At 42.5% G+C, this 1,117,500-nt stretch overlaps 5 protein-coding genes across 10 annotated transcripts; 2 read left to right on the top strand and 3 right to left on the bottom strand.

The window, feature by feature from the left end:
• The first annotated feature begins 287,700 nt into the window (after positions 1 to 287,700).
• ralgapa2 (Ral GTPase activating protein catalytic subunit alpha 2) lies at positions 287,701 to 803,440 on the top strand. Of its 5 annotated transcripts, none has more exons than XM_078556382.1 (41): positions 287,701 to 288,037; positions 344,464 to 344,574; positions 350,066 to 350,115; positions 394,067 to 394,124; positions 404,988 to 405,031; positions 407,552 to 407,729; positions 408,867 to 408,982; positions 418,999 to 419,137; positions 422,272 to 422,471; positions 423,846 to 424,079; positions 447,977 to 448,156; positions 449,818 to 449,952; positions 450,810 to 450,958; positions 451,748 to 451,859; positions 457,076 to 457,313; positions 458,181 to 458,348; positions 471,389 to 471,532; positions 472,413 to 472,513; positions 479,494 to 479,587; positions 481,040 to 481,225; positions 495,539 to 495,688; positions 502,066 to 502,259; positions 505,310 to 505,408; positions 507,535 to 507,690; positions 525,280 to 525,408; positions 530,274 to 530,402; positions 540,666 to 540,724; positions 542,296 to 542,404; positions 546,837 to 546,947; positions 547,090 to 547,158; positions 547,257 to 547,394; positions 557,679 to 557,862; positions 559,604 to 560,402; positions 577,425 to 577,496; positions 584,664 to 584,787; positions 588,096 to 588,251; positions 614,132 to 614,290; positions 636,172 to 636,299; positions 725,228 to 725,349; positions 764,015 to 764,054; positions 803,305 to 803,440. In XM_078556382.1, exons 1-40 carry the CDS (start codon positions 287,932 to 287,934, stop codon positions 764,026 to 764,028), a joined length of 5,844 nt encoding a protein of 1,947 aa, XP_078412508.1. In that variant the 5' UTR covers positions 287,701 to 287,931; the 3' UTR covers positions 764,029 to 764,054; positions 803,305 to 803,440. The 5 variants fall into 5 exon arrangements, with proteins under 5 accessions (XP_078412508.1, XP_078412509.1, XP_078412510.1 ...); XM_078556383.1 differs by lacking the exon at positions 803,305 to 803,440 and adding an exon at positions 789,625 to 789,792; XM_078556384.1 differs by lacking the exons at positions 636,172 to 636,299; positions 725,228 to 725,349; positions 764,015 to 764,054; positions 803,305 to 803,440 and adding an exon at positions 628,407 to 631,294.
• An 18,268-nt stretch (positions 803,441 to 821,708) lies between these two features.
• Positions 821,709 to 823,922, bottom strand: LOC144690059 (insulinoma-associated protein 1b-like). Its single transcript, XM_078557566.1, has 2 exons — positions 823,489 to 823,922; positions 821,709 to 823,398 (listed from the first exon to the last, which is right to left on the bottom strand). The coding sequence occupies exons 1-2, from the start codon at positions 823,920 to 823,922 to the stop codon at positions 822,525 to 822,527; spliced, it is 1,308 nt and encodes a 435-aa protein (XP_078413692.1). The 3' UTR covers positions 821,709 to 822,524.
• A 7,612-nt stretch (positions 823,923 to 831,534) lies between these two features.
• Positions 831,535 to 1,047,841, bottom strand: cfap61 (cilia and flagella associated protein 61). The gene is made up of 26 exons (XM_078557547.1): positions 1,047,769 to 1,047,841; positions 1,042,389 to 1,042,538; positions 1,030,948 to 1,031,098; positions 1,029,430 to 1,029,506; positions 1,026,131 to 1,026,198; positions 1,025,890 to 1,026,013; positions 999,985 to 1,000,117; positions 997,987 to 998,128; positions 994,892 to 994,941; positions 992,532 to 992,704; positions 980,955 to 980,994; positions 977,609 to 977,748; positions 964,751 to 964,877; positions 957,401 to 957,478; positions 948,794 to 949,000; positions 947,869 to 948,003; positions 928,130 to 928,257; positions 919,059 to 919,154; positions 913,964 to 914,132; positions 912,895 to 913,069; positions 897,139 to 897,431; positions 885,649 to 885,976; positions 882,004 to 882,095; positions 870,025 to 870,230; positions 835,889 to 835,979; positions 831,535 to 831,960 (listed from the first exon to the last, which is right to left on the bottom strand). The coding sequence occupies exons 2-26, from the start codon at positions 1,042,529 to 1,042,531 to the stop codon at positions 831,760 to 831,762; spliced, it is 3,567 nt and encodes a 1,188-aa protein (XP_078413673.1). The 5' UTR covers positions 1,042,532 to 1,042,538; positions 1,047,769 to 1,047,841; the 3' UTR covers positions 831,535 to 831,759.
• Positions 1,047,842 to 1,047,863: 22 nt separating this feature from the next.
• On the top strand, positions 1,047,864 to 1,079,997 carry crnkl1 (crooked neck pre-mRNA splicing factor 1). Its single transcript, XM_078556379.1, has 14 exons — positions 1,047,864 to 1,048,043; positions 1,054,658 to 1,054,810; positions 1,054,932 to 1,055,023; positions 1,055,129 to 1,055,287; positions 1,056,548 to 1,056,714; positions 1,059,323 to 1,059,501; positions 1,061,793 to 1,061,963; positions 1,066,644 to 1,066,835; positions 1,068,013 to 1,068,072; positions 1,069,256 to 1,069,336; positions 1,073,770 to 1,074,009; positions 1,077,935 to 1,078,036; positions 1,078,974 to 1,079,222; positions 1,079,657 to 1,079,997. Exons 1-14 carry the CDS (start codon positions 1,047,996 to 1,047,998, stop codon positions 1,079,843 to 1,079,845), a joined length of 2,082 nt encoding a protein of 693 aa, XP_078412505.1. The 5' UTR covers positions 1,047,864 to 1,047,995; the 3' UTR covers positions 1,079,846 to 1,079,997.
• On the bottom strand, positions 1,073,189 to 1,092,831 carry naa20 (N-alpha-acetyltransferase 20, NatB catalytic subunit). 2 transcript variants are annotated; one of them, XM_078556381.1, is made up of 6 exons: positions 1,092,540 to 1,092,673; positions 1,089,872 to 1,089,896; positions 1,088,723 to 1,088,813; positions 1,085,160 to 1,085,295; positions 1,084,918 to 1,085,063; positions 1,073,189 to 1,073,412 (listed from the first exon to the last, which is right to left on the bottom strand). In XM_078556381.1, exons 1-6 carry the CDS (start codon positions 1,092,590 to 1,092,592, stop codon positions 1,073,366 to 1,073,368), a joined length of 498 nt encoding a protein of 165 aa, XP_078412507.1. In that variant the 5' UTR covers positions 1,092,593 to 1,092,673; the 3' UTR covers positions 1,073,189 to 1,073,365. The 2 variants fall into 2 exon arrangements, with proteins under 2 accessions (XP_078412507.1, XP_078412506.1); XM_078556380.1 differs by lacking the exon at positions 1,073,189 to 1,073,412 and adding an exon at positions 1,083,449 to 1,084,485 and having other exon boundaries at positions 1,092,540 to 1,092,831.
• Between the last annotated feature and the right edge of the window lie 24,669 nt (positions 1,092,832 to 1,117,500).

Genomic DNA, 1,117,500 nt, shown 5'->3' with positions numbered 1-1,117,500 from the left:
GGGCGCTTTGGCTGGTGGGTAAAACAGAAAGATGGCGGCGAGGATTGGATATCTTTCTGGTATGTATTGCATTGAATAAGGTACATGCTCAACTGCAGGCAGCCATTATTGAACTAGCTTTATTCAAACCTCCCGCCTTATTGAACTAACTTCATTTACATCTCCCCACCGGAGATGGCAGCAAAGAGGGCAATATAACAAAATGCTCAGGCATTGCAATATATAACACTTGGGGCTGAATTCTCCCCCCTTCGGTGGGGGGGGTTGTGCGGGGGTGAGAGCGAACTCAATCAATGCCCCCAGTCGGGTGTGCGCCGCCATTTTACCTGGGCGGGCCAATGAAGCTGAGCGCTCCCTGTGCGGGCAGGGGGGCCATTCCCTGAGCCCAGGCCTGTCCTCTTCTGCACAGAGGAGCCTCAGGGAGATTTGTTTACGGTTCAAACATTTAAATAAAGAATTGAAAATATTTTAAGACATGTCCCCTCATGTGACAGAGTCATATGAGCTGGGACATATCAAGGAACATTCATTAAAAAATGTATTTAATTTATAAACATTTCATGAAGCCTCACCCCGCCCGTGGATGAGATTCCATGAGGAAATGCGAAGGCTGCCTGGGCTCTTCACCCCCCCCGACAAACTTAAGGTTGGACGGGCAGCTCATTTAACTGATTTAATTAGTTTTAAACAGGCCTCAATAGGCCTTTCACAGTTCGGCGGGCGCGCAGCCAACGCGCAGTGAGGCCGGGACACCCGCCCGACATCACCACGCGTCATTTTACACGTCGGCGAATGGGCCCCACCCCCGCTCACCGACCGGAATGTTGCTTCATGGTGTCAAGTAGAACATACCGGAATCAGCAAATAGATGGTGAAGGTGCCCACCCAATGCGGGAGAAGGTTTCAGGTGGACATGTGATTAAAAATTTGTTTCAATTTGTTGTCCATTTGTCTCTATGTCAGCAGGCATACCGAAACACAAAACCAGCCAGATCAATACACTATATGTTGGGTCACCTATCATCTTGCCAGAAGCTGAGTCAGATTAGCACCCCTCCCCACCCGCTGGCAGCGGGTAGCCAAGAAATGGTAGCAAAGCCACACTGGGGGTTGTTTAGCGATGTTGCCAGGATTATCCTAATGGCAGATGGATCCCCCATTGAGGCCGAGGCCTGGCAGGTCGGAAGCAGCCTTTCAGAGTCAGGCCCAGGGACCAGCCAGGACTTCCTTTCCATACCAACACCCTGGGGTCGCTGGTGCCAGCGGGTCACCACTGCAGCTGCAGGACATCCTCCACAAGGATTTCCCTTCACAATTATGCCCTGGAAATCTTCTAAGAATCTTCCAGAGAACCTTCTAATTTGGTAAGATTTTGCCCTGCTTTGCGGTTCCACAGATCGGGGGAAAGAAATGAATTTAGCGTTTTTCATGGCTGACCCATTAGGAAATGGGTTAGAAAAGAAGATAAATAGTATCTTAACTTTAACACTTATGACCTGAAACATGATTTGCACCAATATTGTCCTGGCTGCTTAAGGTCCTGATTGTGAAGTTAAAGTCAGTAAGATTGAAGTAGGAACTAAATTTCCTATCGGTCACTATATCGCAAAGTCAGCAAAATCCATTCTCTCCACAAATTGTGCAGTTATCGAACCATGTAAAAAAAATGCCCTAAAGAGGATAATTTAGTTCTTGCAGATGGATTCTATTTTTGTTATTTTAAAAGTGCTTGTACCATCATTAACTTGCTCTACCTTGTTATTTCTGCCCATTCTTCTTCTGTTCTCAGCACAAAGGCAGATCCTTGATGAGGGCTCACATAAAACCACAGCTAAGAGTCATGATTTTTTGCTACAGGGTGGACAAGGAGGCAGGTCCTGCATGAACCTCAGGCAAAGCAGTGGTCAAAGCCCATGCTGTTGGCGTTAACCTGATCCACACACTAGCCATCAAGCCAACAGAGCTAACCCATATCTTACTTAAATAAATGTATTCATTTTAGCCTGAGCAGGATAGCCTGGCTTTTGGAGAAGACAGTAGAGCACGTTGTTGTCTGATCTCATTCCCTTGTGAAGAGCTGCAACACACATAAAAGGGCAGGTTTTGATCCATGGGAGACTCCGACTGCTTTTGAAAACTGGCTTTCTTCTATAAGCACAAAGCAAAAGAGTTGCAGAAAAAAATGTCCATTAGATATCACAGCTGAAGAGAACCCATTCTGCTGAGATTATAAAATAGATCTCGACTGTTGTCATTGGTCTTCTTGCTGATTGACTGAAGCATTTATGCATTTTTTAACAAACTTTAAGGAGCTAGAAGTAGTCACAATGTTTGACTTTCCCACATACAGAATTCTATGTACCCTGAGACTACTCGTTATCAATGAAGGCATCTTTAGCCCAACATTTGTAGAAAATAAGTATGGACTTTACTGCTTGAATGCCCAATTTACCACTTAAATATTTAGAACAGCTATCCACAGCTAAGAAGCCCATCCACCTACACAGTCAAATCTGAAGACATATCTATAAAAGCTTTGGTAATCAGATGTGAGCTGAGGGGTTGTGCTCATTGTTTGTGTTAATAAATGAGAAGTGAAGCACAATTTTTTCACCAGGTTGCTTAATTCCAGATTCAATCTTAGTCATTATTGGCCCAAACGGGCTCTTCATTTGCACACCTTAACACTGAGATGTTCCACATGAATTTTCTGCAACATACGTTTACACTGAGGAGTTTACAATTATTCTGCCTTTAAGAATGAGACCTTTGATTACAGATGTGCTTCTCTACAATTTCAATTACCTATAATTTCCAAGCAGCGCTAATCCTTTTGCCATAGCCATCCATTTTGAATGCTCAGTTCAGGTATATGCATATCTCTGCCTTTAACAGTCCATTTTGTCTGATCTGCTGATGTCTCTGGTCAGACGCTGGTAATGATCCTATCAAACTGTTACTTTACCATGGTAGTTCCTAGAACACTGGACAATATACCAGCTTCACTCATTCATTTTCCAGGAGGATCTTTCTTCTTGAATTCTACTATCTGGATCCTTATTTCCAAAAAATGGCTGAAAACATATGACAGGTCAGTCAGGTTCTGTAGAGAGAACAGACGAGTTACCATTTCAGATATAACCCTTCCCTAAAACTGGAAAACAATTACAGATGTAAAGCTGCTGAATGTTTACTGTATTCTCTGTAATCCACCTGGTTTTCTGTTGTACTCTACACCTGATATTTGTCATAAACAGGGAGCTTTAGCTTTGGACACCTCATCTTTCCTTTTTATGAGAATATGCTTGGTTTACATCCCATATATCTCCATCTTGAAGGCCTCCCATTGCTCATTTACTTTCAGGTCAATCTTCCAGTTCACCTGTGTTAGATTCCTTCTCAACAAATGACTGAAATTGGCCCTCTGCCAGTTATTTTCACCTTTGATTTTTGTTTGTCCCTTTCCATAATTATTTTAAATCTGACTATGTTATGATCACTATTACCCACGACAACAATCCACTTGTCCAAATTTATTCCCTACAACTAGATCCAGCACTGTTTTCTCTCTTCTTGACTAGAAACATACTGATTAAGGAAGTTCTACATATGGAAATTCTTCCCTGTCCTTTATTTTATTCCTCCCAGTCTATATTCAGGAAATTAAAATCTCTTACTATTATTGCTCTGTTACTTTTACGTTTCTTTGAAATTTCCTTGAGAAGTTTGCATTTCATCTCCTTCTCTCGATTTGGAGGTCCACAGTGAATACCAAGCAACATAAGGTCCCTGACTCTAACCAAATATATTCAGTCATTGAACCTTCTAGTATAGCAACTCACTGTAGAACTGTAATATTATCTTTGATCAATATTGCAAGCCCTCCTTCTCTCCTGTCTTTTTTCCTTCCCTACCCCTCCTGAATACACTGCAGCCAAAATAAGGGGTCGCTCATTTAAGACAGAGATGAGGAGAATTCTTTTTCTCTCAGAGGGTAGTGCGTCTTTGGAACTCTCTTCCTCAAAAGGTGAAGAAAGCAGAGTCTTTGGATATTTTTAAGGTAGAGCTAGATAGATTTTTGATTAACAAGGGGCGTGAAAGGTTTTGGGGGGAGGTGGGAATGTGGGGTTGAGGTTACAATCAGATCAGCCATGATCTTATTGAATGGCGGAGCAGGTTCGAGGGGCTGAGTGGCCTACTCCTGCTGCTCCTAATTCACATGTCCATAAGAAGGTTTAATTCCCATTGCTGCCCACTTTATTCCATGTATCTGTTACAGCCATTATTTCATAACCCATGTAGCATCTTGGGATAATCTTATTGGTAACATGCATTCTAAGGTCGTGCTTTACGCCTCCATCTCATTCTTGCTCTTTCCACACTATCCTTTGTTCTGTTGCTGTTTGTCACTCCTGGTTTTGTATACACCTTGTCTCACCTCTCTGCTGATATGTCCTTCTGCCCCTCCATGTTTCCACAGGACTCCTTCGGTGAGCTCCCGTCACCAAACCCAGTAAAGACCAACTTTGTTAAATTGAGCTGACCCTGCAGGATCATTATTACATCCGCCTGCTAACTTTTCTGTGCATGAACCCCAAAATTAATTCAGTTCTCCCTGGCGGGAATTGTGTGTGGAATCGATTAGTCTTAAAAGGGCAGGGGAGGGCGAGAAAATTTCAGTCCCGCAAAAGTTACACTGATAATTGTTGTGTACAGATAATACTAGAATTTTATCATTTGTAAAGCTTACTTTCAGATCTTAAAAATCTGGATAAAGGTGAAATTCACTAAAATAGGGGTAACAACATCAGTTTTATTCTGTCTCAACTGTTTGTACATTCTCTTCTGTATCTACAGGTCTTAAGCAGTTTGCAGGGAATGAATCTGTACATCTCATGTGGCTCTTTCTCTGCTATGGGTGAAGGGGTAATTGCAAAGCAAAACTAGGGTCCTCAGCCTGCTGCTGTGTCCCAATGAAGCTTAATGCAAGCTAGACGAACAGCAGCTCACCTTCCAATTAGGCACTTTACAGCCTCTGGACGCAATACTGAGTTCAACAACCTCAGACTATGAACTCAATCCCCCATTTTGAATTTGTTTTTTTTTGCCCTGTGCCAGTCTGAATCTTGTTTTTCATGTTTTTGCTTTTGGACAGAGCTGTTCATTATTCTGCCGTAATATTAAGGCAAAATACTGCGGATGCTGCAAATCTGAAACAAAAACAAAAAATGCTGGAAAAACTCAGCAGGTCTGACAGCATCTGCGGAGAGAAAGACAGAGTTAACGTTTCAAGTCCGTATGACTCTTCTCCAGAGCTCTTCCAAGTCATACAGACTCGAAACGTTAACTCTGTCTTTCTCTCCACAGATGCTGTCAGACCTGCTGAGTTTTTCCAGCATTTTTTGTTTTTGTTTCATTATTCTGCCATTCACATTCTCTCAGGACCAATGCTCTGTTTCTTAGCTGCAGCCATAACCACTCCCTTTGCCTTTTGTCCCATGCCATCGTTCTCATTTAATCTCTTCCACCCTCTATCCTCAGACCTTCCCTTTTGTTCTTCCTCCTCCAGCCCCTTTCGATGGCTTAAACCTCATTCCATTTCTATCTCCCTTCAATCTGAAGGGTCATATTCCACTCAAAGCATCAACTGTCTCTCTCTCCTCAGAGGCTGCCAGACTTGCTGAGTATTCCCAGCACTTTCTGTTTTTACCTCAAAGGAGGCGTCTGCTTCATGTGGATAGCGCGAGGAAACACTGCAAGGTGTTCAAAGCAGGAGGGCAAGTTAGGTGGAATTATGAAACATAGAATATGGAAGCAGGAGTAGGCCATTCGGCCCTTCGAGCCTGCTCCACCATTCAATATGATCATGACTGATCCTCTTTCTCAACGCCGTACTCCCGCTCTCTCCCCATACCCCTTTGAAGTCATCAAAGTCTGTTTTTTCTAATGTTGCTAACCCAACGTCTGAGTAGCTGCAGAGGTGTTGCTATGGGTGGCATCTCCTTCCACTGAACCTCCACGCCCTTTGTGACCCTCCTTCCCCTGGTACCAAAAAGCTAGTTTCTTTGGTGTCAGATTTCTGATAAGAATGCCTCATATGAAGGGCTTGTGAATTTGGAAGCTTGGTGCCCGGAATGATCAACAGCCTCAAAGGTTGGAGGCCTCGTTGGGAGGTCAGAGGTCTGTTGCGGGGAGCATTGGAGACCTGGGTGGTGGGGCTGGTGAGCCCTCAAGGGAGAAGGTTAGGGGGGCATTGGAAGGGGTGGGAAGGTTGGGGGGAAGGGATGGGGGGATTAGTTGTCTGCTCACCAGTTGTCCAGGCAGGCACGTTGGTTTAACAGTTAAGTTGAAAAGCACTTACCTCCTGGATCCAGCAGTCCTCACCTGGGAAACCCAACCATCCACAGTTGAATTCAAACTGATGAATGAAAAAGAGGAATGCACCCTCATTATTCTATTTAAAGTGCCACCCTGCCTCTTGGGGGATGATTGGTCCACCTGTAACTGCCCCCTGTGCCCATCATCCTGCCTCTGTTAAAACTGGAAGTGGGTGGTTGGGATTCAGATCTTTAACACTTTAACCTCTCAGCCAACCGAAACTTGCCCATTTTTGGAGTTTAAGTTTTGATCATGTTATAAAACTGGAGCACATTCTCCAGAACTGGAAAGAATTCTTTACAAGATAGTTTTGTAAAGCTTCAAAGCACTTCTTAGCCAGTCAGTGTCCTAGTGCATTTACTTTTTTCTATTTTTGTTCCTGCAAACAGTCGTTTGTCAAAGAGGATAGGGGAGTTAAATAGAGCTATTTCGGAAACACAGCGGCCTAAATGATCCTTTGTTGTGGAGATGTATGTACAGCATTTTGTGAGCTGCAATGCCACTTTCGGTCTGACAGCCCTATAAAGTAGTCAATGAGTTTGGTGTACAGTTGCTGGTACAAACCATCTACTTTGCTGCACATGTTACCTGAGAACAGGTCTCTGTGTGCAATGGCCAATGTGACCAGGCAATTCGCAATTTCTCTTACCCCATTCCGGTTGCCTGAAATCATTCAGAATAAAGGCAACCCAGATTCAGCTGAGTTGGCTGGATAAATGGGACAGGTTTAATATCTGCTTGAGCATCAATATTCTTGAGTAACTTCTTTGCACTTGAACCCATAAAAAAGGTACAGGGGCTCGGTAATGTTTCATTCGTCATAAAAAGACAAAGTGCAACAACATGCCGGTCAGCTCATTAGAATTCCGACATTTTTATGGGACCATAAATATAAGATAATTACTAATAAATCCAGTCGGGAATTCAGAAGAAACTTCTTTATCTAAGGAGTGCTGAGAATGTGGATACCACAAGGAGTGGCTGAGGTGAACAGCATAGAAGCGTTTAAGAAGGTGGATAAACACATTAGGAAGAGAATGATATGCTGACATAGTTAGATGAAATAGGATGGAAGGGGACTTGTGTGGAGCATAAATGCCAGCAGATATCAGTTGGGCCAAATGGCCTGTTTCTGTGCTTTACATAAAACAGGTCTCATTCAGCCCAGTAAACCTGTTGAAACCAATTTTCTCCCCTCTTTTCCTGGAGACATTGACTCAAGCTGATCATGTTTCACGGGCTCCGGTCACCATCCAGTACCCTGGTCAAGTGGTCAAGTTTTCACATGGAAGCTAGAGCCAGTGATTTAGGGCTAGCTTTTTGGCAGGAGGACATCACAGCTCAATCCTCTCCTCACCCAACTTACAGACATGTAGAATCACAAGGGAACAATTAGAAGTGGGACCTCACTTTCTCCTCACAAGCCCAGGGGCACCAAGACCATTGGGAACATTGTTACTGCAGCCCCTAGAGAGATCAGTGGGCCCTGCTCTATCAAATGGATTATGTTCAATTTTACTTTCTTGTCTTACTTAGATAACCTCCTGAGAGACTGTGAGAAACCACAAATAGAATTCACAAGATGAAGCTCGGTGGCATTGCTCCCTGTTTTGTGTAGTTGATCCAGTTAAAGTGCAGTAATACACATGCACTTGTTGCCATTTTGAGCGCATGTTTCTGTTTATTAACCATTAGCATTTCATTTGAACAATATCAAATATTGAAAGTCTATGTTCCTGCAAACAGAGAGAAAAAAACCATGAAAATAATTATTTGGAGAATTAAAATGAAATTCCATGTTCCTTTGTTATTTAAAGGTATAAATTAGTGAAATGGAACACACTTAATGTATCACATTCGAAATAGCAATTGACAGCTGTTGTGCTAGGCCAGTGGTTGAGTGCTGTTCTCCACATGGTGAAGTATCTCCACAGTGTGAGTGACTTGCATTATTTCTCACTTTAGTTACCAGCCATGTGCAGTAATGAGTCATTCCCACTAAGACAAAGCAAGGCAGTTTAAATGGTATCTGCTTCCACCCAAATACTGAAGGATATCAGTAACAAATGTGGCAAAGTCTAACTCTGGCTAGAAAAAGGAATATGAAGTGATGCTAAAGCTGACAAAAGATCATAATTTTAAGCAGAAAAACAGTCTTTAAAAATAAACATATCATCTGTAACTGTCGGGGATGAGGGATGTGCTAGCATAATTGAAAAATAGTAAAATATTAATGTTTGCACTCTTTTAATTTAAATGAAAATGCCTATACCTTCTACAAGAAAATACTTCCAGGCATTAAAAATCCCCTATGATAACTATACACAGGATTTTCACAAATTCACATTTTATTGAGTTAAAGAAACAAAGTTTATAATGTGTTTGGTTTTACTAAAGTTATGGCAACATTAATCCTCATCAACAAAAATTATGTTTTTGAATTCTTAGATTGCATTTAATAAATATCTCTTCAGCAGCTTTAAAAAAATCATCTACAACAAAAGTACGCCTGTCATCATCATTTCAAAACCATTTAGTTCAACACATTTGGTGCTTCTTTTCATACCATCCAGGTCAATTTATTTCTGATCTGTACTCTCTTGTACAGTCAAACAATTGTTTCTTCAGAAGCTGAAGAGCAGACTGCATTCAGCCCGTAGTATCAATCGAGAGGTGGCCTTGAATGCTTTCTCAAATAATGTGTTGTCACTGGAAATGAGTTTCCTGCTGACAATGCTTCCTTTATCAGTGAGTAAGTCAGCACTTAGGAAAATTAATGTAAAATTAATAACAGGTAGGAGTTCCTCAATACATTGTATCAGGCATTGAATCAGTGTATCATACACTGAGGCTGCAATATATATATATATCTTGAGTACAAAAAAAAATGTTAGCTATGTAGGGGTCAACAACCAAGGTTTCCTCCATAGTCTTCACTTCTGATTGAATTCGAATGTATGTTTCCCAACATTAACTGCAACATCTTGATAAAACTGATTTCTGAAGTAATGCTGTCACTGTGGGTCACAAAACAGTTTCCATAATGGAACTGCTTCCTCTTATAGTGACTATCAAAAATGAAACACTCCCTGGTTTTGCCGAGCGTTTATTAGCTTCTTTTATCATCACAAATACAAATCGGACACAGTAAGACCTGTGTAATATTTTGGCCAAATTAAAGCATGTTAAATCAGCAGCTGCTTTTGATATGGAATGGCCCTTATTAAATCTAACTCAAGTTCACAATATTCTTGATCACCCAACAACCTCCCCCCTCCAACCCCCAAAAAACTAATGCTGGGCAAATCCTCGGATTAACCCCTCCAGTCCACCCCACCCAGCCTCATCAATATTCATATCAATAACAGCAGGGAGAATTGAACTGAAAAATGTGTAGTCCTATTTAAACAGCTTCTGTGAAACCCATTGCAGGAAAGGTTATTTAATAAGTCTCTCGGTTGCTTAATGCTGCTCCTGAAATCAGGTAAAAGCGATGGAAGTGCTAAATATCACACAACTCATAGATGATACACCTCCCGACCCCAGCAACTCAAACAGCACGTTGTGTTGTTAATGGCCATTGCCACTTCCCCCCTCCTTTTCTGCCTTTTGTGGTCACAGTTAGTCGTTCATGTTTGGTGTCACTCTGTGGAAAAGGCTTGTCTGTCAGACAAGAATGTCATTGTTCTTTGGACTACTTCCCGCAGGAGAGACCGGAAAAACATGAACCACATTCATGTTGTTTAAAAAGCACGCTTTGTGCATTCTGCTCAGTTAAAAAACAGCAAAAAAAAAAGACAATAAAACTGCTGGGAAATACCAGCAAAGGCCATTCAAAAGGTTAAAAAGGACACTCTTCACCTAATTTTTCTTGGCGATAAAGGAATGGGCGAATGGAGATAAAACAAACGTTTCAAAAATTGATGCAAAGCTATTTGCAATGAAGGGGGTGAGCTTGATAAAGGCTAAGTGCTTTTCCCACTGTCACCCCGTTTTGAGGCTGGAGGATTGGCGTGACCCTCAGAGTGAGGGCCTGGCGGGAGGAGTTGAGGGAGTGGGGAGGGGGTGGGGAGGGGGGTGGTTTGGAGAGAGCTGTGGAAGCGGGGGTGCTGGTGGATTTAAACGAGCCACGCAGCTGTTAACACTCGGGTTAGAGCTCCACAGCAGCTATGGAGCTTGTGACCCAGAATTTCATCTGGCACCCCCAGGGTAGGGAGTAGTCGGGGAGGGGTCGTCACCCCCAGTTTGGGAAGCCCTGACTTAAATATTAAAGTGTTTAAAACAGTGAGAATAGTAGTTTGTCGGTCAAATGCTGCAAAGTTGTTTTTTCCTCATGATTTTTTATTTTCAACTAATGCGTCATTTTCCAATAAATATTCCTTGTACCATCCAATCTCCAGTCACCCCCTCGCAGTAAAAGAAAGAGCCTTTATTAACACGTGAGCTGTAATATTTTTGCACACTGTGCTCAGCATCCCTGGAGAAGGATGGGGAAAAAGGTTATATTTACAATTTCCTGAAATCAAACCTGTGGGGCAATTAAGCAGACAATTAGGCTAACCTTTCCCACGCTTCCCAGAAACAGCCGGGTATTAAAGGATACAGTGCAAGGAGGAAGCAATATGCCTAACACTAAACCAAATTACTAATGCAACTGAATCCTAATAAACCGTAACTAGTGCACCATGAAATTTAGTGCTCGGACCAGGATTATGCTTGGATTAAGCATTCTGCAAACTGCAGACACACACACACAAAACAAATGGCATATTTGCCATCATTCATTGTGCAATTCAATTGTAATACAAACAAACTGAAACAAAACAGTTAAATGTATGATTTAGACAAAAGGGATCAGGTTCCCCAGAATATTGCCAGTGCCTCCGCGAAACTCAGCACTTTTACGGCTTGCCAACCTCCCGGAACTCTCCAGGGTTCTCGCAGAATGGAGAATTGGACTCTCCGGACTCTCCGGACTCTGCTGTCAGGTTCCCGGTAGCAAAGAAACCTGCCAAGTCAGCAGAACTGGTCGTCTGATCGCTGCTCCTGCAGATGGAACTGTCCCCTCAGTCAAACACTGGTCAGGTTCGGGACTGTACTGCCGGAAAGGATGGTGCTAACAGAGTTAATAGCGACTTTAGAAATGGAATTGGTTACATAGTCGAAAAGGAAAGCTTTACCGAGTTTCCAACCAGGAGCCTGTTGAGTATTAGGCAAATATAATAACCACTACACTGCAGAAACAATGCGCAGCTAAGGTCTCAGGAAAGCTTTACAGGGGGACAGGGCCGGAGAGGGGAACTATTGAATAACTATTTTAAAGGGCCAGCACAGGCTTGATGGGCCAAATGGCCAACTTCTGTGGTGTATTGATTCTACTGTCATCAGTCTGTTTCTTTCCTGTCACTACTGGGCACCCTTCACTTTGAGCATCGGACCCAATGCATTCAAATTTCAACCCCGGGGATCCAGTGGGTTCCCCATTATTCTGGGTGCTGGGGAAATAAACTCCCCATTTGCTCCCTGCACCAATCACCCCGCTTACCGCACAGGGTGAGGGGGTCTTTATGCACATCATCAGCCTCAGGAACGGGGGGAAATGCACTAAGACGAGAGGACGCCGCGTTTTGCCCCTGTACCAGGATGATTCCGTGAGTCCCAGTTGAAATAGGAGGGCTAGAAATTGGAAGAATATAACTCTGCCCTAAATGCGAGTTAGTGCTTTACAATTAGAGTGAAATCCGGTCAGGTAATTTCCTTTCCGATTTTAATACTGCAGTCTGACCAAATGCATGTAAACGAATGACTGAAAAAAGGAAATACTTGCATTTAAATAACACCTTTCACAGCCTCCATGTATCCCAAAGCATTTTGCAGCCAGTGGAGTGCTTTTGTAGTGCAATCACTGTTCTAATGGAAGAAACATTAGCAGATCGCTTGCACACAGCAAGGTCCTACAAACAACAATGCAATAATGGCCAGGTAATCTGTTTTTGTGAAGGTGTATATGGGATAAATATTGACTAGGATATCCAGGGCCTGGGATAACCCCACACTCTTTATTGAAATAGTCATAGAGTCATAAAGTTATACAGCACAGAAACAGGCCCTTCGGCCCATCATGTCCGTGCCGGCCATCAAGCACCTACCTATTCCTATCCCATTTTCCAGCATTTGGCCCATAGCCCTGTACGCTATGGTGTTTCAAGTGCTCATCTAAATACTTCTTAAATGTTGTGAGGGTTCCTGCCTCTACCAACCCCTCAGGCAGTGTGTTCCAGCTTCCAACCACCCTCTGGGTGAACATTTTTTTCCTCAAATCCCCCCTAAACCTCCTGCCCCTTACCTTAAATCTATGCCCCCTGGTTATTGACACCTCCGCTAAGGGGAAAAATTTCCTCCTATCTACCCTATCTATGCCCGTCATAATTTTGTACACCTCTACCAGGTCCCCCCTCAGCCTCCTCTACTCTAAAGAAAACAACCCCAACCTATCCTGTCTCTCTTCATAGCTGAAACGCTCCAGCCCAGGAAACATCCTGGTGAATCTCCTCTGCACCCTCTCCAGTGCAATCACGTCCTCCCTATAGTGTGGTGACCAGGACTGCACACAGTACTCCAGCTGTGGCCTAACTAGTGTTTTATACAGCTCCAACATAACCTCCCTGCTCTTTAATTCTATGCCTCAGCTAATAAAGTCAAGTATCCCACATGCGTTCTTAACCACCCTATCTACTATGCTGCTGCCTTCAGGGATCTATGTACACCAAGATCCCTCTGATCCTCCGTGCTTCCTAGGATCCTACCATTCATTGTGTATTCCCTTGCCCTGATAGTCCTCCCACAGTGCCAATGGATCTTGCATAACATCCACCGGAGAGGGCAGACAGTTCCTGTAACAGTACAGCACTCCATCAGTACTGCACTCGAGTACCAGCCTAGATTATGTTCAAATCTTGGAGCAGGGCTTGAACTCACAGCTTTCTAAGAGGTGAGCGTGCTACCAATTGAGCTACAGCTGACAAACAATGCACTATTAGATTAGATGCATTACTATCAGAAAAGCATGGCATTTGTTTATCTGTGAATCATGGAATGGTTACAGCTCAGAAGGAGGCCATTCAGCCCACTGTGTCCATGCCGGCTCTCAGCAAGAGTAATTCACCAAGTGCCTCTCCCCCAGCTCTGCAAACGTTCCTCTTCAAATAATGATCCAATTCTCTTTGGAAAGCCTCAGTTGACCCCGCCTCCACCAAACTCCAGGTCCTAACAGCTCGCCAATCACCTTAAGTCAGTGTTCCTCTCATTCTCGATCCCACCACCAATGGAAACAGCCTTATTTACTCTTGTTCAGACGCCTCATGATTTTGATCACCTCTATCAAATCTCCTCGCAGCCTTCTCTTTTCCAAGGAGAGCTGTCCCAGCTTCCCCAATCTATTTCTGTAACTGAACCTAGAACCATTCTCGTGAATCTTTTCTGCACCCTCTCTGATGTCCTGCCACCTTCAATGATTTGTACACATGTACCCCCAGGCCCCTCTGCTCCTGCACCCCTTTTAGAATTGTACCTTTTATTTTATCTTGCCTCTCCCCCTTCTTTCTACCAAAATGAATCACTACTCTACATTAAATTTTCTCTGCCGCTTGTCCACCTGTTCCACCAACTTATGTTCTTCTGAAGTTTAACACTCCCCCCCTTTGCAGTTCACAATACTTCCAAGCTTTGTGAAATCTGCAAATTTGAAATTGTGCCCTCTACATCCTGTGGAGTCCCTTTCAAACCAAATGTCCTTAATGGCAGTACATCATGTAATCTAACTTCAGGGTTGTCAAGCCTAGATTGCCCATAAGCATCCAGGAATGTTGCCATCAACCTGGGAGAAGAGTACAATTTTCCACCCATGGTTTGTGTCTATCTGCTTTCTTCACCTGCTCACAGGTCGTCTTTCAATTCTCAGAGCTCCTCACACAACAGCCACTGACATAAAACCATGAGCAAAGACACTCAACGACAGGGGACTATTACCAAATGTTTTAAAGTAAACACAATAACAATTGCAAGAGAGTAATACTTACATCCAGTTATAATTGGTATTTAGTCACATTAACATTTAAGTTCTCAAACGATTGCGACCACTGTATCTGTTTTAACATTGGAATCTCAGGAATCTTGGGATCTGGGAGTTCCTATCCAAGGACATACTATATCTTTTGTCTTGGACCTTTGAGTCCACAAAGACCTCATGACAACTAGCTGCATGCATTTTCAAGACAGAATCCAACCATCCCTTCCTTGACATTCAATGGCATTACCATCGCTGAATCCCCCACTATCAACATCCTGGGGTTTACCATTGACCAGAAACTGAAGCGGATCAGCCATATAAATCCTGTGGCTACAAGAGCAGGTCAGAAGCTTGGAATTTTGCAGCGGGTAACTCACCTCCTGACTCCCCAAAGCCTGTCCACCATCTACAAGACACAAGTCAGAATGGGATGGAATTCTTTCCAACTCTCTCTTCGATGCAACTCCAACATTCAAGAAGCTCAACACCATCCAGGACAAAACAACCTGCTTGACTGACACCCCTTCCACCACCTTCATTATTCATTCTCTCCACCACTGATGCACAATGGCAGCAGTGTGTACCATCTACAAGATGCACTGCAGGAACTCACCAAGTCTCCTTTGACAGCACCTTCCAAACCCACAACCTGTACCATCTAGAAGGGCAAGGGCAGCAGATGCATGGGAACGCTACCACCTGCCAGTTCCCCACACACCACCCTGATTTGGAAATATATCACTGTTCCTTCACTGTCATTGGGTTCTGGAATTCCCTTCCTAACACCACTGTGGATGTACCTACACTACCTGGGCTGTAGCAGTTCAAGAAGGTGGCTCACCACCACCTTCTCAAGGGCAATGAGGGATTGGCAATAAATTTTGGCCAAACCAGTGTCGCCCACATCCCGTGAAAGAATTTTTAAAAATCCATGTCTATACAATAAATTCAGACAATTATAAGGGCAAAGCATTAGTTTAAACTAGTTTACAGTCATTGAAGTATTTTTGTAGAAACTCCTGATCTTAAAAGTGCTACTGGGAAACTATGTGGACTAGCTTTACTTAACCTTTGGACTGCTGAAGTACTAAATACAAGAAGATAGCTTGAGATTGATGAAATTCTTTGTGCAAAAAAAGACCATATGAGAGGAAGGATCTGTGAAGGAAAGAACAGTAATCACATTCTGAAAGCATATAGAATTTACCTGATTGTGCAGAAAGATACCATATAAGGCAAGAGTAAGTGGTCATGCCAAAGGTGCCTTGTGAGGTAATGTTATATGAACTTTGGTCATATGGCCAGAGCCAAGCTGAATTGGACCAATCACATAGCTATCATGCACCTCAAGAAACAATCATTGGGTAGAAACAGTTTGTGCATATGGCAACCCTCACATCCAGAACAGGATAAAGGAGCACAGCCAAGTTGGAGAAAGAAGAACAGCCTACCGGACCTCCTCATGGCAACATAAAGACATCACAGCAGATCACAAAGAAAGAAGCAGCATCACAACAAGACGCAGGAGGAAGAGGCAGGATCATAGCAAGACGCAGAGATGAAGAGGCAGCAAGTTCCAAGCCAAGCAGTGTGCTCCACATCCAAGGTTTACACAGGAAGTAAAGCCTGGTGCAACCTGTTAACCATCACCTGGTTTGTTATGTTTTACATTTTATACCTAATAAATTTTCCTGAATTTTTACAAGCTAATCAGTCCCTCTGTCAACTTTCTTTGTTAAGTCCAAGAACTCTAGAATTCAAATTGGATTCTTACAAAACTGTGGGCAAAGTGTCACGTGATTAAGCATTGCATGGCTAAGAATTGCAATAATGAAATGTTACATGATCAAACTTCTAGGAATATGTTCAGCAAGAATTGCAACCCAATCATCACTGGGTCAATTATATTTAGCAGGCTGAGCATTGAAAACATTGGGGAATCAGGAATAATACTTGAGTTATGAGATGAATGGAAGTGGCTCCAAAGAATGGAATTCCATGGTTGGAGTTAATTGGACTTAACTTGAGAGATACAAGGATTGAAGAGAAAGTAAATTTTCCTTGACATGTAATGGTTTCTAGGTGTCTTTGTTAGTTGAAAGGATGTCCATAGCCAAGCACAAGAACTTCAGGTTATTCCATTATCTGACTTCTTGTGTAAACATATACACATTGAAAATTCCAATATGAATTCATTTATATCAATTTGAAAAAGAGCTTTTATGATACTGCATTTCTTTCCTGCACCATTCAGAGGAATACATATTGTATATAACAATTATTTTCACATACAGCAGCTGGCTAAAGCTTTTGTTGAAGGAGCTCTTTGACTTTTTAAAGTGGGCTGCTACTCTCTGCAATGATAGTCCAGCTCCTAAACAGCCTCTGCTCTGATGAAAGGTCATCGACTTCAAATGTTAACTCTATTTCCCTCTCCAGAGATGCTGCCTGACCTGCTGAATGTTTCTTGTAATTTCTGTTTTTATTCCACATACCTGCTGTTATCATTTTCTTTTCCATTATCCTTACTGGTTGAGAGAATTTGTTTCATACTAATGGTGGATAAACAATGTGTGGCAAGGACAAAAGTGCTCTGTAACATACAATAATTATAATGCAATCAATTTTATTAGGAAATACAGATAATCTCAACCTGGATTAGCATGAAATAATTTGAAAATGAAAGTGTGCCTTCGAACTATTCCCAGTTAAACTACTGTGCAAAATTTGTGGACTGCTACTTGTACAGTTCATAGCTATTCCAGCTTTAGGTTAACTAAAGGCACTGTGCCACCCTGCCAGATAGTTTGGTGGATTGTGCTTTCCAAAACAGCACCAAAAGGTGGTGGAAGCAGATCCAGATAACAGACTCACAGTACTCCAGGTGTGGTTCTTGCTCTCTGAAGTGAACATACATACATACAAATTAGGAGCAGGAGTAAGCAATTTGGCCCCTCAAGTATGCTCTGCCATTTAATAAGATCATGGCTGATGTGATTGTAACTTCAACTCCACATTCCAACCTACCCCCGATAACATTACACCCCCTTACTTATCAAGAATCTATCTAGCTCTGCCTTAAAAATATTCAAAAACTCTGCTTCCACCGCCTTTTGAGGAAGAGAAAATATGAACAAGGAGCAGGAGTAAACCATTCGGCCCCTCGAGCCTGCTCCACCATTTAATACGATCATGGCTGGTCTGATAGTAACCTCAAATCTGCATCCCACCTGCCCCTGATAACCTACCAACCCCTTGCTCACCAAGAATCTATCCACCTCTGCCTTAAAAATATTCAAAGACTCTGCTTCCACCACCTTTTCAGGAAGAGAGTTCCAAAGACTCACGACCCTCTGAGAGGAAACATTTTGCCTCATCTCTGTTATAAATGGGTGGCACCTTACTTTTAAACAGTGTCCCTAGTTCTAGATTCTTCCACAAGAGGAAGTATCCTCTCCACATCCACCCTGTCAAGTCCCCTCAGGATCTTATGTTTCAATCAAGTCACCTCTTACTCTTCTAAACTCCAACGGATACAAGCCTAGCCTGTTCAACCTTTCCTCACAAGACAACCCACCCATTCCTGGTAATAATCTGGTAAACCTTCTCTGAACTGCATCCAACACATTTACATCCTTCTTTAAATAAGGTGACCAATACTGTACACAGTACTCCAGATGTGGTCTCACTCATGCTCTGTATAACTGAAGCATAACCTCCCTACTTTTGTATTCAATTCCCCTCACCATAAATGATAACATTCTATTAGCTTTCCTAATTGCTTGCTGAACCTGCATACTAGCCTTTTGCAATTCATGCACTAAGACACCCAGATCCCTCTGCATCTCAGAGCTCTGCAATCTCTCACCATTTAGATAACATGCTTCTCTTTTATTCTTCCTGCCAAAATGGACAATATCACATTTTACCACTTTATACTCCATTTGCCAGATATTTTCCCACTCACTTAACCTCTCTATATCTTTTTGTAACCTCCTTATGTCCTCCTCACAACCTACTTTCCTACCTATCTTTGCGTCATCAGCAAATTTGGCAACCATCCCACCCATCACTTCATCCAAGTCATTTATATAAGTTGTAAACAGTTGAGGTCCCAGCACTGATCCCTGTGGCACACCACTCATTACATCTTGCCAACCTGAAAAAGACCCATTTATGCATACTCTCTGCTTCCTGTTAGCCGCCAATCTTCTATCCATGCCAATATGTTACCCCCTATACCATGAGCTTTTATTTTCCACAATAACCTTTGATGTGGCACTTTATCAAATGCCTTCTGGAAATCTAAGTACAGTACATCCACCGGTTCCCCTTTATCCACAGCTCATGTTACTTCCTCAAAGAACGCCAATCAGTTGGTCATTTCCCTTTCACAAAACCGTGTTGACTCTGTCTGATTACCTTCAATTTATCCAAGTGCCCTGCTATGGCTTCTTTAATAACAGCTTCTAACGTTTTCTCTATGATAGATGTTAAGCTAACTGGCCTGTAGTTTCCTGCTTTCTGTCTCCCTCACGTTTTGAATAGTGGAGTTACATTTGCTATCTTCCAATCTAATGGGATCTTCCCTGAATCTAGGGAGTTTTGGAAAATTAAAACCAATGCATCAACTATCTCACTAGGTACCTCTTTTAAGACCCTAGGTTTAAGTCCATCAAGACCTGGGCACTTATCAGCCCGCAGCTCCAACAATTTACTCAGTACCACTTTAGTGATTATCCTGAGTTCCTCCCTCCCTTCTATTTCCTGATTTATAGCTGCTTCTGGGATGTTACTTGTATCCTCTATCGTGAAGACTGATGCAAAACACCTGTTCAATTCATCTGCCATTTTGTGTTTTCCATTATCAATTCTCCAAACTCACTTTCTATAGGACCAACGCTCATTTTGTTAACTTTTTCTTTTTTAAATATTTAAAGAAATTCTTACTATCTGTTTTTATATTTCTGGCTAGCTTTCTCTTGTACTCTAACATTTCCTTCCTTATTCATCTTTTAGTTATCCTTTGCTGTTCCTTATCTTCTGTCCAATCTTCTGGCCTTCCACCTATCTTTGCACAATTATATGCTTTCTCTTTAAGTTTGATACTACCTTTAACCTTTCTAGTTAACCACAGATGGTGTATCTGTCCCTTGGACTTCTTCTTACTCACTGGAATGTATCTATTCCGTGTATTCTGAAATATCCCCTTAATTGTTTGCCACTGCATCGCTATTGACCTACTCTTAACCCAATTTGCTAATTCAGCCAGCTCTGCTTTCATGCCCTCATTATTGCCCTTATTTAAGTTTAAACACATAGTCCCAGACCCACTCCTCTCTTCCTCAATCTGAATGTAAAATTCAATCATATTGTGGTACCTAGGGGCGCCTTCACTGTGTGATAATTAATTAATTAATTAGTTCCAAAGATTCACGACCCTCTGAGATTTAAAAAAAAATTCTCCTCATCTCTGTCTTCAATAGTCAACCCCTTTTTTTAAACCATGACCCCTCGTTCCAGATTCTCCCACAAGAGGAAACATCCTTTTCACATCCACCTTGTCAAGACCCCTCAGGATCTTATATGTTTCAATCAAGTGTGACCACACCTTGGAGCAGCTACAGAATCCCATAAGGTGAAATCCCACTCAATAGTTACACTGTTGTACCGGGAAGGTTTACCTTTGTTATAGAGCAATTTCTTGCTGCGCATTGATTTATTTGCTTGCAAACAGACAACTCTAGAGGCTGAAGAATAAACATGGATATTGAAATTTACAATAAAAAAAAACTATTACCCTGGTACTCTCTTAGATCATTTTCAAAATTAAAAATGTCACAGAAAAAAAGAGGAATGTTTAATCTCCTTTTGTTTTCTCCGAGAGGCTGAACAGAAGTACAATGACACTGCTCACTAAACCTGTAGCTGACTTGGATACCAAGATAGAACCTGGAAAAAAGAAAAAAAAAATTCACATCATTCAAAAAATGAATCTAGTCCATTGTCATTACGGGCTGAGAGATTGAATTCACCTCATCAAAGCAGAGTATGACAGGTGACTCAATAGGCTGGTGCCGAGCGAGGAGGCAAGAAGATTAGCAGGGCACTGATATCATTATTTCCGCCTATCAGGGATTCGGCAGGGAGGCGATTGTAATTTCTGGGTTTATTAGTCCGCACTCTGAGGGAGAAAAATGAATGATAAACTGCATCGTGACAGCTAGGCATTTGTGCAGCAAGTGCTGTCATAGTGACACTTGCAGAATGGCAGGGTGGATTCATCCTCATACTACAGTAATGATATTTACATCTTCAGCCTTATACATGAACATTTGTACAGAGTCTTGGTCAGACCCCACCTGGAGTACTGTCTTCAACTTTGGACACCAAACCTCAGGAACAAAATATGCTGGGAACTTGCTAATGCTTTACTGTCACACATTCCCATGCACCTGTATTTAACAATATATATGGTAATAGCTAAAATACACATTATCAATTTACTTGTGCATTTTTTTGAAGAATGGCTGCATGTTAAATATTCCTTTTCTGTTATTCTTGGTGAAAATTATAGTGGCAATTTTTTTCAGGTACGTTTGTACAAAATACTTCTTTTAGACAATCCTTGTTGCTAGGTTACTTATTGGATGTCAAGAGTAATACTTAGAACATGGGTTGTACTGCATTTTCACTAAATGCATTTCCCAAGTTATTGCGCTACTGTACGCTTTTGGTTCACATAGGATGGTAGCATTGTCTTATTTTGTTTTCTTTTGCAAGTTTGTAAAAAAGACTTACATTTATACAACGTCTTTCACAGCTCAGAACATCCTAAGTGTAGACCCTCTTGTAATGTAGGAAACACAGTACTTGATTTGCACACAGAAAGGTCCAACAAACAGCAATGTGATATTGACCTGTTTTTGTGATGTTGATTGAGGGATAAATATTAGCCAGGACACCAGGGATAACCCCTGCTCTTCTTCAAAATAGTGCCATGGGATCTTTCACATCCACCTGACGGGACTTCAATTTAAGGTCTCCCCCGAAAGACAGCATCTCTGATATTATAGCACCTTCAGTAATGCACCTGAGTGTCAGCCTTGAATTCTTTTTGGTCTGCAAGTCCTGGAGTGGCACTTAAACCCAGATCCTTGTGACTTAGAGGTGAGAATACCACTGAGCCACAGCTGACACACAAAATGTTGAAATAGCAGAGAGGGGAATGTGATAGGAATACACGCAAAATGTGTCCACCATTATCACCAATTTCTAGCCGTGTAGCAGAATTTGGTAAATTAAAAGAACCAAACTATTTTAAAACCATCAACTGACAGGAAGGCCTAATTTTAATGAAAATATTACGTATTCTTTTGTCAGAATATTCACTGTTCTGGGTATAAATGTTAATGATATGCACCACTCCAGTACAGTCCAGTGGCAGCCTTAACTTTGCAATAAACGAGGCAGCAAAATAAATTCCAATTTCATGTTATCATGTGCTAAATATTTTACATTTGGGGACTCATTAATATTTGTAACTGGTAAGTTATATCTTTTAGATACAAAACATTCTATTTAATTAAAACCTAGCTCTGAAAATTTAAATAATTCTTTAAGGACTTCCTAAGATTACCTGTTTGCAAGATACTCCAATTTTTACACGTAACTAACATGCACACCATTCTATAAACCTGAAACTTCATGCAAATGGAATGTTTCCTTATACAGAGTGGAGAATGGACTGGAAGAGTAACAGCAATAGCCACTGGAGGTTTTGGGTTTTAAGTTACACTGGATCTGAAATGACAGTTATGCAATAAAAGCATTCTTAATTTTTAGATCCGGCAGTATAGTTCTAGTTCTTTTGCCGGTCTCCTGGACTGAAGAAAGGACTAATTGACATTTATGTAGCTTTCTCGTGACCTTAAATCATCCCAAAGTGTTTTACAGCCAATTAAATATTTTTGAAATGTAGTCACTGTTGTAATGTAGGAAAATGAAACAACTAATTTGCATACAGCAAGATCTTACGAACAGCAATGAAATAATGACCATGTAAATCTGTTTTAGTGACACTGACTGAAGGATAAATATTACCCAGGATGCTGGGGTCATATCCTCTTTCAATTCAACCAAGAGGGATATTGACTCAATGTCTCATCTAAAAGATGGCACCTCCAACAGGGCAGTATGCCTTCAGTACTCCAATGGAGTGTCAGCCTGGATTATATGCTCAAGTCTCTGGTGTGTAGCTTGAAGCCATGACCTTCCAACTCAGAAGTTGAGTACTACCAATGAAACAAAGCTGGCAATTTGAAAAAAACTGTGGTTTTACAATCTTGACAGCAAAAGTGAGGACCTAATGATCAGAGTATTCTGCTTCTGTGCTTGCTGACCTGAGTTCTGTCTGTTTGTTAAAATGAATAGAGTGAAAATTGCAGGCTGACAAGGGCAAAAGGGGGAAACTCCTGTTAACGTATTCTGAACCACCAGTTTCATTGGTGAAAAAGATTGGAGAGGAATAAATATTATTGGTGGAACCATAAGAATGAAGCCTTCTGAGCCTTATCATACCATAAACAAATTTTTCACTTCCTATTGGATGACAGGAAGGAAAGGAGACGAGAAAAAACACAGCAACAAAATAGAAAATCCCACAATGAGGATCAACAATTGGTGCACAAGATACAGCAGTGTGCTGAAGCCAAAGTTGACATTCATGCAATGCTTCAAAAAGGCAAAAAAACATACAAAAATTCCAGAATAGAAAAAGCCATTTGGTTGATAGAGTGAAAGGGAGCTTTAATGGTCAGGCAAATTGGAAGGGGTGCAAAGCAGGCACCCAACCTGATCCTGTCCCATTCTCATTGGGGCAGATAAGTTAAAGTCGGGTTTATTTTAGAATCTTCTTGACTGAAAATTAAATCTTCAAGAAACATTTCTAATCTGTAAACATTGTTTCTTTTCTAGTTTAGTACAACTTTATTCAGCAATTGGCACCCGTTCACACATTGACTTGATTTGAAAAGAAAGCTAATGCTGTATCTTTCAAAGTTATCATTGCAGGCCTTTCAAATACTTCGAACCTGTTCGATAAAGTCAAATGATTTTTTTTAAAGGAAATGAGTGAAAAATGCAAACTTTGCTTTTGGATCATTGGGAATTCAGGTAAACTCATGCGGACATTCATTTATCATACATGGACAGGAAATTAGAGAGAAGCCTTCAGTTCTTTTTGCAGATATTTGGGATAAATGGAACTCTGGATTGAGATAAACGGAACCCTAAATTGGGAAAAATGGAATTTTATCTTTTTTTTTACTTAGTGTGTTAATTTCATTGATTGTCCACAACATAATTTCCGATTTTATTGATATGTAGCAAAATATATGGAAATTTATTTACGCAAACACTAGGTGAAGAGGGATGAGATATTAAACTGTCTTCCCTCTCAGCTGGAAGTAAAAGACCTTATGGCCACAATTTGAAGGAGAGTAGGGGAGTTCTCCCTCAGAGTCCTGGCTAATATGCATACATCAAGAACAACAACTTGCATCGATATAGCACTTTTAATATTGTAAAGTGTCTCAGGGTGCTTCACAGGAGCATTATGAAACAAAATTTGACACCAAGTCACATGTAACCAGAAGCTTGGTCATACAAAGCTAGGATTTAAAAGTGTCTTAAAGGGGAGAGTTAGAGAAGTGGGGAGGTTTAGGGAGAAAATTCCAGAGCTTAGGGCTTAGGCAGCTGAAGGCACAGCTACCAATGGTGGAGTGATTAAAATTGGAAATGGGCCAGAAGCCAGAATTGGAGAAGTGCAGATATCTCGGGTTGTGGGATGGGTATTTTCTGCTGGAGGAGGATACAGAGATAGGGAGACTTGAAAACAAGGATGAAAATTTTAAAATTGAGGTGCTGCCTATTGCCAACAGTGCTAAAAACAGATTATCTGGTCATTATCACATTAAAATTAAACAGTTAAATAAAATTATTAACTTCAAATGTCCTTTTCACCTCCCCTTCTGTGTTTTTGTTTTTAAAACAGTTCTTGCATCAGCAGTGAGCGCTGATGACATAATGAGGGTCGCTGAGCTCGAGAGTACAAGGTAGCTGTAACAATTTCAAGTTAAAATGACACAATCACTAAAGCACCCTGGGTTAATGGCTGTACTGACGTTCAATTCAACTTCTTTCACATTGCAGAGCTCCTTAATTCCTGCTAACTATTTCTTTCTTTGATGTCATGAAGTCATTTATTAAGCAACTACATTTCTTGCCTTTTAGAAACAGAAAGGCCCAATATTAAAAAGGTATGAACATTAAAGAACGGTTTTGACCGCAAGGTTGTCTAAATTATTGTCACTGAACAGTCAGGATTTGCATTAAGGCTGGAGTGCCCTAGAGTGACCAACAGAAATGTTTATCTGTAAGCCCCCATCCTGTAAAAGCCCCCATCCTGTAAATAAGAACCAAAAAATATGTATATTTTTAAATTCTTCCAAAAAATATCATTTATAAAGGTATCCAGGTTTTTGACAAGGAGGTACTGAGAACAGTTTGCACAAATGCTACTGACTTTCTCTAGGCTCCTGTCAATCACAGGCAAAAACCGTGGGGACAAGGGCAGAGGTCATCAGGGTGACTATGCATTCTATGCTTTCCAGAAATTTATCCCATCATGATGATAGAGTGGCTTTTTAAACAGGTATGTTTTTTAAAATCTTACCACTGCACTTAGAAAAGAGTGGGTAGGCAGCTGTGGGTCCCAGTAGTGTTGCTGATTTTATTTCTCGTCAATTTAAAATTTGATCATGTGGTGCAAGGCATAGAAGATTATTCAGTGCATGAAGAGTTAACTTTAACTGGCAAGTACTGATGCATTATCAACAAAGTACAGAAACATGGCACAATTCCATCCATGGGTTGCTTTTTAAAAATCATACATAATTTCAATTTATAATAGTACCCATTATTACTACAATTATGGTACTGACTGTACATTCTAACTGCTTTGACTAAGTCACATCTGGTCAATAACCTTGCGTCAGTTTATGGAATTATAGGAAACTGAATTCTTGACACATACTAGTGTAATTCAATGCTGGATTAATTTCATCTGTAATCAAATTATTACCCAGAAAATTATAATTTTTACATACACACGAGAAACAACTTATTAAAACCTGTAATTTGCTCTGTAAATGAAAACAAAAAAAAATCAATTAGTTTCAATTCAGTGAGTACATTTGAATTTATTAAAAAGGTCATAGACTGCGTATAAAACATACACACAATGCCAGCCAGTAACGGTTCATGGATGTAACTGACATAATAAAGTATTCTCTCTCTGTACAGCTGTACAGACATATGGTCAAGAAATTCTTTGGCGCAGCGAATGCTATTACCTTCATGCTTGGTTTTATAAGAAACCATTTTGCTTCATTTCCTGTACTTGGGAAGGGAGTGGAAACTGGCATTGTCCATTGATCTTTCAAGCAGCAAAACGCCCATTTCCTGCTTGGGGTGCTATTTTCTGACTACAAGTGCTTCCATTCTAAATTGTCCCAGTGTCAATTCTTTCGCTAGAATGATGCGCTCTGCCCCTATCCTGCGTGTACAACAGCAGGGACCCAAGAGTTTGGAGATAAGTCGCCAGTGTAAAGTTTGCTCAATCAACAAGTGCTGCTCTCAGACTATGGGGCCTAAACAACAAATAAATATTGACCTGTTAGCGCAATCTTTTAAATTTATGTGGTTTTTGTTGTCCTGGTTAAAAATACGCAAACATACAAACAAATGTACACACTCATACCTGATTTTACAGAAAGAAACAAAGTACTGCTTCCTGCCATATTAGGGTGGAAATGGCCATTGTTTGGAGCTGCTAATAGGATTAAGTTGGTTACTAGCTCTATAACTGAGAGCCCTAAACCATCCCTAAATTTTCACCTCTCATGGGGATGCGCCATTGTTACTTTTTACAGCTGACAGCAGCCCCAAGAAAGAAGCAAGAAAAAAGCTGAGGATTACAGCAGTGCTGCTTACAATGTACACAAAGACTGATGGATCAGCAGGTCCAACACAAATCTAACATTTCAGTCAAAAAGGATGGCAGCGGAGAATTTCACTTCTGTCTAATGCTTGTAAATCTCATCTTTCCATGGCTGCTCGGACTACTGTGGAATTAAGTGGCAGGAAGGTTTACAGCTTACAAAATGGAGTATTAAAATAATGCATTTGGAAATGGTGGCACATTTTTTATATATATAAATTTTAAAATGGTTTGGGTTTCATCTGGGTTGTTAGCTGCTTAATTTTTTACATCTAAAATTGAATTTTCATTTGCTTTTTCTAATGTGAAAATATCTACAGAAATGCTTATTAGCATTTACATGCCAAAGTTCATTAGAAATGAGACTATAATGGTGTAATGTTTTGTTCAGTCCTCCCGCAGATCTGTAGCTGCCCTGGTTGGCCCAATTGCATTTTCATCGCTTTAAATATTGTCACTCTAAACTGCGCTTGGATTAAAACCCATGAGCTGTGAGGTACAGGGTTTTGCCTACAGTCTGATAATTTTTCGAGCTATTGGCAACTTGGGAATTTCTTTTCCTTATCACTGGGGTTCAGCTAACTTCACAAGCACTAATCAGAGCTCGAATCATTCATTCAAGGATTGCATGATCATGTTTTTCTTTAGCACTGACAGCTGTCTGGGCCACATTAGCAATGCAGATGAGCCTGTCTAATAGGTTAATGCAGAACACGCGTAAATTAGGTTTAATCCCTAGTGAAATAATCTAACAATTTCAAATTTCTTGATGTTGGGATAGAGACATCGCCAGTGACTCAATTAGATGTAACGCAGATCAAAGCAAATTTACCTTCTGCCTGAACCTTCCCCACAGTTTAGGCTCATGACTTCAGAGCATTGCCAGAGCACTGATATCTTGCTGGCAGGTACATTTGGGGAAAAGCATTCGCTTCACAGAGGTAGAATGGCAGAATGCCTTAGCAAATCTTCGCTGTCTTTTTTTAATAATTAGAAAACAACATCTCAGATGCCTTGCCTTTTCATTCTGAAAGAAAGAGCAAAGGAGACATTGTATAACCCTCTTGCCAAATTAATTCTTTTCTTGACATCTTAATTCCAAACCCTTGTGTGTGGTCAAATCATCCTGCTAAGAGAAATGCAATCAAGCAATTATTCTAAATTATATTTGTCCAAATCATACTGATTGGTGATTCATTTTATTTATTGGGTAAGCTCATTAATTTTGAGGAGCTTATTACACCTTAAACATTATTTTCTTTCCTCAGCATATCTGCTTGAACCAGTCTACTAATGTTTCAGCTTGACATGCACACAAACCAGGACCCTATGATCCATACCGTGGTCTATTCAGCAATTACTCACAAATTCCTGATTAACTTTGATGTGAAAACTAATGAGATAAGGCAAGTTATCAAGGCTGTTCTGATAATGTTCTCATTTTGTCAGCATTTGGCATCAATAAATAACAAAAAAACTGATGAAGATATATCTGACAACAGGCCGACTGAACAAAATGAATTGACCATCTCATTAAAACATGTTTTTCTCTTAAGGAAATTATATTCAGGTTTTCTTTCTATATAGTGCTTCCATATTTGAAAACATCGAATTACACTTTCCATGAGCATTGCATTAGAACAGCTACTAAAGACATTCACAGCACAATATGAATTGATAATGGTTTAAAAAAACCGCATATATTTATCGAAAACATTTTAAACGATCATTATACATTATATTGAGACAAAAGGCTGCACATGGAAGCTCAATTAGGTTCAAAACAGCAACAAAATTTATATTGATAAATAAAGTGCTGCATGATAGCCATTTTCATACCCCAATTTAGATTTTCTGCTCCTACAGTATCCTGTTAATTACTTTCCATAATATCTGCTTGAAAAAAATGTTAGTGATTATTGCTTCAAAAAAATATCACAAGATGTTTAAATGAAAGCACTTGAATGAAGCAATTTAGGCAATAATGAACATGATCCTTGCTTTGAATCAAACTATATCTGTATCTCTGTAGCAGCAGTTAGTAATATTTCATTTAAAATAGTTGCAGTGCACCTTTTTGATTTGGAGAGTAATGTAAATATTTTTTTACATCTAAAAACATACTCAAGACAAATGAGAAGACTCAAGTTGTTTTTTGTCTGAGATGCTGAAGAGCTCTACAAACTTAAAAGCTCAACCTCAATTAAGCCCATCTTCATCTGAAAAACGAGCAACAGAAAGCGGAATACATTAGATAATGCATCCTTCCAGGAGAGCATTCTCTTCACACAGACAAAATATATATATATATATATATTCTTGATAAGCGGAATAGGGCCAGACTGAGAGTTTCTAAATGCTAATATACTTCAAACTGTTTAGTAAAACCAGTGTTAGGTATCCGTGTTCAACAAAGGCTGAATTAATGGCAACCTTTCTATAACATCTCATATATCCTAACATGCAGAAAAGTAACGGAAAAAAATATAGTAACTAATTTAAGGACAAAGGGTTGACCTCTAGCATTTCATTAAAGGAACTGGATGAAGAAAGGGAGATTGACAGTATTCACCCTCATTCAATTCAACCAACCAATTTCCACATGCAAATCATAATCTGCAGATGTTGGAGCACGATATGTTTAAAATACCATCTCTCTCAATTTCAGACCATCAGAAATTTGAATTTAAACAACATCAGGCCATGCTTCGGTGTATTTAATAGTCATCTTGAAACTGGGATGTTATTTATGTACAGTACAATTTGTTTCCCTCAGTTTAGCTGAACCTCAAGTGTTCAGTGCGCTATAAAGGCACTATCATTTGTATCAGTGTGAAACAACGAAGTTGCCTGCGAACTAACTGAACTACCGCACTAAAATATATCACCCTGCACTTAATATTTATACATGGTGCAAAATTAAAAATCTTTAGGAGCAGAGTGAATGTTATCGGTCCGTATTTCTGTACTAAAATTTCACAGATTAATCAATTGTTGTCATTTTCACTTCACAGGTCATTTCTGCGCAGTCTTCAGGAAACACTCGATTCTTTCAGAAATGTTTAGATGTTTTATGTTAAAGCGTATTTTGTTGTCTAAATGTAGATGTTGCAATCCCCACTCAATAAAAACTGTACATACCAATGCAGTCATTTTGTGTGGTAGCGGACACGCTATGTACTCTGTGTTTGCAGGACACAGTAATTCATCAGAGAGACAGTGGTGGCTTTCCTACAACATAACTGGAGAATGTGATGAAAACTCAAAAACAAAACCTATCGCCTAGCTTTTTTTTTGTGTGCAGCAGATCCACAAAACCGACTCATCCCTCAAAGTCCCACAGTCACATTTTACAACATGTCACCAAAGAGAAATCTCAGAATCTGTCAGATTAATGTGTGAATTTTATTACAATGTTGATGAGCTGCATAAATTATGTTCCATTTATCTCGATCTCACTTATGTGCACGCATGCTAGTATCAATTGAAAAGTATATTTATTAAAATCGACGTTAAAATAAATATTACAGCTTTATGTTTCTGTATTTCTGACAATCCTGTAGCGACTAATTTTATGGCGTTCAAATCACAAATCTTTTTGCTTTTAGAGTGTTAGATTTCTACTAAAAGGTTATTTAATTTCACAGGAACTTTTTTATTTGAAAAAAAAAACTTCCAAAATAATGTTTTGGTACAGAAATACTCCTAAGGTTTTTTTTTAAAGGACGGACTAATTTGCTTTTGTGGTTTCTGAAATGTGTGACTGACACTCAGTCCTAGAACCAAGTTTAAGCCGCATAAACCTGGAGCCAACGAGTTACTTTGTTGCCTCCCCGATAATTTGATGGAGCGACTTCAATATCACTCCAAACCGATTCAAATAAGCTTCTTGTTCCAGCATATTTAAACAACTTGGAGCACAAACAAAGCAAAGCCCTGGTTAGAACAAGCGAGACTCGTTGCCTCATCAGTCATGCCAAGTACCCTGCAAATGTCAGAGACACACAAACCCTGCAGCTGTCTGCAGGCAAAATAAATGACTTCCGGGGGAAGAGAAAAATTCAATGTATTCATGCGTGTGCTGAAAGAGGCTTTGTCCAAGTTGTTGCACAAAACGTTAAGGTACTGCTTCACAATGATTTTATTTATATTGGATAATTCTGTGATACCATCTATTGTCACCACTGACCGGCCCGATAGCACTGCACTTCAGAGAACCATCAAACAATATGATATAATACAAGCAAAGTCAGCCTCCTCGCCGAGAATCGCCTGAAGCTCTCGCTGCAGTGAGCATTTAAAAAAAAACCAATAATTTCTTTAACCTTGTCCTTTATTGATACCCTTTCCTGCTTTTCCTCACCTTCACATTGAAGGTAGGAATTTTGAATGCAGGTTTTGATGAATCGAACAGTGGGGTGGGGGCCAATGCAGTCTCTGCTCCCACATTCCCAACTTGCCCGTTATTTCACTGCAAGGTGATCTATCCAGCAGGCTGGACTGCAAAAATCAATAAAGCTCAACACAAAGAAATAAAAATAAGCAAAACTAGCGTTGGGGCTCTATGCTGGGATCCAGACCTCCAAGTTCCCTCCTTGTTTTATCATAAAAGCTAGCGAGCCACCTGGATGCTTTTCAGTGCTCACTAATCTCGGGAGGAGAAACACTGTAACAACGATTTCCACTTTGAGGGCAGATTTATGTCTCTCCCATTAACAGTCGCGAAAGAGAATTCCAGGGTTCCTCCTATACCAGTTTCTCACTGCCCCAACCCCAGTTCCGCTCTCTGTTTCATCTCTCCAAGCAATTGGCTTTCCCTAAGCTTCTCTCTATCCCATTGATAACCAGGTGTGTGGAGCTACACAAACAATATAGTGCCTTGCCATTTCACATCCACCATGGTCTTCCCATCCCTTACTGCCTCTCCAGCTCTGCTGTGGCCTCTTGGTTCGGCTTAATTATTGGCAAAATCGCTCACGTCTCTTAATAGCTTGTTGACAAAACGTGAGGCGCACTCCCCTCCCTCCCACGTTCTGGTTTTATTTCCATGGCGAATCGGAACACAATCCACTGGTCGACTTTAACCTAACGAGTAGATGGGTAGAATAGGACTGATTTAGGCATCTTTACAACCTTACTGCGTAAGGATGGTCAATTTGAGGGACAGTGACACTGGATGTTGCATGACAGAGTTAGCTGAATGTGCACTCAACTTCAGCGAGAGTCTCTGACCCAGGCAAGGGGACAACCACAATAAGAACAGTCCCAGTGTACACTTGCAGGGCTGTTCTGAAGGAGGTTCGGATGCAAGGCGCCCGCCCTCCTATATCTGGGGATTGGTGAGTGCGCCAGGTATTTGTATTCATACAGCTCATTTAACCCAGGGACACGTCCCAAGATGCTTCCCAGTGGAGCAACAGGGAACAGAAATAAAAGGAAAACATCACTGGAAAATTATGAGGGAACACATCAATGTTCATGATGAAATGATCTCTTCAAGCACAATTTACTCCGGCTTAGTTTATCCCTCTCAATGTTATAGACATGATAGTGACTAGCCTGCTGTCCCGAGAAAGAACACTGCAGCGCTGTTCAATTTAGACTAGATGGGTTTAAATGTTTCCCTTACCTTCCCACCCTCCCCCCCCCCGCCCCCCACCCCCCGGCCACCATTTTGAGATAAATCCTAAACAAAAGCCTTTTCGAAACATGAGGTGCAGTGAAAGGCACAGCAAAGCGTTCTGGCTGAGATCAGTGCCAAATGTTCGTTTGGCAGCTGCAGAATGCATTGGGACGTTAAGGGCGCCATATAGATGCAGGTTGTGTGCGAGGGAGTGCACACGGACCTTATCAGTGATTCGTCTAACTGAGTGGAGGCAGTTAGTAATGGTTTAGTACATAATAAAATATCCATTTATTAGCGCGCAACGCCTCCAATTAAGAAATCACGCAAACTTCGCAAGTTCAGCAGCTGTTTATAAATTTCATGTGGGATATTACAGCCCTGGCACAACTGGAGAAAGCCTCCAGCTGGGTCAACAATTGTACAACAGATAAAGGAGAAACATTGGAAATTCTCCATTGCGGGGAGAGGGGAAGTACAGAAATTGAAAAGGTCAATCTCCAAGAAAACAGGGCACTTGGAGAAAACAAGTAAATTGTCAGAGGCAACAATATTTACCGAAAGGTCAACAAGAAGCTAATCAGAGAATCCTCCACCAACAAACAAGAACAGTCGCATTCCCTTTAATAAAGGAGCATTCCACACATATCAATAGCTTTGGAAAAAATTGCAAACTTTAGGGGTAGTTCAGTAAACTGGTGCATGAGGGAGGTCAGCAAGGTCATGCTGAGCTTCCACAAGAAACTTTATTAGGCATCACTGAAAAGAACCAGAAGGATTTAGGACTTCCCTATCTAAAAAAAAAATCGGGATCCAATTTATGAATTCGGGCTCCTGTCTTACTTTGTGAGGGAGACTGAAACAGTTTTAGCCAATCCACAGTTCAGAACTGATAAAGAGTCATACGGATTCGAAACGTTAACTCTGTCTTCCTCTCCACAGATGCTGTCAGATCTGCTGAGTTTTTGCAGCTATTTTTGATCAAGCTTCATGTTGTTTTCTTTCGTTTGGAGGTGAGGAGGGGAGAATATGTTAGGTGCTGTATTTTTATATATTTGATTTGCCTCAGAGTAATGCAGAGGTGACACTACTTTCTAACTGTAACAGGTTTATTTACAGTGCTTTAAAATATCTCTGCAATCATGAAATGCCTGCAGTCAGCTTATCCCAGCTCTAGCTTCCAGTAACTTCTCTGTTTACTTTAGATCTGAGTCCACACCCGGGCTTAATCAATCAACCTTGAGCACATAGATCAGTTTTCAGACTCAAATAATCAAAGCAGAACAATTGAGCACTACAGTTGGTGTCTCAAGTATTCTATATGGTCAATACATCATGATGTGAGATTGATAAAGCTGGGCACACTAAGCTGTGCATGGCAACAGGTCATGTATAAGGAAGCTGCTTTCAGTTTGTGGCCAATGGAAACGGCCTTTTAATTACCAATCATCATGTGTGTTCTGCCCCAAGGCAAGTCCTTGGCTCATTGTCTGCTGGGGTGCTTTATCCAGAGTTGCTTTTCTTGGCAGCTTTTGTCAGTGGTGGTTTGCCGTAGCCTCCCATTCTGTTGGGCAGGGTGAGGAGACAGGTTCAATACCTCTGAGGGAACTGGAATTGGACACACGCTGTTGGCATTATTTTGAACCACACACAAGCCAACTGAGCTCACCACTCTCCTTTAGTTACCAACAGGAGGGAAAATGTGCTGGGAAAAGGTTCAAACTTAGCAGCTCCAATTGCTTCGTCTGGTGGGGGATTGCATGCCATTAATATGAAAAAAAGGGTGCATTTGATGTTCTGCTCAACATTCTACCTTCAACCAGAAAATTAGTTATACAAAATTACCTGGAAATTTTTTAAAAATCAGAAACAGGTCCTTCACCTCAACAAGCCAGCGATAATGTTTATCCTCCACACAAAAGTAGTTTGAATTATTCTCGTGCAGCTTCCTTCTTCCCATTTCCATTTATTCCCCTTTCTTTCAACCACCTATGTCACCTTTTCCCAAATGTTGACATGGTCTCTGCTTCAATCACTAACTTGAGTTGTGCATTCCACAGCCCCTTGTGTAAAACAGCCTCTCCTGCCCTCTGACTAACTAATCATTGATTGCTGTCTGAAATGCTGTGGTGTATCACCACTGTAATAGTTGCCCCCATAACAATCAATGCACTTCAAACACAAACCAGTGTGGGAGACATTGTCAACAAACAGGTGATCTATAAATGCAACTAATATTGTCTGGTGCTCAAAATATTAAAGCAGAAACACAGGGCATCCTTGTTACAAATAAACAACTAGCTCATCCTCATCAACAAAAGACCATTAATGTATTCTCAGACAAGAACCAATCTTTCAATATTTCAATCTGGAAGCCAAGCAGATGCCTTCTCTTTGTTGTACCTTGAATACTGCACCACACGTCAGTCCTGACTGATTGCTTCCTGCTCTCATTCCTCACCTCTTGGTCTCAGCCTTCACTTCCCTCATAGTTTCCAGACCACTCCATGGCCATTTTTCAGTATCAAGCTTTGGTCTCAGTCCTGGGCTTCCTCTGAGCATCAACACCAATATCAACCTACCATTCAACTATAACATCAGTCTCAACCCACCTTCCAGTCTCTTGCTGTGGTTCCAGACTTTCCATCTTAGTTGGCCACTCAGAATTTAGCCTCAGCCTTGACCTACTTTCTACCCCACCCCACTCAATACCTCCTGGCTACAGGTTCCAGCCCCATCTCACCTCCTGACTTCTGACCCCAGCATTGGCAGCACCTGGCTTCTAACCTGCCCCTTGGCACTTGGCCTCAGTCGCCGACCCAAAATTATGTCAGCAGCATATTTATGGCTGTTCATTGATTTGGCAGTTCTGGAACGCAGTGTGAGAAGAGGAGAAATAAGACAAAGAGAGGGGAGGGGTGATGAAAGACAATCGGAGAAAACAATTGGTGCAAACAAGCTGGAAGGGATTATGTATTGGTGAGGACCAAAAATCTGTGTTTTCTCTTTCTATGATAGAAATATAGAAATATGGAAGGAAGGAAATTCTTAAATGTGGTCACTGTTACAATGCAGGGAATTCAGCAACTAATTTGCACAGAGGAAATACCATTGACATAATTATCAGATAATCTGTTTTAGTGATATTGCTCGAGGAATAAATATTGACTAAGGCACAAGAAGAACCCTCCTGCTCTACTTCAAAGAGCACCACATGATCTTTCATGCTAACTTGACAAGGTGGACTGGGCCTTTGTTTAACATCCTATCTGAAAGATAGAACCTGCAACAGTGCAGCACTCCTGCAGAAAATCAGCCTGGATTATACACTGAAGCCTAACAGGGTGAGATTTGAAACCATAACCTTCTGACTCAGAGATGAGAGTGCTATGAACTGAGCCAGAGCTGACACAAACAAGAGGGGCAGCTCACCCAAGTGTTTCAGAATAAATGCTTCAGTCCCCCCTTCATGGCTCAGTGAGTTTGGGCACCATCTGAAATTGCAGTGAGCTCTGTAAACGAGTAAGGTCCTAAATTTTGAACCTGTCCTGTGCTATATTAGTTGATCTCAGCAGAAGTGACACTAGAAACATTCTCATTTGTCTTAGCACCTCCAGACTATGAAGGGGAAAATCAGACAGCATTCTCACTCTTCTGAATGAGTAGCCTGCAAACATTTATTATGTACTATTGCACAGGGGAGAGATAAGGAAAGCAACTATATGGAATGAAGACCCAATGCTTTTTGAAGATCAGAGAAGAAAGCTGAGGAAACTGCACACACTTTCACACATCAATCCAGAGCGTGTGGATCACAACTAATTTATAGACAGGACTGTGATGATTGTCAAATGAAAACATGAAAGAAAGAAAATTGTCATGGCCAGCACCAGTGATGTGTTACTGGACAGTTCAGAAATATAGTTTACATAGCCAAAAGACTTAATGCACAATTGTTCACATTGTGTGTCAGCTTGGTATAGTTGGTGGCTCTTCTGCCTCTTGAGTCAAAAATCGTGGATTCTAACCCAAATCCAGAATTTGAGCACAGAATAGAGACTGGCACTTCAGGCACCACGCCCAATTTCCCTTCCTTTAACTCAGTATTTCTTTCTGCTCACGCCAATGGAGGAACTTTGTGCTGTTTCTTTCTACATTAGGGGTACTTATAAAAGCAAACTACGGTCTTTAAAACTTTAATTGACGAAAATAGACGTGTTTCAATAACTAGCCAGGGCGGTCCCAGATTTTAACATCAGTCTCGATCAAAATAGCTAATTTCAACTAAGGTAGTTTTGAGGAGGATGAGGATTACTAGGGGACGGGGGAGCTGGTGGAGTGCAGGGTGGGCGCTAGATTTTCATCAGCTAGTTGTTGCTTTCTTACCTGAGAAACTAGAATTGGCAATTGAAAATCTTTATTTTAATTTGTTCATGGGATGTGGGCATCGCTGGCTGGGCCAGCATTTATTGCCCATCCCTAATTGCCCTTGAGAATGTGGTGGTGATCTGCCTCTTGGGCCGCTGAAAATCTGGTGGGGTGTTTTCAAAATGGCCTTTAAATGGGCACCCAGCACGATTTAAAGCCGCAAGTCATGCTCCTATGTCCGTATAGGTTCCCAACTGCAATTTACAGCCTGCTTGCTGGCTCATTCTAACTCCCTCCTCTCCACTGCTGTAAAACCATCGAACAGGCCTTACCTGCCATGCAGTCTGCTGTGCAGAGCAGCTGCCCAATTCCTGCCCCTGAACAGACCAGTGAGCTTCAGCCCGTTTGGCACCCGTCACTTGCTGAAAAATTGTTAATGGGAGCCGAAGATGAACGTGGTTCAGACTGCCGGGATTTCTGCACGGGCACGGCACTGATATGGTGCCTGTCAGTGTCTCTCCCTCTGACTAACCTCAGGGTCCCTGGGTTTGAGTGAGGGTTCTTGTTCCTAAATAAATGCCCAGTGACCTCTGAACACGTGTGGACGTTAAGGGGCTATATAGAATGGATGGTCTCTATGGTAACATAGCCTGCTCACACACTTTGGGCTCACACAAAAGTAATGGGCACTCGGACAGAATAGTTATTAGCCTTTGCCCATTGAATTATGCCCAACCTAGAGTCAACATGTTCAGGAGATTGGGGGCATATTTTCTTTTAGGTGAAAAATTAACCCCCCATTTAAAGGTTCTCAGCTGAAAATGTGAAAAATATGAATTGGTCTTTTTTTTAATTATATACATTGATATTTTCATGCATTTAGATTAAACAAGCCAAAAAGAAAATGTGACTTCAGTAATTATTTAAAACAATAATACAAAAGGACAGCTGACCAGAAGTTTAAGTTGAGATTTTGCTTTCTTCTTTTTGTGAGATGCGAATGTAGATACCACAGCCCTGGCTCATCACTCCATACTGCTGGGGCGATGATGCTGCTGACGGGATGATGCTGAGGGGATGATGCTACTGGGGCGATGATGATGCTGAGATGATGATGATGCTGAGGTGATGATGCTGCTGAGGTGATGATGCTGCTGAGGTGATGATGCTGCTGAGGTGATGATGCTGCTGAGGGGATGATGATGCTGAAGTGATGATGCTGCTGAGGTGATGATGCTGCTGCTGAGGTGATGATGCTGCTGAGGTGATGATGCTGCTGAGGTGATGATGCTGCTGAGGTGATGATGCTGCTGAGGTGATGATGATGCTGCTGCTGAGGTGATGATGATGCTGAGGTGATGATGATGCTGCTGCTGAGGTGATGATGATGCTGAGGTGAGATGCTGCTGAGGTGATGATGATGCTGGGGTGATGATGCTGCTGAGGTGATGATGCTGCTGAGGTTATGATGCTGCTGAGGTGATGATGCTGCTGAGGTGAGATGCTGCTGAGGTTATGTTGATGCTGAGGTGATGATGCTGCTGAGGTGATGATGCTGCTGAGGTGATGATGCTGCTGAGGTGATGATGATGCTGAGGTGATGATGATGCTGCTGAGGTGATGATGCTGCTGAGGTGATGATGATGCTGCTGCTGAGGTGATGATGATGCTGAGGTGATGATGATGCTGCTGCTGAGGTGATGATGATGCTGAGGTGAGATGCTGCTGAGGTGATGATGATGCTGGGGTGATGATGCTGCTGAGGTGATGATGCTGCTGAGGTTATGATGCTGCTGAGGTGATGATGCTGCTGAGGTGAGATGCTGCTGAGGTTATGTTGATGCTGAGGTGATGATGCTGCTGAGGTGATGATGCTGCTGAGGTGATGATGCTGCTGAGGTGATGATGATGCTGAGGGGATGATGCTGCTGAGGGGATGATGCTGCTGGGGTGATGACGCTGCTGAGGGGATGATGATGCTGAGGTGATGATGTTGCTGAGGTGATGATGATGCTGAGGGGATGATGTTGCTGAGGTGATGATGATGCTGAGGGGATGATGATGCTGAGGGGATGATGTTGCTGAGGTGATGATGCTGCTGAGGTGATGACGCTGCTGAGGTGATGATGTTGCTGAGGTGATGATGATGCTGAGGGGATGATGCTGCTGAGGTGATGATGTTGCTGAGGTGATGATGATGCTGAGGGGATGATGCTGCTGAGGGGATGATGCTGCTGAGGTGATGATGTTGCTGAGGTGATGATGATGCTGAGGGGATGATGATGCTGAGGGGATGATGCTGCTGAGGTGATGATGTTGCTGAGGTGATGATGCTGCTGAGGTGATGCTGCTGCTGAGGGGGTGATGCTGCTGAGGCGATGATGCTGCAGGGGTGATGTTGCTGAGGTGATGATGCTGCTGAGGTGATGACGCTGCAGGGGTGATGTTGCTGAGGTGATGATGTTGCTGAGGTGATGATGATGCTGAGGTGATGATGATGCTGAAGTGATGATGCTGCTGAGGTGATGATGCTGCTGGGCTGATGATGCTGCTGAGGCGATGATGCTGCTGAGGTGATGTTGCTGAGGTGATTATGATGCTGAGGTGATCATGTTGCTGAGGTGATGATGCTGAAGTGATGATGCTGCTGAGGCGATGATGCTGCAGGGGTGATGTTGCTGAGGTGATGATGCTGCTGAGGTGATGATGCTGCTGAGGGGATGATGCTGCTGAGGTGATTATGATGCTGCAGGGGTGATGTTGCTGAGGTGATGATGCTGCTGAGGTGATGATGCTGCTGAGGGGATGATGCTGCTGAGGTGATGATGATGCTGAGGGGATGATGCTGCAGGGGTGATGTTGCTGAGGTGATGATGTTGCTGAGGGGATGATGCTGCAGGGGTGATGTTGCTGAGGTGATGTTGCTGAGGGGATGATGCTGCTGAGGTGATGATGCTGAAGTGATGATGCTGCTGAGGCGATGATGCTGCTGAGGCGATGATGCTGCTGAGGTGATGATGCTGCTGAGGTGATGAATGTCACGATGGGAATCTATAAATTTAAATGCACCTTCTTCACAAGTGTTAATGACATTTCATCAAAATGTGATTAACAATCCACACTCCTCCAAGTCCTTTCGCATTTGTCATGAAGGAACGATCCTTTTTCTTGGTTACAAACCATCCTCTGGGAATTTTCATGATTGTGTGTTGGACACACAGGTCACAGACGCCTTCAACGATTTTATTAAATGAAAATGTACAACAATCAATGTTTCTGTTATCATCTTTCTGCTCTCTCACTGCCCATTTGGACAATCTCTGCAGTAATCTAGAAAGACCCAGCTTGTTTTCACATGGTGAGAGGCACTACACACTCCAGTAAAGGCACTAATCATTTTGAAAATGGCAGCCTGCTAGGAGATTTCATTTGCATGCAATTAATTCTCAGTTCTTTTTTTAAAAATTATTTAAAGTAATTCATTTTATTTAATGAATACGGTGTTCCTGGCACTCTGTTGGTAAATCCGGGAAGCCAGTGCAAAAAGAGCCAAACAGATCTGGAAGTTGTTGACCTGTATTCAAGTCCCCTGTCTATGGTGAGCTACCTGGCCTCAGCTGGGGCAGCCATAGAGCTGATGCAATTGGCCTCACTCCGTCCAGGAGAGGGAAAAAGCAGCCAAGGGGGTCCCAACTCAGAAGTCTTGTGGAGCAGGGGGTAGCATCCCCGCCTCTGAGCCAGAAGTTCCAGGTTTGAGTTTCATCCAGGGCTTGATGGCCAAGCAAGGTGCATTCGTAATGCAGCCAAACAGGCTGATTATCATCTTTCCAACACATACAAATGGCAGGTGGTAAGAGCAGGGGAGATTCCTGAACATCCATGTGATGGAAAGAAAGTTGGAGCTTCTACCATCAATATTCTTGGCTCCAGACTACAACATGCATATAAAAGTGCACGTTGCCACAGCAACTCAGATTCCCCAAGTGAACTGTGGCACACCTCCACCACCACCCAGTAACAGCTGCTGGAAATCGCACATGTGGATGTGAACATGACCAGGTTCAGTTGCAACATTCTTCAGGGTTGGACAGGACAATGGTCACTGTCAACACTTGGAGCTTGGGAAAAGCATGAAAAGGAAGCGGCCACAATGGAACTGTGCCCCAGCATTAACTGCCTTAAAAGAAAAGGGGAACCATTAGGGAGGGTGAATAAAGAAACACATCAGCTGGTGAGAAAAAGAAAAGATTCCAGGTCAAGGCCAATACGTGGGCTCGAATGCTGGGAATGTGGGGTAGAATTTTTACACGGCTTCTATGAACTCTCACTGTAACTTCGGTGGCAAATCCACAGAGATGGCGGGGAACCCAACGTAAATGTGACTGGCATGTGATTCTTTTTCTGTAACACAGGAGTGACAACACTGCAAAAGTAATTAATTGGTCATAAAGTGTTTTGGAACATCCTGAGGACACCTCGGGCATCACATAATCGCAAGTTCCTTCATCGTTCTAATTTAAGACTGACCAAGCTTTTGAGATTTTAGAATTTTGGGAGATTGGTATCGATGAACAAGTTTAAATGCATTTGGCGTTCAGTAACTACTTGCGAAAAATGTCCTCAAAATTAAACAGATTGACTTTAAACTGTGATATGGTAAAATGTGGAAGGAGTGCACTTGTTGGGTCAAATGATTTCTTGTCATTCAATAATCAAGTTGATCTCAGTTGCTATGGGGTAATCTGAGGCCTGTGACATGGTTCTGCTGTTTTAGCAGTGTTCAGGGTAGCCTGTGCCTTTTAGGTTCTCCCTGTGAAGAAGCTGTTTAAATAACACATCTTGAGATCAAGTCAAACCTTGTTGCTCAAGGTACTTTCTGCTGGTTGGAAGCAGCTTATAAATCCCGGGCGATCACCACTGGGAAGAAGCTAAAGTCTCCGGGTTAGAAAACCCCAATATAAAAGGCTGTCTCTCTATTTATATTATTTATATATATATATATATATATATATTACATAGCTATTTGACATTTTAGCATGAGACTTCAGCAATGTGATAGACTCAGATTGAATGCAGGACTACATATATGTCAATAAAATTAAAGGATCATCACAGTCACCACTTTGTTGGAAAATGATGCTTTAATCTGATGGACTATGCCAGTTAATTCACATTTCTCGCTGTGTTAGTTTACACATGCTGGCAGCTAATCTAACAATCTTTCACTGATTTCACAATCTTTGCTGATCATCTTGGTGATTTTTAGACTGCAGTTGAACTGATACTAATAGCGATTAAAGATCTTGTTAAATAAAGTTTTGTATGCAGCACTTCCAAATAAACCCTTACAGTAAAGCCTTAAAAGACGTGATTTGAAACACTGTTTGGTGCCAAGTGTGTGTCCCACCTTTTCCGTCAGCTGTTGAACGTTGGTCATCCCGGCCCCGTTTCAGACAGCTGGAAGTTAGTTTGCAGGTTTCTCAGCTAATTTGCTTTGCTCCAACTTCCTAAGTTTGCCTGCTTGTTAATAGGTTTCCTTATCAAAGTGGCCAATTTGAGCAGGATGTGGGCTCGGCATCCAGCCAGGGTGCAGCGGGAGAGGAGGGGCTGGGACAAGGCAGCACAGCCAGTTCCAACTGCTTCTTTAAACCCATGTCACGCTTAGTGTGACAACTGCTCCTCTGTGCCTGTTTGAACTGTCCCTCCCAATTAGTGATAATAAGCAAGTCTGTAAGGATGAGCAAACACAGTGTATTCGTCCCTCCAACCCACTACATTCCCAAGAGCACAACCCTGCTAATAGATGGAGGAAGCCAACTGCATCTTGTGCTTTGCCAACAAGTGCAAGCAAAAAGGCAAATTAATGACAAGTCATTTGAAGAGTTTGGTGGGAATTATGTTACGCTGTCTATCCACTGTAGAATTGATTAGTTTGTGTGTGATCAAAGTGGCTGAATCAATAAGCTAAAGCAAAGAGCAGCCAAAGCATGCTCCAGACCAATTTATTTGCTGCAATGTTTTTGTCTCAAAAATGGCATATAAATTACAAAGTACAAATTGCTGCTCTAGGGCAAGGCCTGCTTAGTACGGCTATTAATGACAAGCTGAGGGAAACCTGTACGCTCTTCCATCTCCGTGGTGAATTCCAACCCACCACATTCGCCAATGACTATTTCAGCTGTGGCAAAGGCTTCCAGGTCGCCCATAATGTGCCCACCGATTGTTCTGCCATCCTTGTCAGCCAGAGTTATGTGCAAGTGGGCCGCTTCATTCAGAGTTCCAACCAGTGACACAATTTAAAATCTTTCATTCAGGTGTATGATCTGACAAAAAAATGTATCACAAACAAGTTAAAAGTGAATGGGCGATGAATCTGCTCATTCACACAGCATTACACATAATGTCACTGCATTACAACAGTGACTACACTTCAAAAGCATTTCATTTACTGTAAGGCACTTTGGGACATCCATATAAATGAAAACCCTCAATCAAAGTGATGACTAACAAAAAGGCAGATCAAAACGCAACTAACACCCCTCCGTCTAAAACTAGGGTTAATGTTCCTCTCCGTTCCAGGAGTTCCAATCTTTCCCAAGTCCAAAATGTAAGCAATGAGCAGAATTGGGGCATGGCAGCAACTGGATTAATAGCTTGAATGATGCTTTGCTGATGGTGAACATACATGAAAAAATCCTAGACCCCAAATTCAGTCCCTGGGCAACTCAGAGTTCACTCATTTCAGCCAGGATGCCGATTCCTAATCTGATTGAGGGAAGTACCGTATTTATCTATGCTGCATCCCTATACTGGAATACCCGGTCAAGTTCAACTGTCAAAGTTAATGGCCGAGATCTTCCAGTTCCACCCACGGTGGGACCCAGAAAATTTGGCAACCCTGTAAAAAGTCCAATGACTTTCGACAGGACCAGGGAATCCCAGCCAATGTCTGAATGATGCCCATATAGAGGGGGTATAATGGTCAGTATCCCTGGAACACCTCTTTAGGAGGTGAGGGGTGAAATAAAAAAAAATGGAAAAACCTTAATGACACTACATGTTACAAATAACTGGGCAAGGTCATTCAAAAACTGGACCGTTTAGTGCAAAACCAGTGGCAAATCCTATTCCTACCCCCTCAGATTCGTTTAGAATTTAAATTCTTTACATAGAATGAAATCTTCCAACATGGATATGTATTTTCTTCCTTTTTATCAACAAAGATTTAATATCCCTATTTTGTTGGATTTAACAAATCCAAATAAAAGAAGAATATGCTCATCCAATCTGCATGAGCTAATGGGAAAGATAGCAAAGCAGGTAATCACCCACTTATAACAATGCTCTTTTCACAACCCTCAAACAAACAAATTGCCATTTTATGGGTCAAGTATTAGGCCCCACACTTAGTTGTGGAATGTTCAAAACTTCTCAACGTGCACAATGAACATTTGGAAAAGCCTGCCGGGATAGGCCAGGATAGGGAGAAACCATTTCATGCCATATGGGTGCCGGCAGCCCACCGAGCATACTGAAACGAGGCCTTACTTTGGAAAAGCTGATCCTGGCCTCTGTGTGTAGGGACCAGGAGAGCGCGAGTGACATCCAATTGGCACCAGTGCCAGAACAGGCTCGTCCAACATCAGAAGTAGTGAATCAATCTATTGCTTGAGTGTTGATGCTGCTGCTTCTCTCCTCCTCTTTTATAAGCATGGACGCTCAAGTACAGGGGCAATCATCCACAGGTCCAATATGAGGTCAACCTGGGAACCCACTTAAAGCTGGTTTTTCTCTTAGTTCCCATAGCAAGGATTTCATGCAGTCAGTGGCAACACAGATGTGTGGTACTGACAGAAACCAAGAACTATGGTCAATTTTTAATTAAGGAATGGGCAAACAATAGAGAATAAAACCTTTGGGTCCCTCTGCACAGACTTTGATAAATATCTTCATGTATTAAGCACACAGTGTGTAAGCTATCACCAGTGAACATAACTGCAATAAACTGCAATGGCCATCCAAGGTTCAGGCAGTGTTTCAATGCACAATGCCACAGAGCTTTTAATCTCAGCTGTATTGTTTAAACATTCTTATCCTCGTTTTCAACTCCCTCCTTATCTTTAATCTCCCCCGGCCTCACAACCCTCCAAGGAAAGTAGGCTCCTCTCGAGGACCCCTGATTTTAATCGCTCCACCATTGGTGGCTGTGCCTTCGGCTGCCTGGGCCCAAAGATCTGGATTTACCCTCTCTGCCCCTATATCTCACTTTTATCCTTTAAGAATACAAGAAATAGGAGCAGCAGAAGGCCATTCGGCCCCTCGAGCCTGCTCCACCTTTCAATAAAGTCATGGCTGATCTGATTGTGGCCTTAACTCCACTTTTCTGCCTGTCTCCCTGAACCCTTGACTCCCTTGTCAATCAAAAATGCTTGTTCAAACCTACCTCTCTGACCAAGCTTTTGGTCATCGGCCCTAATATCGCTTTACGTGGCTCAGTGTCAAATTTATTTTGTAATGCTCCCATGAAGCACCTTAGGATGTGTTGTTATATTGAAAGTGCTATATAAATACAAGTTGTTCTTGAGAGATGTCATGAAGAGGTCATTTGCTTTGCAATGAGTGGCGGGTGAGTGCAGAGCGAGAGAAAACGTGATACTGAGTTTGTTGTCCCTCTTGATCCATTAACAGCTGCTTTAGGGTTGCACTGGATGCACAGGCGAATGCACAGGCGAATGCACAGTGCCAAGGTACCAGAAAGTCACCAGCGACCAAATATATGTTAAAAAATTTCCTCAGTAAAAAAAGCAGGGCACACAAATGGATTTAAAAAATCCAAAAGCAACTAGGATCATAAATATGTCTGATTTATTTATTTATTTATTTATTTATATATACAGGGGGAGGCAGTGGCGTAGTGGTATTGTTACTGGCCTGGTAATCCAGGGACCCAGGCTAATGCTCTGGGGACCCGGGTTCGAATTGGGTTCCACCACAGCAGATGGTGGAATTTGAATTCAATAAATATCTGCAATTAAACAATTGTCAATTGTTGTAAAAGCCCATCTGGTTCACTAATGCCATTTAGGGAAGGAAATCTGCCATCCTTATCTGGTCTGGCCTACATGTGACTCCAGACTCACAGCAATGTGGTTGACTCTTAAAAGGGCAATTAGGGATGGGTAACAAATGCTGGCCTAGCCAGTGATGCCCACATCCCACGAACGAATAAAAAAAAACCAGTTCAAGACCAATCTCTAGTTTTACAAGACTGTTTAAACCACTTAAGGCATCACTCCTGATATAATCTGAAACCCACAGTTAGAATACAGGTGGCTCATAACTCACTGCCAGGTACCCAGTCGTCTCTGTAGGTGCTGCGGTGAAGTCAGTCACAAGAAACCTCACAATCTTGGAGCTCAGATAATGTAAATAACTCACCCAGCTTATGATTCCATGGTAGAATCTCGTGTGACCCCCCCCCTAATCATAGCTCAATTCTGTCTGACTGATTGGCATCAATATAGACGTTATTGTATCAATTTTACATTGCCTTTGCCTTTTAGGGCAAGTTGCTTAATTTGTCCGATGTTCCCCTCTGGTTTGGTACCAAGTAGTCACTCAGGTGTATGACCAGACAGGTGAATGTTTGCAGGTGGTTTGCGCAAGGTGAACGATGCATTTGAAGCTGATCCAGTCTTGACCTCACTCTCCAGTAGAGGTCACTAGACAGCAATTGGGAGTGGGACCCTGAGCTGACTTCCCATCCCTGGGGTGTTAATGTGAAATGTAAAGGCCCAATGCCACCCCAGACTTGGATCAGCAAATTCAGCATAGATTCTAGATTTGACCTGAATCCTATTTTTGTTTCCAGAGCTTGGTAGTACATTCACCCAACCGAGCAACTTGTTTTTTTTAAATAAAGGAGAGAATGGTCATTCTACAACTTCAACTAACAAGCAGCACAAGGAGGAAAAAAGCATATTTTGTTGAAATGGAATAATGGCGCTCTTTATTCACAGATATAAAATGCTTTAAAACTTAAAGCTGCAGACCCAAACAAACCCATGCCTTCCAAGGAAGTTCAGGCTTATATTAAACCCGGGTCAACCACTGTGTAACAGGTTATGTATAAAGTCACATAAATGTACTGGATATTCACTTCATGGACTTTTCATCGTGTAAAAGTGAATGCTGCTTTCTTTGTCAAAAGCTTTCCACGCTTACCTCTGTCAACCTTTCTGTGTGCTTAAAAAGCCAAACAACCATAATGGGCTGTTATTATTTTAGTCTTTGCCTGGAAACTTTGTTCCACATTTTGTTTTAAAATTTCATATACCATTAGGACATTTAAGTTGAAAATTACATTTTACATCGCTCAGGCTTTTCGCAAAGCAAAGAGCACTTTGGACAGAAGATCTTTACAATGCTTATTAAAGGCCAGTCTCTCTATGATTGTACAAGGTTGAATAGAAAAGTTGACGTATTGTGGGGGTCAAAATAAAGAGGAAAACACCCAATAGAATTTAATTAGATTTTCTCATCAAATTTACAGCTGTGAGAAGCTGCCTAAATTTGCATTTTGCTTTATTGCCATCATTCTGCTACTCTTACTGAACTTTTAGTCAATGTTTAACACAGTCGAACAGCATAAATTTGTTTACTAAATGATGTTGCTCTGTTGGAGATTACTGCGCCTGTACACTGCTGGAAGGATTAAAATGGGACATGTTTTGTTCTTTAAAGGTGTTGCTTTAAGATTAGACACACAGTAAAGAAAAAAAAACTATCTAAAACATTCAGTTTATCTCCAGCCAGTTTTTCACACCCCAAGCACAACAATCACTGCCAATACCACCAACAGTCTTGCCAGTACCTCATGAGTATTCGTAGCAATGGCATTTGCCAGTCTGAGCGTTGCCTTGGTAACGCTGCCCACACAAGTGATGATAAATGGAGCTTTCAGCTTCTTATCCTTCACAAATGTTATCAAAGAGGTTAAGATTTCTTCACCAGGCTCAAACGCAGTGCATAGACTGAAAGGGAGCTTGGTCCAGCCTACAAGAGTGAAACAATTGGCGCATGAGCTTGAAGGTTTTAATACAGTCGTCACATTTTACTTTCAACAAAATACAGTAGCAGCCCACTCATTCTAACACTCTGATATGTCATGCTATCTGATATAAACACGTATTTTTAATAACGCTTTCACTAATTGAAAACATGTATAAAACACCCTTTTTTCACAAACGTGTTGCTTGAACACACTTTTCTATGGCCCCCACAAGGCTCCATAGAGAGGATTATTCTAATTCAAACAGATGAAGAAAGTAGTTGTACTGCAATTACCAGTCTCACGCTAGAGGCTGTGGACTGTAAAATGCAGCCGGCAGGCCAAGGTTATACAGTTAGCTGAGCACCCTTAGCGGTTGAAGTAAAGCCATCTGTGCTTACAAGTGCATGCAGGACCTTACCTCAGTTGGCTACTTTTTATGTTAGGAAAACCATGGCCGGAGCATGAATTTCTCAATATTAAAAGGTTTGCATACAAAGTTTTTAAAATTGCCAGCCTGCCTAATGTAATGGTAGAGCTTAAATGTGTGTCTCAAATTCCCCAGGAGTTGAGGTCCTGATTCTAGTCATGATGCAAAGAGGGTAAGCAGGGTCCAGGGTCATTCCCTTGGCATGACCCTTTTTTTGATTCAGTCAGACTGTTCTTACACACCATTGCTAGCAGACAAATGGCAGAACCATGCTGTGAGCTCTGGTTTGATAGCTGCAAGTTCTTCAGATCGGCACAGCACTAAGTTACATTTGCTCATCTTTTTACCGAAAGAGAATGCTCTGTACATGCTTCTAACTTCATTTACCAATTTTGGAATTTTTAATGCTAGCAAAGAGTTAGTCCCATTAGTTCTTTACTGATATATTTTTAAGAAGATTGCAGTGTTAATGAGTTTAAAAAGGTGATCACACACAGCTGTAGTGGCAAATTCCTGTATCGTCATTGCACTCTCGCCTATTTGATGTTTAAACTGTTGCTTCATTTTAGAACATTACTGAGACATATATTTGAATGAACCAACCTGTTCCAAAAGCTTTGTAATTTCTCATTAATCTGTTCGCCTATCGTCTCCTGAAGATGTTGAGCTCTTTGTGGTCCTACAGGTGCCAGTTGCCTCCTGGTAACTGATCCAAAATGATCAGCTGTAAACCTAGACTGCCAGTGTTGGCTGGTGTGGGACTGTTGGGTGTATATCAATGCTGAATAGATTCTATCCTCACCCATTTTCCAGTCTGTGAATGTGCAAATGGTGGTGGCCGATGGTAGGGGTGGGGGCCAGGGGAGATGGGGGGTGGGGGTGGAGAGCGGGGTGAGGTGGAATTGCGTGAATAGCAAACAATAGGACCCCAGCTTGATTTTAATCTGTATAGCCCAGAGGAAATGGCATTCTGATCACATTTTTGCCTTGCAAGCCAGGATCTCCCAATGCAACTGTCTCCCCTAATGTACCAACTTTTGGCTTTTCTCCATCTTGTTTTTCTTCAGCCGAACAGAATGTGTCACTTGCTGTTGTTTGGCCTCTCATTGCCAAGTGCTGATCTGATTATACGTCCTATACTAACACTATTCTGGCAGGATTTGGGAACCAGCAGCCCTGTGTTTTTCTGATTACAATATCAGAAACATCGACTTTTTAATTACCATCAACCTTCTGCGCAAATAAGAATATAAAGCAAAACGCAAATGCTGGTAACCTGAAATAAAAACAGGAATTACAGGAGAAACATGGCAAGTCTGTCTACATCTGGAGAGAGGAAGGACAGGTTGATGATACAGGTGAAGACAGGTTTTAGTGAAGACGAATTCTCTGTGTGAGATGTTGTGCATTTCCAGCTTTTTCTACCTTTGTTTCAAAATGTTATGTGCACCAGCTCAAATAATTAAGAAAACAGCCCATAAACCAGGCTCTGTTGTAATGAATTAACCTGTTGTGGAAAGTATTCAGTAGCAATGAAATGCCACACAAAACAGATAACCTTTGGATTTGTGCTCACTGGGTCAGTAGAAGCATTTGTTTTTTCAATAAGTCCACTCAACTTAGGTGTACGCTCTTATTCCATATATTTTTCAAAAGCCAAAATGTCCCCCTTTTATGGGAAATTATGTGTAGTTATTAGGAAGGAAGTATATTATTTTGCAGTCCATAGCCCCTGTCTCATAATTGCAATGCCTAATTTGTTAATTGTTGGCCTATGAGCTGGTACCACCAATATCATAAATTCAGCTTTTTAAGGGCTCTAAATTGGCAAATAAATCTAGCATTTTTTTCTCATAAGTTATTTATGCAGCACAACATCTGACAAATTTTGCTTTTAAACACATACTTTTGCTCTATTATACAAGAGGCAGAAATCTATTTTGTTCTCAATTTTCTCACCAACCCTGCTCCCCACCCCCTTCAGGAACATTGACTCCCTCCTGTCCCACTCACACAAAACACCACTTCGACTAAGTGCTCATTATACATATATCTGGACCTTGATGTGAGTGTTAACAGGATATTTAAGTAAAAACCCTGCCCGATTTTCCTTTCCCTAACTCAGGCGGTATGAAACCAATTATAGCGCCCCTACCACCATCACAGTTGGCATTAGCTAATTCAATATGGATCATGATTGAACTGAAGGCCCTTCTGCTTTCCATTGTTCAGCAACTCACTGGTTAAAATAGTTGAGGCAATAGGGCAGGAGAAAGCAAACTGAAACACTCAATAAAGATGAACTGCCCAATGCAGAACAATAAAAAAATGTGAGCAATCAATGCTAACTGGTGATTGCAGATTTAATAAGGATTTTCACCTGAAATATTTCCTGCTGAACAAACAAAACTTACTCTGAGGGGCTTTTTATAAACAGGTATTTTACTTGCCAGTGAAGGCCTGGAAGCAGCTTTTCCACTTCTGATATTTAATAATGTAACGTAAAGCAGATGTACTGACTGATAATGGCCCAGTCATTGTATCATACAAAGTGCAGGCATTCTTAGTCCAGCTCTCCTCCAACAGCTGAGGACTCCTGTACCAGTTAGGAGAGCTGTCCCATAGACAGGTCAATAACAACTTTAATAGTTGACTCACAAAATCATACCTATCAGCCAATATCTCACAGCCCTCTGTCACCATTCCCGGGTAAGTCCTATCCCCATGGCAGGACAGTCGCACTTCAGACAGGGACATAATGGTACACAGTCAGGTGGGAGTATCCCTGAGAGAGCTCATCATTAATTCTGCACACCATTAAATCTCACTGCTTCAGGTAAAACAAAGCCAAGGAAGTCAATTGCTAATCATCTACCGCATCCATGATCCCGACCCACTGCACCTTCCCAACTGGTGATTCCGTGCTCCTCCATGTTGAACATAACTTGGGATGAGGCAGAAAGGGAAGCAAGGATACAGAGCACACTCTGGGTGAGATCTTCCGTGTCCATCACCAACAGTGATCAGCCCTGAAGGACATTGGTGCTAATGCAGACCAGTTTGGCACCTATGAAAAGGAATCAACACGAAGAAGTAACCTACTTGACCTGCTCCTTAGCAATCTATCTGGCACAGTTACAGCTAACCATAAAGGCATTGGCCGAGGTAACCAATGCACAGTGTTGTTAAAGACAGTCTAATTTACACAAAGGGGACATCCTCCACCTTGTCATTTGACACAACTGCTCTGCTTAAACAGGTCAGATTAAGAATAGATGTAGCAGTCCAAAACCAGGCTTCCATAAGATACTGTAGTGGCAACAAAACTCTATATTATAATAGTCTTAATATTGTGTGACTAATACAGAATATTTACTGAGCCTGCAGGGGTTTGTTGCACAAGAGCTTTATTGAGACACATCTTACACAAGGATGCATGAGCAGCAACAAACCATGTGATGTTGCATCACTTCCTGTGATGATGTCCACAGTATCTGATTAACATATTACACAGCTAGAATTAACCCCTTATACTACATCTCCCCCCCACTCTCTGGCTTCCATTTCTATATTGCGAAGATCAAACAAGCCACAACTTTAACTCTATTGTGTTGCAGTCCTTAATCTTGTTTTCTTCTCTTAGGCCCTCGACTTTTCTCCATTCCCTTTATAGGGACAATCACTGTGATGTTTTCACAAGTCTAGCAGAACATCTCCTCTTCAGCTTTGGAGTGGTTTGGGCGTTTGAGTCCTGCAGGTGATTTCTCAGAGTCTTCTGGGCAGGAGGGGAAATGACAGATGACTCAGGTTCACCAGTCAGGTTATCATGTGGGCTGGTGGATGAATGCAGCATTTCTGGCTGGTTAGATTGGGTAGATCACTGCTTCCATGGGGTAGGAAGTTGTTTCTGTGTGGCAACCAATGATATCTGTTCCGTTTCACTGTACCTTGCTCTGTTTGGCGCTGTGGATGATGTGGGACTATGGATGTGGTTTCTGTTCAAACACTTGTCCATAATGAGCTTGGTCTCGGATCCAGACTGGCTCTCATGGTTGGAGTTCTGGTAGGTTGCATGCTTTGTGATGTTTGTCATTGTTTCACATTTGACTGGAACGATGTTTGTCCTCTTTCTCTCACTTTGTCCAAGACATCAGCTTGTACTTGTGGCATGACTGTGTGTGGGAGAGTAGAGAGTTGAGTTCTTAGTCTTTTTCACATGAGGAGTTCATATGGGGTTAAACCATTTTGCAGTTGAGTTGAATGATAGCTCAGAAGTGTAAATTGTATGTCATCGTTCTTCTGCAGCAATGCTTTCACTGTACGCACTCCACTTTCAGCTTCACTGTTGGTTTAAGGGTAACTTAGTTTAAGGGTATCTTGGTTTAAGGGTATCTTGGTGAGCTGGTAGTATGGACAAATCCATACAATGCCACAAAATAATCATTGGCAAACTGCAGTCCATTGTCTAAGATTACAAGTTCTGGGATTCATGTGTTGCAAATATCCCCTTCAGCGATCTATTCGCTGCTTCAGAAGTGTGACCCTGTCATTGCTTGACTTCTGTCCATCTGGAGTAGTAGTCTACTATGATCAAGAACATCTTACCTCTTTGTTTGAGGATGTCCATCCCAAGACATTCCCATGGTTGTGACGGGAGGGAAGATGACATCAATGGTTCTCTTGTCTCCTGACAATGAATAGCACAAGTAATACAGTTTGGTGTCATCTCTTCCAACGGCTTTGAGAGACCTGCCACCACACAGAACATCTTGCCCTGGCTCGACATTTTGCAATGTCCAAATGTCCTAGGGGCAATCATAGCATGTCCAGTCTCAGAATTCTCAGATTAACTATTCCATCATCATAGATGTGTAAATCATCAACTACACTGCGGTGTCCTCTCTGTTCATAGTATTGTCTGAGAATGGGATTGTGTGGCATGTACGTTGGCCATCCTTTTATGCAGTACTCCCTGCACATTCTTCACCAGAATTCGATGCATCTCTCTTTTCACTTAGTTGCTGAGTTGTTGTTGGTAGAGCTGTGGTTGTTGTCAATGCAAAGGTTTCAACATCTTCAACAAATGGCTACATCACCTTGTTCAGGTCTTTCCACTGGGATAGGGGACAAAGATCTGCTGTTTTCTTGGAACATACTCTGTCTTTGCATCAAACTTCATCACCTTCAGTCTGGTTCATTGTACTCATGGAAGGATTTTTGCTAATTACTTAGAATTTAAGAGTCTCACTAAGGGCTTATGGTCTGTATCCATCTTGAAGTGGAGGCCAAGAACATACTCTGCAAACTTATCGCAAGTCCATGCAGCAGCTAGCCCTTTTCTCTCTATCACTGCATATCTCTGTTCAGTCTGTGTCAGTGAACGGGATGCGTAGTAAACTGGTCTATGCTTTCCATCCGTCTGTATCTGTTCCCAGTCCGGTAGAAGATGCAGCAATAATAGTGGGTAGTTCTGGGTCAAAGTGAGCCGAAATATCAGGTGATATCAGCATCTCTTCGGTTACTCAAAAGACCTCACCTCTGTTTGCTTCCTCCCAGCACCATGTTTTATCCTATCACAACAGTTGATGTAGCAACTCATTGAAGACAGTTAGGTGGGACAAGAACTTCCCGACTTGGCTTACCATACCCATGGATCTCTGGGGCTCAGTCACGTCCATGAAGCTGGAACCCCATTGACTGCTCTTCTGTAAGTCAACTCTGACACCAGATTCATCTGCAATATGCCTTAGGAACTTGACAGTTTGCTGTGAGAATTCGCATTTGTTGTTGAGAGTAAGTCCTGCTCCCTGTAGGTGTCACAACATATCTAGCACTCTAATATCATGTTCTGAATGAATGAATCCAAGGATTAGGGCATTATCCATGTGACACATTTCTGTGATTTCCTTCTCTCGATATTGGAGGATTGTCTTCAGTTCACCTATAAACTTTAGCTCTATCCCTCCTGGCTCTTATAGTGTTTTCTGCACAATGGCTAAAGAGAGCTTTTCTCTAACCATGGCCCAGCATCAGAAAGAACTGAAACTGCTGTGCCTGTGCCTAACTTAAATTGTGTCTTGTTTCCCTCTACTAGGATATCAGAACTCCAAGAGTTCCCACCTGGTTCCTGGATCTCTCCAAGGAAAGGCACCTCAATATCATGAATATCATCTACTTCATGGATGTTGCCACATTTTGAAGGCTTCCCTTTGTGTATATTCTGTACAGACAAAGTGTCACATGCATGTAAGCCAGACCAGGTAAGGATGGCCTACATGTGACTACATTGTCATCATTAGATTTTTAATTCCAGATATTTTTATTAAATTCAAATTCCACCATTTGCCATGGGTTGGATTTGAACCAGTTCTCCAAAGCATTACCCTAGGTCTCTGGATTACAAGTCTAGTGACAATACCACTACGCCACCCCCTCCCCCATCAATTCCTGTGATGATACCCACAGTATCTGATTAGTATATTACACAGTTAGGGTCAAAATCCTGAAACTCCCTTCCTAACAGCATTGTGGGTGGAACATGATTCAAGAAGGCAACTCAGCACCACCTTCACAAGGGCAATTAGGGATGGGTAATAAATGCTGGCCTAGCCAATAATGCCCACATCCCATCAAAGAATAAAAAATATCCCCTTATACGACATATGTCACCACAATCTGTAACCCTATTGTGTTCCCCAATCACTAACAAGCTGGGAAATCAATGCTGTCTCAATGAGGAGTAGAGAAGGGCATTAGGGGCCAGCAGCAACCTACACCACACCGGGGCACCCAAATGTTAAACACCAAAAGCATCAGGCTTTAGACAGAACTAAATTGTCTCACAACCAAAGGATGAGCAAAGCTCTGTAACCCTATTACATTCAGATGAAAGTGGTGATGGACAAGAGGCAATGAAACAAGAGTAGGCTCCATGAAGATTCCCAACCTCAAACATGATGGAAGCCCAGTACATGACCATAATATGATAGGATTCTTCATCAAGATGGAGAGTGCCGTAGTTGATTCTGAGACTAGGGTCCTGAGTCTTAATAAAGGAAACTACGATGGTGAGTCGGCTATGATGGATTGGGAAATGTTACTTAAGGGGATGATGATGGATAGGCAATAGCAAACATTCAAAGAGTGCCTGGGTGAACTGCAACAATTGTTTATTCCTGTCTGGCACAAAAGTAAAACAGGAATGGTGGCTGAACCATGGCTTACAAGGGAAATTGGAGATAGTATTAGATCCAAGGAAGAGGCATACAAATTGGCCAGAAAAAACAATGGACCTGAGGATTGGGAGCAGTTTAGAATTCAGCAAAGGAGGACCAAGGGATTGATGAAGAAGGGGAAAATAGAGTACGAGAGTAAGCTTGCGGGGAACATAAAAACTGGCTGTAAACGTTTCTACAGGTATGTGAAGAGAAAAAGATTGGTGAAGACAAATGTAGGTCCCTTACAGTCAGAAACAAGGGAATTTATAATGGGGAGCAAAGAAATGGCTGACTAAATACATATTTTGGCTCTGTCTTCACAAAGGAGGACACTAATAACGTACCAGAAATGTTGGGGAACACAGGGTTTAGTGAGAGGGAGGAACTGAAAAAAATCAGTATTAGCAGGGAAATGGTGTTGGGGAAATTGATTGGATTGAAGACCGATAAATCCCCAGGGCCCGATAATCTACATCCCAGAGTACTTAAGGAAGTGGCCCTAGAAATAGTGGATGCATTGGTGGTCATCCTCTGAGATTCTATAGACTCTGGACCCTACGGATTGAGGGTAGCTAATGTAACCCCACTATTTAAAAAGGGAGGCAGAGAGAAAACAGGGAATTATAGACCAGTCAGCCTGATGTCGGTAGTGGGGAAAATTCTAGAGTCCATTATAGAAGATTTAATAGCTGAGCACGTGGAAAACAGTGGCAGAATCAGACAGAGTCAGCATGGATTTATGAAAGAGAGATCATGCTTGACAAATGTACTGAATTTTTCGAGGATGTAACTAGTAGAGTTGATGAGGGGGAGCCAGTGGATGTGGTTTGTTTGGATTTTCAGAAGGCTTTTGACAAAGTCCCACATAAGAGATTGGCGTGTAAAATTAAAGCGCATGGGATTGGGGGTAGTGTATTGAGATGGATAGAAAACTGGTTGGCAGACAGGAAACAAAGAGTAGGAATAAACAGATCTTTTTCCGAATGGCAGGCAGTGACTAGTGGGGTACCGCAGGGATCGGTGCTGGGACCTCAGTTATTCACAATACATATTAATGATTTAGATGAGGGAATTAAATGTAATATCTCCAAATTTGCAGATGACACAAAGCCGGGTGGGAGGGTGAGCTGTGAGGAGGATGCAGAGATGCTTCAGTGTGATTTGGACAAGTTGAGTGAGTCGGCAAATGCAAGGCAGATGCAGTATAATGTGGATAAATGTGAGGTTATCCACTTTGGTAGCAAAAACAGGAAGGCAGATTATTATCTGAATGACTATAAATTGAGAGAGAGGAATGTGCAACGAGACCTGGGTGTCCTCGTATACCAGTCGCTGAAGGTAAGCATGCAGGTGCAGCAGGCGGTAAAGAAGGCAAATGATTTGTTGGCCTTCATAGCCAGAGGATTCGAGTACAGGAACAGGGATGTCTTGCTGCAATTGTACAGGGCCTTGGTGAGACTACACCTGGAATATTGTGTGCAGTTTTGGTCTCCTTATCTGAGGAAGGATGTACTTGCTATAGAGGGAGTGCAGCAAAGGTTTACCCGACTGATTCCTGGGATGGAGGGACTGACATATGAGGAGAGATTGAGTCGATTAGGATTATATTCGCTGGAGTTCAGAAGAATGAGGGGGGATCTCATAGAAATCTATAAAATTCTAACAGGACTAGACAGGATAGATGCAGGAAGGATGTTCCTGATGGTGGGGGGAGTCCAGAACCAGGGGTCACAGTCTGAGGATATGGGGTAGACCATTTAGGACTGAGATGAGGAGAAATTTCTTCACCCAGAGAGTGATGAGCCTGTGGAATTCGTTACCACAGAAAGTAGTTGAGGCCAAAACATTGAATGTTTTCAAGAAGGAGTTAGATATAGCTCTTGGGGCGAAAGGGATGAAAGGATATGGGGAGAAAGCGGGAGCAGGCTATTGATTGGATGATCATCCATGATCATAATGAATGGCGGAGCAGGCTCGAAGGGCCGAATGGCCTACTCCTGCTCCTAGTTGCTATGTTGCTATGTTTCTATGACTGCCAGAGACAGGTTGAAATGTTTACAAGCATCTTCAACTGAAAGTGCCAAGTGAACATTTTTACTTGATCTCCTTCCAATATCCACATCACCATAAATTTATCGTTCAGTCGATCCAATTCTTCTTGCAGCAGTACGAAGTGGCTGACTGCAATGGACAGAGCAAAGACTATGATCGCTGACAACATCCCAGTTGTAATACCAAGAGCTACACAACAAGACTAACCCATTAGGACCAAATCAGCCTCTTCTCAAGTCAGTACACCTCGAGGAGATTTGCCTCAACTATTTCGGTTGTTTCATCAAGAAGATTTCCTTCATAATAACAATAACCTGCATTTCTATAGTGTCTTTAACATAGTAAAACATCCCAAGCTGTTTCAATCTGACATTGAGCTACATAAGGAGATATTAGTTGCGTGTGACTAAAAGTTTGGCCAGAAGGCATTGGTTTTAAGAAGCAGGCTAAAGGAGTGAGATGGAGAGGTTTAAGGAGGGAATCATAAAATCAAATGTTTACTTAAAACTCCATAAAACCCGGGAGGAGCCCTGTGAAACACTCACACTCATCAGAGCCTTAAGACTCTGCGGAGACACCAAGCAATTTGAAACAGGTGAGCATGGTACCCATATTCAAAAAGGGTGACTAAACAGACACAAGGAACTACAGAGCCAGTAGTCTTGCTTCCATTCAATGTAACATAATAGAATTGATCACCAAGAGTAAACCTGAGGATTATCTGCAGAACAATGTAGTTGTTATCAGCGGTCAACATGGATTCAAGGGGGAGATAATCCTGCCTGATCAGCCTCCTTGTTTGAGGAAGTAACAACCAAGGCTGATTTTAAGAAGCATTATAACATGGTGTATCTCGATGCAGGACTACATACTGGGGGATGCACTAAAGGTTGGGGCAGCCGCCATAGAGATACAATGGGGAAAGGTCGCTCCCTAAGCCCTTTCAGCCATAGTACGCCAAGGGGCTGGAAAATGTGTAGAACCCCTTGGATTGTATGACTCACATTGAATGTATACAGCAAATATTATGTGTATCACAACTGTATTGAAGCACCTCAGAGAGCAACATGATCTATGCAGAAAATTTGAATATCATTGCGCTTTCTGTAATGGCCATTGTGAAATGTTTTGTAATGTTCTTTTTGATATTTTAGGCATAAAGCATATTGTTGCTAAAAAAAAGTATCTCGACTTACAAAAGGCTTTACTCAAAGTGTGGGGATTCAGGGTTAACATTGGGAATGAATTTTAAAAATCTCACTGAAGAGTAAGAAATGAGGTGTTCTTGTTAGAGATTTTAAATCAGACTGACAGACGTACTGAGTGAGTTACCTCAGGCATCTGTACAGGCACAGCTACTGTTTCCAATTTATATAAATTACCTAGATGCAAAAACTCAATGCAATGTGGTCAAATTTACAAAATGATACAAAACTAAGAAGGGCAGTAAAAGAGGTTGTTAAGAAATGACGAAACAAGTTGGGCAAAATACGTTAAGTGCTCGGAGTACTGATAGATGGGGCAGGATTTTTCAATCGGCCTGTGGAACGGCCCCGTCAGGTTGACAGGTAAAATGACGCGTGATGACCTTGGGCGTGTGTCCCGAGGTCATCGCACTGTTTCGCGATGTTTCATTCGGAGGCCGCGCGCTGGAGTTGGCTGCGCACCCGCCAATATTTAAACGGCCTATTAAGGCCATTAGGAAAGCGATTAACGTAATTGTTAATGCTGCCAGTCCAGCCTTAAGGTTGGCGGGCAGGCGAAAAGACCAAGCGACTGTGACGGTTTTTTAGGAAACCTCATCCACGAGCGGGATCATTTTTCCTAAAGCTTTTATTAATTCAATTTAAAAATTTTCCGAAATATAAAAACATGTCCCATCTCATGTGACAGTCACATGAGATGGGACGTGTTTAATTACATTCTAAATCCATTTATTGAATAATTTCAAAAGCCCTTCAGTCTGTCTGGGGCAGCTCTGTGCCTCTGGGAGGTTGAAACGCTCTTTCACGTGCGTATGTGCAAAAGAGCGCTGGCCCCGACTCTCCCACCTCCCCAGCCCACACAGGTAGAGCGCTACGGCTCACGCCTTACGCTGGGCGGGCCTTATTTGGGCTGCCTGAGTGAAATAGCGGTGAGGAGCCGATTGCGGGCAGGGATCAGCTCGGCAACCACCCCCGCCCATTCCTGTCGAGCCTGCTCACCGCCTGAAATATTCAGGCCATGAAATTTAATGCAGACAAGTGTAAGATACTGCACAAAGAAAGGAAAGATAAATGTCACACATATTCCATGAATATCTAAGGATTAAGCTGAAAGAGATGTTGCTGTCTTTGTAAACATTCCACACTCTTAACCATTGCAGTGCAACAATTAGCCAAGCTAATCGGATGTTGAACTATGTAGTCAAACAGCGTATGTCAGAGGATGTAATGATCAAACTGAATAGTATTCTAGTTAAACCATACTTTAAATACTGTGCCCAGTTTTAGTCTCCAAGTACTGAGCAGGGCCAAAAGGCTGAAGTCCAATTTCAGGGTTTCAGTTCTGAGCAAAGGCCAGAGATACTGGGGGGTGATTTTCCCCCAGATGCTTTAGGTGTTAAACAGCCTTCAAGGTGACCAAGGTGGATCTTAAGCTGCCTTTCACCCAAGACACCATCATATAACAGAGTTGAAGCTAGCACTCAGGATGGCTGCCCCAAGGATTATTCGGGCTCCAAATGGCAATTGAATTACCTGCTGGAGGTTGTTGAAGAGCACAGCAGTTTGCCAACTGGTGCTTCAATTAATAACCTTCCGAACATTGACCTGCTAAACAGGAGTAAGTAAGTTGTTGCTGTGGGTATCCAACCCTAATTTATAGCCGTGCTTATCTTTCGCTGTTCACTTGCTGCTGCCGATCGAATGACTAGATTGCACTTGGAGAGGGCTTTGGGATTCACCAGCAGACTCACTGGGATACTTTGTCAAGATTTCACCAACATGTCATCAATATTTTTCCCAGAAATTCTCTGAGGACCTCATCTAAAGAGAGTGCTGTGTTATTCTGCCTCACAAGAGTCACCAGGAGAAAGGGAGCACTTGGTCGGGGTCCTCTTGGCCCGGAGGGGAAGATGAGGATAGACAAAGCAGCAGCACCAGCTGTTGTGAGAGAGCGGAACAAGAGGGCTCCTTCCCTCCCTACCGCCCACCGCGGGTACAGGAAATCCCTTGTCCGCTTGTCCTCCTCCACTTGCTCCTCCAATGCCATGTCAGAGAGACTGTGTACCCACTCCTTCGGTCCTGAGCCATCTGGGAATGTCGCGTTGTGTGACAGCCAGCTCACACCATACCTCCAGTGGAAGTGGATGTGTGTAGATTACGTATACCACCGCACAAAAATTACTCCTAGTCAGCTTGAATGCTAAACCTGCTAACTCATTTTTAATTTACCAATTAGCTTCAAAGTTCCTGGCCAAAACTAGATTTTTAAACAGACTTGTTTAATTAGCACAAAACCCACTTAGCCCTGTTTTCAACTTTTCCCCAAAATAATCTCCTCGAGCTTTTCAGCTTGAAGAAGAGTGTTTGAGAAGTGATCTTATCGAAAAATTTAAGATTATTAGTGGATAAAGAAGTTAACGGAATATTTCTAAAGGAGTATAACTACAATACACAAATTCAAACCAACAAAATGCAATTTGAAGAATGCCCTGAGCTCAGTCCTAAGTGTGAAATAAACTCAAAGAGAACAATGGAGGCAAAAATCCTGGAATCATTAAATATGTAAATGAATGTAACATGGGTCTTTCTAGAGGATCTGAATTGAGATGGACTGAATGACCACCCTCATCTTGAGATCTTGCTCAATTTCACTTACAATTCCGCTATTAAAGATGAAACCTTTGCCAGCATGCAAGGAAATTGGAGAAGATCCATACTCGGGCTGATAATTGGCAGGTAACAGCCTGAAATACAAGAACCAGATAATAACCAGACCAACCATCTCTCCCTAACAGTGACACCACCATCACTGAGACTCCCATCACCTTGGGGGTCAGCAATGACCATAAGCTTAATTGCACCAGTTATTTCAACAGCACAACTTCCAAAGCAGGGTGGCGATTGGCTTCACCTCCTGAACCCTCCTCACCATCGACAAAATATAAAATCAGGGGTCTAACTGCCTGCATGGATGTGGCCACAACAGCTCATTGCCATCCAGGTAAGAGAGTTCACTTAATTGACACTCTTGCCATTAGACTCAGTATAAACTTCCTTCATCAGCCAGCGTACTGTAGCTGCAGTATGCACAATCGACAGGACATTGCAGCAGCTCACCAATAGCGTCTCCCTACCTGTGGCTTCTACCACCAGCATATGAGTAACAGTTTCAATGGAACACAATCACCTCCAAGTTCCTCTCTAAATCACACACCATCTTTTGCCTTGGGCCTTCACTGTCATTCATTGTTGAGTCAATACACAGGAATTTGCCACCTAACACCATTGCTACAGCATCTTCCCCACAAGGACAGCAGCAGTTTGAGGAAAAGGTCTATCGCCACCTTCTCAGGGGAATTAGATATGGCGATACGTGAGGATTGCTGAGGTAGCCCACATCCCATGAACAGAAGCTGGGCTCAGGGAATGCAGAGACTGGGATTAGCAGCCAACAGTAGCCCTCATAGATTGAATGTGAAGTCAGGAGGAGATCTCCTGCTCCTCCCAGCTCCCCATTTAGATAAGTGTATTTTAAACATTTACTGTATTTGTGGGTGGCTGTGGCTCCTTTAAGGACCTGCCCATCAGGCCACATGTAGAAAGTGTTTTCTGAGCGCAACAGTTGAGTCACCCAATGCTGCAGAGAGTGCTAAAAACAAGCATTAGGCCCTTTATTTGAACGTGCAATATTTTATATACGGATAACCGATCCCTCTGCTGCCTCTTTGCTAACAGACTACTTCTCAGGTACCCAGTGCTCAATCACCATGTTAAACAGTGGGAAGACTTCAGCATTACCATCAAGGTGTTTACAAGATACCTGAATGTGAACCCAGAAGGAGTCTCCTACTTACCCCACATTCAATCCACAAGGGCTACTGTTGGCTGTTGCTGTCCCATCCAACCATCCCAACTGCTCCGTTCCCTGATCCCAGCCTCTGTCCCCAAATGTGGGCCACATAGCAAATCCTCACCTGTCGCAATATCTAGTTGAAGGTCAAACTCCATATCCACACTCAAATTCACCTCATTTTCCAGTTACTGTCTCAGGCTGAACTAAAGAAGAAGAAAAAACATGTGTCTACATAGTACCTTACACAACCTCAGGATGTCCCAAGCCACTTCACAGCCAGCAATGTACTTTTCTTCAAGTGTTGTCATTGTTGTAACATAGGAAATGCAGCAACCAATTTGCACACAGCACGTTCCTACAAACAACAATGTGGTAATGACCAGATAGCCTGCTTCAGTGATATTGGTTGAGGCATTAATATTGGCCAGGACACAGGGGATAACTCTCCTGCTTTTCTTCAAAATAGAGTCATGAGATCTTTTACATCCACCATATGAAGCAGATGGGACCTTGGTTTAATAGCTTATCCAAAAGATGGCACCTCTGATAGTGCAGCAGTCCCTCAGTACAGCACAGGAGAGTTAACCTAGATTTTTGTGCTCAAGTCCCTGAAGTTGGACTTGAATCCATAACTTTCTGACTCAGAGGTGAGAGTGCAACCAATTGAGCCCCAGCTGACACTGACTGTTCGCAAACTCGATATGAGAGGTATAAGGGCAGGAGTAGGCCATTCGATCCTTCAAATCTGTTCCACCTTTCAATACATTCACAGCTGATTTTCTAACTCAACTCCACCTTCCCATACCCCTTAGGGCAGGATTTTCCGCTCCGTGTGCGGGCGTGTGCCCAACATGCCCGTGTGTAAAATAGCATGCGATGATGTCAGGCAAGCATCCCGATGTCATCGCGCACTCGTGCGATATTTCAGTCGGCAGATGCACACGAATGTTGATAGCGCGCCTGCCAACAATTAAGAGGCCGATTAAGGCCATTAATGTATTAATTAACCTGGATTTTTCGCTGCCATTCCAACATTACGGTTGGCAGGTGGGTGAATCGGCCAGGCAGCCTTTGGATTTTTGGTGAAACCTCATCCAAGGGTGGGATGGCAGAATTTCTATAATCTATATGTTGAGGTGAATGAGTCTGATGTGTGGACACTTTTTTCTGCATTTTAAAATCTTTATCTAATGGCTTTAAATTCTTCAGCTCCCTGGGGCAGCTCCCTGCCTTCAGCGAGCTTTCATTGCGCGCTCCCCCGTGCCTGCGCTCTCTTCCGCACTCGCCCTCCTCCCACCCCCACCCCCGTTAGCACTGAGCCTTTAAGCGCGTGTTTCACACTGGCCAGCCTGAAATCACAGCTGGGGCCGATTGTGGGCGGCAGGCCGTTTCCTGGCCTCTCCCAGGTCTGCCCACCTGACAACCCCAAAATTCTGCCCTTAATCTCCTTGGTATCCAAAATCGATTGATCTCTGCCTTGAATATACTCAACACCGGAGCATCCACAGCTCTCTGGGGTAGAGAATTCCAAAGATCTACAACTCTTTGAGTGAAGACATTTCTTCTCATCTCAGTCCTAAATGACTGACCCCTTATCCTGAGACGGTGACCCCTAGTTCTAGATTCTCCAGCAGGGGGAACTTCCTCCCAGCATCTACTCTGTCAAACCACTTGAGAATTTTATATTTCAAACAGACCACCTTTCATTCTTCTAAACATCGGAAAATATGGGCCAAGTCTACTCAATCTCTTCTCATTGGACAACTCACTCACCCCTGGAACCAGTCTAAAGAACCTTTGCTGCACTCCCTCCAAAGTAAGTGTCTTCTCTTATGCAGTCTCTTGGGATTGAGGATGATTTGCTTCTACTCCAGTTTGAAGAGTTCTGAGATGGCTGATAAGTCCATTGTGGGTGTGGGGCTGGCGGTGCCTGAAGGGTTGGTTGAAGGTTTGTGCGTTCCCTCTGATGCCTTGACTTCACCTCTGCATGTTCTGCCAAAGTGTCTTGATGTGCTCAATGCTTTCTTAGATAAATCTTCTCCATTTTGGTTGGTCACAAGCCAGGGACTCTCATGAGTCTGTGGGGATGCTTGACCTCTTCAGGGATGCTTTGAGGACATACCTAAAGCATTTCCGCTGTCCTCCTGGGAGTCCACTGCCACGGCCGAGTTCCGATTGAACAGTTGCTTCAGGAGTCCGATGTCAGACATATAATTGTATGTCCCACCCAGAGGAGCTGGTTTTGAGTCATGAGTGCCTCGATCCTGAGCAAGTTGGCTTGGGAGAGGACATTGCTGTTGGACAACCTTTCTTTCCACCAGTTTTGGAGGATCTTGCAAAGACACTACTGCTGGTACTTCTCCCATACTTTGAGGTGCCTGCTGTAGGTTGTGCAAGTCTTCAAACTATATAGGACTGCGGGGATTAGTGTTGCCTGATAAACCATGTCCTTAGTCTTGGGTTTGATATATTCCTTAAGTAAGGAGACCAAAACTACACAGTACTCTAGATGTGGCCTCACAAAAGCCCTATACAATTGTCTTCTTTACTCTTATACTCTAATCCCTCTGTAATAAAGAATGACCTATAATTTGCTTTCCCAATTGCTTGCTCTACCTGCACATTAACTTTCTGTGATTTATGTACAATGACATCCAGTTCCCTCTGAATACCAACATTTCCCAGTCTCTCACCATTTAAAAAAGTTTTGTTTTTCTATTTTCCTTCCAAAGCATATCGCTTCACACTTTTCCACATTATATGCCATCTGCCATGTCCTTGCCCACTCACTTGACCAGTCTATATCCCTTTGCAGTCTCTTTGCGCCTTCCTCACTGCCTACTTTCTCATCTAACTTTGTATCATCAGTAAGGTTGAATACATGACACTCATTCCCCTCATCTAAGTCATTGATACCAATTGTAAATGGCTGATCCTTGCAGTACCCCATCAGTTACAGCCTGTCAACCAGAAAATGACCCATTGATTTGTACTCTCTGTTTTCGATCCATTAACTAATTTTCAATCCACGCTATTCTAATTCTCCTAATCCCATGATGTTTAATTTTGTATGAAAATCTGCTGTGGGACATCTTATCAAATGCTTTCTGAAAATCCAAATACACTACATCCACTGGTTTCCCCTAATCCAAATACACTACATCCACTGGTTTCCCCTAATCCAAATACACTACATCCACTGGTTTCCCCTAATCCAAATACACTACATCCACTGGTTTCCCCTAATCCAAATACACTACATCCACTGGTTTCCCCTAATCCAAATACACTACATCCACTGGTTTCCCCTAATCCAAATACACTACATCCACTGGTTTCCCCTAATCCAAATACACTACATCCACTGGTTTCCCCTAATCCAAATACACTACATCCACTGGTTTCCCCTAATCCAAATACACTACATCCACTGGTTTCCCCTAATCCAAATACACTACATCCACTGGTTTCCCCTAATCCAAATACACTACATCCACTGGTTTCCCCTAATCCAAATACACTGCATCCACTGGTTTCCCCTAATCCAAATACACTGCATCCACTGGTTTCCCCTAATCCATATACACTGCATCCACTGGTTTCCCCTAATCCAAATACACTACATCCACTGGTTTCCCCTAATCCAAATACACTACATCCACTGGTTTCCCCTAATCCAAATACACTACATCCACTGGTTTCCCCTAATCCAAATACACTACATCCACTGGTTTCCCCTAATCCAAATACACTACATCCACTGGTTTCCCCTAATCCAAATACACTACATCCACTGGTTTCCCCTAATCCAAATACACTACATCCACTGGTTTCCCCTAATCCAAATACACTACATCCACTGGTTTCCCCTAATCCAAATACACTACATCCACTGGTTTCCCCTAATCCAAATACACTACATCCACTGGTTTCCCCTAATCCAAATACACTACATCCACTGGTTTCCCCTAATCCATATACACTACATCCACTGGTTTCCCCTAATCCAAATACACTACATCCACTGGTTTCCCCTAATCCAAATACACTACATCCACTGGTTTCCCCTAATCCAAATACACTACATCCACTGGTTTCCCCTAATCCAAATACACTACATCCACTGGTTTCCCCTAATCCAAATACACTACATCCACTGGTTTCCCCTAATCCAAATACACTACATCCACTGGTTTCCCCTAATCCAAATACACTACATCCACTGGTTTCCCCTAATCCAAATACACTACATCCACTGGTTTCCCCTAATCCAAATACACTGCATCCACTGGTTTCCCCTAATCCAAATACACTACATCCACTGGTTTCCCCTAATCCAAATACACTACATCCACTGGTTTCCCCTAATCCAAATACACTGCATCCACTGGTTTCCCCTAATCCAAATACACTACATCCACTGGTTTCCCCTAATCCAAATACACTACATCCACTGGTTTCCCCTAATCCAAATACACTACATCCACTGGTTCCCCCTAAGATGTCCTGCTAGTTACAACCTCAAAAAACTCAAATAGATTTGTCAACCATAATTTCCCTTTTATAAGTCCACGTTGACTCTGCCTAATCATATTATGTTTCTCGAAGTGCTCTGTTACTATGTCCCTAATTATAGATCCTAACATTTTCCCTACTATTGATGTCAGACTGAATCATCTCGAGTTCCCTGTTTTCTCTCTCCTTTCTTTCCTGAATAGTACAATTACATCCAATCCATCATATTTAACTCCAAGCTGAGCTTCCGATCCCATATCCTCCCCAATAAGAAGACAGCTCATTCCCCATCTGGTTCACTAATGCCCTTTAAGGAAGGAAATCTGCCGTCCTTACCTGCTCTGGCCTACATGTGACTCCAGACCCACAGCAATGTGGTTGACTCTTAAAAAAAAAAATGCCTTCTGAGTAAGGGCAGTTAGGAATGCGCAATAAATGCTGGCCTAGCCAGCAATGCTCACATCCCATGAACAAATAAAAAAAACCTCCCAACATTATTGTGTCTGCCCTGACCTCAGCATATCTGCTGCTGAAACCCTAATCTTTTCTTTCAACCTCAGATTTAATTATTCCAATGCTCCTCTGGTCAACCTTCCATCCTCCACCGTCCATATAATTCATCCTATCCAAAACTCCATATCCCTATCCTGCACAGTCTTTCTTACCCGTTGTCCCTCTCCTCACCGATGTACATTAGCTCCCAATGCGCAATGCCTCCGGTTTAAAATTCTCACCCGTGTGTTTCATCACTTCATGGTCTCAGCCTCCCAACCGTCAATACTTCCACCAGTCCCTACAAGGCTTCAGAACTCTCCATTCCTCTAATTCTGGCATCTTGTGTATCGCCACAAGCTTGCAGCTGTCTGAAATACCTAAACGTCTCCACTTCTCCTCCTCCTTCTCTTCCTCTAAGACCCTCCTTTAAACCCACCTCTTTGATCAAGTGTTTGGCCAACCTTCCAAAGGCCACGTTATATGGCTTGGCTTGCATCACCCTTAGCCCTCTGTGAAGCCCTCCGCAGTGTTCCCCTGCATTAACGATGATGCGCCAATTCAAATTGTTCACTTAACACGGCATGAGTTACCTTTGGGAGATGAGTTCGAAAGAAAGATAAAATAACTTAAGATAATCTCCTGTTACAGGCTATGATTAATCATATTAATCATTTATTTGCTGCATAGGATTGTGTAGCACAATGGTTGCAGCATGTTTCACCAGTAAGCTTTATTTTTAATTCCTTTTAATCAGATCTAACAGTTCAGCGCTTTTTCAAAATGCTTGTAATGCAGGTAATACAAATTAATATTGCCATTAGTTTGATGTTCCTGGGTAATTCCATACTAAGTAAATTGGCTCCAATTCAGTAAAATCTGGAGTAACTGTGATGTTCTGTCAGATGTTTTATAATTTCCAGATGCCAGCTCTAGTAATGGAGTAACATTTAAATTATATCAAAACTGGATCTTCTGTGCAAAATAATTATAACAAATATAGCAAAAGGTTGAAATTGTAAATAGGAAGATTGGCAGACTCCTTCAAAACAATAAGTATGAACTTGGCTATTTTTTTTAAAGTTACTACCTACATCCTCTATTTTGCAGACGATGCCGCTGAAAAGGCAGACAGACCCTTTGATGAAACAGATCAGTTTTAACCTGTTATTAGCGCTGTCAGTCACGGAGCATACAATTTAGTCACAGTCCAGTTCTTCGCAAACAGTGTGAAGTGATTGTCAAATAACATCAGTTTTCAGCTGGGAATCTGAAATTCAACAACAGATAAAGCCTGGATCCTGTCTCATTATAATTCTCAGTGCCTTTATTATGTGCCAACTCAAATGGGACAGGTTGTCAAGTATTAAACACAAGCAATGTAAGCCATGTAAGCATGGTAATAAGCATTCAATTCAGCAGTCATCTGTAATGAGTAAATAAATTAGAGGGGGGTCTTTAAAGTGCTCTCATCAGCTGTCATCTTCCCCACCCCTGAGGAACATACAAAGTCTCCTTAAATCAGCCCTGCACACACATAACAATAATGGTCCTTAATCACAGTGTGGATATCTCTTCCTTTAGCTGTTAGTTAAACAGAGGGGAGACTCAAAACACTATGTGTGTTAAAACAGTTAAAGGAGATTGAATTAAAAGGTAGCCAACCATTCTAACTCCGTAACAAGAGCTTGATAATGTGATTGTATTATCACTGTTCACTGTAGGGGAAAAGTGAGTCCACAGGTGCTCAGTTGCAGTCTAACCTTTCCACCCTGCTCTTTGGTACAGGGTAATATCTCTCTGCACCCACTGCATGTTGCCGTCTTCCTCCCATATAATTTATCTTCATTTTCTGTTGACCTATTTGCTTTGCCTCTCAATTCTGTACAGTTAAAGACAGGGGGAAATGGTAGGCACTTGTTACAAAAATAAAACATGGCTAAACAGTGTGAAGATTATCTTGTATTACTTGAATGAAGAAACATGGTTTACTCAATTTACACAATGACAACTTACCATCACAAGGGCAACTCAGGCCCATTAGTGCTTTCATAATCATTAATTGATGAAAAACAATCTTTAAAAACATAAAAATTAAAACCAATTCAATGAACAAAAGGTAGCTGAAGCTTTAATAACAAATTATTTTGTGCAACTTATCCCAGCAAGTGCAGACGAGCACTCATGTGACAAACGTTAAAGACAAATTAATATTTCTTAAGCTTTTTTTAAGCAGCCATTAGCTCCTACACATATGTAAATGAGGGGGCTAACACCTATATTAGGGTCCCTCTGGAAAATTGAATAACTGTGGGCTGATCTGTGGAGTCTAATCCCATCAAAATTCTTCAGCAACTGCCAACAAAAGGTACGTTTTCCTTTTAAAAACTTTAAAAAGTTATTCTGTTGAACCAGGAGTAACTGGGACACTTCTTGTGACTCCACAGGATTGCCATCCACAAATCCACTCCCCCCATGACTTATCTCAAGGTTGCTGCCAGCTAGGCAACCAGTACATTACTCACCTTCTTAAAACAAGAGCCATGAAAAATGCGCAGATAATATTAATGAGGTGCAATTTCAGGTCTGTCTGAGGATTCTTGGCTTGGGGCAAACATTCCATGTGACCTGGAAATGGACATAAATCCATTTCCACCCTGACCTGGCACTCTACCTTGTAGCTGATTGTGGGACATCAGTGTGTGCAAAATGCTCACCATGTCTCCTTGCAAAAGCAACACGGACGTCTCTTCAAAGCCTGTGAAACACTTTGGAACATTCTGAGCACTCGCACAGAGCCAAAGAAAAGCAAAACTTTCTTATAGTGCCTATACTGCCAACACAGCTGAGGTTAGCCAACTCAATACAGAAGAAAAATCAAACATAGAGCATTTGTGGGCTATATAGTTGCCTTAGCCAACTCAACCACTGGGACAACCCCATTCTGTAATCCTAACGTGCATTCATGAGCTGCTGGGATCATGTAACATCGCGAGTAATTAGAAAGTCTCATTTTATGCTCTATCATTCTCTACAACAGTGGGACAAAATTGGAAGTTGCCTCAGAACACAAGTGTATCCTGACCCAATGATGACATTTTGATGACATTTTCACTTTGAAAATACTTTAATTTCCACATGGAGGACAGGTTATATCCGATAGCGGTGTCTATTATTTATTAGCCTCCATGAATAAGACAGACCAGAGAAAGCAATAAAAACCATGAGTTAAGGTATGGCCTGGTGCACAAGCAACTTCAGATACTTTTCCCATTTTGCTGTTGCCATGGTATTTTTAATTTACACAAGAGTTAAGAGATCATTTTTAGTAATAGGAGAACTACACTTGGCCTGAAGCACGTATGGCTAGAAAAGGAAACAAAAATCATTTCCATGGTTGCCACCCTTGACTGCTCCCTTGCTGGAGTGCTTAGTGTTCGGACTAGGCTGCGATGTTCTTCACTGCAGAAAGGTCTGCTGTTCAGACTTGGGTGGGGCCCACATGCATCATTTGACAGCATGGCATGCATAGGATTACATAGCATAGAAGCACACAAACAGGCCATTTGGATCAACTATTCCATGTCAGTATTTATGTTCCACTCGAGCCTCCTCGCATCTAAATCTACCATCATAACCCTCTATCCTCTTCACTCTCATAAACTTGTCTAACTTCCCCTTAAATGCATCTATGCTATTGACTTCAACCATTCCCTGGCATTGCAATTTCCACATTCTCAACCCTCTTTGGGTGAAGAAGTTTCTCCTGAATTCCCAATTGGATTTCTTGGTGACTATTTTATATTGATGGCCTCTGGTTATGCTCTCCCCCACAAGAGGAAACATTCTCTCTGTATCCACTCTATCAAAACCTTTCAGAATTTTAAAATCCTCTATTAGTTCATCCCTCGGCCTTGTCTTTTCAAGACAAAAGAGACCCAACCTATCAATCTTTTCCTGATATGTACACCCACACATTGCTGGTATCATCCTTGTAAACCTTCTCCTCACCCTCTTCAGTTCCCCTATATCCTTTTTATAATATGACAATCAGAACTGCACACAGTGCTCTAAATATGATCTAACAAAGGTTAAATACAGATTTAGCATAACTTTCCCTACTTTTCGATTCTGGCCTCACCAGGCATACTGCTATCAACCCATAAACTGAAAGGGCAGGGCCACATGAACTCCTGGCAAAGGGAGATCCAACACCCATACTTGTCCCCTTTTATACTGCTGGCCTTGTAAAGTATGGGCAAGGACTCCGCCACATACAGAACCCCACACAAGGTCTGCAGTAAAGCTGGGCAGCAGACCTGGATATATCGACATATGGGGGCCCTGGCCTAATTAAGAGCCTTTCTGGTAGACTCCTTCCAGAGGTACATAGAAGTCCGGAGAAGGGGCAAGCATCTGTGGTGCCCTTAATTTGACAAAGTTCTGTCCAAAACATTAACCCCAATCCCCTTTTCAAAAGCTGACTGACCTGCTGTGTACTTCCAGTATCTTCTGTGTTCTAATATTTTTGGTTTAATGGTGATGTTAAAATATATTCCGCAATAAACAGCTTAACTCTGTATCATTGAGGCAATATTAGAGAATTAGCGACTGCTGTGTGAACTCAGTCATCGGAATGAACATGACTTTCCTTCCCACCCGCTTAATTAGCACAGTTATATTATTGATATCTTATATATAGATATATTATTAGACTTCTGTTTTTACTGTGCCTCCTCTGTGTTTCATTAACTGCAACAATAAAAATGATTATTTCCCACAGATACTTTTTTGCCACTAGATTTGGTTGGCAGGTAAAATTGGACATGGTTATAAGATTTTGTGCATTGCTCTTCTGATTATAGTTCAGAGATACCTGCAAAAGCTGGTTAATTTGCAGGCACATTATTCTAGGCGCTAATACTGGAAAACATCCAGAACATTATTAAGATGCAATGCTTAAAATGCTTGTGAATTCTGAGACAAAAGTATGGAAATTGGAGTTTGTATGTCAAGGGGTTACTTGTCCTTCCTAAATGATGTGTTTCACATTTGAAGCTTATCTCTTCTCTCCCACTCCCTGCCTTTCCCAACACCATCGCCCCACCCCCCACCCCACCCCCCTCCACCACCCTCCCCCCAACAAACCTCCTCATTTTTTCAGCCATTTAATCTCTTCTTTTCCTCTTCTCAATGGCTTCCTCTCAGTTGTTGTGGTTGTGTAAGCACAGCCCTTTCTCTCTTCTTTTAAAGCTACCACAACATTGAAAGGCCCAACTTGATCTCGGCCACCTGGAAGCAGCAATGCAGCTTTCTCCCAGGCCTGGCTCCCTGCCAGTTGCCAGCTGTGCCATTGTATGCAACATCTTCCTTAATCTCATGCACAGTGATTGTATTAGCACTGTTTACAACAACCTCCCACCCCTCCTGTGTCTCACTCCCAATTGTCCTCACCTCCTCTTGTTTAATTCTGTTTTGCAAGTTATTAAGCCCTGGAAGTCCATTAATCACAGTTCATGTCTTGTGTAGGCCCACACAGGGAAGAGAGGGGGGGTTGCTGGGGAAGGGAAGGCACGCTCATTTTGTTGAATGAGCTTGGACGGTGGTCCATTCAGATCCCTAACGAGATCATTACTGCTAACTAAATACAAACCTGACCCCTTGACCCACTGGGAAATTATGTTGGCCCAGTGCAAGACATTAATATGCTTCCCCACCCCCATCTCTGATAAACAGAGAACTAAATGTGTGATCAAAAGAGGCTTAATCACTGCTGTGATTGTGGTAAACCAAGCCTGACAGGCATTTCTGCAAAGCTCTCAATAGCTGCAACATTGCCACCAACCCACTACCCCCACCCCCCACAACCCACCACCCACCCCCACCCCACAATACCCCCCCCCACCCAACACATCTAAGTGCTTTCTGCCAGGCTTTACCACAACCAACAAGCAAGCCCCAGTCTTTCATTGTGTCTAGTGCTGAGACCACCTGGTAGGCTGATTTCAATACAACACTGTCCGACTATTCTTACTTTGTCCCTAATACCCGTCCCTCCCTCTCAGCCTTCGCTGCTAATATGAATTCCACTTAATCCACTGAACCAGCTGAACATTCCAGTTTTACACTACCCTGAAGAGGCCAGTTTTAACAAGTGATCGCACACTCCTGCTCCTGCCCAGCCAGACACGGAAGGACCCACTGGTATCCTCGCTGACACTCTCCCTGTCCCTGTACCTTTTGCCGTCATTCGCCCCAGTTTGCACTGATCGGCTTAACCCACACCTGGGCACTGCCCGAAGGCTTTTTCCACTGTCGAGGAAGCTGGCATGACCAGTAAGGTGGCTCTCACCCACTCAGACTGGGTAACTGGCAGCACTGGCCGCTACAGAAAGCTGTTTGTCTGACACATGCATTAAGGTGCCGCCACTTTCATTCCATTGTAGTAGTTCCCTCTTTCGTAGGCCAGATCATTCAGACTAGTTTGAAAAAAAGGCCACAAAGATAAAAGCATCAGAACTAACTTAGCAATAGTCCATGTTTGTTTATTAGTTTTCACCCCACCGTCACCTTTTCTCTTAGGCAGCAATCTGCTACGTGATATGATAGGGCTAAAGGTCAGACTGACAGTGATTAAAATTTACCACAGCCTGCCCCAACCTGTTTTCTCTACAGGTGAGTGTATTTCGCAGCCGCCCCCCCCACCCACCCACCCCCTCCCAGCCCCTCCCCCATTCAGTAATTAAATGAAACAGAAATGAGAGTATTTGTTTGCCTTGACTCTCCTCAGCCTGCCTGTGAATGTGAAGCTGTGAATATGAAGTGTTAATTTGATGTTCCCACTGAGGATGTCATTGTCAACAAAGGCTTCAAAACATAAGGGAGGAAGGAGTTAGCTCATGCAGAAAATGACCCTTATGTGTTTGATTGTCTCTGGGCATTGGCTGGCAGTGAGCAAAAGCCAATACCGCTTAATACATCCTCTGGCAATTAATGAAGCCTGTGTACCTCAGTGCACAGAAAGAATCACCTGAAATACTCACTTATTTACCTTTACAGCACTGCACAAACCCAGCAGAAACTGCTGCTCTTTTCCAATCCGATGATTAATTTGACAAGGGCAAGAAAGTTAAACCCTTTAGTCTCTGAAACTTAAACAAAAGCCTTTTTCCTCTCAAAAGGATTAAAACATGGCATTAACAAAGGAATGAGGTGTGAAATTGCTTTCCTCATCTGGGGCTTCCTAATTCTATCCCTGTTCATGGCACCAAAATAAAACCTTATTCATCATTCACACTGCACATAAAGACATCCATACTTTTATTATGTGTACCTAGGTCAACAAGGGCTCTCAAGAAATCAACAAAAACAAACCTGGATGCAGATCTTTCAAATTTATTACACACACCGAAATAATACACAAACTTAATTAAAGCACATTAAATTCACTGTGGCAGGTCTCACATAATTAATCATCTATTGTGCAAATCTGTAATAAAAACTAAAGTGCTAAAATAGTGGCTATGTTTTTCCTGCTTTCTTGCTCATGCATAATTCAAAAATACCGATGATTGCTCCAGATTTTAGGATGAATAGAATTTTGTAAGGAGGATGGTAGCAAAGTGGTTATAATGCTGGCTGAGTAATCCAGAGGCCTGGATTAATGATCAGGAGACATGAAGTCAAATCCCTCAACGGCAACTGAGGGATTTAAATTCACTTAATTGCATCGATCTAAAATAAATAATCAGTAACAATGAAATGTAACTGCCAGATTGTCATTTAATAAAATCTATCTGGTTCTCTAATGTCCTTCAAGGAAGGAAATCTGCCAACATTACCTGGTCTGGACTACATGTGACTCCAGACCCATGGCAATGGGGTTGACCCTTATCTGTCCTCTGCATTGGCCTAGCAAGCCCACTCCGTGGATCAAAGCTGCTATGACCTTCACAACACATACTGCAGTGGTTCAAGGGAGGTGGCCCACCACCAGCACCTCAAGAGCAGTTGGAATGGGCAATAAATACTGATCTTCCCAGCAGCAGCAACACCCAGTGAATGTATAAAAAAAAATGTTCATCTTCATTTTTGCATTAATTCCACCAGCCAATTGCACCATTTCTCCAGTACTTTAACCGAAGTTACGCAGAAAAACCCTGTGGAAAGTCAACTCCATCATTTTTTAAATTCATTCATGGGATGTGGGCATCGCTGGCGAGGCCAGCATTTATTGACCATCCCTAATTGCCCTTGTTCAGAGGGCATTTAAAAGTCAACCACATTGCTGTGGGCCTGGAGTTACATGTAGGCCAGACCAGGTAAGGACAGCAGATTTCCTTCCCTAAAGGACATTAGATCATATCTTATTTAAGTCTAAATTACTTCCAATTTATTTACTTTTAAAATCTTAGCCATTGAATAAAACAACAAAACTTTAAAAACATTTTTGAAAAAAATCAAAGAGAATGCTTCTCCACTGCAAATTTCAATATTTTACAGTATCATCAGGTTACAGCCACACTTCCAAATTGCCTGATATCGAGACATGTATGAGACAAAACCTTGTCCAACTGAATGTCCTAAACTTTGGCTCTGATGAATCCTGCCAAGCTTCTGGTCTCAAAGTCCATCAGCTTCCACAGCTGTAATATCAGCTTGTCCAGGGTGTGAGGGATGTTCATTATACTTGATTATATTCAGAATATATTTCACCACATCTCTACCTCCCTTTAGATCTGAAGAAGAGTCATACGGACTCAAAATGTTACCTCTGTCTCTCTCTCCACAGATGCTGTCAGGTCTGCTGAGTTTTTCCAGCATTTTTTGTTTTCGTTTCCGATTTCCAGCATCTGCAGTATTTTGCCTTTATTATTACGTTGATTATACTGTCTGACTCAGCTAAACTTTCTCTCCCACACACACCTTATTACCAAAACTGCTTTCTCAACTTCTGAAATGTTACCTTTCTTCGCCCCTATCTCTCCCCTTTTTGTTGCCAACAACCTGCTTCACTACAATGTTTGGCTTCTCTAACACTCTTCGTACAGCCTTCCCTTTTTCATTCCCCTTGGCGTTCAATGGCATCACCAATGCTGAATTCCCCACTATCAACATCCTGGAGGTTACCATTGACCAGAAACAGAGCTGGATCAGCTACATAAATACTGTGGCTACAAGGGCAGGTCAGAGGCTGGGAATTCTGCAGCGAGTAACTCACCTCCTGACTCCCCAAAGCCTGTCCAACATCTGTAAGTAGAACTCAGGAGATAGGTAGAATTAGTGGTTAATACAACATCGTTATCTTATACTGTCACCCAAAGTCAAAATTACCAGCACCTTGTTGATGAGGCCTGACAGGAATATCGTGAACTGTGGGGAGAGGGGGAGGAGCAACAAAGATGAGTCCAACTCTACCCTCATTTAATGTCCATACACGTGTGCTTTACAGCAGAGGTCACCGAAAGTGCTCTGGGATGAAAACATCGGTTGAATTTTCCACCCTCTCCAGTCCAGACACTTGAGTCCAGGGGAAGGATTTTTAGCCCCCGGTGGGGGTGAGTCCAGTGATGAGCAGGTGGCCAGTTTGCCAGCTCCATCCTGCCCACCACATACCCACCCTACCCACCTCACCCACCTACCACCCTACCCACCTCACCCACCTACCACCCTACCCACCTCACCCACCTACCACCCTACCCACCTCACCCACCTACCATCCTACCCAGCTGCCACCCTACCCACCTCACCCACCTACCACCCTACCCACCTCACCCACCTACCACCCTACCCACCTCACCCACCTACCACCCTACCCAGCTGCCACCCTACCCACCTCACCCACCTACCACCCTACCCAGCTGCCACCCTACCCACCTACCTCACCTATCACCCTACCCACCTCACCCACCTACCTCACCCTACCCACCTCACCCACCTACCACCCTACCCAGCTGCCACCCTACCCACCTACCTCACCTATCACCCTACCCACCTCACCCACCTACCCACTTACACACCTGCACACTCACTCATTCACTCGCCCATTCCCTCATTCACTAACACACTGAGAAGCTTGGAGACCTTTAAACACTTACCAGAATACGGCAGCTAGTGCCATAAAAAGGGGGTGTGGCTTCTGCACAGATTCTCTTCACTGCTCTCTGTGAGGAATCCTGAGCTGAAGAGGTCCTGCTGGATCCTCCTTTAGGACTGGAGCCTTTTCAATGTTTGCTGCTAAGTAGGTAGTTTTCTGTCTGATCAGAGTTGGACACAGGGGTTAAAACTCTGATCAGGAGCTTTGGGCCTTCCCCATAGCCTTTTGCCTTCCTCTCTTTAGATACCCAAGATGGGCAGACAGTGCAGGAATAGCAAGTAGACAGTGATGATGAAGACACGGCATCGTCTGATTGGGCAGGCGGCATCAGGAGCCCAAACACCATCCTCAATAGGACAGTGAGCCCAGAGGCAGCCGATTGGGACGATGGCTCCAGGAGAATAGCTGAGCCTGGTCCTCCTGCCAGAAAATGCACATTAAAGACCCCCACTTGGTGTAACGTCGGGGTCCCAAAGCCTGTGGTAAGATCACGCCCAATGCTCCTTGCTGGGGTGCAGCTAGAAATATTGCTCTCTGAACACCTGAGGTGGCAGAGAACTCTTCTCCCGCTCCTCCTCCTCCTTCCAGCAGCTCATCCTGCTCTGCATGGCCTCCAAGCCATGCTGTATTGCAAGGGGAATAACTGCTAGTGTACCCATGTCTGGCAGCAAACAGTTTATACAGAAGCCTTGAAGTGAGCGGGAAGTCCATCGGTACCTGTCACACCATGTCCTATAGACTTCTGCAACTATAGAAAGCACCAAACACTTGTAGAATCAAAATGACGGTTGGGAGAAATCGATCAGCAACCACTAACCTGTAAATAGTCCATGATCCCATCCTGCTGCCAAATGGGTGTTCAGCTGTGTGCAGTTAATAAAGGTGTTAACTGCAGCATTAAACTCCAATTAGCATTAACTGGCATTAAATCAGCATTCCATGCTGAAAGGTGTGTCGCTGTGGCTCAGTTCATAGCACCCTCGTCTTTGAATCAGAGAGTTGTGGGTTCATGTCCCACTCCTGGAAAAACCAAGAACTGTGATTGTATTCGAAAGAAGTTGCAATCTGTGACTGTTGGTAACTCGAAAGAGTTTCCATGCTGAAAGATGTCATGGTCTGGTTGCTCTACATCCTTCCATTGGCAGCATGTGCACTAATGCTGTCACCTAGATGGCATCTAGCATCACTCACTCCAAAAGAGTGCACGTGTCATTTTGGCGACCTCAGTAATGCAACACCCAAAGCATGGGTGCAAACAATCCCAATTTCTCAACCAGCTAGTCCACTGTGAAAGGACATAACTTGTGGTGGGGGAGGAGCTTTTAGCATGAGACAGAAGTAGTGTGACTCCTGATCTAATCTATTCCTGCATGATTTATTAGCTGTGCTCCAATCTTCCACCTGTGGTATGCTTCCTAAGCATCACCTTGTTCCTCCACTGCACTCCTGGATCACTGTCCATTTCTCCCTTGGCTTCCTGGACTAAGCTGCTCCTCAACAGTTGGCTTGGATCAAGCTACAGCTCTCCTGTAGCTTCTGGCTTCAATCCCTGTGGTCTCCTCACTAGTTATTTGCTCTTTTGATGCCCGATATTCTGGCAGTTCCTGAATCTACTGCCTTTGCACTGCTCTGGTTCATGAATATCTCTGCCTCTTGGAGAAGTGGTCACTGATGTTTCAAATTGCACCGGTCCTTGTCCTCAAATTGGACTGACTTTTGTCTGCTGCCTCCTGGCCAGAGGTTCCGGGGTCTCTGTGGCTGTTCCATCAAAGTTACACCAACGAGGGGGGAGATCCAACAAAAATTCACCCCCTGGTGTCAGGGGGTAAGGTCAGAAGCACAGGATATACCAACTACTCAGAAAACACAACTGTTAACAGAACCTCTCGACATGTTTCCATTGTAGGAACTCTTATTGCCCATGGCCCAGCATAGTGGAATAGCCAATATTTCAGAGCCAGTTTTTATTGAACAATTGACAATTACAATTAAATGAAATAAAAGTTCACAAGTCATTTAAAGTCAATAAATTGTACAATATATGGGGAAGAGTTTTTTGGTCATAAGATAACCATTGTATATGTTTAGTAAACACTATGCAGTGGGGTATAGTATTTATAAAGTGCAATAGAGACAGCTTGTGGCAGAGTATTAGCAATGCACTTTGACTCCTAAAACATAACAGCAGAATTTTTGGATTTCATAGTAGCTCAGTTTCATTGCAGTTGCAAAGTATTAAATTACAATTAATTCCTTAATAAAGAATCAATGGCAAGAGCTAAGCAACACCATATGATGCAATCAAGATTTTAAACCATGTATTAAGCAATACACATCAGTACAAACATACTTGGACCTCAGCATGCAACAATTTAAAAATATTAAGTAACAATGGCTCTGGCTTGTTAAAAACAAGCAAATACCCACATCATTTTCAAATTGTCCTTTTTTCGAGATCAAATCCATTTATCTAAAAAAATATTTATTTGCAGTTTGGAAACAGAACACTGAGAGGAGAGGAAACACAGTGGTATGTCCAAACTGAGGTACACGCTCGCTTGGATAGATTTCATCAGGACTGTTTTGTAGCTGCTACCAGGTTCATTAATCCTTTTAAAGTCAACTCCTCCCTTGATGGACTTCAAACAAACTTAGATTGTGGCAATCAATAGGCTCTGCTCAAAAGAAACAATCTGATTATGTCCACTGATACCTTATACAAAACAAAACAAGTGTAGAATGAACCCCTGAGAGTGATGTTAAGGAAGGTGAGATCAATATGGCCAAGGTTCAAGGTTGATGAGAACCCAACTGGCCCTACCCACTACAAGGCCCAGGTGATTTTAACTCCCTCACTCCACCTGCCCGAATGGTGTCAGTCTCCTGTCTGAACTACATGGCCAGAGAATGAGTGTGGTGTTTTAGGTGCCTGGGACCCAATCAAACAGTCCTCCACAAAGTTTATGATAGCATCCAGATATTCATTGTTGGGGAGGGTGGGGGTGGTGGTGGTGGTGGGTTGCTGAGAAAGAGAGGCCAGGGACAAGAGAAGCCTAAAGTTTCCTGGTGAGGGCCAGAGCAGCACTCATGCTCATCCTGGCCCTCAAAGAAACAGACAATAATTTAAAATAACGTATCTTGTTTGGCCTCCCGAGTATTTGGTTCAACTTCCCAAGAGATTTGGCTCCATTGAGAAGACGCTGGCTTTTCCCCCACACAGGCTTTGGGGTTAAGATTGCAGTCACGTCCTGATGATGCAGTTGAGGCCTCATCTGCATATTTAAACAAGGACTGTTGGTTGAGGGTAGTGTCCTTATCACCTGCAATTTTAAAAATGGTCATTTGTAGGGAGGTCAGATGAGGACAGTCTAATACTCAGCTGTGATGCCCTTCAATGGAATAGACTGGGTAATACACAATGGGCTGAATAATACAGAGGCGGGGGAGGAGCGGATGGAATGCCCTTCCAGAAACCACGTTGGTGTGGAGTTAACACACTTCACACTGACCTGCCCTTAAGCGCTGCAGGCTGATTGGCGAGGACCAAGTGGGACTTCCACTCATCATTGCTCTCTGAACACTTGAGGGTGGCAGAGAACTCTTCTCCCGCTCCTCCTCCTTCTTCTAGCAGCTCATCCTGCTCTGCATGGCCTCTGTTCATTCTCCAAGCCATGCTGTATTGCAAGGGGAATAACTGCTAGTGCACCCATGTCTGGCAGCAAACAGTTTATACAGAAGCCTTGAAGTGAGCGGGAAGTCCATCGGTACCTGCCACACCATGTCCTATAGACTTCTGCAACTATAGAAAGCACCAAACACTTGTAGAATCAAAATGACAGTTGGGAGAAATCGATCAGCAACCACTAACCTGTAAATAGTTCATGATCCCATCCTGCTGCCAAATGGGTGTTTAGCTGTGCACAGTTAATAAAGGTGTTAACTGCAGCGTTAAGCTCCAATTAGCATTCGCTGGCAGTAAATCAGCATTCCATGCTGAAAGATGTCATGGTGTGGCTGCTCTGCATCCTTCCATTGGCAGCATGTGCACTAATGCTGTTACCTAGATGGCATCTAGCCTCACTCACTCCAAAAGAGTGCACGTGTCATTTTGACGACCTCAGTAATGCAACACCCAAAGCATGGGTGCAAACAATCCCAATTTCTCAACCAGCTAGTCCACTATGAAAGGACATAACTTGTGGTGGGGGAGGAGCTTTTAGCATGAGACAGAAGTAGTGTGACTCCTGATCTAATCTATTCCTGCATGATTTATTAGCTGTGCTCCAATCTTCCACTTGTGGTATGCTACCTAAGCAACACCTTGTTCCTCCACTGCACTCCTGGATCACTGTCCATTTCTCCCTTGGCTTCCTGGACTAAGCTGACCTCGCCCCTTCCTTCCTGCTCTTTAACAACTTGACGTGAACAATCGGGCTTCCCGCTCCCACCCTGCTAATCGGTTTATGACATGCGCAGCCTACTATCAGCATCAATTGGCTTGATAACAAGCCTAACTGACCCTTAATTGTTCATTTAGATTTGGCGGGTAGAATGACAATTTCAGTTCCTACCCACTCCCTACTCCCAGTATTATGGAGACGAGCTCAGGGGTGGGATGGAAGGTAGTGGAATGGACGCCTATGCCATTTTACATGCCCCACACCCCCCATTGGGAAACATGCCCATTGGAGGCACGTGAAATTCAGCCCATGTTTTTGTGATCTCCAGAATATATGAAGGCATATGGATTTTCTTAATATTTTGACACACAAGCAATCGAAGACTAGAGTGAGGATGAGAAACAAGAGGTCGACCAGCACTCATGGGCTTGCATCTCAATGAGCTACAACTTTCAGGCAAGGAAAGAAGAGAGACTTGATTACATTGTAACTTCACAAAGCAAAATGATTTCTTAGTGATCAATGGCTGCTTTAGTTTCCCATCATTTATCCAATTTCACTGTTTGATACAACATCCACATATGGAAATTCTGTTTGTTAATTGCAAATTTAAAATGCAAACTTCTGAAGTTGAAAACCAGTGGTTATGTTGGCAGTAAACCAGCAACTAGAAAGAAAGCAACTGAGGTCAATAAATGCACAATACAAAACAGCTCACAAATTGATCTGTTTTAAAACCTACCTGTCTGTATTGTAGGAAAGACATTCCAGATAAAGGGACGGAGGAGAATAAACCTCATCATTTCCTTGCATTTTCTTTTCTTCAGCTGGGTCTGGTACGATACTGCCAAAGACCAGCACACAGGTAAGAAATAGAAGGGAGCCAAGGATGGATTTTGTGGAGAGTCCCAATGGTAACTGTGTGAGGGTAGGAAAATAAGCCTTTTCAGAGGAGTCTGTAACTATGCAGAGGTGGGCAAAAGTGGAACCAGGCAAGGGCAATGCAGCTGGACAATGGAGGAGAAGCATTGGAAGAGGGTTGCATGTCCACTGTGTCCATGACTGCAGAGAAGGATGAGGCTAGATAGTATCCCATTGCTGACCTTGATTAGGATAGTTTCAGAGTTGTGACAAGAGCCTGATTGGAATGGTGCAAAGATGAACACAGGTTTCCGAGATTGCAACATGTTTAAGAATTTGAGAGGAAAGGGAGGTTGGAGGTGGGGGTGATAATTTGCAAGGACAGTGGGGTCAAGGGTATTTTTTTTGTGGGGCGGAGGAGGCTGCCTGCTGATCCATAAGAGAGGGGAACAGTACCTGAGAAGGGGGAACCAATTACAGTATCAACTAGCATGAGGGGCCAAGAAGACAAGTTGGGTGGTCAGTAGTTCAGGGACAAGGGGGCTCACATGAACAAGATGAGAAAAGTTGAAGGAATGAATTTATCTAATATACAGTATTTTCGCATGTGAATAATGTTTGCCCCACTTTAAATTGGGGCCACAAAAAGCTCATTTTGCAATGCTCCAGTCCCAATGGTGCCTAGTTAATGGTGAGTACAGATCAGAGAATGGGTACTCCTGGAAAGCTTTTCCCATTGCTAACAGCAGAAGATTGAGCATCCAGGGGACAAGTGTATGATATATGAGGTTGCACCATTTCTCAATGGTGCATGTGCAGTTTCTCCATTTTTTCTGATTTGTTTGCAACACACTCACGACTAGTGGAGCCTCAAACAATTACCACCGATATCAATGGTGGAAAATTTAAAGCAAGAGGTTTGGGGAAATGGCAGGAATATCTCCTTGTAGAGGATGCATAAATGAGTGCATGAAATTATACTGTTTGCAAGGAAATTCATTTATTATCAAGGATGGAAATGGCTTGTGAGTGAATTGCAAGCATGAGAATGGCTTAAGAATTAGTTTCGTAAAAGAATTTCTCCTCGAGAACTCCAACAAAATTGTTCCCGAAATAGAAGTTGCAGAATTATGTCAGAAGTTCATATTCCAAATCGGAAATGGCACAGCTAAGTTCTGAAGGTCTTTCTCATCAGTGAAGGAAATGCATCAACAAAGTGAATGCTGGGCAATTCCCTTGAGCAAATTATATTAAATTCTCTGCTGGCATGATGACACAACAACATGTCAAAGATCCCCGAAGATTGTCGGATATACAGACTTTGCTAAGTACGTTCTGCATTGGGGGCATTTCAGGGAGCCACTGCTTGGATTATTGCCACACGCAAAGGGAAGGGCAAAATATGTACCAGCCATATCACAGTGTGGTACAGCCCCATCGAGCCACACGTCAGGAGTACTCAGCTTTTAGAACTCAACTGACCTTAAGGAATTGCTCTATTCCTAAATAGAGATATTAACATTTAAATGGATGGAAACAGCTGAAAAGTTGCACTTAAAAGTGCAACGACAGCGTCAAAGTTGTTGATCCAAAGGCTTTATTGTACACCTGTGATTTTCTCCCAACTCTGCACAGCACTGTTAAAAAATAAGCGATGACAGTTGGCCCCTTTCCCACTGACAATGGCTGTTACTCAGCAGGAATGACTTGATTCTGAAGTAATTTATCAATTTACAATTCAATTTTGCATTTCCACATGCAGATTTTATATATCAAACAGTGAGGATAAACAGTGTTGTTAGCTGATTACCTCTTAGCTATCACAGTTATTACTGAATGTTATACCATTTTCAATGCGTGTGGCATAATAATGAAATCAAATGGCTTACTTAATAAATATTCTACATAAATTCTCCACAAAATTTTCCGGCCATCAGTAATGGCTTCTCCAAATGTATTAACACACTTAGGTGATTAAATGTGGGTGACTTAAAATGTCAAACTATTACTAGCTTGATGTTTGCTACAAGCTTTTAAGGCAAGGTCATCTTCCTCATGGGGAATAATTTGCCTAATCAGGTGCTTTGTCTCTGTACAATGTTTGATGGGTCATCTAAGAGGTGAGAACACTCTTAATCTGCTGAAAGAACATCGTTACCTCAAATAACAAACACTCATTCATACTGTTAGGTGTGACAAACATCTTCTGCAATGGAGTTCTGTCATCATCCTGCTCAGTGGGGTAGTTCCAAAAATATTGAAATGTCCAGTAAGTGGATTTATCTGCTAGTTTCTATAAATTAAGGCATTGATTTCATCCCACCACCGCTGTCCCCGCCCCCACCTTCAACCTCATTCTCTCCCCACGTTTGTGCTGTGGTCGGTTCCACAGGTATGCGCTATTCTTCTTAGCCGTGCACAAGTGAAAGAAGCAGCGTCTGCATCTGGGAACATAAGCAGTGAGTACTAGGAGACTATTCAATTATCTGGACAGCCAAGTATAATCCCAGTTGACACCAGATACCCAAGTAACATGTCAATCCCAGTAGGAGCAACTGGATAGAGGCCAGGAGCGAGATGGCCTCTTCTGTGCTCGCCAAGCACACTTTAGTGGCTCCCCCAGCCCTGGACTGATTCTGGGATCCACTGAGACTTTTATAGGTCACTTTTTAATTTTGAAAAAGGACTTGCATTTATATAGCGCCTTTCATGACTGCCGAATATCTCAAAGCACTTTGCAGCCAATTAAATACTTCTTAAGTGTAATCACTGTTGTAATGTCAGAAACACAGCAGCTAACTAGCGCACAGCAAACTCCTACAAAAAACAATGTCATCATGAGCAGATAATCTGATTTTGTGATGTTGATTGAGGGATAAATATTGGCCAGAGTGCCGGGACTAACTCCCCTGCTTTTCTTCAAGATAATGGCAGGGGATCTTTTACATCCCCCTAAGCTGGCATTTGGGGCCTCCGTTTAACGTCTCATCTGAAAGATGGCATCTGAAAGTGTGGGCACTCCCTCAGTACGGCACTGGTGGGTCAGCCTTGATGTTTGCACTCAAGCCCCAGACTGAGACTTGAACCTGGAACTTTGGCACGATTGTGACCTCGTCGGGTGGGTGGGCCCGGGATTGGCCGTGTAACTGACCGTCACCCGCAATCAGGCCCGATTAACGGACAGACAGCATGAATCGCGCGCTGAAACGCTCAGCGCTGCCTGGGAGGGGAGTGCAGGAAGGCGAGTGCAGAAGTCAGCGCGTACGCCCGGGAGGGCACATAGTGAAAGCTCCCAGAGGGCAAGGAGCTGCTTCAGGGAGCTGAAGATTTCTAACTTTAAAAATAAAGAGTTTAAAATTAAAGTAAATGTGCTCCCTCATGTGACTCTGTCGCACGAGAAGGGACATGTTAAAGATCAGATTTTAAAAGCTTTATTTTATTTTTAGTTAAAGTCAGAAACCTTGGGTTGGAGTTTCAGCTCAGTGTGTAACACTTATCCCTGTGTAACAAGGGACTGGGGTTTCAGCTCAGTGTGTAACACTTATCCCTGTGTAACAAGGGGTCGGAGTTTCAGCTCAGTGTGTAACACTTATCCCTGTGTAACAAGGGACTGGGGTTTCAGCTCAGTGTGTAACACTTATCCCTGTGTAACAAGGGAATGGAGTTTCAGCTCAGTGTGTAACACTTATCCCCATGGAACAAGGGAATGGAGTTTCAGCTCAGTGTGTAACACTTATCCCTGTGTAACAAGGGGCTGGAGTTTCAGCTCAGTGTGTAACACTTATCCCTGTGTAACAAGGGGCTGGGGTTTCAGCTCAGTGTGTAACACTTATCCCTATGTAACAAGGGTCTGGAGTTTCAGCTCAGTGTGTAACACTTATCCCTGTGTAACAAGGGGCAGGAGTTTCAGCTCAGTGTGTAACACTTATCCCTGAGTAACAAGGAGCTGGAGTTTCAGCTCAGTGTGTAACACTTATCCCTGTGTAACAAGGGGCTGGAGTTTCAGCTCAGTGTGTAACACTTATCCCTGTGTAACAAGGGGATGCAGTTTCAGCTCAGTGTGTAACACTTATCCCTGTGTAACAAGGGGATGGAGTTTCAGCTCAGTGTGTAACAATTATCCCTGTGTAACAAGGGGCTGGGGTTTCAGCTCAGTGTGTAACACTTATCCCTGTGTAACAAGGGGCTGGGGTTTAAGCTCAGTGTGTAACACTTCTCCCTGTGTAACAAGGGGCTGGGGTTTCAGCTCAGTGTGTAACAATTATCCCTGTGTAACAAGGGGCTGGAATTTCAGCTCAGTGTGTAACACTTATCCCTGTGTAACAAGGGGCTGGGGTTTCAGCTCAGTGTGTAACACTTATCCCTGTGTAACAAGGGGTTGCAGTTTCAGCTCAGTGTGTAACACTTATCCCTGTGTAACAAGGGGCTGGGGTTTCACATTAGTGTGTAACAATTATCCCCGTGTAAAAAGGGGCTGGAGTTTCAGCTCAGTGTGTAACACTTATCCCTGTGTAACAAGGGGTTGCAGTTTCAGTACAAGGTGTGACACTTATCCCTGTGTAACAAGGAGATGGAGTTTCAGCTCAGTGTGTAACACATATCCCTGTGTAACAAGGGGTTGGAGTTTGAGCTCAGTGTGTAACACTTATCCCTGTGTAACAAGGGGCTGGAGTTTCAGCCCAGTGTGTAACACTTATCCCTGCGTAATAAGGGACTGGAGATTCAGCTCAGTGTGTAACAATTATCCCTGTGTAACAAGGGGCTGGGGTTCCAGCTCAGTGTGTAACACTTATCCCTGTGTAACAAGGGCTGGAGTTTCAGCTCAGTGTGAAACACTTATCCCTCTGTAACAAGGGACTGGAGTTTCAGCTCAGTGTGTAACACATATCCCTGTGTAACAAGGGGCATTAGTTTCAGCTCAGTGTGTAACACTTATACCTGTGTAACAAGGGGCATTAGTTTCAGCTCAGTGTGTAACACTTATCCCTTTGTAACAAGGGGCTGGAATTTCACCTCAGTGTGTAAAACTTATCCATGTGTAACAAGGGAATGGAGTTTCAGCTCAGTGTGTAACACTTATCCCTGTGAAACAAGGGGATGGAGTTTCAGCTCAGTGTGTAACACTTATCCCTGTGTAAAAAGGGGCTGGAGTTTCACCTCAGTGTGTAACACTTATCCCTGTGTAACAAGGGGCTGGAGTTTCACCTCAGTGTGTGACACTTATCCCTGTGTAACAAGGGGCATAAGTTTCAGCTCAGTGTGTAACACTTATCCCTGTGTAACAAGGGGCTGGAGTTTCACCTCAGTGTGTAACAAATATCCCTGTGTAACAAGGGGCATTAGTTTCAGCTCAGTGTGTAACACTTATCCCTGTGTAACAAGGGGCTGGAGTTTCAGCTCAGTGTGTAACACTTATCCCTGTGTAACAAGGGGCTGGAGTTTCAGCTCAGTGTGTAACAATTATCCCTGTGTAACAAGGGGCAGGAGTATCAGCTCAGTGTGTAACACTTATCCCTGTGTAACAAGGGGAATGAGTTTCAGCTCAGTGTGTAACACTTATCCCTGTGTAACAAGGGGCTGGGGTTTCAGCTCAGTGTGTAACACTTATCCCAGTGTAACAAGGGGCTGGGGTTTCAGCTCAGTGTGTAACACTTATCCCTGTGTAACAAGGGGCTGGATTTTCAGCTCAGTGTGTAACACGTATCCCTGTGTAACAAGGGGCAGGAGTTTCAGCTCAGTGTGTAACACTTATCCCTGTGTAACAAGGGGTTGCAGTTTCAGCTCAAGGTGTAACACTTATCCATGTGTAACAAGGGGGTGGGGCTTCAGCTCAGTGTGTAACACTTATCCCTGTGCAACAAGGGGCTGGATATTCAGCTCAGTGTGTAACACTTATCCCTATGTAACAAGGGGCTGGAGTTTCAGCTCAGAGTGTAACACTTATCCCAGTGTAACAAGGGGCTGGGGTTTCAGCTCAGTGTGTAACACTTATCCCTGTGTAACAAGGGGCTGGATGTTCAGCTCAGTGTGTAACACTTATCCCTGTGTAACAAGGGGCAGGAGTTTCAGCTCAGTGTGTAACACTTATCCCTGTGTAACAAGGGACTGGGGATTCAGCTCAGTGTGTAACACTTATCCCTGTGTAACAAGGGGTTGCAGTTTCAGCTCAAGGTGTAACACTTATCCCTGTGTAACAAGGGGGTGGGGTTACAGCTCAGTGTGTAACACTTAACCCTGTGTAACAAGGGGCTGGATTTTCAGCTCAGTGTGTAACACTTATCCCTGTGTAACAAGTGGCTGGACTTTCAGCTCAGTGTGTAACACTTATCCCTGGGTAACAAGGGGCAGGATTTTCAACTCAGTGTGTAACACATATCCCTGTGTAACAAGGGGCTGGAGTTTCAGCTCAGTGTGTAACACGTATCCCTGTGTAACAAGGGGAATGAGTTACAGCTCAGTGTGTAACACTTATTCCTGTGTAACCAGGGGCTGGAGTTTCAGCTCAGTGTGTAACACTTATCCCCGTGTACCAAGGGAATGGAGTTTCAGCTCAGTGTGTAACACTTATCCCTGTGTAACATGGGAATGGAGTTTCAGCTCAGTGTGTAACACTTATCCCAGTGTAACAAGGGGCTGGGGTTTCAGCTCAGTGTGTAACACTTATCCTTGTGTAACAAGGGAAAGGAGTTTCAGCTCAGTGTGTAACACTTATCTCTGTGTAACAAGGGGCTGGAGTTTCAGCTCAGTGTGTAACACTTATCCCCGTGTAACAAGGGAACGGAGTTTCAGCTCAGTGTGTAACACTTATCCCTGTGTAACATGGGAATGGAGTTTCAGCTCAGTGTGTAACACTTATCCCTGTGTAACAAGGAGATGGATTATCAGATCAGTGTGTAACACTTATCCCTGTGTAACAAGGGGCTGGATTTTCAGCTCAGTGTGTAACACTTATCCCTGTGTAACAAGGGGCTGGGGTTTCAGCTCAGTGTGTAACACATAACCTGTGTAACAAGGGGATGGAGTTTCAGCTCAGTGTGTAACACTTATCCCTGTGTAACAAGGGGAATGAGTTTCAGCTCAGTGTGTAACACTTATCCCTGTGTAACAAGGGGAATGAGTTTCAGCTCAGTGTGTAACACTTATCCCTGTGTAACAAGGGGCTGGGGTTTCAGCTCAGTGTGTAACACTTATCCCGGTGTAACAAGGGGAACGAGTTTCAGCTCAGTGTGTAACACTTATCCCTGAGTCAAAAGGGGCTGGAGATTCAGCTCAGTGTGTAACCCTTATCCCTGTGTAACAAGGGGCTGGAGTTTCAGCACAGTGTGTAACACTTATCCCTGTGTAACAAGGAGATGGATAATCAGATCAGTGTGTAACACTTATCCCTGAGTAACAAGGGGCTGGGGTTTCAGCTCAGTGTGTAACACTTATCCCTGTGTAACAAGGGACTGGAGTTTCAGCTCAGTGTGTAACACTTATCCCTGTGTAACGAGGGGCTGGAGTTTCAGCTCAGTGTGTAACACTTATCCCTGTGTAACAAGGGGCTGGGGTTTCAGCTCAGTGTGTAACACTTATCCCTGTGTAACAAGGGGCTGGGGTTTCAGCTCAGTGTGTAACACTTATCCCTGTGTAACAAGGGCTGGAGTTTCAGCTCAGTGTGTAACACTTATCCCTGTTTAACAAGGGGTTGGAGTTTCAGCTGAGTGTGTAACACTTATCCCTGTGTAACAAGGGGAATGAGTTTCAGCTCAGTGTGTAACACTTATCCCCGTGTAACAAGGGGCTGGGTTTCAGCTCAGTGAGTAACACTTATCCCTGTGTAACAAGGGGCTGGAGTTTCAGCTCAGTGTGTAACACTTATCCCTGTGTAACAAGGGGCTGGGGTTTCAGCTCAGTGTGTAACACTTATCCCTGTGTAACAAGGGGCTGGAGTTTCAGCTCAGTGTGTAACACTTATCCCTGTGTAACAAGGGGCTGGAGTTTCTGCTCAGTGTGTAACACTTATCCCTGTGTAACAACGGGCTGGAGTTTCAGCTCAGTGTGTAACACTTATCCCTGTGTAAAAAGGAGCTCGAGTTGCAGCTCAGTGTGTAACACTTATCCCTGTGTAACAAGGGGGTGGAGTTTCAGCTCAGTGTGTAACACTTATCCCTGTGAAACAAGGGGCTGGAGTTTTGCTCAGTCTGTAACACTGATCCCTGTGTAACAAGGGGCTGGCTTTTCAGCTCAGTGTGTAACACTTATCGCTGTGTAACAAGGGGAATGAGTTTCAGCTCAGTGTGTAACACTTATCTACATGTAACAAGGGGAATGAGTTTCAGCTCAGTGTGTAACACTTATCCTTGTGTAACAAGGGGCTGGAGTTTAGCTCAGTGTGTAACACTTATCCCTGAGTAACAAGGGGAATGAGTTTCAGCTCAGTGTGTAACACTTATCCCTGTGTAACAAGGGGCTGGAGTTTCAGCTCAGTGTGTAACACTTATTCCTGTGTAACAAGGGGAACGAGTTTCAGCTCAGTGTGAAACACTTATCCCTGAGTCAAAAGGGGCTGGAGATTCAGCTCAGTGTGTAACCCTTATCCCTGTGTAACAAGGGGCTGGAGTTTCAGCACAGTGTTTAACACTTATCCCTGTGTAACAAGGGACTGTAGTTTCAGCTCAGTGTGTAACACTTATCCCTGTGTAACGAGGGGCTGGAGTTTCAGCTCAGTGTGTAACACTTATCCCTGTGTAACAAGGGGCTGGGGTTTCAGCTCAGTGTGTAACACTTATCCCTGTGTAACAAGGGGCTGGGGTTTCAGCTCAGTGTGTAACACTTATCCATGTGTAACAAGGGCTGGAGTTTCAACTCAGTGTGTAACACGTATCCCTGTGTAACAAGGGGTTGGAGTTTCAGCTCAGTGTGTAACACTTATCCCTGTGTAACAAGGGGAATGAGTTTCAGCTCAGTGTGTAACACTTATCCCCGTGTAACAAGGGGCTGGGTTTCAGCTCAGTGAGTAACACTTACCCCTGTGTAACAAGGGGCTGGAGTTTCAGCTCAGTGTGTAACACTTATCCCTGTGTAACAAGGGGCTGGGGTTTCAGCTCAGTGTGTAACACTTATCCCTGTGTAACAAGGGGCTGGAGTTTCAGCTCAGTGTGTAACACTTATCCCTGTGTAACAAGGGGCTGGAGTTTCTGCTCAGTGTGTAACACTTATCCCTGTGTAACAACGGGCTGGATTTACATCTCAGTGTGTAACACTTATCCCTGTGTAAAAAGGAGCTCGAGTTGCAGCTCAGTGTGTAACACTTATCCCTGTGTAACAAGGGGGTGGAGTTTCAGCTCAGTGTGTAACACTTATCCCTGTGTAACAAGGGGCTGGAGTTTTGCTCAGTCTGTAACACTGATCCCTGTGTAACAAGGGGCTGGCTTTTCAGCTCAGTGTGTAACACTTATCGCTGTGTAACAAGGGGAATGAGTTTCAGCTCAGTGTGTAACACTTATCTCCATGTAACAAGGGGAATGAGTTTCAGCTCAGTGTGTAACACTTATCCTTGTGTAACAAGGGGCTGGAGTTTAGCTCAGTGTGTAACACTTATCCCTGAGTAACAAGGGGAATGAGTTTCAGCTCAGTGTGTAACACTTATCCCTGTGTAACAAGGGGCTGGAGTTTCAGCTCAGTGTGTATCACGTATCCCTGTGTAACAAGGGGCTGGAGTTTCAGCTCAGTGTGTAACACTTATCCCTGTGTAACAAGGGGCTGGAGTTTCAGCTCAGTGTGTAACACTTATCCCTGTGTAACAAGGGGCTGGGGTTTCAGCTCAGTGTGTAACACTTATCCCTCTGTAACAAGGGGATGGAGTTTCAGCTCATGTGTAACAATTATCCCTGTGTAACAAGGAGCTGGAGTTTCAGCTCAGTGTGTGACAATTATCCCTGTGTAACAAGGGGTTGGGTTTCAGCTCAGTGTGTAACACTTATCCCTGTGTAACAAGGAGATGGAGTTTCAACTCAGTGTGTGACAATTATCCCTGTGTAACAAGGGGTTGGGGTTTCAGCTCAGTGTGTAACACTTATCCCTGTGTAACAAGGGGATGGGGTTTCACCTCAGTGTGTAACACTTATCCCTGTGTAACAAGGGGAATGCGTTTCAGCTCAGTGTGTAACACTTATCCCTGTGTAACAAGGGGAATGAGTTTCAGCTCAGTGTGTAACACTTATCCCTGTGTAATAAGGGGCTGGGGTTTCAGCTCAGTGTGTAACACTTATCCCTGTGTAACAAGGGGCTGGTGTTTCATTTCAGTGTGTAACACTTATCCCTGTGTAACAAGGGGCTGGGGTTTCAGCTCAGTGTGTAACACTTATCCCTGTGTAACAAGTGGAATGAGTTTCAGCTCAGTGTGTAACACTTATCCCTGAGTAACAAGGGGCTGGAGTTTCAGCTCAGTGTGTAACACTTATCCCTGTGTAACAAGGGGCTGGAGTTTCAGCTCAGTGTGTAACACTTATCCCTGTGTAACAAGGGGGTGGAGTTTCAGCTCAGTGTGTAACACTTATCCCTGTATAACAAGGGAATGGAGTTTCCGCTCAGTGTGTAACACTTATCCCTGTGTAACAAGGGGCTGTAGTTTCCGCTCAGTGTGTAACACTTATCCCTGTGTAACAAGGGGAATGAGTTTCAGCTCAGTGTGTAACACTTATCCCTGTTTAACATGGGACTGGGGTTTCAGCTCAGTCTGTAACACTTATCCCTGAGTAACAAGGGGCTGGGCTTTCAGCTCAGTGTGTAACACTTACCCCGTGTAACAAGGGGTTGGAGTTTCAGCTGAGTGTGTAACACTTATCCCTGTGTAACAAGGGGTTGGAGTTTAAGCTCAGAGTGTAACACTTATCCCTGTGTAACAAGGGGCGGGAGTTTCAGCTCAGAGTGTAACACTTATCCCTGTGTAACAAGGGGATGGAGTTTCAGCTCAGTGTGTAACACTTATCCCTGTGTAACAAGGGGCTAGGGTTTCAGCTCAGTGTGTAACACTTATCCCTGTGTAACACGGGGCTGGGGTTTCAGCTCAGTGTGTAACACTTATCCCTGTGTAACAAGGGGTTGTAGTTTCAGCTCAGTGTGTAACACTTATCCCTGTGTAACACGGGGCTGGGGTTTCAGCTCAGTGTGTAACACTTATCCCTCTGTAACAAGGGGCTGGGGTTTCAGCTCAGTGTGTAACACTTATCCCTGTGTAACAAGAGGATGGAGTTTCAGCTCAGTGTGTAACACTTATCCCGGTGTAACAAGGGGCTGGGGTTTCAGCTCAGTGTGTAACACATATCCCTGTGCAACAAGGGGCTGGGCTTTCAGCTCAGTGTGTAACACTTATCCCTGTGTAACAAGGGGATGGAGTTTCAGCTCAGTGTGTAACACTTATCCCTGTGTAACAAGGGGCTGGAGTTTCAGTTCAGTGTGTAACACTTATCCCTGTGTAACAAGGGGTTGGTGTTTCAGCTCAGTGTGTAACACTTATCCCTGTGTAACAAGGGGCTGGGGTTTCAGCTCAGTGTGTAACACTTATCCCTGTGTAACAAGGGGCTGGGGTTTCAGCTCAGTGTTTAACACTTATCCCTGTATAACAAGGGGCTGGGGTTTTAGCTCAGTGTGTAACACTTATCCCTGTGTAACAAGGGGATGGAGTTTCAGCTCAGTGTGAAACACTTATCCCTGTGTATCAAGGGGATGGAGTTTCAGCTCAGTGTGTAACACTTATCCCTGTGTAACAAGGGGTTAGTGTTTCAGCTCAGTGTGTAACACTTATGCCTGTGTAACAAGGGGATGGAGTTTCAGCTGAGTGTGTAACACTTATCCCCGTGTAACAAGGGGCTGGGGGTTCAGCTCAGTGTGTAACACATATCCCTGTGTAACAAGGGGTTGGGGTTTCAGCTCAATGTGTAACACTTATCCCTGTGTAACAAGGGGCTGGATTTTCAGCTCAGTGTGTAACACTTATCCCTGTGTAACAAGGGGCTGGAATTTCAGCTCAGTGTGTGACATTTATCCCTGAGTAACAAGGGGCTGGAGTTTCAGCTCAGTGTGTAACACTTATCCCTATGTAACAAGTGGCTGGAGTTTCAGCTCAGTGTGTAACACTTATCCCTGTGTAACAAGGGGCTGGAGTTTCAGCTCAAGGTGTAACACTTATTCCTGTGCAACAAGGGGCTGGAGTTTCAGCACAGTGTGTAACACTTATCCCTGTGTAACAAGGGGCTGGAGTTTCAGCTCCGTGTGTAACACTTATCCCCGTGTAACAAGGGGCTGGAGTTTCAGCTCAGTGTGTACCACTTATCCTTGTGTAACAAGGGGCTGTGGTTTCAGCTCAGTGTGTAACACTTATCCCTGTGTAACAAGGGGCTGGGGTTTCAGCTCAGTGTGTAACACTTATCCCTGTGTAACAAGGGGCTGGTGTTTCAGCTCAGTGTGTAACACTTATCCCTGTGTAACAAGGGGATGGAGTATCATCTCAGTGTGTAACACTTATCCGTGTGTAACATGGGACTCGAGTTTCAGCTCAGTGTGTAAAACTTATCGCTGTGTTACAAGGGGCTGGTTTTTCCGCTCACTGTGTAACACTTATCCCTGTGTTACAAGGGACTGGAGTTTCAGCTCAGTGTGTAACACTTATCCCTGTGTAACAAGGGACTGGAGTTTCAGCTCAGTGTGTAACACTTAGCCCTGTGTAATAAGGGGCTGGGGTTTCAGCTCAGTGTGTAACACTAATCCCTGTGTAACAAGGGAAATGAGTTTCAGCTCAGTGTGTAACACTTATCCCTGTGTAACAAGGGGCTGGGGTTTCAGCTCAGTGTGTAACACTTATCCCTCTGTAACAAGGGGAATGAGTTTCAGCTCAGTGTGTAACACTTATCCCTGTGTAACAAGGGAAATGAGTTTCAGCTCAGTGTGTAACACTTATCCCTGTGTAACAAGAGGCTGGGGTTTCAGCTCAGTGTGTAACACTTATCCCTGTGTAACAAGGGGAATGAGTTTCAGCTCAGTGTGTAACACTTATCCCTGTGTAACAAGGGGCTGGGGTTTCAGCTCAGTGTGTAACACTTATCCCTGTGTAACAAGGGGCTGGAGTTTCAGCTCAGTGTGTAACACTAATCCCTGTGAAACAAGGGGAATGAGTTTCAGCTCAGTGTGCAACACTTATCCCTGTGTAACAACGGGCTGGACTTTCAGCTCAGTGTCTAACACTTATCCCTGTGTAACAAGGGGCTGTGGTTTCAGCTCAGTGTGTAACACTTATCCCTGTGTAATAAGGGGTTGGGGTTTCAGCTCAGTGTGTAACACTTATCCCTGTGTAACAAGGGGCTGTGGTTTCAGATCAGTGTGTAACACTTATCCCTGTGTAACAAGTGGCTGTGGTTTCAGCTCAGTGTGTAACACTTATCCCTGTGTAACAAGGGGCTGTGGTTTCAGCTCAGTGTGTAACACTTATCCCTGTGTAACAAGGGGTTGGGTTTTCAGCTCAGTGTTTAACATTTATCCCTGTGTAACAAGGGGCTGTGGTTTAAGCTCAGTGTGTAACACTTATCCCTGTGTAACAAGGGGAATGAGTTTCATCTCAGTGTGTAACCCTTATCCCTGTGTAACAAGGGGAATGAGTTTCAGCTCAGTGTGTAACACTTATCCCTGTGTAACAAGGGGCTGAGGTTTCAGCTCAGTGGGTAACACTTATCCCTGTGTAACAAGGGGGTGGGGTTTCAGCTCAGTCTGTAACACTTATCCCTGTGTAACAAGGGGCTGGGCTTTCAGATCAGTGTGTAACACTTATCCCTGTGTAACAAGGGGATGGAGTTTCAGCTCAGTGTGTAACACTTATCCCTGTGTAACAAGGGGCTGGAGTTTCAGCTCAGTGTGTAACATTTATCCCTGTGTAACAAGGGGTTGGTGTTTCAGCTCAATGTGTAACACTTATCCGTGTGTAATAAGGGGCTGCGGTTTCAGCTCAGTGTGTAACACTTATCCCTGTGTAACAAGGGGTTGGGGTTTCAGCTCAGTGTGTAACACTTATCCCTGTATAACAAGGGGCTGGGGTTTCACCTCAGTGTGTAACACTTATCCGTGTGTAATAAGGGACTCTAGTTTCAGCTCAGTGTGTAACACTTATCCCTGTGTAACAAAGAGCAGGAGTTTCAGCTCAATGTGTAACACGTATCCCTGTGTAACAAGGTGCTGGGGTTTCAGCTCAGTGTTTAACACTTATCCCTGTGTAACAAGGGGCTGGGGTTTCAGCTCAGTCTGTAACACTTATCCCTGTGTAACAAGGGGCTGGGGTTTAAGCTCAGTGTGTAACACTTGTCCGTGTGTAACAAGGGACTCGAGTTTCAGCTCAGTGTGTAACACTTATCCCTGTGTAACAAGGGGCAGGGATTTCAGCTCAGTGTGTAACACTTATCCCTGTGTAACAAGGGGTTGGGGTTTCCGCTCAGTGTGTAACACTTATCCCTGTGTAACAAGGGGATGGAGTTTCAGCTCAGTGTGTAACACTTATCCCTGTGTAACAAGGGGCTGGAGTTTCAGCTCAGTGTGTAACACTTATCCCTGTGTAACAAGGGGATGGAGTTTCAGCTCAGTGTGTAACACTTATCCCTGTGTAAAAAGGGGCTGGAGTTTCAGCTCAGTGTGTAACACTTATCCCTGTGTAACAAGGGGCTGGAGTTTCAGCTCAGTGTGTAACACTTATCCCTGTGTAACAAGGGGAATGGGTTTCAGCTCAGTGTGTAACACTTATCCCGGTGTAACAAGGGGAATGAGTTTCAGCTCAGTGTGTAACACTTATCCCTGTGTCAAAAGGGGCTGGAGTTTCAGTTCAGTGTGTAACACTTATCCCTGTATAACAAGGGGAATGGGTTTCAGCTCAGTGTGTAACACTTATCCCTTTGAAACAAGGGGAATGAGTTTCAGCTCAGTGTGTAACACTTATCCCTGTTTCAAAAGGGGCTGGAGTTTCAGCTCAGTGTGTAACACTTATCCCTGTGTAACAAGGGGTTGGGGTTTCAGCTCAGTGTGTAACACTTAAACCCGTGTATCAAGGGGCTGGAGTTTCAGCTCAGTGTGTAACACTTATCCCTGTGTAACAAGGAGCTGGAGTTTCAGCTCAGTGTGAAACACATATCCCTGTGTAACAAGGGGTTGGGGTTTCAGCTCAGTGTGTAACACTTATCCCTCTGTAACAAGGGGCTGGGTTTTCAGCTCAGTGTGTAACACTTATCCCTCTGTTACAAGGGGAATGAGTTTCAGCTCAGTGTGTAACACTTAGCCCTGTGTAACAAGGGGAATGAGTTTCAGCTCAGTGTTGAACACTTATCCCTGTGAAACAAGGGAAATGAGTTTCAGGTCAGTGTGTAACACTTATCCATGTGTAACAAGGGGAATGAGTTTCAGCTCAGTGTGTAACACTTATCCCTGTGTAACAAGTGGAATGATTTTCAGCTCACTGTGCAACACTTATCCCTGTGTAAGAAGGAGCTGGAGTTTCAGCTCAGTGTGTAACACTTATCCCTGTGTAACGAGGGGCTGGAGTTTCAGCTCAGTGTGTAACACTTATCCCTGTGTAACAAGGAGATGGATAATCAGATCAGTGTGTAACACTTATCCCTGTGTAACAAGGGGCTGGATTTTCAGCTCAGTGTGTAACACTTATCCCTGTGTAACAAGGGGCTGGGGTATCAGCTCAGTGTGTAACACTTAACCTGTGTAACAAGGGGATGGAGTTTCAGCTCAGTGTGTAACACTTATCCCTGTGTAACAAGGGGAATGAGTTTCAGCTCAGTGTGTAACACTTATCCCTGTGTAACAAGGGGAATGAGTTTCAGCTCAGTGTGTGACACTTATCCCTGTGTAACAAGGGGCTGGGGTTTCAGCTCAGTGTGTAACACTTATCCCTGTGTAACAAGGGGAACGAGTGTCAGCTCAGTGTGTAACACTTATCCCTGAGTCAAAAGGGGCTGGATATTCAGCTCAGTGTGTAACCCTTATCCCTGTGTAACAAGGGGCTGGAGTTTCAGCACAGTGTTTAACACTTATCCCTGTGTAACAAGGGACTGGAGTTTCAGCTCAGTGTGTAACACTTATCCCTGTGTAACGAGGGGCTGGAGTTTCAGCTCAGTGTGTAACACTTATCCCTGTGTAACAAGGGGCTGGGGTTTCAGCTCAGTGTGTAACACTTATCCCTGTGTAACAAGGGGCTGGGGTTTCAGCTCAGTGTGTAACACTTATCCCTGTGTAACAAGGGCTGGAGTTTCAGCTCAGTGTGTAACACTTATCCCTGTTTAACAAGGGGTTGGAGTTTCAGCTGAGTGTGTAACACTTATCCCTGTGTAACAAGGGGAATGAGTTTCAGCTCAGTGTGTAACACTTATCCCCGTGTAACAAGGGGCTGGGTTTCAGCTCAGTGAGTAACACTTATCCCTGTGTAACAAGGGGCTGGAGTTTCAGCTCAGTGTGTAACACTTATCCCTGTGTAACAAGGGGCTGGGGTTTCAGCTCAGTGTGTAACACTTATCCCTGTGTAACAAGGGGCTGGAGTTTCAGCTCAGTGTGTAACACTTTTCCCTGTGTAACAAGGGGCTGGAGTTTCTGCTCAGTGTGTAACACTTATCCCTGTGTAACAAAGGGCTGGAGTTTCAGCTCAGTGTGTAACACTTATCCCTGTGTAAAAAGGAGCTCGAGTTGCAGCTCAGTGTGTAACACTTATCCCTGTGTAACAAGGGGGGGGAGTTTCAGCTCAGTGTGTAACACTTATCCCTGTGAAACAAGGGGCTGGAGTTTTGCTCAGTCTGTAACACTGATCCCTGTGTAACAAGGGGCTGGCTTTTCAGCTCAGTGTGTAACACTTATCGCTGTGTAACAAGGGGAATGAGTTTCAGCTCAGTGTGTAACACTTATCTACATGTAACAAGGGGAATGAGTTTCAGCTCAGTGTGTAACACTTATCCTTGTGTAACAAGGGGCTGGAGTGTAGCTCAGTGTGTAACACTTATCCCTGAGTAACAAGGGGAATGAGTTTCAGCTCAGTGTGTAACACTTATCCCTGTGTAACAAGGGGCTGGAGTTTCAGCTCAGTGTGTAACACTTATTCCTGTGTAACAAGGGGAACGAGTTTCAGCTCAGTGTGAAACACTTATCCCTGAGTCAAAAGGGGCTGGAGATTCAGCTCAGTGTGTAACCCTTATCCCTGTGTAACAAGGGGCTGGAGTTTCAGCACAGTGTTTAACACTTATCCCTGTGTAACAAGGGACTGTAGTTTCAGCTCAGTGTGTAACACTTATCCCTGTGTAACGAGGGGCTGGAGTTTCAGCTCAGTGTGTAACACTTATCCCTGTGTAACAAGGGGCTGGGGTTTCAGCTCAGTGTGTAACACTTATCCCTGTGTAACAAGGGGCTGGGGTTTCAGCTCAGTGTGTAACACTTATCCATGTGTAACAAGGGCTGGAGTTTCAACTCAGTGTGTAACACGTATCCCTGTGTAACAAGGGGTTGGAGTTTCAGCTCAGTGTGTAACACTTATCCCTGTGTAACAAGGGGAATGAGTTTCAGCTCAGTGTGTAACACTTATCCCCGTGTAACACGGGGCTGGGTTTCAGCTCAGTGAGTAACACTTACCCCTGTGTAACAAGGGGCTGGAGTTTCAGCTCAGTGTGTAACACTTATCCCTGTGTAACAAGGGGCTGGGGTTTCAGCTCAGTGTGTAACACTTATCCCTGTGTAACAAGGGGCTGGAGTTTCAGCTCAGTGTGTAACACTTATCCCTTTGTAACAAGGGGCTGGAGTTTCTGCTCAGTGTGTAACACTTATCCCTGTGTAACAACGGGCTGGATTTACATCTCAGTGTGTAACACTTATCCCTGTGTAAAAAGGAGCTCGAGTTGCAGCTCAGTGTGTAACACTTATCCCTGTGTAACAAGGGGGTGGAGTTTCAGCTCAGTGTGTAACACTTATCCCTGTGTAACAAGGGGCTGGCTTTTCAGCTCAGTGTGTACCACTTATCGCTGTGTAACAAGGGGAATGAGTTTCAGCTCAGTGTGTAACACTTATCTCCATGTAACAAGGGGAATGAGTTTCAGCTCAGTGTGTAACACTTATCCTTGTGTAACAAGGGGCTGGAGTTTAGCTCAGTGTGTAACACTTATCCCTGAGTAACAAGGGGAATGAGTTTCAGCTCAGTGTGTAACACTTATCCCTGTGTAACAAGAGGCTGGAGTTTCAGCTCAGTGTGTAACACTTATCCCTGTGTAACAAGGGGCTGGAGTTTCAGCTCAGTGTGTATCACGTATCCCTGTGTAACAAGGGGCTGGAGTTTCAGCTCAGTGTGTAACACTTATCCCTGTGTAACAAGGGGCTGGAGTTTCAGCTCAGTGTGTAACACTTATCCCTGTGTAACAAGGGGCTGGGGTTTCAGCTCAGTGTGTAACACTTATCCCTCTGTAACAAGGGGATGGAGTTTCAGCTCATGTGTAACAATTATCCCTGTGTAACAAGGAGCTGGAGTTTCAGCTCAGTGTGTGACAATTATCCCTGTGTAACAAGGGGTTGGGGTTTCAGCTCAGTGTGTAACACTTATCCCTGTGTAACAAGGAGATGGAGTTTCAACTCAGTGTGTGACAATTATCCCTGTGTAACAAGGGGTTGGGGTTTCAGCTCAGTGTGTAACACTTATCCCTGTGTAACAAGGGGATGGGGTTTCACCTCAGTGTGTAACACTTATCCCTGTGTAACAAGGGGAATGCGTTTCAGCTCAGTGTGTAACACTTATCCCTGTGTAACAAGGGGAATGAGTTTCAGCTCAGTGTGTAACACTTATCCCTGTGTAATAAGGGGTTGGGGTTTCATTTCAGTGTGTAACACTTATCCCTGTGTAACAAGGGGCTGGGGTTTCAGCTCAGTGTGTAACACTTATCCCTGTGTAACAAGTGGAATGAGTTTCAGCTCAGTGTGTAACACTTATCCCTGAGTAACAAGGGGCTGGAGTTTCAGCTCAGTGTGTAACACTTATCCCTGTGTAACAAGTGGAATGAGTTTCAGCTCAGTGTGTAACACTTATCCCTGAGTAACAAGGGGCTGGAGTTTCAGCTCAGTGTGTAACACTTATCCCTGTGTAACAAGGGGCTGGAGTTTCAGCTCAGTGTGTTACACTTATCCCTGTGTAACAAGGGGGTGGAGTTTCAGCTCAGTGTGTAACACTTATCCCTGTATAACAAGGGAATGGAGTTTCCGCTCAGTGTGTAACACTTATCCCTGTGTAACAAGGGGCTGTAGTTTCCGCTCAGTGTGTAACACTTATCCCTGTGTAACAAGGGGAATGAGTTTCAGCTCAGTGTGTAACACTTATCCCTGTTTAACATGGGACTGGGGTTTCAGCTCAGTCTGTAACACTTATCCCTGAGTAACAAGGGGCTGGGCTTTCAGCTCAGTGTGTAACACTTACCCCGTGTAACAAGGGGTTGGAGTTTCAGCTGAGTGTGTAACACTTATCCCTGTGTAACAAGGGGTTGGAGTTTAAGCTCAGAGTGTAACACTTATCCCTGTGTAACAAGGGGCGGGAGTTTCAGCTCAGAGTGTAACACTTATCCCTGTGTAACAAGGGGATGGAGTTTCAGCTCAGTGTGTAACACTTATCCCTGTGTAACAAGGGGCTCGGGTTTCAGCTCAGTGTGTAACACTTATCCCTGTGTAACACGGGGCTGGGGTTTCAGCTCAGTGTGTAACACTTATCCCTGTGTAACAAGGGGTTGGAGTTTCAGCTCAGTGTGTAACACTTATCCCTGTGTAACAAGGGGAATGAGTTTCAGCTCAGTGTGTAACACTTATCCCCGTGTAACACGGGGCTGGGTTTCAGCTCAGTGAGTAACACTTACCCCTGTGTAACAAGGGGCTGGAGTTTCAGCTCAGTGTGTAACACTTATCCCTGTGTAACAAGGGGCTGGGGTTTCAGCTCAGTGTGTAACACTTATCCCTGTGTAACAAGGGGCTGGAGTTTCAGCTCAGTGTGTAACACTTATCCCTTTGTAACAAGGGGCTGGAGTTTCTGCTCAGTGTGTAACACTTATCCCTGTGTAACAACGGGCTGGATTTACATCTCAGTGTGTAACACTTATCCCTGTGTAAAAAGGAGCTCGAGTTGCAGCTCAGTGTGTAACACTTATCCCTGTGTAACAAGGGGGTGGAGTTTCAGCTCAGTGTGTAACACTTATCCCTGTGTAACAAGGGGCTGGCTTTTCAGCTCAGTGTGTACCACTTATCGCTGTGTAACAAGGGGAATGAGTTTCAGCTCAGTGTGTAACACTTATCTCCATGTAACAAGGGGAATGAGTTTCAGCTCAGTGTGTAACACTTATCCTTGTGTAACAAGGGGCTGGAGTTTAGCTCAGTGTGTAACACTTATCCCTGAGTAACAAGGGGAATGAGTTTCAGCTCAGTGTGTAACACTTATCCCTGTGTAACAAGAGGCTGGAGTTTCAGCTCAGTGTGTAACACTTATCCCTGTGTAACAAGGGGCTGGAGTTTCAGCTCAGTGTGTATCACGTATCCCTGTGTAACAAGGGGCTGGAGTTTCAGCTCAGTGTGTAACACTTATCCCTGTGTAACAAGGGGCTGGAGTTTCAGCTCAGTGTGTAACACTTATCCCTGTGTAACAAGGGGCTGGGGTTTCAGCTCAGTGTGTAACACTTATCCCTCTGTAACAAGGGGATGGAGTTTCAGCTCATGTGTAACAATTATCCCTGTGTAACAAGGAGCTGGAGTTTCAGCTCAGTGTGTGACAATTATCCCTGTGTAACAAGGGGTTGGGGTTTCAGCTCAGTGTGTAACACTTATCCCTGTGTAACAAGGAGATGGAGTTTCAACTCAGTGTGTGACAATTATCCCTGTGTAACAAGGGGTTGGGGTTTCAGCTCAGTGTGTAACACTTATCCCTGTGTAACAAGGGGATGGGGTTTCACCTCAGTGTGTAACACTTATCCCTGTGTAACAAGGGGAATGCGTTTCAGCTCAGTGTGTAACACTTATCCCTGTGTAACAAGGGGAATGAGTTTCAGCTCAGTGTGTAACACTTATCCCTGTGTAATAAGGGGCTGGGGTTTCATTTCAGTGTGTAACACTTATCCCTGTGTAACAAGGGGCTGGGGTTTCAGCTCAGTGTGTAACACTTATCCCTGTGTAACAAGTGGAATGAGTTTCAGCTCAGTGTGTAACACTTATCCCTGAGTAACAAGGGGCTGGAGTTTCAGCTCAGTGTGTAACACTTATCCCTGTGTAACAAGTGGAATGAGTTTCAGCTCAGTGTGTAACACTTATCCCTGAGTAACAAGGGGCTGGAGTTTCAGCTCAGTGTGTAACACTTATCCCTGTGTAACAAGGGGCTGGAGTTTCAGCTCAGTGTGTTACACTTATCCCTGTGTAACAAGGGGGTGGAGTTTCAGCTCAGTGTGTAACACTTATCCCTGTATAACAAGGGAATGGAGTTTCCGCTCAGTGTGTAACACTTATCCCTGTGTAACAAGGGGCTGTAGTTTCCGCTCAGTGTGTAACACTTATCCCTGTGTAACAAGGGGAATGAGTTTCAGCTCAGTGTGTAACACTTATCCCTGTTTAACATGGGACTGGGGTTTCAGCTCAGTCTGTAACACTTATCCCTGAGTAACAAGGGGCTGGGCTTTCAGCTCAGTGTGTAACACTTACCCCGTGTAACAAGGGGTTGGAGTTTCAGCTGAGTGTGTAACACTTATCCCTGTGTAACAAGGGGTTGGAGTTTAAGCTCAGAGTGTAACACTTATCCCTGTGTAACAAGGGGCGGGAGTTTCAGCTCAGAGTGTAACACTTATCCCTGTGTAACAAGGGGATGGAGTTTCAGCTCAGTGTGTAACACTTATCCCTGTGTAACAAGGGGCTCGGGTTTCAGCTCAGTGTGTAACACTTATCCCTGTGTAACACGGGGCTGGGGTTTCAGCTCAGTGTGTAACACTTATCCCTGCGTAACAAGGGGTTGTAGTTTCAGCTCAGTGTGTAACACTTATCCCTGTGTAACACGGGGCTGGGGTTTCAGCTCAGTGTGTAACACTTATCCCTCTGTAACAAGGGGCTGGGGTTTCAGCTCAGTGTGTAACACTTATCCCTGTGTAACAAGAGGATGGAGTTTCAGCTCAGTGTGTAACACTTATCCCGGTGTAACAAGGGGCTGGGGTTTCAGCTCAGTGTGTAACACATATCCCTGTGCAACAAGGGGCTGGGCTTTCAGCTCAGTGTGTAACACTTATCCCTGTGTAACAAGGGGATGGAGTTTCAGCTCAGTGTGTAACACTTATCCCTGTGTAACAAGGGGCTGGAGTTTCAGCTCAGTGTGTAACACTTATCCCTGTGTAACAAGGGGTTGGTGTTTCAGCTCAGTGTGTAACACTTATCCCTGTGTAACAAGGGGCTGGGGTTTCAGCTCAGTGTGTAACACTTATCCCTGTGTAACAAGGGGCTGGGGTTTCAGCTCAGTGTTTAACACTTATCCCTGTATAACAAGGGGCTGGGGTTTTAGCTCAGTGTGTAACACTTATCCCTGTGTAACAAGGGGATGGAGTTTCAGCTCAGTGTGAAACACTTATCCCTTTGTATCAAGGGGATGGAGTTTCAGCTCAGTGTGTAACACTTATCCCTGTGTAACAAGGGGTTAGTGTTTCAGCTCAGTGTGTAACACTTATGCCTGTGTAACAAGGGGATGGAGTTTCAGCTGAGTGTGTAACACTTATCCCCGTGTAACAAGGGGCTGGGGGTTCAGCTCAGTGTGTAACACTTATCCCTGTGTAACAAGGGGTTGGGGTTTCAGCTCAATGTGTAACACTTATCCCTGTGTAACAAGGAGCTGGATTTTCAGCTCAGTGTGTAACACTTATCCCTGTGTAACAAGGGGCTGGAATTTCAGCTCAGTGTGTGACATTTATCCCTGAGTAACAAGGGGCTGGAGTTTCAGCTCAGTGTGTAACACTTATCCCTATGTAACAAGTGGCTGGAGTTTCAGCTCAGTGTGTAACACTTATCCCTGTGTAACAAGGGGCTGGAGTTTCAGCTCAAGGTGTAACACTTATCCCTGTGCAACAAGGGGCTGGAGTTTCAGCACAGTGTGTAACACTTATCCCTGTGTAACAAGGGGCTGGAGTTTCAGCTCCGTGTGTAACACTTATCCCCGTGTAACAAGGGGCTGGAGTTTCAGCTCTGTGTGTACCACTTATCCTTGTGTAACAAGGGGCTGTGGTTTCAGCTCAGTGTGTAACACTTATCCCTGTGTAACAAGGGGCTGGGGTTTCAGCTCAGTGTGTAACACTTATCCCTGTGTAACAAGGGGCTGGTGTTTCAGCTCAGTGTGTAACATTTATCCCTGTGTAACAAGGGGATGGAGTATCATCTCAGTGTGTAACACTTATCCGTGTGTAACATGGGACTCGAGTTTCAGCTCAGTGTGTAAAACTTATCGCTGTGTTACAAGGGGCTGGGTTTTCCGCTCAGTGTGTAACACTTATCCCTGTGTTACAAGGGACTGGAGTTTCAGCTCAGTGTGTAACACTTATCCCTGTGTAACAAGGGACTGGAGTTTCAGCTCAGTGTGTAACACTTATCCCTGTGTAATAAGGGGCTGGGGTTTCAGCTCAGTGTGTAACACTAATCCCTGTGTAACAAGGGAAATGAGTTTCAGCTCAGTGTGTAACACTTATCCCTGTGTAACAAGGGGCTGGGGTTTCAGCTCAGTGTGTAACACTTATCCCTCTGTAACAAGGGGAATGAGTTTCAGCTCAGTGTGTAACACTTATCCCTGTGTAACAAGGGAAATGAGTTTCAGCTCAGTGTGTAACACTTATCCCTGTGTAACAAGAGGCTGGGGTTTCAGCTCAGTGTGTAACACTTATCCCTGTGTAACAAGGGGAATGAGTTTCAGCTCAGTGTGTAACACTTATCCCTGTGTAACAAGGGGCTGGGGTTTCAGCTCAGTGTGTAACACTTATCCCTGTGTAACAAGGGGCTGGAGTTTCAGCTCAGTGTGTAACACTAATCCCTGTGAAACAAGGGGAATGAGTTTCAGCTCAGTGTGCAACACTTATCCCTGTGTAACAACGGGCTGGACTTTCAGCTCAGTGTCTAACACTTATCCCTGTGTAACAAGGGGCTGTGGTTTCAGCTCAGTGTGTAACACTTATCCCTGTGTAATAAGGGGTTGGGGTTTCAGCTCAGTGTGTAACACTTATCCCTGTGTAACAAGGGGCTGTGGTTTCAGATCAGTGTGTAACACTTATCCCTGTGTAACAAGTGGCTGTGGTTTCAGCTCAATGTGTAACACTTATCCCTGTGTAACAAGGGGCTGTGGTTTCAGCTCAGTGTGTAACACTTATCCCTGTGTAACAAGGGGTTGGGTTTTCAGCTCAGTGTTTAACATTTATCCCTGTGTAACAAGGGGCTGTGGTTTAAGCTCAGTGTGTAACACTTATCCCTGTGTAACAAGGGGAATGAGTTTCATCTCAGTGTGTAACCCTTATCCCTGTGTAACAAGGGGAATGAGTTTCAGCTCAGTGTGTAACACTTATCCCTGTGTAACAAGGGGCTGAGGTTTCAGCTCAGTGGGTAACACTTATCCCTGTGTAACAAGGGGGTGGGGTTTCAGCTCAGTCTGTAACACTTATCCCTGTGTAACAAGGGGCTGGGCTTTCAGATCAGTGTGTAACACTTATCCCTGTGTAACAAGGGGATGGAGTTTCAGCTCAGTGTGTAACACTTATCCCTGTGTAACAAGGGGCTGGAGTTTCAGCTCAGTGTGTAACATTTATCCCTGTGTAACAAGGGGTTGGTGTTTCAGCTCAATGTGTAACACTTATCCGTGTGTAATAAGGGGCTGCGGTTTCAGCTCAGTGTGTAACACTTATCCCTGTGTAACAAGGGGTTGGGGTTTCAGCTCAGTGTGTAACACTTATCCCTGTATAACAAGGGGCTGGGGTTTCACCTCAGTGTGTAACACTTATCCGTGTGTAATAAGGGACTCTAGTTTCAGCTCAGTGTGTAACACTTATCCCTGTGTAACAAAGAGCAGGAGTTTCAGCTCAATGTGTAACACGTATCCCTGTGTAACAAGGTGCTGGGGTTTCAGCTCAGTGTTTAACACTTATCCCTGTGTAACAAGGGGCTGGGGTTTCAGCTCAGTCTGTAACACTTATCCCTGTGTAACAAGGGGCTGGGGTTTAAGCTCAGTGTGTAACACTTGTCCGTGTGTAACAAGGGACTCGAGTTTCAGCTCAGTGTGTAACACTTATCCCTGTGTAACAAGGGGCAGGGATTTCAGCTCAGTGTGTAACACTTATCCCTGTGTAACAAGGGGTTGGGGTTTCCGCTCAGTGTGTAACACTTATCCCTGTGTAACAAGGGGATGGAGTTTCAGCTCAGTGTGTAACACTTATCCCTGTGTAACAAGGGGCTGGAGTTTCAGCTCAGTGTGTAACACTTATCCCTGTGTAACAAGGGGATGGAGTTTCAGCTCAGTGTGTAACACTTATCCCTGTGTAAAAAGGGGCTGGAGTTTCAGCTCAGTGTGTAACACTTATCCCTGTGTAACAAGGGGCTGGAGTTTCAGCTCAGTGTGTAACACTTATCCCTGTGTAACAAGGGGAATGTGTTTCAGCTCAGTGTGTAACACTTATCCCGGTGTAACAAGGGGAATGAGTTTCAGCTCAGTGTGTAACACTTATCCCTGTGTCAAAAGGGGCTGGAGTTTCAGCTCAGTGTGTAACTCTTATCCCTGTGTAACAAGGGGAATGGGTTTCAGCTCAGTGTGTAACACTTATCCCTTTGAAACAAGGGGAATGAGTTTCAGCTCAGTGTGTAACACTTATCCCTGTTTCAAAAGGGGCTGGAGTTTCAGCTCAGTGTGTAACACTTATCCCTGTGTAACAAGGGGTTGGGGTTTCAGCTCAGTGTGTAACACTTAAACCCGTGTATCAAGGGGCTGGAGTTTCAGCTCAGTGTGTAACACTTATCCCTGTGTAACAAGGAGCTGGAGTTTCAGCTCAGTGTGAAACACATATCCCTGTGTAACAAGGGGTTGGGGTTTCAGCTCAGTGTGTAACACTTATCCCTCTGTAACAAGGGGCTGGGTTTTCAGCTCAGTGTGTAACACTTATCCCTCTGTTACAAGGGGAATGAGTTTCAGCTCAGTGTGTAACACTTAGCCCTGCGTAACAAGGGGAATGAGTTTCAGCTCAGTGTTTAACACTTATCCCTGTGAAACAAGGGCAATGAGTTTCAGGTCAGTGTGTAACACTTATCCATGTGTAACAAGGGGAATGAGTTTCAGCTCAGTGTGTAACACTTATCCCTGTGTAACAAGTGGAATGATTTTCAGCTCACTGTGCAACACTTATCCCTGTGTAAGAAGGAGCTGGAGTTTCAGCTCAGTGTGTAACACTTATCCCTGTGTAACAAGGGGCTGGTGTTTCAGCTCAGTGTGTAACACTTATCCCTGTGTACCAAGGGGCTGGAGTTTCAGCTCAGTGTGTAACACTTATCCCTGTGTAACAAGAGGTTGGAGTTTCAGCTCAGTGTGTAACACTTATCCCTGCGTAACAAGGGGCTGGTGTTTCAGCTCAGTGTGTAACACATATCCCTGTGTACCAAGGGGCTGGAGTTTCAGCTCAGTGTGTCACACTTATCCCTGTGTAAAAAGGGGCTGGTGTTTCAGCTCAGTGTGTAACTCATATCCCTGTGTAACACGGGGCTGGAGTTTCAGCTCAGTGTGTAACACTTATCCCTGTGTAACAAGGGGCTGGAGTTTCAGCTTAATGTGTAACACTTATCCCTGTGTAACAAGAGGCTGGGGTTTCAGCTCAGTGTGTAACACTTATCCCTGTGTAACAAGGGGCTGGAGTTTCAGCTCAGTGTGTAACACTTATCCCTGTGTAACAAGGGACTGGAGTTTCAGCTCAGTGTGTAACACTTATCCCTGTGTAACGAGGGGCTGGAGTTTCAGCTCAGTGTGTAACACTTATCCCTGTGTAACAAGGGGCTGGGGTTTCAGCTCAGTGTGTAACACTTATCCCTGTGTAACAAGGGCTGGAGTTTCAGCTCAGCGCGTAACACTTATCCCTGTGTAACAAGGGGTTGGAGTTTCAGCTCAGTGTGTAACACTTATCCCTGTGTAACAAGGGGCTGGGGTTTCAGCTCAGTGTGTAACACTTATCCCCGTGTAACAAGGGGCTGGGGTTTCAGCTCAAGGTGTAACACTTATCCCTATGTAACAAGGGGGTGGGGTTACAGCTCAGTGTGTAACACTTATCCCTGTGTAACAAGGGGCTGGATTTTCAGCTCAGTGTGTAACACTTATCCCTGTGTAACAAGGGGCTGGAGTTTCAGCTCAGTGTGTAACACTTATCCCTGGGTAACAAGGGGCAGGATTTTCAGCTCAGTGTGTAACACTTATCCCTGTGTAAAAAGGGGCTGGAGTTTCAGCTCAGTGTGTAACACTTATCCCTGTGTAACAAGGGGAATGAGTTTCAGCTCAGTGTGTAACACTTATCCCCGTGTACCAAGGGAATGGAGTTTCAGCTCAGTGTGTAACACTTATCCCTGTGTAACATGGGAATGGAGTTTCAGCTCAGTGTGTTACACTTATCCCTGTGTAACAAGGGGCTGGGGTTTCAGCTCAGTGAGTAACACTTATCCTTGTGTAACAAGGGGCAGGAGTTTCAGCTCAGTGAGTAACACTTATCCCTGTGTAACAAGGGGCTGGAGTTTCAGCTCAGTGTGTAACACTTATCCCCGTGTAACGAGGGAATGGAGTTTCAGCTCAGTGTGTAACACTTATCCCTGTGTAACATGGGAATGGAGTTTCAGCTCAGTGTGTAACACTTATCCCTGTGTAACAAGGAGATGGATAATCAGATCAGTGTGTAACACTTATCCCTGTGTAACAAGGGGCTGGATTTTCAGCTCAGTGTGTAACACTTATCCCTGTGTAACAAAGGGCTGGGGTATCAGCTCAGTGTGTAACACTTAACCTGTGTAACAAGGGGATGGAGTTTCAGCTCAGTGTGTAACACTTATCCCTGTGTCACAAGGGGAATGAGTTTCAGCTCAGTGTGTAACACTTATCCCTGTGTAACAAGGGGAATGAGTTTCAGCTCAGTGTGTAACACTTATCCCTGTGTAACAAGGGGCTGGGGTTTCAGCTCAGTGTGTAACACTTATCCCTGTGTAACAAGGGGAACGAGTGTCAGCTCAGTGTGTAACACTTATCCCTGAGTCAAAAGGGGCTGGAGATTCAGCTCAGTGTGTAACCCTTATCCCTGTGTAACAAGGGGCTGGAGTTTCAGCACAGTGTTTAACACTTATCCCTGTGTAACAAGGGACTGGAGTTTCAGCTCAGTGTGTAACACTTATCCCTGTGTAACGAGGGGCTGGAGTTTCAGCTCAGTGTGTAACACTTATCCCTGTGTAACAAGGGGCTGGGGTTTCAGCTCAGTGTGTAACACTTATCCCTGTGTAACAAGGGGCTGGGGTTTCAGCTCAGTGTGTAACACTTATCCCTGTGTAACAAGGGCTGGAGTTTCAGCTCAGTGTGTAACACTTATCCCTGTTTAACAAGGGGTTGGAGTTTCAGCTCAGTGTGTAACACTTATCCCTGTGTAACAAGGGGAATGAGTTTCAGCTCAGTGTGTAACACTTATCCCCGTGTAACAAGGGGCTGGGTTTCAGCTCAGTGAGTAACACTTATCCCTGTGTAACAAGGGGCTGGAGTTTCAGCTCAGTGTGTAACACTTATCCCTGTGTAACAAGGGGCTGGGGTTTCAGCTCCGTGTGTAACACTTATCCCTGTGTAACAAGGGGCTGGAGTTTCAGCTCAGTGTGTAACACTTATCCCTGTGTAACAAGGGGCTGGAGTTTCTGCTCAGTGTGTAACACTTATCCCTGTGTAACAACGGGCTGGAGTTTCAGCTCAGTGTGTAACACTTATCCCTGTGTAAAAAGGAGCTCGAGTTGCAGCTCAGTGTGTAACACTTATCCCTGTGTAACAAGGGGGTGGAGTTTCAGCTCAGTGTGTAACACTTATCCCTGTGAAACAAGGGGCTGGAGTTTTGCTCAGTCTGTAACACTGATCCCTGTGTAACAAGGGGCTGGCTTTTCAGCTCAGTGTGTAACACTTATCGCTGTGTAACAAGGGGAATGAGTTTCAGCTCAGTGTGTAACACTTATCTACATGTAACAAGGGGAATGAGTTTCAGCTCAGTGTGTAACACTTATCCTTGTGTAACAAGGGGCTGGAGTTTAGCTCAGTGTGTAACACTTATCCCTGAGTAACAAGGGGAATGAGTTTCAGCTCAGTGTGTAACACTTATCCCTGTGTAACAAGGGGCTGGAGTTTCAGCTCAGTGTGTAACACTTATCCCTGTGTAACAAGGGGATGGAGTTTCAGCTCAGTGTGTAACACTTATCCCTGTGTAAAAAGGGGCTGGAGTTTCAGCTCAGTGTGTAAAACTTATCCCTGTGTAACAAGGGGCTGGAGTTTCAGCTCAGTGTGTAACACTTATCCCTGTGTAACAAGGGGAATGTGTTTCAGCTCAGTGTGTAACACTTATCCCGGTGTAACAAGGGGAATGAGTTTCAGCTCAGTGTGTAACACTTATCCCTGTGTCAAAAGGGGCTGGAGTTTCAGCTCAGTGTGTAACTCTTATCCCTGTGTAACAAGGGGAATGGGTTTCAGCTCAGTGTGTAACACTTATCCCTTTGAAACAAGGGAATGAGTTTCAGCTCAGTGTGTAACACTTATCCCTGTTTCAAAAGGGGCTGGAGTTTCAGCTCAGTGTGTAACACTTATCCCTGTGTAACAAGGGGTTGGGGTTTCAGCTCAGTGTGTAACACTTAAACCCGTGTATCAAGGGGCTGGAGTTTCAGCTCAGTGTGTAACACTTATCCCTGTGTAACAAGGAGCTGGAGTTTCAGCTGAGTGTGAAACACATATCCCTGTGTAACAAGGGGTTGGGGTTTCAGCTCAGTGTGTAACACTTATCCCTCTGTAACAAGGGGCTGGGTTTTCAGCTCAGTGTGTAACACTTATCCCTCTGTTACAAGGGGAATGAGTTTCAGCTCAGTGTGTAACACTTATCCCTGTGTAATAAGGGGTTGGGGTTTCAGCTCAGTGTGTAACACTTATCCCTGTGTAACAAGGGGCTGTGGTTTCAGATCAGTGTGTAACACTTATCCCTGTGTAACAAGTGGCTGTGGTTTCAGCTCAGTGTGTAACACTTATCCCTGTGTAACAAGGGGCTGTGGTTTCAGCTCAGTGTGTAACACTTATCCCTGTGTAACAAGGGGTTGGGTTTTCAGCTCAGTGTTTAACATTTATCCCTGTGTAACAAGGGGCTCTGGTTTAAGCTCAGTGTGTAACACTTATCCCTGTGTAACAAGGGGAATGAGTTTCATCTCAGTGTGTAACCCTTATCCCTGTGTAACAAGGGGAATGAGTTTCAGCTCAGTGTGTAACACTTATCCCTGTGTAACAAGGGGCTGAGGTTTCAGCTCAGTGGGTAACACTTATCCCTGTGTAACAAGGGGGTGGGGTTTCAGCTCAGTCTGTAACACTTATCCCTGTGTAACAAGGGGCTGGGCTTTCAGATCAGTGTGTAACACTTATCCCTGTGTAACAAGGGGATGGAGTTTCAGCTCAGTGTGTAACACTTATCCCTGTGTAACAAGGGGCTGGAGTTTCAGCTCAGTGTGTAACATTTATCCCTGTGTAACAAGGGGTTGGTGTTTCAGCTCAATGTGTAACACTTATCCGTGTGTAATAAGGGGCTGCGGTTTCAGCTCAGTGTGTAACACTTATCCCTGTGTAACAAGGGGTTGGGGTTTCAGCTCAGTGTGTAACACTTATCCCTGTATAACAAGGGGCTGGGGTTTCACCTCAGTGTGTAACACTTATCCGTGTGTAATAAGGGACTCTAGTTTCAGCTCAGTGTGTAACACTTATCCCTGTGTAACAAAGAGCAGGAGTTTCAGCTCAATGTGTAACACGTATCCCTGTGTAACAAGGTGCTGGGGTTTCAGCTCAGTGTTTAACACTTATCCCTGTGTAACAAGGGGCTGGGGTTTCAGCTCAGTCTGTAACACTTATCCCTGTGTAACAAGGGGCTGGGGTTTAAGCTCAGTGTGTAACACTTGTCCGTGTGTAACAAGGGACTCGAGTTTCAGCTCAGTGTGTAACACTTATCCCTGTGTAACAAGGGGCAGGGATTTCAGCTCAGTGTGTAACACTTATCCCTGTGTAACAAGGGGTTGGGGTTTCCGCTCAGTGTGTAACACTTATCCCTGTGTAACAAGGGGATGGAGTTTCAGCTCAGTGTGTAACACTTATCCCTGTGTAACAAGGGGCTGGAGTTTCAGCTCAGTGTGTAACACTTATCCCTGTGTAACAAGGGGATGGAGTTTCAGCTCAGTGTGTAACACTTATCCCTGTGTAAAAAGGGGCTGGAGTTTCAGCTCAGTGTGTAACACTTGTCCCTGTGTAACAAGGGGCTGGAGTTTCAGCTCAGTGTGTAACACTTATCCCTGTGTAACAAGGGGAATGGGTTTCAGCTCAGTGTGTAACACTTATCCCGGTGTAACAAGGGGAATGAGTTTCAGCTCAGTGTGTAACACTTATCCCTGTGTCAAAAGGGGCTGGAGTTTCAGTTCAGTGTGTAACACTTATCCCTGTATAACAAGGGGAATGGGTTTCAGCTCAGTGTGTAACACTTATCCCTTTGAAACAAGGGGAATGAGTTTCAGCTCAGTGTGTAACACTTATCCCTGTTTCAAAAGGGGCTGGAGTTTCAGCTCAGTGTGTAACACTTATCCCTGTGTAACAAGGGGTTGGGGTTTCAGCTCAGTGTGTAACACTTAAACCCGTGTATCAAGGGGCTGGAGTTTCAGCTCAGTGTGTAACACTTATCCCTGTGTAACAAGGAGCTGGAGTTTCAGCTCAGTGTGAAACACATATCCCTGTGTAACAAGGGGTTGGGGTTTCAGCTCAGTGTGTAACACTTATCCCTCTGTAACAAGGGGCTGGGTTTTCAGCTCAGTGTGTAACACTTATCCCTCTGTTACAAGGGGAATGAGTTTCAGCTCAGTGTGTAACACTTAGCCCTGTGTAACAAGGGGAATGAGTTTCAGCTCAGTGTTGAACACTTATCCCTGTGAAACAAGGGAAATGAGTTTCAGGTCAGTGTGTAACACTTATCCATGTGTAACAAGGGGAATGAGTTTCAGCTCAGTGTGTAACACTTATCCCTGTGTAACAAGTGGAATGATTTTCAGCTCACTGTGCAACACTTATCCCTGTGTAAGAAGGAGCTGGAGTTTCAGCTCAGTGTGTAACACTTATCCCTGTGTAACGAGGGGCTGGAGTTTCAGCTCAGTGTGTAACACTTATCCCTGTGTAACAAGGAGATGGATAATCAGATCAGTGTGTAACACTTATCCCTGTGTAACAAGGGGCTGGATTTTCAGCTCAGTGTGTAACACTTATCCCTGTGTAACAAGGGGCTGGGGTATCAGCTCAGTGTGTAACACTTAACCTGTGTAACAAGGGGATGGAGTTTCAGCTCAGTGTGTAACCCTTATCCCTGTGTAACAAGGGGAATGAGTTTCAGCTCAGTGTGTAACACTTATCCCTGTGTAACAAGGGGAATGAGTTTCAGCTCAGTGTGTGACACTTATCCCTGTGTAACAAGGGGCTGGGGTTTCAGCTCAGTGTGTAACACTTATCCCTGTGTAACAAGGGGAACGAGTGTCAGCTCAGTGTGTAACACTTATCCCTGAGTCAAAAGGGGCTGGATATTCAGCTCAGTGTGTAACCCTTATCCCTGTGTAACAAGGGGCTGGAGTTTCAGCACAGTGTTTAACACTTATCCCTGTGTAACAAGGGACTGGAGTTTCAGCTCAGTGTGTAACACTTATCCCTGTGTAACGAGGGGCTGGAGTTTCAGCTCAGTGTGTAACACTTATCCCTGTGTAACAAGTGGCTGGGGTTTCAGCTCAGTGTGTAACACTTATCCCTGTGTAACAAGGGGCTGGGGTTTCAGCTCAGTGTGTAACACTTATCCCTGTGTAACAAGGGCTGGAGTTTCAGCTCAGTGTGTAACACTTATCCCTGTTTAACAAGGGGTTGGAGTTTCAGCTGAGTGTGTAACACTTATCCCTGTGTAACAAGGGGAATGAGTTTCAGCTCAGTGTGTAACACTTATCCCCGTGTAACAAGGGGCTGGGTTTCAGCTCAGTGAGTAACACTTATCCCTGTGTAACAAGGGGCTGGAGTTTCAGCTCAGTGTGTAACACTTATCCCTGTGTAACAAGGGGCTGGGGTTTCAGCTCAGTGTGTAACACTTATCCCTGTGTAACAAGGGGCTGGAGTTTCAGCTCAGTGTGTAACACTTTTCCCTGTGTAACAAGGGGCTGGAGTTTCTGCTCAGTGTGTAACACTTATCCCTGTGTAACAAAGGGCTGGAGTTTCAGCTCAGTGTGTAACACTTATCCCTGTGTAAAAAGGAGCTCGAGTTGCAGCTCAGTGTGTAACACTTATCCCTGTGTAACAAGGGGGGGGAGTTTCAGCTCAGTGTGTAACACTTATCCCTGTGAAACAAGGGGCTGGAGTTTTGCTCAGTCTGTAACACTGATCCCTGTGTAACAAGGGGCTGGCTTTTCAGCTCAGTGTGTAACACTTATCGCTGTGTAACAAGGGGAATGAGTTTCAGCTCAGTGTGTAACACTTATCTACATGTAACAAGGGGAATGAGTTTCAGCTCAGTGTGTAACACTTATCCTTGTGTAACAAGGGGCTGGAGTGTAGCTCAGTGTGTAACACTTATCCCTGAGTAACAAGGGGAATGAGTTTCAGCTCAGTGTGTAACACTTATCCCTGTGTAACAAGGGGCTGGAGTTTCAGCTCAGTGTGTAACACTTATTCCTGTGTAACAAGGGGAACGAGTTTCAGCTCAGTGTGAAACACTTATCCCTGAGTCAAAAGGGGCTGGAGATTCAGCTCAGTGTGTAACCCTTATCCCTGTGTAACAAGGGGCTGGAGTTTCAGCACAGTGTTGAACACTTATCCCTGTGTAACAAGGGACTGTAGTTTCAGCTCAGTGTGTAACACTTATCCCTGTGTAACGAGGGGCTGGAGTTTCAGCTCAGTGTGTAACACTTATCCCTGTGTAACAAGGGGCTGGGGTTTCAGCTCAGTGTGTAACACTTATCCCTGTGTAACAAGGGGCTGGGGTTTCAGCTCAGTGTGTAACACTTATCCATGTGTAACAAGGGCTGGAGTTTCAACTCAGTGTGTAACACGTATCCCTGTGTAACAAGGGGTTGGAGTTTCAGCTCAGTGTGTAACACTTATCCCTGTGTAACAAGGGGAATGAGTTTCAGCTCAGTGTGTAACACTTATCCCCGTGTAACACGGGGCTGGGTTTCAGCTCAGTGAGTAACACTTACCCCTGTGTAACAAGGGGCTGGAGTTTCAGCTCAGTGTGTAACACTTATCCCTGTGTAACAAGGGGCTGGGGTTTCAGCTCAGTGTGTAACACTTATCCCTGTGTAACAAGGGGCTGGAGTTTCAGCTCAGTGTGTAACACTTATCCCTTTGTAACAAGGGGCTGGAGTTTCTGCTCAGTGTGTAACACTTATCCCTGTGTAACAACGGGCTGGATTTACATCTCAGTGTGTAACACTTATCCCTGTGTAAAAAGGAGCTCGAGTTGCAGCTCAGTGTGTAACACTTATCCCTGTGTAACAAGGGGGTGGAGTTTCAGCTCAGTGTGTAACACTTATCCCTGTGTAACAAGGGGCTGGCTTTTCAGCTCAGTGTGTACCACTTATCGCTGTGTAACAAGGGGAATGAGTTTCAGCTCAGTGTGTAACACTTATCTCCATGTAACAAGGGGAATGAGTTTCAGCTCAGTGTGTAACACTTATCCTTGTGTAACAAGGGGCTGGGGTTTCAGCTCAGTGTGTAACACTTATCCCTGAGTAACAAGGGGAATGAGTTTCAGCTCAGTGTGTAACACTTATCCCTGTGTAACAAGAGGCTGGAGTTTCAGCTCAGTGTGTAACACTTATCCCTGTGTAACAAGGGGCTGGAGTTTCAGCTCAGTGTGTATCACGTATCCCTGTGTAACAAGGGGCTGGAGTTTCAGCTCAGTGTGTAACACTTATCCCTGTGTAACAAGGGGCTGGAGTTTCAGCTCAGTGTGTAACACTTATCCCTGTGTAACAAGGGGCTGGGGTTTCAGCTCAGTGTGTAACACTTATCCCTCTGTAACAAGGGGATGGAGTTTCAGCTCATGTGTAACAATTATCCCTGTGTAACAAGGAGCTGGAGTTTCAGCTCAGTGTGTGACAATTATCCCTGTGTAACAAGGGGTTGGGGTTTCAGCTCAGTGTGTAACACTTATCCCTGTGTAACAAGGAGATGGAGTTTCAACTCAGTGTGTGACAATTATCCCTGTGTAACAAGGGGTTGGGGTTTCAGCTCAGTGTGTAACACTTATCCCTGTGTAACAAGGGGATGGGGTTTCACCTCAGTGTGTAACACTTATCCCTGTGTAACAAGGGGAATGCGTTTCAGCTCAGTGTGTAACACTTATCCATGTGTAACAAGGGGAATGAGTTTCAGCTCAGTGTGTAACACTTATCCCTGTGTAATAAGGGGCTGGGGTTTCATTTCAGTGTGTAACACTTATCCCTGTGTAACAAGGGGCTGGGGTTTCAGCTCAGTGTGTAACACTTATCCCTGTGTAACAAGTGGAATGAGTTTCAGCTCAGTGTGTAACACTTATCCCTGAGTAACAAGGGGCTGGAGTTTCAGCTCAGTGTGTAACACTTATCCCTGTGTAACAAGTGGAATGAGTTTCAGCTCAGTGTGTAACACTTATCCCTGAGTAACAAGGGGCTGGAGTTTCAGCTCAGTGTGTAACACTTATCCCTGTGTAACAAGGGGCTGGAGTTTCAGCTCAGTGTGTTACACTTATCCCTGTGTAACAAGGGGGTGGAGTTTCAGCTCAGTGTGTAACACTTATCCCTGTATAACAAGGGAATGGAGTTTCCGCTCAGTGTGTAACACTTATCCCTGTGTAACAAGGGGCTGTAGTTTCCGCTCAGTGTGTAACACTTATCCCTGTGTAACAAGGGGAATGAGTTTCAGCTCAGTGTGTAACACTTATCCCTGTTTAACATGGGACTGGGGTTTCAGCTCAGTCTGTAACACTTATCCCTGAGTAACAAGGGGCTGGGCTTTCAGCTCAGTGTGTAACACTTACCCCGTGTAACAAGGGGTTGGAGTTTCAGCTGAGTGTGTAACACTTATCCCTGTGTAACAAGGGGTTGGAGTTTAAGCTCAGAGTGTAACACTTATCCCTGTGTAACAAGGGGCGGGAGTTTCAGCTCAGAGTGTAACACTTATCCCTGTGTAACAAGGGGATGGAGTTTCAGCTCAGTGTGTAACACTTATCCCTGTGTAACAAGGGGCTCGGGTTTCAGCTCAGTGTGTAACACTTATCCCTGTGTAACACGGGGCTGGGGTTTCAGCTCAGTGTGTAACACTTATCCCTGTGTAACAAGGGGTTGTAGTTTCAGCTCAGTGTGTAACACTTATCCCTGTGTAACACGGGGCTGGGGTTTCAGCTCAGTGTGTAACACTTATCCCTCTGTAACAAGGGGCTGGGGTTTCAGCTCAGTGTGTAACACTTATCCCTGTGTAACAAGAGGATGGAGTTTCAGCTCAGTGTGTAACACTTATCCCGGTGTAACAAGGGGCTGGGGTTTCAGCTCAGTGTGTAACACATATCCCTGTGCAACAAGGGGCTGGGCTTTCAGCTCAGTGTGTAACACTTATCCCTGTGTAACAAGGGGATGGAGTTTCAGCTCAGTGTGTAACACTTATCCCTGTGTAACAAGGGGCTGGAGTTTCAGCTCAGTGTGTAACACTTATCCCTGTGTAACAAGGGGTTGGTGTTTCAGCTCAGTGTGTAACACTTATCCCTGTGTAACAAGGGGCTGGGGTTTCAGCTCAGTGTGTAACACTTATCCCTGTGTAACAAGGGGCTGGGGTTTCAGCTCAGTGTTTAACACTTATCCCTGTATAACAAGGGGCTGGGGTTTTAGCTCAGTGTGTAACACTTATCCCTGTGTAACAAGGGGATGGAGTTTCAGCTCAGTGTGAAACACTTATCCCTTTGTATCAAGGGGATGGAGTTTCAGCTCAGTGTGTAACACTTATCCCTGTGTAACAAGGGGTTAGTGTTTCAGCTCAGTGTGTAACACTTATGCCTGTGTAACAAGGGGATGGAGTTTCAGCTGAGTGTGTAACACTTATCCCCGTGTAACAAGGGGCTGGGGGTTCAGCTCAGTGTGTAACACTTATCCCTGTGTAACAAGGGGTTGGGGTTTCAGCTCAATGTGTAACACTTATCCCTGTGTAACAAGGGGCTGGATTTTCAGCTCAGTGTGTAACACTTATCCCTGTGTAACAAGGGGCTGGAATTTCAGCTCAGTGTGTGACATTTATCCCTGAGTAACAAGGGGCTGGAGTTTCAGCTCAGTGTGTAACACTTATCCCTATGTAACAAGTGGCTGGAGTTTCAGCTCAGTGTGTAACACTTATCCCTGTGTAACAAGGGGCTGGAGTTTCAGCTCAAGGTGTAACACTTATCCCTGTGCAACAAGGGGCTGGAGTTTCAGCACAGTGTGTAACACTTATCCCTGTGTAACAAGGGGCTGGAGTTTCAGCTCCGTGTGTAACACTTATCCCCGTGTAACAAGGGGCTGGAGTTTCAGCTCAGTGTGTACCACTTATCCTTGTGTAACAAGGGGCTGTGGTTTCAGCTCAGTGTGTAACACTTATCCCTGTGTAACAAGGGGCTGGGGTTTCAGCTCAGTGTGTAACACTTATCCCTGTGTAACAAGGGGCTGGTGTTTCAGCTCAGTGTGTAACACTTATCCCTGTGTAACAAGGGGATGGAGTATCATCTCAGTGTGTAACACTTATCCGTGTGTAACATGGGACTCGAGTTTCAGCTCAGTGTGTAAAACTTATCGCTGTGTTACAAGGGGCTGGGTTTTCCGCTCAGTGTGTAACACTTATCCCTGTGTTACAAGGGACTGGAGTTTCAGCTCAGTGTGTAACACTTATCCCTGTGTAACAAGGGACTGGAGTTTCAGCTCAGTGTGTAACACTTATCCCTGTGTAATAAGGGGCTAGGGTTTCAGCTCAGTGTGTAACACTAATCCCTGTGTAACAAGGGAAATGAGTTTCAGCTCATTGTGTAACACTTATCCCTGTGTAACAAGGGGCTGGGGTTTCAGCTCAGTGTGTAACACTTATCCCTCTGTAACAAGGGGAATGAGTTTCAGCTCAGTGTGTAACACTTATCCCTGTGTAACAAGGGAAATGAGTTTCAGCTCAGTGTGTAACACTTATCCCTGTGTAACAAGAGGCTGGGGTTTCAGCTCAGTGTGTAACACTTATCCCTGTGTAACAAGGGGAATGAGTTTCAGCTCAGTGTGTAACACTTATCCCTGTGTAACAAGGGGCTGGGGTTTCAGCTCAGTGTGTAACACTTATCCCTGTGTAACAAGGGGCTGGAGTTTCAGCTCAGTGTGTAACACTAATCCCTGTGAAACAAGGGGAATGAGTTTCAGCTCAGTGTGCAACACTTATCCCTGTGTAACAACGGGCTGGACTTTCAGCTCAGTGTCTAACACTTATCCCTGTGTAACAAGGGGCTGTGGTTTCAGCTCAGTGTGTAACACTTATCCCTGTGTAATAAGGGGTTGGGGTTTCAGCTCAGTGTGTAACACTTATCCCTGTGTAACAAGGGGCTGTGGTTTCAGATCAGTGTGTAACACTTATCCCTGTGTAACAAGTGGCTGTGGTTTCAGCTCAGTGTGTAACACTTATCCCTGTGTAACAAGGGGCTGTGGTTTCAGCTCAGTGTGTAACACTTATCCCTGTGTAACAAGGGGTTGGGTTTTCAGCTCAGTGTTTAACATTTATCCCTGTGTAACAAGGGGCTGTGGTTTAAGCTCAGTGTGTAACACTTATCCCTGTGTAACAAGGGGAATGAGTTTCATCTCAGTGTGTAACCCTTATCCCTGTGTAACAAGGGGAATGAGTTTCAGCTCAGTGTGTAACACTTATCCCTGTGTAACAAGGGGCTGAGGTTTCAGCTCAGTGGGTAACACTTATCCCTGTGTAACAAGGGGGTGGGGTTTCAGCTCAGTCTGTAACACTTATCCCTGTGTAACAAGGGGCTGGGCTTTCAGATCAGTGTGTAACACTTATCCCTGTGTAACAAGGGGATGGAGTTTCAGCTCAGTGTGTAACACTTATCCCTGTGTAACAAGGGGCTGGAGTTTCAGCTCAGTGTGTAACATTTATCCCTGTGTAACAAGGGGTTGGTGTTTCAGCTCAATGTGTAACACTTATCCGTGTGTAATAAGGGGCTGCGGTTTCAGCTCAGTGTGTAACACTTATCCCTGTGTAACAAGGGGTTGGGGTTTCAGCTCAGTGTGTAACACTTATCCCTGTATAACAAGGGGCTGGGGTTTCACCTCAGTGTGTAACACTTATCCGTGTGTAATAAGGGACTCTAGTTTCAGCTCAGTGTGTAACACTTATCCCTGTGTAACAAAGAGCAGGAGTTTCAGCTCAATGTGTAACACGTATCCCTGTGTAACAAGGTGCTGGGGTTTCAGCTCAGTGTTTAACACTTATCCCTGTGTAACAAGGGGCTGGGGTTTCAGCTCAGTCTGTAACACTTATCCCTGTGTAACAAGGGGCTGGGGTTTAAGCTCAGTGTGTAACACTTGTCCGTGTGTAACAAGGGACTCGAGTTTCAGCTCAGTGTGTAACACTTATCCCTGTGTAACAAGGGGCAGGGATTTCAGCTCAGTGTGTAACACTTATCCCTGTGTAACAAGGGGTTGGGGTTTCCGCTCAGTGTGTAACACTTATCCCTGTGTAACAAGGGGATGGAGTTTCAGCTCAGTGTGTAACACTTATCCCTGTGTAACAAGGGGCTGGAGTTTCAGCTCAGTGTGTAACACTTATCCCTGTGTAACAAGGGGATGGAGTTTCAGCTCAGTGTGTAACACTTATCCCTGTGTAAAAAGGGGCTGGAGTTTCAGCTCAGTGTGTAACACTTATCCCTGTGTAACAAGGGGCTGGAGTTTCAGCTCAGTGTGTAACACTTATCCCTGTGTAACAAGGGGAATGTGTTTCAGCTCAGTGTGTAACACTTATCCCGGTGTAACAAGGGGAATGAGTTTCAGCTCAGTGTGTAACACTTATCCCTGTGTCAAAAGGGGCTGGAGTTTCAGCTCAGTGTGTAACTCTTATCCCTGTGTAACAAGGGGAATGGGTTTCAGCTCAGTGTGTAACACTTATCCCTTTGAAACAAGGGGAATGAGTTTCAGCTCAGTGTGTAACACTTATCCCTGTTTCAAAAGGGGCTGGAGTTTCAGCTCAGTGTGTAACACTTATCCCTGTGTAACAAGGGGTTGGGGTTTCAGCTCAGTGTGTAACACTTAAACCCGTGTATCAAGGGGCTGGAGTTTCAGCTCAGTGTGTAACACTTATCCCTGTGTAACAAGGAGCTGGAGTTTCAGCTCAGTGTGAAACACATATCCCTGTGTAACAAGGGGTTGGGGTTTCAGCTCAGTGTGTAACACTTATCCCTCTGTAACAAGGGGCTGGGTTTTCAGCTCAGTGTGTAACACTTATCCCTCTGTTACAAGGGGAATGAGTTTCAGCTCAGTGTGTAACACTTAGCCCTGCGTAACAAGGGGAATGAGTTTCAGCTCAGTGTTTAACACTTATCCCTGTGAAACAAGGGCAATGAGTTTCAGGTCAGTGTGTAACACTTATCCCTGTGTAACAAGGGGCTGGCGTTTCAGCTCAGTGTGTAACACTTATCCCTGCGTAACAAGGGGCTGGTGTTTCAGCTCAGTGTGTAACACATATCCCTGTGTACCAAGGGGCTGGAGTTTCAGCTCAGTGTGTAACACTTATCCCTGTGTAACAAGAGGTTGGAGTTTCAGCTCAGTGTGTAACACTTATCCCTGCGTAACAAGGGGCTGGTGTTTCAGCTCAGTGTGTAACACTTATCCCTGTGTAAAAAGGGGCTGGTGTTTCAGCTCAGTGTGTAACTCATATCCCTGTGTAACAAGGGGCTGGAGTTTCAGCTCAGTGTGTAACACATATCCCTGTGTACCAAGGGGCTGGAGTTTCAGCTCAGTGTGTCACACTTATCCCTGTGTAAAAAGGGGCTGGTGTTTCAGCTCAGTGTGTAACTCATATCCCTGTGTAACACGGGGCTGGAGTTTCAGCTCAGTGTGTAACACTTATCCCTGTGTAACAAGGGGCTGGAGTTTCAGCTTAATGTGTAACACTTATCCCTGTGTAACAAGAGGCTGGGGTTTCAGCTCAGTGTGTAACACTTATCCCTGTGTAACAAGGGGCTGGAGTTTCAGCTCAGTGTGTAACACTTATCCCTGTGTAACAAGGGACTGGAGTTTCAGCTCAGTGTGTAACACTTATCCCTGTGTAACGAGGGGCTGGAGTTTCAGCTCAGTGTGTAACACTTATCCCTGTGTAACAAGGGGCTGGGGTTTCAGCTCAGTGTGTAACACTTATCCCTGTGTAACAAGGGCTGGAGTTTCAGCTCAGCGCGTAACACTTATCCCTGTGTAACAAGGGGTTGGAGTTTCAGCTCAGTGTGTAACACTTATCCCTGTGTAACAAGGGGCTGGGGTTTCAGCTCAGTGTGTAACACTTATCCCCGTGTAACAAGGGGCTGGGGTTTCAGCTCAAGGTGTAACACTTATCCCTATGTAACAAGGGGGTGGGGTTACAGCTCAGTGTGTAACACTTATCCCTGTGTAACAAGGGGCTGGATTTTCAGCTCAGTGTGTAACACTTATCCCTGTGTAACAAGGGGCTGGAGTTTCAGCTCAGTGTGTAACACTTATCCCTGGTTAACAAGGGGCAGGATTTTCAGCTCAGTGTGTAACACTTATCCCTGTGTAAAAAGGGGCTGGAGTTTCAGCTCAGTGTGTAACACTTATCCCTGTGTAACAAGGGGAATGAGTTTCAGCTCAGTGTGTAACACTTATCCCCGTGTACCAAGGGAATGGAGTTTCAGCTCAGTGTGTAACACTTATCCCTGTGTAACATGGGAATGGAGTTTCAGCTCAGTGTGTTACACTTATCCCTGTGTAACAAGGGGCTGGGGTTTCAGCTCAGTGAGTAACACTTATCCTTGTGTAACAAGGGGCAGGAGTTTCAGCTCAGTGAGTAACACTTATCCCTGTGTAACAAGGGGCTGGAGTTTCAGCTCAGTGTGTAACACTTATCCCCGTGTAACGAGGGAATGGAGTTTCAGCTCAGTGTGTAACACTTATCCCTGTGTAACATGGGAATGGAGTTTCAGCTCAGTGTGTAACACTTATCCCTGTGTAACAAGGAGATGGATAATCAGATCAGTGTGTAACACTTATCCCTGTGTAACAAGGGGCTGGATTTTCAGCTCAGTGTGTAACACTTATCCCTGTGTAACAAAGGGCTGGGGTATCAGCTCAGTGTGTAACACTTAACCTGTGTAACAAGGGGATGGAGTTTCAGCTCAGTGTGTAACACTTATCCCTGTGTCACAAGGGGAATGAGTTTCAGCTCAGTGTGTAACACTTATCCCTGTGTAACAAGGGGAATGAGTTTCAGCTCAGTGTGTAACACTTATCCCTGTGTAACAAGGGGCTGGGGTTTCAGCTCAGTGTGTAACACTTATCCCTGTGTAACAAGGGGAACGAGTGTCAGCTCAGTGTGTAACACTTATCCCTGAGTCAAAAGGGGCTGGAGATTCAGCTCAGTGTGTAACCCTTATCCCTGTGTAACAAGGGGCTGGAGTTTCAGCACAGTGTTTAACACTTATCCCTGTGTAACAAGGGACTGGAGTTTCAGCTCAGTGTGTAACACTTATCCCTGTGTAACGAGGGGCTGGAGTTTCAGCTCAGTGTGTAACACTTATCCCTGTGTAACAAGGGGCTGGGGTTTCAGCTCAGTGTGTAACACTTATCCCTGTGTAACAAGGGGCTGGGGTTTCAGCTCAGTGTGTAACACTTATCCCTGTGTAACAAGGGCTGGAGTTTCAGCTCAGTGTGTAACACTTATCCCTGTTTAACAAGGGGTTGGAGTTTCAGCTCAGTGTGTAACACTTATCCCTGTGTAACAAGGGGAATGAGTTTCAGCTCAGTGTGTAACACTTATCCCCGTGTAACAAGGGGCTGGGTTTCAGCTCAGTGAGTAACACTTATCCCTGTGTAACAAGGGGCTGGAGTTTCAGCTCAGTGTGTAACACTTATCCCTGTGTAACAAGGGGCTGGGGTTTCAGCTCCGTGTGTAACACTTATCCCTGTGTAACAAGGGGCTGGAGTTTCAGCTCAGTGTGTAACACTTATCCCTGTGTAACAAGGGGCTGGAGTTTCTGCTCAGTGTGTAACACTTATCCCTGTGTAAAAAGGGGCTGGAGTTTCAGCTCAGTGTGTAACACTTATCCCTGTGTAACAAGGGGAATGAGTTTCAGCTCAGTGTGTAACACTTATCCCCGTGTACCAAGGGAATGGAGTTTCAGCTCAGTGTGTAACACTTATCCCTGTGTAACATGGGAATGGAGTTTCAGCTCAGTGTGTTACACTTATCCCTGTGTAACAAGGGGCTGGGGTTTCAGCTCAGTGAGTAACACTTATCCTTGTGTAACAAGGGGCAGGAGTTTCAGCTCAGTGAGTAACACTTATCCCTGTGTAACAAGGGGCTGGAGTTTCAGCTCAGTGTGTAACACTTATCCCCGTGTAACGAGGGAATGGAGTTTCAGCTCAGTGTGTAACACTTATCCCTGTGTAACATGGGAATGGAGTTTCAGCTCAGTGTGTAACACTTATCCCTGTGTAACAAGGAGATGGATAATCAGATCAGTGTGTAACACTTATCCCTGTGTAACAAGGGGCTGGATTTTCAGCTCAGTGTGTAACACTTATCCCTGTGTAACAAGGGGCTGGGGTATCAGCTCAGTGTGTAACACTTAACCTGTGTAACAAGGGGATGGAGTTTCAGCTCAGTGTGTAACACTTATCCCTGTGTCACAAGGGGAATCAGTTTCAGCTCAGTGTGTAACACTTATCCCTGTGTAACAAGGGGAATGAGTTTCAGCTCAGTGTGTAACACTTATCCCTGTGTAACAAGGGGCTGGGGTTTCAGCTCAGTGTGTAACACTTATCCCTGTGTAACAAGGGGAACGAGTGTCAGCTCAGTGTGTAACACTTATCCCTGAGTCAAAAGGGGCTGGAGATTCAGCTCAGTGTGTAACCCTTATCCCTGTGTAACAAGGGGCTGGAGTTTCAGCACAGTGTTTAACACTTATCCCTGTGTAACAAGGGACTGGAGTTTCAGCTCAGTGTGTAACACTTATCCCTGTGTAACGAGGGGCTGGAGTTTCAGCTCAGTGTGTAACACTTATCCCTGTGTAACAAGGGGCTGGGGTTTCAGCTCAGTGTGTAACACTTATCCCTGTGTAACAAGGGGCTGGGGTTTCAGCTCAGTGTGTAACACTTATCCCTGTGTAACAAGGGCTGGAGTTTCAGCTCAGTGTGTAACACTTATCCCTGTTTAACAAGGGGTTGGAGTTTCAGCTCAGTGTGTAACACTTATCCCTGTGTAACAAGGGGAATGAGTTTCAGCTCAGTGTGTAACACTTATCCCCGTGTAACAAGGGGCTGGGTTTCAGCTCAGTGAGTAACACTTATCCCTGTGTAACAAGGGGCTGGAGTTTCAGCTCAGTGTGTAACACTTATCCCTGTGTAACAAGGGGCTGGGGTTTCAGCTCCGTGTGTAACACTTATCCCTGTGTAACAAGGGGCTGGAGTTTCAGCTCAGTGTGTAACACTTATCCCTGTGTAACAAGGGGCTGGAGTTTCTGCTCAGTGTGTAACACTTATCCCTGTGTAACAACGGGCTGGAGTTTCAGCTCAGTGTGTAACACTTATCCCTGTGTAAAAAGGAGCTCGAGTTGCAGCTCAGTGTGTAACACTTATACCTGTGTAACAAGGGGGTGGAGTTTCAGCTCAGTGTGTAACACTTATCCCTGTGAAACAAGGGGCTGGAGTTTTGCTCAGTCTGTAACACTGATCCCTGTGTAACAAGGGGCTGGCTTTTCAGCTCAGTGTGTAACACTTATCGCTGTGTAACAAGGGGAATGAGTTTCAGCTCAGTGTGTAACACTTATCTACATGTAACAAGGGGAATGAGTTTCAGCTCAGTGTGTAACAATTATCCTTGTGTAACAAGGGGCTGGAGTTTAGCTCAGTGTGTTTCACTTATCCCTGAGTAACAAGGGGAATGAGTTTCAGCTCAGTGTGTAACACTTATCCCTGTGTAACAAGGGGCTGGAGTTTCAGCTCAGTGTGTAACACTTATTCCTGTGTAACAAGGGGAACGAGTTTCAGCTCAGTGTGAAACACTTATCCCTGAGTCAAAAGGGGCTGGAGATTCAGCTCAGTGTGTAACCCTTATCCCTGTGTAACAAGGGGCTGGAGTTTCAGCACAGTGTTTAACACTTATCCCTGTGTAACAAGGGACTGTAGTTTCAGCTCAGTGTGTAACACTTATCCCTGTGTAACGAGGGGCTGGAGTTTCAGCTCAGTGTGTAACACTTATCCCTGTGTAACAAGGGGCTGGGGTTTCAGCTCAGTGTGTAACACTTATCCCTGTGTAACAAGGGGCTGGGGTTTCAGCTCAGTGTGTAACACTTATCCCTGTGTAACAAGGGCTGGAGTTTCAACTCAGTGTGTAACACGTATCCCTGTGTAACAAGGGGTTGGAGTTTCAGCTCAGTGTGTAACACTTATCCCTGTGTAACAAGGGGTTGTAGTTTCAGCTCAGTGTGTAACACTAACCCCTGTGTAACACGGGGCTGGGTTTTCAGCTCAGTGTGTAACACTTATCCCTGTGTAACAAGGGGAATGAGTTTCAGCTCAGTGTGTAACACTTATCCCCGTGTAACAAGGGGCTGGGTTTCAGCTCAGTGAGTAACACTTACCCCTGTGTAACAAGGGGCTGGAGTTTCAGCTCAGTGTGTAACACTTATCCCTGTGTAACAAGGGGCTGGAGTTTCAGCTCAGTGTGTAACACTTATCCCTGTGTAACAAGGGGCTGGAGTTTCTGCTCAGTGTGTAACACTTATCCCTGTGTAACAACGGGCTGGAGTTACATCTCAGTGTGTAACACTTATCCCTGTGTAAAAAGGAGCTCGAGTTGCAGCTCAGTGTGTAACACTTATCCCTGTGTAACAAGGGGGTGGAGTTTCAGCTCAGTGTGTAACACTTATCCCTGTGTAACAAGGGGCTGGAGTTTTGCTCAGTCTGTAACACATATCCCTGTGCAACAAGGGGCTGGGCTTTCAGCTCAGTGTGTAACACTTAACCCTGTGTAACAAGGGGATGGAGTTTCAGCTCAGTGTGTAACACTTATCCCTGTGTAACAAGGGGCTGGAGTTTCAGCTCAGTGTGTAACACTTATCCCTGTGTAACAAGGGGTTGGTGTTTCAGCTCAGTGTGTAACACTTATCCCTGTGTAACAAGGGGCTGGGGTTTCAGCTCAGTGTGTAACACTTATCCCTGTGTAACAAGGGGCTGGGGTTTCAGCTCAGTGTTTAACACTTATCCCTGTATAACAAGGGGCTGGGGTTTTAGCTCAGTGTGTAACACTTATCCCTGTGTAACAAGGGGATGGAGTTTCAGCTCAGTGTGAAACACTTATCCCTGTGTATCAAGGGGATGGAGTTTCAGCTCAGTGTGTAACACTTATCCCTGTGTAACAAGGGGTTAGTGTTTCAGCTCAGTGTGTAACACTTATGCCTGTGTAACAAGGGGATGGAGTTTCAGCTGAGTGTGTAACACTTATCCCCGTGTAACAAGGGGCTGGGGGTTCAGCTCAGGGTGTAACACTTATCCCTGTGTAACAAGGGGTTGGGGTTTCAGCTCAATGTGTAACACTTATCCCTGTGTAACAAGGGGCTGGATTTTCAGCTCAGTGTGTAACACTTATCCCTGTGTAACAAGGGGCTGGAATTTCAGCTCAGTGTGTGACATTTATCCCTGAGTAACAAGGGGCTGGAGTTTCAGCTAAGTGTGTAACACTTATCCCTATGTAACAAGTGGCTGGAGTTTCAGCTCAGTGTGTAACACTTATCCCTGTGTAACAAGGGGCTGGAGTTTCAGCTCAAGGTGTAACACTTATCCCTGTGCAACAAGGGGCTGGAGTTTCAGCACAGTGTGTAACACTTATCCCTGTGTAAGAAGGGGCTGGAGTTTCAGCTCCGTGTGTAACACTTATCCCCGTGTAACAAGGGGCTGGAGTTTCAGCTCAGTGTGTACCACTTATCCTTGTGTAACAAGGGGCTGTGGTTTCAGCTCAGTGTGTAACACTTATCCCTGTGTAACAAGGGGCTGGGGTTTCAGCTCAGTGTGTAACACTTATCCCTGTGTAACAAGGGGCTGGTGTTTCAGCTCAGTGTGTAACACTTATCCCTGTGTAACAAGGGGATGGAGTATCATCTCAGTGTGTAACACTTATCCGTGTGTAACATGGGACTCGAGTTTCAGCTCAGTGTGTAAAACTTATCGCTGTGTTACAAGGGGCTGGGTTTTCCGCTCAGTGTGTAACACTTATCCCTGTGTAACAAGGGACTGGAGTTTCAGCTCAGTGTGTAACACTTATCCCTGTGTAACAAGGGACTGGAGTTTCAGCTCAGTGTGTAACACTTATCCCTGTGTAATAAGGGGCTGGGGTTTCAGCTCAGTGTGTAACACTAATCCCTGTGTAACAAGGGAAATGAGTTTCAGCTCAGTGTGTAACACTTATCCCTGTGTAACAAGGGGCTGGGGTTTCAGCTCAGTGTGTAACACTTATCCCTCTGTAACAAGGGGAATGAGTTTCAGCTCAGTGTGTAACACTTATCCCTGTGTAACAAGGGAAATGAGTTTCAGCTCAGTGTGTAACACTTATCCCTGTGTAACAAGAGGCTGGGGTTTCAGCTCAGTGTGTAACATTTATCCCTGTGTAACAAGGGGAATGAGTTTCAGCTCAGTGTGTAACACTTATCCCTGTGTAACAAGGGGCTGGGGTTTCAGCTCAGTGTGTAACACTTATCCCTGTGTAACAAGGGGCTGGAGTTTCAGCTCAGTGTGTAACACTAATCCCTGTGAAACAAGGGGAATGAGTTTCAGCTCAGTGTGCAACACTTATCCCTGTGTAACAACGGGCTGGACTTTCAGCTCAGTGTCTAACACTTATCCCTGTGTAACAAGGGGCTGTGGTTTCAGCTCAGTGTGTAACACTTATCCCTGTGTAATAAGGGGTTGGGGTTTCAGCTCAGTGTGTAACACTTATCCCTGTGTAACAAGGGGCTGTGGTTTCAGATCAGTGTGTAACACTTATCCCTGTGTAACAAGTGGCTGTGGTTTCAGCTCAGTGTGTAACACTTATCCCTGTGTAACAAGGGGCTGTGGTTTCAGCTCAGTGTGTAACACTTATCCCTGTGTAACAAGGGGTTGGGTTTTCAGCTCAGTGTTTAACATTTATCCCTGTGTAACAAGGGGCTGTGGTTTAAGCTCAGTGTGTAACACTTATCCCTGTGTAACAAGGGGAATGAGTTTCATCTCAGTGTGTAACCCTTATCCCTGTGTAACAAGGGGAATGAGTTTCAGCTCAGTGTGTAACACTTATCCCTGTGTAACAAGGGGCTGAGGTTTCAGCTCAGTGGGTAACACTTATCCCTGTGTAACAAGGGGGTGGGGTTTCAGCTCAGTCTGTAACACTTATCCCTGTGTAACAAGGGGCTGGGCTTTCAGATCAGTGTGTAACACTTATCCCTGTGTAACAAGGGGATGGAGTTTCAGCTCAGTGTGTAACACTTATCCCTGTGTAACAAGGGGCTGGAGTTTCAGCTCAGTGTGTAACATTTATCCCTGTGTAACAAGGGGTTGGTGTTTCAGCTCAATGTGTAACACTTATCCGTGTGTAATAAGGGGCTGCGGTTTCAGCTCAGTGTGTAACACTTATCCCTGTGTAACAAGGGGTTGGGGTTTCAGCTCAGTGTGTAACACTTATCCCTGTATAACAAGGGGCTGGGGTTTCACCTCAGTGTGTAACACTTATCCGTGTGTAATAAGGGACTCTAGTTTCAGCTCAGTGTGTAACACTTATCCCTGTGTAACAAAGAGCAGGAGTTTCAGCTCAATGTGTAACACGTATCCCTGTGTAACAAGGTGCTGGGGTTTCAGCTCAGTGTTTAACACTTATCCCTGTGTAACAAGGGGCTGGGGTTTCAGCTCAGTCTGTAACACTTATCCCTGTGTAACAAGGGGCTGGGGTTAAAGCTCAGTGTGTAACACTTGTCCGTGTGTAACAAGGGACTCGAGTTTCAGCTCAGTGTGTAACACTTATCCCTGTGTAACAAGGGGCAGGGATTTCAGCTCAGTGTGTAACACTTATCCCTGTGTAACAAGGGGTTGGGGTTTCCGCTCAGTGTGTAACACTTATCCCTGTGTAACAAGGGGATGGAGTTTCAGCTCAGTGTGTAACACTTATCCCTGTGTAACAAGGGGCTGGAGTTTCAGCTCAGTGTGTAACACTTATCCCTGTGTAACAAGGGGATGGAGTTTCAGCTCAGTGTGTAACACTTATCCCTGTGTAAAAAGGGGCTGGAGTTTCAGCTCAGTGTGTAACACTTATCCCTGTGTAACAAGGGGCTGGAGTTTCAGCTCAGTGTGTAACACTTATCCCTGTGTAACAAGGGGAATGGGTTTCAGCTCAGTGTGTAACACTTATCCCGGTGTAACAAGGGGAATGAGTTTCAGCTCAGTGTGTAACACTTATCCCTGTGTCAACAGGGGCTGGAGTTTCAGCTCAGTGTGTAACACTTATCCCTGTGTAACAAGGGGAATGGGTTTCAGCTCAGTGTGTAACACTTATCCCTTTGAAACAAGGGGAATGAGTTTCAGCTCAGTGTGTAACACTTATCCCTGTTTCAAAAGGGGCTGGAGTTTCAGCTCAGTGTGTAACACTTATCCCTGTGTAACAAGGGGTTGGGGTTTCAGCTCAGTGTGTAACACTTAAACCCGTGTATCAAGGGGCTGGAGTTTCAGCTCAGTGTGTAACACTTATCCCTGTGTAACAAGGAGCTGGAGTTTCAGCTCAGTGTGAAACACATATCCCTGTGTAACAAGGGGTTGGAGTTTCAGCTCAGTGTGTAACACTTATCCCTCTGTAACAAGGGGCTGGGTTTTCAGCTCAGTGTGTAACACTTATCCCTCTTTTACAAGGGGAATGAGTTTCAGCTCAGTGTGTAACACTTAGCCCTGTGTAACAAGGGGAATGAGTTTCAGCTCAGTGTTTAACACTTATCCCTGTGAAACAAGGGCAATGAGTTTCAGGTCAGTGTGTAACACTTATCCATGTGTAACAAGGGGAATGAGTTTCAGCTCAGTGTGTAACACTTATCCCTGTGTAACAAGTGGAATGAGTTTCAGCTCACTGTGCAACACTTATCCCTGTGTAAGAAGGAGCTGGAGTTTCAGCTCAGTGTGTAACACTTATCCCTGTGTAACATGGGGTTGGGGTTTCAGCTCAGTGTGTAACACTTATCCCTGTGTAACAAGGGGCTGGAGTTTCCGCTCAGTGTGTAATACTTCTCCCTGTGTAACAATGGGAATGAGTTCCAGCTCAGTGTGTAACACTTATCCCTGTGCAACAAGGGTCTGGGGTTTCAGCTCAGTCTGTAACACATATCCCAGTGTAACAAGGGGCTGGGGTTTCAGCTCAGTGTGTAACACTTATCCCTGTGTAACAAGGGGCGGGAGTTTCAGCTCAGTGTGTAACACTTATCCCCGTGTAACAAGCGGCTAGAGTTTAGCTCAGTGTGTAACACTTATCCCTGTGTAACAAGGGGCTGGTGTTTCAGCTCAGTGTGTAACACATATCCCTCTGTACCAAGGGGCTGGAGTTTCAGCTCAGTGTGTCACACTTATCCCTGTGTAAAAAGGGGCTGGTGTTTCAGCTCAGTGTGTAACTCATATCCCTGTGTAACAAGGGGCTGGAGTTTCAGCTCAGTGTGTAACACTTATCCCTGTGTAACAAGGGGCTGGAGTTTCAGCTTAATGTGTAACACTTATCCCTGTGTAACAAGGGGCTGGAGTTTCAGCTCAGTGTGTAACACTTATCCCTGTGTCAAAAGGGGCTGGAAATTCAGCTCAGTGTGTAACACTTATCCCTGTGTAACAAGGGGCTGGAGTTTCAGCTCAGTGTGTAACACTTATCCCTGTGTAACAAGGGGCTGGGGTTTCAGCTCAGTGTGTAACACTTATCCCCGTGTAACAAGGGGCTGGGGTTTCAGCTCAAGGTGTAACACCTATCCCTATGTAACAACGGGGTGGGGTTACAGCTCAGTGTGTAACACTTATCCCTGTGTAACAAGGGGCTGGATTTTCAGCTCAGTGTGTAACACTTATCCCTGTGTAACAAGGGGCTGGAGTTTCAGCTCAGTGTGTAACACTTATCCCCGGGTAACAAGGGGCAGGATTTTCAGCTCAGTGTGTAACACTTATCCCTGTGTAAAAAGGGGCTGGAGTTTCAGCTCAGTGTGTAACACTTATCCCTGTGTAACAAGGGGAATGAGTTTCAGCTCAGTGTGTAACACTTATTCCTGTGTAACCAGGGGATGGATTTTCAGCTCAGTGTGTAACACTTATCCCCGTGTACCAAGGGAATGGAGTTTCAGCTCAGTGTGTAACACTTATCCCTGTGTAACATGGGAATGGAGTTTCAGCTCAGTGTGTTACACTTATCCCTGTGTAACAAGGGGCTGGGGTTTCAGCTCAGTGAGTAACACTTATCCTTGTGTAACAAGGGGCAGGAGTTTCAGCTCGCTGAGTAACACTTATCCCTGTGTAACAAGGGGCTGGAGTTTCAGCTCAGTGTGTAACACTTATCCCCGTGTAACAAGGGAATGGATTTTCAGCTCAGTGTGTAACACTTATCCCTGTGTAACATGGGAATGGAGTTTCAGCTCAGTGTGTAACACTTATCCCTGTGTAACAAGGAGATGGATAATCAGATCAGTGTGTAACACTTATCCCTGTGTAACAAGGGGCTGCATTTTCAGCTCAGTGTGTAACACTTATCCCTGTGTAACAAGGGGCTGGGGTATCAGCTCAGTGTGTAACACTTAACCTGTGTAACAAGGGGATGGAGATTCAGCTCAGTGTGTAACACTTATCCCTGTGTAACAAGGGGAATGAGTTTCAGCTCAGTGTGTAACACTTATCCCTGTGTAACAAGGGGAATGAGTTTCAGCTCAGTGTGTAACACTTATCCCTGTGTAACAAGGGGCTGGGGTTTCAGCTCAGTGTGTAACACTTATCCCTGTGTAACAAGGGGAACGAGTGTCAGCTCAGTGTGTAACACTTATCCCTGAGTCAAAAGGGGCTGGAGATTCAGCTCAGTGTGTAACCCTTATCCCTGTGTAATAAGGGGCTGGAGTTTCAGCACAGTGTTTAACACTTATCCCTGTGTAACAAGGGACAGGAGTTTCAGCTCAGTGTGTAACACTTATCCCTGTGTAACGAGGGGCTGGAGTGTCAGCTCAGTGTGTAACACTTATCCCTGTGTAACAAGGGGCTGGGGTTTCAGCTCAGTGTGTAACTCTTATCCCTGTGTAACAAGGGGCTGGGGTTTCAGCTCAGTGTGTAACACTTATCCCTGTGTAACAAGGGCTGGAGTTTCAGCTCAGTGTGTAACACTTATCCCTGTTTAACAAGGGGTTGGAGTTTCAGCTCAGTGTGTAACACTTATCCCTGTGTAACAAGGGGAATGAGTTTCAGCTCAGTGTGTAACACTTATCCCCGTGTAACAAGGGGCTGGGTTTCAGCTCAGTGAGTAACACTTATCCCTGTGTAACAAGGGGCTGGAGTTTCAGCTCAGTGTGTAACACTTATCCCTGTGTAACAAGGGGCTGGGGTTTCAGCTCAGTGTGTTACACTTATCCCTGTTTAACAAGGGGCTGGAGTTTCAGCTCAGTGTGGAACAATTATCCCTGTGTAACAAGGGGCTGGAGTTTCTGCTCAGTGTGTAACACTTATCCCTGTGTAACAACGGGCTGGAGTTTCAGCTCAGTGTGTAACACTTATCCCTGTGTAAAAAGGAGCTCGAGTTGCAGTTCAGTGTGTAACACTTATCCCTGTGTAACAAGGGGGTGGAGTTTCAGCTCAGTGTGTAACACTTATCCCTGTGTAACAAGGGGCTGGAGTTTTGCTCAGTCTGTAACACTGATCCCTGTGTAACAAGGGGCTGGCTTTTCAGCTCAGTGTGTAACACTTATCGCTGTGTAACAAGGGGAATGAGTTTCAGCTCAGTGTGTAACACTTATCTCCATGTAACAAGGGGAATGAGTTTCAGCTCAGTGTGTAACACTTATCCTTGTGTAACAAGGGGCTGGAGTTTAGCTCAGTGTGTAACACTTATCCCTGAGTAACAAGGGGAATGAGTTTCAGCTCAGTGTGTAACACTTATCCCTGTGTAACAAGGGGCTGGAGTTTCAGCTCAGTGTGTAACACTTATCCCTGTGTAACAAGGGGAACGAGTTTCAGCTCAGTGTGAAACACTTATCCCTGAGTCAAAAGGGGCTGGAGATTCAGCTCAGTGTGTAACCCTTATCCCTGTGTAACAAGGGGCTGGAGTTTCAGCACAGTGTTTAACACTTATCCCTGTGTAACAAGGGACTGTAGTTTCAGCTCAGTGTGTAACACTTATCCCTGTGTAACGAGGGGCTGGAGTTTCAGCTCAGTGTGTAACACTTATCCCTGTGTAACAAGGGGCTGGGGTTTCAGCTCAGTGTGTAACACTTATCCCTGTGTAACAAGTGGCTGGGGTTTCAGCTCAGTGTGTAACACTTATCCCTGTGTAACAACGGCTGGAGTTTCAGCTCAGTGTGTAACACTTATCCCTGTGTAACAAGGGGTTGGAGTTTCAGCTCAGTGTGTAACACTTATCCCTGTGTAACAAGGGGAATGAGTTTCAGCTCAGTGTGTAACACTTATCCCCGTGTAACAAGGGGCTGGGTTTCAGCTCAGTGAGTAACACTTACCCCTGTGTAACAAGGGGCTGGAGTTTCAGCTCAGTGCGTAACACTTATCCCTGTGTAACAAGTGGCTGGGGTTTCAGCTCAGTGTGTAACACTTATCCCTGTGTAACAAGGGGCTGGAGTTTCAGCTCAGTGTGTAACACTTATCCCTGTGTAACAAGGGGCTGGAGTTTCAGCTCAGTGTGTAACACTTATCCCTGTGTAACAACGGGCTGGAGTTACAGCTCAGTGTGTAACACTTATCCCTGTGTAAAAAGGAGCTCGAGTTGCAGCTCAGTGTGTAACACTTATCCCTGTGTAACAAGGGGGTGGAGTTTCAGCTCAGTGTGTAACACTTATCCCTGTGTAACAAGGGGCTGGAGTTTTGCTCAGTCTGTAACACTGATCCCTGTGTAACAAGGGGCTGGCTTTTCAGCTCAGTGTGTAACACTTATCGCTGTGTAACAAGGGGAATGAGTTTCAGCTCAGTGTGTAACACTTATCTCCATGTAACAAGGGGAATGAGTTTCAGCTCAGTGTGTAACACTTATCCTTGTGTAACAAGGGGCTGGAGTTTAGCTCAGTGTGTAACACTTATCCCTGAGTAACAAGGGGAATGAGTTTCAGCTCAGTGTGTAACACTTATCCCTGTGTAACAAGAGGCTGGAGTTTCAGCTCAGTGTGTAACACTTATCCCTGTGTAACAAGGGGCTGGAGTTTCAGCTCAGTGTGTATCACGTATCCCTGTGTAACAAGGGGCTGGAGTTTCAGCTCAGTGTGTAACACTTATCCCTGTGTAACAAGGAGATGGAGTTTCAACTCAGTGTGTGACAATTATCCCTGTGTAACAAGGGGTTGGGGTTTCAGCTCAGTGTGTAACACTTATCCCTGTGTAACAAGGGGATGGGGTTTCACCTCAGTGTGTAACACTTATCCCTGTGTAACAAGGGGAATGCGTTTCAGCTCAGTGTGTAACACTTATCCCTGTGTAACAAGGGGAATGAGTTTCAGCTCAGTGTGTAACAATTATCCCTGTGTAACAAGGGGCTGGGGTTTCAGCTCAGTGTGTAACACTTATCCCTGTGTAACAAGGGGCTGGGGTTTCATTTCAGTGTGTAACACTTATCCCTGTGTAACAAGGGGCTGGGGTTTCAGCTCAGTGTGTAACACTTATCCCTGTGTAACAAGTGGAATGAGTTTCAGCTCAGTGTGTAACACTTATCCCTGAGTAACAAGGGGCTGGAGTTTCAGCTCTGTGTGTAACACTTATCCCTGTGTAACAAGGGGCTGGAGTTTCAGCTCAGTGTGTAACACTTATCCCTGTTTAACAAGGGGGTGGAGTTTCAGCTCAGTGTGTAACACTTATCCCTGTATAACAAGGGAATGGAGTTTCCGCTCAGTGTGTAACACTTATCCCTGTGTAACAAGTGGAATGAGTTTCAGCTCAGTGTGTAACACTTATCCCTGAGTAACAAGGGGCTGGAGTTTCAGCTCAGTGTGTAACACTTATCCCTGTGTAACAAGGGGCTGGAGTTTCAGCTCAGTGTGTAACACTTATCCCTGTGTAACAAGGGGGTGGAGTTTCAGCTCAGTGTGTAACACTTATCCCTGTATAACAAGGGAATGGAGTTTCCGCTCAGTGTGTAACACTTATCCCTGTGTAACAAGGGGCTGGAGTTTCCGCTCAGTGTGTAACACTTATCCCTGTGTAACAAGGGGAATGAGTTTCAGCTCAGTGTGTAACACTTATCCCTGTTTAACATGGGACTGGGGTTTCAGCTCAGTCTGTAACACTTATCCCTGAGTAACAAGGGGCTGGGCTTTCAGCTCAGTGTGTAACACTTACCCCGTGTAACAAGGGGTTGGAGTTTCAGCTGAGTGTGTAACACTTATCCCTGTGTAACAAGGGGTTGGAGTTTCAGCTCAGAGTGTAACACTTATCCCTGTGTAACAAGGGGCGGGAGTTTCAGCTCAGAGTGTAACACTTATCCCTGTGTAACAAGGGGCGGGAGTTTCAGCTCAGTGTGTAACACTTATCCCTGTGTAACAAGGGGCTAGGGTTTCAGCTCAGTGTGTAACACTTATCCCTGTGTAACAAGGGGCTGGGGTTTCAGCTCAGTGTGTAACACTTATCCCTGTGTAACAAGGGGTTGTAGTTTCAGCTCAGTGTGTAACACTAACCCCTGTGTAACACGGGGCTGGGTTTTCAGCTCAGTGTGTAACACTTATCCCTCTGTAACAAGGGGCTGGGGTTTCAGCTCAGTGTGTAACACTTATCCCTGTGTAACAAGAGGATGGAGTTTCAGCTCAGTGTGTAACACTTATCCCGGTGTAACAAGGGGCTGGGGTTTCAGCTCAGTGTGTAACACATATCCCTGTGCAACAAGGGGCTGGGCTTTCAGCTCAGTGTGTAACACTTATCCCTGTGTAACAAGGGGATGGAGTTTCAGCTCAGTGTGTAACACTTATCCCTGTGTAACAAGGGGCTGGAGTTTCAGCTCAGTGTGTAACACTTATCCCTGTGTAACAAGGGGTTGGTGTTTCAGCTCAGTGTGTAACACTTATCCCTGTGTAACAAGGGGCTGGGGTTTCAGCTCAGTGTGTAACACTTATCCCTGTGTAACAAGGGGCTGGGGTTTCAGCTCAGTGTTTAACACTTATCCCTGTATAACAAGGGGCTGGGGTTTTAGCTCAGTGTGTAACACTTATCCCTGTGTAACAAGGGGATGCAGTTTCAGCTCAGTGTGAAACACTTATCCCTGTGTATCAAGGGGATGGAGTTTCAGCTCAGTGTGTAACACTTATCCCTGTGTAACAAGGGGTTAGTGTTTCAGCTCAGTGTGTAACACTTATGCCTGTGTAACAAGGGGATGGAGTTTCAGCTGAGTGTGTAACTCTTATCCCCGTGTAACAAGGTGCTGGGGGTTCAGCTCAGTGTGTAACACTTATCCCTGTGTAACAAGGGGTTGGGGTTTCAGCTCAATGTGTAACACTTATCCCTGTCTAACAAGGGGCTTGATTTTCAGCTCAGTGTGTAACACTTATCCCTGTGTAACAAGGGGCTGGAATTTCAGCTCAGTGTGTGACATTTATCCCTGAGTAACAAGGGGCTGGAGTTTCAGCTCAGTGTGTAACACTTATCCCTTTGTAACAAGGGGCTGGAGTTTCAGCTCAGTGTGTAACACTTATCCCTGTGTAACAAGGGGCTGGAGTTTCAGCTCAAGGTGTAACACTTATCCCTGTGCAACAAGGGGCTGGAGTTTCAGCACAGTGTGTAACACTTATCCCTGTGTAACAAGGGGCTGGAGTTTCAGCTCCGTGTGTAACACTTATCCCCGTGTAACAAGGGGCTGGAGTTTCAGCTCAGTGTGTACCACTTATCCTTGTGTAACAAGGGGCTGTGGTTTCAGCTCAGTGTGTAACACTTATCCCTGTGTAACAAGGGGCTGGGGTTTCAGCTCAGTGTGTAACACTTATCCCTGTGTAACAAGGGGCTGGTGTTTCAGCTCAGTGTGTAACACTTATCCCTGTGTAACAAGGGGCTGGAGTTTCAGCTCAGTGTGTAACACTTATCCCTGTGTAACAAGGGGGTGGAGTTTCAGCTCAGTGTGTAACACTTATCCCTGTATAACAAGGGAATGGAGTTTCCGCTCAGTGTGTAACACTTATCCCTGTGTAACAAGGGGCTGGAGTTTCCGCTCAGTGTGTAACACTTATCCCTGTGTAACAAGGGGAATGAGTTTCAGCTCAGTGTGTAACACTTATCCCTGTTTAACATGGGACTGGGGTTTCAGCTCAGTCTGTAACACTTATCCCTGAGTAACAAGGGGCTGGGCTTTCAGCTCAGTGTGTAACACTTACCCCGTGTAACAAGGGGTTGGAGTTTCAGCTGAGTGTGTAACACTTATCCCTGTGTAACAAGGGGTTGGAGTTTCAGCTCAGAGTGTAACACTTATCCCTGTGTAACAAGGGGCGGGAGTTTCAGCTCAGAGTGTAACACTTATCCCTGTGTAACAAGGGGCGGGAGTTTCAGCTCAGTGTGTAACACTTATCCCTGTGTAACAAGGGGCTAGGGTTTCAGCTCAGTGTGTAACACTTATCCCTGTGTAACAAGGGGCTGGGGTTTCAGCTCAGTGTGTAACACTTATCCCTGTGTAACAAGGGGTTGTAGTTTCAGCTCAGTGTGTAACACTAACCCCTGTGTAACACGGGGCTGGGTTTTCAGCTCAGTGTGTAACACTTATCCCTCTGTAACAAGGGGCTGGGGTTTCAGCTCAGTGTGTAACACTTATCCCTGTGTAACAAGAGGATGGAGTTTCAGCTGAGTGTGTAACACTTATCCCGGTGTAACAAGGGGCTGGGGTTTCAGCTCAGTGTGTAACACATATCCCTGTGCAACAAGGGGCTGGGCTTTCAGCTCAGTGTGTAACACTTATCCCTGTGTAACAAGGGGATGGAGTTTCAGCTCAGTGTGTAACACTTATCCCTGTGTAACAAGGGGCTGGAGTTTCAGCTCAGTGTGTAACACTTATCCCTGTGTAACAAGGGGTTGGTGTTTCAGCTCAGTGTGTAACACTTATCCCTGTGTAACAAGGGGCTGGGGTTTCAGCTCAGTGTGTAACACTTATCCCTGTGTAACAAGGGGCTGGGGTTTCAGCTCAGTGTTTAACACTTATCCCTGTATAACAAGGGGCTGGGGTTTTAGCTCAGTGTGTAACACTTATCCCTGTGTAACAAGGGGATGCAGTTTCAGCTCAGTGTGAAACACTTATCCCTGTGTATCAAGGGGATGGAGTTTCAGCTCAGTGTGTAACACTTATCCCTGTGTAACAAGGGGTTAGTGTTTCAGCTCAGTGTGTAACACTTATGCCTGTGTAACAAGGGGATGGAGTTTCAGCTGAGTGTGTAACTCTTATCCCCGTGTAACAAGGTGCTGGGGGTTCAGCTCAGTGTGTAACACTTATCCCTGTGTAACAAGGGGTTGGGGTTTCAGCTCAATGTGTAACACTTATCCCTGTCTAACAAGGGGCTTGATTTTCAGCTCAGTGTGTAACACTTATCCCTGTGTAACAAGGGGCTGGAATTTCAGCTCAGTGTGTGACATTTATCCCTGAGTAACAAGGGGCTGGAGTTTCAGCTCAGTGTGTAACACTTATCCCTTTGTAACAAGGGGCTGGAGTTTCAGCTCAGTGTGTAACACTTATCCCTGTGTAACAAGGGGCTGGAGTTTCAGCTCAAGGTGTAACACTTATCCCTGTGCAACAAGGGGCTGGAGTTTCAGCACAGTGTGTAACACTTATCCCTGTGTAACAAGGGGCTGGAGTTTCAGCTCCGTGTGTAACACTTATCCCCGTGTAACAAGGGGCTGGAGTTTCAGCTCAGTGTGTACCACTTATCCTTGTGTAACAAGGGGCTGTGGTTTCAGCTCAGTGTGTAACACTTATCCCTGTGTAACAAGGGGCTGGGGTTTCAGCTCAGTGTGTAACACTTATCCCTGTGTAACAAGGGGCTGGTGTTTCAGCTCAGTGTGTAACACTTATCCCTGTGTAACAAGGGGATGGAGTATCATCTCAGTGTGTAACACTTATCCGTGTGAAACATGGGACTCGAGTTTCAGCTCAGTGTGTAAAACTTATCGCTGTGTTACAAGGGGCTGGGTTTTCCGCTCAGTGTGTAACACTTATCCCTGTGTAACAAGGGACTGGAGTTTCAGCTCAGTGTGTAACACTTATCCCTATGTAACAAGGGACTGGATTTTCAGCTCAGTGTGTAACACTTATCCCTGTGTAATAAGGGGCTGGGGTTTCAGCTCAGTGTGTAACACTTATCCCTGTGTAACAAGGGAAATGAGTTTCGGCTCAGTGTGTAACACTTATCCCTGTGTAACAAGGGGCTGGGGTTTCAGCTCAGTGTGTAACACTTATCCCTGTGTAACAAGGGGAATGAGTTTCAGCTCAGTGTGTAACACTTATCCCTGTGTAACAAGGGGCTGGGGTTTCAGCTCAGTGTGTAACACTTATCCCTGTGTAACAAGGGGCTGGAGTTTCAGCTCAGTGTGTAACACTAATCCCTGTGAAACAAGGGGAATGAGTTTCAGCTCAGTGTGCAACACTTATCCCTGTGTAACAACGGGCTGGACTTTCAGCTCAGTGTCTAACACTTATCCCTGTGTAACAAGGGGCTGTGGTTTCAGCTCAGTGTGTAACACTTATCCCTGTGTAATAAGGGGTTGGGGTTTCAGCTCAGTGTGTAACACTTATCCCTGTATAACAAGGGGCTGTGGTTTCAGATCAGTGTGTAACACTTATCCCTGTGTAACAAGTGGCTGTGGTTTCAGCTCAGTGTGTAACACTTATCCCTGTGTAACAAGAGGCTGTGGTTTCAGCTCAGTGAGTAACACTTATCCCTGTGTAACAAGGGGTTGGGTTTTCAGCTCAGTGTTTAACACTTATCCCTGTGTAACAAGGGGCTGTGGTTTAAGCTCAGTGTGTAACACTTATCCCTGTGTAACAAGGGGAATGAGTTTCATCTCAGTGTGTAACCCTTATCCCTGTGTAACAAGGGGAATGAGTTCCAGCTCAGTGTGTAACACTTATCCCTGTGTAACAAGGGGCTGAGGTTTCAGCTCAGTGTGTAACACTTATCCCTGTGTAACAAGAGGCTGTGGTTTCAGCTCAGTGAGTAACACTTATCCCAGTGTAACAAGGGGTTGGGTTTTCAGCTCAGTGTTTAACACTTATCCCTGTGTAACAAGGGGGTGGGGTTTCAGCTCAGTCTGTAACACTTATCCCTTTGTAACAAGGGGCTGGGCTTTCAGATCAGTGTGTAACACTTATCCCTGTGTAACAAGGGGCGGGAGTTTCAGCTCAGTGTGTAACACTTATCCCTGTGTAACAAGGGGCTGGGTTGTCAGCTCAGTGTCTAACATTTATCCCTTTGTAACAAGGGTTTGGAGTTTCAGCTCAGTGTGTAACACTTATCCCTGTGTAACAAGGGGTTGGTGTTTCAGCTCAGTGTGTAACACTTATCCCTGTGTAACAAGGGGGTGGGGTTTCAGCTCAGTGTGTAACACTTATCCCTGTGTAACAAGGGGCTGGGGTTTCAGCTCAGTGTGTAACACTTATCCCTGTGTAACAAGGGGATGGAGTTTCAGCTCAGTGTGTAACACTTATCCCTGTGTAACAAGGGGCTGGAGTTTCAGCTCAGTGTGTAACATTTATCCCTGTGTAACAAGGGGTTGGTGTTTCAGCTCAATGTGTAACACTTATCCGTGTGTAATAAGGGGCTGCGGTTTCAGCTCAGTGTGTAACACTTATCCCTGTGTAACAAGGGGTTGGGGTTTCAGCTCAGTGTGTAACACTTATCCCTGTATAACAAGGGGCTGGGGTTTCACCTCAGTGTGTAACACTTATCCGTGTGTAATAAGGGACTCTAGTTGCAGCTCAGTTTCTAACACTTATCCCTGTGTAACAAAGAGCAGGAGTTTCAGCTCAGTGTGTAACACTTATCCCTGTGTAACAAGGGGCTGGAGTTTCAGCTCAGTGTGTAACACTTATCCCTGTGTAACAAGGGGTTGGTGTTTCAGCTCAGTGTGTAACACTTATCCCTGTGTAACAAGGGGCTGGGGTTTCAGCTCAGTGTGTAACACTTATCCCTGTGTAACAAGGGGCTGGGGTTTCAGCTCAGTGTTTAACACTTATCCCTGTATAACAAGGGGCTGGGGTTTTAGCTCAGTGTGTAACACTTATCCCTGTGTAACAAGGGGATGCAGTTTCAGCTCAGTGTGAAACACTTATCCCTGTGTATCAAGGGGATGGAGTTTCAGCTCAGTGTGTAACACTTATCCCTGTGTAACAAGGGGTTAGTGTTTCAGCTCAGTGTGTAACACTTATGCCTGTGTAACAAGGGGATGGAGTTTCAGCTGAGTGTGTAACTCTTATCCCCGTGTAACAAGGTGCTGGGGGTTCAGCTCAGTGTGTAACACTTATCCCTGTGTAACAAGGGGTTGGGGTTTCAGCTCAATGTGTAACACTTATCCCTGTCTAACAAGGGGCTTGATTTTCAGCTCAGTGTGTAACACTTATCCCTGTGTAACAAGGGGCTGGAATTTCAGCTCAGTGTGTGACATTTATCCCTGAGTAACAAGGGGCTGGAGTTTCAGCTCAGTGTGTAACACTTATCCCTTTGTAACAAGGGGCTGGAGTTTCAGCTCAGTGTGTAACACTTATCCCTGTGTAACAAGGGGCTGGAGTTTCAGCTCAAGGTGTAACACTTATCCCTGTGCAACAAGGGGCTGGAGTTTCAGCACAGTGTGTAACACTTATCCCTGTGTAACAAGGGGCTGGAGTTTCAGCTCCGTGTGTAACACTTATCCCCGTGTAACAAGGGGCTGGAGTTTCAGCTCAGTGTGTACCACTTATCCTTGTGTAACAAGGGGCTGTGGTTTCAGCTCAGTGTGTAACACTTATCCCTGTGTAACAAGGGGCTGGGGTTTCAGCTCAGTGTGTAACACTTATCCCTGTGTAACAAGGGGCTGGTGTTTCAGCTCAGTGTGTAACACTTATCCCTGTGTAACAAGGGGATGGAGTATCATCTCAGTGTGTAACACTTATCCGTGTGAAACATGGGACTCGAGTTTCAGCTCAGTGTGTAAAACTTATCGCTGTGTTACAAGGGGCTGGGTTTTCCGCTCAGTGTGTAACACTTATCCCTGTGTAACAAGGGACTGGAGTTTCAGCTCAGTGTGTAACACTTATCCCTATGTAACAAGGGACTGGATTTTCAGCTCAGTGTGTAACACTTATCCCTGTGTAATAAGGGGCTGGGGTTTCAGCTCAGTGTGTAACACTTATCCCTGTGTAACAAGGGAAATGAGTTTCGGCTCAGTGTGTAACACTTATCCCTGTGTAACAAGGGGCTGGGGTTTCAGCTCAGTGTGTAACACTTATCCCTGTGTAACAAGGGGAATGAGTTTCAGCTCAGTGTGTAACACTTATCCCTGTGTAACAAGGGGCTGGGGTTTCAGCTCAGTGTGTAACACTTATCCCTGTGTAACAAGGGGCTGGAGTTTCAGCTCAGTGTGTAACACTAATCCCTGTGAAACAAGGGGAATGAGTTTCAGCTCAGTGTGCAACACTTATCCCTGTGTAACAACGGGCTGGACTTTCAGCTCAGTGTCTAACACTTATCCCTGTGTAACAAGGGGCTGTGGTTTCAGCTCAGTGTGTAACACTTATCCCTGTGTAATAAGGGGTTGGGGTTTCAGCTCAGTGTGTAACACTTATCCCTGTATAACAAGGGGCTGTGGTTTCAGATCAGTGTGTAACACTTATCCCTGTGTAACAAGTGGCTGTGGTTTCAGCTCAGTGTGTAACACTTATCCCTGTGTAACAAGAGGCTGTGGTTTCAGCTCAGTGAGTAACACTTATCCCTGTGTAACAAGGGGTTGGGTTTTCAGCTCAGTGTTTAACACTTATCCCTGTGTAACAAGGGGCTGTGGTTTAAGCTCAGTGTGTAACACTTATCCCTGTGTAACAAGGGGAATGAGTTTCATCTCAGTGTGTAACCCTTATCCCTGTGTAACAAGGGGAATGAGTTCCAGCTCAGTGTGTAACACTTATCCCTGTGTAACAAGGGGCTGAGGTTTCAGCTCAGTGGGTAACACTTATCCCTGTGTAACAAGGGGGTGGGGTTTCAGCTCAGTCTGTAACACTTATCCCTTTGTAACAAGGGGCTGGGCTTTCAGATCAGTGTGTAACACTTATCCCTGTGTAACAAGGGGCGGGAGTTTCAGCTCAGTGTGTAACACTTATCCCTGTGTAACAAGGGGCTGGGTTGTCAGCTCAGTGTCTAACATTTATCCCTTTGTAACAAGGGTTTGGAGTTTCAGCTCAGTGTGTAACACTTATCCCTGTGTAACAAGGGGTTGGTGTTTCAGCTCAGTGTGTAACACTTATCCCTGTGCAAAGCGGGGCTGGGGTTTCAGCTCAGTGTGTAACACTTATCCCTGTGTAACAAGGGGCTGGGGTTTCAGCTCAGTGTGTAACACTTATCCCTGTGTAACAAGGGGATGGAGTCTCAGCTCAGTGTGTAACACTTATCCCTGTGTAACAAGGGGCTGGACTTTCAGCTCAGTGTGTAACATTTATCCCTGTGTAACAAGGGGTTGGTGTTTCAGCTCAATGTGTAACACTTATCCGTGTGTAATAAGGGGCTGCGGTTTCAGCTCAGTGTGTAACACTTATCCCTGTGTAACAAGGGGTTGGGGTTTCAGCTCAGTGTGTAACACTTATCCCTGTATAACAAGGGGCTGGGGTTTCACCTCAGTGTGTAACACTTATCCGTGTGTAATAAGGGACTCTAGTTGCAGCTCAGTGTGTAACACTTATCCCTGTGTAACAAAGAGCAGGAGTTTCAGCTCAATGTGTAACACGTATCCCTGTGTAACAAGGTGCTGGGGTTTCAGCTCAGTGTTTAACACTTATCCCTGTGTAACAAGGGGCTGGGGTTTCAGCTCAGTCTGTAACACTTATCCCTGTGTAACAAGGGGCTGGGGTTTAAGCTCAGTGTGTAACACTTGTCCGTGTGTAACAAGGGACTCGAGTTTCAGCTCAGTGTGTAACACTTATCCCTGTGTAACAAGGGGCAGGGATTTCAGCTCAGTGTGTAACACTTATCCCTGTGTAACAAGGGGTTGGGGTTTCCGCTCAGTGTGTAACACTTATCCCTGTGTAACAAGGGGATGGAGTTTCAGCTCAGTGTGTAACACTTATCCCTGTGTAACAAGGGGCTGGAGTTTCAGCTCAGTGTGTAACACTTATACCTGTGTAACAAGGGGATGGAGTTTCAGCTCAGTGTGTAACACTTATCCCTGTGTAAAAAGGGGCTGGACTTTCAGCTCAGTGTGTAACACTTATCCCTGTGTAACAAGGGGCTGGAGTTTCAGCTCAGTGTGTAACACTTATCCCTGTGTAACAAGGGGAATGGGTTTCAGCTCAGTGTGTAACACTTATCCCGGTGTAACAAGGGGAATGAGTTTCAGCTCAGTGTGTAACACTTATCCCTGTGTCAAAAGGGGCTGGAGTTTCAGCTCAGTGTGTAACACTTATCCCTGTGTAACAAGGGGAATGGGTTTCAGCTCAGTGTGTAACACTTATCCCTTTGAAACAAGGGGAATGAGTTTTAGCTCAGTGTGTAACACTTATCCCTGTTTCAAAAGGGGCTGGAGTTTCAGCTCAGTGTGTAACACTTATCCCTGTGTAACAAGGGGTTGGGGTTTCAGCTCAGTGTGTAACACTTAACCCCGTGTATCAAGGGGCTGGAGTTTCAGCTCAATGTGTAACACTTATCCCTGTGTAACAAGGAGCTGGAGTTTCAGCTCAGTGTGAAACACATATCCCTGTGTAACAAGGGGTTGGGGTTTCAGCTCAGTGTGTAACACTTATCCCTCTGTAACAAGGGGCTGGGTTTTCAGCTCAGTGTGTAACACTTATCCCTCTGTTACAAGGGGAATGAGTTTCAGCTCAGTGTGTAACACTTAGCCCTGTGTAACAAGGGGAATGAGTTTCAGCTCAGTGTTTAATACTTATCCCTGTGAAACAAGGGCAATGAGTTTCAGGTCAGTGTGTAACACTTATCCATGTGTAACAAGGGGAATGAGTTTCAGCTCAGTGTGTAACACTTATCCCTGTGTAACAAGTGGAATGAGTTTCAGCTCACTGTGCAACACTTATCCCTGTGTAAGAAGGAGCTGGAATTTCAGCTCAGTGTGTAACACTTATCCCTGAGTAACAAGGGGCTGGGGTTTCACCTCAGTGTGTAACACTTATCCGTGTGTAATAAGGGACTCTAGTTTCAGCTCAGTGTGTGACACTTATCCCTGTGTAACAAAGAGCAGGAGTTTGAGCTCAATGTGTAACACGTATCCCTGTGTAACAAGGCGCTGGGGTTTCAGCTCAGTGTTTAACACTTATCCCTGTGTAACAAGGGGCTGGGGTTTCAGCTCAGTCTGTAACACTTATCCCTGTGTAACAAGGGGCTGGGGTTTAAGCTCAGTGTGTAACACTTGTCCGTGTGTAACAAGGGACTCGAGTTTCAGCTCAGTGTGTAACACTTATCCCTGTGTAACAAGGGGCAGGGATTTCAGCTCAGTGTGTAACACTTATCCCTGTGTAACAAGGGGTTGGGGTTTCCGCTCAGTGTGTAACACTTATCCCTGTGTAACAAGGGGATGGAGTTTCAGCTCAGTGTGTAACACTTATCCCTGTGTAACAAGGGGCTGGAGTTTCAGCTCAGTGTGTAACACTTATCCCTGTGTAACAAGGGGATGGAGTTTCAGCTCAGTGTGTAACACTTATCCCTGTGTAAAAAGGGGCTGGACTTTCAGCTCAGTGTGTAACACTTATCCCTGTGTAACAAGGGGCTGGAGTTTCAGCTCAGTGTGTAACACTTATCCCTGTGTAACAAGGGGAATGGGTTTCAGCTCAGTGTGTAACACTTATCCCGGTGTAACAAGGGGAATGAGTTTCAGCTCAGTGTGTAACACTTATCCCTGTGTCAAAAGGGGCTGGAGTTTCAGCTCAGTGTGTAACACTTATCCCTGTGTAACAAGGGGAATGGGTTTCAGCTCAGTGTGTAACACTTATCCCTTTGAAACAAGGGGAATGAGTTTTAGCTCAGTGTGTAACACTTATCCCTGTTTCAAAAGGGGCTGGAGTTTCAGCTCAGTGTGTAACACTTATCCCTGTGTAACAAGGGGTTGGGGTTTCAGCTCAGTGTGTAACACTTAACCCCGTGTATCAAGGGGCTGGAGTTTCAGCTCAGTGTGTAACACTTATCCCTGTGTAACAAGGAGCTGGAGTTTCAGCTCAGTGTGAAACACATATCCCTGTGTAACAAGGGGTTGGGGTTTCAGCTCAGTGTGTAACACTTATCCCTCTGTAACAAGGGGCTGGGTTTTCAGCTCAGTGTGTAACACTTATCCCTCTGTTACAAGGGGAATGAGTTTCAGCTCAGTGTGTAACACTTAGCCCTGTGTAACAAGGGGAATGAGTTTCAGCTCAGTGTTTAATACTTATCCCTGTGAAACAAGGGCAATGAGTTTCAGGTCAGTGTGTAACACTTATCCATGTGTAACAAGGGGAATGAGTTTCAGCTCAGTGTGTAACACTTATCCCTGTGTAACAAGTGGAATGAGTTTCAGCTCACTGTGCAACACTTATCCCTGTGTAAGAAGGAGCTGGAGTTTCAGCTCAGTGTGTAACACTTATCCCTGTGTAACATGGGGTAGGGGTTTCAGCTCAGTGTGTAACACTTATCCCTGTGTAACAAGGGGCTGGAGTTTCCGCTCAGTGTGTAACACTTATCCCTGTGTAACAATGGGAATGAGTTCCAGCTCAGTGTGTAACACTTATCCCAGTGTAACAAGGGGCTGGGGTTTCAGCTCAGTGTGTAACACTTATCCCTGTGTAACAAGGGGCTGGTGTTTCAGCTCAGTGTGTAACACTTATCCCTGTGTAACAAGGGGTTGGAGTTTCAGCTCAGTGTGTAACACTTATCCCTGTGTAACAAGGGGCTGGTGTTTCAGCTCAGTGTCTAACACATATCCCTGTGTACCAAGGGGCTGGAGTTTCAGCTCAGTGTGTCACACTTATCCCTGTGTAAAAAGGGGCTGGTGTTTCAGCTCAGTGTGTAACTCAAATCCCTGTGTAACACGGGGCTGGAGTTTCAGCTCAGTGTGTAACACTTATCCCTGTGTAACAAGGGGCTGGAGTTTCAGCTTAATGTGTAACACTTATCCCTGTATAACAAGGGGCTGGGGTTTCAGCTCAGTGTGTAACACTTATCCCTGTGTAACAAGGGGCTGGAGTTTCAGCTCAGTGTGTAACACTTATCCCTTTGTAACAAGGGGCTGGGGTTTCAGCTCAGTCTGTAACACTTATCCCTGTGTAACAAGGGGCTAGGGTTTCAGCTCAGTGTGAAACACTTATCCCTGTGTTACAAAGGGCTGAGGTTTCAGCTCAGTGTGTAACACTTATCCCTGTGTCAAAAGGGGCTGGAAATTCAGCTCAGTGTGTAACACTTATCCCTGTGTAACAAGGGGCTGGAGTTTCAGCTCAGTGTGTAACACTTATCCCTGTGTAACAAGGGGAATCAGTTTCAGCTCAGTGTGTAACACTTATCCCTGAGTAACAAGGGTCTGGAGTTTCAGCTCAGTGTGTAACACTTATCCCTGAGTAACAAGGGGATGGAGTTTCAGCTCAGTGTGTAACACTTATCCCTGTGTAACAAGGGGCTGCAGTTTCAGCTCAGTGTGTAACACTTATCCCTGAGTAACAAGGGGTTGGAGTTTCAGCTCAGTGTGTGACACTTATCCCTGAGTAACAAGGGGCTGGAGTTTCAGCTCAGTGTGTAACACTTATCCCTGTGTAACAAGGGGCTGGAGTTTCAGCTCAGTGTGTAACACTTTTCCCTGTGTAACAAGGGGCTGGAGTTTCAGCTCAAGGTGTAACACTTATCCCTGTGCAACAAGGGGCTGGAGTTTCAGCACAGTGTGTAACACTTATCCCTGTGTAACAAGGGGCTGGAGTTTCAGCTCCGTGTGTAACACTTATCCCCGTGTAACAAGGGGCTGGAGTTTCAGCTCAGTGTGTACCACTTATCCTTGTGTAACAAGGGGCTGTGGTTCCAGCTCAGTGTGTAACACTTATCCCTGTGTAACAAGGGAAATGAGTTTCAGCTCAGTGTGTAACACTTATCCCCGTGTAACAAGGGAAATGAGTTTCAGCTCAGTGTGTAACACTTATCCCTGGGTAACAAGGGGCTGGAGTTTCAGCTCAGTGTGTAACACTTATCCCTGTGTAACAAGGAGCTGGAGTTTCAGCTCAGTGTGTAACACTTATCCCTGTGTAACAAGTGGATGGGGTTTCAGTTCAGTGTGTAACACTTATCCCTGTGTAACAAGGGGATGGGATTTCAGCTCAGTGTGTAACACTTATCCCTTTGTAACAAGGGGCTGGGGTTTCAGCTCAGTGTGTAACACTTATCCCTGTGTAACGAAGAGCAGGAGTTTCAGCTCAGTGTGCAACACTTATCCCTGTGAAACAAGGGGCTGGGGTTTCAGCTCAGTGTTTAACACTTATCCCTGTGTAACAAGGGGCTGCGGTTTCAACTCAGTGTGTAACACTTATCCCTGTGTAACAAGGGGCTGGGGATTCAGCTCAGTGTGTAACACTTATCCCTGTGTAACAAGGGGCTGGGGTTTCAGCACAGTGTGTAACACTTATCCGTGTGTAAAAAGGGACTCTAGTTTCAGCTCAGTGTGTAACACTTATCCCTGTGTAACAAGGTGCTGGGGTTTCAGCTCAGTGTGTAACACTTATCCCTGTGTAACAAGAGGCTGGAGTTTCAGCTCAGTGTGTAACACTTATCCCTGTGTAACAAGGGGCTGGAGTTTCAGCTCAGTGTGTAACTCTTATCCCTGTGTAACAAGGAGCTGGAGTTTCAGCTCAGTGTGAAACACTTATCCCTGTGTAACAAGGGGCTGGGTTTTCAGCTCAGTGTGTAACACTTATCACTGTGTTACAAGGGGAATGAGGTTCAGCTCAGTGTTTAACACTTATCCCTGTGTAACAAGGGGAATGAGTTTCAGTTCAGTGTGTAACACTTATCCATGTGTAACAAGGGGAATGAGTTTCAGCTCAGTGTGTAACACTTATCCCTGTGTAACAAGTGGAATGAGTTTCAGCTCAGTGTGTAACACTTATCCCTGTGTAACAAGGAGCTGGAGTTTCAGCTCAGTGTGTAACACTTATCCCTGTGTAACAAGGGGTTGGGGTTTCAGCTCAGTGTGTAACACTTATCCCTGTGTAACAAGGGGCTGGAGTTTCCGGTCAGTGTGTAACACTTATCCCTGTGTAACAGGGGGAATGAGTTCCAGCTCAGTGTGTAACACTTGTCCCTGTGTAACAAGGGGCTGGGGTTTCAGCTCAGTCTGTAACACTTATCCCAGTGTAACATGGGGCTGGGGTTTCAGCTCAGTGTGTAACACTTATCCCTGTGTAACAAGGGGCTGGAGTTTCAGCTCAGTGTGTAACACTTATCCCTGTGTAACAAGGGGTTGGAGTTTCAGCTCAGTGCGTAACACTTATCCCTGTGTAACAAGGGGCTGGGGTTTCAGCTCAGTGTGTAACACTTATCCCTGTGTAACAAGGGGCTAGAGTTTAGCTCAGTGTGTAACACTTATCCCTGTGTAACAAGGGGTTGGAGTTTCAGCTCAGTGCGTAACACTTATCCCTGTGTAACAAGGGGCTGGTGTGTCAGCTCAGTGTGTAACACATATCCCTGTGTAACAAGGGGCTGGTGTTTTAGCTCAGTGTGTAACACTTATCCCTGTGTAACAAGGGGCTGGAATTTCAGCTCAGTGTGTAACACTTATCCCTGTGTAACAAGGGGCTGGTGTTTTAGCTCAGTGTGTTGCACTTATCCCTGTGTAACACGGGGCTGGAGTTTCAGCTCAGTGTGTAACACTTATCCCTTTCTAACAAGGGGCTGGAGTTTCAGCTTAGTGTGTAACACTTATCCCTTTGTAACAAGGGGCGGTGGTTTCAGCTCAGTGTGTAACACTTATTCCTGTGTAACAAGGGACTGGAGTTTCAGCTCAGTGTGTAACACTTATCCCTGTGTAACAAGGGGCTGGAGTTTCAGCTCAGTGTGTAACACTTATCCCTGTGTAACAAGGGGCTGGAGTTTCAGCTCAGTGTGTAACACTTATCCCTGTGTAACAAGGGGCTGGAGTTTCAGCTCAGTGTGTAACACTTATCCCTGTGTAACAAGGGGAATGAGTTTCAGCTAAGTGTGTAACACTTATCCCTGTGTAACAAGGGGCTGGGGTTTCAGCTCAGTGTGTAACACTTATCCCTGTGTAACAAGGGGCTGGAGTTTCAGCTCAGTGTGTATCACTTTTCCCTGTGTAACAAGGGGCTTGAGTTTCAGCTCAGTTTGTAACACTTATCTCTGTGTAACAAGGGGCTGGTGTTTCAGCTCAGTGTGTAACACTTATCCCAGTGTAACAAGGGGCTGGAGTTTCAGCTCAGTGTGTAACACTTCTCCCTGTGAAACAAGGGGCTGGTGTTTCAGCTCAGTTTGTAACACTTATCTCTGTGTAACAAGGGTCTGGAGTTTCAGCTCAGTGTGTAACACTTATCCCTGAGTAACAAGGGGCTGGAGTTTCAGCTCAGTGTGTAACACTTATCCCTGTGTAACAAGGGGCTGGAGTTTCAGCTCAGTGTGTAACACATATCCCTGAGTAACAATGGGTTGGAGTTTCAGCTCAGTGTGTGACACTTATCCCTGAGTAACAAGGGGCTGGAGTTTCAGCTCAGTGTGTTACACTTATCCCTGTGTAACACGGGGCTGGAGTTTCAGCTCAAGGTGTATCACTTATCCCTGTGTAACAAGGGGCTGGAGTTTCAGCACAGTGTGTAACACTTATCCCTCTGTAACAAGGGGTTGGAGTTTCAGCTCAGTGCGTAACACTTATCCCTGTGTAACAAGGGGCTGGGGTTTCAGCTCAGTGTGTAACACTTATCCTTGTGTAACAAGGGGCTGGGGTTTCAGCTCAGTGTGTAACACTTATCCCTGTGTAACGAGGGGCTAGAGTTTAGCTCAGTGTGTAACACTTATCCCTGTGTAACAATGGGCTGGCGTTTCAGCTCAGTGTGTAACACTTATCCCTCTGTAACAAGGGGCTGGTGTGTCAGCTCAGTGTGTAACACATATCCCTGTGTAACAAGGGGCTGGAATTTCAGCTCAGTGTGTAACACTTATCCCTGTTTAACAAGGGGCTGGAGTTTCAGCTTAGTGTGTAACACTTATCCCTGTGTAACAAGGGGCGGTGGTTTCAGCTCAGTGTGTAACGCTTATTCCTGTGTAACAAGGGACTGGAGTTTCAGCTCAGTGTGTAACACTTATCCCTGTGTAACAAGGGGCTGGAGTTTCAGCTCAGTGTGTAACACTTATCCCTGTGTAACAAGGGGCTGGAGTTTCAGCTCAGTGTGTAACACTTATCCCTGTGTAACAAGGGTCGTGAGTTTCAGCTCAGTGTGTAACACTTATCCCTGTGTAACAAGGGGAATGAGTTTCAGCTCAGTGTGTAACACTTATCCCTGTGTAACAAGGAGCTGGGGTTTCAGCTCAGTGTGTAACACTTATCCCTGTGTAACAAGGGGCTGGAGTTTCAGCTCAGTGTGTAACACTTTTCCCTGTGTAACAAGGGGCTTGAGTTTCAGCTCAGTTTGTAACACTTATCTCTGTGTAACAAGGGGCTGGTGTTTCAGCTCAGTGTGTAACACTTATCCCTGTGTAACAAGGGGCTGGAGTTTCAGCTCAGTGTGAAACACTTTTCCCTGTGAAACAAGGGGCTGGTGTTTCAGCTCAGTGTGTAACACTTATCTCTGTGTAACAAGGGTCTGGAGTTTCAGCTCAGTGTGTAACACTTATCCCTGAGTAACAAGGGGCTGGAGTTTCAGCTCAGTGTGTAACACTTATCCCTGTGTAACAAGGGGCTGGAGTTTCAGCTCAGTGTGTAACACTTATCCCTGAGTAACAAGGGGTTGGAGTTTCAGCTCAGTGTGTGACACTTATCCCTGAGTAACAAGGGGCTGGAGTTTCAGCTCAGTGTGTAACACTTATCCCTGTGTTAGAAGGGGCTGGAGTTTCAGCTCAAGGTGTAACACTTATCCCTGTGTAACAAGGGGCTGGAGTTTCAGCACAGTGTGTAACACTTATCCCTGAATAACAAGGGGCTGGAGTTTCAGCTCCGTGTGTAACACTTATCCCCGTGTAACAAGGGGCTGGAGTTTCAGCTCAGTGTGTAACACTTATCCTTGTGTAACAAGGGGCTGGGGTTTCAGCTCAGTGTGTAACACTTATCCCTGTGTAACAAGGGGCTGGGGTTTCAGCTCAGTGTGTAACACTTATCCCTGTGTATCAAGGGGCTGGTGTTTCAGCTCAGTGTGTAACACTTATCCCTGTGTAACAAGGGGATGGAGTTTCATCTCAGTGTGTAACACTTATCCGTGTGTAACAAGGGACTCGAGTTTCAGCTCAGTGTGTAAAACTTATCCCTGTGTTACAAGGGGCTGGGGTTTCAGCTCAGTGTGTAACACTAATCCCTGTGTAAGAAGGGGCTGGAGTTTCATTTCAGTGTGTAACACATATCCCTGTGTAACAAGGGGCTGGGTTGTCCGCTCAGTGTGTAACACTTATCCCTGTGTAACAAGGGACTGGAGTTTCAGCTCAGTGTGTAACACTTATCCATGTGTAACAAGGGACTGGAGTTTCAGCTCAGTGTGTAACACGTATCCCTGTGTAATAAGGGGCTGGGGTTTCAGCTCAGTGTGTAACACTTATCCCTGTGTAACAAGGGGCTGGAGTTTCAGCTCAGTGTGTAACACTTATCCCTGTGTAACAAGGGGAATGAGTTTCAGCTCCGTGTGTAACACTTATCCCTGTGTAACAACGGGCTGGACTTTCAGCTCAATGTCTAACACTTATCCTTGTGTAACAAGGGGCTGTGGTTTCAGATCAGTGTGTAACACTTATCCCTGTGTAACAAGGGGTTGGGGTTTCAGCTCAGTGTGTAACACTTATCCCTGTGTAACCAGGGGCTGTGGTTTAAGCTCATTGTGTAACAGTTATCCCTGTGTAACAAGGGGAATGAGTTTCAGCTCTCTGTGTAACACTTATCCCTGTGTAACAAGGGGCTGGAGTTTCAGCTCAGTGTGTAACACTTATCCCTGTGTAACAAGGAGCTGGAGTTTCAGCTCAGTGTGTAACACTTATCCCTGTGTAACAAGGAGCTGGGGTTTCAGCTCAGTGTGTAACACTTATCCCTGTGTAACAAGGGGCTGGAGTTTCATCTCAGTGTGTAACACTTTTCCCTGTGTAACAAGGGGCTTGAGTTTCAGCTCAGTTTGTAACACTTATCTCTGTGTAACAAGGGGCTGGTGTTTCAGCTCAGTGTGTAACACTTATCCCTGTGTAACAAGGGGCTGGAGTTTCAGCTCAGTGTGAAACACTTTTCCCTGTGAAACAAGGGGCTGGTGTTTCAGCTCAGTGTGTAACACTTATCTCTGTGCAACAAGGGTCTGGAGTTTCAGCTCAGTGTGTAACACTTATCCCTGAGTAACAAGGGGCTGGAGTTTCAGCTCAGTGTGTAACACTTATCCCTGTGTAACAAGGGGCTGGAGTTTCAGCTCAGTGTGTAACACTTATCCCTGAGTAACAAGGGGTTGGAGTTTCAGCTCAGTGTGTGACACTTATCCCTGAGTAACAAGACTGGAGTTTCAGCTCAGTGTGTAACACTTATCCCTGTGTTAGAAGGGGCTGGAGTTTCAGCTCAAGGTGTAACACTTATCCCTGTGTAACAAGGGGCTGGAGTTTCAGCACAGTGTGTAACACTTATCCCTGAATAACAAGGGGCTGGAGTTTCAGCTCCGTGTGTAACACTTATCCCCGTGTAACAAGGGGCTGGAGTTTCAGCTCAGTGTGTAACACTTATCCTTGTGTAACAAGGGGCTGGGGTTTCAGCTCAGTGTGTAACACTTATCCCTGTGTAACAAGGGGCTGGGGTTTCAGCTCAGTGTGTAACACTTATCCCTGTGTATCAAGGGGCTGGTGTTTCAGCTCAGTGTGTAACACTTATCCCTGTGTAACAAGGGGATGGAGTTTCATCTCAGTGTGTAACACTTATCCGTGTGTAACAAGGGACTCGAGTTTCAGCTCAGTGTGTAAAACTTATCCCTGTGTTACAAGGGGCTGGGGTTTCAGCTCAGTGTGTAACACTTATCCCTGTGTAAGAAGGGGCTGGAGTTTCATTTCAGTGTGTAACACATATCCCTGTGTAACAAGGGGCTGGGTTGTCCGCTCAGTGTGTAACACTTATCCCTGTGTAACAAGGGACTGGAGTTTCAGCTCAGTGTGTAACACTTATCCATGTGTAACAAGGGACTGGAGTTTCAGCTCAGTGTGTAACACGTATCCCTGTGTAATAAGGGGCTGGGGTTTCAGCTCAGTGTGTAACACTTATCCCTGTGTAACAAGGGGCTGGAGTTTCAGCTCAGTGTGTAACACTTATCCCTGTGTAACAAGGGGAATGAGTTTCAGCTCCGTGTGTAACACTTATCCCTGTGTAACAACGGGCTGGACTTTCAGCTCAATGTCTAACACTTATCCTTGTGTAACAAGGGGCTGTGGTTTCAGATCAGTGTGTAACACTTATCCCTGTGTAACAAGGGGTTGGGGTTTCAGCTCAGTGTGTAACACTTATCCCTGTGTAACAAGGGGCTGTGGTTTAAGCTCATTGTGCAACAGTTATCCCTGTGTAACAAGGGGAATGAGTTTCATCTCAGTGTGTAACACTTATCCCTGTGTAACAAGGGGCTGGAGTGTCAGCTCTGTGTGTAACACTTATCCCCGTGTAACAAGGGGAATGAGTTTCAGCTCTCTGTGTAACACTTATCCCTGTGTAACAAGGGGCTGGAGTTTCAGCTCAGTGTGTAACACTTATCCCTGTGTAACAAGGAGCTGGAGTTTCAGCTCAGTGTGTAACACTTATCCCTGTGTAACAAGGGGATGGGGTTTCAGCTCAGTATGTTACACTTATCCCTGTGTAACAAGGGGATGGGGTTTCAGCTCAGTGTGTAACACTTATCCCTGTGTAACAGGGGGCTGGGGTTTCAGCACATTGTGTAACACTTTTCCCTGTGTAACAAAGAGCAGGAGTTTCAGCTCAGTGTGTAACACTTATCCCTGTGTAACAAGAGGCTGGGGTTTCAGCTCAGTGTGTAACACTTATCCCTGTGTAACAAGGGTCGTGAGTTTCAGCTCCGTGTGTAACACTTATCCCTGGGTAACAAGGGGAATGAGTTTCAGCTCAGTGTGTAACACTATTCCCTGTGTAACAAGGAGCTGGAGTTTCAGCTCAGTGTGTAACACTTATCCCTGTGTAACAAATGGATGGAGTTTCAGCTCAGTGTGTAACACTTATCCCTGTGTAACAAGGGGCTGGAGTATCCGCTCAGTGTGTAACACTTATCCCTGTGTAACATGGGGCATTAGTTTCAGCACAGTGTGTAACACTTATCCCTGTGTAACAAGGGGTTGGGGTTTCAGCTCAGTGTGTAACACTTATCCCTGTGTAACAAGGGGCTGGAGCTCCAGCTCAGTGCGTAACACTTATCCCTGTGTAACAAGGGGCTGGAGCTCCAGCTCAGTGTGTAACACTTATCCCTGTGTAACAAGGGGCTGGAGTTTCAGCTCAGTGTGTAACACTTATCCCTGTGTAACAATGGGCTGTGGTTTCAGCTCAGTGTGTAACACTTATCCCTGAGTAACAAGGGGAATGAGTTTCATCTCAGTGTGTAACACTTATCCCCGTGTAACAAGGGAAATGAGTTTCAGCTCAGTGTGTAACACTTATCCCTGGGTAACAAGGGGCTGGAGTTTCAGCTCAGTGTGTAACACTTATCCCTGTGTAACAAGTGGATGGGGTTTCAGCTCAGTGTGTAACACTTATCCCTGTGTAACAAGGGGATGGGATTTCAGCTCAGTGTGTAACACTTATCCCTTTGTAACAAGGGGCTGGGGTTTCAGCTCAGTGTGTAACACTTATCCCTGTGTAACGAAGAGCAGGAGTTTCAGCTCAGTGTGCAACACTTATCCCTGTGAAACAAGGGGCTGGGGTTTCAGCTCAGTGTTTAACACTTATCCCTGTGTAACAAGGGGCTGCGGTTTCAACTCAGTGTGTAACACTTATCCCTGTGTAACAAGGGGCTGGGGATTCAGCTCAGTGTGTAACACTTTTCCCTGTGTAACAAGGGGCTGGGGTTTCAGCACAGTGTGTAACACTTATCCGTGTGTAAAAAGGGACTCTAGTTTCAGCTCAGTGTGTAACACCTATCCCTGTGTAACAAAGAGCAGGAGTATCAGCTCAGTGTGTAACACGTATCCCTGTGTAACAAGGTGCTGGGGTTTCAGCTCAGTGTTTAACACTTATCCCTGTGTTACAAGGGTCAGGGGTTTCAGCTCAGTGGGTAACACTTATCCCTGTGTAACAAGGGGTTGGGGTTTCCGCTCAGTGTGTAACACTTATCCCTGTGTAACAAGGGGCTGGAGTTTCAGCTCAGTGTGTAACACTTATCCCTGTGTAACAAGGGGTTTGGGTTTCAGCTCAGTGTGTAACACTTATCCCTGTGTAACAAGGGGCTGGAGTTTCAGCTCAGTGTGTAACTCTTATCCCTGTGTAACAAGGAGCTGGAGTTTCAGCTCAGTGTGAAACACTTATCCCTGTGTAACAAGGGGAATGAGTTTCAGCTCAGTGTTTAACACTTATCCCTGTGTAACAAGGGGAATGAGTTTCAGCTCAGTGTGTAACACTTATCCCTGTGTTACAAGGGGAATGAGTTTCAGCTCAGTGTTTAACACTTATCCCTGTGTAACAAGGGGAATGAGTTTCAGTTCAGTGTGTAACACTTATCCATGTGTAACAAGGGGAATGAGTTTCAGCTCAGTGTGTAACACTTATCCCTGTGTAACAAGTGGAATGAGTTTCAGCTCAGTGTGTAACACTTATCCCTGTGTAACAAGGAGCTGGAGTTTCAGCTCAGTGTGTAACACTTATCCCTGTGTAACAAGGGGTTGGGGTTTCAGCTCAGTGTGTAACACTTATCCCTGTGTAACAAGGGGCTGGAGTTTCCGGTCACTGTGTAACACTTATCCCTGTGTAACAAGGGGAATGAGTTCCAGCTCAGTGTGTAACACTTGTCCCTGTGTAACAAGGGGCTGGGGTTTCAGCTCAGTCTGTAACACTTATCCCAGTGTAACATGGGGCTGGGGTTTCAGCTCAGTGTGTAACACTTATCCCTGTGTAACAAGGGGCTGTAGTTTCAGCTCAGTGTGTAACACTTATCCCTGTGTAACAAGGGGTTGGAGTTTCAGCTCAGTGCGTAACACTTATCCCTGTGTAACAAGGGGCTGGGGTTTCAGCTCAGTGTGTAACACTTATCCCTGTGTAACAAGGGGCTAGAGTTTAGCTCAGTGTGTAACACTTATCCCTGTGTAACAATGGGCTGGCGTTTCAGCTCAGTGTGTAACACTTATCCCTGTGTAACAAGGGGCTGGTGTGTCAGCTCAGTGTGTAACACATATCCCTGTGTAACAAGGGGCTGGAATTTCAGCTCAGTGTGTAACACTTATCCCTGTGTAACAAGGGGCTGGTGTTTTAGCTCAGTGTGTTGCACTTATCCCTGTGTAACACGGGGCTGGAGTTTCAGCTCAGTGTGTAACACTTATCCCTTTCTAACAAGGGGCTGGAGTTTCAGCTTAGTGTGTAACACTTATCCCTTTGTAACAAGGGGCGGTGGTTTCAGCTCAGTGTGTAACACTTATTCCTGTGTAACAAGGGACTGGAGTTTCAGCTCAGTGTGTAACACTTATCCCTGTCTAACAAGGGGCTGGAGTTTCAGCTCAGTGTGTAACACTTATCCCTGTGTAACAAGGGGCTGGAGTTTCAGCTCAGTGTGTAACACTTATCCCTGTGTAACAAGGGGCTGGAGTTTCAGCTCAGTGTGTAACACTTATCCCTGTGTAACAAGGGGAATGAGTTTCAGCTAAGTGTGTAACACTTATCCCTGTGTAACAAGGGGCTGGGGTTTCAGCTCAATGTGTAACACTTATCCCTGTGTAACAAGGGGCTGGAGTTTCAGCTCAGTGTGTATCACTTTTCCCTGTGTAACAAGGGGCTTGAGTTTCAGCTCAGTTTGTAACACTTATCTCTGTGTAACAAGGGGCTGGTGTTTCAGCTCAGTGTGTAACACTTATCCCTGTGTAACAAGGGGCTGGAGTTTCAGCTCAGTGTGTAACACTTTTCCCTGTGAAACAAGGGGCTGGTGTTTCAGCTCAGTGTGTAACACTTATCTCTGTGTAACAAGGGTCTGGAGTTTCAGCTCAGTGTGTAACACTTATCCCTGAGTAACAAGGGGCTGGAGTTTCAGCTCAGTGTGTAACACTTATCCCTGTGTAACAAGGGGCTGGAGTTTCAGCTCAGTGTGTAACACTTATCCCTGAGTAACAAGGGGTTGGAGTTTCAGCTCAGTGTGTGACACTTATCCCTGAGTAACAAGGGGCTGGAGTTTCAGCTCAGTGTGTAACACTTATCCCTGTGTAACAAGGGGCTGGATTTTCAGCTCAAGGTGTATCACTTATCCCTGTGTAACAAGGGGCTGGAGTTTCAGCACAGTGTGTAACACTTATCCCTGTGTAACAAGGGGTTGGAGTTTCAGCTCAGTGCGTAACACTTATCCCTGTGTAACAAGGGGCTGGGGTTTCAGCTCAGTGTGTAACACTTATCCCTGTGTAACAAGGGGCTGGGGTTTCAGCTCAGTGTGTAACACTTATCCCTGTGTAACGAGTGGCTAGAGTTTAGCTCAGTGTGTAACACTTATCCCTGTGTAACAATGGGCTGGCGTTTCAGCTCAGTGTGTAACACTTATCCCTGTGTAACGAGTGGCTAGAGTTTAGCTCAGTGTGTAACACTTATCCCTGTGTAACAATGGGCTGGAGTTTCAGCTCAGTGTGTAACACTTATCCCTCTGTAACAAGGGGCTGGTGTGTCAGCTCAGTGTGTAACACATATCGCTGTGTAACAAGGGGCTGGAATTTCAGCTCAGTGTGTAACACTTATCCCTGTGTAACAAGGGGCTGGAGTTTCAGCTTAGTGTGTAACACTTATCCCTGTGTAACAAGGGGCGGTGGTTTCAGCTCAGTGTGTAACGCTTATTCCTGTGTAACAAGGGACTGGAGTTTCAGCTCAGTGTGTAACACTTATCCCTGTGTAACAAGGGGCTGGAGTTTCAGCTCAGTGTGTAACACTTATCCCTGTGTAACAAGGGGCTGGAGTTTCAGCTCAGTGTGTAACACTTATCCCTGTGTAACAAGGGTCGTGAGTTTCAGCTCAGTGTGTAACACTTATCCCTGTGTAACAAGGGGAATGAGTTTCAGCTCAGTGTGCAACACTTATCCCTGTGTAACAAGGAGCTGAGGTTTCAGCTCAGTGTGTAACACTTATCCCTGTGTAACAAGGGGCTGGGGTTTCAGCTCAGTGTGTAACACTTTTCCCTGTGTAACAAGGGGCTTGAGTTTCAGCTCAGTTTGTAACACTTATCTCTGTGTAACAAGGGGCTGGTGGTTCAGCTCAGTGTGTAACACTTATCCCTGTGTAACAAGGGGCTGGAGTTTCAGCTCAGTGTGAAACACTTTTCCCTGTGAAACAAGGGGCTGGTGTTTCAGCTCAGTGTGTAACACTTATCTCTGTGTAACAAGGGTCTGGAGTTTCAGCTCAGTGTGTAACACTTATCCCTGAGTAACAAGGGGCTGGAGTTTCAGCTCAGTGTGTAACACTTATCCCTGTGTAACAAGGGGCTGGAGTTTCAGCTCAGTGTGTAACACTTATCCCTGAGTAACAAGGGGCTGGAGTTTCAGCTCAGTGTGTAACACTTATCCCTGTGTTAGAAGGGGCTGGAGTTTCAGCTCAAGGTGTAACACTTATCCCTGTGTAACAAGGGGCTGGAGTTTCAGCACAGTGTGTAACACTTATCCCTGAATAACAAGGGGCTGGAGTTTCAGCTCCGTGTGTAACACTTATCCCCGTGTAACAAGGGGCTGGAGTTTCAGCTCAGTGTGTTACACTTATCCTTGTGTAACAAGGGGCTGGGGTTTCAGCTCAGTGTGTAACACTTATCCCTGTGTAACAAGGGGCTGGGGTTTCAGCTCAGTGTGTAACACTTATCCCTGTGTATCAAGGGGCTGGTGTTTCAGCTCAGTGTGTAACACTTATCCCTGTGTAACAAGGGGATGGAGTTTCATCTCAGTGTGTAACACTTATCCGTGTGTAACAAGGGACTCGAGTTTCAGCTCAGTGTGTAAAACTTATCCCTGTGTTACAAGGGGCTGGGGTTTCAGCTCAATGTGTAACACTTATCCCTGTGTAAGAAGGGGCTGGAGTTTCATTTCAGTGTGTAACACATATCCCTGTGTAACAAGGGGCTGGGTTGTCCGCTCAGTGTGTAACACTTATCCCTGTGTAACAAGGGACTGGAGTTTCAGCTCAGTGTGTAACACTTATCCATGTGTAACAAGGGACTGGAGTTTCAGCTCAGTGTGTAACACGTATCCCTGTGTAATAAGGGGCTGGGGTTTCAGCTCAGTGTGTAACACTTATCCCTGTGTAACAAGGAGCTGGAGTTTCAGCTCAGTGTGTAACACTTATCCCTGTGTAACAAGGGGAATGAGTTTCAGCTCAGTGTGTAACACTTATCCCTGTGTAACAAGGGGCTGGGGTTTCAGCTCAGTGTGTAACACTTATCCCTGTGTAACAAGGGGCTGGAGTTTCAGCTCAGTGTGTAACACTAATCCCTGTGTAACAAGGGGAATGAGTTTCAGCTCCGTGTGTAACACTTATCCCTGTGTAACAACGGGCTGGACTTTCAGCTCAATGTCTGACACTTATCCTTGTGTAACAAGGGGCTGTGGTTTCAGATCAGTGTGTAACACTTATCCCTGTGTAACAAGGGGTTGGGGTTTCAGCTCAGTGTGTAACACTTATCCCTGTGTAACAAGGGGCTGTGGTTTAAGCTCATTGTGTAACAGTTATCCCTGTGTAAAAAGGGGAATGAGTTTCATATCAGTGTGTAACACTTATCCCTGTGTAACAAGGGGCTGGAGTGTCAGCTCTGTGTGAAACACTTATCCCCGTGTAACAAGGGGAATGAGTTTCAGCTCTCTGTGTAACACTTATCCCTGTGTAACAAGGGGCTGGAGTTTCAGCTCAGTGTGTAACACTTATCCCTGTGTAACAAGGAGCTGGAGTTTCAGCTCAGTGTGTAACACTTATCCCTGTGTAACAAGGGGATGGGGTTTCAGCTCAGTATGTTACACTTATCCCTGTGTAACAAGGGGATGGGGTTTCAGCTCAGTGTGTAACACTTATCCCTGTGTAACAAGGGGCTGGGGTTTCAGCTCATTGTGTAACACTTATCCCTGTGTAACAAGGGGATGGGGTTTCAGCTCAGTATGTTACACTTATCCCTGTGTAACAAGGGGATGGGGTTTCAGCTCAGTGTGTAACACTTATCCCTGTGTAACAAGGGGCTGGGGTTTCAGCTCATTGTGTAACACTTTTCCCTGTGTAACAAAGAGCAGGAGTTTCAGCTCAGTGTGTAACACTTATCCCTGTGTAACAAGAGGCTGGGGTTACAGCTCAGTGTGTAACACTTATCCCTGTGTAACAAGGGGCTGGGTTTTCAGCTCAGTGTGTAAAACTTATCCCTGTGTAACAAGGGGCTGGAGTTTCAGCTCACTGTGTAACACGTATCCCTGTGTATCAAGGAGCTGGAGTTTCAGCTCAGTGTGTAACACTTATCCCTGTGTAACAAGGAGCTGGAGTTTCAGCTCAGTGTGTAACACTTATCCCTGTGTAACATGGGGTTGGGGTTTCAGCTCAGTGTGTAACACTTATCCCTGTGTAACAAGGGGCTGGGGTTTCAGCTCAGTGTGTAACACTTATCCCTGTGTAACAAGGGGAATGCGTTTCAGCTCAGTGTGTAACACTTATCCCTGTGTAACAAGGGGAATGAGTTTCAGCTCAGTGTGTAACACTTATCCCTGTGTAACAAGGGGCTGGGGTTTCAGCTCAGTGTGTAACACTTATCCCTGTGTATACAAGGGGCTGGGGTTTCAGCTCAGTGTGTAACACTTATCCCTGTGTAACAAGGGGATGGAGTTTCATCTCAGTGTGTAACACTTATCCCTGTGTCACAAGGGGCTGGGGTTTCAGCTCAATGTGTAACACTTATCCCTGTGTAACAAGGGGCTGGGGTTTCAGCTCAGTCTGTAACACTTATCCCTGTGTAACAAGGGGCTGGGCTTTCAGCTCAGTGTGTAACACTTATCCCTGTGTAACAAGGGGCTGGGGTTTCAGCTCAGTGTGTAACACTTATCCCTGTGTAACAAGGGTCGTGAGTTTCAGCTCAGTGTGTAACACTTATCCCTGTGTAACAAGGGGCTGGGGTTTCAGCTCAGTGTGTAACACTTATCCCTGTGTAACAAGGGGCTGGAGTTTCAGCTCACTTTGTAACACGTATCCCTGTGTAACAAGGGGCTGGGGTTTCAGCTCAGTGTGTAACACTTATCCCTGTGTAACAAGGGGCTGGGGTTTCAGCTCAGTGTGTAACACTTATCCCTGTGTAACAAGGGGATGGGGTTTCAGCACAGTGTGTAACACTTATCCCTCTGTAACAAGGGGATGGAGTTTCAGCTCAGTGTGTAACACCTATCCCTGTGTATCAAGGAGCTGGAGTTTCAGCTCAGTGTGTAACACTTATCCCTGTGTAACAAGGAGCTGGAGTTTCAGCTCAATGGGTAACACTTATCCCTGTGTAACAAGGGGTTGGTTTTTCAGCTCAGTGTGTAACACTTATCCCTGTGTAACAAGGGGCTGGGGTTTCAGCTCAGTGTGTAACACTTATCCCTGTGTAACAAGAGGAATGCGTTTCAGCTCAGTGTGTAACACTTATCCCTGTGTAACAAGGGGAATGAGTTTCAGCTCAGTGTGTAACACTTATCCCTGTGTAACAAGGGGAATGAGTTTCAGCTCAGTGTGTAACACTTATCCCTGTGTAACAAGGGGCTGGGGTTTCAGCTCAATCTGTAACACTTATCCCTGTGTAACAAGGGGCTGGGCATTCAGCTCAGTGTGTAACACTTATCCCTGTGTAACAAGGGGCGGGAGTTTCAGCTCAGTGTGTAACACTTATCCCTGTGTAACAACGGGCTGGGGTTTCAGCTCAGTGTGTAACACTTATCCCTTTGTAACAAGGGGTTGGAGTTTCAGCTCAGTGTGTAACACTTATCCCTGTGTAACAAGGGGTTGGTGTTTCAGCTCTGTGTGTAACAATTATCCCTGTGTAACACGGGGCTGGGATTTCAGCTCAGTGTGTAACACTTATCCCTGTGTAACAAGGGGCTGGTGTTTCTGCTCAGTGTGTAACACTTATCCCTGTGTAGCAAGTGGATGGAGTTTCAGCTCATTGTGTAACACTTATCCCTGTGTAACAAGGTGCTGGAGTTTCAACTCAGTGTGTGACACTTATCCCTGTGTAACAAGGGGTTGGTCTTTCAGCTCAGTGTGTAACACTTATCCCTGTATAACAAGGGGCTGGGGTTTCAGCTCAGTGTGTAACACTTATCCCTGTGTAACAAGGGGATGGAGTTTCAGCTCAGTGTGTAACACTTATCCCTATGTAACAAGGGGATGGAGTTTCAGCTCAGTGTGTAACACTTATCCCTGTGTAACAAGGGGTTGGTGTTTCAGCTCAGTGTGTAACACTTATCCCTGTGTAACAAGGGGATGGAGTTTCAGCTCAGTGCGTAACACTTATCCCTGTGTAACAAGAGGCTGGAGTTTCAGCTCAGTGTGTAACACTTATCCCTGTGTAACAAGGGGATGGAGTTTCAGCTCAGTGCGTAACACTTATCCCTGTGTAACAAGAGGCTGGAGTTTCAGCTCAGTGTGTAACACTTATCCCTGTGTAACAAGGGGCTGGGGTTTCAGCTCAGTGTGTAACACTTATCCCTGTGTAACAAGGGGCATTAGTTTCACCACAGTGTGTAACACTTATCCCCGTGTAACAAGGGGTTGGGGTTTCAGCTCAGTGTGTAACACTTATCCCTGTGCAACAAGTGGTTGGAGTTTCAGCTCAGTGTGTAACACCTATCCCTGTGTAACAAGGGGAATGAGTTTCAGCTCATTGTGTAACACTTATCCCTGTCTATCAACGGGCTGGAGTTTCAGCTCAGTGTGTAACACTTATCCCTGTGTAACAAGGGGCTGGAGTTTCAGCTCAGTGTATAACACTTATCCCTGTGTAACAAGTGGCTGTGGTTTCAGCTCAGTGTGTAACACTTATCCCTGTGTAACAAGGGGAATGAGTTTCAGCTCAGTGTGTAACACTTATTCCTGTGTAACATGGGGCTGTGGTTTAAGCTCAGTGTGTAACACTTATCCCTGTGTAACAAGGGGAATGAGTTTCATCTCAGTGTGTAACACTTATCCCTGTGTAACAAGGGGCTGGAGTTTCAGCTCATTGTGTAACACTTATCCCTGTGGAACTAGGGGCTGGATTGTCAGCTCAGTGTGTAACACTTATCCCTGTGTAACAAGGGGCTGGGGTTTCAGCTCAGTGTGTAACACTTATCCCTGTGTAACAAGGGGCTGGAGTTTCAGCTCAGTGTGTAACACTAATCCCTGTGTAACAAGGGGAATGAGTTTCAGCTCCGTGTGTAACACTTATCCCTGTGTAACAACGGGCTGGACTTTCAGCTCAATGTCTAACACTTATCCTTGTGTAACAAGGGGCTGTGGTTTCAGATCATTGTGTAACACTTATCCCTGTGTAACAAGGGGTTGGGGTTTCAGCTCAGTGTGTAACACTTATCCCTGTGTAACAAGGGGCTGTGGTTTAAGCTCATTGTGTAACAGTTATCCCTGTGTAACAAGAGGAATGAGTTTCATCTCAGTGTGTAACACTTATCCCTGTGTAACAAGGAGCTGGAGTTTCAGCTCAGTGTGTAACACTTATCCCTGTGTAACAAGGGGATGGGGTTTCAGCTCAGTATGTTACACTTATCCCTGTGTAACAAGGGGATGGGGTTTCAGCTCAGTGTGTAACACTTATCCCTGTGTAACAAGGGGCTGGGGTTTCAGCTCATTGTGTAACACTTTTCCCTGTGTAACAAAGAGCAGGAGTTTCAGCTCAGTGTGTAACACTTATCCCTGTGTAACAAGAGGCTGGGGTTTCAGCTCAGTGTGTAAAACTTATCCCTGTGTAACAAGGGTCGTGAGTTTCAGCTCCGTGTGTAACACTTATCCCTGGGTAACAAGGGGAATGAGTTTCAGCTCAGTGTGTAACACTATTCCCTATGTAACAAGGAGCTGGAGTTTCAGCTCAGTGTGTAACACTTATCCCTATGTAACAAGGGGCTCGGGTTTCAGCTCAGTGTGTAACGCTTATCCCTCTGTAACAAGGGGCTGGGTTTTCAGCTCAGTGTGTAAAACTTATCCCTGTGTAACAAGGGGCTGGAGTTTCAGCTCACTGTGTAACACGTATCCCTGTGTAACAAGGGGCTGGGGTTTCAGCTCAGTGTGTAACACTTATCCCTGTGTAACAAGGGGCTGGGGTTTCAGCTCAGTGTGTAACACTTATCCCTGTGTAACAAGGGGATGGGGTTTCAGCTCAGTGTGTAAGACCTATCCCTCTGTAACAAGGGGATGAAGTTTCAGCTCAGTGTGTAACACTTATCCCTGTGTATCAAGGAGCTGGAGTTTCAGCTCAGTGTGTAACACTTATCCCTGTGTAACAAGGAGCTGGAGTTTCAGCTCAGTGTGTAACACTTATCCCTGTGTAACATGGGGTTGGGGTTTCATCTCAGTGTGTAACACTTATCCCTGTGTAACAAGGGGCTGGGGTTTCAGCTCAGTGTGTAACACTTATCCCTGTGTAACAAGGGGAATGCGTTTCAGCTCAGTGTGTAACACTTATCCCTGTGTAACAAGGGGAATGAGTTTCAGCTCAGTGTGTAACACTTATCCCTGTGTAACAAGGGGCTGGGGTTTCAGCTCAGTGTGTAACACTTATCCCTGTGTATACAAGGGGCTGGGGTTTCAGCTCAGTGTGTAACACTTATCCCTGTGTAACAAGGGGATGGAGTTTCATCTCAGTGTGTAACACTTATCCCTGTGTCACAAGGGGCTGGGGTTTCAGCTCAATGTGTAACACTTATCCCTGTGTAACAAGGGGCTGGGGTTTCAGCTCAGTCTGTAACACTTATCCCTGTGTAACAAGGGGCTGGGCTTTCAGCTCAGTGTGTAACACTTATCCCTGTGTAACAAGGGGCTGGGGTTTCAGCTCAGTGTGTAACACTTATCCCTGTGTAACAAGGGTCGTGAGTTTCAGCTCAGTGTGTAACGCTTATCCCTGTGTAACAAGGGGAATGAGTTTCAGCTCAGTGTGTAACACGAATCCCTGTGTAACAAGGAGCTGGAGTTTCAGCTCAGTGTGTAACACTTATCCCTGTGTAACAAGGGGCTCGGGTTTCAGCTCAGTGTGTAACGCTTATCCCTCTGTAACAAGGGGCTGGGGTTTCAGCTCAGTGTGTAACACTTATCCCTGTGTAACAATGGGCTGGAGTTTCAGCTCACTGTGTAACACGTATCCCTGTGTAACAAGGGCTGGGGTTTCAGCTCCGTGTGTAACACTTATCCCTGTGTAAAAAGGGGCAGGGGTTTCAGCTCAGTGTGTAACACTTATCCCTGTGTAACAAGGGGATGGGGTTTCAGCTCAGTGTGTAACACTTATCCCTCTGTAACAAGGGGATGGAGTTTCAGCTCAGTGTGTAACACTTATCCCTGTGTATCAAGGAGCTGGAGTTTCAGCTCAGTGTGTAACACGTATCCCTGTGTAACAAGGAGCTGGAGTTTCAGCTCAGTGTGTAACACTTATCCCTGTGTAACAAGGGGTTGGGGTTTCAGCTCAGTGTGTAACACTTATCCCTGTGTAACAAGGGGCTGGGGTTTCAGCTCAGTGTGTAACACTTATCCCTGTGTAACAAGGGGAATGCGTTTCAGCTCAGTGTGTAACACTTATCCCTGTGTAACAAGGGGTTGCTGTTTCAGCTCAGTGTGTAACACTTATCCCTGTGTAACAAGGGGCTGGGGTTTCAGCTCAGTGTGTAACACTTATCCCTGTGTAACAAGGGGCTGGGGTTTCAGCTCAATCTGTAACACTTATCCCTGTGTAACAAGGGGCTGGGCATTCAGCTCAGTGTGTAACACTTATCCCTGTGTAACAAGGGGCGGGAGTTTCAGCTCAGTGTGTAACACTTATCCCTGTGTAACAAGGGGCTGGGGTTTCAGCTCAGTGTGTAACACTTATCCCTTTGTAACAAGGGGTTGGAGTTTCAGCTCAGTGTGTAACACTTATCCCTGTGTAACAAGGGGTTGGTGTTTCAGCTCTGTGTGTAACACTTATCCCTGTGTAACACGGGGCTGGGATTTCAGCTCAGTGTGTAACACTTATCCCTGTGTAACAAGGGGCTGGTGGTTCAGCTCAGTGTGTAACACTTATCACTGTGTAACAAGTGGATGGAGTTTCAGCTCATTGTGTAACACTTATCCCTGTGTAACAAGGTGCTGGAGTTTCAACTCAGTGTGTAACACTTATCCCTGTGTAACAAGGGGTTGGTGTTTCAGCTCAGTGTGTAACACTTATCCCTGTATAACAAGGGGCTGGGGTTTCAGCTCAGTGTGTAACACTTATCCCTGTGTAACAAGGGGATGGAGTTTCAGCTCAGTGTGTAACACTTATCCCTGTGTAACAAGGGGATGGAGTTTCAGCTCAGTGTGTAACACTTATCCCTGTGTAACAAGGGGTTGGTGTTTCAGCTCAGTGTGTAACACTTATCCCTGTGTAACAAGGGGATGGAGTTTCAGCTCAGTGTGTAACACTTATCCCTGTGTAACAAGAGGCTGGAGTTTCAGCTCAGTGTGTAACACTTATCCCTGTGTAACAAGGGGATGGAGTTTCAGCTCAGTGCGTAACACTTATCCCTGTGTAACAAGAGGCTGGAGTTTCAGCTCAGTGTGTAACACTTATCCCTGTGTAACAAGGGGCTGGGGTTTCAGCTCAGTGTGTAACACTTATCCCTGTGTAACAAGGGGCATTAGTTTCACCACAGTGTGTAACACTTATCCCCGTGTAACAAGGGGTTGGGGTTTCAGCTCAGTGTGTAACACTTATCCCTGTGCAACAAGTGGTTGGAGTTTCAGCTCAGTGTGTAACACTTATCCCTGTGTAACAAGGGGAATGAGTTTCAGCTCATTGTGTAACACTTATCCCTGTGTAACAAGGGGCTGGAGTTTCAGCTCAGTGTGTAACACTTATCCCTGTGTAACAAGGGGCTGGAGTTTCAGCTCAGTGTATAACACTTATCCCTGTGTAACAAGTGGCTGTGGTTTCAGCTCAGTGTGTAACACTTATCCCTGTGTAACAAGGGGAATGAGTTTCAGCTCAGTGTGTAACACTTATTCCTGTGTAACATGGGGCTGTGGTTTAAGCTCAGTGTGTAACACTTATCCCTGTGTAACAAGGGGAATGAGTTTCATCTCAGTGTGTAACACTTATCCCTGTGGAACTAGGGGCTGGATTGTCAGCTCAGTGTGTAACACTTATCTCTGTGTAACAAGGAGCTGGAGTTTCAGCTCAGTGTGTAACACTTATCCCTGTGTAACAAGGGGATGGGGTTTCAGCTCAGTGTGTAACACTTATCCCTGTGTAACAAGGGGATGGGGTTTCAGCTCAGTGTGTAACACTTATCCCTGTGTAACAAGGGGCTGGGGTTTCAGCTCAGTGTGTAACACTTATCCCTGTGTAACAAAGAGCAGGAGTTTCAGCTCAGTGTGTAACACTTATCCCTGTGTAACAAGGGGCTGTGGTTTCAGCTCAGTGTGTAACACTTATCCCTGTGTAACAAGGGGCGTGAGTTTCAGCTCACGGTGTAACACTTATCCCTGTGTAACAAGGGGAATGAGTTTCAGCTCAGTGTGTAACACTAATCCCTGTGTAACAAGGGGCTGGGATTTCAGCTCAGTGTGTAACACTTATCCCTGTTTATCAAGGGGCTGGGGTTTCAGCTCAGTGTGAAACACTTATCCCTGTGTAACAAGGGGCTGGAGTTTCAGCTCAGTGTGTAACACTTATCCCTGTTTAACAAGGGGCTGGGGTTTCAGCTCAGTGTGTAACACTTATCCCTATGTAACAAGGGGCTGGGGTTTCAGCTCAGTGTGTAACACTTATCCCTCTGTAACAAGGGGATGGAGTTTCAGCTCAGTGTGTAACACTTATCCCTGTGTAACAAACAGCAGGAGTTTCAGCTCAGTGTGTAACACTTATCCCTGTGTAACAAGGGGAATGAGTTTCAGCTCAGTGTGTAACACTTATCCCTGTGTAACAAGGGGCTTGGATTTCAGCTCAGTGTGTAACACTTATCCCTGTGTAACAAGGGGCTGGGGTTTCAGCTCAGTGTGTAACACTTATCCCTGTGTAACAAGGGGCTGGGGTTTCAGCTCAGTGTGTAACACTTATCCCTGTGTAACAAGGGGCTGTGGTTTCAGCTCAGTGTGTTACACTTATCCCTTTGTAACAAGGGGCTGGAGTTTCAGCTCAGTGTGTAAAACTTATCCCTGTGTAACAAGTGGAATGAGTTTCAGCTCAATGTGTAACACTTATCCCTGAGTAACAAGGGGCTGGAGTTTCAGCTCAGTGTGTAACACTTATCCCTGTGTAACAAGGGGCTGGAGTTTCAGCTCAGTGTGTAACACTTATCCCTGTGTAACAAGGGGCTTGAGTTTCAGCTCAGTGTGTAACACTTATCCCTGTGTAACAAGGGGCTGGGGTTTCAGCTCAGTGTGTAACACTTATCCCTGTGTAACAACGGGTTCGGGTTTCAGCTCAGTGTGTAACACTTCTCCCTGTGTAAAAGGGGCTGGAGTTTCCGCTCAGTGTGTAACACTTATCCCTGTGTATCAAGGGGAATGAGTTTCAGCTCAGTGTGTAACACTTATCCCTGTTTAACAAGCGGCTGGGGTTCAGCTCAGTCTGTAACACTTATCCCTGTGTAACAAGGGGCTGGGCTTTCAGCTCAGTGTGTAACACTTATCGCTGTGTAACAAGGGGTGGGAGTTTCAGCTCAGTGTGTAACACTTATCCCTGTGTAACAAGGGGCTGGAGTTTCAGCTCAGTGTGTAACACTTATCCCTGTGTAACAAGGGGCTGGAGTTTCAGCTCAATTTGTAACACTTATCCCTGTGTAACAAGGGGATGGAGTTTCAGCTCAGTGTGTAACACTTATCCCTGTGTAACAAGGGGATGGAGTTTCAGCTCAGTGTGTAACACTTATCCCTGTGTAACTAGGGGCTAGGGTTTCAGCTCAGTGTGTAACACTTATCCCTGTGTAACACGGGTCTGGGGTTTCAGCTCAGTGTGTAACACTTATCCCTGTCTAACAAGGGGCTGGGGTTTCAGCTCAGTGTGTAACACTTATCCCTGTGTAACAAGGGGATGGAGTTTCAGCTCAGTGTGTAACACTTATCCCTGTGTAACAAGGGGCTGGGGTTTCAGCTCAGTGTGTAACACTTATCCCTGTGTAACAAGGGGCTGGGGTTTCATCTCAGTGTGTAACACTTATCCCTGTGTAACAAGGGGATGGAGTTTCATCTCAGTGTGTAACAATTATCCCTGTGTCACAAGGGGCTGGGGTTTCTGCTCAATGTGTAACACTTATCCCTGTTTAACAAGGGGTTGGTGTTTCAGCTCACTGTGTAACACTTATCCCTGTGTAACAAGGGGCTGGGGTTTCAGCTCAGTGTGTAACACTTATCCCTGTGTAACAAGGGGCTGGGGTTTCAGCTCAGTGTGTAACACTTATCCCTGTATAACAAGGTGCTGGGTTTTCAGCTCAGTGTGTAACACTTATCCCTGTGTATACAAGGGGCTGGGGATTCAGCTCAGTGTGTAACACTTATCCCTGTGTAACAAGGGGATGGAGTTTCAGCTCAGTGTGTAACACTTATCTCTGTGTTACAAGGGGTTGGTGTTTAAGCTCAGTGTGTAACACTTATCCCTCTGTAACAAAGGGATGGAGTTTCAGCTCAGTGCGTAACACATGTCTGTGTAACAAGGGGCTGGAGTTTCAGCTCAGTGTGTAACACTTATCCCTGTGTAACAAGGGGCTGGGGTTTCAGCTCAGTGTGTAACACTTATCCCTGTGTAACAAGGGGCTGGAGTATCCGCTCAATTTGTAACACTTATCCCTGTGTAACAAGGGGCATTAGTTTCAGCACAGTGTGTAACACTTATCGTTGTGTAACAAGGGGCTGGAGTTTCAGCTCAGTGTGTAACACTTATCCCTGTATAACAAGGGGCTGTAGTTTCAGCTCAGTGTTTAACACTTATCCTTGTGTAACAAGGGGCTGGGGTTTCAGCTCAGTGTGTAACACTTATCCCTGTGTAACAAGGGGCTGTAGTTTCAGCTCAGTGTGTAACACTTATCCCTGTGTAATAAGGGGCTGGAGTTTCAGCTCAGTGTGTAACACTTATCCTTGTGTAACAAGTGGCTGGGGTTTCAGCTCAGTGTGTAACACTTATCCCTGTGTAACAAGGGGCCGGAGTTTCAGCTCAGTGTGTAACACTTATCCCTGTGTAACAAGGGGAATGAGTTTCAGCTCAGTGTGTAACACTTATCCCTGTATAACAAGGGGCTGGGGTTTCAGCTCAGTGTGTAACACTTATCCCTGTGTAACAAGGGGATGGGGTTTCAGCTCAGTGTGTAACACTTATCCCTGTGTAACAAGGGGATGGGGTTTCAGCTCAGTGTGTAACACTTATCCCTGTGTAACAAGGGGCTGGGGTTTCAGCTCAGTGTGTAACACTTATCCCTGTGTAACAAAGAGCAGGAGTTTCAGCTCAGTGTGTAACACTTATCCCTGTGTAACAAGGGGCTGTGGTTTCAGCTCAGTGTGTAACACTTATCCCTGTGTAACAAGGGGCGTGAGTTTCAGCTCACGGTGTAACACTTATCCCTGTGTAACAAGGGGAATGAGTTTCAGCTCAGTGTGTAACACTAATCCCTGTGTAACAAGGGGCTGGGATTTCAGCTCAGTGTGTAACACTTATCCCTGTTTATCAAGGGGCTGGGGTTTCAGCTCAGTGTGAAACACTTATCCCTGTGTAACAAGGGGCTGGAGTTTCAGCTCAGTGTGTAACACTTATCCCTGTTTAACAAGGGGCTGGGGTTTCAGCTCAGTGTGTAACACTTATCCCTATGTAACAATGGGCTGGGGTTTCAGCTCAGTGTGTAACACTTATCCCTCTGTAACAAGGGGATGGAGTTTCAGCTCAGTGTGTAACACTTATCCCTGTGTAACAAACAGCAGGAGTTTCAGCTCAGTGTGTAACACTTATCCCTGTGTAACAAGGGGAATGAGTTTCAGCTCAGTGTGTAACACTTATCCCTGTGTAACAAGGGGCTTGGATTTCAGCTCAGTGTGTAACACTTATCCCTGTGTAACAAGGGGCTGGGGTTTCAGCTCAGTGTGTAACACTTATCCCTGTGTAACAAGGGTCTGGGGTTTCAGCTCAGTGTGTAACACTTATCCCTGTGTAACAAGGGGCTGTGGTTTCAGCTCAGTGTGTTACACTTATCCCTTTGTAACAAGGGGCTGGAGTTTCAGCTCAGTGTGTAAAACTTATCCCTGTGTAACAAGTGGAATGAGTTTCAGCTCAATGTGTAACACTTATCCCTGAGTAACAAGGGGCTGGAGTTTCAGCTCATTGTGTAACACTTATCCCTGTGTAACAAGGGGCTGGAGTTTCAGCTCAGTGTGTAACACTTATCCCTGTGTAACAAGGGGCTTGAGTTTCAGCTCAGTGTGTAACACTTATCCCTGTGTAACAAGGGGCTGGGGTTTCAGCTCAGTGTGTAACACTTATCCCTGTGTAACAACGGGTTCGGGTTTCAGCTCAGTGTGTAACACTTATCCCTGTGTAAAAGGGGCTGGAGTTTCCGCTCAGTGTGTAACACTTATCCCTGTGTATCAAGGGGAATGAGTTTCAGCTCAGTGTGTAACACTTATCCCTGTTTAACAAGCGGCTGGGGTTTCAGCTCAGTCTGTAACACTTATCCCTGTGTAACAAGGGGCTGGGCTTTCAGCTCAGTGTGTAACACTTATCGCTGTGTAACAAGGGGTGGGAGTTTCAGCTCAGTGTGTAACACTTATCCCTGTGTAACAAGGGGCTGGAGTTTCAGCTCAGTGTGTAACACTTATCCCTGTGTAACAAGGGGCTGGAGTTTCAGCTCAATTTGTAACACTTATCCCTGTGTAACAAGGGGATGGAGTTTCAGCTCAGTGTGTAACACTTATCCCTCTGTAACAAGGGGCTGGAGTTTCAGCTCAATTTGTAACACTTATCCCTGTGTAACAAGGGGATGGAGTTTCAGCTCAGTGTGTAACACTTATCCCTGTGTAACTAGGGGCTAGGGTTTCAGCTCAGTGTGTAACACTTATCCCTGTGTAACACGGGTCTGGGGTTTCAGCTCAGTGTGTAACACTTATCCCTGTCTAACAAGGGGCTGGGGTTTCAGCTCAGTGTGTAACACTTATCCCTGTGTAACAAGGGGATGGAGTTTCAGCTCAGTGTGTAACACTTATCCCTGTGTAACAAGGGGCTGGGGTTTCAGCTCAGTGTGTAACACTTATCCCTGTGTAACAAGGGGCTGGGGTTTCAGCTCAGTGTGTAACACTTATCCCTGTGTAACAAGGGGATGGAGTTTCATCTCAGTGTGTAACAATTATCCCTGTGTCACAAGGGGCTGGGGTTTCTGCTCAATGTGTAACACTTATCCCTGTTTAACAAGGGGTTGGTGTTTCAGCTCACTGTGTAACACTTATCCCTGTGTAACAAGGGGCTGGGGTTTCAGCTCAGTGTGTAACACTTATCCCTGTGTAACAAGGGGCTGGGGTTTCAGCTCAGTGTGTAACACTTATCCCTGTATAACAAGGTGCTGGGTTTTCAGCTCAGTGTGTAACACTTATCCCTGTGTATACAAGGGGCTGGGGATTCAGCTCAGTGTGTAACACTTATCCCTGTGTAACAAGGGGATGGAGTTTCAGCTCAGTGTGTAACACTTATCTCTGTGTTACAAGGGGTTGGTGTTTAAGCTCAGTGTGTAACACTTATCCCTCTGTAACAAAGGGATGGAGTTTCAGCTCAGTGCGTAACACATGTCTGTGTAACAAGGGGCTGGAGTTTCAGCTCAGTGTGTAACACTTATCCCTGTGTAACAAGGGGCTGGGGTTTCAGCTCAGTGTGTAACACTTATCCCTGTGTAACAAGGGGCTGGAGTATCCGCTCAATTTGTAACACTTATCCCTGTGTAACAAGGGGCATTAGTTTCAGCACAGTGTGTAACACTTATCCTTGTGTAACAAGGGGCTGGAGTTTCAGCTCAGTGTGTAACACTTATCCCTGTATAACAAGGGGCTGTAGTTTCAGCTCAGTGTTTAACACTTATCCTTGTGTAACAAGGGGCTGGGGTTTCAGCTCAGTGTGTAACACTTATCCCTGTGTAACAAGGGGCTGTAGTTTCAGCTCAGTGTGTAACACTTATCCCTGTGTAATAAGGGGCTGGAGTTTCAGCTCAGTGTGGAACACTTATCCTTGTGTAACAAGTGGCTGGGGTTTCAGCTCAGTGTGTAACACTTATCCCTGTGTAACAAGGGGCCGGAGTTTCAGCTCAGTGTGTAACACTTATCCCTGTGTAACAAGGGGAATGAGTTTCAGCTCAGTGTGTAACACTTATCCCTGTATAACAAGGGGCTGGGGTTTCAGCTCAGTGTGTAACACTTATCCCTGTGTAACAAGGGGATGGAGTTTCAGCTCAGTGTGTAACACTTATCCCTGTGTAACAAGGGGATGGAGTTTCAGCTCAGTGTGTAACACTTATCCCTGTGTAACAAGGGGTTGGTGTTTCAGCTCAGTGTGTAACACTTATCCCTGTGTAACAAGGGGATGGAGTTTCAGCTCAGTGCGTAACACTTATCCCTGTGTAACAAGAGGCTGGAGTTTCAGCTCAGTGTGTAACACTTATCCCTGTGTAACAAGGGGCTGGGGTTTCAGCTCAGTGTGTAACACTTATCCCTGTGTAACACGGGGCATTAGTTTCACCACAGTGTGTAACACTTATCCCCGTGTAACAAGGTGTTGGGGTTTCAGCTCAGTGTGTAACACTTATCCCTGTGCAACAAGTGGTTGGAGTTTCAGCTCAGTGTGTAACACTTATCCCTGTGTAACAAGGGGAATGAGTTTCAGCTCATTGTGTAACACTTATCCCTGTGTAACAAGGGGCTGGAGTTTCAGCTCAGTGTGTAACACTTATCCCTGTGTAACAAGGGGCTGGAGTTTCAGCTCAGTGTATAACACTTATCCCTGTGTAACAAGTGGCTGTGGTTTCAGCTCAGTGTGTAACACTTATCCCTGTGTAACAAGGGGAATGAGTTTCAGCTCAGTGTGTAACACTTATTCCTGTGTAACATGGGGCTGTGGTTTAAGCTCAGTGTGTAACACGTTTCCCTGTGTAACAAGGGGAATGAGTTTCATCTCAGTGTGTAACACTTATCCCTGTGTAACAAGGGGCTGGAGTGTCAGCTCAGCGTGTAACACTTATCCCTGTGTAACAAGGGGATGGGGTTTCAGCGCAGTGTGTAACACTTATCCCTGTGTAACAATGGAAATGAGTTTCAGCTCATTGTGTAACACTTATCCCTGTGTAACAAGGAGCTGGAGTTTCAGCGCAGTGTGTAACACTTATCCCTGTGTAACAAGGGGATGGGGTTTCAGCTCAGTGTGTAACACTTATCCCTGTGTAACAAGGGGATGGGGTTTCAGCTCAGTGTGTAACACTTATCCCTGTGTAACAAGGGGCTGGGGTTTCAGCTCAGTGTGTAACACTTATCCCTGTGTAACAAAGAGCAGGAGTTTCAGCTCAGTGTGTAACACTTATCCCTGTGTAACAAGGGGCTGTGGTTTCAGCTCAGTGTGTAACACTTATCCCTGTGTAACAAGGGGCGTGAGTTTCAGCTCACTGTGTAACACTTATCCCTGTGTAACAAGGGGAATGAGTTTCAGCTCAGTGTGTAACACTTATCCCTGTGTAACAAGGGGCTGGGATTTCAGCTCAGTGTGTAACACTTATCCTTGTGTATCAAGGGGCTGGGGTTTCAGCTCAGTGTGTAACACTTATCCCTGTGTAACAAGGGGCTGTATTTCAGCTCAGTGTGTAACACTTATCCCTGTGTAACAAGGGTCGTGAGTTTCAGCTCCGTGTGTAACACTTATCCCTATGTAACAAGGGGCTGGGGTTTCAGCTCGGTGTGTAACACTTATCCCTCTGTAACAAGGGGATGGAGTTTCAGCTCAGTGTGTAACACTTATCCCTGTGTAACAAACAGCAGGAGTTTCAGCTCAGTGTGTAACACTTATCCCTGTGTAACAAGGGGAATGAGTTTCAGCTCAGTGTGTAACACTTATCCCTGTGTAACAAGGGGCTTGGATTTCAGCTCAGTGTGTAACACTTATCCCTGTGTAACAAGGGGCTGGGGTTTCAGCTCAGTGTGTAACACTTATCCCTGTGTAACAAGGGGCTGGGGTTTCAGCTCAGTGTGTAACACTTATCCCTGTGTAACAAGGGGCTGTGGTTTCAGCTCAGTGTGTTACACTTATCCCTGTGTAACAAGGGGCTGGAGTTTCAGCTCAGTGTGTAAAACTTATCCCTGTGTAACAAGTGGAATGAGTTTCAGCTCAATGTGTAACACTTATCCCTGAGTAACAAGGGGCTGGAGTTTCAGCTCAGTGTGTAACACTTAACCCTGTGTAACAAGGGGCTGGAGTTTCAGCTCAGTGTGTAACACTTATCCCTGTGTAACAAGGGGCTTGAGTTTCAGCTCAGTGTGTAACACTTATCCCTGTGTATCAAGCGGCTGGGGTTTCAGCTCAGTGTGTAACACTTATCCCTGTGTAACAACGGGTTCGGGTTTCAGCTCAGTGTGTAACACTTATCCCTGTGTAAAAGGGGCTGGAGTTTCCGCTCAGTGTGTAACACTTATCCCTGTGTATCAAGGGGAATGAGTTTCAGCTCAGTGTGTAACACTTATCCCTGTTTAACAAGCGGCTGGGGTTTCAGCTCAGTCTGTAACACTTATCCCTGTGTAACAAGGGGCTGGGCTTTCAGCTCAGTGTGTAACACTTATCGCTGTGTAACAAGGGGTGGGAGTTTCAGCTCAGTGTGTAACACTTATCCCTGTGTAACAAGGAGTTGGAGTTTCAGCTCAGTGTGTAACACTTATCCCTGTGTAACAAGGGGCTGGAGTTTCAGCTCAGTTTGTAACACTTATCCCTGTGTAACAAGGGGATGGAGTTTCAGCTCAGTGTGTAACACTTATCCCTGTGTAACAAGGGGATGGAGTTTCAGCTCAGTGTGTAACACTTATCCCTGTGTAACAAGGGGCTAGGGTTTCAGCTCAGTGTGTAACACTTATCCCTGTGTAACACGGGTCTGGGGTTTCAGCTCAGTGTGTAACACTTATCCCTGTCTAACAAGGGGCTGGAGTTTCCGCTCAGTGTGTAACACTTATCCCTGTGTAACAAGGGGATGGAGTTTCAGCTCAGTGTGTAACACTTATCCCTGTGTAACAAGGGGCTGGGGTTTCAGCTCAGTGTGTAACACTTATCCCTGTGTAACAAGGGGCTGGGGTTTCAGCTCAGTGTGTAACACTTATCCCTGTGTAACAAGGGGATGGAGTTTCATCTCAGTGTGTAACACTTATCCCTGTGTCACAAGGGGCTGGGGTTTCAGCTCAGTGTGTAACACTTATCCCTGTGTAACAAGGGGTTGGTGTTTCAGCTCACTGTGTAACACTTATCCCTGTGTAACAAGGGGCTGGGGTTTCAGCTCAGTGTGTAACACTTATCCGTGTGTAACAAGGGGCTGGGGTTTCAGCTCAGTGTGTAACACTTATCCCTGTATAACAAGGGGCTGGGTTTTCAGCTCAGTGTGTAACACTTATCCCTGTGTATACAAGGGGCTGGGGTTTCAGCTCAGTGTGTAACACTTATCCCTGTGTAACAAGGGGATGGAGTTTCAGCTCAGTGTGTAACACTTATCTCTGTGTTACAAGGGGTTGGTGTTTTAGCTCAGTGTGTAACACTTATCCCTCTGTAACAAAGGGATGGAGTTTCAGCTCAGTGCGTAACACTTATCTCTGTGTAACAAGGGGCTGGAGTTTCAGCTCAGTGTGTAACACTTATCCCTGTGTAACAAGGGGCTGGGGTTTCAGCTCAGTGTGTAACACTTATCCCTGTGTAACAAGGGGATGGAGTATCCGCTCAATTTGTAACACTTATCCCTGTGTAACAAGGGGCATTAGTTTCAGCACAGTGTGTAACACTTATCCCTGTGTAACGAGGGGTTGGAGTTTCAGCTCAGTGTGTAACTCTTATCCCTGTGTAACAAGGGGCTGGAGTTTCAGCTCAGTTTGTAACACTTATCCCTGTGTAACAAGGGGATGGAGTTTCAGCTCAGTGTGTAACACTTATCCCTGTGTAACAAGGGGATGGAGTTTCAGCTCAGTGTGTAACACTTATCCCTGTGTAACAAGGGGCTAGGGTTTCAGCTCAGTGTGTAACACTTATCCCTGTGTAACACGGGTCTGGGGTTTCAGCTCAGTGTGTAACACTTATCCCTGTCTAACAAGGGGCTGGGGTTTCAGCTCAGTGTGTAACACTTATCCCTGTGTAACAAGGGGATGGAGTTTCAGCTCAGTGTGTAACACTTATCCCTGTGTAACAAGGGGCTGGGGTTTCAGCTCAGTGTTTAACACTTATCCCTGTGTAACAAGGGGCTGGGGTTTCAGCTCAGTGTGTAACACTTATCCCTGTGTAACAAGGGGATGGTGTTTCATCTCAGTGTGTAACACTTATCCCTGTGTCACAAGGGGTTGGGGTTTCAGCTCAGTGTGTAACACTTATCCCTGTGTAACAAGGGGTTGGTGTTTCAGCTCACTGTGTAACACTTATCCCTGTGTAACAAGGGGCTGGGGTTTCAGCTCAGTGTGTAACACTTATCCCTGTGTAACAAGGGGCTGGGGTTTCAGCTCAGTGTGTAACACTTATCCCTGTATAACAAGGGGCTGGGTTTTCAGCTCAGTGTGTAACACTTATCCCTGTGTATACAAGGGGCTGGGGTTTCAGCTCAGTGTGTAACACTTATCCCTGTGTAACAAGGGGATGGAGTTTCAGCTCAGTGTGTAACACTTATCTCTGTGTTACAAGGGGTTGGTGTTTTAGCTCAGTGTGTAACACTTATCCCTCTGTAACAAAGGGATGGAGTTTCAGCTCAGTGCGTAACACTTATCTCTGTGTAACAAGGGGCTGGAGTTTCAGCTCAGTGTGCAACACTTATCCCTGTGTAACAAGGGGCTGGGGTTTCAGCTCAGTGTGTAACACTTATCCCTGTGTAACAAGGGGCTGGAGTTTCAGCTCAGTGTGTAACACTTATACCTGTGTAACAAGGGGATGGAGTTTCAGCTCAGTGTGTAACACTTATCCCTGTGTAAAAAGGGGCTGGACTTTCAGCTCAGTGTGTAACACTTATCCCTGTGTAACAAGGGGCTGGAGTTTCAGCTCAGTGTGTAACACTTATCCCTGTGTAACAAGGGGAATGGGTTTCAGCTCAGTGTGTAACACTTATCCCTGTGTAACAAGGGGTTGGTGTTTCAGCTCACTGTGTAACACTTATCCCTGTGTAACAAGGGGCTGGGGTTTCAGCTCAGTGTGTAACACTTATCCCTGTGTAACAAGGGGCTGGGGTTTCAGCTCAGTGTGTAACACTTATCCCTGTATAACAAGGGGCTGGGTTTTCAGCTCAGTGTGTAACACTTATCCCTGTGTATACAAGGGGCTGGGGTTTCAGCTCAGTGTGTAACACTTATCCCTGTGTAACAAGGGGATGGAGTTTCAGCTCAGTGTGTAACACTTATCTCTGTGTTACAAGGGGTTGGTGTTTTAGCTCAGTGTGTAACACTTATCCCTCTGTAACAAAGGGATGGAGTTTCAGCTCAGTGCGTAACACTTATCTCTGTGTAACAAGGGGCTGGAGTTTCAGCTCAGTGTGTAACACTTATCCCTGTGTAACAAGGGGCTGGGGTTTCAGCTCAGTGTGTAACACTTATCCCTGTGTAACAAGGGGATGGAGTATCCGCTCAATTTGTAACACTTATCCCTGTGTAACAAGGGGCATTAGTTTCAGCACAGTGTGTAACACTTATCCCTGTGTAACGAGGGGTTGGAGTTTCAGCTCAGTGTGTAACTCTTATCCCTGTGTAACAAGGGGCTGGAGTTTCAGCTCAGTTTGTAACACTTATCCCTGTGTAACAAGGGGATGGAGTTTCAGCTCAGTGTGTAACACTTATCCCTGTGTAACAAGGGGATGGAGTTTCAGCTCAGTGTGTAACACTTATCCCTGTGTAACAAGGGGCTAGGGTTTCAGCTCAGTGTGTAACACTTATCCCTGTGTAACACGGGTCTGGGGTTTCAGCTCAGTGTGTAACACTTATCCCTGTCTAACAAGGGGCTGGGGTTTCAGCTCAGTGTGTAACACTTATCCCTGTGTAACAAGGGGATGGAGTTTCAGCTCAGTGTGTAACACTTATCCCTGTGTAACAAGGGGCTGGGGTTTCAGCTCAGTGTTTAACACTTATCCCTGTGTAACAAGGGGCTGGGGTTTCAGCTCAGTGTGTAACACTTATCCCTGTGTAACAAGGGGATGGTGTTTCATCTCAGTGTGTAACACTTATCCCTGTGTCACAAGGGGCTGGGGTTTCACCTCAGTGTGTAACACTTATCCCTGTGTAACAAGGGGTTGGTGTTTCAGCTCACTGTGTAACACTTATCCCTGTGTAACAAGGGGCTGGGGTTTCAGCTCAGTGTGTAACACTTATCCCTGTGTAACAAGGGGCTGGGGTTTCAGCTCAGTGTGTAACACTTATCCCTGTATAACAAGGGGCTGGGTTTTCAGCTCAGTGTGTAACACTTATCCCTGTGTATACAAGGGGCTGGGGTTTCAGCTCAGTGTGTAACACTTATCCCTGTGTAACAAGGGGATGGAGTTTCAGCTCAGTGTGTAACACTTATCTCTGTGTTACAAGGGGTTGGTGTTTTAGCTCAGTGTGTAACACTTATCCCTCTGTAACAAAGGGATGGAGTTTCAGCTCAGTGCGTAACACTTATCTCTGTGTAACAAGGGGCTGGAGTTTCAGCTCAGTGTGTAACACTTATCCCTGTGTAACAAGGGGCTGGGGTTTCAGCTCAGTGTGTAACACTTATCCCTGTGTAACAAGGGGCTGGAGTATCCGCTCAATTTGTAACACTTATCCCTGTGTAACAAGGGGCATTAGTTTCAGCACAGTGTGTAACACTTATCCTTGTGTAACAAGGGGCTGGAGTTTCAGCTCAGTGTGTAACACTTATCCCTGTATAACAAGGGGCTGTAGTTTCAGCTCAGTGTGTAACACTTATCCTTGTGTAACAAGGGGCTGGGGTTTCAGCTCAGTGTGTAACACTTATCCCTGTGTAACAAGGGGCTGTAGTTTCAGCTCAGTGTGTAACACTTATCCCTGTGTAATAAGGGGTGGAGTTTCAGCTCAGTGTGTAACACTTATCCTTGTGTAACAAGTGGCTGGGGTTTCAGCTCAGTGTGTAACACTTATCCCTGTGTAACAAGGGGCCGGAGTTTCAGCTCAGTGTGTAACACTTATCCCTGTGTAACAAGGGGAATGAGTTTCAGCTCAGTGTGTAACACTTATCCCTGTATAACAAGGGGCTGGGATTTCAGCTCAGTGTGTAACACTTATCCCTGTGTAACAAGGGGATGGAGTTTCAGCTCAGTGTGTAACACTTATCCCTGTGTAACAAGGGGATGGAGTTTCAGCTCAGTGTGTAACACTTATCCCTGTGTAACAAGGGGCATTAGTTTCACCACAGTGTGTAACACTTATCCCTGTGTAACAAGGGGCTGGGATTTCAGCTCAGTGTGTAACACTTATCCCTGTGTTTCAAGGGGCTGGGGTTTCAGCTCAGTGTGTAACACTTATCCCTGTGTAACAAGGGGCTGGGGTTTCAGCTCAGTGTGTAACACTTATCCCTGTGTAACAAGGGTCGTGAGTTTCAGCTCCGTGTGTAACACTTATCCCTATGTAACAAGGGGCTGGGTTTTCAGCTCAGTGTGTAACACTTATCCCTCTGTAACAAGGGGATGGAGTTTCAGCTCAGTGTGTAACACTTATCCCTGTGTAACAAACAGCAGGAGTTTCAGCTCAGTGTGTAACACTTATCCCTGTGTAACAAGGGGAATGAGTTTCAGCTCAGTGTGTAACACTTATCCCTGTGTAACAAGGGGCTGGGGTTTCAGCTCAGTGTGTAACACTTATCTCTGTGTAACAAGGGGCATTAGTTTCACCACAGTGTGTAACACTTATCCCTGTGTAACAAGGGGCTGGGATTTCAGCTCAGTGTGTAACACTTATCCCTGTGTATCAAGGGGCTGGGGTTTCAGCTCAGTGTGTAACACGTATCCCTGTGTAACAAGGGGCTGGGCTTTTAGCTCAGTGTGTAACACTTATCCCTGTGTAACAAGGGTCGTGAGTTTCAGCTCCGTGTGTAACACTTATCCCTGTGTAACAAGGGGCTGGGGTTTCAGCTCAGTGTGTAACACTTATCCCTCTGTAACAAGGGGATGGAGTTTCAGCTCAGTGTGTAACACTTATCCCTGTGTAACAAACAGCAGGAGTTTCAGCTCAGTGTGTAACACTTATCCCTGTGTAACAAGGGGAATGAGTTTCAGCTCAGTGTGTAACACTTATCCCTGTGTAACAAGGGGCTTGGATTTCAGCTCAGTGTGTAACACTTATCCCTGTGTAACAAGGGGCTGGGGTTTCAGCTCAGTGTGTAACACTTATCCCTGTGTAACAAGGGGCTGGGGTTTCAGCTCAGTGTGTAACACTTATCCCTGTGTAACAAGGGGCTGTGGTTTCAGCTCAGTGTGTTACACTTATCCCTGTGTAACAAGGGGCTGGAGTTTCAGCTCAGTGTGTAAAACTTATCCCTGTGTAACAAGTGGAATGAGTTTCAGCTCAATGTGTAACACTTATCCCTGAGTAACAAGGGGCTGGAGTTTCAGCTCAGTGTGTAACACTTATCCCTGTGTAACAAGGGGCTGGAGTTTCAGCTCAGTGTGTAACACTTATCCCTGTGTAACAAGGGGCTTGAGTTTCAGCTCAGTGTGTAACACTTATCCCTGTGTAACAAGGTGCTGGGGTTTCAGCTCAGTGTGTAACACTTATCCCTGTGTAACAAGGGGTTCGGGTTTCAGCTCAGTGTGTAACACTTATCCCTGTGTAAAAGGGGCTGGAGTTTCCGCTCAGTGTGTAACACTTATCCCTGTGTATCAAGGGGAATGAGTTTCAGCTCAGTGTGTAACACTTATCCCTGTTTAACAAGCGGCTGGGGTTTCAGCTCAGTCTGTAACACTTATCCCTGTGTAACAAGGGGCTGGGCTTTCAGCTCAGTGTGTAACACTTATCGCTGTGTAACAAGGGGTGGGAGTTTCAGCTCAGTGTGTAACACTTATCCCTGTGTAACAAGGGGTTGGAGTTTCAGCTCAGTGTGTAACACTTATCCCTGTGTAACAAGGGGCTGGAGTTTCAGCTCAGTTTGTAACACTTATCCCTGTGTAACAAGGGGATGGAGTTTCATCTCAGTGTGTAACACTTATCCCTGTGTAACAAGGGGATGGAGTTTCAGCTCAGTGTGTAACACTTATCCCTGTGTAACAAGGGGCTAGGGTTTCAGCTCAGTGTGTAACACTTATCCCTGTGTAACACGGGTCTGGGGTTTCAGCTCAGTGTGTAACACTTATCCCTGTCTAACAAGGGGCTGGGGTTTCAGCTCAGTGTGTAACACTTATCCCTGTGTAACAAGGGGATGGAGTTTCAGCTCAGTGTGTAACACTTATCCCTGTGTAACAAGGGGCTGGGGTTTCAGCTCAGTGTGTAACACTTATCCCTGTGTAACAAGGGGCTGGGGTTTCAGCTCAGTGTGTAACACTTATCCCTGTGTAACAAGGGGATGGAGTTTCATCTCAGTGTGTAACACTTATCCCTGTGTCACAAGGGGCTGGGGTTTCAGCTCAGTGTGTAACACTTATCCCTGTGTAACAAGGGGTTGGTGTTTCAGCTCACTGTGTAACACTTATCCCTGTGTAACAAGGGGCTGGGGTTTCAGCTCAGTGTGTAACACTTATCCCTGTGTAACACGGGGCTGGGGTTTCAGCTCAGTGTGTAACACTTATCCCTGTATAACAAGGGGCTGGGTTTTCAGCTCAGTGTGTAACACTTATCCCTGTGTATACAAGGGGCTGGGGTTTCAGCTCAGTGTGTAACACTTATCCCTGTGTAACAAGGGGATGGAGTTTCAGCTCAGTGTGTAACACTTATCTCTGTGTTACAAGGGGTTGGTGTTTTAGCTCAGTGTGTAACACTTATCCCTCTGTAACAAAGGGATGGAGTTTCAGCTCAGTGCGTAACACTTATCTCTGTGTAACAAGGGGCTGGAGTTTCAGCTCAGTGTGTAACACTTATCCCTGTGTAACAAGGGGCTGGGGTTTCAGCTCAGTGTGTAACACTTATCCCTGTGTAACAAGGGGCTGGAGTATCCGCTCAATTTGTAACACTTATCCCTGTGTAACAAGGGGCATTAGTTTCAGCACAGTGTGTAACACTTATCCTTGTGTAACAAGGGGCTGGGGTTTCAGCTCAGTGTGTAACACTTATCCCTGTGTAACAAGGGGCTGGAGTATCCGCTCAATTTGTAACACTTATCCCTGTGTAACAAGGGGCATTAGTTTCAGCACAGTGTGTAACACTTATCCTTGTGTAACAAGGGGCTGGAGTTTCAGCTCAGTGTGTAACACTTATCCCTGTATAACAAGGGGCTGTAGTTTCAGCTCAGTGTGTAACACTTATCCTTGTGTAACAAGGGGCTGGGGTTTCAGCTCAGTGTGTAACACTTATCCCTGTGTAACAAGGGGCTGTAGTTTCAGCTCAGTGTGTAACACTTATCCCTGTGTAATAAGGGGCTGGAGTTTCAGCTCAGTGTGTAACACTTATCCTTGTGTAACAAGTGGCTGGGGTTTCAGCTCAGTGTGTAACACTTATCCCTGTGTAACAAGGGGCCGGAGTTTCAGCTCAGTGTGTAACACTTATCCCTGTGTAACAAGGGTAATGAGTTTCAGCTCAGTGTGTAACACTTATCCCTGTGTAACAAGGGGCTGGAATACTTCTTAGTTTAAAAGTTAATTTTAATATTTAAATTTAATAAGTCCTGCCATTCTTATTAGTGTGGAATTAAATCCTTAAAGCTGCAATGTGGAAGAAACTACATACCAATGTATGGACATACAAATTCGTAGCAACTGTAGGCCATTCGGCCCCTCCAGCCTGCTCCACCATTTGCTAAGATCATATCTGACCTGCTTATAGCCTAAACTTTAATTTCCTGTCTACTTCCGGTAACCCTTGACTCTCTTGTCAATGAAGAATCTATCTAACTCAGCCTTCAATATATTCAATGACCCTGCCTCCACTGACTTCTGGGGTAGAAAATTCCACAGATTAGCGACTTTTTGCGAGGAAAAGTTTCTCCTCATCTTTGCCTTAAAAGAGATACTCCCTACATACACCCTCTCGGCATTCACCCTGTCAAACCCCCTCAGAATCTTATATGTTTCAATAAGAACACCTCTCATTCTTCTAAACTCCAACAGATACAGGCTCACTCTGTCCAACCTTTCCTCACAGGATAACACCTTCATCCCAGGAATCAGTCAAGTGAACCTTCTCTGAACTGCTTCTAATGCAATTATATCCTTTCTCAAGTAAAGAGACCAAAACTGTGCACATTACTTCAGATGTGGTCTCACTGACATCTTGTACAACAAAACTTTCCTACTTTTATATTCCATTCCCCTTGCAATAAATGCCAGAGTTCCTTCCTAGTCACTTGCTGTACCTGCACACTAACCTTTGTGATTCAGGTAATGGGATACATGTAAAAACTGTAATGTGAAATTCAACAGGATCTACATCCCTCGTTCCTGGAAGGTATAAATTACTAAAATAGGTAATTTGCGCATTATAGTTATAGAACACATCTTGTAAGTTTGAATTTTAAACCATAAGCTTTAAAATAGGCTGGTTCAGCTATGATAGATCTACAGTTCATGTACAAGAAGCACTTTGGGTCCAATGTGCACTATACAGTAAGGGCAGGAGTTTCCCCCACCGACCTGAGGCACGCTGCCATTTTACGTGGGCGGGTCAGTTAAGACCCACCCAGCATGACATCTGCACGGAAGCGCTGAGCACCCCCTGTGCGGGGGAGGGAATCCCAAAATCGAGAGTGCGCTCTTTCACACATGCTCACAGAAGAACGCATTCACCCCCTGAGGCTAAGTGCAGCCTCAGGGAGATCAGCTGTTATGTGACAAATATTAAAAATAGAGAAAAAACAATTCCTGACATGTCCCCTGATGTGACACTGTCACATGAGTTGGGACATGTCCATAATTTTTATAAAAACTTTAATTACATTTTTTAAAAACCTACATGAAACTTCATCCCGCGTGTGGATGAGGTTTGATGCTTTTTCTAATTCCCGCCGGGGCTCCTGGCCTGCCCGCCAACATTAAGCTCCATTAATTAGCTAAATGACTCTGTCAATGGCCCCGATTGGCCATTGACAGGTCGGTGGGCCCACAGCTGAATTTGCTGAGCCCTCACCTTCCTGAAAATTTAAATGGGGCAGGATGACATCAGGAGTTCCCCCTGACATCACCGTGCATCATTTTACCTGCCCCCCACTTGGTGATGGGAGAATCCTGCCCTCAGGTCACAATAAGGTGCTGCACATATGTTCAGAAATTAACCGTACATGTTGCTAATTCCTCACATTGATGCCTATTCTCAAAGCAATTACAGCACCACAGACATTGCAGTTTTTAAGTGCTCATTTCCCATCATCACTTGAAAAACATGTATTGAAAAGTAATATAAAGAACACAACCATGAAAGCCTAATAAGGAGCAAGGCCAAAGGAGAGGCAAGGCCAATGTCTGGCATTTTTTGTACATGGTTATCCACTGAGATACTAGGTATATAGGAGAGTACAAGTACAGCTACTGATCAATAACTGACCAAGAATTAGTCAATAAGTTAAGGGCACTACATGAAACACAGGACACCTTGATTTGTGTCTACTATTGCCGCTTAATGATAAATCAAATAATAATGTCATACATAACACTGGCAAACAACTTCAAAAAGTATTAATGCCTTTATATTTAGTAAAAAGGAATGAAAAAAATACTAGACACCAAGACCCACATTAAATTACCTTTACGATGATAGAAATTCACATAATTATCTCACAGCTACTTTTGGAGATTTCACTGCATCTTCTGTGACAGAGTACAAGACATTCAGAGACATTGATAGCACAGGATAAAACAAGTGTACTGAAGATGCAGTATATTGCTGACCTATGCTGACTCTCTCGGTCCTCACAAGACAGACATTTTAAATTCTCATCCATGTGTTTAAAACCCTTCATAGCTTTGCCCCTCCCTATTTCAATAATCTCATCCAGACTGACAACCAATCCAGGAAATTCCTTTCTTCCAATACTGGTCTCCTGTGCATCTCCCCCTCCCTTCATTCCACCATTGGCTGCCATGCCTTCTGCTGTCTCAGTCCTACATTCATACTGTTCATACTCGATGTGCACACACCCACTTGTCTGGAGCAGGTGACAGTGGACAACGCTCAGGAGTGAGAGCCCAGGCCATTTTTGATATTCAATAGTGAATCACTGTTCTCATTAAGTAGGTTGCACACCAAGAATTCGGAGGAACATAATTCAGTCTTTATAAATATCTGGAAGAGGCACAATTTAATGTGTACAGAATATTGAATGAATCATAAACAAGCAGGAATCTCAATCTGCATGTGCTTCAAGCAGCACAATCATATTAGCACATGGTCCAGTGTGAGAGCCCCATGAATGTCTTCGCTTCACCTTGTGCGTATCACCAGCAGATTTAATACTTTGGCTAAAAACCAAAAACGTTAGAAGTATTCAGCAGGTGAGCAAGCTTGTGTAGAGACAGAGAAAGAGTAACAGAGTGCTCATTCCAGATTGATGACCTTTTGCCAGAACTGGAGGAAAGTTAAAAGTTTTGATGAAAGGCTGTCAACCTGAAATGTTAAAGCTGTGGGCGGAACTTTACCAGTCCCTCAGCGATGGGTTGGTGCGGAGACGTTGGGCATCTATGGGCGAAACCTGCCAGCCTTCCAGCAGCTCCAGGTGGAGGTGGGGGGTGGGGTCCTCCTTTTGGGAACGCCATGGTCCACAGAGGAGGCCCCCTAGTGGCAATGACCAGCCCCCTGAGAAAATGGTGCTGCCTGTGCAGCATGAATTCCCCACCCCCACCACAATTGCCAGGGAACGCCTGCCTGCCTGGCCCCGGTGACCCCCAGCCCTACTTCACCTTCTTCGAGGGTGCCTTGGCAATTGAGGTGCTCTATCCTTGCAACGGCAGCCTCAGCACTGGCCACATCAGCTGAATCGGGGTCACCTGTCTTTTGGCTCCAGCAGCCACAATTCAGCCATCATTGTGAGGGTGGGGATATTAAAAGGTGCCATGAAATGGCATGTTTTACACATCTAACAAGCTGATAGAGACCAACGTTGACAAGGAGTTTGAAAACAATTGGAGCCTGTGTCTTAAGCAAAGTTTGGTACAAGGTGTGTCAGGAAGAAAATAACTGAGAATCAGAAGCACCAGGATAACAACACATCGAAAAGAATTTAGCAACTGATGCTAAGGATAAGTTTTAAAAAACACATGAAGGGCAATAATATATTGCAACTTCTATTTTCTCACAGTAGGGACTTATGTTTTTGGTAGTTTTTAAAAGAAAACATATCACAGTAGCAAATATATCAAATTATACAATACATAACAACTTGTTTATAAATCTTGATCAGGCATATCCAGCTCTACACTTGTTTTATCACCTTGTATTAAAAATTAGATCAACCCACTTCCAGTAATCTGTAAATCTAAAAGTTAGATGCAAGTGTCCATTATCTGGCAGGAGCAAGAGATGAAGCATTATCAACATGTGATGCCCAAATGAAATGCTAGGACAGTTAATACATTTTCTATTTGAAAGAAGGGCAATTTGTCTTTCTAACTGTTCACTTCTTAGCGATAGTGAGTTCTTGTTAACTATCAAGCAGTCCCTCGGTCTCCCCTCCCAAGTCTTGTCATCCATCAACAGAAAGACACTGAACAATGGAGTAGGTAGAAGATAAGAGATAAGTGAATGCAATCAGTAGCACGCACTAAATATTCATTCAGTCATTGTCAGAACCTCAACTGATTTGAACGCCCAAAAAGAAAAGGAGCTGCAGTTATTCCTGTATCTGAAAATATTGATCAGAGATTTCAAGGAAACAGTCCACAATACCGACTCTATCACAATGAACTCATTGAGACCTGAGCTTTAGGTGGCTGATGTTTCATGTATTACAGCTCGTAATGAATGCAGGAAATCAAAGAACAAGGAAGGCTTTTCAGTCAATGAAGTCATCACTTCTACAGACCGAATGGTCTGCCCATTCATGAACCGAGTCAATCCCATAGAGTAATGAGGAAAGAAAATTCCTTTTAAACTGGAATATTGCCTGAACCATGTTAACTATATATTCTTCTGCATTTTTAAATCTTTTTAATGACAGTAGTATTCTTTTTGAGAGTACAATATTTTTTTCCCTCTAATTTTCTCCCCTCACCCAGCCATTCCCATGTTAACTTCCTGTTGTGCTGAGAAACTTAAGGATATTCAACTTTTCCCAGAAAGCCCAAACCACACAGGTCTTGTTATTGTGAAGAGGCACTAAGGCCAGGATTTTGTCAACAGTGTACCATTCCCGAGCTCGTAACCAGAACTATGTACCACTTCCACTTTCTCTCTTTTTATCTTTTCCCAGGCGATTAGAATTAAAATTCTAAGCACCAGTGACGAGCGTGCAAAACACATTCGATTGGTGTGCGAACATATTACAAGTAAAAACCCACCACAGGCCAGCGTAATTTTCGACATGCCGCTGACTTTATCACTGCACTCAACCCACTTTTAGGAAATCAAAATTTTGCATCCCAGTAAATCAAGGCACCTGGCACACCACATTTCCTGCTCTTGTGTGCTCCATTAAACTTCCCTTTGAGAATCTGGCTTTAGCTTTAGTCTTACTTCAGTTAGTAGACCTCTCACCTTAGGGTGAAAAGATCATGGGTCCAAGCCCCTGGGTGCATAGTCTAGGCTGGCACTCCAGTATAGTGCAGAGGGAGTGCTGTACTGGCAAAGGTACTTCCTGTCAGAAGAGGTACTGGATCAAGATCCTGCCTGCATTTTTGGGAGGATGTAAAAGATCCAATGGTAGTATTTGAATTGCAGGGGAGTTCTCTTAGTGTATTCCCAAACATTTTCAAAATTTACCACAATACAACAGAGACTGCTTCAAAAAGACTTCACTGGCTGTGAATTGCTGTGGGATACATTGAGGAAGTGAAAGAATCTAGATGACTGCAATTTCTATTGTTACTTGCTGCACAATGGCAGATCCATTTGGCTCAGTCCAAAATCCCAATCCCAAACTGCAAACCTTATCCCAAAGGATTCCGGGTGCCATGCCAACAGTTCACACCGTCAACGTCTTGGCAACCACCTTGAGGCTTGAGGCTTGAGACCGATCCTCAAAGACTTTCCCAGGTGAACCCAATATGTAGCATCAAACTCTATCTGACAAATGCTGAGGGATTGGGGGGGGCGGGTGCAGGTGGGGCTTGAAAAATAAAATGGAGAGGAGACTGATAAATACTGGGTTAAACATGAGAAAAAAAATGGAAGAAGTGAATAAATAGAGCACCTGATGGGAACTGATCACTTGTATCTTCACCTTTAGAAAGTCCAACCAGCTATTCTTTCAGGAATAAATCCTTTAAAATAAATGATTTGCTGTTTTCTCCTGCATCCCTTGACCCCTCAGACCATTTCCCGGGCCTTGCCACATCTGAACTGACCATTGGAAAGTGTGTGATATTAGCATGAATTGGCAGTGCTTATGATTTTATCATCTTTGCTTCTAGCGGTGTGTGGGGGTGTCGGTGTGGGGGTGTCGGTGTGGGGGGGGTTGGTGTGGGGGGGTCGGTGCGGGGGTGTCGGTGTGGGGGGGGTTGGTGTGGGGGGGTCGGTGCGGGGGTGTCGGTGTGGGGGTGTCGGTGTTGGGGGGGTCGGTGTGGGGGGGTCGGGGGGGCGGGTGTGGGGGGGCGGGTGTGTGGTGGTGAGGGGGCAGGGAGGATCTCCTCTCCACACAGCAACTGCCCTACACGACCCTGCAGAGGTCACACAGTCCAAAGGGCAAAGAAATAATGAGGCAGAATGTACACCTGCCACTGTGATTGCACCACTAGCTGTTTGCTAACTGGAGAAAAAAGCCGTAAATTAGGGTTTTTAAGACCAGTTGATTAAATGGATTGAATCCAGAAGACAAAAAAATGGAGTTGGATTACAAATGTGCCAATTCAAGATTTTAGCATTTCTCCCAGCTTTGATTTTGTAAATGGCATCAGTGATTTCAATTTATTAAATCTGAACTATAGCTATTAATGTGAGGCACTTGAAATTTAAGCAATAATATTTACAAAGTTGAAGATCTGTAATGAAACTGGAAGGTGACCTTAGGCATTCAAAACTATTCATCTCCAAGAGATGAGAAAGACTTAAGCACAGGATTTCTATTCAGACAGTTTCCATATTCTTACCCTCAATAATACCGGCAGATTATTGATTTTTGCCACCTCATTCCAAGGCCAGGAGTGAATGGTGAATACTGCAGTTTTCAAATTGAAGTTCTCTAAAGCCAATGTGCAATAATGCTCAGAAATTCAAAAGTCATCAGGCATTATTCCTCAGGGTGAAATCACATTATAGAATCAAAGCTCTTTCCTTTAAAAACTTCCTTCTCAGACATACCAATCGATAAGAATTCTGCAAATTGTGTACATTTAATAATAGACGTCACTCAGAATAGATTTTACTTTAATGCTCGTTACATTGCACATAATGTGTATTGTTACACGAAATCTTCTCACACAGGATCACAATGTCAAGTTAGAAACAAACCTAATAAGTACTTTATATCACAATACATTTTGAACATGTGTTATTATGCAAAAGGAGGCAACATAAAATATATGTTTCTAAACAAAAAAAAATTAGCTTTCTGATCAAAAGCTTTCAGACATTAAAAGAGAAATCTCAAAGCTAACACATCTAAATGACATATACTTAACACAGACTGGATGCAGGGATGATGCTTCCTCTGGCTGGGGGGGTCTAGAGCAAGGGGTCACAGTCTCAGGATACAGGGTAGACCATTTAGGACTGCGTTGAGGAGAAACTTCTTCACTCAGAGGGTGGTGAAGCTATGGAATTCTCTACCACAGAGGCTGTGGAGACCAAGTCACTGAATATATTTAAGAAGGAAATAGATAGATTTCTGGACTCTAAAGGTGTCAAGGGATATGGGGAGAGATCAGAAGCACAGCATTGAGATTAAAGATCATCCATGATCGTATTGACTGGTGGAGCAGGTTCGAAGGGACGAATGACCCACTCCTGCTTCTACTTTCTATGTTTTTATACAAAAGCAAAGGAAATTTGTCCTCGATACATGTATTTCACAAGTGGAAAACAGGGAGTGCAAAAAGGACAAATGTTGGTTGCTATAGTTTACACTGATCTGTGGCTGCATTGGGACACCATCGTTTTGGCAAAGATTGCTGTTCAGGAGTCCCTGGCACCTGCCTGCAACAGGTATTAGATCCCTTGCCAGTACCTGTTCCCAGGGGCACCAACAGGGCTGAACTCGATTATTGAAGTGTTTCACTGTTATAAGATGGGTACTCTTGCATATAACATTTAAACAGGCCGCAAAAAGTAGCTAGTCTGGCAGTTCAATAGCATTAAGGGCACTGTTCTGATTTTGTTTTGCTATTGAACTTACAGGACGTGTCTGGTCCTCAGAACAAACTCTTGTTGGAGGCTGTTCTGCACTGTAGTCAACAGCATTTGTCTTCTCCTCTTTGAAATAAAAATCATGTAAAACATCCATTTAATTCTAACACTTGTTACAAAAAATGCATAAAAATAATGTTTGATTCATATGAATTACACAAGGTTATTCTGGCTTTTAGCCAGTATATGCATAAGTGTCATGAAAGGACCCACAGAGGATCCCTCTTATGTGTTATGTGTTTATCCTCTGATTTTTATGACCACCTGAAATACTTTCTCCCTGTTTTTTTCCAATCCACCCCCATGTAATGCTTAATAGAAAACAGGTGCAGAGGGGCAGGGTACAGACTGAAAAGACTCAGTTCATGTAGGTGCAGGAACCACCTGGAATTCATGCTGTGGCCTGCACTGCTTGTTGGCTGCACGCCTGATAACAAAGGCATAAAATCAAGCATCTCTACTGCCAGTTAAAGGTATCCTGCACCTGTTAAAAGGGGAGCTGCACTGTGGCTGCAGACAAAAGGAGAGCTTGTGAACAGTGAAATTACTGCAGCAGCTGGAGATCCAGCCTCCAGGCTTTCTCCTGCCATTTTGGAGACCTTGAGCCAGGCAGTAGAAAGGAGGAAGGAGATCATGTTCTCCTCAGTTTGGATGTGGGGCCAGAATACCTTTGAGGCAACACCTCCGCTGCCAATGGGAAGAGAGTTCAGAGGAGGTCAGTGCCAGGAGTTTAGCTTTTGGGAAATGGATGCAATGCAGAAAAAAAAGTTCAATGATCTCAACAGAGTTGACAAGGTAAGAATCTTACCTCTCGCCTTAATTACTCTGTTCACATCTCTACCAACTGCAGCCACAATACTATCCCCCTTTAACTCTCCTATAATCATTGAATCACACCACACTCCAATTCCCCCTTCTCCTCCTCACACCACTATTGCATCCATTCATTCCCCATACCTCGCAACTTCTGCACAACATATAAATGACTCTACTATGCCAGGCATATTCTCAAAACAGCTCACAAGGCTAACACATCTCCTTCTTTCCTGCAGCAAGGAGTCACACACACCATATCATGGAGGGGGGTGGGCAGGGTGGGGAGGGTGTCTCAAAGGGAATAAAGCAGCAGCTTTTGCTCATCATGCATCAGGAAGTAGCAACCAGAGGAGGTGAGATGACCTGTGCACCAGTTCTCCACCAGGAAGACAGTGATAGCCTCTTTGTTTAAATGAGGAGGGCTCACATATTGTTCCTCGGGTGAGGCTGAGCTATTAGAAGATCAATTGTGGGCATTGCCTCCCGCACAATGCCCGCCTCCTCTGTCTTCTCCTGTCTTCTTCCCCCTCACCCTCCAGCCCCAAGGGCAGACGTTCCAGACCACCCATGACTGCAAAGCAAAACTGTTTTGAATGCAGACAAAGTGGGTCCAGCACCAGGTCCAAGCTGTTAGCAGCAATCAGGATTCAGTTGTTGAATGCAGAAAATAGCCAAAAATAGGCCTGAAGGCAAGACGACAATGCAGCCTCTAACCTGCATGGAGAGGGTGAGCATTTTAAGTAGCTCTCCTGGGGGTGGGGTGGGGGGTCCTGCTTTTAAATACTGTAAGTTGCTGGGAGAGTTGATTATGTGGCAAGTCATTTGCTGGGGCAGCCCAATTTCACACAAGGGTCCTAACAACTAACTTAGGACCCTTATTTAAATATTTTATCATAAGCCTTTTATCTGCTTCCAACACGTGTCCTGGTCCCCTATGGAGGAGCCCGTCCCAATATGGTGGCCTGCACACATCTGTCGCAGGATGAGCCTGTGAGCTTTGCCAGGCATTTTGACCCTGAGCTGTGTGTTTCACAGCTGTAAAACGGGCTCAGGACGATTACCTTCCTGGGCACATTTATTCAACACATGTAAACATGTGGATAAAAAGCAGCAAATACTGAGATCACTTTTCATGTGCTATGACAAGAAGGTTTTTACATTGTGTAACTCCCTGCAGGTTTGCTGCTAATTCCAGGGAGAGAGAGGGCGAGTTGCTCTCTCACACACAGCCGGTATGGAACTGAAGACTGTGTCCGGTAACCATGATATGATTCTACTCTTCTGCAAATTCAATTTCTTCTATCTTCAAGATTTATGGAGCTACTCTCTTCCCTGTTTAAATGTCAACATGTTAAACAATCAATTCATTCTCAATGCCTCACTGCAGGCAACAAGTTTCACTCTGTCAGATGTGTAGAAAACAGTAGGGTGACACCTGGTGGGCACCAATCAGATTTACTGGCACTTTTATTGAGAAATTAAATGATAAACAATCTATATTATACTTTTATAAACTATTTATTACCAAGAAGTATCTCAGAACTCAATTCTAAAATGGATTGTGACTTTATATTGTTCTTAAATTCAAACTTCATAATAAATTTAAAGCCATGTACAGAAAGTTAAACATTTAAAAAACTGGCATTAACACAGATCATTTAAACAAGTATAGGCTGACACGTTACTCCCTGCTATATTAGATTTAAACTGAAAATCAATGGCAATCCCACTAAGTACGAGTGGCAGCTTTTACATTTACTCCCACACATTGTAAAACCCTAACCGTAAACCTGTATTGTAACAACTGAGGGGCTGCACATGTCATTCAATAAAGTAATAATTCCAAATTTCATCCCCTCATCATTCACCAATGATTGGGAGATTTCCAGGGGACCATTGTGCTGGTCTGAACACAGGTCTGGGCACTCACTCACCTGAGGAATGGTGATCTGGAGAAAATTCACACCTTCCTTCCTCCGGAAGTACCTTCCGGAACGTTTCACTCACTGGGACTTGGCAACTCCAAAGGCACAAGGATTGCTTTGTTTATCTTATAGATAGGCTGCTGGGATGTGGATAGAATTTGTTGCAAAGCAGCAACAGGCTGAAGGGTGCAGATGGGCCTCACGTGAATCATCTCACGATGTTTCACTATGTTACGCATGTGATATAAGTGAAAGTTCTCTCAATCACAACCATGGAGTTTGATCTGATCCCTCCGATGTGTTATGCCCTTGAAGCACCCTCCATCCTTTGCTGTTCTGTACAGAGTGGACATTAGGAGTATAATGCTGGTGGACAGGGTGTCAGGGTGTGAATTCACAATCTTCCATTCACTTAGGGGTTCATTTCCCTCCCTTTTCTAGGGCTGAATTTTCAGGTTGGTAGGGGAGGGGGAGGGGGAGTGGGCGTGGACCTAATCGCCGCCTGCGATCGGGTCTGTGCCGCCATTTTACACGGGTGGGCCAATTAAATCCCGCCCAGCATAATGCGCGACTCCCGAGGATAGCGCAGGAGTGGGCGGGCGGACGGCAGCAGAACTGCACTGTCCACTGGGTCCAGTAGCGACCCGGCCGCCTGTTTATCTGAAGCGCTGGCAGCCTTTGCAAGACCACTCACAATGGCAACTGGAAGGGCTCACCAGAGGGCTCCTGGTGAGCAGGCCAGGCCAGAGGGTAGGGCAGTGGGACAGGCCGGAGGGTGGGGCAGTGGGACAGGCCAGAGGGTGGGGCAGTGGGACAGGCCAGGCCAGAGGGCGGGGCAGGGGGACAGGCCAGGCCGGAGGGCGGGGCAGGGGGACAGGCCAGGCCGGAGGGCGGGGCAGGGGGACAGGCCAGGCCGGAGGGCGGGGCAGTGGGTCAGGCCAGGCCGGAGGGCAGGGCAGTGGGACAGGCCAGGCCGGAGGGCAGGGCAGTGGGACAGGCCAGGCCGGAGGGTAGGGCAGTGGGACATGCCAGGCCGGAGGGCAGGGCAGTGGGACATGCCAGGCCGGAGGGCAGGGCAGTGGGACAGGCCAGGCCGGAGGGCAGGGCAGTGGGACAGGCCAGGCCGGAGGGCAGGGCAGTGGGACAGGCCAGGCCGGAGGGCAGGGCAGTGGGACAGGCCAGGCCGGAGGGCAGGGCAGTGGGACAGGCCAGGCCGGAGGGCAGGGCAGTGGGACAGGCCAGGCCGGAGGGCAGGGCAGTGGGACAGGCCAGGCCGGAGGGCAGGGCAGTGGGACAGGCCAGGCCGGAGGGCAGGGCAGTGGGACAGGCCAGGCCGGAGGGCAGGGCAGTGGGACAGGCCAGGCCGGAGGGTAGGGCAGTGGGGCAGGCCAGGCCGGAGGGTAGGGCAGTGGGACAGGCCAGGCCGGAGGGCAGGGCAGTGGGACATGCCAGGCCGGAGGGCAGGGCAGTGGGACAGGCCAGGCCGGAGGGCAGGGCAGTGGGACAGGCCAGGCCGGAGGGCAGGGCAGTGGGACAGGCCAGGCCGGAGGGTAGGGCAGTGGGACAGGCCAGGCCGGAGGGTAGGGCAGTGGGACAGGCCAGGCCGGAGGGTGGGGCAGTGGGACAGGCCAGGCCGGAGGGTGGGGCAGTGGGACAGGCCAGGCCGGAGGGTGGGGCAGGGGGACAGGCCAGGCCGGAGGGTAGGGCAGGGGGACAGGCCAGGCCGGAGGGTAGGGCAGGGGGAGGACTGCGCCCCTTGTTTTTCTGACGATTGCCTTGCTACCCTCGAGGAGGTGGCAGCACGGGGGGAGGTGTTGGTTCCCCAGGACGGGAGGAGGAGGCCCCTCCCACATGACCAAACCTGCCTGGGAGGAGGTGGTGGGGTGGTGAGCTCCGATGTACCTGGATCCAGTGTCGCAAGCGCCTCAATGACCTGTTGCACTCAGGAAGGGTGAGGACCATGTTGACATTGGGCATTTAACCCAGCAGGTCGGCTTTCCCCCCTGGTGACACCCACCCCCCCCACAAGTCTGAGTGTAGTGACTGCATTGGAACATTGAGGGGATGTGTCCTTCGCTGGGTGGGCAGATATTGCCCATGCCGAGGTCACCCTGAGAGGGGGGTGAAGAGATGGGTTCTGCCCCCGCAGCATGTGGTACACTGAGACCCACATGACTGTTCTGGGGGTAACCTGGAGGAGCTGCCCCTGGGCACAGGGCTGGAACTCCAGGACATGTCAAAGTCAGGGTGATGAGATGCTGGGAGAGGAGCTTCAAGGTGGCATTGGCATCGATCGATCTGATGCCCTCTGCACGCCATGTGCTTGTGCCTCCTGGCTATGGAAGGTTAGACCGTGTGGTGCCTAATGTGATGTAGGCAGCATTTGGCCAAGGAGGGGAGGGGGCGAAAGGCCGAGTATCTTTGTGTGAGTGTTGGGCAGCAGTGGGGTGAGGAGGCACTGGAGCCCTGCAATGTCCCACTCTGGTTGGGGTGGGCCGTGCGTGAAGAGAGTCCAGGTACAATTAGCACCAATCAATGCTCTTCTTTCCTTTCCAGGAGAAGAATGAACATAATGCGGCCGAGCGGGTGAGGACTGGCGGAGGCCAGGCACAGTTAGACATTTTCAGCCACTTCGAGCAGGAGGCCCTGGATCTGGAGAGGCGCCATGTGCCCAGGTCCACCAGTGTCGGTGAGGCTGGGGTGCCACGGGCAGGTATGTTTGCCCAGCAGTGAGGTCACCATTGTTCCCCCAGCAGCCATGGCAGTGCTGAATGTTCAGTGATTGAAGTTTGTAACATGGCTTGACCATTGCTTATGGAAGGATGAGCGCATAATGTTCCAGGGGACAGGGATACACATTGACATTGTCTCCACGGTAACTGATCCAATGACCTTGTTCTTCCTTTCAGCATCAGCGGAGCAGGGCCGGGAGGAGGAGCAGCAGAGATGCAGGGTATTCTTCACAAGTATTCCTCTGTTACAGGTATTCCTCTGTTACAGGTATTCCTCTGTTACAGGTATTCGTTGGCTATGCCTGTGCTTCCCAAACTTTTTCTGGTTGAAGGGCCCTTTTTGAATGTTTAATAATCGCAGACATCCCCACCCCGATCAAAATTACAATACAATATAACACCCATAGTCTGGAAGAGCTGCATTTAAAAGTGTTTCTAATAATGCTTTTCAGAAAACTGGTATTTTATTTAAAAATATCAATGAGGTGAGTGGGACAACTTCTCACTCTGGAGATTGTCTATTCTTGGAGTGATATTTGACAATTCTCATAGGTCATTCTATATAAGTCAACATGTTTTGTTTCTTAAGGAAAAGTGGATGGAATTACAGAATCTGGTTCAGAAAACACTGATTAAAAAGCCCATCTAATTAAAAAGAGAGTTTGACTTTCTCAGCCAGTTAAAGGAGTCTATCAGAGCCCTGGCGACAGGCAGAAGGATGGTCTGAGACTAGCTAGATAGCTCTGTGTGTCTTCTTGAGTGACAGTTTGTCAATGTAAGAGGTTGCAGGCTCAGTTGACATTTGCTATATCACTTTGTGCAGAGTTTTTAAAGAAAAAGCTCAGAGTTTTAAACAAAGGCAGATGGCCCCAGTGGTGGCCCCAGTGGTGGCCCCAGTGGTGGCCCCAGTGGTGGCCCCAGTGGTGTCGTGCTGCCCGAGTGGCTGGAGAGGTGCTGAGGCACCTTCAACCTGGGCCCGGGGAGCAGAGTGTAGAGGAGCAGAGGCCCAGAGCCCCTGGGAGGAGCGGCTGGCTGAGAGGCCTGGGAGTGGAGCCCCTGTCGGAAAGGGGGTGGGAGGAAGAGGCTGACTGCGGTCTGCCTGAGTGGCTGAGGGTGTGTGAATGAAAGAGTAAGTGTGAGAGTGAGAGTTTGAATTTGTGTGGGAGTGAGAGAGTGAGTGTGAGTGAGAGAGTGAGTGTGTGAGTGAGAGAGTGAGTGTGTGAGTGAGTGAGTGTGTGAGTGAGAGAGTGAGTGTGTGAGTGAGTGAGTGAGAGAGTGAGTGTGTGAGTGAGAGAGTGAGTGAGTGTGTGAGTGAGAGAGTGAGTGTGTGAGTGAGAGAGTGAGTGTGTGAGTGTGAGTGTGTGTGTGTGTGTGTGTCACGCATTTGTGTCCAGAAAACAGGCCTGTTCCTTCAGGAGTGAGCCAATCCTGGCAGCAGCCTCTACCCGGGGAGGTGCCACCTGGCATTGCGATGCTGTCGGCTACTGGAAGTGTTCAAGGGGCAGCCGCCATTGCAGTGGGACGTGATGTACAGGAGAGAGTCACCAGCTCACCGGGAGAGAGCAGCGCATTGTGCAGGTAAATCCCTCACCCTAGCACTGAGGCCAGGCCCAGTCAGCTCACTTCAGGCCTGCATCCCCCCAGAAAGAGTGATGGATTCTGTTTTTCCATTAATGTCCTTTCTTCCTTTGTGTTATCGCAAGCAGGAGTGGATCAGGCAATGGTCTCTATTCTAGAATCTCAGCACCAGGGCTGCCATCTCTTTAGGCTTCCCAACCTGATAAATACTTTATAAGGATCAAGACTTGGGTCATGTAAAGCCAAATTCTCCTGGAATTTAGAGGTTTCTTTGGACCCCAGAAGTTTTGTCAATCTCTTCATTTATCCTATTTGAAGCACAACCAGAATACCTAAAACAAAAATGCTACGTCTATTACAAAACAAAGATAATTGGTCGGAGATGAGGGTGTGTTACCTTAATCAATATACATGATGACAGGGGAAGGGTAGTTGTGGGTGCTGGCAAGAATTTCTTCCTGAATCAACATGTTGGGGAGGAATGGATTTAATCAGTAGCAGTATTCCTGGGATGATATTCAATTTCCATGTGGGAACTGTTGAATTTCACAGCACAGAAGGAGGCCACTCGGCCCATCATTGTAATAGCACATCTCTCAGAAAGAACTATCCATGTCCTCCTATTCCCCATACTCTCCTATTTTTTTATCTCAGATATGAAACGTATGATGGATTCTATTCCTGCCACTGTTTCTGGTGGGAACATTCTGTGTCCTAACAAGCTCTCAATTCATATCGATGGTCATCGTATCATCAGCTTCCATTTGGTTGTGAAAATTACAGCTGTGGACAATTTGGTGCCTGTGGTAAGGATGGGCTCAACTTTCAGCTATAAAGAAACTTCTCAGAAATGGAGATTTGGGATGTGCAGGTTGATGGAAATAAGCAATAGGGAAGAAAAATAAAGTTATTTAAATATATAGTCAGGAAATCTTGTTATGTCCTTTTCATCAATAGGAGAGTATACGCTAAGCTGAAGTCTAAATGTCTTAATGAAGGTACATAGCCTCAAAAGTAAATATTTTGCAAGGTATAAAACAATGAGATGATTGCATGTATAGGTATCAGATACAGCTGAAGTTAACTAAAGCCACAACTCAATGGCATTCCCACGGTAAAGCTTTAGAAGTTATGTCAGAGGCCAGAAAAGCCACAGAGGTCCTTTGAAAGATTTAGCACTGTGGTTAGGATTGGGGAGTAGGATATGGCTGAAATGTTAAATCTATATTTTGTATTCATTTTCACGATTAAAGATGATACAGTGGTAGGTACAAATGCTTTAGATATTGACTCCTTAAATGTAAGTGCATAAATGGCCTTAGCTTGGTTTGAGACACTGAAGATTGATCTGGTTGCTGGATCTGATGACATTTAACCTCGAATGCAGTAGAAAATCAGGGAGATATTATGTGAGCCATTAATTTAACTGACTAATGTTTCTTTGAGATCTGGACTAGTTCGAATTGACTGGAGGAGGAACTTGTTGCATGAATGCTTGCACACATGTGCCAAGCCCCATTCATTGACATCTCGATAGGATGATAAGAGCAAGAGTTGGCCATTCAGCCCCTTGAGCTTGTTCTGCCATTCAGTTAAATTATGGCTGATCTGTATCTTAACTCTATCGACCCAGTTTTGTTCCATATCCTGTAAGTAAAGTTTTCTGTAATTCATGTTTTAATAGGCTTGAATTAAATAATTAAACTGTTGGATAATGAAATTCTAGCTATGCTAAAGATAATAATTCATAATGTCACATGGTTTGAAGTAAGATGCTACCAGCACTAATATTTTTCATTTAAAATACATAGTTTTACTGATGTTTAGGGACTCAACTAATTAATACATAGGAAGCAATGCGATAGTAGATTTAGAAATGATTTGGCCAACACATTTTCTTAGAACTCCTGCACCTCAAAATTTCCCACTAATCTCGGGATGGTCCTGAGTGGCCACATGGTGAATCCACAGTCTCTGAGTCACAAAGTTCTGGGTCTACAGCCCCCTCCAGGACCTGAGCACAAGGCTCGAGGCAGACATTCCAGTGGAGTACTGAGGGAGTGCTGCACAGTCGGAGCTGCCGTTTCTCGGGAAGAGATGTTAAACTGAGGCCCCCTCTGCCCCCTCAGGTGGACATAAAGATCCCATGGCACAATTTCAAACGGGAGCACGGGAGTTATCCCTGGTGTCCTGGCCAATATTTATCCCTCAATCTACATTGCAGACACAGATTTTCTGGTCATTGTTATGTTGCTATTTGTGGGAGTTTGCTGTGTGCAAATCGGCTGCCACATTTCTTACATTACAACAATTACTGCACTTCAAGAAATGCTTCGTTGGCTGTAAAGAGCTGTGAGAGATGATTGTGAAAGGCGCTATATAAATACAAGTCTGTCTTTTTCAAGATGAGATCCAAGTCTGACCACAGCACCCTGGATGAACGCCCACCATAAGGCCAGCCTTGCTCAGGAAGCGCTTTCACATTATTTTGTGGGCCCCCTGCAAACTCTCCACTGACCACCAGGGGCCTGTGAACTCCAGCTTGAGAATCATTGGGTTAGGCAATTCCCCACTGAGAAGCAGCACAAGCTGGATGGAGAGTGACTGTGGGTCGTTTTCCCGATCCCCTAACACTCGGGGGTGAGAGAATTTGAACCCACCTTAAGGCAGTGATCATGGGAAGACTTGGGGGAAGGGTGATAGTTACCCTTGTATGTCTTGTAAGTCATCAGGAAGAGAGGTACCAGCAACTCACTATCAACAAACGTCAGCGGGAGCCACAGGAGAAAGGAGCGCTGTCTGACACCGTGGCTTCTCATGGAGATGTGGTGCGATATTATACTCACATCACCAATAGATGTTAAACAAAATGCGGTTTCTATTATGCTCAAAAATTGTAGTTAGTCACGCCCAAATACTGCCTGTTGCACATGCCTGCAACTAGCTTCAAGGCAATGAAAAGCTTTGGACTCCCATACTCTGACATGGTCAGTGCAGGGACAGGGAGAGGCAGCAGAGAAGGAAAACTCAACCTCACACCTAATTTTCTGGTGTCAGCAGTTGGAACCCCCCATGGACAAATTAGCAAAAGGCAGTTCCTCAAGATATTAGTTTTCAGGTGTACACTGACGATGCCCAGCTCTGCCTCAGCACCCCTCTCTCAGTTCCTGCACTGTTAGTAAATTGTCGAACTGCTTATCTGACATCCAGTATTGGATGATCAGAAATTTCCTCCAGTTAAATACTGGGAAGACTGAGGCTATTGTTTTCTGTCCTGCTCCAAACTCAGTTTCCTAACTACAACACCATCCCTTGCCTTGGCAACAGTCTGAGACTAAACCAGTCTTTTTACAACCTGGTGCTATATTAGGCCACAAGATGAGCAACCAACCATTTACTCACATCATCTCTGAGACCGCCTATTTCCACCTCAGTAACATCGCCCGGCTTTGTCCCTGCCTCAGCTCATCTGCTGCTAAAACCCTCATTCATGCCTTTGTTACCTCTTGACTAGACCATTCCAACACACTCCTGGCTGGTCTCCTGCACCTACCCTCCATAAACTTGAGATCATCCAAAGCTCTGCTGACATGTCCTAACTTGTACCAAGTCTCATTCAGCTATCAACCCTGTGCTTGTTGTCCTACATTGGCTCCCAGTCATCAACATCTTGATATTAAAATGCTTATCCTTTTTTCAAATCCCTCCATGGCCTTGTCCCTCTCTATCTCTGTAATTTTCTCAAACCCCACAACCCTCCGATATATCTGCACTCATCTAATTCTGGCCTCTTGACTACCAATAGTCACTTAACCATTGGTTGCACTGCTTTCAGTTGCCTTGGCCCTCAGCTCTGGAATTCCCTCCCTAACCTGCCTTTCTCTCTACCTCGTTTTCCTCCTTGAAGACACTCCGACCTCTTCATCCAAGCTTTTGGTTATCTGACCCAACATCGCTTTCTGTGGCTCAGTGTTGTATTTTATTTCATTATGTCCCGTGTAGAACCTTGGGACATTTTATTACACTAAAAGCACTAGGTACAAGTTGCTGTTGACATATATTAACGCAATCAAGAGTTTATGTTGGCAAATCACAAGGATGTCACCAGGGAGGGCTCAGGCTGACCTGACTATGCTTCTTACAATTGCCGAGCACATATTCAGAAAGTTTCTCAATCATGTAGAATCCAATGCTACATACAGGACATTGACTGGCTTTTGAAAATGGTCTCAATTTTTGCACTGCAAGATAGGAAGATGGACATATTAAATAATTTAAGAGGAACGCTTTCATTATAGATCTCCCCTGGTTAAGTGGTAAATGCACCAGGTAATGCGAAACGATACCACACAGAGCAGGAAGGTGTGATGTGTGATCATTTGTCTGGACTGAATTAGCTAATCTTAGCCATGGTAAAGGTAAGGACACTTTTTGTTTTATTCATACGTCTGGGGAAGCAGGTTCTAGTTTGATGTTGTGGTTAACAATCCGTTACTTGGCTTAAGGCATCACAGTGTGAACGGCTGTGATGCCACCAGGAATGGGTCTCTCGGGGCAGTAGTTCAGTTTGTGAGCGAGGGTCTGACCTGGACGGCCACAGTCATAATTTGAGGCTGTTCCCCATGTTCCACGTGTGGAGCGAGTGTGGCCCCATCTCCCTGGGCCCGGCCTCAAGTGGGATTTTGTGTGAAACCTGGGTCGTCCCTTGGGTCAGTTTCCAGGTTGCAGCCGATAGTGTTTGCAGCCAATCAGGGAGCTGTGCCATCTCAAAGTGGGGCTGTCATCTGTTTGTAAGGTGTGGAGTGTGTTCATGTAGGGGCTACGGGATTTCAGACAAGTGTGTGGGGTTTATCTCAAGGTCCTGTGCCAATGGGAATTCTTCATTAAGCTGCTCATCTCACCCCGCTCCCGATATTACCCAACTCTCGCTCGGATCTGTCTCGAACTACATTCCATAAACTCCACGTCAAAACCACGCTGGAATCTTTGGAAGGGTAACTGTGTAAGGACACTACAAGTGATCTTAATGGGCCCTGGCTCAAGAGTGAGGGATACAACATTAGCCAGGGTTGACATTTCCACCATAGTATGCTGCAGGCTCTGGTTAACGTTAAGATCAAGCTCAGTTGTGGTCCTCATTGTAATCAAATAGCTTTAGGTTCTCACTAGGAGAATACAGGAATTTGGGTATGTTGTAATGTAAAGAAACTGGGCTGAAAGTTGCACAATAGCACTACATCTCAGCATGAATCAACGCCTTCATAAGCGGAAGGAAGCAACTGGTGGGCGAGGGAGAATGCTAAAAAAGGCTTTTTCTCATTGTTGGACAGGAAGGGTCTGAAATACCAGCAATTATTTTATCATGTGATATGGAATAATTAAATATCCAGTAGACAAGAGACCATAAAGGGCTTAATTGTACCGCACTTAGAAAAAGTGAAGTATTCAGCATTGCATTCATCTGAAATTGTTGATGAATATTTCTGCCACACAAAATCACTTCACAAATTAATTGAATATGTTGACAGAAAATAGAAGGTACCTGGAAATCATTACCAGACAATAATTTCATGAACTGCCTGAGCCCCGTCAGATCAATCATCTGACCCCAAGATATGAAACGATCTTGAAATTACTCTTATATAGGAATAATGATGCTATTTGCATTTATATAGTGCGCTGTCACATTAAAACGCCTAAGACTGCAGTGCAATGGCTGGTGCCATGCGGGAGTTGGATAAGGTAGAAGAGTGGTGTAGATTGGACTGTCAGTCGTATCAGGACAGCAAGGAGGATAGATGGAATTCATTTCGTTCATTCAAGGACCAAAATAGAAGAAATGGAGCTTAAGGATGTGCTGTAGTTGAAGATGATGGGCAAAAAATATAAAGAATTAATAATATATAATAAGTCATATAATTGGAGATGACACGAGGAATTTTTTTTATGCAGTGAGTGGTTAGGATCAGGAATACATTGCCTGAGGGTGAACGTAAGAAATAGGAGTAAATCATACACCCCTTCACACCTGCTCCGCCAATAATACGATCAAGACTGATCCTCTGCCTCAACTGCACTTTCCTGCCCGCTCCCCATATCCCTTGATTCCTTGGAAGACCGAGAAACGTATCTATCTCAGCCTTAAACATACTCAACAATGAAACACCCACAACGCTCTGCGGTAGAGTGTGGTGAAGGCAGATTTAATCGTGGCTTTCAAAAGGGAATTGGATACCTATCTGAAGGGGGAAGATGTGCAGGGTTACAGGGAAAAGCCAGGGGAGCGGGACAAGCTGAGTTCTCCTGTGCTGTGACTATTCAATGATTCTATTCAAAGGAAGAGCCTGCAATTAAAAAACCCTTCACAATATACCGAAGTTTCCTTTTATAACCAATGTTGTAATGTAAAGAAATGTGTCAGCCAATTTGAGCACTTCAGACTCCCAGAAATAGCAATGAGATAAATGACCAGATAATCCATTTTAGTGATGTTGGTTAAGGGATAAACATTAGCCAGCAGTACTCACTTCGTATTTGAATAGTACCAGGGGATCCACCGGAGATGTCAGGTGGGGAGTTAGTTCAACATCTCATCTGTGACAGTGCAGCACTCTGTCAGTGAAACTACATTAGAAGCTCAAACCTCTGAAGTAGGGATTGAACCCATGGCCTTCTGAAGCAAGAATGATAATATTGAGACTTGTCATACATTGGTCACACAGACTATAGGTTGAGAGTAAGCTCATATAACTGCATAAAAAAGGTCACAAGTTAATTATGTGAGGAAAATGAATTCAGTCTCTTTCTCCTCCATGAAGTTGCTCCTTAAAACCTACCTCTCCAATCAAGCCTTCCATCCGTTCTAATATCTCTTAATGCAGCTTTGTGTCGAGTTTTGTCTAATAGCGCTCCTGTGAAGCGACCTAAAGGAGCTTTATGACTGCAAGTTGTTTTTATAGTTTAACTAAGAAACTGATTAAACACTGGTGACATTGTAATTACTCCAGACTGAAGTCAACTGGTTTAATTATCCAAGGGAAAGTCATAATCTTTAAACATCTTTAATCCTTCATTCAGAAACCGTGTAGAAGTAACTGATTTGTTATTTGTGTTTCAGCAAATTCCCTTTTGGCGATGGAACTTCGGGAATCCCAGTCCCTATGGTATAGATTCCGGTCTCACATGGAGATGCAACAACTATCCCAGAAACCAGCCTTGCGAAAAACAGAGTCCTCTGCTCCTGCTCGCGGGAAAGGGAATTCTCTGCTCCTTTAGTGGGAAAGGGAATTCTCTGCTCCTTTAGTGGGAAAGGGAATTCTCTGCTCCTGCTAGTGGGAAAGGGAATTTTCTGCTCCTGATAGTGGGAAAGGGAATCCTCTGCTCCTTTAGTGGGAAAGGGAATTCTCTGCTCCTTTAGCGGGAAAGGGAATCCTCTGCTCCTGCTAGTGGGAAAGGGAATTTTCTGCTCCTGATAGCGGGAAAGGGAATTCTCTGCTCCTTTAGTGGGAAAGGGAATCCCCTGCTCCTGCTAGTGGGAAAGGGAATCCTCTGCTCCTGCTAGTGGGAAAGGGAATCCTCTGCTCCTGCTAGTGGGAAAGGGAATCCTCTGCTCCTGCTAGTGGGAAAGGGAATTCTCTGCTCCTGCGAGCAGGAAAGGGAATCCTCTGCTCCTGCTAGCGGGAAAAGGAATTCTTTGCTCCTGCGAGTGGGAAAAGGAATTCTCTGCTCCTTTAGCAGGAAAGCCAACAATCTGCAGCTCAGAAAAATCAGCTGAGCCAAATCCGATCCAAAAACATTCAATGTTTTGGAATGACATAACCCTCTTCCCATCCCTCTTCCCGATTCCAGGTGGGAGCTAGAGCAATGTCACTTGCAGCATCCTGTGGAATTAATCTATTTCCTTAACTCACTCCAGGAACATCCCTTCCATGCGAGACTCCAGGGTGGTTTGTGGTGATGGGTTTTCTGTTACCAGATTTACTAGAATGATTCCTGGACTCCACAGGCCAACTTACAAGGAGAGATTACAGAAACTAAGGCTGTATTTAGGATTGCCAACCCTCCAGGGTTGGCCTGGAGTCTTCAAGAATTGAAGATCAATCTCCAGGACTCTGCTGTGAGCAACTCTGGAGAAAAATCATGGGAACATTTCATTTTTAAAAAAACTTTGTTTGAATTTTTCTCTTTACTAGGTATAAAAATATTGAAAATGGGGGGAAAGGCTGTTTGGCTGACAGTCAATCATCATCCAATTGGGTAATGAGTCTTATTGCTTTCCAATTGGTGTTGGGTGGTAGTGTGTCATAGGATGGATGTGTTGGCCGACTAATGGCTGGAGTGTGGGGGCGAGTCATTGAAAGGAATACATGTAATCACAGCTTGCAACCCTAGTTACATTCCCTGGAATTTAGAAGGTTAAAGGCTGATTTGATTGAAAGGTTCCAGATACTAAGGGGAGAGGGTGGATACATAGAAACTATTTCCACTGGTTGAACTAGGGCACATAGCCTAAAACCTAGAAGCAGGCCTTTCAGAGATAAAAGCAGGAAACACTTCTACACACAAACTTTCAAACATATGACATAGGAGCAGGAGTAAGCCATTCAGCCCCTCTAGCCTGCTCCGCACACCAGACGTTTGGAATTCTCTTCTGCAATTAATGCTAGATGAATTGTTAATTTTAAATATGAGATTGATAGATCTTTGCTAGCCAAAGCTATTAATGAATAGGGGGAAAAGGCGGGTCTATGGAGTTAGTGGATCAGTCATGATCTCATTCAATGGCACAACACACTCAAGGGGATAAATGGCCTCCTCTGTTCCTACTTCCATCCCCAGCAACACCATTTCAGTAACTTTTTTTTAAATAAAAAGAACAGCCATTTAAAATAAATCACACTAGTCCAATTTGGGGAGTTGCACAGTATTTCATATAGCCTTTTCTGAAACTATTTTTCTTTATGAAGCTTTTTGTCTTGTACTCATCAGGACACTTTGCAAGGATACCAATATAAGGGGAAAACAACAATGTACACGGTATGAGAAGAGAGTGCCGATTGGTTGGCAAGAGTCCACTCTCTTCTCATACAGTATAAATTGTTGTTTTCCCCTTATATTGGTATCCTTGCAAAGTGTCCTGATGAGTACAAGATGAAAAGCTTAGACATGTCTCCTTTGTTCAGCAACACTCAAGTTCTGTACTAACAAACGACGATTTCCTTTATTAATTGTTAAATGCCTGGGAGGCAACCTATTAAAAGGTCACCAACTGTGAGGAAAACGTTTCTGCTTGATTCTAAACATCCATTCGATGCAACACATTAAACCATCTGTGGCAGAGTTACCTGTCACTTCTGTGTAACATCCCAGGAATAATGCTGGAGTTTTCCTTGCCTGTCTTGAAACAAATGATACATTTGGACTTTGCTCCCAAAGAAGAGTAATCCCTGAGTGGAAGAGTTTCCCTCATCCTCTATCTTTAGGGGAGGTGGCTGTACAAAATTAGTTTTAATGCTGCAATACTTTGCAAAAACAAAAAACATGCATTTTATTTGGAGATGAGCAGAACAAATCATGAGTTTGCTAAGTTACTCACCATTTCCTGATGAGGTTTTTTCCTCAGTGAGAGGTCAATCACCAATTCAGAATGAAGGTCACAGAAAATCAGACTTGAAGCTTTGCTGTTTATAACAGAGGAATTAACAAGAACTTTTGGTTAGCGAGAGAGAGCAAATGACAGTAAATTAACACAGATAATTTACCGATCTGTTTTTCACCTAAACAAATCCCATTAATAAAACAATAAGATTTCCCGATTTTAATCCATATTGATCAACTCTCCCTATGTTCGATGGAGCTCTTTCCTGACCTCGTTTGCTGTTCCGATCTTCTTTAATTTGTGGTTATTTCATCCCCTCCTATCGCTTTAAGGTGGTTCAGGTGATTGCATTGGAAACATGTCAGCAGTTCAGATAGACCTGTTACCTAATGTGTGCAGATTGCACAGGCTGTAAGGACTTGCAGAATGTGACAAAGTATTCAAGTCCTGATCCTGGTAAGCTAAAGAGCCTAACCTCAACAAGGTCGTTCACAACAGAAGATTTTATTAAACAAATTTAGAACAGTTGGGCTTGGAAGAAATCATGGAGCAGTAGAACCGAGACTTACATTGGGATCGCAAGGGTTCAAATGGATTGAGTAATCCCATTTTAGTGAATAGCAGGATAGAGTATCCACAAGGCAGATAGAAACTGCGTCAACCAGTGGCGTAGTGAGAGATTTTGAGGTGCATGTGCTCTAATAATTTTTGTGCTCAGGTCCTGGAGGGGGCTGTAGACCCAGAACTTTGTGACTCAGAGACTGTGGATTCACCATGTGGCCACTCAGGACCATCCCGAGATTAGTGGGAAATTTTGAGGTGCAGGAGTTCTAAGAAAATGTGTTGGCCAAATCATTTCTAAATCTACTATCGCATTGTTTCCTCTCTATTAATCAGTTGAGTCCCTAAACATCAGTAAAACTATGTTTTTTAAGTGAAAAATATTAGTGCTAATTGACATCTTACTTCAAACCATGTGACATTATGAATTATTATCTTTAGCATAGCTAGAATTTCATTATCCAACAGTTTAATTATTTAATTCCAGCCTATTAAAACATGAATTACAGAAAACTTTACTTACAGGATATGGAACAAAACTGAGTCAATAGAGTTAAGATACAGATCAGCCATAATTTAACTGAATGGCAGAACAAGCTCAAGGGGCTGAATGGCCAACTCTTGCTCTTATCATCCTATCGAGATGTCAATGAATGGGGCTTGGCACATGTGTGCAAGCATTCATGCAACAAGTTCCTCCTCCAGTCAATTCGAACTAGTCCAGATCTCAAAGAAACATTAGTCAGTTAAATTAATGGCTCACATAATATCTCCCTGATTTTCTACTGCATTCGAGGTTAAATGTCATCAGATCCAGCAACCAGATCAATCTTCAGTGTCTCAAACCAAGCTAAGGCCATTTATGCACTTACATTTAAGGAGTCAATATCTAAAGCATTTGTACCTACCACTGTATCATCTTCAATCGTGAAAATGAATACAAAATATAGATTTAACATTTCAGCCATATCCTACTCCCCAATCCTAACCACAGTGCTAAATCTTTCAAAGGACCTCTGTGGCTTTTCTGGCCTCTGACATAACTTCTAAAGCTTTACCGTGGGAATGCCATTGAGTTGTGGCTTTAGTTAACTTCAGCTGTATCTGATACCTATACATGCAATCATCTCATTGTTTTATACCTTGCAAAATATTTACTTTTGAGGCTATGTACCTTCATTAAGACATTTAGACTTCAGCTTAGCGTATACTCTCCTATTGATGAAAAGGACATATCAAGATTTCCTGACTATATATTTAAATAACTTTATTTTTCATCCCTATTGCTTATTTCCATCAACCTGCACATCCCAAATCTCCATTTCTGAGAAGTTTCTTTATAGCTGAAAGTTGAGCCCATCCTTACCACAGGCACCAAATTGTCCACAGCTGTAATTTTCACAACCAAATGGAAGCTGATGATACGATGACCATCGATATGAATTGAGAGCTTGTTAGGACACAGAATGTTCCCACCAGAAACAGTGGCAGGAATAGAATCCATCATACGTTTCATATCTGAGATAAAAAAATAGGAGAGTATGGGGAATAGGAGGACATGGATAGTTCTTTCTGAGAGATGTGCTATTACAATGATGGGCCAAGTGGCCTCCTTCTGTGCTGTGAAATTCTACAGTTCCCATATGGAAATTGGATATCATCCCAGGAATACTGCTACTGATTAAATCCATTCCTTCCCAACATGTTGATTCAGGAAGAAATTCTTGCCAGCACCCACAACTACCCTTCCCCTGCCATCATGTATATTGATTAAGGTAACACACCCTCATCTCCGACCAATTATCTTTGTTTTGTAATAGACGTAGCATTTTTGTTTTAGGTATTCTGGTTGTGCTTCAAATAGGATAAATGAAGAGATTGACAAAACTTCTGGGGTCCAAAGAAAGCTCTAAATTCCAGGAGAATTTGGCTTTACATGACCCAAGTCTTGATCCTTATAAAGTATTTATCAGGTTGGGAAGCCTAAAGAGATGGCAGCCCTGGTGCTGAGATTCTAGAATAGAGACCATTGCCTGATCCACTCCTGCTTGCGATAACACAAAGGAAGAAAGGACATTAATGGAAAAACAGAATCCATCACTCTTTCTGGGGGGATGCAGGCTTGAAGTGAGCTGACTGGGCCTGGCCTCAGTGCTAGGGTGAGGGATTTACCTGCACAATGCGCTGCTCTCTCCCGGTGAGCTGGTGACTCTCTCCTGTACATCACGTCCCACTGCAATGGCGGCTGCCCCTTGAACACTTCCAGTAGCCGACTGCATCGCAATGCCAGGTGGCACCTCCCCGGGTAGAGGCTGCTGCCAGGATTGGCTCACTCCTGAAGGGGCGGGTCTGTTTTCTGGATACAAATACAAATATCATTGGCGCCAACTACAACATACAGCGGATGAATGGTGCTCATTCCTGTCAGGGTCCAGCCCAATAGACTTTTACTTCTTTTCTTCATTGTTTTTAATGGGATGTGGGCATCACAGACAGACCAAGATTTATATCGGGGGGTGGGGAGTGGGGGGGCAGTTGATTCAGCCACATTGCTGTGGGTCTGGAGTCACATATAGGCCAGGCTGGGTGAGGACAGCAGATTTCCTTCCCTAAAGGGCATTAGTGAACCAAATGAGTTTGTAAGACAATCAATGATAGTTTCCTGGTCACCATTATCGAGACCAGCTTCCAATTCCAGATTTATTAACTGAATTTAAATTCCGCCAACTGCCGTGGTGGGATTTGAACCTGAATCCCGAGGGCATTAGCCTGGACCTCTGGAATTACTGGTCCAGTGGCATTACCACTACGCCACCTTCTCCCACCATCCGTTTCCCACAACCCTGCCCCCACCCCGCTTTCCAGGACATGGGAATATTGGATGGGAAAGTTATGAAACATGGGAGCCCTGGAAAGGACCGGGTGGTGGGATGTGGCTCTAGAGTCTAGGAACGAGGTGGGGAAGGATGTTACAGCAGGGTCTGGGTCCAAGGATAGGAGGATGGGGTCTGGGATCAATCGGGAGAGGATAACCGAACAATGTGATCAGTTTGGATGGTTTCAGTCAGATTGGAAAGGAGATTTGAGGGTCTGGCAAGGTTGAAGGGAAGAGAATTGGGATCTAGGGATATTGAGGGGGTATAAAACGCAGAACTAATCTCCCCTCTTGTCCTTTGTTGATGCTCTTCAATTTATGCTCTAAAGTGCTCAACTCTGGGGCCTGTTTACCCTATTTGCCTTATCAAATCTTTCATAATTTGCAACACTTCTACGAAATCATCTCTTCACATACTCTGTCCAAATAAAAAGAGTCTGTCACATCATAACTAAAGCTTCTAATCCCAGGCCTCATTGTAGTGGACCCTCTCCACAGTCTACATATTCTCCCTAAAGAAAGGCACATGAGCTGGAGATGGTAACTGGGAATTACCATGTTGGAGGGGTTCTGCTCTCTCCTGTAACTTTAGCAGAAGGTCAGCAGAAATCTTGGAGAAATTATCAATTAAGAAAAGCTTCAGGGGTTGCACTGAAGTTACTCTGGGAGATCACCAGTTCCTGACATCTTTTGTTTTAGTCTGATTACGCTCCCATCAAGCACCTTGCGATATTTTCCTATGCTTAAGGTGCTATATAAATGCATTAATTCTAAATAATGTCAAATAAATATATAAAGCAAGGACAGGATGTATATTAGAGTAAAGTAAGGGGTTGGATTCTGCCTTTGTGTTCTAATTGAGGCCAACCTCTTAACTCCACTTCACCTGAAGATTACAATTAGTGATTACTCAACAGGAGATTGACTGGTGTCATTATAATTTAATTGAGAAGTGTCTATTTTAATAAAAATGTTGTTCTTACAAATTTAGGGTAATGTTCTTTCAATTCAGTAAATATATAGTCATCTACAGCCTGTCATTTGCGCTCTGACACTACCCTGCTAAAGGTGCCAGTTACCATCACACTGCAGCATTATCCTGCTTTCAGATTATCCATATTTGTACAAAATTCCACAATATGTAGACATTTCATTAAGAGTTCCCTTTTTTTTGCAACTGCCTAATTCCTTTGGTTTTATTAAAGCTAATGGAATATTTAAAATGTGATCCCAATATAATACTTGGATTGTGCTCAGGAAGAAACTTGTACAAAGGAAAATACTCCTTTGATTTCCACTTGAGGACATGATTCTCACACAACGATCGTATTTTAAAACCATTCTCTCTTATTTCCAACAAAATAACTTTGCTTACGTAGTTTTGACAAAGGGTCAACATCCAAAATACGCTCTCCAAAGATGCTGCCTGATCTGCTGAGTGGTTCCACCATCTTCCATCTGTTTTAGATTTCCAGCATTGGCAGTTTGTTGCCTATTGTACTTACAACAACAACAACAACAGCTTCTATTTCTATAGCACCTTTAACATTGTGAAAGATCCCAAGGTGCTTTACAGGAGCATTATAAAACAAAGTATAACACTGAGACACATCAGGAGATATTAGGTCAGATGACCAAAAGCTTGATCAAAGAGGTAGGTTTCAAGGAGTGTCTTAAAGGAGGAAAGTGAGGTAAATAGATGGAGAGGTGTAGGGAGGGAATTCCAGAGCTTGGAGCCCAGGGAACTAAAGGCATGACCACCAATGGTGGAGCAATTAAAATTAAAATTGCTTCTTTGTGTTTCAGTGGTGTTAGAATAATATATGCAATTTTTACCAAAATTATAATGTAAGCTTTGAAGTTAAGTACAAATATGTCCAACGCAAATCTAGAATATTACTGCCGTGCTCCTCAAACTTTGTCCCTTAGCTCTTCAGGAAGCTGAAATGAGGCTGAGAAACTAGAATCAGGGCTGTCAAATGTTAAGCTTAACCCTCATTTGCTGGTAAACACTGCCACCTGCTGGCAAAAGGGTTCTTTTAAACATCGGGTAATAATCTGTGTGCGCTGTATACATACATCTTATGTCGTTAAAGATAACAGTAGAAAACTTTATTTAGTGTCCAAAAGGAATGCTAAAAAAAAAAATCCGTTTTGATGAAGAATTCAACTCCTACTTTTATCACAACCAACACATTCTGCATGACAACCTTTTTTTAAATTCATTCACTTATTGCCCAACCCTATTTGCCCCCTTGTTCAGAAGGCATTTAAGAGTCAACCACATTGGGTCTGGAGTCACATAAGGACAGCAGATTTCCTTCCTTAAAGGGCATTAGTGAACCAAATGGATTTGTACAACAATCATTTCATGGTCATCATTAGACTTTTAATATTCCAGATTTTTATAGAACTCAAATTCCATCATCTGCTATGGCTGGATTTGAACCTGAATTCCCAGAGTATTACTCTGGGTCAGTGTCAATACCACTGCACCATCACCTCCCCAATCTGCAGACGCTTCCACCAGTAGCTTATCTCTGCCTCCTCCCGCTTCATGCTGAAAGCTAATCGTCTCTTTCATTTTTGGTGCTGAAAATGTGGAGATACCTCTGCCTCTTCTAAAAGAGGAGGTCAGTCTTCCAGAAGGTACAACTTCATTTGGTCTCACCCTTCCAAGCACCAGTTCAGGTACTGGGGTGTGGGTACCAGGGGAGAGTATTAGTAAGGAATACCAGAGTTCACAAGATACTGGGAGAGACAGATAGCACTAGAATAGAGAACAGTAACTTAATGGGTGGAGTCGGAGTAAGGGAGAACGTCATAAAGTCTAATCAGGGTTACTGTGCATGGATGTGAATGCACAAAGTATAGTAAATAAGATTGGGGAGTTACATGCACTGATTGAATGAGGTGGGAGATATGATGTTGTGGTGATAACTGAGATCAGGCTTAAGGAAGGGCAGGACAGGGTGTTAAATATTCCTGGGTACAAGGTGTTCAGAAAAGATAGGAAAGGTAGAAAAGGAGGAGGGGTGGTGGTATTGGTTAAGGAGAGAATTGCAGTGCTGGAGAAAGAGGATGTCCCAGAGGGTTCAAGGACAGAAACAATTTGGCTCAAGCTAAGGAACAACATTGGTCGGTGTAGTCTATAAACTGCCAAATAGTGAGAAGGGTGTAGAGGAACAAATCTGAAGGGAAATTACAGAGAGATGCAAACGTTATAGAGCAGTTATAATGGGGGACTTTAATTACCCGATGTAGACTGGGACAGTGACAGTGTAAAAGGCGGAGAGGGGAAAGAGTTCCTAGATTGTGTTCAGGAGAATTTTCTACAGCAGTATGTGTCCAGTCCAACAAGAAATGATGCACTGTTGGACCTGGTTCTTGGAAATGAGGTGGGCCCAGTAGATCAAGTGTCAGCGGGGGAACATTTAGGAGACAGTGATCATTGTATCATAACGTTTAGGATGTCAGTAGAAAAGGACAATGTGCAATCCAGAGTAAGAATAATTAACTGGGGGAGAGCTGATTTCAATGGGGTAAGAACGGAGCTGGGCTGGATAGACTGGAATGAAAGGTTGGCGGGAAAATCTGTAGCTGAACAATGGGCTACCTTCAAAGAAGAAATGGTTCAGGCACAGTCAAGGTATATTCCCTCAAAAGGGAAAGGTAGGACAAACAAATCCAGAGCTTACTGGGTGAAAAAGGAGATAGAAATTAAGATAAAGAAGAGTGCTTATGATAGACTTCAGGTAGAAAATACAACTGAGAACCAAGAAGAATACAGAAGGTTCAGAGGAGAGGTGAAAAAGCAAATAAAAGCAGCAAAGAGTAATCATGAGAAAAGACTGGCAGCCAACATAAAGGGAAATCCCAAAGTCTGCTACAGGCATATAAATAGTTAGAGGGTGTTAAAAGGAGGAGTAGGGCAATTAGGGACCAAAAAGGGGATTTACACATGGAAGCAGGGGCATGGCTGAGGTGTTAAATGAATACTTTGCACCTGTCTTTACCAAGGAGGCAGATACTACCCAGGCCATGGTGACAGAGGTGGAAACTCTGTCACTAGAAGGATGCAAAATTGATAAGGAGGAAGTGTTGAATAAACTGTTGGTATTTAAGGTTGACATAATTAAGGCATGAGATGCATCCACAGATATTGGAAGAAGTGAGAGTGGAAATAGCAGGGACACTGGCCATAATCTTTCAGTCTTCCCTAGACTCTGGGGAGGTGCCAGAGGACTGGAGAATTGCAAACAATATGCCCTTGTTCAAAAAAAGGTTGTAAGAATAAACCCAGCCATTACAGACCAGTCAGTTTAACTTCAGTGTTGGGGAAGCTTTTAGAAATAATTATTCAGCATAGAATTAGTAATCACCTGGGAAATGTGGGTTGATTAGGAAGATCCAGCATGGATTTCTAAAAAGGAAATCATGTTTAATTAACTTGTTGGAGCCTTTGGAGAGGTAACAGAGAGGGTTGATGAGGGTAATGCTGTTGATATGGTGTACATGGACTTTCAAAAGGCATTCAATACAGTGCCACACAACAGACTTGTGAGAAAAATTAAAGTTATAGCTCATGGGATAAAAGGGACAGGAGCAACGTGGATACAAAATTAGCTGAGTAGTAGGATTAGCTGAGTAGTAGGAAACAGAGAGTAATGGTCAAAGGATATTTTTCGATCTGGACATGGGCTTGTACTGGAGTTTCCCAGGGGTCAGTATTGGGACCCTTTTCCTGATCACAGAATCACAGAATCCCACAGTGCAGAAGAGGCCCTTCGGCCCATCGAGTCTGCACCAACATGTGAGAAACACCTGACCTACCTACCTAATCCCATTTACCAGCACTTGGCCCATAACCTTGAATGTTATGACGTGCCAAGTGCTCATCCAGGTACTTTTTAAAGGATGTGAGGCAACCCACCTCCACCACCCTCCCAGGCAGCGCATTCCAGACCATCACCACCCTCTGGGTAAAAAAGTTTTTCCTCACATCCCCCCTAATCCTCCTGCCCCTCACCTTGAACTTATGTCCCCTTGTGACTGACCCTTCAACTAAGGGGAACAGCTGCTCCCTATCCACCCTGTCCATGCCCCTCATAATCTTGTACACCTCGATCAGGTCACCCCTCAGTCTTCCCTGCTCCAATGAAAACAACCCAAGTCTATCCGACCTCTCTTCATAGCTTAAATGTTTCATCCCAGGCAACATCCTGGTGAATCTCCTCTGTACCCCCTCCAGTGCAATCACATCCTTCCTATAATGTGGTGACCAGAACTGCACACACTACTCCAGCTGTGGCCTCACCAAGGTTCTATACAACTCCAACATGACCTCCCTACTTTTGTAATCTATGCCTCGATTGATAAAGGCAAGTGTCCCAAATGCCTTTCTCACCACCCCACTAACATGCCCCTCCGCCTTCAGAGATCTATGGACACACACGCCAAGGTCCCTTTGTTCCTCAGAACTTCCTAGTGTCATGCCGTTCATTGAATACTTCCTTGTCAAATTACTCCTTCCAAAGTGTATCACCTCACACTTTTCAGGGTTAAATTCTACCTGCCTCTTATCTGCCCATTTGACCATCCTGTCTATATCTTCCTGTAGCCCAAGACACTCACCCTCACTGTTAACCACCTGGCCAATCTTTGTGTCATCCGCAAACTTACTAATCCTATCCCCCACATAGTCATCTATGTCGTTTATATAAATGACAAATAATAGGGGGCCCAGCACAGATCCCTGTGGTACGCCACTGGACACTGGCTTCCAGTCACTAAAACATCCTTCTGTCATCACCCTCTGTCCCGTACAACTGAGTCAATTTTGAATCCACCTTATCAAATTACCCTGTATCCCATGTGCATTTGCCTTCTTTGTAAGTCTCCCATGTGGTCTTGTCAAAGGCTTTGCTGAAATCCATATGAACTACATCAACTGCACTACCCTCATCTACACACCTGGTCACCTCCTCAAAAAATTCAATTAAATTTGTTAGGCATGACCTCCCTCTGACAAAGCCATGCTGATTATCCCTGATCAAACCTTGCCTCTTCAAGTGGAGATAGATTCTCTCCTTCAGAATTTGTTTCAATAGTTTCCCTACCACTGACGTGAGACTCACTGGTCTGTAGTTCCCTGGCTTAACTCTACAACCCTTCTTAAATAGCGGAACCACATTAGCTGTTCTCCAGTCCTCTGGCACCTCCCACGTGGCCAGAGAGGAATTAAAAATTCGGGTCAGAGCCCCTGCGATCTCCTCCCTTGGCTCCCTCAGCAGTCTGGGACACAAAGCATCCGGACCTGGAAATTTGTCCACTTTTAAGCCTGGCAACACCTCCAATACCTTGTCAATCCCTATATCAATTTGCTTAAGAACCTTGCAGTCTCTCTCCCCGAGTTCGATACCTTCATCCTCATTCTCTTGGGTGAAGACGGACGTGAAGTATTCATTCAACACTCTACCAATGTCCTCTGGCTCCACCCATAGATTGCCCCCTTGGTCCCTTATGGGCCCTACTCTTTCCCTGGTTATCCTCTTCCCATTGATATACTCATAGAACATCTTGGAATTTTACCAGCCAGAACTTTCTCATATCCCCTCTTTGCTCTCCTAATTGCTTTGTTAAGCTCCATCCTGCAGTGTCTGTACTCCACTAATGCCTCCACTGATTTGCTTTCCTTGTCCCTGCTAAAAGCCTCTCTTTTCCTTCTCATTGTAACTTGAATATCATGGTTCTCTGGGCTTGTTACTCCTTCCTATCACCCTAGAGGGAACATGTTGAGCTTGTACCCTCCCCATTTCCTTTTTGAATGCCTCCCACTGCTCCTCTGTAGATTTCCCCACAAGTAGCTATTCCCTTGTTGGTTGATATATATTAATGTTGGTTGATTTATATTAATGATCTAGATCTTGATGTGCAGGGGACAATTTCAAAGTTTGTGGATGATACAAAACTTGGAAGTATTGTAAACTGAGAGGAGGACAGTGTAGAACTTCAAAAGGACAGAGACAAGCTGGTGGAGTGGGCGAATAGGTGGCAGTTGAAGTTCAATGTGGAAAAGTGTGAGGTGATTCATTTTGGTGGGAAGAACATGGAGAGAGAATATAAAATAAGGGGTACAATGCTTAAGGAGCAGAAAGACCTGGGTGTTTATATGCATAGAACATTAAAGGTGGCAGGACAGGTGGAGAGAACAGTTAATAAAGCCTACAGTATCCTGGGCTTTATTGATAGGGGCATATAGAGTAAAAACGCAAGGAGGTTATGCTGAGCTTATATAACACACTCATTAGACCTCAGCTGGAGTATTGTGTACAGTTCTGTGTGCCACACTATCGGAAGGATGTGAACACATTGGAGAGAGTGCAGAAGAGGTTTACAAGAATGGTTCCAGGGATGAGAAACTTCAGTTATGAAGATATTTTGGAGAGGTTGGTACTGTTCTCTTGGAGAGGAGAAGGCTAAGAGGAGATTTGATAGAGGTGTTCAAAATCATGAGGGGGCTGGACAGAGTGGATAGGGAGAAACTGTTCCCGCTCGTAAAAGGATTGAGAACGAGAGGGCACAGACTTAAAGTGATTTGCAAAAGAAGCAAATGTGATGTGAGAAAAAACTTTTTCACACAGCGAGTGGTTTGGGTCTGGAATGCACTGCCTGGAAGTGTGGTGGAGGCAGGTTCAATTGAGGCATTCAAGAGGGCAATAGATGATTATTTGAATAAGACAATGTACAAGGGTACGGGGAAAAAGCAGGACAATGGCATTAAGTCATAATGCTCATTTGGAGAGCTGGTGCAGACATGATGGGCCGAATGGCCTCCTTCCGCACCATAACAATTTCGTACTTATGTGGAATTTAGAGAGTAAGTTGGAGGAGGAGTTGTTACATGGTCAACCATCAGACACAAGCGTCCAGGAGAGAGGACTGGTGAATAGGCCATGCACTAGAGGTGGAAATCTCTGCTATTAGCTCTGATGTATCAGATTCAAATGCTGACAATGAGAGCCCATACCACCAAAGAAAACTGATGATCATACATAGAAAATGGTAGGTTGTGTGGGTGGCTACCAGTGAACATCCCAGCCCTGGTACATTGAATCGAGCAGCCTCCTTCTCTACGATATGTGCACTTGCTCAGGGCATGGAGGAGTTCAACTCCAACTCGTGTCAAGGCTTCATGCAGAACATGGAGACCATTCATGAACGTGGTATTGGGGGGGTGGTGTTGTCACAGTGGGGTAGGCCTCTGGATCTGCAACATGACCAGCAATTGGAGCAAAAGCTGCAGAGAGAGGCAGGCTCTGCAAAAGGGGTGGAAGAATAGGAGGGCTCTTTATGGGAGGCTCGATGCACCATGGGCTTCTCAAGAGCACTTCTCCTAGCTCTACCTGACACAATGGCAATGTCTGAGGTGTCTCAGCTTCAGCAAGGAGATGGTCACAGAACTATTCCGCCTCATTCAGCCTGACCTGGAGCTTTGTAAGGATGTCTCATAAGAACATAAGAACAAAAGCGTAGGCCTTTCAGCCTGTCGAGCCTGCTCCACCATTCAATACAATTATGGCCAAATTTCTACCTCGGCTCCACTTTCTTGCCTGCTCCACATATCCCTTGATTCCTGGAGAGACCAAACTTCTGTCTATCTCAGTCTTGAATATGCACAACAATGAAACATCCACAATCTTATGGAATAGACAATTACAAGGTACACAATCCTCAGAAGAAATTTCTCCTCACCTCAGTCCTAAATGATTGACCCCTTATCCCAAGACTGTGCCCCTGTGTCCTAGATTCCCCAGCCACGGGAAATGGCCTCCCAGTGTTTACCTTGTAAAGCCCGTTCAGAATCGTGCATATTTCAATGAGATCATCTCTGATCCTTCTGAACTCCAGAGAGTAGAGGCCCAATTTACTCAGCCTCTCATCATTGGACAACCCTCTTATCCCAGGAGCCAAGCTAATGAACCTTCACTGTACTGCCTCCAGGTTAAGCGTATGCTTCCTTAGACATGGAAACCAAAATTGTGCACAGTATTCCAGGTGTGGCCTCACTAAAGCCCCATGCAATTGTAACAAGACTTCCTTATTCTTGTACTCCAACCCCCTTGCAATAAAGGCCAACATGTCAGTTGTGTTTCTAATTGCCTGTAGTACTGCATGCTGTCTGTGTTCTTTGTACAGGTACACCCATGTCTCTCTGAAAGTCAACATTTACAAGTTTCAGGCCTTTTTAAAAAACATTCTGCTTTTCTCTTATTACCAAAGTGAATAATCTCTCACTTCTCCTTGTTATACCCCATCTGACACTTTGTTGCCAATCATTTAACCTGTTTATATCCTTTTACACTCTCTTTGTGTCCTTCTCACAGCTTACATTCCCACCTAACCTTGTATCGCCACCAAACTTAGACACATCACTCTCAGTCTCTTCATCTAAGTGATTGATATAGATTGTAAATGATTGAGGCCCCAATACTGTTCCTTGCAGCGGTTCACTAGTTACAGCTACAGATTGAAAATGACCCTTTCATCGCTACTCTCTGCTGCTCGCAGCTCTCTATACATAATAATATATTGCTCCCAACTCCATCAGCTCCTTGCTTGTTTATTAACCTTTTGTGTGGCACCTTATCGACTGCCTTTTGGAAATCCAAGTATACTGTAACAACTGGTTCCTTTATTCCTACCTTATTAGTTGCATACTCAAATAACTAATATTGCTGAACAGAATTAAAGTTTTCATCTTGCACTCATCAGGACAAATGCAAGAATACCAAATTTCAAACGACCACAACAATTTGTACTACAGGAGAAAAGGGGGCTGTTGGTAGTACTCCCACTTCTAATTCACAAGGTTCAGGGTTCCAGTCACACTCTCGGACTTGAGCACAAAAATCAAGGCTGACACTGCAGAGCAGAACTGAGGGAGTGCTGCACTGTCAGGTGTGTCAGTGAGACGTTAAACAGAGGCCTGTTCTGGTGGATGTAAAAGATCCCATGGCAGTCAACACCAGAAAAACAGGTTATCTGGCCATTGTCACATTGCTGTTTGTGGGAGTTTGCTGTGTGCAGCTTGGTTGCTACATTACATCAGTGATTACATTTCAACAGTACTTCATTGGCTTTACAGCTCTTTGAGATGTCCAGTGATCATGAAATACGTTACATAAATTTCTTTATGTTAGTCTTTCAGAAGCAGCCATTCCTGTTTCCTGGTGGCCCCTGGGTGGTCAGCTCCCTCAGGAATTCTTCTATCCTTGGCTATCTGCTGCCATCTCTTCCTTTAATCTCTTCTCTTCCACTATTTAAGTTCCCCTGGCTTTAGTATTGGGCAGATTTTATCCCTAACAACAAGTTAACTGCTAGTTTAAGGCACCAGTGCCCATCTCCCCACCATGTCTGCTCTCCACTTTCCTCAGTGAGCACTGGATCTTTTCTGAAGTTTGGCTTCCAGTTTCCTGGGCTTCTCTGGATATTAATACTAAGCCTCTGTATTTGACTATGCTGTAAGGTTCAGCTGCTGTGTCTCTGACCTACTGCTCTGGTACTTAAATTTGAAGGTGGTTTTGGTCATCTTCTCACTGCTGCTGTTTTCTGCTGAGCTGGAGATGAGTTTTTGACTGGATGTTTCAGCTCCAGCTACACTCTGGTTCATCAATCGAGTTTCTATCTCTGGGCTGTAGTGCATTTCCCTGCCACTTCTGGATTTTATGGTGACCTCCAACTTCACCCCTGTTTGCTTCCTGCCCCCAAAAAACAGATTCTACAAACCTCCTAGATCTGCATTTCCGTGGAAATATCTCCATTATTTCACCCCTTCACCCCCAGTGCTTCCAAACGCCACACCTGACTCCAAACTTGGACAACATGTTCATCAACTCTCCACACACGCCTGCTCAACCTGAACTGCAACAACTTTATCCCACCACAGAATCTCTGCCTTTAACTCTGGCCTCACTCCTAGTATTTCCTCTCTATTCCCCATTTACTACAAGGATATCTGTTTCCTAATAATTGCAACGGCAACAAGACAATGTCATTTCAGGTTTCCTTTGTCCATTCGCGTGTGTTTGAGCTGTCACTGCTGACCCAAACCCATTCACTTCTGTTTTACTTCTTTTCAATTCTCTGCTCCAAGATCCCTTCCTCCTATTGTCACGTCTCCTTTCATTTCCCCCTTTTAGCTACCCCGCCTACGCAAATCCCTACCCCAATTCGTCAGCACTGCTCTGCCTTCCTACTTTCCTACTGCTGTCCCAGGCTTGATTCCCTGCTAGACAAGGCTACAGCTTCCTCCTGTGCTTTTCTGGGCATCCTCCGAAGGACCCATCGGAGCTTTCATCACTGCCTCCTCATGAGCAGCAACCCCAACCTCCCCATCCTACTCCGTCACTGACCTTCCCACCCTGCAAGCCCAATGGGGGTTAATCTTGCCAATCTCCTCCCCATCTAATTCGATCCTTCCAATGCTATCCCCTGGACTCTGCCAGCAGACCAGCTCTCACTGCCCCTCGACCCATCTCCCTCCAGAACGTCTGCCTACTTTGCCACCCATGAGCTCATTGTGAATGATTGCAACATCACAGCCTTGACAGAAACCTGTCTGAGGGCTGATGTCACCTTCCCTTCTAAATGAAGCCCCCCTTTCTGGGTACCCTTCCACCATTTGCCCCACTAAGACCACCTCAGTGGTGCTGGGGTCTTATCACTCAATCACACCTTGGCCTGTTATCCTAATCCTTTGGTATCTTGTCCTTCCCCACATTTCCCAGCCTCTCATTGAAAATCCTCATTCTCTACCGCCCACCTAAGTACCATAAAAATCTCCTCATCAAGATAACACCACTGCAGAAGCTGCGAGAGGAAAGCACCAGGCAACTTCTCAAGCCTAGAGATTTCAACCTCCACTCAAATCATGGTGCTCTCTCTCCTCTGAGCTCATGGCCCTCCTATCCTCCTTTAATCTCTCCCTCCGCACAAACTCCCCAACATATATTCATGGTCATCCCCTTGACCTTTTCAACTCACCTGCGCTTGCTACTCCCTTTGGGTCAATCACAGGGAAGGTCATCTCTGATCACTTCCTTGTATCACTCTGCAGCCATATTCCCCTTTCCCACCCCAAACCTACTTCATTCCGTGTACGTACCTGGGAAAACTCTCCCAATTCACCGGTGCACTGTCCTTTGAAAATCCCAATTGTCTAGCCTCTGACGCTCCATTGTCCACTGCTCTGCAGCTCCCAACCTGACCAGCCCTACTCTCATGTCCACCTTTAATGCCTTAGTCCCCAATAAAACCATTACTCTCTCTCATCTGGTCACTTTCTCTGGCACGGTCCTCATCACCACTCCCTGAAACCCAAAGGAAGCAGAGGGAGATTGGTTTAGCCACCTACAGCCAGATCAGGCTGGCCCACGTAAAGCACTATCAGGTCCTGCTTTCGACTGCCAAGTCCGCTCACTATTCCCGGATCATCCTGGAAAGCAAAGATTCTTCCCCACTGCAAACCATCTTTAAATCCTTCTCCCCCGGCTCCTTCACCTTCACCTCCAGCAATAAGTGCGAGGAGCTCATGGACTTCTTTGTCACTAAGGGCTGAATCTTGCTGAGGCATAAGGAGCCTTGCCTGCCGGCTGGAAAGTCAACGAGAGACCTGCACTGCCTCTCTCTGGAAGCCCCACCAAACCACAAGCCAGTCAGGCAATGGCGAGGCCACCAGCAGGCTTTCCCCTGGGATCAAAGGGCAGAAGTCTCGCCTACCAAGAGCTGCCAGCCAATCAGAGGTCAGCAGCTCTTGTGCTCAGCAGCGCCACAGAGGAGGCAGTGGCTGCTGCTGGAAGAACAAGCTCCAGAGTCCCAGGGTTGCAGAGTGACCTGGGCCACAGGTAAGTACTGGGGCGGGGGGGGGGGTGCTGTTGTTTTGCAGGGTACAGGTCACAGAGAGAGAGAGAGAGGTGAAGGGGGGTCAGCAGCAAGGGCAGAGAGATGGCTCTCAGTGAGCACCCCCCCCACCACTTTCCTACTTTCCTGATGTTGAGTCCCTTGACCAGGCACTGAGTGTCTGTGATCGAGTGACTACCCCCACCTCCCACCACAGGGGTAACAAGCTGGCCACACGGCTTTACCTGTCTTGCATGCCACATGGCAACAGGGCCACCCACAGCTGGGTTAATACCAGTGGCAGAGGGATGAGGCCCTTAAGTGGTCATTAGCTGGCCACTTAAGGGCCTTAATTGGCAGCGGGGCAGGAAGGGCGATAATGGGCCTTCCTGCCCAGAACTTAATTCTGGCAGAGTGGAAGGGCAAGGGTTTCTGGTAAGCTATCATCCCAGCGAGTTATGTGTTCTTCCCGCGCCCCCCCAAGTTTGCCACCGAGAGTAGAGGATTCTACCCTAAGGCTGAGACCATCTGATCAGCTTCTCTACCACTTTCCTCCCTTCCCCTAGCCCATATGAACATACAAATTAGGAGCAGGAGTGGGCCACTCGGCCCCTCGAGCCTGCTCCACCATTCACTAAGATCAAGGCTGATCTGATTTTAGCCTCAGCTCCACATTCCCAGCTATCCCCCGTAACCTTTCACCCCCTTGCTTATCAAGAATCTATCTAGCTCTGCCTTAAAATAATTCAAAGACTCTGCTTCCAATGCCCTTTGAGGAAAAGAGTTCCAAAGACTCACAACCCTCTGAAAGAAAAAAATTCTCCTCATCTCTGTCTTTAATGAGCGACCCCTTATTTTTAAACTGTGACCCCTAGTTCTAGATTCTCCCACAAGAGGAAACATCCTCTCCACATCCACCCTGTCAAGACCCCTCAGGATGTTCAATCAAGTTATCTTAGTCTTTTAAACTCCAGTGGATATAAGCGTAACCTGTCCAACCTTTGTCATAAGCCAACCCTCCCAGTCCAGGTATTAATCTAGTAAACCTTCTCTGAACTGCTTCCAATGCATTTACATCCTTCCTTCCATGAGGAGACCAGTACTGTACACAATACTCCAGATGTGGTCTGTACAATGCTCTGTACAACTAAAACATAATCTCCCTACTTTTGTATTCCATTCCCCTCGCAATAAGCAATAACATTCTATTAGCTTCCCTAATTACTTGCTGTACCTGCATACTAACCTTTTGCAATTCATGCACTAGGACACCCAGACCCCTCTGAATCTCAGAGCTCTGCAATCTCTCACCATTTAGATAATATGCTCCCTTTTTATTCTTCCTCCCAAAATGCACAATTTCACATTTTCCCACATTATACTCCATTTGCCAGATCTGTGTCCACGCACTTAACCCATCTACATCCCTTTGTAGTCTCCTTATGTCCTCTTCACAACTTACTTTCCTACCTATGTTTGTATCATTCGCAAATTTAGCAGTCATATCTTTGGTCCCTTCATCGAAGTCATTTATATAAATTGTAAAAAGTTGAGGCCCCAGCACTGATCCCTGTGGCACACCACTCGTTACATCCCGCCAACCAGAAAATGACCCATTTATGCCTACTCTCTGTTTCCTGTTAGCCAGCCAATCTTCTATCCATGCCAATATGTTACCCCCTGTACCATGAGCTTTTATTTTCCACAATAACCTTTGATGTAACGTTTTATTAAATGCCCCTTGGAAATCTAAGTACACTACATCCACTGGTTTCCCTTTATCCACAGCTCATGTTACTTCCTAAAAGAACTCCAATAAATTGGTTAAACATGATTTCCCTTTCACAAAACCATGATGACTGTGCCTGATTACCCTGAATTTATCTAAGTGCCCTGCTATAATGTCTTTGATAATAGCTGCTAACATTTTCCCTAGGGCAGACGTTAAATTGTCTGGCCTGTAGTTTCCTGCTTTTTGAATAAAGGGTTACATTCACTATTTTCCAATCTAATGGAACCTTCCCCGAATACAGGGAATTTTGGAAAATTCAAATCAACATATCAACTATCTCACCAACCACTTCTTTTCAGACTCTAGGGTGAAGTCCATCAGGACCCAGGGACTTGTCAGCCCACAGTTCCAACAATTAGCTCAGTACCATTTCTCTGCTGATTGTAATTTTCTTGAGTTCCTACCTTCCTTCCAATTCCTGATTTACAGCTATTTCTGGGATGTTATTTGTATCCTCTATAGTGAAGCTTACCCCCACTACTGTCGCCCTGAATTTGCATCTTTCTTGACTTTCTCTCTTATCTCCCCTCATTCCCCCTCTGAGCTCACCTTGGTCATAAACCCCCCCCCTCTTGCTCCCTCGACCTTATTGCCACTAAAGTGCTGACCAGCCAAATTCCTTTCCCTTCTCCCATCTTAGCTAAGATGTTAATAGTTTTCTCTCCAAAGTATTGTCTCCCTCCCTTTCAAATCTGTCATCATCACCCTCTCCTCAAATGCCAATCCTTGGCCCCTCTGTCCTTTTCAATTACCACCACATCTCCAACCTCCCTTTCCCCTCCAAAGTCCTTGAACTTATTGTCATCTGGGAAATCTGTGCTCATCTTTCCCAGTCTCCATGTGTGAATCCCTCCAATCCAATGTCTGCCTCTGCCACAGTATTGAGAGGGCCCTTATCAAGGTCGCAAGTGATATCCTATGTGACTATGCCAAAGGTAGACTACCCCTCCATGCCCTTCTTGTCCTGTCTGCAGCCTTTGACGTGGTTGACCACATCATCCTCCTCCATCATCATCCAACTGGGTAGGGCTGCATTCACCTGGCTCTGTTCTTATCTATCCATTTGTAGCCAGAGAATCACTACCAATGGCTTCTCTTCCTGCTCCCGCACCTCTGGAGTTTCCCAAGAATCTATCCTTGGCCCCCTCCTTTTCTCACCGACATGTTTCCCTTGGTGACATCATCCAAAGATACAATGCCAGTTTCCATATGTATGCTGACAACACACAGCTCTACTGCACCACCTCTCTCAGCCCCTCCACTGTTGCTAAATTATCAGACTACTGACCGACATCCAGTACTGAATGTGCAGAAATTTCCTCCCACTAAATATTGGGAAGACTGAAGAGACTGCCTTTGGTCCCTGCCACAAATTCCATTCCTTAGCCACTGACTCCATCCCTCTCCCTGGCAACTGTCTGACACTAAACTAGACTGTTTACAAACTTGGTGACATATTTGACCCTGGGATGGGCCTCCAACCACATGTCCATTGCATTGTCATGATCGTCGCCTATTTCCACCTTTGTAACATCATCCAGTTCCTCCCTGCCTCAACTCATCTGTTGCTGAAGCCCTCATTTATGCCTTTGTTACTGGTAAACTTGACTGTTCTGATATATACCTGACCTCCCGTGTCCTACCCTCTGTAAAGTTGTCATCTAAAATTCTGCTGCCCATGTCCTAAGAGGCACCAAGTCTCATTCACCCCTCACCCTTTTGTTCTCTGACCTATATTTGCTCCCTGTCAAGCAACCCCTCGATTTTAAAATACTCATCCTTGGTTTCAAATCCCACATGCCCTCACCCCATCCCTATATCTGTAATCTCCTCCAGCCCTACAACCCACCGAGATTTTAATCGTTCCACCATTGGTGACCACGCTTTCAGCTGTCAAGGCCCTAAACTCTGTAATTCCCTCCCTAAGCCTCTCTACTTCTCACTGCCTTAAAACGTATCCTTGTGTGACCCATTGTCAATTTTTGCTTGATGTGGTTGCTTTGAAGTGCCCTGGGAACTTAACTATGTTCAAGATGCTGTATAACTGCAAGTTGTTGTTGTTGTTGTTGTTCCTGCAATCCTCCTTCAACGAAAAATCCAAGCAAGGGAAGCAACTTGCCTTTAAGAGGTGAATCCTTGTTTTAAACAGACCCCGGACATGGTGCCGGAAATTGGGTAAGGCAGGTGGCAGAATCCCAATGCAATCCGGAGTCAAATGGAAATGGAGCCCAGGAGGTGAATTAACTTCATCTTCCAGCCAAAGATATCATTAGATTTCATGCCTGCCCTGCTGTAGTGTTTTATGCCTGGGAGGTATGCAGAGATGACACACAGCTTCTAAGTGTGCAAGAATTTTATTTTACTGCTTTAAAAAGTGTGCTCTCATGCTTACAGCTAATGGCCTCGTCTAACTTCTCTTTCTCAACCACCACACCCAGGCTTAACTAATCACAAACATTGCAGAGAAAAGTCAACAGACAGACATAATCAAACATCGAACCATTGGACACAACACTGCCCACCTGATTTGAGTGAAAATCACAGTGCAATTAATATAATTATACTCTATTTAATGCAAAGGATTATGGTCAGGAATTTCTTGGCCTGTATTATAACTTGTAGTGTCTCACTCTAGATTGACTGCCAAGGCTACTATTTCATAATGCCGCTTTAAACAAACAAGACTAACCTACATAAATATAGGAGATACTGTAAAAAGAATAACATTACATCAAGCAACCCAACACCACTGGTCATTCAGTACATTGCTGTTGATATGATCTACTGGGTCAAACCACTTTAAATGTGCTTGAACCAGGGAGGTGTGATAAGGCACAGCTTAAATACATGTCCTTCTGAATGAAAGCAATAACGCAAAAATATAGAAATTCCTGTTTACCAACCCTTCTCACCTTAAATATTTTATATACTAAGGCCAGGAGTTTACAGCCCCGCTGCAGCATGACTCTCCCCCCCAGTGGATGCGGTGAGCCATAAAAATCTCCATTCAGCTCAGTGGGACTGTAATATCCTGGCTGAAGATACTCTTCTCTCTTATCGCTGTTTATTTTTATATAATTAGTCTGCTCCCTAAGCGCATAATTTATACTCCCCATGCGTGACTATCAGAACAATCCAACAGACTTTTGAAATAGGTCAGAGATATTTTAGGCCTAAATTGTAGGTGTGTCTTGGGTGTTACAGTGATATTTACAGCATTACAATAGCAACATTTCTGTGGTCTCAGTGGGACAAAGTGTAACTATTCAGGCATGAAGCTAAGTGGAATTTTAACTGAAGCAATCCCATTTGAGGTCTGTGGCTATTGGGCTGAGCTCTCCCGACTAGACATAACCAGACATAAATAAATTAACAGTGAGCTAAGGTTATCAATACTAAATTATACATGCAGTGCTATTCCCACCTCCAGAAGCAAACATGTTCTGGATTTCGTTGTTGGGACAATCTATTCTATCAAGTATTACATCCTCAAATCTGTGAACACTTTTACATTAGACAGTTGTCTCTTCAAATAGATATTGTTCTGAGTTTTTTGCTGTTAACCGTGTTAACACCCAACTTCACACGGCTAGGAATTTTTCATTTCCTGTCCAGTGAGCGAGAGAGAGTTGATCCAGTCTGAGCACTAGAAGAAGAGAGAACTCAATAAGGGGAAAGGGGAAAATTTAACAGGGGAGGGTCTGCTGTGTCTGCAGTAATGTCAGTGTAACCTGTTAATTAAAAACCTGGCACCACCTACATTTTCCCCAATGTATTGTCTGTATGGCCTGGAGTTCAGGATGCTGCTCCCACAGCTTTATGCTTTAGTTATGACTTGGCCCCTTTGACACCACAGGAATGTTGCTATTGCTGTGTTGTAATGATCCCAAGACACACCTACAAGTTATGGCCAAAAGAGTTCTGAGCCATTTTCAGAAGTCTGCCTGGTTGTTCTTACATGGGAAGTACAAGTTATAGGTTTAGGGAGCAGATTAATTATATAAAAATAAACAATGATAAGAGAGAAGAGCATCTTACCCTATAAAATATTTATCGGGAGAAGGGCTGATAAACAAGAATTTCAACATTTCTGTTTTATTACATTGCTTTCATTTCAAAAGCCATGGATTTAAATTGTGCCTATTCACATCTCCCAAACTGGTTCCGGTACCGGTTAAAGAGGCCTGGCTGTTATTATATAGGCAACTGCAGCCGCTATTTGAATACTTTCGGTCAGACTAACAGCAATGAACTGGATGAGCGGTGATGTTGGTTAGTTAGATGTGATCGAGTTATTATCCAGAGGAGGTTTTATTGATATAACCTAGCCTGGTTTACTGAAAGCTACCCACCCCCGCCCACTCCCCCTAACACCGTCTGCCCCACGCTGGAATCATAACCCCCCCCTCAACCAACGCTGGAATCATAAACCACCCCCCCCACGCTGGAATCACCCCCCCACCCCACCATGATGGAATCATAACCCCCCTCCCGCGCTGAATTATCCCCCCCCCCCCTACGCTGGATCATTAAACCTCTCCCTACGCTGGATCATTAAACCTCCCCCCACCCCCCATGCTGGATCATCCGGGCACAATCACACTGGAATCAGTCCAGTAGACTTTCTCTGAACTACTTCTAGCGCATTTACATCCTCCATTAAATAAGGAGACCAGTACTGTACACAATACTCCAGATGTGGTCTCACCAGTGCCCTGTATAACTGAAGCATGACCTCCTTACTTCTGTAATCAATTCCCCTCACAATAAATGATAACATTCTATTAGTTTTCCTAACTACCTGCTGCACCTGCATACTAACCTTTTGCAATTCATGCACTAAGACACCCAGATCCTTCTGAATCTCAGAGCTCTGCAATCTCTCACCATTTAGATAATAAGCTTCTTTTCTATTCTTCCTGCCAAAATGAACAATTTCACATTTGCCCACATTATACTACATTTGCTAGATCTTTGCCCACTCACATAACCTCTCTATGTTACTTTGTAGCCTCCTTACATCCTCTTCACAATTTACTTTCCTTACCTATCTTTGTGTTGTCAACAAATTTAGCCACCATTCCTTCAGTTCCTTCATCCAAATCACATGTGTAAATTGTAACAAGTTGAGGCCCCAGCACTGATCCCTGTGGCACACCACTCGTTACATCCTGCCAACCCGAAAATGACCCATTTATGCCCACCCTCTGTTTCCTGTTAGCCAGCCCATCTTCTATCTATGACAATATGGCACCCGCTACATCATGAGCTTTTACCCATTCACCCACACTGGTGAAGAAACAGGCCCAAAGCTTTGCTACTCAAGCAGGTAACTCGAGCCAGGAAAGGGGGAATGGGCATGGGGATTGTATGGGGGGCCATGGAGGCCATGGGGGGAGCGTGGAGGCCATTGGGGGGGAGGGGGGTTGGGGGGGGAGGGGGGGGGTGCTTGGAAGGGGCATGGGGAGTGGATGGAGAATGACAGTCTGTGACAGGTGAGGGCCAGAGGGCCTAACTGCTCTTAATACAACTGGGATGAGGTCTCAGGGAACTGAGGTGGGCTTTCAAACCAGCCCACCTTGGCAATCGCCCACCCCCGTGGCTGCCTGTGACCTATCTCTGGGGTCAGAAGGCCTGACTGTCTCCTCCCTAGCCTCCCCAGAATGAAGATTGTGCATAACCAGGACCTTTAAACTAAGGCCGGTCTGCCTAGTCCAGAAGTTTCCTGGCTCAAGCTACCTGCTTCGGTAGCAAAACTTTGGATCTGTTTCTTCATCTCATTCAAAGCGAGAGAGTGACACAGCAAAAACACAACAGGCATTGACACAAGGGAAGGGTACTACACAACACACCAATCTCACTGTCACTACCTGCATGCAGCCCAGATCCATCCAAAACCCACTCACTATCACAATATACCAAGTTTAATATACCACTGACCTTGTAAACAACGAACTTAGACATGGCAGCTTGTTATAAATCAAAGAGTAAAAATTGTAAAACAAAACCAGTAATAATAACCTCCACTTAACATAGTAAAACATCCAAAAGCACACCTCAGGAGTGATTATCAAAGAAAGTTTGATACCAAGCCACATAAGGAAAACAGCTCAGCTTTAAGGACCATCTTAAGGGAAGAAAGAGAGCTCGAGCGGCCAGTAGGTTCTGGAAGGGAATTCCAGAGTTTAGGGCCTTGACAGCTGAAGGGCCAATCCCAGTGGTGAAATGGGCTTGTGCAAGTGGCCAGAATTGGAGGAGCACAGAGACCTCGGAGGGTTTTTAGTGCTAATTTCAGCAAGGATCTTCATGGAAGGGGCATTACAGACCAAAAACAGCTGGTTAATGCTTCTGAGTTGTTCATTCAGCTGGGGTTCCATTCTCACATCTGAAGCCATGTGTACAAGCCCCACTTGAGAGACTTCAGCCCACAGTGCAGTGCAGTACTGAGAGAGTGCTGCATAGCTGCAGGTGGTGCTTCTCAGAGGAGACGTTAAACCGAGGCCCCACCTGCCCTCTCAGGTGCCTGGGAAAGATTCTATGGCACCTTTCAAAGAGGAGCAGAGGAGTAATCTCATCAACATTTACACAGCAAACAATATCCTTAAAATAGATTATTGAATAAATTATCTCATTACTGTCTGCAAACTTTGCTCTGCACTAACTATGTGCCCTACATTACAGCAGTGCTTGTACTTCAGAAGTACTTACTTACCTGTAAAACACCTTGGGATGTCCTAAGGTCAAGGAAGTCACTATAAAAATGTTTGCTATTTTTCTGTACAACAGATTAGAAACAATAGAAAAGAAGATGAATGTTTTTAAATGCTGAAGTAGATGGAGTGAGAGCTATTTTTTCCATCAGTATTCGAAATACAAAAATATGTGCCACACTTCCCTCAGTATGAATCCCTTTGGCACTATTCTCTCATACGCAAGAAAGTGCTAAATTATCAGAATGTGTATTCTGTAGATTTATTAAAGCTACCATTCGGATTTTATTAAGCAGATTTAGTTTGCAGAATCTAAGCATTGTTTTCTCTCCTACAACTGAAAGTAAACAATACAACTAAAGATGTTGTTTTGTATAACAAAGCAGATGCTTTATACACTGGTTTTGTATTTGTTTTTTTGTGGGTTCTGTTTTACTTTTTTTTGTTATTCCCACTCTCCTTTGTCTTCGCTCCCAGGGTACAGTCTCAAAAATTTATGCCCTCTTCATGAGTTGGCATTTTTTTTTGTTGTTTGTTCAAGACCAAATTTTATTACCCGTCAGTGAGTGCCCTTGAGAAGGTGCTCGTGAGGCACTGCAGTCTATGTGGTGCAGGTAAACCCACAGTGAGTGTGATATAGTTCCAAGCCAGGAAGGTGTGTAACTTGGAGGGGAACTTGCAGCTGCTGGTGTTCCCAGGCACCTGCTACCCTTTTAAATTGTAAATGTTTTCATTTGATAAGTTCTTAGTACTTAATTATTTTGGGGACCAATTAGTGATCAGTTTGCAGTCATTGTGCAAATTATTAGTCACACAGTGAAGTAACAACAAAATTGGTACGCTAAATAATGCTGCATTTTTAACAGACTGTATCGAAAAATTACCAAAGATTTAGCTGATAAATCAACAAATGTATCAAAATAAGCTTAACTTATTGGATAGTTTTAAAAATTTACCTTGAGGAGTAAAATATCTGACAGTACTTTGATTCAAACTGTCATAACATGACACAAGTTACATTTAAAAAAACACCTTCAACGTAGTGAAATGTCCCAAGGTGCTTCTGTAGAAGTATTGTCAGTAAGAATAATCTTCCAGCTGTGTTTCTACATAGGTCAGAGGCCCAGCTAATGAACTGTGGTCCAATGCTCTTGTTCTTATGATGCAATACGTACTCAGTGTCCTCGGCCCAAACAACTTCCGCCCAAACAAATGACCTTCCCTCCAGCATAAGGTCAGAAATGGGGAAGTTCATTGATGACTGTGTGTGTTCAGTACCATTCACACTCCTCATAACGCAGCAGTTCATCCCTGCATGCAGAAAGACTTGGACAACATTCAGGCTTGCGCTGATAAGTGGCATGTAACATTCATACAACACAAGTGCCAGGTAATGTCTATCTCCAACAAGAGAGAATCTAAACACTTCCTGTTGACTTTCAATGGGATCACCATCACTGAGTCCTTCTGCCTGTCACCAGGGACCAGAAACTGAACTGGAGCAGCCACATATATGCTGCGGGTATGAGAGCAGATCAGAGGCTAGATATTTGGCAATGTGCATCTCATCTCCTGACTCCCCAAAGCCTTTGCACCATCTACAAGGCCCCCAAGTCAGGATAGAATACTCCCCACTTGCAGCTCCAACAACATTAAAGAAGTTTGACATCATCCAGGACAAAGCAGCCTGCTTGACTGGTACCCCATTCACCACCTCAAAAATTAACTATATTCACTATCCATTCACTATCACTGGGTCAAATCCTAGGACTTCCTTCTTAACAACACAGTGGGAGCGGTTACACCATTAGGACTGCAGCGGTTCAAGAAAGCAACTCACCACCACCTTCACAAGAACAATTAAGGATGGCCAATAAATGCTGGTGTTTCCAGTGAAACCCATGTCCCATGAAGAAATCAACAAAAGTAATGAGTGTATCAGAATGTTTTCATTTTTGAATTTTTATAAGTTGAGAATGTATTTCAATAAAAATCGCCCAAAATGTAAAGAAAACATTGTTATTATTGGGCTGTCTGGTTCACTTTTACACATTTTCAATCCAACATTTGAGTGTGAAAAACACACCAGATGGCGACAAAGAGCAGTTTATCTATGGGAGGAGTTATTCGTTTTCCTGAAAAGGAGTTTGGAAAATTCCTTTTTTTTGTCAGTTGGGGGCTTATGCAGAAGAGTCATGTGTCATTTTGAAAATAATAACTAAATCACAAGTTTGGGGAATGTAACTTAAGAAACAAAGAACGAGAGGAAGGAGAGAAGCAAACAGAATGAAGAACAAAAAAGAACTCTCAGGATATCCCAAAACGCTTTACCAGCCAATGAAGTACTTGGAAATGTCATCACTGTTGTAATACAGGAAACATGGCGACCAGCTTACAAACCACAACCTCCCACAAATAGCAATTTGTTATTGACCAGTTAATCTGTTTTAGGGATATTGGTTGAGGGATAAATATTGGCCTGGACACCAGGGATAACTCCCCTGCTCTTCTTCAAGATAGTGCCATTGGATCTTTTGCATCTATCCAAGAAGGCAGACAGAGGTTTGGTTTGACATCTTACTTAAAATACGACGCCTCCAATATTGATGAATTCCCTCAGTACTGTACTCGTGTGCCAGCCTAGACATTTGTGTTCAAGTCTCTAGAGTGGGACTTGAACCCACAATTTTCTGACTCACAGAGGGGAGAATCCTACCCATTGGTCCACAGCTGATGCTGAATGCAGTATAACTGAGTGAACAGTGAATATCCTTACATCAGATACATAAACAGATCATTTTGTCTGACCTTACATGGTGCTGCATATTTATATATTTGATATATTTGCTATATTTATATATCAAATATATTATATATATATTTCAAATATATTTATATATCAAATACGCATATTTGTAAACAGAAAACTTTTATTTAAATAAGCTCTCAAAAAGCAGTGCTATTTTAAATGCTACATTGCTATTGTAGTAAAACACAAGATTTTGCTTTACTATTTTGCCTTCATATATACCATCTAGGTACTCATGTCAGAGGATCATTTCTCAGGCATTAAGGCGCATCTCTCCAGATTTATGCCCAGGCAGAATCGAATTATTCAAACCTGCTTATGTTGATTAACCCTGACGGCAACAGTCACTTTTGCAATCCAGCACTCAAGGCTTCAGATTGCAATTATCAACTAAATTAAATGCCCTCATGCTTGTAACATTGAGCAGCATACAAAGGTTGAAGAAATAAGACTACAGTGTACTCTTTCTATCTCTAATCCAACCTCCCTACATATATACACGTGAACATACAAATTAGGAATAGGAGTCGGCCATTCGGCCCCTCGAGCCTGCTCTCTCATTTGTTAAGATCCGTGACTGATCTGATTGTGGCCTCAACTCTACTTTCTTGTCTTGAGAATCAAGAATCTATCTAACTCAGCCTTAAAAATATTCAGTGACCCTGCCTCCACTGCTCTCTTGGGAAGAGAATTCCACATACTAACAATCCTCTGAGAGAAATTAATTCTCCTCATCTCCAACTTAAATGGAAGATACCTTATTTTTAAACTGTGACCCTCGTTCTAGTATCCCCTATAAGGGGAAACATTCTCTCAGCACCCATCCTGTCAAGTCCCCTCAGGACCTTAAATGTTTCAATAAGATCACCTCTCACTCTTCTAAACTCCAATGGATACAGACCCACCCTTTCCAACCTTTTCTCATAAGATGAGCCCTTCATCCCAGGAATCAGTCAACTTTACCTTCTCTGAACTGCTTCTAATGCAATTATATCCTTTCTTAAGTGATGAGACCAAAACTCTACAAAGTACTCCAGATGTCTTCTTACCAACACCCTGTACAACTGTAGCAAAACTTTGCTACTTTTACACTTGGCTCCCCGTACAATAAACACCGACATTCCATTTACCTTCCTAATCATTTACTGTACCTGCATACTAACTTTTTGTGATTCATGTATTAGGTCATCCAGATCCCTCTGTACTGCAAAGTTCTGCAATCTCTATCCACTTAAATAATATATTGCTTTCCTACTTTTCTTGCCAAAGTGGATAAGTTCACATTTTCCCACATTATACTGCAGCTGCCAATTTTTTGCCCACTCACTTAACCTGCCTAGATTCCTTTTCAGACTCCTTATGTCCCTTTCACAACTTACTCCCCTACCTATCTTTGTGTCATCAACAAATTTAGCAACCAGACATTCAGTCCTTTCATCCAGGTTATCGATATAGTTTATAAATAGTTGAGAACTCAGAACTGATCCCTGTGGCACTCCACTAGTTGCAGCTTGCCATTTATCATTACTCTCTGCTTCCTGTTAGCTAACTAATCTTCGATCCATGCTAATATGCTATGAGCTCTTATTTTGTGTCGTAACCTTTGATGTGGCACCTTATCAAATGCCTTTCAGAAATCCAAGTACATCACATCTATAGGTTCCCCTTTATCCATGTTGCTTGTTGCTTCCTCTAAGAACTCTAACAAATTAGTCAAACAAGGTTTCCCTTTCACAAAACCATGTTGACTCTGCCTGATTGTATTATGATATTTCAATATCCAATATAACCTCCTTAATAATAGATTCTAGCATTTACCCTATGACAGATGTTAGGCTAACTGGCCTATAGTTTCCTGCTTTCTGTCTCCCTCCTTTCTTGTATGGAAGACCTACACTCATTATTTTCCAATCTGACCTTTCCAGAATCTAGGGAATTTTGGAAAATTACAACCAATGCATTTACTATCTCCACAGCCACTTCTTTTAAGAGCCTTGGATGAAGTCTATTAGGTGCTAGGGACTTGTCAGTGTTTAGTTCTAATAGTTTACTCAGTATCCTTTCTCTGATGATTGTTTTAAGTTCCTCTCTCCCTTTCACCTCTTGATTTACATGTATTTTTGGGATGTTATTTGTATCTTCCTCAGTGAAGACAGACACAAACTATCTGTTCAACGATTCTGCCATTTCCTTATTTCCCATTATTAATTCCCCATTCTCAGTCTCTAAAGGACCAATGCTTCCTTTAATTACTCTTTTCCCTTTTAAATACCAGTAGAAATTCTTGCCATCTGATTTTATATTTCTAGCTAGCTTGCTCTCATAATTTCCTCCCTCATTATTATTTTATTTATTCATTCTTTGCCCGTTTTTAAATTTCATTCAATTTTCTCACCAACCAGTAGTTTTCACTGAATTTTACACTTTTTCTCTCAGATCTTCAGCCTTGGCAGGCAGAACACCACTGCTCCAAAGGGGTACCTTTGCCCCACAGGCCCAGAGCACAGAGTCACCAACCTTTGGCTGCCTTCTCAGATCTTCAGGGCTCTTCTTGTGCCCACCTTGCTCAAATTCTAATCCCTACAGCTCTTGAATTCGGAGCATAGTACTCTCCTTTTTTTAAATTCACTTAATGCACCTATTTCTGATCCTTGGCTTTTACCCTTTGCCTGGGACTGCCTTTGCGATCTTTCCCTGTTCTTCCTTCCTGGTTTGGGGCATTCTCCCCATTCCCCTCCCATGTCCTGCTCCCTGGAACACATGCACTACCATGGTGCTCAGTGTCTGACCTGCCTTTTTGCAACATTTCTCTCTCTGATCTCTGCACAGGCGCACAGGGCTGGTCCTTGGCCAAAAGAATGCAAAACCATCAAACTGTGCATGTGCAGCCACTTCCCAGCCAGCACATGCACAGGAGGCCCAAGGTTCATCGGGAATCAGAGTTCCCAACCTCCAAATTTCAAACTAAGGTAAGTATTGAAATTCATCACAATTAATCCTGTCTCATTGCACATTACCAGGTATAGAATAGCCTGCTCTCTGGTTGGCTCTAGAACCTGCTGCCCTAATAAATTGTCCCAAAAGTATTCTATGAACTCATCATCCAGGCTACCTTTGCAATCTGATTCATCCAATCTACATGTAGAATAAAATCACCCATGTTTATTGCAGTGCCTTTCTTACAAGCCCCCATTATCCTTTCCCGTATACTCCATCCTACATTGTAGTACTGTTAGGGGACCTGTAATTACTTCCACAAGTGGCTTCTTACCTTTTATATTTCTTATCTCTATCCAAACTGATTCTACATCTTGATCTTTAGAATTAAGGTCATCTCCCACTAATGTACTAATGTCTTCCTTAATTAACAGTTACCCCAGCACCTTTTACTAGCTTCCTGTCCTTCCAAAATGTCAGGTACCCTTGAATATTCAGACCCCAGCATTGGTCACCATGCAGCCATATCTCTATAATGGCTATCAGTTCATAAACGTTTGTGCTGTCAAGTCTTCCATTTTTTTTTACGAATGCCACACACATTCAGAGACAGAGCCTTTAATTTTGTCATTTTACTATTTTTGCAAACTCTGGTCTTATCTGCTGAAGTTTGCATCTCTGCCCCCTCCTGCCTTGCTCTGATTGTCATTATCCTTATTGTTACCTTGCTCTATTACCTTGGCCTTTCCCTTTAATCTTCCTGCATGTGATCCCTCAACCCCACTATTTAGTTAGATCCCTCTCTACCACCCTAGTGTAGGGCTCTGCAGAACACTGGTCCCAGCACGGTTCAGATAAAGACTGTCCCTATGGTACAGCTTCCACTTTCCTCAGTGCTGGTGCCAGTGCCCCTCAAATCAAAAGCTATTCGTCAGACACCAATCTTTGAGCCACGTAGTCAACTTCCTAATTTTTGAAAACATTTATGGGATGTGGGTGTCACTGGCTGGGCCAGCATTTATTGCCCATCCCTAATTGCCCTTGAGAAGGTGGTGGTGAGCTGCCTTCTTGAACTGCTGCAGTCTCTGTGGTGTGGGTACATCCACAGTGCTGTTAGGGAGGGAGTTCCAGGATTTTGACCCAGTGACAATGAAGGAACGGCGATATATTTCCAAGTCAGGATGGTGATTGGTTCAGAGGGGAACTTCCAGGTGGTGCTGTTCCCATGTATTTGCTGCCTTTGTCCTTCTAGATAGTAGCGGTTGTGGTTTTGGTAGATGCTGCCTCAGGAGCCTTGGTGAGTTTTTGCAGTGTAGATGGTACTCACACTGCTGCCACCGTTCATCAGTGGTGAAGGGAGTGAATGTTTGTGGATGTGGTGCCAATCAAGCGGGCAACTTTGCGCCAATTTACTCGTGACTCAGGTAATAATCCAGAGATTATTACCTTTGAGGTTCTATTTTTTAATTTAGCCTCTATCTGTTCGTATTCCCTAGACAGAACCCCTTTCCTAGTCCTATCTGTGTCGTTGGTACCAAGGTGGACCACAACAATTGTATCCTCCCCATCCCACTCCAAGTTCCTCTCCAGCCCTGAGCAGATGTCCCAAATCTTTGCACCGGGCAGACAACGCAAGCTTCTATATTCTTGCTCTCAGCTGCAAAGAACCTTGTCTATCCCCCTGACTGTACTGTCCTTTGCTACCACTACACTCCTATTTACCCCCCACCCCGCTTGAGTGGCTTCCTGTACCACATGATCAGTTTGCTTATCCAACTTGGAGCCCCTGTTCTCATCCATACAAGAACTTCAAATCTGTTGGATTGCAAGGGCTGAGCCTCCTGCATTCCTGCCTTCCCAATCCCCTTAACTGCCTTGATTGCAATCATGCATTCCTGTCCCTGGCCACTGACCAAATCAGAAGATGAAGGGGTGTGTTATAATATTGCTTTAAGAATGATGTCCCTTTAAGAAGCTCAGCATGCAGATAAGTCATCATAAACAGCCAAGGGCGAAACCTACATCTCCAGAAAGTTACACTGCAACAAGATCTGGAGAAGTTGTTAAACCACCAAACAATATATGGACTCCTAGCCTTCCAAACTCACAATTTTTACAATCATTATTTCTATACTTGTAAAGCTTACAATCCCTATCTCTGTATAACTAAGTTTGTTATTATTCAGTGTCTATATGTCCCACTTGTAACGTACAAGATTTATCTTTGGAAAAAAAGGGAATGTTGTAATATCGCTTTAAGAGTGATGTCCCTTTAAGAAGCTCAACAGGCAGATGAGCCAGGTAGCTGGATGTCATCATGTGACCAGGAACCATGGTCTCTCTCTGTACAGTATTACTCTAGACAACAGGGTGTGCTTAGAGATTGCTCTACTGCTTGTACTGAATTAGCTGTAAATAAACCCCACCAGAGATCCTCAAGCAAACGGAATCCATGTACCTCATTTGTGCTACATTTGGATAGCGTGAGGATATCACTACAGGGTGTGGTTGCCTTCGGGAACAAAGTGCTCAGGTGACTTTCCCCCTCCCTGATGCATTGCAGTGTCTGTAGCTCGTCCTTCAACACATTGACTCTGACCTGATGCTTCTCAAGCCGTAGATACTTACTGCAGGCATGGACACACTGACGTCCAGGAGACCCCACATACGACAGCTGCAACATACCACCTGCCACCCTTATTGCATTTTAATTAACTAATTAATTAATTATTTCCCTAATTTAAAAAAAATATTTAATGCCTCTCCTCAGCACCACTTACTGTACTAATTTAAACCTTAGCAATACAATAAACCTTTACCACTTAAAATAAAACACTAGGCTCACCAGCTTCTTACTTCTCTTCTGCTTAGTGTCTATTAATTAATTATAAGCAGCTACTTAAGGGTTTTAAAAATATATACGTTTTTCTAATTTCCAGCTCCTTATACACACACCATAATAGCAGTTCCCCATCAACCCATCAACTTACAGCTTCCCTGTGATGCCACTATTCAATTTTTTTAAACTCAGAGCGCCCCTTCCCTTGGTCTGTGTTCCTCCTGCAGGTCCCCTATTCCCCGCATCTCTCCCTGGAGGTAAGTCATCTCTCACCATTGTACTAACGTCATCCCTAATTAACAGACCTACGTCTTTTTCTAGCTTCCCATCCTTCCAAAATGTCAAGTACCTTTGAGGATTCCTTTTTCTATTCATTCACGGGATGTGGGCTTTACTGGCGAGGCCAGCATTTATTGCCCATCCCTAATTGCCCTCGAGAAGGTGGTGATGAGCTGCCTTCTTGAACCGCTGCAGTCCATGTGGTGTAGGTACACCCACAGTGCTGTTAGGGAGGGAGTTCCAGGATTTTGACCCAGCGACAGTGAAGGAACGGCGATATATTTCCCAGTTAGGATGGTGAGTGACTTGGAGGGGAACTTCTAGGTGGTGGTGTTCCCATGCGCCTGCTGCCCTTGTCCTTCTAGATCCATGAAAGCTGGGACTGAGGAAGTGCTTATTTTACACTCATGGCACCGCAGTGATTTTTGTTAGATAGATTCCATTGCAATAGTCTGTAAGGGTGGACCAGACTTGGTCAAGAACCTGCCAAGGTTTCATGGATAGAAGGAAGGCAATAGGAGCACAAATTAAGACAGGTGTGCAAAAGGAACTTGACGCTCACAGTACCAGCTAACTGAAACAAAAGACTGACCGGAAGTGGATATATATCACAATTATAAATAGGGAATTATTCTGATTAATTCTGTCGCTTTGTCCACATTGACAGCCTGGAGTTGACCACTGTGTCTTATCTGAAAAAGGCACTTCCTAAGGTGTCAGCCAGATGTAGTGTGGAAGGTGAGCAGGACCTCGGCGTCCTGACTTCCCACTTCAGTGCAGGGCCGGCTGCCGGGCCCTACCCACTATGTGGCATTCTCTGTGGGGCACTGGGTCCCTGCTGGCACAGGTCAACGACCCAGGAGGATGCTGGGCCAGGGAGTCAGTCAGCCCAGTGGGCCCCCACCCCTTGGGGTAAGAGGTAAAGTCCTTGACAGGCTGGGGGTGTTTTGGGGGGAGGGGGGGGGCGGGGGGGGGTGTGTGGAGCCTGAGCCCAGAATGTCAGCTGAAAAAGGGGCGGGGCCTGAAGTCTGATGGAGGGAAAGAGAGAGAGAGAAGGGAAAGAGAGAGAGAGAGAAGGGAAGCAGCAAGGAGCAGCAGCAGGAGTACGGGACTGGTGAGTCACAGCATCAAAGAGCCAAGACCAGGAATGGGGCAGGTTGAAGCCCGTGATGGTGGCTAGAGAACTGGGAAGTGGCAGTGGAGCGGGAAGACAGCTGCTGGAGTCCTAGTCGGACTGCCTGAACTGCACCCCTGAGTTGGGAGGAAGATTCGCTTTGTGTCTGGGAGACAAGGTAATGTGGGTCACATGATCACAAGGAGTTAACACCAGGAGCTCCACCAACTGAACATTGCTAGCCTGCTGGTTAGAGATCAGGAGTTAAGGTCCTGACCGTATCCTGGTGGATCTGAAGCATTGGCCGTGAATGTCGATTGTAAATAGTTTGTTTCTCTGATTTAAGTTTTTCCATTAATGTTTATAAAGATTTGATGCTAGTGGAATAAAGATCTCAGTTTTATAACCTTTGTGCTTGAATCTCACATAACACATAGTTCAGCAGCAGCCTCTGAGTCAGAGGGCAGACCCCAGAGAGGGAGTGGGGGGCAGTGGTGGCAGAGCTGGATTAGAGGTGGGGCCCACCACCATGAAACAAGTGCGGAGGCTGCCAGGTACAGCGGCAGGCAGGGTGGAAGGCCTGCCTCTGTGCTCTAGCACTGTGTTGAATTAAATTTTTTAAAATATTAAAACAAAAAACAGCCCTCTGGCTCTCACCCCTCAACCCCTGCATACTTTTGCCATGTCCCATCCATGCCAACCTATGCCTTCTCATGCACCCCACCCACTTCCCCATGATCCATCATACCCCCATATCCCCACACATCCCCATGGTCTTTTCTAGTCCCTATGCCAAATTAGTGCCAACTCATGCCAACCCATACCTTCCACTCACCACCTTTTGCCCTTACCCCCTCCATGTCAACTCACCTCGTGTCAGTTCTTTGATAGCTTGACAGTTCCAATGGCTTTATGCACTTTTTACGCACAATCATGTTTACCTTTAACAATCACAAATGGTGCCTTATCTCTCCCAAAGGATGCCCTACTTCTCCCAAAGGTGTCCCGGGGCCATATCCAAAGGGGTACCTTGCCTCTCGAAAGGGGTACCCTTGCTATCCAAATGAATCCACCAAGTCATATCTTACCTGGTCTAATCTGCACTATTCAGGTTTCCCACTCCTGGCATACCAAAATCCTACTTCAGAGGAGAATGTTCCATCACATTCCTGACTTGTGCCTTGTCGAGGCTCTGGGGAGTCAGGAGGTGAGTCACACGCTGCAGAATTCTCAGCCTCCGACCTGCTTTAGTAGCCACAGTATTTATATGTCTGTTTCAGTTCAGTTTCCGGTCAACAGTAAGCCCCCAGGAGGTTGATGGGGAGAGATTCAGTGATGGTAATGCTGTTGAACATCATGGGGAGATGTTTAAATTCTTTCTTGTTGGAGATGGTCATTGCCTGGCACTTGTGTGGTGCGAATGTTACTTGCCACTTATTAGCCCAAGCCTGACAGATGTCTGGCCTATATGCGACTCCAGGCCCACAGCTTCATGGTTGACGCTTAACTGCCTCTAAAATGGCCTAGAAAGCCTCTCAGTTGAATCAAAGCACTACTGAAAAAAGAAGTGAACGATAGAAGTACCCTTGATCCCTAAGTGCAATTTTCTGCCTTGTGTTAATTGGGCAGCCTGACAGTCTGAATTCTGACCACTTTGTTGTTGTTAATTAGTTACATGGTTAGTAACCATACACAATTTTACATGGCTTGACAAGCGCTCTGATTTTCAGCAAGTGTGATTTTCCTTGTCACACTCATTACACGAGGTTGAGAGGTTAGTTTCAGCTCTGAAATCATTGTGGGAGTAAGCCAAGTGGAAAATTATTCCCGAAGGGATATTAAAAGGGGGGCAATATATCCCCAAAGGTATAATGTGATGACCTGTAATTTCAGAAATAATTTCACCATTCAAAGCTGTCTGTCTCCTGAGAGTTCCTCCGGCATGAATTCAGCTGGCTTTCATTGTCAGGAGATAACGCCAGTAAAATTGTTTTTCCTACAGGCTAACGGTGTTAGGAAATTAATTTTATTTGATTATCACAGTTGGACCGGAGCTTCTCACTTTCTAATGATGCACGTTCTGTCAGCTTGTAACTTCTTTAGGGGTGGGGGAATTTAAAAATTCCTCGAATAATATTTCTTCTTTGCAAAGCTAGGGTCACAAATATACAAAATATTCATTCGCGGAAAAACAGAACTTGTTCTGTGGACAATAGAATATTACTAAAATATAGTACTGCTGTTTACTTGATTTTCTTAATTTTCCATGTACTGTCTTGAGATTTTTGGTGTATTTTGACTTGATAATCGCATCCATATCTTAACAAAAGAAAATGAACCCTTAAGTTAAATCAGCGCAAACAACTCCGGTTCACATTGTGGTTTATAACTCCTCAAAACTATTTACTGTCTCTTGTTTATGTGTAATGATCCTTACTGCTTTTCAAGTCATTATTCATTTCTAGTTCACTTCCTTATTCCAATACTCCTCCTTCCAGACTACCTGCCAGGGCGTCAACAACAGCACCAATAACTTGCATCACATAGAGCCTTCAACATAGGGAAATGTCATAGGAACGTAGGACTTAGAAGCAGGAGTAGGCCATTTGGCCCTTCGAGCCTGCCCTGCCATTCTATAATTTTATAATCAGCCATTTATGGCTGATCTGACTGTGGCCTCAACTCCACTTTCCTGTCTGCCTCCCATAAATGTCACAGGAATTGTTCACAGGAGCTTAATCAGACAAAATTTGACACCAAGCCAAAGGCTCTCGAAAGGGAATGCAAAGGACTAGAGTGATTTGAACACCAGGATAAGAATTTTAAAAAGAGGCCTTAGTATTGGAGCCAATATAGGTCAATGAGCACAGGGATGTTGGCTGAATGGGACACTACAATTTAGGATAGGCTGCAGAGTTTTGGATGACCTCGAGTTTATGAAGGGTGGAAGTGAGTGGCCAGCCGGGAGAACATAGAAATAATTGAATTTGCAGGTAACTGAAATTTGTTTCCTTGTTGGCAAAATTTAAACCCATGAGTTAAAAAGGGCAGTGGCAGCGCAGATACAAAACTGGCTAACAGACAGAAAACAAAGAGTAGAGGTGAGCGATTGTTTATTAGACCGAGGGGAAGTAGACAGAGTCAATGCTCAGTGTTGGGACCACAACACTCCATGTTACATATTAGTGACCATATTCATGCTGGAGAAACATATTAATGACCAGAAGGCATGATTTCAAAGTTCGGAGGTGACATAAAATTTGGAAATGTAGTAAACAGCGTGAAGGATAGTAGCAGACTTTATAACCAGACTAGTAAAATGGGCAGACATAGAGCAGGTGAAATTTAATGTGAAGAAATGACAAATGATCCATTTTGGAATGAAACGCATGACAAGGCAATATAAACTAAATAGTATAGTTTAAAATTGGGAGGTCTTGTGGATGGCGTCCCTGGCACTGAGCCAGAAGCTCTGGGCTCAAGTTCCACCCCAAGACTTGATGGCCAAGGAAGGTGCATTCATAACACAGCCAAACAGGTTGATTATCAACCTACTAATCCTTCCAACACACACCAATGACAGGCGGTAACAGCGGGAGATTCCCAGTCAGTCATGTGATAGAAAGAAAGTTGGAACCTCGACCATCACCATCCAAAGCTCCAGACTACAATATGCATGTGCATGTTGCCACAGCAACTTGGGCTCTCCAAATGAACTGTAACACACCACCACACCCCAGTTTTAAAGGTGGTGCAGGAACCGAGAAGTTGCAAGAGAAAGGATGTCAAGGTCTTGGAGAGGGTGCAGAAATTTCCTAGAATGATATCAGGAATGAGGGGCTTCCATTTAGTAGAGAGACTAGAGAAGTTGGAATTGTTGTCCTTAGAGCAGAGAAGGTTAAGGGGGGAGATTTAACAGAGATGTTCAAAATCATGGAAGATTTTAATAGAATTGATAACAAACAGGAGGTCTTGTGGCACAGTGGTAGTGTCCTACCTCTGGGCCAGAAGCTCTAGGTCTTGATGACCATGGATGTTGTGTTAATAACATGGCCAAACAGATTGACCAGCAGCCTGTAAATCCTTCCAACACACCTGATGGCAGGCATAAGAGCGGGAGAGTTTCCTGGTCAGCTATACTGCTGAAGGCAATGGCAAACCACTGCAATACTTTGTCAACATAATCATGGACCAATCCAATGGAAGGCCATGATCACCAATGCCCTCTTAAGGCATGGTACCTGAAGGAGGAGGAGATAGCGAACAACTTTCACTGACAGTAGGGTTCATAGCAATATGATACAACAGTAACAAAAACTTGCAATCTATGTAGCACCTCTAATGCAATAAATGCCTGAGTTTTCAGGATCGGAGGGGTGCCAGATACATCCTTGCAGACTCCAGCAGACCCGATGCCATATTACGCTCTAATGACCGTCGATTGGCCTAAGGTGGGACTTCCACCCCTCACCAGAGAAGAAGTCAGATTGGCCAGCAGCTCTCCAGTCCCTCCAGGCACAGCGCTGCAGTGGCCGGAAGAGGCACTGCAGGGAAGTGCCTGGCACTAAGTCCCGAGAACCAGAGGACAGGCGGGGGTCCCAGGGCGGCGAGGGTAGGGAAGGCCCTGGGGATCACAAGGGGATCGATCGGGCCTTCAGGGGTCAGGCCAGTGGGAGGAAAGTCCAGAGGGCGCTGGGCCCTGAGGGGAAATGCCCCCATTCAGAAGGGGGCTTCTGAGGGAGTCATCCCCCCCCACCTGCTGCCCTCCCAGCCGAGATCTAACTTACTTTACTTCGCATTTCCTCCCGAGCTGCCATCCACCCGCCAGCCTAAAAATTGAGGCTGGGCGGGAAAAGGCCCTAAAGTGGCCATTAAGCCACCATTTAAGGGCCTTGGGACAAGACCGGGCTTCCTGTCTGAGGCCCTGCCCTTCCCCCCATAAAATCTCGACCAAGTTGGGGCAGGCGGGAATCCAGAGGGAATCCCGTCCATGAAATTTCACCTTCCCACCACCGCCTCAGAACCCGCCGGGGGCAGGGGGGCGGGGGTGGGGTCGTGTCAGAGAACTTCAAATTCTGGCCCAAATGTCACAAGGTGCTTCACTTAAGTATTACAAACTAAATTTGACTCTGAGCTGCTTAAGGAGATAATAGGCAGATGACCAGAACCTTGGTCCGAGAGGTAGGTTTTAAAGAAGGAAAGAGCGGTAGGAGGCAGCAAAAAGAGGGAATTCCAGAGCTTAGAGACCTGCAGCAAAAGGCACGACCACCAATAGTGAAACAACTAAAATTGGGGATGTTTAAGAGGTCAGACTGAAGAGCTGCAGATATCTTGGAGGTCTGTAGGGCTGGAGGAGATTAGAAAGATAAGGAATGGCCGAGGCCATGGAGGAGTTTGTAAACAAGGGTGAGAATTTTAAAATCAAGCAGTCACTTAACCAGGGGCCAGTGTAAGTCAGTGAGCACAGGGGTGATAGGTGAACAAGAATTAGTGCGAGTTAAAATACTGGCAGCAATTTTGGACGACCTTAAGTTTATAGGGGGTAGAAGATGGGAGGTCAACAAAGAGTGCACTGGATTAGTCAAGTCTAGGGATAACAAAGACATGAATGAGGGTTTCAGTAGCAGATGAGCTGAGACGGGGGAAGGTAATGTTATGGAAGTGGAAATAGGTGGTCTTGATTGTTGTAACTGAAGGTATAGCCTCTCCCGCTGTTGATCAGGGGTCACGCGATATTCTGGGAGGCTCCAACCAATGAGCCCTAAGTGCAGGCAATCGGGGTGGGAGGGGGGATTTCCTGGCGAGAGTCCTGATCGAGCATGTAGCACCTGAAAAGCTCTCTGTAATAAAGTTTATCTGTTTCTTGTTGAAACCTGTCCACTCCATCGAGTTATTATATTTGGTGACGAGGGTAAAATCGCTCCGACACTGCACCTCACCTTGTTACTGTGAGTGCATCAAATCTCAAGAAGGAGAAAAGACTAAAAGAAAACGACTCTTCAGCAGACTCGATCCTTACGATGAGACTATGGAAGACTGGAACCAGTTTGTAGAGCGCCTCGGATTTTATTTCGTAGCAAACAAAATTACTGCAGAGTAAAAGCAGAAGGCCATCCTTTTGAGTGTATGTGGCAGTAAGACATACAATCTCATTCACTCAGTCGTCTCCCATTACCATATAACATCGTACATGCTCCTGTTCCACAAGGAGTTGTCCTATTACTGAACTTCTTGGATTCTTTGCCTGTGTGTGCGAAGCAAATTAGAAATCGGAAAAACAGAGATCCAATGTTGTCGAAAGCCAGAAAGTTTGTTTTGCAAGGATGGTCAAATCCACCTGTATCTGAAGATTTGCACCTTCCATGCCAGAAACACAGAGTTCAGCTGTCAAGATGGAATTTTTTTGTGGGGATCAAGAGTTGTCATCCTATCACAAGGTAGAGAACCACTCTTGACAGAGCTTCACAGTGCACATCCAGGCATGTCGAAGATGAAAATGTTTGCGCAAAGCTATGTCTGGTGGCCAGGAATTGACAGTGACATTGAAAGCATGGTCAAGCACTGACTCCATTGTCAGCAACAACAGAAGTTGCCTGTTTCAGCTCCCCTGCATCCATGGGAGTTGCCTGGTTGACTGTGGGTTAGACGACATATCAATTATGTAGGACCATTCTTAGGTACCATGTTTTTGTTGATTGTAGATTCTAAATGGATGGATGTATACAAAGTCAAATTGCCAACATTGAGAGCAGCTATGGAGAAGCTGTGTCAGTATTTTAGTATCCATGGCTTACCTGAAATCATCTTTCTGTTAACGGTACAGCCTTTACCAGTACCGAGTTTCAGAAATTCATGAATCTGAATGGAATCAGACATATTAAAATAGCCCCTTACCATCCCTCATCGAATGATTTAGCCAAGAGAGCTGTACAAACCTTCAAATCTGGTATGAAGAGTTTATCAGAAGATGCTCTAGAATCTCGACTTCCCCACTTTCTTCTCAGTTGTTGTAGATCACCACATTCGACTACGGTTTCAACACCGTCTGAATGATTGATGAAATGCCGTCTACCTACACGGTTAAGCCTGGTGTTTCCATATTTAGAGGGGAAGGGAGAGCGGAATCAGAGTAATCAAAATTTGAACCGTGACATACACGGCAAGGCCCGCACATTCAGAGTAGGTGACACGGTACTCACGCAACATTTTAGAAGTGGACCTTACTGGTTTCCTGGAACCATTGCCTCAGAGGCTGGTCCATTATCTTTCCAAGTACAAGTGGAAGATAGAATCGTTCGTAAGCACGTAGGTCATATTCATGCTAAAGAGACATTCCAACAACCAACTATTCCACCTGGGATTAATGTTGTACCATCAATTCTTGAGGTGACAGATAGACCTGGAATAGACATGCCCGGTGTCTCTGTAGAGTTGCCAAACCCAGATCTGCCATTTTCTAATGATGTGTCTCCTGCTGCAGTTCCAGATCCTGTCCATCCTGTTGAGGAAACTCAAGTAGTGGAGCTACGCTGCTCTATCTGTATGAGGACAGCACCTCAGAGACTTGATCCTTAATCACCTGAAGTTGTATACATGTATATGTTAAAAGCAAATTACTGCCGATGCTGGAAATTTGAACCATAAGGCTTCTTCAGAGACATACGGACGCGAAATGTTAACTCTGTCTTTCTCTCCACAGATGCTGTTAGACCTGCCGGGTTTTTCCAGCATTTTCTGTTTTTGTGTCTTATATGTATATGTTGTTGGATATTCAAATGTTTCCCTGTAAATAGAAATTGTAAAAAACTAAAGAGGGAGGAAATGTTGTAACTGAAGATGTAGCCTCTCCTGCTCCCTATCAGGGGTCACGTGATGTTCTGGGAGGCTCCAACCAATGAGCCCTAAGCACAGGCAATTCGGGGGGTGAGGGGGGTGGGGGGGGGGGTGGAATTTTCCTGATTGAGCATGTAGCATCTGAAAAGCTCTCTGTAATAAATTTTATCTGTTTCTTGTTGAAACCTGTCCACTCTGTTGAGTCGTTACATTGATAATGCCATGAATATGTTGTTGAAAGCTCTCAAATATGACACCACGGTTATGTACAGTCTGGTTCTGCCTCAGACTGTTACTAGAGAGAGATGGTGTTGGTAGCTAGGTCACAGAGTTTGTGGTGGGGACCAGGTCACAGATTTAACGTAAGTGGCAAAAGAACCAAGGAGAGGATGAGCTGGGTTGATATGATCTGGAAGGTGCCGTCTGTGAAGGTGGTGGAAAGAGCTTCAATTATAGCTTTCAAAAGGGAATTGTATATATAATTGAAATGGGAAAAATTGAAGGGTTATGGGGGAAGAGTAGGGGTGTGGGACTAGCTGCATAGCTGTTTCAAATAGCAGGCACAGACACAATGTGCCAACTGACCTCTTTCTGTGCTGGATGATTCTGGTTCTAAAGTCAAAGATGAAGGTTTCAGCACAGATGAACTGAGGCAGGCTGGAGTCAGGCAATATAAACTCTGTGGCTTGTGACGGAGATGAAATGTGGTCAAAAGCTCAGCTTAGAATCATCTAGGGTGCCGAGATTCCAAACAGTGAGACAGTGGCTAGGGACAAGATGGCATAGGTAGCTAGAGACTAGAGTTTGTGGCAGGGCCAAAGACAATGATTTCAGTCTTCCCAACATTGGGACCAATGCCAGAGGAGATTTCTACTCATCCAGGACTGGCTGTCAGACAGGCAATCCGCAACACAGAGGCAGCAGTGGAGGGGCTCGAGAGAAATGGTAGTGAAATAGAGCTGGGGGCATCAGGGTGTATGTGGTGCCTGATGTTATGTCTTCAATTTATTTTGCCGAGGGGCAGCTTATAGATTAAAAAAAAGAGCAGGGCAAGAATAGATCCTTGGGGGACTTCAGAGATGATGGTGCAGGGATGGGAAGAGAAGCCATTGACAGGGTTTCCAGCTGCAACTACTTTGGTAAGAATGGAACCAGGTGAAGGCAGTTGCACTCAAGTGGGCAAAGGAGGAGTGATGGTGGAGGAGGGTGGTGTGACCAAGCTTGCCAAAGACAGAATGAAAAGGGTGAGGAGGGATATTACGCCACAGTTACAGTGAGAGAGAACGTCACCTGTGACTTTGATAAGCGTAGATTCAGAGTTGTGCCAGAAACCTGATTGCAGAGGTTCAAACATGGAGTTGCAGAGAAGATGGGCACAGACTTAGGAGGAAACAATATGTTTAAGAACTTTGGAGAGGAAAAGGAAGTTGGACATGAACAGAAGTTTGCAAAGACAAAGGAATCAAAGGTGGGCTTTCAGGGATAATTTAATAGTGAAATTAGGGCAGTTGGAGGGGGAAAGTCCTTCTGTGAACTGGGTTAGAGACTTTTTAAACATTTAAGGGTACGGTAGAGGTAAAGACTGGTTTTATAAAAGGGAAAGGGAACCTAATGAGAGACCTTTGTGGAAATGATGGTCTGGTTGTTTTGCTGAAGTTAGTTAAACTCAAGTGGCATTTATATTCCCTTTTTTTTAGATTAAAAATCTACTAGACGTGAAATTTAATGAAATATTTGATAAAATGGGCAATTTTCAACGCAGAAAGAAATCAGCATATCCTGGTGGAGGATGCCTTCAGACCAAACCTAAAAATCAATCACCAAGACTTGTGCCTTTGGAAGAAGTGTATAATATTCCACATTTTAATGTCTACAACCCTGCTTGTGAGCCACTTCTCTTGTCAATACAGAAATTATGTTAAATCATCTGTGATGGATGATTGGAAAATGAGTGTGGGTAGGGGGACTTTTCAGATCATGCTAAAAGAATTCAAACCTGCATACTACCAAATGTTTTCTGGGGTTTCATGTTAAGAAGGAAAATAAATGACTGCTGGCTGCTTTGACACAGCAATTTTGCCAAACAATTGGGAAAATGGAATCCTTTGCATTTCAAACACCTTTCATTCAGTCACTGTTAAACACAAGGATGAAGAAAGTTTACTGACTTAGTTCATAGTTCAAGTAACTTGCATGAACATCCACTCTGTTAAATCTTTTCCACACAGCAGCACTGATCTGGTCTACATCCTTTTCAGTGTTGTATCAAAATTACGTGTTATTCCCAACATTTTAAGAATAGAAACCTTAGGCTGGATGCCTATCAGCACATTCTTTTTTTTTTCATCCACAGGTTTATCTGGCAGGTGTCTTTTCAACACAAACACGCCTGATCTGCGGTTAAAATGTTTCAGATGTTTGGATGTGATGTAATTGGAAGAAATATGGAGAGGTGGGACAACAAAGGTTCATTATCCTTAAAAATGGCCGTGCCCACCATACTGACTGACAGGGCAGACAACCTTGGGAAAACTGAGGCCAATGAAGAAAAACTGGACAAAAATGAACAAGCAATAAGGTATGAAGCCACACAATAGATGTTCGTCTCCCAATGAGAGCAGTACTTTGGAAGATGAAAAATGACAAACAATAGAACCTGAAGCTGAGAGAGTAACAGACTGGTTGCCTGTATTTGGAAAACATTTTTTTTTATTACTGATAAGAATCACAGAATCACGGAATCTTTACAGTGCAGAATGAGGCCATTCAGCCCATTGAGTCTGCACTGGCTCTCTGAAAGAGCATTCTACCTAGTCCCGCTCCCGTGCCTTATGCCCGTAACATATTGTCATAGAGTCAACCTTGCATATTCTTTCTTCTCAGGTAGCAATCCAATTTCCTTTTGAATACTTTGATCGAACCTACCTCCACCACCCTTTCAGGAAGTTCGTCCCAGACTCCAACCATCCTTTGGGTGAAAAAAATCTTTCCTCACATCACTATTACTCCTTATGCCAATTATTTTGAATTTGTGCCTTCTAGTTCTTGATGCTCTCTTAAGTGGGAACAATTTCTCACTATTTACCCTGTCCATACCCCTCAGGATCTTGAATCTCTTGAGTCTCCTCTCAGCCTTTTTTTCTCCAAGGAAAACAGTCCCAATCTCTCCAATCTATCCTCATAGCTACAATTCTTTATCTCTGGACTCATTCTTGTGAATCTCCTCTGTACTCTCTCCAATGCCTTCACATTCTTCCTCAAGTATGATGCCTGGAACTGGATGCAGAACCCCAGATGAGACTTGACCAGTGCCTTATGCAAATTCAACATGACCTCCTTACTCATGTACTCAATGTCCCTATTAATAAAGCCTAAGATACTATATGCTTTATTAACTGCTCTCTCAACAGCCTGCCCTGCTATCTTCAATGACTTATGTACCTATTCACTGAGGTCCCTCTGTTCCTGGACCTCCTTTAGAGTTTTTCCCTTTATTTTACGCTGTCTCTCCACATTATTCCTGCCAAAATGAATCACCTCACACTTCTCCGCATTGAACTTCATCTGCCATTTGTCTGCCCAATCCACCAACATGTCTATGTCCTTTTGAAGTTCACAACCATCCTCATCACAGTTGACAATGTTTCCAATCTTTGTATCATCTGCAAATTTTGGAATCATGCCCTGAACACCACAGTCTAGGTCATTAATATATATCAGGAACAGCAAGGCTCGCAAAATTGACCCCTGGGAAACTCCACTACAAATCTTCCTCCAACCTGAAAAACAACCATTTATCACTACTCTCTGTTTCCTGTCACTCAGCCAATTTCTTATTCAAGTGCCGACTCTCCCTTTTATTCCATGAGCTAGAATTTTGCTCACAAGTCTGTTGTGTGGCACTGTATCAAATGCCTTTTGAAAATCCATATAGACCACATTAACAGCATTGCCCTTATCAACCTCCTCTGTTACATCCTCAAAACACTCCAGCAAGTTAGTTAAACATGATTTTTCCCTCAATGAATCCATTATCCTGCACTTGTCTAAGTGACTATTGATTTTGACCCGAACTATAGTTTCCAGAAGTTTCCCTAATACTGAAGTCAGACTGACTGGTCTGTAGTTACCGGCTTTATCATTGCACTCCTTTTGAACAAGGGTGTAACATTCACAATTCTCCAGTCCTCTGGCACCTCCCCTGTGTCTAAGGAAGACTGGAAGATTATCACTAGTGCCTCTGCAATTTCCACTTTCACTTCCCGCAGTACATTTGGATGCATCTCATCCGGTCCTGGTATCTTATCTATTTTAAGTAAAGATAGCCTTTCTAACACCTCTTCCGTCCCAATTATAAATTCTTCTAGTGTATCAGTTACCTCGTCTCTCGCCTCGGTCTGGGTAGCATCTTTTTCCTTTGTAAAGACAGATGCAGAGCACTTGTTTAATACCTCCGCTACTTCTCCTGGCTCCATGTTCAAGTCCCCTTTTTTTAATCGCTAATCAACCCTACTCTTTTTTTTAACCACCCTTTTATTATTTAATGCTTATAGAAGACCTTGGGATTCCCTTCTATGTTTGCTGCCAGTCTCTTTTCATGCTCTCTCTTTGCTTTTCTTAATAGTTTTTTCACCTCCCATCTAGTCCTTCTGCATTCAGCCTGATTCTCCATTGTATTTTCTACATGACATCTATCGTAGGCACACTTCTCCTTTCCAGCTTCACTTCTATCTCTGTCGTCATTCAGGGTTCTCTGGATTTATTTTCCCTACCTTTCCCCTTCAAGAGAATATAGCTTGACGTTGCCTGCAATACTGGCCGGGATTTTCCGGCCCCGTTGCGGGTGGGACCCGCTGTGGGTGAGGCGGTGCTCCAGCCAGAAGCCCATTGACTTGCGGCGGGACCGGAAGATCCCAGCGGTTGCAAGCGGATGCAGAAAATTCCACCAACTGTTTCTTTCAACATGGCCCATTGTTCAGCCACTGTCCTTTCTGCCAAGGTTTGATTCCAACTCACTCAACTCAGGTGCATTCTAATCCCATCAAAGTTGGTTTCCCCCCAATTAGTCATCCCTGTTCTGGATTGTTCTCTGTCCTTCTCCATGGCCAACCTCAACCTTATGATGCAATGGTCATTTTCCCCAAAGGCTCTCCCACATTTATTTGATCCACTTAGGCCAACTCATTCCCCAGAACCAGCTCCAACAGCCCCTGCCCACTTGTTGGACTGGAAACATACGGCTGCAGAAAATTATCTTGAACACATTCCAGGAACTCATGCCCCTCTTGTCCCTTTGCATTATTCCTATCCCAGTCTAAATTTGGATAATTGAAGTCCCCCCATTATAATTATTCTATAATTCTTGCACCTCTCTGTAATTTCTTTACAAATATGTTTTTCAACATCCCTTGCACTAGTTGGTGGTCTATTTACTACACTGATAATGATATTGCACCTTTTTCATTCCTTACCTCACAGAATCACAGAATTGCTATGGTGTAGAAGGAGGCCATTCGGCCAATCATGTCTGGACCGGCCCACTAGTCAGAGAGATTCCATCCTTTACCCTTCTGGAACATCCTCTCTCTCCAGTACTGTAATGCCATCTTTAATCAGTATTGCCACTCTCTTTAATGCCCAATCCTGCCCTCCTTTGAGCCAGGTCTCTGTTATAAAAATAATACCATTGTTCCATTTGTCAACCTGTGCCTGTAGTTCACCAATCTTATTAACCACACTCTGTACATTCACACACAAGCACAATAACACAGATTTAGGCTTTTTTACTTTTCCTCTTACTCTGACCCCATCTAATGACTTACTATTGCCTACTCTAATTCTACCAAACTCTCCAAGTATTCCATTTACCTTGATACTACTCTTTGATATATCCTCCTTATCAGTTAATAAGCCATTAACAGCAAACTCTCTATATATCACACAGCTTCCAGGACAGAATGTAGAAGTATATGCTCTGAAATAAAACCCAACAGCAACAATGAAATGAAAAGATTTTACCAAGATCAAACATTACCCATACTGGTCTACAGAAGAGCGATTACAGACCTTGATATTCCATGATACTGTGTTAGTTGACTTAGTAGTGCAGTGCTTCCTGTACTTTGCAAGGAATTCTAAACAGGCTTCACCTGACACTCATTGTGCAGTGAATAAAAACATGTCACATTACAGGCACAACAATAAGCTGGACAATCCCCAGGTTAGAAAGGGGGAAAAATCACCAGGTTGCCTATTCCTAACACTATCCAGTGTAAGCACTACTGGAAACACGTGTGTGTGTGGATGCCAGTTGAGGACAGGCATCAAACCTGACTCTGATGGCAACCCCCAGCCCTATTTGAGAATCACTGCTCAGGCTTCCACATCCCCGGTCAATCTCATTTGCTGGATTTATTTAAATAGGCTAACAAGAAGAAGACTGATTTTGTAAGACCGCGATGAGTGCGAGGGGGCCGACTGCGAATTTCGTGCATGTGCGCGAGTGACTCCTGCATAATCTCCCTGAGGCACGGAGCCGCTTCAGGGAGATGAAGAGATATTAAAAAAAACAAAGAAAATAAAAATGTAATAAAACATATCCCCTCATGTGACTCTGTTACATGTGCAGAGACATGTTATTAATGAAAAGTTTATATTTTATTTTTATTTGTTTTTGGAAACCTCATCCTGCCTGTGGATGAGGTTTCCAAAAAAATGCAAAGGCCACTTGGCCTTTTCACCTGCCACCGATTTAATTTAATTGATTACTTAATGGCTTTAACAGGCCTTTTACTTGTCAGCAGGCGCACTGCCAGCTTCAGTGCGCGCCCGCCAAGCGAACGATCACTTGGCTGCGTGTTGACGTCAGCGTGCTCAGCCCACGTCAATGCACGTCATTTCTCCCTCGAGTGGGTTGGGTGCACGCCCACCCGCCTGGCGAAAATTTCTGCCCTATGAGCTGTTTAAAGTATAAACCTCATTGTAACATTGCATTCTGTATAGGCTTGCAATTCAGGGGTCACTGAGAGCCAGGTCCATGCTATGGTTATGTAAAAGGATGGACTGTGACAGGCTGCACAAAAGGGCTGTTGTATATTAGTTGTGACTGGCTAAGGAACAGTTGCAGAGACATAGTTATGTCTAAACAATAATCGATTTATTGTACGAATGTAACTATTTACAGATATACAAGACTACAGGTATTATTCAGTCTAAGCCATGAGCTTTCTCTTTCCAGACTCTTAGTCATGTGACTCCTCTTACATCATCATGTGGGTGGTACTGTTTCTCCAATCCGACACATTAACCCTTTCAGCCCTGAACACCCTAATACTCCATCTCCACTCAGGTCTTTGCCCAAATATATTTTACATTTATATTTACATACTAACCCTCCTCCCCCCCAAGTCTGATGTTGTAGGTTTAATCAGTCTGCAGGTTTCATGACTCTCCCTGATCATGTCTTTATGAGGCTTGGAAGATCAGTGGTCTCCCTTTGGACTTCTTTGGCTTGACTTGGTTGCTTTTTGGTAAGTGTTGCAGTCATGCATTGTCAGTTTGGCTCTCAACATCTGGTTCTCCCAAATGTATAATGGAAGTTTCTCTTATCTGGGTCTAGACTTGACCCTCTTTTTCTTCTCCTTGCTATTGTATCTCTCTCGATCCATTGTTTCTCTGTCATGGTTGGATTTTGTAGGTCTATCCCTTTCTTTATTTTTGGTATGTTCCCTATTCTTGTCTGTTGAGTTGACCCTGGTTCCTTCTGATGGTTTTGTCTGCCTATCTTTAATTCTGGAACAATGAGTCCTTGTAGCCTATAGTTCATGAAGTCACAGGGAATTCTGGACTGCTGCCTCAGAACTAATTGTTTAGACAGGACAGAAAACTGTGAGGAAGGCACTTGGTCAATGTCTTGCTTTCCCTCTAATTTCCATAACCCTGGTATAACAGTAAGTTCCATCTCCTCCAACTTGTAAGAGGTGGACATTGCCTAGTTTAGTTCCGTCTCTGGTGCTGGACTTGTTGACTGCTTATATCCTGGGCTATCACTTTTGATGGATGAATAGATGTGGATGTGGGGTCACCACTGTCAGATGTATGTGGTAGTGTAACAGTGTGTTCTATTGCCTGAATTTCATCTTCCATCTTCTCAGCCGACACACAGAATGATGAAAGATTATGGTCACACTCAGGTATTCATTGGTCTAATTGGTTCATTACCACTTTGGTAAGAACAAGTTTGCTCTCTGTCCCCTGGACATCTTCTTGGACAAAGGATGATTATCAGCCTCAGTGAAGAGTCTGAAGAAGTCAGCACTGAGGTCCCAATCGAGGTCAACAGAGCATTTGGACAGCTTGAGAGGCTCAGATTTGGTATCATCGATGATTGTCCATTCATTGACATCTTCCACTGTCTTGATGGTCAGCACAGGCATTTTGGCTCAGAAGAGAAAATTCCTGATTGTGAATAACATATACTGTTTGCAGTATCTGTTTGTTCCTATATTGGAATGTTGCTTGCAACGTACCTTTGACCTGCAGCCAAATGACTGGGTTGTTGGTGGCTTCAGGAATGGCTTTCCTAGACCCAGTTCTTTATCGGACAAGACTGTTACACTTGCTCCTATATCCAATTTGAAATTAGTGATGTGTACATTGACACAAATGTCCAGATTCCAGAAAGTGTATCTTGGATTTTTGATCTCCCTTAGGAAACATTGCTTTTCCTCTTTTTGATGAGACTCCTCTATTTCGTTAATGGCCCTTGTGTATGAAGATTCTCTCATGATCCTCTGTGTATCTAGAGGCTTTAGTTCTGCACATCTTTCCAAAGTGTCCAAACCTTTTACAATGAAAGCATTCTGCAGTTCTCGCAGGATACTGTTGTGCCTGTGGGACTTTTGATATAGTTTAATGGCATCTTGAACTTTTGTTCCATAGGGTGTCTTTTTCCCTGGAGTGTCTTTGACATTCTTTTGTTTAATAAGCTGTACCATCATTGAGGGTTTTCTGAACCATGGTTTGACTTCCCTCTTAGTATGGCTCTATTTTCTTGACGTACTTCTGATTGTGTGAGTAACAATATCACCTTCTCCAAAGTTACTTCGTCTTTGGATTGTAGTAGGTCAGGTAGGTTGTCATCGGTTACCCTTAGCGGTCTCGTATCAGCTCAAATTTAAGATCACCATATTTGCCACATTCAGCCAGCCATTGATAAAGATTCACCAGGTTTCTGGACCTTTTTATTAAACTTGGCTCATGCTAATATCTTGTTCCTCCATAGGTTAAAGTAATTATCAAAGACCTATTAAGACCTATTCGAATTTGTCTGATGTTTCAATAATGCCTTGCCTTGCTATCACATCATCAGTATTTTCTCCAATAGAGTACAATAATGGATACATTTGTTCAGCCTCTGATTTATTACTCAATCCAGATGAAATTCTGAATCTTAAAAATCTCTTCCTCCATAGTTCCCAATTCTGTGTTTGCTCTGGTCATTCCTTATGCTCAAATTGTTCTGGCAAGGTAAATTTGGGATCCATAGCTGTTTTAAACTCCTCAAAGGTTTGCCTGGATTTTTTTTAAACTTCTGTTGCAGTAATGGAATCTTCCTACATTGATTAGCCTTTTACTGATACCTGCTGCAGTCGGTCACCCTTTTTGGTAACCATTCTTAACTTCGCAGAGTTTAAACAAATGGCTGGAAATTATTATTAAGCTTCTGTTCGCTGCTTTCCTCCCATTGGGGAGTTGTGTTTGAGCAGCTGATATTTTTTTCCAATTGCTGCGCCATGTGTAATGGCATCAACATTGGACCTGGGCTGTGGGGCATATTGAAACACACGCTCACTAGAAATGGAATTTGCTTAGTGCTGCCTGCTTACTGCACCATTAATGTGAAGGTTTTGAGCCCTTTTCAAGGCTTGCTCACCTTTCCTCGATCATTGTCAGGTTCTTTGACTCAGCAGCTGGATCGATATTTTTCACGGGCTACCACCACGTGCTATTGTGTAACCCTTAGTAACCCTTAGTAAGCTGAACAGTTGATCCTTTCTCTGCCTCTCAGCCTCCACATCTTCTATGGAATTCATTTGGAGATTCTCAGCTGTCTTACTGAAGTCTTTAGCTTTGGCGCTTATTCTCAGGTCAGAGGTTTAAGGGTCTTTCACTGCTGCCACCATGTTGTACATTGGTTGTGACTGGCTAAGGAACAGTTTCAGAAATATAGATATATCTAAACAATAACTGTTTTTATGTATGGACATAGCTGTTTATAAATATACAAGACTACAGGTGTTACTTAGTCTAAGCCATGAGCTTTCTCCTTCTGGATCTTAGCCATGTGACTCCATCTTACATCATCATGTGGACAGTACTGTTTCTCCAGTTCCACATATTAACCCTTTCAGCCCTGAACACCCTAATACTACAAGGGTAACAATAGCATGGTGAATTCCGTAGACAATATCCCGCCCATCAATTTTGTCTTCGTCAATTGCATTTAATCATGAAATTCATATCAATCCATCTATTATACATTGATGATACACAGGTATACACAAACAATAGACCCGATTGAAAATATCAGTTGTTAGCTTTGTATCAATTCCTCTTTCCAATTCCCATATTATGAGCAAATGATCCCTTCACTTAAACAAGTTCAACGAGTTGAGCAAATGTGTAAAGTAGAGAAGACAATCAGAAGTTTAGATGTGTCCCCACTCTGCGTCTTTGGATGCTATATCCCTTATACTTCTCACTAGGTCTTTGCATATTTCTTATTACAGGTCAAGTACCCTTTATTTGGAATCCTTGGCACTGATTGTGTTTCAGATTTCAGATAATTCTGGTTTTCAGATACTGCAGATAGGCCTCGGCCTACTTACATTACAATGGCTGAAGCTGAGGCTAGCTATAGTCTAAAGTGAATAAAATGCCTGGAAAAGTAAGATGTCCCACTGAATAATAAACACAGGGTACCTGTAATAAGTTTCCATCTGTGGTGCCATCTGTGATTCTGCTTGTAGGAGAGTATTCACAAGGTAAATAGTGCAGACAAACAACTAGACTTTCTGCACTAAAGGTTAGGTGTGGTTGGCGAGGTTCGTGTTGGCTCCGGCCACAGACTTCCCGCAATAAAGGCTGATAAGGTTCATAAAAAGTGCAGTTGTTGGATGTGTTTGGTTTTCAGATTTATGGATAAAGGATAGTCGACCTATATAACTTTCTGATTTTGTCATCTTCCCAGTGCCACTGGAGAAAGGAGTCACATCCAAATTGGGCTGTGAAGTTTGGGAATTTGGAAAGATGAGCCCATCAGTGTGTCAGTGCATCAGGTCAAAGGAGTCCTTGAATGAACTTTAGGGCTGGGATTTCCTGGTCCCGTTGTGGTGAGACCCACTGTGGGAGATTCAGCGGCCTGGCCAAAAGGCCATTGAGTTTCGGCAAGACCGGACAATCCCAGCAGCAGGTGGGGCTGGAAAATCCCACCCTGGGTTTGCAAAGATATGTCACCTCTACAATGAAATTGTGTTGTAGTCTAAGTGATGTGTTGTAGTCTAAGTGGCACAAGTTAAATAGCTTTGCTTTGAATTGTTGGACTTCCTATAGTATCTTAATAATCCTTCCTGAATAACAGATGAATCGTCTCACTTTGGAGCATTTTAACTTGCTTGTAATCGTAGAAGTTTTGTCCTATATCAGGTCAGTGGAGGAATTTTTCAGCATTTTTAAGAAGTGCACCTGTTCTCAGTGTGCAGTGGGAGAATACTTTGAATAAAAAATATTCCCTCAGAATTTCCTTGATCTTTAAGCTCATTCAGAGCATTTCTTTTAATCAAAGTGGATGAGACTTAAGTTTGGTCGGAGAAAAATCTCAAATAGAAGCAAAGCTAAAATGTTAAAGTTATTGGTACAGAGCTCTTTATCTGGTGTCACTTCACTGATCTCAGCTACTTCTGGATTTCAAACCTGGCAGCAGCACTGAAGCAATGTCAAGTGTCAAGTTTTCCATTACAGTCACCACAGCAATACATGTTTCGCCACATCTTGGTGGCACCTAGCATTTCTAAGGGCCTTTAAAAGTTTCCATTGAAGTCAATGGGAAAAACATTATTGGACAGGATGTATAACAGGCAGCAAATTCAATACTTCCTGTTTTGCATCCCTTAGAACAGAAGCAAACCAAGTTATGATACTCCCTTTGGACAGATATCCTGCCAACATTAATGTCTGGAATTTCCGTCGGCTTTCTCCCAAGCTCCCACTGCACATTTAGCGGAAACCCTGGAGAGATAACAGATATGACCACCTGCAACATTTCTGCAGAGTTTCTGCTGATCTCCCACTGAGTGTTCAGGTCCAGGAAAACCCTGGTGAAAAATCTACCCTTAATTATCTACGTTCTCCTGTGAATAATAGCCATATGGGTGAACTATTGGAGATTATCTGGTAATCATGGAACTGTAACCCAGCAAGAGTCATTGCTGTCAGAATGGAAAGAAAGAAGAAAATCTACCCTACAGTGGCTTCTTGTCAACAACACCTTATCAACTTCCTCATCTTCACCAGTCCTTAGTACCACAATCTGTGCTTCTTTGGTGAAATTGTTATCAATCTCTCCTATAGTGGTGTGCTGGTGGCTGCAGAAAGTGAGGATAACAATGATTGATGTTATGTCTGATGATTCACTGGGATCTCATTGCTCTGCAAAAAGCAGATGATTTCTTACAATTCTACAAGCATACTTTCCCTGTTTGAATAGGGTATTGTTGTTATCCATCCTATATGTACTATGCACAGTCTGGGAATATTCACATTCAAGATTAGATTAGACGGGTAGATGAAGGAAAAGTGTTGGACCTAATGGTCTATTCCCATGTTGTAATTTCATATATTTGTATTTCTATGAAGCATATGTGCAAGTTATAGAATATTTGATTAATAGCATACTTACCGCTCGTCCAATTTCTGCAATCTCAAAGCCTTTAAATCTCTCCCTCACTAATACATAGCATCCTGATATGGTGGGGTTAAAGAGTATTGTGAAAACAACAATAAGAATTTAAAATAGAGGTGTTGCTTGACCTGAGCCATGTAAATCAGTGATCATAGGAGTGATAGGCAAACAGGACTTGGTGCAAACTAGGACAAGGGCAGCAGAGTTATGAATGAAGTTTGTGGAGAGTAGAACATAGGAGATTGACTAGAAGTGCATTGGAATAATCAAGTCTAGAGGTAAAAAGGCATGGATGAGGGTTTCAGCAGCAGATAAGCTGAGACAAAGTCAAAGTTGGGCAATGTTGAGCAATGAGGTAGAAATAGACAGTTTTAGAGATGGAGGAGATGTGTGGTAGGAAGCTGGTCTTGAGAACAAATATACCAACAAGTGGTAGGATTTTCTTGCATGCTTCTGAACACCACAGTTAGGCTCAACGGGTGGTCAGAATCTTGCACTATATGGGGAACAGTCATTCACCTGTTATTTTCCCTGAACTGACCAATTAATCACCAGAGGCCAGGCTCAGAGTCCAATTAAGGACCGCGGGCAGTCTTTCGAAGCTGAAGGGCCAATAAGAGGCGCCCCAGCTTGAAAGCAGTGGCAGGATGCAAGGGAAGGTAAATGAGAGAGAGGGCACCCTAAAATGGAGATGTCACACCTACACCGCCCCACCCCGCACCAATTTTTACCAGTTTAAAGCAAAGTTTAAAAAAAGACCTTTTCAGCTGGACCATCACTTACACCTGAACCCAGGCAGGGAGGCGGGGCCTCTAATCCTGCCTGGAGTTCTAGCCCACCAGTCAGCTGCCAGGAGACCACCTCCAGGGAATGAAGCTGTCTCCTTCTGCTGCCTACGTCGACTGGTAAATCCCAGTCAGCGTCCGGTAATAGGCCTTATTTACCCTTTAAATAGCTTAATAGGCTACCCACCATTTGCACGCACATAGCAGGGAGGCCCCCCAATCAACTGCCAACCTCCAAAAATGTGGATCAGGCACGGGATGGAGCCGGAGAACTGGCACATCGACTGGCAGCACAGTATCCCACGCTCACCCGCCTCTGTTCCCAAAAATCCAACCCAGATTGTGAACAGTCTCAGCCTCAAGTAGTTGTCAGAGAAAGGGATGGGGTCAGCGGCGAGGGAACAGAGTTTACGAAGGGGTCAGAAGACTATGGCTTCAGTCGTCCCAATATTTAATTGCAGTAAATTTCTGCTCATCCAAAACTGATTGCCCGCTAAGCAGTCAGACAATCTAGAGATGTGAAGGGGTCATGGAGAGGTGGAAGAGATTTAGATTTGGGTATCATCAGGTTATGCCATGATTCCAAATGATGTCTCCAAGGCACAGCATACAGATTCAAGAAAGGAGGGGCCAGGGTTAGATCCTTGGAGGACACCGGAGGTAACAGCACTAAGATAAGAAAACATTGCAGGTGATTTTCTGGCTTTGACAGGATAGATCTGAAGAAAACCGGACAAGTGCAGTCCCATACAGCCAACTGGAATGGAATTTCATGGTGGACTGTGTCAAAGCTGCAGACAGGTTAAGGAGGATGAGGAGAGATAGTTTACCTTTGTCATAGACAACTAGCATATCAATGTGATTATTCAGTGTAACATATCTCCTCTGTCAACAATACTGCAATTCTATTTATCAAGGAAAACTGAAATGTGGAAGGTTTTTCAACTGTAAGAAGTACAACATATGCAAGAAATTATCTCTACATTATTTAATTTTCCACCAGAAATAACATAAGCAATCATACCCAGTGCTAAAACTTGGTCCAGTTTAATTTTTAGGAAGCTCATGAATTAGTCGTGGTAACAAAGTCAGAGTCATGGAAACGACAGTGAAAATCTTGAATTACTGCATCCCAGCTAATGCTTAAAGCCCAGGCAGCTTAGGTCACGAGGAAAGCCTCAATCAATTCAGTTCAGACCAAGCATCCAATCTGGGATCTTGCAAACAATAGCTGATACCTTCAGGTTATTTGAAATCATTTTGTCTGAAGTGACTTTAGTTATCCCTATGGAATAAGCTCAAGATAATGGCTGACTTCATTCTTGCCACCTGGCTTTTATTTGGTGACTTGGAACTTTTTTGGATTCACGGGTTCGGAATTGGACTGAAATAACAATATTCGAGCTGCTATGCGTAGTTTTAAGATGTTCTTTGTACATTATAATTTGTACGATAGGTAGGTGAGGTTTTTAATTAACCATTCTCACTGATGATAGGGCCAGTATGATTCAGTAACACGCCAGGCAATGGGCCAGGTTTGAAATTTGCCACCCAGGTGTAAAACCTGCATTGCAAAACGGTCATCTGTTATAGAAAGGGCACAATTTTTTATTTCCATTACTTCAATACAGATGAAAATTGTGTGGTTTTTATAAAAGGTGGCCCATCGCCAGCTTATACCCAGGCACAACCTCACTAAGTTAACTCAGTAAGCTGCAAGGGCAAACTAAGAAATCAACTTTTAAAAGTTATGCAAAAAGGATCTCTAATAAACAGAATCACTGTATGAATAATATAGATTTTAAAATTCTGACTTTCTCTGGTAATTTTCTAAGTAGGCCCTAATCTTGCCACTAGTGAGTTATGCAGGTGGGCTAGGGTGGGGGCAGGGTTTTAGTCAGGAAACACTGAAATTTCGATTCCCTCACATGCTGACTCCACAACATGCTTCATTTCCGTGTGCCAGGATCCCGGCCTGGAGGTCAGTCTGCTTGTCAGGTTTGACTTTCAGTTGGCCAGGGAGACACACCAAGCTGACCACAGTCCCAGGTAGGGAGCTTTCAGCTGTACTGGGAGCATGGTGGGGCGGGGGGGGGGGGGGGGTGTCCAAAACCCAACCCTGAGGAGGGGTTGAATCCCTGATACTGGAAGGTGAGTCCGATCCCTCATCGACCTTGGGGAGTCTTTGAATGGAGGTGTCCGATCTAGGACAAGATGTTAAATTTGGAGGACTGGCGGGGGCTCTCCTGCTCCTCCTGCCCCACAAGATATGCTGCGAAGGTACTTAGCTTTTCACTGAAGCTGTTTTTACCTCCTTTCAGATTCCAGGTTTTCTGAGGCCTGGGAAACCCAGCTGGCTAGTGTCATATGAGGCTACCAGTCTCACTAAATTGCAGTCCTGGTCCACCTTCTCACTGAGACTGTCTTCACTTCCTGCATGAGCCTATCCATAGCCACACAATTCTCTGAGTAACACCAGTCATCAAGTATTTCAGATTTATTGGAACAGTTACAATATATTCCAGCAGCCTTGTTTGTGGCGTAACAAAATATGTATTCATTAGGTAGCTGTACCATAAAGGGGAACACAGAAATAGTTTGTTTTGCTTTTAGTATAACGTCTTTCAGAATAGGATAAAACCTGGCAGTGAATTCTTAAATTTATAGCAGCCAAGAAGTAAGGGCTTTCCTCGATGTTGAGAATCGGTAACAGCAGCTTCAAAAGTTTCCAGGATTTTTTAAAGGGCATTCATTCTTCCCTAATGTTCCTTGTGGAGCGGTATGGAAATATCCAGCTCTTTTTCCTAGATGTCATGGTTACAACAAACAATAACGACTTCAAAGCATTTGGAGTCCATTGAAGACCCAGACATGCAGACCATTATTTACATTCCTAATGCAATCTCTTGCAAGCAATCAAGCTGGGGGTCAGCAGATAGACAGAGCCCTTTCTATCCATGTAGGCAGCATTGACTCAGTGAGGAGGGAGTTGTTAGGTGTCAGGGAGGTGCTATGCAGAAACAAGTATCTTTGTGGCTTAAATATGACAAGCAGTCAGCATTCGTAAGATAAAATTTCCCAGTCGCTTCCACAATAGGATTCAAAAAGCTATTGTTGATACATATTCCTTAAAACTACAAGACAATACTGAATTGGTGCCTATATCCGATTCATTTAATGCATTCAGTCCTCCATAGGCACAGCGCTTGTAATCCCTGTCTTCATTAATCTTTGTGAAAAAATAGACAAAAGGAATTGAGTTGGAGCCGGAACCAAGTGATAATTTGTCTGCATTTTATTTTTACTCAAAGCATTCATACAACCCAAAAGGGGAACAAATTTCACCAGCCGGAAGGAAGAAAATGACCAGTTTAAATGGTTAAAAGTTCATTAATGATGAACTTCTGCAGCTTTCTATAGTTGCAATCATTTTGAAAGGTAGTGTTTCATTCATTCAATTCTTGGGCTAGAGGGGGCTAAGTAGGGTAGACCCCGAAACGGGCATGGGAATGACAATGCATGATTAATTGCAATGCAGGCAGCATGCCAACATCCTGCTGCTTGCTCATTTGAATAACCTCTACACCCAGCAAGTACTATCCATGCTGTTCATTGGATGCATCACCAGACGCCAATATCCATGAGTGAGTAGCACCGCTTAAAACTAGCCTGCACTGTTTAAAGTTAACCTGCATGTCTTAAAGGCCTGTGTGGTGGCTGGAGCAGGTGCTGGGAGTTGTAGTTGAAAAGAATCTGACATTGGGAAAAAGTGAGGAATGGCACAACAAGGGGCAGAGTGGGCTCCAAGGTTTCCAGATGCTGCACTGGAGATCTTTGTGGAGGAGCTGGAAAGGGGGAGAGATGTCCTGTCTCTGCAAGTTAGAAGCAAGTGTCCCAGAAATAGAGTCAAAAGGCAGTGGGAGCAGATAGCTGTGGAGGTCAACACCAGGACTCAAGTCCCGAAGACCTAGATGCAGGTTCAGTGTTCTTCATGTAAGTAGTCAAGGACAGTGAATGCATCTTCAAATGCCGTATCCTATGAACTGCGCCACTAGCCTGATACACTGCTCCAATCACCAGAAACCCATCACTCACCTACGAACAATCTCCATCAATTAGGCTTCATAACTCACATTTATATGCCTCACCTCACCCTTACACATTTAGTACTGCTGGAAGCCCCACATCCACATCTCACAGTTGCCCACAATGCCAGCTATCCAACCATGACAGCCACATCAGCCAAACAGATTGCACAACATTTACTGACACACTTCCGTCTCTTATGCTGGACAAGGTGGTAGATAGCTGGGGCAGCAGGAACTAACTGGAGGGGACAGGTCCTAGTCAATGCAGAATGAGATGTCTGGTGCATTGGGAAGTATGCCAGGTGGCCGGCAGTTAATGTCAAGAATCGTGGAGGAGTCCAACAACAACTTGATACAGGGTCTGCCCTTTCCAGGGTAGAAGTAGTGGTCAACTCCGTTCACACACTTGTGGACCCAACCATGATGCAAGTGCCTGACGTTTCCATTGCAGCACAAACAGTAGCCACCCAATGTCTGAGTGCTGCAGTGGAAACTCCAATTGCTGTCATTGCATGAAAGAGCCATCACATCAAAGGCCCTGAGTGGTACACGGGTGACAACTATTCCAGAGGTGTCTAGTGAATGGAGGGATACAACAATTGTAGGATGTGCAAGAAAAGCTACTGGCAAGTTTAACTATTCATTGAGCGTTGTCTATGGACTGGCAGGATGGAGTGAAAGAGAGGAAAGTAAGAAAGTGATGTGCAATAACTAATATTGCATCTGGAAGTGGCTCCTGTGTCAGAAAACAATCACATACCAGAGGAAGACCTTCCGATAGTTCAAGTTGGTGATCTCGCAGTAATAGTCCTGACAGACGTAAAAGTGAAAGTTAAGTCTGCAATTTGAATAGATTAAACAATGAAATAAAGAACAAAGAACAAAGAAAGGTACAGCACAGGAACAGGCCCTTCGGCCCTCCAAGCCTGCGCCGATCATATTGCCCGTCAACTAAAACATTTTGCACTTCCGGGGTCCGTATCCCTCTATTCCCATCCTATTCATGTATTTGTCAAGCTGCCTCTTAAACACCACTATCGTACCTGCTTCCACCACCTCCTCTGGCAGCAAATTCCAGACACTCACTACCCTCTGCGTAAAAAACTTGCCCCGCACATCTCCTCTATAGTTTTCTCCTCTCACTTTAAATCTATGTCCCCTAGTAATTGACTCTTCCACCCTGGGAAAAAGCTTATGACTATCTACTCTGTCCAGGCCACTCATAATTTTGTAAACTTCTATCAAGTCACCCCTCAATCTCCGTCGCTCTAGTGAGAACAATCTGAGTTTCTCCAACCTCTCCTCATAGCTAATAACCTCCAGACCAGGCAGAGTCCTGGTAAACCTCCTCTGCACCCTCTCCAACACCTCCATATCCTTCTGGTAATGTGGTGACCAGAATTGCACGCAATATTCCAAATGTGGCCTAACCAAGGTTCTATACAGCTGCAGCATGACTTCCCAGCTTTTATACTCAAAACCCCTGCCAATGAAGGCAAACATGCCAAATGCCTTCCTGACTACCTTATCCACCTGCGTTGCCACTTTCAGTGACCTGTGGACCTGTACACCCAGATCCGTCTGCCCGTCGATGCACTTAAGGGTTCTGCCATTTACTGTATAATTCCTGCCTGTATTAGACCTTCCAAAATGCATTACCTCTCATTTGTCTGGATTAAACTCCATCTGCCATTTCTCTGCCCAAGTCTCCAACCGATCTATATCCCGTTGTATCCTTTGACAATCCTCTTCACTATCTGCAACTCCTCCAACCTTAGTGTCGTCTGCAAACATACTAATTAGCTCAGTTACGTTTTCCTCCAAATCATTTATGTATACCACAAACAGCAAAGGTCCCAGCACTGATCCCTGCGGAACTCCACTAGTCACGGCTCTCCATTCAGAAAAGCACCAGAAAGTCCGCTGAACAGTCTCAGAACAGAACTAGAAACAGATGTCTTCATGATCGTGATGATTTGTTGGCTGCCAATAAAATTGAGAATGAACTCACAAGAGGGACAAAACAAAGGGTGTTAGATAGAGAATTTGAAGTTCATTTTAAGGTACCAGTTAAGGGTCAACCAACTTTGTCATATTGGTGGATTTGTACTGAAAGAGATCTTTCATGATAAGGTTAAAGCAAGATTATTTGTTTGGGGTTTTGAAGAGCAGCTGGATTCACAGTTGGAAAATTAATCAGAGAAGTCTTTTTAATTCTTTTGCCCATGGTGCAGACAAATTGACATAAAAGCCACATTTCTGCAGGGTGATATTTTTCAGAGAGAAGTGTTTCTGAACTCACCTAAAAAGGCAGCAGAGGCAGAACAAAAACAATGGAAACTAAATAAATGCTACTGTGGAATTTGAGAACTGTGTTATTAATAAGATTACAGTGGAATTTAAAATCGGGACTCAAGCTTTTGGAGATTTTAAATATACAGCATTGGTTTAGGTATTAAGCAAAGTAGGACTGGAATAACTTTAAATCAGTAATCCTATTTTGAGAGTGTTACTCCCATCCCAGTTAATTGTATTAGCTCATCACAGAAAGATGATGTTATATCTAAAGAAGGGACAGAGCAATTGCAAACCTTGATCGGTCAGTTGAACTGTTTTTGCATGCAGTCTAGACTAGATGGTAGTTTTCATGTGTTAAGAGTTAAGAATGATGATGAAATACCTTAACTACCCACCAGAGAGATGATGGTGCAGTGGTACTGGCATGGGGCTAGTAATCCTGAACTAATGCTCTGGGGACATGGATTCAAATCCTATCAGGACAGCGGGTGGAATTTAAATTCAATTAATAAATGTAAATAAATATAGAGCTATCCTCAGTAATACTGACCATAAGGACTATTATCTATTGTTGTAAAAGCCTGTCTCATTCACTAATTCCCTTTAGGGAAAGAAATCTATCATCCTTACCCACATGTAACTCCAGACTGACAGCAACATGATTGATTCTCAACTGTCTTCTGAAATACAATGGGGAACAAATACCGGCCTTTTCAGTGATGCCCACATTCTCTGAAATAAAGAAAAAATACCCTAAAGTTGAGAATGTTTCCCCTTTAAGGGTTATCCACGTTTATTAGTTTATTTGATCTTTTGTTAATTTGTCCCTCTTTTTTCATTGGTTTATTTCAAAAGAATATAAATAGGAACAGCAACAAAAACAAAAAATGCTGGAAAAACTCAGCAGGTCTGACAACACCTGTGGAGAGAAAGACAGAGTTAACGTTTCGAGCTGTTTCCAATAATTTATATAGATTTTTCTTTTCCCACCTATTTCCATTATTTTTAAATCTATACCTGTAATGCCCTGTCAGTCTTTCCACCCCATCCCCACTAGAGCTGTACCTTGAGTGTCCTGCCATCCATTCTTAATTAGCACATTCTCTTAGATAATATCACCACCTTCAACACCTCTTTGTTCCTTTGTCTGTGACATCTTTTGATTATCTGCTCCTATCACTGCTTGCTTGTCCCTACAAAGCCCCCCCCCCCGGCCCAACTTCTCTCCCCCCACCTTAAACCAGCTTATATTTCACCCCTCTCCTAACTTTACTCAGTTCTGCTGAAGGGTCATGAGGACTCGAAACATCAACTCTTTTCTTCTCCGCCGATGCTGCCAGACCTGCTGAGTTTTTCCAGGTAATTCTGTTTTTGTTTTGGATTTCCAGCATCCGCAGTAGTTTTTTGTTTTGTTTTTAAGGTTTCGAGCCCGTATGACTCTTCTTCAGAGCTAAAGGGAAGTCGAAGTGTGGTGAAATATATACTGTTTAAGGGGGTGGGGGGGAACAGGTGAGGCTGGATAGAAGGCCAGCGATAGGTGGAAGCAAAGGAGAGATTGCAAAAGATGTCATAAACAAAAGGTCAAAGAGTTGTTAATAGCGTGGTACTGACTAATGGAGGTGCTAATGGTGACATTAAGAGTGGAAAGCAGAATGTGATAATGGCCAGACCAAGGTAAGCACTTTGGAAAATTACAAAAGGCCCTAGTGGGGGTGGGGTGGGGAGGGGACGGTGGTGGGGAAAAAAAGATCGAAAATAGGCTAAAAGCTGGGCATAAAACGATGAATAAAAATGGAAATAAAATTTAAAATAATAATAATGAAAATAAGTGGAAAAAAATAGATCAAAATTAAAAAATAAAAATGAATATAGAAAAAAGCCGGGTCAAAAAGGTGTGGGGATGGAGGAGTGAGTTCATGGTCTGAAGTTGTTGAACTCACTATTCAGTCCGGAAGGCTGTAAAGTGCCTAGTCGGAAGATGAGGTGCTGTTCCTCCAGTTTGTGTTGAGCTTCACTGGAACAATGCAGCAGGCCAAGGACGGACATGTGGGCATGAGAGCAGGGTGGAGTGTTGAAATGGCAAGCGACAGGGAGGTCTGGGTCATGCTTGCAGACAGACCGAAGGTGTTCCGCAAAGCGGTCACCCAGTCTGCGTTTGGTCTCTCCAATGTATAGGAAACCGCATTGGGAGCAACAAATGCAGTAGACTAAATTGAGGGAAGTGCAAGTGAAATGCTGCTTCACTTAAAAGGAGTGTTTGGGCCCTTGGACGGTGAGGAGGGGGGAAGTAAAGGGGCAGGTGTTGCACCTTCTGCGATTGCATGGGAAGGTGCCGTGGGAGGGGGTTGAGGTGTTGGGGTCCCCCAACTCTAAAGAAGAGTCATACAGACTCAAAACGTTAACTCTGTCTTTCTCTCCACAGATGCTGTCAGGCCTGCTGAGTTTTTCTCGCATTTTTTGTTTTTGTTTCAGATTTCCAGCATCCGCAGTATTTTGCCTTAAATAGGAACAAGGCCTGGGTGTGCCTGGAGAGGGTGAATGCGGTGTCCACTGGTACACTTGAGGATTTTAATGGCCAGTGGGCACTGCAGGGGCTGGAGTGCATCATCAACCCCCAAAAATAACATTTTAATTTAATTCGATAAGTTTCCTTTAAAGTTTTGTCTTTTGTTACAGTGCCTCTTTAAGGGGCTGTAAATTAGTTAATTAATCTATTTATTTTAATGTTCTTTTCAAAAGAGTGTAAAAAGGAACAACAGACCTAAACAGTGGCAGTTGGGCTCGGAGGTATATGTTTTTTGTATGGCTCTATAAATAAAAGCTTATAAAATGTGTGTAAAGGTTGGCTCCAGTTCCATCCTTCACCACCAATCTTTCTGGAATATAACACTAACATCCCTTATGCATTGCTTAGTTATAGTTGTTTCACCATCTATTTTGTAAGGTCAAATTTACTTTTACTGCCAAGGATCTTGAAATATCTGCTTTGCTAATCAGAGCCTCAGCACTGTGAAAAATGAAAATAAACATGTCGGTGCAGGAACAATCAGTAACCAACCACAATCCTAAATACTGCAAAATGTATGAGGCATGTACCTGTTACATGTGGATTTTACTGCAGTTTATTCATGTAAGTTTCAAACGCATATTGTTTCTATTGTAAAAAGCATATTTTACAAATGTCTCAAGTGAAGAAAATAATTCAAGCTCCAATAGAGCTTCGTTTGGCATTAAAACATACTAACTTATCACAATATACAAGTAGTAAATATGAATGAAGTCACAACTAGTACATTTCCTCTGCGTGTATTATAAAAATTATTTGGTTCCCATTAGTTCAGTCACTTCATCCAGTGAATGCCTGAACCATATAAGCCAGAAGGACTCAGGTTTGATTTTCCATCCTTGTTGAGTTATTTGAACTCACCAGAGTGGAAGCAATGCTACTAAAAATGGCTCAGTGCCCTTGAGAGGAGGAGGAGACAATGAACCAGAGTTTTTTTTCTCTAATTCTGCTCAGTGATTCCCTCCTAGAAGCATGTGCATGTGTACATGAAAATTGGATGAGTGCAGGATTGAAATTGGCTATGATTCCTCCCTCCCATGTTAGCAACCTGTAAGCATGCAGGTAGTCAGTTTTCAGTTTTGCTGTCTGTGTGGTAACCTGATGAAGCAGATTGCCAGAGCATTTTTGTAGAACACACCCAAATTTTGCTCCATTGATTTCAATGGAATGAAAATCAGGTGGTTTATCCAAAGCCTCTAATCTCTATCAGGTTCACACCCAGGTAGTCAAAAATAATCTACTGACTGTCGAGACTCATTAAATCATAGATCATTATAGCGCAGAAAGAGGTCATTTGGCCCGTTGAGTCCATGCCATCTCTCTGTAGACCAATCCAGTGTGCGTGAATAATGACAAGGCGTTGGAAGATGAATGGCTCCCATGAAATTGTGCCCACGTCAAAGAGTCAACGCCATTAGGAAAGGAGAGAAGAAGTGAGATGAAGCTAGGGGAACAAATAATCCTTGAAAACAAACTTGACTTTATCCTCAATGTTTTAATAGCATATTTGAAATAAAACATTGTTACCTCTATGTGACAGAAAAGGCAATAAATATGTAATGCTTTATGAGAATACATTAACTTTGTAACATATATTGTGGAAACCTTTTCATCTAACAAGTCGCTTGTGCTTTTCTTCCCTAATCTCATTTTGTTCCAATACTTTGAAATTTTAAACACAAACAGGCTATTAAAATGGCCACTGCAAATCATGTGACCTTTGGCTCTTTAAGCTGCAGACAGTCCTGAGTCTCCAGAAAATACTAATTAAATATGTCTACTCACAGCCATCCAGGGAATTCACGCATCCCTTTGATTAAGGATAGGCCATCAACAAAAGAACTATAGCTCATAGACTCATTGACTCATAGACTCTTTTGCGTTCCAACTGGCCAACTTTCTGTTTAACAATGGAGAAAAGATCGAAACTCAGTGTGTGTTAGACAAATGTGAATGGATCCCATCTACCTTCCCTTGATTTTTTTTTTGTAAAAATATACTTTATTCATAAAATATCTTCAATCACATTCAAAACCATTTCAAAAACAACATTACAAGGGTACAATCCAGGTTAAACTTTTACAAAATGTATCACCAAGTGCATCAGTACAAACAGTATTACAATCATTTACAGCCTTTCATTTTGATCTGTACAGCCCGAGGGGCTCTAAACAGTTCCCAGTCTCTCGGTGCGCTGTGGTAGAAAGGTCTTAGACAGCGACCCTTCCCCATTGCGCCTTTGCGGCAGCTGCCCCAAGCTTTAGTGCGTCCCTCAGCACGTAGTCCTGGACTTTGGATTGTGCCAGTCCGCAACAATCGGTCGGGGACAACTCTTTGTGCTGGAAGACCAACAAGTTTCGGGCAGACCAAAGCGCGTCTTTCACCGAGTTGATGATCCTCCAGCTGCAGTTGATGTTTGTCTCGGTGTGTGTCCCTGGGAACAGCCCGTAGAGCACAGAGTCCTGTGTCACAGAACTGCTCGGGATGAACCTCGACAGCAACCACTGCATCTCTCTCCAGACTTTCTTTGCAAAGGCACAATCCACAAGGAGGTGAACAACGGTCTCTTCCCCACCACAGCCACCTCGAGGGCAACGTGCAGAGGGGGTGAGCCTCCTGGCGTGTAGGGAGGATCTGACGGGGAGGGCCTTTCTCACCACCAGCCAAGCTACGTCTTGGTGCTTGTTGGAAAGTTCTGGCGATGAGGCATTCTATCTACCTTCCCTTGATGGTTCCTCATCCAAACTAGACTGGGTGAATTTCAAGGTGTCAAACAACAACGGAGGATGTGCAATCAACATACCACCCCTTTTTGGTAAAAGGACTTTGAACTAAGATGATTCCACAAGGGATTGTAACACAGGTTCATGGTCTGATCGAATTCTTTGTGAGAAAAACTAAAAGGGATATTATTAAGACAGAAATTTAAAACAGGTTCTTCAAAGTGGCGAGGATTTTTTTTATTCATCCATTGGATGTGGGCAAAATGCTTTACATACCTGCATTTAATTTCAGGACCATGTGATATGAATGTTTTGTTGCCCCAGGCTAGATGGTACAGTTAATTTCAATGAAAAGTTAAATATTATTATTATTTTCTTTTTTTAAATGTGTAATATTTGATTTAGGAATAAGATAATTTTACTGTCTTATGCACTAATAGGTGCAGATATTAATTCGTTCTTAGTTGTTCGATGAATCCACTTCTCCAAATTAAAGATATTGCAAAGCACATTGCAAATTGCAACATTCCTTTGTTGTGTATTTTGCAAACACCCTTTTGTTATCCTTGTAAATAGTGACACTGAAGGCTTTGAGGTTTGGCCCGATTTCACGTTAGTAAATCCTGCTCCACATCTGCTGTCAATTTCTCAAAAGCATTTAGTGAACCACTTTTTATTGGAAAAAGATCCAAACTGACACACCAACGAGGAAATACATCACAAGAGACAAAGTATGATGTTACTGAACATATTAATGAAGCTGAGACAAGGAATGCTTTGTGTGGATCTGTCCCACAACATTAACATGTTTAAATAATAATGCTACTATTCAGTGCTCAATGGAAGTCTAGCAAGCAACTGCTATGAAGAGAAAAAGAAACAGCAAATGAATTATTTAGGAAATGAGTGACCATTGAAAACAAATGTTCTGTGACCAGATGTAAGAAATTAATTTAAATTCTACCTGTAATAACACTTCTAGGTCTTGGGAATGAGCAGGAAGTGCAATGCAGACAGTTCACCATATTGTCAATTAATGTTAAAAATGTACTTTATCCTTAGTATCTTTATTAAATTGTTTCTATGTTAAGAGATGTGTTTGATAATATATATCATGTATGAGAATATAGGATTGGAGCTGTTGAAGGAAAGAATTGGTTTTGGCCCATTTTCATTTGCAGAGGTCATGATGCGTGATTACCTCGCATTTAGTCCCATTGATGCAAAAAGCACAGAAACTTGGCACTGCCTCCTCGTTTCAGTGATCGCAGTGTGCATTCCAGTGTGTAACACACTGCTGACTGGCATCAATCATGCTTAAAAGGAGGCCCAGCAGCATGTGTGGCTTGTTCATGTTCCAACTAGCCTGCACACCTTAAAGGTACCCTGCATTTAATTGATGTGACAATCACACTTATGCAGAAGCTGCTGCTAACTGCCTGTGGAGGAATTGGCTACAAGGAGAAGCACATCAAATGACGCAGTAGGCAAGACAGAGGTGTCCCATGTTTTCCGATGCAGCTCTTGGCATTTGTATAGGAGGTGGAAAGGAGGAGAAGCTATGTTTCTACAGGTGCCAGGAAGCTCTTAAGGCAAAACACTGAGAAGGTAATGTGAGCAGGTGACCAGGGAGATCAATTCCCGAAGCCTGGTCCCATTGACATGGCAGCAGTGTCAGAAGAAGTTCAATGAAGTCACAAGAGTGATGAAGGTCAGTGAAATGCATCTTCAAAGGACATCTCCCCAGTCACTGCACCATCAACCTCTGCCCACAGTACTCAATACACCACAGCTCCAACACTCACTTATCAAAAATCAGGACTCATGCTAAACATTAAGGGAATTCACCTTACCCTCACACACGTACCAATGCTGCCAGCTTCACATTCACCTCTTGCTGCTTCCACATACTCCCAGCTTGTCAGTCATGGCAGATGCATTACCCAATCACATTTCAGTATTCTTCCCTCTCTCTTGCAGGCCAAGGTGGCCCTGAATAGGAGGGAGCAGAGTAGAACCAGAGAAGGACAGGCACGACAGCATCACCTCAGCCCCCTGGAGGAGACAGTGATCCGCATCATGGGGATGGCTGTGCCAGAGCCCATTGCATCTGGAATCACAGCAAACATTCAGGGTGATGATAAGTTATTGCCTTATACCCCTTCTCAAATCTCACCTTCCCCTCATCCACCTATCTGGCACGAATTGCAAGTCGCAGATGGTGTGACCATGGATCTCTAGCATTCCACCCAAGTCCACTTCCCACACACTAACTCTTCCCTTCTGCATTCCTACTTTCGAATACCCGAGAACTGCTGCATTGTCAGCCATTGCAGCCTCGTACAGAAGGATGAGATCTGCACCTGACCTCTGATGAAGAAGCACCGTCAATTGATCTGACACTTGCAGGCGTCAGCTCAGATATTGGCACTGTACATGCTTTAGAGGGTAGTTTAGAGTCAGCAGGTGGTTAGTCATGGGACATGAGAAATCTCCAGGACCTAATTGTTTGCAGCAAAGGGCATTAAGGAACTAGGTGCATAAATAGTTGATGCTCTTAGTCATGATTGTCTAAAACTGTCCTGATTCAGGAACTGTTCCCTTGAATTGGAACCTTGTCATGCAATTATTTAATAAGTGCAGGAGAGACAAACTAGGAAATCTTAGGCCGATTAGTCTAACATCTGCTCAGGGCAAGATAATAGAATCTATTATTAGGTACAGAGCACTTGGGTAAATATGAACCAATGAGAAAGAGCTAGCATGAATTTGCTAACAAACCTTGTTGAATTTTTTTTGGAAGTGTCACCTAACCTGTTCAGTAAGAGAATGTAAATAAGAGTTATTGTATGAGGTGGAATCTTGTGGAGGCGACATGGGTCTCAGTTGCTGGCTGCAGAGCCACCAAGACCCGCTTCAAGAAGGCCCACTGCATCCTGTGCCACTCAGGCACTTAACAGGCCAGTGGCAGAACGTCCCCTGGAATCAAGGACCCCGAAAAAGAAGTCCCACCCGTTGAGATCTGCCAGCTAATCGGAGGCCAGCATGTGTTTTGGGCTGAGCAGTGTCACTGAGAGGCGGTGGCTGCTGCTGCTACTACACCCGCACAAGGCCTCAGATTGAGGAGGGACCCAGACACAGATGAGCGATGGCGGGTAGGGGTTGTGGGAAGGTTGACGGCAAGGGTAGGGGTGGCTCTTAATGGGCTCCCCTTTCCCAATGCTAGGTCCCTTGATCAGGCACTAAGTGACCCTGTCATTCCATGCCAACACTTGCTTGTTGTGTTCCCCGCATGGTGATACTCACTTGCCCACTGCTGAGTTAACATCAGTGATGCCTGATGAGGCCCTTAAGTGGGAATTACCCAGTCAGTTGCCCACTCACCGCCCTCAATTGGCAGCGAGGTGGGAAAGCCATCCATGGGCCTTCCCATCTCGAACTTAACCATGGTGGAGCTGGGAAGGTGTCAGGTCCTCACCCATCACCCGATTACATGCCATCTCCATCACCAAACAGCGGAGGACACAAGACTCCATCCATGGTCTCCAGAGTGCATTTGAAAAAGTTCCACATAAGAGACTGTTAACATTAATGAAAGTGCATGAAATTGGAGGCCAAAATGGGGCAGGGATCAGCACTAATGGTCTTGCAGTTGCTGTTTTTGGAGCACAGTCAGAAAGCCCTACAGCCTCCAAGTTGCCATTACCACTGCTGCAGCAGGAGCTGGGCCTTCCATTGGTGCTTCAGGAATTCATGACACTCGCTGGTTACTTTGGACTCACGGCCTCCAGCTATTGCTTTTCAAGAACTTTGAGAGGGGGCCCACTGCTCCTTGAATGTATTTCCCTTGCTTTCCATCCTTGCCAGCAGTATTTCCCATTTCCACCCATCAGCTGGATGCCAATCCATGGGAAAATACCCTCCCTCCTTCTAGTCCTAAACTCTGGAATACCGCCCCCACCCCCCATTTCCACCTCGCTTTCCTCCTTTAAGAATCTCTTTAAAACCTCTACCTTTTTGCCCAAACTTTTATTTGACCTAATATCTGCTTAAGTAGTTCGGTGTCATATTTTGTTTTATCAATGCTCCTGTGAAGCATCTTGGGAGAGTTTCATTACATTAAAGGCATTATATAAATCTTTGTTGTTGTTGTTATTCTCTCCCTCTTTTAAGATGGGGATGAGGAGAATTATTGTCCCTCGGAGGGTCGCTAGTCTGTGGAGTTCTCTTCCCCAGTGGAGACTGGGTCAAGGTTGAGTTAGATGGGTTTTTGATAGACAGGGGAGTCCAGGGTTATGTGAGTGCAGACAGGGGAGTCCAGGGTTATGTGGGTGCAGACAGGGGAGTCCAGGGTTATGTGGGTGCAGACAGGGGAGTCCAGGGTTATGTGGGTGCAGACAGGGGAGTCCAGGGTTATGTGGGTGCAGACAGGGGGGTCCAGGGTTATGTGGGTGCAGACAGGGGGGTCCAGGGTTATGTGGGTGCAGACAGGGGGGTCCAGGGTTATGTGGGTGCAGACAGGGGGGTCCAGGGTTATGTGGGTGCAGACAGGGGGGTCCAGGGTTATGTGGGTGCAGACAGGGGAGTCCAGGGTTATGTGGGTGCAGACAGGGGAGTCCAGGGTTATGTGGGTGCAGACAGGGGAGTCCAGGGTTATGTGGGTGCAGACAGGGGAGTCCAGGGTTATGTGGGTGCAGACAGGAGAGTCCAGGGTTATGTGGGTGCAGACAGGGGAGTCCAGGGTTATGTGGGTGCAGACAGGGGGGTCCAGGGTTATGTGGGTGCAGACAAGGGGGTCCAGGGTTATGTGGGTGCAGACAGGGGGGTCCAGGGTTATGTGGGTGCAGACAGGGGGGTCCAGGGTTATGTGGGTGCAGACAGGGGGGTCCAGGGTTATGTGGGTGCAGACAGGGGGGTCCAGGGTTATGTGGGTGCAGACAGGGGAGTCCAGGGTTATGTGGGTGCAGACAGGGGAGTCCAGGGTTATGTGGGTGCAGACAGGGGGGTCCAGGGTTATGTGGGTGCAGACAGGGGAGTCCAGGGTTATGTGGGTGCAGACAGGGGAGTCCAGGGTTATGTGGGTGCAGACAGGGGAGTCCAGGGTTATGTGGGTGCAGACAGGGGAGTCCAGGGTTATGTGGGTGCAGACAGGGGAGTCCAGGGTTATGTGGGTGCAGACAGGGGAGTCCAGGGTTATGTGGGTGCAGACAGGGGGGTCCAGGGTTATGTGGGTGCAGACAGGGGAGTCCAGGGTTATGTGGGTGCAGACAGGGGAGTGGAGCTAGATAAGCCCCAGCTCTGATCAAATAGCAGGACCGGCTCCAAAACCTTCTAAATCCTATCATTCGCTCACATTTCCGGGGTGCGGATTGAACCCACAACCCTTGTGAATCAAACCCTTCAGCTTCCAGCCGCAAAGAGCGAAGTTATCCCCTGGAACCCACTCTCCATTGTGGAGGACCAGCCACGTGCTCGCTGGGCGCGGAATTGGAGGGACAGGAGGCGGGATTCTTGGCCCCGCCTTCACGCATGGCGCCTGACGTCAGCGCGGCGGCGCGAGCTGCTTTGGCATGGAGCGATACCGGAGAGGGAGAGGGAGGGGGGGCGTGGTTGCGGGGTGGAGGAGCTGGGATTTCTGGGCCTCTCCTTCAAGCAAGGGCCGCTGACATCAGGGCGGGAAACACTGGGAGGTGGGGAGGAGCCGACGGATTCTTGGCCCTGCCTGCGGCGGGGCGAGCTCCCTCCCTGTGCCGGGAGTGAATCAGCGAGTGGTTGGCGGGAGGATTCTTGGCCCCGCCTTGACGCAGGGCGTCTGACGTCATGGCGGCGGCTGCGCGTGCCGGCTGGGCGGGGAGTGAAACACCGGGAGGGACAGGGGGCGGGGAAAGGGGGGTGGGTGGGAAGGGGGCGGGGAAAGGGGGTGGGTGGGAAGGGGGCGGGGAAAGGGGGCGGGGAAAGGGGGTGGGGCCGGGGGTGAGGAGGGGAAGGTGCCGAGACGGGGGTGGGGCAGGGTATTCCTGGCCCCGCCTCCACGCATGACGGCTGACGTCAGCGCAGCGGCGCGTGGGGGGAAGGAGGGGGCGGGGTGTTAACCGTGATCGATGACGTTGTCGTATGGCGGCCAGTTCCGTGTTTACACCCGTTGGACGGGGCCGGAGCAGGAGCTGAGCGCGGTGTCAGTGAAGTGAGAGGCCGGAGGACAACACCAGAAGGATAAGCGGAGATGTATCCGGTAGTTTGAGGGTGACTTTGGGCAGGGGGGGTGGGGAGCGCTGGGCATAGTGTAAACAAGACGGAGGTTTCAGGACGCTCAGGAACGGCATGTTTTCCAGAAAGGCTCATGGAGACGTCAAGAAATCTACACAGAAAGTTCTGGACCCAAAGAAGGATGTGCTGACCCGCTTCAAGCACCTGAGGGCTCTGCTGGGTGAGTAAATGCGGGAGGGAGAGGGAGGGGGGACGGGCCGTGCAGCAGCCGCGCTTTGTGGCCTCGGTGATTTGAGGTGGTCTCCCCCCCCCCCCCGGCTTCTCCTCCGGCCGCCAAAGGACATCCCAGTGACCGGCGCAGGGAGCGCGAGGCGCGCATGCGCAGTCGGGCTCGGCTCGGCTCGCGCATTTCCTGCCAAACGCATCAGAGCAATGTGGCGCTGGATGGATGGATGCAATTCCATGAAACCCTCCATCCCACAGCCCCATTCCCAATAAAACACACGCCGTGCTCTGAATTAATGAAAACATCTTTTCTCCACAGTCTGGCAAATTTAGCCCAGGGCATCTTGTGGGAAGCGTGCACTGATCACACAGGCACACTATTATCTGGAGCTGTCACGTTTTTAGCTGGTCAGGATAAGCTCTGAATTTCCTATGGTACTTGATCAGGGTGTCTCGCTGCAGCCAGGTTTTATTTTTGGGCATCTTGGCACTGGTTGAACTGTCGCTTGCAGAACAATTCGTACATTATGCATTAAATTATCATGAAACAAAGGCTTGCCTTCTTTTGTAACTTGGAAGAAGGTATTAGAGTTTTCAGTCTGAAGTATCTCGTTAAGCAAGGTCCTGCATCCATGTATATCTGCTGTTGATTTGAATTTTAATGTATAGAGAAATAAAACAAGTCAAAGTGCTGCATGTACACGTTTTTTCTCACTTAAAGCACAGAAGTTCAAACTGATTTCTGGAAGATGATTTGATTTCTGGCTGTGCTACGAGAATAGTTGAAACTAAGTATTTTTTAAAAATATTTTTGACTTCCTAGCATAGCATATCTGCTGGAAACTAATACAATGATTTATAGAGTCATAGAGGTCTACAGCGCAGAAAAAGGCCCTTCGGTCCATCGAGTCTGCGCTGGTCAAACAAGTACCTAACTATTCTAATCCCATTTTCCAGTGCTAGGCCCATAGCCTTGTATGCCATGGCATCGCAAGTGCACATCCAAATACTTCATAAATGATATGAGGGTTTCTGCCTCTACCACCCTTTCAGGCAGTGAGATCCAGATTCCCACCACCTTCTGGGTGAAAAAATTCTTCCTCACATCCCCTCTAAACCTCCTGCCCCTTACCTTAAATCTATGCCCCCTGGTTATTGATCTCTCCACCAAGGGGAAAAGTTCCTTCCTGTCTACCCTATGTCCCTCATAATTTTATACACCTCAATTATGTCCCCCCTCAATCTCCTCTGCTCCAGGGAAAATAACCCCAGTCTATCCAATCTCTCCTCATATTTAAAACTCTCCAGCCCAGGCAACATCCTGGTAAACCTCCTCTGCACTCTCTCTAGTGCAATCACATCCTTCCTATAATGTGGATTCTAGAACTGCACGCAATACTCTAGCTGTGGCTTTACCAGCGTTTTGTACAGTTCCAGCATAACCTCCCTGCTCTTATATTCTATGCCTCGGCTAATAAAGGCAAGTATCCCATATGCTGCCTTAACCACCTTATCTACCTGTCCTGCTACCTTAAGGGACCGGTGGCCATGCACACCAATATTCCACGGTACTTCCCAGGGTCCTACCGTTTATTGTGTATTCCTGTGCCTTCTTTGTCCAGCCCAAGTACATCACCTCACGCTTATCCGGATTAAATTCTATTTGCCACTGATCAGCCCATCTGACTAGCCCGTCTATATCCTCCTGTAATCTAAGGCTATCCTCCTCACTATTTATCACCCCACCAATTCTCATGTCATCTGCGAACTTACTGATCGATCCTCCTACATTCAAGCCTAAATCATTTTAAATCTAGCCACAGCTAGAGTATTGCCTGCAGTTCTGGAATCTGCATTATAGGAAGGATGTGATTGCACTAGAGAGAGTGCAGAGGAGATTTACCAGGATGTTGCATAAATGTCCCCATTTTCCACAGGGTAGTTGACATTATCTTGGAAGGTAGGACTGGGTCCCTGGGAATGTGTCAATACTTACTACAATACTTATGTTAAAGCAAAGTTTGAAAACAATTGAAAATAAATAATGTGAACCAAGTTATATTGTGCATTAATTGTAGTGTGTACAGACTCTTGGATGGTCTGTGTTTTTATGTGTACTGAATTGTTAAAATACTGTTTGGAATAGTTAATGTGAAATATAACATTGTGGTGGATTTGCAGTCGGTGACATTGGATTTTGTAAGTTTTAGACAGCTTTCTCTCTCTGGTAATGAAGAGATCAAAATGCTTTTTAATGAATATTTGGATTTATTTGCAGCTTGCTTCTACAAAGTTTCTCTACACCTGTTGCACAACTGAAGTTGAAGTAATATAAACACATGAGTTAAGAGCAGGAGTAGGCCGCTTGGCCCTTCGAGCCTACTCTGCCATACAATCTGATCAGCCATGATTTTATTGAAACTTCAACTTCACATTCCCACCTACTCCCGGTAACCTTTCACCACCCCCGATAATCTTTCACCTTCTTGCTTATCAAGAATCTATCTACCTCTGCCTTAAAAATATTCAAAGACTCTGCTTCCACCACCTTTTGAGCAAGCGTGTTGCAAAAGCACTTGACCTTGAGAAAAAAAAATCTTACCTCTGCCCTCAATGGGTTACCCATTATTTTTAAAGAGTGTTAAATAAGGCAGGTTCTATGTAAGTACACTGTACTGAGCTGAGACCTTGATAGAAATACTTGTGGTAGTATGTAAATTTAATTTGAATTGATTGAAAATCGATATGAATTGCTTTGGCTTCTGCTCTGTGGTGAAGAGCCTAAACCTCTGCAACTGTGTTGTTTGTAGAATGATAGGTCCAGAATTCCCAGATGAGTTTGTAGACTATAAAATGTTTTGCAAATAGTTCTCCTGCTTGAGTGATATTTTGTTTGAGTTAACCATCTGCCTATATTCTAATGCTGTATGCCATCTGTTTATTCTACTCTACTTACTAAATAAAACTTAGCTAGTTGTATATTTTTTGGGTAAATTTTATGCTTATTAAAGTAATGCTGATGTGGGGAATGGAACAATTCATTTTCTGCAACTACTGTCAGAAACGAGCACTCCTGGGTCAGGTTGTCATGGTTAGATGCAAAGTAGAATTCTCTGTACTCTAACCAAACAATGTGAGTCAGTTCCAACCTCTAGAGCACCCAAGTTTGCAGCATTGTGAATTTTATTTCCAATGTCCTATAGTCTTTGAGTGAGATTGCTATTGTATGGTTAATTGGGAGCAATTTAATACTGGATGCCAAACTCATTGGCAACTGGATTGAGATTTGGCAAAAGTATTTTTGCGTAGGATCTGTACAGCCAACTGGGGGAGCTTTTCATTGCATCAGATAGGATTATATTTGAACTTGGGTCCTAAACATGAAAGTCTATATCATAACTCACTAATTCAGCTAATTTCATCTCCCCCCACCGACCCTCCCCCCTCCCCCCACAAACCCCCTCCCCATCAATCAAAAAATATGTAGATTTGATATGAAAGCATGACATGTTTAACTTCAGATCTTTTGGAAGCTTTTTTACTTGCAGTTATTTGCAGATCAAAAATAAAAGTGTGCTCTGATTTTTTTAATTGAATTCAACCTATTTATATCGTAAGTGGATCACCCATGGCATTGTCCACAGAAAATCAGAATAAAATTAATTTGAGTGCATGAGTGGTACTGTGGGTATACTTATGGGGATCTGCAGCTTTTTCAATTTGAGGTCCTATTGAGAGTAGAAGAGCTTAGCTACAGGTGTGTGTTTATGACAAAGGCATTATAATGAGGAAAATCTTACTGAAAGGCCACCTGGATTCATTTCAGAATCATCACCACCATCATCATTGTTGAGCCCCTGTAACTGTGTTCTACTTTTCTTGCTGATATTTTGCTTTGGACTGTGTGTGACTTTGTCATTGACTTTTATCCACTACAGCTGTGTCGCTGCTTCCAGGTTGTAACTGTCATTTGCTAATTCAAGGACAGCTCATCCGCATTTTAGCTGCACTTCCTCCATCACTGGTCTTGCTTATTTGTGTGTGGACATCCAGGTTAATTTGTTTGTGCACCTCTTACAAAATTGTACTGTTTGGTTTATACTGCCTCTCCTTCCTTTTCATGATCATACACATCACTTCAGTGTGAGGTAATCCAATTTCAATCAGAATTTGTCCCCCAGATGCTCAAACATCTAAGGCTGTTGGCACTTTCAGGAATTGACCAGGTTACTTGACTGCCAACTGGGTACATGCAGGTGGACTTGGGTAATACCATCTATTGGCATTTCGGAACCTGACCTGACAGATATACAGAATAATGATGCCCAAATAAGGAGTATACCACATACATGAAAAATTGAGTACATGATAGCTTCACTGTATCTACCCCATTGAATCCTTTTAACATTTTAAACATCTTGGATCAGTCTTCCAAACCCAAGGGACTATGACCCAAATTTATGCTACATGTCCTCATACCAAGGTTTAAAGGATTAAATTATAATTTTGGTGAATCAGCCCAGTGTCTCCTCAAAGATAAATATATTCCTTGAGGTGAGGTGCCCAAAACTGAACACAGTACTTCATATGGGGCCCCATCAAGGCTCTGTACAACCCTCTTTAGGTAAAAGCTAACATCCCAGTAGCTTTTTTCTTTCTTTTTGCACCTGTCCACTAGCTTTTACCGATTTGTGTATCTGGACACCCAAATCCCATTGCTGCACAGTTTGTCGTGTCTCACTATTAATGAAAAATCCTGAGCAATAAATGTTGACCTTGTCAGCGACACCCACATGCCATGAATGTAATAAAGTTAATTAAATTGTTAAAAAAAGCATATAGGATCCTTGGCTTTATAAAGAAAGGAGGGCACAAGGCTTAGGAAGTAAACTTCACTAAATTCCTGGTTCAATTTTAGCTGTATTATGTCCAGTTTTAGGCACCACACAATTACAAGCCACCCTTTGAATTGTCTGTTTACCAGCCTCCTTAACTAGGTGCTTCCATTATCTTCCATTTAAAAATGTCAATTCCCACTAAATGTTATACTGCTAAACCATATGGATCAAGAAATTTAGACATTTTTGCAACAGTATATTATTGGTATATATATTTAATATATATAAAATATGGTACAAACGTCTTGTATAAAGAGCTGCTACTTCCGAACTCTCGGGTAGTGTAACTGGGTGGTGGGGCGGGCACCCCAGAGATGTGCTGGGGGATGCCCCCCGCCCACCCCAGGAAGTTGCCAGGTAAGGTTTGCATGGTAATTGCCTGGGAAGTGCAATTGCCCTGCATTGAGAGCTATCCGAAAATGCAATATAAATCGCAAACTTCAGATGGTTCTGACTGTGTTATATCAACAGTTATCCAGAAAAAATAAGAAGAATTAAAACCACTTCTAACTTCTAGGTAATGACTATACAGACCCACACTGACCCCCGCCCCCCCCCACAGGACTCCCCCAACACCTCTGAACCTCCAAGGGACTCTCCCCACCCTCTGACTACCCTTCTACAGGGACACCCCACCCCAACCCCATGAAGACATGACCCGAACTCCACTTGCTCCAAAATCGTACCCACTTACCTTCTCCCTGGCTTGTCAAAGACCTTTAAACCTGGATGGACCTTCAAACTTACCTGTTTTATGGTAGCTGGTGCCGTAAAAAAGGGAGCGTGGCCTCCTTCCCTCCGATTCAGCAATGATCAACTGAAGGCCTCAGGAGTGCACTGCCCTGTGCGGTTCTTGCCTAGCCTGAGCCAGAAGGTTGGGTGAGACAGGATCAAAAAATTTTAAAGGTAAGAAAGTGGAGAGGAGTGGCATTCTGACTCTGAGTCCCACTCTACGAAAGTTCAGGCCCAAAGTCTTTCAGGAACCACATGCCCTACAACAAAGGTTAGGGCACGTGGAGTCAGGGTCAAATAGTTGAATGGATAGTAAGTTGAATAAAAAGTAGAAAGCAAATGATGGGGATAAAAGGTAGTTAATTTTCGAGGAAGGTAGAAAGCTGTAATTCACAAGGATCATTGCTGGGACTACTGTTATTTGTAATTTACATTAGTGATTTGAATTTGGGGACAGGTAACTATTAACATTTACAGATGATGCCAGGCTGGAGATTATAACTAACACTGAAGAAAAATGCAACCTTATTCAAGATGACATTACATAACTTGCAGACTGGGCAGTTAAGTAACAAAGGATCTTCAACAGAGTTAAATGGGAGCTGGTGCACTTTGTAGGTGATGTTTCTGAATTTCCTACCAATGTTGGAAATAAGAAAAGGAAAAAAAATTGCAGGGCTATGGAGAAAGTTCAACATCCCTGCCCTAACTGGACAACTCTTTCAAAGAGTTGGCACTGGCACAATGGGCCAAATGGTCTCCTTTTGTGCTTGATCCTTCTAACTTAATTATCAGCTACAAACTTTGATATATTCTCTAAATATCAATGACTTGGATCAACAAATGTCGTGAAAAGCTGAGGTCCCCAAGATGATTCCTGGTGGACATCACTAATCACATTCACCATTAAAAGTGCATTGCAAGGTAGGAGATAGAATAGAGATGAAGCAATGTTACTGTATAGCTGTTTACTTTTCATAAAATCATGATAATCCACTACAATCAGCATTGTTATTGTCCTGTCTATTATTGAATTAATGCGCTGCACAATATTATTAGTTCAGTGGCTGCAAGGGAACGAAAGATTGGGGGTTTGAAGATTTTGAACAATGACAGGAAAAGTTAATTAATGGGTATGGTGTAGAGTGGTGGGTGCAGGGGATGGGGTGAGCAAAGTTGGGCTTCTCAAATGCTTAAAGTTCTTTGGATCAAAATCCAGTTAGCCCTGGGATCACATTGAGAACTTAAGTTGATAGGAAGAAATTAGGTATTTAAACTTTATATGTAGTGTAGAAAGTTGTTCTGATCTACCAGAAGCTAATTTGCATTTCTTTTCTGTTTAGAAGGTATTGTTGTTTACAGTTTGCCATAAAGAACGTGTTAAGCTGTAGAATGGTGGAGGCTTTAAACATGTTGACAGCTAAAAAGGAAATGTGGTAATATGATTGTCAAAGCATATAATGACTTGATTTAATGATGTGTATGCATTTAGCGAATGATTGTCGCCGCTTTTCCGTATGTTTGTTTTGAGTGTGTCTTGTGAAGTGATTTCTTTTCATTAAGGGTCACAGTCACGTAATTTAAGGCTTAACAAAACATTTTTTTTAAAAATGCATGTAATGCAGCTTTGGCCTTGAGGCAGGAAAACCAGTGATTGTGCCACATACATTAATACGTTGGATCCCCATGCAGGGGATCCCCAGTATAATTATAAACAAAAACAGAATTACCTGGAAAAACTCAGCAGGCCTGACAGCATCGGCGGAGAAGAAAAGAGTTGACGTTTTGAGTCCTCATTATAATTATAAGTCTGCCAAGCTCCTTTTGTACCATCTTTACTCTCTTTTTCTCACTCGTCCTCCTGAAATCAGCTTCTTTTACTCTGTTCTCAGTCTGTGTTCTCACCTTTTACCATCTGTCCTTCTTTGAGCCTTGGAAGAGAGAGAGAGAGAGAGACCAATCTTTACATTGCTGTAGCATTTTCCAATGTTCCAAACCCAGTAAATATTAAGCAGCTGAAGTTGGCTTTGCAACAACAAAAAAAGGCTGACAGCTTCAGTGGATATAGATCCACGAAGTTTGTGGGCAATGTTGACCCATTGGCCACACCTTGAACATTGTAGTCTTGAGGTGTTTACCGATATATTAATCTTTATCAGTTAAACAATGGGAAACACCGACTAATAACAGTTTTGTGCAATCATTTTATAAAGCAAGAACCAAAATATCTATAGAATTAAACTATTGAAGCAAATCTAGCATTCATGGTTGCAAACTACCACTTGTGTATTTGTCCAATTGCACGAGTAGGAGACAGAAACGGTAATATTTCTGACACCCCTAATCTTTTATCTGCCTTTCCATTTAACCTTCATGTTCTCCCTTGGGCATCTCAGAGAGTTAGTTTCTATTCCACTTGTCATCGTGCTGGCTGAATAATGTGCTAAATCATTATTTAAAACTAGAAAATGTTACACTGTTTAAAAAATATATATTTTCATTAAATGTAAGTATTAGTTTGTGATTTTATTTTTAGTAAGGCTGTGAATAGTCTCTGGTGAGGGGGACAAAGGTATAATTTTGGCTTTGGTATGTACTAAATATTCTGCTTTTGAGATAAATGGCTAATTCTTTCCTCCCCTTCCTAGAATCAAGTAATGTATTATGGAGCTATGTGTTTTCCGGCGCTTACATGTCATTATGACTTGATCAGTGTTAAAATGGGCATTCACTATCAAGGACTCCATGCCGATCAAGTTCTAGATTAGGCTGCAGTTTGTTAGGAGCAGGGGGAAGTGGGGTGGTGGTTTGCATCTGTTTGGGTGAAGTCTTGTAAACTGTTTTTACCAAAATTGGTAAATAATATTGCTCCATTCTTTGATGAATTCCAGTATAAGGTATTTAATTCCATTTATTATGTAATTTGCTTCATCTCAACTGTTTTAGGAACGTAGAAATGGGAGTAGTTCCACTATTCAGTCAAATAATGCCTGATTTGTACCTTAACTTGATTCGGCTTTGCTCTCTAATCTTTCGATGCCTTACCTAACAAAAATATATCTTAAGAGGATTGGAGAATTTCATGTAGCCGTTCATCATTTCATCTAAAAATTACCAGTTGTGGTGTATGTTCATGGGGGCATGGGAAGGAAAGAATACAGAAATTCAAATTTAGAAACACGCAGATTGGGTGACTGCTTTGCAGAACACCTCCACCTAGTCCGCAAGTGTGATCCTGAACTTCCATTTTAATTCTCCACTTTGCTCTCATGTGGATGTTTCCGCCCTTGGCCTGCTGCACTATTCCAGTGAAGCTCAACGCAGGCTCAATGACTAGCACCTGATCTTTCGACTCTGCACTATAAAGTCTTCTGGACCCAACAATGAATTCAACAATTTCAGACCATAATCTCTGGCCCCCATTTTGTTTTACATTTTTTTGCTTTTGGACACAGTTCATTATTCTGCCATTTGCACCCACTCTGGACAAATCTTTTGTTTCTTTCCTACGTCTGTTGCCACTCCCTTTGCCATTTATATCATGAAATCTTTTGTCAGTTAATCTCTCCCACGTTTTATCCTATCACAGACCTTCCCTTTTGTCCTTCCTGGACCCTTCCCCCTTGCACTTGATTAAAATTTATTACATTTCTATTTTCCAGTAGTCCTGAAGAGAGACTGGAACACTGTTTTTCTCTCTCCATAGATGTTGCTGGATCTCCTGAGTATTTCCAGCATTTTTAATTTAAATTCCTTGAATGGTTCAGCTGATTTTATATAATATGCACATTTCCCTCCTCATCCCAGTAGTGGTGGTTGTAAGACATGTCATGCGAGATGACAATGTGGGTTTGAAGACAACACAATAAGTGTTTTTATTGAAGAAGGATACTTCAAGCACCAGGAAAGAGAAATTGCCTGTACTTTAGCTGTTGTGCCTTTATTTTAAATTGACTAGAAAGCATGCTATCACAGCTCCCATTTATATAAAATTATTAATTTCTTTTCATATCGTCTCTAACTTTATAGTAAAAATATGTATTCTTCCAAATTTTAGATTTAGAATTCCTTTTGATTTTTAGTTTCTAGATATTTTAATAAGGAAGGATGCAACAGTTTAGTTAATTGGAGAAGAATGCCAACTCAATAGCCAGCTTAGTGTGGTGTCCCAAAATGAAATGTGACTTCTGAAAACTTTGTTTTGAATGCTAGCATGTTTCTAAGATGGAGATGAGGAAGAATTTCTTCTGAGGGTCATTAGTCTTTGGAATTCTCTTCCACAGAAAACAGCGGAGGCTTGGTCATTCAATGTATTCAAGGCAGTTGGACAGATTTTTGATTTACAAAGGAGTCAATGGTATGTGGGGGCAGACAGGAAAGTGGAGTTAAGGCTACAATCAGATCAACCATGATCTATTGAATGCAGAGCAGGCTCGATGGGCCAAAAAGCCTACTCCTCTCTCTTATGATCTTAAAAATGAAAAATTCTGCGTAACTTTTTTTGTCCCCTCACTCTACCCCTCGTATATAGGTAGATGGGTAATAAAGTTTGTGTAGTGCTTATCTTACACAGAGTTGCAGTAAAGAGTAAGAGAACTAAACATCAGAATACTGTATGTTTCCATTGAATTTAACTGATTTTGTAATGCAAGGACATTTTTTTCCTCGTGCTTTTTGTTTTTCTACCCAGAAGTGAATGGAACACCGAGTAGTTGTTGTCTTTGTCCAATTCCAGCCTTTGCCAAATTACCGCAGTGAAATAATTTGGTAATTGTTTGGAATTCTTGAATTTTGGCAAAGCATCCAAGATCACCCTTTTAAAAAATATTGGGTCAGTCAACCTTTTCAATATTGTAGCCACCCTATTTAAAGTTGCAGTTTCTCACTTTTTTCCCAAGGCTTAAAATTGGGGAAAAATAGCTCCACAGTTCTGTTGAAGGGTCATTGGACTCGAAACGTCAACTCTTTTCTTCTCCACCGATGCTGCCAGACCTGCTGAGTTTTTCCAGGTAATTCTGTTTTTGTTTTTGTCCACAGTAAACTTTATGTGAAACCTGCTGCTTAGGTGGCTTAGCATTACAGTTTGATCTATTCCAGTGAGTGGCCTGGTGGACCTCTCAATTTTATGACATATAGGAAAGGTTAGGTCGCAAATGCTTCACAACCAATGAAGTACCATAAATTGCAGCATATAAGGCAACCCCATTTTTGCAGGCCCAAAAGTCATGCTTTTGTGTATACTCTATGTAAGTCGATTCCCCTTATCACCACAGCAGTCCGCCTCAATTTTTCACCCCACAAATGCATGTTTTACTTATCTTATAACTGGGCGCAAGGGACCAAGCAGGCGATACAGGCTGTGTTGCGAAAATGTGTGGGAGTTTAAGACATGCTCACTCTTTGCATCGGATGCTGATAACATTTCAAAATGGTGACCACCCACTCCCACGCTTGTGGTTTACTTTTACCCTCAGCGTATAAGTCAACCCCTGTTTTGGAGGGATTTTTTGAGGCTTCAAATGTGAACTTATACTCCGGCATCTTTGCTACTTTTGAATTATGGTCACTGTTGTGATGTGGGAAAAGGCTTGCACACAACGAGGTTTGTGGGGCCTAGTTAGAATGTATGGGAAGGACTTAGTTCCCTTACCAGAGGCCAGTGACCAGAGGGCACATATTTAAAGTAATTGGCAGAAGGCTTAAGAGGCAAGAACTTTTTTCACCCAGGGTGGTGGGAGTCTGGGCCTCACTGTCTTAAATGATTATGGAGTCAGTAATCTTCATCCCATTTAAAACAAAACCCTTGGATATGTACCTGAAGTGCCATTATCTACAAGGCCAAAGTCCAAAAGCTGTAAAACGGGGCTAAGCTAAATAGCTGTTTTTCAGCTGACACAGACACAATGGGTCAAATGGTCGCCGCCTTTGCCATAATTTTCTATAATTGTAAGATACCAAAAAGAGTAGTGGGATATTGACCAGAGAATCTATTTTCATGATGTTGGTTGAGGAATAACTATTGGACAGGACTCCAGGGAAATTGCCACTGCTCTTCTTTAACAGAGCAATGTGATCTTTTACACCCATGTGAGTGGAACAGCCAGGGCCTCTGGAGCCTTCTCCAACAGTGATCTCGGTACTACACTGAAGTGTCAGTCTAGGTTATGAGGTCATGCTCTGGAGTGGAGCTTGAACCATAACTTTCTGACTTGGACAAGTGTGTTCCATTGTAATAAAACATTATTTCCAAAAGAAATGGACCAATAATGGATGCATTAAGGAGGAAACATCTCTCTTGTGTAAGTTTGGATAAACAATCTGTTTGGAAAACATTAGAAGGTACAAGGCGCAGGCCTCTATAATGGCTGCTGGAACAATACTTTTGCTGAATTAATCTGTTTCCAACAGTTTAAACTTATTTTTTCTGTTGAATGCTTTAAACTGCTATTTTTCTAGTGCTTGTGCATTATGCTCTTTTTTAGTGGAAGAAGTGACTTGCTTAGCGTTTTAGTTGCTTTAGGATGCTTTTTGCCCAAACGATTCAGAAAACACTTTACTGCCTATTAATTCTAATGTATTAAGTTATATTACAGAAGCACAGATACTCTGGTTTATTGGGAGGTTGAGCTTGTTTGGGTAACTAATTAGCTTGGATGATTATTCAGATAACTTACTTGTCACTATATCCTTACAAGGTAGAATGTCTCCCATTTTATGCTTTATTTAAGTAAAATGAAAGGGATCTACAAAAGTCTGCATGAATTTTTTTAATATGTTACAAAAATGAACAGTACACATCAGTTATTTTGTATTCTTTCAGAACATTTCACTGAATTTGGTTTTGCTTGCTTAGGCTTGTATCCATCATTGGATGGTACATTCTTATCTGGACTAGACTGGTGCCAACAAGGCATGTGAACATTTCAGATTAAAGCAGATATCAGTAAAGAGCATTTGCAGTAACTTGTGTTCACTAAAAAAATGGCATAGCAATTTATACCCATAATGACCTTGATTTCAGATCGCCTGGAAATTTTTAACCAGGTAGTATGATGTTGTGGCAAGTAACCATTCTTGGATGCATGAAATAATGTTATTTTGAAGACAATGAACTTATAAAATTACACATTTCTTATACTAGGTTGAAAATGCAAAGGAGTAGGTAGCTGGAACTTGCTCTTAGTCAACTTTGGTCCTAAGCAGTAAATGATGAATAAATCGTTATGGTTTTAAACACCTATGAGAGCAAAAAGGCCCAAGAAAATGCTTTACGGAGTTGTAATTTTAATTGTGGCACACAAACCTTCGCCTTCCTCTGAGGCTCTTTAATATGCTCAATGTGTCACGTGTGCTGTTGGTACAATAGATTTCTTTCTGTATGATACTTGACAACAAGTAACACTTTGTCTGCTGAGGTTGCCATTGCCAGTGCATTGAGCTGTCATTTGATTTGTGGAGGTGGCAGGAGAAAGGTTGTCAGATTGTTTTCACAATATGGAGACTTTGTGTTCTATAAAATGCTTTCACTCATAGGTTGGTGCAATTAGTGGGTTGTTAAACTTCCTGAGGAAAATTTGGTCAGACCAAGAGCTGGAAATGGGATTAGGCTGAACAGCTGTTTTTTTGGTTGGCATAGGCACAATGGGTCAAATGGACGGCCGCCTTTGCTATGATTCTGAGGTCCCACAGACAGCAATGGAATAATGACCAGATAATCAATTTCAGTGATGTTGATTGAGGAATAAATATTTGACAGGACTCCTGGTTGTTTACATTTTTTAATTTAAACAAAATGCTGTGCTGATCTTTAGTTTAGATCCTACACGAAAACCATGTGAGGCATCCATAGAAGAATTACATTAGTGCTGAGGTTATTGTTTATTTTGACACCTTAAATGACCTGTGGATTAAATACATAATTTTCAAACTTTAATAGTGAATTCATTTTGTTAATTTTATGTTAATTGTATTGTTATGGATAAATAGGTGGAGGGTTTTGATTCGCTGAGTATCTTGAGCACATATAAAAGGAAACTGCCATGACTGATGGGTATCGCAGGGGCTGGAGTGCATCATCCGCCCCCAAAATGACATTCTAATTTAATTATATAAGTTTCCTTTAAAGTTTTGTCTTTTGTTATAGTGCCTCTTTAAGGGGCTGTCACTTTGTTAATTTGCCCATTTGTTTAATTGTTGTACTCAAAGTATAAAAAGCAACGGCTGGGACACTGGGGTGGTTAGTATATAGGAGACAGACTTGTAATGCTGCATTCTGTAACTAAATGAACTATCAAGAAAAGACTTTGCACCTAGTTTCATACTTCTCCATCTGGCTTGGGATCCATTTGTCACAGTTACCTCTGAAATGAGTGTGTGACACAGTGGTTGAAGGATGTTCGTTCCTTTGTGCCTGGAGGGATAATAGTTCACCAGCATGAAAACTGAAACCCTTTTTTTAAATACGTTTTGAATAAAGTGGAATGTATTGTGGGAGCTAATTATAGCTTGAGAGGGAGATACTGAAACAGTGAAGTTTTTTTTAATTGATATCTGTAAATAAAGTTTCTCTTGCCAAATGCAGGTAATTGAACACGGAATTAATTTGCTCCTCTTGCATACCAGTCATTATGGTGTAAATAAACCACCCTTTGAATACAGTTATATATTTCACTATTGGTGGTATCATATACAATTATATACTCAATTTTAACTTTCTCTCCCAGGCTATAAATGCCTTCCTTGGGCATTTTTCCTAGCTGCATGAAAAAATGGACGGGGCTTACAAACAGTAAGACTTGGCATGCTTTATAAATGGCCAGTTTTCTTAATTTAAAAAAAGTCTTGGTGTTTTATGCCTCTTCCCCTGCTCAAATGTGTTGCTGTCATTCTTCGAAGGAAGATAGTCTTAAAGTTAAATGTGGGAGTTGTAAACACAGATTGTTTGCAAAGAGTATTGCTGGTAGATCCTTGGAGTTGTATTCTGCTGCTTGATTGAGCATCTATCTTCAGTTCACAGTGATAGGAAGCCCTGTGTGCGCACATTTCCTGCATATGAGAACAACATTGTTAAAGGTAGTTCAAACACACACAAATTAATCTACAGCTAAGTTTAAGAAAAAAATTCTTATGAATTTTATAATAATGCCTGTTAGGTAAGAAATCTTAGTTTAAAACCTTCAGCTCAGTGGGAAAACATAATAGTGGCATAAAGGATTTTGAAAACAATTTCATTGGACCTCCTTCTTGCTGTTGGAAACTTGTTAACCTTTTTGACCTTCCCTACTTGTTCAGAGGTGATCTGTTTTTTAGGTATGTATACAGGGAAGCTGGCTGGGATGTTCCTGTATTCGCAGCTATTTTCAGCCTTCCCAAAACACTTCCTCAGTACTCTTAACCCCAGCATGCTGAGGTTTTGCTTAAAGAAATTGCATAGCTACCTATGTTGCCATTGCATTGCAGCATGATTCCAGTGAGAAAATCTGACCCGTGTTGGAACTGCTTCTATCTACTGGCTGAATTAGTGCTTCCTGTACCAAGTTCTAACCTTCTGCCAGATACACCTGCAATCCACTATCATTGATACCATCCTATTTAAACATACTCCATTGTTGCATAGTTAGTATTTCGTTGCTACCTCAGTTATCGCAGCTGTTCATGTTGGTGTGGTTCTGTGCAATTCCCCTTGCTCTGGCTTCTCTGCATTATCAGCATAGTTTTCTGAAGGATAGGTCATATCAGGCCAGGGAGAGAAATCATTGACCCTGGTGTTCCTCCTGTTTCAGGGCCCCTTATCTTCATTCCCACCACCATCCAGCACCCCCCCACCCCCACCCCCCACTCTCACTTTAACCCTTCCCCTCAATAATGCATGTTGAACATGTGCGAGGTTGAGAGAGGACACAGGTTAAAATCTGTTTCTCAAAAATGGCAGCTTCAGATCAGTGTTACTCACTGCTTGATCTACCTACTCTGCATACTTCTAGGAAATGTTAGGTGTGTGCCACAAACTTTATCAATATGGCATCTAGTTGGCGGCTGGCACACTTTGCATCAGAAGCATGTGCATGTGCCGCAAGTTCCATTTTGAAACTTTAAGGTGCCGCGTAGCATCCAATAATCAAATTTTGCCCCTCCAGCATCTGGTCCTTTCTGTTTGTGAATCTTGCTAAGTGCAAATTGAGAACCAGAATTCCCTACATAACATTTACTACAAAAGTACTTCACAGTAGCTGACACTCCTGAGAGAAGCACATTTGTGAGGTTGTGAAAGGCACTGTAAGCTAGTTGCAAAGTGGAACCAGGGCCACACCATCAAGGGAGCAGGTTGGGTGGGAAGCCAGGGAATGGGCCACGCCACACCATTGAGAGGGAGGAGGTCAGGCAGGAAGCATGGGAAGGAGCCACACACCGAGGAGGAAGTTGGGCTGGAAGCCAGGGAGGAACCATGCCACGCAATCGACGGGGGAGGTCAGGCAGGAAGCCAGGGATGGGGCAACAGACCATCGAGAGGGAGGAAGTCGGGTGAGAAGCATGGGAAGGGCCACACACCATGAAAAGGGAGGAGGTTGGGAAGGGCCGGGCCCAGCACAGCACCCTAAAAACTTGATAGGTAGAGATTGTTCAATCGAGTCCTGGGACTGAGATGATTGTCTTCCAACAACTGCCTAATCCTCAGTGACCTTGCCTATCAAGCATCTATCTATCCCAGTCTTGAAAATTTAAATTGACCGAGCAGCCACAGCCACCACCAGAAGAAATGGTTTTGCTTTATCTACCATAATATTTGGGCGAACTTGTGTTTTGGTGCCCTTTCTTTGAGTCTCAACAAGGTTGAACACACCTGGCACACACCATTAGTCTTGGCAATTGTGGATTTACCTGGTGATCTGCTGCTGCTGCTGAACACTTCTCCATGCACGCTTCCCTTTGGGAGACAGCCAGCCCATTTTATGCTGTGTATGTGAACTGCACTCTTGCTTCTACCTCCTGGTGCACCAAGCCCACCTCTGGCCTCTGCTTATTTGCGTACTGCTCAACTATTTTGCAAACTTCCCTCGAACGTCTCCCCTGACCTAATTGAGTGGTTTAAATTTATAATATTATTCAATATGGTAGATTTCTTCTGGTGGTGGAATCTGGCGCATAATTTTTAAATTAGTACTAGGCCATTTTGTAGTGTTTTTTTATTCGTTCACGAGATGTGGGCATGCTGGCTAGGCCAGCATTTATTGCCCATCCCTAATTGCCCTTGTTCAGAGAGCATTTAAGAATCAACTACCTTATTGTGGATCTGGAAATGTTAGGTGTGTGCCACAAACATGTAGGCCAGACCAGGTAAGGACAGCAGATTTCCTTCCCTAAAGGACATTAGTGAGCCAGATAGGTTTTTATGACAATCGACAATGGTTTCATGGTCATCATTAGACTTTTAATTCCAGACTTTTTATTGAATTCAAAGTCCACCATGTGCCGTTGTGGGGTTCGAACCCGGATCCCCAGAGCATTACCCTGGGTCTCTGGATTATCAGTCTAGTGACAATACCACTGCGCCACCACCTCCAACCAAGAAGTACTTTTTCTTGCAAAGAGCAGTAGAAACCTGGAACTTGTTCCCCCAAATGGCTGTGGATGCTGGGCCAATCTAAATTTTCTAGATTGGGATAGATAGATACTTGATTGGCAAGGTCACTGAGGATTAGGCGGATAAACAGTTGAGGTACAGAAGCCAGGATTTAGGAGTGGCAGAAGAGACTCAAGGGGTCTGAATGTCCTACTCCTTTTCCTGTGTTTGTGCATTTGTCTTCTGGCTTTCCACAGTTCCTCTCCAGTCCACTGCTCTCTTTGCTGCACAGTAGTTTGTTTCATTCTCCGCTGTGCCAACTTTCCATGCTGATTCTGGAGCTTCCTTTACAGCTCTCCATCCTCCTTCATAGCTCTGAAATTGTTTGACCTTTCTCACCGATCCTGGCTTGAATGCGAACTTACCTTTGTTCCTGATATTCATATTCCAAGAACTACTTTGCTTTTGCCTGGCCATATAATTTGAGGTTTTCTCCAACATGCACTCATGCATATTGCCTCCTACCAGGACTTGAACTCTTCTCTTCTTCAAGTTGGGCCACTCCTGGCCTTGCTCCATTTCTAGTTCTAGTTCTTCTTTCTCCTCTAGCCTTAGGTTTCCCACTTCTCATTTCACTTCCAGGCTCTTTCTCGTATTCTACCAACATCCAAGTCTCAAAAGTGCCAGTAGCCTCCATCGACTTAAACCTCCAAATATGCCACAGTTGTACCTGTTGATGGCTATCCAATAGTAGCAATCTCAATTAGTTCATATGCTGCTCCTGGGAACTGTCCCATCCAGATAATTTCCTAGGAGATAGTCTCTCTAACCTCTTCCCTTTCATCTTGCACATGCTTCGCTCTCCAGTCCCACTTGCAGATCATTAATGACTCTCCTATTTACCACCTCCGCCCCTGGCATCTCCTTCCAGAAGGCGTGCTTCATTATGAACAGTGCCTTTAGCATCCGCCTTAATATGAATTACTCTGTTGACATCCTGACGTTGACAGAAACCGGCTACTTGTGGTGATCCTGCCACTTCCCCATTCCTCTTTGCTACTTTCAGAATTTCTTGCAGCTCTTGACAGTATAAAATGTAGGAGAGGGGGTGTTATTTTACCTGAATAGGCAGCCAGGACCGACAAAGTATGTGCAAGTGGGTAGGTCCGTTGATGATAACGTTTAATGTAGAGCAGTGAAGCGCACATAATAAGGCCAGTAAGAAACTCAGGAGAATCATCTTTATCAGGAGAGTGATGCAAATGTAGAACTCGCTACCATGTCGATTGGTTGAAGCTAATAGCATAGACCCATTTATGAGAGAACTAGATAAGCACATGAGGAATAAAGGAATGGAAGGATATATATACTGATAGGGTGGATGAAATAAGACCTGTGTGGTGCATAAACAACTAGAATAGACCAATTGGACCAAAAGGCCTGTTTCTATGTAGAAAGATAATATGTCTAGCCTTAACACTGTTGAAGAACTCCATGACTGACACAATAATCATTAATTGAGGGCTTTTTCAGACCATCACCTGACATTTAACCTTGCCTGAATGATCAGCATTTATGCTGACTGGTATATGTACATTACAGGTAGTACCATTACCCAATCTTATTAAGTATCGTGTGGACTTTGCAGGTATTTGAGATATGTGTTTTGATTCGATGACCAACTCATCTGTATTAAAATGCGCTGAAAGAAAAAATATTAGTGGCTGGATTAAGCCACAATGAAGATAATATCAGCGTATGAATATATTTTGTGGAATGAAGGCCTGCTTCTGTTTCATTACACATTCATGAATGGTTTCACGTTGTATCCTGTGACGCAGCCAGGCATTATTCTTCACACTGTAAATTACACCATTTTCAGTAACATATTATAATTTGTTATTGAAATGATAGAAATTACACACAGTGAAGAGCATATATTCAGGTTAACATGTAAAAGTTTGGTCTCGGTGCTTAAAGGTTACTTATTTATGATCTGGAAGTTGATTTCTAAGTAATAAAATAATTGTTTAGTTAAGCTGATTATTATGAAGAGATTAATGCCTATAATTTTGTTGGAAATTATTTTTAAATTGGAATTGTTGTAGGGTCTGTGTGTGGCTTAATTGAATTAAAGTCAGCTGGTCTAGGTGCTTTGATGTATAGTAGTTTGAGATGTTAATTAGATAAATGTCAGGATAGAAGGTAAGAGTACATTTGCACTTGTTGAATAAACCATTCAAAAGAATGGGTAAAATTTTGCACCTAGCTTGGAGACACCAAGCAATGTGTTTATATTACTAATAAAATTGGTGGAAGGAAAGGATTATTGTTAGGAGAGGTAAAATTTTTTAAAAACTAGTAATACAATGGAAAATTTGCATTCAAAGGGAAATCTAGGTATAAATCGAGAGGAATTTGTGTGTGAGAGGCAGAAGCATCTATGATCTAACCAGCCTGTAAGCCAATAACTGTCTGCAAAGGAACCTCATTTTGCATTCGTAAGGTCAAATGTGCTTTGCCTGGTGTCTGTTTAAAGTCTATGGGTTATTGTTGCCTTGGTGAAGAATTACCTGGGAGTGATTGATTTGGGGATTTGGTTAAAAGTTATTATGGTAGTAATTTGTAGACGTGTATATGTTTAATTAGTTGTTAAATTGATAAATGTTTAGTTTTATATAAAAAGAACCTCTTGAGGCTTGGCGGTTTTACTTCTGAATTCAGAGCTGCATCTCAAACCTACCAGTTGAAAATATAGGTTATGACAGTTGTTCAAGTTTTCCTCTGGGATTTAAACAACTCAGTCTTTACTGACTGCTGTGTCATAACAATTAAAAATTATTTGCATTTGACTTGATGTTTCTACCACTTCCTGCCTCCAAGTTTGTATGGAGGCTGAGGCATGTTTTCTTGGTGCTTAGCTTAATGTTTGATGTGGCCTGGTCCATCACTTGCATAAGGGAAAAAATATATAGAAATAGATTTTGTAATCTGTCAGATGATCATTTCTAGTTTGTAATCATCTTTAAGCCTTGTAATTTTTTCCTGAATTGTAATTATTACTGTCTCAGCATAACCAATTGATCTCTGGTTGCTGAACATATCCAACAGCTTTAACATAATTGTATGATAAATGTGCATGACATTCAGTTTCATCCTTGACTGGGGAAAAGAAAACAAATGTTATTAAGATGTATACTTGTGCTTTTTGGAAAATACCTTTCCTGTATTGTTATAGATTTTTACATACATGTTTACACAGATACATACCTTGAATTTAATTGAGTCATTTTAAAATATTGCTGTAAGTAGGTCAGTTGTGTGCAGATGCTGTACATAGTATGGGAGTCGCGTGCTTGGAGGATTACAATAGAGAGGTTTTCCCCTGACATGAAGTGACATAAATCTGCTGATGCATATGAGGATTTTAAGCTGCATTTGTATTAGAAACCCCATTTGAAAGCGCTAACCAATTTTAGAACATCGAGATGACTGCTAAATTATACAGCTGGCTCCCTATAACATCCAGGTAAAATAGAGGTGTGTGTTGCAGCAGACACCTACCTGTTTCCTGATACAAAATTATAAATGTGATTCAGTGACTGGGGACACCTTACATTATTAAAATTTGCTTTGGATTGATTGTCATTATTCTGGTATGACGCCAAAGTGCTAGGAGTTGCTCAAAGCGGTTGTAATCATACAACTGAAACTTCAATTTGTGCAAGTTCAGCTGCAGCTATTATATTGTACACTTTACATTCCTGTGAAGCCAAGTCAATTTGTGGAGATGCAGAATGCGCCATACATCTGCCCTATGATTTGTACTACAGGGGATTAGTACCAAATTAGCACAAAATAGTTACAATGCAGGACAACGAGAAACAAAACTAGGAAGAAGTTGTTATCTATGACATCTTAGTTATTGCATGAAGTTCCTGTATATTCAGCAAGATAAGGGTGAGGTTGACAGGGGAGTTCCCTTCAAATATAAGCTGTTGTTTAAAACCCAAACGCAAGAATTTTACTGAGGTGGCCTATTGTGCTTTTAAGTAGAGGAAATGCTGGAATAGTTCCCATTCGTTTAATGATGGTTGAAACACAGCTAATAGACTTGCTGAAAATTACCACTGACTGACTTTTTTTTAAACTGCTGTGAAACAGGAAAATGTGAAATGATAAGATAAGAACTGTTTTCCAGATACTACGAAAATGGCAGATTTTCCAGACAGCAGTCATCAATAAATGGATTTTGTCTTTTTAAAATGTTCGCTACATAATCTCCTTCCATTGTGAAGAAATCATCTGTATGACAGTTTGTGTACTGTTCACTTTGTGGTCATGTGATGTCTAGAGTGGGTGAGTTGACATGCTTTCCGCTTTTATGTGCTAGTTTACCCCTCATTTTCAGCTGACAGCTCTGGTTAACAGCAATGTGAAAAACAGCCAAATGTGCAAACCTCCCTATTAGGACACAGTCTCTCCTTTGGCAAGTCCTCAGCTGTGCTTCCTCATGGAAACATGGAAACTTAAAGCTTCAGAGGATCTCTGAGGAGTTTTGGCGCCCAGACATGTCGTGCAGGCCCACCAGCATTTGGATGTGTCCTGGCACTTGTGAACCAAAATCCCAGCTATGGATGAATAGCTCCATTGCGTTGTGGATACCTCAGGAGAGTTGAAGGCTAAGGAATTAAATCCTGAAAAAAAATCTGGAGTGGAATCCAGAGGCTGACTGGCTAAAAGTGTCATTTTTCCGGCAATTCCTACAACCAAGCTGGTGCCAAATGTAGCACTTTGAACTCAACGGGGGAGGCTGAGAAGCGGATCCTGATGCTTTGGCAACTCAAGGTCTCCATAAGTTTTGCCTAGACTTGGTTCTGGAGAGGCTACACCAGTTTTCTGCAGAGCGTTAGCACAACACTGAAGTTACAAGTGATTAGCCCAACTTGATTGGAGTAGGGAAAGGGTGCTCCTGGCTGCCTCCTGTGGGAGGGACTGTCATGTTCCACTGGTCAGCCACCACTCACCTCAAGTTGGGCAGCCCCTGATGAGTAAGATGCTGACTGTCGTGTTATTATAATGATATAATACCCTGGGCTTATTTACTGTACAAGATGCAATTAAGGCACCGATTGTTCATAAGGGATTTGGTAAATACGTTGTGGGTTCATTTATTAAGACTAGGCACATGAGAACGGTTAGACATGGGTATAAAGCTTGAAGGCATCAGAGCTGTGTGTGTGCTCTGCTCAAAGCAAAAGTGAAACTAAGACTCGATCACGTGATATGGCTCCATTCTAGTGCTATCATGCTGATATCTCTTAAAGGCATATTACATATTTCAAAGATACTCCCCCACTTCCAAAGAAGTATAACTACTTGCATGTTCATGTTTAGTTACCATTACATTAGTGCACAGAACTGATGAATCTGAGAGCCTCTAAAGCATAAAGGTAACCTGCTGGTGCACCCAATCTTGTGATGGTAACTTTGTCTGGAGATTCATTTAATTGCTCACAGTGACCATGGGATGGTCATTTTTGGATGTTGTTTCTGGTTACATTTGCGATCTCGTCCTAGATGCAAAAAGACTGTACAGTGATTGAGGAACTGGAACGGATCTGGTTTGTCCTTTGTTACGCCTCACCTTTGCGTGTAGTGACTGCATAGGACCTTGATTCTGAACAAATCCTTATCACCTCAGCTGGCTGTCATGTAACTTCTGTGGATCCCCAAATGCAAACTTGTTGTCCCAACTGTAAACTTGGCAATTCTGTACAGTGCATCCATTTTTATCATGAACATTCGTCATCTTCTCTTGTAGTTTGAAAAGTTGCTCTCTAGTTTCTGAAAGAGTAGAATGGATAAGAGTAGGTAAATTGGCACGTACTGATCTGCCAAAATGAGTCTGCCAGTGATGGAATGATTGCACTTAAAGGTGTCGCTTTGAGATGTAACCCTGCAATGTGTAGATCTTGCTTGGTCTGTTTACATTTGAGAAATAGGGCTTTCACTGTGCAAATTATTTGTTCAGCTAGGCTATTAGATCTAGGGTAATGAGAAGTAGTGCGATCAATATTCCACTTCTCACACATCCTGAAATGGATTGCCAGTAGATTGCAGGCTGTTATCAATAATCTCTCTAGACACACCTAATAAACTGAAAATGGCATTCAGAGTGTGCATGACAGTTGTTCCTGACCTATTGTGCAATTGTTGAAGAATGGGGTACTTGGCAAAATAGTCGTCGATGACAATGAAGTCAGTGCTTTGAACCTGAAAGAGGTCAGATGTGATTCTGGACCATGGATGAGTCAGAACTTCATGTGGATCAATGGTGCTTTGTGCTGACTTGGCATATTCTCTTGACATGCCTCGCACTTCTTAATGACGATTTCAATGTTATTGTTCATACCCGGCCAATAGACTTTCTCCCTTCTGATCCTTGTCTGATCTATGCCCATGTGTAAATTATGAAGTTGTTGAAGAATATCAGGTTGCAATGATTCTGGTATGGTGACCTGTTTGTCTTTAAAAATGACTCCCTGGGAGATGCCTAGCTTGCTTCGATAAGGCCAAAATAGTCTTGTGTGTTCGTGGACATGTTGAATCGAATCAGGCCATCCTTCAGTGGTGGTTTTCCACAGTTTCTGTAGTGTAGAATCTTTCGCCATTTCTCCTAGCTGCTGGAATCTGCATTGTGCAAAATGTACCAGATCAATCTGGAGAATATCTTCAAGTTCGATGTCAATTAAGTCAACATGTAGATCTAGGGATGTATCTGGTTTAGGCAACCTGCTAAGTGTATCTGATGTGACCACCAAGTTACCTGTCTTGTACCTAATCTCACAGTCATAATCTTGAATCTTTATTAAGAGATGCTGCAATTTTGGCGGTGCGCTGATTTTGCCACATGGTTTTTGCCACATCATCTCCAGTGGCTTGTGGTTGGTCTCTACCACAAATCTTTTGCCAAATAGGCTTGAAAACACATTCCAACACTAAAGTTAATGTTTCCTGCTCAATGTTGGAGTAATTAGATTGTGTTACTTCAGAGATTTTAAAGTGAATGTAATTGGTTTGCCTTTTTGCTATATGTATGCTTCCAGACCTCTGAGGCATATATCCCCAGGATAATCGTCTCCCTAGGATCGTAAAATTGCAATGTTGATATTTCTGATAATGACTCAGTGCTTTGAAGAGGTATTGGTGGCCTTTGGACCACAGGGAAGGCGCATCCTTTCTCAGCAATTCCTTTAGCAATGAAGATTTCTGAGCAAAATTGGGAAGATATGGAGGCAAGAAGTTAGCGACCTGGACATAAGATCATCCTTATCTTGAGGAGTTGGCATGGCCTTAATATTCGCTACTTTACTTGGACTGGGACATATGCCAGCACTGGAATAAATAGAATGAAAGAAATTGATCTGCTGCATGTTGATGTCGCATTTCAGAGTGTTGAACGCTTATCCTTCATTACATGCCGCTTGCATCAGTAAGTACAGATTATGGTAATGTTCATGCTTTGTTCTTCCCACAACAGCTATAGCATCTACGATACGGATACGTCCTGGCAGAGTGCACGTAATGCAGTCCATGCGAGCTTTACAGAGATCCTGGCTAACAGCCCAAAAGGAAGCTGTTGAAAACAGTATCGTCTGAAAGGGGTACAAAATGTAGTAAGCTTTTGGGACTTCTCCATAAGATATACTGGCCAGCAGCCATGCTTGGCATCAATTTTTGAGAAGAAATTTGCACATGCAAATCTCTGATTTAGTTCTTCTAATGTGGACAATAAGGACAACGTTTCAAAGCTGCCTTTAAGCGCCATGGAGCGAGGCATAATCTCAATGATCTGTCCGTCCTTTATGACACATGCGATTGAGCTGTACCAAACTATGTGCTCTTGTATTCTTGGAATGATTGTCTTCATTTTGTCTAGTTCGGCCCTCAACTTGCCTTGTATGTGGATGCTGCACTTATGTGGTGGATCAGTTGACAGACTTGCATCCTTCGACAACTGCAATGTTGCAGCTCACTTGAAATTGCCAATCTTGTCAAAACATTCTGGATATTTTGATGTTAGGTCATGAACTGAGGTGAAAGGAGTAGTTTGAGGTTGATCTGCCGTATCATACCTGACTGATTCCATGGATTGTTATTAGTGTAGGGTCACAACATGCTGGTAGATCTGCAGTTGCTGGGCCTTTAGTTTCCACAATGTAGAGCATCTGTGACACCCAGGAGGAGTGATTGTACTTGCACTCCAGGATTATGGATCCTGCGCTCCAGGATTATGGATCCTGCGCTCCAGGATTATGGATCCTGCGCTCCAGGATTATGGATCCTGCGCTCCAGGATTATGGATCCTGCGCTCCAGGATTATGGATCCTGCGCTCCAGGATTATGGATCCTGCGCTCCAGGATTATGGATCCTGCGCTCCAGGATTATGGATCCTGCGCTCCAGGATTATGGATCCTGCGCTCCAGGATTATGGATCCTGCGCTCCAGGATTATGGATCCTGCGCTCCAGGATTATGGATCCTGCGCTCCAGGATTATGGATCCTGCGCTTGGAATTAGTAAACCGCTGTATGCTGAAAGTTTCACTGTAGATTTCGCCATGATCTTCCACGTCTGTGGATACATGTCTTTTAGAATTCGCGGAGGCATTATGTTGGCACTTTCCCCTGTGTCAATCTTGGCCAATATTGAATAGTTACTAACTTTCTTAGGGCAAATAATTTGAATCTTGGTAAACACTTCAGATGATGTGATGGCATCCGTGTGTTCCACGATATTGATGGTGTGAAACATGTGCTCACCGCTCATCGTCTTGTTTTGCACATCGTCGTCATATTTTGGTTTGTCAGTCACCTCATGTATTTGTTTCTGATGGGATACCGGGTGGTCATTCTTGTTGCTTGAAGGTACCTGTTGTGCACGGTCTGTTTGGATCAGTGCACAGCCCTTTGTAGCTGCATCAGCCTTTGCTCTAGTGCACTGTCGTTGCCAATGGCCTCCCTGCCACATGTCTTGCAGAATTGATGCAAAGCTGGGCATTTCCTTTGTGCATGCAATAGTGCACACCTTCCCCACATGCCTTGCTAGGTTAGGGTGTTCTAGTGAGTGTGTCAACAATAGGGGTTGTAATTGGGACCTGTAAGCTTTGTCGATCTGCGAGGATTGCTTCCATTCTTGAGTAGCTTTTCGATGCTATACATTTTGGAGTTGTCTGGCAGACCTTTCTGAAATGCTTCCATGGGTCACCAGCTCAACTGTTCTGTCTCCTAGCTGTGCATTTGAAAAATCATAGTGCGCACCCTTCTCTCTGCATCTGCTGATGCAGTGGTCTATGGCTGTTGTCGAAATGATATGAAATCTAGTCAATGAATACGGAAGTTTCACCTGATTCTGAACTGGTCTTCCAATGTAGTCCGTATCTTTTGGGTATCCTTTAGCTCTTCTGTTAATCCTGATGTATTCAGCCTGTGGTGACCTTCATTTCCAATTGCTGAGTGAATTTTTAATGGCTTGCCCCTCTGGTTCAGCCACACCTGAATGAAGAAACCATAGCTTTGTATGTTGTTTAAACATTTTGAATTTGGATAGTGGGTTAGCTGCATCCCAACTCAAACTGGGGAAGTTTGTGGACATTCTGACAATATCCCTTTGACCTTCCTTCTGTAGAACCTGGGATGAGTGCTGTAGCCACTTTCGCACGCTTTTCCAAAGCTCTACCAACAAAGACAAGTTGTGGTGGGAACGCACCACGGAGTAATGGCATTTTTGCTTTTTATTCAATTTATTGTTCAGCAACTCCCGAAACCACCATTATAATTGCAGCCTCCTCTGGCCTGATTTTTTTTTTTATGATGGCTTTTTTGTGTTTTTTTTTTTGACTCTTCATTGCTTGCTAATGATTTCAACCCACACCCCAGTCACTCTCCTGACTGAGCTAACCTGGTGCTGGCCCTCTTGGTGCGCTGTTCCACTCATGGAACTGACAGACTACGCACTGCAACCTTGCCACGAGGGATCCATAGAACCATAAAACCATATCCATCTGTTTACCAGCTCTTGAGCACTAGCTCAGCACTATCTTCAAAGCTTTTTTTTGCAGTCATGACGCTGCATTTTTAACACACCCTGACACTGCAACTTCGTTGCAGTCTGACCAAAACGTCGAGGGTCATCTCATGCCATGTAGCATGATCAAAGGCTGTTCACCATGTTGTGCGTGTACTTAATCTTGCTGCTGATCAATGTCGTTATTATAATGATACAATACCTTGGGCTTATTTTCTGTACAAGATACGAGGCACCAATTGTTCATAAGGGGTTTGATAAACATGTTGTGGGCTCATTTATTAAGACTAGGCACATGAGAGCAGTTATACATAGGTATAAAGTTTGATGGCATCAGAGCTGTGCGCGCGCTCTGCTCAAAGCAAATATGAACTTAAGACTACATCACATGACCATATTCCGTCTAATGATGACACGCTGATATCCGTTAAAGGCAGGTTGCAGCACTGACCTGCCACGGTCCAACTGCTTCAGTGGGTGATTTGAGCTTGGAGTGTTTGCACAAGTGGACAGAATCCATTGCACCAGGCAAACAAATGAAACAAGCAAAAAGAAAGAAGGTACCAATTTTTCTGGCAAGCTAGAATGTTGTGGTCATGTGCATGGGTTTGACAGACGACTTGCAGCTGGTCGTGTGCAATACAGCTATTGTCGACAAGGAACTTGATAGGCCAAGTATTGACATAGCTTCCCTACAAGAGAGCAGGCTCATTGAGCGTGGATCGCTGAAAGAAAACCATTACCCGTTCATCTGGCAGAGGAAGAGTTCAGAGGAAATGGGTGAGCAAGGTGTAGGCTTCGCTGCAAGAAACATGCTACTCTTGATGATAGAAACCCCCACAAATGGGAGAGACAGCATAATATCCAATCCACAATGGAGGAGCTGGCATAGCTATTGACTTGCTTGCCACGGGCAAAGTTCCAGGTGCTAATTCTATACTACCTGAACTCATCAAGCGTAGGAAACTGGCACCCCTGCAGCATTTTCATGAACTTTTCTGTCTGTCTTTGGTGGAGGGAGGGGCAGTGCCCCAGGATATGCATGATGCCAAGAAGGGCGACTGCAGAGATTACAACAACTATTGAGGCATCACCCTGCTGAGCATCGTGGGGAAGGTATTTGCCCGTATTTCCCTTGTCAGGCTGCAGATCCTGGCCTGAATCCCAGTGGAAGATTTACAATTGACAAGATTATCTCAGACCGGCAGCCGCAAGTGAAATGCTGTGAACAAAGGAGACCACTATATCTTGCCTTCGTCAGTCTCACCAAGGCATTTGACCGTGTGAACCAAGGCTATTTAAGCTGCTGGAGAAAGTTGGTTGCCTGTCATAGGTGCTCAGTGTGACCTCAGCTATCATGTTGCCAGGGAAAGAGAAGCTCAGCTATGATGGGGCAACTTTGGAACACATGGAGATCCACATTGGGTTGTGTTCTGGCATCTACACTCTTTGGCATATTTTTCTCTTTGCTGCTGTCATATGCCTTCAGGTCACCTACAGAGGGTGTTTACTTACATACTAGGGCTGACTGAAAGCTATTCAGCCTTGCTTACGTGAAATCCTAGACAAAGGTGCGCAAGTCCCCATCAGAGTTGCTCTACACTGATGCCGCACTAGCATTTCATACCTTCAGCGGCAAATGGACAGACTCACGCCTGTAAAGAGTTTGGTTTCATCATCAGCATCAGGAAGACAAATATCATGGTCTAGGTTATTGCCATACTGCCATCTGTCAACATTAATAATGTGATGCTGGAGATTTGTTGGTAGCTTAATATGTCTAGGCTCCATAATCACCAGCAATCTGCCACTTGATGCTGAAATCAAAACACAAGCTGCACCTGCTTTATCCAAACTGGGTAAGAGTGTGTGCAACAACAGCAACCTGACTGAGAACACCAAACTGCAAATCTAGCAAACCTGCATACTCTGCATACTCCTCTACAGTGGTGGGACCTGCACAACATAAGCTAGGTAGGAGAAAAGGCTGAACAATTTCCACCTTCGCTGTCTTAGATGTATAGCCTCAGCATTTCTTGACAGGGCAAGGTCACCAACTCAAAGGTTCTGGAGCGTGCCAATTCTATCAGTGTACACTCTGTGCTAAGCCAACAATGTCTGCATTGGCTCCGCCATGTTCATCGAATGAATGATGACCGTATACTCAAAGACTTCCTGTGCAGTGAACTTGCTACTGGGTCACAACCTCCCTGTCCATATGCCTGTAAGCGAGATATGAGCATGGTGGTCACTGTCACTGACAACTGGGAGACGATCACTGAGCTGTGACCTCTGGAGGCTGACTGGAAGGGCATTGGAAGAGGTGAGCAGAAGTGCAAGCTCAGCTGCCTGAGAAGAGAGCCCAGAGAAATCATAGGCCAGTGAATCCTGCTTTCTCAGCCCACTGTCTTCCTCTGCAGCAAATGCATTGCAAGAGTGGGGCTCCTGAGCCGCACGAGTCGATTCTTAACATAGATGACCCACCACGGCACAAACCATTGTTTTATGAGATGGAAGGCTGCGTGCAACTATGGTTTTAAGAACCGTTTTGAGTACTTGATACTTTCAGAGTTTAAAGTAATTATTGAAAACCAGACTGCTGTAATGTGTTTATATAAGCACAAATCATTCCGGCCTTGGAGTTCTGTGTTGGTTGGGCAACAACCGTAGGTTGATTCTAGTTATTATGTTGAAGACATGGCATGGATTTGGTGCAAGGGAGGGGCTGTCTCATTTCCAGTAAACCACTAATGGATCACTAGACTACTCAACAAACTAAAACAAGAAAATAAGCAACTCTGTTTACTTGTTATCTCGACCTTGGCATCTCATGGCCTCTTGACTGCCATGGCCTATCTCAGACAAAACTATCTCTGACTTCTGAATATTCCTAATCACCCACATCCCCATTCCTTCTGCACAAACAAAGGAAACAGCCTTTCCCTCAAGTAATTTATAACTGCACTTTTGAACTCCCAACCATCTCACCTTTGATTGTCCACTTGTCATATTGTTTCTGCAGTTGATATATTTATGTTGATGACTCCTAGCTTGAAATTCTCCATGATCTACTTAAACCCCTCCATTATCTCTGCTTTCAGACTGACATATGTTCTTGGATGAGGCGTAATATATTCAAGGCTGAGTTAGATTTTTGATTGCCAGTCAAGGGCTATGAGGGGCAGACAGGAAAGTAAAGTTGAGGTTACAATCAGATCAGCTGTGATCTAATCAAATGGTGGAGCCGAATGGCCTACTCCTGCTTCTAATTCTTATTCGTGTGTGTAACATCAATTGGTGAGACATTGGGAAGAACAAAACAGTCATCTCTGACCTCAAGCAGTAACTTCATACCCTTGTTACTAATTCTAAACTTTTTCTCCAGCCACCATGTTCCTTTATAATTTAATTTTCCTGTTTGACCCACTGAGCTGCTTATTGGCTCCAACATAGACTGCATGTTTGACTCCATAGAGTCACTTGACTCCACATCTGTCTCCACCTTTCTGCTATTGAAATTCTGAACTTTAACATCATCTCCTCCAGATTCAACCATTCTAATGCCCTCCCAGTTGGCCTCCCATTTGTCGTCCCATAGCAAGTTCAGCTCATCTAAAATTCTACTGTTCGTATCTTCCCCCCACCTCCTCACAAACCACCCCCCCGCCCCCCCACAACCACTGCACACCAAACCTTGCTTAACCATCATCCAGTTCTTATACATTGCCTCCAGTCCCTCAATGCTGTCAGTTTAAAATTCTCATCCTCTTATTTAAATATCGCATGGTCTTGCCACTCCTAGCTTTGTAACCTCTGCCAACCCTCCAAGAGTTCTGCATTCATTGAACTCTGGCCTCGTGCATTCCCATTTCCTCGCCATTGGTGGCCATGCCTTCTGCCCTATGTTGTGGAACTCTCCCGTAAAACCTTCCACCTACTTCTTGTCCTTGAAGAACCTGCTTAAAATCCAGGCCTCACTCAAATAAATATCTGTGGCATGGTGTATATTTTTTTGTTTGATTACATTTCAGTGGAGCTGCTTGGGATGCTTTTTTTTAAGGGCATAATATAAACAAAAATTGTAATTGAAAAATTTGGTATTAAGAATTGAACATTCTGGTTTAATTTGCTTTGCTTCCATGAGCCATGCTTTTCAAGTAGCTGTAAGGTGAGCACAGTAGAACATGCCTAGTAAGTGGTTTATATTCAACTGTAAATATATTGTTTACATTTTCCTTTTCTAATTTGTGTTTTTTCTCTCTCTCAACTCCCACCCGTACAACAAACATTGAAAGGCAGGCTTGGAACCTGTTCTTTGTTCGTTATAGTGCTGCTCTTGGTTGACTTCTGAACCTTTTAAATGATAGCTGACATCAGTGGCAGTGCTGTAATGTAAAGGAGTTGATGGAACTGCATCTGGAAGAGCCGAGTGCTACTCGAAGTGATGATTTTCCTGGGCTTCTTGGGAAACAACTGTACCAGTAATGGAACATATACCATGGTTGGTGCTGGTGCTGCTAGTCACTGTTTTTAAAAGCTACAGTGGTGTGGTTTTGCGCATTACTGCCATGTGCATTTTTCCCAGCCATTAGATGTAGTTGATGGGTGGAAATTAAAGCTTTGATTTGACACTTTCAAACAACTGTGTGTGTGCAGGTTCATGTAGCTTCAGTTGTTTATTTGGTGCCATTGCAGATCCACCTTGCTATGTAAGTGAGTTCTGTTGTTCTACCAGCTCCAGCATATGTAGATTCTCTTGTCAAGGGCAACAGGCCATAAGATGTTTTTTTGATCCTATAATGTATCTCTGCTGCTGACTTAATGATCCCAGTGCAGTAACCATAGGCCTCCTTAAACTGGTCACAGTGTAGGACAGGTGATGGTTTGCTGCAGTTGCTATGTGCTTTTATAGTTATTTATTTTCTGCGCAACTTGCACTGTTTTTTGCCTTTGCAGTGAGACACTGTTCAGCTCACTGGAAGTAGATTTTTTACATAAAGGGCGTATGGTCTACCAGTGAAACAAAAAGTCCATCTGTCATTTTTCAGAAAGTATAATTGTGAAGATGTGAACCCGTTGGGATTGATTTTAACCTCCGGATTGGAGTGAAGAGGAATGTCCGAGGTGGGAGGGAAGCTTGGGGCAGGGGTTGCCCAAAGTATCATAAAGCTTAAAAAAAATCCAGCTCAGGCTGCTGTTCCTGTCAGGGAATTCATCAGTGCACCCTTGCACAGGCCTTGGGTTAAACTTATATACCTAACCTCTTACATCATCAGAGCCTGATGTACATATTTAAGAAGGACCCCGTCAGCTCGATTACCTAAAATACTTAACAAAAACAGAATTACCTGGAAAAACTCAGCGGGTCTGGCAGCATCGGTGGAGAAGAAAAGAGTCGACGTTTCGAGTCCACATGACCCTTCAACAGATATATATAAAATATATCCGCTTATATTTCACCCCTCTCCTAACTACACTCAGTTCTGTTGATGGGTCATGTGGACTCGAAACGTCGACTCTTTTCTTCTCCACCGATGCTGCCAGACCCGCTGAGTTTTTCTAGGTAATTCTGTTTTTGTTTTGCATTTCCAGCATCTGCAGTAGTTTTTTGTTTTTATACCTAAAATACTTGCTGCTTGCGATTTAAAATTGGAGGTGGAGGGAGTGTAAGGAGTGAGTGAGCTCAAGTTCCATTTTAACTGCCTCCCCACCCCCCCCCCGACCCCCCACACAATCCAATTGGTTCCTGAATGTGTAGAGGGAGCTGCAGCCAAAGCCATTGTGTGGGAAATTTCAAGTGTAAACTTGATTTCAAGTTTTGTGCCAGTCACCTGTTCTGAATTAATATCTCCCCATTCCACAGCAAATTTACTTCCAAGGTCTTCATATATTTGACGTTTGTTAAAACTTCCTCGAAGGGTAATTTTACTAATGAAGGTAAACAGAATAACAGTAGTTAAGAGAGTTACCATAGTGTAATTAATGATAGTTGTTACATTACATGATTGCCACTTATTCACTCCTTTAAAATACCTTTTTTAGGGAAACTCTTCTGTCTTTGAGTTTTTATTTAAATCATCAAAAGATGGGGACTATGTCCTTTGTATGTTGTTTTCATACAAGGGCATCACTACCATGGGATATTGACAAAGGAAGTGTTATTTGGAGAAAAGTTGTTGTTGATTAACCTAGCTTAAACTAAAGTTACAATGGTGTACATGCTATATTTATTTTTAATACTAAAACCTGATTTATGGTGTGCTAAACGGCAACCAGAACTTTGTTCGATGCATTAGAACTAACTATTAGTTCTGAATGTGAACTGTGTCCCACCATTACTTTAGATCCAGAAACCAGGAATTTCACTTAAAGGTTAAAAAGAAACCTGAACGTTTAAAGTAGATAATACTGGAAATATGTAGCCTGTCTTTTAGCATTTGAAAAGGAAAAAATTCACATTGCACAGAGAAGGGTATTTATGCCAATGTCTACTTACCTCTTGCCATGGAATGTTGATGTATATTTATAGCAATTGATTTTTATTTCGTCTCTTGCTTTTCATTCTTCAATAATATTTCTGAAAAACTCAGCTATTTAAAATTTGCCCTCGTCTTTCTCTTCCCTCAGCTTTGTAGTTTATTAATCCTTCCCTCTTGAGATCTTTGTGAGCTTGAACTGTTTTCCAATTGAGATTGCCTTCCACACCAATTGTTTTTTTTCCCTCCATTGCCAACTCCCTAGGTTCAGCTAACTGGGAAGCACTGATTTTGACTGATAACTTGTGCTTCAGTCAGCATTATGGAATTGACCAGCTTAGTTGGAATTAACAGAAGTTGATCAAAGCTCATGTCACAGGTTCTGCATTATTGTACAATTTTGCAGAACTGAGCTGAGGAGCTAAACCTCCAGGGACCCAATACTAATTGAGCTAAAATACTGTTCATATATGTTACAGTTGTCGCAATTTAATGCGCTTAGTTGAGGGCGTAAATCTGGAATTCTACTCTTAATATCCATAAATGGAAAAAACACTCATTTTAAACTAAATTAATTAGCAATGAACGTCATGAAAGTGATCTATTAATCTTAGGCTGATCTACACATTTCCTACTGTAATCTGACCATTAAAGACATACTCTACTACTGGTATTAAACTAGTTTGAAAAAAGCACTTTTTCTATGAAAGCTGAAACTTAGTTTGTAGAAGTGTTGTAATGCCAAAATAATTTCAAGTATTTTGTTTAATTCAAAAAGTGCTTAAATAAGTATCTAATGTTGTGAGATGTAGTTCAATTCATTTGAAAATTACATCTTAAAATTACAAAGTCAACATAACATTGTCTTCTTTTCACTAAAGTGGAATAATAGGTATATCCTAGTATGACATTAAATGGATGTTTTAATATTTTGATTAATTTGCATGTACTACTCATGTTCATTTCATCATTAACTTCAGGAAATTCTTATTGAAACAAGGTGCTTGGTAAGTGGTTGTCTTAATGTCTTTGAGGAATATTATTTTACTATATAATATTTTATGCCTTTTTTAACTGACATTAGTCTCAAATGATTTGTCCTAAACAAGATTGTCCAGAGAGTCAGTTAATTTTTACTTGGGATGCAAGTATTTTCTCCTACTGGTTCACCTTGTGCCAGAAATGTATTGCAGGTCATGGATGATTGTGATAGTGATTGACTGTGGTTTCATGCCCCAAGTTAGGTTGAAAATCTATAATAATAAAATGCAACTTTTGTATATTTGCAGCTGGGTTGGTCAGTGGGTTGATCTGGTGGGCAAAGACTGGCACATGCGGATGCAAGTGGGGCGCGCAGCGGACTGGTGCATGTGAGGCACGTGTGGCTGCAAACAGTTCATGGTGGTGGTGGTGGTGGGCTAGATGGTGGTGTTGGTGGAGAGAAGGAACAGCAGAAGATAAGGGGAACCAATGAGCAAAGTTACCCTGGCTGGAGGGATTGGTTGGGGGTGGACAGGTGGGTGTGACATGGGAGGGACAGTTGGAGGCAACGGTGGGGGTGGTGGGGGTATTGTTGGAGAAAAAGAACAGCAGAAGAAGGTATGGGGAGTCCAACAACAGATACCCTGGCTGGAGGGGTGACATCGGTGGTGGGTTGCGGCATGGGAGGTGGGGTGGGGGTGTGGTTTGGGGAGAATGCATGTAAGGTATGGAATAGGAGATGAGGATGACAAAAGAAGAGGTGGGGCGGGGATGATATGGGAGGGATGAAAGGAATGGAATGAGTATGGGGTGGGAAGAATGGAATTTGGTGGGGATTTAAAGAAGTTCTATTTACGGCAAATGTATTGCAGATCTCAGTCTTCTGGTATTGCTATGCTGTATTGTATTCCTCCTAAACAAAATGGCACCATTCTAGTACATCAAATCCTCCTTTAACTATATTGGTAACTTGAATCCTTGTCCTGTGCCATTCTTGTTTCTAATTGTTCATTTTGGGTCAGTTTTTCTACTATTGTTCTTCTCTTGGATATAGCACAAAAAGAGATCATTTATGGTGGCAATCTGAAATGTAACGAGTCCTATTAACATAGATGGAAATAAAGATATTGAAGGGGCAGTATTTGTATCTTGTTGCTCTTTGGTCTGTTTGGTTGCAGCTTAGCTTTATTCAAGTCTACAGGCAAATGCGTTAATGACTAGTACTCAGCTTCTGGCTGCTTCCCATTTGCTTGCCATGAAACCACACTGATTACCCTTTTCAGTTTTCCCTGCATCTCCCACATATCCCCTTTCAGTCCGTGTATAATCTTGTTAATGAAGCCCATTATCTGCGCTGTGGGTCACCTTTTATTACAGCTTGTGACCACTCAACTTCACTTTATCACATGGTCGTTAACACCCACTTCTTGACTGGTATTGACTCTCTCTTCCTCTTGGTGCCTCTAAACTGTTTTTACTACTCCTCTCAAGAAACCCACCCTTAAACCCCACTGCTACCTATAGTTATTGCTCTGTCTCAAGCCCTTCCTCCCCCTCCCAACTCTTGGAATGCCTCGTTCTATGCAGCTATGCTTTATGTTATCTCTATTATCACTCCTTATCTGAGCCTCTCCAGTCTGCTGAAACCATGCTAATCAAAGTCACAAACAACATTATATAAAAACAAAAAACTGCGGATGCTGGAAATCCAAAACAAAAACAGAATTACCTGGAAAAACTCAGCAGGTCTGGCAGCATCGGCGGAGAAGAACAAAGTTGATGTTTCGAGTCCTCATGACCCTTCAACAGAACTGAGTAAAATTAGGAGAGGGGTGAAATATAAGCTGGTTTAAGGTAGGGGGTTGGGGGGGGAGGGGGGCGGGTTGGTTGTAGGGACAAGCAAGCAGTGATAGGAGCAGATAAACAAAAGATGTCACGGACAAAAGAACAAAGAGGTGTTGAAGGTGGTGATATCTAAAAGAATGTGCTAATTAAGAATGGATGGCAGGCAGGACACACAAGGTACAGCTCTAGTGGGGGTGGGGTGAAATAAGACTAACAGGGCATAAGAGGTATAAATTTAAAAATAATGGAAATAGGTGGGAAAAGAAAAATCTGTATAAATTATTGAAAAAAACAAAAGGGGGGGGGGAAGAAACGGAAAGGGGGTGGGGATGGAGGAGGGAGTTCAAGATCTAAAGTTGTTGAATTCAATATTCAGTACGGAAGGCTGTAAAGTGCCTAGTCGGAAGATGAGGTGCTGTTCCTCCAGTTTGCGTTGAGCTTCACTGGAACAATGCAGCAAGCCAAGGACAGACATGTGGGCAAGAGTGCAGGGTGGAGTGTTAAAATGGCAAGCGACAGGGAGGTTTGGGTCATTCTTGCGGACAGACCGCAGGTGTTCTGCAAAGTGGTTGCCCAGTTTGCGTTTGGTCTCTCCAATGTAGAGGAGACCGCATTGGGAGCAACGAATGCAGTAGACTAAGTTGGGGGAAATGCAAGTGAAATGCTGCTTCACTTGAAAGGAGTGTTTGGGCCCTTGGACGGTGAGGAGAGAGGAAGTGAAGGGGCAGGTGTTGCATCTTTTGCGTATGCATGGGGAGGCGCCATAGGTGGGGGTTGAGGAGTAGGGGGTGGTGGAGGAGTGGACCAGGGTGTCACGGAGGGAACGATCCCTACGGAATGCCGCCGGGGGGGGGGTGAAGGGAAGATGTGTTTGATGGTGGCATCATGCTGGAGTTGGCGGAAATGGCGGAGGATGATCCTGTGAATGCGGAGGCTGGTGGGGTGATAAGTGAGGACAAGGGGGACCCTATCATGTTTCTGGGAGGGAGGAGAAGGCGTGAGGGCGGATGCGCGGGAGATGGGCCGGACACGGTTGAGGGCCCTGTCAACGACCGTGGATGGAAAACCTCGGTTAAGGAAGAAGGAGGACATGTCAGAGGAACTGTTTTTGAAGGTAGCGTCATCAGAACAGATGCGACGGAGGCGAAGGAACTGAGAGAATGGGATGGAGTCCTTACAGGAAGCAGGGTGTGAGGAGCTGTAGTTGAGGTAGCTGTGGGAGTTGGTAGGCTTGTAATGGATATTGGTGGACAGTCTATCACCAGAAATTGAGACAGAGAAGTCAAGGAAGGGAAGGGAAGTGTCAGAGATGGACCATGTGAAAATGATGGAGGGGTGGAGATTGGAAGCAAAATTAATAAATTTTTCCAGGTCCCGACGAGAGCATGAAGCAGCACCGAAGTAATCATCGATGTACCGGAGAAAGAGTTGTGGGAGGGGGCTGGAGTAGGACTGGAACAAGGAATGTTCCACATACCCCATAAAGAGACAGGCATAGCTGGGGCCCATACAAACAACATTCTCTGACACTGACCATAGCTCCCTGTCATCTCATTATCCTTGATCTTGCTGCAGCTTTTAATACAGTTGATCTCTTCACCCTCTTCTAAAATCCACCTTCAGGACATGGTTCTCTTCTGGTTTTGGTCTTAATGTACTCAACGCAGCACAGAAAGGTACTTCTGGTGTGCATCAGGTGGCCTCTCTTCTTAATTACAACCTTGTTCCTCTTTGACAACATTGTTAAAATGATACCAGGGGGAATAGACTATAATTATGAGGAAAGATCTAAGGATACAAAGGGAGCTATCAAACCTCTTCATAATTCTGAAAACCACCTATCAGGTCATCTCTCAGCTTTCTCTGTTTTATAGAAAAGAGCCGCAGCCTGTTCAGCCTTTCCTGATACTTATAATCTTAATTCTGGTGGCAATCTTGTAAATCGTTTTTGCATCTTCTCCAGTATGTCCATATTCTTTTTTGTAACATGGGGGAAAACCCAACCATTTACAGTATTCTAAGTGTGGTCTAGTCAAGGCTCTATAATAAATGAATAAGGCAACATTTCCTCCAGGTTGATGTTTTCAGAATTGACTGTTTTTGTTTCCTTGTCAGTATCTCATTACCCTCTTCACAAGCCATCTTAAAGTCAGGAAGTGTGAAACCTTGGTGTCCTGCTTCCCACATTTCCTTTGTTAGGAAATAGAGATAGTTTAAGTAAGTTATATTTGTATTTATTGCATGTTAGAAATGAGTTTTTAACTTTAATGTTAAAGTTTGATTTGTATATCTGTACCTGTGTGTTAAGAAGAGGTCAAATTGAGTTTTAGTTTCATTTTAAAAGATGCTTGCATTTCTAATGAGGTTTTTACGACTGTTGCAGCTAAGGTAAACAAACAAGTAGAAAAAACAGTGCTGTTGCCTAGCAACAGGGGTCCAGAGAGGCAGGTCCCTTCCACAGACACACACACACAACTAGAAAAAGAGTCTTGAGTTCAGTTGGAAGACTGCTGCCAAACAGAAGCCACCTAGAAAGGACAGATAGCCAGTCCCAAGCTAAAGAAAAGACCCCAAAATCCAGGGAGTGGAACGGGAGAAAGTTCCAAGCAAACCTTCTAGTCAAAGGAAGGACAGGGACCTGGAAAAGATCCCAATGAAGTTAAGAATGAAGGCAGAGAGGCTCCAAGCTTCAGATTTAAAGAGACAAAAGCTGCAGAAAGCAGATTTAAAGCGATAACAGCTTGCAAGAGGCAAGAAGGACTAAAGAGACAACTGAAGGTCTGTAACTCTTTGCTATGGGCATGTGAAGCAGTGGTTTACTGTTGATGGCTGAGTCGGTGAGAGTGCGTTGATGAAAGCTTGAATGCATGTGGTGACCCAGGGGAAAGGAACATCAGAAGGAGAGTTCGAAACCCTAGAAGTGGACCCTTGCAGAAAGCGTCTGAGAGAGCGTCGATTTGGGAGAAGATTCCAAAGTGAGTTCTTGGAGATTGGAAACTCTCGTGTGAAAAACTGAGTTCAGTGAGACTCAAGAGTGTGTCAAGAGTCTGAGGGGAGTTGAGCAGAGATCCATAGTATCCGGTTGAGGTGGCATCTGTCACTTGGTTTCAGAATGTGGTGTGTCTGACCACAGGTCACCGTTGGTTTACATGGACTGTGTACTTACTGTGGACATTAGAGTATAAGATAGCTTTTGTAACTTGTTACAAACCTGTATATATCTGTAAAGGTGTAGTCGTGGGTGAAGGAGTATTGTAATATAGTTCATCTTGTTTAATAAGTGTTTTACACTTTTGTTAAAAGTTCATTAGCTGACTGGTGACTCTGTCTCCACGTATCTAAACAAACAGAGAAAAAAAAAGTTGGAATCTATCAAGCTGGCTTCCACCCTGAGATCCGACTTGTCCAGTGTTAACCTCAGCTGGGGATCCTAACACCATATTCACTCCTTTTCACTTCTGTAGCATTATCTATCTCTGCCCATGTTTCCTCCCCTTTGCTGCAAAAAAAAAACTGCAGCCCACCTTTATAATCATCTCAACTTTTTGATTTCTAATAGCACCTTTCTTTCAACTTTCTGCAAGCTTTGACCGACCAAAAGTGCCACAGGGCAAGTCACTTCCACTAACTCTTGCCCAAATCTCCCTGTGGCTTTACCTCAAACTACTACAATAGCAGCAGGTACTTTGTATTTAACTTAATAAAATTTTCCAAGGCACTTCACAGGAATGCTAATAGGTTAAAGTTGAAACTGAGCCACGAGGGAAGTAGTGTTAACAAGGATTTATACTGGGACCACTGTTGGTCACCATTTACTTAAACTCTTTGGACTTGGGAATCAGATAAAGCAATTTCAAAATTTGCAAGTGACACCAAATTGGAGGGTACAGTTAATACAAAAGAGCACTGTGACAAAGTACAGGGAGCCATTAATAAACTTGCAATATGTTTGTACAATTGGAAAATAAATTTCAAGCTAGGCAAGTGTGAGGTGGTTCATTTTGGTGGAAAGAGTAAGGAGACCACATATTCCTTTGAAAGTAAGTATCAAAATGAGGTAGCAGAGCAGAGGGATTTGGGTTTACAGATACACAAATCACAAGTAGCAATGCAGGTTAATAGACTATTTGGGGGAAAAAAAGCAAAGGGAATTTCATTTCTGGAGGGATAGATTTTCAATTTGGAAGTAATGTTAGACTTTGTATCAAACCTTGGTTAGACTACACTTGGACAGAGAACAGTTCTGGTCTTTTATATTATAAAAAGGATATAGAGGCACTGATGAAGATGCAGAAAAGATTTACAAGGATGATAACAGAACTGAGAAATTATACCTAATCAGGAAAGATTAAAAAGGCTGGTACTCTAGAGAAACAAAGACTAAGGGGTGATCTCATAGATTATGAAAGGATTTGATAGCGTAGACTTAGAGAATTTTTGTTTTGCTGGGGAGTTAAAACCAGTGGCTATAAATATAAGATAGTCTTGAGTAAATCCAATAAGGAATTTAGAAGAAACTTCTTTATCCAGAGAGCGGTTAGAATGTGCAGCTTACAGCAGTAGTTGAGATGACATAGTATTAGTAATGTATTTGAGAGAGCTAGTTAAGTAGATGAGGGTGAAAGGAATAGAAGAATATGCTGATGGGAATAAATGGAGAAGGGTGGGGAGTAGCCCGTGTAGGCTGGAATGGCCTGATTCTGTGCTGTAAATACTATGTAGATTAGTATCTCTTTTAGTAAAACTAATTTCTACTATTAATTTCTTGAACAAACTTGATTCATTAATTGTAGCCATATACTTGTGGTCTGCAGAATTACTTTATTAACAGAAGGCTAGGAAAAGGCATTTGTTATTTTCAATTAGAAAGTTACAATAACAGGGTGTATACTCTGTCCATATATGGACTGCATAAGATCACATTTCTCTTGGTGCCTAAGTGTGAGAAAAATACCTGCTGCAAGCTTGAAAATTATAGCCAAGGAATTCATTGCAGGAAGTTTGTAATGGCATGTAACCCTGCTTTTGAAATGTGTCCCAAAACATTGATCACAAGCTGGCACCAGGCCCCTGCCCACGGGACAAGTGGAGCATTCCAATCATTAGGCAGGCCTAATTTTCTGACCCCAAGTCGGACCCTGACCTCTATTAGCACAGCCAGACTTCTTGCTATTTGGAAGACAGACCTTGGAGTCTGGCCACTATTTTCAAGCTGTTACTTAAAGACATTCCATTAGTCATATATATCTTTCCCCATAGTTCTGTCTGTATATGCAATCCAAGGCCAAGTTCGCCTATTTTCACCTGTAAAATAACGCTCATTCCTCCCTGTCTGAAACTCTTATTATTTATACTGTCACATAAAGGCTTTTCATCTGCTGTTCCTTGCTGGCCACCTAAGTGTAAACTCGAGGTTTCAGGCCAGGTCGCCTGAAACAATGCTACCCTCACCTATTCCCTGGTAATACTATATGTCACCCCTGTTGTCATCAAAACCAACTAGCTCCCAGTGTAGAGTTCAGAATTGTTCTTGTTTGCAAATCCCACCATTGCCCACCCTATTCTCAAACTGTTCTAGCTGTATGTTGATACTCTGCTGAGCTTAATCAGGGTTTCCTCCAATGTTTATACCACTGTTGGTTGTAGAATATTCACAAAAATGCTTCTGCACTCTGGAATTCTCTTTCTAAACTCCTTTCACCTTCTATCACTACCAACTCCTGCTTGTTGTTTATTTTCCTCCTTTTGTGAAACTCTGTGGAATAATTTAGCATTTTCAGGTTGTTGTATAAGCAAAGGTTACTGCCGCTTGCTGGGTACCTTGAATCACTTCCTAGCCGAAGGGCATATGATGAATAGGACATGTATCCAGTATTTGTCCAAAAGCTGTGAATTCCCTTTTTTCCTATTGCCTGAGAAATCTAATGCCGGTTTGTGATCTGCAATTGAAGATTTAAAATAAGTGACTGCAAGCTAGGCATGCTATTTGAACCCCAGTTGGACCTCTGACCCCATATTATTTCCATCAAAAAGACTATTTCTATTTCTATCACTTTTGTTGTTCTCCTTCCTCAGCCCATCTTTGTATTGAAATCCTCATCCATCCCATTGTCACCTCCAGAATCAACTGTTCCAAGATTCTTCTGGCTGGTGTCTCATTCTCCACCTCCTGTACACTTCAGCTTACTAAAACCCTGCTGCATGTATGTTTTCCCCACACCAGGTCCTGCTCCTCTATTACTCCTAACCTTGCTGACATTTGTGCCTGGGTACTCAATACCTCCATCTTAAAATTCTGATCCTCACATTTAAATCCCTTCATGGCCATGTCCCCTTCTGTCTCTATAAACCTCTAAGCCCTACAGCCCTTTAGACGTTTGTTCACCTGACTTTGGTTTTTCTTGTGTAACCCCGACTCCCTTCGTCCTTTTAGATCCCATCCCTCCCTAACCCTTCTGTTCACCTTGCTCCCCTTTAAAACTGTTCTTAAAACTCAACTCTTTGACCCAGTTTTAGGTCTCCTAATAGCCTCTTTGGTGTGATTTTTCCCTTTTGTCTGATTATATTTCTCTGTGAATCTTGCAATGCTTTTAAAGGTACTCTATAAGTGCAAATTGTTATGAACAATATTCAAAATCATGGCAAGTTTTTTGTATTCTGCGTCGGTTTGTGTGTTTGCCAGTTGTTTCCAGGTAAAATATATGTTGATTTGTGTACATCACTCAAAGGAGTGCACTACAGGATTTCTGTACACTTTATATAGATGTACATGTTCATTTTTAATGAGTTCTGTAAACAACCATAGATGCTTTTGATTTTTAGAATGTCTTCAATAATCCCCACCTCTCCTGAAGTTGACACATGTTAGTGCACTATCACAGTTGCTGACAGCTTTCTGTAACCTTACTGGGGAAAAAACAAGTGGGATGGTCTTCTGGAGTGTGTTCCACACTGCATGGCTCTCATCTAGTTGAGAGTTGAAGCGGAACCTGCCTCCCTCATTATATGGTGTGATGAATATCTAGTTCATAGTTCATGTTAATATTTTAGAAGTGAAGCTGCCTCTGAATCTGTATCATTGTATCCCATTCTTCTTGAAATTTGCTACCTTGCAAGATAAGAACATAGAAATATAAGAAATAGGAGCATGAGTAGACCATTTGGCACATTAAGCCTGCTGCACCATTCAGTATCCACATGGCTATTTCCTCTTATTCTATTTTCTCCCATTTTATCAATTTTTTGGTCGCCCTTTGCTGATTCCTCAAAAGCACCCAATCCTGAAGCTTGCTACTTAATACTCTTTGCAACTTCAAGTCTCTTTTAATGTAATATTGTTATTAACCTCCCTCGTAAGTTAAAGAAAGATGAAAATGTTTGGTCAACTAGCAGCATGTCCAGCAGCACTTCAATATATAGCACCTTAAAATATAGTAATGCTACACAATTAACTATCCTTTTTTAAAAATTGTATTTGGTTGTTGATCCGATGTTCCATCTGTGGAAGACCGATCTTTTGCTCTAAGCTCCTTCATTATCAAAGTGCTGTGTTGAAAAAAAGTCAGACATTTTTAGTATACAGCAATTTGAGGCATGTCATCTTTCTTGTTACAATCTTTCCACTTGGTGTTCTTTCTCCTGTTAGAATTAGTTGGGTTGAAAGTGATCAGAAAAGCAAATGCAAGTGCCATTCTTGTTCTAAAGCTATTTTACTAATGGCATGAGTTGACAATATAGTGTTCCCAAATTTAAAATATTGAATATGCCTAAAATACACATGAACAATGGAATTAGAGGAAGCAGAGGCCAAGGTGCAATAGTGGACTCTCTCATTGTGTGTTAAGGTTTTGCATACTCTGAGATGGAGTTATGTGGTCAAAAGTTCGTGATCAAGACTGTCTATTTCCACCTGGTAACATAACCAACTCCTCAGCTCATCTGTTGTTGAAACCCAGATCAATTCCTTTGTTACCTGTAGACCTGACTATTCCAATACTTTCCTGGCCAGCCTCCTATCTTTCCATCCTCCATGAACTTGAGCTGATTGAAAACTCTGCTGTCTGCATCCAAACTTGCACCAAATCCCATTCACCTGTTACCTTGTGCTTGCTGACTTATATTGGCTCCTGGTCTGCCAAAGTCTTAGTTTTGAAGCGCTCATCCTTGTTTTCAAACCCGTCCATGCCCTTGTCCTCTTCATCAGTGTAACCTCCACTAGCCCCACAAACCTGAGATTTCTCTCTTCCTCCAATTTTGGCCTTCTGGACAATTTTAATTGTTTCATTATTGGGGCTGGGGGGGTGCATGCTTTCAGCCACCTTGTGCAAAACTCTAGAATTCCATACCTGAAGATATCTGCCTCTTAAACTCTCTCACCTCCTTTAAGCCATTCTTTCAAACCTATCTCTTTGACCAGGATTTTGGTCATTTGGCCTAATAAGTCTGAATGTGGCATGGTGTCAAGTTTTGTGACCCCAAAGAAAACACTTCAAAAACTCTCTGAAGCTCTGCTCAAAGCATAGTGGCATTGACCTTAATGACGGGACAGAGCTTGCTACCAATTATTTTGAATGGTGACAGGCTTGTCTATCAAGCTGCATCATGCGTTGAGTCCCAACATCTTGATGATGAGGCAGAGCAGCGACAGAGAAGGAAAGGAAAGGAAGCAAATCCTGTACTCCGGATCCCACTGCCTTGTGGGGCAGCCTGCCCTTGGTGCCCAAAGATATGTGGGTTCAGTCACATGAAAACCTATGGCAAAAACCCGTGACCCTGAATAGGCATTACCCTCGAATTGAGGAACAGTTGACGACAATGGTGACCCCAAAGATGTCTATTGTGGGGAACCTGACAAAATTAATGCTATTGAATATCAAGGGGAACTGTTTAGGATCTTTGTTGGTTGGAAATGGCTATAACCTGACGTCTTCATGGTGAAAATGTTACTTGCTACTTACCAGCCCAGACCTGGATGCTACCCATATCTTGATGGATGCAGGCATCCACCTTTGTACATATGGCAGGTTTTGGAATTTTTCAGTTGTAGGTGAAGTCTGCTTTACAAGTGACCCATTTCACTTGCTTAGATTAGCTGAAATTAGCATAATTTATTAGCATGTTATCTATCATAAAAAGAGCTTATTTCATTCAGTTTCATAAGTTGAGGACTTTGCTTCTATGCCTGTGATTACATATTTGTCAAAATTGTCTTCAGCGAATAATCATAACTTCTTCACGCTGTACTTGATCCCCCTGTTTAAAAACTAAAATGCCTCTTGCTTTTTTGTGTCTTTATCTATCTACACTCACAATCGTCAAAGAACTATGTATTTGTGGCCCAAGTTCTCTTTGTTCCTCTACGTTTTTCAGCCTCTTTTCATTGTTATCTTTTTCAATCTCTGAATTACTCTCAGTACCACGTTCTAGTGAGAGTCGAAATAGAAATGCGTGACTAGGAACATAGTGCAGGAGGGAAGGCAGCAAATGTTTGGAACATTGCGACCACTGCTATGGCAGGAAGGACGTTTTCAAGATGGGTAAGTTACACTGCAACAGAAATGGGGCCAATATCCTTACAGGCAGATGAACTATTGCTGTGGGGGAAGGTTCAAAATAATTCGGCAGGGGTTTGGACGCACCCTCATATCATTTGCGATCAACCTCACTGCTTGCCAAGCCCCTAATTTTGCGCTGTCAGGAAGTTTTCATAGTGTGCTTCCTGTGCCCAAATGTGTGTGTGTGTGTCTTGTGTGTGTCTCAAATCCTAGAAGGAGATACATAAAAGTAGACCCAGGAATTGCATCTTCGAAACACCATTTCTAAGCCTAACCCTGTTTGTTTCCTGCCTGTCAACCAGCTTTCTATCCACGATGCTACATTCCCTCTTATCCCATACGCCTTCATTTTAGGAACAAAATTGCATTGAGACATCTTATTTGAGCATCTTCTGTCACGCCACAGTCATTACAGCACAGAATGAGATTATTTGACCCATCGAGTTCATGTGCCTCTCTGTTAGTCTCATTTCCCTGCTCTGTCATTAATCCTGTAAGTTTATTTTCCTCAAGTTCCCATTAATTTCCTTTTGAAGTCATTCGTGGTCTCTACTTCCATCACCCTTCCATTACCACTTGCCCTTTAACAAAAAAAGTTCTTCCTTGTGTCATCTTACTTAAAACCCTAAATCTGTGTCCACTTTTACTTTCCTTATCTGTGCAATCAGTCATTTCTTTAAATGGACTAACTGGACAGCTCAGAAAGGTTGCGTACCTGCAAAGGACCTATTAACTTCCTTCTGTTTTGTAAAATTAGTAAGATAGAGAATTTGTCAAGCATGGCAGCCTTTAAGAAATCCATGTTAGCCTGTTCTTGGCTATCCCACAAATATTTAAATACTCTCTTTTGATTTTGTGTTGAACTTTCTAAGCGTTTCCCTATTAGTGACGTGAGACCAACCTGCTTTTTGTTTCTTGGTTTATCTTCCTCTCTCTTCTTGAATGGAGATGTCACATTGTTTGCAATTCATTTTCCTGATATAATTACATATCTAGGGAGGATAACTTTTGCTATCTCTTCAACAGCCTAGAGGGCTGCTATCAGGGTCTTGTGACTGATTTGGAATGCTACCTTTTCAGAAACCATTCCCTTTCTCTGACTATTTCTAACAACTGTGCCACATTCTTTTCTAGTACAAACTGATGCACAATATTTATTACCCCTGCCATTGTTTTCACCTGTTAGTCTGTTTGTCTTTAAAAAAAATCTCAAAAACTAACGGACAGAATTCAGCAAAACCTGGTGTGCAGGGTGTGGCCCAAGAAAGAACTGATTAGTTTTTGGGTGAAGGATTTGGACCTGGATCCTTGGAAGCTTTTCAAAGGAACCGTTAACAATGGGAGAATTTGTTTTAGGATGTTGTGGGTTGTTTTATTTAGAATATTGCGATTGTCTCAGCTGCTGTGGTGGAATTGGTCGCAGAACTCAAAATGTGAACATAGTTTTCAGAGCAGTTTGTTGGATCTGGATTGGCCTAAAGCCTCCTCAGTGAGATGGAAGCTCTTAATAAAAAAAAAATCAGTTTTGTAATTACAGGACATTAACCAGGCAGGCGAATGCCTCGAGCGAGAGCTGTAGAATTGTAATACCTTTGAGTTAACAGTGTGATGGAGGTATGTGCTCTAATGAGTGTTGTCTTGTTTAATATTTGTGATACTTTCAGTATTGGTAATGACATTTCCTCCTTACTCTCTGATCAGCCCCATCTTTAATTTTTCTTTGGACTCTGAATATGCTTACCAAAGCAATTACTATTTTATTATTTAATAACCTTTTTATACTGACTTTTAATCCTGTCAGATGTCATATTCCACTTTGGCACTTCTAAAATTAATTTTCATCTTTTCACTACAATTCATGTATTCTTGCTTTTGCTTAGTATTTTCAGCTTTAGTTTTATTACATATGTTTATAAGACCAGAATATAAAAGAAGTTACTGTTATTCTAATGAAGCTACTGTTATTATTGCAAAGCTTTTTGGAAATAATTGATATTTTGAAATAAAAATATGGTTAATACTTTGTGTAGAATTAACTTTTTGATTTTTTTTGTATTCATTCATGGGATGTGGGCGTTGTTGGCTAGGCCAGCATTTATTGCCATTTCTAATTGCTCTCGAGAAGGTGGTGGTGAGCTGCCTTCTTGAACTGCTGCAGCCCATGTGGTGTAGGTATCTCCAGATGCTGTTAGGGAGGGTGTTCCAGGATTTTGACCTAGTGACAGTGAAGGAATTGCAATATATTTCCAAGTTGGAATGGTGAGTGGCTTGGAGAGGAAGTAGTAGGTGATGGTGTTCCCATGTGTCTGCTGCACTTGTCCTTCTAGATGATAGTGGTCATGGGTTTAGGAGATGCTGTCTAAGAAGGAGGCTTGGTGAGTTCCTGCAGTGCATTTTGTAGATGATGCACACTGCTGCCACTGTGTGTAGGTGTTGGAGGGAGTGAATGTTTGTGGATGGGGTGCCAATGAATTGGACTGCTTTGTCCTGGATAGTGCTGAGCTTCTTGAGTGTTGTTGGAGCTGCACTCACCCTGGCAAATGGAGAGTATTCCATCACACACCTGACTTGTGCCTTGTGGATGGTGGACAGGCTTTGGGGGATCAGGAGGTGAGTTACCCACTGCAGGATTCCTAGCCTCTGACCTGCTCTTTTGGCGTAGTATTTATATGGCTGGTCCAGTTCAGTTTCTGGTCAATGGTAGCCCCCAGAATGTTGTTAATGGGGGATTCAGCAATTGTAATGCCACTGAATGTCATGGTGCAATGGTTAGATTCTCTCATATTGAAGATGGTCATTGCCAGGCACTTGTGTGGTGCAAATGTTACTTGCCACTTGTCAGCCGAAGCCTGGATATTGTCCCGGTCTTGCTGCATTTGGACCTGACTGCTTCAGTATCTGAGGAATAATGAATGGTGCTTAATATTGTGCAATCATCAGCGAACATCCCCACTTCTGACCTTATGATAATAGTTATATATGCTTGTATCTGTAATAATATGTTGCCTGCACTCGATTGCTATCTACAAAACCTTACTTCCTGTTGTCGTGTTTGTCAAACTTTTACATCATTTTTTTCTATTCTAAATTCCACTTAGAATGGAAACTGGCTGTGCAATCTTGTCACATTGTAATCGCACTCTTCTCTGAGTTGTGACCCTGTAGAACCTAGTTTTTATCTCCAGTTGTTCAAACCTTAGTGCAAAGAAATGTCTTTGCTCCATCCAGCTCCACTTCCCAAATTGCTACTTAACTGTAAATAAATCAAATTATGTAAGAAATTCAGCATATGCAGCTGTGAAATGGCTGTAGAAATTTGTCTGCACTGATCCAATTATCACCCACCACCTACCATAATTCATCTGAAGGCTACACTTGCTCTTCATTCCCTGTGTGCAACATCAAAGTAGATACCTCCCAATTTGTGTGTTCTTCAAGGAGTCAATATTAATCACTTCAAGAAATGCAGAGCCATTAATTGGGTCAGATTAATCAAGAATACTATATACTAGTCTCTTTAATTTATGATTCATCAATGTAGCTTGGTCCAATTTATTTTTCTCTTATTAGCACTTAGCACAGTTAGTGGATTTTCTAGGCACAAAATTTGTCTAGTTTTTGTATGGGAAGATCAGACGAATTATAACTCTGATATGACATTGTGGTTCTGATGCATATTTTAGAACACTTCTATTTTGCAAAATTATTTTTGTCCATTGTTTTCTCATTTAATTCATAATGTGACAGTTGCACAAAGCAATGTATTGTAAAAAAAAATGGACTTCGCAATAATACTTTAAATTGTTAATTACAAAAGCAAATGTCTTATATGTTAAGATTCAAAAATGATGGTAAAATGTGTTTAGGGTTACAGACTTTTGTAATAGAAAATGAGAGATTATCCTCTAAATATTAGATTTAATGCACTATGTAATCATATAAACGCTCTCTTTGCTTTTGTGTTAACCTATCAAAATGTTGAGTTCTATCTCATTGTGTACAGGTTCATTTTTAAAACGCCATCTTTTGTATATAAAGAGATTACAGTTCATTTGTGCTTCAGGTTCACTAGATGATGGCTATAGAAACATCACAAATATCTTTTCAAAATATTCTAGAGGAACAGTAAAATCTTGATAGGGAAAAATTAAGAAACTTTCACAGGGAAGGTTTGAGGAAAATGCTTTGATGGCATTGCCACCTTAAACTCTGTAGCATACTGGATAGGTACGTCAGGAGTGTCTGTGTTTTTGTTTTCATGGACTGTTTGGGTGTAAAGTTTAAATCTGTGTTTCCATTAGTTTGCATACAGCTCAAGCTGCAAATACCAATAGATGTTATGATTCAAGAAACAGCATTATTAAGAGTGTTTTCTCAAATGCCAGTTGTACAAAATCCAAATGGTGGAAGCCAGTAAGTAAAAAAAGTAAGAAATAGAACTAAGTTACCTGATTTTATTGGCTAAATAACCTATTAGTTGAGCACCCTTGGGTAAACTATTGTTTTGGTCGGGACAAGGTAAAATGTGAGGGGCACTGAAGGTAGTTTTGTATTTAGCTGTTGTCTTAGTGAGGACAAGGAAAAGTGTGAAGTGTGCTGTAAGTCCAGTTTAGTATTCAACCATCGTCTTGATAGGGACAAGGAAATGTATGAGGCATGCTGGAAGCCCAGTTTTATATTTAACTGTCTTGGAAAGGACAAGGATATGTGTGAAATGTGCTGAAAGTAGAAATGAATTTTTGTGCAATTGTAAAGTTTACTTTAATATTGCCTTGGCTAAAAATAAACCTTACTGAATATGTTGGATCAATTGTTTGACTATGTGTATAGCCACTAATGATGTGCCATCTGCTACAATGTAGAATTTTAAGAAAAAGGTAGCTTTGTGAATATTGATTAAGCAGTGAAGTACCCTGCTTTTAAATGCAGAGCATAGGATGTAAAATATGAAAGTGAATAGTTTTTTTAAAATAGTGACATCTTGCATAAAAGTTGGCATGAAGAAATTGTGACATGTTGCTTTCTGTGATATGAAATTGTAATCTCAATTTTTGGACTTCTTTTAAATAAAAAACAAAGTCAGTGCAACTTGGTGGTTGATGAGGTGAAGGGTGTGTGAGGTTTTGCATGAAAGCTTACTCTGCTCCCAGAGTTCTGGATTAGTGCAAAGTTAGGGTGTGATGGGTGTACAGGAGAGCATTTCAGAAATGAATTCTGAGCTGTTTCAGCAGTGATTAAGAGGTCAATTTAAACAAATGCCCTCTTTCCAATTTTGTATTACATCGTATAAAAACGTCTTGCACTACTTTTCTAGCATTCTGAAATGCTGTGCTTTGATTTTCCCACCCATTTTTTATATTTAAAAAAACTTGTGTACAAAAAAATATTTTGGATTGGGGAGAGCGGATTTTAGTAAAATAAGGCAGGATCTGGCCAAGGTAGACTGGGAACAGCTTCTTGTGGGGAGATCTACAGAGGAGCAGTGGGGGGCGTTCAAAAAGGAAATGGGGACGGTACAAGCTCAACATGTTCCCTCTAGGGTGATAGGAAGGAGTGACAAGCTCAGAGAACCATGGATAACCAGAGAGATTCAGGATACGATGAGAAGGAAAAGAGCGACATTTAGCAGGTACAAGGGAAGTAAATCAGCGGATGCATTAGTGGAGTACAGAAAGTGCAGGGTGGAGCTTAACAAAGCAATTAGGAGAGCAAAGAGGGGATATGAGAAAGCTCTGGCTGGTAAAATCCCAAGATATTCTATAAGTATATCAATGGGAAGAGGATAACCAGGGAAAGAGTAGGGCCCATAAGGGACCAAGGGGGCAATCTATGGATGGAGTCAGAGGACATCGATAGAGCGTTGAATGAATACTTCACGTCCGTCTTCACCCAAGAGAATGAGGATGAAGGTATGGAACTTTGGGAGAGAGACTGCGAGGTTCTTAAGCAAGTTGATATAGAGAGTGACAAGGTATTGGAGGTGTTGGCAGACTTAAAAGCGGACAGATCTCCAGGTCCGGATACTTTGTGTCCCATACTGCTGATGTAGGCAAGGGAGGAGATCGCAGGGGCTCTGACCCGAATTTTTAATTCCTCTCTGGCCACGAGGGAGGTGCCAGAGGACTGGAGAACAGCTAATGTGGTTCTGCTATTTAAGAAGGGTTGTAGAGATAAGCCAGGGAACTACAGGCCAGTGAGTCTCATGTCAGTGGTAGGGAAACTATTGGAGAAAATTCTGAAGGAGAGAATCTGTCTCCATATGGAGAGGCAAGGTTTGATCAGGGATAGTCAGCATGGCTTTGTCAGAGGGAGGTCATGCCTAACAAATTTGATTTAATTTTTTGAGGAGGTGACCAGGTGTGTGGATGAGGGTAGTGCAGTTGATGTAGTTCATATGGATTTCAGCAAAGCCTTTGACAAGACCACATGGGAGACTTACAAAGAAGGCAAATGCACATGGGATACAGGGTAATTTGATAAGGTGGATTCAAAATTGACTTAGTTGTAGGGGACAGAGGGTGATGACAGAAGGCTGTTTTAGTGACTGGAAGCCAGTGTCCAGTGGCGTACCACAGGGATCTGTGCTGGGCCCCCTATTTGTCATTTATATAAATGACATAGATGACTATGTGGGGGCTAGGATTAGTAAGTTTGCGGATGACACAAAAATTGGCCAGGTGGTTAACAGTGAGGTTGAGTGTCTTGGGCTACAGGAAGATATAGACAGGATGGTCAAATGGGCAGATAAATAGCAGATGAAATTTAACCCTGAAAAGTGTGAGGTGATACACTTTGGAAGGAGTAAATTGACAAGGAAGTATTCAATGAATGGCATGATGCTAGGAAGTTCTGAGGAACAAAGAGACTTTGGCGTGTGTGTCCATAGATCTCTAAAGGTGGAGGGGCATGTTAGTGGGGTGGTGAGAAAGGCATTTGGGACACTTGCCTTTATCAATCGAGGCATAGATTACAAAAGTAGGGAGGTCATGTTGGAGTCGTATAGAACCTTGGTGAGGCCACAGCTGGAGTACTGTGTGTAGTTCTGGTCACCACATTATAGGAAGGATGTGATTGCACTGGAGGGTGTGCAGAGGAGATTCACCAGGATGTTGCCTGGGATGAAACATTTAAGTTACGAAGAGAGGTTGGATAGACTTGGGTTGTTTTTGTTGGAGCAGAGAAGACTGAGGGGCGATCTGATCGAGGTGTACAAGATTGAGGGGCATGGACAGGGTGGATAGGGACCAGCTGTTCCCCTTAGTTGAACGGTCAGTCACGAGGGGACACAAGTTCAAGGTGAGGGGCAGGAGGTTTAGGGGGGATGTGAGGAAAAACTTTTTTACCCAGAGGGTGGTGACGGACTGGAATGCACTGCCCGGGAGGGTGGTGGAGGCGGGTTGCCTCACATCTTTTAAAAAGTACCTGGATGCGCACTTGGCACGTCATAACATTCAAGGCTATGGGCCAAGTGCTAGTAAATGGGATTAGGTAGGTAGGTCAGGTGTTTCTCACATGTCGGTGCAGACTCGATGGGCCGAAGGGCCTCTTCTGCACTGTGTGATCCTGATCAATTTCTTTACAAAGAGGGTAAGAGAAGTTACTTGTTCTCTTGATTATTTTATTATCATTTCTCGCAGCATAATGTTTTACATGTGGGTATATGATGGGGAATAAGTTAAATTGCCTGGCTGAGTACCTACAGCAATAACTTGTATTTATACAGTGTCTTTAACATAGTAAAACATCCCAAGGCACTTCACAGGAGTATTACCAAGCAGAATTTGACATTGAATTACAAGGAAAAAATTAAGGCAGATAACCAAAAGCTTTGTTAAAGAGATTTTAAGGACTGTCATGAAATAGGGAGGTTGAGGCAGCCAAAGGCTCAACTGCCAACAGTAGAGGAGTTAAAATTGGGGATGCTCACGAAACCAAAAATGGAGGAGCGCGGAGATCTCAGAGCGTTGTAGCGCTAAAGAAGACTACAGAGATAGCGACTGGCAAGGCCATGTAACGTTTTGAAAACATGGATGAGAAACTTAACTAGGAGCCAGTGTATGTCAGCGAACACAGTGGTGATGGGTAAACAGGGTTTGTTGTGGGTTATGAAATGAACAGTGGACTTTTGGATGCCTGCTGGTCAGGATTGTGTTGGATTAGGTCAAATTTAGTGATAACATAGGTATGGCTGAGGGTTTCAGCAGCAAACGAGCTGAGACAGGGGAGCCATTGGGTGTTGTTGCAGAGGTGGAAATAAGTGGTCTTTAGTGATATAGCGGATATGTGGTCAGAAGCTCATCTCAAGGTCAAATATGACACTTGGGTTGTAAGTGGTCTGTTTCAGCCTCAGTTGTCGGGGAGAGAGATGGAGTCAGAATGTTGTGATAGGCACTGAAGTCATTGGTCTTCCCAATATTTAGTTGAAAAAAATTTCTGTTTGTCCAGTACTGGATATCTGGCAACCAGTCTCACAATTTAGACAGTGTTCAAGAGCGGTGGTGGTGAGATAGGAGTCAACAATGACCTGAAGCTCAGTTTCTGAATGAGTGTACCCGCAGGTGTCATCTGCATACTGGAGCTTAATGATTGAAGCAGGAGTGGTTTTGGGCTGGACAGTTGGTAGTTTGAGGTTGGTAGGTTAAACAGTTTCCCATCTGTTCTATAGATTATCTCCATGCCTGTGGGTAATTTGCTGGAGGTGAGGCACAGTATTTGAGCAAGGAAGATGGAGAAGAGGGTTGGTGTGATGACACAGCCTTGTTTGACCCCAGTTTTCACTGATGGTTCCGTTAGTGAGGACCAATCTCTTTCAACTGATGTTACGGTCTCTGTGTGAACAGTTTTGATAAAGATTTTGCACACTGTAATCCTCACTAAGTAAACATTTCCTGTAACTTTCCCTGCATTCTTATATTGATTATTGTGAGTCTATGTCCACTTGTTACAGATTCAGGAACTCGTGGAAATGATCTTCCATGACTTGACCTCTTAAAACATTTCAGAATTTTGAAAGCCACAATTTTTCTCCCTTTAACCTGTCTATTGTAATGATTCCTTTCAACCTTACTTCTAATGTATTTTTGCAAACTTTAATTTCCACTCTATGGTCTAAAATCCTTCCAGTAACAGAACTGCACACAGTATTCCAAGTGTGGCTTAACCAATGTTCTGTACGCACTCAGTGCCCCATATATAAAACCCAGAATGCCATTTGCCTTTTTTATGGTCTTTACTACCTTAATTCTCACTTTAAAGATCTATGTATTTCTACCACAAAATAACCCTCTTTCTCTAATCTAAGCATCCTACTGCTTGGGTAAACTTCTTTTCACTGTTCTATTTCCTGAATCTGTACAACTTTACATTTCATCCCATCTGCTACTGATAAGTGTGCTGGCTAACCTGTCTTACACCCATTCCACTTCTATATGTAGTTATCTTGGCAACATTCAGGAACTCATCCAGCTTTCTTTTAGATGTTTACATCAAACCGGCAACGTGTTCCATTGATCCATTTCTCTTCAGCTCTGAAGGGTCGTACGGACTTCAAACATTAACTCTATTTCTCTCTCCACAGATGCTGAGTTTTACCAGCAATTTCTGTTTTTGTTTCAGATTTCCAGCATCTGCAGTATTTTGCTTTATCTTTGTTCCATTGATCAATGGCTCTCTGTGAAAAGAAGCATTTCCTGAAATCTAGCTCTGCTTATATCAATTATGCTCCTGTTCCTGGCCCTTTCAAACTCTAGTAGCCTAACCAGATGGACAATTTTTTAAAGACCTCAATCAAATCTCCTTAAAATTTATATTTTTAGGTTTATCGAGTCTATTGCGACAAAGAGGCATTGATCCAGTGGTCCATTCTTAAACCTCTGGACCAAGACAACACCGTATTCTAAATGAGTCCTAACGGAGTCCATACTATTTATTTATATTTTTTGTTTTGTATTCATTTGCCCTGGCAACACATCCCAACTCTCTAAATGTTTCTGCAATAACCTTTGTGGAACTGGTTATAAATGTTCAGACTTTTGTGTGCTATAAAACTCAGGTATTTCTTTTACTCAAGACTTAAGCACACAGCCCTTCAATATGTACACGTGTTTGGCGTTGTCTCTATTTACATGCATAATATTATATTATCTATATTAAATTACATCTGCCATATGTAGGCCCATTACCCCAATCACATCTTGATTAGCCTGTAATCTGTTTTTCTCATTTAAGCTCCTGAAACTAATGTCTTTTATTTCTACATGACAGTATGTATTTTGTTAATATTACAGATATTTTGGAAAGAAGTGAACTGAAGCAATTCTTTGAAACGAACTACTCTCAGATTTATTTTATATTCTTCGAAAATTTATTCACACTGGAAAGTAGTTTAAAACAAAAAGGTAAGCATGTTTGCTGTTAATTGTCACCTATTATATATTTGCATAGAAATACTTAACTGCTCAGTTATGCACCTTTCCCATAAATGATGAATCATCTTAAGTTAATCTATTAACAATGTACAGTACATTAACTGAACTTTATGGATTTATGCACTAGTGCCTTTCAGTGATCTGAATACTTCTGCCTTTTGCTTTGGCAGTCTTGCCATGTAGCTGCAATGCTCTTTGCACTCTAAGGCCACGTATTGCCTGAGGAAAAATACTAAGTTGGAACTTGCTGGAAAAGAACAGAATATTAATGATGCATTCTGTTATTATTGTGCCAATTGCCAGCAAGTTTAGAATATTGAGATATGCTGTAGATTGCGAATCTCCGGAACTTGCTGGTTGATTTACAGTACTCCACTATTTGCTTCTCACAGATGGCATCTTGCCCTTGGCCTCCCCATTATTTTTAAGAATTTATTGGAGTTGTACATTTATTATCCATTAAACTCAACACAGAATGTTGTATTTGGAACTAAGTGTGTAATTAGCTCTTTAATGATGTGATAATTGTTGAAGTGTGAATCAACCTCTTGACGCAGAAATGGAACAATATAAATTGGTCACTCTCATTTTCTGCATGTAGTAAATTCTCCTTCCAGAGTTGAAAAAAAGTTCAGATTTTGAACGTTTAAATTTTCTTTTCTATTTCCTTTCTTGATCCAATTGCTCCTTGCCTGCCAGTCTTCACTTAAAGTTCTCTGTTTCTTTTTGTACCCGATTTGACTCGAATTCACCCTATTTCCATCTGTTATTCCTGTTTCTTTTCCTCAGCTTTTAAATCTCATTAGTTAAGGAGGCAGACAGTTGGCCCCATTGTTCACTAAGGTGCCAGATATTATATTACCCTCTCACACTGTTATTGGCTTGCACTTTCAGCAACTTACATGGTAAAATTTTCAAAGGGTGCAGGAAAAATCTAACTAATGATAACTGCTTTGTGATGCTCCACTCCAAGAAAATCTGAGCCAATATTTCATCACTAAACTTCTGTTCCTTTTACTACCATTTCCCCATTAAAAGCAATAAGCAGTGATGTACGAATAAGTACCATAGTACCTAGACTTGGAGGCCTTGGGTATGGCAGGATCAATGAGGGGCTGATGCTATTCTCCCTTAATAGGTACATTTTTTCCAGAGAAATAATCAAAGGATAAAAATGTGATATCATAGGATATATCAAGAGGACTGTGGAACCACAAAAAATCCCTCCCTGGCTAGTTGCTAGTGGACTCTATTGAGGAGAGAAGAGAGAAATCTGAAAATCTGTGCTGCAGTATGCTGTGAAGACACAATTTTACCTTGCTGCCTACATGACAAAGTTTTAGGAGTGTTCCTGACCATTCCTTTGAGGAGTTTAGCTTTCCTGCAAACTTATGACAGTGAACTTTTAAAGGAACACTCGGGGATAAATCCCTACCATTGCAACAATAGGATGTTGATTTCCAGAGCAGGAAAGGAATTCCCATATTGTTAGTGACCTGTTATCAACATGGGTAATTAAGTTTATGGATCAAAGCTCTTCTGTCCAGCCACACCCAGTCATGAATAGTGGTGGATAACCAAACAACAATATAAGGAAATGTTGAGTGTACTGGATACAGCATAGACTATGGGCCCTGGCAATATCGCAGGTATAGCCCCATCAATGTACTCGCAGTCATCAACAAGGTAATGTAAGGTGTAGCTAGTGGCACTTACTCACCAATGACCTGCAACTGATGGGCAGTTTGGGTTCCACCAGGGCTATTCAGCTCCAGACTTCACTGTCCAAACATGGATGGAAGAACTGAATTCCAGAGGTGAGGAGAGTGTGATGACCCTTGGCATCAAGGCATCATTTGACTGAGTGTGGCATCTGGCACTCCTGCAAAACTGGAATTGGGGGTGAGGGGAAGCTCTCCACCGATTGGAGTTATACAGAGCATAAAGGAAGATGATTGAAGGCCAATCATTTCAAGCCCAGGACATCACTGCTGGAGTTCTTCATGGTAGGGTCCTAGGTCTAGCCACCTTCAGCTGCTTCATCATTAACCTTGCCTCCATCATAAGGTCAGAAGTGAGGATGTTCGTTGATGATTGCACAGTGTTCAGTACTATTTGCTACTTCGCAGATAGTGAAGCTGTGTGGTGTCTCTAATTGAGAATGTTAGTTTAATGTAATTGATGCAAAACAGCATAAGTTTGGTGTTGAGAGTTCATGCTTACGATAAACTAGTTTTAACTCATTGGACTGTGGCAGCCAGTAGGTAGAAGAGATTTCATCTATGGTCCTGCAAGAGAAGAAAAATGGGTGACATTTTATAATTGATGCTAACGCTGTTTCTCTCTGAAAGTGAAGTATAAAGGTACAGTGGCTATTTTATTTGAAAGTTAAACCATAGGACTTTGAAGCACTGGAAGAGACCATTCAACCCTTTGTTAAAGTAATCAAAAACTAATTTGCAATTCCTGGTATCCACCTGATGAATCTGCAGTATCCATGCTTGATAGGGTTGATGAATTTTCTGTAAACTTATGCCCAAGACTGCATGCAGTATACTAGTTATAGTCTAACCATTGGCAGTTTATGATCTTTTTGCTCAAGTCTTCTGTGTTCCTAGCTATATATAACCCAAATGCTGTTAGTCTTTTTTATGTCTTCATACACTTGCACTTGTAGGAAATTACATTTTTTATTGAACTCCCCAAGTCCCTCTCATTACCTCCACCCTTTAACACCTTTCCATTGAGTGCATACTCCACTTCCTTGTTTCACATTCTAATATTTCTCTCTACCTGCCATTTGTCTAGAATGCAGGAACAAAACTGTGCCTTGCAGCTCCTTGAGTGAATTCATGACTGATCGGTACCTCAACTGCATTTTACCCACCTTGCTCCATAATTCCGTGATATCCTAACATAACAAAAATCTACAATCTCAGTTTTAAACATTTCAGTTGACCAAGATTCCACAGCTTTTTTTGGGGCAGGGAATTCCAGGTTTCCATTACACCTTTGTGTGGAAAAAGTGCTTTCTCATTACACTCCATGTTACCTAGCTCTAATGTTTAGGTATATCCCTTCTGGTTTCTCCGATCAAAGGAAATAATTTGTCTATGTACCATTTTGTATCCTTTATCACTTTAAGCATCTCATTTAGATCATCCCTCAACCTTCTAAACTCAAGGAAAACAAGCTACGATTATGCAATATATTGTCAGAATTTAACTCTCTTAGCTCTGGCATTCTGTTGAATCTCTGCTGTATCCCCTTCAATGCCCATATATCATTGCTAGGTGCAGTGCCTAAAGCTGAATGCAGTGTGCCTGATGGGGGTCTGACCAAAGTGCGCTATATAACTAAAAGTTGACTTCCTCACTTTATCTCGAAGGCCAACGTTCCATTAGCCTATTCAATTCGTTTTTGTACGAATGTATTAGCTTTTTGTGATTTGTGTAGCTGAGCACAATTTCTTTGTTCCTCCTCAGCTCCTAGAATATTTCCATTAAGAAAATATTCCAGTTTGTTTTTCACAGACCCAAAGTGGAAAGCCTCATGTTTCAGAAATTAAACTCCATATGCCACAGGTTTGCCCAGACAAACTTAGAAGACAGATAAATGGACCATTCTCTAATTGATGGGATATGACAATTGATGTTCTCCAAGGATCTGTACTGGGCCTTCAGCTTTTCACTAATTTCCAAATTACTAAGTAGGAGAGATTGTATTTCCAAGGTTGCAGATGATACTAAGTTTGGAGCCACACTAAATTATGCAGTTTGGAGCAGAAAATTACGAAGAAATATTGAGTCAGTCACTCAGCCCTGATAATAAATTCCAATAATTTCCCCATACTCGATGTTAAACTGATATGTATGTTTTTACCAGCTTTTTCTCTCTCTCTCTCTCTCTCTCTCTCTCTCTCTCTCTCCATTCTTAAATAAAAGTAATATATTTGCAATCCTAAAGCACAATTTTCAAATGTAGAGAACATTGGAAAATTATGACTAAAACATTTTTCAGTTTCTTCATCTTTCTTTTAATACCCTAGGGTGAAAACCATGAAACTGCTAGTTCCTTGAGATCTAAGCTTCTCCATCATTTTATTTTTTATTTTTAATAAATCCAATAAGTTGCTACCTTAATTTTAAGCCCCTCTATCAGTAGTAATCTGTCCCCTTACTCTACAGTGAAAATGGGTATAAACTATTAATTTAATAAGTCTGCCATTTCCTTGTTATGCATTATAACCTTCACCTGATGGACCTACATTTCCCTCTACCACACTTTTTCTTAATATGTTTATGAATACTTTTTGTTAATTTTGATATTCCTAGTAGGTTTTTTTGACAATCCATTTCTATACTGTTTACTCTCATCTATTTGGCGCTTTTCATAGTTCTTCCAGTCGCTGGGTTTTTATTTTTAAATTCATGCATTTATATAAGCTTTTCCTTTTAGCTTAACACTCTTACCTTTGTTCACCAGGCTTATTTAACCACACAAGTGGAACTTTTGCCTCTTATTTGTATGTGCTGGTTTTGTATTGAACCAATACCTTTTTGAACACTTTTTCATTTTTTGTATATTTGCACATTGGCAGTTCATCCCAGTTCACTGTGGTGAATTCATTTCTCATCCCATCAAGGTTTGTATCATACAACTTTCAAATCTAATACCTAACATTAATATCAACTAAAGCACTAAATAGTATTATGTTGACTAATTGAGACAAGCAAGATTCAGTGACAAAATGTGTGACTTACCTACTTTATATATAGGAGAACCCACTATATAGGGTCCATTTGAATGCTGTAAAAACAATAGGTTTCAACTTATTAGGTATTGCACTTTTTTTAAACAATGAAATTTAATTCTCAGTTTGTGTTTGATATTGGACTTCATAAGGTTCACTCCTGGATAATGACCTTATTTTACGTGTTGCTAATTTAAATTTGAATGATGCTCAAAACATTTTAGTATTGTGTCCCTTGTCTATTAGGCTGTTGGAAAAGCAGACTTAGTATCTGTTTCCAAGGGGTTTCCAAGCTAGCTGTGGATTGTAGCACAGTGCTAAGTGTTGTATGTAATGTGTAAGTTATTTCCAAGTTGCAAACAGCTAAATAAAAATTTATGCTACTTGGTACTCGGCTCTATTCCTTGGTGAGCTTATCATTCACCTCCATTATGTTTATTGTTATGAATCTCTTCATCTGGTAAGTGTTTTTACTATTTTGAATATATAATGAAAAATTATTAATACCTGTTAGTTACAAAGCAAATATGAATCTTAATGTTCATGTGATGTAGATATTTGGTTTTTATTTTCAGAATCGTCTGAACTCTTCAATGCTTTCTAGCTACGTGTATGATATGCTGTTTCACCACAATTCAAGTAACTTGTGCATATTGTGCTTCAAAATGCAGAAATCGCTAATTTTTCTTTCTTTTGGGATGGGTTTAGGGAATAAGTCGCAGAGGGAGGAGCTGGACTCCATTCTCTTTTTATTTGAGGTAAGTTATATTTTGCAATAAACTACACATACGAGCATGTTCCTTGAATAATCTGTTGTAGTTGTTGAACTATTTGTGCCCCTAATTGACCATTAATGTTCCCCTTCCTGTTATTGTCTAAGGATGTAACTAACAAGTGTATTTGTAAGATCAGTTGAATGTTGTGTACAGTTTTAGGAGCTCCATTGTAGGAAGGATATAGAAGCAATAGAAAAAGCACAGAATGGATACACTGGGATGTTTTCAGGGTGAATGTTATGAATAGAGGTTAGGGCTAATTTCACTGGAGCGGAGATTGTTAAGGCATGAGCTGACTGTGGTCCTCAAAATTGCAGTAAAATAGAGTTCAATTGTCTCCACTGTTAGGTGAAATTATATGAGACTGCACAAACTTAAGTTAATCACAAAATGAATTAACTGTTAGAAAACATTTACACAGAGGGTGATTAGGGTATCAGCACTTTTGCCACAAAAGATTGAAGCCCCATCTGCAAATTATTTTAAAAGGGTATAAATTGTTTGAAAAGCGGAATATTACTGTGTGAAGAATATTAGTGTACAGAAGAGTGCAATTAGATAAAGTATCTTATGAAGAAAAAGACCAGCGTAGGCTTGAAGTGCTGAATGGCTTGCTTCTGTGCTGTAACACAATTTGATTTCTTAAAAGGCTCACTTTCATGATTGCTTTATAACAATATGGATTTAAAACAATCATGCCACTTCTTTGAGTCGCAAAACATACTTAGAGCTTTATTCCTTTGTGAACTTATCATTAGCATCCATCATTATGAATCTCTTCATCTGGCAAATGTTTTTATTATTTTGAATATATAATGAAAAATTAATACCTGTTATTTACAAAGCACATGTGAATTGTGATGTAGATATTTGATTTTGAGTCGTATGAACTACTGTGTGATTCTTTCTAGTCATATATATGTTTTACCACAATTCAAATAACTTGTACATATTGTGTTTTGAAAATGCTGAAATTGCTAATTTTGTAGTTGTCAACACTTAATATTGCCACCCTATTTTGTGTCTTTGGTAAATATCATTCCAACCAAGTTTTTACTCAGATGTGCAGTTTTTAAACTGTTGCACAACTTAATGTGACCTCGTGTTATTTTAGTAGAAAAACATTTCAGTCATGCAAGAAATAACCCACATAATTGATCCAACTTTCTGATTGTGTGATTTGGGTTATGAAAAATAAAAAATAAAGTTTTGGGAATCTGACAAGTTTAACTACACAATGTAAAGTATGGAATTTAGAGGCTTAACCCATATTCCCACTTTGAAGTGGTTTTGGAGGAGGAGTCACTGAGTGCATCAAGAAACTGCTTCATAAATGTTTTCACATTAGTCTTTGAGTTAAGAAAAACATGTAAATCATTAAATTCTGCAAGAAACAAATGAAACTTCATCTATAGCTTCTATTAGCCTGGAATTTTTGAAGTCTGGTAAATTTATAATTGTGAAATATATTCCTGGACACAGTGCATTTATGCACCAACTTGAATATTATAGCATTTGATGCTAGTGATCTCAAGAATGTATTGTGCTGGAACTTACATCTCAAACTGCAGTGCCAAGCAATTTTCTACAGTTCAGGTTCAAAGGCATACCATGGAACAAGGCCAGGCTGGAACTTTTCCCCCTCGGGGAAAGTTTGAGTGTCTTGTCCAGAGATGGTGAATAAAATAATTTGCACTGCTGATAAATTTTAAAGTGTTGACAAGTGCCTGAACTCTGAACATAGATTTACAGTAAGGAGCAGGAGGTTTAGAGGGGATTTGAGGAAAAGTTTTTTTCACCCAGAGGGTGGGGGGTATCTGGAACTCAATGCCTGAAAGGGTGGTAGAGGTGGGAATCCTCACATTAAGTATTTAGATGAACACTTGAAATGCCATAGCTTGCAAGGCTATGGGCCAAGTGCTTGAAAATGGGGTTAGAGTAGATTGGGGCTTGATGACCAGCACGGACGCGATGGGCCAAAGGGCCTCTTTCCGTGCTTTAAACTCTATGACACTATGAACCTCTGGATGGTGTCATGCGTACCCACGTGCAGTGACATAACGGACCTCAAGAGTGATTTGAAAACCAGGAAACTTTGAGTCAGATTGGTGGCATGTATTAATGGACAATGAAGCCCAATGATTAGATTTTTATTTCTTGCTCACAAGGCACTTTTTTAGTGCTAGTGATGCTTTTATTGGTGAATTAATGAACTGACTGGAGGCTATAGATTTCCACTGAAAGGAAGGAAATTGTTTGAAAGCCGAATAAACCTGCATGGGTCTTGTGTGTCTCTCCAGTGGGGACCAATGTTGTCAGAAGAGTGACTACTGATTGATGTACTGTCTTCTCAACCAGAGATCATTTGAATTGAAGGAATTTGGTTCAAAAAGTAAATTATCTCAAAGAAAATTCCTGATGGTTTGTCAAAATCCAAATATGTTATTGGTGGAAAGCCTTCAACATTTCAATTTTATTTTTGAAATCTAAGGTAGTCTGATTTTTCACCACAGCATAAAATGTTGTGGGCTTTATAGCTTACGCTCTTCATTTGGCCCTTCAATCAGGCAAACCCTACTATTTCCTTCACATTCTTATAGACAGAGTGGGAGAGAACTGCCACAATCCCTGTTCCCTTCCCTGCAGTCGATAATCAGTAAGCTGTTGAGAGGAAGCTCTGTGTGTTTTTTAACCCCCTGAATGTGTGGACAATTTGAATAACCAGCAGCAAGCTTTTTGTGGGTTTAAATATCGAGTATGGGGCTTTTTCATGTTCAGCCTGAAATCTAATGCTATGGCACTCAATCGCACAGCACACATACAAACACACTCAAAGAAAGTACAATTGAAGAGAATATGGCACTTTTACAAGTTCTAAACAAAAATAATAGTTCATAATTCATGTGATTGCATGGTTCTGGAAAACGTGCATTTTAAGCTCTATGAAGAAGACTTCTTCACTCCTGAAGGATAGTTTAGCTGAATTCAACAGTCAAAGCCAAAGCTGTTTCAGGCTTCTCTCAAAGGGATGGACTTTCTGCAGGTCATAAGTTTAGTTGCTTGTAGTCTTGTTGCCGGGATATAGCTTGCTATATTGGGGGCCTGAAAAGGAACAAGCTTGGAGACCTTAATGTTACAGCCTCTGGTTCTTAAGGCATAGATGTTATTGCCCTTTTTGCTGCAGCTGTCTCTTTCTGCAGCCAGCACTTAAAGATTGCAAAGGGACATACATGGCTTCTTTACCATGTGACTTCAGTTTCAGTCCTTTTTCCAATATGGCAGTGGTCTTGGGTTGATTAGCCACAACCTGGTTTACTGTTTGAGGACACTGATGCTGAGGGGGTTAAGGCAACCACCTTTGTTTTAGAAGAAGTCTGTTTAATTCAGGAATGTCTTCTGATGAACTCAGGATGAGTTGTAGGTGACACCAATTAGTCTGGAATGTATCCTATTGTCCTTCTCCACTTCTACAACCAAATTTGGCAGTTTTTGAATACACAAACCAGGTCATTTTACAGATATAAAAGCAAAGAACTGCGGATGCTGGAAATCCAAAACAAAAGCAGAAACAGAAATACCTGGAAAAACTCAGCAGGTCTGGCAGCATCGGTGGAGAAAAGCACAGTTGACGTTTCGAGTCCTCATGACCCTTCAACAGAACTAAGTAAAAATAGGAAAGGGATGAAATATAAACTGGTTTAAGGGGACAAGAAGCCAGTGATAGGTGGAGATAACCAAAAGGTGTCACAGACAAAAGGAGAAAGAGGTGTTGAAGGTGGTGATATTATCTAAAGGAATGTGCTAATTAAGAGTAGAAAGGACAGACAAGGTACGGATAGCTCTAGTGGGGGTGGGGTGAAGGAATACTAAAAAGGCTATAGGGTAGGGATAAACAATGGGTGGAAATACATTTAAAAATAATGGAAATAGGTGGGAAAAGAAAAATGTATATAAATTATTGGAAAAAACAAAAGGAGGGGGAAGAAACGGAAAGGGGGTGGGGATGGAGGAAAGAGATCATGGTCTAAAATTGTTGAACTCAATATTCAAGGCTGTAAAGTGCCTAGTTGGAAGATGAGGTGCTGTTCCTCCAGTTTGCATTGAGCTTCATTGGAACAATGCAGCAAGCCAAGGACAGACATGTGGGCATGAGAGCAGGGTGGAGTGTTGAAATGGCAAGCGACAGGGAGGCCTGGGTAATGCTTGTGGACAGACCGAAGGTGTTCTGCAAAGCGGTCACCCAGTCTGCGTTTGGTCTCTCCAATGTAGAGGAAACCGCATTGGGAGCAGCGAATGCAGTAGACTAAATTGAGGGAAGTGCAAGTGAAATGCTGCTTCACTTGAAAGGAGTGTTTGGGCCCTTGGACGGTGAGGAGAGAGGAAGTGAAGGGGCAGGTGTTGCATCTTCTGCGGTTGCATGGGAAGGTGCCATGGGAGGGGGTTGAGGAGTAGGGGGTGATGGAGGAGTGGACCAGGGTGTCACGGAGGGAACGATCCCTACGGAATGCCGCCGGGGGCGGTGAAGGGAAGATGTGTTTGATGGTGGCATCATGCTGGAGTTGGCGGAAATGGCGGAGGATTATCCTTTGAATGCGGAGGCTGGTGGGGTGATAAGTGAGGGCAAGGGGGACCCTATCATGTTTCTGGGAGGGAGGAGAAGGCATGAGGGCGGATGCGCGGGAGATGGGCCGGACACAGTTGAGGGCCCTGTCAACGACCGTGGGTGGAAAACCTCGGTTAAGGAAGAAGGAGGACATGTCAGAGGAACTGTTTTTGAAGGTAGCGTCATCAGAACAGATGCGACGGAGGTGAAGGAACTGAGAGAATGGGATGGAGTCCTTACAGGAAGCAGGGTGTGAGGAGCTGTAGTCGAGGTAGCTGTGGGAGTCGTTAGGCTTGTAATGGATATTGGTGGACAGTCTATCACCAGAAATTGAGACAGAGAAGTCAAGGAAGGGAAGGGAAGTGTCAGAGATGGACCATGTGAAAATGATGGAGGGGTGGAGATTGGAAGCAAAATTAATAAATTTTTCCAGGTCCCGACGAGAGCATGAAGCAGCACCGAAGTAATCATCGATGTACCGGAGAAAGAGTTGTGGGAGGGGGCCGGAGTAGGACTGGAACAAGGAATGTTCCACATACCCCATAAAGAGACAGGCATAGCTAGGGCCCATGCGGGTACCCATAGCCACACCTTTTATTTGGAGGAAGTGAGAGGAGTTAAAGAAGAAATTGTTCAGTTTGAGAACAAGTTCAGCCAGACGGAGGAGAGTAGTGGTGGATGGGGATTGTTCGGGCCTCTGTTCGAGTAAGAAACGGAGAGCCATCAGACTATCCTCGTGGGGGATGGAGATGTATAGGGATTGGACGTCCATGGTGAAGAGCAGGCGGTTGGGGCCAGGGAACTGGAAATTGTTGATGTGACGTAAGGTGTCAGAGGAATCACGGATGTAGGTGGGAAGGGACTGGACAAGGGGAGAGAGAAGGGAGTCAAGATAGCGAGAAATGAGTTCCATGGGGCAGGAACAGGCTGACACGATCGGTCTGCCAGGACAGTCCTGTTTGTGGATTTTGGGTAGGAGGTAGAAGCGGTCCATCCGAGGTTGGGCGACTATCAGGTTGGAAGCTGTGGGAGGAAGATCTCCAGAGGAGATGAGGTCAGTGACAGTCCTGGAAACAATGGCTTGATGTTCAGTGGTGGGGTCATGGTCCAGGGAGAGGTAGGAGGAAGTGTCTGTGAGTTGACGCTCAGCCTCCGCGAGGTAGAGGTCAGTGCACCAGACAACAACAGCACCACCCTTGTCAGCAGGTTTGATAATGTTAGGGTTGGACCTGAGAGAACGGAGTGCATTTAACTTTTTAAATCGCCAATAATAATTAAAATCTAACTTCACACTTGTACAAGTTAATTATCAATGGCCAAAAGGTTATTTGGCAGTAATTAAGACTTATCACGTTTTTGAAAGGTTACTAAGGCTTAGTCTACATCTACAATGTCAGTACAGGAACTTCACGCCATTAAACCATTTGAATGGAGAGTCAGATGGTAAGACTTTGCTCAGTTTCTGACAGAGTTCCATCTCTGAGAGCAACTTTGGGATTTTCACATTTAATTTTAAAAAATTTGTTCATGGGATGTGGGCTTCGCTGGCCAGACCAGCATTTATTGCCCACCACAATTGCCCTTGAGAAGGTGGCGGTGAGCTGCCTTCTTGAACCGCTGCAGTCCATGTGGTGTAGGTACACCCACAATGCTGTTAGGAAGGGAGTTCCAGGATTTTGACCCAGCGACAGCGAAGGAATGGCGATATATTTCCAAGTCAGGATGCTGAGTAACTTGGAGGGGAACTTCCTACTTCCAGGTGGTGGTGTTCCCAACTATCTGCTGCCCTTGTCCTTCTAGATGGTAGCGGTCGTGTGTTTGGAAGGTGCTGTCTAAGGAGCCTAGGTGAATTCCAGCAGTGCACCTTGTTGATGGTACACGCTGCTGCTACTGTGCGTCGGTGGTGGAGGGAGTGAATGTTTGTGGATGTGGTGCCAATCAAGCAGACTGCTTTGTCCTGGACGATGTCCAGCTTCTTCAGTGTTGCAGGAACTGCACTCATCCAGGTAAGTGGGTAGTATTCCATCACATTCCTGACTTGTGCTTCGTAGATGGTGGACAGGCTTTGGGGAGTCAGAAGGTGAGTTACTCATCGCAGGATTCCTAGCCTCTGACCTGCTCTTGTAGCTGCAGTATTTATATGGCTAGTCCAGTTCAGTTTCTAGTCAATGGTAACCCCCAAGGATGTTGATCGTGGGGCGATTCAGTGATGGTAATGCCATTGAACATCAAGGGGCGATGGTTGGATTCTCTCTTGTTGGAGATGCTCATTGTCTGACACTTGTGTGGTGCGAATGTCACTTGCCACTTGTCAGCCAAGCCTGGATATTGTCCAGGTCTTGCTGCATTTGGACATGGACTGCTTCAGTATCTGAGGAGTCGCGAATGATGCTGAACATTGTGCTGAACATCATCAGTGAACATCCCCACTTCTGACCTTATGATAGAAGGAAGGTAATTGATGAAGCAGCTGAAGATGGTTGGGCCTAGGACATCTGAACTCCTGTAGTGATGTCATGGAACTGAGATGATTGACATGAAACAACCACAACCATCTTCCTTTGTGCTAGGTATGAATCTAACCAGCGGAGAGCTTCCCCCCTGATTCCCATTGACTCCAGTTTTGCTAGGGCTCCTTTATACTTTCAAATGGTCAAATGTGGCCTTGATGTCAAGGGCAGTCACTCTCACCTCACCTCTGGAGTTCAGCACTTTTGTCCATGTTTGAACCAAGGCTGTAATGAGGTCAGGAGCTGAGTGGCCCTGGCGGAACCCAAACTGGGCATCAGTGAGCAGGTTATTGCTAAGCAAGTGCTGCTTGATAGCACTGTTGATGACCCCTTCCATTACTTTACTGATGATCGAGAGCAGACTGATGTGGCGGTAATTGGCTGGGTTTGATTTGTCCTGCTTTTTGTGTACAGCACATACTTGGGCAATTTTCCACATAGCTGGGTAGATGCCAGTGTTGTAGCTGTACTGGAACAGCTTGGCTAGGGGCGCAGCAAGTTCTGGAGCACAAATCTTCAGTACTATTGCCGGAATATTGTCAGGGCCCATAGCCTTTGCAGTATCCAGTGCCTTCAGCCGTTTCTTGATATCATGTGGAGTGAATCAAATTGACTGAAGACTGGCATCTGTGATGCTGGGGACCTCCGGAGGAGGCCGAGATGGATCATCCACTCGTCACTTCTGGCTGAAGATTGTTGCGAATGCTTCAGTATTATCTTTTGCACTGCTGTGCTGGGCTCCTCCATCATTGAGGATGGGGATATTTGTGGAGCCACCTCCTCCAGTGAGTTGTTTAATTGTCCACCACCATTCACGACTGGATGTAGCAGGACTGCAGAACTTCGACCTGATACATTGGTTGTGGGATGGTTTAGCTCTGTCTATCACTTGCTGCTTATGTTGTTTGGCGCGCAAATGGTCCTGGTTTATAGCTTCAACAGGTTGACACCTCACCTTTAAGTATGCCTGGTGCTGCTCCTGGCATGCCCTCCTGCACTCTTCATTGAACCGGGGTTGATCCCCTGGCTTGATGGTAATGGTAGAGTGGGGGATATGTCGGGCCATGAAGTTACAGATTGTGTTAGAGTACAATTCTGCTGCTGCTGATGGCTCACAGCACCTCATGGATGCCCAGCCTGGAGTTGTTAGATCTGTTTGAAATCTAAACAAAAAACTACTGCGGATGCTGGAAATCCAAAACAAAAACAGAATTACCTGGAAAAACTCAGCAGGTCTGGCAGCATCGGAGGAGAAGAAAAGAGTTGACGTTTCGAGTCCTCATGACCCTTCAGCAGAACTGAGTATAGTTAGGAGAGGGGTGAAATCTAAGCTGGTTTAAGGTGGTGGGGGGTGGGGAGGGGGAGGGTGGGGGGGGGGGGCGGGGGGGGGGGGTGCAGGAGAGAGAAGTTGAGGGGTGGGTGGTTGTAGGGACAAGCAAGCAGTGATAGGAGCAGTTAATCAAAAGATGTCACAGACAAAAGGATCAAAGAGGTGTTGAAGGTGGTGATATTATCTAAGAAAATGTGCTAATTAAGAATGGATGGCAGGACACTCAAGGTACAGCTCTAGTGGGGTGGGGTGGAAAGACTGACAAGGTATTAGTTGTAGATTTAAAAATAATGGAAATAGGTGGGAAAAGAAAAATCTATATAAATTATTGAAAAAAACAAAAGGGAGGGGGAAGAAACGGGGTGGGGATGGGGGGAGGGCGTTTAAGATCTAAAGTTGTTGAATTCAATATTCAGTCCGGAAGGCTGTAAAGTGCCTAGTCGGAAGATGAGGTGCTGTTCCTCCAATTTGCGTTGAGCTTCACTGGAACAATGCACAAGCCAAGGACAGACATGTGGGCAAGAGAGCAGGGTGGAGTGTTAAAATGGCAAGCGACAGGGAGGTTTGGGTCTTTCTTGCGGACAGACCGCAGGTGTTCTGCAAAGCGGTCGCCCAGTTTGCGTTTGGTCTCTCCAGTGTAGAGGAGACCGCATTGGGAGCAACGAATGCAGTAGACTAAGTTAGGGGAAATGCAAGTGAAATGCTGCTTCACTTGAAAGGAGTCTTTCCACCCCACCCCCACTAGAGCTGTACCTTGAGTATCCTGCCATCCATTCTTAATTAGCACATTTTCTTAGATAATATCACCACCTTCAACACCTCTTTGATCCTTTTGTCTGTGACATCTTTTGATTATCTGCTCCTATCACTGCTTGCTTGTCCCTACTACCACCCCCCCCCAACTTCTCTCCCCCCACCCCACCCCCCACCTTAAACCAGCTTATACTTCACCCCTCTCCTAACTATACTCAGTTGTGCTGAAGGGTCATGAGGACTCGAAACGTCGACTCTTTTCTTCTCCTCCGATGCTGCCAGACCTGCTGAGTTTTTCCAGGTAATTCTGTTTCTGTTTGAAATCTATCCCATTTAGCATGGTGGTAGTGCCACACAACACGATGGAGGGTATCCTCATTGTGAAGGTGGCACTTCGTCTCCACAATGACTGTGTGGTGGTCACTCCTACCGATACTTTCATGGACAGATGCATCTGCAGCAGGCAGGTTGGTGAGGATGGGGTCAAATATGTTTTTCCCTCATGTTGGCTCCCTCACTACCTGCTGCAGAACCAGTCTAGCAGCTGTGTCATTTAGGACTCGGCCAGCATGGTCAGTAGTGGTGTTTCCGAGCTACACTCGGTGATGAATATTGAAGTCCCCCACCCAGAGTACATTCTGAGTCCTTGCCACCCTCAGTGCTTCCTCTAAGTGATGTTCAACATGGAGGAGCACTGATTCATCAGCTGAGGGAAGGTGGTACGTGGTAATCAGCAGGAGGTTTCCTTGCCCATGATTGATCTGATGCTATGAGACTTCATGGGGTCTGGACTCGATGTTGAGGACTCCCAGCGCAACTCCCTCCTGACTGTATACCACTGTGCCGCCACCTCTGCTGGGTCTGTCCTTCCGGTGGGACAGGACATACCCAGGGATGGTGATGGTGGAGTCTGGGACATTATCTCTAAGGTACGATTCCGTGAGGATGATTTTATGTCAGGCTGTTGCTTGACTAGTCTGTGAAACAGCTCTCCCAATTTTGGCACTAGAACCCAGATGTTAGTAAGGAGGACTTTGCGGGGTCGGCAGGGCTGTGATTGCCGTTGTTGTTTCCGGTGCCTAGGTCGATGCCTGGTGGTCTGTCCGGTTTTATTCCTTTTTTGTGTCTTTGTAACGGTTTGTTACAACTGAATGGCTTGCTAGGCCATTTCAGAGGGCATTTTGGAGTCAACATCGCTGTGGGTCTGGAGTCACATGTAGGCCAGACCAGGTGAGGATGATAGATTGCCATCCCTAAAGGGCATTAGTGAACCAGATAGGTTTTTACAACAATCGACAATGGTTTCATGCGCACAATTGCGCACATCTCCACTTGCCAGAAATTGCTGTCTGCTGTACAACGTTACTTTCACAGCAAAATCTAGGCCATTAAATATTAGTGTCATGATATTCATTTTACTAAATTCTATGAGCTTACCTGGACCCAGTGTCTTTTGATGGCCTCTGTCAGGCTAACATATAGTACTTAGAGTCCTAATTGGTTGAGAAACCAGCTTTTAGAACTGGTCAGTTATCGGACTTGGGTCCTAGATTGATGATGAATGGAAAAATTATAGCAATATGGAACAAGCATTTAAAATTCTAGTTTCTACTTTAACTTTAATTGTAGAATAAATATGGGAGTAGGTTAATTATTTAAAGTGTTATTGCTACATCTTCTGAGTGGGAGGTTTGGGTGTGAATATTGATTGTACTGAAAGAATCCAGACAATGTGAAACTATTACTAACACTGCTGATCAAGTACAGTCTCAAGGGTGCAAGATTATAAATTGAAACACATTTGTTATTAACAAAAACAGGAAGAACTAGAAATATGCAACAGGTCAGTTAGTACCTGTGAAAAGAACAGTCAATGTTTTGAGTTGGGATTGCAGAAGTAGAAAGTAATAAGGTGCCTAAGTGTATTAATAGAATTAGAAAGGGAGAGGAAAAAAAATAGACAAATAAACATGGACTGCATACCAGTGGAATGATTGGGTAATGAAACAGATTACTCAATTGTGCAATGGAAATTTGCATTAAAGAAATTCTCTAACGTTAGAGGAGACATGCTTGAAGAAAATGCGAGAGGTAGAAAACACTGATCCTGAAGGATAGGAACAGAAAATTCTGATAACACTCAAAGATCCTGACTGCTAGAAAGACAAATTAATGCTTCTGATGGTGATGCTTCATAAGACCATGCATCAGAAATTGTAATCTGAAATGTTACTTGTCTGTTTTCTCAACAGCTGCTGTCAGGCCTGCTGAGTGGCTCCTACTTGATTTGTTCATGTTTGATTTCCAGCAACTTTAGTTTTTCTGTTTTCTATTTGCACAAAGCCCCTGGTTTGAGATTAAATCAGAAAATGTTGTTCTCCAGAGCTGGCTGTACCAAGAACAGGTCAGTGTTGATGGCAGGGTATGTCTTAATACGTGCTTCCCCTCTTCCATTGAGGCTTTTTATAATCGCATATATCTTGATTAAATTCCCACCCCACACCTCTTGGCCTCCTCTTCCAGGAAGGATGTGATTGCACATCCACTAGAGATGATACAGAGGACATTTACGGGGATATTGTCAGGAGTGGAGAATTTTAGCTATGAGGAAAGATTGAATCGGTTGGGGTTGTTCCCTCTGGAGCAGAGGAGGTTGAAGGGAGATATTAAGAGGTATAAAATTGAGTGGCCTAGATAATGTGGATAGGAACCACCTATGTTTCCCATGCAGAGATATCAATACCCATGGGGTGTAGATTTAAATAATTTGTAGAGGATTAAAAGAGAGTTGATGAGAAATGTTTTAACTGAGTGGTTGGTAGGCTCTGGAAGGCATTGCCTGAAAGGGTGATAGAGACAGAAACCCTCATTGCATTTAAAAAATACTTGGGTGTGCACTTGAAGTGCCATAACCTATGGACCAAGAACTGCAAAGTGATATTAAACTGAGTAGCTCTTTTTCAGCTGGTAGAGTTGATTTGCTGAATAGTCTCCTTCTGTAGCTTAAAATTTTCTATTTCTATGTTTAACTCTGTAGAACTTAGTGGTCAGATTTAATAGAGGTGTTCAAAATCATTCAAGGTTTTGGTAGAGTAGATTTGGAGAAACTCTTCCAATCCCAGATGGGTCAGTAACCAGAAGACACATTTACGATAATTAACAAAAGAACCAAAGGAGAGGTGAGAATTTTTTTTCATGTAACAAGCTATTGGGAGCTGAAACACACTGCTTGAAAGGCTGGTGGAACCATATCCAATAAGTCAAAAAGGAATTGGATAAACACTTGTATAAAAAGCATTTGTAGTGCTTGGGGAAAAGCAGGGAAGCTAGTAGCTCTTTCAATGAGCTGGCACAGGCAAGATGAGCTGAATAGCCTCCATTCGTGCTGCATCATTCTGTGGTTCTTAGACTGCATTTAGAATATTGATTATAAAAAGTCTGAAATAAAGCTGGAAGTACAGAACAAGGAAGTTAGCACTTATAAGAAAAGACAAGTTATGACCTTTAAGGCAATGAACTGAGGTGACATAACCTATAATTTCTCCAAATAGATGCTGACAGGCCTGTTGTGTATAGACAGCATGTGCTGTTTTTGAATATGATGTACAATCTTGGGTATTCTGCTTCAAAAAGATAATTCTGTGCTATATTGAAGAAACCATAGGCAACAAGCATGTATATGGGGCAAAGGCTATAAGATATGAAGTGTCTTATCAAGTTTATCTTGTTTCAACTTAACAGAAGAAAATTGAAATGGGATGTAAACCATTTGTTTAAAATTTTGAAGGTATGGATAATGTAGGTAGAAACAAGCAACATAAATGAGAAGGAAAGTTCAGGTGGAGAATATTTTGTACGAAGAAATCCCTCATTGTGTATTGAAAAAGTACATTACTTGGACCATTGTTTGATGTCATGTGTGCTATTTTGTCTCAACAGAGACCCACTATATTTGGTATCCATACCTGTACCTGAAGTTAGTGTCAGGATGGAGCACTGTGTGTCTCTGAGGAGCTTCCTTCACTGATGAGGGGCTGTTGTTTTGAATCAACTCAGGAGCCACCTAACCCTGAGAATTTACATTACTTGACTAAACTTTCTTTCCCTCCAACTTCAGTGGAAGGAAAAGCAAGTGATTCCAAATCTGCAATGAGCAAAAATATAGAAAACCAGACTTTAGAAGACATTTAGCTCCACAAATTAGTGGCTATGTAGAAAATATTTCAACCAAAAAGTAGATGATGCTACACCAAGAGAATTATTGGCTGGATTTTGAGCCCCTGCTGATGCACAAATGTAGGCAGGTGGGAGCTAACTGGTGTGCTGGTTTCCTGGTTCCAATCAATCTCTAGGCCATTTTTGCGGAGCAGGAATGGGGGAGGTGACAGGGCCACCCGCCTGACACAGCTCATTAAAAGCCTATTAAGGCCAATTAAAGGAAGCGATTTTCCAATGGGCCTACAGGTTCCCATAGGTAGCAGGGCATGTTTACGTGACTGGTGGCAGGTTGGAGGGACTAGCACTCCAGGCTGGCCTGGAAGCCCTCTCTGCCTGCTGGGTGCAGGAGCAGCCACAGGACACCCTGTAAAAGGGTCCGCTCCCCACAACAGTGGTGACCTGGCTGCATGGTACATTTTGTAATTTAAGATTGAAAAAAAGTTAGAGAGAGGGTGCCTCCAAGTGCCCTCTCCATTCCATTCCAATCCATGAATGCACTATCTGAAGACCACTCCTTAGCTCGTTGTCTGCTGATACTTCATCCTGAACTGTTTTCCTTGATCATTTCTTTTGATCAGTGGTGGTTGACCATTGTCTTCCTCTCTCAGGCGGGGCAAGGAGGCTGGTCCCAAGTCTACCTCGGCCAGAACAGAATTAAACCCTTGCTGTTGGCATACTTCTGAACCGCATGCTAGCCATCTAGCTAACTGGCTCCCCTGCCCTCTCCCGTACTTTGCTTCTATTGCGGCCTGCTGCTGCTTTCACAGTGGACGGCCTTTATCCACCCAATTTTGAGAGCCCAAGGACACCGAGCCCATCTCCAGGTCAATTAAAGGGGTGCTTGCATGAAAATCACAATGAGTGGCTGTTAGCCCCAGGCCTGATTTGAGACCTGGAAACAATCCTGACCCCGTTTTCCACTCCTGGAGGGAAAATCCTGCCTGCTAAGTTGATATCCTGTAGTTTTATTCCAAAACTTTTACGAACCTGGGGAGAAATTTCAGATAGCATTTCCTGGTTTGTCTTTTTCCCAAGGGTTTAAAAAAAACTTGCCAAAATGTGGACAGTTTTTGAAATCTGTGTATTTCAGAATTTTTTGAATTAACTTGTTAGGTGCCCTTTTCAAAAGAGAAACCTTTATAGGCTCTCAAATCAGGAAGGAAATTTATGAAATGTGTGTATCTGTGGCAACATCTTTCTGTTAAAATTTCATGTAGAATTTTAAGTTAGGAGCTGTTTATAATAATGTGTAATGTCAAACCAGACACAAACTTTAACTTAAGTTTCTGGTTTTAAAAACAGTTACATCTGAAACATCTGTATTCATATTTAAGTTCACAATGAAGATACTAAATGCTGTTGCACCAACTGCAAGGTGCAGTTTTGAATTTTGCTCATGATGAAATTTATGAATAAGCCTTTCAGGTGATGTGAAATTTTTTTTTCCCCAGTCATTCTGTCATAATTTAGTGATGAGAGGCAACATTGCTTTAGGTATATTTTGACTACTTAGATTAGCACAGCCACACATTCATTGTAATTGGGTAGAATAAAGGCATATATCACAGTTTTAATGGTATATTTTGATCTGCATATAAAAAATTAACTAGTCTAGGTGTTAAAACACTTGAGCATTTAATGCACTATTTCCCAATTCTGTCATGTGAATGAGATCATTCTGTGAAGACAAATAATCAAACGTCCTTCTGCTGAGCAGCTTTGAATGTAGTGTTGCAAGCTGTACATTGCTTCAATTTGTCTTTTGCTCAGATGTAAACATGCTGCACTTGTTTGTATTGTTGCCAAAATGAGCCAATTCTCTATTGTGCCTAGATTTATCTCCAAACCTTGCTTCATTCTTCATCTAAGGCAGGGCTTCCCAAACTGTTGGTCAAGGGCTCCAGTGGGGCCCCGAGATGAGATTCTGGGATCGTCAGCTCCAGGGCAGCAATGGCTGTTGTGGAGCTTGGACTGAATTCTAACAACTGTGAGGCCCCTTTAAATCCTTGTATATATTCCATGGGCTTGGCCTAACAGACAGACCTTTGAGGCCTGATTTCTGCTGCAAAACGAGCCTGTGAAAAGGTAAATGCTTGTGTTTTTTTTTAAACCCTGTAGTTTAAACAATATTCACCATGGTGAACTTCTTCCCTCTCCCCCTCAACTCTCCCACCCCACCCAGGAGTTAAGTTGATCTGCACCCACCCTGCTTAGCAATTATAGCTCCTCCTCACTCCTGCCCATCCTGGGGTCTCAGAGCCTGAGGCACTAAAGTGGGGTCACACCAGGAAAAGGTTTGCACTGATCTAAGACTTTAACTTTCACGTGTCCTTTTGCCCTCTGCAATCTTGTACATCATTCCCACAATTTCTTCATCCAGATTTTTCAAAAAGATGAAGACAAGCAACAGTTGTGACTCTGATCACCTTGGGCCCTCACTTGTGATTAACTATCATGCAGATTTCCTACCTTTTAATTATTACATCCAGAGCAAGTAACCCAATTTACTTTAAGAACCCTCAGTTTAACAAGGTCTGTTTTTGGCCAAAAAAAAACCACAGTGACATGAGGCAAAACTGCTTCATGCAGTGAGGATAGGGTTAGGATCTGGAATGTAATACCCGAGAGTGTGATGGAAGCAGATTCAATCGAGGCCTTCAAATGAGAGTTGGATAATTATCTGGAGAAAAATTTGCAGGGTAAAGGCTGTGGAGTGGGACTAGGTGCAAGAGCAAACATGGATGCAATGGCCAAATGGCCTCCTGTGCTGTAACCATTCTCTGATTCTATGTTTAAATTTAGCATCAACTGTTTGCTGGAGCAATGGTGACTCTTTGCCATCAATTGTAGTGAAGATGGGCAGCGTTATGATTTTGGTAGAAACCAATAACATTGTTTTAAAAGGAAGAAATCTGAAATTCCAGTTACTTGCTAAAAGAACGAAGCCGCAGGATCCCGTGGTTTAAAACTGAATAATTTTTTGCTATACAAGAGGCAAACAAAGCAAACACTAAATAACATCTTAGACAACTTCTTACACACTAACATCCAGAATCAGCATAAGTTAAACATGAATTAATAGGCAAATTTCTGCAATTACAAACTAAAATACACATTAAATGGCAAATACAGCTAAGTATCTTAGGAATTGGCTCAGCAGCCCACACAGCATACAAGTCATCAAACTCAGTCACACAGCCCTTCAAAACACTGCATTGGAGGCAGTTCAGAGGAGGTTTACTAAATTGATACCTGGAATGAGCGGGTTGTCTTATGAGGTAAGGTTAGACAGACTGGGCTTATTTCCACTGGAGTTTAGAAGAGTGAGGGGTGACTTGATTGAAATATACAAGACCCTGAACAGTATTGACAAGGTGGACATGGTAAAACCGCGTGAGCTCGGGGGGTAAAACCGCGTGAGCTCGGGAGGTGAAACCGCGTGAGCTCGGGAGGTGAAACCGCGTGAGCTCGGGAGGTGAAACCGCGTGAGCTCGGGAGGTGAAACCGCGTGAGCTCGGGAGGTGAAACCGCGTGAGCTCGGGAGGTGAAACCGGAACCCTGCCAGAATTCGAAAAGGCTGACTAAAATGATGTCAGCGCAAAGCAGAGATTGGTAGGTAGTGCGAATGTTGTTTTTCTCCACTTTAAAGCTACATGCAGCAAAGGTAAGAGTTCTAGCTTTTGTTTAAAAAAAAAAGAAACTTACCCTAAATTTAAGCCAAGTAGAAAATTATTTAAGAGTATTTTAACTAAAAGTATGGCCGTGTGTTGCACGGCCTGCTGAATGTGGGAAGTTTTAGATGCTCCTGGAAGTTTGGATGACCGCATATGCAGGAAGTGCCACCGGTTTGACCAGCTTGTGCGCCGGGTTTCGGCTGGAGGCACAGCAGTGCATCTGCGAGGGTCAGAGTTACGTGGATAGCACGTTTTTAGACGTGGTCACCCCACAGCTTAAGGAAGTGCAGCCAGAGAAGGAATGGGTGACCGCCAGTCAGAAGAAGGGAGGCAGGCAATTGTCAGGAAAGCCTCAGAGTGCATCTTACTCAAACTTTTTTTCTGTGTTGGTAAATGCTGAGAGTGATGGTTCCCCTGGGGAATGCAGCCAGAGCCCAGCTGCACAAGGGGGGGGAGTAGAAAGAGAGGAAGAACAATAATGGTAGGAGACTCAATAGTGAGGGGTACAGACGAGTGTTTCTGTGGCTGCAGATGTGACTCCAGGATGGTATGTTGCCTCCCTGGGTCCAGGTCAAGGATGTCACTGAACAGTTGCGGGGCATTCTGAAGGGGGAAGGTGAACAGTCAGAGATCGTGGTTCACATTGGTAGCAACGACTTAGGCTTAGTGGCAGGAGGCAGAGGGTGATGTCGAAGGTTGTTTTTGTGACTGGAAGCCTGTGTCCAGTGGCGTTTTGCAGGGTTCGGTGCTGGGTTCCTTGCTGTTTGTAGTGTACATTAATGATCTAGACATAAAGGTAGGAGGTTTGATCAGTAAGCTTGCAGATGACACAAAAATTGGTGATATGGTAAATAGTGAGGAGGAAAGCCTTAGCCTACAGGACGATATAGATGGGCTGAGCAGAACAGTGGCAAATGGAATTTAATCCTGAAAAGTCTGAAGTGACCATAAGACCGTAAGACATAGGAGCAGAAATTAGGCCATTCGGCCCATCGAGTCTGCTCTGCCATTCAATCATGGCTGATAGGTTTCTCAACCCCATTCTCCCGCCTTCTCCCCATAACCTTTGATCCCCTTACCAATCAAGAACCTATCTATCTCAGTCTTAAATACACTCAATGACCTGGCCTCCACAGCCTTCTGTGGCAATGAATTCCATAGATTCACCACTCTCTGGCTAAAGAAGTTTCTTCTCATCTCTGTTCTAAAAGGTCTCCCCTTTACTCTGAGGCTGTGCCCTCGGGTCCTAGTCTCTCCTACTAATGGAAACATCTTCCCCACGTCCACTCTATCCAGGCCTTTCAGTATTCTGTAAGTTTCAATCAGATTCCCCCTCATCCTTCTAAACTGCATCGAGTATAGACCCAGAGTCCTCAAACGTTCCTCATATGTTAAGCCTTTCATTCCTGGGATCATTCTCGTGAACCTCCTCTGGACCCCCTCCAGGGCCAGCGCATCCTTCCTGAGATACGGGGCCCAAAATTGCTCACAATATTCTAAATGTGGTCTGACCAAAGCCTTATGAAGCCTATCCCTGCTTTTATATTCTAGTCCTCTCGAAATAAATGCCAACATTGCATTTGCCTTCCTAACTACTGACTCAACCTGCAAGTTAACCTTAAGAGAATCCTGGACTAGGACTCCCAAGTCCCTTTGCACTCCAGATTTCTGAATTCTCTCCCCATTTAGAAAATAGTCTATGCTTCTATTCTTCCTACCAAAGTGCATGACCTCACACTTCCCCACGTTGTATTCCATCTGCCACTTCTTTGCCTATTCTCCTAACCTATCCAAATCCTTCTGCAGCCTCCCTGCCTCGTCAATACCACCTGTCCCTCCACCTATCTTTGTATCATCTGCAAACTTAGCCAGGATGCCCTCAGTTCCTTCATCTAGATCATTAATGTATATGAAAAGTTGTGATCCCAACACTGACCCCTGTGGAACTCCACTAGTCACCAGCCGCCATCCTGAGAAGGACCCCCTTATCCCCACTCTCTGCCTCCTGCCAGACAGCCAATCTTCTATCTATGCTAGTACCTTGCCTCTAACACCATGGGCTCTTATCTCACTGAGCAGCCTCCTGTGCTGCACCTTGTCAAAGGCCTCCTGGAAGTCGAAGTAGATAACATCCATTGGCTCTCCTTTGTCTAACCTGCTCGTTACCTTCCTAAAGAATTCTAACAGATTTGTCAGGCATGACCTCCCCTTGATGAAACCATGTTGACTTTGCCCTATTTTACCATGCACCTCCAAGTATTCTGAAATCTCATCCGTAATAATGGACTCTAAAATCTTACCAACGACTGAGGTCAGGCTAATTGGCCTGTAATTTCCTGTCTTTTGCCTCACTCCCTTCTTAAACAGGGGGGTTACATTAGTGATTTTCCAGTCCTCTGGGACCCTCCCTGACTCCAGTGATTCCTGAAAGATCACCACTAATGCCTCCACTATCTCTTCAGCTATCTCCTTCAGAACTCTGGGGTATAATCCATCTGGCCCAGGTGATTTATCCACCTTCAGACCTTTCAGTTTTCCTAGCACCTTCTCCTTGGTAATGGCCACCATACTCACCTCTGCCCCCCGACTCTCTTGAACTTTGGGGATGTTACTCGTGTCTTCTACCGTGAAGACTGACGCAAAGTACCTATTCAGTTCCTCCGCCATTTCTTTGTTCCCCACTACTACTTCTCCAGCGTCATTTTCCAGCGGCCCAATGTCCACTTTTGCCTCTCTCTTACCCTTTGTATATCTAAAAAAACTCTTGCAATCTTCTTTTATATTACTGGCTAGCTTACCCTCATATTTAATCTTCTCCCTCCTTATTTCTTTTTTAGTTGTCCTCTGTTGGTCTTTGTAGGCTTCCCAATCCCCTGTTTTCCCACTGCTCTTTGCCGCATTGTATGCTTTCTCTTTAGCTTTTATGCTGTCCCTGACTTCCCTTGTCAGCCATGGTTGCCTCGTCCTCCCTTTAGTATGCTTCTTCTTCCTAGGGATGAATTTTTGCTGTGTCTCCCAAATTACTCCCAGAAACTCCTGCCATTGCTGTTCCACTGTCTTTCCTGCTAGGCTCATCTCCCAGTCAATTCTGGCCAGCTCCTCCCTCATGCCTCTGTAGTTGCCTTTATTCAACTGTAATACCATTACATCTGATTCCAGCTTTTTCCTCTCAAATTGCAGGGCGAATTCTATCATATTATGATCACTTCCTCCTAAGGGCTCCTTCACCTTAAGCTCCCATATCAAATCTGCCTCATTACATATCACTAAATCTAGAATTGCCTGTTCCCTAGTGGGTTCCACCACAAGCTGCTCCAAAAAGCCATCTCGTAGACCTTCTACAAATTCCTTTTCTTGGGATCCACTACCAACCTGATTTTCCCAGTCTACCTGCATATTGAAATCCCCCATGATCACTGTAACCTTGCCTTTCTTACGCGACTTTTCTATCTCCTGGTGTATCTTGTGCCCCACATCCTGACTACTGTTTGGAGGCCTGTACATAACTCCCATTATGGTTTTTTAACCTTTGCGGTTCCTCAACTCTACCCACACAGATTCTACATCATCTGACCCTACGTTATTTCTTGCTATCGATTTAATTTAATTTCCTACTAACAAAGCAACCCCACCCCTTCTGCCAACCTGCCTATCTTTTCGATAGGACATATATCCTTGGATATTTAGCTCCCAGTCCTGATCCCCTTGCAGCCATGTCTCTGTGATGCCCACCACATCATACCTGCCAATTTCAATCTGCGCCACAAGCTCATTTACCTTATTTCGTATACTGCGTGCATTCAGGTACAACACCTTCAGTCCTGTATTTCCCGTCCCCTTTCTCATTGCCGTCCCTTTATCTGATGTGCTTGAAGTTAGATTCCTAGCCCTTTCCAAACACTCTGCCCTATTTTGTGTTCTGGGGACTTTAATAGCCTCTCCTGGGCTCTCCTTTCTTTTCAGTTTTTTCATAATTTTCCATGAAGTTGAATCCACCCCCCCACATGCTAACTTAACTGCTTTGTTTCCCATTAGTCATACTTTTTGGAGTTTTACCCTTCCCTCCCCCCCCACCCCACTTTCTAGTTTAAAGTCCTGTTGACCACCCTATTTACCCTTTTTGCTAGAACATTGGTCCCAGATCGGTTCAGGTGGAGACCATCCCAACGGTACAGATCCCTCCTGTTCCAATACTGATGCCAGTGACCCACGAAATGGAACCCCTCTTTCCTGCACCACTCCTTTAGCCACCTGTTTACTTCCCTTATTCTCGCGCCCCTATGCCAATTTGCACATGGTTCGGGTAGTAATCCGGAGATTATAACCCTTGAGGACCTGTTTTTTAATTTAGTTCCTAGTTCCTGATAATCCCCAAACAGGTCCTCTTTCCTAGTCTTACCTATGTTATTTGTCCTGACGTGGACAACAACAACTGGATCCTCCCCCTCCCTCTCCAATATCCTTTCAAGCCGGTCAGAGATGTCCCTCACCCTGGCACCGGGCAGGCAATAAATGATACATTTTAGGAGGGCTAACACGGCAAGGGAGTACACAATGAATGGTAGGACCCTAGAAAGTACAGAGGATCAGAGGGACCTTGGTATGCGTGTCCATCGATACTTGAAGGCAGCAGGACAGGTGGATAAGGTGGTAAAGAAGGCATATGGGATACTAGCCTTTATTAGTTGAGGCATTGAATACAAGAACAGGGAGGTTATGATGGAGCTGTATAAAGTGTTAGTTAGGCCACACCTGAAGTACTGTGCGGTTTTGGTTGCCACTCTATAGGAAGGATGTGATTGCACTGAAGAGGGTGCAGAGGAGATTCACCAAGATGTTGCCTGGGCTGGAGTGTTTCAGCTATGAAGAGAGACTAGATAGGCTGTGGTTGTTTTTCTTAGAGCAGAGAAGGCTGAGAGGGGGACCTGATTGAGGTGTACAAAATTATGAAGGGCGTAGATAGGAAGAAACTTTTCCCCTTAGTGGAGGGGTCAATAACCAAGTGCATAGATTTAAGTAAGGGGCAGTCGGTTTAGAAGGGATTTGAGGAAATTTTTTTTCACCCAGAGGGTGGGGTGTATCTGGAACTCTCTGCCTGAAAGGGTGGTAGAGGCAGGAACCCTCACAACATTTAAGAAACATTTAGATGAACACTTGAAACACTATGGCATACAAGGCTATGGGCCAAGTGCTGGAAAATGGGATTAGATTAGCTAGGGGCTTGATGACCGGCGCGGACATGATGGCCTCTTTCTGTGCTGTAAAACTCTTATGACTCTATGAGGATGTTTCTGTTGTGGGTGAGTCCAGAACTAAGGGGCACTGTTTTAAAATTAGGGGTTGCCCTTTTAGGACAGGTGAGGGGAATATTTTTTCTTTCAGAGGGTTGTGTGACTTTGGAACACTCTGCCTTAGAACACACGGTGGAGGTAGGATCATTAAAGATTTTTAAGGCAGAGGTAGATTCTTGTTAGGCAAGGGAATCAAAGGGTATTGGGGATAGATGGGAATGTGGAATTCGAAAACAAATTAGCTGTGATTAGATTAGACAAATCAGATTAGCTGTGATGTTATGGAATGACGGAGCAGGCTCAAGGGGCCGAATGGCTTACTTCTGCTTCTATTTTGTACATTCGTATGTCTTCCTTACGAAGAATTTCAGTTTCTCTCCTACTAGCTAACCTGATCCCTAGCCGCTAGCAATGCACAACCAGACAGAGTTCCATGGGCATGATCTTCACCAAGATTGGCAAACGCCTGCAGAACTTCCTCAACTCTGCTGATGACAGTCTGGATGGCACAGACCCACCAGTGTTATCTTCAAGTAACAGAAACAGCTGCAGCAACTGTTTATTTGCTTATGCTCAGCTTCTGAATCTGGCCTCTGCCATCTTTAGGTCGCCTATACTGCCCCACTGGACTCATCAACTTCTGAGGATCGATGGCAGTATCTCTTTGTACAGCATCAACCAGTTTGTCTTCCGAGAAGTTTTGATTTCCAATCTTGGTTTCAGTTCTTGTTTCCTCAGAAACTCAGAGTGTCAGCTTCTGTTTTTGGTTGGGGTCTGCCTCAAAAAAAGCAAACTTTGAAAGCACAGATTCCATCATGGCCATTTGAAATTTCAGCCGTATCTTTGGATTCTGTCCAAATCTGATCCACAGAATCTCTTTGGCCCATTACAGTCCTGAGTGGGCCCCTGATTCTGAACATAATTGAAAAAGACCTTGCCACCCTCACCACACCACCTAGTTGCCTCATCTCATTTGGCATTTTAGTCAATTAGATGACAGATGTTATGCCCTCAACTGAGTCGGATACATGTACCTATTTTGAGAATTACTCTTGTTATACCTGTTAACATGTGTCTTTGAACATGACCAGTTAGCTATTTTGGCTCAGCTTGTGCCCTTTAATTGACCCTAGGGACACATATGGCTTCATTTTGCATAAGAATTGTTTCAGCAGATATGCTTTATCCATCTGTACAGCAATAATCCCCACTTTGTAAAATTCCTCAGCCATTTAACCAATTACTCATGTTATCTATTAACTTTAGAAATTTAGCCCATTTTTATAATCTGACACAAGCATTAATTACTGTCAACTTGGCTGATCAAGTTGAATCAAGTAACATTATAGTTCTGTTGCTCCAGTGTTCCTCCACATTGAAGTCTGATATCACAACAGGATCACTATTTAAAAGCTAGGTTTAGTACAAGATTTCCCATAATATTTTATTCAATATGCTGTGTAAGTAAGCAATCATTTATGACATTTACAGATATTTCAGCTCTTCCCCCTACCCCCTCCCCCCACAGTAGCTAGTGTGTACTATCGACAAGATGCATTGCCGCAGCTCACCGAGGTTCCTTCAACAGCATCTACCATCTAGACAACCAAGGACAGCAGGCGCATGGAAACACCATTACCTGCAGGTTCCCCTCCAAGTTGCATGCCATCATGTCTTGGAAATATATTGCTGTTTGTTAACTGTCACTGGGCCAAGATCCTGGAACAGTCTCACTAACAAAATTGTGTGTGTCTATGCCACATGGACTGTAGTGTTTCAAACAGGGTGACTCATTACCATCTTAAGAGCAATTAGGGATAATCAATAAATGTTTGCCTTGCCAATGTTAACCATATCCAATGGCTGAATAATAAAAAAATCCCTTTTGGACTACCAGATGCCTGGGAAATGAATTCTGTTGCGGCCAGATTGTTGCATCTGCAGGGCCTCTTGCCCTGAAGATCAGTAATCAGTACCCTGATCAATTTTGTATGAATAATTTGGTCTACCTGAGCTCAAATTGTTTCAGGTGTTAATATTATCTCTCTCTACTAAACCTGGCCAGCCTAGTGTGTTTATTTGAACTTTCCTTCTCAGAATAATTCATAATGGTATAAAGTGTAAACACAAAATACTGGAAATATGCAGCAGGTCAGGAAACATTTGTTAAAGGGGCTGACTGGGGGGTTGTGTGTGGAGAACAGGATATGCTCTTACAGGAATGTATCCTGTACCAGAACTGATGTATATTCCAGCATTTTATAATTTTAGTTACGATTTCCAGCATTTCCAGTTTCTCCTTTTTGTTTTACCCTGATGTTAAGAGCCAAAAATTTGAATTTGATTGATGAAAGCAAAATACTGCCGAAGAGTCTCACAGACTCGAAACGTTAACCCTGTTTCTCTCTCCAAAGATGCTGCCAGACCTGCTGAGTTTTTCCAGCATTTTCTGTTTTAACTTGAATTTGATCCCCTTCCAAATAGAACTAACATGCTTAACTTTGGGGTTTTATACCTTGCTGTCATTGTATTGTTTCCAAGTCTAGATGGTGGATAAGCAGCTGCTTTCTAATTAATTTATGTAACTGAACTTCAGGGAAATGCCTGAACAGGAACCTGGTTTACTTGCTCTCTACTCCCCAGCCTCTTTTCCAGTAAGCCTGCCAAAGGTTTTGGATGATTAAAAATCTGAAGGACTTGATGAAAAAAAATTTTTGTAAAATCAGTATATACACTCTAATTCCGCACATTCTTACACACTGTAACAGTGTAATTGAGTTTCGGAGATTTGGCAGAAGCAGGTTGCAAGGCACATCATGAGTATTTTGACCTGACTTTGCAGCTAGACACTGCTGGCCCTATGATGCTCCAGAACCTGTACCACTGTGCCAGTCCATTTCCCTTCTGTTAATGTTTCTTTGCAACATGTGTTGGACCTTTTATGACTGTAAGTTTACAACAAATTCTTCATTACAAGAGCAGGCTAGATTTGACAGATGAACATAGGAACAGGAGTAGGCCATTCAGCCTGTTGAGCCTGCTCTGCCATTCAGTTAGATCATGGCTGATCATCTACCTCAGCATCCCTTTCCCACGCTATTTCCGTACCCCTTGATGTCATTAGTCTCTAGAAATCTGTTGATTCCTGTTTTGAACATGCTCAATGATTGAGCTTCCACACCCCTCTGGGGTAAAGAATTCCAATGGTTCACCACTGAGTGAAGAAATTCCTCCTCATCTAAGTCTCAAATGGCCTACACCATATCCTGAGATTCTGTCTTCTGGTTTTAGACTCAACAGCCAGGCGAAACATCTCGTCCAAGTCCATTCCGTCACGCCCTGTAAGAATTCTGTAAGTTTCAATGAGATCACCCCTCTTTCTTCAAAACTCTAGGGAATGCAGACCCAGTCTCCCCAATCTCTCTGCATAAGGCAATCCTGCCATCCCAGGAATTAATCTGGTGAACCTCCATTGTACTCCCTCCATGGCAAGTATATCCCTGCTTCAGTAAGGGGACCAAAACTACACAATACTCCAGGTGAGGTCTTCCCCAAGGCTCTATACAACTGCAGCAAGACATCTTTACTTGTGTACTCCAGTCCCCTTGAGGTGAAGGTCAACATACCATTTGCTGCCTTAATTGCTTGGCTGCACCTGCATTCTAGCTTTTAGTGACTCATGAACAAAGTCACCCAGGTCCCTTTGAACACCCACACTTCCCAACCTCTCACCATTTAAGAAATATTCTGCCTTTGTTTTTTTCTACCAAATTGAATAACTTCATATTTACTCGCATTATATTCCATCTGCCATTTTCTAGCCCATCCAAGTCCCCTTGAAGCCTCCTTGCACCCTCCTCACAACTTATGTTCCCACACAGTTTGGTGTCATCAAATTTTGAAATATTGCAATTGGTCCCCTCATCCAAATCATTTATATAGATTTGTAGGCCTAGCACTGATCCTTGCGGTATCCCATTAGTAACAGCCTGCCATCCTGAGAATGATCTATTTATTCTTACTCTCAGCTTCCTGTCTGTTAACCAATCCTACTACATTTTCCCCAACCCTATGCGCTCTAATTTTATTTACTAACCTCCTGTGTGGGACCTTATCGAAAGCCTTTTAAAAATCCAAATACACTACACCCACTGGTTCTCCTTTATCAATGCTAAAAGTAATATCCTCAAAAAACTCCAAGTTTCTCCAACATCATTTCCCTTTCATAAATACATGTTGACTCTACCCAATTTTACCATTTTTTTCTAAATGTTCAGTTATCAGATTCTTTATAATAGATTCCAACACTTTCCTACTACTGACGTTCGGGGGAGGTGGTGGCATAGTGGTATTATTACTGAACTAATATCCTAGAGTCTCAGGCTAAGCTCTGGGGACCTGGGTTCAAATCCCATCACTGCAGATGGTGAAACCTGAATTCAAAGATGAAATCTGGAATTAAAAATCTGATGATGACCATGAAACCATTGCCAATTGTCATTAAAAACCCATCTGGTTCACTAATGTTCTTTAGGGAAGGAAATCTGCTGTCTTTACCTGGTCTGGCCTACATGTGACTCCAGACCCACAACAATGTTGTTGACTTAAATGCCCTCTGAACAAGGGCAATTAGGGATGGGCAATAAATGCTGGCCTAGCCAGCGATGCCCACATCCCATGAACAAATTTAAAAAAACCAGGCCTGTAGATCTCCATTCTTCCTCTTCCTTCTTAAATTATGGGGTTACATTTGCTACACTCCAGACTGTAGGAACCTTTCCAGAATCCATAGAATTTTGAAAGATAACCACCAATGAATCTATTATCTTTCTAGCCACCTCTGTTAACACTCTGGGATGAAGCTCATCTGATCCAGGGGGTTTATCAACCTTCAATCCAGTTAACTTTTCAAGTACTACCTCTTTACTAATACTAATTTATTTTAGTTCCTCAGTTTCACAAGTCCCTTGGTCACCTAGTATTTCTGGGAGATTTTCTGTATCACCTTCCGTGAAGACAGACGCAAAGTAACAGTTTAGTTTCTCCGCCATTTCCCTGTTCTCCACCATAAATTCTCCCGCCCCCATCTGTAATGGGCCCCCATTTGTCCTAGCTAATCTTCTCCTTTTCACATACCTAAAGCTTTCTTTTTCGATAGTTTGCATTCATATTCTCTTTTCCCTTTCTTAATTCTTTTATTAGTCCTCCTTTGTTGGGTTCTACATTGCTCCCAATCCTTGGGTTTACCACATTTTCTGATATCCTTATAAGCCACTTCCTTTGATCTAAAGCAATCTAATTTTTTTTATTAACCATGGTAATAAAAGTGGTACTACCAAATCTAGACCTCCCTGGTTGCCTAGAGGAACACAGGGGAAGATCAAACAGAAAAAGAAAGCCTACGATAGGCACAAAGAACTAAGCACTGCAGATAGCCTAGCCAAATATAGGAAGTGCGGGGACGAATTAACAAAGGAAATAAGGAAATCAAAGAGAGGGCATGAAAAAAGATTAGCAAGTAAAATTAAAAACCCAAAGATGTTTTACCAACACATTAATGCTAAAAGCTAAGTTAAGGAAAAAGTGGTACTACCACTACCACTACCAAAAGTGGTACTACGACGGGATAGTCATAAAGAGAGAGGAAGTACTCGAAGGGTTGAAATCCTTGAAAGTTGATAAGTCGCCAGGGCTAGATGGATTGTTTCCGAGGCTGCTGAAGGAAGTCAGGGAGGAGATAGCAGATGCTCTGAGGATGATTTTCCAATCTTCACTAGATACAGGGGAGGCACCGGAGGACTGGAGAAATGCAAACGTAGTTCCATTGTTTAAAAAGGGATCAAAGGAAATGCCAAACAATTATAGGCCAGTTAGTGTTACATCGGTGGTGAGCAAATTAGTAGAATCAATCCTGAGAGATAGGATTAACTGTCATGTGGAAAGGCATGGACTAGTCAGGGATGGCCAGCATGGATTTGTTAAAGGAAGGTCTTGCCTCACAAATTTGATTGAATTCTTTGAGGAAGTAACAAGAAGGGTTGATGAAGGTAGTGCAGTGGATGTTGTGTACATGGATTTTAGCAAGGCATTTGACAAGGTCCCTCATGGCAGATTGGTCAGGAAAGTAAAAGCCCAAGGGATTCAGGGTAATGTGGCAAACTGGATAAAAGGTTGGCTTTGTAACAGGAAACAAAGGGTAATGGTCGATGGATGCCCTTGCGAATGGAAAGTTGTCTCAAGTGGTGTTCCACAGGGCTCGGTGTTGGGACCCTTGATGTTTGTGTTATATATTAACGATTTGGACGTGAACGTGGGGGGCACGATTGGGAAATTTGCAGATGACACAAAGATTGGCCGAGCAGTGGATAGTGTAGAGGATAGTCATAATCTCCAAAACGATATAGATGGGTTGGTGGTGTGCGCGGTAAAGTGGCAGATGGATTTTAACATAGAGAAGTGTGAGTTCATACATTTAGGGAGGTCAAACAGTTACAGGGATTACAAAATAAATGGGAATATACTAAGAGGGGTAGATGAAGTGAGAGATCTTGGCTTACAAGTACACAAGTCCCTGAAGGCAGCAGTTCAAGTAGACAAGGTTGTCAAGAAGGCAGATGGAATGCTGTCCTTCATTGGCAGAGGTATAGAATATAAAAGTAAAGATATAATGTTGGAATTGTATAAAACACTGGTGAGGCCACAACTGGAGTATTGTGTGCAGTTCTGGTCACCACATTACAGGAAGGACGTAATAGTTCTGGAGAGAGTGCAGAGGAGGTTTACAAGAATGTTGCCAGGGTTAGAAAAGTGTAGCTATGAGGAGAGATTGGATAGGTTGGGGTTATTTCCCTTAGAACAAAGAAGGCTGAGAGGCAACTTGATTGAGGTGTACAAAATTATGAGGGGAATAGATAGAATGGACAGGTTAAAATTGTTTCCCTTGATGGAGAATTCTAGAATCGGGGACATAGATTCAAGATAAGTGGCAGAAGGTGCAGGGGGGACATGAGGAAGACTTTTTTACGCAGAGGGTTGTGGGTGTCTGGAATTCGCTGCCCAAGTTGGTGGTAGAGGCAGAAACTCTAAACTCTTTTAAAAAGTACCTGGATCTGCACCTTAAGTGCTGTAAGCTGCAGGGCTATGGGCCGGGTGCAGGAAGGTTGGATTAGAAACGGCACCTGGGTGTCCTCGGGCTGGCATGGACAAGATGGGCTGAATGGCCGCCTCCTGTGCTGTAACTTTTCTATGGTTGATTTATCTTTCTCTTTGGGTGTTCGTGTCTTAGAGGACTGTGTACCTGTTGTAGACTGCATAGTATTTATTCACTTACTAGCCATTGCCTGTCTACAGTCAAATCTTTGTGTATTTTCCCATTCCACCATAGTCAGCCTGCCCCTCATACCTTCATAATTTTCTTTCTTCATATTTAAGACCCTAGTTTCAGAATGAACACTAACACATTCAAATTTAATGTAAAATTCTATAATATTATGGTCACTATTTCCCAAAGGCTCCTTTACAGCAAGGCTTTTAAGTAGCCCTTTCTCATTACACAACACTATATCCAAAATAGCCCGGTCCCAAGTTGACTCCTGAATGTACTGCTCCAGATGTGAAGTATTGTTTCTGCTGTTATCAAAAAATTGTTGTACCAGGGTTTTTATGCTCATTATTTAACAGGTTTTGTTACTGTTAGCACTAGGTGTCAAATGTCCAGAAAACATCTCACCGAACTGTCCTAATCATCACTAGTATATAAAAAAGTTTTTTGTGTAGTTTATTGATCTAATTAAGGTGTACAAAATGATTAAAGCAATTAATAGGGTAGATGGAGAGAAACAATTTTCTCTGGCGGGGGAGTTCAGAACAGTTGGGAATCACTTTAAAATTAGAGTTCAGCCACTCACGGGTGATGTCAGAAGTTCTTCACACAGGAAATAGTGTAAATCTAGAACTCTTGCCTCCAAAATATTTTGAAGCTAGGTCAATTGAAAAATTCAAAATTCAGATTCAATTGATGGTTTTTTGTTAGGGAAAGAATAATGAGGGATGCGGAACTAAGGTGGATTTAAGATAATGATTAGCCATCATCTAATTGAATAATGGAATAGGCTTTAAGGGGTGAATGGCCTACACCTGTTCCTGTGTAACACCAGTGATTGATTCTGTACTCAGCAGAAGATCATACCTAGGGAAAGTAAATAGGCAAAAGTAAAGAAAGGCGATGTTGGAAATTGGAATTTTACACTTAGAACAATGTTTGCCCTGTGCTGGGCTGCAGCAGTCTGGTGTGTCCTTCGGCACGTGCCTGCATGAAAACCCAAACTCCATCACACCCAGGGCAGAATGTCTACATCTGTTAATGGCTTTTAATACTTTGCAAAATGGAATTGTACATTCATGATCACCGATGATCATTGCGTAAAATGCTTGTTACCCAAACTTGCAAAGCCATGTTTGTTTGGTATCGTATCTTCACACACAGACTTTTTCTCCCTTTGGGAAATACTGGGTAAGTGTTGTAAGAATTAGTGGGCTGATTATCTGGCTGTTGAACTGCATCATGAAGGCTCCTTCCGTGGCCAAAAGTCCGGGAAAGGGACTTGAACCCACACCTTCTGAATTAGAGGCAGAGGAGCTATGGGCCTCAAGACCTTGTTCCAAAGCCTTAGGTTCATGAAACACAATTGAAACAGCTGTGTTTCTACACTGTTCAGAACAAGAGATGATCATGGTAAGCCTGCCAAGTCCAATAAAGATCATTTTGGCATCACTGAACCAACTTGTGTGGAAAAATTGACAGCTATTGACACTAGCAGTGAGAAAATATTGGCATTAAAAGAATGTTTGCATTGACTGGCAAAGTTGACACATACATCTGTTGGGTTCTATGTAAAATAAGGGAAAATTGCGTCAAGTCCCTCTAAAGAATTACTAGACAGTTAAGAAAGCTATGAATGCCAGTAACTGTAGACTTTCTACAGACAGATACTCCTCAGTTCAGTGGCCCAATAGAAGTATTGCCAAAGCACTGTTTGTACTATAAAAGCAAAATACTGTGTTGGAAATCTGAAATGAGAAAAACGGAAAATGATGGATATACTCAGCAGGTCAGGTAGCATCTGTGGAGAGAGAAATAGGGTTAATGTTTCAGGTTGATGAGCTTCTGATGAAAGACCCCTTGAACTGAAATGTGAATCCTGGCTCTCGCGTGCCCCAACTCACGCGCCCCCTGCACAGATGTTTTCTGCCCTACTGAGTATTTCCAGCATTTTCTGTTTCTATTTTTGTTTTGTACCTGGTCGTCCATTGTGAAGGGTGGAGGTGGTGTTGTTAACCCACCACTATCTTCACCGATGTACCCTGATCAAAACAATTTTCACAGTTGGGAAGTCTCTCCAGCATGAGAAATTCACAATAGGAATCGTTCATTGTACAGCTTGGAAATCCAAGTGAACAGTTGATCTCACTGATGGATTTTATCAACCAGGGACAGCAAGTTCACTAATTGTTCCACCGAATCCTTGGATAGTTTCATCTTACTGACTTCTCTTGCCCAACTTCGTTCCCATGTTCACTGCCTCTTTTTTTACTTAGCATCCTTCTCTATTTTGTTAAATTAATTATCCCTAAAACCAGCTAAGCACTTAGTGTTATTACTGTTTCTTTGAATAGTACATGTTCCCAGATTGGAAGTAGAAAACACTAATGCCCATTGTGCAATCAAGTTTAAAATTGACCCCAAATCTGATTAAATATCATAGTTTTATATTATCTATTTTGAAATTTTAATAGTAAATATATTTTCTGGTTAGGATTTTAGTTTCCCTTGTTAAGAACATTAACTTTTCATTTTGTGTGGGCATACGAGTTAAAAACGCAGGTGAAAGTATTACAAGTTATCTGTTTCAGCTTTTGATTGCTTTGAAGTCTGTGCAACATATAATGCTGATCAAACAATAACTCTTAAACAAAAGCAATTACTGAATCTATGTTCCATAATACTGTGGCCCAGAGCATAAATTTTGAAAGCCTTTTAAACATTTGATTCAGGTAGAAAATAATTTGTAAGAGAATTAGGGACGGGTCAGAGGCAAGTTCAGTAATAACAAAATAATGTCAGTGAAAAGTGACAAATTCCCAGGACCAGCTGGTTATTATCACTGGGTTTTTAAAGGAAGTAGATGACAACATTGCAGGTTCCGTATGATCTTCCAAAACTCTCTTGATTCAGGCACTGTTCTGTCATTCAGTTATTTAAGAAATGTCAGAGTGTAGATAGACAATTAGCCTAACATCTGTTGCTGAGGAATTATTGCATTCTATAATTAAGACTGAACAACTTGAAAAATTGCAACTGATCAGAGAGAGTCAGCATGGATTTATAAAGGGTACATCATGTCTGATGACCTGATTTAGTTCACTGAGGAGCTGCTAAAGAAGTGGACAGAGGAATGTCTATGCATGTTGTTTATATGAACTTCCAAAAGGCATTAGATGAAGTCCCTCGTAAAACACTGTTAGCTAAACTTTAAACTCATATAATTGAGGGCAAATTATCTATCCAGTTAGTAGATGGGCTGAGTGGCAAGCAATGGATAATAGGGGTAATGAGCTGGCACAGTAATTGGCAGGATGTGACTCGTGGCACCCCACAGGGATCTGTGTTGGGGCCTCAACTGTTCACTATTGATCAACAACTTATATGATGGTGTAGAGAGCCACATATTTCAATTTTGCTTTGTTGTCCATATGGAAATTCATGTAGGCTACAATTGCTCATTCATTAAAAAATTACATATGAATGAATAATGCCAAGGGAAAGAGAAAATTACTGTATCTCAGAGGTTTAACTTTATTTCAGTGCATTGGAATAGTTGTTAATACATTTTAATTAATCAGCCAGTGAGTGCATGTCCTCATCCAGTCATAAAACTGCTATTAGAAGTCCTTATAGAGAAGGGCACAAATGAGTTCAATAACTGATTTGCCCTGCATCTGAGGGACTGTAGCCTTTCCCCGAACACATCCAGCAGTCATACTGAGACGAGGGATGATTCTCATTGTTCATGACACTGTTTACTTTTGTCAAAACTCTGACAAGATTTTGTCCTTGGCTATCAATCTGTACACTGTTCCCTCCAATTCAGCTTATCTACTTTAATACCTAGATATCTGTAGTTAGTAACTCTTTCAATATCCAGATCATGAATCTTCACAGAAACCATATCATTAATTAGCCTTTCCCTAAAGTCTGTTACTGGTTCTTTTGTCTTGTTTTTGTTCAGTTTAAGAGAATTGTTATCTCACCATTTTATGAACTTGATAACGCCCAAGTATGTTGATGAGTCAAAAATCTATGACGTTAGCTGTGTAGATGAAAGCATAAACAATGCAAAGAGATATTGGTAGATTAAGTGAATGGGCAATACTGTGGCAAATGGATTTTAATACAGGCAAGTATGAGGTCATCCACTTGGACTGAAAAAGGATAAACCAGAGCACTTTATAAACAATGAAAAACTAGAAGCAACGGTGGCCTTAAGAGACTTTAAGGGCCTGTGCATTGATGTTTGTACTTTTGCAAGAGACTTTAATAAATAATCAAGAAGGTGAAACGAATTCTGGCCTTTATACCTAGAGGACTAGAATGCAAGGGGTTTGAAGTCCAGCTACTGTTAAGAAACTCAAATACTTACCTTTCTGATGAACCTTGGCATGTGCCGGCTGGGAAATGGCCACACATGCACAGTTCCCGGTTTTTACGTTCTTCAGGTTGGGGACTGGCCCTATGCAAAAGAAAAGAAACAGAACGGCCCAAAAATGCAAGTCAGATGACCTGAGATGGAGCACTCATCTTGTAGGTGTCCCAGGGAACAGGACACGGGAGGGGGACAGGGAGAGGTCCCAAAAGGTAGTCCCAGATATGGGATAGGGGACAGAAATGGGTCCCTTAAGTGAAAAAGGAGTAGAGTAATAGCCTCCGAATTCAAGAAAGAGCTGCAGGGAGCAGACTCTGAGCAAGGTGGGCTTGAGAGGAGCCCTGAAGATCCAAGAAGGCAGCTGAAGGTTGATGACTCCGTGCTGTGGGCCATTGGGGCATTGGTGCCCTTTTGGAGCAATGGTATTCTGTTTGGTATGGCTGAAGATCTGAGATTGTGCATGAAATGTGAAACTTGAGTGTACTCGGATATTCAGGGAAAGGAATCTCGGAAGGCAAGATTGAAACCCTGTGAGGTGGTCACTGTTGAAGACATCTGCGAAGGAGCGACGTTTGAAGAGAATTCCAAGGCGAGGCCTTCAAATGTGGGGATTGGAAACTCTCTTGTGTGAGAGACAAATTTTCAGAGGCTGGTTGGCTCATAATGTGGCAAATATCTGAGTAGGTTGTTAAGAAATCCATGGAATCTGTTTTAGTCGCATCTGTCATCTATTGTGCAGTGTAGTTTCTCTAACTGCAGTTCGCCTGTTAATTCACATACACCTCATACTTACCCTGAATGTTAGAGTGTAGGATAGATATTGTACAGGATAGGTATAGCGCATCACTGGACACCACACCTCGTTATATATTGGCCTTGGAGAGAGTACAATACAGATTTATTGGAATGTACCAGGACTCCAAGAGTTAAATTGAGGAGAGATTACACAAGCTAGAGTTGTATTCCCTAGAATTTAGAAAATTAAGCACTGACTTGATCAAAATTTTCAGGACATTAAAGGGAACAGATTGGGTTGCTGGAGAGAAAACTTATTTCTGCTGGTTGGGGAATCTAGGACTAGGGGACACAGCCTGAAAAATGTAGCCAGGCCTTTCAGGAATGAAGTTTGGAAGCACTTCTACGTACAATGGGACTTTCTTCCTCAAATGAATGTTAATCTTTAGCCAGTTTAAATCTTAAACCTGAAGTTAATAGATTCCTGTTGGCCTAAGCTATTAACATATATGGGACAAAGGCAGGTATTTGGAGTTAAGTCATGAATCAGTCAAGACCCCTCACTGAATGGCAGAACAGGCTCAAGGGACTAAATGACTTACTTCTGTTTCTCCGTTCCTTCCAATTTGTGTAATTTAGCTTTTTAAAAATAATTTGCATTGGGGCTTCTTTTGTCCCCCCCCCCCCGCCCCTCCTCTTTCAAGCATCTGCACCCTCATCCCATCTTCACACTAAATAATGTAACTTTAGTAAATAAGGAAGTTAGTCAATCTCCCTTGGGGCAGTAGTTCAGATCCAAAAACTGGCATCAGCAAAATTTAAGAAGGGCAAAATCAGCCGGGTTTGGGTTTATCACTACTAATCTACTAGAAGCATGGCACATGGATGTCAGCTGAGGACAGGTTTTGATTAGGCTGCAGTGATGCCCATGTTTACATAACCTTTTGAGACTGCTGCCTTGGCTTATACATGAAGAAGGTCTAGTGTTAGATTGTTGCCAGTGCCTACCTCAGGAACTATACATTAACAAGACATAGCATCTCCAAAAACAGAGGGATGAGATGGGAGAAATTACAGTTAGACTGACCTCCAGTGGTGAATGTAAAATTCTGAAACCTAATTATAGATTTGAAAGAAAAAACTGTAACTTCTTTTCAACATGCCTGACATCATGAGCTGTCAACCTTCTACCCAGCAAGGCATTCTTTTAGAATAATGCCTTTGGCAGCTTCACTCGTTTCAAGGCCCTCAGCCCATTGAGTAAATTAGCAGTAACACCACATTTCTGACAACCTTATCCAAACGAGCAAGGCAGTCTTAAAACTAGATTTAACAAAAATCTGATTTGGCTTTTAGAATGTAAAGAGCTCTGTGAATTGCCCCTTATTCTTGTTATCAAAAGAAGAAATAAATTTGCTACTATGATATATAGCTGGCCTGCAAATGTACCAAATTCTTTGTATTGCATCGCAAGGTGATGAGATTTAAGTATTTGCTCTTTTTATGAAAAACTCTTGTTTAAGGATCATCTGTACTGCTAGTTTCAAACGTGTAGAGCATGCCTCCGTTTACAATGACAAGCACATACTGTGAAAATGAAAATTTGTAAATGGAATATTAACTCCTTGCATGTCCCATTACTGCAGAGTACATTATGTACTCTTATGGAAGAGATCATTTTGGATGAAATCTGAAAGGAATGTAAAGAGAGATCATTTTGATTGAAACCTTAAGGGAGTGTAAAGTAAGAAAACAAATTGAGAATGCATTGAGAAGGGTATTAGTGCCTTGTTTAAATTCGGAATTGTGTTCTTTTGAAGTCTATTCAAGGCTTTACAAGGCTTCTTTTGAAGACAGTGGGCATTTAAAAACTTTCTAAAGCATCCATCAGTATAACTTAATATAGTTGTTCCAAATCTTTAACTAAACAAAATTGAAGAATCTCTTGAACAGATTTGATGTGTGATAATTTAAGTGTGATAAGACCAGGATATTATTTGAAAAGTCAGCACATTTAACTGGTAATTTATGTCATGAATATTTAAGATTCACAGATGGAAATAAAAAATGAAAGCATGTTTATTTGTTTTTGATAGACTATTGCTGACCTTTCTCAACAATGTGACTTGGTGAAAATTTTGTTTAGTATTACTTGCCCTGTAATGTGATTTTGTTACGCTAAGATTTCACTGGTAATGGAGCATAGCTTGAAAGTAGGTCATTTGGTCTACTAGCTCTTTAATCTAAAGAAATCTATAGTCCTCTATGACTGCTGCTGTTTTTTCTGTTGTCCACTTTTCCCACCACAGGGTAATGTGCATTTGTCTCCTTTCTCCCATCAGTGGATTCTCTGCACCATGAAGCACAGAGCATTTTTTGTTATTTTTTACCTACTTTCAGACTTATGCCCCCTTAATAGGTTCTCTTTTACCACTTACTCTTTTTCTTCTTACCCCATTTCCTTACCTAGCTCAGTTCTGTGTTTGTGCCCCTCATTCATGCTCTCTCTCTGTCTCTTTACCTTCCTTTAAGCAGTTTCTCTGTCCCCTTTCACACCACCCCACCCATTTTCTAGCTTGCAGTATTACTGAAATCAATTTAAATGAGTTCAAGCTCTGACTCTTATGTATGCACAAGTCAGGGCTGCTTTTAGATATATTCTTACTTCCCTGTTTTTCCTTTTGGTCTGATCCTTACCTCACCCCGCAAACACCTTTTCAAACCTTTGTGGCTGGATCCAACAAAAGATTCTAGTGCCCCATTAGCTAAAGACATTGGTACAATAAGTCTGCAATGAATAAAAATTGTTGCTTTCTCTCTTTCTTTCTCCTCTTCTAAATATCTCCACATTCTCATTTACTTTTCTTTAGCATTCTGTTTTACCTCACTTAGTGTTGTTGCTGCAACATTTTATGGCTCCTATTTCCTACTTTGCTCACACTACCATGGTTGAACACTGCTGAGGGTTTGGAGCTAGAGAGGAAGGAAAGGCTTTTATATTCTTGCATGGGATATGAGCATCGCTGGCAAAGCCAGCATTTGTTACCATCATTAAATGCCCTTGAAGGTGGTGGCGAGCCACCTTCTTGAACTGCAGTCCATGTGGTGTAGGTACACCCACAGTGCTGTTTGGAAGGTAGTTCAGGATTTTGATTCAGCGACAGTGAAGGACCGGCAATATAGTTCCCAGTGGGGATGGTTAGTGGCCAGTGACAGTGAAGGAATAACGATATTGTGCCACGTTAGGATGGTGAGTGGCTTGGAAGGAAACCTGCTGTTGATGGTGTTCCCATGCGCCTGTTGTCCTTGTCCATCTAGGCAGTAGAAGCCGTGGATTTGGAAGGTGCTGTCAGAAGTGTATTGGTGAGTTGCTGCAGTGCATCCTGGTATATATTACACACTGCTGCCATTATGTCGGTGGTGGGAGTGAATGTTTAAGTTGGCGGATGGGGCGGCAATCAAATGGGCTGCTTTGTCCTGGATGGTGTGGAGCTTTTTGAGTGTTGTTGGAGCTCATTTAGGCAAGTGGAGATTATTCTCTCTCACTCTTGCACTTTGCAGATGGTGGAGAGGCTTTGAGGAGTCAGGAGGTGAGCTACTTGTTTCAGAATTCCCAGCCTCTGATCTGCTCTTGTACCCTCAGTATTTATATGGCTGGTCCATTTTAATTTCTGGTCAGTGGTACCTCCCAGGATGTTGATGGGGGGGATTCAGCAATGGTGATCCCATTGAAAGTCAACAGGAGATTATTAGGCTCTTGTTGGAGATGATCATTGCCTGGCACTCGTGGCACCAAGTCCCTTGCCACTCATCAGCCCAAGCCTGAATGTTGGCCAGGTTTTGCTGCATATGGACATGGACCGCTTCAGCATCTGAAGTGTTGCGAATGGTACTGAACACTGCAAACATCAATGACCATCCCCACTTCTGGCCTTATGATGAAGGGAAGGTCATTGAAGCACCTGAAGATGGTTGGCACTACCCTGAGGAGCCCTTGCAGTGATTTCCTAGGAGCGAGATGATTGGCCAACAACCACAACCATCATTCTTTGTGCTAGGCATGACTCCAACCAGTGGAGTTTCCCCCTGATTCCTATTGACTTCAATTTTACCAGAGCTCCTTGATGCCACACTTGGTCAAATGCTGCCAAGGGCATTCATTCTAACCTCACCTCTGGAATTCAGCTCTTTTGTCCATGTTTAGACCAAGGCTGTAATGAGGTCAGAAGATGTGTGGCCCTGGTGGCTTGGTTGGTAGAAGCTGCTGACAAAACACTGAGTGTTGAGGCGGCTATTGTAATAATTAGAAAGATCGGGAGGGTAATGGGAAAAACGTAACTGAACATCCCACAAGAAAACATACGCAGGCTTGAAATACGGAAATGATTCCTTGGTCAAAAAGTTGTTGAAGAGCAGAGAAGGCGGCCAGTCATAAAGGCATAAGTTCCTGGATTTTGAGTCTGTGGCTATATTTATAAAGTCCAAGATTCCATATGCTTCAGTAATAGCTGTGTTCACCACTGCCATTTTCAAAGATTTGTGCACAAGCAACCCCTGGAGTCTCCTCTTCTCTCACTCCCACCCCTTTAAAGATGTACCATTTAGCATGTATTGACTCTTCTGATTCTTCCTATCAAAATGTATCACCTCATACTTTTCTGCAATGTGTCCACCTATTCAAGGGCTGCCTATGTCCCCTTGAAATCCATTGTGATGAAGTATTATTTAAAAGTTAGTGTGCAGTTACAGCAAGTGATTAGGAAGGCAGATGGAATGTTAGTGTTTATTGCAAGGACAATTGAATATAAATATAGGGAAGTTTGGCTACAGCTCTGCAGGGCCTTAGTAAGGCCACATCTGGAGCAGTGTACAGCTTTGGTCTCCTTACTTCAGAAGGGATATAATGCTTGAGAAGCTGTTCAGAAAAGATTCACTCAACTGATTCCTGGGATGAAATGGTTATCATATGAGGAAAGGTTGACCAGATTGGGCTACACCTGTTGGAGTTTAGATGAATGAGAGGTGATCTTATTGAACTATAAAGGATCCTGAGGATACTTGACATGCTGAGAGGATCTTCCCCCTTGTGGGTGAGTCTAGAACTAGGGGACGCAGTTTAAAAATTAGGGGCCTTGCATTTAAAACTGAGATGAAGTTAATTTTTTTCTGCGTTATTAGTCTGTGGATTTCTCTTACCAGAGAGCAGTGAAGCTTGAACATATCATTGAACATATTTAAGGCTGAGTTAGATTTTTGATCAACAAGGGCGTCGAAGGTTATGGTGACAGGCAGGAAAGTGCAGTTGAGGCCACAGTCAGATCAGCCATGATTTTAGCGAATGGTGGAGCAGGCTCAAGGGGTTGAACCGTCTACTGCTGCTAATTCTTGTGTCCTTGGGGTGCTCTTGTGTACTATCTTCTTCAGTTTTTACTACACTTCCAAACTTTGTGCCATCTGTACATTTCAAAACTGTGCCCTGTGCCCCAAGTCATTAATGCATATCAAAAACTGCAGTGGACCTAGTACTGTATCTTGGGGAATTCCACTGTATAGCCCCCTCCAGCAATTCATTTGCAGTAACCCATTTGTTATATTTGATGTACAAGCCAACTTTGTTTTCCTATTAAACTAAGTAGTTAAGGATTGTCTATTACAAGCCTTGCGAATGAATGCAAATTCTAGTAATTCAATTATTAAAGAATTAGCATGCCTTATATTGCACACAGGAACCACAAATAAATACAGAAGGAAAAACAGAAGCACACAGCAGGTCTGTCTATCTGAAAGGAGGGGAGTTTTTAATTTAGATGTAGACCTTTTGTCAGAACTGATTAATGATTTTGAATAAGTACAAAAGACTGTTACTGTTGAAACAACCAAGGTTCTGAGGGAATTGATGAAAGGATTCCTACTTATGAGCAAGTCATGGAATGAACAGTCAAAGACAAAAGGTCAAAAACATAGTGATTGACGGTTGGTTTTAGGGAGGGCTCAGTGATAATTCCACATTCTCATTCTCAGTGTTATTTTCTGGATCACAGTCACCTCCATGAAACAGCTGCTTAAAGCCTCAGTAATCCACAGTTATTTCAATTTCTCCACTCAATATTTCCTATGAGTAAATGACTTTAAACTTTATTAAACTGATTACTGTATGTAAGCTAAAAGGGATTTTTTTTCCCACCAAGATTTGGTTTAGGGAGTTAAGACAGGTATAAATCTCACTGCACCTGCCAGATGTTACAAGCCCGACGAGATAACAATTCTGAATGTGTAGTATCAGCCATGTAAAATACACTTTGCCAATTGTAAAATCAGCTATGTAAAATACACTTTACCAATTGTAAAATCAGCCATGTAAAATACACTTTACCAATTGTAAAATCAGCCATGTAAAATACACTTTACCAATTGTTTCCCAATTGCTCACTTTCAATGTGAGCATTTAAATATGATTGAAATACTCATCTCTCTAGTTTCACCATAGCATAGTTTATACTGCAGCGGTCTTCAACTCAGCATATAGAGTAACAAATTCCTACAAAAAATAGGAGGATTTTATGTCATACAACATTTCTGGTGTTGAGGCATTGTTATACGGTGATGCTGTACTTAGTTTGCAATATTAAAACAATTCATTTCTCACCATAATAATAAAATTATATCAGATTCTTGTGTAATGATTTATATCCAGGGGCTCTGTTTCATGAATGCAATCTCCCACTTATTTCCTTTGGTGGCAGCTCATTCAGCTACTGCCCACTCCCTGCTTAATCTGTCCTGCCACCTACATTCCTGTTTGCAGTGATCTATTCCACAGACTTTTTGACCATGCCTTCTGCTCCATCTAATGTGTTCTTTTTTTCAGTCCTGCTTGAGATCTTCTCAAAGTAAAGTGTTTTGACATATCTTCCTTTATGTGAGGAGTGCGACAAATGCCTATTGTTGCTCGTAATTGGATAGTGATACAGGACTATTTGAGATATGCATTGGAAGAGTTTTCGCAACAATGCATTCCACTTAAAATGTACGCACCCTTTTGTGTCTTTTTAAAAAGCCACCATTATAGCAACATGTTATTTTAACCACATATTCAGAAGTTTCACCTGTGCAGTTTATGGTACCTTCTGTACCATAAATTTAAATAGATTAGCAATTTCAAAATGCGAGAATTGATAATGTGTGAATTTCCATGTAGACAAGTTTGACCTTTATAGGTCAAGAAAAATCAGGATTTTCATTCCAGTGCTCTTTCTTTTAAATTCATTTCAAATCTTGGTTATGAAATAGATGTCAATGGTACAACTCTGCATCTGGCAGCACTCTGAGACATTTCCAGCTGGTGCCTGTAAACTTTACCATCTCTGTAGCTCTGATGATTTAGAGAAAAGGCATTATTGTTTTTGAGCTATTCTGGATTTTTCTTTCCAGTGTAGATTGTATTTGCCGCACACACAGTTTCCCCCTTTCCCTTGTTTAAAAGTCATTGCTGGGCTATAAATGTCTAGTGTCTTTAGGCAAGAGAAAGAAAAACAAGAATGGACACAATTTCCAAATGCTTCTCTAGCCTTCATACAGTTCATGTAACATTTCTGCAACATATATTTTAAAATGAAGTAGCATTGCCTACAGGTATTTAGCTGAGGTGGGTGTATAAAATTTGCATTCTATGGCCATTTGAACTGTGGCATACAGATGCACGCAAATTAGGAGCAGTAGACCATTCAGCCCTCGAATCTGCTCTGCCATTCAATAAGATCATGGCTGATATGATTGTGACCTCAACTCCACTTTCCTTCCTACTCACTTTATCCTTTGACTCCTCTGTCAATCACAAATATATCTAATTCGGCCTTAAAAATATTTAATGACCCTGCCTCCGCTGCTCTCTGGGGAAAAGAGTTCCACACGCTCATGACCCTCGCAAAAAATTCCCCTCATCTCCGACTTAAATGGGAGACTGCTTATTTTTGTTCTTGTTTCTCCCACAAGAGTAAGTCTGGGCTCCATGCTGCTCGTCTTCGGGGCCTGCCTGCAATCCCAGCAGTGGCCACTGCTCTGGGTGGTGCTGTTAAGACAAGAAAGCTGCTGACCATTTGATTGGCTTGCAGGTCTGAGTGGGACCTCCTCTCTGATGGGGGCGGAAGGACCACCTCAAGCTAGTTAAATGCCAAACATGCATTAAATGGTTGCTAGCGAGCTGGCCCAGTGTAGCCGGGCTCGCCATTGACTTTTATGCCAAGGGTTTGGGGCCCTGCCCCCCTGCCTAGAGTTAGGTTTGAGCTGATGACCAACTGACTTAGAGGCAGGAATGTTACCACTGAACCAAGATTCACTTTTCTTGAACACATACTGCTCTTTAACTGAAGTAATAAGAAAAAACCTTCTACCTCCTCTAAGGCAATGTGATTTCTACAATTTGCCAGAACCACCTATCAACAGCACAGCAAGTAATGTTCAAGCTAGGGGGTCAAAATCTCCAGTAATATTGAAGTTGGATTTATACAGTTCACCTTTAAAAGTGCATTTAGTGTCACTTTAAAAGAATGGAATTTAAAATTCAAAATATGACACTTAAAGAATGATAACTAAAAATGGTTGGGTCAATTAAAAGTTTGAATGTGTTTGGGATCTGGCTGTGCTTTTATCAAATATAGACCAGTCAGAATGGTACTTCCTAAGGCATCAGAGTCTTTCAAGCCTTCAAACTTGCAATGTCTTGAGTTTAATTAACCTTGTTTTTGCCATTTCATGGAAAAGTTAAATCTTAATCCAAAGGCAATAATTGATAATGGGCAAGAGATGCATGGGGAGTGTGAGGAAGAACATTTTACACCGGCTGGTGGTGACCTGGAATTTGCTGCTTGTAGAAGCAAGCAGAAACAATCAATTTTTCAAGAGGAAATTGGATGGGCACTTGAAGGAAATAAACCTGCAGGTTTTGGAGATAGCGCAGAGGAATGAGTGTGACCGGATGCTCCACAGAGAGCTGGCATTGACTCAATGGGCTGAATGGCCTCCCCCTGTGTCATGAATGACTGTGTCAAAAGCTTGAGATTTAGTGGTGCTATACTGAATCATGTATCTCAATTTGTACTCTTAATTTACCTTGAACAGAAAATACTTCAACTGCTTCCTGAGAAAATCAACAGCAGATGGCAGTTTCACAGCATAGGTAAGAAAAATGGGGTATATTTGTGGGATATTTCCAAATCATGGAGCAAGTTGAAAGCTCTGCTTGATTATGCTAAAGTGTGATCTTTACTCAGTATTGTTTTTTCTTTCTGTAATCTATACCATTTTAATTTTTAAGGGAGTAAATCAAATATTTCTCAAATTAAGGCTTCATAGTATCTTTATGTATGAAACTTAAATGTCCTTGAATATTTGTTCATATTGTTTTATCCTCAAATTATCCATTCCTAATCATAAACTAGGGGTTTATGTTTTTAAGGCCCTCCTACGTATAATGCTAAACTTCATTTGTAAAATTTGTGTAAAAGCTTGGTACACTCGATTTATTTTAGTGCCTCGATATGGATACCAACTTTCAGCTTTTCATGACCCTGTTCTCTTTGGTTTCCTTCTCAGTAACATCCTTCCTTAAATTTCATAGCCACAATAATGCATGCCAAACTTTTTTTTCTTTCCTCTTTCTTTTTTGTAGATCGTTTTAGTATAACATGTCTTTGTGGCATCAACTCAGTACAATCTTTTGCTTCAAGCTATTTTAGGGCCTTGAAAAGGAATTTTAAATATTTAGTTTTACGTTTTTATTAGTTTTCATGTGGTGTACATGTAGTGTGACCTCCTTAAGACTTATTTTCACTTGCTGTTGACATGGTCTTTATTGGCTTTAAGGGAGTCTTTTTCCTGTTGTTTTTTTCAACTTTTTTGTTAATTGCCAAGTTGCTCAGATGAATGGTGGCTTAACAATAGATGTGACAAAATGAATAATACTTGGAAATAAGGGGTAGGGCAAAAGGCCAGAGGTTGTGCTTTATTTCAGGAAAACATATGTAAACTGAGACCTTCATTCAGCTTTACAGAGGAGTTAGTAGAAATTTGAAAAATATTTTGTGGATGTGGCAACAACTTGCATTAATATAGTGTGTGTAAGGTAGGAAAATGCTCCAAAGTGCTTCACAGAAGCTTATTTGGACAAAATTTGGCCCCCTCCTGTGCACCACGTGCTGTACCCCCTCCCCAGAGCTCTTGCTCACGGCGTGGGTTTGGGAGAGGGAAGCATCGAGTAGGGGATAAGTTATTAAGAGTAAGCAAGAGGATTTTTGGGATAGTTAGGTTCAGGGTAGTGCCATAGATCTTTAAGGCAAAAATTACAGGTCAGGGATGTAACCCACCGTTATTAGATGGTTTGTTATGTAAAAGGGATTTTTGTTTAGCACGTTTTCATTTAGCACGCAATTTTTTTGGAACACCAGAGTGCTAAACGGGGGATAGCTGTAAAGTCATTAATTAAAAGAGAGAGAATATAACTAATTAACATAAATATTATAAAGATTATCATTTGTTGCCAAAAATTATAAAATGAACTGTCACAACCAGAATGACTTAGAAGACAAGGGTGTAGTGTATGAGGAAAAGTAGAGAAGTTATGCTCAATATCCTGTATGCTAAACTTTGGTTAGAACACTAAAAGCAAAGTATTGCGGATGTTGGAAATCTGAAATAAAAACAAAGTCTTGGGAAAACTCAGCAGATCTGACATCATCCGTGGTGAGAGAAACGGTTACCATTTCAATTCTGATGTGATTCTTCTTCAGAACTTGGTTAGACCATACTTGGCATACTGTGCACAGTTAATGTGTTTATCCTTTACAATCATTTTTGTGTTTTACATACCAAGATATGTTTTTGAAGAAGTGAGTTGCAATGAATCCATAAGTAGTTTTTGAATTCTATTTTAAATTGCATCCTGATTAAAAATTTTCCAATATCCCAATTGGCCCTCACTATATTTCTAGTGGCTACCACTGGACCAAAAGATTGGTCAAGGGGCTGGGTATTTATGAGGATCGTAAAAAGACGATAGGGAGTCAAGAGAGTTTAGGAAAGGAATTTCGGCGCTTTGGGCAGAGACAGCTAAAGATACGGCCGCTAATAGTGGGATGGAGGTAGTGGGGACGCACAAGAGGCCAGAATTGCAAGAACAGCCTGCTTGAGTTTTTTTAAATTACATTGTGATAATTGAAGTGACTCCATATCTATTCTTGGCATCACAAAAGGATATATTAAGTACTTTAGATATAAATTTGCAGTGTGGGATTAGCTTGAGATATGAAAGTTTTGGGGCAGCAATATTGGAATCCTCCTTCAAATAACTACTACGTTGCGTGATATTTTGGGGCTATCTAAGGACAAACCACATATGACAGGATTTTCGGGTCAGCATGCGGCTACGATCGGCAGGCCTGGGAGTGGCCGGGGAACAGAACGCCGCCTGCGACTGCGATTTCACGCTGGCTGGCCAGCCAATTAACGGTCAGCCAACGTGAAAGGCGTGCTGAAAAGCTCAGCACTGCTGAGGTGGAGGCGGGAGGAGGGTGTCCGCTGAAGTCGGCGTACGGGAGGTGGAATGAAAGCTCCCTGAAGGCAGAGAGCTGCCTCAGGGAGCTGAAAAGTTTAAATTCAATAAGAAAGATATAAAAATCCGGAACAAATGCCCACACATCAGGATGAGTCACCTTAACGTTTGGGTGCTGAAATTTGTGTTCAAACATTTTTATCTTTTTTAAAATTAACCTCGGAAACCTCATCCCGCCCTTGGATGAGGTTTCCTGAAAAATGCAAAGGCCGCCTGGCCGATTTGCTCGCCTGCCAGCCATAACATTGGACGGGCAGTGAAAAATCCCAGTTAATTGGGCTGTCAATAGGCTAATAGCTCTCTAATTGTCAGCGGATGGGCTGCCAACTTGCGCGTGCCCACTGACTGAAATATTATGCGAGTGTGCGATGACGTCAGGACACTCACCTGATGTCATCACGTGCTACTTTACGCTTGAGCATGTCAGGCGCGCACCTGCGCGCCAAGTGCAAAATTCTGCCCCTAGTTTCTAAATTATTTTTGCAACTCTGTAAATGTGAGAAGATATTTCCTTTTGATTTTTTTGTGGTTGAGCTCAAGTTCCATGTGGGCACAAATGCATAATTTAGGCTGACTTTTCTGTGTAGGCTTGAACAAGTGTTATTGCTGGAGGTGCTGTCTTGGATGAGACATTAAACTGTTCACTTGGGCATGAAGATCTTGTGGCCCTATTTGGAGAAGAATGGAGAGCTCTGGGCAACATTTCTCCTTCAATCAAAATCACTAAAGACAGATTAGCTTTTCATTCCTTGTAAGGCTTTGCAGTATGCAAATACAGCACATGGACTGCAGCGATTCAAGATGACGGCTCACCACCACATCCTCAAGGGCAACTAGGGATGGGCAAAAAATGCTGGCCTAGCAACGCCCACAACCCATGAATGGAAAAAAAGTTGGCTGCCATGTTCATTTAATTAACAATGGTGATTGCATTTCAGAAGGTTTTGCAGTGCTCATGGCCAAGGCAGTTGGAGCCAGAGCTAGATAACAGCCTATTGAAAGATGAATACAAGACAGAAAGCTGAGTAGGCAGTGAGAGAATTTTCTCAGACTGACAGAAAATGGGAAATGTTGCGCTCCAGAGACTTTTTTGAGTTTGCTTTTGTTCATTAATGATTTGGACTTGGAAATTGGGGATATGGTGAAAGAAATTGTGAATGATAGTAAATCGGAGTGTACATTTAACAATGTGGAGTGTTGCGATCCCAGCTGATGTTAATACTGGACAAGTCAGGTCAGAGTGAAACCTGGCTTGATTGATTCTAACATTACTTTTTTTAGAAACCGCGGAGGAAAGTTACTAAACAAATTCACAGGAGTCTATTGATGAGCTTTTAACATAAAGAATAAAATATTTATTAAACAAGAAAAAATGTATTACGCCAGACAAAAGGTTTGGAAAGATCTTAATACAAACACAAGAAGATGCTTCAAATTCACACTTTTACCATTATTTTACCCCAGTAATACATTTACAGACACAAACCAGTGAAGAGTTACCACTAGCTTGACACAAAGGCTTCTCGCTTGGGACTGGCACTGTTGCAAACTGTTTTCTTCCAGCGAATTCCTGAGCATTCACTCAATGCTTTTCACTCAACTTGTATCTCTTCCTCAAAACACCCAGAAACCATACTCTAAACTCAGTCTTCCAATAGTATCTCTGCTAAACTGATCACTTTACTGAGTTCTATAACTGACTATTCAGCCAACTACTGTCCCCAATAGCCTTGTAGTCTTTCTTATCCAAGAGTGTAGAGTTCCTGTCCTCTCACTTTGACAAACACTGGACTCTTCTGTCTTTTTCTTTGCCTATCCCTGGACAGTTGTCGCTAGACAAAAGTAAAGCTTTTTTTTCTCCAGAATCACTAAACTTTTATCCTATCACTTTATCTTCAGGGATTGTAATAACTCATGAAAGATGTGTATCACACAAACAAATCCAAAAGTCCTGACCTTTCAGTCAGGAGTCTGTGCAGACTACCAGGCACCAAGACACTCATACAACCTAAATGAAACTGCAACCATTTTACCTTTCTTTACACACAAACATATGTATATATCATTTATATCTATCTATATAATATATTAAACTTAGATTAAACATTGTTCATAACCTCCTCTCTGCAGAAAAAAAGGCATCTTTGAGGTGTTTTCTTTTTCTATTAAACAATTCCTGTTATCACTATCTATATCTTATACAGACACTCTAGCAGTACCAATGCATTTACATCAAATATAAAAGGAAAAATGACTTGTCAATAAAAATGATATTTCGCAAAAGTCCATTCTGATCACGACATCCATGATCCTCCACATTTAAACTCTTGATAAAGCATCCTCTATGGTATTGTCTCTTCCTGCTACATGAATAATCTTTAAATTATATGGTAGTACCGTTAAATTCCAATGACATAGTCTCAGATTCTTGATATGAAATTTTGCTTAAAAGGTTGGAGGATTATGGTTGGCATAAACAATAATCTCTGCAGCGTTGTTAGATATGTAGATTTCAAATGTTGTAGAGCCAACACCAAACTCAAAGCCTCTTTTTTTCACAGTTGAATACTTTCGTTGGCAAGAATTCAACTTCAGAGAAAAGTAACCAACTGGCTGTTTCATTCCCATCTCATCCTCCTGTAATAAAACTGCACGAACGCCTATGTTGTTGATGTCAACCACCAGTTTAAACGCTTACATAATTTAGCACTGCTAAAACTGGTGCGGTAGTCAGTACAACTTTCAAGCTGCGAAAAGGCACTTTGACACTCCTTTGTCCACTCAAATTTCTTGCCTTTTTCACAAGTTTGTCAGGGTAGCCACTGCACTGCTGAAATTCAGAACGAGCTTCCGATAGAATCCACCCATGCCTGTATACCATAATCTCTTGTTTTGCCATAGGCAATGAAAATCCAAAATAGCTCTTCTTTTGCTTTTCTAGGCACTACTTGGCCTTGTCCCACAGTGTGGCCCAAATAAGTTACCTTCGCTTTGGCAAATTCACTCTTTGCAAACTTATGACCAAATTGGCTCTTTGTAACCAATCAAACAATTTGTTCAAGTGTTGAGAACGTTCCTCAGATTTGACTGAACACAACAAAATCATCACTATATACAACACAGTTGCCTAATCCTTCAGTGACCTTGTTAGTTAATCTCTGATAAGCTGCTGATGCACTTTTCATTCCGAAAGTCATGACTTTGCATTGATGAAGTTCATCTGGGGTTATTTCTTTGGCTGTATCAGTTATTGGAATTTGCCAATATCCCTTCAATAAATCAACTTTCGTAACGAACATTACCAGTCAATTCTTCTCAATACAACCTTCTAACCATGGAATTGGACATGAATCTGCCTTTGTTACCACATTAACTTTGCGATAACTTGTACATAATTACTATGATCAATCCATTTTTGGCACTATTACAGTAGGTGAGCTCCAGCTACTGTGACCCGTTTCAATAATATTTTCCATCATTAACTTGATTTTTTTCCTCACTTGGGCTAACTTCTCTGGATTGAGTCTGTAAGGGTGTTGTTTTATGGGTAACACATCCCCTACATTAATTAACATCATGTATGGCCAAAGATGTTTTCCCTGGCCTATTCACACAAATTGATTCATGAGTTGTAATAGCTTTTGCAAGTCACCTCAACAGTTTTCTGGAAGATAGCTTAGTATTATATCTAAATTTTTAAGCATCTCTGTATTATCCAATCTGATTGCAAGAGGGTCGACTTTAGAATTTTCGACCTCTGATTCATTCTGAATGTTCCAATATTTTTATTTCACTCCCTACTTCTTTTACTACTGTAAATACATTCCTATCCTGACTATCTTGCACGTCATAATATTGTTTTACCATATTAACATGACACATTCACTGACTCTTCCTCTTGTCTGGAGTACTCACTATATAATTTACATCATTGAGTTTATTTTTGATTTGTTGGGGTCCAGTGAACCTTGCTTTTAATGGTTCACCAGAGACAGGTAACAACACTAAAACCTAGTCCCCAGCAACAAAATTTCAAGCTTTGGCATTTTTACCTGCCCTAATTTTCATTGTTTGTTGAGTGACTTTCAAATGCTCTTTGGCCAGCTCACGCTCTGGTGAATCTATCCTGGAAATTTGATAGGTCAAAAGTGTAGTCTCTGAGCTTTGTTTATCAATTTTTTCTTAATTGATTTAAGGGGTCCTCTCACCTTATGCCCATATATTGAGTTCAAAAGGACTGAATCCTGTTGATTCATTAGGGGCATCCCAATAGCAAACAGTTAAAATGGAATTCCTTTATCTCCATCATTAGGACTTTCCTGACGATAGGTTTTAATTGTGGTCTTTAAAGTTTGATGCCATCTTTCTGATGATCATTGTGACTGCGGTGATAAGCTGAAGAGTTAAATTGTATTGTTCCCAAACTACTCCTTATTTATTTGAATACTTGTGACATAGAATTTGAGCCTTGATCTGATTATATTTGCTTAGGTAATCCATCTCTTGTAAAAAAATTGAACTAACCTTTCCACTATCACTTGCTGAGACATCCATAATTTTTGAAAGATATTGATTCCCACTTCGAGCTTTAGGTATGGGTACTACATAATCTATTAATACCCTGTTAAATGGTCCTTCAAAAGCTGATATCTGAATTAAAAGTGCAAGTTTAATTGCCAATTGGGGTTTCCCCATCACCTGACATGTGCGATATTTCTGGCAGAATTTAGCTATGTCTTTATGGAATCCTGGCCAATAAAAATGTTTCATTATGTTAGCTTGCGTTCTCCTTACACCTAAATGACCTGCCATTGGAATTTTGTGAGCCACTTATAAAATTTCAATATGATACTCAGATGGAATTTCTTTAATCAGATCATCCTTATAGCATCCTGTGTTTATTTCTACCTTTAATTTATCATCTAACTCTCTTAGTGTAACCGTAGTCAAGGATTTCAAATAATCCACTGTTACATTTTTTTACTCCCAGAAAAGTCTTAGCAATAGGAAAAGCCATTTTGAGTCCCTACAAGTGTAATATACTTCACAGCAAATCCTGTTCCTATGCCAAACACCTCCATGTATTCATTTCTTTAAGGATTCACAGATTCCACTACAATTTAAGAATTTTTGATCCTGACAAGCCCCCACTGTATGATCCCAGCTGATGTTAATAGTCGATAAGTCGGATCCCAGAGTGAAACCTGGTTTGATAGATCCTAACTTTCTTTTTAGAAACTGTGGAGGAAAGTTACTGCACAAATTCTCAGGGGCCTGCTGATAAACTTTTAATACAAAATAAAATATTTATTAAACAAGAAAAAATGAACTTCATTACACCAGACAAAAAAGTTGGAAAGATCTTGATACAAACACAAGAAGATACTTCAAATTCACGCTATTCCTTTACCTAGTAATATATTACAGACACACAAACCAGTAAAGAGTTACCATTAGCTTGACATAAAAGCTTCTCATTTAGGACTGGCACAGTTGCAAACAATTTTTTTCCCGTGAAATCTTGAGCATTCACATGATGCCTTTCACCCAACTTGTATCTCTCCCGAGACACCAAAAGCTGCACTCTAAACTCAGTTTTCCAGTAGCACTTCTGCTAAACTGATAACTTTACTGAGTTCTGTAACTGATTATTCAGTGAACTAATGTCCCCAATAGCCTTGTAGCCTGTCTTATCAGAGAGCTTGGAATTCCTGTCTCCCCTTCTGACACACGCTGAACTGTCTTTTCTGTCTTTTCCTGTGTCTGCCCCTGGACCATTGTTGCTAGGCGACAGTGAAGTTTTTTTTCTCCAGAATCACTTAACTTTTATCCTATCCCTTTACCTTCAAGGGTTGTAAAACCTGACTTTAAAGAAATGTATATGTACAAACAAACCCAAAAGACCTGACCTTTCTGTCAGGAGTCTATCCAGACTCCCAGGCACCAAGACTCAGGAGGACTTATCAAAATACAAGAAGACATAAACAGGCTTACAAAGTTGGTGGATAAATGGCAAATTAAATCAGTATAGTGAAGTGACAGATGCTCCATTTTGGTAGGAAATATAAGGAGGCCATTTATACCTTAAATCAGTAGAGGAACAATGAGGTTTGGGAGCACAGGTGTGTGAATCGCTAAAAGTAGCAACACCTTATATGGCCATAAAGAGTACTGAGGTTCATCTGTAGAGGAATAGAATAGAAAAGTAGACAAGTAAAGTTTAATTTAAGTGGAACTTTGGTTGTACCACACTTGGAAAACCATGTGCAGCTTGGTATTCATACTGCAAAAAAAGATATTTAAGACTGCAGAAAGTGCAGAGATGATTTATAAGGATGCTACCAGAATTTACAGGACGCATTTGTTAGGAAAGATTGAGCAGGCTGGGACTTTCTCTGGAAAATAGAAATGTTTTAAAAAATGCATTCTTTAAGACTATTAAGGGGTTTGATGGGATGGTTGTGGAGCAACTTCCCTCATGAGAAAAAGAGTGCATAAATATGATAGCCACTGACAGATTAAATTAAATAAAGAATTTGGGAGGAATTTCTGTACACATGTGAAAACATGCCACATGGAGGGATTGAAACGGACAGCTGTGGTGTATTTAGAGAAAGCTTGATGCAGACAAGGAAGAGGGGAATATAACAATACATGATCAGGGTGGTCAGAGGTAATGAGTGTGAGGAAGCTCATGTGGAGTCTAAACATGAGCATATGCCAACTGAGTGACCTGTTTTGTGCTTTCAATTCTACGTAACTTTAGAACATCCTGAAGCACATGATCAGGTGGTTTTAAATACAAAACATTTCATTCTTATAGTGGGTGAATGAACTAAAGATAACGTTTTTCAGTACCTTTTATTTGTTTCACACTTCAGGAGAGTTCAGCCAGACTTGGCACTGGACCACTTACATTCTTCAAGCTTGTTGGCTCTGTAGCTAGTTAGTGCACAAGAGTTGACCTTTTTTTACTGGCCAATTAATATTTGTACATTGATTGTAGTAAACATTTTCTATTGATCAGAAAAATAGAAGGAATACTCTGTCAAAATGCTATACATTTTTTATATAAAGAAGTGTTATGAACCATTCAGAAGATTAAGTTGCTGATAGTTATATACGTAGTTTAAGTGGTCGTAGAGCTTGCGTGCTAGGTTCAGTTGAACATTAGTCAGCAGTTATACAGTCAGAACTATGCCTGATTCAGCCTGAAGCACCATATGTCAGCTCTAAACACATCTGCCAGGCAGGGCTGCAACCAGTATTAATGCAAACAGGAGTGAAATGGGCTGATGGGTAGGCTTCTCCTTGGTTCTAGTGTGCTCAGTCATCAGATTGGCTTTGGATACCTGATTACACAAACAGTTAATGAAATAAATGACTGGTTTATGTGTTTTGGTGATGCTGTTAAGAAATTAACAATGCCTGGGACTGACAGACCTGCCTGCTAGTCTTTGAAGGTGCCATGTCCACCTGATTAGACAGACAAGGTTTCAATTTAATGCCTCATCCAAATGATGGCCTCCTAAAATGCAACACTGCATTAAATGCCAGCCTACATTATATCCTCAGGTTCTGGAGTAGGGTGTTGAGTTTACAATCTTCTGACTTTGGCAGAAATATTCCCAGTCGTTTCTTAAACAGTTAACTTTTTTTCTTCCTGGCTCCTCCACTTACTAATTATTTTGGCATCAATTTTGATAAGTTAATAACAGAATCTTTCTTATGCATTTTGCTATTCTGTTAAAGAAATTTGGAAGGTAATTATCTCTGGGGCGCATTTTTCTCTCAACAGTTTTCTGTTCCTCCTTCCTGTAGGCATTGCTTCCTATTGCTGAGCAGGCCCATGAGTTGCAGTTTACCTTCTAACTTGCCACAATTGCCATTATCATTTTGTGAACTTTGAGTTTTGGTAAGCTTTCTAATTATGGATGGCATCACAGTGGAGCTCAACCTGACACTTTTGCAGAGATTCTGAATAGTGATCTGGCATGGGAACTCTGATGTATGCTCCCCTCCCTAACTTGCGGATGCTTTGGCAAACTGTATTGAACAGAAGTTGAAGTGAGGTCATCAAATTTGGCTTTGGATCCGAAATTGAACCTGCAACCCTCCTGTCCCATATGGGTCTTTTATTCGGGTAAACTTGGTCCATTGTGCTGAATGGAAGGGTTGGAAGAAAGAGAGTTTGTTTGATTCATTTCAATTAAACTGATTTTACAAGTATAGCTAAGTTAACTTTTCTGATGAATAATCTTATAGTTTCAGTAAGTTGTACGTGTGCAATTAAAAGACACCCTCCAGCCCTTTCAAATTGTTGTGTGAAAGAGTTTTTTGTGTTTTGCTACCTTAGCAGTATCTGACACTGCTTATCTTATTTACATGTTTATAATCTGCAATCTTTAATTTGCAACCAAATTAATACTTCAGGCTCAATTTTGAAGAAACTTCTGCACACTGGAAACTCTGTTAAGGTAAGAACTTTAATCTATTTTGTTTGGTGAGGCTATATACCCTTCTTTCTGCTTATCTCCCCCATTTCTTCTGGTTCTCTAGGTTCTAATTCAGGGGAATGAGGTAGGGGAGGTTAAGCATCCAATTCCCTTGGTCTGTTTCACATCTAATATCTAGGAGGTGTGTGAGAGTGACCTCTTAATGACCCTTCTCATAATTTGTAGCTCCACTTGTGAGGTTGCACTGGGAGTTTGCTGGATGCCTTCCAATGTTGTAGTGAACTGAAATATTTGTCCCTGTGACAAAATACAGACATCATTAGAAACAAGTGCACAACAGATGGCTTAATTTGTTGTAGGTTGTGCCAAGCCTCTTGGGTGACATTGCTTATGCACATGTTTGCAAAGAAGCAATGTGTTATTTGTAACCTGTTTATGTAATTGGCCTTTGGGCAAGACTTTGCGAAATGTTTATGAATGGCGCTTAAGTTAACCCATCATTAAATGTAATAAAAGTGAAAGATTATTGTAGCCTAAATTTGAATGTTGATCTTTCAAGTGACTTTGCATGCTTAGTAGATGGTATTGTTCATCTCAGTCTCTAAATCTTTGGATTAATAACACATTGTAATTTCTCCTGTTTGAATTAGGATCCTTTGTAACTCATAAACTTTATAAAAAGCAAAAGCTAAACTGAGCCGCATAATGACAAGTCAATTTGATTCTTGCTAATGTTGAAGTGGTCACATTTTAATAGTTGGAATGCTTAGAAGTAGCCTTACACCGTTGGGTTGCATATTAAATTACCCTAATGTGGAATGCACAAAGTATTGTAAAATTTGATTCAAATTGTTTGGGGAGTATCAAAATTACACTTGAACAAAACTGCCCAGTGAAGGGAAGGCTGAAGGGTGACCTGATAGAGGCCATTAATGTAATATATATATATGTTGAGGCAAATAGGGTAATTGCATTTAAGACGTAGCTAAGCAAGTAAATAGAGTAAGGAAAAGAAGGATATATTGGTAGAGTTAAATGAAGTAGAGTGAGGGGAGGGTCATGTGGAACATTTACACCAATTGGCCTGTGTGTATGCTGTAAATTGCACTTATAAGTAACAAACACATGCCATTTCATTAATTTATTATATGTTGTTATTGTCCTGTAATCTTGGAAGTTTTGTTTCCTAAAGATTTTGGTGACCAAAGAATTATTTCAGTTGGTTTTTGGTATTGCTTTGTGTCCTGTGCTGTGATAGTCAAGGGGCTACTTGCCTCCCTAATTTCAATCTAAACTCCTTCTGCTAATTTAAAATCTGCGATAGCATAGTAGGCTAGACACAGAAAGGAGAAATTTAAAGTCAACAGTGGAAGCCTGGATTGAAGTTTGGGGAACAGAGTCAATGTTTAAATACCACAACATAAAGGTGCAGAACAACTGGTAGAAAGTGCTGGGTGAAATATGCAAAATGGTGAGTTATGTATTTGAGGATGCAAGTTCATATGAAGGTAAGAATGTTAGTTGTCAGAACTTTTTATAATGTTGGCCCTCATCTTGTGCAAGGGTTGTGGCCTTTTGGGGATCATCCTAAAGGTAGGTCTCCCTATGCACAAGATTTCTTTAATTCTCTGGATGTGATGAAAGCTGCAATTATTGTACATTTGAAATTGCTCTACAAAGATAATGATGGGCCCTTCTTGAAAAGAGTACAATGGTTCCAAAGAGTACTTGCCTCCTTCCAAAACCCAGGCAAATACTTTGGCACCAGTGTCATTGAGAGCCTGACAGTTATTTTCTCCACTGACTATTTGGTCTAATCAGTCAAGGTACTTGCTCAACAAAAAAAAACATGTTTTCCAGGCAACACTGAAATAATGTTTAATTGCACCATATATTGGTTGGGCTAATGTTTTCTATTCTCCATTCTGCTCGATCCAAGACATTTGTGAACTTGAATTGGGAGTTCGTTTTTAGTTACAGATACAGATTGCAAGATGTTACATCGATTCAGTGGAACCACTTTAAATAGTAAAAACGAAACTGCCTTGCCCTGGCCAATTTCAAAGTTCTTGAGTCGCTACTGCTGCATTTGTTAATGTCCTTCACAGCAGGCATAGTCAATTTCAAGGTTCGTGAACTGTTCAAAATAGCGGGCCCACTTAATACGGGTTAACTGCCTTTGTATTTGACACCTGTGGTACTGGCAAATGGCTAGTGCCATTTTCTCAAGACAGAAGGCTGCCTGGAATAAAGGCAGATGGTGTGAGTGTGGGAATTGCACTCGTTAGAGTAATTGGCACCTCAGAGCAATTGGTCAGTGCACTGCAGAAAAAAAACACTTTTTTTAATTGGCTACTCCACATAATCTTAATTGAAAAAGCTAGTCTGGGTAGATTTGACTGGACATTGATGGATGCAAAACTAATAGCATGGATGAAATTCTTTTGACTGTTAGTATACACCATGATACGACTTGTACTTCGTTGCAACCATGCAAACCTTGATGAGATTTGACTAGCGTTGTATAAATTTTCTCCTCAGATAAGATGTGAAGGAATTCGACTCTACCTGCTTTGGCTTCAAGCATTGCAAGAGAATTCTTCAGATGAGCAGCTCACCTTATTTGCTTGTCTAGTCCCTGGCTTTCCAGCTGTTTCATCTCGAATTGGACCATGTACTTTAGATACACTCATAAACCCCTCCTATAATCTATATGATGGTTAGTAATCCAGCCGAATAAAAGTGGGACAACAGCAATGTCGTTAGCATTTATATATATTTATATTAGCATCACCTTTGTACCATTGCATGAAGGTAATGGGCATCTCCAAAATTAACCTTTCCCTCGGTACTTTTCGCTACCCAGTGCTGACAAAGTTGCATAAAGATGTTTGAGACTATGGTCTGGAATTTCCACTTGTTTGCACTGGCGCAATTAGCTTGAAATCAGCATAACCTGTGCAAAAGATCATGGAATGCTAAGTGCAAATTATGTTCAGTATGAAGAGAGGTTTCTTGAGTTTTTGTGCTTGTTTTTTTAAAAAAAAAATTATGTTGGAAGCTGGCTCACCCATGACGAATCACCCAAAGTGAATTAATTCACCATTGGGACTTGCTAATTGCATTCTTTTGCAGGCCTTTGAAAAGATCCTGAAAATTAAGCTGGTTCTTTTGGGGGGCAAGCCAACTAATAGGAGCGTTTTAAAAGCTTTTGAATATGTCTTTTTTATTTACTAAGGAACTAATTACTGTACCCCATTATAACTATGAATGATTGTGTGTATTTTCTAAAATACATTTTTAATTATTTATTAAACTTGTTACTGACTAAAATGCTTATTTTTTGTCAAACCTATTTTGAGCTGTGTTAGTCAAACAGCCCTGAGTTATTACTCCTAAATACGACATGGAATATTTTTTAAAACAAAATTGCATTGATTCATGGCAGGCTTTGTGTTTTGCAATATTCAGAGGCCATGTCACTAAAAGCAGTGATGCAGGTAAAAAGCAAACAATAAGTAGGATTTATTTCTAGAGGGTTACAATTGAAAAGTGGGGAAGTTTTGATAAACCTGTATGATTTGATTAGACTGCTCTTGGATTACTGTGCACAGTTCTAATTGCTGTATTATACAAAGGGCATAGATGCATTGGGGAGAGTGCAAAAAAAATACGAAGGTGATACCAGAAATGCCAGGTTATGCTTATCAGGAGAGGATGAACAGCTTTGGGCCTCCTTTTCATTCGGTTTCCAATTCATGTAGGTTATATTAAAAAAAAACTGGGGAAAGATTTTTTATCAATTGTATCAGCACAAAATTAGAGTGTGATAATGTTTTACTTATTTTTTGCTTAGTAAAAATTGCTGCAGAAGACATTACTCCTCTGTTACCATCAATGTTGGGGGAAAAGATATCAGATGACCAGACTTTGTACTTCCTTCAAGTTCTTCTGAAGTACATGGTAATCCAGGTAAATCAAGAATCTTTATAATAATGCCGAAATGGTCTAGTTTGAGTGTGGATCAATGCACGTTTTACCATGCAGGCAAGAAATGAATTTATAGCCTATGAGTAGTTGAATGCAAATGGAATAAATATAATTTATAATCAAGCTATTATTTGATTTATAGTCATGACTCAGTTGGTAGTATTCTCACCTGAGTCAGAAGATTGTGGGTTCACATCCTACCCCTGAGAGCTAAATGCAAAAGTCCAGGTTTATGCTCAAGAGGAATACTGAGGGAGTGGTGTACTGTTAGAGGTGTCATTTTTCAGATGAAACGTTCTAAGGAGTGTTCACCACCTCTGGTGGACTTAAAAGACCCCGTTACACTATTTCAGAAGAGCACGGGAGTTAGCCCAGTGTTACGGCCAATATTTATCCCTGAATCAACATCACTAAAACAGATTATCTGGTTGTTATCATATTGCTATTTGTGAGAGCTTGCTGTGTGTAAATTGCCTACCGTGTTTCCTGCATTGTAACAGTAACTATGAGCTGGATTGTAAGCTGAGGGCCCAGCGTAAATGTTAAGGGTGGCTCGCTCCGCTCTAATTTTCAGATGATGGCATATTAGTTAGTCTGAGACAGGTCTTCCACCACACTCCACCTCATTGGGCTGCTGGCCAAACTGTTATGATCATAGCCAGTGTTATTTGCTGAGCAAGCCAAATCCCAGCGGGAAACTTGTCTTACTTATCATAACCTTTTTTTGTAGTTTGAAAACAAGGGAAAGAACTACAGATCCCAGAAGCATAGAATCCCAGTAATACTTCTAGGATTTTAACATTAAAAGATTCATTAGGAAGAAGAAAAAAAATTAAGCACACAAGATTAAAGTTACACAACTAAAACAGTTTTACAAAACATCCCCCCAAAAAAACAATCCACTTGGTCAGAACATACAAGTAAACTACTTGGCAACACCTTACTTATAGATTTGAACTATAAAAATCCAGTAATATTACTCAAGACAAAAACTGCTATCACTTTAGTAAAAGGTATAACACACGACTTCTCACTCTCTTTCACTCTGCTGTGGAGATCCAAAACAAAGGTTCAGAAAGAGACTGCTTTCTCAAAACAAAGTCTTCTCTGGCTTGAAAACTTGATGGCTGCTTCAAATTCACAACTTTCACACCTTCTCCCAGCACAGATCTGGTCTCAGATCATCTCCCCCAAAACAGCCCCACAGCTTAGCTCAACATCTTTCCTAAAATATCCTTTTCCCCTTTCATCTTAGATTCCAGTGTTCTAAGCACCTCTTTGAACTCAACATTTCCAAATTAAAAATCTTTCATGTTTTCCTACTGCCTCCACTTTTGGGTCAAATAAAATTTAATAACCTTTCCTAGTTTACTTTTGAAACTTTTGCAAGTTGTAAAAGTCCTTTACTCCCTTTTGAAATTTAACAGATGAAAAGCCAAGTCTCTATCTCTTAATGCAAATTTATAAACTTAGCCTTTTTACTTGTAATTCTAACTTCACTATGGCCGCTCATTACAAATGCATGCATCTAGCACTTTCACCTTTCATCTTTCAGTTCCCACCGGCAAATTGTCTACGAACCTTTCCACAGTTTAGTTAAATAATTTACACGCACACAACCTTTTTACAGAATACCCCCATATTTTAAAAAATATTAAAGCAAAACATTCATCGTCACACCTCCCTCAATGGAAAAAAAATGAAACATCTTATTTCAAAAAGATGTTTCCATTTTCTCAAATCATTTTGTATTACTTACTATACTTATTTATGAAAAAAGCTATTACACTATGGACTACATGCATCAATCGTGAAAATATATACAAGTCTTTTGTAAGAAAAAAGTTCATTCCAGTCCATTCTCAATTTCCTAACATCCAAGTGTTATTGAATTTAAGCTCTTGACAACACATCTGCAATTAAATTCTCTCGTCCAGACACATGTATAATTTTTAAATTGAATGGTTGCGATAACAAACTCCACCAGTTCAGTCTGGAGTTCTTATCTCAAAACTTTTCCAAAAACTTTAAAGGATTGTGGTCGGTATATACAACTGTCTCTGATGAGTTGTTTGCAACATACGCTTCCAAATGCTTCAAAGCTAAGACCAAACTTAGTCTCTCTTCGTATAGTTGAATATTTCTTTGGATGAACATTCAGCTTCCCTGAGAAACCCCACTGGTTTCTCAGGATCCAGTTCATCTTCCTGTAGCAACACATCAACACCCACATCACTGGCGTCAACAGCTATTAAACTGCTTTGTGTAATCAGGTGCTGCTAGAACAGGTGTAGTGGTTAGTACAGCTTTCAAGCTATCAAATACAATCTGACACTCGTGTGTCCATTGGAATCTCCTGTTCTTTTCAATAATCTAGTCAGTGGAGCAACTACACTGCTGTAATTTGGCAGGAATTTCTGATAAAATCCACTCATGCCCAGAAATCTCAAAACTTCCCATTTTGCTGTAGGCATTGGGAACTCTACAATAGCTCTTACTTCCGCATCTCGTGGGGCCACTTGACCGTGTCCAACAGTGTTGTCTAAATATGTAACTTCTGCTTTCACAAATTCACTTTCAGCCAAATTTACAACCAAATTGACTTCCTGTAGTTGGTCAAACAGTATGTTTAAATGTCATAGGTGTTCCTCCCAATTTAGCCATCAATATAAACAGCACAATTACCCAGTCCTTCAATCACTTTGTTAGTCGCTATGTTGCTGGTGCATTTTTCATACCAGAAGGCATTACTTTGCAAGTCAATTTTTGTGATAAATGCTGACTGTCCCACTTTTTCAATGCATAGAACCATAGAAAAGTTATAGACAGAAGGAGGCCATTCGGCCCACCTTGTCCATGCCAGCCCTAGGATACCCAGGTGCCCTTTCTAATCCCACCTTCCTGCACCCGGCCCATAGCCCTGCAGTTTACAGCACTTAAGGTGCAGATCCAGGTACTTTTTTTAAAAGAGTTTAGAGTTTCTGCCTGTACCACCAACTTGGGCAGCGAATTCCAGACACACACTACCCTCTGCGTATACAATCCTCCAATTGTGGAATAGGATATGAATCTGCCTTTGTTATTGTGTTTACTTTGCGGTAACCAATACATAGTCTTGATGCTAAAACCAGATGGATCACAATTACAATAGGTGAACTCCAGTTACTGAGACTGGGCTCTATAATGTCATTTTGAAGCAAAATTCAATTTCTTTCCACACTTGAGTCAGTTTTACTGGATTTAATCTATATGGGTGTTGCCTTATTGAAACTGAATTCCTCCGCATCAACATCATGCAAAACCAAATTTGTCTTCCTGGTCTATTTCCACAAATTGCTTTGTGTGACTGCAACTGCTTTTGTAAATCACTTTGACAGTTTTCTGGAAGGTAACTTAATATCACATTTAGATTCTTAAGTACTTCCTCATTGTCCAATTTAATCAGAGGAAATTCAATTTCCAAACCCTTAATTTCTGTCTCTCTCCCCTCCGCCGCCTTACCACTACCAGTATCACCTGTTTAACCTCTCTGTCAAGCTATAACTGTTTTAAGTCTAGATCCTGCTGCTGTAACTCCACTAACTTCAATGAACTAAACAGCTCAGCCTCGTTCTTTCTAATCTCCTCTTCCTGAGTAATCTTTTCAAAGATTGATCCAGCCAACTAAGGTTCAACATCCTCCCCCTGTCTTTTAGATTCTTCCTTGTCCTGTTTAAACTTGTGTGCCTGTGACCTTGTCACCACACAATCTAGAAACAGCCCATGATGCTCTTTCTGTAAAACCTCTTGATTGCATCTCACCAGAGTTCTCTACTGCAGTAGGCATAGTCTATATTTGCAATCCAGCTATATCATTCCCTAGAACAAATTGAAACCCTGCAATGGGCAATTTCTCCACCACGCCCAACAATCACCTCTCCTGTTTTCAAATCACTTTTTAAGTTTACTTTATATAATGAAATAGGCTTGAACCCTCCATGAATTCCACTAACTAACACTTTCTCCTGCAATAACCTTTCTGGACAGCAGATGGAACTATCCCATAACATTAATGACTGGTTAGCCCCTGTATCTCTTAAGATCTGAACAGTTTTTCCTGCAGTTCCTGGAACACGGATATACTTTCCCTTCGCATATCAAGTCTTTAAACATCTCTATAAATTGCCCTTCAGAACTTCCTTGGGTAGGTTGTGAACATGTTCCCATCTCTCTGGTCAATACTGGCTCTTCCTTTTTCACCTGTAAAAAGGCCATTGGTCCGTCTTGCACTTGTGTGTCAGAGCCCACAGCACTTTTACTTAGAGCCGTTCTGAGTTCCTATCATTGCAATCGCTCTCCTGTTTAACTTCCAGCAATTTGATCTTGTATGTCCAGCTTTGTTAGAGTGGTAACATACTACTTTTCTACCTTCACTTCTGCCTTTTACCTTTCCATTTTTAATAGTCTGGCGTCCTTCAACTTGCCCCTTGTTATTAACACTTTTACCATCACTAGGTTTTCTATACCTCCAATTCCCTTGCTGAGCTCTATATGATCCCTATTCTATACTCTGTGAAATAGCATAAGAATTGGCTGAAACGGCAGCTTCCCTGAACTTTTTACTTTGTCTTTCATCAAAAATGTTTTGATAGTTACTGGAATACTACTTCTAAATTCTTCAACAATCATAATTTATCCTCCATTTTCAAAAGCCTTGTCTAACTTCAATGCCCTAAACCATTGATCCTAGAGAGTTTCTTTTTCTCTTGCAAACTCTACAAATGTCTGATTAGGTCACTTTTTACAGTCCTAAACTTCAAATGATAAGCTTCAGGGGCAAGCTCATAAGCAAGCTCTTTTAACTACCTCGTAGTCTGCAGATTGCTCCTCTGATAAGCTAGTATACAGATTCATTGCTGTACCTGACAAAACACTCTAACATTATAGCCTAAGTATCTCTTGGCCAATTCAATTTTATAGCAATCTTTTCAAATGAGGTGAAATATCTTTTGACTCCATCCTCTGTAAATTTAGGCACTAACCAAAAATTTTTAGTTAAATCAAATTCCTCAAAGGAATCAAAGCCACCATCTGAATCACTATCTCTCCCTTCCTCCTTTATTCTGAGTTTCACTTTAGACAATTCATTCTTTCTGGCTTCTTTCTCTCTCTGAAGTTCTCTGTTTCTTTTCTTCTCTCATTCCTCAATTGCTAACTTCTCTGTCTGCAGTTGAAGTTCAAGCTTTCGCATTTCTATTTCTTGAAATGTTTTCTTTTTCTTTTCTTGCTCCTCTTTCCCATTGAAGCTTTTTTATTTCTATTTATTTTAATCTGTCCTTTTCCCCCTCTTTCTAATTCAAGTTTTCTCTTTTTCTGCCAATTCAAGCCTTTTTGATTACATTTCTTTATCAAGTTCAAACTCCTGCCTTTCTCTGTTTCTTTCCATATCAAGCTGCTTTATTTGAAACTGAAGTCTTACTACCTCTAGCTGTGACACACACAAAGTTTAGATGTCTTCTCCTTTAACTTTAAATGCTGAGTCAGCACGTTAGCTATATCAGCCATTTGAAATTCCGCTTTTATTTCTACCTGCAATTCATCACTCAGCTGAGTTTTAATCAGAGATTTCAAATGCTCCACAGTCACATCTTCCACTCCCAGAAAAGTCTTAGCAATTGCCAAAGCCCTATTGCAGTCCAACCGCTTTAAAACCCCTCAACACAAAACTCCTGAGTTAAGTACTCTCCTTGTTCTTGTATCCTTTAGATTTACAAGTCCCAATTCAATCCAGGAATTTGAAACCCTCCAAGAGCCCCCAAAGTTGTTAAGGACACAGCCGATGTTATTTGCCTAGCAGAGGGAAGCGCCTTACTGATGATATCCTGTTTTTTTGTGTTTGGAAAGCCAGGGAAAGAACTACTGGTCCCAGAAGCATAGAATCCCAGTAGCATTTTTAGGATTTTAACATTAAAAGATTTATTAACAAGAAAAAAAATGAAGAACACAAGATTAAAGTTACACAATTAGAACAGTTTTGCAAAACATCCCCAAAAACCCCACTTGGTCAGAACACAAGTAAACAACTTGGCAATACCTTTATAGATTTGAGCTAAAAAACCCAGTAGTATTACCCAAGACAAAAACTGCTATCACTTTAGTAAAAGGCATACCACGCGACATCTCATTCTCTTTCACTCTGCTGTGGAATTCCAAAACAAAGGTTCAGAAAGAGACTGCTTTCTCAAAACAAAAACTTCTCTGGCTTGAAAACTTGATGGCTGCTTCAAATTCACCACTTTCACACCTTGTCCCAGCACAGATCTGGTCTCGGGATATCTCCCTTATACAGCCACACATCAACATCTTGCCTTAAATATCCTTTTCCCCTTTCAAATTAGATTCCATTGTCCTAAGTACCTCAAAATCTTTCATGTTTTCCTGTTGCCTCCACTTCCGGGTCAAATAAAATTTAATAACCTTCCCTTGTTTACTTATGAAACCTTTGCAAGTTGTAAAAGACCCTAACTCCCCTTTGAAATTTAACAGCTGGAAAGCCAAGTCCCTATCTGTCTTGTAATGCAAATTTCTAAACCTAACCGATTTACTTGTAATTCCAACTTCACCATGGCCTCGCATTACAAATGTGTGCATCTAGCTCCTTTACCTTTCATCTCCCAGTCCCCACAAACCGCCTTCACTAACCTTCCCCCCAGCTTAATTAAATCATTTACTTACACACACACACACACACACACACAAACAGCCTTCTTTACAGAATATCGCCATATTCCCAAAAATATTTAAAAGAAAAAAAATCCATCTTCACAAATCAGAGGCAGCAGTTCTGCACCACACCAGGATTGGTGGCTGCTGCCGGTAGTTCAGGAAGCCCAGGAGGAAGAGGAACCATGGATACCCTGATACCCAGCTAAGTCTGGGATCTTGCTGGGCTGGGTTGGCAGACCTCTGTCAGGGGTGGGAGGCATGTTGGAGAGGTGATGGGGGAATAGATGCAGGGTGGCAAAACTCTGAGGGTTGGGGAGTGGGGTGACCAATCTCTGATTGGTGCAAGGGACTGAGAAGGAGGCGCAACAACATTACCCCTCCCCCCACTCGTCAATATGTTGGGTGCAGGCCTTTCTTGCCTCTATTAAAAGGGAGTGGTGGTGGGACAAGGCCCTTAATTTGGCATTAATTGTCCACTTAAGCGCCTCAACTGGGCCACGGCTGGGCAGCCGCCCAACGCCTCCTGTGCCACTTGTAAAAATGCGGTGGGGCAGGTGGGCCGATGGCAGATACGTTGCCAATGGCACAGCACTCTAATTTACCAGCCCGTCTGCCTGTTTTCCTGCCCACTGTAAAATTCAGCTCTACACTAAAGGTTGACTGTAAAGTGCTTTGGGCATCTTGAGGTTGGGGAATTGCTATATAAATGCAAGACTTTTTCTTTTTAAATGTACTTTGAAATATGTGGAAAGAATATTTAGTACGTCTGCTGCTTCTGGAAATGGATGCCTGAGAGAATTTTTAAAATTGTTATCCCAGTCTTCTCTTTTCCACTCTTCAAGGTGCTGACCCTTGGCGGGAAACAGTTCCAAAGGCACTGACAGCGCTCCTGTATCTCACTCACATCAAATTTATGCGAGCAAGTGTTGATAAAATATACGACTGTTGAAGCTATCACAGCCGTGGCCTTTATCATTGTCCACATATAAGCACTTTCCAGTAAAAGATACTGAATGGCGATCAGAAGCTGTAACGTTTTTTTTTATTTAGTATTTTTTATTTTTGCTTTCCTGCCCTGAGGTTGTAACACACTTTTATAAAATGACTTTCAAGTCCTCTGTTATTCCAAAGCGCTTCGCAACCAAATTTTTAAAAAATGTATAGTCACTGTCGTTATTTTGACAGGCATAGCACCACTTTGCAAATAGCAAGGTCCTACAAGCAGTAAATGAGTCAAATAACTAGTTAACCTGTGTTTTTTGTGGTGAATGCAGAGCGAAGTATTGCTCAACACAAAAAGAGAGCTCCCGGTCTTGCTATGAATAGCCCCATGAGATCTTTCACCTCCACCTGACCTTGAATAACGTCACAAAATACAAAACGTCACCTCTCTCAGCTGCTACTATATAGGTTCAATGGGAACAGTCATAACATCCATTTAGAGGAAAATACAGACAATTTACTAGAAAACCCTTTTGACAACATGGTTGTAATGTTATATAATATTGGAGTAATATGCCTTTAATTCACATTCAAAGAGCAATGTTTTGTATCAGTCTTGTAAATGTATATGCATCATTTTTTTGATTCCTTCCCACCTTTCTTGCCCTTCACAAAATTTGTCCTGTGCGTAAATCAGTTCCATTGAAAATACATTGATAATGTATCAATCTCTTGGCAATATAATATGCTTTTGTTCTTCACTGCATGATACAAACCAGGAAGCTTCCCCCTTGATACTGGAAAGTAGGAATTCCTAACCTGCTCAATGACAGTGAATAAATTCTGAATGGTACTTCTGGATGTTAAGTATCCTAAAGGAAATGATTCTTCTGGAATCATTGCTCCCTTCCAATCCTAGCAGCTGATAATTACGGATCATTTCCCCTTGATTAAAGAACTGCTGTAATTTACAATCAAGAGTGAGGCATTTGTTGTATGGTGTAAATTGATAAACCAGAGTGGCATGTTGGATGAAAAATGGTGCATTTGGAAAAATATCAAGGACATTATATGATTCATGCAAAAGCAAATGAGCCCCAAAAAATCCAAGACTGATATGGCGTACTTTTGCCCGAATTGGAACTGGGGAAAATCAGAACGGCTAGAAACTAAGCAAGAACTTGAATATTCTGTACCCTGACCATGCAACAAACATCTTGGGAAGGACTTGTGGGGTAGAGTCTCTTCTAACCCTTTACAGGGCAGTAATTTAGTGAGCGGCAGGGCTGGGGAGTTCTCATGTCACAGCATCTCAGACGAGTCTGGTGTATCGCCAGTGGAGGTATGGCTGTTTAGACTGATCAGGTGGACGTTGGGACTCCAAGAAGCTTGATGGCAGATTTTGGTTTAAATTTTTAAAATGGCCCTCCCTTGTAAGGGAGGCTACGGTTCCTTCCGAGGTGGGAGAGAACATTAATAGCAGTGATGAACTTTTCAGAGTTTGTTTATATGACAGATTCCCTAGATGATGACGATCCAGCAGCTTGGGTGTATGTTATTTGGGGACAAATGAGGGAATTTTGCCCCATGTCACTGGGGTGAGTGATGGTGATTCCTGGCAAGCGCACACCCACCATAAATGCTGAATCACTCACCTGTTGATTTTCAAAGCTGGTATCTGCACAGAGTTTTAAATTTTTAATTAAAGTTCATTTTAGATTGTGCAATATAATACTGCTGAGTGTAATGAAAATTGTAAATGAAGGAAAAGAGTTACAGAGATGCCAATATGTTTTATTTTATTTTAATGTGTTCCATGCATTGTTGGGTTGTTGCAAAGCCTACTGAACTATTGAAGTGAAAGTGAAAGCAGCTGTAGTCCCGGAGGACCATGGCTGCTCTCTCATTAAAGAGACAACTGGTGGTGAGTTTAACCTGAGGGTCCCCACACCTCAGACAAGGGGCAAGGTTGAGAATGGATGACTTCAGCCGGTATGGGAACTGAAGCTGCGTTTTTGGTGTCACCGTGCATCACAAACCAGCTGCCCAGCCAACTGAACCTTAATGGAGATTCAAGAATCACCACATTCACATTAACAGTCTTAAACTGAGAATCACTGATGGAAGCTAAGTTTCTTTTCACAAGAAGAATATAAGGGGATTTGGTAGTCTTGGCTATTCTCACAGATTGACTTCTTAACTGGATCTAGAAAGGGAGAAGAGACTAGCTGGAAGAATGAAATATGTTTTGTATTTGAATATGCATTTCACACAACATTATTTTGAATACTTATAATTTTTTGAATTGTCTAGTGTCATTCCTTAACTAATGTTCTGCTTCTAATTTGAAGGCTGCAAGCTTAGAGTGGAAGAATAAAGAGAAACAAGAAAGTGGCTTTAAGTTTCTTTTTGCCTTGTTTAAGAAGTTCTACCTTTCGCATTTATTTCCATCCTTTACAAAATTTACCAACCTTTACAATCCTGTACTTGGTGAGTAAAGCAATGCATTAGAAACTGGTATTAAGTACTGGAATTGATCATGTTTTAAATTGTTTGATGGCTTATTCCTGTACGTCTAGTCAAATTTAGACAGATTATGCACAAAGAAGTGCAGGATTTAAATCCAAAACTAACCATGCAAAGCAGTAAATGTCACTAGCTTTTATTGCTGAATAGTTGGCCAAATATTACTCCTGGACTTTGTCCCCATCTCCTTATTGAGTCTATTCATGTCATGCATGCCTTTTGGGGCTGAATCTTGTGTTTAGTATTGAAAATGCCATGTTTATTTCTGTTGGTTATGACCAGGTGAGAAGAGGTGAACTGGCTCCCCTGTATTCAACCTCCTCAGTTGGTCACAACAAAGGTTTAAGTTTCATTTTTATGAGGATATGCCTTTTCCGAATCCAAATGCACTTAACTATTTACGCTGTGAGCAATAAGGAGCCAATAAACAAGGTTTTCTTGAGCCAAAGAGCAAATTTATTAACTCCTAAACCTGAGGAAAAATAATAAAAACACGACGCCAAGCATTTGGCTCTCATACAATCATGAGGGCATGCGCACTTGGGAGGTATCAGAAATAAGGGGTGTTAGAGTCCAGTAAAAAAATGGTAAAAGAATATACAGTTAAGGGACCTTTGATTATCCTTGAACCGTAGGTTTTAAACACTGCGGCCGATTTAGGCTGGCTGGTTTCTTGGATGCAGTCAGATGTAAAAGCCGTTGCAATTATTACGAGATCTTGGTTCTAGTATTCTGGTAGAGTTGGCTTCTTGAACCGGGTGACATGTTTACTCCAAAAGAGAGAGAGGGAGAGAGTGAGCAGCCCTCGGCTTGTTTCCTCTGCCGAAGGCTTTCTGGGCACCACCTGTATCACTTACAATCTCTATCCAGTGGCTGGCAGTCTTGACTTGAAACACTTCACCCATAGTGGTTTTGGGTGGGTCTGTCTGTGGCAGCCATTGTTTTAATATCCAGTACTTTGCATTTTTAATGTCTCTTCCTGAGACAGTTGGTAGTTTTGATTGGTGTCCAGGTTATAGGAAATGTCTCTCTTCATACTCCCCTGTGGGTGAGTTGTTGGTTTCTTACCTCCACCTTGGGATGTGGCCTTACATTTTTTAAGCAGTTTGCTCTGTCTCAGTTCAAATTGTAAAAGTTCCAGTCAGTTGAAAGTTGAAAATCATATTTTCAAAAATGGAGGGGCATCACGTCTTAACAGATTGTTTTCTACCACTAACTCCATCCCTCCCACAAGCAACAGCCTGAGGCTGAAACAGATTGTTAGCAAAATTGGTGGCATATTTGAACCAGAGATGAGCTTCGGACCACATATCCACACTGTCAGTAAAACATCTTTAGTTACACCACCTAACATCGCTTGACCCCCTCCTTGCCTCTGCTCATTCCCTGCCCGGCCTCCCATGTTCTATCCTCCGTAGGTCTTAGGGTCATCTAAAACACTGCAGCAGCTGTCCTGTTCTCCCATCACCATTGTGCTTGCTGACCTACATTGACTCCTGGTTAAGCAACAGGTTGGTTTTAAAAGTCTCTTCGTCGTTTTCAAATCTCTTCATGGCCTTGTCCACCCTATCACTGTAATCTCCATTCCTTCAACTCTGAGGTATCAGCACTCCTCCAATTCTGCCCTCTTGCGCATCCCGAATTTTAATTGCTGCACCTTTGGTGGATGTGCCTTCACTGCTAATGCCCAGCCTGTGAAATTTCCTCATTGCACCCCTCTTCCTCTTTTTCCTTTTGTTAAAGCCCATCTCTCTCTGACTAAGTTTTTGATATCTGCCCTACCTAATATCTCCTTTTTTTCCCTCAATGTCAAATTTTGTTTGATAGCGCTCCTTTGAAGTGCCTTGAGAAGTTTTACTATGTTAGAGATGAGGCGTTGTTGGAGCAAAATTTAAAATTATTATGGATACTAAACATGAGAGGATTGATTTTGGAAGAACAAAGTAATTTTAAAAAATCAAGTCAGACGAAAGAAAACTTGTAAGCTCCAAAGTTGTAACAAATCTTGAAATAAAATTGTCCAGAAAACTGATTCCATGTTTTATGTAAGTAAAATATGTATAGTATTGTGAGATGGCAAAATTATCATAAAAGTATTTATATATGACCTTCAGAAACTGAAATTTCTACTGTCATTGATGCCATTTCGATCTTTTTTTAAATTAACTTCAAACAATGCCTAGGAAGCTGAGAGATGTTTCTGATCTCCTCTGTGGCTGTCTAGAAAGTTAGGGATTGGAGGTGAACTGCTTTGCTCCAGAGAGATGGAAAGTGGTGGAGAATTGGAGAATGATGAATTTTGACTGTAGAATGACATTGAGAGTTTGAAAAGAACATGTCACTGTGTGCTGTATTTCTTGGAGATCATATATAGCATAGGGTGGCATGCATTTGAAGCGAAAATAAAATGAAAATGTTTTTTTTAAACGTAAGCCTTTCATCTATGTTATTTTAGGAAAATTTGAGCCCCCAGAGTTCCATAAAGACCCCCTTACTGTCTCAATAATCTAGACAGAGGTTTCATTGTTGTAAAAAAAAACTTGCATAGCTGGGTTAATACATAAAAATATAACTTGAGAAGGGAGGGTTTATGACAAGTGAGCATGCATACTTCATTTTTTTTTCCTTAATAGTTCAGTAGTAGTTTCTGGTTTCAGATATGCATGGAGCTTACTCCACTCCCATGCCATCAAGGATATCACGTAAATTAAATAAAACAAACTCCCATCAGAATCTATTTCAGTAAATAGATGTACTAATGGTGTACTTATACTGATATAATATTGAAACTTTTAAAAATATTTTTTATTATTCGCAACATAGTTGATTCAATTTTCAAGACTTATGTGGTGGCTGATTTGATTGTTGAAGTTCAGCATAGGTTAAACTTTTGTTACAAGTAGAGTCAAACTAATTCACTGGTTAGAAAACTGATTTTTGAAACAAATATTGTATGGTTCAGGTAGTGAATTGTCTCAACAGCTAGAGGACAGGACGTGTTATTGAAACTAAGAAAAAATGCTTTGTTTTATTTTTATCAGTTAAAACTTGATAAAGGTGGAAGGTTCAGAAATATACTTTTTATTTATTCTTCCCAGAAATTCCTCAGATGAGGCCAAAGCCACTATATGTTAATATAACACGAAACAATGAAAGCATGTACAGTACAAGGGACCAGTACTTGGCAGCTCGGGTGGCATTTATTAACTGGCTTGTGACCTTCTTTCTGGAAAAGAAATGCACTGCCACAAGCCAAAACACTAAGAATGGTGGAGAAATGCTACCTAAAATTATCCAGGTATGTTTGAATATTTTGATAACTTAGGTCTTACAGATTACTATATTTCTAACACTCGATTCATCAGTTTTATACTTCCACTACTTGATTGCCCATAGCAATGTATGTGGTGAGTGAAAACCAAAGGTATGATGTTGTTTCTGACTGTCCTGCGACAACCGGGTTGGCGGGCAGTTAAAATTGCCTGGGGACTTACCCTGCCTACATTCTGATCCATTCTTACTGTCAAGTATTTTAATCTGATTTTCTGATAAAGTGGCATGGATGCCTGCCTGAAGTTGACAGGGGCCTTTAAATATGAGCATTTTTAGCTGACGGCCTGAGCCACCAAGGTGAGACATCAGAAAGAGGAACTGGGGATGAATAAAGCCAAACAGGTAAGTTTACTTTTACTTGTGTGACCAGAAGGAGCAGAATTGCTTCTCCAAGTTCCATAAGGAAAGGTTGGGCTTTCCCTGACTCGGGCCTTCCTTCTTCCAAAATTGGAGACTTGGCCAAATATGAGACTCTTTCCAACTAATTGAAATGAACAACAAAGCAAATAAAAGTTTTGGCATTTGAATTTTGTTACATCATTTGAGCGCTTGATGGGGTTTAAAGAGCTATTACTTTGATGCAAATGTAATGTTTTCTTTTTCTTAAATCTATTTTTCAATGTAATTTTTAAAATGGCTTATTTTTGTACCATAAATTATTTGGGAATCAATTCCATAATTCAGCCAGATCTGCTAGAATGTATGACGTATTGGTAAGCATTTTACAAACATTTTATCATCTGCATAGGAAATAGTCAGTGCCAAACCTTTAAGTTGGCAGAAGTTCACTAATATCATTATGACATCAGCTAAGTAAAGAAGTGCATTTTATTTATTTAGGAGCACTCATCTTTGCAAAATTAGATTTGTTCCTAAACCTAAGGGATACCCACTACCAAGTATCTCTGGCAGTAAATGGCTTCAGAGCGGGGTGAGAATTTTAGTTACATTAGTACTTTAAATTGAGAATTATACAAATTAGTTGAATCCTAAAATTCACAGTTGGTTGTTGTTGGTTTCTTAGCAAATGGTTAAAATGTATTTCTGATTGTTAAACTTGCAAGCAGGAGAATCAAGTTCACAGTCCAATCTGAAATTGCATTCATGTTTGAGCCTTCCTTTGAGAATGAGTTTCGTTAGTTTCTTCTGTCTGATTGAAGGAGCTAAAAGATGCTGTAATGTGACCTTTCTGTTTCATTTGAGAATACTTCATATGGATTTGCTACACTGATTTTGTATGGGGCACTACCAATTGATAGAAAGTTCTGACTTCCCATTTGAGGAGAATAGGGGGAAAAATTCTTACATTAAACTTTTTTTGATTTTCTTGTTGGTTAAGCACTCAGCAACTGCAAACCCATCAGCTCAGGAGAAAGCCATTGAATTGGAAACAAATGGGCCCTCAGAACAGGATCGATCTCACTCCAACAGCAGTACTTTATCTGAAAGAAGACTCAGTACCTCCAGCCTCTGCAGCATTGAAGAAGAGCATCAGCCGGTCTATGAGATGGTTCAGAGAGTGCTACTTTCCTCTCAAGCTAATGTGAATTTTATCAATGAAGTGTTTCACCAGGTTAGTGGGAGTGTTTGATAATTACTGAAAAAAATTTCAGATTTGCTGTATTTTATGCCGTCCTCCTGTGCACGATACAAGCTACTGTTTCTGCTTTCAAAGCATTAAATATAATAAAGGATGATGTAGTCATAGACAATCAGGCTGCCAAACCTTTTCTGTCATGGTGTTTTTGATGTGTTTCAATAGCACATCAGCCAGACAGGCATTAACTTGAAAACTCTCCTGTAAGTGTTTAAATAAAGGCCACTGTTCAAATAGATTGTGACAAACTGATTGCACTTACTTCTAACTGAGATTAGAATTTTTGATGCATTGATTGTGTAGAAAAACGCTTTTCCACTAATACAATACTGCAATGCAGCTTTAGTTATTTTTCTTGAGCTATTAAATACTCACTATACAAGGTAAAAAGCGGTTACAAGTTTTGGAAGTAAACTGTTTTATCCAACCATGAAATCTAACAAATAAATGATCCTGTTAGGCACTGATAACTCATTTTGCCATATCCTTTATTTATTATGTCACAGTGAGAGATCTAGCATCAGGGCAGTGGTCATTTAACTCCATAAAGTGAATTAACCACCTTCACTTAAAAGTTGTTCAATACAAAAAACTGATTAAGTATCAATTTAATGATGCCTCAACTATGAATAAAGAAGACTTCCATTTATATCGCACCTTTTGCAACCTGAGGGCATGGCAAAGTGCTTTACAACCAGTGGCCGATTTTTTGAAGTGTAATCACTTTCTACTGCAAGAAACACAGCACTCAACATATGAAGTAAAGTCCCACACCTTTTATATAGCGTCTTGAAAATAATGAAACATCCCAAGGCACTTCACAGGAGCATTATAAAACAAAGTATGACACCAATCCACATCAGGAGAGTTAGGTCAGATGACCAAAAGCTTGGACAAAGAAGTAGTGTCTTAAAGGAGGAAAGCAAAATGAGAGGTGGAGAGATGTAGGGAAGGCATTCCAGAGCTGGGCTTATGCAACCGAAGGCACAGCCACCAATAGTGGAGCAATTAAAATTCGGCATGCACAGGAGACCAGGATTAAAGCAGTACCAATATCTCGGAAGGTTGAGAGGCTGGTGGAGGCTACAGAAATAGAGCAGAGTGAGGCCATGGAGGGACTTGAAAATGGATGTGAATTTTAAAATCAAGAAGTTGCTTGCTCGGGAGCCAATGTAGGTCAGCGAATACAGCGGTGACAGAGGAATGGGACTTGCTCCAAGTTAAGATACAGGCCGCAGAGGTTTGGATGACCCCAAGTTTATGGAGAGTAGAATATGGTGCACCAGCCAGGAGTGCATTGGAAGAGTCGAGTCTAAAGGTAATTAGGCATGAATGAGGGTTTCAGCAGCAGATGAGCTGACTTGGGGGCAAAGTCAGATGATACGGAGGTGAAAATAGGTAGTCTTAGTAATGACATGCATATGAGGTTGGAAGCTCATCGTGGAATCAAATGTGGTGTCAAGGTTGTGAACAGACTAGTTTAATTTCGGACTGTTGCTAGAGAAAGGGATCGAGTCAGTAGCTAGGTAACAGAGTTTGGAGTGGGGACTGAAAACAATAGCTTCAGTTTTCCAAGTATTTAAACATCAACATAACATATCCAGGCTATCCTTTATAAATATCTTGTACCTGTAAACTACTTGTTTGTAACACACCTAAAAATTTATACACTGAGCTCCATTGCTATAGCCAGGCAATTTGCAAAAACAAGTTGAATGAACGAGCAATAAAGTTGTCCTCATCAGGAATTCACCAAGATGTGCATTGGAATTGGGGAAGGGAAAGGTGAGTAGGAATTAGGATTTAAGTTGTAAGGGAAAGCACCAAGAAGGATAATAGTAATTATCGATTTATTCAAATTTAACCAAAATGCAACACTGGACCACTTGCATGCCAAACAGCATAAGCAGCATGCAAGAAACAGAGCTATGCGATCCCACAACCAACGGATCAGACCCAAGCTCTGCAGTCCTGCCAAACCATTCATGAATGGTGGTGGACAATTAACAACTCACTGGAGGAGGAAGCTCCACAAATATCCCCATCCTCAATGATGGGGGAGCCTGCACATCAGTGCAAAAGATACGGCTGAAGTATTTGCAACAGTTTTTAGCCAGAAGTGCTGAGTGGATGATCCACCTCGGCCTCCTCTGGAGGTCCCCAGCATCACAGAAGCCAATCTTCAGCCAATTCGATTCACTCCACATGATATCAAGAAATGGCTGAAGGCAGTGGATACTGCAAAAGCTATGGGCCCTGACAAGATTCTGCAATAGTACGGAAGACATGTGCTCTAAAGCTTGCCGTGCCCCCTAGCCAAGCTGTTCCAGTACAGCTACAACACTGGCAACTACCCGACAATGTGGAAAATTGCCCAGATATGTCCTGTCCACAAAAAAGCAGGACAAATCCAACCCGGCCAATTACCACCCCATCAGCCTATCTCAGTTATCGGTAAAGATATAGAAGGGGCCATCAACAGTGCTATCAAGCAGCACTTGCTTAGCAATAACCTGCTCACTGATGATCAGTTTAGGTTCCGCCAGGATCACTCAGCTCCTGACCTCATTACAGCCTTGGTTTAAACATGGACGAAAGAGCTGAACTCCAGAGCTGAAGTGAGAGTGACTGCCCTTAACATCAAGACAGCATTTGACTGAGTGTGGCATCAAGGAGCCCTAGCAAAACTGGAGTCAATGGGAATCAGGGAGAAAATTCTCTGCTGGTTGGAGTCATTCTTGGCACAAAGGTTGTGGTTGGTGGAGGTCAGTCATCTCAGCTCCAGGACATCACTGCAGGAGTTCCTCAGGGTAATGTCCTAGGCCCAACCATCTTCAGCTGCTTCATCAATGACCTACCTTCCATCATAAGGTCAAAAGCGGGGATGTTCGCTGATGATTGCACAATGTTCAGCACCATTTGTGACTCCTCAGATACTGAAGCAGCCCATGTCCAAATGCAGCAAGACCTGGACAATGTCCAGGCTTCAGCTGACAAGTGGCAAGTAACATTTGCGCCACACAAGTGCCAGGCAATGACCATCTCCAACAGAGAGAATCTAACCATCGGCCCATGACATTCAGTGGCATTACCATCGCTGAGTCCCCCCACTATCAACATCCTTGGGGGGTTACCATTGACCAGAAACTGAACTGGACTAGCCATATAAATACTGTGGCTACAAGAGCAAGTCAGAAACTAGGAATCCTTCAGTGAGTAACTCACCTGATTTCCCAAAGCCTGTCCACCATCCACAAGGCACAAGTCAGGAGTGTGATGGAATACTCTCCACCTGCCTGGATGAGTGCAGCTCCCACAACACTCAAGAAGCTTGATGCCATCCATAAGACCATAAGACATAGGAGCAGAAATTAGGCCATTCGGCCCATCGAGTCTGCTCCGCCATTTAATCATGGCTGATAAGTTTCTCAACCCCATTCTCCCGCCTTCTCCCCGTAACCTTTAATCCCCTTACCAATCAAGAACCTATCTATCTCGGTCTTAAATACACTCAATGACCTGGCCTCCACAGCCTTCTGTGGCAATGAATTCCATAGATTCACCACTCTCTGGCTAAAGAAGTTTCTCCTCATCTCTGTTCTAAAAGGTCTTCCCTTTACTCTGAGGCTGTGCCCTCGGGTCCTACTTTCTCCTACTAATGGAACCATCTTCCCGACGTCCACTCTATCCAGGCCTTTCAGTATTCTGTAAGTTTCAATCAGATCCCGCCTCATCCTTCTAAACACCATCGAGTATAGACCCAGAGTCCTCAAACGTTCCTCATATGTTAAGCCTTTCATTGCTGGGATCATTCTTGTGAATCTCATCTGAACCCTCTCCAGGGCCAGCACATCCTTCCTGAGATACGGGGCCCAAAATTGCTCACAATATTCTAAATGTGGTCTGACCAAAGCCTTATAAAGCCTCAGCAGCACATCCTTGCTTTTATATTCTAGTCCTCTCAAAATAAATGCCAACATTGCATTTGCCTTCCTAACTACTGACTCAACCTGCAAGTTAACCTTAAGAGAATCCTGGACTAGGACTCCCAAGTCCCTTTGCACTCCAGATTTCTGAATTCTCTCCCCATTTAGAAAATAGTATATGCCTCTATTCTTCCTACCAAAGTGCATGACCTCACACTTCCCCACGTTGTATTCCATCTGCCACTTCTTTGCCCATTCTCCTAACCTGTCTAAATCCTTCTGCAGCCTCCCTGCCTCCTCAATACTACCTGTCCCTCCACCTATCTTTGTATCATCTGCAAACTTAGCCAGGATGCCCTCAGTTCCTTCATCTAGATCATTAATGTATAAAGTGAAAAGTTGTGGTCCCAACACTGACCCCTGCGGAGCTCCACTAGTCACCAGCCGCCATCCTGAGAAGGATCCCCTTAACCCCACTCTCTGCCTCCTGCCAGACAACCAATCTTCTATCCATGCTAGTACCTTGCCTCTAACACCATGGGATCTTAACACCATGCGGCACCTTGTCAAAGGCCTTTTGGAAGTCGAAGTTGATAACATCCATTGGCTCTCCTTTGTCTAACCTACTCGTTACCTCCTCAAAGAATTCTAACAGATTTGTCAGGCATGACCTCCCCTTGATGAAACCATGCTGACTTTGCCCTATTTTACCATGCACTTTCAAGTATTCTGAAATCTCATCCTTAATAATGAACTCTAAAATCTTACCAACGACTGAGGTCAGGCTAATTTGTAATTTCCCATCTTTTGCCTCACTCCCTTCTTAAACAGGGGGGTTACATTAGCGATTTTCCAGTCCTCTGGGACCCTCCCTGACTTGAGTGATTACTGAAAGATCACCACTAACGCCTCCACTATCTCTTCAGCTATCTCCTTCAGAACTCTGGGGTGTAATCCATCATGGTCCAGGTGATTTATCCACCTTCAGATCTTTCAGTTTTCCTAGAACCTTCTCCTTGGTAATGGCCACCATACTCACCTCTGCCCCCCGACTCTCTTGAACTTTGGGGATGTTACTCGTGTCTTCCACCGTGAAGACTGACACAAAGTACCTATTCAGTTCCTCCGCCATTTCTTTGTTCCCCACTACTACTTCTCCAGCGTCATTTTCCAGCGGCCCAATGTCCACTTTTGCCTCTCTCTCTTACTGGATAGTTTACCCTCATATTTAATCTTCTCCCTCCTTATTTCTTTTTTAGTTGTCCTCTATTGGTCTTTGTAGGCTTCCCAATCCCCTGGTTTCCCACTGCTCTTCGCCGCATTGTATGCTTTCTCTTTAGTTTTTATGCTGTCCCTGACTTCCCTTGTCAGCCATGGTTGCTCGTCCTCCCTTTAGTATACTACTTCTTCCTAGGGATGAATTTTTGCTGTGTCTCCCAAATTACTCCCAGAATCTCCTGCCATTGCTGTTCCACTGTCTTTCCTGCTAGGACAAAGCAGTCTGCTTGATTGACACCTCATCCACAAACATTCACTGCCTCCACCAATGATGTGCGGTGGCATCAATGTGTACCATCTACAAGATGCACTGCAGGAACTCACCAAGTTTACTTTGACAGCACCTTCCAAACATACAACCCCTGCCACCTAGAAGGACAAGGGCAGCAGACAGATGGGAACACCACCACCTAGAAGTTCCCCCCTAAGCCACTCACCATCCTGACTTGGAAATATATCGCCGTTCCTTCACTGTCGCTGGGTCAAAATCCTGGAGCTCCCTTCCTAACAGCACCATGGGTGCACGTACACCACAGGGACTGCAGCGGCTCAAGAAGGTGACTCATCACCTTCTCGAGGGAAATTAGGGATGGGCAATAAATGCTGGTCTCGCCAGCGACGCTCACATCCCATGAATGAATATAAAGTACTGTTAACCTGACATTAAGTGAACATCTGTCAATAACGAGTGCTTAGTGAGGGAAGATGGTGTTTATATGGAAGCTTAGTTGCTTGGAAGAAAAAGCCTTTGTTTGTAATTTGTGTTCGTGAGAGTGAGATTTAAGTACTGTGGAATAGAACTTGCTGTTTCCTCTTTCAGTGTCTATGAAAAGCAAACCTGGGCCATACGTAGATTGAAATAAATGCCAATAAAGCTCCATTTAAGCTGCTCAATCATAGAAAACAACACTTTTCAAAAGTCTAACTTCTCCATTTCTGACCGTTTTTGTGGTGCAAGGTTGCTAAGTTGGCATTAAGAGTCAAGCCTCATGTTTGGGACTCGAGTCAAATGTAGACCAGACTTTGAGGGGGTGGCATGTTCCCATCCCTGAGTGGCATTAATGAACCAGGTGATTTTTACAACAATTGTGCATCTTCCATGGTCGTTTTTCTTTCTGCTGGTGCTTGTCCACAAATTGCTAGATTTATGGCTTTCAATACATAGTGGGATTTGAACCCATGACCTCGCTAGTCCAGCATATTGAGTACATAATTTGGAAATATAATGGTATGGTATCCTTGTTTTGCTCAAAATGTGTTGTAAATAAAATATTCATTACATTTTGAAGTCTCAGTTCCGAATACTGATTGAATTAAATCAGCATAATAAATTATGCAGACTTCTACATAAATGTGATAAATAATGAAAGGGTTTCTTCATGTGTCTTTAGCTCATCGCAGCTGGAGCCTAAATGATTTCAATTATTTATTTCTATGTTATTTTCATCAATATGTTTTTTTGACTTTAGTCTGTGGGTGCCGAATGTTAACTTTTATTACCATAGAACTGCTACTTTACAAATATGAAACCCAGATCTGTTTTGCCATTTAAAAAACAAATACTTGCAGGCCAGAATTTTGCAATGCGTAAAACTATTCAAGATTCAGTAGGTTTGGCATGCAGGATGTTTATTGGATTTATTTCAACTTGACAACTATTTTTTAAAAATTGTAACTTGGTTACAGGGCAGATGTTGTATTTCTTAATAAATTAATAAGGTGAAAGTAACATTTGGGGAAACTTCTGAAATAACAATACTCGACAATAACTACTCCGTTTAAATGGCTCAATGTGCATGATGGCTTTCAGTAACTGCTTCCCAGAAGTTGAAGCAGCCTACAAGAAATGAAAATACTCGTAACTTAAGTTGCAGGGCTGCCTTACACTTCAACTTACTGGTCCTTGGTTCAGTTATTTTTATCGGTTTCCAACCCATTAGATGGACCCTCTTGAGTTCAGTGGTTTGATAACTGACACAATCCCATTTGTCTCCACCATCTTCTATAATCCAAATATAAATTATGTGCCAATACAGGATTATAGAAAGATCAAAAGAATTGCTCAGTGATATATTGGACATCTCAGATTCCCCATACCCTCATATTTATCGAAGGAGCACTGTTGGGTGATATGATAACACTTGGACTGTGGTGGTTCAGGAAGGCAGCTCACCACCACCACCTCGAGGGCAATTAGGGATGGGCAATAAACGTTGGCCTAGCCAGTGGCGCCCACATCCCATAAATGAATTTTAAAAAGTGTGTAGGGTGATAGTCTTCTCTGGGAGCAAACCCTACAAGTAACTGCAATGTTTTGGCACCTAGTATGTTGACTTTCCTGGAATGGTGTAGACAATCCTCAAGGAACTCACTATTCAGCATGGATCACGCTGAGTGCAGGAGCAAGGACTGGATTTTTTCAGCAACTCAATGAACAAGATTAAAATATTAAGATGGAGCTTTCATGGGAATTTCCAATGTTCCATCAACTTTTCAAGCAACCTTTTGCTGCTTGTTCATCCTACCACAGATCAGATATGATTAAAAAGCTGAAGATCTGCAATATTAGTCATTCAGAAGAGTTTGCAAACCTTGTCAAAGTAAATAAGTAATGTTTTGGTCAATCCTTATAATCATTGAACTGGGACATTTTGGGACTGAACATACTATGTTGACCTCAGTTCTGTCTGGATATCCTCATTATGGAGTTGTTACTCAGACAAGCAAAGTCACTGCCTGTTGAGGGTGGTTTCTTCAAAAAAGATAATGTCACTTTTGATAGTATCTATTAGATCAGTGATGGAGGGGAGAAATTAAATTTGGTTGAGCCTGCTTTCATTAACATAATGCTTATTGCATTGTGATGATATGCACCTATTTACCATGACTTGATGATGTGTTTCAGAGGAAGTCATGCATACAGTGCTACTTACTAGATATGGTCCAGGGGTTTGGAAATATTAAGAACTATTGCTGAAACTTTGCGCTGAATATAATGTTTTTCCATCTCGGAACAAGATTGAGAGATTTAGCAAATTAGATAAATTCTTGCAAACCCAACTTTACTGTTCAGTTAGTTAGTAGACTATTGTGATTGAGATATTATAACACTATCCCTCTCAGTAAGTCTTTCCTGAGATATGAAATGATTGACTAGAGATACATACTTGTAGTCAGATTTGGCATTGATCTTTTCTTGTGGATAGGCACATTTGGTTTTCCATTCAGCTAGAACATGTTTTGGCAGATTGATTGAAATAGATGAAAGCAAAAAACTGCGGATGCTGGAAATCCAAAACAAAAATACCTGGAAAAACTCAGCAGGTCTGACAGCATCTGCGGAGAGGAACACAGTTAACGTTTCGAGTCCATACTTCAACAGAACTCATACGGACTCAAAACGTTAACTGTGTTCCTCTCCGCAGATGCTGTCAGACCTGTTGATTGAAATAGATGACCTGTGATGAACCAGTTTTACCAGGATTAAAGTTTGAAACGTATTGAATTGTTTTGCATTGTTACCTCTGTTTGTTGATCATGGGCCAACAAAACAATTTCTTCATGGTTACTAAACGCACAATATTTTTCAGATAATATTTGGACACCTAGTGAAGCACAGATCTATATTTTAATAATCTAGTCAAAATATGAGAGTTTAACCAATTACACAATAATATTGTACCATATTAAATGGTTTGTTCTTCATTTAATATGTAAAAAACCTGAAGCTTTGCAGGACGCCAATCTTTTCTGATCTTGCTCTTAGAGGTATTTTATCCAAGTGAGTATGAAATGTGAAAGCAAAATACTGCGGATGCTGGAAATCTGAAATAAAAACAGAAAATGTTGGAAATACTCGGGTCTGGCAGCATCTGTGGAGAGAGAAACAGAGTCAATATTTCGAAGTAAATATTGCTGTTCTTCAGAACTGAAAGAAGGTAGAAATGTGATGTGTTCTATGTTGTTATAATTGGGGAGGGTGAAGAAGAACAGAAGGGAGGAAGGTCTGGGATAGCGTTCAGGGTAGGAGAGATGAAAAATGTCATGGAACAAAAGGCAAAGGGGATGGTAACGATTATAGTAAAGAAGCAAAGCATTTGTCCAGAGTGAGTGTGAATGGTAGAAGAATGAACATCTCTATCCAAAAGTAAAAACATGAAAAACAAGATTGAGACCGGCACATGCCAAAAAAAGGACTCAAAACGTGGGACAGAGTTCATGGTCTGAAATTGTTGAATTCGGTGTTGAGTTGCGAAGGCTGTAATGTGCCTAATCTGATGATGAGGTGCTGGTCCTTGAGCTCGCATTGAGCTGCACTGGAACACTGCAGCAGGCCAAAGACAGAAATGTGATTGTGAGAGCAAGGTGGTTAATTAAAATGGCAATTGACCAGAAGCATGGGATCATGCTTGCGGAGTGAGCGGAGATGTTCCACAAAGCAGAACTCCAATCTGCGTTTGGCCTCCCTAATATGATCACATCGATAACAGCGAATTGAAAGAAGAACAAGTAAATGGCTGCTTTACCTGGAAGGAGTGTTTCGGGGCTTGGAAGGTGAGGAGAGGGGAGGTAAAAGGAGTGGTGTTACATCTCCAATTGCATGGGTAGGTGCTGTGGGAAGTGGATGTGGGGGGAGATTTAGCAGTGGACCAGCGTCTTCGAGAGGAAACGGTCCCTTCAGAATGGTGATAGGTGGGGGTGGGATGATGTGTTTGGTGGTGACATCGTGCTGGAGGGCGGAAATGGCAGAGAATGATCCTTTGAGCATGGAGGCTGGTGAGATGGAAAATGAAGATGAGGGGAACCCTATTGCCATTCTGTTCTCACCCCTTTCCTTTCCCACCAGAAGTGCAGGAAATGGGTCAGACACAGTTGAGGGCCCTGTTGCCCACAGTGTGGAGGCAGTGGGGAGGTGGAATCCTCTATTAAGGAAAAAGGAAAACATATCAGAAGTGGTGTTGAGGAAGGTTGCATCATCATAACACGTACCGGAGACTGAGAAACTGGGAGAATGGAATGGAGTCCTTAAGAGACAGCGTGAGAAAGTGTAGTCAATGTAACTGTGGGAGTCAGTGGGCTTATAATAGATATTAGTAAACAGCCTGTTCCAAGAAATGGTGACAAAGAAGTTGAGGAAGCAAAGGGAAGTGTCAGAGATGTGGACCATGTGAAGGCAAGGGAAGGGTGGAAATTGGAAACAAAGTTGATAAACTTTTCCAGTTTTGGGCGAAAGCAGGAAATGGAACTGATACAGTCATCAGTGCACTGGAAAAAGAGTTGAAGGGGCCTGGAATGCATATGAAATGTATGTAGATCCAGAGCCTGGTCTGAATCAAATATATAAGCATTCAGGATACTCCTAAAAATTTGCAATGTTCGTTAATATTCAGGAATAAAAAAACTTCGAGGTTTCCAAGATTCAGTACCAAGAGTGTGAATCTTATCGGATTATGAAGGGCTTCTTTTAAATGGAGTTGCAGCACCCTCTAGTGGAGCAATCACAGTACAACTATTTGCTTGGCTTTTCAGAACATGCTTAAAGTTCCCATGTACAAATAATTTTGAAGGTGCCAAATTAAATATTTTGTAACGTAACAAAACCTATATTTTGAATAACCACAAAGTATAACGTAAAATTGATGAGCTAAAGTTGCCATTATTGATGCGAAAGGATGGAATACAGTTTAATTAAGGCTGAACAACCCTAATGAGCTTGGCAAGGCTGTATATTCTCTTTGTATTCCTATCAATATCTTAAACCTCTTTCACTTTTATTTTGCAAGTGTCTAGTTTTCCTTGGCGACTTCTGTATCAAGCCCCAGGCTTGATCCACCTCCATTCTGCATACAAACGCAGAATGGTCCTGAGCTTGGTTTTAATCCTGACTCCAGTCATAACTTCCCTTCCAAGCTTTCCTGGTCTTTGGCTCAATTGTGAATTCTCTCCTACTTCAAAGCACTATTGTTTCACTGTGTTTTTCAGGAAGTGCTGTCTGTTTTTTTAAAACTAAGTCCTAGACAATAAGTCACCAGATAATTAAAATAAATGACAAGGGTGGTTTAACCAGGTATTTTCATGAGCTTTGAAAGCTTACAGTTTAATCTGTCAAAATTTATAGCAATTAAAATATAATTAAGTTATTTTTCTATTATTTTGCTATATGAAGCTTAAGTAGTTAGACAAAATTCCAGTTTTATTCAAGGGTTGAAGTTTTTCATATATATAAATATATGTAGGTTTTATCTAAAACACAAGTTTTTTTAAAATTTGGAATGTCTAGAGAAGTTGAGTAAAACTTGTTGGGGAAGGGAGAGAGAGGAAAAAGTCCCAGTCTGAATTTTCATTTGGTCCAATTTAACTAAACAGCCCCACAGTTCTTTATCATCCAATTGCCTGAAAAACCCATTCCTTTTATTGATCAGTCTGTGAAGAGCTGCTTGACATAAGCCCTACATTTGGCTATTATTAGTTTTAATTTGTAATCCTTGACCTATTGTAATAATTTGGTTTGAAGCACTGTTTCAATATTGCCTTCTCTGAATAGTTTATTATCTGATGTATAGATTTCCAAGCAGTATAAGTAATATTCTAATCAGTGTAAGTAACATTTATTATGACCTCTGTAGAGACCGATAACTTTTAAAAAGAGGTGAACTTCCTTACTGTTGCTGGGTTAAAATCCTGGAACGCTTTTCCTAGCAGCATTGTAGGTGTACCACCACCACCTTCTCAAGGACAATTAGGGATGGGCAATAAATGCTGACCAGCCAGCAACACCTAAATCCCATGGAAGAATATATTTTTAAAAAATCTAAATTTCCCTAAGGACCAACAGAAATAGCCAGAGGACAAGGTTTTATGTTTTAAGACTTTGACTGTAACAAACAAAGTAAAATCAACATAAATCAAACATTACTGAACAGCCAACTGAGACACCGAACTAAAAAAAAAGTACTTTCGCATTAATTAACTAACCCAATAAAAATATGTTTTACAACTCCTTTAACTGTATACAGCACTTATGGCATATATATAGAATTACAAGCAATGAGTCTCAAGTTATTCCTAGCTTATCTGTAGGCTCACTTCTCCTGCTGTGCCAGGTTGCAACATCCAGTGTCCTTCGGAAGTCAGTCCACTCAGCCTGAGTCCCTCAGATCTGACTTCCACCAATAAGGCCCACCTCAGTGCTTATCCCTTAAATCTCCAAAAGCTCTTTTTTTTGAAGAGAGTACCAGCTCTCGCTGACTATGTATTTGTGTTAGCAACCAAGCAGTCTTTTCCTGCTCTTCACAGCTGTGGTTGCATTTTCTCTCTCTCTTTTTTTCTCTTTCTATGTGTGTATCTGTCTTAAAAAAAGCACCTGTATCTTTTCTGTCTCAAGGTGTGAAAACTGTCACTTGACTTTCAATAGATTTCAGTTTGGGTTTCTTTCTCCATGACAACCAGATCACATGGGCCTTTCTCCAGGCAGAGGTTTAGTATGACCACCATACCCCTATCGAGAACATTCTATTTCACCTTGACTCAAAGGAGACGTTTTAAAATATAACCATCTTGTAAAGTCCTGCATTTGTAACATATTCCATCTTGAACCTCTCTAATCTCCTAGATGTCTGACATGTGGAGCTGCTCCAGCACCTCCTTTCCTGTCCATTTTTCCTGACTTGCTAGATTTTTGTAATTATATTGAAATCATTATCATCCGTTCTGCCACCTGTATGGTTGAAGTACGCGTTTTTATTTGGCTAAGAAGCAGCATTTATTGATGCTTTCAATTTTTGGGAGAGAAGGGATGAAAACAAGTTGAAGAACAGAGTGTGGACTCCATTCATTTGTGGGACTGTACAATAGTCAGTGTATCTTTTCTACGTCAGGACTGGTTGATTCAAGAATGATCCAGTAATATCTTTCAGTAGTGCATTTTGGTTGTAATGATTGCTTTGAGTACACTGCCATTTGATTGTTTCTTTTTTTTACAGAGCAAGTGGGAATGCTCTGGAACTTGTTGCCTATAAGGGTGGTAGAAGAGATGATTATTGATGATTTCAAAAGGAAATTGGTTGGGAACGTGAGGGAAATAAACTGATAGGGCTACTGAGATAGAGCAGGGGAATGGGACTGACTGGATTGCTCCATGGAGTACCAGCTTGGCCTTGATGAGCCGAGTGACTGCCTTCTGTACCATAATGACTCCGAGACTATGGCTGTATAGCATGAGAATTTCTGCCCAGCTATACCATGGACTGCAATGTTAATTAGACAGTGGAGCTGAACTGATGCTTTGAGTTTTATTTGCAGATAAATTAATATTGTGCTAAATACCGATGATAGCATTAAAATATATATTTTAAAATGCCAAAGCATTAGCAGTACAGAAAAAATATGGAATAAAATCGAATAATGCAAGAAGTACATAGGCGATAAGTTAACGTTTATAAAACTAATAAACAGGTTCCAACATTAAAACTGTAACCCTCTTTCAGAAAAAATGCAACTTCCTTCTTATAGGGCGTAGTGTATACAATGTTCTCATATGAACAAGGAACAGGAGTAAGCCATTCAGTCCCTCGAGCCAGCTCCGCCATTTAATAGATCATGGCTGACCAGATAGTAACCTAAAATCTGCATCCCACCTACCCCTGATAACCTATCACCCTCTTGCTTACCAAGAATCTATCTCCCTCTGCCTTAAAGATGTTCAAAGACTCTGCTTCCACCACCTTTTCAGGAAGAGAGTTCCAAAGTCTCAAGACCCTCTGAGTGAGAACATTATACCTCATCTGTGTTTTAAATGGGCGATGACCCCTAGTTCTAGATTCTTCCATGAGAGGAAACATCCTCTTCACATCCACCCTGTCAAGACCCCTCGGGACTTTATATGTTTTACTCAAGTCACCTCTTAATCTTCTAAACTCCAGCAGATACAAGCCTAGTCTGTCCAACCTTTCCTCATTAGACAACCTGCCCATTCCAGGTATTAGTCTGGTAAACCTTCTCTGAACTGCTTCCAACACATTTACATCCTTCCTTAAATAAGGTGACCAATACTGTACACAGCACCCCAAATGTGGTCTCTCTAGTGCCCTGTACAACTGAAGCATAACCTCCCTACTTTTGTATTTAATTCCCCTTCTAATAAATGATAACATTCTATTAGCTTTCCTAATTATTTGCTCTACTTGCATACTAGCCTTTTGTGATTCATACACTAGGACACCCAGATCCCTCTGCATCTCGGAGCTTTGCAATCCCTCACCATTTAGATAAATGCTTCTCTTTTATTCTTCCTGCCAGAATGGACAATTACACATTTTCCCACATTATACTCCAGTCGCCAACTCTTTGTCCACTCACTTAACCTATCTATATCTTTTGGTAGCCTCCATATGTCCTCTTCACAACTTACTTTCCTACCTGTCTTTGTGTCATCAGCAAATTTGGCAACCATTCCTTCAATCCCCTCATCCAATTCATTTATCTAAATTGTAAACAGTTGAGGCCCCAGCACTGATCCCTGTGGCACATCACTTGTTACATCTTGCTAACCTATAAAAGACCCATTTATGCCTACTCACTGCTTCCTGTTAGCCAGCCAATCTTCTATCCATGCTAATATCTTACCCCCTATACCACGAGCTTTTATTTTCCGCAATAACCTTTGATGTGGCACTTTATCAAATGCCTTCTGGAAATCTAAGTACAGTACATCCACCAGTTCCCCTTTATCCACAGGACATGTTACTTCCTCAAAGAACTCCAAAAAGTTGGTTAAACACGATTACCCTTTCACAAAACCATGTTGACTCTGCCTGATGACCTTGAGCTTATCCAAGTGCCCTGCTATAATTTCTTTACTAATAGCTTCTAACATTTTCCTTATGACAGATGTTAAGCTAATTGGCTTGTAGTTTCCTGCTTTCTGTCTGTCTCCTTTTTTGAATATAGGAGTTACATTCGTTATTTTCCATTCTCATGGAACCTTCCCTGAATCTAGGGAGTTTTGGAAAATTAAAACCAATGCATCAAAACTATTTCACTTAGACACTTCTTTTAAAACCCGAGGATGAAGTCCATGAGGACCCAGGGACTTTTCAGCCCGCAGCTCCAATAATGTACTCAGTACCAATTCTCTGTAATTTTCCTGATTTCCTTCCCCACTTCCATGTCCTGATTTATAACTGCTTCTGGGATGTTACTTGTATCCTCTATCGTGAAAACTGATGCAAAATACCTGTTCAATTCATCTGCCATCTCCTTATTTTCCATTATCAATCCTCCAGACTCACTTTCTATAGGAGCAACGCACACTTTGTTAACTCTTCTTTTTTAATTATTCATAAAAACTCTTACTATCGGTTTTTATATTTCTGGCTAGCTTTCTCTCATACTCTAATTTTTGCCCCTCATTAATCTTTCAGTCATTCTTTGATGTTCCTTATATTTTTTCAATCTTCTGACCTGCCACCTGTCTTTGCCCAATTATATACTTTTCCTTTAAGTTTGATACTATCTTTAACCTTTCTAGTTAACCATGGATGGCGTCTCTGTCCGTTGGACTTTTTCTTACTCGTTGGAATGTATCAATTTTGTGCATTCTGAAATATCCCCTTAAATATTAGCCACTGCCTCTCTGTTGACCTGCCCCTTAACCTAATTTGCCAATTCACTTTAGCCAGTTCGGCTTTCATTCCCTCATAATTGCCCTCATTTAAGTTAAAAAACATAGTCTCAGACCCACTCCTCTCCCTCATTCGAATGTAAAATTCAATTATATTATGGTTGCTGCTACCTAGGGGCACCTTTGCTATGAGATCATTAATTACTGCCATCTGATTGCACAATACCAGGTCTAGTACAGCCTGCTCTCTGGTTGGCTCCAGAACATAGTTTCTTAGAACAGCATCACAAAAACATTCAATGTACTCCTCATCTAGGCTATCTTTGACCACCTGACTTTTCCAGCCTTATGTAAATTAAAATCTCATGATTATCACCATGCCTTTCTAACAAGCTCCCTTTATTTTTTCCTTTAAGCTCCATTCTACCATGTGGTTATTGTTAGAGGGCCTGTACACAACTCCCACAAGTGACTTCTTGCCTTTACCATTTCTAATCTCTACCCAAACTGTTTCCACATCCTGGTTTCCTGAATTTGGGTCACCCCTCTCTATTGTGCTAATACCATCATTAACTAACAGATCCACCTCCCCACCTTTTCCTCACTTCCTGTCCTTCCTAAATATCCTATACCCTTCAGGTCCCAATCCATGTCCTCCTGCAGCCATGTCTCCGTAATGGCTATCAAATTGTAATTATTTATTTCTATGTGCACTCTCAGTTCATCTGTTTTGTTTCGAACACAAATTTTTGTTCGAAATTTCATTTGTTGATTTACTGTTAGATTTGTGTACACTCTATCCCTTCCTGTCACAGCCTGTTTCTCATTTCCTGCAATAATACCTTTTTCTTTTGTCTTTTCTCTGCTCTTTGATTTACCACATCTTCCCAAATTTGATCCTTTGCCTCTACAGCTTAGTTTAAAACCCTCTCTACTTCCCTAGTTATGCGGCTCACAAGTACACTGGTCCCAGCATGGGTCGGGTGTAGACCGTTCCAACAGCACAGATCCCACTTTCCCCAGCATTGTTGCCAGTGCACCATGAACCGGAACCCACTTCTCCCACACCAGGCTGAGAGCCACACATTCAGCTCCCTAATCTGATTTTCCCTGTGCCAATTTGCACACGGCTCAGGTAATAATCCAGAGATTAAGACCATAAGACGTAGGAGCAGAAGTAGGCCATTTGGCCCATCGAGTCTGCTCCGCCATTCAATGAGATCATGGCTGATCTGATAATCCTCAACTCCGCTTTCCTGCCTTTTCCCCCATAACCCTTGATTCCCTTACTGATTAAAAATCTATCTATCTCAGACTTGAATATACTTAACAACTCAGCCTCTACAGCCCTCTGCGGTAAAGAATTCCACAGATTCACTATCCTTTGAGAGAAGAAACCCCTCCTCATCTGTCTTAACTGGGTGACTCCTTACCTTGAGATTATGCCCTCTGGTCCTAGACTATCCCACAAGGGGAAACAACCTCTCAGCATCTACCCTGTCAAGCCCCCTAAGAATCTTATGTTTCAATAAGGTCACCTCTCATTCTTTTAAACTCCAATGAGTACAGGCCCAACCTGATCAACCTCTCCTCATAAAATCCCTCCATACCTGGATCAACATAGTGAACCTTTTGTGGACTGCCCCCAATGCCAGTATATCTTTCCTTAGATAAGGGACCAGAACTGTTCACAATATTCTAGGTGTGGTCTAACTAGTGCCTTGTATCATTTTAGCAAGACTTTCCTATTTTTATACTTCATTCCCTTTGACATAAAGGCCAACATTCCATTTGCCTTCACTATTATCTGCTGAACTTGTATGTTAGCTTTCTGGGATTCTTGCATGAGGACGCCCAAATCCCTCTGTGCTGCAGCTTTCTGCAGCCTTTCTCCATTTAAATAATATTCAGCTCCTCTATTCTTCCTGCCAAAGTGCATAACCTCAGATTTTCCCACATTGTATTCCATCTGCCAAGATTTTTCCCACTCCCTTAACCTCTCTATATCTCTCTGTAGACTCCTTGTATCATCCTTAGCACTTGACTTCCCACCTATCTTTGTGTCATCCACAAACTTGGCAATAGTGCATTCACTTCCCTCATCTAAGTCATTAATATATATTGTAAATAATTGTGTCCCCAGCACTGATCCCTGTGACACTCTGCTAGTTACATGTTGCCATCCTGAAGATGCCCCCCTTATCCCAACACTTTATCTTCTATTAGTTAGCCAGTCCTCTATCTATGCTAATGTACTACCCCCAATACCATGGGCTCTTATCTTATTAAGTAGCCTTATGTGCAGTACCTTATCGAACACCTTTTGGAAATCCAAATATATTACATCTACTGGTTCCCTTTTATTTATCCTGCTTGTTACTTCCTCAAAGAATTCTAATAAAGTTGTCAGGCATGATTTCCCCTTCATGACGCTATGCTGACTCTGCTTGATTATATTATGCATTTATAAATGCTCTGCTATTACGTACTTTATAATGGACTCTAACATTTTCCCAATGACGGATGTTAAGCTAACTGGCGTATAGTTACCTGTTTTTTGTCTCCCTCCCTTTTTGAATAAGGGTGTTACATTGGCAGTTTTCCAATCTTTTGGGACTTTTCCAGAATCTAAAGATTCTTGGAAGAATATACCAGTGCATCCGCTATCTGTGTAGCTACTCCTTTAATATCCTAGGATGCAACCCATCAGGTCCAGGGGACTTATAAGCCTTTAGCCCATTAGTTTCCCTAGTACTTTTTCTTTAGTGATAGTTATTGTATTTATTTCCTCCCCCTGCTTTTGCCCCTTGATTATTTAGTATTTTTGGAATGCTGTTAGTGTCTTCTACCATGAAGACTGATGCAAAGTATTCACTCAACTCCCCTGCCATTTCCTGGCTCCCCAATATTATTTCCCCAGCCTCGTTCTCTAAGTGGCCTATGTTCACTTTGGCCCCTCTCTTCCTTTTTATATGTTTAAAGAAGCTCTTACTGTCTGTTTTTAACTTACTTGCTAGTTTACCCTCAAAGTTTATTTTCCCCCTCTTTATTTTTTTTTGGTCATCTTTTGCTGGTTTTTAAAACTTTCCCAATCATCTAGCTTACCACTAATCTTTGCCACATTGTATGCTTTTTCTTTCAGTTTGATACTGCCCTTAACTTCCTTGGTTAACCATGGTTGGTTTATCCCCTTCCTAGAATCCTTCTTCCTCACTGGGATATATCTTTATTGTGAGTCATGAACTATTTACTTAAACGTCTGCCATTGTTCATCAACCATCTTTTCTGCTAAACTCCTTTCCCAATCCGCTCCAGCCAACTCTCCCTCATTCCATTATAATTACACTTATTTAAGTTCAGCATAGCTGTTTCCGACCCAAGTTTCTCAAACTGATTGCTAAGTTCAACCCTGTTATGATTACTGTTTCCTAGGAGATCTTTTGCTCTGAGGTAATTTATTAAACCTACCTCATGACACATTACCAGATCCAAATAGTCTGATCCCTGGTTGGATCCACAACATATTGTTCCAGGAAACTGTCCCGAATATACATTCTCAATTCTTGCTCGTGGCTACCTCTGCCAATTTGATTTTCCCAACCTACATGAAGATTAAAGTCACCTATGATTAATGTACTGTCTTTTTTACATGCCATCATTACTTCCTGATTTATTCTCTGTCCTACAGTATAGCTACTGTTAGGGGGCCTATAGACTACTCCCACCAGTGCTTCCTTCCCTTTATCATTTCTTACCTCCACTCATATGGATTCTACATCTTCTAATCCAAGGTCATTTCTTACTATCGTACATATTCCATCTCATACTAACAAAGCTACCCCACCACCCTTTCCTTCCTGCCTGACTTTTCGAAAAGTCACATACCCCTGAAAATTTAGTTCCCAGCTTTGATCTCCTTGTATCCATGCCTCTGTAGTGGCTATATGATCATACCCATTAACCCCTATATGTGCGGTTAATTCATTTATTTTGTTCCAAATACTATGTGCATTTAAGTAAAGAGCTGTTAATTTTGCCTTTTTACTATTTTTTCCCCCTTTGACCCTATTTTCTGCTTTTTTTATATTTGTACACTCTGTCCCCTCCTGTCACACTCTGGGTATCATTACCTAAATAGCTGCCCTGCAATGTCCCATATCCTTTTGCTTTGTATGCTTACATATCTCCTCTCCAGTGCCCTCACCCCCTCTATTTAGTTTAAAACCCTCTCTACAGCCCTAATTATTTGCTTCACCAGGACACTGGTCCCAGCATGGTTCATGTGAAGCCCATCCCACTGGAACAGCTCCCTTCTATCCCAGTACTGGTGCCAGTGCCCCATGAACTGAAATCCATTCCTCCTGCACCAATCTTTGAGCCACGCATTTAACTCCTTGACTTTATTTACCCTATGCCAGTTTGCCCGTGGCTCAGGTAGTAACCCCGAAATTATTACCTTGGAGGTTCTGCTTTTTAATTTAGCTCCGAACTGTTCAAATTCTTTCAGCAGAACCTCCTTTCTAGGCCTATTAATGTCGTTAGTACCAACGTGGACGACGACAACTGGATCCCTCCCCTCCCTCTCCAAGTTCCTCTCCAGCCCTGAGGAGATGTTCTTAACCCTGGCTCCAGGTAGGCAGTACAACCTTCAGGACTCACGCTCACGGCTTCAGAGAACAGTATCTATCCCCCAAATTACACTGTCCCCTACCACTACTATGCTCCTATTTCCTCCCCCCACTTGAATGGCTCCCTGTACCACAATGCTGTGGTCAGTTCGCTCATCCTCCCTGCAGCCCCACTCTCATCCCCACAGCTTGCAAGAACCGTGTAACTGTTGGACAGTTGCGGGGCCGGGCTCCTCAAACGCTACCCCCTGGATCCCCATACCTGCTTCACCTGCAGTCACACTCTCTTGTCCCTGATCTCACACCAAATTCGAATGACCTAATCTGAGGGGTGTGACTGCCCCCTGGAGCAAAGTGTCCAGGTAACTTTCCCCCTCTCTGATGTGGCGCAATGTCTACAGCTCGGACTCCAGCTCCTCAACTCGGATCCGAAGTTCCTCAAGCTGCAAACACTTACTATAGATGTGTTCACTCTGGATCACCTTGGTGTCCGGCAGGCCCCACATGCTGCAGCAGCAACACATCACCCGGCCTGCCATCACTATGGTATTTAATTAAATTAACTAATTACTCTAGTATCCCTGCTCTTTACACTTTATGAATCCCCTGGCCTTTACACTTTATTGTAATTATTTTTTTACACCAGTATTGATCCTATACTTAACCAGCTATTTTTAAGAAAAAGAGAAAAGAAGATTGGGGACCTGAACACAAACTAAAGACCTTATTTTTACTTTAAAGCCTAGAAATCCTCATCAATCCTACTCATCAATCAGCTGCTCCCCGTGTGCTTTTCCCCTACGTGCTCTTTAATGGCCTCTCGCCTCTCTCTCCGTACTCTTTAATGGCCTCTCTCTCCGTACTCTTTAATGGCCTCTCGCCTCTCTCTCCGTACTCTTTAATGGCCTCTCGCCTCTCTCTCCGTACTCTTTACTGGCCTCTCTCTCCGTGCTCTTTAATGGCCTCTCGCCTCTCTCTCCGTACTCTTTAATGGCCTCTCTCTCCGTGCTCTTTAATGACCATTTTATTATGATGTTTGCAGTTCTGCTTCTTAATTTGGTCCTCAAATTGACTATGCAGAATCTCCTTCCTTGCTCTGCCTCTGTCGTTGGTACCTACATAGACCATGACGACCGTGTCCTCCCTCCCACTGCAAGCTCCTCTCCAGCACCAAGCAGATGCCCCACAACCTGGCACCAGGCAGGCAACACAGATGTTTGGACTCACGGTCTTTGCTGCAGAGAACGGTGTCAATCCCTCTGACTATACTATCCCCAACTACCACTATATTCCTTTTTGTTCCTCTCACTTGAGTGGCTTCCTGTACCACGGTGCCATGGCCAGTTAGCTCATCACACTTTGAGCCAGATTCCGAAATATACTCACTTGGTCTCCGTCTCACACAGGCTGAAGTCTCCCCTCTGATCGTGCGCCCCTCAGAGGTATATGTTCTCACATTCGGGTCTGGACTCCGATTTTCAAGATTTCGCTCTTGTTTATATCAGTGTGGACTACAACATTTTTAAGTGTTTCACCAGAATTTTTGGCTAGTTTGGTGCATTGTTTCAAATCTCCATTTTATATCACAAGTTGGAATAGACCTTGTAATAGAATAGAATCGATGCTGCCAGACCTGCTGAGTTTTTCCAGGTATTTCTGTTTTTGTTTTGGATTTCCAGCATCCGCAGTTTTTTGTTTTTATATATATATATATATTGGAATAGACCTTGTTCCCCCAGGCATTTCAAGGTTCAAATGAGCACAGTTTATATATCTTTTATTATCAGTTACAACTTAATGGTATTAGTTAGACAAAGGCCACAGCACAATGACCCCCTGGTGCGCTGGTAATTGTGACCTTGTACGGTAGTTGCAGCGCAGAGACTGGGCATTGTCTTTTTTGAAGATGGCTATCAGACGGTGCGAAATGGCCTTCCCCATTTCTCCATTTAATTGAGTTATCCCGTGTCCCTGCCCGTGTGTCTCCCATTTCCTAATTGCAAATTTACAGCTGAGCCCCTTGTACAAGTTTTTAGCTTTCATGTAAGGCTGTGATTGCCTGTGTATGCTTTGGTGCCTTAGCTGCTGGTCCTGACTGGCACTTTAAAATAAATCCAAATTTTCTGCATCTTCAGAAAATAAAACTGAGGCTGCATTTATATCCATGACAGGTCAATTCAGTCTAATTGCCTTCAACAGGTGTTACTATTTGCTGTGAAATTCCTTTTGTACAGTGAAGTATCAAAGAAAACTGCTTCAGAATTGAACCTCACAACAAAGTGCCTGTTAATTATTATAGCAAACTCACTTGCATAAATGGGAAATGGTTTAGGAAACCAGGTTTTGATCTATAACAAAAACAAAAACACCTGGAAAAACTCAGCAGGTCTGGCAGCATCGGTGGAGAAGAGTACAGTTGACGTTTCGAGTCCTCATGACCCTTCAACAGAACTAAGTAAAAATAGGAAAGGAGTGAAATATAAGCTGGTTTAAGTGGGGGGGGAGGGTGTTGGGACAAGAAGAGCTGGATAGAGGGCCAGTGATAGGTGGAGATAACCAAAAGATGTCACAAACAAAAGGACAAAGAAGTGTTGAAGGTGGTGATATTATCTAAAGGAATGTGCTAATTAAGGGTAGAAAGCAGGACAAACAAGGTACAGATAGCTCTAGTGGGGGTGGGGTGGAGTGAAGGAATACTAAAAAGGCCAAAAGGTAGAGATAAAACAATGGATGGAAATACATTTAAAAATAATGGAAGTAGGTGGGAAAAGAAAAATCTATATAAATTATTGGAAAAAACAAAAAGGTGGGGGAAAAAATGGAAAGGGGGTGGGGATGGAGGAGAGAGTTCATGATCTATATGATTTATAGATCTTTGATCTATAAACTGACTAGTCACTATAACCTGCCATCATTTAAAAACACATTCAGCCATATGTGCAATATTTCCCCCCAAATTCCAGTTTCACCCCTTACATAGTTATGTAATGCATGTCCTGATTTGGTGTTTCTTCATTGCTTGATCCTTCTAATGATTAAAAGACAGATCTGATGAGTTGAATTGTTGAAAGTAAAGGGTATTTGAGCAAAATGCTTTTAAATCGCCATGACTGCTCACATGGGTGACCCCCTACCATCCAATGTCACCCAGCATAAATTAATCCTCATATTTCTTCCTGCAGTTCAGATTAGTTTAAATAAATTCCTGTTGTCACAGCCTATTCGTTTGAAAACAAATTATTTGAATTTGTCAATTCATAAATTATTGGATAAATTTCAGCCAGCCGATCAATCAGAGGTGTTTCTCGTATGTTTAGTTTCAAATATCATTAAATAAATGTTTGCTTCCTGGTAGCTGCCTTTCTAACCAATGGTGCAAGTTAGTAGAACTCGTGTATCTAATTGGTCTCTTTCTTCCAGGGTTTTCTACTGCCAACTTGTGAAGCATCAGCAATAAAAAAAGTTGTAAAGGTTTATCGAAAATGGATCTTACAAGAAAACAAACCTCCGTTTATGGCAGAGCCAGAAAAGGTGGAAATGGATGATGATGTAGTTGACCATCCAGAGGATCTTTCTGTAACACTAACTGCTAACATGGAGGTAAGCACATAAGAATTTTTCTATTTTTCATGTCATTTATGTTTTCTTGGCTAATATAGTACTCGAGTATTCGAAACTGACAGTGTTGATTTCCTGGCCTGCCTATATTCTTCAAATCTCTTGTCTCTTTTAGGGTTTGCATTTAACCCAAGTCATAAGTGTTGGAATGAAAGTCTTTCTGGGGCAGCCATGAGGGTTTGCGGTTGAGCGAAACTGATCCATTCAATAGCTGCAGCAGTGGATGTGTTTCTGCGAGTGGGTTTAAGGCTTTTTTGTGCCAGGAGCATACTGTGCAGTTTGTTCTGTTATACTTAGCCACTTCAGCGTCAAACACTGATCAGTAGTGGAAAAGTGTAACATCTCTTGCAAGCATTCAGACTCCCTACTCCCCTCAAAACCCTGTGAGAAGTCAACCTCTACACCAAGTATTCAGTTTGGAATTGTGATTTCCATAAGTGTGAAATGGAACAACACTGTGTGAAAAGCCTGTTCTATTTGTGGGAAGTCCATGCATGCATTACTGAGGGAATGCTGCATTGTTAGAAGTACTGTCTTTTGATTGAGACTTTAACTTGAGGCCGCATCTAACCTTTCAGGTAGATGTAAAAGATTCCATGTTGCTATTTTGAAGAAGAGCCGGGGAGTTATTCCTGATGTTATGGATAATATTTATCCCTCAATCAACATCACAAAAACAGATTATTTGGTCATTTATACATTGCTGTTTGTGGGAACTTGCTGTGTGCAAATTGGCCGCTGCATTTCCTACATTCAAACAGTGATGACACTTCAAAAGTAATTAATTGACTAAAGTGCTTTGGGTCGTTATGCAGTCGTGAAAGGCACTATATAAATGCAAGTCAGCCGTTCCCGTTGGCCTAACATTGTTTACTTATATTTCTAAGAACTTTAATGAAGTGTGCATTCAGATTTGTCCTCTTTTAAGAGGGCTGCATGGTAATTAGAAACTTATAGAATATTTTTCCTGGAAACTAAATACATGGATATAGATTCCTTGGTAGGGTAGATTAGATATTGTTTATGGAAGATCAAATGGCCATTTCTTTTTCCATGCATAATATTCTAAGTAAGTAATTGAACGTTAAATGGTTTGGAATGTTAGAGAGATGTACTAAGCAATGACATAAATGCAGTTTCTTTTCTCTTGTTAATGTTCATGTTCAGTTATCTTACACACACGTCATTCATGTGTGTGTGAGTGAATGTCTTTAGTTTGTTTAGTTTGTGTGTTACCCTCATTATATCTTTGACAATAATGCATATATGTGTGCATGTTATAAGAAATAAAAAGAAAGTAGATACTTAATAAAAGGAAGGAAAATAGTATTTATAGAAGAATGGCTTACTACTATCTTACTATACAATGCTGAAATCTGGCTTATAAATGTTTTTCTAAGCAAATTTCCAGATTTGGCATTATAGGGACTAAGATTTATTCATACAAAATCCATCTACACAAATTTGCTGTTTATTGTATGGTACAGTGATAGCTGATGGCTTCTGGAATGATGGGCACCTTGGCTATTTGTCAGTGCAGGTAGATCGGTTTGAAAATTGGAGAAGAGGTTTGTTCTACTTTGAGGATCGCACATCTCAACATTAGTGTGACATAAAATCATTTTTTGTTTTTGCTTTTAAAGAGCATTCAGCAGCCTAAGCACCGGCGCACATCCAGCTGGGGAAGAACATACTCTTTTACAAATGCTATCAATCGGGGCTGTGTTTTCGAAGAGGAAAATGTAAATGTTCAGGCTGGCACTCAATCAACTTTGCAGGTAAGTGTTTGATCGAGCTCTTTTGTGAGCTGATCTAATTTTTTTGATAAGGGTGACACTTTTTAGCTTCTTCCCCCTTTCCATATAGGCGGTCTGCTTCTGGGCCTCTGACAATGTTTTATTTTTGAAACTGGCTGCTGGAAAGTGTTATCTGGAAATGATTCTTCCTCAAATATTCCCTCCCAACAGTGAAATGTATGGTCTCTGTTAATTCTCAGCTGATGACACATCTTTGATTGTAATGTTGCTATGGAGTGTTTCAGAATGCCTAACTCCATTGTGTAGCATTACAGTGCCCAGTGAGTTGCTTTCACATATCATGCAATGTGCTTTGGTCTCGCTGGGTGCAGCTAGTAGGGTGACCCTTGATTTCTACAGGAAATACGCTTGCTCTCCCAGTCCATACTTAAAAGCTGTCCGTCACTTGCATCTTCCGGTTCTGATGAAAGATTATCGACATGAAGCATTAACTCTGTAGCCCTCTGGAACGTATGTTGTCTGACATCCTGAATGTTTCTAGCATTTTCTGTTTTTATTTCACATTTGTGGCATCGCAGTATTTTGTTTTGGTGTTATGATCCTGTTTGTTAAAACTGCTGTAGAGGCCAGTAATTTTTAGGATGTTTGTTTCCAATTGATTAAAATATTCAGGGAACAGGGTGTGTGGAGGTTATATAAAATGGCTCCAAAAGTAAAAGATTTTGGGAGAGAGTGCAATTGATATTTTGCTTTAACAAAAAAGTATCATGCATTACTAACTTTTAGTAACAAGTGTTGATAGGAATCAGTTGTTCCTATGGAGCTCAATGATACTCTTGACAAATTTTGACAGTAATATTTACATATATTTTTAAAAGGTATTTTTGACAAATTCTGCAAATGTATTTCTGTTGGAACCCTGCACTGACATCTCAAAGATCCTGGAAGAGCAGATTGATGTGTGCAAGGCAGTCTTGAGTATCTATCGGCACATGATCATGGAATTAACCATGAGCAAGAAGACATGGTGAGTTTAGCCATCAGGCTGTACTATTTCTATATTTTCCTTATTTGTACCTTTATAGTTTTGAATGAGTAAACTTGTGCAACCTTGCCTCAGATGTGTGACAGCACATTTTTAATGTAGATTTTAATTGGCTGATGTTGATTTCTGTTATGTATTTAAGGCCAAAATAAATGCTTAAGCTGATTCTGACTAACTTGAACTTTGCAGATTTTCTTTATTTAAAAAACAGGTATTTTCCCACTTTCCTCTGACTCCCTGCGGCCGACGTTAATTTGGTGGTGTCCTCCTGACAATATTTAAAAATACGATTCCCCTGCCACACTTAAGATGCAATGAAACATCCTTCTAATGCAAATGGCTTGCCTTAACTTGCCCATTGCTGTGTTGAAATGTCAGCAGATGTTTGGAGTCAGGATGAGTTCCTTAGAACGTAAACGCAAGGTTCTACTGCCAGGGTTATGGAACCATTTTGCATTTTTCCCTGAAATTTATTGCTGCTCTAGCAGTTGATTTTGGAAAATGATTACCTTGCACAGTACAATAATAGAGACCAATTTTTGACTACCACCACCTGATGGAAAACCTTGTGCACTGGTGCATATTGGAAATTCATTTTCCCGCTGCACACCCTCTTACCCTTAAAATTAATTGTTCAGAAAATTATGCATCCCCCAATTACACAGTATGCTCCCAGCAGGGGCCAGAAATTGGGGAAAAAATATCTTCCATTGTTAATTTGGATGTGCTCGCAGTATATTTTTGAATGACTGGATATTAATCTTTTTATAGGGAGCAACTTTTGCGAGTGTTGCTCAGGATCACTGAAACAATTATGCAAAAGCAACAGGATTTGCACAAACGTGATATATTTGCAGAACAAATGGCTGGACTACTTTTCCGGGTAAAATGTGTAAATATGGAGATAACCTATCATACGCAAACATTTTGTGCATTGTTTATGTATATCCGTAGAAGGTATCAATTTGTATTTAAAAAGTGCAAACTAATGTCATTGGAATATCCAGTTTCACGTTAATCATGAGTGCAGGAGAGGAAACTGACAGATCGGATGTTGAGCAACAGAGTTTCCGTTGCTGGTTGTGCCATGCCAGTTTAATATGAGTATTGTTGATAGATATCCAAACTGGTTCTTGTAGATTTTCTCTGGCCCTTTTGTTGGTTGAAAATATGTAGCTCGTGTTATCTGTGGTGTTTAGTGAAGGTCAATATTTTGGGTTATATCCTGTCTTGTATTAGTGCCTTAAAATGATATTACAGGATTGGTATTGAATCAAGAGATTTCCAACAGTGTGTGTTGGGTACCCACTTAGAGTAGCTCTTTCCTGATCAATCAGGAGACTCCCTTTTTAAATTGTCTGAGTTTTTTCCTAGTTTGGCATGAGCAGATATTGAGTTTTAAAAGATAATAACTCTTGCTTCCAAATCAGTTGTTTTCACATCCCCTGACAGCAGAAATAGATGGTTGATTATATCTGTACATTTATTTTGCAACCCGATCCTTTTTAAAATAATATTTTAACATGCATTCAAATGAAAAATTTCCTAAATTTATTTGAAATTTAGGTTTTCCTAATTTCCAAAATATTTGAGCTTAAGCTTTATCTTTGCAATGAGAAACATGGTGGCAAGGCCCACTTAATCACAAGAGAGGCTCCGCATCAGTCTCCCAGCAGCGGCAAAACCTCCCCCTGATTAAATCGGAGGGCGGAAGGGGGTGACACAGGATTCTCGGCTGTCGCCGGCAGTTTGTCGATTAAACTCATTGGTAAACTAATTGACACCCATTAACCCTGACCCCACCATAATTTTATGGTGGCTCGGGGATTAAATCAGAGTCGCATGGCTTTCCTGTGCTTCCCGAAGGCCACCCAGCAAACCCTGTCGGATTTGCCAGTGGCTTCCTGGAAAGTGGGGTGGGCTCCCTCATTGTCAGATACTCTGTGCATGATCAAGGGACGCGGCATCAGGAAAGGTAGGGAGGAGGGGGTTGGGTAACTGAAAGCCACCCCTCCTGCCCTTGCCTCCAACTTCCCCCGTCCAGTGACCTCCCACTCCATGATCCCCATCCTGCCTTCACTCACCATTGGCCAGCTGTCCCACGATGATCATGGACCTTTGATGTGCGCATTGCTGTCAGCAACCACTATTCCCTTTGGCGCTGAGGACATGAGGAGCTGCTGGCCTCTGATTGGATAGCAGCTCTCGGCGGGCAGGACTTCTGCCGCTGGGGACCTTAATCGTGGGGAAGCCCGTCAGTGGCAACTTAAGTGCCTGAAGAGCACTTGATTCCTTTGGGCTTCCCCCATGGAACTGATGGGGTTTCCCCGCCAGTTCTCCAACCAGTGGCTGAGATCCCCATTGGCTTGACAGAATTCTGGCCTGTAGAGCTGGTTCCATGGAGAATGTACTAGTGGATGGTGATTGACAGTTAACTGCCAAGCATTGTTTAAAATTTAAACCAGGCAGCTTGATTCTGGTCAAAACGTTGCCCTGAGGAATGAACCAACGAATGGCTGTTACTTATTTTGTTTAGCTGAAACAGGCCCAATGTTTGTACACACATTACATCTGTTTCAGGTAAACAAAATAAGTGACAACCATTCATTGTGCTTGTTTCAGCTAAACAGCCACCTCTACCAATCAGAGTCCACTTGCCAACCAATCAGCACACACTTCTCATACAGCATAAATACGTTGTTTCCCTTGACATTGGTATTTTCTTGCAAATTGTCCTAATGAGAGCAAGACCAAAAGCTTCAACCAAAAAATGTAATTTTTCAGCAATAGCCATGACTTTTCTGTTCATTCAAAGTGGTTTCTGCTTAATTTTAACACAAATGAGCCATTGAGTCAAAAGTGTGAATATTCCTTCCAGTACATCCTTTCTGCTGTGCCCAAACTGTGTAATACAACTGCAATTTGTCTGAGTTTGAGTCTAGAGCGGCACACATCAAAGAACATGGGGAGAAAACTGCCCAGGACATAAGAATTTCTCTGAAGAATTCTAATGCGCTTGCTGCAAATATTAATTTTTTGCAGTCCACCAATCTTGTTAAGCTTATTTACTTTTTGTAATATTGTGATTTTTTACATCGGTGAATCCTTTTTCAACAGTAGAATGCTTGTAAAAGTTTCTCGATCTCAACAGTGATCATGCATGCATAAATTTATTGTAAATTCCCTTGAATCTCTGCATATGCATCATGTTTGCACTAAATTCCACATTTATATTACAACTCTTTCAAAATCTTTGCACTTTTTAAAATTGCCTTTTATCTCCTGTCTTTGTTAGCCTTCATGCAACTCTTTAACCTTTATTCAAAGGCAAATGATGCCTTTACAAAGTTTGGGAAATGTCAGCAATAATAAGACTTCTGGCTATGAAGCAAGAACATTATTCAGCTTGTCTTTTCTGGACATAACAGGCACAATCATTTTATGTTGTGGTCTCTGGAAAATTTGTAGAGCAACATCATACAGGAGTAATGCGGCTGTCCTCCATTTGTGATGGATTATTTGCAAGGAATTTTATGCTGTGTTGAGACCACCACATGAAAATGTTAAAGATGCAAAGGGTTGTGAATATCAAAGAAGTAGATGCAATGCTGAGTTAATGAGATGTCACACAACTGTATTACTGGTTCAATGAGGAGTGCAGGAGGCATGCCAGGAACAGCACTAGAAATACCTAAAAATATGGGGTCAAGCTGATTAATCTACAACATAGGACTACATGCATGCTACACAGTGTAAGCAGCAAGCACTAGAGAGAGCTAAGCGATTCCATAACCAGTGGATCAGATCTAAGCTCTGCGGTCCTGCTACTTCCAGTCGTGAATGGTGGTGGACAGTTAAGCAACTAACTGGAAGAGGAAGCTCTACAAATATCCCCATCTTCAATGATGGGGAGCTCAGCACATTAGTGCAAAAGACAAGGCTGAAGCATTTGCAACCACCTCCAGCCAGAAGTGCTGGGTGGAGTCCAGTCTTCAGCACTTTTCTTGATATCACGTGGTGTGAATCAATGGCTGAAGGTGTTGAATACTGCAAAGACTGTGGGCCCCGACAATATTCCGGTAATAGTACTGAGGACTTGTGCTCCAGAACTAGCCAAGCTGTTCCAGTACAGGCACAATGCTGGCATCTACCCAACAATGTGGAAAATTGCCCAGCTTCATCCTGTCCACAAAAAAACAGGACAAATCCAACCCGACCTATTACAGCCCCATCAGTCTATTCTTGTTCATTGGCAAAATGATGGAAGGGGTTGCCGACAATGTTATTGAGCATCACTTGCTCTGCTCACTGACTCTCAGTTTGGGTTCTGCTAGGGTCACTCAATTCCAGAGCTCATTACAGCCTTGGCCCAAACATGGACAAAAGAGCTGAACTCCCGAGGTGAGCTGAGAGTGACTGCCCTTGACATCAAGGCAGCATTTGACCGAGTGTGGCATCAAGGAGCCCTAGCAAAACTGGAGTCAATGAGAATCAGGGGGGAAACTCTCTGCTGGTTGGAGTCATACCTAGCACAAAGAAAGACGGTTGTGGTCTTTGGAGGTCAACCATCTCAGTCCTGGGACATTACTACAGGAGCTACTCAGAGCAGTGTTCTAGGCCCAACCATCTTCAACTGCTTCATCAATGACCTTCCCTCCAACAAAACGTCAGAAGTGGGGATGTTCGCTGATGAAGCACAATGTTCAGCACCATTTGCGACTCTTCAGATACTGAAGCAGTCTGTGTCCATCTGCAGTAAGACCTGGACAACATTCAGGCTTGGGCTGATAAGTGGCAAATAACATTCATGCTACACAGTGCCAGGCAATGACTATCTCCAAGAGAAATCTAACTATCTCCCCTTGACATTCAATGGCATTATCATAGCTGAATCCCCATTGTCAACACTCTGGGGCTGCCATTGACCAGAAACTGAACTGGACCAGCCATATAAGTACTGTGGCTACAAGAGCAGGTCAGAGGCTGGGGATTCTGCAGAGAGTAACTAACCTCCTGACCCTCCAAAGTCTGTCCACATCCACAAAGCACAAGTCAGGAGTGTGTTGGAATGCCCTCCACTTGCCTGGATGAGTGCAACTTCAACAACACTCAAGGAGCTTGACACCATCCAGACAAAATAGCCCCCTTGATTGGCATCCCTTCCTCCACCTTTTAGTATTCAGCCCCTCCAACACCATCGTACAGTGGCAGCAGTGTGTACCAAATGTAAGATGCATTGCAGTAACTCACTAAGACTCGCTCGACAGCACCTTCCAAACCCACAACCTCAACCACCTAGATGGACAAGGGCAGCAGATGCAAGGAATGACGACCACCTGCAAGTTACCTCTCCAAGCCACATACTATCCTGACTTGGACCAAATTGCCGTCCCTTCACTGCCACTGGGTCAAAACCCTGGAACTCCCTTCCTAACAGTACTGTGGGTGTATCTACACATTGTGGACTGCAGCCATTCAAGAAGGCAGCTCACCATCACCTTCTCGAGGGCAATTAGGGATGGGCAATAAATGCTGGCCTAGCCAGTGATACCCACATCCTGTGAATAAATCAAAAAATAATTACTGGCATCCCCACATTGTGTTCTACAATGCCAGCAGGAGGGTAATTTGTATAACTAGTTTATCCGACTAACATAAGCACGTCCAAATACCTCAGACAAGGACATGTAGAATGACAGCACCATGAAAGTGTTGACCCAACTTGAACACATGAAAAGACTGAATTCTTTTGTTTTGCTTTGACATGGGAAGGAGGGCAGTCAATTTAGTACCCAATTAAACTGAAATTGAGATAATTAATATATAAGTATTTGTAATAAAATTAAGTAACAGGTATCACACTACAAAACACTACCTAAAGTAGTAAATGAGCAGTGGATTCTTGAAGCGACCTATCGTGATTGGGTTACCATGCTGTAGTTTACCTGGGTGCAATTATGGTTAAAGTAAAGTCTTTTCGTATTGTTCACCATAATCTTTTAGCCTTATGTTGTCCCTGTACTACTTACCTTCCATTGTAGTCAATCTTTAAAAGAATTAATTATAACATCATAAATCTTCTATTTTCCGTTTCTATAGACTCTCATTGTCGCCTGGATCCGGGCTAATTTAAGTGTGTATATCTCACGAGAACTTTGGGATGAGCTGCTATCTGTACTGTCTTGTCTCACTGCCTGGAGTGAACTGATTACTGAATGGGCAAAAATTATGGAATCTCTTACTGTGGTGTTGGCAAGATGTGTATACGGTCTGGATATGAACAATTTACCACTGGACAAGCTAAGTGAGCAAAAGGAAAAGAAACAAAGAGGGAGAGGTAATAAAACTTATTTATATACGCTATTTGGGGAAGTCGTGGTATTGATACTATTGGCCAATACCACTATTGACGTAGTGGTATTGTCACTGGACCGGCAATCCCGAGACCCAGGGTAACGCTCTGGGGGTCCGGGTTCAAATCCCACCATGACAGGTGGTGGAATTTGAATTCAATAAAAAATCTGGAATTATGAAATTTTTGGATGAATTATAGATTTATCATCAACTCTAATTCTGGATTCGAAAATTCTTGGCTTTGTTTTCAAATCATGAAACCACTGTTGATTGTTGTAAAAACCCTTCTGATATCTGCCATCCTTACCTGGTCTGGCCTACATGTGACTCAAAAATGCCCTCTGAACAAGGGTAATTAGGGATGGGCAATAAATGCTGGCCTAGCCAGTGATGCCCACATCCCATGAATGAATTATTTTTATAATTGGAAGGCTGTGCTTTTGGGAGATGGAGGAAATGCTAGATGCTGTCATCAGTATGCTTGGTGGAAAGTGCTCCTGTTATCAATTATCCCATTGTGTTGTCACAATCAAAGTGTTCTTGGATTGTGATGGAGGTGACAAAGTGCCTGACAGCAGATTGTACAAGATTGAGGGTTGCTGCTCTTGCTTCCCTGTCAGTCCAAAATGTGGTATAAAATTGAAGTTCAAAAGTGTAATTTTATAATGACAATTAGACCTAAATTTTATTACGAATATCCAACATTCACAGTTCAGTGCATTATAAACCATTTGTGGGATTCATATGTTAGATTGTTGTGCAGGAATGCCATATTTATAATTCATTTAACCAATTATTGATAACATGTACGACTAAACCTAATATATTTTATGCATCTTTAACTTTTAAGGTGTACATCAAGATCTCAGCAAGGTAACTGGAGTAGGTAGGTCCTTTTCTCTGAGTTGGAGAAGTCAAGCTGATGGCACACAAGAGCATATGCGATTTAGAAGTGCAACTACCTCTGGTGCCCCAGGAGTTGAAAAGGCCAGAAATATTGTTCGTCAGAAAGCAACAGGTAAGCTTGCTGAAGGGCTAAATTATTCATGAACTCCAAAGCATTTTTGTGGTATGATGTAATGTTTTGCCTGCTTTTATGGGTTTATCTAAATTTTTGGGGGAATTATAGATTTATCATCAACTCTAATTCTGGATTTGAGAATCTTGGCTTTGTTTTCAAATCAAAACCCATACACTGGCCTTTTCTTTACTCACTTCCTGCCCTCTACTCAATCTCTTCTACTCCTTGTTAACCTAGTACAACCTGCAGTATTTTTGCTCTCTTCGCTGAAGTTCTTATTGGACTTGCTCCCTCCATAAAGCCACCACTTCCTCCCTTGAATGTCTTCCAACCTCTTCCTCATTTCTGAACTCTCCATACTGACTCAGATTGTCAACCTCTCTTTATCATGCTTTGCTTCCAGTCCTCTCAAAACTGTTGTCATCACCCCTTTCCTTCAAGAGCTCCTACTCAACTCTTCTGACTTTGTAAATTGCCCCTACATCTCCTGCCTTCCCTCTTGCTGCAAGGTCCTTTTATTGCATTGTTACCATGCAGCTACATAGTATTGTTTCCCACTGCTCTTATTTCTTGACTAGCTCACAGCACTAAGGCAACAACTTGTTGAAAGTCACATGACTTCTTTTGCAATTGATCTTGTCCTCAATATTTTCATTATCCTGCCACTTCATTCTCATCTACTGTCTCTCTTCTTTAGTCCACATCCATGTGATGGCACTTTTTTTTAGCTTCATGGCTTCTTTTCCTCTTAACTAAAGCTATTGAATCTCCTTGTACAATGCTGTTAGGGAGTTCCAGGATTTTGACCCATTGGCGGTGAAGGAACGGTGATATAGCTCCAAGTCAGGATGCTGTGTGGCTTGGAGGGGAACTTGCAAGTTCCCATGCATCTGCTGTCCTTGTCCTCCTTGGTGGTAGTGGTCATGGGTTCAGAAGGTGCTGTTACAGGAGACTTGGTGAATAGCACAAGTTTGATGAGCCATTGGCCTCCTTCTGTTCTGTATGATTCTGTGTAGCATTTGTGTTAATCTGCAGGCTTCATCACTGTTTTGGTCAACAGTGAGGGACAGGAGGATGTGACCGTGAATAAGGCAGGTAAAGAAACCAAGCAGACAATCGTGGCAGAGCCTCAGACTTTGTAGTTGTCAAACAGATTTGAAATGCTTGCAACCTGTGTGGATGAAAGTGAGATCTGCAGGGTGGATGAGCAGACTGGCCATGGCACCATGGTTCAGGAAGCTGTTCAAGCGGGGGAGCAAGAAAGAATTTAGTGGTAGCAGGAAACAGTATATTGAGGGAGATTGGCACTGTTCTTTGCAGCAAAGAGAGAGAGAGTCCAGAAGGCTGTGTTGCCTGCCTGGTGCCAGGGTTTGGAATATCTGCTCAGGGCTGGAGAGGAACTTGCAGTGGGAGGGGGAAGATCCAGTAGTCATGGTCCATGTAGATACCAACGACATAGATAGGACAAGGACAGAGGTTCTGCATAGTCAGTATGAGGAGCTAGACACCAAATGAAGAAGCAGAACCTCAAAGGTAATAATCTCTGGATTATTACTTGAGCAACGTGCAAATGGGCATGGGGTAAATAAGATGAGAGAGGTGAATGCGTGGCTCAAAGACTGGTGTGGGAGAAGTGGGTACCAGTTCATGGGGCACTGGCACCAGTACTAGGGAAAGTGGGGGCTGTACTGTTGGGGGAGTCTACAGCTGAATTCTGTTGAGACCAGTGTTCCAGCGAGCCACATATCTAGGGAAGTAGAGAATGTTTTAAAACAAACAAGGGATCAAATTTGGGAAGATGTGGTATATCAAAGAGGAGAGACAAGGCAAGAGAGCAAGGTATTAACATGGGAGACGATAAACGTACAGTGACAGGAAGGGACAGATAGTACAAATCTAAGAGTAAATCAGATAAGGCTAGGGGTTACAAAAATAATAAAAGGACAAAACTTAAGGCTCTGTATCTGAATGCATGTAGCATTCAAAATAAAACAGGAATTGATATCGCAAATAGAGATAAATAAGCACGATCAGATAGCCATTGCAGAGACATGGCTGCAAGATGACATAGATTGGGACCTGAATATTAAAGGGCACCTGACATTTAGGAAGGACAGGAAGCTAGGAAAAGGCAGGGGAATTGCCTCTGTTAATTAAAGATGATATTAGCACAATGGAGAGGGATGATCTTAGTTCAGGAAACCAGGATATAGAATAAATATAGTGGTTATTATGAGGAATTTTAATCTATATGTAGACTGGTAAAATCAGATGGTCAAAGATTGCCAAGATGAGGAATTCACAGCATGTTTTCAGGATAATTTCTTATAAAAGCACGTTCCAGAGCCAATCAGGAAGCAGGCTATACTAGACCTAGTATTGTGCAATGAGATAGGATTAATTAATGACCTCATAGTGAAGGCACCCCTAGGTAACAGTGATCATAATATAATTGAATTTTACATTCAGCTTGAGGGAGAGAAGAGTGGGTCCAAGACTAGTATTTTAAGCGTAAAAAGAACAATTATGAGGGCATGAAAGCAGAGCTAGCTGAAGTGGACTGGCAAATTAGATTAAGGGATAGGTCAATAGAGATGCAGTGGCATACATTTAAGGAGATGTTCCAGAATGCACAGAATAGATATGTCCCAACAAGAAAGAAAAATTCCAAGGGGAAGACCCACCATACATAGTTAATGAAAAAAAGTCAAAGATAGTATCAAATTTAAAGAAAAAGTATATAATTGTGTAAACATGGTTGGCAGGTCAGAAGATTGGACAGAATAAAAAAAGGAGCAAAGAAAGACTAAAAGATTAATAAGGAGGGAAAAATTAGAGCACAAGAGAAAGCTAACTTGAAATATAAAGACGTTAAGAGCTTCTATAGATGTCTTAAAAAGAAGCGAGTTTACAAAGTGAGCATTGGTTCTATAGGAAGTGAGTCTGGGGAATTCCTAATGGAAAATAAGGAGATGGCAGATGAACTGAACCAGTATTTTGCATCGGTCTTCACTATAGAGGATACAAGTAACATCCCAGAAATAGCTGTAAATCAGGAATTGGAAGGGAGGGAGGAACTCAAAAGAAATTACAATTACCAGTGAGGTGATACTTAGCAAAGGAACTGCAGGTTGACAAGTCCCTGGGTCCTGATGTATTTCATCCGAGGGTCTTAAAAGTGGTGACTGGTGAGATAGTTGATGCCTTGGTTTTAATTTTTCAAAAATCCCTAGATTTGGGCAAGGTTCCATTAGATTGGAAAATAGCTAATATAACTCCTTTATTCAAAAAGGGAGGAAGACAGAAAGCAGGAAACTATAGGCCAGTTAGCTTAACATCTGTCACAGAAAATGGTGGAAGCTATTATTAAAGACGTTATAGCAGGGCACTTAGATTAATTCAGAGTAATCAGGCAGAGTCAACATGGCTTTGTGAAAGGGAAATCACGTTTAACCAATTTATTGAAGTTCTTTGGAGAAGTAACGTGTGCTGTAGATGAGGTGGATGAACTGCAGTTAGATTTCCAGAAGGCATTTGATAAGGTACCACATCTAAGGTTATTGCAGAAAATAAAAGCTCATGGTATAGGGCATAACGTTGGCATGGATAGAAGATTGGCTAGCAAACAAGAAACTGTAGGCATAAATGAGTCACTTTCTGGTTGGCAGGATGTGGTGAGTGGGCAAGGATCTGGCAAATGGAGTATAATGTTGGAAAATGCGAGGTTGTCCATTTTGGCAAGACAGATAAAAAAAGAAGCATATTATCTAAATGGTGAGAGATTGCACAGCTCGGATGCAGAGGGAGCTGCGTGTTCTAGCGCATGGATCGCAAAAATTTAGTACGCAGGTGCAGCAATAATTAACAAAGCTCATAGAATGTTATTGTTTATTGCAAGGGAAATTGAATACAAGAATAGGGAGGTTATGCTTCAGTTATACAGGGCATTTGTGAGGCCACATCTGGAATACTGTGTACAGTGTTGGTCTCCTTGCGGTGGAAGCAGTTCAGAGAAGGTTTACTAGATTGCTACGTGGAATGGGAGGATTGCCTTCTGAGAAAAGGCTGGACAGGTTAGGCTTATATCTACTGGAGTTAGAAGATTAAGGTGAATTGATTGAAGCACATAAGATCCTGAATAGATTTGACAGGGTGGATGTGGAAAGGATGTTTCCTCTTGTGGGAGAATCTAGAACTAGGGGGTCACTGTTTAAAAATAAGGGGTCGCTCATTTAAGACAGAGATGAGGAAAAAGAATTTCTGGGGGTTGTGAGACTTTGGAATTCTCTTCCTCAAAAGGTGGTTGAGGCAGAGTCTTTGAAATATCTTTAAGGCAGAGCTAGATAGATTCTTGATAAGCAAGGGGGAATGAAAGGTTATCTGGGGTAGGCAGGAACATGGAATTGATCAGCCATGATCTTACTGAATGGCGGAGCAGGATCGAGGGGCCTAGTGGCCTACTCCTGCTCCTAATTTGTATGTTTGAACGTTCATCAACTGCCTTGACTGGTTGTTTGGACTGAATCTGTTGGTGTACAGCTTCAGCATTCTGTTCAATTCCGTACAACTGCATTCTCTCTCTCTCCTATGGTCCATCATGAAGACTCCAATCTTCCATTTTCTAAATACACTTGCTTATGCTCCTATTTCATGTTCTTGCTGATGGGGCCTTCAACATGGTTTCATTATTATGGGGCTGCACTTCTTGTTTCCTCCATGCTTCCACCCTACAACCTGCAGCTCAGTCAGAATATTGTGGTCCATGTCCTCTACCAGAAAACATCCTGCATATCTATGTTCCCATCTTCATCCTCTTCCTGTGGCCCAGCAATCCTTACCATTAATTTAGTTTCCTCCCAGACTTCACCCCATCCTATTTCTGTAATTTTCTCCAGCCATGTGTTCACTCTGCAGCCTTCATTTCTTTGACTCTAGATTACTGTTTATTCTGTACCCTATCTAACTCACCATTAAAAGCTGCTTTTTTGGTCATTACTCCCTGTCTTCTAGGACAACCTTTAAGGAAACATTTTGCCTTGCTCCTTCCTCCTTTTTATCTTTATAACCTCTTAACAAGATAGTTCTTCAATTATCCATATGTTTTTCCTTTCTCTTACACCCTCCCCCATCTCCCCATACTTTTCAGTAAATTGCTTTCAGATCTTTAACACTTCATTGTACAATGTAAATGTTAATATTAAATATAAATGTTAATACCTTTTATGTACATTGTGTGTGACCGCGTAATTCATTTTCTTGTCATTGGTGGCCCACTTCACAAATTTTGATCAGAAATTTGGAACAATAAGTTCTCAACTTAGTTTCAATTTAATATCATTTGAAAAACTGTTAACTTGCAGAACAGTATACAGTAAGCCTATATACTTCAAGAAGTGAAGTTAGTATAACGTGTAAATGATTCTTGCTTTTTGTTTGTTTATAGCTTATTGTTGAAAGCTTTAAAAAGGACTATAATTTGAGTTCCATTTTTAATTATATTTAATGGGAATTCATTTAAGAGAATCAAATTTCCAGTGTTACTAATATGCATTTAATACTTCCAAACTATAGTAAAGACAAGTGTTTACTATCCTTTTCAGTATATGTGCGTAAAGATTTTTTAAATGAGAGTTTTTACTTGACCTGTTTTTCGAATTAAGCATTTGTGTTTTGTGTAAATTTGATTTTGCAACGTTTACTTATGGTGTGAAGAACGCAAGAACATAGGAACTAGAAGCAGTCATAGGCTTTTAGCATTTAAAAGAAAAAAATTATAATCACAATTATATAGTTTAGTAAATAAATCTGAACTGTACAAATCATAAATTACATGGTATATTTAAAATATAGTAAATCAAATAAAATAAATGCATGATATGTACATATATGGGAGAAGGTTGAAGTTTAATGTCTACTTATTAAACTTCTGAGACATTCACTCAGTTGCCATAATATAATGACATTGAAAAGTTTGTGCCACTACGCATGTTTAAGTGCCACTTGGCCTATTCTCTATTTTATTTCTGTTAAGAAGCCTGGCTCTTGGTGTCCACTAGGATGTTGTTACTAAATCTCAGACCTGAAAGGAACCTGAGTGAAAGGGCTAGTGTGGAAGCACACACTGTACAGAGACTTGGATAGCATGTGTTTTGTGGGTTTTGAAATGATGTCAATTGCAGGAGAGTGGACCGACCACAAGGTTCCTTTCATTCTGCTGTGGTGTGCCATTATTTCTTTTCCGAGGAATTATCCATAGAAGTCCTTTGTGTGCTGTACAGACGTACAGAGAAATGTGAATCCCGCTGGCCATAAATAGAGATCTTTTTATTATTAACTGTAGGACTTGAAACAGTGGATTTCTATTTTTTTTGGTTTCCTTTTAGAGTGGCGTCTAAAGATAAAAGGCAAGCAGATGGTCCATATTTGCCTTCTCAGGTGCCATTGCTAGCTGACACAGGGCTACAAAGCTATTGGCAAACAAAGATCCCCATTGATGGTTAACAAATTGGTGTGATTAGCATGTTTGTTTTTCATAACCCCTTCAGCTTTCACACTCGATCATTTTTGCATTTCTTTAGCTTTTTCTTCAATTAAGACCAAATTTGTAAATCAGATTGGGTTCCCTTTAATAAATAATGACCAACTACAAACATCTTTCTAATGAGGCCTTTTATGTTTAATATCTTTATTACTGTTATTTAACATAATTAGTTGTTAAAAGGCATATATATATTTGCTAGGTGGACAAGTCCTTAATAAGGAGTGACGTTTTAAAAATGTTGCATCTGTGTCGAAGTCAGATAACATGAACATTTGCTGCCTCTGCTTTCCTTTATGATTAGCTTACCTAATTTGATTTTCCATGCAGTGAACATCAGAGTAATGTTTTGTTGTATATGCGTTCAGGCACAGTTCGAATGCCAATTTTAACTTTTATTTGTCTATACAAGTGAAAACATGGTGAAAGAAAATACAAAAGTGTAATTACAGGCTAAAATATCTGATGCTTCATTGTCAAAGTTTTATGCAGTGTAATCCAGAACTGTCGCATACCTCTGACTTCAGTTAATTATCCATAAACTGACTAAAAACGCTTTGTCCAAGTGTTGAGACATTTTTATCCTTTCACGTCTTTAGTGCAGTATAGCACTTTTTTTTAAGAAGTGCAGCTGCCTTTTAATGTTTTACCAAAGTATAGTTGCAATGTCTTGTAAAGTGTGAGTAACCACTCACAGTGAATAACTGGTTGTTAACCAGGTTTTTTGAGGTGTAGTCAGTGTATGAACTGTGTTTTAAGTTATTGTGGCCATCAGATACAACCAGTTTATTTGCACACATGCTGCCACATATACACCATGTTGCAGTGTTCAGAGGTTTTCCTTTCCTATGTATAAGAAATTTAGGCTTTTTTTGCACCTGTGAATTATTGTAACAGCTTCCAATATCACTTGTTTACAGTGTCCCGTGATTATTTACTCTTGCGCCATAGTTGGCACAGTCAAAGCTAATATTTCACTCTGCATGGTGCTTGAACTGTTGTCCTATTGTTTGATTACACATGCAGAACTTGAGATTTATAATTTTAAAGTAATAAAGTTATATTGGTGACAAATAGCACAAAGCAAACATGACTGAAGATTAAAATGGAAAAAATGAAGAATAAATATTGGATGTGTAATGTTGAGCTGTGACCCTCAGTTTCAAATTTATGGTTGTTTTTAAAATTCAGGGTTAGTGTGTCTTTGGACAGCTAACATTAAGTTTGAGCCTTATGGCTAATCAGTTTGGTAACACAATGTCTCATACAGTCAACCTTAGTGTTTTATTTGACCTTGACATGAGCTTCCTATAATGTAATGCCACAACTTAGACCGCCTATTTCCACTGCCATTACATCACTTGTCTCTGCCCTTGCCTCAGCTTATGTGCTGTTGAAAATCTTATCCATATCTTTGTTACCTCTAGACTTGGCTACTCCAATACATTCCTGGCTTCCTGATTTTACCCTCTGCAAACTTGAAGTCATTGAAAGCTCGACTGCTTATGTCGTAAAGTGCACTAAGTTCTGCTCACTTGTATCTCCCCCTTCAGCTCCCAATTAAGCACAATTCTATTTTAAAATTCTAATCTCCATTTTCAAATCCCTCTATCGTCTTGCCCTCCCACTACCTCTGATCTCTTGCAGATCCTCAAGATCTCCAAACTCCACCAATTCTGGCCTCTTTAGCGTTCTTGATTTTAATTTCTCCACCATTGGCAGCCGTGCCTTCAGCTGTTAGGGTCATAACCTCTGGGATTTCCCCCCACTAAATCTCTGCCTGTTCACCTCTCCCGTTAAGATGCTCCTTAAAATCTACCTTTTGACCAAGCCTTTGGTCATCTGCTCTAATTTCTCCCCATGTGACTGTCAAATTTTTTTGTTTGATAATACTTGTAAAACTCCTTGGGATGTTTTTTGTTAATTGCACTATATAAATACAAGTTGTATTGGATCCTTTCCACTTGCAAGCTTCAATACCTGTTACAATTGTAGAAACCTACAAATGCACCCTTTCAGGTATATCTTCCTGGGACTAAACCAGAAGAGAAAAATTCCTGTACTTGCCTGTAAGAGATATTGAATGTGATCTTGTGGTGCCACCTGAATGTGCTATATACTTCAGATTTACCTGCATCTTTTTTTAGAAATAATATGCAAGCAGTAGGGCAATTGAAACCTAACAGGAAAGGATCACAAAGTAATGACATCTATAATATTTGTAATTTTGTATAAATAAATAAATATATATATATATATATATAGTGTTCTCAAATATGCATATTTTTATCTATTGTAATTATCTTTGCCTGCTTTATTTCTTTGGAAGCTAAGCGAAGCCAATCTATCAGCAACTGTGTACATCTTTATGAGGCTTTGCCAAGCACTAAAAGTGTGCCTCTGCTGCTTCACACTGTGAGCTCTCTCTTACCTGGTATCACTCTGGCCTCTTCTTCTCAGAAACTGTCAGGTACTGTACTCAAAGCTGTATTTCTACATACTATCCTTTAATTTCTCCACTCTGCTCTTAGTTTCTTTCCACCTGGCATTTATGACATTGTTTTTGATCAGTTGAATAGTCACTGAAATGTTCGCTTTGTAGTATGGAACTTGAGTATTGCTGAAAAAAGAGACGCGTTGTCAAAGCTTTTCATTTTGCACTCATCAGGACAGATGCAAGAATGCCAAATCTCAAAGGTAACAACAATTTATATTGCGTGCAAAGAGGCTGCTGATTGATTGGCAAGTAGACTCTGATTGGGAAAGGCATTACCATGAGAATGCACCAAGGAACAGTTAACTGCTAAGCTTTTGTTTAAATTCAAATTAGGCCATTCGACTCTGGTCAAAGCATTGCCATGGGTAATGAACCAGGGAATGATGTCTCCCAAGCTTTTGTTTAGTTGAAAAAGACGCAATGCGTCAACATGTTCTTTCTGTTTGCAAAAGACAAGGCCGTGTGTGTGAATATATGTAGCCCCTAGCACATTTAAGTGAGTCACACTGCGAACCTGACTAGTCTTAAATTGATTGTTGGTATAATTCTTAGCACAATCGGGATTGTTTAGTAGGTGTTGTCTAATCACAGAATCACATCTAATATTGGTCCCAATATTTTGAGTTTTGCAAGCACAGGCTGGTTGAGTATAGTCAGTACTTTGCTTATTGCAAACAGCTGAAGGGTGTGCTGTTCCATATGATTCCCCAGTCATTGTGACGTATGGTCTATGTACCTCACTTCACACCGGCACTAAAATTCATATACCACGTTACTCATTTATGTGGTAGGCAGAATGTCTTTTTTGGCTCGATGACAGCATCCCGTTGGTGGAGAATACCACTCGTGTCGCTATTGCATAGTAGCATGAAATGGCTAGCTTCACCTGTTGCTCAAATTTTGAGAAACCTAAACTTCCTGGAATAATCTGAAGTAGACTGGGCACTTTTCAGAACAAATGTGGCAGCCTTGGGTCCATTCGTAAATTTGCACCATATACAGTGATCTGATCGGGGTAGCCAATATCCTGCAGGATAGCTTTGATGCACCCTATTTTCGGCATCAAGCTTGTACAGTGAGCAAATGGTTCTGACCCTAATTACAAAGTTACCGATACAACCAATCCCGATGTCTATATTGACTGGTGAAGGTGGGCTTGTGGTACACAGTAGCAGAGAACCCATTGGCAGATTTCTTAACAAGCGCATCTAGGAAAGGACTCTCATTTGACTGCTCCATCTCAGAGGTGAATTTTGAGCGCAGAATGGAACCCATTAAGGTGTGCAAGGAAATTCTTGCAGCTGCAGATTCAAATATAGCAAACATATCATTTACGTATTGGAAATATGGAAGGAGTAGGAGGTTAGGGAGGGGTCATTCCATCAAATACTTGTTTCTTGCGGAAACCAACAATGATGTTAGCGAGAGCTGGACCAAGACCATGGCAACACCATCCATTAGGACATGCATGGTGTTGTTAAAATTGAGCTCAACTGCACGAATTGCTAAGTTCATAAGCTCAATGAATGCTGATTCACGCAATGGTGGCAGATCTAGATCACCATGATAAGTGGAACATTGGCGAATAGGCTAGCAATGTCAAATGAGCACATGGACACAGCATTGCTTTGATATGCAAGTCCCGTATGGCGTTTACAAATGTGAAGGAATCTTTCACTGTATATGTATAAATCTTGCTCAGAAGTGGTTGTAGCAACTTGCTCAACCATTTGGCCAATTCATGTTGTGCAGAACCAGTCATTGATGAGACAGGATGTAAAGGGCATCACTTTTGTGTCTTGGGCAGCACATACATATGTGGGCGCAGTGAGCCATAAGGACACATCCTATCATATTCACCACTGGGCAGGTTGTTACCCTTACAAAGGCGCTTGTTGAACTTGTGTAACTTGCTTTTGAGCAAGCTGGGTGGTCCAATGGATAGAAATTTGGACCTGTCTTTAAGAATGGCCTGTATTTTGTCAGTATAGTTACGCTTGTTAAGGATGACTATTCCAGTCCCTTTGTAGGGCTTGCAGATATGTATGTCTGGGTTCGTGTTGAGGCTTTGCAACGCTACCAGAGCCCACTTGCCAACCAATCAGCACCCTCTTCTCATGCAGTATAAATTGTTATTCCCTTTGAGATTTGGTATTCTTGCATCTTTCCTTTTGAGTGCAAGATGAAAGCATGTCTCTTTAACAATAGTCACTGAAATGTGTATAATGCACAATTGGTCAATAACCTATGTGTAATATTTCTGCTCTCATTAAACTGCTCTTGGATCAAATTTAATGATTAATACCATCAGTGACATTTTAATAGTTTATGATAGAGACTAAAGAAAGGAGAATGGGATGCAAATGCACAGGATTTATCCACAGATGCATATTGCTAATAAATTGGTGTCAGCTCCCAGAGGGAAAAGCAGCTAGTAATAAATCTGTAGATTTATCTTAATGTAGTCAAGGTTAAAATTTACTCTTCTGCTACTTTTGATAAGTTGTCCATTTTAGCTCTACACTTCTTCATAAACTTAAAAACACAGTTTAACAGGAGAGGTAAATTCTAACATATTTTAATTGCTGCTGCAATGGAAGTGCTTACTACTCGATCCTTGAAGTGTTGTATTATTTGAAGCCAAAGCACCATCTACAGATAAAGGATAATTTAGTTTTAAGAGCATTTTTGTCCTGTAAGGAATCCTGCATCAAGGCAAATGGACTTTCTGTCTGTGGATTGTTGTTGCACATCAGCACCGGCTCAGCACCGGCTTGTGGCTCATTTGTTTTTCTGTTCTACAGCGATTGGAGATCCTTTGCTGTGGAGTGATTTTTCAGCTATTCAATTTAAATCCACAATAATATTTCCGGTGTAAAGTTATTCAGTCCTAAATAAATAATGCTCAATTTTTATTAAAGGAAAATCTGCATTCTTTTAATCAGGTCCTGTTGCATTTGACATCCATCCATAGAGACTAAGCGTAGTTGATCCGAGTTAGAAAAACTGTTGACATAAATACCAGGTGGTTCATAAAATGCTCAGTCCACAAATCTCTATTTGGTGCTACAAAAACATCTTTAAAATGAACGAAATGTTTGTGCATAAAATGCACCATTTTAAAAGAAATATGGGCTGTAATCCAGGAATATGTTATATGCAATAACCTTTACAATAAATGGTTGTGTTTTTTATATAACATGTGCGTTGCATTGGGAAATGGGCTGAATACCCTGGTGTGCATTATATGTAAAAATAATTTTGAAAAAGACTGTTTCTTGCAGAGCGGTGTGAATTTTTTTTGTCAAAGGAATAATGATGAGATGATATAGTTGTGCTTATTTCATAAAGATACCCACTAATACTAAATGCAGCAGAGAGATTTATTTTGCAATATAGATGCTGTTTGTAAGTCCATTCTTTGCTGAAGTTTCCTTGTTGAGTTTTATATTTCCTGGTAAGACAAATTGCAGTGCATGAATTTTTTGAACGCCATTCACCTCAAACAGCTCCTACTGTATTAAAAAGTATTACCATGGTGGTTGAGCATGTTTACAGTGAGGGGAGCAGTTGTGCATGGTGCTTAATTTTTCATACCATGTAAGTTTGGTTGGAATTTTTGGTTTGGATTAAAAATGGAAAGGGAAAGAAAATGATATTAAGATTGACGTCCACTTCACAAGTTCTGTGAGCACAATATGCAATGTAACTTATATTTTTATCAGATTACAAATTCCTTGTAATGTAAGGAATTGTGACACTACCTGAACAGCATTTTGATCCATTGATTCAAGTTGATTGGGTTTTGACCAGGATAATCACTGAATCTGAGTAGACATGGCTTTAAGAGTGTCCATTGTTTTAAAAGAGGGGAAGAAGTTGCCTTGTCTTGAGGGCAACTAAGGTTTTTTGTCAATTTCAATTTTTTTTTGTGAAGTGCATCTTTAAGGAAAAGATACAGATTAGTTTTCACTCACTCCAAATTTTACCATGTGCATGTAGAAGATGAAGAGTTCCAACAGCCTGAAAGTACACCAGATGCAGAAGAATTGATGTGTGGTTCAATATTGGATCAAGAACAAAAACTTACCCATAGCATCAGCACTTCTGACATTGCTGAACAACTCCATTCTGACTTGATGCAAGGTACTACGAATAATTAATACAATAACATTCTGGCACCAGGATTTAAGATTTCTTGCGGGGTGGTGGGGAGGGTTGAAAGTAACATTTTTTCATTGAAGGAAATTTAGTGTCACTTGAAATTAATAATGATGGTAAAAATAATAAGGGTGTAATGGGATGGAGGAATGACAATAAGGCGATGCATCAACAGTAAATGCATCAGAAGAATACAGTCCCTAGCTAAAGACTGAAGAAAACACTCTGACTCCGAGCTTGGAGTTATCTAAGGTCTGGATGGTGTGCTGTGCAAAGGAGTTAAAATTCACACCAGTTTCCTGGCATCATAGCTTTATAAACTCAGGATCAGTTGTGGAAATACAGGGGATTGTGTGCCCTTTGCAAGGGATGAAAATATAGATCTCCAGTACAAAATCCTTGAACTCCTCAGTTTCATTTTTCCTCAGAGCCCATTTGGGATACCTACAAAGGTGCCAATTGTTTCTCATCATTCCTGAAAAGGGACACATCTTTTTAATGTACTTTTTGACCTACATGCATAGGATTTTGAGGAATTGAAGATGGTCTAATAAAATGTACATTGTTTCAAAAACAAATGTAGTTCACTACATAGATTGCTTCATGTCCAGATTTTTATAAATTTAAAAATATTTGGCTATTTTGAATATTTGTATATGTTAATGTTACATACTTTTAAATGTGAGATGATGGCATTCTGCTTAAGGTTTTTTAAAAGCTGGCATGGTATGCTGAACTGAAGTATTAAGCCAGTAAACTTAAAGACTCCTTTATCAACAAGACACACTTTAAGCTTAGGAAACAATGAATAAAAATTTGCTTAAACATCACATGTATAAACCTCTTTCTTGTGTGTTTGTTACAGGCCAAAAGACGGAACACTCATCTAGTTTCAGTAATTCTGATTCAAAGACTACCTTTGTTGAAAACAGAAAATGTGGAGGGAAAGACAATGAAACTCCAGTTGTAAGACGATACACAAACAAAATTACCTTCTTAAATACTTGTGAAAATACAGTTAAGGGAGGATCAATCTTAAATAATCCTGAAAAGAGAGACATGTTGCCAAAGCTTTTCACCTTGCAATCATCAGAATAAACACACAATGCTAAATTTCACAACAGTTTATACTATTGGAGCTAAAGGTTCTGGCTGGTTGGTAAGTCAACTCTTGCCGAAGCTTTGCCATGGAGAAAGCAGCGAGGAACAATGAGTCCTGCCTATTACAAACAATCAAAGGAACCTGCTGTTTGATTCGGTCAGCCTTCTTTAGGATGTATGGCTTAAATACCTGGGGCAGAATTTTCCCCCCCGTTGGGGGGGACGTTGATGGACGCCGCGTGCAGGCACGCTTCCAATCGGCGCCCCCGATCAGAGGCGTGGCGCCATTTTACGTGGGCGGGCCAATTGAGGCCCGCCAGTGTGATGTCCGCAGGGAAGCGCTATGCGCTCCCTGTGCGGGCGGGGCAGGGGGGGGGCGGGGAATGCCTAAATTCGAGAGTGCGCTCTTTCACGCATGCACACGAAAGAGTGCACTCATCTCCCTGAGGCTAACTGCTGCATCAGGGAGATCGCTTCTACTTTCAAAATTATTAAAAATAGAAAAAACTTCCCTTACATGGGACATGTTCACAATTTCCAAAACAACTTTATTACAATTTTTAAAACCCTACATGAAACCTCATCCCGCCGGTGGATGAGGTTTCATGTTTTTTCTATTTGCTGCCGGGGCTCTTGGCCTGCCCGCCAACCTTAAGGTTGGGCGGGCAGGTCCACTAATTACTTTAATTGATCTGTTAATGGCCTCAATTGGACATTGACAGGTCGGCGGGCACGCAGCTGATTTTGCTGTGCCTCGCCTTCCTGAAAATTTAAATGGGGCGCGGTGACGTCGGGAGTTCCGTCCGACGTCACCGCGCGTCATGTTACGTGTTGGCGAGCGGGCCCCGCCCCCGGTCGCCGACAGTAAAATCCTGCCCCTGGTATTACTTGCAAAATTCAGAACAAAATATTTACTGTTGGATGTGATTCTGTGATTGGGCAGCACTTGCTGAACAATCCTGAGTGAACTAATAGCCACACAAACAGCCAATTTGAAAAATCAGTTGAGTTCATTATGTGGCTCATTTATGCTTGCTATAATCGACATACATCCATACGCAGGGACCTGTTCTCTGCAAATCAAAAGGAACATGTTGAAGCCTTGTGCCTTTTTTGAATTACCCGGAGGCTTGGGGAACCCATAGTTTACCCCTCATCCAATCTGAGACAACTTGCCAACCAAGCAGCACCCATTTTTCCTGTAGTATAAATTGTTGTCATTTGGAACTTGGCATCCTTGTGTTTGTCCTGATGAGTGCAAGACAAAAACTTTCAGCAACATGTCTCTTTCCACAACATTCAAGTTCTGTACTACCAAGCGACTGGTCAGTCTTAAGCAGTTCCTGTCAAATGATTAGAAATCATAAAAAAATTGCTTTTAGTTGATTTTGATTCTGGTTAACAAAAACAAAAACAGAAATACCTGGAAAAACTCAGCAGGTCTGGCAGCATCGGTGGAGAAGAGCAGGGTGGAGCGTTGAATTGGCAAGCGACAGGGAGGTCTGGGTAATGCTTGCGGACAGACCGAAGGTGTTCTGCCATTTCAACACTCCACCCTGCTCTCATGCCCACATGTCCGTCCTTGGCCTGCTGCATTGTTCCAGGGAAACTCAACGCAAACAGCACCTCATCTTCCGACTAGGCACTTTACAGCCTTCCGGACTGAATATTGAGTTCAATAATTTTAGATCTTGAACTCTCTCCTCCATCCCCACCCACTTTCCGTTTTTTCCCCCTCCTTTTTGTTTTTTCCAATAATTTATATAGATTTTTCTTTTCCCACCTATTTCCATTATTTTTAAATGTATTTCCATCCATTGTTTTATCTCTACCTTTTAGCCTTTTTAGTATTCCTTCACCCCACCCCACACCCACTAGAGCTATCTGTACCTTGCTTGTCCTGCTTTCTACCCTTAATTAGCACATTCCTTTAGATAATATCACCACCTTCAACACCTCTTTGTCCTTTTGTCTGTGACATCTTTTGGTTATCTCCACCTATCACTGGCCCTCTATCCAGCTCTTCTTATCCCACCCTCCCCCTTTAAACCAGCTTATATTTCACCCCTTTCCTATTTTTACTTAGTTCTGTTGAAGGGTCATGAGGACTCGAAACGTCAACTGTGTTCCTCTCCACAGATACTGCCAGACCTGCTGAGTTTTTCCAGGTATTTTTGTTTTTGTTTTGGATTTCCAGCATCCGCAGTTTTTTGCTTTTGATTCTGGTAAAGCATCACTTACAATAATTTTTTGTTTCACAAGTGCTCATTAAAGTGAGTTTCTGAAAAATACAGTTTTGCTTGAAGTTCAAAATGATGTAGTCACTTGAATAGTTGAAGATTTTTAAAAATTGTATTTTGCAACTTCTATTTTCATCATAAAGAAATTTTAAGCAAGAGAAAAAAGTCTCTTGTAGCGAGGCAGATGAAAAGAAAAAGTTTTGAAATCATAATGCTAATTGGTGAAGGAAAGGTTGGTTAGATTCAGACCTTAATGTCGCTGAGTTCTTTGACTTTTTCCAAAATGTTGCTCCATGTCCAGAATTTTGAGGAGTATTCTGTAGCAGAGCTAAAGAACACACAGTAATGGTAGTACCTTGTCAAGAGTGCAATGTAAACAGATGCTTTTCGATTAGAAGTTACAATATTGTGTGCTAGGTTTCTCTGCTCTAAATATATTGCTTATGATAATTAGGGGAGGTTGAATTTTTTGAACAAACAGTTGGAATTTACTGAATTGTGAGGAATTATGGGACATGTCATTTTTTAAAAAAAAACACACTTTTGCATACCAGAGCATAGAAACTAGTTGACTAGTAATTTTTTTTTTAACACATTCGCCTTTTCTCAGGATACAATTTCCCAGATCTCTGAACTTGTCTACCACTCCTCCTTATCATCAATAGAATAAAAGCACAATACTGTGGATGCTGGAAATCTAAAATAAAAAAAGCAAAATACTGTGGCTGCTGGAAATCTGAAACAAAGTGCTGGAAAAACTCAGCAGGTCTGGCAGAATCAATGGAGAGAGAAACAGAGTTAACATTTCGAGCCCAATCTCACTTGTTTGGTACTTCGTTTGGTTCCGAAGAAGAGCCAAATTGGACTCGAAATGTTAACTCTGTTTCTCTCTCCACAGATGCTGCCAGACCTGCTGAGTTTTTCCAGCACTTTGTTTTCCCCACCATCAATGTTCACTTTGTTCAATACTCCTTTATTCCTCTGTGCTGATATAGACGAATGGTGGGCCAAAGGCTAGGTAGTTGAGATTTTGAAAATGCAGTAATAAGTAACTCATATGTTTTTTTTTTCTGGAGCAGATACTGACACAGATAGGGCTGGGACATAGAAGGGGGATGTGGGTGAAGAGTGATACAAGGAAGTGTTCAGCGATGGTTCAGTTGGGATTGCTGTTCGTTATGAGACAGCGCCTTGATGAGCCCTCCTGAGGATGCTAGTAAAGACACAAAAGGGAAGCTGTAGGCTTATCTGAGAAGGAGTCAAGCTTGGGACAGTGACAAGGGAGCAGGAACATCAAGGAATACTGGAGAATTGAACTGGGGAATCGGGAGGGCAGAGAACTTTCAGGAAGACATGATGATAAAAGCAAGGGATCCAGGAGGGACAAAGAAAATAAAAGTTTAAAAAAGTATAAATACAGTGACGGGGCTTGAACCTGGAGCAACAACAGAAATGCACAACTTTGTAACTTGAGCTTTCCCTGAGCCGATTGCATTGAGTCAGCTCAGAGAAAGCTCAAGCTACGAAGGTGGGCTTACAACAATATTAAGTTACAATGAAAGCTGATAGTAAACAGGAAATGAACAGTAGATTGAGTCCAGATTTAAAGTTGGAAGACCCATGATCCATATCATTGAAATTTGGCATTCTTTTGTTTGGCCTGATGAGTGCAAGATGAAAAGCTTCGTCAACAAGACGTTTGTAGGGTGAAGTCAGCATGGTGTTCATGACAAACTGTTGTCTGAATTTGGAAACAAGTATAGCAAGTGCCATGCAGAAGCATTTTGAGGGTAGAAAACAGGAGGTTGCACAGCTGGAGGTATTTTCATGGGAAGTGATTTTCTGGCTGGGAACGGATTGAAGATGAAACATCAGTATAGCCAGTGCCCAGTCACAGGCTCAGCAGGAGATTGAAACCTCTCGGTCATAGCAGTGGTGAGACATTAGCAGTAAACTGATCAGTTTCTTCAAATATCGGAAAAGCGTGGCAGATCAGAGACACAGGCTGGGCCTTAGTGTAGAGCCAGTGTAGCCCAGAGGGGAAGTATCTTCTCGTTGTTAATAGAAGTTCGTGAATTGGAAACCAAGCCTGAGAGAAGATCTGGATCCAAGTTTTTTCAGAATTTTTCCACAGCTCACAGAGCAAAGAATTGCACTGTTAATTAATGATGGTATTGGACATTAGAGAGGGATGACCTAAGTTCAGGCAGGATTTAGAAACATTTTGGGTTGAGATGAGAAATGATAAAGGCAAGAAGTCACTTGTGGGACAAGTCCCTTAGTTGTAACTACACGGTAAAAGAAGAGTTAATGGGAGGGTGTCAGACAGGTACAGTGATAATCATGGGGATTTTAATATTCTTATAGATTGGAAAAATCAGATGGGCAAAACTAACGTAGATGAGTTCATAGAATGTTTTCAGGATAGTTTTTTTAGAACAGCACGTTTTAGAACCAACCAGAGAGCAGGCTATACTAGACCTAGCATTGAGCAACAAGATAGGATTAATTGATAACCTCATAGTGAAGACACCTCTAGGTAGCAGCGATCATAATATGATTGAATTTTACATTCATTTTGAGGGACAAATGAATGCGTCCAAGACTAATATTTTAAACTTAAATAAGGGCAATTATAAGGGTATGAAAGCAGAGCTAGCTAAAGTGAACTGGCCAGTGAAGTTATGGGGTAGGTCAATAGAGGTTCAGTGGCAGACATTTAAAGGGATATTTCAGAATACACAGAATATATACATTCCAATGAGAGAGAAAAATTCCAAAAGGAGGGCCCACCATCCATGGTTGACTAAAAAAGTTAAAGACAGTATCAAATTTAAAGAAAAAGCATATAATTACGCAAAGACAGCTGGCAGGTCAGAAGTTTGGAAAGAATATAAAGGAAAGAATAATAAAAAGATTAATGAGATTAGAGTACGAGAGAAAGCTAGCTAATAATGTATAGACAAGTTTATATTGTATTATTTTTTGAGATGTAAACAGAGAAGTAGAGATGCATTTGCATCTAACTCCTGAATTCAAAGTGCTTCATGTACTCATAGCCTTAAGATTCACCAATTCCAAACCAATCAAGGAATTAGAAATATTTTTATCCCAGCAACGGGATGCTAAAAGCTTTGACTATGAACTTTTAATTGGAAGTTTTAAATTGCTACGACATGGGAGTTGACATTGTATCAAATTCAATTTTCCTTTGCTTCCTGCCCCCACAGTTGAAAAAAAACACAGGGTAGTATTTGAAATTACCTAATTAACCTCAGCATGTACATATTTAAGGAAGTTCTCCACAGGTGATCTGAGCTCATAAAAAATCAGATCATTGTTCAATTTGTAGTCATAAATGAAGGTCATGTCAAGCAAAGCCTCAGTTTAGCAGCAGACGTCTTTCCTCAAAGCAATCTGTTTACTTCTATTTGGAAATAATTATTGGTGTAAAAGCTCCATTGGTTATATTAATTATATAATAAATTGTGCATTATATGGTATAACACTCCTTTCTCAAAGTGTGTCCTTTAATTTGTGAGCAATATCAACAACCAGTATTAAACATAGGAAGTGTTCCAAGGCACTTGTATGGGCAAATATGCCAGCATGTTTTATTTTTAATTGGCACATTCAACGATTATATTCATTTAGGAATGCCTCCACTTCTCCACTTCAAAAAAGTAGAATTCCTAAAAAAGTTAGTCATGCGATTGCTTTTTCTTGGCAAAAGCACTTTTGTCCTTTTCTTATTTAAACACTGATCCAAGTTTTGAAGATTCATGTATAGTATTCCAATATTTAATTTATTCACTTGTCTAATTTGTCGCTCCCTCCTTCTTCTTTCAAGAAAACAGATGAAAAGCTTTATTATATTAAGCTGTTGTAGCCTTTCTACTTTCTCCACATTTTTCTTAATCTTCACCCACTCGGTAACAGTGTCCCATAAGTGCATCAAAGGATTTGGCCTGTTTATTAAGTAGAAATCTAACATCCAGCAAAAATTGGTTACATTAGCACAATGCTTAGCAAGTTTGGAGATTCCAGGTTTTTAATGGCCTTTTGGCCACTAGAATATCAAAATGCCATCCTCACTGTTCCAGTCTGATGTAGTTCAATTAGCAATTCCAGTATGCACAGATACTAGTACAAGCTAACTGGGCTATGTTTCATAGTATATGGCTTCAAGGACCTTGGGATGCCATGTTACTACATTATGGGGTTATTCCACTGCATGTCAAATTGCAGAATGTTTTCAGGTTGCAGTATTTTTTCGACTCAACAAAAGTCGTACCGTTGCTCTCAATGCAAGTGTCATGAAAGGACAAGACAATTTATTTTTCCTGAAGCATTTGTGTAAAAGTATTGCAACCTTTGAGTTGCTGTCTGCTCAACAAAAATATCATTAATTTTTTAAACTTAAATACTCCTGTGTGGATATTTAAATATATATTATGCAGAAAATTACTTTTGTACATTTTGTTAGTTATTCGCTATTTGTTAGTTATTCGCTATTTGCAAGCTTTGCAAAGCAAAATTAGTGGGAAAGCCATATTCACCGTATCCTAGAACAACATAAGTACTTCACTTGCACTTTTGTTGCAGATCATGATACGTAGGAGCAGTAGCCCTGGTGACCTAGAAAGTAATGCAGATAACCTTCAATCATCTCAAGGAAGATACAGATTGAGAAATAAAAGTGAGTCCTGAACAGTTAATATTTTGGCCTATCAGGCTGACACTTTGATTTTGAATCACTTTATTTGATGGGATTGAGGCAGATGTTCAAGTGCAATCCTTGCTTCCTCCCAAGAGGAGAGAATCAGTTCCATTAAAATACTTTGCATCAACTATGTTATTTCCATGTTCCATGTGTAGACCTATCCAATGACTTAAATTCCCATTGTTCTGCTTTATCTGGGGCGAAGGCACCCATGGATCAACTGAAGTTTGACTGACATTACATCTATTGGACGCTTTGCTCTTTCATCATGTGGCTTTTCAGTTTTAAATTGAGAAATTCCTACTCTATTACCCCATGTGAAGGAATTTGTTTGGTCTTCAAATTTGCAATGGGCTTTCCATCTTTTTGTGACTTCTTTCCAGCTTGGACTGTTTTAAAGAAAAAAGCAGCATTGTTCTTAAGTTATACTGGTGGATTGATGGCACAATCTCCAGCTTGGCATAATCATGCCATCAGGATTGGAATATTTGTTGCCCATCTTGGAAAGGCAGACAAATTGACCATGATTCCAAGTTGTTTTGACATGGCTATTTTTGCTTGTTTAGACAATCCTCAGTTTGACCCATCTCCTGGACTTTCAGATCTGCATTTTGTTAATATATGTGGAGCTTAAGCGTGTCTCGTGGCCTTCTTTGCCTTTGTGGCTTTGACATTCATTGTGCCTGAGTTTTTCACATTGCTGAATTATATATTCGACTCCCTTCTCAACCTCTGTAGATTTCCATATTTATTGCTCCTTTCTTCCTGCTCTTTCAGCAAGAGTTATGGATCACTCCGGGATTCAGTACTATCTTATATTTCCCTACAGTGCAACATAAAAATCTTTTCATCATGTGGGAGGATAGAGTAGCTCTGTCAACCAGTGGTGTTCCCAAAGTTGTTATAAAGATAAGAAGAATAGCAATATTTAACAGTGACACAAATAGCTAGACACTTAGGAAGGGGAATTTAGAAGTGCATCATGGGTGGGTACATAAATTAGATGCTAGGGACAACTTGATTACTGGTCAACAGTGCATTGCAAATACTGAGGTGTTTGAGCATTAATATAGCCATTGGATGCCAAGCTATATTTTTTTCAAACTGCTTTTTTGTTGCATTGCAGTTGTGTACAGAATGATCCAATTATCTTCTGAATTTTTCTACTTTGTGAATAAATGCATTAACTATGTGATAGGGAACAGTATGAACATTTCTAGAGATTAACTTTTCATAAAACCTTTTTCAGTTTGAAATGCTTTGCTAAGCAAAAGATTTCAAGCGAAACATTTTCAAATATGAAGCATCAAAAATTATTTATATAAAAATGATTTGCATTTTAAAACATGTAGATTTTATCTGACTTTAGATATGACTTTAACATTCAACATATGTCAAAAAAAATTATCTTTTTCTTCTAACAACTAGGTGAGAGCATCAGTAGTGAAACATCCAATGATTTTAATAGTTTCAATGAAACGGAGCTACCCTTAACTCAGTGGAAGACATTTGATGAAGAATCAAAAGTGGGTGCAGTAACTGATGATGCAGTTGATGCAGATACAGCACACAACTGGCAGAGACAATGTTCTTCCAATGCTACCACTCTTACAGGTAGGGGATATAGTAGATCAGAATTAATGGTTTAACCTGCATTTGTTTATATATTATTTAATGTGGTCTTGTTTGCATTAGAAGCTTACAGTTTCTGTAGCCTGTGGAAAGTTTGGGCCATTTGTTTCATATTTAAACAAGATGTTTTGTTATGGCAAAAGCCACAAACATAGACATTGAATACAAAAGTAAAAAGGAAATGATGAAACTATAAAATGTTGTCTAGGTTACTGTTGGAGAACTGTTTACAGTTTTGGAAGTTCCATTATTGAAAGGAATAAATTACAGAATAGGTGTATTGTAGATTCCCTGGGCTGATAACAGGGATAGGAGGAAATAGTTTTGATGATGGAATTGAAAATTAAAGTTGGCAGAGAAGATTAAAGGGGAACTTAATAGAATTGTTCGAAAATGTTAAAGGGCTTGAGAAGGTGAATATGGAAAGGATATTGCGACCAACAAACCAAGAACATTAATTTAGAGTTAGGGTGAGTAGCAGGAAGGGAATTGTTAGAATTTTTTTCCCATGAAGTGTCATTAGGGCATGGAATACACTAATGACAATGGCAACATTGAAGCAATAATTAACCACTTGAAGTGAAATATCAAAGGCAATTCAATCAATTAAACAGCTTTGAAGTAGAATGGCATTTTTCTGCTGAAATTTCTACGTACCTATGACTGTTCCTTTCTCCAACATTGGCTTCCTTTACCTGAAAGAAGGATGGTCTGAACTGTCAGGCTGTCTCTGTTTTGTCAGATGTAAGACCTGGTGATTGTACTTGAAATTAAGAGATATAAATAGATTAAAGAACGATAGTTAAAAGTGAAGAAAATAAACATGCCAATTAGGATAGCTCATTTTCTGTTAAACTAGCCATGGTATATTTTGTTTTGAGTTCAACATTATATTCAATTATTGTACAACAACTTAATTAATATAGCACCTTTTAATGTTGAATAATATTCCAAAGTTCTTCAAAGATAATGGGCACTGAGCCAAAGGGGAAGAGGTTTGGAGGGGTGATCAAGAGTTTGGTTAAAGAGGTGGGTTTTATAGAGGGTCTTAAATGAGGAGATGTAGTAAGGGTTTGAGAAGGGAATTCCAGACAGTTGGACCAGGACAACTGAAGACTCTGTTACAATGATGGGGCAAAAGAAAGGCTAAAGGAGGGTACAGAGCTAACAACTTAAACAACAACAACAGCTTGTATTTATATCATGCACATCGCATAGTAGAATGTCTCCAGCCAAGAAAAATCAGGAATAATGACCAAACGCTTGATTAATAAAGGATGTTTTTAGGAGCATCTTAAAAGAGGAGAGAGATGATCAATGATAGTAATGCCATTGAATGTCATGGGGAGATGGTTAGATTGTGTGGCTGAATGTTAGCTGTCACTTAACAGCCCAAGCTAAAAGGCCATCCAGGCCTTGCCTCATGTGGACATGGGCTGCTTCAGTATCTTAGATGTTGCAAATTGTACTGAATATTTTGCAGTCATCAGCGAACATCCCCACTTCTGACCTGATAATGAAAGCAAGGTCATCGCTGAAGTGGCTGAAAATGAGTCTAAGACACTACCCTGATGAATTCCTGCAGCCTTAGAGCTGAGATATTCACCTCCAACAACTGCAACCATCTTCCTTTATGCTAGGTATGAGTCTATCTAGTGAAGAGTTTTCTTCCTAATTCCCATTGACTTCAGTTTTGTTAGGGCTCCTTGTTGCCACACTGTCAAATGCTGTCTTGATGTCAAAGGTAGTCACTGTCACCTCAAGTTCAGTTCTTTGTCCATGTTTGGATCAAGGTTGTAATTAGGTCTGGAGCAAAGTGATCCAGGAGGAACAAGAACTAAGCAAGGATCAGGTTATTATTGTGAGTAAGTGGCACTTCATTGCACTGTAAACAATACTTTGCATTACTCTTCTGATTGAGAGTGGACTAATGGGCCAGTAATTGGCCAGATTAGATTTGTCCTGCTATTTGTGGGCAGGGCATACCTGGGAAACTTTCAACATTGTTGGTTAGATGCCAATATTGTAACTGTACTGAAACAGCTTGGGTAGGGGCGTGGCTAGTGCTGGAGCACAAGTCTTCAGTACCACAGCCGGGATGCTGTCAGGGCCTATAACCTTTGTTGTATCCACCACGTACAGTCATTTCTTGATATCACTTGGGGTGTGAATTGAATTGGCTGAAGACTGCCACCTTTGTTGCTGGGAACCTTAGGAGGAGACCGAGATGCATTATCCACCTGGCACATTTAGCTGAAAATGGTTAAAAAGCATCAGCCTGCTGCTGCTCCTGCATAATTTCCAATATCCCTCAATGAACCAGGGTTGATACTCTTGCATAATGCTAATATAGAGTGAGGAATATGCCAGGCCATGAGGTTACAGATTGTGGTTGGATACAATTCTTCTGCTGCTGATGTCCCACAGTATCTCATGGATGGCAGCTTTGAACTGCTAGACCTGTTCTCAATCTACCCCATTTAGCACATTGCTAGTGCCACACAATATGATGGTGGGTATCCTCAGTGTGAAGATGAAACTTAACCCCCGCAAGGACTGTGTGATGGTCACTCCTACCAATACTGCCATGGATGGGTGTATCTCTGACAGGTAGATTGGTGAAGATGAGGTCAGGTGCATTTTTCCTTCTTATCCTTTCTCTCATCACCTGCTGCAGGCCCAGTCTGGCAGATATGCCCTTCAGGACTCAGCCAGCCCACCCAGGGTGCATCTGTACCCAAACTATCCGTAGTGCTTATTCCAAGTGGTGTTTAACATGGAGGAGTACTGATTCATCTACTGAGGAATAGTGGTATGTGGTAATCAGCAGGAGATTTCCTTGCCCATGTTTGACCTGATGCCATGAGACTACATGGGGTCTGGTGTCAATGTTGAGGACTCCCAGGGCTGCTGCTACTCATAACTGTGTAGCACTGTGTCACTGCCATTTTTGGTGGGTCTGAACTGGTGGGCCAGAACATCCCAGGGTTGTTGATGGAGGAGTCTGAGACATTAGTTGAAAGGAATAATTCTGAAATTATAGATTACAGGCTGTGTTTAACTAGTCTGTGGGACAGCTCTCAATTTTGGGCCAGCTGTTACCGAGGAAGACTTTGCAGCCTCAACAGTGCAGCGTGTATCTATTCCTCTTCGACTTTTCTGCAGTTGTTTAATACAACTGATTAGCTTGCTAGGCCATTTCAGAGGGCAGTTAAGAGTCAGTTACATTGCTGTGGGTCTGGAGTCGCATGTAGGCCAGACCAGATAAAGACGGCGGTTTTCCTTCCCTGAATCTGAAAGCCAGATGGGTTTTTGTGAGAGTAGTTTCATGATTATCATTACTGATTGTAGTGTTTTGTGCTAGTTTAATTAATTAATTGAATTTAAATTTCTCCAGCTGCCATGGTGGAATTTAGATTCATGATTCTGAAACATTAGTCCAGGCCTCTAGGTTCCTGTAGCATGACCACTACACTGCTGTTCCCAACGTTACATGCACCAATATTGATGCACCTCCCGATTTCATTACTGCAATTAGCGTTAAGACGAAATGGTTCAGGGATACTACTATTTTCTATGATTTCTGTGTGAATTTCAACATTAGTTGAGGCAGAGAGGGACAGCCTTAGCTTTGATATCAGGGCTCAGCTAAGTTTGCTAATTTCACTTGGAACAGTGAAAAAGGTGATACAGTTGGCTTCAGCGCTCCTGGGTTAGCGAGGAGAAGTCTAGTGGGATTTTTTTTTTGTTCCTTAATTGCTGTCCGGCACTTCCAGGCGCACGTATGTACGCACGTACATGTGAGTGTATGTGTTTAAGTATGTTTGTGCACGTGTATGTATGTGGATCCACCATAACCATTCTCTTACCTATCTTTGTGTTAGAGACCAGGCTAGATCTGTGTGTGGGCCCCCTCCTTTCTGTGACTTTACCTTAAGTTTCTTTTCCCTTTTTACATTTCTTGCCTCTGTGCTGTTAGATTTCTCTCAGTTTGTCATGTTTGAATCTTTCCTCTTCTCCTACTGTCAGCCTGTGCCCTTTTTTTACTTTCTCTTCTGCTTTTCCTCTCTTATTTGTTTCCCTACTCCTCTGCTTATTTCATACTTTTCTGCTTCTGTGCCAGCCAACTCATGATTTTCTTTCCGGGGTGGGGTTGGGGGGAGCGGGGAAGCGCGGGGTGATAATTGTGGATGAGCTCAAAAGTGCAAAACCCAGTGAATGGTAAACATTTTGGAAATTTAAACTCGAGAAATGTTTGGATAATTTTAGTTCACAGTTACTTAAAATCAAATTACTTGTCAATTTTCCACAGTAGAAGAAAACAAATTCATTTGGGATCAACTCTGAGCTTAAAATTCCAAATCCTTTGCAAATTCTAATTATGCTTCTGGAAGACTTGAAGACATTTTGAAAATATCTGTTGTGTTTATATAAACATGCTGTCACCAAATGTCTTTGATTTTTGTTATACAAAATCTTCTATTACTGTCAAAAAATACTTTTTACTTTTTTCTGTGTGAAATGAGCATTGATCTTAAAGGACTCCACGGCAAAAAAACTACACATAGACTTCAAAATGAAATTTTGAATGGAAAAACATCTTGTGAATACTCTAGGGAAAGTTTTTTTTAAAGAAAAAGTTTTCATAAAAATAGAACATAAAATCCACAGACCAGTCTTTCTTTCATGCCCTCAAATAGCTGTTCTGTAATATGGGGATTATTGTCACTAGTCTATCCCTGCTCTTGTTTTGGACTGCTGCAATGCATGGATGATGTGGGATGCTTTGAGAGCTTTGGATACCATTGAGCAGTCCCAGAATGCAGCATGTGATGCAAAGTGAAATTTTCTTGGTTTTTTAAAGCTGAGTTTTTATTAGCTACTTTATAATACACAAAGTCTTGCCAACAGCTTTCATGCATGTCCTGTAAATGTAATCTTTCTTGCTGTCATTTTTTGGATGAACTTTCAATAACTCATCCACCTTAATTATACTCTGATTTATTATAATGAACCCAAATTTATATTGACCGAGACATACCTAACTCTGTCATTCTTTCCATTTGATTGACTGCTAACTTTCCCCTGCCAATCCTGCATAACAGCACAGAGAGTTAAAGTGAAGAAAAACAATAATCAAGTGAGCTGCAAATTTAGCAGTGTTCCAGTTTTACACAATCATTCTAATAATTTAGTGTGATGCTTCTGTCTTTAATAATCATCATGCTCTGGAGTAACTATTGAGGATACCCTCCATCGTGTTGTGTGGCACAACCACCGTGCTAAATGGGATAGACTTTGAACAGATATAGCAACACAAGACTAGGCAGACATGAGGTTCTGTGGGCCATCAGCAGCAGCAGAATTGCACTCAACCACAATTTATAACCTCACAGCCCCGCATACCCCCCACTCTACCATTACCATCAAGCCAGGGCATCAACACTAGTTCAATGAAGAGTGCAGGAGGGCATGCCAGGAGCAGCACCAGGCATAACTAAAAATGAGGTGTCAACCTGGTGAAGCTACAACTCAGGACAACTTGCATGCCAAACAGTGTAAGCAGCAAGTGATAGACAGAGCTAAGCGATCCCACAACCAACGGATCAGACCTAAGCTCTGTAGTCCTGCCACACCCAGTCGTGAATGGTAGTGGACAATTAACAACTAATTGGAGGAGAAGACTCCAGAAACATCCCCATCCTCAATGATGGAGGAGCCCAGCACATCAGTGCAAAAGATAAGGCTGAAGCATTTGCAACAATCTTCAGCCAGAAGTGCTGAGTGGATGATTCATCACGGTCTCCTCTGGAGGTTCCCAGCATCACAGATGTCAGTCTTTACCCAATTCAATTCACTCCGTGTGATATCAAGAAGCTGCTGAAGGCACTTTGATAATGTAAAGGCTCTGGGCCCTGACAATCTTGCGGCATGGTACTGAAGACTTTGCTCCAGAACTTGTCATGTCCCTAGTCAAGCTGTTCCAGCACAGCTACAACACTGGCATCTACCCTACTATGTGGAAAATTGCCCAGGTATGTCCTGTACACAAAAAGCAGGACAAATCCAACTCGGCCAATTACTGCCCCATCAGCCTACTCTTGTTCATCAGTAAAGCGATGGTAGGGGTCATCAACATGGCTATCAAGTGGCACTTGCTTCGCAATAACCTGCTCACTGATGCTCAGTTTGGTTTCTGCCAAGGTCACTGAGCTCCTGACCTCATTACAGCCTTGGTTCAAACATGGATAAAAGAGCTGAGCTCCAGAGCTGAGGTGAGAGTGACTACTTGACATCAAGGAGCTCCCGCAAAACTGGAGTTGATGGGTATCGGGGAAAACTCTCTGCTGGTTGGAGTCATACCTAGCACAGAGGTAGACGGTTGTGGTTGTTGGAGGTCAATCATCTTAGCCCCAGGACATCACCGCAGGAGTTCCTCAGGGCAGTGTCCTAGACCCAACCATCTTCAACCGCTTCATCAATGACCTTCCTTCCATCATAAGATGAGAAGTGGGGATGTTCACTGATAATTGCACAATGTTCAGCACCATTCATGACTCCACAGATACTGAAGGAGCCCTTGTCCAAATGCAGCGAGACCTGGACAATATCCAGGCTTGGGCTGGCACGTAATAAGTAACATTCGCACCACACAAATGGGGAGGCGACGGCACAGTGGTATTACCACTGGACTAATATTCCAGAGACCCAGGGTAATGCTCTGGGGAGATGGTGAATGGTGAAATTTGAATTCACTAAAAATCTGGAATTAAAATCTGATGATGACCATGAAACTATTACTGATTATTGTAAACACCCATCTGTTTCACTAATGTCTTTCACCTGACCTGGCCTACATGTGACTTCAATGTTTGAGTCTTAAAATGCCCCCTGAGCAAGGACCATTGGGGATGGGCAGTAAATGCTGGCCTAGTCAGCGACACCCACATCCCATGAACAAATTTCTTTAAAAAAGTGCCAGGCAATGATCATCTCCAACAAGAGAGAATCTAACCATTGCCCCTTGACATTCAATGGCATTACCATCACTGAATCCTCCACCATTAAAATCCTGGGAGTTACCATTGACCAGAAACTGAACTGGACTTGCTATATAAATACTGTGACTACAAGAGCAGGTGAGAGGCTAGGAATCCTGAGACGAGTAACTCACCACTGACTCCCCAAACCCTGTCCGCCATCTACAAGACAGAAGTCAGGAGTGTGATGGAATACTCTCCACTTGTCTGGATCAGTGCAGCCCTAACAACACTCAAGAAGCTTGACACCATCCAGAACAAAGCAGCCCGCTTGATTGACACTCCCTCCACCACGCCCAGTGGCAGCAGTGTGTACCATCTATAAGAAGCACTGAAGGAGCTCACCAAGGCTCCTTAGACAGCACCTTCCAAACCCATGATTGCTACCATCTAGAAGGAGAAGGGCAGCCAATACATGGGAACACCATCACCTGGAAGTTCCCCTCCAAGCCACACACCATCCTGACTTGGAAATATATCACCGTTTCTTCACTGTCGCTAGGTCAAAATCCTGGAACTCTATTTCTAACGGCACTGTGGGTGTACCTACACCACATGGACTGCAGTGTTCAAGAAGGCTGGTCGCTACCACCTTATCAAGGGAAATTAGGGGTGGGCAATAAATTCTGGCCTAGCCATGGACGCCCACATCCCATGAATGAACTAAAAAAAATTGTGAAGTGTTTGATCAGGTGAACAATGATACAAAACTGGAACCCTTTAAAACTAGTGTAAAGTAAATGGCAAAAACTTTAGTAATAATAAAATTTAGCACACTGCACTCAGCAATAATAATATTATTTTCTATTCTTAATTTTCATTCGGATTTGAGTTTTTTTTCCCTTTTTAAAAAAAAGAACAAAATGGATGTAAAGGGTAGTGAGGAGCATGTAAGAAATTGAATGTGGGACAAGCTTGGCTGAAAAGAGGCTGATAGGAGGGCTTGAGTTCGGGCAACAGTGAACATGTGCATGCAGGTGAAGGCTCAGGAAAATCACATGCGTCATGTAATTGGCAGCAGAGATGAAGGAACCTGGGGAGCCTAGCGTATTTTTTCTGTCCCATTTGCTGCCACTGGCAGAGGCCACCAGCGGAAGGTGACGGTGATTCCTGGAAAGTGAAGGTGAAGACCCAAATTTCCTTCACTGGAGACAGGTGACCCTGTAGGGGCCTTCTGTCAGCTCTAAATATATACCTGCTAAATCTCTCAGCTAAGGTTTCCAGGTGACTCGGCTGCTTTAAATTTCCTTGCCACCTCTTGTGCCGTAGCTGCGTTCCTCCTGCTGGATTCTTCACCTTTGCATTGACAGGTGCTCTCTTGTGATCTTGTGACTTTGTAAGAAATATCAGATCAAATGTAACTCTGTTACCACTCATCTTGAAGTTGTTACTGTGAAAAAAATATAAGCAATATGAAATAAAATGTCAACTGCATGCCACTTGGGACTGTGACTAATTTTTCAGACTTGAATGGTGATCAAAAAATGGTAGTTATTCAAAAAGTACTACATTGGCCACTTCCCAGTCCTCTAACACACATCCAAACTTAATGGAGCCTTGAAATATAATTTCCCAGGCCTCAATTATATTCTCTTTCATCTTCCTCAGGATGCTAGGATATAGCCTGTTGGGCCATGATGCTTTGTCTCTCATTTAGATGGAGTACACACCTTAATCCAAGTATCTACTAGTTAATTTGCTTAATATCTGTAGAAAGGAACATTTTAAAATCTTTAAGGAAGAAATTGCCACACGTCTACATAAAAAGAAAAGTTAGAAACAGTCGGAATACATTTTGTAAAAAAAATGATCACAATTGAAAAATCTTAATAAAGTTCTCTGAGCTAGTGATGGATATGGTAGACAGGGAAAATACAGTATTTGCAAGCACCCCGACCTTCAGAAAGCTTTTTTTTAAGGTAAAGTACCGCACAGAAGACTGTTGGAGAAAATTGAAGGATATAGAATTAGGGACCAAATAATGCTAATTAGTGAGATTAAATTCACTGATCTATAGATGTCAGTTTATGATTTGAATCTTTTATAAAATAATGGCATGCAACTATTTCCTTCGGCACTCGAGAAAATATTAAATTTGGTTTTGCCGCTTTACCCACCTTGACCACCTCAGTTTTGCTGGTACTATTTTCCTTGAGATATGTAAGCAACTTATCTGAGTCTTTGTTTATCTACCATAAATCAGTCTTCACAGTGGAGAATAATATACCTGACATTTTCAGGAAACTAATAGTGGATCAATGACTGGAACTCACTTTAATATAAACAAAGAAGTATTAGAAAAAGTAAAAATCCTGGAAAATCTCAAATGTATGTAATAATTGAGTTTGACTATTCAGGATCATAAAGCAGAGGCACTAATTAGAAATTTGTCTCAAAAAATACAGACCTCATGCAGTAAAGACAATATTTGATGTTCACTATTGGAAGCTAGTAGCCCTGATGAGGATAAGCCCACTCCTGTCCATCACAGCAGCCAACTGTTTCTTAAACTATTCAAGCTCTTTCCTCTACTACCCTACTGAGAAAATCATTTGATGTGTTGATCCCATTGTGTGAAGAGAACTTATTGACATCAGCCCTAAATTTATTTTACAATAGTATGACTTTTTGCCCTTTGTTATAGTTTAATTTGAAGTAGTGTTTTGGGTTTGTCTTTGTTCTAAACTTTCATTACCTTGTATATTTCCACAAGGTCACCTTTCATTTGCCTTCTTTCAAATTCAGCACTAAAAAATGTAAAATCCCCAAAACCTGATGGTTTCCATCCTAGAATTTTAAATGAAGTAGGTGAGGAAATTACTTTAGCCATTATCTTTCAAAGCTCCCTATTCAAAGATTGTTACTTTAGATTGGAAAATTGCAGATAGAGTTCCATTGTTTAAGAAAATAACATCTGTCAGAGGAAGACATACTGAATCACATGTAGCTGTTAATCAGTTATTTATAGAATCCTTTTCATGATGAGTGCAAAATGTTTAGTGTAATTAAATTTCAAGTAGTTGACACCCTTATTTGCACCAAAAGTGTTCATATGTCCTTTTCCTGTTAATGACTCATTAAGAAATTAACTACCAGAGTGTAAAAGCGATGGAATGTGAGCAACATCTGTTGTTGTTCTGTTTGTTCTACAAAAAGTGAATTCAAAAGTAGAATTCAGTATCATTTGTGGTATGCATTGGTGACTGAGATTTAGAAAATCTGTACTAAAAGTGGATAGACCATGAATGATTCTTCCGCAGTAGTTCTATTTATTATAACTGTTGTGATCGATTTCATGAATTTCACAAACAGCTGGAGAATTGAAGTGGTTATTTCCTCATTGTTTTCTAAATGGTGGAATGATTTGTCATCCAGAGAGGATATCCAAGGCGTTTTAAGAGAATAATGGATATGAAATCGAATATGCCTTGTGTCGCTGAATAAATCAATATGGAGACAGTTGATTTCAAATGATGCCTGGTTAAATATTAAAGCTTATTCATTTTATTGCATTGAACACTGACATATTGTACATTACAATTTACCTGAGGTTTTTACAATAATTATGGAGCAAATTGAATGTTGAAAGAATGCTTTTCAGGACAAGGTAACAGGTGTATTGGAAATTTATAAGTCATTTAACTTAAGGTGTAAAATTAACACTTATTTGTATGATGTACCACAAAAAATCTTTTCCAAAAATATACTTCATAAAATTTGTAAAATTACACTCTGTAACCTTCTTGAGGGCAATTTAGGGATGGGCAATAAACGCTGGCCTAAGCAGTGACGCCCACATGCTATGCCCAAATAAATAAAAAAAAATACCCAAAGTGCAGTACAGTTCAAATTCTTTCCATACAGCATGTTGCATCCTGAAGTATCTCAATACAATTGCAATTACATTTCATATTTAAAATATACATTTCATGACAAAGATGCTATCTGAGGGGGTTTAACACAGTTTCTAGACCACAATATACCATGGCAGGTAGACTTTAGACAGTGACCGTTCCCCATTGAGCCTTTATGGCTGCTGCCTCAAGCTTTAGTGAATCCCACAGCATGTAATCCTGCAGCTTGGAATGTGAATATCTGCATCACTCAGTCATGGAAAACTCTTTGAACTGGGAAACCAACAAATTTCAGACAGACTAAAGAGCCTCTTTCACTGAGTTGATGGTCCTGTAGCAGCAGTTGGTATTTGTCTCGGAGTGTAGTCCCTGGGAAGAGCCCGTTGGTCACGGAGTCCTGTGTCTCAGATAAATATGGATAAGGAAGTCTTTCAACTCACCTTGGCCCATCCACGCAGAAGGACCCTACAGTTTCCCTCTAACCCCACTCCTGCCCATCACAGTTTCTTAAACTATTCAAGTTCTTTCCTCTTCTACCCTACTGAGAAAATCATTTGATGTGTTGATCTCTTTGTGTGAAGAGAACTTTCTGACATTAGTTCTAAATTTATTTTACAATAGTATGACTTCTTGCCCTCTTGCTATAGTTTAATTCGAAGTTGTGTTTTGGGTTTGTCTTTTTTCTAAACTTTCATTACCTTGTATGTTTCCACAAGGTAACCTCTCATTTGCCTCCTTTCAAGGCTGAAAGACTGAAATTTCTTCAGTTCTTTTATCCTTGTCAGGCCTATTAGCTTCCAGTGGCTGAATGTCAAATATTGTCTTTATTCCATGAGGTCTGTATTTTTTGAGACAAATTTCTAATTAGTGCTTCTGCATTATGATCCTGAATAGTCGAACTCAATTATTACATCGGATTCTGAGATTTTCCAGGACTTTAAAATGTTTTGTGGATTGCTTTTCATAATCCTTTTCTGTTGTCTGTGAAAGTTAGGTATCTATGATCTTGCTCTTAATATGTTTCTCTGAAGCTGGGGGTCACTTTCATTCACTGTTCCATCTTTGTGGGTTTGAAAGTTGTCCTTGTGTCTTGGTGGCTGGAATTAGACTCATTGCTACACCTGTGATATGATCAGTGATCATAGTTCCAAGCGTAATTTCCCTCTATTCTGTGCACAATGCATTTTAAAACTATCTTTATCACCAAACGCTTAAATTTATAATGCTTGTAATTTGAGAACTCCACAATTGTGAAACATCTTGCTATTTACTACAGATACAACTTAGAGGATTTTAGGCTCTTTGTGTTAATGACACTCTTGTGCCCTGGGTGAGGCCAAGGACATTGAGTCCAAATGGACCATGTTCAAGACCTCAATTGTGAAAATCTATGGCTTGAAGGCAGTCGGTGCCTGTCGTGGTGCCAACCCTAGGACCCACTGGTGGACATCAGTGGTGAGGGAGGCAGTCAAATCGAAGAAGGAGGCCCTCCAGGCAATGCTTGTGGATGGGTCTCCTGATTCGGTTGAGAGGTATAGGCAGGTCAGGAGGGCTATGCAGCCGTGGTCGCTGAAGCGAAAGCTCGGGCTTGGGAGGAGTTTGGAGAGACCATGGAGACTATCGGATGGCATCAAAGTTGTTCTGGTAAACTATTTGGTGCCTTAGGAGGGGTTGGCGGGATGTCACCCAAGCTGTTCTTAGCAAGGGTGGGTAAATGCTGACCACAGCTGGGGAGATCGCCAAGAGGTGGAGCACTTTGAGGAACTCCTCAACCTGGTGGACATGCTGTCTTTACAGGAGGCAGCGCCAGAACCCTCTGGTGAGATCGGATCTGTTGCTAATGCTGAGGTCGCTGCGGTGGTCAAGGGTACCTGTAGCAGTAAGACAGCAGGGGTGGATGAGATTTGCCTGGAAATGTTGAAGGCATTGGACAATGTCGGAGTGTCGTGGTTAACACACCTCATCAATGTTGTGTGGAAGGCGAAGACAGAAGCATTGGATTGGGGTGGCGATCCCCATCTTTAAGAATGTTTGTGCTTTCCAAGGACAGGATATCAAGATGCAGCCGAGGTACAAAGAGTATCCAGTTTGGGGGCTTGAGGGTGGCATCTCTACTGTTTGCAGATGGTGGTGTGCTCCTTGCCTAATCCGACTGTGATCTCCAGTGGGCACTTGAACGTTTCACTGCTGTGTATGACACAGCTGGGATGTGGATCAGCACCTCCAAGTCTGAGGTCATGATTCTCTCCCAGAAAAGAGTGGGTTGCTCTCTCCAGATGTGGGGGGAACAGTTTCCCTTAGTGGAGGAATTCAAGTATCTTGAGGTCTTATTCACGAGTGATGGTGGGGGGAGTGTGAGATTGACCAGCAGATCGGTGTGGCAGCTGCAGTTCTATGGGTGCTGTCCCGGTCCATGGTGGTGAAGCAGAAGCTGAGTTTTAGGGCGAAGCTCTCAGTTTACTGGCTGAGCTACATCCCCATCCTCACCTATGGTCATGAACTGTGGATAATGACCGAAAGGATAAGATTGCGGGTACAAGTGGCGGAAATGAGGTTTCTCCGCATGGTCGCTGGGCCTACTCACTGGGACAGAGTGAGGAGTTCGGAAATCCAAGAGAGCCTTGGAGTAGAGTTGCTGCTCCTCTGGATCAAGAGGGGCAGTTGAGGTGGTTCGGGCATCTGATGCCCTCTGGTAGGCTCCCGGTGGAGCTGTACCTGGCACGGCCCACTGGGCAGAGACCTCGAGGCTGACCCAGGACATGCTGGAGGGATTACATCTCTCCGCTGGCCTGGGAATGCCTGGGAATCCCCCAGGAGGAGCTGGAATCTGTGGCTGAGGAAAGGGAAGTCTGGCCTGCCCTGCTGAGCTCACTGCCACTGCAGCCCTCAGCAGGAGAAGCAGTGTGAAAATGGATGGAAAGATGGATGTTAATAACACATTTCAAAAGGAGCCAATAAGTGACTTCAGTATTTAATTCTTTTTACTGTTAGTGTATTTATTCAGAAGTGTTCAGTGCAACTTTGAAGTATGACTATTGTTGAATTGTCTTCTGATTTTAAATTTAATTAATTTGTTTTACTGAAATTTTATGTGAATTGCAACTGATAGAATGATCATTTTGTTTAGAAAAGGCCAAAGAGCTTTGAAAGTTTTTGTGACCTAAAGGGGAAAGTACAAGCTTGGTTCTGAATTGAGAATTTTTTTTTTTTTTTGAGGGCCCAAAAATTGTGTATATCCTTAAGAAAACGCTGTAGATCAATCAAAGGCTGAATATGATAGAGTTTTCATCCCTACTAAGGGCAGATACTTGCCTTGAACTTGCAAAGCATTCTGATGATATGTTAATTTGGTGCATTAATTTAAATAAACCCATGATGGATATTTTTCTGTTCCCTCTTAGGTTTTGATACTGCCCTTTCTACCCTCTCAGCAATTTGCGCACAACCCACTCTTTCATCAGCTTTCCCCATGCAACCTGAATCCAAGGACTCCACTCCGCTCCTGGATGAAAAACTACATCAGTCTGTCTTGCAAATTCCTGAGGATCTGGGTATTTTTTTTTGGTTGATTATACATTATTTTCATCTGGGGGTAATTTATTTGGTTCATTGAGTTTCTGCTTTCTGAAAAGAAATGGTGCAAATAGCCTCATTATTCTCCTTTTTTAACATTGTCTTAGTGATTTACATTTGAAAATCCTAAATCAGGTATGAATAATCTTAATATTGTAATATGAACATAACTGCAAGTAAACAAAAAAACTATTGAACGTTGAGGTTATCCTTTGAATATTGATCCTTTGTTTGTTTCAGATACATCTTAATGTAAGTTTCAGCATGTCCACAGGTTTAGGGAACAAAATATCAGCAACATGTATGGAACAGTGCTCGTGATGAGCATGTTAAAGTCGCCGTAAATAGGATTAAAATTATTTGATTTGAAATAGTGGCCAGCAGCTCATCACTGAAAAGTTGAATTTGCAACTGTTCTGTATTTATTGCAGCAAACTCGAATCAAGTTTCCAGGAAAACAATTTTAGTGATTCAGCGTGGTTTGCTGTTAAAATGAATTTTGAGTAATTGGGAAGCAACACTGGTTTCACAATCAAAATAAACATAGCTACTTCCACACCAATTGCCTATTTTAATTCCAGCTGCCCTTCTGGTAATTTTAATAGAACTTGCTGCATAGGTAAATTGACATTTCAGGTTGATGCAAAGTCATTGACCTGAAACACGAGTTCTGTTTTGTTCTTCACAGATGCTGCAAGCCCTGCTGAAACATTGTCAGCATTTCCACAATCCATGTACTTTGCTTTTGCTTCAACTGTGTTCTTTTTTGCATAGTTCAAAAAATACAAACGAGAGACATGACTTCATGTTTATCAGCTTGTACTTTCAGTATGCTGATCTCTGTGTGGTTTTTTAAAAAAAAAACTCCTCCACTTTTTTCATTAATGTATGATGCCTCTTTCAAGATGAAGCCAGCTTTTGGGAGCCATGTTTCCATATTGTGTTCCCTGTTGGTGAAATTGCCCAACAATCTTAAGCAGGACACATTTTCCAATGGGAGTTAATGGATAGATTTTCCTGTTCATGCATCTGGGCACTTAAGATTGCTTGTGCATGATACACAGAGAGAATTCAGGCAGAGTGGATCACATGGCTCATGTTTCAGTAATTGACTGATGCCCAATTTCCCATCAATTGTATGGGCTCACTTTTGGGCATGTAATTCTTCTCGCCTGATGTTCCTCCTTGCTCTACCGTGGGCCATCCTATGTGCCCAGGAAAAGGATGACCTAAATGTTCAGTTAGCTTTGAAATGCAGTTCTGGGCAAAGCTCTCTTTGAAAGACCTGACATTCAGTCACCATACTCGGTAACCTTTCCCTGATCATAAATGATCATCATTCTATTTTCGAGACAAAATTGTATTTTGACTGGATGGGCAAGGGACCCGCCAAACTTCTGTTTAATTAGAGATGCTAAATAGGTGCTTAACTGGCTCAGTAGATCCCTGACTCCCTTGCAGAGCGCCTCACCTGAAAATAGTCACAGGCTCTCTTGCCACTAATTGCAGTCGGTGCAAGTGACAGTTTCTTGTTTTACTTCCACAGGGTTGATTAGGGAGTGCAGAGGAACTGTCTGTTAGTTGAACTGACCTCTTTTTGGAGGAGAAGGGTGGTTAAAAGCATAGTTGAAATACATATGATCAGGTGTAATTGGCCAGTGTTCTATAGAAGCTAGCTTTTTTTTTTAACAATGAAACTGGGCATATAATAAAATATAAGCACATTAATAAATATATTTAAAAGGTTTAAATTAAGACTGCTTTATATTTTAGTTTGAAACACATCTCAAAATATGTACAACTGAAACAGTAATCCTGATGCAGCAGGAAATATCCAGTGGGGGATGCTAGATTCAAATCCACACCATATTTAAAACTATGACATTTTCTGAAGCTGCTAATGGTATCTTCAAAATTAATTTAAGTTTTCTTAAAATTTGTAGTTCCATGAAAATGTTGATCAGAATTTCTGTTGGGTAGACCTTTACAAAGACATTTGACAAGAGCACCCCTCAATTTTTCTAAGCTATGGGGTTGATTTTAATTTTCAGCAGGGAGGTGCTCTAACAGACAGGATTACTTGTCCTTTATAGAATCTGGCCAAATTTTATTCTGTTGAAATCAGTGGAGTGAAAATTGAGTGGGTTTCATAAATTGCAGGTGAGCTGCTCCACCAAATTACTATCGAGCAGCACCATATAATTTTTATATTTTCATCCTCTCACAGTGCACCTTGTCGATGAAAATGAAAAGTTCCCACTCTATGTTGTGTCACCATGTCATCATTTTGTTAGTTTAATGTGAAGTTGTTGATGTCAGTGCTCTTTGTAAATTTGGTTTTAAAATCTTGTGTTGCATAGGTTTCACCCAAAATGTAATTTGGCCTCTTAGAAAAAATAGCATTTTTTTAGTATTTTAGATTTCAAATGTTAACTCACGCTTTATAATTCAGCATTTTTGTACAATGTTTAATTTTGGAAATTAGTAAGCTAATTTGGTTAATGCAACATCATCCCTTTTATTGAGATGAATGTTCACAATGTATTGTTCATGTGTGTATGTGGAAACATTGCTTATATTTGGTCTAGCCAAGAATGTATCTCAGCTTTGACTTTGTCCCTATTAGAATAGACACTAATGGCCCAGCTTAGTGTAGGGCAGGGATTGTAATGTATAGTCATTTGTCTCTGAAACTTTTTTGGAATTCATGAATTAATTGATAGCTACAGTGCACATGGGATGTACTCAAGCTCGAGACAAAAACGAAAATTGAGAAAAATTAAAAAAGAAAAGGCCATTATCACATTACAAATGTACATCTTTTTTAGTGTTAAAACAATTGAATCAAGGCTAAATCAATCCACAGCAAAATGTAAAGTGCATATAGACAAAGGTCATTCTACAGAGATCTTCAACCAGGACTAAGCACTGAAAAACCTGTGGAGGCCATTCAGGCCAGTAATTGGCATCAGAATAGCAAATTATAGAATTTATATTAGATAATGCCTCGGTGTTGATTATTAGAACTCCAAGCAATCAGCAAAATAGGAAGGAATGGGTTTTGGGGGCAGACAAATGCACTGAGAGGATGAAAATCTGAAAATTACATGGCGCTGCTGGGTAGCAGCGCTAGCCCCACAGCCACCTTCGGTGTAAAGACATTGGAGGGTAAGTACAGAGGATTACAGAACTTTCCAGTCCTAACAGATCTATTAAAAGCACCTTGACCATTATGACCTGATTCGATCTCATTCATAGAATTGCAAAAAGGAAGACCTACACAAATAATTCTGGCCTGAGAAGAAATGCAGCTCAAACGTTTTGAATAACTGCTTAAATCTCTTTCACTGAACCACATTGCATAATTGCTGCTTCCATAGGAAACAAGATGACATTGTTACCTATCTACAAAGAACTGGAAGTCTAATGTGTTCACAAACAACACAAGTTGAACTGAATTATCTGTTAATGCATGTAACAATTTGTGCTTATCCAGCACATGCCAGAAAGATTAGAAAGGGAGGTAGCACGAGTGGAAGTTAGAGTTGGCTAGGGGACTGAAGTGGTGTTTGAAGGGATAGGATTTGAGGAGAGTTCAAATGTAAAGATGTGGGAAAATGGTGAGTTTTGGAAGAGAATGTAACCAGTGGTGAAGCAGAGGGAGAGAAACCAGAGTTCAAACAGTGAGGCTATAAAGAGATTTATAAAGGAAGGTCAGAATTTTGAAAAGGATGAGTGAGGCAGGAAGTTGTGTAGGTAGAAGAGGATGGGATACGAATTAGGAGCAGGAGTAGGCCACTCAGCCCTCGAGCCTGCTCCGCCATTCAATAAGATCGTAGCTTGATCTGTTTGTAACTTCAACTCCACAGCCCCACCCATGCCTGATAACCTTTCACCCCCTTGCTTATCAAGAACCTGTCCAGTTCTCCCTTAAAAATATTCAAAGACTGCTTCCACTGAATTTTGAGGAAGAGAGTTCTAAAGACTTACGACCCTCAGAAAAAATTTTTCCTCATCTCTGTCTTAAATGGGTGACCCCTTATTTTTAAACAATGACCCCTAGTTCCAGATTCATTCTCTCACAAGAGAAAATGTCCATTCAACATCCACCCTGTCCTGACCCCTCAGGATCTTAAGTTTCATCCAAGTTGCCTCTTACTCTTCTAAACTCCAGCAGATACAAGCCTAGCCTGTCCAACCTTTCCTCATAAGACAACCCTCCCATTCCAGGTATTGGTCTAGTAAACCTTCTCTAAACTGCTTCCAATGCATTTACATCCTTCCTTAAATATGGAGACCAATACAGTATACAGTATTTCAGTTGTGGCCCCACCAATGCCCTGTATAACTGAAGCATAACCTCTCTACTTTTGTATTCATTTCCCCTCACAATAAACGATAATATTCTGTTAGCTTCCCTAATTACTTGCTGCATCTACATACTAACCTTTTGCGATTCATGCACTAGGACACCCATATCCCTCTGCATCTCTGAGCTCTGCAACCTCTCGCCATTTAGATAATATGCATCTTTTTTATTCTTACTGACAAAATGGGCAATTTCACATTTTCCCATGTTAAACTCCATTTGCCAGAACATTGGCCACTCACTTGACCTATTTATATCCCTTTGTATGTTCCTTGTGTCCTCCTCACAACGTAGTTTCCTGCCTGTCTTAGTGTAATCAGCAAATTTAGCAACTATACCATCAGTCCCTTCATCCAAGTCATTTATATGAATTGTAAAAAGTTGAGGCTCCATTACTAATCCCTGTGGCACACCACTTGTTACATCCTGCCAGCCAGAAAATGACCCATTTATGCCCACCCTCTGCTTCCTGCTAGCCAGCCAGTCCTTATCCACGCCAATATTGTTAACCTCTGCACTATGAACTTTTATTTTCCGCAATAACCTTTGATGTGGCACCTTATCAAATGCCTTCTGGAAATCTAAGTACAGCACATCCACCGATAGTACTAGTCAGTGTAGCTGGCAAAACCTAGTATGGGATAAGCTGACAACAGTAGTCTTGGATGAGTTGGAATCTTTGTAGGTTATATTTTGATAGTATTGGTCAGATGTACAGGTGCTAAAGGCATGGATGATTTTTTTAATGTAAGAGGTGATAGGGCTGAGGAATGAATGCAGTGCAATGGGATCATCATTATATATCAATTAATTTTGATTTTAATACTCCATGAAAGCCAACATTGAAACGAAAACCCAATTTCTGGTGCCATATGACGACTAAGCGATGAGTCAATTAGGTAACTCCTCAGCACACTCTCCACACTGCTCTATACAATGTAAGGCCAGCAACAGTGTAACAACACTGGCATGTGACAGCTGTAGTGGAGAATGTTTGCTTGTCCCTCCTGAGGATTTGTGCTTAGAACTAGTTTAACATTGCATATTCAAAGTCTTACAATTAAAATTGGATACCCATGTCTCTCATAAAAGAGATGAAATCATCAGGCTAACAGAAATCAATATAGGCAGAGCTTTGAAATTGATTTTAAATCAATTAGAGAGAATTCCAGCTTGAATTTTTTTTCCACTGAGAAATCAAGCTCGAGTCAAGACTCAGTGCAGGATGACACCAATGTTGGAAAGATTAGAAGACAGCGCTTGTGTTTTTGAAGAGATGCTGGTTAAGTAAAGGGAATATAGTAGATGTAGTACAAATAGATTTTCAGAAGATATCTCAGGAGATTTTTACACAAATGTAGGTAAAGGCTGCAGCATCCCAATTTTTTGATATATATTTTGTGACACAAATCATCAGTAATGTTTCAACTTATCTAAGAAACAAGTCTTAATGAATAGATATATGTAGGCTTGCTCGGTCCAAAGATAATGCCCAATGTTATCACAGATACGTAAATTCTAGTGTTATATATTTTAATCTGTCATATCTTTGAACCAAACATCAGAATGTGATGTTTCATTACATTTCATTATTTTTGGCTAAGAGGGGAGAAATCAAAGTTGTGTACCAAATGTAACACATTTGTTCCCATGTCAATGTCTCTTAATTATACCCTTTTCTTTGCATTATATTTTTGGAGGTTTGGACTGAGAACATATCAGAATGGATTGGGTATTTGACTTCTGTGACCCAGTGTTTAACAGCATATTGGCACAGAACAAATAGATTGCCTTTGCTTGTTGTACCATAATTCCTGTGAATTATATTAGCTTAGAAAAAAATTACTTTCATCTTCTTAATATATTAATGATTAATGTAGTCACTGGGGGCTTGCATGGTTGTTGTGCAAGAACTAGAATACATCATGGCCAAACATTTTAAATGGCATAAAATATGTTTTGACATATCATTATTTTGATTTACAGACAGTAGTGAATGCCTTGCAGATGAGTGCAGTATCATTGCTGGAGGAAACCTCACTGGTTGGCATGCTGATGCAGCGGCTGTGCTATGGAGAAGAATTTTGGGCATTTTGGGGGATGTCAACTGCATACGCTGCCCTAAAATCCATGCCCTGGTTTTTGAGCATCTGTATGAACTCTGGCACAAACTAGCCAAGGTATGTTGGTTGTGTAATAATTTTCCTAAGTTCTTCTGATACAAAATACACAAATTGTCTGTTATATCATGTGTGTTTATATGTATTTCACGTCCATAATTGGTAAACAGGGAGCTAGTTCACAGGGCATAATAATAATTATCTCCTTAACATATAATCAAACACAAGCTCAAAGTTTCACAAAACTGTCACCATCAAGTGTTTTAATATAGTTTTTGATCAGTCACTTACCCCCTTAAGTATGTTTAAACATAATTAAATTTTTATACGCATTCATTGTTGTTTGGAGTCTGAAGATACTTTGGGCCAAATGTTGCTGCCATAGAGCATCTAACAGCATCTCTGTTAGACATACCCTTGCACATTGAGGTTTTTAAATTTTTTACACTGAATGCATGAGTTTATAACGTTATAATGAGGAAAATGGCATCTGGAACTTGAGTGAATAGGGAAAGCAACTGTGTGTCTGCTGAACCAATCAGATTGAAGGATTGAGAAATAAAGAAGAAGAGGACTGAGAATGAAGTGTAAATTGGAGCAGGTAAATTCAATGTTGAATCAAATACAGAAAGAGGAATAAATTAAGACTGAATTACAAGAGAGAATAAAAAGACAAAGGAAAAATTTAAGAAAAATAAAATGTTACTTTTGAAAAAAATCTCCACAATTAAAACCTAAAGGAATGAGACTCCATGTGCATAATATTTTATTTTCAGTATCAGAGGGGTTGGTTGGCAATAATTAATACTTAAACGTGTTAACTATATATTAGTTGTGTTTAATTGTATTCAGGTGGTGGACGTTAGCTATACATAGGAGCAGACTGAAACGTGTTTGAAGAGTTTGAGGGTGCATGTTTGTAATGTGTGTCTCTAAATGAAAGCCTAATGTGTAAAGATTAGACTTCAGTTCTAACCTTCACTGCCTGGCTATTTGCAAGAGTACAGAAAGGGTATTTAGGCTTGAACCCCCCATCCCCCTCCCCAAGCTACTGATTGCTCCCTCTTTATGTCCACTTCTGCGTGGTCTCCACCCAAAACACCATTTTTAGGTGAATAGAAATCAGAGATGCAATATCATCTGACTCTACCATTCAAAAATGGGTACTCCTGAATTTCTAGGCTATAATCTTTTGCAAATTGAATTAGAAACTTAGAAGGTCCTGTTAGGATCATAATTGGTTGAAGGCTAGTCTTAGGATTTACAGTAGCTAAAATGCAAATTAGAGTTCCCTTCAATTGACTATTGTGTAATATCAATATAGGAAGATCCTTTTGGAAGCCTTTTTTTCTAGGCAAAATCTAAAGTTAGTTTTGTTGCTGAAATTGCTGTGACTGAAGTCGGACTATTTTTAATTCGTTTGAGAAACGCTGACATTCTAGATAATTTAGTGTCTGTATAATGTAAAATAAACATGAAGCATCATGATAATTCAGATTGTGATGGTATGATACTGGGTCAAAAAAAAGCAGAGTTTGTTAGCATAGTGAAAGTGTGTGTTGGTATTTTGATATTTTTTCTTAGATTCTATCATTCCATAAGGGAGGTGGAGGAGTATAACCTTGTATTGTTAAACAAAAATATGTAAAGTAGTAGCTGGGTTCATATAAGATAAAAACTTTGTCACACATCTGACATAAGTCTCCTGAGAGGACTTTTTGCAGAATTTGTCAATAATGTAGTTGAGTGCATTTGCTTGTGATAGTTTGTTTTGATCAAAAAGGCCATTGGGGATTTGAAGATAAGCGTTGCTTAAGTCATTGGACATCTTAAGCCTTCTACTGAATGTATCTTGGAAGTTACAGTCAGGTTGTTTGTGCATTTGTTTTCTTTCTTTTGCTTTTGTGAATTTATGTAACTTAAAGATGCATTTGAAAAACAATTAAACTGCTAAAACTTAAAAGGCAGGGATGAACTTAAAATATTCTCTCATTAGAGTCCAGGAAATGTTACATTTAAGAAATAGGAGTTCTCTGTAATGAAATATTTATAAACATGTAAAAGTTAACAATACAGAAGTAGATCATTTAACCCAGCCAATCCATGTTGGTGTTTACCCTGCACACAAGCTAATAGTTCCAATCTTACTTACCCACCTTGATTCCATATGCCTTCAAGCCCTTTTCTTACTTTTGTCTATCCAATCAAATCTTGAATGTTGACATTAATTCTGCCTCAACTACTGATACTGCGTTCTGCATCTCTCTCTAAGGAGGTTTTTCTTGCTCACTGGCCTAAATTGCTTATGTTTAATTTTATATATATGGCCCTTGTTTTTGACTTCCCAATTCGTAAAAATGCCCTGCTTCCAACCATTCTGATCTCTTAATTTTTAACAGATCTCTCCTAGCATCTTGTAATATGTGTTGCTCTATGGAAAAAATATCTAGCGCTTCAAAATTTTTTCTTGTGTTTGTGGTTTTGTTTGGGCTTCTAGCTTAAGTTTTGCATTTTAGATAATAGCAATTGTAAGGGCCTTTATTTATTACTGTGACCTATTTCTAGCTTTACAATCAGTTTATTCCAGCTCACACTCCCACCCCCTCAAAAAAAATCGCTGTGGCGATATGTTATTAAAGTCACGTGGCTGTATTAGTCTCACTGCCATTAGTAGAGTACTGAACTAATATAAAATGTTCTCAATCAAGTGTTCTAATTACAAACATGCACAAATCTTTTTGAAAATCTCAGCTGATGAATGTAAAAATTATACTACACTTCTGTACAACAGTTTTTTAGTGTGGTGCATCAACTGTGAAATATTCCAATTAAAGAACCAGTGCTGTGAATTTCACCTTAATTTACTATTTTGAAGTCAAAGATCAAAAATTAAGTAGGCCACAAAGCAATAGCACTTAAATTATTAGCTTTTTCTAGGAATTTTCACAGGACCCAGAGTTGAAGATTATTTAATATCATTCATATATCATGGTTTCATTAAATAGAAATGGCTAATTTAACAGTTGGACTATATTTTATTGCTTCTTGTGCTGTTTGCCCTTTTTTATAAGCCTAAGAAGATTGATATTTGTGTTTTTTTTCCATTTTAGATTAGAGACAACCTGGGTATCAGTCTAGATAATCAGATTTCACCACAATCGCCAATTCTGATTCCACCTCTTCGTATGTTTGTGTCCTGGCTGTTTAAGGTAAACAAGCATACTCCTTATCATTTATTTTAAAAATTGCAAATATTGCAAACCTGAAACAAAATAAATTGCTACAAGTACGTTTAGCCCTCACTTCTAAAGAGTAAAATCATGTCAAAGTTTCATGCATAATCTTTCATCAGAACTTTGAACTAAAAGCTGAGTGGGCATTTTAGTTGGGCTGTGGTTGGAAGAGAGAAGTTGGGGAAAGGAAGGACAGATACTTTATTCACAGAAGATATTATCTTTATTTACAGAAGAAGGGCCAGTAGTTTCAGGACAATGACAATAGAATTTCATATTTTAACGTATTCAGATACATGGTGAATGACTCCAGACCCACAGCAATGTGGTTGACTCTTAAATGCCCTCTGAACAGGGCAATGAGGGATGGGCAATAAATGCTGGTCTAGCCAGCGACGCCCACATCCCATGAACAAATAAAAAAAAGTATAGAAACATGAAGTAATTATGGGGAGGCGGTGGCATCGAGGTATTGTTGCTGGACTGATATTCCAGAGACCCAGAGTAATGCCCTGGGTTCGAATCCCACCATGGCAGAATAAAAATCTGGAATTAAAGTCTAATAATGACCATGAAAACCATTGTCGATTGTTGTAATAAATCCATCTGGTTCACTAATGCCCTTTAGGGAAGGAAAGTTGCTGTCCTTACCTGGTCTGACCTACATGTGACTCCAGACCCACAGCAATGTGGTTGACTCTTAAAATGTCCTCTGAACAGGGCAGTTAGGGATGGGCAATAAATGCTGGCCTAGCCAGCGATGCCCACATCTCATGAATTAATTTGCATTATTTTCTAATTCCATTAAGTTATAAAAAAATGCTTTTTCAGGCAGATACCTGTGATTTCATATCAAATTAAAAATTCCCTTAATTTTACTTTTGGTTTCTCAGTGTTCCATTTGGTTTAGGTGCTAATTGATGCTATCATAATAGAGAAGTGAATAAATTCCAAGTATTCATATATACAAAAGCAAAAAATGGCAGATGCTGGAAACCTGAAATTTGGAGAAAAAAAGCAAAATGCTGCAAATACTGTGCAGGCCAGGCAGCATCTGTGGAGAGAGAAACAGGTCGATGACCTTTCATCAGTTTTGATGCAGTTTGCAGAAATGTAAAACAAAATGGACTTAAATTTCAGTGAAGTAGATTTAGCAATTTAGACAAGTTGAGTGAATGGGAAAATACATGGCAGATGCAGAATAACTGTGAAGTTATCCACTTTGGTAGGAAAAACAGAATGGCAGAGTATTATTTAAATGGTGATAGATTGGGAAATGTTGATGTACAAAGGGACCTGGGTGTCCTTGCACACCTATCACTGAAAGCAAGCATGCAGGTGCAGCAAGCAGTTACAAAGGCAAATGGTACGTTGGCCTTCATTGCAAGAGGACTTGAGTACAGGAGCAAGAATGTCTTACTGCAGCTGTACAGGTCCTTGGTGAGACCACACCTGGAGTATTGTGTGCAGTTTTGGTCTCCTTACCTAAGAAAGGATATACTTGCCATAGAGGGAGTGCAGTGAAGGTTCAGGACTGATTCCTGGGATGACAGGATTGTTGTATGAGGAGAGATTGGGCTGACTAGGTCTGTATTCACTGGAATTTAGAAGAATGAGAGGGGATCTCATTGAAACGTATAAAATTCTGACAGGGCTGGACAGACTGGATGCAGGGCTGATGTTTGCTCTGGTGGAGGGTGGTTCTAGAACAAAGGGTCATAATCTCAGGATACAGGCCATTTAGGACTGAGATGTGGAGAAACTTTTTCACTGAGGGTGGTGAACCTGCGGAATTCTGTGCCAGAGGGCTGTGGAGGCCAAGCCACTGAATATATTTAAGAAGGAAATAGATAGGTTTCTAGACTCTAAAGACATCCAGGGGTATGGGGAGAGTGCTGGAGTATGGCGTTGAGATTGAGGATCAGCCATGACCATATTGAATGGCAGAGCAGGCTTGAAGGGCCAAATGACCACTGCCTGTTTCTATTTTTCTATGTTTAGATCAAAGCGTATTTGTGTCTTTTTTTAAATTTAAATTAAAAATTGAGTCTAAGCTTATCAATAACTCATGCAGTCTAATAGTATTGCTGTAACTTTTTTAGGCAACAACTCTGCCCAATGAATACAAGGAGGGAAAACTGCAAGCCTACAAACTAATCTGTGACATTATGACTAAGCGTCAAGATGTCTTGCCAAATTCTGATTTCTTAGTACACTTTTATCATGTGATACACCGAGGCATTGTGTGTGAGGATCAGGTAATACAACTATTTTCTTGTTCAAGTTTTAATTTAAAAATCAAAATGAAGTGTCATGTTCTAAACTAAAGCAAGGTTGTTCTAAAGTAAGTGTAAAGAAAAATTCTTGGGAAAATAGTGACTTAGTACAAACAAACTACCAAATGACAAATGGAACAAGTTCTGTCCTATGTGTTGTGTGCCAAATATATGATTGCAGTAATGTACCCATTTCAGTTGACAATCTCCTCCATTTCTGTTCCATTTAAGCTTTTTTAAAGACTTGACCCCTATGATCCTCTCTGTATTGATGTGAGACCGTAGTTTGAAGTTTTATTTCCACATTTACAAAGTTCAGAATACTAAACCGTAAAAACCATATATAAAGAGGATTGGCGCAAAGCTTGAAGGTAGAAAGAAAATACAAAGTGTTGCTTTATGACATACTTCCAGCATTTGAGGAAACAGAGGAGGTCACCAAAAGAACTGAGGAAATGGGAGACATCTTGACCCGGTGTTCATTAATGACCCAGAAAATGTCATTGTAGGTTCTCTGTGGGTAGATGGAAGAAGGTAGGCTGCATTGTTGTCCTTATTCATAATTACCTTATGAATTCCAGCAAAGTCTCCATGATGATTGATATACAGGACAAAATTAGAAAAACCCGTTTGTAGGTATCACAACATGGCAAATGTTAGCATGGTAGTCTTAATGGCACCTGCCAGTACATTGATGCAGGGACTGACCAAAGTTTTTCCTCAATGTCAATTATTCAGGATGCAAGAGTAGTCTGAATTCATATGCATCTGCCAATAGTGAATTCCTGATTAACTAGCAGAAATTAATCATCTGAACCATTTATAGGGAGGAGCTGTATAAACTGTTCTGAGAGAGCTTGGCAGTCCAGATAAGGACCTCAACCACAGCACTTTAGTGACCTAAATGATAATGAAAGTTTTGTCCTTGTCTCAGAGCATAGATGATTTGAATCAAACTGTAAATGTACTTCCCTCAAATATCAGCTGGTCTTGGCATTTGAACTCAAGCTATGAAACCTCCTTTGAATACCTGTAAAGCAATGTTTTTGAATCTGACATCTTCTCAATGGAGAAGAAAATAGCCTTGAATACCTTACCTTTGACTGGAAAAGGTTAGAGGTAACGAGCCTTTTTCTAGTGCCTGGACCATCAAAGTTTACCTCTAATTGTGGGTTAACCCTTCACATTTTCTTTGTGTCTTTCTGTCTTTTAGTAAAAGCAATAAAGGCCGTTTGCAGAGTATTAATAAAAACAAATCTCATTTTAATACCTATCTTTTAACAACAGCCACCTATTCAATATTACAAATGTCCTATTAAAATGTTTCGTAAGTGTGTCTTTCACAGTATGCATTTGTAGTTTATCCTTGGGTTTAGCTCTCAAGTAAACAATAATACTACGTAGTTAATTCTGTGGACTGAGATTTGCCGTGTGTCAGATCACCTCTGAGATCCTTTTACCTCTGGGGTCTAGACTTGAATCCTGCCCGGGTCTGTTTTCTGTATCGATTAAGAATTCTTTTATTTGTAGAGACATCTAGAATGACTCAGGTTGGGTCATTTTGCTTACCAGCCCAAAGACACTTGTTACAGCAACAAATTGCTAGTATTTAGCACTTTGTATCCTAAGCTGCTCGACAGGAAAGTTATCAAAAAAAATTTGCCTCCGAGCTACCTAAGGAGATATTAGAACAGGTCACCAAAATCTTGGTCAAAGAGATGAATTTTAAGGAGCGCCTTAAAGGAGAAGAGAGAGGTAGAGAGAAGAGGACATTTAGGATGGAATTTCAGAGCCTGGGGCCCAGACAGCTGAAGGCATTGCCTCCAGCAGTGGAATGATGAAAATCAGGGATCTGCAAAAGGCCAGAATTAGAGGAGTGCAGAGATCTTGGAGGGTTGGAGGAGCTTACAGTGATAAGGAGGGGTGAGGTCATGGAGGGATTTGAAAACAGGGATGAGCATTTTAAAATTTTAGGCTTTGCGAGACAAGGAGACAATGTGGGCCAGCAAGCACAGGGGTGATGGGTGAATGGGACCTAGTGCGAATTAGGATATGGGTAATAGAGTTTTGGATGAATCAAGTTTACTGAGGGTGCAAAGTGCGGGGCTGCTAGGAGAGCTTTGGGAATAGTCTAATATCGATCATATCACTGCTTCTCTTGGCCATAGAAAAGTTACGGCACAGAAAGAGGCCATTATTTCTGCGCCAGCCGAAAAATAAAAAACTAGCTGCCCATTCTAATCCCACCTTCCAGCACCTGGTCCATAGCCTTGCAGGTTACAACACTTTAGGTACAGAACCAGGTAACTTTTAAATGAGTTGAGCGTTTTTGCCTTCACCACAAAACCAGGCAGCAAATCCCAAACACCCACCACCCCTTGAGTGAAGAAGTTTTTCCTCATGTCCCCTCTAATCCTTCTACCAATCACCTTAAATCTGTGCCCCCTGGTAATTGACCTCTGCGCTAGGGGATACGGGCTACCCCTGTCTACTCTATCTAGGCCCTTCATAATCTTGTACACCTCAATTAGGTCACCCCTTCGCCTCCTCAGTTCCAAGGAAAACAAACGCAGCCTATCCAACCTTTGCTCACAGCTGCAATTTTCAAGCCTTGGCAACATTCTTGTAAATCTCCTCTGCGCTCTCTCTTGAGCAATTATGTCCTTCCTGTAATGTGGCGACCAGAACTGTACACAAAATTCCAGCTGTGGCTTAACCAGCATTTTAAACAGTTCCCTCATTACATCTCTGCTTTTGTATCCTGTACCTCGTCCAATAAAGGAAAGTGTTCAGTATGCTTTCTAAAGGGGCAGGTGTTGCAGCCTTTACTTCCCCTCTCCTCACCGTCCAAGGGCCCAAACACTCCTTTCAAGTGAAGCAGCATTTCACTTGCACTTCCCTCAATTTAGTCTACTGCATTCATTGCTCCCAATGCGGTTTCCTCTACATTGGAGAGACCAAACGCAGACTGGGTGACCGCTTTGCAGAACACCTTTGGTCTGTCCACAAGCATGACCCAGACCTCCCTGTCGCTTGCCATTCAACACTCCACCCTGCTCTCTTGCCCACATGTCTGTCCTTGGCCTGCTGCAATGTTCCAGTGAAGCTCAATGCAAACTGGAGGAACAGCACCTCATCTTCTAACTAGGCACTTTACAACCTTCCGGACTGAATATTGAGTTCAACAATTTTAGATCATGAACTCTCTCCTCCATCCCCACCCCCTTTCCGATCCCCCTTTTTTCCAATAATTTATATAGATTTTTCTTTTCCCACTTATTTCCATTATTTTTAAATGTATTTCCATCCATTGTTTTATCTCTACCTTTTAGCCTATTTCGATCCCTTCCCCCCACCCCACCCCACTAGGGCTATCTGTACCTTGCTTGTCCTGCTTTCTACCCTTAATTAGCACATTCCTTAGATAATATCACCACCTTCAACACCTCTTTGTCTTTTTGTCTATGACATCTTTTGGTCATCTCCACCTATCACTGGCCCTCTATCCAGCTCTACTTGTCTCCCCCGCCCAACCACTTAAACCAGCTTATATTTCACCTCTTTTCTATTTTTACTTAGTTCTGTTGAAGAGTCATACGGACTCGAAACGTTAACTGTGTTCCTCTCCGCAGATGTTGCCAGACCTGCTGAGTTTTTCCAGGTATTTTTATTTTTGTTTTGGATTTCCAGCATCCGCAGTTTTTTGCACATATCAGCTTGTCATGGATTTAGCTTCCAGTTTGACATTTATTGAGTGACTGAATTGTCCAGATTACTAACTTGTCTTGCTTTTATTGCTGCAGTAGCTAAGAGTATTTATCACTGTCTCAAGTAGGCCAAGTACTTGCTTTGGCTACAGAAACAGCACTAATCCATGTCTTATCCTAAGCAAGGGAGGCTTCATGTTTCTTATCGTGTAACTCTAGGCATGTAGTTTGCCAATGACAAACTCTTCTGTCTCTGAGAAGGAGGTGGAAATGGGTGACAATCTCCTATTTTGTCTTTATAAACTCCATGGTGTTCTGTAAACTGTCATGTTCCAAGTCCCACGTGTCAGGTTTTTAAGGAGAAAGCGGAATCAATTGGGAAAGGAGCTTTATTCCCTGGGAGTGTTACAAATTCATCTGACCTGCCACCAGATATCCTGGGTAATTCATACACAAACATACCACCAAGGCTGACTTGGCTAGTTCTCAGATAGGAATTGGATGCTGGCTAATTCTGACAGCAGAGGACTGACTGTAAGTTAAACTGCTGATGCTGGAAGAAGTAAACCTTGAATGTTGTAGATGCAGGAGCCTATATGGCTATCCAGGATGCTGTCTCAAGTTTCCAGACTGGTAGAAGAGGCTGATGGAGTAGCCTGTTTCAGATAATAGCTTATTTGAAGATCAGGTATTTTAAAAAGCATTAAGTTCATGAGCCATTCCAAACATGGCCTGAAGAGGGCAGTTTTGAAAAGCCCTGAGATCAATGAAGTTTGTATCAGCCAAGCAGCAGTCGTTTTTTTAAATTACGGGATGTTCACCCCCAGCTGTCTAGAATGACCACTATAATTTCAATTTTTTAAAAAGAGCTTGTCACATCCACCATTCACTGTATTGCACTGGACTGCTAATAGCTGCTTTTTTGAGAATCTTATTTAATGACTACATTCTGTGAAGTCATTAAATATCAGATACTGTTTGATATAGTAGTCGATTTTTACCATGCCTCTATCCTTGAAAATAAATTTGGGGTAATCATTTTCCTGAAGCAGTCAAGATGCAAAAATGAAGTTTTGAAGCTGTTGCTTGCTAGATGCGGGAAAGAAAGCTCAGTATTTCACTCTGCTTACTACAGGACCCACGGAAAAACAATTTCTGACTGACCTGAACTCTTGCAACCTGACATTGAAGTCCAAAGTGGTCACATCAGCACAGATCATACAGGCAGTTCAGCCACTAGACCAGCTAGCCTGAGAAAGTATATTGTCAGTCTGAAATTGTGAATACCTGCAGGAAGTACCTTAGATCAGTATCAATAGGATAGGCTACATGTACAATGTACTGCCATTACGGCTGAAGTTATTTTTCCCCTTGCCCTAACAGGGCCATGTCAATAGGGATCACATTTTGAAGGAGATAAGGGCTACATGGTCATCTATATTTGGAAGAAATGGTTTATACAGATGTTCTCCAAAGGGGAAAAATCTAGGAATTCCTACCATGTGGCATTTGTGATCAATCGAGAAACCCCATTTGTGCTCATTATAGGGAGAAAAATGTAGGCAGATTCATCACCAAATAAAATATAATACAGACTCCCATTATGTCGTTGTGTTACTCATTTTCACAGTATTATCTGCTTTAGCACTATTTTTATTTGAATTTCATTACTCATTAATCTTGTGTCCTGAGAAGGAGTTGCACCAAAGAACACTTATGGCCCTTCAGTAGTGGGTATAAGGTGTTCCACAGGCTGTCCTTCCATCACCAGTTTTAGTGGTCATTGCCTTTACTGAATGGATAAGTCATCTGGACGGAGTCTCTGGTAGGAATTCTTAGGAAGCACTTGGCGTTTAAACAGATGCCACTTGTGTGACTAGCTATAAACTGCTTTAAAAGGTTGAGCTATTTGTTTGACCTCCCAGACAGGAGAAAAAACTGTGAATTAACACTTTGTGGAATAGATCAAACTAAACCTTTAATATGATAATTTGTTCCACGTCAATTATATCCAGGTGGTTATGGATGACAGCTTGAGCTTCAGTTCTTCACTCTTTGATATTTAACATTTACCTACTGTGCACAATAAGACCTCAGCTAATTTCCTCACATAATCACTGGAGGGATGAGTAATGCTGTACAGATTACAGGATATTGTTGTAACATAAGCTCCTGTTATTAGTCAAACTATGGAACATGGGGTCAAAATGTTTTGTGATTAAGGGTATATTAGTTATGAGGTATTGAAATAATACTTCAATTGTCCAGTCCATGGTAATACCTATGTAGTTTTTAAAAAAGTATACATTCATAAAAATGACATGGCAAATTATTAGCTGTTTTTTAATAAAAGGCAGATGTTTATGTTTTGATTCCTTGCATATGAACTTGTTTCTTTGTTTGAAAAGAAGTCAATAATAAAAGTATATGAACAGCTTTGCAAGAGATCGTGTAGCTGCTTTAGTGATTTATTTTGCTTGATTGCATTTGCTCATGGTATATAAAAAGCAAATAGAGAAATGAAAAGACAATATATCAGATGAAAATAAGCTCTTATGTAAATGTGGGATTTGGCTTAGCTTGAAGTTAGCAGGATAGTGCAGTTGTGCACAGTTGATTGAGCAGTCAGAGGACAGAATGGAACTGGTGCTGAAGTGCAGAGATTCTGGAAGAAACTAAGCAAAGTAGCTTTGCTCTTCCTGATGTTTAATTTGAAGAAGTTGTGATTCATCCGCAGCTTGATGTTTGCCTGTTTGGCAAATGTTGTGGGGTTGAGCGGTGACAGCTGAGGTTTTTATTGATGTGCATACAGAAACAGAGCCCATGTTTGTGGATGATGTCGCCAAGAGAAAGCATGTATTTCTGAAATAGTAAAGCGCGTTGGATGGGACATGCTGGCGTTGACTGTGCAACCACGGAAAGTGCACACATTAAATTGGGATTTGTACCTGTTGCCTTCCTCCTGAGATATTTCTGTTGCCTTAACAGCACAGAGGTGGCTGGTTAGCTCAGTTGGCTAGATGGCTAGCATATAGTTCTGAATAATGCCAACAGTGTGGGTTCAATTCCCATTCTGGCTGAGGTAGCCTTGGGACCTGCCTCCTCACCCTGCATGAGAGTGAGCTTCTGAAAAATGGCTCAGGATGAAGCATCACCAGATAATAAGCCAAGGATCTGCCTTTGGGAAGAGCACTCATGGAATGGAACAGTACAAAAACTTTGTGTTATGTATATCATCTCAGCCTGTCCTTTTCCTGGAACCTTCAATAGCATTCTTATATAAATGTTTTCAAATGAGTTAATCAACAAATGCTCTAAATATTTACTGTAGAGAGTGGGACCTTTAGCGTCACTTGAGACTTCTAAGTGTGCTTTGTGGCGCTTCAGTTCTGTGCTTATTGTGTTATGTGGTATCTTAGATTATGCCTTTAATATGTAGCTCACTTATCTACTTTTAGATACGTATTTGTGGTTATCAACATATAGCGCCTTTCGTGGCTCAATGGTAGTGCACTCGTCTTTGAGTCAAAAGTTTGTGGTTTCATGTCCCACTCCGGAGACTGGCGCAGGCTGTCATGCCAGTACAGTAGGGAGGGAATGCTGCCAAGTCAGAAGAGATGTTAAACAGAGTCCCTGTCTGACCTCTCAAATGGATGTAAAGATTCCATGGCAATATTTGAAGAAGACCTGGAGAATTCCTCCCGGTTGCCTGGCCAATATTTATCCTTCCAACAACACTTAAAAAAACAGATTATTTGGTTATTATTGCATTGATGTTTGTGGGATCTTGCTGTATGCAATTTGGCTGCCGCATTGCATACATTACAACTTCTGAGGTTGTAAAAGGTGCTATATAAATAAAAGTTATTTTGAAAACTGCAAAGGAAAATTCGGTTTGGAAGTCTCATATACTGCTCTTCCTGGAGAGGAACAAGCAGGGTTAAGTTATTGAGCATTTGTTTTCAATTTCTACCTATTTTATAAATTAATAAATCTGATAGATTAGCTGCAATCAATGTTTTTTCAAAACAGAGCATGTGAAGTGAATTAATGCATATTTGTACCACAACTAACTGCACATACATCCCCTCACTGATGTTTTGCTAATTTCTACCCCCAGATGGCGCACACAACCACAACCTTTTATTCCTGGTATACAAAATTATTTTTCATTTTATGAGAATATATGACATTTTGTTAAAGGTTTTACTAGAATAGCTTGTGTTTTGGCTAATGCATGTTACTAAAACAATCATAGGAAACGTGTTCTAATAATGGCAAGGATGCTGAATTTTGTACCTTATACATTGTAGCATTTAACTTGAAAATCTCTAAACTATGTGCATATAGAAGTGTATTCACAATTGAGGGTATTTAATGAAATCTTGAAGTAAGGTCTCTTACTTACTGATAAAAACAGAAATGCTGGAAATACCTAGCATGTCTGGCAGCATCTGTGGAGATATAAACAGTTAACATTTCAAGTCTGACCCTTTGTTTTTGCTTTAGGTGTAGTCAGCAAGCCTATCTAATTATAATTAAGAGCATAGGAAATGTTATGGATGAGGAAAGGGCATTCAGACCATCGGAACACAATCTCTAGTACCCTAACTCTTTAATAATAGCAGTCTCTTTTGAAGAATGTTGACATTTTTGCCTCTTCGTATGCTGCCTGTTAGATTGCTCCAAACATTTATCACTCTTTGAGTAAAGAAGTATTTCGTAGTATCTGTTTTAAATTAATGTCCTCTGATCCTCTTTTTCCTGGATTAATTTGAAGCAATATTCACAATCCTATTCATCATACTTGCTGTAAATTCCCATATGTTGTAGAGAAGTCTTAAAGCTTAGTTTAAGCACTGTAGCAATTGTTAGATAGTAATACCATTTCAGAGGGTGCCAGATGGCTGAGGTATCAACAGCCAGTAATTAATTGTAAATGAGTAACTGCCAATAATAAACTTAGGGGTGTGAATTAAAACAGCAGTGCTCTATAAGCATTGCTGGATCTCTCAAATTGCACAGCAGCCATTAAACAAGTCAGATTGATTATGGTTTTAATGGTACTAGTTTTTCAAGTGGAGTTCAGTTCCATTCATACTACAAAGATAATGTAACATCCTAATCCTCATGTTCTTCAATGTAGTAATAAGTAAATAATACATTATTTCATTATGAATGGACAAAAATTGGATAAAATGAAAATGATTACTACAATGACAAGTCAAGACCCCCTTTTCCCATCTGTCATGTGGTCAGTAGATTTCCAAAGTGAATAATGCAAGTATTACTCGAAAGAATAACTTATTGGAATTTTATTGTTTTGAAAAAGAATAATGAAATAATTGCCAGATATTTTTGGTCAATTTGTTGATTTATATTTTTGTTCACTGTTAATCGAAGTGTATAGTTATAACAGTCATTATTTAAAAAAATAATCCAAAACACAAATTGGATTTTGAATAAGGATATCAAAGTTTTGCATAATCTCACACACGAGCAGAATTTTGGATATTTAGTATGTGTTGCCCTCAGTAATTTAACTGGGAATATGCTAGAGCCATATTCAATATTCTCAGGTTGCATTGCTGCTGTTTACAGTACCAGGAGATATTGCGTCTTCAGGCAGCTAAATTGTACTACCCATCCGAGCAAGTGTAGTATGACTTGAAAGGGTATAACCATTCTTTTGTATAATCTTTGGTGTAATACATAGTTTAGCTTCCAGGTTTCATTTTGTTGCAGCTGAAATTCCTGTAACAAAATGAATCCTAGTGAGGCTAGTTTTTTTTGCCCTGAACACCATGCAGTGACCTCATGAAACTGAAAGTTTTAATATTTTTGATAATTTTAAATATATAGTTATTAACTAACAAATTGCAAGATTTTCAAAAGAACCTTTATATTTTAGAAAAGAAAAAAACTATAAGTGCAAATAGAATAGAGTCCTTTCTATGGAGTAATGGGAGGAAGAAAGCAGGAAGTGGTTCTCTTGACTAACTATCCTCTTTCCTCTTAAGACAACAATTCATAGTTGGGAACAGATTCTTGAGCAGTAACATCCCTCTTGTACCTCAGGCAAGTAGTCATTCTAGACATGTAAACCTGTGCAGTAATTAAGTGCAATAATGGATGGGATGCTTTTACAATTCTGTCTGTTAAGTCCCACAGAATGTGGTGTCATCTCTTTGCTTTTTAAAAACTAGGCAAGCTGTCTTACCATTTAAAGCAGCTGCTGGTTTGTATGCTGCAAAGCAAATTCAGTTTTGTACTGTTGACCTCCTTCTTAGCCTGAGGCAGCAGAGATAGCATCATAGTGATTCAGTCCTGTGACACATGAAGTTTTGCAATCCATCTGTTTGTATGGATATGACCCTTTAGTTGAGTGTGGATATTATCCACTGCCATTCAAATCCAAGCGGTTGAAAGCGAGTTTTAAAAAAAAAGGTATTTTTTCAGCTGCAGGAAAATCATGGAGGGAGTGCTGATTGCAGCTGGCTGCAGCCCTCAGGATTGGTGTGGAACTGGAAGGAATAAGACTGCTCTTCAGACTTCATGTGAAAATTGAAGAAATATTTTGACTAGCCCTTTTGGTAAACTGTTTGCAAGTCCATATTCACAGTGGCGAAACCTGAGTGGAGCAAGTCCAGTCCCTGCTTCATTTAGGGAGGCTCAATTTTCAATAGGTTTTCTAAAACAGGTGTAAAGTCCCTCATTAACATATAAAAGGAGCCTAACGCCTGTTTAAGGCAGCTGCCCTGAATGCCTGAAAAACAGGCTAGCCCAATATTTGGATCTCTTTCAGATACCCACAGGGCATAGATGTTGGTCCTTGAAATTAGTCTTTGTTACGCCCGTTTTACACCAAAGACAGAATGAAACTAAGTCCAATTTCTAGATCTATGCTTTTAAAGTCTAAAAAGATACTGAGAATATTAACTGACTTGGTGCAGATGATGCTACTGAAGCTTAGAACTTTCCATGGTTGAGCAAAAAGGAGTAATGCTCAAAAGGCTTGAAGGCCGGAGGAGATTACAGAAATTACCAGGCCAAGGCCATGAATGGATTTAAAAACAAGGATGAGACTTATAAATTCAAGGCATGAAGAGACAGAAAACCATTGAAGTAGAGGGACAACAACAACTGTTAGTTATATAGTGCTGTAAACAGAGTTTTACACCTGAACCTTTTAGAGGATAGGAGGCTGACGGTTGGATTAATTGAGTCTGGAGGTGACAAAGGCATGGATGAAATTGTCAGCAGCAAATGGGTTGGTGGGGGGGAAGCACGGTAGTTGATATTATGGATTTGGAAATATGCTCTTTATGATGGAGAGGATATAGAGTTGGAAATTCAGCTCAAGATTTAACAGGACACTGAGATTGCACAGTATCTGATTCAGCCTGAGATGTTGGACAAGGAGGATTGGAGTTGGTGGTGGGATCTGACGATATTAGCTCCCATCTTACTAATATGTAACTGGAAAAACATTACTGCTCATTCAAGACTGGATGTCAGACAGCGTCTGGAAGCACAGAGGTAGTGGAGGAGGTTAAGAAACATGATGGCGAGGCATAGCTGGCTGCCAAATCTGTGGATAATGTCACTGACAGGCAGCACGCAGATAAGGAAGAGGGAAGAGCTAAGGATAGATTTTTGGAAGGCCTCCTAAGGTGACACTGCATGAGTGAGAGAAGAAGCCATTACTAGAATTGCTGTGGCTATTAACTGATGTGCAAGAGTGGAACTAAGTGAGGGCAGTCCCACCAAGCTGGATAAAAGAGGAGAAATATTGGCAGAAGATAATGCGATTGGCTGTATCAAGATTCGTGAGAATGAGGAGGACTATGCCTAATGGCCACTGTACGTTTCTTTTGTAATGTTAGTTAGGGCTGTTTCCGTGCTGTTGATGTACCAAAACTCATTAGAGGGAATCAAATCTGGAATTTCAAATGATTAGGAGGTTGGGGTTGAGCTAATGGTTAACAAGATCAAAGGTTTTGAGGGTGGGTTTTTCGATGAAGATGTAAGGATTTCAAAAGGGTAAATGACCATGCCTGAACAGAAAGAAATGTTTGGAATGTTTGCTGCTGTGGGGGCAAGGAGAAGGGGTTAGGTGGTTAAGAGTGTCGTGAGAATGGGATCAAGGGAGCAAGAAGGTAGGCCTCAAGGATGAGAAGAGTATGCCAACAAATTTAGTTTGCTTGTTTCTATATTTTGATCGTACAGTATATATAAAATGCTACATTTAATGGACAATGGTAGTATATGAGCAGCAAAATGACCAATTAATTAATTTTTTTTTTCTATTTGTTCTCGGGATGTGGGCTTCGCTGGCTGGACCAGCATTTATTGCCCATCCCTAGTTGCCCTTGAGAAGTGGTGGTGAGCTGCCTTCTTGAAATTGAGATATTAAGCTTATTCTGCCTTGATGCTGAAATAAATATAGCTATATATTTTGGACTTTGCTTTTTTATTGGAAATTTAAGTAATAATTGCTTGAATTAAAGTATGTTTTGCTAGTTTTAGCATTGGTGTTGCCCATTTCATCAACTGATTTTTTTATTTGCTAAATCCAAGGTTATGGCAGATATCTTGTGTTGGTAGAATGAAGCACAATTCGAACTGTGTTCTGTACAGAATAGCACTGCTCCTAAGTGCCTTGTATTTTAAAAAAAACTTGTTTTTTTTTATAGGTAAGATGATTTACTGCAAAATGGTTCATCATTTTGTTACAAGCAGAACTGAAGAGTTCAGACATTGTGTGTATTTTTTTCAGTACTATTATGAAAACCCACAGACAACTCTAGATGAAATACTTATCAACTTCTATAGAAACTACAGGCGCAACTGTACATGGAACTGTGTGTTTAATAATAAATTGGTGATGAGTCAGAACACAACAGAACTTTGCCCCTTACTTTCTCTAGAACCTTCCAGACTTTGCCTTAATTACTTGTTCCTCTTGTTTCGCACTTCACTTTCCCCCTGGTGAGGAAGAGCCTCAACTCCCATCTACCCACTCACTGTTATTCCCCTCAAGTTCTAACACCATTTAATAACTTTGAGCAGGCCTATTTTTTCCAGAAATACATATACATGTTTTCATGGTTGTTAATTACACAAACAGCTGTGCTTTTTTTCTACTTCATTGACTCTTTTCACCTAAATGAAATAAACGGCGCACTAATAAAATACTTAAAATTAACAGTGTGAACAAAATCATTTTGCAGATTTTGTTCATCAACAGTCAGTCATCCAGCAATGAAGGGATTGTCGCAGTAACAAAGTGCACTCACCAACTGCTTTTTGCTACCACCATATGTTTTCACTACTGCTTGCATTTCTGCTAGCACTGTGTACAAAGCATTCAATTAAAGTGATTCATTTACCAGGTAGCAAGCAGCCTGCTGCAGTTCATATTTACTGAACTGTGCTTTAAAAGGGAAGAAAAACATGCCTGTATTTGAATTAGATGATTTTTATGATCCTGCTGATAAAGGGCAGATGTTCTCATCTTGCAGTTTTCCCATACAGATTGTGGCTTTCAGATGAGTTTGAAGTTTAACAGGTTATACTACCCAGAGTAATTGTGGAATATCTGTTTGCTAAGGCTACAATATATATCCCTTTTTTGAATGCTCTTCCTGCCTTGATATTTTTAGCGTATTAAGTATTAGTTACACTTTCTCCTTTAAAAAAAAGAACATCACTAAGCTGAAGAAGGAGCAACACTGGTACTGAAAAAGTAACAACACAAGATTTTTGCTCTTTTTTTCTGACTGATTTTTGGTAACTACTTTCTGTAATTTGTTGGTAGAATTTTACATTAATTCATAAGAAATTCATAGGAAACTTTTGGAATTTGACATTTAGGTTACCAACAACTGGGTATGCTTTGCTATCCTGTGTTAAAACTTGTAATTGTTTTGTATGTGTTCATGGAATGAGTGTGTCGCTGGCAAGGCCGGCATTTACTGCCCACCCCTAATTGCCCTTGAGGAAGTGGTGGCGAGCTGCCCTCTTGAACCGCTGCAGTTCATGTGGTGTACATACACCCACAGTGCTGTTAGGGATGGAGTGCCAGGATTCTGACCCAGTGACAATGAAGGAACGGCGATATATTTCCAAGAGTGGCTTGCAGGGGAACTTCCAGCTGTTGGTGTTCCCATGTGTCTGCTGCCCTTGTCCTTCCAGATGGTGGTGGTTGTGGGTTTGGAAGGTGCTGTCTAAGCAGTCTTGAGTTCCGGTAGTGCATCTTGTGGATGCTACACACTGCTGCCACTGTGCATTGGTGGTGGAGGAAGTGAATGTTTGTGGATGTGGTGCCAATTAAGTGGGCTGCTTTGTCCTGGATGGTGTCATTGGAGCTGCACTCATCCAGGCAAGTGGAGAGCATTCCATCCCACTCCTGCCTTGTGTCTTGTAGATGGCGGACAGGCTTTGGGGAGTCAGGAGGTGAGCTATTTGCCACAGGATTCCTAGCCTTTGACTTGCTCTTGTAGCCACAGTATTTATATGGCTGTCCAGTTCAGTTTTTGGCCGGTGGTAACCCTCAGGATATTAGTGGGGGGTTCAACAATGGTAATGCCATTAAATGGCAAGGGACGATGGTTATATTCTCTCTTGTTAGAGATGGTCTTTGCCTGGCACTTGTGTGGCATGAATGTTACCTGCCACTTGTCAGACCAAGCCTGGATGTTGCCCAGGTCTTGCTGCATTTGGATATGGACTGCTTCAGTATCTGAGTGGTGAACATTGTGCAATCATCCACAAACATCCTCACTTCTGACCTTTTATGACAGAAGGAAGGTCATTGATGAAGCAATTGAAGATGGTTGGGCTTAGGACACTACCCTGAGGAACTCCTGCAGTGATGTCCTGGAGCTGAGATGATTGACCCCCAACAACCACAACCATCTTCCTTTGTGCAAAATATATGAAGGGAGTAAAAGCTATGTTCGTTTGAAACTGATAAACATCTGGAAGTATTTATACCATTTAGTCCTGTTACAAAACAATGTCTGTATAAATTGATGTCTCAGATCATTATTTATAATTGATGAATTATTTTTAAAATGCACTACTTTGTGAAAATTTGGTTAAAATGAATTATGCACAATTGTTTTTTTAAAGTTCCTTTTAATTTCCTTGGTCACCCACACATTTAAATCATACTAATCAAGGTCCAAGCTTCGAAGTCTGTCAGTGTTGTCAGACGCAACCGTGTCAGGGAGACTTTCTGTTCAGAAGCAAGTTCTGTATTTTGGAAGCCTTTGAACACTGAATCGTGGAGGTAATCAGTGCTATCCCGACAAATGTCTGCAGTTCATTCGACAACAACTTCGTTCTAGCATCTTTAACATAGTAAAATAACGTAAGACACTTCATAGGAGTGTAATCGGACAAAAGTTGACAATGAGCTAAAGGAGGAGACATTAGCTTGGCCAAAGAAATGTTTTAAATAGCCTCATAAAAGAGGAGAGAGGCAAAGAGGTTTGAGGAAGAAATGACAACTTAGGGCCTAGATAGCAGAGCGTATGGTTGCCAGTGGTGAGGCAAAGAAATTGGGGAATAGACGAGTTGGAGGAGCACACAGATCTTGGTGGGTAGTAAATCTGGTGGAGCTTAGAGAGATGGAGAGAGGCAAGGCTGTGAGGGGATTTGAACATACAGTTAAAAATTTTAAGATTGAGGCTTGGTGGACTGGAAACCAGTGTAGGCTGGTGAGCATTGGGTGATGAGTGAACGAGATTTTGTGTGAGTTTGGATACAGGCAGCAGAGTTTTGAATAATCTCGTGTTTATGGAGGGTGGAAGATGGGTGTTGACTCAGAGAGCATTGGAATAGTTGAGCCTGGGGGTGGTAACAATATGGATGGAGTTTTCATCAGTAGATGGGCTGAGGCAGAGAAATGGATGAGCGACATTGTGGAGGTGAAAGTAGGTGGTCTTTGCGATGGAGAGGAGATGGGGTTCAAAGCCAGGGCACAAGGTTGTAAAAATTCTTATTTAGTGTAAAATAAGAAATTGTCTTTTGAGAATTTCAACCAACAGTTTGCAACAGCTGGGATCCCTTCCATTCACAGCAGATCTTTAATTAGTATGGTACTGAGGGGAAAGAGGCCTAGACAGTACTGCTGTTTTGTCAGCAAGCACTGACCGAGTCCGTTACATAGATGATTGGCATTATGCATCAGGAAAGCTCATTTTGAATAACAGAAGCAGAAGACGTTTGGGAGATTAAACCAAACCTAACTAAACACTATGTTCACTAGCTCACAATAAACAGATGGTTCGACTTCACAGAAGACTATCTCTTAAGACTTTTTTAACAACTGAATGGAGCTTATACACAGGAATCTGTTTGACTTTCTAAATTTATGTGGTGGAGAACTTTTCTCATCTAGTTATATAATGATCACCAACTATATATCTAAAGAAAGCATTTTATATATTTTATAAGATAGGCTTGCAATCCAAGCTATTGTACATAGTTCTTAGCAATACATCAATTGTACTTCATGAATCAGTGCAAGTTTCTTTTTGGTGGAAAAATGGAGCGAGTGACGATTATTGATTTTATTGTTTTCTTGCATGACTATTAAATGGGAGAAGGCAGTGTTCCATGCATAGGTTCTCATACATGTCCACTGAGTATTTGTTGGGCTTAAACTGGCACTGATGGAAAAGGCAGCTCTTTTTAAAAAATTAAAAATTGAATCCAGTGCAGTACTGCAAAAATACACTTGTTTAAACAAAATCATACGGTGAATTGCTGTTGTCATAGTGTAGTGGAACATGAACAGTGCAAAACCACAGCTTTCAAATTGTTTCATGTTTCATACCAAGCTCCTAGTTCTGTGGAATTAACAATTTACTATAGGACATTCTTGTTTATCTTTATTTTTGTATATTGGGCATATTACAAAAATCTTAGTTTTAAAACCAGTAGTTTGTATATTATGTTGTGTCTAGTCTCATTGGCGATGCTGATCTTTGTGTGTGTACAATATACATACATAAGAGAGGCGCAAATTAATTTAGAAATAAAAGATTTTTCTTAAACTAACCTGTTTATAATCTACATTGGGAAATTGACTTATTGTCACCTTTATAGAACTTGGGTTTCTGATATCCATTTTTAAAAAGCAGCATATGCCAACAGAAATGGATTCCCATCTGTTCCTATGTTGCTTAATGCCAGAAATCCAACAACAATGGTTCAGGTCAATACATAGCTGTGTTTGTAATTACAGGTGTGATGTAAAAATGACAAATTAATCAGCTTCTTTATCATACAGGTAGATCTTTTGTTCTGTCCTACAGTCAGCATTTGTTTTGCACTTGTTTTATTAGTAGAATCCATCTGCTATCTGAGAATGTTTAGTTTTGAAATCTATAATTCAACCTGGTTTAAATATTAACTGTCAGAAGGTATTCAAATGCCAACTGTCAAAAGGAATGCAAAAAAGCTAATTATCTTTGTGACTCTTAACTGAAATCAAGAATAGAGGCGTTTGAAATTAATTTTAAGTGTTGCATTTTTGGATGTAGTTTTAGTGAATTTATACAAATTTGCCAAACTAAGCCTCAATGTTCTCTGTTAATGTGGGAGATCTAAGTCAAAATCTTTCTTGTGTAATTGCAAATACTTGTTAACTGTTGAACGGAAGAATATTCGTTCCTACTATTTAGTTATTATTTTTGATTCAGCTAATTAATGATACTTTAATGTATTGCTTTGCTTCAGGATGCATTTTCAATATTAGTTCCTTAGATTTTTTTTAAACAAAATACACATGACGTAATTGTTCATCACTCTATTTTTCTAATAATCCTATTTTCTTCTTTGACTAAACTAGGATGTGCTGAACATGCTTACTAAGCATTGTTCACCTCGCTTCTTCTTACTTGGTTTACCTGGTTTCACCATGATGATGGGCGATTTCATCACAGTTGCAACTCAAGTCCTCAGCTCAGACATGGTGGATGTGAGTATGACCATGCTGCCTACTGGAACTGAATAACAGTTAATAAGGTTTGGATTTCTCCATTCTAACAGGTGTTTGCTCATTAGTGCAATGTGAAACAGATTGCTCAGAGCAGATACCATGGCAGCAAATGTGTGAATTGGAGGGTGACAGTGCACAAGCGTAAAGGTGTTTCATCAAAAGGCTAGAATAAGACTATATATATATTCAGTAATACTGCTACACTTACAGGGAAAGCAAGTGATTTATAAATCTTAGCAGCTGTAGATTTCTAAATATAATTATGCTGAAGCCCAAATATTTAGAATTTGTAGAATCCTAGTATAGTTACAGCACTGATTGAGGCCATTCAGCCTGTTATGTCCACGCTGGCTGTCTGCAAGAATGCCTCTGCTGGCCACACTTACCCACCTTTTCCTCATAGCCCTGCAAATTTTTTCTCGGCTAATTATTCAATATCAATTTGAAAGCCAAGATTGAATCTTCCTCCTCCAAACTCTCAGGCAGTACATTCCAGATCCTAACAGATCCTCGTGTCGCATTTGGCTCTTCTGACATTCACCTTTAATTGGTGTCCTCTGGTTGTTGATCTTTCTACCGATGAGAATAGTTTCTCCCTATCTACTCTGTCCAGATCCCTCATGAGTTTGAACCTCTCTATCAAGTTTCCTCTCAACCTTCTCTTCTGGGAGAACAGCCCCAACTTCTCCAATATATCCTAGTAACTGAAGTCCCTCATCCCTTGAACCATTCTTGTAAATCTTTTCTGAATCTTCTCTGAAGCTTTCACATGCTTCTAATGTATTGTTTTTGTACTCTATGCTTCCACTTATAAAGCCGAGCATCCCATATACCTTATTAATCACGTTCACAACCTGCACCATCACCACCTTCAACAGTGTGTACATAGACCCCAGGCACCTCAGCTCCTGCACCCACTTCAGAATTGTATCCTTTATTTTATATTGCCGCCTCTTACTCTTCCCACCAAAATGTATCGCTTCACGTTTTTCAGCATTAAATTTCATCTGCCCATTCCAGGGATGAGGAACTTCAGTGACTTAGATTGGGAAGTTGGGACTGTTTTCCTTGGAGAAGGGAAGGTTCGAAGAAAATTTGATAAAGATATTCAAAATAGTGAGGGGCCTGGACAGAGTAAATAGGGAGAAACAGTTTCCACTGGTGGCAGAATCTAGAACCAGAGGGCACAGAATTAAGGTATTTGGCAAAAGAAGCAATGGCAACATGAGGAAAAACCTTTTTCACGCAGCAAGCGGTTAGGATCTGGGATGCACTGCCTGAGATTGCGGTGGAGGCAGGTTTAACAGAGGCATTCAAGATAATAATCCAGTTATCTGATTATCACCTGAAAAGGAAGAATGTGTAAGGCTATGGGGAGGAAGGTGGGGGAGGGGCTGCAGGTGAATTGCTCTTTCAGAGAACCAACACAGACATGGCAGACCGAATGTGCAGTAACCGTTCTACGATTCTATGTAGCACTTTATCAGATGCCTTTTGGAAGTCCATGTACACCATATCAGCCGCATAAGCCTCATCAACCGTCTCTGTTGCCTCAACAAAAAACTCAATCAAGTTAGTCAAACACAATGTGCCCGAAACAAACTCATGCTGGTTTTCCTTAATTAATTCACATTTGTCCAAGTGTCTGCCTTGGGTTATTGTTTCTAAAAGCTTTCTCACCAGAGGTCAAACTGGTTGGCCAGCAGTTGCTGGACTTATCCTTGCACCATTTTTTAAACAAGGGAATAACACTTGCAGTTCTCCACTCCTCTGGTACCATCCCTGCAACTAAAGAGGATTGGACTATAATATTAGTTTCTCTGTAATCTCCACTCTTACTTTTCAATACCTCCTCTTTATCAATTTTTAGCCCACACAGTGTCTAAACAACCTACTCTTTCACTATGACTTCGGTAGCATCATCTTCTTTGTCAAAAACAGGTGCAAAATATTCGTTTTGTACCTCAGCCATGCTTCCTGCTTCCATATATAAATCTCCTTTTGGTCTGTAATCGGCTCCTCTCCTCCTTTTATCACCCTTTTACTAGTTATATGTCTGTAAAAGACTTTTGGACTCCCTTTTATATTAGGTGCCAGTCTCTTCTCATACTCTGCCTTTGCTTCTCTTATTTGCTTTTGCAGTTCCCCTCTGAACCTTCTATATTCAGCCCAGTATTTGTTTTATCAACCTGACTTCTGTTACATGTGCCATTTTTCTGCTTCATCTTACGCTTAACCCCTTTCATCATCCAGGGGACTCTGGCTTTGTTTGTCCTACCTTTCTTCCTCGTTCAAATGCACCTCGACTGTACCCGAACCATCTCTTCTTTAAAGGCAGTCATTGTTCCATTACAGTTTTGCCTGCCAGCCTTTGTTCCAATTTACCTGGACCAGACCTGTTCTCACCCCATTGAAAATAACGACCCTCCAATTAATTCTTTTTATGTTATGATGTGGCAGATGATATGTGCCAGGTGGACCAAATCCACAAGGGAAACTTGGCCATGCTATCACAAAGGTTTTGCAATTTATATTTATTTCAAAAAGATTTGTGCACTGAATTCAGAAGTAATGAGTCCACCTTTAGTGATTTTAAAAATTAAATTAAAATATTTATTAACAAAAGAAAAGAATTCAAACACATAAGATTACAGTTACTTCATACTATAACAAATCCCAAAATTCCTAATTAATGTGACTCCCAACTACACACCCACTTTAAGGCAACAGCCCAAAATAGATTTTAAATTTAAATAATCCAGCAAGGTTACCACAGCACCCACTCAACAGTGGAATTCCAAAGGCTTTTAATACAACTTTAGTTACTAGACACAGCAGAACTGCAAAAGTGGCTGGTGCCTGTTCCCCAAGGCTGCTTTACACGGTGTACCTTTCAAGATGTTATATGGCCACATCCCTACATAACCTTCCATCCTTCTTTATATATGTTTCTTTCTCTTCAATATGTAAAACCCCATTGTTCTATATGCCTTCGAAAATTTACTTTTCCCATAATATAAAAATCTTTCATGTTGCCAATATGGTCAGTACCTTTGGGGAAAAATAAACACACTGCTTGGCATTGCTTACCTTGTTAGTTTTAAACATCCTACCATCCCTTTGAAACCCAACCACTTTTACACTTATCTTAAAATGCAACTTTCCTTCATACGTAATCTACTGACTCAGGCTCTAGCTCACTCATTACCATTTCAAATACCCTTTTTTACACCTGACTTTTCTGACAATTTCAACTTGCGGTCTATCTGACTCTAATTCAATTAAATCAGTCACACAGACAGAACCATCCACACTCTCAACCATAAACCTACCTTATAATATCCCACAATACTATTATGAAAAATATGATAGTTTTGTAGCATTTACACTTGGCTGCTCCTTGTCCTTTTCCATAGGTAACTTAAAACCTTATGGTACTATGATCACCATCTCCTAAATGTATCCTGACTGACACTTGAACTACTTGACCCACTTTATTTCCTAGAACCAGATCCAACAATGCCTCTTTCCCCATTGCACCGGAAACATACTGATCCAGAAGATTCTCCTGAACACACTTCTGAAACTCCTCTTTCTCCCTGCCCTTTACACTATAACTACCCCAGTCTATATAGGATAATTAAAGTCACCCACCCATTATAACTATGATATGCTTTTTGCACCTCTTTGTAATTTCCTTGCGAATTTATATCTTTATATCTTTCCCACTAGTTAGTGGCCTATAGAATACAACCAGTAGTGTAATGGCACCCCTATTTTTCCTTAGCTCTAACCAAATATATTCTGCCCTTGATCCCTCTAGAACATTCTCTCTCTTTCTGTCTCCAGCATTGTAATACTGTCCTTTATCAATACCATCACCCCTCCTTTCTTTTCTCCCCTTTCTTTCCTGAATACCTTGTATCCAACAAGATTTAGTACCCAGTCCTCTGCTTTTTTTGAGCCAGGTCTCTGTTAGAGCACAACATCATATTCCCACTTCACTATATGTGTGCGCGTGCAGTTTACTCTGTGCATTCACATGATGCACAGTGAACCTAATTTAGACCTGATTGTGTTTCCTCTTGCACTGACCCTACTTAATGCTTGCTATCTCATTCTTTGCTATAAGTTACTATAAGTCTTTTGCAATTATTTGTGCACCTTGTTTTCCCTTTCTAATGTTATCTCTTGATTCCCATCCCCTGCCAAGTTAATTTAAACCCTCCCCAACAACAGTAACAAACCTGCAAGGGTATTGAACCTGCCTCCGTTCAGGTGCAATCCCTGCAGCCTGTGGGGGTCCTATCTCCTGCAGAACTTGCCCCAATGTCATAAGAATCTAAAGCCCTTCCTCCTGCGCCATCTGTCCAGCCACACATTCGCCTGCTGTATCTTCCCATTTGTATGCTATCTGACCTGTGGCACCAGCCGTAATCTGGAGATTACTACCTTTTGAGATCTTGCTTGTTAGCTTCTTTCCTAGCTCCCAAAACTCTGCCGACAGGACCTCATCCCTCTTTCTACCTATGTTGTTGGCACCAGTTTCCCCTCTGTGGCTGTAGAAATGCCTGTTTGCTCCCCTAATTATAGGTTCCCTACTACTATTGCTTTCCCAACCTTCCTCTTCCTCCCCCCCCGCCACTCCCCTGTACAGCTAAGCCACTAAGCCAGCCACCATGATGTGGACTTGCTCTGGCTGCACTCCCCAGTGGAACCATCTTTGTCACCAGTGTTCAGACTGAAATACTGATTGGGGAATGAGATGTGCACAGGGATCTATGTTCTGTTCCACCAAAGTATTCTGCTGTTTGTTTAAAAATGTCTTCTTGTACATTGTATAGGCCCCACGTTATGAAGCACAAATTCTCCTTGGATCTCTGGTCTGTTTTCCTAATCTGTACCAACAGATGTCACTGCTACAGCCTGTAACTGGTGCTACTGACATCATAACAGGGAATGAAGATATCAAGGTAATGCAGGTTAACTGACTGGAACAGAGAGAAAATTGCTGAGCCAAAAATTTTGACTACAATCTTAATTAGTGTTACAGACAAATTAATTTATGTTACTGTGACTAAATAGGCTACAAGCCGAAGAGTACATGCATATCTCGCATGATTCTCGCAATTTTTAGAATTCCATTTTATTAACTTTTTTTTTACAGTATTGGAAATAATTTACTTCAATGGAGGAACAGCCTCCCCATTTTAGTTGACAAACTTCAAAATATTTATACGTCAAATATTTCATTGGTATATCTGCAGCATTTGATAAGGCTGACCACACAATCCTCCTCCAATGCCTCTCCTCCATCGGTTGTAGCCAGAGAATCTTCTGTAATGGCTCTGTATCTGCTCTTGTTCTGTTACCTCCAGAATCCCCCAAGAATCTATTTTTGGCACCCTCCTGTTTCTTATCTACATGCTGCCCTCCAGAAACACTCATCCAACATATTTGCTGACGACACCTAGCTCTACCACACTACGTCCACTGACTTTGATTTGTCTCATTGCTTGTCCAACATTCAGTAGATGAGCAGAAATTTCTGCTAGTTAAATATTGGGAAGACATTCTTTGGTCATAAACTCCATTCTTAGGCACTGATTCCTGCTACTGATTCCATCCTCCACCTCTGTCCCAGACTGAACCAGGCTGTTTGCAATCTCACTGTCTGATTGGATCCTGAGCTGAGCTTTTGGCCCCTATCCTCTCTGTTATTAGCATTTGTTTCTTGCCCATATCTGTCCCTGCCTAAGCTCATATGCTGCTGAAACCCTCATTCATGTTACCTCCAGACTTGAATATTCTATTATTCTCCTGTCTGGCCTCTCACCTTTCACCCTCCGTATGATTGAGCTGACCCAAGCCCACCTGCCTGTACCTTAACTTGCACTAAGCACTGTTCACCCACCACCCACTCTGTTCACTGACCCACAATGGCTCTTAGTCCAGCAGTGCTCCAATTTAAATTCTCATCCAGTGATTGAATCTTTCAATGGCTTTTACTATAACCCATCTGAGCCCTAAAACCTTCTTCCAGTTCTAGCTTCTTGCACAACTTCAGTTTTCGTCACTGCTCCTTTAGCAACTGTACATTCAGCTGCCAAGCCTCTAAGCTCTGAATTCCCTTTTGGAGCTGCTTAAAACCTATCTCTTTGACCAAACTTTTGCCCACCTGTCCAAAGATTTCCTTATGTGGCTTGGTGCCAAATTTTGTTTGTTGATGCTCCTGTGAAGCGTCGTGTGATGCTTTACTACATTAAAGGTGCTATATAAATGTATATGTTGAAGTAGGAATTGTGTTCTAACTAGGGGACAAATAATAGAGCAGGAGATCAGCAGATTGGTGTTAGAAGTTGAAGGGCTACCACAGTATGGATGTTGGAACAGGCTCGAAAAAGGCAGATAAGTGAGAATAAGAGACCAGAAGAGCAGGGCTGTGCAAGGAACAAAATCTCCATATATAGAAATATCAAAGTTTTGTTGGACCCTGTGGGAGTTCCATAATATCGAAACTCCACTCTAGATTTAACATCAAGATTTGTAAAATTCGGTGACCCTCTTCCAATGTTCCCTCGAATGCCCTTGTGTTGTGCATGGCCTGTTTGCTGCGCTGCACTGTCCCTTTTAAGATTGCTGCGCAATCACGCGTGGATATATATTAAAGGGACTGCTGCTTGTCTGTCCTCTGCACAGCACATTTCCAATTGTTGTGCAGCGCAACTTAGAGGGAATGATGCCCCCTTGCTCTTCCCTCTTTTGAAACAACATTACTCAGTAACTGGGTAGCAGGATTGAACTCCTTTGCACAAATGGGATGTTAGAAGTTTAGGATTTGCATTGAGCTTTCCCTCTGGTACATTCAGTCTTACAAAGTATTTTGTGTTCATTGGTGTGCCTGTACTTCCAAGTATCAATCTATACAGTAACAAATCTTGAGCATAATGGTAGGACTGCCCTCTGACCTGAACTGGATATTAGGTGTGCCTCAAGTGCAATTGCACTTCTCCAATTTTTTTGCATGAGGGCTTTAAAACACTTGATAAGATATTAATTGTTAAGCTGTTTTATTACGTAGTAGCAAGTGAATATATGGAGTAACATTAAAAGCAATTCTACTAGCTCAGCTTCAGCTCATTTCTCTCCTTGAAGACTAGGTAAAATTAGTAAGCCACATGCTGTGTTCATTTTGTGGGCTGACTTTCTTTGGCATTTCCTTTCTTTCAAACTAACAATTTGAAAAGTTACATTGCTGGGCAGGTTCATATTTTCATTACCCCTTTTTGGCTCTCTAGCTAGCGGGAAGCCTGAGTTTCTGATTCACTCTCTCTAGTGTTTTGCTGTAGGATTATAAGTAAAATGCTGCCCCCTTTCCTCCTCCTTTGAGACATGAGTTTAAAGAGGACATCTGATTGGGGATGGGGGTGACCACTGGTACAAAAGGTGGTCAGGGAAGATCACAGTTGGGGCGATCTGGGAGTGGCTGGGGATCCGATGGAAGAGAGATGGGGGCTTTGTTGGAGAGTTCAAAATCCTGGGCAGGATGGGTTTGGGGGGGTAGTGTGGAAGTAGAGTGGGTTGGAATGATCATAGGGGAGTTTACAGGTAAGCCAGAGCCTGGAGGAACACTGAAACAAAAGCAAAATATTGTGGATGCTGGAGATCTAAAATAAAAACAAAGTGCTGGAAAAACTCAGCAGGTCCAGCAGCATCTGTGGGGAGAGAAGCAGAATTAACGTTTCAAGTTGAGTTCTGAAGAAGAGTCATGTTGGACTCGAAATGTTAACTCTCTTCTCTCTCCACAGATGCTACCAGGCTTGCTATGTTCTTCGAGCACTTTGTTTTTAATTCCTGCAGGAACACACTTACTCCTGGCCCATAAGCAATGCTGAAAGGCCACTTACCTCATGGATCCAGCTCTTTCTGCTTTTTAGTTGCCGTGTTTCCTGAGGCTTGGGAAACCTGACCACCTGACCCACAATGCTTAAAAATTAAACCTTGTTCAAGTTAAGGTTTGTTGCTTCTTTTAAAGGTCTTGATATCTGACCTGCCTCCTGAGAGCACATTGGTCATCTGCCCATCATCCTCCTTCCATTAAAAGCAGAAGTGGGTGGGTTCAAAGCTGATTTGGTTCCTGTTTCACACTTAGCATTCTAACCTCCCATCTGAACTGAACCACAAATGGATCCACCTGACTAATAACTTTGAAAACATACAACCCTGAAAATGAACAGTTTGAGAACTGAAATACAACAGAGACCTACGAGAGAAGAGAAAGAGTAACAAACAGAGAGATATAGAGAGAGAGAGAAGTTAATAAAGGCCAAAGAAAAGAAAAAGAGAAAAGCACTGACAAAAATAAAGGTAAAAACAAATGTTTGCTTGGACTCACCCTGACACATGGCAATGGGAAATTCACTCATGCATTCATTAAAGTTATTGACCTGAATTTTGCAGTCAGTGACAAAGGAACGGGACTCATTGCTCACTACACTGACAACTGACCACAGAGTTTTCGCAGGCTTTTGAGCGGAGACTTGATGTCATTGAGCGTATTGTTTGGGAGTGGGGGTGAGCGGGCCTTCTATAGGGGATCTGTGATATGAGTAAGCAGGACAAAAAATGACGAGGCTTTCAACTAATATGATTGAATAATCCTCACTAAGAGACACACAGCAGAACTTTAACTAAGGGGGCCCAGTTGCTAACACAGTGCAGCGGTGGGAAGGGTGTTAAAGCTCCAAAACGTGGCATCCCACTTTTGGTGATCCACCCACTTTTGAGTTTAATTTACATGGGTTCGCAGGCGAGCTGGAAACCCCCGCGGTTAAGTAAGTAAAAAGCCCTAATTAACTCAGCACTTAACCCAAATATCTGCCTTTAACAGCCAGTGCACTAGTTTCCCAAGCTGTGTGGGTCACCGGGACCAACCAGACAAGAGCACAGCAGGAGAATGCTTGTTCAATATAAGTGACAAGCTAGAAGTTCTTCAAACAGTGAACTGAGCCGCTGCAGACTTGCCTCGGTGTGAGGCTTGTGCTCGCAGCAGTTTGACTGAGTGTGCTCTCCTCTGCTTGATAGCTGATTTCAGTCAGTTCCCCTGTCTTAGACTTCAGTCACCTCGACCTGCACTTCCCTGCTGTCAACCTTCACTGTTTCATGGAAGTAGCCTATGCAGCTTTACCTTGAACCTCTCACGAGGGACCAGAAGAGCAATGCCAGCAGCAGCACCAGCCCCAAGCCTCTCCTCAGGACAGAGCGATTGTATACTGTTACAATGATGAGGTTTATAAGATTAATATGTTTTGGTATTTGCCTTTAATTTGGGGTAAAATGAAGGGGGTCATTTGACTTGTTTTGGAGTCTGTCTGACAGCAAGCCTGGGTGGTTTGATTGTTAGAGATTAAAGGGAGCCCAGATTGTTTTACTGGGAAGAAGGTGCAAGGTGTTTACACTTGGATAAATGGCAGCAGCTTGTGCACTAATGGTGGATAGACTGAGAGTCTTCAAAATCCCCGAAAAGGGTTGAGAATTTTGGATTGTAAAGTTGTGCTTTAAACCGTCCATTTACTTCCAAAATAAAAGTTTATCAGCTTCTCTACCCGGATGCAAGGCCCATGTAATTCACATTGCCATGGTGACGGGCTTCGAGATGGGAAAGGTACAGAGGAAGCCATTGTGATATCGGGCTACAGGCTTTCCTAAAATATTACTGAATATCACAGAGAGGTTAGTCTTCCAGGGTCTAGGGGAGAGAGAGCAGGTAGAGGCTGAAAATTTCCATGGTTCACAGCTCCAGAATGCAATTAGAAGCTGGCGCTTAGATTGAAAAGAGAAAAATCATGAGTTAAAACAAAGCTGGGAGATTTGTCGAGTTAGTGCTAGGAGGATGTCCAGTAATACACTCACTGTGAAGGAGTTAGAGGTTACCAGATTAAGAAAGGAAAAGAAGTAAATCCTTGGGAGCTAAGAATCCTTTTGGACTGATTCTTGGAGAATTATATGTCTACTTAAAGGACAGTGTAATATATACTTGTGATATATGTTTTTTCGGTTGGACTAAAGTTAAGGTTGGGGGGTGGTATTCCTTTCTGTGGTTTAAATTATGAGTTGCCCTACAGAGAACAGAGATAGTGCTTTTAGTCTTTTGTTCCAATAAGCATCTTAAAATGTGAAATCTTCTTGTGTCATTCTTTCAGCTGTTAACTGCAAGTTTAGCTTTCAAGGTTTTCAGGCAGAGGATCTGTTCTATCAAAATGTGAGCCTCAGTGCCTCAAGAGACTTGGGCTTTTACAGCAAGTTGTTTCTGATATTTGCAACCTCCTGGAACAGCAAAATCTTCCCAATCGACCAGCCCAGTGGCTGTGAATGTGCTTAGCACTGGAGGCCTCTCCCAGCCTGATTCTTAGTTTCTCCCTGGAGTCCTGTGCTGTCCCCTCCTGTAAGGAGGGAAAACAGAGTTTTGAATGTGAGAAATGCATTACATGGACAGGAGAGAAGAACAACCTGTGTGGAGGGTGACAGCGAGGTATAGGTGTGAAATGACTCAAAGATGAGTTATGTGCCAAGTGTTGGCTGTTCAGTTGGGGATGTGAGGAGGTGTCTGGAGAGAGAGAGATATGAATGGAGTTAAAAGTATGTTGGTCTGACTGTTGCGCAGGAAAATACTGGAAAATCAGATTGGAGCATGGCACCTCAAGTTGTTATGCCAGTGACTTTGGCTGCTCACTTTCTTGGCCACTTCCATCCACCCCTGTTGTGTTTGAGAGGCTTGTCTCTCCCTGCTGTCCATTCCCTCAGATCCAACAACAGAACATCCAGGTAAGAGTCAGAGCTGTGGGGTGCACCCTTTCCAGGCCTCTTTTTTTATCCTTGTGGCTGCTGAAACCTCAAATCATTGTATAGTTCAGCCACCCTGACCCATACTGAGGTCCCTTTAACTAGAAATCCTTCCTGAAAGATTCTGCCCGACCTCTTTCACCTGGAAATTCAGAAGCGGGATACTAATGCCGAGGAAAGTCTTCTCTTTTTAACTGAGCCATGGTAAAGCCTGCTTCAAACTGATTCCTGACTCCTACTAACCTCCCTATTATGTGTAGGTCTGTTTAGAGAAAATTCTATCCATAGAGTTTAAACCAGGAAGCATCAACCAGGAGTTATAAATTAGATTCAAATCATGTACAGAAAGCAAATTAAAGATTGGAAAATACAGGTGTGATTCAGAAAGAGAGATCGAAAATGTGAAAAAAAAAATTTTTAAATCTCTAATGTTAGTTAAATTCTGAGACTCTACACTTGTAAAATTAAATTTCCTGGGCCAGAGAGCTTGTTTGGCAGTAATTATGACTAATCATGCTGTTATAAAATCACATGTGCCTGAATACACAAGTCCAATGTTTTTATGCCATGTTTCGTGGGTAACTGGTGATTACTGTTAGCCTCGCCATCATTGTCAATCTAAAATCTGGCCCTTTGAATTTATAAGGCCTGAAATAGTTTTGTTTTAATTTTTAAGTATTGCCTTTGCCATTTTGGTTTCCAGTTTCACTTTGTGAATCTTAAAATCTGTCTTTTTATACCTTATTTGTTTCAATTCTTAATTTCCCTAATGCACTTAGAAAATTATAGATATGGTTTAGTTCTTTCAGATTGAGAATATTTGCTATTCTCAGAATAAATTAAATGTTTGTGTGTTATCTGTGATGTAGGTTCGATGAATGTTACAGCAAAGAAGGAAGCCTAGTGTGCCTGGGCTGACTCTTTCATAAAGCTTTCCACTTTACCCCTATTCCCCTGCTATTTCCCCATATCCTTTGAAATGTATGTTTTCAGGGATCTACTTCCCTTTGAAAGATATCATGGATTCTAACACACTCCTGGGGAGTCACCACCTAAAATGTGTGTCCCAGGAATTTAGTATGCAAGTTGTGTCTGAAGCTTAAAAGCATTGAGTTTGAGATAAAATGGTTGGAGATGTTTCACATATATATGATCATCCCACACAAGTAGCATTCCCCAGGAATTCCCTTCATTATAAAAATACCATACATACTGCTGGCCCTCCCCCATACCAAATAAAGCTATCTTCCCTTGAAGAAAAATTAAATAATTTTAGGTCACCTGCACCTTGAGGCTGAACTTCCACTAAAACTAAACTTTATACCTTATTTGCCTTTATCACTCCTCAAGACTCCTCTCTTAGCATAGCTAACTTTGGAAGTAAAATACCCTCAAGTCTGTGTCAGATACTGGATGAAATGGCATTATGTGGAAAGTTAATTTAACCCAACCCTCCAAGTCTTTCACTAGCCTTGGTCCCTGTCTCAGACTAACTGCTCCTGTTAGATACCTCCTACCTCCACTTCCTCCCAGCCAAGGTCCTTCCCTCTCACTGCCACCTTCCTCTCATCAAGGTGTGACCTCGCCTTGGACTGCTTCTCCTTCCGATTGTTTGTTTTTAGCTTGGATGTATCTAGTGCTTTGCTTGCATGCTTTAGGCTGGTTTGTGAGGAAAGTTGACCCAATTTGGCAATCAGTACAAATTGAAGAAGGATTAGTTGTGAGTAAGGACCGCTTCAATTATCTCTCTGCAGCGATGAGCTTTTTTTCCACTGTCATCTATGATTGCCTATAATAACATTTTCCATTTACCCATTGGTAGAGATAGAATGAGATCGTATTAAGATTTTTCCATTACAATGTGTTGATTTTATCACATTTGTTAGAAATTTATTTTCAATTTCAAAAATAAATTATTTTGTCTTTTGTGTTTTAGAAGTGAATTGCATACTGTATTAAGTTTGTAAACAGCAATTTAGTTTGATTCAATAATCTCAACTTTGCAGGGAAAAAATAAAGGCAAACACATGAATGGACAATATTTGGTAACTATTAGAAGTGAATATTTGCTCATTTCTGCCTTTTAAAAAATAGTTTGCATAAGCTAGATGGCTCAGCATTGTTTGTTCATTTATGGGATGTGGCAGGGCCAGCATCTATTGCCTTTGAGAAAGTGGTGATGCGGCACCTTCTTGAACTGCTGCAGTTCATGTGGTGAAGGTGCCTCCACAGTGTTATTGGAGTTCCAGGACTTTGCCCCTGTGACGATGAAGAAATGGCAATACAGTTTTAGGTCAGGGTGGTGTGTGACTTGGAAGAGAGGTGATGGTATTTCGAAACTCTGTGGCCCTTGCCCTCCTAGGTGGTAGAGGTCACAGATGTGGGAGATGCCTTAGAAGAAGTCTTGGCAAGCTGCTTTGGTGCATCTTGTCAACATCACATTCATCAACAACTTTTATTTATATAGCTCCTTTAATGTAGTAAAATGTTCCATGGTCTTTCACAGGAGAGTTATCAAACAATATTTGACATTGATTTATTTTATTAGAAACATTTCTATCTAGATGTGACAGCTTTAATGCCTGGAACCTAAAAGTGACAAATGAAGCAGTTTTTTTAGCACTGTCACTAGCTAGTGCCTGCTTTTGTGAATAGGCTAACCATTTCAGATGAGGTAGACCTGGCAGGAGGCAAATGACATGGATTATTTGACCCAGGGTTAGGATTTAGACCCATTCCAGATGTGAGAAATGCAGCTCTTCAAAAAGAAGAAATTGAATATATCTTAATAGTGTGCATTTAGGATGCCCAAAAATTTGGCTAGCTTCATAGGTATAAAGCTGATTTCAACACAACTATTAAAGGGGCAAGAATGTCACCAAGGAGCAGCATATTGGTGATAAAGCTGAGTGGGTTAAGGAGAGATCCTTGGGCGATTTTGAGGTGAAGGTTTCAGGGTGGGAAAGACGCTGCTAGAGATGCTCTCGATTACAGTCAGACAGGTAAGAGAGGAAACAATAGATAAGTCCCAATAAATGTGACAGTGGAGGAGAGATGTTGGAAGAGTATTTAGTCAACTATGTCAAAGATTTCCAGAAAGGGGGAAAGTTTTTGGCTTTTACCTTGACTGGAGTTGACATTCTGGTTAATGAAAGAGCGAATCTTAAATGCAAAGATTATCAATGAAGCTTAAATAAGAGCTGTTCTACAAATGTTGAATGTTTACAACTGGAAGGAGATTTTTCGTGTTAAGCTTCGGTGAAATCCTATTGATCAAAGCTATTTTTCAGGTTGCTCTCCTACCTCCGGTATATTTCTAAAATGTATTAAAGCATTTATCTGCACAGGCTCCAACTCTGCTTTACCAGACTGGATATTATTGCAAGGGAGCGATATAGCTTGATGTTATTGATTGGTATTGCTTAAGGTAGATTCTGGAATGAACTGCCAGTTGCAGTAACTCGTAGGTACATAATTCTGCAATGTACATCTTGGGATACTGTCGAACCTTGAACATGGGAAAGCAGATCGAACTCTCATTTGTATACTATGGTTCTAGTCTGCTGAAGCTATTGTGTATTTATTTTGTGTAATTTTTTATGAGCATTTTATATCGATGTGCTCAGGTGGTAAGGCTGTAGAAAGTGTTTAAATACTGACATTTTAATTTGAAAAACTATTTAACCATCAACGTTCATCTGTCCTGGACATTACGTAGAAGAGGAAAACTGCCATGGTTTCATAATTTTCCAAATTCTCTCAATGTTTTTATTTTGGTTTAAAATGTTACATTGATCCTCAGAGTATTCCTATTAACTTCACGCTACAAAGGTTTATGAGAAAATGAGGGAAATAACTGTTGGAAATGGAATTTATAATGTAGAAATATGATTTTCATCATAGGATTTTAATCAAGTTAGTGGTCATTAATGCACTTTACAGTTTTAAGTGATTTGATCTGTCAAATAATTGCCTCCAGTCGTGTGCTTTCAGGAAGGCATCTGTTCTTGTGGACATTTGGCTGCTTAATGTCAATTGCTTCCTTCAAAGCACTTTTCTTTAAATTGACATTTTTGAGTCCAATACTCTTATGTATCTACCTTTTGGCAGGAATACCAACTGCCAATATCTACAAAAGGATAAGATCCTCAATATGCTAAATTTCTGTTTCTGAAACATTTGTTCTAATTTTAAAGATTTTTTTTACTTTATTCCCCATTTTTGGCTTTTGTAAATTTTTACAAAGAGGCTTTATGTGTTCTTTGATATTGTAAAATGTACTGACTAATCTTCAAATTGAGTTTTAATTACAATATTGTTGTACCTGTATATCATTATACTGAAAATAAGCTGAGTGTTATACTAAGATATTGCCATCTTCTGAACTATTTTAGGATTATTTGATAAACATTCTGATGAAAAATGCAAGGAACGAGACCTGTGAGACTGCACGGCAAGTACAATTATTTATTTTAATTTAGAATTTTTAAAAATATATTATTTTGAAGTAAAAAGTATCATGGAGTATTTGTTTCACCGAGGCCTCAGGTGATTTCTTGTTAAAGTTTATTACCTTACAGACTTATAATGACTCATCTAGATCAGAAATCTACAGGACTTATTGTAAAGATATCTTTATTACTCTCAGAATTTGCAAAATAACACTGACTGGTTGTTCCAATTGCAGTCTTTTGTATTGGTAAATTAAGATGTGCATTAGCATGGTTTATCTAATAGGAAGTACTATGAAGTCACAGAGTTGGTTATTATGATATTGCTTTAACTACATGTACAAATTTTCATAGAAAACACCTTAATACATTCACATAATGCAGAATCACAGAATGGTTATAGCACAGAAGGGAGGCCATTTGGCTCATTGTGTTTGTGCTGGCTCTCTGAAGGAGCAATTCACCTAGAGCCACTCTCATGCCTTCTCCCTGTAGCCTGCACACTCTTCCTTTTCAGATAATCCAATTCCCTCTTCAATGCCTTGATTGAACCTGCATCCACCACAGTCTCAGGTAGTGCATTCCAGATCCTAACCACTCGAGGGGAAAAGGTTTTCCCTCATGTCGCCATTGTTTCTTTTGCCAGTTACCTTAAACCTGTATCCTCTGGCTCTCAATCCTTCCACAATGGAAACAGCTTCTCCCTTTCCACTCTGTCCAGCCTCCTCATGATTTAGAAAACCTCTATCACAGTTCCTCTCAACCTTCTCTTTTCCAAGTAAAACAGTCCTAACTTCTCCAATCAGTTTGTGTAACTGAAGTTCTTCATCCCTGGAATCATTCTCGTGAATCTTTTCTGCACCTTTTCTAATGTATTTACATTCTTCTCAAAGTGTAGTGCCTAGAACTAGATGCAATGCTCAAATTGAAGCAGAAACAGGTTAATGCACTTATCTTGTATGTTGCTGAACAAAAACCTACCACTGTTTAAGAATGAAGGAAGTAAAACACTCACAATGATAAAAGAACGCTCACATTCTGCTTTTCGTCTCACTATTTCACCAACAAACTCACAATAAGATTAAATGCACATATTTACACTATGCAGATATGAGAATTGAGATCACATGTCCAAGAACAGCCTATCGTATTTCTTATCAATAAATAAAAAAGTTAAATGAACCACACTTGTATTCTCTATTAGCCACATGGGACTTGTGCCTAACATATTGAACAGCATTGGGTTAGCATTGCTTTCATTTGGAACAGTGTCGAAGCATTCATTAGGATCAAATTGGTGGGGGGGTAGGCTCGATTGCCTCATTCCATTGAGTTGCTAATTTTAGTAGTGATGGTATGGAGAAGGCTCTGATTAAAGGTCTGGAACTTCACTATGTAAGAGGAAAAATTGTCACAAGATGTCTCTACCTAGCTGCTGAGTCTGCCCGGTCATGGTTTTGGCTGCATGAGGTGAGTGGGCTAAGAAGACCAGAAGTAGAGGGGGAAAAGTCAATATATCTCAAAAGAAAACATTCACTCTAATCTGATCAAAACTTTATCACTTTTTATTTAGATGTATAGCGATGTGTAGCCTTGGAATCTGGATTAGTGAAGAGCTGGTGCAGTGTACAAACCATGCACAAGTCCAGGACGCACTGAATGTGTTAGGTGTGACGCTTAAGGTAATTACAAATTCTGTCTGGTGTGACTTACCCATTTAAAAGTTTGTTTACAGGAATGAGCAGATGGAACCAAATCAAACTAAATTTCTCTTTTCTGTTGCCAATGTATGATGTTTTGTAAACTAGGTTAAAATACGATTTTACCATAGAAAAACAAGTCAACGCGGGGGAAATAATGTTATTTTTTATTAATATTATGAATCAATATCTGTGATATCTGTTCCCAGTTATTTTTCTGTTCCTGTGAAACAAATGTCATTATATTTTATAGCAGTGTAAGCATATTTGATCATTTTTTTCGATACATTAGGAAATTGTTTCAAAAATAAAAAGAAATAAATACTTTAGGTACCCAACTGAACCTATCTCTGATGGAATTCAGGTAAAAGGGATCAGAAATTTGGGCAACTAACCCTGATTCTTGCTGCAAAACACTTGTGCTTATTTTTTATTCTCACTTATTTTGAGCAAAAGTCTAATTGAGCAAATAGAAAACTAAGCATGTTCCTTTTCCCGCTGTTCAGCAGACAACAGAAGGATAACATTCAGGCTTGGGCTGATAAGTGTCAAGTGACATTTGTGATCAAGAAGGTGGCTCACCACCCCCTTAAGGGCAATTAGGGATGGGAAATAAATGCTGGCGACACCCACATCCCATTAACAAATAAAAAAAACAAAATGCAAAATAAGATGAGCAATCAAAAACCAAACACTGAAGAACAGTTGAATAAACCTAAAGGATGGTGTTATGATCCCCAGCTAAGATTACCCCTGAACAAGTCTGATCCCAGGGTGGAACCCAGCCTGATGGATCCTAACTCTTATTTGTTTGTTTAAGCATGAGGAGAATAGCTACCAAACAGTCACAGGAGTTAGCTGATGAACTTTTTACGAAAGAATAAAGCATTTATTTAACAAGAAAAGATGAACTATATTACAATACCCCTTCACCCACAACTATACCTTTACGGATATATAGAGATTTGTAAAGATAACACAAGTCACAAAAGCTATCTTACACTTTAATGTACACAGTAAGTACCCAGTCCGTGTAAACCTATGGTACCCTGTGGTCAGACAACATCACACTCTGACCTCAAGTGACAGATGCTACCTCAAACAGATTCTATGGATCTCTCCTCAACTCCCCCCAGGCGCTTATCGCACCGTGAGCTAATCAATCTCTCTGAATTCCGCCCTTCACATGAGGGTTTACAATCTCCAGTTTCCAAGACCTCACCTTGGAATTTTCTCCCAAACCGATGCGTTCTCTCAGACACCTTCCACAAGGGTTCACCTCCAGGGTTTTGAAATCTCCTTTTGATGTTCTTCCTTGGGTAACCACAAGCTGTCTTCCAAGCGCACACTCTCACCACCTCGGCCTTGACACTATGCCACTGCTTCACATGCCCATGGCCAAGAATTATAGACCTTCAGTTGCCTCTTTGAACCTCTTGCCTCTTGCAAGCTGTTCTCACTTTAAAGTTGAAGCTTGGAGCCTTTCTCTCTGCCTTTCACTCTTAACTTCACTTAACAGGACCTTTTCTTAGGTTGTGTCCTTCCTTTGACTATAAGGTCTCCTTTGGACTTTCCCTTCTTCCATTGTCCTGGATTTTTGGGGTTTTTCTTTGCTTGAGACCTTTTTCTCTTTTGGGAAATCTGCAGTTCCCTCTCCCAGTGTTCCCTCTCTCGGGCCCTGGCTTCAGTTGAACTTAAAACTGCTGTTTCTTTAGTTCTGTGTGTATGTCTGTGGGAGGAACTAGCTTATCTGGCCCCCTGTTGCTCGGCAATAGCACTGTTTTTCTACTCTTGTGTGTTTACCTTTACCTTATAGCAGTTGTAAACTCCTCATTAGAAATGCAAGCAGCCTTTTAAAGTGAAACTAAAACTCCATTTGACCTGTCTTAAGTCTGCCTACATCCATCTTCGTAACATAGCCCATGTCTACCCCTAACACAACTACTTCAGATGTGCATATTGATAAATGTTGACACTCATGAAAGAGTGCTTGATTTTTATAAACTGTAGGCATTTTTTCTACTTAGCTGGGACAACGCTTTAAGCTTAAAGCTGAATCTGCATTTCTACAATACATTTCGAACTTTCTTATCATTACAAATGTGAATCATTTTCATATACATAAAGTTTTATGTTCTTTTTGAGTAAAGAAAAACTGATAATGAGCCAAATTTGGTTCCAGATGATTAAGAATAGAAAGGTAAAGAGTTGATTTTAATATATTTTTGGTTTATATGTGTTTGTGTGCTTGAATATGGTAAATGCAATTGGAAACAGTTTCGGGTTCTCATGCTACAATGTGTACCTCATGTCACATTTTAGCAACAGTGACATATCAAAAATAGAAACAAAAACAAAAATACCTGGAAAAACTCAGCAGGTCTGGCAGCATCTGTGGAGAGGAACACAGTTAATGTTTCGAGTCCGAATGACCCTTCAACAGAACTAAGTAAAAATAGAAGAGAAGTGAAATATAAACTGGTTTGGGGGGGTGGGGGGGAGAGAGAGACAGAGAGAGAGACAAGATGAGCTGGATAGAGGGCCAGTGATAGGTGGAGATAACCAAAAGATGTCACAGACAAAAGGACAAAGAGGTGTTGAAGGTGGTGATATTATCTAAAGGAATGTGCTAATTAAGGGTAGAAAGCAGGACGAGCAAGGTACAGATAGCCCTAGTGGGGGTGGGATGGGGGGAAGGGATCGAAATAGGCTAAAAGGTAGAGATAAAACAATGGATGGAAATACATTTAAAAATAATGGAAGTAGGTGGGAAAAGAAAAATCTATATAAATTATTGGAAATAACAAAAAGGAGGGGGAAAATCGGAAAAGGGGTGGGGATGGAGGAGAGAGTTCATGATCTAAAATTGTTGAACTCAATATTCAGTCCGGAAGGCTGTAAAGTGCCTAGTCGGAAGATGAGGTGCTGTTCCTCCAGTTTACATTTGAGATTAATCTCCACCTATCACTGGCCCTCTATCCAGCTCTTCTTGTACCCCCCCGCCCCCCCTTAAATCAGTTTATATTTCACCTCTCTTCTATTTTTCCTTAGTTCTGTTGAAGGGTCATTCGGACTCGAAACGTTAACTGTGCTCCTCTCCGCAGATGCTGCCAGACCTGCTGAGTTTTTCCAGGTATTTTTGTTTTTGTTTTGGATTTCCAGCATCCGCAGTTTTTTGCTTTTATCAGAAATAGAAGTTTTTTTTAGCTTGTAATAAAATGTAATGAATGTTTTTTTAAAAATTGCTGTAAGAATGTAAGAAATCGGAGCAGGTGTAGAGCATGCAATCCCTCGAGCCTGCTCAACCATTCATTAGGATCAGGCTGATAATCTACCTCGAGCCCAATCTCCTGTTCAGCCCATATATCCATAACTAAGATCAATTAGTAGATATTCCTTGAGGCTCCTGAAATGTTATACAAGATTAACATTCTTAGTCTTTATGTTCTTCAACCCTTCTAGAGTGTGGTACATCAAGAAATGAAGTAACTGATTATATAACTTTTTATGCACTTGAAAAATATGAAAGCTGAGTTTATTAAACAAAATTTGCTTTTATGTGTTTTTAATTCTTTGTGTTGCCTTTCAGAAAGGGAATGTTGGCTTTATAACCATTAAGCTTCACTATGTTTGTTATCATTATATAATGGTAATGCTGAATTTCATTGTTATGAAGGTGCAACTTCTAATTAGCCTCCTTGAGCTAGTGGCTATTTGGACAGAAAACAGCCATTTGCAAGTCAGCAGATCTCAAATTATTATAGCTGAAAATTGGATCCTCTTCATAGATGGGGTCATTACTTAACCTACTGACGTGCAGAGGAAGATTTCTTTCATTGTGAAGTGTGCACTCTTTGCTTTCCACTCGGATGTTCTGAGAAGCTGACAGTATGTAGGAATCAATACTTGAAGACAGGCACAGAAGCATACCAGCCCTTGATGCTTGAGTATTACCTATATATATAATGGCCATATCTGGTGACCTGAGCATCAGTAATGACAAATGTTAAATAGGGATTATTTGTAAAGCCATTTAATTTCTGAGATTATTCATCTGGTTGATTTGTAAAACCATTAACTTTCTAAGATTATTCATCTCATTGATGTATGTTTGCTCTTTCTCGAGCAAGCTTATATGAAGTTACAGATCTGATAAGTTTTCCAATGCGCTTTGAGTTAGCCTGCATATAAAGTGTTCTTTTAATATGCTTTTATTATTCTACTGTGCAATTAGCCTTATATTTTTAGTGTCCTTTAATTACTGATGAACTTCTTAAGCAAACTCAACCTCATTTAACTCTAAACTATTTTTTTTCCTAGTGGACATCTCAAGGTTAGATTGTGGTGATCATAGACTATTTGTATAAAATATAGTTCTGATATATATTTTCACTTGCTTGTGGTTTGTCTCCAGTTTTCAAACAAAGTGGTTGCTGAAGTGGCTTGTGACATGCTAAAGCTGTTGGTTACTCATATGGAAAGGCTTAAGAAGTATGAATCCCAGCTCCCAAAGAAAATAGCTGAGGTAAATCACTTCCTTTCATGGTTGTTTGAGGGTTTAGAAAGCATGACATCTTTCTGTGTCAAATAAATTGATGGAAATATGAATTAAACATGTATATATTGTGTGTGCTTTAATAAAACTAAACATTACTTTTTAAATTCAGATCCTTGTTGCCACTATTGCATTTCTCCTCCCAAGTGCAGAACATTCATCTGTGGATGCAGATAAACGGGTGAGCATGAGATTGTGCATTTCTACTTCTCAGTTGCATGGCAATGCTTTAGAGTGAAACTAACGCATAGCACCGCATTATATTTTCTTCCTTTTTAGTTAATAGTATCTCTATTGCTCTGCCTTTTGGATTGGTGCATGGCAATGTCTGTGGAAGCCCTATTGGAACCTATTAGTGCAACTTTGATGGAAGACCAAATGGCACGCAAAGCACCTTTACTAGACTATATCTACAGGGTATGTATATATTTATTGTCTAATTGAAATAACTAGCAAAAGTGAGAGATTATTGAACAATGGCAAAATCACATTATATATGTTGCTAATGAAATCTTGAAATAATAAATCACCCCAACAAATTACAGTCATGACTTGATCACATGCACCTTCTTTATTTAAGATATAATACTGATGCTTTGCAAAATGGAAAAAAGTGAAAATGTAATTAAAGCTGATCTGTCTGAATAGGAGCAATTTTGGACCTTCTTACAGAACTTGTCTTAAATCTATTGGATTTGATAATATCTACCGTGCCCAGCCAGATGTTAAAAATTCTCAAGTTGTTCAATGGATCACTTTGACATTTCATAAACTTAAGCATGGCCCTTTTTTAGCATGTTGAAATAGTGATGTACCATACATTGAAGATTTATTGTTGGGGTGCAGAGCTCAGCACATGCAATCGAGCATTCCAGGTGAGGAGAAAAATTTGCATGTTGCCAGTTGCAACATTATTCTGTATTTACTAATTGCAGACCAACAGCACAGCCCCCTCCTCCAAGTCATGAATATGGATAGTACATAATTCAGGCCCTAGGACTGATCCATGTGGCACTCCGCTAGTTATGTCCTTCCAACCTGAAAGAGACCCATTAATCCTGACACTCTTCTGTGCGTTAACCAATCCTCAATCTATGCTAACACATTACTCCCAATACTGTGACCTCTTATCTGTGCAATAACCTTTATGTGGCACCTTATCGAACGCCTTCTGGAAATCCAACTACATTACATCCACTGGTTCCCCTTGATCAACTCTGCTTGTTATAGCCTCAAAGAACTCTAGCAAATTTGTCAAACGTGATTTCCCTTTCACAAAACCATGTTGATTCTGTTTGATTGCGTTAATCTTTTCTGAATGTCCTACTATTTGTTCCCTAACAATGGACTCTAGCATTTTCCCAACGACAGATGTTAGACTAACTGGCCTATAGTTTCTTGCTTTTTGTCTCCCTCCCTTCTTGAACAAGGGCCTCACATTAGTGGTTTTCCAATCCGCTGGGACCCTCCCGGAATCCCGTGAGTCCTGGAATATTTCAACCAATGCCTCCACTATCTCTGCAGCCACTTCCTTTAAAACCGTTGGATGCAGGCCATCAGGTCCTGGTGACTTGTCTGCCTTTAGTCCCATTAGTTTGTCAAATACTTTGTCCTTCATGATAGAGACTGTTAGAAGATCTTTCCTCCCATTAGCTCCTTGCTTATCTGATATCTTTGGGATGTTTATAGTGCCTTCAGCCGTGAAGACCGATGCAAAATATTGGTTTAACTTATCTGCCGTTTCCCTGTTCCCCGTTATCAATTCTCCAGTCGCATCCTCCAAGGGCCCCACACTCACTTTAGCCACTCTCTTTTTATATACCCGTAGAAGCTCTTGCTGTTTGTTTTTATATTTCTTGCCAATTTACTTTCATAATCAATTTTCTCCCTCTTTATTAGCTTTTTAACCATCTGCTGCTGGTTCCTAAAAAAAAAAATTCCCAATCCTCTGGCCTACCACTAGTTTTTGCTGCTTTGTGTGCCTTAGTTTTTGATTGGATAGTGTCCTTGACTGCCTTTGTTAACCACGGGTGGTTCATCCTCCTCATCAAGTCCTTCTTTTTGACCAGGATAAATTTTTGCTGAGCATAATGAAATATCTGCTTAAGTGTCTACCACTGCTCATCCACTGACCTTCCCCTTAGTCTATTTTCCCAGCCCGCTTTAGACAACTCTTTCTTCATACCTCTGTAATTGCCCTTATTTTAGTTGAGGACAATGGTTTGAGACCCAAGGTCCTCGCCCTCAAACTGAATTTGAAATTCTACCATGTTGTGATCACTACCTCCTAGATGATCCTTAACTACGATATGTCTTATTAATCCCACCTCATTACACATTACTACATGTAAAATAGCTTGTTCCCAGGTAGGTTCTGCAACGTCTTGCTTGAAGAAACAATCCCTGATGCACTCTACAAATTTATCTTCCATGTCACCCCTGCCAACTTGATTTTTCCAGTCAATGTGCAGATTAAAATCATTCATGACAATTGTAGCAACCTTCTTACACTCCTCCATTATTTCCCAATTTATACTTTGTTCTACAGTGAGGCAACTCTTTAAGGGCCTATAGACAACTCCCACCTGTGACTTCCTCCCCTTGCCATTCCTTATTTTCACCCAAACTGATTTCACATCTCGATCTGTTGCACCTATAACATATTCACCACCGCACTGATACTTCCCTTTATTAACATAGCTACCCCGCCTCCTTTTCCTTTTTGCCTCTTGTTCCAGAACATTGAATACCCTTGAATATTGAGTTCCATAAAAGTTGCAATCATCCCTATTTAAGAGTTAGTCTAATGACTGTTAAACTAGCTGTGTAACAAAACTATTTTAAAAATTTACCATGTTCAAGAACTTAATGCCAATTGTAATTTTTCTGCCTATTAGATTTAAGGTTAGAATGTAGCCCAGCCAGGGAAGATTAGCCTTGAAACTGAAGTGAGCATAGACAACCTTGTTAGCAATGGAGGGGTACAGAGAAACTCCCCTTGATTTGGAACTTCACATAATTAATAATGCTACTCAGAGTGCACAGAGATAAGAAATGTAGGAAGTAGAAGTTTTGCACAACATTAGGATGTCTTGCATTTAACATGCAGCATTTGTGCTGCTTTGGATGCCTTGCAGTGGGTGTGTGACATTTTCAGTGTAAGCAATATTTGCATCTTTGTTTTCAAAACTGCTTAATTGTGCTCCTTTTACTACCATTTTCATTTCTAACATGAAATGTGCACAGATATCCATACACAATGTAAACTAATTGGATACTTTAAACCCTTGTGTGTGACTTTTTTGTAAGTAAGAAAATAGCCTTAGTAAAAGGTTGCTATTTGATTTGCTGAAAGTTGGCTTTGCCTTGTGAACCCATATGTGTGTTCAATCATGTAACACAAAACTCCTGCTTTCAAATAGGGCCTGTTTTTATACATTTGTAGGTTTCAAAAGTGCATATATTAACAAGATGAGAATGTTGGCCTGTGGAACAGCACATTAAAAGGATATCTCAATATTAGTATATTATTATTGGTGGAGGCTCAAAAATTGCTTGCTGTCATGCAAACTAAGACTGCTACCATTATGGCTGCAGACTAATGTATAAATGGGTTACAGGGTGTCACATCAGTACAGCAATCTTTTCCAACAAATTGGAATTGCTAATATTGCTGAGGTATGCTAGGATGAGTTCTTCATGGATAGCCTGGGCAGAAAGGGACAATATAGGTTGCCATCTCCCTCCTTCACCCCTCCTCTCCCTGCTTTTCCTGCTCTTCATGATCCTGCTCCTCAGCTATTCACTGTATAACTAGTGACCAGGGCTGTTGTCTCATGATGGTGCAGTTGTACAGCGTGCAGTAGATCACCATGAATCATTGCACCCACCCTTGCTGAGTGCTGCAGGGCTCCTCCAGAGCTGTCCAGGCAATGGAACCAATGTTTCAACACGCCAATGATATACTCTATCACTTTTCATATGGGAGCATGATTTCCATTGGATGAGTGCTGTGTATGTGTGCAGATGTTTTGCACTGGAGTCATCAGCCATGTTGTCAGCAGATAGTCATTGTCACTCAGTAGCTGTCCTTCAGTTTGCCATGGTGGCTCAAAGGCAGCTGGCACAGAAAACTTTTGAATGCAGGTGTCATGAATGCAGGACACTGATCTGCATAGCACACTGCCTGTAGTCGCACATCAGCTGGATGATGAGGGAGTCGAATCCCTTTCAGTCCTGGTATACGGCAGAGTTAGCACACGACACTTGCAAAGTGACTTTCGTGTAGTCATTGCACTCTGCACCATGGTAGAGCCTGCAATTCTGGCTAAGCGATGAGCTTGCTCTGCTTGCTTGTCTCTGGCAAGAGAGAATGAAATGTAGTTAACACTCTGTCCCTTACGCAACAAAGTGCAAATACCTCCAGCTCAAGCCTGGATGGAGCCACGTGCATACAAGTTCATGGCCATGGTCACCTTCAAAGCACTGGTAATGTGGTCCTTGCCATGCTGTGAGGTTGCATATAGTTCCTCACTGGGGTTGAAGAAGAATTGCTCCCCAAATACCCTGAGTGGATATGGCCTCCTCCAGCCCCACCTCCCCCTCCCCCTCCCCACCCCTTGCCTTTCAGCAGCTTGTTGTGCTCTGCATGTCCTCTGTTCATTCTTCAAGTTATGTTGCAGTACAACGTTAGTTCCTACTAGTGCACCCATTTCTGGGCATAGCTGATTTGTGCAGAAGCTTTGAATTCAGCATAAACTTCTTCAGCATCTGCCAAGTCACTTGTACATTTTTGCAATTTGAAACAACAATAGAAAGCACCAAACGCTTGTAGGCTTGAAGCAACTGCCAAATTAAGCAACTAGCAATTGACCTAAAGCAGCTGTTGAACATGTGTTCAGTCATTCGACAGTGAGAAGACGGTAGCTGTAGTGTTGAGCTCAAAAATGGTACAGCTGGCGTCAAATTAGAGCTCCACACTGCTATCATGACCTGCCTAGTCTGCTAACTTCAGTGGACATTCAACGTGTGCACACTGTTGCCAATATGTCATCCGGTGCAATTTGCCTCTCACCCGCAAAACTCTTCTGTGCCTCTGTATTAGGTTTTCCTTCACTTATTTTTAGTTTGCCGCTTCTTTCTTCCAATCCAGCATTGGAAAAATATTTAAACACTAACTTGAACTTTTCAAATCAAGAACTTTTGCCCCTTGATGTGGGCACTTACTATTGAGATTGTCTCAACAGTTCATTAAAGGCCGGAGTATGCAGTGAGCACCATCAGTTTATTTAAATTATTGGAATTTCGAGTCTTGAATGAGATCAGTTCACCAACTTAGTGTATGAAATACATACATTGCAGTCCCATTAGCACAACAAGACTGTATAACCAGCTCTGTAACACACATTTTCTCCACTTGGTGTGGAAACGTCCTTATGCCCAAACAATGATCAATTTAAATAAAGCACAAACAACATGGAAAACCATAATAAATGTGTGGCGGCATTGAACAAGCATCCTTCAAAAGTACTAAAAAAAAATGGTACTTAAAGGAACATTTTTAATTCCTGTCAGTATTGATAGAATCACAAGCATGGAAATATCACCACCAAAACTCAAGACAGTTAAAATACCTCTTAGTTTAAAAAAAAATGAAGCAGATTAATATGCTCCTGCTGGCAATACTATTTTTAATATGTCGGGCTGCAACTATTCATTGCCACTTAGCTTCTCATAACTCACTAGTTGATTTGGAGAGAGATATGTTAAACGTCTTCTGTATTTTCTTCAAATTTGTCTTTAAGTACCCTTTCAAGGGATAAGGTTGTGTTGACGCTTGAAGTAATGCAGAATTTACAGTTCCATTTATAAAGCTTAAAAAATGATGATCCACTGATGCGTGCTTCTCCCTGGGAGAACCCAGAACCCATAGTTGGTGGTGATATTTGATATGAACCTACAAGATGACACAGTCACAAAAAGCACTTTAATGGTGTAAACAAGTTACACCATTAGGTGATAAAAGCAAAAAACTACGGATGCTGGAAATCCAAAACAAAAATAAAAATACCTGGGAAAATCTCAGCAGGTCTGGCAGCATCTGCGGAAAGGAACACATTTAACGTTTTGAGTCCGTATGACTCTTCATTCTTTTGAAGAGTTATACGGACTCGAAACGTGAACTGTGTTCCTCTCCGCAGATGCTGCCAGACCTGCTGAGTTTTTCCAGGTATTTTTATTTTTGTTTTACACCATTAGGTATATAGCTCAACTAATTAATCACCAGTTTCAGTTGTTTTGACCCTTAGTAAGCAAGTCTCACGTATATTAGCATATTTAGAGAAACAGGGCAATTTTGGTTAAAGCATTGCTCCCTACTGTGAAAACATTAAATAAAATCACAAAAATAAACCCAAGTTGTTAAGATTGGTAGTGCACTGCCCAAAAGGGTGGTGGAAGCAAATTCATTAGTTCCTTTTAAAAGGAAATAGGATAAATACCTGAAAAGGAAAATTTGCTGTGCTATTGGGGAGAAGTGAGTGAGTGCAACTAATTGATATCTCTTTCAAAGCTCTTTCATGGGTACGATGGGCCTTATGCTGGTAACATTCTATAATTCAATGACATTGAAGGCTACATCAGATGCACTCTTCGGTTCTCATGGTGAACTTGTATGTTCACTTTTTCAATTTCATTATTTACGCTAATATGCTTTACATGTGTATATATATTTAAGCTTGCATGTTATTTGCTGTTAAATTGTATTAGCTGACATTCTGTTTTTTTCTATTAAATGACTTTTGAGCCAGCGTGTTCCTTTTTTTGCTGGGAAAAATTATTTTTTGTTATACAAGCAAAAGTTTGAATTACTCTGAAGTGTGATAAATTGGCAGGTGGTGGCATTTTATCTCTAAATCGATCTAATTTTTTAAAACATAATTTCTGTCAGTGAGTAAAATCTAACTTTACTCCTGGTTAGTAACATTTAGAACATAGTACAGCTACTTACTTTTTTATTTAGTGCAAAAAAACTGTCAGCAATCACCATTGTTAACCCCTCTGAAACTTTGACAGCAACTTCTGGAATCCGCACATACATAGCTAAACATGGAAATCCAGACGTTACAGTCAGTGTTGCTTTGCTTCTCCACAGTCCTTGCAGACTGCAATCAATTAGAAATCACTCAGCTGACAAGAATTTGCCATTTCACGTTGTTAGTGTCAATGTAAAACTGCTTGAAAAAGTTACACGTTGAATGAGATGTAAGTGGGGTTTTAATAGCACACTTAGTTCAGAAGAACTGTTCTCATTGGTCCTGAAAAACTAATTTTACATTTGTGGAATGTCAAATTTCTTCATTATAATTAAATTTCGCGATTTTATAACTTTTTTCATGAAGTTTGTTTGATATTTCAGCTCCTACATTAATCTAATGTATATGTCCCAATCTCTATTTCACTCTGTAAAATGATATTAAATTGGGGAAGGATAATTAATGCTTTTAACATCCTGGTTTGCTATCTGTGAGAATATTTCAGTTTGATTGACTACTTACTCTGGATATCTGAAGATCCCCTGGAACTGGTACCATATTCAAGCTAATGCCAAGCAATGGGAAGCCACAGAGATCGTCAGATCTTTGAGGTCAGCAGCTCATGCTGAATGTGAAATCAAGGCAATTGTCTATATGAGAACCAGTTCCTAATGGAATTCCTTGTTCTCTAAATTGAGCTTTTAAAGGTTACTTTTCAAGCATTTCATAAGAAAGTTGAAATGTCTGCCATGTGTTATGGCCAGTAAAGCATGTCATATTCATAACTTTAAATATGAACTCTGTGTTCGTATAGAAGTCTCTGGAATTGTCTTTTATTTAAAATGGACACTGATGAATTGTTAAGATGGCTGCCAAGGGTCAGTTGACCATTGCAACTTTACAGACCATCTCAAGCTTCCAGAAAGTTCCTAATTAAATCATTGTGAGTGGGGGCCTCCACCCTTCACCGGACATGCCCAGACAGCACACCTCTGTGAAAATCTCACTATCTCAGAAAGACAGTGGGGCCCATTTCAGACTGAGAAGTGTCAACATCCATATCCAGAAACCATCTAGAACTCCATTCCTGGCTTGAATGGGTTTTTCAGAAACGGTACAGTAATGGTCTCAAGCCTCCAGGGGAGATGGCTGGAAGCAATGTAGCTAATCAAAGTAAGGCCAACACCATATTTGGAAGGCAGTTGTAAGCAGCCTCATAGTGAGTCAGCTATGTTTTTTGGACTGCCCCTTTTCATTCAGACTGCCAGTCTGCAGAAATTGCCGAAAGCGACAGTAACTGCATTCAAAAGGCTCTGTCATCTTTGCCTTTAAGGACCTGGAGGCCATATATCTTAAAACAGCCTCCCAATCTGATTCCAAAACTTCAATTTTACCTCCAATACGACAAATACCTAGCTTTGTGACCTGCTGAACATTCATCTCTTTGAGGCAATCCTGTAACCGTCTGGATATCTGACTCCAGCTATTTGAACCCATTTGAATTATACAAATCAAGAGTGGAAAAAGAATCCTTTTTTGGGCTCGCAGCGACTGTTCTGTGAACCCAACATGTGAACTATGACCCATTCTTTTGGTTTACAATTTGTAAAAGCATCCTACTTTTCTTTAACTATACCTTTCTTGTGTGTGGGGGGGTGGGGGGAGCATACTCTGTATTTTGTCATGTCATAATTAATGGTGCTTGATGCTGCAATTGACTGTCAGTATGTTAACATCTCTAGCTAGCATTCCAACTTCCTACTCACAAAAAAAAATCCTGTGAGGAAAGCAATCCCTACACCAAATATTCAGTTTGAAATTGTGATCTTCATAAGTGTGAGATGGAACAATATGTGTGAAGAGCCTGTTCTATTTCTGGAAAGTCCATGCGTGCATTACTGAGGGAGTGCTGCACTGTTGGAAGTGCTGCCTTACGATTGAGACTTTAAATTGAGGCCTCATCTTGTATAGAATTCGTTTTCTGCGAACTTTTGCGGCACCTCATGATTGTGGCAGTATATCTCTCTCTTGCTGGTTACATCAAAATGAGCATCTGATACTTCTAGATCAAATAGAAAACCAATTGCTTTATCAATATTCTTATGAAATTATCTCCTATGTTATTTTGTGTGTGTTGTGTATTATTGCTTTTATTTATGCCCAGCAATCCTCTTCACTGAAGGGGACAAGCAACATTTCATGTTTGAATGTGAACCTCAATTGTGTAATTACTGAGAACTAGCAGCTGCACTTTGATGGAAATTAATTTTGAAGATTTACTTACTGGAAAGATTTAGTTATCGCATTTCATTTTTTTAAGAAAAGGAAGCAAAAGTGATGTTTGACCAAAACAAACAGTTCCTAAGTAAAATCATGTGTTGTTCATTGCAGTCTTTTTAAATTCTCATTCCTGTAACCGACTGCTTTTTCATGCACATTAATTATTTGTCTCCATCTGTTTTCCTTCTTAACTTTGACTACTTTGCATGCGTTTTACATATTTTCATTGGTTTATTTATTTCTCTGATTCTCCTTCTCACTCTTCCTCACTGCCTCTTTCTACAAGTTTGTTCTCATTGTGTAGGTAATTTTATTATCCCACGTTGTAGCAGGGAGCCTCACCTAATGGCAGTGCAAATTGGAAATTCAGGCATGCAGTGTCTGTGATTTCCTGAGTATTTTGATTGGAAAGTGATATGTAATCCACAGCTGAATTTTTGATTTGCAATGTGGGGTGAGCAAGGTTCCCTGATGTACAATAATCCCATGTCATCTTCTGGGTGCCTTCCAAGATCGATCAAACAATATCTTGCTTATAAATGCATGTCTTTTCTGTATGTTTCCTACGTTATTCTCACAGAGACTTAGAACTAGAATTTTAGTGTATTTAAATTAAATTAGCAGCAGTTTTGTATCCTCTTGGCATTTTGTATTCTACAACTAAGAGAGAGGACTTTTGTTCCATTAGCTTGGTTAGACCTGAATCCCAGTGATTAAAGGACAGCATCACTAGGGTCCCAATGAGTACAGATGTTTATGTTTTTAAACAAACTGGTTGCTGGGATGTAACTTTTAGTAACAACTCACTCATGACCCAAGCGTTTTAAATTTTATTTTATTTAGAAATGTTTCATATTTTTCTATTTTCTAACTTAGTTGAGATGTTCTAATATTTAAATTCCAATGGAAAATCCAGTATAATGTTAAAATGTATGTTTTGAATTTAACTTAATCCACAGTTCTGAAACACTAGCATGACCTGCCTTTTCCTAGTAATTAGAAGGCAAAATGGCAGCATGTACATTTTATATAGTATTCCACCTACTGCCACATTAAGAACCCTTCTCATTTTTTTATTAATTAAGGATGAACTTTAAATTATTCAAATGCTTGTAAAAAAAACAATGGCAGAGCCTCATAATTACTAGATGCAGTCTTAACTATGATTAGTCACTATACTTGAGCTTTGGTTTTAATTAGCTCCTGAAGGAGCAGAATAATATGAGATTGACAGAAAAGGGAAATTGTGCTGTTTTTTCATTGTGCTGTTTGCTAAACAAATTAATAGTGAGCCGCAGTGTCATGGAGCTCATAAAGTTTCCTTGATGAATCAAATCATACGGTAACTGAGATTTGTTGTACTTATTTGTTATCTTATGTTTTACAGGTATTGCATTCCTGTGTTTATGGCTCTCACCTCTTCACCCAACAAAGTCAATACCTGCTCACTCTTGCTGATGTCTCCTCTACAGAATATGATCCATTTTTGACATTGGGAAATGTCAAGAATTCTGAACCTGCTCATTCATATGTCCCTAAGGATTTTGGCAGCCTTCTTACTGTCACTGAAAGTAAGTCTTTCACATTTAAAACATTTTCTCCTGAACTGCACTTGTTAGTACAGCTTCTTACAAGCAGCTCTTGAGGACTAGAAGAGCCCTTTTATTCACATTCACACAAACTCTCTGTCTGTAGGTGTTAATACATTACTGCATTAACAATGGCTTGGCACCAACGTAGCCACAGAACCTGTTTTTTTTTAACTCAAGTGATCATGACTGGCCTAGATTTTCCATTCAGCATCATTTTAATTCCAGCATTAACCTAGTTAAAAGAAATGGGTTAATACTGGTAATGTAACACTGATCAGAAAATTTAGGCTTGAGTGTCTTTTTTATGTTTACCAGGCCCTCGAAATTATGTTTAAATACTGCTGCATTGTATAGCCAACCATGACAATTAACTGCTTATTGATATATTGAATACATTTACAAACGTATGAACTTAAACTCTTATTTCTTTTAAATCAACTGAACTTTTGAAGACTGTATGTGGAATCTGACACTGACTTTTTACAGTTCAGTGTAAATATATAAATTCACTTTGCAGCATGTTCATATTGTTAAAATAGGTATTTTATTGTTACCTCATGTTTTGGTGATAAAACAGCAGAGAAGGACACTGAGTATTAAAACTGGTACTGGACACATTTTGATTTGACCTTGGACAGTATAAGTTTACGACAAAAATCATAGGTCCCAGCTAATGATTTGTGATCTTTCTGGACAGATTAAATATTGCAAGTCCCATTGTTACCCATATATTTGTTCAGTGATGCGACCACGTAATATTACATAGCTAAGTTCATTTGTTTAAGCAGACTTTTGGTTGCTAGCAGCTACAAGGGCAGCAGTTTAGCACAGGATTATTATTTACAGCTAAGAATGAGTAGAGGAAATAGGTTGTGTAAATCATAACTGCTAAACTTAAAATGCAGCATACTAGGTCTTACCTAACTGCAAAATGTCTAACTCAATTCCTGCTCCCAGATCGCAGTCTGAGGATCATATTTTTTGTGCATTCCCTTGTTGGCTTTTGCTTATTCAACTCCTGTATGTCTATTGTCTGTGAAAATGTACCATGAAAATAGAAAATGATGAAATTAAAGTATTTTGCTAAATGGGGAGGAAATAGTTATTATTCTCACTACTGCATCATACAACTGCCACTTCTGTAGTGGGCTACTTCTACTGAAGGGGCATTCCCAGCAACAAGCTTCACAGTTGCGTGTAGGTGTATAAACTGGAACACAAGTGAAAAAAGTTTTCGTTGTGCTTTCTGTCTGGACCCCTCTCGGATCAGAACATTGGCTTTGGGATCAGGGAAATGGTGAGACACACAGCAAGGCAATGGAGGCCTGCAAGTGTAAGCGCTACCTTTCTCCTTCAGAATCCCCTTGAATCTTTTGGGCCTGGATCCCTTCTGGTTGCTACTGTATGGCAGCAGCCAGATGAGCCTGAGGCTGGCGGTCTGACTCGCACCCTGCTGGTTCCTGAGGTTTGGAGCTACGTCTGCATTCCTGTCCAGGAGCCAGATATCCACACTATGGATGTACCGGAACCATTCAGGGTGACCTGATCAACCAAATGCAGGTGTAGTCAGGACAGGATAGAGGCAATGCATTTCAGGTGTGCTGTACCTGTCCAATGTCCAGGGAAAAGAGTGGGGGAGAATATCAGGGCAAATGACTTTTCAAATGGCATTGAATAGTACGTGTAGCTTACATATATTCTCTATCAACATTTGTTACAGGTAAGAAGAAAAGAAATTTGGATTGGATCCCTCTTACAGCACGCATGGTAATGACACACCTAATTAATCATTTAGGTCATTATCCGCTCAATGGAGGGCCTGCCATACTTCAAAGCCTTGTCAGTGAGAACCATGACAATCCCTACGTTGAATCATCAGACCTGTCTGCAGAGGTCTTCAAAAGCCCAAATTTGCAACTTTTTGTGCTTAACGACAGCACCCTAATTTCTTACCTTCAGATTCCTACAGAAGCAGTTGTCCGAGAAAGGACTTCCAGCAATGAGCCAAACATTCCTGCCTCAGATATGAGGGTAATTGTGCGCGATATATCTGGGAAGTATTCTTGGGATGGTCGGATTCTATATGGCCCACCCAGCAATCAGATGACCTCTTCTAAAAACTGTAAAGCATCTTCATTTTCCAATGTTGGTTTAATCGTTGATGGTCAATCTGACATACAGAATCCAGACTGCAGTTCTCTTCAAAAGGAACACGATGATCTTGATCAGTTGCTTGAAGATTTAAGTAATAGCAGTCCAGAATGCCTACTACACCCGCAGCTGGGACTCAGTGAGCCAGCACCACTACCAGTTGGAATGAATCATGATCAAGAACAAAATATCATAGATGCTATAATCAGACAAAACAATCAAGAGGAGGAATACATTCGTAGGTGGAGCAGAGATCACTGTATGAGTGTGGCCAGTCAAAAAGAATCTATTCATCATGAACCTCGGGCACAATTTTACTATTGCAGACTATTTCTTAATGACATGGGAATGAATTCTTGGGAACGAAGGTAAGCAATAAATCCATCTAAAAGTCAGCAAATTTAGCATGTTATCAAGGGCAATGAAAATCTTTGGAGGTATTCAATGGAATGTACTGGACAATTATTCCACACCTGAGTCTATTTCAGCCTACAGTGAAAATTGATCAAACTATGTCAGTTGACAAGTTAAAGGAGACAATAAGATGAAAAGAAAGACAATTAAAACAAGTGTCAGCCATGAATATATACTTCTATTGGTTCATTGTAACATTTATATAGCTTGGAAACAGGTATTTTATTCTTCCTGAGGCAGGCTTGAAACAGCTCTATGGATTTTATGTTTCATCATTGAAGATGCTTTGAGTCATCAGTTTGTCAATTACAAATTGATGATGTTGGATGAGTGATTTAGCTGAAATTTTAAAAATATTCTTTCATGGAATATGGTTGTCGCTGGCAAGGCTAACAAATGCTGTCCATTCCTAATGCCCTTGAACTGTGTGGCTTGCTAGGCCATTTCAGAGGGCAGTTGAGAGTCAACCACATTGCTGTAGGTCTGCAGTCACACATAGACCAGACCAGGTAAGAAAAGCAGATTCCCTATCCTAAAGGACATTAGTGAACCAAATGGGTTTTTATGACAATCAGTGATAGTTTCTTGGTTGCTATTGATGAGACTGAATTTATATTCTACCAGCTGCCGTGGTGGGATTTGAACCCATGTTCTCCATTAGCCAGGACCTCTGGATTATGAGTCCAGTGACATTACTACTACACCACTTTCTTCCACTGATTGTGTTATGTTATTAGATAATACCTTTTCATTTTTTTGCTCCCATTTAAATGCGAGAGCTGAATTATTAATTGGGGAGCATGGCTCAAAATATTTTGAAGAGAATATGATGGCAAAATAAAGTTAAGGGGAGCAACAAAGTTTAAAGGGGCCTACCTGAGAGAGAAAATTAGGGCGGTGAAGCAGTTACCAACTTGGTGGGCAAATGAGGGCGTTCTGTAAAATGCTAGTGAGATAATAGTTTGAAGCGCAAATTCTAAGTTTCTCTCTTTGTAAGGGGGTTTTATTTTCTGCTTTGAAAGCAGGAACAACTTTCTAAACTTTTTAAATAAATTATATAATGAGGTTTATGCACTTCTAGCTCTTTTATCCACAATGTTGAAATCTGTCCGTTCGCTTTTGAGATATATTGTTTACAGACAAACAGATAAAACTTCATCTTCTCCTACTTTCGGTGGCAGAGGTAACAAAACAATAGAATGGACTTAGCCACTGCTGTTTCTTGATTCCAATTAAGAGGTTCTTCATTGAGGCTTTTCCTTATTTGGCTCATGCTCTGTAACTACAAAGCTAAAAAAAAATCTTTTATTAAGAGCTTCCATCTTGCTGAGAAGGCTTCAGGCCAATACACATCCAACTACCTGCTCTGAAAACTGTGCTTACATTTTGACAGCTGTGCCAAATTTCACCACAGCAGCTGAAACAATACATAATATTCTAAAACAATCAACAGCATTCTAAATAAAACAACCCACAGCAATCTTAAAAAAAAATTAATTCGCCCCATCTCCCTGTTAACAGGTCATTTTTTAAAAATTCCAGGAATCCGCATCTTTGCCAAAAACTAATCAGTTCTTTTTTTGACCATACTCTATCTATGTACCAAGTTTCATTGCAAATCATCCATTAGTTTTTGAGATATATTATTTACTGACAAAACAACAATGGGGGTGAAAAGATTACCTCAGCCCATCTTCAGTGGTGGAGGTAATTAGAGTTAGACCATTCGGGTGAAATCAGGAAACACATTTTCACAGGTTTGTGAAAACCTGGAATTCTCTCCTGCAAAGTACTGTAGATGCCCTGTGGATGCTGGGGCAATTGGAATTTTCAAGATTGAGATTGATGGATTTTTAGTAGGTAATGGTGTTTAGGTGTATGGATCAAAGGCCTGTAAATGGAATTATGGTACAGATCAGCCTGGATTTGATTGAATAATGCAAGGGGCTTGAGAGGGGCTGAATAGCCTACTCCCGTTCCTATGTTCCTATATTCCTATACTTAGGTAGGAAATTTGCATTATAAATGTGAATATAGGAATTTATAATGGAAAAAGTTGTGAGGAAGTATAAACAGATGAATAATTTTTAATACATTGCCAGTTAGTTTCCTGTAACACTGCACATAGTAATTCTGAAATTGTCACTCTGTTACCAATTTCCACATGTAGCTTTTTCTCTGCCTTCCTACTTACATTTTTGTTGGTCTATCTCTCCTGTTTTCCCCTTAATTCTCACCATTGGTGTCCTGATTCCATCATTTCCTTTTGTTTGGTTGGTAGTTTGGCATGGTGTGATAGAGAAATGTGCCACCAGTGGCAACAGGTTGCATTTATGGTGGGTTTTTGGGAATTATGTGCCCTCCGTGGCTCCCTGTTCCAACCACTTCAACTTCCATTGTGTCTCCTTCCCCATCATTTTCCAGCTAACCTTTTCTCCTCGTTCTTATCTCTATGAGCAGTTCTTCTCTTTGGACTTTCTGCTCAATACCTGTATTATCTTCTCCCCTTTACTTTTACTGAATCCTGTAGCTACTGTCTCATTCACCATGCCTTGGAGGCACCTCATCCTCGATCGGTTTTCCTCCTCTCTCCCTGTACTCTATTCCTATCTGTTTGCCTCAGGGAGGCTTTGTTTGCTTTGAGAGTTAAACTTCTGAAATCGAATGATAGTGAGGAAAGAAATGCACACTATCTCATAGAATCTTTGTCTCATGTGTAAGCAATTAGCAACTCCCACAGGAGTTTTATCTGTTAATATTTTTCCAGTTTATTTCTGCCTCACCCCTACAAAGCCTGTGTTACCTAATTCTAGAACCTGAGTTCTCCTGATCCAACCTAATATTGAATTCAACCATGCTATGGTTACTGTTCACTTAGCATTAGATTGTTGGCTAATTCAGTCTCATTACTCGCAATTAAATCTATTATTCCTGTTCTGTTGTTGGTTCACAAACATCGACTGCAAAAAGAACATAAGTTCTAGAACACCACATCCAACAACCTGTTGTGAAAGCTTACATTTTGATAGCTGTGACAAATTCCACCACAACAGCTGAGAAAATCTGCAGCATACTCAAATATACTCAAGAAATTTGTTGACTTTGAGCTGTTTTGCACCTTCTAATCTGTGTGAAAGTTCAAATTTCCCATATTAACCACACAGTTGTTGAGATAAGTTGTGATTTCTGTGTTTGTGCCTCATACTACTTTATCACCATCAGGATATCTGCAGACATCACTACTACCAGGTGGCACATAGACCTTTCAAGCCTAAACTTCAAATCTTTCCCTAAAGAACTATTGCTACATTCAGTTTGCCATGAGCAATGCCCTGGTAGTCTTGTTGATATGTAAATTAATTTTAACATCTCTACATCTTTTTTCATACTGTATTAAACATTAGAGAAACTGTGCATTTAACGAATCAGGAAATTTATTTTGTTTAGTCGTGGTGAGCACCATTGTGATTTTGCAACAGTCATGCCAGGAAGAAGTATTAATGCTTGAAAGCACTGTAATTTGAAGATGACACCAAGCAAAAGGAAGAACATTTGTTACAGTTTTCTGTAATGCAGCTCATGCAAAAAAAAAAGCACAGGCCAGCAATAACCAGAATGAATTTTGGAAATTCATCAGTTTATTAAAAAAAAAATCAAGACTGTTTTCTAAAACTCTGTTTCAAGTTATTACTCAACTTTTGATGACCAAGAAAGCAGTAAGGCAAGTAATTAGGGCCCCTGTTGAGATAGACATCACAGCTTGTTATGCTTTGAAGACATGGAACAGTAGCAAATGCCTTTTGTTCTTACACCTGTAACTCTTCTCATCTTCTTTGCCACTTTGATCATTTCAGGCTGAGCTTATTCTCACCTTGAATCATAGAATTTTGCAACACAGAAGGAGGTCATCCGGCTCATCGTGCCTGTGATGATTCTCTGGATGAGCTCTCCACTTCATCCCATTCCCCTACTTTGGCCCTTTTTCTTTTACATTTTTCTTTTTCAAATGTTTATCCAGACACCATAATCTAAGTGCAACCGAACCAATGATTAGTATAGGGTTAGCATGGCCTCTTTGCGTTTGCATTCTATATACCCCTGTTTGTTAAAAAAAAAACTGGAGTCTGCTATGTTTTTTTTTGCAGCATTTCCTTCCATTTGCAAAAATGCGTGCGCCTGAACTCCCCAAGTCACTCTGCTGCTCTACTCCTTTTCAAGTTTGATCATTTAAAATGTATATGTCTTCTTCATCCCCTCACATTTCTCTTAAATTTCATTTGCTATTAATTCCCCAGTTCTGTTACTGTTTCCCTTTTCGGTTTCCCTTTTCAATTAGGGTCTGTCTCAATTTTTCTACATATTCCATAGGTCCAAAAATCTATGTTAGCTATTCTTTGTTTTCTCTTCACTAACTAACTTTTTGTCCATGATGCCATGTTCTCTTTTATACCACATGCCTTCATTTTATCAACAAGCCTGCTTTGCACTGTGCGGTAATAGGACATAAACCATTCTCTGTAACCCGTGTGATACACTCAGCTTGCCACTTTTGACCATGTTATTAGTGTGAAGCCTCCAAAATGCTGCTGACTTGCAGCTGAAACTCTTACACCTAATATTTGCCCCAATGATGGACTGTTTCAGCTTCTCCTCCTTCCTAAGGGTCCATGAGAGTGACCTTTGATCGGGAATTACCGAGTTACCACTATTGTACTGTTATAATTTGAGCCTTTTACCAACTTGTCTCTGTGTTATTGCTAATTGATTTCTTTAAGTAACCCTTATGACCTGAATTTCTTTTTATATTTACCTCCATGTTTAGCATAGCATGTATATTTTTAATCATTAAACCCTAATTGCAATACATTGATCACTGGAGAATATGTGGGATCATGCTATCCAGGGCGATGCATACAGGTTAATTTTATTAGCGGTTCGATGATATAGAGACACAAAGGATACAGAAGGACACCAGACATTACAAAGTTATGCTTTAGGCATACTCCGGTTAACGATGGCAATTTTTTATTCAAAATGAATAGAAAAATAGATAAATTTAGTGCTTTTCCATAGAATTTGTTTCAAAAATGTACCAGGATTTATATTGTTCCTGTGATTCTGTATCGGGAAGAAGGTATTGGGACAAGAGCAATTTTGTTCTAATTGCATCAGTTACAAATAATAGGAATCAAACTGCTTGACTGACATAATGGAAGATTTCTGTGAAGACAATAGAATATACAATAAGTACATTCCTTAATTCTTGTTCCTGGAGCAGATCTATAATCCTGATGTGCATTTTAGTTTCTCATCTAAAGAAAAGAGCTAGAACAAAGTCCAAATGTCTAAAATTAGGGTTACCCACATAATTTTTCAAGCTCTGTGTGTGAAGAATATGATAACACCCCAGCAACATCCTTGTACCTATTGTCTGACTTTGATCCACAGGGACCATTACAGCATATCTGTTGACTGACAGCTTATTACCTAGAGCAGTTGCTAAGCTGGAGTACACAGCACTTTTCTTGCCATTATCGTTGTGTTGTATGAGAGTTTCAGTGGATTTCATGCAAATGTTGCAGACGTTCCTTGGTAGTGACAATTCTAACAAATATTGTCTTCAAATTGTTCACGCTGAACAAACTGCTATGTAATCGTTAAACTCTTGATGTAAAATCAAAGCCATTTCTGTCAGTGGGAGGTGGGTTATGTAACAACCATAGCTATAGCTTTTAAATGGCTGCTTTAGCAGTGTATGTAACAAACAAAATCTTTGTATGTGTTACGTCATTAAGAGTCTAGTCTAAATAGTATCTGTTGTTCTTAGTTTTCAGCATGCTGCCAATTCATTTATGTCACATACCTGCCATAATTCCCTCTTGACTAACCCTACTACAAATTATGTTCCTTCTCATTCTGTCCCTGTTGCACTACCCATTTCCAGTGAGCCTTCTCACTGTGGTAAACAAATTACGCATTTAAGCATATATGCAGTGCATTCCTTAGATCTGTCCATAAACTTGTCCTGATCCTTGTGCATGTTTTGATTGTATATGCGGGTCTCCCATGCAATTGCAGATTAGGCACAGTTTTTGAAGGTAATGTTTTAAACTATATGAAGGTAATCATTGGAAATGAGTTGCATTGTGTCAAATGTTAGCCTCTCACCTTGCTGATACATGATGGCACTGTTATTTGAAAATTGGCATGCAGTTCCACAAACTGGTGAGAAACGCTTTAGATCTTAAGCTGGGGGGAGCTGGGAAATTAGATTGGGAAATACTATTCTGCACCTGCTTGAAGTGATCCAAAAGGAGAAAATGGGAACGTGGGTAGAATAAGAATTAATTTTCAAATTATTGAAATTTCAGCCAAATTTATTTAAAGATTCCAATTTTGTACGCAGCCCTAACTGAGAATGATTAAAAAAAAACTTGAAGTAAATTAACATTTCAATGAACATACTTTCAAAATGTTTTTTGCAAACATTCTTTTAATTGTTTACAATAACCCAATATAATATGCAATTTGTACAGTAATGTATTTGTACAGAAATTGTGTACCTTTTCTGTTTATTCTCTCTTCCTAAAAAAGACAATTTTTCAAACACTTCTCTCTGTTTTTCTTTCAAATTTCACACAACGCATAAAAAGTCCTGCCCAGGGTGAATTGTGGATAAATATCTGGCCCCGTGTCTAAGGGTTAGTAAATGTAATAATGGCACAGCTACAAGGGTAAATACAAGCTAAAATCCTTTTAGGGACTCTGTACGCACCTGTAATCCAATACCTGACCATCTGTTGTTTTGTGTACAATATGTTCAGGTTCCTTTTTTCATTTGCTTCTGTTAGTTGATGAAAAGTAGCCAGCACTACTCAGAGTAAGGTGGCTACACAAGAGATAGTGTGATTGATAATGAATGGCAATGGCCTACTTGCCAAATTTCTCTCCAAGCAATACCACAACACTTGAAGGATGGATCCTCTTTTGTAGACTGCAGTAATTTACTCGACTTATTCAAACCAAAATCCTACTAAGTGTCTGTGTTTGTGCTTTTGTCATTTTTTCTTTTCAAACTATTAGCTTAGTTTCCAGTATTACTGAACATTCTCCTTGATCTCTGTTAGCAATATGCAAATGCCAGTATCCATCTTTGCCCAGATGTTGTAAATGCGAGTATTGGAATTGATCATTTTTTTTTTCCTAAATATTTGGTTTTGTTTCTTGGACAGCAACAAATATGACCATGCTGCCAGAACTGGTCAGTGGACTCGCATGTTAATTGCATATTAATTGTATTCAGATGTTGGGAAATAAGGGGTTTCACTTATGCCTCTATAAATGGACACAGGTTGAAACTGTGGTTGTTGGATTAGGAGGTACCTATGCGTAACACTAAATAAATGTTTATAAAAGTCTGTAAAGATTGATACAAAAGTGAAATACTGCAGATTCTGGAAATTTGAAATATAAACAGAAAATGCTGGAAATACTCAGCAGATCAGACAGCATCTGCGGAGAGAGAAACAATCTGTTCAGGTCAATCACCTTTCAAGGTTGACCTGAAACCTTAACTCTGTTTCTCTCCACAGATGTTGCCTAACCTCCTGAGTATTTCCAAAGTTTTCTGTTCTTATTTCTGTAAAGATTTGCTCCCAATCCTACCCTTCACCAACTGGTTTTCTGACATCAGTTGCACTCCAAACTGAATTGGAATGACAAGTCAGTTAGCACCTTTAAAACTGAAAAAATAATAATCTATTCCATTAGTTTAAGCCACTTAATTTAGGAAGAGGTAACAGAGGAAAGGGGTAGCTTTATAATACAATTCATTAATATGTTATTTTCAGCTAAATTACATCAACATGCAAGTAGTGTAAAATAGATGGATTGTTGTAAACTATTCCAGATATTTTTACAATGGGTATAAATCTCTCTTGCACGAGAAATGTTTGCAAGTTCTATAATGGTTCATTTGGTTAAACTGAATGGGTAATTGACACAGCCCAAGGTAAAAGTGTTTGAATTGACTCCTGTGGCCTTAGCTCAGGGAGGAACATCAACCAGGGTTCCTGCTCCTGATTGCTGTCCAGTGACGTGGTAGACGTGTGTGTGGACATGAAGTGTTAACAGTTTGAACTTGGATGTGATGCCCGCCTGCCGTCATTCATTATCTTAATAATAGCAGTGGTTGGCAAAAGCTGAACAATAACGAGGGAAATCTGTAATTTTCCCAAATACATTTTTAAAACCACATTAATGCGCAATAAACTCCTGTATACTGTGTTAGGCTCATGGAGTATCTCCAGTTATGAATGTCTTCATAACTCTTAAGTTTCTTATTGCTCTCAAAGATAAGTTGCATCAACAGAATCAATTGTGATACAAATGCAATCTTTACAAGTATGACTATTAGTATTACTTCTCACTTGTGGAATAAGTGTAGTGTCTCACTGTTATATAAATTATTCCAAAGACACAGTAAGTGTTTCATTAATTTTGACTTGCAATCTTTCTCTTTGGGGAAAACCACTAGCATTTGTAGACCAGTGAGCGTTTGATGTGCTTGACTGAAACTTCAACTGCAATAAACTACATCATTGCTATTGTATTCAAATTTCACAATATGCATAATGTTTGCATAGGACATGTGGCAGATGAATAAACCCAAGTATGATTACAGAAATGTATGTTGTATGCCATAATATTCAGAGCAAGCTTATACTGTACATAAAAAATATGCATTATTAAATTTATTTTGAGCACATTTTAGGCACAAAAGTTTTCTTTTGCCTGTCTGATGGAAATTTTACAACAATTTTACAAAACATGTTGGAAAGGTTAAAGATCTATCCTCTTCGTGAATCATTGATATCATGTGGATTATTTTTACAGCAGATTCTAGATTAGTTTGGCAACATTATCAAGAAACTTGAATCATATTGGTGTAAAGCCTTTAGTTAAGATTTTGTGATTTAATTGACATCAATGTTAGAAGTTTTATGTTCCTGTGATCATTAGTCCATGTGGTCCATTTCTACCTATTAAAGGGAACAGGTGGAAAATTGCAGACATAGAAGCAAAAAACTCTGGCCTAAAATGTTTACTACAGGTCGAGTATCCTTTATCCGTAAATCTGAAAACCGAACACATCCATAAACAGCACCTTTTTTTTTAACTTCATCGACCTTTAGCGCGGGAAGTCTGGTTGTTAATTTGCACCGTTTACCTTGCGATTTTTGTGGTGAACATGTCAAAAAGAAACTTATTACAGTTATCCTGTATTTATTATTCAGTGCTGCATCTTACATTTCTAGTCATTTTATTTACTTTAGACTATAGCTAGCCTAGACTTTGCCGATTGTAATGTGAGTTTATGTGCTGTATCGAAAACTGAAATTATCTGAAATCCGAAATGCAATCGGCCATGAGAGTTTCTGAATAAGGATACTTGATCTGTACCAGTAAACCTTTCAGCAACTAAATAAGCATAGATAAGAAAAGCAAAATATTACCATCCATTTTCCCTGCATCTATTGACTTTGTGAACATTTTTATGTAAATATCCAATGCTAATGGATTTGTGGGAAAACTGACTGTGTTATTACCTGAGATAAAACTGCAATTATGTGACATTTCATCTGAAGCCTCAGACAGAATAGAATCATAGAATGGTTACAGCACAGAGAGATGCCATTCAGCCCAACGTGTATGTGCTGGCTCTCTGAAGGAGCAAATCACCTAGTGCCACACCTCTGCTTTCTCCCCGAAGCCCTACAGATTCTTCCACTTCAGATAAGAATCCAAACCTCTTTTGAATGCTTCCATTGAACCTGCCTCCACCACATTCTCAGTCAGTGCATTCCACATCCAAACCACTCGCTGCATGAAAAAGTTTATCCTCATGTCTCCATTGCTTGTTTTGCCAAATACCTTAAATCTCTGCCCTCTGGTTCTCGATCCTCCCATCAATGGGAACAATTTCTCCCTATCTACTCTGTCCAGAACCCTCATGATTTTGATTATCTCTATCAAATCTTCTCTTCTCCAAGGAAAACTGTCCCAACTTTTCCATTCTATCTACGTAACTCTAGTTCCTCATCCACGAACCATTCTCATGAAGTTTTTCTGCACCCTCTCTAATGTCCTCACATCTTTCCTAAAGTGTGGTGCCCAGAATGGGCATAGCACTCCAGTTGAGGCCGATCCAGGGTTTTACACAAGTTTACCACTTCCTTGCCTTATACTTAGTGCCTCAACTGAAAAAGCCCTAGATGCCGTATACTTTATTAACCATGTTCTCGATCTGTCCTGCCACATTTAATGACTAATGCTCATATACACCTAAGTCCCTCTGCTCCTGCACCCCATTAGAATTGAACCCTTTATTTTATATTGTCTCTCCATGTTATTCCTACCAGAACAAATCATTTCACACTTCTCTGCATTGAATTCATCTGCCACTGGCCCACTCATTCCACCAACCAGTCTGTCCTTTTGAAGTTCTATACTATCCTCTTCACAGTTCACACTTCCAAGTTTCATATTGTCTGTAAATTTTGAAATTGTGTCCTGCACATCAAGGTGTAGATTCTTAACATATATCAGGAAAACCAGGGGCCCTAACGGCAATTCCTGGGAAAATCTTGCTCCAGTCCAAATAACCATTAATGACTGGTTTCCGTTTCCTGTCACTCAGGCAATTTCGCATCCATGTTGCTACTGTCCTGTTTATCCCAAGAGCCATAACTTTGCTTACAAAAATGTTGTGAGACACTTTATCAAATGCCTTTTGGAAGTCCCTGTACATCACATCAACAGCATTACACTCATCAGCCCTCTCTGTTACCTGATCAAAAAACTGAAGCAAGTTAGTTCAATAGGATTTATCCTTAACAATTCCCAGCTAACTTTCCTCAATTAACTTGCGTTCGTCCATGTGACTATTAATTTTTGCCCCTTTATTATTGTTTCTAGAAGCTTCCCCACCACCAAGGGAAAACTGACTGGCCTGTAGTTGCTGGGCTTACCTTTACACCCTTTTTTGAACAAGGGTGTAACACTCTTAATTCTCCAGTTCTCTGGCATCACCTCTGATTCTGAGGAAGCTCGGAAAATTATGGCCAGTGCCTCCCTATTTCCACTCTCACTTCCCTCCGTATCCTTGGATACATCACACCTCATCCTAGTGCCTTATTGACTTTAAGTACAGACAGCCTGTTCAATACCCACTCCTAATCAATCTAAACCCTTAAAATATCTGAACTACCTCCTTTTTCCCCTTGACCTGTACAGTATCATCTTCCTTGGTAAAGACAGAGGCTAAGTATTCATTTAATACTTCAGCCATGCCCCCTGCCCCATGTGTAAATCCCCTTTTTGGTCCCTAATCAGCCCCATTCCTCTATATCACCTTTTTACTATTTATCTGCCAATAGAAGACTTTTGGATTCCCTCTTACGTTAGCTGCTAGTCTCTGCTTATACTCTCTTTTTACTTCTCTGATTTGCTTTTTCAATTCCCCTCTGAACTTTTTATATCCAGCCTGATTCTCATTTGTATTACCCACCTGACATCTGTCATATGTACATTTTTTCTTCATCTTAATCTACATCTTTTTTGTCATCCAGGGAGTTCTAGATTTGTTTACCCTATGTTTCTCCTTCGTGGGAATATACTTTGACTGTGCTTGAATTATTTCTTCTTTAAAGGCAGCCCATTGTTTAGTTACAGTTTTGCCTGCTCACCTTTGATTCCAATTTAACTGGGCCAGATCCATTCTTATGCCATTGAAGTTGGCTTTCTCCCAGAGAATTATTCTTACTCTGGATTGTTCCTTGCCCTTTTCCATAGCTAACCTAAACCTTTTGATACATTAATCACTGCCCCTTAAATGTTTCCCTACTGACACTTAATCCACTTGACCCACCTCATTCCCAAGGAGCAGGTCTAGCAATACCTTATTTCCCATTGGACTCAAAACATACTCCTGTGGAAAATACTCCCGAGCGCACCTAGGAACTCTTGCCGCCTCCCATTCCCCTCCCGCCCTTCACACTGGTACTATCCCAGTCTATATTCAGATAATTGAAGTCCCCATTATAACTCTTCTACAATTCTTGCACTTCTTTGTGATCCCCTTGCAAATTTGTTTCTCTGCATCTTTCCCACTAGTTGGTGGTCTGTAGACTACACTGAGCAATGTAATTGCAACATTTTGTTCCTTAGCTCTAGCCCAGATAGATTATGTCTTTGACCCCGCTGGTGCATTCTCTCTGTCTCTCTCTCTCTTTCTCTCTCTGAGAATGGATGATCTCACTTGTAAGTTATTTCACTAGGTAATGGGAATCTATGTCATTTATTGGCTTTCATAGGAATTCAGCATCCAATGAATAGTATTAATAATTACATATACACTTGAGGTCTCACTTAACCATTTGAGACAGAGAATTTAGTGTGTTGCAGATATCGGGCTGGAAGGCTTCATGGCAGGCCAAGCTTTGTTGAATTCTGAAATATCTACTCTGTTTTTATACATTTCTTCCTGATGAGCTAATTGGGAATCTCATGTTCCAAAATATGACCTCGTCCAATTAGCTGGACTCAGTTTGAGTAGGAATAACTCCCCAAGCCTTCGTGTTGACTGCACTCTCAATCAAGTCAGTCACTGGAAACAGTTACCTGTAACTGATGAGTTAGATAACTACCAATGAGTTATCACTTGCTCTGTTCAGAGATCGTCTTGGAAGAGTTAACCCATAGAAGGACAGCTGAGATGTCTATAAGACTGTGATAAAGCAAGCTTGTAGCTGACTGCTTAGCAGCTGTAAGTTTGTGCCTGCAACCATATGGCAAAACAGTTCATGATATTAATTTTAGATTTTAAGTGAGTTTCTGTTAAAAATTGGAAAATGTTCACTAACATTTTCCACTTTTTAACAGAAACTCACTTAAAATCTAAAATTAATATCATGAACTGTTTCCTTGCACCCTCAGCCAACTTTTAAGCATTCACTGAGGATCAGGGCTCAAAGTAATCAGCCTGTTCCCGTTGGAAAATTAAGGAAAGTTCAAAAAATATAGTTGCAAAGTATTTAGACACATCCTAATTTTTTAAATCAAAAGTCAGTGAAAATCCTGTCCTTAAAAACTTGAGGTTGGGCCTACATTTGTGCAGATGGTTTGAAATCAAATAATTACTGTAAGAAAATAAATCAAATGTGTTGAGTTAATTCATTTGTTTGTTTTTCAACATTAGAGGAATTCTTGGACTTTGGTGTTTCCAAAGAGCATCTTTTTTGCAAGGCATTTATTAAACCTTTGATATTTTTAATGATTCCTTCACCATGGATGCTATTCCATTCCTCTTCAAACCTGCTTTCATAACCATTGTGCTCAAAAAACCCATCCCAGTCTCCTCTGTCCTTGTAAGCTACCAGCCCATCTCCAAAATCCCTTTCCTCTCAAATCTTAAAACGTGTCATCACCTACTAACTCCATGTCCATTTTTACTTCGACTCCATGTTTGAATCTCTCCAAACTGATTTCTGCCCATGCCACAGTACTGAAATGTCCTAATCAAAGTCACAGGTGTCATCCTGTGTATTACCATGATAAGCTGTCCCTCCTTATCCTTCTCGATTTAACTGCAGCCTTCGGCATGGTTGACTACACCATCCCCCTCTTTTTTGTCATCCAGCTGGGTAGGACACCCCTCACCTGATTACATTCTTATCTATCCAATCATAGCCAGAGAATCACTCACGATGGCTTTTCTCCTGCTTCTGAACTATTACCTCTGGAGTCTCCCAAGGCTTGATCCTTAGCCCCTCCTATATCCTACCCCTTGATGACATCATTCGAAAACCCAGATTTGACATGTATGCTGATGACATCCAGTATTAGCTGTAAATCAGAAAATGGAAGGAAGGGAGGAACTAAAAAAAAATGCAATTACTAAGGACATGGTAATGAGCAAATTGTTGGAGCTGCAGGCTGACAGGTCCCGGAACCCCAGATGGACTTCATCCTAGGGTCTTAAAACAAGTGGCTAGTGAGATAGTTGATGCCTTGGTTTTAATTTTCCAAAATTCCGTAGATTTGGGGGAGGTTCCATTAGATTAGAAAATAGTGAAGGTAACTCCTTTTGTCAAAAAGGGAGGGAGATAGAATGCAAGAAACTGTGGCCAGTTAGCTTAATATCTGTCATAGAAATGTTAGAAGCTATTATTAAAGACGTTATAGCAGGGCACTTCGAAAATTTCAAGGTAATCAGGCAGAGTCAACATGGTTTTGTGGGAGGGAAATTATGTTTAACCAAATTATTGACGTTCTTTGAAGGAATAACATTTGCCATGGATAAAAGGGAACCGGTGGATGTACTGTACTTAGATTTCCAGAAGGCATTTGATAAGGTGCCAAATCAAAGGTTATTGCAAAAAATAAAATCTCATGGTGTAGGGGGTAACATATTGGCTTAGATAGAGGATTGGCTGGCCAACAGGAAACAGAGCGTAGGGATAAATGGATCTTTTTCGGCAAGATGTAACAAGTGGTGTGCCACAGGGATCAGTGCTGGGGCCTCAACCTTTTACAGTTTACATAAATGACTTGGATGAAGGGACCGAAGGTATGGTTGTTAAATTTGCTGTTGACAAAGATAGGAAAGTAAGATGTGAAGATGTAAATGGGTCACCCCTTATTTTTAAATAATGACCCCCTAGTTCTAGATTCTCTCACAGGACAAAATATCCTTTTCACATTTACCTTGTCAAGACCTCTCACGATCTTATGTTTCAATCAAGTCGCCTCTTACTCTTCTAAACTCCAGCAGATACAAGCCTAACCTATACAACCTTTCCTCATAAGATAACCTGCCCATTCCAGGTATCAGTCTAGTAAGCCTTCTCTGAACTGCATTTAAGGCAGAGAGAATTTTTTTTCTGAGGGTTAAGTGTCTTTGGAACTTTCTTCCTCAAAAGGTGATGGAAGCAGAACCTTTAAATATTTTTAAGGTAGAGGTAATTAGATCCTTGATAAACAAGGGAGTGAAATGTTATCGGGGCTAGGTGGGAATGTGGAGTTGAGGTTACAATCGGATCAGCCATGATTTTATTGAATGGTGGAGCAGGTTCGAGGGGCTGAGTGGCCTACTCCTCATAGTTTATATGCCACCCAGCTCACATTCACCATCATCTCTCTGAAATATCACCCCTACCCCTCCACTGTCACTGATTTGCCACGCTGTTTGTCCAAAATTCAATCCTGGATGAGTAGATGTTTCCCCTGATTAAATATTAGGGCGATCAAAGCCATTGTCTTTGGTCCCCCTTACAAACTCCGTTCCCTGGCCACTGGCTCCATCCCTTTTCCTGGCCATTGCCTGAGTCCGAATCATGTTATTCATAACCTTGGTGTCATATGTGACCTGAGGTGTGTTTCCGACGCATTCACTCCATCACCACTTTCACCTCCATAATGTTGTTCAATTCCATTACTCTCTCAGCTCGTCTGTTGCTGAAACACTCATCTATGTCTCCATCCATTAGACTTGACTATTCCAATGCTTTCTTGGCCATCCTCCCATCTTCCACCCTACATGAACTTGAACTTATCCAAAACTCTGCTGTGCCCCAACACATTCAGCCCTGTTCACCCATCACCTTGCACTTGCTGATCTGCGTTGGCTCCACGTCCAGCAGCACCACAGTTTTTAAAATTCTCATCCTCATTTTCAAATTCTTTAGGACCTTGGTCCTCCCTCTCTCTTTAACTGCCTCCAGCCCTACAAGCCTTCAAGATCTCTGTGCTCCTTCATTCTGGCTCATGCGCATCCCTAATTTTAATCACTGTAGAATTGACAGCCATGCCTTCAGCTACCTGGGCCCTAAGCTCTGGCGTTCTGTCTCAAAATGTTGGTAGGCATTCTTGGTGTCGTATTCAACCTGGAGCAGAAGTTCTGATCCCATATCTTCGTCGTCATTAAGAGTATTTATTTCCAACTCCATAACATCAACCACCACACCCTCCCCCACACCTCCTCAATTTCAGCCCATTTTCTGCTGGAGCTCAAATTTTCATTCATGTCTATGTCACCTCCAGACTTAGTCATTCCAGGAGAGCTTCAAATCCTCAGAAGTTCAGGTGCAAAACTGTGCTAAAGGTGCTGCATGATTACAAGTTCTTGATGTTGTCACCCATATCCTATTCTGCGCCCAAGTCCCGCTTAACAATTAGTCCTCGCTGTGCCTTTAATTCAAAATCTTCATCTTTCTTTTCAAATTTCTCCATGGCCTTGCCCCTCCCTTTCTCTCCAGCCTCCTACAGCCCTACAAGTCTTCAAATTCTCTGTGCCCCTCCAATTCTAGCCTTCTGTGCATCCCTGCTTTTAATCACTCCCGCATTGGCAGCCTTCACTGGCCTGGGCTCTAAGCTCTGAAATCCTGTCACAAACATCTCCTCCTTCCCACCTATCTCTTCTTGAAGATGCACCTTAAAACCTACTGCTTTGACCAAGCTTTTGGCCAGCTGTCCTAATACTGTTTTACATGGCTTGTGTCAAATGTTCTTTGATAAAGTGCCTTGAGGCATTTCACTGCAAATTATTATTGGGTTGTTGATGTTGTTTTCCCAAGCTTCACCATCCTGGAAAACTTCTGTTAAAACAGCATTTCCCTATTTGTGTTAAGTTTGTCTGTTGTGTATTTATGATAAAGCTTAGTTAAATGCCATGAACATTAGCTTTTACCTAAAGTTTAAGGACAGGTTTTGTTGCCCAGCTCTTCTGAACTGTTGGAATGTTACATAGGTTTCAAATCCAACCAAACGTTTTACTTATGCTGAAGCATTCTTTTAAAAATGTATAAGTTACTTTTGAATGTAAATTCCTAAATGATGTATTAGTGCTTGTTAGGAAAAAGCTGGTACTTATTACATTTTTCTCTTGGTTCTAAGATATTTCTACCTTTTGTCTTAAGGAATAGTTTCCATCTTCTGAAGAAAAACTCGAAGCTGTTAAGGGAGCTAAAAAATTTGGATTCAAGACAGTGGTGAGTACTTTGTATAACATATGCATATGAAGCGGTAAATAGTAACAGGCAGCTTTCAGTGGGTTGTGATATTAAACCACATTGATCAACAGTTGTTTGTATAATAAATGGATAATGCTGCCTACTAATTTGGAAACCTTGGAACTTTCTGTAGTTTAGTTAGCTACTCATGCCGCCATTAATATCCATTCAGTAAGTAGACCCCTGAAGGAATTGGTTGTCAAATAGAACACTTTCATTAGTTCTTTAAAGTTATTTGTACACAACATAAATTAATCTTCTGCAATCCTGTGCAAACTCTGATTATAAAACAGACAGGTTGTTTCAACTTGGGTTTAAACTGAATTTGCTCTTTATATATTGCTAGCAACTTTCCTATCATAATTATGTTCAATCAGTGACATATTTCAAAATTATTATTTGGCCCTCTTTTATGCTGAATGTTATACAGCTAAGTTTATTGAATCTTGGAATGTTTGATTTGAAGTATTCTGAAGTATTGTAACGTTTTTGTTAGTGTAGATGTGTCGCGAGAGGTCTTCATGCTCTTGATTGAATCCTATTCGTATAACTGTCACACAATTCTGCAAATAACAATTGATTGCTTCCAGTAATAATCCTGCGCCATTATATGTTATCGCCCTCTTGTAGTTGGGAGCCCGTTCCCATGAGGGCATGGCCACTTTGTATTGCTTATTGTAGAGTTCGATTTTGTGGTTGCATTAAAGCTCGATGTTCCCACCTTAAACACTGTTGGTATTGTGATCCACTTTATGTGCCAACCTGAAGGTAAAACACAGCCTTCTAGTATGGTGCCAGCATCGGAATGTTTTCATGCCTGTCACCAAAGGGAATTGGTGAGTTTGTGGCACAATATATGCGTATACACAGATATTGACCTCTACTTAGTCTACAGTATTACAGTGTAGTAACAGCAGAAATTATGGCAGTCATGCATCGGGCACTGAAGCAGTGATGCTGAGGGAAGATTGAGACAATTAGTTCATTTGACCGTTGGTGTCAGAACCTAATCTACGCTTTGACACCTGACGCTAACATTGCCCCCTTCCTCGTTGACTGTTTCACCTGGGAGAAGAGAACCAGGACTAACCCTCATTGTGAATTCAGAGATACGGAAAGTGATGGAATGCTTCCTGTACCTGCTGCTCAACCAAAGATGAATTTATTGCACCTGATGCTGAGGCAGGAAGTGAATTACTGCCCAATTTTCTCTCAACTCTATACTTGAAGCATCAATGTCACTTGCTTCACACCATATGCCTGTGTTATGGTCTCCATGGGTCTCCACCTTTTTGACCTGGCTGATATCAGAATGCAATCAGATGAAAGGCATGAGCATCTGTATCAATGTTTGATGGCCTTCTTTGAGGGTAGCCTGTTGCTAAAATATGGGTTCAGTCATCATGGTCTGCCTCTCAACAAGGATGAACCAATGTCATCCTCACTGGAGAACATAGTGGTTCTACACTGGCTACAACTCATTCATCCTAGCCTACCATGTCTAGTGAAGCAGAGATACAGAACCAAGCTCCAGTCACATGCCCTGGCATCAGTCAAGCCAGAAATTTCCCAAGCCTTGGTTTTGCTGTTGGATGAGATTCGTGCATCTGCTGAAGTCGAGGCTCTCTGTGCTGCTGCTTCCTCCTTCCAGAAAGGCCAGATGTTTTGGCCCTCGCCTAACAAGACCAGACCCCGTAACTCTCTTCACACATATGACAGGTGTCATGCCCATTATGTGAGCAATTAGGTTGACCGGATAAACATTTTGTCAATGAATGTAATTTTCTGCCTGATCAAGACAGCCAGTATTTGGCTAAAACTTATAAGATAGCTGCTATGCTGGGTGATGATGCCATTGCAGCTGCTTGTTTAGACAAAGGGGATGAGGAACCTGTTGATGTTTTGTTGGGATCAATTGCACTCTATGTACAGATTCATCAGTCACCCTGCTTAAACACATTCTCCAAGCACTATGCTATTCGTGTGACCATTGATAGTGGAGCCACTGGCAACATGATCCATGCTTGCATAGCTTTGAGACTTGGTGTCCCAATCAAGAGTTCATCCCAATCTGCTCAACAGGCTGATGGTTCATCACCCTTACATGTCGTTGGTGAAGGACACTTCTCTCTGCTCAAAGACCAACGCAACATTACCTTCAAAGGCCTGGCCGAGGAAAAACTTTGATGTTGAGGTGCTTGCAGGCACTCCGTTCATGGAAATCAATGATGTGGTCAATTTGACCAGCCAGACACCCCATGCTAGTTTGTGACTCACCAAATATGTTTAAGGATCTCAACCCCATGCAGCTTCCAGCCCATGCACTGTGAGACCAGAGAGGAATCCCTCAAGGTCAGTGACAATCTGGCCAGGGGATTTCATCAAGATGACCTTCCCGGATGATGTTGCAGACCTCATGACTTTTGCAGTTGAATCAATCTCTCTGCCTTCTGGACCAAAGTGTACCAAGCCACCCAACACATGGCCTTCATCATATATTTTGACTAGAGCTGCTGACCAGATTCGCATTGCTAATCTCTCCTTTGAATCACAAGACCTGTCTTGCAATAAGCATTTTGTTTAGATACAACCTATCTTCATTTCACCCCCAGCAACCAAGATTCTGAGCCTTCTAAGGATGACATGACACAGCTGCTTACCAAGTAATGCAAACGTTTATCATATTTGTTCTGTGAGCTCTAGCCCATTAAGAAAGGACTGATATTCCCTGAACTCCTCATGTAGAATCTTTACAGTGTACAGAGAATGAGATATTCAATTTATCCGTCTATGTTGAATTTAGATAATGAATAGAAATCAGAATACTATAGTACAGCAGTGGTCATTTAGCTGATCAAGCCTTTGCAACTAAAATAAAAATAGTTGGAAAAACTCAGCATTCTGACATCAGAAGAGTCATATGGACGCGAAACGTTAACTGTATTCCTCTCCGCAGATGCTGTCAGACCTGCTGAGGTTTTCCAGCTATTTTTATTTTTGTTTCAGATTTCCAGCATCCGCAGTATTTTGCTTTTATCTAAGCCTTTGCAACTGTCGTTTTCCAGATAAGATGCATAGTCTGGCTCTACTCTTCTGCTTGTTTCTTGTGTCCATTAATATTTTTAAAGCTGAGATGTAACTCGTCTTTAAAAGAATATATGTGAACAATGATAGACAGGCAACAACTCTGGTTCATCTAGTTTGTCCCAAATATATACTCCACCCCACCCAAAACCATGTGGTCTCCTGAGAGAAACACAAAACCAGATTGAAAACCTAGGCCATTTGGCAGGGGAATGTTCCTCTCAGACCCACCTGGGCAATCAAAATTACTCCAGGAGATTAGCCTGTCCCTGAACTCCCTGAAGTATCTACCTTGCGAAAGGTATGCTATCTGCCCCAACCAGAAACAAGTCCAGCTCTTGCTTGAAGAAATTCAGTGAATCAGTGTCCACTGCGCAAGGTGGCAGCCTGTTCCAGAGGTCCACTGTTCTCTGGGGGAAAAATCCACCTTCTGGCATCTAACCTAGATCTGACCATCCACTGTTTAAAATTGAGACTCCAGTCCTCCCTAACCTATTTCATTGAAATAACCGTCAACCCAAACACGACCCATTCCCTTCATCACCTTAAAACGTCAATCAGGTAACTTCTATGTCTATGCTTCTCTGAAGTGTGGAGGCCTAACTCTTTTAGCCTAACTTGATAACTAAGTTGCTTTAGACTGGGAATTAGTAGCCCTCTTGTGCATTCTGTCCAAAGTCTCAGTATCACCTTCTCAGTGAGAAGAGCAAAACTGGGCACAGTATTCCAAGTGAGACCTGACCAAGGACAAAATGGTATGTTTTTTCTTATAATCAAATGTCTTATGAATGCACCCCAACATCCTCTTTGCTCCAGCTATTACTTCACAACATTTTTCATAAACCTTTAGAGATCGGTGGCCTGGAATGCCCAGACCTTGCACTTTCTCAACTTTCTTTAATGCTTTTCCCTGAAAGGTGCAAGAATGTTGGGCATTCACCCTGCCCACATGTATGACAGTGCACATATCCAAATTCAGCACCATTTGTTAGTCCTGAGCCCAATCTTGCAACATAGTAAGATCCACTTGCACAAGATCTTTGTATCGTTTGGAAATTTGCAGATTCTGCCTCCATCATCCACAATCAGATCATTAATCTAAAATAGTAAAGAACAGTCCCAATACTGATCACTGCTGGTGACGAGTCTCCAAACAAGACCAAATCCATCTCACTTTTTCCCACATCTTGCAAGCCATTTCTCAATCCACCTCAATACAGTATCACTATTACCCAGAGGCTTTGGTCTTGCAGAACAATCCCTTGTGTGATACCTTATCAAAGATATTTGGAAGGCTAAGTAGAAAGCAGTATTCCCCATTGATGTTCTACAACTCTTTTTGCCAACTTTTCCTTCCATTCAATTTGGGAAAGATTCCCCCTTAGCTTGTTTTTATGTGCTTTTTTCCAGTTTCACATCCTTGTGCTCAACTCTTGTTCTATTCTTAACACTTGATCTAACCACATTATGGCTACAATTTGTGCAGAACCAGGTCAAGCAATGCTTCATTCCTTACTGGAGAAGCAACATGTTAACTATGCAAATACACTTGAATCCACTTCAAGAAAAGCATGCTTTTCTCACCACACATTTTCTCTACCCCTGTCTGCATTTAGATTATTAAAATTGCTTGCAATTATACCTTTATTGTTAAAACCTTAATCTGTAATTGCCTACAAATTTCATCCTGCGTTCAGACTTCAGGGGTGAAAAAGAAACATTATAACCCAGTACATCAAATGTACAAGATATAATACATTTCCTGTTCTCTTGTTTGTCTCGTGTTAAACAAACAATGGCATCTGCCGTAAACTTGACTCTTTCAGGCTACTGTTCACGTTGATATGGTAGTTGCATAGCAAGTGCAATATGGCAGCAGTTGGCTGATAGTAGAACTACAACATCTCAGAAAACCGTGCATGCTGCGATGTTCATGTATACAGTTTATGGTCGTGATCTTTTTGGAAAATACTATATGATAAAATTAAAACATTTTAAAGCAATGAAACAAAAAACTCTTAGCCTAACAAGTTGCTTATTTGACAAAGCATTAACAATCTATAAGTTTATGTTCAACAAATTGCCATTGTTGCATTTTAGACATTAACAGACTATTCAAATATGTAAGTATTTATTACTGATGACATTTGGAAGATTATGACACTGCTTCTTCCACTCCAGCAGGTTTTAATCATTATAATCAGCCGCAACATTCTTGCTCTGAAGAAGAGTCATATGAACTCAGAATGTTAATTGTTTCCCTCCCCACAGATGCTGCCAGACCTGCTGAGTTTTTCCAGTATTTTATGTTTTTATTTCAACGCTCCTGCATTGGGGAGAGGGGAATAGATTGAACGTGCTTCTTGCTCCTGATCATTATCCAGCAACTACTGCTATAAGAATCTTGATTAGAAATCAGTGGAGGTTAGGATTGGGCTTCATTGTAATGATCCCTTTGTCTTTGAAAGACTTGCTGCCGTTCAGTGGAGTCTCCTAAGAAAAATAAAAGCCACTTTAGTGAGGGGCAAAGGTGACTAGCACCCATACTCAGGAGGGAGGAGAAACTGGAGAAGAGAACAAATAAAATGCACTATTTTGAAATTGGAGGCATGAAGGCCCCAAGCACTGAAATGTATCCATTATTTGGAACTTGGAAGCTCCAAGGAGGCCTAGTTTTGTTTAATGGATTTTGTAGGGGTAGTGGACGGTGAGTTGTGGGGGAGTTGACAATGAACTGTAGGTGTTTACCATCATTTTACCCCTGAGAAATTGAGCGCAATTTCAACATGTCAGGCACGTGCAGATTATTGCGAAGTCCTGAAGTTGTGGTCTGTCACTCAGTGCTCAGACATGGGCTCCACTTATGTGGCCCGCATAGAGCCAGCAACCATTGAAATCAACGAGAATGTCAACTTTCCCACCCCACATTGCCATTTGAAATCCCTTAAAAAGTTACACCTTGTTCAATTGGATAACTTTGTAATTGTGGAGTGCTGCTGATAAATTAGTTTCCTGTAGGTAAATTTTTTTCTAATTTTTCCAGAATATTTTACCTTCTATCTTCACCCCACTTGTATGTTCCAATCTTCGATTTTCTCTGTTTAAAAAAAAAAGTGATTTATTTAGATGCTTTTCATTTGCTGTTTGGCGATCTGTGATTGGTGCTTGGTGTCAGTCACTCCAGCTTCTCGCTGTGCCCAGTGAAGAAAGCTGCAATCAGCTGCAGTACCACTGCATGGCACTAAGCGGTGAAGTTCTCTCAGCTAGATTTGCTCAGTGGTGAGCAGCAAGCACTCTCTTGCGTCACCACTGACCGTAAAATCCAGCCTATGATTGATTTTATTTTATCATTTTGACTTTTTCAATTGGGTTGCCTTTGGCCAATGAAATATTTCAACAAGTCAAATACCAGTTCAATTCACTAAACAGGTAGGCTACCAATTAATCAAAAGTAGCCACCAGAAACTCAGCAATCAAATCATGAATATTTTTCAAAGAAATATTCATGAATTTGTACCTACCACAAAGCCAGTAATTTTCAAATTATCTCATCAGTTACTAAGTTATTAATGTGTTTGGATTAAAGTACAGTTTTTCTGGATCATATGTAAAGAGAGCATTTTAGTTAAATGTGCAAATACTAAAAATTATTCTAACTACTCTGGGACAGTAGAAAAACTCTAAATAGTACCAATAAACTTAGAAAGCTGCTATAAACATCTTTCATTTTCAGTTCAATGATTGTTTTGCTATCCAATTTAGAAAATATAACAAACTCATCAAACCTCCCTCTCTGCTCTTAGCTTCAATATCCATTCTATTACAGTTATGCAGAAATTTTGTGGAATGATATAGTCAATTAAGTCAGCTGAATGCTATGCAGAGCTGTCAGATTTATGCTGTACAAACATAATATTTGACCATCAACTGTAATTTAATGTTTTGTTTCCAATCAGATGCAAAAATTATAACAATGTGTTGTCAATGATTTTTTGTTTCCTCGCTTCTGTAATATTTAGAACCATAATACTGATATATGAATTTATGTTTCTTATTTTCAAGTCGGGAAGCTCATAAGATTGCAGTGTTTTATATTATGGAAGGACAGGAAGACAAATATTCAATTCTCTCAAACACTGGAGGAAGCCAAGCATATGAAAACTTTGTCTCTGGACTTGGCTGGGAGGTATAGAATGTTTCTTCCCTCTACATACATTTTCTGAAGATTATTTAAGAAATTCTATTATTTTATATCAGCTCCTCTTACTTTAAAAATAATTTGAAACATCTGAATTTTGTGAAGAAACTACATTGGTAATGCAATAGTTTTGGCTTATGAAGTAGGTTCATACTCAAAATGACTTTAACAATATGTTTTCAGCAATTTTTTTGTTTGATTCATTGAAGTCTATTAAAATAGATGGTTTAGATTGTATAGTAATTACTTCATTTTCCTAAAACGTGTTTCATAGTTACATCAGAATAGTTTTAACACTGAAAAGAAGTTGTAGCTGACTCATAATAATCCTAAATGTTGTAAAAATGATACATGTCCACTGTGTTTCAATCCTCTCTTGTACTTTAGAAGTGCAGGCTAAATGCTGCCTGAATGCATGCAGAGGTTGTGATGAACATGTATAATTGTCCTGATTGTGAAATGGAAATTTAGCACCAGGGTCAACCTACTCAAAATCCAAATGGAAGGGGCGGTGACAGCGCTATCAAATGGCATTTACTCACCATAAACTTGTACACCAATGCTCATTTTGGATTCTGCCAGGATCACTTAATGTCCAGGCCTCATTACAATCCTTTTCTAAGCATGAACCAAAGAGCTGAATTCCAGAGGTGGGGTGAGAGTGACTGCCCATGACATCAAGGCAAAGATTAACTGGGTGTGACACCAAGGAGCCCTAGTAAAATTGAAGTCAATGGGAAATGGGGAGAAAGCTCTCCACTTATTTTAATTTTGCCTAGCACAAAGGAAGATGGTTGTGGTTATTGGAGGCCTGCTTTGACTCTTCTAGAAAGTCTGCTGCATCTTGTGCCAATCAGGCACCTGACGGGCCAGAGGTGGGCCTCCCCCAGGACCAAGGACCCTGGAGGAGGAAGTCCCACCTGCTGAGAGCTGCCTGCTGATCAGAAGTCGACAGCTCTTCTATACTCAGAGCCACCGGGAGGTGGTGGCTGCTGCTAGGGTGACAGCCACCTGAAACCTCTGATTGAGAAGGGAGCCAGGCATAGGTGAATGATGCAGGACAGGGGTGGCAGTGGCGAGGTGGGGGTGGGGGGGTGCGGGTTCGGCAGCAAGGCAGGATTGTGGTTCTCAGTAGGCCCCCCCCTTCACGAGGCCAGGTCCCTTGATCATGTACAGATAATTGAGCAGTGTTGAGTATCATTCACAATTCCACAATAATGAAACATGCAACAAGACCTGGACAACATGCAAGTTTGATTTGATAAGTGGCAAGGAACGTTTTCCCCACATAAGTGCTAGGCAAAGGCCATTTCCAACAAGACAGAACCTAACCACTTTCCCTTGAAATTCCCCCAATCATGTTAACGTCGTCGAATCTCTCACCACCCTGGGCACATAAATACTGTGACTACCAGAACAGGTCAGAGACTGGGTATTCTGAGACTCATGTCTCGCCTTTTGAATTTCCAAAGCCTTTCCCATTCTACAAGGCATAAGTCAGGATTGTGATGTAATACTCTCCACTTGCCTGATTAGTGCAGCTCCAACAACACTCAAGAAGATTGACACTATCCAGGGTAAAGCAGTCCATTTATTGTAATCCATCCACCAGCTTAAACATTCACTCCTTCCACCACCTGCACATGGTGTCTGCATTGCTGCAACTTGCCAAGGCTTCTTTGCCAGCCCCTTTCAAACCTACACCCTCTACCATCTAGAAGATCAAGGATAGCAGGTGCATGGGAATACCACCACCTCCAAATTCCCTTCCAAGTCAAATACCATCTTAACTTTGGAAATATATCACTATTCCTTCATTATCGCTGGGTCAAACTCCTGGCACTCACTCCCTAACAGTACAGTGGGAGTATCTTCAACACGTGGTGAAAGAAGGCAGCTCATGTGGTCTTCTCAAGGACAATTAGAGGCGGACAATAAATGCTGACAACATCATGTCCTGTGAATGAGTGTCATATTTTGCACTAATTGGGCTTTGAACTGGTTACTTGGGTAGCAAGAAGTGACTGAGACACCCTTGTATAGATATCTGTCTTCATAGCATTTGGCATTACAGTGCAATTCATTAGCATTACTTTCATTAAGGTCTTTTGGAACTGAAGGACTTTCACTGAAAAAATCTGTTAGACTGTTTGAAAAATGGCAATATAGACACAATGAAGTTGAAATTGGAGCTTAAAATAGCAAAACGATAACCAATTTAGCAGTGCAGTAGTTCGTGACCAATTTTTACAAGCATTCGGCCAACTGCCAATTGCGTCAGGTCTTTTTTTTCAGATGGCTCCCAAGTACTGAAACGAGACTCCTGCCTCCAAATCAGACCAGACTCATAAATTAGTTAAGACTAGTCTGATTTTATTTTCAAGTTTTTATCTGCCTAACCAGGAGTCCTTGACGAAACCCCTGTAGGCCAGCTCAAAAAAAAGGTCCCAAACTGAAATTTTGTGTTTGTTCCTCGTGCCACCACAAAGCCAGTGCAGGCTACTGCCAGAGCGTTCATGACCCTCTGTTTGCCTTCAAACCCCTCCCAGTCTCCAGATGAAATTAGATAGGTCCAGACAGTTCTGCTACATCAGAGTGCCTGATCAGTGCCCAAGGGTCACCTAAATTATGCTGATGAGACGCAAGCAAGAGTTTAGCTCAGCCCTGAGATCTATTTTCTCTGGCGTGCTTTTGCTACATGCTGCTGGAATCTCATCTAACAAATTTAGGACCCAATGTGTGGTTACCTGTTTTGGAAAATTGAAAAACAGACATCCTGTTTTTTTTTTAAATTAAGGAATGGTCTAAAAGTTTACCATGTTCTGGAATTTTTATGGATCTTCTGCAACAGCCTGGGCATCTATAATAATTGCATATAGTATATTTGTTATATTCACATACTTAGGTGGAGGCCTCTGCTAATTTAGTTTTCTCAAAGCTCTTTGTGAGTTAGTTGGCTGCACAAATCGAAACTAAAAAAATAACAGTCAAATTGGAAATAGAATTATAGTTGAACACATTAGTTTCACTTCTATAAAACGAAAATGTAGTTTTCTCATTTATGTGGTGGGAAATCTCTTAAAGGCTGAATATAATGCCTTTCCTTTGGTATTTAGAAAGGAAACCTCCCTTGAAACTGTTAAACACACTGAATAGGAACGCTGTCAGGAAACATCTGGAATGAAAATAGTGCGAAATCAAGGAAATATTTTTTGAAATCTTCTCCATTTTATTAATAAAATGTGAAAGAAAATTTTGTTTTTATTTCTGAAATTGTTTTATTCATCATTCTCCAGATTGGCCTGTCTACACATTGTGGTTTTATGGGTGGCCTGCAACGTAATGGCAGTACAGGACAAACTGCACCTTACTATGCTACCTCTACTGTGGAAGTCATTTTCCATGTTTCCTCAAGAATGCCATCGGACTCTGATGATTCATTAACTAAAAAGGTAAATAGCTGAAACCAGATTAAGCTGTTCTTCACTGCTACGATTTTTCTTCCTAAGAAAGAGGAGCTCTTAATACTCTTGATATTTGAACGTGTTTATTTTTGAATGAATTATTGTGAATGTATAGAGATTCAAAAGTAAGAGAAGGGGTTCTAGAGAATGTCAGTTTTGTTCTACTTCTTTCTGAAAGTATTGAATCTCTACAGTTCAGACAAGCCACAGATGTCAGCTGGTCAGATTCCACTGTATAGTTCTGACAACATTCCTCCTTTAGCTACTAACATGATGTGATTCAGGAGAATCTAGAAAATGACTTTCAATGTGTCATCAAAAAGGATAGCAACAAACTGGATCTTTAGCTTTTCTCTCAAGTAATTCTGGATATCTTCTCAATATCAGTATTTATATCAACTATCCCATCCTTTGAGCTGCACATCATGAAACCTTGCGGGCCTCAGCTCATAATGGATGTCTTATTAAATGTTTCATAATGAAAGAAATTGTAACCATTCTTTTAATGTGCTGCCAGCCAGGCTAAGCATAAATGGTAGCGTGGAATGTTATTCTGTCGTCAACTTTGATGCAAGAGGAATGCCTCCTCCCATAGAAGTTTAGAGAAGTTTTTTAAATTGTGCTTCCATTTACTTTCACAAACTTTTGCCATTCATTAACTATTTTTCCACCTGGCTGAGTGACTCACTAAGTGATTAAGTGACATATGCTCTTTCTACTTCTACCTGTCCAACCCTAGTATGCGGGAAACTTGGTTTCTGATTATTGCAGCACTACATCAACTAAAAATGCTTCACTGAATTTTCATAAAACCCTTTGTTAAACCATTGATTTCTTTGGAATATAAATACCATAATCTATTGCACAAATCAATATATTCAAAAGAACATTATTTTCAGAAAATGAAAAACTTGACAAAAGACTTGATTTTCAGATATTTTCAAAAATTAGCTTGCTATGATCAAACTAGTATTTTATTGATTCTTGAAGAAATAGGCATCACCGGCAAGGCCAATATTATTGTTTGTCTATGTTGTCCTTGAGAAAGTAGTGGTGCGCTACCTTCTTGAGCTGCTGCAGTCCATGTGATGACGTTACCCTCACAATGCTGTTAGTTGGGGCATTCCAAGATTTTGATCCAGTGATTCATGTCTAAGTTCAGGTGGTGGCTTGGAGGGAAACTTGATGATAGTGCATCTTGTGATTCTTGCCCTTATTACCCTAGGTGGTAGAGGCCACTAGTTTCAGTGTTTCAAACTTGTATCAGTGAGCATACTGTACAGTGCTTCATTTGCATTAAACTTGCTCATTTGTAATGGGAATTGATTTTTTTAAACAGCAAAGAATGAGTCAGCCATTTTATTCTATGATTTTTTAAAAATGTATTTGTTCATGGGATTTGGGTGTTGCTGGCTAGGCTAGGCTAGCATTTACTGCTCATCCCTGATTACCCTGGAGGAAGTGATGGTGAGCTCCTTCTTGAACTACTGTCCATGAATGTAAATGTGCGTGAATGGAAGCAAGCCTTTCAAGCATTTAAGAAGGCAAATGATATGTTGGCCTTCATTACAAGAGGATTTGAGCATAGGAGTAAAGATGTCTTACTGCAATTATATAGAGCCTTGGTGAGACTGTACCTGGAGCAGTGTGTGCAGTTTTGATCTCCTTACCTAAGGAAAGATATACTTTCTTAGAGGAAGTGCAACAAAGGTTCATTAATTAATTCTTGGGATGGAGGAATTGTCCTATGAGGAAAGATGAAATAGGCTGAGCCTTTATTCTCTGGAGCTTAGAAGAATGAGAGGTGATCTCATTCAAACATACAAAATTCTTACAGGGCTTGACAGGGTAGTTGCAGGAAGGATGTCTCCCTTGGCTGGGGGTTCTAGAACCAGGCGACACAGTCTCAGAATAAGGGGCAGGCCATTTAGGACTGAGATGAGGAATTTCTTCACTGAGGACGGTGAATCTTTGGAATTATTTGCCCCAGAGGGTTGTGGAGGCTCAGTCATTGAATATATTCAAGACTGAGCTCATTAGATTTCTCCATATTAAAGACATCGAGGGATGCAGAGAGAATACAGGAAAACGGTGTTCAAGTAGAAGATCAGTCATGGTCTCATTGAATGGCAGAGTGGGCTCGAAGGGCTGAATCGCCAACTACTCTTTCTTATGTTCTTTCATTTAATGTGGTCATTCCTCAGTTGCAGTGAAATCATATATTGTTAGAACAATATACACTACACAGAATCACAAAATTGTTACGGTGCAGAAGGAGATCACTTGGCCCATCGTGTCTGCATCAGCTCTCCTAGTACCATTTCCCAGCCTTCCCCCTATAACCCTGCACATTCTTCCTTTTAAGATAAGTCTAATTCCCTTTTGAATGCTTCAATTGAACCTGCTTCCACCACACTCTCAGGCAGTGCATTCCAAACCCTAACTGCTCGCTGCATGAAAAGGTTTCTCCTCATCACTTTTTTGCTTCTTTTGATAATTACTTTCTCGATCCATTCAATAGTGGGAACAGTTTCTCCTCTTATATTCAGTCCAGACCCCTCATAATCTTGAATTCCTCTATTCAATCCCCCCTCAGCCTCCTTTTCTCCAAGGACAATAGTCCTAACTTCTCCAGTGTATCTTCATAACTGAAGTTCCTCATCCCTGGAATCATTCTCATGAACCTCTTCTGCAACCTCTCTAATGCCTTCGCATCCTTCCTAAAGTGCAGCGTCCAGAACTAGACACAATACTTCAGGTGAGGCCGGACTAGTGATTTATACAAATGCAACATAACTTCTCTGCCCTTGTACTCTTTGCCCCTGTTAATAAAGTGCAGGATACTGTATGCTTTCGTAACTGTTCTCTCAACCTGTCCTGACACCTTCGATGAGTTATGTACATATGCATCCAGGGCCCTCTGCTCCTCCAATCCCTTTAGAGTTGTACCCTTTATTTTATATGTTCTCTCCATGTTCTTCCTATGAAAATGAATCACCTCACACTTCTCTGCATTGAAATTCATCTGTCACCTGCCTGCCCATTCCACCAACTTGTCCATGTCCCTTTGCAGTTCTATGTTTTCCTCCTCACAGTTCACAGCTCTTGCAAGTTTTGTATCATCCACAAACTTTGATATTTTGCCCTGTACACCAAGGTCTAGGCCATTAATATATATTAGGAAAAACAAGGGTCCCAACACTGACCTCTGGGGAAACTCCACTACAAACCTTCCTCCAGCTCAAAAAACATCCATTAACCATTACCCTCTCTCCTGCCCTTCAGCCAATTTTGTATGCATGTTCCCACTGTCCTATACTGTGGAATGAAACAGGTCACCTCTAATGGTTATGTGTGAGATGGTGGAGGTGAGTTTTGTGAGCCTGTTTTCCTAATTTAGAAGAAAAACCTGCATAGTACTTTTAACAGAAAGTCCCAAGGTGCTTCTAGTTGGAAAACGAATGCTTAATCAAGAATGAAGAGAATAGGAAGGATGAATGAAATCACATGGCAGATGGGAGTTTCAAAAGATGATTAAAGGATTGAAGGAGATAAAGGAATTCCAGAGCATAGGACACAGGTGACTGATGACCCTGTTGCCAGAGGTGGGACAAAGAGAGATGCACAAAATGCCAGAGTCATGGAAACAAAGGATTCAACAATGCTGGAGGGCGTTGCAGAGATACGGTGGTGTGAGGCTATTGGGGATTAAAAGGTAAGGTCAAGGGTTTGTAATTTAATAAACTGAAGGGCATGATCAGTGGAGCAAAGAAGGAGGTAATAGGTGAGAAAATTTAGTGCAGGACAGGACATGTGTAGCAGAATTTTTAACATATTGTGTGATGAGCTTTGACCTGGTAGTAGTATGGTAAGGAAAATTTATAATTTCTTTGAAATGTCTGTGTAATCTAATTGTTTTTATGAATGTTTGAAAAGGACTTTTGAGTTTACATCAATTTTAAAGGGACCAATGTAATTTTTTTTGGATAAGAAATACTGGTCCATGTGACCTGACGACCCTTGACCTGAAAGCAGTACCAACAGAAAAGAAGCTAAGACAGAACCACATGGCTAGATGCAAAAGAGAGCTGGAGGGTGAAGGCAATCTGCACACAGATGCAGGCACGAAGAGAAAGCAGACAGAGACAGAAAGAGGAACACAGGATTTGTGTGAGGAGAAGCCAGAAAAGCTCAACAAAAAGGCTCTTTTCTGTTTGGCAGTAAGAAGAAATATAGAATTCCAGAAGTTCTTGGAGAAGTGATGTATGAACAAGCTAAAAGGAACTGAATCCTAAGAAGTGGTGTGAATAGCTCAGGCATGCAAAAGAGCTGAAAGCTAGTATCGGAGGACCAGGTCATTGAAAGGGTATTGTTGGCTGGTCAGTTGCAAAGGAACTTTGGAATGTTACACCATCAAAACTGATGTGAGCCGAGTGAGATAATGTTGGTAAAAGTGCGCCATGTTGGTGCTAACTCTATCCGGGAATCTCGGATGGAACATGCCTGCCGGTGATTGCAACTCAAGGATCAAATCTATTGACTTGGAAAGACTGAGACTGCAAGTGGTGCCACACTTTTGTGGAGAGTGATGCAGGTGCTTGTGGTTGCCGATTACAATAAAATTAACCTTTTTTATTTCAAGTATCTTTTGCGTGTTAACTCATGTTCAATTTGCGTTGGAGGTTGGAATCAGTGGCAAGAGAGCTGTGCTTGTGGTAGAGGACAAAGGCAAATGCTCTTGTCTTCCCACTGTTTAACTGTATGCTGATGGCTGATCAATCTGACAGCAGAGAAGAATTCGATAAGGTAGTGGGGGTACATTTGGTTTCAGCAGCATATTTATAGAAGCTAACCTGGTTATTGGGAGCCAATATGTAGATTGGGGTGGTGAGCAAGGGTAGATCTTTGGGGTTTCCAGAGGTTGACAATGTGCAGGAGGGAAGAGAAACTTGCTGGAGATATTTAGATAGATAGCAATGGAACCATTGGCTTTGGTCTTCTCTACAGACTCTCTTCCCCACCTACCAACTCTATCCCTTTTATTGGCAACTGTCTGAGGCTGGACCAGATGTTTACAACCTTGGTGTCATATCTGACACCTAGATGAGCATCAACCACGCACACCAACACCAATTTCCACTGTGTAACATCACCCAGCTTTGCCTCACCTTCCATAAGAACGTCATAAATATGAGCAGGAGTAGGCCATTCAGCCCCTCAGGCCTGCCCTGCCGTTCATTAAGGTCATGGCTGATCTGCCCCAGGCCTCAACTCCTCTTTCATGCCAGCCCCTCATAGTCCTCAAATCCCTGATATTTCAAAAATCTACCTACCTCCTCTTTAAATACTTTCAGTGATCTAGCCTCCACAACTCTCTGGGGTAGAGAATTCCAGACATTCACTATACTCAGAGAAGAAATTCCTTCGTATCCTAGTTTTAAATATGTGTCCTCTTATTCCGTAACTATGTTCCCTAGTTCGAGATTCCCCCACTAGGAAACATCTACCCTGTCAAGCCCCCTCAGAATCTTTTACATTTCAATAAGATCACCCCTCATTCTTCTAAACTCTAATGAATAAAGGCCTAACCTGTTTAGCCGTTCTTGATAAGTCAACCCCTTCATCCCAGGAATCAGCCTAGTGAATCTCTTTTGAACTGCCTCCAATGCCAGTATATCCTTTCTTAAATACGGGGACCAAAACTGTACACAGTACTCTAGGTGCGGCCTCACCAACACCCTGTACAGTTGTAACAAGACTTCCCTATTTTTAAACTCCAACCCCTGAGCAATACAGGCCAAAATTCCATTTGCCTTCTTAATTACTTGCTGCACCTGCATGCTAACTTCGTGTTTCATGCACGAGAACACCCAGACCCCTCTGTGCTGCACTTTTTTGGAGTCTCTCTCCATTTAAATAATAGTCTGCCTTTTGATTCTTCCGACCAAAGTGCGTCACCTCACACTTTCCTACATTAAACTCCATCTGCCAAGTTTTTGTCCACTCACTCAATCTATCTGTATCCCTTTGCAGATTCCTTAAGTCCTCATCACAACATGCCTTCCCGCCTATTTTTGTATCGTCAGCAAATTTGGATACATTACACTCTGCCTCCTCCCAAGTTGTTAATATAGATAGTAAATAATTGAGGCACTAGGACTGGTCCTTGTGGCACTCCACTAGTTAGTCTTTCCAACCTGAAAAAGACCCATTAATCTTGACTCTGTCTTCTGTGCGTTAACCAATCCTCAATCCATGCTAATACATTACCCCCAACACTGTGAGCTCCTATCTTGTGCAATAACTTTTTATGTGGCACCTTATCGAATGCCTTTTGGAAATCCAATTACACTACATCTGTTGGTTCCCCTTTATCAACTCTGCTTGTTATATCCTCAAAGAACTCTAGCAAACTTGTCAAACATGATTTCCCTTTCACAAAACCATGCTGACTCTGTTTGATTGCGTTAATCTTTTCTAAATGTCCTGCTATTTCTTCCTTAATAATGGACTTTAGCATTTTCCCAGTGACAGATGTTAGGCTGACTGGCCTATAGTTTCTTGCTTTTTGTCTGTCTCCCTTCTTGAACAGGGGCGTCACATTAATGGTTTTCGAATCCGCTGAGACCCTCCCGGAATTCAGTGAGTTCTGGAATATTTTGACCAATGCCTCCACTGTATCTGCAGCTACTCCCTTTAAAACCCTTGGGTGCAGGCCATCAGGTCCTGGTGACTTGTCTGCCTTTAGTCCCATTAGTTTGTCAAATACTTTGTCCCTCATGATAGAGACTGTTAGAAGATCTTTCCTCCCATTAGCTCCTTGCTTATCTGATATCTTTGGGATGTTTGTAGTGCCTTCAGCCGTGAAGACCGATGCAAAATATTGGTTTAACCTATCTGCCGTTTCCCTGTCATCAATTCTCCAGTCACACTCTCCAAGAGTCCCAGGCTCACTTTAACCACTCTTTCTATATACCTTGCTGTTTGTTTTTATATTTCTTGCCAATTTACTTTCATAATCAATTTTCTCCCTCTTTATTAGCTTTTTAACCATCTGCTGCTGGTTCCTAAAAAAAAAAATTCCCAATCCTCTGGCCTACCACTAGTTTTTGCTGCTTTGTGTGCCTTAGTTTTTGATTGGATAGTGTCCTTGACTGCCTTTGTTAACCACGGGTGGTTCATCCTCCTCATCAAGTCCTTCTTTTTGACCGGGATAAACTTTTGCTGAGCTTTGTGAAATATCTGCTTAAGTGTCTACCACTGCTCATCCACTGACCTTCCCCTTAGTCTATTTTCCCAGCCCGCTTTAGACAATGCTTTCTTCATATCTCTGTAGTTGCCCTTACTTAAGTTAAGGACGCTGGTGTGAGACCCGAGTTGCTTGCCCTCAAACTGAATTTGAAATTCTACCATGTTGTGATTGCTAACCCCCCCACCGCATGAGATCTCTTATTAATCCTACCTCATTACACATTACTAGATGTAAAATAGCCTGTTCCCAGGTAGGTTCTGCAACGTATTGCTCTAAGAAACAATCCCTGATGCACTCTACAATCCCTGATGCACTCTTCCATGTTACCCCTGCCAACTTGACTTTTCCAGTCAACACGCAGATTAAAATCACCCATGACAATTGTCATGCCCTTTTTACACACTTCCATAATTTCCTGATTTATACTTTGTACTACAGTGAGGCAACTCTTTGGGAGCCTGTAGATGACTACCACCCATGACTTCTTTCCCTTGCTATTCCTTATTTCCACCCAAACTGATTCCACATCTTGATCTATTATGCCTATATCACTACTCACCACCGCGCTGATACCTTCCTTTATTAACAAAGCTACCCCACCTCTTCCTTTTTCTCTATTTTTCTGGAACATCAAATACCCTTGAATATTGAGTCACCCTGCAACGCTGTCTCTGTAATAGCTATCAAGTCATACTCATTTATTCATTTATTTCTACTTGTGCCATCAACTTATCCATCTTGTTATAAATGCTGTGCGCATTCAGATAAAGAGCCATAAGCTTTGTCTTTTTACCATTATTACTCAGTCTGGTTTTCATTTCTGCTGCATTCTTCTGTTTATATTTTCTGCACCTTCCTGTCACACTTTGATTATCATTCACTTCTTCACTATGCTGCACCTCTGCTTTCTTGTTTCTTTTTGATTTATTTTAAACTTCCCTTCAATTGACCCTGGCGCCCCCCCCCCCCCCCCATTAATTAGTTTAAAGTCCTATCTACAAACCTAGTTGTACGATTCGCCAGGACACTGGTCCCAGCATGGTTCAAATATAGCCTGTCCCAATGGAACAGCTCTCTCCTTCCCCAATGCTGGTGCCAGAGTCCCACGAATCAACCCATTTCTTCCTCACCAATCTTTGAGCCACACATTTACCTCTCTAATCTTATTTACCCTATGCCAATTTGCATGTGGCTCAGGTAGTAATCCAGAGATTATTATCTTTGTGGTCTGCTTTTTAATTTAGCCCCGAGCTGCTCGTAGTCCCTCAGCAGAACCTCTTTCCTAGTCCTCCCTATGTTGTTGGACCTACGTGGACCACGACAACTAGATGATCCTCCTACTCCAAATTCCTCTCCAGCCCAGAAGAGATGTCCTTAACCTTGGCACCAAATAGGCAACACAGCCTTTGGTACTCTGTCTTTGTTGCAGAGAACAGTATCTATTCCCCTAACTATGCTATCCCCTATTACTACAACATTTCTCTTTTCTTCCCCCACTTGAATGGCGCTCTGTACCACAATGCTGCGGTCAGTTCGCACATCCTCCCTGCAGTCTGTGCCCTCGTCCACACCGGGAGCAAGAACCTCGTACCTGTTGGGCAAGGGCACTGGCTGAGGCTCCTCCAAAGCTAAGTTCTGGATCCCCATACCTGCCTCACTCGCAGTCACACCCTCCTGTCCCTGACCACGGTCTATATTTGATGTAATTAATCTAAGGGGTGTGACTGTCTCTTGAAGCAGTGTCCAGGTAACTCTCCCCCTCCCTGATGCGTCGCAGTGTCCGCAGCTCATCAACTCTGAGCCGAAGTTCCTCGAGCAGCCAACATTTGCTGCAGATGAGGTCACCGTGGATCGCACCAGTGTCCACCAGCTCCCACATACTACAGCTGCAACACATCGCCTGCCCAGCCATCTCTATTCTATTTGGTTAATTTAATTTGGGTGTTAAATATTTTAAGCATGAATTCCTTAACTGTACTCTTCAGCTGTAATAATGTCTCCTGATTTAAACCACTCGGCCAATCAAAAGAGAGACAGAAGAGATACCCACCAATCAGCTACCAGTTTTCCTGCGACGTCACACTTTCTCTCGACAGGTAGAAAGAGGTTGAAGGAGCTCTCTGCCGCCGGTTTTTATCTCCCCTGCCGCTGCCCTTCTCACGCAGGTCTGCTCTCCTCATGCTCTTTTATCCTGTGTCTCCACCCCTCTCTCCTCGTGCTCTTTTATTCTGTGTCTCTGCCGCTCTCCTCATGCTCTTTTATTCTGTGTCTCTGCTCTCCTCGTGCTCTTTTATTCTGTGTCTCCACCCCTCTCTCCTCGTGCTCTTTTATTCTGTGTCTCCACCCCTCTCTCCTCGTGCTCTTTTATTCTGTGTCTCCACCCCTCTCTCCTCGTGCTCTTTTATCCTGTGTCTCTGCTCTCCTCGTGCTCTTTTATCCTGTGTCTCTGCTCTCCTCGTACTCTTTTATCCTCTCGTGCTCTTTTATCCTGTGTCTCTGCCGCTCTCCTCGTGCTCTTTTATCCTGTGTCTCTGCCGCTCTCTCCTCGTGCTCTTTTATCCTGTGTCTCTGCCGCTCTCTCCTCGTGCTCTTTTATCCTGTGTCTCTGCCGCTCTCTCCTCGTGCTCTTTTATCCTGTGTCTCTGCCGCTCTCCCCTCGTGCTCTTTTATCCTGTGTCTCTGCCGCTCTCTCCTCTTGCTCTTTTATCCTGTGTCTCTGCCGCTCTCCTCGTGCTCTTTTATCCTGTGTCTCTGCCGCTCTCCTCGTGCTCTTTTATCCTGTGTCTCTGCCGCTCTCTCCTCGTGCTCTTTTATCCTGTGTCTCTGCCGCTCTCCTCGTGCTCTTTTATCCTGTGTCTCTGCCGCTCTCCTCGTGCTCTTTTATCCTGTGTCTCCATCCCTCTCTCCTCGTGCTCTTTTATCCTGTGTCTCTGCTCTCCTCGCGCTCTTTTATTCTGTGTCACTGCCGCTCTCTCCTCGTGCTCTTTTATCCTGTGTCTCTGCCGCTCTCCCCTCGTGCTCTTTTATCCTGTGTCTCTGCCGCTGTCTCCTCGTGCTCTTTTATCCTGTGTCTCTGCCGCTCTCCTCGTGCTCTTTTATCCTGTGTCTCCATCCCTCTCTCCTCGTGCTCTTTTATCCTGTGTCTCTGCTCTCCTCGCACTCTTTTATTCTGTGTCACTGCCGCTCTCCTCGTGCTCTTTTATCCTGTGTTTCCACCCCTCTCTCCTCGTGCTCTTTTATCCTGTGTCTCTGCTCTCCTCGCACTCTTTTATTCTGTGTCACTGTCGCTCTCCTCGTGCTCTTTTATCCTGTGTCTCCATCCCTCTCTCCTCGTGCTCTTTTATCCTGTGTCTCTGCTCTCCTCGCACTCTTTTATTCTGTGTCACTGCCGCTCTCCTCGTGCTCTTTTATCCTGTGTTTCCACCCCTCTCTCCTCGTGCTCTTTTATCCTGTGTCTCTGCTCTCCTCGCACTCTTTTATTCTGTGTCACTGTCGCTCTCCTCATGCTCTTTTATTCTGTGTCTCCATCCCTCTCTCCTCGTGCTCTTTTATCCTGTGTCTCCATCCCTCTCTCCTCGTGCTCTTTTATCCTGTGTCTCTGCTCTCCTCGCACTCTTTTATTCTGTGTCACTGTCGCTCTCCTCGTGCTCTTTTATCCTGTTCTGAACCCCTCATCCTTGCCTTTGTCGTATCTAGACTTGACAAGTCCAATGCATTCATAGCTGGCATCTTACGTTTTACCCGTCGTAACATTGAGGTCATCCAAAACTCTCTTGCCTGTATCCTTACTCGCACCAACTCCTGTTTATCCGTCACCTGTGGGCTCATGGACTGACATTGGGTCCTAAATAAGCAATGCCTCAAATTTTAAATTCTCATCCTCCTTTAAATTTCTCTCTGCAGTCTCAGCCCTCCATTTTAAGTTCAGGCATATTCGAATAAGATCTGGAAGATAATTGGGTCTAATTTAATGTTGCGCCCGTTTTTTTGATATTTTCTGTATTTTGGGACTAATTTTGGTGTTGCTTAAGGAGGGAGCTCCAGACCACAATTTTAATGAATTTTGTTTTGAAGACTTGGATGGTGTATTTTTCATTTTTCAAGCGTCTATGGAAAAAATTTCAATGCATCATTGGGTTCAGCTTCCCTTTTTTTTTTTAAGTGTTGTGAATATAAAGCTCCGTGTTAAATTCCATGATCATTTCTTTCAGCAATTCATTTTAATCAATGATTTGCGATTCTAAGGGTAATCACTGCAGTATTCTGCCAGCCATTTTGTGCCCATGCATTAAAATGGTAGTTTAAGGTAGATACAGTACAATATTGCAGCATATAGTTAGTATTACTACTTTTGCATCACATGGTCTCATTTAGGTGATTCAGTATTTATTAACGCATCATTCAAATTAATTTGCTATAGTTTGAGGCTTATAATATAGCAGTGGACAATGCACACGGACCCTAAGGTGGAATAAAGCTCATATTATAAACGAAATTTGCCAAAATTATTGCAAAGTTTAATCTTCCTGTTGAGTCTACAATTACTGCTTTATCACATATGAGAGCAGAATATGCTTATTGCATGCCCGCTACGAGATCTATCAACAGGTTGCGTACTCCTATCAGCACAGCAGACAGGTTTAATATTTTAATGCATTTAATGTCCAAGAACTTTTAAAATGTAGAAATTCTAATACATGTGCACAATTTAAACAATACTTGAATATTAATGTTTGCTATGAATATGATATGGGAAGGTGTTTGTTCAAGCATAGATGCGTACTGTTCGAGTTACTCAGTAAGTTGCTGAATAAATTGGATGCTGAAGCATAAAAGCAATTTTTTGTGCACTCACATTTGGGCTAACAATGCTTCTGTAAATCCTCTGCATCTGTCTCCTATGTAATTTCTTTCAGCCACAGTTTTGTCAAATCGTTGCCAATGGCCTGACTATGGGAATACACTCCCATCACTCCCACTGTCTGCTATCACTATATGCATGATGTGGGAATAGTCAAAGGTGAAAGTGGCGGCAATAAACTTCACTCAATCATAGAATCTTACCAAAAAAAGTGCATTTATGTAGCACTTTTCATGACCACCGGATGTCTCAAAGCGCTTTACAGCCAATGAAGTACAGCAGCACATAAGGAGGCCATACCCACATGCAGGTCATTTATATATAAGAAGAAGAGCTATTATCCCAATACCAAACCCCTGGGGGACACCCATGACATCCTTCTCCTTGCTAGTCACTCACTCAAACTGGAACAAACTCTGTGAAACCTTGGTATTTATTTGATAGTGAACTGAATTTTAAACCCTGTATCCTAACCACCATCAACACCACCTGTTTCTACCTGTACAAAATTTTAGTGCACCATTGTGTTCAGCTTCCCATTTTTAAGTGTTGTGATTATAAAGCTCTATGTTAAATTCTGCTACTGAAATCTTTATACAGTCTTTGTCACTGCTAGACTTATTTACTCCAATGCTCTCCCATCCCCCACAAGCCCCTACTTGTACAAAACACTGCAACCACTATCCCATTCACCCATCAGTGACCTGCACTAGCCTTTATCCTGGAGCATATTAAATTTGAACTACTCATTCTTATCAAGTTCCTTTGTGATCTTGCTACACTTAAGCTGTACAAAATCCTCCAAATCTTAGAGACATTACAGCACAGAAGGAGGCCTTTTGGCCAATCAAATCCATGTTGGCTCTCTACAGAGAAATCTGGTCAGTCCCGTTCCTCTTTGCTATTACTTTCCATCGCACCCTTTAGTTCTCTGAATCATTTTTTATTATGCAACTTCCTTCCCTTACTCACCAGTGGTGGATCCTTAGTAGCATCGGCTACCTTTAACCAATACTGCATTTCCACCAATCCTGCTCCTTTGAGAGTGGTTTTGGTTATTTTTTTCTAACCACTCCCTAAAAGCGTTATATATGAATACAAGCTTCCATTTGAATTTGGTGCTCAGGTTATTTTGTTGCATCTGTTCACAGGTCAACTGAATTGTTTTTCATCATACCCCTCTAAATGTTGGTGCCATGGTGCACACATTTAGGTCAAATGTAAATCATATATTTTGTTCATGGTGTATTAAATGTTGTGTTGATTTTCCAATTCTGAGATATCAAGAATTAGAATTTTTTTAAGAAATATGAGAACTCTGAACTCCTTACGTAAGCAATTAAGTTTTCAGCTGAGTCTCCCGCCCCGTTCCATATGATATTCGGAACCGTCCAACATCGCTGGCTCTGCCTAGCTCCTTTACACTAATCAGAAGTGGCAGGATACTGAAGAAACCAGGCTCCTCTTGGTGTGAGAGGTTCTCTGCAGGGACGAATGAAGTATTCCTCCTTTCCCGGAAGAGCTAGCCCAGAGACACAGAAATCCCCTGGAGCCCATGATCAGTGGTTGAGGGCAGTGGTCTGGAGCAGTTGACCGTCCCAGCCCCTCCAGACCCTGTAAGTTCCTCTTCAGCTAGGAGTCCAACGCTCTCAGGGAACAGCGGTTGGTAAGTGTGGGTGAGCGTCTTTTTGTCTAGGACGGTGCATTATTTCAGATGACCGTGTTGACTCCAAGTAGTTTGCAAGAGACTAAATCCTCTGTGAAGACCTCCACGTGTGCTTGGAAACTCAAAGGGTGGGCTGAGGGTTGGCTGGCAGCCAAATGACACAGAGCCCAATCTGAACGCAAATGTTCATATAACATTCACCTAATCTGCGGTCATCCTCCCCAGTGTAGAGAGTACACTGAACAGCGCAATGTACTAAGCTGGTTAAGTTGTGATTAATTAGTGGTTACTATTCTGATGATTACTTTTGCTATGCACAAATATACTTGGAAATAAACTGAAATGCTGTAATCCCAGTAGGGCTAACAATATAATGCGGTACTTTTCCCTTCTATCCCTTTCCCCATAATCTCAATGAAAATGAGCATCTTACCATAGACGGGCCAGGCTATATTACTTATTGAGTGGAAACTTAGTGTTGCGTTTACTTTAATTCAGCCCAATGTATACCATGACTCTGCTAAAATGTTTAAACAAACATGTTTTCCAATTTCATGTACCATTTTTTTTCAATCCTTTCTTTACTGTACCAAAAATCTGGATCAAATTTTGTTTAAAAGAAAATTGACCAACAGGAAATGCAGCGCAATATTACCCAGGATAAGGGTATTGGAGTTGAGAGAGTAATATAGTAACAGGGATAGATGATTAGTTAGTGCACAGAAAGCAGAGAGCAGGGGTAAATGGGGAATTTTCAAGTAGACAGGCTGTGACTAGTGGGGTCCAACAAGAAGCACTGCTAGAGCCTCAACTATTTACATATAATACCTATAATATTGACTTAGATGAACAGGCCGGGAGTAATATATCCCAAGTTTGCTGTTGATTCTAAGCTAGGTGGGACAGTAAGCTGTGGAAAGGACCCGACCCCTATTGAATGTGAACAGATTAAGCAAGTGGACAATAAGGTGGTAAATGGAGTATACATGTGGGGAAACGTGAGGTTATACATTTTAGTAGGAAAATGACAATATGTTTTTAAATAGGGTGAAACTTTTAAATGGTGTTTGGGGATTTGGGTGTCCTCAAAGAAGAAACACAAAGTTAGCATGCAGATACAGCAAGCAATTAAGACAAATGGAGTGTTGGCCTTTAATGCAAAGGGTTGGCGTATAAGAGTAACAAAGTCTTGCTAAACTTTCTTGGTATTTGGTGACCCTGTATCACCTTGAATACTGTGTGCAGTTTTGGTCTTACTATGTAAGAAAGGATATACTTGCCTTGGAGGTGGTGCAGCAAAATTACACTAGGTTGGTTTCTTGATGTGAGCGTTGTTCTATGAGGAGAGATTGAGAAGAATGGGCTGATATTCTCTGGAATTTAGAAGAATGAGAGGTGATCTCATTGAAACATACAAGGATCTTCAAAGGCTTGGCTGGGTAGATACTCCTCTGGCTGGAGAGACGGAACTAGAGAAGAGTCATTTGAAATTGAGATGAGAATTTTCATCACTGTGAAGGTTGCGATTCATTGCAATTCTCTATTCCAGAGAGTTGTGGATGCTCAGTCATTGAGTATATTCAAAGCTGAGGTGGTTAGAATTTTGGACTCTAGGAGTATGGAGGGATATGGGGATCAGAGCACAAATGGAATTGAAGTCCGGGATTAGCCGTGATATTGAATGAAGGAGCAGGCTTGAGACTGTTTGGTCTATTTCTGCTTTTATTTCTTATGTTCCCATGCCTTTAGCAACTATAAAGTTTTTAAAGTACAGTAATCTTTTTCTTATAGGAGATAGTTGACTTTCAGTTGGTGTCCTGCTGCATCATGCACCTTTACATTACAGAGAGATTCAGCTCATTTCTCTTATGGTTGAGTTATTGAGTAGCTCCACAAAGAAAGTAACTAATTGCGAGGCTCCAGAAAGAGGAAAAATCGGAATTGTTTGAATACATAGTAGGCATTTTATACAGCTATTTTAGGCTCCATTCAACGTCATCTTTTGGTTTTTCCCATTTTTCTTGGGGTTGTTCACCCTTCTCCACCTTCTCCTGTCAGTTACCCATTCCTTATCCAGCCCCATTGGGTTTAAGTCTCTCTCCACTGCACCTTTCTATCTGGTTTTAGGCCTTCCTCTTCTGCTTGCTTCTCATTAATTTCTTCAATGCTCCCACAATCTTCTCTGACTGCCTGATGTATTGGTTCCTGTTTTTGTCCTTTTTCGTTACTCCACACGTCCATCTCAGCATCCAGTCGTTGTTCCTCTTTTCCTAATTTTAGGCTCCAGTATGTAACATTTATTTTGCATATATCTATTAATTCTCAAGCTATTCATGTATTATTTAATAGCATTGCGCATTGAACAAAATTCAATAATTTCTGTTAAATAATAAAAACAGCAGTGTTACAAGCCAGTGATATTCCTTGTAACAACAAAAATCAACTCGTTTTGTACAAAATGCAATCAGTCACATGAATCAATAAGACTTCACATGCTTTGTTTCTCACTAGTTTCTTGAAACCTGATAAGTATTTAGTTGTGAATGAAAATATCGATTCTTAAATGTGAGCTTAAGTCAGAGCAGATCTGTACTTCGATTTTGTGTTGAAGAGTAGCACAAAGGAGATTATCTGAACATAGAAGTCAGACAAAGGGGAGCAATCTTGTCTGAATATTTCTCTCATAACACAACTCTCAAATTCAAGTATTTCCTCTTTTAGAATTAGTTTCAATCTGTCATCTTCAATTGTTTCCATTAAGAAGTTGCCTTATCTCATCAACGGGGGTGTCAAGCAATCTGCCTTAGCAACTAGAAATCTAACCTGAGGCTTTCTTAAACTCAGACCTTTAAATTGTTGAACAAACTACCTTGAAGACTCAAAAGAAGAGTCATATAAAGCTTGTAGCTCTGCACCTACTGCCATATTGCCACTTTCATTAAACTTAATAGTGAATGGGAAATGTATTGATTCATCTGTGTCAGAAGCACATAAATTTGTTGACAAATAAAACACACTTTTCATAAGTTCTGGCAATAACCACCTCTCCTTACAATTCCAGCTTTAATTTGGCTGGATGCAGCAACATGTCTGCTGGACAGTCCAAATCTAAAACCCACTATAGGCAGGCTTATGCTTGGCCTGTTTTTTCCAATCAGTGCTTTCAAAAGATTTGGCAATTCAGGTTTACATTGTTTCCACCATAAAATTAGCTTGCTCTGGAAAATCTGAAGGAAGAGTTCAGCCATTGAGTTCTTCAACCACTTATTTGATTGACCTGCAACTCACGGCATGGGTTTCAACGCATTTCACAATTTCTAAAAACTAGCTTCATAATGTGCTTCAGCCTCAGTTGCATTAATAGCAATTCAGTATAATGCCCAGAATGCTACATGTGTCATGAGCTTTACAAAGTCCCACTAATCCTCTTAATGATAATATTGCTTTTACTCCATTCATAACAATTATAGTAAGAGAAGTGAGTAGCTGGTGAGTACTTTCTTTAAATAGTAAGTTTTATTAACTAATAAATATATGGATAGCAGAGCAACTCTGACCTTTGGAGTGCACATCCTGTTTCATGTGGTAACTCCAGGACATTTCCTGTGTCCTGGATAACCATATGTGCAGGAGGTGTTGTCAGCTGCAGCAGTTCGAATTCCGGGTTACGGAGCTTAAGCAGCAGCTGATGTCACTGCAGCACATCCAAGAGGTTGAGAGCTTTGTGGATAGCACATTGATAGATGTGGCCACCCCACAACTTAAGAGTATGAAGGAGGAGAGTGAATGGATCACAACCAGGCAGTTAAGAAGAAATAGGCATATAGTGTAGGCGCCCCCTTACTGAAAGTCACTCTCCAATCAGTATTCAGTTCTGATGAAAGTTATGCTTCATCTGGAGTGCAGCCCAAGCCATGTCCATGAACCATTGTTGACTCAGCTGTATGGGGGAGGATGGCAAGAAGAAGACTTGAAGAGCAATAGTGATTAGATATTCAATAGTTAGAGGAACAGACAGGCATTACTGCAGCCGCAGATATGAGTCCAAAATGGTACGTTGCCTCCCTAGTGCTAGAGTTAAGGTCACTGAACAGCTGAAAAACACCCTGAAGGGGCTGGGGGTGGGGGGTGGTTGGAGCGTGAACAGCCAGTGGTGTGAACCACTTCAGCACCAACGAAATAGAAAGGTGAATGTGGTCCTGCAGTCAAAATTTAGGGAGCTAGATAGGAAATAAGTAAGCAGGACCTCAAAAGTAGTGACCTCCGGAGTACTTCCGGTACTACACGCGTGAGTATAGAAATGGGAGGATCGAGCAGGTCACAGAATTGTTACAAACAGAAGGATTCAGCCAGTTGCATCTGCGCTGGCACCCTGGAGGAGGAATTTACCCTGTGCCACTCCCCCTGCTTTCTTCCCTTAGCCCTGCACATTAGTCCTTTTCAGAAGTTAATACTAGAAAAGGATACCAAGGTACAAAGAATATTGAGAGAGACGGTACTAGAATAGAAAATAGTAAAGTATCAGGTAGGTTCAGCTGAAGGGGACAGTAATAAAGTCTAAATTAGAGTTGTTGACGCACATCTGGGGGAAATACAATGTTGTGACAATAATAGAAACCTGGCTCAAGGAAGGGGAGGACTGGGTACTAAATATTCCTGAATACAAGGTGTTCAGGAAAGATGGGGCAAGGAGGAGAGGCAGTATTGATTAAAGAGAACATTGTAGTGCTGGAGAGAGAGAATGTCTAAGAGTGATCAAGGACATAATCTATTTGGCTAGAGTTAAGGAACAACAAAAGGTGCAATTATATTGCTTGGTGTAGCCTACCAACTAGTGGGAAAGGTGTAGAGGAACAAATTTGCAAGAAAGTCATAAAGAGGTGCAAGAATTATAGAGTAATTATAATGGGACTTCAATTATCTGAATATAGACTGAGGTAGTAGTAATTTAAAGGGCAGAGAGGGACACAAATTCCCAGAGTGTGTTTAGGAGAATTTTCCACAGCAGCATGTTTCAAGTCCAGTGAGAAAGGTGACATTGCTGGACTTGGTTCTTGGGAATAAGGTGGCCAAGTGGATCAAGTGTCAGTAGGGGAACATTTAGGGGACAGCGATCATTGTATCATAATGTTTCGGCTGGCTATGGAAAAGGATAAGGAGCAATCAAGAGTAAGAATAAGTAACTGGAGAAAAGCCACCTTCGATGGGTTAAGAATGGATCTGGTCCAGTTCAATTTGAATCAAAGGTAAGCAGGCAAAACTGTAACTGAATAATGGGCTGCCTTTAAAGAAGAGAGAATTCAGGTACAAACAAGGTATATTCACATGAAGGGAAAAGGTAGGGCAAACAAATCCAGAGTTCCTGGATGGCGAAAAAAATTAAGATAAATCAGTGTGTGTTTATGACAGATGTCAGGTGGATAATATAGTTGAGATCTAGGCTGAATATAGAAGGTTCAGAGGGGAATTGAAAAAGCAAATGAGAGAAGTAAAGAGACTATATCAGAAGAAACTTGCAGCCAACATAAAAGGGAATCCAAAAGTCTTGTTTAGACATATAAATAGTAAAAGAGTGGTAAGAGGAGGAGTGAGGCTACTTGGGGACCAAAAAGGGAATATGTGCATGAAAGCAGGGGGCATGGTTGAGGTATTAAATTAATACTTTGCATCTGTCTTTACCATGTCTAGATCATGGTGTAAGAGGAGGTAGTTTAGACATGTGAAGGGTTTAAAATGGATAAGGAGGTGGTATTGGATAGTCTGTCTGCACTTAACAGTTGGTCAGGCACCCAAGACTGGATGAAATGCTTCCAAGGATATTGAGGGAAGTGAGAGTGGAAATTACAGAGACACTGGTCATAATTTCCCAATCTTCTTTAGAGTCGGGTGGTTCTAGAGGACTGGAGAATTGTAACTGTTACACCCTTGTTCAAAAATGGGTGTAAAGATAAACCCAGCAACTAAAGGCCAGTCAGTTTAAACTTGGTGGTGGGGAAGTTTTTAGAAATGATTATTCAGAACAAAATTAACAGTCAGCTCTGAAAAAGGATCATACGGACTTGAAACGTTAGCTCTGTTTCTCTCTCCACAGATGCTGCTAGACATGCTGAATTTTTCCAGCATTTTCTGTTTTTTTTTCAGATTTCCAGGATCCGCAGTATTTTGCTTTTATACTAAAATTAATAGTTACTTGGGCGAATGTGGGTTAAGGAAAGCCAGCATGGATTTTTTTAAGGGCAAATCATGTTTAACTAACTTGCTTGAATTTTTTGATGAGGTTAGAGAGGATTGATAAGGGTAATGCTGTTCGTGTGGTATACATGGTATGGCGTAGTATATGTGCTGTAGCTGAAAACAGGTAGTTGGCTCATTGTCTATTGATGTTTCATCCTGAGCTGTCGTCTTGGCAGTTTTTGTTAGTGGCAGTTTGTCATTGCTTTCCACTCGGGCAGGGTGAGGGGGTAAGTCCCAAGTCTACCTCCATCAGGATGGGAATCGAATCTGTGCTTTTGGTGTTATTCTGTAGCACATGCTAGTCATCTAGTCAACTGAGCTGACCAGCCCCTCTGGTGTACATGGACTTGCAAAAGGTATTTGATAAAGTGAGCAAAGGTAGAGCTCATGAAATAAAAGGGACAGTAGCAACATGGATACGAAATTGGCTGAGTGACTGAAAACAGAGTCATTGTGAGCGGTTGTTTTGTGGGCAGGAGGAAGGTTTCCCAAAGGATTGGTGTTAGGGCCCCTGCTCTTGCTGATATATATGAATGACCTAGATCTTGATATACAGGGCACAATTTCATCATTTGCAGATGATGTGAAACTTTGAAGTATTATGAACCTTGAGGAGGATAGTGTAGAACTTCAAGAGGACACGTTCATGTTGGTAGACAGACAAATGGCAGATGATATTCAATGACGAGAAGTGTGAAGTGATTCATTTTGGTAGGAAGATCGCAGAGAGACAATATAAAATAAAGTGTACAATTCTGAAGTGGATGCCGGAGCAGAGGGACCTGGATGCATATGTGCACAAATCATTGAAGGTGGCAGGATAGGTTGAGAGAGCAGTTAATCAAGTATATGGCATCCTGGTTTTATCAATAGGGGCATAGAGTACAAAAGCAAGGAAGCTATGTTAAACTTGTTTCAAACACTGCTTCAACCTCAACTGGAGCGTTGCTTCCGTTTCTGGGCACCACACTTTCGGATGGATGTGATGGCGTTCGAGGGGGTGCAGAAAAGATTCACGAAAATGGTTCCAGGGATGAGGTACTTCAGTTATGCAGAAAGATTGGAGAAGTTGAGACTGTTCTCCTTGGGCAAGAGATGGTTGAATGGAGATTTGATAGAGGTATTCAAAATCATGAGGCGTATTTACAGAATAGATTGGGAGAAACCCTTTCCATTGGTGAAAGGATCAAGAACCAGAAGGTACTTGGCAAAAGAAGCAATGACGACATGAGGAAAAACTTTTTCACGCAGCCTGAAACTGTGATGGAGTCAGGGTAAATTGAGGCCTCCAAAAGGGAATTGGATTATTATCTGGAAAGGAAAATTTTGCCATGTTGCAGGGAAAAGCTGGGGGAGTGGACTTCATCTATTGTACCTATGGAAATATAGAATTTACAGCACAAAAACAGTTCCTTTGGCACGACTGGTCTATGTTGGTGTTTCTGCTTCACATGTTTGCAGATGATATCACCAAGGGGCAACATACAAATGAGAAAGAGGAGGGGACAAAGTGTAGGAAAAGGAGCCATTACTAGAGATACTCTGGCAACAATTTGATTGGTAAGAGTTGGAACTAAGCCAAAGCAGGCCCATTGCGCTTTATGACAAAGGAGAGAAGTAACTTTTGATTAGGGCCATTTTGGTCTCTGACAGGCAGAAACCAAATTGGAGAGATTCAAACAGGAAGTAGCAGGAAAGATGGACACAACTGTGGGAGGCAACAATACTTTCAAGGATTTCAGAGAGGAAAGGGAGTTTAGAGATGAGAGTGGGTTTGCAAGAACTGAAGATTTGTAATGAGAACTCTGACAGCAGATTTGAAAGGGAGATGTGCAGTACAAAATAAGTATTTATGTAGCACATGTCATTTGTTTTCTTAGTTCTGTTCCAAGTATTCTTTTAGAGTGTGGCAGTATGTTTGAAAATATATTTTGTAAGAAAATATTATTGTACAGGATTTGCTTCACTTCCTCACTCCTCATACAGCATCTAGTCAAAAAGCAAAAATTTCAATATTTAGAATTATTATATCTGAAGCCCCATAATTACTATGAGCAACAAGCTGGTGCTTTTGAAGAAAAACTGACCTTTGACACATGCTGGCTACGTGACCTACTTAGAAAATGACAGTTCCTTTCTCAATCTAACCTCTCCTGCCCCACTCAAAATGGTGCTTCCTAGTTCCTAGCCCGTATCTCCTAGCCCAGAGAGCCACACCTATTGAAATCCTACCTGAAGATAACCAGTCTGCTTCTGAAGTGTGAAAGGGGCACATGATTGGCCACTGTGTTGGCATTGTATCTCATTGAAGTTGTGATAGAACAATTTTTTGTAATTGCTCATTTTAGGGGGTCATTTTATTCCTATTGCCATTGCATCGTTTTGTAATTTCTCTTGTAAAGGTGAATTATAAAGGCACACTTCTTTCTCAATAGCATAATTCAAAAGAAAAACATTTTTCGAAATTCTATTATGATTATGTTTTTTGAAGAAAAAGACAGAAGTAACTTGGGAGTTTAGCTTGCTGGAATTGAATTTAAAAGGTATTGCCATGTGTTTGGGAAGGATCTCAGACGTGTGTGAATGGTGACCACATTGCTGAATTTTAACCCAGAAATGCTGACTTTAGCGATGAATTGTATTTTTAGGTGGTAGTATTTGAATAGGTTTTCAAAGGGCCAGTAAATAATAAAGTACAAGTGTTTTTATACAGCGAGGTTCAGTAGAAATTCATTTCTGTAAATTGTCTGAATAAATGTAATTGAATCCAAAGCTTCAAATGAGTAGTCAGTCACAAAGGCTTTACTAAATTGCCTTAAGAAAGATGTGGGTCTTACCATCCCGCGGTACTGCAACATCTGGCATCATTATCGTAAACTTTTGATCAGAGCATATACTAAAATGAAAATCAATTTGTGCATCAGCATGCTACAGTCCTCTGACTCTATCTCATCAAATCACAGTAAATGGTTTAAAAAAATGAGCTGCAAAAACTGCTGAGACGATTTAGCTGATCAAAAAATGTTTAGTCGTAGTAAGCTCTCATTTTTCTTGTGTGCCTCCAACCCCATGCTGAACCCTGTGCTCTTATAGTGGAAATTTGTTAGCTTTGTTAGATTGGATTTTTAGCAGCAACAGGGGTTGCAAGCTGTGACAGAGCTGTGGTATTGGATTTGTACAATTCATTTGGCTCCACGAACTGTAATTGCACTTATGTCTTACAAGGCTGTTTTAGCCTGAGGCAGGACTGGAGCAGGAAAACAAATTGGCAGGGTTACAGTAAGAGTGGAGTGGAATGAAAGGCACACATTATCAGTCTACAGGCAGTGCTATTCTTCAAGGAAGTTTCTTGGTTAATTTACAAATAAAACTCAGTTTTTGAGGAAGAGCACACTGTAGCACAAACAAAGGGGGTGGTCAGGCTTCAGAGTCACTGAGTAACAGGGCCACCATGCCTACTTGACAGCAGGAATTTTTCAATCAAATTGACGACTCCATTCTTAAGCCAGCTGGCTTTATAATGCAATTAGCATGAGGGAGGTCAGGCTGTTGGGCGCAGTGCCTTGACCAGTGTCATCAGTGGTGTGCTCGCTGCCTGACTCTCAGCCTGCAAAATAACTACAGCCACAATTCATATGAGTAAATGGGTTGTGTGGCACACGTCTAATTAACCAAGGACTCTGTTGTTTTCTTAGAATCAAGTGTTTCTTGGTGTTGACTGTTAGTGTCATAGATTATTATTCACAAAGGAGGATTAGGATTTTTTTTAAGTAAGGTCAGCATAAGGGTAATGATGCAAAATTAAAACATAGCTAAAGCCCCACATCTACTTTCTTTATTGAGAGTAAGAAATTAAGACTGAATAGCTGATCTCAGTGAAGCAGTGGTTTTGATGCTGTTATTTTGAGCTTCCCTAGACTAGGAGGAAAAAATATTTTGCAAAGTTCTTGTGCTCAATAATCGTCCAATACTTATTTGCTGGAAGTACATAAGTGTGGTCTGGATAATAAAGTGGTACGGTGGCTATAGTCACTCTGTAGTTGAATAACACATGGATACTCATGCATTATGAAAAGCCACTAGATGCCAGAAGGCTGCTGCTTGTGGATCTATACCTAAGCATGTATCGCCTTATTCCGTAATGGAACGATTAAATAATGGAAGGGAAAGAAACAAAATGGTTGAATGATGTGTTGAGTATCATGATTAAATCAGCATCCACACACTTGTGCAATATAGTCATTATACTGCCAATGTTATTCTGTTGCTACTGGAAATAAGCTTGCTGCCAGCACCAGATTTTGCACGTTTCTAGAAGGGCTGGAGGTCAGTGCAGGTTTTTTGAGGATTTGTATAATAAAGTATGATTTCACATCAGATGAAAATAAAATCCAGGCACCACTGGGTTGCTATGTTAAATTGCTAATTAGGTGCAGTCCAAATATTTTTGACCTTATGCGCAAAGTAATCTGGGATTGTGGACCACAGAGTTACTGTCATTTGCACTAATTCTCTCCGGCTGACAGCCAAATAACACTTTCAGGCTACAATTACAAACCGGGTTTATTGAGAAATTAAATTAGCAGAAGCGAAAGGCAAATGACAGCAGATGAATAAATCACATTGTTACTCATTTAACTTACAGAACCTGTTGTAAAGGAGTAAAGAAAATTTCTGGCACAGCTCCCCAATTATGCTTTTACTCTGGACTTGAGTGTGATGCAAATTTTCTTCATAAGAACAAATTCTGAGTTCTCCGTTAATCTCCACCTGTGCAGCAAAAAGAATAACTACTGAACTGTGAAAAGGCTCCAGTATATATTTCTTTTATCAGGTGGGCTCTAACCATTGGAAAGTCGGTCAATACCAGCACCAGATACGTTGGCTGAAATCACTATTGCCGCCTGTCGATTCAGCAGTCCTAGCCAATTAGCTCTGTCTCCTCACAGTCCAGTAATCAAGTTTTCAAACAAATCGGTTTTTCTGGACAGAAAACGCATGAATAGCTACCTGCTCATCTACCATCCCTTAACTGATTAATTGCCAGATGAAACAGCTTGGTTTCTTTGTTGCAGGCCATCTTGTGTCTGGCATTCTTAAAGTGTGAGAGCTTTCATTTTCAATGGCTTATCTATAACCATGCATGTTCTCCACGTATAATAAGACATAAATGAAGAATAATAACTCCATATCACGCTATATATTTTGAACCACAGACCTGATCCAGATAATATGTGTATTCCATCTTGTCTGGGTGCTCCTAGCCATACAGTAATCAAGTTAAAGCAATCACAAGTGAGACCAGACATTGTCTCCTAAAAAGGAATATTAAAAACATTAATTTTTTGATTCAAAGTGAGATTGATTTCTAAACAAAGCAAGTATGAAATAGTGCATTAAAGCTGAATTTAACTTGTTTTCATTTCTAATATACAAACTACTGCAGTTGTCCAGGAATATCATATTTCTGTTCTGTGTCCTATAATCATAATATTTTGTTTTCACATTTAAATACCTCATGTCAGGTGAATACTATCAAAATACCATTTGCACCATTGAATGCTCTGAGTGTAACCATCTCAAGTTTAATTACAATGTACAGTAATTAAGAATATAAAATGCATTCCAGCCATGCAAATTGATCTGTAAACATTCTTATAAATAATGTAGAATTTGTCATTCTTTACAAACATATCAAACTAAAAATTTCAAACTAATTGGAAGAGGTTTTCACCTTTTAATATTATGAAAATTATAACCTTTGAGGCAAATTAATTAAATTTATGGATGTTGACCTCGTAATAAAGCACTGATCACTGCACTACAATTAATCAAGAACCAATTTACCATTACAGCTCCGTCACCTGGGAAATGACGAAGTTCACATCATCTGGTCTGAGCACACAAGGGACTACCGCAGGGGCATCATTCCTACGGATTTCGGCGATGTCTTAATCATCATCTATCCAATGAAAAATTGCATGTTCTACATTCAAATTTTAAAGAAGCCAGAAGTAAGTATAAATTCACTGATTTATTGAAAGCTGCAGTATATTGTACAATGTGGTTCTTTTAGTCCCTCTTAAATCACCAGGCAGTGCTGTTCTGGCAGGAAGTTTCCTGATTAATTTGTAAGTAAAAGTAAAGTTTGATGGGGTGCACTGCTGCATAAAATAAGAGCTGGCAAGGAATCAAAAGCTACTGTTCTTGGAGGATTACAATTTTTTACCATAGAAAGAGGCCTTTCGGCCCATTGCACCTGTACCAGCTCTCTGACAGAGCTTTCCACTTAGTCCCATTCTCCTTTTTCCTCAAACTGCATTACATTTTTCTTGTCCATGTATTTGTCTACTTAGCTTTCAAAACTGTTATGAGTGCTGCTTTCACCATAGTTTCCGCTAGGATACTTGATGTCCCATGTTTTTAAAAAAAATTCTAACCTTCCCTTTATTCTCTGAATGATAAACTTGGATTCATGCCTTCCATTTACTGACTCTCAAACCAATCAAAATACTTAGGTAAATTGGGAAAAAGCTTTGAACCCCTTTATCAGACCTACTCTCTAATTTTTGTTGGAATTAAAATAGGCTTGATTTCTTCCAACTCTGCTCATAACTATAGTCTCTATTTTCTAAGATTATCTTAGCATTCCATTCAGAAGAGATTCGCCACCATCAATAGTTGTGTTATAATTTCAGAACTTTATATATCCATCTCTCTTTTGAAAACTTCACAACACTTCGTAGCAGTGCACTGTGCCCCCTTTGATTTGGAAGCTGTGACTCTTCAGTAATCTTTACACTAAATTTGCATGCATCCAAAACATCAAAATTATCCTATTTTCAGTGTTCAGTCTATGCTGCTACAGATAAATGTAATTTTACCTCACATTTATCATAGATCAGAAATAGCAAATTTACATTCAGACAGAGTAATAATTAATGTTTATATACAAATTAAATTGAACTAGGAGTACAGAATATTCACTGCAATGCTAGAGTGTACAAGTATAAAATATAAAGGCAAGCAAAGCCTGGCATGGATTACTTTCTTAATTCCCCTTCATAAGGGAGGTGTCAGCTGTGGCTCAGTTCATAGCACCCTCGCCTTTGAATCAGAGGGTTGTGGGTTCATGTCCCACTCCCGGAAACCAAGAACTGTGATTGTACTCGAAAGAGTTGCAATTTGTGACTGTTGGTAACTCGAAAGAGTTTCATAAGTGTTGACATAAACAGCAAGATGAAGAGTGAATCTTGTGGTGGTGACGGGTCTCGCCTGCTGGCTGTATAGCCGGTGAGACCCTGAAGCTTCAAGAAGGCCTGCTGGCATCTTGTGCCAATCAGGCACTTAACAGGCCAGTGGCAGGCCTTCTCCCAGGATTGAGGGCCATTGGGTACCCCAACAAGAGCTGCTGGCCAACCAGAGGCTGGCAGCTTGGGTATGCAGAAGTGTCACCAGGGAATTGGTGGCAGCTGTTGGCTCTACATCAAGCCAAGGCCCAGCATCAAGGAAAGACCTAGGCATGTGTGAGTGATGGCATGAAGGCGGTTGCAGGGGTTGAGGGGGGCCATCAGCATGGGCAAGGGGTGGCTTTCAGCCAGACCTCCCCACCCCCACCCAACCCCCCAACTCCCGATGCTGGATCCCTCGATCATTGCCTTTGGCTCCCAGGGGTATCCCTCATTCAATGATTCACCTCCCCATCATTGGGTTAATACTGGCGGCGCTGGGATGAAGCCCTTAAGAGGGGCATTAATTGACCACTTAAGGGCCTCAATTGGTACCAGGGCCAGCAGGCCTAACACTTGGTTGTTCCACCATGGACTTAATCGGGGTAGAGGTGGGAAGATGGTTCCCTCCCACTGTTCTTCTGCCCAATTAAATGCCCCATCCGCCATGGGGGAGGGCACAAGATTCTGCATAAAGTTCTTCATTGATTAAATGGGAGTAAAAGCTTTTGTGTTTTTAAACACATTGAAATATGCTTGATGTGCTCTATCTTCAATAGCTGGAGGTTTACTAATGAGAGAGCACAGATTTAAGATGATTGGCAAAAGAGGCAACATGAGGAAAATTTTAATTGTGCAACACTGTTAGGATCTGAAATGCATTAACATTATGGATACAGATTCAATAATAGCCTTCAAAAGGGAATTGGATATGTCCCATCCAGAAGACAGGAAGGAAAATATGTATCTACATCAACCTAGCCACTTTATAAAATTGTTGTTTTATTTTAAAAATGGACAAAGACTCTGTCATGCTTGACTAGCCATGACTGGTACTAGAGGAATTTCTAGCCTTCAGAAATCAGCAGGGACCTCATTATCTTTAAAGAGGCGATAATGCTCCCTATGACTGCAGAAAATCCAATTCCTAAGAAATGTACCAACACCCCTTACATTTCTAAGGCAGGGCGCTGGCCAATGAAGACAGTATGTTTGCAAGAACAAAAGGGACCCCGACTCCTCTATTAACACTCAAAATTCCAGACCTGGAAAAATAAATCCTTTGTCCAAAACTCAGGAGAAGTAGTGGGAGGCATGTCACATGACATTCCCCAAGCTGCTGGAACCTGTAATATTGCCATGTGGAACTGAACCCAGGCAATCTGCCGTTTTACCATCAAACAGGTAGCAGCAGAAAGAGCTCTGTCCAGGTAAATTGCCTAGCCTTAATCTATACTCTGAGCTACTGGAGCATCAGAACTCTTCTATCTGGGCCTATAAGACCAATTCATCTCTATGTGCCTTCTTCCACCGGGGAAGTCCTTGCTTCTGGAAAGATGGATTTCCCTGCAACAGTTCCAACCTGCTAACCTCAGAAGGAATACGCCATTGGACTTTTGATTCTGGACTCTGGACTCACGTGAAACCGTAACTCTTATTTTTATTGTAGTCTTGCCCTGTATCTTTCTTTCCCTTATCCCTCTCCTATTGTATGAGTATAAAAAGAGGCGGATGTTGCAAAACCCCTTCCCACGTTTTGTGTGTAAAGTAAACCAGCTCTCTTATTTTACCTTACCTCGTGTTTGCTGTGGGGTTATTAATAGAAAATTGGATAACTCCAAACTGAAGGGCTGGGGGAAACTACACCATCACTTGTAAAGGGGGAAAATTGGAAATCAAAAACACATTTCTGTTTATGAACAGGTAGTGAGGAGAAATCGGGGCTGTTTAAATTAATGCCCCTCCTGTCCGTAACAGATAAGTACTTGAAAGAAAAAAAATGGCAGGGATATGGAGAAAGTGCATGGGATTGGGATTAACTGCATTGGTTTTGTAAAAGGCCAGCGTAAACTCGAAGCTGAATGGCCTGCATCTGTACTGTACTATTACATGATTCTGTACTTGCAGGAACCCAGAACAAAGTACCTGCACAATGATGCACTACTAGTTAAGTAGGTCTACAACAATTATAATTATTCTACTTTGGCAAGTGCAGCTGAGGAATTCACAACTACTGAGAAAAATGGAACAGCAGAGACAGCTGGAATCAGAATGTTCAAACCTCATAAAAGAAAGAATTGCTCTGAAAGGGCAGACAGCTCATTAGGAACTGGGGGAACAGAGGGTGAGGTCATACATATGGGCCCACACCTACTTTGTGCAAGTTGATTTGCCATCATACTGGAAAGGCAGCAATGCACAAATTCTTTCCTTTTCAACAAACTCCAGTGCTTATTTGGAATAACACAGATAGCTTTAATATTGAGACCATTTATGCAACCCCCTCAGCTACAGCTTCCTACTTCTCCATACAAGCTCCTGACCACTCTCTGGCCCTAGCTCCCAAAGGCCCCTAGCTGTGCAGCTTCTCCCTCCCATCTTCTCACTCTGTTCTTTCTCTTCAACAACAACTATTTGCATTCATGTTTAATGTAGTAATACATAACCCAAGGCGCTTCACAGGAGCCTTATCAAACAAAATTTGGCACCGAGCCCCTTAAGGAGATACTAGGACAGATGACTAAAAGCTTGGTCAAAGAGATGGGTTTTAAGAAATGTCTTAAGGGTGAGAATTTTAAAATTCATCACTTCCCTATTCTCTGCAGTTTGATGACCACCTGCTTTTTCAATACCCTCCTGATCACTCAAATACCTTTTCTAGCTCTTAGGCTTTCTGGCATGGTTACTTGCTCCCTTTGCTTAGGCATTGTCTTCCTCCTTCCTTTCTTAACTGGCACCATTAAGCCTTTCACAAAAAGCTCATCCTTGAGCTGACTTTCTCTCCAACTACCGCCCCATCTTTAATCTCTTGTTCCTCTCTAAAGTCCTTGAATCATTGGCTTGCAGCTTCATGCTCCTGTCTCCCACCATTCCCCATCTGAAACCATCAGCCTGCTTTCTGCCCTGTTCACAACACCAAGTCAAAGCCAAGTTTGGGAATGTGCATTTTGTAATATTATAGATAAATGTTGCATTCCTGTGCTACATGCCAAGAATGAGTTCAACTTGCAGTCAAACACCTGAAGGTTTTACTGATGCTTGAATGAACCAATATATTCAACATATTCATGCCCGCTTTTGGGATTACATAAAATGCAGTCCAGAAAATACACAGCCAGTTGAGCTCAATCCTTTAGATGCCCCACTTTTATATCTCCCAACCTCTCATTCCAATGGAATTGCTTTTAAGATTTAAAACTGTCCAAGGCTATTTTATATAACAGTTATAGATTTTTTTTTAACTTGATGATTATAGCTGCACAGCTAAACATGAAAACAATATAAGGTACAATTTTGCATAAATTAGATTTCTTAACTATTTCTCAACCAATCTGTGTGGCTCCAATTGTTGTACATTGTTCATCCTTAATTTCCTTAAATTTTCTGGTCCCTCTAAGCACTGTCACTGCCTTTTGTCCATGGCCGAGTTCAATGAGACTGCCTTTTTGTGGTTCCATTTCTACCTTTCCCAATGCAGACAGTGCAGCTCCAACTGTTTCTTCAGCCGTGCATAGTTCCTCAAGGATATACGCTTGGCCTTATGCTGTTGGCTATTTTTCATGTGCCAACACTTGCTGATCACATCTTTTGGCATAGGGTCACCCTTGATATGTGTGCTGAAGGTGCACAGCTCTGCCTCTCCACCACTTCACTCAACACCTTTTATAATGTCAAACTGCTTATCTTGACAGTCAGTTGTGGATGAGCCAGAATTTGGCTCCACTGCATTCCAAGAAACTGAAGCCATCAGTTTAGGCCCCTGCCAAAATTTCTATTATCTTTTCAGTTGCTCACCCAGGCTGAAGTAAACTGAATACAACCTTAGCATCCGATTTGAGCAGGAGCTGATCTTCAAATTTCAGTTTCGATCCATCACCAAGACTGCAACATTGCTCACCTCTATCCCAACATCACCTTCACCACCCTTAATGTCTTGTCACCTCTAGACCTATTTTTTACCATTGTTTATTTGTTTTCTTCCTGACATTCATCTTCTGTAATTCCAACTCACTTAAAAATCAGCTGCCCACACCCTGCCTGCCCATCACTTCTGTCCTCGCTATGTGGCACTGGCTCTCCGTTCCCCAATGCACTGAATTTAAAATATGTTTACTCATCTACAATTGCCTCCATTGATTCGCCCACATAACCTGTACAATCAAGTCTTTTGACCACAGCCTTTTGCTCCTGCACTTCAAAGTTGATGGCAGATCCTTTAGGGTCTTGGCCCTATCCCTGCTCTCCCAAACTACTTTCCTAAATCCAGCCAGCTCTCTTTCTCTCTCTGCCTTTAAGTCTTCTTAAAATCCATCCCTTCAACTAAGATTTCAGTTATTTCTCCTAATTCTGTATATGGGACATTGAGACCGGTTCTGGGGAAGGTGGGGCCAGTACAAACAGGACAGGTTGCATCTGGGCAGGACCGGGACCAATGTCCTTGGGGGGGTGTTTGCTAGTGCTGTCGGGGTGGGTTTAAACTAGAATGGCAGGGGAATAGGAACCTCAGCAGGAAGACAGAGGAGGGGGAAACAAGGATAGAAACGAAAGACAGAAAAGTAACAAGCAAAAGTGGAAGGCAAAAAAAACAAGGGTGAGAAACAAATGGGGTCATAGTGCAAAATAAAGCTAAGATGACTAACAAGGTTAAAAAGACAAGTCTAAAGGCATTGTATCTTAATGCGCGGAGTATTCGCAATATGGTAGATGAATTAACAGCGCAAATAGATATAAACGGTTATGATATAGTCGCAATTATGGAGGCATGGCTGCAGGGTGATCAAGGATGGGAACTGAACATCCAGGGGTATTCAATATTTCGGAAGGACAGACAAATAGGGAAATGAGGTGGGGTATTGTTAGTAAAGGAGGAATTCAGTGCAGGAGTGAGGAAGGATATTGGCTTGGAAAATCATGAGTTGGAATCTGTTTGGGTGGAGATAAGAAAACCAAGGGGCAGAAAACGTTGGCGGGGGTTGTCTATAGGCCCCCAAACAATAACAGAGATGTAAGGGAAGGCATTAAACAGGAAATTAGAGATCCATGCAATAAGGGTACAACTGTAATCATGGGTAACTTTAATCTACATAGAGATCGGACAAACCAAACTAGCAATAATACTGTGGAGGAGAATTTCCTGGAGTGTGTACGTTATGGTTTTTTAAACCAATACACTGAGGAACCAACTAGAGAGCAGGCTATCCTAGATTGGGTATTGTGCAATGAGAAAGGATTAATTAACAATCTTGTTGTTCCCTTGGGGAACAGCGACCATAAAATGATGGAATTGTCCATCAATATGGAGTGTGATGAAGTTGAATCTGAAACTAGGGTCCTGAACCTAAATGAAGGGAACTATAAGGGTATGAGGCGCGAGTTGGCAGTGATGGATTGGGGAGCCTTACTAAAAGGGTTGACGGTGGATAGGTAATGGCTAATATTTAAGGAATGTATGCATGAATTACAAAAATTATTCATTCCTGTCAGGAAAGGTGGCTCAACCATGGATTAAAAAAGAAATTAGGGATAGTATTAGATCCAAAGAGGAGACATAAAAAAATGCCAGAAAAAGCAGCAAGCCTGAGGATTGGGAGCAGTTTAGAATTCGGCAGAAGTGGACAAAAAGATTGACCAAGGGGAAAATGGAGTATGAGAGTAAACGTGCAGGGAACATAAAAACTGACTGCAAAAGCTTCTATAAATATGTGAAGAGGAAAAGATTAGCACAGACAAATGTAGGTCCCTTACAATCAGAAACAGGGAAAATTATAATGGGGAACAAAGAAATGGCAAAAGAATTGAACACATATTTTGGTTCTGTCTTCACAAAAAAGGACGCAAATAATTTCCCAGAAATGTTAGGGAACCAAGGGTCTAGTGAGAGGGAGGAATTGAAGAAAATCAGTATCAGTAAAAAAAAAATGGTGCTAGAGAAATTAATGGGGTTGAAGGCTGAAAAGTCCCCCGGGCCTGATAATCTACATCCAAGAGTACTAATGGAAGTGGCCCTGGAAATATTGGATGCATTGGTGGTCATCTTCCAAAATTCTATAGACACTGGAGCAGTTCCTACAGATTGGAGGGTGGCAAATGTAACTCCACTATTTAAAAAAGGAGGGAGAGAAAATAGACCAATTAGCCTAACATCAGTAGTGAGGAAAATGCCAAAACCTATTATAAAAGACGTGGTAACAGAACACTTGGAAAGCATTAACGGGATTAGACAAAGTCAGCATTGGGTTTATGAAAGGGAAATCATGCTTAACTAATCTACTGGAGTTTTTTGAGGACGTAACTAGTAGAATAGATAAGGGAGAACCAGTAAATATGGTGTATTTGGATTTCAAGAAGGCTTTTGATAAGGTTCCACATAAGAGGCTAGTGGGCAAAATTAAAGCATATAGGATCGGGGGTAATATACTAGCATGGATCCAGAATTGGTTGACAGACCGGAAACAGAGAGTGGGAATAAATGGGTCTTTTTCTGGATGGCAGGCGGTAACTAGTGGTGCATCGCAAGGATCAGCTATTCACAATATATATAAATGACTTGGATGAGGAAACCAAATGCAATATTTCCAAGTTTGTTGACGCCACAAAACTGGGCGGGGCTGTGAGGAGGATGCAAGGAGACTTCAGGATGATTTAGACAAGTTTTGCATGTGGGCAAACACATAGCAGATGCAGTATAACGTGGATAAATGTGAAGTTATACGCTTCGGTGTGAAAAACAGAAAGGCAGAGCATTATTTAAATGGTGATATATTGGGAAATGTGGATGTACAAAGGGACCTAGGTGTCCTTGTACACCAGCCAATGAAAGTAAACAGGCAGGTGCAGCAAACAATTAGGAAGGCAAATGGTATGTTGGCCTTCATTGCAAGAGGATTTGAGTCCAGAAGTAAGGATGTCTTACTGCAGATACACAGGGCCTTGGTGAGACCACACCTGGAGTATTGTGTGCAGTTCTGGTCTCCCTACCTAAGAAAGGATATACTTGCCATAGAGGGAGTGCAGTGAAGGTTCACCAAGCTGATACCGGGGATGGTAGGACTGTCCTATGAGGAGGGATTGGTTCGACTGGGCCTGTAGTCACTTGAGTTTAGAAGAATGAGAGGGGATCTGATTGAAATGTGTAAACTTTTTACAGGCCTAGACAGACTGGATGCAGGGAGGATGTTTCCCCTGGTTGGGGAGTCTAGAACCAGGGGCCACAGCCTCAGGATACGGGGCAGGCCATTTAGGACTGAGATGAGGAAAAATTTCATCACTGAAGGTGATCATCCTGTGGAATTCTCTACCACAGAATCTGTGGGTCACTGAGTGTATCCAAGAAAGAAATTGATAATTTTTTGGATATTAGGGGCATCAATTGGTATGGAGAGAAAGCAGGAATATGGTGTTGAGATAGAGGATCAACCATGATCATATTGAATGGTGGAGCAGGCTTGAAGGGCCGTATGGCCTACTCATGCCCCTAGTTTCAATGTTTGTTCCTCCCTGAGTACTTAGGGCATTTTTCTATATTAATCAAGAATCATTTGGCACTTCACAAAAGTTCACGCGATCCTATAAAATGATCCATTTGTTTCATAAGGTTCACTCAAATCATAAGTTCTACAAGCACTTGTGACCAACCAATTAACTTTTACACTTAAAACTTCCTGCGGTTATAACTAAGATAAAAGCAAAATACTGCGGATGCTGGAAATCTAGAACAAAAACAAAAATACCTGGAAAAACTCAGCAGGTCTGACAGCACCTGCGGAGAGGGATACAGTTGACATTTTGAGTCCGTTAACTGTGTTCCTCTCCACAGATGCTGTCAGACCTGCTGAGTTTTTCCAGGTATTTTTGTTTTTGTTGCAGTTATAACTAGATGGCCATTAGCAATTTAATGCAGCTACCCAGTGATATCGGAATTTTATTTTCAACTGGCATGAGCAAACGACACGTGACCATTCCACATAGTGCCATTTCTCTTCTTCCATAACTGAAGAGTCATTGCTATAGATTCTGTCTATATCAATGGTGCTAAAATGCACCTCTGGAAAAATTGGTACAATCTAACCTTTTTGATAATGTTGGAACAATGACAATAACACAGTAATGCTGAATCTTCAATTTACATACGCTTCCTCCTTTACTTTATGCATTCAGTTATTCACTAACTGTGTTGACATCATGTCGTCTTGTTGGTGCTTTTCAATGGATCCTTAAGATGCTTCTCAAACCTCAGAGGAAAGCAAAATAATTTTATTTTACTTCATTTAACCTCTTCACAACAAGAGGTATTACCGCTGCAATGCAAAAAGCAAAATGAAACTCCAATACCGTATCTCCACACAAAAACAAACAATTTACCATCTGCTAACCTTCTGAAGCACAATCTACCACTATGTCTGGTCTTTTTTATTGAAGGCTGAGTTAAGGTACAAGTGTCAGGTACCCTCAGTGCTTGTTCAAGGCACAGTTCTTCATCAGTGACCCAAGACACCAAAAGCAAACAATCGATTCAGCCATGGGAACGTCGCAGCTGAACACAGTCTTGTATCCATTTGATGTCCACATTTGCACTTCCAGCAGAAGTAATACCAATCAGAGCAGGAACTTTGGATTATTTTGCAATAAGGATAGCTGTGACTTCCTTGCACTTTCTCCAACCGAGTTCAGCTAACTCAATATACAACAGTAAGCAAAACCGGGGCCCTCCTTGTTTGTATTGTTCAGCTACTTACTGCCATCACTACCTCAGTCATTGGCAGAGGTGTATAGAATTATCAGATGATAGATTTGATCCATTGACCACTTTTGCTTTGCCACTATGCTGTTATTAATTCCATATAATTTAGCAGCTTTGTTTCATTGCTAAAATAATCTGCTTAGCTGGACAAACAAGATTCAGCAAGATGTGCCAGTGCACAGTGCATTGCTTTAAAAAAAAATCTCTCAACCATCTACCAGTCTCATAGCAGGAACGTTCATTTCTTATACCATTGTTTATACCTCTTATGTAATGTGCAACACTAAAATAAAAGCTCTAAAGAGGAGTCATAAGGACTTGAAAGGTTAATTCTGTTTCTCTTTTCACAGATGCTGCCAGACCTGCTGAGTTTTTCCAGCATTTTCTGTTTTTATTTTCTATTGTATATGGTAATGTGCAGTATTGTGTGGTATGAAGAAATAAGATTAAGAAATTCCTGGTTGGTCTTACATTCTGTTCTGAGAGAACATATATCCTTCTCCTCAATATGCAAATCCTATTTTCATAAATGTAATATTGGTGTCACACGGGATATTGAGAGCAATTACTGAGATGCTGGGATGGAGTCGATGATGTTATCAAGTCATACCCAATAGATATCACCGCGTCTGCTTGAATGTTGTTGAAATAAGCAGACAGTAGACATTCAATAATATTTGGATATTAGATTCAAAGTTTAATGAATCACTGAAAAAGAGATTAAAGATTTTCTTGAAAGTATTTAAGACTGAATGCAGACACAGTAATGTTAGAGGAATTGAAGATGATTAAAAGTTGAGTGACTTAGAGTACTAGGTTTGATAATTTTCAAATGGAAATTGTGATAAATATTGTATTTGAATATAGACATAAATATTTAGATTTTGAAAAGGAAATCATGATAAATATTCTTGCACTTGATTATAGGCATAAATATTTAGATATGGAACAATCTTGGGATTAGGCAAAAATGATATTAGTTTGGTGACTTAGCATGTAGAACAACTTGCGTTTATGTAGCAGCTCTAACGAGGTAAAACATCCCAAGATGCTCCACACGAGAATAATCAGACAAAAATTGACACTAAGCCAGAGAAGGAAATGTTACAAGAAGTTTGGTCAAAGAGAGAGGTTTTAAGGAGTGTTAAAGGAGGTGAGACAAGCAGAGAGGTTTAGAGATGGCATTGCAGTGCTTCGGGCAGGAGCAGATGAAGACACAGCTACTGTAGCACCAAATAAATTTCACTCTAATTCTGTTCAATTGTGGAGCCACATTAGGGCTTTTTAAAAATTCTTTCATGGGATGTGGGTGTCGCAGGCAAGGCCAGCATTTGTTGCCCATCCCTAATTGCCCTTGAACTGAGTGGCTTGCTGGGCCATTTCAGAGGGCATTAAGAGTCAACCACATTGCTGTGGATCTGGATAAAAGCAAAAAACTGCGGATGCTGGAAATCCAAAACAAAAACAGAAACAGAAATATCTGGAAAAGCTCGGCAGGTCTGGCAGCATCGGTGGAAAAGAGCACAGTTGACTTTTCGAGTCCTCATGACCCTTCAACAGTTCTGTTGAAGGGTCATGAGGACTCGAAACGTCAACTGTGCTCTTCTCTGCCGATGCTGCCAGACCTGCCGAGCTTTTCCAGATATTTCTGTTTCTGTTTTTGCTGTGGATCTGGAGTCATATATGTAGGCCAGTCCAGGTAAGGATGGTAGATTTCCTTCCCTGCGGAACATTAGTGAACCAATTGGGTTTTTACAACAGTCAATAATTTCATGGTCACTATTACTGAGACTGGTTTTCAATTCTCAATTTTATTAATTGAATTTATATTCCATGGATTTGAACCTGTATCCCCAGAGCATTAGTTTGGGTGTCTGGATTACTAGTCTAGTGACATTACCACTGTGCCACTGCCTCCCTCCTATGGAGGCACTATAAATCCAGGGACCAACACAGGCCATTGAAATAGTGGATAGTAAATTAACAGATGCAGAATTATTTAACTGAATAGAATCCTCTCACTAAATCATTTCATCCTTGAGAATAATGGAGACCCATAACTCTTAATCTATACACTCTACATTATTTGTTCTGTAATGGACCAAACATTATAACAAGAGGCATTGGACCAGTTTTTGGGAATGGGTCTGCAGGCATAATATGGATTCCAATTAAAAAAAAGATGGTGAGAATTTTTGCTTCCAGATATTGAAGCTCTTTATTTCATTGTAAGCTTTGTGGGAAGTGGGTTTTTTAAAAAATAAGTTGCATTCATTAAATGATTAGAAATATGTTTGCCTTGAACAGATTTTCATCCAACATCATTTGTTTTTATTTCTTTCAATTAAATATTTCCATTCGGTGCATCTTCTTCATTTTCTCCTTCCATTCATCTGCATTGCATTTTATTCCACCCAAAAGAGGGAGATGCCATTTCTCTAGCAATACCATCATAAAGATTGTTGGGGCTCAAGAATTATTTTCCATGTTGTATTCATAATTATAAATCATATTTTCTATGCTTTCCTAATGTGTACCAATTTCTGGCTTCAAAATCTGCATCAACTCATGTGACAGATGGCCACAACTAAGCCTCTGCTGCATTTTAGTGCATTTTGCATCATGCAAGTCCTGCCAAATTCTTTTGGAGATCCAAAAAATTGATGTTCCAGCAGCTTGAGCAATCCAGAAAGCCTGAAGCAACAATAAATTGTGTGGTCAAGGCCAGATAGCGTGCAGAGTTGGCTTTAAACTATTGCTCTCCCCACATCCACTGTAGAAAACTGGTGAAGACATCAGGAAATATGAGGCTTACCCAAGATCTGTTCCTCTGGAACCAAGTTGATAATGGCATAATCATTTCTTTTTGCCCTCAAAAACTGTGTAGAACTGTCATGCAGACATCCAGGCACTGAAAAATTGATCGATTCTTAACCTCAATCAAGTTCTCTGCACAAGGCATGTAATAATAGAACTGCAGCTGGGTCAGGACACTGCGTAATTAATCCAAGTTTGCATAATTAGCCCGTTGCTCCAGGCATCAAAAGTGGAGACTTCTGCATGCCAATGCCCATTGCACATTATTGAGTCTCCTGACGTATGAACCACAAGAATAAAATTCTCTCTTTGGCAAGAATTTGAGTTGAATAACTCAAGACAGTTATAATATATAATTTTACCTTGATATCTGGTAGCAAACGGCATGCAATTTCAGTTGGTGCTGATCAAAATTACCCCTTTAGGGCATATCTTACTATTAGAAATGCATGCATATTTATCTAAATAGAGACTGAAAATTACTTAGAGAAGTTTATGGTCACCAACAGACCTGATAATGACATGCTGGTAAGGTAGAACACAAAGAGTAACATTTAAGAGATTGTCGGTCTCTGTTTCAGTGCCACAATACCTGAATCTTTTGAATCAGTCCAACGTACTTTCCGAGGGACGGTATGGCAGAATAGTCACTTACAGGAAGTGGATCTAGATTTGAATTCTATATGAAGAATGAGAGCCCATTTCCAAAGCAGGCAATAGCATTCTGTCCTCAACAATGTCCCTTTAAATTAGCTTAACTAAATAAACAGGATTTCAATAATCTAATATGACCAATTTGAAAACCTTGTCACGCTTTGATTTTGAGAGAGAGATATTCTCTTTCTTCAGTGGGTTACTCAAAGTAAGACCTGAACACTGGTATAGAGGACATCATAAGATGTGCAGACTGGAGTCAAAATGTGTCTTTGTGCTCCCCAAAAAAGGCAAAAAAACTTTACCCTGTAGTAACTTTTCACAAGCATCTTTACAGCCTAAGTGCTGAGATTTATCCCAGGTGGACACCAAGCTGAAAGGAAGAGACTGGTTAGGAATGATGCATATTGTGCTTCTTATGGACTCTGCCATTTAAATTGCATTTCTTAATCAAATGATTTCCTTTATCAGGTTACAGAATCCATGGAAACAGACATAGTTGTGGACAAGCTTTCAAGCATGCTGCTTATTTGTATAACTGATGTTTGTTGACACATGAGGCATGATGCGTGGACAAATGTTAAACTGAAATGTCTTTTTAAAATTGAGCATGTTAACATCATAGAAGAATTTTCTGATCAAATTGCTTTCACTTTTGTTACAAATGTCTGCCTTTTTTTGTCCTCTTTCGGTGCTTGGCAACCGTGCACTGATTTGCACATTTTTTTTGTCTTCGTTAATTAAGTGATGCAATTATCATGAACTGCAACACGATCCTGCCTCAAATAAGGCCTTACTCAAGAAGAATAGAAAGTCTGTCAATACAAATAGTCTCCACGCGTCACAGATGTATGGAGGATGCTAAAAACAATGACAGCAAAAGCTGCCTGTAGAATAGGACCAAGAATGTTTTACAGGCTCAGTGCACTAAAAATATCACTAGGGACATACCATGGGTTCCCCGGGACACAGTTCCATTTAGCTTTCAGTTAGTCAAGTGAAATTAATTCTCACCCATTTGGTAACCAGTTTAACGCTTCCACAGTCCTATTTGGCCAATATTGCCAGATTTGTAGATCAAATGCTGATATCAAATTTGTGTGTCTAAACCTGCAAATGAGTTATCACTATTACATATGCCCCTTTCAGTTCTTCTTACAAAAATAGGACCACAAGTGAGCAACTGCAAGTTGTTGCTGCTCAGATAGCAATCTCTTAAGGAAAAAAATCTGTATTTCTGAGAATAAAGTTACGATATTCAGTCCTTAAGATAGTTTCTATTTTGGTCACAAAATATCATTTGTTAAAATAATCAGTTGTATTAGAGTGATTTTCATAGTTGATTCAAAATTTGACTTTTGAAATGTTTTATGATAATTTTCTACATTTTATAGCTCATATACATTATTAACATGATGAAACGTATCACAAAATAACCATTGACCAGGAGCAATATTGTTGTCTACAATTGGCAGGGAGGATTGCCATTGTGTGACACACAAGATCTGGGTTCAAATCTATTCTCAACAAAAACAGCATGCAATTTCTTGTACAAGGGAAGGGAATAGGTGTGTGTATGGAGTTGGTTTTGTTCCATTCTGTAATATCAAATGGAGGGAGTTGTCCCTCTATTCTCTTTTGCTATAGTTCTGTTGATGCCACATGGTAATGTATTCATAAGGAAGTCTGAGAATAAGCTGTAACCTCAGAGACTACCTTATAATTTATGAATTAAATGTTATGAATCAAAAGATCCTGTGAAACTGCTTGGTAGAAAATGTGGAATAGACATTTGCAAGCTGCAATTGTTTTATTTTAGACACGTGTGTTCATTTGATCAAAATTTACTTGCTTCAGTCAGGATATTCTGGTCACAACCCGCTAGAATTATATTGACAAGAGCTGCTTGGAAAGACAGCTGTCAGATGCAGATGTTGAACAAAACTGAATTCCTGTTGAAATTTGCTCCCAACTCTAATTAGAGGAATTCCCTGGGTGCAAGAGTTTTTTTTATTTCTTTTGTCTGCTTATTCAATGACTGTCGCAGTCATCCGGTAGTAATTGCACAACAGAAGAATAATAGGTGGCATTTATTTGTTCAGTAAGTCCAGGCCCAGATGGAAAAATTTGTGGTTTGAAATACTGATAATAGTTGGTGGCCTCTCTGCATCATATAGATTTTTTCCGCTAGAGTTTTATATTAGTTAAGTCAAACAAAACAACTGTTGCAGCAGTTGCTACTTTTTGGAAAATACTGTATTCCTCTCTCACTTTGTTTCCTCTCTTAGTCCTAAATTGATTTTAGAGTCAGTGATGCATGTGGGAAAATCTGCACTCTTCTTTGTGTAGTAAAATGTACCTAACAGATTTTTCCAACGGCATAGGTACTCTTATCACTTTTATATTTTTAACTCTTATCACTTTATCTGCTATTTTTCTTTTTCTTTATGCCAACCGTGACGGCGCATCTGCTATATTGTTGCTTGTATGCCAGGAAATTTCAGTTAAAATAGCATAGTGTTCTCATGTTGGAATATAGCAGGGATTGAAGAAAATAAAGAAAAACAATGCAAAATTATGACATGAACACAAAACCATTTGTTTCAAAACCAGTGAGACTAAGGGTGCATTTATACTGCAGCTACCATTCTGAAATCAGTCGTTCCAGTATCAGACAATATCTCATTTGTATTGCCCAAATCAGATTGGAATTCTTCCACCCAGGAGAGAGTTTACAGACTTGCAGAGCCCCCTTCCCAGCTGTTAAACTTTTTAACACATTGAGAGCACAGACAGGAGCATTTGGACTTTCAAAGCATCTCTGTTTGAAAAGTGCTTAACAGACCCAACCGAGCACTTTGTGAAACTGGTTTGATATTCCAGTGAAGTTCAGCTCCTTGCAGAGTCAAGCCCGGGCGATATGACTCGACCAGTATGGCCTTCAAGTTCTGACCAGGTAATCAGGAAACACCCTTAGGCTTTCCATTCACTCCAGAGAGGAGACTTGTACTTCGATCCAGCTGACAAAGATGGAATATTTTCAACAACCAGCGAGCAATATTATAAAATTGAAAGACAAAACTTTTTCAGTTACAAAGAACAGTAAAATGAAACAAAGATATAATATGAAATGGAAAAGGAAAGATGAGAAAAAATTGTGAAGGATATAATGGACAATAATGAAGGTTTTTTACAAGTGTATTCAGAGGAAGAGTGTGGCTAAGGGTCAAATGAGGTCCTTAAAAACAAAAGCAAGTGATATTGCAATTGAAAATCTTGCTAAATACTTACTTTGTACTGGCCTTCATTGTAAATGAGGAGGATAAAGTGGCAGAGGAGGAACTTAAACTTAAGAAAAGGTGTTGAAGAAAAAAAGAGACTAAAAAATAACACTTTTATCATATAAAAAAAGTCCCAAGGCATTTCACAAGAGCCTTATAAAACAAAATATGACGCTGGGCCATGTATGGGAATATTAGGTCAGATGACAAAAAGCTGGGTCAAAGAGCTAGATTTTAAGAAATGTCTTGAAGGAAGAAAGCAAGGTAGGGAGGTGGAGAAATGTAAAGGTGGAGTTCTAGAGTGTAATATCTCGGCAGCTGAAGGCATGGCTGCCATTGGTGGGGAAATTAAAATTGGGAATGCTGTACAGGCCAGAATTTGATGGGCTCAGGTATCTGAGGGTTGTGGGGCTGGAGGAGATCACAGAGATAGGGTGGGATGAGGCCATGGAGGGATTTGAAAACCAGGATGAGAATTTTAAAATCATGGCTTGCTTGACCAGGAGCCAGTGTAGGTCAGTGATCACAGGGGTAATAAGTGAATGGGACTTGATGCAAGTTAGGACACAGGCAACAGCATTTTGGATTCTCTCAAGTGTACAGAGGGTAAAATATGGGAGACCAGCTAAGAATGCATTGGAATAGTCAAGCCTAAAGGTAACAAAGGAAATAAAGCTAGACAAATCTCCATGTTCTAATGGGTACCATCCCAGGCTATTAAAAGAAGTAGGCAAGGAAATTCTAATACTCTAGTCATACCTTTCAAAGCTCGCCTATTTCAAGAATTGCCCCTTGGATTGAAAATTGCAGTCACTACATTATAAGAAAGATAAAAGGGATAAACTGAGAAATGATTAAGACTAGTATCTGTTGTGGACAAATTATGATAATCTATTTTTAGGGGCAGAGTGGCTGAACGCTTAGGCAGATTTGAACTGAGCACAAAGAGCCAACATTGATTTGTAATGGGTAAGTCATGTCTAACAAGCCTAGTTGAATTTTTTGAGGAGGTAACAAATGTAATAAATAAGGAACTGTCTATGGGTGTTATTTATATGGACTCCTGGAAGACATTCAAAAAGGATTCACATAAGAGACTTAACAAAATTGAGACCAGGAGCGGGTAGGGAATGAGTTGAGAGGTTTGAGACAGAGGGTAGGGATAATGGGTAATCTCTCCCAACTCGCAGGGTGTGCCTATTGGTGTTCTCCGGGCACCTGTACGGGGGGCTCAGTTTTTCACGCTACTTATAAATGAATGAAGGAACAGGGAACCCATATATCCAAGTTTGCTAATGACACCAATTTAGGTGGCACAGTAGATAGTGGAGATGGGAATTAAAAGTTGCGAAAGGACATGGCAGATTAGTAAGTAGGGAGAACAATGGCAGATGGCATTCGAAATAAAGTGAGGTCTTCCACTTTGTACTGAAGAAAGGTAGATCAGAGTATTTTCTAAATGACAAGAAGTGAGGAAAATGATTTAGGGGTTCAGTACAGAAATCATTAAAAGGCTAATGGAATGTTGCCCTTTATCTCAAAGGGACTGAATGCAAAAGGGTAGAAATTTATCTTGTTAGAGAGTTCTTGTTAGACCCCATTTAAGAGTACTGTATTCAGCTGTGGGCTTCGCACATCAGCAAGGATATATTAGCCTTGGTTGTAGCATTGATTGACCAGAATGATAGTTGGGTGCAAAGGGTTAAATAATGAGAGCTGTTTGCATAAACTAGGCTTGTGTTCACTTAAGCATTGACAATTAAGGGGTTATCTAACTCAGGTGTTTTAAGGTGATAAAAGAAATTGAGGGTAGATGAAATTATTTTTTCTGGTGGAGGAATCCAGAACAAGGGGGCATAAAATTAGAGCCAGACCATTCAGGTATTATATCACACAAGAACACATGAGATAGGAGCAGTAGTAGACCACATGGCCTGTTGAGCCTGTTCCACTATTCAGTAGAATCATGGCTAATCTTAGGCTTCAACTCCACTTTCCTGCCCGCTGCTCATATTCCTTCATTCCCTGAAAGACTAAAAATTGTATCTATCCCAGCCTTAAATATAATCAATAATGGAGTATCATTCATTCCCACCTTTTGTTTATGTACAACATGTCAAAGTATTTCTTCACACAAAAGGTAGTGGAAATTGTTGAAAAAAGGAACAAGGAAACATATATGCAAGCTGCCTGGTTTGAATTTCAAACAATGCTTGGAAGTGAACTGTCAGTCATCATCAACTGGTGCATTCTCCATGAAAACACCTGTACCAATCAGAGTCAACTTGCCAACCACTGAGCATCCTCTTCTCATACAGTATAAATTGTTGTTCCCTTTACATTTGGTGTTCTTTGCAAATTGTCCTGATGAGTGCAAAACGAAAGCTTGAACAAAAATGTCCCTTTTCTCCAGGAGTACTCAAGTTCTGTACTACCAAACGACTATTGGTAGTGGAAATCTGGAACTCCTCCCCCACAAAAAAAAACTGCTGAGGCTAGGTCAGTGAAATGAAAATTTCAAAACTGGGATTTTTGTTTGACAAGGGGATTAAGGATTATGGAACCAAGGCAGGCAGATAGAGTTAAGATGCAGATCCATCAATGAATTAGATCATGGCTGAACAGGCTTTGAGGGGTTGAATGACCTACTACTGATCATGTGTTCCTGTAACCAGGAAATTATCACTAAGCTTTTTGCTTAATTATAATAATATGAGTCTGCTGGTCTCTTTCCCCCAAGTGAACATCCACTATTTTGATGGGATCATGGGGACCTATCAAGGTTTTGGGGAGATGGGGAAGATTTCGGCAGAAACTGGAGTACTGAAGGCCAAATAAGAATTACTCTATTTGGAGCTCTAGGATCAACATCCAGAATAGGAATGGATCCCGGTCATCACTTCCTAAATGAAAACTGCTTAATGACCTGTTCTAAGTACTGGTGAGTACATGTAGAGCCAAGTCCATGGCACCAGGCTGGCTCAGCTGTAAGGGTGGGGGAGGAAGAAGAGTGGGAGAGCAATAGTGGTAGGGGATTCAGTAGTGAAGGGAACAGACAGGCGATTCTGTAGCTAGGATGGTATGTTGCCTTTCTGGTCAACGATGTCACTGAGCAGCTCCAGGATATTCTGACAGGAGAGGGTGAACAATCAGGTCGTGGTCCATATCAGCACCAATGACATTGGCAGAAAAAGGGATGAGGTCCTGAAGGCTGAGTTTCAGGAGCTAAGAGTGAGATTGAAACCTCCTTTAAAAAAAGCCTACCTCTTTGAGCTGTTGGTCACCTGTCTTAATGCTTCTTTATCTGACTTGGTGTCAACCTTTGGTAATGTTCCTGTGAAATGCCTGGGAATGCTTTACCACATTAACTGTGCTGTTGAAACGCAAGTTGCTAAATACTGGGGTCATCAACCTCGGCTATATTTCGCATTTGATTTTCCATACTATTCTTTTATTCTTATATCCAACTAAATTTGTGAGCATAATGTTTTCAAAAAGTTATTAAGCCATGTTTATAACTGAGTTCATGTACATTATAGACTTATGCTGTATCATATCCTGTTGCAAGAATTACAGGGTTCACTTACGTTTTTGGCTGCAGGTGAACTTATACATGGGTTGCGGGGGTGCAGGGGTGCATCCACAACCCTGGTGGCTATCCTGCAGCAATTTAACACTGGGAGCAGCATTAATTGCTTTAAGATGAGACTTCCACCCCTTTCTCAGGAGAAATGCCAGCTTAGAAAGTTGCTGGCCAATCAGGTGACTGGCAGCTTTGCAGTCCCAGCAGTGCCTGCTGGTGTGGTGGCCACTACTGGGACACCATGCCGTGGAGCCCAGTTAATTTTGGGGGTAGAGGGATGGGGAGCTGGGTTCAAGAAGCCAGGGGGAGGGTTAAAGAGAGAATGACTTTGGGTGGAGGAGAAGGTACCGCCAATGGGCCCAGGGGGCGCTCAGAGGAGGTCACCCCACAACCACCCGATACCAACTAAAACTGCCAGGCTTCTTACATGGTGTGGGACTACCCCTGGTGCAGGTAAAATACCAGTGGTGGCAGGATGAGGCCCTTAAATGGCCAATGGGCTGGCACGCCATCTGATGCCTCCCCCACCCTATGTAAAATTTCAGACTGGTTGGGAGTGGACAGTTAGGCAGCAGGAAGGCCCCCTGCTGGATTTTACAAGCCCTTCCCCCGCCTTCAAACCTATTGGCACGGAAGCATAAAATCCAACCTTTAGAGCCTGGAGTCTCAACCAGTACTCGATCTTTTCTAAATTCCTTTCTTGAGGGTGGCAATGGGGAGGGAGTTGCTGGTCAGACATTGAGACAGTAGGGGAAGTTTGAGCATCACAATGGTGGGTTGGGGGCATTGCTGAATTTGGACATAGCGACAGGATCGGGGAAGGGTTGACATCTGAGGTGATGGTGGGGGGTGTATAGAGAGAGAGAGAGAGAGGCCATGATTGGCAGAGGGGAGGCCAAAGACATCAGTGGCTGGGACAATGCTCCTGACTCGAAGAATACTGGAGAAGAGTACATAACAGGGAGCTGCCAACTCTTGCCACCCTTTCCCTGCTCAAAGCCCTATTTAAATATGTTAATTACACCACAAAACTAACCTTCCTAAAAACAGCAACAGGCGTTTGCACTGCAAGTTAAGTCTCATACATTTAACGGTCTAAATCTCTGCTGTTATACATATTATATATTCTTATTTTAAATATTATCAATGTTCTAGCATGACCTAGGTAACATACATAGAATGAATTGGCTTGATGAGGCAATTTGTCTTTTCCTGATTTGTGCTTGCTTTTGTGTACTCTCGCAGAATACAAGTCTGATGAATGTTAGAAATTGTGTGTTGCAGTCAGTAATGAACTTAAATTTCTTGATGTAAGTATGAGCATTTAACTGTGTACAGTGTTTTAACTGTTAAGGGACTCCATATGTTTCAGGTCCCATTTTTTGGTCCTCTCTTTGACGGAGCCATTGTGAATGAAAAACTTCTGCCAAGTCTCGTCCGTGCCACAGGCATCAATGCCAGTCGAGCTGTGAAGTCGCTCATACCCCTCTACCAGAGCTTGTATCCTTTTCCTTCTGATGCAGTATGCTCTTCATGAAAGCTTTGTTTATTTCCACAAATTTTATTTAGTTCACTTTGTTGGTCAAATAATGACATTCCCGTTGGAATGATGGCCACTGACATGTGGCTACTTATTCATTCTTTATTCTATGTCAACCAATCAAATTAGTCTTAAATCATTCAGTAATTTGAACATCACATTTCTTACACTGATTCTGGCATCATCCTGTTGACTATTCAAATCTTAGATATTAAGGTATCATTGTTTTACTTTATTCGATTGTTTGCCCCTTTGCTGATCATTTATGTTTTGGTTATGATAAAGCCAATTATAAAATTGCTGTTTATATTATAAAATTGACTAATAGAAAAGGTTTTCTATATCCTGTTTGGAGGTGGCACCAGGTCTGTATCAATCACATATCACAGAGTTCAGCAACACTATCATACATTTATGAATGTTCTGAAAATGCAACCAAATCTATAACGATACCCAGTTTTTGTCTAAAAGCAAAATACTGCGGGTGCTGGAAATCTGAAACAAAGAGAAAATGCTGGAAAAACTCAGCTAATCTGACAGTATCTGTGTGGAGAAAGACAGAATTAAGTCCGTATGACTCGCCTCTGAAGAAGACTCATACAGACTTGAAATGTTAACTCTGTCTTTCTCTCCACAGATGCTGTTTGGCCTGCTGGGTTTTTCCAGCATTTTCTGTTCTTGTCCCAGTTTTTGTCTGTCTGGACTGTTTTGATTGGTCAACTTAAGCATTGTGTTTGATGGTGCATTTATTTGGTGGGCAGTGCCTGGGTACATTCAGTATCCAAATGTCACAGTAAAGTTTTAAAATATATCGTAACATCTCCAGTCCAGAAACCTATTGTTCGCAAACATCACTTGTCCAGAAATTGTTTGAACAGACCCTCGATGTCATCAGCGTTATTTTAATACGGTACTTTGGGAGCAGAAACATGGAATATACAGTCTTTGGATAAGTAAAACAATTTTTATTACTGCTTTATAATGTTTTATCACTATCCTATGTATCAAGTAAATGTTTATATCTACAGCGCTTTCTGGTTTACACACTTGTGGTTAGATATTCTAATGTTATTCTATAATCCAGAAGATTCCAAAATCCAGAAATGACTTGGTCCTAAGAATTTCGGACTGGAGAGGGTATAGTGTATCTAATTAACACAATGACACCCCACAGGTGCAGAACAAGATCACCAAACATAAAGCACTCTACAAGAGTGGGGAGGGGTTTGGGACAGCATGGGAGGGAGGGAGGATAACATGGGGAGGCGCAAAGAAGGTATAGAATATGGGATCAGGATAGAATGGGAAGAAGGGATGGGATGATATGAGGGGATGTAAGAAATGGGATGGGTGTGGCATGGGAAGGGCGGAATGACTGTTACAATAAAGGTACTAAAAAAGGACAGAAATACTGTTACAATAAAGGTACTAATTTCAACGCAAATGTTTTGTGGGTCGGAAGGTAACCCAACAATGAAGTTACCCTGACTAAAGTGATTAGGTGGTGAGGGATTGGGAGGGGTGGGAATGGCATGATGAGAAGGATGGGGTCAGTTTTGGGGTGGGGGAGAATGGTGGGGCTGCAGATAGCATGGAGTGGGGAATGGCCTGGTGTGGGAGGTATGCAGTGAAGATGGGAGGGATGGATAGAGGATGGCTTAGGAAGAAGTTGTGGGATGGGGAATGGAATGGGAATGATCTGAGAGGGATGAAAGAATGGGATGGTTATGGCATGGGAAGAATGGAATGACATGGGATGGGGTCTTAAAAAAATACCGTTGCAATAAAGATAATTGCACCACAAATGTTTTACGGGTCTCTGCTAATATAATTTGAAAAACTACTTGTTGATGCTCTCAGAACTTGCACTGGTGTGTGGGTAATGACTGAAAGTGAAAAGAAATACATGGTTGAAGCTAATATATTTACTGAGGGCAACGTGTACGTTCCTGGGTTTGACTGAAACTCAGTTCCCAATAATAAATTAGAGTTATTGAACTGAAATAGTTAGTGGAAAGAATAATGGGCCATTTTGATACTGTTTCAGTAGTGGAACTCTTAAGAATCATTTCATTACACCAGAGATACTCTTGAACATCTACTGACTACTTTATTTACTGTGTAATGCAATGCACTGTATGAAGGACTGTGTTACACATAGTCTGCCTATCAAAAAATCCAAAGGAAGAATTTAAGCACAGAGAATTAAATAACCCCTGTACAGTACACTCATAGGGCAGTTTTTGACATGTTGCGTTACTTGTAGATTAGTTGAGTTCAGTAAACAAATTCTGTACGGTATACCTTGCCCTTTTCATAATCCGTCTGTGAATAAAACACTCCCTCATTCTGACAGCTTTTATTGCTAGAACTGTAAACTCCGATTACATCTGCACTTGACAGTCAGATTAAGGAGAATTTAATCAGCAGAGGAGATTAATTTGCATCTCAATTGGAGAGAGGTGGGAGGAAAAAGATTGCACTGTGCAGCCAGCAGGTTGCAGAAGAAATCTGATAAGGCACAATGCCTACTAGCAGTGAATACTCCAGCTGAGTGGAGGACAATATCAGAGGATGTGTTACCACAGCAACCTAAAGGTTCGTTGCTCTTTGTTTAGCCTAGGGTGTGCTTTGCAGTCATTTGGTCAAAAAGACAGTGTCGACCATTGTTAAAATTATGGGGATATAGATCTGTTTTTGTTTTTAATCAAGCATAACACCAGAAGGTTGCATTTGTAAAGTATATTAAGTGGACGATGCAGATCTAAGTTTGCAATAGCCAAATCAATTTTGCAAATCTATAGTAAATATAATTTTCTTGTAAAAGAAATTCCGCTATGGTAGCTATTTAGTAGTTCTCAAATATACAATGTAAATAAGTATGTATAAGTTACTTCCTTTATGTTGAATCTTCATTGTTTTAGCTTCTCTGTAATCATAATGATGGTAACACGAAATTGATGCTTTGGAAAAGATTTTGTTTGTTCAAATACAATGAGTCTTTGGGAAATAAGTCCCAACTAATCAGTGTAATAATTAGCACCACAATGCTTTTGAGTCAAATAGAAAAGGAAGGAACTTGTTGCAGTGAAGCTTAAATACTTTTTTTAATATTGCATCAGGCAGAAGATATAGCTTCACATTATGCATACATGTGTTTTTATTCCAGTGAAATTTCATTTCAGTGAATTGTGAAGAGCAGACCTGGTTTTCTGCTTTTCTTTTTCCAATTGTTTAAATTTGATTGATAGAAATAGGCCTAATAAGTTATGTGTGTGGGTGTGTGCCTTTAAATTAGAACATTTTTAATTGGCTATTCACTGGTATTTAGACTGTAACTCAATCATATAGCTACTTATGCAAGATTGTGTCTTTCAGTGCAAACTACAGGTACATTGCAAACCTCACTGATGTATGGTCAAGCATTTTATACTAAACCTTTTGCATTTTGTGGTCACCTAGAAGTACACAAAGCTTTAAAAACCTCTTCTGCCAAGATTATAATAGCAGTGTAAGAGTGCAAGCACTATTGTACCCATTCTACCACTGATCAGTTGCATTTATGACAATAATTAAAACCAGTTATTTTCCTGAGGACAACAGTTATAAAGTTTGTAATTTTAAAATGGTAATTCCTTGTATCTTGGGGTGGGGAGAAATATTTTAGTCAATTTGTAACCCTTAAAGCACTAGTCCTAGTATTGATTTTGCTCCTGTTCAGCATTAAGTTCTGTTTAATTCAGTACTTTATGAACTAAAACAAATGGAATGCGTCTACTTAGAACAGAAGGTTGTTTTGAAAAAAAAAGATGCTGCATACAATACATTTGACATAATTATTGAAAGCGGCAAAATAGTTCAAAACATCAGTGAAGGCTCCTGCAAAAAATCTGTTCTAGCCAACCTTTAAGTGAAGGCATAATGTTCTTCTTTACTGTTAGGGGATATCTGGAATTGTTTTTTCACTTGTTTGATTTTGTTGTACAACATGGTTTAGTAATTAACACAGGCTGTATAAAAAAGGATTTACAAGTGGCATGTCATTTGAATTATTAGTAGTGAGATTGTTACTCTTAAGTTCTTTTTAAATTGTCAGTCTGTTCAGCTGCTTTACTATGGCATGTTTTACATATAAACTATTAAAACTGAAACATCTGTTATCATTCTATATTTATCTGATCTAATTAGATTTCTCTTGAATTTTATGTTAGTGGTTCCTTCTGAGCACAATATAAAGATATAAATTAGAATGAAGCTGCTGTGGAGACGATAGCATTTGGAAATTCCCGCTACAGGTCCCACAGCAGACACAAGTGCAACCACATGCTGTCACAGTCTGCTGAGCGGCATTTATTGTGCACTGCCATCCAAGAGCAAGGTCCAACAGGGAATGCGCCTGCTTTTGTTCCTGAACCAAAGGCTTGAGGTTGGATCCCCAGTGGCAGAACTCAAGCATCTGAACTATTATCATAGGAAAGCAGGTGCAACATTTGGCACTGGCCATCAGAAAGCACTGAATTCTGCAGCCAGTTCTACAGAAGAACCAGAACACAAATACTGTTTCCATATGAATAATCATTTCCTATTAACTGAATAATCTACTTGTCATAAATTTGCATGTTCTTATTTGCTGTGTGCTTTTAATGTTGAATTTCCTGCACAACAAACATGTATTTACTACCATCAACTTGCAGTAGAGGATTACACCAGAGAAGAAAAAGTTGTACAGCACATACATGAACTGGCTGCAAATATAATTATCTATACAAACTTTGAAGGGGGAAAATAAGAGAGGAAGGGACTCAGTAAATTCTGTTGTGTGTTCATGCTGAGAGTACTGAATGCGATAGTGCAGTGCTTTGATGGGCCAAATGTTGTCAAGGAATGGAAAGAGACAGATTTGATTCACACATTTTAGTGAGGTAAGCTGCTGGGCTAAATGTGAGGAGCCTGTCCACATATAGGTTGAGGACAGAAGAAATCACATGAATCATTATTACTTGGTTGCTGTTCAACTGCAAGTCGGTCAGCAGAAACCAAGTATTGGTGAAGGTTGGACAGTAGATTATCTGTCCCTTCAGCTACAGGAAGCATGTAAAAGAATAATAGCATTTCACATTCTTGAGCATGTTTTTACAAAGTGTGGCTAATGTGAGCTTAGGAAAAAGTTAATTTGGGATAATATTTTCATCTGAATTTTAGTGAAAATGTCTCCTGTTTTAGTAACCACGCCAACATTTTTCTAACATTGGCTTTTTAAAATGCTAATCTGTTCACTTAAGTTAAGTTGATGGTATTTTCCTAATGTCATGAAATTTGAATTAATACACAAACTAGTAATCATTTAACAAAGCCTTCTCCAAATATTTTGGCCTGCCGGTGAAAAATGACCTTGTACAAATTTCTCAAAAAAAAATGTACATAACTTACATTCACATCCCCCATCCCAGTGAATAATAATCCAAGTCATCCCAGCTTTTGGAGGTCAGAAAAAAAAATGAGAGTTTTCAAATGTTTTGATGCTGACACACATGATGTGTGATCCTCTACATATAGGAATACGTATAAAACATACGTTAGTTCTTTTATGTTCATTGCTAGGAATTAGAAATGTCTTGTGAAAAGAAATTGTAATCTCTGAGCAATCATTAGCCTTTATTAAGTCTTTTGAATTTTTTTAGACATGTTCATGAAATTGCAAGAAATGATTTTTGTTATCTAGCAGTTTCAAGAGTTCCTGAACTCGTAAGAAGCAATGCAAAACCTTAGACATCTCTTAGATGGGTTTGAAGGGGACCTTCTCGTAAGCTTCATTTTTTCCCTGTCCTCTCCTTCCTACCCATAATAAAAACCAAACAGAAGTCAAGTTCCCCTCCAAGCCACACACCATCCTAACTTGGAATTATATCACCATTCCTTCACTCTCACTGGGTCAAAATCCTGGAACTCCCTAACAACACTGGGTGTACCTACACCAAATGAACTGGAGCTGTTCAAGAAGGCGACACCCCACCACCTTCTCAAGGACAATTAGGGCTTGACAACAAATGCTGACCTAGCCAGCGACATCCACATCCCATGAAAACATTTTTTTAAAACTACTCTATATACTCATGTAAAAGTTGAATTTTTGAGACCAATCTTTTAGGCACTAAAGTTTTAATGGGTCAGCTTTTACACGGGTAATGTTTTTGAGGGGCTTAGTTTCAACTAAAACACACCAGCCTGGTAGACCTAACATGGCTCTCCAGAGAATCCACAAGATAACGGGGGAAGCAGCAACCACACCAGCCGTTTAACTCTCTGTTCTGTGTCTCTGTCCCACACCCCAGCCCCAGGCAGGAGCAGGCCCTGTCAAGAGTCTGTGGTAGTGGGATTGGGTGTAGGATCCACTTGAGATACTGACGACTCCTCCATGGAAGGACAATTCTTCCCCTCGTGCATGAGGAGTGGCACCTTTTCCTTGAGGGATTTGGAGGGAAGGAGACTTCTATGTCAGATGAGGTGTCCGGCCCTGAGCCTGGCCTTAGGATTTACAAGTCCCACAAAGCGGGCACGACCCCAGACTCGGGTGCACTCGGGAGAATCGCAACCTAAGCTACTCGCAGGCACAGGGACATATGGGTTTGCTCATGGGCACTGGAACGCATGCTGGTTTGCTCGCAGGTCAGTTTGCATTGTCTAGGGGGCTCGCTTCGATGTTCTTGGCTTTTTGCCACGCAGACTCCACACCCACAGCTTTAGCCGTGCTTGATGCTGACTACACGCCCAAGGGTTCGGATGGTGAAGTGGGGGGTGGTGTTGCAGTGCCATCCTCAGCTGCCAGGGTGGTTTGTGCTGCCGAGGAGGCAGGACAGTCCTTTCAAACATGCCCCACCTCCCTACATGACCCACCTAGAGGGCCAGGTGTACCACCCAATTGGTCTTCAGTAAGAACACAGCCTTCCCATACATTTGTGAGGCGATGACGATGGCTGCGGGGCCAACAAACGCAGCCCCGGCCTCTCATGCCTCGATCGTCATGTTAGAATTAATGTAGCTCTTCACCCCATGCTTTTTGGTGGTTAGCATGAATGGTGAAGGGGCTATAGGAGCAGGGGGAGTAGGAGAGGCAGCCACCCCCACGTAGGTCCTCGCAGACCCTGCCATTGGCAAAGATGGAGTTGCCATTGGAGTTTAGCAAGGTACATCCACCCCAAGTCCCCAGTTTGATGACATGCTTGGGCTGCACAGAAGTGCACCAAGGGAAAATGAAAACATGCCCATCCCTAGAATCAGATGGAAAAGTGGGCTCCTCCCTTCTAAACAGCCTGTGGATAACAATAGCAATTGCTGAGGGGACTGCAGGTCAAAATGATCTCCTCAAAGTTAGAGAGACAGAAAAAGGAAGGTTAAAGGGTGGTTGATGCAGGAGTGCACTTTGTAGATTGTCAAAGTCTCTGGTGGCTTTCCTGGTAGGGGGAGGAGATGTTTGTAGGACAGCCAGAACTATCCAAACACAGTCCTCCACCAGGTTTTAACAATGAGGTTAAAGAAAATCTTCACCCTGGCAGCTCCAGTTGCCCTGAGCTAGGCAAGGAGGGAGGGTGGGGTTTATTAACATACACAGCCTAGGTAATTTGCAGCAGCGCGCACACAACCTACCTCACAACCTCCCAGTCTGTCTTCGTTCTTCCCCACATCCTGCAGGAACAGTCCTTAGCAGAAAAGTGCAGCAAGCACTCACCTCTTGATTTAAGTTTTGTTGTTATTTCTCTCTCTCTCTCTCTCCTCAGAGCAGATCTTATTTCTACTGGTTGTGGCTTCCTCCTCCTCCTCCTCCTCTCCCCCTCCCAATACGGGGAGTCAGCAACACACCAGTCCTCCCTTGCAGGCAGACTTTCTCTTTCCTCTCCTTTGGGCCCCAGGCCCCTGGTTCCAGGCAGCAGCAGCAATGCCTAACCCCTCTTTCCAACAATTTACAATCAGCTGTGCTACAGCCCAGAAAGCCTGTTGACCTTGGAACCCAAAATCGTCTTTCCACTCTTAGTTTTATTTAATCAGCATTCACTTGTCACTTGGTGCAGAGATGCACATCACATGTATGTACTTAGGCACACAAATGAATTCCCAGTTAATGCCCAGCACTGGTAAAGAATTAAACACAATTAATATACAATCAACAGTCTTGTTCCAGCAACCTTCAAATGTCTGTCACTACCTGAGGCAAGGCCATGAGGCTTCTGAGCTAGTTGTTCCACCATGGCAAGGATGCTTATCCTTGTTACGTTCTTGTGTTTGATGTCAACCTACCAATCATACACAAGGATTTGTGAAACAATAATGTGGGTTCTCTATTTGAAGATAAGATTATATACAGATTTACTAGGAAGCTATGTACAGTAGAGAGTTGAAAAATTGTATTTTCAAAAATAAAGAGGCATAGCCTCATGACACTCCCTATCACAAAAAATGAAATGAGATTCATTCTCATTTCGTTATAAAGTATAAAAACACAAAACAACAAAAAAAGTGCGTTCACCATATTCACTCTCTTAGCCCTGGTCTGGATTACCCCATTCATTCTAACTGGGTCTAAGTTCCGGACAGAGCATCCACAACCACATTCGATCTCCCTGCAATATGGGTGATTTTTAGGTATCATGGTTGGCAAAACAAACTCCCACAGAATAGCGTTACATTCTGAGTTTTGAATTTCTCTACAAAGGTCAAAATGTTGTGGTCGGTTTAGACTGTGACCTCTCTTTATCCATTTATGGCAAGTGTTTGAGAGGCAGTAATAAACCTGGGGTTTCTTTATCTACTGTGGAATACAGTTTCTGATGTTTGTTCAGTTTTTTTGGAGAAGTATCCAAGTGGTCTGTCTATTCCTGATTCACCTTCCTGAAGGAGGACAGCCCCTACCCCGAGGTCACTAGCATCAATGGCTACTTTAAATGCTTGGCTAAAGTCTGGATCTGCTAGCATTGGTTCATTTATTAAAATGGCTTTCAGCTTCTTGAAAGCTGCCTGGCATTTCTTGGTCCGTGCTACTTTTGCTTTTTTCTGGAGTAGCTCTGTCAGTGGGCAGCTACAGTGCGGAAGTTTGGGATGAACTTGCAGTAGAGCCGTCACCTCCCTAAAAATCTCATGGTTACATGGTTAAGTGTCCTTTGATTGTTCTTGAAGCATAGATTTTAAACACTACAGCTGATTTAGGTTAGCCGGGTTCTTGGATGTGATCAAATGTAGAAGATGTTGCAATTATTATGAGATCTCGGTTCGTTGGTAGGCTTGTGGTAGAGTTGGTTTCTCGAACTGGGTGACACGCTTGTTTCAAAAGAGAGAGAGGGCAGCTCTCAGCACTGCCTGAGTCACTTGCAGTCTCTCTCTAGTGGCTGAGCATCCTTGCCTTGAAATACTTCACCCGTCATGTATTTCCAAGAGGTTTTGGGTGTGTCTGTGTGTGGCAGCCATTGTTTCAATATCCAATACTTTGCATTTTTACTGTTCATTCCTTAGACAGCTATGCGTTTCGATGGGTGTCTGGGCTGGGTTATAGGAAATGTCTCTCTCGTCACACACCCCCCCACCCCCACCCCACCGAGGATGATTTGTTTGTTTCTCACCTTCACCTCGGAATGTGGCCTGCATTTTAAGCAGTTTTGCTGTGACTCAGCTCAAATTGCAAAAGTTCCTGTCAGTTGAAAGTTGAAAATTCATCTTTTTAAAAATAAAGGGGCATAGCTTCATGACAAGTGTTAAAATTTGCTTCGACAAATATTGATATTCACCCAACGACTGGGAATTTCCTGGAAAGTTTCAGTGCAACTATGACATAAGAGTGGATTTGAGCCTTTTTTATTAGTAAGGTTTTACTCTAAAACATGACTCGCTCTCTCAAATTCTGGCCATGGTGATGCACAAATATCTGCAATCATTTGCACAGTTCCAGAGTAACATCTACTTAAGCTCCACTTAACTTATTAGCATAGGCCCGACTCCATACAATGGACCAGAGAATGCAATTTTCCCACATTGACAGCAATTCCAAACAGATATAAATACGCACTTAATAACCCAAAGTCACTATTTTGGTTTGTATCAAGCCTTTTTTATTTCAGCTTATTTTGTGTATCTTTGAATGCTTTATATGACATCAGAATGTGTTAACAACGAACAGAAATGCTTTTGCAATTTCACTTTCTTAAAAATGCTCAGCTTAATCCACATAAATTATAATTTGATCATTTCAAAATTTAATTTTCAAAACATAAATGATATAAGGGTATATGTTCTTATTTTCCTCAAGCTCCAAAAGTTTACACTGATATGCTGGTTACATTTGCATGCTGGTTATTACACTCGGCTGTATGCTGACCAGTTTGTAAAGAAATTTAATTTCAAATTTGCAAGTAGGAAGCAGAGTTTTAAAAGCCCTGTGTTCTGTACAAATCATCAGAATGCTATTTTACTAGTGTGAAAAATGATGTTGACTGAAACAATTACACTACAAACACCTTTGCACAAAAAAGTATGAAACTGATCAAATATAAACATTATACCTCATACAGTTTCTGTGACATTGCAACTCATTGCTGAAAGCAGAAGAATCAGTTTTGACTAATAGTGCCATCTCTGGTCACCACCTGTTACTTGCCCAGTGAGAGGTTGAAGATTTAACTTGCCATACACACGTACAATGTCAAGCATTGTAAAGCAATAATTACATGATGGCTTGTAGATTTTTAGACTGGAGTTGGGGCAAGTCACACTTATCAGAGTACACCCCAGCGAGCAATCCAGCAGCCAGTATTACTTTTATAAAAATGTGCTGACCTTCATTTTTGAAGTACTGGTTTGCTGTCAAGGAGGATCAATAGTTTAGCAAGCTGCTTGTGCTGCTTACCCCTGTCCTCCTACCGAGTCCTATCTCCAGGCAGGAATCAATATCTTTAATCTGTTCTTCACTGTAATAAGTCACGCAAGGCAGAGCTTTTAGGTGGCCTTATATGGGTTTATGAAGGCAGTTATTTCAGCTTTTGTGGATTTTGATCCTATATCGTATTTTTAGCCCAGGAATGAATCATGATACAATGTGTGCATTTGCTAGTTATCACTGGTGTTCCTTGTATTTCGTTCCTTTTTTAAACATTATGCGCCTCTTTTTGAAGCCCTTTGATAAATGAGAACAAGAAGCAGAACTGCTGTTTCTGTCACAGCTTCAATATTAATGCTGCTCTATGATGATGGTAGAAAGTGCCATGTAGGCTCTTGTAGCAAAGTGAGAACCAGAATCCATTGAACTGCACAGTATGTTAGTGTGCTGCTAATCAAAAGAATTCATATTGACTTTTATCTTTGTGAAGAATGCTTCTACTTGAATTGAATACATTCAGGCTACTTCACAAAATAGATCACTTTGCCTCATGAGTTTGTTTATGTGAAGTTACAACACAGAGAGTTGAAATCTGGGCTTGAGCTCCTTATTCCCTACTTCAACTTCTGTCGTTTTTCCACATCTGACAAAACTTGACTTGCCTTGCCTCTATCACGTGCCACTTTGATTCTTCAGGCCATTTGACACCAATTCCCTTGCAGTTTTCTGTGCTTAAGTTCCTCCTGGGCATAGCCGCAGACCTTAGGTATCCTCCAAGCCAGCTGCTACACCAAACATTGTCTTATCAAAGCAGCAATCTGAACAGCTTCACCCTTCTTTCATAGTGATCACACTTTTATCTTGTTCACTAGGAGCTAATTTCTGCAACCTACCTCTGACTTTCTCCCTCAGAACATTTTTACCTTCACGGGCAGCCTGGATGAGTCTGAGATTGTGGACCTGACAGAAATTCGGCTTATGCGTTGTTACTGTGCATTGGCCTTCAGTTTGAAAGGTGTTACAGAATAGTCCTAGGCCCAGCCCTCATCAGCTGCATCATCAATGACCTTCTTTCAATCATAAGGTCAGAAGTGGGACTTGTTCGCTGATGAATATGCAATGATCAGTACCATTCACAACTCAGATACAGATAAATGTAAAATACTGCTGATGCTGGAAATCTGAAATAAAATCAGAAAATGCTGGGAAAACTCAGCAGGTCTGACAGCATCTGAGAATAGAGAAACAGTTAATGTTTCAAATCCATATTACTACTTCAGAGCTGACAGAGCTCAGCTCTGAAGAAGACTCATACGGACTTAAAACGTTAACTCTGTTTCCCTACCCTCAGATACAAAATTAGTTTGAGCCAATATACAACAAGACCTGAACAACATTCACGATTGCAATCATAAGTGCAAGTAACATTCGTGCCACACGAGTGCCAGGCAATGACTGTCTCTCACAAGTGAGAATCTAACCACCTTCCCATGGCATCAAATTGGACGTTACCATCACTGAATTCTCCACTGTCAACACCCTGGGGGTTACCATTGACCAGAAACAACTGGACTAGCCATTTAAATACTGTGGCTACAAGAGTACGTCAGAGATTGGGAATTCTGAGGCAAGCAACTCACCTCCTGACTCCCAAAGCCTGTCCACCATCTACAAGGCACAAGTCAGAAGCATAATGGAATACTCTCCACCTGCCTAGATGTGTGCAATTCCAACAACACTCAAGAAGCACGACACCATTCAGGACAAAGTAGCCCACTTAATCAGCATCCCATCTACCAATTTAAACATTCACTCCCTCCACCATCGACGCACAGAGTAGCAATGTGTACTTTTATACAAGATGCACTGCAGAAACTCATCAAGACCCCTTGGACAGCACTTTCCAAACCCACTACTCTACCACCAAGAAGGACAAGGGCAGCAAACGCATGGGCACCACCTGCAAGTTCCCCTTCAATACACAAACCGTCCTGACTTGGAACTATATTGCCCTTCCTTCACTGTCACGGGATCAAATTCCTGAATCCCCCTTCCCAGTAACATTATGGGTGTACCTGCACCATATGGACTGCAGCGGTTCACCACCACCTTCTTGAGCGCAATTAGGGATGGGCAACAAATGCTGCCCTTGCCAATAATGCCTAAATTCCATGAAAATAATTTTTAAAATTGCAATTATGGGAAAACTTTGCTCATTTTCCTCACCTCCCTTTGTTTGGGAATACTGAATCTAAACATTGGCAAAACAGGCCATCCTGTTTGGTTTGCAACAGTACATATGTGCTTCTGGCCTTGACTTTATCAACCTGCCTAGCTGCCACTGAGGTGGAAAAAAATCGGTGTGCAGAACAGGAGGAACACAAGATGAAACACGCAAGGCATCAAAGACACAAAGATAGTGTTGAGATTTTGAGAGGTGGAAGAATATAAAAAGATGACCAGGTGGAGGGATGTACGGATCAAGTTCCAAAGGGTAGGATTGTAATGTGTTATGGTGAATGAGAGTGAGCATTGAACAAGGAGTCCAGTATCGGAATGGAAAGCAAATGATGTACAGTAATGTAAGGTAAATTGTGGTGGGGCCAAGGAGAATTTTGATAATAAGGAGAAGGATATTGAAGGAAATTTAGTAGGACATGGGGAGCCAGCAAAGTTTGAAAGTGAAAGTAAAGTACTGTAACCCTGGTTCCATTCTTATCTGTTTAATCAAAATCAGAGTATCACTTGTAATGGCTTCTCTTCCCACTCCCGCACAGTTGTCTCTGGTGCCCCCCCTACCGCAGGGAAATATCTTTGGTCCCCTCCTCTTCTCATCTACATGCTACCTCATCTGAAAGCACAGCGTTAGCTTTCACAGGTGTACTGATGACACCAGGCTCCACCTCACCACAATACATTGGGAACACTGAAGCCAGTGGGCCGGATTTTCAGAGTTTGGAACACTCCACCGACCTCTACAAATGGTGGGCAGGACCTGGATGCAGACGTTCTGCCCCCATTTCCAACAGATCCAATTTTGCCGGTAGGGAAAGGGAGGTGGGGTGTGATTAATGAAGGAAGGAAACCCAAACTCAGTAAGACCGTTTGAACTCACTGCTGAGCTCAAACAGACCTCTTTTGGCTGGTCCAAGTACCTTAACCTGCAGAGTGGGAGTCATGAATTGATGGAGCAGATGTAAAAGATGGATAAAGTCTGTATAAATGTTCTAATGTGACGTTTATTTTTAAATATCCTGCTCTTTAAACTTAAAAAAAAAACTGGCCAAAGCTGTCACTGAGAGTTTATAAAGAACCTCTGCTGGATAGCTTTGATTTAAAAGCCATCATCAGGTTCGGAAAAAAAGCATATGGCTTTCAATAGTTATTTGATGCCATTTTTCCCAAAGGCTGTCATGCCATTTAAATGCTTGGCTGAATTTCAAAATCTACAATTATCTCAGTGTTCTGAGTTCACAGTTTGACAGTTTAAAGAGACTATTAAAGGATTAGCTTTTTGTTATGGGGTCTGACTAGAAGTTTGGTTATTTTTATGAAAGATTAACTGATTGAGGAGATTTAAGAGCTTTGAATAGATTTCTGGAATGTGAGTTGTTTCACTACGAAGTGTGTAGGAGTGAAAGCTGTATTAGATTATTAGAAGTTTATTTTTTTCATCTCCATATGGCTCCTGAGGTCTGACCATACTGGATACTAGTTGAGTAGCTACGGAGGTGCTATGGGCAGTATGAAGGGCCATGGAGGGGGTGGGTGGGGGGCATGATTTGGCATGGAGGGCCTATGGTGCATAATTAGGGGTGTGAGGATGTGAGGGCTAAAGGGCCCGAGCAGCTTCTGAAACAACTGGGACAAAATCCCAGGGAACCAAGACAGACCTAACCAGCCCTCAGCACTCGCCCACCCCTGTGACCCCCTATGGTCTGCAGCCAGGGGCCGTGGGCCCAACTCCATCTGCATCCACAACCCCTCTCCGAGGAGCAAAAATTGTGCAAATCGGGTGCACTTTTAACAGAAGAGCTAACCTGTCTCAGTAGCAAAAACCCAGCCGAATGTCTTTCTTCAAACTCAATTCCCTAACTACCAACTCCATCCCCCTTCCTGGAAACTATCTGAGGTGGAACCAGACTGTTTGCCATATGTGACGCCTTGATGAGCTGCCTGTCTCATATCCCATGTCATCACCTAGACTGTCTGTTTCCACCTCTAATGTTGCCAGACTTCACCCCTACCTCAGCTTATCTGCGGTGAAACCCTCTTTACACCTTTTTTGTACCTTCTAGACTTGACTGTTCCAATGTACTGCTAGTTGGCCTCCTCCATTCTACCCTCTATAAACTTTAGGTCATCCAAAGCTCTGCTGCCTGTGTCCTTACACTAAATCCTGTTGACCTCAAGTTGCTGAAGGCATGGAGTAGGATTTTGATAGTAGTGAGGGAAAAGTAATGGCAGAGGCAGGCAAGTGGTCTTGGTGATGAAATGGACATAAAGGAGGAAGTTCAGTTTCAGTCAAGAGCATGCTGAAGTTTCACACCTACAAGTCTAATCTGAAGTGACAGCCAGGTAGGTCAATAGAGTCAAAGCTAGTGGCACAAACTTGAAGAGCGTGGCTTTCATATTGCTGGCATTAAAACATGCAGGGAGTTTTGGTTTCTGCAGAATAATGTTGTATATGTTGTTGAAGAGTTTTTTTTTCATTGCTTTTGATTGATACAGTACATTGCAAAAATTACCTTTCTTTCCATAATATTATCTATCCTTGGCCTTCCTTTCAATTTCCACTCAGCTACCTCAAATGCTGAGAATTTGAAGCAATTTACAAATAGAAAACGGAATACTGCTTTATATAGCCAAATAACTAGTAGTCAAAAAAGCAAACATTTTATATACCACCTTTTAATAAAAACAGAGGGTGGGGGCAGTAAACAAGGATTCAATTACACAATCTGAAGAATAAAACTTTTTAAAGATTTGATTAAATTGAACAGATTAGTGAAAAAGTTGTATAATGAGAGGAGTTGTAGGAATTCCAGAAAACCAAAGAAAGCAAGTGTTGAAAACTCTTTAAGGGATGAAGTAGAAAAACAAAGTTAACGAGCTCTGATAATAGAAGCTGAAAGTTATCTATAAATAATTTAAACCACTTGACAGCTGGAGAGATGAAATAATTTGCAGGAGAAATTGATGCAAAGATATAAGAATAAATGTAAAGATACAAATGATCATTTTTGTTTCTAATCACCAAAATTTCCATGTTTTTGGAGATTTAAGGTTAATTACAATCCAAAGTAAGATAATTGCTTTTTTTAAAAAATTGAAGATTAAAGCAACTCATGCTAACATTTTACTTTCAAAATTCTGGGAATTTCTTAGTTTTTACATTTTAATTCCTGTATTCTTGACTTTCCCCCTTAGCTGCTAGTGAACCTCAGCCTGCTTTCTAAGCATCATGCCTGGCTGTTAAAGCTGTTTGTACATCTTTTCATCTGTCACTTTGTATTGTTGCCTGAAAGCAGACTTTTTCTGTATATTCTGCCTGTTTTGTTAAGCATCTCCTTTCAGGTCATGCTCAACTAATTTATAGACTCTGCAGGATGCATCTTCTGATTGACATCAGATAACTTTCTTTGACTCACTCTTCAATGCTTGGGATTCTCTCGAACATCCAAGTTTTTTATGGTGAGACGCAACTACTGTCCAATTTCTGTGGCTTGAGCTTTTTATTTATTCAAATTGCCATGATGCAGTTCCACAGATTCTTCTGTTCCTTTAGTGGAGCATAACATTTTGACTTGAGTAATATGTTATTTCATAATTATACTGCCTATTTTCCCCCATACACTGGACCATCTGAAGCAGAACCAAAATTCAAATCAGTATCAATTATTAGTGGTCCATAACACATGCATAAACAATGAACCTACAATAGGAATTTTTTCAATATTTTGAGCAACATTTAAATGACCCTGAATTATTGCATTCTCTTGATCCTTTTAAAAAAGACCTTATGTACTACATTTGTGTATTTATGTATGGATCTTGAACTTTTCTATCTCCATTTAATGTAATTCAAGTGTGCTTGTGTTTTAAAAGCCTTGCATAGCATTATTTATTTCTCATGTCCATTTAAAAAAAGTTGTTTAGTTGATTCTTGTTATGTGGTTTATATTCCCAATAATAAAATAAATGATTAGAATATTCAGTTATGTTAAATTAAATGTTATGATAATTTGAATCCTATAGGAGAGCTTTAATATGAAAGCATCATCCTGTGTTGGACTTTACTTGCTAACATTTTGCATTTCTTACACTGACAAAGACATTGAAAGTGATACTTCATAAAGATAATCAAAACGTGTAAATGTGCCTGTGTTGACTGAGTGCACTCCTATCATATTAGCAGTCTTCATTCTTCCAAATGATACCATTATGTACACAACTTTGTGTTGGCTGTGATGTTGGTACTTGACGTGGTTTGTTGTAACTCCCTAATGATAACTAGCATTGAATATTTGATTCTCCTAATTTATATAGTATTTAAACTGCCTTTAGAATAGTAATATGGTTTGGAAAATAGATAATCATTTGCATTTAAATAATAGAAGTTTAGTTCTTGATATTGATATGTATGTGTGTAAAATGGGCTGTTTTTTCTTACTCAATTCTAGATCTTCAATGCAACTTTGGTATCTTTCAGCGATATTGCCTTTTCTGACCAAGTGCTTGATCATCCACTTGATATCCTTCAATTCTCACTTAATCGAATATATTCATCGCACTGTCTAAAAATGAAATTTAATAACCTTTACTGTGATATCATCTAATGACACTGCAAGCAGTTTTACTTTGGTCTCCAGAAGAGCAGTGTTCCAGTGAAGACTCATGGTCTGTGCTGTTTTCTGTTCTTCAGTGCTTTATCATGCTGTTCTGTGCAGCCGGTCCTCCACTGGAGGTCCAGCAGAAGGAGAGGTTTCTTTTTTGTCTCCAACCTCAACATTTGGAATTGATAGTAAGTTGAGTCTTGGGGGTACCATAGGGGGCACAGGGTTCACCTACTTCATAAAGGAAATGCAAGTGGCAGCTCCACGTCTGCCTTCAATGATGCACAATCAATGTAAATCGTCTTACTACCTCTAGAAAATTTTATCTTGTGAATTTTGTACTCATGATTTAAATTAGATCATTTATTCCTTCATTTGCTCCTCTTTATAATTTCTGTTTTATGTAGAACAAAGCAATAGCTGTGCTTCAAGGCCCTGTAGTATTTTTGTTAAATGCATTCTCAGGTTATGGACTTCACTGGCAATGCCAGCATTTATTGTCCAACACTAGTTTCCCTTGAGAAGGTGCCGTTGGGCCTTTTTCAACCGTTGGAGTCCAAGTAGTGAAGGTGCTCCTGCAATGCTGTCAGTTAGAGAGTACCAAGGTTTTGACCAAGCAACGATGAAGAAATATGGTGTATCTCTGTGATGGGATGGTATGCAACTTAGAGGGGAACTTAAAGGTGATAGTGCTTCCAAGCATCTGCTGCCTCCTAGATGGTGGAAGCGACAGGTCTGGGAAGTACAGCTGAAGAAGCCTTAGCGAGTTGTTGCAGTGCATCCTTTAGATAGGACATAATGCAATCATACTGGTGGTGGAGGACCTGCATGTTTAAGGTGTTGGGTGGGATTCCAATCAAGTGGATTGTTTTGTCATGGGTGACGTTGAGCTTCTTGAGTGTTGTTACAGCTCCACACATCCAGGCAAGTATTTTCTCTCGCACTTCTGGCTTTCATCTGGTAGGTGATGGAGAGGCTTTGGGGAGCCAGGTGGTGAGCCATTTACCACAGAAGACCTGCTGTAGTAGCCATGGTATTAATGTGGTTGGTCAGGTAAATCTCTCGTCAATGGCGATATCAAAGATGTTAATGATGGGGGATGCAGTAATAGTACTGCCATTGAATGCCAACAGGGGATGCCAAGACTTTTTCTTGTTGGAGATGGTCATTGGCTGGCACTTGTATAGTGCAAATGTTAATAGCCACTTATCAACCCAAAATGAATGTTATCGAAGTCTCGTTGTATGTAAGCATGAACTGCTGTATCATCTGAGGCACTGAAGATGAAATTGAACACTGCATTCATCGACAGAGATCATAACCTTTTACTTATGATGGAGGGAAGATCAGTGAAACAGCTGAAAATTGTTGGATCCAGGATGTTGCCCTAAGGAACTCCTATAATGATGTCCTGGGCTGAGATGATCAGCTTCTAATAACCTCAACCATCTTCCTTTCTACTGGGTATGACTCCATCTGCTGGAAAGTTTTCCCTTTGGCCCCCATTGACTTCATCCTTTCTCGAACTACTTAGGTGCATAGGTCCTTAGTTTTACTGGGTGCCACACTTAGCTGAATGCTGCCTTGATGTCAAGGACAGTCAGCCTTGCTTCACTTCTGGAATTCTGGCCATATATCCATGACTGGACTAAGGATGTAATGAATAGCTCTGGCAAAACCCCAATTCAGCATGGGTGAGCAGCTTAATAGTGAGTAAGTGCTACTTGATAGCACTTTTGATGATTCCTTCCATCACTTTTCTCACCAGGAGAGTAGGCTGATGGCTGATATCCTAGTTTTATGGATAGAACTTATCTAGACAGTTTTTCACACTGCCTGTTTGATGCCAGTGTCGTAACTGCAGTGGAACAACTTAACTCAATTGTGTTGGAGCACATCTTCAGCCCTGCAGTTAGGATGTTGACAGGGCCTTTCCTGTGACAGTACACTCAGCTGTTTCTTCTTATAATGTGGAATGAGTCGAATTGGCTGATGACTGCCATCAAGAGGAAGTCAAAAAAGACACCACACTTGGCTGAAGGTGGTTGCAAAGGCCTCAGCTGGGTCTTTTACACTTAGATGCTGATATCTGCCATCATATTCATGGAGACTGCTTCTCCTATTAGTTAACACCACCATTCACGATTATATGTGACAGAGCTGCAGAGTTTTCACATGGTTGTGGGATTGCTTAGTTCTGTCCTTAGCATGCTGCTTCTGCTGTTGAGCATGCATGTGGTCCTGTTATAACTTCACTAGGTTTGCACCTTATTTTCAGTAAACCAAGATTGGTAATCTGATTTTGGAGGAGTGAGGAATGAGGTTACATATTGTAGTAGAATACAATTATGCTGCAGCTAATGGCCCAATTGGCCTCATTGATCCCTGTTTTGATCCGTTCTTAAACTACCCCACTAAACACAGTAGTGGTGCCACCTGACAGGATGGAGGGTGTCCTCCATGTGAGGACTAGACTTGGGTCTCAACAAGAACTGAGAGATGGTCAGACCTACCAATACTGGCACAGAGAGATGCCTCTGCGACTTTGAAATAATATAAATTTTCAATATATAAAATGAAAATGTTTGAGATGTTAATGTTGAATTTAAATATAACTTTTCAGTATGAAAAACACTGAAATTTGTTAGGTAGTAAAAAGGACAGTTGGAAGTACTGAATTTGCTGAAATAAAATGATTGTTTATGTGTAGTAGAAGTGAATGAACATGCTGACTTGAGATTAAGTATCCAATGAGGATGCATTGCATACAATAAATCCTTTTTTAGTTTATTTTTAATAAATGCATATCAGGAAATATAAATCGAATTTTGAAAATTAGTGTAAAATTAATTAGATTATTGATTTTATGTCTGTTTTAAGAAAAAAGCCGTAATTATATTTGCATTGAATCCTCTTTGATGGTTTTTAACAGCCACAACTTTATATGCCTGATGTATTTTTGGCCTTTCTAATCAGTATATCGTAAAGCCAAAAAAAAGTGATGTCTGGATTGGATTGAAGATCATTTACCTAAATTAAAAGGTAAATGTCTTACACCATTATGCTCTATGTTCTTACAATTAATTTTTAAAAACAAATTAAACGAGTCCAAGACTAAGAAGGCCATTCTGTCCACCAAAACTCTACTGTCCTATCTTACCTCAGCACTGCTTAACATGTGTGCTACTTGGAAAAATGCAGAACTGTCAGTGCTTGGACCATTGTTATATTTATTGTACATAAATGATTTGTAATCGGCAATAAAAGTGAAGCTGCATAAAACTGGAGGAGCAAATAACGGGAACAAGTGGACCAAACATAGAAATTTGGATTGATTCAGGCTGGAACTGTACATGTATATATGTACACAAATACAAAGTACCAGACGTCTCACATGAGAGGTCAGGGGTGTTGAGTTAGTGTAGTTTTTTTTTTCATTCATGGGATGTGGGTGTCGCTGGCTGGGCCAGCATTATTACCCATCCTTAATTGCCCTTGAGAAGGTGGTAATGAGCTGCCTTCTTGAACTGTTGCAATCCATGTGGTGTAGGTACACTCAGTGCTGTTAGGGAGGGAGTTCCAGGATTTTGACCCAGCGACAATGAAAGAACAGTGACACATTTCCAAGTCAGGATGGTGACTGGCTTGGAGGGGAACATGCGGGTGGCGGTGTTCCCATCTGTCTGCTGCCCTTGTCCTTCCAGATGTTAGCAGTTGTGGATTTGGAAGGTGCAGTCTAAGGAGTCTTGGTGAGCCCCTGCAGTGCATCTTGTAGATGGTGCACACTGCTGCCACTGTGCATCGGTGGTGGAGGGAGTGAATGACACCCCTTCCAGAAACAATCAAGCAGGTTGCTTTGTCCTGGATGGTGTCAAGACTCTTAAATACTGTTGCAGCTGAGTTTTTCCAGCATTTTCTGTTTTTGTTTCATCTTCCTTTGTGCTATGCATTACTTCAACCAGTGGAGAGTTTTCCCCTAATTCCCATTGACTCCAGTTTTGCTAGAGCATCTTGATGCCATACTCAGTCAATGCTGCCTAATGTCAAGGGCAGTCAATTGCACCTCACGTGTGGAGTGAGTGTGTTTTCTGGCAGTAAAGAAGCCAAGCAAACTTTTAAGGTGCAATGGAATAGAGAGAGTTATCAGTTTTTACCAATTTAGCTAATAATTTCCCAGGGTTTTTTTTTTGAGGCAGTTTGGGCAGACTGCTTGATTGGCTCCCCATCTACCACCAACGCTCAGTGGCAGTAGTGTCTACCATCTACAAGATGCACTGCAGGAACTCATCAAGCCTCCTTCGATGGCACCTTCCAAACCCATGACCACTACCATCTAGAAGGACAAAGGCAGCTGACACATGGGAACACCACCATCTGGAAGTTCCCCTTCAAGCCAAAAGCACTGTGGGTGCACTTACACCACGTGGACTGTAGCGGTTCGAGAAGGGACTGCAGCGGTTCAAGAAGGCGGCTCACCACCACCTTCTCAAGGGCAGTTGGGGCTGGGCAATAAATGCTGGCCTAGCCAGTGACGCCCACATCCCATGAACGAATATAAAATCAGAATAAACTGCCTTCTGAATTTCAAGAGGGGAAAAATAAAATGACCAATTATTTTCTTATCAAAATTTAGCAGGAGATGTGCACACATCATCATTCTGCCTTACATGTCACAATTGCAAGGCTTACATAACCCTGGACCTGATTATTAGTTTTGCAATTTGGATTATTTTAGGGGAATCGGGATTGTCATTTAGTCCTACTTTGAGGACTAACTTTACTGCAGCAAGGACAGCAGTGTGCTGGTACAAGTACCACACCGATATTTCCTTTAAGGCAGATCATTAATCAAAGATTGGCTGAGGCCACACAACAAAACATTATTGCTAAAATAAGTATCACAATAATCATCCTGTGTAATTTCCATTTTTTATTTACTATCCCACCATCTCTTAGTTGTAGGTAAGTGGCTGAAACCGCAACAAAAAGATTTGATGCTACAAATTTGTACAAGCTACATTCTCAGAACTGACCCTATTGAATTATGTTGGGTTAGGAGGAGGGTACAAGTTTCACTGAGTCAGCGGACGTTTGTACTACAAGGGGAATTTCCAGTGTGAGTATCCTGGTCCAAGGGGTGTCAGTTGTTCCACGCCACAGACCCCTGAAAAACCTGCATGGAGAGCCCAACTTAAAAATCTGTTCAGGACTCTTCATTATCCTGGTCTGGACCCCTCTGATGGGCAACTTACACCCTTCAGGAAACACCTTTTTTTTAAACTAAGCAAACCAGCCTTCAGTTTATACAAGGCCTTGTGAGGCTGAGGAAATGGGAACTTTGGTACAGGGAATATCCATCCTCAGCTCCACCCAATTTAATGGCATTATTAGCCCTGTCCTGTGCCTTAACACCATTGTCCTTACTTTCAGCGTAAGACTAACAGGTCCAGTTGTAGGTCTTAACTGCTAAACAAAAATATTGAAACAATAGATAAGCTTTACTTATTTATATACTGTATGTGATATGTGTTTTGTATGGAAGTAAATGTGTAAAATTATAACATTTATAAAATTAAATTATAAATAATTATAAAATAATAAAAATTATAAAATTACAACACTGATGTTGGCATGCCAAATTAATTAAGACCTCCCCAAAAGTTGCTAGAATTTCTTGGATTTGAATAACATGTCAGCTAAAATTAAAAGGAGTTAGCAACCATGCAAAAAGCTGAACAAATCGCCGTTATTCATGTTTGAATTGTATGACTTGGGTCCTCACTTAATGTACCTTCTCAGAGACCTAACTAATTAGTAGACCTTGCAACATTGTATTGCATTGCGGCTTAATTACAGGAACCCAAAGCCAAGCCAAAACCAGACCAAGATGCTTAATTTCTGTCCTGCCTTGTTCACTATGACTTTGAGCACCTCTGCCAAGGAATCAGTAATTTTGTAGTTAGATTGCCTTAACTTGGACTCCACTTCATCTTGAGCTCCACCCTTAATTCGTCTGATTTCTGTGGGAGGGCTCCCACAGGCTTGTAGCCTGCTAGAGGGTGATAACATCTAACACTTAAGTTGTTAATGGACTGTATTTGAGGCATACACATGTTTCATAAGAACATAAATAGGACCAGGAGTAGACCATATGGCCTCTCGAACCTCCTTTGCCATTCAATAAATCACGGCTGATCTACCTCAACACCACTTTCCCTTTCATCGAAAGGACTTTCAAATTCAGAGCTTTGTGTGTTCCATTGAGTTGAATTGATAGCATGAGAGCCATGTTGTTGCATGCAGCCTGCTTCAGATTTCAGGTGCAAGATTTTTTGGTAAACTTGAATCCAAGCTGTACTCTGTGGTACCTGATATTTCTTAGCAAGAAGTTCCTAATGACTCTGGGACACTGTCCTTACCAAAACGTGCTTTTACACTCTGCAAAGACCGGGATTGTATTCTCTCATGTTGGGAGAGCAACTAAAGAACAAGTTCTAAGCCTGGCAGCATCGGCGGAGAAGAAAAGAGTTGACGTTTCGAGTCCTCATGACCCTTCAACAGAACTGAGTAATATTAGGAGAGGGGTGAAATATAAGCTGGTTTAAGGTGGGGGGGTGGGGGGAGAGAAGTTGGGGGTGTGGTTGTAGGGACAAGCAAGCAGTGATAGGAGCAGATAATCAAAAGATGTCACAGACAAAGGAACAAAGCGGTGTTGAAGGTGGTGATATTATCTAAATGAATGTGCTAATTAAGAACGGATGGCAGGACACTCAAGGTACAGCTCTAGTGGGGGTGGGGTGGAAAGACTGACAGGGCATTAAAGGTATAGATTTAGAAATAATGGAAATAGGTGGGAAAAGAAAAATCTATATAAATTATTGGAAAAAACAAAAGGGAGGGGGAAGAAATGGAAAGGGAGTGGGGATGGAGGAAGGAGATCAAGATCTAAAGTTGTTGAATTCAATATTCAGTCCGGAAGGCTGTAAAATGCCTAGTCGGAAGATGAGGTGCTGTTCCTCCAGTTTGCGTTGGGCTTCACTGGAACAATGCAGCAAGCCAAGGACAGACATGTGGGCAAGAGAGCAGGGTGGAGTGTTAAAATGGCAAGCGACAGGGAGGTTTGGGTCTTTCTTGCGGACAGACCGCAGGTGTTCTGCAAAGCAGTCGCCCAGTTTACGTTTGGTCTTTCCAATGTAGAGGAGACCGCGTTGGGAGCAACGAATGCAGTAGACTAAGTTAGGGGAAATGCAAGTGAAATGCTGCTTCACTTGAAAGGAGTGTTTGGGCTCTTGGACGGTGAGGAGAGAGGAAGTGAAGGGGCAGGTGTTGCATCTTTTGCGTGGGCATGGGGAGGTGCCATAGGTGGGAGTTGAGGAGTAGGGGGTGATGGAGGAGTGGACCAGGGTGTCCCAGAGGGAATGATCCGTACGGAATGCCGCCAGGGTGGGGTGAAGGGAAGATGTGTTTGGTGGTGGCATCATGCTGGAGTTGGCGGAAATGGCGGAGGATGATCCTTTGAATGCGGAGGTTGGTGGGGTGATAAGTGAGGACAAGGGGGACCCTATCATGTTTCTGGGAAGGAGGAGAAGGCGTGAGGGTGGATGCGCGGGAGATGCCAAACGTAAACTGGGCGACCGCTTTGCAGAACACCTGCGGTCTGTCTGCAAGAAAGACCCAAACCTCCCTGTCGCTTGCCATTTTAACACTCCACCCTGCTCTCTTGCCCACATGTCTGTCCTTGGCTTGCTGCATTGTTCCAGTGAAGCCCAATGCAAACTGGAGGAACAGCACCTCATCTTCCGACTAGGCACTTTACAGCCTTCCGGACTGAATATTGAATTCAACAACTTTAGATCTTGATCTCCTTCCTCCATCCCCACTCCCTTTCCATTTCTTCCCCCTCCCTTTTGTTTTTTCCAATAATTTATATAGATTTTTCTTTTCCCATCTATTTCCATTATTTCTAAATCTATACCTTTAATGCCCTGTCAGTCTTTCCACCCCACCCCCACTAGAGCTGTACCTTGAGTGTCCTGCCATCCGTTCTTAATTAGCACATTCGTTTAGATAATATCACCACCTTCAACACCTCTTTGTTCCTTTGTCTGTGACATCTTTTGATTATCTGCTCCTATCACTGCTTGCCTGTCCCTACAACCACACCCCCCCCAACTTCTCTCCCCCCACCTTAAACCAGCTTATATTTCACCCCTCTCCTAACTATACTCAGTTCTGCTGAAGGGTCATGAGGACTCGAAACGTCGACTCTATTCTTCTCCGCCGATGTTGCCAGACCTGCTGAGTTTTTCCAGGTAATTCTGTTTTTGTTTTGGATTTCCAGCATCCGCAGTAGTTTTTTGTTTTTAAGTTCTAAGCCTTCTGGCTGTGGCTAAAGTGGCTATTTATCCTGGAAGACTCAATTGATAGAATACATATAAAAATGTGAATGAACGCAGGTCATTTTCACTTTTGAAATGTCAGCGCCTTTCACATACCACTCACAGACACCTTACTGTCTCTTTTGTTGGAAGTTGCATATTAATACTAGTGTTATTCAAAAATGCTTTCAACTTAGTGGTTGGCTCACTTCTGTTACGACAGAATGACTGCAACCAAGAGTGGTGTGCTTTTTGTTTAACATGACCAATGATCGAATGGATGCCATTCTAATTCTCCAAACATGTTGAAGGGGTCTTCATTGTGCATTAGCTGCTGATAGTAACTTTGTTTTAATTCTTGTGGCAGGAGAGTCCTTCCATTCAAAGATTGAAGACTACCCTACCTGATAGATAATATATTTTTATTCTGTTGGAATCTCATTGCATTTGCAACTGGTTTTGTATTTCTCAGTATTAACCAAAGGACAGTTTCACATGTTCAGCATTGTAGCACTATCTCTGCTTTCCTGTAACACCTTGTTTTTACTGTGTATTTTTGGACATTATGGAGTTAATGCCCAACTTGTTTATTACATAACACTGGAATTTATTCTTGATATTTTAAAAATTACTCATGCAGAAATGTTAATAGTTTGTAATCTTTTATATTTAGGAGGTGAGAGGATAAAAATGCACATGTAACTCTTGTTGCTATTTCAGCCGACCATTGTGAGTTAAGCATCATCAAGGAAGTTTAATTAAAGCTTGTGGCATTTTCATTTTAATACCGCTAATGTTGAGGTGTACACCATTAAGCAGATTTGTTAGTCTGTTATTCAGTAATATCTAATTTACATAACTTATTCATTTGTGCATGCTAGGTCTGTTAAACACCAAAGTATCCTCCAACCATGCATTACGTGAATTCTGTTAACTTAATGTTCTGTTTTTATTGGCACTGTATGTTCAAGCTTGTTTTAAAATTGGTACTTCAGGAGGAAACTGAAGGGATATGCTGATAGGCTGGAGGAGGCTTGTGTGGAGCATAGACCATTTGGAACAAATAGCTTGTTCTGCAAATTCTAAAGTCTGGATTTAGCAGTCAGCCGCAAAGTGAAGGCATTGCCCGCTGTCCTTAAAGAAAGCGGCCCACAAAGACCTAGCGATCTCTGTGGGGCGAATTTCACCTTTCCCTATTGTTTGATTCTGGCACGAAATGCGAAGGATGTCATCAAGCAGACTGGGCAGTGAAGCAATTTGAAGAATTTCATGGACAGCAAGCAGCAAATCAGGATATAAAATATATTGCTTATCCATCACTTTTTAACCATTTTACAGAAACCAAAATAAAAATTGGGACGTTCACATAGGATTAAGGTAGAAGCTGAACTATCATAATTTGTTTTTAAAAAGATATTAAGAACCTATGGAATTTTTATCATCATGGAGAAATTTTACATGCTACAATTGCAAAATTAGTTTTGCAGGGCTGGAGAGGTTGTTCAGTAGTAATTATGAAGTTAGTATGTCATTTGAAAAACCAGTTACTTCTCATTCAACAAAGGGTATCTTTTCAAAGGTTTTTAGAGTGAGACTAATAACATAAAAGTGAATTTCACATTAATTCACATTGAATTCTAAAGATTTTAATCTGCAGGAAGTTCAACAAAACATGTCCTGTGGAAGGAATCACTGACAGATGGCAACTTCTGGATTTTCACCTTTAATCTGCACTTGTGCAGATTGCCAGAAATCGCTGTAGTTTTAAAGTTGTAATGATAGCAAACACTGACATTTTTGCCCCCTTTACAATTGAAAAATTCGGCCAGTATTCCATGTAATTCTATGAAAACACCAGAGTCTCCATAGCTAAAGGTTAGTAAGCTGTTTTTGACATTGGTAAGATTATATTTTTGCTGGAGTGAAAAAGTTCAGAGCTATAATTATTAAGTAACTTTAACAAACCATTTTATGTACGACTGACCAGCCTGAATTTTTAACTTTAATACATTTCAGTTAGTAGATACAATCTGCCATGGAGATATGAAAGCTGCTGCAAATAAACTGAGAAGATATTAAAGATCCCTCTGTGCTTGTGGCTAAAACAAACTTGTACAACTGACAAAGTAACAACTAAATGTTATTTTTTAACCACACTTTGGGCCTCAATAGGATATTGAATACAGAAATTATTGCCCTTAAGTGATACAATGCAGATCACTTTTAATAGCATTCTTCAGTTTTGCTGATTCTTGTAAGATAGCAACCATATTCAGTAGACCAACCTCAACTTATTTCCATTGCACATTTGCTAACATTTATTGTACGTTCTGTAACATTTTTTGTGGCATTTCAACAGTACAGATGCTTTCGCAAGCCAAAAATAACTTTGACCCAGAGATTGCTGGTTTTGCTAATGCATTTGCACCTGAGGCATATCCATAAGAATTGGAAAACAATAAGAACATAAATAGGAGCAGGAGTAGGCCAATCGGCCCCTCAAGACTGCTCTGCCATTCAGTAAGATCATGGATGATCTGATTGTGGCCTTAACTCCACTTTCCTGCCTGCTCGCCATAAACCCTTGACTCCCTTGTTAATCAAAAATTTGTCTAACTCAGCCTTGAATATATTCAATGACCCAGCCTCCACTGCTCTTAAATGGGAGACCTCTTATTTTTTAAACTATGCCCCCTGGTTCTAGATTACCCACCAGGGGAAATATCCTTTCAGCATCTACCCTATCAAGACACCTCAGAATCTTATATGGTTCAATAAGATCACATTTTTCTAAACTCCAATGAGTATTGACCTAACCTGCTCAACCTTTCCTCACAAGACAATGGGAAGAATATTATTTTGTGGTGGGAGGCTGAAGGATCACACTTCACGAGTTAGTTTGCCAAGTTTAAAGTGACTCTTTTATCCCTGGTCTGGTTCCACATCAAAGGGTACTGCACAAAATAAGAGCTCATGGTGTAGCGGGCAACATATTAGCATGGATAGAGGATTGGTTAGCTAACAGGAAACGGAGAGTAGGGGTAAATGGGTCATTTTCGGGTTGGCAAGATCTAACGGGTGGAATGCCACAGGGATCTGTGCTGGGGCCTCAACTGTTTACAATTTATATCGAATACTTGGATGAAGGGACCAAATGTATGGTTGCTAAATTTGCTGATGACACAAAGATAGGTAGGAACATAAGTTGACAAGAAGACATGGTCTACAAAGGGAAATAGATAGGTTAAGTGAGTGGACTAAAATTTGGCAGATGGAGTATAATGTGGGAAAATGTGAACTTGCCCATCTTGACACGAAGAATAGAAAAGCAGTATATTTAAATGGAGTGATATAGCAGAACTCTGAGGTGCAGAGTGAGCTTGGTGTCCTGGTACATGAATCACAAGAAGTTAGTATGTAGGTACAGCAAGTGATTAGGAAGGCAAAATGGAATGTTGTCAGTTATTGCAAGGAGAATGGAATTTATAAGTAGGGATATTTTGCTACAGTTGTATAGGGAATTGGTGAGACCATATCTAGACTACTGTATACAGTTTTGGTCTCTTTATTTAAGAAAGGATATAAATGCTTTAGAAGCAGTTCAGAGAAGGTTCAAGGGGTTGGACAGGTTGGGCCTATATCCATTGGAGTTAAGAAGAATGAGAGGTGATCTTATTGAAATGCATAAGATCCCAAGGGGGTTTGACAGGGTGGATGCTGAAAGGGTGTTTCCCCTTGTGGGAGATATTAGAACTCGGGGACATCCCCTAATAAGGATAATAAGGGATCTCCCGTTTAAGATGGAGATGAGGGGGGTATTTGTTTCTCTCTGAGGGTCATGAGCCTGTGGAATTCTTTTCCTCAGAGAGTGGTAGAAGCAGTATCATTGAATATTTTTAAGGCAGAATTAGATTCTTGACTAACAAGGGAGTCAAAGGGTATAGGGGGTAGGTAGGAAAGTGGAGTTGAGGCCACCATCAGATCAGCCATGACCTTATCAAATGGTGGAGCAGGCTTGAGGGGCTGAATGGCCAATTTCCTGCTCCTATGTTCGTATGTGTTCTCTCTTTCCTGTTAGTTAGTCAACCCTTAATCAAGGTTAATATGTTACCCTGACACCATGAGTTCTTATCTTGTTTAATAACTTTTTATGTGGCACCTTATTGAATGCCATTTAGAAATCAAATACACTACATCTACTTGTTCCCCGTTATCCACCCTGTTGGTTGCATCCTCAAAGGACTAGTAAATGTAAGCACGGTTTCCGTTTCGCAAAACCATGTAGACTCTGCCTGGTTGTATTATGATTTTTCTAAATATCCTACCTTCTGTCTCCCTCCTTCCTTGAATAGAGGTGTTACATTTGCAGTTTTCCAATCCACTGGACCTTTCCAGAATGTAAGGAATTTTGGAAGAAGATCACCAACGCATCCACCATCTCTGCTGTCAATTCATTTGAGACCCTAGGATATGGACCATGGGGTCCAGGGGACTTGTCAGCCTTTGGTCCAATTAGTTTTTCCAGCACTTTTTCTCTAGTTACCATGATTATTTTAAGTTCATCCTCCTGCTTTGCTTGTTGATTTTCTAAAATTCTTGGGATGATTTATGTGTCATTTACTGTGAAGACAGATACAAAATACTTGTTTAAAATCTGCCATTTCCTTGTTTCCCATTATTAATTCCACAGTCTCATCCTTTAACGGGCCAATGCTCACTTTAGTTACTCTATTCCTTTTTATAAACTTGTAGATCCATTTACTGTCTGTTTTTATATTTCCTGCTAGCTTTCTCTCCAATCTAATTTTCACTATTATTTTTTAGTCTAGTTTCTCAGTCATGGTGACCATGACAGCAATCATCAATTGTTGGAAAAACCCAACTGGTTCACTAATGCCCTTTAGAGAAGGAAATCTGCTATTCTTACCCAATATTCTTACCCAATCTGGCCTACATGTGATTCCAGACAAACAGCAATGTGGTTGACCCTTAACTGCCCTCTGAAATGGCCCTAGCAAGCCACTCAGTTCAAGGGCAACAAATGCTGGCCTTACCAGCAGTGCACTTCCCATGAAAGAATAAAGAAAAATATATATATAACCTGCTCCCTGGTTGGTTGCAGAGCATATTGTTCTAAGAAACTGACCGGAATACACTCTTATAAACTCATCCTCCAGGCTACCTTTCCCAGTTTGGTTCATCCATCGATATGAAGAGTAAAATTGCCCATGATTCTTGCAGCACCCTTCATACAAGCCCCCATAATTTTTTGATTTATACTCACTCCTACAGTGTAGCTAATGTTAGGGGGCCCATAAACTACCCTCACCAGTGACTTCCTTTTACTATTTCTTATCTCCACCCAAACTGATTCTACATCTTGATTTTCAAACCAAGATCATTTCTCATTACTGAACTAATCTCATCCTTTATTAGCAGAACTATCCTGCCTCTTTTTCCTTTCCTCCTCTCCTTCCAAAGTGTCAAATGCCCTTGAATATTTAGGTCCCAGCCTTGGTACCTTCTAACCATGGTCCTGTAATGGCTATTATATCATACTCATTTATTTCTATTTGTGCTGTGAATTCATCCATCTTGTTATGAATGCTGTGAACATTCAGATATAAAGCTTTTAATTTTGTCTTCTGGCCATTTTTTCCTACTTGACCCTATTTGCTGGTGCATTCTTACATTTGCACACTGTGTCTTCCTGTCACACTCTGGTTATCATTACCTACATTGCTACCTACCCTGCATTATTGCCTTGTCCTTTCTCTTTAAGTTTCCAAATCTCCCCTCACTTGAACCCTCCCCTTTTTCCCCTCACCACTATTTGGCTTAAAGCCCTCTCTACGGCTCAAGTTATATGATTCACCAGGGCACTGGTCCCAGCATGATTCAGACTGTCCCTATGGTACAGCCCTCTTCTTTCCCCAGTGCTGGTACCAGTGCCCCAGGAATTGAAACCCACTTCACCCACACCAGTCATTGAATCACTCATTGAACTCTCTGATCTCATTTACTCCATGCCAATTTTCTCATGGCTCAGCTGCTAATTTAGAGATTATTACCTTTGTGGTTCTGCCTTTTTTATTTAGCACCCAGCTGCTCATACTCCCTTAGCAGAGCTTCTATCCTAGCCCGACCACGTCATTGGTACCCACATGGACCACGACAACTGTATCATAGAGTCATAGAGCTATACAGCACAGAAACAGGCCCATCGTGCCCACGCCGGCCATCAAGCACTCACCCGTTCTAATCCCATTTCCCAGCACTTGGCCTGTAGCCCTGTATGCTATGGTGTTTCAAGTGCTCATCAAAATACTTCTTAAATGTTGTGAGTGTTCCTGCCTCTACCACCCCCTCAGGCAGTGTGTTCCAGATTCCAACCACCCTCTGGGTGAAAAACATTTTCCTCCAATCCCCTCTAAACCTCCTGCCCCTTAACTTAAATCTGTGCCCCTTGGTTATTGACACCTCCGCTAAGGGGAAAAGTTTCTTCCTATCTACCCTACCTATGCCCCTCATAATTTTGTATACCTCTATCAGGTCATCCCTCAGCCTTCTCTGTTCTAAGGAAAACAGCCCTAGCCTATCCAGCCTCTCTTCATAGCTGAAATGCTCCAGCCCAGGTAACATCCTGGTGAATCTCCTCTGCACCCTCTCACATCCTTCCTATAGTGTGGCGACCAGAACTGCACACAGTACTCCAGATGTGGCCTAACTAGTGTTTTATACAGCTCCAACATAACCTCCCTGCTCTTATATTGTATGCCTCGGCCAATAAACGCAAGTATCCCATATGTGTTCTTAACCACCTTATCTACTTGTGCTGCTGCCTTCAGGGATCTATGGACATGTACTCCAAGGTCCCTCTGAAAATCTGTACTTCCTAGGGTCCTACCATTCATTGTGTATTCCCTTGCTGTGTTAGTCCTCCCAAAATGCATCACCTCACACTTCTCGGAATTAAATACTATTTGCCACTGTTCTGTCCATCTTACCAGCCCATCTATATCGTCCTGTATCCTTCCCCTCTCACTCTAAGTTCCTCTCCAGTCATGCCCGGTGCCATGGCTCCTTAACCCTGGCACTGGGCAGGAAACACAGCCTTTGGGACTCATGCTCTTGGCTGTAGAGAACAGTATCTATCCACCCTAACTAGACTGTCCCATACTACTTCATACCTTTTAATTCTCCCAACTTAAATGCCACCCCCATCCCCCCACCCGGGCCATGGTCAGTTTGTTCATCCTCCCTGCAGTCCTCTTGTCCACACAAGCTGCAAGAACATTGAACCTGCTGGACGAGTGCAAGGGCTGAGGCTCCTTCATTGCTACCTTCTGGATCCCCATATCTACCATGCTTGCAGTGACATCCCCTGTCCCTGACCACAGACCAAATCTGAAGTACCTAACGTAAAGGGCGTGACTGCCTCCTAGAACAAAGTGTCCAGGTAACTTTCCCCCTCCCTGATGCATCACAGTGTCCAAAGCTTGCTCTCCAGCTCTTCAACTCCAAGCTGAATTTCCTCAAACTGCAGACACTTGCTGCAGATGTGGTCACACAGATGTCCACAAGCTATAGCTGCAACATATCAACTGTCCTGTACCTTTATTGTGTTTTATTTAACTAATTAGGTTTCAAGTTTAGAAATAGCACTCAATAATTATTTGTCATTATATTAAGTAGTTTAATGTTAAACTATAAATTTAGTACGATATTTATCTCTCCCTGTACAAGGTAAACCTTCTGCCCCAGTAAATTAATGCCTCTAGTCCTGCTCTGTTCTTATACTTTTATTAATACACTTCCTGTTCTAGTCACCCGATTAAAATTTTTAAATTTCCCAGTTTGGAGAAAGAAGAGGAAAAATAGCCACCATCCAATCATTTATCTACTTCTCTCTGGCATCGTACTAAGATTATTTTCCAACCCATACCTGGTTGCTCTTTCATGCTCCCCGCTGGTATCACTATGTTCTGCCTCTCGCTGCAGTAGCCACTCTTTTATGCTCCTGCTAGTCTCTCTCACTCTGTTATGTTATTTGCACACATGTAACATTCTCTCATAAAGATGGATTTTTTTTAAATGCCGTAGATATCCTCCATTAAGAGCCAGCAACATTCAAGGTGCAGCTCCAGACAACTTGTACAACTGATTTGTGTATTTGGTTATATGACAAACTTGTACTCCATATAAGCATGCATTATATTCAAATTGGATTTTTTTTCCCTGACAAAATACAGGCACTATTGACTGTTTAGTTTTACTAGAAATTCTTCTTAGTTTAGATAGGCACCAAATTTCTGTTTGAATTTAAGTGAGTAAATTTTAATTGAATCCAGTTTCACCTGAATGAGACTCTGTAGACCACCAGCAATCACAGGTCTGTCACAACCTCAACAATGGTGGTGCCATTTGGAATACATATTACATTAGTTTGCATAAGACAGTCTATTTAAATACTTGACCTGATCTTGAAAGCATGAAAATTTTTGCCCCAAGTAGTGTTAAAATGCATTTTACCCCCTTAGATATGTGTCACTTTGCATATTTTGCTTCATTTGGGTCTAGTATGGCTTTGAAGTTTAGAAAGTTAATATTGTTTAGGGTTCGTTTCACATTCTATGTTTATACTGGTCCAAGCAGTCAATTTATCATTTTAAACCCATTTCTGTGATGCTCCCTACTAGCTGACCAGCTGTTCCTGCAGATTGTTACAATATCTAATGTACGCAGATCCCCAAGATCTTGCTCTTCACCTCCGAGAGGAGACAGTGTTTCCATTGGGATTACCAATATGTCTGGCTCGTAGTGATAGCACAGAATAAAGTAATAGAGTCTCCGCATGGCATATGGTGTCTAGCTTCATACAAAATGCAAAAGTATTCTTCAATCACTGACATGAAATTTGACTCATTTGATTACTAATAAGAACTGCTTGCAGCCCTTTAAGTTTGTGTCCTCTTTAGGCAGTATGGCAAATATAATGTCCCAGTGGACTGCAGCTGACTAGAATGTGCAGTTTTTTTTCAATATACTGGACGAAGGCCCCTAACCATTTCGAAGCAGAGGTTGTTGCTATATTATTTTTTTCCTGAATTGATAATCACTTTCTGGCAACCTAATAAAAATAATCCTTTTAACTGGAATACTTCTGCAAGCCTCACAAATTCCCATTTATTTAAACAATGTTTATAATTTATAGAAAGGAACATTTAACTTTGTTTTTAGTATGAAGCCTCCTGTTTTGTAACCTTTGCAAGTGATTAGAGTCATTGCTTTGCTTTCTGCTGTTGAATGTTGAATGCATTTTTTGTTAGATTCTGATTGCTTGAGCTCAGATTAATATTTCTGTGAATGCTGTCATGGTTTCAGCTCTTCAGCAATCCTTTCTGATGGAAAAGCATTAATTCAATAAGAATTGAAAGCGGTGATATTTTACTAATATATTGCAGATTTAATTACTTAGATTTATTTTACAGTATAGATTTCTGTGCATAAGCATCTTTATTATGCTTTGCTATGCCTGTTGGTCTCTTATCAGATTTCCTGACCTGTTGCAGGATGACTCAACTCGTCTTGCAGGGTTCTTTTAATTGTGATTGATGTGCAATTAGCTGTTTTATTGAACTCATTAAGAACTGCAAGCCTCTGCTCCTGCTACGAGTAATTAGAGTCCAGCTAGCCAGTTCCATCTGTTTCAGAAGAACAGTTTAATTAATGAACTTTTACACATCTATCACACTGCCTCTAGCAGTCTGTTTTCAGAGTACGACATAGGTTTTGCACGCCGGCTTTTCTCTACATAACGATTTGTGCTTTTTTGGGTAGTCATGCATCTGTGTTAATTACCAAAATCCCACGTTCTCTCAGTTCCTAGATTTTTTAATGTGGAGCCTACTCAAAAGAATGTGTCTGAAACCATTGTGTGCTGAGATACAGCAGCAGTTAATTATTTATCATTTTCACTTTGATACAATTTTAAACAGTTCAAAGGCCACAATAATGTGTTTGGTCTATATCACATTCCCTGCCTGCTGCAATAGAAAGGCTCTCTTAAGAAGTATTAGCATTCATGTGAAAAATGCATTTCGGCTCAATCTGTGCCTAGATTTTCAAAAAGATTAAAGTGGGCATCATGCATTTTTTTTATCCTTAGAGGAAGGCGGGCTTTGATGTGCTAATGCTTTCTTCCCTTTCTCATTTTTTCATTCACAAACGCAGCCTATTGTTTTGAGTTGTAGAAGAATACTAGCTGCATATGGGTATATTTTCATCGCACTTTGAGTCACATCTTGTAGTAGGTGTGATAAAATGACATTTTGCTTAACCTCATTTTGAAAAATGAATGGGGAAGGGCAGAGTAAAAAGAGAAATTATTTATAATCATAGTAAAAAGTACAAGCAGCATAGCACTGAAAATGTCTGCAGCAGCGTTGTGCACTCTTTGTGTATAAAAACTAAAGAATAATAGAAATTAGAATTCTGTAGCTTGAGATAACAATGTCATGATATGTTTTGAAAAAACCAGTGAAATATCTTGGCATAAACAGCCATATTACATTATCGCTGACTTTTTAACCTGATGATCCAAAGCAGTTGTAGAGTTGTAGTTTGTGACTACTTTTTCATCAAAGTTGAAAGTGGACCTTCAACAATATGATCTAATATTTTATGACTTGTAACAATTTCTTTAATTTCATTTTATAACATTCAGATGTAGACAAAATTATAATTTAAAAAAAAAATTGTTCCAAAGATGCTGAAGGACATTTGGTACTCAGTTAATTAAAAAGATTTGAACACACGATTTTGAGTGCAATTGCATGGAGGCATTGGATTTTTAAATTTTGAGACGAGCAAAAAAAAAGGATTTTGTTTAATTATAAAAGATGAATGGCTTTCAAAGTAGCAGCGCTAGGGGAAAAATGGTCTTTATATACCCTAGACTGGCAAGCAAGTGTTGAGAGGCACAACCACTTGCAGGGAGTTGTTCGCAGTCAGCTGCCACAGAAGGCTCAGGATTGTGAGTACCAGGTGTTCTGCTCAGGCCGCCTAATTGTTGCCTTGTAATAGACAGGCTGACTGCACAGTATGGCTTGGGGCAAGGATTAGAAGGCTGTTGCAAATGTGCAAGTTGCCTTTCTTTCATTGAGTCATTCTTATTTTGTTTGTGTGTGCCACTGTGCTCAGTTCAGGTGAATCTTGTGTTACTTGTACATTTTTCATATACTGTAGGTGTTTCTGGTTTCAGCATGAGGCAACGATGTCCTGGTGTTTTACCCAAAATATCCCTGATTGAGCAATTTATGTGAAATTGATTGTAGATCCCATCTGCTAATTATTGCAACCCTCCGACACTCATATCACTGCTACTTGTATATAATAAAGGAAGCAGGCCTCTTTACTGAATAATCTGAAAACTCTGGATGATTGTGCATAAAGATGCTTTATAGCCGATAGCTTTTGCTTGTTTCCTTGTTTGTGTTGAACACAATATCCAAATATCTTAATTTATGAGCCAAACTTCTGATTGTGAAAGGATTCCTCTTAATTTTAAAATTTAAAAATGAACAAACATGATTTCATGAAAATTAAAGTGTTGAGTAACTTTGCAACCTCTTAATTTTGGTTAGAATTCTCTCTCTCTCTGTGACGTTTAATTAGGCTCCTGTGATATGGAACCATAAGGTAAAGTCAATGTTTTCATGTGCACATAACTTAGTTTTGCACTGTAATTTAAAAAAATGCTAACTGACTTTTTACCTCTAAATTTTGATATCAAACTTTTATCTATACCATGCTCAGGGTTAAAAAATGTTACACACTTGTTACTTTTTTCCCTTGTCCAGCTGAGTGTGATTGCAATGATCTTTCACCAAAGTTTAAAGAATAAGTACAGATTTTGTTTTTCCCCACAGAATATGGTCAATATTTTATGATGAGTAAATCCCCTTTAAATTTACTCTGTAGTGTCCAGAGTTAGATAGCTATCCTGCATTTAGAGGGAAAAAATCTATTAACGTAGCTGCTTTTTGGAATTTATTAAAGATACAGTTATCAGCATCTCCCCTTCAAGTTTCGCATATTAATATGCTCTTGTTATTTCACGGAAGAAATCATGAAGGACACTGATAATTCAAGTAAAGTGTGTCTTAAACAGTGATTTTCTGCCATTTAACTACAAGAAAAATTTTGTCTATTTTTAATATACAGTAGGCCTCAATTGTCTTTCACAGCAGAAAATGTTAATGGGTATTTATCTTTTCCTGTTTGAAAAATTGCTCAAATCCTCTCCTAAATTTTAGATTTATACAGCGAAAGTTATTTTGAAGTTTTGAGCTTTTCCAAACTTATTTACTAGTTTTAGCATGCCAACCACTTGTTCCAAATTGGACAGTCGGACTGTAGCCTATGCCATTCAGACTAGTGACTACATGATTTTCCCAAGTGTCAGTCTTGCTCTAGACTAATTGCATGTGCTGGATACCACCACCAACTAGAAAAAAAAGCCATTACTGTAAAAATTGACGGAAATTGAAGCACTGGAGAAAGTACAGAAAAGATTTACAAGGATGCTACCAGGATTAAGAGAATGCCACTACCCCAAAAGATTGAGCGGACTGGGATTTATTTCTGGCAAACAGAAGGCGAAATGGAGACTTGATAGAAGTCTTCAAAATTATGGAATGATTTGCTGGAGTGGACATGGGGAAGCTGTTCCCACTTGTGGATGAATCCAGAATGAGGGGGCATAAATATAAGATAGCTATAGATCAAAAAAGCTGAGGAGATGTTCCTTTACAGAGTGGTGAGAATGTGAAACTCTCTGCCTGCTGGAGTGGTTCAAACAAGCAGCATTGACATATTTAAGGGGGGGCTTGATGTATACTTGAAGGAGAAAGCAGTAGTGCGAAGAGGCGATGTGGAATGAGGCTTATTTGAAGTATAAACATTGGCATGGACCATTTGGTGCAAATACCCTTTTACAGTGCTGTGCGTTGTATGTACTGCAGTCCTTTCTCCTTAACTGAAAGACTGTCCTAGCTGCAAGAATATTAAGAATGAGTGAAAATATATGCTTAAGACCTTTGATCAAGCCTCACTTTTCTACATCATATGTACCCAGAAAACAAATATATAAAGGAATCAAGACCCTACCCAACCTTTTCTTCTCACTGATTTCCTCCTTCCATCAATGCTCATTGCTAGATTACTGTTCCACAGGATGTCCTAAGTAACCATTATGGATTTGTATGCCCTGACAATATTGTAGGCAGCTGTCCACAATGGGATACAATTGCAGCCCAACTTGATCCAAGACTTGTTCATCTTGTGTAGGTGAAATATGGCAAATACTTAATTCAGAGCAAGACTCTTAATCTTCTAATGAAAGCTGAAGCTGTTGGAGACATTGAACTACATAATGGCTGCTTACCAAGAACTTGATGGTTTCCTTTACTTTGAACTTCTGAAATACTAAGGGGAAGCATTTTGTGTGGTTGCTCCTACATTCATCACTTTAACCCACCGATGTGCAATCTACCTTTAATTTCAACTTATCTTAAAGCATTCCTGGATTGGGTACTATCCATAGTGAGATATCAGTAAAGGAGCACCTCACAATACCAGGTTTAAGGAAAATAATTTGAAAATGTGACCTTTCATTCTTGAGAGATTTCTGATGTGTGACTTGAATCAAATTCTAAAAAAATGAGTGTCAGAATGTTCTGAATTTGTCTTCTTTCTTCTACCTTATTAGCTTTTCTTTATAACAAAAAAGGATTAGTGAACCACTCTTCACTGAATACAGCAGTTTACCTGGAGGGAGAAACAGAGCTAAGGTTTCAGGTTGATGATCTTTTCATCACAACAGTTCAGAAATGCTAACACTCTTTTTCTCTCACAGGTGCTGCCAGTCCTGCTGAGTATTTCCAGCATCTATTTTTATTTCAGATTTCCAGCATCCTCAGTGTTTTGCTTTTGTTTTACACCAGCTTATGTTGTTTGGCCTGCGAAATAAGTCAACCTTGTACTCCATTATTCTGTTCAAGATTTTTTATGTTTCAATTGTCTCAAGAAGCATCACCTAGCATATATCTTCCCTCCATCATAAGGTCAGAAGAGAGGATGCTCACTGATGACTGCACATTTTTCAGTTCCTCCTCACAATTCCTCAGATGCTGAAGCAGTCCTTGGCCACATGCAGCAAGGGCTGGACGATATCCAGGTTTGGTGTGCCACACCATTGCCAGGCAATGAGACAGGAGAGAATCAAACCACCTTCCCTTGATATTCAATGGCATTACCATCGCTAAATCCCCCACAAACGTCATCCTGAAGGGGTTACCAATGTCCAGGACACTAATATTTAGATAGATAAAACACATGATTTTCATTTTTTAAATATTAATTCATAGAATGTGAGAATTGTTGGCAAGGCCAGCATTTATTGCCAATCCCTAATTGCCCTTGAGAAGGTGATGGTGAGCTGCCACCTTGATTCACTGCAGTCTGTGTGGTGTAGATACTCTCACAGTGCTGTTAGGGAGGGAGTTCCATGATTTTGACCCAGCAACAGTGAAGGAACAGCGATATAATTCCGGATGGTGCATGAGTTGGAAAGGGAGCTGGCTGGCGGTGACGTTCCCATGTATCTATTGCCTTATTCTTCTCAGTGGTAGACATCGAGGGTTTGGATGTTGCTGTCAAAGGAGTCTCAACGGACTTCTGCAGTGCATCTTGTAGCTGGTACACATTGCTGCCTCTATGCACTGGTGGTGGAGGGAGTAAATATTTAAGGTGCTGGGTTTTGGTGCTGATCAAGTGGACTGTTTTGTCCTGGATGGTGTCAAGCTTCTTGAGTTTTGCTGCAGCTGCACCACCCAGGAAAATGGAAAGAATACCCTCGCACTCCTGATTTATGCTTTGTAGGTGGTGGACAGCTTTGGTAAGTCAGGAGGTGAATTACTCTCCACAGAATTCTCGGCCTCTGACTTGCTCTTGTATTTCTATGACTAGCTGGGTTAAGTTTCTGGTCATTGGCAAAGCTCCCCAGGATGATATTTGTGGGGGATTTAGCGATGGTAATGCCATTGAATATCATGGGGAGGTGGTTAGATTCTCTCCTATCTCATTGCCTGGCAATGGAGTGGCACAAATAGTACTTGCCACTTAACACGCCAAACCTGGATGTCATCCAGCTCTTGCTGCATGTGGGGAAGGACTGCTTCAGCATCTGAGGAGTTGTGAGGAGGAACTGAACAACGTGCGGTCATCAGTGAACATCCTCTCTTCTGACCTTATGTTGGAGGGAAGGTATTGTTGAAACAGTGGAAGATGCTTGGGCTTAGGATAAAACCCTGAGCAACTCCAGCAGTGATGTCCTGGGGCTGAGATGATTGGCCTCCAACAAACAAAACCATCATCTTTTGTGTGAAATATGACTCAAACCAATGGAGAGTTTTCCTCCTGATTCCCATTTACTTAAATTTGCTGGGGCTCCTTGATGCCACATTTGGTCAAGTGCTGCCTCACCTCTTCAGTTGAGCTCATTTGCCCATGTTTGGACCAAGGCAGAAATGAGGTCTGGAGCCAAGTGGCTGTAGTCAAACCCAAACCGAACAACAGTGAGCAGGTTATACTGAGAAAGTGCAGCTTGATAGCAATGTTGACAACACCTTCCATTACATTGCTATTGATTGAGAGTAGACTGATGGCCGGGATTGGATTTGTCCTGCTTTTTGTGGTCCGGCCATACCTGGTCAATTTTCCACATTGTCAGATAGGTGCCAGTCTTGTAACTATACTGGAACAGCTTGGCTAGGGGCACGACTAGTTCTGGAGCACAAGTCTTCAGTACTACAACTGGGATATTTTCAGGGCCCGTAGACTTTGCTGTGCCTGCTGCATTCAGCTACTTCCTGATATCATGTGGAGTGAAAGAACCTGACTGAAAACCAGCACCTGAAATGTTGGGACCGTGAGAGGAGGCCGAGATATGTAATCCATTTGGCACTTCTGACTGAAGATAGTTGCCTTGTCTTTTGCACTAATATGCAGGGCCCCCCCATTGATGAGGATGAGAATGTTTCTAGAACCACCTCCTCCAGTTAATTGTTTAATTGTACACCACTATTCATAACTGGATGTGGGAGCACTGCAGAGCTTTGATCTGATTTGTTAGTTGGGGGATTGCTTAGTAGTTCTGTCCATAGCATGCTGCTTCCACTGCCTAGCATGCATATAGTCCTTTGTAGCTTCATCACATTGGCATCCTATTTTTAGGTGTGCATGGTGCTGCTGCTGGCATGCTTTCCTATGCTTCTCATTGAACCACAGGTGCCCCCTGGTTTAATAGTAATGGTAGAGTGAGGAATATAGTGGCCCATGAGCTGACAGCTTATGGTTGAATACAATTCTGCTGCTAATGATGTACAATACCTCATGGGTGCCCAGTTTAGAGCTGCTATATCTGTTCTGAACCTATCCAATTAGCATGGTGGCAGTGCCAAACAACACAGTGGAGGATGTCCTCAGTATGAACATGGGACTTTGACCATGGCACAGAACCTGTAAACACAATGCAGCCATGGACAGACGCACCTGTGACAGGTAAATTGGTGTGGATGAGGTTGAGTCAGTTTTTCCCACATGTTTATTCTCTCACTGCAGGCTCAGTCTGGTGGATACGCCCCACCCTTGTTTGTAAATCCCTCCATAGCCGTGCCTCTCCTTACCTCCATCAGCCCTGCAACTTTCTGAGATCTCTGTGTTCCTCCAATTCTGACCTCTTCTACATCCCTGATTTTCTTCACTTGATGATCATGCCTTCAGCTGCTTAGAGCCAAAGTTTTGGAATTCCCTCCTGTAACCTCTGCACCTTTCTTTTAAGACACTTTATAAAACTTATCTCTGATATGTTTTTGCCCTAGTATCTCCTTATGTGACTTGGTCTCAAATTTTATTTGATAGTGCTCCCAATAAATTTGTCATTTAGTATGGTGTGGCTTGGAAATGGCTTTGTTTCGTTTTGTGTTTTGAAACTTGAGTTTAATTGTCAATATGAATTTACTTTACCATGTGAGCTGTTATGACAAAGTCTGAAGTTTCATTTCCCTGCCAGAGCTATTGCTCCAGTTAAATTGCAGAAGTAGACATTCCTACAGCTTAATTTTTCTTTGGAAGGGAGTCTGGTTAAGTGAAAAAAAAATTGTTTTCCTGACTGGTACTTTGGAACAAAATGCCCAGCAACAATGTTATCAATTAACTACAACTGTAGTTGGAGCTATTCCTTTGTACAAGGAAAACATCCCTTGAGTTTTGGAGCTTGGGTTTGGCACTTTGACATTTAGATTTTAGTACCATCCAAATCTAAAACAAGTAGACTATGACTGTTGAAATGCAATGCATCAATGAATAAGTTTCATTTTCTGGATAACTAAATGTTTTTACTTTGAGGTGGGGAAAATATTTTTAATGTTCCTTATTTTCAAAATAACTTTGTTAATTATAATGCTAAATATTGCAAAACACAGCTGTAATTGGAAGAAACTCAGAATCTGCCTCATTTAATAGCTCACTGAACAAGATCAGCAGTTTCCATTATGTTTAGATGTAGTGTACATGTACTAATGTTCTCAAAAGATTAAATACCATTGAACAGAAAACTCTCAAAATTATACATTGTTTAATGGAGAATTTCATTTATAAGTTATTCAAAAAATAAACTTGTTTAATGTTTAAAATACTTTTCTTCAGATTTCAGTAATCTAGAATGAATCTGTGTCTTTGTTTCACTCTTCTTACATTTCCCTTATGGCAGCTTTTGCATCGTTAGCAGTCCCAAGTTCCTCGTCTCCACAGCAACAACTACCTCCAGCTGCTGTTACCTAAGTTGATTTCTAGCGGCAGTTCTGTTGTGAGGCATTTATCAAAGGAGCTGCTGTTCATGGTGCTGATTTTAGATCTGCTGTGTTATCAGCTCTTTCCAGGTGCTACATAATTGCGATGCTGATTACAAAACAAACTTTATTATGTTCTTTTCCACTACTCCTTAACTGATGATTCATAGTACTGAAATTTATTGAAAGATCTCTATTTCAGGTGCAGCTTTGTGCATTTTATCATTGAGATTTTAGTTTGATAATGCTTCTTACAAAATCTTCAAAACCCATTAGAGCTAATTGTCCTACTGTATCACAACACACAACCTAGTTTTGCAATGTAGAAGAATAATATGAAATCTGGCAGACTACTCAATGATCCTGAGACTGGAAAAGGATGACTTTTATTTTAAATGAACACTACTCAACTTTCACAAATTTCTTGTTTAGGCATTGAAATTCAATTATAGCTTCCTTAAAACAGCATCAAATAGAATTAGTACTCTGCACTGGAATGTTGCATAAAGTAGCAGAGCTACTCTTTTATAATATAACTGGAGCTTTTTTTTAAATTAATAATTTAGAACAGATGGCTGCCAGTAATTCAGTTGAGCAGTTCTGGTGACATCATTAAACAGAAGAGCAAAGCTCAACCAAGTTGTGAACATCAGCATAAGTGTTGCCTTTTAATCTTTTAGCCTCTATAGTTTTCTATTAGATGCATATCATTTATTTGCTTATTTTCACTACTACATGACTGAGGGAGTGTGATATGGGCTGGAAGGTAATAAAGGGAATGCACAAGCTAATAATGATATCCTCACTCTTCCTACATCATAAAATGTGAACTTTTTTTCTTTATATCTTACAAACCTTATACAGAAGCGATATGCCATTATAGTTTATGTTTAATTGTTAGTCTGTTTTGGCACTGTTTTGTGTGCATTTTAATGGATTGAGTTTATACAACCTCTTCATGTATGTTTTATAAGAGAGACAAAGGAATGCTATAAATTTCACAATGGCTAAAAGATGTTTATGACTTGTACTTGAAGACATAAGTAAGTGGATTTGGGAGGTACAATTTTATCAGACAGTTTGTGGTACCCATGAAGTTGAGATTTTTTTAATCCTTTTAGAACCCAGTTAATACAGTTGATATGGATTTCAGGGTCTTTGCAGTAGGTTAGGATTTTATCATGGAGGAGGAACAGAGGCTTCTGACATTTATAAACACATGTGAAACACATGAGTAACCTCAGGCAGAAAAAGTGGGCTCCCAAATTGTTTTGTTCAATTTGGAGGGAGGTGATAGAAGAGAGAAGAAAACTCAAGAATACACTCAACAGTTTAAATATATTTTGAAGGAATCACTTGTAAAATATTAAGTCTTTGAGTATTTGAAAAATGTGACCATGACATCAGTGCAGATTAATGTGTTTGTGAGATAGCAAAACATTGCTGTGACAAAATCCTTTCCCTAAATTTTAAAGTAATACATAGTAATTTGTGAGTAATATTTGGTAGCAATATTCCCATGAATCTTGAACTTCAGTAATGTCTATTTTACTGCCACTTATACTTGTGTAGAACATTCTACATTAATGCTAATGAAGTGATCTTTATGTCAAGTGATGGATATTACAGATGTTTGCATGTCATGACTGCAGCAGCTTTGAATTTAGAGGATGTTATCAAACAGTAATGCGTACGTGGCACAGATGTTGGTCAATCTGTTTGCAAATTTAGCTGAATAACTGTATTTAATTACATAGAAAGCAACAACAGATTGTGTAGAAACATGTTTAATCATGAGCAAGACAAGTTTTATTTTTTTCAAGATGCTAGTCTCACGTTTTGAGCCACCAGTAAAAATGTTTTAGCAAAGGGCATTATTAAAGTATTGAGTAGTATTAGAAGCCATCGTGGACACCTTTTGAAACTGGAAAGCCTAGAGGGTTTGGCAGTTTCTGAAACTGCAGTAACTTTGAATTAACGCATGCCTTGTGAATAAACCTGCCTGTAGGAACGTTACAGGCAGATGCTAAGATGAACTAGACACATTTTTCTGGATTTGTGGTTGCATCAGGTAATAGAGAGGGATTGGATCCATTAGCGCTTAACTGCAGGCATTGTAGTGCCACTGATTGATAATGTTAGGATGTGGTTATAAGTAAGGACAAATGCTCTGTCTAAAAAGAATTGAATTAGCCTTCCTATGTTTAGAGCATACATGGTTTATTTTGTTGTTTTACTGAACTAATCTGATGTCTTTGATTTTGTATTTGTAATATTACCATGGCATTAATTGCATTTGACACAGGTGGGCTCTCATCAGTTTCTGCCATGGTAGTGTAAAGAAACCGTTTACTCTGATTAGGTACATTTCCTCACTATGGTACATGAACAAGGTAATGAATGATTGAACTTTTTGGCACAAAAAAACCAGAAGAATCCTTTTTCAAATCAGTTAATAGAAGACATGTTAAAAGTATATACAGGAGCATCTTTACAATCTGATATCTGCTTCAGTACAAATTAATTACATTAGGTCTATTTTCAAAGAAAACACAACATTAAATTTATGTACTGATTATCAGACACTTGGTTGTGCTATCTGAGGGACTCTGAACTGGCTTATATGACAAAAAAAATCCCAGAGGTTCAATTAAACTACAGTCACCCTGTTGCCAAAGGCTTGGGAGAGAAAGCTCATTAAATATTGGGACTAGGTATATCTCATCAGCAATTTAACTAAGATTAAAAACTGTAATAATGCGTGTGGGGAGTTGCGTTGCATGGTTCCATGTGGCCTTTTTCCTAGTTTGTTTCCCCTGATGCATGATTTGTTCACAGAACATGCCAAATAATTAGACAAATGACCATCGGCACCTCTACATACACTGATAAAATGGGACAGTTACATTGTTACACTGATCTCAGCGGAAAGCCAACCTAGGGATTTGTTTCTTGTAATAGCTGGAAAGAAGCAAGTGCTTTCAACCCTGATCTTTCCAGTGGAATGAGCTTTACATGAAGGCTGTGCGTGACAACAAGTCCTTTTTGCACATGCTTGACAATTGCCAATCAGCACCTGCTCTCCTTGTGAAGATAGCTTGCAGGTACCTGAACTCTACTGACAGTATATGCTTCACCAATTGCGGAGTGAAACAATTGTTTTTTATAAAAAAGTGAACTGGATTTGAAGCAGTTGTTGAGAACAACTTTTGAATTCAGTGGAAGCATGAAAAACTTTGATCTCTAGTAGTTTCTCAAATTCTGAAAATTGGCTTATTTGTAAACAAGAATGACGTACATATTCTAAATTCTAATTAAGTTACACGGTATCAACTTTGTTACGTTAACAAATCTTTAAAATAATGTAAGTAAGGTATACAAATTTAATATTAGCCCTTTTGGTAAATTGAAAAGTCTCACTCAAGTCTCAAGCTGCTGCTATACATTATTTCTCATTTATTGAAGATAGTCATACAAATTAATAGGCCATCATTCAACTGCTGGGGGGAGGAAGGGGAACCCACTGGGAAACTTTTTTATTCATTAATGTGATGTGGGTGTCGCTGGCTAGTCCAGCATTTATTGCCCATCCTTAATTGCCCTTGAGGAGGTGGTGATGAGTTGCCTCCTTGAATTGCTGCAGTCTCTGTGCTGTAGATACAGTGCTGTTAGGGAGGGAGTTCTGGGATTTTGACCCAGCAACAGTAAAGGAGCGGTGATACATTTCCAACTCAGGATGGTGAGTGGCTTGGACAGGAACTTCCAGGTGGTGGTGTTCCCATGTATCTGCTGCCCTTGCCTGTCTAGATGGCATTGGTCATGGGTTTGGAAGGTGCTGCCTTAGGAGCCCTGGTGAGTTTGTGCAGTGCATCTTGTACACACTGCTGCCGCTGTTCATCGGTGGTGGAGGGAATGAATGTTTGTGGAAGGGGTGCCAATCAAGCGGGTTGCTTTGTCCTGAATGGTATCAAGCTCCTTAAGTGTTGTTGGAGCTACACTGCTCCAGGCATGTGGAGAGTATTCCGTCACACTCCTAACTTGTGCATTGTAGATGGTGGACAGGCTTTGCAGAGTCAGGAGGTGAGTTACTCGCCACAGAATGCATAACCTCTGACCTGCTCTTGTGGGCACAGTATTTATATGGCTAGCCCAGTTCAGTTTCTAGTCAATGGTAGCCCCCAGGATGTTGATAGTGGGGGATTCAGCGATGGTAATGCTATTGAATGTCAAGGTTAGATTCTCTCTCTTTGGAGTCTTGTTGCATTTGGACATGGACTGCTTCAGTGTCTAAGGAGTCATGAATGGTGCTGAACATTGTGCAATCATCAGTGAACATCCCCACTTCAAACCTTCTGATGGAAGAAAGTTCATTGATGAAGCAGCTGAAGATGGTTGGGCCACCCTGAGAAACTCCTGCAGTGATGGAACTGGGATGATTGACCTCCAGCAACCACAACCATCTTCCTTTGTGCTAGATATGACTCCAACCAGTGGAGAGTTTTCCCTGGATTCACATCAACTCCAGCTTTGCTAGGACTCTTTGATGCCACACTAAGTCAAATGTGGCCTTGATATCAAGGGCAGTCACTCTTGCCTCACCTCTGGAGTTCAACTCTTTTGTCCACTTTTGAACCAAGGATGTAATGAGGTCAGAAGCTGAGTGACCCTGACAGAACCCAAACTGAGCATCATGAGCAGGCTATTGCTAAACAAGTGATGCACTGTTGATCACCCCTTCCATCACTGTACTGATCGAGGGTAGACTGGGCGGTAATTGGCTGGTTTGGATTTGTCCTGTTCTTAGCTGGGCAATTTTCCACTTTGTCGGGTAGATGTCAGTGTTGTCGCTGAATTGAAACAGAATGGCAAGCTCTGGAGCACCAGCCTTTAGTGCTATTGCCAGAATATTGTCAGGGCCCATAGCCTTTGCAGTATCCAGTATCTTTAACAGTCTGTTACCACATGGGTTGCTTTGATCATGGGAATCCCCAACTTCTGTGTATAGCATGTCCTGGAAACTTATTTCCTTTTGTCTTTTCCATCCTATCATATGCAACAGTTGCATGCATTACCACCAACTCAACAAAAAGTTTCCACTCTCCTGTGATTTTTTAAATCTTAAATGTGGTGTTACTTTTTTCAAAACTTTTCTAATAGTTGTTTTGTCAAGTATTTGACTTTATAAACTTACCGCTGTCAACTTCAAACATCTTGAGACATGCACCTTGAGACATAAAATACAGAACTATGAGTTTCCTGATTAGTTCTTTTTCCCCCCAAACAACTCCACAGCACTACTATAGTGATGTATTTAAAGTATTGTCCATTAGCTCAGTCCTATTCCTTTTTCCCAGCACTACGTAGATGTGGCATTAGATGTCAGCCATGGCTCAGTGGTAGCACTCTCGCCCCTGAATCAGAACATCATGTGTTCAAATCCCATTCTAGAGACTTGAGTACACAATCGAGCCTGAAACTTTGGTGCAGTACTGAAAGAGTGCTGCACTGTGGGAGGTACCACCTTTCATATGGAATATTAAACCAAGGTGCCGTCTGCCCTCTCAGATGCATAGAAAAGATCTCATGATCATATTCAAAGAAGAGCAGGTGGTTTTTCCAGAATCTTAATCAAAACTCATCCCCCAACCAAGACCTTTTCCTTGCCCTGGAGAAGGAAACCTTCCGTCCTCACCTGGTCTGGTCTACATGTGACTCCAGACCCACGGCAATGTGGTTGACTCTTAAATGCCCTTTGAAATGGCCTAGCAAGCCACAGTTATATCAAACTGCTACAAAGTCTCAAAAAAGGAATGAAACTGGATGGACCACCCGGTATTGGAAACGACAACAGCAAGCTGAGCCCTATCGACCCTGCAAAGTCCTCCTTACTAACATCTGGGGGCTAGTGCCAAAAGTGGGAGAGCTGTGTGAGAGCTTACTGTACAGAAAGTAGTTGAGGCCAAAACATTGTATATTTTCAAGAAGGAGTTAGATATAGCTCTCGGGGCGAAAGGGATCAAAGGGAATGGGGAGAAAGCAGGAGCAGGCAATTGAGTTGGATGATCAGCCATGAATGAATGGTGGAGCAGGCTCGAAGGGCCGAATGGCAGACTAGTCAAGCAACAGTCTGACATAGTCTTCCTCATGGAATCATACCTTACAGTAATATCCCAGACTCCACCATCACCATCCCTGGGTATGTCCTGTCCCACCGGAAGGACAGACCCAGCAGAGGTGGCGGCACAGTGGTATACAGTCAGGAGGGAGTTGCCCTGGGAGTCCTCAACATCGACTCCGGACCCCATGGAGTCTCATGGTATCAGGTCAAACATGGGCAAGGAAACCTCCTGCTGATTACCACGTACCGTCTTTCTTCAGCTGATGAATCAGTGCTCCTCCATGTTGAACACCACTTGAAGGAAGCACCGAAGGTGGCAAGAGCGCAGAATGTACCCTGGGTGGGGGAGTTCAATGTCCACCAGCAAGAGTGGCTTAGTAACACCACTACTGACCGAGCTGGTTGAGTCCTAAGCAACATAGCTGCTAGACTGGGTCTGCGGCAACAAGAAGGAAAATCGTACTTGACCTTATCCTCACCAACCTGCTTGCTGCAGATGTATCTGTCCATGACAATATCGGTAGGAGTGACCACCGCACAGTCGATGTGGAGACGAAGTCCCGCCTTCACATTGATGATACTCTCCATCGTGTTGTGTGGCACTACCACTGTGCTAAATGGGATCGGTTTCGAACTGATCTGACAATCCAAGACTGGGCATCCATGAGGCGCTGTGGGCTATCAGCAGCAGCAGAATTATACCCAATCACAATCTGTAACCTCATGGCCCGGGATATCCCCCACTCTACCATTACCATCAAGCCAGGGGATCAACCCTGGTTCAATGAAGAGTGCAGGAGGGCATGCCAGGAGCAGCACCAGGCTTACCTAAAAATGAGGTGTCAACCTGGTGAAGCTATAACACAGGACTACTTGTGTGCTAAACAGCATAAGCAGTAAATGATAAACAGAGCTAAGCAATCCTGTTACCAACGGATCAGATCTAAGCTCTGCAGTTCTGCCACATCCAGTTGTGAATGGTGGTGGACAATTAAACAACTCACTGGAGGAGGTGGCTCCACAAATATCCCCATCCTCATTGATGGGGGAGCCCAGCACATCAGTGCAAAAGATAAGGCTGAAGAATTTTCTATAGCCTTCAGCCAGAAGTGCTGAGTGGATGAACCATCTCAGCCTCTTCCAGAGATCCCCAGCATCACAGGTGCCAGTCTTCAGCCAATTCTATTCACTCCACGTGATATCAAGAAACAGCTGAAGGCACTGGAGACTGCAAAGGCTATGGGCCCTGACAATATTCTGACAATAGTACTGCAGACTCGTGCTCCAGAACTTGCCGCACCCCTAGCCAAGCTGTTCCAGTACAGCTACAACACTGGCATCTACCCGGCTATGTGGAAAATTGCCCAGGTATGTGCTGTACACAAAAACCAGGGCAAATCCGATCCAGCCAATTACCGCCACATCAGTCTGCTCTCAATCATCAGTAAAGTAATGGAAGGGGTCATCAACAGTGCTATCAAGCAGCACTTGCTTAGCAATAACCTGCTCACTGATGCCCAGTTTGGGTTCTGCCAGGGCTACTCAGCTCCTGACCTCATTACTGCCTTGGTTCAAACATGGACAAAAAAGCTGAACTCCCGAGGTGAGATGAGAGTGACTGCCCTTGGCATCAAGGCCGCATTCGACCAAGTGTGGCATCAAGAAGCCTGAGAAAAACTGGAGTCGATTGGAATCGGTGGAATACTCTACAAGCTGGAGTCATACCTAGCACAAAGGGAGATGGTTGTGGTTGTTGGAGGTCAGTCATCTCAGTTCCAGGACATCACTGCAAGAGTTCCTCAGGGTAGTGTCCTAGGCCCAACCATCTTCAGCTGCTTCATCAATGACCTTCCTTCCATCATAAGGTCAGAAGTGGGGATGTTCGCTGATGATTGCACAATGTTCAGCACCATTCGCGACTCAGATACTGAAGCAGTCCATGTCCAAATGCAGCACGACCTGTACAATATCCTGGGCTGACAAGTGGCAAGTAACATTCGCGCCACACAAGTGTCAGGCAATGACCATCTCCCACAAGAGAGAATCCAACCATCGCCGCTTGACGTTCAATGGCATTACCATCACTGAATCCCCCACTATCAACATCCTGGAGGTTACCATTGACCAGAAACAGAACTGAACTAGCCATATAAATAGTGTGGCTACAAGGGCAAGTCAGAGACTAGGAATCCTGCGGTGAGTAATTCACTTCCTGACTCCCCAAAGCCTGTCCACCATGTACAAGGCACAAGTCAGGAATGTTATGGAATACTCCCCACTTGCCTGGATGAGTGCAGCTCCCACGACACTTAAGCTTGACACCATCCAGGACAGAGCAGCCCATTTGATTGGCACCCCATCCACAAACATTCACTCCCTCCACCACCGACGCACAGTAGCAGCAGTGTGTACCATCAACAAGGTGCACTGCAGGAATTCACCTAGGCTCCTTAGACAGCACCTTCCAAACACACGACTACTACCATCTAGAAGGACAAGGACAACAGACACATGGGAACACCACCACCTGGAAGTTCCCCTCAAAGTCACTCACCATCCTGACTTGGAAATATATCAGCGCTCCTTCACTGTTGCTGGGTCAAAATCCTGGAACTGCACCCCCAACCTGAACAGCACTGTGGGTGTACCTACACCACATGGACTGCAACAGTTCAAGAAGGCAGCTCACCATCACCTTATCGAGGGCAATTGGGAAGGGCGATAAATGCTGGCCCAGTCAGTGAAGCCCACATCTCGTGAATTAATAGAAAATAAAAATATCATCTTGTTGGTTAGCTTAGTGTCTTTGGTGGAACTGTGCTGAGTGCAATTTGGCTACTGCATTTCCTACATTGAAACAGCTCACTTCACCAATTCTTAATTGGCTGTAAAGTACTTTGGGACATTCTGAGATTGTGAAAGGTGCTGTATAAGTGTGAGCCCTCTTCTTTCTGAGAGGAGAAGCCATTGCAAGAGACGTACTAGCTAAATTGGGAAAGGCAGAACTTATACCATCAATGTGCGTGGTGCGTTCTGATGGATGTTGGAAGAGAAACACGAGTAGATGGACTGGTCAAGTGTGTCAGAGATAAAAAAATAGACCTTGAAGATTGAAAACGGCACGAGTGGAGAGGCAGTCAGGAGTGTGAGCCCTAAAACACATAGCTGTGTAATTAAGAAACGGATAACTTTTAGTTGTATTTGTGGGTGGTGCTAGCATTTAATAAGCACAATAAATTGAAGTATACAAATGAATTATTCTAAATTAAAATATTTCAAATAAATTAGTAAATAAATATTGTAGTAAAAGCTTTATATAAAGTTGAAGATATGTTGGTTAAGCTTGGCCATGTGGGATGTTGTGCAGGCATAATGACTACATCTGCAGGAAGTATCACCAGCTGCAGGGACTTGAGCTCCGAGTTGCAGAGCTCGAGCGATGGACGGAATCACTGTGGTGCATCCACAAGGCTGAAAATTACGTGGATAGCACATTTAGAGAGGTGGTCATACCACAGCTAAGAAGTACATAGGCAGAGAAGGAATGGGTGACTGACAGAGCATCTAAGAGAAACAGGTAAGTAGTGCAGGAATCCCCTGAGGCTATTTTGCCCTCTAACCGCTTTTCCATTTTGGATACTGGTGTGCGAGATGGTTCCTCAGAGGACTGTAGCAAGAGCCAAGTTTGTGGCCCCACAGGCGGCTCAGCTGCACAGGAGGGGGGAGGAAGATTGGAAGTGCTATAGTACTAGGGGATTCCATAGTTAGGGCAGCAGACAGGTGTCTCTGTGGCCGTAGATGTGACTCCAGGTAGGTATGTTGCCTCCCTGGTGCCAGGATCAAGAATGTCACAGGGCGGCTGCAGGACATTCTTATGGGGGAGGACGAGCAGACAGAGCTCGTGGTCCACATTAGGACCAATGACATCGGTAGGAAAAGGGGTGAGGTCCTGAAAGCAGATTTTGGGGAGTTAGGAAGGGAATTAGAAAGTAGGACCTCAGAGCAGTAATCTCAGGATTACTCCCAGTGTCATGTGCTAGTGAGCATAAGAATAGGACGATTGAACAGTTCAACATGTAGCTGGAGAAATGGAGTAGGAGGGAGGGCTTTATATTTCTGAGGCATTGGGACTGGTTCTGGGGCAGGTGGGACCTGTACAAGAAGGATGGGTTACACCTCAACGGGGCTGGGACTAATGTCCTCGCAGGGAGTTTTGCTAGTGCTGTTGAGGAGGATTTAACTAAATTGGCAGGGGGATGGGAGCCTGAGGGGAAACCCAGAATGGAGAGGAGAAAAACTGGAAGTGGGACGTAGAGAATAATCAACTGAGAGGGAGGGTATACCAGAGAGTAGTATCAAGGTAGGTAAAATACTTGGAAAGTTTGATAGAATTGGAGTAGGCAGTAGTGTAAGTCATTAGATGGGGTCAGAATAAGGGGGAAAGTAAAAAAGCCTAAATCAGAGCTAATATGCATTTATGTGAATGCACGGAGTGTGGTTAATAAGATTGGTGAACTATAGGCACAGGTTGAGAAATGGAATTATGATATTGCTGTAACAGAGACCTGGCTCAAAGAAGGGCAGGACTGGGCGTTAAATATTCCTGGGTACAAAATGTTTAGGAGAGACAGGAAAGGAAGAAAGGAGTTGGGGGAGGAGGGGCTGGTGGCTGTGGAATGGCAATATTGATTAAAGATGGTGGCATTACTGGACAGAGAGAATGCTCCATGAGAGGTCAAGGACAGAATCTCTCTGGCTCTAGAGGTAAGGAATGAAAAAGGTGCAATAACATTTATTGGTGTAGTATATGGACCACCAACTAGAGGAAGGGATGTGGAGAAACAAATTTGTAAAGAAATCACAGAGAGGTGCAAGAATTATAGAGTAATCATATTGGGGGACATCAATTATCCAAATGTAGACTGGGATAGGAATGGTACAAAGGGACAAGAAGCACGAGAGTTCTTGAAATGTGTTCAAGATCATTTTCTGCAGCAGTATGTTTCTGGTCCAACAAGAGGACATGTACTTTTGGACCTGGTTCTGGGGAATGAGTTGGCCCAAGTGGATCAAATATCAGTGGGAGAGCCTCTGGGGACAGTGATCATTGTATCATAAGGTTGAGGTTGGTCATGGAAAAGGACAGGGCACAATCCAGAGCAGGGATAATTAATTGGGGGAAAGCCAAACTCAATGCGATGAGCTGCATCCAAGGGTACTGAGGAAGTGAGTGGAAATTACAGAGGCACTAGTGATAATCTTCCAATCTGTCTTAGACACAGGGGAGGTGCCAGAGGACTAAAGAATTGCGAATATTACACCCTTGTTCAAAAAGCGGTGCAAAGATAAAGCTGGCAATTACAGACCAGTCAGTTTGACCTCTGGCAGAGAAACCTCTGGAAACTGTAGTTCAGGATAAAATCAATAGTCCTTAGACAAGTGCAGGATAATTAAGGAAAACCAACTTGGATTCATTAAGGGAAAATCATGTTTAACTTGCTGGAATTTTTTGAAGAGGTAACAGAAGTTTGATGAGGGAAACACTATTGATATGGTCTATATGGATTTTCAAAAGGCATTTGATACAGTGTCACACAACAGATTTGTGAGCAAAATTCTAGCTTGTGGAATAAAAGGGAGAGTCGGCACTTGGATAAGAAATTGGCTGAGTGACAGGAAACAGAGAGTAGTGATAAATGGTTGTTTTTCAGATTGGAGGAAGGTTTGTAGTAGAGTTCCCCAGGGTTGTGACCCTTGCTCTTCCTGATACATATTAATGACCTAGACTGTGGTGTACAGGGCATGATTTCAAAATTTGCAGATGATACAAAGATTGGATATATTGTCAATCGTATTTAGTACAAGAGTGAGGAGGTCATGCTGAACTTGTATAAGTCACTACTTAGGCCTCGTCTGGAGTACTGCGTCCAGTTCTGGGCACCATACTTGAGGAAGGATGTGAAGGCATTGGAGAGGTTACAGAGAAGATTCACGAGAATGATTTCAGGGATAAAGAACTGTAGCTATGAGGATAGATTGGAGAGGTTGGGGCCCTTTACCTTGGAGAAAAGGAGGCTCAGAGGAGACTTGATAGAGGTATTCAAGATCCTGAAGGGTATGGACAGGGTAAATAGTGAGAAACTGTTCCCACTCAAGAGAGCATCAAGAACTAGAGGGCACAGATTCAAAATAACTGGCAAAAGGAGTAAATGGGATGTGAGGAAATTTTTTCACCCAGAGTTGGTTGGAGTCTGGAATGAACCTCCTGAAAGGGTGGTGGAGGCAGGTTCGATCGAGGTATTCAAAAGAGAATTGGATTGTTACCTGAAAAGAAATAAATGTAGAAGGTTACAGGGATAAGTCAGGGGATTGGGACTAGGTGAAATGCTTTTTCATAGAGCCAGTGCAAACTCGATGGGCCGAATGGGCTGCTTCTGCACTGGAAAGATTCTGTGATTCCTTATATCCAGCTGTTTGGATTCCTCCTCTGCAGAGATAGGGCCAAACCCTGAATGGACACAAGTGCATTGGAAAATGGTGTGATCAAATTTTTTCTCATGTAATTGTCGAATGATACAGCACAGATGGAGGGCCTTTGGCAGTGCATTCAAAATCCTAATTGCTCGTTGTGTATATATAAAAAAAAATTCTCACCTCCCCTCTGATTCTTTACCATCACCTAGAATCTATATACCCTCTGATTTTTGATTCTTCCACCATTGGAACCGTTGCTCTTTATTTATTATATCAAAATGCCTCATGATTTTAAACGCCTCTATCAAATCTCCCCATAGCCTTCTCAGTTCTTAGGTGAACTCTTCATTTAAACCAGTACCTTGAAAACATCTTTGACAATCACAAACAAAAAAGAATACTCACTAAAATTTGGAAAAAAGTCAGGAGAAAGCTAAACGATATTAACATTTCCATTGATGATTTCTTTTATCTGATTACAAAAAAAAATGGCATTCATGGTAATACTGTAATCACACTTTAAGAGTCAAAGTGTTGGGCACTCCTGCTAGGGGAGCTGTTTGTCTTTCCAGACTAGAAGCGGCTGTGCAACCTGGCAACCTGGAAGATCATTTTCAGATTCACACACAAGAGCATGTTTCAAAGTCGGACATTTTTGACCAGAAAACATAACCATTATGTAAATAAAGGAGTCTTGAGTGACACAGGGTACTCTGGTAATCATACCCCCACAAAGGTCCAATTCTTTAATGAGCACAATGCAGGAAGATATTTGCTGACTTGAATTTTTTACCTGAAGTCCCTCAAAGAATGTGAACTTTTTCCCCATTCTTTACTCCTCATAAGAGGAGTTTCAACTAAAGTGCTAATTCTGTATTTTCTGCTTTCAGATGTTCACGGCCCTACTTTACATTTCCAGCATTTTCTGTTTTTATTTAAGGTGTGAAAGTTGGCTTAAGCTGACCAGTCAATAAACAAATGACCCTGCACATCAGGTAAAATCTCTGTAGACTTTATTGGTATTGAATTTGGTGTCAGAGAAACGGTGCCATAGTTACAATGGGGAACAAACAGCTAGCTATATATGGAAACAAATTTTCAATGGCTAAGCACAGTTCACTAAATAGTCTTTTAGGAAACCATCAGAAGTGGCCCCTCACCCAATTTTGGAGATGTGTACTGATATCAGGAGATGGACTCGTGCTAAATGTTTGTACGTTAAAGTCAGTTTACATTGATGACTGAATCAAACCTGGCATGATTAGTTCAAGCAGCAAAGACCTCTGCAAGAGGCAATAAAATTACTTGGGTGCTTCTGAGGGCTTTAGGCACTCTGATCAGGCAGCCTAAACCAGTGTCACTGGTGCTGTTCTTGGGTTGCCACACCAAGAAGCCGAAAGGACATGATGAGCCCTGTGGATGGTTTTATGAACCCTGGAGGCCCAGATTGCCTTGGCCTGCCTTTGTGTTGATTTGTGACATTATTCAACAAGCACGTTCTCTTCAGACTATCCTGAAATATTGCCTGCTAATGCTCAGTTACCTATCTGCCTAGAGCAAAGTAACTCTGGTAGGCATTGGTTCATTTATCCAAAACAGATATCAGTTAGTCTAAGATAGTATTGGTGATATTGCATTAAAAAACATCAGAACAACTTTACAAAAAGTATTAAAACTGGGCAATGTTCGCTGTAGAACTGAAGTGGAATAAACATTTTGAATGTTAAATTGCTAAAAGGAGCCAGTGAATGGTTATTTAAACTTTTTCTGACGTGTGCAACAATAAAGGGATAAAAGAATTAGGTGCATGTATAGCAGGGTGGGAGCAGCTCACCTGATCCATAAGTGATGAGAAGTCATGAAAGGATCATTTCTGATGATGATCTTCTCCATAGGATGACAGAAATTGTTGTGTGAGGATAATATAACTAAGAATTGTCTTCAAAATTCAGACCAAGGCTGATAAATTAAATCTCAAGATTATTATGCATGGAGTAAAATTTTAAACCAAATTTATCCACTGATTTTACAAAAACCTCAAGTATAAACACAAGTGTAAAGGAGGCTGTTTGAGTACTTCATTACTCTGCCCCACACCACAAGATCAGCTGAGATAGTTTTCACCTATCTATATTGCCATGTATTTCTATGATACAATTTAAGTTATCGGTGTCAAAAATGTCAAATTTATATTTTATCACTTCAGCTTCAAGTCTTTGGTGCTTCATGATTCAAGCCAATTTAAAGAGTTTAAGATGTTGGTTTCTCCATTTGACTCTGACACGCAGATCTTGTACTTTGCAAGTTTTTTTTTAAACACAACCATTTACAAAACACGCATTCCAAGGAACAAGTCGGAGTTCCCTTTCAATTAATATTTGCACTTTTTTGAATATCTTTTAAGGCATGGAGCTAAAGCACAAAACTGAGATCTGGACATTAGGAACATCAGTAGCTCATCGCTAAGCCACACTTGGGCATTATTTGAATCATGTTAAATTTTTGTGGTCCGTTATTCCCACTAAACTGCTGACCCTATTCCCACTAAACTGCTGACCCTATTCCCACTAAACTGCTGACCCTATTCCCACTAAACTGCTGGACACCCAAATCCCCTTCTTGGCCCCCATGTTAGTTGATATTGTTAATAATTTCGCTGTACTGCTACTGCCCTGTCCACTTAAAATCTGCTATCACCTCCTTCCTCAAAAAGCCACCCTTGCCCCTCTATTCCTGCAAACTCTTGCCACATCTCCTACCTCATGTTCTTATCTAGCCATTGAACGTGTTATTGCCTCCCAAATCCCCACCCATCTCTCGTGCAACTCCAGTATTTGAAACTCCCTAACTTGGTTTTTGCTGCTGCCACAACACCAAAACGGCTCTCATCGAAGTCACAGATGACAACCTATGTGATTGTGTTTGGTGTACAGTCCCTTCTCATTCTTGCAGCTTCTTGTCAGTCTTTGACACAATTTCCCACTTCAACCTCCACCAGTAGCTCTCCTTGGCTGTTCAGCTGAGTGGGGCTGCCTTCACCTAATTCCATTCATATTTCTCTCTTCCTGCTTCTTCGCCATTACTTCTGGGGTTCACCCAAGGCTCACCCCCATTTCTCATCTACTCCACATGTACCCTGACAATACCCAGTGGACCCTTTCATTGTCTAAATTGTCACCCTTCTTGTCTAACATCCAATGATGGATGAACTGAAATTTCTTCCAGTTAAATATCAGCACCAGAGCCACTCAGGCTGAATCAGACTGTTCAGAACCTCAGCATTCTATTTGACCCTGGGCTGAGTTTCCAATTCCATGTCATCTCCAGTACCAATGCCACCTACCTTCACCTCCATAATAATGCTCACCCCTGCCATACCTCTACCAATCTGTTACTGAAATACTCATCCATATTTTTGTAGCCTCCAGACTCAACTATTCCAGTGCTCTCCTGGCCAGCCTCACACTTTCCACACTCCATAAGCTTTAGCTAATTGGTGGCTCTGCTGCAACTGATTCACACCAAGTTCTCATTTAGCCATCAGCCCTTGCTCACTGACCGACATTGGCTCCCAGTTCAGCAAAGCCTCAAATTTAAATTTCTCGTCTTGTATTCTAAACCTTGCATGGCCTTATCCCTCCCTATTTCTGTTACCTCCTCCAGCCCTACAAACCTCCAAGATCTGTGCTTTCTTCAGTTCTGGCCTCTTTCTGTCCCTGATTTTCTTCATCCCTCGATTGTCGGTCGTGCCTTCCGCTGTCTAGGCCCTAAGCGTTGGAATTCCCTCCTTAAACAGCTCCACATTTTTGCTTCATTAAGATGCTGTTAAAACCTACCAATTTGACACAACTTTTGGTCACCTGATCTAATATCTGCTTATGTTCCCCAGTCAATGTTCCCTGCAAACTCAGCAGTTTCACAGTAAATCAAAAGACCCACATAAGTTGTCTTCTTTAACTTACCACACATTTGTAACCTGGCTTGCCTACCACATTACAAAGCTTGCTTTGCATGCAAGTAACATTGGCTGGAATCTTCCAGCTCCTCCCACTGATGGGATCTTCCAGTCCCACCGAGGTCAAAAGAGTTTTGAATGACTCACTGCATCCACCACGGCAGGAGCTGCTGCGCCAGGGCTAGAAAATCCCGACCATCATTTATCCTTATCTACACAAAACCTCCAGGTGTTTACTTTGAAAAAAATTGCTCCATCTTCCATCATGGATTTCAAGAACTTTAACAGGCAAATACTTTCTTGTTTACTTTCTTTGTTTATTGCCCTCCTTCAAAATTTTCCTCATTTTCCGAGTTATTTACACAATTGTAAAAGTTTAAATTTTTCTGCCTTACTTTCAACCATGGATTTGTAGTTCTTGCTGAAGCTATCATTGAAATAGCATTGCCCAAAGAATTTTTCCCCATCGAGTCTCCAGCTACCAGTGTTGCAATATTCAGAGTTGCTCCGGCCTGGCTGATTGACTAAGGCTCCAATGGCTGAGGCAAGTGCTAAAATGCGTTGTAGATACCTGCCACTGACCCAGAGAAAACACCTTATAATTTCTTCTTCATGACTCAAAATGCTTCCCTCATCCCAAATGACATGACTGACCATGAATTTTAATTTGAAGATTAAATTCTATGAACTACTGAAAACATCAGATGTGCAGATGTACACAAAACTTGCAACATTAATTTAAATGGATTTGGGTAAATCTAATGATTTTGAATATATTTGTTAAAAATGATACTTTCAATTATCTACATAAACCTTACTGAAAATGGATTTTGACAGCAAAAATAGTGTTCGGAAACAAGCAATGTGAATAAGCAGCTTTGTATTGCTGGTTTGTATGTAGCAGCTTTGAGAAAAACAATGAGATTTAATTGCTTGATTTTCTGCAGGCTACCCATTCCTCATTAATACTTTTTATTAGCCCATTAGACCTTTGCTAGCAACAGATAGACGATGTTTGAACTAAATTTGAATTTTTGCTTGACTGGCTTGACATGTGACATTTGAGATCTCATTTTCAGGTGTAATGTCTGTCAAAATGGTTACATATTTTGCAAAAAAAACACAAGTGATTGCTTTAGAAAAGCGGCACTTTTTTTAAAATGTGCAAGCTTAAGCTGTAGGTTGCAAGTCCTGAGAAATTTAATGGTTTTCTTTTTTGGTACTTGATATCCACTGTCAAGCATCCCTTGGTGAGGAAAAGTACAGTGGGATATTGTATAAGAGTTCCAATGTTCTATGTCAATTTCATATGTGGCCATTGCTGCATCAAGATCACATGTCCTATTTACAACACCAACTGTCCACTGAGCTCTGAGTAAGATGGTGGTTTGTAGCATGGGCTCAATTCCATGACAAACTAGACTGTCACTGTTCACGTGATTTCTTGGAGTATAATTTAATACCAGTAGACCAAAAAATAAGTTTTATCTCATCAATCTGCCTGGATTTAAACCCAGGACCTATAAATGAAAGGCCAGTGCAGTCCACTATACCATTAGGCAGGTAATGTATAAAATTGCTTTCACTTTGCTGAAGGTATATGCACGCCTTGCACTAAAACTGGTACACGTTGGGTGTGAGGAAAGCTGTATGATTCTATATTTAAATATTTCTGAATTTTGAATTAATTGTCATCAAAGAATGGAACCTGTATTACAATTTAGTTGTACCAAGGGTAAATTTCAAATGCTTGTTGAAACCTGAATATCTCAACTTTAAATATGCAGTATATTTTCATTTCTTTTATGTCTTAGATTAAATGATCACTATATTTCTTCAAAGAGATCATAATACGTCTTCAACCATTTGCTTATGCCTCATTTACAAACAGAACAACAGCTTTTTTCTTTGTGAATAATTTTCCTGACTACCACGCCTTTTTGTAATCCAATTTAATTAGTCTAGCTGTTACATGAATCATATACCTCAATATCCATATCAAGCTTGTGAAGGATGGCATAAAGAACCAGTAAATATTTTGCATATCAAAAGATCATGAGTTCAGTGTGTGCACTGTAAATCAGTACTACATTATGCATGTACTTTTTGGAGGGTTTTGTGAAGGAATTGAATGTTCACAAGTGCCCTTATTTTTAGCAGAACTCTTACTTAGTCCCTTTGTTTCTTTAGAGCTTTTTAAAATTAATACGATGTGACATTTTTCACCATAACTTAGCCTCCAAACCCACCAGGTCACATTGAATATTTTCCCTCAAAGTATCCATAGCTTCTAAAAGCCTGTTGATCTCCTTTAAAAGCGCTCGTGGACTTGTTCTTTAAACTGGTGTGCATTTCTGCGTAATTCTGCCTCAGTTTATCCTCCATCTCTAAACCTGAGTCTCTTTCTGTCTAGCTTGTCTTCCAAATGTTCACTCACTCTCTGTTTCACTAACTTTCTTCTGCCCCCACCCCTGGCTCTCAAAGTCTCATTTCATTTTACTTTATCTCCTATTCTTTGTCTCTGATTTCTTATGTCATAATCTTTCCTTTTCTGTAACTCATTCTTTGTCTTGGAGCATGGGGAGGCCACAAGTGGCAGAGTGCACCGGACTTTGATGGTTTTGCCTGGGACAATGCTGAGCAGTAAAGTTCAGGGCAAACCTAAGAGGCTGACTGCAGAGTAAGCGTTGCGACAAGTATAAAAACAAAAAACTGCGGATGCTGGAAATCCAAAACAAAAACAGAAATACCTGGAAAAACTCAGCAGGTCTGGCAGCATCGGCGGAGAAGAGCACAGTTGACGTTTCGAGTCCTCATGACCCTGTTGAAGGGTCATGAGGACTCGAAATGTCAACTTTGCGACAAGTATATGTCCTTCACAACCAGAAGAGTGATAATGGCTCAGATTTCGGGGTTGTAATGACAGCAAAACCACTGGCTTTTGTCACCATTTACTCTGTGAAAATGACAGCAATTTCCAGTGTTTGCATGTGTGCAGTAAAATGCAGAAATGTAGAAGTTGCTGTCACTGATTCTCCTCCAAAGGGTGCACTGTTGAAGTCTTTGCAAATGGAAATCATCCAGAAATCACTGTTTTGGGGGAATTGCTACTCATTCTTACTGTGAAAACTCTTGAAAAAAATACAGGCTGTTTAGTGAAGTATAACTGGGTTCTTACCAACATACTAATTCATAATGACTTTTCAACAACCTTTCTGACCTTAAAAAAACACTAATTTTATATTTGTGAAATGTCAAGCTTCCCTATTCCTTGATAAAAATTTCAGAAATTGGAATTTGCTTTTTAGTATTTCAACTATTTATAATCCCATGAGTATGTCCCAATCTTTATTTTCATATCTATAAATGTATAAGAAATGAATGATAAGCCCACTTGCTGTTTCCTGGTTTGCTGTCTGTGAGAATTCTTCAATGTTTAGCCTGCTTGATGGCACCATTGTTGGTGGACGCCACAGTTCCTGCTAGCTGACACCAAAATGAAACGTTCTTTGGGCAAGTTGAAATCCACACCACAGAGCTTGCTAGATCTTTGCAGGCAGCTTTCTTCGAGGTCAGAGGTAAACGTTGTCACTTTACTTGCTGACTGCAAAATCCAGGCCAATACATTAACGATTATGATTGTCATGGGCCAATAGTTTGTGAGATTTACAGCTCATTTTATTCCAATATGTAAATTGGATGACTAAAAATGGAAAGGTACAATTTAAAAAATATATATGGGTATTGTTACTTGTTAAAGATCACATTCTTTAACCGTACCCCAGTCCACTTGTGATGATGAATGAGGACCATGCCCATGTACCCCATACTGACTGCACAAAATGCATTGTGGGCCAACATTTGCATACCCAGCTTATGTGGTTTCTTGGGGCCAGGTGACTGAGCATTGACATTAGGCTGACTAAATGTTGCAATGCTCTGTTGCTTTAAAATAAAGCTCATCCAGGTCACCATGCCATTTTCTGATAATAAGGAGATCCTCTGTTCCAATAAAAACATGGCTTAAAATTGTCACAGAAACTTATTATTTATGTGGAGAGAAATTTGAGGTGGGGAAAGTCAAATTGATCAGAGCAAAGACATTATTTGCTGGGGGTTAGGAGCTGGCCACTGCAGAGAGGCCAGGTGGATAAGGACAGAAATTTTGTTGGGTAGGGAAGTGGGGAAGGTCAGGTTGGTCGGTTAGAGAGACCAAGAAAAGACATAAGAGCTAAACCTTTGGAATGGGGTTGTACTGTAAGATTCAAGTCAGGCAGACAGAGAGTCTAAAAAACTGAGAAAAGGAACTTAGGATAGGAAAATTAAAAATAATTGATATACAAAGGAAATAAGGAAATCAAAGAGAGGGCATGAAAAAAGATTAGCAAGTAAAGTTAAAGATAACCCAAAGATGTTTTACCAATACATTAATGCTAAAAGGTTAGTTAAGGAAACAGTGGGACCTATCAGAGATGAAGATGGAAACTTGTGTGTAGATGCAGAGGCTATGGGAAGGGTTTTGAATGAATATTTTGTCTCCGCGTTTACAAAGGAAAGGGAGGATGTAGATATAGTAGTCCAGGAGGAACACAGCGAGATATTGGACGGGATAGTCATAAAGAGAGAGGAAGTACTCGAAGGGCTGAAATCCTTGAAAGTTGATAAGTCACCAGGGCCAGAAGGATTGTTTCCGAGGCTGCTGAAGGAAGTCAGGGAGGAGATAGCAGATGCTCTGAGGATGATTTTCCAATCTTCACTAGATACAGGGGAGGTACCGGAGGACTGGAGAAATGCAAACGTAGTTCCATTGTTTAAAAAGGGACCAAAGGAAATGCCAAACAATTATAGGCCAATTAGTCTTACATCGGTGGTGAGCAAATTAGTAGAATCAATCCTGAGAGATAGGATTAACTGTCATGTGGAAAGGCATGGACTAGTCAGGGATGGTCAGCATGGATTTGTTAAAGGAAGGTCTTGCCTCACAAATTTGATTGAATTCTTTGAGGAAGTGACAAGAAGGGTTGATGAAGGTAGTGCAGTGGATGTTGTGTACATGGATTTTAGCAAGGCATTTGACAAGGTCCCACATGGCAGATTGGACAGGAAAGTAAAAGCCCATGGGATTCAGGATAATGTGGCAAACTGGATAAAAGGTTGGCTTTGTAACAGGAAACAAAGGGTAATGGTCGATGGATGCCCTTGCGAATGGAAAGTTGTCTCAAGTGGTGTTCCACAGGGCTCAGTGTTGGGACCCTTGCTGTTTGTGTTATATATTAACAATTTGGATGTGAACGTGGGGGGCACGATTGGGAAATTTGCAGAAGACACAAAGATTGACCGAGTAGTGGATAGTATAGAGGATAGCCATAATCTCCAAAACGATATAGATGGGTTGGTGGAGTGGGCGGTAAAGTGGCAGATGGATTTTAACATAGAGAAGTGTGAGGTCATACATTTAGGGAGGTCAAACAGTTACAGGGATTACACAATAAATGGGAATATACTAAGAGGGGTAGATGAAGTGAGAGATCTTGGCGTACAAGTACACAAGTCCCTGAAGGCAGCAGGTCAAGTAGACAAGGTTGTCAAGAAGGCAGATGGAATGCTCTCCTTCATTGGCAGAGGTATAGAATATAAAAGTAAGGATATAATGTTGGAATTGTATAAAACACTGGTGAGGCCACAACTGCAGTATTGTGTGCAGTTCTGGTCACCACATTACAGGAAGGACGTAATAGCTCTGGAGAGAGTGCAGAGGAGGTTTACAAGAATGTTGTCAGGGTTAGAAAAGTGTAGCTACAAGGAGAGATTGGATAGGTTGGGGTTATTTTCCTTAGAACAAAGAAGGCTGAGAGGTGACTTGATTGAGGTGTACAAAATTATGAGGGGAATAGATAGAATGGACAGGATAAAATTGTTTCCTTTGATGGAGAATTCTAGAACCAGGGGACATAGATTCAAGATAAGTGGCAGAAGGTGTTGGGGGGACATGAGGAAGAACGTTTTTACGCAGAGGGTAGTGTGTGTCTGGAATTCGCTGCCCAAGTTGGTGGTAGAGGCAGAAACTTTAAACTCTTTTAAAAAGTACCTGGATCTGCACCTTAAGCGCTGTTAGCTGCAGGGCTATGGGCTGGGTGCGGGAAGGTGGGATTAGAAAGGGCGCCTGGGTGTCCTTGGGCTGGCATGAACAAGATGGGCTGAATGGCTTCCTGTGCTGTAACTTTTCTATGTTTTTTGTGGAGATCTGATTGATATTGATGCTGGGTGGCTAGCATGGACTTTTCTATGTTATAGAAAAACTACAGTATTACAGGCACACACTGCAGCAAAATCTTGATCATATGAATGGATACCCTTGAGAAAACTCATGAACTACTGTAACCATCATTGAATTCAATCATATTTTTCAACTGCATTCAATTTTTTTGTTATACTCAAAGGTACTTTCATGTATCTGATGACCAGAGCCACTCTTTGGTTTGTAAGATAATTTTCGTTCACTGTAATTAACTGTTCAGTTTCACAACAAAAATAAAAATACTTGGAAAAACTCAGCAGGTCTGGCAGCATCTGCGGAGAGGAACACAGTTAACGTTTCGAGTCCTTATGACTCTTCAACGAGTGTTCAGTTTCATCATTGGCACAAAGTTACGTTTTGTTAGAGAAGGACATTGCAGCTGCTGTTTGCTTGGCTAACCTCTTGTTTAAATAACACTAGAAGTACTACCTGCCCGGAAAGTAGTATTTTTGTAATAAATTTTACAAAGTGAACTGAAAATGTAAGTTGTGAGCAAGGTGCAAAGAGGCAATAAAGGGGAAAAGACCAGTTAAGTAATTGGGTGAAAAGGTGACAGATGGAGTATGATGTGGGGAAGTGTGAAATCACCCAATTCACTCGGAAAAATGGAAAAACAGATTTTTTTTTAAAGGCAAGAGATCGTAAAAGTTGGTATTCAGAGGAATTTGGAGGCCCTTGAACTTAAAACACAAAAAGTGAATATGCGGTGCAGCCGCGGGGGCAGGCGGGGGGGGCGGGGGCGGTCGCGGGGGCAGTTAGGGGGGGTGCAGTCGCGGGGGCGGGGGCAGTTAGGGGGGGTGCAGTGGGGGGTATGGGGGTAGTTAGGGGGGTGCAGTTGGGGGTGCAGTCAGGGGGTGGGGGCAGTTAGGGGGGGTGCAGTCGCAGGGTGGGGGCAGTCAGGGGGGGTGCAGTCGCGGGGTTGGGGGCAGTCGGGGGGGTGGGGGCAGTCGGTGGGGGGGGGGTGCAGCCGCCGGGGGGGCAGGGGGGGTGCAGCCGCGGTGGTGGGGGGGGGGGCTGACTCAATCAGGAGTCCCTGGGGATGTGCTCGGACCTGCAAGCCCTCACACCGACAATGACCTCAGCTGGTCACAGTGTGGGAGATGGATTGGGCATCGTCCATCAATGGTGAGCAGGGAGGTCCAAAGCAACCTCACGTTGGTGCACGAGGCTGCCTGTCGTCTCTGCAGGCTCCTTTCAGGACGCTCCAGATGACGGCAGCTCCTCCGCCCCTCTGCCAGTGAGCGTGGCATCTGATGAGGCTGCAGCAACTGGGGAGATGCCAGCCATGGTACTGGCCGCTCCCCCCCAAGCGAGACCAGCACAGGCTCCACGGGCAAGAGGACACCCGCCAAGGTCATTAAGGCCAACAAGACAACAGAGTCAGCAGGCTGTCTCCAATGCCAGTGCCAGTGAGAGGGGAGCACCTAGACAGAGCATCCGCAAACGAAAACTTAAAACACCTTAAACACAACCCTGCCTAATCATGGGTGATATTTGTTTCCCCCATTTTTCAGTTTGTTTTAATGGTGTGATGTAAAACACTGGTCAATGTTAATTTCTGCAATGTTTGTCAGTCAGCAGCAAATGAGATATTTTTTGCAACTGGCCTCTGGATGCTTCGTTTGTTCTGTAGGTGCAGGGCAAGTCTTGATGTTATGATGGACATGTGACTGCTTACACTATGTGCCATTGCAATAAAGTTTATGTTGTTGACCAGGCAACTGGTCCTGTCAGGGATCGAATATGGAGCCTGCAGCCCTGGCATGTGGTGGTGGTGGTGGTTCTTATTTGGTAGGCTAGCTGAAGGAGCGTTGGATCAAAGCATCCTGGGTGTCCCTGCCTCCCTGGAGGTTACCCAGGTCAGCGTCTATGCCCTCAGCGTTCTCTTGAATGTGCTCGTCCTTGGACTCACTACTGGACTCATCATCTGTTGCCTGTGCAGCTGCGTCAAGATCATCATCTCCCACTGCATCTCCCCTTTCCAGTGCCAGATTGTGGAGAGCGCAGCATGCAACCACTATCACCAAGACACAATTTGGGGGGTATTGGAGTGCGCCCCCTGAACGGCCCAGGCATTGGAAGCGTATCTTGAGAAGACCAATGGTGTTCTCTACCACAGCCCTTGTTTGGCTGTGGCTCCTGTTCTTGGATGGCGGAGCGGTGTCATGAGCCACTTTTTAAGCCTTGTCACCCAGCAGCCATCCATCCAGCCGGGCTGGAGCACTGAAGAGCCCCGGCACCTGGGAGTGTCTCAGGATGTAAGCGTCATGGGAGCTGCCTGGGTGCCTTCCACACATTTGCAGAATCTGCATCCTGTGGTCACATACTATCTCCATGTTCATGGAGTGGAAGCCCTTCCTGCTGACAAAGACTCCCAGCTCACCCACTGGCGCCTTGATGGCCACAAGTGCAGTCAATTGCACCCTGTATGCAGGGGAATGCAGCAATCACTGCAAAGCCTCTGGCTCGCTCTGCCTAGCTGGCCTCATCCATACGGTGATGAATGAAAGCCAATGCACGGCTAAGCAGAGCCGGAGGCATAGAAGTTGAGGGCCACTGTGACCTTCAGCGCCACTAGAATGGGGTGTCCACCCACACGGTCAGAGCTGATCTCAGGGCCGATCCTCTGACAGATGACGGGTCACTGTCTCCCTTGAGAGATGGAGCCTCCTTTAGCATTGCACCTAAGACATAGTGAGGTAGCTGCATCGCCGCCTGTAAACCCTGGCAGCAGGAGATTGGCAGCTCCTGCCTTGATCTTCCTGCTGGCCCTGCCCCCCTTGTGCCTGCACCTCTCCTCCCACAGGTCCCTCCCCTGGAGGCTGCATAAGGACACCTGGCCTCCTGCCCCTTCTGGCCCTCTCTTCCTCCTCAGCGGAGGTGCCTCCAGCAGAGACCACAATCTCCATTATCAGGGTAAGGGAAGGCTGTCTGATACCTGGATGGCCCCACACAGTGTGAATCCTCTGGAGGCCTGGAAGACAGCACTGAGTCCTGAACTTGAAGCCTCTAAGTTCTCTGAAGCAAAATGAAGCTGCACTGTTCACAGAATGAAGCATCAGCAATATATCCAGATGATATCCATATGATACATGATATCCAAACCTCCTCACTAATCACTTTGTCAAGACCACTGACCCCTCTTATCGCGCCCACGGATGAGGTTTTGCAAATTGTGGCCTGCCCATTTTGCCCGTGCGACGGCCTGAAAATAGCATGGGCTATGTAAAGTCAGAGATAATTGGTGTCTCAAGGGCCTTAACTGGCCACCTAATTAATGGCGGGCGCACCTCCATCTTCATCGTGTGCCCACCTAGCGAAATATCGCGAGAGTGCGCTTTGACGTCTCACGCTCAGCCGACATCACCGTGCTTTATTTAACGATCGGGTGTGTCGGGTGCACGCCCTCACGCCAAGGGTAAAATTCTGCCCTTAGTGAGTACGTTTGAGATTGAGACTGATGGATTTTTGGGCACTTAGAGAATGGAATGAAATGTGAAAACCAGGGGATGGAATGTTTGTGGCTGTCAGAATGCAGAAAAAATAAGTCTCCTAAGAAGTAAATTTAGTTCTGCATTGTAATGCTTTTTAGTTCATAAGAGAAAACCTTCTAATTTATAACCCTTTGCTCGAGTGTCTTTTTAACCATTTGATTTGGCCGGGGGTTTTTAACAACATGATGTCAGTGTTTCACTGCACTAAAGACACTTACCCAGAGCCCGCAATCATTGAAATCAGTTGATGTGGTGAGAATTTCCCTTTTCTGCTCCCACATTGCTGTTGAAAACTCTATAAAAAGTTACACCTTGTTCAATCGGGTGTAACTGGGTTTTAACCAGTGATTCTTGCTGAATATAAGATCTGACCCTGAAAAAATAATTTTCTATTTAAGTGTTGTTAAATATCACTATTAAGATTAATTATTCGATTTTTTAAACTATGTGTTTAAAAGTTTTTTCATGATATTTCAGCTTGACCTCCATGCCTGGTTTATATCCCAATCTTTACTTTGCTCTTTGTAAAACCTTTAACAAGTAATTTGATTTTAGTGCTTTTTATTTCCTGCTTGACTGTGAAAATTCTTTAATGTGTGTGATTGGCTGCTTGGACATTTGGTGCCATCACTGCAGCTTCACATTGAGAATTCCGATTAAAGAACATTGCAATTCAGCACATGGCACCAGAGGGATCACTAGATCTCTCAGCAAAACTTTCTTCAAGGTCAGTGGTAAGCGTCCTTGCTTCACCTCTGACTGTGAAGTTCAGGCCACTTGCCTTTTTCGTGGTTTATAAGCTGAATACTATTTGCCATAATATTATTTGCTATAATACTATATAATACTATCAGTCTTCTAATCAAAGTTTTTTTTAAAGCCATGCTCAGTTACTTCAGCACAATGCACCATAGTGATCAACCAGTCCATCTTGCACTATAACAGATACTGCATTATAAAACCTTTTGTGCGTGTGTGCAGCCTAAACCAGTTTTTCTCAAGATCTCAAAGCGATGGGACTGCTCATCCTCTGCCTTTCTTTCCATATTCATTCAGGCTTTTAAAATGCAAGTTTAACATCACCTAATCATTACTTCCTGAACTACCTAATCTTTTCTCCTGCTATTTGCGACCTTGGTTGTCCGGTATTTTTAAAAAGCCAAACTTTTGGAATTAAAGAAATTTAAATGCGCTTTTCGTCATGTGATTCCCTATGAAAAGCGAGGCACATTGAGGGTAATAGGTTAATAATTGAAGAGCATCCTAATTGCTGATGTGGTTACTTTTGTAAATAAATGTACCTTATTTATCGTCCCCATGCAGCTTATCACCCCCATAATCAGTGAATTTAAAAATGGGGAAAAACATACAAATTGTGAACCAACGTTTTTTTAATGGCATGAATCAGCTTAATTTCAGAATTCAAGGAATATTCTTGGATGATTTTTAGAATCTTGTGCTGGGAATCTGAGGTGGGAGTTAAATGAAAAGAGGATAATACATCCATATGGATAGACAGGCCTCTAATATTGAATACCTGTTGGGCAAAGATTTAGAAAGGAAATTGGATTATTTTACCATACATGAACACAGCGCCATATGCCTCTTGAACATACTCTCCCACTGCAATGGCTGTTAACACTTCATTAGGGCTTGTGAGCTGATGAAATTAATTAGATGTTTACAGCATTCTAATGACTTGGAGGGACACATTCCATGCAGGATATGGGCATCTGTGGTATGCCTATTAATGCTTTCACACTGGCATGGTTTATTCTGCAAGTTAACCCTTTGGTTTTGGTTAGCAGTTACCTTGTTGAGGGGAGAAGATACCTGGTTGCAGGAAAAATGCCATGAAATGTAAAATTAAACAGGTGTTAAAAAAAAATTGGCAGTTACTCTTTGCGAATTGGTGTAATTTAGGATTAGATGAATGTGTGCTAGCGATTGCTCCTCACTCATGAGTTATACATCTTCCATGCAAGTGACGTTTCACATCTCGGTAATTACAATAATGTATGTTTAATTTGAGCAAAAGGTAGATTTTCATTGTGAAACAGATTGCTTTTTAGCTATTTGAACAGAGGAGCATTGTGACGTGGCTGATGCCCCATGTACCAAATGTGTGCAGTGTATAAAATGATGCAACATAGAATAAATTAATTGTGTCTCACACATGGTTAACAAATGTCTCTCATTAGCACTAGAAGTAAATCTGCAGTGTAATTTTCCAAAAGTGTGCAAAAATGTGTAGTTCTACCCCACTACCCTTTGACAGCAGCTTGTTGGTCAGCTCCACTTTACAAAGAAGAACTTCTATAAGAAGTAGTACTACACTATCTGCTAACATTTTACAGATACATAGAGACAACTGAAGTCAATACAGTTCAAGACATTGAGTCCTTCACCCTTTGTGCTGAAGGATCGTTGAAGCATTGCAATCAGTCCCTGCCGTAAATTTAATTTGGTTGACAACATTGTTAAAAAGTTTTTTGATAAGAATTTTTTTTATTAGCTTGCTTGTGGTTAATAATCTTCAAGAATTTTAACCAAATCATTCCTTTAGCTGCTTGTACTTTGTAGATGATAGAGGAAATAATAGTTGTAAAGCGTCTTGTTCAGAAAGCGCTCAAGTTTAAGTTTCAGCTTTAATTATAATCCAGGCAAAAATGAGTTGGTCACCAAATTTGTACCAACCATTTAGCAGAAATGAACATCATGGCCATGTATGGATAATGACTTAGGATTTTAATTCATATTCACAAAACAAATGATTGATATATGAATGAACAATTAATATCCAAATATACATTTAAATATATTGGTATGCTTGTTTTGACATTTGTAGTATTACAAACTTAAAAAGCCATGGAGCACATATCTTTGTATGTTAGTTTCATTTTTCAATTTTGCATAACCTGGTTGAAATCTACAGCCAAGGCAGCAGTTAACTAACATTATGCACCTCATGCACTAAAAAAAAGCTAAAACCCTGTACAAAGCACATTCTGATAGCTAGTTTATAAGAGTTACTCCCGAGCACTGTCTGAAAAATATGGATGGTTGCAAATGGTGTATTGCATCCAGTATTCAGAAATGTTTTATATTACACTGGGTGAGATATGAATTTTTTGCACATTTTCACCCTCATAAAGCTGCAATTCACAGACCTGCCACAATGGAATTTCTTTAAACATTATTAAGAGAGGCAGGAGGAAAGAAATCATACATTGTAGAGAAATTTGTTCCAATGTCAAAGTAGCTGTGAATAAATTCACTGCTCATCATTATAAACCAACAGAAGTAATATAGTCACCTCAGTATAAGCTACTTTTCATGCTAATAATGTGTATTTTAAAGCACTCTTTTTCTAAACCATGTTTAATTAAAGAAATTTATGTCAAATAAGTCCAGCTCCGTTCTATTATTGCAGATAAGCTCATTTAATTGAATATATCTAGGATTAATGTTAATGTTCATAAATAAGTAGTTGCTGTGTTATTTCCTGAGGTATTAGTATTATAAAATAGTTATGAATGCATTGTTAAATCCACTGACAGCACAGAAGGTATAAGGAAAGTTGCATCCTGCATGTGTGTTTTTTACTGCACTCTACATCAAGTTGATTTTGTACGGGTCCAATTAAAATCTGAGACATTTTTAGTCATTCCCATAATGATTTCCTTGGACGACACTTAGCAGTTGCAGGGATGCAGCTCTTGACATCTGCAAAGGAAACACCACACAGCATGGTAGTGTATACAGATATTTATACTATTTATGTATCTTACGCCACAACTAGAGTACACTGGCGTTGCTAACATATTAAAGGTGCTCCTGGTCAAAACAGAGCACACACATTTGATATTTCAGATTCCTAGAGGAATAATGTTTCACCCAGATGTTTAGATTTCTAGTCATAAGAGTCATAGAATGATAAGGTTACAGCACAGAAGGCGGCCATTTGGCCCATCATGTCTGTGCTGGCTATATTTTTAAAAAATTTTCATTACAAAAATCCATTTTGGTTGATGAATTAACTTCAATTCATGTTGGATATTCCATAAGGTTAACAAATTACCCACAGATTCATGGCTTTATGTCTTGTGTGTTTGTGAAAAATGGTTGAGAGGTGAAGACACCAGCCAATGAGATACATAGTAATCAGGGTTTACTGGTGCAAGAGCTACTGGCTACCCTTAAAAATAGGGGCACTTGTACTGATTTCAATGAAACAAGGAGAAAAGCAATTAACAGGTGTTTCTTCATCATTCAGACGACTATGTCTGTTTTATAATAAAAACAGAAAATGCTGGAAAAACTCAGCAGGCCTGGCAGCATCGGTGGAGAGAGAAACAGACGCTGCCAGACCTGCTGAGTTTTTCCAGCATTTTCTGTTTTTATTTCAGATTTCCAGCATCCACAGTATTTTGCTTTAATGTCTGCCTTGTGTTACTCTACCACAGTACTTAATTGACCTTCGTAAACAGTAGACTCGCTCACTGTTGGCTGTGGAACAAAATTACTTTGAGTATGCTGCATTTTGACAGGTGCTAGTATTGCTCCTACTCTGGGATTATGAGCTTCTGTGTTGCTTTGTTTATAGTTTGATCAGTTTTCATAATTATTTTTAAAGCCCTTTGTATCTTTTTTCTCATTCCTGTGACAGTAAATACGGCTAGATTAAAATACTTTTGCTATACAAAAGAAGTGATTAAGAATGATGGGAACCATATAAAAAAAATTGGATCTGGTTGAAGAAAATAGAAAGCTGAGTAATTAAGAGCTGTAATTTCAGACTGGGAGGAGGTGGCTGGGCAGAGATAAAGAGGTTCTGCCTAAATGCCTGCTGTTCCTAATCTTCCTAAATGACCTGAGTATCAAAGCTAATTGTAAAATTGTCAGATTTGCTGAAGACAGACAAAAAGAAAGAACTGTAAAGACAAATGGTGCAGCTAAAGATTTTCAAATCGATTTAGATGATTTATGCAATAGGGTGAACAAATTAAATTTAACACCAATAAGCATGAGGTTTGCACATAGGTTCAAAAATGTGGGCTATAAGAACATGACAAAAGAAATTAAATTATCATAAAGAGACGTGGGTAAACACCTGGAATTTGTCACTGTGTGAATATTGAAATCAACATGTCAATGCTAGAATTTGTCAGACTGACGGAAGTCGCACCCACTGGTTAGAGAATTGGCACCTCCGTCAGTTTCTTGGGGAAGGCCCAACAGAATAAAGTGACTGGTCGCCATTGGACTTTCCCCGTGATTGAGGTCTTTTGCGATGCAAGTCCTGCCCGCTGAGAGCTGCTGGCCAGTCAGAGGCCGGCAACTTGTCCTTGCTGCCAGTGGGGGTAATGGCTGCTGGGAGCACTGAACCCACCTCAGGCCCAGGATAATGGAGAGACCCAGGGCCACAGATGAGTGAAGGCAGGTGGGGTTCGCGGGAGACTGAGGGGAGGAGGAATCCGTGTCAAGGGCAGGGGCGTGATTTTCAGAAGCCACCCCACTTCCTGGTGCCGGGTCCCTCGATAAGGCACAGAGTACCTGGCAGCGAGGGACCTCCTAACCCCTGGGAAGCTACTGACAAACCTGACAGCCTTCTGAGGGCGTTGGAGACTCGTGCAGCCTCTATTTAATCCCTGAGTCACCACTAAATTGCAGCATACTCCGGGATAATGGAGCACCTTGGCTCATTAGTGACTCTAATTAACATGCCACTGCCACTGGCCGGGAATCCCACTTCAATCCCTTCCACCCCCTGACTTAACCGCGGAAGGTTTTGTCGCTACTAGGAGACTGATGCAAGGCCTCTCCCACAATTAATTGGGCACAGCCACACTGTTTCCTGTTGCAACAGGCTGCATAAAATCTAGCCCAATATAACCAAGCAATTTTAAAAATGTTAATAGAACCACACACTAGAATACAAATCTACAGCCGGTGATGAGGTGTTACAGTGTACCGGTTTGACCATGCTTTAAGAACTAGCTCAGCCTTTGTCAGAAAACAAAAATTTTGGGAAGATACAGAGAAGAGTAGCTAGTGACAAAGTTAACCTTGATATAAATGTGATAAAATACTAGACAATCTAACAGAAACAATATGCCCAGAGATAGATAGCTTTATGTTAGAGTGCTATTGAGAAATGTCTTCACACACACTGAGCAAAGAATGAACATATTGAATGGACTCCTCGATATAGTGGAGGAACAGAAATGATGGGATGATGCAGTTGAATGGAAACTTTAGGGTCATTATAAATGGATTTGTTCCTTGCACAGTACAAGAAACACACAGTTAAAATGCAGATACAGCAAGCAGTTAGGAAGGCAAATAGCATGTTAACCCTTATTGCAAGGGGGTTGGAGTCCAAAAACAGGGAAGCCTTGATGCAGCTGCACAGGGCTTTGATGAGACCAGATCTGGAGTACTGCATTCGGTTTTGGTCTCTGAACCTAAGGAAGGATAATCTTGCCTTGGAGGGTCTGCAGCAAATGTTCACTAGATTGATTCCTGGGATGAGAGGGCTGTCCAAGAGAGATTGAATAGAATGACTTGCACTCACCAGAGTTTCGAAAAATAAAAGGTGATTTCATTGAAACATAAGATTCTGAAGGAGCTTGATGAGGTAGACGCTGAGAGGTTATTTCCCCTGGCTGGGGAATCTGGAATTTAGTGGGCACAGCATCAGGATAAGGAGTCAATCATTTAGGACTGAGGTGAGGAGTAATTTCTTCACTCAGAAGGTTGTAAGCCTTTGGAATCCCCTACTACAAAGGGCTGGGAATGCTTTGTTATTGAGTATATTCAAGACTGAAATCGATAGGTTTTTGAACTGTAAGGAAATCGAGGAATATGGGGGTCAGCAGAAAAGCAGCATTGGTGTCGAGGATCAACCATGATCATCTTGATTGGCAGAGCAGCTTTTTTTGTTTATTCTTTCAAGGGATGTGGGTGTAACTAGCAAAGCATTTGTTGTCCATCCCTAATTGCCCTTGAACTGAGTGGCTTGCTAAGCCATTTCAGAGGGCAGTTAAGAATCAGCCACATTACTGTGCATCTGGAGTAGGCTAGATCAGGTAAGGATGGAAGATTTCTTCTCTAAAGGATATTAGTGAACCAGATGGGTTTTTATGACAATCATTCCACCGTCAATGAGACTAGCTTTCAATTCCAGATTTTATTCATTGAATTTAAATTCCACTAGCTGTCGTGATGGGATTTAAACCCATGTCCCCAGAGCGTTTAGCCTGGGCTGTTGGATTACTAGTCCGGTGACATTACCACTACGCCACCATTTCCCACTCCGAGGCTACGCCTGCTTCTATTTCTTATCTTCTTACCAACCAAAGGGGCCAAATGTCCATCTTCCTCCTATATGTAAAAGGAAAGGATTTGCATTTCTAAAGCATTTTTCACAGTTCCAGATGTTTGAAAATGTTTTAACCAATTAAATACATGACTTTATAAATATCTTATGATCACAAGTGTAATGAAGATGAGCTATGAAAAGACTAGAGAAGCTGAACTTTACAATATGAAAAGACTGTTAAATGGAGATTTCATCAAATTTCATTAAATGATACACATTACCCAGATTGTTACTTTAAAGAAAGGATGCCTTAACATGGTGCCATGCTGTTATAAAAGGCTTAAATTGTTGACAGATTTTATGCACCTAATGTACAGTTCTGTTTTAATTATCAATGTAAAAATAACTGAATATAGTTAAACTTTGTCCATTTAGACTCAGTTTGCATTAATGTGCATTTTTACTGGTGTTTTCCCACTGTACATAGTTCACCCCTATCTTCAAGATACAAAGCCTCAGCCATTTAATGCAGCAGAGCAGTGGAAAAGACTGCTGCTGAAGTCCAGGCTGGTAAAGGATTGATACCAAAATATCTAGCCAGCAACTGAGACTTCCCAATGTTGTTACATTTATATAAAAGCAAAATACTGCAGATACTGGAAATCTGAAACAAAAACAAAAATAGCTGGAACATCATCTGATGAAGAGTCATTCAGACTTGAAGCATTAACTGTGTCCCTCTCCGCAGATGCTGTCAGACCTGCTGAGTTTTTCTAGCTATTTTTGTTTATGTTATATTTATACCTTGTTATGGTTAATGCAAAAATCCTTCTACTGGAAAATCCCCTCAAAAAAATTAACGTTTTATTCAATTTTTAAAAGGTACTTTCTATTTTATTTATTTCTAAGTAATCAAATGCAACAATATTCATGCTTTGGGTGATGTTGGAAATGTTGACCTGTCCCCTCACCCAAAACATTCTACCTTATTTCTTATTGAGTATAAAATCACTAAGGAACAGGAAAAAAAACAAGAGAGAAAATGAGGGGCATTCTTACCAGATGCATAAAACAATGCATGCTTCTGCATTTTCAAGTGTTCTGTTTATTGCCATTAGGCTGGTTAGAAATCCCCTAGAATTCCAGGTTTAAAAATGAAATACTGAAGTATGTCAACTACAGATAATTGATGACAATGGAATAGCTAATTCCTAAGACAAAAATAGAGACTTTCTGAGACGACAATGTAGTTGCTTTAACAACGTATTTTAGCCAATGAGAAAATAAACATTTTTAGAGCTTAATCATGAAATATACATTTTTTGAGTTCTTTAATAGGTTGGTTAACTTAAAAAAAAATGATTTTGGCATCAAGACCAATTGTTGTACCCCTCTTGCCAATCTGGCTGAGATGAGCTAATTCAGCGCAGAGTAGAGATGAAAGCTCACGCGTCCTGGCCTCCATGGCTCAGTATGAAACTAGTCAGTGTATAACATGGAAGCCTTGTTGAGTCCCAAATAAAATGTAGATCAGTATTATCACTAATTTGCATACATCACAAGCAGCAGGTGGTAACAGGTTTGAGTTTTTTAAATTTAAGATTTATCCACCTGTAAGGCAACAATACTAAGAATAAACCTTCCACAGAAGGTCTGCAGACTTCAATCAGGCAAATTAGTGAATAAGAAACGTAAAAGCAGAAAGGACTGAATTGCTCTAGCTTGTTGGGCTAGAATGGCCGCATGTTGCCCACGGACCATTTACACTCTTATGCTAAGCCATCAGGAGTACTGCACAAGAGTGTTTTAACTATTTTTGATGGCTTTGCTATAATTCATATTATAGCTGATGCATATGCCCACCAGGAGAGCACATATTCAGCTGACATTTGTAGTCAGTTTGGATCCAATTAATGAATAGGTTGCAGGGCAAGTAAAGCCAATTTACAGTGGTGAATTAGCATAAAGGTGGCAATTATAAACCACTTTTTTCATCCAGCTGAACAAGTAATATTATGATGCTGTAGCAATAAGCCTTTATTATAGCCATGATAATCATGCATTCATTGTAGGACTCTACCTAGCACTACAGTCAATCATGCAATGAACCAGGATCCTAATGGAATGTTTTTGAAGCCATCTTCAGAGACTTAGATATTTAAGTGATCTCTTCTAAAATGTAAGTCCCAGTCTTCCTTATTAACTATTCTTTTGTTGACCTGATTCACTTCTGTTTAGCCCTTATTTATATGGTTTTGGACTCTATTGTTCTATTTTATTATACACTCTGAATTAATTAGGGAATGTAGACACATCCTAAGAAGATTAGATTATAATAAATTATACAATGTATTCTGTTACATTGGCAAAAGATTAGAAATTAAATTATCCTCAATGTTTGGCCTGATGCATCTTCAAGTGATAAGAATGTTTGTGCATTCGCAACACAAAGACCTCACAGCAGTTTCAAATTCATTTCATATTAAATTACTAAATTATAGGAGCTGATATAGTGTAAGCAAACAAAAAAAGTGAAACTCTCTCTACCACAAATCTCCTCTTCCATCCCCCACTGTGAGGAAATAGGCCATGCCCTTTACATTACAATATAAAAGCAAAAAACTGCGGATGTTGGAAATCCAAAACCAAAACAAAAATATCTGGAAAAACTCAGCAGGTCTGGCAGCATCTGCGGAGAGGAACACAGTTAACGTTTCGAGTCCACATGACTCTTCAACAGAACTAAGGAAAAATAGAAAAGGGGTGAAATATAAGCTGGTTTAAGGGGGGGGTGGGACAAGTAGAGCCGGATAGAGGGCCAGTGATAGGTGGAGATAACCAAAAGATGTCACAGACAAAAGAACAAAGAGGTGTTGAAGGTGGTGATATTATCTAAGGTATGTGTTAATTAAGGGTAGAAAACAGGATGAGCAAGGTACAGATAGCTCTAGTGGGGGTGGGGTGGGGGGAAGGAATCAAAAAAGAATAAAAGGTAGAGATAAAACAATGGATGGAAATACATTTAAAAACAATGGAAATAGGTGGGAAATTACATTGTCCTCTGTTGCCTGTTCCACATACTCCTTCCTGATTCAATCTGTCTCTGCTTCCCCCTCATCAAGGCCTGGTTATCTCAGCTGCCAATCTATTTGACATAAATGTTTTGACTGCCCTTGTGAAACACCATGGTAGATTGACTAGTAAATTAAAAATGGTGTATGGTTACAACATTCTAATGGCGTTGCACCTGTAGATTAAGTTATTAAAGTAACGTTCTGCAACTTAAGTGGCATCCCACCTGATGTGACCATGAGTCAACTAATCTGTGAAACCTTAAAGCAATTACTAATTCGGTTCAATGGCTGGCTCTGCAGCAAGCCTTGCCTTGGAAAACGTTGGGCATCTTGGTTTAAATGAGTAAAGGTAAGTTCATTTAGTCCCCATGAGAAAATAACAAAAGCTTCAGAGAGGGGAGAGAAAACAGGTACCAGATTCTTACAAGATGCAAAGAAAAGATAATCCTCACTTGAGTATAATAAATAATGAAATTCAAAATGTTGCTCACCCATACAGCCAGAATGAAAAGCACAAAAGGAAATGAAAGCACCATGTAAGCTTTCAGAATGTTTTTTTAAAAGATGCATTTCAGTAACATCTTTCATGTCCTCAGAATACCCCAAAATCCAAAGTATAGTCACTGTTGTAGAAAATGCAGCAGTCGCACCACATGGTCCCTCAAACAGTAATGTGGTAATGAGAAAATCAAAACTCACACCGCCACTCCAAGTGAGTTGGGGTACTGAGATTGGAGTGAAACAGCACCCCTGCTTTCCCCCCTCCCCCCAACTTCCATCAAGCAGGTATTCCGGTGAATCCCCACCTTTGAGCAGGAAATCTGGGATCCGACTGCAAACTCATTAAGCATTAATATCAAGGTCAGACACCTACTCCCATTGCATTCCTCTTTCATTGAGCAGCGTGTGTGTGAGATCCTTGAGAACAAGCACTAACCACTTGAAGCAAAAACAACCCACACTGGATATGTCATCATTGAATCAAATTAGGATGATCATCATCATTCCACCTGGCCTCCCTCTCCTCCTGATATGTGAAAGGAGCCTCCAATCTACCAGCACCACTGCCCCACTCCCCCCACCCCACAAATACTGAACAGAAATACAGTAATCCTTCCCACGCTACATTGAGGAATATCTTGATGTTTGTAACCAGCCACCCCCACACCCCCCCATCCCACCTCCACTTGATGGGTATCCATCAAATGGAGGTGCAGAGTAATGTTTCTGAGATTGTTTTTATGAAGCTCCATAGCCCATACATTCAGTTGCATTGTGATCAGTTCCAGTCTTTCTGGACCTTTGAAATAAGGCAATGTTGAAGGTCAAAGGTGACTAGATGTCCTTGCCACCCAGTACTACATTGTGCAAGTACTGTAAAATGCATTGAATGATGCATTTTGTCATTTGCACACTATTACGATGCACCTATTTGGCAAATATATTTTATCACAGTTGTGTTCCATTGGAAAATCCCAAAAGTGGCAGGAAGACCAGAGAGCTGTTTTGTGGCTCTCAAAGAACTTCCTACCTAAGTCAGTTCAAGTTAGGCCTGGGAGCCAACATTACTTGAGCAGAAATCTAACCCACGGTTTTCAACTGTATTAGCAAGTTGCCATTTTTCCTAAGAGGTCTGTACCTCTTTTAGGCATCAAGTCCAGAGGCTGTATCAAAACTTTAACTAATAGCTGTAGAGACTTCATAAGCTAACAAGCCACAGTTTCAAGTATGTACCCTGTGCCAGACGCTGTCAGATTTCTTATATATTTTTGACAGCAAGGCTTCACGGAATTTGTCAGAACTTCCTGTTTGTTAGCCTGCCTCGTCCATTCCTGTATAATAATAGAATTACAGCTGCCTTAAAAGCCAAGACAAAAACGTTGTTAGGGCAGTGAGAGTTATTGTCTATTTTTGTTGTATAAAACAAACTAGGTAAAGGATGTGATGTAACTTTTTCTGAAGGAACTTTCCAAGATGAAAACAACTCTTATTCTAATTTCTTATGATCTTTAATTCCAGTTACTAAATGCAGATGCCTGTTTATTTAGCAAATGTAGCATGTTACTTGTGTGCAAATAAATTTCCCACTTTAATTATGATCTTGTTTAATCTTTATTTTTTAAAATGTATCCTAAGTTACATAATTTGAAATAAAATAAAAGCACATTTCTTTTATTAGTTATTTTAGCACTCCTAAATATGCAGCAAAAATATTGAGAAAGTGAAAATTATGGAAGAACTGCATTTTCAAATTTGGAGACAGTTTCTGAATAAAAGTCCCAATTGAAATATGCATTTGAGCTTTTTGATAATTGTAGAGGTATTTTATATTAAAAAATTTGTATCATTAATTACGTTTTATACATTCCTTGGTGCTTAATAAACAATGTAAAGTTAAAGAGCTTCTTCCTTCCTTCACCCTCTGAGATGTATAGAAATTTGTGCAACTGTGGTATATGAGGGAACAAATATATTTTCATAATATACCTACAGTAAGGAAAACACTTCATTTTCCAAAAATAAGCAAAAGAAATTGGCAGCACTTTCTATGAGGACATCTTCTACAAATTTCTTTCTAAATGGTTTTAGTAAAGGTAAGTGCCCTGCCCCACTTCCTCATCAAAGCTCCTGTCCTCCCTACCATGGTATACTGCCTGATTACCTTTGAGGATTATGATACTGTTTCAGTTTCTTAAAATTTACTTCGTAGGCTGCTAAAAACTTTGCATAGTGATTATTACATAATGGGTTCAATTCAACAGATGCAAGTTTATTTTCAATCTGAAAGTGAAAAGGCGAATTAGGCTTTATCGTAAATTCAATGGCGGTTCATTCCAGTGATCACAGGACGAGAATCTATCCTTGCCTGATATAGTCTACACTGTCAATTGTAGATCAAAGCATGTTGAACAATTCCATTTTGTAAATAAATGAGGCATCAGTGGATATTTTAAAGTTAGTTGGAAAATTCAGTATTCAAAGGTTATGCTGACCTGCATGTTGATTCATCTATGGAAGTCTAGTAAAAGCAGCTAGTGCACAAATTGAGAGTTGCCTTTTAGGAGTTTCTGTTCTACCTTTTCATTCTCCATTTGGAATTCCCTGATCCAGGAAACTGGCCTTTGTCACATGACTATGTGACCATCTATTCAAAAGATGCACGCTGGCAGCACAGATGAACATATTCCCAATAGAAGGACATCGCTGCAAAATATATGCTATTCATTAATTAGAAACCAGGGCATAACTGCTCATACAGGAACTCTTTAGACTTCAGAACTAATCACATGCATAAATTCTACTATTCCATGGTTCTTCCCAATTAAATCTTTTGAATATAAAATACATATAAATGTTTTCAATCACATCAAATTTGTCTGAATTACATTCTGCAACTCTGATGCTTAATAGCAAAATGAAACATTGAAGAAATGTGCCAATGAACAACACGTTACAATTGGATTTCTTCATTATTTTTATCTCCAGATTCCTGATCTATCATTATAGGTTAAAATCTCTTGGTGAATTTAAAAATGCTGATGTTTTTGAGCACTCTGTATTGTCTTTCAGAATGCTACAATTATTTGATGCTTTGGAAAGGATTATGTTCTTTGTCTTAATTAGACATTTGCAGATTTATTTTTACTGTTAGTTTCCCCCTTTTCCCCTAATTCTCTTCTTTTGAAAGCGTCAGTCTCTTTTAAGAGGTAGCTTCATAGATGCTAGGTGCCTTCATTTTGAGTCTCCATCCTTAATAAAGTTTTGAATTAGTTTTGTAGAACTATTTTCTCTTTTGATAGTTTAACCGTGGGTCCTACAAGCAGATTTTTTTCAGTTTATGATCCAGAATGTATATTTTACTGAAGCAAAGGCTCAGTCCCCAAGGATCAACAGTTAACTTGCACTAATTGGTTGCCAGATTGAATGGAGCCTTGCACTATCTCGCCAAACCTTTTTTGAATTGACACACATTAAACACAGATTTCAGTTTTTACAGAGTAAATAAACTACTGCATTTACTTTTAATCGTGTGATAGGAAATACAACAAATATGAAACATAAAATTCAGCTGAGCATTCAGGAAATGAAAAAGGTCCATAATAGGTCAAAATCTTTTATATGGATGGCTCCTATAGAAATAGGATAGTTTCTGTTTATTCACAAAATAAAGCCTTGGTTTTTGACCAAGGAAACTTGACATTTTCTGGCCTTTACCATTTTCAGTATTGTTGTATGCTAATGCATTGCAACATAACATCTCGAACAGAGCAAGATGCAGGTGCCCTTTGTTGGGTAATAGCAATCATGAGTCCTGAATATTTTCCTAGCCCAATTATAGCAGCCCTACTGCCACTTCAGCTGTGACAATTTAGTACAGACCAAGAATTGAACCTGGGACCTTCAGGTCTGTATGAAAGACAATATTTTGTTAGCCATATGAAATGCATAATTCAGAATTATTGGAAGTAGAATAAGTAATAATGTTACTGTGTTAGATTTTCATTTAGTTATTTGCCTGAATAATTTCTTTTGGAGAGACAAGTATCAATACTTTGATAACATTACATAGGTTTAGCTCTCAATGTGTGGGGCACATAACTAAGCAAATCCATCCCTTTAAAAGACCACATTTCAGGATGCATTATTTTGCTGTTTTATTCTAGTTAATTACATTGCAAGCAATTTTGCTACGTAGGTGTATCCTATCTACGGAAATCATGCCTGTTTTTACTTGGTCAATATTTAGTCAAATAATCTCAATAGCAGCCACATAGAAATTATCTGCATTTATGATAATGGAGGACCATATGGCTTTATTTGCCTTTTGTGCTTTCCTGATTTGTTTTATTGTGTTGCATCAATTTTGAGAGCTCAATTTTTAATGAGACTGGAGAGAAACTGTTCCTAGTGCCTTCCTCAGTTTGACTGTTTTTTTTCTCTTTGCTGAAGTAATGTTTATGATGCATTTCTCATTAAGTGGCCTCTTCTTGCATGGCTGTGTGTTTATGGTCTTTGCTAATGCACTTACCTTCAAAGTGACTCATTCTTAGTGACATCAGTTGCTGTGGCAATGAAGATTTGATGTGTCTTTTCCTTTCTGTGTTGGCTTATGAGCTGCAACATAGGGAATTATTTGAATTGTAAAGGAATTTTTCATCTAATATTTGATAATTGTTGTTTCTGTGTAATTCAATTAGGTATAAAGAGATAGTTAACTCATACCCAATCTTTAACATTCTTCACATTTAGAATCTAATGTTTTACAACATCTTGAATTATGGTCATTGATTGCAGACGTTAACTAGTTGTAAATAACCTGTCTCTTTTAAAAAGGATAATTGTATTTAATGCTGATAATCAATACTGGAGCACGAATAAACTGAACCACAGAACTCTTCTGCTACAAGTTTCTCCAGAACTTAAAAAAGACTGATAAATATCTAGCCCATTTGTTTGTAGTTTTATATAAAATTCAAAGAAGTTATAACATCTAATATTAACAAATGAAAACAACAAAATCTCAATGCTGAACCACCTATTATTTAGATACAATTCATTTATTTTTCTTAATTTGCATCTGAATGGTTTGAACCTATTTTATCAGCTTCACAGATAAACATAAGATCTGTTGCAAATCTGAATGTTGAACTTAGCTAGTATTTTGCCATTGTTGTGAACTAAACTGTTAACGCTAGCAAATAAATAGAAACTCAAGTTCATACATAACAAATAGTGTACTGAGCACTTTAAGGGTTAATGTATACATAGCGTAAAATCCTAATACGTGCAGTGAGCTATCATTATTCCTGCTGCTTCCTTCCAAACTTGATGCATGTTGTCACGGTCTGTATTACTGACTGCCTGCTTGCCTTCATAAGTGAACTGGCTATTGTACTGGATCATTTGGGTCTACGTTAATTTGGAGGCCCTAGTCTTACTGTCTTTGCATACATTATTTAGTGAATGTCTGTGTTTTGTTAGCAGTTGTGTGCTGCATTGTATGCTTATGTGTTAGTTATGCAGGACCTTTCATTAAACAGCAGGGTGTTATTAGCCATCGCCTGAAAGGGCTTTATATTGTTTTTGCCTTGTTTAAACTGAGCCCAGAAGCTGACTACAGACTATTGGCCAAGCAATGAATTGGCAACTGATGACAGGCCCATAGAGGGCCTGAGGCTCAGGTGGCTCCCGGCCTCAACTTTAGCTCAGCTCTTTCAACAATTTGTCACGCCCAGGCCTGCTCCTGCTGCGCCAGCACGTGCCAGCTTAGTGTCAAAGCGCCTGTTCGCCAGACGGACACACCAGCCCAACAGCCTGCTGTTGACTAGGCCAGTGGCTTGCTGTGGCAATATGGAGCAGAGAGGCCTAGCAACAGCCTGTATGTATTTCAGAAAAAGACGACTTCTAATGACTTGTGAATGGCATCAGTTGGTCCCCAAAGAATTGACAGAGAATGTGTGCCTCTGCTCTTACCAAATTAAGCGGGCTATTCATTAACTAGGGTCATCAGAATTTGAGTCTGCATAGAGAAAGGCCAGCAATAAATAAACTCGGGTCCATATTTCAATTCTAGCATTAAATAGTGAGCACATAAAAGAATTTAAAATTTAAAGAATGCTATAAACTGCGTTATATGCTGATCAACCTTGCACAACTATTTAAATAATTTGAGATGAATTTCTTTTTTTGTTCATTCATTTTAAAATGTTTTTCATAAACTTCCATTGCATAGCTGTAATATTTTGAAAAACACATATCCTAAATGTTCTAAGCGCCCTCCCCACCACCCACCCCACCCCATCCCACCCATGCAAAAAAAAATTCCATTTACAGAGAAATTGATCTTGTATTTTACTTTACAGAAAAGCTGCAATAAGTCAATTAAAAGTAATGGTTGAGCTTAATTTCCCCATTTTTCTGGGGTGGGTGGTTTATGCTGCACCTTTATGTGTTACTATTTTGGTTTGAGTACTTCCAATTGGTATATCAGTTTGACTTTGTGGGGGAATTGAAGATGACATCAAGCTTTACAAGGGGCCAGCGTTTTGTTTGTGATTTATAACTGTATTTTCCACTGCTTCTGTAGAGGGGGAAACTTTACACAAAGAAGAAAATAAAAGCTCTCCACAGTGTATCATGAAAAGCAGCTACAAGCAGGGGTCCTATTAGGGCAGCTGGCAGGTTGTTGAACCCTGTCACACTTTTAAGTTATTGGTGACTGGTTTTTGATTACTGTGCCAGTTCCAAGTTTTACTCTGGTCATAGGAAAGCAATTTAGTGGTGTTTTATGGCAGATAATGTAATCAGATTCTTGACAGAGTGTATTTCTTGTATGGCGTTTTATTTTGCTGCTGTAGCTCCTGGTCTTAAATAATATTTTGTGGCAGGCCTGGCATGTGCTGATCATTAACTGTGACCCAGCTGAAATGGAATATTGTGCAGCAGTGCAGTGACGTCCTCCAGTGTGTTTATGTTGAAGTATTCTTAAATGGTTTTGATTGATCCAAAGTTTTACAACACATTGCAGGGAAAGCTCTGTTCAAAATGTAAGTATGAATGACTGGGGGATACAGAAGATTTCTGTACCAGGGACTGCACTGCTTACACAATGACCACATAAAATAGAACAATAACAAGAATAAAGCTTTGAGTTTGACTTAACTTGGGTGTTCCACTTCCATGTTCACTTTGGTAAATTTTTTAAACATTAAATTCCATGTAAGTGTGCAATGGCAGGTAGATTGCAATCTAAAAGTTTTGAATTTTATTTGGTCATCTGTCATGTTATTATGGAATTTGCTCCTTCAACAGGAATGAATTATTAAGTTCTATTTAAGTATATAAAAACGTTCTCATGGAGAAACTACCAATAGCTATAACAGCTAATAACTGTACATGTTATTTGCAGAGTTCACTGGCAAAAATTTTTAGTGTGCAAGTTATTAGAATTATTGATCTCATACGACACCTGGAATTTAAGGAAAATTATGAAACATCAGCGACTTCAAAATAATCTGCAGCAGAAAACTAGCAAATTTTGTGTAATAAACATAAACCACTTTTTGACAGTTTAAAAAGTGTTGAATAGGCATTTTTACGTTTGCAGAGGACTTTTGCTACGTTTACCTATCTATGTCTATGGTGATTTCTTTAACTAGTCATACAGTTATGAAGAAAGAGCTCAGTATGTCGAAGCAATAGTTCAGCAACACAAAGAGATCATGACGTTTGAAGGTTTTGCAGCTCAAGTCTTCTCTCCCTCCCTAAGCTACTCACTCAGTAACATGGGTAAGTCGACATTATTCTTTTATTTTATGGAGCACTTCAGTGACAGATGTATACCCATTTTCTGCAGATAAATGCTTACAAATTCAAGACCATCTTTCTTCCTTATAATAAACTAATGAATATCAAAAGGAATAAAGGTGCTCATTTAAATTTTTTGTATCAAAGCTGTTCCTTTATCCAGTTTCAAGCCTTTTCTCTCAGTTAGCTGGTTAACCTTACAATCCAGCTAGGTTAATGAACTTGCTCAGAATAATGTCTTCACACTGAGTGAAGGATGCAGATTACTTGCTATGCATTGAATGTGCTATGCAGGATCTTACTGGAATTAGTGTTCAATTGAGGGAAAAGGATCCTGCGGCACAGAAGTTGCTGATGCTCCATGTTGATGCTGCAGCTGTTTGTAAAGGTTGAGTACTAATACTCCAGAATCCAAATAAATTACATCAACTGGTTCTAAAGAGGTAAGATCAACTGAAAGTAGTCATGAATGGCTATTAGGCTGCATTAATCTTCTGGTTTATTTGCTGCAAACTTCATGCAAAAATGTAAATACATCCTCAGAGAAACTTCAGCCTTTTCTAGAATCCATGTCTTCAAATTAAATTTTGTACAGATTATGGTATCTTGCAAACAACCAAATTCTTTTCACAAAACATCATAACCAAGCCTTAAATGGATGTGGTAAGAGGTTTGTCAGTTAAGTAAAATAACATAACACAAGTTTTTATAAGTGGTATTCAGTTTTGTTCATATTGAAGTTTTGAGGCAGGCAGGTCAATGGAAATATCTGCCCATTGATTTATATGTTGACCTTGTTTGATATGGTTTATAAAGATTACTATCCATGTTACAAAATGGATTCTTAAGTCATCTATGTTGTTGTATACCAGCAGAGAAAAGTATCCTCCATCATGAATGAGCTTGTTGACTTCATTGCATTCTTATTTTTGTTAGGAGTAGAGACATTCAAAGAACAGAAAAGGGCAAGTTGACCCAACAAGTTTGACGCTTTTGGCTGATTTCACTAATTTCCCATCATGTCCCTCAATCCCCTGTTTGTCCAGAAAGAGAAACATAGAATCATAGGTTACAATGTGGAAGGAGGCCGTTTGCCTGTCATGTCTGTGCCTGCTCTCTACAAGAGCAATTCAGTCCCCCTTCTGTTTTTTTCCTGCAGTCCTGCAAATATTTTCTCTTCAAATGATTATCCAATTTCCTTTTGTAAAGTGCAATTGTGTTCCCTCCCACCAGTTTCTCCCTATCTGCATTGTCTAGGCCCCTCATGACTTTGAACACCTCTAGCAAATATTTCAATGTTCTCTTCTCAAAGGAGGACAGTGCCAGCTTTTCTAATCTGTCCACACAACTAAAGTGCACTATCCCTGGAACCATTTTCACAAATCTTTTCTGCACCTTCTCCAATGCTTTCTCATCCTTCCTAAAGTATGGTATCCAGAATTGGGCACAATGTTCCAATTGAGGCCGAACTAGTGTCTTATAAATGTTCACCATAACTTCCTTGCTTTTGTACTCTGCTTCTATTTATAAAGCCAAGATTCCCATATGCTTCATTGACTGCTTTCTTAAACCTGCCCTGCCACCTTCAGCAATTTGTGCACATATACCCCCAGATCCCAATACTGCTTCATCCCCTCCATCATACTTCCTACCAAAATCTATCACTACACATTTCTCTGCCTTAAAATTTAATCTGCTATGTCCGCACAAACCACCAGCCTGTCTGTGTCCTCTTAATTTATTCTTTCATGCAATGTGAGCATCCCTGGCAAGGCCAGCATTTATTGCCCATCCCTAATTGCCCTTGTTCAGAGGGCATTTAAGAGTCAACCACATTGCTGTGGGTCTGAAGTCACATGTAGGCCAGACCAGGTAAGGATGGCAGATTTCCTTCCCTAAAAGACTTTAGTGAACCAGATGGGTTTCTACAACAATGGACAAATCATTAGACTTATAATTACAGAATTTTTAAATTGAATTCAGATCCCACCATCTGCTGTGATGGGATTTGAACCCATTAGTCCCAGCTTTGTCGAGATGCATCTCATCGACCTGTACAGGTTCATCTTGCCCCAGAACCCATTAATCTAAAGCTCCCCCTCCTGCACTATCTCTCCAACCATGCTTTCATTTGCTCTATTGTATTTCTATACCCACTAACATGTGGCACCAGGAATAACCCAGAGATTGCTACCTCTGAGGTCCTGCTGGCTAATTTCTTTCCTAGCTCCCTAAAATCTCTTATTTTTGGCAGTGGTATGAGTGTGAACCATGACTGCTGGCTCTTCACCTGCCTCCCTTCCCCTGGCGCCTCCAACACCCACCCCATCCCACTCCAGAGTGCTCTCCAGCAGCTCAGTAATCCTGGCACCAGGATGACAACAGACTATTCGCCTCTGCAGTCGCAGAAATGCCTATCTGTTCCCCTAACCATCGAATCGCCGATCGTTATTGCTTCCTCAATCTTCATCCTGCCCCTCTGTACAGCTAAGCAAGCATGATGCTGTGGTCTTGGCTCTGACTGCAAACCCCAGAGAAACCATCACCCTCACCGGTATTTAGACTCCTGTGCTAACTGCCTGGTCTTCCTTGACTTCTTCCTTGGCCACCCATTTTCTCTCTACCTGCGTACCCTTAAACTGTGGGGTGACCACAAGAAATGTGTCTTGTTTCTTGGAATGATTGGGAGTGCTTTGGAGGTGGTTCAGAGGAGGTTTACTAGACTGATACCAGGAATGGGTGAGCTGTCTTATGAGGAAAGGTTGAACAGGCTGGGCTTGTTTCCACTGGAGTTCAGAAGAATGAGGGGTAACTTGATTGAAGTGTATAAGATCCTGAACGGCCTTGACAAGGTGGATGTGGAAAGGATGTTTCCTCTTGTGGGTGAGTCCAGAACTAGGGGGCACTGTTTTAAAATTAAGGGTCGCCCTTTTACGACAGAGATGAGGAGAATTTTTTTCTCTGAGGGCTGTGCGACTTTGGAACTCTCTGCCTCAGAAGGCGGTGGGGGCGGGGTCACAATATTTTTAAGGCAGAGGTAGATAGATTCTTGTTAGGCAAGGGAATCAAAGGTTATCGGGGGTAGATGGTAATATGGAATTCGAAACACAAGCAGATCAACCATGATTTTATTGAATGGCAGAACAGGCTCGAGAGGCCGCATGGTCTACTCCTGTTCCTATTTCTTATGTTCTTATGATTTATGTGATTTACTTATGTTATTTCCTTGTAATTTTTGTTTACTGTTTACATTATATTGCATTACATTACACTACATTGTAATATCCTTCAGGAAAGGAAATCTGCCCTCCTTATCTAGTCTAACCACCTTCTGACTCTGGACCCACACAATGTGGTTGATTCCTAACTGTCCCCTGACAGTCACTTGGTCAAACTGCTACAGAAAGTCAAAAAATAATTAAACCACCTGGCATCAACCTAGGCACCATTAATGACACTGGCACACCCAGCCCAGACAACCCTGCAAAGTGCTCCTCACTAACATTGAGGGACTTGTGCCAAAATTAGCAGAGATTAGTCACGCAACAGCCTGACATGGTTATACTCAAGGAATTATACCTTACAGCCAATGTCCCAGACACTTCCATCACCATCTCTGCATATGTCCCATCCCACCAGCAGGACAAACCTAACAGAGTTGGTGGCAAAGTGATATTGAGTCGGGAGGAAGTTGCCCTAGGAATCCTCAGCATTGACTGCAAACCCCATGATGTCTCATGGTATCAGGTCAAACAGCTGGGCAAGGAAATCTCCTGATTATCATCTACCACCCTCCCTCAGCTGAATCATACTTTTCCATATTGAACAGCACATGGAAGTCCTGAATGACACATCTACCAGACTGGGCCTGCGGCAGGTGGTGAGAGAACCAACAAGAGGGAAAAATCTATCTGACCTAGTCCTCACCAGTCTACCTGTTGCAGATGCATCAGCCCATGACAGTATTGGTAGGAGTGATCACCACACTGTCCCTCCATCATGATGTCTGACACTACCACTATGCAAAATGGGATAGATTAAGAACAGATCCAACAGCTCAAAACTGGACATCCATGAGGCATTATGGACCATTAGCAGCAGCAGAACTATACTCAATCACAATGTGTAACCCCATGGCCTGGCATATATATCTCACTCTATCATTACCTTCAAACCAGTGAATCAGCCCTGATTCAATGAGGAGTACAGGATAGCAAGGCAGAAGCATCAGCAGGAATACCTAAAAATGAGGTACCAACCTGATGAAACTACAACAGGAGAAGCAGCATGGCACAGACAGAGCTAAGCAATCCCAATACCAATGTATCAGATCAAAGCTCTGCAGTCCTGCCACATCCAGTCATGAATGACCGTGGTCAATTAAACCACTAACCTGAGGAGAAAGTTCCACAACTATCCCCATCCTCAATGATGGGAAAGCCCAGGACATCAGTGCAAAAGACAAGGCTGAAGCATTTGCAACCACTTTCAACCAGAAGTGCCGAGTGGATTATCCATCTCAGCCTTCTCAGGAAGTCCCCACCATCACAGATGCTAGCCTTCAACCAGTTGGATTCATTCCACATAATATCAAGAAATAGCTGAAGGCATTAGATACAACCTAGGTAATGGGCCCTGATAACATTCTGGTAGTAGTACCAAAGACGTGCTCCAGAACTAGCCGTGCCCCAGTCCACTGGTATCCCCCACAGGTACAACAATGGCATCTACCTGATAGTGTGGAAAATTATCCAGGTATGTCCTGTCCACAAAAAGCAGGACCAATCCAATCCTGCCAATTACCACCTGATCGGTGCTATCAAGTGGCACTTAGACAGCAATAAACTGCTTGCCAATCATCACTTTGTGTTCTACCAGGGCCATTCGGCTCTTGACCTCATTACAGCCTTGGTTCAAATGTAGACAAAAGAGCTGCATTCGAGGTGAAGTGAGAATGATCGCCCTTAACATCAAGGCAGCATTTGACCAAGTGCGGCATCAAGGAGTCCTTGCAAAATTGATGTCAATGAGAATCAGAGGAAAAACTCTCCACGGGTAGGAGTCATACCCAGCACAAAGAAAGAAGGCTGTGATTATTGGAGGCCAGTCATCTCAGCCCCAAGACATTTCTGCAGGAGTTCCTCAGGGTTGTTTCAAAGATGCAACCACCTTCAGCTGCTTCATCAATGACTTTTCCTCAATCATAAGGTCAGAAGTGGGGATGTTCGCTGTGTTCCATACCATTTGCAACTCCTCATGCGATTCCTCAGATACTGAAGTGGTCCGTGTCCATATGCAGCAAGAAATTGACAACATTCAAGCTTGGGCCGATAAGTGGCAAGTAGCATTCGTGCCAGGCAATGACCACCCCCAACAAAAGAGAATCTAACCATCTCAGTGACACTACTGTCACTGAATCCCCCACATTCAATATCCTGGGGTTTGCCATTGACCAGAAACTTAATGGGATTAGCCATATAAGTACTTTAGCTACAAGAGCAGGACAGGCTGGGAATACTGCAGTGAGTAACTCACCATCTGAGTCCCCAAAGCCTATCCACCAAGGCACAAGTCATGAGTGTGAGGGAACACTCTCCACTTGCTTGGATGAGCAACTCCCAACAACACTCAAGAACCTCAACACAATACAGGCCAAACAGCTTGCTCGAATGGCATCCCAGCACCTTAAACATTTGCTCCCTGTGCCATCAACACATAGTGGCAGCAATCTGTACCATCTACAAGATGTACTACAGCAACTCACCAAGGCTCCTTCAACAGCACCTTCCAAACCGCAACCTCTACCGCTTAGAAGGACAAAGACAGCAGATGCATGAGAACTCCACTACCTGCAAGTTTCTCTCCAAGCCCCACACCATCCTGACTTGGAACTATATTGCTGTTCCTTCATTGTCACTTGGTCAAAATCCTGGAACGCCCTTCCTAACAGCACTGTAGGTGTAACTGCACCAGATGAACCGCAGCAGTTTAAGAACGCAGATCACCACCACCTTCTCGAGGGTGACTAGGGATGAGCAACAAATGCTGGCCTTGGCAGCGATGCTCACATCCCCAAGAACAAATTTTTTAAAATTCCACTTTAATCCACTGTTTGCCGCCTTTAAATTATTTCCTTTAGCTTTTGAAAGCTTTATTACTGTAAACAATTTGCCTGAATCAAATTCATCCTTGAAATCTGTTTTATAGGAAGACAGATCTTTCCCCATAATTTCCTGACTTCTGCCATCATCCTTTTGTTGCTTTTTGCTGCATCCTCTCAAAGGCAATAAAATCCATCATTGTGGTTATCATGACTGTGCGCCACTACTAAAAGGGTCCAACTGCCCTCTCATGTAGTACTTCTTCTGACTTGTATTTTATTCTGTTGATGCAGTCCCAATATTTTTTCAGTGCAGCAAAACCTGGATGGTGGTTTCAACAGTTCCTGTATGGTATCCACCAAATTCAGGCATGACTATTTACATTTTTCTACATTAATATATTTGCCCTCTATTGACCCAGCTTCCTAAAAAAAAAAATCATTATCTTTCAGAGCATCTTGTTGTTCACTGTTTGCATTGCATCCAATTTTAGTTCATAGGGTATCATTGTATATAGACTGAAGTTTATTTAAACAATAACTTAAACCTTATTGAGTAATGACAACTTCTTATACCTTAATTTCTCATAAACCCATTTTAAAAAGTTGACCTAATTGTGTGCATTTAAAAATAGGTGTTCACTGTTTTCTCCATGTGGACCTGCTTTTTTATTGCTTTTCTCATTCATATTTATAAGAAGCAGTGTTTCCACATCATCAAAAGGATTTTTTATATTGATGATGCCCAAGTGCATTGTGTCTGGGCTGAGTTAAAGAATAATAAGGAGTCTGGTACTTCATTTGGAGTACTGTATATACAAGCAAATAATGTAAAAGAAGTCAAACATGACACTTGTAGGCAATTAAGGAGCATTTGCCATAGTAAAGGACTTGTAACAAAGTTAGGCTTGGTCTTATCCTAGTTTATCTTGGATTGTTAGTTAGCTTTTGGTCAAATAAAGATGAGATTTCTAGAATGCATTCAGGACAGTTTCCTCATGTTGCATGTCACCAACAACAATTCTTGTTTATATAGTGCCATTAACATAATGAAACATCTTAAGGCACTTCATAGGGGCATTGTAAACCGAAATATGACATTGAGCCATATGAGGAGATATTAGGGTACGCTTGGTCAAAGGTAGGTTTTTGAAGAGGGTAACAAGATAGTGAGGAGTAGAGGTTTAGGGAGGGAATTTCAGAGATTAGGGCCAACACAGCTGAAGATAAGCTATCATTATTAGATCGATTAAAATGGGGTATTCTCAAGTGGTCAGAATTAGAGGAGTGCAGCAATCTTGGAGGGTTGTGGGGCTGGAGGAAATTGCAAATAAAGATGGGCGAGGCCATGGAGGGATTTGATTACAAGGAAGTAATTTTTAAACTGGAGGCGACACTGAATCAGGACTTAGTATGGCTCAGTGAGTACAGGGGGAATAGGTGTGATTTGATGCAAGTTAGGACATGGGCAGCAGAATTTTGGATGACTCAAGTTTATGGAAGGTACAATGTGGGAGGCCAACCAAGAATGCATTGGAATCCAGTCTAGAGATAACAAAGGCATGGATAAGGGTTCCATCAGCAGATGGGCAGAGGTAGGTGACATTACAGAGGTGGAATTAAAGCAGCCTTAGTAGTGACATGGTCATATGGTTGCAAGCCCATTTCTGGGTAAAATATGATGCCAAGCTTGCTAACTGACTCTGACATTTGCTAGGGAGAGGATGGAGTCGGTAGTTAGGGAGTGGAGTTTGTCATCCAGACCAAAGATGATGGGTTTTCCAAATGTTTAATTGGAGGAAATTTCTGCTCATCCAGTACTGGGTGTCAGACAAGCAGTCTAAGATAGAGTGAGTGGAGAGATCGTGAGAGGTGGAATTGGGTGTTGTCAGCCTATATGTTGAAACTAATGTGTTTTTGGATGATGTCACTGAAGGGCAGTGTGTAGATGAGAAATATTGGGGGGCCAAGGATCAATCCATGGGGGACACCAGAGATAACAGTGTGGGAGTTGGAAGAGAAACCATTTTTGGTGATTCTGTGGCTTCGATTATATAGCTAATAATCGAATCAGTCGAATTCAGTTTCACCCAGCGGGATGACCTTGGAAATGTGTCGGAGGAGAATAGTTTGATCAACAGCAGACAGGCTGAGAAGGACAAGGAAGGATAGTTTACCTTTGTTACAGCCGCAAAGGATTTGTAACTTTGCTAAGAGCCATTTTGGGACTCTGGCCAGGGTGAAACCTGAATGGAAGGATTCAAACATGGAGTTCTGGCAGAGATGGGTACAAACTTTGGAGACGTCAACACATTCAAGGACTTCAGAGATGTACAACAGGAAAGTATGCAATGCAAGATGTAGCTCTGTGAAAAGAAGCAGGACAAGCCGGGGAACATTTGGGAAATACTGGCCATAACATAATTTGATTCAAATTGAAAATAGAGAAAAGAAAGTCAAAGAAAAAGATGTTGGACTGGAAATGAGCTAATTTCAGTTCACTGAAAGAGGGATTTAGCTAGATTAATTGGTTCAAGAAAACAGCCAATCAAACAGCAGAATGGCTATGAAAGATATTCAGATGCAGGATGGATTATGATGCATGCTAAATACATATTTGCTAAGGTGCCATTTAAGAGACTTGTTTCAGAAATTAAGGCAACTCATATTAAACAGCATATAACAACATGGATGAAGATGACCAAGGGACAGAAAGCAATTACATGTTCCTTGTAGTTGTAAGGCGCCCAAGGGTCTTTTAATAAATGATTAGGACATAGGTACAAGGGAAGTTTATTGATAACAAGTTAAGGTGCATGGCTTGTTGTGATGGAAAATCTGAAAGGGCACAGACAGGTTGGAACAGAAGGCAGACACAGTTCAATGCAGAGAAGTGTGAAGTAGTACATTTTGGAGGAAAAAGAACAGCAAAAGGATGCATACACCAAACGGTAAGAGAAGCAGGGAGATGTAATGGTGCAGGTACATAGAACTTTTATGTAGGAAAGTCCATAATAAAAGCAAATAAAATTCAGGGACATGGAGAAAACAAGAAAGTGATGTTGAATTGTACAAGACAGTGGTTAGATCACAGATGGAGTATTAAATGCAGTTCAAAACGCCAGAATGCCTGTAAAGGAACAATATCGGAGACAAGAAATCAATATTGGCAAGCTTCACTAGAATGGTACAAGGAATAGGGGTCATAGTTAGAAAGGTCTTAAAATGGGATTTTTTTAATACCTGAATAGAGGAGGTTCAGTTATGAAAGATTTTGGTGAGATAAAATATTGCAAGATTGCTTCGACTGGTGACCGAATCATTACCAAGGGGATGTAGAGTCATGATCATCAATGAAAGAGCAACAAGAAAGTTAAGAAAACAATTTGCACAGGACAATCAGGATATTCAATACCACAGATGGCTATTCCGAAATGGGTCTGAATTTTCCCGGCTCTGTTATGGCAGGCTTGGAGGCAGAGGGCCAAGAAAATAGGGAGCAACGTCAGGATGGTGCCCCAGTGCATTCCCACTTACCGGTGAACATTCCCAGGCGCAGGCTGGAAACGGACTCGGCACCTGCTGCACAGAGGGGAGCAGTCAATTCAAATTTTTAGGAACAATTTTACAAGCATGCCAGTGTTTTACTGTGCATGGAGGGTGTCAACTCATTGGAGGCAGGCCTCCCTGCAGCAGGTCAGGGTAGGGATCCAGAGGCTCTGTTATGACCAATGCAGTTGGTAAAGCGGAGTTATTTAAAAACCCCAGAGGGAAACTTTAAACAACTATAATTTTAAGTGTTATGTTTGAGATGCTACTCAGGAATCAGACCACCAGTTCTTAGGTCTTACATTAAACTAAATGAAACATATTATTAATTTACACAGGTTATACACATGGCTACAAATTGCTACTATCATAACTTTTAACAAATTCCCAAACTAATCTCCATTAAGACAACAGCAACCCATAGACTTAACCAAACACCAGGCAGAGCATTTTCACCTTACAAATTCAAAATGAGGTTCTTTTCACTTTGGTTCCTGTGGATCCAGTTGGAGGCTTACAGCTGCCTTTTAATCTCACATTGCCTCTGCCCTGCACACCAGAAAACTGCTAAAGCCCATTGAATGTTAATTCTCATTGTATCAACAACCTCTGAACTAAACCTCTCTAACAATAAAACCCCTTTCTAATACGAATATTATTAGTCATAAACATATTGCTTGGTATCTGCTAGATAGGCACCATTTTTCACCCCACTTCTTGAATACTCAATTCAAAAAATGCAAATGCGCACTAACTCTGTTATATATTAAAACTATTACACATCAAAGCACCCAGACTAGCTGGCTTTAATCCAATTAAGAAACACCCACAGACTAAACCTCTATTTTAAAAGAAAAATATTTTCCAAAATATTATATACCTTAATAGCTTCATGACAGGCTCCATGCCCCAAAAAGTGCCCACTCAAAGGAAAGGCTGTACCCCTGGCCCAAATGGTTCACCCGCAGTGGTGTTCCTTCCTCTCCAAGGGGCCTGACGGCTTCACTGTCATAATTTTTAGTTTAGTCCTATGCCTCTGTGGATGCCTCCATACTGAAGCGCCTTCATGGCCCCTGACTTGTCTCAGCAGCACTTGCCTCTCCCAGTGCAATGTCAAGGCTTCAGAGCTGCTGACTGTGCGATCGGGCTGGCAAGTTAAGGAGCCTAAACAAAAACAGAATTACCTGGAAAAACTCAGCAGGTCTGGCAGCATCGGCGGAGAAGAAAAGAGTTGACGTTTCGAGTCCTCATGACCCTTCAACAGAACTGAAGTATAGTTAGGAGAGGGGTGAAATATAAGCTGGTTTAAGGTGGGGGGGTCGGGGGGGTGGTGGAGAGAAGTTGCTGGGGTGGTGGTTGTAGGGACAAGCAAGCAGTGATAGGAGCAGATAATCAAAAGATGTCACAGACAAAGGAACAAAGACGTGTAAAAAGTGGTGATATTATCTAAGAGAATGTGCTAATTAAGAATGGATGGCAGGACACTCAAGGTACAGCTCTAGTGGGGGTGGGGTGGAAAGACTGACAGGGCAACTGCTGGTACTGAGCGTCAGTGGTGGGAGGGATGAGTGTTTGTGGATGCGGTGCCAATCAAGCAGGCTGCTTAGTGCTGGATGATGTTGAGCTTCTTGGAGCTGCACTCATCCAGGCAAGTGGAAAGTATCTAGTCAAACTCCTGGCTTGTGCCTTGTAGATGTTGGACAGACTTTGGGGAGTCAGGAGGCGAGTTACTCGCCACAGGATTCTTAGCCTCTGACTTGCTCTTGTAGCCGCAGTATTTATAAGGCTAGTCCGGTTCAGTTTCTGGTCAATGGTGACCCCCAGGATGTTGATCTCTTTGCCCACAATTGAGGGCACAGGACCCCATTTGGTTCAGGACCTGAAACCCGCAATAAAATTCAGCCCCAAAATAAGTCTAATGATAGAGATCACTGGATACATATTTGAAAAGAAAGAATCTAAAATAATAGGGAAATGGATTAAAGTGGAGCACTCCCGTTAGAGAGAGCTGCCAATGAGTCTCTTCTGTTCTGTATTTCCATATCGCCTATTTCAGTCCCTGAAGTTTTACAAATATACTTTTGAAATTTTGCATATTTAACATTACAACTTTGCATGGCATTAGGATTTCCCACTTCATCCAGTGGTGAGATATCTCCAGTTTCTCTGTATGATCCCTGAAATTATTGATACTTTTTGGGGCCTTTTCAGCTCTTTAGATATTTTTGCTGATGCACTTTGGACTGTGGTCAGACATAGTTTACTATATTCTGATATGTAAGCAAGTTTCAGTAGCGTACCCAGGATAATTACAGAAAACATTTGTTAGACTTCTTCACCTAATGAACCCTCTGCACCAACAGGATGCTCCTTGCATCTTCCAAGAACCAGCAGAATGTAACAACACCAGATCATATTTTAGGTTTTAACTGAAAAACTAACAATGAGCAATAGATGAACAAACAAATAAATAAAGCTGTAATATAATGTATATTTTTACAGTAGATTTTAGGCAAAGTTAGATCATCAAAAGAAGGAATATAATAAGTGGCTTGCAATCTCCAATGTTAGGATATGTATTCTATAATTAACTCCAACAATTATATTTGTTCTTTTATATATTCTTACTAAATGGCCTGACCAACTTTTGCTATTTGAACAGCTCACTAATTACCCCAAAATAATTGGCAGGTCTTTAAGGATTTGAATAACTGGCAGCTAAATTCAAGAAGAGCTGGCAGTCATACACACAACTGAATAAATCACACCGTCATTTGGTTTGATTCCTTCCCTCGATATTTCTGCATTCAACCTGATTGTAAGGCTCAGTGACGAGATCTGGTTTCATAACTTTTCGTGTTACTTTACTGTTTCCTTATGGGATGTTTACTTCACTCACTTCATCATAATTCTCAAAGTACATGGTTTCCAGGGCTATCTTACAACGAAGGTGGAGTATATTTATTAGTAAAGTGAAGCTTAAAGCAGCACTGTGGCTGCTAATGCCATAACAATAACAAGAAAATGATAGGGGCATCATGTTTTCATCTTCCACTTGTCAAGCAAAGAACATACATACCCTGGCCCTTTTTCTGTGACATTTAATGCTTCAGCCTTGAGGTCTAAATTAAGTCCAGTGTATTATGTAATTATCTGCTCTTGTTCAGCTTTACATATTTGTTAATAATGCCCTACATTAAAGCCATGAAATCAAGAAAATAAATTAAATTCAGTGCATCCCATTTAGAAATTCATTTTGAAGTGAAATGTTGACTAATAAGATCAGCCATGCGTCATTGTACTCCACTGTTCCCTAATGTCAGTGTGCATTTGTAGCTTTGTGAGCAGATAAGAGTTGCATGCTTGTATCGGTCGTCAATAGCAGCAGGCTTTTGCAGATAAGCTTCCTGACACTGGCAGAAGCAAAGGGAGCCAACATTATTGCACATAATCATTTCCTTACTGCCTGGAGAGGTAAAGAGAAACAACTGGCCAGTATCCATGCAACCTTCATAAACTAAAATAAATCACACTGTCATAGATTCAGAAAAACCCAAGAACTATGCTATTTCACTATTTGTGACACAATAATTAAATGACTTTATTGATACCAGCATTTCTATACAAAACAAAAAGTGATAGAGGTTAAATTTAGTAACGGTGGTTGGAAGAGTGTTGCACCCCTAGCTTCGGCCAACACCATGTCTGTCTTCACTGGCCAAGTTTGGCCAGTTTTTGTCTAAGCCACCAAATAATGCAACTCCAACAGTGAGCAATTCATCTGTTGTGGTGGGGGAGGGAGAATTAGTGCAGCCCATTTACTTTTGACATATTCATCCTTAGCTTTAAAACATTGGACATCTCTGTTTGAAAGAGTTTTAAGAAGGCAACTTTCATTTTGAAAATAGACAATTCAAAAACTCTTCTGAAGTAATTTCTTGTCAAGCAAATTTTTATCAGAAAACAGCCCCACAAGACATGAATTTCGACTGAGATTTTTTAGTTGCTGAGCTGATGCTGTTACTATGGTAGCATCTTAGGCTGTTGTGAATGGTTACCAATATCACACTTGATCCTCGCAACCGGATGACATAATGCCTTTAATTCCAGGACTGAACTATTGATGCACAGTAAAATGTGTTGATAATCTGTTGCTGGTATGCTTTCAATCTGCTGTAGCAGAAGGGTGATTTGGTTTATGAATCATTGTCAAGCTTATTCACACAGTTGGCAGAGTGACATGTTGCTCTGGTTTCAGGAAGCTTTGGCAGTTATTAGAAAATGGAAGGCCTGATGTCTTTGAGAACGTTAAAGAGTGAGTCCTGCCATAACGTTTTTTGAAAAAGTCAATAGAAAAAAATTTAGGAATAACACTCGGAGCTTTGGTTTTGTTTCTATTTCTTTCTATGTGTGTATTTTCTCATTTAAACTGTGAGTGCGGTGACATTTCTGGTAATTAGCTTTAAGGAGCTATTCAAACTGAATATTAAGTGAATTATCAATAGTCTATGGTATTGCTGGATTGTGATACAACTGCCCTGTTCACGTATCACCCTTGTGCTTGCTGACCTGCATTGGCTCCAGATCAGTGACTTTAGAATTCTCATCCTTGTTATCAAATCCCTCCACAGCCATGCCCATCCCTAACTCTATAATCTCCTCCAGCCCCACAACTTTATGAGGCACTCATCCAATTCTGGCCTTTTGACCACTCCCAATTTTAATCACTCCACAATTGATGACCGTGCTTTAAGCTGCCCAAGAAAAAAGCCCTGGAATTCTCTCGCTACACCTCACCACCTCTCCATTTCACTTTCCTCCTTGAAGCTGTTCCTTAAAGCCTACCTCTTTGACCAAGCTTTTGGTCATCTGATCTAATATCTCCTTATATGGCTCAGTGTCATATTTTGTTTTATAATGCTCCTGTGAAGGACCTTGGGATGTTTAATTATATTAAAAATGCTATCTAAGTTGTTGTTTAGGGAAGGGAACCTGCTGTCATTACCCAATCAGGTTTGTGTGACTCCAGTCCCATACCTTTGTGCTTGACCCTTAACTGCCCTCTAAAGCCGCTAAGCAAGCCGCTCAGCTTTATCAAACTGTTACAAAGTGCAGTTCAAGAAGGTGCCCACCACTAACTTTCCAGGGCAACTAGTAATGGGCAAAAAACCCTGGCTTTGCCAGTGACAGCCACATCCTGAGAATGAATGGAAAACCATACGCACAGTCCTGAATCTAAAACTGATTCAATATCAATTCCGTTATTCACTCATTTCCCTGGCACTGTCATTAGTCTTACTTCTGAACCAAAATATTGCTAAAAACCTTTCTGTGTAACAAACTCATGAATATTTTTCCAAGTTGGAAAAGTGTTGCGATCCCTGTAAAGACTGAAAACCTTTGAAAAGAGATGAATTTCCCAGTGACGGACGGAAGTGACCGATAGACAAGATTTCACGGTTTAAGACTTTTAGGGCTGTAACTTCCAAGCTTCTTGGCATCGTATTGGGGATGTACCCCAGAGATGCAGGAGTCCTCTTCAGAAGTTCCCAAGTAAGGTTTGCACAGCAATCGCCCAGAAGTAAGAACTTCCCCGGGCTATCGCCTTGCACTGGGAGCTATCCGGTGTTGGCAATTTAAATCGCAAACTTCAGATGGTTCTGACTGGGTTACACCAATAGTTACCAGAAAAAGCTAGAAAGATTCAAAGCACTTCTAACTTTTGGGTAACTATTGCACAGACCCAGACCGACTCCCCCCCACAGGACTCCCCCCACACCCAAACCCCCCTTTGTTGGTGAGATGTACTCAGATTTTGTTAAAACAGTATCAAAATTTTGATCACTCAAAAAATTAAATGATGCAATCGATGCATTTGTAATATAGTGAAACAGTGGCCTTAATTTTAACTTCCTCTGCTTGGCAGGTTCGGACAAGTGGTTAAAATCCTATGGTAGAAATGTAGGCCCTGGTCAAGGCATACTTAACACTGCAGCATGTTAATGTTATCAGTACTACAATATAATTCAGTGTTCATGTCGTGGGGGAATCCTGTGCTGCTTGTTGCCTTTCATGGCAGGAGGATCTGACTGGCCAGAATAGGCTCACATCATTTTGAAAACTTTATTTGTTTTTGAACTGTTTGCAGGCCAGGGGTTCTCACCCTATGAGTCCTTGGGCCTCCCCAGCCCCAAAATCCCAATAATGTTCTGGGAATCCCCAGTCTCTGCATTCCCCCCACAATTTTCATTGAACAAAAACCCTGCAATTTGAGGGAATCCCCTCCACATACTGAATGCCATATACCATTAGCATGGGTTGCCCCACTATGGATTCCCACACTCACTCGCTGGCCAGGTAGCCAAGCTGACTGGGTGTCGGGCACAATTATGGAAATATTTATTGAAATGAAGCCCTGCCATTAATATCAGTGTAGCCTTCATGTCCTTGAACTTACTGGTTTCAATGCCCAGGACCCAAGCTCCCTCAGACCCTTCCCACATCACCACACCCACACCCCCAAAAATAAAAATCGAGGCAATGTGTCACTACATGCAGACTTCATACTGGAGGCATCGTACTTTGTTGCAAATGCAAAGCAAACTTAAAAAGAGGCACAACTGGATGCTGCTGACATGAAACCAAAATCCATCTGCACAATCGGCAAAGTTCTGTCATCATCCAGCAGTCGAGCTTTAATTGACATGATCTTTGTTTACTTAATAACCATTTGTCTCTGTGGCCTTCAAACTTCATTTCAGCAAATCAAACATTGTACTCACATGGTATGACACTTTTGTCCTTACTTAGAAAAAAAATGGACCATCCAATTGAACAAAAACATGATCAAGATATAATCAGTGGTATTCCATTGAATCTTCATTGCTAGTCACAAATTCTGAATACACCTTCATTAATTAAAACCAGATTGTATATTTCCCTGATGGCTCATTGCTCCTGATCACTTTCTGTTGATTCTTTGTATAGCTTGGGCTGTCAAGAGGGAGAGAACAGGATCAGATTAAGCTATGATAATTCTTCATCCTGAAACATTCAAGGCTCAATATAAAGTTTGATTGTGGCCGGGTCCTTAAGGACAATAAGCACCTATAAAATTGTACTCCAGCAAGAATTAGTGTCTGCAGAGGAGATGAGGAAAGAAAATCAGAAGGAAGAATTATCCAACTGGTTCTGTTTTAACTGACAGATTCTTGATAGGCGATTACAATATATGGCAATTCTTAAAGCAGACTATTAGAAGGAAACTTTTCAATGACAGCCAATCTAAAAGCAGTGGATAGAAATTAGATCTCTTTCCATCCATTTTACACTTGAAGTTGGGCCATTTATCAAGCATCTCTAGGAGTTGCCAAAAGCAAGTGTAAGGTTCCTTACATCTGTATTCTTCAGTGACTGCCAGCAAAAGGTATATTACTTTGAGCCAGAGGGAGTATGAGTGAGCCCACCAACCCCACCCGCCTGCTCTCTCCCCCCCCCACCCCGACCCCACAGCATTCAGATTGCCCCATCCCTTTTTCCACTCTCCCACTCCCTTCACAATTCTTAAATCCATACTGCACGTTATTATTTTTCTTCAAATGGGAAGGTTGCCTGTGAGGAGATGACAGGTGCTGACAGCTCCCAAATTATCCAAAACCCTGCGCCGACAAATTTTGTATTTTTTAAAATTACTTTGAATAGAGGTAAACACATAAAAGCTGTCCTGTTTCTGCTCCTTTTCCAAACATGTTGGCCTCGGTTTCATTTCAAATGGTCTGCCTAATTTCATATGTAACTGCACTGCACTGTAACAAATAGAGCATACTTGAGTAATGCTGGTGAAATTGCTGAACATTTTTATCAATTACAATTGATTTTTTTTTCTTTAAGCTGCAATTATTTCTTCCTCACCCCAGCACTCCATATTTCCACTGTGTTAGTCTGTGAACTGGACAGCATGAAACTTAACAAATTTGGATTAAGAGGGGGCGGGACTGTGTGTTCTCCTTTCATGGACAAGATACCAAGGAACTGGGCTGCAAAATGAGAATCTGAAAGGCATGAAGCTAGTGCTCATGTACGACATCACAAAGCAGCACATCTGGGGCCTCCTTGTAATTTTCCTTTTATCGTAGCGATTAAAGTTCGCACACGTTTCAAATACTGCAACCACCTCACAACACTGACTTCAACAGCAACACTGCAGGGTGAATAAAATTGCACTGAAACATCGGCTGACACTAGGGCAGAACTAAGGAGGAGATTTTCATTGGCATCTTCTGAGGTGCTTAATCATGAAATTTCTGGGAGTAAGTCAGTTGCCTAGTTACCCTTCTCACCAAAAGTGCAACTTTCTGATCACCAGATCATTCCCAGCCAGAAAATAAAGTTTTGAATTGTGACATTTTAGCTTACACACGTGCAGTTGTTGGTTGCTGTCAGTGCTATGTTATCTACCTTGTTGTATTTACACAGCCATAGCATTTGTTCTGCACCAGCACCATTTCAGAATCATCAATGAGGTGAGAGGCTATTACCTTTTAAGCAGTAACAACTTATACAGTGCCCCAGAACAGTGGAATGCTAATGGCTACCTGCAGCCTGGCAAATGGTGAGTTGCTTGCCTCAGTCAGACTTGAAATGCAGGGAGGGAGGGGCAATCCTTAAGAGAGTTAGCTCAAGTCAGTTTCTTTGACTTCTAGCAATTGATGCAAGGTTGGGATAGGCAGAGGCCTTTGGAGAGATCCTTCATCCAGCTTCTGGGTTGAGAATGGTTCATGATGTGAAATCATGGAAAATCAGAGGAGGGGTATAAAAACAGTGGAAATAATATGTTAGGGAAGTTAGAATCATAGAATGATTACAGCACAGATGGAGGCCATTCAGGTCATGAAGATCATGCTGGTTCTCTGTAAGAGCAATTTACCCAGTTCCACTTCTCTGCCCTTTCTCCTGTACCTCTACACTGTTTTTTCCCTTTCAAGTACTTATCTAATTCTCTTTTAAAAAACACAGTTGAACCTACCTCCACCACCCTTTCAACAACAACTTATATAGCACTTTCGTCATAATGAAAGTGCATTCCAGATCACGACCATTTGCGGTGTACAGGTATTTTTTCCTCGTGTTGCCTTTGTTTCTTTTGCCAGTCACCTTAAATCGATTTCTTCTGGCTTTAGACCTTTCTGCCAGTGGTAAAAATTTCTCTCTATCTATTCTGTCTAAACCCCTCATGATTTTGAACACCTCTTTCAAATCTCCTCCCAACCTTCCCTACTGTAAGTAGAACAACCCCAGCTTCTCCAATCTATCCATGTAACCGAAGTCCCTCTTCCCTAGAACCATTCTAGAAATTTTTTTCTGAACTCTCTCTAAGGCCTTCATGTTCTTCCTTAAGTGCAGTACCCAGAATTGGACATACTACTCCATCTGTGGCCAAACAAGTGTTTTATAAGGTATCATTATAACTTCCTTGCTTTTGTACTCCATGCCTTTATTTGAAAAGCCCAGGATTCCAGCTGCTTTTTTAACCTTTTTGTCAACCTGCCCTGCCACCTTCATCAATTTGTGCACATATAACCCCAGGTCTCTCTGTTCCTGCACCCCCTTTAGAATTGTACCCTTTAGCTTCTCTTGCCTTTCCTTACACTTCCTACCAAAATGTACCACTTTGTACTTCTCTTTGGTAAACTTCATCTGCCATCAGTTCACTGTGTCAGTGTCCTCTTCAAGTCTATTTCCATGCTCCTCAGTGTTCACCACACTTCCAAGTTTTGTGTCATCTGCAAATTTTGAAATTATACCCTATACCCTCAAGTCCAAGTCATTAATATGTGATGAAAAGCAGTGGTCCTCATACTGATCCCTCATAACCCCAATATATACTTTCCCCTAATCGGACAAAGAACCATTCTCCACTACTCTATTTTTCCTGTCCTTTAGTCAATTTTGTATCCATGCTGCCACTGCCCTTTATATTTCATGGGCTTCAACTTTGCTGACAAGCCTATTATGTGGCACTTTATCGAATGCGTTTTGGAAGTCCATATACACCATATCAATCACATTACTCTAATCAACCCCCTCCTGTTACATAATCAAAAAACTCAATCAAATTAGTTAAACAGAATTTGCCTTCAGTAAATCTCTGCCAGCTTTCCTTATTTAATTCGCCCTTGTCCAAGTGACTATGGATTTTGTCCTGTATTACAGGTACGGGGAAAAAAGCAGGAGAATGGCACTCAGTCATGATGCTCATTTGGAGATCCAGTGTAGAGACAATGGGCTGAATGGCCGCATTCTGCGCCGTAACGATTCTGTGATTATTGTTTCTAAAGGTTTCCCCTCCAGAGAGCTTAAACTGACTGACCTGTAATTTCTGGGTTTATCCAAGCGTGTGATATTTGTAATTCTCCAGTATGCACCATTCCCATATCTAAGGAGGACTGGAAAATTATGGCCAGTGCATCCATAATTTCTTATTTCCCTCAGGTAACCTCAGATGCGTGCATCTGAGCCTGGTGATGTCTCCACTTTTTAAGTGCAACCAGACTTTCCAATACTTCCTCTTGATCAATGTTTAGCCCATCCAGTATACCAACAACCTCCTCTTTCACTAAGACTTGGGCCAGTGTCGTCTTCCTTGATAAAGACAGATGCAAGTTACTCATTTAGTATCTCAGCCATGCCCTCGACACCACATGTAGGTATTCTTATTGGTCTCTAATTGGTTCCACCCTTCTTCTTATTACTCTTCTACTATTTATATGTCTATAGAAGACTTTTGCATTCCCTTTTATGTTCATTGCCCTGGTTATTTTCCTTTTCACTTCCTAACTGAACTTTCTTTATTCAGCCTGGATATCACTCCTGGAGGATGTCTTGTGGTGCAGTGGTAGTGTCCCTACCTCTAGGCCAGAAACTCTGGGTTCTAGTCCCACTTCAAGATTTGATAGCCATGGAAGGTATGTTCATAATGTAACCAGATAAGTTGATTATCAGCCTGTATATAATTCTTTCACCTGATTACAGGCAGTAAGAGCGGGAGAATTTTCTGGTTACCCATGCCGCAGAAGGCAATGGAAAACCACTGCAGCACTTAGCCAAGCATAATCATGGAGCAACCCAATGGAAATCCATGGTCGCCGATGCCCTCTTCGGGCCTGGTACCTGAAGGAGGAGGAGGATCACTCATGGGGAAGTGGCAGTGTACTGTTAATCTCACTGGACTAGTAATCCAGAGACCCAGGCAATGCTCTGGGGGAATATAGGAACATAGGACTTGGGTACATGAGTAGGCGGTTTGGCTCATCAAGCCTGTTCTGCCATGCAATCTGATCATGGCTGATCTGGTTGTGGTCTCAGTTCCACCTTCCTGTCTGCCCCCCATAAACCTTGACTGCCTTGTTTATCAAAAATCTACCTAACTCAGCCTTGAATAAATTTAAAGACCCAGCCTCCACTGTTTTCTGGAGAAGAGAATGATGTGGGTTCAGATCCCACCATTGCTGCTGGTAGAAATTAAATTCAATTAATTAAATCTGGAATTGAAAAACTAGTCTCAGTGATGGTGACCATGAAATTGTTATGGAAACCTACCTGGTTCACTAATCTCCTTTAGGGAAGGAAACCTGCCATCCTTACCTGGTCTGGCCTGCATGTGACTCCAGACCCACAGCAGTGGTCGACTCTTAACTACCCTCTCATATGGCCCAGTAAGCCACTCTGTTCAAAGGAAATTAGGGATGGGCAATAAATGCTGACCTTGCCAGCGATGCCCACATCCCATCAAAGAATTAGGAAAAAACTTGTATTATCACCTGAGACCTGTCATATACTGGCTTTTTCTGTTCCATCTTGCGCGCTATCTCCTTCGTCATCCAGGGAACTTTGATTTTGGTTGCCCTACCTTTTCTCCTCATGGGCATGCATCTTGCCTCTACCCAAACCATCTCCTCTTTAAAATCCCATTGTTCTATTACAGTTCTTGTAAGTGATGCAATCGACTTATGTTTAAGAGTATGCCTGTAGTGCCCAGCATCTAATTATACCATTGCAAAGCCCAGGGTGTAACAATCAGATTCTCCTAGTGATCTGTATTGGATGCCACATCTGTTGTATGTGCCCCAACATGCAGCTTGCCAAAATGATTTGAAAACATTAGTGAAATAAGGCAAATTACGAATCATTTAATTGCTTTATTTTCAGACAGCAAATGAACATACAAAATAACAAAGCAAATTCCACTTACTTCACTCTATCACAACTCCTTTCCTCAAAAATCATAAATTATGTGCCCTCCCATTTCCATGTACGAACTTACTTCTCCTTGTCACCACCTTTCTTTCCAGACAACTTCTAACTGGAAAAGCGGACCTCCTGAATTTTAGTTTTCAGCTTTGAACTATTAGCTGTTCCTCACAGTCCTTTGTTCAAACCTGATAACTTCCATGTCTCTATTTCTTTGTTAATGCTGACCCCAAGAAGCAGAGAGGTAATGTCTTTAACGCCTTCTCAATGAGGCTTTGCCAACAACCCTGTCAATGTAGCCAACTACGTCCCTCTCCCAATATTCTCAACAGACTCCTCGTGCTGTGCCCACCTGAACAGATTCATCCTCACCACAGCAGGTTTTAACATTTCTTGACCATCTGACATGAAAAGGAATATCTTAATGTTCCTGGTCATTGTGGATGCCACTTCAATGAATGGCTCACTAACCATTCAAGCTCCTTGAATCCAGTGCTGCAATCTGTCGCTCTATAAACCTGTGAAAATTCACTTTTTTTAAGAATGAAACATAAATAAAACTTGATTCAAAATCCTGCCTGTGAACAAATGGTCAAAAATTCTGAAACAGGATCGTATTAAAGTTTGATTTGATGCAGCAGATGAAAGAAGACCAGAAACTCTTCATCCCCTGGAAGATTAAGTTTCAATATTGTTTTTCCCATCTCTCCAAACACCTCCTCTCATTGCCATATTTTTTGGCTGAATCAGTGTTATGGTAAAGACTGGCATAACTGTAAACCCCTTACTGACGGAGGGCGACTTGGCTCTGTGACCTTTTTCTCAGAATTGGGAGATTTCTAAATCCCATACAGATATGCACTCAGTTAACCATCACATATCACACAGTGGTGCAGAGATCTTAGCTGACAGTGCGACTCTTGAGGGGGCTGCCTTTGTAAAGGCTTTTGAGAGATAGATTTAGATGAGAACAAATAGGAGAATGCCCATGTGGAGCATAAACACTGGCATGGAGTAGTGGGCTGAGTGGCCTGTTTCTGTGCTGTATACCCTATGTAGTCCTGGCATCTAGAAAGCCCTATGGAAATAACAACTAGAAAGTCAACTCTGAGGTCTTTGTTCTTTATTCCCACCTGAAATCTGAATCTTACTGCGATTAAACTTCAGTCAAAACTACTTGAACCTATGGATTTGTTCAAAGCCTTCAGTTTTCTTGACTTTAATTTGGTATGAAAAGGTTGTGAACTGCATCCTTTGAGAGAACAGCCATATCTTGCCTGCAATTAGTTAGGCTTTAAGACCCTCTTTTCCATTTTTGCCAAAAGTTGCAACCTGCGGAATGAACATGCTGACAGTTTATCTACCACAGTATTTTTTTTCTCCCCTATTGAAAGGAAATATTGTGTGGTTCATGTGTACCTTACCTTGGAAGAGAGGACCAAAATATTAAGCATTGTGAAAAACAAATTCATCATGAAAGAAAAGAGTGGTAAAATGCATTTCTTTATGTTACACTCTAATGCGGAGGTTTCACATGGGAAGATCTTATCTTTAGTCTTATCCTCTGGCCACCTCTTGGACCTATATTTAAGGGGAGGCTATATATATAAGACATTTGCTGAGAATTTGCATGTTGGTATCAAAAATCACTTCTCTTGTTGTGACAGTTTGGGTCAATATTTCAGCACTCAGGTACTCCTATTTTTTTCGCAAAAATATTCTTTATTCATAAAATTTGTAGAAGCACATTCCATAACTGTTCAAATTGGACATTACAGAAAGTGCAGTTACTGTTCAAGTTCTTTCCACAACACGAGACACTCTGAGGTGCCTCACTACAATGGCAATTACAAGCAATTTTTACAATATGCATTTTCTGTCAAATAGATAGCCTAAGGGGTTCTACACAGGTTCCAGCCCCTCACTATACTATGGCAGGCAGGCATTAGACTGTGGCTTTTCCCCATTGATCTTCTGTGGCAGCTGCCCCAAGCTGTAGTGTACCTCTCAGCACGTAGTTCTAGGGTGATCAGACCTCCCGGTTTTGACGAGACAGTCCCAGTTTTTCACTAAACGTCTTGGTGTCCCAATAGTTTTCTCCAGGTTGCTCCCCTGAGTCGCCTCCCCTTCAACCTGCCCCTCACGTTCCACTTACTATCAGCCAACCCAAAAGAAAACCTCCTCACGCTGCACCCTGGGAATCGGAATGCCATGTACTTGCCAACAGTTAAGCTGATGTGCCGGTCGCTCCCACATGGGCAGAAAAATACATTTTCCTCAGCATGGGACTGTATTTCACTGCCGTGGTTGGTTTGCCTATCAGCGCCCTGATGGGCCATTCCATCAAAACGTGCCAATTGGGGTTCCATGGAGGAGGCCTGCAGGGGAGGTACTGATTTATGGGGGTTACTGGGGTGGCTTATAGGAGGTAATTAAATTTACAAATTACCCCCATGACCACCTGGAAACTAGGAAGGAATCAGCCTCTCAGTGATGACAAAAGATTGACAGCGGTGTTCGCCAACCACAAGTCGCACTTGATGGGCTAGTTGGACAGAACCCATCGATAAACTACCAATCAGCACTGAGAAAGGTGGCAGGCAAGTTCAGTTGATCTGGCACGTTCAACATACTTCTCATTGAAAGATCACGTACTTTCTTGCTTGCGACTCTGGGTGCAAACAAATTCTCCCACGTTTGAGGTACGTTTGCTGGTTTAAAATCCAGCTTCTAGCTAAAAATGTCTATTGTTAAAACCCAGTGTGCAAATAAAAATAATTGTGCATTTCACAGTAAAGTTAGATTGGAATAGAGGATTCTGGCTGGGATCTTATGACAAATGAAACAAGCAAAGCCTTTGAAAAGGTCCCACATGGGAGAATTATAAAGAATGCAAATGCACATGGAATACATGGTAATTTGATAAGGTGGATTCAAAATTGGCTTAGTTGTAGGAGGCAGAGGGTGATGACAGAAGGATGCTTTAGTGACTGGAAGCCAGTGTCCAGTGGCGTACCACAGGGACCTGTGCTCGGTCCCCTATTGTTTGTCATTTATATAAACGACATAGATGATTATGTGGGGGGTAGGATTAGTAAGTTTGCAAATGACACAAAGATTGGCCAGGTGGTTAACAGTGAGGTTGAGTGTCTTAAGCTACAGGAAGATATAGACGGGATGGTCAGATGGGCAGATAAGTGGCAGATGGAATTTAACCCTGAAAAGTGTGAGGTGATACACTTTGGAAGGAGTAATTTGACAAGGAAGTATTCAATGAATGGCATGGTACTAGGAAGTTCTGAGGAACAAAGAGACCTTGGCGTGTGTGTCCATAGATCTCAGAAGGCGGAGGGGCATGTTAGTGGGGTGGTAAAAAAGGCATACGGGACACTTGCCTTTATCAATTGAGGCATAGAATACAAAAGTAGGGAGGTCATGTTAGAGTTGTATAGAACCTTGGTGAGGCCACAGCTGGAGTAGTGTGTGCAGTTCTGGTCACCACATTATAGGAAGGATGTGATTGCACTGGAGGGGGTGCAGAGGAGATTCACCAGGATGTTTCCTGGTATGAAACATTTAAGTTATGAGGAGAGGTTGGATAGACTTGGGTTGTTTTCGTTGGAGCAGAGAAGACTGAGGGGCGACTTGATCGAGGTGTACAAGATTATGAGGGGTATGGACAGGGTGTGTAGGGAGCAGCTGTTCCCCTTAGTTGAAGGGTCAGTGACAAGGGAGCATAAGTTCAAGGTGAGGGGCAGGAGGTTTAGGGGGGATGTGAGGAAAAACATTTTTACCCAGAGGGTGGTGATGATCTGGAATGCACTGCCTGGGAGGGTGGTGGAGGCGGGTTGCCTCACATCCTTTAAAAAGTACCTGGATGAGCACCTGGCACGTCATAACATTCAAGGCTATGGGCCAAATGTTGGTAAATGGGATTAGGTAGGTAGGTCAGGTGTTTCTCCTGTGTCGGTGCAGACTCGATGGGCCGAAGGGCCTCTTCTGCACTGTAATTCTGTGAAATCTTGGTTCAATTTTTTAAGAAAATGAGGTAGAAATGTCATTGAAACAGAAACCTGTGGTTCATAACTTTTGACTTCAATAATTGGGTGCCTGAATAGGGTTGCCAACTCTGGGGGCTGGACATATTCTGAGAGATGTCATCACATGACCACCTACCTTCAACTGCCCCTCCCTCCGACCCCTGCCATTGGTCACCCAAGATGTCAATCATCACAGAGCCAACCTCCCCAAGGCTTTTAAATGTGTCCCAGTTTTGACTTTTGAAAATCTGGTCACCCTACATGACTCTGGACCTTGGAATTTGTCAGTCTGCAGCACTTGGTCCTGGACAATCCTTTGCCTTGGAAGAACAATCCTGTACTACATTGGTCTACTTCTATTTGTAGTTGGAATGAACAAGGAAGGATATTAGATTACCACCCTAGGTATGGACCCCTTCATTATCAATGCAGAGCCAAGTTATTTCCCTCTACCAATTCCCCAGTTAGATTTCACCAGGATCCATATCCTGCTGCAGTCCTATATATAATTCATTTGGAGAAAGTCTTTATTTTGAAAGTACTGAATTCATCTTTTTTATTGTTTGGAGCAAGAGCTGAGTTACCTAACCTATTTTTTCCTAATCAGGTTTTGGATTAGCTATTTTTGACAGTGTAGCTGCTTCTTGAGGTGAGAACTGAACAAAGATTAATAGTGGCACATGGCTCTAACTAGTTGGTTGATCTATTTGCAGTTCTTGGTACAAGGAATTAGTCACAGTAGATTTCAATTTATTTCAAATTGCCTGAGTTGATAATTGTGCCTCAATGAATGGTGGCAAAGGACTGAGAACAGGACTGAATTTGAGGGAATACAAAGGAAGTGACAATATTTTTGTTTGATCAGATGTCTTATTTTTCATCAAAACATTTTGCTATACTTTATATTACTATAAATTAATTTAGACTGATCAAAACAAGGACTTAATAGTATTTAATATCGACAATCTGGCATCATTTACCATTGATTACAAAATACCATGTAACTCTAAATCCATTGCCCTCGCTTTATGAAATCTGCAGGGCATATCCATGGCTTTGTTGAGGATAATGTGGTAAATTCTACAAATTAGTCCAAATCCACCAGTAATTTGATTAGAAACTATCGACAGGTGCCTGGTGCATTTTAGATTTCCTGTGCAGTCACAGTAATAATGAACACACATAACAATATTATAATACGGAATCAGTAGTAGCAAGAGTTGCACTTTTACACAAATGTAAAATAAAATGCACAGACCATCTAATAGTGGAAGGGAGAAGGAGGAAGAAATATGCAGACAAAATTAGGGAATTGAGTATATGAGTTTAGTGCATTTAAAATAAATCGAGATGTGTATTGAAGAAAAACTAAACAAACTCACAAAGGATAAAAACCCTGGTCCAGATGGATTGTAGAGGCATTACTACACGTATTTAATCATTCACTGGTGTAGTGTTAGAGCACTGGTGGATAGCTGATGTAATTTCTATATGTAAGAAGGGAACGTAACATTTCCAAGGAGTTATAGACCAATCAGCTTAGCATCAGTGGTAGGAAAAATAATGAATCCCCACTAGAGAGAAAAGAAGAACATCTAGAAACAAAAATATAATAATAAATTGTCAGCATGGATTTTAACGGGAAAATCTTGCTTGAACAGCTTTATTGAAGATTTTGAGGAGGTAACAGAGAGATAATGGTAATGGAATAGATGTAATTTATCTGGGTTTTCAAAAGGCCTTCGATAAAGTGCTACATAATAGACTCATGAATAAGGCTAGAGAATGTGGAGTCAGGGAACAAGTGGCAGAATGGATTGCTAGCTGGCTTCAAGCCAAAAAGCAGAGTTGGAGTAGTTATTCCGAGTGGGAAGTGGTGTTGTGTAAGGATCAGTGCTGAGATCCCTGCTGTTCATAAGTTACTTACAGAATTTGGACTTTGGAATCAAAACATAATTTCTAAATTTGCGGATGACACCAAATTGGAGGGGATAGTCAATATTCTCAGGAGGACATTAATAAACTTGCAGAATAAGAAAATAATTGGCAAATGAAGTTCAGCACAAGTGTGAGGTAGTACATTTTGGTACAAAGAATGGGGAGGTCATTTATTACTTAGAAGGTACAAGTCTAGTTGGGGTAGAGGAATAAAGGGATCTCTGAGTACAAATACACCAACTACTAAAAGTTGCACCCCTGGTTCACAAGGTAATTTTAAAAAAGCAAACCTAAGGCTTTATTTCTAGAGGGACAGATTTGAAAAGTAGGGAAGTTTTGCTAAACCTCTATCGAACCTTGATTGGATCACAGTTGAGAGTACTATATGCAGTTCTGGTTGGCATATTATGGAAGAATATAGAGACACTGGAGAGGGTGCAGAGAAGATTTACAAGGAAAATACCAGGAATACATGGGTATCCATATCACAGAAGGACTGACAGGTTGGATCTCTTTCCTCTTTAAAAAAAAAGGTGGAGGAGTGACCTAATAGAAGTATTTAAAATTATAAAATTGAGTGGGTACAGAGAGAATGTTTCCTTTTGTGGGCAGGAATAAAAACAAAAGCTATCAATACAAGATAGTTACCAAGAAATCCAATAGGAAGTTCAGAAGAAGCTTCTTTTCCGAAAGAATGGCGAGAATGTGGAAATCACTACCACAGGGAATGGTTGAAGTGAATAGTATAGATACATTTATAAGGGGAAGTTAGACAAGCACAAGAGGAAGCTGGAAATATAGGGTTAGGAAAGATAGAGGGAGACTGAAATGGAGCATAAGCACTGGCATGGACTGGTTGAACCAAATGGCTTGTTTCTGTGCCATAGATCGTATGTAATCCCATGTAATAAATGTATGTGTATACATGAACATTAGCGACATGCGGGATAAGATACTGCAGATGAGGATTCGGGGTAAAAAGCTAGAACGGATGTAATTTGGCTGAAGGGTATGAAATAAGTGGGTATGTTTTAAAGGAGTTACATCAGGGTGGTAATCCTAAACTGGATGCCCCAAGTATTGATGTTAAAACCACTACTATGGGCAAGATTTTCCAGCCCCGCCAGGGGCAGGAACGTCGCGGGCAGGAACGTTGCGGGCAGGACGGGAAAATTTGGAGAGAGGCCAAAAGTTAACCGCTCTCCAAATTTTCCTGTCTCCCCCCTCCGCCCCCCTCACCCCCCCACCGCCACGGTGATGCCTGCCACTGGCAGGGCTGGAAAATCCAGGCCTATATAAAATTCCTGGCAATAATTAGAATTGGATATATGTGTTGATACTAAACTAAGAGGCACTGTTGATTGTGAGAATGATGCTCATGAAACATAAAGTAGGTTGGACAGAACAGTGTCAGAAAAAACCATGAAGGACAATTTCAAAAAGCTTCACATCAGAAGACAAAGTGGATGTACTCTATGAATGGTATTGAAAAGGCTAAGGATGCAGCTCAAAAGAGCTCCTAGCCAAAGTTATCTTGAGACTCAAGATGTTCAACCAATGCAGAGCAACAATCAACAAAGCAAGTAGAATGTTGAACTATATAGTGAAAGCAGAACAGTGCAAGTGAAGGAAATCAAGCACACACACACTGTAGTGTGCTGTGGTCAGACCACACCTTGCCTCAGTCACTGAGATATTTGAGCACTGCAGCAGGTTTAAGAAAAGAACCACAAAGCCAACCACATGGAAAAGACTACAGGGTAGCATTTAAAAAATGCTGAAAACACTGGAATTACTTAAGGAAAAACCAGGTGTGCTGCTTTGGAGGTTATAGCTAGAATCTTTTGAGTGATGAACTGACAATCCGGTAATTACATGATCACAATTGCTATACTACCTTTTAATTCCAGATTTGGTCATTAACTCGATTTAAATTCTCCAGCATTGAATTTGAATAGAAGTCATCTGGGCATCTGGACTACTAGTCCAGGAACATAACCACTATTTAATGGAACTAATTTATACAGGTTTAATACCCTGACTGGTGTAATGCTAAGTCACACAGAGCAAGACAGTCTTCACAGAATGGTTCTGATGAAAAGTGATCAACCTGAAACATTAACTCTCGTTCTCTCTCCACAGATGATGCCTGACCTGCTGAGTAGTTCCAGCATTGTTTTTATTACTGATTTCCAGCATCTGCAGTACTTAGCATTTGTTTGGAGAAGGGAAATCATACAGGTTTTCTGCTCCTGATTGTTATCCTTAACTAGAGAATGGGTAAGAGGTTATTATGCGAGGGAAGGATCCAGCTTGCATATGATCATTTGAGTCAGTTACCAAAGGGTTGAGTCAGTAAAGTACGCTCAGCAATAGTCAGAAACTTCAGAAGAGGAGTTAGTAAGATTGGGAGGAGATTATCCTGACCTGATCATCTGTGAATTCTGGGGGTTACTGTCTGATTACAAGCCTAAATTTATTATCATACTGGTACAAAGTTATAAACTATTTGCAGCACAGAAACAAGGCATTCAGCCCATACTGCCATTTATGCTCGAAGTGAGTCTGACACTTAAAATACAGAGTAAGGCTTTTGCCCACATTTTAAAAATGAAGTAAGAAAATGTATTTTCATGTCAGCAGCTGCTCAGTAACTGCAGAACTCGGTCACATAGACCTTTGGGTAAAAATACCTGTTTGGAGCTTAATTACTATGCGAGACTATTCAGCACTAAGCTGCAGGTATTTTTAAGAACCATTAGAGTATATTATTAGTAATCCTCCATAATACTCTCATACGTTTTATAAAGTAACATATAATTACATCTAATTACATAATGAAATATTCACTTTAATTTGTATAATTCACTATTTTATCCCCATAGCATTGTGGATGCACACTCCAAATTTCATAAAGGGAAGCTATTTGATTTGTTCCAAAAAATACATTTTCATTGATGTGATTTGTATATGCAAAGCCTGTCTACAAATCACTAATGAATAATGATATTCCTAGGAATGTGATTTCTAAAGACAACATTGGTGGGGTAAATATGTAACGAAATATCTTTTAAATTTAATTTGTGAATGACTAAGAACTCAATCAATTTGCATAGAACATAATGTACATTTGTTGACTAGATGGGCACTGGTGTCTCTGACTTATCAGATTGTCCCTTTACCTCTGTGATTTTGGTTCAAATCCAAGGCAAACTGAGGTGCTAAAAGCCTCTCTCGTTTAATTAAATTTGGTGCCTTCAACTTAATTAATGGTGGACGTCGTAAATGGTATTAAACTAACAATGGCAGTCAAGTAGAAATTAAGAAGTTCACAGGAGTGAACATGGGGCTATCCTTCTGATGAGGTTGGAGTGAGCTTGGTGCATTTGGCAGTTCTGATCTTCACAGTATCCAAAATGGAAATAGTGTTCCATTCCTCAACATTCATTTCCTTCATCTTGATAAGCAAATAAATAAATTGCTGTGAAGCACAATGGAGGAAAGAAACATTCAAGGAAAAGTTAACATAATTTGAATATGTAAATGAAGTATGATGAGTATGAAGGCATTTTATTCAGTGAGGTGACAAATGCAAGTTTTGTAAAGAAAGGAACCCTTGCTTATTTAGTACAATTGTTAGTGAATTTTGAATATTGTATATGAATATTCCTTCCTATACAAGTTGCACAACTCCTGCAGACAGCCAGGCAGTTTGTTTCCAAACTTCCAGTGTCACTATTCAGTTGGCTAGTGGGAGGTGTGTGCTAGTCTAGAGATGACGCTCGTGTCTCCTGACAGGATGCCTTGAAGCACTTCAAGCTGTTGTCTGCAGGCAAATGTGGAAGTCAATTTAAATACAGAAAACACCTAAAACCTCACGTAAATGATCAAATAATCTGGTTAGTTTTGGTTGGTTAATAATCTTCAAGTTGTTAGCTGGGAGCTGAAAATATTTGCTCACTTTACTTAAAATTAATTGCAGAATGCAGCCCACATTGGTTCAAATAAAATCTTTTGCCCCTTTAGTGGCTGATGTGATTATGAAAACTGCAATTTTATAAGAAATCTGCGGCTTACAGGAAAAAGTGGCTCAAAGGGAACTGATTTCAAAATGGGTTTGGATTATTTCATCACTGTGTTGTTCATCCTTAAATCTGGTACAGTAGAGAAAATTAACAGTCTCAGGTGTTAAATTCCTATTCAAGAGGTCATGCAGAACACACTGTAGATTTTCAAATGAAAGCAAATTAAGTTAAGTGAGACAAATAAATGTCAATTTGCAGTAGCATTTCTTTATAGAAAGCAACTGGCCTCCAGAGTGCAATGTGTTGAGAGAGGGTTGTTTTTTTTGGTCCTGTAATCTGAATACCTTTTATTTGTGTCTGATGTTGCTAAGGCAATGAAAGAAAATTGAAGCTTTGTTTTTGTACAGCATGTTCTTTCTTTGACATTGCAATATAAAGTTTGAAGTATGCAAAAGACCCAGCATCCTTAAGTAGAGGACCTGAAAAGTCTCAGATCTCAAAATTGCCATTTTATGCACAACCTGTGCTGTTACTTGTCTTGTGGCGAAGCTGATTTAATCTCTGTCATATTGGTGTGCATCTGTTCCATGTAAGGTGACGCTGCTGCTCAAAGAGATCGGCATGCCCTGACCCATTTAACTGTTGTCGTCAATTTAAAAGACTATTCATCCTAGGATCACTTTGTGTTGCTATCTATTATTAAACAAACAGTCATGTTTTGAGTTACCTTTAGAGTCCTTGTCCGCAGTTACAAGTCATATTGAAAAATTAAAAAAAAAACCTGTGGCCCAAATCTTCCGATCAGCATCAGAGCCACTCAGTCCGATGCTGACCAGACAGAAAATTGCGCACTTACCTGCACGTGTTGAAAAGGTTCCAACTTCCGATGCAGCTACCAGAAAAACACACTCTGCACAGGACCTCGCGCAGAGAACAGCAAAGAGCATCACTGGAGAAGGCACTAGCTAATGTAAGGTAAGTTTAAATGTCCAGTGTGTATATTAGTGAATGACTAACGGATGAATGTTAGTGAATGGATAAGTGGATGAATGAGTGAATGGAGAGGGTAGGCGAGGTAAGTGGGTACCTGGGTAGAGTGGTAGGTGGTAGAATTAGGTGGATAACATGGTAGGTTTGCAGGTGGGTGAGGCAGCATGTGGGTGGGATGGGTAAGTGGGTAGATGGGTCGGGGGTAGTCGGGTTGGGAGGGATTATCAAGTTGGGGGCTGGTCAGGTTGGGACCATAGTTGAATGGTGGAGGCTACTCGTGTAGTGGGGGTTAGTCAGATCATGTCAGTCCAGGAGGGATCATTGGGGGGGTTGAGGTGGGGGTAGTGGGATGGTCAGTGCATGTGATTGGGGATTCGATTCTGAAGTTACCCAGGAGCTAGACTAGGATTTTTCTGTCTAACGTTTCCTGGGTAACTATCCAGGTGAGTTGGAACTATCTGAAGTCTCTGACTGAGTTTTTTCAGGGGCTCCCGGGAAGCAGGGGAATTGCCCATTGGAGGTTCAGTCTCCCTGGGCAATTTCACTGGATCCTAACATGCATCTTGGATCATACGTCCAGTCTCTGACAACCCAGAGACCGGAAGATCCGGGCCTATGTTTCTTCATCATCCATTTGCCCTCTACAAACAATGTGACAGGCTAGTGATCCAATGTGGGAGAATCAGAGACTTTTTTTTACTCTCTGTTCTCATGACCGCCATAAGTTCCCACCCTTTACCTGCCCCACTTGTGTGCAGATTCCCATAAAGTGTAAAAGAACACATTTGCATAGATATAGTACCTATCACTCCCTATGAACATCCCAAAACACTTCATAGACAATGCATTACATTTTTAAAGTATAGCCACTATCATTACATAGGCAAATGTGGTAATATGGTAACCAATTTGCACATACCAAGAGACAAAAACAATGAATTAAAGGCAAATTAATCTGTTTTAATGGTATTGGTGGAGGAGAATTGTTGTTCAGGAAAACTTCCATACTCTCCCTCTAAGTGCCATGGGATTATTTGTCAATAGACGCTGCCCTTTTAGCAGCTCACCTGAAAGATGGCATCTCCAGCAATGCAGCACTCCCTCCTTCCTGCACTGTTCTGAATTATTTTTCTCCCATTATCACCTGCAGTCTACTACTGCAGTGCAACTGTGATGGATGGACTGTGGAATGTATAGTGTCCTCCACTCAAGTGGATGAGCTTTTTCTGAACGGTTAAGTCAAACCAAACAACAACATCATCTTTGGTTTGTCAGGACAAATGTCTTGTACTTGTTAAGGATTCATGTTTTCGTACTTGACTTGTTCTTTTCAGCTTCAGGTCTCAATGCTTAGAAAAACATTACTGGGTACATCAGAAACTGCTACTTCCAGCAACTTGACAAAGTATTTAAGCTTTTAATAATTTAGTTTTACTGGTTTCTATAGTTAAAAGTAACACCCTTGATTTGGCTGGGGAAAATACATTTAAAAATATCCTTCTCTGTTTGCCATTACCAGGTTGTCTCTCAGGTCTTATCACTGTGCAGTAATGCAATTGGAAAAACAGCTGTTTGGTCATTTTAATCTAATCCACCCAGTGGGAATTTGATGGGATGGAACTGGCCACCCATTTTAGACCCTGTTTGAGTCTGTTCCCATTGACTTAAGTTTCCAGCCAGGCAGGTTGGGTTAAAATGACCCCCATTGGAGTAGATCCTTGTCCACCCAACAATAAAAAATCTTAAAGATAAAAACACCCATTGCTTCTGTTTAGAGTTTTAAAACACTTGCTTTATTAACATCTCAACCATCTACCATCAAAATATAACTTATTGTTCTGCAAAACTGAACATGCCTGTTCAACCATCATTTATTTTGCATTACTATGTGTGTGGGTGGAGGGAGAAACTAGCAGCAGATATTGTTTTCTGTTTGTAAACTCTCTGTTTACAAACAATCTGAAGTGACACAGTAATTACATAGAACTTGCCTTAAAACATTCCGCATTCTGAATAATTTCACATAGTTTTGTTAAAATGACTGTCCACAGTGGGTTTTAAGCATTCCTCCTCTTGGGCACGAGGGCGCTTGCTTCATCCAGCTCACACAGGTAGAATCTTGGCTCCTGTTAGCTCTTCATGGAATAGCTCTGAACTAGTCATGGAAAAGTCTATAGCCCAGACTGTAGCTGGAGAATAATGATGCAATGCCTCCCCGGTGAATACCTAAGGAGAGATATTTTCTAAAATTCTGCTGCAGTTACTTTCTTCCATCCTCCAGCACAGTCATTTCCAATTGGTTTTTGGTAACTGCTGTAGAAATCTTCCACAAATAATTATGGTTGCTTAATTTTCTCTCTAATATTTAGGTTGAAACTGCAGGGATTTGTTTAACTTAGTGAAATTAAGTTTTACGTGGTTAGTTCAGGTTTAAAGTATTCTTAAATAATTTTTCATTTGTAACGTTATCTGGTAGAGAAAGCTATTATTCATTCAGTCCAGACTTATAGTGCCAGGCAGTAACATATCTAATTTTGATTCCTGGCCAGCACATTGGGGCATATTAGGGTTGCATTCGTTGATTGTGGTCTCCCATTGACATCACCTTCACACAAGAAAATCCTACTTCCTATGAAAATGCTGAATTTCCTTCAATACAACCAGTGCATTTTTCCCACATCTCTTTCCAGAAACTGATGAGAATGTAATGATTTTCTGTCTTCTGTTTTTGATATTTAATATAGATATAAAATGATATTTCTTGTATTCAGTCTTTTATCTTTTCCTTTTCTGGAAATGGTGACTCATGCTCATCCAAGTAGTCTTTCATCATATAAAAATCTGGACATTGTTTATTGGTAGGCTGATGAACCATAAAGAGGCATCACAGCTGAGCCCAAATGTGCCCTCACCTGGCATCCACATGAGCCCTTCCAGCAGAGTTGCTGGTTGGTGATCAGGAGTAGCTTAGCATGCTCAGCGTTAGAGACTGAATAGGCCGCTTAGCACAGCCCACTTTCAAACCAGAAACCTGCATGTCCTGTGTGGCTCAATATCACACCAACTGGTGCATTTATGCACTACACTACTAGAAAAGCTACAACTCATTTTATGATAAGTCATCTTTGTATTTACATTTTTCAGTTGACTTAAAAGTGAATTTTAAGCTAATTTTGAATTTACTTACAGATAATGCAATTAGCCAAACATTCTTGAACATGGTGTTCTGAGGAAATCCAGTTTTGTAATGCAAGTTTGACAATCACAAGGGCACTATAATCAAGTCAATCTTGTTGAATGTATTGCATGAAAGCAGGATTGTGGCATCTCGCTGCTGGCCAAAAACTGTTGCTAGGAGTAACACAAGAATATAACATGATTTAGACCATTAGCACATGGATTATAGTATGTTTTGTATTGTCATTTGTAAACAAGGTTGCTGCAATTTATATGGAACAGTTCAAACTGCTATGTAGATTCTTCCTGACCTACAGTTAATGGTGGTCTGAAGAATCTACTTTAGTTCGACCCAGTGTCCACCTTGGGGAACCAGTATAATACGGCATTAGTGTGTAAGTGTATTACCCTGTATTGAAATTTCCGGTATACTAAACAATTGTTGGGTTCCACTTTGATTAATGGTAGTGGAATTGGCTGTAATGGCTCATATGGTTATTATTCCATCAATTGAGTCTGGACAAGCTGCACAGAATAGCAATGCACATTGCATTCAGCTACAGCCTAACCCCAATTCCCAGGCACCACATGGTATAGTGATATTGTGGGCTCACTAACGCATTAATCACAGCAGTAATCTAGAGAGATAGTATCACTGGGCTAGGATGTATCGAGAGAGAGAGAGAACTTGTATTTATGCATAGCACCTATCACAGCTTCAGAACATCCCAAAGTGTTTTAGCCAGATTGGAGTAGTTTGTCATTGTTGTAATGTGTAGAAACATGCCAATCAATATTTTCTCAAGCAAGTCTCTCAAGCAAACAAAATAAATAGTTAGATCATCTGTCTTTAATGAGAGTTGAAGAATAGGTTTTGGGCATGACATGTGAGAACACCCCTGCGTTACTTCAAATAGTTACTGAGGAAGTAAACAGGGTCTCAGTTTAGCATGTCACCTGAAACTTTCCACATCCAGCATTATTTTAATTATTAAATCAACATTTTAGTCTTTAAGCAAGGAACTGAAAAAGAATTAAACTCTTTTTTTCTAATAATCTTAGATAAAAGCAAGTAGGTTTTGTTTAAAATGGGTCTGGTATTTAGCGAGAACTAGTTTTAATTTGTGGCTTTCTTTAAACAGTGCCTTATGAAAATTTGAGGTTTCATTATGCTCATCATAAAGAAACAAATCTACATGTATGCAAATATTGTAATGATTTTATCGTAAAATAAGTCGATTTGAGTTGCTGACAAGAAACTTGGCCATCGTGAGTGGCCAGCAAATGGTATACATTGCTGAAGGGTTAATTCTAAACCACTGAGTGCCATGGTTCGTTGTTTTTCATTACATCTTAACCAAGATAGCAGCTTGTTCAGGTTTTGTTTTTACAATTATTTGTGGTTCATTCATAATGCATGCATGAAAGCTGTAGATAGGATAAAACAAAGCCAATCCCATTTCAAATGTCCTGGTGTTACTGATGTGTTCTACCTAAAACAAATGATTCAACATTATATTTTATGTAGCAGAGAGCAGTAACAGCAAAGAAAAACAGCCCTCTGTTGTTGATTAAAATGCCTAATTACTGTTGTTGTTATGAAGTTTTAACAGTGCACAGTAGAAATCATTATACTCTGGCATTACAAAAGCCCTCTTCACAATTGCTCAGATTGGAGTGTGTGAAATTACACAGCAGTGCTCCACTGCTATTCCCAAGAGGGAAGATGGCTTACAACTGACAAGTATTATTAATTATCACTTTCTTTTCATAACACAGTACCCTGTTTAATTGTTTACCTGGAAGTCGCATGTGTTATTTTCATATGTTTTCAATGTGACATTTTTTTTTAAAACCAGCATCGGAAATATCTTTCTGCAACAAGATGGAAATGTGGCCGGGCCTCAAAATTTTAGGGCAGTTTTTATTTTGAAAGTTCCGACAATGTTTTTAGATATGTAGTTATATACGTAGTTGCCCAAGTTTGGAGCAGCTGCAAAGTATATACAGCTGTTTATATCCTTTTATAAGCTGTGATTCATTACTGCAATATTTTTAAGAGCCTTATTTAGATTTTTAATCATCTTTTTCAGAAAATATCTAATAGGAAACTAATGTTACCCAGACAATGAGCAAAGCTGACCCTCTGTATGTCATCTAGAGTTGATCCTACCAGTTTATGTGACTCGTACAATAAATAATTTTACGTTGATGTGCTTTGTTCTGAGTTAATCCACTGTAAAAAGAGTAGCACCTCTCATGATTGAGAGTATCTGGTAGGAATTTTAAAATCCAAATTATTTTGCTACATCCAATTAAAACTCTTTCCTATAATGTCTTTTAGTTTTGCGAGTTTGTGAAGTTATACATTAGTGATTTAATTATTGGTGGAAATTATTGGCAGTCATTAATAAAGCTCCTCAATTTTACACAGCAACATTTAAATCAAATGAATGTTGTTTGCCCCTAATCCAAGTCTAATTGCCCCAAAATTATTCATAGTGTTTTTTTGATCAGAACTGCTATGTTTGTATTCACTTCATTTTGTATTTTGTCTCTTTTTCTTTCTCTTTCTTCAGATTTAAATATTTAAAGGCCTGATTACAGTTATTGTTAAAGGTAAGGCTGTCACTACATTGCTCACAATGACTACGTCTCACCACTTTGTTCACTGCATTTTACTAATAAGCTTGTCCTCTATGCTGCTAGCAAAAGTAGCTTTGCTATTCCTTATCGCAGCTCCTAATTAGAAATGATGCGCTTTGGAACAAGTGGTGCTGGGAATTAACACCTGACTAGGTAGCTGTGCTAACAATACTGCTGTACGAATGGTACTTCCCTGTTTCTGCATGTCTGAGCTTTAACTGAAAGCTAATACTTTTGCCTGTGTGCCTGAGGCTGAATCTGACACTAACACCTGCCATATTGGAGAATGTCTTTGTCACTCATGCTTTTGTTTGAATTGCTTCAGGGGAGCCAATGAGAGTTAAGTCCATTTATGTTTTGTTTTTTAAGCACCACGCAATTGGATTTTGAAACTGGATAGATAAGAAGTGGCACGTGCTGAGCCGGTCTTTTGAGCCAGCTTGGCTTAATAAGTAGTTTCAGGAGGGCAGATTGCTGAGCCTGGCTTTCTGAATGGAACAGCTGGGGGAGGAAGGAAACACAAAAGACAAGTAGACAGAGTGGCGTAAACCTGGAGAATTGTGGGTGGGGCTTTGGACACAGGGAGCAGGCCGACCACACGCCAGGTGTGACCTTTTCTAGCTCGTTGGTTCTGCTTGTTTGTCTGGGCAATTTAAAACTCACCGATAGAAATGAGGAATGTGACAGTCTGCTTGCTGCAGCCAGAGGGAGGAGGAGCCCGGCTGAAGCTGATGGACTACTTTGATTAACCCTCTAAGGACTGCATTAGCATATTAGCACCTTATCTAAGAGCATGACAGGTGTAGGAGTTTTCAAAGATGGTAAATGTGTTTCATACTACATTGACATGTTTTTGTAATATTCATCATCATGCTTAATTTAGTATCTGAAACCATATAGCAGATGTCGACGGGTGAAGAAGAAAGACTCCAAACAACAAAGGCGATGAGTAGACAGTTTGTAGGAAATCTAAAGCATTATTTGGAATAAGAATTGATAACAACCGTGTTCATGTCATTATAGAGCTTGGGTGGTTCAGTGATCAGTGCAGTAAAATCCACTTAATCAGACTGGGCAAGAAGAGAGCTGCAGCTGTTAAATCCTGTTTGGCGCCAGCAGCACTTCTTTGACTCTATTCACACAAGGATCTTGTTATAAATGTTAAGTTTTATCAAATATATCTTTTGGTAGTGTGCCATTTCGTACCCATTGATATTGAGCATTCATATTCACTGTTACAATTGTTCTTGTGAAAACCATTTTGAATTACAGAGGTCCTAATTGGTTTGCAAAGATAATGGAACAGATTAGACTTTGCCAGTGCCAGGCCCTTTCACCTGAACAGGAGCAGTAGAATAAATGTTTCAAACCGCAGTTCCTCAGCTGATATTTAGTAAGACAGATATGACAAAAGGAGATACTTGACAAGGCCTCATTGCGTTTCAAGCTGTAAGTTAATTTAAAAAGTCTAACAAGTCATCGATATGCTGTGTCACATAACCACAGCTCATAGGCCTAATCTATATAAAGCTGAATTTCCAATGGCTCTGAGGAGAAAGCAAGCAGAGATCCTACTGAGGGAAGAGAAGGGCTGCTTTTTGTCTGATTACGCTCTTGTAAAGCACCTTGGGATGCTTTGCCACATTAAAGGTGCTACGTAATTACACGGTGTTGGTGTTGATTTTGACACCGGGCAGTATTCTTGCCTTGGGGTTTGTTTCAGAGACGCAGCAGACTCTATCTGCCGGGCCTTAGCTGAGTGCTGCAGGTCAGTTGCTCACCGATGTGGACGGAAAGGAGCAGCCCCCCAACCAGTAGATGACCAAGAGGCCACCCACTAACATCCAGGGAAGGCTGCCGCCAGCAAGGTAAATAACCCAAGGGCAGTGTTCCAAGGGGTTTGAAGCTGGGAGGGTGGGGGGGTTCCCAGAACAGCGGAGAACCAGTCTCTTGTGTTCTTCCTGGTCTCACAAAGGGAAGTTTTCTTCACTTATTTTGTGGTCTTATTGGCTTTGCAGCAGCCTTGCCTAAAAGGTAGCCACTCAAGCCCTTCACTAAGGATTTGATGAAAATGATGTCAGGGCCCCATGTATATCAGTGGGACCCTAAGTTGCACTTATTAATGAGGCATCCACAGTGAGTTTCAACCACAGCCAAAACCATGTCGTTAAAATGGAGAATTGGCAGAAACAGAACAGGAAATGGAGTTGCTTCATTTTCACTGCTGCCCTACTTTTCCACTAAACGGAGGGTTAAAATTCTCCTTCAAAGCTACATGTTGGTGGACTTGCCACACCCTTAGTAACCAACTTAAAGACAGTATTGGAAATAAGTCTGCAAGCTCAACTTTTCACCTGCGTCAGGTACATTCACCAAGAAGGAACCAAAATAATGGGGGAAAAATTAAATCTGAGGTGGGAAAATTAATCAGAAACATATCCAGAAAAATGAGTGAATAAATAAATAAAATGAGCAAGAAGCATTAACATATAAAGCAATTTCTATTAACTATTTATTGGCAAAGTATTTCATTCCTTTAAAAATGGTCAAAATAATTAACACAAGCTTAACTTTTAAAAATACTTCTAATTTGTTCAGAGTGTGGTAACGAGCAGGATACTTTGGTACCAGGTGATATTGGTGGTAAATATGCTGATATTATCATATGCCACCAACAGCCTGCTATATTAATTTACCTCCTCTCCAAACTCAGCAGTGCTGTAGTTACCTCTGCCAAGGTCACTAGTTCGCAACTGAGTGAGCTGCAACTTTTCTTGGCACTTTATTGCCTGACCTTGTACAGTACCTACTCAGTCCATGGGGCATTGATGAATAAGATAGGGCCAGTGTCATTTCTGTTACTCCAATTGACCCAAGAAGGGTGTAGAGTGAAGGGATGAGACCCCAACTGGATCAAACCATTATACCCTACTTATTTAAAAATCAGCAATATTGTAATGAGATTTTTTTTTGTGTAGTGAATTATAGTTGCTACAAAGTAGAATTATAACAACTCAACTTCTCTTAATACTATGATCCTGGAATGTAATTTTGGTATTAAACTAAAATAATTTCAACTGCTCATCTATGATAAAGGCTGGTGAACTATTAAGTGCATTCTGAGTTGTGCAACTAATTTACTTTATTTAAATTTTTGTTTCTTACCAATGCTTCCAACATAATGAGATCCCAATATCAACTGTGATATCCATCTTTGTATAAATTAATGTTTTTGGATGGGAGAATATTTTGCTAATTACAGGACTCCTGTTCTGATGAGCTCGAAAGATTCCTTGGCTCCCATCAGGGCTGGAAACATGGGCAGGCAGGCACCAAAAATAGCACCGCCAGCCTATGTGCCTGTTCCCTGGCTCTATCCCACCCATGAGCCATTTTCCCATAGGCAGGGTGGAGGCTGCATGCAGCAGGTAGTCACCTTAACCAGTTGAAGACATGTTAGTAGAGGCAGGCTGGGATTTTCCAGTCGGCCTCCAGGTTCCCAGAGGCAGCGGGGAAGCCAGATTAACCACCTGAAGGCAGGAGTTCAGGGAGCTCAGTACTCCAGGCAGTCTTGGAGATCTTCCCTGCCTGTGCAGCAGCATCCGTGGTCCGTCCTGTGGAGGGCTGACCCCACTAGTGGCCTGGCTGAAAAAGCCATTTTTTATTTAGACTCTGAAGTTGGAAAATGGAAGCCTCTGTTTGAAATGCCCTCTCTCCCATTTGCCTTCTATTGCAGACTACTGCCACTTTCAAGCTGGGAGGCCTCTGATTCACCCTTCAGCTTTGAGACCCCACCGGCCATCCTTAATTGAACGGCAAACCCACCCTTTGGCCATTAATTGGCCACTCTTGGGAAAATCACAGTGAATGACTCTTTCCTACACAGTGCGGGCTTCTGACCCTGATTTGAGCTTGACAGGGTTCAGGAAACTGTAGGGAAAAGTATGCCCCTTGTCTCCCCCATTTGTTTTATTTTACCCTTGTACAAGGTGTACAATTTGTATCGATCAGGCATCACACCTTTAAGGTATTACTGTTTTACAAAGCAAGAAATAGTGATTTGCTGAAATGAAGCATGATCTGTTAAATTCCCAAATACCTGAATGACTTATTGTGAACAAATGAGCAGTTTCATTCCCTTAGTTAATAGAATGGAAAGCAAAGAGCAGAAATCTAAACAATCAGATTCCTCTTTTATTTACAAAGTTACAGATCCCAAACAGGAAAGTAACAAGAAGTGCTCTATCAAATTCTAAAAATAATTTTGTGAAGTTGGTTTGAATTGCCATCTTGCATTTTAAGTGAAGTGAAAATATATCAGTAAAAGCAACATTTATGACATAACCCATAAGTAAATGAATACAGTTCACAATAAAATGCAGATGTATACTCACAATTGCTTGTTGGAAAAGCCTGGCAATTGTTTTCTGAAAAAGTTCAACTGGCGGGTCAGGAGCCTGAGGCTAATTTGAAGTGCTTGGCTGGAGACTCAAGTATTAACTTACACCTTGCTGCCATCAGAAGAGTTCCTCACCAAATTTTCCAGTGGGATGTTTATGTGTTTGCGTGCACCATTTTAAATTGTGCAGTCAATTTCTGATTCTGTGACATCACTGCAGCCACTTTCTGAGCATACCTTGATGTTCCCAGTCCTTCAGCTGTGCCACTCACCTGAACTACTCCCTTCTCAGTGCTACCCTGCCCCAGTAAGCTCCACTTGCTTCTGTCAAACTGCAAAAACCCCTCCCTCTCCAATGTTGCTGCACCCCAAGGTGCCCTCCTCCCAGCTAAACCCTTCGCCTTGCCAGTGCTGCCAAATTCCAGACTCTGCACTTCATGCTAGAAAATGCTGGTATCCCACACAATGCTTCCAGACTTGAGGATTCCTCTCTGGTGGCACTGAAGGCAGGAGCAGAGGAGATTGTAGTTACAGAATGACAAGTTTATATAGTATCATAAATTATTTACATCACAGAAGCAGGCTTTTCAGCCCAAATGATCTCTGACAGTGTTTATGCTCCATATAAGCCAGCTCTCAGCCTCCTTTTCTTAACACAATCAACAAGTCCTTCTATTCCTTTCCTGTCTCATGTTCTTATCTAGTTCCCCCTTAAATCCCAGTCACCTCAATTACTTCTAACAAGTTCCACATTCTAACCATTTTCTCAAGGTAAAGCAGCAGCTTCTGAATTCTCTATTGGATTTATTAGCAGCTATCCCACATTTATGTCCCCTAGGCCTGATCTCACAAGCAAGTAGAAACATCTTCCTTATTTCTACCCTGTCAAACTCTTTCATAATCCCAAAAACAGCTTTCAGGTCACCCCTCAGTCTTCTCTTATCTAGACAAATGAACCCCAGTCTATTCATTCTTTCCTCTCAGTTAATCCTTATACATTATTCTGCACCTTCCCCAGTGCCTGTATATCCTTTCAGTAATTTGGAGACCAGAACCCTTCACACTAGTCCCAAGTGTGGGCTAATATAGGCTCTGTGCAAGTTTAGCATAATTTCCAACTTTCAATTCTATCCCCCTAGGAATGAACCACAGTGCTTTGTTTTTTTATATAGTCTTATTAACCTGCATTGTTACTGTTTGTGACTTCGGAATCTAGGGGTACAGATACACATGTATATACTCTACCATTTAGACAATTATTTTCCAAAGAATATGTCACCTCCCTACTCTTCTAAACAAAATGTTCTATCTATTATACTTATAAAGATCATTTGTCCATTACATGCTCATTCTGTGAGTTTCCATTATAAATATGAACGTAGGAATTTTTGATGGAATAAGTTGTCAAGAAGTGCATGCTGATGTAAATGAAATGTTAAATCTATTTATAGTCAATTAAATATAAACCACTATATTACTAATAACCTTGATCATCCTCTAATTTCTGTCAACATTGTGAATAGATTATAATATGCTAAATTAACTGCGTATTAATACAACCAGTCAATTGTAGAGAAAATAATGCATTACATGATCGTGTATGTTTAATACTGAGATGTATTAAAACACTTTCTTAGGCAGCATTTTGCAGCACAATGTATTAAACTGAAGGTGTTGTATCTGAATGCACGCAGTATACGAAATAAGGTAAACGAGCTTGTGGCGCAGATTGAAATTGGCAGGTATGATGTGGTGGGCATCACGGAGACATGGCTGCAAGGGGATCAGGACTGGGAGCTAAATATCCAAGGATATACATCCTATCGAAAAGATAGGCAGGTTGGCAGAGGGGGTGGGGTTGCTTTGTTAGTAAGAAATGAAATTAAATCAATAGCAAGAAATGACGTAGGGTCAGGTGATGTAGAATCTGTGTGGGTAGAGTTGAGGAACCGCAAAGGTTAAAAAACCATAATGGGAGTTATGTACAGGCCTCCAAACAGTAGTCAGGATGTGGGGCACAAGATACACCAGGAGATGGAAAAGGTGTGTAAGAAAGGCAAGGTTACAGTGATCATGGGGGATTTCAATATGCAGGTAGACTGGGAAAATCAGGTTGGTAGTGGATCCCAAGAAAAGGAATTTGTGGAATGTCTATGAGATGGCTTTTTGGAGCAGCTTGTGGTGGAGCCCACTAGGGAACAGGCAATTCTAGATTTAGTGATGTGTAATGAGGCAGATTTGATAAGGGAGCTTAAGGTGAAGGAACCCTTAGGAGGAAGTGACCATAATATGATAGAATTCACCCTGCAATTTGAGAGGAAAAAGCTGGAATCAGATGTAACGGTGTTACAGTTGAATAAAGGCAACCACAGAGGCATGAGGGAGGAGCTGGCCAGAATTGACTGGGAGATGAGCCTAGCAGGAAAGGCAGTGGAACAGCAATGGCAGGAGTTTCTGGGAGTAATTTGGGAGACACAGCAAAAATTCATCCCTAGGAAGAAGAAGCATACTAAAGGGAGGACGAGGCAACCATGGCTGACAAGGGAAGTCAGGGACAGCATAAAAGCTAAAGAGAAAGCATACAATGCGGCGAAGAGCAGTGGAAAACCAGGGGATTGGGAAGCCTACAAAGACCAACAGAGGCCAACTAAAAAAGAAATAAGGAGGGAGAAGATTAAATATGAGGGTAAACTAGCTAGTAACATAAAAGAAGATTGCAAGAGTTTTTTTAGATATATAAAGGGTAAGAGAGAGGCAAAAGTGGACATTGGGCCGCTGGAAAATGACGCTGGAGAAGTAGTAGTGGGGAACAAAGAAATGGCGGAGGAACTGAATAGGTACTTTGCGTCAGTCTTCACGGTGGAAGACACGAGTAACATCCCCAAAGTTCAAGAGAGTCGGCGGGGGGCAGAGGTGAGTATGGTGGCCATTACCAAGGAGAAGGTGCTAGGAAAACTGAAAGGTCTGAAGATGGATAAATCACCTGGGCCAGATGGATTATACCCCAGAGTTCTGAAGGAGATAGCTGAAGAGATAGTGGAGGCATTAGTGGTGATCTTTCAGGAATCACTGGAGTCAGGGAGGATCCCAGAGGACTGGAAAATCACTAATGTAACCCCCCTGTTTAAGAAGGGAGTGAGGCAAAAGACGGGAAATTACAGGCCGATTAGCCTGACCTCGGTCGTTGGTAAGATTTTAGAGTCCATTATTAAAGATTTCAGAATACTTGAAAGTGCATGGTAAAATAGGGCAAAGTCAGCATGGTTTCATCAAGGGGAGGTCATGCCTGACAAATCTGTTAGAATTCTTTGAGGAGGTAACGAGTAGATTAGACAAAGGAGAGCCAATGGATGTTATCTACTTGGACTTCCAGAAGGCCTTTGACAAGGTGCTGCACAGGAGGCTGCTCAGTAAGATAAGAGCCCATGGTGTTAGAGGCAAGGTACTAGCATGAATAGAAGATTGGCTGTCTGGCAGGAGGCAGAGAGTGGGGATAAGGGGGTCCTTCTCAGGATGGTGGCCGGTGACTAGTGGAGTTCCGCAGGGGTCAGTGTTGAGGCCACAACTTTTCACTTTATACATTAATGATCTAGATGAAGGAACTGAGGGCATTCTGGCTAAGTTTGCAGATGATACAAAGATAGGTGGAGGGACAGGTAGTATTGAGGAGGTGGGGAGGCTGCAGAAGGATTTGGACAGGTTAGGAGAATGGGCAAAGAAGTGGCAGATGGAATACAACGTGGGGAAATGTGAGGTCATGCACTTTGGTAGGAAGAATAGAGGCATATACTATTTTCTAAATGGGGAGAGAATTCAGAAATCTGGAGTGCAAAGGGACTTGGGAGTCCTAGTCCAGGATTCTCTTAAGGTTAACTTGCAGGTTGAGTCGGTAGTTAGGAAGGCAAATGCAATGTTGGCATTTATTTTGAGAGGACTAGAATATAAAAGCAGGGATGTGCTGCTGAGGCTTTATAAGGCTCTGGTCAGACCACATTTAAAATATTGTGAGCAATTTTGGGCCCCGTACCTCAGGAAGGATGTTCTAGCCCTGGAGAAGGTCCAGAGGAGGTTCACGAGAACGATCCCAGGAATGAAAGGCTTAACATATGAGGAACGTTTGAGGACTCTGGGTCTATACTTGATAGAGTTTAGAAGGATGAAGGGGGATCTGATTGAAACTTACAGAATACTGAAAGGCCTGGATAGAGTGGATGTGGGGAAGATGTTTCCATTAGTAGGAGAGACTAGGACCCGAGGGCACAACCTCAGAGTAAAGGGAAGACCTTTTAGAACAGAGATGAGGAGAAACTTCTTTAGCCAGAGAGTGGTGAATCTATGGAATTCATTGCCACAGAAGGCTGTGGAGGCCAGGTCATTGAGTGTATTTAAGACCGAGATAGATAGGTTCTTGATTGGTAAGGGGATCAAAGGGGAGAAGGCGGGAGAATGGGGTTGAGAAACGTATTAGCCATGATTGAATGGCGAAGCAGACTCGATGGGCCGAATGGCCTAATTTCTGCTCTTATGTCTTATGGTCTAAACATTGACAGAAATATCGTAACAATGAACAATAATGACCTAAATTTTGTGACAATAAGTACAACATGGCTGTGAAATCCAACAAACTCGTCCAAACCTCAAGTGCTGCCTCCTGAAATGTTAAACATTGGTTCACATTCAAAGCTACTTAATTAGGTGCTTGTCATCTTCACACATGGTTCAGAAACTGGTCCTTCTGTTCCTGTGGAAACCTCTTTTGCATAGCGTCCTTGGGTAAAATGTTCTGCTTCAGTGGCCTTGATACAGTGTGAACTTCATTTCAATGCTATTGATTTAACGTGGACACAACAATCGTTAGCAAAAGTTACATTTTTGTGGCCATTACTACCCATCTTTTTTTCTAACCCATTGTTCTGAACTGCAGTGCCTCATGCTGGAATGCAGGTCCATTCTGTTTGAGTCCATATTATGAGTATGCCCAGGCTTTTGGACCAACGGGACATAACATCCAATCTTGATCCTGGCCCAACTCGTTATCAAAGCTTAAAGAAAAATTTAGCACTTAAAGGATAGGTAATAACATTGAAAACCAGGGCAAATATAAAGAATATATGGGAAAGCTGCAAAAAGGAAGAAAGAAGAAAGTCGATGAAATTTAGTGCAAAGACGTCTGAAGTGATGCATTTTGGTAGGAAAAATAAGGGGAGGCAATATAAACTAAAGGATACAATTTTATCTCAGCCCAATCTCTTGCTGTCCCAACACTCCAGCTCCCCGCCCCCCCCCAACACTTCAATGTCCTGCTTAACCTTCCACCTGCTCCTTGGCTGCTTTCATGCCCGATAGGAAAATCTTCCCACCCCCACCCCTCTCTACATTGTCCTAAGAAAATATTGGGGTTTATCTGACACAAGAGAAAATTAGTGAAAAATGTAAAGGACAATAAACAAGTTTTCTATAGGTCTATTAGCAGTAATAAGATAGTCAACATCATGGTAGATCACGAAGGCAAACTTGTAACGGATAGCAAATAATTTACTTCAGAATACAATTTTGGAATTGTAAAATCACCAAAGGTAGCTATGGAACAATTATCGAAAGCCATATGAAAAAATGTAGATTTCAAAATGGCAAGTCATGTTTCACCAAAGCAACATCATTATTTGAAGAAATAACCCATGATAAATCAATGAAATGCAGTAGTCAATAAGGTACCGCACATAAAATACTTCAGGCACAGGCTTTGGCAAATGGAATTGAGGAAATGTGACCACATGGATAGAGAGATGTTCAGTGGTCAAATATCAAAGGCAAGGAGGTAAAAGGAAGTTTCTCAGACTGGAAAGATGCTTTTAGTGTTATACAAAGGTCTGTGCTTGAATTGCGTTTACTTACCACACATATAGATAATCTAGAGTTAGGAATTGAGAGAACTATAACTTTGTTTCAGCACCAAGAATATATGAAGTAGGAGCTGAAGTAGACCATTTCGCCCTTTGAGCCTGCTGTGTCATTCAACAAGATCATGGCTGATCTACCTCAACCCCAACTTTCTACACTATCCCCATATCCCTTACTTCCCTTAATGCCCAAAAATCTATCAAGCTCTGTTTTGAATGAACTCAACACCTGAGTATCCACAGCTCATAGAGAATTCCAAAGATTCAAATGAAGAAATTTCACTTCATCTCAGTCCTAAATGACCTACTCCTTATTTTGAGTCTGTAACCCTATGGGCTGAATTTTGCCATCGGCAAGCAGGGGTCGGGGCCCACTTGCCGACACGTAAATGACGCGTGATGATGTCAGGCAAAATCAGCTGTGCGCCTGCCGACCTGTCAATGGCCAATTGAGGCCATTGACAGGATCATTAAAACAATTAAAGGACCTGCCCATCCAACCTTAAGGTCAGCGGGTAGGCCAGGAGCCCCGGCAGCAAATAGAAAAAACATGAAACCTCAACCAGCGGCGGGGATGAGGTTTCATGTAGGGTTTTAAACAGTTTAATTAAGTTTTAGTGTAATTTATGATCATGTCCCATCTCGTGTGACATTGTCACATGACGGGGACATGTTAAGGATTTTTTCTTTCTATTTTTCATCTTTTTAAAAGTGTCAGCGATCTCCCTGAGGCAGCACTTAGCCTCAGGGAGATGTGCGCTCTTTCGTGCACATGTGCAAGAGAGCGCACTCTCGCTTTTGGAGAATCCCCCCTGCCCGGACAGGGAGCCCATAGCCCTTCCCGGTGGACGTCACACTGGGCGGGCCTTAATTGGCCCGGCCATGTAAAATGGCGACAGGGCCCACTTCTCTGGCAGGGATTGGCTCCCCACCCGCCGGAGATTGGGTTCAGCCCACCCGCCCGACAGGCAGAAAATTCTGCCCCATGTTCTAGATTCCCAGCCAGGGGGAGCATTTTCTCCCTTAAGAACTTTGTGTGCTTCAATTAGACCATCTCTCATTCTCAGAAAAAAACAAGCCTCCTCTGCTCAATCTCTCCTCATAGAACAATTCCTTCACCGCAGGAATCAGTCTAGTGGCCCTTCATTGCACTTCCTTGAGCGCAAGTATGTCCTTCCTTAGACAAGGAGACCAAAACTGCACACTGTACTCCAAGGGTAGCCTTGCCAAAACTCTGTAGTAAGGTGTCGCAAATTGTGTTGATGACTGTGAGACGTTGTCCTGTGATTTTGGTAGCAATGAGAGAGGCCATATATGACTAGGCAAAATTTAATGCAGAAAAATGTGAAGAAATATATTTTTGAAGAATAGGTAAATGAGGATCTTGAAAGAAGTAGCTGCAGAGATAGTGGAGACATTGGTTATAATCTTCCAAAATTTCTTGGATTCTGGAAGGGCCCCAGCAGATTGGAAAATAGCAAATGTACCAACTTTATTTCAGGAGGATGACAGAAGGCAGCAAATGCCTAACATCTGTCACAGGGAAATTACTAGAATTCATTATTAAGGAGGTTATAACAGGATACTTAGAAAATCATAATGGGGACAGGCAGCGTCAACATGGTTTTGTGAAAGGGAAATTGTGTTTGACTAATTTAGAGTTCTTGATAAAGTAACAAGCAACATGGATAATGGGGAAGCTGTAGATGTGATGTACTTGGATTTCCAAAAGGTATTTGATAAGGTGCCACATCAAAGGCTTCTACACAAAATAAGAGCTCATGGTGTAGAGGGTAATATATTAGCATAGATAAAGGATTGGTTAGCTAAAGGAAGGGAGAGAGTAGGAATAAATCGGTCTTTTTTGGGCTAGCAAGCTGTAACTAGTGGAGCGCCACAGGGATCAGTGCTGGGGCTTTATTTACAATCGATATCAATGACTTGGATGAAGGGACCGAACGCGTGGTAGCTAAATTTGCTGAGGACCCCATGATAAGTAGGAAAGTAAGTTGTCAAAAGGAGGATATGAGTCTGCAAAGGGAAAAAGATTTGTTAAATGAGTGGGCAGAATTTTGGCAGATGGAGTATAATCTGGGAAAAGTGGATTTGCCCACTTTGGCAGGAAGAATAGAAAAACAGTATACTGTTTAAATGGTGAGAGATTACAGAACTCAGTGGTATAAAGGGCTCTGGGTGTCCTGGTGCATCAATCACAAAAAGTTATTATGCAGGTACAGCAAGTGATTAGGAAGGCAAATGGAATGTTGGTGTTTATTGCGAGGGGAATGGAATATAAAAGTAGGGAAGTCTAACTGCAACTATATAGGGCCTTGGTGAGACCACATCTGGAGTACTGTGTACAGTTTTGGTCTCATTTGAAAAAGGATGTAACTGCTTTACAGTTCAGATATGGTTCACTGGACTGATTCCTCCGACAAGTGGGGTTATCTTATGAGGAAAGGTTGAGCCTGCATCCATTGGGGTTTAGGAGAATGAGGGATGTCTTTATTGAAACACACACAATCCTGAGGGGACTTAATAGGGTGAATATTGGGAGGACGTTTCTTCTTGCGGGGAAGACTAGAACTAAGGGACACGGTTTAAAAATAAGAGGTTTCCCTTTTAAGACTGAGATGAGGAGAATATTTTTCTCTGAGGAGTGTTAGTCTGTGGAATTCTCTTCCCCAAAAAGCAGTGGAGGCTGGGTCATTGAATTTATTCAAGGCTAAGTTCGATAGATTTTTGATAGACAAGGGAGTCAAGGGTTATAGGGGCATACAGGAAAGTGGAGTTGAAACCAGAATCAAATCAGCCATGATCTTACTGAATGGCAGAGCAGGCTTGAAGGGCCGAAAGCCTACTCCTCCTAAGCTCGATGTCAGCAAGCACAGGGGTGGAGTGAACTTGGTGAAAGTTAGGATCTGGGCAGCAGAATTTTGGATGAGCTTAAGTTTACGAAGAATGAGAAATGGGAGTCAACCAGATGTACCTTATGTTGGAATAGCCAAGTGTAGAGGTAACAAAGATACGGATGAGGGTTTCAGCAGCTGATGAGCTGAAGCGAGATTAGAGCCAAGCGATGTAATGGAGGTGGAAATAGGTGGTCATAGTGATACTACAGATACTACAGTCAGGAGCTCATCTTTGTGTTAAATACAACACCAAGGTTACGAACAGTCTGGTTCAACCTCACAGTCACCAGGGAAAGAGAGAGTCAGTCGGTAGTTAAATTCTGGTTTTTAATGTGCAGTATTTTTAACATGCTTTGAGCTCACATTCTGCAATTCTGTCTGTACTTGCTAATGGTTGATTGAATAAATCAAATTTTGTTTTTACTATGTAAGATAATTGAGTATTCTGAGATTTCTTTTGATGTTTTGTAGATCATTTTTACTGCGCACCCATCCATTTTTCCATGCAGACCACAATGCTGTCTTAAATATGCCAAATTTAGAAGGCAGCACAGTACTCAATAGACTTAACATGGCCATAGTTTGACCTTTGCAGCAGTTGAGATGATGCAAATATCCTTGTAAGTGCACTTTTTTATTGCTGATTCCAGATTTAATCAGAAAAAGCCTGTGATTGCATCCCAAGTATTGAAACTAAAACATATTTTCAACTGGCACATGCTGAAAATATATTCTCTGTTGAGATCTTCTGAAACATTACCCCACCTGTATAGAAAAAAATATGTCGAGGTTAAAAAAAGAACAAATAATCTAGCAATCTCAGGTAAAAAAGCAGAAAATGGTGGAAATACACAGTAAGTTAGTTGGCACCCTTTTGATGGGGATTCTCACACGTAATAGTGATTTTTTTCTTTCAATGATCGACTTGCTGTGCATTTGCAGCATTTTCTGTATGAAAAAACTAAAATGCCAAGATTCTGGAGCTTATTGCCATTTCGTGCTGCTTTAATTTCTGGCCAATTTGTTGATCACAAGTAGACAGTTCTTGCCTTTTAACCAACTTTTCAGTAGTCTGCTTTCGAAATAATAGTGCAGATGCTTGGTTTAAATATATACCCAGGTTTCATGCAGCTTAAGCTAAGAGAAATAAACAATGTTTATCTAACCCCTACCACCTAATGTAGTGTAACAAAGGGGCTGAGTAATTAGAGTTTGTACAAGGCAGATTGCAGGTGGAATTATGATATTTTATGAAAGGAAGCATTTATCAGTTTGTGGTTGTCATTCGTCTATTCTGCAGCTGTTGCCCTAACAGTCACTCATTTTTTGGATCACAGAGTGTTTCAAGGTTGATTGCATGGCATGAGTAGCCAGGAGGGAAGTTTGACTGATGGAATGTGCAAGTATAAAAGGCTAATGGAATGTTGTGGGCGTTTAAAACTAACTAGGTGTGGCTGCACCACATATGCTTGCGTGTATGTGCCACATTGCTTCTTAGTGCAATCAGACTCTTTGCTGTGAAGGATCTTGCATGGAAGTTGCTCATGCTTGCCTGGTGGGGGTGAATGTGTGTTCTTCAGACCATCTGCCATCCCATTAACTGCAGGACCTAACAGGCCAAAAACAGCAGAATGAGGCCGGTCCGTGCTTTTGCACTTAAAGTAACAAGTAGATGCTCAGCATAACGGATCAAAAGAGAGCCTTGAATCTTAAAAGCCTAATGATTAGGCTATGGATGAGTGCAGTCAAGGGCTTTCAGTCTGTACTGTGCCTTGTACTTTTGCTGGAAAGCATGCACCACAAATAGCAAATCAGCATCAATAAAGTTTTGTTCTCTTGACTCCTTTGGAATTGTTGAGGTGTACTGCATAGCAGCTGTTTTTTAATTTTTTTATGAATTAAATTGCTGTGTGTGCGACAGTTATTCATTGATTGAACCCCTGATTTGAGAAACACTTTTTGAACAAAGTGAACAAATTTATACAATAGGGCACAAACTTGATGAACAAGCACCTACGGTTTCCAATTAAGATGTTTTCTACTGGATGGCACAAATAGCAAGATTATAAAGGCATTAATGTGTCACTGCAGCACCTGCTAATCATCTAGCTTACAGCTTGTGTGCAACAATAGATGAGAGAGTTGCATGTTCTGTGCTCTCATGTCTGCAGATAGTATTCAACCAAAACCACCATTTTCCATAAAATCGTACTAATTACTAGATATATTTGCATGAAAATGTAAATGCATATATTTTGTACTGTATGCTACAACAGATGTTTACAGCAATTTAACAATTATATAGCACTTATAGCACCATAAAGCATTCCAAGGCTTTTCACAGAAGTGAATAAGCCAAAAATCCAAAAATCAGATCAAAGAGGTAGGTTTTGACGAGGCTTATGAAGGAAAAGAGAGAGAGAAATAATAGAGAGGCTTAGGAAGAGTTTTCTGGACAAGGCAGGCTGAAGGCTCTGCAGCCAAAACAGGAATGAAGAGGAAGAGGTTTTGCAGGCAGGAGCATGGGGCTGAACAATGTTTCAGAGTTACAGAGATGTGAGGTGAAAAGACAAGAATTTTGAACCAGATGCATGGTAGATATAATGTCAATGATGGTTGGTGAACAAGCTATAGATTAATATAGGGTTAGGACAAATGTATGAGGGAAGTACAAGATTTAGGGGGAGGAAGCAGCTGAGAAGTTGGTGTCGATCTTTGAGACAGAGAAATTTGTGAGCACTTCAAATTTGGTGTTTGAGGTGAAAATGATTAGAGCAGAGGGAAGAGTGCAGGAGGGAGTGTTTATTGTCAGGAATAGAAACCTGGGATGACATGGGTCTTCACAAAGCCCTCACAGGGCTTGTGCCAAGGAGCTCAAAGAACTGAGAGGGGAGGACAACCCTTGATGGGCCTGCCCTTATTGGCATCATGGTTGGCAAAAGGTGGACATGCCAATTTGACAACAGCAATGTTCAAGCAGTTGGGTTTTTATATAACTATATAGCACACACTGTGCTTACAGATGTTGCATGCCCTGTGGAAAATTTGGTATGTTAGTTTGGAAGGGATTCATTTTCCACTAACTGGTGCCTTAAGTGTTTGGTTTTCCTGGCCATCACAGGGATCTATCTGCCATGGAGCCATAGAGGCCATATTAAAATAAAGGTTTAAATACAAATTCCATTTGATTGCATCAATTTCAAGATGTTGACACCATCTAGGGATTCTGATTTAGGATTTATCCATCGGAAAGGCTAGAGTGCTGTCAACAACTCTTTATCTTGTTTCTGCCTCTCAAAATTCAAAGAGGACCAACAAGCAATGCAACAGAGTTCCAGGGCTTAGGGCATTAGTTTGGCCACCTATTCTACTAGCCTCAGGTGCCATACCACATTTCAGCATTCCTGCAACATTAGATCAGGATTGCCAAAATTGGGAACAAACTTCTGGCAGGTGAGAGATAATGAGGCGTATCTCTCATTTAATGAACTCTGTTCGAAGGTTGCTGTAAACTTTACTGTAGAAACCCCCAGACCCTATCACACTATATTATTACCACATGTCTCAATCTGTTCAATCCAAAAAATTCAGCCTCCAGTGTCTTCTCAAAAGTTAAAATTCGTCCATAGAAATTGGCGTAAAATTATTGTACCTAAGAGGGCAAAATAAGCGGTGCTTAACAAATTTGCATGTTGCCCAGCTACAGCTACAATGAAGGGAGATGTTAGTGGTATGGTAGCATAGGGGTTATATGACTGAACTTGTAATTCAGAGGCCTTGATTAATAATGTAGTGAAGAGAAGTTCAATTCAAACTGCGGATTTAGAATTTGAATTCAGTTTTCTTAAAAATCTAGAAATAAAAAGCTGGCATCAATAACAGTGAAGATGTCGAATTGTTGTAAAAGCCCAACTGGTGCCATTAATGTCCTTTAGGGAAGGAAACCTCCTGGTCTGGTCTAAATGTGACTCCAATCCCACATCAGCATGGTTGACTTTTAACTCTGAGGTGATATAGGAAGTCACTCAGTTGTATTAAATTGCTTTAAGAAGGCAATTCACTACCATCCTTTCTGGTTATGGGAAAAAGGCAGGAAAGTGTATTGATCAGCCATGATCTCATTGAATAGCAGAGCAGACTCGATGGGCTGAATGGCCTACTTCTGCTCCTATGTCTTATGGTTACTAGGGATGAACATTGACGCCTACGTCTGAAAAATGAAAATGTACCAAAGTTGGGTTGCAATTGTCTCAGCATTGTTCCATTTAGAAATGCCACAACTGTTAAGAGTGACCTAAGATTACCTGCAATTCCAGCAATGGTTGAACAGGTCCATGCACTGTTTCCCAGTTAGATACCTGGCATGGGATCTCAGTTTGACAGCAATTTAGGTACTCTGAGTCTACACTTGATAGGTGATATTTGGATCGAGCTGAATTGTCAACAGCTGGGATCAATTTAGATTTTGGATATCCTTATAAGGAACATGGGTAGGAGCCATGGGAAATGGAATGGGTGTTGGAGATGATGATAAAGTCGGTCAGGCTATCGTAGAGCGAGTGGTCCCCTCATAACACTGAAAAGGGATGGGGAGATGCACTTGGTGGTAGCATTGCGCTGACAGAAATGGTGGAGGATATGTTGAACGTGGAGAGCAGTAGCCTGGAAAGGGAAGATAGGGAGAACCCCGTCATAGTTCTGGGAGGAGATGGGGTGAGGGTCAGAAATGGGATGGATAAGGTGGAGGGCCTTGTAAATCCTGGAGGGAAATCCTCAATTGAGGAAAAAGGAAGACATATCAGTACCACTGGTGTGAGAGGTAACATGGAGAAACTGGGAGAATGAGATGTTGGAGAAGTCGTGAATCTAGGTCAGAAAAGACAGGACAAGGGGAAAAAAGTCAAGATAGAAAGGAATGATGAAGTCAGTGATGATCTGAGAAATGATGGCTTGATGCCTAAGGGCAGGGTCATAATTTGGGGTGACGGAGAAGGAGGTGGTGACCGACAGTTGGCTTTTCATCTCTGAAAGGGTAGAAGCTTGCTTGGGAAAAGCAATAGTGCTGCCCTTGTCAGTGGGTTTAGTGATGGTGAGGGTTAATCATGAGGGGATGGAGTTCACAGGGACTCTTTCCAGTAGTCTGATAATTCAGAAACTGTGGTGGGGTCAGGAGAAGTGTGAACATTAACACTGCTTTTGGGTGATGTCATTGAATCACAAAAAGTCAGCATGCAGATACAACAAATAATTGAGAAGGCAAATGGAATGTTGGCCCTTATTGCAAGGGGGACAGTGTATAAAAATAGGGAAGTCTTGCTACAGCTGCACAGGGCATTGGTGAAACCACACCTGGAGTACTGTGTACAGTTTTGGTCATCTTACTTAAGGAGGGACATACTTGCTCTGGAAGTAGTTCAGAGAAGGTTTACTAAGCTGATCCCTGGGATTGTCTTATGAGGAAAGGCTGGACATGTACTCATTGGAGTTTAGAAGAATAAGAGGTCATCTTATTGAAACATATAAGATTCTGAGGGGGCTTGACAGGGTAGATGTTGAGAGGATGTTTCCTGTCATGAGGGAATTAGAACTAGGGAGCACAGTGTTAAATTAGAGGTATCCCATTTAAATCGGAGATGAAGAGGAATTTCTTCTCCCAGAGAGTCATTAGTGTTTGGAATTCTGTTCCTCAGCAAGGAGTGGAGGCTGCATCATCGAATATATTCAAGGCTGAGTTAGACAGATTTTTGAACCGTAGGGGAGTCTAGGGTTATGGGGCCAAGCAGGAAAGTGGAGTAAAGGCAACAGTCAGATCAGCCACAATCTTACTGAATGATAGGGCAGGCTTGAGGGACCGAATGGCCTACCCCTGCTCTATTAATTACATCATTTTCTTAGGGCTGCATGTAGGTGAGAAGTTAGAGTGGGCCAAAGGTAGATTGTTGGGGTGCAACAGAGGTTACGATCCGGGAGTGGGAAGAGAAGCCATTGTGAGTGATACTCTGGCTGCATTTTGATAGACAAGATTGGATACCAGTGAGTGCAGCCCTTCCCAGCCAAACGAGAACTTGGGTTAGGAAGAGATTAAGGGAACATAAGAGGTCAGTGAAAGCAGAGAAGGGGAAGCATGATGATTTGAGATGGAAGTTGAAATCACTGTAGATGAGAAGTTGTTCGGCACAGAGGCTGAGGGAGAAAAGTGGTGAAGATACATTGGTGACAAAAAGCATGCAAGGCCTTAATCTTCAGCCCAGTGCCCCTTGATGGGTGTGAGAGAGTGGGGTTAGAAACGAGGCACCCGCATCTCTATTCCAGCACAACATAACCCAGAGAGTGGAATGGATTGCGATGATGCTGCACACCATGGGAGAAAAGTAGGTTTGGTTAGCAGAACCGCCACAACACAATTGAGTATCAAAATTATTTTACTGTCTTTCATGATACAGCTGGATTCCAATAACAACAAAGCAGCTTGAATTTACATAGCGCCTTTATGCAATGAAATGTCCCAAGGTGCTTAACCGGAAGGTCAGAAGGCAAATTTCACACCGTGTCACAAAAGGTAACAGTATGGCATATAATGCCCAGCTTAGTCAGAGAGGCAGGCTTGCTAAACATCTTAAAGGAGGGAAGAGACATAGAGAAGTGGGCCAAGAGAAATACTGTTCATCATGGCACAATCATGACATTGACTAGATGCATAACATTCACACTGGAATGTTTGGATGTTCCTTCCAGAAGAGAAGGAGTAAAGGTGGAACCAGTGAGAGATTCACATTCACACTCCACCCGAGAAATGATGGGTTCTGTGCTCCGATGGTTGGATAACTCACTAATGACACAAGCTACACTGTCTTTTCTGTCTTTTTCTCTCCTTTTCGTGCATTGCTTTTTCATACTGAATTTTCCCCAAACGTTTGATTCCTTCAGCTGTCCTCGCCATTTGACAGGCACCAGCTAACAACCGCAGAGCTCAGGAGGTTCTATGTTTTGGGAGTGGGATTCCACGAGGAGGCAGGTGTTTGTGTGCAAGCGGCGTTGTTTTCTTTCATTGTTGTGGTCCGTGAGGTGTCTGGCTCTCCCAGTGTGACAGGGCACTGAGAAGAGTCTTCAGGTAAAAGAAGTGGAGCAGTGTTATGGCAGCGTAGTTATGGTCCATGTGCTTATTAGACCTGTTAGGTTGATGATGTGAAGCTGATGTCCTCTTGCTCTGCAAAACGTGACATTGGCCAGAGGCACTGCAACAGCTGTGAGATGCTTCTTAAAGGCATCTCCATAGCATCTTTATTCAAAATTGTCATCTTCACCTGGTTTATGCAGCATCCCACCATCCACACCCATAATCTACCCAGCATCCCATCATCCACACCCATAATCTACCCAGCATCCCATCACCCACACCCACAATCTACCCAGCATCCCATCACCCACACCCACAATCTACCCAGCATCCCATCACCCACACCCACAATCTACCCAGCATCCCATCACCCACACCCACAATCTACCCAGCATCCCATCATCCACACCCATAATCTACCCAGCATCCCATCATCCACACCCATAATCTACCCAGCATCCCATCACCCACACCCACAATCTACCCAGCATCCCATCATCCACACCCATAATCTACCCAGCATCCCATCACCCACACCCATAATCTACCCAGCATCCTATCATCCACACCCATAATCTACCCAGCATCCTATCATCCACACCCATAATCTACCCAGCATCCCATCATCCACACCCATAATCTACCCAGCATCCCATCATCCACACCCACAATCTACCCAGCATCCCATCACCCACACCCACAATCTACCCAGCATCCCATCATCCACACCCACAATCTACCCAGCATCCCATCATCCACACCCACAATCTACCCAGCATCCCATCATCCACACCCATAATCTACCCAGCATCCCATCACCCACACCCATAATCTACCCAGCATCCCATCACCCACACCCACAATCTACCCAGCATCCCATCACCCACACCCATAATCTACCCAGCATCCCATCATCCACACCCACAATCTACCCAGCATCCCATCACCCACACCCACAATCTACCTAGCATCCCATCACCCACACCCATAATCTACCCAGCATCCCATCACCCACACCCATAATCTACCCAGCATCCCATCACCCACACCCACAATCTACCCAGCATCTTGGTCATCTCATTCCTTACCATGACATACAACCCAGCCCTGCCCCTGTCGAGGTTGGTCCTAAACTACCAACTGATACAGAGGATAGCCGTCTTTGTTGATTTTGTACATCCCATCCATAAGCAACAATTCAGGAAAGGTCTCCAAATGTAACTTAGTTGTCAGTGCTATGAATGTAACAAACTGGATGTTGCTTGTGGGCCTGTATGCACCATCGCCCTGTTCTCTTTGATCTCTTCCAGAGTATCACAGAATCACAGTGCAGAAGAGGCCCTTCGGCCCATCGAGTCTGCACCGACACGTGAAAAACACCTGACCTACCTACCTAATCCCATTTACCAGCACTTGGCCCATAGCCTTGAATGTTATGACGTGCCAAGTGCTCATCTAGGTACTTTATAAAGGATGTGAGGCAACCCGCCTCCACCACCCTCCCAGGCAGTGCATTCCAGACCGTCACCACCCTCTGGGTAAAAAAATTTTTCCTCACATCCCCCCTAAACCTCCTGCCCCTCACCTTGAACTTATGCCCCCTTGTGACTGACCCTTCAACTAAGGGGAACAGCTGCTCCCTATCCACCCTGCCCATGCCCCTCATAATCTTGTACACCTCGATCAGGTCGCCCCTCAGTCTTCTCTGCTCCAACGAAAACAACCCAAGTCTATCCGACCTCTCTTCATAACTTAAATGTTTCATCCCAGGCAACATCCTGGTGAATCTCCCCTGCACCCCCTCCAGTGCAATCACATCCTTCCTATAATGTGGCGACCAGAACTGCACACACTACTCCAGCTGTGGCCTCACCAAGGTTCTATACAACTCCAACATGACCTCCCCACTTTTGTAATCTATGCCTCAATTGATAAAGGCAAGTGTCCCATATGCCTTTTTCACCACCCCACTAACGTGCCCCTCCGCCTTCAGAGATCAATGGACACACACGCCAAGGTCTCTTTGTTCCTCAGAACTTCCTAGTGCCATGCCATTCATTGAATACTTCCTTGTCAAATTACTCCTTCCAAAGTGTATCACCTCACACTTTTCAGGGTTAAATTCCATCTGCCACTTATCTGCCCATTTGACCATCCTGTCTATGTCCTCCTGTAGCCCAAGACACTCAACCTCACTGTTAGCCACCTGGCCGATCTTTGTGTCATCCGCAAACTTACTAATCCTACCCCCCACATAGTCATCTATGTCATTTATATAAATGACAAATAATAGGGGACTGAGCACAGATCCCTGTGGTACGCCACTGGACATTGGCTTCCAGTCACTAAAGCATCCTTCTGTCATCACCCTCTGCCTCCTACAACTAAGCCAATTTTGAATCCACCTTATCAAATTACCCTGAATCCCATGTGCATTTGCCTTCTTTACAAGTCTGCCATGTGGGACCTTGTCAAAGGCTTTGCTGATATTTCTGATATTACTCAGGCTTACAGCCTTTTTGAATGTCCACTGAATATAATCCTTCAGCTGCTTGTTCCTGACCTGCATCTTAACCAATTCTTCTACCGTATGCATTTCATTCCGGTTGAGTTTCCGTCTCCTGCCATAGAAGCAGACTGGCATGTACAAACTGTTGCGAATTGACACACAGCCTGTTCTTGATCACAGTGAATTTCAACGTCATGATGGCCTTGCAGCTTATGACAATGTACCTGGCAAATAAAGTGGGAAGTTCGTGAACAATCTAGAGATTAAAATCTCAGAGGCTCTGCATTCAAGTTTAGACCCAGGCTCCTCAAACCCTCAGAAGAGCCTCATTTCTAGTCGTGTATATGTCAATCATAGACATCAGCAAATAGATCACAAGGGAAGCGACAAATGAATAAAAATGGTGCAGAATTTGGTGGTCAGTATAAGCTCCACAAATTTAAGAGAGATGGACTATAGTGCAGGAAAATTTGTTCCTGACCGTGATGCACACTGTGAGAAGATAAAGCTGGTAAGCCAGCAGCATTTGGGCAGGAGATGGGGGAAGCAGTAGAAGCCTCATTTAGACCTGGTAGAAGCAACATTAAAATACTAAATACACGCATAATTAGAGTCAAAGGAACTTAGATAGTGGCAGTGAGGCGATTAGAGATGGAAGAGATGAAGCAGAGTGATGAATGGACATGGATTCAGATCCACAGCAAAGGAACATACTAAGCATCTAGAGCAATGGAACCTCTCTCAGATAGAAAATTCTGATTTTTAATTTAGCACAATAAACAGTAGATTAATAAATGTGGGAGATGTATGTTCAAATACTCACATCTGAAACAATTTCCCCTTTTAAAGATGAATTTAAAACCTTAAGTGACTTTCTGGTTTAACTTCCAGCTTGAAAGTTTCAAAAATCCCACTGATGAGTATCCAGTGACATCACCGCGCAGTTGCCGCTGTGTGGTGACAACACCACATCGGCCTGGCTGCCGATTTGCACATGTTCACAGCATTACTGGCATCAAGTACTTGACAGAAGGGCACTTTCTGATAATGTAATGGATCAGAAAAGCTGCGCACGTGTGGGCAGATGCAATGCGGGACATTTGCTCACATGTGCAGGAGAGACTTCTGATTGACATCCAGAATTAAAGTGTTTTCACATTGCTGTTTGTGGGAGTTTGCTGTGCGCAAATTGGCAGCTGTGTTTCCTACATTGCAACAGTCACTACACTTCTAAAACATTTCATTGACCATAAAGTGTTTTGAGAGGTGCAGTGGTCATGAAAAATACTATATAAATGCAACTTTTTAAAAATGGATTTCATGGTAGGTGGAGCAGAGGTCTGGATCTGAACCAGGTAAGTTTGAGATTGTAGCTAGCAGTGGTCTGAGCCTAGGGATGCCTGTCTGAAAGCCAAAGCCTCGCTGGCTGGAGGTCGAAGTACAGTGCCAGGTTGGACCAGTGGAGAGCTGGCACAGGGTTTGATCCAAGGCCTAGTGAGGGCCTGGGGTCTGACTGGTTTGAGATTGGTCCAGGCGAACCTTCAATTCTCCTTCACCAAGTTATTCATTAATTTATAGGAGTATTCGTTGGAACGCGAGAATTACTCCCTAACCTTCACAACCGATGCAATAGAGCTTTTCTGACTGAAGCACCCTTAGACAGTTAGATGCCAGGAGTCAATGCGCTTCCTTCACCAAGGCTGCTGTCCATGAACTGCTTGCCACTGAGAGCCTGATGCTGCTCATTCTATTGACCTGAATCTTAGTTACATTTAAGAAACAGTCTCCATTGCCAGTGAGAAGAGTTTTTGTAGCAGTAGCTGCAAGATTGTCTGTTATGTTTGTTGTATGTTTTATATCCTGTAGTTATGCAGATATGACACCAATTTCTATTTATGTAACAGGTTTTTTCACAGTGCTTTAAAATGTCAGCTCCATGCTCCAGCAACTTTTACAGTTTGTTTACTTTTCTCTGAGTCCACACCCAACTTAACTAATCATGCATAGTGAGCATCAATAGTAAACAGACTCACATAATCAAACACAGAACAGTTGAAAACTACAAGATTTATTCAAAACAAACACTATACAGCAGAATGCTGAATTTGAAAGATATTCTCCTATTTGGAGCCAGATAGTAATGGGTCATACCTCAGATCATCAGAAATATACTATGTTACAGCAGGTTCATGAAGTACAGCAACCACTTTTACTTTATTGCAAGCTGCAATTGTTAATTATAGATTTATTATTTCTAGTCCACGTTAAATGAGGGGAAGGCAGATGCTGCCTTTCATGTCAGACCTATTACCTGGAAATCGGATGGGTTAAATAGGAGTGTCTTGTCGGACAACAGGCAAAAGATTTACACAAATATATAGTTTTATAAAGGAGTTGAGTCATTAGTCTGACTGATGAATGATCTTTCAGCTGTATTTTTCCAGTAGTATTTTTCCATGATAAGTATCACCCGGTACATTATTTCTGCACTGTGTATTTTCTGGTAGTTATCACTGACTGCAGGGTGCAGTACTGTATTGTGTTGAAGCAAAATTTTAGTTTTGTTGTTAATGCATGTTTGCAGGTTTATGGATCAAATTAAAAGCGACTTGATTTCATTATGAAGATTATCTATTTTTATGTTTTTAATAACTATCCAGATGCATCATGTGATTCAAGTTTGATTTGAATGGGGTTATCTTGTAGAAACCGTCCAAAACATGCTTGCCTTGGCACCCTTGGTTGAAAGGTTGGGAAGAGGTGAAATGTGACCCGTGATCCACAGGATTTTGCAGGATCCTTGTCCGTCCTTTACCACTCTCCTGTTCCATCTTTTTCAAGGAGAAACATTGATTTTCTATGGACGGATAAGCTATGGCTGATGATGGAAGGTGATATTTTAATTTTCTTTTTTGTTTTCAAAATTTGAAGATTGACAGAATCAACAAACAGACCAGCTAATGATATCCCATGAGTTCTATAGCTCTGGCATTATATTAAGAAATGATTACTTTTGGGTATGTATGTGAACAACTCACAAAATAGTTATTTGGGCACAAAAAATGGATAAAAATTAATGATAGGCAACCCCTGTAGTGTCCAGGAAATGGAGGTTAATCTAAAAGTCTCAGATTTCTAACTACTTGCTATCAGGACCAGGGAGAGAGAGAGAGATCAAGGGCAGTGGCACTTCTTCTGATTCCAGGCCCCTGATCTTCCCCTCAATCATGTTATTTTTTCTCCCCCATTTCAAGATTCACCAATAAATTCACCAATCACATAAAGGTCCTAGTAAAATGATAACGCCCATTGTTGGCATCTGATTACAAGTATCATCTAATATATGTGTAGCATAGGTCATTACTATTAAAAGCAGTAATGATATAATGCAGTGTTAGATTGTGCGCACCCTATATGTGTCCCACCAGTTTATACCTTCAATATAAACATACAGCACCTGAACTGAAACGCTGTAACACATGACAGTGTGATGGTGTCCCTAAATATCGTTTCTTCCCATCTATAGTTTCTCACGAACTTCAGATGAAACAAATAATCATATTTCCACCACCTTCTCAAGGGCAACTAGGGATGAGTAATGAATGCTGGCCCAGCCAGCGAAGCCCACATCCCGTGAATGAATTTTTAAAAATTAATCGCAGTAGAAGTAGTTTTTCAACAACTAACCTATCTGCCCGTTTAGTTTTGGAATTGCAATATTTCACAGCATCGTCCTTTACTAAGAGGCGGTCTGTAGTGTAGGGACTGCTCTTGGTATGAAAGGTGTGAGAAGAGTTGGTGGAGTTTGGAGAGTAGGGTGTCAATGGACCCTCACTGCAGTCTGCGTAGTTCACTTAAGTGAGCACAATGAATAACCTACTGTCAAATAAATTCATTTCACATTAATTTTATTCCCCCCACCCTCCCACTTAACTTTGTCCTCTTAAGTAATTCAGCTTGCTTGGAGATCAATGTATTATTTGCAAAGAACAGTAAATTATTTTAAAAGATTTGAACACTTTCTGTCCTGAACCCATCATAAACAAAATGACAACCTCTAAAGGGTCCATGAATGGCATGAGGTTTCCTATAGCAAATAAACGTTAAACAAAAACTTTATCTTTGAATTAAAAACATGTCCCAGCTCATGTGACAGAGTCACATGAGGGGACATGTTTTATTAAATTTGTTTTGTATTCTCTTCATTTTTTTTTAAACAGTGCTTCAATCTCCCTGAGGCAGCTATGTGCCTCAGGGAGACTGAAACGCCCCTTCTCACACATGCTGCTAGGCCTGCCTCTCCCTCCTCCACCTACCTGCACAGGCAGCGTTCAGCACTGCCACTCGTGATCCACGAAGGGTGGGCCTTAATTGGCCCGCCCGAGTGAAATCGCAGTGCGGAGCCAATCGCGGGGGGCGGGCAACTTCCCGACTGCCCCTGCCCTCCCCGGCCAAGGCCAAAATCCTACCGATAGAATTTTTTATAAAGCATCAAACATTTGGTTCACATAACAATTTTTTGCACTTGTATAGTGCATTTAACATAATAAAACATCCCAAGATCTTTCACAGGCGCATTATCAAACTAAGTTTGACACCAAGCCATGGAAGGAAATATTAGTAGAGGTGGCCAAAAGCTTGGTCAAAGAAGATGGTTTAAAGGAATGTCATGAAGGAGAAGAGAAAGGCAGACAAGTTGAGGAAGAGAATTCAAGATAAAAACAAAAAGCTAAAAGCTACTGCGGATGCTGGAAATCCAAAACAAAAACAGAATTACCTGGAAAAACTCAGCAGGTCTGGCAGCATCGGCGGAGAAGAAATCAGTTAACGTTTCGAGCCTTCATGGCCCTTCGGCAGAACTGAAGCATAGTTAGAAGAAGGGAGAAATATAAATTGGTTTAAGGTGGGTGGGGGGGGGAGGGAGAGATAGACATTGAGGGTGTGGTGATTGTGGAGATGAGCAGATAATCAAAAGATGTCACAGACAAAAGGGTCAAAGAGGTGTCGAAGGTGGTGACATTTGTCTGAGAAAAGTGCTAATTAAGAATGGAAGACAGGATATTCAAAGTACAGCTCTAGTGGGGGTGGGGTGGAAAGACTAACAAGGTTTTAGTTTAGATTTAAAAATAATGGAAATAGGTGGGGAAAGAAGAATCTATATAAATTATTGAAAAAAAAAGGGGGGGTGGGGGGAAGAAACGGGGTGGGGATGGGGGGAGGGGGAGTTTAAGATCTAAAGTTGTTGAATTCAATATTCAGCCCGGAAGGCTGTAAAGTGCCTAGTCGGAAGATGAGGTGCTGTTCCTCCAGTTTGCGTTGGGCTTCACTGGAACAATGCAGCAAGCCAAGGACAGACATGTGGGCAAGAGAACAGGGTGGAGTGTTAAAATGGCCAGCGACAGGGAGGTTTGGGTCTTTCTTGCGGACAGACCGCAGGTGTTCCGCAAAACGGTTGCCCAGTTTGCGTTTGGTCTCTCCAATGTAGAGGAGACCGCATTGGGAGCAACGAATGCAGTAGACTAAGTTAGGGGAAAGGCAAGTGAAATGCTGCTTCACTTGAAAGGAGTGTTTGGGCCCTTGGACGGTGAGGAGAGAGGAAGTGAAGGGGCAGGTGTTGCATCTTCTGCGTGGGCATGGGGAGGTGCCATAAGTGGGGGTTGAGGAGTAGGGGGTGATGGAGGAGTGGACCAGGGTGTCCCGGAGGGAACGATCCCTACGGAATGCCGTCAGGGGGGGGTGAAGGGAAGATGTGTTTGGTGGTGGCATCATGCTGGAGTTGGCGGAAATGGCGGAGGATGATCCTTTGAATGCGGAGGCTGGTGGGGTGATAAGTGAGGACAAGGGGGACCCTATCATGTTTCTGGGAAGGAGGAGAAGGCGTGAGGGAGGATGCGCGGGATATGGGCCGGACACGGTTGAGGGCCCTGTCAACGACCGTGGATGGAAAACCTCGGTTAAGGAAGAAGGAGGACATGTCAGAGGAGCTGTTTTTGAAGGTAGCGTCATCAGAACAGATGCAAGAGTTTTGGGCCTTTACAACTGAATGCAAGATGACCAATAGTGGAGCAATTAAAATCGGGATGCGCAAGAAGCCAGAAATGGATGAGCGCAGACATTGGTTGTAGGGTTAATGGAGTTAATTATGAAATAAATGAATAATTTTTTGCTAATTGGGTTTCTTTATTCCAAATACTTTAAATGGAAAGTTACAAAAATTATAAATTCTGGAATACTTTATAGTCCAATTTTCAGCAGCAACAGAAATAAGTGCTGTTCCTTAACATGTCAACAATTTTCACTGAACTTCCAAGGAACTGACTCAGAATCTTTATGTAATCCTTATGAAACAGAGTTCAAAAAGGGCAAGCTTTATTTTCAGTTGCAGATATGCCAGTGTCCTGCTCAGTTGCTTCACACACTTTCACTCTAGCTGCCAAACCTAACCTGTAAACCCAAACTGCAATGTTAGCAAGGTAGCTTCAGCAGCAGGCTGTGATACCTCTTAAGTTTTCAGAGTCGAATTTCAGCTGCTAGTCTGAACATAAATAAGGTACCAAATCAATGCCCAGTTAGCGTGTAACTCTGATACCTGAAAGCAGCTTGTGTTACCTTTACATATAACTTTTCCTTTGATTATTCTGTTTAGACTTTTGAGTGCCAAGAAGAATTACATTTTTAAGCATGGTACTAAAAATTCCATTGGTATGTTGTTATCATTTAAAGAATAACCAAAATTGGAGAACATGATGCAGAAGTTCACCTGAGCTGCTGTTTTGTAGTTTAGCATTGGAAGTAGCTTGATTGTTGAAAGCTACTGACACTGCTTGATACCACCTACTTTCCAAAGTGCATGTTCCCTGTAACATGTGTTAGCAGTGGCTTGCTGAAATCAGTACTCTGTGTTTGAGCAGGTCGCTGTCAGGTAGTAGCAGAACATTTTATAAATATTAGTACTTCCCCAATTTGGTACATTATTCCCCCTCTCCACCCCTGTCTTTCAGAACACTCCATGGCATGTACCATTTCCCAGCCCAAAGGATGGCAAGGCATCCTTTTACCCCACAAAGGAACATATTAAGAGAACTAAACAAACTAGATTATCCAATTAAAAATAATTGTAACTGGACAGTGAATGGGAAAACTCAGAACAGTTTTATTTTGCATACTGTCTCCAAAAACATCAATGTTACCTTGTGCTGTGAAACTGCAGTCAAACCACACCAGAATGGAATGTGATATCAGCAAGAAATTGCAAGTGCTATCATACTATAAATAGCTGAATGAAGAAAAATATTTCCTTATCATTTGTGTAAGTGCTTGATATTTTTCCTTCTCCATTTCTGTAGATGACATGTAACTGATAAACACTTCAGGTTTCCTAGCTTTTTCATTGCATTTTCTAGAGACTGATCATATGATAACTCCACAAACATTAGCTAATACATTGAGGAAGCAATGATGTCTTAAACAGGTCTTTCCTCTGTTCATTGCTTCCCTATGGATTTTATTTTCTCTTCCACATCCCCACCCAACACATCCATTTCTGAAATTAATCACCACTCCATTGAGTTATTAAGAATCCAGTTCATATGCTGCATAACACAATGGACTTTATAAAAAATATATATTATTGTGATAATCGCTTGGTAGTACAGAACTTGAGTATTGCTGAACAAAGAGACATACTGTCAAAGTTTTTCATCTTGCATTCATCAGGATAGGCATGGGAATACCAAATTTCAAAGAGACTAACAATTTATATTGCATGAAAAAAGGGTAATGATTGATTGGTAAGTGGACTCTGGTCGAGGCATTGCCATGGAGAATGCACCAGGGAACTGTTATACCCAAGCTTCTAATTAAATCCAAAAAGAGCAAGTCAACTCTAGTTGAGGCATTACCATTGGGGAATGCACCAGAGAACAGCTGTCTCCCATGCTTTTATTTAATTGAAAAAGACACAACGCCAGGACATGTTCTTTCTGTTTGCAGAGGACAAAGCACTGTGTATGAATATATGTAGCTGCTAGCAAACGTAAGTGAGCTACCTTGCAACCCCAACTATTAATCTTAAATTGGTTGTGAGTGTAATTCTTAGCACACTTGGTTCAGTAAGTGCTGTCCAATCATGGAATCAAATCTGACGTTAGACAGTATGTTTTGGGTTTTACACGCACAGGCTGGTTGAGTATGTTCAGCACTCTGCCTGTTGTGAACAGCTGAGGAGATGTGTTGTTTGATAAGATCCACCAGTAGTTGGAATGTACATCCTACAAACCTGACATCACACCAGCACTGAAATTCAGATTGCTCATTTGTGTGGCAGGCAGAACGTCTTTTTGACTTAATGGCAGCATCCTGTTAGTGGTGAATACTACCCATGCTGCACCTGCATAGTAGCAGCGTGAACTGGCTAGATCTCACCTATTGCTCAAGTTTTTGCGATGCCTTACTCTTCCAGGGCAATTTCAGGTAGACTGGGCACTTTTCAGGCTGGAAAGTAGCTGCCTTAGGCCCATTTATGTACGATATACAGTGACCAATGATCTGATCCGGGTAGTCTGCAGGATAATTGCTACCCTGGTCAGATCATTGCTCGCTCTATAGCGCAAACTCATGTATGGGCCTAAGGCTACCATTTTCGGTCCTGAAATGTGCCCAGTCTATCTCAATGGAGGCATCTGTGAAATGAGGTGCAGCTTTACTATGTAGGAGTCAATTGCTGTGGCTTCTCTCTTTGTTCAAACATCTGGACAATCCTTCAATTGTCATCTTTGCAGTATCCCTTTAAATATTTCAACTGAAATAAGCTTGGGCAGGTCATCGTTACGCCTGCTCATTGACAGACATGTGCTGAAACTTGGGGCAGAATTTTACAGTCTCCTACCAGCGGGTTCGCAAATTGCGTGGGTGCCTATCTTGCCGCCTACCTGTCTATCCCTGGCCTGGCTGTGATTTAATGGGCAGTGGGAAAAAGTCAGCGACAGGTGGGAAAGGAGGGATTCCCCCCACGTGACCTCCAATTGGAAAAGGAGGCCCTAACCAGGGTGCCTCCTCCCCCCTCTGGCCTATGCATCCTGATTCCCTTCCTCCGGAGCTTCCAACCCTGACCCTGCCAGGAACCTCCAACAATCATCTTGTTCATAGCACCCTCGCCTTTAAATCAGAGGGTTGTGGGTTCGTGTCCCACTCCCGGAAACCAAGAACTGTGATTGTACTCGATAGAGTTGCAATCTGTGACTGTTGATAACTCGAAAGAATTCAGCAGTGCATACCGGACCCAATGGCACTACATGGACCAAAGAGTTACCAGCCAGTCTCAGAGGTGGGACTTCCTGCCCTGCCCAGATAGGGGCAGGAGCCCATCTCAAGCCAATTAACACTCCTCAAAGTGATATCCACTAGGATAGGGGCAATTTTTACAACAACTTTTCCGACGACGGGACAGTCGACACTGCCACCTATAAAATCCTGCCTTAAGGTTTCTCGTATGAGACCAGACTCACCCACTGACAAGAATTCCAAAAGTTAAAATTTGACAAGGAAGTATTCAATCAACGGCATGACACTAGGAAGTTCTGAGGAACAAAGGGACCTTGGCGTGTGTGTCCATAGATCTCTGAAGGCGGAGGGGCATGTTAGTGGGGTGGTGAAAAAGGCATATGGGACACTTGCCTTTATCAATCGAGGCATAGATTACAAAAGTAGGGAGGTCATGTTGGAGTTGTATAGAACCTTGGTGAGGCCACAGCTGGAGTACTGTGTGCAGTTCTGGTCGCCACATATAGGAAGGATGTGATTGCACTGGAGGGGGTGCAGAGGAGATTCACCAGGATGTTGCCTGGGATGAAACATTTAAATTATAAAGAGAGGTTGGATAGACTTGGGTTGTTTTGGTTGGAGCAGAGAAGACTGAGGGGCGACCTGATCGAGGTGTACAAGATTATGAGGGGCATGGACAGGGTGGATAGGGAGCAGCTGTTCCCCTTAGTTGAAGGGTCAGTCACGAGGGGACCTAAGTTCAAGGTGAGGGGCAGGAGGTTTAGGGGGGATGTGAGGAAAGACATTTTTACCCAGAGAGTGGTGACTGCCTGGGAGGGTGGTGGAGGCGGGTTGCCTCACATCCTTTATAAAGTACCTGGATGAGCATTTGGCACATCATAATATTCAAGGCTATGGGTCAAGTGCTGATAAATGGGATTAGGTAGGTAGGTCAGGTGTTTTTCATGTGTCGGTGCAGATTCGATGGGCCGAAGGGACTCTTCTGCACTGTGATTCTGTGAAATATTCAAGCTTATTTTGTACCACTATCTGTAAAGTAAATGACTGCCTTCCAATCCTTAATGAACAGAGGACACTTGTAAGACAAGGGGGAAGTAATTAAATCGATTTGGAAAGGTGAACAACAGTAAATCTGTGACATCAAAAAGGTATAAAAGCAACATCAAAGGAATCCTCAGGGTTAAAGGCAATATAGACAACCTAAAATTAATTGAATTATGAAAATAGTATTTAGGGTTTTCTCATATACAGTGAAAGCTTAAGTGTGAACAACAGACAAATATTTGGGACTGAGCAGAGAGAATGGATTCTGAGGGTAGGAAAATGCTGAAGAATATGCACAAGCTTGTGAATTTGGTTTGAACAAATACTGCTTTCCTAAAAAATGAACAGATGCCCATCTCCTGCTAACATACACAAAGCAGCGCCGATATTCATATAGCTGCTCTCAGCATCTCATTTATTTGGATTTAACTTGTATTATGGTGCCAACAGGCAAGACAAGCCAAGCCTTGCCCATACGTAATGCATGCTTCAACAACCCAGGTCTGGCAACTGTTTGCTATATGTGCTTTTGAATTTCTCAATGTGAGGGCAAGCTCCCAGGAGATAACATTGTCTGGGAGAGTGAAGCTTTGTTATTGGTATACAGGGCAGCCTTTTTGAAATGATTGGAGATGCAGCTGAGACATGAGTTAGTCTCGCACACATAGTGTTCCTTAATCAGCAGCAAATTTTGGACTCTTCCAGCTGTCATCTTGTGTGGAGCACAACATTCTGAAGTCCGTGGTCAAATTGAAAAACAATGTACATGTCTAGGTAGTTGCCAACCTTGTAGAAAACTGAAGTTTCTAATTGTGACAAGTAAAGATAAGCTTTTAGAACAATTCACACTCTTCAACAACTTTCCTATCTATTTTTCTTCTTTATTGCTCAGTATAATTTGGTAGTGACAGCCAAAGTATTTTATCATGCGTACTAAGTTCAGCTGAAGGGCTACTGAAAAATCCTTATGAAAATCAACTTAAAAGCAATCCAAAGTGGAAACACAACTGTTTTTAGATTAGAAAGTTCCCGCCAGAACAAATATTCATCCTTAATATGGATTACGGAGGTCTATATTGAATACAGGCCACAATTTTACTGTTTTATAACATTTCAGGTTGCGTTTCTCTCAGACAGCCAAGCAATAGGGTATATTATTGAAAAGCTGTGAATGAATACACCACATTGGTGTGGTAGTGGATCACGAAGACCAGGAAGATCTGAAGCTCAATTCTTAGTCTGTGTTCAGTTTGATGTTCTGATCTAGGGTAGTACCGACACAATACAATTCCGTCCTGGTTAGGAAGTGGCATGGAGGGATGGGGTTGGAATCCACCAGCATTTTCTCTCCGGATCACTGTCCAGTGACATCCTTTGAAGCTGTGCATATGTCGATGCTGAGTGAAAACAAAGACACTGAGTGAAAGCAATTGGTAAAATTGTCGCCTTGCTCATTTGCCCAGACTCTCTTGCATAGTTTGGCTTCTTGTTAAATCAAACTGACTATTAGTATGTAACTTATAACTATAGGATAAAGCATAAATATTTTCACCAACAAAGCTGACATCTTCACTAAGCGTGAGCAGTTAAGGAGGTGAAATATGGTGACTCTTGATATCAACTTGTTTTATTAAAAAGTCGTTTTTACAGGTTAAGTATTTTGAATTGCTGGGTGTGCATTGGCTAACTCTATCAATTGTTTAATTTAATAAGCCATACATTTGAACTCAGAATGTGAAGGGCCCCTGACAGATATTTAAAAGTCCCAATTTTAATATTTAAAACTATCTTAGCCTACTTTCTTGATGGCTCTGAGCTTATAGCGCAATGCTAACTGAGTTTCACACTGAAGTCTTTGCTCTCAGCGCCTCTGAGTTCCAATTGATTATGGGAAATTGCAGTGGAAAGAGATTTAGTTGATAAATGCAAAAGTCTGAAAGAGCTGATCAAAAAGGAGCCAGTTGAAAGAAGTGTGAGGTCATACATTTAGGGAGGTCAAACAGTTACAGGGATTACACAATAAATGGGAATATACTAAGAGGGGTAGATGAAGTGAGAGATCTTGGCGTACAAGTACACAGGTCCCTGAGGGCAGCAGTTCAAGTAGACAAGGTTGTAAAGAAAGCATATGGAATCCTCTCCTTCATTGGCAGAGGTATAGAATATAAAAGTAAGGATATAATGTTGGAATTGTATAAAACACTGGTGAGGCCACAACTGGAGTATTGTGTGCAGTTCTGGTCACCACATTACAGGAAGGACGTAAAAGCTCTGGAGAGAGTGCAGAGGAGGTTTACAAGAATGTTGCCAGGGTTAGAAAAGTGTAGCTATGAGGAGAGATTGGATAGGTTGAGGTTATTTCCCTTAGAACAAAGAAGGCTGAGAGGTGACTTGATTGAGGTGTACGAAATTATGAGGGGAATAGATAGAGTGAACTGTCACAGTGAAGGCTGCCAGCTGTTCTTTAGATCATGCACACTGACCTGTCCTCCTGCCTGCTGAGTCCCTGATTGGACAGCAATCCCTTGGTGGAGAATTCTAGAATTGGGGACATCGATTCAAGATAAGTGGCAGAGGGTGTAGGGGGGGACATGAGGAAGAACTTTTTTATGCAGAGGGTAGTGGGTGTCTTTAATTCACTGCCCAAGTTGGTGGTAGAGGCAGAAACTCTAAACTCTTTTAAAAAGTACCTGGATCTGCACCTTAAGTGCTGTAAGCTGCAGGGCTATGGGCCGGGTGCAGGAAGGTGGGATTAGAAAGGGCACCTGGCTGTCCTTGGGCTGGCATGGACAAGATGGACTGAATGGCCTCCTTCTGTGCTGTAACTTTTCTATGGTTCTAAAACTGTATATAAAGAAGATCCGCTGCGAAAGAATGTTATGAGAAGGGAAACAAAGAAAGCAAACAATGCTTGAGTCTTAACTATTATCAGTATGCTGGTTCATTTAAATTCACTGCTGTTTCTCTTGGGGCCTCCAGTGATTCTCCATCCTGTTATACATTCTGAGAAGATCATCATTATTGCCAGCTTGCTCTCTGGTACTGTGCTCTCTAACATTTTCTCAAGAGTTATGACTCATTCGGAGATCAGTTTAATTTATAAGCCTTTTTGTTTTTTTTCTTCTGTTTGAGTCGTCTGCTCCTTGATATCAGCTATTTATTCCTCCTCTAGGTACTTTCAGCTGTAAAGTTACTGAATTCAGAAACGGCAGGGAATCCAGCTAGGTAGTAAACTTACAATTATAGTCCATTGCCTGTCTGGAATTCCCCTCTTTTTATGGAAACTATGCACAATTGACAATTGTTTCATATAGATAACCTCAAAGCATTTGGAATTTCTCCAAAACATTATGCTTCATTCTGCAACTCATTGCAAGTGCATTGTTGTAGAATATCCCACTAAATGAAATGGATATAATTTCCCTTCAAATAGTGCGTGGAATCCTAGGACTGAGTTTTCCCACCTTTTTTTTTCATGGACATCAGGACTATTCTTGGGTTGTAAACCTGATCACTATAGCAGCGAGACTGCCAATCCAATCCAAACCTGATCACTATAGCAGCGAGACTGCCAATCCAATCCAAACCTGATCACTATAGCAGCGAGACTGCCAATCCAATCCAAACCTGATCACTATAGCAGCGAGACTGCCAATCCAATCCAAACCTGATCACTATAGCAGCGAGACTGCCAATCCAATCCAAACCTGATCACTATAGCAGCGAGACTGCCAATCCAATCCAAACCTGATCACTATAGCAGCGAGACTGCCAATCCAATCCAAACCTGATCACTATAGCAGCGAGACTGCCAATCCAATCCAAACCTGATCACTATAGCAGCGAGACTGCCAATCCAATCCAAACCTGATCACTATAGCAGCGAGACTGCCAATCCAATCCAAACCTGATCACTATAGCAGCGAGACTGCCAATCCAATCCAAACCTGATCACTATAGCAGCGAGACTGCCAATCCAATCCAAACCTGATCACTATAGCAGCGAGACTGCCAATCCAATCCAAACCTGATCACTATAGCAGCGAGACTGCCAATCCAATCCAAACCTGATCACTATGGCAGCGAGACTGCCAATCCAATCCAAACCTGATCACTATGGCAGCGAGACTGCCAATCCAATCTTCTGGGAGGCATCCAATTAGGAACCTGCCTCCGGGATTGCTGTCCAATCAGGGATGACCGATGGACTCAGCAGGCAGGAGGGCAGGTCAGTGTGCATGATCTAAAGAACAGCTGGCAGTCTTCACTGTGACAGCATTGAGTGCGCTGCTGAATTGAATGGCACAAAAGGGGCTGAGCTAGATGGACGTGAGAGAAGGCCGAGGAGCCAGCAGCTGTTCTGCGCCCAAGCACTGTCCATGAGAGCAGCCCCCAGGACCTACTCTTTCACTGCTGAGCCTATGCTTGCAGATGACCTCATGCTACTTTCGTGGCACCCCAGCCTCCCACTGTTCCCTCACCTCCTATGAGTTGACGAGCTGGAGACACTATGGCAGGCCGGGATTCACCACCGGAAAAATACCATCTTTCTGGCAAATGGCTGCCAGTTGATTCAATTCCTGCTGGGTGCTGGCCACACCAAATATACGCATTCATGGGGAGTGATAGCGTAGCGTTAATGTTACTGGACTAGTAATCCAGAGACCCAGGCTAATGCTATGGGGGACATGGGTTCAAATCCCACCATAGCAGCTGGTGGAATTTAAATTCTGAAATTAAAAGCCTAGATAGTGACACCCATACCCCTGTGAATGAATAAATTAAAAAACACACAAGCTGTCTCCAGGAAAGGCAGGAGGAGACCGGAACACATTGGCATTCCAGTCCGATGTTTTTTTCTAATTTTCCTAGTCCTCCACCACCTCCAAACCCACCTCCAACAGCCTGGGAAACTTCCCCTCTCAATTCTATTTAACATGTATAACTTCAATGGTCCAAAAATTGAGTTAATTCAGAGTATTGCAAATAAATACTAATTCTCTCAGAAGGTTGACTAAAATTTCAAACTACCCTTACACAAAGAGCATATGTTGAAAATAGACAAACAATCTGGAGGATTTGCTTTTTTTTTAAGCTGTTTATTATTTCAGAGGAAATCTTTATATACATTTTTTCAACCACTGATGCAAGTAAGTTGAGAAAACTCAAGGTGTAACATGTTTGTTGCAAACGATATATTTTCATGGATTCCTCCATGCCTAATAGGCTTAATGATAAATATGCTTGTTCTGATAGTATTGCTCGTGTACTTAGTTCTTCAAGATCCCAGGGTCACGTTTCTGCTGTTAATATCAATAGAATCCGGACAGAATCAGCTGAACCAGCACAAAAGGTCTGGGAATTTTAAACGTAGAAATTAGTTATTTTCAAAACTGCTTACGTTCATGTTTTCCACCATCTTTTCTGCATGGTCGAGATTCAGTTCACCCACATCAAACCCAACCAGTAAACTGGCCTCACTCCCAAATGAAGATCACTCTGCTGTGCTGATCACATTGGTTTATGAAGGTTCTTCAAATGGTGCTAATTTCCTCAGGCACACAAACACTACTAGGCATGTTTTCAAAGTCTCATATCAAAGAATATTTGATTCACAAAGAATTGGCTACTACACCCTAATGAAACTATTAACTGGCTTTGAAAGTCATTTTTAATGATTTTAAATGAGATTACTCACGTGGAGGACTGGATGCTGTTATTAAAGGTGCTTATATTTGGTCATAAGCCCATTTTCAGATGTATTAATAAAACTGCACCAGGTTACTCCTCTTAAGTACATCAAGGAATACTTTATAATGGAAAGAAGAAAAGTAACAATTACGTTCTATTAACACTGTCCAGTTGTGCTAGTATGTGAAAGATTTTGCATTTGCAATTCAATTTCATATGAAACTTTGAGCCGAACATAACTGAATGTGATTTCAGGTGCATTTTGGCAATTTATTGTGCCAAAGCAGAAACTATAGCCCTCAGTGTTCTTTCAAATTAATTTGCTGCTTCAAATCTACATTAATTCACCAATTTTGTGCAATTTTTCAGGTTCTCTTAATGGAAGTCAAAGCACTGAAATGCCCATAGCTGTGGGAACGGACCCTGCAGATCAGGCTTCCCCACCACTGCCACCTGCCACAAAAAGCAAAGTCTCTGGGAAACTTCGCCACTCTGCCAGTTCACTAAGCAAATCTTCAAACTGATAAACTTTATGTAGTCAAGTTGTAAGCTGAGGCTTGCTTTTCAGCCTCTTCATTTTTCTACTGCTATTCTGTCCTTAAAATTCACTTCAGATGGGATTTGAACACTCCTTCTTTCTTTGATATATAGTTAAGTTTCAGAAGCAAGGTACAGAGAAGGAATGGTGTAAACCTGATTGGCATTAGAAGGTTCCCAAACTTGGCTGACCTATTTAAAGTGTAGATGTCAGCAGTGTGGAGCAGGTAAGAGAAGTTGTTATGGTGGTAAGAGCAACATAACAATACCTCCAGCCATCTTGGAGTAGGTGCATGATGTCACATCCATGCCATAATAACCAACTATGGCATGTGATATCACTTACAGTATGAAGTCATTGCTGGCTGTGTAGAGAGACCACACAATGATGACCACACTCAGAGACCGTTGCACACTGGTATATTTAGTGCAATTCTGAGACACTGAAAATGGACTCAGTGTACACCTCTGTGATTGTTGGATCGAGTTATCATGATATATCAGGCACTCTAAATCTTGAGGTAAAACCACTGCCTTTCAATTGATATTATGCCATGTAGGGGAAGGGAGGCCCATTCTTCATTAGCTGAAATGTACATGAGCGCTATCCAAGAGTCTTAACGAGGATTTTTAAAAACCATAAGTGAAATGATCATATAAACGTTCAGCTGTCATTCCTATTATGGAAATTGTGTCTGTGGATAAGGATGTTTTTGGTGGCCTCTATTTATCCAATTTTCCTGCCTTCCAGCCACCAACTGGCTCCTTATACTCCTGCTCCTTAATTCAGGTAAAATGTGACTCTTGTAATGCTCAAGTGTTGGATGGTTAAAGTTTAGTAACTTAATTAAAATAGAATTTAGTAAAAACTCTGATGCTGTTGCAGATTTGTAGGTTAAGTAAAGCTCCAGAACGAGTGGAGCAACCATTGGGGCCATTCACCCACACGTCACATTGTCTCTCTGCATTTGATTATTTGCATCATGTTTGAGTGACTACGTACAGGGGAAGCAAAGAGAAAAAGCTTTTTAAATTACCTTTTTATCCTGTTCCTTGTAAGACAGGCTCATGATTAAAATCAAAGAAAGAATAACGTTCAGATTTCCACATAAGGCAAGCTTTGCCCTTTTAATATTTACATTGATCTTAAATTTGTTTTGCTCTTACAAATTATAAGCACAAGTATGCCAGGAGGATGATACAAAACAAGCATCTGAGCTAATTTGGAGATGAAACCATATCATGCTTAACTTATTTAATATACTTATATGGTGTATTACTGTACAGAGATGGTTTACTGCAGTTCTGACCAGTTTCAATCTGGAACTGTAATTGGGTGTCTCGTGCACTAGCCATATCTAATTATAAACCATATACATTATTAAACAGTGAAACATGAGAGTTAAACTTCTAGCTGTTCCAATCTTTCACCACAGTGTTTTTGCCTTGTTTGAATTGTAAACACCCCCAGATATTTAGTTGTCGCTGCAGAAAGGAATATGGCCACTGACAGTATAATACTTCTAAAGGTGCTGCATTATGGAATCCATCATTCAGTCATGGCCTGTTCTGGGCAGCTGTCAGGTTATTTTGTACTTCCACCGCCCAACTGCACTTTTGGCCACAGTTCCAAAGCACTGAATTGTAGGACCAGTTCCCTACTGGTTTTCATCATTTCAAAGCATGAAGCCACAAAAGAACCTAGAGGCAAAACCACTGCACATGTAGATACTTAATTTAGAACTTTTCTACTGAAGAGTATTTGTCACTAATTGTGACTTGAAGATTGAGACAAATAGAACAGTAACTCCATTAACGTTTTGTATGTGTGTGCTCTTGCAGCTCATTTCATTTTATATCATACTCCTGAAAACCTTTCAGTCTTCCTGTATGCTTCAGTCAACAATTGACATATGGGTTATCTGGACTATTTATTGCTGAAATTATGTCTTGTTGAGTACCCTGAGCAGAAGAAATGTAAGAATTTGATCTTCCAAGTTCTGTTGATGCCTGCTAATGGGATTTTTTTTTTTACAGTGAGAACTTTATGAATTAATGTTACTTATGTGTTCATCTTTGAATTATATGACAGTACTGTTTCTGTTGCACTTGTTCTTCATGTACCAGTCAAGTGAATGTGCTCTTTGGTTGTCAGATGTATAATGCTTTATTTTTTATTATATATGTAAATATGGAGTAATATTTGATAAGCAAAATATAAAAAAGGAGCCTTTGTAAGTTATGGTTCAACTCTTCCATCTTGCTGTTGGCTTTAGTCAATGATTGTGCTTATTTAAAAATACAGCCACAGCCTCAGGTGATCTGCACTGAGTGTATGGAGCATAAAATTTGAGATGCAGTCTTGTAGTGATACAGTAATTTTTGTTTGACGTGACATCCTTGCTTACCATGTTACAGCTAAAAATTGTACCTTTCTATAAAGCATCATTTCTAAATAATTAACTAGTTGTCAGCTTAACTTTTGTTTTATCTGTTTAAAAAAAATCTTTCTCACTAAGAACGTTCTTTGCAGCTTTCTAAGAATGTTTTCTTTAGAAATGTGTAGCTTTCTAATAATGAATATTGTAAAACAGAATTAAAATGCACTCACAGCCTTTAGACATTTCCTAATGCACAGGGTTCAGCTTGAACTTGAAAAATACCACGTGCTTCCTGCTTATTTTGATGACTGAAATCCTCAGTAACTAAAGGGTTTAAAAGTGTGTAGTTAAAAACCAACTATATTTGAATGTGTGTGTTCTGACCTGAATTATTCCTCAAATGCTTAATTTATGCCCAAATATGTTGATCTGTTTTTGTATATATTATTAGCCTCATAAGTGGCTCAGAATTAATGGAATTATGGGAATTCTAGTCTAGATATGTTAATTCATTAGGAAAAATAAGATTTCACAAAAATTCTAGCTTTCTGCTTTTTAGTTCACTTTGGATCAGAAGTTCTAATAGAATTTATTCCACTGCTGATGATGTCTTCCACTCAGTGAGCAACCCTGCCCTTTTCTGAATTTTCTTGCTTGTGTCGATCACTATAAACTGTATATAAACATTAATCCCTTGGTTAAAATTATGGTTTTAACTGAGTGCAATATGATACAGCATTATATAAATTCTAACTAGTTTAATGTGGTGACACACAAAAGCAATAGAAAGTAGAAGACTGTTATGCCTTTGTTGTTATGCTTAAATAACTCCAAAGTACTTAAGTGTTCATCAGATACTTTCTAACTCTTATTAATGTATAGGTAACTATTGCCTAAAGTTTTCTTATCACGTTGGGCTTTTTTTTAAATACGTCAGTTGCCAAAGAACTTTTAAATTGCTGAAAAACGCACCTAGTCGCTCCTATAAACCCACAACACAGTAATGTTGCAGTGATGTGTGATGCTGGTAACTAACTCTATAGCCATTTACATTTGTTGCTTTATACCAGAGGAAACATATCCCAGGAAAGGTTGTAAAGTAATGCCATTTTAGTATTTAACTTAACACACTTTCTGAATAAATTTAAAATAATACTCAATTTGTAGAACTGGATTAAATATCTCAGAGTTCTTGTGAAGCAGAAGTGGCACTGTTTTTGTAGAGACACTGGTCTTTTGACATTTCATTTTCGAGTTTCTACCAAATAAGCTTGAATTTTATTTTTTGGGCGTGGGGAGGGTCAATCAAGCAATTAATCACAAACAACCCCGATGCTGGTCCAACTCTAAAGCAGCACCTACAGCAATGGATTACTTGACTAAAAGTGGATGTTGGCTGGCATTGCTGTGTGTCATAAGCTATAATCAGGGCAACAACTTTATACCACAGAAACATACCCCAGGAAAGGTTTCAAATAATACCATTTTAGTGTTTAATTTAAAATATGTTCCTAGTAAATTTAAAACAATACTAAAATGTAGGTTTAATCTTCAAATGTCCCTGAACTTTGTCAAATGTTTATGTTCAAATTGAAAAACAATTAGTAGTTTTGAATATTTTTTCATGACTTGTTAGCTAAAGGTAAGTAGTGCTGTTTTTTGTAATGCACCTTTTTGTTTTCTAAATATTATGCAGAAGAGCTGGAAAATTAGACATGCAGTTTGTATTTCAGTATCTATGTATTTAGATTCTCCAGGTTAACCCAGTATCGTAGACATCACACATTGTGGCTTGTAGGAATATTAGAGTACATTTGAAAAGCTTTCTTTTGTTTTCAACACATTTCTGGCACAAATCTAAATCATTTATGAACAAAATTTTGTTTATTTATCTTGTATTCCTATTTGTCTTTTTTTTCATTGCTCCCTCTCCTCAATCCCACCTTAATCCCGTTTCACTGTTGCTCATGCTACCAAATTTGGAGAAAGTAATGCTCTTGCAAAATTCTGGTTACCAGTCTTCAACCACCAATGAAATTTCTAAAAGTAATAAAGAACTGGTTTTAAAATTTAGTGTTTAAAATTTTGGCTCCTGTAATTGGTCCAACAATCAGTTATTGACTATATGTCTGAAGCATCTTAGCCAAGGCTTTAGATAAGCCCAACACAAGTATTGTAATCACTTTTGCTTCTTCAGACACCTCCTTGCCATATATTATTTGGCCAGCCTCTAATGAAGGACCCTATACACCCAATATAGTTATTTTGATGCATCATTTTGCTGAGTTCCATCCTCATTATTGCACTGTTCTTATGACAAGTCATACTAATTTAATTGTGTTTTCTTAAAGAAGAAAAAAATGTAATAATATGCAGTCCCAACAACATGAACCACCTCTTCCAGGTGACCATGCTCATGGATGTCAAACACTATCAGAAATGGTACACGGCACATCTAGCATTAGTATAGTGCAGTATAACTAGAGCATCAGATCTCACTCAAAATGGTGGGTAGGCAGTCTACCTGGTCAATGCTTTTGCATAGTCATCTGTCAAAAGCTTGCTGGGGATGACAGCACCACGTCTCTGGAATCACCTGACCCACCATCATTCCAGGAGCAGCTGTTAATCCATCAGCATCCTAAGCTACCAGCTACCTCTGAACAGAAAACTCCTTTTAACATGTGCATTGTTCCTTTCACTGGTTTCACACACAGAGATTGTCACATTTTTTACACTGTGTTTGCAGAATGAACCTTCTGCTATTATTAACTGGCATGTTGTAAAGAGAAAGCAATACTATCTTTTTTTCTCCCTTCACTCAAAGAAGCCTATTTGTGTACATAATATACAGTACCTTAAATGCTGTTTAATTCATTTAAAGACACAAAAATCTCTATGTCTGAAATTTAGAGGTTGTACATGATTTTTTTTCTTTATCTAAACATATCCTATGTAAAGATCACTAGATAATTGTAAATATATTCAAACTAATAAAAGTTGTGCAAATAACAATTATTGGTTCAAAGTATAGAAATACTGCTGTGCATCCAACCACAAAGCAAATTTAAGTTAATTGAGTGTCTCATGAAGTTACCCTGCTGAACTCATCTTAAAGACCATGTGAAGGAAACTAGTGCAGCACTGAGGTATAATGATTACCTTTTTAGAATTTTAGGAAATTCCTTTTGAATTGCAACCCATGAAGAATATACAAGCTATGTGCCTCTTTATATTCAAAATATAAATTGTGTCTATAAAAGGTGGTGTAGAAAATATTAGTTTAAAATCCAGCCACTTAATGTGCTACCACCTGCTGCCTTGGTGCAATAATTGGAAAGTGAGAGCCAGGCATTTCCGTCTGTGTTGTATTCAGCAGCAGCTCCTCTTGTCTTGTTCTGTCTTGCTAAATCAGCACAAAGTGAATTAAGAGAAACAGCTGAATAACTGGAAAGAGAAATGATTTGGACACTTGCACACAAACACATCGATGTTTGTTCAGAGTATCTTGAAACGTTTACAAAGATTTTATCTTTCAAGTCTTTGTCATCAAATATGAATAAAATCAGCTAGTGTTGGTCTTTGATATTACATGAATAATTTATTTTAGAGGCACTCTTTCTGTTGCTTAATCTGTAAAATATGGTTTATAAAAGGAGACAGCTTGAGGATGCTTATCTGTATTAATATGTCAAAAATATTTTAAGATGGAAGTTCAGGATGCCTGTGTTATGTGAATTGTTATGAAGAGAGATTTCATTAAAAATTATGATTTCAAGCTAACTGCTTTTTGTTTGAATGTTATTTTTATTATCGCTGACGCAATGATGCTAAAGTCCCACTACATTTAAAGAAGAAAATGCAAATCAAAATATGGAATTAATTATTAAAACCTGTTTAGTGGAAGTAATGAACTGCTGAAAGCAAGTTTTAGTGGTGCTTTTCATCATGTAATGCCCATTTTCAAGCTATTATTGGTTAACATGACTTTTTAAACAGTGGGGAATTCATGAAACTTTAGCCGGTTTTTTGTATTGTGTTACACATTTGAATGCAGGATGATATTAATTGATATTAAAAGTATATATTAGAATATAACCAAGGTCATGGGAGAGAAAAAGTCCATTTATGTCCTGCAGTGCTACTTGTTTGTTTTATTTGAAATTACATTCTGAGCTTTTATTTTCAATGCCATTTAATATTTTATGTACTTAGATGAAGTTACCCTGCCTCAATATCGCCGATATCTTCTTTCAGCATCATGCAGCAAAATGAATTATACTTTTTATGCTGGTTACATGTCTATATCTTCTATTGAAGTTTAAGACCCACAAGTTCGAGAGGCATAAACTTGAACAGATGTGGCAAAAAACACAATTTAGCCATTCACTGCTAGATCTGGCTGGACCACATAAAGCACTATCGGGTTCTGCTCACTCATCCAGCATCATCATAGATTGCAAAGAAACCCCCTATCTTTTTTTTCTCTACTGCAAGCAATCACCTTAAACTCTCACCTGCAGTAAGTGAAAGGAGCTCATGGACTTCTTTGTCACTAAGATTGAGACCATCTGATCAGCTGCCTCTGCTACGTCCCTCCCTTCCCCTAGTCCATTTGGCCAAACTTCCTCAAGTTACACCCTGCCCTAGCCCTGAACCCACACTGTTCTCTGGTATCCCCCAAAGATCTATCCTTGGCCCCTCCTATTTCTTTACATGTATGCTAACCCTAACTCACTATCACTTTTCTCAACTCCTCCACCATCACTACATTACAAGACTGCTTAACCATCATGCAGAAATTTCCTCCAATTAAATATTGGGATATTCAAAGGCATTGTCTTCGGTCCCCACTGCGAACTCCTGGAGACAGGTCTACATACGGGGAACTTGAGAGTAATTTACCATTTCAGTAAACAACAAATAATTGTCTTGAGAATATTAAGGAAAAGAATATTCATATTCTCACTTTACTTTTAAAAAGCGCACTCTAAAATTCACACCTCGGTAGAAACTATTTTTATTTGTTCATGGGATGTGGTGTTGCTGGAAAGATGAGCATTTATTGCCCATCCCTAATTGGCCCTGAGGAGGTGGTGGTGAACAATGTTCCAACTCATGTTCCTTCGCCATGAACAGTCCATTTGTTGCACCGTGTGGCCCCTTTAAGATTGCCGCATGGCCACATATGCAGGTATCATAAAGGAATGTCTGCTTGTGCAAGGCATGCTGGTCCAAAATGCAGCACACACCCAATTGCTACATGGTCACAGCTTAAAGGGAACATTGGTGGTGAGCTCCCTCTTGAACCACTGATGTCCATGTGATGTAAAGACACCCACGGTGCTGTTAGTTGGGAACTCTGGGATTTTGACCCAGGAATGATTAAGGAACAGTGATGTATTTCCAAGTCAGAATGATGTGTGACTTGGAATTTTTTACATTTGAATTACTCATTTTTTAACCAGAGGAAATTCAATTTTATCTTTTGGTCAGTGAAGGGATTGACTAGTAGTGTTTAGAAGAGTGGAAATTGGCTCCAAGTGACCAGAGAACATTTTAATGGGTTGAAAGGATGTAAATTCTAATGGGGTAAACTATGCTATCTTTCTGGTCACAATTTGGAGAGTTATTCAAATATAGCCAGGAAATGAGTGGACTTTATCGGCCCTGAGAGAAGGTAGCAACTAATCATTTGATGTTTATTTTCTATAATTGAGTTATGACCAGCTTGCAAAAAGATATAGGAATAATATTTTCATTACTTTCTTTAGCACTACACTAAATGTAATTTATTTTTGTATTTAATTTAGAATTTAACAGGAGCTACCTGACCTGCCCCCTGTGACTTTTCTCTGATGGTCTTCATGAAGGACTTCACTGTATGAGAACCCTGTGCATACCAAGCCATTCTGTGGCCCTTCAGTGTGGAGTATCAGCAGAGCCCTGTGTCTTTCTTAAATAATGAAGAAGTCTAAGCACTAGCAGGCACACCCTTAGTGTTAATAGGTTCAGTTCTGCATTCAGTGAACATTGAGCTCTGTGAAGCAAGTCAAAATCTGGCTTATCTGTATTATAAGAAACTTGTGAATCTAGCATTCCTATTTAGGTAATGGTACAGCAATCGGAAAGCAATCATATCTCAACAACAGAAAGCAGTCAGTTACTCCTTTTAAGGCAGTGTCTCAAACTTGGACGAACAGTCATATCAAATGTGTACCCTGACCAGATCCTGGACCAGGTTGACACTGGCAGTGTGTCGTACCTACCAACCTCCAATAACATCATGAAAATATGAGAAACAATTATTTTCACTTTAAGTACTGCTGTGAAGGTATCCTGCTGTGATTGAGCCCAAAAGGAACTGATCAGCATTCACACCCCAGCCCCAAGGTACCTGTAAGTAATGCCACAGGGAGATCTATTACACATCAAGAATTTTGATGGTGTTTCCAGATCTCAATTAGATTTTTCCTGTAGACATCAAAGTTTATTCTGTTTTTAGTGTTTTTCTTATGTATTCCCTATATAAACACAGAAGTGAGAATTTCATAAGATAAGAGATATAATTAAGGTTAAAATCTTACGACACCGCACATACTTAAATATTTAAACCATTACAAAGGAAATAGGTTGGCTGTAAATAATATTCTACCTCTTTTGTCTTTGTTTTTTCTCTTGTTTTATACTTTTTATTTGTTCATGGGATGTGGGTGTCACTGGCAAGGCCAGCATTTGTTACCCATCCCTAATTGCCCTTGAGAGCAGTTAAGAGTCAACCACATTGCTATGGGTCTGAAGCCACATGTAGGCCAGGCCAGGCCAGGTAAGGATAACAGATTTCCTTCCCTAAAGGGCATTAGTGAACCTGATGGGTTTTTACATCAATCGATGATAGTTTCATGGTTACTGTTATTTGCTTTCAATTCTATTTATTAATTGAATTTAAATTCCACCAGCTGCCATGGTGAGATTTGAACCTTTATCCCCAGAGTTTTATCATGGGCTTCTGGATTCCTAGTCCAGTGGGATTACCACAAGGCCATCATTTCCCCTCCTCCCCATCTATTATGTTGTATCTTATTTTCTATTTTTGACTCCTGTGTTTTCTGCTTTTTAGGCTACAATTTTATTTCCTATGAAGTGTAAACTGTTATTTGTTCCCTCACCCCTCCCCACCCCACCCCAACACCAACTCTGTCTCTCTTGTTTTGCTGTCCACTTACCAATGGGACCATACTGACATTTCAGGCTGATTGCTAAGCAAAGGCTGACTGTAGTATCATGTTGACGAGGAACAATAGACTTGATGACTGAAATTCTCTGATGATCCTTGTCAGGCATTTTCAAAGTTGCAATTTGAAATAACATTACAAAATCCCTGAGCAGAGCGATGAGTGGGCAGAGTGAATTTGTCCCCTTACCCATATCTGTGTTTGCAACAGTCTTCCTTCTATGTATGCAGAAATGCAGGTTAAATTGGGAATGTTTCTGGAAAAATAACACAAGATAAATATAGATGAGGGAGGCCTTTTGGCTAACTTCTCTCACATTCGTCATCTCACTGGGTCCCGAACGGACCTAAGAATACGTATACTGCAGCTCCTGCTTTGAAATAGGTAGCCACAGTTCGAGGTCTGAGTCAGCTCTGTTTACATTGCCTGCTTCCCCTCTGCTTTTTAACCATGCATGAGCTCCCAAGATTTGGAAATTTAAAAATACAGTGTGGGAACTGGAGAATATCTACTCTCTCTCTGCAATTACATTAAGGTAAGGTAGGTTCACAAAGTGCCCAGAGAGACCAAAGGAGTGTAAACCCAGTGTGGTGTAAACCCAGTGGTGTAAACCCAGTGTGGTGTAAACTAGTTTTGACAGCACATTGCTTCAATTTGACAAAGCATGACGTGCAAGTGCAATGTGAGACTAACCCCTCCAGGGAGTCTCACTTTGCTTCACATGCTGTCACATTGGGCCCTGAGTCCAGGTCTACACTGCTATTTTAGTTTTGGTTTGAGGCTGAAATTGATTTGTACAGATTGCAAGTGTACCCTCAGTTTGCCACTGCCCGACCTGGAAGACTGTTCTAACTGTTGACCACTTTGTAAATGAACAAGTTCTGACTGACTTTTTAATTTGCTGGTTTTAACCTATTCCCCATTTTCTCTTGCTTTAATGTGAAAGAGTGCTGCAGATTTATTCTTGCTATACTTTTAAAGATTTTGTATGTCACTATCCCGTGTCCAAGTTGCCTCCTTTCAGACATGAAGAGCTGTAATTCTTTCAATGCTGCTCAGGACCAAGGCAGTTTTCATTAAGAAATTGGATTTTTTTTTCTGACCACCCAACAGTGGTAAAAATCAAGGAACATCTAATAAAAGTGGAATTTAGTTTATTTGGTCACGTTATATCTATGGTTCTGCTCATAAATCAGGATTAATGTGCATGTATGTAAATGCACAGGGTGTGGTTAATAAGATTGGTAAACTGCAGGCACAGGTTGACAAATAGACTTATGGTATTATTGCTACAACAGAGACCTGGCTCAAAGAAGGGCAGGACTGGGCGTTTAATATTCCTGGGTACAAGGTATTTAGGAGAGACAGGAAAGGAAGAAAAGGGGAGTTGGGGGGGTGGGGGGGGGGGTGCAGTATTGATTAAAGATGGCATTACAGTTCTGGAAAGAGAAGATGTTCCAGAGAGATCAAGGACGGAATGTCTCTGGCTAGAGGTAAGGAATGAAAAAGGTGCAATAACATTGATCGGTGTAGTATGTAGACCATCAACTAGCAGAAGGGATGTAGAGAGACAAATTTGCAAAGAAATTACAGAGAGGTGCAAGAATTATAGAACAATTATAATGGGGGATCTTCAATTATCCAAGTATGGACTGGGATAAGAGGGGTGCGAGTTTCTGGAATGTGTTCAAGATAATTTTCTGCAGCCGTATGTTTCCAGCCCAATGAGAGGGCAGGGGCTGTTGGAGCTGGTCCTGGGGAATGAGTTGACACAAGTGGATCAAATAACAGTGGGGAGAGCATTTGAGGGACAGTAACCATCGTATCATAAGGTTTAGGTTGGTCATGGAGAAGGACAAGGAGCAATCTAGAGCAGGGAGAACTAATTGGGGGAAAGCCAAATTTGATTGAATGAGAACGCATTTCAGTCATGAGAGTTGGAATCAAATGTTGGTGGAAAAGATGGTCGCTGAACAATGGGCCATCTTCAAAGATAGTATTGCAGGCAATGTCAAGGTATATTCCCTTGAAGGGAAAAGGTAGGACAAATAAACCTGGAACACCCTGGATGACAAGAGAAATAGAGATGAAGATGAAAAGGAAGAAGTATGCATAAGGCAGGTGTTGAGTAGAAAATCCAATGGAGAATCAGGCTGAATATAGAAGGACCAGAGGGGAAGTGAAAAAACTAATCAGAAAAGCAAGGAGGGAGCATGGAAAAAAGGTTGGCAGCTAACATAAAAGGGAATCCCAAGGTCTTCTATAAGCATGTAAATAATGACAGGGCATTAAAAGAAAGGGTAGGGCCAATTAGGGATAAAAGAGGAGACTTGCATGTGGAGGCTGGAGAAGCAGCGGCGGTATTAAATGAGCACTTTGCATCTGTCTTTACAAAGGAAGAGGATGCTACCCAGGCTGAGGTGAGAGGTGTAACTGGTACACTTGAGGAATTTACAGTTGAGAAGGAGGTGGCATTAGGCTATCTTTCCTTAAAATTGGTAAGGTACCAGGACCGGATGAGATGCATCTGAGGATACTGAGGGAGGTGAGAGTGGAAATTTCAGAGGCACTCATGATAATCTTCCAGGGGAAAAATCCGCATCAAAGGATTAAGTTATCACAGCATCACAGTATCTTTACAGTGCAGAAGGAGGCAATTTGGCCCATCGAGTCTGCACTGGCTCTCTGAAAGAGCAATCCACCTAATCCCACTCCTCTGCCTTATCCCCGTAACCTTACACATTCTCTCTTTTCAGGTAGCAATCCAATTCCCTTTTGAATACCTCGATCAAACCTACCTCCACCACCCTTTCAGGAAGTTCATTCCAGACTCCAACCACCCTCTGGGTGAAAAAATTTCCCTCACATCACATTTACTCCTTTTGCCAGTTATTTTGAATCTTTTCCCTCTAGTTCTTGGTGTTCTCTTGAGTGGGAACAGTTTCTCACTATTTACCCTGTCCATATCCCTCAGGATCTTGAATACCTCCATCAAGTCTCCTCTCAGCCTTCTTTTCTCCAAGGAAAACAGTCCCAACCTCTCTAATCTATCCTCATAGCTACAGTTCTTTATCCCAAGAATCATTCTTGTGAATCTCCTCTGCACTCTCTCCAATGTCTTCACATCCTTCCTCAAGCATAGCACCCAGAACTGGACACAGTATTCCAGATGAGGCCTAACTAGTCTTATACAAGTTCAACATGACTTCCTCTACTCTTGTACTAAATGCCCCTATTAATAAAGCCTAGGATACTCTATGCTTTATTAACTGCTCTCAACATGCCCTGCCATCTTCAATGACTTATGTACATTTACACCAAGGTCCCTCTGTTCCTGCACCTCCTTAGAGCTCCTCCCTTTATTTTACGCTGTCTCTCCACATTCTTCCTGCCAAAATCAATCACCTCACATTTCTCTGCATCGAGCTTCATCTGCCATTTGTCTGCTCAAAGCGGTAACATGTCTGTGTCCTTTCGAAGTTCACGACTATCCTCATCACAGTTGACAATGTTTCCAGTTGTTGTATCATCTATAAATTTTGAAATCATGCCCTGTACGCCACAGTCTAGGTCATTAATATGTATCAGGAAGAGCAAGGGCCCCAACACTGACCCCTGGGGAACTCCACTACAAACCTTCCTCCAACCTGAAAAACAACCATTTATCACTACTCTCTGTTTCCTGTCACTCAGCCAATTTCTTATTCAAGTGCCGACTCTCCCTTTTATTCCATGAGCTAGAATTTTGCTCACAAATCTGTTGTGTGGCACTGTATCAAATGCCTTTTGAAAATTCGTATACACCACATCAACAGTATTTCCCTTATCAACTTTCACTGTTACCTCAAAAAACTCCAGCAAGTTAGTTAAACATGATTTTCCCTTAATGAATCCATTATCCTGCACTTGTCTAAGTGACTATTGATTTTGTCCCGAACTATAGTTTCCAGAAGTTTCCCTAATACTGAAGTCAGACTGACTGGTCTGTAGTTGCCGGATTTATCCTTGCATCCCGTTTGAGCAAGGGTGTAACATTCACAATTCTCCAGCCCTCCAGCACCACCTGTGTCTAAATGTGAATATATTTCTTGTTGTCTAGGTGATGAAAACTGAATGTAATACTGAAGGTGTCAGCTAGCCCAGTGAAGAACGCTATCTATATAATTTAACAGGCTGACGAATATTCCTAGCTGCGGAAATCTATCACGGTCGGCGCTGGAACCAAGCAAAAATTGACTTCATTTTGTGAACCAGGTTGGAAACCGCCCTGAGGTGTTTAAGATCACACTAAACATATTGGCTCCTAGTCAACCAATCTGCCACTTCAACTGGAAAGTGGAAAAGTTCGGCTGGTTCTGAATGCAGAATATTTGGGGATGGGAACCAAGTTATTGCATTACGTTGCCAGCCCTTTCTCTCCCACCCACCTTTAAAAAATATACATTATCAATGCACCGCGTGTTGGATAATATTTAACGGGCTTGTTCGGATATGATATTATGGGGTTTGTAATCCCGCCTGGCTGGAGACTTTAGTCTCGTCCGCTGAACAGCGATGCAATTCTGTGACCCTACTTCATAACATGGAGCTACCCCCACCCCACTCCAAAAGAAGAATATTTGGTATAAGGAGGGAGAATGTGCTATTAACACAAAATCAGTCCCATTGAAACAGAAATCTGCAGCTGAAGTGAAAATCGTAAGCAGAATTTTTTTACATATCAAAATCGAGATCAAGTGCCTCCCCCAATCTATTGAATATCATGTTCAGAATAATGACAAAATATACTAAGGATATCGTTAAATATGTGACAAAGAAAGTGAATGTCGCAGCTGTGGATAGAATTGAATTTTACCGCCACTCCGTCTCTTTTACTCATTATTTTCTGACCGCCGCTTATTTTTAAAGCGTCTTTGACTGATCATTGGGAAAGAGGCAATTATTTCCCAAGGGTAAAACTTCCAAACCAGCAAGTGATCGATTTAAAAATGAATAGATCTTTGGTGATTTCAATCTTGTCATTGAAACTGAGTTTAATTTGATTTCCGTTAATAAAACGTCAAGTAAAAAGGATTGGGGATAGTCTCAGTGGACTCGGATGCCACGAATATGTTAATATCGTATTTTTTTTGTAAAATAAACTTTAAAATGACGAGCTTATTAAATCAAATCGGGGAGGTTAATAGCAAACCACCTAAATTAGCCTCATAAGTAGTGAAATGAGGGGCAATAGACCAGGCAAACGAGGAGATTCGAGAAAGGCTGTGTGAATGAGTATTTCCACCCTTGTGTCAATGTTATTTATCCGTCTCATTCGTTGCTGCCGCTGTTTGCTTCTCGCTCCTGGTTCATCGAACACTGGGAGATGTTCCACTTTTATACCGTGTAGACTCGAGTCTAAGATACTCCGGCTACACCCGGAGTTATGTCCTGTAATTCCCAATCTCCTCTTCCCGGAACCTTTAAATGCAGGATTAGTGCGAGATGGTTAAAACTCGAGTATTACACGAGACACTGGAAGCGCCCACCTGTTGAACGGAAATAATACTTGCAGCACAACCTGTGGAGCCAGATGTTTTGAGCTCTGCAGCATCCAGGAATTGTTTTCAGTGAGAGATGCAGCTTCTCCCAAATTATGACCATTAATCTGGGGGTTGGGGGTTGTGGGGGTTGGTTGGGGGGTGGGGTGTGGGGGAGGGGGGGGGGTGTTGGGGGTTGTGGGTGGGTGGGCGGGGGTGGAGAACGATATGAAAGGGAAAATATTTTAACTATTTTCTTTAGCTGCCGCCTGCATGTAACGGAGAACGCTGCCTTAGTATTGCTTTAAATTCACAGTTTGTTCATCTCTATCCCCGGTGAAGACGAGTGGGAATTTTCGTGCACTGAGCAGCGGCCGGGTACAGTGACAGGCTCTGTGCTCTCTTAACATCGTCACCAGGACTCTGGTGAACATGGTGGGGTAATATTCTCGCATTGCTGTTTCAAACCAACAGACCCCCTCCTTCCTTTAGAGCGTGTTCACTATTTAACTGGAAATAATGTGCATTTTGTTTTTAAAATGGGTTTTCCTTATCATAGCGCCAGCACAGAGGAAACCTTCCTCCAGTATTCCTTAACCTTACCCTCAGAAAAACCTATTTGTTGCACCATTGCAGCAAGTTTACCGTCTGCAATGTTTATATGATCGTTCGTGAAACTGAGTTAAACTAACTGTTTAACTCTGGTGAAGTTGTTAGATCTGAAGCCAAACAACCACTTAGTTGACTCAAATCATGATCATTAAATATGAGTGAGTTACTGACTCTACTTTCCGATCTTGTAATAACCCGGCGGAGCAGCGACCATCGCTGATGTGCCCCCTCGGCAAACAACTTGCTGGCTCGGTTAAAAAAAAATCAAATCGCATTTTAATTCTGTTTTGTTCCCATGTGTTAAAGTTTTCTTTACACGTGGCCTCGGACCGCTTGACCGTCGGCAGATGTATAAACATCTGGAAAGAAGTCCACAAGTCTTCAACATTTTCCACATCAAGGTTACTAAAACCTTTTGGAAGGTCATCAAACCTAAAAGTACCTGGAACCCAGGGTCAGAAATGCGCGGTTTGAGCTCGCTCCGAATGACCTTTCCTCCCCTCCTCTCCCCCCAGTAGAAATGGACCATCAGCAGGTGGGACGAATGGCCCAGACTGAGATTATGGAAATCATCCCTTTAAGGGACATCAGCCAAAACAATTGGATTATGAATCCAGTAAAGTAGGTTGAGGCCAGACCTGTGAAACATTAGAGTAAATATATTGGGCACTGGTGATGTCGTCATGGGGACATCAGTTCAGAGGAATTGTTCAGCCTGATCGAGCACATGCAAAGTGCTCATGCGACCATGTGAAACATCCCTAAATATCCTCAATGATGGAGTCACAGCAAGAACCGAAAGATGTTAAAGTTCTTCATCACCTTTCGGCTTTTACTGATCATCATAACTTTCCTTATAAATTTTGAAATCAAATTTAAGAAACTCTTAAGAAGGTAAATTTCATACAAAATGTTTTTTTAAGTAAATAAGCTGACTTGTTCAGTAGGAACCTCTCGGGGTTGGCAGGTGTTAGAAACATGTCTACCCTGTTATTTCCAGGTGCCAGGGAGAAAATGCTTTTAGTCATCGCCACTCTCAGGAGACGCTGTGAATACGGCCCTTCACATATTATACAAATCACTGAAATCACAGGTGGGCTATTCATAAAGCAACAATTGCCTCGGTTCTGGGGCTGTTTAAAAAGTCAGCTATTTTTAACCTACTTGTTTTGCTCTTTTATAAAGACAAGATTATAAACAAGTGTTTAGAGTGAGTCCTGCGAACGTGGGGACAAATTTCTATTTGATTTGAATCGATACTTTTAAGGAAGTCTCACTTCTACTTTATAAAGGGAGAGGGGGTGGTGTTGTCAAAAATGAAAGCACCGAATCTCTAATGGTCTCTGGGAAGCCACAAAACCGATTCTCCCCCTCGCCTTCCCTCCTTTAGACTCTGAGCTGATCATTTCTAAACTAAAGACAACCTCTTTTCTCTTTTGATAAAAGCAAAAAACTGCGGATGCTGGAAATCCAAAACAAAAACATAAATACCTGGAAAAACTCCGGATCTCCGCAGAAGCTGCCAGAGCTGCTGAGTTTTTCCAGGTATTTTTGTTTTTTTTCTCTCTTTTTACTGTTCAGGCCGATGTCACTCCATCGATCTAGAGCCTTAAATACACCAGTTGTCTCAATTATCCAAATATGAATATTAAACAAACGTGTTCTCTGTGGACTGTAGGATATGATGCTTATTCGCTGAGCCCCCAAAACCTTCAATCGAAATATTACTTTGTTGTAATCGGAAATAACCCGAAGGGAAATACGCATTAATATAGGTGAATGTGCCATGTGGCGATAGCACTCGGCCCCCCGAATGATTCTCTGTCCAGCTGGGCGCTTTCGATCGCTCCTCTGCCGAGCAACTTCTGTAACTGCGGATGTTGGAAATCTGAAATAAGTACCAGAAAATGCTTGGGGGTTGGGGGTGGGGGGGGTGGAGAGAGAGAAAAACCTCAGCAGATCTGGCAGCATCTGTGGAGAGAGAAGCAGAGTTAACCTTTCGGGGTCGAGTGTGAGTCCTCTCCAGAGGACACCCTGTCTGTCTCTCTGCACAGAAGGCTGCCAGGTCTTTTTGAACCTTTCGATAGTCCGGGACCTGCTGGCATCTTAGGGAAACCCCTTTCGATTGTGACTTCTTGAGATGAAATGATTTCCTCAAAGAGTAACCGTGCCCATTCCCTTCAGGCTGAGGTGTGTTCCCTCCGTGGGTCAAACAATATTCAGGCTCCTGTTGTGCTGACAGTTATCAAGCAGTATTGATTCCTGATCTGTTGTAACATGTCTGCGTTCACGCTCACTCTAAGGTGCATCACTATATACACATAATCTCAAAAGAATACGTACTTCTGTGGAAAGAAATTAAGACCAATGAGTGGATAGGAACCAAACACATTTCCGGTCAGGAATAAGCCGGCACTAGCGACCTGTCCGCCTCCTGCAATACAGAACCCGTTTGTAAACTAGAATAACGATGGACACCAGGCCACGGATAATTATACGTATTTTAATATATTTAAATATTCAGTAACAAACACAATTGGGAACATACATTTGGAACCACTATATAAAAGCTAACAGTTAAGAAAATAAGTTGTGTAGAAAAAGAGATTGCATTTAATTTAAGAGCCGGTCGGTTAGCTTCACACGAGTCGGTGTAAGGGGAGCGGAAACAATGAAATAAACTCAATCTCCACTCAAGGATTGTGTTCAAATGAACAAAAAAAATCTACATTTATGTTTACAAAATGAGGATCGGTTTGGAATATACAAAAACTGAACATTATAACTCACTGAACCAAACAGACGTTAACAGCAAAATAGGTGACCAAAGAAGACAATATTATCACAATAACTTTTTCTTATAAATAAATAAAACGAATAAATTATAAAATGTATTCATTTAGCAATCAGTACATATATTCAAACAGTAAAATTATATGCAACAAACCCATTCAAGGAAAAAACGTGGAAAGCTTCGAAAAATTAAGGCATTTACATCATCTGAAAGATTCGTGTCAGCAAAATCCAAGGCAATTGTGGCTAATCTAAAGGAATGTTCTAATTTCTGCTTTGTACAGGCGATTGAAAACCTCGTGTCCAGCGTAACACAAAAGCTACATTAAATCTGTTATTGTTTTGACTGAAGTCAGCCTGTGAGGATGAAGGGTCTGCAGGAAGGCGTTTAGTAGCATAAAAAGCAACAGAAGTTGGTTTATTTTTTTGTATGTGGCTATGTAGCAACGGTCTGCAAAGAAAGGCACGGTTTGTCACCCCCTCTCTCTCTCTCTCTCTCTCTCTCCCTTCCCCTAACAGGCAGGGCGCACTGGCATTTGGAGAAGAATCACTTGCCTGTTTTCTGATGGGTGGCATTTGTTGATGTGTCTGGTGAGTCCTGGGGAGCTGTAGAAAGTGGCCGGGCAATATTTGCAAGGGAAAACCTCGGAGGCGTGCAGGCGGAGGTGGCGCTCCTGGCTGGCTTTGCTGGAGAAGTTTTCCCCGCACAGTTGGCAGGGGTGGTACTCGGAGCCGGGCTTGGGGCTCTGGCTGGGAGGAGGCGGCGGCTGCTTCTCGGCCGCTTCTCCGCCGGGGAAGAGCTGGGGCTCGGCGGGGGCGGTTTTGCGCTCCTCCCTCGGGCTGACCTGGTGGCCGAGCAGGTGCTTCCGCAGGTAAGCCTGGCGTTTGAACTTCTTGGCGCATTGGTAACACTCGTACAGCCCGTCCTCGGAGCCGGACTCGGAGGGGGCCGAGCCGGGGCTGGGGGTGTCCCTCTCGGCGCCTTGTATCTCCTTGGGGTCCCCGGGCGGCTGCTTGCTGGGGTCGCCCTTGGTGCTGCTGCTGAGGCCGGAGGCGGTGCCCAGGCTCTGCCCCCGGGGCTTGTGCCAGCGCCGGTGAGAGGCCAGGTTAGCCGGGCAGCTGAAGACCTTGTCACACTCCGGGCAGCGATACTCCACCCGCACGATCCGGGAGCACTTGTGCTGGGCCAGGGAGAAGGGGTCGACATATTCCTCCTTACACAACTGGCAGATAAACTCCCCCAGGGGCTTTCCCCCGACTCCGGACCCCGACCTGGGCTTCGGCTCCACCGGCCCCTCCTTAATCCTCAAGCCCAACACCGGGGAGGTGGTCACTTCGTCCTCGAAGTTGAGTTTCCTGATGGCTTTGGTTTTCTTGGCCGCCGGCGCTTTGTGGTTGTTGTGGTTGTTGTTGTTGTGGTGGTGATGGTGGTGATGGTGGTGGTGATGGTGATGGTGGTTGTTATTATTATTGGGATTATTCCTGCGCTCGCCCGGACTCTCGGAAGCGGCTTGTTTGCTGCTGCCGCCTCCCCCCGGCCGCCCCGAGGACACATAAGCCGAGGGCAGCTTGACCTCGGCCGGGGCGAAGAGGATGTGGTCCAGGCCGGGGAAGGCGGCCGGGCTGGGGAAGGACTCGGCGATGACCGGCGAGCCCTGGTTCAGACTCCGCTGGTGGAACTTGTGGCCGTGCTCCCGGCTGACCGGCCTCGCCGGGCTGGAGAGGGGCTGCTCCGGGTGCACCGGGTCCGCCCTCCCGAGCTGCTGACCCCCTCCCGGGCTCGGGGAGCTGCTGCTGGGCACAGGGAACCTCTCCGCCCCCGGCTGCGGCTCCGCAGCATCTTCACAGCGGATCCGGTAGGAAACTGGGGTAGATTTCCTGCTTCTCTTCACCAGGAACCCTCTCGGCATCTTTGGGAGCAGGAGATGGACGGGGTGATGATGATAAATAATAACAGTTGATGCTACAATAAAAAGGCACTTTTCTTATTTTTTTGGATCCAAGAAATAAATAAAATAAAAAGGAGACAAAATAAACACCGGCCCGGGAGAGCTGCAGCTCCCGGTTTATGTGTGAGCTGATGCTCGGTGAGTGAGTAGCATCTCCCCAGCCTCCTCCCTCCCTCCCCTGCCGCTCTCGGCCTCTGTCTCTTCCCCTGCCCCCGCTCCCCGCTCCCTTTAAAGCCCCGGGCCGCTCCCATTCTCCTCGCCCAGCTGGCCGAGCGGACCCCCAGCCAATCACAAGCGCGGAGGACTGGAGCTCAGCCAATTGGGAAGCCGAGTCTTTCTCTCCCTCCCTCCCCTACCTCTCCTCCACCGCCAGCCAACTCAGGAGGGGCTGAATCACAGACAGAGACACAGAGACAGACACAGAGACAGGGACAAAGAGACAGAGACATAGAAAGAGAGAGACAGAGACAGACACAGAAACACATAGAGAGAGACAGGCGCACACACACAGACAGAGACACAGAGACTGACACAGAAACACATAGAGAGAGACAGGCGCACACACACAGACAGAGAGACACACAGAGACAGACACAGAAACACATAGAGAGAGACAGGCGCACACACACAGACAGAGAGACACACAGAGACAGACACAGAAACACATAGAGAGAGACAGGCGCACACACACAGACAGAGACACAGAGACAGGCACACACACCACAGACAGACACAGGGACACAGAGTGACAGACGCGGACACAGACACTCACAAAGACAGACACAGAGACAGACACATCCACACACACAGAGTCAGACAGACACACACACAGAGACACAGAGAGAGAGACACACACAGACAGTGACAGACACAGAGACATAGAGAGTGACAGACACACAAAGACAGAGACACCACAGACACACACACTGTGAGTGAATGAAAATTTACTCCGTTCCCCTCCCTTTTCCCACAGATAAAACACTGAAGGGCTGAAGCGGCTCATCTCACATCTGCTGGGAGTCATTCTTTATAAAATTCAACCCAGTGTATTTACCCCCCTCAGATAATCATTGAACAAGGTCCACAATGAATCCAATAATCCGCCTGCAACACATGTGCCCCCCTCCCCTGTTTAAACTGTTAAGAGGGGCGCCCACTCTGCAAGTGTGTTTTTTATTCTCAAAGCCTCTCAGTCCCGTCAGGCGAGTTCTGTCTAAAATCAAACCTCTGCCCGCAACTTCCCTGTTGACACATTTGTTTTCAAGCAATGAAGTCGGGACTCGGGAATCCTCCTGATTCGCAGGTTCGGGGAGAATCTGAAGCACAGAGAGTGTGTGGGGCGGAGTGGGGTGTGTGGGGTGGGGAGGGTGTGTGTGGGGCGGGGTGGGGTGGGTGGGGTGGGGAGGGTGTGGGGCGGGGTGTGTGGGGTGGGGTGGGGTGTGTGGGGTGGGGTGGGGTGGGTGGGGTGGGGTGGGGTGTGTGGGGTGGGGAGGGTGTGGGGCGGGGTGGGGTGTGTGGGGTGGGGAGGGTGTGGGGTGGGGTGGGGAGTGTGTGTGGGGCGGGGTGGGGTGTGTGGGGTGGGGAGGGTGTGTGTGGGGCGGGGTGGGGTGGGTGGGGTGGAGGGTGTGGGGCGGGGTGGGGTGTGTGGGGCGGGGTGGGGTGTGTGGGGTGGGGAGGGTGGGTGGGGCGGGGTGGGGTGTGTGGGCTGTGGAGGGTGTGTGGGGCGGGGTGGGGTGTGTGGGGCGGGGTGGGGTGTGTGGGGCGGGGTGGGGTGTGTGGGGTGGGGTGGGGAGGGTGTGTGGGGTGGGGAGGGTGTGTGGGGCGGGGTGGGGTGTGTGGGGTGGGGCGGGGTGTGTGGGGCGGGGTGGGGTGGGTGTGGGGCGGGGTGGGGTGGGTGGGCTGTGGAGGGTGTGTGGGGTGGGAGACCCGATCTCTGGAAAGGCAGTTGAAGAGTCCTTCAACTTTAAACATGCACCGAAGATCCCAGCCTCCTACCTGCCATGTCCTTGGTGAAAACATTTCAACTTGAATCAAGGACCTGGGTTAAATTTCGGTCATATTTCCGAATGATTGTTTTTTTTCAGTATAATTATTGCTTTGAGAGTGTATCCCCCCCACACTCAGAGTTAAATTATCAGGTAAATATTATTTATGTGATGCCAGTGATGATGCCGGGGGAGGGTAGAGGCCGAGCAGATGTGGCTTGTCTTTGGGTATGGGTTGGTCGGTTTGTATGTGTGTGTTCGCCCCTTGGAAGCTGCCACACGCCCGGCCCCTCCTCTCTCAGCCCCGACACGCGTCGGCTCTTTGTCAGGCTCCAGTGGGGGCCGGAGCTGTGCCGACTGGACCCGTCCATCACCATCAGCAACCCGGGCAACGGCGCACACTTCGGCAGACAGAAAGAAGGAGGCTGTCTGCGAAGCAGCACATACACAAACACACACACACACACAAATACACAAACACACACACAAATACACACACACACACACAAATACACAAACACACACACACAAATACACAAACACACACACAAATACACACACACACACACAAATACACACACACACACACAAATACACACACACACACACACACAAATACACACACACACAAATACACAAACACACACAAATACAAAAACACACACACACAAATACACAAACACACACACACACAAATACACACACACAAATACACACACAAACAAATACACACACACAAATACGCACACACACACAAACACAAATACACAGACACACAAATACACACACACACACAAATACACACACACACACAAATACACACACACACAAACACAAATACACAGACACACAAATACACACACCCACAAAAACACACACACAAATACACACACACACAAATACACAAACACACACACACAAATACACACACACAAACACAAATACACACACACACACAAAAACACACACAAACACACACACAAATATACACACACAAATACACACACACACAAACACACACACAAATATACACACAAATACACAAACACACACAAAAACACACACACACAAATACACAGACACACAAATACACAAACACACAAAAATACACATACACACAAACACACACACACACAAACACACACACAAGCACACACATAAATACACACACACAAAAACACACAAACACAAATACACACACACACAAATACACACACACAAAAACACACACACAAACACAAATACACACACAAATACACAAACACACACACAAAAACACACACACACAAATAAACACACACACAAATACACACACGCACACACAAAAACACACAAACACAAATACGCACACAAACACACACATAAATACACACAAACACCAATACACACACACAAATACACACACACAAAACACACACATACACACACACAAATACACACACACAAAAACGCACACACACAAATACACACAAAATACACACACACACAAAAACACACACAAACACAAATACACACACACAAATACACACGCACAAATACACACACACACACACAGATACACACAAACGCAAACTTTCACAGACACACAAACAGCTTCTTTCCACAGCCGTGTCCCGGGCTTTGTGAATGAAATTAACCCCGGCTCATTTAAGCAGGAGTCCCAGTAATGAAGACAGGGACCGCACTTTGCATCGGATAAGGAAGTCACCTTCAAATCCACCAGCTGTTTAAGGGCCAAACTCACCCCTGTGTCAGTAACAGCCTGGAGAAAATGGCCAGTTTTCCGGGTGTTGTGCATCTCTCTGAGAAGGTGAATGTTTAACTCTGCCCAGTGCAGTTGGGGGATGGAGGACCCCCACATATTACAGCTTCATGAGATTTTATTTTCCATTATTTGTCTCAAAACAGTCATTACGGACGCGGGATGAACCCGTTCCCATCTAACCACGGGATGAAGCACCTAACCCTGCCCAAACACCTAACCCTGCCCAAACACCTAACCCTGCCCAAACACCTAACCCTGCCCAAACACCTAACCCTGCCCAAACACCTAACCCTGCCCAAACACCTAACCCTGCCCAAACACCTAAGCCTGCCCAAAGGCGGGCGGGGGTGGGGGGGGAATTGGCGCCTCTTGCGATTCACTGAGAAAAGGAGGCAAGTTTCGCGGATCTGTTCGCCTCAGCCTGGATCCCTCAGTTGTCTGGTCCCGGGTTTGCACCAGGGATTGTGCTTTAAATCAGTGAGAGCATTTCATTTCTATCAGCATCCTGAACCGGCATCCTTCACACTTCAGACAGAGAGAGAGAAATCAATATAAAATCGTTAACCTCTGCTTACAATGGCGCTTATTCTGTTTAGCAAATAAAACACATTTAATAATCCTCCACTCAGCGAGCGCTCTTGCCAGAGAAAGAAAATAGAGGTTGGGTCGGGGGGGATGGAAAGATGCATAAAATATGTGGAGATGTGTCGCTTTTGTTGTGTTAAATAATTGAGTGAGTGTGTGTGTGTGTGTGTCTCCGGGTTGTTTTGGCTGGCCCGGCTCTGTTTACACGAATTGCTTTTATCTTCCCTTTTGACCAGGAGATTGAAGAGCACGCGAAAGGCACGCGAAGGACTGGCTTATTGTGCAAGATATTAGCATAAAGCTGCTGGACAAATTCAGATAATTACTCAGCAAATCCGAATCTTGCCGGGATTTATACTGGGTGGCTGGCTGGGTGGAGGTGGGAGAGAGGCAGAAAAATAAAACATTAGTTTGCAGGGACCACATTGCCCACTTCATGCCCACTTCATGCCCACTCTGAACAGTGGCTCTGAGGGAGAGTCACACGGACTCGAAACCTTAACTGTTCTCCACACAGAGGCTGTTAGACCTGCTGAGTTTTTTTTTTCTTCCAGCATTTTCTGTTTCTGTTAGGGAACCGCTCACATTGTTTTGGAAAGTGAATCAGGGTTCCCGCCCTCCCCGTAAGTTTAACAAAGATGAGATGGATGTAGCTGTGTCTGAAATATCACTCCTGTCAGTTCAATTTCAGATGTTGACACTTTGAAACCTCAATGCTGAATTTGGTTTGATTGGGGAGTGGGGTTGTTGTGGGGTTGTTGTGGGGGTTGGGGTGGTGGGTGATACAGTATTTTTATAAGTATTTCTGTTTTAAAAGTGGTGCTTTTCTGTTCTGTTTTAAAAGAGTAAAGCAAACTTCTTTTTGTTGACCCTTATTCCAGTTTCTCCACGGTTTCAATGTCCTTTGGGATCTGACACTTCAAATGGCATTTTATAAACGTTAAGCACAATTTCACTGGAACTTCGCTTCCGCGTGAGGTGGAAACGCCAAATTGCGCCGTTCTTACATTTTTTTTAAAAGCTGACTTTAAAATTCGAATTCATTGCATCTTCTCAGTTATAGAGTAGCCATGTTTGGTCCAGGAAACCACCCACTCCCTCTCCTGTTTTACCTTGTGACAAGGTACAAAATGTTCCCCTCTGAGACTTCAGGGATAGTTGATTAAAATATTATATTAAATATTAAATTCTCTGGATCTGGTGTGGGGCCCCTTGCAATTTCAAACTTGCTTTGAATAATCTCCCCCTTGCACATTACAAAATGTTGTCTTCTGTGTGGGCCGATGTTCATATCAGGTACAAAAGGTTGGGAACCAGTTAAAATCCTGTCAGTTCTAAGATGGTAGATTTTTGAGAATTAAATCATATGAGATACCCTGGTCTGGCGGTTATAATTTATACCTTTCTATGCAATTTATACTTTTAAATTCCCACTCCCGTTTTCAAATAAAGTTTCCAATTAGAGTTCATTTCCATTCTCCATATCCAGGATTATGATTTGAATACTTGTTGATCTGCTTCACTCCGTGAAATTTGAACAACACTGAACCCAAACTGTACAACCCAAACTCCACGAAACTGTACCTCTCCAGAATATACCCGCGTTCTCTCGACTGGAAGAGGATTCCTCCTCCCCCCCTCCCCCGCCCCCCAATGATGGGGGTTGTGATCTTCTCCAGGGGTATTATTGGCCAGAGTCTTGCGCTAAATGTCCTGCTTGGTGTGCGATGCGGCTCCATTGCACACACACGGGCTTATTAACATACAGCTGGAGGTTGCTATGTGGCTTAAGGCTCCTCGCTAAAGTACACACCCGGACTTGCCTTATCAGAACAAGCCGTGTGCACACAGCCCAACGACAGACAGACAGAGAGAGAGAGAAATCCACAAGGCTGGAAGGGCCACACACCGATTCGAGCAGGAAGGTTTACATCTGCCGGAGACCTTTTCACATTCATCACAAGAACAATTGTCTTCACTCGTGTCAGGCGTCATTGCCGAAGTGTGTGTGTGTTTATAATATATACACACACATATATATATATATATATATAAAGTAACGGTATTGGTTTAATACACGTACAAATATACCTCACGCTGCTCATACTTGAAAAGAGAAACTTTATTTTGTTGGGAATGTTTTATTTATTTGGCCTGAATAATATCCGGACGTTATGTCTGAGTTGAACTCAAGGGCGTCCGGAGTCCTGTCCATGGGGTCAGGCGACAGGAACGAGCACCAAGCTGTTATATTATGGGAGGTGATGGCATTGACCCACCGAGAGGGCAGCGGCACCCCCAACCCCCCCCGGTGTAGAAGTAACTGAAGAGGCAGAGAATTTGAAAACTAAACGGTCACACTGGGGGATTTGAAATACTCTCCCCTTCCCCTGACCTGTTAATAACATTCCACTTCTTCTCCATCTCCGTTTCAGCTCAAAGAAATAAATCTGATTGAGACCTGGGGGTCGATTCATTTTCTGTGCAGCATTATTGTTCGAACCCTCTTTCGGTGAAACTGTGATCCGACCAGTCACTCGGCATTGCAAAGATGTCAGTCTCACTATCTTTTACCCACTGGCGGTGCAGTCAATGGTCAGGGGGAAATGAGGGCACGGATTCGTAAATAATAACTGCCCCTGGGTATTTACTTTTTCACTTGGCATTTATATATGTACTAGTTTTTTAATCAAAGGTAATCGGGTGTTAAACCGGTGCTTAACGTGAGAAAGATGACATTGCGAAACGGATCAGGTTCAGACTGAACTGTGCGAATTGTTCAGTGACTTTTATGCACTTTATTCCCTGTAATAGCTTCACTCACCAGCAGTAATATAATCTCTTCTGAAGGAGACTTAACAGGATTAACTTTCCAAATGGCCCATATACCCCCTCGTTCAATGTTAGGGGTAAATTTCTGCTTGGCTGGGGTGAGGTCTAATTTCGCCAAAGAACCGGGTCCTAATTTCCTGTTAGCTTTGAAGAAGAGTCATACGGACTGGAAACGTTAACTCGGTCTCTCTCGCGCTCTCCACAGATGCTGTCAGACCTGCCGAGTTTTTCCAGCATCTTCTGTTTTTATTCTTAATTTCCTGGGTTTATTTTGGGCTCGTTTTCATTTTGGAATATTGCAACCTTCCGACCGGAATGACATTGAATACTGATGCTTGGGGCAAACGCTACACAATGACAAACGCTTTGGCATTCGAGAGAGAAAAAAAGCATTGTTTTCTTTATTGCATACGTTTTAGAAAAAGCTCCACTAAAAATATTTTAAAGGAAACAGAGGAAACTTGACTTCCCCATCAGCCTATGAGAGTGCGCCATCTTCTGGACAACTGCAGCAACAGCGAGTCTACATGGATTGGACATCATTAGTAATCAGCTCAATGTTCTGGCTTAGCAGAGATTAAAACAAATGAATGTGAGTGCAAAAGTACATCCGTCTTCCACTTGTTGACAGCTAAACAATACCGGGCCATGCAAACATAGGGAGGTGGTAACGGTTGTAACTCAGGTAGTTCAGCAGGCTTCTTTCTATCAACCTCTGGTAACCATCCTTCCCAAATTGCTGTTCCAAAGATGTCTTTGTATTTTCCGGCAGCAGCAACTCACCATCTGCTATCTGACCAATCAGCTCTTCGATGGGCTCATCGACATTTGCCTTTGGGGTGAAGAAAATAGATAATTGACCATCGTGCTCAGAAACAGGTGGTGAGTTCAACATACGAATTGGGAGCCATTCGGCCCCTCAAGCCTGTTCCTCCATTCAATAAGATCATGGCTGATCTGATTTGCTAAAAACGTCCAACATCGCTACTGTGCTTATTCAAAGAAAACAATATAATGAATCTTACAAACATTCAAAAGGCCTCATTTCAGATTTAATTGGAAGAAAATTCCTACCTTCCTCAAATAATTCCAAAATTCAAGTTAAACCCTGGAGGGAACCGACTTACATTCATATAAAGCCTCATTGACCAATTAGCCATATGCACACAGATGCACAGATAGCAAATGAGAGTGCCCAGTTTTGATGTTGATTGAGGAATACATATTGGCCAGGACACACTCTCTGCCCTCTGAATGGTGCCTGGACAGCATTTACAACCAGCATGACATGGAGTCTCAGCATCAAAAGAAAGAAAACATGCATTTACATTGTACCTTTAATGCCCTTGGAATGTTCCAAAGCATTTCACATGCTATCAATTATTTTGATCACTGTTTTGTAGGGGAATATGGAGTGGATGTGCAGACAGGAAGGTGAGATCAATAATTATTTAATCTGTTTTTGGTGTTCATTGATTGATAAATGTTGGCCAAAACTCCCTCATGCTTCTTCAAACAGTGCCCTGGATCTTTTCATTCAACCTGAGCAGGCAGATGGTGCCTTTATTATCTCATCTGCAAGATGACAACTCCAACATTACCACACTCCCTCAGTCTTACATCAAATTGTTAGCTTAGATTGTGTGCTCATGGTCTTTAAAGTCACAGCTTTCTGATTCAGAGTGCAATCATTTTTTGATAACGCTCCTGTGAGGTGCTGTGAGAAGTTTTATTGTTTTAAAGGTGCTGTATAAATGCAAGTTGTTGTGGTTGATCAACTGAGACAAACTGATATGTCCCATCAATCCCAAAACACAATCACCTTCAAAACAAATCAAATGATAACATGAGAGCTTAATTATCTCTCACCATAAACATAGGAAATGCCCTTTATCTTTGGACTAAACAGCTTCCCATTCATTTATTTCAGGGAAGGTTCAATTGTTTTGGCTGCCCACATCTAGCAACATCATAACAAAAACAACTTATATTTGTAAATTGTCTTTAATGTAGTAGTGTCATCCCAAGGCACTTCATGTGAACATTATCGGGTAAAATTTGACAATAAGCTACATAAAGAGATATTTGGACAGGTGACTAAAAGCTTGGTCAAAGAGGTAGGTTTTACTGAGTATTTTAAAGGAAGAGAAAGGTACAGAGTGTTTTAGGTTTAGGAAGGGAATTCCAAAGATCAGGGCCCGGTCAACCAAAGACACTGCTTCCAATAGTGGAACAATGGAAATGCAGGATGTGCAAGAGGCCAGTACTGGAGAAACGCAGATATCTCAGAGGGCTGTAGGGCTGGAGGAGGTTACAGAGATAGGGAGGGGAAAGAACGTTGAGGGAATTTGAAGACAAGGGTGCAAATTTTAAAATTGAGGCATTGCCGTGCTGGTGGCCAATGTAGGTTAGTGAACACAGGGGTGATTGGTGAATAAGACAGGGAACAGCAATAAGTGCTGGAAATTCTTTGGCTATGACTGGAACAGGAAGGAATGGAACCAGGTAAGGGCTGTCACATACAGCTAGACAACAGAGGAGGACTGTGTGGCCAACTGTGTCAAAAGGCTGCAGAACAAGTTGAGAAGGCTGAGGAGGAATAGTTCACCATGCTCATAGTCATATACGATCCTATTTGTGACTGAGAAGGGCTGTTTTTGTGCTTTGGCAGGGGCAGAAACCTGATTAGGAATGTAGGGTTGAGGTTACAGTCAGATCAGCCATGATCTTATTGAATGGCGGAGCAGGCTCGAGGGGCCGAGTGGCCTACTCCTGCCCCTAACTCGTATGTTCGATTAGAGGGATTTAAACACAGCAGTGTGGGAGGTGACTTGGAGAAGAAAGGGAGGTTGGGGTTGGGGCAATAGTTTTCAAGGGCAGATGGGTCAAGGGTGGGTATTTCAACATTCCTTTTAAATGTGTTTCAATGTTGCCACACATAGTGACCGAAAGTTGAATTGAATGTGGGCTCAATGCTTTATTTTAAAGTTTGTGCCAATGAGCTGGGCAATTCATGTACACTAAGGCTAAAACTTATAGGAAAAATACACTAATCTATCCTTTTATCATCTGCTATTCACTTTAAAATGAACACAATGGTTTCTTTTGAATTTTAACAAAGATTGTCTTCTTCCTTTATAAAATGGCTAGCATCACAACATCATGCAATGACTACGCAGGTGAACAGGTGGTTTCTAATTGCAGCAACATTTGGCATAGGACATTAAAAGGTGCAAAAATATCATGACATCAAAAACAAGTAGAATTCAAGATTTCTTTTCTCTCAGAGAATACCAACAGGGCTGAGTACTTTTCTAATTCATTTTAATATACGGATGAAGTCCCACAAGCAAACGTACAGCCCTGTAAGAGGTCAGACAATCAATAGGTAGGTATTCTGTAACAACTATTAGTACTTGGCCTATCTTCGTTAATTGAGAGAATAACCTTTGATGATAATTGTTTGTCATATTGTATTTGAATATATTTTGGGATAATGTGGCACTCCATCATCTGTTCAGTTACTACTCTGAAGTGAATCCATTATCTATGTAGGTCAGAAGAGAGACAGAAAATCCTCCTACACTAGTCATTATGGATACAAATTTATCCTCTGTTTACACTTTTAATATTTTTTGTATGTGAAACTATATTGAGGCAACATACTTTCTTAACAGTTCTAATTACACACATGACGTAAGATTAGGAACTTTAATTATTACTGTGTGCCAAACCTCCATGAAAATATAATGTACAAAACAGAGAATGCTAGAAGTACTCAGTAGGCCAGGCAGAAACTGTGGAGAGTGACCTGAAACTTCAACAATGGCTCAGATTTTGTGGTAAGTGGTGAAGCAATGGCTTTGCCACTTGACCTTGAAGGAAGGTGCCCATGAAGACCTAACAATCTCTGTGGCATAGATTTCACCTTTCTTGATGCTAATTTGAATCTAGCACCATCAAAAGGATCTCCAGGAGGTCAGCAACAGTGATGTTGGAGCAGTATAAACAGCCAATCACTTCAAAGTATTCTCACAGACAGCAAACCAGGCAGTAAAATGCACTGATTGTTCTTCAATTTTTAATATATTTTGCAAAGAGCGAAATAAATGATTGGGGCTTATACATTAGGAGCTGAAATATCATAAACTAAGTTTGAAGACATTAACATTGTTTCTCTCTCCACAGATGCTGTCGGACCTGCTGAGCATTTCCAGCAATTTCTGTTTTTATTTCAGATTTCTAGCATCCACAGTATTTATTTCAGATTTCTAGCATCCACAGTATTTATTTCAGATTTCTAGCATCCACAGTATTTATTTCAGATTTCTAGCATCCACAGTATTTATTTCAGATTTCTAGCATCCACAGTATTTATTTCAGATTTCTAGCATCCACAGTATTTATTTCAGATTTCTAGCATCCACAGTATTTATTTCAGATTTCTAGCATCCACAGTATTTATTTCAGATTTCTAGCATCCACAGTATTTATTTCAGATTTCTAGCATCCACAGTATTTATTTCAGATTTCTAGCATCCACAGTATTTATTTCAGATTTCTAGCATCCACAGTATTTATTTCAGATTTCTAGCATCCACAGTATTTATTTCAGATTTCTAGCATCCACAGTATTTATTTCAGATTTCTAGCATCCACAGTATTTATTTCAGATTTCTAGCATCCACAGTATTTTCCTTTCGTATTGTGAAAATTTATGATTATCGTTTTGAAAGTAAAAATATAGGAGAATTCAATACCTTGTTGGATTCCACTATCTGTCGTACTTCTTGTTTGAAGTCCATGAAACGATCATGATATATGCACAGGCACCAAGGCTCATTCAGATAGCTGGAAAGAGAACAAATAGAATTACTGACAGGGATACTTCCTAGATACTAATGCATTTTATTTTCAATCACTGATAACTCTGACACCATAATTTCTTCTTCAAAAATCTCCTCGAATAATCCTATCAAACAATTGTTGGAAGGCATGTTCCACTAGGATCAGTAATTACTTTTAAAGAAGATTTATTCAGAGCAAATTTTTAAATAATAACAAGAAAAATTGGAAATTTCTGATCAGTTTGAAGACTCAGGGGTATACACCCTATAAAAGCCTTGAACATATCCAATACATAGAAATATGGACAATCAATTAGCATGTCAGTCATTTGAAAAGGTATTAATCTCACTATGTGATCATTGTATAATGCTGACATTGCTAGTTATTGTTTAGGTTAAAATATTCACAATAATCTTTTAGGTTTATTGGATTTAGACATTAGAGTCACAATTAATCAAATGGTATAGTTACATTTGACAAGCTGAAAGGTACAATGCTTTTTATTTCATTTAAGAGTAGTCAGAACTTTAAGCCAGAAAACTACTTGAAGTTAATCGACAAGGAAGATGAAATATTAGTATATAGTCTTCTGGAAATCATTTTGATCATTTTTGGAAGTTGGAGACAAATTTCCCCAAATTCCTTCTTTCCTTGAATTAGACTAGGGTTTTTTTTCAAATCTATTTCTTTAGCCTCTTTCAAGAGATGATATGACTGTTAATGAATAGGAGCACTTGTGGTCATGATGCTTAGTTGCACCATGTGTGTATGAGACAGGCTTGATGGAGCAGCTGGTCTTTTTCCTTTATGTCATTTTTGCAAGCATAACAATAAGATAAAGTAGCAGCAGTTAACCATGTTTATATGTGAAAGATATAATTTAAAATAGGGGGAATTTGCTTAACTTACTAAAGTCAAATAATCAATCATTAGAATTGTGGGAACGATGTGGAAATTAATTAATAAAAACATTTTATAATCTTAAAACTTTTACTTTTTAATATTTCCTCATAGTTTTAACAGAGTAACTCCTGATGCTGGTTTGGTAAGCTACCTCTGTGCATATGCAAGATGTACAGTATGACTCAGGAACTAACTCTTCTATACAGTGCAGTGTATCTAAGGGATTCTGTTACAGTGACATAAGGCTAAAGAAACAGCTGGAAGAGACGTTTCCATCTCCTCATCTGGCTGCTCAGCTTCAATGAAAAGGCCATGAACTGGCTGGAGTCTGGTGACTGCAACCTTCCTCCTGACCTTCAAAACACATCCTCCTCCACCAAGGCTGCTGCCATTGTCAACTTTCATCCCTCAGCAGGGCGTGTCCACTTATTACCCATCACAATGCTAACGAGAATGTGCTCTTAAAGATAAAAGCAAAATACTGCAGAAGCTGGAAATCTGAAACAAAAACAGAAAATGCTGGAAAAACTCAGCAGGTCTGACAGCGTCTGTGGAGCGAGAAAAACAAAGTTAACGTTTCGAGTCCGTAAGACCCTTCTCTTCAGCTCTGAAGAAGGGTCATACGGACTTGAAACGTTAACTTTGTTTATCTCTCTCCACAGATGCTGTCAAACTTGTTCAGTTTTTCCAGCATTTTCTGTTTTTGTGCTCATAAAGTCTTCTGAGCTCTTTTGCGCTGGCCTGGGAGGATTCTGCAAAGATATACATTATCTTTAATATAGGCAGTTGCCTAGGATGTCTCTGGCCTTGATGCCACAGGCACTGCAATTGTGCGTGGGCTGGAAGGTTACCCCCTGCAGTTGTGAAGTCAACAACTGCATTTGTCCATTTAAATATTGGTGAAATATAACTGTTTGAAGATGTTTCATTTTCTCTTCTAATACATCATAATATGATAGTTGCAAAATATTTTCCTACAATAAGAGTACACATCAAAATATTTCAACAGTTATTTGTTCCAATATTAATGAGACAAAATTAATTTGACTAGCTTTTTAATTTTCAACAAAGAAAGTAATATTCAACTGTTCTCATTTGTTGAATCCAAGAATAAAATTAGGTAGGATGCCTGAAGAAAGAACTGACTTTCTCAATAATATTTAGATAAAGTGAATCTTGTATAAAACGTGATCGTTCTTATTCTTTGATTGTAAGCCAGGGGAGAATTTTCTGCATGTCAGGCAGGCTGGTCAGGAGTGGGCGGGCGCAGAACTGATTGCTGCCAGCGATTGACTGCGTGTTGCCATTTAATGTGGGCGGGCCAATTAAGGCCCACCCAGCGTGATACATGGCCGCTAGCGCTCAGCGCTACCTGTGCAGGCAGGGGGAGGAGAGAAATGGGGGCCTTTTTGCGCATGTGTGAAAGAGCGCAGGAATCTCCCTGAGGCACAGAGCTGCCTCAGTAGATTAAGTACATAATAAAAGTTTTTATACAATAAAGTTAAAAATTATATAAACATGTCCCCTCATGTGATGGTGTCACATGAGCTGGGACATGTTTGTGAATTGTGTAAAAATTAATTAATACTTTTATAAAACCTTCAAGAAACCTCATCCCGCCCGTGGATGAGGTTTCCTGAAAAATGCGAAGGCCGCTTGGGCTCTTCGCCTGCCGCCGACCTTAAGGTTGGACAGGCAGTGTTGATAATTACTTTAATTGGTTTTTTAATGACCTTAACAGGCTGTTGACAGTTCGGGGGGTGCGCAGCTGCCTCCGGCGTTGCCCACTGAATGTAATATCTAAATGATGCGTGATGATGTCGGGACGCACGCCTGACATCACCGCGCGTCGGCGTGTCGGACCCGCCCCTGCACACCGAGGTTAAAATTCTGCCCCTAGTATAGAAAGGTTAGTGTACAGGGACAGAAAGTAATTAGGAAAGCTAATAGAATGTTGTCATTTATTGTGAGGGGAACTGAATACAAAATTAGGGAGGTTCTGCTTCAGTTGCACAGGGCACTGGTGAGACCACATCTAGAGTACTGTGTACAGTACTGGTCTCCTTATTTAAGGAGAGATGTAAATGCGTTAGCAGTTCAGAGAAGGTTTGCTAGACTAATACCGGGAATGGGTGGGTTGCTTTATGAGGAAAGGTTGGACAGGTTAGGCTTGTATCCACTGGAGTTTAGAAGAGTAAGAGGAGACTTGATTGAAACCTTTAAGATCTTGAGGGATCTTGACAGGGTGGATGTGGAGAGGATGTTTCCTCTTGTGGGAGAGTCTAGAACTAGGGTCACTGTTTAAAAATAAGGGGTCACCCATTTAAGACAAAGATGAGGACATTTTTACTCTCTCTAGAGGGTCGTGAGGCTTTGAAACTCTTCCTTAAAAGGCGGCAGAAGCAGAGTCTTTGAATAGTTTTAAGGCAGAGCTAGATAGATTCTTGATTAAAAAGCATGTGACAGGTTATTGGGGGTAGGCAGGAATGTGGGGTTGAGGTTACAATCAGATCAGTCATGGTCTTATTGAATGGTGGAGCAGGCTTGAGGGGCTGAATGGCCTCCTCCTGCTCCTAATTTGTATGTTCCTACGTTGATCATAGTTGCATTACATGATAAAAATCAGTAGGAGTAATTCCTATCTGAAACATTAATCAACCTGTTAGTCTTTATTTGGTTATAAACCTATATAAGTACCTCCAGTATGAGCGCATGCATTTATTGTACAGTTTATTCAATACTAAACATTAGTCATTCATAAATTAGGGGAAGTAAACTGTTTCAGTGGTTGCCAATCAAGACAAGTGGCACTGGCATGAAAACAAAAACATTCATTTCTAAAATCCAAAGTTTAAGTTACAAATGGTAAAGTTGACCTGGAAACAGAGCATTGTTCTCCCAGGTTAAAATTTCAGTTCCACTTATGGCTTTTTAAAATATATTTACCTCTTCATTTTACTCTCCTCCTTTAAGGCACTCCTTAAAATCTACATTTTTTAATCAAGCTTTGGGTCACCAAACACCATGGGCTGAACTTCTATTGGGCTGAGGAGCTGGGACCGGAGGTGGGCAGGCTGGCAATTTCACATCACTGTGCAGCCACAGGAAATCCCGCTACAGCAGGAACAGCCACAGGAAATCCCGCTATAGTTGGAACAGCCACAGGAAATCCCGCTACAGCAGGAACAGCCACAGGAAATCCCGTTACAGCAGGAACAGCCACAGGAAATCCCGCTATAGCAGGAACAGCCACAGGAAATCCCACAGCAGGAACAGCCACGGGAAATCCTGCTATAGCAGGAACAGCCACAGGAAATCCCGCTACAGCAGGAACAGCCACAGGAAATCCCGTTACAGCAGGAACAGCCACAGGAAATCCCGCTGCAGCAGGAACAGCCACAGGAAATCCCGCTACAGCAGTAACAGCCACAGGAAATCCCGCTGCAGCAGGAACAGCCACAGGAAATCCTGCTGCAGCAGGAACAGCCACAGGAAATCCCACAGCAGCAGCAGGAACAGCCACAGGAAATCCCACAGCAGCAGCAGGAACAGCCACAGGAAATCCCACAGCAGCAGCAGGAACAGCCACAGGAAATCCCGCTGCAGCAGAAGCAGCCACAGGAAATCCCGTTACAGCAGGAACAGCCACAGGAAATCCCGCTACAGCAGGAACAGCCACAGGAAATCCCGCTACAGCAGGAACAGCCACAGGAAATCCCGCTGCAGCAGGAACAGCCACAGGAAATCCCGCTACAGCAGGAACAGCCACAGGAAATCCCGTTACAGCAGGAACAGCCACAGGAAATCCCGCTACAGCAGGAACAGCCACAGGGATACAGCAGCAGGAACAGCCACAGGAAATCCCGCTACAGCAGGAACAGCCACAGGAAATCCCGTTACAGCAGGAACAGCCACAGGAAATCCCGTTACAGCAGGAACAGCCACAGGAAATCCCGCTGCAGCAGGAACAGCCACAGGAAATCCCGCTGCAGCAGGAACAGCCACAGGAAATCCCGCTACAGCAGGAACAGCCACAGGAAATCCCGCTACAGCAGGAACAGCCACAGGAAATCCCGCTACAGCAGGAACAGCCACAGGAAATCCCGCTACAGCAGGAAATCCTGTGCAGTGTGCTGGATTCCTGCATGGTCCTGCTTCCCAGCGATTCTGGTGGAGATTCTGGTATGGTGTTGTGGCAACTCTCCCAAAAGTAGTGGGTCATTAATTGAGCACGGAAACAAGCCACTTGAGAGACTGTTGAATGGCAGAAAATGATTTTGGAGGGGAGGCATGGGAAACACGCAAGGTTGCAACTGCATTTCTGAAGAGGAGGCAGCATTGCAGCAGGCAGCCAGTTATGGAGGTGGATGAATTTAATAGTGGTGTATAAAAGGGGGAAGGATGAGATAGCTCTTCATGCAGTGGCACACCGTGACAGTATGTGCAGAGTTTGCAGAGAGTTTGATCTGTAGGCACTTGTCCAATTTTGAGAAGTGAACCTCCAGGGGTGAATGAGGCATAGCTCGGTGTCCAGGCAGTTGTTAAAGTGCATCTGGTAGCAAAGAAGGACATTCTTGGACATTGGGCTGAGTTACTCTGAATTGGATGAAAGCAATGATGAGCAGCAGGCACTGCAATAGCAAATTGAGCCACTGGTCCTGAGGCACACAGAGGTACAGGGAGGGCATGAAGGCGACACCTTACCATAGAGTTTACCGAGAAAGAATGAGCTTCCTGGACATGACAGAATCAGTGCCACTGGAGAATGTGCCTGTCTATCAAGGCAAATGGTAGCAGAATTATGTGCCCTCATAGAGGAGCACCTCATTCCTCACTGTTCCCATTGACCACCCTGCCAGTAGCCAAAGTGTCAGTGGCACTGAACATCTTTGCCTCTGGGTCCTTTCAATTGGCAGCAGTGGACCTGATAGCATCGTGCAAACAGCTGCCCATCACAGCATAAGGAGAGTCATGATTGAGAGGTCATTGGATTGTGTGGAGTTCACCACTGATTGGGCCACACAAGCACAGAGGTCTGCGGGATTTGCCTCTATCTCTGGTCTTCCTCAGGTACATGAGGTTAGCCACTAAACCCATGTGGCTATCGAGGCACTGACTGAGCAGCCAGGGCATTCATAAACAGGAAGGAATTCCACTCCTTCAACATTCAGCTGGTGTACGAATACAACAAACATTACCTGCAGGTGTGAGCATGGCATCACACCTTCATCTTTAGGCCAACGCAAGTGCCGCAGCTGTTCATGACTGCTTGGGGGCAAGGGCTATCGACTGAAGAAATGGCTGCTGACACCTATACGCCACCCTTTGATGGAGTTAAAGAGGTGCTACAACCACTACCATCTCAACCTAAGGACCACCATAGAGCAGGCCATTGGACTCCTGCAGATGTGGTTCTGGGCCTTGACCAGTCAGGATACACTCAGTACACTTCCTCAAGGATCTGTTGGATTGTGGTTGTTTGCTGCACTCTTCATAACATGGCCCTCGACAGGTGTGGACCTGAAAGGGGAGATGTGGAGGAGTGGTACACTTCCTTGGAGGAGGAGCAACACAGCAGTGACTCTGTTGACTACCAGCCTTGCAAGTGCTTCCAAAACTTCAGTCGAGGCCTGAAGGATGGAAGGAAGGCTGCACTCATTCTGGCACGTTTCCCCTGAGGGCGTTTCATTCTGGAAAGTGCTCAGCTCAGAAACTCATCTTTCCCAGAGGGAGCGAATGCACCCTAGATCCACATGACGCATGGATTTCCATTGTTCACCACACTGCCTGAAATACAAGTCTGCACCTGTCACACTATTTCCACAAACGCACTCATCTGCATCCCTCCCCCACTTCATCATTAATGTCATCAAATATTGGAATCACACAAATCTGGGTCCAATCATCAAACTTTTTATTACACTGAGTCCTTTTAACTGACAAAAAAGTCACCCAAATCAACTGCAAAGTGATACCACCGACTTGACTCCTTTCCTTGTGTCCACTCCTACAGGATGCTGTCCGTGTGGCTGAGGATGAGGTGGAGGTAGAATTCTCACATGTGCATGCAGCTGAGAGGCCTATGGCAGTCGTCCTTATCATCACGGTGCCAATGAAGGCTCTGTCACAGTTTGCCTCACCTGCATCAATGCAGGGACAGTCTTGGTCACAGGGCCTTCCTGTATAACTGGTGCCTCAGGCAGAGGGGCCAAGTGGGTGGCTAATGCTAAAGCTGTCCCCTGAGGCTTGGATCCCTGAACAGCATTGCTGACTGCCTCAGCCCTTGCATGGTGTGCATGAACATTAGAGGGATCTACCAGCTGGGGTGCACCTCTCCATACATCTTTGCATCAGCAGTGCCACTGACTAGTCAATGCTATAGAATGTGGCATAGATTCTGTGTATGTTAGTGCGCTGTTCCTGCATCCACTTAGCACAATGCTGAATATGACTCTACATGAGGCTGGCCACTCTCTCAATGGATGAGCTCGTGTGCTCATATGCCTGAGACTTTGTGGAGCACAGTCATGGATGCACTCCTCCATTCTCTGCTCCTGTGACTCTCGAGACTCTGAACCTCTGCCCAGCTGAGCTGAGCATGGCTGTGTCTGTCCTCCATCCTCTGAGGGGATTGTCTACAGCTGCCTCTGCCTCTCTCACCTCCTCAGTGTTAGTCACACTGTTCTAAACCTTGGGCAGAATCATCCCAGATTTGCACTAAGTGCAGTAGCGGGCTTGAAAAAAGATGTTTTACCGTTGGCCACAATGGTGGATTTTCACACCATATCATCCCCTTCCCACCCCACAAATGATGCAGTCATGGGAAACACACTAGGAGGCTGGTGGCCGGCCTTTGATTTACCCACCACGCTGTTACCTTGCCATTTCCTCGCTCCGAGCGCCATATTTAAACCATCACCTTGTGCACAGTTCTCAATGCTTGCGCTCCAGGATTGCTCCAGTGAAGACAAAAGCCAGGAAGAGTGCAGCCCCCCCAATTTAGTGACACATCCCTGGAATGCCTTTTGGACACCAAGGAGGCCCGCCAAGATGTTCTATACTCCCGCTGTGGCCGCAAGAGGCCCATCAGTCTCCGGCTTGGGAGGCGATGGCAGAGGTGGTTAGTGTCAACACTGCACACAAGAGGTCGGCCATCTAGTGCAGAAAAAGGATGAATGATCTCATCCGTGCTGCCAGGGTAAGTCAACCATCTCATCACTCTCAACTCTCACACTCACAAACCCATCATACATTCACTGGCATCTCACTCACTGCCAGCTCAACAGACATCACCACTCACTCTCTCACACACACCCTCACATCTTCATCTGGCCTCATCTTCCACTCAGCACACTTGCATGCCTGGCATCCTTCTCATTTGGCCTGGCATGCACCTTGCTCACACTCTCTTCATCCTGTCCTTTATGCAGGACAAGATCTCACACAACTAATGGGAGAGGTCCCAAGCTGGGGGTGGAGAGTTGTGAGTTGGAGCCAGAGAGGGCGTGGACCATTCCTGCGATGACAGTGAGGTCAGCAGCAAGCATCCACGTAAGGATCCTACACCACATCATCCCTCTGTTAATGCCACTCTGAGTCCACAGTTCTGTGTGTAACGCGGATGCCAAGCATTAATCATCTCCGCTTGTCTCCTAGGCACATCTGCCACATCGCCCTCAGGCTAATGTGACCCCAACCCCAGCGCTGAGAGCACCTCAGACGAGGGCCCTGAGGGCAGCACCATTGAAGGCCCATCATGGCGCTCACTCACACCCTCCACCAACGCAGCGACACACACCTCAGTCAAACCAAGGTGTACAGCTGCCTTGGGATCACATTCTGGTGAGCATAGCACACAATCTGTTCCACAGTAGGCGCAGACAAGGACATCTAAGGTCACCAGCACTTGGAGGACTGCTGGAGGCAAGGAATCTGCTGAATATGTGTCAGATGATGAACCTCTGGACTTGGTCCTCAGTCAGTTGCCAGAGCTGCAAAGACAATCACGGGAACATCAGGGAGGGATACCTGGTGCATTCCTCAGATTGCAAAGGATGATGGAGGAGTCCCCCAGCCTTTAGTCTGAGGTGATAGCGCTGGCATGCTGCTGCACCGGGGTCAACACTGGCAGGATGGCGGCCGCCATGGAGACCTTGGTCCAGGACATCAGTCCTGAATTGCTCCGCGAGCTAAACTCCATCACAAAGTTTTTGCGAAGTTGGCATCCTGGATGCACTTGTGGGTGGAGGCTTGTGAGATTGTGCACAGGTCACCTGTGGAGCTCTGGAAGGGGCCACTGCCATAAAAATTGAGCTCACGGTCACTTTCACAACCACTAGCTGTGGATACCCTCCATGACCCCATGGCACCAAATCCAGCAGCAGGTGGCATATGTGACCGACCTGTTCCCTAGACATGTGCAGTCTTCGGTGACACTGGCCCTCAGTATCTGCAGGAATGATAGGCGCTGTATATAGACCCTGGGTCTAGCGAGGTGCCTACGAACAATGGCTCACTGTGGATCTTCAGCTACATGCTTGAAGGTGGTGTTTCACCCATTGGTGAGCCAGGTGCCTCCATCACACTCTTCTCCTTCTTCTCTGCTCCCTGTAAGCTAAGAGGTATACCACTAGATCACCAGGCTCCATGAACCTGATGTTTTCTTCCTGCAAGATCAAAGAGAGAAATGCATGGGTTAGTTATGTGTCCTAAGGATCTCTCTTGGTTAAGTCTCAAGGACCCTTCATGCATACTGGGGAGCGCTGGCCACCACTTGGATGGCCAGTGTGTTGTGCACTTCATGGCTGTTCGAAACCCCACCCACCTCTGCCCCACTCCACTTGACCTATTGGCAGCAGCTTCGACCACTGGACTGCAGGCTGTGCTCTCAGCTCAGGCACAGGCATTCTCCTAACCCACACTGCAGGGCTGAGTTGTTAGCTTGAACCATAGGGATCCTGGTCCAAACCTGAATAAAGACATTGCAAGACTGGTACCTCCACCAGTGACTGCTCCTTGGCCATCTTTCGAAAGGGGATTCTACAACTTGCCCAGTCGGCCATTTGTTCTGCAGCCCCCAAAAACACACATTAGTTTGCAGTCTGCGCTGAGGGGTGGAAAGTTCTGGAGCATTTGGTGGCACATTCATGTTTTTGTGCTGCTTGAGCGGGCAGAAAATCTTCAGAGGCCTGACTCCAAGCAGGTCAATGGAGCTGCAGCTGAAAGGACAAGCTTTTCCAAGTGCGTGGCCGTTTCCCTCACCCTCCCCCTGCCCCACTGCCCGGCATGTGCTTGTGTACTTCCTTCAGTCTGTGCTGCCTCGCTCCCACCTGCCACCTGCACTGAAGCCCTTGTCCCGGCATCACACTGACAGTCAGCCAGGAGAAAGCGACTTGCCCCTTGCCTCTTCCTTGATATCCTGTGAGTGCTGCACAAGGCTGTGTGCACTCAGCTCTTGAAGTTTAGCTCGCCAGGTGCACGCCTTTGAAAGGAAGTGGTAAATCATGCCATTCTGAAGTCACATCGAGGTGGGAGGTAAATTTGATGTGTGGCCACAATGGTGAGATGCAAATGCATTAGAATTAAGTTCCCAGTGTTGGACAGTGGGAAATGCGGCCTGCCATTGACCGGTGGAGGGAACGATCGCAAACTGGTTTCACGACGATGTAAAATCAGTTTTTGACCTTCTCGTCATATTGTCTGCTCACACCCGCCATGATGCCCGCTGACAATGGGAGCAGGCGATTCCGGCCCTTGTTTGATGCCCACCAAGGTGAGTGTATCTCTGCTGGTGGATGGTCCGCTTGACAGGTGCTGGTTCGATTGCTTCTACCTCTGCTGAAGAAGACGAAACAGGCCAACGTGTTATGGATTGGCATGGAAGAAACTGGGGAAGTGGGAACTCCATCTCCATCATCTGGACATGGTAAGGTCACTTCACCCTGTCTTGGATAGATTCGCATCTCACCATCGCCGAATTTATGATGCACTTGCACCTTGACAACGTCATGACTTCTTTTCCATGGGCATTAGAATAGCTAGATAGGGCACTCCACCACCTGAATGAGTCCTTTCTCTGGAGTTGTGAGCTCATTTCTCCTGCAAGAAGACAGCAAGAGAGTTAAGGCCATGGAGCCTTTCTCTACAAGTGATTGTGGTGTAAGCTTTGCCAACAACTCAGTAGTGCTCCATGCACACATATTTTCCATGTTCTGGGGCACTATGTGCCCTCCGGCTGCTCAGCCTCTGGATATGCTGGTCACGACAGAACTGGATGCCTTTCATTTGTGTGTTGCATTGCACTCACCTTGCCGCTCTCAGAAGGCCATTGAAGCACTTGTAGCACTGCACCCAGGTCCTGCTGACAATGTTGCAGTTGCCCACTTTGTGAGCTACCTCCAGCTATGCCTGCTTCATCTGGCTAGCTGGCCTTCTCTTGCTGCTGTCTGGAAATAGAATGCTCTGCTGTGTAGCCATCACCTCTAAAAATACCTCGAAAAATACTGCTGGGCTGCTCTTGCTTGGGAGCCTGATCTGCTGCTGGCTCACGGCTTTCTCTCTCTTACATTCCAAGGTAAATCACCAACCACAATAATAGCTGCCATTTGCCCTTTAAATCGGGCCTGCCACACCCAAGTCTTGCCTCCTCACCACATCTACTGCCCCTAATAGGATGGCAAATGTGCCATTGGTCTTCTAATTGGACATCTCTTTGAAATTGGTGTCAGTCATCAGGAACCGACGTGGAGTGTGGTGTGGACCAGGAAATTGCCCCGATGTGTGGACCAGGAAATTGCCCCGATGTCGAGATCCCGACCTGAATATGAAAATTCAGCTCATTTTCTCATTGCTTGGCTCGACACCAATTTTTGTTTGATTTCGCTCCTTTGATGTATCTTGGTACATTTTTCTACATCAATGGTGCTATATATACGCACGCTGTTGTTGTTGTTATAGTTTTTGCCATCATTTTAAACTGCCAATATCCTTCAGAATGTGAGGAAATCCAGAAAGGATTAACACCATTATCAATACCAGGAGCATGGCAGGGATGTCATTCAGAAATGAGTCTAGCACAGCTGAGAGAAAAGAAGCAACATAATCTATCCCTGAGGAACAAAGCCCCAGGACACTTGAATGTGGCTCTGACCTTACCAAAATTTGACATTTAATTAAAGGTTAGTTGTTCTGTGTATCCTCAGGGCTATGCTAATATCACTGCAGCAAAGCAGCACATTGCTCTGTTAAGATCGCTACAATTAAACAGAAGAGGACTGTGCTTAGTACAATAGCAGTTAATCTAATACTAAAATAGAGCAGTACAAATTAGTACTGGCAGGGGCTGAAAATCTGTGTCCATTTTGGCACACACCCTCCCGTAACTTTGGCAGGGGTTGGAAATTAGGCCGGGATCTGGTGTATCCATGTCTCAGGCTTACAGGAGTACAGCCTGCAAGGACAACCAAACATTTGCATTTTGAGCAAGGGTCAATGAATACCAGCCAAAAGTGAGAACCCTAGATAATCCTCTCCCTAACACAAGGGTATCAAACCAATAGCTGTATTCTATCACTCCAGACACAGCTGACTGAATCAAACTGAACCTCACTACTTTAATCAACTAAGATCTCCATAATATTAGCTTCCAACTAGGATTGAATTTTACTGAGTGAAGATTAAACTGTTCTTAAAATGATGAGATAGCACGGACCATGAAATTCCTGTTGTCTTTTTTCTTTGCTTTAATTCAGCTAAAGTGTTAAGCCTTGCCAAGAGAATGAAATTTGCTGAGAAATATATTTTCTTCATAATAAGCATCCTCATCAATTAGTAATCAATACAACTGGCACATGGCAATAAAGTTCTTTAAACCCACGGTAATGCAGGTAGTTCCTTTAAAAACATACTGTATTTTTCTGAAAGCTACAGATGATCCCTGCTTCCTTGTTATCCATATTTGAGCATTATAACTGTAGAGGGAAACTGGCTTAAAAGCAAAAGTTTGCATTAATCAGGGATTCTGTTCTATTGAACTGGAGGAGGAATTTCCAGGGTTACAGAGTCAAATTTCTTTCCAAGTATCACAGTCTGTATATAAAATAAAGGAAATGCTTTGTACAATGATGATTCTCAAACATTTCAGTGTTTTTCCTTTCTCAAATACCTAAGAAGTTCACTTATTTAAGGATACTTCAATTATGTTAGAGTACAACTGCAGCAAAATTCCAAATATATTATTCTTTAGGCACTTTTTATTTATTTTTTAGTCTTTCACTGGATGTGGGTGGTGCTGGCAGCATTTATTGCCCATCCCTAATTCTCCTTGAGGCAGTCAGGCATCTTCTAGAACTGCTGCAGTCTATATGGTGTGGGTACATCCACAGTGCCGTTAGGGAGTTCCAGGACTTAGAAACAGTGACAGTGAAGGAACAGCGATATAGTTCCAAGTCAGGATGGTGTGTGGCTTGGAGGGAAATTTGCAAGTGGTGGTGTTCCCATGCATCTGCTGCCCTTGTCCTTCTAGGTGGTAGAGGTCATGGGTTTGGAAGGAATTGTCGAAGGAGCCTTGGTCAGTTGCTGCAGTGCATCTTGTAGATTGTACACACTGCTGTCACTGTGCATCGATGCTGGAGGGAGTCAATGTTTAAAGTGGCAGATAGAGTGTCAATCAAGTGGGCTGGTTTGTCCTGGATGGTGTCAAGCTTTCTGAGTGTTGTTGGAGCTGCACTCATCCAGGCAAGTGGAGAGTATTCCATCACACTCCTGACTTGTGTCTTATATATGGTGGACAGGCTTTGGATAGTCAGGAGTGAGTTACTTGCTGCAGAATTCCCAGCCTCTGGCCTGGTCTTGTAGCCACAGTATTTATATAGCTTGTCCAGTTCAGTTTCTGTCAATAGTAACCCCCAGGATGTTGATAATGGGGGATTCAGCAATGGTAATGCCATTGAAAGTCAAGGGGAGATGGTTAGATTTTCTTTCATTGGAGACAGTTATTGCCTGGCAGTTGTGTGGCATGAATATTACTTGTGTTAAGAAATCAATTCATTCTGTGTCCCTGGGTGCTAAATTAGCAGTCTGTGGCTGACAGGCCACAGCAAGGGCACTGATGGAGTAATGGGCGAGAGGAGAAATGTTGTCTTCCTGAGAGTATACAGCAGGTTCATGCTCCATGGATGCAATTCCAGTCCCCTGGGGAAGCACCTTACCAATCTTGGGAATCTGTTAGAGGACAGGTTGCTGGACCACTGTGACACCCTGCAAGCCCCTTTGCATGTTGTAATTCACTGCCTAAATGGCAGCTATCAGGTTGCATAGCTGCAAGGTGACCTTGCATGACATTGTTCTGAGCTTCCTCTGCAGCAGATATTGGGTGGCTGCTGTTTGTACAGCAAAGGAAACTGTGACATTGACCATCCAACGTGCATAATGGTTCGGTCCACAAGTGTGCAGAGTTCAACAGCACTGCCATGCGGGGAAGGATGGAATCCAAGGTCTGCACAAAGTCCTGTCAAGTTGGTGCTGGGCTCCTTCATGCTGCTTGATATTGACCATAGGCTTTCTGGCAGACTTCCCAATTTACCAAGCATTTTATTGTGCATACCCATCATCAGGTTTCCCCATCGAAGTCGTCATCCGAGTCCTGTATGCTGGAGCCTGTGTGCAACCTCACCCTCCAGCGAGCTGGCACCTGCACTATTCTTGTCCCTGTACTGGGAAGCATGAGGTCCATGGTCACACCATCAGAGCTTGCTCACCATGCCAGATAGCATGATGAGGATATGCTGGGAGTGGAGAAGGGGCATAAGACAGGAGGATGCTGTCATCCCCCGTGTTCTATGCAGTTGGTTGCAATGGACTCTGTCACAGCTGGAAACTGCAGGGAATCAATTCCTGTGTAGGATTCAGGAGCTGCGGGTATGGTCATTATACATCTTGTAGCACTGCTGCCAGGTCCTTGAGAGTTGACCTTTTTGGCCACTAGCTCCCATTACCTTCTGAGGATGATCTTTGAGACTTACCTTTCCTCCCCTCTCCACCATGGGATCATGGCATTTCTCCTCATGTCCACCTACACCATTAATGCCTCCAGCACCATATTTATCACTATGGATCCATTTGTCTGCCCTGGTGTTCTGTTTCCAAGAATTTCCATTGCAACAACCTTTTTGCCCAGCTTCCCTTTAAGAGATAGCATGCCTTTAAGAAAGAGCAAGCTGCCTGAACCATGTTGTCAGCAAAAACACTGCTGGGGCCTCCTGCTGAGTGCAGAGCTTGCCGATGGACAGGCAGGGTTCAGCAATGGAGATGCACCAACTCACACCACAATCATTCAGATGAGGTGTGAACACAGATTTTGCGTGTTTTCCGTCTTGATCTGAACAGGCACAGGCATGTCATGAGTGTTGTGCCCAAAAATTGGGGCAAAGGTATTTCTAGCCTATGGGCAGCATTTTCCCGTTGGTGAGCGGGGGGTGGGGCCCACTCACCGATGCGTAAAATGACGTGTGGTGACATCGGGGGTGCATCCCAACGTCACCACACGTCATTTAGATTGTCAGTTCGGCGGGTGCACAGCCAAGTCAGCTGAGCGCCCGCCGAACTTTCAAAGGCTTATTAAGGCCTGTTAAAAACTAATTAACTCAATTTAATGAGCTGCCCGTCCAACCTGAAGGTTGGCGGCAGGTGAAGAGCCCAGGCGGCCTTCGCATTTTTCATGAAACCACGGGCGGCATGAGGTTTCATGAATTGTTTTAAAATCTAATAAAAATTTATACATTTATTCTTTGACATGTCCCAGCTCATGTAATAGTGTCACATGAGGGGGCATGTTTTAAAAGTTTAAAAATCCTTTATTTTAAAGTTTAAGACTGAAACAAATCTCCCTGAGGCACCTCACAGGGACCGCTCAGCGCTTCCAAGCGCATGTCACGATGGGCAGGCCTTAATTGGCCCGCCCATGTAAAATGGTGGCACATCGATTGGGTTTGCGCCCGCCCCTGCACAATGCCCCCCCAACAGGGGGAAATTTCTGGCCTATGATTTTTCTCCATTTGCCAGAATAGCTCGAATGTATGTTGCACCAAATCCTTGAAATGTAAAAATTTTGATTAGTAAACAATACAGTATATAGGCCTTGTACCTCAACTAAATGGTCCATTTGCATTGGCATAACCTTTGTAAATGGCAGGAAATGGCTAAGCAATACATTTTATTACAATTCAATAGACAATGCTGGTAGAGATTTAATTAACATTAATAATCATAATGTTAAAGAAATCTTTATTTAATCAGCTTCTAATCCCTAAAATTATTTATATTTTTAAACTGTTCTGTTTTGAAATGCAGAAACTGTACAATATTAACATTTAGATGATTGAGGAAAATGCAAAAGTAACAATTAGGGCATTAGCACTTGTGAAATCAGAGTATATACGAGTTTGTAAATGACAGAGAAAAGATTAAAAAAAACCAAAATTTCGATCTGAGGGAACTACAAGGCAATTGGATAAAAGCAAAAAACTGCGGATGCTGGAAATCCAAAACAAAAATAAAAATACCTGGAAAAACTCAGCAGGTCTGGCAGCATCTGCGGAGAGGAGCACAGTTAACGTTTTGAGTCCGAATGACCCTTCAACAGAACTAAGTAAAAATAGAGACAATTGGCCTCTGTTGGACCAAAGTCCCATCAGTACATTGGGGTCTTCAGCAAGGATTCAGCCATTAAGGCACGCAAAAGCGAATACTTGGATTAAGTGAGAGCCCAAGAGGGGCATCTATTAATCAATGAGAAAAGAGAACAGAATACCGGGTAGGTTAGCAGCATAAAGAAAATAGCTTGCTTTCGAAAAACAGCTTGCGAAAGAGCAAGATTACATATAAGGCATAAGATATGTAGGGAAAAAGGGAAGGGCAGGAAAAGGGGTCATAATAAGTTGTGAATGCCAGAACAAGTCTTTGGTTTTACCCCATGCGATAGGAATACTCTGAAGCACCAGTACCCAAATTGCCCCTTCAAAGATCTAGGGATTCAAAGATCTCCAATGTAAGTCTCAAGAAAATAGGAAGGCATGTATACATCAATTTCAAGTGAGATAAGAAAATATATTATCATCCTTGACTGCTAATTTTAAGGTGACAGAATTGAAGTTTTCAAAATAATGAAGAGGCAGAGAAAATTGATCTATACAAATTATTCACTATGGCAAAAGTTTCAAATACTAGGATAAGAAGTAATAAATTAGGATGCATAGGGTAGTTAGGATAAACTTTTGTTCTTATCGGCTAAATTACTAAAGAAGGTCACTAAAGTTCAAATAGGTTGAATAGACAACTAGATGTGTTTTTGAAGAGAAATATTCTTGGATATGGTGAGATACAAGGTCGGTGATGAATCAAAAAGGGACCAGCATGTCGGGCTGCACCAGTTCTTAAAAATTCTTGTGTTCTCCATAGAAGATAAAGGAGGGAACAGTGTTCGCCGTGATAAAACATAGCAACCTTTGTGGAAGTCCAAAGGTAGTCACAATGAAGAACCAATTATAATATTTGTAACAGCCTTTATCTGTTCTAGAACCATATCTCAAGGTCATCAAATTAAGAAAAAGTCCCTCAAAATGCATGAGTGTGTGCCAAGTTAACAACATCCTCTCCTAAATTCATCAAGTATTTCAGGTTATTAGGGATGTAAGTGAACTGGTATATGGTGAGCTTGTAGAACAATCTTCAACTGCCTTTTTCAAAGAGGTTGCTAGGAGAAATCTTTGCAACAGTTTGGCAAACAACCTCTATCAACCAATAAACAATATTTCAATTAACAAGCAAAAAAATCCTACTTCTTTGTTGCAATGCAGTCTAAAAGTCCTCATAACTTAGCATTTATAGATTTTCTGGAAAATTGCATCCTTCAATACGAATTGCAGTCCTGGTGATGTATGCTACAGGGCAATAAAATGGTATAGGTGTAACCTGGAGATCAGGAAGTTAAAAAAAAATCTTCTTTCCCTCTCAGTTTACCAGAACAGCATGTTACTGGATTGTACTGTACAGTAAAAATAAAAAAGGGTTTGAGTCTGCATATCATCATACTTCGAGTTGAGTTGGCTTTCAGAAGAAATGAACTGATGATGTATGCTGATTCGGTCCTGCACATTAATTTGATGACATAGCAGAAAATAAATTACCTCCTGTATTTGAGACATCAGAAGTAGTAAAATATAGTATATACACTGTGTAAAGCAATTAGATGAGACTCACAATAATGTAAGATTGGAGTAAACAGTAATGTGACAAAACAGGCACAATTGTGGGTCAATAAATAACATCCATCTATATACAATTGTATCCTCTGCCAATATGTGTGTAGTTATATAAACACTCAGATTTTATATGTCATATCCCAGTATAACTATCTACTTATTTGTAATGTTAAAAAAAACTTACATATAGTATACATTTCCTGCAAGTATTACAGCACTTTCCTGCAATCCATTCTTAGTCACATTTTGTTGACAGTACCTTAATTGTCTGTAAAACTGCATAACCTCCATCTCACAGTAAACGCCAGAGAAGATGTGCTAGTGTACAATAATACAGCAATAACAGTTTTTATGATGGAAATTGGGAATCATTTTTGAAATGGGATTAAAACATCTGTAAACAAAATACAATGTTGGAGGTCAATAGAATCAATGTATTATTGAATGATTGTTTTCTATGATCTTGGTGCTTTTTAATAAAAATATATTGTTAAACTGAAAATATAACCATTCTAACAATATTCAGGTATTTCAAGCATTACATAACAAAAATAAACTAAAATTGGAGCTCATAAGGTTATCAAAACATAATAAACCTAATTACAGCTTATCTAATTCAAGATGGTGCCCAACATCAACCACTTCTGGTCTCATACGTGATTCATGTGCGTCAGTATGAGAAAAAGGTAAAGAAAAAGAGAGCTATTAAAAACAGTGGCACAATTATTAAAAAATACAGAATATGTATGATTTGCTCAATCTTAAATATTTGAAAAATAACTTAAAATTAATAATATTGAATGTAAATTTAGTATGAATTCAAAAATAGATGTGTTGTGATCTATAGAAAAATGCAAAATACAAATTTCCTGCTCATAAAATAAATCAAACAGCTGGGCACTCTTATCATCAGCAAATGCTACATGTAACCATAGCAACATCCTTGCAACGACTGCTTTCAAGCATTCCAGCACTCAACAGTTCAAGAGAAAAAATAAATTTCTTGTGCTACTCAGCTGACCCACAAAAAAGTACATACAAAGCAAATCCAAGTTCTTCCTCCATTTCATTTGAAGACAGCCTTGTACCATTGGCATAAATTGCTCTCAGATACTTTGCCCAAGTGGGAATTATAGGTGCCTTGAGTCCAACAGTATTAGCAAACTGTTCACCCAAGGAGGCTTCAAAACCAAGCATGGCCGTATCCTTATCCAACACGTACACACAGGCACTTTGGAGGGTTTGATGGCTGGTGCTTAAGCATGAGGATCTTGGCCAAATTTCCCCTCCCAAACTGAAGGGTGCTGGGCAAATTATAACAACCTTTCTGCCATCCCAATTAAGATCAACTAACAGTTCAGATTAAGGTTTGAACTGTGATTTTCTTTATTCCCATGGCTCAAGTGATTAGTGGAGCACCTGCTGAGTCTTTTGGGGAGCTTTACACAACACAGTTACAAAATTCCAACTAAATTAAGCACTGCTAAACAAACCTACTAACAAAGTCAATCCTTAATGGCAAACAACCAGAAGCCTCCATTATGCCTTGCTCTTTAAAGGCCAAACAATGAAAACATTATGAACATTTTGATGACAACTAGCCTATCCATTTATTAGGGTAATTACATTTTACTTCACACACAGTACAAAATAAAAACATTCCTACCTTAGACCAAACCTCTACTTAGTCTACACCGTATTGGTGTGAAAATGGGCCATTACCCCACCTTCTCCCACCTTCTCCCCAAAATAGGGTGCCCAACTCAGGGGTAACAATTAATATTCCAGCACAAAATCTTAAATTAACAGGCTTAAAATTACTAGTAACTTTAATTGCAATAACATTAGGAATGATACAATGAAAAGTGTGTTCCATTGTGAATGTCAGATAAATTAAAAATGCAGTACATCTGTACAATGTCTCTCCCTAAAACAAACTTCAAATAAGTATCTGTCACTTTTCTTTAAGACATAACGAACATTATGGTTTGTGATAACCATCAGCAATTAATAATATATCAGTATTTCTGCCCTTCCTTTTGCAAATTATGAATAAAAATACTGTGATGTTTTCATGCCAGGAAAGTAAACATTACACTTCTGGCCCAATTCATCAACAGAGCTTGATTTTGAATTATCTGGTAGTTCACTTTTATCACTAAACAAACAATCTTCATTGCCATTAAGTTTGTTGCAGATGCAGTGAATCCTTGAATAATTTGAGTCAGTTTGGACCTGCTGCCACATGTCTAGCACACTGCAGCATCCAACACAGTCCAGGTTTCACCAGATGTCCTATTGGTGTCAGTTTATCATTGCTCTTGGCGTTCGTTTTGCAAAGAATCCTCGAATGGTTTGTTTCCAATCATATCCATGATGTACCCTGGCTAACATCCTCCTGAATCAATGCCCATCTGAGCCACAAGTTCCACCCGAACCAATATCACCAAAGATTAACTGAGTGTTCTTATTTTCTAGTTGATGGGTCCTTGGTGTATGCAAATTAACTGCTATGTTTGTTTTCACACCTCTTGAATTGTAATTTATTGGGTATGATGTTCTTTGGACTATATAAATGCATATTCTTTCTTTCTTACAGCTATTTGATCATTTCTTCTGGTGATATAGCCAAATCAATATTGCATTGGCAAATAAATTCCCAAGCAATTAACACCAAACTGATCCAAGAAAGCAACCAGAATTAACAGACCACATTTACATAGCAAGGCATCTGGTCTTCAGTGTTCTTAAGTTTGGTCAGACATGTATGTTAGGTGGAATTTCATTTTTGGATAGTGTCTTTTGTTTCAACATCACAAAACCCAGTAGGTTGCCTGCCATCTGCCATGTCAACCGTCAATACAAAGCTAAACCTGTTTTTCACTGTGTTTTCCTAATGAAAATAGTAGAGGCTCCCTTTTCATTGTCTGTAGTATTAGCAGGGATATCATATCTCAGAGGAGTTTTGTCTGCATTGCTCATTTGGCATAACAATGTGGATTGCGCAGTATAATGATATAAAGTTGGTACAGTACCAGTGGCATTTTGTAGTCATCTGGCAAGGGCTGCCTGATTGGTTACGCTTTACAACACTGTACAAAGGTGTGCCTCATAAAACAGCGCACTGATCCTTGCCATGAACTGATCACCAGGGATAGTCTTGTCCAATGCACTTTGATATGCTTTTGTCTAATTATCACTACACAGCTATGTTTTACACTTCTGGCAACGCATGCTCAATTTCTGAATAGATCCCACAGGGTAGATACGCATCTGGTTTGCAAAGGTCTGCACTGGGAGTGCAAATTTGCGAAGCGCAGTCTCACGTTCTCACCTGTGAAATGCATTATATTCCTATCTTCTCCTATAATATGTGTTTCTTCATGCAAGTCAAATTAATAGGCATTGCTACTGTAACTGATGTCGGGTGTGTCCTGTACACAAAAAGCAGGACAAATCCAACCCGGCCAATTACCGCCCCATCAGTCTACTCGCAATCATCAGTAAAGTAATGGAAGGGGTCATCAATAGTGCTATCAAGCAGCACTTGCTTAGCAATGACCTGCTCACGGACGCCCAGTTTGGGTTCCGCCAGGGCCACTCAGCTCCTGACCTCATTACAGCCTTGGTTCAAACACAGGCAAAAGAGCTGAACTCTAGAGGTGAGGTGAGAGTGACTGCGCTTGACAGCAAGGTAGCATTTGACCGAGTGTGGCATCAAGGAGCATTAGCAAAACTGCAGTCAACGGGAATCAGGGGGAAATCTCTCCACTGTTTGGAGTCATACCTAGCACAAAGGAAGATGGTTGTGGTTGTCAGAGGTCAGTCATCTCAGCTCCAGGACATCACTGCTGGAGTTCCTCAGGGTAGTGTCCTCGGTCCAACCATCTTCAGTTGCTTCATCAAAGACCTTCCTTCCATCATAAGGACAGAAGTGGGGATGTTCCCTGATGATTGCACAATATTCAGCACCATTCAAGACTCCTCAGATATTGAAGCAGTCTATGTTCAAATGCAGCAAGACCTGGACAATATCCAGGCTTGGGCTGACAAGTGGCAAGTAACATTCGCACCATACAAGTATCAGGCAATGACTATCTCCAACAATAGTCAGTGGGGGTTACCATTGACCAGAAACTGAACTGGAATAGCCATATGAATACTGTGGCTACAAGAGCAGGTCAGAGGCTAGGAATAGTGCAATGAGTAATCCACCTCCTGACTCCCCAAAGCCTGTCCACCATCTACAACACACGAGTCAGGAGTGTGATGGAATACTCCCCACTTGCCTGGATGAGTGCAGCTCCCACAACAGTCAAGAAGCTTGACACCATCCAGGACAAAGCAGCCTGCTTGATTGGCACCACATCCACAAACATTCACTCCCTCCACCGCCGATGAACAGTAGCTGCAGTGTGTACCATCTACAAGATGCACTGCAGGAATTCACCAAGGCTCCTTCAACAGCTCCTTCCAAACCCATGATCATTACCATCTAGAAGGACAAGGGCAGCAGATAGATGGGAACACCATCACCTAGAAGTTCCCCTCCAAGTCACTCACCATCCCGACTTGGAAATATATCACCGTTCCTTCACTGTCGCTGGGTCAAAATCCTGGAACTCCCTCCCTAACAGCACTGTGGGTGTGCCCACACCACTGGACTGCAGCGGTTCAAAAAGGCAGCTCACCGTCACCTTCTCAAGGGCAACTAGGGATGGGCAATAAATGCTGGCCCAGCCAGCGAAGCCCACATCCCATGAATGAATTAAAAAAAAACTTCTCCATTCTTCTCATAACAATACTACTGGTGTCATTAAAAGTTTCCTGAAATATATTTTTAAATGTTTACTAGTCATCTCCGTAGCTATCTTACTGCTTCATCACCTAAGCCTTTAATCATGTTGATTATGCATTCAGATGGCTGTATTCCAGAACAGTAAATCAAAGAGACCTCTAAAACTACAGAAGTAGAATTTCCATATACAGGCCACACTCAGAGCTTAAATCAATTTAGTTCAAAAAGTGCACAGCCCATGAGTATCAATACACCACAAACACATTTTTGATATTATATATGCAGATGCACAACTTATCAAAAATATTAGTCCTCCTTATTTTTTGAATGGTGTTCGACCTCCACATAACAAGGAGCATATATATTTTTCAAAACAGATCAGTGATAGTTCTGCAGGTCTCAGCACGACTGCCAGTCCATTACGTTTATAACTGACCTCAATATTTTCCGGTGTGTTTTCTTTTGCTATTCATAGGTCATTTTCTAAACAAAGTCAAACAATCTTGGTATACATGTTTCCAAAGTGAGAATATAGAAGTATCTTGAACAGGCCACATGATCTGTCTGGACCCTGGGTCTGCAGCAATAAAACCTGACAATCATAATAGTGCACTACATTTGATCTTAACCTGAAGGCCAAGAAATAATGATACTGATAATATATCCACATCTGTAGGCATGAGTTGGAAAATATCTTCTGTGTAATTTTCTAAATCTATGTTTAATTTTAACATGTTTTCAAAACATTCTCATTGTGTTGATGTTGATTATTCATTGAAAATTAGTATTGGAAACTTCAGCATAGTTGAGGATACCCTGCTCAAAAGCTTTGTTAGGACCAGTAAAAACTTGATAAAAACACAGAAATTGCACAATGAATTAGAAGAAGAAAATATAAACTTTCTCTCTTTGTACACACATGTGTATTCAGCTTTCTTTTCCACACTGAAATTCTTAGAACAATGCAAATCTTTCATGCAATCCTTAATCTCAGTTTTCTTCAGATAGTCCTCTTATTTAAAAAAAACAGCTTCTATCAGATGTCCATTAACTCAGGAGAAAACATGAAGCATATATATGCTAAATGACATTCCACTTAGCTCAGTGCATAAACACCATTACAGTCTACTAAGATGATAAATATGCTGAACTCTGAACCAAAATCCATCATAGGAACAGGAAATGCTGGAAATACAAAGCAAGCCCCATAGCATTTGAACTGAGAGAACACAAATTAATGTTTCAGATACAGACCCTTCATCATGGAGGTCAGTACCTAAAACATTAATCTGTATTTCCTCTTCAGATACCAACTGAGCTGTTGGGTATTTCCAGCACTTTTAGCCTTTATTTTGAGGTATTTTCTAGCATTTCTAGGTTTTTTCTTTCATTGCTATGAGAGAACAATAAGACACCAATACTATCAGCATCTTCTCACTAAAGAGGTATTGTCAAATACTAATAATGGGCTGTCGGTATTGAGGGAAAATGTATTGGCAGGCCATTCAGCATACTTGAATTGTGTCTTATCTTTCAATCATCTTATTTACCTTCAACTTCTCAGTACAGTACTTAAATAGTAACTGGTTTACTTTATAAACAAATACTTTTCTTATAAACATATCCTAGAACTAACATATTCTATAACTACTCAGGCTCATTAAAATACTGATATGTATCTCAGATCTGCACAGAGTATTTGGCAAAAATAAATACAACCAGTACACAAATATTTTATGATATGTCCATTCTTGTATGTGTTCTTTTTGAAATAGCAATAACATTCCCATTTGAACTAATGCTTTTAATGGTTCAAATACTTTTTCAAGCACACATTGTGCATTGGTAAAGTGCAGAGGCATGTGGATAGAGCTGTATTTAATGTGAAGTTAAGTGGATCTAAGTAAGGGTTGCAGCTGTGCTGTAATCTCTTTATATATTAGTTGTTTCTGAGGTAAAAGCAATATAGTAATGAATCACACAAGTCTTTTCAGAAATCTCAGCCATAAAAACTAAATAATAGTGCATTTTTTGAATGAGAAGCCTTCAAAATATGCAACAAAATTAAGAGGCAAGTTGATAAAATCTAACCTGATTTACATCTGGATAAAGGGAAATTATGGAGTTCTATAAAACACTAACAAGTGTTTCACACCACATTTGTGTTTATAACTGTACAAATGTAATGTGAAATTTCTAGTATAGGCCCAGTCAATCGAAAGAGTATCTAGATCTCCCTTAATATTTACAGTGTCACAACTCACTGGGGATAGTGCGCTGCAATATCAAGTCCCACTGCTCCCTGAGCTGCGACAAATGTGAAAAAGTTTGATCAACCCACCTAATTGTTTCATTTAGGGTAACAGAATCCGAGCACCAGGTTTGTAAACTTAATAAGTAAATAACTCTTTATTGAACAAATTGTTTTTAACCAGTGGCAAAAGAAAGAAATATGAACTGCTAATTTCTAACTCAATAACCTAAACTCTATCCCTTCTTAAATCCCTATACACACACACATGCAAGACACATAAGACACACAAAAACATGGATTTTAAGGGTGAGATAAAACAGTTCAATAGCACCAATTCCGGAGTACAGGATTCGATGGGCTGACTTTGATCGATGTCACCCAAATTCCTTTCAGTTCTTTGTTGATGACACAAGGTGGTCTTCTAGCACTTTCAGTCTTTAGTTCACTGATTGAGCACTTGCCTTTCAATGTCTCTAACAGTGATTTTCCCCTTTTCCTCTTGACAGGGGTTTTCAGAGAGAGAGCAGGTTATAGAGATATGAGGAGAAAAAGCCAGCTAGCTATTATTGTAGAATTATTGGAATCTTATACACACAGGAGAGAGAGGTTTTAGGTCTTGTTCCTTTCAGACTAGGAGCTATTCTCTGCTGCACTGCTCTCACACAAACCCTAGTCACCTGGTCAGGAGCCAAATAAAGCATTGTTGCCAGGTAGTTCCCCATTAGAACAGACTCTCCTCGGCACCATCCTGTCTTTCATGGCACACTCTGTTCCAGGACAGCAACATTGTATATATCCCCCACACTGTTCCAGTACACATGTCCTTCAAACTGCAGCCATTGTAATTTTAATCCACAGTCCAATAGAAATAAAAAGATATGTTATTTACATGTCTCCACCCTTAAAAGTGATGAAACGCCATTTCAAAATGCATTTCATCAAAAGGTGTGTGACACATGGACAACAAAACACCAGTCTTACTTCCATTCATCCTTCCTCCCCCTTATACAATCTTATATAATCTTTAGCATTTCTTACCCCTTTAACTTATTTCAGTATTTTACACCCGGGACAATGCATCCGCGATCACATTATCTTTGCCGGCAATGTGAACAATCTTTACATTGAATGGCTGAAACAATAGACTCCATCTAAACAGTCTCACATTTCAAGTTTTAAACTTGTCAATGAACGCCAGCAGATATGGTCAGTGTAGATTAGTGTTCCTTCGTTATCGTGTTGGACATAACTTCAAAGTGTTGAAGAGACAACAACAATGCTAGAGTTTATTTTTCTACTGTAGATTACTTCCTCTTATATTGATTTAGTTTCTTGGAAAAGTACCCCACTGGCTTCTCTATCCCTAATTTATCATCTTGTAGTAGGACTGCACCTATCCCCAAGTCACTAGCATCAATTGCCATTTTAAAAGGTTTGGTAAAGTCAGGGGTGGCCAACACTGATTCATTTATTAAGATTGCCTTCAACTTTTCAAAGGCTGCTTGGCATTCTGCTGACCATACCACTTTTGCATGTGTCCTTAACAAATTGGTGAGAGGTACAGCTATTATGCTGAAGTTAGGCACAAGCTTCCTATAAAACCCACACATTCTCAAAATCTTCATGATTTCTCGTTTAGTTATAAGAATGGGGAATTCTATTAGAACATTCACTTTTGCAATTCTTGGCAACATTTGCCCTTGCCCTATAATGTGACCTAGGTAAGTTACCCTTGCTTTTACAAGTTTGCTTTTGGCCAGATTTATGACTAAGCCATCCAATTGCAATTGCTTAAACAAGTCCTCTAATTGCTTTCCATGTTCTTCCCATGTGTTACTATATATTATGAAATAGTTTAAATAAACCACAGAGTTATATACTTCAGCTACAACTTGATGCATAAGTCTCTAGAATGTAGGTGGGGCATTTTAAACCCAAATGGCATGACTAGACATTGATACAATCCACTTGGTGTAACAAAGGTGGATATTTCTTTAGCCCTTGGTGTTAATGGCACTTGACAAAATCCCTTCAGTAGATCAATTTTAGAAAGAAATGAGGCACTGCCAACTCTATTGATGCAATCTTCTAACCAAGGAATTGGGTACAAATCTCTCCTTGTTGCTGCATTCACTTTCCGGTAGTCTATACAAAATCTAGTTGCTTCATCCGGCTTAGGAACCCGGTCTACCGGCGAACTCCAGCTGCTTTGGCTAGGCTCAATCAATTGATTTTACAGCATATATTGGGTCTCTGTTTCTACCTGAGCTTGTTTCTCTGGCCTCAGCTGGTAAGGATGTTGTTTTATCGGCACTGAGTCTCCTATGTTCACATCATGTCTAGCTAACATAGTACATCGAGGTGTATCCCTACAAATTCCCTTATACTTCCTAAGTAACCTTATTACATCTTCCTGTGGTCCTTCCTCTAAATATGAGAACACAATGTCTAACTATCCCTGTATTTTCATATTGGCTAATCGAACTGTAGGATCCAGGACATTTTCCAGGACATAATCAGCAGTTTGAGTATCAAACAAATAAAGTCTACTGCCTATCATCCACAGACACAGGGGGCTTTAGAAAGATACCATCAGACTCTCAAAACCATGATTAAGACCTATTCTCATGGATACCCAAAGGATTGGGACAAAGGATTAGATTTCTCACTATTTGTTACCAGAAATTCTCAAAATGAACCTACTGGATTTAGTCTATTCGAATTGATCTATGGTCATGAAATAAGAGGCCCATTAAAAGCGATTAAGGAAAAGTTCCTAAAGCAGGAAAAAGTTATTATTGTAGGAGGTTTGCTTTGTGCACTGTCTACTTCTCTCTCTACCTTACTCTTACTGTCTCTGTCATCCTCTATTACTCCTACCACCTGGCATACTTGCTCTTTCCCATCATCTTCCCTGCAATGACGTTGCTTCAACACGTTTATGTGACATAACCGTTTCTTCTTCCTACGCTCAGGAGTATCTATCAGATAAGTCACTTCACTAACTTTCCTAACTACCTTGTAGGGGCCAACGAATTCTTTCAGGCATGTCCTCCTTCTTCCTTAACCGAGGTTTTCCACCCACGGTCGTTGACAGGGCCCTCAACCGTGTCCGGCCCATCTCCCGCGCATCCGCCCTCACGCCTTCTCCTCCCTCCCAGAAACATGATAGGGTCCCCCTTGTCCTCACTTATCACCCCACCAGCCTCCGCATTCAAAGGATCATCCTCCGCCATTTCCGCCAACTCCAGCATGATGTCACCACCAAACACATCTTCCCTTCACCCCACCCCGGCGGCATTCCGTAGGGATCGTTCCCTCCGGGACACCCTGGTCCACTCCTCCATCACCCCCTACTCCTCAACCCCCACCTATGGCACCTCCCCATGCCCACGCAGAAGATGCAACACTTGCCCCTTCACTTCCTCTCCTCACCATCCAAGGGCCCAAACACTCCTTTCAAGTGAAGCAGCATTTCACTTGCATTTCCCCTAACTTAATCTACTGCATTCGTTGCTCCCAATGCGGTTTCTTCTACATTGGAGAGACCAAACGTAAACTGGGCGGCCGCTTTGCAGAACACCTGCGGTCTGTCCGCAAGAAAGACCCAAACCTCCCTGTCGCTTGCCATTTTAACACTCCACCCTGCTCTCTTGCCCACATGTCTGTCCTTGGCTTGCTGCATTGTTCCAGTGAAGCCCAACGCAAACTGGAGGATCAGCACCTCATCTTCCGACTAGGCACTTTACAGCCTTCCGGACTGAATACTGAATTCAACAACTTTAGATCTTGAACTCCCTCCTCCATCCCCACCCCCTTTCCGTTTCTTCCCCCTCCCTTTTGTTTTTCCCAATAATTTATATAGATTTTTCTTTTCCCACCTATTTCCATTATTTTTAAATCTATACCTGTAATGCCCTGTCAGTCTTTCCACCCCACCACCCCTAGAGCTGTACCTTGAGTGTCCCGCCATCCATTCTTAATTAGCACATTCTCTTAGATAATATCACCACCTTCAACACCTCTTTGTTCCTTTGTCTGTGACATCTTTTGATTATCTGCTCCTATCACTGCTTGCTTGTCCCTACAACCACACCCCCCCCAACTTCTCTCCCCCCACCCCCCCCACCTTAAACCAGCTTATATTTCACCCCTCTCCTAATATTACTCAGTTCTGTTGAAGGGTCATGAGGACTCAAAACATCAACTCTTTTATTCTCCGCCGATGCTGCCAGACCTGCTGAGTTTTTCCAGGTAATTCTGTTTTTGTTTTGGATTTCCAGCATCCGCAGTAGTTTTTTGTTTTGAATTCTTTCAGGGGTTCACCCTGTAAAGGCAATAATACCAAGAAAGGATCCTCCTCAGCTTCAGTGTGAGCTGACTGTGCTAACTTGTTTAACTCTGGATCTGCTTTCTGAGCCTCAATTAATGAAGACCTGCCAAAGACTTCCTTTGAATTATCCTCATTCTTAAATAAAGTTTCGTTTACTCTAACGTCTACTCATGGTATTACTTTGACCTCTGGTGATGGACTTTGTTTAGCCATTGCTCTGGTCACCACACACGATGGATAAATACCAGGAATTTGTCCTTGTAACTGCTCCGTCTCTTTAGCCTCTCTCGGATTTTCCATAATTATGGGTGAAGCTTTAACTTTCACTCCTGCCAAATCATTCCCCAGGAGTAAATCAACTCCATCCATGGGTAATTCCTTAACCACTCCTAACCACCGATCCAGACAACAAATCACATTCCAATTGTACTTTGTACAATGGAACCGGGATATACTCTCCACTTATCCCATTTACCAATACTTTGGCTTTCACTGAACTCTCTGGAGGGAAAACTAGGTCCTTCACCAGCAAAAGAGTTTGAGTAGCTCCTGTGTCCCTTAATTTAGTTATGCATTTAGCTGTATCATTTGATGAAAAAGGGGTTATCATTCCTTTAGACGAAAAACCTTTATATCTCTCAAATACCTTATTCACTTCACCTGCATTCACAGCAGTGTTTACCTCTGGACCCTTACTTGTAGTTAAAGCTACAATTTGATCCGTGGCATTTTCTTTTTGAGTTCCCTTTTCAGACTCACTCTTACGAACTTTAATAAGTCCCATGGGCTTCCCTCACAACTTCCAGCATTCTGAACGAATGTGTCCCACTTTATTACAAGAGAAACACTTAGGCCTTCGAGTTTCACCTCCACCCTCAGTACCTCTCTTCCTGATCTGGGGAGGAGATTCCCAGCTATCCATTCTTTACCCTGGCTACTTGCCTTCCTTTCACTCTCCCACTTGCTATCTGTTTCAAATTCATGAGGGTGATGGAAAAAAGGTTTAGTTTTATGGATCAGCTCATAATCGTCAGCCATTGCTGCTGCCTGTCTAGCAGTTGCAACCCTTCGATCTTCAACATTATTACAGAAGGTAGGGAGTTTTTAAATTCTTCCAAGAGAATGGTCTCTCTGAGAACTTCATAGGTAGTTTCAACTCCCAATGCTCATATCCACCTGTCAAAACTACTTTGCTTAACCCTTTCGAGTTCAATGTAAGTTTGTCCAGGCTGTTTCCTTAAATTTCAAAACTTTTGCCTGTATGCTTCAGGGACCAACTCATATGCACTCAAAATGGCTTTTTTCACCACATCATAATCCCTAGAAGCCTCTGACAGTGAAGCATAAATTTCCTGTGCTCTACCTGTCAATTTACTCTGCATGGGCAATGTCCAGTTTTCCTTTGGCCAATTCACCTGTTTCACTATCTTCTTAAATAAAATACAGAATGCTTCAATATCCCTTTCCTCAAACCTTGGAAAAGCTTGTACAAATTTAAACATCTCCCCACTGGGTTCTGACCTGGAAACAAGTCCTGCCTCACCTCCTGGTGTCTCTTTTTTAACTGCCAGCATTCTAAGCTGGAATTCTCTCTCTCTCTTTTTGTCTTTCCTGCCTGTCTAATCTCACCATTTCTAACTCCCTTTGAAATTCTCTCTTTCTTTCCTTTTCCTTTTCTTTCTTTGCCCTTTTTCTGCTGCCTCCAGTTCCAATTTTTTTATTTGCAACTGAATTTGAGCCCATTCTAATGAACCACTCCTTGTAGAACTCGGTCTCTCTGGTATTCCTTCCAGTTTTAAATGCTGTATCTTGGATATATCTTCGATTACCTCTGCCTTCCTAGCTTTGGCAGACAATCCTACTCTTAATTTACTTGCCAATTCAATTAACCTGGCTTTTGGGATCCCTTGTAAAATCGTCAGGGACATATCTTCCACTTGCAGGAAAGTTTTAGCAGTTTCCAGTGCCATCTTACTTTTGATAGTACAAACCTGGTGTTTCCTTTTAACTTTAATTACTTACTAAATCTACACCCAAATTGTTATTGTTTTTTGTTCCAAAATATCCCGGACCCGAGCCCCCAAACGTTATCAGGACTCACTGGGGATAGTGCGCTGCAATATCAAGACCCACTGCTCCCTGAACCATGACAAATGTGAAAATGTTTGATCAACCCACCTAATTGTTTCATTTAGGTTAACAGTATATGAGCACCAGGTTTGTAAACTTAATAAGTAAATAACTCTTTATTGAACAAAAGAAAGAAATATGAACTGCTGATTTCTAACTCTATAACCTCAACTCTACCCCTTCTTAAATCCCTATACACACACACATGCAAGACACAGAAGACACACAAAAACATGGTTTTTAAGGGTGGGATAAAACAGTTCAATAGCACCGATTCCGGAGTACAGAGTTCGATGGGTTGATTTTGATCGATGTCTTCCAAATTCCTTTCAGTTCTTTGTTGATGACACGAGGTGATCTTCCAGCAGTTTTTTCAGTCTTTAGTTCACTGGTTGAGCACTTGCCTTTCAATGTCTCTAACAGTGATTTTTCCCTTTGCTGACATGGGTTTTCAGAGAGATTGAGAGCAGGTCACAGAAATATGAGGAGAAAAATCCAGCTAGTTATTATTGTAGAATTACTGGAATCTTACACACACAGGAGAGAGAAGTTTTAGGTCTTTTTCCTTTCAGACTAGGAGCTATTCTCTGCTGCACTGCTCTCACACAAACCCTGATCACCTGGTCAGGAGCCAATTAAAACGTTGTTGCCAGGCAAGTCCCCATTAGACCAGTCTTTCATGGCACACTCTGTTCCAGGACAGCAACATTGTATATATCCCTCACACTGTTCCAGTAGATATGTCCTTCAAACTGCAGCCATTGTAATTTCAATCCACAGTCCAACAGAAATAAAAATATATGCTCTTTACAATAGCCTCTGTAGTTCAGGATATCAGGTTATATCTTTCTGCCCACTTCCTGCATTTACATTGCTGAAAATGACTCCTTTAGCTGAATGGTAGAAATCATTGACCAACATTTTCATCAGTCAACAATGCCATACAGGTAAAGGAGACAGGCTTGTTTATGCTATGGAGTGCAGCTGATGGAGTGAAATAAGGCAATAATTCCACCAATGGTATCCCAAGGTCTTGCAATAACAATCAGGCCCAGTATACCATTAGAAGCTGACTTAGGATCACATGATTCAGCATTCATAATTACATATCACATGTAATGAAAAACAGTGGAACTGTTATATATGCCTACCATTTGGCATGAACATGGTTTTAGGTTAGTAATTGATAGCTCAGTATGTGTATTCAACCAGATTATTTCCAAAGAGGCATTGATTACACAGATCTGAACTTCCAAGGAAGATAGAGCCCACAACAGAGCAATCTAGCGGGGATGACTTTTGCGACATTTTTCAATAAGCCTTACTCATTTTGGCTGGTTTGATATAACAGGAGTATAAGAAAGTATCTCAGAATATTATCCAACAAAAGCTTCTCAAAAAATTGGTTCTATACTTTCATGCCATTACTGATATTTCTCAAATGGTTACATCATCTGGGCAATATTATTTTAGCTAGGATGAAAATGCTAATGAAACACACATCTCCACATTTCTTGCAATTGTCAATGATGTGCTATAACCAACTGACAGGAAACAATGTAAGAATTGCTTGCCATCGAAAACAAAGCCTCTCACCATTTGGCTGTGTGTGCTTTTTTTGTTGAAGCTTTGAATTATGCTATATTCTCTTCAGTCTCTGGTTCAACTCTATTGACATAAAACATTTACTTCTGTATCAAGTATCCAAAAATAGAATCATTCAGTACCCAATGTCACCTTCTGAATGGCATATGATTTGGGTAAAAACAAATCTAACTTTTGCTGCATTTTTCAAAGGGGCTGATGTCTAATGTATTCAAATCTACTACTTTCACAAAGACACATCCAATGGGTTGAATAGTTCATTCATAGATTGCTGGACATGGCATACAGGTGTAAAATGCTGAGTTTTATCAATTAGTGGCTGAGTGGTCAACAGCCAGGCTAAGATCAAATTGGTTCCAAAAGGTAGGTATAAATAGCAACTCTGTTGTAATTGTGATGTTGTTATGGACATTGGATTATGTGACCTCAAGAAGGTGCTTTATGCAAATAGCTACATGATAAAGGAGTATGGATGGCTCCTATATGTCTGAATTGTGTGCTGGCAGCCCCTGAAGTTTTACTCCACTTTAGAGAAGGATGTTAAGGCAGAGAAAAAAAATACATTTTTAAGGTGTGAATTTGATTGGGTGTCTTATACCCAATATTTATACCCTTATACGTCCTCTGACTTTTGATGACAGGATACAACCCATTTTTATTCATGTTCCTGGACAACAGCCATCACAATTACATGCACATAATCAGACTTTCATGCCATAAGAAAGAATATGCATTATACAGTCACACAATACCTATCTCTACCTTACCTGTACAAATCTGAGATCAGGCCCTCATCAAAGCGAGAACACAAATTATTAAGGAGACGCTCATGCTGTCCATATAAGCACATATAGTTGGATACTGGTAAAGGTGTCAATGATAGACAAGTGATGGATTCTACCATGCTGTATTGATTCAAATGAATTTCAAAGTAGTTCCCAGTATTAACACTTCCTGTGATTATATCACGCCCCTAGAAAAATGAAAGAAAAGAATCAATGCAACCCAACCTTGTTAACTGAATTATATATCAGAAATTAATTTTCTGGAAGACAGGAATGATTTTGTGGCATTAATCATTTTCTTGCCCAGTGGACCAATGCTTGTCTGATCTGAAATGCATCAATGTATGGGGGAACATTTGACATGATAAAAGAATGTGAACAACCTCCCAAAGTAAAGGGCAGTAAAAAAAGATGGCTCCTATATTTCAACTAACATATGTAAATGCACTCGTGTCTAACTTTCTCTTAACCCATCATGTCCCATTTTTGGTTCCATGAGGGTGGATGTAAGTTAAGCCATCAAATTAACGGGGGCCAGTAATACTCACCTTTAAGAAGCAGAATAAGCTCAAAATTAAGCCCTTAATAATTAAAAATAGCTGCTTGGTGATAGCCATTTCCAGAGCTGAATGGAAAACAGTGCTGATTCCTAAAAAAGAACCCAAGAAAGTCCAGTTTTAATGAATAGTTAGTGGCCGGAATTTTCTGCTCCCGTTGGTGGCAAGTGTCATGGCAGGCTTGGTGGGAGGGTGGGGGGGGGGGATAGAATTCGGCAGGAGGGGCAGAAATTGGTTTCATGCCAGCGTGAAATCACAGCGGGATATTCGATGGTGTCTGCCATGGTGGATTGTGAATCCCACTGCAGGTTGGCATGTACACAATTTGCATCCCACTAATGGGATGCAAAGTAAAGTCCAACTAGAATTGTCCCCCCAAGCCCAATATGAAGCTGCGCCAGCAGGAAAACACGCTGGCCCAGAACACGTCCGGACAAGCATGACGGGTAGAAGTCGGGACTTACCGTTAAGGCTTGGCTCAGATCACGGATATCTGAAGAAGACGCCAGTGCCCTATAGCTACTGGACCCTGGAGGAACATGTGCAATGCATGCTGGGTTGATCCTCATGCACATGGCACTGCTACGAAGCAGCTCTCTGAAGGTGGGAGGCCTCTTTGCTGAGGCTTTGGAATTTCACAGACTTCGCCATGGGCTCACACCATCTTCCATGATCTCCATTGTGCTTCGGGCCTGCTTCACAGACTTTGCCATGAGATGGTACAAATGATCGGTGAAGTGGTGGTGGTGGTGGGGCGGGGGGTCTAGGCACGAGTGGCAGAGGAAGGTGTACCAAGGGGTGTGAGTTTAGAAGGGTGTCCAAGGTGACGGGGAAGGTGGTGGTGAGGTTGAAAGGGGGTGGCAGGGGTGGCGGTGAAGGTGTTGTGGGGGGATGAGGTTGGGAGGGGGAAGGAGGGTGTCCATGGGGAGAAGGGAGTACGGTGGGGGGGGGGGGGGGGGGGGGGGGGGGGGTGGAGGGGGGGTAGGGTGTAACAGGGGTGAATGGTGCAAAAGGGGAGGTGAATGTAAGGGGGGAGCAAGGTGCAAGGGAGGAAGTTTGGATGGGGAAAGGTGTCCGGGAAGGAGGGGGGAGTTTGGAGGAGGGGGGAAGTGTCCGGGGTGGAGGACGGAGTTCGGAGGAGGGAAGGGGTCCGGGGGGAGGAGGAGGGAGTTCATTGACAGGAGGGAGTACAGTCGGGAAGAGGGAGTAAGGGTGGAGGAAGTAGTAAGGGGCAGGTGGAATGTCCAGGTGAATATGCAAGAGAGGAGTCTGTGGAGTCAATGACTGCCTCCTGGGGAGTGAACTGAGGGTGGGTGTGGTAAGATGGAATGGTGAATGTGAAAGGGGGCAGCGGGAGCTGGTAGGGTGGGAGGTTGAAGGTACATTGGTAGAAGAGGTGGTGAGGGTGGTTGGTGGGGACACAGAGGCAAAAACAGCACCGGGGGTGGGAAGGAGGTGGCTGGGGAGGTCAATGTGGATGGGGGTGAGGATTTTCAGGAATGTAGGGAATGTGCACGTTCACCTGGACATCCTGGGATGACAAGGGTTCGGCTGTAGGTTAACAGTGGGGAGGTGGAAGGTGATGCCAGGAGTTTGGGCTGTGATGGGACAAAGGACCTGGGTGACTGGGGGAGGGCAAAGGGGTAGCTAATCAAAAACTTGACTACCATGTTGTAAAAATGGAAATGAGCGGAGCCTGGTGTTGGCCGGGCACAGGGGCTGCATGGGAGTGTGGTCAGTGGGTGGGTGGAGATGCAGCTCAGCTCAGATGGACAACTGAAAGAGAACCCCAGCAGGCAGCATTGAAAATGCTCGGGTCAGTGAGATGAATGTGATGGTTGAAGGCTCTGCATGTTTGGAAGAGCGCTTGCGCAAGGCTCCAAGAGGCCCTGCCACACACACTTTTCCCTCCAGAATCACTCGTGCGCTGACTGCGTGTAGCTGAACTGCTAGTGGCAGGGGATGCAGGGGAAGGACTTGGGGAGCCTGTCAATGTGGCTGAAAGACAGCATTACACATTATTCAATGAAAGTGAATATATGTTTAGATTATAAAGTGACAAAATATGTTCACCTGTGCAACCACTTGTGATCAGAATGTCTTAACTTTTCTGGGCCCAATGCTTCTAGGTGCTGCCCTGACATCCGCAGCAGGGGTGGAGACAGCCTGTGCAATGGTTGGCCCTGTGGCCTCTGATGACTGTGGCATATATCCTGTGGAGAGCCGAGACGTTGAGGACTCCGGCTTGCCTTGGCTGTCCTCCTGTGGGCCAGCTGCTCCCTCTGAAGTTGAGGGGGTCACAGGCAAAGGGGAATCGGAGGGATCAGACAGCCTCTGAGATTCCTGAGTGACAATTCCACCTGGATTGTGCTGATATTATTAGCAAAAACTCACATAAATTACCCCATCCCTTCACAAGTTATCTTGCACTATCTGTAGTCACAGCATGCATGACACACCAAATGAACAAAGGAAGAGCATCACTTTAGCAAATACCTGCACAGAAATTTGGGTACCTGTAACTACGATGTGTGATTATATCACCATCCCATCAGCAATTAACTGACTGAGGATGCTACACAACCCGTGACTGGAAGACTGAATTTAGGTTGCAGGTGGTTTAGACTTCAGTTGTATGTGGTGGAGCAGATAACAGAAAATCCTAAAGACGTGTGTCTGGAGCAGCAAGATATAAACACGACAAAGTGCTGTTTCACAATGTATGCAGTTACAGATTGGATACTTTAATAGCCAATGTAAATGTTATGGTAAGAAACAGGATGGCTGCATGAAAGATCGCTGTGCAGGGATTGGCAGGAAATATGCTGGCTACAGTAGAATCCTCAGTAATGTGTGAGTTTAGCAACAAGAGGTTGATATTCACCCTGCTTTAATTGTAGCTATACTGGATAGTGGTTAAAAGTAGCTCTGAGGATTAGGCAGGAAAATGGAAACTCTGGAAAAGAATTGTGGTCAAAACTACTAAAAAATTTAGTACAAATGAAGAACATCAGTTGGTCTGGTTTCATCCAGATAAATGATATCGATCGATATCTGTCAAACGCTGGGCGGAATCGTCCCAGATTTGCACTAAGTGCTGGCTGCAATGGCGGGCTTTTACACCGTATCATTCCAAACCGTCACACTATTTACGCACTCTCGGGAAACACGTCGTTTTGATGGCGGGCGGGCTCTTGTTCGCACACCCACCATCACCCCACTGCTGCATCACGCCGGGCGCTATATTTAAAGCCCAGCTGCAAGCACACATCTCAGTGCTCCCAGACCACCACTGCTGCACGGAAGGCATGGCTCTGAAACTGAAGAAAACTGCAGCCCCCAGGTTCAGCGACACGTCCCTTGAACGCCTTTCGGATGCCGTGGAGGCCCGTTATGATGCGCTCTACCCCCACTCTGGCTACAGGATGGGCAGCAACAGCACTAACCCGGCTTGGGAGGCCGTGGCAGCGGTGGTCAGCACCAATGTCCTTCAAAAGGGGACAGTCACCCAGTACCGCAAGAGGATGAATGATCTCCGTTCTGCCAGGGTAAGTCACTCTCAACTCACACACTCACCAACCCATCACACATCCACATCACTATTCACCCCGTCACATTCACTGTCATTATCCTCATTGTCCCCATGGGACCACTCACCACCTACACAGACCAGGTATACTTATCATCTGGCCTGGTAGGCGTCCTGCTTACACTTTCTCCATCTCTATTTATGCAGGACAAGCTGGCACACAACAAGAGGGAGAGGTGACAGATCAGTGGCAGAATGCCTGAAATCAGGGTCCTCACGGACTTTGAAAACAGAGCCATCCAGCTGGCTGGTGAGGACCTGGACCGGTCCTGTGCAGATGGTGAGGTCGGCGGTGCTTGACCAAGTGAGGATCCAGCAGTGCAACATCCATCAGACAACCATGCTGTGAGTGATGTGTCCTGTTTCACAGGCCACTGCCATGCACTAACTATCTCCCCTTGCTTCCGCAGGCACATTTGCCAAACAGCCGATGGAGTCCACGACCCAGGGCCTCCAAACAAGCCCCGAAGAAACCTCTGAAGCGGAATCTGCAGGCACCCTCCCTGAAGTCCTGTCACAGCGTCAACCACACTCTCCACCAGCGCAGAGACACACATCTCAGTGGGACCTAGCTTTAGGGTAGCCCCGGATCACAATCTGGTGAGCATATTATGCCGTCCAATCCACAGCAGGTGGAGGCAAAGGCTTCCAGGTTTCTGGCACTCGGAGAACTGCTGGAGGCCAGAACTTTGCTGAGTCCGAATCAGAAGACGAACCTCTGGACTCGGTCATGTCATAGCTGCTGGAGCTGCAGAGGCAGACTTGTGAACATCAGGAAGGGATGTTAGTTGCACTCCTCAGATTGCAAGGCACGATGGAGGAGTCCGTCTGCCTTCAGGCTGAGGTGATAGCGCCGGCATGCCAACGCACCAAGGTCAACACTGGTAGGATGGCGGCTGCCATGGAGACCTTGATCCAGGACTTCGCTCCTGCACTGCTGCGTGGGCTCAACTCCATCACTGGTGCCATAGTTGGCCTCCAACAGCGTGTACACGTGAGGGGTGCCCGACAGCTCGATATCACTCCAGCTACCCCTGCTCCTCAAGGAGTCCGGGTCCGGGTCCCCGGGCACCCATAGAGAGGGAGATCAGCAGGTGCACACTCCAGGTGCATCCACCCAGATGACTGAGAGTGTCCAGCCCATCTGACTCCCCCCCTTCCTGTGACCTCAGCAGCTCCAGCTCCACAGGCCAAGGAGGGTGCCAATGCCACACAGCAGGACCCTGAAAGCAGGCCAAGGTCCTCCAAGTTTCAGTCGTACAGAGGATGTCCGCCAAGGTCATCATGTACAGGGTCTCACAGTCAGCAGGCTGTCTCCACCTCCACTGTGGATGTCCGGGGAGCACCAAGAGGTAGCGGCAGGGTTAGGAAAGTTATGGAGAATTAGTTGCACAGCCTGGGCATGGGTGTTAATCACTTGTACATACTGTACACTATTGTCAATAAACTCCCAAGAATGTCTCCCTGCCTATGGCTCCTTGTCCTGATGAGCAGTGTTCGTGTCACTCAGATGTGAAACCTTTCTGAACAAGATAAAGGCAGGTGTCTCAGTCCAGGGGCCTCTTCCCTGTGCTCTTTGCAGTCTTCAGACCAAAGTGATGGTCCGGTCTCACACTCCCTGGAAACATTACTAATGCCTGCACCTCGGCAGTGCTCGTCATTGTGGAGCCTGCCCACTACATTCTGGCAGCAGAGTTCTCTCATTCTCTCTGTGTGCTCACAGCACCTTTAAGGTGGGGCTGGCCCCCATATCTTCAGCATCTGAGACCACTGATGCTGTGCCCCAGCTCCCGAAGGGTTCAGGGGCTGAATGTGGACAAAGGATCAGATGCTTCTAAAGTTTCATGACAACGTCTCTATGATATGACCCTGATCACAGAGTGCAAGTGAGCTGCCCTTGACCATACAGGAGTCAGACATTCTCAGTGCCTATGTGAAGATTTATGGAGTGTCCTCACTGCATGTTGTCATCATCCTCCTGCAATCGAGCGACTATTAGGGCCTCCACTGCGTCTCCATGACAGGAGCATTATCACAGAGGGTATTCGCGTTGCCATAAGCCAGACTGGAGTCAAACGTTCACAGATGCAATGTGAGGATCTATGGGGTCACCTCACTGCATGTCATCATCATCCTCCACAAATCTAGCAGCTACGAGGGCCTCCCAAGCATGCCTGCCTCATCCAGCCAGTGTGAGGGCATCATCCCCATCATCGTCGCCTCTGAGGACCTCCTCACCCTCATCCCCATCAGCGTCCTCCTCATCAGACGAGACCTTCAGCTCCTCCATCTCTTCCTCATCCAGCTCCTCTCCCCGTTGGAGTGCCAGGTTGTAAAGGGCGCAGCAGGTGATGACACTGTGTGACACTCTCTGCGTATTGCAGGGCTCCACTAGGCCGGTCCAGGCACCGGAACCTAATCTTCAGCATCCTGATGGTTTGCTCCACCAAGGTGTGAGCTGCAGCATGAGCCTCATTATAGCGTCGCTCTGCTGCAGTCTGAGGCTGCCACACAGTGTCATCAGCCCTGGCCTCTGCGGGTAGCCCTTGTCCCTGAGGAGCCATCCCTGCAGCTTCTGTGGACCCTGGAAGACTTCAGGGACCGACTGAGGATGTAGGAGTCGTGCACACTCCCTGGAAACTGTGTGCACACCTGCAGCCCTGCATTCATTGCTGCCTGAGCAAAACACTCGTTCCCATTCCTGCTGCCTTGAGTTGTCCTGCTACTGCTGCCTTCAATCATCCTGCTTATACCGCTTCTCCCCTCACTCAAAGCAACCATGGAGCTCGCTGGAAGGCACCACCACCAATGGCAGAAGGAAGGCCTTGGGTGGCCCCACACTTCAACAATGCCTCCCGACAGGTTCTCCTCCAGGCTGCACGGGCAAGGTCCAAGGGATGGGAGGAGAATTTAAATGACAAATGATCAAATGTTCAGGGTCTCACTTGCAGCATAAACAGAAGAGTTCAGCAAAGCGATTACCGATCTCAGCATTTCGCTTCCCAAGTACTGGTGGGGACTCAGCGGCCCATGATGGGGCACACGAATGCCACCTATATACAGCCACTCCCGAGGGACCTTGTGGGTTCAGCAAAGGCAGATGTTTTCGAGATGAAAACATGCCTCTGGCCGTATTTGCTGCTGAGCCCCTTGCCACCAGCTTGGTGGTCACTCCCTTGACACTAAGCTCACCCCCTTGTGTTACCACATACAAGTACTAAAGAGAAAAGAAGTATGGAGTACTCATTTTGGTGGGCTGAATCAGTCATTGACGTGTTTTCAACACTGGATCTAGGTTTTGGGGGTGACCCCATGGCTGCTGACCTCCTCTGCAATCTTTCTCCAGGCTTCCTTGGTTCTGCCTGGAGCGCAGAGTTGGGACAATTCCCAGCCCACAAACTCGACCTCGGAGAAAGCGCCCTGAAAGTTTGGATTCTCAGTCTGGGGCTGTGGGGTGAAATCGGAGTCGTGGGGGGCCCCGGAAGTAGTGCGGAGGCAGTACAGTGGCTGCCAGGTGCGGAGGCAGGCTAAGCAGAAAGGCCTGTCTTGGTGCTGTCGGACTTTGTCACAGCTTTGAGGAAAAAAACAAAAAACAGCCCTCCGCTCCTCACCTCACACTCCCTCACCCCCCTATAGTGCCCATGTCCCAGCCATGCCAAACAATGCTACCTCAGGCCCCACCTACCCTCCATGACCCCTCATACCATCCATGCCAACATATGCCTCTCCATCCACCCACAGATCCCTTTATAACTCCATGACAACTTAGTGTCAACTCATGCCAACCCATGCCCTCCCCACCCACCACCCTTTCCCCTTACACCCTCCATGCCAACTCACCCAGTGTCCACCATGGGCAGACCGCAGGACCCATGCAGAGATTAAATAAAGTTCTTAAGCATCCAGTGATGAATTCACTATTTCAAAAAAACACTGTCATCGATAAAAACCTATTCACTACATTTAACTTCCTTTAATCCCCTATAAAAGCAAACATTTGTATTCATAGTCCCACTTCAAAGACTTTATAAGCTCTTGAAGTAGTCACTCAAACTTTGATAGGCACCACACTGTGATAATGATAGGTTGTGAAATCAGTCATGTAGCACTAATCCAATAATGCTAACCCTCAGAGTTATGTCACCAGAGTGTGTAAAATAGCAAGCATTGTTTTTTTTTAAACACTGCAGAGATTTTTTCCCAAATATTTAAAGGGCAGGAGATTTAAATACCTTGACAGCTTGACAGTTCCATTTGACGGTTCCCTTTGACAGTTCTATTTGACAGTTTGCTTTGACAGTTCCAATGAGTTTATCCACTTTTACGTACATTCATGCCTCCTTTAATAATCCCAAAGGGCGGCTTACCTCTACCAAAGGGCACATTACTTGTCCCAAAGGTTCCCCGGGACCATATTCAAAAGGGTATCCTACCTCTCCAAAAGGTTATCCTGCCTCTCCAAATAACTATGCTAACTTTAGACTTTTTCCTACCAGGCTATTGGCATCCCAATAGCCAAAATCCGATCAGCTCAAAGGCACCTGCACTTTAACATGTAGTTGCCTCCATGAACCTCGGATGTGTAAAGTGGGACCCACCTCCACTCCCCCAGCCCCCTGCGTGAAAATGGTGGGGGCTGGGTTCAGGGGCTTAATTTCCAGATTTGGGCCTCCACAACCATTTTCGCAAAGATGGAGTGTTTCTCCGTCTGCACGAAAATTTAGGGCAAAGTGTCCATTCTCCATTTTGTTTTAATAGTGTCCATTTTCCATAAATCCATATCGCGTGAGTGTGACATCTGCCATTATGTGCAAGCTCTTCTGTGCATCCTCTATTGGACTTATCCTTAATCTTATTGTTTTTATGTGTCCATAGAATATTTTACTGTTTTTATATTCCTTGGTAATTAAACTTTGTATTTACTTTTTGACTTCCTAATTGTTTTATTGACTTCTTTCCTAACCTCTTTGTATTTCTTTTGTCATTCACTCCTATGTTGTCTATGTTCTTGGTGTATGCTTTTTCCTTTGTTTTCAAGTTTGCTTTTAAATCTTTACTCATCATGGTGTCCAATTACTAGCTGGTTTGTTCATTTAATGCAGAGTTAAAATTATATCAGAAAATATAACAAGATTAATAATGGCAAAACAGACATCGGCACTAGGTTGGTATTATAATTATAGAAGCATGAAAAATAGCTTCCTAACTTACAAAAAACCCCATTAATTTTGATTAATTTTAGGGACTGTGATTCCTTAGTATTACTGTATTGTATATTTGAATGTGCATTCTTACAATGTTTTGTTAAAATATACATTCTTAATTAATAGGCTCTTCTATAGCAGGGAAGAGTATTTTGGATGGAAGTGCAGTAGATATACAGCATTTTGCTACAAAATGTAAGCTGCAAAAGTAAAACAAATTAATTGTACATTGCATTATTTTTGCAGTGTACTAGACATTGTATTAATACAACAGATTTTTTATGCAATAATTTCATTAAACATATGTGTCACAAAAAGATTTATCTTACAGAAAAAGTACAGAGAAACATAATTGGAACCATAGGAATCAATGCAATTAGCACTTTCATATAGAAGATGCATTTGTACATCCAAATTCTTGTTATGCAGTTATTCATTTATCAAACATATACAAAAGTGGAACTGGCTATTACAAAATGGCAGATGCTCATCTTTATGGGAATGGAAATACAATGTGAACAGTATCTCAGAGTGCTAAAGGTGATAAAGCTTATGGCTGTTAGGGATCAGTTTCACATGATCAAGTCAATTAACATCATTAAAAAATGTTACATCCCTCTACAGCAGCAAACAATGCCTGCTGTAAAATGGTGTTAGAAATTACTTGATTCTGCATCATAGGCTGTCTTCTTAATAAACCTCCCAATATAATGGCAATCCATCATTAGATTCAACAAAATACGATTAGAATTTCTGGATGACATTTCATGCTGTTTTTGGCTAAGCTGACTTCCTTACTGGATAATTTTAACCACCAATGTGCCACAAAATATGTTGGTTAGTTAGTGCCAAAAACAGAAGATGTGACCTTAGTAGGATTTCTGTAACCTACAGAGGATTATGACAATGGAAATTCAAAGTAATTCAATGTAATTCAAAGTATGTGAAATAAATATGAGGATTACTTTTTCCCCATTTATAAAATGATACTAGCAGGTCTCCCATAGCCCTGCTTAACCTCCAAGGCAGAGGTTACGCTGTTGTTATAAATCTTGTTTGCACAAACTCACAAAAATAGACATTGGAGTCACCCGGTGTGATTATAGCTACTAATATTCCATCACAGTGGTGGTTTCATGGCATTATTTTTAATTACCTCTCAGAAACAAATAAAAGAAATGCAGCTTTCTGACCATTTAAAATACATTTAAAAAACATAAAAATGAAACAATGCCAAAACTGCGTACATACTTTTTAATCTATCAATAAATATTTTGTTGGATCTCCTGTAGCATTGTTCAGGATGAGTCAGAAGATGTTTCTTTTTGTTGATAGCACAATATTATCTGAGACATTGTGAAAGGAAATTTTGTACGGATAATGGACAAAACTGTGGCAGATGGATTTCAAAGCAGGTAAGTGTGAGGTCGGTGGTCAGTTAGCTATTTTGGCTGGAGCGTGGTGTAGGTTCAGACCCTGTACCAACTGAGATGGTTCTCCCCACACCCCATTGTGATATTATGACATAGAGATATGTGGAGAACAATGATTAGCAACCCGTGGACAATGAGGAAGCTACATGAAGAGAGAGAGAGGTGTGTGAGGTAATCCATTTTTGATCAAAAAGGATAGATCCGAGTATTATTTAAATGGCAAAAAGTTACAAACAACTAAAGAGAGTTAGGGGTCCATGTACACAGGTTACCATGCAGAGGTTAGGTAGAAAAAAATAATCAAAAAGGTTAGCCCTCATAAATAGAGCTATAATATAGAAAGCTGTACAAAGCCCTGGTTGGACAAAATCTTGAGTATTGTGTACGGTTTTGTGCATTGCACCTTTGAAAGGATATATGGCCTTGGAAGGAATGCAGTGCAGATGCAACTGAATGTTACCATGGCTCCAGGGGTTAGATTATGAGGAGAAATTATATAAACTAGTCTTATATTTTCTGGAATATGAAAGGCCAGAGGATGATTTGATTTGGAATTTTACAATTTTGCTGGTGGGGAAACCTAGGACAAGGGAACATAACCTTAAAATCAGAACTTGGTCATTCAGGAGGTAAGTTAGGAAAGACCTCTTCATACAAAGGATGGCAGAAGTGTGGAACCCTCATAAAACGAAGCAAATGCTAGTTCAATTAATACTTTTAAATCCAAGATCAATAGATTGTTGCAAGCCAAGGATATAAAGAGATATGGAATCAAGACAAGTGAATGGAATTAGAATACAGATCAGCCATGATCTCATTGAATGGTGGAACAGGGTGGAAAGGCTGAATGGCCTACTCCTATTCTCTCCATTTGATATGGAAAAAGGGAAAGGTAGTGGAGCTAAGTGTGTCGCTCTTTCAGAGAGCTGGATACAAGTACAATGTGTTGAATGGCTTTTGTGTTGCAAATCTATAATTCTATGAACATTCAGTGTGTGGCTGTGTATTCAGTTGGATCAGAAATAAAAATATCAGGTTGAACCACTTTGATCAAAAATTAAATAATTCTTTTAAAATTTCATATAATATTTCTACATGCTTAAATGTTGGCTGGATAGTTGCTATGTAGTCAACAGATTAATACAAATTGATGCCCCATTGTGATCGTTAATACTTACATATTCAGGTTGTGACTTCTGCACATGCAGACAGGACACGGTCCCTGGCTTAGCAATATGTAGGTAATGGTATCCTCCAGGTAGAACGCATCCTGTATTAAAATAAGGACAAGCAAAAGACACTCATTTTCATATTCTAGGCAATAAGAAAATTAAAATAGAAGACTAAATATTTCAATCACAATGACTACCATTTGTTAGTAAATAAGTATCATCAGTAATTCAAACAAACGCACAATGGTAATAATTGGATGTGGTTTTGAGTTCCTGCTCTCAATAGCATCAATGTGGCAGCCCAGGCATGAGGCTGGGTAGGGGGCATATATTAGCTGAACAGATCCAGGCAATTCCCCAAAGAGTGAGGAAAAATTGGAGAGAAGCTTGTCCCAAGATAACATTCAGGCACTTCCCAGCTGCTGTCTCAGCCCAAAACTGCAGAGGCCTGGAGCAAGTCATCCACCTGTCCTCTTGGCTGCAGTTGGCATCTGACCCACAGTGGCTAGAAAATAAAGGGAGAAACTCACCTTTGAATAATAAAACAGTCAAAGGACAAATGTTACAGAAAAAGTGTGATTTTTAAAAAAAAAATCAGGTTCATGCAGCTGAAAATCGGGAATCATTTTTAGAAAGAATTATTTTTACAATTCTGTTGCTTCTTCCCTGCTGGGTGCTACCAGCAGGATCACAGCTGTCATGGTGCTTCTGTGAATATGCTCCATACTGGAACTGGAGGTAGTCATAGTGCTTGAAAGAAATGCACTTTTGTTTAAATTGCATTGAAGATATATTTGGAAATTGTTACTGAATTATAAAAAATATATAATAAAAAAATACAATTTCAAGTGCTGCGTTCAAAGCAAGAACTGCATATTGCATTTATCTAATTAATGTACACTTCAGTAGAGAGGTTACATTCTGTGTGAAGCAGGTTCTTTTGGAGAAGTGGATTATCTGCAGAATATAAGATGTGCCGGAGGGAGTGAAAAGCCAACAGAAAAACAGGCTTCAAATGCCACCACAAACTAAAAGTTGAGCTTTGAGTGGTTTATACATAAATTATATGAATCTTCAGAAAGATGCCCTTAGAAGTAATCAATTATTGTTTCTATAATTAATTGAAATCTTGGTAGTGAAACTCCATCATTTCTAGTACCACTTGGTTCTGATTTTATTGTGCAATGTTAACCATGTAATATTATAAGGGAGTTGAGTTAGCAAGTTACTGACCACCTTGTACCATGCTAGATATTTTATGCAAACTTCTAAAGTTTTCAAATTGAAATACATGGGTACAGTTTGCCGAAGCAAATAGCTTGGAATTTGTGTCAAATGCGATGAGTTTAAAATACATATTTTATGAACCTGCATAATAGAGCTATTCTATGAAAATTATGTTTTAAAAACTGATTTATTGAGATCCTGCAGTAATGACTAATTGTGATATGGCCCTAATAAATATTTAGTTCATAGTACAAGAACAAAAATCTCAAATAAATCTTTCTTAAACAGGTTCCCACCAAAAATAATTAAGACTATTAAGCAGGGTACAGTTTAATATTTATAATAACTTTGAAGATCTTTTTTCCACTCAATGATGAAAGCGGTAATTGTGCTTCAAATATTGTGAATGAATAGATGTTATTAGTTGCAGGTGATTACTAAGCAAGTTAAGGGTCTGTTATGCCATAGGTACTAGTCTCAGAGTCTTCTATGGAAGTAAATGGAGTGAATTGGCCCAAGTTACACTGCTAGGGCTGCATCTTACCGATGTCGGGCGGCTTGGACGGGAGCAGGCAGGGGTGGGCGCAGAGCTGATCGCCGGCCGCGATTGGCTGTGCACCACCATTTTATGTGGGCGGGCCAATTAAGGCCCGCCTAGCATGATGCACGGCTGATAGCGCTCAGTGCTACCTGTGCGGGCAGGGGGAGGAGGGAGAGTTGGGGCCTGCGCTCTTTCGTGCATGTGCGTGAAAGAGCGCAGCAATTTCCCTGAGGCACGGAGCTGCCTCAGGCCGATTAAGTTGATAGTAAAACTTTTTAATAAAGGAGGAAAAAAATTATTTAAACATGTCACATGAGCTAGGACATGTTTGTGAATTGTGCAAAATTTAATTAATTATTTTATGAAACCTTCATGAAACCTCATCCCACCCATGGATGAGGTTTCCTGAAAAACGCAAAGGCCACTTGGGCTCTTTGCCTGCCCGCCAACCTTAAGGTTGGACAGGCAGCGTTGCTAACAAGTTTAATTGGTTTTTTTAATGGCCTTAATAGGCCGTTGACATTTTGGCGGGTGCCGAATGAAATATCTAAATGACACCCGATGTCATCGCGTGTCATTTTGCACATTGGCGTATCGGGCCCGCCCCCACATGCCAACGGCAATATTCTGGCCCTAGTTTATGCTTTGCTCTCTACGCAGCACAACAGAGCTCTTGTGAATTCACATTTTAACTGACTGGTCTATGAAAGCTAGATACATTTTTAATGTTAAGAGTGCTGACAGAAAAAATGATCTAAGGCAGAAAAATGTTTCTTAAAATAACTCTGTGGTCAACGCAGCATAACCATTTCTGCTGCTGTAATCTGGGCCGGGATTTGCCTCTCCAAGTTTTCCATCCTGCCCGAGATGTTTCCTGCCAAGGGCAGGACAGGAAAATCCCTGCCCTGATTTCTGAGGGCTCTGTATTTTCCTTTTGGTTTCATCCAGCTTCCATTTGCTTAGCAACCTGAAGTCACAGTCTGATTTCTCAGATATCTAATGTCACAGCCAGGAATCTAAGGTCACAGCACCCTTTCCCAGAAACTTTGAAGTTTTAGTTTCTCTTTCAGTTAGGGACTGTCTCAAAAAAAAAATTACAGGCTTTGAAACCAAAGTCAGTGCATCCACCAGTACATTCGACAAGCCATCTGTGCAGACAATAGCTCACACACACTTCCCCACTGGTCCTGCAAATCATGGGTTTCCTCACAATACCACATAGATTTTAAGAGATCTGCAAATTTGCTAACAATAGAATACAGCTTAAATGATAAGACTTTTTGCTGACATGATAGTTTCCTTATTGCTCAAAGTGGGAAGAATTGGAGCTGGTTTTTATGCTTTGAATGTTAAATGTATTTTTCCCTTCTGTTATGTCCTCTGCTCCAAGGTTTATTCCTTGAAGAAAAGATGGGTGGCCAGGTCATTAGAGCTTCCATTAGAGCTTTTGTGCCACCTTCTGGGGGTATTGAAGGAATGGCCTGAGATAAAAAAATCTGCCTATGATATCCTCTTTCTCAGTGGAATAGAACGCAGCCTCCACTTTGCACCTGGCACAATGCTAAGTTTGTGACACTTAAGTTGGATGCAATCCTTTTCTGTACACCATGCTTCTAAGTGACATTTTCTTTTTGGTAAGTGGGTGATGGAATTGTGAAACAGATTAATAACAGAGGTGGTGGAACAGAAAGCTATGACAAGCTTTAAACTAAGCTAGATGAATTTCAACTAGAGCAATTAGTTCTAGAATCACAGTAAGGATATTGCTGGATGTTTTGGGAGGCTTGGTTCCATGGTTCCTGCTTGAAACATTGTTACAAATAACATACAATCGTGCAGAAGTCAAGGCCAGCGCAAAGTTCATATGTATTTCAGCCGCATACCTTTGACTTTACTTCCAGTATAAGTAGGAAGAAGTTTATCTAGCTCTGCTGGTGGCTTAGTCACTTGTTCCAGAGTTGGGTCAAACAGATGTAGCATGAGTGCAGCCAGTTGAAACCCAACTTCTTTCGAATTAAAATTTTCATGAGACCACTGGTCAGCATGGTAACGACGGGAATATTTAGTTAACGATCCTGCAGCTCTGATTGTTATATCATTGGTATGGAAGGTGGAATCAATTACTAATTTTCCATCAAAGACAAGGCATGCCTTATTGATGGCTTTGAATGCATCAAGATCCACTTTTTTCTTGTCAAAGTTAAAGAAAGCCTGAAAAAGTGAAAAAAGCATTAGAATAAATACACTTCCCCTTACTTTTAGTAATCCAGAGCCCCAATTTTAAACTAATGTACTATGTGAGAATAGGATGCATTCAGATTGGATGCCCCATTTACATTCTGCTCCAATTTTGGCTCTATGAAAATCATGGTGGGTTGAAAAATCAGCATCCCATCAGCAGATAGTCATGCCACTAGGGATTGTGTGTGTATTTGTATGTACGAATATCAACACAACTAGCAGATAAATCAATTAAAAACAATAATTCATTTTATAAAATACCAAATATGCAATGCACTCATTAGATCGCCACAAATTCAATATCACACCCATTGGACTACTACTTGTTTTCAACGGCTTGTGCTATGGAATACTTTTGCATGGTTTTCACCTGCAATTTTCACAAGTTCTAAACTTTCTGTTCTTAACTGTGCCACCATAGAGAGGCCCATGTATTGGAATATAAGAATAGGAGAAGATCATTCAGCCCCTGATCAAGGCTGATCTGTATTTCAACTATATTTACCCTCCTTTGCTCCATATTCCTTGATAGCCTTACCTAATAAAAATCTATTGGATCTTAAGTCTTGAAAATTTCAATTGATCCAATACCCACAGTCTTATCTGAGATAGAATTCCAGATTTCCACCAGCCTTTGTGTGAAAAATTGCTCCGAGTTCACTGCTAAATGACCCAGCTCTAATTGTAAAATTGTTCTGTATTTCCTCACAAAAAGAATTAGTTTTCTGAATCTACCTTATCAAATTCCTTTAATTTTAATTTTCGGTGTCAGTGTGGCTCATTTGAAAGCACTCTCGCTTATGAATCACTCAGTTCAGGGTTCACTGAACCCACTCCAGGGTCCCACTGCAGAGGCTGGAGCACAAAAATCATGGCTGACATTTAGGAGCACTATTGAGAGAATGCTGCACTGGTCAGAGGTGCTGTCTTTTGGATGCAATGTTAAACCAAGGCACCATTTGCTTGCTCGGGTTGATGTAAAAGATTCCGTGGCACTATTTCAAAGAAGATTAGGAGAGTTATCCCTGGTGTCCTGGCTAACATTTATCGCTCTAACAACATTACAAAAACAGATTATCTGGTCATTAACACACTGCTGTTTATAGGAGTTTGCTATGTGCAAATGCTGCTACGTTTCCTACATTACAACAGTGACTGCACTTCACAAGTACTTCATTGGCTGTGAGGCGCTTTGAGAAGTCCTGTGGTCACTATATTCATACAAATCTTTCTTTCTTTTTTAAATGCCTTGATTAGATCATGCCTTAACCTCTAACTGAGAGGAATACAAACCAAGTTTGTGCAACCTGCCCTCATAATTTAACCCTAAAAGCACTGGTATCATACCTTTCCTGACTCTCAGTACTCAAAACTGAATGCAGCACTCCAGATCTGTACAACTGCAACATCACTTTCCACTGCATTCTCCTGCACAGCACTCCTCTGACCCACACACCTTGTAGTCCCACACATTTCCTTTCTCTCTAGGCACCTCCTCTAATCTCTATCTGAATAGCCAACATTCACACTCACCCTCTTCCAGTTGTGCTCTTGCATCTTTCCCTCCCAGTCACCCTCCTCAAACGTTCTCATTCAATTCTCAGCACACACATCTTCATCTTCTCACATTCATAACATGCTGCATTCTGTCAATGCAGGAGAGAACCCAAAACTGCAAGGAGAGAACCCAAAACTGCAAGGAGAGGCAGAGAACCTGGGGGAGGGTGGAATCTGCAGCTGTAGTCAGCATGAACACGTTGAAGGAGAATGCCCTGGATGCATGCTGTCAGAAACACTACATCCACATTGGAGAGATGGGAGTAGCCCAGAGGCCTGGTGACAGCATTAGATAATATACTAGTATTTGATGATTGACAGTCAATCATGTCAAATTGATGTCACCAGTAACTGAAATGTCATGATATGCACTTTAATGAGTTTGTACCCATTCTCAATGTCAGCACTAACTCATGTCTCTCATCTTCCAGAAGTCCTTCAAGAGTGATGAAGGGGCTAATGAGAGATGGGGCGGAGGAGTGCCCAGAGGAGGCTGAGTGACTCCAATAGTAGACAAAGTTACACATGTTGAAGAACACATCGCATGTGAACTGAGCAGGTGCTGGAGGCAGGAGAGTCCTTGTCAGAGGGTGCAGGTCACTCCGAGCTCTGGTCAGCTGGACATAGATGCTGAGTCTTGGGGGTTATCCATGAAAAGGGAATTAGTGACATTAACTGGAAATGTTTCTGTCAGAGGCAGTGCACACCCTTGGAGAGGGATTTGAGGAGACCATCTCTAGCAAGAGTACCATGACTGCTGATATGCATCTCCAATGAAAGAGAAGCCGCCTGTGTGGAGAATCAGATGCAGCAGGCCACAAGGGCATGCTGGCAAAGACCAATGGCTGGCTCACTCTCACTGCCACTTTACACAGGACGGAGCAAAGCTCTTGGCTAGCAGGAAAGTGCAGGTGGGCCAAGAAAGGGAAAATGGCAAAAGGGCAGATGGTCTTGGGGACGCTCCTCAAAGGCTTTCTCAATTCTCGTCCTTTGTTCTCCCACCCACCCCCTTACCCAGACAGAGCCCAACATGTGGCTGCCTGCCCTGGTGACTAAGTCTGCCCCTGCAAAGGAGGGTGAGGCAGTCTTTGGCTGACCGCCCACTGCCACCAAAGCTCAAAGGATGTCTGCCATGGGCATCTCATATGTCAGAGCAGAGGTATGAACCACCTATCTCCAGTTTGCTGAAAAGAGGAAAATAGGAAAAAGAGGTAGCAGCTGAGAGAGACTTAGGGTGGAATCATCCCAGATTTGCACTAAGTGCGGCAGCAGGCGTGAGAAAAGTTGCTTTACCTGCCAGCTGCAATGGCGGGTTTTCACGCTGTATTGTCGCATTCCCAGCGCGTCCTGTCTCATTAATAATGCATTCATGGGAAACAGGCCGACTAGCTGGCAGGCCAGCCTCTGATTTGCCCGCCCCACCATCACCTCAGGCCTTCAATAATTTGGGCGCCATATTTAAAGGGCGCCCCTGCACAGTGCTAGCACTCGCTAAGGGATCAAAAGCTGCTGGAAAGTCATAGCTGCCGAAGGGAGGAAACATGCTGCCCCCAAATTTAGTGACGCCTCTGTTGGGCATCTATGGGATGCAGTGGAGTCCCGCCATTGAAGTCCTCTACCCCGACTCTGGGCAAAGACCAGCAGGCAAGGTCACGAAACCAGCGTGGGAGGCAGTGGCAGCGGTGGTCAGAGCCAACATCCTGCAAAAGAGGACAGCTACCCAGTGCCGAAAGAGGATGAATGATCTCCAATTCGCAAGGGTAAGTCACTCTTCTCATCAATCTCAACTCACACTCACAAACCCATCACACATCCACAGGGATCTCACTCACTGCCAGTTCAAGGGACATCACCATTCACTCTCTCACACACACCTTCATCTGCCCTGAGAATCATGTCCTCATCCCATCCATGGCACCACTCCCCCACCCACACCTGATAGGCATCTTTCTCATCTGAACTGGCAGGCAATCTGCTTACACTCTCTCTATATGTATTCAAGCTGGCACACAGCAAAATGGAGGTTGCAGACTGGTGGGGGAATGCCTGACATCAAGGTCCTCACAGACTTTGAAAATAGAGCCATCCAGTTGGCTGGCGATGATCTGGACCGTTCATGTGCTGACAGTGAGGTTGGTGGTGCTCAACCATGAGGATCCAACAGAACAACATCCATCAGATGACCATGCAGTGAGATAGTTCCCCTGTTCCGCAGTCCCCTACCATGCACTAATTATCCCCCTTGCTCTTGCAGGCACATCTGGGAAGCAGCCAAGGGGGTCCATGACAAAGGTCCTCGACTCCATGCCCCAAAGACACCTCCGAAGAATCATCTGATGACATCCTAATTGAAGACCCATCGCCAGTGCAGAGACACACACCTCGGTGAGACCTAGTTCTAGAGTTGCCTCAGGGTCAAAATCTGGTGAGCACATTGCACTGTCTGAACCACAGCAGGTGGAGGCATGGACTTCCCAGGTTTCCAGCACTTGGAGGACTGTTGGTGGCCAGAAATCTGCTGAGTCTGAGTCTGGACTCGGTCAGACCTCAGTTGCTGGAGTCACAAAGGCAAGCTCAGGAACATCAAGAAGGGATGTCTGCTGCACTCCTCAGATTGCAAGGCACAATGGAGGGGTCCATCTGTCTTCAGGCTGAGGTAATAGCGCCAGCATGCCAACACACCGAGGTCAGCACTGGTATGATGGCGGCCGCCATGGAGACCTTTGTCCAGGACATTGCTCCTGCTCTGCTGTGTGGGCTGAAGTCCATCACTGATGCCATAGACGGCTCCAACAGTGTCAACGTGGGAGGGGTATAGGGCAGCTCGAACTCACTCCAGCTCCCCTTCTCCTCAAGGAGTCAGCCAAAGGGCCCTTGGGTACCCATAGGGAGGAGGACCAGCAGGTGAACAGCGGGGCCATCCACTCAAGTGACTCTGGGAGTGTCTGGACTATCCGAAATCCCTCTTCCCATGAACCCGGCTCCACAGACCGAGGATTGCCACACAGAAAGAGGACCCAGAAAGCAGGCCGGAGCCCTTCAGGTCTCGGCCCTCCACAGCATGCCCGCCAACATCATCACAGACAGGGCAGGCTGCCTCCACCTCCACTGTGGATATCGGGGGTGCACCAAGGTGTAGCGGCAGGGTTAGGAAGGTTAAGAAAATGTAGTTGCACAGCTTGGGCATGGGTGCTAAGCGCTAGCACCAAATGTTCACTATTGTAAATATACTCCCAAGAATGTCTCCTTGCCTGTGGCTCCTTGTTCTGATGAGCAGTCACTCAGATGTGAAACCTTGGTTCCTGCACAAGATAAAGGCAGGTGTCTCAGTCCAGGGCCCCTTCCTTGTGCAGTGTGTAACCTTCAGACCAAAGTGATGGTCCAGCTTCACACTCACTGGACACATTACTGATGCCTGCACCTCAATGGTGCTTGTCATTGCTGCCAGAATGTAGTGGGCAGGCATCACAGAGTTCCATCATTCTCTCTGTGTGCTTCCAGCACCTTTGAGCTGGAGCTGGCCCCCCCATCTCTTCAGCATCAGTGACTGGTGACTCTGTGCTCCTGAAGGGGACAGGTGCTGAAGACTGACAAAAGTGCATTTAAAGTTTCATGGCTGTGTCTCCATGATATGACCCTCAGCTGGTCTCAGCCAGACAGGAGTCAGACATGGCTATGTGAAGATCTATGGAGTGTCCTCACTGCATCTCGTCATCATCCTCCTGGAATCTAGCTACTATTAGGGCCTCTGCTGCTTCTCCATGACATGACCCTGAGGACTGAGGGTATGTGCGCTGCCATCAGCCACAGAGGAGTCAAATGTTCACAGGTGCAAGTTGAGGATGTTAGGACTATCCTCACTGCATCTTGACATCATCCTCCATGAATTTTGCGACTATGAAAGCCTCCTGAGCATGCCTGCCTCGTCTGGCCACTGTGATGGCCTCATCCCCAGCATCCTCACCTTCGAGAACGACATCACTGTCATCCCCTTTGACGTCCTCCTCATTGGAGGAGACATGCAGCTCTTCAATCTCCTCCTCAGCCAGGACCAGGACCTCCCACCGTTGCAACACCAGGTTGTGAAACGTGCAGCAAACGGCGATGAGGCGTGACACCCTCGGTAGACGGAGTTGCAGTGCTCCACCAGACCTGTTGAGGCACTGGAACCTCATTTTCAATATGCCTATCGCTTGCTCCACCAAAGTCCAGGTTGCGGCATGAGCCTCATTATACCGTCACTCTGCTGCAGTCTGAGGCTGCCACATGAGCGTCGTCAGCCACGTCCTCTGTGGGTAGTCTTTGTCCCTGAGGAGCCAACCCTCAGCCTCTCTGGACCCTGGAAGATGTCAGGGATCTGAGATCTGCTACCTGCTAAGGATGTAGGAGACATGATCGCTCACTGGGAATCGTGTGCAGACCTGTAGTTGTCGTGTCGCACATCAGCTGAACATTCAGCGAGTGGAAGCGCTTGTCATTGACTCCTTGTTGCCACGGAGATCTAAGCGCCATGTGAGTGCAGTCGATGGCACCCTGCACCTGTGGAAAACCTGAGATCTGCGCATATCCCTGCGCTCTTGCTTCCTGGCTTTCCTGAGCGCAGGTGAATTGTACAAAGTTCTGTGCCTTCGTGAAGATGGCGTCTATGACCTCCTGAATACACTTGTGCGTAGAGGCTTGCGAGGTCCTGCACAGATCACCTAGGAGCCCTGGAAGGAGCCACTGGCATAAAAATTGAGCACTGCGATCACTTTCACAGCCACTGGCAGTGAATGCCCTCCATGTCCCTGTGGCACCAAATCCTGCAGCATGTGGCATATGTGACTGACCAGTTCTCTAGACGTGCACAGTCTTCGGTGACATTGGTTTTCAGTCAGCAGCAAGGATGGCAAGCGTTGTCTATAGACCCTGGGTCTATCGAAGCCCCTACATGCGATGGCTCTCTGTGGATCTTTAGCTGTGTGTGCAGCAGGCCCTACCGCCCCTTCATCTTGAGGGAGGTGCTCGCCCGTTTGCTTGGCCTGGCAGCTCTACCGCATTCTTCTTCTTCTCTGCTCCCTGTAAAACATGAGGCATACCGCTAAATCACCAGGCTCCATGATCCTGATATTCTCCTCCTGCAGGATCAAAGAGAGAGACGTGTGGGTTAGCATATGTGTCGTATGAACTTCTCTTGGTTAAGTCTGAAGGCCAGTTCGCGCATGCAGGTGGGGCTGCTCCCATTATCCACCCCCAACCAACACCAACCCCTGCAGCATGTGCTCGTGTACTTCCTTCAGTCTGTGCTGCCCTGCCCCCCCAGCCACCCAGGCCTGACACGCACTGAAAGCCAGCCAGGACAAAGTGACTTGCCTGTGCAGCTCTGAATGCACAGCATCTCTTCCTTGATGTCCTGCAGGCGATGCTCGTGAGTGCTGCGTATGGTTTTGTCTGAGTTCCTCTCGAAGTTCAGCTCACTAGGTGCACGTCGCCTATGTACAGCTGTGAACTGCACGTTGACATGCCTGGATAATCCAGCGTGGAGGGATGATTCCGGCGGGCAGGGCTTATAATGAGATGCTGAAATATGGAAATTAGGTTCCGACATGCGGTGGTGGGAAATAGGGCTCGCCATTGACGGGTGGAGCGGATAATTGCAAACTGGTTTCACCACGGCGTGAAACCGATTTCTGCCCCTCACGCCAAATTGACCCCCCCTACCCACCTGCCAGGACGCCTGGCGCCAATGTGACCGGACAAACTGCCCTTAGCAGTTACTTGAGTGTGTACAGCAATGTCAATGGTCTATGCTGATGTTTAATACTTTAGCGAAACACTTGATACATTCTCCTGGCCTCTACTTTGTTGCATGCCCCAGTCACCCTGGAGAATAGCCTGCAGGTGAATGGTATGATCAGCTTTTATGAGGAGGTAAGGGCATGAATGTAATGGTTGGCTGGTTGACTATTGGAACGAATAGTGCTGGGAGGAGGGGCATAGGTATTACCGATGACACTTTCAGATGGGCTCACACACAATTAAGTTAAACATGCCCGGATGAGATTGTCATGGGCTTCTCTAGCAGCCAGATGTGCAGTTACAGGCATCATGACCATACCTGGCTCCTCCTCCTCCTCCCCTCCCCTCAGTGGAGGATGCTGGACATTCTGCACCTTCCTCTTCACTCCTCTCTTCAGCAATGTTGTGTAGGGAAAACCATGTCACAACTGTTCTGGAGACCCTTGATGGGACATATTGAAGGGTGCCTGAAATGTATCTTAAGCAAATTAAAAACTTGTTCCATTATTGCCCTTGAAGTGATGTGGATGCTGTTGTATCTCTCCTAAGGTTCAATGGTGAGGTTCCTTACCGGAGGCATCAGCTAGATATTCAGATGGTATTCAGATGAAGGTGTATGCTGGAGCGGAGACCCACATGATATGTGACTGTCGCAGAATGAATCATGCCATATCTAGTGTAAGATCACAAACTAACTGGACAGTGAAGGAGTTAAATCCTTGCAATTGATGAAGACTCCTGGCTGTTCGGAGAGCATCTTGATTGCCACAAGCATGCAGCCAATGACTCCCTGCACCTATGGAAGCTAGCCACTGAAGCAAAGTTGACAGACCTCTGTATTTGGCTAGCTTCATCCATGGCAAAGTTCACATAAGTGGTGGCCTCGGGAAAACTAGTCATCACTGACTTGTAATGCACTTATGGGCAGCGGATTGAGAGATCCTTCAGATGTCACCAGCAGATCCCTGGAAAGAGGCCAGAGTTAAAGAAACTCAGGGCTGTAGTAATCTTGACAGCCACTGGCAACGTGTGCCCACCTGGTCCTCTTGGAAGGAGGTCTTGAAAGATGTAAGCACTGACCGGCTGTGAAAGCCTGAGCCTCTGTTGCTCTGTCACACTGAGGAGGCTCACCCTCTGTCTGTAGATCCTGTGCTGGGGGCCTCGTCTTCTTTGAGCTGCAGCTCTCTGTCCATCCCCTCTGTCATGCGAAGTGGCATGTAGCTGTGAAGAACATAGGTGCTATCGGTATTGTTGTTGCTTCTGGTGCTACTGCTGCTGCTCATGTGGCTGTTCCTGCTGCTCCAGGCCACTGGTCCATAAGTTGCTCCCAAGCTGCAGTGAAGGTTAACAGCAATGGCATTCAGAAAAAGTGAGTATACTCCAAGGCAGTGGAAAGTAATGAATTCAGTTTCTCAGAACTAATCTAGCAGGCACAAGCCTTTCACTGGCTGACTACAAGCTTTGCAATTTTACTCTTTAAAGGCTTCCCAGCAAGGCAATGTAATTGAGCAATTACTCCCTGCTGTGCTCTCATCTCGTTGACCCTGGGAAGTTGCAGACAGCTCGTGAAACCTATGGTAAAAGCAAAAAACTGCAGATGCTGGAAATCTAAAACAAAAATAAAAATAAAAATACCTGGAAAAACTCAGCAGGTCTGACAGCATCTGCGGAGAGGAACACAGTTAACGTTTCGAGTCCGAATGACTCTTCATACAGACTCGAAACGTTAACTGTGTTCCTCTCTGCAGATGCTGTCAGACCTGCTCAGTTTTTCCAGGTATCTTTATTTTTGTTTTTGTTGTGAAACCTATGCACTGGCTGTTAAAGGCGGAATGCTGGGTTAAATTCAAATTTAATTGCCTGTATGCATATTGTAATGACCTATCCGACAGTTGTATGGGAGATCCCCGCTGGCCTGCAAACCCACCCAAGTAACACCAAACAGTAGGGCAGGGTCATGTCAGGTTCCTGCCCCAGTGCCACTTGTCAGGAATTTAATGTCCCATCCAAACCTGACCTTGCCTCCCCTTGGCAGGTAAAATTCTAAATCTGGTTTCTCTCTACCTGTACTCCCCTTATTAACAAATGGAGTGAAATTTGCAATTTTCCAATCCACTGGCACCATTCCTGAATTTAGAGGAGCTTTGGAAAATTATGACAAACATGGCTGCAATTTCTTCACCTATTTCTTTTAATACTTTGGGTATATTTATTCCAATAAGTTCCTCCCCTTGAGCTTTTTAAGGTTCCCAAGTACCATTGGTACTTTGTCCCATTCTTTCTCTGTGAAAACGGATACAAAGTACTAATTTAATAAGTTTGCTACTTCCTTATTATCCTTTATTGTTTTGCCTGCATCAGTCTTTAAATGAGCCCAAGTTCCCCTTGATCATTCTCTTTCAATTTAATATATTTATAAAACCTCTGCTGATGTCTTTGATACCCATATCAAGTTTTAATTCAATATTCTCTTCTAGTACCTCTTTTTATCACTTTGTTGCTTTTTACAGTGACCCCATCTGCAGGAATTTCACTTTTCCATGCCTTTATACAAAGCTTTTCTTTCAGCTTGATGCTTAACCACAAGTGGAGCCTTTATATTATAGGGATATGCATTGGTTTTGTATTGTAACAAATACTGCTTTGAATATTTCCCACCCAATAATAGATCATTCCAATTTATTGTAGTCAACTCATTTCTCCTCCCTTCAAATTTTGCCTTCCTTGCATTGCCAACTGTGGTTGTGACTCTCCCTTCTCCTTCTCAAATCTAATATCAAATTCCATCATATTATGAACACTATTTGCAAGATGTTCTATTATGGTCAGATTGTTAACTAATTCTGGTTCATTACCATCACTAAACCAAATCTTGTTGATTCTAAAACATGTTGTTGTAAGAATCAGTCACAAATACATAATATATAAAATAAAAACAGAAAATGCTGGAAAAACTCAGCAGGTCTGACAGCATCTATGGAGAGAGAAACAGAGTTAACGCTTCTTCGTCTCTGAAGAAGAGTCATATGGGCTCGAAATGTTAACTCTGTTTCTCTCCCCACAGATGCTATCAGACCTGCTGAGTTTTTCCAGCATTTTCTGTCTTTATTTCATAATTCCAGCATCCACAGTATTTTGCTTTTATTTTAGTCACAAATACATTCTGAAAATTCATTGCCATTGCCTACTGACCAGTTCTGCTTCTCCCGGTTTATGTGAAAATTAAAATCTCCCATTATTAATCACATTTTTGCTGTACGTTTCCCTGATCTCCATATTTATATATCCCCCTACTATATCACTAGTATCAAGAGGTATGTAGACAACACCTACTAGAACCTTACATCCATTGTTATTCCTTAAATCTGCCCATTGTATGTCCACTGCCTGATCACTCTTACTGAAATTCTTTGTAATGCTGTATTTTATGAATATTGCTACTTCCTCTCTTTTCCCAACATCCCTGTCCATTCTAAAGGTCCTACAATTTGGAAGATTTGGCTTGCAATCAAGCCCAGCTTGTACCTGGATCTGTAAAAAATACTACATCATGCTCTTTAAGCTAAATTTGTACAATACTTCTAACTCACTTATATTATAATCTCACTTGTATGATTCTGAAGTGGCTTGACATGGTAGGCACTGTGAGGTTGTTTCCCCTGGCTGGGGATTCAAGAATATGAGGGCACAGTCTCAGGATAAGGGGTCAATCATTTCAGACTGAGATAAGGATACATTTCTTCACTCAGAGGGCTGTGAGTCTTTGGAATTGCTTACTTCGAAAGTTTTTAACTTACGGAGCATTGTAGACTCAATGGTTGAGAATCAGTGGTGAAAGTTGAATGGATTATACGATCATGGAGATTCCCAGCATTCCACTGAGCAAGCAGACAGTTAGAATACACAGAAACTTTAGCTTTCCTGAGTGCTTCCTCTACTGCAGTTTCTATCGCGGAATTGTTAAAACAACTGATGTTCGAATTCGAAGGTGGTTTCACCAGATGTACGAAAGAGCCATCAATTCCAAAAGACACAATGGTATTCACTGTGATGTAAGCGTCAATTGTGTTCCCATAAACAATGATATTTCCTGGAAAAAGATCAATAATTATAATGGATGTATTAAAATTTTCTCGGAATACAAATCTGATGAAGAAAATTACCTTCTTATTTTGAGATTATGAAATACACACAATAGCACCCAGCAACAGTTAGATAATGTACCTAGAAAAACATAGGCAGTGGTGCACGGTGTGTGTGCCCTGAATGCAAGAAATAAAGAAAAACTAGAAATAAAGCAGGGAAAGGAAGAAAGAAGTGAAGGAGGAGAAACTGAGAGAGATGGTGTAGAAAAAAGATAGCTAGGGAGACAGAAATAGAGGTCAAAAAATGGAGGAAGACTGGCAGATCTGGAAAGATGGGGAAAGAGACAGAGGAGGAAGGGAATAAAGAGACAAACTGGAAGAGTAGATGACTAAAGACAGAAATGAATGTTTTTATTTTATCTTCTCTCACCTGGAGGGAAATAGCAATGGCAGTGTTAAAATGAAGCAGTGACCTGCCCCATTGCATCCCATTGTTTTCCCATTTCAGCAGGACACCCACTGCGAGGCAGTAGGGTCCTATTTTATTTAAGCAAATCACATCCCGATGATGCCTTTGGGACAGCCCTATAATTTTAGCCCGGGGCTCAGCTGGCAAGAATTGATGCTTCACCGAAGGCCCCATGAGGCAAGATCTTATAGCTTTTATTTTAGGTTTCCTTGTGGGTTAGTAGGAACAGTAGTGTGTTTTAGGGCCCAACAAGAAAACCTTGACCTTTGCCATGCCAGGCTTTCCTTACTTGCTCCAACTCCCTCTCAACCGATCTCCGTCAGAGTATATTCAAAAGATCTTACCTTAGTACCAGAAGCAGTTCCCTCGGGGCTCCCAGTGATATCCTTCGGCTGCCAGATATCCTGCTCCTGCTCCTGGCCAGGTTATGATCTGGCCAGGTTTGAGTGGGAGTCTGGCAGTCTCCATTTAAACGAGGACCAACACCCCACACCCCCTATCCCACCCCACCCCACAAAGGCATTAAGTTCACCACAAGTTAACATCAAGGTTGACAAGTGGAGAAGACAGAAACAGAGGAGCAGCAAGAGAGAATGAGTGTTTGTGCAAGGGTAAGGACGAGGAAAGTGATACAAACAAGAGATCGAGAAGGGAGACACAAAGAAAATTGAAGCAATTAAGAGATTTTTGGCAGACCAGCAGTACTATATTTAGCCAGGGGTGTTAGAGACAAAGGATGATTGCATGCGAGTGAGAAACAGACACTGGCCAGTCAGGAAACAGTGGCCATGTAGAGGAGTTGTTGGAGAACCAATTTGATTTTTTTTGCAGTTGACCCTCATAACTCACTGATTGGAAGTTAGTAAATTTGGTGGGACAGCTACTTAAAGACCTACTCAATAGCTTGAAAGGTGGTGTATTTTTTCACGAAGAATAAAGAGAAGCAACACTGCAGCTGTAAACAAAATTGTGTTCCAGCAGTGCCCTGAGGCTTTCCAGTACAGGGCATATATGTTGGTGGACCTAGTTAAATCAGGATGGAGATTTTCATGAATGATTGATGGAAAACTTGGTTGAAAGGACTTGGCTGCAGTGCCATAAGAGATTCAATGATGTCACCTGCAGTGCCAAGTTAAGATTCCCCTTGGCATCTCACAGCCCATCAATGACCCCACTTTTGTCTCAGCACTATCATTTTTTCCCTTCATCGCTTCTCATGCTTCTACATTAGTCACCAGAGAAGGCATTATTGCATTATATTCCAGCTTGCACTCACTCTCCAAAGCTGTTCCTGCCTCACTACTACATCTTCCTCATTTATTTTTGTTATCATGAACACTATGGTAAACTGACTTTTAAATGTTGAAAATCCTTGCCCAGCGAACACTTTGACCTACTTTAATTTTCCCTGCCGGAGAAGCTGGCACTAAATAGCAGAGAAACAATCAGCACAGGAGGAGGTTGTGCCACTCTTCACATACTGACAACGCTGGGAAAAAGCTGCCGTCAACATCATTGGTAAAGACAGCATCGGAGATGTCAAGGCTGGAGGCCACACACAGCAGGGTGTATATGGGCATCTTTCCTTCCTTTTCTCTTTCTAATTAACTCTCCCAATTACACACACACAGGCACATGCTAAGCATGACACCTGATGGTGCACTGTTTCTGCCATTGATCTTAGTGCTTACCCTTGTAACCACACCTAAACTCTTGTCCCTCTCTACTTTTTCTAGGTCAATCAGTTGACCTAGTTGCTTAACCCTCCAGAAGATGCATCATCAATTTCTTTTATTCTGCCAAGCGCCAGCTTGGAAATCGGCACCTCATCTGACTTGGATAATGAACTGTGTTCTGAGGAATGTATTTAGCTCAAATGAACAAGGAGCAGGCGAAGGTAGGAAGGGTGAATCAGGAGGACTGGAGTCACTTTTTTTTATTCTTCCAAGAGATGTGGGCTTCGCTGGCTGGGCCAGCATTTATTGCCCATCCCTAATTGCCCTTGAGAAGGTGGTGGTGAGCTGCCTTCTTGAACAGCTGCAGTCCATATAGGTGTAGGTACACCCACAGTGCTGTTAGGAAGGGGGTTCCAGGATTTTGACCTAGCGACAGCGATGGAACGTCAATATAGTTCCAAATTTTGATGGTGTGTGGTTTGGAGGGGAATTTGCAGGTTCCCATGCATCTGCTGCCCATGTTCTTCTTGGTGGTAGAGGTTGCAGGTTTGGAAGGTGCTGTCGGAGGAGACTTGGTGAGTTGCTGCAGTGCATCTTGTAGAATACACACTACTATCACTCTACATCGGTGGTGGAGAGAGCGAATGCTTGTGGATGGGGTGCCAGTTGAGTGGGCTGCTTTGTTCTGGATGGTGTCAAGCTTCTTAAGCGTTGTTGGAGCTGCACTCATCCAGGCCAGTGTAGAGTATTCCATCACATTCCTGATTTGTGCCTTGTAGCTTGTGGGCAGGCTTTGGGGAGTGAGGAGGTGATTTCTTTGCTGCAGAATTCCCAGCCCTTGACCTGCTCTTGTGGCCACTATATTTATATGATTGGTTTAGTTCAGTTTCTGGTCAATGGTAACCCCCAGGATGTTGATAGTGGGGGATTCAGCAATGGTAATGCCATTGAATTTCATGGGGAGATGGTTAGATTCTCTCTTCTTGGAGATGGTCATTGCCTGGCACTTGTGTGGTGCGAATGTTACTTGCCGCTTGACAGCCCAAGCCTGGATGTTGTCCAGGTCTTGCTGCTTTTAGACAAAGGCTGCTTCAGTATCTGAGGAGTCGCGAATGGTGCTGAACATTGTGCAACCATCCACGAACATCCCCACTTCTGACCTTATGATGGAAGGAAGGTCATTGATGAAGCAGCTGAAGATGGTTGGGCCTAGGACACTACCCTGAGGAACTCCTGCAGTGATGTCCTGGAGCTGAGATGACTGACCTCCAACAATCACAACCATCTTCCTTTGTGCTAGGTATGACGCCAACGCATGGAGAGTTTTCCCCGATTCCCACTGACTCCGTTTTGCTAGAGCATCTTGATGCCACACTCGGTCAAATGCGGCCTTGGTGTCAAGGGTAGTCACTCTCACCTCACCTCTTGAGTTCAGCTCTTTTGCCCATGTTTAAACCAAGGCTGTAATGAAGTCAGGAGCTGAGTGGCCTTGGTGGAAACCAAACTGCGGAAATGGCGGAGGATGATCCTTTGAATGTGGAGGCTGGTGGGGTGATAAGTGAGGGCAAGGGGGACCCTATCATGTTTCTGGGAAGGAGGAGAAGGCGTGAGGGAGGCTGCGCGGGATATGGGCCGCACACGGTTGAGGGCCCTGTCAACGACCGTGGATGGAAAACCTCGGTTAAGGAAGAAGGAGGACATGTCAGAGGAGCTGTTTTTGAAGGTAGCGTCATATACCTCATTGTTCCGTGCTTCTTCAGTGTCCTCTCCCTCACCTTGCTGAAGGAACTCCTTCAATGGTAGCCCCATGACTTGTCCCATTGCAAAACAAAGCTATCCAGCATACATCACAAGCCTCCGAGAATTGTGTTCCTCCAATTACAGCCAATCCCAATGTCCTTCTCCCAACCATTGTCAACCATGTCATCAGCTGTCTTGGCCCTCAGATCTGGAACTCCCTTCCTAAATCTCTCTGCCTTTCTGCCTTTGCTCCTTTTTGATGCTCCCTAAAACCTTCCTCTTTAACCAAGCATTTGGTCACCTGCCCTAATATCCCCTCCCCTGGGTTGGTGTCAATTGTTTTTTGTATAATTATACTCCTGTGAAATGCCTTGGAACATTTAACTACTTTAAAGGTGCTATATGAATGTAAGTTGCTGCTCATGCAACCACAATAATATGGGATACTCTTTATGGTATTGTAGCAGAGCTCTACAAATGTGTCTGAGTTCCTAAAATGAGTTATGAGCCAAGTGTGCAGAGCAAAGTCTTCGTCTCCAAGCTGCCAGCCTCTCACTTGCTGCGCAGGGCAAACAGTGGGGGTTGGATAATTGCTGTATTATAAAAGCATTGTGACAGTTGCCAGAAAAGCAGGCACAGACTTGCATGATGCATTGCTGGTCATCATACACCAGTTGCCTATGAATAAACCAGAAGCCCTTGTGATTCATGAAGGCAGTGGTATTATTTTAAGGAGCCCATAGGACAATGTGTGTGCAGTCACTGATGTCCTGAACTTGGAAGAATCCTTCAGTCTGTACAAGCCACTGAATTCTAGCCTTCTGCTTCTGAATGTCCACAGGGAAAGTTATGAATGTATTTGCTCTAGCAAAAAAGGAATCAGCCAACTGATTAATGCAAGCGCAGGCTGCAGACTGACTGATGTTGCTCTTGTTCTTGTTCTCTGTGGCAGCCTGGAAGGAGCCAGAGACAAACGTGTTAAGGACTGCAGTGACCGCACTGTATCAGGCTCTGCTAGTTCTGGCAGTTGGCTGAGACCTTTTGACATAATCTGAACAACTCTAACAATTCCTCAAGAGAATCAAAGCTTCTTCTGAGAGCTGCAGGAATGTTGTCCTAGATTTATAAACTCTGTATGAGAACACCTCTTCCTATTAGTGATATCTCCATTTGCACCATACTCAGCCTCCGGCAACTCCTCTTCCCAGAGTGCAATCTTAGAAAGATTTCCAAGATGAAAGAAATATAATGCCAGAGTTCCTCGACAGGTTGTAATGAAAATAAGCAACTACAAGCACTTTCAAATCACTAAAGGAAAAAAATGGAATTATATAACACTTTTCATGATCACTGGATGGCAGGTGAATAAAACCCACAAGCTACTGCAGGAAATGTCTCTAAGAGCAGCTGATGATTGCTTCAAATCCATCATTGGAACTGGCCTTCTCTTGATTTGTAGCACTGACAGTTGGTGGGCAGGAGCAAAAAATTGTAGCTGTCAGACTAATGGAGATTAAACTAGCATCGGAGTCTTTATATCATTTGACTCCTTTTTCTATGTATTCAAGAGCCTTTCACCTGTTTCAAACTGGAGCTCTGATTACCAGGATTCAAACTGTCCTGAAAATCGTTCCGGGTGCCAAAGCAAAGGTATATTGGTGGGACCAACAGCCGAATGAGTCACGCGACTATGTCGTGTCAATGAAGTGATAGCTAAACGTAAGTCTCTCCCCTCCGCAACATCACCCACCCCCCCCACCCCCACCCCCACCCCCACCCCCACCTCCTGCCTCCACCACCCCGACAGTAGTTTTTTTTATGAGACTCAGTGCCCAAAAAACTGAGAAAGGCTGAATTCAATTTTGGTGATACTAAGGACTAGATTTTCAAATACTGATGAGAGTGGGAACAGCACAATTTGAAAACCGCTGGAGGGTGGTACTGGATCCTGCTGCTCCTGGGATACAACATGATTTTCAAAGGGGGGACAAGATGCAGAGTTTCTGAAACCCATATGCCTCCAATTAACTCACTGATCAGTTCATTAACAGGCCTTAAGGAGCAGTTTTGCCTTTTCAATTGTCAGGTATGGGGAGAACGCAGGGTGTAGCTAACGTGCTTACAGCAGGGGGCCATGAGGGATAATGGATACACTGGTCACTTCATTTAAGAGAGGCAGAATAAAGCTTGTCTGCTCAAACCATGGCAGAAAGTTGCCTTCGCTGGTGCTGAGAGGTTTGCATTTTTCAGTAGTGAGAGGTTGGAGTCCTGAGAGGAATGTCAGGCTGCTGGCATTACCAGAGCAGCAGAGGCTGACAGAGGAAGCCCTACTGAAAAATGAGGGCTAGTTGAGGGAATGGAGATAGGCTACTCTGACATTGGAGTAGCAAGGGGGAACTTCAGCAGATACATCCTCCTGCTCAGGAGGACGGCAGAGGAACTCACTAAGGGTATGCAAGGATAGGACACTACCCAAGACAATGGATGTACCATCCATAAGTCAGATACTTGCAAAAGACAGAGCCCAGTGCCATAGGAGGTTGCGCCTATCCAGGCAGTTGGTCTCAAGACATTTGTGCTCTGGCCTACAATAACCTCCGTCAATGCCTCAGGAGAGGCACTGGAAACCTTAGCACTGCCCCTGGATGCCTGTGCCAGTGCTGGCCTGATCAGCATCCTCCTGCAACATATCCTCAGCAAACGGCAAACCCATTCATTGCTGCTGCTCGCCGTTTCAAAGGCCCCTCGGTTTCTATGTACTGCCTGGCATTGCTGATTGAGCGCCAGGCTCACTCATGGGCCAATTACGTGTTTCACATTTGAAAATAGCATTGTGACACTGACATGGGTTAGTGTCGGGACCCGGAAATTATCCGGGCATCAGGTTCCCAACCTCAGATTGAAAATCCAGCCCTTAGTAACAATTATATGTACCTTGCTTGAGTGGGGAGTGGTAAACAAGGACATGCTTGAAAACATAAAAATTAAATATTTTGTCCTGAGCTTCCTTAGATGATGCTCCCATGAAATTTTGGAAACCTGCCTCTAGCCATTCCAAAAAATGTGGTGACCACACTTAAATTGTGTTCCCAGTTTTTATCTAAAAATATCTTCACAGCCTCTTGTGGTGAGTATTCTGTGCATCCTCTTACACCCTTGCACAATACATCGAACTCTCAACATTGTTGCTGTCTGGTATGACATCTCTATTGTATTCTCTGGCAACGTCCATGTTCCATTTGCAGGTTTGGCCACCCCGACCTACCCGTTCTAAACCTGTAATTGGAAAAAGGAAAAAATACGCAGGCTATATACTGGGTTGCTTTCTTTGCCTCCACATATAGTTTTGAAGTCCACTCTGGCACCCTGCACCCTTGTTAGTACTTCCTCAGACAAGGTCCTTTTGCATGCCCTTACCCTAGTGATTCCATATTCCTGTTCACTTGACTCTATGTTCCAGCTTCAGAATCCAATTTCTCAGTCAATCTAACTCTGTTCCAGCTGGTCTTACAGTCCTGTCATAGTTCCCAACCTGACTGCCCATGGGGCATAGTGTCCCTCTAGGTTTCTGGAAGATCTGACCTGAGTCCTTCCAATGCTCAAACTATCACTTGAGTGCTCACTTTTCATCCAGGCACCAGTCTCCTTTCTCTCAGTCTTCCCAAGTCTCATAACATGACTACTCCTAAATCCCTCTGCAGCCAACACACATGGGTAATGTTAGGGTCCAGCCACTCTCAAAGTACTGCCAGGTGAAGATCGCAATTCCAAGTACTCATATAATCCAATCCTGCACCTTACGGTATCTTCTGCTCTCTCTGGTGGTGAGCTTGGGGGCGGGAGGGCATTTAATTAGGCAGGATTAAGTTCTGGGTGGGAAGGCCCATGGTTGACCTTCCTATCCCACCTCCTCATTACAGCCTTGGTCCAAACATGGACAAAAGAGCTGAACTCAAGAGGTGAGGTGAGAGTGACTGCCCTTTACATCAAGGCTGCATTTGACCGAGTGTGGCATCAAGGCGCCCTAGCAAAACTGGAGTCAATGGGAATCGGGGAAAACTCTCCATGCGTTGGCGTCATACCTAGCACAAAGGAAGATGGTTGTGCTTGTTGGAGGTCAGTCATCTCAGCTCCAGGACATCACCGCAGGCGTTCCTGAGGGCAGTGTCCTAGGCCCAACCATCTTCAGCTGCTCCATCAATGACCTTCCTTCCATCATAAGGTCAGAAGTGGGGATATTCGTGGATGGTTGCACAATGTTCAGCACCATTCGTGACTCCTCAGATACTGAAGCAGTCTATGTCCAAATGCAGCAAGACCTGGGCAACATCCAGGCTTGGGCTGTCAAGTGCCAAGTAACATTCGCACCACACAAGTGCCAGGCAATGGCCATCTCCAAGAAGAGAGAATCTAACCATCTCTCCATGAAATTCAATAGCATTACCATTGCTGAATCCCCCACTATCAACATCCTGGGGGTTACCATTGACCAGAAACTGAACTGGACCAATCATATAAATACTGTGGCCACAAGACTGGGTCAGAGGTTGGGAATTCTGCAGCGAGTAACTCACTTCCTGACACCCCAAAGCACGTCCACCATTGACAAGGCACAAGTCAGGCGTGTGATGGAATACTCTCCACTTGCTTGGATGAGTGCAGCTCCAACAACATTCAAGAAGCTCGACACCATTCAGGACAAATCAGCCTGCTTGATTGGCGCCCAGTCCACCACCTTCAAAATTTACTCCCTCCACCACCAATGCACAGTGGCAGCAATGTGTACTCCACAAGATGCACTGCAGCAACTCACCAAGTCTCCTCTGACAGCACCTTCCAAAGCCGTGACCTCTACCACCAAAAGGACAAGGGCAGCAGATGCATGGGAACACCACCACCTACAAATTTCCCTCCAAGCCACACACCACCCAGACTTGGGACTATATCGCCGTTTCATCACTGTCACTAGATCAAAATCCTGGAACTCCCTTCCTAACAGTATTGTGGGTGTACCTACACCACATGGGCTGCAGTGGTTCAAGAAGGTGGCTCACCACCATCTTCTCAAGGGGAATTAGGGATGGGCAATAAATGCTGCCCCAGCCAGTGAGGCCCACATCTCCGTAAAAATTTTTTAAAAAGGCCCTTAAGTGACCAATTAATGGCCACAAAAGGGCCTCATCTTTCTGCTGCTGGTATTAACTCAGCTGCAGGTGGACATGTTGCCATGCAGCATGCACAGCAGCTAAAACCATGCAACCGGTTTGTCACCACCTGGGGGGGCTCCTTGGATCAAAGGCACAGTGCCTGATCAAGCGACTGATCAGGGGGACGCCCGCTGACAGCTACCTCCCTGCCCTTGCTGCCAACCTCCCTACACTCCTCTCTCCAAAATCCCCATCCCGCGAAACCCACCCCAACATTGCTTACCTGTGGCGTGGGTTACTCTGTGATCCTGGGTCTCTGGTGCCTGTCCTTCTGGCAGCAGTGGCCTCCCCTGTGGTGCTGCTGAGCACAAGAGCTGCCAGCCATTCAGAGGCAGGCAGCTCTTGGCAGGTGAGACTTCCACCCCCAGGGTTTTGATTCCTGGGGAAGGCCTGCTGCTGGCCTCACCATTGTCTGATTGGCTTGTGGTTTGGTGGGCCTTCCTGAAAAGAGGCAGTGCGCATCTCTCGTCAGCTCTCCAGCCAGCAGGTGAGACCTCTGAAGCCTCAACAAGATTTCACCTTGCATTCCTCGGGAAGGCGGTGGCTTAGAGGTATTGTCACTAACTAGTATTTCAGAGACCCTGGGTAATGCTCTGGGGACCCGGGTTCAAATCCCACCGTGAAATTTGAATTCAATAAAAACCTTGAATTAAGTCAGATGATGACCATGAAACCATTGCTGCAAAAACCCACCTGGTTCACTAATACCCTTTAAGGAAGGAAATCTGAGCAGGATGCCAAAATTGGAGGAGCATGTGACTCCAGGCCCACAGCAAAGTGGTTGACTCTTAAATGCCAAGGGCAATTAGGGATGGGCAAGAAATGCTGGCCTAGCCAGTGACGTCCACATTCCATGAATAAAAAACACTCACCAAACACCAGATTCAGCTCTCCCCCAATCCATTCCTCTTATGCTGGGACACAACCATGAAAAACACATGAGTGAGCTGGTGAGAGCTCAGAAAGAGACCAAGAGAAAAGTACAGTGAGAAAGTTAGCAAAAAGAATTAGAGAGTGGGAAAGCAATTGCAGGAAGAGAAATCATTACTTTTGTCTGCAAAGAAATCTTTAGTATATCAACCACCTTATAATATATAAGTTATTATATAGTGCGTTATATGCTAAAATATTCCTGCCATTATAAAATAACATATCATGCAATTCACTTAGAGCAGTGCAACATGAGTTCCAGATTGCTAATATTTGTAATAGTCAATATGGCTAATAAGACAGGACAAGGATCAGGAAATCAAATGCTAGATTTCTTTTCAATAATTCAATTGATTAACAATGGCAATGAAGCAACAAATAGACATTCGTCAGCAATTGCTTAATTTTAATCGACAGCCCATGTACTATAAATGCTAAATGCTTTAATTTGATGTATCAACATCCTAAAATAAAAGATCCTGCAAACATTAACAGGATTGTTGAAAATGCATTCCTGACTAAGACTGCAGGCACATCACATTAATCCTAAATGAACCTGGTAGGCTGTATTTAAGTTATTCATATGTGGATAATATGAAGACCAATTATAAGAATTAAATTACATTCATTACCAGACTTGGTTAGCACTGAAAATGTTTTGACCTTCTTCGTCTCCTAATCAAGCAGGATCATTTGAATTTTTCAAATGAATATAAGCTAATTACAATATATCCTTGATAAATAAATTAACAGTAAATTACATAATTAAATGGGTTTACATGTGTGTTCTTCAACATAGCCACTCTAAATAACACCGCAAATTACAGTTAATTAAAATATATGATGCATTTGAAAAACTTGGTACTGTGTCTAAAATTCCAAATAAATTCAGCAGTTGGGAAACAAAGCTAGATGTCACTAAACATAATTATAAATCATTACATCATACTGGCTGCATGATAATAGAGCATATCTTAAAATTTCTTGCATATATTATGTACATAGAGTCTATTGTATATTGAATATGTACATTGAACCAACATTCAATTTTCTTATACAGGAGATTGCTATTTTCTACTTTTGTTTTACTTTTATTATTTTCCAATTACATTACACATCTCCCAAATTACAATTTTTTTTCAATCACGTTCGACCATAACATTTTTAAGATAAGGTGGATTTAGAGAAGATGTTTTCACTTTGAAGCTTCTAAAACTAGGGGCCATAAATATAAGAGAGTCACTAATATAGAAAATAAGAAATTCAGGAGAGACCCCTTTACCCCAGAGGGTGGTTAGAATGTGGAAATGAGCAATCAAGGATAATACCATTGATATATTTAAGGGGAAGCTAGATAAATATGAGGGAGAAAGGAATAGAAGGTTACGTTGAGAGGGTGTGTTGAAATAGGGTGGGTGTTTATGCTCGTGTGGAACATAACGGTACAAGAGAAATACAGAGGAAGGGAAAGATATAGAATTGAGAAAAAAATTCTCAAAAAGATAAAGGGAAGGGAAAATATTATTTGAAACACACAAATAGCCAAAGAAAGAGAGAGGAAATATTCTAGAACTAAGGAAATGCAGAGGGAGAGAAAATAGAACATAGAAAAGTGGGAAGAAAATATTACAAAAACCGGAGAAAGAAAAAATGGGGAAATATTGAATCCAGAGAACAAAAATACTGAAATAATTTGTTATTTAACTACAGCAATATTAGAAAAATGTCCTACCATACAAAGTGGCGCAATTTATGCCATATGTTCCTCCTTAATTAATAAGAGTGATTTTTGGAGTTGGTTTAAGAGAGAAATATTGGGCTCCAATCTGGCTGCTTTTAGTTATCACTGCGATGCAAACATCCTAAAAATCTGCCAATAATGATTTCAGCAATGCTGTGGCCTGAGGAATGAGGAGAGAAAAGAGACAGAGGATCTGTGCTGTTGTAGAGGAAAGGGAGACGGAGAAAGAAAGACAAAGAGGGAAAGTTTTTTGGAGCAGATGAGATACACAGTTGAGTGGACGATGAGAACAGAGAAGGAAAGATACCAGACATGTTCAGCGGGATTTTCTGGTCCTACCAGTGGCGGGCATCATCATGGATGGGATGGGAAGGCATTCTCCAAATTTTCATGTCCTGCCCATGACAATGCTTGCTGCTGGTGAGACCGGAAAAGCCTGGCCATTGACTTAGTCTGCTCAGTGTGAACAACAGGGATGAGAATTGCAGAAAACAAAAAGGTTTGAAAATCTTTTGTGACAAGGAATCATGTAATTATAGCACTTTTTAAGATCTGTAGTTAATGCAAATGCTTCTAGGCCACTTCAAATAGGTGAAATGTTTAGAATTCAAGTATCTTGCTCGATTATGTACATGCAAAGCAAAGCACAGGACTACAGCTGTGCTTCGCAAACTATCTTTCAATGTAACCCCATTTTAATTCACTACCACTTTCTCAAGGGCAATTAGGGATGGGCAACAAGTGCTGGCCTTGCCAACAATGCCCACATCTCATGAACAAATATCTAAACTCTTGAAAATTAACATGACCCCAGAAAGAAAAGAAAAATAGCAATAAAGCAGCAATAAAGTAATATTGAGCATACAATCATTAAAGTTTGTACATTATAGATAAATATATAATAAACATATCACATAAATATGAAAATGTGTTATTAAAGTACATTGTAAAAATGTTATTATTTTATATACTCATTAGGTTTCAGTCAAGATCTCCATATTCACTAGTGACAGAAGACTTAGTGAAGCCCTTCTCCTGGCACAACCACAACCATAAGACCATAAGACATAGGAGCAGAAATTAGGCCATTCGGCCCATTGAGTCTGCTCCGCCATTCAATCATGACTGATAAGTTTCTCAACCCCATTCTCCCCCCTTCTCCCCATAACCTTTGATCCCCTTACCAATCAAGAACCTATCTATCTTGATCTTAAATACACTCAATGACCTGGCCTCCACAGCCTTCTGTGGCAATGAATTCCATAGATTCACCACTCTCTGGCTAAAGAAGTTTCTCCTCATCTCTAAAAGGTCTTCCCTTTACTCTGAGGTTGTGCCCTCAGGTCCTAGTCTCTCCTTACTAATGGAAACATCTTCCCCACGTCTACTCTATCCAGGCCTTTCAGTATTCTGTAAGTTTCAATCAGATCCCCCCTCATCCTTCTAAACTCTATCGAGTATAGACCCAGAGTCCTCAAACGTTCCTCATATGTTAAGCCTTTCATTCCTGGGATCATTCTCGTGAACCTCCTCTGGACCCTCTCCAGGGCCAGCACATCCTTCCTGAGATACGGGGCCCAAAATTGCTCACAATATTTTAAATGTGGTCTGACCAGAGCCTTATAAAGCCTCAGCAGCACATCCCTGCTTTTATATTCTAGTCCTCTTGAAATAAATGCCAACATTGCATTGATCTTCCTAACTACCGACTCAACCTGCAAGTTAACCTTAAGAGAATCCTGGACTAGGACTCCCAAGTCCCTTTGCACTCCAGATTTCTGAATTCTCTCCCCATTTAGAAAATAATCTATGCCTCTATTCTTCCTACCAAAGTGCATGACCTCACACTTCCCCACATTGTATTCCATCTGCCACTTCTTTGTCCATTCTCCTAACCTGTCCAAATCCTTCTGCAGCCTCCCCACCTCCTCAAAACTACCTGTCCCTCCACCTATCTTTGTATCATCTGCAAACTTAGCCAGGATGCCCTCAGTTCCTTCATCATTAATGACCTAGATCATTAATGTATAAAGTGAAAAGTTGTGGTCCCAACACTGACCTTTGCGGAACTTCACTAGTCACCGGCCGCCATCCTGAGAAGGACCTCCTTATCCCCACTCTCTGCCTCCTGCCAGACTGCCAATCTTCTATCCATGCTAGTACCTTGCCTCTAACATCATGGGCTCTTATCTTACTGAGCAGTCTCCTGTGCGGCACCTTGTCAAAGGCCTCCTGGAAGTTCAAGTAGATAACATCCATTGGCTCTCCTTTGTCTAACCTGCTCATTACCTCCTCAAAGAATTCTAACAGATTTCAGGCATGACCTTCCCTTGATGAAACCATGCTGACTTTGCCCTATTTTACCATGCACTTCCAAGAATTCTGAAATCTCATCCTTAATAATGGACTCTAAAATCTTACCAACGACCGAGGTCAGGCTAATTGGCCTGTAATTTCCCGTCTTTTGCCTCACTCCCTTCTTAAACAGGGGGGTTACATTAGCGATTTTCCAGTCCTCTGGGACCCTCCCTGACTCCAGTGATTCCTGAAAGATCACCACTAACGCCTCCACTATCTCTTCAGCTATCTCCTTCAGAACACTGGGGTGTAATCCATCTGGTCCAGGTGATTTATCCACCTTCAGACCTTTCAGTTTTCCTAGCACCTTCTCCTTGGTAATGGCCACCATACTCACCTCTGCCCCCCGACTCTCTTGAATTTTGGGGATGTTACTCGTGGCTTCCTCCGTGAAGACTGACGCAAAGTACCTATTCAGTTCCTCCGCCATTTCTTTGTTCCCCATTATTACTTCTCCAGCGTCATTTTCCAGCAGTCCAATGTCCACTTTTGCCTCTCTCTTACCCTTTATATATCTAAAGAAACTCTTGCAATCTTTTTTTATATTACTGGCTAGTTTACCCTCATATTTAATCTTCTCCCTCCTTATTTCTTTTTTAGTTGTCCTCTGTTGGTCTTTGTAGGCTTCCCAATCCCCTGGCTTCCCACTGCTCTTCGCCACATTGTATGCTTTCTCTTTAGCTTTTATGCTGTCCCTGACTTCCCTTGTCAGCCATGGTTGCCTCGTCCTCCCTTTAGTATGCTTCTTCTTCCTAGGGATGAATTTTTGCTGTGTCTCCCAAATTACTCCCAGAAACTCCTGCCATTGCTGTTCCACTGTCTTTCCTGCTAGGCTCACCTCCCAGTCAATTCTGGCCAGCTCCTCCCTCATGCCTCTGTAGTTGCCTTTATTCAACTGTAATACCGTTACATCTGATTCCAGCTTTTTCCTCTCAAATTGCAGGGTGAATTCTATCATATTATGGTCACTTCCTCCTAAGGGTTCCTTCACCTTAAGCTCCCTTATCAAATCTGCCTCATTACACATCACTAAATCTTCCTTTGTGCTAGGTATGACGCCAACCAGTGGAGATTCCCATTGGCTCCAGTTTTGACCCGCCTCTTAACACTAAGTTTATGCCAGTGGCCGTTAACTTGGATCTGCGACGGCATCCGGTTCCTGCCTAATTTCCATCACCTGGAACATTCTGGGTGCAGCCCAATTTCCTGCTCCCAAGTGCTGCTCTGACGTAATTCTCACCGCCTTTAGGTGGTAAATAGTGTAAACGCAGGCTCATTTACTATTCACTATTAGTAATGTCACAGAAAATAGCATTCATGACACTTATAGTAATATGAAAACTCTACCTCTAGCCCGTGTCCTATACTTGCTGAGCCAACGCAGTGCATTTTCACAATCATCGTAACTGTTCAGGATAAAAAGGTTGGATGGCACATATCCCATAAATTGCTGGTTAGGGTTAACTGTCACATTCTCATTGGTCAGCATTTCTGTTATATCTACTCCTGTGGGACAAGGAACCTGTACAATGGAAAATCTAATTTTAATCAACCTTAATAATCTTATATATAATTCAACCATTACTTCTTATTTTTTAAAAGCCCTGGAACAATGAAAATTCCAGCAGGGCGATCACCATAATTTGAAAAGGTTGTGCTGGTGCCTCTAGCTGTATGAAGATGTATCTCAACAGGTGGTTTCTCCCTGCAATACTGTTGTCACTGACCACAAAAGGACCTGAACATGAGGATGGAAATTTTAAATTGGAGGTGGTGATAGATTTTGAGCCAATTTTGGTCAGCAAACATAAAGGCAATGGGTGAGCAATAACTTGCATTTATATAGTACCCTTAGTGTTGTTTGGGCTGGAAAGTAACCACAAGAAATAACAGGATATAGATAACCTCCAAGAGTGGCATCAAGCATCTACCAAGACCAAAGCACGTCTCTGCTCAAGTCTAAACGTCAGCCATATACATGTAACAACCTGCTCTTACATCACAATAGAGAAATACTGTATCATATTATATTGAATACCTTGGGGGGAATTTTAACTCCCAAAAATGGGCAGGTTTGGATTGGGTGGGAAGATAAAAGTCCAAATTCTAACATCAATACCTATCCAACCCGACCACTTCTGATTTTAATGATGGTGAGACGGGGATAGGCAACCAACACACTCCTGGGAGGAGATAGAAAATGCCAATTAGGCCCTGCGTTAAGTTCAGAATGGCTGAGATAAGCTCTGTAACCAGCCATCAGCACACACTGTTAGCCTTACATGCAAAAAGTGGTCAAATTCCATTAAGGAGTCAATGCCTTTGAGAAAGGATCAGAGGACAGAAATTTAGCAAAAATAGGAATTAAATGATCATAAATACTATACAATTTGCTTAAGTGAGTACTTATACTTACCTGATACTGTTGTCCAGTGCAAAGGATTAGATGCTCATATGGCACCTTTGTGTCTCCTGTCACTAGTACATATTTTGCGGCTCTGTTTATACCAATCATCTTGCCAGTCACCACATTAACCCAAGTCTGCAATGACATTTGTGCATAATCATCATGGCTGTAGCTGTAACTGCAGAGGGAAAAGGACAGTTTTAAGTGACAATTCAATTTTTTCTAAAATTAATTAAGTATATAGTGGACATGTAATATCACTGTTTATACTCTGGGCTAAGTGAAGCTCGCACTGAGATCATGCATATGAAATTTTGAAGGTGGTAGGGAAAAAAAAAAATATTCTCCTGCCTCAATGACAACTTCTGTGGATAACTCAGAGCAATCTGATATGAAAACTGAACAAGTAACTGATTAAACCAAAGCATTTTTCATTTTTCAATAAAACAAATTGCATTGCTCAATCAGATTGTATGTGCTGCATAAGTTGAATGTGAGTTCATATCATTGGGCTGAATTTTGCTGTCAGCGAGCAGGGGGCGGGGCCAGCTCACTGATGTGTAAAATGACACAGGATGATGTCAGGGAGAACCCCCGATGTCATCCCAGTCCATTTAAATTTTCAGGAAGGCGGGGGCACAGCAAAATCAGCTGTGGGCCCGTCGACCTGTCAATGGCCAATTGAGGCCATTGACAGGATCATTGAAACAACTAAGGGTAAGGGACCTGCCTGTCCAACCTTAATGCTGGTGGGCAGGCCAGGAGCCCCAGTGGGGAATAGAAAAAACATGAAACCTCATCCACCGGCGAGACAAGGTTTCATGTCGGGATTTAAAAGTTTAATAAAGTTTTAATGTAAATTATGAACATGTCCCATCTCATGAGGGGGACAGGTTAAGGGTTTTTTTTCTCTATTTTTAACGTTTTTAAAAGTGTCAGCGATCTCCCTGAGGCAGCACTTAGCCTCAGGGAGATGTGCGCTCTTTCGTGTGCATGTGCGAAAGTGCACACTCTCGCTTTTGGAGAATCCCCCCCTCCGCCTGCACAGGGATTGCATAGCACTTCCCACCGGATGTCACGCTGGGTGGGCCTTAATTGGCTCGCCCACGAAAAACGGCGGCGGGGCCCGCTTCTCCGGCAGGGATCGTCTCCCCGCCCACCGGAGATTGGGTCGGGTCCGCCCGCCCAGCAGGCAGAAAATTCTGCCCATTATCTGTCATGCTTGTCTAATTTCTGCTTATTGGCAAAGAAAGAAAAGCTTGCACATGTATAGTGCCTCTCATTTCCAAAGGATGTCTCAAAGTGCTTCACAGTCAGTATCATGCTCTTGAAGTGTAACTTATTTCGTTGGTAAAAGTGACAGCCAATTTACATACAATGATTTGCCCCAAACAGCAGCAAAATGTTGTTTGAGAAATAAATGTTGCGCAAAACTCAAGCACAACATTCCTGTTCTAGTTCGAATAGTGCCATGGATCTTTTACATCCACCTGAGCAGGCAGGCAGGGTCTCAGTTTAACATCTCATCTAAAAGTCCGCACCTCTGACAATACAACATGTCCTCAGGACTGCACTGAAGCATCAGCCCAGATTGCCTACTCCAGTCTGGCTCACTATCTTCTGACACAGAGATGGCAGTGCTACTACCAAGTCAAGGGTGCCACTTATGATCATCAAAATTATACTGTTTTGGGAGATAATGGGGCGGGAGGGTGGTGGTGGTAGGGCTCAAAATACCTTCTCAAATATGGATATGAAAGACTTTGTTTTATAAATACATTTGTTATACTCGTTTAAAGATGTTGCTCCCCTAATAATTATTGTTTGAAATATCTGTAATAACCAACACTGAAAAACGTTTTATCAAATTACAACAATCTGGCTGTTCTCGAATGTTTGACCTGTTACCTGATGGAATGGTCTGAATTTTACCAGTCGGGCGAATGGCCTGTGGAAATGCATTCCCCTGACACACATGGGCATCCGGCGGGCCTTCCATCTGAATTTACAGGTGGAAGCTCATTAATTGACTGCCGCCAGGATTTCCGTCCTACTCAGAATGGCAGCCCATCACTAATAGCTGCCAGCACAACCAGAAGGCTGGCACTTCAGCAGCCCCATCAGGAGTGGTGGCAACTGCTACAGCAGGCAAGGGCCCTGAAGCCTACAGAAAGTAGGCTAAAAAAAATTAAAAATTGAGTGATCAAAAACTAGAGGGGAAACCCCTTCGGGGACATCACTGGAGCCACGGGAGTGTTGTGCTGGAGTCTTGCTCAACATTCATCTCTCAAACCGCACCTTGCTACCGTTTGTGTTAAATCATTGTGTGTAAATTGGCTATCACCCTTACCAACAAAACAACAGTAACTACACTGGCCAGCCGGTGACTGATATAAAAATCCTCCCGCTGCTGGGTTGCCTCCATTTAGCTCGCAGCCTCCCACACGGCAGGGAGTTAGTTGATCTGCTGTCGGCAAAACGCTGGCAGCCTGGTAAAATTACTCTTAATAGGGCCTTTACATATTTAAATTGGCAGCCCACCTCCTTGTGGCAGGCAGCCTGCCCAATTCCGGTCCCAGCGTCAGTAAAATTCCCTGGCAGCAGGACCCAGTCAGGGAGCTGATCTACCACGGCTGCCTGCAACTTTACCGCTCCCCCACCAGTTCCATTCCCATCTCTTGGGGGCTGCTAAAATTCTGACGAACTTCTCCAATTTAGGCCTACCTAATAGTACCTTTGTTATTCTTTCAGTCACAACATTGCCTGAATATTACCAAGGTAACCAACAAGGTGTATGGAAAAATCTCACCAGACGCCTTCAAAATGTTTTCTTTCCCTGTGATGACAATGATATCATGTTGTTGTTGCTCCAAAAGGTGCTGCTGCTTGTGCAGGTGCATGCAATGTGGAGGATTCTGTGAAGCAAATGTACCCAATCTAACTTTCCCCTTTACTGCTGTATCCTCTACATATGACCAGGTTTCTAACTTTCTATGTCTTCACCTAGAGAGTGGAGAAAATGTGGAACTCACAACTGTTGTTCTGACAGGAGGTCATTGACCTGAAACATTGGATGGAATTTAATCCCCTCCCCCAAGTGAGTTTGGAGGTGGGGGTCATTTAATTGGGCAGGAGGGTGCCGGGTGGGGATGTGGTCTCCTCCCTTGCTTCTGCCCCGATTAAGTCTGGAGCAGGAAAGCTGGTGCATGGTATTTCTGCCACGCTGCCAACTGAGGCAATTAATAAGTGCCTCACCCTGCCTCCACTGGTATTCAACCAATGGCGGGCAAGACAGTCGGCATGTGGAGAGCCCGAAAAGCAAACCATATCATGTTTGCTAGCTGGCTCCCGGGTGGGGTGGGACAGGGTCCCTAATTGTCAGGCACTCAGGGATCAAGTGACCTGGCATCAGGGAGGAGGGACCCACTGATAACCAACCCCTTGTCATAAAGATATTAATGTATATAATGTTACTGGAAATTATTTTAAATTGGACATGTACTAGGGTCTGTGTCTGTGGGTGTGAGTGTGTGTGTCGTAATTGGATTAAAGCCAGCTAGTCTGGGTGCTTTTATATGTAGTAGTTTTGAGATGTTAAACAGTAAGGTAAAGGGTACATTTGCATCTTGTTGAATAAACCATTCAAAGACTGGTGGTGAAATCTTGCACCTAGCTAGGAGACACCAAGCAATATGTTTATATTATTAATAAAATTGATACTATGAAAGGGGTTTTATTGTTAGAAGTGGCAGAGATCAAAGGGGCTGGTGATATAATGAGAATTTACATTCAAAGGGAAGGATAGGTATAAACAGAAATGAGTTTTGTGTGTGGATCAGAGGCATGTAATATCTAAGCAGCCTGTGTGCTGTGTCTGTGAAGGAACAAATTGAAAGGGACCTCATTTTGAATTCGTAAGATAAAATGTGCTTTGCCTGGTATCTGTTTAAGTCTATGGGTTATTTTTGCCTTGGGAAAGATTACCTGGGAGTGATTAATTTTGGGATTTGTTTAATAGTTATTATGGTAGTAATTTGTAGACATGTGTGTGTGTTGAAATTTGTTGTTAAATTAATAAATGTTTAATTTAATTTATATAAAAAACTTCTTGAGGCTTGGTGGTCTTATTACTGAATTCAGAGCTGCATCTCAAACATACCAATTGAAAATATAGGTTATGACAGTTGTTTAAAGTTTCCCTCTGGGATTTGAAATAACTCAGCCTTTACCAGCTGCTGTGTCATAAAACCCCTGCCCTTTCTTCCAGCCACTCTGCCCCCCACCACCCCAGCTAGTGACCCCCTCCCTGCGACTCCCATCCCTCACTCACTGAGCCTGGGTCTCTTGTTAATCCTGGGCCTCTAGTGGGTGCATTTCTGGCAGCTGCCACCTCCACCGGTGGCACTAACAGCAGTGAGCAGCTGCCACCTCCACCGGTGGCACTGACAGCAGTGAGCAGCTGCCAGCCTCTGATTGGCCAGCAGCTCTTGGCAGTGAGATTTCTGCTGCCAGGGTCCTTGAAGGCCTGCTGCTGACCACTCGCGTGGCACTTAACACAGTGGACCTTCCCTAAAAGAGGCAGGGCTCTCGCTGACTCTGCTGGAAGGCAAGAGCCTTAATGCCTGGATTAAACTCTGTTCCTCTCTCCACAAATGCTGTCTGGCATGCTGAATATTTTCAGTGTTTTCTGCTTTAGTTGTGGATTTCCAGCATTAACAGTATTTTGCTTTTGCTACCATATGGAGTAGTTGAGACCGATGGCAAAGGTGCATTTGAGGGGAATCGATGGGTACATGAAGGAGAAAGGGAGAAAGTGAAATGCAGATAGCATTAGATGAAGTAGAGAGGGAGGAGATTCATGTGAAGACTGAATAGCCTGTAAATATTCATGGGACTGAACAGTGCTGTAAATTCTATGTAAAATAATTCTTGGTACTTTCAGAGTAAAAACATGAAACCTCTCTTTGACAAAATTCACTCCAGGCTCTCCCTCTATTGTTCGGGTGCGACTCCACGTTTAAGCAACTTGTCCTTTTTCTTTTTGTGTTAGTAATAATTTATGAACAAAACATGTCTGGTAATTTACAACAGTTGGTGCACACACCTTGAGGCTTTGAACTTTCTACGTATGTTGCTTGATTGATTTCCGCGAAGTCCAGACGTTGAAATCAAAGTAATGTTATTAAACCGCAGGTGTGGGCTGCAAAAAATACATCAGATAAGTGAATCGACACGTTAATTAAATAATAAGTCAGTAATAAACTTGTATCCAAATAGGGATAGAGGTTGATGGGGGGAGGTTGGGGGTGGAAGAGCCTGCATTTTCTATACATCAGCGTTAGCATTAAATCAATTTCATAAAACATGACAGGGACAATAATCCTGCCCTCATGCAATATCACCATTGCCAGACTGCTTTGAATCTTTGCAAGCCTCTGCAGAAGTGCTCTGACCTTGCGTAATAATGTGAGAGACGTTCATCTGAATATTTTTTTAATGTTCTAAAGGATGTTGCTAATAATATATTGGGAACACTGGAGGTGGGGTGATGTGATTAGGTCTGTGGGGAGGGACCCAAAATTTCAAGCACCAACAGTTGGTCAAGAGCTGTTGGCTGCCCATTGACTGCCAGCATGATTAATTGATACGGTGCGGAGTTGCATAAGATGGAGAAGCAAGTATGGCATAGGGGCAGGGGTAGCAAGGGTAGCAGAAATAGCACTGGATACAACATTTAAAATAATTATTTAATTGAGGCATTCCATTCAATACTTGTTATAAATGGGTCTTAAGTAGCTAAAACACAACTCAAGTGCTCCAGTTGCACTAAAGGGATGTCCTCTAATTAATCAAAGTTTCAGCGCATTAATAAGTCCTGTACACAGACTCTCAGTGACCTTTCAACTAGCTGGCTTCTTCATGGTGAAAGTACTGGCAAGGCAGCAATTAATAATGGCCTTCTTGGTTTAAAATCATTTACTTAACTCATGTAGTATAATGTGGGCAAATGTGAAATTGCTCATTTTGGCAGGTAGAATAGAAAAGAAGCTTATTATCTAAATGGTGAGAGATTGCAGAGCTCTGAGATTCAGAGGGATCTGGATGTCCTAGTGCATGAATTGCAAAAGGTTGGTATGCAGGTACAGCAGGTAGTTAGGAAAGCCAATAGAATGTTATCATTTATTGTGAGGGGAATTGATTACAAAAGTAGGGAGATTGTGCTTCAGTTGTACAGGGCAACTGGCGAGACCATGGGGAGAATTTTCTCCCCGTCGGGCAGGCTGGCGGGAGAGGGTGCAGGCGGGCACACAGCTGATCACTGCCCGGGATCGGCTGCGCGCTGCTATTTTACGTGGGTGGTCCAATTAAGGCCCGCCCAGCATGACGCGCACCCGGAAGCGCTTAGCGCTACCTGTGCGGGTGGGGGGAGGAAGGAGAGTCGGGGCCTGCACCCTTTCACACATGCGCACGAAAGAGCGCAGAAATCTCCCTGAAGCACGGAGCTGCCTCAGGGAGATTACTTTATGAAAATTTGAAAAAAAGAATTTAAGAAATTATTCAGACATGTCCTCTCATGTGACAGTGTCACATGAGCTGGGACATGTCAATGAATTTTAATAAAAATATTTATTAAACTTATAAGCCCTTCATGAAACCTCATCCCGACCATGGATGAGGTTCCATGAAAAATGCGAAGGCTGCCTGGGTTCTTCGCCTGCCCCCCAACCTGACAATGACTTTAATGAGGTGATTACTGGCCTTAACAGGCCTTTGACAGTTCAACGGGCGTGCAGCCGACTCTAGTGCGCGCCCGCCGAACTGAAGATCGGAATGACGCAGGGTGACGTCGGGTCACACGCCTGATGTCACTGCACGTCATTTTATGTGTCGGTGAGCAGGGCCCACCCCTGCACGCCAATCAGAAGATTCAGGCCCATATCTCGACAGTACTGGTCTCCTTATTTAAAGAAAGATGTAAATGTGTTGGAAGTAGTTAAGAGAAGGTTTACTAGACTAATACCAGGGATGGGTGGGTTGTCTTATGAGGAAAGGTTGGACAGATTAGGCTTGTATCCACTGGAATTTAGAAGAGTAAGAGGTGACTTAATTGAAACCCTGAGGGGTCTTGACAGGGTGGATGTGGAGAGGATGTTTCGTCTTGTGGGAGAATCTAGAACTAGGGGTCACTGTTTAAAAATAAGGGGTCACTCATTTAAGACAAAGTTGAGGAGAAATTTTTTCTCTCAGAGGGTTGAGAGTCTTTGGAACTCTCTTCCTCAAAAGGCGGTGGAAGCAGAGTCTTTGAATACAGAGCTAGATAGATTCTTGATTAATAAAGGGGTAGCAGGTTATTAGAGGTAGGCAGGAATTTGTGGTTGAGGTTACATTCAGATCAGCCATGATCTTATTGAATGGCAGAGCAGGCTCGAGGGGCCGAGTGGCCTACTCCTGCTCCTAATTCATATGTTCGTATATACAAATAATTTATACATAACTAGCAGAAACATTTTGTATATTAATAATTGGTACAAATACTAGATGCACACAGATAAAAGTAGTGTCTAAAAAAAAATGTTTTCACCTCTCCCAATAATGACAGAAGTTCATCTGAATATTTTTCTGATCCCCTTAGGCACGTTGCTAATAATATATTAGCTGGGGGATGAGAGGGGAACCCAGGATTTTGGGATATGCCTCATAAATACAAGCTTGTATTAGCTCATAAGCATATCTGTTGAGTGTTACTGTTGCCTGAGATTTCTGAGAATATTCATGGAAAATGGCTATAGAAGGTTCATTTACCTGGAATGGTTTCTGGAGACCTTTAGCTACTTTCTCCGAATGCCCAGCAATTTGAAGTGCCCTTTACATTTTAGCCCTATTATCTAGCAATGGTTTGGGTGCTGTAAACCAGCTTGGAACCAGACTCCACTATATTTCAGCTGGACTTACTGGGTGGAACTTTTCCAGGCAAGGTATGGCAGGTTTTGGTGGAGTTTTGGGGAGTTAAATCTTCAAATAGCGATGTCAGATCAGGATCCTGACGTCATCCTGCACTCATAGGTTTTACCAGGAAGGGTATCTAGGTGAGGTTGGAACCCCTTTGGACCTGTCAAGCAATTAAATTGCTTGAAAAGTCAAGTAAGTCCTTCTTTAACTCTAACTTTCCCTGCCAGTGCACAAGTTCTGTGTTGTTTCAACATCGTGCCAGGTTGGAGGGGAGGAGTGCGCAGCTGGAAGTCATTGTTGACTGAATCAACCTGTTAGCAACAGTGTAAAGGCCAAAATTGTGGTTAGCCATTGTGAAAGGCTACCGCTGAAAGAATAGTTCTTTCATCCCCGCTATTTTCTTTGGGAACGCAACTTTGTCCAGTAACTTTCAAGTGCCTTGGAGTACACTGCACTGAATCTCAATGTTTTGCCTCGGAGATTCTGCCTCAACATGGGCACTACCAATGCTGCAGTAGCACAGACCTCTGGGGAGCAGGATTTTAACTCAGTACAGCAGCTGTAGGAGCATCAACACCAGAAGCAGTAGCCACATGCAACTCCACAGGACAGAAAGGATGGACAGGGCTGCAACTTGAAGGAGGCAATACTCCCGGCTCATATAGGTCAGGATAAAATGAAAATACTGCAGATGCTGGAAATCTGAAATAAGAACAAAGATGCTGGAAATTATCAGCAAGACTGGCAGTATCAGGACTATGTAAAGGTCATTGACCTGAAGCATTAATGACTTGGAGCATTAACTCTGTTTCCCTGTCCACAGGTGCTGCTTGATCTGCTGGATACTTCCAGCATTTTCAGTTTTCATTTCTAGAGACTAAGGGGCAGCTGCCTTGACATTTCTGACCAACAGAATGCTCAGGCCTTTGAAACAGATAGGGCAGCATTATACCCCCCATCGGGGGGGAAGTGTGGCAGCAGGCGTGCGCGGGCGGGCGGACTTCCAAACAGCACCCCCATTCGGAGGCGCGCCGCCATTTTACATGGGTGGGCTAATTAAGGAGCACTATGCGCTCCCTGTGCGGGCGGGCGGGGGGGGGGATTCCCTCAGCCGGGAGTGCGTGTGAAAAAGCACACAGATCTCCCGAGGCAAAGAGCTGCCTCAGGGAGATCGGCTCTGATTTAAAAGTTGAAATAAAGGTAATAAAAAAAAATTTCCCTGCCATGTCCCCTCATGTGACATTGCCACATGAGTTGGGACATGTCCATAACTTTTATTTAAACATTTGATAAAAATTTTAAAATCCTCATGAAACCTCGTCCCGCCCGTGGATGAGGTTTGATGCTTTTTCCGAGGCCCGGCCTGGGCTCCCGGCCTGGGCTCCCGGCCTGGGCTCCCGGCCTGCCAGGTCCATCAATCAGGTTAATTCGTTTTTTAATGGCCTTAGTAGGCCGTTGACAGTTCGGTGGGTGTGCAGCCGATTCGGCTGTGCATCCGCCGAACTGAAAATCTAAATGATACGGAATGATGTCGGGACGCACGCCCGATGTATCCCCGCCTCATTTTACACTTCGGCGAGCAGGCCCCGTCCCCGGTCACCAACCGGAAAAACCTGCCCATAGTCACAGACACCTGCAGCCATTAAGAAGCAAATCTCTATCCAGGAGAAGCAGAAGGGCCACACATTGCCTGTGGCTGTCAAGGTGACCACAGCTCTCAGTTTCTTCGAGTCTAGCTCCTTCCAAGCATCTGATGGTGACATCTACAGAATTTCACAATCTGCAGCCAACAAGTACATCACCCAGGACACTGTCAAGGCCTCCAGAATCAAATGCAAGAGGGCTGTTTGATTTGCTTCACTTGCAGGCTTTCTACAGGTCCAGTGGGTGATGCAGTATAAACTTAGCTGCGTTTTCAAAATAATGTAAAAGGCAGCCAGGTTTCCACTACCTGGACACATTGTTGGAAAGTTGGATAAACACAGGCTCACTGTCCCCTTTTCCCAACCACTCATCTGACTTTGATTATATAAAATTACTCACACGTCTCTGCAATCATTCAAATGCGGATGATATTACTGCGGGCTAATAAAACTTGCTTTAACTTTTACGGCATGGCTCTGCTTCAGTTGTTTCTATAATCCTTTCCGTAGGACTATTCCTTCCAGGTGATTTAGTTAGCAATAATCTGAAACTAGTTCTCTCTGCAGTCAATAAATGAGATTCCTTTGCTCTGATAACTAAGAAGCATCAGTGACTTAGAAATGCCACATCAGTGGTAATAGGAGAGTCAGCTTGGGTTAAAGTATGCTCAGGCAGAAACCCATGTGATTGAATCAGTCAGCTGCTGTTAACCATATTTATGTCTTTACAGCAAACCAATATCTCAGTTGACTTGCGATTGAAAATCTCACAGCTACCACTTGCCAAAATCTCTCAGTACATTCATTTTTTAACAGTTAATATTTATGAACGAAATCCCTGATCTCCTAACAGATCAGTCCTGTCAACGTTCTCACTATCAACTAAGTATTTTGTAGGAGTCTTGTAGTATCCTTACAATCTCCCACCATACTCCAAGATTAGCAATCTCCAAAATGTAAAAACTATTGTCCCATCCAGGAGACAGGAAGAAAAAAAAAATATATACCTGTGTCAGCCTGGCTACTTTATAAAATTATTTTTTCTGCTTTTCAAAATGGGCAATTGCTGAGCTGATACAAAGGCTGCAGCTGATCACAAGCTGTTTTCTGGAAGTTTCTGAGTAGTTTGAAAGCAAACAAAGGCTAACACATCAAATCTCCAGGAATGTGACAAGCCTTGCATCGTATAAACATTCCAGCCAAGCCAACACAAAGGATAGTAGACAAAGGATAGCAGACAGTAAGTCGGCATCAGCTAGTTATGGGCAAAGGTAGAGCCATTTGTGACTCCTAATCTTCAATGTTGGGCTAATGGCCCCACCACTACCTGCTCCAAAACACAATGGGTTTCAACCAGGAGCCTCATTGGCTGAATAGCTCAACCTGAAACCACCCTGTCACATGACCGAGGTTTGAGCTGTCTGAATTCCCTTAATTATACAGCTTCTGAACTTTATCTTCAGTTCCGGTCTAACCTCCAAAGGGAACTGGACTTCAGACTAGCAGCCTGCCTTTGACCACCATCTCTCTCCAAGTCTGGTTTCCAGAATGAACACTGTATCCGCCTACAGAGTGAACTAATACTCAGGATACAAGACACTTGGCTGCATCTTCAACGGTCTCAACCTGCAACCGAGTTCCTAGGACCAAGACCAGAAATTCTTTCAGACAAAGCCACCTGAAAGAAAGTTCCTTGGACATTGATTCTGGACTCTGGACTCACATGAAACCATAATTCTTATTTTTATCGTGGTCTTTGCCGTGAACCCCTTTCTTCCCTCATCCCTCTTTTAGTGTATGAATGTAAAAAGAGGTGGACGTTGCAAAACTCCTTCATGTGTGTGTGTGCATGTGCGTGTGTGTAATAAACTACCTCTCTTATCTCGAGTTTGCTGTGGGGTTACCTAGAGGATTGGACAACTCCCAAACTGAAGGGTTGGGGAAAATACCCCACCACTTATAAAGGGAGAAATCAAAAATCAAAAACATTTTTCAGTTTATGGATGGGTAGTGAGTGGAGAAATCAGGTTTGTTTAAACTATTCCCCCTCCTGTCCATAACACTATCGTTTGAAACTTGTGGCGTTTACTCATATTTCCCTGGCTGGAGTGTGAGACAAAGCAGAGATGAGCCGTTCCCAGTCTTCTATTGAAACTAGAAACCTGTAGTTTTAATAAAACTTTTCACTGCTTCTAGGAATGCTAGGATAGTCATAACTCCATAACAGCCTTGGCTTTCTCTCAGTATCCAATCAGAGGAAGCTGAAGAAAATACTTAAATAACCAACCAGGAGATGGATTGTAAAAAGAGAAAAAGAAAAAAAAAGACTAAAGAGGACTAGGAATAGGAATGAAGAGTTCATTAATGCCAACTTTGCATTCCATGCAGCTTGCTGCTTTAAGCCACATTTAAATTTCTGTCATGAGTTGACATCTCAAAACTGAAATGTTCACACATAGGAGTCATCCAATGTAGAGAGCTCTGGGTACTAAGCCATAGGCCAGGGTTTTTAGGATGGCAGGGCTTCCCATCCCGCCATCCGAAGAGTCGGCGGGGAACACATTTCAAGGAGTGCGAATTGGCTGCAGCAGGACTTCTGCCCCTCGCTCAGGAGGAAGTCCCGCCTGGGAGAGCTGCGGCCAAGTCGCTGTAGCGCCACAAGCTTTAGTGGACAGGACTGGGACTGCATGCAGTCCCCGAAGCCTAAGTCCTGAGATTCCGGGAACAGGTAAGTTCTGAACGTCTCAGGGCAGGGAGGGTAGGGGAGGCCAAGGGGGGTGGACACTGGAAGATTGGGGTGTCGCGGGAGAGGCTGGGTGGGGTGGGATGGGGTGGGGACAGGGAGGTCCAGTGGTTACCAAACCTTATTGGGGGGGGTGGTGGTGCCCGAAATTAAAAGGGGGCTTCTGGTGGAGGTGTCCACCCCTTCCCACCTGAGGCCTAAACTCAATTATTTTTGGTCTTCGCCCATATATGGGAACTCCTCCAGCCAGCCTAAAAACTGAGGCTGGGGGGAAAACTGCCCTTAAGTGGTCAATGATTGGTCACTTAAGGGAATCAACTGGGCCAAGGGCGGGTGGCTGGTCTGAGACCTCACCCGCCCCAGCATAAAATTGTAGCGAGGTCGGGGTAGCGGGAAGCCAATTCAAGGAATTTTACGCTCATGCCCCATCTACAAACCCACCGGTGGGGGAGGGAGCTTTAAATTCTTATTATAGTTATAACAATTTGAAGTTTCACAGACGTGCACTAGATAGAAAACAAAATTTCTGCTGTTCATTCTTTAAACCAAAATTATAAATTCATCCATAGGTACAGATTATAATGTTGCTATAAATAGAAAATCATGGCAGCTCAAGAGATATATAAAAGACTGAGTTTCATGCAAATGAGCATTAAATTCAGGCCATAAAGGCCACTGGACTGTGGTTCAGGTGTGCTCTGAGGTGGCTTATCTCACTGGGGTAGCAGTTGGAGGTGCACAAATGTTGCAGCCGGCCTGGGTAAAGGTGGAGGAAAATATGTTTGGCAACATTTTTATTACTGACCGCTATCCAGAGACTGCTGTTGGAAAGTGCAGGTGTACAAACAGGATCAGACAGCATGGCCAGAATTTTTACATCGTTGGGTGGGTGCGCATCCGACCCGAAAGAGAGTAAAATGATGCACAATGACCTCAGGCGAGTGTCCTGACGTCATCGCGCACTCGCACGATATTTCGGTTGGAGTCAGCAGCGCGCCTGCTGACAATTAAGGTCTATTAAGGCAATTAAATTCCCAATTAAATGTAATTTTTCGCTGCCCGTCCAACCTTACGGTTAGCGGGCAAGCGAAAAGGCCAAGCGGCCTTTGCATTTTTTAGGAAACCTCATCCAAGGGCGGGATGAGGTTTCCAACAGCAATTAAAAATAAAATAAAAATTTTAACTTCTCATTACTAACATGTCCCTGCTCATGTGAGAGAGTCACATGAGGGTACATGTTTTGTAACATTTTAAAAATCTTTATTTTTATTTCTTAAAATCTTCATCTCTGCGCTGTGCGAAGTTCCCCACTTGCCCTCCTCCCCGGTACCCCCCACATAGGCAGCACTGAGCACTGCAGCACATGTTTCATGCTGGGTGGGCCTTAATTGGCTTGCCAGTGTGCAATTGCGATCGGGCCCTGATTGCGGGCGGCAATCAGCTTCCTGACCGCTCCTACCAAGCCTGCCCGACAAGGGCAAAATCCTGGCCCATGTTGCTGCCCAAAGTCAACAAGCATGACAACATTTACTATCTGAGGCTATAGATGAAGAATGGTCACTTGACTGTGCTCGTCGAGGGCTGACACCATCCCTAGAACCAACCCAGCAGAAGTTAGTGTGTTCAAGAAAAGAGGCAAGAAAAGGCAGAAAAAATTAAAATAAATTACTTAAATGCCTATAAGTGAGAATAAGGGCATTTAACGAAAAGATTCTGCTAATGTCTAATAATCCTTCAAGAATTAATCTTGCAGCTGAGGGCATTATTACAGTAACATATTTTTACCACTGTTATCCTATGCACAATTATCACAAACTGTAAAAAGCAGAATTATATTACCAGAAGACCAATGTTTCTAGGAAGGAGATCCCAGCGTCTGAAGCACCAACCACCACAATTCTTGCATTGATGGTCACCTTTGGCTCCAGGGTCAACTTTCGATTTATGTGGTTTAAAGCATACTTTGGCTGAAAAGAAATGCACATTAATGCTCATTAATCGCGCACAATTTTAACTCTATTCCATCTTCTCTTCAAACTGCTGTTTCTTTATGGGATAAAGTTCAATAGGATACCTGGTCCAATTGGTTATTTAAAATGCATGAGTTTATATCGTCAGGCTTCTTGAGCATTGACAGTGCCCAGGCCTAGAACAATCATGTCCTTGTATGATCTTACATACATACACACACACACACTTTCCAGTAGACACCACAGCTACCTGAAGCACTGAGGCATCAAGGCAAACTTCTGCTCTTACTGACATCAGGTAACTCAGCAGAGACTAGAGACAAGTCTGGAAACTTCTGAACTGTATACCTTGGTACCATCCATCCAGTGTAGTACAACAAAACTTTATTATCTTAAATAAAGTAATTAAAGTAATAAAGTATTAAATTAAGCAATAAAGTATTAAATAAAGTAATGGGCCTCTGTGCCTTTCTGAGATCAAGTCTAATTATATTCTGTTTTATAACGGCAGGACCATTACAACATGTAATGAACAATCTATTATTCTGCTCTTTTATATGGAACTGAGATGAACTAACCTTTCTATTTTAAGGCTACTAAATCTAATTATGAAACAATCTGAGATCAATTAGGAGTTATTTGTCATAGGTGAGGAAATTTGGAAGTGCTTGCAGCTTTGTAGATTGGGAGGTGTTTCTGAATTTCCAGGTCTAAGCAACCAAATATGACTGCCTTACTTCCTTTGCTTATTATAGTTATGACAATTTGAAGTTTCACAGATGTGCACTAGATAGAAAACAAAATTTCTGCTGTTCATTCTTTAAACCAAAATCATAAATTCATCCATAGGTACAGATTATAATGTTGCTATAAATTGCAAATCATGGTAGCTCAAGAGATATATAAAAGACTGAGTTTCATGCAACTTGTACTTTTTTCATGGTGTAAATCAGTGAATAACTGCCTGTTGTCCAACAGAATGCACGTGGTGTTCCAGATGATCGTATATCACCAATAATAACAATAAACCTAGCAATTTGAAATATTGATTGCAAAGGAGAAGGCAAAAGGGAAAAAACAAACAACATTTTGCCTGTCAATTTAAAATCCATTTCATTTTGATTAAATGGAACAGTGATCATAAGCAATTTACCAATAAATTGAAAACTAAATTGGGAACGGAACTGCAATTTCTGAAAGCACCATCTGAAAATTTAGTTTTGGGTTATCCACCAATTTTCTGTTGCACAGTTTATGATTTAGCTGAATGACAACTCAAATACTCCTGTTTTTCAGTTGTGCTGGACTAACTTCTCTAAATGGTGCAAATGCAGAATACAGATTCGATCTGATTCTGGAAGCAGCTGTATTGATTTGGCTACAATATTTGCATATTTTATGGTATATATACAATCTATAATTCATCACACAATAAAGCTATGATGTCATGAGTAATATGCAATTATCTGGATTGCATTTATGCAGCAGTCAGATGAGACACAAACTGGGCTAACTTGCTTCAATCTTGACAAGTTTGGAAACAAACAATTAAGAAATGTTGCATTTTAGAAATGAGAATTTGACCAGTTTTGAAACTGGGTATCTATATTCACCTAAAAGTGCTGCCACCATCATCTAACAGCCAAACTAATTTGGCGTAAGCACATTTGGAAACACTTAAAAAACTTTAATTTGGATTCAGAACCTGTAGAAAGGCTCACCCCTTACACAATTTGAAATTTGTCACTGTAAATGTCGACCATATCTTGGGTTGACAGTGGTAAGGAATGAAACATTTCATTGAATAGAATCATAGAATGTTTACAGCACAGAAAGAGGCCATTCCGCCCATTGTGTTTGTTGGCTCTCTCCCCTCGCCTTTTCCCAGTAGCCTGCAAATTTTTTCTCCTCAGATAATTACTCAGTTTTCTTTTTAAAGCCTCAACTGAATCTGCCTCCATCACACTCTCAGGCAGTGCATTCCAGATACTCGCTGTGCACGAGGTTTTGCTCATATCACCACGGCTTCTTTTGCCAATCACTTTAAATCAGTGTCCTCTGGTTCTCAACCCTTCCACCAATGAGAACGGTTCCTTCCTATCTACTCTGTTCCGTCCCCTCATGATGTTGAACACCTCTTTCAAATCTCCTCTCAACTTTCTCTTCTCTAAAGACAGCAGCCCCAGCTTCGTCAATCTATCTTCGTAAGTCTCTCATCCCCAGAACCATTTTCGCAAATCTTTTCCGCACCCCCTCCATTGTTTTCACATCCTTTTTAAAGCGTGCTGTCCAGAATTTGACACAATGCTTCAGCTGAGGTTGAACCAGTGTTTTATAATGATTCATCATAACTTTCTTACTTTTGTACTTATAAAGTCCAGGATGCCATCTGCCTTATGAATCACTTTCTCAACCTGTCCTGCCACCTTCAACGATTTGTGCACATATACCTCCAGGTCCCTCTGCTCCTGCATCTCTTTTAGATTTGGACCCTTTATTTTATATTGTCTTTCCTTGTTCTTCCTACCAAAACATATCGAACCACGGTCAGAGTACTGCATACAATTCTGATCGCCATATTATAAAAAAGATATAGAGGGACTGGAGAGGATGCAAAAAGGTTTACAAAAGTGAGAACAGAAATACAGCGTATACCCATTAGTAGAGAATGAACAGGCATGAGCTCTTTTCTCTTGAATAAGGGTTTGATAGAGTAATGTCAGAGTGACTGTTTACACTTGTGAGGAAAAGCAAAACTAGGGGCCATCAATACAAGACAATCACCAAGAAATCAAATAAGGAATTCAGAAGCAACTTCTTTACCAGAGAATGGTGAAAATGTGGAACTGACTGCCACAGAGAGCGGTTGAAGTGAATAGTATAAATGCATTTACGGGGAGACTGGATAGGCACATGAGGGAGAAAGAAATAAAGGGTTAGATGAATTGCATTATATAAGGAAAGATGGGAGGAGGCTCAGTAGAGGATAAACACCGACATGGTCTGGTTTTGGCCAAATGGCCTGTTTCAGTGCTGTATATCCTATTTTAATTTTAAGAGCCATCAGATCGAGAAGACAGTAATTACCTCAAGATAATTTTATCCAGATCTTGAAGCCCATACTTTCCAGTCCTCTCACTTAGATTCTCATGACATTCTTATGACATAAGAATAAGGGGAGGCAGTGGCATAGTGGTATTGTCACTGGACTGGTAATCCAGAGTCCCACAGCAATGCTCTGGGGACCTGGGTTTGAACCCCACCACAACTGATGGTGGAATTTGAATTCAATAAATATCTGGAATTAAAAGTCTAATGATGACCATGAAACCATTGTTGTAAAAACCCATCTGGTTCACTAGTGTTCTTTAGGGAAGGAATTCTGCTGTCCTCACCTGGTCTGGCCTACACGTAACTCCAGACCTACCTTATGTCTGACTCTTAAGAATGCAGGGGCAATTACGGATGGGCAATAAATGCTAGCCTAGCCAGCGATGCCCACATCCTATGAATGAATAAAAAAAAATCTTAACAGAGCACAAAATTCAAACCATTTGCCTTCATAATCTGCGTAAGCATGTATCATTGGGCCTCAGGAACCACATATAAAATCAATGTTCTTATTTTTTTGCATACAAACACCAAAAACAATACTACCCAAACCACAAAGTTAACTAAGTGCAAACCAGTAAGTAAGAAATATAACTAGGATCAAGTTATTTTGGCTTGGTATAAAATGTTGGCTGACATTTGGTGCAGCACTGAGGAAGTGCTGCTTTGACAAAAGTGCCTTCTTTCAGATCAGATGTTAAATCAAGGCCCCTTATCCCACCTCACAGGGACTTAAAATATAATATGGTAATATTCAAAGAAAAGCAGGGGAGTTAGCTGCCAGTGTCCTGGCCAATACCTTATCCTTCAACTAACATAGCAAAAGCAGATTTTTTTTCTCATTACTGTTTGTGGAACCTTGCTGTATGTAAGTTGGTTGTAGTATTTCCCTATGTTACACTCTATTATGCAGATATAAAAGACACCCTGGCATTATTTTAAAGAGAACATGGAGTTCTCCCATTGTCCTGGCCAGCATTTATCATCCTCAATCAACACCACCAAACCGCTAATTTATCTCAGTGCTGTTTTTGGAATCTAGCTGCACACATATTGGCTGCACAAGATCATGAAAGGCACTGTATAAATGCAAGTTAATTCTTTCTTTATGTACTTATTAAAATATTTATAAAGGGCTTAGCATATTGGTAGCTCGAAACAAATCATTTATTATTAAACAGCCTACACATTATTCAACGAACATAATCGACCCTTAAAAGTGAAGAATCAACTCATTAATAACTAAAGTATTTAGAAAGGTAATTTACAGGCTGGGTCCAGAAAATAATTTAGTCATCCTCAAAAAATAACTGAGGAAGTAAAGAAGTCACGGTGATATTTTTCAGAGTTCCACTTTTCTGAGAAACTCTGCATTAAGATCCTCAAACAAGTGGCATATTTTATCCTTTTGTATCTAACGATGTACAGGTATAAATTGATGGATATATCAGCATTGTCCCATACTGAGTTGTGCATTATGTTTTACACAAAGAATGGATGCTAAAATTCATTTCGTATTCAATTTGAACACTACAAAAAAGTGACAGAATTCCAATAGTTTCATTTGATAGCTGATACAAACCAACTATGTTGCTAATATGTATTAGTAATGTTTGATGATGTGTAGTAATGCACCAGTAATGTTGATGCATAAATTGTGCAATGGGAATTCTATGATATGACAGAACCAGTACACGCAATGGCCTGGTCTAAGTGTCACCTAGCTCATGCGTGGGTTAAACTCTTACTAATTGGAACATGACAAACTCATTCAAGTTAGCTGGATCCATCCACTGATATTGAGCAAAGGCCACATCAGAAAGTGTGACTTGAGACAAACACTTCTATGTGAATATTAATGCAAAAGCAGCTTTTTTCTACTTGAGGCTATTTCAATATACAAGATTATCAATAATCATGTGGAGTAAACAGTTAACTCTAAAAATAGCCACTGAACATGTGCATAAGGAGCTATTTCTGAGCTATCACTGAGTAGCATCTCAGACAGTAGCCCTAGCTATCTTTTGGTCTTATTTAATCTTTGTAAATAGTTAGCATGTAAATAAATTTTTAACAAAAGACCATTGTCTCCAGCAAGGTCTCTTCTAGCCTAAGAAGCTATCGAATCCCAAGATAAAACCACGATAACAGATGGTGGCAGCAGTGGCTACACCCACAGAGGAACAGTAGAAAATGATGGGAAAAGCCTCAAGTGAAGCCTAGCAACAGTGCAGCTCAGTGGGTGAAGGACTTCAAGGCCAACACAGCATCCACACTGGAGAAGACAAAATAACAAGGGAAGCCCAGTGACTGGCAAGACAGGCATCATGAGAAAAGACAACCTTGAATCAGGGTGAGAAATGACTACTACTTTGTACCAACCAGAATCATTTCAAAATATTGAGGGCCCCAAACAGGCTGAGCAATGGCAAAATTGGCAAAGATGGTTTACTGGAACGCCTCAGGTCTTGCGAGCAAAGAGAACAAAGAGCAAGTTAGCACTTTGTTTTACACTGTTGGGAGCATGGCAGACAATGTGCTGGCCAGGTGGGAGTGAATGGAGAGACAGCCTCCTATGAGGATGTCATCGGAGCCTTTGACTCATACTTCAGTCTCCATAAAAATATTGTCATTGAAAGGGTGAAACTTAATCGGCACAGTCAAAAACAGGGTGAAGGGATTGACTCATTTGTCAATGAATTGTACCGCCTAGCCGAAAATTGAGAGTATGGGACATTAAAAGATGACCTGATCAGAGATAGAATAGCCATTGGTGTTTCAGATGAGAATCTCTCCAACTTCCTGCAATCTCGGGAAAATTTAAATTTAAGCAAAGCTGTACGACTGACCAGACAGCCCGAAGAGTGGAGGCAGAATAAGGCTTTTGTCAGAGGTGCGAGGGAAATTCCCAAGAACAGACCGATGAAGTCATTCAATTTGTGGGTTGTGAAATCAAAAGTATAGCAAGGCAGCAACCAGAGAAACGCCCTGAAAAGGTGCCAACCGCCATTTGTCAATACCCCCATTGTGGTGGGAAGAAGGTCCACAGGCAGGGAGAATGCCCACAATCGGGAAGAATGCCTTGCCTGAATTGTGCAATGCCATGGCTGTAGCAAGCTAGGCCATTTGAAGGTGGTCTGCCGTTCCAGAAAATATGTAATCTTCACTTCTCTTTGGGGACAGGCTAGAGCAGGATGCACCAAGAATGATGGTGACCACCTGCAAAATGATATTCTAGACTTTAGTTTGCTCTTTCAGGAAAGAGTGCAAGAGAATGAAGCTGCTGCAGAGGCAGATGATCTGTTGAGAGTAGAGGTCCTGGACCTTACTACACTCTTTGACTCCACTGCCATTGATCATGAAATCTTTGTTGTCTCTTCTGAGAAGAATTATCCTTTTGTTGAAGAAGGTAATAAAGAGGTGAATTTTTCTGCTTATTCCACTGAGCCCACCAATGACATGCTACAACAATTGCAAGCAGTCAGAAAAAAGCTATCCCGGGAGAATGAGACGGTTAACTCCAAATTGGATCAAACCAATAGTGAAAGTTCAGAAGTTATTAATTTGTACAAATGTAAGCTGGAGCTCACGCATGGATCTCATCAGCAAGCCATGGAAGCACTCGAGCTTTCTTTCAGCAAAGACACAGAGGCCCAAACTGCAGAGTTTCTACACCTTAGAAAAATGTAAAGTCGAGCATCAAATGGAGCTTGAAAATATAAAATTAAACATCAGTTGGAGAAGTGACACTACCTGAAAGAGAAGGCTGAACTACAAGCCTAGCTATTAGCAGTCACACAGCAGTACCAAGCCACAGAGAGGGATTTAAACATTCAAAATGCTGCAACACAAGAAAGTGAACATACTGCAGTAGAGGAGCATATCAATGATAGGTGAAAGGTTCTCAGGGGTAGGTGGGAATGTGGAGTTGAGGTTACAATCAGATCAGCCATGATCTTATTGAATAGCAGAGCAGGCTCAAGGAGCCGAGTGGCCTACTCCTGCTCCTAATTCATATGTTCGTCAATGCTGTACCCCCATCTGAGGAAACTGTCACAGCATCAGACGGGAAGATTTGACTATAGAGCAGCTATCTAAATAAGTGCTGACGCTAGCTGTTTTTCCAATATTACTGAGACTCTTGTAGTAAAAACACCCAATGCTGATGTTGAACAAGCAAGTCTGCAGACCAGAGTACTATGCAGGAACTTCCTATAGATCCTTGTCCTGAAGTTTATTCTGAAAGGTGCAATCATACTTTCTGCAGCAGACTCCGAGATCTCATTGTCTGCAGTGGAACAGCCTCACACTAAAGCAAGCGTAGTGATACCCTGGCCTATATAGAGAGAAATTCCTACCCTAGAAGAGTAGGGAAGTCCTTCTTTCCTAGTCTCCAGCCGTTCTTTGTTCTTCTTTTTGTTTACCAGGTTCATTTCTGGCACAGGTATTGAATGCTTCTCTTGTTGTTACAGCAGTGGAGAATGATACAGCTTCAAATTCTTCATAACAGTCGAAAATGCTTCATTTTGTTAAACCAGCGCTTTCACCTTTCCCCAGAGTGCAATGCCAAAACTGATGAGAGGGAGAATTTCAGGTCATTGTCTTCTTTTTTGAGGGGTTGTGATCGTTCAAGTTCCGGAGGGTCCTCTCTTGAATCAGTTTTCCTTGATTGGTCATCCCTACCTTTACATTCATGTCATTGTAAATGTCACAGCTCAGGAGCCAGCTGTTGTGAGAAGCTGCTATCCCACTCCACCAATGTGTTTGCTTTTCAAGGAGACAAAAGGGTGCCCATACATCCTGCATGTCCTCCAAGTGAGCTGAGAACACTGTTGGAGACGCACACCTTTGGCAAAGGTAACTTGGGGGGGTGTGGGGGTGGGAGGTGTGGGCGAAGTAGGGGTTAGATGGAAACGTAACCAGCACACGAGGTTAACAGTTTGTGGGAAGAGTGAACTGGGGAGGAGACGTAAAGTAACCCTAACTCTAATAATAGCTACTGATCATGTGCATAAAGAGCCATGTCACAGTGATGTCACTCACTGGAAGATGACTGAGTAGCATCTCAGAGAGTAGATCTAACTGGTCTTTGTCTTATTTAACCTTTGTAAATAGTTGGCTTGTGAATAAATGTGTTTTGAACAAAGGACCATTGTCTCCAACAAGATCTCTTCTAGAACAAGAAGCCAACAAATTCCGAGATAAAACCACAATAAAAGAAATCAGAAAATAGTACCAAATCACAACACAGAAAATGCTGGAAAAACTCAGCAGGTCTAACAGCATCTGGGGAGAGAAAGACAGAGTTAATGTTTTGAGTCCGTATGACTCTTGAGAAAGACAGAGATAATATTTTGAGTTTGACGGACTCAAAAGGTTAACTCTGTCTTTCTCTCCCCAGATGCTGTTAGACCTGCTGAGGTTTTCCAGCATTTTCTGTTTTTGTTTCAGATTTCCAGCATCTGCAGCATTTTGCTTTTATCATAGTACCAAATCACACTCTGCTACACTAATACAATTGTAGCTTTATGCTTTTTTTTTAACAGTCTTAGTTCCATTTTGGCGCTCTTAATTACTTTCAGGAAAATCCATTTTGTTGATACATAATAATGTTTACATAGGGATATCAGCAACTGAAATTATCACATTAAATTTATTGAAATAAATCTTATGTCCACCATATAAAATCTCTTTGCACTTGGAATGTTGAAGTGCTGCAGGAATTTGCACTGCAATTTTGAGTTTATATTATTTTTCCAGGTATCATAATTTGTAATTTTAATGTGTTGTTGCTTCTGAATAAAAATAGAAAATGGCACTTCAGCATTTCTTCCCCCATGGATGACTTAAACACAACATAATAGATTGAGGAACAGAACATGGTGATTTCAAGCACATTACACAACTCCCTGAAGATTACAGCTGTCATGCTTCAGTAATCACTGCTCCTTGCATTTCAGCAAGGCATACACTAATTGGCCTCAGAGAGTTTAGGATTAGGTGGATTGGTCCCAGAACACACCTTATTTCAAATGCCCATTAGCACAATATACTGAACATGGCACTCAAAGGAGTGATCAAACCTGAATGCTGACAAATCAGAGTGATGTTCCCTTTCTTTGGTTTTACAAGATTCTGTTTCTCTTTATCCCTCTTTATGTGTACCATTCGATTTACAGAATTCACAGAATCGTTACAGCACAGGAGGCCATTCTGCCCATCATGTCTGCATCACCTCTCTGAATGAGCAATTCACAGTGCCATTCTCCCACCTTCTTCCTTTTCAGATAACAGTCTAATTTCCTGTGAATGCTACAACTGAACCTGCCTCCATCATACTCCCAGGTAGTACATTCCAGACCTTAACCACTTGCTGCATTAAAAAGTTTTTTCTCATATTGCTTTTGTTTCTTTTGCCAATTACTTTAAATATGTGACCTCTTGTTCTTGATCCTCTCAAAAGTAGGAGCAGTTTCTCCCTATCTACTCTGTCGAGGCTCCTCAGGATTGTGAATACCTCTATCAAGTCTCCTTTCAGCCTTCTTTTCTTCAAGGAAAACAGTCCTAACTTCTCCAATCTATCTTCATATCCTCATCTCTGGAATCATTCTCATGAATCTTTTCTGCGCTCTCTCCAATGCCTTCACATTTTTCCTGAAGTGCAGCACTTAGAACTGGACGCAATATTCCAGCTGAGGCCAAACTAATGTCGTATACAAGTTCAACCTAGCTCCTTGCTTTTGTACTCTATGCTCCTATTAATAAAGCCGGGGATACTGTCTGCTTTATTAATTGCTCTTTCTACCTGTCCTGCTACCTTCAATGACTTATGCACATATGTTTTTAAACACCTTTTCATTTCATTCTCATTCTTTCCTTTCGCTATTTCCATCTGAGATAATTATATGTTCTTTCTAAACTGTTATTTAAATACAATTATAAGCTCCTCATAAAACTGATTTTTAACAGTCCAAAATATTTGAAATATTTAAGATGTATTATTATTTAAGAGATTGCATTCCATTAAAAGTATGTAATAAGACACCACAATAAGTTACAGGCCTTGAGTTGCACAGCCCATGCTACACAGCTGCCTAATGGCCCCAAATGGCTGCCAAGCCACTGCATCTGTGCCACCCACCATATTGGATAAGGACAAACAAGAGGTGTCCTTTGCTGGTTATTAAATAGTCGGTGAGTGGGTAGTCAGTATATGGTCTGGGGGTCATCAAATAGGGTTGAGGGACAGAGGTGAGATCCATGATGTGCGAGACAATAATCAGAAAGGCAGGGTGGGTGAGGGGGATAGGGAAGCCACCATCAGTGGGGAGAGGAAGACAGAGGCCAAGATCAACAAGGAAAGGTAAGGAAAGAGGTTGCTTTTGGCAGAGAGTGGGGAGGGTAAGAAAAAGAGATTGGTGAGGTGGTGGAGAGAGAAGTGGAGATTGTGGGGGGTGGGGGAGAGAGGCCAGCATGGGGGTGAGGTTGGAAAAGAGGCTGGGATCGGCAGGGGAGTGAGGGAGAGACCAGACCTGCAGCAGGGGTGGGGAGAGGCCTTGATCAGTAGTGAGGGGTCCAAAGACTCCAAGAGGAATGGGAGGTGTACTTCCATAAGGAGAAAGGCAGTTAACGTTTGGAGCCAGCAGCTCCCTCTTCTTACGGTTGGGTTCCAACCACAGATAAGCCCATGCAGAAGCAGCGAATTTTACAACCGGCTCCCAATTGCACTGTGGAAGCCAGATTTAAATATGTTAATTAAGTGTCCTGACGTGCCATGATGAGGCATTTGGATGCCCCAATTTTGTTGCCATGAAAAAGGCAGCAGGCACATGCATGACATGTTGGGGGCTCATTCCCCATATTTAATACTTGGACCTCCCCTTTTCCTTACCTTTCTCCCACCCTCCATGGGGTATTAATATTGAATTAGTAATGACTTACATTCAATGACAAATTTTCCTATACGACTCTAACCTCAATGAATAACATTGGTGTGCATTCTATTTTAAAATAACAAAATGCTTAGTGAAAATATGCCAACCTAGTCTTTCCTGAAACTGCTTCTCTTGCATGCAGAAACATACCTGGTTTGTCCTTGTGCTTTTCCTAGGGACAATCTGAGGGCCAGTATCATGAGAGGTTCTTGGCCGCTCATATTCTACAAAAGGGTAATAAGGCTGAGATAGCCTTCCTCTGATGGAGGAACTTGCTCCTGTGAAGGAACCATTGTTGGATGAATCTATAGAACATGTTCCTGAGCAGCCCAGTGTTCCAACTTATGTGCCACAAGAATGAAACTCTTAAGGTAAAGACTGAAAAGATGGCAGCCTCAAACAGGTAAAGTCCAGCTTTTGCCATTCTACTGGATACTGGATCTACATTCCCACTGATTAAGAGTGGCTGGTCTAACAGCAGCTATCAGATCCAGAGGGACAGTAGCCTCTGCTCTAGCTACCATGTCTGGAAGCTGGAATGCAAGGCTCTACCTTCTCCATCCGCAAATGCCACCAAGTTAGTAGTCTGCACTTCCATGTAGAGGCACCTTTTAGGTGGAGAGTTAGCTGCGGGTTCCAGCGAAGCTGCCACACATTCCACTGAGGTCTAAAGCAAAGTAAAAGCTTCCTTGATGTTGCACAGTTAAGGGTTGTAAGCTGTAGGTCACATCTACTACATCTGTGATACACCTTTATTGACTGGCTTCAGAGCCAGCACCCTTCTTTTTAGGCAAGTACAAAGATTCTATGCCCATTGACTCAGAACCCAGGGGCATTTTTCCATTATGGGAATGTGGCAGATTCTCATCTCATCCTCCAGCTCTCTCATGTTCTGTGGGGTTGGTTAGCTAGTTGGCTAGATGGTTTGAGTGTGGCGCAGAATGATGCCAATAGTGCAGGTTCAATCCCTGTGGTAGTTCATGGAGGGCTGCCTCCCTGCCTTGCCCCATGCTTGATGCAGAGTGGTGACCACTTGTCTCTCTCTTTAACAGACAGTGATGCCTATGGTCCCTCGTGGACTATGGCTAATTACTTTATCTTACTTCACCTCATGTTCTCTGGACCATGCAGTTCACATCCTCACTAACACCATCTAATTCTGAGCTGGTAAACTGGAATGGAAAAGAGTGCCTTCTCCATCAGTTCTGTGGCTTGTACCATGCAGGGGATGACTTTTTCAAATTCTGGATCCACTATGATGTTCTGGCGCTCATGCACAATGTGTGCAAGTTTTTCTGGCAACAACTATTAGTGAATTAGATGAAGGCTAAAAACTCAGGACTGCCTGACAAGTGAAACAGGGGAAGTTGAAATAAGAGTTGTGATGATGTTAAAGGGGAGGAAGAGGTTTTCATGTTATAATGACACAATACTGTGAAGTCCCAAGTTAAGAGCTTTCCTTAACAGGTATAAAGGATTATTTGCACAATGTAATTTTTGGAGGGTAAGATTGTATGCTGTTAGATATTAGATAGTTAAACCATATAGCAGAAGTAGAAAGGAAAATTACATTATAACTAATTGCTTCAGTTGGTTGCATGAAGCACACAATCCTGATGATGTATTTTTCAAGCACAATGGCTTTAATGAATCACTGCATAATTACAGGATTCATTAATTCATGTGTGCTCTGCCTAAAGGCAGGTCCTTGGCTTATTATCTGCTGATGCTTTGTCCTCAGCTGTTTTCTTAGCAGTTTTTTTATGATGGTGGCTTGCCATTGCAATCCACTCTCAGAGGCAGGGTGAGGAGCAGGTCCCAAGTCTACTTCAGCCAGAATGGGAATCATGGAAGTGCAGTCAACTTTGGGTTCTTGGTAGTTTGGGGGTAGGGCACTTTCTTTCAGTATTTTTGCATGTGTTTTATATACAATTTGTCGATCACGTACACAAGTTCAGGTTTGTGTCTCACGTGTACCAAAACTGAACTCCAGCGGCTTGCTGAATTCAATAATCACCACCATTCCCCCTTGCCACCCCACCCCCACTTATTTAAACTTTCAACATGGACCATCTACAACTCTTCATTTTTAAGGAGAGAAAAATAAAATTGCCCATGTAATTTTTGTTCTCTGCTTGCTGGGGTATTGATTTGCTTTGAGACAGTCTATTCCCTTCCTGGAAAATTAACTGGTTCAAGGTGATATTTATTTTCGAATATTTATCTGAGTGATATAGTACAATTGTGAGACTTCAAAAGGTTGAAAATGGCTGAATCTTTGTAGTTTTGATGTTTCAGATAGGATCTCCAGTTAAACCGGTTGTTTTTTTTTGGACTGGTCCTTTCCTGTCAAACTATAATGTATGTTAAAAATATTACAGAAAATTAAAGTACATGGTGCAGTGGGTAACATATTAGCATGGATAGAAGATTGGCTGGCTGGCTGAAATCAGAGAGTATGCATAAATGGGTCTTTTTCTGATGGGCAGGATGTGACGAGTGGCGTCCCACAGGGTCTGTTCTGGGGCCTCAATTTTTTACGATTTACATCAATGACTTGGATGAGGGGAGTGAAGACATGGTAGCTAAATTTGCAGATGACACAAAAATAGGTAGGGAAGTATGTCGTGAAGAGGACATGAGGAGGTTGCAGACGGATATAGAGAGGTTCAGTGAGTGAGCAAAGATCTGGCAAATGGAATTTAAAGTGGGAAAATGTGAAGTTGTTCACTATGGCAGGAAGAACAAAAAAGCAGAGTATTTCTTAAATGGAGGACGGCTGCATAATTCTGAGGTGCAGCAGGATCTAGGTGTTCTGGTACATGAGTCAGAAAAAGTTAGTATGCAGGTACAGCAAGTAATTAAGAAGGCTAATGGAATGCTATCCTTTATTACGAGAGGGATTGAACATAAAAGTAAGGATGTTATGCTTCGGTTATACAGAGCATTGGTGAGACTGCACCGCGAATGCTGTGTGCAGTTTTGGTCTCCTTATTTAAGGAAGGATGTAAACGCATTGGAGGTGCTTCAAAGGAGGTTTACTAGATTGATACCTGGAATGAGTGGGTTGTCTTATGAGGGAAGGTTGGACAGACTGGGCTTGTTTCCACTGGAATTTAGAAGAGTGAGGGGTGATTTTATTGAAGTATACAAGATCCTGAACGACCTTAAGAAGGTAGGCATTGAAAGGATGTTTCCTTTTGTGGGTGAGACCAGAACTAGGGGGCACTGTTTTAAAATTAGGGGCCTCTCTTTTAGGACAGAGATGAGGAGAAATTTTTTCTCTCAGAGGGTTGTGCAACTTTGGAATTCTCTGCCTCAAAAGGTGCTGGAGGTGGGGGTCATTGAATATTTTTAATGCAGAGGTAGATAGATTCTTGTTAGGCAAGGGAATCAAAGGTTATCGGGGTTAGATGGGAATGTAGAAATCGAAACACAAGCAGATCAGCCATGATCTTATTGAATGACGGAACAGGCTCGAGGTGCCGAATGGTCCACTCTTGTTCGTATTTCTTATGTTATGATTATGTGCCTTGTTCTGTTTTACGAAAGATCTATTCCTTAAAAAAAAGGTAATCATTTGGACGGTAAGTCAATAAAGCAACCCAATTTATTGACCAAGTTAATTATAAAGGTCTTTCTAATGAATGGAATGTACTGCCTCAGAATTATGACTATGAATATGAGTAATCTGACAAGTCAAGCAACAGTATGTATTTTAACAAGCTGTTGACTGAAAAATGATGGAGAATGAAACAACTGGCATTGAAATGCAAAAAGAATGCAGTACAATTAAAATAACACCGCTGCACCTTTTACTTGGGCTAGAAACTTATTATGAAAGATGATTAAGAATGCCAAATTGCACTGAATTTTCCATGGCCAGGATTTTACATTTAGCATGTGTGGGTGGGCCAGAGACGCTGGAATGTGAAATGATTGCACCATCGTGCAACTTTGCGATGTTTCGCTTGGCGGGTGCACGCCAGAGTCGGCTGTGCGCCCGCCAATAATTAAAATGCCTATTAAGGCCATTATCAACCTCATTAACTTGAAATTTACGCTGCCTGTCGAACCTAACGGTTGGCGGGCAGGTGAAAAGGCCAAGCGGCCATTACATTTTTTAGGAAACTTCATCCACGAGCCGGATGAGGTTTCCTAAAGCTTTTACAATTGAATAAAAACTTTTTTTGAAAAATAAAAACATGTCCCCTCATGTGACACAGTCACATGAGGGGACATGTTTCATTAAATTTTTAATGTTTTTAATAATTTCGTTAAAAAGTGCTTCAGTCTCCCTGGGGTAGCTCCGTGCCTCAGGGAGGGTGAAGCGCTCTTCCGCGCGCATGCGCAAAAGAATGCTGGACCTGACTCTCCCTCCTCCCCCTGGCGGCACAGGTAGCGCTCAGTGCTACCGCTCGCCATCCACGCTGGGCAGGCCTTCACTGGCCGGCCCGTGTGAAATCGCGGTGCAGAGCTGATCACGGGGGGTGGGCGGCTCCATAGCTGCACCTCCCCCCTCCCGCCAAGCCCGCCCAACACAGGAAAAATTCAGGCCCATGAAAAATGATTTGAAAAAGAACAGAAATGTTAAGAGTATAAGGGTGAAAAAAAAAAGAGACATGCTAGCAAAGTACAATGGCTGTAATTTCTGAGCTCCTGGGCAGTGTAACTGGGGGGCACCACAAAGATGCGCTGGGGAAGCAGCCTCCCCCGCCGCCCCGCAAGTTCCCAGGTACAGTTTGCATGGCAATTGCCTGAGAAGTGCAAACTTTCCTTGGGCAATTGCCCTGCACTGGGAACCATCCGAAAATGCAATTTAACTCCCAAACTTCGGATGGTTCCGACGGTACTACATCAAAAGTTACCCAGAAAAAGTTAGAAGTGTTAAAACCACTTATAACTTCTGAGTAACTATTGTACAGGCCCTCACCTACCTCCCCAAAGGACTCCCCTACACCTCTGAAGCCCCACTGGACTCCCCCCACACCCACCTAACCACCACCCCCCACCCCCCGCCCCCCCACCCCCCACCCACCACCATAGGGTCCACCCCGAAGACTCCCCACCCTCACGGGATTGTCCACCACAGAACCTTCCACATAGGAATCAACCGCTCCCCTCCCCTGGGACTCTTCCCACCTACACTGGGACTCCCCTACAAGGCCTAACTCCCGACTTTCACCGTCCCCCCACACCCTGAGGCTTGACCTGACCCGACCACCCCCCTCCCCTGAGGCTTGACCCAAGCTGACCCTCCAGCCCCTGAGGGCTAACCCGATCCCGCTCAAGGCCCATCTGAAGGCTCGAACCCCACCCCCACACGAGGCGAACCCCTCCCCCCCCCTGAAAAATCTACCCCACCAAATCCTACGCACTTACCTTATATACTTACCTTCTTCCCGGCCTGTCAAGGACCTTTAAACTTGACTGGGCCTTTAACTTACCTGGTTAATGTCATCTAGGTTCGTAAAAAAGGGGGGCTTGGCGCCTCCTTACATCTGACTGAGCTCCCCTTAAAGTTAGGCCCTTGGGATCCACTGCACTGCCCGGATCTCGCCTGGCCTGAGTTGGAAGGCCGGGCAAGATAGGATTGAAAAGAATTTTAGATAAAAAAGTAGGAGCAGAGTGGCAATCTGACTGCATGCCACTCTGTGGGAGTTCAAGACAAATATTTTAGATTGTAAAATATATAGAAAGAAGACCCTTTTTTAAGACCCCTTCTTTTGAATATTATGTTCACGCATCGCGCCTTTTTCAGTCACTCCCTGGTTCATTCCCCAGGGCAATGCCTTGACCAATCAGAGTCGACCTGCCCGGTTTGAATTTTGAACAAAGCTGGGCGGTTCCGTGCTGCATTGTCCATGGCAACACCTCCACCAGTCAGAGTCCACTTGCCAACCAATCAGCACTCTCTTCTCATGCTGTATAAATTACTGTTCCCCCATTATTGTTGGAAAATTCTTGCAAGCTATCCTGATGAGTACAAGATGAGAAGATTTGATAACATGCCTCTTTTTTTCAGCAATACTCAAGTTCTGTACTACTAAATTACTATTAGTATAATAGGTTTTACTGATGACACTAGACATTAGTGGCAGTGCACTTGTAGCTCCTCAACACTAGTACACATATAATTATTCACAAATTGAAACTGATCTTATCATAATCTTGTTGTATTTAAAATTCACATTTAGATTGCCCACTTAACAATTTTCCGATCATGGCTATATTGTCAAGAGGTAAACTAGGAACAAAGGCTAAGCAGCAGGAAGAGACAAAAGATTGCAAGCAATTCATTCATTACTATCTGAAGCCATGAAATTACACATAATGGAATCAAGCAATATAATGGTCCACCTATTCTTATAATAAATGTATTGTGTCAGCCATGGCTCAGTTTGTAGCACTCTCCCCTCTGGGTCACAAGGTTTTGGGTTCAAGTTGCGCTCCAGGGCTTGAGCACAAAAGAATCAAGGCTGACACTCGAGTTCAGTAATGAGGGAGTGCTATACTTTTGGAGGTGCTGTCTTTCAGATGAGACATTAAACCAAGGCCCTGTCTGCTTGCTCAGGTGGATGTAAAGGATGCCATGGCACTATTTCGAAGAAGAATAGGGGAGTTATCCCGGGTATGTTGACCAATATTTATCCCTTAATCAATATCACAAAAACAGATTATCTGGTCATTATCTCACTGCTGTTTGTAGGGCTTTACTTTGCACAAATTGCCTGCCACATTTCCTACATTTACAATAGTGACTACACTTAAAGTATGTCATTGGCCGTAGAGCACTTTGAGACATCCAGTGGTCATGAAAAGCGCTGTATAAATATAAAAGCAAAATACTGCGGATGCTGGAAATCCAGAACAAAAACAAAAATACCTGGAAAAACTCAGGTCTGACAGCATCTGCGGAGAAGGATACAGTTGATGTTTCGAGTCCGTATGACTCTTCATCAGAACTAAGACATATAGAAATGGATGAAATATAAGCTGGTAGAGGGGGTGTGGGTGGGACAGGTAGAGCTCGATAGGGGGCCAGTGATAGGTGGAGGCCAAGAAGAGACTGCCAAAGATGTCAAAGACAAAAGGACGAAGGAGTGTTGACGGTGGTGATATTATCTAAAGGATGCGCTAATGGGGACATTAAGGGTAGAAAGCAGGATGAGCAAGTGGTAGATGGCCCTAGTGGGGGTGGGGGGAAGGGATCAAAATGGGCTAAAAGGTGGAGATGAAACAATAGATTGAAATAAATTTAAAAATAGGAGGGAAAAGAAAAATATATTTGTAAAAAAAATTATAAATTATTGGAAAAAGGGGGATCGGATGGAGGAGAGAGTTCATGATTTGAAATTGTTGAACTCAATATTCAGTCTGGAAGGCTGGAAAGTGCCTAGTCGGAAGATGAGGTGCTGTTCCTCCAGTTTGCGTTGAACTTCACTGGAACAATGCAGCAGGCCAAGGACAGACATGTGGGCATGAGAGCAGGGTGGGGTGTTGAAATGGCAAGCGACAGGGAGGTCTGGGTCATGCTTGTGGACAGACCGAAGGTGTTCCGCAAAGCGGTCACCCAGTCTGCGTTTGATCTCTCCAATGTAGAGGAAACCGCATTGGGAGCAGCGAATGCAGTAGACTAAATTGAGGGAAATGCAAGTGAAGCACTGCTTCACTTGAAAGGAGTGTTTGGGCCCTTGGACAGTGAGGAGGGGGAAAGTAAAGGGGCAGGTGTTGCACCTTCTGCGGTTGCATGGGAAGGTGCCGTGGGAGGGGGTTGAGGTGTAGGGGGTGATGGAGGAGTGGACCAGGGTGTCCTGGAGGGAACGATCCCTGCGGAAAGCCACCAGAGGGGGTGAAGGGAAGATGTGTTTGGTGGTGGCATCATGCTGGAGTTGGCGGAATTGGTGGAGGATGATCCTTTGAACGCGGAGGCTGGTGGGGTGATAAGTGAGGACAAGGGGGACCCTATCATGGTTCTGGGAGGGAGAGGAAGGTGTGAGGGTGAATGCGCGGGAGATGGGCCGGACACAGTTGAGGGCCCTGCCAACCACCGTGGGTGGAAATCCTCGGTTAAGGAAGAAGGAAGATATGTCAGAGGCACTGTTTTTGAAAGTGGCATCATCAGAACAGATGTGATGGAGGCGAAGGAACTGAGAGAATGGGATGGAGTCCTTACAGGAAGCAGGGTGTAAGGAGCTGTAGTCAAGGTAGCTGTGGGAGTCGGTAGGCTTGTAATGAATATTGGTGGACAGTCTATCACCAGAACTATATAAATATAACTGTTTTTTAATGTTACTTGTTACACTGGTCACTAATGCAACATTAGATGTTAAACATAAAAATGTTTTTAGATGATTAAAGGATGAACAGAGAAACCGTTTGCCATTTGTTTTTACTATTGACTCCATAAATATATAGGTTCCTCAGGTTGTGGGGGAATGATGACTGGAATCCCTAGTTGTTTTTGCTAAACAGTAATTAGAAACCACATTCTCATGAGTATACAAAGTCCTAAAACTGGTTGGCATAGTGCCATCTTCCTGCTACAACTCATATCACCCACCTTATCCTGGGTGATTTGCTTTGATGGAGCATTAATGCCAAGTTGTTCCAATGGATAGATAATCTGTCGTCTCCGACGCACAGGAACTAGGTAATTAAAGGCAGATGTCAGGGAATGAGCACGTGGATTGCTCACCTGAAATAAAAGGTTTACAGTTACTTCTAGGAAGTAATGCAAAGATAATTAATCATCTTCTCAGTAGATCTGAATTAAATTTTACAAAACTCAAGAAAGTTTAAGCCAAAACAACTATCACATGAAGCTTAGGAATGAATTTCCCATTATAGTTGGCACTATGAGCCTAAATATGAAGCATGAGTAACGATATTATAATCTCTATGGAAATTGCAGAAAAAGAAATGGTAAACTTTATAGCACTAGCAATGCATGACAGTTTTCAAATGGGGGAAGAAAGTCTCTAGCTAATTACAAATCAGCCATATTAGGTCTAAAGAAAAATCAGAAGCATCTTTTTTTAAAATTCATTTATGGGATGTGGGCATCACTGGCTAGGCCAGCATTTATTGCCCATTCCTAATTGTCTTCGAGAAGATGGTGGTGAGTTGCCTTCTTGAATCACTGCAGTCCGCAGTGCTGTGAAGGAGAGAGTTCCAGAATTTTGATCCAGCGACAGTGAAGGAATGGCAATATATTTCCAAGTCAGGATGTTTAGTTGGGTAAATTTAATTTTGTACCAAGATAATGTCGAAGGCTATAATCAACTGCCTATATCCAGGTTCAAAGTTGTGCATAATAAACCAACCAATTCACAAATGAGCATTCTTCACCCTTTTTAGATAACAACTTCAGCACATATAGATGGAAAATAAAGTACATCTTTTTAAAAATAAGATGTATAGATAATATATGTATAGCTGGTATACCGAAATATCTGTTAAATTCTATAACAGTTTTTTTGTTTTACCTTATTATCTACTAATTTTGGGTAAACAGGGTAATACAGGCACGATTTAAAAGTAATCCGGAGTATTTCTTTGAGAAAATGTTTGGTACGTTGATGGAAAATTGGGTTTAAAACAAAGTGATAGAGGTGCCCATGTTCTTCCCGTTGGTGATGGTTGAAGTAGATAAAGTTTTCAATGTCATAATGCGAACGGATATATTCAATGTTCTGGAAGGAGATAAACAAATCACATTGAACAAGGAAAATAATACCTAAGTTAGTGCAGACAAAAACAGGAACATCTTTATATTGAATCCTCACAATTTAATATGTGAGGGAAAAGGCTGAAATTTACCTACTATGAGATTTGTTGCAGTCAGTGTACTACATATGTTGTAGAATTTTGCTACCAGCACTGAGTTTCACTCTAGACCAGGATCGGAGAAAGGGCCAAGAGCGAAGCTTCACAAAATTAACCTTATGATGCACTCTCCTTCTCTGTAATGGTTAATTCATACATCTAAACACATATTGTCATCAAATATGTACCTGGATTTCCCAATACCAAATGGTACACAATTGGGTTACATAGAAGTATAACTAAGAAGAATTTACAACACAGAACAGATCATTCAGCCCAATTGGTCAATTCAGGCTTCTATGCTTCGCATGAGCCACTTTTCACCTCTCGTCATCCAACCCTATCAGCTTATCCTTCCATTCCCTTCTCCCTCATGTGCTTAACCTTAAACGCATCTATGCTGTTTGCCTCAACTACTCCATTTGGTAGCAAGTTCCACATTCATACCCCTCTCTAGGTAAAAAAATTTCTCCTGAATTCCCCTTTGGATTTACTGGTGACTATCTTACATTTATGCTTCCTAGTTTTGGTCTCCCCAACAATGCATATACTCCATGTAGACCTTATTAAAGCCTTTATTGATTTAAAAGACCACTATTTGGTCATCCCTCAGACTTCACTTTTCTAGAAAAAAGAGCCCAAGCCTGCTAAGGGAATCTTAATAATTATAAACTCTCAAGTTCTGGTATTATCCTTTTAAACCTTTCTTTCATCTTCTATAGAGTAGCTCAGCGGGATCTACCAGTGCCGCTGAAGTCACTGGGCATTTGGCTGGCTTGCTGTATTTAAATTCCATCTCCATATCCTTTTGACAATATGGAGAGCAGATCTGTATAGAACTCCAAGTGCAGTCTAACCAAGCTTCTATACAAGTTTAGTTACTCAGATTTTCAACTCTACCCCTGTAGAAATGAAACCCCACACTTTGTTTGATGTTTTTTAATGGCTTCTGCTTTGGCTGTGTAGGCATCACTGACTAACATCTGTATTCCGCCAACTTTTATTATGTATGATTGTGGACAACAGTGTGATAATGACCAGATAATCTGTTTTTTGTGATGTTGATTGAGGGATAGATATTGCCCAGGACACTGGGGATAACTCCCCTACACATCTTCAAAATAGTGCCATGTGATCTTTTACATTCACCTGATGGGACCTTGGTTTGACATCTCATCCAAAAGACAGTGCAGCACTCCCTCATTGCTACACTGGACCGTCAGCCTTGATTTTATGTGCTCAAGCCCTGGGGCTGAATTTTCTGTTTGTCAGGCGGGCGTGGAGTCGATCGCCGCCGGTGAAACGGGCCGCGCCGCCATTTTGCGCGGGTGGGCCAACTAAGGCCCGCCCAGCGCATTTCAGACTCCCGTGTTCAGCGGGAAATTCAAAACTGCGGCAGGCGTGTTCAGATAGCCGGTTCCAATGGGGAACCGGCAGTCTGTATAAAGAAAGGCCAGGCAGCCTCCTTTAGGCTGTTTACCATGGCCAGCGACCGGGCTCCAGAGGAGGTGAAGGCAGAGGAGGCAGGCTGCAGGGTAGGCCAGTGGGGGGCCAATGTGCCCCTCGGTTCCCCGATGCCTGCCTTGCTGCCCTCCTGGAAGAGGTGTCAAATCATTGGGAGGTGTTGTTTCTGGAGGATGGGAGGAGGAGGGCCCCCACGTGACCAGGCAGGTGTGGCAGGAGGTGGCAGAGGCTGTAAGCTCTCAAGATGCTGAGGCGCACAGGAACCCAGTGCTGCAAGCACTTCAATGATTTGCTGCGCTCTGGAAGGGTGTGGACCATGTCGGCCTTGGCCATTTAACCCAGCAGGTAGCCTTAGCCTTTGATGCCCCCTCCCCCACGTCTTAGTGTCGTTACTGCATTGGGCATTTGGCGCACGCTGGGTGGGCAAACAGATAGTGACCATGCTTACACCAGCCTTAGTGGTTGAGGAGAAGATGGGTTCTCCCTGCAGCATATGTTGGTGTTTGTCGCATTTGAGTAGTCTGGGGGCAACCTGCAGGGGAGGCAGCTAGACACATACTCAGAACTCCAACACATGTCTTATTGATGGTGATGAGATGGTGGAAGGGGAGCCTCAAGGTGTCGTGGCCAAGAGCCATCTGCTGGCCTCGGCGCTGCACCTAGTTGCACCTCCTTGCCATGGGCGCTAAGACCCGTGTGTTATTCAAAGTGATGGACGCCGAATGTGTCCAAGGTGGCCGTTGGGGGAGGGGGTTGGGATCAGCCGTACTATCTTCTGGGGACTGATCACCAGTAGTGTGGACAGGAGCCGCTGGAGGCCTCAGGTGGGCCACTGTGGTTGGGGTGCGGCGTGAGTGTGCAGAGTACATGAGCAATCAGCCCCAATAAATCCTCTTCTCTGTTCTGCAGGCAAAAACAGAGCACAATAGCCGGGAGCGTCTGCAGACTGGTGGTGGGCACACCGTGCTGCAGCACCTCACCACATATGAGGAGCGGGCCATGGAGCTGGGGAGGAGGCAGGCGGCCAGGTCAGCAGGTGTCGGCGAGGCTGGGGTGCAGCGGCCGGGTATTTGAGGCCCACTGTCCCATCCACTCTGTCTCCCCACCATCCAAAGCACTGATGGTTGCTGCAATCGTTAATGCAGCAACACTGCTCATTCACAGACAGATACAGTCAGACGTGTGGGTCATACACAAAGGTCCCTTGGCCCCTTGAGGATGCGCGTCTCTTGCACCTTCCAAAGTCGCCTTATCCCATTTGTGACCACTATCCCCATGGCCTAACGTGCCATGGCATCGCTGCTGCACAGCCAAAGACTTATTGCATCTTAGGAGGGTTTGTACCTCCACCACCCTTACAGCTAGTGCGTCCCACATTACTCTGTCCAAAAGGTCCTCAGCACCTCACCTGTCAACCTCATGGCACAACTTAAATAAATGCCACCACGTTAGTCATCCCTGCACCAAGGGGTAATGTTGCCCTCTGTCCACCCGTTCTATGCCCCGCAAAACGGTATGAAGGTCAATAATGTGACCTGTCAATCTCCTGTGCTCCACGGCAAATGTCGCAAGTGTTTGCAATGTTTCCTCATCACTGCAACTCTCCAGGCCAGCATGCATCCAGGTCAGGAACCTCTGCACTCTCCCCACTCCAATGCCATCCCTCCCATGAAGTGCAGGTCACAACTGAACGCAGAAGTGTAGATGTGGCCTTGACAGCGTCTTCTGCACTTGCAACATGACCTCCCTTTTCCTACATTCTATTCCTCAGCTAATAAAGGCAAGTTTGGCTTTTACCTTGTTAAACGCCTTATGTTCCTGTTCTGCTACCTTAATGGGTCTGCCCAGCAAGGTCCCTGTAATCGTCGTGACTTCCCACGATCCCACCATTACTCATGTATTCCCGTACCTTGCTTGTCTTGCCCAAGTGCTTAACCGAACACTTATCCACATAACATTCCATGTGGCATTCCTTAGGCCATCTGACCAGCCTGTCTGTATGCGCGTGTAATGTTTGGGCCTCCTCTTGACTATTTATCACCCCACCAATGTTCGTCTCCTTAGGTTCTTGAAGGTTGAGCGCATTATGAGGCTGGGGGGGAAGGGATGAATGGTGTTACTGACTGAATGCTAACTGATGCACTGTCCTTGTTGTTAATTTCAGCATCACCACCGCATGGCCGCCAGGAGGATGTCCAGAGCCCCCCCTCCACACCTGAGGGGCATCACTTGCAACTTGTGTCACATCATTTCAGCCAGCCAGGCACCAGTGCAGCGACTACTACACCGGTGGGGATTATGATGTCGGCTAGTGTCCCGGGGCACAGTGGAGAGAGCACTGCACAATCGCTGGAGGAGATGGCATGGACAGAGAGTGCCGATGGCGCCAGCAGCCGGAGGACTACAGGCAACCAGGCACATGCTGAGTCCGGCAGTGATGATGTGCCTCTGCAGATGTCAGCCATGCAGCAGCTGCAGGACAAGCAGCCGGGTGCGTGGGAGCATCTGGCAGGGTTGCATGAGGGTGTGCTTCAGTTGGTCTCTGTGGTGGAGGAATCCAGGCAGAGTGTCAGTGATGCCATGAACCTCAGGACAGAGCTTCAGGCTTCCTCGATTGAGAGATTGGCGACTCTTATGGAGAGGGGCTTCCAGCAGATTGAGAATCTTCTGATTGGGTTACGCTCTGACCTGCAAGTCCTCACAGCGCTAATGGCCACAGGTGGTCATTCCCAATGTGGGAGATGTTCTGGGCACCAAGTGCCGCCGCTCGGTGCCCATCCATCTGCGGTGAGCAGGGAGGTCTCATGTGATCTCATGTCGGCGCAGCAGCTGCCTGTCGTCGCTGAGGGTTCCTCTCAGGGCGCTCCGGATGAGGGCAGCTCCTCCGCCCCTCTGCCAGTCACCGTTGCATCCGTTGAGGCTGTGACAACTGGGGAGGTGCCAGTTCTGGAACTGGCCACTCCATCTCAGGCGGGGCCAGCACAGGCTCCACAGGCCAGAGGACGCCTGTCAAGGCCAATAGGACAGCAGAGTCAGCAGGCTCTCTCACAAGCCACTCCGACCAATGGGGCAGCGCCTAGATGTAGCACCCACAAAGGTAAGCATAAGGCACGTTAGGCACTCCACGGGTATGTCACTGGTGATTTTGTGTTGGTCCTAGATTAGGGAATGTTTCATTATCTGCGTCAAAGTGACATTTGTTTTTTATTTTGGTGGCAATAAAGTCCACTTTTCTGACCATGGCTGAGGGTGTTTCCTTTGTGCTGCATTTGTATGTTTCACAGACATATCATGAGTGTTTGAGTGGACATTGATGGTTCTGTACTAAGCCCTTAGTTGCAGCTGATGAGGTGGAAGATGTAGCACCTAAGTGCCACGTGTGGAAGCGCCAGGCAATGCTGGTGCTGCTGATCCATGTGTGTGGAGCTAGCTGAAGGTTCGTTGGATTAAATTGTCCCGGGTGTCCCTGCCTCCTTTGTGTAGTAGCGGGTTGGCGTGCTGCCCCTCATCATCGCCCTGTGCTTCCTCATCCTCTGAGGCACTGCTGGATTCATCATGTGCAGCCTCATCCACTGCGTCAAAGTCTTCATCGTCAACAGCATCCCCCCTTTCCAGCGCAAGATTGTGGAGAGCGCAGCAGACTACCACGATCAGAGAGACGCGATCTGGGAGGTGCTGGAGTGCATCCCCTGAGCGGTCCAGGCAACGGAAGCGCATCTTGAAAAGACCAATGGCTCTCTCTGCCACAGCCCTCGTGGTGCCCTGGCTCCTATTGTAGCGCTGCTCAGCTTCTGTTCTTGGATGGCGGAGAGCCGTCATGAGCCACCTTCTGAGGGGATAACCCTTGTCACCCAGCAGCCATCCATCCAGCCGGGCTGGAGCACTGAAGAGCCCCGGCACCTGGGAGTGTCTGAGGATGTAGGCGTCGTGGGGGCTGCCTTGGTACCTTGCACAGACTTGTAGAATCAGCATCCTGTGGTCACACACTATCTGCACGTTCATGGAGTGGAAGCCCTTCCTGTTGACGAAGGCACCGGGCTCACCTGCTGGCGCCTTGATGGCCACATGTGTACAGTCTATAGCACCCTGGACACGGGGGAAGCCAGCAATGGCCGCGAAGCCTCTGGCTCACTGTGTCTGACTTGCCTGGTCCCAGCGGAAGTGGATGAAGGTCAATGCCCGTCTGAACAGAGCGTCTGTAACCTGCTTGACATAAGTGTGGACAGCTGATTGGGAGACACCTCAAAGATCACCCACTGAGCCCTGGAAGGAGCCAGATGCATAGAAGTGGAGGGCAACTGTGACCTTTAGAGCCGCAGGCATGGGGTGTCCACCCACACAGTTAGGGGAGATCTCAGGGCCAATCATCTGACGGATGTAGTTCACTGTCCCCCTTGAGAGTCGGAGCCTCCTTCGGCACTGCACCTCAGACATATTGAGGTAGCTGCTTCACCGCCTGTAAACCCTGGCAGCAGGATAGTGGCGTCTTCTGCGGCCCCTTCCACCTTGGACAACCTCTTGGCCTAGCGCCCCTTATGCCTGCGCCTGGCCTCCCAAAGGTGGCTCCCCTGGAGGCTGATTGTCCACTCCTGGCCTCCTCCTTATTCTATCCCTCCCTTCCTCCTCAGAGGAGCTGCCTCCAGTGGAGATGTCAGAATCCATACCCAGGCTAAATGGAGGCCTCCGGAAAGCTGCAGGCCCGATAAAGATTCCTGTCTGCAGACTGGTGAGCTGAAGCTTCAAAGTACAGAGAAAGCTGTTGGAAATCAATCTGAACAGCTCACAATCACACAGGCAAGTTTAAAGCACTTTCTGCAATAAATACTTCACATAAAACATTAACAACCCCTCTGAGCCCACACATCTCGCCCGTGGATGAGGTTTGTTAAAAAATCAGTTACCCGCCTGCCCGTTGGGTCCGTGCGCCGAGGCAAAGATCGCACGGGCTCCTCAAAATTGGCGTCGATTGCCGAGTTAAGGGCCTTAGCAAGACCTTTAATTAATGGCGGGCCTGCGTTGCGCTTCATAGCGTCTGCCCACCTAAATACCACGATGCCATGCGCTGGCATCAGGGCGCTCGCCCGACGTCAGCGCGCGACGTTTTAAACGCTGCCGTGCGGGTTCCGCCACCCGCACGTCAACCATAAAATTCTGCCCCTGGAGCGGGACTTGAACCTGGAACTGTGTGATTCAGAGGCGAGAGTATTGCCAACTGAGTCACAACTGACAGCCTGCCTTTCTACATTTAGTGATTTGTGCATCTGTAACCCTGGATCTCTTTGCTCCTCTACTCTATTTTGGCTCTTATTTTCTAAACAGTATGTGGCTCCATATTCCTCCTAACAAACAGTAACACCTCACACTTATCTTTATCGAAATTCATCTGACCGTTACATGCCCATTCTATAAACACTATGGATGAAAATTAATGAGATACACTTCGTGAAAATTTTAATCATGCTCACACATAAGCAGTGGTTTTAACTTTCAGTGGTGGTGGAAATTTAGCAGTAGCAGACTGACCAGTTATACACCCCACCCAATTTTCCTTTCCACTAATGTCAATGGAATGGAAACAGGGTGGGAGGTATAATCGATCATCTATCAGCAGTTTGCAGCCACCAATGAATGTTAAAATCAGCTTCATAATGTGTACTTGGGCTTTCAACATGAGGGCCAATGTAAAATATTGCAATTTGTACAAGCAAGAAGTGTGCTGCAGCAGTTTAAACATTGGCTTTTCACCTCTGTGACACAAGGTCAATTCACTGAGTAAGTATTACTGAAAAAAAGAGATATGTCGAAACCTCATCTTGTATTCATCGGGACAATTCGCAAGAATACCAATATAAGGGTAAAACCACAATTTATACTGTATGTGAAGAGAATGCTGATTGGTTGGCAAGTGGACTCTGATTGGTAGAGGTTTGCCAATCAATCAGCACTCTCTTCTCATACAGTATAAATTGTTGGTATTATATTGGTATTCTTGTGAAGTGTCCTGATCAGTGCAAGGCGAAAAGCTTCAACATGTCTCTTTTTTCAGCAATACTCAAGTTCTGTACTACCAAACGATCAGTGAAATAAATTTGGGAAATCTCAATTTATTGACCTCCCGTTGCTAGTAATGTTTCAACCACAACTGGGTTAGTTACCATTAATATGAATGCTGCATTATGCAGTAGTGCTTGCTTTCCATAAATATTATGATGCCCATTTAATTTTAATGCTTGTGCCAGTTCAATTTCTCAGAGTATAATAGGAAAGAAAGATAAGGAAGAAAATACTTCAAACTAGACCAATTAGGAATGGCAGTGGGGCTGAAATCACACATTAGATAGTTTAATAACATTCTTCAACAAGTTACAACAGCAAACATTTTTAAATTGATCACATATATCAGATCTAGTCGGTGCTTGTTACCACGTTTAACGTATAACCTTCAGCGTATTTGCTGACACCTCAGTGACAACTCAAACAGGCAGGCAGAGAGAATGCAGGCCACTGAGCATCTTGTCTATTACCAGAAACTCCATAGGAATAAATTACAAGTTTTATATTTACAACGGCCAAACACTGACAGTGGAGAGGTTGTGACTGTGATTACTCTAAAAGACTAAGCCCTCCACATTTCTAACCTTATTCTTCAATTGCAAACTTTTCAAACTTGCACACACATACACAAATGTGCTTCAATAATAAAAGAACTTTGGAGATCCTAAATACTGGTTTACTTGTTTCTCCAGTGAACAGATAGTTAGTGTGTCTCTACTAACATTTCTAAAGTATAAATTCATCAATACCTCTTCATTCCTGATGATGGCAATTCCCACAATTTCCTGCAGAACTTCTGCAACAATTACCTGAAGTAGAGTTCCATCCTGGCAAAAATAAAGAGCAGAATGATAATGTGCTCATTGCTAGTTAAACTAGGAAATCACTTTATAAGTAAACAGAAAGCGCTGTAGATTTGTGATTCATAAAGTCAAAAATTTGAGGACAACAAAATTCTCTGTGACAGATTGGAAGGCACCTAAAACTAATTGATAAATCAGACTTGGTGTTAAGCTAATTAAAAGCAATGAAAGGTCCTCATGCTCCATGTCACTTCTTAATTAATACTTCATTATATCACATTTAAATCTCTGATGAACAGTATGGAATTGTTTTTGGGGAAACACAAGTTGTATAACCAATTCAGAAGTTCTCTGGTATAACTGAAGGGATTGTGCTTTTAATTTTTAAGCAAGTTACGGAAATGTTGGTACTGTTATTGGAAAACCAGTCATGTGCTTACCAATATTCAGTTTCAGCAGTTCAAAATACATCAGCTAAAGTAAATATTAGGTCAAAGAACTGTGAGACATAGTGTGATATCAAGTGGCAGCAAGCAACCTTATTTTCGGCTATCCCACTCCCCAATTTTGAGATTATTGAGAAAAAGAGTGTTTCGAACCTTTAATTATAAGGGAGCCATGAACAAAGCATGATTGTGGTTTATCAAATTATATTATGAGATGTGGGGAGAGTGACTAATCTGTTGTGTTCTAAAGATATAAGTACTTGAGCTTATTTTCTGTATAAGATATAAGGTATCAATCATTCATAAGGGATTGGGTTAACTGACACATTGTAGGTTCATTTATTAAGACTAGGCATTTTTAACAAAAATTCATTCATGGGATGTGGGCTTCACTGGCTGGGCCAGCATTTATTGCCCATCCCTAGTTGCCCTTGAGAAGGTGGTGGTGAGCCGCCTTATTGAGCTGCTGCAGTCCATGTGGTGTAGGTACACCCACAGTGCTGTTAGGAAGGGAGTTCCAGGATTTTGATCCAGCGACAATGAAGAAACAGTGATATATTTCCAAGTCAGGATGGGAAGTCAGCATATGAGCACAATCTGTCATTGTTGTAAAGCTTGGAGCACTAGAAGCTATTGTTTGCTTTGCTGATTAAAGCAAAAGTGAAACTAAAACTGGAACAGACAATACATACGTCATTCCCTTATAGTGATGTATACAGAGACATACTCATCTTTAAAGCTATACTAAAACAATACCTACTGTGTTTCAAGAAATTATTTTGCCTCACAGTAAACTATTTTCTGTTATTCTACTTAAGAAATGAATTAGCTTAAAATGTCAATATTTTGAGGCACAGTCCATGAAAGGCTAACAAATGTTGTATTTGAGATCTTCAATTTACAAGTGTATGAATACCTCAATTTTCATCCAACAACGTTAGAGTGGAATTTTAATGTGACAATGCAGTGGAAGCAGGAGGAGCCTGGTAGTACACGGAAACTCCGGGAGTAAGAGCAGCGCATCTGTCAGTAGTTTTATAACTCAACCACTCCCTTTGCACCTCACTTCCGAGTCTTCCCCACCAATTAGCATGAGCAGGCGTGATGCCAACCAAAGTGCTTTCTCATTTTTTTTGAAGCACATGGACAATTTGCTTAAGTGTGTGGCCTCTTCAAATATTTTTATACGGCTACTCAGGCGTGGTAATTTAAAGGGTCCAACTTGCACACGTTTTCCGTGGGGACTTTCAGGTTGCTGTGTGGCCAGTTTAGATGCTGTTAGATGTTTAGTTTAGTTTAGATGCTGACCTACATCAGTCAATTTGAACTCCACTATTTAAAGAAACAGTACAAGGTTGACAGTTGGTGGATTCTGGAGGTGGTGCAACAAAAGAAGTAATTGTCCTAATGGGGTTCCAATTTGATTACCTTCCTGGATCTGATGCAGCAGGTTGTAAGAGCCCAGGGACCCTTCCCTACCAATGGGAGGAATAAGTCTGCTGCTGTAAGCAGGAAGGGTTGGTTGGGAATTTCTCAAGAGGTGAGCAGCAGGAGTTTGCTACCACGCTCTTGGACTCAAAGCCAAAAGCGCTTTAGTTTTTCAATTAGGGCATGGCAGCTGAGTATGGTGACACATTCAACTACATCTTGATGTGAGTATCACATCAACTCCTCATTCTAACTGCTCAAGTTTACTCCAGCATGCTCCCTCTCACACCAAATTACTTTGCAGGTACATCCATACTTCTCTGTCTGTGGACTTCCTTGTATCCCTATTTGTCCATCCTCCACAGGCAGTAACCCTCATCATAATGTAATGTCACACCTCTACCTCATAGCCACTAACTAATGTTGTCTATTCATCTGTTCAAAACATTCCATTATTCTCACTCATAAGGTGAAGTTTTACGGCAGTGGGGTTTTACCTTCCTGCTGAAGCCAATGAGATTTAGAATGTCTCGCCACATTTTAAAGCCCCGTCCCCGCTGAAACGGGGCCATAAAATTCGGCCCATAGATTTCTTCTTTCCAACTCTTCTTTAAGAAGAGGCAGAGAACCTGAGGTGGTCCTCCAGCAAACTTGATCCTAACATTCTCAGGGAGGAGACATTGGACACCAGTGGATCCTTGGCATGCCTGCCCATCCGAGTTGGTGAGATGGGAGCCTCCCATCTACCTTGTGACAGAATTAAATATCACACAGCCATATGGTATACAACAGTCACGCATGCTGGCAGAGTCAGCAGCCAATGAATTATAATTGTATCCATTATGATCCTTCATAAATTGACAGTTGCAATTCATGTACTTAATCTCCCACAGCACACTCAAATGTCCCACAGGAGGTGGTCCAGTAGGATGACGATGATTCCTCAGAGAAAGTCACACACTCTCACAGGGTTCACAGTACACCATCACAGGGTTCATGCACCAACTCAGATCACAGAATCACAGTGCAGAGTCTGCACCGACACGTGAGAAACACCTGACCTACCTACCTAATCCCATTTACCAGCACTTGGCCCATAGCCTTGAATGTTATGACGTGCCAAGTGCTCATTCAGGTACTTTTTAAAGGATGTGAGGCAACCCGCCTCCACTACCCTCCCAGGCAGTGCATTCCAGACCATCACCACCCTCTGGGTAAAAAAGTTTTCCCTCACATACCCCCTAAACCTCCTGCCCCTCACCTTGAACTTATGCCCCCTTGTGACTGATCCTTCAACTAAGGGGAACAGCTGCTCGTCCTCTGTCCAACGAAAACAACCCAAGTCTATCCAACCTCTCTTCATAACTTAAATGTTTCATCCCAGGCAACATCCTGTGAATCTCCTCTGCACCCCCTCCAGTGCAATCACATCCTTCCTATAATGTAGCGACCAGAGCTGCACACAGTACTCCAGCTGTGGCCTCACCAAGGTTCTATACAACTCCAACATGACCTCCCTACTTTTGTAATCTATGCCTTGATTGATAGAGGCAAGTGTCCCATATGCCTTTTTCACCACCCCACTAACGCGCCCCTCCGCCTTCAGAGATCTATGGACACAGATGCCAAGGTCCCTTTGTTCCTCAGAACTTCCTAGTGCCATGCCGTTCATTGAATACTTTCTTGTCAAATTACTCCTTCCAAAGTGTATCACCTCACACTTCTCAGGGTTAAATTTCATCTGCCGCTTATCTGCCCATTTGACCATCCCGTCTATATCTTCCTGTAGCCCAAGACACTCAACCTCACTGTTAACCACCCGGCCAACCTTAGTGTCATCTGCAAACTTACTAATCCTACCCCCGACTATGTCGTTTATATAAATGACAAACAATAGGGGACTGAGCATGTTTGTGTTTGAAATTAAATCTGGAATGATGCAGAACAAGAGGAATCCACTAATTTTGTACAGGCTGTTGGGCTTTTAAGATTGCTCTGGCTTCTGCAAAGGGTCTGATGGGAAGGGCCAGGACGAGTGAGGTCAATACATCTCCCATTCCATTGTCTACTGTATTTACAGGTTTATATAAATGGTAAGGGCAATCAAGAAACTGGAACAGGGCTGTAGCTTTATTGGATTGAATAAATCTGTTTGTAAGAATCATCTGAAATGTGTCTGCATTAGCGTGTTGCAAGCCTCCCTTGCATGTTTCTCATGGCACTTTGCCTGCAGTTCCTCAGATTCTTCAGCATGCTGCATCTGGTCTACATTCTCCTCCATATCCTCATCTTTGGAGGAGGCATCACACTCCAGGAAACCCTCATTGTTCAAAGTTTCTCCCCTCTGTAGTACATGTTTGTGCAGAGCATAGTGCACCCCTGCCACGATATGCGAGACTCTTGCTGTGGCATACAGAAGGGTTCCACCGGATCCATTCAAGCATCTGAACTGCTTATTCAGAAGCCCTATGGTCTGTTCATTGGTTGCTTGAATTGTCCTTTGGCAGCTGTTCTACCTCACCTCTGAATCTGTGCTTGCATTCCATGCAGAAATCAGTAGCCATGTCTTCAATGGATAGCCCTTGTCAGCTAGTATCCATCCTTGGGGGGACTATAAAGGGCGTGTACCTGGGACTGCGTTAGTATGAAGGCATTGTGGCAGCTTCCCGGGAATCTTGCACAAACCTGAAAGATCAATTTTCGCTGGTTGCAGACCAGTGGCACATTGAGGAAGTGGAAGCCCTTTCTGTTGATGAAGGCTTCTGCCTGGTCTGTAGGAGCCCTAATGGCCACACGTGTGCTGTTGATGACACCCTGCATCTGGGGGAATCCAGCAGTGACCTCAAACCCTATAGCCTTCTCAGCCTGACTGTCCACATTGGTGCAAGAGCGCACATATTGACTGGCTCTCTTGAGCATGACATTGGTGACAATCTTGATGCAGCAAAGAGCTCCAAACCAGGAGATCCCACATTGAGGTATTGCAATTAAGCACCATGGCGACCTTCAGAAACACAGGCATTGGGTACCCAGCACTCCCCACAGGACTCAGCTCATCTTCCAACATGGTGCACAGCTCAGTGACAACCCCTGGAAAGATACAGCCTTTGGCAACACTGCTGCATCAGGACTTTCAGGAAGCTGAGCCTCTGATGGTAGACCCTTTCTAGTAAGTAACCTCTTTTGCAAACAAGTGGCTGGTTGAGTGCCGCTCTGTGTGCTTCTCATCCATGGCCCCTCTGAGGCTCATGTTCCTGGTGCCCCACTGGCTGTTGCTGCTTTTTTAAATTCATTGACTGCATGTGGGTGTCGCTGGCTAGGCCAGCATTTATTGCCCATCCCTAATTGCCCTTGAGCTGGTGGTGGTGAGCTGCCTTCTTGAACCTCTGCAGTCCCTCTGGTGTAGGTACACCTGCAGTGCTGTTAGGGAGGGAGTTTCAGGATTTTGACCCAGCGACAGTGAAGGAACGATGATATATTTCCAAGTCAGGATGATGAATGGCTTGGAGGGGAACTTCCAGGTGGTTTTGAACCCATGTGTTTGCTGCCCTTGTCCTTTTAGATGGTAGTGGTCGTGGGTTTGGAAGGTGCTGTCTAAGGAGCCTTGGTGAGTTTCTGCAGTGCATCTTGTAGATAGGACACACTGCTGCCACTGAGCGTCGGTGGTAGAGGGAGTGAATGTTTGTGGAAGGGGTGCCAATAAAGTGGGCTGCTTTGTCCTGGATGGTGTCAAGCTTCTTGAGTGTTGTTGGAGCTGCACTCATCCAGGCAAGTGAAGAGCATTCCATCACACTCCTGACTTGTGCCTTGTAGATGCTGTTCCGCTACCTGTAGTTGCAGCTCTCTCCTTGCAGCTCTCTCCATCTCTGATGCTGATCCTCACTGTAGGTCTCGACGCCCGAGTGAATGAGATCCATAGCAAATTGCTGCACTCAGATCTCAGGGCCTCCCATATCCTGGTTCTGCACATAGAAGTGCTAAGCCTGTAAAGGCGCTCAAGCTGTATGTCCCCGCTGTGTTGGCCAAGTTGGTACCTGCTCATGCTCACTACTTCTGCTGCCCACTCAGTTCCACCCTCCCTGCCAAGGGACATTATTCTTCATAATGGCTGCCAACTGCAGCCAACATGGGCATCCTGCTAAAGCATTGCCTAATTTTAGCTGACGAGACTCTGAAGCCCCGTTGTTTGTGGGCAACTGTTGTAAAATGAGAAAATCCTGGTAAAATAGCAGTTAATTGGCTGCTTAGCAGGCTTAATTCCCTTCCTGTTGCGTTCCAGCATGTCCTCCTCCCGCCAGCCCCGACATCTTTGACGATGTCCGGCTGTGAAGCAAAGATGGTGGGTTCTCCCTCCTAATGACTTTCATCGCAAAATTACCATTCCTTCTGCCTCCCAGCCTGTCTCCAATGGGCTAGTAGAATCCAGCCCTATGACCTGGCCATTCATTGCCCACTGAGTTGTAGCAATGTGTACTCCAGTTCATTGCTAGCCTGGAAAGGCAAGTGGACCATGAGAGGGATGATGGTGAAAGGGAACATGCAACTGGAACTCGGTTCAAAGCACTTCCACTTCTCACCTGTTGCTACCCCTCAGTCAGTACCTGATGTGCTTCTTGTATTCTGATGGTCAAGTTTGCCCCTGCACCTGTACAGGTGGAGCTGTCATTGCTGCCTTCACGGGCTCTAAAATCTAGAGGATATTGGCTAAGAGCATCGTAGCAATCAGAACAGGGATCTGAATAACTTGCTTTCACTTCTGCAGAAGTCATAGGGGTTATACAAAGTAGAAGTGCCGAGAAAAGGAAAACTTGCACAAGCTTTTAGATTGGTAAAATTGAGTTTCATTTTTGAGCCATATAACTTATATCTGTTTGCACAACTTTCTGTCTTGTTCATTTTTAGTTGCTGGTTGGCAAGCCACCTTTTCACATGAGAGGAATGGTAGCACATGTAAAGGGATGCCTGACTGTTTGCAGGACTGCATTCTGTTGGGCAATGGGAGCAGGCGCAGATGAAGGGGAACTGACTTTTGGATTTGGGGGCAGGAGGGAAGTGGCTTTTGGATGTGGCTACCAGATGGGTGAATTGGTGGAATCTAAGTGAACCTTGCAATAATTTGGGCGTTCTGGGCAGCGAAGTGTGCCATGGCTTATGCATCGGTTGCATCATATCTGCCTCCCCCTTGGAATCATCAGAAATGGTTCTGTGTCTGTGCCCTGTTCCTCCCACAGGTCAAAACCTCAGAGTGGCAAGGGGTTACAATCTTCACCATCCCTCAACATAGTTACACTCAACTGTATAAATATAAGTCTTTCCTTCCTTTGCATGTCAGATAAATGTACTAAAATGTTCATAATTAACAGATTAAACAGTCAACACATTAGGCTTTCAACAACATACCCCAAATTGATAGAATACTCACTGAATCTCTACGGGACTGATTGTAAACATTTAAGGTGTTTAAAATACTGAGCTGCAGATTAAGGGTTTTGACAAGTCTTTCAATTCCTGGAGTGTCACTGTTTGTTGCAAGTCGTACCACAAAGGATCTGTGGAGGAAACAGTTTAAAATCCATAAGGGTTTATTGATTAAGAAGTAAAAACTGGTGCAAGGAAAGATAAACATCCTCCACCTTGTACTTATGGATTGGAGCAATGTAAATATATACATTATCAATATAATATTGCTTTTCTGGTAGATCAATGAAATGTTTGAGTCCTGGTACAGCTGCCTCCTCTTCCACTTACGTCTTTGGTGTTTTACTTTTCTCCTGCACAAACCTGAGAACCAATTGAGATGTGACATATATAATAAAGAATAGTCAACATATATTGCAAAAGGGAAGATCACGCTGGACCAACCTTAATGAATTCTTCAAAGTAATAGATGGAATAGATATTGATAATATAGTTGAATTTTCAGAAGTGCTTCAATAAGATACCACATGGTAGATGCATGACTACAGTCAGAGCATTGAGAGTCAGATGACAGGTAGCAGAGTGGATAGCAAACAGATTCAACAGGGAGTTAAAGGTATTTACTCAGGCTGGTGGAAGGTGGGAAGTGTGGGCCATAGGGATCAGTGCTGGGAACACTGCGGTTAATCATTTACATGAACGACTGCAACTCAGGTATCAAAAGTGCAATTTCAAAATTTGTGGATTACGCCAAATTGAGAAGTACTGTTAATACTGTAGAAGATTGTGACAAAGTGCAAGAAGACATTAATAAACTTGCAGAATGAGTGTGTGTAAATGGTAAATAAACTGCCATATAGATAAGTGTGAGATGACACATTAAAGTAGGAAGAAAATAAGGCCATATTCTCCTTGGAAAATGAGTCTAAATGAGGTAGAGATGCAAATGGATTTGGAGATTCAGGGTCCAATATTTACAAGGAGGCCGGGAGAGTGTGGGGGACATGGATGTCCTGCTGAAGTTAATGGCAGAACCTTAATAATTTTTTCTAGCTGGCAGCCACCCTAAATTGACAACCTGACTGGCACCCTGGAGGGAGGGAAAACCAGTGGAAGGAGGCTGCCGCCTGGGACCCTTGGGAGTGAAGAAGGTCAACGATCGTGGCAAGGGAGAGAGAGAGACACTAACAAGTCTGGGAGACAAATGCTGCCTTCCTGAGAGGACAACGGGTTTGTGCTCCATTGAGATACTTCCACTCCCCCAGGGCAAAGCCTCAGCAAATGTGGTAATCTGTTGGAGGAAAGATTGCTGGACTGCTGCACCCTGCAAGACCTTTTCCATAGTTATCCACCGTCATGTTGGAAACAGTCCAGGCTTACATGGCAGCAAGCTGATACTGCATGACAACTGGATGAGCTTCCACTGCTGCACTCAGACTTCTGGCAGAAGCTTCTTCTGCTATCAGATGCTGAATTGTTTTTTGCTCTACAAATGTGGTGATGGAGTTGGCTACCACTTCCACATTGGAAAGGGTGGCTCTTGTGCCAAGTTGGTGCTAGTTTACTCCATGCTCCTTGATATTGACCACAGACTTTCTGGCAATCTTCTCAAAGCACCAATAATTTTGTTGTGCATACCCATCAGGGTTCTTCTACAGCAAGCTTGTCTAACCTTTTCGCGTGGGGAGCCACAGTTCAATTTTTTTCTCACTCAAGGAGCCGATGAGGACATTTCGAAAAGATAAGGTTTGGTGCATGAAATAGTGAATTTCAATAAAATGTTGAGGTATGAGGAAAAGAAACAGCGTGCTGAGCAAAAATAAAGCAATGTCAGAGCAATAAATTGATAATTTTAAAAAAATGAGCAATTAATAAAGATGACCATTTGAGTGTGAGAAGATCAAATTGTATTTGTCCGGCTCACTCCCAGTCTCAGGACTTACTCACTCACCCTCACCCACACCCACAGTATGAGTTGGTGCAAATGTGTTGGTGTGTGGGGATGAGGGCGAAAGTGAACCCTGAGACTGGGAGTGAGAAAGGCACTCTCACTTCCTCACACACACACACACACACACATATATACACACTCAAACACGCACACGTACGCTCTCTCACACCGTGTGCGTGCTCTCTCATACACACATGAGCATGCTCTTTTGCACACACGCACTGTGAGAAATGGATGATTTTTAAAATATATTTTGGGGAATATTGTGTTATTCTGTGCAAAAGTGTGTGTGTGTGTGATTTAATTAAGCTGGGAAGAGATTAATAGGAGACAAGTTGTCTGGGCGGGGATTAAAACATGTAAAGGATCCAGCTCCACCTGTTCCACCCCCTTTAAACAGCTTATATTTCACCTCATTTCTATTTATCTTCAGTCCTGATGAAGTGTCATACGGACTTGAAATGTTAACTCTGTCTTCCTCTCCACAGATGCTGTCAGACCTGCTGAGTTTTTCCAGCTATTTTTGTTTTTGTAAAAGGATAGAGGTGTTAGGTTGAGGTACAAGTAAATGGGTTAGATCTAACATTTGCATTTTCAGATAAGTTGAGAATTTGTTTGAATATCAAGGTATCAAGAAACATGTCTGCATCTAGCAGGAGTTCCATAGGTAAATAGAAGGGGGATATTATATTTTAATGGCTCAAAAGCAAAGACAAGATAGAGCCATGAAAGATTTCATATTTGGAAGGATTAGAGTACCAAGAGGCGTGAGAACAATGGAACCTGAGATGAAAGGGGAAAAAGGTATTTTAGAGTTAATGTGGAGATGCGAGAATTAGCTGGGAATAGCTGTTGAGCTGGAGCTGTTGGGATAGCAACTGGAACTGTGGGGAGCTGTTGGCTCTGGGCTGGGAGGAGATGCCATTTGAATCAGTCATCCAGTCAAGCTAGAAAAGTTTTGAGCTACAACAAGCAGTTTTATTCTGAAGTTTGGATTCCACAGCAGAGTGGAAGAGAATTTCAGGTCAAGTGGTATGCCTCTATTATAGTTACAACAGTTTGCCTTGGGTAATATTACTGGATTTTGTATAGTTAAATACCTATAAGGACGCATTGCCTAGAAGGTGTTTACTTGTGGGTCTGACCAAGTGGAGAGTCTTTTTGGGGGGAAATGTTTTGGAAGGCTAACCTTAATTGTGTAACTGTAATCTTGTGTGCTTAAGTTTCCTTTTATTCTTGTTAATAAAACTTTTACTTTTAATTTTTAAAATCCCAAAAGTGTTACTGGACTTCTTACTGCTGTATGTCATCTTCTCGTTTTCAGAATACAAAATAAAAGGGTATGGCCAAGTTTCCCTCTGGGACTTGGTTTGGATAACAATTAACACCGGTTATGGCCATAACAGCACTCACTCTCTCAGACACATGCACTCGCACTCTCGCACACACACGCACTCTCACTGCAGCCACCCTCTCCCCCCACCAACCTGCAGCCACTCTCTACCCATCATCAGCAGTCACCCTCTCCCCCTCTCCCCCACGAGCAGCCACTCACTCCCCCCCACTAGCACCTATTCACTCTCCCCTACCAGCAGCCACTCTCTTCCCTATCACCTGCAGTCAGTCTTACCCCCACCAGCAGCCACACCTCCCACCAGCAGCCACTCCCTCCCACCCCACCAGCAGCTACTCTCTATCCCCCACCAGTCACCAATCTCTTCCCACCAGTCACCAGCACCCATTTTTCCCCCAACCTCACCAGCAGCCACTCTTTCCCCCACCACCAGCAGCCACACCCTGTCCCCCACCAGCCATCACCCTCTCCCCACCCTACCAGCAGTTACTCTCTCTCCCCCACCAGCAGCCACACTCTCCCCCCACCAGCAGCCACTCTCCCCTCCATCAGCCACTCTTCCCCCTCACATCACCAGCAGTCCCTCTTTCTCCCTGCACAATAGTCGCTCTCTCTCCCACATGGTAGTCACCCTCTCTCCCTGCTCAGTAGTCACTCTTTCTCTCTCCTCGCTCGGTAGTTGCTCTCTCTCTCTCTCCCCGCTGGGCAGCCACTCTGACTCTTCCCCACTCCCTAAAAATCTTCCTCGTTCCCCAACAGGCTCACTGCTGCCGTTGCACCATTTTTTCAGGCCTCAGGCTGAAGGGAGCTACTCCTCCAGTCAGAGACTGGTTCTGTCCCACCATTGCTGCTGATAGGATCACTATAGTGAGCCTATCAATAGTAAATGCTGGAGAGAAACAGCCTGTGATTGGATGAGCAGAAACTCGCAGAACCTTCGAATTTGCTTACCGTATTTTAAACATGGGGTCTGCTGGCTGGATAGGAAGGCCTGTTCTACAGGTTGCCCCACTGAAATACTCTTCTGAGTCCTCTGCAGTAGAATGTGTGTGCAACCTCACCCTTCAGTGAGCTAGTACCTGCGCTAGCCTTACCTCCTTTACTGGTTACAAGCCATTCATGCCTGGTGTCTCACCATGTGTAGATCCCCCTTCTATGCTGTCCTCTAAATTACCCACAGTGTCAGTATCTGAGCTGAGGCCTGCCAGTGTGAAATGAAGTGATAGTGCTTCTTCATCAGCCCTGTCTTCTTGCTGTTTCTCCAGTGCCTGGCCAGGTTGCACATCCTGGGTATCTGAAAGGAGAAAGGCACAAGGTTATGGTTGTGGTGCAGGGGGTGGGGGAAAATAATATGTGCATAGATACACCACCTACAGCTTCTAAATCATAACTGAATGTGGAATGAGAGGGAAGTGAGATGTGAGGAGGACAAGGCATGAAGGTACTGTCAACTTCGATGGTTTCAGCCCCACCATTGGTCACATTCTCAGCAATCACCATCCCATTGAAGGCCAGCACAATCTTCTCCATGGGGGTGGGGTTAGGACATGCATGAGATCCTATCCTTCTCTAGTTAGCTCCTGTGTATATGATTGCGTGCTGTATTTTCCTGCAAGAGAGAGGGAAGTGTGTTAGTGAGTGTCATGCAGTTGGTTTGGTGATGTGGCTGTCATAGTTGGATAGCTGGCAGTGTGTGCAAGCTGTGAGATGTGGGAATGACGCTTGCAGCCATGTGTGGTGGTGCAGTGGAGTATATGAATCCCAGATATGAGTCCTTTTTAATGTAGATTGTTAGTAAGTAATGGAGGTGTGGTTAATAGAGCAACGTCTGAGAGTAGTGATGCAATTGGTAGGATATGGCATTTGAAGATGCATTTACTGACCTTGACTGCTTGTGTGAGGTCATTGAACTTCTTGTGGCACTGCATCCATGTCTTTGGGGATTGACTCCTGTCACTGATCTCCACTGTTGTCAACTTCCACTGCCTTCTGAGCACGTCTGGCCCTTGTCGATACAGGACATCTCTCCTACTTTTTACCTTCTCATCCAAGGCCTCCAGTGCAGCATCGGAAAACCATGGAGCTTGTTCTCTTCAACTTTGTGCAATTATCCAATGTTTCAGAGGTCAAATTTACCCTACATGACCTCCAGCACCTGCTCCAGCACAATGCACCTCCCCTTTAAGAGGTACAGGCTAGCTGTAAGTAGTACAGACTAACTTTAACTAGTGTTAGCTACTCACAATAATGCCCCCATGCTCAAGGGTCCAGTCAATTAACATGAAGTTAGCATGCTGCCTATGTTGCATTCATTGGGTTTGGGTTAGCTTCGCATTGCGATCCATGTGTCCATTTTCAGAGGCTACTGAATTTAATCCCCGTAGTTTCCACCCTCCTCCTGTGGAACTGTAAAATCGAGAGTGCACCAGGACAACCGGATTTGAAATAACTGAAGCACAAATTGTCAAAAAAAAACAAAAAACAAAACTTAATTTTATTTTAAGCCATTGAATAAAGATTCCGAACTAACTGTTTTGTTTCAGGTGAGGTTTTTTCCTCCAGCTGAGGGCAACTAATATTCCTGCCAGAGTCCGAAGGGGATATTTGTAAAGCAATTTGATGCTGCTCTCAGAAATTTAAGTCTGTCAGTCAGTCAGTCAGAGGGCGGAAATGTCAGGGCCCGTTGGTGACGGGCATCATGGTGGGGCGGGGTGCGGATGTTGGGTGAGAATTCGGCATGAGGGGCAGATATCGGTTTCCCGCTGGCGTGAAATCACAGTGGGATCACATGATAGTGTTTGTCATGGCGGAATGTGAATCCTGCTAAAAGGATGCAAAATAAGGCCCGACCGAAATCATCCCCCTCACCTGATTTATCGTTACGCTGGTGGAAAAACATGCCAGCCTAGAACATGTCTGGACAAGCATGATGTGCAGATGTCAGGGCTGATCTTTAGGGCCTTGCTCAGATTGCAGACATCCAAGGAAAAGAAGATGCTGAAGCCCTACATCTACTGGACCCTGGAGAAACACATGCATCGCATGCTAGGTGGATCCTCATGCACATGGCTCCGCCGCAAAGCAACTCTTGGAAAATGGGAGGTCTCCACTGATGCTTCACAACATCATGGTCTTAGCCATGGGCTCCCACCATGTTCCATGGTCTCTGTTGATGCTTTGGGACATCACGGTCTTGGCCATGGGCTTACATCATCTTCCAAAATCTCCATTGATGCTTCAGGCCTGTTTGGGAACATCATGGTCTTGGCCATGTGTTACGAAACTATAATAATTTTCATAATATTATTGTAAGCTTATGGGTGTGAGTGTGGATGATTCTGTCTGTGTGGTTGATTTGGCTGAATTAGAGTCAGATAGACTGCAAGGTTGAAATTATCAAAAGAGTTAGGTGTAAAGCTTTTGAAATGGAAATGGATAAGCTACAATGAGGGTTCTACAGATAAGGCGTGTATGAAATTTGCATTTTTAGATAAATGATGGGGTTGTTTGATTTTCAAAGGGATGGTAGGAAGTTTACAACTAACAAGCAAATAGGGCAAGGTTATTATATGTGTGTTTTTCCCAAAAGGAAAGAAGCCATATTAACAGCATGAAATATTTTTATATTATGAGAAAAGTAAATTTCTGAAGATACGGAGAACAACGGGATTTTACACATTAAAGAGAGAGAAACATATATAAAGAAGGACGGAAGGTTATGTGGGAGTGGCCGTGTAACCTCCTGAAAGGTACGCCATGTAAAGCAGCCTTGGGGAAAAGCCTCTAGCCACTTTTGCAGAAATCTGCTGTGTCCAGTAATGAAAGTTGTGTTAAAAAACCCTTGGAAATCCACTGTCAAGTTGGTGCGTGTGGTAACCTTGCCGGATTGCCTATTTAAATTTAAAATCTACTTTGGGCTGTTGTCTTAAAGGGGTGCGTTGTTGGATTAATTAGGAATTTTGGGATTTGTTATAATAACAAGTAACTGTAATCTTATGTCTGTGTTTGAATTATTTTCCTTTGTTAATAAATGTTTTAACTTAATCTTTAAAATCTCTAAGGTTGTTAGGGGACTCACTACTTCCGAATTCACTGCACAGTTCTTCTCATAGTAAATACAAATTGCAAAACTGTGGCAATAGCGTGACCAAGTCTCCCTTGTCGATTTGGTCCGCCTGGCACATATCACCTGCTGCATTGTAACACATGGGCTGCTACAGAGGATCAGCGAAGGTGGGGGAGAGGGGGCGGTGGTGCGAGAGGAAGGTCTAGGTGTGAGTGGGAGAGGAAGGTGTACCAGGGTTTAAGTTTCGGGTGGGGGGGATGAAGGTGTTGGGGGGATGAGGTTCGGAGGCAGGAAGAAAGGTGTCGTGGGGGTGAGGTTGGGAGGGGGTCGAATGTATCGGGGGAGGAGGGGATGGGGGGGAAGGGGTTTAATGAGTGAGAATGCTGCAAGTGGGGCTGTAGGTGTAAGAGGGGAGGGCGTAAGGGAGGAGTTTGGAGGGGGGAAAGTGCCCGGAGGGGGATGGAGTTCAGAGATGGGAAGGTATCTGGGGGGGAGGCGGGCGTTCGGAGAGGGGAAGGTGTCAGGGGGAGGAGGGAGTAAGGGGGAAGGAGGAAGTAAGGGGGATGTCCAGGTGAGTGTGCAAGTGAGGGGTCCTTGGAGTCAATGAATGCCTCCTGGGGAGCGAACTGAGGGTGGGTGTAGTATGAGGGAATAGTGAGTGTGAGAAGGGGCAGAGGGAGCTGGTAGGGTGTGGGGGTGAGGGTGAATTGGTAACAGTAGAAGGGGTATTGAGGGTGGTTGGGGGGAACTCGGAGGCAGTCATGTATCCTGGGGGTGGGAAGGAGGAGGTTGGAGAGGACAATGTGGATGGGGGTGGGGTTCTCCAGGAGGTAGGGAATGTGCACATTCCCCTGGACATCCTGGAATGACATAGAACAGAGGAATATAAGAACTAGGAGCAGGAGTAGGCAATTCAGCCCTTCGAGCCTGCCCCACCATTTAATACAATCATGACTGATGTCATTTCAGCCTCAACTCCAATTTCCCGCCCCCTCCCCATAACCTTTCAACCCGTTACTAATTAAAAATCTATCTCCTCCTTAAATTTATTCAGCGTCCCGGCATCCACTGCACTCTGAGGTAGTGAATTCCACAGATTCACGACCCTTTGAGAAAAGTAATTCCTCCTCATCTCTGATTTAAATCCACCACCCCTTAGCTTAAAACTATGGCCTCTCGTTCTAGAATGCCCCACAAGGGGAAACATCCGCTCCACATCTACTTTGTCTATCCCCTTTAGCATCTTATATACCTCAATTAGATCTCCTCTCATCCTTCTAAATTCTAGTGAGTATAGGCCTAAATTGCTCAATCTCTCCTCATAAGACAAGCTCCGCATCTCTGGAATCAATCTAGTGAACCTCCTCTGAACCGCCTCCAATGCAACTACATCCTTCCTCAAGTAAGGGGACCAAAACTGTGCACAGTACTCCAGGTGCGGTCTCACCAATGCCTTGTACAGTTGCAACAACACTTCCCTATTTTTATACTCTATTCCTTTAGCAATAAGTGCCAAAATTTCATTTGCCTTCCTTATTAAGCGTCTCTGCCATTTCTGCGTTCCCCACTATTAACTCCCCAGTCTCATCCTCCAAGGGACCAACATTCACTTTAGCTACTCTCTTTCCTTTTATATACTTGTAGAAGCTTTTGCTGTCAGTTTTTACATTTTACGTTAGTTTTCTTTCATAATTTACCTTTGCTCTTTTTATTATTATTTTTTAGTAACCCTTTGTTGATCTTTAAAAGTTTCCCAATCTTCCTGCTTGCAATTTGGTATGCCTTAGTTTTTGCCTTTTTGTTATCTTTAACTTCCTTGCTTAGCCATGACAAGGGTTTGGGTTGGTAGGTGACGGTGGGGAGGTGAAAGGTGATGCTGGGGAGGTCGATAATGATGGGGGAAAGGACATGGGTGACTGGGGGAGGGGAAAGGACTGGGGAGTTAATGAAGAACTTTACCATGGCCATGTTTGTCAAAAAGAAAGTGAGCAGAGCCTTGTGTTGGATGGGAACAGGTTCTGCATGGGAGTGCAATCAGTGGGTGGACGGAGACACAGGTCAGCTCAGATGGACAACTGAAAGATAACCCCAGCAGACAGCATTGAAAATGCTTGGGACATTGAAAAAGGTGTGATGGTTGAAGACTACGCGTGTGTGGGGAAAGTGCTTGCACGAGGCTCCGAAAGGCCCTGCACTCCGCCGTCTCTCTCTCTCGCTCTCTCTTTCTCTCTCACACACACACCTCCCTCCAAAATCACTTGTGGGCTGCGTGCAACTGAACTGCTAGTGGGGGTGGGGGATGCAGGACTTGCGAAGCCTATCAATGAAGCTTAAAGACATTACACATTATTAAGTGAAAGTGAATATATTTTCAGATTATAAAGTGACAAAATATGTTCACTCGTGCACTCACTTGTGATCAGAATTTCTTAACTTTTCCAGGCCTACAACCTCTTCTAGGTGCTGCCCTGACATCTATAGCAGGGGTGGAGACAGCCTGTGCAATGGTTGGTCCTGTTGCCTCTGATGACTCTGGCATGTGTCTTCTGGACAGCCGAGGCCTTGAAGGGCCAGGCTTGCTTGAGCTGTCCTCGTGTGGGCCAGCTGCTCCCTCTGCTGGGACAGAGGATAGGATTGAGGAGGTCACAGGTGAAGGGGACTCAAAGGGAGCAGACAGCCTCTGAGATTCCTGAGTGGATGACCCAGGGGTGTCTACTCCAGCTCGTCCTCCCTTCAGGTGCCCAAGGGCCCCGGCCTGACTCCACGAGGGGAACAAGCACCTGGAGAGACATTGAGGTGCCCCACTTCCCCTGTGCATTGCCACTGCAGGAACTCGCCCATGGCTATAGTGATAGAGTGCAGGTCTGCGCGCATCTCTGCGTTCTGCTGGACCAGTGTCTCCAAGGCATCTGCCATCCTTCCCACAGAGTCCTCCATATGTGCATACATGGGCGCTGCTTCATCAGAGAGCAGGCAGATGCACTCCTCTGACTCGCGTGCCACTCTGTTGAGGGCTTCCAACAGCTCTGCATGATGTCCCTCACCTTCTGCTGATTCTCCACAATGAGTTGTAAGGCTGAATCCAGAGGCTCGTCATCTGACTTGGACCTTACAGAGGCCTCTTCCCCAGCAGTCCTCCGACTGCCGGGGAGTTCGGTTGAACCTGCCTCCTCCAGCTGTGGACTCGTGTCCGTGCGGTGACCACCAGAATGTGAACCCAAGCCTGATCTAGGTGTAGGTCCCACCGAGGTGTGTGACTCAGCGCTGGTGGAGGGTGAGGGTAAGCACTGTGACAGGTCTTCCAGGCTGCTTATTTCCAGCTCTTCAATGGAAGAGATGTCCGCCTGGCTGAAGGTGAGGACGTGAATGGAACTGAGGGACTGACTGGCTGAGGGTGTCAGTCACTTGGCAGAGCTCCCTGTGAACCAATGTAGAGATAATTAGTGCCTGGCAGCAGAGTCAAAAGCAGGAGAGAGAGCACTCACAGTTGCAGTGAGAGGGGGATGATGTGGTGCAGGATCCTCACGAGGGTGTACGATGCCGACCTCACCATCACCGCAGGCACTGTCCATGTCCTCACCAGTCAGTGCGATGGCCACTCCTCACAGTGAGTGAGGGGCCTCCACCCCCAGTCTGGGACCTCTCCCTGCTGTTGTGAGCCAGCTTCTCCTGCAGGGAAACAGATGGAGAGAGTGTGAGCAGGACACATGGCACTGCGTGGAATGCTTGCGGGGTGAGCGGAGCCAAGGACGGGATGAGGACGTGCGCTCCAGAGGATATGAGCCTGATGGAGATGTGAGGGTGTGTGTGAGAGTTAGTGGTGTTGCCCCTTGAGATGTGAGATCCCTGTGGATGGGTTTGGGAGTGTGTGAGTTGGGAGTAATGAGGTGGTTGACTTACCCTGACAGAACGGATAAGATCATTCACCCTCTTCCTGCACTGGGTGGCTGACCTCCTCTGAGCTCCGGTGGTGCTGACCACCACTGCCACCGCCTCCCAGGCCTGATTGGTCACTCTGGTGGAATTTCTGTGGCCAGAGCTGGGGTAGAGGACATCGCGGCGGCCTTCCACTGCATCCAGCAGGTGCCCCAGAGAGGCATCATTAAATTTGGGAGCTGCCATTTTCCTGGCTTTCAGTTCCATCTGTTGCCTGGAGCAGTCTTGGTCTGTAGACATGAAGTAGGCTGCCTTCTCATGCCTGGAGCGAGGAAGCACTGAGGTCACGACTTGGCAGACAAACTCAAGCCCGCCCACCAATGATCCGGCATGTTTCCCGTGAATGCATTATTAATGAGGAAGCACACGTCGGGAAGGGGACGATATGATGTGAAAACCCGCCATTGCAGCAAGTGGGTAAAACATCTTTCTTCATGCCCGCTACCACACTTAGTGCAAACCTGGGATGATTCTGCCCAAAGTTGGGCCATGGTAAATAGCTCTACCTGTTCTGGTGCTGATTACAGGAGATTCAACAGTGGGAAAGGACTGATCTGAAGTATATGTTTGCCAGCCCAATGTGTTTGGACATAGCTTCAACAGAAATTGTGGAAGCTGAACAGATGCATAACACAAATCACTTGCATTTAACAATGCGGCAGTTGGAAGGGGCAGGAAGAATTGATGAAAAACATACTTGTTCCATAGTGCTAAAGATATAATTTTCTTTGAGACAACAATAATCAATACCTTTTCCATAACGGTATTAACTTATTGCAACATATATAGTCTAATTTGTGTAAAATGGTGTCAACTTTCCATACAATAAACCATTTTAATGCCATTCTGTATACAGTTTTCAGAATTAGAGGTGGGGCAAGGGGCAACAGACTGTCAGAATACTACATAATCCACCTTGAATGTGCTATTAGAAGACATCTGAATTGCAGGGGTCTCTGTCCACTGGTCCCCTTAATGACTCGACAGACATCATAAGATCAACATGTAAAAATATGAAATGCAAATTGCCTTCCACCATTCCTTGACAACATTTGTCTACTGGTCAAACTATTAATTTTCAAACCAAAATTCCATTATTCTTAAAATTATATTTTCTAATTTTCTCCTCTCTCATCTTGAAAGCACTGACCTCTCGTTGAGCATCGGAGGTTGGCTGGTACCCCAGTCAAAGTGGTAATCCTTCATTCATGTGCCTAGATGGTGAGTATTGGCAAGCTTTTTAACTGTAGAGGACATTGCTTGTACCACCAAGCCAAATTCTAGCAATAGCTGGCCTATGAACCTGTGTATTTTCCAATAGAGGTCAATGATCAGGGCCAAGATCTCCAAATGTTTTTTAACTCCCTAATTCCAAAATCTGGAGACCAGTTCTAATGCTTGATCTGACTGCTGACCTGATTGAGTTCAGCACACACAAAGGATCACACATAAATCAGCCTCTGGTCTATATGAGTTAACATTATACCAAGTAGAACATTTTCCCACTCATTCAAAAGTTAATAAGTATAGTAAATTGGTTTTGAAGAATCCTTACTTTAGCAAGCCTTTGCGATGAGTGACATATAGCTCATGAGGTAGTGTTGTCTTGCTGTAGGGCACGACACGGGTAAAATCCTTCAGCAAAGGGAACTCTGGGATCAGATGAGGTACTGTGATAACACAGAAGTCTTTGTCCTGTAGTGATTTGAAACAAAAAAAAACTAAAATAAAAACGAATAGATTTTTAAAAATTCATTTAAATCTTTTCACTGATGATTCAAAGGGGGAGTAATACTAAGCAGTTTAAGCACCCTACATGTGTAACATGTTACATACAATTAAAGTATTCTTAAAATAATTATTTTTGCAGAACGTTTAGCAGTGGTAATTTAACTAATGTGTTTAATGATGCTGGGAAAATGGCTGGAGAAGCAAAACAAGAGGCAGAAATAAAAACAAAAAACTGCGGATGTTGGAAATTCAAAATAAAAACAGAAACAGAAATACCTGGAAAAACTCAGCAGGTCTGGCAGCATCGGCGGAGAAGAGCACAGTTGACGTTTCGAGTCCTCATGAACTTTCACCCACCCCTCCATCATTTTCACATGGTCCATCTCTGACACTTCCCTTCCCTTCCTTGACTTCTCTGTCTCAATTTCTGGTGATAGACTGTCCACCAAAATCCATTACAAGCCTACCGACTCCCACAGCTACCTCAACTACAGCTCCTCACACCCCGCTTCCTGTAAGGACTCCATCCCATTCTCTCAGTTCCTTCGCCTGCGTCGCACCTGTTCTGATGACGCTACCTTCAAAAATAGTTCCCCTGACATGTCCTCCTTCTTCCTTAACCGAGGTTTTCCACCCACGGTAGTTGACAGGGCCCTCAACCGTGTCCGGTCCATCTCCCACGCATCCGCCCTCACACCTTCCTCTCCCTCCCAGAAACATGATAGGGTCCCCCTTGTCCTCACTTATCACCCCACCAGCCTCCGCATTCAAAGGATCATCCTCCGCCATTTCTGCCAACTCCAGCATGATGCCACCACCAAACACATCTTCCCTTCACCCCCCACTGGCGGCATTCCGGAGGGATCGTTCCCTCCGTGACACCCTGGTCCACACCTCCATCACCCCCTACTCCTCAACCCCCTCCTATGGCACCTCCCCATGCAAGCGCAGAATATGCAACACCTGCCCCTTCACTTCCTCTCTCCTCACCGTCCAAGGGCCCAAACACTCCTTTCAAGTGAAGCAGCATTTCACTTGCACTTCCCTCAACTTAGTCTACTGCATTCGTTGCTCCCAATGCGGTTTCCTCTACATTGGAGAGACCAAACGAAGACTGGGTGACCGCTTTGCAGAACACCTTCGGTCTGTCCGCAAGCATCACCTAGACCTCCCTGTCGCTTGCCATTTTAACACTCCACCCTGCTCTCTTGCTCACATGTCTGTCCCTGGCCTGCTGCATTGTTCCAGTGAAGCACAACGCAAACTGGAGGAACAGCACCTCATCTTCCGACTAGGCACTTTACAGCCTTCCAGACTGAATATTGAGTTCAACAATTTTAGATCTTGAACTCTCTCCTCCATCCCCACCCCCTTTACGTTTCTTCCCCCTCCTTTTTGTTTTTTCCAATAATTTATATAGATTTTTCTTTTCCCACCTATTTCCATTATTTTTAAATGTATTTCACCCATCATTTATCTATACCTTTAATGCCCTTTTAGTCTTATTTCACCCCACCCCCACTAGAGCTATCTGTACCTTGCCTGTCCTGCTATCCACTCTTAATTAGCACATTCTTTTAGATAATATCACCACCTTCAACACCTCTTTGTTCTTTTGTCTGTGACATCTTTTGGTTATCTCCTCCTATCACTGCTTGCTTATCCCAACAACCACCCCCCACCCCCAAACCAGCTTATATTTCACCCCTTTCCTATTTTTACTTAGTTCTGTTGAAGGGTCATGAGGACTCGAAACGTCAACTGTGTTCTTCTCCGCCGATGCTGCCAGACCTGCTGAGTTTTTCCAGGTATTTCTGTTTCTGTTTTTATTTTAAAACAAGAGGCAGGCTGGATGACTGAGAGCAGATGGACTGTCGCTGTATTGTTTATCCTCATGAAACTATTGTCACATGTCATTCTATTAGTCTAAATATTTAGTTCACATTTAATGTTGAATAATTGTGCGCCTTGCATTTGTTGTTTTTAAATTATTCAATAAAAAATTGGAAAGCGAGTTAGGAACTGGAGTAGGACATTCAGCCTGTCGAGCCTGCTCTGCCTTCAATTGGATCATGGCTGATCATCTACCTCAATGCCACTTCTCCGTGCTATCCCCATATTCCTTGATGTTATTAGTCTCCAGAAATCTGTGGATTTCTATCTTGAACATTCTCAAGGATTGAGCTTCCACAGGGCTCTGGAGAATTCCAATGATTCACCACCCTCTGAGTGAAGATATTCCTCCTCATCTCAGTCTTAAATGGTCTGCCCCTTATTCTGAGACTGTGTCCTCTGGTTCTAGACTCACCAGTCAGGGGAAACATCCTACCTACATCCACCCTGCCACGTCCTGTAACAAATTTGTAAGTTTCAATGAGACCACCTCATTCTTTGAAACTCTAGAGAGTATAGGCCCAGTTTCTCAATCTCTCCTCATAAGACTATCCTGACATCCCAGGGATTAGTCTGGTGAACCTCTGTTGCACTCCTTCTATGGCAAGTGTATCCTTGTATATCCAAGTATATCAAGTTCACTGGGACACACCATTATACAGCCATGTTAAACCAAACATGATAATTTGCAAATCTTGGAATTTACTATGTGCACCCTTTACTGTAGTTAGAATATTGCAATCCAGGGACAACCATTGTGCTTTCCCGCTAACACACTCATCATGTCACTAAGTCTCATTTCCTTCAAACAGTTTCCAGGCGGGGCATGAAATCATTCATTAAAATGTCATAATTTGAAAATTGGATACAGTCATCTCCAAAACCATGTTATCAACCAGGGCAGCACTGGCAGTTTCCAGTAGACCTTCTTGGCTGCATTGATGCTTAAAACAGAATTAGTCATTACGTGTCCAGCTACCTAACACCTCCCCATCCTTATGAGTAACCAATCGAGGGCAGAGAGGGCATAAGAAATTGATCTAAAGTTTACATTGCAGTTAAATCCATTTCAATTTCATGAAGCCCACTTTATAAAATAGTGGTTGCCATTGTGTGATTGTCGGCAGTTATTCAATTTTGACACTCTCAGGACTACCTCTGCTTTATTCTTGTGGTCTTATAAATAATCATATAAATTGCTCTGCAACATGTTGAACTAAATGATTTTTTGAATAATATAAAATACTGGTTCTGAAGATTATTTAAGATTCACTTACTGGATAAAGATTAAAAATATAGGGCAAAAAGTCCTGAGACCTGTGAACAAAAAAAAACAGACATGAATGCTTAAAGTTTTGTTGTCAAAGTTGGTAACAAAAATGCAACTTTACCCATTTGATCAGAATATTTAAGAAGTCTGAGTCTTTACTTGCATATTTACATGTAAATAACTACAGTTCGCATTTCTCATGGCAGCTCTATTACTTCCTTTAAAGTATAAAAACATTGTAAAAATAGGATTTTTCTGGAAAAAATTGATCTAATTTTGCAATAATTCTGAATGTGGCATACATTGCACTATTTGATTTTAATGTGCTGAACACCTTACCAAGCTATGAATTCCTAACACTTCATTCTGGTCTGTGTAAATCTACAATGCAATATATAAATCCCAGCAATTGGGAGCCCTAATTATGATTTTTTTTATTTGTTCATGGGATGCAGACAACGCTGGCAAGACCAGCGATTTATTGTTCATCCCTAATTCCCCCTGAGAAGATAGTGCTGGGCTGCCTTCTTGAACCGTTGCAGTCTGTGTGGTGAAGGCACTCGTTAGGTAGAGAGTTCCAAGATTTTGACCCAGCAACAATGAAAGAGCAGTGATATATTTCTAAGGTGGAATTTTACATCAGCTGGATTTTACATTCCTGCCGAAGTCAGTGGAGTTTAGAATGGCTCGCTGCATTTTACAGCCCTGACCCGCCACGGTGGGACCATAACTCTGGCCTAAGTCAGGGTGTCTGTGATTTAGAGGAGAACCTGCAGGTGGCAGTGTTTCCATGTGTCTGTTGCACTTGTCTTTTGAGGTTATGGGTATGGAAGTTGCCATCAAAGAAGCCTTGACAAGTTGATACAGTGCATCTTGTAGATGGTATAAACTGCAGGCCCAGTGCACTGGTAGTGGAGGGATTGAATGTTTAAGGTGGTGGGTGGGGTGTCAGTCAAGCAGGCTGCTTTGCTCTAGATGGTATGGAGTTTCTTGAGTGTTGTTGGAACTGCACCACTACAAGGTAGCAATTCAAGCAAGGTCTTGAGATGATGTCAAACCTTGCACTTTTTTTGATGTCTGAACCTGAAAATAACTCTACATACATCAAGTTACATCAGGTGTACAGCAGAGAAGTGGGCCATTAGGTCCAACTGATCTATGCCACTATTTATGCTCCACATGAGTCTCCTCCTACCCTACTTCATTTTAATCCCATTAGCATATCCTTCTCCCTCATGTGCTTGAGCATCATTGGCAAGGCCAGCATTTTTTGCGTATCCCTAATTGCGCTTGAGAAGGTGGTGGTGAGCTGCCTTTTTGAACTGCTGCAGTCCATCTGGTATAAATAAATCCACAGTGATGTTAGGGAAGGAGGTTCAAAATCTTGACTCAGTGACAGTGAAGGCACTGCAATATAGTTCCAAGTCAGGATGGTGTTTGGCTTGGAGGGGAACTCACAGGTAGTGGTGTTCTTATGCATCTGTTGCCCTAGTCTTTCTAAGTGGCAGAGGTCGCAAGTTTGGAAGGTCCTGTTGAAGGAGTCTTCGCGAGTTGCTGCAGTGAATCTTGTAGCTGGCACACACTGCTGCCACTTATTGTTGGTGGTGGAGGGAGTGAATGTTTAAGTTGATGGATGGGGTGCCGATCAAGCTGACTGCTCTGTCCTGGATGGTTTCAAGCTTCGAGTGTTGTTGGAACCTCACTCATCCAGGCAATTGGAAAGCATTCCATCACACTTCTGACCTGTGCCTTGTAGACGGTGGACAGGCTTTGTTTGGGAGTCAAGAGATAAGTTACTCCTTGCAGGATGCCCAGCCGCTAATCTGCTCTTGTAGCCACAGTATATTTATGGCTGGTCTAGTTAAGTTTCTGGTCAATGGTAGCTGCTAGGATGTTGATGAGAGGGGAGGGGGGATTCAGCAATTGTAATGACGTTGAATATCAAGGCAAGGTGATTAGATTCTAGACATCTTGTTGGAGATGTTCATTGCCTCGCATTTTTGTGGCGCAAATGTTTCTTGCCACTTATCAGCCCAAGCCTGAATGTTATCCAGGCCTTGCTGCAAATGGACATGGATTGCTTTAACTCAGCTGCTGTTTATAGTAGCACATTCCATATTCTTACCGCACTGAATTCACTGTTGGATTTATCAGTAAATATCTTATATGTATGACCTTTAGTTCTGGACCCCACACAGATGGAAATATTTTCTCCATGTATTCTATCAGCCCTTTCATTATCTTCCACAACCTCTCTTTTCTAGAGAAAAGACCCCCAGACTGTTCAGCTTTTCTTGATAAGTATATCCTCTCAGTGATTCATTTTGCATCTTCATCTTTTTATAGTATGGAGACCTGAACTGGGCACATTACTTCAAGTGTTGTTTAGCCAAGGTATAATTCAACTTTAACATAATGCCTCTGCTTTCTAATTGTATCCCTCTATAAATAAACCCTAGTATTTAAGTTTGTTTTATGGCCTTAATCTGAGTAACTACTTTTAGGCCAGAATTTTACGGCTCCATCATAAACAAAAGTATGAACAAAAGAAAGGAAAATTTAAACACACAAGATTACAGTTACACAGTTAAACTTAATCTTATAACAGTTCCCCAAAAGATTTCTACTTAACTCGACTCCCAACTTCATACCCCTTTTAGGCAACAGTCCAAATAGATTCTTAATCTATAAAACATCCCCCAATATTACCACAAGCACCCACCGTTGCTATAAGGGAGGTGTTTCACAGCTTCTCTCGACAATGGAATTCCAAGGCTTTTAATAAAACCTTGCTTTCTGGAACAAGCAAACACTTCTCTGGGGTGGCTAGAGGCTGCTTTTTCACAGGTCTGTTTCACACAGTCCCCATTTCACAATCTCACATGGCCACTCCCCATACAGTTTTCCATCTTTCTGCCTTTTGATCTGTAAATCCCATTGTTTCTATGGAAGTTACTTTTCCCAGAATATAAAAATCTTTCATGTTTCCCTTATGGCCAGCACTTCTGAGAAAAATAAACTTAAGAACTTTGCCTTATCTATTTTGCTCGTTATAAAACATCTAATCACGTCCCTTTGAAATTCAAACAACCTCTCAAATTATCTACAAATGCAAATGTTAGCTCTACCCTATTTACCGATCTTACTTAGCTCATCCATTTCAGCTTCCAAATGCCTGTTTTTACACTTAATCCCTTTGATGACTCAAACCTTGCAGTCTGACTGTCTTCAGTTTAACTAAATTACACACACCTGCTTCAGTATCCCACAGTAATATCAGGGGAAAAAAAGATATTTCCTTTACAAAAGGCACTTTTGAACTAGCTTTGACTGTACATTACTCTTCTGAAATTGAAGCTTTCAGAGCAGAAAATGCTTAAACACAGGCAGTTGGTATTAAATTCATGACTGAATTCTACTTAACATGAAAGTCATTATAGGTTTCTGCTGTACTTGGGACTCATAACCATTATGAGAAATTATATCAGATCTGCTTCGGTAAACTCATGGGAAAAGAGTGAATAAGCCTGAACCATGCTTTAAATGCTGCATTAGCTTGCTTCGAGTCCATTATGACCTCTGCAGCATTCATAAACTCCCTCATGATGACAGTCAGCACTTCACAAATCTGGTCATCTACTTCTCTTAGTAACCTGAAGTAAACACCATTCATTCTGGCAGATTTGTTTTGAGCCTGTACAGAACCTTCAACTCACTGATGTCGTCATTAAGTTTGCATGGATTGTCTTTGAAAATGAAGGGCATGCAACTAGCATTTTCTTTTATAAATACATCAAGGAAGTAATCATTAAGTATATTAAATTTATCTTTGGTTTCAGCCCCATAAGTATATTTTAAGGTTTTCATGTACTTCATTGATCATTACAACACGGGAATCATTTGTTGCCATTATGCTTAACCTACAGCAACGATCTTTAGCACACATCGCTATGCCTTCCGACCAATCTTTTAACAAATTTGTGAAGATTCCTATATTCATTGCATTGGTCCCCCTCACTTTTCTACCTGCAAGCTCTGTAAAATTTGCTTCTTATTCATTTTACATTGTCACGATTCATTTCAAGTCACGTTTATTTAGTTCTTTCTAATCTTGTACAAGTCCTTGGCTAGGCCTCCGTTACAGAACACTTCTACAGAACACTGTGTCCAGTTTTGGTCTCTGCACATGGTGTGTGATATTGAGGCTGTGAAAAGGGTGTAAAGGAAGGCTGCAAGTTTAGTTCCCAGTTTAAAACATCTTCAACTCAAAAAGCTGCTCCTCTATACTTTAGAGAAACATAGAGTTAGGGGTGATTAGGTTAAGGTTTTTAAGACGATAAAGAGACCAGGTTGTGTTTTGTTGACAGTTGGTCTTAACTAAGTAGATCCGAGAAGGCCAGGGGTCACAAGCTCAAGTTATGCAAAGGCAGATCTAGGTCTTCTTCTTCTTATCGTGTCCATGGACAGTCTATACATGGCCCAGCCAGAACTGGACACATTTTTGTGCCTTGTTGTTGAATTCGGCAAGATCTGCAACAGTGCAGGGTTCCTCTAGCGATAGGCATTGCAGGGGATGTTGCATAGTCTGTGGCTCAGTTCCATATTCACAAGTTGTCGGGCTGGTTGTATATCCTCATTTGCTTAGTGACACCTTTGAACAACCTACACCAGTCCTAAGATCTAAGCTAGTTGTCAGGAGGTGGTTCTTTTCCATGAGAGCAGTAGACCTGTGGAGGAGGCTGTGGGTCTGTGGTAAATAATGATTTGCTGAATTCCTTCAAATGAGAGTGGACCTGTTTCTGGCTAGGGTGCAGACTCCTCATACAAGTGTGTAATATTAATCAGGGACAGTGTTGTCTCCTGGACTAGTTTCAATTGCTCAAGGTGATCAGAAAGGAATTTTTCAGATTTTTTTCTGATTGTCCTATTTTTAAAAAAATCTGTTTTTCCTCCTCTCCCAGGTTACATGACAGTAGTCTGAGAGTGCCCGTAGTGTGATACACAAGACATCACATTTGTGTAGAGGAGGTTGGGTGGACCGTGTCCTGTTCATTCTTTTGTATGTTTCATATGTTCAACAACCCAGATTTTGCAGGCAGCAGTGAAGCAAAGGTGCTCACCACTAATCTCAAAAAAAGTGGCCCACAAACATCTAGCTATCTCTGTGGCATGGTTTTCCTCTTTCCTGGCAGCAGGTTAAATCTGTTGCCAGGTGAAGGGGATGTTTCGACGTGCAGCAGCACTGAAGCAGGTAAGCAGCCAAGCACATTGAAATATTCACACACAGTAAACCAAGAAGTTAAAAGCAATTAATATTCTTCATTTTTGGTTTAAATTCTCAGATGGTGAAATAAATGATTATGATTAGATTAAGATAGAAACTAAGTAAAGATAAAAAGAACTTTAAAAAAAGATATTTTTACAAATAAGTGGAAATTTGTTATTATCGAGAAATTTGACATTCTAAAAAATATAAAACCAGCTTTTCAGGGCCAGTGAGGAGATTTGGCAGAAAAGATGAAGTTAAAAACCTAATTACACCTCATTTAACAAGGTTTAACTATTTCAAGGATTTTTATAGTGAGATTAACAGAGTACGAGTGTAAGTTCTCGTCGATGCTATTGATTTCCATTGATTGATTGCCTCTACAGCACACCCTATGCAGAAGTGTAGAATCATTGACAGCAATTTCTGGATTTCTGCTTTATCTGCACATGTGTATTCCAAAAGTCCAGCAGTAGGTGACGTGCGACCACATGTTGGTGTTCCCTGAGGCACTGTGGGATCATGGGCAGAGAATGGGGGAGTCCATCCAGCTCATGTTTTGAGCGCATGAGCTCCTCCATTGAGAGAGTGGTCAAGCAAATGGAGAGCCATTTGCGACTGCACACAGAATGCATGCCGAAACTGTGCACTGACATCCACAGGATGCATGCCACACTACCTAACCTGGACCAGTGTCGTCAGTGACGCAAAGATGTTTGAAGGGGATCCAATTGCGCCCCAGCTGTGCTACCTCTCGCCATCCAAAGTGCCCATCAAGGCCTGACGATGTCACCAAGGAGGATAAGGATGCCACCCCTCACAGGGCACCATCACCACCCTTGGATTCCTTGGCTCTTCTGATGACGGGAGTATGTGTGCAGCAGAGCCAAGTACTCAGTGAGTCATTGGGGTGTCTTCTTGTTGTATCTGTGCACATTTCCCTTTATGAGCACTATGCTAACAATTATACCTTACGGCAAATATCTGAGACTCCTTTTGTTGGTGGCAGGATGAGAGAAGAGTATGAGATGGTGAAGGAGATAAAGGGTACCTCAACGGTGATGGAAAAGCCTCTGGGCAGATGTGCTTCCTTCATTGGTGGTAGGAGTTTATATGTTCCAGGCTGAGTCTTCAATGGATTCGTTAGCACAGTTAGCTCCGTGTAACTTGTAAACCATTCCCTTCATTCTGGGTCAGAGGGGCTCAGCTTAAACATTCCTGAACCAGATGATCCCTGACATTCATGGCATCCTGACGAAACCTTCGCACCTGTACAGTGCACGGCCACCTCCTTGTACAGCTGGAGCACCTCGGTGTTCTGCATCCTACCCTTCCACTTCCTTTTCCTCCTCCCCCTCTTCCCCAGTGAGCTATATTCCAGAGCCTCACCATCCTCAAGATCCATACCTCTCTGGAGAGCCCTGTTATGGAGAAAGCAGCAGACCACCACAATGATGAAGACCGTTGCAGGAGTGTACTGCAGGGCACCACTCGCCCAGTCCAGATACCAGAATTGCATCTTCAGAAGCCAAATGGTTGTACTGGTTAGCAGGTGGCTTCACGATATCACCTCTGTGCCTCTGTCTGGAGCTCTCGTGGAGAGGTGAGTAGCCATCTCTTCAAGGAATATCCATTGTCCCTATGGATGCAGCCACAGACTTTGTGGTGGTTGGAGTGAAGAGTTTCAGCACCCTGGACCGCCAGTAGATTAAAGAGTCATGGCAGTTACCAGGATAGCCAGTACAGGAGGAAGAAGTGTCTTAAGAAGAGTCATATTCAACTCAAAACATTAACTCTGTTTCTCTCTCACAGATGCTAGCAGATCTGCTGAGTATTTCCAGCACTTTTTGTTTTTATTTCAGATTTCCAGCATCTGCAGTATTTTATTTTTATTATATTGGAAGAAGCTCTTGTTGTGGTAGCAGATTTCTGAACTTTGAGGAATTGGAAGCCCTTCATGAATCAGCCTGGCTGGTCCCAAGGATATTGATAGCCACTTGGGTGCAATCGATGATGCCCTGCACCTGTGGGAATCCAGTGATGTCGGCAAAGCCCAATGTCCTCTGTGCCTCATCTGTTGTGTACTGAATTTATTGTCCAGCCTTGGCAAGTAGAGCATCAGTGACCTGTGAGATGCAATGGTATCCAGTCGTTTACGTAACGACACCAAGGTCCTCAGCTGATAGAAGTTCAAGGCCACCATGACTGGCAGGGCATGGGGACCAGTGCTGTGAGGAACAAGGTTTTCAGCAAGGAGGATGCAGATGCCTGTGACCATCTGTCTAGAGGGTTGCAGTCTCTTGTGGCACTGGATCTCAGTCATGTCAAGGTAGGCCCATCTTCATTGGTAGATCCTATGCTCAGGTTATGGCTTCCATGTCCTTCCTGCCCCTTGTTCTATTCTCTTGCCCTCTGATGCCCAGGGCTCTGTCCTTTCTGCAGAGGGTTTTGCTCCTCATTGTCACTGAGAGTTGTGCAGCCAACCTTGCTGGTCATCCAATTGTTCTTGGCAGCCTTGCCCCTGCCTTTCTGCCCCCATGATGCCACTAAGGTTACAAGCCCATGCTCTTCCTGACCACTCTCCTCGCAACCTGTAATGCATCCAGGGCATCTGCTTGTCAATGGCCAAGTCCCCTCTGTGTCTTTCACTCTTTTATGGGGCCAAAGTGATTCTTTGGGGCAGTCATGACTATCTCCCCACTGTGTAGCCACCTCCCTTCATCTGGTCTGTCCCAGACATGTGTACAAAGCTCAACACTCCATGTTAACAAGCTCTTAATGAGTTCTTTGACCACCTTAATTGACCTTGATCAGGGATCAGGTGGGATCATGAACCCACCCTGGTGGACATGGCTGGCGCCAGAAACTATTTTAGGAAACTGGTCCTAGCCCAGGAAGGATCTGAAAATTCAGCTCACTAGGTGAACCAGAGCGGTTCTGTTTGTGGGACTTGGGAAGGAGGTAGTAGCAGGCTTTAGGGGGTTGGGGGGTGTTAAGGGAAGGCCACTATCCCGGGTCATCTTTCAGCTGAAACTGATTTACTTGCATTTTTTTCCATTTAGGATAGTGTATTCACTGTTCACTATACATTCTCCTCTATACTATTTGACTAAAGCAGATTTAATGATCACTTTGCAGAATGTCTCTGTTCGGTCCGCAAACAAAAACTTGAGCCTCCAGTTGCCTGTCACCTTAATTGTATGGTCCACTCCCATTCTGACCTCAGCCTCTGAGGCAACGGCGATCTTCCTGGCCTTACGATCACAGTCCCACACCCCTTCGCTGGGGCCTGCTTGAATCTGGTCTCCATGTTGTTCCTTCTACCGCAGTCCCAGCATTGACCACTGTTCCCAGTGGCACTGATGGGACTGGAGAACTACCAGCCATTTGATTGGCCACCAACTCTCGGAGGTGAAACTTCCTTACAGAGGGGGATGGGAGAGGTGGCCTGATGGCCATTAAATCAGGTCGTGGATTCCCAGCCTGAGGAGCTGAACTCGTTCCACTAACATTTCATCATTTGGGCAGGGCCACCACCTCTGCGAAATGTTCTGGCCAGAGCCATTGAAAATGTTGTATCTGCTTGGCTCTTCACTTCCCAAAGAAGCAGGCAACCACTCCAGCATTGTGCAGGTATCACCATTCCCACCTCATCTGCACTCCCATCACTGAGCAGAGATTGTCCTCTCCACCATCTAAGCACACACTCCGACAGGAAGCCAGGTAGCATAGGTCAACCCCACCAAAAAAGAAAGATCACTCCCTCTTGCAGCCTCACCAAGCACAAATTACACCCCCCATAGTGTGTAAATCCCAGCTCAGCCATGCCAATACTAAGCAGAATATACTGCATAACCCTTTTCTGCTCACACACTCCCCAGTGACCCACTAATCAGGGAACTAACCGCATTCCACTGAGCAGAAATCAAGGGACACCAAGCATGAGCAGAAATGAGCCCCTGCCACTCACCTCTAAGCAAAATACAGTTATTACAACCCCAACTGGACAGGAATGTAGCAATTAACCTCTACCCATTGAGCAGAAAAATTCATACCAATTACCTCTCCAACTCACCAACAAGTAGGCCACTGTCAATTCCATCTACCAGTGACCCCTTTTCTACACCCACGTAGCCATCTTCTTCCTTCTCCCTCTCTACCTCCCTACGTTCCTACTTTTATCCCTTTCCCATCTTTCCCTCCTTAATACTGAAAAGAATTGCATCCTGGACCAGTGCCATGAAAACTTTTGTTGTTCTCAGTTGCTCCCTCTCCAAACCTTTCTGCTGCCTTATCCCCCTCCGCATACTTCCCCCTTTCTTTCTCTCTCTCCACACCACCCACCCCCACCACATCTGCCTCTTCCCGTCATCTCTATCTGGGTCCAGTTATCCCATTACTTTGTAATTAAATTAAATTTTAGACTTTGTCTTTACTCCTATGCCTTACGATCACAAGCCACAGGAAATCAACTAATTTCATGTTAATCATGTTAAACTATCTAATCTCACTTTCACCGCAGATTTAAAATAAATTAAAGTGATTTCCATGAGGCAACAGATATATGATTGGGAGTTGACAATGAGCATGATAACGAAACCACATAAGCACAAAATGCACTCTCCCAAATAATATTTTATGAATACAAAAAGCAGAAGTACTACTCAGATTCAAATTCGATTTGGAAAGAAAGTATGGAGCTCAGATTGGCAGACAGAGAGGGAGGAGAAAACTACAAAGCTAGCAGAGAAATTTTAAAAGATCTTATTTTCCACTACAGTGTCTTTCATATTATATCAACAGCTTAGCTGGAACTCAAAAACTATAATATAACAGCAACTTACAGTACTTCAATCCACTTGAACAGGACAGGCAGAGGCGGCCCTAGTGGAACTATGCTAAGAACTGCAATGCAGACATGAGCACGAGCAAGTATTGGTGGATAAACTGGAATATATCCCTGTTGCAAAACTGCACATTCCACATGATTAATGAACTTGCCATTTATACTGGCTCTTGGAGGTGCGATAAGAGATTCACATTACAGATATATACATTAATTGCTGCTAGCTCTTTATTACAACAAATAAAACTTAATTCTCACGGATTCAACATCTCAAAGATGTATGTTCCCGAGATATTGTTAGAGCTCTGTAAATTACAATAATAGGTATTTGGCTCATTTATCAATAAAACAGGAAACTTCAGCCTTCAGTGATTTTCTTTACCTCTAACTTCCACTGTTTCTTATTTCTATTATATGGTGACTGACTGTAGAGGTTTTTTTTGAAGAAACCTTATTCTATTGTGACATTCATCACAAGTGACTGTTGCATCTACCAACTTTACCTCGCCAACATCTCTCTCCACCCCTCCACCGCATCTGATTTGTCACATTACTTAATGAATATCCAGTTTTAGATGAGCAGAAATTTCTTCTGATTAAATATTAAAGACAGATGAGCACATGACAACTCATCAGATCATTGAACGTCTTTCTGCATAGCATCCAAATACAAGAAGTTATGCTCCTGGAGTTCACCTTATTGATGTTCCCCTGCTTTGCTACTGTCTCCTTATTAGGTGCCTAGAAGTCTTCCTGTACCCCTTGCCTCCTCCACTCGCACATAGAGTATGTCTCTCAACATTTCCATCTCCTGCATTAAGGCCTCCAGTGCAGCTTTGGAGAATGCTGTGGTTCATGTACTTTATTACCTTCTGCTTTTCTTCAATTTGTAACATCACCAGATCCACTTATAGCCATAATGCATTGCCGCTTTAAGAGGTGCTGGCTTTCTTTAAACATTATTGTACACTCCTCGTAACTGGTCCCCTCCTGATCATGCAGCCAATAAACTGTAGTGCATAGCATTGGCTGAACACAGTGATCACTAAAATCAGCAGACAACATAGAGATAAATAACCAGTTTTGTGTGTGGGTTGGTGGCCAAAATCTTTATCCACATTATCATTATTTCTAGATAATTTCTTCTATACTTTCTTTGTCCCTGTCCTCTAAAAGGTAAAATTTAAAATCCTCATTCTCACTGAAAAACCCCATAATGGCTTCACACCGCCATACTTTTGGCACCTTCTCCAGCTTTACATCTCCTCCCACATCCTATGGCCCAGATCCTGGTCACCTGGCTCGCTGTCCTCTGTACCAACCCTTGTAGCAGTCTTCAACCACTTAACTTTACTTTTTGGAACTCCTTTTTCATGTTTTTCTATGCTAAAGCCACAAGCAACTGGTAGCATTTTCAACTACAATCTTCATTGCCTACCATTTATAAACAATTAGCATTGTCTGGAACTTGCCTTGTTTCATATTTCTCATCGATACAGAACAACTGTATGCAAAAAGCATTTGAGGGTTTGCTGTCTTGTGAACTGGAAGTGATCGCTTTGTTGCTCTCTGCTTCTTCAGTTGTTTGGTATTCAACATTACCAACTGACAATTCAGCATTTTCAACAATGTCTGACACTTCTTTCTGCAGCAAGAGGAGGCAAGGGATGACAAATTACATTTAGCTATATTTGAACTCAGTCACATATTACATTGTTATTCACAACCACCATTCTCAGTGGGTATTTCTCAATCCTATAAGGCACCTACACCTAATGAAAATGTGGAGATATGTTGAGATTACAGGAATCTTAACTTTTTAAAAATTTATTGTTTCATAGGATGTGGACGTCGTTGGCTAGACCAACATTTATTGTCCATCCCTAATTGCCCTTGAGAAGGTGCTGGTGAGCCACCTTCTTGAACCACTGCAGGCCATGTGGTGTAGGTACACCCACTGTGCTGATAGTAAGGGAGTTCCAGGAGTTTGACTCAGTGACAGTGGACCAACAGTGATATGGTTCCATGTCAGGATGATGTGAAACTTGGAGAGGAACTTGCGGATGGTGCTGTTCATATGCATCTGCTGCCCTTGTCCTTCTAGGTGGTAGGAGTCACAGGTTTGGAAGATGCACTTGAAGGAGCCTTGGTGAGTTGTTGCAGTGAATCTTGTAGATGATATACATTGCTGCCGCTGTCCGTCAGTGCTGGAGGGAGTGAATACTTAAGATGGCGGATAAGGTGCCAATCAAGCGGGCTGCCTTGTCCTGGACAGTGTCAAGCTTCTTGAGTGCTGTTGGAGCTGCACTCATCCAGGCAAATTAAGTATTCCATCACACTCCTGACTTGTGCCTTGCAAATGGTGGACAAGCTTTGGGAAGGCAGAAAGTGAGTTATTCTCTGCCAAATTCCCAGCTTCTGACCTGCTCTTGCAGCCATGGTATTTATTATGGCTCAATGCTGGTCCAGTTCAGTTTCCAGTCAATGCTATCCCACAGGATGTTGATAGTGTTGATGTTCTAGTAAAATAGATGCACATGGAAGGTATGTTCACGCTGAATGAGATATTTATAAGAGTCCAGTTGAACTGATTGGGACAGCATAGCTGTATTACAAAATTGCAAAAGTTTTACAAAATTGGAAACAGCTATTTTTCATTTCAGAAATATTTTTTGATTACACATTTCATGATTCTTGAGTCAGCCATAAACTTATGCCACTGCAGTTACTGAGGCAATTGACACATGTTTAAAATAAAGATCTCTAAATGTCTGGTTTCCTACCCAAATCTAATGAGATGAGTTTTAGGTCAAGCTATTACTAACTCACGTGAATTAATTTGCTATTTTTATTGGTGATTACTGTATACACAAAAATGAGATGCAAACCTTAGGAGAAATACTGACATTGTCTGATTTGATTGTTGAGTATACATTTCAATAATATGATACATGGAAAATAAATAAGACTAAAAAGTTTTAAAAAAGTGAAAATGGTGTTAATATTTGAACTTCTCATGACTTAGTACTTACAAGTATTGAAGGTCTCATTATGTGAGCTCCAATGAGATATTTGATGAGCAGTTCAGACAGAATAAGACAGATTGAAAGTCTGTCACGCTTTTTAACTTATTCTTATATCCTATATTTCAGTCTTCTTGAACCTACTGAACAAATTTCCAGATGCTAAAGCATCTTGCAATTGAAATTTTCAGAGAACTTCCCTAGATCTTCATCAAATACATCAGCAGAGGGTTAGTGAAAACTCCAGATACCATAAATACTTCTGCAGAGTTTCTGTCAATTCTTGGCTAACATTACAGCCAATGACTGGGAATCTCTCAGGAAATTCTACCTCTCTAGTCTTTTATTTCTACTGGCAAAGACCGTGATTGAAAAACTTTATCCTGGCACTGTGAAAAAGGCGTAGAAGCTTTTCATTAGAGCTCAGAAGCTGTTGCCGAATGTTCCAGCTAATGTACACATCACATAAAAACCATATGCAAAAATTGAGGTGGTGTTACAGAATTCAAAGGTAATGCATGACACAATGAAGAAGTCCAAAACGTTGGCTCACCTGAGAAGAAAGAATTGCAGTGTGAAGTTCACAGAAAAGGCACATGGAGAAAGTGTGCAAGCTCTTTAAAGAATAGATGGGACAGATAATTGCAGCCAAAATAGTTTTAAGAAACTAGGAATTTAACTTAACTTTAACAAAAAACCAGCAGTAGCATTTGGGCTGTCTCACCCAATTTCCCTTTCCAAGGCTCTATTCAAATTAATTTGAAGGATTTTTTTGATTGTAGTTCTTTTGGCTATTGAAAGTGACATACCTTTGTGTCTGCATTGACTTTAGGATCTGAAGATGAAGTAGTTTTCTCTTCTGTCCATAGAAAAACAAAAATTTCTCAATTAATTCTACTCAGTCAGAACAGTGTAATATTTTTTGTTTGATTACAACTAAACACCCCGGTTTTAAATCAAATCTTAAATCTGATTTTCAATCTTAGCTTTTCAGTTTCCACCCCATTTTGGCCTCAACTCCATGTGTACTGCAGATGTGGACGGTAAGTGTAACGGCCAGCAAGTAAAGTTTCTCTCAGTTCTCTGCCATATTGGCTATCAGGGGCTGACTGACCTTCAGGCATTTCTGCTCTCCTTTAAGACGCTTGTTAAAGCCTACCTTTTTGACCAAGCTTTTGGTCATTTTTTCTAGTCGCATTAATTGGATCGCTGTCAATTTTTGTCTGGTTACACACCTATGAAACATCTTGGGACATTATACTACATTTTTCTGCATTACAGGTGCTGTATAAATGCAATGTGTTTTGGTACACAGCAAGACAGATTCAAATCTTCCATGTGTTAATCATTCCATGTGTTAACTCACAAGTGATAATACAGTTTCTTGTTTGAAGTTACAAGTGTTGCCACTATGCCTTGTCTGAACTTGGCAGGGCTCCCATTGTTCCTCTCTATGATCTGAAGTTCAATACAATGTAAAACCCTTCTCCTGTCATCTTCGCCTCTGTGATGATTTCTTTGTCCAAGTGTCTTCCCCAGAATTCTTTTTCCACCTGGACCCCTCCCTTGGCCTCGTACCCTGTTTTGATCTTTTCATTGGACACTGCCAACTTGACATCAGCCGTCTCAACTTCTCTACATCCCTTACTCACACTAATCTACCTACCGCTGAACTTTCCGCCCTCCATTTCCTCAGGTCCAACCCTGACAATAGCATTAAACCTGCTGACAAGGGCAGAACTGTTATTGTTTATCAAACAGACCTCCATCTTGGAGAGTCTGATGTGCCTTAACCGATACCTCTTCTTAAGAATCCACACCATGACTCCACCGCTGACGATCAGGCCATCATTTCCAGATTGGCCTCATCACCAATGCAGATCTTACTTCATAGCCATAAACCTCATGCTTTTTAAGCCTGCGCAACCCACTTCTAACTCCTTCTCAAGATGCACAAACAAGACAGCCCAGATAGACCCATCGTGTCAGTCTACTATTGCCCAAAGAGCTTGCTTCTTCCTACATTGACTCTATTTTTTCTCACCGTGTCCAGTTCCTCCTCCCCTAGATCTGCAATCCTTCTGATGTATTCTGCTACTTCCAGTTCCTAGGCCCTAAACATTTCCTTTTCACCATAGTCACCTAATCTCTCTACATCTCCATCCTCCACCAGTGCGGTCTGAGGACTCTCCATTTCTGTTCCTTGAACAGAGGCCCAACCTAAACCCATCCACCACCACCCTCCTCTGCCTGGAAGAACAAATTTGTTCTCAAGTTCTCAAATTTTGAACAACTTCACTTTTAAATGCATTCACTTCCTCCAAATAGAAAGTGTTACAACGGAAACCTAGCTATGCCTGCCTTTTTATGGAATATGTGGGGCATTCTTTATTCCAGTCCTACTTAGATCTCCTCCCTCACCTATTTGTGAGGTACATTGATAACTGTATCGCTGCTATTTCCTGCTGTTGTCCTGAACTAGAAAATTTCATCAACTTTGTTTCTAATTACCACCCTTCCTTCACCTTCACATGGTCCATCTCCAACTCTTCCCTTCCAGTTCTTGATTTGTCTGTCTCTGTTTCTGGGGATAAGGCTATCAACAAATATTCATTATAAGCCACTGACTCTTGCTCTTAATGACTACACTTCCTCACACCCCAATTCTTGTAAGGACTCTATTTCATTTCCCAAGTTTATCTGTCTCTATCACATCTATTCTGACCATGCAATCTTCCATACCAGTGCTTCCGATATGTCTTCCTTTTTTCTCAACCAAAGATTCCTGCAACCGCATGCCCCCACCCACCAGCAGTGATTGACAGGCCCCTCAGCCATGTCTATTTCATACCCCCCAGAGTTCTGTTCTCCCCCTCCCCCCAGAACACCAATAGATTTCCCCCTGGTGCTCAACTTCCAACCACCAGCTTCCACATTCAACATATCAACCTCCATCATTTCCATTACCTCCAACATAATGTCACCACCAAACACATCTTCCCCTCTTTTTTCAGCCTTCTGAAGGGACTGGTCCCATTGCAACACCTTGGTCCACTCCTCAATCATTACCAACACTGCCTCCCCTTCCAATGAAAGTGCAGAAGATGCGAGACCTGCCCTTTCACCTCCTCCCTTCTTACTCACCAAGGCCAAACAGAGATTTACTTGTTCTTTCAATTTTATATACTGTATTCGCTTCTCACAATACAGTCTGCACTACACTGGGGAGGCCAAACACAGATTGGGTTACCATTTTGAGGAACGCATCTGTTCAGTCTGCAAGTGGGATCCTGAGCTTCTGATCGCCTGTCATTTTAATTCTCCGCTTCACTCCCACTCTGACTTTTCTGTTCTCAGCCTCCTACACTGTTCCAATGAAGCTCAATCTAGCCTCGAAGAAAAGTATCTAATCTTTCAACTAGGCACTTTACAGCCCTCCAGACGCAACACTGAGTTCAACAATTTCAGATCATAATCTCTGCCCCCATTTTTTCTTTTTGCTTTTGGTGCTTTTTTGTTTTGGATGGCAGCTATTGATGATTCTGCTCTTCATGTATACACCTCATCTAGACACATCTATTTCTCACACAGTTATCTTTTCTTTTTGCATTACACTATCATTTTTTTGTTAATCTCTCTCTTTTTTCCCACCTTATCACAGACTTTTCCTTTTGTTCTTTCCCCCCCCGCCATCCTCCCCCCTCCCTTTTCCCAGCCTTGCTTAAACCTGTTACATCTTGAAGTACTTCAAGTCCTGACAAAGGGCTGTTGAACTGAAAAGTTAACTCTTTTCTCTCTCCACAGATGCTGCCAGATCTGCTGAATATTCTCTGCATTTCCAGTCCTTATATTAACATAGTTATTGGTTTATGCTTTTGCTCAGAGACAAGAACAAAACTTGTACCTGGCTGCTGTGCTGCTGGAGATGGCTGGTCATCAGGAGCCTTACGAAAACCATGAAATGGACGCAAATCAAAGCACTCATTCAATAGGTTGACATTCACTTCACTGCACACAGTTATGAACCCCACTGCAGCCTTGTTTACCTGCATGACACATGAAAGTAACATGGTATCATCACTGCTTCTTTTGCAGTTCTGAACAAAGAAACTTTGGGCAGAAATTTCCCATGGGTTTTGGGACGTCAATATCAGGGCCAAATGGGGGTCCGGAGCACGCGTTTTCCGGCAGCAAAGCCAGTGCCGCAATGTTTCAAGAGTCAGCCTCCTAATTGGCTCCAATCAGAGGGTCGTCAACTCTGGAGCCTTGGCAGGCCCATTGGTAGAGGCAGGCGCTGATGATGCAGGTCAGAGACCATGAGAGCACCTCAACATGGAGGCCTGCACATAATTAATAGCCAGGATCTAGACAGATAGGTGAATTGGGGTGGATTCCTCAGCTGGGTCAGTCTTGGCCTTGATTTTGTGGCCTTTCATGTATGCAGCCATCTGGCTCTGATGTCCCCTAGCCTGCCCACAGTGAGGCCATCTCAAGTGAGCTGGCAGGCTTTGCACATGAGGGTGGGGGTGGGGAGGGCACTCTGACACAAGCAAATGGCAAAGAGATCACAAAATTGCCCTAATTGGGGTCTTAATGCAAATTGGCTGCCCGCCATCATACAGCCACCACAAATTCATCCCTTTATTGTTGTTATTTACTGATTTATTTATCATTGAAAAGATTATCAAGATAGAATTTCAACAATATTCCACTAATTTTACAGGTATAAAACGAGTGCAACCATCACAAGTTTAGCAATGGGAAGAACCACGCTCCATTTTCGCATATCACCGCTAAATTCATTTGAGCCTTTTATTAGGCAGTCATGAATGCAGTCCTCATTTCAATACGTGTATGTCTGCCAGTGAAAATTCAGCACATTATACAGAGTAAACATTTTGTTTTCTGACTCAGTGTACATTTCCCCAACATAAAGAGCCACCTATAATTGCATGCAATATGTATAAAATGTGTTGGTCCAGCATGGGCCAAAATTTGCTTTTCAACTCAATGAAAAGCAGTTGCAGAATATCCTACAGTAACAATGGTAGTGGACGTGAGAGGACAAGGAGAGGAAAAGACCATTGTAATGACACAGAACTTAAATTTCAAATATGTCACATTTCTGTGGTGGATCTGATCCATGTAATTGAATTACAGTTACCCAGGTTCACGCAGTGTTCTTGTATATTGCCATCCCTCATGAGCCAGTCGAAATTGTGAATTCTGCCAGGCTATCAGACGGTGGAATGAATCATGGCCATGCCTGAACTGGTTCTCACTTGACATCCATGGACTCAGACTTTCAAACAGGGGATATGGGATGGCAAACAAGAGACGGAAGTGTGACTGATTTTTCACATTTAACAGAGGAACTCTAATGTCAACTTAGCACACACTGGGGCATTCTGGTTTGTTTGGCTCAATATTACACCTCATGAAGCACTTAGCATAAGGCATGTCTAGAAAGACACACTTATTGTAAAACCTCAAAGAAATACATATTATTTAATGCTCTTTATATGTTGGTATATTTCAAGCCATAAATTTGTGAGGTTATTGCATCTTTGGAAATCATAACTAATTTACATTTGGCCAGTTTCAACTGATTTCCCACTTAACTTAAGTTAAGGTATAGGTGTCATTATGTTCTTCATTTATTTTTGTACAGGACCCTTTTTGAACAGGATATTTATTACTATCTCTTACTAACATTACTTGCTTTAAAATTCTTAATTTTATCCCTCTGAACTATTTGGCATTTTTTTCCTACATCCCCTATCAGTATTTGCATCAGTTGTATAATGCAAGCCTGTTGCCATGCAACGCATCCACAACACTCTTTAAACAAATTTGAAAATGTGTTTGTTCACATGATAAAAAAGCAAAGCTAAACACTGACCTCACAGACAGCAGCATGGGTCGTTTCATCTTGAGCTTCTATTAGTTCTGACAGGAAGTATTCACCATAAACGTACCTCAGTATGTCACTCTGCTCGTTGAAGATAGGAGTGACGTCATCATGATCCTCTATCCTGGTGAGTCAAGGATTTAGGTTCAGGAGTGACTCAATCAACATTATAAATGTTTTCCTTGAGTTTGCATCATAATGTTTAAATGCTACAGTATTGTTACAACATAAACCATAAATTGTACACACACTGTGATTTTTTTGCAGAGTACAAAGCGCCAATTTTCTGATATTATATTGCTCCAAATTGGACAGGATAACAGGAGATCAAGAGGGAGAATGGAGCAGTGGGACCTATTAACCATCACCGCGCCAACCTACATGTTCCTCCCCAGCTCATGCTAAGACAGTCGTTGGCTGCCACTATCCTCCCTGCCAGTTGCAAATTACAATGCAGATGGTATTTTCCTACCATTCTTTGCAGATTCCATCACCCTGAGAAGCTGACAGAGAAGGGTGGCAATAATCCTCGGGGTACTGGTGACAAGGGCAAGAGGACCGTTAGGAGGAATTTTTACCTCCTATTAGGTTGTATGCCCATACCATTTTAGGGTGTGGCCTCTAGGAACTGCAGGTCTCAGTCATTTTCTAGGCTTTTCCTTTTGGATGCAACACTGCCAGAATTTTTTTCGGGCCTTTGGTGGGGTCCCCTTTACTGGCATGGTTCCCAAAATGAATACATAATGATCCCTGACCCAACAAATGCAAATGAAGTCATGACAGGTAGAAGTCCTACTCCAACTCCCTGGGGCAGATTAAGGAAATTTCAGGCCTAAAAGTTAGCATTGAAAGTAGGAAATACAGATTATTGAATATTAAAAAAGCTGTAATTATACTTCAGTGACTTTTAATTATGTGATTTCCTTTATAAATGTATTGCATAACAGGGCAGTTTGACATTGGTTTATACCTATGGTTTCCTCATACAAAAAGTTGCAAATCTCAGAACCCAAAAGGCAGCAAGTCATTTTGTTAAAAGTTACATAATTCACACGTCTGTTATTAACATTTGCCAAACAGCACTTGAACAGGCCGTCTGTTTGCCTTGATAGATAGGGCAAAGGTGCGTGTTATAGGATATTTACAAAGAAAAACTAAAAAATGGCTGATAATTGCATTTCATGCTGCTACTACAATGGGCTTGAATTGAAGGCCCTGATGGGGTTGAGCACAGAGATACGTGGGCTTGGAATTTTGTGCAGCTGGCCAATGTGCCAGTATACTAGCACCATCCCTCTTCCAGGCCATTTTCTTGGAGGAGGGATGGAGGCAGCAGCCAAGGCTATCCTCCTGCAAGTAATCAATGTAGGCAATCAAGGCTCTTTAACGGCCCATTAAGGCCTATTATTAGAGGCTGATTGGAAATTTTTCAGTTGGCCTCTGGGCCCTTGGAGGTGTTTTCTTTAAAGCTTTCGTAGTTTTTTTTATTCAATACAATCTGAACAACATCTAGAGATTTTAGCTCCTTACTTCAGCTCTTTTACAGCCAGACCTAGAGGCAGTGACTGTTTGAGTTTCTCAGCCTTTTCTTTGTCCGTGATGACTAGCATATATAGGTAACTGCCACACGGTACTTTGAATTTTACATTGTCTTTGTTCTTCTTAATTTTCTTAGATTTTGCATCCTTTCTTATTGCTGTTAACAAAAAGTCTTTGATTTCTCCTATCATCCAAGGCACAGCCCGCCTGCCTGGCTTCAGCTGCAGCCACAGATTTTTCTTTGGAGGCGCTGCCCCTCCATAATGGTGGCCTAGCTGCAAAGGGTATTTTTTATTTTAAAATTAAAAAAGTTGGAGACCTTCCACCCTTTAGGTGCCTTCTTCCTCTCTTCCATGACAAAGCAGCCTGCTGCTTCTTCAGTGCTGCAGGGCCTCACATTGGCAATCCAGCTTCAAGCCTGCCCGCCAGCGTTAATTGGATGGCAAGCCTGCCCTCTGGTCACTAACCGGTCAATTTGGAGAAAATCACAGACTGTTCCCACACAGTACAGACTCCTGACCCTGATTTGACCCTGACGTTGGGCTCCTGAAGCCCGCAGGGAAAATCCTGCCCGATATCTTTAAATACCCAGTAGGAATATAATAATATTTGGTTTTTAACACAGTGTACAATCAGGAATGACCATCCTCTCATAAATTCACTTTCTGTAAATCTGCAAATCTGTAGTGTGAGAAAAGTAAGAGTCCCTTAAAAGTCTTTATTTGGCAAGGACCAAAGCAACTGAGTCTGTTTCCAATTCTATTCTGGCTCTGTTAGTTTATCCTGTTTGAATTTTGTGAGCCAAGAGCTCTAGAAAGTTGAATGGTTTGGTGGATAAGACTCAACATTTCAAGCTCAAGAGGGAAAATCAAACAGAGCCACAAATAGAGCAGCCAGCATTGCAGGGGAGAGTGGCAATGTTGGAACATTAAGCTAACTTCACGGAGCAGCCCTGGAGAACTTTGTGTTTCATTGCTATAGATGTACATCTGTATTTTCTAACCTCAAAATCTGTCACAATTCTTCAATAATTCAGTGTCCTCTCCCCTCTTAATTTGTTTCTGTACAGTATAATGTTAATGAATTCCCTGGCAGTTACCCTTGGGTGACAATTAATATATAAGTCACAACCAAGTTGCATGATAGAACTGTAGCTCAGTGGTCTCACATGAGTTTTTATGAAACACAGCTTGTAATTAATCCATCAGTTATCTTTTCCTGTTTCATTAACATATTCACTGAATTATGAAACATGATGCAGATAGTAGCTTAACCCTTACTCTGGCTACCAAGATCAGAAAACAGCTGTTAAAGGTTTATTTTCATTTAGTTTGAGATTTGGTGATACTGGCAATGTCACATTTATTGCATATCTCTAGTTGTCCCAAGAGGATGGTCACCTTCTTAAATCACTGCAGTTCTTCTTGTGATGGTGTTCCCACAATGTATCAGGTTGGGAATTCTAGAATTTTGACTGGTCAACGCTGAAGGAACAGAAATATATGTGTCCCCAGCACGGTGTGCAACTTGGAGAGGATGGTCTTTCCACGACATTGTTGCTCTTGTCCTTATTATTAGTCGAAATCATAGGAGTGAGGTACTGTCAAAGTAATCTTGATGAGTTGCTCAGTGCATCCTATAATTTGTACAATCTGCAGAGCACAATGCTAGTGGAGGAGGGGCTGGATTTTAAATCCAGTGTCAGCAACACCAGTTAAGCAAATTGCCCAATCCTAAGTGGTGACATGAAATGTTAACTGTGTTCCTCTCCGCAGATGCTGTCAGACCTGCTGAGTTTTTCCAGCTATTTTTATTTTTGTTGCAGGTTTCCAGCTTCCGCAGTATTTTGCTTTTATCTAGGTGGTGACATGTCTTGTAGCTGCACCCACTCAGAGCATTGGTAAGTATTCACAATCTTGAATTAGGTTTTGTAAATGATGGAGCATCTTTGAGGAGTTGGGAAGTGAGGCACTTGTCATTGACTATCCAGTCTTTAACCTGATCTTACACCACAGTGCAGATATGACTAGTCTAACTGAGCTTCCGGTCTGATGGTGGTTCCTTTGAAGGTCAAAGGGGATAGATAGACTTTCTCTTATTTGAGATGGTTATCACCTGGCACTTATTTAGCACATAGATTACCTGCCACTTGCCAGCCTAAGCTTAACTATTATCCAGATCCTACTGTAGACTGGCACGTGCTACTTCATTAGTGAAAGTCTTATGAATGGAACTGAACACTCAAGAATTTCCAGCGAATAACCTCACTCCTGACTTTATGATGAAGGGAAGATCACTGAAGAAACAGCTGAAGATGGTTGGTTTGGGGACACTTCCCATTAAAAGCTACTGCAGTGGTGTCTTTGGGTACGATAACTGCCTTGCCACAACCACAAACTAGTTATTATTTTATGATACAAAGATGGTTAGATACCACAGTAATGAGGCAATTTTACAATAAAGGTGCAAAATGATATTAAATAAGTTCATAAAATCAATTTAGCCAAGATGTCCAAGATGAACCATAGAGGCTTAATCTAACCTGGAAGGTCGTTTTACCCAACCTGTGGTTTCTTTCTTCTTTGCACACTTGTTTGCAATGCTTATTTTTGCTTCAGCTAGCATCATTGGGAGCTGACTAAGGATAGCCCATTGTATATTCCTTTATCACATTTGGATATTCTGTAATTTGTGACAATCAATACTGACAGGTGTTTGGATTTTAGTGCCATTCAGTTGACCCCTATGCCATAGTCCACTTAGTGTTTGAATATTATCTAGGTCTGCCATCTACTGTGGGCCCTCAGTGTTGCAAACGTACCAGCATGAGTTCCCTCCTTTGTCCTGTCAGTAGTGACAACGATGATTAGTTATTTTTGTACAGGTACCTCTGCAGGTGTTGCAGAAGTTTTCTTTAGTTGTTAGAAATCCACAGATGTTGTCCAGATAAAGCATGGGAAATGGAATGTTGCCTTTATGCAATTCTGGGTTGTTTGTAGGTTAAGGAACATGTGAGAATAAACCCCAAAACTGGATGGCTTTACAATCTGAGGTTGACTCACTGTGTATCCAGCTGTAGTATTCCAGGACTGGGCACATGCAACTGGTGACAGTTCGTGGCTGATCTTCTCCGTGCTTTCTCCACAAATGACACCATCAGCCCAGCCTGTCAATAGTATGCTATTTCAGAGCCACATCCCTCTGCAAAGTTATGCCCAGGAGTTTCATGCATTTTATTAGACATGACAGAAATCCAATCATCACAACATGTTCCCTATGCTTCCTTCTTTTGGAGAATACATAATATATTTTCTGGAGTTCATCAGAATTAATCATTCCAGTGTCCATTTGTCCAAATCATCTAAGCATCCTTAGAGTTTTTCTACTGCTATTGCTGAACTCATGGAGGATGCCCAAACTGTGGGCAAGGCCCAATCCATTGTTTGGGTGTTGTCATAAAATAAAAAGCACGAGTGGGCTTAAAACGGACCCCTGGGGAACTCCCATCATTGGCAAATCCTCTTGGAAATCTCTATATCCCCATTACAACACTAATTTGCACTCTGCCAGGAAATTTGATATCCATCAAATTGGTTCACTAGGGATGTTGAGCTATTGTGGCCCATTAAACCAAACCTTGTGGAAAATCTTTTTCACTTCCAAGCACACTCCCAATGTCAATACTTTCTTGCTAAAGAATCCCATTTGGTTTCAGCTGAAGTCAATGCCTCGAGATGATACTGGAGGGGATATATGATCACTCTTTCCAGTGGTTTTCCCAGGTAGTTCAACAGCCTGATCAGTTGTTCATTTCTGGGGTCACTGGACTCTTTGCCTGGCTTGTGGCCAGGAAATTTCAAGCATCTTGGGAATTAGCCCAGTGTGACGGAACAGACCCTCACACTATATTTTTATAAAAATACATCCTTATTCCTATTTCTTAATTTAAAACTGGACCTGAGCTGAAGAAAGACTATGAAGATGGCTGACCCTCTCTCTGTGAGTTTTTGACTCTGACCGCAGAACAAAAGAAGCCACTTTGCAGTTTCTGAAATCTCACATCTCATTATCTCTGAGGAGCTACCAACTTTGAAGTTGGGATGGCCACTGCACATCGCAAACTCAAACAGAGCCTCGTCAAAGACTTTTTGTATTTGATAACCCAGGTTTGCCAGCGGAGGCAGAAAATTTACTAAGACAAATACCTTTCAAACATTCCTTTTAACCTAACCCGGAGAGCAGCGTGTTCCCATTGTAATATAATAGTCCACTGAATGCTGGAAGTTGCGAGAAAAGCCTGTGGGTCTAATAAGAGAAGAGTGGTCCCCGGAAGGATGCTCCAATGGATAGTGCAGCAAAGACCCTCGCTGCAGGAACTAGCCCCCGAGGGCATGGCATAATGCGTGTCCAAGCCAGACAAACTCTCAGAGAGCTTTCGGAGTTGTGTCCTTTCAGGAACCATGTCCCCATATCTGTCCCAAGATGTGAGCAAGGCTGTTGTACTGCTCCAGGACACAGTAACCAAGCAGTCTTTAATGCTGGAGAGAAACATAAACCACACCACCCCACCACCCCTCCCCACCCACTGCGCCCTCCCCTCCCCAAGTTCTCCCTGAGGGCCAAAGCAATAATCTGTGGAATGAGAGGAGGAACTGTGTTTGCACACCTCCATAGGGTCCACCTAGAGTGTGACCTTGAGTCACAGTAGGAATCGTCCCTGAACTACCAGTAGCAGCAATCAATTTCCTCCTCAGAAATGATTTGGCTGGCAGCAAAGTGTTAGCTAGGAAAAGAGAAGAGGCCAGCATCAGCAAGCAGAAATCTGCAGGAGTACAGAAGGCTGGGGAATGTTCTGAGGCCCAAAAGGATGAAATATAACCCATAACCATTGAGCGAGAGCCGCTTGAATTTAACTAGGCCAAAGCCAGGCCAGTAAAATTAAAAGGGTCAATAGAATTTAAAATAGACTCTCAGGGTATTCCTGAATTAAACAGGAGCCAGAGAAGTCCCAGAGCAGGAAAAGAGATAGTGAGGGAGATGCCCCACATAGCCAAAGAGCCTGAAGGAAGGCAAATTATTAAAACAGGAAAGAAAACAGTTAAGGAATTGTCTGAAGTATGGCTGGCAGAAACCTTCTTTCCAAATTTAAATAGGGACAAAGGGAGTCCCCAAATAGACAAGCTGATAGAGAGTGAGATGCCTCACCCAGTTGAAAAGCCACAACGGAGTATAGCCGGAGCTGCCCCTCCACGTGATGGTAGAAGCATTCAAGGGGACATGGAACGAGTTAGGAGAGCATCCACTCCCGAGCCAAAGGCACAGGCTAAGAAGTCATTGATTGGTTTGGCTAACAGTTTTATGGCAAATTTAAATGGAGACCAGGAAAGTTCCCAAATCAACCTGGAAAGAGTGAGGGTGATGCATCACCTAGTTGAAAAGCCACAGGGCGGTGCAGCGAAAGCTGACCATCCACCAGAGAAAAGTGGTGCTCCAAAAGATATGGAACAGCCTAGAGGAAACTCATTCCCAAAACAAAAGATAAAACACCCAACAGTAACAATGGATTGTAGGGGGACACAGGTGAAGCCCACTTTGAAACGCCTACTATCCAACTGACCAGCAGAGAGATTCCAGCAAGATTGGACCCAATGCTCACCCACCTTAATGCAGGATTGTGAGGCAACCTGACAGAGCTGCCCACTGCATTTAAAATGCCCGATAACAATCAGGCTACATCACTGTAGCCCTAACTAATATGGATGTGGAAGAGCTCCCTTCCAGAAGACAGTTTTCCTATCATCCGGGCCCAGAAAAGCTGACCCAGGTTCGGAAGATTAACTGCCTGTTGCAGTGTCAACCCATAGTGCTTAGCAATAGTATCTGGAACACCCCAACTGCACTTGCATCTGAGCTGGACACTGAACTGGAAATCCTGAAAAAAGCCAAAAACCCCCAACTACCTGACACTCAGCTTGACCACAGTGCCTGGGTATGAACAACTGAACCCACAAGTTACCAAGGTGAACAGGGATGGGCTAAGCATAACAAGAACAGGTCAGCCCTGTGATCAACAGACTTTGCACTTACTGAGTGAGGCACCCAGCATTCCCCTACAGATAGCCCAGGACAGCTTGACCATTATTAACCTCCTGAATGCTAACCATCCTGTAAAACCCCCCAGACCCTTTAGAAGTTACATAATCAGGAACTGGACAGGCACTGAGTTCTGAAAACAATGCCTTTGCTTATGTCTGATCCCCAACAGTGAAGAATTCAGAACTCTAACCCCCGAATAGACTCCCCAATAAAGATAGATTTTGAATCTTCCCAGGTCACCTAAACATTCCACATTGCAGGAAAGGTTAATGTCCTTTCTGATGCCCCATCCCAGGATTAAACTTCATAAATGCAGCAGGAAACTGCCATTGCTCCTGCTAGCTGTGTGTTTGACTTTCCAGAGTGAATGAGAGAATGAATGCATGTTTCTTTACTCCTGGTTTTTCTTTCACAATACTACATAGAAACATTGAAATCGAATACCGTTTTTCTCTCCGAGGCTGGGAGGTCTGGCAGAACAGACCCTCACACAGTGCATTTTTATAAAAATATATCCTCATGCCTATTTCTTAATTTAATACTGGATCTTGGCTGAACAAAGATCATTACAACGCCTGATCCTCCGTCTGTGAGTTTTTGTTGTGACCCCAGAACAAAAGAAGCCACTTTGCAGTTTTGGAAATCGCAAACCTCGCTTTCTCCGAGGAGCTACTAACAATCACATGGGGATTGCACAGCCCAACTTTAAAGGGAGCTACATCGAAAGCCTTTTGTATTTCATAACTCAGGCTTGCCAGCGAAGACAGAAAGTCTACTAAAACAAAGACTTCTCAAACATTCCTTTTAACCCATGATGGCAGGGACATTTAGCTGTCCTGGAGACCCAGCCGAATTCCAGACAATGGATAAACATCCTTTGTTGAAGATCTTGTGGAAAGGTAAGGTCACGTGACCCAAGTCTCTGGCTTGTTGAACAAGTTAATAATTCCTTGCTGAGCTGCATAGCCCAGTCCCCTGCTTTGACATTTGGCTAGCAAGCTGCACCAATGGAGCTCTGGTCCAGATTGTACACCTGGCCCCATCTACCTTGCCTCTTCTGGAAGTTCTGTATTACTACCTACCAAACTGATTCATCTCTGCGTGCCTATCTCATCTGGTGAATTCAACACCGCCAGAAAAGTGAATTTTACAACATTGGTTTTCAGCCTGCCGACCTCCATGAAGGAATACCTCAACGGACTTTGATTCTGGACTCTGGAACTCACGTGAACCAATATTTATTTTTCTCTGTGCTTTCTGTACGGCAAGACCTCCTTTTCTCTATCCCTCTTTACTTTATGAGTGCCGAGGGGAAGTTGCAAACTCTCCTTTTCACATTTTGAGTGTGTGCAATAAACTAACCCTTTGAGTTCATCCTACCTCAAGTTTGCTGCGGGGTTATTCGTAGAAACTGGATCACACAAAAAACTGAGGGGCTGGGCAATAGTAAAAAGAAACAATTCAAAACATTTTTCTGTTTACGGACAGGTGGTGAAAGGTAAAGGTCCCACACCCATTTCTAAAATGGGAGTGAGATTGAGACGATGCTTCAACAAGGGGTTATTTCACCAGTCACTAAACTAGCCAGGTGGTGCTCTGGTATGGCACCAGTTCCAAAACTAAATGGTTCCATCTGAAATAGCATTGACCCGATGCAACTGATCAAGGCTGGTGAACAAGAAATACATCTGATGGAGCCGGTAGATGAGAACCTAGCCAAACTCGCAAAGAGTACAATCTTTATTAAGCTCGATGTAACAGTGGATTCTGGCAGTTACTGCTGGATCAGGAGTCAAAACTTCTAACCACCCACTGGACGTTACTGTTTCAAGCATCTGCCTTTTGGCATCATGTCCAAAGGACGATGTCCAACACACTAGAAGGTATGAAAGCTGTCATATGCCACATAAATGACATTTAAGGAAGAACATGACCAAAGTATAAGAGAACTATTAAGAACACTGCAAGATGCTGGTTTAACACTCAACGAGAAGTGAGAGTTTTCCAAAATCACAATAAAATTCCTAGGCCACAGTATACAGGCAACAGGAATCACTACAGGCTTGTAGAAGTCAAAAGCCACAAGAGATTTCCTGCCTCACAGGAATAGCACCGAACTACAAAGGTTTATGGCTATGGTTAACCAACTGGGAAAATTCCTACCTCACCTCGCACAAGTAAATGAAGCTCTAAGGCAGCTTTTGTGACAAGATCATGCATGTACTGGACTTAGCAATCATTTGAAATAATCAAAACATTATTGATATCTTTGGAGATCCTAGCTCACTATGGTCCTGAACTTTCAACTATTGTAGTGGTGGATGCGAGGGCAAAATGACTGGGAGCGGTGTTATTCCAGATCCAGAGTAATGGAACAAGAAAACCTGTCTATTATGCATCAAGGTCCTTAACTGAGACTGAACAATGTTATGCTGTCAGAGAAAGAAGCCTTTGCAGTGACTTGAGCATGTGAAAAATTTTCTGATTACGTCTTGGGCCTACAATTCAAGATCAAAACTGATCACAAACCACTGGTAACCTTGTTGAACACCAAGGAAATCGGAAAAACGCCAGGGATTCAGATTGAGGCTCATGCGATATGACGCTAGTATGGAGTATGTGCAGGGTAAATACCAAACCGTGACACTCTGTCACGGATACCCACCAATTACCCAGAACAAGAAGATAAAATTTTCATTAAGGAACTCAAGGCCTTCATAACATTAACCACTTGATATTCGACAGCAACAGAGTAGAAGTTGCAAGAATTTCAAGAGGCTTAAAGGTGAGAAGAAGAATGTATGCAGATTCACACATACTGCCTTGATGGATGGCAACAGCATATTGCTTGGAACCCTGTACTGAGGCAGTACTTTGAACAATGTCGCCACATTAGCAGCATAGATGACCCCTTGGTCTAAAATGAGCAATTGGTGGCACCATGCGCTCTCTGCCTGGGAGTCCTCCAGAAGATTCAACAAGCACATCTTAGTAATTCCAAGTGTCGGGCCAGAGCACAACAGTCCACATGGTGGCCGGATATACCACATTCTATTGAAGACATGGATCTAAATAATACACGCCAATCCAGTGCGTGGGCTGCGTACCTGAAAGCGGCTGGCATTCAGACTACTGATCCTGCCGCCCAAAGACGCCGAATAAAGCATCAGTTGGGCCAATTAAGGGTGCTGGGTGGGTTCCAGGCAGCAGACTGAGAGTATCCCGCTCAATCATAGTAGGGCGCTATATCCGGCATTGGAGCTCGCCAGAGCGTAATTTAAAGGGTCACTCTGGCCTCTTCAGCAGTGCAATGCAGAAATGTGCCTCTCTGTATGAGGTCTCAGGTTCTTAAATCATGAATTTAAGTCAGTGCACATCTGCTTCTTCCACAAGGCACATCCAGTGGCCAAAGAACACTGAACAGCTAAGATTTCACTCTGCCCTCAGATCAGACAACCCACCATTACAGCCCGCCTGATGAACAAACGAGAAATATGGCTGGCGTAAATCCCACTCCGAAAGTGTTTTATTCCATTCTGCACGTATTACGGCAGTAGGTTGCCTTTTTAATGAGAACTACTTGCATATTACCTTCAGTTTGCAAAGTGTGGGTTGGCTCCTGATTTCCAGACCTGTCCTCTAACTGTATGATCCCAGACTGGCATGATGATGCCAAGAACGCGACCTGATGTCTTCGCATCCTATAATACGTTGGCGCATGCGCGTTTTGCTCCTGTTTTTGGAGCATAGTATTCAGGCCATGGTCTCCAGCTGTGTCACCTGTACCATTCACAGCCAGGAGCATAGAACCACTTCTGCCCTCATTTTTCCCATCCAAGTCATGGGAATGCCTTGGTATGGACCTATTCGAATTCAAAGGAAAAGTATTTCTCATGATTGTGGATTATTATTTCTGCGGGAGAGAGGTGCAAAAGCTACATGGCCTCACCTCTGAAGCTGTTATAACCTCTCTGAAGAGGATGTCTTCCACACACGGCATTCCAGACACTGTCATCTATGACAATGGGCCACAAGTCGCCAATGAGTGTTTCCAATCCTTTGCAGCATCATATGGATTTGGCCCTGTCACAAGCTCACTGAAATACTTTCAGGCCAACCAAGGCTGAAAGAGGCGTATGTACCTTTAAAGATCTACTTAGAAAAAATGAACACTTTGAGCTAGCCCTGCTCAGTCATCGCTTTACACCGTTGCAGAACAATTTCTCCTCATGCAAGCTTTTGATGGGCCACAAGCTAAGAACACAACTTCCTTTCCTCCCCACACATTGAAACCAAATGTCACAGTGGAAGACCATAGTCGTGTCAGACAAAGGGAAGAAGATTACAGAGCAGGCCGAGCCTGCACTTTCAATCAACCACACAGGGTTCACAACCTTCCCACTCTCGAAAAGGGAGAGATGGTGTGGGTTAGAGACCAGCAGCGAGAAGGTACCATAATGGAGAAATTACAACAACCAAGATCGTATCTGTTCCAGACTGAAACACGTGTCATCCGAAGATACAGCAGTGCCTTGATTTCAATAAACAGGAAACCATTAGCAGGATGGGCTGCATACCCTGATCCTCAGGAGGACGCCATGCCTGCAGAACCACTAATGAGGGAAACAAGGAGTAAAAACTCTCAGGAAATGAGTTCGGAGTGAACAGATCCGCAACAACCTCAAAAAGAACTCTATACACATTCAGGGAGATCGGTGAAACCACCAAAGAGACTGTGCCTTTAAAAATAGAGGCTTTGGAGGGATGTGTAGGAGGATATGTATATAATAATGTAGGGATAAAGACTTGGGGGGAGACGAAGAGTAAAGGGTTAACTCTAACATGAATCTAATAACAGCTACTGAGCATGTGCATAAGGAGCTATGTCATAATGAGATCACTCAGGTTCTTCTCACTCATCTTTCTCTAAGAGAGGAGCAGTAGCTCTGTCCTGATATTTTGTAATCTTGTATATAGTTAGTTACATAAATAAAAGTACTTTTAAGGAAAGATCTTTGCCTCAGCCTGAACTCTTACTAGACACCCAAGGTCTTCCGAGACAAATCAACAATAACACTTCTAAAGTACTTCATTGGCCATAAAGCACTTTGGGATGTCCTGAGATCACCATATAAATGCAAGATTTCTTTCAGTAGCTTTTTGACTGCAGCATTGAGGAGCACCCAACATCGGGTGTTTTGAACTGAAGTCCCCCAAGATTAGCATATTGTTCCCAAATATGAGATTTATTTTGAATAAGTTCTGTGGTGGAAAAGTCCCTGTTGGGTATAGACAGACACAATCTTTAGTGGCATTTCTCATTCTAGGTAAGCATTGGAAACGCACACTCTAGTCCATAGGCAGCACCAGATGCATTACTAGGTGCAATGTATTGGAAAACTGCTCCTTTCTTCTCCAATCTAATAATTCTGTCGGTCAGTAGGCTAAATTGGTCTATCAGTAATTGAGACCTATATCGCCAACAGTAAGAACAATGTTTTTCTTGATAACTCTCCCTTTTATTCCATATGCTTATAACGTTCAAATGGCTCGGAGTTTCTGCCAGAATTTTCTGTGCCCGCCAGCGTTGGGCGTGTTCGGTGGCGTGAGTGGACAATATGGCAAGGAGGCCAAAAATCGGTTTTATGGTGTTGTGAAACCAGTTTGCGATGTCCGCTCCGCCCGCCAATCACATTGCTTGATGAATCACATCACATTGTTTGATACCAGCAAACATTTGTGTTGTCATCATATTATTTGATAGCTAATCCAAACAAAGTGAGCAGGCCATAGTCTGGATTGATAACAGGTTTTGAGGATTCCAGTTTGTTTCCTGCCCCTTTACCATATTTATTGCTACTGGTATTGCTGATCTCTGTACATTCACAAGATGTTACAGTCAGAGTCTTTGCTGCAGTCACCTTTGCATATATTTGATTTTCAGCCTTCTTTCTCATGTCATTTGCCTTCTGGGTATTTGTACTACCTTCTATGATGACAGTTTTGTGCACATGCTGGGCAGAATTGGCACAGGTGGCAATATAGCATCATATTTTGACAAAGAATGCTAGAAGTTATGTGACCCTGCCACACTAGACACAGTTAGTGCCGCTCTTGGACTCTGCAGTGCCATAGCCAAATCAATGACTCTTGAGCAATTGAGCAGCCAAGGCTGGAATATGTCCCCCCTCACCCTTGTAAAGGAGAGAGTAAAAGCTTAAGCTACAGTTTTAGGGCATTGTCAGGTTTCTAGTGGGTCAGGGTGAAGAGTTTTATGAGGAAGCTTCTTTTGTAATTCACTATTCCAGGAAATTCTTCACTTCCTCCAATGCTGGTAGCTTTACTTTTTAAAAATTCATTCATGGGATGTGGGCATCGCTGGCTAGGCCATCATTTATTGCCAATGCCTAATTGCCCCTGAGAAGATGTTAGTGAGCTGCCTTCTTGAACCGCTGGAGTCCATGTGGTGTGGTGTCCATCCGCCGTGCTGTTAGGGAGAGTGTGCCAGGATTTTGACCCAGCGACCGTGAAGGAACGACGATATATTTCCAAGTCAGGATGGTGAGTGGCTTGGAGTGAAACTTCCAGATGGTGGTGTTCCCATATATCTGCTGCCTTTGTCCTTCTAATTGGTAGCGGTTGTGGGTTTGGAAAGTACTGTCTAAGGAGACTTGATGAGTTCATACAGTGCATCTTGTAGATGGTACACACTGCTGCCACTGTGCGTCGGTGGTGGAGGGAGTGAATGTTTGTAGATGGGTGACAATCAAGTGGGCTGCTTTGTCTTGGATGGTGTCAAGCTTCTTGAGTGTCGTTGGAGCTGCACAATCAAGCAAATGGACAGTATTCCATCACACACCTGACTTGTGCCTTGTAGATGGTGGACAGACTTTGGGGAGTCAGGGCGTGAGTTATTCGCTGCAGGATTTCTAGCCTTTGCCCTGCTCTTTTTGCCACAGTATTTATGTGGCTAGTCCAGATCAATTTCTAATCAATGGTAACCCCTAGGATGTTGATAGTGGAGATTCAGCGAAGGTAATGTCATTGAATGTCAAGGGGCGAGGGCTAGATTTCTCTCTTATGGGAGATGGTCATTGCCTGGCACTCGTGTGGCGCGAATGTTACTTGCCACTTGTCAGTCCAAGCCTCGATATTGTCCAGGTCTTGCTGCATTTGAACATAGTCTGCTTGTTGCCCTAGCCTCGACTGTTCACCCAGCTTGGGCTAGCTCTTTGGCAGGCCTGTTATTACTTTTGTTTTTACTTAGCTTCAGCAGCCTTTTACACTGTCCAGTTCTGAAGGATAAGAAAAAAATTGCACCTCGGTTAGTGGAGTTAGATTAATTTCAAGAGTGGGAAATCTGCTTCAGGACAGAGGTCACAGGAATTGCAACACAGCTGACTGCCACCTAGATGTGTATAACTCCATTAGATTTCTGTAAATATTCTGATTCCAGAATTTCATGGGCTCCAAGCCCACCAATTGTGCTGGAATCAGACCCGCCAGTGCCCTGTATTAATGATCCCCATTGGAGTTTCTGCAGTCCGTTTCCTGTGCTTCATTTGCATGAGGCTACTGGGGTCAAGTAGCACATGTCATGCTTCCTTGATGTTCACTTGTTTTATGTATCTTTCCATGTCTCTCCCAACCCTAACTCCCCAAACTCACCTGCACTTGCAGAATCAACACTATTTCTACTGGTCCCTAGCAATGCAAGGCAATTGTCCAGGACTTTGCGATCCAGGATGCTAACTAGGTCTGGTCCCACCAGTGGGGCCCATGTGCATTCTTATGGAGATTGGTTTAATTAATTTCTCAAACTACTGTCTGCCACGTATAGCCCAACTCCCTACCCAAGGCAAGGACTAGGATTTCCAAACTTAGATAGTCCCACCCTAAGCCAGCATTTGCCTTGCAAGGGCTGTGAATTCTACAGAACGTCTGTATACAGAAATATTTTATACACTGAAAGCTACAGTGCATGTTTGATTAAAAAAAACAGACGCACAATAGGTAGGAAGATAAATACGAATATACACAGTGGGATAGCTTGTGAATTTGATACTGTATTGCCAAAGATGGACTTGGCACATGCAAAGGCGGGCTTGCAAAATACAAAAATAAAATGATTTGTCTCCAGCAAATTTTCCTCCAACCTCCAATGTTCAATATCATGATTTGGACTTTAATTAAACTATGTGGTTAACATGAATTCAAATCCTGCAGTAAAGTATTCTCCAGGATGGTGTTCAGTGCCCTCTACTGTTGAGTGTTGGAATAATCACAATAAAAACCCAAACTGAAGAGCATACTGCCCAAAAATTTTACATATAAATATAAAACAATACTCTGCCTACAAAACTATCTTTATAAAAGTCTGATTTCTGTTCTTGGAAATCCACTCCAGGGCTCCCCCGCCAATCCTCCTACCTCTCCCCCCATCCACACAATGAGCCCCTGCTCCCACCCCAGAACAGCAACACAAAACAAAGAGGAAGGGTAAAAATAATTTTCATTCTCCCTCAATTGTTGCAGGCTAACTAATAACCTGAAAATCCGGAGCAAAAAAACTCTATCGAACCTACATTGTCCCAGCACAGTCTTACTAAGAAAGCTGGGTGCATCAAAACATCTATTCCTGAATCACCATGCAATCAAATTGTACAATGGATTCAGAAAATATATATGTAGATCCTGACTTTTATAGAATGATGTTAGTGTACACTTTCACAAAATATACCTGAAAATAAGTTGGAATGTATGCTTTTGAAAACTGAATAAAATTATTTTTGAAAACATCTCCAGACTGTATGTGGCAGAAGCTTTACAATATGTATTTGCTGTATCAAAAAACCCATTCACAGGGTAAAGTAGCAAATGGAAGCAGAGCTCAGAGACTAACCATAGAGTTCAGCATCTGCAAGTACCAGGCAAACAAGTACTCATTGTCGGAAATAAAATGAAATGGCCATCAACTACTGAGATGGAACAATATTCAAGGTGGAATATTCCATCACTGTGGTCAAACACTAAAAGGTTCTGACATGAGTGAGATTTTGCATTTGTGCTGTTAAGAAAGGATGGAAGAGAAGAAGAAAGATGACAGGCAATAACAACAAAATAACAAATAATAGCAAGCAGAGTGCTATTGGACATCCAAATGATTTACCAGAAAAAGCACTGAAGGGAAAGATAATGGAAGGGTGATACTTTATCTGCCAAACAAGGACCTCAAGAAGCATCGTAATGCTTTGAGTAAAACAGACTGAAGGCCTAAAACTAGAAAAAGATCTTCTTCAAAAATCCTACAAATCTTCAAGTAGGCTAAAGAAGGTAATCTGCTCAATTTAGGAAGAACAACATTTTGTGGACAAATTATTCACATTACCCCACAAATAAAGTTATTAGGGGGCTGTCTGTTTGAATCAAACCCACAAAGCCAGGAATATGGGCTTGATATTAACACAATCCAGCTCAGTAACATCTGATAGATAGTGAAGGAGGTAAGATGTCCCTAAACACCTTAACAGGTTGTAATACAAAAAGCTAGACGAGGGGTTTTCTTTCTTCAATAGAATCATAAGACCCAATTTTAACTCACTCAAAACACATTCACTTACAAAGTTAAAATCAGACCCAAGGTGATAGGGGATAATCTAGTTTTCCATGTCACAATTTCTTAGAAGCATAGAGTATACGGGAGGGCAAAAAAATTGTGATTTGACAGTATCACAGACTGCAGACAGATGACTGCAGGCAGATGAGGCTGGATGAAATTAATGGGAGGCATCAAGATCTTTCTGCTGATAATAAACCTTCTAAGAGGGTTAGTAATTTTAGTGATGAATGATGCCTATCTGATAGACCTACTTGTTGTCATGATTAATGCTCCAAGTTGTAAGAACGTCAACGTGGATTTATATTGCACCTTCAACAGAATAAAAGGTTCAAAGGCGCTTCACAGGAACAGTATAAAAAACAAAATTTGACACTGAGCTGAATAAAGAGATATTAAGCAGACAACTAAAAGGGTATATTGTAAGGAGTGTCAGAAAGGAAGAATGAGAGGTGGACAGGCAGAAAGGGTTAGGGATCAAATTCCAAAGCTGAGAGCCTAGGCAGACAAAAGCATGACTACCAATTGGTGGAGCAATTAAAATTGGAGATGCTTAGAGGCTAGAGTCAAGTATGTCCGATGGTTGTTGGGCTGGAGGAGATTACAGCTATCCATCATTTAGTGCTCCTATGGTGTTCCTAAAGAAGGCATGCTAAGCCAAAATGTGCTAAATGAAAATCACTTTCGCATAAGAAAACAAGTAATAAGGGTGAGTTATGTTCCTGACTTGTTAATTTTTTATTAAAATATGTTGGCTGTAGTGAACTTAACTGGCCCAAAAATCCTCTTACGATCTTTTAATAACTTACTTTCTACTTGGCTCCAGCTCGCCACTTCCCGCCTCCAACTCGCTGCGCTCCGCCTTCAGCTTGGCCCTTTTTGCTCGCCACTTCCCTCCCTGACCCTACCGTTCACCGCTTTTCCTGATCCTCCCGCTCGCCATTTCCCTCCCCCAACCCTCCTACTCACCATTTCCCTGACCCTTCCGCACACCACTTTCCACCCTATCTTCCCACTGGCAGCCCCCCTTGCTCCCTCTCAGCCCCCTTGCTCCCTCTCACCCTCTTTCAGCCCCTCTCCCGAGCCCGTGCTCACAGTGAGGGCTCGGGAGGAGGGTAGCACGTGAGGAGGCGAGCGGGTAGCAACGAGAGTTTGGGACAGGGATATAGCGAGCCGGAGGCAAAAACAGAAAATGCTGGAAAAACTCAGCAGGCCTAACAGCATCTGTGGAGAGAAAAAAAGAACAGAGTTAACGTTTTGAGTCCTAATGACTCTTCTTCAGAGCTAAAGAGAATGAAAAATGTAATGAAATTTATATTGTTTAAGGGGAGTGGAGCAGGTGAAGCTGGATAGAAGGCCAGTGATAGGTGGAGGCAAAGAGAGATTGCCCGAGATGTCATGGACAAAAGGACAAAGGGGTGTTAATGATAGTGGTTCTGGTTAAAGGAGGTGCTGATGGTGGCATTAAGGTCAGAAAGTAGAATGTGATAATAGCAGGACAAGGGTAAGCACTCTGGAAAGAACAACATGAACAAGTGACAGGTGGCCCATGTGGGGGTAGGGTGGGGGGAGGGGACAGTGGTAGGAAAAAAGATTGCAATTAGGATAAAAGGTGGGGATAAAACAATGAATAAAAATGAATATAAATAAAAATAAGTGGATGAAAAATTAAAATTAAAAAGTGAAAAATAAAAATTGAAAAATTAATATTGAAAAAAGGGGATAAAAAAGGGATGGGAATGGAGGAGCGAGTTCATGATCTGAAGTTGTTGAACTCAATGTTAAGTCTGGAAGGCTGTAAAGTGCCTAGTCGGAAGATGAGGTGCTGTTCCTCCAGTTTGTGTTGAGCTTCACTGGAACAATGCAGCAGGCCAAGGACGGACATGTGGGCATGAGAGCAGGGTGGAGTGTTGAAATGGCAAGCGACAGGGAGGTCTGGGTAATGCTTGTGGACAGACTAAAGGTGTTCTGCAAAGCAGTCACCCAGCGTTTGGTGTCTCCAATGTAGAGGAAACCGCATTGGGAGCAGCGAATGCAGTAGACTAAATTGAAGGAGGTGCAAGTGAAGTGCTGCTTCACCTGAAAGGAGTGTTTGGGCCCTTGGACGGTGAGGAGGAGGGAGGTAGAGGGACAGGTGTTGCACCTTCTGCGATTACATGGGAAGATGCCATGGGAGGAAGATGAGGTGTTGGGGTGATGGAGGAGTGGACCAGGGTGTCCCAAAGGGAACAATCCCTACTGAGTGCTGACTGGGGCGGGGGGCGGGGGGGTGGGGGGGTGAAGGGAAGATGTGTTTGGTGGTGGCATCATGCTGGAGTTGGCAGAAATGGCAGAGGATGATCCTTTGAATGTGGAGGCTGGTGGAGTGAAAAGTGAGGACAATAGGGACCCTATCATGGTTCTGGGAGGGAGAGGAAGGTGTGAGGACAGAGGCGCGGGAGATGGGTTGAAAATGGTTGAGGGCCTGTCAACCACAGTGGGTGGGGAACCTCGGTTAAGGAAGAAGGAAGATATGTCAGGAGCGCCGCTTTGGAAAGTGGCATCATCGGAACAGATGTGACGGAGGCGAAGGAACTGAGAGAATGGGATGGAGTCCTTTCAGGAAGCAGGGTGTGAGGAGCTGTAGTCGAAGTAGCCGTGGGAATTGGTGGGTTTGTAGTGAATATTGGTGGACAGTCTTATCATCAGAAATTGGGACAGAGAGGTCAAGGAAGGGAAGGGAAGGGAAGTGTCAGAGATGGGCCATGTGAAGGTGATGAAGGGGTGGAAATCAGAAGCAAAACTGATAAATTGGACATCCATGGTGAAGAGGACCTAACCGCCTCCTCTTCGCCATGGATGTCCAATCCCTCTACGCCTCCATCCCCCATCAGGATGGTATGAGGGCTCTCCGCTTCTTCCTTGAACAGAGACCCGAACAATCCCCATCCACCACCACTCTCCTCCCTCCAGCTGAACTTGTTCTCTCACTGAACATTTCTCCTTGAACTTGTCTCACTTCCTCCAAATAAAAGGTGTGGCTATGGGCACCCGCATGGCCCCAGTTATGCCTGTCTCTTTATGGGGTATGTGGAACATTCCTTGTTCCATTCCTACTCAGGCCCCCTCCCACAACTCTTTTTTCAGTGTGTCGATTACTGTTTTAGTGCCGCTTCATGCTCTCGTCTGGACCTGGAAAATATTTTGTCAATTTTGCTTCCAATTTTCACCTCTCCACTTTCCAAAGTGGCGCTTCTGACATGTGTTCCTTCTTCCTTAACCGAGGTTTCCCACCCACTGTGGTTGACAGGGCCCTCAACCGTGTCCGGCCCATCTCCCGCGCATCCGCCCTCACACCTTCCTCTCCCTCTCAGAACCATGATAGGGTCCCCCTTGTCCTCACTTTTCACCCCACCAGCCTCCACATTCGAAGGATCATCCTCCACCATTTCCGCCAACTCCAGCATGATGCCACCACCAAACACATCTTCCTTTCACCGCTCCCCCCAGCCCCACCCCGTCGGCATTCCGTAGGGACCTTTCCCTCCAGGACACCCTGGTCCACTCCTCCATCACCCGCAACAACTCATCTCCCTCCCACGGCACCTTCCCATGCAATCACAGAAGGTGCAACATCTGTCCCTTTACCTCCTCCCCCATCACCGTCCAAGGGCCCAAACGCTCCTTTCAAGTGAAGCAGCATTTCACTTGCACTTCCCTCAATTTAGTCTACTGCATTCGCTGCTCACAATGCGGTTTCCTCTACATTGGAGAGACCAAACGCAGACTGGGTGACCGCTTTGCAGAACACCTTCGGTCTATCCGCAAGCATGACCCAGACCTCCCTGTCGCTTGCCATTTCAACACCCCATGTTACTCTCATGCCCACGTCTGTCCTTGGCCTGCTGCATTGTTCCAGTGAGGGTCAACGCAAACTGGAGGAACAGCACCTCATCTTCCGACTAGGCACTTTACAGCCTTCTGGGCTTAACATTGAGTTCAACAATTTCAGACCATGAGCTCTCTCCTCCATCCCCACCCCCTTTTTAACCCCTTTTTCAATACTCATTTATCAATTTTTATTTTTTATCCACTTATTTTTGTTCATTTTCATTTTTATTCATTGTTTTATCCCCACCTTTTATCCTAATTTCAATCTTTTTTCCTACCGCTGTCCCCTCCCCCCACCCTACCCCCACATGGGCCACCTGTCACTTGTTCATGTTGTTCTTTCCTAGTGCTTACCCTTGTCCTGCTATTATCACATTCTACTTTCTGACCTTAATGCCACCATCAGCACCTCCTTTAACCAGAACCACTATCATTAACACCCCTTTGTCCTTTTGTCCATGACATCTCGGGCAATCTCTCTTTGCCTCCACCTATCACTGGCCTTCTATCCAGCTTCACCTGCTCCATCTCCCTTAAACACTATAAATTTCATTACATTTTTATTTCTCTTTAGCTCTGTAGAAGAGACATAAGGACTCAAAACGTTAACTTTGTTTTTTCTCTCTCCACAAATGCTGTTAGTCCTGCGGAGTTTTTCCAGCATTTTCTGTTATTGATTCAGATTTCCAGCATCCGCAGTATTTTGCCTTTATCTTAGTGAGCTGGAGGGTCAGAATAGTGGTGGTGAGCAGGATGGTCTGGAAAAGGAATCAGTGAGCGGGGGAGTGAAGCAGTGAGCAGGAGGGTTGGGGGAGGTGAGCGACGAGCGGAGGGATCAGGGATGGAAGCAACGAAGTGGTAGCCTGTTTTAAAAAGACTGAGCATGCACAGGAATGACACCAAAATGAAAATGGAGGTAACGCTATTTGTGGAACATCCTAATTTACAAACCGCGCTGAAGCAAAAACATGCAATGAGAACTTGTTTTGAATGGTGGACACCTGTACAGAGATAAAGAGGAGCATGGCCATGCAGAGATTTGTAAAATAAATTTCATTTGAATTCGTTGTGGCAACATAATCATTCTCCCATCAGTATTTAATACACAGAAATTAATTTCAACAAAATACCTGAATGTTCCTTATATTCACCAACTTCTGATTGCCATGAATCTTTTCAGCATTATAGTTAGCCATCTGTTCCTGTACATCTACTGCACTACCTCGATCAACCTCCTTTGTTACCTCTTCATATAATTCAATCAAGCTGGTCTGACACAAACTTACCTGAAACAAATCCATGTTGGCTCTCCTTGATTAACCCATGCCTTTCCCAATGAATGTTTATTTTGTCCCTGGTAATAGTTGTATTCAATTTTACTCAATAATCATCTTGAAATTCCATAAGACCATAAGACATTGGAGCAGAAGTAGGCCATTCGGCCCATCAAGTCTGCTCTGCTATCCAATGAGATCATGGCTGATTTGATAATCCTCAAGTCTACTTTCCTGCCTTCTCCCCATAACCCTTGATTCCCTTACTGATTAAAAATCTGTCTATCTCAGCCTCGAATATACTTAACAACCCAGCCTCTACAGCCCTCTGCGGTAAAGAATTCCACAGATTGACTACCCTTTGAGAGAAGAAATTCCTCCTCATCTCTGTTTTAAGTGGGCACCCCCTTACATGAGATTATGCTGTCTGGTCCCAGTCTCTCCCACAAGGGGAAACAACCTCTCAGCATCTACCCTGTCAAGCCCCCTAAGAATCTCATATGTTTCAATAAGGTCGCCTCTCATTCTTCTAAATTCCAATGAGTACAGGCCCAACCGACTCAACCTCTCCTCATAAGAAAAGCCCTCCATCCCCGGAATCAACCTAGTGAACCTTCTTTGGACTACCTCCAAAGCCAGTATATCTTTCCTTAGATAAGGGGACCAAAGTTGTTCACAGTATTCTAGGTGTGATCTAACTAGTGCCTTGTATTGTTTTAGCAAGACTTCCCTATTTTTATACTCCATTCCCTTTGAAATAAAGGCAAACATTCCATTTGCCTTTCCTATTACCTGCTGAACTTGTATGCTAGCTTTTTGGGATTCATGCACGAGGACCCCCAAATCCCTCTGTGCTGCAGCTTTCTACAGTCTTTCTCCATTTAAATAATATTCAGCTTCTCTATTCTTCCTGCCAAAGTGCTTAACCTCACACTTTCCCACATTATATTCCATCTGCCACGTTTTTACACACTCACTTAACCTGTCTATATCCCTCTGTAGACCCTTTGTGTCATCCTCACCACTTGCCTTCCCAACTATTTTTGTGTCATCCTCAAACTTGGCGATAGTACATTCATTTCTCTCATCCAAGTCATTAATTTATATTGTAAATAATAATGATTGTAAATAATAGGCTCCAGCCACTGATCCCTATCGCACTCCACTAGTTACAGGTTGCCATCCTGAAAATGCCTCCTGTATCCTAACTCTCTGTCTTTTATTAGTTAGCCAGTCCTCTATCCATGCTAATATACTGCCCCCAACACCATGGGCTCTTAAGTAGCCTTATGTGTGGTACCTTATCGAACGCCTTTTGGAAATCCAAATATATTATATCTACTGGTTCCCCTTTATCTATCCTGCTTGTTACGTCCTCAAAGAATTCTAATAAATTTGTCAGGCATGATTTCTCCTTCATGAAGCTATGCTGACTCTGACTGATTAGATTATGCATTTCTAAATGTTCTGCTATTACATCCTTTATAATAGACTCTAACATTTTCCCAATGACAGATGTTAAGCTAACTGGCCTATAATTACCTGTTTTTTGTCTCCCTCCCTTTCTGAATAAGGGTGTTATATTGGCACTTTCCAATCCTCTGGGACTTTTCCAGAATCTAAGGACTCTTGGAAGATTAGGACCAGTGCATCCACTATCTCTGCAGCTATTTCCTTTAATATCCTAGTTTAAGATACCCTAGATTCAAGTAAGTTATTTGCCATGTCAAATGAAATTATAACAAAATTTTGCCTTGAGAATGTCAAATATAAAAGCTGAGAAACAAATACTGAAAACCAGGAAGCTTTTATAGTTCACTGGTTTGGGATGGCTGGAGGTTTATGAACTTTCAAATTCAGAATTTGTTTTAGTTTGCTTCTCGTTTAATAGTAAAAAAAGTTATTTTCCTTTACCATTATCACAATGTTATACAGTCACGATATAGACTAAAGCCTATTCTCTTTCAATGTAACTCAAGCCAGTGGAACATGAAGTATCTAACTTTCCCATCAAAATGTTCTGATTCCTTGGCAGGAAATAATGGAGTTTCTTCTCCACTTTTCCCTTCCTATTGGCCCAGCTCAGATCAAATTCTTAGTTTTGAAAATTAATAGAAAAGTGATATCCTACCACTTTACAAATGGAATTCCAGAGACCTTCTAACCCAGCGTACGTACACAAATACTTTAAATGATTGTTTTAAATCCAAATATTTACCAATATTTACCAAGATGTGAAAGCTAATCATTAATTTTGTTTGTTATAGCTGGCTCAGTGATTGCACTTTCACCTTAGAATGTGATGGATTCAAGCTCCACTCCAACACTTGAGCACATAGAGTGGAATTTAATGGACACCCCTCCCAACGTGAGATTGGAAGCAGGGGGGCATTTAACCAAGCAAGAGCGTGCAGGGTGGGAACCCCGCTGCCTCCCCACCTCCACCCAATTAAGTCCAGGGTGGGAGGTTTTGTGGAGGCCTTCCCTCCAGGATGCTAATTGAGGCCCTTTAGTAGGCAATTAATGCCCATTACTCGCCATTTGGGGAAACCCAACAAGAAAACCATATTGGGGTTGCTTGCAGCCTCCCGTGGAGAGCCCCTAATTTAAAGGCATTCAGTGCCTGATCGAGGGAGCCAGCATCGGGAAGGGGGTGCTATCTGAGAGCCACCTTCCTTGCTGCTGATCCCCCGCCCCACCACCAGCTGGTGTCTGCTCCCCACAAACGCCATCCCACTCTCAATTACCTGTGGCCTGGGCCCCTCGTTGTTCCGAGACCTCTCCCTGGGTGCAGCCGTCACTGCTCCTGGTGAGGCTGCCTGTAATGGAGAGCTGTCGGCCTCTGATTGGCCAGCAGCTCTCTTAGGGAGAACAGGATTTCCACCCTGGTGTTCCTAAATCCTGGAGAAGCTCGACACTGAACATTTAATTGCCCGACAGACACTTGATTGTATCAGGCCTTCCCCAATTGAGGTGATGTGGGGCTCTCGTCATTCCCAACCAAATGGTGAGACCCCCTTCACCAAGATTAAATTCCACCATAATCTAGGCTAACACTTCAGTACAAATAATGAGTGTGTGCTGCATTGTTGGATGAGTTGTCTTTTTTGGAACAGAAATTAAACTGAAGAGCGCAGTTTTCTTGCTCAGGTGGACATCAAAGATCCCATGGCATTATTTACTGATTTATTGATCTATCAACTCTAGTACAACAGAATGACTGGTTACTTATTTCAGGTCTTTTCTTTTGATTTTGCTGTGCATAAATTAGCTGCTATGTTTGCCTACATAATGGTGGCCACACATCATAAAGAGATTGAGTGTACATTGCTTTCTGATGTGTTGATATCTTGTGAGAGGCATCCTAAACTGCAAGCTCACTCTTTCCTCAGACTCTCTGTTCGTTCAAAATGTAACTAAATACAAATTTTAATACCTTTCAGCAAGTCATATGGAAAAAGCAATCCCTACAAGGGAGGTATCCATTAGTAGCTCCATTACCTGGCCTTTCGAATATGTAGCACTGGAACATAATCCTTTCTATAACAGATGAAGGCTGAATAGTGCACACCATCCACCCTCCTATATTGCGGCATGGGTGCAAACAGGACAGATACAGCAGGATCTGGTGTGGAAGTAAGACAAATCATTACTAGATTTACGTGATTGAATAAATTTTTAAAAATAGAAAATATCCGAAAATGAAGAACGAGACCTCTAACAACTCAAAAGAATCTCTTACCTAGGGCAACTTTCTTTCGAACAGCAAGGATTAGAAAGTGCAGTTCGCGGACGGCACCAAAGACGGTCCTATACCAGTATTGGAAAAACATAATATTTTTCATAAATTTTGGTTACATTGGTTAATGAAGCTCAAGGAGAAGAATCAATGAATATCATTTACATATTACAATATTGTACATAATTGTTATTATTTCTGCAGGGGGTATCCACCATAACCTCAGTGCAAAATCTGAAGAAATGATGAGCAATCAAATAATTACACTGGGACATTTATCTAAATGTGAAGAAGTCGTCATGAAACTAAAATTTATAAATCATGCAAACATTAAAACTAACTTAGTACATAAAAGCCTAATCAGTTTACATGGCAAAAAAATGCTATTTAGTGGGTGGAATTTTATAGGGAGGCAGATGGGGCATGCATATTGCTAGGCAGTGATAACATGCCAGGGACGGTCTATAGAGTTTAGGGGGAAGACAGTGGTGTAATGTCACTGGACTAGTAATCCAGAGGCTCAGACTAATCCTCTGGAGGCACAGGTTCAAATCCCACCATGGCAGTTAGTGGAATTTAAATGCAATTAATAAAATTTGGAATTGAAAGCTGGTCTCAGTAACGGTGACCATGAAACTCATTGATTGTCGTAAAAACCCATCTGGTTCACTAATGTCCTTAGGGAAAAAAATCTGCCATCCTTACCTGGTCTGGCCTACATGTGACTCCAGACATGTGGTTGACTCGTAACTACCCTCAGAAATGGCCCAGCCAGCCACTCAGTTCAAGGACAATTAGGGATGGGCAACAAATGCTGGCCTTACCACAACGCCCACATCCCATGAAAGAATTTGAAAAAACGAGCACAGTGGGACTTTTGGCTGGCAACTCTAGCAGTACCCAACAGCACCAGAACTCAGCAGTGGATGACTGCTGGGACTGCAAGGAGGCCCACAGAGGTTGAAGATGGAGGCCAGACCCAGGGCCAGAATTTTTCCCTCGTTGGGTGCGCGTGATCGCCTGCCCGGCAGTGGTTGGGAAATGGGCTCCTGACTGCGATTTCACGTGCACTGAAAAGCTCAGCGCTGCCGGGGTGGGGGCAGGAAGAGGGCTGGCGACAACGTCACCGCGGGAGCTGATGAGCGCTTCGGGAGAGCTCCCTTAAGGCAGACAGCTGCCTCAGGGAGCTGCAAACCTGCAAATAATAAAACAAAGCACAAAAAAGCTGCAAAAAATGTTCATGCAGCATAATCAAGCACCTGAAAGTACACCTCATAAAAATGCTGTCTCCAGATATTTCTTTTTATTTTATTTCCTAATGGAGGTTTCATCATGCGCTTGGATAAGGTTTCATCAAAAAAGTAAAGACCACTTGGCTGATTGGCCCGTCCCCCAACCATAAGGTTGGACATGCCACAAAAAATCGCATTCAATTGTGCCATTAATGGGCTTAATTGCCCACTTAATTGTCAGCAGCGCCGCGCGTGCCTGCCGAGCGCCCCGCGTGCCTGCCGAGCGCCCCGCGGGCCTGCCAAGCGCCGCGCGTGCCTGCCGAGCGCCGCGCGTGCCTGCCGAGCGCTTTGCGGGCCTGCCGAGCGCCCCGCGGGCCTGCCGAGCGCCGCGCGTGCCTGCCGAGCGCTTTGCGGGCCTGCCGAGTGAATTATCACACGAGTGTGCGATGACACCAGGACGCTTGCACGATTTTACGCCCGATCGTGTCGGGCACGTGCCCGCTCGTGGAATGTAAAATTCTGCCTCAGTTAAGTTCTGGGCTTTTAGGGTGGGAAGGGATCTGGGAGCCTAGGGAGTGGAGGGGTGTTGGGGGATGGGTTTTGAAGGCCATGAGGAGGAACAAAGAGGGTTTGGGGGGGTGCCTCCATTGTGCACAGGGCACCCCCTCGAATGATGTTCCCCCTTCTTTCCCACCTTTTCAACAAAATTTTTTTAAAAAACGGCCTTCTGACTCTCGCCCGCCTGCCTATGCCAACTGTGTTGTGGCACGGGCAGCATAATATTCAGATCAACTGGCTTGTTAACAAACTCAATTGCCCATTAATGAGAATTTTTAAAAAATGGCAGGCAGACTGCTGTTTTCGGCACCCAACCACCCACCACTATTACGGGGGTGGGCAGCAAGCCGATGGGTTAGCCGTCCATCATATTTTACATGCCCCCCTGAAAACATGCCAAGCATGGGGGTGGGGTCATAAACTACAGCCCAGTGCATCTTTCTCCCACCTCCAACTTACACATTTAGACCTAAATTTTTCAGTCCCGCCCACTGCGGGAATCATCATGGGTGGGATGGACAATTTGACAGACTAGCAAAAGGCCCATTGACTTTGGGTGGGAATTTCTGGTCCTGCCTGCCGAAAATCCTTCCCTTACTTACACACACACAAACACACTGTAAAAGGACAGCAGTCGTCCAATAATGAACAAATGGAGAAATCAGAAGTGAAGTATTATTTTGCTGAAAGTCTATCAGAGATCCGTATTTCAGGTCTCTTTCCCTCCAGCCCATTTCTGGAGACTTAGAGGAGTCACCTACATCTTAGAGCAGTTCCATTCATTTCAAGCAGACTGCAGCTTCAGACTAGATGGGAGCTGAACCTAAGGCACCAAGCCTGGTGCAAACTTTTGTGATAGTCTGTTTTCTTCAGCTTAGGTAAGTCCAGAGCAGTTCTCGGGCTGGCCAAATTTTGCCAACACAATTATACAGGAGCCACTTGGGTTGCAATTGGCATTTCCACATTACCGTTGTCATCTAAAGGGGAAAAAGACCAAAAATGGCAGGTCTCCATGAGGTTAGGAATTCAAAGTATTATTGAATATTTTGATTTTCACGTAAGTATTGAGAGGATAGTTTCAAACAATAAATATTCCTCGAGGTGGACTTTCCTCTTTTAAGCGATCTGTGCAATGTCACTTTATCCTTTCTAAGATAATATTGAGCAGAATTGTTAAGGATCATAGGTTACAGCTAAATAGTAAGTGGCATCTTTTGTTAGAATTTTGAAACTAATGTGGTTTTGAATAGACAGGTCATTTCCCCACTTGCCCTTCACCTCTCAAAGTCTGAGATATTCCTCCTACCTTGCATCTTTGGTGTGACCCCATATGTCTTCACCTCAAACCTGCCTCCATTCTGCTTCAAACCACCCAAGGTATATCTGATCAACAACACTTAAAGTAACAGGTGGCTTTGCAAAGATTTTTTTCGCACAGTATCTAAGCGTATTCATGTGGTGGAATGCATACATTATCTATAATTAAGAAATATTGTCTAATACACAACCTACCTGACTATTTCTTTTGCACAACCAACTGCAACCTCTGGTTTTGCCACAAGCAAATGCATAAAAAGGGTGTTCAAAGGCTGCCAAAATTTTAAAAAATGTTGTATGAAAACATGAATCAGCTATAGAAAAATCTGAAACACTTAAAGAAAACCATTTAGAGTCACATTTAGCCAGTGTCCAAAATGTAGCCTATAATACTTGCATACCAGAAACCAGAGAACAGGTAAATGTAATTGTTTTCTGCAAAAAACAACTTTCAGCACAATATAGGGTTCAACAATCTACAAGAAACAAAGGTAACATTCCTCTCCCATGCATGACTACATAATTCACAATTCACAATGTCCAGCCACAAACTGAAGTGAAATCACAGCTTTCCCACTACATAGTGTTTGTTATATTATAATTATGGAGTAGATGGGGTGGGAGAAGGGGGAAGGGTGGGGGGAGTAGAAATGGTGGATGAAAATGACGGAGGGAAAAGATGAACAGAGAGGAGGGCCAGAAAAATGAGGGACGGGGGAAAGGAGTGAAAGGTAAAGGAGAGACAAAATGGCAAAACTGTGAGGGACAGGCGCACAGAAGGAATGGAGGGGGAAACAGGAGTTAAGCAGGTTATTTTGAGTAAAAGACAAGAAAGGAAGGGAAGAGGTCGAAGGAGAGAGAAAGGAGGAGTAAGGACAGAAAAGAAGGATGAAAGTGGTATGGGGTAAGGGGAGAATCCAGGTTGGGGAGACAGGGGGAAGGGAGTCTTCAATAACACAGTAAAACGGAAATAAAGAAATTGCTGTCATTGATTTTCCAGAGGGTGCACTGTGAGGCATCCAGAGCTTGCAATCAATGGAAATCAATGGGAACTTTGATTCTTACGCTTAAGTTCCCTGTAAAAATCTTTGAAAAAGTTATACCTTGTTGAACAAGGAGTAACTGGGTTTTGTAATAACATACTAATGTCATAATTACTGTTAAACATCCTCACTGGCCCTGAAAAGATAATTTGAATTTGTAGAATGTCAAATTTCTCCATAATGATAAAAAAATTTCAAATTTTATTTTGAAGTGCTTTTGTTATTTTTTAAGTTTGTTTATCTTTATTTTAGCTTCTATTTTAATACAATCATAATTTATTTCACCACCTGAAAACTTAAAATGGAAGCACTTAATATCCTTCTCTTTCATCTGCTTAGTTTGCTATGTCAATATTTCAGTGCAATTGGTTGTTCACTGGCTTGGGGACAATACTGCTGCTGCTGCCAAGACATCTCCTTGACTTGGTGCCAGATTTAAACTACTGTGAGGAAAGAGGAAAATCACTCCTCAGTAATTGCTAGATCTTTGTGGGCAGCTTTCTTTGAGGTCAGTGGCAAGCACTTTTGCTTCACTGCTCACTACAAAATCCATGCCAATGACAACATTATCAGGAAACATATTTATGGTAATGATGAAAACATTTTGTTAATCAAGTATACATAATATTTAACATTCAAAACTATTGAGTAATTTCTGGTTTCAACTCACTGTGCATTTTGAACTCGGACCATACGTATGTAACCAGGGTTTCCAGTTGTTTTGTTCAACAGCTTCAATATTTGGATAATCTAAGAAAGCAGCATGAGCTATAACTTCATTCTTCTCATTTTCTACAGTCACAGATAGATTTGCCCTTTCGCTAAAAGTGCAAGGAAAAAGACAGAAGTGTTAAAGAAAGAATGAGTGCCTTTCATGTCCTCAGAACATTCCAAAGTACTTTATAGCAAATGAAACACTTTTGAAGTGGAGTCATTGATGTAATATAGGAAATGCAGCCAGTTTGCACGGAGCAGGGTCCCACACACAGTAATGAGATAATGCCCAGATAATCTATTTTGCTGTTGTTGGTTGAGGGTAAATATTGGCCAGGACACCTGCTCTTCTTCAAATATTGCCATAGGGTCTTTTATGTCCACCACAAAGACGCCTAAAATATATCGGACCACATGTTGCATTCCTAGCACCTGCCTAAAACAGGCAGTAAACTCCATACTATGTTAAAGAAGGCCCAAATGCCATTTTTTAGAAATTTTTACTGAAAGTGGGCTCATCTGTTTCGAATGTTGGGTTTGTTGCATTTAGGTTTTCTTGCTGTCGCTATGACCTAATGTGCGGCCACCGATAAGTATGTGTATTCTCAAAAACTTTCATGTATAGCCAGAAGAAGCAGAAGTGCTCCTGGCTCCACAGTACTCCTGAGGGCTGCTGCTGGCTGTTTTTTAAAAATTGTCCATTGAATATGAAGAGGATGGAACTTAAATACAAAGACATTATAATTTAATAAATGTATACATACATAAATGTTACATATATAATGGTACAAACTTGTAGGGAGATCTAGGGACTCAGCAGGTTCTTAATCTCAAAATGGCCATGAAGGCATTAAGAGAGGTAAAAAGCCTTCCAATGGGGAAGCAGAAGAAAAGTGCAAATAGAATCAAGTTGAGCTGGTGTCTTGCACTTTTAATGGCTTTGGAGCACCACTGAAAGACATCTAGTAATAGATTTCACCAATCTCCGGTGACTTTACACTTCTATCCTCCCACCAGGAGAGCCTCACCTTTTCTTCTGGTACCACTTCCTGCTCTTGCCCCAAACTAATTCACATCAACCTTTCTTCCAATTTCCACCCGTTCCCACCTTCAAATGGTCTGCCATTAATTCTTCCCTTTCCTTCCTCAACTTCTCCATCTCAATATTTTTGGAAAAGCTGTCGACCATTATCACCATAACACCTGCCCCTTTACTTCCACTCTCCTCACCGTGCAAGGCTCCAAACACTCCTTTCAAGTGAAGCAGCATTTCACTTGCACCTCCCTCAATTTAGTCTACTGCATTCGCTGCTCCCAATGCGGTTTCCTCTACATTGGAGAGACTAAACGCAGACTGGGTGACCACTTTGCGGAACACCTTCGGTCTGTCCGCAAGCATTACCCAGACCACCCTGTCACTTGCCATTTCAACACTCCACCCTGCTCTCATGCCCACATGTCCATCCTTGGCCTGCTGCAATGTTCCAGTGAAGCTCAACGCAAACTGGAGGAACAGCACCTCATCTTCCGACTAGGCACTTTACAGCCTTCCAGACTGAATATTGAGTTCAACAACTTTAGATCATGAACTCTCTCCTCCATCCCCACCCCCTTTTCGATCCCCCTTTTTTCCAATAATTTACATAGATTTTTCTTTTCCCACCTATTTCCATTATTTTTAAATGTATTTCCATCCATTGTTTTATCTCTACCTTTTAGCCTATTTCGATCTCTTCCCCACCACACCACCCCATCCCCACTAGGGCTATCTGTACCTTGCTCGTCCTGCTTTCTCCCCTTAATGTCACCTATTAGCACATTTCTTAGCTAATATCACCACCGTCAACACCTCTTTGTCCTTTTGTCTATGACATCTTTTGGCAATCTCCACCTATCACTGGCCCTCTATCCAGCGCTACCTGTCCCACCCCCCCTTAAACCAGCTTATATTTCACCTCTCTTCTATTTTTCCTTAGTTCTGTTGAAGAATCATATGGACTCGAAACGTTAACTGTGCTCCTCTCCGCAGATGCTGTCAGACTTGCTGAGATTTTTCCAGGTATTTTTATTTTTGTTTTGGATTTCCAGCATCTGCAGTTTTTTGCTGTTATCACCATAACCCCATGACTTTCACATCTACCTTGATTACACTTTGTCCCATTCGCGTCCTGCAATTCCATTCTCCCAGTTTCTCCATCCTGATTGCACTTCTGACATTGCCACCTTCCACACCAGACCTTCTGATATATCTCCGCTGAAGATAAACTCCACTGTGGCCGACAGGGCCCTCAACTGTGTCCATCCCAATTCCTGCACTTCTGCTCTCACCCCTTACCCTCCCTCTCAAAACCACAGTAGGGTCCCCCTTTCTTCACCTTTTGTTTCACAATCAACAGATCATCCTCTGCCATCCTGCAGCATGATGCCACTACCAAACACATCTCCCCTCCCCGCTTCTTTCTGCATTCTGAGGGAGCCATTTCCTCCACAACACCCTTGTCCATTCCACAATCACCTCCAACAATTGCTCACCTTTCCCTGGCACCTTCTCACCCAAACACAGCAGACATAACACCACCCCTTTTACCTTCTCCCTTCTCACCATCAAGGGTCACAAAGAGTCCTTCCAAGTGAAATAGTGATTTACTTGTATGTTTTTCAATATAATGTAGTGTATTCGCTGCTCACAGATTCCAAATGCAGATTGGGTAATTGATTTGCTGAACACTTCATTTAGTCCACAAGCCTGTTTCTGAAGTTCTGGTCACTTGCCATTTTGTTTCTCCATTCCACTCCCAATCTGTCCTCGGCCTTCAAAAAGGCTTCAACGAAACAAAATGCAAGGTGGAGGAACAGCATTTCATCTTTCAATGAGGCACTTTACAACCTTCCAGTCTAAACATTGAGTTCAACAACTTCCCCCAATTTGCAAGATGGCAGTTGCTGAAAATGGTTCTGTTGCCATTTACAGCCCCCCTAGGCCCATCTTTTGTTTTTAATTGTCCCATTACCACTAGCCTATTCACGATCATCTTTTTCCTTTAATCACTGCATCCCTCCAACGCAGATCTTCTTCTTTGCCCTTCCCTCTACCCATCCCACTTTTTCCCTGGCACTTTTAAATTGTTACAGCTCTTTCTGGCTCTGATTTAAGGTGACCAACCTGAAATATTGGGCGGGACTTTCCCCTCATTGCACTTAGTGTGGCAGCGGGTGTGAAAAACGGCGTTCTACTTGCTGGCCTTAGTGGCAGGTTTTCATGCCAAATCATCTGTCTCCTGCTGCATTAATTATGCACGCACGGGAAACATGTCGCATCGTGGGCTGGTGGCCTTTGATTTGCCTACCCTGCCAAGAGCTCACCACATCCTCACTCTGAGCGCCATATTTAAATGGCACCCGTGCACAGCTTTGTCAATGTCTGCAGCCCAGAACTACTCCATGGAAGGAATGGTTCCCAAAGGGGAGAAGCTCGCTGCTCTGAAATTCAGTGGCGCCTCACTGGAAACCCTGCTCGACACAGTCGAGTCCCGCCACAATGTCCTCTATCCCCATGACGGCTGGAGGAGGTCCACCAACCTCACCTTTCCAGCTTGGCAGGCGGTGGCAGTGCTGGTCAGTGCCAACACAGCACAGAAGAGGTCAGCCACCCAGTGCAGAAAGAGGACGAATGATCTCATCTGTGCTGCCAGGGTAAGTCAACCATCTCATCACTCTCAACTCTCACACTCACCAGCCCATCATACATTCACTGGCATCACACACGCTGCCAGCTCAAGGGACATCACTACTCACTCTCACATATTCCCTCATACCTACATTTGGGTCCATAGCCTCTGGAGATCACATCCTCACCCTGTCAATGGCTGCACTCACCACCCACACATGGCAGGCAACCTTATCATCTGCCCTGGCATGCGTCCTGCTCACTCTCTATCTGTCTTTATGCAGGACACACAATCGAAGGGAGAGGTCTCAGATTGGGGGTGGAGGCGCCAAAATCTAGGTCCTCACTCTCCACCAGAATTGAGCCATCGAGCTGGACAGAGAGGACGTGGACCATGCCTGTGCCAAGGGTGAGGTGGGCAGTGCTCACACAAATGAGGATCCTGCACCATCTCATCCCTCAGACAGTCATACTGTGCGTGCATTGTCCTGTATTAGAGTCGCCTGCCATGCCCTAATTATCCCTCCTTTCTTTCCTAGGCACCTCTGGAATGCGCCCAAGAGCATTCACAAGCCAGGCCCTCAGCTCCAGACCTGACAACACCTCGGATGACGAACCAGAGGACAGCATCATGAAAGACCCATCACAGCGCTCACCCACATCCTCCAGCATTTCAGAGACACACACACCTCGGTGGGACCTAGTTATAGAGCAGCCTCGGAGTCACAATCTGGCGAGCACAGCACATAACCTTATCCACAGCAGACGGTAGCAGGGACATCTGAGGTCACTGGCACTTAGCAGGATCCTGGCCTCCAGCAGTCCTCCAAGTCCGAGTCAGATGACGAGCTTCTGGACTCGGTCCTAAAGGAGTTGGTGGAGCTGAGGTGACAATCACAGGAACATCAGGAAGGGATGTCAGCTGTATTCTTCAGATTGCAACAGATGATGGAAGAGTTCATCTGCGTTCAGTCTGAGGTGATAGCGCCAGCATGCCAATACACCAAGGCCAATACTGATAGGATGGCAGCCACCATGGAGACCTTGGTCCAGGACATTGGTCCTGCACTGTATCCATCGCTGTAGCCATTTGTGGCAACCATCAGTGGCTTTGTGAGAAGTGGGTGGTGCACCTAGCTCTCACTCCAGCTGTCCCTTCTCCTCAATGAGTCAGCCAGGGGCCCTCAGACGCCCATAGGGAGGAGGACCAGTCTCTGGATACCCAGGTGACTCCGGAATGTCCGGCCCATCCCAATCCCCTCTTCCTGTGATCTCATCACTTCCAGCTCCAGAGGTCAAGGAGGGTGCACCTGCCCACAGCAGGACATCCAAAGCAGGCCGGGGCCCTCCAGGTCTCAGCCCTCCCAGTGGATGCCCACCAAAGTCATCAAAGACAACAGGGTGTAGCGGTCAGCAACTGCCTCCACCTCTGCTGTGGATGTCAGGGAAGCACCAAGACATAGCAGTAGGGTTAGGAAAGTTAAAATGATTTAGGAGCACAATGGTGACATGGTTGTTCACAACACGTATATAACGTTCACAAATGTAAATAGAATCACACCCATTTCAAATTTCCTCTTTTGTATGCCTCTCTTTTATGATAAGCTGTGATGCTGTCAATCAGGTGTCAATCACAGATGTCACTATCATGGGCCTTTCATCTATGTAGTGTGCTTCCATATCACCACAGTATGTGGCCCTTTTCCAGATGATTCTCAACATCTGTGATGCCTTGACCTTAATGTTAAGTGTGCTTGTGAAAGGAACCTTGTTCACATGCTTTGCAGGGCCATGTCATGTTTATTCTTGGCTGTGTAAGATTGAGGCAGGGGTGTTCTCCTATTTCATCTGCATTCTTGAAAGGTGAAGGTGTAGTGTACAAGGATTGATGTGTTAACACATGGAAAAGGGTCATATATTGTGCAACTCCATGTGCTCTCTGTCTTCCAGCAGGGTTTTCATGCTATGAGCCCATACTCAGAGCTCGTGTGCGCTGCTGTCTGCCAAATGTCTTTCTGACTTTCCGGGTGTACATATGCTAAGCTGACCAACAAGTGGAAGGACCTTGCCACCTCAAGGTGACAAAGCTCTGCCCCTCTCAGCCACATTATTGCCCTGGCGCTTGAACCTACAACCTGGAGCATTTCTCAACCTGTAATTGTCTGGATTGCGGTCACAAGGTTCTTGTCACCATGTTGGGATGTGGTGCTGTGCGTCCCATCACCTAAACACTCACCGAGACGAGTGATACTAATTTCAAGTGGTGATATTCGGTGGTCAATAGAGCCTTTGAGCTTGCTCTAGAGGTGCACATCGTAGCTTCAGACAATATTGAGGGAACCAATGGGATAGGAGCAAGGAATTGCTGAAGCTGAAGTCTGCTCTTTATTAGCAATGACTCATGACCTTGAGGGCTTCATGGTGCTTGAAAATTTTGGGGTTTTCAGGGGCTAGGGCTGGCCATGAGGGCACAATGTGCATCTTAAAGGGGAGGCATTTTAATACCTGGCACGCAAGTGGTTGAACGTCATCATCAGGTGGTCCATATGCATAGTAAGGTGAGGATAAAAGCAGGCCAGTATCCCTAACTGAGAGTGCCAGATGTTAACGTGAAAGAGAGGAAAGTGACACAGAGGATTGAGTCATCTCAGAATTGATGCACACCTACAGAACATCTTTGGCTGCCTTGGCCCAAGTGTCAACTATCAGTTTCACCATCGAGGCTACACAGAATGCGTTGTCCAGTTGCTGGAGATGGATCTCCTTGAGGTGCTTTGTCAGATTGAAGGCATACAGCTATAAGCCCACTGAGGATAGTGGAACAGCTCCTGCCTCTTATAGGCTGCCCCTGTGACTGGGGTGCTGGAGATACACTTGAAGAGGCAGCACCTTCTGACATCTGATGCTAGGACTCCCTCCTCAAATTCGTACCTCATCTCAGCAAGGACACATGCTCCCAAGACTTCAACATCCTTCAAAGGATCAGGACAATGTGAGGTTCATGTGTAACTATTCACTTTTGTATTGAAGTGCATGGTTGAAATGAGAGGAATAGCAATGCTGGTGTTCATGTTGGCCCATGATGGAGGGGACTTGTCCAAGAGGGTACTCACTGCAACTCGTCATCCTCCTCATGGAATCTGGTGGCAATGAGGGCCTCACGTGTACACCTGTCTTGTCTGGCCTGTGCTATGGCCTGCAGCCTCAGCTTCCTCCAACTCAACGCCCTAACCCCTTTGATGTCCTCATCTGGGGAGATGTTCAGCTCCTCCATATTGGCATCTGGCAAGTCCTCCCCACTTTGCAGCGCCAGGTTGGGCAGTCTGCAGCAAGCCATGATGATCTGTGAGACCCTCTGGAGAGTGTACTTTAGTGCACCGCCAGATTGATTCAGGCATTGGAATCACATCTTTAAGGACCCTATGGTGTGCTCTACCAATGTTCGGCTAGCGGCATGAGCCCTGCTGCACCATCTCTCTGCAGGAGTCTGAGGCTGCCACACAGGCATCATCAGCCACCTCCTTTGCGGGTAACTCTCGTCAGAGCCAGCCCTGGATCCTGTGTGGTCCTTTGAAGATGTCGGGGATCTGCAATCTACTCAAGATGTATGAGTCATGGACGCTTCCTGGGTATCTGGCGCAAAACTGCATGACAAGTTTCTTATAGTCACAGACCAGCTGTACATTGAGTGAGTGGTAGCCTTTTCTATTTCTGTATTGGAGAGCCTGTTGTCAGGGAGCTTTTATAGCCATGTGAGTGCAGCCAATGGCACCCTGCACCTGTGGGAATCTGGAAATCTTAGCAAAACCCAGTGCTCTGGCATCCTGGCTTGTTTGATCTCTGTCAAACTTGGTGGCCCTTGCCAAAAAAGATGTCTGTGACCTCATGAATGCATTTGTGCATGGGTGCTTGAGAGATTCCACAGAAGTCCCCAGTGGACCACTGGAAGAGAAATTGAGTGCAGCTGTTACTTTCAGAGCCACTGGCAATGGTTGCCCTCCCAATCCCTGTGGTGCCAATTCCTGGAAAATGTGGCAAATGTGAATCACCAGATCCCTGGATATGTGGAGGCATCGGTGACACTGATGCTCGTTCATCTACAGATAAAACATGTGAGTTCTAAACACCCTCGGTCTTGCGAGCCACCTACACCCAATGTTTCTGTCAGCCTCATCCTCTGCGTCCGGAGGGGGCCCTTCGTTTTGAGGGTTTTGCTCCTCCCTTTGGTGAGCCAGGTGCCTCTGTCACAATCTTCTTCTTCTCTCCTGCCTGTATGAAATTGTGCAGGCAGCAATATATCCAGCCTCCATCTTCCTGATGGTCTCCTCTCTGCAGTATCAATGAGAAACAGACAAGAATCAGCATTAGTCTCCAAAGGTCCTCTTTCTGTCAATGACTCGTCAGTGAACGTTGGTTCAAGGGCTTTGTTCCTATGTTGGCAACTGTTCACCCCTGAAATGATGGCCAGTGCAGGGTGCGTTTCAGGATCTCTCTCACACCCCTCCTACTGCCTTTACATGACCAACTGCTATGATATTGCTTTGGTCAGGCATTGAATGTGCTGCTTTCAGCCCAGGCGCTGGGATTCTCATTCATTGCACTCTAATATTGCACTCCTTGGAATCAACATGAGGGTAAATATTTAGTCAGGAAATGAGATTATTTGAAGGTGCCCTGGGACTTCTCTTCTGTGAACTGTCCAGCACCATGATTCTAACACGCTTTTGAAGATCGTCCAATCACACAATGGCTCTGGAGTTTGTTCTCGCCCTGGGCAATTCCCAATCTGCGAACAAGGAGCTAAAACAAGGGGATTGATTAGTGCCACTTTGTGGGATTAGTCTCACATGAATGTGCATCATTACTTCACTTTCCTGATTCCCTGCATTGTCATTGAAAGACTCCTAACATGTCTTGGCTGTGTCTCTCTCCTCATTTGGGAAACTCTTTCAAGTTACCAACAGTCACAGATTGCAACTCTTTTGAGTACAATCACAGTTCTTGGTTTCCGGGAGTGGGACATGAACCCACAACCCTCTGATTCAAAGGCGAGGGTGCTATGAACTGAGCAACTCACAGTTCAGTTGTGCGCCCTTTAATCAGCCCCTGCAGTGCGTACACCTGCCCTCCAATCGGCCCGCAGAGCCCTCACCAGCAGAGTTGCTCCTCATTTTAATTTTGTACTGCTCCATTGCTGCAGGCCGGAAGATGGTGGTGCTGAGGTCTCACTACTAGACCAGCTTGGACCCTCCTTGCATGAATGTGGATGTCACGAAGAGATATTAATGTGTATAATGTTATTGGAAATTATTTTTAAATTGGATTTCTAGTAGGGTGTGTGTCTGTGTGTGGCTTAGTTGGATTAAAGCCAGCTAGTCTAGGTGCTTTGATGTACAGTTGTTTGAGATGTTAATTAGATAAAATGTAAGGATAGAAGGTGAAGAGTACATTTGCATTTGTTGAATAAACCATTCAAAAGAATGGGTAAAATCTTGCACCTAGCTGGGAGTCACCAAGCAATGTGTTTAAATTACTAATAAAATTGGTGGAATGAAAGGATTATTGTTAGGAGAGGTAAAATTAAAAAACCTAATAATACAATGGAAAATTTACATTCAAAGGGAAAGCTAGGTATGAACCGAAAGGAGTTTTCGTGTCTGAGTCAGAAGCATGTAATATCTAACCAGCCGGTAAGCCTACAACTGTCTGCAAAGGAACCAAATTGAAAGGAACCTCATTTTGAATTTGTACCGTCAAATGTGCTTTGCCTGGTGTCTGTTTAAGGTCTATGGGTTATTGTTGCCTTGGTGAAGATTTACCTGGGAGTGATTAATTTGGGGATTTGTTTAAAAGTTATTATAGTAGTAATTTGTAGACATGTTTAATTAGTTGTTAAATTAATAAATGTTTAATTTAGTTTTATATAAGAAACCTATTCAGACTTTGTGGGCTTATTACTGAATTCAGAGCTGCATCTCAAATATACCAATTGAAAATATAGGTTATGACAGTTGTTCAAGTTTCCCTCTGGGGTTTAAACAACTCAGCCTTTACCATAGCTGGGTCATAACAGTGAAAATCCCTCCTATCATCCTAGAAGAGCTTAATGTTCAGGTTTCCCTCCCTCCAAGAACCTCTCAATCCTTCCCCTGTATTCCTTGATCCCATCGTGATCATGGTGGATATCCCTTTGTTACCCCCAGAACATGGTGAGGTAGATGTACCTATGCCCTGTGTGGACCTCAGCCCTCCCCACCCTGAGACCATTTGTACAGGTACACATATACCCCCACACACACCCTTGGATACCCCCACAATACCTTTTCCCCATCTAATGGTTGCAGATGCCTTCCCTGACTAAGTGTGCCATCTGCGACCCAGTATGATACCAGAAACCCCATGGACCCCAGCATGATGTTACGACAACACTCTGGACATGACTGAGACTGGACTGACATGCCCTCCATCTCCCTGGACTGGGACAAGGACAGTCTTTGCAAGCTCAACACTAACCTGATGCGCTTCTTCACTCAATGCTCCTCCCATTCTGGCCCCAAGTGGGTTATGTCATTCTGCAACATACTCTCTCCCCATCCTGGCACTGAGGGTTTAACCACCCTGCACCCTCCCCCCAGTCACGTGTCTGAGTGCAATCTTACCCACTCGTATCCCTCAGTACAGCCCTAGCCCGGCAGTCCCTTCCCATGCCTGAGGCCAGTTTCCCCGCTTCCTCAGCATATCCCTAGCCTTGCAGCCCCTTCCCATGCCTGAGGCCAGTTCTCCTCCTTCCCCAGTAGAGGCCTAGCCCTGCAGCCCCTTTCCATGCCTCAGGCCAGTTTCCCCCACTTCTCCAGTAGAGCCCTAACCTTGCAGCCCATTAAAAGCCACCCCTACCTGACAGCTGCTCTGGTAGGTACAGACTTGCCTCCGACACCCCCCATGAAAGCAATGTGGTGCTACCTGTGAAGCCTGGAGCTGACAATCCCGACCACTGTGCAATGCAAGGTAGGTGAACAAACCTCAAAGCCAGGTGCACTTCACTTATATACTATTGTGAAACATGTCATCCTAATTGCCCGCCGATGTGCCCTGATGATCCTGCATGGGGGGGTTGATTCTGGTGAGGAGCCCTTATAATGAGATGCAAATATATTGAAGTGACGTTCCCAACGTGCCGCGGCGGGAAATGTGGTCTGCCATCGAAGGCTGCAGCACACAATCACGGACCGTTTGTACGACGCTGTAAAACCAATTTTTGGCCTTCTGGCAATATTTACCACTCCCACTTGCCGTGACGCCCGCCGCGAATGGGAAATTCCGGCCATGAATTCTGTTTATATCTCTGCAGATACTACTTGACTTGCTGGGTTTTTTCAGCAATTTCTGCTTATATTTTAAAATAATTTGCCAGTCCGTCCTTCAAGGCAGAGAATGGTACAGAAAATAGCACTGTGACAGGGCAAAGTGAGCTCCAAATCTGGTGCACGCCGGTTAATCTTCATGACATTGGTTTGCAATCCTTCTTGTGTAGCCCTGGACCATTAGCATGAGGGTTAAAGGAAATTCAGATCAGTCAATCTGAGCTGTAATTATTTCCACAGGTAGCCTTTTTGTCCTCATAGTTGTAGTATTGCAATTAAATTATTAAGAAACATATATTAGCCCTGCATACTTCCCTGGAAACTGCTTAACTAAGGCCTTATTAATGGATATTCTTTACATATACATACAGCAGATAGACGACATTAATTCTTCCAAACATGGCTGTTGTACTTGGGGTGAATAGTTTCATTATCTGAGGAGCATCTCGAGATTCTGATCGTCTGACATTTATTACTGGATTTCCTCCACCTGCAGCATATATAGTTGTCATTGTTGTTCTGTAAAAGAAGAATGCACAAAAAAGGAACTGAAAGTTACAGAATTTCATGAGGATATTTGCTTAAGGTTGTAACAGTTACAATTAGGCAGAAAAATATTTCCTGTCACATGTATTCAATCACATAAATTGAAGGAATATGATAATTGTATACAAAAGCCTTTAAGCTACAATAACCACTATATTTACAATGAGGATAATAAATACAAGTTTCAATTAAAATTCAATGCTACTGAGATATTATTATATTTTAGATGGTTATTAGAGGAGGAGACAACAGATAAGGTGATCAAAACAGCTTCCACACTTTCTCTCCAATCCAACACAGATTAGTAGGATGGGTTTGAGGCCCTGTGAACTAAGTTTGGGCAGTTCAACATAGTTCCTGATAAAACGAAGTAAAAACCGCCCATAATCAAAAAAAATTGTCAATGTCACTTCAGTATTTTTTTATTTATTCTCAGAATGTGGTCGCCACCAGCAATTATTGCTCATTTCTAGTTATCTTGAGATGATGATGGTGGGCCTTCTCTATGAACCACATCAGTCATTGTAATGATGGTGCTCCAAAATAGTTTTAGGTACTTTCTAGGATGCTCCCCTGCCAATGAGGGAGCAAACCAGATCTTCTTCATAACATAACTTCTTCAGAGCTCCGAAGAAGAGTATTATTCGAATCGAAACCTTAACTCTGTTTCTCTCTCCACAGATGCTGCCAGACCTGTTGAGTATTTCCAGAACTTTCTATTTTTATTTCAGATTTCCTGCACCCGCAGTATTTTCCTCTTGTATCACATTCATCAATCCTCTGGCATCTGCCCTTGTGTATTCATGCCAGGTTCATGGCTGTGATGAAGTCTGGAGATGAGCGGTTCTGGCAGAATCCAAACTGAACACCGGTGATCAGGTGAATGGGTGTTGCTCAATGATACTATCGATGACACCTTCCTTCACTTCACTGATGATGGGCAGGAGGTTGATAAGATAGCAATTGGTCAGGCTAGACATATCCTGTTTATTTGCTGCTGAGCCATACCTGGCAATCGTGTTTATTGCCAGGTAGATCCCAATGTCATAGCTGTACTGTAACAGCTTGTCTAGAAGAGTGGTTAGTTCTAGCATATATGCCTTCAGCACAACAGCCAATATATTTGTAAGATCCATAGCCTCCTGTGTTTAGTACACCTAACCGTATTCTGATGTTGAGCGGAGAAAACTGAATTGGCTGGACACTGGTATCTATTATAGCGAGAACCTTGGGAGGAGACAGAGTAGAATCATCCACTTGACACTTTTAGCCAAAGACACTTGAAAACACTTCAGCCTTGTCTTTTGCACTGAGGAAGGAGGTGGTTATTGATTCACCACTTCCTATTAGTTGCCTGGCTGTTTGCCACGATTCTCAACTGGTCTGGTAAGACTTGAGAGTTTTTCTGTAAACTGTTGGCTGTTGACTGCGTATTTCTGTCTATAGTCTGCTGCTTTTGGTATTTAGCATTTAGGAAGCCCCATGCAACAGCTTTGCAAGAGTCATATCTGATCCTCAGGTATGCTTTGCGCTATCCTTGGAATACTTTTTTATAACACACTGCACCAGAGTTGGTCTCCTGATTTCATGATATTCAAGGATTCAAGCAAAAGATTACAGGTTGTAGTGATATAGATTTCTGCTGATAATTCAGAAGGATGCCCAGTTTTGAGCTTAGATTTTCTTAGACTGTACCTCTTATTACACTGACAATATCACATTACATGATGTAGAAAATCCAAGCCATAAACTCCATTTCATAGCCACAAACGCCATCCCTTGCCCTGGCCACTGTCTGAGGTTGAACCAGACTGATTGCAACCTTGGTGTTCTACTTGATGCTGAGATGAGCTTCTAAATCCTCTCCAATAACCAATACTACCTACTTCCACCTCTGTCACATCATCCTTCCTGTCCCCTCCTTATCTCATCTTCTGCTGAAACCCTCATCCATGCCTTTGTAACTTCTAGGCACACACACTCCAATGCTCTCCTGGCTGGCCTCCTGAAATTTATGCTGATCCAAAACTATGTATCCATATTCTAACATACACCCTCCTGTTCATACCTCACTGTTATGCTTACTGAAGTACATTGGCTCCCAGTCTCATCCTTGTTTTTAAATCCCTCCATGGCCACACCCATCCCTATCTCTTTAGTCTCCTTCAGCCCCACAACCCTCTGAGATCTCTGCACTCCTCAAATTCTGACCTCTTGCATATCCCCAAATTTTATCGCTCTACCACTGGCAGGAATACCTGAGAACAAGGAGGCTAAGATAGCTGAAAAAAAATCCTTGAAAACTTACACCGTGGGAAGGAGGGTGGCATTAAAAGCAGTTTGCCATTAAGCAGAGAAATTTGAAATTGTCCTAGATATGACTGGATTACCTTAGTGATGTACTTGTATCTATCTTTCTCTCAGCCAAAAGTAACTACCAAGCCGGGATAAATAATATAAAGGTCGTAAGAATACTTGGCATAGAGAGGTGGATACTCTAAATTCTTAGGGTGGTCAAGGAAGATTTCACAGTGGATAACCAGTCTAGCAGTTCACCCAGTGTTTTCAGCTTTCTGAATTGGAAGAGCAGAAGTGGGAGTAATAAACCATGCAAATCTTTGTAAAGTCATTGAAAGTAAAAGGAAGTATTATGTAGGTCAACAGTGGTCATAATGTTGTGGCAGGCCAGAGGAGTGAAAATCTGGAGTTAGAGTTTGCTGTTGAAGGAACAACTAGAAAGTTTTTTCTATGGGTAGAGGATTATCATGTACAGGAGAAAATATATTGTAACAGCACTGTGATTGACTCAATAAGGATTTTTTGGGTAGGCTTAATTCCAGAACAAATACAGTCTGAAAACTATCCAAATAAAAATTTCTTAAGGATGGTAAACAACAGTAAATATTAAAACCAAGTCCTTCCTCTTTGGCATAACCTGGAGTTACATCCAATATCAAGTTACGCCCAAGCAACCTCCTAATCTATAATAATAATAATAGAGTTTTTGTCTGTCTGGACTATTTTGATTGGTCAGTTTAAAATTTGTTGGTGGGTTTATTTGGTTTGCATATGGCCGGGGGGGGGGGGGGGGGGGGGTGGGGGGTGTGTGTGGCGGGGCTGTTGGTAGAGAACAAAAACAGCAGAAGGTAAGGGGAGCTCAACAACAAAGTTACTGTAACTGGAGAGATTTTTTCTATGAGGGATGGGGTGGTGTTTATAGGAGGGATGGTAATGGCATGGGAGAGGTGGAAGGAATGAAATGGGGGTGGCATAGGAAAGAGGGGATTACATCAGAGGGAGGGGATAGCAAGGGAGGAGTGAATGAGATGATGGCCAAACATGAACACTGAAATTAAAGACCATAAAGACCAGTGCAGTGCTTGTAACGAGTACCAAGCTAAACAAGCTAGAGAGCTGTTGATGACGCATGATATCCCAGACAGACCATGGATGAAGCTGGAAGTAGACCTCTTCACTATAGCAGGAACTGACTATCTTGTCATTGTAGACTACTATTCTGATACTGGGAGTTAGACCAGCTGACTTCAACGACGACAGGAGAGATAGCAGAATGCCTGAAAACACACTTCGGTCGTCATGGCATTCCAGACATTGTGATGAGTGACAAAGGCCCTCAATTCACAAGTGAAGAATTTAGCCGATTCACAAAGGATATAGAAATTCAACACTATACATCATCTCCACACTATCCCCAGTTGAATGGAAAAGTTGAGATGGCAATGAAAATCGTCAAAGGAATCATAAAGAAATCGAGCAAATCTAGTCCAGTTCAAAGACCAATGTCACGTCGCAACCTAACTACTCTTCCAATACCAAAAAAGCTGCTGAAATAAGAAGTAGTCACAGGCGTGAAGGAAGAAATCAAGCAGAAACAGCAGAAAGCCAAATTTCATGTTGACAGGACTGCACAATTTAAAGACTACATACACTATGCAGGTACAGAGACTGACTAGTAGAGCAAACAGTTGTTAATGCATGAGAACAGTAGGTGTATAGTGGATAATTTGGGTAACTCACAGTTACACATGATCGTATATGCAAATGTGTCTTCTATTGGTTACGAAAAGCGGTGTATTTGGATCTTTTATTCGTTATTAAAAGAGGGATGTTTGGGTTTTGAAATGCAACAGTACTACATGTCCTATCTGGCTTGCCATAGTCATGTAACCTCTGCCACAAGGCAATCTCTCTGTTGGCTGCCATTTTACATCAGTTCAATTAAGACATAATGAGAAAGCGGTGCTGTCTTGGAACAAGAAACAATATTTATACCCTAAAAATTCATTCAAAAAATCAAGTTTCAGTGAAGATATTCTTTTTCAAATCCTCCAAAAAAATTGTTTAATTTTAAACACCCGGAAAAAAACTCTTCTTCCTGCTGCACCTGAAAATCTAGTCGCTACGTAAGGCATCCTCTGAACAAGCACAGAGGATACTCGTATTTGAGAGTTGGCATAGTTAATTTTATGCGCGGAGTTTCATTGGGAAGGGTTTGATGGATGGACATCAAAACTGAGAAAACTTGGACGTATCATAGTTACACGCGTATCTTCCTTATGTCCTAAATTCTGTGATCTTTTAAGCCACAGAACTTGCTTATACCCAGCTAGGTCATAGTCTCTCTCTCTGATTTTGCAAATACAGAGGACACACCTGGCCCTGAACCTTTCTCTATATTCATAGACAGCCACTGACTGACCGTGGATGTTGCGCCTTCAGCTAATTCTGAAAACTGCCTAAGTCAGTTAGGCCACCAGGACTCAAAGCTGAACTGTATCCCAGCACAAAGAATGAAACAAAATTGGAGGTGGAGGAGGAACAGGATTAATGCATGGAATAAGCTGCACATACATACTATAGTTCTTCGAGTTTGGTGCAAAAAAACCCTAGAATATATTTAATATAAAATAAAAATGGAAAATGCTGGAAATACTTAGGTCAGTCAGCATGTATGGAAAGAGAAACAGGGTATATTCATCCGAATATATATTTCACTGGGGCTGTAACATATCTGATAAACTGCAGGTTCATCATTGTCCTATATTCACCTTGTGTATTTACAGGAATAAAGAGACACATTTGACCGCACCTGGGTTCACCTCTCTCCACAAAGAACAATAAAAAGTTACCTCCTCCCGGAGAGAAAAAGCCTGAGCAAACCAACTCTTTAAAGAAAACAAACCTGTGCCTTCAGCCTTCGTGCCCGAAAAGCCACAAGATGCTGTAGCAACGCGGCGCTCCGGTGCCATGGCAACCACCGTCGCTACCACGTGGTGCGCCGCCGGGTCAGAGGTCAGGCCGTGAGGCCCGGATGTTTGCTGGGAGCGGCGGGGGATATGATTATATTTGCTTGTTCGTGTATATATTTTAAATAATTGAAGGGAAGAGGGGCGATATCACGGCAAGAACATGGCGTCGACCGCGGCTGGAAAACAGCGAATCCCTAAAGTGGCGAAGGTAACCAGCGCCTTATTGATAAACTGTGTCGGGCCCAGTTAGGCCCTGTGGAAGTTGACAAACACAAACATCTGTCCTCGGGCGAGAGCAGCAGATTGATGGCCCTGGCTGCTGAAAGAATCCTCTCCTCTCCCGGGTGCCGTGCCCCAAGAGGCGACCATGGCCTTCCATTGCAACAAAAACCAAAACCGCTGGAAAAACTCAGCAGGTCTGACAGCATCTGTGGAGAGAAAGACAGAGTTAACGTTTCGAGTCCGTGTGACTCTTCTTCAGAACTAAAGAGAAATAGAAATGTGGTGAAATATATACTGTATAAGGGGGGGTTGGACAGGTGAAGCTTGGTAGAAAGTCAGTGATAGGTGGAGGCAAAGGAGAGATTGTGAAAGATGTCATAAACAAAAGGTCGAAGGGGTGTTGATGGTGGTGAAACTGGCTAAAGGAGGTGCTAATGGTGACATTAAGAGTAGAAAGCAGGATGAGCAAGTGACAGATGGCCCTAGTGAGGGGTGGGAGGACGGTGTGGGAGAAAAGATCAAAATAGGCTAAAAGTTGGGGATAAAACAATGAATGGAAATAAATTTTAAAAATAATAATAATAGAAATAGGTGGGGAAAAATGTACATATAAAAATTGAACAATACATATTTGAAAAAAGGGGATCAAAAAGGGGTGAGGATGGAGGAGAGAGTTCATGATCTGAAGTTGTTGAACTCGATATTCAGTCCGGAAGGCTGTAAACTGCCTCATCGGAAGATGAGGTGCTGTTCCTCCAGTTTGTGTTGAGCTTCATTGGAACATTGCAGCAGGCCAAGGATGGACATGTGGGCATGAGAGCAGGGTGGTGTGTTGAAATGGCACGTGCACATGACCCAGACCTCCCTGTCGCTTGCCACACTGTCCCCTCCCCCCACCAGGGCCATCTGTCACTTGCTCATCCTGCTTTCGACTCTTAATGTCACCGTTAGCACCTCCTTTAGCCGGTATCACCACCATCAACACCCCTTTTGCAATCTCTCCTTTGCCTCCATCTATCACTGACCTTCTATCCAACTTCATTTGTCCCACCCCCCCCTTATACAGTATATATTTCACCACATTTCTACTTCTCTTTAGTTCTGAAGAAGAGTCATCTGAACTCAAAACGTTAACTCTGTCTTTCTCACCACAGATGCTGTCAGACCTGCTGAGTTTTTCCAGCAATTTTTGTTTTTGTTTCAGATTTCCAGCATCCGCAGTACTTTGCTTTTATGGGCTTCCATTGGATTGGTTCATGATTAAGTTTGCAAGGTATTGTAGTGGTTTGCTGTTGCCTTCTGTACTATGGCTGACCAGGAAATTCTCCCAATCCTACCCCCCTGCCATTAGGCATGTTGGAAGGATTTATAGGCTGATTATCAACCTGTTTGGCCCTTCTGTGGGCCCTCAAGTTCTGGGGGTCTTGAACCCAGAGCTTCTGGCACAGGTAGGGACGCTACCCACTGCGCCAAAGGCCTCTCCTGTTCAAAGCTTAGACAGGTTAATGCAGTGACTGAGAGGATTCTACACCCCCCCCCCCCCCCCCCCCCCCCCGGCCGAACACACACACTTACTCTAAATTAAACATCTCCCCTCATTTGTTTCCTTCAAAGTAATTCATAATTCTATAACACCTTTCGCGGACATCAAGATGTAACTGTGAAGTATAGTAAGTGAGATCACTCTGAGTAAACCCTTGTTACAACTAGAATCTTGAGGTGACCAAAACATAATGCAAGTTGTCTTACAAAGGTCCCCCTACCACACTGAGAACAGATGTCTGTCATTTAGCTGTTAAGGAAATTCAGAGAATAGCTTTCAGAAGAGTTAATCTAAGAATCAACGTAAAAAATGTGTTAGATACCTGTGTGACAGGGTTTGGAGAGGTTAATAGTTGCTGAAGCTCCATACTATTCTTCTTCAGGTAACTTAAGTCAGGGCCCGAATGGTGGGTCCTAGCTGGACCAGCAGTAGGAAGTTTACCAATGTGTTGCACAAATTGGTTTAACTCCACGTCGGTTTATACCTATGCTTAAGTTTTCTGGATTTGGCTCAGTGAGCTGCAAGCATGCACTCTTTATCAGTTAAACAGATACTTCTTTCTGGAGGTTTGCTTTGGAGATTACTATGCACCGTGAAGGGTTTCCATTGCATGTCACACACGCACCTGACCAAAAAGAAAGTGCCACTGAAAAGTAAACACAATACCATGTGTTAAATTGGTTTGTAATATGTTTTTTTTTCCATTTCCCTGACATTGATGGGACTACAAGAAACTGTCACCATTCTCTGTTATTACTCCATTGAAGCGGACAGCAATTTTGGCAGGTCCGCCAAAATAATGCAGAAATCCAGAAGTTGCTGTCATTGAGTCTGTGCTGTTCCATACGGTATGGTGGAGAGGTTCCCACAGACTGCAGACTCCATTGCCATCATTTCTTTTGAAATTTATTCTTTCATAGGGTGTGGGCATCCCTGGCTAGGCCAGCATGTATTGCCCATCCCTAATTGCCCTTGAGACAGTGGTGGTGAGTTGCCTTCTTGAACTGCTGCAGGCCACGTGGTGTAGGTACATCCACAGTGCTGTTAGGAAGGGAGTTCCAGGATTTGACCCAGTGATGGGTGAAGAAACAGTGATACAGTTCCAAGTCAGGATGGTGTGTGCCTTGGAGGGGAACTTGCAGGTGGTAGTGTTCCCCTGTGTCTACTGCCCTTGTCCTTCTAGGTGGTAAAGGTTGTGGATTTGGAAGGTGCTGTCGAAGGAGCCTTGGTGAGTTGCTGCGGTGCATCCTGTAGATAGTACACACTGCTGCTACTGTGCATCGCTGGTAGAGGGAGTGAATGTTTATTGTGGTGGACAGGGTTCCAATCAAGCGGGCTGCTTTGTCCTGGGCGGTGCCAAGCTTCTTGAGTGTTGTTGGAGTTGCACTCATCCAGGCAAGTGGAGAGTATTCCATCACACTCCTGACTTGTGCCTTGTAGATGGTGGACAGACTTTGGGGAGTCAGGAGGTGAGTTACCCACTGCAGGATTCCCAGCCTCTGACCTGCTGTGACCTAGCCACAGTATTTATATGGCTGGTCAAGTTCAGTTCTTAGTCAATGGTAACCCCCAGGATGTTGATATTGGGGGATTCAGTGATAGTAATACTATTGAATATCAAGCGAAGATGGTTAGATTTTCTATTATTGGAGATGGTCATTGCCTGGCACTTGTGTGGCATGAATGTTACTTGCCACTAATCAGCCCAAGATTGAATGTTGTCCAGGTTTTGCTGCATATGGACATGGACTGCTTCTGTATCTGAGGAGTCGTGAACAGTGCTGAATATTGTGCAATCATCAGTGAACATCCCAATTCTGACCTTATGGCAGAGGGATGGTCATTGAAGCAATTGAAGATGGTTGGCCTAGGACACTACCCTCAGGAACTCCTGCAGCGATGTCCCTGGAATGAGATGATTGACCTCCAACAACCACAACCATCTTCCTTTGTGCTAGGTATGACTCCCAAACCAGTGGAACGTTTTACCCGATTCCCATTGATGCCAGTTTTGCTAGCTCTCCTTGATGCCACGTTTGGTCAAATGTTGCCTTGATGTCAAGGGCAGTCACTCTCACCTTGCCTGGAATTCAGCTCTTTTCTCCATGTTTGGACCAAGGCTGTATTGAAGTCAAAAGCTGAGTGGCGCTGGCAGAACCCAAACTGAGTAAGTGCAGCTTGTTAACACTGTTGCCAACACCTTTCATCACTTTGCTGTTGTTCAAGAGTAGACTGATGGGACGGTAATTGGCCGAGCTGGATTTGTCCTGCATCATGACTTGTTGCAAGCTCCCCTCTTAAGTAGTTATTCTCACTGTAAAAACCCTTGAAAAGTTACACTGTGTTGAAAGAGATATAACTGGGTTTTTAATAGTGCACTAACTTCATTAATTCTTCTAAACACCCTTACTGACCCTGAAAAATTACTCTGTAATTTTAGGAATATCAAATTTCCCCATAATACCACATTTAAAAAAAAAAAATTAAGAAGTTTGTTTATCTTTATTTCAGCGTCTATCAGAATCCAATCGTCATTTATTTCACTACCTGAACATTTAAAAGTGAAGGGTATTAAGCGCGTTTAACTTCCTGGTTTTCAGCGAGTGAATACTTCAGTGTGACTGGCTGCTTACCTGCTTGCTGGCCACACTGCTGCAGCACAACACAACATTCCCTTAACTTGGCACCACATTTAAATTGCTTTCAAGAGAGGGAAAATTCCACTACAAAGATTGCTAAACCTTTGTGGACAACTTTCATCGAGGTCAGCTCCTGATAACAAAATCGGGGATTGCGCTTTGAGTTGAAATCCTTCAGCCCGTTTGAACTATTCTTTCCAAGATGCTAACCTTCTGTCTTCCCACTACTGCACGTATCTGTTTTTTTAAATGATTCAATATCCTGATCTTTACAACACTCTTAGAAACGAATTCCAACTCTTGATATCAGAGTCATATTTGACCCCAAGCTGAGTCTCGAACTATATATCCATACCATCACTAAGGCAACCCATTTTCAACTCCAGCTCAATTCAGTTCCACCACAGCCCATCCACTGCTGAAACCCTCATCCATGCCTTTGTTTCTTCTGGACTATTCCAACACGCTTCTGGCAGCTCTCCCATATTCTGCCCTTCATAAAGTTGAGATCAAGCAAGACTCTGCTACCCATGTACGTACTTGTACCAAGTCCTGTTCACCCATCACCCCTGTGCTTGTTGATGTAAATTGGCTCCTGGTTAAGCAACGCTTGATTTTTAAAATTTTCACCCTTGTTTTCAAATCCTTCCAAGGCCTCACTCCTCCTGATCTGTGCAATCTCCTCCAACTCCAGAACCCGCCAAGATCTGTTGTGCTCCTCTAATTTTCACCTCTTGAGCATTCCTAGTGTTATACGCTTCACCATCGGTGGCTGTGCCTTCAGTTGCCAAAGCACTAAGCTCTGAAATTTCCTCCATAAACCTCTTCACCCATCCCCTTTAAGATGCTCCTTGAAACTCTTTGGCCAAATTTTTAGGTCATCTGTCCTAACATCATCTTATGTGGTTCAATGTCACACTTTGCTTTGTAATGTTCCTGTGAAGCACCTTGTGATGTTTTATTATGTAAAGGTGCTATACAAGTACAAGTTGTTCACCATAGGTGTTAAGGGATCTGTTCTGTTCTGAACCTTTCATTCACAACTATCAATCTATTTTCTGCTGCAATCTGTATTTGGAAGAATTGTTTGTTTACTCTCCCTCTGTTAAGTATCAAGTTTAACTATGTTAGATGCTGCCAGACCTGCTGAGTTTTTCCAGGTAATTCTGTTTTTGTTTAAACTATGTTAGGTCTCTGTTAAGGAGACAATGTTTCCCTTAACACCATAGATTAGCCTTATTGTAGCCTTCTGCATTGCTACTAAAGCCTGTCATAATGATCTGAACTGCATGCAGTATTCAAGGGGCGACCTTACTGTTAAGCTTCAGCATAACCTTTTGATAATTTGAACTTGGTTGATTTAGCATTGTAACCCAAGGTTCTGATTGCTTTGTTTATTTATGCCCTACATCAATCCCTTACATTTGATATAGTTCCTTTAACGTGGTTGACTGTCCCATGGCGCTCCATGGTAGCATTATCAAACAAAATTTGATACCAAGCCATGTGAAATATTAGGACAGGTGACTAGAAGCTTGGTCAAAGGTAGGTTTTAAGAGTGTCTTTATAGGAAGAGAAAAAAAGCAGTGAGGTTTAAGGGGGGAATTCCTCCAAAAGGACATCAATCTGTTCCCTTCTGTGTTAGAGCACTAGTTTTAGTATACAGGGAAGAGATTGATATTAACGACTACCATAACCTGATTCTCATTGCAAGAGCAGGGAGGCAGTAATGATGAAGAGTACAACACAGATTGCATGCAAAGAACACAAGGGGCATTGGACATCAGAGGCATGTGCTGATGGAAAATCAGAAAAAGTGGTCTTGGAGAATAGAATAAATAATATGTCGGTTCATGTAGGCATAATGTTAAATTTTATTTTAATCTTGTGTATACAGAAAGAAGTATTTAATTGTCCCTACTTTCTTCCCTTCTCAATAACTTTACACATGAACACGAGGGAAAAAATTTTCCTTTTCCTCTGAATTTTCCTCTGAAAAGTAGAATGTAAATGCAGAATCTATTGGAAAAATCTGCTCAGCATACGAGAGCAGTGCTTTTGTATCTTGTGTTTATCCTTTCACTGTCAGACTATGACTATGATATGTTGCTCAATGGACGGTTCTATTTTATTATATTATTCTAATTATAATTATATTTAGTTTCCAATGTATAGTTTGCTTGACATATTCGCTCAGTTTTCAGATGTTGCCAGTAGTATGACAATTTCGGTACACACTCAAAAATGTGGGTTGTATTTGAGAAAATGATAGCAGCTAAATAAAGCCCCACCCTGGATTCAACATAAAGTTTTTTAAACTAAGCTATTGTTGTAACAAGACTTTATTTCATTTTTGCATAGACCATCAGGTTTATCAGTAAAAGAACCATCATTGACTTGGTTTGTTTTTATACGTAGGTGAAAAATAAAGCACCTGCTGAATTGCAAATCACAGCTGAACAGCTCCTGAGAGAAGCAAAAGAGAGGGAACTTGAACTCCTTCCACCACCACCTACACAAAAGATCACTGATGAGGAGGAATTGAATGACTACAAGCTAAGAAAAAGAAAAGTAAGTCCTTTGTAACATTTACATTTCCTATTCCTTTATTAAATTAGTGCAACAAATCAGGATTGTTGTCCTGGAATCTTAAGTTGTATACAATTTTTTAATTGGTACCATTTTGCAATAGACATTTGAAGATAATATACGGAAAAATCGAACTGTTATTAGCAACTGGATCAAATACGCACAATGGGAGGAGAGTCTAAAAGAAATACAGCGGTAATTATTTTAAGGAAACTTAATATGATTGATACAGCAGTGTTTTTTTTTTAAAGACTTCAATTTGTTTCTTTCATCCTCATCCATCTGCTTATATCCCTGAAGAGCACGTTCCATTTACGAGAGAGCATTAGATGTCGATCACAGAAATGTTACCTTATGGTTGAAGTACGCAGAAATGGAGATGAAGAATCGGCAGATTAACCATGCCCGCAATATCTGGGATCGAGCAATTACCATCCTGCCCAGGGTCAACCAGTTTTGGTAAGGTGATTTCTGGTTGGCAATCTTTATTTGTCCAGTTTTGCATTTCAACTTGAAACATACTGTAGACTGTTGAGCTTTGTGTGGAATTATCAACAATCCAGATCTTCTGTTGCTTTAAATGTTTTGTTGATTAAACCCTATGTAAAATAAATATTATGATTAAAACACTTTTTAAATATAAAGACCTCCAAAACAGCTCTGGCTTTGAATCAGTGTTTTATTTTTCTTTTGATCAATTTCTTGGTAATTATTTTTAATATATCGTCAAAAGTTGGAACTTGAATGAATGTCGATGATAGCACATAGAATAATTACTTGTTCTATTGGTTAATTGCTTTCTATTTCATTTCTTTGAAATGCACTTTTAATATTTGTATTTGAATACAAATTATATTTCAAATATAGATTTAAGATCCATGTTGTATTGGTCCTGATAATTTTATTCGCTGTATAAGAGAAGTAAATGTTTCTGGTTACACTTCTAAGCCCGTTCTTGTATTTGGACTTAATGAATTCCAATCTGTTCCTGCCACATAGAGCCTTTTTTGGGGGGGAAAATCTAAAAACACTAGTTCATTTCAGCCATTAATTATTTAATCAGAATGAGATTGCACTCTCTAACGTTTTGAAGGGTTAGAATCCCTTTCTTCCCTTTCCTTCATTTTCCCACCTACTTCAGCTACAACCACGAAGTTTGATACTAGTCTGAACCCACGCATGAGACTGGATTGATAATGAGACTCCCTCAAGGCAGGAAAGAACCAGATCCGCACAGTGATATGGCTGAGTTTGGAACTGTGAGTTGCATACTCGGCACTTGGGGACTGGCAATAAAGCGGTTTGCTAATTGCACTTGAGCTGAGTGACTTGCTAGGCCATTTCAGAGGGCAGTTAGGAGTCAGCCACATTGCTGTGGGTCTGGAGTCATATAGAGGCCAGACCAAGTATGGGTGACCAATTTCCTTTCATAAAGGACGTTAGTGAACCAGATGATAGTTTCAGGAATGATGACCATGAAACTATCTCCATATTCCAGATTTATTAACAGAATTCAAATTCTACCAGCTGCCATGGTGAGATTTGAACCCAGACCCCAGAACATCAGCCTGGGCCTCTGGATGACTAGTTCAGCAACATTACCACTACACCACTGTCTTCCCCCTATTGCTGTGTGTATTTAATGTTCCCAGAAAGGATCTAATGGTATGCTTATGTTCATATGCATATACTGTAATGTATTGTATTTATTTTTGCTAGGTATAAATACACCTACATGGAGGAGATGCTGGGGAATGTTGCAGGAGGACGACAGGTGTTTGAGCGCTGGATGGAATGGCAACCTGATGAACAAGCTTGGCACTCCTATATCAACTTCGAACTCCGATACAAGGAAATTGAAAGAGCCAGGCTGGTTTATGAGAAGTATATCCTTGTAGAAAGAATTAGGAAAGCTAATAGAATGTTGTCATTTATTGTGTGGGAAATTGAGTACAAAAGCAGGGAGGTTTCAGTTGTACAGGGCACATGTGAAGTACTGTGTACAGTCTTGGTTTCCTTATTTAAGGAAAGATTTAAATGCCTTAGAAGCAGTTCAGAGAAGGTTTACTGGACTCATACCAGGAATGGTCTTATGAGGAAAGTTTGGACAGGTTAGGCTTATATCCACTGGAGTTTAGAGCAGTAAGAGGTGACTTGACCGAAACCTTTAAGATCCTGTGGGGTCTTGACAGAGTGGGTGTGGAGAGGATGTTTTCTCTTGTGGGAGAATCTAGTACTAGGGGTCAAGGTTCAAAAATAAGGGGTCACTTATTTAAGACAGAGATGAGGAGAATTTTTTTCCCTGAGGGTCATGAGTCTTTGGAACTCTCTTCCTCAAAAGGTTCTTGTAATGATTGGGTTGCTGCTAAAGATCTACACCTCCAACCAATAGAACCACTGTTTGAAAGGGTATGATGCATGTGCATGCTGTGGTTAGAAGGATTCATATCCCCTTTGGCGAGTTCTGTTTCTCCCTATTGTATTTGAGCAGTTATTAATTACTTTCTGTCTGGTTAATAAAGGCTAAAACTCACCAACTAATGACTACCTTTTTGGTATGGTGCAGGGGAGGAGGGTGAGATAATGAGAACAAAGCCAACTTCATAGATTCAGTGATCTAATGAGGTGGAGATGTCTGCAGAATTTCAGGGCTGAGCTGGAGTTAACCTGTGGTTAAGTATGGCAAATGGTGTTTGCAACTATAGTGATGGGATGTGCACTCCACGTCAATTAGGAATTTTGCTTGCGTGGACATCACATGATGGTGAGGGAAATTTACTAAAAGACTTATTCACAAACATCATTGATACCGCTCTGTCTCTGAACCACTATAGTTAAATTTGAAAAAAATCTAACAATATCTAAACAAAGTGTGTCACAACCAAAATTTTTTCAGTTTCTTCGTAGCATTCTCCTAAGGAAAAAGAAATGGACTAAATAAATAGCAAGTGACAAAAACAGTGAATAAACATGGTGAAACAAACAAAATGCTATATGTGGTGAACTCAAAGGCCCTGAATTTTCTGGATTACATTTGTGCAGAAATTGCACCAAAAGTAATGCCTGATCTTTATAACAGGAGCATGCACTAAAACCTATTGTAGAGCATATTGGGCTAAGCTGGAACATTTTAAAACTGGCTTAAAACAAGCTCAAAGCAGCACAATTTGTTGTTGCCCATTTATGTTACAATGTGTGTGCAATTTTTAAAATAGTGTTATCTCTTCAATTATTTTCAAATAACTTACTGCATTTGTCTCTTACTGTTTCATAAATTCTGGAAATTTCATGTGTGGAAAATGAAATTGAAGACACAGATGCTTCACTCCAGAAGTACTGTTTCATTTAGTGTTCTGGCTAGCGCCACCAAAAGTGAGGGAAAGGAAATGTGAAGCGCAGTTAAGTCTGGGTTTAAAAACTCAATTGCCTAGAGATCCCTGATGTTTTACCACCAGCTGTACTTTTTTCTGGTTTAATTTTTCATTTATAAATGCAACTGAAAATGCAGCAGCTACATTGTTCTGTCCTGTAACAAAAACTAATTTCTAGAAATTCAGCATGGTGTCAATCTGGGAAGCCTCCCAATACTAGTGTCAAAAGGCTATTGATAACATGTTAAAGTCTGAATTGTTCAGAATTACTCTCTAAGGTTAATATTTTCAACCAATATTGTTTCACTTTTTTGAATGATATTGGCTGGAAATTCTGTGGAGCTGCTCCCCTTCCTCTGGCAACACTGCCCCATAAATGCTGCAGGAATCTCATATGGGTTTAAATGGGATTTTCACTTCATTTTTGACAGCATAACATCAGCAGATTGGGAACAATTCTGAGGAATTACTCAGCCATTGTGTTGCTGTGGATGTGATTTCAGTCTGCTGGTACTTTCTGACATGGTGTCTCACTCTCAGTGCTTCTTGTCTCTCGTTCCTCCACTATTATACATAATCATAGTATGCCCATTGGAAAGGCCAGTGCAGTTGCTTAGTCCTTCTGAATGTGTGGGGAGGTGGGGTTCCAAAATGTTTTGGGCAAGTTGAAACTAATGGCACTTTGGTTAAGTATAGTGTGGAACTCATTAAAAATTGGGAAAATTGCTAAGGAAATTGATGTCAAACTCTAGAAGTCCATTGCAGCAATATTGTATGACTTTGGACTGTGCTGCACCTACATTTTTGGACATAAATCTGCACCATTATTCATATGAATCCAGGAAGCCCGTGTAACCTGGTCTTTGCATCGGGGTGGAGGGGGTCGGAGAGGTGTTTCAGCATAAGTTGGTGTAAATTAGTAACATGCAAATTAAATTTCCCTGTGGAAAACAAGCAGCACCTTTATCCACTACTTTGCAAGCAGCTAAAGATCACCATGGCTGAAGGTGTAGGAGCAGATTTTTTTTTTGACCAGGGACAATAACAAAAAAATGATTGCTTTATAGCCACATGTGGGCAGGATTCCTTTTAAGTAGTTTTGTTCTCCTTAATTCCGCTACACTTGTTTTTATCCATCCTGAAGCAAAGAACTGGATTAAATATGCCCGGTTTGAAGAAAAGCATGGTTACATTGGACACGCACGGAAAGTGTATGAAAGAGGTGTGGAGTTTTATGGAGAAGACCACATGGATGAACAGCTCTTTGTGGCATTTGCAAAATTTGAAGAAAAGCAGAAAGAAGTAAGAAAATCACAGAATTTAATTTTATTTGTTTGTTTTTAATTCTGATCCAAAAAACCTAACCATCTTTATTCTCGCATTCAAAAGGTAAGTGAAAAGAATCCAAGCGTCTCAATTCTGTTTAATGTGGATACTAATCTATAGTTAATTTCCCATGGCATTACTCATGGACTTTTTAAAAGATGTGCAGCTCCACTATTCCCCCATAACTCTTTCTGTATCTCTATTTATCTGTAGTCAATTTTATTTCTCGCTATCTCCCTCTCAGTTTCTCTTTGTCTCTGAATCTTGTTTCCCTTTCTTTAAGTCTGCTGGTTTATGTATTTGCCCTCCTCTGCTTTGTCATCTCCTGTCTGAATTCCTCTCCTGTAGTTTCTATTTTCTGGGCCTTTCACTCCCTCATTCTCTTTCCTCCTCTCTCTTTTTGTATGTATGCTACACTTATAACTCACACAATTCCTTTCTCCTGGTCAGTGTCTGCATCATTTTTCCACTCACCTATTATGGAGGCAAACTTGGGTAAGCTTCTGATAGCCCCAAAATTATATTGTCTTTCTGTGGCAGTTGGAGAAAGGGAATCATGGGGTATGTGTCACCCTCTGTTGCATTTATACAGTGGGGAACGGGGCAGTGCTTGTGTTGGGAGGGAGTAGTGGCCAAATACCAGATTGTGAGGGTTTGGGATAGGCACTCACTCACTTGCAATGGAGCTTGACCAGCCTGAAAAGTTTTGTGTTCTTTTGAAATTACTGTAGTGAAAGGGAATGCATTTGTCAAATGGTGATATTAAAATTTTGCAGGCCAACAATTGTTTTAAAGGGTTCTCTCTGAAGCTTGAATGGTGTGATTTAAAAAAATCAGGAGAATGCTAGAGTTTGATAGTTGCATGGAAAATAAAAATAATTGATTAAAAATTGGAATAAATTATTATTTTGGTACATGATGCTGAAAGGTTTAATTGCTTTTAATTTCATTCAGTATCTGAAGTTATGTGAACATAATTTTCTTCAATCAAATTAGTAATCAAAGTTTGCTGATGCTCTTCTTTCAGGAGAACATCACACTCCCTTATTTATTACAGCACATGCCATGCTTCAAAATTTTAAGCTGAGTTCAGAATAGCTTTATTTGTTAACATGGCATTTACTCTTGTTTCAGATGGAGATTGCTAAACTGATTACAATGTATCAGCAGCAGCAATTTTTTTGGTTATTTAAATGCATACTATTTCTTATGTACCTTGTTCCAAAAATATATAATCTGCTAATTTTTTTTTAGGGAAGAGATTCAGCCACTAAATGACTCAGTCAAGAACTTGAGATTGTAAGCAGTGTGATAAATAGTGAAGGGATTCTATACTAAACTTAAAGATGAAAGATGTGCACATATAACAACATGGACTAATATAACGGGTAATTTGCTACATGCAAGAAATGGCTGGTTCACGTGAAGTGCGGTTATATTCCATTACACAAGTATTTCTGGCATTCTGTGGAAGTTTTAAATATATTTGATTTTTGCAGTAAGATTCCCCAGGTGATGGGAGTGTGAACCACCATATTCTGTATCATTTGCTTAAACAATTCCTTCACAGTATCGTGAAAACTGCCAACTTCAAACAGCTGCATTCAGTTGCCATGCAAGAGAAATGTGCATGTGGCTGCTTTTTAGCTGAATGCTGAAAGCTGCAGTCAGATAAATGTTGGAGCAAGAAAGACAATTGCACAACAGCTGGCTTAATGGATAACTGCATTGCCCAGTTCAGGACTGAGCTATACCAACCAGGAAAGTTCAAACCTTAGTCCATGCTGAGTTAGATGATATAGCCAGGATGGTGGTAGGGCAGAGGAGTGAAATCAGCCAGCATTCCAGTCTTGATAGTTAATCACTGATACCTTCTGAAATGAGCACGTGTTGGCATAAAGCAAAACAGGATAAAACTTAGTTCTAATGCCTTTTACAATGAAATTTGTTAATCCCTTCAGTAGAGAAGTAGAGAAAACTGTGATGAAAAATTGAAATAGTACATTGTATTGTGAGCTGTGCAAATATTTCATCCTTTTGTGGTGTCAATTTTCATTAAACTTTATTGTTTTCAAGCAACTTTTACATAAATAATTGTTATGTGAATCTACCCGTGCAACCTAATTGTTAGAAATCATGTTATAGTAATCAAACCCTGAAAGATCTGTGTGGCCACTGCTGAATAATGTTATTCCTTACTTTGCTGCTTTTGAATCAAATGCTTTAGTGGCATTTCCACTTTATATGAGTGTACTCTTTTTTTCAAGTTTGATCGAGTGAGGGTGATCTACAAATATGCACTTGACAGAATTGCCAAACAGAAGGCTCAAGAGCTCTTCAAAAACTACACAGTGTTTGAGAAAAAGTTTGGGGACAGAAGAGGCATCGAAGATGTTATTGTCAGCAAAAGGCGCTTCCAGTATGAAGAGGAAGTCAAGGTACAATTCATTTTATCTTTCTAGATCCGTTTTGCAAAAATAATACATATACCTTTCCAAAATTGGAAGCAGAAAATGCTGGGAACATAACTGGTCACGCAGCATCTAAGCAGGGACCAGACATGTTGATCGCTGGCCATCTCTCCTTTGCCTCCACCTATCGCTGGCCTTCTATCCAGCTCCACCTTTTCCACCCCCCTTAAACAGTATATATTTAATCACATTTCTACTTCCTTTTAGCTCTGAAGAAGAGTCATACGGACCCAAAACGTTAACACTGTCTTTCTCTACACAGATGCTGTCAAACCTGCTGAGTTTTTCCAGCATTTTTTGTTTTTGTTTCAGATTTCCAGCATCCGCAGTATTTTGCCTTTACCAGACAAGTTAATTTATGGGTATGGACCAAGCCTCTGAACTATCTTGAGAAACAGTCTGCACTTTGAACATTTGTCCTGCCTTTATTTCAAGACTTACAGCATCAGTATTTTTTTCTTTTTATTGCCTTTTGTACAAATTAAATTATTGTTAGAGTTGTTGAAATATATCCAGAGTGTTAGTTTTCTCAGCGTTCATCATGTCTAGTCACTGCGGAACAACAAATCTAATTTTATATTTGGGGAATGTCAAATTTCTCCAAGATTAAAAATTCCATAGATTTTTAAAATTTATTTTTTTTAGGAAGTTATGACAACTCCGCTTCCACCAAATTCCCATGTTTATGGCCTAATCTTTATTTTGCTTTCCACAAAACTATAAAAAGTGAATGATTAAAAACCTGCATATAACTTCCTGTTTTGCTGTCTGTGAGAATTCTTCACTGTGATTCGCTGCTGAACATGCTTTATTATACCACTGCTGCTGGACACCAAATATCCCCTATAGATGGTGCCAGACTGAAATTAACTTTGGGAAAGGTGAAATCCATGCCTCAGAGTGAGGGGCTTTCTTCAAACTCAGCAGTGAGCACTATCACTTTGTTGATGATCGCAAAATCTGGGTCAAAATATGAGGGCACTGGGTCCTCCAGGGAGTGCGGACAGAGCCAAGCTTCTGGCACCATAAGCAGCCTGTCTGTACAGGAGGGGAGGAAGAGCAATAGTAATAGGGGATTCTATAGTCAGGGGAACAGATGGGCGCTACTGTGGCCATCAACGTGACTCCAGGATGGTGTGTTGCCTCCCTGGTGCCAGGGTCCGGGATGTCACTGAACAGCTGCAGGGCATCCTGAAGGGGGAGGGTGATAAGGCAGAGGTCATGGTACATGTTGGTACCAATGACATACGTAGAAAGAGGGATGAGGTCTTGTATCAAGAATTCAGGGAGTTAGGCAGTAGACTAAAAAGCAAGACCTCTCGGGTTGTATACTCTGGATTACTCCCAGTGCCACGTGCTAGCGAGCTCAGAAATAGGAGAATAACGCAGATGAATACGTGTCTTAAGAGTTGGTGCAGGAGGGAGGGTTTTAGATTCCTGGATCACTGGGACCGTTTCTGGGGAAGGTGGGACCTGTACAAGCGGGACGTTCTACATCTGAACCAGAGCAGGACTAACATCCTTGTGGGTGGGTTTGCTAGTGCTGTTGGGAGGAGTTTAAGCTAATTCGACAGGGGGAGGGGGCACAGAATGTTAACGGAATAGGGACACATCATAATACAGTAAAACAATCAAGTCAGAAGGAGTACAGCTGCAATAAGCTTCAAGGGAGTAAGGCAAGGCTGGATGGCCTCTATTTTAATGCCAGAAGTATTACAGGTAAAACAGATGAGTTAAGGGTGAGGATTGACATGTGGAATTGTCACTGAGACGTGGTTGAGGGAAGGGCAGGATTGGCAGCTCGACATTCCGGGATATAGTCTTCAGGCGGGACAGGGGAGGGGGTAAAAGAGGAGGAGGCATTGCATTATTAGTTAAGGAGTCAGTTACTCCAGTAAGGAGAGATGATATCTTGGAGGGGGCATCGAATGAAGATTTGTGGGTAGCGCTTAGGAATAAAAAAGGGGCAACCACATTATTTAGGTGTTTGTTATAGACCCCCAGATAGTCAGCGGGAAATTGAGGAGCAAATATGTGCACAATTTGTGGAGGTGTGTAAAAACAATAACAATAAGGTAATTATATTAGGTGATTTCAACTTTCCCAACATTAATTGGGATATACATAGCGTTAAGGGCTTGGACGGAGTGGATTTCTTGAAATGTGTACAGGAGAACTTTTTAGGTCAATATGTAGAGGGTCCAACAAGGGACGGTGCATTGCTGGACCTAATTCTGGGGAATGAAGCTGGACAGGTGGCTGAGGTGATGGTGAGTGAGCATTTTAGTGATAGCGACCACAACATGGTGCAGTTTAAGTTTGTTATGGACAAAGAAATCGACAAGTTGCAAAAAAATGTTTTGGATTGGTGGAGAGTGGATTTTAGTAAAATAAGGCAGGATCTGGCCAAGGTAGACTGGGAACAGTTACTTGTGGGGAAATCTACAGAGGAACAGTGGGGGGTGTTCAAAAAGGAAATGGGGAGGGTACAGGCTCAACATGTTCCCTCTAGGGTGATAGGAAGGAGTCACAAGCCCAGAGAACCATGGATAACCAGAGAGATTCAGGTTACGATGAGAAGGAAAAGAGAGGCTTTTAGCAAGTACAAGGGAAGCAAATCAGCAGAGGCATTAGTGGAGTACAGACAGTGCAGGGTGGAGCTTAAGAAAGCAATTAGGAGAGCAAAGAGGGGATATGAGAAAGCTCTGGCTGGTAAAAGTAGGGAAAATCCCAAGATATTCTATAAGTATACCAATGGGAAGAGGATAACCAGGGAAAGTGAAGGGCCCATAAGGGACCAAGGGGGCAATCTATCTGTGGAGCCAGAGGACATCGCTAAAGTGTTGAATGAATACTTCACGTCCGTCTTCGCCCAAGAGAATGAGGATGAAGGTATCGAACTCGGGGAGAGAGACTGCGAGGTTCTTAAACAAATTGATATAGGGATTGACAAGGTATTGGAGGTGTTGGCAGACTTAAAAGTGGACAAATCTCCAGGTCCGGATGATTTGTGTCCCAGATTGCTGAGGGAGGCAAGGGAGGAGATCGCAGGGGCTCTGACCCGAATTTTTAATTCCTCTCTGATCACGGGGGAGGTGCCAGAAGACTGGAGAACAGCTAATGTGGTTCCGCTATTTAAGAAGGGTTGTAGAGATAAGCCAGGGAGCTACAGGCCAGTGAGTCTTACGCCAGTGGTAGGGAAACTATTGGAGAAATTTCTGAAGGAGAGGATCTATCTCCACTTGGAGAGGCAAGGTTTAATCAGGGATAGTCAGCATGGCTTTGTCAGAGAGGGGTCATGCCTAACAAATTTGATTGAAGTTTTTGAGGAGATGACCAAGTGTGTAGGTGAGGGTAGTGTAGTTGATGTAGTTTATATGGATTTCAGCAAAGCCTTTGACAAGGTCCCACATGGGAGACTTATAAAGAAGGCAAAGGCACACGGGATACAGGGTAATTTGATAAGGTGGATTCAAGTTGTAGGAGGCAGATGGTGATGACAGAAGGATGCTTTAGTGACTGGAAACCAATGTCCAGTGGCGTACCACAGGGATCTGTGCTCAGTCCCCTATTATTTGTCATTTATATAAACAACATAGATGACTATGTGGGGGGTAGGATTAGTAAGTTTGCGGATGACACAAAGATTGGCCGGCTGGTTAACAGTGAGGTTGAGTGTCTTGGGCTACAGGAAGATATAGACGGGATGGTCAAATGGGCAGATAAGTGGCAGATGGAATTTAACCCTGAAAAGTGTGAGGTGATACACTTTGGAAGGAGTAATTTGACAAGGAACTATTCAATGAACGGCATGGCACTAGGAAGTTCTGAGGATCAAAGGGACCTTGGCATGTGTGTCCACAGATCTCTGCAGGCGGAGGGGCATGTTAGTGGGGTGGTGAAAAAGGCATACAGGACACTTGCCTTTATCAATCGAGGCATAGATTACAAAAGTAGGGAGGTCATGTTGGAGTTGTATAGAACCTTGGTGAGGCCACAGCTGGAGTAGTGTGTGCAGTTCTGGTCGCCACATTATAGGAAGGATGTGATTGCAGAGGAGATTCACCAGGATGTTGCCTGGAATGAAACATTTAAGTTATGAAGAGAGGTTGGATAGACTTGGGTTGTTTTTGTTGGAGCAGAGAAGACTGATGGGCGACCTGATCAAGGTGTACAAGATTATGAGGGGCATGGACAGGGTGGATAGGGAGCAGCTGTTCTCCTTAGTTGAAGGATCAGTCACAAGTTCAAGGTGAGGGGCAGGAGGTTTAGGGGAGATGTGAGGAAAAACTTTTTTACCCAGAGGGTGGTGACGGTCTGGAATGCACTGCCTGGGAGGGTGGTGGAGGCGGGTTATCTCACATCCTTTAAAAAGTACCTGGATGAGTACTTGGCACGTCATAACATTCAAGGCTATGGACCAAGTGCTGGTAAATGGGATTAGGTAGGTAGGTCAGGTGCTTTTCACATGTCGGTGCAGACTCGATGGGCCGAAGGGCCTCTTCTGCACTGTGATTCTGTGGATAGTGTGTGAGAAAAAAGTGCTCTTCAGAATGAAAATAAAAGTTAGTACCATAATGAGTTTATAAGGAATCTCTCCATATCAAAATATTTTGAATAATTTAAGATCCTATATATTTCTGAAAGGCTAATCCACATAATTACGATGCCTGGTTCGACTACCTCCGACTAGTTGAAAGTGATGGTGATCCTGATTCTGTACATGAAGTGTATGAGCGCGCAATAGCCAACGTACCACCCATTCAGGAAAAGCGGCACTGGAGGAGATACATTTACTTGTGGATCAACTATGCTTTGTTTGAAGAACTGGAGGCAAAGGTACAGATAAGACTGTTCAATATGGGGGCAAATCATTTTATGTGAGGATACAATACAGCTATGTTTTTTTCCTCTCGTTTTCCTGTGTTCTGGTCTCCAGAGGCTGCACAGGCTTCTGTAGATGTGAATGGATGGGCTATTATCTGCTCCTACACTAATCCATTCTGAGAAGATTGTTTCTTGATATTATTGAAATTCTTAATTTTTTTATTTGCTGTTTTTCAGTTTTTTTTTCCTCAAAAAGAGACCTGATTTGATAAGATGCAGTAGTGAAAGTTGTAATACTGTTGGGTGTATAGGTATATTGTGCCGCTTTCTATACTGTAATGACTGAAGGACCAATTTAGAGCAAAGTCCTAAATGCTATATGATTTCTGTGTTTTAAAAAAAAGTCTTAGGAAGGTGAAATTGGTCTACTCCAGCAGCGCAAAACAGGCTCACGATGAATCAGTTGCCAATTTTTCACCACGAAATTCAGAGAATGATAGTTCACACTCCTTCAAGAGACCGATTTGTTTGTCAACCTATTGCTTCCACTTGGTTTGAAATATAAAATCTTGGCAATATTTCCCAAGTCAGTCAAATTTGGCCCACTGTATCACAGGCTGCCAGCCTGCTACAAGCTCATTTCATGGTGCTGGCCCAGACCAATTTCATACCCCTTATACCTAAGCAGTTAGCTTGGAGAGATTTTGAGGAAAAATTAAGTCCTAATTTTTCAGTTATCACAGAATTGTTACATCACAGAAGGAGGCCGTTCAGCCCATCGTGTCTGCATCAGCTCTCCGAAAGAGCAGTTCACCTAGTGCCATTCCCCTGCCTTCTGCCCCTAAAGCTCCCCTTTTCAGATAACAGTCTAATTCCCTTTTGAATGCTCTGATTGAACCTGCCTTTACCACACTCTCAGGCATTGCATTCCTGAACTTAATAGACTATGTATAGGAACAGGAGTAGGTCATTTAAACCCTTGAGCCTGTTCTGCCATTGAGTGAAATTCTGAATGATCTCCGACTTTGACCATATCCCTTAATGCCTTTGCTAATAAAAATATATCAATCTCAGTTTTCAAATTCACAATTCATCTGGACTCAGTTGCCATTTGTGGAAGAAGTTTTTTTTTGTATTTTTGGCATTTATGAAAATATTTTCTGTAACTTCAGTATTCCTTCCTGAACAGGATCCAGAGAAGACGAGGCAAGTTTATCAAGCATGCTTGGAACTCATCCCTCACAAGAAGGTATGTATAGCTGTGTAGCCCTGAACTAATGATAGTAATTCCATGTCCTTGCCTAAATTGGCCATAAATGAGTTTTGACATAAGTATGATGTCCATACAGCTGATTTCCTTCATAGACTCAGAAGACATTGCAGACTTAAGGTAATCCTTTGCATTGCCTTGCCACTGGAACCATACGGGCCTGGAGAATCCTACATTGATTTTTCTCCAGAAAATATTTGGTGTTGGTTTTGGTTCTGTGTATCATTCTTGTCTGAGTCAGTAGGTCAGCCTCTAGGATGTTAACGCACAGTCCGGGCTGAGACTTCTGTGCAGTATGAAAGGGGTGCTGCATGTAGAGGGTGCCATCTTTTGAATCAGAGGTTAAACCAAAGTTATGAGGCCCTCCCACCCCACCCCACCCCATCCCATACACACACAACTACCCCCACTGGGTGGACAACATAAAAAAATCCATTGCACTATTCAAAGAAGAGTAGGGGAGTTTATCCAATGTCCTGGCCATTCTTTAGTCTACATACTAAAGGAAAAAATTATCTTTGTTTATGGGACCCTTCTTTGTACAAATTGATTGCAACATTTCCCTACAACAGTGATTACACTTCGAAAATACTTCAATAGTTGTAAAGTGCACACCGAGGTCTTGAAAGGCACTATGTAAATGTGAGTTTGTTCTTTCTTTGCTCTCTACCAGAGTTTACCGCAAGTAATCTGTCAGATTTACTCTGAAGTAAAGTACTTAAGATTGTATTTAGGTCTGAGGTTTAAAAAAGGTTGTGTGTGTCTTCCTAATTTGCAACTGGCAAAATACTCCTACCTTTGGAAACTCCACAAATATTTGGTATCTCTGATCTTTCTATTCCTATGGATCTCCCTTTTGAGGGAACTGACAAAATAAAAGTTCCTCTGTTTTACATGAAGATTCTTCAATATTAATCTCAAATAATTTAGTGAAGCAAAAATAATGGGAAGATTACTTATTTCAGAAATAATTACAACTAGAACTATTCTGTTAAATTTTGCTCAGTACAGATTAGTCATTATGAAGGCTGTGAATGTCATTACACAATAGGCCCTAGATCCAAAATGATTGTCTCTCACTCCAGTACAATTTAGAGTAACTTAAAATACTGTTTTATTAATTCATCTCACACCTTCTGATCTTAATGTCCTATGTTTTTAGTTCACATTTGCTAAATTGTGGCTGCTGTATGCACAGTTTGAAGTTCGACAGAAGAACCTATCTCTGGCCAGGAGGGCTTTGGTAAGTGACACATACCTTTATTCATTTTTATTGAATGAAATATATTTTTATTAGCTTAAGGATACAATAGTTAGCTTAGAATTTTCATGTTTGTTTTTGATGTTGCGTTATGCTCTTTTTATGAAACATTGTTTATCACAGTACAGGTCTTATTTGATGTGTGACAGCTAACAGCAGAAACCAGATGCCAAGGCAATTGATTGACTTTCTTTGCAAAAATATTATTTGTTTTCACCAACTTCGCCCCTTGCTGTCCCACAGGCATGAATTCCTTTGAGGTCCCAGACGCCCTCTAATACGATATGAGTATCAATAGGCTGTTCACCAGAGAGGGTGTCAAACTTGCATCCGATTCTGTCCTCACCTAATATCCACACATGCACGCACACTTACAACAGGTGTTACTGGATGGCAGATAGAGGAAGGAACACTGGCTAATTTTCCCGTTCTCGATGTGGGGACAGTGAAGCTAACTCAAGCAGCATCACTACCACCCTGACTGAGAAGCTTAACCCAGCACAGATGGAAGTTGAACCTGTGAGACTACTGCCCTGCAGGGCTCCACCGCTTAATAGACTAAGCTGCTGAGTTATTGGGGAAGCAAAGTACAAAATTATATCATTATTAAACGTCACATTTTTTTCCTCTCTATCGGAATGTAGAAATGAAAAAGAAGAGGTTACTAAATAGGAAAGAGTGCATTTAACTAAAAGTACTTCACACCTCCTACTTTCTTCTGGGTATAAAAAGAAAATTATTTTAATTCCAAAATTTTTAACAATTCATTTAGGGATGCGGGCATCGCTGGCTTAGGCCAGCATTTATTACCCATCCCTAATTGCCCTTGAGAAGGTGGTGGTGAGTTGCCTTCTTGAACCACTGCAGTCCCTGTGGTGTAGGTAGGGAGTGCTGTTAGGGAGGAAGTTCCAGGATTTTGACCCAGTGATAGTGAAGGAACAGCAATATAGTTCCAAGTCAGGATGGTGAGTAGCTTGGAGGGGAATCTTCAGATGGCGGTGTTCCCATGCATCTGCTGCCCTTGTCCTTCTAGATGGTTGCGGTCTTGGGTTTGGAAGGTGCTGCCTAAGGAGCTTTGGTGAGTTTCTACAGTGCATCTTGTGGATGGTACACACTGCTGCTACTGTTCGGTGGTGGAGGGATCGAATGTTTGTGGAAGGGGTGCCAATCAAGCAGGCTGCTTTGTCCTGGATGGTGTGGAGCTTCTTGAATGTTGGTGGAGCTGCATTCATCCAGGGAAGTGGAGAGTATTCCATCACACGCCTGACTTGTGCCTTGTAGATGGTGGACAGTCTATGGGGAGTCAGGAGGCGAGTTACTCGTCACAGGAACAGTATTTATATGGCTAGCCCAGTTCAGTTTCTGATCAATGGTAACCCCCAGGATGTTGATAGTGGGGAATTCAGTGATTGTAATGGCATTCAGTGTCAAGGGGCAATGGTTAGCTTCTCTCCAGTTGGAGATGGTCATTGCCTGGCACTTGTGTGGCGCAAATGTTACTTGCCACTTGTCAGCTCAAGCCTCGATATTGTCCAGGTCTTGCTGCATTTGGACATGGACTGCTTCAGTATTTGAGAAGTCGTGAATGGTGCTGAATATTGTGCAATCATCAGGGAACATCCCCACTTCTGACCTTATGATGGAAAGAAGGTCATTAATGAAGCAGCTGAAGATGGTTGGGCCGAGGACATTACCCCGAGGAACTCCTGCAATAATGTTTAGGAACTGAGATGATTGACCTCCAACAACTACAACCACCTTCCTTTGTGCTAGGCATGACTCAGCCTGCGGATAGTTTTCCCGATTCCCATTGACTTCAGGTTTGCTGGGCTCCTTGATGCCAAACTCAGTCAAATGCTGTCTTGATGTCAAGGGCAGTCACTCTCACCTCATGTCTTTTGTCCATGCTTGAACCAATGCTGTAATGTGGTCAGAAGCTGAGTGACCTTGGCAGAACCCAAACTGTGTCAGAAGGCAGGTTATTGCTAAGCAAATGTCACTTGATAGCATTGCTGATGACCCCTTTCATTACTTATGATTGAAGAGTAGGCTGATGGGATGGTAATTGGCCGGGTTGGATTTGTCCTGCTTTTTGTGTACAGGACATACCTGGGCAATTTTCCACATAGCCGGGTAGATGCCAGTGTTGTAGCTGTACTGGAACAGCTTGGCTAGGGGCACGGCAAGTTCTGGAGCACAAGTCTTCAGTACTATTGCTGGAATATTGTCAGGGGCCCATAGTCCTTGCGGTATCCAGTGTCTTCAGCCGTTTCTTGATAACACATGGAATGAATCAAATTGACTGAAGACTGGCATCTGTGATGCTGGGGAATTCCGGAACATGCTGAGATGGATCATCCACTCAACATTTCTCGCTGAGGATTGTTGCAGATGCTTCAGCCTTATCTTTCACACTGCTGTGCTGGGCTCCTCCATCATTGAGGATGGGGATATTTGTGGAGCCTCCTCCTCCACTGAGTTGTTTAATTGTCCACCACCATTCACAACTGGGATGTGGTAGAACTGCAGAGCTTAGATATGATCCGTTGGTTATGGAATCACTTAGCTCTGTCTATCACTTGCTGCTTGTGTTGTTTGGCACGCCAGTAGTCATTCCTGTGTTGTAGCTTCACCGGGTTGACACTTCATTGTTAGGTATGCCTGGTGCTGCTCCTGGCATGCCCTCCTGCATTCTTCAGTGAACCAGGATTGATCCCCTGGCTTGGTGGTAATGGTAGAGTGGGGAATATGCTGGGCCATGAGGCTACAGATTGTGTTTGAGTATAGTTCTGCTGCTGCTGATGGCCCACAGTGCCTCAGAGATGCCCAGTCTTGAGTTCTAGATCTGTTTGAAATCTATCCCATTTAGCATGGTGGTAATAGCACATAACATGATGGAGGGTATCCTTAATGTGAAGACAGGACTTTATCTCCAAAAGGACTGGTTGGTGGTCACTCTTACTGATACTGTCAGGGAAAGATGCATCTGTGGCAGGCAGATTGATGAGGATGAGGTCAAGTATGTTTTTCCCTCTTGTTGGTTCCCTCACCACCTGCCGCAGACTTAGTCTAGCAGCTATATCTTTTAGTAATGGACCAGCTTGATCTGTGGTGGTGCTATCGAGTCATTCTTGGTGATGGACATTGAGTTCCCCTACCCAGTGTACATTCTGTGCCCTTGCCACCCTCAGTGTTTCCTCCAAGTGGTGTTCAATGCGGAGGAGCACTGATTCATCAGTTGAGGGAGAGGTGGGGGTGGTACGTAGTAATCAGGAGGAGGCTTCTTTGCCTGTGTTTGACCTGATGCCATGAGACTTCATGGGGCCTGGAGTCGATGTTGAGGACTCCCAGGGCAACTCCCTCCTGACTGTATACACCATTGTGCTGCCACCTCTGCTGGTTCTGTCCTGCCGGTGGGGTAGGACATATTCAGGGATGGTGATGGTGGTGTCTGGGACATGATCTGTAAGGTATGATTTCGTTAGTGTGACTATGTCAGGCTGTTGCTTGTGAGACAGCCTTCCCAATTTTGGCACAAGTCCCCAGATGTTAATATGGAGGACTTTGCAGGGTCGATAGGGCTGGGTTTGCCGTTATTGTTTCCAATGCCTAGGCCAATGCCAGGTGGTCCATCCGGTTTCATTCTTTTTATTGACTTTTTAGTGGTCTGATACAACTGAGTGACTTGCTGGGCTATTTCAGAGGGCACTTAAGAGTCAGCCACATTACTGCAGATCTGGAGTCACATGTAGGCCAGATCATGTGAGGATGGCAGATTTCCTAAACCAGATGGGTTTTTACTACAATCGACAATGGTTTCATGGTCATCATTACACTCTTAATTATAGATTTTTATTGAATTCAAATCCCACTGTTGTGGTGTCCCATAACGTTATCCTATGTCTCTAGATTACCAGTGCAGTGACAATACCACTGTGCCATTGGTTGGATAAATGCTGACATCAGAATTCTCTTGGGTCAAACATTAGTTCAGTTGGACGACATCCATGCTTAAACAAGAACAAAATGGTGGAAATGCACAGCAAACCAGTTAGCATCTGAAAAGAAAACAGACAGGGAATATTTTATGCACAATCCTTTGCCAGAAACCTGGTTATTTTCTCTCTCTAGACGTTAATTGACCTGTCTATTTACAGCTTTTGTTTAGATTTCCAAAGCTTTTAGAATTACTTCTTTTCCAGTCAAATGAGGATGTGTATTCTTCTCATTTCTGGAAGGCCATTATAGAATTGTCTATCTTCCTACATCATATCATATTATGCCGGATTGTGAGAGGCCTGCTTTTACTGTTGCAAATATCTGGTCAACTAAAGCAGATATCTTATTCTGGATCCGGAAAAGTTGTATATTAACGTATAATAATTTGTTAGAATTTTTCTTTTGTGCACTTTCAGGGTACTGGCATAGGAAAATGTCCAAAGAACAAGCTGTTCAAAGGGTACATTGAGCTGGAGCTCCAGCTTCGTGAGTTTGACCGGTGTAGGAAACTCTATGAGAAATATCTGGAGTTTTCTCCAGAGAACTGCACTACTTGGATTAAGTTTGCTGAGTTGGAGACCATCCTTGGTGATGTTGAACGTGCTCGTGCCATCTACGAGCTGGCAATTGGCCAACCTAGACTAGATATGCCAGAGGTAAGAAATCTAGTCAGTTCTCCAATGTTATTAGTAGGTTTTGCAAACATGATCACATGCATTGTGCAACACATTTAGTAATAAGTGTATTATTTGCAACACCGAACAATTAATTTTAAGCGATTAAAGATGACATGAATTTAGGAATCAGATGGTTGCTCAACACTTGCAATAAACAGTGATTAGCTTTAGGATGCATGGTTATAGCTACATTATTCTAACTAATTCTTGCATCGCTTCATTGAAGTGTAGAGGGAGAATTTACATTATGTACCTTTATGCCTGTATTTAACCATTTTGTTACCTCGGTAATGTAAAAAAGAACTTTCAATCAGACTCATCCCAATGATTAGAAATTGGGTTACTTTTAAATCTGGATATACTTGAAAGCTTCATTCTATTCTGGGAAGTGATGTCTCCTCAATAAGTTTAAAAAAAGAAAATCATGTTCAAACTTAAATGAAACTTGAACAATCCACTAAGATAAAGTCAAAATACTGCGGATGCTGGAAATCTGAAACAAAATCAAAAAATGCTGGAAAAACTCAGCAGGTCTGACAGCATCTGTGGAGAGAAAGACAGAGTTAACGTTTCGAGTCCTTATGACTCTTCTTCAGAGCTCTTTCGAGTCATACGGACTTGAAACGTTAACTCTGTCTTTCTCTCCACAGATGCTGTCAGACCTGCTGAGTTTATCCAGCATTTTTTGTTCTTGTTTTGAACAATCCACTGATGGATTAGGAAGTTAAAGTCTATTGAATCATGTGTCTGTAAGCATTCTGTATTTGAAAATTAGCTAGTCATTTCGTGCTTTTAAATACTTTATTGGATTTTCATTAATATTAAAGAATTTCTGTTGGGCAATCTGAAAACAGTATGATCAAACACCCATTGTGACAAGGTAACCATTTTAGATCTTAAACAAAATATACACTGAAGATTCCCACCTCAGCTAACTCCAAGTATGTTGATTACATCTCATTTCATGATTTTTAAAATTATAGCAATTACGGCATAATAGGAGAACATTCAGCCCATTGTACTGGTGCTAGCTCTTGAACTGGAGTTATCTACAACAACAACTTTCATTTGTATAGTGTATTTAACATAAAACATCATAAGGTATTTTACAGGAGCATTAGGGAAAAATGTTTAACACTAAGCCACATATTAGGCCAGATGACCAAAAGCTTTGTCAACCAAGTAGATTTTAAGGAGACTCTTGAGGAGGAAAAAGAGGCAGAGAAATATAGGGAAGAAATTTCAAGTATTGGAGTTTAGGCAGCTGAGGGCCCAGCTGCCAATGGTGGAGTGATTAAAATCCCAAATGTTCTCAAGAGGCCAGAATTGGTGGAGCACAGAGATCTGACGGGGTGGAGAGGGTGGTTGTTGGGCTGAAGGTGATTGTAGAGATAGGGAGGGACGAAGGTCATGAAATGATTTGTAAACAAGGATGAGAATTTTAAAATTGAGGCTTTGTTTGACTGGAAACCAGTGTAAATCGGCAAGCATAGTGTTATTTTACAGTATCTTTACAGTGCAGGAGACCATTCGGCCCATCGAATCTGCACTGGCTCTCTGAAAGGGCATTCCACTTAGTCCTTAAGACTTTGTGCAAGTTAGGACATGGACAGCAAATTTTGAATGCCATCAAGTTTACAGGGGCTAGAATGTGGGAGACAGACCAAGAGTGCATTGGAATAATCGAGTGTAGAGTTAACAAAGGCATGGATGAGGGTTTCTGCAGCAGATAAGCGAAGGCAAGGTCAAAGTTAGATGATGTTATGGAGGTGAAAATAGGCAGTCTTGATGATGAAGATGATGTCTGGTAGGAATCTCATTTCAGAATCAAATATAATGCCAAGGTTGTGAAGTTTGATTCAGCCTCATAGACACTTAGGACAGGGAGAGGGATGGAGGGACTGGAGTTTGCGATGGCAACCAAAGGCAATGGCTTCAGTCTTCCCAATATTTAATCTGAGGAAACTTCTGCTCATCCAATACTGGATGTTGTAACAAGTAGCCTAGTTTCATTTTCCTCTTTTTGTTATATATATTTCTTTTTGAGATCCAAAAGCGTTTTAAAGATCCCTCAATGTCAATAACACTTATGGTAAAGCATTGCATGTCCTAATTAACCTCCCCCTTTGGGAGAGGGGTGGATGTCTTCAAATTCCTCATTCTCCTAATGTTAATCTTATGCTTCCTTATTTTCAATTCTCTGACCAAGGGAAACCAGCTTTCTCTATTTACTCTCCCTTGCACAATCTTGAAAAGCTTTGTTAATCTCCCATTTATACTCTGTTCCAGGGGGGAAACACACCAATTTTTAATCCTGTCTTTGTCACAAGGATCTTTCATTCATGGTGTTATTTTGGTGAATTTTTGCTGTACTTTTCCCATGGCTGTATAAAATTCATCCAATAATAGCATATTCAGATCTGTGCACAATATTTCAACTATGACCAATGTCTAGTACAAATTTGATGTCCTCCTTGTGATTTTATATCCAATTCCCAAAGAGTCCCATTTACTTTTATGTATCTGTGCCATCAAATCTTTGCCGTTTGGGTAATACTTCATTTCACTCTAATTCCCAAAATATAGTACTTTTAGATCTTTCTGTATTGAACAATCAAGCAGCAACCCACTCCAGTAATGCAGCTGTCTCTCTGGAATCACCTGTTCACTCTGGCTTTGTTTAGCCCTCATGATAACCCTAAAGCCCAAGAAAAATATAGCCAGCTGTTGTCCTTTCCACTAAAGGCAAATGTATACTTGAACTTCTGTTCTCTATCACTCAGTCTTTTCCAAGTTCCATCTCATTTTTGTTCCTTCAGCCATTCATTTGCAAGACCCAATGACATTTGGAGGAATATCAAGCACTTCAGTAAAGCTGCCATTTTGATATATCATTGGTCTTGTATGATCCTGCCATAAAACTAATAGAAAATAGAATTAAAATGATATTTTTGTGTTGTGATTGTTAACTTAGCTCTTTAAATAGTGCATTTAATTTGTGGCATTAAAAACTGCTCAAAAACCTAACACTAATCCAAAACCAAGGGTTTCAAAAATAATAAATTATTTATTAGCATTAATTATTCCAGAGTACTTTTATTTTTATATTGTTTTTAAAAAGTAAGTAACATACTATTTCTGTAGGATGGTGAGCAGTTTGTTTTGGGTTTTGTATTTTGTTACCAAAAATCTAATAACTTTGTATAGTAGCAGCCAAGAGGGCAAGCTTTTATTTTTATAAAATGTTTCCTTTTTAAAAGGAAAAGCTTTGTGATGAGTCACTGGAGGCAGTCCTTCCATTCTAAAAGTCATGATTGTGGTATTTAAGGATTTTCGTAAAAGGTAATGAATGAAGGGCAAAAAAATAATAGTTGTTAGAGAGTGATTTGGAGTTATGCAAAACCTTGAGAATCTTTATATAATCCCCTGTTCTGTTCCCTCAAATTTTACTTCAGATTATTACTTCTAAAGGGGTTAGACATTTCACTGATCTTGAGGTGCATGACCTGCTTTCATTTTTGGATGCAGGGAGATGGGATATGGAGAGATGTGTCTATACTTGACAAAATGGTGCAAAATACAGAAATAAACTCTAATATTCTGTATCTAATTACTGCTTGAGTATTGTTTTAGGTGTCACTAACAGCCTTCAGAAACCAAACTCAAGTACAACTTGGGGTATGGTATTGAGAAGATCTGTAGATTTTTGTCCCAGGACTAGACAGTTTAATAGGCTGGTCTTGGACTAGTTCAACCCCTGTTTTGTTTCAGGCTCTAAGAGTACCTGATGTATTAACAGCCCATCATTATGAAGGTCCAACAATCTTGAATGTTATCAACTTCTAAAGTTTTACATTTAAAAAAAGTTTTGTTAGGTCATTTTATTAACTGCATTACTTTTCAGGTTCTGTGGAAGTCCTACATAGACTTTGAAATTGAACAGGAAGAATATGAAAGAACAAGAAACTTATACAGACGCCTACTTCAACGTACTCAACATGTTAAGGTGTGCTACTTATACATAGGACCTTTATACTTACCTGGAATTGTAACAAATTTTATAAGAACATAGGGAATAGGAGAAGGAATAGGCCATATAGCTCCTAGAACTGACTCTATAACGTTCAATAAGGTCTTGGCTGATTTTAGACTTCAACTCCACTTTTCCATCCAATCCCCTTTTCCCTTGATTAGATTCCAAGAAGTCGTTGATCTTGGTCTTGAATATGCCCAACAACTGAGCATCCATGGCCCTCTTGGTAGAGAGTCATCCTCTGAATGAAGAAATTTCTGCTCATTTCAGTCCAAAAAGGCCACACATTATCCTGAGACTAGTTCTAGACTCATTAGTCGGGGAAAATAGCTTCCCAGACCGTTCTGATGAGATCAGCTTTCATTCTTAACTCCATGGAGTATAGGCCCTTTCTGCTCAATCTCTTCTGATTGGACAATCCCCTAATCCAGAAATCAAACTGGCGAACTTTTGTTGCACCACCTCCAATGTAATTATGGTAACATGCTTTATAAATGAGAATTATATGAATATTTTGTACAAAGTAGATCCTATGTGTCAACTTCAGGTAATTTCCTGAAAAGTATCTCATCGGATGTTTAAAAAAATTATAGTCACAGCAAAAGTTGGAGCTGTTATCAGTGTCAGATTAAAGCCACAAAATATCACAGTTCCTGACAGAAGTCTAATTTTGTTATTTAAGCAACTAGTAAACACTTCCATGAATTTGACTCTATCTGATCCCAATTGTTGGGTTACTACTTTATAGTTTTCTGCTGTTAGTCTCTACGTTCACATTCATATTTTCACATTCACACTTCAGGTATATGTCAGTGTAGGACTGGAGGAAATGGAAGTAAAGTTTTCCGTCCTCTTGCATTTTTGTCCTTTCAAACCTTTGAATGATAATGCATGTTTTTCGTTTCTATAGGTATGGATCAGTTATGTTCAATTTGAGCTATCCGTGGATGTGCCAGAACGCATATCCAGATGCCGACAAATCTACGAGGATGCAAACAGGTCTTTACGGAACTGTGAGGAAAAGGAAGAGCGACTCATATTCTTGGAGTCCTGGAGAGATTTTGAGACAGAATTTGGCACAGAGTCTTCACAAGATAGGGTTCGAAAACTCATGCCAGAACGTGTCAAGAAGAGGAGGAAGCTTCATGCAGAAGATGGGGTAAGGACCCTTTCCAAAGCGTACATAAAGTTGCTTCTATTAAAGTGATAAAGGAGGATCTTTGAAATTTATCCTTATAGCTGTTAAACTAATAGCCAACTATATCATTGATTAGATCTACTGAAGTATTGTAGAGGGCTACAAGACTGATGAAAAATTAACATTAGAGATATTAATTTCTTCAAATAAAAATAAATGCCCCTGAAATCTTATAAGCCATTTGCCCACTTTATTTTGCAACTGAAATTAACCAAATTCAGGTTATAGGGAAGGTTAGTGCTTGGAAAATTTACCTCTTTCCAAGAAAAATGTATAAGTTGGTTCATTATTTTGGACTCCTGATAGCACGGTTAGAATAGTAAGTTTGATGAGATTAGGATAGTAGATTTGGTTTTCTCCAAGTAATATTTTCCTATAATTTTCTCAACTTGCAGACCGATGCTGGTTGGGAAGAGTATTATGATTACATCTTCCCAGAAGATGCTGCCAATCAGCCAAACCTCAAGCTGCTTGCTATGGCCAAGCTCTGGAAGAAACAACTGCATGACGAGAAAGAACCAGAAGATCAAGAACCAGAAGATAATCCAGACAAAGAGACAGATAAGAATGAAAATGAACCCTGATGACTGGAAAATCTTTGCTGACACCTTCCCCATTGTTTTGCTGTTATGTCTCATTTTCCCACTTATTCCAAAATGTTTTCTAATTTTTTGTACGATATTTGAACAGCCAGAACTGTCTACAAATTGCTTATTAAATAAGTTTCTGTACCCAAGGTTTATTTTTCTGCATTTCTTGTGCTATTGTTAAGATCTCTTGCTATACTATCCTCAGTTGAGATCAGAATAATTTATCAAGCTAAATACTTTGCAAAAGTTCATAACTAAGGCATTCTTGGTCAGCCAGCTGGTGAGTGATCTCTCAAGATGATTTCCTAATTGTTAAATAATGCTGTTTAAAAATGTTGTTTTTCTCATAAATTGTATTCTATATCGGGCCATAAAGATCATGGTAAGCTAATTGTGCTGGCGCCTCAGCACCTCTGGCTATGGGCAGGATAAAACTGGCCAGTATTTATAATCACTACTGCAGGGACCTTTGCTGGGTGATGCCTCTCAAACAGCTATGGCTCATTTGCTGACACAACTATCCCAAACCTAACCATAGATTCATCTGTACTTCAATCTTGACCAATCACCATGGTAGGATTTGAACTCATTTCTCAGGGACATCATATCTAGGTATGTAGATTACCAGTCCAGTCGCATAACCACTGTGCTGCCATTCCCATTTGGAATGGAAATGTTCTCTTCTGTTTCTTATCAAAGCAGTAGGAAAAGTTAACTAAAACTGAGAGTTCCTTATCCCATACTCTCATTGTTGCTGAATGGATACTCGTTTCCAGAATGTGCAGTAAGGTCAGAGCAGGATCACCTCTACCTTCTCCGACACTGTCAATGGCCATGTCAGCATGTTTCAAGGTTCAGGAAGTTTTAGATAGTCCTTACAATTCAGAAAAATTCTGTTATTCCAGCTTTCAGTTTCTTGATTCCAGGGTACACCAAGGAACAGCAAACTGTTGTGAAGGTGTTAGTATATTGTGATCACACCTCCAGTAGATAGGACCAGAAAACATCAATCAGTGGAGTCACCATCATCCATTTTAGCAATGTTTCAGTCTCCTTATATCATTACTTGTAACCACGTCCATTGTTATGTTGCAGTGCACGCCTCATGGTTTTTCTCATTGGGGAGAGTACACTTTTAGATGATAAATTCCACCCTTCTTGCCTCCCTCTAGCTCCAAGTAATTGACTGGCATGGTGTACTTTACCTGTGCAAATATTCCCTTCCCACAGTGTTACTCTCAGATAAAAATAGGTAGTTGTACCCTAGTCAGAATTGATTTTTCTGACTTTCCATGTTTGAAGGGACTGTATCATCAAGGCATTTCACCACGGCCAGTATTCCAAGTTGAACTTGGTCACTGTCAATTGCCACTTGCATCTGAAGGAAGTCTAGTATCTGGCCTACAAAGGCCGAAGCAGCAAAGGATTTCATTTAGCTGCGTCTCGGTACTTGGCGTAGTCAGTCTATCACAATACAGATCTGTTTATGTAAACTGATTAGCAGACTCTGCAGTTGTGTCACTAGTACTTCACTGTCAACTCTCTGGCAGTGTGCTGCACACACCATTAGTGACACACAAGGATCGGGACAGGTTTCCTGGTACATGGAGAGAATAGTTGGAATTAAGTTAGACAAACTAAAGAAGGAGCTCCCTAAGGGCAGTCAGTAGATTATCAGGCCTACTGTTTCTATGCTCAGTTTGGAGTCCTTCATGGGCAGCCAAAAATTGAACACTGCATCACATCAAAATCTAAGTCTAGATTTGTGCTTGCTTTTTTTGATGTATTCTAGAATGTTCTCACTAAAAAGATCCAAAGTCCACTTAATTTCCCCATGTTATATGAAGCATGGTTTTCAAGACAAGCTTTAAAGAGGAACATGAAATGCTGGTGAGGGGCAGATCCGAGTGCAGTGACACAGACGCACCGACAGACGGAGATTGATAAAGGCATGCTTGGAATAGACACAGAACGGGAGCAGTTTAAATACAAGTTTTACAGGTCTGTGTCCCTATTGAAATTTTGTGCAACCAGTTAAAGGGTTTTAAATATCTCTCTTTAATGTCAAAATGCATAAAAAGGAAAAGCATGAGTGAAAGAAACAGCAGGTTAATTCCAGGCACAGAGCAGGAAGAGAGCTAATTGAACTCTGGGCAGATTGAGGTAAAGGGAGCTGCAAGAGGGTAGGTTGAGCTGTCGACTAGGATGAGTGTGGGGGGGACAGAGCCAGTGCTTCCTCTTTGTGGGAAGTGTTGATAAGTGTCTCTAAGTCTTTACTTCTGTATCAGGTAATGAAGGTGAATCTTAGGATGCCTGTGTGTGTGCATGAGAGAGAGACAGACAGATGCCATATATGTATGTATTTTTTAAAAAGTGGATCCTCCCCGAATCTCTCCTCCTCAGTTCCAGCACTGATCCTTTCCCCAGAAATTCACTGTCTCCCACACTCCCTGTATACTTCAACCATGAGCTGCCCTTGTATAGTTCCCTCCCCTGTGAACAGCCCCCCATATATAGGTTATGAGTTGGGGGGAAACTAACCTTTATCAATTCCAGTACATATAACAACAATGAATGGACTGTGTCTCTCAAGGCACTCCCTGACTGTACACATGATTTAATTTATACGAAATGGGCATGTGCCTATGCAGGGTGACTATCACAAGAAGCACAAGTGAAAATCATAGTGATAGATTACAACCACTACCTCAATAGTTCCGTACCGATACCCAGATGAGTGTGAAAAAGCACAATGAGTCAGTGTAGACATTTTTCCACTGAAAACTGGTTCAAATCTTATCCAGACTGGTAACAACAAATTGTATTTATATAGCACCTTTAAGGCAATAAAATGTCCCAAGCCTCTTCACAGAGGCAGTTTAAAAAAATGACACCGAGCCACGTAAGGAGATATTAAGGCACATGCCAAAAGCTTGATCAAAGAGCTAAGTTTTAAAGAGTGTTTACAGGAGGAAAGCAAGGTAGAGAGATGCAGAGACAATTTCAGAGTTTACAGCCTAGGCACCAAATGCTGGAGCCAGAATCAGAAAACATAGATACTCTGGAAGATTGTAGGGCTGGAGATTACAGAGATGGGGTTGGGGGGGGGTGATGATTTGAAAACAAGGATGAAATCGAGGGAGTTGTTTAACTGAGAGCCAATGTAGTTCAGCAAGCACAGGTGTGGAGGGTGAAAGGGATTTGGTACAAGTTAGGACACTGGGATGACCTCAAGTTGATGGAGGGTAGATTGTGCATGTCTAGCCAGGAGTGCATTGGGATAATCAAGTCTGGAGGTAGCAAAGGCATGAATATAACAGATAAAAATGCTTCTTTGCCCTTTAAGGTTCCAGGCAGCCTTAATCAAACTTTGACTGGAGCAAACTGTTCATAATTTTTTTCCCAGTTTGCACATGTACAAAAATTAAAATTTAAACATTGGCCCATAACTATTTCCTCCTGCCTGTTTCCAACTGAGAACCTTGTGTGACACAGTAATTCAGGATTCTTTCATCTTAAGACTGGAATTCTCCCAAGACAAATTACAAGATCTCAATATTGAATCAGTGCAGATTTTGTACACTTATACCAATAGGATCATTTGAAACTTGACAGTTTATTGCAGCAACTTGGTAATATAAAACTGAGCAAATATGAAACTTTTAAAGAAACCCTGATTTAGATCAATACATGAGATTCTCTGCCCCCTCCCAACCCCATCCCCACTTTGACCCATCAAAAGGTTGGACTGCCAAGACTATAGAATTTTCTCATCTTCCCTTTTCACTCTCCTCTCAAACCCCCAGGTGAATTGGCTGATGGCTGGACTAACACAGCAAATGAAAAAATTGCTGCTTTTTGTTATACAGATTTCTGCTGTATCTAGTTAATAGCAGAAAAAAACTGCATAAAGGTACTAGAGACCTTAAGAGTTTAAAGTGCCAACATTATCAGTATAAATTCGTTAGATAGTTCTTTTCCCAGTGAAAAACATACACTGTAATGAAGTTATTCACAGCACTTGCGTGCAACACCAGTGTTACAAATTAAATTCTACTCTCTGCCTCTGCAAAAAATTGTTCTCTTCAACAGGCAGCCTAGACACTTCTGCCTACAACTGTTCAACCAAACACTGAGCCTCAAAGAGGAGCTGCCAACATTCAAACATATCACATATATCACAAAAGTGACAAATTAAATGTTACACAAACATTTATGAAGTAAATACAAGATCTCTTTGCATACATACATACATAATTTATTTCAAGGGCTATTATTATCCGCTAGGGAAGAAAATTGCTAAATGCAAACATTTCATGATAAAGCTGTGGCTCTTAGGACTATAAACCGAATGTGGGAAATTGGGCCTCAAACTTCTCTTTAAAAATAATTAATAATTTATCCGCAGTACTGAAACACTGAGGAATACTCTGTCCTTTAATAAAATATTCAAACTTACTTGCAACTCTTAGCATTCTCCTATTAAAACAGTAAAATTATAATAGTTTTTTTTAAGTTTATACATTGCCCAAGAGCCACAGCTTAAAGTTATTCGATATCTTCAGGCCTAACTGGGTGAGGAAGGGGTATTATTGATTTCTTCTCTGTATCTCTTGATAAGGCTTTTCTCATATCTGTTATAGAAGAGAAAAACAATTAGAAGGAAGAGTGTTTACAAAAAAAAGCGACTTTATGGAAGTTGCTTAACACAATTCATTAAAAAAGTAATTCATAAAGATATTTTCTCAATTGCAAATCACAGTAAAAGCTCTACCAGTGGCTGTCACTTGCGAAAGAGACATCATCTTTGATAACTCCCAACACTCGTGCTCTTCACACTCGTAACTCAGTCAGTGAGAAAAGTACCCACTGTTAAAAAGGAACTTCACGAAAATGAAAAGCTTCATAGATGAACTCTCTGATAAATCCAGATTTTTTCATATCCCATTTTAAACTAATACAGAAAGCAATCAGTGCAATGTCCACATGTATAATCTGTACCACAGTTATCGCTGAGTTACCAGTGTTTTATTTTAAATATATTCCCCAGAAATTCACAATCATACCATAAGCGTCTTCATCAGGTTCTCCATTGCTAGCTGAGTAGTATTCTATCACAGTTCGGTAGACACTGTAGCCAAGCTGTTTGTACATGTTCACTGCTACTTGATTGGATACTCGTACAAATAGATCCACAAAGAATCCACCCTTTCTATAGTGAAAGACAAAGTATTCATCAATTCCTGATAATTTTAGTAAGTATATTTTATATCTCATATATATTAATTGTTAAAATAGATACACAAACCTTTCAGATATTTCCTCCAGTAGTTCCATTAGTTTAGCTGCTAGTCCCAAGCGTCTAAATTCTGGAGCTACAGATAAAGCCGTCACATGTCCATGCCATTCCTCTCTTGCCACGGATCCTTCAGCTTTCCCCATAACTTAAAAAGAAGAATCAATCATTAAGATCCTTCTATTTATTAAACATTACCACTGAAATTCAGTTTCAGGTCCAACCAATACTCTCACTGCATTTTGCAAACGGCTTTCAACCTCTGGTCATATTTACTGATTTTTATTTATCCAATTTCTCTATTTTGCAAAGCCAACTAAAGTTGCCTAGCACACCTAGTGGCTGTTTGTAGGATCTTGGTGTGTGCAAAACAGCTGCCTGCACATAGCTCTAATCATCTGCCTCTCATTGCCAGAAAAACTTTTAGTATTAAAAATAAATTTCTAAAAACATTTAAACACCGTAGCAGTTAGCAGTCCCAAAATCTTTTAAAACTTTATGTTTCATGTTTAAAAAGTTGAATCAATGCTGCCAATGTGTACCACTTTAGGTGCTCGGTGGATTCCCTAGTCACAAACTGCTAATTTTGTAGGAGATAAACATGTTGAGGGGTGGCACAATGCAAATCTCGTTGCACCAATATCTTATGTGGCGCAACTAAATAATACCATAATTTGTTCAAGGTTTTCGGCTTTTGTGCTCCACAATATGTGGATTTATTTAGGTCAGTTTCCAATTCTTTTTTGGAAATATTAATACATTTCAAATATTTTACCAGCAGTTTTGGGACTTGTGATCCATAGTGAAAACTGTCCAACGATCAAAGGTCGGTGCAGATGAATGTGAATTATAAGTAGAAGAACCAATATTTTTAAAGAGAAACATTGGGCTCCAGACAATACAGCGTACACAATGGAAAGACCTCCCTGCCACTTCACTTCACTTCGAATCAATTTATTAATTAAAATAGTAAGTCATCTACAGATGAAGTTATCTGCCTTTTGAGCCCAGGCTGTGATACTACATTACTTTCTGATGTCTAAAATTTATGTGGAAATTTTCACTGTATCCTCCTTTGATCCACTTATACACTGAGAAATGCTTCAATTCAACCATAAAAGATATTTTATGAAATGCAACCCAAAATTCTTCCGCCACCAGAATGAAAAGTAACATGGAAGTCATCTGGGAACCAAGGCTGGTCAAGTGGGAAGTATCCATTTTAAAATAGCGTTTCGAGTATAAGTTAAGTGGTGAAAAGTATGTATTTCTATGAACTTCGGCAGTTGAGGAATGCTTTGCCATCAAGTGGGAGTTGATCAGATCAAGGCACAACACACGAAGGCATGACAGGAAAATTTGCCATGCTAAATTCAAAGCTCTTTTAAATACATACAAGTATATACTTGCAACTAAATCAGACAATGTGCTATTTCATAAGGTTATGGGGATTACACCATACAACACAGACTTTATTATTTGGTTTTTAAGATTAAGACGTGTGCCTTTAAGGCCTAGAGTCTAATGACTCTTAAGTAATCACTGAGTGAAGTCAAGTGCTTAATTGCTGTTCAGAATGCAGGTCATGATGTGTTTGTCTTTTGAGATGTAGACAGCTATAATCAATTTAAAAGTTCTAGATATTCCCACTCTCGTAATACTGGGGTGCTTTTCAGACATTGCAAATTACTATCTTTGTTTTTACCTTTCTCTGGAATATGAGTCTTAATGGGCAGAATTTTCCCCCCATTGGGGGGGAGGTTTAAGAGCGGGCACGCGGAGGTGCGCCTCCGATCAGGGGCGCGCCGCCCTTTTACATGGACGGGCCAATTAAGTCCCGTCCAGCATGACCTCTGCACGGAAGCGCTATGCGCTCCCTGTGCGGGCGGGGGGGAGAATCCCTGAGCTGAGAGTGCGTTCTTTCGCGCATGCGCACGGAAGAGCGCACTCATCTCCCTGAGGCTAAGTGCTGCCTCAGGGAGATCGGCTCTACAGTAAAAAATCTGAAAAATAGAAAAAACATTTCCCTGACATGTCCCCTCATGCGACACTGTCACATGAGTTGGGACATGTCTATCACTTTTAAATACACTTTAATTACATTTTTAAACACTTCCATGAAACCTTACTCCGCCCTTGGATGAGGTTTCATGCTTTTTATAATGCCCGCCGGGGCTCCTGGACTGCCCGCCAACCTTAAGGTTGGACGGGCAGGTCCATTAATTACTTTAATGACTCTGTCAATGGCCTCAATTGGCCCTGCCTCCTGCCCCCTGCTCGCCGACCAGGAAATTCTGGCCAACGTGTGCTGGAAAGGGACAAAGAAGAGATAATGTACACTTTTATATTAGTAACAAATTTCTGCTGACACCATTCATGGCAATTTCAGAGGATTTTACAAAGTAAAGAACTTTATCCCACGTAAAGTGTAGGTATCTGTCCAGTTAAGGATACAAAGACTGCAGTTAAGTAAGCACAGGATGAATTCACACTGATATCAGTCAAGAAACAACAGACATTCTCACTCCAGTATTTTGTGTTCTAGGAGAACTTTTCATTGCTTTGCACATTTTTGAAGAAATGTAATGGGGTCAAAACGAGTGCTCAAAGTATTATTTTTTAATAAACTAGATTTGGCATTTCTAAAAAAAATACAAATAAGTCAACTGTGGAGAACAAAACGTGGAAACATGATATGTTAAGATAAAATTTTATTACAACAATAATTTGCATTTAAATAGCACCTTTAAGATAAAATGTTCCAAGGTGCTTCACGGGAGTGTTATCAAACAAAGTTTGACATCAAACCATAAAGGAGATATTAGAACACATGACCAAAAGCTTGGTCATAGTAGTAGGTTTTAAGGAGTGTCTTAAAAGAAGGGAGAGAGGTGGAGGGAATTCTAGAGCATAGGGCCTCAGCAACTGAAGGTACAGCCTGCAATGGTGGAGCAATTAAAAATCAGGATTGTGCAAGAGTCCAGAATTGGAGGAGCGCAGGTATCTCCTAGGTTTGTTGGGCTGGAGGTTACACAAATAGGGAAGGTTGTGGAGGGATTTGAAACCAAGGATGAGAACTTTACAAACTGAGCCATTTCTTAACTGAAAGCCAATGTTGATCAGCAAGCACAGAGTGATGGGTGAACCGGACCTGGCACGAATTAGAAGTTATAGGCAGGAGAGTTCTGGATGACCTTAAGTTTATGAAAGGTAGAAGATAGGAAGCCACCCAGGAGTGCATTGGAATAGTCAAATTTAGAGGTAATAAAAGTACAGGTGAGGACTTCAGCAGCAGATGAGCTGAGTTGGAGTCAGGCGATGTTACGGAGATGGAAATAGGTGGTCTTAGTGATGACACAGAAGTGTGGTCAGAAACTCATATCTGGGTCAAATACGACACCAAAGTTGCGAGTAGCCTCAAATAAAAACAGAAAATGCTGTAAGTGCTTGGCAGGTCAGTAAACATAAAATATAACCAATTAAACTACCAAAATGTACATCTGACAATCATAGAAATATGTTATTTTGTCTGACATTTGTAGAACACATTAATGATCATGACATTGGATCCTTACTGTATCCCATTAACTCTCCTCCTGGGGCCTCTGCAACGATGAAATACTCCGGCCAATGAGCTAGATATTGCAGGTAGAAGGGGATCCCATACTATTCATTACTTAAGGAAAATATCAAAAAGAAAAGCCTAATAAAAGGTCAGGTTATAGTAGTCTATACAGTTTACAATAAATCAACCAATTTAAAACAGACATTCCATAAACTTAACTTCTATTTGCTTACAGTTCTTGACATTTGATAGGGAGGCTAGCCAAATGCAATCTTTCTGTCCGAACTATTCTCGTTCATTTCTGATTTCTAACATAAATCCTATTTTCTCCTGCCCTGATTCAACACATTTCCCAGCTCTACAGCTGTCTTTCAACCTGCCTCTGGATTTACAGCTTCTAAAAAGATTACTAACAGCAATGCCGACTGGTGTTTGGCGTTCAAGGGTTTGCAACCTAAACTAGTACCCACCACTTCAAAATGACCTGCTGATAATAATCAATGCTGAGTTTAATGTAATATCAGTGCTAACCTACAACGCCTGACCTCAAGAAATCTGCCAGTCCGTCTCCAAATGACTGGATTACACGGAACAAACTTTGCACCAAGCAAAGAATTGTAATTCCATACAAGTAATATAACCAGAGAGCTAGGGTGTCGCTGAAGTGCTTTTGTAAACTATGGCTGTTCTAGCGATCACGCAAATGCACAAGGTCAAATGAATTAAAACTATTGAAGCTCAATATGAAAGGGGCAATAGCAGCTAAAATGAGAAGGTGGCTTGTCCAACTCAGGATGCTCCAAGGTAAATCCAATAGTGGGAGCACTACCTGGTAGAATAGCTGAATGTTACTGAATAACGCTACTTGTGAAGATTTAAACATGTAAGACATCAACTAAGGGTCAGTTAATAACTAGAATTAATCACAAGGACTAAAATATACCAAGTCCATCAGTCAGGTTTTTTAACCAAAAGTGTTTATGCCAAAGACCAGGCATAAACCAAATATGAACTTAAAGCATCATTTTGTTCCTACATATCCCCAATCTGAATCATGATTGCCAAAATAAAGGGCCAGAGTATTCTGTTGAATGTCACTGATTATATTAAACCAAGGTTCCCCACAGGAAGCCAATGTGATAATGAATTACAAGGATACAGTTTCTGTAAGCGGATCCAGGTTTCTGCAAACAAAAGAAAAACAAATTAGCAGAGGTTCAGTCTCCTGTTTAAAATATTAACTGGCATTAGCTTCACAACCAGGGGTTTCGTTGGAAAACCTCCAAGAAAAGCCATGCAACACTTTCACCACACTGACATTAGGGCCAAGTAATACATCTTGAAGTCATATATATCACTGTGGCACAAACTTTGCCAAACCTTTTTACCAAGCTATTTAAGGCAATTCACCTTAATAAGGTAAACTTTGCAAATGTCATACAATAGTGGAAGGTGTGTAGTAATAATACTGAGTCACGTCTAGGGTCAGGCATTGGACAAAGTTTATAAGTGGCTTTCAGCTAGGATTTACAATATCAAGTTGAAACGGTTTAGTTTCCTTCAATCAGCAACAGGAGAAGCCAGCACTACCAACTGTGTGCATGTGAACACTGTCATCAGTGCCTAATTTCACACATTAAGCAAAACATGTACTTGACAGTACATTCTGTACACATTCATCTCCCCGAGAAACGAGTAATGTTCACGGTTACAAGCAAACTAATATCTCTTGCTGGTCCCTTCCGTGGATACCTCGGCGTGGCTTTGTGGTTTCACCTTCCAAGAAAGCCAAACGCTAAGGTCTGAAACAGAGTTCAATTGTATGTTGCAACATGATTCTTGAATAGTGGCACACAGAGTACATTTGTGGATAGAATGGGAAGCTATGTCAGCAGTTTGCAACTAATTCAAATGCCTGGCTGCTCTGCACAGACACATTCTAGAAGTCAGCAACCATCACAATGAAAGAATTCTGTGCTTATTCCTGGTTATCACGTATTCAGGGAAAAGTGCTCATGCACATGAACTGGTTAAGGGTACTGCAGTTAAACATGTAATTTTTGCATCTCATGGGCAGATTCATTTTACTGAGAAAGAATAGTTCCCAACACAAGGCATACAAATCTCTGAAATGCCAAACCTAGGCAGAATCCCTCATTTTGGTTTATAAATATGGTTATGTTTCTTAGTTATCAACACACTTGTTGCTAAATCTCTTAATTAGTCCTGTCATGTTGTATATTACTGTATGTTCTATATAGATTTCTACAGAAACCCCTTGCTTGAATCCCTCCAATTTAGCTACGACTGAGACTACATTGGCCAAAGCTGTGAATAACATCCTCTGTGATTAGTATATTATGCCCTCTGTCTTATTTTCTTTTTCCACAGCTTTTAACGCAGTATCATATTGTTCTGCTCCATTGCCTCTCCTCTGTTGTCCAGCTCTGTGGGACCAGCCTTGTGTGGTCCATTTCCTACCCTTCTGGATGCAACCAGCATACCTCCAGCAAAAGCTTCTCACACCCTGCCAACTAGTCAGCCCAGAGCCAACCAACAATCAATCCTTGCCCCATTATTTTCCTCATGTTGTCCCCTGGTGACATCGTCCACATGCATGGTGCCAGTTTCTATATATAAGCTGATCAATCCCATCTTCCACTGGTGGGGGAATCTCGAACTAGGGGACAAAGTTACAGGATAAGGGGGCACTCATTTGAAACTAAGATGCGAAGGAATTTCTTCTCTCAGGGGGTACTGAATGTCTGGAATTTGCTACCCCAGAGAGTTGTGGAGGCTAGATCACTGAAAGTATTTAAAGAGGAGGTAGATAGATTTTTGAAATATCGGGGAGTTGAGGGTTATAAGCAGTAGGCACGAAAGAGGAATTGAGGCCTGGGACAGATCAGCCATGATCTTATTGAATGGTGGAGCAGGCTTGAGGGGCCGAATGGCCTACTCCTATTTCTTACGTTCCACCACAACTTCTCTCAGTCTTATCATTAGCCCCATGCATTAGACTGCCTCTGTGACATGAAGTCATGGATGACCCACAAATTCCTTCAACCAAACATTAAAATCATCAAAGTTATTGGTCTCAGTGCAGTGCTTTCCACAAACTCTGCCCTGTTGTCACTGATTCCACTCTCCTCCCTGGTCTCTCGCTCAGGGTGAACAATATTATGTGCAACCTTGATGTTCAGTTCAATCCCGAGCTAAATTTCAGCCTTCATATTTACTCAGTCACCAAGACTGTGTATTTACATCTCTGCAATGTTGCCAACCTTCATTCCTACCTCACCAGCCTCTGTTGTCAAGCTATGCTTTTCTCACATCAATTATTCCAATTCACTTTGTTGACCTTTCTTCATCTACTGTTACTCTGCATGCCACTGCATCCCATGTTATTATGCCACGGATTAATGCTCAGAAGAATACAATATTGTGATATTAGGGGTAACCAGGGGACAGAAAGTTAAAGTGATTCGCAAAAGCACCCGAAGCAACATGAAGAAAATAATCTCATGCCGAGTTGTTGTGATCTGGAACGCGCTGCTTGAAAGGCTGATGGAAACATATTCGATAGTAACTTTCAAAAGGGGATTGGATGAACACTCGAAGGTTAAAATATTTACAGGGTTATGGGGACAGGGCAGGAGTGGAACAAATTGGAAAGATCGAACAGAATCCAGTACAGACACAATGGGCCGAGTGTCCTCCTGCTGTGTTGCATCCTCAAAATGTGATTCGACTGCAGCCAGTCTGTACATCACTGTTACTCGGTAGCTTTCACTCTGTGTAATCCTATCACGCTGCAGTTTACTCACATGTTGTTGAAGCGAAAAAGATCATCACAACAGAACGCTCGTAACGTTGTCATTGCGGCAACCAACTTTTCACCGGAAATGAACCTTTCACCTTTCCACCGGACCTGATGTCAGGGCAGTGCGCGACCAGTGATGCACGCAGTCTCCGCGCGCTTCCTCCAGTCAAGCGGCTGGCAGCCAGGTCCCGCCCATTGCATGGCCCCGCCCCCGTGCGTAGCCACGCCCTAACCGTGGGCTCGCCCCGTCCCTCAGCCCGGATCTTCTTCACAGCCCCGATCTTTCTCACGACCCCGCCCCGTCCAGGGTCCCATTCCCCGACTCGCCCCCACCCCAGTCACCGCCCCTCAGCCCGAGAACAAGCCCTTCCATGGCCCCGCAGCCGGCTCAGAACCAAGCCCCAGACCTCACACTCGCTCCATCGTGGACTCAGCCCCGGCCTCGCCCTCACTCGCACCGCCATTGTTTCAGCCCCGCCCCCGCTTGCTCCCTCACACTCACTCCGCCACTGGCCCCGCCCCTCAGCCTCGAGCCCCACCCAAGGCCCGCGCTCCATCCTTGTCTCAGATGCGAGCCCCGCCCCCCGGTCCCACCAAGCTCACGGACTCGCTCCGCCCTGGTCTCAGTCGCGCGCCCCGCCTGGCCCCGCCCCGTGCATGGCCCCTGGTCCCAGCCCCGCCCTCTCTCCCTCTGGCCCCAAGTGCAGCTTTGATCAGAGAACTTTATGATGAAGGGAATGATGGAGTTGCTAACAGTTTGATATTTTTGTTTGCGCATTTGTGTCTGTAATTTTCAGCACGTGTAGTAATCAAGCGAGATAATTAGAGGCTGTTGCTTAAAGAATATCTTCTCAAAGGACCAAGTATTTTGAAAATTGAACTCATTACGAGGACAATTCTCTGAGCATGATGCAATTTCTGAGGGCAACAATGAGTTAAAAGTAGAAAAGCAAATGGTTCTGATGCAATATCACACATGCCTGAGACATGAGCTCTTGCTTTTCTTTCCACAGATGTTGCATGACCTGCTGACTATTTGACCAGACCTGCGCTGTACCCGGCTGGAAGTCTCTGACAGCCTCGTGCTACTCCGGGATACGATTGCCTATGTACCGGACAGGCGTGTGGACACCTGCCTCATCAGCCTGGACCAGGAGAAGGCCTTTGACGGAGTATCGCACACCTACATGGTGGATGTGCTCTCCAAAATGGGGTTTGGAGAGGGAATCAGCAACTGGATCCGACTGCTCTACACAAACACCTGTGGCGCAGTTTCAATCAATGGGTGGGAATCAGAAAGCTTTCCAATTAAATCTGGAGTCAGGCCTCTCTCCCCTGTCCTGTTTGTGTGTTGTATGCAATTCAACAATTGCCAAAATATTATAAAATTAATCATTTTAAATTGACTCATACTTTTTAAAAAATGGAATTGCAGTTTCTTATCTAACTAAAATAAATTAGCATTTCTTACTGACTAATAATGAAATTTCTCTTTGGAAAAGGTAAGACTTCAAGTTTTCAAGCTTACAGAGAGAATGGACAAAGTGACCCTTCTGCCAAATTGTTCACTAGCAAAGAGGTCAAATAGCAAATGCTACAAATTAAAGCTTAAGAAATTTGGAGTACATCGCGAGGCAGGGAGATGATTCACCCCAAAGATAACAGAGTTGAGGAATAAATTAGCAGGAAAGACAATAAAAGAGATACTGTAAACGAGTTCAATGATTAACTGCCTAGATTTCTGTGGGGAGGTATTGAGAAACATGGGAAGTTGGGGGAGCTGGAGTTGAGATCTATCAAAAAAGAGTCTTTAATGAAGGCACTAAAATGACACAAGAGAAAATTAAAATCATAAATTTAATCATGCTAAACATGTTTAAATTCTCATTTTGGATACAAGAAATTTCAATTACTGAGAAAAAAATGATACATAAAAAGTTTTTCAAAAAACCTTTGTGAGAACCCAATTGGAAAATTCAGCAACCACAACATTATACACTCTATAAAATAACAATTATTGTGTACTTCCAAAGATATAGAGAAGCATGATGTGTTTAACATTTAAATTATGACCACAGTGCTGTATAACAGGGGTAACAGGTACTGCCCATGCTTACAATGAGTTTTCAATGTTGGTATGGATATGTAGTTGGGTTTTGCTCATTATTGGCTCCACCAGAACACCTTGAATATTGCTGAAAAAAGAGACATGTCTAAGCTTTTCGTCTTACACTCATCAGGACACTCGCAAGAACACCAATATAAGGGGAAAACAACAATTTATACTGGACGTGAAGAAGTGGTGTTGCCATGGAGAATGCACCACTGATGGTGACTGACAAGTTACTTGTGTAACTCGAACTTAATTTCTTTTCTCAAAAAATCAATATTCATGGTATCGCTCAGGTGGTAAAATTGTGCCTCCAGTTCATGGGTTTGGCATTCATTGCTTTCAGTCCTTTTGTAGAAGCATCTACTTTGTAGAGTGGCAGGCTTCTTCCTGCTGTTGCCTGACATACTTGTCTCCTTGCATACTACTTCTTTGAGTTTGCTGAAACTCCTCTCATGTGACTATGACCACTGTTGCCATCAGAGAAGATTCCTCATCAAGCTTCATGTTCCAGTAGCCATCATGACATCAAGCTTGCTGAAAACCTTTGCCCCCTGCCAGTGCTGATGTGATCTCTTCTTGTGTTGGAATATGGTTGTGATTCCTCTTTATTGCTTGATTAAGATTTTTGCAGTCCAGGTAAACTCTTAGCCATCCATTTGGCTTCTCTCTCACAACAATGGATTTTATTCAATCTGTAGGCTCTATGACACTGGTGCTCACTTTCTTCCCTCTCTTTGGAGCTCTCTTTCTAGCTTCCCTTTTAATTCTATTGGTACTTTACCTGGGGGATGAATCATTAGTTTCACCACTGGGTCAATTGTGATGTGATACTCAAAATCTTCAAAGCATCCAACCATCTGATCAAAAGACTCTAAATAGATTAGGATCAGATGTTCTTGCTTCTGATTGGAAGGCAACCTTCAACTTTTAGTGATGCCTCTTTCATCTCATGGTTTACTGAGATAAGCTACAGCTCTTTGCAACTGTGGTAGAACATACAAGTAACGTCTTTTCCTTTGTGTGTCCTCCTGATTTGGATTGCTCCTGGCTTTCAAATCTCAGTTCCACCCTATGCCATCAGGATGACATTGTTTGGTTTCAGAACACCTTTCCTTGGGTACCCATTTACTTTCAAATTTTCAGGAAAGATCTTCTGGATTAGCCTGAGCAAGATGATGTTACTCTGTTCTCCAATAGCAAGCTTCAGCTTCAGTTTTATGATTGTGATCTTATTTCTCACCTGCGTCCTGATCTGAATGGTTGTGTGAATTCCTTTTCTCTGGGAACAGTCATACTCTTGACATTTATTATAGGTATCTCTCTTCTCTTTTAGGCCATCTCTCAGGGCCAATGATGACTTGCTTCCACACTAAGAATGAATTCTCATGTGACTGAGGAGTCCAATGCATGACCTACAATCTCTGTCACAGGTGGGGCAGATGGTGTTAGGGGGAAATGGGTGGGTGGGGTGCCTGGGTTGCCACCTGCTCCTTTCACTGTAGACGCTTGACTTCAGCCAGCCCTTGGCAATGAGGCTCGAGGTGTTCAGCTCCTTCCCGGATGCTTTCCCTCCACTTCGGACAGCCTTGGGCTAGGGATTCCCAGATGTCAGTGGGGATGTTGCACTTTGTCAAGGAGCCTTTGAGGGCGTCCTTGAAGCATTTCCTCTGCCTTCCTGGGGCTTGCTTGCCACGTTGAAGCTCTGAGTAGAGTGCTTGTTTTGGGAGTCTCGTGTCAGGTATATGGACAATGGGGCCCACCCAGCGGAGCTGATCTAGCGTGGTCAATGCTTTGATGCTGGGGATGTTGGCCTGTAAGGGAACATTGACGGTGCGCCTATCCCTGCCAGTGGATTTTCAGGATCTTGCAGAGGCAGCGCTGGTGGCACTTCTCCAGGGTTCTGAGGTGCCATAGTCCACGTCACTGAGCCATATAGGAAGGCGGGTATCATTACTGCTGCGTAGACCATGAGCTTGGTGCCGGGTTTGAGGTCCTGGTCTCCAAACACTTTCACCCTCAGGTGGCCGAAGGCTGTGCCGGCACAGGGAAGGCAGTATTAGACTTCGCCATCAATGCCAATGTTGACAGTAGCTCCCAAGGCATGGAAAGTGGTCGACTCTGTCCAAGGCCTCATCGTGGATTTTGATAACCGGGGTGGGGGGCAGTGTGGTGTTGGGGTCCAGGTTGGTGGAGGACTTTTGTCTTATGGATGGTTAGTGTAAGGCTCATGCTCTCGTACGCCTCGGTGAAGGTGTTGATGATGGCTTGGAGCTCAGCCGCCGAGTGTGCTCTGTTTGGCTCTGTTTGACTCTGCCAGGCTCAGATTGACTATGTTTAGCTCTGTTTGGCTCTGCCAGGTGCTGCTTGGCTCTGTTTGGCTCTTTTTGGCTCTCTTTAGCTCTGCCAGGCTCTGTTTCGATCTGTTTGGCTCTGTTTGGCACTGTTTGGCTCTGCCGTGATCGGCTTGGCTCTGTTTGGCTCTGCCAGGCTCTGTTTGGCTCTGTTTCGGTCCCACTGGCTCTGATTGGCTGTGTTTGGCTCTGTTTGACTCTGTTTGGCTCTCTTTGGCTCTGCTTGGCGCTGCCAGGGTCTGTTTGGCTATGTTTGGCTCTGTATGGCACTGCCAGGCTCTGCCAGCCTCTGTTTGGCTCTGCCAGGTGCTACTTGGCTCTGTTTGGCGCTGCCAGGGTCTGTTTGGCTCTGTTTGGCTCTGCCAAGGCCTGTTTGGATCTGTTTGGCTCCCTTTGGCTCTGTTTGGCTCTGGTTGGACCTGTTTAGCTCTGTTTGGCTCTACTTTGCTCTGTTTGGCACTGTTTGGCTCTGCCAGGCTCTGTTTGGCTCTGTTTGCTTCTGTATGGCTCTGCCAGGCTCTGTTTGACTCTGTTTGGCCCTCTTTCGCTCTGTTTGGTGCTGCATGGGTCTGTTTGGCAATGTTTGGCTCTGTATAGCCCTACCAGGCTCTGTTTAGCTATGCCAGCCTCTGTTTGGCTCCGTTGGCTCTGTTTGGCTCTATATGGCTCTGCCAGGCTCTGTATCTGTCTGTTTGGCTCAGCCAGCCTCCGTATGGCTCTGTTCCACTCCCTTTGGCTCTGTTTGACTCTGTCTGGCCCTGTTTGACTCTGTGTGGCTCTCTTTGGCTCTGTTTGGCTCTCTTTGGCTCTGCCACGCTCTGTTTCACTCTGTTTGGCTCTGTTCAGCTTTGCTGTGCCATGTTTGGCACTGTTTTGCCCTGTATGTCTCTGGGAGGCTCTGTGTGGCTCTGTCTGGATCTGCCAGGTTCCTTTTCAACCTGTTTGGCTCTGTTTGGCTGTGCCCAGCTCTGCTTGGTCCCTATTGGCTCTGTGTGGCCCTGCCAGGCTCTGCGTGGCTCTGATAGGCTCTGTTTGGAGCTGTTTGGCTATGTTTGGCTGTGTTTGGACCTGCCAGGGTCTGTTTGGGTCTGTTTTGCTCTGTTTGGATCTGCATGGCTCTGTTAGGCTCTGTTTGGCTCTGTTTGGAGCTGTTTGGCTATGTTCGGCTGTGTTTGGACCTGCCAGGCTCTGTTTCGGTCTGTCTTGCTCTGTTTGGCTCTGTGGGCTCTGTTTGGCTTTTCCAGGCTCTGTTTGGCTCTGTTTGGCTCTTTTTGGCTATGTTTGTCTCTGTTTGGCTCAGTTTGGCTCTGACAGTCTCTGTCTGGCTCTGCCAGGCCCTGTTTGGCTCTGACAGTCTCTGTTTGGGTCTGCCAGGCTCTGTTTAGCTCTGATTGTCTCTGTTAGGATCTGCCAGGCGTTGCTTGGATCTGTTTTGCTCCGCCAGTCTCTGTTTGGCTCTGCCAGGCTCTGTTTGGCTCTGATAAGCCCAGGCTGGCTCTGCTTATCTCTGGCAGGTTCTGTTTGGCTCTTTTTGGCTCTGCCAGGCTTGGTTTGGCTCTGCCAGGCTGTTTTTGGCTCTGATTGGATCTGTTTGACTCATCAAAGCTCTGGTTGGCTCTGTTTGGTACTGTTTGGATCTGCCAGTACCTGTTCGTCTCTGTTTGGCTCTGCAAGGGTCTGTTTGGCTCTATTTGGCTCTGCTTTGCTCTGTTTGGCTCTGTTTTGCTTTGTTTGGCTCTGTTTGGATCTGCCAGGCTCTGTTTGGCTATGTTTGGATCTGTTTGGCTATGTTGTGCGCTGTTTAGCTCTGTTTGGCTTTCTATGGCTCCGTCTGGCTCTGTCAGGCTCTATTTGGCTTTTTCTTTGGCTCTGTCTGGCTCTGCCGGGCTCTCTTTGGCTCTGCTGGGCTTTGTTTGGCTCTGTTTTGCTCTGTCTGGCTCTGCCAGGCACTGTTTGGCTCTTTTTTGCTCGGCTTTGCTCTGTCTGGCACTGATTGGCTCTGTACGGCTCTGGGACGCTCTGTTTGGCTCTGTTTTTCTCTGCTTCGCTCTTTTTGGCTCTTTCAGGCCCTGTGCAGCTCTGTTGGGCTCTGTGTGGCTCTATTTGGCTCTGCCAGAGTCTGTCTGGCTCTGTATGGCTCTTTGGGCACTGTTTGGCTCTGCCAGGCTATGTTTGGCTGTGCCAGGCGCTATTTGGCTCTGTTTGGCTCTGATTGGCTCTGTTTGGACCTTGTGCCCTCTGTTTGGCTTTTCCAGGCTCTGTTTGGCTCCATTTGGCTCTGCCAGGGCTGGTTGAGCTCTGTTTGGCTCTGCCAGGCTGTTTTTGGCTCTGTTTGTATCTGCTTGGTTCTTCCTGGCTCTGGTTGGCCCTGTTTGGCTCTTTTTGGCGCTGCCAGGCTCTGTTTGTCCCTGTTTGGCTCTGGGAGGCGCTATTTAGATCTTTTTTGCTCTGTTTGGCTCTGCCTGGTTCTGCTTGGCTTTGCCAGGCTCTGTCTGGCTCTGTTTGGGTCTGTTTGGCTATGTTTGGCTCTGTTTTGCTCTGTTGTGCTCTGTTTGGCTCTGTTTGGACTTTCTTGGCACCGTCTGGCTCTGCCAGGCGCTATTTGGCTCTTTCTAGCTCTGTTTGGCTCTTTTTGGCTCTGTTTGGTTCTGCTTGGCTCTGTTTGGCTCTGCTTTGCTCTGTATGACTCTGCCAGGCTCTGTTTGGATCTCCCAAGGTCTGTTTGGATCTGATTGGCTCCCTTTGGCTCTGTTTGGACCTGTTTGGCTCTGTTTGGCTCTACTTTGCTCTGTTTGGCACTGTTTGGCTCTGCCGGGCTCTGTTTGGCTCTGTTTGCTTCTGTATGGCTCTGTTTGGCTCTTTTTGACTATGTTTGGCCCTCTTTGACTCTGGTTGGTGCTGCCAGGGTCTGTTTAGCTCTGCCAGTCTCTGTGTGGCACTGTTTGGCTCCGGTTGGCTCTGTTTGGCTCTGTATGGCTCTGCCAGGCTCTGTTTCTGTCTGTTTGGCTCAGCCAGCCTCCGTATGGCTCTGTACCGCTCCCTTTGGGTCAGTTTGACTCTTTCTGGCTCTGTTTGACTCTGTATGGTTCTCTTTGGCTCTGTCTGGCGCTGCTGGGCTCTCTTCGGCTCAGTTTGGCTCTGCCAGTCTCTCTTGGCTCTGCCAGGCTCAGATTGGCAATATTGGCTCTGTTTAGCTCTGCCATGTGCTGCTTTGCTCTGTTTGGCTCCGTTTGGCTCTGTATGGCTCTGCCAGGCTCTGTTTTCATCTGTTTGGCTCAGCCAGCCTCCATATGACTCTGTCCCGCTCCCTTTGGCTCTGTTTGACTCTGTGTGGCTCTCCTTGGCTCTGTTAGGCGCTGCTGGGCTCTCTTTGGCTCAGCTTGGCTCTGTCAGGCTCTGTTGGCTCTGCCAGGCTCTGTTGGCTCTGCCAGGATCAGATTGGCAATATTGGCTCTGTTTGGCTCTGCCAGGTGCTGCTTCACTCTGTTTGGCCCCGTTTGGCTCTCTTTGGCTCTGCCACACTCTGTTTCACTCTGTTTGGCTCTGTTCAGCTTTGCTGTGCCATGTTTGACACTATTTTGCCCTGTATGTCTCTGGGAAGCTCTGTGTGGCTCTGTCTGGATCTGCCAGGCTCCTTTTCGACCTGTTTGGCCCTGTTTGGCTCTGCCCAGCTCTGCTTGGTCCCTATTGGCTCTGTTTGGCCCTGCCAGGCTCTGTGTGGCCCTGTTTGGCTCTGTTTTGCTCTGTCTATCTCTGATTGGATCTGCTTGGCTCTGTTAGGCTCTGTTTGGAGCTGTTTGGCTATGTTGGGCTGCGTTTGCACCTGCCAGGATCTGTTTGGGTCTGTTTGGCTCTGTTTGGCTCATTTTGGCTATGTTTGTCTCTGTTTGGCTCTGACAAGCCCTGTTTGGCTCTGCGAGGCTCTGTTTGTCTCTGTTTGGCTCCCTTTCTCACTGATTGGGTCTGGTTGGCTCTGTCTGGCTCTGTTTGGGTCTGCCAGGCTCTGTTTAGCTCTGATTGTCTATGTAGGCTCTGCCACGCGTTGCCTGGATCTGTTTTTCTCTGCCAGTCTCTGTTTGGCTCTGCCAGAGCCTGTTTGGCTCAGTTTTGCTCTGCCAGCCTCTAGCCCTGTTTGGATGCCATATTGCTCTGTTTGGCTCTGTTTGGTTCTCTCTGACTCTCTCTTTGGCTCTTTTTGGCAGTGGCAGGCTCTGTTTGGCTCTGCCAGTCTCTGTTTGTCTCTGCCAGCCTCTGGCTCTGTTTGGGTGCCCTATTGCTCTGTTTGGCTCTGTTTGGTTCTGTCTGACTCTGTGTGGCTCTCTTTTGCTCTTTTTGGCACTGGTAGGCTCTGTTTGGCTCTGCCAGTCTGTATTTGGCTCTGCCAGGCTCAGTTTGGGTATGTTTGACTCTGTTTGGCTCAGCCAGGTTCTGTTTGCCTATGTCTGGCTGTGTGTGGCTCTGCCAGGTGCTATTTGGCTCTGTTTGGCTCTGTTTTGCTCTGCCTGGCTCTGTTTGGTTTGCCAGGCTCTGTTTGGCTGTGCCAGGCACAGTTTGACTCTGTTTGACACTGCCAAGCTCTGGTTGGCTCTTTTTGGCTCTGCCAGGCTCTCTTTAGCTTTGTTGGGCTCTGTTTGACTCTGTTTGTCTCTGCCAGTGCCTGTTTGGTGCTGTTTGGCTCTCTTTGGCTCTGATTGGCTCTGCCAGGCTCTGCTTGGCTCTTTTTGGCTCCGTTTGGCTCTGCCAGTCGCTATTTGGCTCTGTTTGGCTCTGCCAGGCTCTGTTTGGCTCTGTTTGGCTTTGTTTGACTTTGCCAAGCTCTGTTTGGATCTGCTAGGCTCTGTTTGGTTATGTTTGGCTCTGCCAGGCTCTGTTTGGCTATGTTTGGCTCTGCCAGGTGCTATTTGGCTCTGTTTGGCTCTGCTGGGCTATGTTTGGCTCCATTTGGCTCAGTTCATCTCTACCAGTGTCTATTTGGCTCTGTTTGGCTCTGCATGGCTCTACCAGGCTCTGTTTGGCTCTGTTTGGCTATGATCAGCTCTGTCTGTCTCTGTCAGGTGCTATTTGGCTGTGTTTGGCTCTGTTTGGCTCTGTCGGGCTCTGTTTGGCTCTTTTTGGCTGTGTTTGTCTCTGCCGGGCTCTGTTTGGCACTATCTGGCTCAGTTTGTCTCTGCCAGTGTCTGTTTGGCTCTGTATGGCTCTGCATGGCTCTACCAGGCTCTGTTTGGCTCTGTCGGGCTCTGTTTGGCTCTGTTTGGCCCTGTGTGGATCTGCCAGCCTCTGTTTGGCTCCATTTGGCTCTGTTTTTCTCTGTGTGGCTCTGTTTGGCGCTGCCAGGCTCAGTCTGGCTCTGCCAGGCTTAGTTCGGCTCTGCGTGGCTCTGCCAGGTGCTGCCTAGCTCTGTTTATCTCTGTTTGGCTCTCTTTGACTCTGCCAGGCTTTGTTTGCCTCTGTTTGGCTCCGCTTTACTCTGTTTGGCACTGTTTGCGTCTGTATGTCTCTGGGAGGATCTGTTTGGCTCTGTCTGGCTCTGCCAAGTCCCTTTTGGCTCTGTTTGGCTCACTTTGGCTCTGTTTGGCTCCATTTGGCTCTGTTTGTCTCTTTGAGGCTTTCACTGGCTCTGTTTGGCGCTGCCAGGCTCTGTTTGTCTCTCCCAGGCTCACTTTGACTCTGCCAGGCTCAGTTTGGCTCTGTTTGGCTCTGCCGGGCACTGTTTGGCTCTGTCTGGTTCTTTCTGGCTCGGCTTTGCTCTGTCTGGCACTGATTGGCTCTGTACGGCTCTGGGACGCTCTGTTTGAATCTGTTTTTCTCTGCCTGTCTCTCTTTGGCTCTGCCAGGCCCTGTTTGGCTCTGTTGGGCTCTGTTTGGCTCTCTTGGGCACTGTTTTGGTTCTGCCAGGCTCTGTTTGGCTGTGCCAGGCTCTGTTTGGCTCTGCTTGGCTAAGTTTGGCCGTGTTTGTCCCTGCCAGGCGCTATTTGGCTCTGTTTGGCCCTCTCGTGCTCTGCTTGGCTCTGTTTGGCTTTTCCAAGCTCCGTTTGGCTCTGCCAGGGCTAATTGGACTCTGTTTGGCTCTGTCAGGCTGTTTTTGGCTCTGACTGGATCTGTTTGGCTTATCAAGGCTCTGGTTGGCTCTGTTTGGCACTGTTTGGCTCTGCCAGTACCTGTTTGTCTCTGTTTGGCTCCGCAAGGGTCTGTTTGGCTCTGTTTGGCTCTGTTTCGCTCTGCCAGGCGTTATTTGGCTCTGTTTTGCTCTGTTTGGCTCTGCCGGGATCTGTTTGGATCTGTTTGGCACTTTTTGGCTTTGGCAGTCTCTGTTTGGCTCTATTTGGATCTGCCAGGCTCTGCTTGGCTCTGTTTGGCTACGTTTGGATCTGTTTGGCTATGTTGTGTGCTGTTTGGCTCTGTTTGGCTCTCTATGGCTCCGTCTGGCTCTGTCAGGCTCTATTTGGCTTTTTTTGGCTCTGTTTGGCTCTGCTGGGCTATGTTTGACTCTGCTTGGCTCTGTCTGGCTCTGTTTTGCTCTGTTTGGCTCTGCCAGGCACTATTTGGCTCTGTTTTTCTCTGTTTGGCTCTGCCAGGATCTGTTTGGATCTGTTTGGCTCTTTTTGGCTTTGCCAGGCTCTATTTGGCTCTGTTTGGATCTGCCAGGCTCTGCTTGGCTCCGTTTGGCTATGTTTGGATCTGTTTGGCTATGTTGTGCGCTGTTTGGCTCTGTTTGGCTTTCTATGGCTCTGTCTGGCTCTGTCAGCCTCTATTTGGCTTTTTTTGGCTCTGTGTGGCTCTGTCGGGCTCTGTTTGACTCTGCTTGGCTCTGTCTGGCTCTGTTTTGCTCTGTTTGGCTATGCCAGGCACTGTTTGGCTCTTTTTTGCTCGGCTTTGCTCTGTCTGGCACTGATTAGCTCTGCATGGCTCTGGGACGCTCTGTTTGACTCTGTTTTTCTCTGCTTCACTCTCTTTGGCTCTTTCAGGCCCTGTGCAGTTCTGTCTGGCTCTGTATGGCTCTTTGGGCACCGTTTGGCTCTGCCAGGCTCTGTTTGGCTCCATTTGGCTCTGCCAGGGCTAGTTGGGCTCTGTTCGGCTCTTCCAGGCTGTTTCTGGCTCTGTTTGGATCTGCTTGGTTCTTCCAGGCTCTGGTTGGCCCTGTTTGGCTCTTCTTGGCTCTGCCAGACTCTGTTTGCCTCTGTTGGGCTCTGTCTGGCTCTGGGACGTGCTATTTAGCTCTGTTCTGCTCTGTTTGGCTCTGCCAGGCTCTGTTTGGCTCTGCTTGGCTTTGCCAGGCTCTGTTTTTCTCTGTTTGGGTCTGCCAGGCTTTGTTTGGGTCTGTTTGGCTATGTTTCACTCTGATTTGCTCTGTTGTGCCTTGTTTGGCTCTGTTTGGATTTTCTTGGCATCGTCTGGCTCTGCCAGGTGCTATTTGGCTCTTTTTGGCTCTGTTTGGCTCTTTTTGGCTCTGTTTGGCTCCGCTTGGCTCTGTTTGGCTCTGTTTTGCTCTGTATGACTCTGCCAGGCTCTGTTTGGCTCTGCCAGCTCTGTCTGGCCCCCTTTGGTTCTGTTGCCTCTGTTTGGCACTGCTTAACTCTGTTTGCCAAACAGAGCCAAACATAGGCAATCTGAGCTTCGCAGAGCCAAGCAGAGCCTGGCAGAACCAGACAGAGCCAAACACAGCCTGGCAGAGCCAAACAGAGCAGAACAGAGCTAAATAGCACGTCCCAGAGCCAGACAGATCCAACCAGAGGCTGGCAGAGCCAAACAGAGCCATATAGAGCCAAAGAGAGCCAATGGGAGACAAACAGAGCCAAACAAGGCCTGGTAGAGCCAAACAGAGCCAAACAGACCCTGGCAGTGCCAGACAGATGCAAACAGAGCCAAATAGTGCCTTGCAGAGCAAAACGGAGCCAAACGTAGCCCAAAGAGCCTGGCATATCCAAATAGAGCCCAGGAAAGCCAAACAGGGCCTGGCAGCGCCAAAGGGAGCCAAAAACAGCCAGACAGAGGCCTGGTAGAGCCAAACAGAGCCAACCAGAGCCACACACTGCGAGATAGAACCTGGGAGAGACAAACAGAGCCAAACAGAACGTGACAGAGCCAAACAAAGCCACATAGAGCCATACAGAGCCAATAGGAGACAAACAGAGCCAAACAGAGGCAAACAGAGCCAAAGGGAGCCAAAAACAGCCAAACAGAGGCTGGCAGAGCCAAAAAGAGCCAACCAGAGCCACACACTGCTAGATAGAACCTGGGAGAGACAAACAGAGCCAAACAGAACGTGACAGAGCCAAACAGAGCCACATAGAGCCATACAGAGCCAATAGGAGCCAAACAGAGGCTGGCAGAGCCAAACAGATTCAGGCAGAACCTGTAGAGCCAAACAGAGTGAAACAGAGCCAAAACGAGCCAAACAAAGCCAGACAGAGCCAAACAGGGCCAAAGCAGAGCCTGGCAGATTTAAACAGAGTGAAACAGAGCCAAAAGGAGCGAAACAGAGCCAGGCATATCCAAACAGAGCCTGGCAGAGCCAAATAGAGCCAAGCGGAGCCAACCAGTGCCAAACATAGCCAAACAGAACCTGGCGGAGCCAAACAGGCCCAAACAGAGCCAAACGGAGCCTGGCAGAGGCAAATTGAGCCAAACAGAGCCAAACGAAGCTAAACAGTGTCAAACAGCGCCAAACAGAACCAATCGGATCCAAGGAGAACCAAACAGAGCCTGGCAGAGCCAAACAGAGCCAAAAAAAGCCTGGCAGAGCCAAACAGAGCCAAACAGATCCAAGCAGAACAAAACAGAGCCATAGAGAGCCAAACAGATCCAAACAAAGCCAAACAGCAACTGGCAGAGCCACACAGAGCCAAATAGATCCAAACAGACCAAAACAGAGCCACAAAGAGCGAGGCACAGCCATACAGAGCCAAACAGAGCCAAACAGGGCCTAACAGAGCCAAACAGATCCTAATGGATCCAAACAGTGTGAAACAGAGCCTGGCAGATCTTGACAGAGCCCAACAGATCCAAACAGAGCCTAGCAAAGCCAAACAGACCCTGGCAGAGACAAACAGAGTCAAAGAGAGCCAAACAGAGCCAAACAGAGACACAGAACCTGGCAGAGACAGTCAGAGCCTGGCAGAGACAAACAGAGCCCAACAGAGTGAAACAGAGCCAAACAGAGATTGGCAGAGCCAAACAGAGACAAACAAATCCAGACAGAGCTTGGAAGAGACAAACAGAGCCAAACAGAGCCAACCAGAGTGAAAAAGAGCCATACATAGCCACACAGAGCCAAACAGAGACAAACTGAGCCTGGCAGATTCAAACAGAAGTTGGCAGAGCCAAAAAGAGCTACGCAGAGCCAAACAGAGCCTGCCAGAGCCAAACAGAGCGTGGCAGAGCTAAACGGATTCAAACAGAGCCAAAGAGAGTCAAACAGAGTCAAACAGAGCCAAACAGAGCCTCGCAGATAAAAACAGATCCTGGCAGAGGCAAACAGAGCCAAAAAGAGTCAAACAGAGCCAAACAGAACCAAACAGCGCCTGGCAGGGCCGAACGGCGCCACACATAGCCTAACTGTGCCAAAGATAGCCTGGCAGAGCCAAACAGTGACAAAGAGAGCCAAACAGAGGCAAACAGATGCTGGCAGAGCCAAACAGAGCCAAACAGTGTGCAACAGAGCCAAACAGTGCCTGGCATAGCCTAATAGAGCCAACAGAGCGAACCAGAGCCTGGAAGAGCCAAACAGTGCCCAAGTGGGCCTGGCAGAGCGAAACAGAACCTGGCAAAGCCAGATAGAGCCAAACAGAGCCCGAAAGAGCCAAACATAGCCAAATATAGCCAAAAAGAGCAAAATAGCACCAGGCAGAGCCAAACATAACCAAACAGAGACAGACAGAGCCTGGCAGAGCCATACAGGGTCAGACAGAGCCTGGCAGAGCCAATCAGTGCCAACGATAGCCATACAGAGCCAGACAGAACGTTCCAATGCCAAGCAGAGCCAAACAGAGCCCAGCAGAGACCAAGAAGCGCCTGGCAGAGGCAACAAGAGCCAAGCAGTGCAAAACAGAGCCAAACAAAGCCTGGCAGAGCCTAGCTGAGGCAAACAGTGCAAAGTAGAGCCAAACAGAACCCGGCAGACTCAAACAGTACCCATCAGAGCCAATCAGAGCCAAAAAGCCAAACAGATCCTGGCAGAACCAAACAGAGCCAAATGGCGAAAGGGAGACAAACAGAGGCTGGCAGAGCCACACAGAGCCTGGTAGAGCCATACAGAGACAAACAGAGCCAAACAGAACCTGGCTGCGGTAAACAGAGCCAAAGAGAGCCAAACAGAGTGACACAGAGCCAACCAGAGACAAACAGTGCCAAAGGGAGCCAAACAGAGCCCAACAGTGGCTGGCAGTGCCATACAGAGCTAAACAGAGCCAAGCAGACCATGGCAGAGCCAAACAGGCAACCAGAGCCCAACAGAGCCAAACAGTGCTTGGCAGAGTGAAAAGAGTGCCAACCAGAGCCTGGAAGAGCCAAACAGATCCAAACAGAACCAAAAAGAGCCTGGCAGAGACAAATAGAGCCCAACTGTGCCTGTCAGAGTCAAACAGAGCCTGGCAAAGCCATACAGAGCTAAACAGAGCCATTCAGAGACAAACAGATCCTAATGGAGCCAAACAGTGCGAAACAGAGCCTGGCAGATCTCGACAGAGCCCAACAGATCCAAACAGAGCCTGGCAAAGCCAAACAGACCCTGGCAGAGCCAAACAGAGTCAAAGAGAGCCAAACAGAGCCAAACAGAGACACAGAGCCTGGCAGAGGCAGTCAGAGCCTGGCAGAGACAAACAGAGCCCAACAGAGTGAAACAGAGCCAAACAGAGCTGCACAGAGCCACACAGAGCCAAACAGTGCCAAACAGAGCCAAACAGAGATTGGCAGAGCCAAACAGAGCCAGACAGAGACAAATAGATCCAGGCAGAGGTTGGAAGAGACAAACAGAGCCAAACAGAGCCAACCAGAGTGAAAAAGAGCCTAACAGAGCCAAACATAGCCACACAGAGTCAAACAGAGTGAAACAGAGATTGGCAGAGCGAAACAGAGCCAAACCGATCCAGGCAGAAACTGGTAGAGCCAAACAGAGCCAAACAGAGTGAAGCAGAGCCAAAAAGAGCCAAACAAAACCACACAGAGCCAAACAGAGACCAACAGTGCTGGCAGATTCAAACATAAGTTGGCAGAGCCAAAAAGAGCTACACAGAGCCAAAGAGAGCCTGCTGGAGCCAAACAGAGCGCGGCAGAGCTAAACGGATTCAAACAGAACCAAAGAGAGACAAACCGAGTCCAACAGAGCCAGACAGAGCCTGGCAGAGCAAAGCAGATCCTGGCAGAGGCAAACAGAGCCAAAAAGAGTCAAACAGAGCCAAACAGAGCCAAATAGCGCCTGGTAGAGCCAAACGGCGACAAACATAGCCTAACCGAGCCAAAGGTAGCCTGGCAGAGCCAAACAGAGTGAAAGAGAGCTAAACAGAGCCAAACAGCCACTGCCAGAGCCAAACTGAGTGAAACAGAGGCAAACATACCCTGGCAGAGCCAAACAGAGCCAAACAGTGCCTGGCATAGCCAAATAGAGCCACCAGAGCGAACCAGAGCCTGGAAGAGCCAAGCAGTGCCCACGTGGGCCTGGCAGAGCCTGGCAAAGCCTAACATAGCCAAATAGAACCCGAAAGAGCCAAACATAGCCAAACATAGCTAAAAAGAGCAAAATAGCGCCAGGCAGAGCCAAACATAGCCAAACAGAGACAAACAGAGCCTGGCAGAGCCAAGCAGCGCCTGGCAGAGCCAAAAAGAGCTAAGCAGAGCCAAACAAAGCCTGGCAGAGCCAGACGTAGGTAAACAGTGTAAAGCAGAGCCAAACAGAGCCCAACAAGACCAGACAGTGCCCGGCAGAGCCAATCAGAGCCAGAAAGAGCCAAACAGAGCCGAACAGATCCTGGCAGAACCAAACAGAGCCAAACAGGGCGGAAGGGAGCCAAACAGAGGCTGGCAGAGCCCAACAGAGTCAAACAGAGCCTGGTAGAGCCATACAGAGACAAACAGAGCCAAAAAGAAAGAAACAGTACTGGGCTGTGCCAAACAGATCCTGGCAGAACAAAACAGAGACAAAGAGAGCTAAACAGAGCCAAACAGAGCCAACCAGAGCCTGGAAGAGCCAAACAGATCCAAACAGAGCCAAAAAGAGCCTTGCAGAGCCAAACAGAGCCCAACTGTGCCTGGCAGAGCCAAACAGAGCCTGGCAAAGTCAAACAGAGCCAAACAGAGCCGTTCAGAGCCAAGGAGCGCCTGGCAGAGCCAAACAGAGCCAAACATAGCCAAACAAAGCCAAACAGAGCCAAACAGAGCCTAGCAGAGCCAAACGGAGCCAAACAGCGCCAAAGAGAGCCATACAGAGCCAGACACATCCTGACAGAGCCAAGCAGAGCCAAATAGTGCCCAACAGAGCGAAACAGGGTCTGGCAGAGCAGAGGAGAGTCAAGCAGAGCCCTACAGAGCCAGACAGAGTCAAACAGAACCAAACACAGCCTGGCAGAGCAAAACAGATCCTGGCAGAGACAAACAGAGCCAAACATAGCCAAACAGAGCCAAACAGAGCCTGGCAGATCCAAACAGAGCCTAATAGAGACGGGAAAGGCCAAACAGAGCCAAACAGAGCCAGTCAGAGCCAACGAGTGCCTGGCAGAAACAAACATAGTCAAACAGATACTCGCAGAGCCCCACACAGAGCCAAACAGAGTCTTGCAGAGCCAATCAGTGCCAAAGAGAGCCATACAGAGGCAGATAGACACTTGCAGAGCCAAACAGTGCCCAACAGAGCCAAACAGTGCCTGTAAGAGCAAATGAGAGTCAAGCAGAGCCCTACAGAGCCAAACAGAGCCTCCCAGAGCCATACAGAGCCAATAAGTGCCAGAGAGAGCAGAGCCAAGCCAAAAAGGGCCGAACAGAGCCAAACATGCCCGGCAAAGCCAAACGGAGCCAACCAGAGCCAAACAGAGCCAAACTGCGCCTGGCAGAGCCAAACATAGACAGACAAAGCCAATCAGAGCCAAAAAGAGCCAAACAGAGCCAAACAGATTTTGGCAGAACCAAACAGAGCGAAACAGAGCCTGGTAGAGCCAGACAGAGCCAAACAGAGTTAAACAGAGCCCAGCAGAGCCAAACAGAACCAAATAGCGCCTGGCAGGGCCGAACGGCGCCACACATAGCCTAACTGTGCCAAAGATAGCCTGGCAGAGCCAAACAGTGACAAAGAGAGCCAAACAGAGGCAAACAGACGCTGGCAGAGCCAAACAGTGTGCAACAGAGCCAAACAGTGCCTGGCATAGCCTAATAGAGCCAACAGAGCGAACCAGAGCCTGGAAGAGCCAAACAGTGCCCAAGTGGGCCTGGCAGAGCCAAACAGAGACAAACATATCCAAACAAAGCCAAAGGAAGCCTGGCATCACCTAACAGAGCCTGGCCGAGCCAAACAGACTCTACCAGAGCCAAACAGAGCCAAACAGAGGCAAACAGACACTGGCAGAGCCAAACAGAGGCAAGCAGAGCCTAACTGAGCCAAACAGTCCCTGGCATAGCCAAATAGAGGCAACAGAGCCAGCCAGAGCCTGGAAGAGACAAACAGAGCTCAACTGGACCTGGCAGAGCGAAACAGAACCAAACAGAGCCTGGCAATTCCAAACAGAGCCAAACGGGGTCCGAGAGAGCATAATATAGACAAACATAGCTAAAAAGAGCAAAATAGCGCCAGGCAGAGACAAACATAGCCAAACAGAGCCTGGCAGAGCCATACAGAGCCAAGCAGAGCCTGGCAGAGCCAATCAGTGCCAAAGAGAGTCATACAGAGCCAGACAGAACGTGCCAGATCCAAACAGAGCCAAACAGAGCCAAAGAGAGCCCAGCAGTGCCAAACAGCGCCTGGCAGAGCCAAAAAGAGCCAAGCAGAGCCAAACAAATATAAAAACAAAAAAATACTGCAGATGCTGGAAATCCAAAACAAAAACAGAATTACCTGGAAAAACTCAGCAGGTCTGGCAGCATCGGCGGAGAAGAAAAGAGTTGATGTTTCGAGTCCTCCTCATGACCCTTCAGCAGAACTGAGTAAAGTTAGGAGAGGGGTGAAATATAAGCTGGTTTAAGGGGGTAGGGGAGTGGGAGGGCGGGGGGTGGGGGGAGACAAGTTGGGGGGGAGTGGTTGTAGGGACAAGCAAGCAGTGGTAGGAGCAGATAATCAAAAGATGTCACAGACAAAAGGAACAAAGAGGTGTTGAAGGTGGTGATATTATCTAAGAAAATGTGCTAATTAAGAATGGATGGCAGGACACTCAAGGTACAGCTCTAGTGGGGGTGGGGTGCAACGACTGACAGGGCATTACAGTTATAGATTTAAAAATAATGGAAATAGGTGAGAAAAGAAAAATCTATATAAATTATTGGAAAAAACAAAAAAGGAGGGGGAAGAAACGGAAAGGGGGTGGGGATGGGGGAGGGAGTTTAAGATCTAAAGTTGTTGAATTCAATATTCAGCCCAGTAGGCTGTAAAGTGCCTAGTTGGAAGATGAGGTGCTGTTCCTCCAGTTTGCGTTGGGCTTCACTAGAACAATGCAGCAAGCCAAGGACAGACATGTGGGCAAGAGAGCAGGGTGGAGTGTTAAAATGGCAAGCGACAGGGAGGTTTGGGTCTTTCTTGCGGACAGACCGCAGGTGTTCCGCAAAGCGGTCGCCCAGTTTGCGTTTGGTCTCTCCAATGTAGAGGAGACCATATTGGGAGCAACGAATGCAGTAGACTAAGTTAGGGGAAATGCAAGTGAAATGCTGCTTCACCTGAAAGGAGTGTTTGGGCCCTTGGATGGTGAGGAGAGAGGAAGTGAAGGGGCAGGTGTTGCATCTTCTGCGTGGGCATGGGGAGGTGCCATAGGTGGGAGTTGAGGAGTAGGGGGTGATAGAGGAGTGGACCAGAATGTCCCGGAGGGAACGAACCCTACGGAATGCTGCCAGGGGGGTGAAGGGAAGATGTGTTTGGTGGTGGCATCATGCTGGAGTTGGCGGAAATGGCGGAGGATAATCCTTTGAATGTGGAGGCTGGTGGGGTGATAAGTGAGGACAAGGGCCAAACAAAGCCTGGCAGATCCAAACGGGGGCAGACAGTGCAAAGCAGAGCCAAACAGAGCGCGGAAGACATTTACAGAGCCTGGCAGAGCCAATAAGAGCCCAAAAGAGCCAAACAGTGCCAAACAGATCCTGGCAGAACCAAACAGAGTCTGGCAGTGCCAAACAGAGCCTGGTAGAGCCATACGGAGACAAATAGAGCCAAACGGAGCCAAACAGAGACTGGCAAAACCAAACAGAACCAAACAGAATTAAACAGAGCCTAACAGAGTGAAAAAGAGCGAAACAGAGCCTTATGGGCCCTGAAAGAGCCAAACGGAGCCAAAGAGAGCCAATAGGAGCCTGGAAAATCCAAACAGAGCCAAACAGAGCCATTCAGAGCCAACGAGCACCTGGCACATCCAAACAGAGCCAAACATAGCGAAACAGAGCCCAGTAGAGCCAAACAGTGCCAAAGAGAGACATACAGAGCCAGACAGATCATGGCAGAGGCAAGCAGAGCCAAACAGATCCCAACTGAGCCAAACAGTGCCTGTCAGAGCAAATGAGAGCCAAGCAGAGCCTCCAAGAGCCATACAGAGCCAATCAGAACCTGAGAGAGCGAAACCGAGCCAAAAAGGGTCACACAGTGCCTGGCAGAGTGAAACAGAGCGAAAGAGAGCAAAACAGTCAAATCGTACCTGGGAGAGCCAAACAGAGCCTGGCAGATCCAAACAGAGTCAGACTGGGCCTAGCAGAGCCAAACAGAGCCTGGCAGAGCTAAACAGAGCCAAACGGAGACTGGCAGAGCCACATAGTTCCAAACAAGTCTTGGCAGAGCCTAACAGAGGCCAACAGTGCTACAAAGTGCATGGCAGACCAAAACAGAACCTGCCCGAGCCAAACAGAGCCAAAAAGAGCCGAACGGAGCCTAACAGATTCAAATAGCACCTGGCAGAGCCAAATAGAGCCAAACATAGCCAAACCAAGCCAAAGAAAGCCTGGCAGAGTGAAACAGAGCTAAAGAGAGCCAGACAGAGCATAACAGACACTTCCAGATCCAAACAGAGCCAAACACAGGCAAACAGACACTGGCAGAGACAAACAGAGCCAAACAGTGCCTCGCATAGCGAAGTAGATCGAACAGAGCGAGCCAGAGCCTGGAAGAGCCAAACAGAGCCCAACTGGGCCTGGTAGAGCTAAACGGAGCCATACAGAGCCTGGCAAAGCCGAACAGAGCCAAATGGAGCTCAAAAGAGCCAAACATAGACAAACATAGCCAAAAAGAGCAAAATAGCGCCAGGTAGAGCCAAACATAGCCAAATAGAGCCTGGCAGAGCCATATAGAGCCAAACAGAGCCTTGTAGATCCAAAAAGTGCCAAAGAGAGCGACACAGAGCCAGACAGACGCTGGCTGAGCCAAACAGTGCCCAACAGAGCCAAACAGTGCCTGTAAGAGCAAAAAGAGCCAAGCAGAGCCTCCCAGAGTCATACAGAGCCAATCAGTGCCAGAGGGAGCGGAGCCAAGCCAAAAAGGGCCAAACAGAGCCAAACAGTGCCCGGCAGAGCCAAACAGAGCCAACCAGAACCAAACAGAGCCAAATCGCGCCTGGCAGAGCCAAACAGAGCCAAACAGAGCCTGGCAGACTCAAACAGAGTCAAACTGGGCCCAGCAGAGCCAAACAGAGCCTGGCAGAGCCAAGCAGTGCCAAAGAGAGCCATACAGAGCCAGACAGAATGTGCCAGAGCCAAAGAGAGCCAAAGAAAGCCTAGCAGTGCCAAACAGTGCCTGGCAGAGCCACAAAGAGCCAAGCAGAGCCAAAAAGAGCCAAACAGATCTTAGCAGAACCAAACAGAGTGAAACAGAGCCTGGTAGAGCCAGACAGAGCCAAACGGAGCCAAACAGAGCCTGGCAGACCCAAACAGAGTCAAACTGGGCCCAGCAGAGCCAAACAGAGCCTGGCAGAGCCATACAGAGCGAAACAGAGCCTGGCAGAGCCAAGCAGTGCCAAAGAGAGCTATACAGAGCCAGGCAGAACGTGCCAGAGCCAAAGAGAGCCAAAGAGAGCCTAGCAGTGCCAAAGAGAGCCTAGCAGTGCCAAACAGTGCCTGGCAGAGCCACAAAGAGCCAAACAGAGCCAAAAAGAGCCAAACAGATCTTAGCAGAACCAAACAGAGCCAAACAGAGCCTGGTAAAGCCAGACAGAGCCAAACAGGAGCAAACAGCCAATGGAGCCCAGCAGAGCCACACAGAACAGAACATAGTCTTATAGTGCATGAAAGAGCCAAATGGAGCCAAACAGAGCCCAACAGAGGGAAACAGAGCCTGTCAGAGTGAAAAAGAGCCAAACGGAGCCAACCAGACCCTGGAAGAACCAAACAGATCCAAACAGAGACAGAAAGAGCCTGGCAGAGCCAAACATAGACCAACTGTACCTGGCAGACCAAACAAAGCCACAAAGAGCCAAACGGAGCCAAACAGAGACAAATAGCACCTGACAGAGCCAAACAGAGCCAAACGGAGCCCGAAAGAGCCAAACATGGACAAACATAACCAAAAAGAGCAAAATAGCACCAGGTAGAGCCAAACAGAGACAAATAGCGCCTGGCAGAACCAAACAGAGCCAAACAGAGCCTGCTAGAGCCATACGGAGACAAATAGAGCCAAACAGAGACTGGCAAAGCCAAACAGAGCCAAACAGAATTAAACAGAGCCTAGCAGAGTGAAAAAGAGCAAAACAGAACCTTATGGCGCCTGAATGAGCCAAACGGAGCCAAACAGAACACAACAGAGCCACACAGAGCCTGGCAGAGTGACAAATCGCTAAACAGAGCCAACCAGAGCCTGGAAGAGCCAAACAGATCCAAAAACTGCCAAAAAGAGCATGGCAGAGCCAATCAGAGCCCAACTGTGCCTGGCAGAGCCAAACGGAGCCAAACATAGCCAAACCGAGCCAAAGAGAGCCTGGCAGAGCCAAACATAACCAAAGAGAGCCAAACAGAGCAGAACCGACACTGCCAGAGCCAAACAGAGGCAAACAGACACTGGCAGAGACAAGCAGAGCTAAACAGAGCCCAACAGAGCTAAACAGTGCCTGGCATAGTGAATTAGAGCGAGCCAGAGCCTGGAAGAGCCGAGCAGAGCCCAATTGGGCCTGGCAGAGCTAAACAGAGCCATACAGAGCCTGGTGAAACCAAACAGAGCCAAACGGAGCTCGAAAGTGCCAAACATAGACAAACATAGCCAAAAAGAGCAAGATAGCGCCAGGTAGAGCCAAACTGTCGCGGAAAAATGGAGTGAACACTCAGAACCCGGAGGTTTGTCTAGGAAGTCTTTATTAAAGTCGTGATATCACGGAGAGCCTAGTCGCATACAACGGAGCGAACCAGTCTCTGCCTAACACCTCTTTACACACATAGATATAGCAAAAGGTTCGTGACAGAAACTTGGGCAATTACAATAGTTTCAAATGGTTTCAAAAGATAGCGATCAGTGTTAATGGTTTAATGATTAGACAGGACAATGTCAATGGTTTAGCAAATAGACAGTGATAATTGGTTACATATCCTGGGCAATGCACACACAAGATAGTTTTTTTCTCTTAGATTTTGCCACCGTATCTGACATCCACAGCCCCTTAGTCTGGGAAGGTAGCTCTGGCCCTTTGATTTGCTAATTTATGTGCTGGCTGCATGACTGTTTGGGGACAGTCTACAGTAAATTACATTATACATGTATTTTAAGTTTATTTCTCTCACAAATATAGGTGAATTTTATTTATTTCACAATTGAACGTGTATTTCATTTCATTCACAATTGTACGTGTTTTTTATTTCATTCACAATTATATGTGTATTTTATTTCATTCACAATTACACACGTATTTTATTCCTCCACACAAACATAGCCCAACAGAGTCAAACAGAGCCTGGCAATGGCCTACAGAGCCAAACAGTGTCATAAGGAGCCAATCAGGGGCAAAGAGAGCCATAAAGAGCCAGACAGAACGTGCCAGAGCCATAAAGAGCCAAAGAGAGCCCAGAAGTGACAAACAGAGCCTGCCGGAGCCAATAAGAGCCAAACAGACCAAAACAGAGCCTTATAGCGCCTGAAAGTGCCGAACAGAGCCAACCAGAGGCCTGGAAGAGCCAAACATATCCAAACAGAGCCAAAAAGAGCCTGGCAGAGCCAAACCAAGCCCAACTATGCCTGGCAGAGCAAAACAAAGCAAAACATAACCAAACAGTGCCTAGCAGAGCCAAACAGAGCCTGGCAGAGCCAAACAGTGCCAAAGAGAGCTATACAGAGCCAGACAGACCCTGGCGGAGCAAATCAGAGTCAACAGTGTCCAACAGAGCACAACAGTGCCTGTCAGATCAAATGAGAGCCAAGCTGTGCCCTACAGAGCCAATTAGTGCCAAAGAGAGCCATACAGAGCCAGACAGAACGTGCCAGAGCCAAACAGAGCCAAAGAGAGCCCAGCAGTGCCAAATAGTGCCTGGCAGAGCCAAAAAGAGCCAAGCAGAGCCAAACAGAGCCAAAACAAAGCCTTGCAGAGCCAAACGGAGGCAAACAGTGCAAAGCAGTGCCAAACAGAGCGCGGCAGACATAAAACACAGCCTGGCAGAGCCAATAAGAGCCAAAAAGAGCCCAAACAAAGCCAAGAAGATCCTGGCAGAACCAAACAGAGGCTTTCAGTGCCAAACAGAGCCAAACAGAGCCTGGTAGAGCCATATGAAGACAAATAGAGCCAAACAGTGCCAAACAGAATTAAACAGAGCCTAGCAGAGTGAAAAAGAGCAAAACGGAGCCTTATGGCGCCTGAAAGAGCCAAACGGAGCCAAACAGAGCACAGCAGAGCCACACAGAGCCTGGCAGAGTGACACAGCGCTAAATAGAGCCAACCAGAGCCTGGAAGAGCCAAACAGATCCAAAAACTGCCAGAAAGAGCATGGCAGAGCCAATCAGAGACCAACTGTGCCAGGCAGAGCCAATCAGAGCCAATGAGCACCTGGCACACCAAAACAGAGCCACACATAGCCGAACAGAGCCTAACGGAGACTGGCAGAGCAACGCAATGGTACACAAGGCCTGGCAGAGCCACGCAATGCTACACAAGGCCTGGCAGAGCCTAGCAGAGGCAAACAGTGCCAAAACGTGCATGGCAGACCACACCAGAGCCTGCCAGAGCCAAAAAGAGCAAACGGAGCCTAATAGATCCAAATAGCGCCTGGCAGAGCCAAACGGAGCCAGACATAGCCAAACCGAGCCAAAGAGAGCCTGGCAGAGCAAAACAGAGCCAAACAGAGCCAAAGAGAGCCAAACAGAGCAAAGAACACTGCCAGATCCAAACAGAACCAATAAGAGGCAAACAGACACTGGCAGAGAC

Source organism: Cetorhinus maximus, chromosome 14, assembly GCF_964194155.1.
Source record: "Cetorhinus maximus chromosome 14, sCetMax3.hap1.1, whole genome shotgun sequence".
Taxonomy (NCBI): Eukaryota; Metazoa; Chordata; class Chondrichthyes; order Lamniformes; family Cetorhinidae; genus Cetorhinus; species Cetorhinus maximus.
This window is presented reverse-complemented; position numbering and strand designations above follow the sequence as displayed.

Bases quoted from the DNA above. Each gene is read 5' to 3' on its own strand.
- crnkl1 (XM_078556379.1), top strand. From the start codon at position 1,047,996: ATGGCGTCGACCGCGGCTGGAAAACAGCGAATCCCTAAAGTGGCGAAG. The intron at 1,055,288-1,056,547 runs GTAAGGTGATTT...TATTTTTGCTAG, and splicing joins CCCAGGGTCAACCAGTTTTG to GTATAAATACACCTACATGG. The intron at 1,066,836-1,068,012 runs GTACAGATAAGA...CTTCCTGAACAG, and splicing joins TTGAAGAACTGGAGGCAAAG to GATCCAGAGAAGACGAGGCA.
- ralgapa2 (XM_078556382.1), top strand. From the start codon at position 287,932: ATGTTTTCCAGAAAGGCTCATGGAGACGTCAAGAAATCTACACAGAAA. The intron at 505,409-507,534 runs GTAAACAAGCAT...TAACTTTTTTAG, and splicing joins TTGTGTCCTGGCTGTTTAAG to GCAACAACTCTGCCCAATGA. The intron at 560,403-577,424 runs GTAAGCAATAAA...TTTTGTCTTAAG, and splicing joins ATGAATTCTTGGGAACGAAG to GAATAGTTTCCATCTTCTGA.
- naa20 (XM_078556380.1), bottom strand. From the start codon at position 1,092,592: ATGACAACGTTACGAGCGTTCTGTTGTGATGATCTTTTTCGCTTCAAC. The intron at 1,088,814-1,089,871 runs GTATCCTTGTAA...AGTAATGAATAG, and splicing joins TGGATCCGCTTACAGAAACT to TATGGGATCCCCTTCTACCT. The intron at 1,085,296-1,088,722 runs GTAAGGATCCAA...CTTCTTTTTAAG, and splicing joins AGGAGAGTTAATGGGATACA to TTATGGGGAAAGCTGAAGGA.
- cfap61 (XM_078557547.1), bottom strand. From the start codon at position 1,042,531: ATGACAACTATATATGCTGCAGGTGGAGGAAATCCAGTAATAAATGTC. The intron at 1,026,014-1,026,130 runs GTAAGAGATTCT...CTTCCACACCAG, and splicing joins TCGAAAGAAAGTTGCCCTAG to ATCCTGCTGTATCTGTCCTG. The intron at 994,942-997,986 runs GTACAAGTTTTG...TTCTATGGACAG, and splicing joins TCCAGCAGCACAGCAGCCAG to AAGAGAAAACTACTTCATCT.
- LOC144690059 (XM_078557566.1), bottom strand. From the start codon at position 823,922: ATGCCGAGAGGGTTCCTGGTGAAGAGAAGCAGGAAATCTACCCCAGTT. The intron at 823,399-823,488 runs TCCCAATAATAA...CAACCACAAAGC, and splicing joins CCGGGCGAGCGCAGGAATAA to GCCGGCGGCCAAGAAAACCA.